Here is a 1,050,367-nt window from a genome sequence, read left to right on the forward strand (position 1 = left end):
AATGCTGTCACATGATGTGTAATTCCTGACTGATTTTGTGTACGGTGCACAGAACTGGATGATGGTTACTTATTATTTATAGCATTACACAATAATTGATCTAACATGTATCTTAATTATGTCACAATATCCATATACATATCCTCCTACATAGACAATTTCATTTACCCTACATAAACTCAGGGCTGATTTATTGATATTTTAATAACTGGTCTTTTATAACATTGTTATCTGTCACAGTCAACAAAGTATGCTTTCTTTCTTGAGAGGTAATGAGCACAAACATGTTTCCCAGATGCACTGTGATGGGCAAAATGAAAAATTCAAAAGAAATACAGATTCCTTTGGGAGCCAGTAATATATCAACAGTAGGGAACTAAGTGGTCATGGTATCAGCTAATAACACAGACGGAAACCAGGGAAGGGAGAGTTGAGCGGGCTGGGGTTTGTGGGGGTCCTGGAAGAGATGGAATGGGATGAGCCTTTCTCTTTATGATTACAGAGGAGGTGGGTTGCAAAATGGGCCAGAGAGATGACAGAGGAGGCAAGCAAGGGACCTACACTGGACAGCAGTGGAGATGAGGAGGTCAGGCCTAGGGTGACAACGGAGAGTTTGGAGAGTTGGGGATAAACAAAGGCATTCCACAGGAAGGAAGGATGCATTGCATGAAGAGTAGGAGCCAAAGAAGAATCAGCATCCTATCAAACTGGTGACCTTTGTAGGAAGGAAGAGGGACATTTTTTCCTTTAGGGGAGAGGGAGAAAATGTCTCAAGTAGAACCTTTTGTATGATAGCCTGACAGTTATATAGTGAGTCAATATATTGATCAAAAACAATATAAATTGCTTGAGTGCTGTGAGTTCAAAAGTGAATAAGCACGATTTCTGTCTTCAAGGAGTTTGATTCAGTAGTACGTATAGTCATAGAGGGGAGCAATAGTTGATATTGTGAGGACACCAAGGTTCTCAACAAGGCTTTCTGGAGAGGGTGATTTAAAGAACTTCCAGCAGACGGTGAGAAGCAAGGGAAATGGGGAATGAAGCCTTTCAGGTAGAGACAAAAACTTAAACGAAGAATGGGATGAAGGACAGGGCTTCTAAGTGAGTACTGATTGCCGGCATTATGTTTGCAATCTGTATGTTAGCACGATGCTTTGATAAACGCCATTCTTGCCCCATCCAGCACCCAGCACCTGTAGGAGAATTGCATAGGAGTGTTAAACAGCAGCCCAGGTGGAAGGGAATCACAGAAGGCAGCTCTAAAATTGTCCAACTGTTCATTTCCTCTGGAACTGACCTTGAACTATTGAATGATGTGCATAAGTGCAAGGTGAAAATATCCTGCAGTGTGAATAGAAATGGGAGCCCATTGTCAACAGATGAGAGACAGGGCAGGAAATGTGTCAATGGAAACAAAATCCCATAGATCTACAGCATACCCTGGAGCCCTTCTGGATATGAAATACTGACTTAGTGCTACCATTCTTTTAAGTTCTGCATAAATTACCTTAATAACATCTAGACATCTAGGGGGCTGAAACTTTCAGGGACAAAATCAAAGATTGCTTTGTTGGTTATCAAAAACATTCTAAGCTCCTACTAAAGTGCCAGGAACTGTGGGGGAAAAAAAAAAACCGCGGTTGAAGGAAAATTGCATTGGGAGGCCTGGGGGTGTAGCTCAGTGGTGTGAGTGCCTGCCTGGCAAACACAAGGTCCTGGATTCAATTCAATTGCTGGAGAGAGAGAGACTGAGAGAGAGAGACAGAGACAGGGAGAGAGAGAGAGAGGCAGAGAGAAACAGAGAGACAGAGATATTGAGAACTACATTAGAGTAACTGATCTTTTTTTCTTACAGAGAACTCATTGAGAGAGTAAGAAAGAGAGCTGCAGTACAGTGACAGATATTTTTCTTGCAGAAAACTCCTTGAAAAGTGATCCTCCCCCCCTCCAAAAAAGAAAAGTTAACCCTGAGGGTGATGGGAAACCAAGCAAGCAGCTCACTTTCCTGGTAAGCAGCTGTGGTGTGGCTGGCTGCAGCCCCTCCAGTGGGAGAACAACCAGCGACTCCTGAGAGCCACATCATGTTGGAACTTAGGACTCTGTGAAACCAAGCAAGCAGCTCCGCTCCCTGGTGAGCGGCTACGGTGTGGCCGGCTGCAGCCCTTCTAGGGGGAGAATCACCAGTGTCCCCTGAGATCCACGCCATGTTGGAACTTAGGATGCTGGGAAACCAAGCAACCAGCCTGCCTCCCTGCTAAGCAACAGTGAACTCTAGGTGCATGGCCTAGAGTCAAACATCCCACTTCCCTTACCACCCTTCCCCTGTCCCCTCATTAGCAAATGGTAACCAGAAATCTGAGCATCTCCTGGGAGTTTGACCATAGCAAATAAGGGAGATTTCCTTCTACCATCTCTTTGAAGGCAAATATTTTTATCACTGTTTTGCTTTATTCTGATTATTGGTACTGCTCTATTCAATATTCTGTTTTGATAAGTTCTATAATGTTCTGTATTTCATTTTATTTTGATATACATGATTGAAAGATCAACTATTGTAAAGATAACGAAATATACTGTGATACCTATTACAGTTATCCCGGTAACTTGCTGTGAAATTCTGTACTAATTTCACTACATGGTATCAGTTGGCTTTATTCTGTCTTGTTCTGTTGTATTTTACTACCTTCAAACTTAAAAAAAAAAAAGAAAAATTATCCCTCAGATCCATTATGTAATCAAAGGTAATCATACATTATATTCATAAAAGACACCATGCTTGAGAATAGTGAATCTCCAACAAGAACACAACTCTTCTCTCTCCCTTTCCCTTTCTTCCTTTCATTCTTTCTTTCTCTTTTTCTTCTCTCTCCCTCTGTCTCTCTTTTTCTCTTCTTGTGGTGCTAGAAATTAGATCCAGGGCCTCATGCATGCTATGCAAGTTTTCTACCATTAAGTCACATCCTCATTCCAGAGAATTTCTTAAGAAGTACAATATATGTTATGGACACAGTATGGAAATCTGAGGTTTTTCTTTACCTTGGTGATTTTTCTAATGTTTTGTGTGCTTTAATTTGTTACTGAAAGTATAGCAGGTTCATGGTACAGTCCATAGTGTAAGAAAATTCTTTCTAGAGTCCCAAAGATCCTATTATTTTATTGCAAATGGGGCCTGGGTGTGAGTATTTTTAAACAAGTTATCTAGCTAACTGTAACATGTAGGCAAGATTGAAAACTCTCAGTGCAGGCCAGAAGCACTACAAAGAGGTAGACATATGGACCTATGACTTTATCCTCACAGGCAAGATTAGCATGGTCCCTGTCATGTTTTATGTCAGTGGCCCCCAAGCTTCATGCAATTATGGATGCAACCAAATGTAGGCTTTGTGATTGGTTCATTGCTAGTGCTTAGATTGGTGGTGTGAGCATTTCACCCACTCAGGGGTGGAGCCAGGATATGATGTAACCATGGGAAAAAAGTATGTTCACACCTTGCTGTTCGCAGCAACCATGAATGGCTGTCCTACCATGCTACACTGCCTTGAGTATGGACTGAAACTCCCAAGAACTGTAAGAAATAAACCCTTCCTTCCCTAACTTTGGGCATCAGGTATTTTGTCTCAACATTGAGTAAAAAGTAATTAAGACAGCCACCACCCTGTGTGTCCACGTTCCACATAGCCTGTTCCTGTACCTTTGAATTAGGCTGGGCCACTCACACCCCAGGCAGTGAGGACTGGGACCCATAAGCTCTACTTTCCAACTACTGTCTCAGATCATTCCACTTTAGTTTTATTCTCTCACTCCTTGTCTTCTGCAAAGAGAAAGTGGACTATGGAAGGGCTGGTGGTAAAACTCTGAGGCCAGTGTTATTAGAGACTTCCCTGTTAAGCTTCTTGGAAGTCAGCTGACTGCAGCTTCCAGGCAGAGTCTGATCAAGGTCCACTGTGATTTTCTGGCAGGGCTCATCCTAGTGAGCTTCTCTCTCCCATTTTAAATGGATTTCATATCCTAGGGTTCCATCTCTTCAGAGCCTGCAGGTACACATGATAGTCATCTTTTTTCAGAGCAGATAAACCTTCATCCTCTCTGACTCAAGGAAGCAAGATCTCATGATTTTGTGCATGGGGCAAGGGAAAGAGTCTTCAGGAAGCAGAGCTGGCTAATTTCTGAATATATGAAGATCAAAATATAATTTTAGGTCTGGGGATGCCCAGCACGTATGAACCGTTGAGTTTGATCTCCAGCACTACAACACACCCCCTCACACACCCACACACATAGACCCACATACATACCCCACACACAGCATTTTAGACAAATATCTTAAAGATAAGCAATATTTTTCAGACTTCTGCTCCCTCTCTTTAATTAGGAAATACCCTCTGCTTCCATGCTTTTGTTTCAGTAAAGTATCCAAGTGTACCGACTCGGTCTTTCTTTCCTTACTCTGTCTCCTGGAAGAAGATAGAGCTTAGAAACAGGCGTAGAATTGAATTCAATAATAACATCACTACAGCTCCCTCTCTGTCTGGGCTATAAAGATACTATGAGACCTGAGAGGACATAGTGCTGAGGTAATGGTCCTCATTTTACAGAAGAGGGAATGAACGGAGGTCCTCTGAGTCAAAATGATGAATCCAGTTTCACAGCTAGTTGGTGCCAGTCCTGTCTCCTTTAACCTTCTTTAATAGGTATTATTTTCCAGCCCTTCAATCATCTTGACAACTTTCCTCTGAAGCGAATCCAAATTCTCCTGCCCTTGTCAGCTGTAGCTTCTGGAATTAGATGCATGACCCCAGAGGGGTCTGATTTTATCTGAGTATAAAGAGCAGATTACTCCATTCTAGATATGCATTCTGGTACCCTGCCTGGTTCCTCTGGAAGTTTATTTCTGACCATGACCCTCTGGTCTATTACTGACAGGCTTGAACATATTCTCTTTCTCACATGTCCAGAACCTGGTTTTCTTCCCAAAGTGGAATGAACACTTTGTTGAGTTACACTGTGCAAATGACAAACTTCAGGCATTCAAAACATCTTTCTTTCTGAAAATCCAAAGTACTTTTCTAATACCATCAGGCTTCTTGATGCTTCTGTAAGGGAGGGTTGGCTGCCAAATTCCAACTTTGTGAACAGACAGACTGCAGCCCAAAGTTTAACTGATTTAGCCTGGATCATTTATAAAGATGGACAGAATTATTCTGCAAAGTGGGAGGTGACTTTATCCCAAGTTAGCACTGAGCCAGTTAGCCCATACTCATGAATTGGTGGTCAACTGTCAAGGAACCATCATCTAAACACTGAGAGCTGATGCTTGTCCCCACTGTCTCAGGTCAAAATTTCATGGCATTGAATATTGAGCAAGTGTGACCACAGCATGGAGTACAGTGTAAGTGACGCTAAGCTAACTGCAAAAAATCGGAGGACTTTGGCACATGGCAAACTGCTGTGGAGATAGAATATGTTTGGCTCACACTTACTGATGATGGTAACCATGATATCCATGTTACCTCCCTAGAAACAACGGAGGAAGGCTCCTGCCTCCTGCTGCAGTTCCTCATGAATCACGAAGTCTGAAACCAGACTGCTGAGCGCACAGCATTCTAAACACCGAGCCCTCTTGGGATGGTGTCTGAGCAAGGTTCCGGGAATACAAAATATTTATATAATCCCTGGGGTGAGCTACTGATGGATCCAGCTGAGGTGAAATCCCAGCAAGGAGCTTGTGATCTCCCAGCCTTCTGTTTCCCTCCCTTCCAGCAGTGAGAATAAATAAAGCTGGCAGCCAGCTCTCTGGAACTCCTCTTCAAAAGGACAATGGCTGTCACTGTGGGCCAAACTAATGACCTCGCGCTCAGCACTGCCACAAATTCAGATGCGAGATTATGTGACTGAAATAACCTACAGGGAGCTAACACTCCTAGGAGTCAGTTTTATCACATCAGTTACCTTATTTAATACAGACCCAAGACATAAGGGTTTATATGTCAGAGTTCAGATGTGGACAGCACATGGTTCTCCCAGGGTTCTGCAGTTCAGCCAGTTGTGGAATTGACAGTTCTAAGGCAGCATAGACTCGGAGCGCCCAGACCATCATGTTTCTGCTTCATGACACCCCTTTCCTGCAGGTGGCAAGGAAGTATTGGAAGGATCATATCCAAGACGTCACCATGCCAGTAAAAGGAAAAAGTAGCAGAGTCAAGAGTTCACATGGGGAAATCTCAAAGGTAAAATAAATGCTTTTATCCACTAGAGGCACCAGCAGCAGTATCATAATGCTTTGCTGATTAAACATCTTAAGCAGTCTCCTCAAGGAGGCCCAGAGTAGGGTCCACAAGGAATCTGACACAGTAACACACACACACACACACACACACACACACACACACACACACCCTACAAAACAGAGCACATTGCAGCAAAAGCACAGACAGCCTCCTGTTCCCTTCTATTGTCTGGATTTTCAACAATCCAAAATGTGGCCCAGGAGGCAGAATTCAACAGATTGAAACTGCAAAATCTTGACAAGGTTAGTTGCAAGACCCAAACAGAGGCTTCAAATGAGAAAACCCCAGTTTTTCTTCCTAGAATTTACCTCTCAAGAGGAAAGCAAAAAACTCATTCCTTTCAAGCTATTTGAACTAAATGTTGAGACCAACTAGACAGCACGACATTAGGTGTTTTCAAAAAGGGGTTTGGCAATTGCAAAGAACCACTGGCCCCAGCCCACCACTCCACTGATGACTTTCAACTTTGCCCTACTGTTGCTTACAGATTGTTTTAAATTATTTCTATAATACTTTTTACGTATATTTGTTAATATCTACTTTTCTCCCTTTTAGATTTTGAGATGCCTAAAGAATGAGTTCATGTCGCTAATACATAATATGTTATCCACAAACATAATAGGTACTCAGAGGTTACTTGCCGAATTGAGTTTATCATTTAGGTTGCCCTCTTTCTGAGTCTGTGAAAACATCCTGCTTCTGTGTCTTCTGAGATCCACGCCGTGTTGGAACTTAGGACTCTGGGAAGCCAAGCCAGCACCTCCCCTCCCTGGTAAGCGGAGGCAGGGTGGCAGACTGCGGCCCTTCCAGGGGGAGAACCAGCAGTGTCTCCTGAGATCCACGCCATGCTGGAACTTAGGACTCTGGGAAGCCAAGCCAGCACCTCCCCTCCCTGGTAAGCGGAGGCAGGGTGGCAGACTGCGGCCCTTCCAGGGGGAGAACTAGCAGTGTCTCCTGAAATACACGCCATGTTGGAACTGAGGATGCTGTGAAAACAAAGGACCATTCTGCCTCCCTGCTTAGCAATAGTGAACCTGCTACATGGCCTAGAGTCAATTATCCCACTTCCCATATCCTCCTTCTCCTCCTCCTCCCCGCCCATTAGCAAGTGGGAACCAGAAATCTGAGCATCTCCTGGGAGGTTGACCATAGGAAATAAGGGGGACTTCCTTCTACCATTTCTTTAAAGGCAAATATTTTTATTACTGTTTTGCTCTTTTCTAATTAATGGTACTGCTCTATTCAATATTCTGTTTTGATAAATTCTATAGTGTTCTATATTTCATCTCATTTTGATATACGGGATTGAAAGAACAACTATTATAAAGATAACAAAATATACTATGATACCTATTACTGTTATCCCGGTAACCTGCTGTGAAGTTCTGTACCAATTTCACTGTACGATCTTAGCTGGCTTTATTCTGACTTGTTCTGTTGTATACTTTCAAAATAAAAATTAAAAAAAAAATCCTGCTTCTTCTTGTGCCTGAAATCTATAGTTCAGTTGTCACCAACTCGTGTGAACTTAGACATTGTTCTTTTAAGGATTTCACCAAAATAAGTCCAGATTTGGATGTTGGAGAGTGCTTTTTTGGAGTTTCACTCCTGCTTCTGCAACTGTTGTAGTCAAGGATTGTAAAGAAAACAATTACATAAGGACATATAATTTATAGTAGTATTTATAATGGTTATCCAAGGAGTCAAATACAAAGAAAATGCAGGAAATTTGTCCACAACACTAAAGACTTAGAAAATCCAGGATCTGGATCCCATGCCAATAACCTGTATGAGTTCAGTTAAAAACCTAGAGCCCATGACTCATGCAAGTCTGATTCACAGATCTGCACTGGGAAGGCCTCAAGGTCAGCAGTGGAAGCTAGAAAGTCTATGCCAGTGGAATGAAGAATCTGTGCCAGTAGGTTGAGGATACCTCTCTGGAACCAGGAGGCAATGCTCAAAATAAGGACCAGGGCTCCCCTGAAAAGTACCACAGCCATCCTCAGCAACAACAAGGTCCTGCCTGAGGTCCTCCAACGATGACAACGGCTGAGTTCATATAAGGAAGCCAGCATTACAAGCTTCTCCTGGAGACTAAACAGCACACATCTTTCCCACCTGAGCCAGGAAGCGATGCGTAAAGTAAGGACCAGAGTGCCCCCAAAGTGAACCGTAGCCATTCCCTTGACAAGGTCCTGAGATTCTCCAACAATAATACTTGAGTTCATATCAGGGAAACCAGCACAACAAGCTCCTCCAGGAGAACCAACAGCTCCAAGCAACAATGACAACAGTTAAGAGAACCCACAGTGTTACCTTTTCCTCTCAGGTCTCCTTTTCCTCAGGTGGGCCATCTGTACTAACACCATGCTGATTCAGTTCAGCTGGTATTAAGTTGACCAATAGTTTTTAATTCACCACAGCCACTTTAAAATAAGTTGACTGTTCTACTCCTTGACTTATGATTTGTAAAATGGAAATTCCAGAAGACAGTTGCATTAAATGAAATAGGTATCATTCTCAACACACAGTTATAGTGATACATCAAAATTAAAAGTAGACCTTTCCAGTTGTCTTTCACCATTTTCTCAAATGACTTTACTTTGTCACTCAGAGTAGAGCTCAAACTCCTGACATTAGCTGAGGAGACCTACAGGCTTTGCTCCCTGTTATGCGTGCTGGGATTCCTCCGCCCAGCTATGTGAAACTCCTCACTGTTTGTCAAACGTTCCAAGCACCTTCCTGCCACAGGACCATCACACTGGCTGCTCACTCTTCTGCAAGACACCATGTGGCTATCTTCTTCAGTTACTTTACATATAATCTGCTCAATAAGGCCTGTTGTCATCGCTCAATTAAAAATTGCACCCTTTACCTCACATCTACAGTCCTGACCTGCTCTATTCTGATATACTATTTCTCCATAGCACATACCATCTGCTAACATATTCTCTAAGGTCTCTCTTTATATATTGTGGTCTGAGCACCTCTAGGGTCAGTTTCACCCCTGCATAAAGCTTCATAGGAGTAAGAATTTTTATGAATTTCGTACAGTGATGTATTTCAAGTATGCAGACCAAGGCCTGGCACACACTATAGGCCCCAACAAGCATTGTTTTTTTGGTCTTTTTCATTTTTATTGGTACCAGGGATTGAACTCACGACCGCCTGCTTGCAAGGCAGGTGCTTATGCCGCTGAGCTAAATCCCCAGCCCCAACAAGCATTTTTGAATAAACAAAGACATAGTGAAAGTAGTGCCAAGACATAGTGCCAAGCACAGAAAGCCTCAATAATGGGTGCTGTCATTGACACATTAGCACAATTCGATAGGATCCTAAGAAGAAGAGCAAAGTTATGGTACCTAATGCATCTAGTACAGGTTAGTATATATTAGGTATTTGGGAAATGCTATTTCCTTTTCTCTTCCCTTTTGTGGCTCTTTTTGCAGTCTCTTTTTTGTGGAGAGCCTTGGGGCATAGCTGTAATGCAAAACCAGCCACTCAGTTCACATATAAGTGTCATGCAGGGACATTTATGGAACACTTTGGAAACTGTTGATTCATTATTATTACTTATATTAGCCAAGTGTCAAAACGGAATTTCTGTAATCATATGTTTTCCTGATCATGATTCTCAATATTAAGAATAATTTCTACTATTTTTCGTGTATCTTGGTGAAGAAGAATGAAGAGAGAAAACACACACACACACACTTACATACAAGTATGCTTTTGTTTTCATAACATCTGAGTTTGCATTTATACTACAGGGAAAGAAAATTGTATTCCTAAGTTTAAGTTAAATTTTCACTAGAAAAACTAGGAAAACATCATAAGCATAAAAGCCAAGAAATACAAAAGTAGAGATTTTCATGCTGCTGGCTAGAAATATCAGTCTCTAGATGTTTTCAAGCCACCAAAAATGATCCCCTTTTGTTTCACACTTTCTTTTCTTTTTCCTGTGTCAGCCTAAAGGCAACAATTATGAGTGTTAAACATTTAAGAGTTTGCAAATTCTGGCTGTTGCCTAAAACACAGCAGTGACAGTGCATCTTCATCTTCCCTGTCTCCAGGAGAATATGGTTGAGATCATGGGAAGGAAGACTTATCAGGACAGGTTCTGTCTAGTTGTCAAATCCAAGTGCACCCTAGGCTGGAAATGCACCTCTCTTTCTTCTCTCCCTTTAAATTCCCAGAAACCAGCATATGGCTCTGTCTCATCTTTATATTTCCACATAGCTCATTTCTTATCATTTTCCAAATCAAGTAATTGTTGAATATTGCATGAAATCGCTCCAGCAATTGTCGATGGAATTGTCTTTACTGTCAGCTCACTGCACTATCCTGTTTTTCTATAAAATGCTTTTACAAGAAGATATGCTTATCATGTCACATTAGAAAGTCAAATGATTCTCTTATAAATTCCATACTTCTTTAGTTGGAAATCAGGTCCAGATGCCAACTGTTTTACTGTGCCAAAAATTATATATTCTCAGTAAAACATGAATTATCTTAACATCCTATCCCCCATCCTCAACCTCAAGTTAAGGAATAGTCAAGGTTGGCACAGGCAGGCATGGTGATGGCCAAGAACTTGTCATCAGTAGTAGTCTCCTGGGAACAAACCTAGGATGGGCTTTGTATCTAAGTCAAGGTTCAAATGGTAAACAGATGCAAAGGTCAGAGGCGGGCTGAAGGCAGGATCCTAGAACCAGGAACAGGACTCACGTAGAACAAGAATGAACCAAGGAAAAAGAGTACAGCCCAGACAGGTAATTCTCTCACAAACTGGGGGCAAACCCTGGCAGTCAGGGTTTCCTACAGGATCAGGTGAGCAATGGTTATAACTGAAAATGAATAGTTTTAGTTCTTTTCTATAAAAGAAAATTATTGAACACCATACACAAACACCAACTTAAAATAGGTTGAAGATTTAAAAGACCAAAACTATAAAATTCCTAGAAGAAAATATAATGGGGAGATGTATGCCACTGACCTGCACGGTGATCTCTTAGGTATGACATGAAAAACTACAGCCAACAGTCAAAAATAAACAAGCGGATATACATCAAACTAAAAAGCTTTTACACAGCAGATGGAGCAATTATCAGTGAAAGGGCTGCTTGCGAACAGGGAGGAAATATTTGTGAGCCACATTATCTGGCAGGAGACTTATATAAAAATACGTAAGGAAGCTTGCACAATTCAATGGCAAAAACCCTAAATGAACCAACTTTAAAAAGGACAACAGATTCAAATAGACTTTTTCTCTAGACATACAAATGACCACCACATACCTAAAAAGATATCCAGCATCACTAATTGTCAGGAAAATGCAAATCAAAGCCATACTCTCATGCCTCTTCACACCCGTCAGGATGACTGATAAATAAATGAAAGATACCAAGTGTTGGCAAAGATGTGGAGAGATGGGAAACCTTGCACATTGCTGTTGCACATGTATATTGTTAACAGTTACAGAAGATGGTGTGGAGATTCTCTGCACAGTTAGAAACAGAGCTACTATATTGCTCAGCCATCCCACTTCTTAGTATGTATCCAAAAGGACTGAAATCAGGGTCTAAAAGAGCTACCTGCCTCCTGTGTTCCCCACCACATTTTTCGCAATCACCAAGATGTAGAAGAGACTTAAATATATTTTTTGCTTGCCTTTTAAAAGACTACTATAGGTTCATGATAAAGTTGTTTTAGAGAAGTTTTATGTTCACAGCAAGACTGAGGGAAGGCAAAGAGAAACTTGCATGTGCAGCCCAGCCCCAAACAAACAGAGCCCTTTCCACTGTCAGTATCCACACCCCTGCCCAAAATAATGCATCTGTCACAATCAGACCTATACTGATATATCATCGTCCCTCAAAGTCCATACATACGTTGGAGTTTTATCTTGGTGTCATGCATTCTGTAGGTTTTGACAAATGTGTAATGATATGTATCCACCATTATAGTATCCCATTAAATAGTTCACCCTGAAATTCTTCTTGCTTCTTTCTTTGTCTCTCTGTCCCCCTAGTCCCTGGCAATCATTGATTGTTTTATTTTTGAGACAGAGTCTCACCATGTGGCTCAGGCTGGTCTTGAACTCACTATGCAGCCCAGGCTGGCCTCGAACTAACAGTGCTCCTCCTGCCTCAGCCTCCCCAGTGCTGGGATTACAGGTGTGCGCCACCATGACAGGCACAACCACTGAGCTTTGTACCACTCCTATTGCTTTAGACTGACTTCTTGCCTTAATGAGTGTTCTTCATGTCTTCTTTCATGGCTTCATTGATCATTTATTTGTAGTGATAAATAATATTCTATTGTCTGGAGGTACCAGAGGTTATTCATCTATTTACTTACTAGTGGACATTTTGGTTGCTTACAAGCTTTGGCAATTATTAATGCACTGCTACACATATTTGTGTATAGGTTTTTGTGTGGTCCTAAATTCTCAGTTTATTGGGATGAATACCAAGGAACACGATTGCTGGGTCATATGGTTAAGAGTACATTGTATGTTTGATTTTGTAAAAAATTGACGAGCTGCCTTCCAAAGTGGCTGTGCCTTGTGTATCCACACCAGCAGTGAGAGTTTGCATTGCTCTACATCTTCCCCCACATTAGGGGGTCTTAGAGTTTTAGATTTGGCCTTTCTAATACACGTACAGTAGTGATGTCTCATTAATATTTTAATATGCAATCACCCAATTACATATGGCACTGAATGTCCTTTCATGTTTATTTGCCATCTGTATATTCTCTTTGGTGAAATATCTGTTCAGATATTCTTCTCATTTACAAATTAGGTTATTTTTGAGTTTTAGGATTTTTTGTATATGTTGCATAACAATGCTTTTGTCAGACATATTTTTGCCAGTATTTGCTCCCAGTCTGTGTTTTGGCTTCTTATTTTCTTGAATAGCCTTTACATTTTTAGGTTTATAAATTCAAATGGTAGGGTTTGGTACATGGTTTCTGAATCTTACTTTTTCATTTGGCAGTGTATGTTGGGGATCTTTTCTTCTGATACACAGAGACATTATTCTTCATTCAGTGTACACTAATCCATTGTACCTTGGTTTATTTAACTAGTTCCTTACAGATTGATAGTGAACATTTTTGGTCATTTCTAGGATGGGCAACACTGTGATGAATAACTCCTATGCACACCATTTGGTTTGGGGACAGGTGTGACTGTAGGACAGCCTACAGCTCACTGTGTGCTGTGCGGTGGCATCTTAAAGGGCTGCTTCTTTACTGCATGCTTAATATTGTGTGGACTACAAGTATTTCGTAAGTGAGGCTTATTCTCTCTGGTTAGAGATGCTTCTGCAGTTCAGAGCCTGCCTAGGGACCTCAAATGAAGCACTTTACACTGTTGTCTGGGGACACACTGGTTTTCTGCTTCCTTCTCAGCTCTGGGCTTTCCGGCAGGCAGGCCTGCTATCACTCGCTCTTCCTATGGCCAGCTCCAGCTCATCTCAGGTTAGCACTGCTTTCTCCAGGGGCTTGATTTTCTCCAAGGATATTGATTCCACATTGCTCACTCTTAGAGGTCACCAATCGTTACTTTTGACCGACCCACAATAACCCTAACTCCTATTGCTTTAGATGATTTTCTGTTACTATCCTTGAGAGTCGTGACCATGTCTGTCTTTTCTATTTCTTTGCAGCCTGGCGGTCACCCTGGTGGTTTAATGGAAGTAGTTGATAAATTTTTGCGGAATGAGTGAACTTTGATTCACTTGTGTCTTTTTGTTCATTAGATCCGTTCTATCATTCAGGAAACTTTAAAAAAAATAAAATCTTGCTGCTATTAAGATACATTTGAATAAAAGGAAAACATCTCTAGAGTAAGTGATGTAACAAGAAATAGACTAAACATCTGGATCTGGAAAGCATCCACTTTTCTGTTTCCTACAAACACTTAGATTGGCTACCAACTGGACTTGGGCACTGACCAGCCATAGTTTCCAAAAATACTTAGCATGCTGGTCCCTCTTCCATGTCAGAGTTCAATTCTGTTAAAATAACCACTTGGTTTTTTTTTTAATTTTAAAGAGATTAAGGTAGAAGAGGATGTAACAAAGCAGATCAGAACAGAACAATTTAACCAACACAGTATTTTACCACAAGACAACTCAATATATCAGTATCTACCACAATGTCTCTTTCCTTGAAATAGTATACCTTCATACACAATAGTATCAAACATAACAAAATAGTATAAAACTATTTGAAGAGAATGAGAGTATTACAGGGCATTCAGAACCAAATAACTGAAAATGAAAAATGGTTACTATATTATCTCATTGTCCATAAAAGATTTGTTTATATTAAAACACATACTAAAATCCAATAAGATACAACATGATAGAACCAATGGAAACAGAAGAACCAAAAGCATGGTAGGACTTCAAAACAAGAGGATATTAAATCAGTACTGGCTATTATAATGTCTTGTTTTCTTCAAAATGCCTGTTCATACCATCACAGATAATAAAATCAAACAATCCAGGATAAAACCTTTCCAACTAATAAATGCAAACATTATAAGGCTCCAAAGCAATGTAATGGGGAATCATGATTATCACATACTTTTATGTATTCTTACCATTTCTTACACTAGGGAGACTATATGGTATTTATACATGTGAGTTTGATTTATTTCACTTATGAGTATGGTCTCAAGTTGCATCCATTTATTTATAAATATCTCAATGTGATCACTCTTAAGAGCTGAGTAGTACTCCATTGTAAAAAAATGCCACAACTTTTTTATCCATTCCTCAGTTGGACACTTAGGTTGTTTCCAAGATCTGGCTATTACAAATTGTGCTGCTGTAAACATGGGTGCACATATATCACTCTGGTATGATGTTTTCAGTTCTTTTGGGAATATGCCTAGAAGCAGAATAGACGGATCAAATGGGACTTTCAATCCCAGCTTTTTGAGGAATCTCCAGACTGATCTCCACAGTGGTTGCACCATTCTACACTCCCACCAACAGTGCAGGAGAGTTCCTTTTTCCCCACAGCCTCTCCAGCATTTGTTATTGGTAGTTTTCTTGATTCTGGCCATTCTTTCCAGAGTGAGATGGAATCTCAGTGTGGTTTTAATTTGCATTTCTCTAATGACTAGTGATGATGAACATTTTTTCATGTATTTATTTGCCATTTGTAGTTCTTCATTCGAGAACTATGTATTCATCTCAGATGCCCATTTTTGGATTGGGTCTTTGAATTTCGGGGGTCTGATTTTTTTAAATTCTTTATATGTTTTAGACAGAAGTCCTTTGTCTGAGGGACAGTTCACTAAGATTTTTTTTTCCAAGTTTGTGGGTTTTCTTTTCACTATGCTGGAGATTTCTTTTGACATGCAGAAACTTTTTAATAAGACATGATCCTAGTTATTGATTCTGGGAAGTATTTCACGTGCGTTTTGATTCCTGTTAAAATAACCGCTTGTTATTTCATGTCTATGAATGCTAATCTCTGGTTTCTAAAGGGATAAGAGAGGTGGATATGCATGGTATGGCACTGTGGACTGGTGGTAGAGAAGATAAGGACAAAAACAAGTGGAATTTTGCCCATAAATAACTACTTCTGAGAAGGAGGGAGTCACATATTCAATTCCTAGGCAATCTTAACTCTCTGGTAAGTAGCTGAATACAAAGTTGTAATTGTTCTGTGACAAGCAATCCCTAGAGAGCTTCATGTAATGTACATAGAAATTCCAAGAATGAAAAGGATGACATTTGCTGTTTAAAAATTTCATGTTCTGAATACTGGAAAAAGGAGATCACAAAAGATGTTGCCAAATCTCCTGTGCATATTATCTATGTAAACATGTTTATTCTGATGTTAGGTCCATAACATTTTCTTTTTCCCAAACCCTTTACATTCAGATAAATACAACTGATTTATGAACTATGCCAGAAGAGGTCAATGATCTGTTTTAATTACTTCCCCAGGGGCATGAGAAGCAGCTCAGATACATGATATTGGTTTTCTATAAGAGAACAACAAGCATGCATATGCTGACTCATTACCTCCTCTCCCACAGAGGCCCTAAATGACCTTGTATAAAAGGAAAATAAGAGACTTACTATGTTTGGCCTCCTAATCAGCATTTGTACTTCAAAGATAAAAAACAAACATTAGTGTTTCACGGGGTCAAGGAACTTCAAATAAAAAGATTTGACACTGATAAAAAATGTGCTCCTTCTTGGGAAGGTTGTTGAGAATGTATAATGCTTTTTTGATTCTGCATATCCTTTCTTCCCCCTTTGCAAATTTATAGAACATGCTGGTTAGTAAATTAAATGAGATTATTATTACCTGCTTATATATTTAGCTTAATCAAATACTTACAAGTTATTAGGTGTCCTCTGTGTGCTAGGCACTGGCAGAGGCTCACATGAATGTGGCAGAGACAGGCAGAAATGTGTACTTCCTTCTTACTGTGGTTCCATGGGACATGCACAGACCTCTCTGGCCGTGTTTACACTCATTCTGGGACTTTTGCATGAATTAAGTGAAAAATGAATAGAAAGTGGTTAACCTAGCTGAAAATATAGTTAACACATATAAATAGTAATTCTTATTATTGTTATTATATAGAAGATATGGTCCCTGTCAGCACTAATCCTGGAATCCAGTAGAGAAACAAAACTTGGGTTAAGAATTAGAACAACAAAAACTTCAGATCAACACTTAATTCTGACTGCAGATTTTGTGGGCAAGACTGTGGTACATTTTCCCATAAAATTTGAAACCTTTGTGCAATAGTAGATGGAACAGAATCATACTTTCAGGTAAAAACACTTTATTTTGCTTTTTTTCAAGTTGTTAAAGAAATTTCTCTCCTCTGGAAATTGGGAATGGGTTTATAATTTTTTTCTCTTTTCTACTTTTGCGTTTGAAGCCTGAACTAAGGGCCTCGTACATGCTGGCCAACTGCTTTACCACTGAGCTACATTCCCAGCACTCTCCTTTACCTTTCTGATATGTTGAATCTGTTTACCTAGCTAATTTCAATGTATTGCAATGCAGTTTGTTTATTAGGTCCATATGGCAGGTGAAATGCATTCCATTAGATGTACTGAGCACCATGAGACTAAATAAAATACAGGTGCTCTTTTGCTTCTGATGGAGTGATGTGCAGATAAATCTACAGTATGTTGCAAAATTGTAAATCAAAGGTGCATTTAATAACCAACCCTAGTGAACATCATAGTTTGGCACTGTAATCTACTGTAGAGCAACACTGGTTTTCCCTTGCAGTCTCATGGCTGATTAGAAGATGTGACCCACTGCCATTGCAGCAAGACAGTATAGTGCTGTGTATCACTAGGCTGAGAAAAGATCACAGTTCAGAACTTGAAGTAATGTCTGCTGAATGTGTGTTTCTTGTCCACCAAGGTAAAGTAGACGAATCATGAGTCAAACCTTTATAAATGAGGGACTGTCTGCAGCAAGATGTGAGTAGATGGTATATTCATAAAGTGAGAATAGGATGCTCTGTCAGTTCTAGTCCTTTGGAAACCAAAAACCAGGATAAAGAAAGAAGTGCTTGAGAAGCGTACTGGGAAATTCCCAGTACATTGAAAGAGAAAGAGGAGGATCGGGAGCAGGGTGAGAACTAGATTATGGCAGGGGTCTAGCAGTTTTGAAAGGACAGAGAAGGAGAAGAGGATTGGGAAAAAGAGCTACAGACTGCAGTGCGGCACTGCTGTGTCCCCAGCACCCTGGGATAGTCCTATATCCCCACTATGTTCTGCCACTGGCCAGGAGCTTTATCTAGATCAAGGGCTCAGGGTGAATGTGGCCTTGGCTTCCGAATGCACTGCAGCCAAGTCATTGGCTACGTGAGCTCCCTCCAATAGGTTGTAAGTGAAGGGAGAACTGAATGACACTCTGCCCCTGATAGCCCCCACATAGTGTGTGCAGCGTGGAACCGTCCAATCAGAGAAGGGCAAGCTGTCCTACAGTGAAGGAGTCAACTGAAGGGCTGAAAACCAAAGTTCAGAAATCTCTTGGAACATAGAACTACAAGTCAGAGATAGAAAATATTAAAAATATGAAATTTTAAAAATAGACCTGAAAAAGATAACCCAGGAAAACCAGTATCTTACTAATAGAAATCTTGGAAAAAGAGAAGAGAGATAAGCAAAGAAATTATATTACACTTAGAAATTTCCAGTACTGATAACTTGGTGTTCAACACAATGTAGAAGGGGAAAAAAAGATTTATACTTATCTACATCTTCATAAAATTACAGAACACTAAAAAGACAAGATGCCAAAAGCTTCCAGAGATGAAACAGTTCACATACAAATGAATGGGTAGCAGACTGTTATCAGACTTCAGAAGAGTAACAGAGGATGATAGAAAACAAAAGATGAAATGCTTTTAAAGACTCCAGAGTTATTTACATCCTAAATTGTATGTTGGCCGATAGTAAAAGAAGATTAAAGCAAGAAAGCACTTAGAAAATCTAATTTACAAGCAACTTGAGTTAGTTACTGGAGGCTGTACTGAAGCATAATATGAAAAAAGAAGAAAAGGGAAGACTTGAGAGTTCAACCAAGTAAAGCAATGATGGGAGCTTTCAGGAAGACATTTGCAGCAGACCTACAAAGCTTCAGTCTGGGCTAGTGCAAGAGAGGCCAGATGGGGAGAAGACTCCGTGGAACACAGCGTATGACTGAACCTGATGCCAAGGGGCTAGTAAAGCCTGAAATGACCCTTTCTTCCAAAACAGAAAGGGGCAAAGAATCCTAAAAAAATGAAAACTCTGTAAGAAAAATATGGTGCCACCCAAAACATGGTATCAATTTAGGCAAAAGACACAATGGAAAAAAGGAAAACTATTTGACTTAGACATGAGGAATAGTTGCTTTAAAGTGGTTCAGGAACTCTGGCATTGACATTATAGAAAATTAAAAGCGCATTACTCTGATATGCTGTTTGGCCAAGCAATCCATGATATTTATATTACTTTGTTACAATGAAAACTATTTACTGATTTTCAAATTTCAGAGTCAATTGGCAGACAGAGAAGAATATTGGTGAAGATTCCAAATAAATATGATTGTTACAAATATTTGACAATATGAGATAACACGTAGCTATGGAAGATGGGAGGTGAGATCGGGGAGAAATGCAGAGGTCAGGCTGCTTTCCAGCTGTGCAAAGAAATAAAAAACTTAACTACAGTATTTAATGCTACAAAAGCAGCTAATGGAAACCTTGAAAATAATTTAAATAATAAACATTGAGAAAAAGGATGGAAAAGAAGAGATTAATGTGAGATAAATTTTCATTTTCCATGAATTAGCTGATAATGATTATAACTGAAAAACGAGGTTTAGAGTTATATTAACTATGCTTTTGGATAGAACTAGCCACAGAGCTAAATAGGGAAACAATTAAATAAGAGATGAAGTTATATGCAGAACTGGCTGGGAGAATACTAGATTTAATTTAGCTCTCCAGCATTATATTATTTTCATAAAGTACAAGTATTGTTTTGACAAAAGTTAAAATTCAAAACAAAAGAAAAAATTTTAATATTATATTGTTTCAAACAATATGGATTACAGCATAGAGAAGTACATCCTAGAACAGTACGTTTTATTCTTAGATACTCTATCCTTTTAGTGGGGCAAAATGTTGTGTGAATTATCATCAGTCCATTTCTACCCTTCTTGTTCTCTCTCTCTCTCTCTCTCTCTCTCTCTCTCTCTCTCTCTGTCTCTCTTACACACACACACACACACACACACACACACACGCACACACACACACTAACAGAATGGATGTAAAACTTTGCATGCCTGTTAAAGAGACAAACATAGGGTTCACTATTTTTATTACTTGTCATAATTAAATTATTATTTCATGCTCAAAATAAGAATATGCAGGCACTGGCACAATGTGAGCTCTAAATTTGTGGTGACATAGCAATTACACTGATCTGAACTATGTCTAAGTCTCAGGCCTGTTCCTTTCCCTACCTGCTATCTTCAGACTTTTCAGACCCCTGTTCAAGAATGTGTGGTTTTAATCTCACTCTTGGATGGAAACACAACTGGGCGAGGGAGCCAGCTGCCTTAGCTAACCACCTTCACAGCACATGGGGACAGAGTCTCTGCTACTCAGGAGCTCCCTTGCTCTGAGCATTTTCTTGTAGCACAAATAGCTGGATTTGAGGACATTTGGGCTATCAATTCTCCTTAGGGATGAGTGATTCATTTGACACCTAACTAGCTTAATAATATTTACCTTTTTTATGTCTTTTATGCCTTTGCAGAAGCCAGGGAGAAACTCCTTTGCCACTCCCTTGTACCACGAATTAATCTATTAGACCAGCTTTGGTCACTTTCTTTTAGCTTGATATTAAGGAATGGACAAATATTTAGGGTCTATACACCATATATTATCTTAGCATTTTACATATGTTATCTCATTTAATTTTTGCAGTAATCCTAGGAGGCAAAGACTATTAGAGCCATTTTTAAGTATAAAAAGAAAGATTCTTAGAAGTTATACAAGTAAGAAGCAATCAGGATTTAAAGCCTGCCTGTCTGTTTCCAAATCATGTGTGACAAAGATCCTATAGGCTGTTGGAAAGTCTTATGGTTTCACTTTATCTTCATTGTTCCCTTGATCTATGTTACTCAGTATAAAAGTTCTCTACTTCAGCAGACACTATAGTAAATGTAGTATTCTTTTCTGCTTATATCGTCTTGTTTGGTTCTATAAGCTCATCTTTTAATTTTCTTTTTAGTAGAAGTGACCAAAATTAACTTACAGGCTCAGTCTACCACTCTTTGTACGTTGGAATTCGATCTCCTCTGTCATTTTCTGACATTACACTATCATTAATTTTACATCACAAAACCTCAGGCAGGGTTTGCTTTCATCCACAATTAAAGCATTGCTTTGGGAGGAAAGAATGACTCCCACACGGTCATGGGTATTAAGGAGTGTACACTATTTCCATCCCACATGAACTGTCGATGTCCGCTCCCGGCCGGCAGGAAGGACACACGACAAAGTCTGGCAGTGGACAACCTTTTCTTTTATTTTCCTTCTCCGTACAGCCTGCCCTGGGATCGCTCCCAGCCAAAGCCTCCTTTGGTCCGCTCCCCGCGGCTCCTTTTGGGCTTCTACTTCCGGGCTTCTTCTTCCCCCCCAGGGGTGGCACCAGTATATATACGGATACAGTGTCCAATCATGTTAAAGTAAGCAAGGCAAGCTGATTGGCTAACATCATCAGTTGCCAGGCAGACTATATTGTTGAGCGGGTTGCTTACGCGGTAAACAGGAAACTAACGTGCTCGATGGGAGGGGTAATCTACCTCAGGCTTTACTCTTTACTACAGGCCTCACGTCCGCCAAGTGAGGCGACCGGGCTCGGGGCTGCGGCTCCCAACATCTCCCCCTTTTTTATTTTTTATGAATGTGCGCATCGTAGCCCTTCCTGGACTGGGTGCAGAGGCTTATGCCCTATGTGTAGGCCCACCGTAGGTCCTTGGCTTAGACCCTGGTCGGCCGTCCCATGGTCTGCCAAGGCCCTGAGGCCCTCGTCCTTTTTCTAGGGCCAGGCACAAACTGGACGGAACCTGGATGCACACAAGCTTGCACTCATTTCCTCTCCGTAAAGAAATCCCCTCGGAGAGAAATTTAGACCTGGGCAGCATCTAACAGTCCAGCGGCTTACGTGCAGGATGGGGTAGGGCCTGGCTTAGGTTGAGTCGCACCGGGGGAGTACGCTCTTACCCGTCATTGACTCTCCTACCCAGCTATGTCATAATTTTTTTTTAGAGGAGGAGTGTGGGAAGCTCACCGTCCCTAGACTCGGTCGTAGGCTAGGCGAGCGAGCCATGCATATGCCTGAGGATCTTCTTGTCCATTTCGGGCTACCGCTATTTCTATTCATCTTGTTGGTTGGTCTGTGATGGATCTCCGGTAGGGCAGGTCTGATCTTCAGTCGAGGGCTTTGTCGCCCGTGTCAGTCTCTCCGGTACCCACAGTGGTTCTCGTCCCGATTCCTGTGGGAAAACACAAACCGCGCCTCGGTTCCAGCTGACCACTGGATCCGGGCCCATCCATTGTCCTGTCAGGACATCTTTCCACTTCACCCACCCTTTATGGTTGGGGGAAGGGTTGCAGTGCTCCACGGCTGGGGAGCAATTATCATTATTTAAATTTTAAAAATTGTGTGTGAATAGTGCCATGGATAATCGTGCCTTTGGGGCCAGGCCTTGGCCTACTCCCCCTTTTTGTTTTTGTAAAATTTCTTTGAGGCTTCTATGAGCCCTCTCAATGATTCCTTGACCTTGGGGATTGTATGGGATACCATGTTTTAATTGAACCTCCATCATTTTGCAGAACTCATTGAAGGCTTTGCCTATATAGGCTGGTCCATTATCAGTTTTTAATATTTTTGGTTTGCCCCATGCGGCCCAAGCCGCCAGGCAATGATTGATCACATTAGACACTTTTTCACCTGTTTCTGCTGTTGCGAATATGACGTGAGAACAGGTGTCTGTGGAAACATGAACATATTTAAGAGTCCCAAACTCCTGTATATGTGTGATGTCCATCTGCCAAACATCACCAGGGATCAAACCTCGAGGGTTTACTCCCATCGGTATGGCGGGTTTGTATGTGGCACAGGAGTCACATAGTCGCACGATATCTCGTGCATCTGCTCTGGAAACATGGAAATGGTTTGCTAGTGTCCTGGCATTGACATGAAACTTATCATGGAAGGCACGGGCTCGCTCGATTGGTGTTAGTAAGGTAAAAATCCATAACGGGCGAGTGGCAGTATCAGCAGCCGCATTCCCCTGTGCCATAGGCCCTGGCAGGGATGTATGTGCTCTTATGTGGGTGGTGAAGACCTTATGGTGTCTGTTCTGAAGCAATGTCTGGATAGACAGGAACAGCCCAGCCACTGTGGAAGTGGATCTAATTAAACCGGCAGTCTCAAGCACTTGCATAGCATTGACCACATACCTAGAATCGGAGACAATATTAATGGCTTCTGAGAACCGTTCAAGAATCATTTTAACGATCTGCAGTTCCACCACCTGAGGCTGATCAGGTTCAAATTGTATGGTAACCGGGGGCTTGCCTAGGATCACATAGGCGCCTATCCCCGTCTTGGAGCCATCTGTGTATATTGTAGTTGCTGGGACTAATGGCTCAGAGGCAGTAACCTTTGGAAAAATTATAGGGTGCTGAGTGACAAATGACAAGATAGGGTCTTTAGGGTATTGATTGTTTATATCCCCATGGAAAACACATCTCAGAATGGCCCATGTATCTATGCAGGCAGCCAGGGTCTTGATCTGGCTGGCGGTATAGGGTACTCGGATGGCTTGTGGTCCTGAGCCAAAATGTTGGACAGCTCTATCATGCGCTTCAAGAGCCAATGAAGCGACTGCCTCCGGGTAATGCTCTATGACTTTTGCAGGTGAGACCTTAGGGTGTATCCACAGTAATGGTCCTTTCTGCCAAATCACCGCTGTGGGCTGTAGACTAGTCTGTAGCAAACAGACATCAAAGGGTCGCCCTGGTTCAATTCTGTGTAAGGTAGCCCCACCTAAGGCTTTTTCCACTCTCTGTAAGGCAGCTCTTGCCTCAGGAGTGAGCCTCCTGTGGGAGGCTATATCTGGGTCTCCCTTTAGAAGGTCGAACAGGGGTTTGAGATCTGAATTTGGTATATGTAAATATGGCCTAATCCAATTAATGTCTCCCAATAGTTTTTGCATGTCATTTAGGGTCCTAACGCCATCCGTCCTAATGGTGACCTTCTGTATAAGTCTGGAGGCGACACTGAGGTCCACACCTGCTGACCCAGGGGTGGCCCTTGTTGAAGGCTGCCATCCTGAGCTGTCCTGTCTCTGGGGCGGGGGCCCGCCTGTGAAGGGGGCCCCCTCTGGCCGTTTTTTGGCTCTCTAGCATCTCGTCCACAAATACGGTTGCCCTGAGCATCAAAGACCGACCTACACTCCTCAGCTTTGTGTGATCCCCTCTTGCATCGCCCACAAACATATGGTTCTTCATTCCTAGGGCGAGGCCTAGCATCTGCATTGTTTGGGCAATGACGTTTAATGTGTCCTGGCTCCCCGCAGGCAAAACACCCTTTAGCCTTACATTCCCCTTCTAACCCGCGAGGTCCCCTCTGCTGTACAGCCGCGGCCAGGAAAGCAGCCACTCCCGAGTTGGAGAGCGGCCCCCCTATCTCTCTGCATATCCTAATCCAGGCGTTGAGGTCCTTGTTCTTATGAGGAGCTATCGCTGCCTTGCACTCCTTTGTACATTGCTCAAAAATCAGCTGCCTTACCAGCGGTCGAGCCACTCCCGGATCAGAAAATATCTTATCGGCAGCATCTTGCATTCGGGCCACAAAGTCAACAAATGGCTCTGTGGTACCCTGAATTATTTTTGAAAGACACAAGGAGGCTGTTCCGGCACCGCTTACCTGCTTCCAGGCGCGGAGCCCTATGGCATTGATTTGTTCATAGACAGCGCCGGGGAACTGAGTCTGATCATCAGCGTGCCGACCTTCTCCCATAAGCATTTCCTTGTTCCACCCCCGGTTTCCCCGATTGGCGTTTCTCTCAGCCTGCTCTGCAGAGAACTCTGCGTACCAGGCTCGCCAATCCAGGTAACTACCCGAGGGCAGACACGCCTTTGCCAGCTGAATCCAGTCCGCGGGGGTGAGGGGCCCAGAAGACAGATTCTCCAGCATGGCAATGGTGTAAGGCGCAGTCGGCCCAAAGGTTGTAACTGCATTTTTAAGTTCTCTAATCTGCTTTATCTCAAAAGGCTCCCATACATTGCGTCCCTGGCCCATAGCTACTTGTACAGGAAATATCCCGTAGGGGCCACTACCTATCCCAGGTGGATGTACCTCATGAGACAAACATCCCCCCTGCCAAAGCCGCCTGTAAAAATACCGACCCGCCGGCGGCGGAGCATAAGACGGCGGCCGTGATTGGGCAGAAAATGGGGGCCCGTGCATCACTTCCTGTTCTGGCGAAAGGGGAGAGAGCTCCCAGGCGGCCGCCTCGCGGCGAGGGATCGCCTCCAGGAACAAGTTCCAGGGCGGAGCAGAAGGTTCTGTCTCCCTCCCCTGCCAGGGGGCGCTCAGATGCTCTCTGCTTTTTCGTAAGCCTAGCTGAGCGGAGCGCAATTCGCGGCGCAACGCAGCGAAAGAGCCTTGCGTCTCCCCATCAAGCGACTTAGGCCCCTGACAGCTGGTCTCTTTGGCCTCCTCACCATTCAACCTTCCCTCGTCCTCGGAGTCAGACGACTCCGAGGCTAGAGCCCCGTCCTCCTCCTTAGCATCTTTGTTCCCCTTGACGGGCCCCTCTCGGGAGCTCCCTGACTGGGCCTGCTCAAATACCCTGCATACTTTTGTAAGCTCTTGAGAGCTTTCTCCACAACCACCCTCGCTCTTAGTGTTGCTACCTAGCATGTTTCCCATTTTTTAATATGTTACTCACCGCGTGAGGCCCAAGGAATCCGCCACTTACGCGTGAGCCTGAGGGGAGTCTAAAAGCCCTGTAGGTGCGCGCCACCCAGAGCCCAGGCTTATCCCCAACTCACCTGTCTCGCAGCTCTGTACTGGAGCGTTGTCCACTTCCACGTCTCGGGGGTGATCAGTCCCCGGGCGGGCCTCCAAATGTCGATGTCCGCTCCCGGCCGGCAGGAAGGACACACGACAAAGTCTGGCAGTGGACAACCTTTTCTTTTATTTTCCTTCTCCGTACAGCCTGCCCTGGGATCGCTCCCAGCCGAAGCCTCCTTTGGTCCGCTCCCCGCGGCTCCTTTTGGGCTTCTACTTCCGGGCTTCTTCTTCCCCCCCAGGGGTGGCACCAGTATATATACGGATACAGTGTCCAATCATGTTAAAGTAAGCAAGGCAAGCTGATTGGCTAACATCATCAGTTGCCAGGCAGACTATATTGTTGAGCGGGTTGCTTACGCGGTAAACAGGAAACTAACGTGCTCGATGGGAGGGGTAATCTACCTCAGGCTTTACTCTTTACTACAGGCCTCACGTCCGCCAAGTGAGGCGACCGGGCTCGGGGCTGCGGCTCCCAACAATGAACTACCTGAAATTCGCCTTTATTGAACAAAATCTCAGCTCATTTTTTATTTTTTAAATTAATTTTATTGATATACAACATTCACTGTATGGAATTTCTTCTTTTCCCCCTTGACTCCCTTTAACCCCGCTCCCCCCTTATTTGTAAAAAGTTTTGTTTCTATTTTTATTTCTGTTCTCTTTTTTCCTTTTCTCTTCCTTCCTTTCCCCTTCATACCTCTCTAGTTCCCTTTCACATTTGAAAATTTCATGATATTTATTATCTGTTATGGACCTTATTTACACTTTTGGTTTTTCATTCCAGATAAACCATGCAATATGTGAACATATGTTTTCAATTTATTTCACTTAAGAGTATGGCCTCAAGATGAATCCATTTACCCAGAAATGTCTCGAGCTTATCCTTCTTTATGTCAGAGTAGTACTCTACTGTATTAAAAAATTAACATCTTTATCTGTTCTTTAGTTGGCTGACATTTGGGCTGTTTCCAAGTTTTAGCTCTTGTATACTATGCTGTTAAAAACATGGATGTGCATATATCACTGTGGTATGATGCTTTTAATTCTTTCAGGAAGATGCTAAGAAGGGAGATAGCTAAATCAAATGGTCCTAGTTTTTTAAAGAAAATCCTAGATTTTTGAAGAATCTCCATACTGATTTTCACAATTGTTGCATCTACATTCCTACCAACAGTAGAGAGAAGGGTTCCTTTCTCCCAACAGCTCTGCCAGCATTTGTTATTAATTTTTTTCTTGATAATAATCATTCTTTCTGGAGTGAGATGGAATCTGAGCATTGTTTTAATTTTCATTTCTCAAATGACCAGTGATGTTGAGCATTTTTCCATATATTTATTTGCTCTTTCCTCTTCTTTCTCTGAGAAGTGTGTATTCACTTCAGATATCCATTTTTGGATTGTATCTTCAAATTCTGGGGAGAGTGGGTTTTGATTTTTGTTTTACTTCTTTGTACATCCTAGATATTAGTCCTACATCTGACATAGTTCACAGAATGTTTTTCCCAGGCTAGGAGCTATATCTTTATTCTGTTGGTGATTCCTCTTGATGTACAGAAGCTTTTTAATAAAATAAGGATGTACATTCTTTGTAATATTTCCTGCAACTGGGTTTTGTTCATAAAGTCTTTGCCTATACCTATGTCTTCAAAAGAGTTCTACCTATTCTATCTTCCAGAAGATATAATGTTTCTGTTTTAATATTTAGATTTTAATTCAGTGTGTGGTGAGATACACAGGTCTAAGTTTAATCTTCGGCATGTAGAAAGCCAGTTTTTCCAGTACAATTTAGTAAAGAGGTTTTTTTTTTTTTTTTTTTTTTTTTAAACCGGGAATCAAACTCAGCACCTTGTGCTTGCCATAGGCACCGTGACACTGAGTTATACCCCTGGGCGGAGGCTATCTTTCTGATAGTGAAGGTGTTTAGCTCTTTTGACAAAGATGAAGTAGAGTCTGTTTGGCATTGTTTCTATATCTAATCTGTTCCATTAGTATCCAGGTCTGGTTTTTTGCCAGTACCATGCTGTGTTTTTGCAGTAGCTTTGTGATATAATATTGTTAAGGACTGTGATGAGCCCTGCCTTCCCTGGTTGCCCAAGGTTACTTTTACTACTCTAGGTCTCTTCTTGCTCCAAACGAATTTAAATAATGTTTTCTATAGTTCTGTGAGGTATGTTATTGGTATTTCAATTGGGATTACATTAAATCTGTGTGACATTTTTGGCAGTATACCCATTTTTACTATGTTGGTTCTTTCTACCGAAGAGGAAGAATCTTTCCATTTTCTGTTATCCTCTTTGATCTCCTTTTTTAGAGACTGTAGCTTTTACTGTAGAGTTCTTTTACTTATTTGTTAGATTTATTCTTAAGTATTTCATTTTGTTGATGCTATTGTGAAAGATGTGGTTTCCCTAATTTCTCTCTCAGTAAGTTTGTTATTTGTGTAAAGGAATGCTATTGATCTAAAAAAAATTGTTTTATTTTACGGAAAAAATAAAACAAATTTCATAACAAAATAATAGGGAATAACAATAATTAATACATTACATGTCATTATCTTTAAAGTAATTGCTCAGAGTGTAAGACATGGACATAAAATTTTCTCCAATCGATATTAGCACAAACCTTCCTTTTTAATGAACTGAGACACTAGTAGTATAACTGATTTGAATTTTTTCCCTACTGTCTTTTCCCTTTTTGCTTATCCTAGTTCTTTTTTCCTTTTAAACAATTTCTTATTTCACAATATATATTGTATATTTTAAACGTTATTTACTCTTCCAGTTTTTCACACCAGGGAGACTATACAATGTTTACACATGTGAATCCGATTTGTTGTACTTTATAAGTATGGTCTCAAATTGCATTCATTTACCTACAAAAGTCTTAAGTTTATCTTCCTTTATGGCTGAGTGTATTCTATTATATAAAAATACCTCATCTATTTTATCCCTCCATGGTGATGGGCATTTAGGTTGTTTCCAAGATTTAGCTGTCACAAATTGTGCTGCTATAAACATGGGTACACGTATATCACTGTCGTATGATGTTTTTAATTCTTCTGAGAAGATATCCAGAAAGGGAATAGCTGAGTGGAATGGGACCTCTAATCCTAGTTTTTTAGGAATCTACGCAGAAGTACAACAATTATTCATGACAAAAGCCCTACAGAAAATCGCAATAGAAATCTTTATCTCAATTTGCTAAAAATCATCTATGACAGTTCAACAGCCACCATCATACTAAATGGATAAAAACTGAAAGCTTTCACTCTAAAATCAGGAATAAGACAAGGATGTTCACTATTACCACTCCTATTCAGTTCTGGAAACACTAGCCAGAACAATTAGAAATAGAGAAAGAGAAAATGAAAGGAAAAAAGATAGGAAAGAAAGAAGTTAAATTATCGCTATTTGCAGATGACATGATACTCTACATAAAAGACCCCAAAAACCACCAAAAGAATTCTAGATTTAATAAGCAAATTCAGTAGCATAGCAGGATACAAATGAAGCACTCAAAAATGATAGCATTCCTGTACACAAACAACAAACTCACTGAGATAGAAATTAGGGAAACCACACCCTTCATAATAATATTCAAATAAACGAAATACTTAGGAATGAATACTTAGGAATCAACCTAAGAAAGTTAAAGCTCTATATATTGAAAATTACAGTAATCTGAAAAAGGAGATTGAAGAAGATATCAGAAAATGGAAAGATGCTACTAATTTTTGAGTGTTGACTTTGTATGCAGATGTGCTACTGAATTTCATTTTTAGATCTAGAACTCCTTTGATGAAGTTTGTGGGATCTTTTAAGTAGAATATAATGTCATATACAATTAATGATAATTTAACTTCTTGCCCATCTGCATTCCTTTTATTTCTTTCTCTTGTCCAATTTCTCTAGCTTGTTTCCAAAAATACATTGAATAGTAGTGGTGTTGATAATTTTTTCTTAACTCAGCTAATATTTTTCTAGTGTCTTGCATTATTATCATTATCATTATTATTATTAGTTAATAGATATTATTAATTTATTATTAGTTATTATTAATAATAGTTATTAGTTGCTTATTAGTAGTTATTAGTTATTAATAGTTATTAGTTATTTATTATTATTAGTTGTTATTATTATTAATAGTTAATTATTATTAATATAATAGATATTGTGAATGATATAATTTAGATTCTCTGCATCATATTATGTTCTCCATGAACACTTAATTTTTATTCTGAGTCAGTTCAATTAGTGGTTGAGCATGAATCTATATAGACTCATTTTATAATTTATTAAGACATACATATGGAAAATGCAATGTGTTTGCCAAGATCCTCTAACCTGTATATAGTCAGTTTTCAAACTCTGATGCCCTGCAGATCTTGTTAAATTTTCTTGTAAGGTCTTGCTAGTGAAGGTTTTATTGTAACACAATACCTCCTCCTAAAGCATAGTCTTTCTGGTGCCTCAGCTGGTCACTCAGGGAATGAATAAAAGCTAATTATTCTGCTGGGCTAGAACTCTAACATATCTCAACCTTACGTAATCTCTGACAGTTTTTCCTACTTAATCCATAGTAGCCTTACTCTAAAAAACCTAGTATGGTCATATTCTAAACACTCAGCCTTATCCTTAGCGAAAGACTCATGAAGAATCCATCTTGACTTTCATGTTTCCTTTCTGTGTGACCGGTTCTTCTCTAGTGCCCTAACTTGCTCCAAGGTTTCCAGCCCCTTCAGCTTTTCTGTACTGGAGAGCTGTCCATGCAAAACATTATGGGACTCATCTAGTGAGTTTTTCTACTCTCAAGGATTATAGTCTTTACAGCTGAAGCTAAACCTAGAGTTTAAGAGACTGTTAATGAGATCTGAGATGAGACAACACTGTAGATATTTAAGTGACTGAAAAGGAAGCCATAATAACTAATAAAAATGTTACTCAAAATGTGGTCCAGATAGTGATGAGACCTCTTAAAATGCAGTTTGCTTTTGTTTTCTAGTGTATCTTCCTTCTCTTTACTTCCTAGACTGTGAATAGCTTCCAGCTGAAATATGTGCCCAGTGACTCCTAGTGACAAATGTGGGAATCTTGCCCAGATGAAACAATCAAGTCCTCTACTCTTAGGACCTCAGGGATATGTGTGGGGATGGGCAACCAAACAGTATCAATAAGGATTTTTTGAGTCTCACCTATAAATATCATTAGACAGCCATTCTCTTTCCATCAGGCTTGATGACAAGGGAGATATTAAGTGGGCCACTTGACAGAAACTTTGCTTACCCAAAACAGAACCTGTATAATCAGTGTTCATCTTTTGTGGGCTACTTAGCATACAAACTTTCTTCAGTTTTAGATCTCTGTAATGTAACCTTTAGAAGGTAGAAGAGCTTCATAACTGCCATATCCTTCTGCCACCTACTAATAAAAAGACCAAATACCCTCTCTTCTTTCCTCCTGTGTGTCATGACTCAGTCTGATTGACTTGTCAATGTGATTCTCCTACCCAGTATTTCAGATATGAAAGCTGTTGTTATGGATTAAAAACTGGTGGTTAACTTAATGCCAGCTGGATTACATCAGCGTGGTGCTGTGCATAGATATCCCATCTGAGGCAAGTTGCCAGCATAAATAGAGAAGTAGAGAAGGAGAAGCTATTTCATTGAGGCACTGAGGCATCGTGGGCTCTCCTACAAGTTGCTGTTTCAGCTGTTGGTTCTGCTGGAAAAACTCTGGTCCTCACATCAAGCGTTGCTTCCTGGATCCAGAGAGGAAGACATGTGCTGCCTGGTCTCCAGGATGAACTCGTCACGATGGCTTCCTGGCATGTACTCGACTGTGCTTGTCATCGGAGGACCTCAGGGTCTCCGTGTCACTGAGGATGGTTGTGGTGCTTTTCAGGACAGCCCTGGTCTTTGCTGATGAGTGTGACTTCTCAGCTCCTGCACAGAACCCTCAACCTATCAGCTCAGCTCCTTGACCCTGCTGGCACAGACTTTCTGGCTTCCACTACTGACCTTTGGGGACTAGCGTGAATCCTTCTTGTGGGCTCTAGACCACCAGCTGGACTCATAGAAGGCATTATCATGAGTTCTGGGTCTTCATCTGGACTCATGTGGGACATTGCTGTGGAATTCAGGGCCTTGGCTAAATACTCTATGTCTTTGGTGTTGTGGATAGATTTCCTGCATTTTCTTCTGTTAACTCCTGGTGATCATCATAAGTAACATTATAAACTCCATGTCCTGATTCTAATTGTTCTTTGTGCAACCCCTGACTACAACAGCTATGATATAAAGATGCAGGAAAAATGGTGGATTATTTGCACAAAATGGTGAATAGAAATCTGTTGATAGCAGGAAGTTTCCAGTTATGGCTCCACCAGACATACTTAAAACAGAAACCAGTCATGACATCCATAGTAGCATCAACTAAACCACTTTGGTGATTAAACTTGGTTGTATTCACAACTGTATTGGAAATCTTGAATGTTGTCTGTTTTCTATTTCTGGCTTTCATACTTTCTAATAATTCTACAAGTTACTCTATAACTTTGCATAAATTCCTTTTTTTTTTTTTTTTTTTTTTTTTTTTTTTGTCTTTTTCCTTTTTATCGGTACCAGGGATCGAACTCACGACTGCCTGCTTGCAAGGCAGGCACTTATGCCGCTGAGCTAAATCCCCAGCCCCCATAAATTCCTTCTTAAGGTTATCTGAAAGATTATTAGCTGCCCCATCCCGTCTGTTTTCCCTCCATCCTAAGCATATAACCACATAAATATAGATCAGATTTGCTGATAGTATTGGTCAGATTTCTCTTACTATTACAAAAACTTGAGATAATCAATTTATAAAGATAAAATGTTCATCTTGACTTACAGTTTTGGATATTTCAGTCCATGTTTAGTTGGTGCCATTGCCTTTGGACCCATAACAAAGTATTAGAATATGGCAGATATGCATGGTGAGGGAAAACCACGGCTAGAAAGCAAAGGAGAGAAAGAAGCCGCAGCCAAGGCTCCACATTCCCTACCAGGGCCTGCCCCCAAAGGCCTAGAAAGTTCCACTACTGCTTAATAGCACCAATCTTGCCAAAGATTTTAACATATGGGTTTTGGAGGGACATTTAAGATAAAACTACGTCATTGGCCATTGTAGCAATATTAAATTACTATGTGAATAAGTTTCGCCAATGGGAAATAAGCAAAAGTAAACTGCAACTCTTGGTTTATGTTTAACTTAAAAAGTAATCACTGTCTATGGATTTTGGTCATTTCCCCTTTACCTGAAATTAAAATGCATATGTAGTTGTGACATAGTTTAAGAAAGGACAATGCAGATAAGGACAGTATCCTAAGGGACAGTAGCCTGACAAAATAGAATTTATATAATGGAGAAATACTCTGAATAATCAAGAAAGACAAAAAGATTTGGAGGATTAGGTCTACTGAAGTAATTTAGACTGTGAACCTACATACCTAGCCTCTAATTACAGTTCCCAATAGGATCCAGAAATAATCAAACCCTTGAGAAACACTAGATCAGGGCTGTTCTGCTGACATTTTTGAAATGAACTTTAGTGTTTTATTTCTGCAATCTAGAGAAAACCAACAACAGGGTGAGGAATGATGAAATTGTTATGAGTTCCCTGATGTTAGGATCCTGGAAGATTGAAAGTTAATAACTGGATTTAACTATTAGAGACAAAGTAAGGTGGTTACCATCATAGGCAGTAGGTCTAGTGGGGGCAACCTGAAGGTTTTGAATCACAGTGATTACAAGGTCATTGATCACAAGGTCACTAAACTGAAATACATCCACAACCACCTCATTGCAATTTGATTTATCTAACTAAAATTTTCACTTGAAAAGAAACTTTACTTAAATAAGTATTATGACCCTCCCATTCCCTAGATCAAAGATGAAGAGAGCCTGGAGATCTTTACTAAAGTAAACATTGTGAATCTATCTCCACGCAACCACTGATGAGTACCTGGGTAGCTGTGTAATACCTCTTGGGAAGGAAGGATTATTGAACCCTGGCTCTGAACATTATTGATCACTATAGATCTAGAATGTCACTATCATTCACTGGTCACAGTGAGGCTTATGGATATAAATCATAAGATTAGCTTCAGATCAGGCTCTCCTCAGTAATAGCTACAGACTGTAAATATAAAGTTAGAACCTACTTCAACTATGGACCTGGAGAGAGATGCACATGTTCAGGGACAGTTAGAGGCTACTCCCTCTGACAGTAGCTGAGTTAGGGATTCAGGGCTTATACTTCAAATGCCTGGAGGGTGAGTGTCCAGTAATGATGGAGCCTTTCTGCTTCTAGCTCCTTCTAGTAATCTCTGCTTCTCAGCCTCCTTAACTTGCTGTCTTCTCTTCATGATTAATTTTCTGCATTTCCCTTCAATTCTGTGTGGTACTCAGTATTCTTTCAATGAAAATTCTATCTATTTAGTTTAGTTAGATTTGGCTTCTAATTTCTGCAAACACACATTCTGATCAATACAACCTACGCATAAAACAAAACCATATTGTTAGAAGATGAAGTGGGTAATGGAAGAGATAAGGATTTTTATGTATTGGGTACAGTGTTTTGCTGACAGCCCATGACAAAGTGGGGTTCCCTAAGTCCCTTTCCCTCTTCAGGAAGTCTGCAGTGAAAAGTGTAAGGAGGAAGATTCTCAGTGTGGTGAGGCACTAAAACAGGGCAAGAGTTTCCCAGCAGCTGAGGGCCTGTGTCTTCCTTTTATGCTCTCTCTGGGGCTAGTGGCCCAGGGAACTCTTACTTGGGAGGTTTTATGGGCTATAAAATCTGCCACCCTGTCACTGTAGCCAATCCATTGTCATGTCAGGAAAAGAATATGATGAAACAGTCATTGATGACAATGTCAGCTCCAGCATTAAAGACAGAAGAGTAGCGATCACTGCTAAATTTGCAAAAGACACCCTGGTCCTGGGATACCCTTTACTGGGCCCTACAATGCCTGTTTCACCAACTTCTTGTGATGGTGTTTGGTAGCTTTCTCCAGAAGGCAAGTCAGATTCATGAGCGACACATTGTGGATGTGCACATGGAAGGCCAGTGAGCTTGCCTTCTTAGAGACAACTTGGCCCACAGTCTTTGTAGGGCCATGTGTGGATTATGCTCTGGGCAGTCACATGCCATAAAGCTACAGTTTCTCATCTGTACCCTCCGGCTGGCAGTGATGGGATGGACTGTGATTACTCATCCTTCCAAAATGTAATAGTTGCCACAGATGATTTTGGAGTAAGGGGATAAGTAATTGATGCAGTAGGAGGAATTTCAATGATTTTAAGGAAGTTGTCATATATCTTTTGGTTCACACCCATTTTAAGCAGGAAGAAGGGGCAGAAATGATGACTCTTTTGGTTCTACCCTTCAAGTAAGCTGCGACCTTCTTTATGGCAGTGAATATGTCAGAGGGTTGCACACATATTCTAGACCAGTGTCACTCCATTTGACATGGACAGGCCTTTGCTCCCAAGAGACAGAGAGGGGTTTCCGTTGATGACAAGCTTCCCATTCCCAGATTTGGCTATGACATTGAACTTGGCATGAGTGAAATTATATTGGAGCATGCAAGCCATACAGTTGAGGTCATGAAGAGATCACTGATGGCAGCAATATCTATGTTACCAGAGTGGCCAGATGCCCAATGTTAAATCATTTACTCCAACTTTCACTTTTACGTCCCAGGGTTGTGGTTGGTGCAACATGAGAAGATACAGCCATCCATCAAATGAGGAAGGTACAGAGATCTTAGAAATTTTCGAAGACAAATTTTATCACAAAATTTTGGTTTTCCTCTAATTTTTATAGTAAACCGAAGTGCCATTCAAGCATTGGAAGAATCAGAATTAAGAGTTTTTCACGTGATGCTGAACTATTATCGCATAGCCTCATACTTCTAGCTTCTTTAAAGAATGAGCAAGTGAGGGGTTATTAATGACTAGCCTTACACCTGTATATAAGAAATGTACCAAGGAAAGGTGGTTGAGTTGAAAGACCGAGTAGGCCTGCATGTTTTTGATAGTATAACCAGAGAAAATGAAACTCAACATGGATGAAAAATTACTCCGTGGTTACAAAAGAAAAAGGAAACAGAGGAAATAAAGAAGGTTATACCATTCCTTCTTTGGAATCAGGCTGGATTTATTGCCCATTTAGCAAAAGTAGTAAAGTTTGTTCCTGCATTTTATATATTCTCAAGAGTCTTGAGAATGAAGTAAAAAGACCAGGGAAGAAGAAACAGTTTGGTACCTCCAAATATTTCAAGGGGACCAGGCATAGATGGACACAGATAGAAGATACACTCACACACACACACACACACACACACACACGTAATATGCACATATATCACACAAGACAAACACACATGTAAACATAAACATAACTTTCAACAGTGGAGAGATTGTATTTTCATTTCTTTGATGTTTGTGTGTGATAGACCTATGTGTGAGCCATTCAGTGACTTGCTATTCATTTTGCACACTTTACTATTTCTAGACTTTTCTTAAAGACACAGTCTCCTTTGTCTTAGTATTTACAACTCTAAGTCATAATTGTCTGTGTTACCCCATCCTCCTGAAGAGACTCCAGGCAGGGTATTTTTTGCTACCTTCAGTTGGGCAGGGTACTTTTTTTCTATTCACCAAACTGGACTTTCTGGTCCTGGCTCAGGGACCAATTTTGAACAGCAGTAAAGAGTTTTAATGGGATCAGAACAAGTCACCTTCACAGAGCAGCAACTTACCTTGGAGATTCTAGGCAAGCTGACACTGACTTGGACCTGATTCCACTAGGTAAAGATAACTGGAGTCTGTCTGTACCGGGAATGACCCCTGGTTTCTATCTTTCCTGCCACCAAAACTTTTAAAAAACTAATTTTTGCAGAGCAGCTATTTGGCATCCATTATTGGAGGAAAAAAACAGAGAAATTTAAGGACAAACAAAAGAGTCAAGTTTTCCCACTTGTCCTTAGACAAAGGATATTTAAATTTCTGTTTTCTAGTGTCTTCCTATGCTCAGGAAAGGAAACAGCTGATCCCACAGCTGATGACAGAGCCCTTTTCAAGGGCAGTTGCCAGAGGACCCTAATGTGGGAAGCAGCTGTTCCTCATCCTCTGGGAAATTTACCCAACACCGTTGGCAGGTGGGGGGTGGAGAGCAAGTAGTGCCTGCTTTTCTCAGCATGCAGAGAAGGAGATTGCAGTAAGTAAATAAGCACTGCTTCCTATGTTAGATTGTCCCTGTCTTTTCAAGTCTTTACATAGACCCAAAATGTCTAAACCACAGGAACTCTGGAGTTTAAAATGAATAATACATCCCATAGCAGGCTTTATTTCTTACAAAGCTATTGCTTTTCATAGCTAGGTGACACTGATTTCAAACATTTGACATTGCCCCAGCTGAGGCTTTCCTGTACTAATGGTTGGACTGGTGCTTTAGAGCATGTTCTGTGCTTGGGTGCCAAGAACCTGGGTTTCTAGTCACTGAGCCAAGTTTGGGACACAGAACAAGCAAGCTAAAGCTAGCGCCTGAACCCCCACTCCCATCATGCCATTTTCCAAACAAGGGTGCTAATTTAGGATAGCTATCCACATTTCTGGATAACAATGCTTAGAATCCCCACCCTAGAATGCCTGGAATTATTCAGAACACCAAGAAACAGCTATGACCAGAGGTTTATTTCACAGACTCTTCTACAGGTGCGAGTGGGACAGCTGGTCAACCTCCTCAGCCAGGTGTTAAGTGCTTGAAGAGATTCAAGTCAGAGCTCAGTAATGCTATGATTTGAATATATTTGCAGAATTCATGTGTTGGAAACTTATTTCCTAAGGATGCACATTAATGGTATCTGGGGTAGGCTTTTAGGAGGGGGAAGACTCGGTATTCATGAAATTAATCCATTTATGAGTTAAGAGAGTGGGTTAATCAGTTACTGTGGGAATATCTTGGATATAAAAAGTGAGCTCTTGGAGGCACAATTCATAATAGTTAAATATTACAAATATCCCATATGCCCATCAAGAGATGAATCAATGAAGCAAATGTGGTATTTATATACAATAGAACATCACTCTATCATAAAGAAGAAAAGATAGTTTTAGGCACAGGACTGCATCCTGAGACCATAATATTAAGTGAAATAAATCAGACACACAAGTTTAAATATCGCATTGTATCTCGTGTGTGAGAAACTCAAAGTGTAAATAAGGAGCAAAATGGAGGCTAGACATTGGGAAGCAGGAAGAACTTACTCAAATAGGAAGGAGAACAAGGGGGGAAAAGGAAAAGGAATTTCAAAAAAAGGTAATGAAAGGAAAACAATGGAAACACAGCTTTTGTAAATGAGGGGAAGAATAGGGAAGGGGAAAAGGGGGGAAGGAGGAAAAGAGATTTCAGATATGTTATGTACAGGTGAAATTCACCATGATGAATGTGACCATTATGTATGGCAAACACACACTAATTAAAAAATGAAATAAACGGTGAACCCTTTCTGGAAAGCTCATTCCATCTCACCCTGTGATGCCTGTTATCATGCAACATGAAGTCCTCATCAGATGTTGAGCGGATAATGGTCCCATTCCTTTGAACTTTCTAGACTTCAGAATCCTAAGCCATAGAAACCTTGAAACTTGTTTTGTAATGCTGGGAATTGAACCTCAGGCCTCATACATGCTAGGAAAGCATTATAACACTGAATTCAAATGCCAACCTCTGAATTTCTATTCTTTGTAAATTACTCAGTGTTAGGTATTTTGTTATAGTGACAGAAAATGTGCTAAGACAAGTATTATTTCATATCCCTCTTCTGTGGCTTCTTATCCCATTTGGAGACAACACAGGTACCCATGGAGCCTGCTTTTCTTACCATTAAAACTTCCATAAATTTACTCTGTCTATCTATTGAAAGAAATATTTGGTCTTCATTTTGCATTATTTTGTGTTATTTAAATGTTTAAGAATATAAAGCATGTATTATTGTTTGGTGAGTATATGCAATGTAGGAGCCTTGGAAAGGGCAATTCCTCCCTGAATTTCATTTTGCCAAAAATCTGTCTTTCCAATTTTGGAGGTAGAGATTTATAGACCATTCATTTTAGGATGAATTCCTTCTGCACTGAATTTTCCTTGGAAGATGCTCTTGTTTATTGAAATATTTTCCCCCTATGGCTGTCTGTCACTGGAAAATTCCCCACCTGAAAGAAACTCCTTTCCTTGTGTCTGTATTTAATTAAAGTGCTGATTTTATCTGGTTTTAATAATATTTTCATACATGTGGTATACAGGTCACTCACATATGAATATTACCTCCCCATGCTTTTATTTTTGGACTTAAATGTCCATTGTAGTTACTGAAAAATACAGTGTCATGTGTCTGAGATAACCTCAGTGGCAAGATGAAAAAGCAGTATGTAACCAACAAATGCTGGCAGTCTGGTATATTGTCCTGAGCATCACTGTGTTTACAGATAAAGTCCTGGTGGAATGACAGGAAAGCTATGGCCCTTTCATGTCTGCACCCTGCGAGTTTGTGCTGACATGACTGAGAAACAGAATGAGATTTTCCTGGTCCATGGTAGTGGGGAACCTAATCCATGTGACTCGTCCTTCATTAAAGAGGCTGACCTAATTTGCATTCTATTTCTGCATATATGTGATATTTATTTTTAATAGTTGTAGATGTACACAACCTATAGTATAAATTAATATACAAGATTTGCTTTAGGTTTTGCAGTACAAAAACAGTTCACTGCTTGAAGATTAACCTGGACTAAGCTGGATTAAAATACAAGAGGTCCTGTGCATATTTGAGCAGGAATGATCTAGTTAAGGAATATGCAGGTTATAATTATCTCTATATCCTGTGTGACTAGGACAATGACTTTATTGATCACATCAACTTGGTGTCTTTGCTTTCTTGGGCACATCATCCAATGGGCAACACTGGAAGAAGAGGTTAGAGAGAGAGAGAGAGAAAGAGAGATCCTTCCTGGCAGGGCCAGTGTTTGTGTTCCCTCTTTAGGCCACATCCCCCAACTGGTCCTGAGAATGGCTTCTACAAGTCCTTGCCCCTTGCTACTGTTATTTACTTCCGGATGCTTTCAAAAATCCATTTTCATTCCCTTTATTCTACCTACTTCTTTGCAATTGTTTCTTAATCACATGTACTCCAATAATACCTTTGAGTGTGCCATTTCTTTTTCTTCAAGAGCTAAATGAATATAGTAATTCAACCTGAAATGCAGCAATGGTATATGGGATTGTACAGTGCAATGTGGGGGGGGGGTAGTAACCTTCTAAATACGTCCATTTTGTAATCTCATGAACCTGTGAATATATGATGTCACATGGCAAAGGGAAATTACACTGTAGACAGAATTAAGGTTGCTAATTAACTGACCTCAAAATAGAGAGATTATGTTTCCTGGGTATCCAGGTAGGACCCATGTAATCAAAGATCCTTAAAATGGAAGGGGCGGAGGTAAAACAGTTGGCACCACACTTGATATGACGTGAGAAACACTGACCAGTCTTTGTCAGACTTGATGATACAAGGGAACCATGAGTCACAGAATGCAGGTAGCCTCTAGAGATAGGAGGGTCAAGGAAACAGATCATTTCCTGGTATCTTGAAAAAGGATGCAAGCTTAATTTTTTCCCAGTGAGACCCATGTTAGACTTCTGACTTATACATCTGTAGAATAATAAATGGGGCCTGTTTTAAGCCAGTAAGTTTATGGGATTTTGTTGCAGCACATCAGAAAATTGATATGTGATAAAAACACAGGACTTTCTTCATGTGGAAAAACCGGTTGCATGGTATGTTATTCAGATTATTACTCATAACAGATGGGGATGCCACACAGGTGAAGGGCAAGATGTTGAAAGATCAATTAGATGTTGTCCTTGGCACTTATGTTGATGATGGTAATTATCAAGATTGTGGTGTGAGATGGCTGTTTCTGTCAGTCTTAAGTGATGTACACAGATTAAAGGATAAATCAAAGGTGCAAAGTTGCAGCCAGGAAACAAGGAGAAATTAGAACACTCACATGAAAGTTTTAAAAGAGTTGCTTACCATCTTGGGTAGATGTCAGATAGGAGTGGTCTGAGAATTGCAGTGTTGGCTCTGAACATTGCAGCATCAATGTCTGTTTTGCTATGAAGCAGAAGAGAGTTGACCCTTCTGACACGAGTGGGGATATTTGGGTGGACACAGATAAAAGACTTACAACCTCTAGACTGTTTTAACAGCCTCGTGCAAATAAAGAACCCAATCCAGCATAGCAACTAGGGAGTAAGAAATTGGTAGTGGATGAAATAAGCTGTGGTTAACCACTTTTTTCCTTATGATAACCTTGGAGAACTATGCAGCTATGTTTTAAGTTAGTCATTTTCTATATTATTTCTCTGCCATCTTATAAGAAGGCATCAATAAAGTCTAATATTTTTTAGATGTATGATTGAATTCCTACCACGGGTAATGCAATGGTAACTGGTATGAATGCTAACTTTTAGAGATACATGTTTTTCAGTCAGACGAAAGGACACTGAGGTAAAGTGTGTCTCTAGATCCATTATTTAGCATTCTCTGCTCTGATCTGCATCCTTAGAAGCTGACCTTTATGGGCTGCATACCTGGCATGTCATTAAACTCTCCTGGAGCATCTTTTTTCCTAGCCAGATCCCTAACTGATACCATCATTATTGCCATCATCATCATGGCAATTAACATTTATTAACACTTTATTATATGCCAGTTACTGCACCTAAACTTCTGACATAAATTAGCTTCTCCTATCCTTCATACAACTGAGATATATGACATTTCTTACTTTATTTTACAAATCATAAAAATTGAAATTTTAACACTGGCATATTGCTTAGCTACTAAATACCTAAAACTGGCTATGAACTCAATTAATATAGTTTAAACAAACAAGCAGAGTAAGTACAAAAGGCGATTTTCAAATTATTATTGTTGCAAGGCTGGGAATTGAATCCAGGACTTTTTGTGTGTTAGACAAGAAGTCTATCCCTGAGCTACATCTCCAGCCTGGGAGATGGATTCTGAAGGCAGAGAGACTTAGGTTCAAATATCAAATGATGTCATAATCCAGGAACTTAATTCCTCTGCATACATGTTGTTTCATTATTTCTAACTTATTTTGTTATTTCAACAGTGCTCTGTCAGAAGGCACTTGCTTGTAAGCAACAAAAATAATCAAAATTACCCAATAATCAAATATCAAACTTACACAATCAAAATTGCATAAATCTATGGAAGTGCAAAGGATCCACGTTTCAGCAACTAAGGCATACATTCTTCAAAGCATTTGTATTACCAATGCTAACAGTTTTCCACTTATGATTGACTGCCCAAGTGCCTTCTGACTTCACTGGTGTTTTGGTCACACCTTTTTCCAGATAGGACAAAGCACCAAGCCTGTAACCACTGGTGGTAGGTTAGACTCTCTGGGAAGATCAATCAGATTTTACTGGCAAGTTGGTAAGGAATGCTATAAGGATAACCTAAAGCCAAAATATACACAGTATATTGCCATGCATTCAAGCAAAAAGTTATAAAAAGTAAGAGGAAAGAATCTCAGCAAAGAGCCTGGAACAGCGTTTAAGGTTTTCTCTCTCCTCATGCTACACTATTAAGAGAATACAGTTTCAATTACAGTGGGGCGAATGGTAATGGAAGAATTTATGCACCACTAGCTGCATCTATTGCCTGTCTCTAACAGTCTCTCCCAGAATCCGTCCGATGTGTATCTCTGGTGCTGCCCATTGAGCACTCACTCCCACCCCATAATGCCTGTGCTTGTATAGGCCTCTTCCTAAGCTATGTCTTTGCCCTACTACTTCCTCCTTTGGTCTATCCATTTTTTATTCAAGATCCTTTTTTCCTCCGACATTTCATCTTCAAAATGTTGAAACATATAGAAAAATTGAAGTAATTGGTGAAGACCCATGAGCATATCACCTAGCTTCAACCATCAATATTTTGGTTTACTTACTGGATTTTTATCCATCTATACATATACTTAACCACCCATCCATCCATCCAGGCAGCCAGTTTGCCTCTATTGCCCTGTTGGACAACATGCTGTGCTTATGGATTTATAAAGATTTTTATTTTACAATGATCCAAAACCTTTGTATCAACATTAGCAGACAACTACATAACAAGGGTCTAAGAAACTTTTAGGGGTTAGGTTAGTCTCTCTCAGCATATGCTTTGAAAGAGAGAAGTTTTTAAATCATTTGTTCCCTACAAAAAAGTAACAATCTGTTCCTTCTAATGGTTTTCTTCTACTACTTCTAACTATGTCTGTAAAATAGACGTTTTTAAGAGAATTGCTTTGAAATGATAGGGAAGAATTCTTAGGAAGAATTCACTGACTGAAATTATCTAGCGTTACACAATCTGGATGGAGCATTCTCAGAAAATAATAATAATGTTATTTGAAAAATGTTCAAAATTTGTTCTACAATTACAGAAGAGATGTTCACATCTGATCGCCACATTTTGGAGCAGTTTAATACTGTAAAAGGAAAATTTTCCAATCCTGAGAATCAGGTAAGCATCTCAACTCCTTTAAGATTATGGAAATACCAATATAATTCACATATTTCAAGTTGCATAGATTCTTTTATGACTAGGTTTCCTTGTTAGCTTCATGGTTCTGGCCTGAGTGCTTAAATTCAAGCAAGCATATGGGCTTTCATCCATTTACTTACTTGCTGAAAGGAAATTCTGAGTCAGGGATGTTAAATTTTATACAGGGGGAAAGGTGATAAATCTGGAAGAAATGTACCATGGCCTTTTTGAATCATGCACATGAGTAAATTTACATTCAGCTCTAAGGTAAGGAGCACCTATGTCATTTTCTACATTTCATCTTGATAAATGAATTGTCATGGAAGGGTGTGTTTAAGGACTACTATAAGGCAGTTGGAATTAGCATGTAGTTCAGAAAAGTTTGTTGAAAAAAGAGATGAGAACAACTTTGCCTATAGAAGAGTAAAGGTTTAAGTTGTAAGAAAAGAGCATTGAAATAGAAACAGAATCCCAGGGCATGTCAAGGAAAATTAGGTAAAGACAAAAAGTAGGTAATCATATTAGAGAAAAGCTTGATCAATCCATAGATAAACAGATACAGACCAAATGGAGAAGGAGTACCTGTAAGTTCAGCTGAAAAGTTATCAAATAACTTAGGCAAGATATTGGAAGTCTTGGCCTTGGGTAAAATAATATGATTAGGATAATTTACTATTTATAACTGCTATCTCTATCCTATCTAGGTACTTTGGTACTGTAGCCTGATGCTTCAAGTTATATACTTCAGTATAAGCTGCTCTCACCCATTGCTGAAAGGGGCTCTTATGATTATTATTTTTTTTTGTCTTTTTCCTTTTTATCGGTACCTGGGATCGAACCCACGACTGCCTGCTTGCAAGGCAGGCGTTTATGCCGCTGAGCTAAATCCCCAGCCCCCAAGGGGCTCTTATTTGCTCCAGTCAATTAGTATAGTCTACAGCCTAGTCACAGTTACTGATTCAAATATGGCTTTGTGACCTTTACTGAAATGCTTAGAAAATAATCTCTTTTAGATGCTATGGTTTATGGATGTGAAGGATGGAATCACTGCAGTCATGTTGCCCCTATAAGGAAAGACACCATAAGAATGAAGCATATTAATGCAGAGCAGAAAAAAATAAGGGTATTGAGGATGATACTGAGCTGTTGGGTCAGCCTGCTCTCAAGTTCCAACAGCTCCTGGACTTAACAAATTTGGCTTTATCATAAAATAATCACAAATTAATAATCACATAATTAATAGTGTAAAAATGGTTCCCATATTTTAAAAATCTCCTGCCACATTATCTGGTACAGATGAGATGATCAATTAAAATATAAGATGCAGGGGTGTTTCATTTTATTCCACACATGTGATTGCTTTAAAATGAGGCTGAAAGAAAAGATAAGATATTACAGATCTGTTTTGAAGATGGTGGTTGTTAGAAAGGCCTTTGTGATTATGAGATATAGATAAGAGAGAAAGAAAAGACGTATGGAGAATATTTTCTTCCACTTATTCTCTGTAACCGAGATACAGTGCCTGAGAAGGTAGGAAAAATGATCAATACGCAGTTTTCTCACATTTCCTTGGCCATTCTTTGAAATTATTTTACTCCTGAAAGCCAGCAATTCTCAGGAAGGAGACGTTAGTGTTCTTCTCTCCTTATTTTCTAGTACTGGGGGCATCTGCCCAAAAGGGATGTAAGTCAGTGTTTATCAGAGATCAGGTGTGATATCAGCTCACCTCTGAAAACACTGCGAACCCAAATAATCTTTTTACTATTAGAAACTGCCTTCTCTTCTCCAAAATGTAAATGAATTAACCAATAAACTAAAGTAATAAACCAACAGAACATTGCTGAGATGTTTGGAAAATATTCAAATATAACCTTGAAAAATATTCAGAGATTAGATGAGTAACCAGAGAAGAAATTATTCCCTACAAGAAATAAAAACTGTCTTTTCCACAGACTTCCTCTCCAAAACTGTGTGCAGAGCTAGTATATAAGCTGTCATTGAGTGATGCCTAGGAGCCCATTGCCAATGATCCTAAACATATTTTGAAACTCAAATAAGGCATCATTCTGCCTAACAAAGAAGGTCATAAAGTGTAAACACAAATGTCCAAACTACCATTGTTTTGAGGAATATTTTTGCTTTATGAACTAAGCACATTAACTTTTATGGCAGCTAACTTCCTTCTGAAACAGTGGTCCCTTCTACTTATCAAGATTGTGTGTAGCCTTTGAAGGGTGTGTGTTGTGTTACTGGGAGATGGTTAATGAATATATGCAAATTATACAGTGCAACTCCCCCATGAGGAGGAAGGAGGGAGAGGAGCAGAGTGAATAAGGAAAGAAACCACCTTACTCAATGCCTTCTGCACTATGGTAAGATCCTGGACGTAAAGACTAGGGAGGCCAGAGATTAGCTATAAAGCAAGTGTCCAGGGACCTCTAGGCCTTGGCTCAAAGCCTGTTACTACCTGAATGTGGTGGCACACACCTACAGACCCAGTACTCTGTGGAAAAGGGCCACAGGATTACAAATTTAAGTCTTGCTTGGAAACTTAGTGAGACTGTCTCAAATTAGAAAGATCAAAAGGGCTGGTGATATACCTCATGTGAAGGCCCTGGGTTTAATCTCCAGTACAACAGCAGCAACAAAACCTGTTGTTATATGCCCAAATACAGAGAAAGGTAAGGTTTTGTCCTTCTGAGGCTTATATTTTACTAGCAGACAGAAACTACTCATTTAGAAAGATGATATCTCAGACCCTTATTGAAACCTATAGACTGAAAGAGCCACAGTCCTGATGTTGTAGGAGCTTACAGAACTGCTGTGGGTTTGGGTGGTTAGGGAGAGAGAGAGAATAGTGGTTTTGAACTGGGATTTGAGGGAAGAGTAGTGTTGAATTGGGTGAATGACAAGGTGTGAATGAACTCTCCGAGGCAGAAGGATAAAGCAGGGGAAGCGGTCCTTTGGTGACTGGGGCATCCATGGGCCCCTCTGAATGCCCCCAGATTATCTTTTGACTTTCTTTCTTCTAAGTAGCAATGCTATACGTAAAGGAAGATTATTTGAAGGAATAAAACTAAGTTAAAGTGTCAGGGAGGTCCTTCTTGAGTTCTTTATAAAGAACAATACTCTTGTCATGCTGGTTTCCTCTTACTTCTACATGTGTAATTGCTATCTCAAAGCAGAAGTTAAAAAAGAAAAAAAAGTTGAGGGGGGATCTGTCGGCTCTGATCACGACAGTAGCCTTTAGATGACTAATAGCAGTGGTCCTTCTCAGGAATTTAAGAATAGCAATTGTATCACTGTCTGAGATCTGAACTCACTTCAGGCACAATATAAAACATTTAAAAAGGAAATTTATGAACATTGCTTTAGGAATGATTTCAGGTCACAAATTAGTCCAAGAGTCATTAGGCACCAGGGTAGAGCCATTTATATGTGAATCTTCGTCATCATCGGCCAAATTCCCAGAACAGGCCTCACTGCTATGATGTGGACAGAAGCACGAATAATAGTGGGAAATGATGGCCATGTCTACCGTAATTGTCAAAAATCCCAAAGAGTTTTCCTGGAATTACTTAAGGGCTTCCATATTCCTAATAAGCAATGTCCCTTTAGAAAGGCAGTGATTGGTGACATCCGGACTGTAGAGGCCAGTTAGAGAGAAGATCAATGTCTGTTCTATTCCTTTTAAGATGCTTCTCATCACTTGAAATGTCTAAAACTCAGGTCACGATTTTATCCTTTTTATTTCTTTCCTCACCCAGCTTCCCTCGGAGAAGAACACCTCACCCACCAGTGACCTGAGTCAAACCTGATCCTTGTGTTTCCTGCATCCTGACATTCACTCCCTCACTGCTACTCCCCATTTTTCCGTTTTGTCTCCTACTCTGCCCCACTTCTGCTTCCTTTGATCAGACTCTTTCCATTGCTCATCTGGACTATTTAACCATCTCCCAACTGGCCTCTCTGTTCTTCTATGACTAATTCTTCTTAATGAGTCATCCTCCAAAAACACAGTTAGTTCATGTTATTCCCCTAAATTAAATCTGTCATTTCTTCTAGGATAGAGTTGTGACAATGTGACCGGCATAAGAAAGTCTTCATGTTGTGTCTCCTGCTTCCCTCATTAATCCCGTCTTTTTCCACACCCTCCATTTCTTATGTCTCACAGTTCAGCCTGGATGAATTGTATTTCCATGATCTCTAAATGCACCCCCACTCCTTCCTACTTCAACATCTTTGTCCAGGCTCTCTCCTTTCTGTCAGGAACGCTGTCTTTAGTGGCTACATCTACCTGGCTAACAAAGTGCATCTTAAAGGCTGAGCTCAGGAGTTATCTATGATATCGTTCCTGTCTACTCCCTTAAAACAAGTCATTGCTGGTTCATTGCTCCTCTCAAACTTGTGCATTCTTCTGGTATAACATATTCCTACTGTGCCTCCAATCATGTGTGTGTCTCCCCTTTTAGGATGAAGAAGAGGAATGACATCATATTTTTCCTTGTTTGGCATATATAGTTGTGCTGCTAACTGGCTCCATGCTAGGCTCTGTCAAAGGGAGCTCCAGAACAAGGCTGCAGCGCTACGGGGTAGAAGGTCTTGCTTCTTTCTGGCTTCTGCTTCCTGCTTCTGTGAACATCACACTAGCAGTGCTTCTTTGATATCCTCCATCAGCAGCTGAGTCCACAATTTCTCCAGCTTTGGAAAAAATCAACCTTGTTATGGTCCCTGGAGGGGTATCAGCATGGGTTAGCCCAGTCTCCTCAGAGCTATTTTCTACAGTTGCAACCTCCATAATACCGCAGAGTTCTTTTTGGATGTGTTTAGTTACCAAGGTAACAACTGTATCTAGTTTTAATTCTTTAGGCTAAATTCACTCCATTAAAATAATGTGGCTTCCCTTTCCTAACTGAAGCCTGACAGATACATTTGCTGATCCAAAAGGGAAATCTTTTAGTAAGTGGATTTTGAGTTCAGATTTCTTCCTGAAAAAAACACCAAGTGGATATTTTAAATGAAAGAAGAATACAAATGATAATACAAACTCAAAACAAAATAATAGGAGATTAACAATGGCTAATATATCATATATTGTTATCTTCAAAGCAGTTGTTCAAATATATATAACCTTTTCCCTTGTTTCTTTTCACCTTTCCCATCCCAGTTGTTCTTCCCTTTTGAGCACTTTCTTTCCCTTTCTCTTTCACAATATCTATTGTACATTTTGGATAGTTACTTTTAGTTTTTTATACTAGGAAGAATATAATATTTATACATACAAGTCTGATTTATTTCTAAATGAAATAATTAAATTGGGTATGGTCTAAGTTGCATTTGTGTATAAAAGTCTCAGATTTATCCTTCTTTATAGCCAAGTAGCACACCATTGTATAAAAATAGCACATGTTTTTTTTTTTTTTTTGGTCTGTTCTGTGGTTAATGGGCATTTGGGTTGTTTCCAAGATTTAACTATTACAAATTATGCTACTATAAACATGGATGCACATATATTGCTGTGGTATGATGTTTTCATTCTTCTGAGAAAATATCCAGAAGGGGAATAGCTGGGTTGAATGGGACCTCTAATCCTAGTTTTTCTGAAGAATTCCCACACTTTTTTCCACAGTGGTTGTACCAGTCTACCTGCTTACCAACAGTGGAGAAGAGTTCCTTTTCCCCCACAGCCTCAGAAGCATTTGTTATTGGTTGATTTCTTGATGGCAGCCATTCTTTCTGGAGTGAAATGGAATCTCAGTGTTGTTTTAATTTGCATTTCTTGAATGACCAATGATACTGAGCATTTTTCCATATATTTATTTGACAACACCAAATGAATTTTTTAAAAAACACTTAGCAACCACAGAGCTATTATAGAAAAGCTTGCTTCCAAAACATTCACTGGGGGCTGGGGATTTAGCTCAGCGGCATAAGCGCCTGCCTTGCAAGCAGGCAGTTGTGAGTTTGATCCCTGGTACCAATAAAAATGGAAAAGACCAAAAACAAAAAACAAAACAAAAAAATTCACTGAATTTGTCATGGTTTAGTAGAGAACTTCATCAAGACAACTTCACTCTCCAAGTCTTGAATTTGAACTCTTTGCTTTATAGAACTCTTGGTTAATTTATTTCAGTCACTTTCTACTGGGCTTTCATCAAACTCTGTCTCTTACTAACACTTCTCATTTGAGACCTATCTTGCCTGGGTCCACAGTCCTGCACATCTGTTCACATTTGCTCTTGCTTTGTCAATTCTGTTTTCTGCCCTTTTCTTCCCAGACTGAGAGGATGATTTTATTGATTTCTATGCATAGCTCACAATTTAGTAAGCACTATCCAGACAAATAAAGGCATGAAAGTAAATAAGCAAGGGAAGGCCGTTTGCTTTAAACTGTCAACGTTGTCAGCAGCCTATGGACCCACTCACCAGTGCAGTGTATGGTCCTCTCTCTCATGAGTACACCTGATCTTGTATAATTATATGGATCTAGATCGCTTACAAGTAACATTAGTTTAGTTTCTGTTAGTAGGGACAAGAAAAGCATGAGTTACAAGTCAGAGAAACCTAGGTTCAGATTCTGAATGTGCCACCCACTCTCTGGAAGACCTTGGGCAAGTTATTTAATCTCTTAGAGCCTCTAGGTCTTCATCTGCAAATTGGAGTTATAATAATAATAATAATAACAATAAACACTTATTGAGTGCCATGTGTCAGACATGTCCTCAGTGTTATATAGGTAGCAGTTACTTTAATCCTCACAAAAAAGCCCTGTGAAGTATTTACTATTATTGACTTCATTTTACAGAAGACAAGGCCAATCTCAAAGAGGTTAAAAACACACCTATGGCCACTGGCTAGGATTTCTTGGGCTGGAATGTTGGTCTTCTTTCTTTGCTCAGGCTGCCACATGAAACATCATTGGCTGCGTGGCTTAAGCCACAGGAATGTATGTTGCTACAGTTCTGGAGGATGGAAGTCTGAGACCAAGGTACCAGCCTAGCTGGGATCTGGTGAGAGCTCTCTTCATGCTTGCAGACTGCTGCTTTCTCACTATGTCTTCACAAGGCAAAAGGAAACAGAGCAAGCTTCCTGGTAGCTTTTGTTTTCAAGGCAGCAACCTCATTGTGTAGACCCTACCATCGTAACCATGTCTAAACCCAATTATATTTGAGGCACACCCTCCAAAACCATCAGGTTTAGGGTTAGGTCTTCAATACATGACTCCAAGGAATCTCGGAGTCCAGTTCCAGCACTTTGTTGCCAAAACTCCCCAAGAGCTGGTGGATGTTGAGGGCAGGTCTTGTGTAAGTGCTGCACAAATTATTCTGCACCCTAGGAAGGAATTCAGAATGAGCTTGCTTTGAGGAGTTTAATTTCAATTAGGTTTACTGCTGAAATGGCCTGGCTCACATAGACTGTTATTTTTGTTATGAACAATTTGGCAGCAGTTTCTGCTTCAAATAGTAGCAGGACACTTTCCTGCCATCCTTGATGGTCAAGCTGATGAGAGTATTTGCTTCTGTTATGTTTACTCTGTGCGCTGTTGTTAAGGAAAAGGTGACATAGCCAGATAAAATGGTGGGAAAAGTGAGCCACGTAAAGCAGACTTCCTGAGCAAGTCATCTGACACAGCATACGCTGTCTTTCTGCCCTGCTACACTTCTCTTCCCAGTGTCTGTTGCTACCTGACATATTTGTTTATGTGTTGTCTCTCCTGCCACTAAGAACAGGTTATGGGGACCAGAAGTCTGCTGGCTTGGGCCCCTTCCTGGTGGGCTGCTGCCATGTGGCTTCTCAGCGGGGTCCTCATTTCGTGTTTGCTCAGTAAGCCACGGACAGTGTCTTCAATGTCGGTTTTCCACAAAATCTAGGAAGAGTGGTCCGGTGCTATTTTTCATATCTGCTTTTTAAAAACTTTTTTTATTTAAGTAAGGAAAATTCTTTTGTATGGAAAGAGCCAGTACAAGGAGAAATGACAGGTACTGAACTGGAGGGCAGGGAGAGTGTGTGTCCAGGACACTGGGGTGAATGCACAACCGCTTTTCCCATCCAAGATAAAATTTCCCCAAACAAGTTTAGACAAGCGTCAAAGTACACCTTTAAGTCATCATTTGTCCTTATAAATATTCAGTTTACTTGGAAAGACAGAGAAGAAAAGCCAAGAGGAAAGCAAAAATAATAACCATCTCCAAAACAACTCACCTAGTCTTTTTTATTACCCAAGGCACAAGGTCAAAAGCTTAGGGCCCAGTATCCTTTTTAAACAGTGGAAGAATGCTTTCTGACTTTTGATTAGTTAAAAATGAAGATTCAGTTTTGGAGGAGACAACATGGAAAGCATGGCCAGCGTGGGACCAGAGCCATATATATGCTTTTTACCCTTAAAGACAAATGCCATTTGAGACATAGCACCAGGAAATGATTTTCAGAGCAGACATTTGAGGACAGAGCTGAATGAAACCACCACCTTCAAAAATCTATTTAATTAACTTATTAATTAAAGTCTAATTTCAATTTTAACAAACTCATTGCATATGTTTCTTTCACTGCTGTCAGCTACAAACTTACTGTTGTTGGGTATAAATGTATGTTTTACACAGCCGAGTAAGCACTAAAGGGCACTACTGCAGACCCTCAGCAGGTGAGTACCCTGAAGGATCCCTCCATTCTCGGCCCCTGCCTGTGTGGCTTTCAACCTTCACCACCCAACAATCCTGTCCCTCACTCTGGATTGGCAGGTGGTGGTCTCAATCAGCTCATTCATCTCCTTCCTGGTCTTTTTGCTATGTCACAGGTACCAATCACATGTCCTGCAAATCTGATCCTGTTCTCTCTTTTATCTCCATCAGGCAACCTCTTTGCCCAGCAAAGAAGAAGCTTTGGGACATGGACATGCTCCAGCTGCATTTCTGGTCATGTCTGTCCCCAGATTTGGGCAATAAGACTTAGTTCCTCAGCCTTCCGTATTGCTTCATACCTCTGCGATTTTTCTGTTTTGTCTTCTTGTCCTGTTTGAAAACGCTTTATCCTTCTGATACCTTCAATTTAATCAGCACAAATTTGTTTGTATTAACTTACTGAACACCATGCCTAGCACTGCATCCTGGGCGTGGGGACAGGGCTGAGCTCTCTCAGTGTGCTCATTCCACTCATTTCGAGGGTACCAGGTTTCCCAACGACTATCTATGAGCCTCATATTTTCCTCCACTCTTCTGCTCCTGACCACATTGCTGGGCAGAAGCTCAAGGTGGCTGATAGCATTTCCTTTGCTTGACTCATTATGGACAGCAGAAGATATTCTTCTTTTATGTCTGCGTCTTCAAGTACAGAGGCAAATAGAGTGGGTGTTGTTTCATACACAACATTGGAATTGAATAAATTAAGATGTGATATGGAGAAAGAGGACCCAGAGCAGGGAATTCACAATGCTCACTAAATATTTGCTTAGTGGGAGGTTCAGAGACTCCCAATAATTGTGTAAAGGAAAGAGATAAGTGATAGAATGTGAGTTTCAGTGCATCTGTGTGAGAAGCTCATGTTTGAACAGAGTGGCTGAATGTGTGTTTGGTTTGGTCTGATAAATATTCTTGAGTATTAAGTGCTAAACCAGTGACTGAAGTTTGAGCAGGAAGGCGTGTGTGTCGGTTACTTGTGAAGCGCTCCTGTATTAAAGGTAATGATGAACTCCAGATTTAACTTTTGTCTCAGGCCCACCACTTACCAAATGCATAACTTCATGAGTTACTTAACCTTTCAAAGTTTGTGTTTCTTATATAAAGTAACAATAAAAATACCCAATTTACAATTCCTTATGATTTTGAAATGAGACTGTTTATCTGGAGTACAAGGTATACAGCAAGGAGGCTACAAAAGGTAGTAGTCGGATACCATACTAACTCAAGTAAGGACTACGTAAAAATATATACCAAACTCCTAGATATTAAGTTGAAATGATGAAGTGATCAAGATTCAGCTGGCTTTGACATTAAACAGCCAGTGACTGTTTATGGTTCTGCTTTTCATACATGGTACATTTGGTCACTGGCCATTCAGAGGCAAATTCCTTAGATTTCCTCTCTCCATTCTGACCTCTTTCTCTCGGCTCACTTGTTTTTTATGCTTCACAAATGCATGCTCTGTTTATTTCCAAAAAAGATCGGAGGAGGTTCACCTGCTGTAGCAACGAGGCTGCCTAGATCACGTAGGCCTTGGGACAAATCCGCCGTCTTCTTAAGCTGCTATACAGATCTCATATTGGTTTTAGCTTTTAGCAGGCAAAAGCTTGTAATGGGGAAACAGATCTTCTGGGCCACCTTTAAGAAAGTGCTGTATGAATCCTGAGTTGCAGGACAACAACCAGGAGCTGGAAACAAGGTCAACCGGGAGAGGATTAGGAGCCACAGACTGTCCTGCATCTGGATGATGAGTTCACAAAAAGGTCTCATTCCATTTGATTGCAAGATGTAAAGAAGTAGAAGGTGCAGAGAGAATCTGCCACACGAGAATGCAGGGTGCCTCCCTGACCTGAGCAGAGACCTGAGGTTTGTGGTTAGACCTCACCTCTAAGACTGGGGACAGAGCTGCAGGAGAACATAAAGTGGACTTTCTAAACATTGAACTGCCCAAGAGGATACATATTTCTGAAAGCTTGAAAGCGGCTGGACTGTTAATATTGCAGTTCCCCCTCTTACCTTCTAGTTGTAGGCTGTGCCTTCTCTGTAGGTGGGGCATTACATCCAGTCTATTCTCAGACCCCACACATGGACCACCACTGTGCTAAAAGCACTGTGTGCACTTAATAAATGCCTGTCAGGGTGGTGGATTGGCTCTTCTCTACCCTGCTACCTGCCAGGGGATAAGATACAAGGACAACCAATGCTCATTTGAGGATAATTATGGTACTGGAGTCCCTAAAGCACTTAGTAGCTCTTAACTTTACCTTGAGTCTAAGAGTATCCTCAACAAAGCTGAATATAAAAGTTAAGCATCATGATTATCATCATTCTTATTGCTTAAGTATGCTTTTTTTTCAACATTCAATATTGCGTTGGACTCTGCTTTATAGAGAAGACATGGGTTAGTTATCTCTTCACTTTAATGAGGATTCACAGGTTCAAAAATATTAAATTACTCACCTAAGGCCACACAGCCTATGATAGGCAAGCAGCAGTCTGCTTTTTGGACTTCTGTCCCTGACTTGAGATAAGTTCCTGCACAGAAATCCTCCAAGGATGGAGGACGTGCAGGTGGCTGTGTCTCATCACCCATTTCCAGGTGTGGGTGCTGATCTGGTCTTTAATCCCTGTGTGCTTGCTCTCCAGGTGGCATGTTTCCTTGGATCTTTCCCAGGTTTCTGCAGAAAGACAAGACCACAGCTGTTGTTTCTTCCTGAAGCAGGTATAACATAGAGCCACGCTCTGTGCTACCCATCTGTGTGGAGGCTGTCACCTGCCGTTCACATTTCCCATGTTCCATGCGTGCCGGTCTGAGGACCTTGGCTCTGTCTTGGGAAGACGTGGATGGGGTCAGAAAGTGACAGGAGACAAAGCAGTGGGTCAGGAGGGCTGAAACTAGGCTGCCGAGGTCATCTTATCTATTCATGCGAGGTGTCTACTGATGGACCTGCATACTGAGCTTACACCACAGCTTTTTTCAGCTCCTCTATTCCCTCCTCTTCTTTGGCTGGCTAAGGAATACTACATATGCCCCTTCTAATTAATATGTGGCACAGCATCTCACAGCTATACTGGCGGCACTGGGGGCTGTCTCTTATAGAGTGAAAGACAGATGACAAGCCAGCTTTTGTCTCTCATACGCCATCTAGGCTATGACATGTCCCCACGGACAATCTAGCAACCATAAGGTCTCCCTTTCAGTGAGAGATGTGACATGTGTCAGAAAAATGAGATGTCTCCCTCTTCATTTCAAAGCTTGCTTCTTGCCAAAGGCCCGGGCTTAGCTCCCAGGTGGCCCACCTTGGCTGCTGCATGTACAGAGGAGAGGCTGTGACCCAGTGCTGACCCCGAGTGCAGCCAGATAGCTGTTTACTGTGCTCCTGGTCTCTGTTAGAGCCTGAACCATATGCCATTGGCCAGATCTCTCTTTACTGCTGCTACTGCAATGGGAAAGTAACCATTCTGCAGTTTAACAGAGCTGAGGACGAGTTCATAAAATGAGTTGCGATACATAGAAATAAATATTAATCAAAGCTGACAATGCAGAATACAGTAGTGCCCAAGGAAGAAAATCTTATCTGAGTCTGCTAAATGATTTCCATAAAGCTGAGCTGACTCTCAGATAATATTATGAAACCATTATACAAGAGTACCATATTTTCAGTTTTTTACAAACGTTAGTTCATGCTTGATCCTCATGCTGTCCTCGGGGAACACTATTATTATCACCCCTGTCTTGACTGCGAAAAAGTTGGCTATAAGTATCATTAATCTGTGGCATCCATGTTCTGAGAATATCAGCATGACCCGCTAATCATGCTGTCAAAGAAATGAGCCTGCACCCTGTAGCATGTAAGTCTTTAATAGAATAAGTTTTCTGCCCATCACTCCACCACTGGATTCTCAATAGCTAGTGATTGGCTCCCTGAGTACTTACAGTGTTTTGAGGGTATTTTTGGTTGCCCGGGAGGATGACCAAGTACTTCTGGCACCTGGAGAGTGGAGGCAAGGTTTGCTGCTAAACATCTTACCCCATGGAAGAGAGATTCAAACAACAAAGCATGATTTAACTCACAGTGTCAATAGTGCCAAGGTTGAAAACTGCTACTCTAACTTAAAGTCCTCTGCTTTACAAATCCCACACTCATCAGCTCTAAAAGTACCACCCAACCAGGCAGCAAGGTTCTTTTTCAGTCATGAAGGATCTATTCCACTGAGCTAGTCCGGTATGGGATGCAGTAGGAGAGGGGTCATGGCAGATTCATGAGACAGTCACTGGGAGCGTAGAGATGAAGATGTTTTAGTGTCACTTTGGAAAGTTCTGAGACAGAATTGGTAATTTTTTAAAAAGATGGAAAAAGCACGACAAGAAAGCTGTTGCACACTATGTGTGAAATGACCTTCTAGGGTTTCTGCAGTACCTAAAAATGACCAGCAGAGGGCAACTGGGGCAACAGAGCAGCAGAAGCGAAGTTTCTGCCCTCCAACTGGGAATTCCAAAGATGACAATACATGATCATAAGTCAGGAGTTCAACTGGAATTAAAAGTATGAAAGAGGAAGTGAAGCAGTAACTGCCTGCTGGCTCCAGGGCACGCAGAGTTCACACAGGTAAGAGATGCAATAATGGAAGAACTGGGGGTCACAGAGAACCAAGGCTGAGGGGCGAGCGACCAGAGTAGATACTGGGTTGGAGCAGGAGAAACTGGTCCGTTCACAGATGTGCATCCCACATTGCAAGAGGGACTAGGCCTCTGCTGTGCCTTCAGATGGCAGCTGGGTGCTGGCAGCGTTTACCTCCTCCTCCCCTGGGCCTCCATTTTGCTTCTCAGAAATTCAGTGCCTAGGATCTATTGTACCATACAGGCAGTGTGGGACAGCTGGAAGCACACACCTGCAAGGTGTGCAGTATGTGAGCACACCTGGAAGAGGCCATTCGGAGCCAGTGAAGACAGCCAAACTCCGCCTACTGTCTTTGGCAGGAAGCTGGCTGTTTTGGTGCCAGCTCCTGCGCATGCCACGGTGGCCCTGCAAACCCCGTTCCTCACTCCTGTGCACCGGGCTGGCTTTGCATAGACATCCGTTAAAAGTCATTCTGCACATACTTTCTGTTTTGCAAAAATAAAACAGTGAAGAAGAGTTAGGACGCCTCCATGGGGGTCCCCAGGAAGACGTGCAAGTACTCTGGACTTACCGAGGTAGAATTCTCATCAGAATGAACATGCAGGGTCACTGTCCAGTACTCATCTTTATCATTACTGCTGTTACACATTCTCAACATTTGTTTCATGGGTTTCTGCAACAGAATCAAGTGTGAGCATCTTGGCTAGTGAGTACCTTGCCAAGTGAGTAATGAGGAGAAGGATTGGGGCTGGAGATGGTGTAACCGTACAGTGCTTGTAAGATACAAAATACTGGGCTTATCTAGAAATCCAATTAAAACAGCCACATAAAATTCAGAGCACAAGTGGGGAACATTGTGGCTTAATTTTTTATAGAACATTTTTGCCTGCTATCTATCAAACGGAAATAAATAACTCTCCCATGCTAAAAAGAGCGGGGAAAGAAACTGTTATTTAAGTTCTGGGCACTGCCTGAACTACTTTACTTGTTCTGTATTAATCCTTAAAACATCTCTTTGAGTTATAATTATTACAGCATTTTCAGAAGATGATATTGAGGTTCTAAGGTATCGTAATGATCTAATAAATTTTATTAAGTGCCTTCTGTATCAAGATCTGAGCTATATTCTGGCGACAATATCACACAACAGTCTCTCCTCTGGGTATAGGATTCATACACTGATAACTACATATTAGAAATATTATAATGCAAATAATAATAGCAGGGAGACACAGTTTCATGTGATGCAACACCAGCTAATTCTCGAAGGTGCAGGGATTCTCTAGTCTTTCTGTACACCTGATACCATCGTCTTGTTCTGCTAAAAATGATATCTCCAATTTCCATGGAAACCCTCTGTAGGCTAACTAGAATATGGCTTGTAAATTTAAAATAGGTAGGGCGTGGCATTCTCTAATACATGCCATGTGCATTTCCTGTTAGTAGACTTAATTCTATGTGGCCTATCACGAGCCTTCCGGGAATCTGTAGTATGGGACAATATTAGTACAATAGCTTACCAAGTATATGTTACCACTCTTTTCTTATCCAACAAACTACATTCATCTGAAATACCACTAGGAGCAGTTGAGCTACTTACGCCTTCCCTCTGCCCCAAACTGCAGCCCCTTTGAAGGATAAAGTGCCCTTTGGCCCTCACTTGGGGTTCCCTCACCAGCCTTGGCCTCCCCACAGTGATCCTGTCCAAATGTCCTCACTGGAGCCCATTTCTAGAATACACCGAGGAAGGGAGTCTGACATCAGTAGGCAGTTACACACTCTGCAATGGCACAAGCTCTGCTATGGCTTCTCTAGTTATCAGGTTCCCTTTCAAATATCGGTTGAAGGTAAAAGGAAGTCAGGACTGTTTGTAATAAAGCGTGTACTATGCCCAAGTGTTTCGTGGTGGCACTGCTGCTGTCACAGGGCTGGCTGCTTACCAGGGTGTTGTTAACCAGAGGGATACTTACTGTTACATCACATCTGAAAGGCTATCAAAATGTGCTTCTCATTCCCTTGGATTACTTTGAATAAAACATTAGCTCGCAATGTGGGCACTACTTCCTTAAAAGGAAGTCATTAAAATGACTTTAAATCAAGCATTGTTAGCTGCAAGAAGTCAGTACACGGGTAGCAGCTGTGTGGTTAGGGTGGCTTATGAGATCCTGGCTCTATAGAATTAAGAAAAAGCTGAAACCCCCACGGCTTGCCTGGAGACCTTACAGAATATTAACGTAGAAGGTTCATAACAGCAATATAGTTCATTTTAATTAGGATCCCACAGTCCTAGAAATTAAGTTGGAAAAGATCTATTAGGTCATCTGGCCTATCACCTTCCTCATCCCCTTTTTAATGTAGGATTGTTCCCCAGGGTCTGCTCACACATGCAGGGTTCAGTCTAAATTTAAATGACTGCAGAGAGGAGGCTTACATCATTCCCCTTGGGAAACTATTACACAGTCTAATGGATTTCACCATAGTTTTCCCCAGCCACGCAGCCCAAATTTCTCTTTGCTTGAAATTGTCTCATTTTTTCTTATTATAAACTCTCAGATTCAGAACAATCAAAAATGACAGTAGGAATGACCGATCCTCTAGTTTCTATGCCCTGACCCTGAATGCTTTCTGAGATCCACATCTTGTAGGTGAATTGAAGCATCACCAATCTTTTTTTATCCGTAGAAGCTGATTTTTCTTGTAAAAGGAATCCACACACTCACCAGATGGAGGTAGTTTTGAGTTCTAATGGTGGCAGTGTATTTCACATGATTTGTGGCCACTCTGCCTTGTTTAAGTCCCTTATGAATGACAATAGATAATACATATCCCAACTGTGTTGCTGTTATGAACCTTCTATGTTAATATTCTGTAAGGTCTCCTCCAGGCAAGCCACGGGGGTTTCAGCTTGGGATATGTTACCTTGGTATCTAGAGAACAGAGAAAATCACTCTGGCTTTGGGAAGATGGAACCTAAGACTTTATCTTTGTTAGCACAATTTACCAACCAACCTACACGGATCATATTAGTTTTCCTTGAATGACACTCAGAGACATTTAGAACTTCAAGTTGAATGGGCCAACACAGAGGTCTGGATCCTCCTGAAGCCCTATATTTTTCATGTATGTGCATGCCAGTACAGAGGGAAGCAGGAACACCAGAAATAAAGGAAAAATAGCAGCAGAACTGCAAAGAAAGCATACCTCACATTTACCATTCCTTCCTTACAGAGGAGAATGGAGTCCACGCATGGTGGGACTGTAACTCATCAGGACTCCTTAATTAAAAAGGAAAGCCTCCCTGGTGATTTTATTTCCTTGGGTTTGTTATTATTATTACTATTACTACAGTATGAGAAAGACAGCGATGCCCTGCTCTAAGAGAGGATCATTCTTCTGAGCAGTAATGATGCTGGAAAACACTAATGGATTCAGAGCACAGCAGGGCCAAACTGCAGCTCCCGCCGTCCCACAAGCAGCGGTCCCTAAACACAATCCCCTGAATTATTACACAAGACAGCAACTCAGGCAGAGTGAGATGGAGAGAGAGGAAATGAGCCTCACAGTGTGATCAAACGATAACCAGGGTATGGTGCACACATGACCAAGCTTCCGTTTCTGGGGACCAGGTGCCCATTCATGTATTTTCTCTTCTCATCTTTTATTTACTGCATATGCTGTGCTCGGTGCAGGCGCTGTGCTAGGTACTAGGGATCACTGTCCTTGCCTGTTGGATTGGGGCCGCAGGGCACACTTCCAGACAGTTACCCTCTCACTCTGCTCTGCTTTGGTACTTAAGATCAATCTAAAATATTTTTAAATGGATTACAAGATCCTGTAAAAATGTATAAAGTGGAGGAAAATGACAATTAATTCTTGTCTGCTCTTACTCATAATTTAATGTATTTTCTTTCAAAATCTAACAGTTTGGCCTATTTGATGAATGCTTTATTATTTTTTAAATTTTAACAACAAAACAGCTCAGCAGTGTAAGCGCCTTCTCAGCAAACGCAAAGTCATGAGTTCAATCCATGGCACCAAAAATGAATAAATAAATAAATAAAAACAGAAAAGGGACAGCGATGATACAGAATTTCAAAAATGATAGGAAAATAACACGAGTTAATATATTGCATATTATTATCTTAAAAGTAGTTCAAATGATAAGATTTAGGCATAAAAAATCAAACAATGAAAGCACAAACTGTTCTTTTCAATGAACTTACAAAGATTAGTAGTATAATTATCTACCATATATATATATATATATATATATACATATATATATATATACACATACATGCACACACACACACATATAGTAGACTATATACATATAATCTTTATCCTTCTTCTTTTTCTCCTTTTCCCTATCCCAATTGTTCTTTCCTTTTGAGTACTTTCTTTCCCTTTCATTTTCACAATATCTGTTGTACATTTTGGATCTTATTACCCTTTCAATTTTTTTTACACTAGGGACACAATACGATATTTACGCATGCAAGTTTGATTTGTTTCACTTATGAGTATGATATCAAGTTGCATCCATTTAATTACAAAAGCCTCAAGTTTATCTTTCTTTATAGCTGAGCAATACTCCATTGCATAAAAATACCATATCTTTTTTATGCATTCCACAGTTGATGGACATTTGAGTTGTTTCCAAGATTTAACTATTACACACTATGCTGATATAAACACAGGTGCATATATATTGCTGTGGCATGGTATTTTTCACTTCTTCTAGGAAAATACTCATAAGGGGAATATCTGGGTGGAATGGGACCTTCAATCCTAGTTTTTTGAGGAATCTCTGCAACGATTTCCACAGTGGTTGTACTGGCCTACACTCACCAACAGTGGAGAACGGTTATGCTGAACGTTTTAAAGTCATGAATATCAGTATTATAACTGACGCCTCCTCTGCATCCCCCCGTTTTCCCCTCCCCCTACACCAGTACCTCCATCCTGTTTCATGATTATCATTCCTTTCATGCTGGTGTCTTGTATGTGAATCATCAAAAATAAATAGGATTGTTGATATTTTAAACAAGACTGGGCTAAAGGATGCCCAGAGAACTAGTGAGACATAATTTCTGAGTTTGTGAGTGGGAGAATTTTTAGAAGAGCTTAGCATGTGAATTGGCAGATGCAGATCACCCTCACCCTTGTGGACCATGTCACCCAATCTGTTGAAGATCTAAATAGATTTTTTCAAAGAGAATAAAACCAAGCAAAATAAAATAGAATAAAGTCAATCAAAACAAACCAGTGTAAGTGACACAGGACTTCAAAACAATAGGAAATCAACAATGGTTACCGTAATACCTCTTGTCTTCAAAACAGCTGCAGATACCTTCAGACATAGTAAAAATTAAACAAAAGAGAACATAACCAATAAAAACAAAACAATGAATTCAATAAAGGACTTCAAAACAAGACAACAGTAAATCCAAAATGACTATCATCATATATATTGCTATTTTTGAAATAGCGGCCCACGCCATCAGATAAAACAAAATCAAACAAAACAAAACAGAATAAAACCCAAGCCAACAAAACAATGAAAATGATACAGGTCTTCAAAACAAGACAACAAGGAATTAACAATGGCTATCATCTTCAGAAGGAGATCCCTCATAGATGCCACACTGTGTACCATTATCCTAGGAATAGATGATAAGACCACCAACCCTGCACCTGCAAAGTCAGTGAAACACCAAACACCACAAGCATCAAATTGCATTTCACCTCAATAGCTATCATTTTAAACTTGTGTTTCTCCGGATCAGCTGGTTGCTTGCAGGGGAAGGTGGTTGACTCTTCTTGTTTCTTAGTATATATGTCGGAAGGTGCTGGGGTCTGGTTGTCCCCACTCTGGCGGTGGTATTGTTGGGCCCGGTTTTCAAACCTTTGGGTTTGGGTTCCAACTACACCACCAGGTTTCAATGGGCCTTTAGTTCACAGATGGCAGGTTATAGTGCTTCTCTGCCTCCGTGGTCCCGTGATCCATTCCCTTGTAATAAATCTTTCTTTATAGACCAGATTAGTTCTGTTTCTCTGGAGAACACTGAAACACTATAAGAAATTTTGCTGTCTTTGTAGTTTTTCAATTTCATTATTCTCTCTCTTTGTTCTTCCATATACAATTTTGGGTCAGTTTGTTCCATACTCTGAACTCCCAGAACTCCAGACTTTGGAGCCACAGCATCTTTACTATTGTAATGATGCACTAATGCCATGAAGACACATTGTCTTAGTCACTTTTCTCATCATTAAGACAAAACACCCAACACCCGAAGTTAAGGAGTAAAGGTTTATTTCAACTCACAGTTTGTAGAGGTTTTAGTTCATAGCTGGCTGAGTCCAAGGCAGGGTGGCATGGCAAGAGGGCATTGCAGGGGAGAAATAACTAATGGCAGATAGAAGGTAGCAAAGCGGCGGCAACAGGCTGACTGTCTCTTTTATCCCTTTCAGGGCACTCAGCCCTTGAGTGGTGCCACCCCTACTCAGGCTGGGCACTCACGTCATGCTCACCCAGAACTACACCAAGCCAATTACTGAACTGATTTAGTAATCACACACCCTTAATTCCAGCCTCACACACTCTAGATCCAGCTACCTTTGAAAAGCCCCATCTATGAGTGCACAAGGTTTTGGGGGACACTAGACACAAGCCATAGCATGTATGCTAAGGGTTCTCTTACCCACTAACTCATTTAACCCTCACAGCAACCATAGGAGGTGGCTACTTATTATCCTCTTGTTCTAGCTGAGGGAAATGGGGGTTGGTGCAAATAAGCAATTTTGTCAGGGTTCCAGCATTATTAGGAGTCATGGCCACAGTACACAGGCTTGAATCCATCTGTGTATTTGTGTGTTTGGGTTGAGGAAGAAGCAGGATTTATTTGAAAAGGGGAAAGTTATGTAAATATTACTTTTTTGTTTGATTTTTAAACGTTATTTTTGGACAAAAATTCAAGATTTTAGGGCTTACCTAGAGATCCGGAAGCTTAATGAAAAGGCGAACAATTTAAAATTATTGCCTTCATTTTACCAAACGAAAGCAGAGACAAGGCATGCGATTTGTCTAATATGCTTTACAAAGTCCAGTGTAGAGGAAAAGTGAAATTCCTTGGCCTTTCCTGTGTGAAGAGCCCTTCTTCCGCTCCCATCGTCTTGCTGCCCTGCCCCAGCTCTTGCTCTGTACCTTTCCAAACCAGCCTGCTGAAATGCACCGAGGGGTACAGGTAACTCCTGATCTCCACGGAATAGTGCTTCGTCCTCGGTGGGCCATGGCACTGGGAACTGAAAACCAACTCTAGAGATGAAGCAAGTACCTTCCTCAGCCCTCAGCTTCAGGGATGAGTATTAATACTTTCATTTCAGTTTTTTAAAAATTATAGATTTATGGGACTGCAGATCAGCACAGCTGAGATCTTTTTACCTGTGACCACGGTTGCCAAATGACAGGACAGGTACTTTTTCTAGGAAATCTGTGGGAAAAGCTGCAGATCCTGCAATAGCAAAGGAAAGTCTACAGGAACAGATTATGCAGAAAGTAATTAAATAAGGAAACATTGGTTAGAAGTTGTCAAGAAAGCTGAAGAGCAAAGCGTGTTCTGAAGAGACACTCGTTTGCCTAGGGTGGGGGTTAAAGGAAAGACTTTGTCATGGCAGCTTTTGGTACACATCTCAGCTGGGCCACCAGTGTGCTCGGTGACTTACAAGTGACTCCAGACAGCTCGATGGCTCTGTGCCCTCATCTGCGAGAGGATTCCCTAGAAGTTTCTCAATGCAGGAAAGAATCCAATTTCGTTTGGAGAACAAGAGCCCAAGCCAATTAGCGGGGAACTGCCCTGCTAGAAATGTGGGGACACCTTGTTTCTGTGCAAGTAGGAAACGAAGGAGCAGTGGGGGAAATGTCACAATGTGAGGTCAGATTACCCTGGACTCGCCCAAAAGTAGTTTATGTATGAGTTTTGCATGTTTCTCCACTCTTTACCTGGAAAACAGCTTTGACAAATCACGCCATTTCCCTACATGTCAGTTCCTTTGCGTCTAAGGTAGGATTGCAGTACAGCTAGTTTAAAACAGGAACAGATGTGAAGGCTAACGTGAGGTGCTAAATGTCAGCACCTAAAGTGATTAGAGGAAGGTGAGGATGGGAGGTGGCATTAAAATGTGGTGTTCTGGTGGTCCGGACTCCTCCTTCCAGCTGCATGGGCTGAGAACCCTCGCAAGACAGCCCGGATCTTGGAGGAATTTGCAATGCTGTCTCAGCCTTGGAAGGTTTTGATGTTAATGAGGTAATTCTTGTGCCAGCTTATGCCCCTATGCCTGCTTCTTAGCCTGCCTGCATTTCTCCTCCAAGCAAGAGAGTTTCTGTGCCCTTTTCTTTAGCAGAAGGGGATACACACAGGACCTTAAGGATGTTTCTCACTGGTAGTGGATATCATGCACTTGCGTGCAGAAAACCAAACATACTATCCAGAATGTGAGGTCTACTGGGGGTATAGATCAGGTGCTCTGTGCTGGTGGAGACTCTGAAAAAGGATTAGCTGTTAAAAGTGAGGACACAGACCAAAGAAAGATGACTAGAATGCAGAGAGCGTAAGAAAAAGAGACAAGAATAGAAGGGAAAAGGGGGCTTCTAAGGTGGGCTAAAGGTGTGGTTTTATCAGGTAGATCCTGTACAGTCATGAAAACCTTAGGGAACAGAAATCTCACACATACCATATATTTTGTTGAGGTATTGAAGTCATCATTTCCCTCAGTCTCTATCAGAGAAGATGATAAAATAAACAGAATTTTAAAAGGACATTTTTGTGAGAGTTCAAGGTGAAGAGGGAATACAGTAGTCCCTCTTGGCTTGGTATGATACATTCAAAAACCCCCAGTAGACACCTGAAACCTTGGATAGCACTAAACCTTATGTATACTGTCTTTTTTCTTCTATACATACATATCTATGATAGTTTAACTTACAAATTAGGCATGGCAAGAGATTAACAGAAACAATTAATATAAAATAGAACAACTGTAGCCATAAGCTATCATACAAATTATGTGAATGCAGTTTCTCCCTGTCTCACTCCTCTCAATGTTCTATTGCACTGTACTCCCCTCTTCTTGTAGTGATGTGAGATGACACAATGCCTACATGATGAAGTGAGGTGAGAGATAGAGGCATTGTGATGTAGCATTCATCATTACATAAAGATTACTTGATTTCAAGCTCTGTGACACCATGACAATCACTCTGATAACTGAAACATCGACTCAATTGCTAATAAAAAGAGTAGTGCATACAATGTGGATACTCTGGACCAAAGGATGAGTTATATCCCCTGGGCAAAATGGAGTGGGATGGCACAAGATTTTATTACACAACTCAGAATGGCATGCAACTTAGAACTAATTCATTTTTTTATTTCTGGACTTTCCATTTATTTTTTTCAGACAGTTATTGATCTTAGATAACTGAAACCACCATCCGTGAAATTTTGGATAAGCTGGACTGCTGTACAGCAGGTGAAAAAGGCTTTTTGGTGTGTCTTAAACTAAACTCTGGCTGAAAGCTGGTAGTGAGTCAGCTAGAGAGGAAAAATGACAACTGGGAAAAACAGGAAGTATTTACATTTGCAGCATAGGAGCCACCTGGAATTTACAGGTCCAAGGCAGTCAACCATAGTTGTAGAAGCCAAGCATCAGCATGACAGGCCTTTCTTCAGCTCACGATCTGTCATTTCCTGACAGCAAGATCTCAGGCAAGTCCTGAAACCTGTGGGAATCTTGCCTTCTCATACCTAAGGTGACAGCCAGGACTCTTGCCTCTAAACTGCGGAAGAACAGAGAAATGAGATCATATGTGTGAAATCCTTTGTAAACTTCAAGGTGCATGGAAAAAATGAGGAATGGTGTGTTAATTGTTTTGTTCTGCCAGTAGCACAGGGGTGATGAAGTGCTGCATGCTGCTTACCCTGGGTGCTCAGCGCTGCTCAGTCTATTCTGTGAAAGTTCATAAAATCTGAAAAACAGTGGCCAGAAATGTTGAGGTGGGACAGTAAGTTGTCAGAGCCCTTTTCAAGAGTCACACTTTCTTTTCCTATGAACTAGAAATAGATGACTTATTGAGCAGAGAGAGAGGTGGAGAGCTGGACAACACTTGATTAGTGGGGTGGGAGATACCATACAGGATATACTGTGCTAAGGAGACCTGTGTTCTACCACGGAGAGAGTCTTAGAGCTGTAAGAAACATTAATATTAGGAAGGCTGTTTTTTAAAATGCCATCCAGTAACATACTATAGAAAAATTCCTAAAAGTATAGGGAAGAGAATTAAGAAGCCAAACCACACCTTCCCGTGAGCCAGCCAGGGTGCAGCCTGGGAGACAAGAAGAGTGACACCCCACCCTAAACCCATAAGCCATGGGCTGATTCTGAGGAAGTCAGGCTGAAATGATAGCAACTGAAGTAAAGAAAAATAACTTCCTGCTTGTGTTGTTTGATTGACTTTGCAGGCCTGAAGCTGGTAGTCTGAGAATCTCTTTCGAGTATGACAATGTGCATTGTAGCAGCTGTGGGGGACTGTGTTCTGTCTTATTTTTGAAATCCAATGTTTTATTCTGTTTTACTGTTTTGTTTTATTCCTATATCTGGCAACCTGAGTGACTATTTTGAGGATAACAATATGCAATATAACATCCATCGCTAACTTCCTATCATCTTGTTTTGAAAACCTATATAGTTATTGCTGTTCTTTGTTGTTGTTATTGTCATTGTTTTGCTTTTGTTATTTTTTATTTGTTTACTTATTGATTTTTCTCTTTAAAATAAAATCAGAAGAAAAAAGCCATCTAATGTGAGGCTGCTTGCTGGAAGGAGAGAGAGAAGGGAAGCCACATGATGATTTGGTGTCACTAAAGTGATGTGACAGTCTCTCTGAAGACCAGAATAGCATCTAGACTCCCAGCTTCCAATTCAAACAGCTCTCTGAACTCTCTTCAACCCCGGGCATTATCTCCATGATCTAGTGGTTTCTGACCTGCTTTGCTGTGATCCAGTAGTTTGTCCTTTTAAGAAAACACAAATAGAAATTAGGGATATAGCTCAGTGCGAAAGTGCATGCTTTGTATCTTTAAGGCCTTTGACTCAACTTCATCACACACACACACACACACACACACACACACACACGCAAAATCTGAATAAATTGTAGATCAGTAGAAAGGATGTCTACTAAGTGATGGGGCTGCATCACAATCCTACTGTCAAAAAAAGGAATTTGAAGTCATCCAGGAATGCAAGAAGTGAAAGTTACTATTAATGAATGGTTAGGGTTAGGGTTAGGATTAGGGTTAGGGTTAGGGTTAAGGTTAGGGTTAGGTTCCAAATTAGGACCATTCCTTTCAGCTTACCTGCCTTTAACTCTTGAGCACCTGACATGGCATTCCCAAATCCCTGAATATATGCCTGTGAACCTGTAATATGCCTGTGAACCACAAATCCCTAAATAATGACCCAGTTTTGCCCCAAACCAGTATCACCAATGAAGGTGTTGTACCAAACTTATATCAGACACCTCCGGGTAGTTATTGGCTCTTTGAAGCATTCAGGCTGCCCATGAGAGATACTTTAATGTCAAAAATTTGTAATAAACTGCACAGTTCAAATGACAGGATGATACCAAATTATACACTCATTTCTTGGATTTTATCTACCATGGAGATTCTCGATCCAATATGATTCATATACAAATTAAACCTTGATGATCCTAAATTACTGCTATATCTAGCATCAGATGGTTCATAGGACAACCAGGCTAATAAATGGCTGAAATAAAATGGTGAATATTGACATTACAAGCTAAAAAATGTAAATTAGAAGTAATTGGGGATGGGAAAGGATTTTGAAGGTAAATAGAGAAATAGATATTGAGGTTAATTAGGTTTTAACTACTTCCAAGAAACAAGTCAAAATCTCACTCTAACTTAACAGCATTAGACTACAAATCTGAGTTTAGTAAAATTATGCAAAAGCTTCTGATTGGCCCTTTTTTTGTGTAAGACAAAAGACAAATTATTGCCGATCAAAAGAGTAGGATGAGCTCCTCAAGGAGCTGACAAATCTCTTCCTTGCTGACTGCCTCAGTCTCTCAATCTATCAAACAATGATAGCCCAGTCTCCCTCCTAATGGAGAAAATGAGAAAGCTGCCACATTAGTATAAGATACTGAAAACTAGAATCTATAATCACTTAACACTGATAAAGCAATTTCCAAAATTATAGGCCATTGATCCTCCCACAAAGCAGTGGATAAAACTTTATTAGATACTAGACCCTCTACATAACAAACCTTTTGTAATGTCCTCTTACTTTTACAAGTGAAATTAGCAAATTCCTTATGTATAAGATTTCTTAAGTGGTAATAGTAAAAGGAAAATGATTCAAAATTTTGTAACATGGATATTAGTGTGGACTGAGAAATGTAACTCTATTATTTTACCACCAGGGATTCTTTCTAGAATCCTTGGAGATATTTTTTAAATTTAAGAAAAATAAAACTAATATTTAGACATTTTCTAATACTACTATTTTGACAACTCAGAAAATAGGAAAAGCACTTTTTCATGGCAACTTTTTTGCTACTATGGTCTGTCTTGCTGTATTAGTCAGCTGTGCTCAGTGAGGAACAAGTCCCATTCTCAGTGGCTTCCAACAATGCATGTCATTCTCTCATGTCAATGAAGGCATTCAGTTGCAGCTCAACCACACACTATAGCTTGGCTCCAAGCTGTACAACAATTGCTGACCTGCTCCACAGGATCTTTTCCTTCTGGGACCAAGGCAGGAGGATCATAAGATATGTAATTCTCAGAGCAGAATGAAAGACTTAACAGAATGAAAGCTGGTGATGACCCTTGATGGCTCATAAAGTTTTTGCTAGAATGATCCTCACATGGTCTCACGGCAGAAGTCAGGAATGTGTAAGTAAGTCTCTTATAGCGAAAAGGAGGTGAATAACCACACACTGCCCTGTAACCTATCATAGCTGACCTCAGATCCATTACAGTACAATAGGTAATCCTTCTAACGGACTTGAGTTGGCACATAAAGAAACTTGCTTGTCACCTTTTTTAAGCTCACAGATCAAAAATTCAACCATTAACAAGCGATTAGAACTGTGGCAAAACATCACACATCCTCTAAAGCAGCAGCCACTCTAAGTGCAGGGAGTGGTACAATGTACAAATGAAAGAGATCTTGATTTCCCAAGAGAAGTCGGGTAATATACATATTTATGTGACATTTTCTTATTTAAAAAAAAAAGTCAACTATTTTCACTGACCAACAATAGCTATTATCCTACGTTAAAAAAAATCCAAATTCTCAATTTGAATCTCAATTTGAAAGTTTTAATCCCCGACTTCAGGGATATCCTTGAGATACGGCACATATACTTGTGGCACTTCCTGTCCCAAGGAGGAGTGTTGACAGATTGTTTTTGCTCATGTGTTTCTGTGACCCAGCGACTCAGTGCTCACATGGCCCAGCACCACACAGATCCGTTCACTAACTCAGGGCTCAGGTCCTGATCTCACTCCACGCCATGGAGTCTTCGGCCTGATCATGCCTCTCTAAGCTGTGCTGTCTCCCAAGAGATGCCTTTCAAGCTGATTGACTTAAAATTAGAGCTCAGATGGCAAAAGAAGCAGGAAATAATAGGGAGAGAGATTGTCTTCATTTGCTTCTTTAAATTTTCACACTGTGTGATTCATTAACAAGGGGGAAGTCCCGAGGCAGGGAGAGCATCAATAATTCAGGAGAGGCTGTCAAACTGCAAATAGCCTCATGGTGCCCAGCTGAGCTTCTGCCTGCGACATGGGGCCCCTCTCAGGCACTAAGAAGAAGGGCCAGGCTTCCATCACTCAGCCTGGTTCAGTCCTGTCTTTCCTCTGCTCTCAGCTGGAAACCATTGTAATGAAGTACCCAGCGGCTCACAGTCCACAATGCCAAGCTGGTAGCATATTAAACACTAAAAGTTCCCTGAAGAAGATGTGGATGCAGGAAGCAGCTCCTCCTCTGTAGGATCTTTGGTGTTAATGCCAGCTCTCTACCATATGCTTTTGATGCCCAGGATTTAGCGATTGTTCCCCACCGTTCTTCTACCCCTCAAATGAATGTCGCCATTTGTCAGATCTTGCTCATTTCCCTCTCTCAAAACCAAACTGCAAACTCATCTGGACCTGGCTACTGGTCTTGGTGGATGACAGTGCAGTTTGACCAGGAGTAGAGGAGCATGGAGGTGACAGTCTCTCTTTAGCAGATTTACTCAGGCTCCTCTGAGTCTTCTAAACTAGGCCTTGGCTTCTGGACTTCTGGATTTGTCTTTGTGTCACCCAGTTTCAAATGACAGAGCTCCAGATCCTATCAAGCTTCCTGGCATAGCAGGACGAGCCCAGTTACCAGAGAGAAAAGGGCAGATGTTAGCCAGTGGGTTCCGTTAGCAGTTGATGCTCTCTGCCAGCAGCAAGTTTCAGAGATTCAACACTCTTTCCATTTCTGAATGAAGCAGAGCTGAGATTAGTACTCTGATGAAGAGAATGTTGCTCCTGACAGGGGCCTGTCCTCTCCCCCATACTGGTCTGTCACACACCTGGGTACAGAAAACGGAAGCTCAACTTGGGGAAGGGGAGAGGAGAGAGAAGCAGTTGTGCTCCAGAGCAGGGTAAAATTCACACCTAGTCTATACTGTTAGTATTTTCACCTCTATATGGTAGTTCCCTTTGGCTGCTTTAGGATTTCAATAAAAGGTGAAGCTTCTGTGTCTCTTTGAGAAGTGATGCCATGTACAATAAAGCGAAGAACAATACCAGAGAATTTCATTTTCCTCCACTCACACCTTCCTGGTATCTTGGCAGAGAAAGCAGATTCTTATCTGCAGGCCAGGTTCTCCATGTTATAAACGGCTTTGCCATGACTGGTAACGAATTTCAGGGTGAAAGTTAAAAATCTCAGGAAAGACCTAAGATGAGTTCTTTGCTTTCCTGGTGTATAGCATGGGAAGATTAATAATGCAAAGTAAGAGGAAAGGAGATGGACAGCTCATGTGCTTTTCAATTTACGGAGGTGCTGTATCTTGTTGAATTACTGTAAACTGAAAACATCCTAAGGCAAAAATGCTTGTAGTCAACTCAACCTATTGAATTTCCTAGCCCAGCCACACAGTACACTGTAGAGTATGGTTGTTTACGCTCATGACTGGGTGGCTGACTGGGAGCTATGGCTCACTGCCTCTGCCCAGCACCAGAAGGTTTTCTCACTGTACCCCATTAGTCTGGGAAAAGACCAAATTTCAAAACTCACCCCAGGTTGTGGCTGTGCATGCCTGTAATCTCAACTACTTGGGAGGTGGAAGCAGGAAGATCACAAGTTCAAGACCGTCTTGGGCACCTTAGCAAGATCCTGTCTCAAAATAAAATTAAGAGAGCTGTGAATGTAGCTCAGTGATAGGGTCCCTGAGTTCAGTCCTTACTATTTCTTTTAAAAATTAGAATTCAAAGTATCGACTCCACTGATTTCTTATCACTGTTTACCATTATAAAGTAAAAAAAATCATTAAATTGGACCATCTTAAATTGAGAACCAAGCACCTGCATAAAGAAAGTCAAAATATAAAAGATCAAAATAAATTTAATCTGGCTGCATAACCACTTTGCACTTTTAATAACAGTGACTTCTCCTTCCCCAGGAAAATCTTTTAGACTGTCACCACAGCTATATTTCCACATCTAACTGGAATTTGGACATAGGATGATTACGAGTGGCAGGAAACGTGGCATGAACCTTACAAACCTGCCAGTTTGTCTGTCTCTGCAGGCCTCATTCCCGTGTCCAGGTGCCCAGCAGCCTCCTACTTGCCCCTAGCTGTGCTTTCCAGGGTCGTCTCCACAGCACAGTCTGAGGCGGTCTCCTTGCGAAGACGGCTCGCCCATCTCTCACTTGACAGCTTCAGTCTTCAAAGGCTTTCAGGCGCCCGTGTGGGAACATACCAAACTGGAGGATGTATGTTACAGGACCTGCCCACATCTCCAGACTCAGCTCACGATCAGCATCGCCCCCATCCTATGAATGGGCTGTGGGTCCCGGCTTCTGTACCTGCAGATCTGTCTCTCTCACACACCTTTTCTGTCCTCCTGCCTCACCTGGGAAATCTCTACCCAACTTCATGACTCTGGATGTGGGGTTCCATGGGGTTCTGCACAAACCTCGGATTTAGCACCGGTTCTCTGCACTTGTTCTGCGTGTCCTGTTGTCCCTGTCCCCCACTAGACCACACATTCTTTGAATGCTATACACATTCACATTTCCCCCGCATCTGCATCTAAGCCTGGTGTAAAGTGAGCTAAGTGTAAATTATTTTTGAATAAATAAGATCATTATTTTGATAAGAAATTTAATCCCCAAAGGAACATTGGTCTTACTGAAAGTCACTCACGCTATTTATTACCCTATCCATGCAGACATGTTCAGTTTCTTGAGCTATTAATCTTTTTTTTCTAAACAAGCACAGATTCTAGTCATAAAGAAAATGTTTGTCTGTTTGACAAAATACACCATAACAGAGTAGATAGAGGTGTGATGGATTGGAGGAAAATAACAGGTAAAGGGTGAAGAGACATTCTCTCCAAACGTACCTGTACCTGTAAGGTAACAAGAAAGACCACGAACTTTGTATAAACTTCTGGTTCATGAATAGAATAGGGAAAGGAACTCAAAACATCCTCCATCTCAACAATAAAGAGAAAACTTTTACCTATTAAATTATCAAAATGTAAAAAATTCATAAAGTCGTGCTGATGGCAGTGTGGAAAATGGACTTTCTCTTTCACTGATGTCGGGGTTGAAAAGCCCCTTTTTACTTTTTGTGAAACTCATTTTGCATTATCCATCAAATTTCTTAAAGTTCATTTTCCTGGAACCCATACTGCTATTATTCTATGACTGATACAACAAATCACTGCTGATTTACTGATTTAAAAAAACACTGAGGCACAGCAGTTCTGTAGTTCGGAAAGATGAAAGGAGCCTCCGAGGCCTGAGGCCAAGGTGTCACAGGGCGGATGCCCTCTGCAGGCCCTCGTGGAGAACCCGTTTCCTTGTCCCTTCACCTGCTGTGGGCTGCGCACACTCTCTAGCCCGTGGTCTCGCCTTCCATTTGTACAGCCAGCTGCTTCGGGCTAAGTCCTTACACTGCCACCACTCCAGTTCTGTCATGTGACTCCCTATTCCATTTTTAGGAGCCCTTGTGATTGCATTGGGTCCACCAGGGCAACCTAGGACAATTGCTCTGTTGTCGGGTCAGCTGATCAGGAATTTGAAGTCCTTGTGCAGTTCATTTCTTTTGTCATTCATTGCAGCATACTTTAAGGTCTCCCATAGACATTTTGAGGAAGAGGTATTATTCTATCAAATATACCTAGCAATTCCAGTTCTAGGAATATATCCTATAGAAATACACACACATGTGGCCAACACTATATGGTCAAAGATTTTTATTGCAGTCATATTTCTAGAAGTTAAAAAAGAAAAAAAAAACACCTGTTGTTCAAAAGTGCAATAATTACATAATCTTTGGTGGTGACTAATTTTATATGTCAATTTCATTAGGCCGTTGCATCCAGATATTTTTTAGATATCAATGTGAGTATTTTTGTGAAAGAGACCATTTAAATCACAACCTGAGGAAAGCAGAATCCTTCTGTAAAATGGATGGGCCGTTTATTATCAGTTTGAAGGTCTAAATAGAACAAAAATTCTGACTCTTCTTTGAGTAAGAAAGGATTCTTCCTGCCTGCTGGCTTCTGAACTGGAACATGTGGTTTTTCCTACCTTCAGACTCTAAATGAAATATTGATGTTCTTGAATTTCAAGCTGGCTGACTGGCGGACTGGAACAACATCAGTGTGAGCTCTCTTGGGCTTCCAGCTTGCTGGTTCACTCTGCAGATCCTGGAACTTGCCAGCCTTGATAGATGTGAGTTAATTCCTCCTCCCTCTTTCCCGCCCCTCCCCTCCTCCTCTTCTTCTTCCTCTTTCTCCCCGCCTCCTTTTTCTCTCTCTCTCTCTCTCTTTCTCATATATATATTACTGGTTTGTTTCTTTGGGCAACCTTGATCAATACTTCCTGTTTTTACTAGAAATGCAATCCAATAACAAGGAACAAGAGGGCAGCCTAACACACTCATATCAAAGGATCTTCATGGCATAGAGTTACCCAGAAAAGGAAAAGGTGTAATGTGATCTAGTCTATATAAATAAAAAGGAAAATTCATAAATACACATGTCTCCATGAATAAGTATATGAAAAGAAACTGACACCTGCATATTTGACTCTTGTCAACCATTCTCTCTGGTACTTGCCAGAGAATAAGGCTGAGGACTGGGAGCACAGAGGGCGCTCACTGTTGAAAGGGCTTTCATGTACATTTTATTCAGCTGTTTGGATTTCTTATAGGAAAAACTGTGTGAGAATTACATATATTGCTTTAAAAGTTAAAATAGTAAGAAATCAATTTATTTGTGCTCAAAATTTTTCTCCACTAACCCAATTTTAAAGAAACTGGATTTAAAGATACAATACATTTATATAAATTCATAACAGGAAACTTCTTTTCTACTGACCAGAATACCCATATTCACTAAGAAAAGATTTCCACAATAAAAAACATGGAAGAAACCAAATTTGTGAACAGAAGGGGCTTATTAACCATGAAATCAGAGGACAGGATATCAGATGTCCTGGAGGGATGTTTTATTTTAGCTAAGGTTTTGACTCCAATGAATTATCCAATTGATCCACACACTTGGACCCCTAGACAGTCTCTTTTTCTGACAGTAACTGTCAATCTGCCATGAAGAGGCACTTGAGAATCACTAACCAACTCTCACTCTCTCTCACTCTGTCATTTTGAGAATCTCCTTTAGATCCACCTTTCCCATTTGAACAAAGCACTGCACCATGACAGATTCTATCAGGCTGTCTTCCATCTCTTTTGCTGTTTGTAGCTCACTGGCAGGGTGTACAAGGTCAAGTGCATTTCCCCAGTAGATACAGATCACAGTGAGTAATCTCAGGGGCATTTTCTATTAAACAACTAACTCTAATCATTCATTTGGAGTGTTCTTAGCCTTTCTGATGTCATTCCTAGATCTAGGGTGTTCAACTGACTTTGGGGAATTGGACTCTCACCCACCATACTGAGCTGTCCTTTTGACTGAGTGGCCTGAGTATTGCTGCTACTCTTTGTCATGTTTATTTCTTCTTATCTAAGGAAGTAAGAGCAGAATAATACTCAACTTCTGCTGCTTCACGGGATTATTAACAGATTATCGCAAGTAAACTTTACCCATTCACAAACACCACTGAGGTCCTTATCCTCCCAGCTCTGTGTTTGTTTGTGGGGACACAAAGGGTGAATGACATACAATCTTTCCTGGCATTCAGTCTTCTGGGAGTTCATATTGTGAATAATTATAATATAGAATCCTAAGTGCTGCCCTAGGGTATTGTGTTACACCCTGTGGGAGGCAGGGTAGGAAAGGTGTGGACAGTTAACTAGAGCAGATCTTAGAGAAAAAGCAGGGAATAGGAAGGTGGGGAAAGGTATTCAAGACCAAAGGAACAGCATGTGAAAAGGACTAATGCAAGAAGATCACACAAACTGTATTGCTGTAGACCGTATAAAGACAGCCCTAACTCCTCGGGCATCCTCCCGCAGGAAGTGATATTTATGTTCCACCTTTGAATCTGGATGACCAACAGAACCCAACACAAGCAGTGCTTTGCCAGTTTCTAGCCCTAGGCCTTGACGTTACTTTCCATCCCTCCTTCCTGTCTCTTAGAACAAGTCACCACACGATGCTGTGAGGAAGACCAAGGAGCACCACAAAGAGCCCCAGATGGAGAGAAGTGCAGCTCTCTGGCCAGTTGCCCTGGGGTGTGCTTCCATGAACATTTAGAGCCATCCACAGCCAAGTGGCTTTCCTTGGAAATGGGTCCTCAATCAAGATCTCTCAGTTAACATCACAGGCAGCAAAAATGTGCCATTCCTGCTGAGCCCTGTGCAAATAAAATGATGAACCAAATTCATGATACTGTTGTTTTAAGTACTATACTGCTTTGCCTCATCGTTTATTACATAACTGAAACATGGAGGTAAGAAAGAGGAGAAAATCAGTCAAGACTGCCCAGTTGCTGGCTTATGTAATATGATGAGGACGGCTCTCTGCAAAACAGGACTTGTAGATGCAGCAAAGCACCTGGTTTGGTGGGAGGGAGGGTGTTGCAGAGTGAGAACAAGGTGGGTTTGGGACCCTTGGATTTGCAGGGCAATGCGCTTTCCTGCTTTACACAGATGGCATAGCTAAACAGACAGACAGACAGAGACAGAGAGAAGGACGGAGGGAAAAGAGACATTTATAAATGGGAGAGAATACGTGTGGTCTTGGATACAAACATCTCTGGGGGAAAAGAGCGGTAAGAAGAGAAGAGGGCCGAGGGGAAGTCAGAGTTAAGAGGCTTGTAGAAGCCTACAGAGAAGTCTTAAAATATCAGGAGGTGGGAAGCAGAGCGCAGTTTATTCTTTCTGCCCCTGTGCACAGTGTGTCTCAGAACACAGGTGAGGCTGCAAGGAGTAAACCAGGCTCAGGACTTGACACTCAGCGTTCGTCCAGGAGAGCTTGCACCTCACTCGGGCAGGCACTAGCTCAACTGGGCGCTGCTTTGCTACTTACAGGGCAAAGGAAGCTCAGGCTGGGGCCTGAGGGCCTTCTGAGCATCCTGCCGGCCACAGGCGGTCTTTCCGCTCCTCTCCAGCTATTACAGTCTTTGCTTATATCTGCCCAGGCCTTCTCCCTGTGCAGGGGCCTGGGATGTCAACCCTGGATGCACAAGCACTTCTGGAGAAAAAACACAACAAACCAAGAAATGAGCTGCTGTTCTGCCTCCGGGCTTGTGATTTGAGGAACTATTTTCAAGAAAATAGTGTGTAATCTACTAGCAGGTAATTTCTTACTGTTATGGTTTTTTGTTTTGTTTTGTTTTGTTTTGTTTTGTAGTTCTGTATTGCGTGTACCCTTACGCCGCTTTGGTTTGTTTTGTGTTTTTCTCTTTTTCCTCTTAAATAAAAAAAAAAAAAAAAAAAAAAAAAAAGGTAAACTGAAAAGAGGTCTCCCACTGTGTGGGAGGCTTTTCTTCCCAACGCTGCTGCCCGGCCCTTTCTGTGTCTACAGATAAGAATGCACTTACTTAGAAAAGCAAAAGACAAGAGAAGCAAAAAGCTGGACTTTCTCAATAATTAGCTTTGAAAACAAATACAGAAATGAGAATCAACTTGCCAGACTCAATATTTACAGTATATTTGTTTACCTATTTGTGATTTAAAACTTTATCTATATTCAAAAGGAACTTTAAGTGATTGTAACCATAATGAAAAAAGCAACAGTTGATTGATTAAAAACGTTTTAGGACTGTTAAGGTTGTCAATTTTAATAATAAAAATAATGATAATAGTATTTTAATATAATAATAAAATACACTGTAGATCAAATATTTTATAAGCATTGTTCTATTCATGACTCAAAATTTACCAAGTAGGTATGAAAGTACATGGCAATAAGAAAATTGGACTGAGAATGAATTTTTTTACTCAGTTACACACTAATTAGTTACCTAATTTGTAAGCAGCTGATAGAAGATTCAAACCTTACTCTCTCTCTGATGCCAAAAATGTAATTTTGTGATATAAACTATAGCTAAAACTTACATTATACTTAACATGCACTAGAAAATATTCTCAATATTTTATAATCCATCTAGATTATGACCACCTTTCATTATCTCTGAGCTATTTTACAACTCTGTAAAGTGAATAACTCTGATAAGAATCAGAACAATTTTTTTTATAGAAATGCAAGTTAACTGATTGTTGCTCTGAGGGCTGATATAGTTTATATCTGTTTGTACATTCATTTCTTTTTTTAAAAAAATAAGCTTATATTTTATTAATGTGAAAATACACCGTAAAGTCACATAATTCTTTTTTTAAGATTTTTATTAAAAGAGGAAAAAAAGAAAAACAGAAAAAGGTTAGAAATAATACATAATTTCAAAAAAATAAACAGCAAGAAATCACTAGTTGTAAATTACATAATGTCATCTTAGAAATAGTTGTTCAAGTAAAAAATTAAAGCATACAAAGTGGACATTCAAACAGTGAGAATACAAATAGTTCTGTTCAGTGACCCAGCAACCATATTAGTAATATAGTTATCAATCCTACACACTTAAACAGACATGCAGTTATATCCTTCAGAGCACTTTCTTTTCCTTTCTTTTTTACAATAGCAATTACTCCTTTTGGGTTTTATTACTCCTACAGTTCTTATTTCTTTTTACACTGGAGATGCAATGTGATATTTATAAATATGATTCTTATTTATTTCACTTATGAGGAGAGTCTCAAGGCCTATTTACCTCCATTTACCTATGAAGACCTCAAGATCCTCCTTTTTTATAGCTGGGTAATGTTCCATTGTATACAAATACCACACCTCTTTCATCCACTGTGCAGTTGATGGGCATTTTGACTGTTTCCAAGATTTAGCTGTCGCAGACTGTGCTGCTATGAACATGGGTGCACATATACTGCTGTGATACGACCTTTTCAGTTTTTCTGGGAAAATACTGAGGAGGGGAATAGCTGAGGAACTTCCAATCCTAGTCTTCTGAGAAATCTCCACAGTGATTTCCATAGTGGTTGCACCCCACTACACTCCCACTAACAGTGGAGCAGTGTTCCCCTCCCCCCCCTGCAGCCTCACCAACATTTGTTACCAGCTGATTTATTGATGGCAGCCATTCTTTCTGGAGTGAGATACAATCTCAATGCTGTTTTAATTTGCATTTCTCGAATGACCAGTGATGGTGAACATTTCTTCATGTATTTAATTTCCATTTGTGTATCTTATCTGAGAACTGTGTGTTCATCTCAGGTGCCCATTTTTGGAGAGGTTCTTTGAATTTAGGGAGCTTGATGTTTTTAAATTCTTTATATGTTCCGGATATAAGTCCTTTGTCTGAGGGGTTGCCGGCTAAAATTCTTTCCCATTCTGTGGGGTTTCTTTTCACTTTGTTTGTGATTTCTTTTGAAGTGCAAAAACTTTTCAATAATATGAAATCCCAGTTGTTGATTCTTTTAAGTGTTTCTCATGCTGTTTGTGTTTTGTTCATGAATTCCGCCTACCCCTATATCTTAGTTACTTTTTACTCGTCGCTGAGACAAAATACCTGATGCCCAAAGCTGGGAAAGAAAAGGTTTATTTCTTACAGTTTTTGGAGGTTTCAGTCCATACTCAGTTAGCTCCAAGTCAGGGTCGCACGGCAGGACCACAGTTCATGGAGGATGCAAATAGCAAGGCAGAAATAGCAAGAGAGAGAGAGAGAGAGAGAGAGAGAGAGAGAGAGAGAGAGACATACCTTCTTCCTGCCATTACATTGTATGCTGGCTCCACACCTATGTGGGTGTAGCAGTGACACTATCAATCCAAGTGCTGAACAATGAATCAATCACAAACACATAATGCAAAAGCATGAGGCCTGGGGGCCACCGACACATACCATGATACCCTCTGTCTCCAAAACTTCTCCCTTCCTTGTCTTCCAGTAGATTTAGTGTTTCTGTTTTAATATTTAGGTCTTTGATCCATTTAGACTTTAGTTTTGTGCATAGTGACAGGCATGGATCTAGTTTCAGTCTTTTAAATTTATTTCTTAAGTCCTGTTCCCCATGTGCATGTCGTTCATGGGATTCTTTAAACCTATTGTAATGTCTTCCTGATTTCCTCACTTATTGATGATCTAAATGCAATACCTGACCATCGTTTGTTTCCAATTTGTATGATACTCAAAATTTTAAATTAAAAAGAAAATGTTGTCTGACAATTATTGAGAGACTGAGAAAGAGACAGACAGAGACAGAGAGAGGCTGATGTCTCTTCACAGCCTCATCCAGCCCTCTCCCGGGTGTGAGTGCGGCCTGTGGCTATCTAAACTGGCTGCTGACAGTGTCCTGGCTGCTGCATCCCAGGTCTACTGGCCGCTTTTCCACCTCTTCCTGTGACAGCTGCCTTTCTGTGTCACCATATTTTTTCTTTGCAGTCTTCCACGGCCTTCCCCAGACCGGCTCTCTCCCAAAGCACTACAGAAAAGGACAGAAAAGCTAACCAGCTCTATAGAGCCACCCATCTTTTTTTCCCCTCTAATTAGCTTTCTGAATGACAGAGCCCTGCAGGGAAAGCATGCAACTGTGGATCCTCACAATTAAACCCTCATACCACACGCCATGGAACATCAATGTCCCATACTAACCTCCAGGTGTGCTGTGAGTGAATGGAAACACACTTTCAAGTCTTATAATAAATAACCATGATTGTGGAAAATATTGAAGCAATTTGTTATTCCTGAGCCTTCTAAGACAGGGTTAGTTTGTTTTTACCATTTATTACCTTGGATTTTGTTGTTGTATTGTTCTTTTTCTACTGACAAAGTCGGTTTAAAAGTAATATTTTATAAGCCCATGCATAAAATATAGTTGACATTTTGTGATATCAAAACTTTTAAAGAGAGTTTGGTTGAGGCCCAGGGGACATCTCACTGTGTAACGGCAAGTGTAAGAGTTCAGCACTTCTAATCAAGACCGGCGTCTTTTTATCAGCACAAAATCTAGAAATTGCTCTCTTTTATAGATTTTGGAGCTATAAAAACATCTCTGCCCCTCCTCCTGAGGGGGGAATTCCATCTGCCAGTTATCAGGAGGCAGAACAATAGGTGCAATGAAAGAAAAAATATGCGGCAGCCCAATCTCTGAAGTGGTTATAAACAGTTGTCGGAGACATTATTCTCAAAGTCAGAGCTTTAAACAACTGCAAACAGAAAATCTAAATCCCAGAACAAAGCATTATCATTCCGCTGCATACCGGCTTAGGAAATGGAAGAGAATATATCAAAGATATTGAATGTTAAATGGGGGTGATCTTTAAGAATCTGGGATTATTCCTCTTCTGTGTGTCCTCTCTGTGTGTATTCTGTGATTTAATTCACTTCTCTGACTTCGGTCACTTCCTTCTTGAAGCTGGGATCCAGTTCCTATCTCTGGTCTAGATTTCTTGCCTGAGGTCCACCTTCATCGGGGAGTTCTACTTGGTTATCTCAGTGAGAGCAGACTAATATTTTCACTTCATCTTCCCACTTCATTCCCCAGATCCATTCTTCCCCTTGAAGTCTGTCTTGAAGAATGGCACTAATATTCACTGAAAACGTGGGATTCATTTTCAAATGCTTCTTATTCGTATCCACATTCATTCTATTACTACACTTCATCAAATCTAACCCCAAACTAGGTCTCCAATATCTTTATTCACCCTCACTTGCCCTTCTATCAGATCATAACTTTATTTCTTTTTCTTTTTCTCTTTCTCTCCTTCTCTCTCAATCTCTCTCTCTCTCTCTCTCTCTCTCTCTCTCTCTCTCTCTCTCTCTCTCCCCCCTTTGTCCATTCCTGAGAGCTCATTTTAAGTCATCTTTCTGTCTGTTGTATAACTGTCTGTTGTAGATTGAACGGACAACTATTGTGAAGATAAGAAGATACAGTGTGGTACCTATTACTGTTATCCCAGTATCTTGCTCTGAAGTTCTGTGCCAATTTCACTGCATTGTCTGGATTGGCTTTGTTCTGTCTTGTTTTGTTGTAATTTACTACCTTAAAAAAAGATTCATAATCTGAACTAGTTCAGGTCAATCTTATATTTTACCATTCTTCTATCCTACCATAAATTATATTCCAGTCAAACAAACTTGCCTGAAATCCCCAAATATAACATTCTGGGGACACATCACCAAAGTCCACACTGTCTACCAGCACTGTCCACATAGAGAGAAAGCATTTAGGAGAAAACCCTGTCCTTCCTCCCAAGTGTGTTCTGACTCCCTTGTCCTTCCATACCTATACAGTTCAGGGCAGTCCATACTCCCTGCTCTCCAAAGCAGGGGTTTTTTTAAATAAAAATACAAGAGTAGGAAATTAATTAATGTTAGCGTTTTAAAATTCTCCTAATAGACTGAAGTTGGCAGTTTGTTGTTGTAAAACGAACATTTCCATGGATTAAAAGCATAGGTCCTGAGTAGCTTGCTCAAGGTTTATTCATTAAACCACTACCTAGGATGATCCTATGGATCAAGCAAAGACAACCAAAGAGAGGCAGGGACAGGAGAAGGTAAGTGACTCACTCTGAAGGAAATGAGGGTAGCAGAAGATAGTCCACGCCCCGAAGGCCAACAACACATCTGTACGTTCCAGGTCTCACAACCGAAAGGGAACTGAAGGAGCCAGGAGACATTTGCGGCCTTGGAAGAGTCCTTGGTGTGGATGCAGTGTGTGCACTGGCGTAGAGAACCCTTTCCTGTCCTCGCTGCACTCCAGGAAGGGTTACAAGTATAATCCCAACGAACAGTCTGGAATTCTAGTGAGTTAACCCCAATCTACTACTTCCAGTGCAACCCACGGAGAGAAGAAAGGCACTGAGACATGTATACAGTTGTGGGGAGCCAACGGTCCTGAGCCCATCCAAGACGGGAGTTCACCAGAACAAAGGCCATGACCCAGAGCCCAACCTGGGTTTTATTAATTCTCCATGAAGAGAGTGGCTCAGGGATGAGTGACAGTGAGAGTGATGGGAACCACATGACGTCTGAGCTGGGCTAGGTAGGAGGCCTGAGATCACCTCTGGGATAAGCAGAGAGCATGAAATGCAGGGGACAATCTGCATAACACAACTGAAGTAGTATCTAATAATTCTGGGTCAGTTCCGATGAACAATCCTGTCTTCCCTGGAAAGTCATAGCCTCTTTCTCCAGTCTCTGTCCACCATGGCTCTCCATCCCACCTGGCTCAACCACATATTTGGGGTGTCACTGGCCAGGATAACACTGACTTGTTGCTTTGCTTTAGAGATTATACATCAGCTCCTCAGCCTGCCAAATTTATATTGCTTAAGACAATTGAAAGGACAAATAAATAACCTCACCAGAGATTACAAATCCCATTTGACCCAGCTATTCCACTTGTGGGCATATTCCCAGAACTGAAAGCATCATACCACAGTGATATATGTGCACCCATGTTTACAGCAGCAAAATTTGTAATAGCCAGATCTTGGAAACAACCTAAGCGTCCATCAACTGAAGAATGGATACAAAAGATGTGGGTTTTTTTCCAATGGAATACTACACAGCTATAAAGAAGGATCGCACTGAGTCTTTTATAGGCAAATGGTTGTGGCTTGAGACGACACTTATAAGTGAGTCTCACATGTATAAATACCATTATTGTCTCCCTAGTGTAAGAAACTGAAAGAGTAAATAAGATACAAAATCTTCAATAAATATTGTGAAAGGATAAGAAACTGCTCAAAGAGGAAAGAATAACTCAGGGAAAAGAAGAAAAGAAGGAAGAGAAAAGAAAAAAGATGTAAATATGTATATACACATTTAAGATAACTAAGATGATTGTGCTACTAAATGTGTTCGTTCTTGGAGCAACACAGTTAACATTCATAGGAGTAGATCAATTTTGCATGTCCATATTTGGTCATCTGAGTAACTCTTTTAAAGAAAACTATGCAAAATGATAACCTTATCTATGTTCCTACCATATTATTTGGGACTGCTATATTGGCATTGTTTTGGACTCTTTGTTAGTGTTATTTATCTCTTTTGTTTCTTATTTATCATGTAATTCATTGTGTTTTGTTTTGCTTTTCCCTCTAGTACAGAAAGGATAAATGTACATGTATAAGCTTATACATGCCTAGAACTTCTCCTAAAGAGTTTACAAAAAATGATATTATTATTTGTGATGGTATGAGCAGCTACTTTGAAGAAAACGAGGCATTATGGTAGCCATTGATGATTTCTTATCATCTTGTTGTGAAACCCAGTAATGCTTCTATTCTTTGTTTTAGTCAGCTCTGTATTATTTAATTTCAATATTGTGTAGACATGGACAGCTATTTTAAAGAGAACAAGAGATATTATGGAAGCGATTGTTGATTTTCTCATTGTCTGGTTTTGAAGACTTGTAGTGCTTTCATCCTTTTGGTCAGTTTATCCTGTTTTGTTTTGTTTGGATTCATTGTGTGTAAAGATATGGACAACTATTTTCAAGAGAACAAAAGACATTATGGTAGCCACTGTTGATTTTCTGTTGACTTGTTCTGAAATCCTGTGTTGCTTGCATTGCTTTGTTCTGATCTGCTTTCTTCTGTTTTATTTTGTTTTATTCTCTTTAAAATAAAAAAAAATTAAAATAGAAATAACCTAGCCAGCTCTGTACATATCAATACATGGAGATAGGGCCAAGTTAATCCAAAATGGTGACAGTTGCTTCTCTTCAAGGGGAGTGGTCTCTGCGGTCCCCCACACCCTGGTAACTGGAAATCACATAAGCTCTCCAACGCCACAGCAGATGCCCACGGGTTAACCAGCAGTGTCCCTCCTGCTGAGGCAGGACCAGTGGGATCAAACTTCAGGGAGAAGGGCAAGGGATAATCTGACTTTCCTGAGATTGCTGTCTGAGAATAGTAAACTGCTTCTAAGAGCAAGATGAGAGGTCAATGTAGAAACTAAATGTGGTTATGGAAAGCAGACTGCACAAGTCTTGCTATTCTAAGTCTGTGCCCTGGGATTCCTACTTAAGACACATTTAAAAACCGTGTTTCTCTATTTCACTGGGAGTATTTTTAAAACAATGATCATTTGCATTTGGCTTTGTAACCACAGGAAGTAATAGATGATGAAAGGCAAGAATAAGTGAGCCTAGATGGTAAAGGCTGAGAGCTTGGATGGAACCAAGGCAGAGAAACTTGCTTTGGTAGGATATGAGTTTTGGTAATGGAATTGGAGTTCAGTATTAAAAATAAATTGTATATTATCTGTTCCTTTCTCTGTGTTACAAATAAGCTTGTTCATGAAAGGTGCTATTATAATTTCACTAAGACAACAGGTGGACTGTAAACCTCATGATTACACTTTTAGCACACTTTTACACTTTTAACTACTTTCTGAATGCTCTATCATAGACAGTAGCAATGTGTGAGTGAATGATTAAGCCTGAATGCAAGTCCGAATGACTAACAGGATAACTTCCGGGGAAATAGCCGTTTTCGGTAACCGTCAGTTGTGTCACCATAGAGGAGTGCCTATAAGGAGACCATTCAGTAAGCTTCAGGGTTCTTATTCTTACAAGTATCCAAAGGATTAAGGTTAGTTTTAAGCTCACCTAGAAAGGGGTGTTTTTGCTAGCCTGTCGAATAAACTGAAGTTCTTTGAGTTTGTGTATCTTCTGATTAATTTTTCAGGTACTCGTGTGGCTCTCAGTGATTTCAGTGAATATCTTTATAATAAAATTAAAGATGGCAGATTTATTATGACTGACTTCCTAATAATTGTTCTCTTTTTCTTCTGCATGTGTATCAATTCTCATTGATGCCTTTCTGTACTGTGTAAATCGCACGAATGTCTGTAAGAAATGTTGTAAGACATCATTCTGTTGCACATATAACTTAGAATATATCTAATATGCAATTAAACTTAAATGTACTTTGTATTAAAAAAAGTAAGTTCGTTCAGATAAACATATTATTAATTAACTGTTGTAATTTTCCTTATATTGTATGCATCTAACATTCTCATTTAATACTCTTGCTCACATTACTATGACAACTAAATGGAAGAATTATTATAATGTCTTATTTGTCATGCTGCCTCTACTTTAAAATATTTCATCATAAAAATTGTTCTAAATCTGTGTGTGTGTGTGTGTGTGTGTGTATGTGTGTGTGTGTGTTGGCTTTAAACTACATGCTACAGGTACCAAATAAAAACAATGCTAATCAAGAATAAGCTGTCTTCAGGTACTTAGAAGTTTTACATGCCCGGTCAATTATCTCCAGCTCTATCTGTAGCTGAAGGGTAGGTATTTCACTAGCATAAGTAGAGTCAAAAATGATTTTTCAAAGACAGTTGAGTAGTATTCAATACATATGAAATGATTAAAAATATACAGCTCTACCTTTAGAAATGTACAGATGAATACATGCTGAGGATCCTGCTCAGCACCCTAACACCTGCCAGTGTGATGCACCAGGCCTGTGTCCGTCTCCTACCGGAGGATGTAATGCCTGGTTTGTCAAGATGGTGAGCTGATCCTCCCAAGAGAGCATTGCTGGATCTGCCTCAAGTGAAACTGGTATGAGTGGTGTCTGGCACATGACCAAGGGCGGGAGCCAGTAGAAGCATATTGTATGACTCTGTCTGATTTGTGTGGGTGTGCTTCAGGATTTGGACTGAAATTTGTTTTCCTTGTAATGCACCACCTGTAGCAAGTTTGTCAGGAAAGAGACATAGAACATTCCTGCTAGCTAACCCTTGTCATGAAAGCCTGCTGTTATTTACCAAAATAACTCAGTTATGAATGATCGAGTTTGTTTAGGTTATTGACAACACAGAACTTAATGCAATGAATATTATTAATGCTTTCTCTTCCTAATATTGAAGTTTTACTATTAGGAAGAGAAAATTTTAATATTTAAATTATCTATAGGTACAGATAAACATATTACAACCAAATTTCCCTATATTATTTCTCTGCTTCACATCTTGACTCTCTTATTTCCCTATCATGACTGACCTTTAGTTATGTCAACCCCTAGAATGCCACTACACTCCTCATTTGAATTTCTTTGTGTCTTGGTCTTTATCATGTTTCCCTCCATTCTTACTGTAACATCTGAGCCCAGAAGAGGCCCACATCACTAAATATTTGCTGCCTGGAATGTAATAAAACACACTCTATTACCCTTTGAGATCACAGCTAATCGTTGTGAGAAATAAAAAGAAAAAAATACTCTTGTTTTGAGGACTAGCTGAGCTAAAGAGTAACTGAGGGCTAACTATAGAACCAGGCAATCTGTGGCCATTGGCGGAGGATATAAAGAGGTAGACTCTCCAGTCAGGGACTGCCTTTCTATCACTGGGTGAACAGCAGACTAGGAGGAGTATTGGCCAGCAATACTGGGAGGAGAGGAGATGGATGTCCCAAGAGAACAACTTTATACAACCTGGCAGCCATGTCTGTCACTACATATGAGGCTGAAGCATCATTGGTCTACTTGCCAAATAATTTTGGGCACCAAGCATGATGGCTCTCCATTCTTGGGCAGGTGATGCTTCAGGGAAGTTGGATGTAAAAAGAGTTTCTAGAGAACTGTGGGGAGACAGGCACAGAAGGAGGGTGTGTGACGTGCAGCTTAATCACTGTCACCTATTGGCAGAAGCTGGTGGCCGGACATTGTTTTAGTTAAAGCCATTTGGGTTAAAAATATGTCCACACCATCTTAATGAAAGGAGGCAGTCTGGGTAAAGACCTAGGCAGAAACCAGACGATAAAAGAGAAGCAAATTGTCTTAGTTAATTTTTACTCCTCACTGAGACAAAATACCCGATGCCCAAAGTTGGAAAAGAAAAGGTTTATTTCTTACAGTTTTGGGAGGTTTTCAGTCCATATCCAGTTGGCTTCAAGGCAGGGTGGCATGGCAGGGCCACAGTTCATGATGGCTGCAAACAGCAAGGCACAAACCAGCAAGAGAGACACGCCTTCTTCCTGCCATTACATCACATCCTGGCTCCACCCCTAGGCCGGTGTAGCACTCACACCCCCAATCCAAGCACTAGACAATGAACCAATCACAAATGTACAATGCAAACCATGAGGCCTGGGTGCCACAGACATAAACCATGACACAGATGATGCAATAGACGGTTATTCTTCCCATTTTTGCCCAAGAGCTTCCAAATCTGCCCAAGAGCTTCACTATTCATTCTTGGATTTGCATTATATCTCTAGATTGGCTCTGCTTTTTTCACACTGAGAATGACTGAAGAGTTTTTTAAAGAGTTCAGGATGAGCCCTCATAATGAGAACCCACCCTTGATTGAAGTCATTCTCTGAGTCTCTCCATCTCTTTTCTAATCAATACACCTACTCCCCTCATTACCTCCACCACCACCACCACCACTGATCAAATCACTGACCATCATTCTACAACAGAATATCTTGGACTTGCTGAATATCAAAGGCTTTGGGGAATAATTCTTAGAACAGCACATCCTCAAGCTCTTCTGGTTCACATTCTGGAGTGAATGTAGGAATCCTCGCTTTTAATAAACATCTCCAGGCCGGTCCATAACTGAATAAGTTTGGAAACTACACTGGAGAAATTCTAAAACTTTGTTTAGTTAGCATAAAAATATCTTGTGTGCTTATTACAGACAGTGAACTGAGGTACCATAATGATTGAAGGGATAAGTCACAAATGATGAAGTTAAGACAGGCAGCACTTAAATGGGATAAAATAACCTTTACATCTATATCAAATTGCTCATACTGTATTAAGTTCTTAACCAGGCCTTAGGTATGTTGTTTAATCCTTGCAGAAGTTCTAATTTGTATTTTAGAGAAAATTAAAATGCTTTCAAATACATAATAAGTAAGTAACAGAGCCTAGTCTCAAATCTAAGTCTTGTCTGAAGTCAAATCATGCAGTTTTAAGTATCATGTTGTTTTGTAGCTAGGAAGAGGGATTACTTTCAAAGTCAGGAAAAAGAAACCCATGAATACAATGTTATATGCATTAGAGATTGGCTGGCTAATAAAAGGAATCTTGAATTTGAGCACAAAGTTCTTTTGTGGTTAAAAAAATCCACGGCCATAATTCACCAATTTTGTAAACTTGGATTTTTATGAAGTGCATTTTATTAAAATTACACACCTGTGTGATCTAGGAGGGCTCTAGGGCTCCCAAAATGTGTAAAACATTGAAAGTCACAGAGGTGATGTAAAAGGAAACCAGCTAAGGGTTCCAGACTAAATAATTTCCCATTCCCGTGGAAACGCAGTCCCCTAAATAAATTACACAGCTGCTGGCGCTGTGACATCCCGCCTTCCTGCCCCTTCAGCACCCGCTGTGCTGTGCGAGGAGGAGGCCGCAAGGCTGCAGTCCCCATCCTGGGCCTGTTCACCCTGAGGCCACACATTAATGCCTGGCCCACTCCATCCACCCTTGCTGCTTGGGTTTGTCCTGATTTGCAAAAAGTGAAGAGATCACAACTATGATTTCCTGGAACTGACTGTGCATTGGGAACAAATAGCTATAATCAAAACAGCTCTTATTGACTTTGCAGAAACTGAGGAGAAGCTTACCAGTGCTAAACACAGGTCTCCAAACCCTCATCTTCAAAGTAATCCTTTAAGATATAAATATGTAGAGGACTGTGAAGGAAAAGCAAGGGTTGTATAGAAAATTCTAAAGGTGGGACTGGAGAATTGAAAAATACAGGCGTGTCCCTAATCTTTCCTCTCTCTCTCCTCTATTCGTCCCGGCAGTTCCTTGTCACATGAAGGGTTTGGGTCTCAGGGAAAGGTCTTTATTTGTACTTTCTGTTTAATCAAATTACAAGCATAGATAAACAAAGATTATGAGAGGCTGACGAGGCTGATTATGAAAAGGTTTGAAAATGGATAAAAAATGACGATATGTAAGTAACTTTCAAACTACACATAACTCAACCTCCCAGTTCCCAGACAACAGCCTGAATAATCAGCTCCAAAACAATGGAACTCTCTGATTCTTGCATTAGTCACTTGATCAACAAGGTTTCGTGGACTGTATCTGTAAACTCATCATTGAATGAGCAGAAACCAGAAATGCAAAACCTGAATTGGCCTTCAAGAAGCTCATTGGTTAGAGGAGATCAGATTAATAGTAGGGGACACTACTGTAAAAGGAAAAACTCCAGCTACCTTGAAGATACCTAGAGGTCTGTAGGAGATCAGAGCAGAAGGTGAAAGGGCAGTATCACAGGAAGCTTTGTGGAAGAAGTAGGCTTTGCACATATTAGGGTTTAGTGAGCCAGAGAAGGATGTACGGAGGCATTCCAGGAGGAATGATACCTAAGGGCTTTTTTCCACTTATCAAAATCTTCCCAGACCAGACCCCAGATCTGGCTCCCCTCTCAGTTTTGTCCCTGGAGGCCTACAAAGATGAATGCTTTAAGATTTCCTTGAATCTCCATAGAAAAAAACAGTAGTTATGTAAAGCCTCAGTAACACTAAGTCATATCAATTGCAATTTAAATATTATAGATTTTTAACAAGTATCACCCTCTATTCTAAACAGTAAAAATTTAGAAAAATTGTCTCTTGAATTCTTTTCATCTTTCTCTTTGCTTGGATATAAAATGGTGAAAATAATCAGTTGGATGAATGAAAGCAAATACTCCTTCTTAGATATGATTAATTCTTCCATATTATATAAACCAAACAACTGCATTTAGAACAGATGCATAAGATTCCATGTAGGGAAAGATATTACTAACCTGTCATCTAGGTAGAGGATTTTATACACTGAAAATATAGCTAAAAAGACATTTTTTTCACATTTGATTATGAGGAGGTAGAATTCTATGATTTAGATGAAAGTTGATCGAAACCCAGCTTGCAAATAGAATTTTAACTGGCAATTCAGCTTCTAGATAGTGCATTATAACTTATAAAATAAATTAATTTTTTTCTCTCATAAAGAACACAAGGCCATAATTAGTGCCCTATAAGTTCCCCAGAATTGCCTGGAAGTATTCCCAGATATTCTAACAGACTGGCATCTCAGGTCTTCCAACCTATTTGCTAGGTGGATCTTGCATTTTTTTCTTCCAGTCTGACAGATTGTGGTATGTCCCACCCTCCCCAGTATCATTGGATAATAATATTAATAGCTCCATTAATGCTTCATGCTCCTAAGCCCAATGTCTATCTGAGATTAACTCTGAGTTTACATGGTTCTATCATTCAGTTAGAGAAGCTCGGATGGATTCAGATGCATCTAAAAGATGTTCTCAAAACTTTCAAGTTTCTCAAGCTATTAACAATATGCCATGAAATAGAGGTTTTAGTGTCCAATAAACATAGGAAATGCTTCAAACTGTCTAAGTCTCCATCTAGGGATATAAAATGAACATTAGTTGAAAATAAATGTAAAGAAATCAAGCAGGAAATATTTATTTCAAAACTGACTTGACTATAGAATTCCTTCCTCCTTCTTTCTTTGTAAAAGATCCCTATTAGAATATAATTGTAATTCTAAGTATAATAAAATCTCATATGTATGCCTATTACTATTCCTTTAGTGATTATTTCAGAAATTTTTACATGCACAATTAGTACAGTTTAATAATAAAGATTTGTCCTCTGTCTGAAACATGTAAGAACCTTAAAATGCTGTCAAGCTATCCAGGCATGATAATGCACACCTGCAATCCTAGTGCTCAGGAGGGTGGAGCAGGAAGTTTGCCTCCACGCCAGCCTGGGTTACATAAGGAAACTCTATCTCAAAACAACAAAATGAAACAACAGCAACAAACACTGTCAAGGTGATAACCACCTACCTAAATTGTGTTATCCTTTCTTAATATTTTAGTCTCGACCTCCAGGAGAACATGGTGGATAGATGGCAGCAGCTATGGAGGCTCTCTGAGATACCCCACTAAAAATCCAGGAATGGTGCAGAACAAGGAGTCTTAAGAAAGGAGAGATACACCCTGCCGACCCAGGAATGAACTAAGTTGAGAGAAACCAACTGGAAATCCAATCCTGGTGCTATAACAGGAACAGATAAAATCTCAGCATGGGAAGCTAGAACCCACAGCGATTTGAATTTCCTGCTGCCGCTGCTGGGTCCAAATCTGCAGGGCAGGGAGGGAGACGCGCGAAAGCTCTGAGAGTGCGAATCTGTGAACGGAGTTGAGAGCAGGACTAGCAGGGAGCCCTACATCGACCTGTGGTGAGTGAGCGGAACGGGGACCCTTTCATACAGTAGGAGGCTCCAGCAAAGGACCTACTGGGACTGGGCAGACTAGCGAGAACAGGGCGCTGCTGTGACATTAGCGGCATATTCCCCTCTCAAGCGGGTTCGGCCTGGCCTGCCTGACACCGCTGACTAAGACCCAGTAGGCTAGCCCAAACCAGGTCCCAGTGCCTGGAGGTGAATCCTAGTGGTGAAGCCTTTGGTAGGTTGACCTGGAGAGGTGGGCCCAGCAGAGGTCTGTGTTTCCCTAGTACACTGCAGTGGGCAGGAACACCTAGCCGGTGCAATTCAAACAAACTGTAACTGACAAAGAGAAAAAAATTGGGCCTCCTACATTCGCTTGTATGGAAGGAACAAAAAGTATGGGAAGAGGAAGCAACAAGAAAGGGTCCTCAGTCCCCAATCCTGAGAACACTGATCCAGGAAAAGGAAACGCAAAGGAAGACAGAAAACATGCAATATCAGACATGGCACCAATAGACATAAAGCGGTATCTCCAGAGCCTCATAGACAAGTTTAAAATGAAGTATTTAATGAAATAAAGCAAGATATAAATAGAATAGTTAGAGAAATGCTAAGCACCACCCAAGAAAAAACAGATGGTGGAATGGAAGAACAGGAAAAAAAGGGAGAATTGTTTGATGGAAAAAATAGAGAAAACATAGAATACGTGAAGCAGGTTCAAAGAGATTACCAAGAAACTAAAAACTCTATCAAAAGCTTGCATAACAGCTTTAAAGAAACTAAGGATAGATTATCTGAACTGGAGGGCAGATTTGTAATATGGGAGCATGAAATGAAAAACTTCTTAAAAATAACAAAGAAACAAACAGCAATAATACAAAGGCTAGAAGGTGATAAGAGGATCTATAACTTAAGAATTAAGAACATAAAAGAAGAAGTAGGGACACAAACAAATGGACTACAAAAGCTATTCACAGAAATAACCCAAGAGAATTTCCCTAATTTAGCAAATGGTAAAGATATTCAGATGTATGATGCATACAGGACCTCAGTCACCTACAACCCAAACAGAGCTACACCAGGCATACAATAATCAAAATTCCAGGAATCCAATATAAGAACAGAATATTAAAAGCCATCAGAGACAAGAAACAGACCACTTACAAGGGAACACCCATCAGAATTACAGCAGACTTCTCAGCACAAACCATCAAATCACGAAGAGCGTGGGGGGAAATAATTCAAGCTTTGAAAGATAATAACCTCCAGTCAAGATTGATATATCCTGCACAACTGCCCTAGAAATTGATGGAAAAACAAGGTGCTTCCAGGACAAAGAGGAACTAGGGGAATTTGCAACCACCAATTCAACGCTACAGAGAATACTGCAGGATATTCTAAAAAAGGAAAATACCAAGAATCCAGAAATAGTGGCAGAGAGGCCACAATGAATGGAGCAGAAAGCGAAATGAAGAAGACAAACTGACAATAAATGACAGAAAAAGAGCTCAACAGAAGTGAGGCAGAGAAGATTGGATGATAGGAACAGCTATTTTGGAGAAAACAAAGCATCATATTAGCCAGTGCTGATTTAGTATCATCTTGCTTTGAAGTCTCATCAAGGTTTTATTCTTCTGTCTCCATTGGTCTTAACAGGTTGTATTTTATTTGATTTTATTATATGTGATAATATAAGCAAAAACTTATAGACAAGGAGATTATACAGAAACCATTGTTCATTTTCTGGTAGTTGGTTCTGAATCCCCTGTAATACTGTCATTCTCTTGAATGGTTTTACATTGTCTTGATATGTTTGGCGCTACAGTATAAAAAGTTATACTCAAAGATTTCAAGGAAAGAGACACTATGGTAACTACTTTTATGTCGGGATATCTTGTGGTGAAACACTATTTTGTTTAAATGGTTATGCTTTGACCTGTGCTGGTTTGTTGTTATGCCCTCTTTTATCTCAATCTCCTTTATTTAAAATTATTTACTTTTTTATTTTTATCTTTTTAAGGGAAAAATTTTTAAAAAGTGGGATACATTATAGTAACCCACTTTGATTTCCTATTAACTTGATTTGAAACCCTGTATAGCCCTACCATCTGGCTTTGACTGGTTTTCCTCTATTCTGCTTTGCTTGATAGTACCAAGTTTGAAAGTATAGGCAAAACTGTAAAGACAATAAGATTCATTATGACGCCCATCCCAGTTGACTATTATCTTCTTTTAAAGTCCTGTAATATCTCCAATGTTTTGGTTTTATTCTTTACTGTTTTGTTCAGTTTTATTATAACTGATGATATAGGCAATTCTTTTTAAGATAGCAAGAGGCAGTATGGTAACCATTGTTGATTACCTAGTATTTTGTTTTTACAATATCTATTATGTCCATCCTTTTGATTTGACTGACTCTGTTCTATTATGGCACATTTGGTTTTATTGTCTTCAAAAAAAAGTAATAAGAACTGTGGGAGTAATAAAACCCAAAGTGTGTAATTTTCATTGTACAAAAGAAAGGAAAAGAAAGTGCTCTAAAGAATATAACTGCATATATATTTAAGTGTATAAGATAGATAACCATATTACTGAGTTTTGTTGGATCATTGAACAAAACTGTTTCCAGTCTCACTGCTTGAAAGCCCACTTTATATGTTTTAATTTTGTAAATTGAACAACTATTTCTAAGATAACAATATGTAATCTATTAATTAGTGATTTCCTACTCTTTATGTTTTCTGAAATTCTGTATAACTTGTACCCTTTTTCTATTTTATTTTTCTTTTTCTCCTTAAATAAAAAAAATTTTAAAATAAAAAAAAATTAGTGTCACACAAATTAGACATTAATTTTGTCATTGTACATAGTCAACATTTATGCTTTCAATTCTGAAATATTGCTGTCTTCTTCTATACATCAGAAGTATGTACCATTACTTGATTTTACATTTTCTTGGATTTGTGTTTGAACATTTCTGTATTTTGCTTTATTTTTGAAAGACTATATTTGCTAAATATAGAATTCCACACTGAAAATTATTTTCTTTCAGTACTTTGAAGGTTTATTTTTATTTTTCTCTTTTCTATGATGGTGAAGAGTTAGCAGTTAGTGATTGTAGATGGTTTTTGTTTTGGGGATTTGTTTGTTTATTGTTTTGTTTTCTGTTTGGTTGTATCTATTGTCTTCTCCATGTCTTTATTGTGTTGAGTTGGTAGTCTGTTGACTATTTCTTTTCATTTAAATTTTTGGCACTTTGGGGAACTTCCTTAATCTGTGAACTGGCATTCTTAGTGGTCTAGCCTCTTCTGGAAATAACTTAGTCACTGTATATTTTAACATTAGGTCACCTTCATTCTTTCTATTTCTTCTTAGAACTAAGATTGCATGTATATTAGACTCACTCATTCTGCCCTGTTTCTTGATTTTTTTTTCATATTTTTCTTTGTGTTCCACATTGTATATAACTTCCTTAGCTTTACTTTCCAAGTCACTAATTGTTTCTTTAACTGTGTTTTTTAAATAAAATGTTGAGCCAATCCATCTAGTGCCTGCTTTGATTATTATAACTTTCAATTCTGGCCATTTTTTTTCAGGATTCCTTTTGTAGATTTGTTCCTTCAGACATACTGATTTGATTAATTTATATACTTAAATTTTACATTGTGTATTTGGCATCTGATGATTATAATTACCTGAATCTGTAGGTCTGACTTTTGCTTCTGTGTGATTTTACACGTGTCACATAAGATAAAGCAAATGAATAAATGTGGGATGTTCTGACTGCACAATATTTTCCCCTGAGAACCTATTATGTCTTTGAGAACTGGGTTTCTTAGTGTGAAAGAAAAAAGTCAGAATGTAGTATATGAGAGGCCAAATGGAAGTTTCGTATTTCTGAATTGAATTGAAATATAATAGATTTAATATAATAAACAATATAAACTCACAACACTTTTTGCCTATGTATTTATCATCTATAATTAATCATCTGCTCATGCATCCAGTCAAAATGTTTAGAAACAGTGATGAACTAGTATCATTGAGCAAGCTGTACTCATATTGTGGTCTTGAAAAGCCATTTCCTATTCAATGAAATCAGCATTTCTTAAAGAAACGGAAGATTCTAGACATGAGAAAGGAAATAAAGAAGATGAATCTAAAGCCACTTAACAGACCACATATCAAGGAGATTATTAAGATAATTAGCATCATGTATGAAGGACTCAGAACCCAAATTAAGGTCCCACTTACTCTTTCCTATTCCTATTTCCTATTGCTATAGGTAGGATAGTTTGAGCTTCTAGGATAAGAATTGCTAATAACTTTTTTAAAACACACAATATGATGTTAAACAACTAAACTATTATCTTAAAAACAAGCTAAATAAAAGGAAATAGCTGTTAACTACTTATCTTTGCTTTCATTTAAAAACTGTATCCCTAAAAACTAAACAGTATATGAAAAGCTTGTCTTTATAAAATTAATCCAACCAATAAAATGATAGATTAGAATTTTACCATTTTGCTAACATGGTGGAAGTGCAATAACCAGATGTGCTGTGCCTACTGATGAAAGAACATGCCATTATTTGATTCCAAAAATATCAAGTCCTGGTATTTTAAAAGAAATAAATAAACCATAAATCAAGACCCTGAATCCAGCCTTCATTCTGCAAGAAATAGGTTGCGATCATTTGTACCACGTGTAAACAAATAATCAGCAAAATCTAGGAGATAATAAGAAGGGAGGGGGTAAAGGAACAAGAGAAAAAATAACAGAAGGAACAAAATGGAAACAAAACTTTCATAAATAAGGAAGGGAAGAGATATTGAAGTGAGGGAGGGGAATGAGAAAAAGAAAAAATAGATCATGTAATGTACAGGTACAAATTTTCTATAAAGAATGTGATCATTATGTATGCCTAAAATGTGCCAATAAACTTGATTAATTTAAAAAATTCACTATGTGCATATTTTTCTTGCTTTTTTTACAGAGGATGTTTTTTGAGATGCTTCTGTTGTGTTGTATGTTCATTCCTGTTTATTACTAAGTAGTATTCCATTGCATATAAATATATCATAATTTGTTTATATATTCACCTGTTAATGGAAAGTTGATTGTTTCCCTGGAAATTTTTGTATATATTTTTGCCTGAAAATGTTTTCCTTTCTTTTAGGTAGATACCTAAAAATAGAATTGTTGATTTGTATCTTATGTATGTGTCTTACTGTCCCCCTCAGAGCCTCATGCAGTCATGGGGACAGGCTTCTAGCCTGTAATTGTCTCATGATCCAATGCTAGAATTATGGATGTGGTGGACTGACAACTAGAGGTCAACTTGTAATACCAGTTGAACTGAATTAGCATAGTTCTGAATGTGCATGGCCCACCTGAGAATTGTTGCCAACACAAAAATGGGAACTGGAGAGGAAGCGGAAGAAATACTGTTGTTGGTATCCTGGATGTTGTTGGTTCTCCTGTTGCCGTTGGTTCTCCTGGAGGAGCTTGTTCATATTCTTTCTACTATGACCTTGGCTGTTCTCATTGATAAAGGAGCTTAGGACATTGTCACTGAGAATGGTTGTGTTTTACTTTGTGGGAGCTCTGATCCTTACTTTGGGCATTACTTTTTGGCTTCAGAAGAGAAGATGGTGTGCTGTTCAATCTCCTAGAGAAGCTTGTCATACTAGATTCCTGATATGTACTCAGCTGTTCTCATCACTGGAGGAACTTGGGACCTCATTGTTGCTGAGGGTGACTGTGGTACTTCTCAGGGAAGCTCTGGTTCTTATTTTGTGCACTGCTTCCTGACTCTAGGGCAGAACCCTCAACTTACTGACACAGATCCTTCATCCCACTAGCACAGACTTTCTAGTTTCCACTGCTGACGTTTGGCCTTCCCAGTGCAGATACATGAATCACACTTGCATGAGTCATGGATGTGGGCTCTAGACCTCCAGTGGGACTCATACGGGGCATTATTACGCACTTTAGATCTTCAGTTAGACTAATGCAGGACATTGCTGTGGGATCCAGGCCCTCAGCTGAATTCCTTGGGTTTTAATGTTTGGATAGATTTTCTGCATTTCTTGTATTTGACTCTTTTGGTGGCTCTTATAAAATAATTCTATGAATTATTTGTCCTGTGTTAAATTGTTTTCTTTGCAAACCCTGACTACAGCAATGATTCTGAGTGGCACAGCTGCCCTGGTGGGTACCCTGCATATAGCATAAGGAAGGAAAAGAGACTTGCTCTCTCTTCTCCCGCTTGGCTCTTGCTCTTTTTGCTGTCTTCCACGTCCATGAACTGTTGTCCTACCGCCACACCACCCTGCCTTGGAGCCAATTGATTATGGACTGAAACCTCTACAAACTGGGAGCTAAAAATAACCTTTCCCTCATTAATTTGGACAGTGGGTATTTTGTCTCAGCAACAAGAGAAAAATAACCAAGACAGAACTTGGTAACAGAGAAGGAGGGTCATTGCTCTGACTGTACCTGACTATGTAGTTCAAAAGCCTTTGGGAATGGCTTGTGGGAAGAGTTTGGAAAGATTCGGAAATGCCACCTAAAAGAGTAGCACTAGAACATCTTAGCTGTACTGTATGGGAGATTCTTGTCAGAGATGAGAAGACCAGAAGGCTAGTAGAAATTCGGCTGGTAAAGACCAGGTTCAGGAGTTTTTACAGGGAAGAGGAACTGCATTGGCTGTGGAAGTCCAGACAATGTGTGTTATTGTAATAGAAATTTAGCAGAAATGTAAAACTCAATTAGTGAGTGACCTATTGCTATATTGAGACAGGATATGCTCATTCTGACTATCACATAGTTAGACTGCTATACTCAGTCAGCCTTGACTGCCTGTGTCCAGCTGTTTCACACAGATGCCCTGCCAGGTTGACCTGCCCAGGTCTAGGGCAATATCTGTACTTCCCCACCTAAAAATGTATCCTATTTTTCCAACATGTTTCAAGGACTTTCTACCTAGGCAAGACTGGCCCAGTCAAGGACGTACTGAACTGTACCTACTCTTCTCAGTTCCCCCCTCCCAGAGTTTTCCTGCCTTATGATAATTCCTTTTAAGTAAACCTGCCTATAATAAATTTGCCTGACAACATATGATTTGATTCATGTAACCAATTATATAATAACCTGCTTGCAAATCCTATATAAACTAAATCCAAAGCTGACTCAGGATTGGTGATTTGGAACTGATCTCGCCAGCCTGCCAGCATAATAGTTTGCCTTCCCACTACTTGGTACAAAGCATCTTCTTTTTGGTTGAGTATTGAGTTTTACAACATTATGGCTTAGCAAAAAGTTTGTGTGGATTTTGATACTGTCCAGAGACTATGCCTGATCCTGAGATTAAGAGCAGTAGACTAATTAAACTGCCAGAGACATTTCAAGGCAGTCTAATATTGAGAGTGGCGTGGCTATTGTTGGGGGGATTTTAGCCAGATTTATATTGAGAATCAAAAGCAAGGAGTCCAGCAGGATGATTTAAAACATTATGAGTTTGGCCAGAGAAAAATCTCCAGTAAAGCTGTGGACTACAAAGATAGAACTGAGGGGATCTTGACTGCTAAGAAGGAACAAGAAAATGTAAAAGGTGGCCTGAGGACATCACAAAAAACAGCAAGTCTTCACCCTTTGCAGCCTCAAAATTGCAAAAGTGAAATACTTTGCTTTGAGACAAAAGCTACAAAGTACCATGTTCCAGAATGGTGATGGCCACACTATGCTCTAGAATGGAGGTGGTGACTACACCAGGCTGAAAAATAGTGGTAGCATGGAGAATTTTTCCACAGAATTGGATTCAGAGTGATCAGAAATTCAGGCACTTGATCCCTATAGCCAAGAAAAAAAATACCTGGCTACTGCTCCAGCTGACAGCATACTACAACATCATCCATGTGGCAATGGTTTTAGGCACATGCAGAATGCAAGAGTTATGAGGTTAAGAAGGCTTCCACCTAGATTTCAGAAGGCTTCAGAGACCAGGCAGTGTGTCCCTGAGAGAAAAATGTATGAAACTGTCAGTGTGAAACCAAAGGTGCAATGGAGAACCCAGAAATTTGGAAAAAGCCAGGAACATGAATCATCTATGGAAATCTGCAAGAATTGAGCAGAGGAAGTCTATGAGAAAAACTGTGGGAGCTAGAGCCACCAGAAGTGCCATAAGGGCAGAGTCACAATCCCTTTGGAGCTCACGTCTTGCCACAGATTTCTTTGGATGTCCCACATGGAACTACAGGACTTAATGTTAGCCCTGCTGGATTTTAGATTTGGTTTGGTTCCATTCTTTGTTTCTGCCTGTTTGTAACTTTTGTAATGGAAATACCTATGTTGGGCCATGAATATTGAAAATGCTAATTTTCTTTTCATTTATACAAGGGCTCACAGCTAAGAGTTTGCCTTATACCTCAGAGGAGACTTGAAACTTGGATTTTCATCAATGCTGAAACTGTTAGGACTTTGGCAACTCCTAGAGATGTGCTAAAATGCCTTTTGCATAAAACAATATGCGTGAGTCTTTGGGAGACCAGGAGCACAATGTTATGGTTGTGTCTAATGTCTCCTCAAAGCCTCATGCAGTCATGGGGATGGGGGTGGGCTTTTAGAGTTTGTGGTTGATTCATGGTCCAGTGCTGGGATTATGGATGTGAGTGCAACACTTGCTCTGGAGCAGGGAACCCTGCATACAGTATAAAAAAGGAAAAGTGGCTTGCTTTCTCTTCTCTCCCCCTTTTTCACTTGTCACTTCTGCAGGCTTCTGCCATATGAACTGTTGCCATCCTGCTGTGGAGTCAGCTAATTATGAGTCAAAATTTCCACAAACTGTGAGCTAAATAAACCTTTCCCTCTTTAATTTGGGTATCAGGTATTTTGACTCAACAGTGAGGGGAAAAAAGCCAACACAAGAAGATTAATTTTCCAAGGAACTACCAAGCTTCTAACTTTTCCAAAATAGTTGTACTATTTTATTATATTACTAGAAATATATAACAGTTCTCATTGCTTTATATGTGTCCCAACACTTGTTAGTATTTTACATCACTTTAGTGAATTTGTAGCAGAATCACAGAGTGGCTTCAATTTTAGATGTCAGGTAGTTTTTGGTACTTATTGAGTTTTCTTGTATCATCTGTGTATGTAGAATGTTCACTTGAATATTTCCCCTACTGACTGAATTGAGAATCTGAACTTTAAATTTTAGAATTATATTCTAGATACTTCTGTTGTCATATATAATTTTCCTTGCATTATCTTTGCATTTTCCTACCATCTTTGAAAGAGCAGAAACCTTTGATTTTGAAAAACTTCATTGTCTCTTTTTTAACCAATTATCTTATTTTTGGAATTACCTAAGAAATCTTGGACAGATGAAGGGCATGAAGATTTTCTCCTCTACTTCTCTTTAAAAAGTGTTTGTTTGCTATCTTATTAATACCTCAAGATTTTGATGATGATACCTTTTTGTTACTAACGTCAGTAATTTTCTCTCTCTCTCTCTCTTTCTCTCTCTCTCTCTCACACAAACACACACATACACACACACACACACGACACACACACACACCTTCATCACACACCTGTGGCATACACCTGCCTCTATCTGGTTAGAGGCTTACTAATTTTAGTAATTACCTTATGGAACTGCTTTCTGGTCACTGATTTTTCTCTAATGTTCTATATGATGTCAATGTTTTAAATTTATTGAGATTTGTTTTATAGAACAGAAAATAGTTTATTTAATGAATGTTCCAGGTGTACTAGAAAATAGTGTGTATTCTGCTAGGTGAAATAGTTTATAAATGTCAATCAGGTAAAGTTGGTTGACAACGTAGCTTCAATATCCTTATTAAATTTTTATGCACTACCCTTCAAAGTACTGAGAGAGAAATGTTGAAGTCTCCAACATTTTGGGGTTTATCTATTTCTCTTTAAGTTTAACTTTTTTTGCTTTGAAAATTTAGGGGCTCTAAATTTTTGTATACATGTAAGTGTATTTAGGATTATAATACTCATATTTTCATTACAAATTTATTATTATAAATGTTCCCCTTCATCCTTGGTAGTATTTTTCTTCTGAAGTCTACTTCAACTTTTTGTATTAACTTTAAAACAAAATATCTTTTCCCATCCTTTTTACTCTTTGTTAATAACAGTTGTAAGATTTATTTCACACATCACATAATTAACTCACTTAAGTGTATGTTCAGTGGCTTTTAATGTTCACAGTTGTGCATCTATCACTATAATCATTAGAATATTTTTGTCACCTTAAAACTGAAGAAGCCACGACATTCTTTAGCACTCATGCCTCGTTTCCCCCACCCACAGCCCTGGGCAACCACTAATTGATTTTTTGTCTCCATGGATTTTTTTTGTCTGATCACTTAAAAAAAATAGTACATTACTGTGTAGCTATTTGTGTTTGCATCCTTCTATACAATATTTCTTCAAGGTTTGTTCAATCCTTTACATGTATTAATATTTCATTAATTTTTATTTTCGGATTGGACTCCATTATATGTATTTACCAAATTGTATTTATTCACTCATCAGTTGATGACTGTTTTAATTGTTTCCACTTCTGACTATTATAAGTAACACCATAAACGTTCATATAGAAATTTTAATTTTTATTGAATATATATATATATATATATATATATATATATATAGAGAGAGAGAGAGAGAGAGAGAGAGAAATAAAATTTCTGAGTCATATATTAACTGTATGGTTAACATTTTGAGAAAATACCAGATTTTTCAGAGTGGCTAAGTCATTTCCTATTCCCATTAAGTTCTAATTTCTCCACATTCTCACTGAATATCGAACTCAGTGACTTAGCACCAAGCTACATTCCCAGTCTTTTTTTTTTTTTTTTTCATATTTTCAGATAGGACCTCACTAAATCACTAAGATGCCCAGGCCGGGCTTCCACTTGTGATCCTCCGGCCTCAGTTTGCCAGAGTGCTAGGATTCCAGGCATTTATACCATACCCGTATCCAGGGTTGTGATACCATACCCAGCTTATTGCCTACTTTTTAGATTCCATCATTCTGGTGAATGTGAAGTGATACCTCAGTGTAGTTTTGATTTGCATTTCCTTGATGAATAATAATGTCCAGCATGTTTTCATGTGTTTATTAGCCATTTGCATATATTTTTTGAAAAATATCTGTTCAGATCATTTGCCTGTTTTTAAATTGGGTTGTCTTTTCTTTTATATCATGAGTTCTTCATATATTTTGAGTAAAGTTCTTATTAGGTGTATGATTTGCAAGTATTTTTCTTATGCTGTATTTTTTATATTATTGACAATTTCTTTGAAGAAAAAAAGGGATTTAATTTTGATGACATATAATTTATGTATTTTTATTTTTATTGTATGCCATGCCTTTGATGATATTCTTTTAAAATGTCTTGCGCTCTGTATTTTAAGGAAATCTATAACTAAGGAAATAACTTTCTGTTTGTACCTACATATTTACCATTTCTGGTGCTCTTAATTCCTCTATGTAAAAACACATTTCCATTGCGAGTCTGTATCTCCTACCTGAAGAACTTCTCTTGCAGCCTAAGTATCTTGCATATCAATTACCCTACATCTTGTTTGTCTGAAAAGATATTTTATCCTATTTCTGAAGGGTATTTTGATTGCATATAGAGTTCTAAGTTGACAGTTTTTCCCTTTCAGTATTGGTCACTTTAAGTAGTAACATATTCATTCCCCTGTGTCAGCTTAGGTTCCCCAAAATTTGAGAAAAGAATTTCAGTACAAGAGGCTATTTGAGAAGTATTTCCAGGAAGGAGACTGGGGTAATGGAAACATAAGCTGTAAAAGTCAGTAAAAAACAAAAAATTGGGAGTTAATGAATAGGTTACTGTCATGGGTAAGTGGGACTTAATACTTCTGAGGATTTTCTCAGAAAATAGATGCAAGGCAGTTATCCCTCTAAAGAACAGAAAGCTGAGTTATTTGTTCATCTGTTCCCATTGCTCATGGAAAGGGCTGATCTTTGAGTACTGACTGTTGGACATAATGGAGAAAGGGCAGATAGATCGGCAGCTGGACGATGGCCTCAGCAGAAAGTCACAGGAAGCCATCGCAGTGTGTGGGAGCCGTTAGCAGGTGACTTCCAGGGTAAGTGGAGCGGATATGGGTGTGGTGTTACCAGTGTCCCCTTTGCCTTGGAAACAGGAACTCACAAAAATCTCCTATTTTGTTTACCCTGACCAGGTACACTCATTAATGTCAAAAAAGGACAAGGATAATATAAATCAAGGGCTCGTGAATGGGAGATTGACCCTTGCCCAATCCTGTGGAGTGAGAACAGCGACAACAGACTCATTAACAGTTGCTGAATAGACAAAGGTTAAACAGCACAGTCTGTGAGCAAGTCAGACTTCTGGCCCTTGCAGCAAATTCCTTCACCTCACTGTCTGTTCATCTGGCATTAGGTCTGGGATATAGTTTAGCTCCACCGCCGTTAGAGTCATGGCCACAGACTCATATTGGAGTGGATATGTGTGGTGGTTTCTTTAAAGGATGATAGATCCTAAGTCTAATCCAAAGGAACAGTTGTGGCCACTTGTTTAGGTTTTCCAGAAAGAGGGAGAGAGAGAGAGAGAGAGAAAGAGAGAGAGAGAGAGAGATCCATGAAAGGTGGCACAAGGTTTCTTATCAGACCAAAAAAGTGTTATAAGGCCACAGAGACTGATTTAATGCCTACGAATAACCTTGCCTAAACAAAGCAACATTGCCACCTCTTTTATCATTACTTTTGATTATAAAGTGGATCTCTGTAAGAATGATTCTTGGGGTAAATCAACAAGAAAACAGGGTCAGGACCCCGTGAAGAATAATTCCATGGATATATTTACCCTTACAATATCTGAGTTCTAACGTTCCTGGATAAGAGAGATGCCTTCATTTCTGCAAGAAGTCTTATTGCAAGTGGACCTGTGATAGGTAGCAGTATACCTTAACTTTATTCGTTCATTTATTCAGCAATTCCAGGCACTACTTGAGATGCTGAGGATATCATAGTGAACAAAATAAACAGAGTCCTTGAATTCATGCGGTTTAGAATTAATAGGGAGAGATCAATAATAAAGAAACACGATAATATAGTGGCTGTAATTTATGAAGCTCAAAATAAATCAAGATAAGTGGGATCAGGAATGAAAAAGTACAAAGTGGCTATTTTTACTATGTGGTTTTTCAGTAAGGTGATTTTTAACCACACTTGTAAAGTAAAAGAGGATGTCAGCTGCGAAAATACATCCCAGATTGAGTGATAGCACGCTCAAAGACTAAGAAAGGAACATGGTCCATAAGCTCAAGAAAAACAAGAGGGAAAAGAACTAAGAGAAACTGTAGGAAAGAGACTTAAGAGGCATAGTTAGATTACCTCGGATGTGTTCATAGTCTTTGACAAAACCCACATTCTTACTTTCATCTAGTGAGCATGTAAGCTCTTTCCTCTTGTCTCAGAGTTTAGGAATCCAGTACTGCTGCTGGCTGAGACAGGCTTCTGTCCCTTCTCCTCACTAAGTTCTTAATAAATTGCATTGTTTTTTAAAAAAACAGAATTAGATATTAGAGACACTGCAGAGCACTTGGAGCTTACAAACCATCGAAGAAACTTAACTAGAGATCAAGTGACATAAGAAGCCACTGGAGGATTTTGACTTTGATTTAAAAGGACCACTCTGTATATGGATGTTGAGCAGGGATGGAGGGCTACCGCAGCTGAGATGCTGTTATAACAACCCAGTCATGTTAGGGACTTGGGATAAACCTAATCAATTGTCACGGAGATGGTAAGAAGGCAATGAGTCAGGATATATGTTTATAGCAATGACCCGGGATTTGTTCTTATGCTATAGGATAATGGGAAGAAGACACAAGGATGACCCTGAGACTGTCTACCTCAGCAACTGGTGAAGGCAGCATTCACTGACATGAGAAGATGGTAAGGGAAGCTGATTTGATAGACAAAATCACACCTTTGGTTTGGTGATAGTAAGCTGAGTTATCTCATAGATATTGCTTTGGTCTGAAGAATTGTGAGCCTGAAAAACTTGTGTGGAAACTTAATCACTGAAACAATTGTATTAAAAATCTAAGACCTTTAGGAAGTAGTCAGATCATGCATCATTTCATTGTCAGTTGGTATTTTTAAAAATGAGGGTAAGTACCTCATAAAGAAATTTACTTGGTTCACAGTTTTGAAAGTGTAACAGCTCCCTCCTTTTGTCTTGAGGGTGATGAAGGCTGAGGAAATAAGAAACAGGCCACAGCAAGCAGTAGGGAGTGATTGGCTGTGGTTTATTAGAAGGAACAAAAAAGAAAGCTTCCACTGTCAGGAGGACCTCCAAAACACGCACATCATAGATATTGAGTCCAGGGATTCATACAGAGTATTTGGCTTGAAAACAGTGCAGGGAAAAGTGAGCGAGAGCAGGGAGGAATTTGTTACTGCTTGGTCAGCGAGGCTTTGGAAAGCAGGCTGAATTGTTTCTTTGCTCTTTGCCTTCCAGCTCTGTGAAGTATTTTTCAGTTTATACAGGGACTTGTCCTTTGTCTATTGCATTTTCACTTCCCAAGGCTTATTCTTACTGACCTTCAGTTTTACTGAAGGCTTACTTAATTTACTTGGTCAGTTTACTAAGACCCTCTAATCCTAATCTGCTATCCTCTCTTCTATCACCTGGTCTCAAAAGCAGATGCCCAAACAGTATGGCATCAGCTCTAGTGAGGGCCCCAAGGATGCATTACATCATGGCTTGTTGAGGACCGGCTGTGTAAGGGTTAAGTTGCTGACTATAGTGCTCTCTGGCTTCACAGCCTTTGAATGCAAGATAAGGATGTGGCTGAGGACATTTGATTCACTCTCTATTCTAGAGCAAAAAACTGTCAACCTTAGAGGATAAGACAGCTCTCTTAATTGGAAAAAATCCACTGCCTAAGAATGTCTTTGTTCTAACTTCTCAAGTTTCTGTTCATTTTCCTGCCTTTATCTCAGGTTTTTCCCTTCACTTTCCTTCATGTCCCCAAACTTGTTTGAAATCCAATAAATATAGGCAATCCAGAGATGTCTTTGTTTTAGCTCTGACCTTCCAGTACCCTCCAAAACCATATTGCTTGTCTCTTTTATTTAAACCTTTACCACATACTTGTCTTAAGAGTTTGAGGGCTCTGGTCAACCTCCTGATAAGGGCAGTTGGCATCATGGCAGGATTACATGCAAGTAAGAAAGATTATATGATGAGACAGAAAAGATTAAATGATGAGACAGAAAACCAAAGAACAAGGGAAGGATCTTGCTCTTTCATAGCAACTTTCTTACAAGAATTACCTCAATTTTTTCCAAGATAGCACCTCTAATGACATAACTGCCTTATACTAGAAACCAGTTTTTAAAGATTTCACACTACCTCTCAACATCACCACCGTGGGGACTGAGCTTCTAACACAAGAACCCATAAGGGCCACGTTGAAACCATATATGGATAATGTGTGCTCTTACAACAAAGGGATCTTACCTTTCCACCAGTGAGGACACGGAAATTTCCATCTATGGGGGTCAGACCCTCAATGGATATCAAATTCATTGGTTTCTTAATGTCAGATTACAACTATGAGCCATGAATTTCTGTAATTTATAAATGCCCCAGCATAGGTGTTTTGTTAAAGCAGTCCAAACAAATGAAAACAGACATCCAAGAGTCAAGAAGGCCAGTGACCATACAGGTGTCTGGAGTTCTAGGATAATGTTCTGACTAGAAATATAAACAAGCAACCATAGTTAGAGTTATGTCACTAGAAGCAATTGCTAAGAGAGTGAACATAGTTATGAAAAGAAAGTCCACAGTTGTCCTTTGCAGCATCCAGACATAAAAGTAAACTGAAGAGAAAACAATGTACTGACACCTAAGGAAAAATTTGCTTCTGAGGAGGAAGGCAGTCGGTGATTCATGATGCCAAAGCAGTTGATATGACAGGCAAGAGGAGGATGGAGAATTAAACAATGGGTTTAACATCAACATTCTTTGGATGTTAGAATTTTTGCTGACACAGTTCTTTTCCTGAATATAGGTTTCTTTATAAATCAAGGAAATTGCGAACCTAAAAGGGCAGTAAAGAGGGAAGATGAAGAATTTATGAAAAAGGAATTCTGGGGAAAATAAAATAAACCTCAGTACTTACATGCCATGTCTTTCACTTTCAATGCTGAAACTGAAAAATGAGAGATTGATTTCTGTCCTAAATGTTCCCTTCTGAATAAGAGGAATATTAAAAAAAGGGTTATGCTTGGCATTCAATGAGTTAAATTATATGAAGTGCTTATACTTTTTGAATACAGTAAATTCATAATTTTTTTTATTTTAAAGAGGGTAAAACTAAGCAGAACAAAACAGATCAGAAGAAAACAATGTAAGTGACACCAATTTCAAAGCAAGATAACAGGAAATCTACAGTGGCCTGATAAGACCATAATGTCTCTTATTTTCTTTTAAATAGTTATCTATATCTTCACAACAATGAATTCATACAAAATGAAATAGTATCAAACTGATCAGAACAGAGTAATGGAGGCATTACAGGCCTTCAAAACCAGACAACAGGAAAACCAACAATGGCTACCGTAATGTCTCTTATTCTCTTCAAAATAGCTGCCCATATCTTCATGTATGTTGAAATTAAACAATACAAAACAGACTAAAAGCACTCTGAACAAAGAATAAAAGCATTAGTGGATTTAGAGCATGCTGATATGGAATCAGCAATGGATACCAGGTTTCTTTTTCTTCAAAGTAGCTATTCATTTTAACACGCATGATATAATCTTTTCTCATAAACTGTTCAGGAGCAGTTCTAAGCATGTATAATCCTCTACATGTATGCCTATCCTTTCTGTATCAGAAGGAAAACAAAACAAAAAGATTACTAGAAAATCAAGATTTAGTAATATATTTGCTATGATTACTGTGCTCAATATTTTTGTCTTCCTTTCAGTTAGAAACCTCATGACTGTATGTTATGACCATTTTGCTGAAGAACTAGTCACCTCTGGTGGTTAATTCTAGTGTTATACTGCCATAGAAGAGCAGATTTTCTACATGCTCGATTATTAGGCTTGGCTTTTTGTTTTCTCAGTAAAAATTGATGTTATATCAGAGTAAGGTAGATACAAAAAAGTGCTGGGAATACTTTTCCTTTGGGTGCACGGCATTTTATTGGTAACCATGGGGTGGTAGATACAGCAGGCTGTATCTTTAGGCTTTAATCTTAGATATCTTGACTAGAGATGGAATGTTCTCTTAGAAATTGGTCCTTGAGTTTGTAGTAGCTTTGGAAATGGCTGCTTTCCACAGCCTACATTTCTTTGTCTGGTTGTTTTTTAAATGTTTGCACTGTTTCCTTTAACTAAAATTGTTGGCTGACTTCATTTCATCTGAACTTTATATTATGCCACAATGATTAATCCACTTAGTTTTGCCAAAGGCAGCTCCTATCTAAGAACCACTTGTGATTTCCACATCCACTGCAGTAATTTGTCTTAGCCTAGAATTTGTGCTTGGTAAGTATCCAATCCTTGTCTGTGATGTACCAGCAACTTTGAATAGAATATCAAAATAATGAGTGATTTTTGAAAGTTAATTTTCTTTTGCTGTCTTTTATTTCTATCTGTTTTTCAGATTTGAGGAAGAGCTTTATAGACATGAGATCAGGACTGATAAAACTCAGAGGAAAAAAATAAAGAGCCACGACATGACAACCAATTTTCTCTGATTGCATTTGAGACCTTCTCTCTGCAGAGGCAAGTGTGCCAGGATGGAGCCAGGACAGAACTACAAAGCTGCTTCTTCTCCAGGCACACAGTCACTGTGGAGGCTACAGCAAAGAGGGGTGGGCAGCTTTCAGCTGGCTCCACCGTGCTGCCCCCCAGAACCTGTTAGCCTCTCTGATGTGTATGCGTGTGGCTGTGTATGATGATATCTTCCTTTATACTTTCTAGATTTGAGTACTGAGGTACAAGCAGAATTTGTACTCGTGTAACCAGAAGTAGTAAAGCCAGGAATCGTACTCAGGCCAGCCTAATACTAAAGTCTGTATTCTTAAACACTACTCAACGATGCCTCCCGATTCAATCTAGTGTTTAAATTGTTCAGCTCAGTGGGTTTTAGTATATTTAAGATTTTTGTGAACATTACTATGTTTTTAGAAGATTTTTATCACCAAATAGAAGTTTTGCACTTCTTACCTAGCACCTTCTAAACGTAACACCTCCCACCCTGGGCCCACGGCAAGCACTAATTTACTATACATATATATATGCTTATTCTGGACATTTTATGTACATGAAATTATACAGTATTGTTCTTTTGTAGTTGTCTTCTCTCAATTAGTATGTGTTCAAGGTCTATTCATATTATACATATATCAATGATATTTACTTATTATAATTATATTCTATTGTATGAATAAATGACATTGTATCTCTCCATTCATCCTCTAATGGGCCTTTACAGTCCTTTTGCTTTTGGGGTATTATGATAGCATCCATGTACATCTGTATGCACTTTTTATTTATTTATTTATTTATTTATTTATTTATTTATTTATTTTTGGTACTGGGGATTGAACTCACAACCTTGTGCTTACCAGGCAGGCATTTATGCCACTGAGCTAAATCCCCAGCCCTGTATGCACATTTTTATGTGAATATATGTTCCAATTACCTTGAGTATATACCTATGTGTGAAATTTCTGGATTAACACTTTGAGGAACGAGTGGATGATTTTCAAAGGGGCTGCACCATTTATATTTCCAGCAGCAGTGCACGAGAGCTCCAGTTTCTATACAACCTCACAAACTCTGGTTTTTGCCTTTTTCATTCTTCCATGATAGTGGTGTGAAATGAAACTTCATTGTGGTTTTGATACACATTTTCTTATTGACTAACGAAGCTGAGTATCTTTTTATATGCTTCTTAACATTTTATTCCTTCTTGAGAGAAATGTCTACATGGACTTTTTGCCCTGTTTTGAATTGGAATGTTTTTTCTTTTTATTATTAATTTGTAAGTGTTTTTTTCTATTCCAGATACAAATTCCTTGCTGCATATGATTTGCAAATATTTTGTCCCATTCTTTGGCTTGCCTTTTAATGTTCTCATGGTATATGCCAGTCTGTCTGCTAGCACAAAATGGCACAAACTAGAGGGCTTGTAAAGCAGAAATTTATTTCCTACCATATGAAGGCTAGAGATTAAGGATCAAGGTGTCTACAGATTTGGTTTCTGGTGATGCTTCTCACTGATAGCTTTCTTTTCCTGTACCCTCACATAGACTGAGATATAAGTTCTACGAAGGCAGAGTATTTTGTGTTGGGTTCATTGATGTATTCATAATACTTAGGACAGTGCCTGGCACTGGCAGTATAATCAATATTTTTATTTGAATTGAATGAAATTTGTCCTATAATAAATAATATTCTTTTAACTTAAATATTATAAATTCTGAGGAAATTTATATAGACATTTCTCTAAAGAAGGAATAAAGACTATATGAGAAAATATAAATTTTACAAGTTTTGGTAATAAAAAAGTAATTCTCTGATAAACTGCCATTGTAATATGAGGGAAGAAGGTAGGACAGGAAAATGGGGCTGATAGATCCCTCCTTGTCTTAGAAGGAAGGCAAGACATGATGCCTACGTTGATGAATCAATGATTAGAAGCCTTGATGTGTTATAAGAAGCTATAGAATTATCTCAACTTTTAAAAACTATCTGACTGTCATTATTGAAAAGTAAGCATAAATGAGCCAAGAATCTTATCTTTCAAAAAGGGGTACAGGGGCTGGGGATTTAGCTCAGCGGCATAAGCACCTGCCTTGCAAGCAGGCAGTCGTGAGTTCGATCCCCGGTACCGATAAAAACAAAAAAGACAAAAAAAGAAAGAAAAAGAAAGGGGGTACAATAGATATGCAGGATAGCCTTGGTTTAGGAGCACAATTCATTCAGCATACATGCTTATAATCCAAATCACTTATATGTCAAAGCAAATTTCCCCATAGAAAATAAAGGAACCTCTGATGATTCGTTCCCAACCCAAAAATATTAATATAAAAATGACTACAATACTGTAACAGAATACACAATAATAAACAAAATATAAAATACAAAAAGAAACAAATTAAATTGCACTTTCCTTTGAAACCTTTGGTGGCTGGTATGTGCAGATGAGAAGTGTTACCACGTAGAGCGACTTTCACTGTTGCTAATGGAGTCACTGCTATTGGCTCAATAGAATCTTTTACTTTTCGTGAAACTGTAACGAAGAACCTGATCAAATAACACTTGCTTTTGTGTCCTTTTGAGAATATCTTGGAAATGTGATACTGCATTGTCTTTAAACAGATTCTTCAGTGCACTTCTACAGCTGTATTTGGGTGGTGTGCTTTTACAAATTTTGCACCAGTTCTCACATTTGAAATGAGAAGGTGCTCTGTGCTTTTCCCCTGCTTTACAGGTGAAATTTACACAACCTCTTACTGTTGGGAAATGATCGCCTATAGTCCCAGAAAGAGAAAGGGAGAGAGAGGCAAATTGTCCAGCTGTGATCATGTGATGCTTGGCTTTATTTAGTACTTGTATTACAAGATATAATTTGTTTACCAAGTTAAAATTTATTAAAATATCTCATCTTGTAGAACACTCACAGAACAAATTACTTGCAACCCAAGATTTTTTGTACTTTGAAGTTGATACATAAAAGAGAGATAATAAATTACTATTTTTGGGGTTGACCTCAAAAAGGATTCAAAGTAGAAAAACATTAAGCTGTTACCTACAGGGAATGCCTCAGAATAATGCACTTTTAAAAAAAATTACTCCCTAGTACCAACTGAACTTTTGTTACCATGTGCCCATATTTTTTAAAGTGGTATTTTTAATTTTAAGACACTTTCTCTAGAAAAAGAAGAATTTTTAGGCTGGAAAAGAAAATGATCTAACAGTTTGCAATTGCATACTGCAAGGACCATCAAACATTTTGCAAACATTATCTGAGGGTGAGTGTCAGAATCTACATTTGCCAGATGGAGAAAATCAGACAAAGATGGAAGTGACATGCCTATTTTCAGTGCATCTGTGACCAAGCTAGTGATAAAACACAGGCTTCCTGGATTCTGAATCCAAAGACATATTTGGACCAATTTTTCCTTTAAAAAACCACCACATATTGGTATGAAGAGAGTTAAGAAATAAATCCAAACTAATAGATTGTACACTCAGTGTTTAGGGCTTGGAAAAAGGCTGTGTTTTTCCATCTGATAATCTGGTGCCAAAACGCACATTACCTGTCAAACAAAAGACCAGCGCTTCTCTGCAGCACCTGATGACAATATAAATCATGTCCTGAAGTTGTTCCTGTAAAAATAACAAGGGCAATCACTGTAACAACCACAATTCAGTCTCTTAATACAAATTCTATGCCCACACTATATGTATAAAGACTTCTTCCATTTCGCAGTAACTTAAGAAATAAATCTATGGTTAACTAGTTTGATAAACAATCTGATCATTCTGCCATATGCCCTTCTTATGAATTCAGACTATTAGCACAGGTGGAAAGAAGAAAACACATATTTAACCGATCTGGCATCGTTTTACTGATTGGTTTCACTTTTCATATAATTTTTAAAAATTTTTGGCTGTTTCTTATTTAATTAGAAGACTGGAGGGAGAAGGGGTCATTAAATGACTGTAAGATAGTTCTCCTGTTTTGTCATTACAATTTCCTCCCTCTGGTTACTTACTCGCCATGTACCACAAACACACTTGAGAGCAAGCCTACACCAAATGATGCTGGCCCAAATGGCTAAACAGGGCGCTGGATCAAAGTGTAAGCAACCTTCAGAAAATGAATAGCTAGCTTTCCATTGCTGTGACAGGATTCCTAAGAAAAATAACTTAAAGGAGAAGAGGTTATTTTGGCTCACAAACGTTTCAGAGGTTTTAATCCACAGAGCCCTAGAACCATTTCTTTTAGGAATTTGGCACAAACATCATGACTGGAGAGAAAACGCGCACTTTGTGGCAGCCAGGAAGCCAAAGGGGAAAGCCAGAGAGAAAGTATGACAAGATACAGCCCCCAAACTCACATCCCCACCGCCCACTCCCTTCACCTAGGTCCCGCCTCCTAGTTTCCATGTGTTGAAATAATTGCATCCGATGATCAATTTATCCCGAGCCAATCACCTTCTGAAATCCCCATCTCTGGACACATGAGGCTTTTTAAGGGACATTTTAAATCCAAACCATAGCAGTGAGCAAAGCTATTGCAGAACTTCCAGGAGAGTCTGGGAGACAGAACTGTGATAGCCCAGACTTGGTCTGCTTGGTTTGTTGACTAAAGGAGAGGCAGATCCAGAAAGTATTAGCACCATATTTTTAGTGTATAGACTGAGAAACAGAAACGACAGAAAAGTAAACGGACAGAAAGGAGAAGTGAGAGACCAACAGGGTGACTGCGAATTAATCATCATTTTCTATTGCGGCAAAATATGCCTAACATAAAATACCATTTTACCTCTTTTGAGTTCACAGTTCAGTGGCACTAAACACATTCTCATTATTGTGCATCTCCCAAATATCTTCATCTTTTCCAAATTAAAACTTTGTATGCATTAAACAGTAGCTTTCTATTCCTCCAGCCCTCAGCCCCTGGCAACTACTATTTTATGTTCTTTATGGATTTGATTACTTTAGGAGTTAATCATTTCCTTACCAAGTTACTACTCCTGGAATTGTCCATTAGCAAAATATTCTCTCCTAGACCCAAACACACTCTCAGTACCTGTTCTGCAATAACGGACGGAATTTCATGGAAGATTTTTCTCTACAGAGTACGTATTGTGGTGAGATTGCTCAGTAGCGAAGAGGCTGCAGGGACGAGGGAGGAGGAAGGCGCTCTCCTGTTCTCCTGGCTGCACCGTGAGTCAGCCCTGCAGGTGCAGGAGCATCGGCAGTGCTCTTAACCAGCCTCGTGCCCGAACTCACCGCCCCTTGACGACCTTAAAACGCTGGCCAGTGTGGTGGGCTAACTGCAAAAATTGCTCTCCGCTTTTCACCTTTTACTCTATTCACGGTCATTTCCTCTTTCCTTGAAACCAAACTGGACTTGCTTGACCAATAGAATGTGACAGAAGCAATGTTGTTTCATTCTGAACGTAGGCCTCAAGAGGGCTTGTGTTTCTCCTCTCCTCCTCCACTCTCTTGTCCTCTCCTCTCCTCTTCTCTCCTCTCTTCTCTCCTCTCCTCTTTTCGGTCTCTTCTCCCTTCTTATTCTTCTCCTTTCTCCTCCTTCTCCTTTTTCTTCTTCTTCTTTCTCTTCCCCACCTCCTCCTTCTTTTCTCTGTCCCCTACCTCTATCTCTCCCTCCTTCCTTCCCTCCCTCCTTGAAATGCAATGAAAGCAATAAAGAACAGACATCTACAGGAGGATGTGAGATACAGAGACAAGTAACACACAGCTGAATCAATCTAGCGGTTGTATCCAACTACAACATACATAAGAGCTCAGCCAAGACCAGCAAAACAGTTCTGGCTTGCAGCTGACTGCAGAAGCATAAAAAAGTCCCATCTCGATCAGCTCACGTCTGCAGAACTCCGTTGATTTTTTACTCTCATGAACAAAATTAAATATTTATTGCTGAATACCACTGCAATTTTAATGTTGTCTGTTATACAGCATTATTGTGAATAGATGACTGTTACATTCTCTGCCATTATGCTTCAGTCCTCTGGAAAACACTAGCCTCATCCTTACATCTGGAAGGCCTGACCTACTCGAGACCCTCTAAAAGCAGAGAGCTTTCTCTGGTTGGTGCAGGGCAGAGGAGACAGACAGGTTTCTGTTGCTCTCTCTGTTCTCTTGTCCCCCTAACCCATCTTCTGTCCGATAGCTATGTGCCTTGATCCTCTACCTACTGCAAGCTTTTTCACAAATCTTACCTTCCCAGTGGGATCTGATCTGGATACACTTTACAATGCAACTCTATTTTTCATACTTGGGATTTCCCCTCTTGGCTTTAAAATGGCTTCTCAACATTTATTGCTGTCAAATATATTTTATGTTTTTCTTATTTTCCATATTAATTATCTGACTTGCTGTGAGCTCCTTAAGAGCAGGGAGTTTTGCTTGTGTTATTCACTGTTATACTCCAAAGCCTGGGACAGTGCCTGGCATGTAAGATACACAATGCAATGTGTTGAATGAGTCAGTGAAAAGATGTCAGTTCTGTAGAATACTACATGTGATGGGACCAACAGGTCTTCATCCTCCATCTTCAACTCATTTTTCTCTTCATTCTGTTTGCTCCCTCACTAAACTCCGGATTTCTTAAAATAACCATGACCCTTCCTGCCTCAGGGCCTTTTCACAAGCTGTTCCTTCTTCCCCAGAGGAGAGTCAAATCCTATTTATTTTTCCAGTCCTATTACAAAGGTCATTTCCTCAGGAAACCTTCCCCTGAATCCCTACACTTGAGTTCTAGGATAATCTGTCCTTTTTCTTTTTAAAGATACACTATGCAGTTTATGTCTCTATGTTTATGTAATTATTCATTGTTTTATAGCACTCCCAATACATTCAATAAAGACCTGAAACCCTCAACTGATTACTTGGTCAAATCCTCTCTTGCATTTAGATAAGCTCTTTGTACTTGAGGGGCTTTTAATGCCAAACAGGAAGCCACAAGAAGAAAGGGGCTTTTTCATAGTGTGTCAAATCTTCCAGGAAAGATATTTTTCTTCCCTTCTGAAGCCACAGTCTCTAGTCCGTTAGCAAAAGACAGCGAGAGGGAACATTCAGGTTTTAGGGGGCTGCAGTGAGAACGTGCCTCTTGTCATTCTCACACCATCACGATTTGTGCAATCAAGAATTGCATTAAACAAGAGCAATTAGGATACAGCACGAGCAACAGAAACAGTCTGGTTATCTCCAGCTAGTGTGCTCATGTTCTACTGCTGGGAACAGATTAGCACACACAGTACACTACAACAAGACCATTTATGCCCTTACAGTTTCTGTGCAGAGTTTAGCTGGGCCCTCTCCGCAGTCTCCCAAGGTCCCAGTCATGGCTTTGCCTTGCACAAGTTCTCATTGACACTCAAGGTGCTCCGCAAGCTCATTCAGGATGCTGGCAGAATTCAGTTCCTCGTGGTAGTGAAAATGAGTTCCTCATTATCTTGCTAGTTGTCAGGTGGGCATCACAGTCAGCTTCTAGAGGCCACTGGTGTTCCCTGTCACCTGATCCCCATAGCAGTGCCCAGCACGGATGTCTGCTTCCTCCAGGCCAGCAGGAACTCCTCTCTGCCTCTTCTCCCTACACCAATCAGAGAAAGCTCCCTGCTTTCAAAGCCTCAGCTGAGTAGCCAGGCGTACCCAGGGCTTCCTTGGCTATATAACTAGCACCGCTGCAAGCTGTTTCCAGATTCCATCCACACTCCAGGAAGCTGTGCAGAGCCTCGGCACCAAGGAGTGGGAAAAGTGAGCTTTTTTTGAGAATCCTGTCCACCACAGAAAATCTTAATGGAAAATAAAGTTTTAATTGCATTTTCATTTAAGTATTGTGTTAAATATTTTTCAGCATTTAATCTTTAAAACAATCTTGGAGGTAAACTGTACTACTTTCTTTGTTTTATAGGAGAAGAAACCAAAGCTTGAAGGCCAGATGACTTTGCCCTGAGAAACACACCCTGGATATTGAATGTTGGTCTCCAGAACGTTTGGTCTTATGTATTATGCCTCATCAATGGTGTCTCTCATGTGACCAGTGGAATAATGATTATCACTGTTATATGGATGCAAACACCACTTTAGAAAGACCACCCAGTTAGTAAGTGATAGAGCGGCCTTCAATGCTATCAAGAGACACTCCTAAATTGCTTCTCAGCTTGAAGAAAATTTGGTAATGACGCATTCCACAGACACAGGAAAGCAGCACATCTTCTGGCTGCAAGGCTTTGAATCAGGTACTACATGTTATCAGTCCTATTTTATTTAGCCTGTATGGAGTGAAAAGCAGGAGCATTTTCTTCCCATGCTGAGAAAAATAATATGATTTAACGGCACCAGGAACTTTCTTGCGCAGAAGTTTCATAATTCTTAGCACCAGAAGAAGGGATACCTCCAGGAAGGTAAAATGTGAGTGATCATTAACTTCCCCTCCTCTGTGCATTTGCACCTTTAATGAAAGGTGTCCTGTGGTCAAAGCAAATAATGATTCACGGGTGATGACATATTTGCTTGAGATGAACAGCATCTTGCATTACCTAGTGCAAACAGATGAAACGGCCTTTGCCCAAGCACGTTAACAAATGCAGCTATCCATTGCAAAGCCCATCTCACCTCTAACACCCTCACTGCCCACATTGTGTGCTTTACAACCAGAGGCCAGTTGCCCTGGGCAGGAGTGCCCACCTACTTTCTCTTGTTTGCTCTTGATATCTTCATATGCTAGTGGCTCAAGCAGATGCAAAAAAGGCACAATTGTTTTCAGTATCTGACATTTTACTCCCTCTACCCCGCAGTGTACTTCTAGGAAGTATGAAACAGCCTCTCGGGGCTGCAGCTGCCTGCCACTCCTGTGTGCCAGCAGCCCTGCTCCTTCCTAGCACCCTTCAGCAGTGGGCATGGCTAGGTGGGCCTGGAGTCTCACCATCCCGGATAGTTCCCTCGGTCCTGTGCACTCTGGAACAAAGCTCCCTTCATCAACATATTCTTAAATCAGGAACCCTAACTGATAATAACTCTAAATCCATCGTGAAATTATGGATTTAAGTCCATCTTTAAACTGGTGTTTAAAGGCATTAGCATGCTATTTATGGGGAACTGAACACTGACATGCTGCCCAAATAACACCCCACAGATTGCTTTCTAGTCACAAGAGGAAAAAGGTGATGCTAAACACACAGACACAAAGGGATTACTGTTTGCTTAATTGGTTGATCAAGATGAGATCTCTAAGCGTGGGTCGATCTCCTGTCGTGTACTCTACCAAGCAGGGTCAGACTGAAGCCCTCAAAGCTTTGCATTTCACTTTCAGCTTATGAGAAATAAGAGGCTTTAGTAAAACAAGCTAACTGACACCAAAAGAAAGCAGCTAGTCAAATCCAGATAATCTATATGACCTACAGGACCGGCAGGCTAAATGACTAACTGCAGTTAGGATGAATTCTACTTCACAAACATATGTCCAGTCGGCTGAGCAAAAGAGCTTAAGAAATACCCATGCAACAGGTTTCTGAACTGGTTTCTATTTGGACAAATCAACTACAAAGGGTATTTAGAGAATGACTTAGGCTTAAATACAGACTGGTCATTAAATAAAACATATTTACATGAATTGATGAAGAAAGCTTCAAAACAATATGTAAAAAATTTTAAATATCAGTATTGCTCTCACAGTGTAAAATAGCACAAATCTGTGGGTGTATCTATGCATAAAATTTCTAGAAATATATACAATAGGGTATTAATAGTGGAAATCTCTGGATGGTGAGAATAGTGGGGTTTTCTCTTATTTTGGTGTATTGTATGCTACTTTGTAAGGAGGAAAAGGAAATTATCTGTTAAGTTGTAACCGAAGACATGAGTGCAAATGAGAGTTCCCAGGAAAGGCCACTTGAAGGAAAGAAAGCCGAAGAAACACACTCAGAAGCTTCTAGACTTCAGAGAGATGAGGAAGGAAAGACAGAAGATCCAGGAGGGAACAGAAGAAAGAGAAAAGCCAGAGGATGGTGTTTCTAAGAGAGAGGAGTCAGGCACATCAAGTGCTACACAAGACCAAGCAGCACGAAGTTACCCAGGAGGTGCACACAGCTTGACTTGCTTCCGTGAATATTTACCAAATATTTACAGGGTTACAAAGATACTTTTCTTAGTATAGTCATTATTATTTGACCAAGAATCTACTTAGAAAAAGAGCTAGAGTATTCTAGGCTTGTACTTACACAGTTCTCTCTGTACCCAGAACTGAGAACTTCCTCTAAACAAAAAATGATGCCTGATGGAAAAGTTAACATACAGTGCTGACCACAATCATTTCTCTTTCTATGCTCTCTTCTCTTTACCCCATCATTAAACCAAGGAAGCGAAATGTCTTCTGGCTTCTTTACACCCTTGGAGAACTGCCTCAGTGGTAATGATGATTCTGTCCATGGAATCAGCAAGTTTCAGACATGCACACAATGCTTCAAACCAGGCCTTTGGGGAGACCATAGCAGCCTTCAAGTAACCCCCCCACACACACCTAGTGAGCTGCTCCTTCCATAATTCCAAAGGTCATTTCACAAACAACTCAGCAAGGACGTCCTGCAAGGTTTCAGGGAATACTTCTGTCATTTCCACTAGTCCCAGCTCTCAATGCTGTCACTTCTGGGTACCCGAGTTTTCTCTTAAGAAGTCTCTGACTCTTACATACTATGATTTACACTACTTGCTTCAGTGACTCAGAATTGGTTTGCCACTCTGCCCTGTGGTTTTGCTGCTGTGTGGTCACACACTGCATTACCTAACAGAATGGGTGTATTGGGTCTCAGGAAGGGGAAACCAAAGCTTCCTATTCACTTCCCCAGACTGGCTGGTGACTCTTGTCCTCAAAAACACACTCTCTTCCTCAATGTCTTTTTGCTCTAACTCAGTCTTGAAAAATGTTTCCAGGCTGCTCTGAAGGAAGAGTTCAAGCCAATCGGATTAATGTGCATTTGGGCATCTACTGTATGGCAGGTATGCTGGGGATCCCAAAATGAGACAGGTCTTAGTTTTGGCTTTCCTGGGCTTTACTGTCTATGAGGGAGATCAATTCTAACAGGTTGTGAGTGGAGGCTGGCTGTTGTTATGGAGATAGTCCATTGTTCTTGTATTCACTCAGAAATATCTGTGAAGAACCTACCATGTGCTTTCAGTGCTCCCAGAGATACAGCAAGGATGTGGGATCTGAGCTCAGACAAACCAGAGTCCAACTCCTGCCTAAAATATGTCTGGGCTGTTGGGAAAATCTCCTCACCTCAGTGAGCTCCAGATTTCTTATTTTGTAAATTCAAATCATAATACCAATCATATTAATAATACACTTTTTTAAAGTTCTTGTGAAGTTAAGAGGTAGTTATGATCGGCACTAAATAGTACAATGGCATCTTGGTTTAGGAACTTGATTCTTTCCATGATTCTGGTCACAAACCAAGTTGGATGAGAACCAAATTCATGGGCTTGACACAAGGAAAAATATAGTTGCATGGAGTGGTTCTTCCAGTTGAGGGGTTGATAAAAGATATGTTCTTCAAAGGTTTCTAAAAACTTTTAAAGTTTTCTAAAAGGATGTTTTAACTTGCCACCTGAAAATTAGAATTTGATGATTATTTTATATACATATATATATATATTATAACCCTAAATTTCATATACTCTAAATTATCTGAATGTGCATTTATGATTCAGGGGCCACAGGATTCTTCCAACTTCCATATTTGTTTTGTGATCACATGAATGCTAAGTATAACTACTTTATTTATCAGGTTAATAGAGCAAGAAGAGAGATTTAGCAAACAAACACGTTTACATCTGCTGAAAGCTAAAGCATAGCAGGGTGCATTTTACATAAAAGTAGGTTTAGAAGTAGTCTGAACAGAGAAAAACTGGGAAGGAAGGAAGGAAGTCTGCAACAGTGACATGGGAAATGGATGAGCAGACTTTTAAAGACTTTAGGTATGACTAGAGATCTCATTTTAGCAAAACAGTATGATATCACATTTTATTAATGTGATATCATTTAATTAATTAAAATTATTGCCTTTAATTTTGTCTTTATGTCTATATTTAAATTATGAATTTGTAATATATGAATACTAAAGTCAATGAGTTAGTACTTAGTTTTGAATCATACAAATTTAAACAATATATTAATAAAAATAACTCTAGCCTAAGGGTCCACCAGGCCTTCAAGGCAGAATGTGTTCTAGTTTAGACGAGATCAGGTGTGTTCAGGGTGTTCAGGGTGGTATGGCCGTAGACTGTGTTCTAGTTTAGAAGACTGCAGGAATCTCTCCTGGGTACAGGAGGAGGAAGGAAAAGTTAGAATTCCAACTTTTCTGCAGGAAGGCCTGTGGCCTCAGATTCCCAGAACATTCCACAAGTAAAGTTATTCCAGAAGAGCGTGGAAAGGTTCAGAGGAGCACCTGTGACTCAAAGAAATGTCACCTCCCATTGTTTCTCTCTATTCTCTTACTCAACATGCTGCAGAGCAGACAGGTGGACACAGTCCATGCACTCAAAAGCTTTGCAATGGAATGGGCCATCGCATTCACCTCTTGTCTTCCCAGTGATCCAATGGAACAGGGCGGAGAGACTGGGCTTGCAGATGCTCAATGAGTAACTCAAAGCAGGATGAAGCTTGGTGTTGCTGCCTTTATTTATTATTTGTTTATTTTTGTTTCTTTATTACCTTAAAACTTTGACTCATATCCCTGCTCAGCTCAGCCCATGTGCATGTTAGTCACTTTAGGAGTGAGTGTCTCTAGAACAAAGTTTGTTAGCCCTAAATTTCTCTCACTTATCTCATTGCCCTTCAAAACTGAGGTCACCAAGATAAGAATAATTAATTTTCAAGGACATATTCAGTTGCTAGCTTTTACAATGTCCCATTCTAGACCCCCTGGAAAAATATCTAGAAGTGTCCAGTCATTGCAAGGTGATCTATCATCACATCCAATTCCAGGAAAAGCAGAGCCTCAAAGACCACCACGTGATGTCACCCAAGGTCACCCCAGGCCCCAGGAGCAGTTATCCCAAGAAAGGACCAGAGTCTGCCCTCCTAGGCAGGAGCCATCATCTCACCATGGGAACTAAACTGTCTCCTTTGGTGATGATGAATGTCTCAGAAAAACACAGAACCAACCCGGAGACACTGACCAACAAGACCACATACAGACGTTGGCCACCTAAACTGCTATGCCACCCTCCAAGGAAGCAAACCCTGCCCTCCTATATAAAACCCAATGCTTCTATCACTTCCTGGAAGACAGATGTTCCCAGTAAGGCCTTGTTGATTAAAACTCCTTTTTTTTTTTTTCTTGATGCTAGGACTTGAACTCACAACTTTGCACTTGCTCGGCAGGTGCTTATGCTACTGAGCTAAATCCCTGGCAAAAACTCCTTTCTTATCTGTCACTACTGCTCTTTTGTTTTTTGTTCTGTTTTGTTTTGTTTTTTGGTTTTCAGGGGGTGGTTTTTTGTTTTTGTTTTTTGCTGTTCTACTAGTCTTCATTTAGTTAATCTATTTACTGCTAGATTGCACTCTTTTTTTTTTTTTTGCATGATTTTGGCCACAACCTTTTTTTGAAAGTTAAATAATGTCTTATTGGTCCGTGTTAATTCTAATAACAGTTAATAATTATTTTACTACACCGAATCCCTTTCATCATTCTCTACTGTGGATGCATTTTTTTAGAAGACTTTTTAAAATGACAGCATTGAATGCATGGTAACTAATTCTTGATTGGTGGTATGGGATAGGTAGCCAAGTTTTATCCATTGGGACTCCTGGAGTTGAGGTTTTCATCCCAAAACCTTGATAGCATTAAGCCTTTAAAATCATGCACAAAATCACCACCCTTCTTGTACAAGTAAACAAGCTCCTATTGACGTGTTCAATCCCATACCTAAAGAGGGAATGTCCTGGGTGTGTCAGAGATATTTGGTCAAACTTGTGTCTTAGTGCTAGTCTCATTGCAGGCCAGGCACCTTCAAAATACAAGGACTTTGGAATTTAGGAGCCAGAGCAATTTAGGTTGGTGCTTTGGAACTGAGACAGAATTTTGAAGACACATGATTTGTTGATTTATTCAGAAAGAACTTGAAAGGAAGGAAGAAAAGCAGAAAAATAAAGTTAAAAAATAGACCAAGGGTCTACAGAGAACCCTAGAACACAAATGACATCACAGATTTTCTACACTGTGTACATGTGTATGTGTGTTGTGAGATGTGTATATATGTCTTAGTGTATACACATGTGTGTCTGAGATGTATGTGTGTGTGCTGGGGACAAGAGTGATTTGGGGATAACTTCCAACTGAGGCCACTCCCATCAACTGTAAGGCAAGTCCCCAAATAATGGGAAGCTGTGCAATGCTAGCTTATGGCCTCTTTAGGAGGGGTGCCAGCTCCATAAAAGGTTGGGCACCAAATGAACCCACCACACAGAGGTCCAAATGCAGCGTTTACGTTCACAAGTTACTTTGACTATTATAGGACAATAGAAAGGACCCAGAACCACAGCTGTCCCCCCTCTCCCTTTAAATACTGCAGTCAAAAATTCTTGATAGACCATTCCAATCAGCAATAAAACCATACAAAAATTCTGATCAAATGAATTAGGGGAAAGTCGCTATGGCTTATAGAACACATTGGTCATCTTGTTATGAAAGAATCATAGTAAAAAACAAAACCAATAATAAAATAGTCATTGAATCAAGGAACAGAAAACTTGTTCACTACAAAGGGAAAAGCTGACACTGCACTGATTCATGATTCTGTACTCTGATAACATCACGTGTCATATGCAAACAGAGGGATCCTACAGACTTGCAGCCTTCCACTCCGTTGTCATAGTTATGTCTGACTTGAAAGATGCCCTCACAAAGACCAGACTGGCTGCCTTAAGTGGTGGGAAGGTAGCCTGAGGGTAGCCATATGCTTCTGCATTCATATCAGAGATAGTTTCTGAAATCTTTACTCAGTCAGTTCTGCCCCAAATGGAAGAAGTCATTTGCAATTAGAAAATAGGAGATCTGCATTAATGATGGCTATCTTTTAAGGATGAGGGGTGTATTCTTTTATCCTAAGGTCTAAAGAAATACATTCCTGCAACAGCAATGTTTTGAGACGGACTTTGCCTCTATTTAATTATTAACGGTTGGCTACTTCTCACACCTCATGACTTCTGCCCCTCTATTCTAGTCATAGGAGAATTCTTGTCACTCTCAACACACCAAGCTCATCTCTTTGCACAGATGGTAACCCTGCTCTTCCCTCAGCCCGGAGCACCCTTCCCTCAGATGACCGTTGGCTTCTTCCCTCTCCTGCCTCCATTTGTTCAGTTTCCCACTCAATTGGTCCCACTTTCCTAGCACTTTATACACCCCACCGCAGTACTGCCAGCTTCCGTGTTCAATGTGCATTGTTTCTCATGGAGCTCCTGAGTTTGTTTGGGCAGTTGCTCACTGTTTCCCCACAGGAAAGCTGGGACCTTGTCTCTTTCCCACTGCTGCATATCTTTCTGACACACAATGAACGCCTGATAAACATCTTTGAATGTATAAAGGAACCACTGAAACTCTCACCTGTCCACCGCACACGTCCTTTGCAGGGGATGCAGTTGATACTCCTCCTTTTGATAAATGCATCTGTGCTCTCTCCTTTTGCCTCTGTGCTGACCTATGTTTATGGTAGTATTGTACCGTGTGTAAAACTGTGTAACTTCCAAGACTCAGTCATGAAAGCAGTACAGCATTTACCTTATCCTCTTTGGTTTCTCCCCCTAGAAACACAGCTGATGCACTAGGTGAAAACCTAAACCATCAGAGAAGCCATAGGTGGGTGTCCCCACAGAGAGCCAAGCTGAGGTCCCTGCTCACAGCCTATGTCAATTTTCACATTTTCTAGGATTGAGGTAATGAAAATTGATCGTCCCTAGGAGTTGTGCTTATATAAAAATAAATATTTTTTGAAGTTTTCCCCTGTAAGCACAAGTCCGCCTTGGCCTAGACTCAGACACTTTTACAGTTAACAAGTCTTCCAGGGAAGATGAGTCAGTGAGTCTTCCTCTACAGTAGTCATTTCAACATGGCCCAAGCCTGTCCTTTTCCACACAGTCCTTGCCATCAGTGAAGACAGATTCTGTTCCCTCCTAATCAAATTCACCCCTGTAGCAACCTCTCAGAAGGCTGCTCAATTGCTCCTATCAAACAGTTCTTAGTCAAGGGGGAGCACCACCCCAGGAGCTGGACATCCTTGATATGCTACCTTTGGGACCATTCTGGGAGGGCTCCTTGGAGGAGCCAATGAAGTTGCAATGGAAGCTGGGTAACAAGCCCATAAGCAAACCTCCTCAAGTGCAGTTCAACAATGAGTCTAGAAAATAAACTGGAAATCAAAATGCAGAGTCCATAGCTGAGGGAAAGAAAACAGGGAGGCTGGTAGGTAGTATGTATAAAAATTGGCCAGTGCAAGAATGATGGTTAACACTGAGATCTCTTTAGGCAGGCCTGAATTTGCATTCATAGCCTTCTGTTTAGTGCCCTTGGCAAGTCCCTGACACTCTCTAAGCCTCGATTTCCTTAATGTGCAACAGAACTGCTTCGTCGGAATGTTGCAAGGGTGAGACATATTGGTGTGTATGACAGCAAGCACATTCAGAGACTGAGGCAACTCTGACATGGTCGAGGTCATTTCTTTGCCTCTAGGAAGCTGTGTATGAGCCTGGGGTTTTTATGTTCTTCTCCACACACCCCCATGGGAACCGCCTCACCTCTCTCCTATTGCTGTCACACTTGGATGACTTTTGAGCCACTAAAATTGTGGGTAATTGGGATTAATCCCCTGGGAAAACCCTGCCCCCAGTCCCTCTGGTATCTCACGGGAATGTTGACTGAAGGGCCAACTGGCTACCCTACATAAGATCAGAATATTCAGCAATGCCCTTGGTTTCCCATGAACTAGTGGTGGAGCAGTCACATTTGCACAAAACAGCGTGTACTAAAATAGGCAGTTGGAAATATTCCTGTCAGATAGTGCTAAATATAGACTCAATGACAGATTGCCCCCCACAGAATAGCTCCTCTGCTTGCTAAGAATGTGCCAGAGCCAAAACGCTTCTCTGCCAGCCTCTCCTTTTTGGGAGATTGTGTTGATAACCCAGGGATCTCACCATCATGGAGAACTGCTAAGATTTTGAGAAGGGAGAAACATCTGAGGGTGACCATGTGCTCCATGCTAAGAGTTTCCAAGTCCCACAAGTGTCAGAATAAAACAAAGGGACCAAATAATGAAATCCTGGTGAACTAATTCCATTTATTGGCCCTTCTGAAAGATTACTCTCCCAAGGATTCTCTTACATGAGCACAAATCTGCTGAATGGATGTGAGGGTTAGATATATGATAGTTGAGGACTTCCGGGAGAACATGGCGGACAGATAACAGCAGCTACAGAGGCTCTCTGAAAGACTTGGCTCAGAATTCAGGAATGGTGCGGAGTAAGGAGTCATAAGCAGGTGGAGATATGCTCTGCTGACCCAGGAACGAACTGGGCTGAGAGAAACCAACTTGGAATGCAGTCCTGGTGCTAGAACAGGAACAGAGGGGCCAGGGGGCTGGGGATTTAGCTCAGCGGCATAAGTGCCTGTCTTGCAAGCAGGCAGTCGTGAGTTCGATCCCTGGTACCGATAAAAAGGAAAAAGACAAAAAAAAAAAAAAAAAAGGAACAGAGGGGCCTCAGTGTGGAGGCTGGAGCCCGCGCCATTGGAAGCCACGATTTGGGTTTCCCGCCGCGGGGTGGCTGCGTCTACATTGGCTCGGCAGGGAGAGAGACGCATGGAAGCTCTGGAAATGGGAATCGGCGAACGGAGTTGAAAGCAGGATGGGCAGGGAGCCGCGCACTGACTTGTGAGGTGAGTGAGAGAAACTGACACTCTACCACAGTTTGACTCCACCGGAGGACATTCTGGGACTGGGAAGACTTGCAGGAGCAGGGAGCAGGGCGCTGCAGCAACTTCAGCCACGTATCCCCCTCTCAAGCGGGATTGGTGAGAAGTGCCTAGCCTACGTGATGCTGCTGGCGGACCCAGTAGGTTAGCCCAACCCAGATCCCAGAGCCTGAGGGTGGCCTGGAGGGGCGGGCCCTGAGTAGGCTGCCTGGTCTGGAATTTCCTTGTGTGCTGCTGTGGGCGGGAACACCTAGCCGGCGCAATTCAATCAGGCTGTGGCTGACAGGGAGGGAAGCTGGGCCTCCTATATAAGCTTGCATATATAAGGAACAAAGAATATTAGAAGACGGAGCAACAAGAAAGGCTCCTCGGCCCCCAATCCTGAGAAACAGGCAATAGCGGACACCGCACCAATAGACATAAAGCGCCATCTAGAGAGCCTCATAGATCAGTTCAGGAATGAAGTTATTAATGACCTGAAGCTAGAAGTAAGCAGAATAATTAGAGAAATGCTAAGCACCACCCAAGAAAAAATGGATGGTGGAATGGAAAAACAGAAAAAGAGGGGAGAATTGTTTGATGGAGAAAATAGAGAAAGCATAGAATACGTGAAGCAGGTTCAAAGGGACTACCAGGAAACTAAAAACTCTATCAAAAACTGGCATAACAGCTTGAAAGAAACTAAGGACAGACTATCTGAACTGGAGGGCAGATTTGTAATATGGGAGAATGAAATGAAAAACTTCTTAAAAATAACAAAGAAACAAACAGCAATAATACAAAGACAAGAAGATGATAAGAGGATCCATAACTTAAGAATTAAGAACATAAAAGAAGAAGTAGGGACACAAACAAATGAACTACAAAAGCTACTCACAGAAATAATACAGCAGAATTTTCCTAATTTAGCAAAAGGTAAAGATACTCAGATGTATGAGGCATACAGGACCCCAGCCACCTACAACCCAAACAGAGCAACACCCAGGCATATAATAATAAAAATTCCAGAAATTCAATACAAGAACAGAATATTAAAAGCTGTCAGAGACAAGAAACAGACCACTTACAAGGGAACACCCATCAGAATTACAGCAGATTTCTCTGTACAAACCATCAAATCACAAAGAGCGTGGGGGGAAATAATTCAAGCTTTGAAAGATAATAATCTCCAGCCAAGATTGAGATATCCTGCACAACTGTTTTTCCATCCTGGAAATTGATGGAAAACCAAGGTGCTTCCAGGATACAGAGGAACTGGGGGAATTTGCAACCACCAATTCAACTCTACAGAGAGTATTGCAGGATATTCTAAAAAAGAAAAATACAAAGAATCCAGAAATAGTGGTGGGGGAGGCCACAATGAATGGAGCAGAGAACAAAATGAAGAAGATAAACTGACAACTAATGACAGAAAAAGAGCTCAACAGAAATGAGGCAGAGAAGATTGGATGATAGGAACAGCTATTTTGGAGAAAATGACATCTTAATAGGTAATACTGATTTAGTATCATCTTGTTTTGAAGTCTCATCAAGCTTTTGTTCTTCTGTCTCTATTGGTCTAAACAGGTTGCATCTTATTGGATTTTATTATGTATGATAGTATAAGCAAAAACTTTTAAAGACAAGGAGATTATACAGAAACCATTGTTCATTTTCTGTTAGTTCATTCTAAATACCTTGTAATGCTGTCATTCTCTTAAATGGTTTTACATTGTTTTGATATATACAGTATACAAAGTTGTACTCAAGGATTTCAAGGAAAGAGACAATATGGTAACTACTTTTATGTCAGGATTATCTGGTGGTGAAACACTATTCTGCTTAAATGGTTATGTTTTGATCTGCGCTGTTTTGCTGTTATGCCCTCTTTTATCTCAATCTCCACTCCATTATTTACTTTTTTATTTTTATCCTTTTAATTAAGGGAAAAATAAATAAAAATAGCAGGATATATTATAGTAACCCACTTTGACTTTCCATTATCTTGATTTAAAGCCCTGTATTACTCTCACCATCTTGTTTTTGACTGATGTCCCCCTATTCTGCTTTGCTTGATAGTACCAGATTCGAAAGTTTAGGCAACAGCTGGGAAGATAGTGAGATTCATTATGACACCCATTCTTGATGACTCTTATCTACTTTTAAAGACCTACAATGTCTCCAATGTTTTGGTTTTGTCGGTTTGGTTCTTTACTGTTTTGTTCAATTTTATTATAACTGATGATATAGGCAATTCTATTAGAGATAGCGGGAGGCATTATGGTAACCATTATTGATCACCTTGTATTATGCTTTTACATTATCTATTTTTTTTAATTTTATTTAAAGAAAGACTAAACAAAACAGAAAATAGGTAGAAATAATACATGCATTCAGAGAAGAAATAAACAGTAAGAAATCACTGGTTGATGTTTACATATTGTCATTTTACAAATAGTTATTCAAGATACAAAAATGGAACATGTAAAGTGAGAATTCAAACAGCGAGACTGCAAACAGTTCTGTTCAACTGTTCAATAAAAGCTTAGAAATATGGTTATCAATCCTATACACTTAAACATACATGCAGTTATCCATATCTTCAATTGTGTTGAGATAGAAAAAACCCAAGCAGGCTAATATCACTCTGAACAGAGAATAATACTATTGCTGGGTTTCACATTATGACACACCAGAATCAGCACTGGGTTCTTTAGTGACTCTTTTTCCTCAAAGTATCTGTTCATTTCATCATGTGTCATAAGATCAGCTCTCATAAACTGTTTATAGATTCTACACATGCATGAGTCTTAACATGGATTTCTGTTCTTTCTATATTAGAGGTAGAAACGAAACAAAGCAAGACAGAACAAAACATATTCCTATAAACACATGAAACAAAAAAGACATATAAGACCATTGTGCAAGGACTTCTACCATAGTTCCTGTGTTGACTCTTGTTATTTTCAATAGAACTGGCTATATCATCAGACATAGTATAACTGAATATATCAGTATATAATAGTATTAATAAAAACACAACTTTGTATATAGCATAGAACTTCAAAAACTGGCAGATATCAAACCAGAATGTATATCATAGGATCTTGTCTTCCTCAGTGTAGTTGCCTATAATCCCAAATTGATACTATCAATCATATTAGTTTTTTTTTATTTTATAGAATCTGAAAATGATTTTATAAGTTCATATAAATTGCACAGAATAGTGGACTACATTTTGGTGTACTGCAACTTACTTATAATTTACATGGATTTTTTTTTTTTTTCGGAGGTATTGGCTTGGCTTCCCAGAGTCCTAAGTTCCAACATGGCGTGGATCTCAGGAGACACTGCTAGTTCTCCCCCTGGAAGGGCTGCAGTGGGCCACACTACCACTGCTTACCAGGGAGGGGAGATGCTGGCTTGGCTTCCCAGAGTCCTAAGCTCCAGCATGGCGTGGATCTCAGGAGACACTGCTAGTTCTCCCCCTGGAAGGGCTGCAGTGGGCTAAACTAACTCCGCTTACCAGGGAGGGGAGGTGCTGGCTTGGATTCCCAGAGTCCTAAGTTCCAACATGGCGTGGATCTCAGGAGACACTGCTAGTTCTCCCCCTGGAAGGGCTGCAGTGGGCCACACTACCACCGCTTACCAGGGAGGGGAGATGCTGGCTTGGTTTCCAGGAGTCCTAAGCTCCAGCATGGCGTGGATCTCAGGAGACAGTGCTAGTTCTCCCCCTGGAAGGGCTGCAGTGGGCCACACTACCACCGCTTACCAGGGAGGGGAGGTGCTGGCTTGGTTTCCAGGAGTCCTAAGCTCCAGCATGGCGTGGATCTCAGGAGACACTGCTAGTTCTCCCCCTGGAAGGGCTGCAGTCTGCCACCCTGCCTCCGCTTACAGGGAGGGGAGATGCTGGCTTGGTTTCCAGGAGTCCTAAGCTCCAGCATGGCGTGGATCTCAGGAGACACTGCTAGTTCTCCCCCTGGAAGGGCTGCAGTGGGCTAAACTACCTCCGCTTACCAGGGAGGGGAGGTGCTGGCTTGGATTCCCAGAGTCCTAAGCTCCAACATGGCGTGGATCTCAGGAGACACTGCTAGTTCTCCCCCTGGAAGGGCTGCAGGCTGCCACCCTGCCTCCGCTTACAGGGAGGGGAGAAGCTGGCTTGGCTTCCCAGAGTCCTAAGTTCCAGCATGGCGTGGATCTCAGGAGACACTGCTAGTTCTTTACATTATCTATTATGTCCACCCTTTTGATTTGATTGACTCTGTTCTGTTAGGTCACATTTGGTTCTACTCCCTTCCAAAAAAGTAATAAGAACTGTGGGAGCAACAAAACCCAAAATGTGTAATTGTCATTGTACAAAAGAGAGGAAAAGAAAGTGCTCTAAATGATATAACTGCACGTATATTTAAGTGTATAAGATAGAAAATGATATCACTGTTATTGGATCATTGAACAGAACTGTTTGCAGTCTCACTGTTGGAATGTCCACTTTACAAGCTTTAATTTTGTGACTTGAACAATTATTTCTAAGATGACAATATGTAATCCATTAACTAGTGATTTCCTACTGTTTATTTTTTTCTGTAAATCTGTATAACTTGTACCCTTTCTCTGCTTTTCTTTCTCCTTAAATAAAATTTTAAAAAAAAGATATATGATACTTAAGGGTAGAGGTTTAGGAGATCAGAGTACTAAGATTGTACTTTTCCTAGCTGTATGAGCATGGCCAAGTTGTTAAATCATTTACCACTTCCAATTTTCCATGTGTATAATGGGAATAATAATATTATCTAGTGCTTGTACAAATTTTTTAGATGGGGTTTCACCAAGTTTCTCAGGCTGGCCTCAAACTTGCAATCTTCCTGCTTCAGTCTCCCAAGTAGGTATGAACTACCACAACCAACTTTGTAAAGATTAAATAATGTAATGTATATAAAAGCTGTGCACAAAATAGCTCTTGCATAGATAGTAGTTATTTTATGTAATGAACTAGAGAGAAGAAAGAGATGACTGACTGGGAGGAATAGCTTGGATAAGAACAAAACAAAAAATAAAGCCAGGTTTCAAATTCCTAGATAGTTTTCCTGTATATTGAAATTGTATTTGGAGTGGACAGTACCATAAATATCAGTGAGCGCTACTTGTTCAGCAGGTAGAGTGATGGAGTGTAAGAGGTGGGTTTCTTTTCATTTTATTTTATTTAATACATGTCTGTAACACAGAACAGTGATGTTTGTTTGTGGGGGTTGGTCCATGCCTATTGATCATTTTCAACCTCTTACCATCTTAAAAGCAATGTCTTTTTATGACTTGTAATGAGAGCGAACTCTAAACAGTGCAAAATCTGCTGTTTGACTTCCATTTAAGAGACCTGAAGGATTTTGTCTTACTGTTGGTGGTGGGGCATGCCAGTCTGTGGCAAGTAAACCTCAAAAAGGTGGCCGTGTGCTCTGATTCGCTCTCTGCTACATGTTATCCTCCCTTGTAGCATCCTTCCTTCCTCTGGTTTCTTTATATCCTACTTTGTTCTTTCAAAATTTTGAAGTTAGAATTTCTGTTTATTTTAAGCTCTGTGTGGTGCTACAATCCTGTGCGAAAAGCTAAGAGAACATGGCTTATGCATCATAACTGGAGAGTTACAATTCCTCTGATAGCATATATTTTATCCCTGGATTCAGAGGCTTTTCTAGAAGAGTTTCTTGGTGGGAGTAAATGTAACATGTGCAGGAGAGTTATCCAAACATGCTCAGGGATTTGGCTGTATAAGTAATAGACCGATGCACGGTCTTCACGGCACACACTTGCCTGTCCTCACATCTTGTATCAGATAAAGTAGGTTAACTGCTATCACATACCCCAAAATTTCAGGGGCTTTACTATAGCAGAAGTTTACCAACAAGGGATGACCATATGTGTCATGTGAAGGAGGTCTGCTTATAATGGACCCATATGCCTGGCGAGGAGAGAGAATATAGGAATTTTGGTGATCATCTAGTACTCTTCATACAAGTCAAAGTTCAAGAGACCTTCTGAAAGGGATAGTTTTGGGAAATTTCCGAACTTTCTCAAATTTCTTGTGCTGTTTCCTCTCAGTCTTTGAATTGGACTTGCTAAATAATTTCTTCAAATCTATGCTTCTTCCTATTAAGGAAATCAAACAATATCACTGCTTTGCTCCAGTGGAACCTATCCCTCAAAGCCTAAATTTCCATGTAAGTGGCATGGTGAACAAGAGCTTCCTTTTAATAAAAAACACCAATTATTCATTAAAAGAAAGCTTGATTTCCTCAATGCAAGACTCAGCTTTTCATTTTGCATCTTTGTTGGAGTTTGAGTAGAAAACTGCTACTAATATTTCTCCAGTTCTGTCTGAATCTGTTTTATCAACATTCGGCAACAGAACTTAGTAGACAAAGGGAGATAAAAGGAAGAATGTCTTATTTATGAATGAATCCATTCTGTAATGACATAAAATAGCTCTCCAGAGTTTTAAGTAGGAACCATCAAATACTTTCCTCATTTGTACTAGTTATAAGTTATATGCATTGATAAAACAATATTTATACGTTTACAGCATTCCTCTACATTTATGACCATTTTAAGGACATTAAAATTTCTACAATATTAATGGAAGTAAATCATATTGGTAGGAATCAAAATCCTAATAAAAACTCAATTATAGTTACAAATTGCAATAATATTGTTCAGTGTACAGTCTCCTGTTATGTCAAGAAACAAATGTAATGGAATCTAATATACACTCTACCTAGTGTCACTTCTGTCTCATTCTAGATTTTATTACATTTAGATTTTTACACTTAATTTTTTTATATAGACAGATAATTCTAAAACATCTTTGTGTATCAGAATCACATGGACAGACAGGCTACTTGTAAGATTTAGCTATCATGATTTGTGCTGCTATAAATAGTATTCTTACCAATAAATTGATCACTGAGGCTAAGTAACTAAAACAAAAATTCATTAATATTGTACTGCCATAAATACTGAACAGAAAATAAAGCAATTTAAGCACCAGGAAAACTGGCATAATAGCTTGGTTTTAGTAATACTTGTTTTCATGCTTTGCCAATATTAAATATTCAAACTACTACTAAAATGCCAAAAAGTCATAAATGAATAAGAAGGTCATCAGTAGGGTAGGTCAGACTTTTCAGAGAAACACAAGATCAGAGTAAAATATTTTGATGAAAACTGTATCATGAGCACAAATTCTCCTTGTTACCAGTGTTTAAAGTATTACAGGCTGAGAACTATTTATTAGTGTCAAGAACAGTCTTAAGATTAGTTAAGTATTAAATGACAGGTGCTTGGCAGAGATTAGACTCCCCCAAAGCAAGCACAATTGCAAATTTTCAGGCAGATGTCACATGCCTTCCTAAATACAATATCCTCATGGTTTTCCTCTTGCTTTGTTGGCTATTTTTTCTGCATTTTCACAATAATTATATTAATGAGAGTAAATTATATTGCCACTAAATATTACCATTCCTCAAAGTTCTGTCTCAGGACCTCTCCTTACACCCTAGGGAACGCAACCCATCTCCACAGCTTTGTCACATTTTGACATAACGCTTACATTGCTGTCCCAGTCCAGACCTCTCCAGTTGATTACACAGGACGTACAAGAAAATTTTGTAAAATTCGTATCTATCTTTCATGAGAAAAAGAGAAAATATCAGTCAGTCTTTGAATTGATTATCACATAGCTATGTGAATTTTTAATGTACCAGATACATGCAAAGTAACTTGATAACATATGTCAGCCACTCATTAACTAGCATGTGCTGGTTTTCTTTTCCTACCATGTATAAAACAGCCCTCCAAAGCAGTATAAACATTAAAATTCAAAATCTGTCTCAAGATGAATATCTAAATAGTGTCAATCATACCAGAATGAAATGATTTTTTTCTTTTTTATTTAGAGAAAAAAAGCAAAACAGAGGAAAGGGTAGAAATAATACAGAGTTTCAAAAACACAATAAGAAATCACTAAATGATAAATTACATATTGTCATCTTAGAAGTAGTTGTTCAGGTTACAAAGTCAAAGCATAAAAAGTGGACAATCAAACAATGACAGTACAAACTATTCTGTTTGATGAACTAACAAAAGCTTACTAGTATGGTTATTTATCATGCACATTTAAACATACATAAAGTTATATCTTTTAGAGCACTTTCTTTCCCTTTTATTACTACAGTATCTATCAGTGGAAGGATAGCCTCTTTAATAAATAGTGTTGGAAAAATTGGCTTTCCACATGTCGAAGACTGAAACTAGACCTATGCCTATCACCATGCACTAAACTAAAGTTAAAATGCATCAAAGATCTAACTATTAAAACAGAAATACTAAATCTACTGGAAGACAAGGTATGTAGAAATCTTGAAGACATAGGGGGAGGGAAAGGGTTCATGAACAAAACGCAAACTGCATGGGAAGTACTTCAAAGAATCAACAACTGAGATCTCAACTTATTAAAAGTTTTTGCACTTCAAAAAGAATCACCAATAAAGTGAAAAGAAAACTCACAGAATGGGAAAGAATTTTAGCCAGCAACCCATCAGACAAGGACTTATATCCAGAACATACAAAGAATTGAAAAATATCAAGTCCCCCAAATTCAAAAGACTCTCTTCAAAAATGGGCATCTGAGATGAACACACAGTTCTCAGATGAAGATATAAAAATGGTAAATAAATACATGAAAAAATGTTCACCATCACTGGTCATTTGAGAAATACAAATTAAAACAGTACTGAGATTTCATCTCACTCCAGAAAGAATGGCTGCCATCAAGAAATCAACCAATAAGAAATGTTGTTGAGGCTGTGGGAAAAAAAAGAACACTTCTCAACTGTTGGTGGGAGTGCAGACTGGTGCAACCACTGTAGAAATCAGTATGGAGATTCCTCAGAAAACTAGGATTGAAAGTTCCATTCAATCCAGCTATTCCCCTCCTGGGTATTTTCCCAGAAAAATTGAAATGATATTTGTCTGGGCACTTCAACACCCAGTCATTCACTAGCTATCTATAGCAGCCTTGTTTAGGCTCAGGAGAGAAATCTACACATGCAAGGAAAATCTCTGCTCACTAGCCTGAGTTTCCAGCCCCTCTTTTGTTCTGTCCACCTGGAAATTAACCTCTGCTGAGTTCTATTGGTCTAAATGATGCCAGGTGGGATTTCTTTGACTGAAGAAGACAGCCAAACAGCCCAGATCAAAATCAAGGAGAGTGACCTAGTTCCCTAAGACTTACACCCAGTTCTGGTCCTCAAGTTCCTACCACTTGGAGGACTAGAAATATAAATGACACAAAACCCAACAACAAACATTAAAGTAAAGGGAGAATGTTTTCCCATGGCCTGAAATAGTAAGTATATTTTACATTTCCTACCTTTTATCCTGAATCTATATCAAGATTCCCTGAGTATTGACACATTTTACATATCCACTAGAAAATAAGGATTGGAGTCTTACACTTGCCCAAGCAACTAGAGGGTACCATTTGTTTGGTGATGGGGGTTTTTTTCATCCAAAAAAATGTTATTTTAAGTGACTAAAATATGTCTGGCACTGTTTTAGGAGCTAGAAATATGTCAATGATGATGAATCATTGCCATCAAAGACCTTTGTATTCTACTATACAATAAAACATGTATTGGGTTGGACAATGATATGTTCTATAGAGAAAAATAAAGTAAGGATGGTGGATGGGTACACCACGCTATTACAATAATACAATCAAGATAAGATAGTGCTCAAAAATGATGGCTTGAGATGTTTAAATCACTATCTCAATAACTGTTGAACAAGAAGATAGAAAATCAAGGATATGTCAGACACATACGATACTTGACCTTTATGATATCTGTAAACATTTTACTCAATCACTACAGAACCAATGCTCTTTCCAAACACATATTGAGTATTCTTCAGAACAGACCATATGCTAGGCTATGTTTTATAAAGTTTCAAAAAATTTGAAAGTTCTGAAATAATAAAAATCATGTTCTCCAAATACAAGGTACTTAAATTAGAATTAAACAGAAGAAAGTTTGGGGAGCCACCAAATACATGGAAATTAAACAAAATACTTTGTAATATCTCATGGGTGGAATAAAGTATCAAAAGGATTTTTTCCAGCATTTTTAAAATTTTTAAGATAGATAACTATTCTACTAATCTCTGTTAGTTCATCAGAAGGAATTTTTAAAAATATTTTGAGCTGAACAAAAAATGAAAACAGTGTACCTGAATTTATGGAATTCATCTACAACAGAGATTAGAGAAAAATATTTAACTTGACGCCTACATTAGAACCAAAGGAAGAAAATGAATCCATATGTAAACATCTAACATAAGAAATTGGAAATAGAGGAACTAACTAAACCCAAAGCAATCAAAAGAAAGGAAATAATAAAGATCAGAGAAGGAAACCGTGAAAAAGTAGAAACAATAAAGAAAATTAATGAAACCAAAAGCTGATTCTTTAAAAATATCAACAAAATTCAAAAATTTTTGGCTAGACTAACCAAAACACAAAAGAAGACACAAATTACCAAAATCAAGAAAAGAACAGGGAAATCACTATCAACACAAAATTAAAGGATTATACGTGAGTATTGTGAACAACTTTGTACTAACAAATTAGATAACATATGTAATGGACAATTTTTTATAAATCAATAAATTACTTGAACTGACATGAGCTAGAAAATCTGAATATATCTAAACCAAAGAAATTAATAATGTAAAATCTATTCACAGATAAAATGCTAGGCACACTATTCACAGATTGTGGAGGGGGAGAGAACCAAGCCTCACCAGGAAACCAGAGCCATGAGTGGGCCGTTGCTGGAGTGGGTACAGCCAGACACAGCCTCTCTCCATGAGTCACTGCCATTTGCAGACCGTGGAGGGAGAGAACTAGGTCTCACCAGGAAGCAGTCCCTGCCTGGAAACCATATCATTTTCATTACTTTGTTGGGTTGGGTTTTACGCATTTTGTTTTGTTTGATTATGTTAAATCTGATGGCATGAGAAGCTATTTAAAAGATAGCAAGTTATATTATGGTATGGAATTACTATTTACTTGAAGTCTTTTATTGCATTCATTTTTTAAATGTTTCTATTCTATTCTGCTCTGTCCTATTTTTACTATGTCTAAAACTATCTGAAGCTATTTTGAAGATAACAAAAGACACCATGGTAACTATTGTTGATCTTGTAAAGTTTTGAAGTCCTGTATCACTCATAATGGTTTATCTTGATTGGTTTTACTCTCTTTTATTGTCTTTGGTTTTATCTTCTTTAAAGTAAAAAAAAAAAAACTTAATGCCAGGCACAAATGGCTTCAGAGGTGCTTTTCAACAAACATTTCAAATAAAAATAATTCCAACCATTCACAAACACTTTCAGAGATGAGTAGAAGAAAACACTATCAAATACATTATATGAACCCAATATTACCCTGATAGAAAAATCAGATGGACATCTCAGGAAAAAGAAGCCAGACTGATACTCCTCATATGCACAGATGAAAACATCCTTAAAATTTTAACAATCTGAATTCAGAAACATATAAAAAGAATACTATGTTTTTACTCCTTGAAACTTAACCAAGGAAAACAAGGTTTAGTGTTCAAAAAGCAATCAATGTAAAACATAGTATTAATAGAATACAGGTCATAATTCACATAGTCATCCTAGTAGATGAAAAATATTTAACAAAATACAACACCCATTCATGATTGAAACTATAAACAGGAAATACAAGGGAGCTTCTTTAACTTAGTAAGTGCAACCTTGACCTATTGTTAACTCCATACTTAATGGTGAAATACCAAGCATTTCCCCAATAGCAGTAAGAATAAGTTAAAGATACACACTCTTATTCTCTTGATTCAACCTTGAACAAAGTTTCAGCAGTTTAATAAGGCAAGGGATAAAAAGGTATATCAATAAGAAAGAAATGTAAAACTGCTTTTACTTGTGAACACTATAATATTTGATGTAGAAAGTCCCCCAAAATTATACATAATAATGTTTCAGGATACAAGGTTAATATACAAAAATCAATATTATTTATATATTATCAAAGAACAATCCCAAAATAAAACTAAGAATTACTTTCACAATAGCATCAAGATACAAGGAATCTAACCAAAGAACTGCTACATAGAATTTATACAATAAAAACCATAAAATATTGCTAAAATGGCAGACTATTATTACAATAACAGTTCTCTCCAGAATAATCTATGGATTCAACATAATCCCTATAAAATTTTCAGTAGAGAATTACTTGTGTAGATTTAACAAGCTCATTCTAAAATCAATAGAAAAATGCAAGTAATCTACAACAAGTGAAACAACCTTGAAAATAAAGAACAATGTTACACTACCCATTTTGAAGCTTGCCATAAACTGACAATAATCAAAATATTGATTGGAATAGGATAGGTACATAAATCAATGAAACAGAACTGAGAGTACAGAAACAAAGCCTTACGATTATAGTCGGTTGCTTTTTAACAAATGTACTGAGGCAGTTCAATGGGAAAAAGGATAGTCTTTCCAGCATCTGGATATTTATATGCAAAAAATTAAAAATGATGATACAACTCCATAATAATAGAAACTACACATCATATACAATACTGAACTCAAAATGAATCAGAAGCTATTTTACAAGTGAAATCATAATGCTTTTAAAAGAAAATATATGAAAAAAAGCTTAGTGACATTGGCTCTGGCAAAGAGTTCTTACATATAACACTGAAAGGATAATTCACAAAAGAAAAATTTGACAAATTGGACTTTATCTGAATTAAAACTTTTGCTTTTTTAAGAAGGGATAATTAAGACAATGAGAGAGGAAGGTACAAAATGCCAAGAGAAAGTTTATAAAAAATATACCTAATTAAAGCTCATTACAAAAGGTATAAGACACCTGAAAAACTCAAGAAGACAAACAACTTAATTTTCAAATGGCCAAAAAATGTGAATACATACTTAACCAAAAAACACATAGAAATGTTTCCATCTTTAGTCATTAAAGATAAGCAATTTAAAGCTAAGTTGGTATATTTCTGTACCCTCATTAGAATGATTATATTTTTAAAATGAACATTAATCAATGTTGATGAAAATGGGAAAGTTAGAACCCTCACAATAGGTGGAAATGGACTACAATAGAGACATTCTGGAAACAATATGACAAAACAATATGACAATATGATAAAGTTAAACATAAATTTATCTCGCTACCCAGTAATTCCACATCCTCGATGTCTATACAAGAGAATGTATTCAAGTGTCCACAAAAGACTTAATGTTCATAGCAGAATTACTGTTATTAGCCAAAAATCAGAGACAATCCAATTTTCCATCAACTGATGAAAGAAAAAGTAAAATGTGGCTTATCTATGCGATAACTACTTAAAAATTAAAAGGAACAAATTACTAATACATGCTACACTACAGATAAACTTCAAAAACACACAAAATGAAAGAAATTATACATAACACTACATATTGTATGATTCCATTTACAGAAAGTGTCCAGAAAAGACAAATCTGTAGATACAGAAAACAGATTAATGGTTACCTAGGATTGAAAGTGGAAACAAAATTGATTAAATAGGCACAAAGAAATATTTTGGAATGATGAAAATTAAAAACCTGGATTGTGGTGGTGTTTATACAATTCTGTACATTTACTAAGTGTACAGAAAAAAATCACTCAATTGTATACTTACAATGGGGAAATTTTATAGTATGCAAATTGTATCTCAATATAAGTTTTTTAAAGGGAGCAATGTAGCTTGGATCACAAACCTCAGAGGAGAGATGATGATGAAAGACATAACACTTACAGGCAGACAAAGAGGAGACAGCAGGGCCTTGACTGTATGTATCAATATTTCCATGAAAATAACATTGTGCCTCCTGGTTCACTACAGACTAGTACTGCAGGTTTTTCTTTCTTAGAAAATCATGGGAAGACATGATAGAATGCTTGCACTCACACATCCTGAAGATCCTTGCTAGGAAGGCTCTGGCTTAAGTGTTGAGGTTCCCCAGTCCGTACCTAAGTCATTCTTTAAGATGCAATCAGTTCTCCTGGTCTACAACGCCTTTTGGTTGAAGCCTGGAAAACAGTCGTGGATGAGGAGTGTGAATCAACGTTTGAAGGATGATTTCAAGAGTCCTCTGAAAAGGAGACTGAAGAGAAAAATAGTTGGAGTAAGTAAAGACATCATTTTTAGAGCTCATTACAAGGTTGTAGAGTCTGTCCAAAGAACTCACAACCAAAGGCCTTGGGGGGCCCTACATGATTTGTCCTCCATCACCTACCTCTGACCTTACCTTTAATACCTTTGCTCTCTCCCTCTGTTGTAGGCACATTTTTCTTTTTAATGTTCCTGCTCAGTTCACCTGGAATATCCTGCCTCGAGGCATTTGCCCCAGCTGTGCCTTCTTGTTGGAAAGCTTTTATCCAAATAACCACATCCTTGCTTCAGGCATTTCTTCAACAATCACTATTTTAGTGAGACCTTCTTCAGACACCCTACTTAAAATTATTCCTCCCATCCCTCTCTCCCTACTTCCGTACTATATACTATTTACAATCAAGAGTGTGTTCCTTTGTATCTAAAATATGATTTACCTTTTTGCAGACAATATATCTAAAGATTGCCTTTAGAATCTAAGAATATATTCCTAGAATAGTTATACTAAAATGCTAAAAATTCTTATATTCTTGATTCTTTAGAACTAAGTTCCCCAAGGGCAGGAATTTTTGCCAGTTTTCGACAGCTATTCACCAAGAGTCCGTGACCATGCCTGTCATTTAGTAGGCCATCAGTAACGGTGCGTGGAATAAGCAGCTAACATCCAGGGGAAGAAAAAGCACCTACAGATGAAGCTCAAGCCAGGGAGCTCCTGCAGGGCACTCAGGATGTAGTCCTGGAGGCTCTTTAACCCTTCTGGGGCTCAGATAGTGCTCTTCCTGTGCCTCTATGCCCACCCCACCTTTTAATTCTCTTAACAACATTTCCCCACATCTCATGCCAGTGTGTTTCCATTGGAGACAAAGTGATACATTCATCTCATCCCCAACTCTTTATCTTCACAAAGTTCAATTTTAAAACAAGTTGGTCACAAAGCACCTCCTGGGATTTATATCATTCCCTCAGCTGCTGCAATTCTGATTGTCACATTTTTCACAGTGTTGTTTCAACTGTGCACTATTGTTCTCTATTTCTGACTGATACAATGGGGTGTCTCTCTATCACCTTCCTCTAAGATCCCAGCAACCAAATTCTGACAATCACACATCCATGACACACCTGTACTTTAGTTGGAGAATGGTTCCTCTCACCTCCTCCTGCTTTGCTAGTCCAGCATGTTGTCCATGCCATTCCCTATGATGCAGTGTTTATAGCTGCACCCAACCTGATCAGCCACCAGAAGGGCTCTGGTTTACATCAGTGGTCTGATGGGACTTTAACAATGTCAATCCTATTGTCTTACCTGTGGTCTCCTGACTGCAAAAATCTTTGATAACTAAATTGGTTTCCCATTAAATCTTTAAAAGACAAGAAATTGAAAGAAAACAACTCTAATGTAAAATACTTAGATTTTGACCCATTAACAGCATCTCAATTTTCATCTTTTCATTTAGTGCATACACTGCCCCACCTCACACCACACACACACACGTTTATTCCCTTGCATGTTTGGATTCAGTTTCTAGTTCTAGCTACTGAAGTTGAATTCTGTTTTCCATTCTTTAGTGATTTACTAATGTCACTATGTGAAAAAAAAATCATGCCTCTCTGAGCTCATTCATCATCTTAGATATGCAAAGTCTCATCACCAGCCTCTTGGTCTCAACAGCAATCATAGCTGCCCTGTCTAGAAAAATAAATAAAGGAAAGGTTATAGGAATATGACTATAAGATATACTCTGCCTTAGACTCATGCATTCACTCATTTTTCAAGTATGCAGAAGATTTTTACTAAATTTCTAATGTGAGGGTCATAATGAAAGTATTCAAGGAGTGTTAAGTTCAAAACATAGACTTTACCTCATAGAATTTGCTGGCAAGATAAGAGAGACATGAATGAAAGAGAGCAGCAGATCAACACTTGCTCCTGAGTAGTTTCAAGCTGGGAAGCTCCCCTCAGGAGGTATGGTAGAGCTGGTGACATGGTGGTGACATTTGAGAAAGAGTAAAGCTTTGAAAACTAGAGAAAGGGAAGTATCAGTGAAGGGAAAACAAGCCCTGGGAGCAACCCCAGGGAAACAGAAGGGCTTGCACTGTGATTGAGGATCTCATGGACCCCAGGGACTCCTTCTTCATCAGGAGCATCCAGAAAGCAGGGCACCAACCTACATGCCTCAATATCCTTTCCATTTCTGTTTGCAGGGCCAACTCTTTCTCACACCTGCCACTCTGAAGTTACACGTCACCAGCTCCAAAAAGCGATTCTCTATCACTGCTATCATAGAACCACATCCTGCCAGTGTTCTCTTTCTCAGCTCTTGATTTTAGATCTTAACATACATTTTAACTCATAATCGTTTTGCTAATATCTTTGTTTACTTTTGTGTCTCTAACAGTAGCATCTAAAATCTCTTATAACAGAGACTATGTCTACTTGGTTAGTACATGGAAAAAGAAATTATTTATTGATTGGATGAATAGTTGCATTTGGAATAAATGAATGACATGAGGGTATATACATTATGACTTTTATGAACCCTAAACATTTTTGTTTTCTGGGTCTCTTTCTTTATTAAAAAATATTTTTAAATTATGTTTTATAACAGCAGTAGGGTATTTCATTTCTCTTTTTCATTTAAAAAGTTAAAATAGCATGACTTCTAAAAGCATTATGGGGATGGGAATTTTGCCTCTATACCTAATGAATAAAACAGCCCTGTGAGTAGCAAAACATTCATAAAGAACTAATGAAACGAGGTTGGACACATAATATGAAAGATAATTACAAAAGGTTTTCTATATCAGAATTTGAGTTGAGTAACTTCGAGCTTTATTTGGCAGATATTAAAAGTTATGAAAAGTTTGTAAGCTAAATAATAGTATGGTTTCAGAGCGCCAGAGTCATGGTAGAAAATGGAACTGCAGGATGGACAGAGTAGGAAGACGTAGGTGGAGAAGGGTCCAGAGTTTGGTCCAGACACCAAATTTAAGCCCCACCCTTGTCCCGAAACAAATAAGCCCAGTTGCTCTATTTTGTTCCATTAGCTTCTTGACCAACATTTATAATAAATGTGTAAGAGCACTGAATTAAATGTTGGTATCATCAGAGAAAGGACCAGTCAAGAAAAGGAAGCTGGGTGAATTTCTCCAATACTTGCTTGGCTTGGTGAGCTGGTCCCTAACTAATTTCTCAACATTTAGAAATACAAAAATATGTTAAATAAAGAAATAAATAAAAATATTGCCACCCAGGGAACCATCTGCCTTTCAGTTAATTACAGTCACGGGGATTTTATGAGCGATTCACTTCATTACCACTAACCGTTTTTGTTATTGTTCCAGGTAAAACACTAACAGAAAACACTTGCTTAATAGGCCCTTGGGTGATACTGCAAAGAGAAGGAAGAGACTAAGCGACCTGTCAGGTAAAGGCTGGAAGATTCTAAGTGAAAAACAAACGTCTAGCAGAAGCAACACTGATAGGAGAAAGCATGTTAAGATAATAACTGGATTTCTCGTCTAAAGGAGCTTGATTCTCCTCCTGCCAGGCACTGCCACTCACATCCAGCTCCCCCAAAACTTTTTATTGTGCACTGTGAATCAGAGTGACCATGACATGCAGAGGAGTGATCCATGAAGGAATGTAAATCCACAAAAGAACTCAGAAGAAAACAGAACAGTTTTAAAAGATAGCCTCTGTGGAACTATTTTTAAGGAATAAAAAGTATACGGAAGTAAAAACCACATGAAAGTATAAAAGGAACAGAAGTATTTTTATGAAATACTATGCAGCTTTGCAGTTATTAAAAATATGATTTTATGAGATACAAATATGTGAAAATGTACATATATACCAATAAAGGGGAGGGTCACAACAATGTTAAAATTAATTCATATATCTGCATCAAAGTGTTGAATGGAATCCTATACAAATATCTCATAAGGCAAGAAATAAGAATTATTATGGGTTTATCATGTCTCCATCTAAAAGGACCACATGACAGTTTCACTATATCTCTCTAGCAAGTTCGTTCTCTGTCTACTATTTCATAGTTTCTCCAAACCTCCCACCCTCCCGTACTGTAACAAAACCCAGAGTTGTCTGAGATTCCGCTAACATTTGGCAACATAACCCCTCTTTTCTGTGGTCAAGCCCCCATGAGATAAACTTGCTCCAGCTTCATGTTTGAAGAAATGAAGAATCATAGAAATTAACTAATTTGCACATGCTTGTACAGTGAAATGAAGGGCGGAGGGCCAAGTCTGCAGCGGAGACCTGCTGGTTCTGCCTAGAACTTAGACCCTCTGCTTCTGCAACTACAGTGCATGCTGTGTCCACAGTACTGTGCACTGGTGAGCACCAGAGGGCTCAAAGACTGATCCTGGCGGGTCTTTCCATTGTTCAGGAGTGGTGGGAGGTGTGGTGCTCCAGTCTTGGAAAAACATCCCCATCCTAGTCGTTGGGGTTGGAATGCAGAGTCATGAGGAGTAAACAATGAGCCTTAGATATGACCCTCAGATCATGCTTCACACGCAAGCCACAGTGTACTGCCTCATTTTCAGTGCTGTTATTGTGACCCTGAAACAGCTATGTCAAGCCCTGGAATCTGATGACTGCGCAGAAGATTCCGTAGTCGCCATACTTAGGTGTAACACAGTAAAACGTCTAACGCATGGCTTGAGCCCTAAAGTGCAGTCAGAAAAGTCAAATGACACAGAGAAATCAAGGAGAACCCATGTATATATTCCCACTCTGACTGTGACTCTAGCAAAGCCACAATCATGTTTATTCAGATTATTTGCCCTACTGAATAGTCACAAAAATACCAGCTCTTTAGTAGTGTGTGGAATATGATATAAAATGACAAGTAACCAAGTAAGGGTCTGATTTTCAACTTAGATGCAGAAAACTTCTCCCCTGTGCCATATGTTTGTAGTCACCTTTTCTTTTATCCTTTCAACGTTCACATCCTGTTGAAGCCTTCATCTTTTCAGTTCCTATCTGCAGCAGCTCTCCGTGAAGGGCTCAATGACAGCTGAGTCTGTTAGGAAAACCACAGCCCCATTTTCTTTTCTCAGAAGCATCTTTGCCTTGATACTTACTACCAGGCCAGTAGTTCAGGGAATGGTTATCCTCCTCCTCACAGCATCTGGCGTCCCTGCAGCTGCTTCCAACCAAATGGCAAGCGGCACCTGATATTCACTGAATAGGTCCAATGCTGAGATTTACCCAGACAGCTTTAACTTTAAAAAATCAAGAGTTGACTACTCATTGGCTCTCTCATGCTTTTAGTATTATTTGATTACTAAAGTTTGTTCTATGCATTTGTAATGCTAAAATAATAACCTAGTTAACAACTTGAGAGTCACACGATAAGAAAATTAAACTAAATCCAATACTAAAAATAATTACCATTTTAATACCTGTCTGTGTTACATTTTTCATTTCTTACAATAACCCAGTTACTAATAAGGAAAGATTTAAGGTGCAAAGAGACTCACCCAGTAGGAGCCGAAAGTCAGGAGATTATGAAGCCCTTGGTGACAATGTGATTAGTTAGCTGAGTGGCCTTTGGTAAGTCTCTCTACCCTTCTGAAATTCTGTTTCCTTTCCAGAGGTCAGAAAAAGAATGACTTATTCCTGCAAGTGGAACAGGTGCCATCTTGTTCAGAGTGTCTTCATGATGGGTTGTGTTGCTCTGCCTCATTCGAGTTCTTACTTGGGGTTCGTGTGTTTTGCTGAGTATCCAACTCTCAGCTTGTCACCTCTCAGAGAGAATTTCTGTGGCCAATACTGCAAAAATAGCTTCCCCACTTTGGCACTCATTGTCAAACTCCTGGTTTCCTTTTGTTTTTAATTCACTTTTTCTTCTCGTCTCTTTTCTTTTTGTAATTTATTTTACTTTTTGATTAACGTATTAATTATACGTATTAATAAGGTATAGTATGATATTTGATGCATACCTACAATGAGTATTGATTAAATCAGTATAATTGACCTTAGCTTCTCCTTAACATTTTTATATTTGGAGACATCGAGCTCCTCCCTGTTAGCCCTTTATCAAATCCATTATAGATTATTGGGAATGATAGCCACTCCTCTGTGCTATAGAGCACCAGAATTCATTCCTTTTGTTTAACTGTGTTTTGATACCCCTTATCCACTCTCTTTTATTCCCCCTCTCTTCCTCCCTTCCCAACCTCTATTAATCACTATTCTATATTCAAATCAACTTTTTTCATTTTCACATACAAGAGAGAAAATAACAAAGCTGAAGACATCATAATATCTGATTTCAAAACACACTACAGAGCCAAAGTAACAGTATTGTTATAAAAGCAGACACACATACCAGTGGCACAGAGCAGACAGCCGAAATAAAAGTATCTATAACCAGGGGTTTCCTAACAAATGTACCAAAAACATGCACTAGAGAGAGGCCAGCCTCTGCAACAAATGGTGTTGGGTAGACTGGATTTCCTCATGTAGGAGACTGAAAAGTGAGCACTATTTACCATTCGAATAGATCAAAGCCATAATGATAAGCCTTGAAGCTAAAACTATTAGAAGAAAACACGGGAGAAACAATTTAAGACAATGATATAGTCAATAATTTTTAAAATATAATTCAAAAAGAAATAGGAAACAAAAGCAAAAAGAAGCAAATGGTGCTGTGTCAGACTAAGACTCTTCCTGCCCAGCAAGGAAAGCAACACACTGAGGGAAGAGGTGACCTGTAAAATGAGAGAAAGCCACTTGCCAGCTGCTCTTCTAAAAAGGGTCACTATCCAGCATATATAAAGTCTGTAAGATTAACAGTAAAAACCAAGTGCTATAATTTAATTTGAAAATGGCTTTATTTTTTCACCGAACATTTCACTTCTTTTTTTTTAACTCATTGCCACTGTTGTAGTCAGGGTTTGTGAGAAAAACAATTTAATATAGAACTATTTTATAGTACTCACCCAAAGAATCAAACACAAAAGTGCAGGAAATCTGTCCACACACTAAAGACCCCAAAGAATCCAGCTGAGGGTCTCAATCCCATGACAATGTCCTACATGAATCTGGCTAAAGACCTAGAGCCCATGAAAATGTCTCCTGCAAGTCTACTTCATGAATCTGTGCTGGGAAGGCCTAAAGATCATTGGTAGAAGCTACACATTCTGTGCCAGCAGGATGAAAGATCTGTGCTAGGAGGCTGAAGGTTCTGCACTGGAACCAGGAAGCAATGCTCAAAGTAAGGACCAGAGTCCCCCAAAAAGTCCACAGCCATCCTCAGTGAAAATGAAGTCCTAAGCTCCTCTGATGATAACAGCCAAGTTCATGTCAGGAAAGAAGCTCAGCGACTCCTTCAGGAGAACCAGCAGCAACAAGAGAAGCACCATCACCGCTCTAGTTATCCATTTTATGCTGTTGGCAACAATCCTCAGATGGACCATCCACACTCAGCACCACGCTGATTGAGTTCAGCTGGCTGTTACCAACCGTCAGCTCACCACAGCCACCAAGAGAGTATCAGCTCTAAAGATGTTATCTCCACTGCTGAGGCTTGAACACCAGTGTGTGTGATCTCCTTTATTCTGTACCTCACAAAAGAGGAATTTCTTTACACATCACAAATTGTTGTCACAAACTGACCCCCATTTCCCTTTAAGAACAAAGTAAGCCATCAATACTTATTGATTGAATTAATGAACAAATACAATTTGTTACAAGTTCTTTTGACTCTACTACAGTAAATTCTAGAACTATGCTTTTCAAAATGATAGCCAATAGCTACATATGACTACTCAGATTTAAATTAAGTAAAAATTCAGGTCCTCAGCTTCACCAGCCATGTCTCAATAGAGTTTTGTGTGGCTTATGACTTGCCTGATAGACAAGGCATAATAGACCATTTCCATCAGTACTGAAAACTTTATTGGCGTGTCCTGGTCTCAATTCTGACCCTTGTTTTAACTGCTTCATATCTGGTCTGATAGTAGTTTCTACAGTAATCCGTTCTCCACACTTCCTCCCTCCTGCACATAGTTCACAGGCCCCGTGCATGGAGCATAAGACCCCCCCCCCATCTAATGGTTTTGAACAAATGATGCAAGAATGATAAGTAGATGACTACGTGAGCATGGTGCTAGGCACAGAAGAGTACTGGGGCACACAGTGCCCCGGTGAACTCACAGAGCAGAAGTAATGTGTGTCTGTCACTCCTGTGCTGGAAGCCAGTGTTGGCTCCTCTACCAAAACACCTCAGCATCTCCAAGCTCTGCTGTGCTCAGGGGATATAACAGAGAATCAGCCTGCTGTCTCAGAGGGGTTTCTCCGGAATGACAACTCCTGTGAGAGGGATGTATAAAGAGGGTGTGTGTCTGTGGTGGGACATGTGGGAGTGGGGTGTGGGATGTGGGAGGTGGGGGGAGTGAGGGGGACTACGGGCGTCCGTAGTGGAATACATGGAGGTAGTGTGTGTGTGTCTACGTGCATCTGTGGTGGGTGGATGGGGCGAGGTGTGTGTGTCTGTGTGTGTCCGTGGTACAGTGAGTGTCTCTGTGGTGGGGTACATGGGTGGATTGGGCAGGTCTGTGTGTCTCTGTAGTGGGGTGTGGGCGGGTATGCAGGCATGAATTGGCCTTGCTGTGCTCGGTTGCAGCACTCACTCCTCATGCCTCTCACATGCTCTGGGCCTGCCCTGCACCCCACAACCTTACACTGTCCTCTCTTCTCTGCATACCCAGTCTCACTTCAGAGCTTTCTCAAAGGACCAGCCCTCAGTGATATTCTCTCCCTCAATCACTTAGCCTGGTGATTATTCACTTATTCTTCAAAACCCACATGAAATGTAAATCTTTCCAAGCCACCCAGACGTGTCAGGAGCTCTCTTCTCTGGGTGTCCACAGATGCTCATCGTGAGTGTAGAATAACGTCTGTGACATCTACCATGACCGCTAGCTGTGTGAGCCTGTCACCAGCAGACTGGAATTCCCCCAGATGAAGGGCTTCTTGTGCATCACATAGCCTCAATGCATGAAACAGAAGAGGCCCTTAGCAAATGATTTTGGACAAGTATGACGAATAGATGAATAAGTGAACAAATAAAGATCTGAATATTGAGAAAGCACCAGTGGTGTGCCATTCCCTGTGGAGGCTGCAAGGTGCTAGAATTTCAAAATAGAATTTAAAAACCACTCTCAGTTAACAGAGAAAATACTGTATTTCATCTTAACATTCTTCTTTCCTAATCTAATTATCTTTTCTTCCTTGTTTTTCACAAAGTATGCATCTTTTCCTTTATTCACCTCTATTTTCTCTGTGGCCCACATTCTAAAATCAAATATTTCATTTCTGAATGCTGTGAGTTTCAAGGTCCTCTTTCTCTAGCTGGAGAAATCACTCTAGTGCTCCTGTGCTCACCAGCCCCTCCTAGCTTTGATATTACGGCTCCAATCAAAACTGTTTTGCATAAAATATAAAATGTTTTCGTTAAACATTATTATACCAACATGTGAATGTTTTATAAATGAATCTGAAACATGTTTAACATTTCTTAATTTTCCCCCGGTGTGTAAAGTCACAAGCAAACCAGGGAGAAACCTAGTGAAATAGTTACATAGAGATTTCCCTCCAGTGCCATGAGTGTGACCCATCTATCACTCACCTACACAGTTTGTCATTTCTGTGGTTCTGCAAAGGAAAGGGAAAGCCCAGTTTAACATGCCAAATATTAATTCAACAAGCTTATACATTTCCTGGTGTTCAAATAGATTTTCTTGATTTTTGTGGTGTTTACATGCTCCTTTTACCTGCTCCTCCATGAGTGCAGACACTTTGCTAAGGCTTGTATCTCCCACGCCCGCCCCCCAAAGCCTCGTGAGCTTATTATTGGTGGGACTCATCAGAGATGACTGGATCTGAAGTATGTAACTATAATGTGTGATAACTAGATCAGTCCACTGATTGTTTTAGCATGTTCTGGATATAAATAATGGGAAGACTCATCCGGGTGGCAGCAATCTAGTGATTGTTTGTTTTTTGCTCTTTTTTGCATTGCATGGTAGGCAAGAGAAACAACACAAAATGCAAGGCACTGAGACAAAAATGGAATCTCCCTCTGAATAGGGAAAGGAAGGCCTATTGCTCTGCTGTCTCTGCCTGCCCTACTATGGACTCTTCCTCGTCTGAGATGCCCCTCTTGCTGGGCTATGCTCTCTTGGAGCCAGCTGACTACAGACTGAAACTTCCACAAGCGGTGAGGTAAAATAACTGATAGATCTACCACACATCTTCTGAGAATGGACCTTGACCAAAAGTAAGCAGCTCCAACTTTTTATTTGCTCTTCCCCAGCGACATGAGCTCTGTGCCTGTTGCTAGGGGTTGGGGAGTAAATATGGGTTAGAATACACCTGCAACCACCATTCCTTGGACCCAGGTTTGTTAACTTTTCTGGTATTAATCATACTGGAGCAACATGTTATCCTTATAAAATCCTAGTTGCCAATCCTTTTTATTGCAGCTTTCATTTTTTGTTCTGCTTAATCAGTAGCTAAGCCACATCTAGCTCATACGACTAAGGGTTTAGATATACAAAATCACAACCTTGGACAGAGTTGCATGATATGTGTGTGACTGTGGGTGTGTGTGTGTTGAATCATCAAGGTATCAGTAAATATAAAACCTTTGCTAACTTTTAACTCCTAAAAAAGAACCTATCTTAATGTAAGGGAAGTATTAAGGGCTTCTTAGGAAAAGATGATGTTGAAATATAGTGGGTTTTCCTCATTATCTTGGCTTAGCCTAGTAAATTGGCATATTAACCTACCTCAAGAATATGTATACAAGTTTAATGAGGAAGCTGGACATTTTCTTAACAAAGGTAGATAGTAGACATGTGACCCTATTAAGGGGAAAATCTTCTAGAAAACGTATTCTTGGCAAACATTTCTAGAAGAAAAGAGAGAGAGAGAGAGACAAAGAGAGAGAGAGAGAGAGAGAGAAATTAGGTGACGTGTCATCTACTGGAAGAAATTCTTTTTCTGCTTTCTTCTAGATTTTGCTGTGTGAGGTAATCATGGCCAGCCAAAGATGGCTAGAGTAGTCATCTTGCATGCTTAGGGCAAATAAAGAATCACACAAAGTCAATCGGGAGCCCTAACAATCTGATAATTGTGTTAACTACCCTTAGAAAATAGACCCCTTGTTGCTTAAGCCACTTTTAGTTTCATATTCTGCCTACTTCTAGTTCATTGCAATAGAAAGCGGTATTGCAAAAATAGCCCTGCAGCACATGGCAGGGAATCTATTTTCAGCTGGAGTTTTCAGTTTTTGTTCCCCAAAACAAAGAGGTTTATTGCTCTTTTCTTCATTTCACGGTAGGCAAGAGAAAGAATACAAAGTCCAGAGCTCCAAGACAAAGCAAACATCTAGCACTGCGTTAGAATGACATAGGACCATTGGGAAGTAAGCTGGAAAGAAACAAACTCCCTTGCAACTGAGAAAGGTTGTATCTAAAGGGACCACTGAGGACATAAGAGCATAGACAAAGGCTACGAAAATGATAGTTATTTAGAGGGCCTTGAAGCAAGCAAGTTACTCACTGTCAGTAACTTACTGTCAGAGCCTAGAGTGGGGCACTTATCATATAGCTAAGAATAAGGTCAGGACAATCTAGAAAATGAGGTGAACCCAAGTTTTATCCGGGCCATCGTCTTTTCTCAGCTCTCAGTTCTATAGATTTCATGAATTCTCAACTCTACCTTTTGCTTTTCTTATAAAGAATTAAACATACTGGCATAGGTTCATGTTAGGTCTGTATGGGCCTGCTTCAATTTTTGAAATAAATATTATAGTAAATATTTTATCAGAACATTTTTCTATAAGGCTAATCATCTTTCTAGAACTATTAGATGTTGATTCAGCATTTTTTTAAACTGGTGGTATACTGGCTACCCCCAAAGTTGATTACATAGGCACAGTCAGGAAAGGGAAGACAGCTTCGTCTGTCCATCTTGGCAGCTTTCACAGAGAGATCCAGCATGGGCCAATCACACCCCAGCTACACTTGCTCTGTGGTAGTTTTAAGAGGGCCCACGTTGCTATGCTAAGCCACTGTCCACTAGGAAGGGGCTCCTTGGCATGAGGCAACTAGGATTAGAACACTTCTACAGAAAAAGACTGATGGATTCTTTGCTATTGCCTACCTCTTTCTTCATGTGCACATGCTACTATTTTTAAAGAACTTCAGTTTCCCTGATAGGTAGTTGATCCTAATGCTTTGCAAAAATGCTTTGCAAAAATAATTATTTAGAGGGCCGGGGATTTAGTTCAGCAGTATAAGCACCTGCCTGGCACGTGTGAGGTTGTGAGTTTGATCTCCGGTACAAAAAAAAAAAAATTAGAGCCCTGAATGAACCCATACAACTATCCTCATAAAACTGAAGCCCATGTGAAATACAGCCAGCCCTACCCATCAGGGATTACTGAGCCTTCCCACAAGGTTCCTCTTCCATTTTAAAGCTAAATGTGGAATCAAGAACTCCAGCTCATATCATCTGATTCTGATCAAGGGAAGAGATTTTTGGCTATCCTTTCAAAATTCAAAGAATGTGATATTATTCCCTTGATAGCACAAAATTCTCCATGAGTTGTAGTGTCCCAGTGGAGATGTAAATGTTTTGCCTCTGGTGAAGTAAATTTCCATGGAAAATATGACACAAATACCTTTTGTGTCTCACATGAATCAGATTTTATACTGGAAAGACTTTTCTTGCTAAAATTGTGCTCTGGGTAAGTAGCTTTCAAAGGTCTTGCAGGGAACCTGATGGTTTTCCAGGGCCTTCCCAGAGCTCCATGACTTGTACTGTTTTGTTCTAGTTTTAAAAGTAGCAATGTGGAACAGAAGGAAGAGCATGGTGTCAGCTCTGGGATTGAATTTATATGCTGTTTGTTATGGTTGTGTTTAGATGCACCCCAAAGCCTCATGTGGTCATAGACAAGGCTAAATCTAGAGTGTATGATAGATTCATGATACAATGCTCAGATCAAGGGCACTAGGATTAAGGGTGTGAGTGCTACCCACCCTAAGTAGCTTGGATAAGATATAAAGAATAGAAAGAGTTACGGATTCCCTTTGTAACTTTGCTACCTTCTGCCCTCCATGAACTGTTTCTCTTCCATGATGCCTGTCTGCCATGCCACCCTGCCTTAGTGTTAACCAATTTTGTACTGAAAGACTCCAGCTGTCTATAAACTGTCAGCTAAGTAAACCTTTCCTCCTTTAACTTTAGGTGTCAGGTATTTTGTCTCAGCAACAAGAAAAGTAACTTAAAGCTCTGTTCCTTCCTCATTTTTCACATAAGGGTTGGATTGGTTTCCTCCTTGATAGGGAGAGGAAATGGGTCATAAAACTATGGTTAAAGATTTGCTGCTCAGCATCCAACTCAGAATAAGATTTGTTATATAACAGCTTTGACATATATCACCTTGTTAAAAATAATAATGAGAACAGGACTCTGGTTACATTTTCATTTCTGCTTGACTTTCATATCTTGAATGATGTAGCCTGTTTGCCTCTTGACACGACCACTCATAGGCTTCATTTCATTATCGAGTATGATTTTAATCTCTGCCTTTTCTTCACTTGTTTTCTCATCAACGTACTAACCAGAGCTGCCCCTGCGTAGTTTAGGACATCAGACAAGATCGGGAATGTGAAGGGTGGTATGTCCACAGACTTCCCCCTATATTAGTCTATTGAACTACCCATCTTTCAAGACAACTAGCACCTCATCAAGTTCATCCTTTCTGCTTTCTATGATCTGTAATCTAACATAGAATTTAGTATGTCTCATGTTGAACTGTTTCTTATTTTCCATGCATGACAATCTTCTCTAAATAGATTCTAAGCCTCATTAGAGCTGAGAACTCTAACTTCATTTGAGTCACTTATACCAAGTAGTAACCCTTGATTCACTCCCCCAACGCATGTTACCTTTCTGGTACTGGACCTATCAGCACCTCACTTAGCACACTGTGATGATGCTTGATTTAATTATTGCCTTTCCGTACAGGCAGCAAACACCAGGAAGATAGGACCATGTCTGTCTTGCTCATTGTTATATTCAGTGTCTGACACCTGGCAAGGGGTAGAAATAAATGTTTATTGAAGAAATAAATTTTCTAGTGGTGAAACTAAGTGGAGTGAGAAAGCTCATTAACTTGGATAATGAACATATGGAGTGCCTACTCCAGGTACTTAGATGCACAAGATGATTTCAGTCATCCAGTCTTTAAGCTGAAAAAACTTAGGCAATCAACCAATAGTTGAGTCTCTAGATATGTACAAAAGAATTGTGCTGACAAAATCAATACCAAATCCCATTACTCAAACCTAGTACCTTAATGGCTGGAAAGGAGATCAAGGAAATGCAGCCCTGTAGAGCTCTGGCTGTTCTTAGGCCACTGCCTCCCTCACTGTCTCCTCTTCTTTCAGAAAGCCACAATATAGGTGTATTAAACACTTTCTGAACCCTGGTACAAAACACCCAACACCCACAATGTAGAGGAGGGGAATTTTGCTTAGACTTACAGTTTCAGAGAGTTCTGTCCGTGGTTAGATTGTGTTAAGGCAGAAACAGCATGGTGAAAGAGCATGGCAGAAGAAAGCCATAGTGTCCAGGAAGCAGAGAGAGAAATAAAGGACAAGAACGCACCTTCCAGGTAACAACCCCCAGGGCCCACCTTTCTAACCAAGTCCTACCTTCGTCAATGCATTCAGATAGGAACTCATCAATGGATTAATCCACGGATGAGTATAATGCTCTAGTGATTCAATTACCTTCCAAAAGCTCCATCTATGAACATATGACACTTTGGAAAGACATTTTTTATGTAAACCATCACACCAAGAATCCCCATTCATATAAGAAAAGCAATTCTTAAAACTTAGTTTTAATTTGGTAGCTAGTATATCCTTCTCCTGCCCCCACCTCCCTGCTCCTTATGGGAAGACCTGCACTTATATATGTACATGGTAGGATGCATCTCTGGAGACTCTTTTTTAGAACAATGCAATAAGAATACCATTCCAGCTCATTAGTAACAGATTTTGGCCACAAAGCAAATTTAATTTAACATGTTAATTAACTGTAATACTCAAATAAGATAATATATACTAATTTTATCTTCATATCAATATGCAAGCACATAACATTTTTATTGTTTTTCCTTGTTAATATACTTCTCGTAGATTTGGCACAAAAAGAGACTATTTCTTAATCTTTTTAGAAATAAGAGAAATGATGAGTTTGATGTTTATTAAACAGTATGAAAGCTAAAAAGAAATTCTAATAGACCAGTTTCTCAACTTCTCCTTAGAGCAGGGGTTATTATAGAATAGGCTTATGTGTGGATGCAGCATGATATTTTCTCAAGCACGTAAGTGCCTCCACACTGCCTCCACACCTCCTCCTCTTCCTCCTGTGGGCCCTGCCGTTCCTCCCTCAGTCTCTGCTCTCCTCCTTTTTTCCTTGCTTCCTACATTCTTCCCTTTCTTATCTTTTGCCTTCATTCTTTCCTTTCCTTCCTTTCTCTTCCCTCTTTTCCTTCCCTCCTATATTTTATTGCTACTTTCCATCCTCCTTTTTTCACTTGTGTATGTGCCAAATAACTATGTCATGCATCTCATCGATACCAATATCACCAGCAGCCTTTAGCCATACATCAAAAAGATTGAGTCTTTCAGAGCTAACTGCTTGACGCTTCTTATTTCCCCAATCACATTTTTCTTCCTACTAAAGCTCCTCTCTTTTACCTCCTGGGAGGTCACCTCCATGGCCATTAGTGTTCTCTTCAAAGTCCTTTTCTATGCCTTGTCCTCCTTAGTGGCCGCATGTTAGTAACTACTTCTCTGCCCTTGCACTAACCGGGAGTGCTTTGAAGGCAGGGTCGGTGTGCCATTTGTCTTAGCACACTCGGTGCCTTTGAGAGGGTTGCACATGGTGGATGTTGCATAGTGTTTGAATTTAATGAATACACTGAAACAATATGGAGTAAGAGAAGAAATACTTTTGGGGAGGCACAAAAAGATGTGGTTTTACAATTCCACTTTGAGTGTTTCATCCATCTGTGTTGGAGTACAAACGGCGAGAGATCCCCTAGGCAATAACACCCTGCCCTGCAGAGTCAGGATCAGAGAGAAGCAGTAACAGAAGAGGACAGTAGAAATTCCAGTGGAGCTTTATGGAGTCTCTGGAGACAGCTAGACAACACTGATCTAAAGAAAACTTTCGTGGGAATAAAAGCAAATAAAAGAACTCCAACTGGTTTCAATGAAGCCAGTGTAACCTCTTCCCACCTATCAGGATTCAGCATACCCCGTCCTTTCTATGCTATTTAATGCTCTCTGATCATTGATCCTAGATAAAAACTATTCCCCAAATAGATTTTAGTACTGTCTCTAATACATCTACTCAGATTGAAACAAAATGAATCATAATTTCTTGAGAGGGTCCTTCTCCCCTATCTGTTTATATGAAGTCTGAAACCCAGAAGGCCATTTGAGAAACTTGATTGGGATGTTCTGAGAGTTGTAAACATTATGAAACTAGAGCTCAAAGTTCTGGGGAGAAACAGAGTCTTGAACATTCCCTCTCCCTAATGTGCCCATGAGTCAGAGGAAGGTGGACTTCCAAAGGGATCGAACAACCATTAGTCAAGACCAACTCCTGCAAGCTCAGCTGTGCAGCTGCTGACACTACCCAGCCTGGCATGCTTTCCGATTTGCGTAATCTAAACTACAGAGATGGTAAGATAAAATCAATTGCCTTATTTTTTTAGTGTTCTTCTAAGCACAGTTGTAGCCTTCGGCACCTGGCCCTCTAAGATAATCCTTTAATTCACGCTCAATTCTAAACATTTACCTGATGCAGAAGCAGTTTGTATAAGTATGTGAAATTCCTAAGAGGAAGACACATTTTATTATGGCTGGTATACAGAAACAGGGCTGGAAAATTTCAGTGGCTGTGGCTTGCTTTCCCTGTGACATGCTCAATTTCTTACCAGGAGCTCAAGTGATTTGCAGCTGTTCAGTTGGAAGTTTCCAGAATTCTCTCCCCTGTCTAGAAAGTCAGGTGCACTATTAGAAGCAATATAGCAATACACTTGCTGAATCTCTACCTTGTGTCAGTTCTGTACCAAAGCTCTTTCCAGGAGTTACTTCCACATCAGTCTGCTAGAACTTCCTTAACAAAATACCACTGACTGATAGTGTGAGCAGTGGAAATTTGTTTTCTCACAGTGTGGACTCTAAAAGTCCCAAATCAAGTAAAATTCAGTTTCTGGCCAGGCATCTCTTCCTGGCTAATAGGCAGCTTCGTCTTGCTGTGTCATTCAGCCTCTCCTCTGTGCACATCAAAGGAAGAGGACTAGGGGAGGAAGGGAGAGATGGTGTCATGTCTCTCCTCCTTCTGTGAAGTACACCAGTCCTAGGAGACTAAGGCACCATCCTGGTGGTTCCATGTTAATTTTATTATCTCCATAAGATCCTATAACCAGTCTCTTTGGTGGTCACGGGTCCAACATATGAATTTTAAGGTATACAATTCATTTTGCAATAATCTCACCAAGTCTTGATTTTAAGCTTGGGAAGTTAAGGGCATTCTCTATATTTTGTCAGTGAATAAACAGAGTTGGGTAATTAGTCAGTTGTGATTGGTGTTGCTTTTTATTTTCATAGGAGAGAAGCAGATATGGAGTGCTCACCTGAATAAATGTAGAGTTGTTCATAGAAACATCAGAGGGGAACTGGCTAGAGCAGGGTACTGAGGCCTTTGCCATTTTGTCCAGCTAAATAAGTCACAGGTCGTTGTGCTAAATTCTTGAGGGAAAAGAGAACAAGAAGATATGGCCACCATCCTTCAGGAGCTCACCTGCTCAGCCTGTGAAAGCAGTTTTCTTTTTTAGGTCCTGATCTGGATTAAACTACCAAATAGGAGACTATCCCCTTGGTCCCCTTCCTTCTCTGAGACACTTTTGATTCTCTGTTTGGTATCTCTGCTCACCCAGGGACTTCACAGGTAGTGATCTACCTCTTATTCATCTCCATCCCCTAGTCCTCCATTAAAACATCTGTGTTCCAAACCTCATTCCTTTGAGGCAAGTCTCTCAGTTGGGAGAGGAAAGGCTGGTTTCTTCTCAGTGTAATGCACTGTTTCATTGGTGGCCTCTGGAGGCTGATGACTATTTTAGGCACCACAACAGGAAGTGTGGTGGGAATTCTCTAAGGACAGGCAGGCGTGTCGGTGAATATCACACCCATAGTGAATCAAACAGCATCAATCGTGGGTTTTCCAAACAACAAGGCCTCTCCTGGTACAAGACAGAACAGTGCTAATGGGTGCAATACAGACCCTGCCAATGTTTCATTCATATCCCTTAAGACCTGACATTTCAGAACATGAAAGGTCATGTTGCTGTTTGCCTGCCAGTGACATCCCCAGGAGTAATCTTCAACCAATGTCCTTAAGAGATGGGGTATAAATACCTCGGCTCCATCACTCTTGTATGAGATAATTCTGCAGCACGTGTTTTATAACATGACCTCGAGTTCCCCGTGGAGTTTCAGTCATTCACTGTAACTGCTGGCATAATAACAAACCCATTGTTGTCCGCTTCCCATCCCTGTAACACTCTTGCACTGCCCAGGGATGCTGCCTGGACTTCTCAAGTCAACTACTTGCACTCAAATCCTTTTCTCAAGGTCTGTTTCTAGAGGGGTCCTACCTAAGACAGGTCAGCGCTCAGAACAGTGAGCAGAGCAGTGCAGGTAGATGAAGCACGAGCCTAGCCCTCCTCATGCTTTGTGGTTGGTCGGCAGCCCTCGTGGGCAGCATTTGCAGCACCACTCATCCTCTACATACTAACCTCTACATACTAACGGTATGGGCCCCACCCTAAGCTCACTGCCTGTGGACATGTCTGGAGAGGACAATCTCCAGTGACTGTGTATCCTTGATTGAAGACTCTGATTCCTTCAGGTGGAATTTTAACTGGGTTTGCTCTTCTAGGACATGTAGAGACTGGCCTGATGCATGGAATTGGAGAACAGAAATGCCTTATTTGGATCCCAGCTCCACCACACCTAGTTATATGGCTCTTTAACATTTCTGAGTCCTACTTTCCTCATATGTAAAATAGGATAGTTTTTCACCACCCCGTAAAAATTGTTCCAAGGATGATAATAGCTACAAAATCCTAAGAGGCTTACAGTAAGTTAATGTAGCCCAACAATCTCATGAGGAGGTATCACAAAGTCCTTTACCCAAATTTCTTGAAACAAGATGAATTTTGGAATTCAGAATTCAGATGTAAAAAGGGAACCAGTGTGCATAACATGTATTTCAGAACCCTGATCTGGGCCTGAAGTAGTGCAAATACCATACTGACATGCTCAAACGTTCTCTACCAAAAATATGAAGACTTCTACTAAGGAACTGAATACAAGAAAAAGTTTCAGCTTGAACTGAGTGTGGTGATACTTGCCTGTAATGCCAGCGCTCTGGGAAGCAGAGGCAGGAGGATCGCAAGTTTACACCCAGCCTGGAAACTTATTGACTTAACAAATCCCTGCTCAGGAGGCTTAGAGACACAGACTGGGGGAAGTCCCCGGCTTAGAAAAGTTAAACACCTTGTGCAAGTACCTAAACATCGCATGCTAGGTACAGTCCCTGCTGTAACCACTACTCAGCACTATCTCTAGCAACACAGGCTTTCACCAGAATGAACAGACACCGAGAGACTTGAATCTGATTCATAAAGGATGTGAAAATTGTTTTTTGCTAATCTCATTAATAAATTTATACAGCATATTTTTCCCAGAAATAAAATTAAAGGTCTGGTCACAAATACCATAAAGTATTCAGATACACACACTCACACACACAAACACAGCTACCATTTCTGGAAAATGTGCTGAATAATTTACATAATTATGTCTAACATTTTAGTATCACCCCTTATACATATAAAAATAAGTAACTTACCCAAGCTCATCCATAAACAAGTAGAGATGCAAAAGATTCAATCCAGATCTGCAGAAGCCTGCGTTACTTGTAGGACATTACCTTGCCTCCAGGGGTCAGTATGTGCTGCTGACCATCATTTTATGGTCCACTCAAGTCACAGGCAGAGTTGTGTCCAGAGCGACATGAGTCTGGGCCTTGTGACCTTAGAAGGCCTTTGCAGGGACTGCCTTGTACTTTGGACAGCTCTGAAACTCAGTATCATTTTTTTGTTTTGTTTTTCTGCTCACTCTTGCCACTCTGAGAAAAGAACAGTACCTAGTGTTCTAGAAAAAACACAACAGAATTGATCGGAAAGAATATTTTACCCTGTCCATAGTGTTGCGCTGTTCTATATTTAGAGAAATGCTCTGCACAGCCAAATAGACAATAAAAGCAAGCTTAAAAGGTAGCAGGATCGTGCCAGGAAACAGTAAGAAACTGCAAGTTCATATTCTTTGCCCAAAGAATGACTATTTAAAAAATAAGAGACAATAAAAACAAGCAATCCCAGCAAATGGAATGGGGCTTTAATCAGGGATCCCTCATAACTGTGAGGCAGTTGAAGGAGTATTTGGATAAAAGGGTTCTCTCCTCCTTTTACAAAAAGGCCGTATGGCAGATCTTAGGGTGACCAATTTGTAGAGTCGGGGAGAACACAGGAGAGCCACGCGTGCCTGGCCTGAGGCAACATCTCAGTGCCTAAGGTATCAGCTACAATCCCACTGGCCAAATTTGAACCTTGGTGTTTCAGAAAGATAGAAAGGGGTGTGAGATACAGCAGAAGCCTATGCATTCATGGATTTGAGGGTTAGAAGAGCAGCCACTGTCTGAGTTCCCTGTCGTCGTGAGAACCCTTATTCCAGGCTTCCCTAAGAACTTTGTTTCTCTTGAATTATTTATAGCAATATATGTTTCAATCTTGATCTTCTGCTGAAGTTACTTGCACACATAAATCATCTTTTCTGTTAAATTACGAAGTCCTTGAGGGCAGAGATCAACCCCTAGTTGTTTCCTGACTCCTACAGAAGTTAGAGTGCTACTCATCAGGTTGAGATATTTAAATGGAGCCGTGCTGCTCAAAGCCTTTTTCAGCCACATTGGCGATAGACTGAGGCCAAAAAGCATTTTGCTTTTCTGATCCTGTGAAGTATTAGATTTCTGAATTCTATCTAGTCCCTCTCAGTCCTGCACTCATAAAGATCAATTCCTGTCCAAGCACATCTCTGTCATGTTATATCTTACTGAATACAATCAATAATAACCAGATTTTCCCCTGAAGGTAGAAGCTTGTCAGTCACTGGCCTGCCTTTTTAAATTATCACCAGCAATAGATCTACCAAGTTCTTTTCCCAGCCTTCTTTATCAGTGCCTGTGACACCATCCAACTCCTCAGCCAGTGCAGCATATTTTAAATTTTTCTTACATTAACTCCCACTTCAAAGTGTGAATTTCTAAGCTGATCAGGGTAATTAATACTGGCTATTATAATAAATAAACCTAAGAATCTCAGGGACTTGATCCAAGACAAACTCATTTCTTCCTTCTGAAATAATCCAATGCAGGTGTTGCTGGGTGACAGAGAGTTGCCTTCCAGGTGGTGATTAGGGAGCCAGGATGCCTACATGTGGAGGTTCCACTGTCTCCTAGATCTCTTCGTATTTTGCTTCAATCCAACAGAAGGGGAAAGAAAAAGTGGAGAAGGAGTGTTCTCTTCTAAAACCCTTGTTCCAAGTGACACAATAGCACTCACATTCCACTGTTTCTATGTCATATATCCACACCTTGTTGCAAGGAAAGGTTAGTAGCTGTTTCTGCATTAGTGTCTAATAATAACTATAACTAGAGTACATTGTACATCTCCATTTTACAAACTGCATACATTAATTTTTGCATATACACAACCTTGGAAAATGAAAAAAATACACAAACATGTATGTCTCTGAGTCTTGGTGGCTATAAATATTATACATTGCCATATTATATGTATATATATTTGGGGGCTCAGAAAGAGTAAATAAATTCCTCTTAGTTATGCACAGCAAGCAGCAGGTCAAGATGTAAACAGACCTGTATCACACTTAAGCACTTTGCATTTGTTTTGTACCATGTAGCAGAAATACATAGATGTATTTGAGACTGGTGAGTAGGAAAGATTGTGGATAATCACTCAATCTGGGTTTTGAAAAGTAAGTCTCTGACCAGTCTGAGAGTTATCAAGGCTGGGGATGACTTTCCTGGTTAAAGATATAGTATATGCAAAGAAGTAGGCCTGGGTAGACATGTTACACGTATGGGAGACTTTCCTTAGGGATGATTATGATGTCTAGATGATATTAACCTAAGAGTCTTTGTGATACCCAAGTCATGTCACTACTTGTCACTCTTCTCCAAAATATCCCTAAGGAAGCTATAGACCTACAGTAAGTGGTAAAGGAAAGCAAAACAGATGTCCCATTCCCAGTGGAAGGTGGTCTGTGCCATGGTTTACAAATATTTTGTTGTTGTTTTGTATCACTTTGTTTTTCCCTTTGAAACTCACATGGAAACTTGGTTGCCAGAGAAGTATTGAAAGGGGTGTTTCAAAGGTGGCCAGGGTATTAAGAGGGACTAATGCCCTTTTCTCAGGACTAGACTAATTGTCAAGGTAATGACTCTTGCAGAGTTGATTACTTACCACAAAAGCAGATTGTTTTAAGTTCCATCTCTCACGCTTTTCCTTTTGCATCGGCTCACTTGCCTTGCTTCCATGACACATTCACCAAAGCTAACAAGACACCGATACTCTGATATGGACTCTCCAGCCTCCAGCACCTGTAGCCAAAATTAACCTCTTGCCTTTGTCAAATACCCAGTCTCAGGTAGCAAAGGAGGATGGATGGAGATGGGTCCCCACCCACAGAGCAGTGCCTACCTGGCAGGAGCACCGGAGAAGCCTGAGGCTCAGACAGGAAATACATTTCTACCCAGAAGCCAAGCCCAGCCTCAAAGATTCACCACACTTTGCCTGCTATAAAAGAAGACTGAAAATCAAATGAATGAAAATACTTGGTGATACAAGATAAGAGAAAACTGTGGACTGTACATGTCCTAAGCTGATGGCCTGGACTTTGCTCCTTTAGGGTAACTAGCGCAAGGAAAAGAATGGTTAGGTAGGTCTGCAGCACAGATGATCCAGGTTCCAGAGAGAACCATGTTTTCCATGGCTTTTGGTTTCTATTAAGTCTACTGATGCATAACTTAACTTTTTTTTTTTTTGATACTGGGAATCAAACTCATGACCTCAGACTTGCCATGCAGGCACCATACCACTGAGCTATGTACCTGGCCCTACTGATATATAACTTACAAAAAGTAATATGCACCGATTTAAAAAAAAAAATTTTAAAGACAGTAAAATATAACAAAACAGTGCAGAACAAAGCCAGTCATGACAATGCAGTGAAATTGGTACAGAACTTCAGAGCAGGACACGGGGATAACAATAATAGCTACCATAGTATATCTTCTTATCTTCACAATAGTTGTCCATTCAATCGGGTATAGCAAAATCAAACCAAAAACAGAGCATTATAGAACCTATCAAAACAGAATAATGAAAAGAACAAAAAAATTAATCAGAACAAAGCAAAACAGTGAAAACATTGGCCTTCAAAAACAAGATAGAAGGAAATTCCCCATATCTGCTATATTGCTTACTGTCATCCTCCCAAGCTCAGAGCTCTGGCCCCAGGTCAGCATAATAAGCCAAACAATACAAGCATTTACTTGCTTTATGTGCCTTAGTTGCTGTCAACTCTGGCTGACCTTGACACCATCCCGCTGCTAAGAGAGGAGAGCACAGGACATTTGGTTTGCAGCCCTCACACCAGTAGGCTCCTGGGAGACACTGACTTACTCTCTCCCTGGCGTGCAGCGGCTCCTGCCACTTATCAGAAGGTCTAGCTCCTTGCTTTCTTGATTGGTCCCCCAAGTTCCCACATGGCTGATTCTCGGAAGATGCTAGCTTATTCTTTCTCTGGCGTGCCCAAGGCTTGCTTGTGCTGCTTACCAAGAAGGATGGATTATGCAACCATTTTAAATGAAAGTTTGATGAGTTTTGAAACTATGACCACACAAGGAATTACTACCACAATCAAGATACAGATCATTTCCTTTATTCCCCTAAAAAGTCTTTCTTCTATTTTTATATACCATGCCCCACTCCAGCCTCAAGCAATCATTGATCCATTCCTTAACTAGAGGTTAGATTCGCCTTTAATATAGTTTCATATAAATTCGTATAGTGTGAACACTCTGGGTTTGGCTTCATGTTTTTTAACAAAATATTTTGACGGTTTATCCGTGCTGGAGTGCACAAGGGCAGCTTGCCCTTTCCACTGCTGAGCAGTACTGTACTCGGCTACGTGGGCACACCACTGTTGGATCGGCCTTTCACCTCCTGATGGACGTTCAATTGTTTCCAGCTTCCATTATTCATAATAATGAAAAAAGATGCTATGAACTTCATGTATGGCCTTTGTATGGACCTTTCAGTGAGCATCACCCGTGTGCAGGCAAACACAGTCCAGTACCCAAAATGTCAGCAACTTACAGCAACGCTGCCCCTCATGACAGGAAAGAGGAAGGAGACATAAGTAGCACAAGGGGGGAGATGTTGCTTCTCTTCTTCAAACCCAAGACCTAGGCTTCTAATCTCCAAGCAGATGTTGATTTTATTCACACATTTCTCTCCTATTTTCCTTTCCCCGCATTTTCTTTCGCCTCTTTCCTCCTTCAACTTACTCATTTTATTTAAGTTTGATCACTAAAAGAGTAACTATTTTTTTATCATAAGACCTAATACCCTATTAGATGACTGATGTTTCATTTTGCTTTCAATTTGGAATTTTCTTTAACCTGGCAGCTTCTTGAAGAAGTCTCACCAACAATGACCAATGGCACCATGACCACTAACTAATTAACTACTCTCTCATTACACTTGTGACCTGAATCTGCCAGGGAGATGCCATTTCCCATGAATGGTCTGCTGTTTTAGGTTCCTAAAGCAGTGAAGGTCATAGTACCTCATGTCTGTCTACCATCTAGAAATCTGATAAATAAAGAGTAGGATGTTGGGAGCCGCGGCTGAGACCGGTCGCCTTACTTGGCGGACGTGAGGCCTGTAAGAAAGAACAAAGCCTGAGCTAGATTACCCCTCCCATCGAGTGAGCCAAGTTGGCACCTGCTTCCTGCCCCTTGATTGCCCTGGCGACTTAAACAACCCGCTCTGTAAGATAGTCTGCCTAGCAACAACTGATGTTAGCCAATCAGCCCGCATCGCGCGCTTTGAACTGATTGGCCACTGTTACCCTATAAAAGTGAGTGCCTCTCCTGCTACAAGAGAGAAGCACAGAGAGAGATAGAGAAAGTCCACCGGTAAGAAAAGACTGGTGGCAGAGCAGAGGCCTCGCGGGGCCCACGCGGAGACAAATAAAGACAAGGTTGCACACCGTCAGAATCTGTCGTGTGTCTTTCCTGCCGGCTGGGAGCGACACCGACATCTGGTGGCCCGTACGGGGACTGATCAACCCCGAGACGCGGCGGTGGTGTGCAACGCTCCAGTGTGGTGCTGCCGGACAGGTGAGTGGGGGATAAGCCTGGGCTCTGGGTGGCGCGCACCTACAGGGCTTTTAGACTCCCCTCAGGCTCACGCGTAGGTGACGGGTTCTCTAAGTCACACGCGGTGAGTTACAGCCCTTAGAGGTTAAAGATGGGTAATTTACCGAGCGCGGAGGCGCGGCCCTTGGTAAAGGCCCTTAGAAAGCTTTTAAAAGCTAGAGACCTCAGGGTAGGTCAAAAAACACTGGAACTATTCATAGCAGAGGTAGATAGGGTGGCTCCCTGGTTTTTACCCACAGGGCATTTAAACCTGCCGTCATGGGAGAAGTTAGACGGGGACCTCGCCTCGGCGGAATTGGAAGGCGATATTTCGCCGGCTATTCGCCCCCTGTGGGAAATGATACATGCGTGCCTTGAAGGGGAGGGGAAGGGGTTCCCGTCGGCAGTTAGAGACGCGAAAATCATGGACGCACGCAAGGCTTTTGAGCAGGCAAAATCGAAATGCTCTCGGGAGGGATCTGTCCAGGGAGAAAAGATCCAGAAAAAGATAGAGGACACCCAAGCTCTGGAGTCCTCCGACTCAGATAGCGAAGAGGAACTAGAAGGTGGGGCAGGAAGCCGAGAGGCCAAAAACCCCTATGCCGAGTTGCGCCGCGAATTGTGTGCGTGCGCCGCCCGAGAAAAGCAGAGAGAGGAGAAAGGACCCCCGAGCGCTCTCTGGCGGGGAGGAGATAGAGAGCCATCCGCTCCGCCCTGGAGCTCTTTTCCAGAAGCGGCTCCCCGCCGAGAGGCCGCTACAGGGGACCCTCCCTTCTCTCAGCCGGCACAGGAAGTGACGCCCCGTTCCACTCTGTCGCGACCGCCCTCCTATGATGTCGCGCCGCGGGGCGGACGATATTTTCATGGGCGGTTATGGAAGGGTGAACGATGGTTCGGAGGGGATCCACCGATGCAAGGACTAGATTACGGTCCTTATGGAGTATTTCCTGTGCAAATGGCCCCAGGCCAAGGGCGCAATGTTTGGGAACCGTTTAAAATAAAACAGATTAGAAAATTAAAAAGCGCTGTCACGACCTTCGGGCCCACAGCTCCTTATACCATAGCTATGCTAGAGAATCTTGCCTCCCAGCCTCTTACACCGGGTGATTGGATGCAGCTGGCCAAGACATGCCTTCCTTCGGGTAGTTATCTTGATTGGCGAGCATGGTACGCAGAGTTCTCTGCCAAGCAGGCTGAAAAAAACGCCGGTCGAGGAAACAGGGGCTGGGGATTTAGCTCAGCGGCATAAGCGCCTGCCTTGTAAGCAGGCAATCGCGAGTTCGATCCCTGGTACCGATAAAAAAAAAATAAATAAATAAATAAATAAAAATAAAAAATAAAAAATAAAAAACAAAAAGGGGGAGTAAGCCAAGGCCTGCCTCCAAAGGCGCGGTTATCTATGGCATGACAATGGATGGGCCCGGATCCGGTGGTTAGCTGGAACCGAGGCGCGGTTTGTGTTTTTCCGCAGGAACCGGGACGAGAACCACTGTGGGTCCCAGAGAGGTTGACACATGCGACAAGTCCCTCGACTGAAGATCAGGCCTGTTCCACCAGAGGCCAACCGCAGACCCAACAACAAGATGAGCCCTAAAAGAACTGCAGGACAATCCCTTTTTGGGGGCCTGGAACGGCTTGCTCCCCTATGTGCTACCCTTGTTAGGCCCCCTGTGCTCCTTGCTTCTGCTCTTACTTGTAGGACCATTCTTGCTCCGATGGGTTACATCATTTATTAATGGGCACCTTGTGGCGGCCCGGCGTCAAGTACGCCTGGTTGGGCATGCGGCCCTGGCAGCAGCCCGTGATGGGCACAATGACCCCCAGGCTTACACATGGCTCGCTCGGTTGGCCTACGACCGAGTCTAGATGTGGTGGGTCTCCCGCACTCCTTCCCTATTGACACCACACAGCAGGGTAGGTGAGTCAATGACGGGTAAGAGCGTGCCTCCCCAGCACGACTCGACCTAAGGAGGGCCTACCCCATACTGCACGAAAGCCGCTGGATTACTAGAATCTGCCCAGATCTAGATGTCTCTCCGAGGGGATCGCACGGAGGGGCATGAGTGCATGCCTATGTGCATCCAGGTTCCGTCCAGTTCACTCCTGGCCCTGGAAAAAGGACGAGGAGCCGACCAGGGTCCAAGCCAAGGGCCTACGGTGGGCCTCAACACAGGGCATAAGCCTCTGCACTCAATCCAGTGCGGGCTGCGATGCATACATTCATTCAAAGTAAATAAAATAGGGGGAGATGTTGGGAGCCGCGGCCGAGACCAGTCGCCTTACTTGGCGGACGTGAGGCCTGTAAGAAAGAACAAAGCCTGAGCTAGATTACCCCTCCCATCGAGTGAGCCAAGTTGGCGCCTGCTTCCTGCCCCTTGATTGCCCTGGCGACTTAAACAACCCGCTCTGTAAGATAGTCTGCCTAGCAACAACTGATGTTAGCCAATCAGCCCGCATCGCGCGCTTTGAACTGATTGGCCACTGTTACCCTATAAAAGTGAGTGCCTCTCCTGCTACGAGAGAGAAGCACAGAGAGAGATAGAGAAAGTCCACCGGTAAGAAAAGACTGGTGGCAGAGCAGAGGCCTCGTGGGGCCCACGCGGAGACAAATAAAGACAAGGTTGCACACCGTCAGAATCTGTCGTGTGTCTTTCCTGCCGGCCGGGAGCGACACCGACATCTCAGTCACTATATTTTCTCTTTAAAAAGGGATACGAGCAACCCATATGAACATGGGTGATTACAATAGGAAGTCAATAGAAAAGACATAATTAAATGACATGTATATTGACATAAATAAAGCATTCAGATTAATGTTAAAAAGTCTCCCTGTTATAAGGGGACAAACATCTCTACAGAAAGGCACACCTGACATGGGCCTGAGACCCCTGCCAATACTTGCGAACTCCCCAGCTTGGCGATGGGTCCTCCAGCCTCAGTGCAGCCTTCCCATGATGAGGCCCTGGCTACAGTCTTCACTGTGACTTCATGAGATAACTGGCTACATTTCTGCCAAATTCTCAAGCCATAGAAATTATAAAATTAATTTTGCTTTAAGCAGCTGAATTTTTTAATAATCCATTACACATAAATAAATAATATACTATCTATGCCCTTCATCTTCTCCCCACTTCTGCCTAAAAAGAAGAAGAGAGGAGAGAAGCTATTAAGAAGTCAAACATGCTTTGTCCATGTAGATAACAATATTTGCTTGAAAATCATCCCATGGTTCATGAGCATTTTTTGATTAATTAATTATACTCTTCAGATCTCATCATGTTCCACCTCAGGATATTTATGCTTTTTGTTCCCATTGCTTGAGAGGTAGTTCTCCAGTTATCTGGGTGACTCACTCCCTTCCCTCAGTATGGTCTCTGCTCAAAGGTCATCTGCAGAGAAAAGTCATTCCTGACCAACCTAACTAAAGTCGCATCCCTGTCATGCCCTGTCCTCTTACCCTACTCTACTTTCTCCATAGTATTTGTTACCACTTGGCATTATTTTATGTATATTCATTTTTATAATTTCCTCTCAGAAATATTTAGAGAACAGTTGCTGTGTGTCACTGTTCCAAGCAGAGGGCACCGGAGGGAAACAATATAAAGTCCCTACATTCCCTATCCTCGTGCATAAAAACACTAATTGTTACTTATCATTTCATCTTGTTTTACTTACTCATTCAAAAACAGAAAAAAAGGACCAATCCCTATTATCAACAGAAGACTCCCTACCAGGTCTTGAACTTTCTACTTTGTCTCTTAGAGAATTTCACACTGTGCTGAGCTAGTTGAACTTGGTTGTTTTTAATCCTAATGAATTTCCCCGAGACAGTTTGCTTGTAGTGAAAAATATACACTTGATACAAATCTGTTGGTTGTCTTATTCCTGTGCAATTTATCTGAATTTTAAAAGTTCCCTAAAATAGGACCAAAAAGTTTTGTCGCCATCCGCAGCAACAGCATCATCTGCAGCAGCAACGTTAGGCCTAAGAATATGTTCAAGACAAAGTTTGTCTTTGGTGTCCTCCCACCTCCTTTTCTTGCATCCTTGCAGGAATGGTTGAAAAATTTGTCCCCTCCAAAATTCCTGTTGAAACTGAATTAGAGGTGTAACTGTATTGGTAAGAGGATTTTAAGAGGGCACAGACTTGAGCTCACGGATAGAACTGGGGCAATGAGCAGAACTGCTTCTTTTAATAAGGGTGGGTTGGCCCCCTCTGGCTCTCTCTTATCCTTCTGTCTTCTACCCTGGGGTGACTCAGCAAGAAAGCCCTTGTCAGATCCTCAGCTCCCCTATGTTGGATTTCCCAGGCTGCAGGACTGTGAGCCAATAAACATATGTTCATAACAAATAATCTGGTCTGTGGTATTGTTGCAGCATTGCAAAACGGACAAAGGCAATCATACATCTGGCTCCCGTTCCTTGGAGACCCGGTTGTCAGTCACCGATGTTTTTCTTCCTCAGGTGGCACATCAATAGGAAGCATTTGGAGATGACAAGAGAAGGGGCCCTGATAACTCACTATGAGCCAGGCTTTATTCATCCCCACCAATCATTTCATTATGTGAGGAAAATACAACCCTGGAAGGAAACATTCTTTCCTGTGTTAAACTGAGGCTCAGGGAGATTCTGTCCGTGTCCCATGACACCTTGCATGCTGGGAGGCCAAAGCTTGCCTTTCAAATCTCCTGAGCCTCAGGGTTTGAAAGGAAAACGACTCTAATGGTGCATTCTCAATCCTCATGAGTATAATTAAAGACGCTCCTCGGTGGGAGGAGCATAGTAAGAGTGACAGTGAGGAGGGAAGATTTGTACTGTTGGACCCTTCAGTCACAGTGACCAAAACAAGCACTAGAAAGGCTCTCAGGTAGTCACTGCATCATACCCTTCATTCCACAAAAGTAGGACACTAAGGTCAAAGTGAATAAATTACATTCATTTATATCTAAAATATTGATAATAATACAACCTAGAAAAGATATACCTATGTGATTACATTTATAAGAACTAAATTTTCTAATGGTTTACCTGGAATAGGATAAGAGATGACCAGTTTCCCACTTAATTTTCAAGTCTACAGTATCTCCATCTGTGGTCACCAACAGAGGTTAAACCATCATAATTTTATAATTATGTGGAGGAAATTACCATTCTAAGTAGATTCCAAGTTCACAAAAACTGTTGGATAAATAAACACATAAGCTCAGCAGAAGAAGGCTATGTAATCAGATAGTAAGTAAGTTCATTGGGTAGATAAATTCTGCTTATAAATCAGTATTTTGATTTCTGAAAACTATTGAGACATGAGATGAAAATATAGTGGCTTGCAGAGCACCAGCATGCTCACAGGAGGATACAGAGTGGATGTGACTCCTCTTTGGTCCAAGGAACATGGGCCAGAAGCTCATCCTTCCCTATCCTTGAAATAGCAGGAATACGCCTGAGTGAAGAGTACGAACATTTGAATGTAACCAGATAACACACATTTATTGAACTCCTACTCTGCCAAGTACTAAATTGCCACTAGATAGGTAAGATTAAATGTACACGTCAAAAATCCAGTGGTTCTTGTGAGTATAGATATGCATGTTAATAACAACACCTTCTGTTTGTGAATAAAGCGGGATAATATTTTGATATTTTAACAGATGTGCTTCCTTTCTCAGTCCAGTCACCTGTGAACCCTTTCCCTTGCATCCTTTCTTGGCATAATGCCTGAGGGAGAGGATTATGCTGCTGAATAAGGGAAACAAACGCTGGGCTTTTGAATTTCAAAACCTGAAATCTTGGCAAAAACAATGTTTGGAGGAAAAATAGACCTGGAAATGATCAGAGTCAGAGTTGCTACCACTCACACAAGATAAAACTAGGAGGAAAATCTGGGAAGAGGAGTAGGGGCAAAAACAGAGGAGCTGGATCCCAGGGAGGGCCCCGGAGGAGACGCTCATCCTCTGACCCTGTCTGACTATGTCCCCGGTGTAGAAGAGAGACCACAGACACACCAGGGGAAACAGAGGCAATACCAAGGGAATCTGTGGCAGAACCCACCCCTCCTCACACCGCTCTTGCCTGCAGGTCCAGATGAGGCATCCACAGGCCTCGGGTTTATAGGGTTTTTCACCCAGCGAGCTGTGGAGACAACATCGAATGCCTGGCTGGGAAAATGTATCCCCATGGAAAGGACCCAAAACAACCTGAGAATTCCCCACATGCCCATGGAGTTCAGGGATAGAGCCAAGTGTTTCCTGAGTGTCCAAAAGAAATAACTAAGTGAAACCCAGATCTGAAAGCCCTTGGATTGAGACAGTGTGGGGTGACTTGTGTGACTGCAGGATGATACTTCATTCAGCCAATGTCACACGGCTGATGGGAAACCTTAAGGACTGGTGTCTGCTCCACCAACTCTCCCCTCATCCTAATGTATCTCCAAAGCCCTCTAGACCTATAAAAGTACTCTAAGTTCATGATCCTCCATAGATGATTACCTACTTAGAAGAGAGGTTGCCAGGCTTCTCCCAAACCCAGCCCCATCCATGCATCCATGAGTAGCCAGCTTCCTTCATAGATAGTCTCTCCAGAATCAACTAAATCCTCTGCACTACAGGCCCAAGTGCTTTTTTTCTTTTTTCACTCTTAGGAAGTGAAAACCAAAATCACATCGTGTACGTTTGTGTGCATCTGTGTGCGTATATATGTATGTGTGTAATAACCTGCGATGCGATGTATCAGAAGGAGAGTCAAGTCTCCAGGGACGCCAGGTTCCTGACAGCAATGCAGAACCTGAGCAGGGCTGCAGGGAAATGTTTGTCTTTCGCGCTCCCCGCTTCTCCCCAGTCCCTTTATGCTGGTCCCTTGTCCACCCCTGAGAAGTTTAATGCTCCTTGCCTTCTTGCAGTGCCTTTTATTATCTTCTTGTTGCAATCCCCAACTCCCAACTCCCATATCTCCACAGCGGGTCAGTGTTCAGTCCTCTTCCTCACTCTCTCTCTTCCTTTTTCCGCTACCTGAAAGTGCCCTTCTCTGAACACTGCGTTCCTGCTTCACAGTCTGAAACATGACAGAAGCGCACTTTACTTCCTCTGTGAAGTTCATGGCCAGCCACCTGACCGGCAGTGAGCAAAGAAATGTGGGCAGGATTACTTGCTGCTTCTGGCGGAAGCATTTGGCTGCCTTATGTGACAATGCAGAACTCTTTCTCTCAACACATTCCAGGTGGTTGAGGTTCTGTGGATGTGATTCACAGAGAAAGCACCCCTTAGTTGATGCGTAATGTGAGCACATGCACAATGTGTAAATGTAATATGAGTCATTAAATGAATCCACTGGCCATTACTGTATCATAATCTAATCCATACCAACCAATGTATCTGGCTGCTGTTGATTTTTAGGTTTTTATTACTTCTCACCTGGGTTCTTAACACATGATCTGTGCGTGTATGAGTAGTGTGGTCTGCACACAGGTACCAATCTGCAAACTACTGCTGGCTTATAAGAAGTACAGATATTAAGAACAAACATTTAGAAGTTCTTGTAGCAAATTGATTTAATTGATGTGTTAAATCTAATGTATAGTAAAATGTTTGATCTTGTTTTCCTTTAACATCTCAGCTTTGTGCTTTGCCTATGGTGGTGCTAAATATGTTAAATTGGATCACAGATTTACGATTAAGAACCGCAGTAGGATTTCAAACAATTGCAAGAAGATCTGGAGGTGTTTGGGGAACAAGTCTTTTCCTTGTTAAGGTGAGATCATCATTTGTAAGTTCCCAGAGTTTCTTTGGGGCAACACAAAATTTAGCTCCTCCAAGAGTCAGAGAAGCTTCCTGAGATTCTCTTCATTTACTGTTAAATGTTGTTTCAGATTTATCTAAGAGCATGAAAGCATTTACCCTTTGGAATACAAGCCTGTAAATATATTGCCAATGAATACATTTTTAAAATTATCCACAAACAGCTTGACATTTTGGTACATTTGTTTAACCATCTAAGAGGATACTGTTACTGATCCCTAAAGCACTTCCTATCTCCCTTTAACAACTAATTTTCTTTCCTCACAAAAGTTCTTTGAGACATAATTAATGTGCTATACAAGAGACTGCGTGGTACTTTGGGAAGAACAGTGCACCAGGTGTCAGGAGACCTGCCTCTGACCCTCTGCACCCACCTCACTTGCTGGCTGCTAAAGAAAGCCATTATTAACCACTTGGTACCCTAATTTCTTCCTCTTCTGAGGATAATTAACGATAAGTAAATTACATCAGCACTGTTATGAGAATCAAGATAAAGGGTACAGAAGCACTTCAGTAAATAAAGTGCAACACAATTACAATTTAGTATTTATGCATAACACTGCCTCATAATGCCATCAAATTAGTTCATAAACAGATTTTCTGCTTTCTAGTCAGACAAAAATTTCCTCGAGAGGCGTGCTATGCAATTTTTCTTTGTATCTGGTGGGACACATAATACGCTATAATTATTGCTTGAAAACTGCTTATCCAAAGTTTTTAAACCATAAACTGTATAAACTAAATAAACTTTATATACTGCATGAGGAGTACTCCTGACACTGACAATATACTTCTAGAGTTAGGGCTAAGGGGAACTGTAATTGGCACCCGAGTCCCTTGAGGATAGGGCTCATGTTTCATTAATCTTTGTATTGCCAGCACTTGTAGCAGTATCTAAGCACAAAGAAGGAACTCAGAAGGAACACTGTATTACACACCCTTGCGTCAAACCCTAACACCCAGTGTGTGAAGAAGGGTCTTCAGGGAGTTAGGATTGAATGAAGTCACAAGAGTAGAGCCCTAATCTGATATTGCTGACTTTATAACAGGGAGAGACTCCAGGACACAGTCTCTCTGCATGCACACAAGAGGGGCCACATGAGGTTGGAGCCAGAAGGTGAATGCTCAGAACCCTGAAACTAAATCAGACAGCATCTTGATCTGAGACTTTTAGCCTGAAGCACTGTGAGAAAATAAATTTCTGCTCTTGAAATCACCCAGTTTGTAATAATTCTCTATGGCTGGCTGAACTAATTAAGATACCCCTTGGAAGACAAATTGAATGATGTGAACTTCAGTCAAATACTTAATATTATCTCTATTCAGCAACCCTCAGACCAAAAAGCCAATCCTAAAGGAAAAAAAAAAGCCAATCTGCAATTTGCCTTGCGTTGGTTTCGGAGAAAGTTTCCTGAGTCATCTCAGTATCTTATAGCATGATATAGCTAGGCATTCTAACAGCTCCACAGACACGTGATTTTCCAGCCTCTGCTTAGCAAGCACAGCAGTTCTTAGTCAAACATCATTAAGAGGATTAGGCTGCTGGAAGACGGGTGGGGATAATGATTGAACAGAAAGAAGAGAAACTGTACTATTAATTGCTCGGAGGACAGCACGTTATTCTGTGAACTGTCAAGGTGAAACATGGCTTATGAATAAAGAGCTCCTGGATGGAAGAACTATACATTTTGGCAGGAACCAGGGTGTAGCAGCAGTGAAGAGGCCTCCTGCTAGGGGCTGATGGAAAAAGTGACCTCACAGAGGAATTCAACACAGAAATGTTCCAAAAGAGAAGAAACACCATGAACTTTGGATTAAGTCGTTTGGTTCCAGGCTCATAAAACCATAAAGTTGTTTCAGCCAAAACATTGATTACATTAACTTTGTGGATTACCTTCTTATTCAAAATGCAGCTTAGAATTCCAGAGACCTCTATTCTCAGATTTTTAGAGTTTTACGATATTTAAAAGACATTCTTCGAAAGAGCCCAGGTAGGAGAAGCAAAATAAATCAGCCCAGAGCCATTGTACCAGGATGATCCGGGCTTTCCCTGAGCCTCCCGGAGGCGGAGACACACAGAGCGGGGACTCCAGAAAGCTGCAGCCAGCGCAGCCCCGCAGAGAACCCCCACAAGCCCTTCCCTCCCGTCCCAGCTAGAGGGCCCCTCGTTTACCGAAAAGTTCCAGGGCTCTATCGCAGCACTTCGTGTCTTTTACCAGCAGTAGTTACATTACCAGTACAATGAGCATTTCAGAGCCGGGGTTTCTCCCTATGTGATTGATGCAGAAATTCATTGAAAAAGTCAAGCGTTTGCACAGAAAGATGAAACTCATAATTTCACATGAATATGAACAAAACCACAGACTACAATAAAACACCCCACTCCACCCACCCCCACCTCAGAAAAGCTTTCATTTTTAAATATAGATTCACACTTTGAGCTAGGCATGAATCAGTTCATATTTAATGCCAGTGGAATGTAATTTTAGAGAACTTCCAGAAAGAAAGGGAGGTGTGAATACATAAAACTTATTTATATTTTTATTTATGCTACTTCCCACAGATTGAAAATAAATTTTCAAGAATAATTCTCTAGTTTATCTATGCCTATAGTTTGAAAATGTGCTGATCTAGCAGCGCCCTCTAGCGTTCAAGTGGACCCTGTGCGTTTGCCTTCAGGTAAAATGCAAGCCACAATATAACCAAACAAATCTATAATTAGCATTCACTTGTTCAACAAATATTTATTGAAAGTCTGCTATCCGCCAGTTACTGTGGAAAGTGACAGGATATAGAGATGTATTTTTAAAAGACGTAATTTCTTGTTCTGTTCTTAAGGAGCTTGGAGTCTAACAAGGGAGACAAATGTAAACTCAATTATGAAATTACTTACACGAATCACTTTACCTAGTTTTATACTAAAATAAGACAGACACAGATGGCTCTTTTTTCCAAACTGTGTTGGGCCATTATCCAATTAGCAGGATTTATACAGAAAAACTTGAGCCAAGTACACAGGGAACTTTCTGAACCAGAGTAAACATCCCAGTACACACAATGGCATTGAGTCCTGGTTTTAATGCTTTGAGAAAGTATCTTTCACAGCCAAACCCAAGACTCTTCTGATCTCAGTTTCCAAGGGGCCCACAGGTCACTAGACCTGACACACGAGTCTGACACGTGAAGTTTTCCACTTCAGTTGAGTGTGACGGTGTACTCCTGTGATTCCAGCACTTGGGAGGCTGAGGTACGAGGATCATTGGTGAGTCTGAGGCCACACTGAGTTACATAGTGAGTTCAAAGCCAGCCTGAACTACACAGTGAGACCTGGTCTCAAACAAAAAAAAAAAAAAAGAAAGAAAGAAAGAAAGAAAAAGGAAAAAATGTTCTCCACTTTTATCTAAAAATATAGTTTTTCAATCACCGTGATAAAAGTCCTCAAACAAAATCCAGTAAGAGAGTAGAGAAACTAAGAGATCCTAAGAACCTATCCTACAATGTTCTAGGATTTTTGAATCAGCAAACTGCCCCGTGGAGTTACAGAAGAACGTATTCTGAATAGTTGCATCTTCAGGGTTTCTGGTGAAGGAAAGGGAGTCTAAAGAAGTTGTGACAACTTTTCATCAGGAATAAAAGCAAACTCAAATTACCATCAAAAGAAAGGAGTCAGGAATAACTACAGACCAAGAATAGTGTTTTGTACCATTTTGGAATGTTTCTAACCTTTGTCATTTTTTCCATTCTTGTTACAGTTGTTTCCTGATCACCCATGTGAACTCGGTATGGTTAGGGCTCGTGACTTGGTTCTCCGGAATGTGAAAAGTGATAATCACACTACGCAAGATCATAAGCTTCATCCTCCCTTGCTACTTTGATAGAGTAACCAGTTGTGCTGGAAAGACCCATGTGTCAGAAAGCCTAGGATGGTCTCCTGTCCTACTGTTAGGAACTGAGGCCCTCAGAAGCAATGGCAACCACATGAACAACAAAGCAGATCCTTTCTTGGTCAAACATCAGGTGAGACTGCAGCCCTGCCAACACCTCAAGTGCAGTTAACCAACCCATCCCCGGATCATGTATCCATAAAAAGCACAAGATCACAGTGCACTATTTTTAATTGCTAATATTATGCAATGATAAGTAACACAGTCAGATTTCAAGATGCTTTTTGTTTTGAAATATTTTTATTACAAAAGGAATACAAATAAAAAGTGAAACACTGAAAGACAAAATCATTTCTTTACTGCCCTCCGAGCCTACTATAACCAGTTAATAATTTTATTTACTTTAGCATCTTTGCATTGTTTGATGTGTCATTTATGTCATTATGATATAATCACATGTGAAATCATGATTACATGCATTCAGTTTTGTATCTTGCTATTTTTAACATTTTCTCATGTTTTTCATCATATTCATTACTAATTTTTAATGAGAACATAAAATTTCATAGATATCTTATCATTGACTATTTACCTAAACTAGAGGACAGCAAATTGTGGCCTCAAATTTGTAAATAAAGTTTTATTGGAACACAGCCATACCCATTTGTCTATGGTTGTTTTCATGCTTCAAACAGCAGTATTGAGCAGTTATGAAAGACTGTATTATAAAATGCCTAAAACATTCACCTTCTGGCCTTTTACCGAAAGTATGCTGACTCCTGCATGAAATTTTTAAGTAACCTATAATTTGGGCTATTAAAAGTGATATCACTTGGGAAATCTTTGTGTATATAATTTTCATATTTTATATGAAAAATTGTACATATTTTATATGTACAATTTATAAAAGTAGAATAACTGGATCTAATTACTAAAGATATTTTTAGGACTGATGCTGTCCCTTCCTTGCTCTTAAAATCTTTTGGCTATGATATGACAGCTGGAAGGAATGGAAAAGAGGACCAGTACTCTTGTAGGAAGCGTATCTCTGGTCCCTATTAATGTGGGTACGTAAAGTAACACCCTTTAGGAGCATATTTTCAGTTTTGATTTAAAATCAATCAAACAAGGTAGTACAGTAGCAATAAAGTACAGCAAGAAAACAAACCAACTAAAAGAAATCTTACTTTCTGTGAAGAAGGAAAACACAGGCGGAAGTAAACTCTGTGATGTCAAGGTGCAGCTCAAGTGCCACCCAAAACAGCCACAGTGCGAAAGGCAGGGGACAGCAGAGCACCAGCACCGACAGCTGAGCACGGCATGACAGGAGACGCAACGTGTTCCACCTCTCTGAACAAAACTGCCACTGAACCTAAGTACTGTACTTAAACTGTCTCTGTTAGAAAATTCCTTAACTGCTCTATGTTTTGAGTAATACAGGTTCTTGTATCTAGGAAAATTTCATCTTTCAGACATAAAAATTATAGAATGGGACCAATTAACTCAACCCTCCGATAAAACCTGAGTCCGTCTCTGAGATGAAAGATGAGGCAGGCTGATAGGTCTCAAATCCAATCTCTTATAAATAAAATAAGCACCAAGAGGTGTAGATGTCATCTTCGAAGGGAAATATTCTGCAAAATAAAAGAGGAAAATATTAGAATGGACCCTTTATCCAGCAAATAATATAATTTAAAAGCAAAATTAAGATATTTAAGATAATTACCCCAGTGATGACCATAAAGTATGTAAAGACATTCCATGTAAAACATTTATTAAAATGTTCTTGTCAAAACGCCAACCAACTTAAATTTCCTAAATAAGCATTCTTCTGGTTGAAACCATCATTAGTCTTTATATTCCACTTCAGTTACTCACTAAAGAATTAATCTTATGACAACTTCATGAATTATTCTGGGGAATTATGAAATTTGCCATATAGCAGAGAAATCAAATTACTTTTGTAAAACTAATTACAAAGATGTTACCTTGTACAAAATATAAGCAGTTTTATGAGGTAGGAAAAGCAAGCCATTTTTTTTTATCGAAATGTTCACATGGCAAAAAATGTAGAAGTCCTATGAATGACTTGATTTGCACTTAAATCATGTCATAATTTTCTTCTTTTTCATTGTTTATTGTCAGTTTCCTCAAAACCAACCTGAGGGTCTGGCAGCACAAATCCATCTGTAAGTTTGTAATAGACTATTGTAGAATCGGACTCCACTATGGCCAAAGTGAAAGACATTGGCAAATCTGGATCACCTTGCAATTTTCGAGATGCCTTCAAGATCTCTCTTATCCTAAAAACAAGGATATAACACATTTAGGAATCACAGTCCCTCAATTAGTGATAACATATTGGAAGACTCTGAGGAAAAGATAGGTAATTATGCTAAGGAAATTTCTGAAGGCTCAAACCTATTCATTTAGAGCTGACTTCTCACATAGTAAATAAGAACTACCTATCAACTTCCAACACCCCAGCCTTCCTCATCAGCTGTGTTAAGAACCTACAAAATGGAACGCTAACAAGATTTTGTATATCTATGGGCCAGGGACACTAATTTTTCAATTATCCAACTTGGTATCTTACAGTTGAACAAGTTGTATTCAGGTCTACTATTTTAAAAAATAGACTGCAGTAAGTAGTTTCCTCATATTTTTACATTGGGTTTATAATTACCACCTTTAAAATAAGATTATTGTAAGGATCAGTGGTAGCATACACAAAAGGGCTTTGTAACATGTCAAGTCCTCACTGAATACAAACAGCTACGCTAGCTTTGCTACTTTGGCAACTGAGACATAATGTATCTCCCTCCATGGTTACTGTTTAAAAAAAATACTAACTGGAACGTACTAAGCTATACTGTGCCATTCATTTGTGGAAGTATAGAAAATACTTGTTTTTTGAAATACATATCCTGAATCCCCCAAAACCTGATTTAGCCCTTAAACAATAATTTCCACCTATGTTGAATTGCAAGACCGTGAGTTAGATTCTGTTCATATGAGCAGTTTAGGTTAGAGATTCAGAAACATGCAGTCATTAATCAGAAACTTCATTCCCCAACACTGATGGAAAGTGGTACCCTGAAAAAAGAGGTACCCTGATCATTTCATCAATGCAAATCTTTTAGTGTATTTTCCTTCTTCAAAAATGGCAAAGTAATAGTCATAGAAAAGATCAATTTTATAGGCTGTCCATCTTAAATTTTTTCTACAAAGATGAAAAAGAACAGGCTTGGTATGGTGGCACACACCTGTAATCCCAGTACTTGGGAGGCTGAGGCTGCAGGGTCATTGTGAGTTCCAGGCCAGCCTGTACAATGCAGTTATTTCAAGGCTAGCCTGAATTACATAGCAAGACCTCATATCCCCCCCAAAAAAATGAAAAGAAAAGACTACAAAATAACTCTAATTTTGATCTACCTAAATCTTCTGTTGTCATATGTATCTCAGTTACTTCTCAGTATACACCACACATAAAACTCAGTGCATAAGGCACACAGAAACCAGTGCAGTGCCACAAGTTAAATTTAATTTCTCTGAACATCTCTAACCAGTAGACTATGATGAGAGTAGGACACAGAGGAAAAGGAAAAAACCATGTAAGATAACCCTGCACATTTTCTGCTCTTCAATATTGTTCAAACCAAGAGGCGGAGCATGGCTGTGCTTTTTTCCTACGTTAAACTATGTGACTTCTAGCTCATATATTGAAATTCTGAATAGAAATTTCCATCTCATTCATTCCTCTTCTCTCTTCCTCAATTGATGTTTTGTTTTCAAAGTTATGTATTATAAACAGCAAAACATTTTCAGACTTACTCAAAATACCCATGTGGGAAACCTTAAGGTTTGAAAATTAGTTCAGTGTTGTAAAGGGGGATTTGTTTTCAGAGGTGAGGGAAATCACGGTCAGAAACGAAATGGAAGTTCCCACCTCTGTGCTCTTTTTCACACCACTTGGCAGTGTGTGGGGACAAAACTAGCAATGAATCTTCACAGTAAAGATGGACAAAATAGTTACTTAAAGCACATTTGGGAAGTCTTACAGTTTCTTGTTTAGGATCTTTTCTAGAATTTTGTTAATATTATCTTTCCTCAGTCAAGAATTTTTTATTTGTTTCCTTCACAGGATACTGTATAAACTCATAAAAAGGCTTACAATGCATTTAACAGATTATGTTTATATTAACAACAACAAAAGGTTCTGAAATTCCAAGTTCTTAAGTTATCTTACAGAATCACACACAATTGTAAAGATGCCAAGAATGGAGAAGTATTGCTAGAATATTATACATAGTCTCACTTTATCGCCAGGAAATCTGAAATCTTATAGGGCACAGAAATCTACATGTGAAAATGTGCTGCATATTAGTAATAAAATTTTTCAACTCAGTTAAATCTTTTTTTTTTTTTTAACCAGGAACTGAACTCAGGACCTTGCACTTGCCAGGCAAGAACTCAATTAAATCTTAAGGGGAAAAAATCACATTTAAAGAAAGAGAGCTGGGGATTTAGCTCAGCAGCATGAGCACCTGCCTGGCAAACATGAGGTCATAAGTTCGATCCTTAGTACAAAAAAAAAAAAAGAGAGAGAGAGACACATCAATATTAATCACAGCTGTTGAGTAAAAGTAATATATTCATAGCAGATGATATTCATAGCAGATATAATGATATTCATAGCAGATGTTTCCTAGTAACTGTTCATAGGTGAGCATATATACTGAAAAACAAATGGGTGACTCTAAAGCTTAATATATCTAACTTGACAAGTGTGATGCAAACACATAGCAAACACTTTTTAGCTAACTATGTGTTTAGTCCATAACTAAAGATTTATGCTTTCCATAAATCTTAGCATTGATTTTTCTGTAAGGATTCTAAAACAGAGACTAATGTAATCTCTGGAGACTTACAGTGAGGACAAAAAGTGAAAGAAAATGGTATTTTTAGCTAAACATGTTGTTAAAATGGAGTGCACCACAGATTAAAATTAGTATTAATTTAAATACACAGAAGGTAGTATCTCCTGCTCTCAAGTGGCCAAACAAGTACATGCTGCAGCCTTATCAATAAAAGGCACCAACACCTTGATCTGCCTCATCATGATACAAGTAAATGACCTCCCATAATGCAACTGTGAAACACAATGCAAAATTAACTCAGTAGCAGATGCACCAAAGAGGCTATATTCATCTATCAGCTCAGTCCTGAGAAAAAGCTTCAAGAACAAGAGTCTCCCCATTGGGAGTCATGCCAAGGGCTTCCTAATTTAAAAAAATTTTTTTTAAATCAAAGCAACTATAATCTCAAGGGTTTATTGAACAAGCAGTGCCTGTGTGGCTCTTCACCTCAGTGGGAAGTCATTCTGCTAAAATAAATAAGTTTGGGTGGTTTTTTTTTTTTTTTTTTTTGAGAGAGAGAAATACTGAAAAATGCTGTTTAAATTGAAAGAAGCCGCCAGAATTGGAGGTTTCACCAGTAAACAACAGGTTTCCCCAACAGAGGTAAGCTGAGGACATGCATCCTGATATAAGGAGAATCCAAGTACAGAAATCATTCACCACTATTTAGGCCTCAAACAAAATAGCTGTCATTTGGGAAATTTAGAAGACTGTAAACATAAACTTACAATATAGTCTGTGCTTTCAGAAATAACTTTAAATTACAGAGAAACAATAATGGAGTAGCTGTCAAGAAAATATGCAGCATTTGGTATTAAAGCCCATAACAAAGACTATCTCTAGTAATGTTCTAAAGAAATCAGTTCTAGTAGCTTTATTCCATCATTAATATAGTCCTTTTCCCCAGATAAAGCCTCAAGAGATTGGGGGAAGGGGATGAAAAAAAGAATTGAGATGTGTTATGTATATGTACCAACTCCCCACAAGTAATATAATCATTATATAATACATACATGTAGTAATAAAAAATAAAAACAGGAAAAAAAGAAATTGCAAATTAAAAAATAATGACACACTCCTCCACAAAATAGAAAAGTTAACTCTGCCCCTAAAAAATAAATAATAATAATACTGTGATGGCAAAAATATATGTTGCTAAAAGAAGCCAATCTAAAAAGGATACATTTTCGGCCAGGGATTTAGCTCAACGGCATAAGCACCTGCCTAGCAAGCATGAGATCATGAGTTCCATCCTCAAAACTAAAAAAAAAAAAAAAAAAAAAAAAAAAAAAAAAAAAGGCAGGGGAGGGAAGAAAAAGGATACATTCTGCATAATTCCAACCAGGTAACATTCTTCAAATGTTGAAACTTATAGAGAAAGTGAAAAGTTCAAAGGCAGCTGTGGGTAGAGGCTCAGAGTAGGCAGAGATGAACAGATGAAGCACTGGAGATTTTTAGAGCACTGAAACTATTTTGTATGCAATGGCAGATATATGGCATTACATATTTGTCAAAAATCATACAATTATATATTACAAACTATGAATTCTAATGTCAACTATGAACTTTACTTAATAATAATGTATCAATGTTAGATTACAAGTTAAAACAAATGTAACATTAATGCAAGATGAAATTACAGGAAATGATGATGGGCTTACATGGGAAATCTTCCTATTATCTGTTCGACTTTTGTATAAGTTTATAGTTGTCCTAAAAAATAACATAAGGTCTCTCTCTCTCATAGATAGATAGATAGATAGATAGATAGATAGATAGATAGATAGTAGGGGTATCACTACCTCCTACCTACGAGTCAGCTGTAGTTCCCCTATATTCCAATTACCTTCCAAAAGCCCCATATCTAAACACATGAGGTTCTCAGGGGACCTCTAGATCTAAACCTTAACACTATGAACCATGTTCAGTTTTGAGGATCTCTTACCCTTTAGTACCTTGCTCATGTTATTACTCCTGCCAGGAACATATATCCGTGTCCCTGTTCTGTATTAAATGTCTATGCATATTGCAAACAACAGGTCCTCCAAAAAGCTTTCACAGACTCTGCCACTTCCTTACTCCATCATTGAAGGTCTCTCCTCTCTGTAGTCTCCCTCAGTGCCCTGCACACATCTTTCACTGCATTTATCACACTGGACATAATCTGCCCATCTCTGCTCTGGACTGCAAGAATCTTGTGGGCAAGGTCTGTGGTATTTTGTACTCCTTGAGTTTAGGGATATATAACACATAAATGAGGAATTTAGAAAATAATGGAATAATCTGCAATTTATCTTTTTATTCTTTCTCAAAGCAAGCTTACGTTTTGTCTCTAGTCTATAGTTACATTCATATTTATTCATATTCACTGTAATGCTTAACGGAAAAGTAAAATTATATACATTTATAACATTTTTACTGAAGGGTATATCATTTTAGCATAAAAATGGTAAATAAAATTACAATTTTCCCCACTTATCTCAGTGTTTTAAAATATCAATTCTTTTTATTCTTGCTATAAAAACACTAATCCAGTGGATTTTAAAATAAATAATTAACCCTTTTATATTATTTGGGTAACTATTATGATACATTACTGTGACAACACAAATAGTTAATAAAATATTTTTAAGGTAATCATTTCCTTTAAAGAAAAATTAATATTGACAGTCTTTAAAATATATATTGAAACAGATTAAGTCTGACAAAGAGAAAAGAACTGCATTTCATTTAACTCATAGGTACTACTTATAGGCAAAATTGGAATTAAAACAAATACCTTTTAAGCCACTCTGGATTTTAGTGACAAAGAAATCAGAATACACTTGTGAAAGTACTTTGAATTACTGTAAATTCTTTATGAATGCAAAGCACTCATGATCACATAGGATAATGTATAATAGCACTTCCCTTTTTAAGGCCTGTCAGTGAAAGAATCTTCTTAGCAGTGCCTTTCCCAATGCTGTCTGTGGAAATCTGGGACTCACTGGCCATGCTTCAGAAGGAGGGAACCATGTATGGTCACACAGACGAAGCCTGGCACAAGGGTGCTGGTACAAGGGGGCCTGAAATTTGGCCTTCACAGTTTACCATGCCCTGAACACCAGTGAAGGAACTTTTATCTTCATATACACAGAGGGAACATCTTTTTTCTAATATGCTCAAGGATACTCTATGTACTAGCTATAGCCCTGTTCAAAGGTTCCCCATGAATGAAGTACCTTCTCTCTGTCAAACAAAAAATATATGTATAAAGTGCTGAGAACTGTCCTTCAAAGCAAAGGAACATCACAGACAAGCACATTGCCTGGATCACCATGGTGTCTCCTGCTCTTAGATCACTGTCTACCATAGAATCACTCAATAACTACAATGTAAAGATGAAAAAGTTCAAGGAATATTATTTTATAATGATATTAAAAAGTGAACACAGAATAAAAGTATTTGATAGATGCCTTCTGAAAAAAGTAAAAACTGTGATATATATATATATTTTTTTTTAATTTTTTTTTCCTTAACTCATGGTTTCCTTCATTTCTTCCCACCCAAATACTTCTAGGATATGTCTCAATGAATTTCTTCTTTATTCAAGGTAACCAAGGACTCAAAGTCAATAATTTTTTTCTCTGCATTACTAATGTAGGAAAATTCCTACTTTAGCCACAGAAAGTTGAAATTGCAGCATTACTGCTAGAAATATAACATTTTATTCTACAAAGTGTACTGAAATAAAGTGGTAGTATATCTAGTGTTCAGAAACATAGCTCCTGTTAAAGATGAGACATGAAATCACATGCACATAAATCTCCATTTGTTTAAAAGTGATCTGCATACTTTGAGAAAATGTTAAGCCATAAAAAGCATAATAAATCTAGTGTGGGTGGGTCCTCATTTGTGCAATTTTCTATATATTATTCTATTGAATAATATAATTATAAATAAATAAAATATACAAGACTTAAGTCTTATGAGTTACTGAGTGCAAGAATATAAAAAATTGCTTACAAAATTATCATTCCAACTAATTGTAATTACAGGAAAAAGAACAAGCTTAAGCTATTAAAGCTAGAAAAGCACTAATTACCAGTCAGAAAATTTTAGAATAATGAATACAAATTTACACTTATAGACTTATAAAATCATTTTGAATAAAAGAGACTACTGTTTTCATTTATTTCACTTTTAAGATTAATTTCAAATTAATTAATCTTAAATTAATGTTGCTTTTTTGTCCAAAGAAAATATAACAATAACACTAGCAAGGATGACATTTGTTATAGTAATTAAAGATAAGAAGAACAGTTTAAAGGAATGAATTACCGAGTCTTTTGAATGTAGAAAGGCTTAGAAATCATGCTAGTAAAAATCAGAAAGTACTAGAGATCAAACCTGCTTTCATTTCAACTATCAGTGATTCTCAAACAGAAAAACATCACAGTACGACTCTAAAAGAAGCATATGAATATCATAATATATAAAAAACTTATCCTCATTATGAATCATACATAAAAATCTGAAAATTTGTTCCATACATATTTTTGGAAAAAGCACAATGAAAATTATGTTTGCATTGATTTGGAAAGAATTTGATATATATCATGTACTGGTAATCTAAATTCCTCAATAAAAAATAAAGGACACTGAAATCTAGAGACATGAGGCATACTGTTAATTATCAGTACCAAGACCATAACCCTATTCAGTGACCTCATTCTAATGTTCCTTCTACTAAGTCACTGTGTGTTCAGTCATAGTGAACTAGGAAAAAAACAGATATTTATCAAAGCTATTCATGCTGGAACGTAAGGTGCTCTGCCTCTAGCCTGTGCATACCATAGTAAAATACAGCTATGTTACCATGTGACCTCTCTTCCTACACCCTGCTCTCTTATGGTACTCTCTTCCTGATCAATACTATACCCTTGAACCATACTCTTGAATCTAATCCTCTCCATTTCTCAACAATAATTACCTTCTCTATTTTAGTCTTTCTGCAGAAGAACTTACATAGTAGCTGGCTTCCCTCAGAGTAAGAAAGCGAATTCCCCAAACTCGCAGCCTTTTATAACCCAACGTTGGACGTCACATCACATCTTTCTTGCCAAATTGTGTTCACTAGAAGCAAGTCACTGTGTCCAGCCCACACGTAAGAGAATGATACAAAGTTATGGACACTAGAATGCTGGCTTAAAGGAAGCCATGACAGAGGCTGCCTGCTATGGCATCTACAGAACAAGAGCAGGAATGAAGACTTGCTTACCAAGTTCTAGAACTTTTTATGAAGGAAGCAGTTAATAAGATATGGTCATGGCACAGGATAGACTAGGGGAATACATACATGAAATCTTGGGAAATGACAGGACAAGGAGTAATGAGGAAAAGAAGAACTATTCTAAATGCAGGTAGAAAAAGTAGTTATCCATATTAAAAATGGGACCTTAATCTCTTTTTTACCACTTAAAAAACAAAACCTAAAACTGTTAGTGAAAAAATAGGTAATCATTTTTTAGCTCTTTAGATAAGAATTATTTCTTAAGCTACACAGAAAGATGTTAACTATAAAAGATAAAATATGATTAGATTCAAATTAAGAAGTTACACTTTAAAATGGTGAAGCATAAACTTAAAAACAGAAAAACACAGTCAACAAAAGATTATTGTCAAACCTTTCCTCAGTGTGCCCAGCGCAGGCCGAGAGAACCAGGAGATGGGCCTCTGCCTGCCAAGCACTGCCACTGGAAGGCCCCTTCTTCCCTGAACCCAGTGCAGGTCGAGGGAGACAGACAAATCCACCTCTGCCTGCTGTGCGCCACTACCACAAGGCCACGTCCTGCAGGCGGCCATCATGGGCAGAGAACCAGCAGATCTGACTTCACCCTCAGGTAGCTGCCACCAGAAGGCTCTTTCCTGCAGGCAGCCAGCAGAAGCAGGGACACACAGCCAGGTAAGCTCTGTGCATCCGTAGGCCACCATTGGAGGCCCTTGGTTCCCTCAGGCAGCCATCACCCACTAGCAGAATCAGAAAAACACACCCCTATTCTGCCACCATCATGGGAGTTCCAGTGTAGACACACAGGCTGAGAGAAGCAGCCCCACCTCCACGCACCTCTGATCATCAGCAAAGCCACAGTGTAGCTGCATAGGTCTGGAGAAGCCTGCTACCTCCCTGTAAATCTGGAATTAGAGGAACCCAGGTGCCTGTCTCATTCCCCTACACTGCCTAGGGGCAGCCGACATAGGAAGTGCCTGGGGCCCCACAACCAGCTTATAGGGAGGAACCCAGGAGAATGTCAAGACAAAAGAGCAAAAGGCAAACTCAGACCTCCAGACCACACGGAATAAGTCCGGGAAATACAGTCATGGAAGAAAACAGAAGGCACACACCTGAAATCTCTGAGAGGACAGCAACTGAAGTAAGGAAACAACTTCATGAGATTGCAAAAGCAGTCAATCAGAAATAATGTCTCAGGTAAAGGAAGAAATCACAAACACCCTGAAACAATTGTTCAGCAGGTCTAAAGAAGACAGAGACAATAAAGAGGAGCATAGGAAAATGATGGAACCCTTGAATGAATGTAGAAAGGAATTACAATGCATGAAACACATTCAAAGAGAGATGCAGGAAATTAAAAATTCTACCGAAAGCTGGCAAAACCACGAGAGTCTCAAAGGTATACTTTCAAACCTTGAAGACAAGATTGCATCAAGTGATCATGAAAGGAAAGATCTCTTAAAAATAACACAGAATGAGGAAATAACAACCCAGTGGCTGCAAGATGATGCAAAGAAGCATAACTTAAGAGTGATAGGTGCAGGTGAAGAAGCAGGGGTCAACACAAATGAAATTAAAAAGATATTCACAGAATAGAAGAAAACTTCTGAAACATGGGAAATGGATCTGTCATGCGAATAAGTGAAGCATATAGGACTCCAACTAGCCATAACCAAAGTAAATCTATACTCAGACATATAATAATCAAGATCCCAGAAATTCATCAGAAGAATAGAATATTAAAAGCAGTTAGAGAAAAGAGACAGATCACCTATAAAGGAAAACCAATCAGAATCACAGCAGACTTATCAACACAAACCATCAAGTCAAGAAGAGTTTGGAGTGAAGTGTTTCAAACCCTGAAAGAAAACAACTCCTAATCCAAATTGATCCACCCTGCAAAACTGTTGTTCAAAATTGATGGAAAAATATGATACTTCAATGATAAAGAACACCTGAAGGAATTCATGACTACCAAACCAACCCTACAGAGAGTGCTAAAGAATATTCTAGAGAGAGATAAAACTATGATTCCAGGAACAACAGCCGAGGAGGATCACCAAACAAACAGGCAACTGAATGAAAAGTGGAGGGCCAACAACAGGAGGATAGGAGGGCAGAGACAAACCAGTGTATGTTGGTTGTAACCATCAATGTAGATGGCCTCATATCAGCAATAAAAAGAAACAAGGGGACAGTGGATCAAGAAACAAGATCCATCAATACACTGTATACAAGAAACATATTTAACTGGAAAGGAAATTCATAGACTGAAAATCAAAGGAGAGAAAACAATTGTTTCATGTGACAGGAGACAAAAAAAAAAAAAGCAAGAGTAACTTGCCCATCAATCACAGAATGGGTAAGAAAGATATGGTATTTTCATGCAGTGAAAAGCTACCTAGCTATAAAGTAGAATAATCTCAAGGTTCCTGTAGGTAAATGGATGCAACTGGAGATCATGTTCATGACCAAAACAGTTCTAACTCATACATGTGAACCCTAGCATAAGAAACAGAAGGAGTTAATGGGATCCAAAAGCAAAACATTTAACATAAGAGCAAAAGGGAGGGAATACGTGGGAGGGAAAGGTAGAAACTACTATCAATTTCTTATTGACTTATCTTGAACTCTTGCACTGTTTACACAATTTTTTGTTAGATTTGGCTTTGTTTTATTTTGTTAAAGATTTTCTAGTGTCAGATGGTAGGGGCAGCTATTTTAAATATAATCGGATATATTTTGGTAATCACAGTTTCCTATTATACTGCTTGGAAGTCTTATAATGCTTTCTTTCATATGTTTGATTGGTTTTATTGTTTTGTTTGATTTTATTATGTGTAATGGTATGAATAGCTATTTTGAAGAAAACAAGACATTATGGTAGCCATTGCTGATTTACTATCGTCTTGCTTTGAAGTCCTACCATGCTTTTGTTCTTCTATTTTGATTGGTTCTATCCTGTTGAGTTTTACTTGATTCTATTGTGATAGTGTAGACGAATTTGTTGAGAAAAATGAGATATTATAGTAGCCATTGTTCATTTCCTGTTATTTGGTTTTGAAGTCCTGTAATGCTTTCATTCTTTTGAATGGTTTTATATATATTGTTATGTTTGATATCATTGTGTGTTAAGGTATGCTCAACTATTTCGAAGAAAAGAGACATTATGGTAGCTACTGTTGATATCTGGTTGTCTTGTTGTGAAGTGCTGTGTTGCTCACATTGTTCTGTTCTCATTTGCTTTCTTCTGTTGTCTTTTGTTTTATTCTCTTTAAAATATAAAAAACCTTAAAAAGATTACTATCAAAAATAAAGAAATACACATTAGAAAAAAGACAGCATCACTAATAAATAGTATTGGGAAAACATTATCCACATGCAGAAGACTGACTCTTGACCTCTAACTTTTATCATGTTCTAAACTAATATAAAAATGGATCAGAGAACTAAATATTAAAACAGAAACAATCAAGTAGAAGATAAAGTAGGTAAACTCTTGAAGTCATAGGCATAGACAAGGACTTTGTGAACAGAACCCTGGTTGGACGGGAAATAGTACTGATAATCAGCTAATAGGATCGTATCAAATTAAAAAGCTTTCACACAGAAAAACAAACCAACAAAGTGAAAGATAACCTACTGAATGGGGAAAAAATCACCAGCTATTCCTCAGACAAAGGACTACTATCTAGAATTTTTTCTTTCCCTAGGCTAGCCTTGAGCTCACTTGGCGGCCCAGGCTGGGCTTGAACAATCCTCCTGCCTCAGCTTCCTGAGTGCTAGGATTACAGGCATGCACTACCATGCCCACCTCTATCTAGAATTTATAAAGAGCTCAAAAATATTAGACCACCAAAATTAAAGGCCCGATCAAAAAAATGGGCAAGTGCTATAATGCCTTCATTATTCTTTCATCAGTTTTATACTTTTTTGGTATGAATTCATGTGTGTGAAGATATAGACAACTATTTAGAAGAAAACAAGACATATTATGGTAGCCACTGTTGATCTTCTGTTGTCTTGCTTTGAAATTTGTGTCACTTATATTGTTTTCTTCTGATTTGATTTGTTCTGTTTTGTTTTAACCTCTTTAAATTTTTTTTAAAATGGGCAAGTGAAATGAATAGATACTTCACAGCAAAAGTACAAATGGGCAATAAATACTTTAAGAAATTTTCAACATTTCTGGCTATTAGAGGAACGCAAATTGAAACAACACTGAGATTCTATCTTATCCCAAAAAGAATGGTCATCAAAAAATCAAATAACAAATTGGCAAGGGTGCAGAGGTAAAAGATGGGAAAGTAAAGTAGTACAGCCATTATGGAAATCAGTAAGAAGATTCCTCAAAAAAAGAAAACTAAAAATTTCATGTGACCCTGCTATTCCCCTTGTAGGAATCTTCTTGAAAGAACTAAAGATGACATATTACAGTGATAGCTGTAATAAATACAAGTATTTATAAATAGCTTGAAAGTATATAAATAAAGTATTTATAAATAGCTTGAAAGAACTAAAGATGATATATTACAGTGATACGTGCATAACTCTGTTGATAGCAGCACAATTCACAATAGCTAAATCTTGGAAGTGGCTTATATGTCCATCAACAGATAAATGGATAAAGAAAATGTGGTATTTACATATAACCGAGTAATACTCTGTCATAAAGTTAAACTTGAGTCATTTGTAGGAATAAATGTACCTGAGACCATAATATTAATTAAAATAAATCAGATATGCAAGCTTAAATATTAAATGGTTTCTCTTATATGAGAAATCCAAACTATAAGTAAAAAACAAAATAAAAGATAATAGAAAGTAAGGAGATAAATCTTTCTCAAACAGAAACAATATCAAGAGATGGGAGGGGGAAGAGAAGGGAGATGAAAAAAGGAATTAAGATGTGTTATGTGCATCTATTAATGCCACACAAGAATGTAAATTATGTACTGCATACATGTAATAATAAAAATTAATATGATTTAATAGAAAAAAATAAAGAACTCATATGTGTCAATGAGGAAACTATAAACAACCCAACATGCAAGGCATGAACAAGCATTTAAGAGAAGAAATAAATACATAAAGAGACACTCAAGATGATTAGCAATCAAAGAACTACAATTTAAAACCACTGTGACATAATCCATTCAACTGGAAAAAATGAAGACATCTACCAATTCTAAATGTTGGAGACCATATAGCTCAAAGATCTTGCATACATTGCCGGTACGAAGTAAACAGAGGCAACCACTTTGGAAGCACTGCTGTTTGAAATTTCTATACCTCCTGATGTTGAACATGAGCAATACTCCATCTTCAAAAGAGTAAATGTGAAAGCCACAGAAAATCACACAACAGAGTACTTTACAGCAGCCCCACAAAGCACAAGGATTAATTTCAATAATATACCATATTATTGAGGTTACAAGGTAAAACCTAAAAGACTATGTACCTTTTATAAGTTAAAACACCTGGAATTAAATATTTCCTACTAAACATGAGATTCAGTGTGACAGTTACCTCAGGTCAGTGAAAGAAGGTAAAGGAGGGATATATGAGATTCGATGTCAGTTATTGTTAAGAACCTCATTTTTGTGGTGGTGGTGGCTTTGAGATAGTTATTAAAAATAAACAAATAGCCTGAACTAATAATGAGAGTGTGTCATGAAATAAAGATTATGTTTAATATAAATATGTACAGCTATTTTTATACAATGGAGTACTACTCAGCTATAAAGAATGATCACATTGAGATATTTATAAATAAATGGATGCAACTTGAGACCATACTCACAAGTGAAATAAATCAAACTCACATGTATAAATACCGTATAGTCTCCCTAGTGTAAGAAATGGTAAGAGTACATAAGAGTTTATGGTAATCATGATTCTCCATTACATTGCTTTGAAGCCTTATAAATGTTTGTATTCATTAGTTGGAATGGTTTTATCCTCGTTTGTTTGATTTTATTATCTGTGATGATATGAATAGCTATTTTGAAGAAAACAAGACATTATAATAGCCAGTGCTGATTTAATATCATCTTACTCTAAAGTCCTAGCATGCTTTTGTTCTTCTGTTTCCTTTGGTTCTATCATGTTGTATCTTATTGGATTTTATTATGTGTGATAGTATAAACAAATTTTATATGGAAAATGAGATAACACTGTAGCCATTGTTTGTTCTCTGTTATTTGGTTCAGAATGCCCTGTAATACTTTTATTCTCTTGAATGGTTTTATACTATTTTGTTATGTTTAACACTACTGTATATGAAGTTATGTTCAACTATTTCAAAGAAAGAGACATTATGGCATTTACTGTTAATTACGGGTTGTCTTGTGGTGAAATACTGTGTTGCTTACGTTGTTCTGTTCTGATCTGCTTTGTTATGTCTTCTTTTATCTTAATCTCTTTAAAATAAAAAAAAAATATGTACAGCTAAAATTTTTAAAAGGTCCCACAAGCTGCATGAAGCTTTCTTTTATTTCAACTTACATATTAATCACGCTCTTCAACAACCCCTACAGCAAGTGTAATTTGTATCACATGGTACATCTCATACCTGATGTTTCAAATGTAAAGGTCTTGCCACATTACCAGGACTATAAATATTTCCAACCCCCCTTAAGGATCTGTTAAACTAATACCAAAATCACCTACTTACCTGTTATGGCTGAAGGAAGCAGAGATGGACGTGGGCACCACAGTCTGTAACCCTTCACCTTCTACCTCGGTACCAACTAGGCAGATGAGCTGGAGTTCTGGTAATCCCACACAGTTTACTTCATGCCAACTTTTACCTGAAAGAATGGATGATAATGTTTATCAAAAAAGAACAATTAAAATTCCAAACGTCAACCTAATAGCTAAACAAATTTATTTACAATACTACCTCTATTTTAGCCAGGTGTGGTGGCACATGCCTGTAACCCCAGAACATGGGAGGCTGAGGCAGGATGACAACTGTAAGTTCAAGGCCAACGTGGGATATACAGTGAGTTCATAGCCAGCCTGAACTACATAGCAAGACCCTGTCTCAAAAGAAAAAAAATACTTACCTCCCTTTTTTTCACTGTTCTAGTCTTTCTCGCTACCTATTCCCAATGTAAAAGAATGAATAATATAAAATTAACTGGTAAAATTAATAGCAAATGAATAAATGGTTGCTTCTTATATTTTAAATGTTACATTCTAACCCAGCTCTCCAAATTCCCATCCAAGCCTCAATAACAGAATAATATAAACAAACAACTTACTCTCCATGAGGTCCAAGTAAACCAAGAATGCTATATACACTTGGGTTGCATCTCCTATGTGTAATTCCATCATTTCTAAATACTGAAAATCAAAATGTAATTATCAAATAGAGAAGGAAAAATCTTAATATTATCTTTTAATTAACAAATTTTCTATATATACATAAAACTATTATCTAGATTTAGTGGAAGTTAAAAGGCAATACAAGATCTGATCTCTGTCTCTGAAGAATCTGTAATTTTTAGAGTAAACCTCTATGTACAGCCTTCCCACCAGTGTCCATGGGAGATTGGTTCCAGGACACCCAACCTTCCACAGATAACAAAATCCAAGAATGTTTAAAACCCTGATATAAAGTGCTATAGTATTTGCATATAAGTAACCTATACAACACTTCCACATACTTTAAATCATCTGTAGATTACTTACAATACTTAATATAATATAAATTATATATAAGTAGTTGTTATATACATTGTTTCGAGAAAATGACAAGGAAAAAGTCTTCATGTGTTCAGTACAGATGCAATTTCTTTCAACTACTTTCTTTCTTTCTTTCTTTTTTTTTTTTAATCGGTGCTGGGGATTGAACTCTCCACCACCTGCTTGTAAGGCAGGTGCTTATGCTGCTGAGCTAAATCCCCAGCCCCAAGTATTTTCAATGCAAAATTAGTTGAACCTGAGGATAGACTTCATGGACATCAATGGCTGACTACTTATAATTGTTAAGAAATAATAACATATGACATTGATTTGAGTTGTTTTATCTTTCCTTGTTCCTTGATAGTTGTAGCACTTGTCCAAAGAATTAGTAATTGTTAGTAATTTTTGTGAGGAATATAGATACATAGAAATACTATATAAGTATATAATTGTAACATTTCTTTAGACCCCTTCTAGATTCAATGTTGTAAGTGCTACTACTATCCCTGCTTTTTGGATGAAGAAATAGGCATAATGCAATCAAGCAAAGAAATCAAGGAACAAGGAGAGATAAAGCAACTCAGATCAAATCATAAAGCTGATGACAGGACTAAAATTCAAATTCAAGGAGCCCAAATTTGCTTTCATGTTCCTCTCCTTATTCATTGTTTTTTTAGGGTACTAAATAACATTCCCATGCCACTGCTTCTTTTAGGGAAGGATAAAAGGAACAGAGCAGGAAGATAAAATCAAGCAAAAAAAGTTGTTTGGTTTTTTTTTTTTTTTTTTTCTAAAAAAAGGTTCACGCTTTTCAGGTTGGTATCACCAACTTTTTCTTTTCTTGACTGCTTTTAGATTATTATCTATGAATTACTGTACTCAAACAAAAGAACACAATTTCACTAATGCAATGTACCAGTTTGGTCAGAGATTCCTACAACACTCACCTCTCTATTGACTGTCAATTCACTGGTTGAGGAATCTACTGATACTGTAGCAATGTCCCAAGGAAAAAGAAACAAAGGGCTACCTTCACGTCTCTTGCTAGTCATTCAGAAACATATTCACAATATGAATAGCTTTCCCTTTAGCAATTTATTCAAATTTTCCCACAAATCTGGCAAATTGGAAATCTGCACCTGTATAGAATCAGGAGTATGCTCTGGGCCTAAGGCTACCTTGTAAATGTTGACTGTGTCTAAACCTTTATCTTTGGGGCCTCCAAGGTCTCATCCATAGCCCATTGTCTTGCACAGTTACTGTAATGATTAAATACATCCCAGAAAGGAGCTCTATCTTGATATCTCTACCTAGACATAGTGGAGGACCTACGAGGGGGTCTCCAGATTGACAAAGGAAAGGTCTGTCTTGCACTTTAAGAATGACTTTGGTGAGAGGCAAGGAAAGGTGTCAGGGCGGTGGTTTAACACATTTAAATCAATGAAAAGGCCGTTGCTTGTGGCCAGCGGTTGTGCACACCGGGAGCCCCGGGTGAGGCCGCGCGTCCGGGATGATCCGCCGGCCCGTCTGGGGTAGGGTCCGAGACCCGCGCCCTGCTGCTCTCCCGCCTCCTGACCTTAGGGTGGGTGCCCATCCAGGCGTCTTCGGGGGCCCATGAGTGAGCGCTGCCGCTACCGTGAACGCTGCCCGCGTCCAGGCCGCTGCAGCCAGAAGAAGGCTGGGAATCGGCACGCTCCTCCATGCCGGCGAGGGGGCGCGCCGGTGTGCCGCGCGACCGGCTCGACCAGAAACACCGGTGCGCTCGCCCGGGTTCCGCCTCAGCGCAGCCAGCAGCCAGGACCCACCCTGGGAGAAAAGCTGGAGCAGCCTTTCTAACGCGGGGGAGGGGGGTGCGCTCCATCAAACGCACTGTGTTTTCTCTGGTTTATTCAAATCTGAGCAGACTATAGCGTGAAGAAGATTCAAGAGTATCATCCCTAGCGCAGAAGCCTTTAATCCTCCTTAAATCAGTGCTGCCTGTAGTTCTCTTGGGAAAGTGGAGGGCACTTGACTCCCCTTTGCCTTGAGCATTGACTGGGTCCTGGGCTCCAATTCCTGGGAGAAGAGGAAGCCTCGTTCGGTAGCCTGTCAGGAAAGTTTAAAGTAGACCCTAGTACACCTTTCAAAACCAGAGGAAACAAAAACTGCTGAGCGCGTGGCTGGACGTGACCTGTAGGATCTTGTAAGCATATTTTGCTTCAGTCTGGTGAAACAAGGAGCCACTGGAGGTTCTGTTGATTTTTCACAGGATTCCTGCGACTGATTCCTTGACAACAGACTGGAGGGGCCAAGGGTAGGAGCAGGGAATGATTGGGGATCTATTGCATAACCAGGGCAAGAAAAGTCTCACGATTTTAAAGTCCCAGGTAAGATAGACATTTTCTTCCAAAAATGATAGACCAAGCACCTACTGTTGAAAATGACAGATAAGTATTTTAATGTGAAGTTTCTAACTGTCCTTAGTGAGATGAAACAAAACATGTTTTCAGTGGATGAAGAGAAAATCTCAAAAGACAAGTAGAAAATCTCAACAGAGAAAAAGAAAAAGACATTTAAAACCAAATGGACATTCTATAATTCAAAATTATAATTTCAGACTTTTTTTTAAAAATTCATTGGGTAACTGTAATAGCCAAAAGCTATTAAATAGCTGAGGAAGAAGTAAGTGAATTTGAAAGTAGAGCAATGGAAATTATCCAGAGCAATAAAAAAGTGAACAAAGAGAAAAATTAGTTTTAAAAAATTAATAAAGCCCCAGAAACTTGCTACATGATGTTAATCTGACATACATGTAAATAGAATAACAGAAATAGAATAAAATGTTTGAAATAAAGGTCAGAATTTCCCCAAAATTGGTAAAAGACAGAAATGTGCCAATACAAAATGCCAAATAAACAACAACTAAAATAAATTTAAAGGAATCCACACTGCTTCAAACCGTTAAAAGTCAAAGGAAAGGAGCAAACACCAGTGCATTAGAAGAAACATAGTGCATGACACACAGGAAGCCACAAACGAAGATTCCTAAATTGTCACTGAGTATGTGACATTTAGATAAAACCATTAACTTTTCCCTCCATAAAGCAGCTGCTAACCTTCAAAGGATTACATAGTATTGAAATTAGTAAGCTTACCGAAGCCTTGAATGCCAACACTGCTTCAAATAAGCGGAAGTGAATAAATATTTCTCTCTGACTCCTAAAGATTGAAATCAGTACCTATGATGGTATTTATAGAAACATTAGGAGCATTTTGTTGCTAATGACTGGAGAGAAAATTTTATAAATCATATATATTATAATTTTAATATAATGTTATATGAACAAATTTATATTTATAAATTTTATAAATTTGTTCATATAATAGTAGATCCTATATGAACAAGGCCCAAACATCTTCAGTGAACAAAAGGAGAAGCCAAAGATGATAGGGAAACCCAGAGGATGAAGAAAGAATCATAAACCCAAAAAAGCAGCAGAGGAATGCCATCCTTTGGCAAATAGATTAGGTACATTTCCTTAGTTTAAATATTAAATTATTCTGACTTTTAATGTCATTTTAGGAGAGTCAGAATGAAAATAGAGTACCTCTTGGATTCCAGAGAAAGCAATGAAAGTTTTAAATAGGTTTTGCTGATCGCAAATGACTAAGAACAAACACAGACACGAGGACATTTAGAAACCTAGTATTTAAATTATAGAATCAAAATGCTATTGTGACAATCTGAAGTGAAATTCACCAAAGAATAGGGTTGAATTTCATCTTTTAAAAGACTGAAGAACTTCTTTTGTAAGTGTTTCAATAGTTCACTAGAGTAGAGAACTAAAGTGGTTAGGAAAAAATCAGTAAAAACAAGATTCCCTCCTGAGTATACTGCATTTAATCAAATTCTGTGTAATCTAGCACTTGCTGCATTGATTTCCCAACTTGATATCCTGACCCAGGCCATTTTACTCCTATAAGAAAATCTGTAATGTTTAGACAGAAATGTATTAGTTCAGCTATAGTCTCAAGAAAAAAAGGAAACAGTAAATTATGATGAAAATCTTTAGTCCATTAAAAAAAAGAAAGAAAAAGATTTTTTACCATATTGTATAAGACAATGATCTCAAGTTGGAAAATTTCAGCTAACATTCAAGATAAACGTTTCACCATATAGTTTTTCCTATATCTTGTTCATTTTGGGGGCAGAAGCCATATGATTTGTCATTTAGATTTCAAGAATTTATCAGGATAATTCTAATAGGCTATTTGGAAAGCTGTGATGGATTACTACTCAAACATATGACCAGATTTGAGGGATTTCTATCATGTGGAAAATTTAGAATATTCCATATGCTCTTCTATTTTTTCCACAAATTTATCAGTATTATCTAAATTCCCTGTTTCTGAAATCAGGATGTAGTATGGTCAATTCTTTGGGCTACTTACATTTAACACAAAACAATAAAAATAAGGTACCTAGGAAAAAGGCAGATCTTTATAGAGAACGTCTGAATGTTATTGAAGATTATTAGAGAGGAAAGGTATACACATGCTATGCATCTGAAGAGAAAGATTAAATATTGTATAGATTCTAACAATCCCAATCAAAATTCCAAAAGATAAAATCCCAATAAATTCCAGATACTTGACAGCTGGTTCTGAAATGAAAGCATATAGAGCCAAAAATAACCAAGACTTTTCTGATGAATAAGTGGATGTAATATATTTTAAAGGTCTTAAATTAAGAGTATGTGATATAAGTATAGGGTTAGGCTAAAAAACAAAACAAAACAAAAAAACAGAGCAAAGTAGAGAGCCAAGGAACACACTCATATGAGTATGAACCGAGGTGAAGTCGCTGATGTGGAATTGTTACAGGCAGCTGAGTTGGTTACAGATATTATAGGCAGACAGGGATGGGCCCTCAAAGGAGCCAGAGCAGAGTTCCGATACCTTGCAGCCTTTAAAGAGACAATCACCTCCTACCGTGGGCCAAATCTCAATACAAAAGGCAAAGTAAATACAACCACATTCTAAGGGTCCACAGTCCAAATAGTTCTCTATCATCCTGAGGAAGTCAGGAGTCAGCATCCTACCCCTCAGCAGGAAGATTCACTGCTGTTAAGCATGCCTACTTGCTACTTGACTCACTCCCCCATTTGCTCCTAATTTAATCAATTTTACCTGAGCAGTTCATCTTATTGGTTGACCACAGTTCTGTCCCACCTTATGTCCACCTTGCAAATTCCTACTTTTCCCCACCTTTGACCCATCTAATCTCATGATTTTACTCTATAAAAGTCCCTGGAAAAGACAGAGTCCTTGGCAACCCTCTCAGGACCCCTTCTGTCTCTCTCTCAGCCAGAAGTTTTCTTTCTCTCAATAATTATATTCTGTTCTTAACTTCCATTGTTCCTAAAATTTATTCTTTGATTTTTAGAGAACACAAACTCGTACCAGACATAGCAGGTTGGGAGTTTCATTCCCCTATATCAGAATGATTCAACAAATGGTATAGAGGCAAATACTTTTTAAAATTTTATTTTAAAGAGAATAAAACAAAAGAGAACAGGACAAAGTAAGTCAGAACAAAACAATGCAAGCAACACAGCATTTCATGACAAGACAACTGGATATCAACAGTAGCTACCATAATGTCTCTTTTCTTTGAAATACTTGAGCATACCTTCACACACAATAGTATCAAACATAGCATAATAGTGTAAGACCATTCAAAAAAAATGAAAATACTACAGAGCATCTAAATCAAATAACCAATAATGAAGAATGGCTACTATAATATCTCATTTTCTTTAAAAAATTTGGTTATACTATCACACATAGTAAAATCCAATAAGACACAACATGGGAGAACCAATGGAAACAGAAGAACAAAAGCATGGTAAGACTTCAAAGCAAGATGATATTAAATCAGCAGTGGCTGCCATAATGTCTTGTTTTCTTCCAAGTAGCTGTTCATAGCATCACACATAATAAAATCAAACAAAACAGAATAAAACCATTCCAACTAATGAATGAAAACATTGTAAGGCTTCAAAGCAATATAATGGGAACCATGATTACCATAAAATTTTATATACTTTTACCATTTCTTATACTAGGAAGATTATACTGTATTTATACATGTGAGTTTGATTTATTTCACTTACAAGTATGGTGTCAAGTTATGTCCATTTATTTATAAATATCTCAATGTGATCATTCTTTATAGCTGAGTAGTTCTCCATTGTATTAAAATGCTGCAACTTTTTTATCCATTCCTCAGGTGATGGACACTTAGGTTGTTTCCAAGATCTGTCTATTACAAATTGTGCTGCTATAAACATGGGTGCACATACATCACTGTGGTATGTTTTCAGTTCTTCTGGGAATATGCCTAGAAGTGGAATAGCTGGGTTGAATGGGACTTTCAACCCCAGCTTTTTGAGGAATCTCCAGACTGACCTCCACAGTGGTTGCACCAGTCTACACTCCCACCAACAGTGCAGAAGAGTTCCTTTTTCCCCACAGCCTCTCCAGCATTTGTTGTTGGTAGTTTTCTTGATCCTGGCCATTTTTCTGGAGTGAGATGGAATCTCAGCGTTATTTTAATTTGCATTTCTCTAATGACTAATGATGCTGAACATTTTTTCATGTATTTATTTGCCATTTGTATTTCTTCATCTGAGAACTGTGTATTCATCTCAGATGCCCATTTTTGGACTGGGTCTTTGAATTTCAGGAGTCTGATTTTTTTAAATTCTATGTTTTAGACAGAAGTCCTTTGTCTGAGGGAGAGTTCATTAAGATTTTTCTCAGTTTGTGGGTTTTCTTTTCACTATGCTGGAGATTTCTTTTGACATACAGAAACTTTTTAATAAGAGGTGGTCCCAGTTATTGATTCTGGGAAGTGTTTCCCTTGTGGTTTGATTCCTGTTCATGAATTCTCCACCTACTCCTATGTCTTCAAGATTTCTACCTACTTTGTCTTCCAACAGATTTAGTGTTTTTGTTTTAATATTTAAATCTTTGATCCATTTAGACTTTAGTTTAGTACATGGTGATAGGCATGGGTCTAGTTTTAGTTTTCAGCATATGGAGAGCCAATTTTTCCAGCATCATTTATTAAACAGACTATCTTTCTTCCAATGGATGTGTTTGGCCCTTTTGTCAAAGATAAGGTGGCTGAGTGTGTTTGTAGTTGTAGCTGTATCTTCTAATCTATTCCACTAATCTTCAGGTCTGTTTTTATTCCAGTACCATGTTGATTTTATTATAGTAGCTTTGTAGTATAACTTCAACTCAGGAATGGTGATGCCTCCTGCCTTGCCTTTGCTGCTTAAAAATGCCTTTGCTATCCTAGGTCTCTTCTGGTTCCAGATGAATTTTAGGAGTGATTTCTCTAGATTTGTGAGGTAAGTTAGTGGTATTTTGATTGGGATTGCATTAAATCTGTATAAAATTTTTGGGAAATGGCCATTTTCACAATATTTATTCTTCATATCCATTAACAAGATACGTCTTTCCATTTTCTGAGGTCCTCTTTGATTTCTTTTTCAGGGTATTATAATTTCCCTTAATAGACCTTTTACTTCTTTCATTAGACTGATTCCTAAATATTTCATTTTTTGGGATGCCAGTGTGAAGGGTGTGGCTTCTCTTATTTCTCTCTCAGTGATTTTGTTATTAGTATATAGGAATGCTATTGATTTTTGAGTGTTGACTTTGTATCCAGCTACATTACTAAATTTATTTATTATATCTAGAAGTCTTTCATTGGAGTTTTGGGAGTCTTCTATGTAGAGCATCATGTCACCTGCAAATAATGATAATTTAACTGTTTGTTTTCCTGTCCTTACTCCTTTTTTCTCCCTCTCTCTTATCTAGTTGCTCTGGCTAGTATTTCCAGCACTATGTGGAATAGGAGTGGTTATAAGGGACATCCTTGTCTTGTTCCTGATTTTAGGATAAGGGCTTTCCAGTTTTGGCCACCTAGTATGATGCTGGCTGTTGGTTTGTGATACATGGCCCTTATTATGTTGAGGTAAAGACCATCTATTCCAATTCTCTGTAAGGTTCTTATCATGATTAAGTGTTGGACTTTTATCAAAGCTTTTTCTGCATCTATAGAAATAATCATGTAATTCTTATTTTTGGCTCTATTGATATGGTGGAGTACATTTATTGATTTATGTATGTTGAACCATCCCTGCATTCCTTGGATCAATCCCACTTGGTTGTGGTGGTCTTGACGATTTGCTGCATTCTGTTTGCCAATATTTTATTGAGAATTTTTGTATCTAGGTTCATTAGAGAGATTAGCCTATAGTTCTCTTTTTTAGTTGGGTCTTTCTCACATTTTGATACTAGAGTAACACTTACTTCCAGGAATGAGTTAGGAAGAATTGCTTCCCTTTCAATTTCATTGAAGAGTTTGAGGAGTGTCGGCATTAAGCTTTCTTTGAATTTCTTGTAGAATTCCACAGTGAATCCATCTGGACCTGGGCTCTTTCTTCTTTGTTGGTAAGAATTTAATTACATTTTCAATTTCATTAATAGAAAGTGGGTTATTCAGCAATTTTACATCTTCTTGACCCAGCTTTAGTATTTCATATGTTTCTAGGAATCTGTCCATTTCTTCTGTGTTATCAAACCTATGAGAGTAGAGGTTTTTGAAATAGGTGTTGATGATCTTCTGTATTTCCACAGAGTCTGTAGTGATTTCACACTTTTCATTCCTTATTGCATGAATTTGATTTTTTTCTTTCCTTTTTAAAATAAGGTTGGCTAGGGGCTTATCAATTTTATTTATTCTTTCAAACAACCAACTTGAAGTTTTCTTCTAACTAGTATGTAGTGACCTTCTTTATCTCTTCCAATGGTGTTTCAAGAAGCTGGGTGGTGCCCTAACCCTGGGAGCTATGGTCCAAAACCCTCCCCCCACCCCAGGAACACAGATATGTGCAAATCACCTCATGCCCTTGGTTCCAGGGGCTCAATGGACATGGCTAGGCCTGGCGTATTCAGACACGCAGGATCTCCCATGTAAAAGCAAATACTTTTAATATTTTATGATCTCAAAAATAGAGATGTATTTCTTAAAATACATAAAAAATAAGCTGCATGAAGAAATTTTAACAAATTTGACTATATTTCAATTAAGATTTTCTGGCACAAACAGTGAAGTTTTGGAAAAGACTTGGAGAAGGCATTTGAACATGTAATTGAAATAAATACTGAACTTCTATGAGTAAATTAGGAAACAAAATGAAACCCTTCTAAGGAAGTTTTCTTTTCCTTCTAAGGGGAGAAAAAGGGCCTAAATAGAGAACATGAATGCATGCTTAAGAACATGAATTGGGTGAGGAAATGCAAATTGAAGCATAGCACAATAAAGCATCCTTCAGATTAACAACAAAAGCCAGAATCTAGTTAAAAAGAAACGCAAAGATGCACAAAAGTATGACAAAGTCTATCCCCAGCTACACATCCTAGAGCAGCATTTTAAAAATGAACTTCTAGTAGCCATTAATGAAATATCTTGAATAGGTGTGAAATATCTTGAATAGGTGGAGTATAGTTTTATAGAAGGAATTATTCAAAAACAAATATGTAGCTTCAATCAACAACTTGAATGGATCTCACAAGAAAGAAGAAAAATTTTATGGTCAAAAATGTTACTCTACAGAATATATATGGTATGATTGAATTTATATTAAATTCATATATAGTAGCATTATTTATAATAGCCCCAAAATGAAAACATCCTACACATCTCTCAATTAATGAATTTATAAGAAAAATGTGGTATGTCAACATAGTGGAATGTTATTTGGTAATAGAAAGGAAAAAAGTACTGAGTCATGCAACAACGTGGATGAAAGTTGGCATCGTGATGCCAAGAGGAAGGAGCTCGTCATAAAGGATCGCATATTGTACAATTCCATTTGTTTGAAATGTCTAAAACAAGCAAATCAATAGGGACCAAAATAAAAAAGAGTAGTTTCCTAGAGCTCTACTATAGCTGGGACAATGGGTGGGGCAGACAAAAAGAGACAGAGAGATTGGAATTGGTTCCTGTGGGCTGGAAAGTCTCAAATCTGCAGGGCAGACCTTCAGGCAGGAGACCCAGGAAAGAGTTAGCGCTGCTGCCGTTGGCCCAAAACGCATAATTCCTTCCTTCTCTGAGGATCCTATTCTTTGCTTGTAAACCTTCAATAATCTGGGCAAGCCCCACCCATATAATAGAGGGACTTACTTTCTAACATCTACTGACTTAAATATTAATCACATCTGAAAAAATCCTCACAGTAATGTTTATGTTGATTCGATCAAACAATAGAACATTTTGGCCAAGCCAAGTTAAAAATCAACCAACACAGGAAGTAAAGTTATAAACAAAATTTAAAAACAGATTAAAACAAAATTCAGCCAAGCTGAATCTCTGGGCAATAGAGCAAAACATCATGAGAAAAAGAGGCACAGAAAGCCTCCAATTAATGGTCATGCTCTGTTTTTCAAGGCAGGTGCTAGGTACATGGATATTGATTTTATTAATAGTATTTTAGCTAATGGCTTATAGATTACACATGTGTTGATTCCTAATAAATATTCCACATGTATTAAATGTTTGATGTTAAAATTTTTCTGGACTACAACAAAAATTGGCATTGCTATAAATAAAGAGTTGCATGTACACATTCATGTGTACATGCTCCTCCTCCTCCTCCTCCTCCTCCTCCTTCTCCACAAGAAATAAAAATTGGCTTTGTAAATATGAAAGACAGCAAAAGCAACTCATAGCCCCCAAAATGTCTCATCTCTCAATAGGATTTATTCAAAATCTGCTTTCAACAGAAGTACTGTATGGAGCCTCACTGAAGAGAACTGAGTATCATCCATACAGAAAATATGCAAAGTGAAAATGCCATAGGAAAATTACTTGGAAATATGACTATAAAGAAGGAAAAACTTGAGTCATTTGTAGGAAAATGGATGCATTTTAAGACTATACTCTTCAGTGAAATAAATCAGACACAAAAGCTTAAAGATTACATAGTTTCTCTTGTATGAGAAATTAAAATTATAAATAAAATAAAAGACAGATAATAGAAAAAAATTTTTAAATACATTTTCAAAAAATACTACAAAATGTTAGTAATGATGTGGTAGGATAATGAATTATGGGCTGGTTTTCTTTCACTCTTTCTTTTTAACAATCTTCAACATTGTTACCCTCTATTACAATAAATGTTAATGATCATTGAATTTTCAGCCCTTTGGCCTAGGCAGACTAATCCACCCTTCATATTAATTTTAAAGTGTCTCTTACTCCTGACTAACCTAGTTTTAGATCTTGCCATCTGCTTCGTTCATTCTTCTCTCCTCCCTTCCTACCTGCCTTTCTTCCTGTCTTTATCAGTACAACATGGACTAGAAGTACTAAATTATGTCAAATATGTCATTCTTGTCTTTCTTGTCTCTGATATTGAGGGAATACTTTCAGTCTTTTATCACTAAGTATGATGTTAGCTGTAGATTATTTTGCACTTATCAGGTTGGGAAAGTTCCTTTCTAGTTCAGCATAAATGAGAATATCTATGCAGTTGTGAGATTTGTCAAATGCTCTTTCTGGGTCTCTTGAGATGATTACATGGTTTTCTGAAGTCTGCAATATAGTAATTTGCATTGATTGATTTTTTTGTATTTTTTTTTAGATTTTATTTATTTATTTATTTATTTTTAATTTTATTTAAGGAGAAAAAAAAGCAGAGAAAGGGTACAAGTTATACAGATTTACAGAAAAAAAATAAACAGTAGGAAATCACTAGTTAATGGATTACATATTGTCATCTTAGAAATAATTGTTCAAGTCACAAAATTAAAGCTTGTAAAGTAGACATTCCAACAATGATACTGCAAATAGTTCTGTTCAATGATCCAATAAAACTCAGTGATATCATTTTCTATCTTATACACTTAAATATACATGCAGTTATATAGTTTAGAGCACTTTCTTTTCCTCTCTTTTGTACAATGACTATTACACATTTTGGGTTTCATTGCTCCCACGGTTCTTATTACTTTTTTGGAAGAGAGTAAAACCAAATGTGACATAACAGAACTGAGACGGTCAAATCAAAAGGGTGGACATAATAGATAATGTAAAAACATAATACAAGGTGATCAACAATGGTTACCATAATGCCTCCTGCTATCTCTAATAGAATTACCTATATCATTAGTTATAATAAAATTGAACAAAACAGTAAAGAACAAAACCGACAAAACCAAAACATTGGAGACATTGTAGGTCTTCAAAAGTAGATAAAAGTCAACGAGAATGGGCGTCATAATGAATCTCATTATCTTCACAGCTGTTGCCTAAACTTTCGAACCTGATACTATCCAGCAAAACAGAATAGGGGAACATCAGTCAAAAACAAGATGGTGAGTAATACACGGCTTTAAATCAAGATAATGGAAAGTCAAAGTGGGTTACTATAATATATCCTGCTATTTTTATTTATTTTCCCCTTAATTAAAAGGATAAAAATAAAAAAGTAAATAATGGAGTGGAGATTCAGATAAAAGAGGGCATAACAGCGAAACAGTGCAGATCAAAACATAACCATTTAAGCAGAATAGTGTTTCACCACCAGATAATCCTGACATAAAAGTAGTTACCATATTGTCTCTTTCCTTGAAATCCTTGAGTACAACTTCGTGTACTGTAGCATTAAATATATCAAAACAATGTAAAACCATTTAAGAGAATGACAGCATTACAGGGTATTTAGAATCGACTAACAGAAAATGAACAATGGTTTCTGTATAATCTCCTTGTCTTTAAAAGGTTTTTGCTTATACTATCGTACATAATAAAATCCAATAAGATACAACCTATTTAGACCAATGGAGACAGAAGAACAAAAGCTTGATGAGACTTCAAAACAAGATGATACTAAATCAGTTTTACCTATTAAGATGTCATTTTCTCCAAAATAGCTGTTCCTATCATCCAATCTTCTCTGCCTCATTTCTGTTGAGCTCTTCTTCTGTCAGTAGCTGTCAGTTTGTCTTCTTCATTTTGTTCTCTGCTCCATTCGTTGTGGCCTCCCCGCCACTATTTCTGGATTCTTTGTATTTTTCTTTTTTTAGAATATCCTGCAATACTCTCTGTAGAGTTGAATTGGTGGTTGCAAATTCCCCCAGTTCCTCTTTATCCTGGAAGCACCTTGTTTTTCCATCAATTTCCAGGGACAGTTGTGCAGGATATCTCAATCTTGGCTGGAGATTATTATCTTTCAAAGCTTGAATTATTTCCCCCCACGCTCTTCGTGATTTGATGGTTTGTGCAGAGAAATCTGCTGTAATTCTGATGGGTGTTCCCTTGTAAGTGGTCTGTTTCTTGTCTCTGACAGCTTTTAATATTCTGTTCTTGTATTGAATTTCTGGAATTTTTATTATTATATGCCTGGGTGTTGCTCTGTTTGGGTTGTAGGTAGCTGGGGTCCTGTATGCCTCATACATCTGAGTATCTTTACCTTTTGCTAAATTAGGAAAATTCTCCTGTATTATTTCTGTGAGTAGCTTTTTTTAGTTCATTTGTTTGTGTCCCTACTTCTTCTTTTATGTTCTTAATTCTTAAGTGATGGATCCTCTTATCATCTTCTTGTCTTTGTATTATTGCTGTTTGTTTCTTTGTTATTTTTAAGAAGTTTTTCATTTCATTCTCCCATATTACAAATCTGCCCTCCAGTTCAGATAGTCTGTCCTTAGTTTCTTTCAAGCTGTTATGCCAGTTTTCGATAAGACTTTTTAGTTTCTTGGTAGTCCCTTTGAACCTGCTTCACGTATTCTATGCTTTCTCTATTTTCTCCATCAAACAATTCTCCCCTCTTTTTCTGTTCTTCCATTCCACCATCTGTTTTTTCTTGGGTGGTGCTTAGCATTTCTCTAACTATTCTGCATACTTCTAGCTTCAGGTCATTGATAACTTCATTCCTGAACTGATCTATGAGGCTCTCTAGATGGCGCTTTATGTCTATTGGTGCGGTGTCCGCTATTACCTGTTTCTCAGAATTGGGGGCCGAGGAGCCTTTCTTGTTGCTGCCTCTTCCCATATTCTCTGTTTCTTATATATGCAAGCTTATATAGGAGGCCCAGCTTCTCTCCCTGTCAGCCACAGCCTGATCGAATTGCGCCGGTTAGGTGTTCCCGCCCACCGCAGCACACCAGGAAGTTCCAGACCAGGCAGCCTACGCAGGGGCCTGCCCCTCCAGGCCACCGTCAGGCTCTGGGATCTGGGTTGGGCTAGCCTACTGGGTCTGCCAGCAGTGTCAGGTAGGCTAGGCACCCCTCACCAATCCCGCCTGAGAGGGGGATGTGTGGCTGAAGTCGCCACCGCGCCCTGCTCCTGCAGGACTGCCCGGGCCCAGAATGTCCTCCACTAGAGTCAAACTGTGGTAGAGTGTCAGTTTCTCTCACTCACCTCACCACAAGTCAGTGCACGCCTCCCTGCCCGTCCTGTTTTCGACTCTGTTCGCAGATTCCCGTTCTCAGAGCTTCCGCGCGTCTCTCTCCTTGCCGAGCCACTGTAGAGGCAGCCAGCCGCTGCGCAGCGGGATACCCAAATCGCGGCTTCCAATGGCGCGGGCTCCAGCCTCCACACTGAGGCTTTTCTGTTCCTGTTCTAGCACCAGGACTGCATTCCGAGTTGGTTTCTCTCAGCCCAGTTCTTCCTGAGTCAGCAGAGCATATCTCCACCGGCTTATGTCTCCTTACTCCGCACCCTTCCTGACTTCTGAGCCAAGTCTTTCAGAGAGCCTCCATAGCTGCTGTTATCTGTCCACCATGTTCTCCCGGAACCCGATTTTTTTGTATTTCTTATTGTGACAAAAATGTATAAGAAAATTTACCCCCTTAAATATTTTAATATATAGTTCAAGGGTACTAAATATATTCACAGTGTTATACAACTATTGCCAATATCTATCTCTAAAACTCTTTTCATCTTGCAAAACTAAGTTCTATACACATTAAATGCTACTACCCCATTTATCTTACCCCACTCTCTGGCAACTACCACACTAATTTCTCAGATTGACACTACCCTCTAAGTGCCCCATGTAAGTGAAGTCATACAGCAATTGTCTTTTTATGATTGGTATCTTAGTCACTTTTCTCATTGCTGAGACACAATATCTAACACTCACAATTTAAAAGAGGAAAGATTTATTTTGGTTTACAGTTTCAGGAGTTTCAGCTTGTGGTTGACAGGCTGGAACAATATGGTGAAAGGAAGGCCTGCTGCAGAAGAAAGCTACCACATCATGTAGCCAGGAAGTAGGGAGAGATGGAAGGGAGGTGCGGGGAGGGAGAGACACCTTCCAGGTCACACCCCAGCGAGTGAACTGCCTCTTCGCACCAAGCCCACCTCTTAGCAGCACATTTAGCTATGGATTCATCTGTGAACCAGTCAGCCAATGATACAGCACCCTCATAATCCAATCACCTTCCAAAAACTCAACTTTTGAACATTTGAGACTTTAGGGGGACATTTCAGATCCAAACCATAAAACCTGGCTTATTTCACTCAGCATAAGAACCTCAAGACTGACATGGTATAGTGTATGTTAGAATTTCTTCTTTTATAGGTTCCACAGTGAGCATATTCCACGATTTCCTTATCTACTCATCAGTTAGTGGACATTTGGGTTATTTCTACTTTTTCAGTGTTGTACATAATGCTGCTAGGAATGTGGTACATGAATAGCTCTTTGAGACTTTGCTTTCAGTTCTTTCAATTATATTTTTAGAAGAACTATTGTATCATATGATAATTTTTTTAATTTTTAGAGAAACTATTGTTATAGGCAATTGAGTTAATTATAAATCTTATAGGCAGTTAGTGGGGCTAGGCTCTGGAAGGAGCCAGTGTAAAAGACCAGATATCTTGCAGCCTTGAAGGAGACAGACACCTCAAGACAAAAGATCAAACAAATGTACCCACATCCTAAGGCTTGATAGTCTAAATAGGTCTCTATCACCTTGGGGAAGCCAAGAATCACTAAGCCAACCCCCTTGAGTCAGAGGCCCTGTTTTGTATTCATACCTGCTTGCTATGTGATTCCCCTCTGCATCTGATGCCAATGTAATCAATTTTACCTGAGCAATCACACTGGTAATCTTACTGGTTGACCATAATTCTGTCCCACCTCATGCTCGCCTGTCTTGTGAGTTCCCATTTTTCCCCACCTTGGACCTACCCCACCTCATGGTTTTGCTCTATAAAAATCCCTGGAGAAGGTGGGGTCCTCGGCAACCCATTCCAGACCCCTTCTGTCTGTCTCTCAGACAGAAGCTTTCTTTCTCTCAGTAAATACATTCTACTCTTACTCTCCATTGTCCCTAAAATTCATTCTGTGATTTTAGAGGACACCTAGCAGGTGGGAGTTTCTCCCCCTGTACCTCTGCAGCTGTGCTTTTTAACATTGTTGCCACCAGTATACAAGGTTCCCAGTTTTTCTACATCCTTAACACTTAATATTTCCTGCTTTTTATAGGAGCCATCCTAATGCATATGAAGTATTATCATACTGTAGTTTTAGTTTACGTTTCCCTAACGATTAGTGATACTGAGAAATGTTTCTTGTGCTTGCAGTTTTTTGTATATCTTCTTTGGAGAAACATCAGTCCAAGTACTTTGCTTTCCCACCACCACCAGCATCACCACCAAGCATTCAGCTGTTGGCCTTCACAATGAGCTACATCCCCAGTTCTTTTTATTTTTTCCTCTTGACTTAGTGTCCTTGTCACTTTCTTGTGGCTCGGGTATAATACTGGACCCCAGCAATTTAAAGGAGAAGAGGATTATTTTGGCTTCATGTTTCTCAGTCTTTGCATGGTCAGCTGGCTCTACAGAAGGACAGCATGAAAGAGGGACATGGCCAAGAACTGCTCAGGGCATAACAGACAGAAAGCAAAGAGTCAAGAGAGAAGCCAGGAAAGGAGATGTGCAAGGGATACATAACCTTCTGGATCACACCCATGGTGATCCACTTGTCCCAACCAAGCCTCACCTTCTACAAATAAGTCAGGTATAAACTTCCGTAATCCAACTGCCCACCAAAGGTCTGCGTATGATCAGAGGAGGCTTTAGGGGAATAGCTAGATATAAAATATATCAGAGTCTCAGTAAGCCACTAAGTTATTGAGGCTAGGTTCAAATTTGTGATCCTCCTACCTCAGCCTCCCAGAGTGCTGGATTACAGGTGTGAATCACCATGCCCACATGCTTTGCTCATTTTTAAGACATAATTATATAGGCCTGGGATAAAGTGTTTGCTTAGCATGATCTTTAGGAAGGAAGGAAAGAGAGGGAGAGAGACAAGAGGAGAGAAGGAAGATCACATATTTCCCCAGCATTGTCTCCCCATTTGTTCTCTGCTTTCTACTCCTTGCAATTTTTTAAACATGCCACACTGTTTGATGCCTTTCTCCTATGTTCCACTTACTTGGACTCATTTTTATAGACAACACTTTGAAAGTCAGACAGTTCGACTTTAGCTCTTGGCAACTCAGTTACATCTCCTCCCTCTGATATTCTTTCTTCAGTCAGTTTTCTTACTCTGATAATCCATCTCAATGGAAGTGCAAAGATTAGGAAATATGATTTAATCAACTCACAAAGGTAAGAGTGAAAAAATACTGCCTAAGAGTCCCTTCTCAAGCATTTTTACATCAAAATTAGCATGCTTATGAATTTAGCTAAATTTTGCATCATAGTATTTTAGATTGGATAAAGCAAGGGAGTAAATCAACCTGGGTAGTGAAGGAATGAAATTTTAGTACAGAAGAAAACAATCCAGACAATTCAGCCAGTCATGGGGCCTAATAGGCCTCTTACTTTTTCCCAGGAAAGGATTCAAATATTCAACACCCAAAGGATTGACAATTAGTAATTTCAGAAAAGTTTATTTAAAGAACAACATGAGATAAACTTTTACTCTTTTTTTTTAAAGGAAGAAATTCATATTCAGAGAGGTCCAGTCTCCCAGGTCACACAGAAAAGAACTGACAAATGAAATGGAAATTAATTCAGCTCCAAGCATCCATTGCTTTTTCTCAATGTCACAGCTGCTGCAAAGACATTTTTTTCTGCATTTTTTTTTTATTCTGGAATCACAGAAACCTTAAGACATTTTCCTGCAAGAAGATCCCCATAGAGGCCCTGCTCCTGCCACAGCTGTGCAGAGAGGGAGAGTAAAAGGGGTTTTGTTGTCACTAAAGCAAGTCTCCTGTGCTGAAATAGCTTGGGGAGAGGATATGAGAGAAGGTGCTTATTTCCAAATTCATGTAGGAACGTTTGGGACAGTCTAGTGGCAGTGGAGACAAAGACTATGTGTATACAGCCCTGATTTTTCCACTCAACCAATTTTTCACAGAAAGAGCATCATTTGCAATACACATTTTAAAAATATAACTAGCTTTTGTTTGTAAAGTTGTCTTTACAGATTTACTGTGCTGGGGACCACAAATTATAAATTGAGTCCAGCGGATGTCAAAGGCCATCCTTGTACTGCCTTGTAAGCCAGAATGCGGAAACTTCCCACTTTATCCTGATCACAGCTGAAGGCCTACAGCTAGTGACGCTGTGGTATGCACAGGGCAAGGTAAAACATGCTGAGGACAACAGGAATTTTCAAAGCAATATAGTAGCAGTAGTAAAAGTTTTGCCTGGGGAAACTACATTTTCCTTATTGGCCCTTGTCCCATCCTTGCAAGAATGCTTTGTTCTTTTTACTAATCCACACAATCACCTCCGTGTTCTAGGAGAAGTACATAATCCCCTCTAAAAATGTATGTATATGCTCAATAAATAGTGGCAAGGTTGGAGAGTCATTGTCTTTGCCCATCCTGAAACACTGACTTCCGAGCTCTCCTTTATGCATCACTAAATTTGTCTGTCTTATTTCTTTCTTCTCTGTATCTCTCAAAAAGGCAGTTGGGGACCTTGGCCAGGTCCCTGACATAACTGTATTGTAACCTTGATTCTATGAGGGAGGAAATTCCAACTCTGCATCACTGATTTCTACAGAATTTATGGGGCAAGTCTGTAAGATGGGGACCCAACTTCCTTTCTACCCTTGCCCCATTCCCACTCCTGCTCCAAAAATTAAAGTGATTTCTAATTGCTATAAACCATGCTGTGACTCAAGCTGCTCAGTGACAAGATTAGTGTTCTACAGTGATTAGAGGTTTTTAAGCAGGCATTTTCAAGTGATGTGGGTGGGAAACCTTTCACTGATTCTTTTTTCCAGAACTTTGTGAAGGGTCAGCCTGTCCCTGGAGCCTGTTCATGGCTGGTTTGCAAGAAAAGAAACTTCCTAGAACTGTTCCAACCCCAAAAGTCAACTCTGCCTAGGAATGTACCCGAAAATGGACTCTGTCACAATCTGCTGCTAGCACCTGGCTCACCCAAAGAGCACCCCCCAACACACGCACAGCAACAACAGCAACCCTTAAAAATCCTTTTCCCAACCCAAACAGTGGCTGTCTTAGTTCACAAGATAGCCCACCTCTGCCCAATTAGCTTCCCACTCATGGCAGAATGTCTGATCTGGTTTCATGTGGGTTCTGGTCCACCACTTTGTAGATTCAGCTCCATTAGAGTGGCATTAAAGCCCACACAGAGTCCACTTTTAGGTGCTTCTTCATTCCTTGAAAAGAAAAAATGAGCTCAATCAGCTGTTGACTTAAGATATCAGATAAATCAGATAAAATCAGATAAAAATATGGTTTCTTAGCTCTAACTCTGTCTGTTTGCAGTAAAGAAATGATGACTTTTTATTTTCCTTTTTTGGTACTGGGAATCAAACTCAGGACCTTGTGCTTGCTAGGCAGACGCTGTGCCACTGAGCTACATCGCCAGTGAAATGATGAATTTTGAAGCTTCATTTCTTTCCTATTCCTGAAGCATGGAGATCTTAGTCTTGAAAGTTGGATAGGACACAGGCCAAGGAAGGAAAAAACAAAAAAGAAGACAGAACAACATAGGGTTTATTTCTGTGACCCCCATCTAAAAGTCCCTTCATCACCACTACCTCAGTAGAAGTGGCCACGCCTTTCTGTTTTCTCTGCTGTAGCTGATCACACTTTAGGCATGGATCCTCTAACAAATGCTTAACTCAGCCTCCTTGGCAAGGCTGTGAGCCCCTTGAAAGCAGGTATGATTCCTCCAAGTAGGTAGAGAGGAAAGAAATATCTCTGGTTGTGAGATGTAAAAGTATCAATATGGAGAACAGGATGGGACAGGAAACAGATTTGCAGGATAAAATTATCCTAGGAGGCCATAAAAATCAGAAGAGTAGCAGATGGTAAAGGACTATTCAGGGAAGGGGCTTGCAGAACTAGTAGAAACAAAGAAAATCAAGGAAGGAGAAGTTATGTAACAGAGGTCAGAGGAGACAAGAACTAAAGAGAGTCCACTGAATTCACCGGTACTAAAATCATCTGTGGTGTTACCAGAACAGTCTCAGAGGACAGAGCAGAAGCCACACTGCACAGTGGTGGGAGAGATGGCAGGTAAGTGGAGAAAGGAAGGAAGTGTAGCCTCTTAAGCAGGTTGGCCAAGAGAGATGATCGCTAGAAAGACACAGAATTTTTTTTTTTTTTTTTATGGCACAGAATTTTTTAAAGAAACTTTTCCAGGAATAAGAGAGTAACCCGTGTTTTCAATTGAAAAGAATAGATAGAAAAGGACCAGCTGAAGATTCAGTGGGGTATAATGATGGAGAAAGATCCTGACTGGCGAGGAGAGTTGAGGGGATCAAAGGCATCTACAACTAAGCAGTGGACTGTATGAAGCTGGTTACAGACAGGGGTACAAGGGTACAATGGGAACCCTTCTGAGGGAAAGAGAGGGTCAAAGGAGAGACGTAAGGCTTCCAAGGGTTTCAGAGAACTTGTGAAGCTGGATTGGGTCTGGTGGACAGGGAGGTGTGTGCAGTGGCACCAAATCACCCCGAACACTTAGCGATCAAAGCCCACACAGTGTCACAAGGAAGGGGCTTCACGCTTCATTACACCCTCTTTATCCACTAAAGTGTCCTGGTGATTTCATTTTACCTGCTAATGGTGTTCTTCCTGCACCCTTTTCTTCTGTTTCTTCTCCTCTACAATCCAAAGTGTCTGACTTTTCCATTTCTTTGTTACTCTCTGTTAATTTGGGTCATTAAGGAAAAAGAAAACCATCTTACATGAATCACCACAATAACAATCATCCTTACTTGGAGCCGGCTTCAGCGCAGTATCCTTAAGTAGTTTGCTTATTCTCAGGGGTCTGATCTGACTTTAAAGTTGTCCAAATCTTCAAATTTGGTGTTATTGAATGTTTACTTAGGAATGAATATTAAAAGTTGAGGGTGTGGGCTGAGGATTTAGCTCAGCAGTATAAGCGCCTGCCTGACAAACACGAGGTCTTGAGTTTGATCCCAGGTACCAAAAATAAATAAATTTTAAAATGTTGAGAGTCTAAGGAAATGGAAGCATTCTGCCTTTATGGTAGTTTTTAAAATTGTTTATTGTAGTCATAAATAGCTGCAATGACTTTCCATTTTAGAAGTCTACTTATTTGTCAATAGGTGCATTATGAGAAACTGGTCTTATTGCATCACTGTGAAGGACCTCAGACTGCGGTTTGCAAAAGCGGAATAATTTTTCTTGGGGTTGTACTGTTATGTGTACACACACGCACACACACGCGCGCGCATTGGCAGACAGGGCCACACCTCGAAGCTCTGGGAGAAAGCCACAGACCTCAGCTGTACAAGCTCAGCCTGGGCTAGAGGAACTTTCCGCAGGTCTCCAAACAAACAGCTCCAAGGCCACTCTGTCTGCGAACCCGAGCCCCGCTAGGAGCACGGGCGGCGGCAGGTACGCGGTGCGCGCGGCGTCAGGCCCTAGGCTGTGAGGGGTGGCGTGAGGGTCCCGGCAGCCGCCCGTCTCGGTGCCAGCGCGCCCGCGCGGTCAGCCCGGCCAACCGCATCCCTTGGCAGCCTCCTCGCTCTCCCGGAGCCACCCCAGCCCTCCCCGCCCGCCTCGGGCCCCCCGGGCAGCCGGGCTCCGCGCTGGCTGCAAAACCCGTCGCGCGCCCCAGCCGGAACATGGCTGCGCGCCCCGCCGCCACCCTCGCCTGGCCGCTGCTGCTCCTGTCCTCGGCCCTGCTCCGCAGCTGCTGCCCGGCGCGCTTGGCCGCTGTGCCGGACTCAAGGCAAGAGGAGGTGGTTTTCCCGGAGTCCCCGCTGCAGAAACCCACGGTGCTAGTGGCCGTACTCGCCCGCAACGCTGCGCACACGCTGCCTCACTTCCTCGGCTGCCTGGAGCGGCTGGACTACCCCAAAAGCCGGATGGCTATCTGGTGAGCGAGGGGACCGCGGAGGGACCGGGGAGCCGGCGCGCACACGCCCTCGCCAGCCGGGCTGGTGCTGGCGAATCGGGCGGTGGGGCTGCGGTGTGTGCGCGCCGGGTACAGATAGGGATAACCCGAGCGGCTACGGGTGGTGTGCGGATTGGGTGGCCGTGGCCCCTCATTCCGCCATCCCTCACAAGGTGCTTGGGGAGACTCCTCAGGGAGACTTTGAATGTCCTCCCTTTGAACTCTCAGGGTTTCCTTCATAGCCCTGGAGCTCGGGGTAGAGTGCTTGTCTAGGTCTTTACTGCGGACGCGCCGCGGTATGGAGCAAAAACCTCGGCGGGTGCGGGCTGGCTGCAGGGCTCCGCGCTGACTCCGCACGGCCGGCATCCTGCGCCTGCCTCAGAGGCTGCAAAGGTGGCCCCTGGTTGTCCCGGGAACAGGAGGAAAGGCTGGGCCCAGGGTTGGAGCCCACGGATCTCCCCAGCCACAGCGCCGCCGCGGGCCGGGCTCCGGGTGCTCCAGGCTGCCCCCGCTCGGTGCGTCCTCCAGAGGCGCATTCTCTACCTTAGACTCCAACCGCGTGGGTACTGCGCGCGCGGGCGCCAAGGAGCCGCCTTCGGAAAGACTGAACAATCACGTTTTGTCCCGAGAGGAAAGACTTCTGGGTCTAGTTCTTATGGTTGCTGCGGAGAAGGTCAGGGGGTTGGTGAGAGTAGCTGCCTGCTGCATCAGCCTCATACTTTGGCCAGGCTAAGAAGTGGGCTCTGACCAGGAGACCAGCTGTCAGGTAACAGACAGGACTCGAGTCCCTTCGGGTGACAGAGCCCAGATGCCTGTGGAGCAGTTTCTGCCTTGTGATAATAAAGGGAAATGTCCTCAGACAGGACATACTCTGCAAGCAGCAGTGGGGAGAAAATGAGGAGGAAGGGTAAAGGCAGAGGCAGTGGCTGGACCTGGCAGCCTAATGGTGCCTGGTAAGAGGCGCAGAGGCGCAAAAGCAAACGAGTGATACAGTACAGCTCTGTCTGCCGGCCCTGCACGGCGTAGCGCCTGTACGTGACGGCCGCCTCCGCGGAGAGGGGCGAGCAGCCTTTAAACCAGAGGGAAGGACTGTTGTAACTTCCACTTTTGAAAAAAAGTTTCAAAAATGCCACTTCTCATAGTGCTTTCTTTTTGTCATTTGTTTTGTTTTTCAAAAAACAAGTTTTATAATATGGCCTTGAGTTTTATGCGCCAGTTTTTCAAAATTTTACAGTATTTACTATGAAAGATTAGTAAGTGGGGAGGCAGTTACCAGGCATAGGGTTTTACCACCCAACCTACAGGTATCATCTCTTTTATCACACAGTACGCTTTTAAGAGAAAGATTGTGATCCTTATTTTACAAAGAAAGACACTGGGACTTGGCTCAGCTCAATAACTCAACCTCAAGTCACAGAATTAGTAAGTGATAAGACTGGGATTTGATCATAACTTTGTCCCTACAGACTGTCCTAAAAATGTAGAAGTGATGAAAATACGAGATAAGCGAAATTTATACAAACCGGTAAGTTACAAATTAGGAGACTTGAACTGTTTGTCAGTAGTTTGATATGTGATCTGGAACAGGTTGTGTGACATACATAAATACCAAGTTTCCGCATCTGTAAAATGAGGGAATTAGGGTAAACAAAACTTAAAAAATTCTTTCCAACTCCTGAATTCCAGAGATTTTGTGACATGGTTAGAATCAACCAGTAATGAATGTACATCCTAAACTCTCTGATAGTCACATATATGGACGTTGGTGGTGTACTTAGATGGGTAGTACTTCAATTCTGCATAGATCTTTGGGGTCTATTTTCCCTTACCCTCATTCATAGTTCTTGTCTCTGCACCTCCTTCTCTATGGCAAAGTGTTAAAAAGTTGAGGAAGAAGCCAAAGGCTTGCGATAAGGCTGTGGGCAACCCCTGCATTAATCACTAAAGACTCTTCTTTGAGGACTCTTGGTCCTGTATTAGAAACCCTGTGTAATTTATTAGGTAACAACAACCAAAAAATGCCCATTTTAAGATAGTACCTTCTAGTTCTTAGAACTTTATTCAGATATGTCTTTTAAAAAGTTGAACAAAGTGTGGTCCTTGTAGACAAATATGGCTCTTTCTCCTAGGCAGTGTAATGTGATCTGAATGGCATTTAGGAGGTTTGAGGGAGAATCTAAGGATTTCTAAATCAGACTGGAGCATTTGTGTGGCCATGGTAAGCTTCTAGAGGAGCTGATACTTAGTTTCAACTGAGTTTTAAAGGGTGACTGGAAATCAGCTAAAACTTGGAAAAGAATGAGAATTCTAGAAAGAGGCAAAACATGATAGCAGAGGCATTAACCAGTATTTCCACTCTGGGAAGATCTAATGAGGTTCCAAAGTTCTTGTATTTTACCTCAAGGGCCTCCCTGGAAATACTGACTTCTAGATTGACCCTAGAAGAGTATTTGGCTGGGAAGGATATTGGGATATTACTTTCCAGTTTAGTATATTATAGTTTAAGGGACTTTGTCAGTTGTGTAGCCCTAGTTTCTTAAAGCCAAGATCTATTCAATATTCCAAAGGCCATACGAGCTATTGATTCTGCAAAGCCAGAAAGCACCAATGTAAAAAATGACTGTGAGCCAGGGAGAATGTTGTACACAGGACATCATTTATAATGGGACCTGGGTTCCAGCCCCCGAGGGCTCCTACCCCAGCCACTCCCTTTGTGCAGACTCCCTCCTGTTCATTCCCTTCACTTCTCTACTGAGGGCTGGGGGCTTGCCCAATACCAAGACTTCCTTCCTAAATCTTGACTTTTTTCCCTTATCTCAGGGAGTCACTGAGAGCTGTATTATGAATCATGTGCCAACTTCCCTGGGATGTTTTTCTTACCTGAAGTTCTCGGTCAGGTCTATCTATCTGTACATCCAGGTGGGACAAATGCCAACAAAATCATCTAAAAGATTCCACTGTTAAAATGAGTGCAGTTACCTCAGTATCACAGTGTTTTTTAGATTATATTGAATAAAGGAAAGTTTTTATTGAGATATGTATCAGCAAAAAGAAACACTTTTTACATTTATCTGTGTTTCTCAAAATCCACAAAATTATGTGTCTTTTTTTTCAGGTTTTCAAAACAAGATGATAGGAATTTAACAATGGTTCTTATACGACATGTTATTATCTTTGAAGTAGTTGCTAGGGTTACCAGATACAGGAATAAGCCACAACAGTAAAATGTAACAAAACATTGTGTTTCAAAAACAAGAGAGAAGGAAATCTCTCACAACGCACACTGCCATCCTCCAAATAGATGCCCAGACCATGAGCCCCAGGAATGCAAAGTCAGTCAAATAATACAAACACCAATCTGTCCTTTCACCTCAGTTGCTATCACCTCACCCTGAGTCCTCTGAATTAGCCAGTTGCTTATGGCGGCAGGGGTGATGCTCTTCTGGTTTCCTAGCCCATGCACCAGCTGGCTCAGAAAAGGCCTGGTTCATCTTCTTGCTGAGTCTCTTCCTGATCCCCATGGCACAAACTGTTTTTTTTTTTTTTAATATCACAACCTTCTGATAAGAAACAAAGATGTTCTCTTGTGAACTAATTAAATAAAACGTGCACTGAATTCATGGAAATCACCACTCTGCTGGAATGAAGGGAGCTGTGAGGCATTGCAGCATGTGGCAGCATCCTTCAGTGGTTCCCTTCAATTCATGGAACCATAAACAAGTGGCCTTAGCATTAGAGGGAAGGGTGACTTCATCCCTCTCTACAAAGCTATGATTTAGGGGAGAAGGGCCACATACCATCGTACTGAAAAATGGAGCAGGACACAAGGAAAAATACTTGGCCCAAAAGGGGTATTAAATTTTGTCATGTGAGAGCCTGCTGTTGCTTGTGGGGAGATAGTTGGCTTGACACAGTGTATGCAGTCTCAGACAGTAACTGTTACGTAATTACAGAATGATCTGGACTTTTTATTTGAGTTTTGAAAAGTATCATGCTAATTGGGAACCACTTATGAATTTTCAAGCAAATGATGATATTCTGTTGACATAAACATAAAAACAGTAATGCATTACTGTTTGTTTGGGAGTGCTGGTTCCAAGATTTTGCAGACCATTTAGCTCTGCATTGTGGGGGAATTATCTTAAGTTTATTCCCCAACCAATAGCATTTTGTTAGGTGTTTAACTAGGTTCACTAATATCAATGTGCTTACCAAATGTTCCAAACTACTACTAATGATAATTTCTGCACCAGAGGTGAAAATGATGTCTTGTATTATTATCATAGTCTTGGCATTAAATGTTGTATGTTATTTGAATGGATAGAAATTGCAGATGGTCTGTTTAGAATCAAGAAAGGACCAATTAATTAGTTCTAGTTTTTGCTCCTGTCAGTTGACCATCTTGGGTAGATAAGGGCTCCAGTGTTTCAAATGAGAACTGTCACTTCTGCCTGAATGATTCAAGGGACGCGGTGATTGCCTTCTGCTGTCTTGATTATTTCATCACATAGCTCAGGCACTTTCTGGTTAATGAATTCTAATTTAGTAGATCTCATAGGAAGAAAATCAGCCTAAATACTTCAGTTGTACATAAATATGCAGGCCACTTGTTATATTCATTGCCATATTAAAATAGAAATTTCTCTTATAGTGTTGGTAGTAAATGATGAAAACAGTGCTTTTCCTAAGTATAGTAGCTAAAATTTTGGTTCATATTGGTAAAATGCAGTTGATTCTTCAGCTTTTAAAATTAATGAAACTTAAATTTTCTTGTTTCTAAATTCAACTTTTCTTTGCAACAATTGGAGGAAAGCATCAGCTCTCTCCCCAACCTCCAATTTCAAATGATAACTGAACTCAACAATTTTCTATGACCTTTAGGTAAAAAAAGGAGTGACTGATAAATATCAGCTATCCTACTGTTACAGTTAGGACAAATTTCCTGCAGGATTGGACAAGATGCCTCATTTGTCCTTGTTCTGTTTTACTAAGTTTGGTATGATGAAACCAAAGTATGAAACAGTAAAGGAATTTCACGCAATAAATTCTAGAGTGAAAAATGTTGGCACTGGTGAACCGATTTCTAGATTTTACATACTGTGTGGCTGTCTTAACATTGCTTATTTTAGGGGGAAAAAATCCCTTCTCATCTCAGGAGCATGCCAGTTATCCTAAGCAGAGTTTGGTTTAATAGATTTGTCCTCATGTCCTTTATCCAAGAGATTCTGCCAACTAAATTCCTTGTAATACCAGGTACAAAGCATGTGCTTTTTGCGGTCCTATTGACTGGCTGTCTCTGGTGGCCGTAGGAATGAACAATGAGAGCTTTGTAAACAGGAATGCTGCTGGTTGTACCTTGGTTCTTTTTCCAACACTTAAATGTGCACATGGGGTTGTAGCACTCACTACATGGCACCGTCTCCAAGTCTACAGCACAGTATAGGAGGATCATTATAAGATTTTTATAGGGACTACTGTAGGACAATTATAAGGTTTCTTTCACGCATATTTCTTCACAGAGCAACAATATACAGTAAGACCTGAGATAAAACCATCAACCTATAGTATGGTTATTAGATTAGTCCCCAGGTACCACGTCTGAGGAAATTTCTCTGTATGTGTTTAAGTCACAACCATTATTCATCTGGAGTTACAAAATGTGTTTATTGTATATGTCTTGACATTTTTATTTCAAAAGAGTGAGTTATTTCTTTACTTGCCTGAATATTGTTAACATCTCAAAAATTGTTGATTTAAAAGAATTTAAGTCCTTTAGGGTCCTTGTAGATTTATTTCATTAGTAGCTTAATTCAAGAATTTTCCTGCCTGAGTTTTCATGTTTCAAACTGAAAAAGCTACATATTCCCATAATTTAAAAGAATCTAACAATGGATATATGACAAAATGTCCCTTTAGGTCTATACTACCTGCCAGAAGTGATCAACGCTTAATTTCTTGTGTATTCTCCTTCAAACCTTCTAATGCATATCTGTATACATCAATCTGACCTAAATACGAGTGTTTTATATGTTTTGTTCTACATAAGTATAATATTTTTAAACCTGTCTCTATATATCAAGTTCTTTAAGTACTGCAACACCCACGCCCTAGGTGGCATGCTAAGTAATTCACATAATATCTGTTACAGGCAGCTATTCCGAACTCCTTTCTGATAACCCTCATCCTGCTCTTTTGTTTTTGTCTTTCTGGCCTCTAGAAAATCTGGCCTCAGACCAGCTTTTGAAGATTACTTCTTGACAAAGTATAGTATCAAAGGTGCACATATCATAAATGTATAACCTGATAACTTTTCCCGCAGGAAACATGTCTGTGGAACCAGCACCTGACCTTGCCAGGCTTGCACGATACACAGCAACTGTTGTCAGGGCTGAATGGCCTCTTTCTCTTAGACTTTGTCCAGCCTAGTCCCCATTGGCCCCATACTGTAAGTATTTGCAAATTACCACTGTTGTCTCCTTAACTTGACTTACCTGGCTCCTGATGCTTGCTCTCTCTTCAGCCTGCCTCAGGAGCCCTAGGACCCAATTACTTTGGTAACCACTTTGTAGAATTAGCAAACATGGCAAGCTGCCAGAGAGTGTCCTAGTGGAAACAGGGTCTGGATTATATTACTTTTCCCTTTGATCTCTATTCCTTTGGTAGGAATACTGTGTGTTAATGTTCATAAAAGTAAGACCCTCCCAAAAAAGGAACTAGTTATAGGTAATAACTGAAAAGAACAGAATATACACAGAGTAGCTACAGTTAATTCCCCGGAACTTATTGCCATTCAGATCTATGAAACTGTAGCATTTGTGGCTGGTGTTCCTACCCAAGTCTCCTTCATGAATCAAACTTTAGATTTGGCTGGAGGGAATTTCTTTTCCTTTTTAGGAGCATCATATATATAGGAATCCTTTCAGACTTAGACTTTGAATAGTAGCTTCCGGGCATCCTGTTAGAGCTGAACCTTTGACTTGGAAACAAGTTTCATTTAATTGAAGCAGTAGTTATTATTATTTTAGTTTGTCAATTTCATAAGCTGAGGCCTTTGTTGTCTTGTTGGGATTTTGTTCCTCTGCAAACATAATGCAAAATAAGCCCCTGCCTCCAGTGTTTTCTGACTGTGAATGTTTACAACATAAGTGATGATCTTGTGCTATATGCACCGAAGAATATGGCAGAAAGGGGTCTGGAGGCAAGCTTCTCTTGCAGCATTTTCAGGAATACTGGCTCAGCATATTGTCTGTATTAGAGTATTTCGTTGTCTTCCAGGTTTAATCACTTAAAGATCTACTTAAGAATGTTTATCTGGCTGGAGAGAGGTGATTCATTAAGAGGAGCTTTCTATAGTTTTGTACCAGACCTCAAAACTCATAAAGCCAGCTCACAGTGCACTTTAAACAATAGTACTCTTAGAGCAGAATAGGATTCCTCCCAACCTCTCTTCCTTCTGAGAGTGATTGCACACTTTTGGAGAGAGGGAAGGCAATGGGCACTGGTGAATTTACCATTCCTCTAGGTAACAAACGTAGCTCTAAGAAACAGGAGTCAGTAGATATGCATTTATTCATGTTCTCCCAAAAAACTGTATTAAGTGAGAAATTTCTGTTTTTCAAGCTCTTGGGAGAGACAGGACTTTCTAGACATTCAAATTCCTGGGATATCTGTGAAAAATGTGTTTGTGGACATTTGCGACCCTGGCATTCCCAACATGGAGTCCCTTGCTGGACCAATAGATGCCTTTTTAGCTTCTTGGTTGCCAGCCAGCCTTATAATCCTCTCCAAGCTGCACACGCCATAGTGATTATGGTTTGGACCTGCCAAAATAGTGGAAAGTTGCTGCCAAGTGGAATCAGAATTTTTTCATGTCATCTCTGCACCACTGAGCAGCTCACTTATACAGCCCACATGTGGCTGCCTTCTCTCTGCTGGAAGCAGGTTGAGTGAGAAAGCATTTAGGCAGTCAGGCTGGGTCTTACGCCACAAATGGATTTTGTGGAGTTGGTGTGGAAGGCATGAAACAGCCAGATACTAAAATACTATAGAAAAGTACAAGTCTCCACTCTTTCTCAATCTTGTTAGATTTTAAAACTCAATAGGTGCATTGAAAATTCCAGCACTGTCTTTTTTGCAGGGTAAGTTGGATTTTTAAACCAATCACTTAAAATGTATATCAAAGAACTAAAAACACAGAAACAAACTAAATGCAAAGTTAGAATGAAGTAAGTAGTAAAAGCGCAAGCAGAGATCAAAGAAATGGATAAAATGTAATGAAAAAGCTCAATTTAAAAAAGAACTGTTTGTACAGAAAGATAAACAAAATAGACAAATTGTGAGCTACAGTAAGTAAAGAAGAGATAACACTACAATAAAGTCAGAGATGAAAAGGAGACATTATAGCTCATACCACAGAAATACAAATTTAGTAACCCAGAAGAACTGGACAAATTCCTAGAACATCCACCTTACCAAGCTGGCTCGTGAGGAAGTAGGGAACCAGGAACAAGCAGCAAGATTGACAGCAATACAATGCTGTCAAGGTTCAGCACCAAGTGGCTTCACCACTGACTCCTACTGAACAATTAAAGAACTAGTACCAGTTATCCTTAAATTATACCAAAAAGTAGAAGAGGAAGGAATTTCCCCAAACATCGCATGAGACCAGAATTACCCTGATACCAAAACCAGATAAGCATACAACAGTAACAACAACAGCAAAAAAAAAGGGCGGGGGAAGAAAACTGTACGTCAGTATCCTTGATGAATATGGATGTAAAAATCATCAACAAATTACTAGAAAACAGAATGCAATAGCACGATAAAAAGATTATTCACTGTGATCAAGTGTGATTCACCCTAGAGATACAAGAATGGTTAAATGTGTGCAAATCAAGTATGTAATGCACTTCAACAAAATGTGGAACAAAAACCGTATGGGCATCTGAATACAGAAAAACTACTGAAAAATTCAACATTCTTGAGGATAAAAACACTGAACAATTAGGTATAAAGGGAAATACCTACCCCTTATAAAAGCCCCTTACGAAAAGTCAATGGCTGACATTATACTGAATGGAAAAAGCTGAAACATCCTTTCTTAAGATCTGAAACAAGGAAAACATGCCAACTTTCACCATTTTTATTCAACACAGTTCTAGAAGTTCTCACCAGAGCATTCAGTAGAGAAAAACATAAATGGCATATACATTGGAATAGAAGTCATGTTGTTCCTGATGTATGTGACATGAATATATATATATATATATATGTATATCAAAACCACCAAAATACTAGGAGAACTAATAAATGAATTTCTTCAAGTTGCAGGATCCAAAATCAACATACAAAAATCAATGGCACTGCTACATGCCAATAATAATTTTACTAAAATAGAAATTAGTCAAGCAATCCATTTACAGTGGCTACAAAAAACCCCCACAAAATACTTAGGAATAAATTTAACCAAAGATGTGAATGATCACTTCAGTTAATCTTGTAAGACATTAATGAAAATAGCTGAAGAGAATACAAGAAAGTAAACTGACAACCTATATTCGTGGATTGTAAGAAACAATATTGTTCAACTGAACTACCCAAAGTAAATTACAGATCTAGTGCCATCCCTATGAAAATGCTAAAATGCTCTCTACCAAACTACAGAAACAATTTTAAAATTTATATGGAACCATAAAAAACTTCAATAGGCAAACTGTCTTGAGCAAAAAGAACAACGCAAGAGCTATTATACTATGTAACTTCAAAACATACTAGAAAGCTGTAGTTTTGATTGAAACAGCATGGTATTGGCGTAAAAAATGAAATATAGACCAATGGGATGAAACAGCCTAGAAGTACACCCATGTCTACAGTCAAATGCTATTTGGCAAAGAACACACATTTGAAGGAGAGTCTGGAAAAATTGGATAGTGACACGCAGAAGCTCCTTGTCTCATCAGTTAGGAAATTCAACTCAAAACATATTAAAGAATTCAATGTAAGACCTAAAATTAGGATGCTTCTAGAAGAGAACATAGAGGAAACACTTATGGACACTGGAATGGGCAAATAATTTTTGGAAAACACTCAAAAAGCACAGAAAAATAAAAACAAAATAGACAAATGGGATTATATCAAACTAAAGAGCTTTTGCAGGGCAAAAGAAACAATTAATGGAGTGAAGAAACAACCTACAGAATGAGAGAAAATATTTGCAACTATACATTTGGCAAGGACTTGATATCCAAAATATACAAAAAAACTCCAAAACTAAGTATCAAAAACACAAATAATCTGATGTACAAATGAGTAATACCTCTAAATAGATACTTCTCAAAAGAAGACATACAAATGACCTATGGATTCATGAGAAAAATGTTCACCATCAATAATCAGGAAAACGTGAAAGTCTTCTTTTACAACTGCATCAATTGCACTGTTGTGGCTGCCTTGAGGTCTTCAATCAATTCAAAATGTTTACTGCAATTTCTGTCAAATACAAACATGACACTGTGTCTTCATTGAATCTGGCATTGTGTGACTTCTGGCTCTTTCCCAAAGTCAAAATGACCATGAAAGGTAAATCTTTTAAATTGATTCAGAACATTGAGGCAGCCATGACATAGCAACTAAAGACATGAAGGAGGAGTTCCCAGACTGCTTCCAAAGAGAACATGAAATGCAGCAATAGGTTACCAGCATGTACCCACGCCCTATGAAGAGGGTAATCACTATGTACTCCAACCATGTGGTGTTTTAAAAAGTGGCAAGAACAGTGAGATAAGTGTCTTTAAAATGAGGAGGCGTGTTTTGAGCGGGGTTAATGGCTGCAATCAATTTTTAAATGCTTTATTTAAACTAATTATATCTTTATCATACCTCATACTGTGCATTTCAAAAAGCTGGAAGAAAGGGAGTTTAAAGTTTTACCATAAAAATGATAAGTATTTGAGATAAATATATTTAAACTGACTTAAATATTATGCAATGTAATATAAAATGGCACGAAATTAATATGCATGATTTTATGTCATCAGTTAAAACAAATTTAAAAATAAAGCAACGGGGAGTGAAAAGCATAAATATTTATGTATATATATATTTATGCTTTTCACTCCCCGTTGCTTTATATATATGTCATGGTTATGTCGGTGGCCCCCAGGCCTCATGCCTTTCCATTATGCATTTGTGATTGGTTCATTGTCTAGCGCTTGGATTGGGGGTGTGAATGCTACACCGACCTAGAGGTGGAGCCAGAGTGATTTAATGGCAGGAAGAAGGTGTGTCTCTCTCTTTTGCCGGTTTCTGCTTGCTGTTTGCAGCCGTCATGAACTGGGGCCTAGGCATGCCACCCTGCCTTGGAGCCAACTGAGTATGGACTGAAACCTCCAAAAACTGTAAGAAATAAACCTTTCCTTTCCCAACTAGGTGCATTAAGTATTTTGTCTCAGCGACGAGTTAAAAGTAACTAAGACTATATATATATATATATATCCTCTGATTTAATTGGTCACCACTGATGCTTCATGTGGGCAAACCCAGTTGGTCATGATGAAATTAGTAACTGAGGTGATCTAAAAGTAATTCACCCCCATGGGTTTAGTTTACTGTCTGTGAGTGGCCGTGGTCTTCATCACTGCTCTGCCTCCTTTTGATACAAGGCTCTTGGACTTCCACTAGTGTTTCCAAGTAGCACTTCTGGGTTAGCTGCATCTCAATAGTTGGAGCATTTGTTAGATACTTAAATTCCTGGGGCCTGTTTCAGCTACATTCAATCATATGATTCCTGAGTGAGTGCTGGGAATCTGTATTATAGTTACGCACACAACTGATTCAGATGTTTCTCTGAGATTGGGAACCACAAAACAAGCTCTCAGAAGGTCCACTGAACATTAGGAGACCTATATGGAAGAACCAAAGGCTGTGTATGCAACACTATGTACAGGACATAGAGTTTAGAATTTTCAGAGTTTGGAAAATTGGCATACCTTGGAATATTCTGCTCCCAATTCCAGATGCTTACGCTATAAAAAAGGCCAAGAGGTTTCCTTAACAGAGAAACAGTAACGTATAGAATTATAAAAGAGAAGCCTGTTTGGCACATTTCATAAATGCTTTCTGTTATATTAAGCACATGCATTTTCTTCTGTCCAACGGTGGCTAAATTTCAAAACAAAATTATTTTAAAGGGAGTATCCCAAACTGTTTGCCCATCATATGAAGCTCCGGACACACTCAAATTCTTCACTTTTCTTAATGTGTCATGTAAAAGTTCATTAAATACTTAGTTTTATAGAAGAAAAATTTACATTCGCATGTCTTTAGTAACATAGAGGAAAATCAAAGCAACTGAACAACAGTCACTTGAACCACTTCAGTTTCCATTTTCCCTAATCTTGCTTCCTTTGTTGCTCATATTTAATTTTTTTACTTTTGATTTTCTTTTTCATGAATCTTAACTCTGTAATTGATGTTTCCCATGCCCTCAATGTTACTTTAGATTTTTTGGGGGGTGATTTTTTTTAAAAGCCCTAATTCTTCTAGGAAGCCCATGCTATTGCATTCTGTTGTTTACTGCCCAAAGATGTCCACTAGACGGTTGCCTCTTTTGCAAGACATGCTCAGTTGGCAATGTGAGGATCAGTCTTGTGGGACACGTACTGGAACTTCTAACGAAGGGCTCTGTATGGAGGGTATGGAAGGCGCTTCAGTCCGGTTCCCTTTGGCACAGACGGCTGCCTCTAGGACAAGGGAGCTGCGTGTATGAAGGCTTCTGAGTGCTTTTCCGGCCAGGCTCTGCCCAGCTTGGGATCCCTTCTCATAACATGTGTTTTGGTGTACTGCCCAGCTTCGCTTTTAGGTTTCCTATTTCACAGTGATGCAGGGCCTCTCATCATCTCTGAGTATTGGATTTCTGATGTTACTTTTAATGGATTTGGAGTTTAGCTTCCTTTGTTTCTTGATTTGCATGCACAGTGCTGCCTTTGTCTTGTGGTCTTGACTCAGCTTCAAAGCTTTGACTGGGCATCAAAGACACTGAATCCTCATTTCTTAGGCATCAGATTGCAGCAATGCCAGCAGGTGATTGAAGGTTACAAAGCCACTTCTGGGCCAGTTTTCTGTCTCTCGAAACTATTAGATAGATTCTGCCAAGTCTTCCTTGATAATGGTTCTGAATCTTAACAGCTCTTTGTAAGGCCTGTGAAAATATGGGTATGCCCAAAGCGGGCAGTTGGTGTTTGTCTGAAGAGGAAAGGACAGTAAACTTTAATATTTGCTGAACTCTCCTGCACCACGAGAGGCAAATTTTTAAAAGTTCCTCTGGGAAGCTTGGAAGTTCCAAGTGCTTTGGCCAACTTTGCTACTGATGCTGCCTTGTGAGGATCAAATTTTCATTTTCTCAAGCGGCTTATTGAAACAAAAGCAGTTTATTGAACTCTCAGTTATCCATGTAGGAGTTGTCTGTCATTTGGATATACAGAGACCAGTGTGATAACAAATCAGTGTGGTCTAATCATAAAGCATACCTTGACCCTGTCTCTATGCAGCTCAATAGTTTTATATTTAGGCAGAGGAACCCGGTTTTCCCCTCAGCTCAGAAATAAAGTCTGGGGATATTCAACAAAGTCTATACTAGGTATATCTGATTACTTAATAACTTGTACTTTTATGCTGTTTCTGTCATGCACTAGCATATTATCAGGTTTTCCTAAATTCTTTGCCCTACTTTGGTCATCCTCATCTATCCAGTGAGTTTTGCATAATAGAATCTTAAAAGCCTTTTATAGCCACAATCATGGTATGTATTTGCAGCTCCACTACTTATTCTATAGCAAGAGAAATCACTTTATCTGTTGCCACATTATTCAAGATGGCACTTTAAGCTTTTCTTTCTTTATTTGTACTTAGAATTGACTTTTCAATAGTTTTGGCTTATCTGTGTTCCAAATCCTTGGTGATTAGGCTAGTGATTTATATCTGCATAAAATTTTTAAAATGGCCAGGAGTTTAGCTTAGTGTGTGAAGTCATGAGTTCAATCCCTGGTACCAAAAATAAAGAAAGAGAGAAAGAAAGAAAGAAAGAAAGAAAGAAAGAAAGAAAGAAAGAAAGAAAGAAAGAAAGAAAGAAAGAAAGAAAGAAAGAAAGATGTTTTGTCCTTTAACATGAATGAAAATGCCATGTCTTTCATGAACATTAGTAACAAAAGGAAGAGCTATGATGAGATGTAGAAAAATCCAGAGAATATGGTAGAAAAGAGTTCTAGATCTGAAAACTGGGGAAACCAGTGATGTCAGCATTGGGATAGAATATTTATGGCCATGAGTATATGTATTTCAGGTGCTTGGTTATATTTGACTTTTTGTGCGTACTAAATAAGTGCAAGTCATTCCCAGAAGTACCCCTTTCTTTGCAAAGGCAAATATAGGAGTGTGACATTTGTCATTGTGATGGTAAACAATCTATATTTTCATTTTTTACAAAAGTCACTGGGCAACCAAGCCTATAGGCTGCCATATTTTGCTTAGTCTACTGCAGGAGGAAAGTGACTAGCTCATACATATTGGGGATTAGGAGAATCTGGTAGTTGGAAGTCAAATCTCACCAGGATGGTGGGTTATTACAGTGAAGTGGTAGTACTCCATAGGGAAAGGTTTACTTCACAGTGGTGTCATTATATCCTAGAGCTGCTAAAAAAAAAAAAAAAAAAAATGGTGATAAGTAGATTCTTTCCAAAGCCAGGAGCATGAGCAGCAGGAAGTGACCTTATAACATGAAGCTGAAAAGAATCATCTCTTTGCTTGCTGATGTTTGAATGTGGGACAAGAAGGAAAGTCAGAGAAAGTGGGAATTTGGGAAACTCAAAATCTCTTATTTCCTGATTGTGAATTTACATGAAGGCAAAAATTTCCTTTCGCAGAGATCATTCTCTTTGGTGTCTTTGACTTATATTCATGGGGTTTAGTCTCCAAATCAAACTCCTCGCTTTCTGAGCTATAACCAGTTAACAGCAAACCCTTCTGCTGCGTGAGAATTACCTTGGGAAAGCGCTGTGCTTTGGCTGCACTCTCAGCCTCTCTGGTCTTGGCTACCCTGTTGATCCTCCAGCTGGTTGCTGGCTGCTGGCTGCCTTGAGTCCCTAAAATTCAGTGCCAGGTTTTGATTTCTGAAAAAGGATTTTTCTAGGATGCATTGGTAACACTGGGGCTCAGGCATGGCAGCATAAAATTGTCTAATGGGTTTTTACTCTGATAGTGTAGTGAATGAGATTTAATGGGCTATGAGAACCGCTCCAGTCCTAAAGTAAAATGGATTTTGAAGGCCCTACTCTAATTCATCCATGCAAAAGGCTATCTGAAATTTAGTGTGGTATCAGTTGTCAAGTTTTACATAACAAATAGCTTTGGCACTTTGTAGCTTTTAGCTATAAAAAGCAGTAGTTTCCCTGACAGGAATGCTTCATTGCTTTGATGTCAAAGGATTAGAAGGTGAATAAACTGTAATTTCAGAAATAAATTCTCTTTAGTGAATTTTTGAGTTCTCACATTAATTAAATCTCATTCCTACTTTTGTTAACATCATAGACTTGTCTTTATTTTCTTTGCTTTTGCAGTGCTTTTTTATGTGTTTACAAAGATGTTTTTCTAAATTGGCTTTGGTTAATTTGTGGACTGATGTATTTACTTGTCCAAATGATTAGTTTTAGTGATGATAGTTGAAATTCATCTGTCTCATTTCAAATAATTGGGAGAAACTGCTTTTTCACTTTTTAAAAATAATGATTATGACATTAAAAATTCAGACAGATAATTTTTGTTTTTGGCAACTTAAAAAAAATTTTCCTTTCTTGGTGTTTAATCTTTAGGAAAGCAAAGGGTACCAAAGGCTACCGCCTGCGCTTAGTTTGACTCTGGGTGGTAAAATAATACTCTATCTTTTCCAGGCCCCTGAATAATCTGCTGCTAACAAGTGAGATAATTTTTGGTAGAAGAATTGTAATATGTCATTGTCTTACCAGAGAAATGAGTTGCAGATTCTGTCTGGGGATCTGCTTCCAAATACCTATTAAAGCTCCTCCCAGCTTCCTCTGAACTTGGCACTAATCCTACTTTGACATTTCAAAGAGTTGGAGTGCTGCACATCTCCAGCTAAGTAGACAGTATGACAAAACCAGTAAAATGGTATAAATAAAAAGTGCAAAAGACAGGGGTAGTCATTTTATGATTGTTTTCATTTATTCCATCATTCTCAAGAAGTTAATAATTTTTTCAGGCTCTTTAGAAAGAACAAAAAACTTTAAAAGTTCTCTATACCTTTTTGCATATTGGATATTTTCAATAATACATTCATAGGACTTACGTAAAATATGAGCTTGCAAGGATTTTTTTTTCCGTACCTCAAAGGTCTGCTGTTTAAAAATAGTGAGCTGTGATCAAGAGTGTGGGAACTTTCAGGCTGTCCCAGGGAGAGGCCCTCGTGGGGAAAATCAAGGCCTGTAGCCAACAGCCAGCATCGAACGCTGCCATGTGAGTGAGGTGCTCAGGAGCCAGATGTCACAGCCCAATCAGGCTTTCAGATGACTGCAGCCCCAGATGCTTTTTGATGATAGGTGCCATTGATGCCAGTACCTGATGACAAGAAGGAGCTACCGTGTAAAGACGTAAAGAGGGAAGGAGTAGAGGAATCATGGGAAGGGTTTACTTCAAAGAAAAAGGTAGAGAAAGCCTTTATAGGTAAGACTTACGTCAGAATTGCTTGCTGAATGAATTGGATTCTTCTTTGAGCTTCATGGGTGAGATGTGATCAGTTTTTGATATCATCAATAGTATATTTTTATTTTGATTGTTACTGATCTATTTATCTCTGCAATTTAACAACTGCTAATAAGAAGAAATAAACATTATTTGCATTGTTAAGATTTGTGCATTAGATCAGCAGATTCTCTACTTGAACATGTATATATCTTGATTTTACAGTGCGACATCCTCAAATACTGTTTTGAAAAAATTGCTTTACTGTCATCAGTGCGAGTAATAGGCTTTCTGGGGTCAGTACGCATGAAAAGTCAGACTGCTTTACTTGAAAAGAAAAGAACAGGGGCTGGAGATTTAGCTCAGCAGCATATGAGCCCCGGTACCAATAAAAAAGAAAAGACAAAAAATAAAAAGTAAAAAAAAATTTAAAAAAGAAAAGAACAAATATGATAAATATAGCATTTCAAGAACAAAGATAATATTCTGCTTAACTATCCGAGTTTGAGAACTGAGCGTTGAGCATTGTCAGATCTGCATGTATCTCTTCTCTTACTTAAACATAGATTAGAAGTGTTGAAAGAAGCTGCTCATCTTACTCTATTCATCTCTGAATTTTAGGGAAATCATTTGTTGTTTTCCAGCATTTCCATTTGTCATCTTTCAGCTTTGAGCAAAAATTTAAAAACAGTACAACTTGGTGTTTTGAATCCTGCTTTGCATCTTCCCTCGGAAATCGTTTGCACACAACTCACCTTTGATGTTCCTGTTCCCTTGACTGAGTACCTCTCATCTCAGTTAAAAAGATTTTGGTTTTGGTTCTAGAACAATTTGTTGGGGGGTTTGCTCGACTTTGTATTATATTTGTGTCATAGCCAGGGAACACAATACTCTTTAAAATCTCTATCAATTTCAATTATTTGGGGCTTATTTCTTTATCTCCTAAAACAGGAATGAGGTCACTAAACACAAAAGAATGTGAATTTAAAACAGCTTACTTTGGTTGGGTTGATTTTACATTTAATTCTCTGGTTCATTGATTAGTATAACAGAGGACTTTGTCCAGCCCAACATAGGCAAAGGGTTCTGATTACTGATTTTAAAAGAAACACCCTGTAAATCAATACTGGAGTTATATTTCCTGCATAAACCCATTAGCTGTGTCCTGGGGAAAAGTCTTGAGTATTTATTTCGGACTAGTGAGCTCATAGCTGTCTGCTTGGCAAAGCTCAGCTCTAGTTTCTTCAAGAAAAATAAGATAACTGCCAGGATTTTTTCTATGTTATACCTGAGCCCTCACAAGTGTTACTTTAGATCATGTAAGACTGAGATTCTTTAGGTCAGTGGCATTTCTTCCGATTCCCCATAGTGCGATCAAGATACTGAGAAGCCAAAAAATCAGAGCAGAGAGCAGTAATTCATTTAATTTGGAAGACAGGTACATTTACAGAGACTTTGAGAAGAACCTCAGCTTTTCAAAGGCAAATGTTCAAATTCAAGATGTTTCAAAGTCTGGTCTCTAATAAAATCATAATTAGAAGTATAATCTGGTTTGCTTTAAGCAGATATATGGTTCTACAGTGAATTCTTTTTTTTTTTTAAGGCTTTCTCTATTTTTCTATATTTGGCATTCTTACTGCTTGCTAATAGCAGAAAGTATTTCTGGCTTCACGATTTATTTTGGTCCCTACTGTCTGGAGAATCATCCAGTATATTAATTTATGACTTTGAGAGATTATATGTTCATTTCTTTAAGGGCTTGTGGGTCAAATTTGGCTCTAGAATATCTCATACCTTTCCATTTAGATATTTTGTACAGCCTCACTATTTGAATCTTATTAAATATTTACATTTTCAAGGTAAAGTGAGCAATGAATGTGCACAGCCTGAGTAAGGTTTATACTGTTCCTTGATTTTATTAGCAATGAAAAAATTTCCTATGGGAGGCAGGAATATGGCTCAGTGGCACAGTGCCTGCCTGGAAAGCTTGAGGCCATGAGTTCAATTCCCAGTACCAAAGGGGGTGGAGAGGGAAAAGAAAAATTTTTCCTATAAATAAAACTATTGCTAGAATTGTTTTCTATATTGTTTGCTTTTCTTCTGTAGATATTTTGCTATGCTTCCTAGGAAAGGAACTGTAACACTCTAATGCTAAGATAATTAGCACTAGGAAGGCAGCTTCCTTCCCTCCTATAGTATGATGATAGTACCGCAAGTCACTCACCAGCTCAGAAGCACCAAGAAAGGAAAGGGGTGTACCATCCGCATGAGTTTAATGTCTTGGATAGAACTTCTAAAGTTTTGTTTGCAAATATACATGAAAATTTAGAATAATGTTATTCTTTTTTTATTTAGAGAAAAAAAGCAAAATTTAAAAAAGGGTAGAAAGAATACAGAATTCAGTATGGAGATTCCTCAAAAAACTAGGACTGGAAGTTCCATTCAATCCAGCTATTCCCCTCCTGGGTATTTTCAAAAAAAATGGAAAAGGTCATGTCACAGTGATTTATGTGTACCCATGTTTACAGCAGCACAATTTGTAATAGCCAGATCTTGGAAACAACCCAGATGCCCATCAGCCGCAGAATGGATGAAAAAGATGTGGTATTTTCATACAATGGAATATTACTCAGCTATAAAAAGGATAGGCTTTCGTAGGTAAATGGAGGCAACTTGAGACTATCCTCATAAGTGAAATAAATCAGACTCACATTTGTAAATATCGTATTGTCTCTCTAGTAGACTAATGTTATTCTTAAAGAATTAACTTTAGCTAATGTATATGATAATTATATCTGCTTAGTGTCTTTATTATTAGCATATGAATTTTTCTTCTAGGCACTCTGTTATATAACACTCTGCATTTTATACCTTTCATTAATAATGAGAGGTAATATTTGCTGTATCTTTATTATGTATCATGGTTTACAACAACAATTTCCATGAATGAACTCACTCAGAGCTCTCAGTAACTCCAAGAAACACATAGTATTAGTAGCAACCTCATCCAACAAAGGGAATACTGGAATTCAAACAAGTTAAGGTATTTTCATAGTGAGAGAAAAGTAGTATCCTGACCCAAAGCCAATGTAGATTAACTGTGATCTAATGATGCTGGAATGTCACTGACCACCACCCTCTCCCCACTTCTGGGCCTTATCATAATGTATTTACATTGGTTTTGATAAAACAGCAAAATTAAATAACCAGAAATTGGCTACAACCGGTTTGGTCAACCTCTTCTCCACCAGTGGCATAGTTGATCTTGCTAAGAGAAAGGTGTTTTGGATACATGGACTTTGGGGTTGATAGGATAATGGGGTTCATCATTCCATATGACCTCTCAGAGATCACTTTAGGAAGGATTGAAAGGCTTACTTAGATAACTGGTATCAGATGTAAGTAAGGTGTGGGACAGAAGCAATAGTTGAATGCTTTTTTCTGGAAAACAACCTCGATCATCGGACATGAAAAGTTTTAAATGAATCATATAGTTCTCATTAATGCCTGCTTAAAAGAAAATTTCTTTTGAAAACATACTTGATAATGTACTGAGTACAACTAGGCATAATGGTACACGTATCAGACATACTTATTTTCTATGAGAATCGTGAAATCAGTGATACTAGAATTGCTGTGTTGAACGAAAATGAGCTCAGGGAGTACTGTGAACAGTGAGTGTGTGCAAGTCCTTGCACGTCCTCTGTATTTAACCCCTTGGGGCAAATCTAAGGCCCGGAGGCCTGGCAGCCTGGCAGAACCACTGAAATGATGCACAAAACTCACCCACACAGTGAAGTGGTTTGAAATTTTTCTAATGTGTTACTGATTTTAAAAGATTGAATCAACTTTTTGGAAAAGCTAAACTGTGTTTTTATTCTCTCCATGCAAAAAGATACTATAACTATTTATTTATGAAGTTGACAGTACATAAACAAAAACTATAAGAAAGTAAATTTATAGAAGGCAGTTAATTCACAAAATATTTTTATGGGTTGTGAATGTTTGACCCCACTTCAAAGCTAGATTCAACCCTCCCCAACTCCTTAGATTAAAGCTCAGTCCCCGCCTGCTGCTCTACAATGACAGCTGCGTGCTACAAATGCTCCTCTTAAAATTTTGTTTTGACTTTTGATGACTCACAGACCAGCTATTGTTTGAATGAAAGGTGTGTTAATGATTTCCGAGGTAATGAAATTTTGTCTTATTTAACACTATAAGCTCACTACTGATAAAAGCAGCATTCCCAAATTTGTAGTTCTACATAGCATTTTAACACCTATGCTCTTTCCCACAATAAAATGTTTTGCAAACATTCCATCTAGCTGCCGTTACAGTACTGGACTGGACAATTCTTGGCACAATAAGTCCCACACCACACTGGCAGTATGATTCCCTCCTGGATCTCTGGTATAATTGAGTGAATGACAACAATTTTAGTAACTGATAATTTATAATCAAAGTGGGAAATTGTAAATCATTTTGACTCTGAGAGAAATTTAATAATTGAGTCACTTAGTGAATAAAAAACCTATTTTATCACATTCCATTACCTGTGTTTGACCTCAGAAGCCACCATAAATAAAAACACCCATAACAATTAGATGCTGGAAGTAAGAACTCATTTTTATAGCATGGCCCTTGACATCTTAACTGGTATATTCACTAAAGTTAACAGTGACTGTCACTAAATCACAATGAGTCAGAATTTCTAATATGTTTGAATAACACACACATCTACGGCCTCCATAACGGGACTTTCAGTCTTTTCATAGTTTTCCATCTACGGTTTCTTATTTAATCTATCAAGTCCTCCACGCTGTTCAGGGGTTATCCATGTACTCTCTGGCTTCCTGCCTGCTGCTAATACATCCCCTTTTTTGTTTGCATCAACCTTATTGTTCATCTGCAGCTTTTTTTTTCTTGACCTTCAGCAGAATGACTTTCATAGCAGATGGCCGGGGAGTTGCTGTAAGGATCTCAGAACTAAGGGTGTCTCATCGGTACCTGTGCAGGGAGGTGAGCGCAGGAGCCTGTATCCTCCCAGGAAAGACGTTCACACACATGGAGGCGCTCATGTACTTATGCATTCCCTAAAGTTATACAAAACCTTTGTGCTGGCAGAACTCTCAAAAGTGAGTAAATTGCTGCCTCTGTGTGCTTTGGAAGGTCAACATCATGAAGGCAAAGTGGTTCAGGAACAGGCACTGCTCTAAGAACCTGGGTCACCAGACCAAGTTCGCCAAGGTTGGCTACAGTTCTGCTGTCGTGGCCATACCAAGAGTAAATGTCTACTGCCCGGACATTTACATAGAATTCCCCCTATAATAAATTCTGTCAATTCTTCCTACTTAATCCTCTAGAATGTTTTCACTTTTCCCATCCTGTCTCATCTCCCATCACCAATGGATTGCTCTGCCCTCACCTTGCCCCCTCCGATCCATCCATTTGTCCATAGTGCAAGCTATGTGCTCTTTCATTAGATAAAATTGGCCACATGACTCCAGAACCATCAATGATCTTGAGGTTAAAATCCACATGTCATGGAAGCACATGCACAACCTAGTTTCTTCTGCCTCATCTGGCCCACTCTTTCCTTGTGCTGTAGTCATGTGGAACTACCTGCCAGCAGATCATAACTTTCTCTGGTCTCCGGATCTTTGTAAATGTTTTTTGTTAGAGCCCAATTAGCCCTCTCCACCTATTTTCTAAGGCTCATAACAGACTCTGTCCTCTTATGCCTTATCCTGGCATGGAAATTTGAGTGAGATTTCTTTTGTGTGCCCTCATACATCTCCCATAACATTCTTTTAAATGCTTTTCATTACCCACTTACCTTTCTGTCTCTGTCTCCCAGGGCAGCTCCTTGAGACAGGACCTGACTTCTTTTTGTAACCCCAGACTGGAGCACTGAGGCACTAGCAGGAGGAGTGCAGTAAATATTTGGTAAAAGGTAAATAGGTTATTTTAATGGATTTTTGTACCAATCCCATTTTATTTACATTTTATGATAAAACTAAAGTTCCCCCAAACAACTGCCAGTTCCTCAGTGACTACTCTGGTTACAAAGTTAAGATTAAAACTGTGTTATTTTTGCAGAGGCAGAAAATTAGGAATTCTCTTCTGTGGGATGCTTTCCCTCATATATTTAATATTCATTAGAATTCAATAGCCTTACTAAAAATATACAGTTTTTAAATCATGATATTAGACTCAATAAAAACAAGCTATGATTCATTGTTTGAAAGAGTCATCCATATGCATTATGAAAATGAGATTCAATTTTTTCTCTCTCTCTTAGTAAAAAGGAATTTATTTGGAAATATGACCTACCATCATGTTTTCATTTGGTTTAGCAGAAAACACTTTTCTCTTGCAACAATCCTAGATGCTGTAGCATTCCATACACTTGTTGAATTTAGATTTGGTGGCTATAAAAGTCTCTCAAAAACTCAAATAGTTTTTATTGTGTTTGTATTTATGATACTACATTGTATAGTGTTTTTGAAAGTGTAAAGACTTTTGCACAGAAATACTCATAAGAACAGAAGATTTAAAAACTGATTTGCTGTCACCATCTTAACGAAGGAGTCAGCAGGCACAGTAACTGGGACACATGGTAGAATAGACCCAAGGGGCCCTTCTCTCTTTCCTTCTTATTGTTTTTTCTTTCTTCTCTTTGGGAAAGAAGAGTCTTAGAAATGCATCCTCAGCAGGACCAAAAATTATTCTTATTCATCTTTTTTCCTTTCTCCTCCTTTCATATACTTTCCATGGAGATGTCAGAATTATAAATTACAATAGTGTTCTAAATAAAATCCAGTATAAATATGGAAAATGTGTAAGACTTGAATTTGCCTTGCAAGTGACTAGGATTTTATGTATATATATATATCGTTTACATACTCTAAAGTTGAAACAAAACAGACCAATGAGAGAGCTGCAGATTGATCATAAGTATATAGTTACATTGAGAGCAAAGAGGGAGTAGGAGATTGCAGTCCTTTGCATTACTAAAAGGTTCCCTGATTATGTATTTAAAATGATTAGGTGTATGACAGCTGATTGGAACTAGGAAGTGGGTTTTTGCAATACTGGTTGGCATCTTAAATAACAGGTGGTACTGGAGATGGAGGCTGTCTGGGTTTCTTGGGTAGCAGATGGCTGCAGGCAAAGCAGAAAAAGATTTCAGGAAACAACTTTGCAGGTAACTTAACAGCTGAATTTACTTGGGAATGACTTGGAAACACAGAAGAAGGGACACTAGAAGCTGTTCCTCTCTCTCTCTCTCTCTCTCTCTCTCTCTCTCTCTCTCTCTCTCTCTCTCTCTCTCCCTCTCTCTCGATAATCTCTTTTTACCAGTCAAGTCATCAGAGAATTATGCTGGAGGACAGATGCTGAGATGGAATCTGGCCCAGATTCCAACTTTCATTAAACAGGCTGTGTGTGCATGGTTGTATTTACTGGGAGCTGTTAACAGTGTTGTATGTTTGACTCCAGTGAGGGCCATGCTCTAAGGAGGGAGAGGAAATGTGAATTTCATTGTTCTAACATAGTTTTGAATCCTATCTTGAAAAAACTGAAATTATCCCAAATCTCCATTGGCTTCTTGGTAGACTACTGCCACTGGTAATTGTATGTCGGTAATGGCCTTCTCCCAGCTCCAGTTTCCTGCTGAGCCACAGCACGGTGCCAATGAGAATAAAAACCAGACTTTTGTCCCCACTGCCCTGTGGTGTTCACTGCTGCTTGCTGTAGGATGTGCCAGCTCTCTGCTCAGTGGTTGTCACTCATCTGCTGGGAGCTGGCGATCACTTGTTTTGGTTCCCCAAATCCAACAGGGGATTCTGTTGGAGCTGATATACTTATGGAACAAATACTGACCGAGACACAAGAAAGTCCGAAGTTCTTTCCTCCAGAAGCTTGTCAGTAACAGGGCTTTGCCAATTCTTGGCCAGGATTTTTAGTTGTTCTGTGACTTTCCTGTCTTCACTGTAATTACCATCTTCATGGACAGAGTTCTAAATGATTCTTATTCATTCAGGTATGTGTGCCCCATCTTTTAGAAAAAGAGGGGGTATCAGTAGAAGGAAAGGTAAGAAATATGCCTTTGTTTTTGGAAAACATGGTCTTTGTCTTTAAGTCATCATGAAGTCTTTGAATCAGCTAATTCCTGTCCAACCCAGTGCCTTTTAAGGTTTTGGAATGGTTTGGAGACATTTGGTGACCATATAGCAGAGCAGATTCCATTCCAGAACCTGCTTTCTGATTAACTGACTGGAAAAGAGATTATCTAGAGAGAAAAATACAGCTACTGAAGTCCATTCTGCCAATTATAGTCTCGGGTTCTGAATTTCAGAGTGGTGGAGTAGTAGTCACACTTTGAGTCAGGGTACCGTATATAGATTCTCTCATTCATTTCCACGAGTAGCTGATTATTATGGATTTTTAGGAACAAAAATTACAGCCTAAATGTATGTTGTTTGGAAACTTCTCATATCCAGTGATAGCCACAGCAGGATCTTTCTACTTCATGAAGCTGCAGTAACTGGACACTCCACTGGTGCCTGCGGGAATCTGGAAAATGGATCTGTGTTAGGAAAAGGAGACTTGTCTTTGGGTGTCTGATGCTTTAATGTTGCGTAGCTCCCTCCAAAGGCAAAGGCTTGGTTTTAGCTCTGTGGTGCCGCAGAACACACTCAAGAGAAGAATGAAAGGCAAACCATGTCTGAGAAGCGGGGAAAGAAATAATATTATTAAATGCCATAATAATCACAATTTTTAAATTTCAGCCAAAATCTCTATTTTTTCTGAAAATTCACTCTGTCTCTGTTTACTGTTGGGCCATTACTATATCTTGGGTGTTCAGTGATTTGGGAAAAATAATATTATCTTTAATCACCAAAATGAATAAAACTCCCAGGATTATCTACTCAAAACTCTATTTAAAATCCAACAAAAAGCACAATGACTAATGTTTAGAGGAAGTGAGGGAGATCCATAAGAAGGCAGAGTATAAAATAAGTCAACAGAAGTTGAAGAGTTGCCATTAACAGTGAGCTTTCTGTAATAACTGGCCAAATATCATGAATATGACTGAGAAAGAAATCAAGATAAGAATCATACAGCTGTTAATTTTTTTATATCTCACCTATTTCTAGAAAGGATTTGAAGGAATTATGTTGATTACAAAAGTGTCAATCTCTTAATAAAATGCAATTTCAAGAATGCTTAAATAGAAGATAAATTTGTTCTTCCTAATTCCCATTTAACAACTCATGTGTAATGTTGACATATCCTTTTTGATCTTGATTTCATTCAGATTCATTTCTGGAAATCTGGAGATTAATGTGTAAGAACTTAATTTGAAGTTGGCAGGTTTGCTCATCTGTACCTCTCAGCTGTTAGACGTTATTTTTCAGATGAAGAATGGAGTTCTCTTTAATTGTATTATAATCTATAATTCTCATACACATTATCTATTTTTTACTTATTATTTTAGAATAATTTGAAATATTATAAAAATTGCAAAAATAATATGAAGAGCTCTCATAAACCAACATTTGTTGTATTTGCTTTATCATTCTCTCTATTTATGTATTTGCACATATTATTATTTTTTAACTATTTGAGGTAGTTAACATACCTCATGTCCCTTGATCTCCAAATACGTCAGTATACTTTTCCTGGGAATCAGAACATCTTATTATACAACTGCAGGTCAGTTACATCAGAAAATTTAACACTGATACAATTCTTCAATAAAATCTATACTTTTTATTTCATCAATTATTTTGTCCTTTACAAAATTTTCTTTTTTAACAAGAAGCATCCAGGATTACTGATTACTCTCTCACCCTGCTTTTTTAGCCTTTAGTTAGTATTTAATTTCAGCCTTTTCCAACTGGTATTTAAAAAGACACAGAGACATGTTTTTATAAAACACCCCTCAGTTGGATTTGTTTCTTAGATACTTGCATGTGACTAGCATTTGGTATCCACTTGGGTTTTAAATGTCTTTGCTATTACATCTGCAGGCTGATGTCTGTTTGCTCCTTTCTGCTGATGTTAATTTTGAACAGTTGGCTAATGCATTTATAATTTTTTCACTGTGTAGTAATATTTTCCTTTCAAAACTGGTAATTTGTCTCATTAGGTTTCTGCTCCTAGGGAGCAGAAAGTATTTTGTCCTCTGCTTATCTCCTGGGCCAGGCATAGGATTTGGCAGTAGTGGGTCCTGGATGTTTTTTGAATAAAATGAATCTGGCAATATTTAATAGTTTAATAGTTATCAGAGATTTTTTTTTAAAAAGATGAAAGATGGTAGAAAAAAAGATTAAATAATAGTAGGCTGGGGCTCTTTCCAAACAGTTTTTATTTGAAGACCCTGGTTTTAGCTGGAAGACCCTGTGGGTTATGGGTGCTGCAAACCAGTTTCACAGGAATCTACGCCCAGTAGAGCCCTGGTGTTGGTTCTCAGGCAGCCAGTGTCTCCAGGAAATACGCTCTGTTCTAAGCTTCTTCAGAGAATGACAGCATATGAAGAGGGCGGGCCGTCAGGACAAATTACAAGCCACACAATTTGCTGCAAATATTATCCATCATTGTACATTGCTTCAGTTTCCTTTATTATAATGTACTGTTGTGTCTTAAGATATGGTATTTAATCAAGCCTAAAATGTGTTATAATTCTATGTATTACAAAGAAAGAAAAAAGTGACAAGTTAAATATGATGTAATTCTTTCTTATCACCCAGAATATTTATTTTATGCTTACCGGAAGATCTCTTTTAGTGTTGTTGAGACATAGATGTTTATCTCTTGTGAACACATAAAAGAAAAGTGGAAATATATGAGCTAAAACACACCTAACAGGCACAGCCACACTTTCTGGAGTTATTTTTCTCCTGGAGTCATCACAGGTGGCATTACCTTCTCTGCCACCAGGAACCTGGAATTACAGCCTTGCTAAGATGTATGCGTTGCTTCGGGTTTCAGGATTCTCTTGTAAGCCACTGATGCCTACTCTACACATTTGGGCTGCCCTGTCTTGATCTTACCAGAATATGTCAACAGCCATGACTTACATTCCTTTGTCAGGAGGTCCCTAAGTGACCTTTGAATGAACTGTTTTGGAGGATAGTAGTTGTCTGGAGGTGAAACTGCATATGTACTTATCCCAGATAACTGAGACACAGCTGCTGCCTGGTCTCAGATGACTGGACAATGCCAGCTAGTGAAAGATGCCCATGAGTTCAGAACTGTTAAAATGCATGGAAAAGGGAAGAGGAATAGGTCTTAGACTTACTATAGTAAAACTTATATATGGCATTTAAAAAGAAATTAGCAAATTAAAACAATGCTATAGTGCAAGATTGGTGTGGGTGTAGAACCGAGAGTGCGCCTAGTACTGGAAATTGTTTCTCTTGTGGAAAGTAGTTTAATGATGTAGCTAAATAGCCCTCGCTTTGTTAGTATCCTTTGTTATTTTAATCTAATATGTTGTTTTCTATTCTAAGAAAGTAATCATGGATGCAGTAGAAACTTTTTGAACCAAATATTCACTGTAGCATTATTTATAAAAATGAAAAATTGGAAACAAGCTCAATGTATATCATATAAGAGTAGAATAAAAGAATGTTTCCAAAAATATTCAGAAATGTGAACAAATGTTCCATAAAGTATACAAAATTGTACTTACAGAAAACTCCCAATTCTGTTTAACCACACAGTAGAAGAGAGAAAAAGGTTACGGTGGGGAACAAAACTGGACCTTGTTTTTTTTTCTGATACCTGCCTCAAATGGCATGAGAAGGTCTTTTCCTCTTATGTGCCTAAAACCCCTCCCAAGTTTCTGTGACAGCAGCCACATAATAACAGTGGCCACTGGGCTCTTTTAACTTTCCTGTGTCAGCTGACTTTCTTACTTGTGCAATCATTTTCCATTTCCACCTCAAACATGTGATGGGGAGCTGCACTTTGGCCATGGCTTCCTGTGTCACGCTGGAGATGGAAGCACAGTTCGCCTCCTCTGCCTGACTCATGGTAAGCTTGTGAGGCAGGCCTGATGGAGAAGCGATCCCAGGACTAGCACCTGGGATGAGGAGTCACCTAGAGAATGACTCAGGGACCAGCTCTGCACATGCCAGCTGACCTGCTGCAGTGTGAACTGAGAGGCAGAGTGAGGGTACTAAGAGAACTTCCAGAAGAAAAGCATGCCATCAAACCACGTCCCGGCAGAAGGGACATGTGGTGGGAGATCTAAGGATAGCCAGGTGTGGCTCTTTTTCAGATCTGCATGAAGCCCAATTCCCAGAGAAGCGTCTGGGCCTTAGAGGCCACATCCATAAGACACTGGAGCCTTTGAAGCCTCACTAACTGGAAAGGTCCTCATTGCCAGTCATCCTGCCACTAATGAAGAAGCACTATGTCTACGGGAGCCGCTGAGCAGCTGGGAGACATTACGCTAATCAACGCACCTGACATGACAGGTGTTTACCTGAGGGGTAGTTTTGTGTGAGAGGAAAAGGGTAAAGCTCGTGTAACTCAGGGAATTGACACTGATTGTTAGTTTTATGCCTGTAGGTTCAGAAAGTGTGAAGAAGTTTGGGCTTACTTGCTAATCGTTCATCTTCAAATATTTATGGAGCCATTTCTGGGTCATGCCATTGGATTCTGGCCAGATTCCAGGTGGTCTAAGACAGCGAGCTGCTGAGCACCTGCTGGGGCTCTGTACCACGTTTCATGTTGCTGTATGTTTTCAGGTCCTGCTCCTCCCAATGTGGAGATGTTCTCTAGTCCGTAGAAAAGACAATTTCCTTTGGGTATAAAATATTAATCATGGTTTTCACAACCCTTATGGATGGAGTCAATGAGTTACGTTCACTAAAAGAGCAGATATTTTATTGATACACACACACACACATATATGATGAAGGATTTACAAGGCCAGCTGATAAGGGAAAGTTAAAAGGGCACAGCTGGACTCACAGTTGCTACCTGCAGAGTCAGGTATGGGAGAAAGCAAAAAGTCTCTCTGCACACTGCAGAGCTAGAGGATCCAGTCAAAAGTCAAAGGTCCAGAGCTCATTACAGAGTCCTATAGGAGTCTTCATAGGAAGCTAAAGGGTCTAAATTGGAAGATTCTGCGCTGGAAACCTGGCAACAGATGTCCAAAGGCGAAGGTGAGGACTGGAGCTCCTCGGAAGAAACAGAAGCAAGACTTCCTTCCTCTTTCCCTCTTTAGTGCATCCAGGCTACAAGCCTATTTGTTGGTGACACCCACATCCAGGGTGTCTTTCATCTTCAGAAAGTCAATCATCCAGACATACCCAGAACTGTGCTAACCTAATCAGATGACAGCACAGTTAACTATAAGGAACTATAGTTATTATATTTTAATTCCATTAACTATACAAGGAAAGGGTTTTAATGGAATTCACAGTCTCGTCCGTAAGGCATGACCAGTCCCCTGAGAAAAGAAAGGGACTTGCCACGTCTACCACCTGCTTTCTGTTGCACTACATTGAGGTTGTTTCAGCTTGTAGTAGACTGCCTCAATTTTTCTACAAAATTCCCAGAAAGCATATATTGTCTCTGTTATTCAGGAAAGGCGTTGTATCCCTCAGGATGCTTGTAAACTATTTGTTCTGCTGGTTTAAAAATAATGAATAGAAAATTCTATATTTTGTGTGCTGTGTTAAGTACTGCATGATTTTTACAGAGAACTGACTACCTCTTGCTATAATTCCTTCTAAAAGGGTTCTGTTAAATAAAATAGACAAATTTTAAAATGTTCTTGTAGTTAAGGATGTAAATAGCCCTGTTTTATTATTTCTGTTCTTATTTCCTGATATTACTTGGAGTAAATCTTCTGAGTTACTGGTTACACCACATTTTCTCCATTAACTTTACAGTTCTGCAAAAAGGATCGTTAGGAGTTTGTTCCTTTTTTCTGTCATTATCAAACAGCAGGATGCTTATATGAATTGCAAACATGTACTGCCTTCTTGCAATGGCTAGGGAAGAGTGACTTTTAAATCTGAGCTTCTCTCTTAATTGCCCAAAGCCAAATTTGCTTAGGGGTTGCTTGTAGAGGAGCTTTAAGGTTGTGACTGTCTCGCTGTTTGGAAGACGTGGAGTAAATGTTATGCTCGACATTCACACTAGCCTATGTTTAAAATAGTGCTACTTTAAATCCAGGACCTGAGCTACCTGCTGGTAGTTTTCTTCTTTAGTCAGTAACTCTTTGTGTCGTGTTGAACTACAATAGTTGTTAAGATAAGTATTATGTTGTCTGAATTTAAAAATTACAAAGCCTGGAATATTATCTTCATCTTCTTGGACATTTTGTCATGTGTACCTAATGGGAATTCGTGATTTCAGAGCCCCGTTGCTGGTGGGAGCTGGAGGCTTGCTTGTCTCTGATGCCACGTAACTTCCTTATGAATGTCCTTATTTCATATATTCTCAAAAATGTAGTAACACATGAACATGGTAAAAGAAAAGTTGAAACAGTATGAAAGAGCATAAAGGGAGAAGTAAGGTTAAAACCATACTACTACGGTATGACAAACCACTCTAAACTTAATAGGATAAAAGTAAAACAGTTTTACTGTGATCACAAACTCTGTGATTCGGAAACTCATAAAAGGCCTGGCAGGGGTGACTCCTCTACTCCGTGGTATCTGGATCCTCAGCTCAAATCACTGGAATCCTCAGAGGCTGGAACCAATTGAAGGTTCGTTCAATTCCAGGTCTAGCGCTGCAATGGACAGACACAAAGGCAAGAACTACTCGGTAGAGCAGGAAGAGACAGGATCTCTCCTTGGCCTCCTCACAGTGTGCTGACCTCGTATACACAGTGATTTCTGGCTCTGGCTGGGCATGATGAACCTTCCAGCCAACAAGGGCAAGTAGCCTTACTTGTTCCAACTCAGCCTTTGAAGTCACCAACTCTCACTTCTGCTGCCCAGATTTCAGAGAAGGAGACTAAGACTGCATCTCTTCAAGGGAGGAATGTCAAGGTCACATTATGGACATGGGAGATATTGTTGCAGCTGTATTTGGAAAATATAATGTATAATCTTTCCTACCAGATGGAAATTTACACCATTTGAAGATGATTTCATACTATGCAATTAACAGCTGCATAATAATAGTTTGTGTCTTGGTTACTTTTCTCTCATTACTGAGACAAAACACCCGACACCCAAAATAAAGGAAGGAAAGGTTATTTAGCTCACTATGGAGGTTTCAGTCCATAATCAGCTGGCTCCAAGGCAGGGTGGCATGGCACTGGGGCAACACTTCAAAGCAACAGCCAGAGCAAAAAGGGGGAAAACCAGCCTCTTCTCCCTTTTATTGTAGGCCACCCATGCCCTTTCAGGGCAGATATAGCACTCCCAAAATCTCCTTGCCATCTCCTGTGCCCTTTGCACAGGATGAGGATATTTACAAAGTGGCCTCCTGCTGAGTCCCTCCATTAAACTTCCAAACTGTTCAAGTTGATACAGTGTATCAACCATAACAGTTTGACAGCAGACTTATTTAACCAGTCATCTACTGTTACACATATAGTTGGTTTCCAATCTTTTAAAATCATGAACAATGATATAATAAATACATTTTACTGTGTCTATGTATGCACATACCTACATAGGAGACAGTCATAAATGAGATTGCTAGGTGAAAAAGAAATGTGAAAAATTCTTTGAAACTTTGGTAATTACTTAGCCTGATTCTCAACATCAAGATTATTTTGGTTTAGTGTGATAGAAAATTTAAGATAACAATTGGTTAAATACATGAGAAATTATAGAATTTGTAGGAAAAGAGCCCAGGGCCATATGTTGGGTCTGGGATTTCACTAAGAATCCATTCTTCTTCCCGTTCTCCCTTCCCTAAGCATGTCTTTCATCTTCCTAGTCCTGAGTGGAAGCTCACCATCTCTTCCAAGCTGCAGGTAGCAAAATGAAATAAAGGAGGAAGAGAGGTCATTCATTCCCCCTGCCTGTAGAAGAACTTCCTAGAAAACATATACAGCACATATATTATTAACCTCAACTTGTACATACATCGGTGTATTGGGGGAGTACCTGCTTTTATGTAAGTGGTGATGTGCCCAGGTAAAATCAGGGTTCTCACCTGAAGGAAGAGAAGGGCAATGGACACTTGTTGGCCACAAGCAGTTTCTACATTATTCCAGGATATGTGGCAGCTCTGAAGTTTGCAAAGGGAAATGAAAGCTCAGAAATGTTAAGAAACTTGAGTGCATTCCCAAAGATGGAGAGTACAAATTCAGACCTGAGTCTTTTTTCCACTGTCTCAATCTGGAATAGGACTGCAAGTTATAAACTCATTGTATCCTCCCGTATGATTGCTTTTCTCTAAGATTTTCATAAGGTCATTAAGCCTTGTTTTATTTGCGAGGCACGCGTGGGGGACTGTGTACAATGGTAACTGTTCTTCCACTGAGAAATTCTCTTCTTCCTGTGGAGGAGCAGAAGCCTGGGACCAGCTGCTTTGCACACTGACTTGAATGGCTTAACAATTTCCTCTCCTTTCCTCTGCTGTTTTTGCTTTCAGATCTTCTTCCTCCTGCTTCTCAGACAGTGGATCCTTTCATACAGAATGGCTGAGTCATGGCAGGGAATGCAGATGGCCATGAGTTTATTTACAGGCCTGGACTCCAACGCAGGTTTCCTGTCCCAGCCTGCAGTGGCCAGCACCTGACAGCAGACTACTCCAGGCCTAAGAAATCCTTCTGCTGACAGACCTGGGACTCCACACTGCATGCTCTAGTGCAAAGCCTGTGGGATAAGTCCAAACAGGAGACTAGAACAGACTGATACAGACCACTGGCCTAGCTGCCATCCTATATTCCTGGTTGTCTATTGTTCGCTTTTTGTAGTACTGAAATACGAAATAGGAAACATACGGTCTTTGTAGTTAGGGAAGGAAGATAAAATAGCACCATGGGATAGCACAGTGTAAACTTTGTCATCAGAAAGCTTATCTTGGAAGATACCTATAAAGAAATGAAATTTTCTGGCAAAAAAAGCATAAGATCTGTGCTCTTAGACTATGTAGTATTCCTCACTGTAACTGAATATTTGACTTCTGAATTAACACATGTATTGTAATAGCCTTGAGAGTCAGGCATAAGAAACAGAGTGGGACACTTCATGGCATGTTATAAATGAAACAAAGTATTTGTGATTTCAGCTGAATTTCCTAATAATAAAGACTCATATGTGGAAGTATAAGAATCAATTAATAAATATATAAATTGAATTGTGATAAAAGTGCTATGGAAAAACATGATTATATGCCTATGTAAAGGTGAATTAGGGCTTATTAATCAGTCTAGAAATGAAAAATATAATGCTTTAAGTGCAAGTTTTACAGTACAAGACAAAACTAATAAGCTGGAAAATACGGTTGAAAAATTATCCTGACCACAGTTAAAGAGATAGAAAAAAATTTGTTTTGTCTTTTTCGGTACCAGGGATCGAACTCATGACTGCCTGCTTGCAAGGCAGGTGCTTATGCCGCTGAGCTAAATCCCCAGGCCCCTGAGATAGAAAATTTAAGAAGATTTAAACATGGAGGAAAATGTGAGAAGATTTAATAATGTACTCATTAGAATTTCAGAAGTAAGTTTTAAAGAGACCAAGGGAGAAGCAATATTTAGATAGAATATGGGTGAAAATTTTTTGGAATCTGGAAACATGAGTCTTCAAATGAGTCTTCAAATCCGTATTCCAATGAATCAAGTATGATAAATTTTTAAAACCCAAAACTGTATACATTATCAACATTATAATATATATTTTCAAAAGTAGAAGACTTTTAAAATAGCAAGGAGGAAGGACAAATTACTAAAATAAAAAAGGGTAACACACAATACAGCTGACTTTTCTAGAGCAAAATTAAAGACAAAATAACTAAAAGTGCTGAAATAACTCTTCCTGGACTTCTCTACCTTGCAAATTTTCCTTTCAACAAAGAAAGGCAACTAGAGACATTGTAGACAAACAAAAATGGAAAAGAACCTCCTATCAGTAGATACTGTCTTAGTCTGTTTCATGCCTTTATGACAGAATACTGATTTTCCTCAGTTTACTCCTGATGAACTTGCACATGTCATCTGTTTAGTATTACATGTTAGCAACACAGTGCACTTAGAACACCAGGTGTTTACTGCAGTGATCATGAGGCTGACTAGGACCAGTGGCTCACAGCTGCTGCCCAGCGTCTTCTGGATGTGTCTTACTACATATTGCTGGCCTGGAAAAAGATCAAAATCCAAAGTAAGGTTTCTACTGAATGCAGATCACTTCTGAGTAATGCATATCATAACATCAAGAAATTAAGCCAAGTCATCATTAGTCAGAAGCCATTTATACCCAAACCTAGGAAATTTATAATGAACAGAATACCTTTCACAGTTCCAGAGGCTAAAAAGTATAAGATCAAGTTACTAACATCTGATAAAAGGCTTCTTACTGTATTATCCCATTGCAAAAGGGCAAAGAGAGGGAGGAAGGCAAGGAAGGAGGGAAGAAGTGACTGCGGAAGGGAGGGAGGAGAGAGAGAGGGAGGGAGAGACAGAGAGAAATAGAGATGAGACAGAGAGACAGAGACAGAAAGACGAGAAACTGGACAAGCAAGCAAGAGGCCAAACCTCCTTTTATAAGGAGCCCAGCCCCACGACGAGAAACCCACTTCTCACACAACAGCATTTGTCTGCTCCACAGATGACCTGGTGACCTGAACCCGCACTTTAGGCACCTCACACTGGGGAATCGAATTTCTAACTCTTGAACTTGGAGGAACACGCGTAAACCACAATATTTATCAAAGAAGCACCTGAATGCATGTATTTCATATCAGAAAGGCTCATAATGCAAAAAGTAATAGTAAATTAATGTTAAATGCAGCCTTATTGACTTTATAAAGTGATAATAGTGTCTAATTTAAGTAATTGAAAAATCAAGATAGAACTAAAATATGGTAGAATGACATTTCATTTAAGACATCGGGCGACTGTGATAAAATCATTTTAAGATCCTTGTATTGATTTGGAAAGATAAAACGTTTATTAAACTTGGTCATGTTAGATACACATTCTATAAACTAGATAGAATGAAACTACGTAGAAATCAAAAAGATAACTAAAAATTGTCATATATTTAAAAAATAAAGTCATAATTGTAAATAACTCAAAGGTCAAGGAAGAAACAATCATGGAAACTTAGGAGATATTAAGGATAAAATCTTACTAAATAAGTTTAATGACAGTAAATTTAAGGGTGGGAGGGAACCAAAATAAATTCAGTGAGAACAGGAAACAACTTATATAAAGACAAAAATGAATGAAATAGAAGCTAAAAATACTGAAGAGGTCAATAATTCAATATATAGTTCTCTTGAAAAATTAAGATCAACAAAATCCTCAATATTGATCATATAAACAATATAACATGAAAGGAGAACATATAATCATGTTATTTATATTAAGAAGATAATACTATAAGTAAGTTTACACTAATAAATGTAGTATGTTTGTAGGTGGAATGTTTTTAAATTTCTAAGGAAAAAATATGTAACAGTCTTAACTCATGAAGAAAAATCCTTGAGTCTTGGACTGGGGATGTAGCTCAGTGGCACAGCACCTGCCTGGCAAGTGCAAACCCCTGAGTTCGATTTCCAGTACCAGAAAGAAAAAAGAAACTGAATCTCTAGGTGTGCACTTAGATGCAAAACTGCTAAGCAAAGTAATAAAAACTAAATCCATGTTGAAGTGCGAGTGCATTGTGTTTCAGTTTCAGTTTGAAGAAATGAAGTTAGTTCAGTTTAGGAAATCTATAAGTGAATTTTGTCACAGTAACAAATTAATGGAGAAAAGCCATTTGTTTATCTCAATTGTTGCAAAAGGCTTAATAAGTTTTAGTAACCACTCAGAACAACTCTTACTAAAAAAAGTAAGAAAAGTGTCTCAATCCAATCAGTGCTACCCACAAAATGAAATAATAAGAGAAACCAGACACCAAAGGAAACTTTATAGCAAATGTGAAATGCCAAAGTGTCTCTGTTAAGGTGCCAAGTGCCATTACTGTCACTTTTGCTTTGCATTACTGTATTCTAGATTTCTTTTGCCACATATAAGCAAAAGAAAAAATAAAAGGTTAAGGATTAGAAAGGAAAAAAGTAATCATTATTCACAGATGATATGATTACATAGCAAACCCAGAAGAAATTGCAGATAAGTTATAAGAATTGATAGAAAAATTTAGCAAAATTTGCATACAAAAGTTAATTGCATTACTATTTACCATATACTAAAAGAAAATCCACTTACTAAATGATTTTGTTTTGTTTTGTTCATTTGTTTTGAGATGGTGGTCTTGCTTTGTTGTCAACCTTTGGACTTAAGCAACCCTCCTGTCTCAGCCTCCCAAGTAGCTGGGACAACAAATGTGTGCACCATGTCTAGCTAAAAGATGTTATTTGTAATAGTAACTACAAATTTAAGGTAAATAAAAGCAAAGCTAGCAATACTAAGTAATATCTTCTTAAAAATTCTAAAACTATTAAAATCATTAAAAAGACGAATGTGGAGACAAAAATATTCATGAATGGAACAGCTCGCTGATTTCTCTCCTGGTTGATTTGTACAGATTAGTGCAGTTCTGGTAAAAATTCCAAGAGCATTTTCCATAAGCCTAAAAATAGAAGACTGCAGGTTGTTTTGTTTTGCTTTGTACCAGGAATTGAACTCAGGACCTTGAGCTTGTAAAGCAGGCATTGTGCCACTCAGCTATATCCCGGCCCCAAGACTATGGATTGATGCAACTACTTGGAACACAACTTGCCTTTCCCTAGTATGGTTGAATGTTCTCAAATCCATGACCAGAAATTCCACTCATAAATGCACAATTGTCCACATACACCTGGGGAAGCATACAAGACAGGTCATGGCAGCATTACTTGTAATAGCAAAGACTTAGAAATAGCCTAAAAGTCCATTGATAACATGAATTACTAAATTATGATATAATAGAATGAAGTATCAAAATATCTTTTTTCTGACAGTACTGAGGATTGAACCCAGAGACATCACACTGAGTTACAGCCGCCAGGCTTTAAAAACTTTTTTTTTTTAATTTGTGAGACAATACTTCGCTACATTCCTCAAGTTGAGCTGCAACTTGTGATCCTCTTGTCTCTGCCTCTCAAAGTTCTGGGATTCCAGGAATGTACCACTACACCAGCAGACTTGCAGCATTGATGATAAATTGACTATAGATGCAAGTAGCTGCAGCAGCTGTGAAGTTTAACGTCAATGTTAAAGCCATAGAAAAACATGCAGTAAGTATTTATGTAAAGTTCAGCAACAGTTTACACAAAAATGTATTTTGTTCAGAGGTATAGAAATATGTGGTGAAACCATAAGGAAAAACAAGAGAATTAACAATCAAAGTTCCAAGGTCCTGAGCTCAAATCCTGATGCAAAACAAAACAACGATTACTAGGCAAAAAGGAAGAGCTAGAGAAGGTACACAGGGGACTTTGAAAATAGGTACTTCTTAGATATTTGTCTACTTGCACATTGATTCCTTAATCATTCCTTTAAGCATGTGCATTGTCTTACAATAAGAAACATAACAATTTATAATGTCTTACCTTTATAGAATATTATCCAATGAGTCTTTTTATTTTATGTTTGTTTTCATAGCACTTCTATTAAACTAAAGGTAGTTCTACAAAAAAAATAAATGAGTGGTAAGTTTATTTATTTAAAGTGTCATGCAAGCCTCTTGTTCTAGAAAGGCTGCTTGTTACTGCTCCAGAAGTGATTCTGTCAATTCACTTATTCACTTATTCATCAAATATGTCTTATACCTCTTCTTGGCTCAAGCACTGTACTGTTGAAACTCTTTCAAGGAGAAAGCTCATGACGTAAGACAGCCTAAAGAGTTCCTCTTCTGATTGCCTGGATGGCCATGTCCTCTGTGTTATACTCACCCTGTTTGTAAGAGGTCATCTCCCCTCAGAGGCCTGCTGCATGTCCAAACATTCCTTTTCTGCCCGCTGGGACTGATACATACTACCAACTGCAGCTTCCTCCTTCCTGTAGCTTTCTGTCACCTGAAGGCTGACAGAGAACAGAGCAGGGCACTTCCCTGAGGGTTTGCTGAAGGCAGAAAGAGCAAGGCAGAGCCTGTGTCACTGCTCCGTGTGCAGGTCTGTGCTAATTGTGTTAAGGCTGTTGTAATCCAGAGCAGACAGGTTAACTTTCCTTCATTTATAATCTGTCTCTCATGCACGTGAGCTATTAGGCAATGAAGGTCAAACTAGTTAGGACAGAGCTGAAAAAGAATATGGTGAGATTTAAAATTAAAGAAATATTAAGATTTGTGTAACCCAATAGCTCAGATAAAAGAATTGAAAGAACAACACTTAATAAATTGGAAAAGATTTAAATGTGTGCATGTTATAGTTGGCATTGAACACTGAGGGCAAATAATAATAAAAAGGGGAGAAAATAATGAAAGAAAAATATAAGATTTTATTTTATCTTATTTTAAAGAGGATAAAACCAAGAAAAATAAAACAGCCTAAACCAAATCAAAATAAACCAGTATACGAGATGTAGGACTTAAAACACTTACAAAATCAACAATAGTTATCACAATGTCTTTTTTATCTTCAAAATAGCTGCAGATACCTTCAGACATAGTAAAAACTGAACAGAACAGAACAGAATAGAAACAGTAAAAACAAAACAATAAACACAATAAAGGACTTCAAAACAAACCGATAGTAAAACCAAAATGGCTGCTATAGTATCTCTTGCTATCTTTTATTTATTTTTTTTTTTTGCAGTGTAAGGTTACATATAATACAGAACTACAAAAAAAAGCATAACAGTAAGAAATCACCTGTTAATAGATTACATATTATCATCTTGGAAATAGTTGCTCAAATCACAGTATCAAAGAATACAAAGTAGACATTCAAACAGAGAGACTACAAACAGCTGTGTTCAATGATCCAAAAACATTAATATAGTCAGCTATTCAACATCCGTATACACACTTGCTGTTATATCCGTTAGAGCTCTTTTTTCCCCTTCCTCTCTTTTTACAACAAAATTTACACATTTTAGATTTTATTACTCCTTAGTTCTTATTACTTTTTGGGGGGGGGAGAATAAAGTCAAATATGGCAGAACAAAGCTGTCAGTGAAAACCAAGGATAGACTTAGCACATGATGTAGAACAGAGTATACGGTTATTAACAATAGTTATCAACGTTGTCTCTTGTTTCCTTAAAAAGATTTGTCTATCTCATTAGATATTATAAAGTTGGACAAAACAGTAGAGAACAAGACCAATAAAACTTAGACATTGTAAACATTACAGGACTTCCAAAGGAGACAATAGTCAAACCAGAATGGGCATCTTAGTGAATCTTACTGCCTTCAAAGTAGTTGCCTATACCCTCGGACCTGATACTATCCCACAGAATGGAACAGAGTCTAATCAGTCAAAACAAGATCGTGGGAGCATTACAGGACTTCAAAACAAGTTAATAGGAAATCGAAAAGAGTTACTATTATATATCCTAATTTTTTAAATTTTTCCCTTAATTAAAATAAACATAAGAAATAACTAAATAATTTTTTTAAAGAATAATAGTTACCATAGTGTCTGTCTTTTTCCTTGAGATATTTGGATAAAACTTCATATACTATAGCTTCAAATATTTCCATATCAAGAAGCCCGGAATAAAGCCTTTCTAATTAATAAGTGAAAATTTTATAAGGCTTCAAGGCCACATAATGGGGAATCATGATTGCCACATATTTTCATATATTTGAATTATTACTTACATTAGGGAAACTATTCGGTATTCATACATGCGAGATTGATTTATTTCACTTATGAGTATGGTCTCAAGCTGCGCCCATTTATTGATAAATATCTCAATGTGATCCTTCTTTATAGCTGAATAATATTCCATTGTATAGAAATACCACAACTTTTTTATCCATTCCTCAGTTGATGGACACTTGGGTTGTTTCCAAGATCTGGCGATTACAAATTGTGCTGCTATAAACATAGGTGCACATAAATCACTGTGGTATGATGCTTTCAGTTCTTCTGGGAATATGCCTAGAAGTGGAATAGCTGGAATAAATGGGATTTCCAATCCCAACTTTTTGAGAAACCTCCAGACAGACCTCCACAAAGGCTGTACCAGTCTACACTCCCACCAACAGTGCAGGAGAGTTCCTTTTTCCCCACAGCCTCTCCAGCATTTGTTGTCGGTTTTCTTGATCCTGGCCATTCTTTCAGGAGTGAGATGGTATCTCAGTGTGGTTTTAATTTGCATTTCTCTAATGATCAATGATGATGAGCATTTTTTCATGTATTTATTTGCCATTTGCATTTCTTCATCTGAGAATTGCGTATTCATCTCAGATGCCCATTTTTGGATTGGATCTTTGAATTTTGGAGGTCTGAGTTTTTTTAATTCTTTATATGTTTTAGACAAGAGTCCCTTGTCTGAGAGAGAGTTCACTAAAATCTTTTCCCAGTTTGTGGGTTTTCTTTTCACTATGCTGGAGATTTCTTTTGACATGCAGAAACTTTTTAATAAGATGTGGTCCCAGTTATTGATTCTGGGAAGTGTTTCCCGTGCGGTTTGAGTCCTGTTCATGAATTCTCTACCTACTCCTATGTCTCCAAGGTTTCTACCCACTTTGTCTTCCAATAGATTTAGTGTTTCTGTTTTAATATTCAGATCTTTGACCCATTTAGATTTTAATTTAGTACATGGTGATAGACATGGGTCTAGCTTTAGTTTTCGGCAAATGGAGAGCCAGTTTTTCCAGCACCATTTATTAAAGAGACTATCGTTCTTCCAGTGAACCTGCTTGGCTCCTTTATCAAAGATAAGGTGGTTGAGTGTGTTTGTAGTTGTGGTTGTATCTTCTAATCTATTCCATTGATCTTCGCCTCTGTTTTGATTCCAATACCATGTTGATTTTACTACTGTTGCTTTGTAGTATAATTTCAAGTCAGGGATTGTGATGCCTCCTGCTTTGCCTTTGCTGCTTAGAATTGCCTTTGCGATTCTAGGTCTCTTCTGGTTCCAGATGAAATTTAGGAGTGATTTCTCTAGATCTATAAGGTATGTTGATGGTATTTCTATTGGGATTGCATTGAATCTGTATAAGAGTTTTGGGAGAATGGCCATCTTCACAATGTTTGTTCTTCCTATCCATGAGCAAGGGATGTCTTTCCATTTTCTGAGATCATCTTCAATTTCCTTTTTCAGTGTATTATAGTTTTCACTGTATAAGTCTTTCACTTCTTTCGTAAGAGTAATTCCTAAATATTTCATTTTTTTGCTTGCTAATGTGAATAGTCCAGTTTCTCTTATTTCCCTCTCTGTAATTTTGTTGTTCGTGTATAGGAATGCTATTGATTTCTGAGTATTGATTTTGTATCCAGCCACATTACTGAATTTATTTATTGTATCTAAGAGTCTTTCAATGGAGTTTAGGGGGTCTTCTATGTAGAGTATCATGTCATCTGCAAACAATGATAACTTAACTTCTTCTTTTCCTATCTTTACCCCTTTTATTTCTCTTTCTTGCCTAATTGCTCTGGCTAGTACTTCCAGTACTATATTAAATAGGAGTGGTGATAAAGAACATCCTTGTCTTGTGCCTGATTTTAAAGTAAAGGCTTTCAATTTTTGGCCATTTAGAATGATGCTGGCTGTTGGTTTGTCATAAATGGCCTTTATTATATTGAGGTAAAGACCATCTATTCCAATTTTCTGTAGAGTTTTTATCATGAATAAATGTTGGACCTTATCGAAGGCTTTTTCTGCATCTATAGAAATGATCATGTGATTCTTATTTTTGGCTTTATTGATATGGTGGATTACATTTATTGATTTGCATATGTTGAACCATCCTTGCATTCCTGGGATGAATCCCACTTGGTCATGGTGTATAATCTTCTTGATGATTTGCTGGATCCTATTTGCCAATATTTTATTGAGGATTTTTGCATCTGTGTTCATTAGGGAGATCGGTCTATAGTTCTCTTTTTTAGTTGGGTCTTTCTCAGGTTTTGGTACTAGAGTAATATTTGCTTCCAGGAACGACTTAGGAAGGATTGCTTCCCTTTCAATTTCATTGAACAGTTTGAGGAGTGTCGGCATTAGGTCTTCTTTGTATTTCTTGTAGAATTCTGCAGTGAATCCATCTGGGACTGGGCTCTTCTTGGTGGGTAAGGACTTAATTACATTTTCAATTTCAGTAACAGAGATTGGGTTATTCAACAGTTTTACATCCTCTTGATCTAGCTTTGGCACTTCATATGCTTCTAAGAATCTGTCTATTTCTTCTGTGTTATCAAACTTTTGAGAGTAGAGGTTTTCGAAGTAGGTGTTGATGATCTTCTGTATTTCTATTGGGTCTGTAGTGATTTCTCCTTTTTCATTTCTTATTGCATGAATTTGAGCTTTTTCTTCCCTTTTTTTAATAAGGTTGGCTAGGGGCTTATCGATTTTATTTATTCTTTCAAAGAACCAACTCTTTGATTTGTTGATTCTTTGGATTGTTTTCTTAGTCTCTATTGCATTGATTTCTGCTCTGATTTTTATAATTTCCTCTCTTCTTTTGGCTTTGGGCTTGACTTGCTCTTCTTTTTCTAGCTGTTTGAGGTGTAGCATCAAGTTATTTATTTGTATTCGTTCTGTTTTCCTGATGTGGGAACTCAGTGCAATAAATTTTCCTCTCAGGACGGCTTTCATTGCATCCCACAGGTTCCGGTAAGTTGTATCTGCATTTTCATTTTCTTTTAGGTATTGTTTGATTTCTTCTTTAATTTCCTCTGTGACCCACTGATTACTCAAGAGTGTGTTATTCAGTTTCCATGTGTTTGTGGGATTTTTGCAGAATCTTTTATCATTAATTTCTAATTTCAGAGCGCTATGATCCGATAACATGCAAGGGATGATTTCAGCTCTTTTGCACTTGTTTAAATATGTTCTGTGAGCTAATATATGGTCTGTTTTAGAAAATGATCCATGTACTGCTGAGAAGAATGTGTATTCTGATGTTGTTGGGTGGAACATCCTGTATATGTCTATCAAACCCATTTGTTCACAGGTATGATTCAGTTCTGTTATTTCTTTGCTCATTTTCTGTCTGGTTGATCTGTCCCTTGGTGTCAATGGCGTATTAAGGTCTCCTGTTACAATTGTGTTACTGATAATTTGAGTTTTCATTTCTGTTAATAATTGTTTTATATAACTTGGTGCTCTGGAGTTTGGTGCGTATATATTTAAGATAGTTATCTCTTCCTCTTGGAGTTTTCCCCTTACAAGTATGTAGTGACCTTCTTTGTCCTTTATGGTCATTGTTGGTTTAAAGTTCACGTTGTCTGCAAACAGAATGGCTACTCCTGCCTTTTTCTGGATTCCTGCTGCATGAAGAATTGTTTTCCATCCTTTGACTTTCAGTCTGTGAGTATCCTTCTGGGTTAGATGGGTTTCCTGTAAACAGCATATGGTTGGATTTTGTTTCTTGATCCATTCTGCTAGTCTGTTTCTTTTGATTGGTGCATTGAGACCATTTACATTAATGGTTATTACTGTTAAATGCTGGTTAATTGTAGGAATGTTATCTCTCTGCTGTTGCATCTTTATCTTTCTGTTCTGTTTAATTATTTGCTTTGCTTAGTGGTTTTTTCCTTTGTGTATCTAAACTGTCTTTCAATATTTTTTGCAGGGTCGGTTTGGTGTTCATGAAGTTCTTCAGCTGTTCTTTGTCATGGAAGTATCGTATTGCACCATCTATTTTGAATGATAGTTTTGCAGGATATATCAGTCTTGGTTGGAAATCATTTCGCTTTAGGATCTGGAATATTTCACTCCATGCTCTTCTTGACTTTATCGTTTGTGCTGAGAAGTCTGCTGTGATTCTGATAGGTTTTCCTTTATAAGTGATCTGTCTTTTCTCTCTGACAGCTTTTAGTAATCTATTCTTGTGTTGGATTTCTGGGATGGTGATTATTATATGTCTGGGTGTAGTTTTATTTTGGTTATGAGTGTTTGGAGTTCTATATGCTTCACTGATCTTGATGTCAGTTTCTGATCTCATGCTTGGGAAATTTTCAGCTATTACTTCTCTAAATATCCACTTGACATCCTTTATGTTGTCTCCCTCTCTTTCATTAATCCCTATCATTCTTATGTTATTCTTCTTTGCATCGTCTTGCAGTTGTTGAATTGTTGTTTCCTGATTCCTTGTTATTTTCAAAAGATCTTTCCTTTCCTGTTCACTAGCTGCAATCATGTCTTCAAGGTCTGAAATTCTATCTTCACTTTCATTAAGGCGGTTTTTACAACTTTCAGTGGAGTTTTTTATTTCCTGTATATCTCTGTGTATCTGCATTATGTATTCTGTTTGTTTCTTATATTGCTCGTCTAGGGATTCTATCTTTTTGTTTAGTTCCTCCAATTTTTTATCTGTGTTTTCTTTAGATATATTTAGAATCTCTTTCATTTCTTCTATCATTTCTTCTTTTATCTGGGAGATTATTTCGAGTTTGAATTTCTTTAAAGCTTCCTGGAGTTGTTTGTCAACTTCAGTAGCTATTATGTCCGATATATGAGGTGGATGGGATATATTTTCTTCTATATACATTGCTCCTAGGGTTTCCTGAGATGGGCTGGAGGTTTGAGGTTGTAATTTGGTCTTTCGTTTTGTCATTTTGTATATTTCTGTGTTTCAAGTGTTATTTGAAAGCTTCCTCAGGATCTGTTGAAAATCCCCTTCTATGCTTGGAGCTACTGAGCCTCTGACACCGCACTACCCCAAGCCATTGGGCCTGCAGAACCAGTGTCCCTCCTCTGCCTGCTCAGAACTCCGCAGTTCCAGACAAGCTGGGCCTCAGGGACACTGTGCGCCCACCTGCCCCTTGGAAGATCCACAGCTCTTCAATTGCAGCCGGGTTAGGCTGCTCTCCACAGGCCACAGTGCCTCAGGAGCCTGTGATCCCTCCCTGCTTGCAGAGATATCCACAGTCCTCTAGGCAAAGGAAGGGACTTCTGCAGGCACTCCAGATCCGCCCAGCTCCTCCTCTGCAGGCAGATGGCTAGGCGCGGCTGGGCTTGGGGGTTAGTGTAGGCCCGCCCATCCGTCAGGAGCTCAGCAGACTTCCAAGTGTAGCCGGGGGGGGGGGGGGCCAGCTGTAGTGGCCTCTAACCCACTGCTCCACTTCACTGCACCCAGAAGCCTGGGGGGTCCGGAACCGTCTGAGATTTGGGCAGACTGTGCTGGGCACTCACCACAGGCTGAGGTGCCTCAGGAAGCTGCGATGCCTCTCTGCTTGCAGAAGTATTCAGTCCTTCAGACAAAGGAAGGGGCTTCTGCAGGCACTCCGGATCCACCCAGCTCCTCCTCTGCAGGAGATGGCTAGGTGCGGCTGGGCTCGGGGGTTAGTGTAGGCCCGCCCATCCGTCAGGAGCTCAGCAGACTTCCAAGTGTAGCCGGGGGGGATGGGGAGGCAGCTGTAGTGGCCTCTAACCCACTGTTCCACTTCTCTGCACCCAGAAGCCTGGGGGGTCCGGAACAGTCTGAGATTTGGGCAGACTGTGCTGGGCACTCACCACAGGCTGAGGTGCCTCAGGAAGCTGCGATGCCTCTCTGCTTGCAGAAGTATTCAGTCCTTCAGACAAAGGAACGGGCTTCTGCAGGGACTCCGGATCCGCCCAGCTCCTCCTCTGCCTCTTGCTATCTTTTAAATAGCTGCTGCTCATGGCTTCAGATTTAACATAATCAATCAAAACAAAAGAGAATAATAACAAAATAAAGGGGCTGGAGGTTTAGCTCAGCGGCATAAGCACCTGCCTTGGAAGCAGGCAGTCGTGAGTTAGATCCTTGGTACCGATAAAAAGGAAAAAGACAAAAAAAATAAATAAATAAAATAAAATAAAATAAAACAACGAAAACCCAACAAAACAATGAAAATGATATGGGTCCAGCCAGGGATCACTTCCTGGTGAGGCCTTGTTCTCTCCCCCTGCAGTCCGCGAATGGTGCTGACTCATGGAGAGAGGCTTGGGTCTGGCTGTCCCCACACTCAAAAAATGTAAGATTTTTAAAAGAAAAATGTAAGATTCATAGAGAGAATAGGGGAAAGTACAATTAAAAATATAAATTAAGAGTGTAGAGGAAAAGGTGATGAAAAATGGTGGTGAATGAGTACAGGATTGCAACTGGATAGGAGAAATAACTTCTAATGGTCTACAGCACAGGATAACTATGATTGATAACAATTAATTGGATATTTCAAAATAGCTCATAGAGAGGATTTTTAATGTTCCCAATAAAATGACGTATAAGCTATAAGATCCTTGATTTCATGCCAGTAATTTTATTACTGCCTTTGAGACTTTATCACAAGGAAATGTCATCCTCCATTGCTTTTGAAAATTCATCTTTAATGTACAGATTAATTAGTTGTTTTCCACCCACAGGTTGAGTGTCTTTGATGAGAACTGTTTCAGGTTTCAGAGTTTGTCAGATTTTGACTTATTGGCATAGATGATTTCATCAGTTGAGGATCCCTAAGCCAAAACTTCAAAATTCAAAGTGCTCCATAACCCTCTGAAACTTTTCAAGAAGTTTCAGATTAGGAATATTTTGGGTTTCCAGATTAGGAATGCTCCACCTGTCAAACTCTGTGACTATTAACCATTTTCTTATTTATATAATGGAAGCTTGCCTACTTCTTAGGATTTGTTAAGAATGAGAAAATACAGGTGATCTGGCTGCAATAAATCCTCATCTTGAGTGCTACAGTGTAGAAAGGCTTCTGTGATGTCCTCATACAAGTAAGAGTCATGATGGAAATTTTGGTCCCTTTTGGATTCTTTGCCAAAAAACTTGAGTCACTGAGCTCAAAGCTGGCTCTCATAATGCCTAATTCCGAGAAATGTACAACTGCAACTGTGACAAGTACTGGGAAGATTCTAAACATGAATGTGTGGAAACAGAAAGAATTTCACCAGTGTCATATTATGAGATAATTTACAAAGGCACGTGAAAAATTAGTTGGAAAATTACAGAGAAGTAGGCGTTGACATTCTCTTCATGGTGCCTTCAGAAGAGCATGGTGGCAGCTCAAGGCTGTCACCTACCTTAGACGCAGCCTTCCCTATGTCGAAGGGAGAGCAATGAGAGCCATTTAGGGCCTGCTTGATCCTGGGGAAGCCGCTGGACCGGCTCATGAGTCACAGAGAAAAGCTGCTGCGTTCTCCCTGCATTGGCTGGAGGTGCACTGGTTTTAAGATGAATGTCAAATCCTCTTGTTGGGTTTTTAACTCTGTTCAAGACACACCCGAATGAAAGCCGGGAAGAAGAATGACTCACCTGCTGCCATATTTACCACCAGTCACAATTCCATTTCTTTGAACTCTGCACTGGCTCAGTGTCTCCTGTGCGCTGCCTTCAAAACAACTCATCAAATTTCCATTTCTTCCTAGTCAGGTTATGGGGTTCTCTAGGGCCTTTCAACAGCTCAGTGCCGTAGAGCACCTGACCCTAACCTGTGTCCAGAGTCAATCTTCCAAATATAGATCAAGAAATAGAAAGGAAGTACCCAAATGATATTTCACTGTCTTATCTGATTGTGTGTTTTCTTTCGACAGTGCTGATGCCAGCACTATTCTGGGCTTGAGCGTGTGATGATAGCAAAGACAAACACAGCCCTGTCTTCTTGGAACTTGTAGACCATAAGGGTTGAAATGAATTATTCAGTCCCATAGAATGAAATGTAGAACTGCAACTGTGACAAGTACTGGGAAGAAGAGGTACCTGGTATCAGAAACATAACCGTGGCCCTGCATGGAGAGCTTAAGGAAGGCCTCAATCCCTTGGCAGTCTAGGAACCAGCTTCCTTGTCCTTCCAAAGTCACCTCAAGAGATCTAGATCGAGCTTTTTAAAAGCTAGTGTACCCCCATTTGCCAACTTACAGGAAGAGCAAGGATCCTTAAGTCTATTTGTTAGAGAGGAAATAACCAAATTTAATTTTTAAAAATAACATTTTTTAAAATTTTTTAAAAACAACATTAGAAAAAACAACCAGTTATTGTTAAGGGCATTAACTCTTCAAAATTTTATTCAAACTATAAATATTTGGCTAATTGTGCTTGTTTCAAAGGATGTAGGTGGCCAGTGACCTTGGGGGTCCTAAATAGCTTAGATTCCCTGCTGCAGTAGCAGCATTATTAACCACATAAAACCTGATGATACACACCCAGCACTCTAAAGACAGAATTACACTTTACTCCCTGAACCTTTAATTTTTTCCTTCCTTTTTTAAGCTTCATTCCAAAGCATAATTTTAAAATAAGACTTAAAGTTCTGGTAGATGGGACCATCATCATCTGGTTCTAATTCTTAGTACCTCTGAGATTTTGGACCACCACTCACCTGATTTTCCTCTTTTGTATAATGAGGATAACAAGAATGCTACATCATAGGGTTGTTGAGATGATGAAGTGAGGTCTTATAGGAATTCCAGTTTCCTACCTGGCAGGTAGGAAGCTACCTTTATGTCTTCCTTGTCTGTAGAAGTGTAGCGAGTACTACAGATAAGAGGAGAGACCTGTGGACTATGTGCACATCCTGTCCCCAGTAGCATGTTCCAAAGCCTCGAGGACTCTGGAAGTGTTAGGCATACGTGATGTTCCTTCCCTTTGATTATAGTTTTCCATAATAGCGATGGGGGGAAATACTGTCCAAATAGCCTCCTGTTTGCTCTGAAACAACTCTGAGCAAAATAACTTGAAGTGGGACTCTTCAGTTTGCTTGTGGGTGTATGCACAGAATAAGGAGATGTATTTAACACCAGCTAACTGTAGTCTGTTCATCCATGTAAAGAAACCATAAATGAAATAATATGGGATACCCAGACTGAAAACATTCCAAAGCAGATAAATTCAAGGCAAACATTTTCCTCCCCCTGCTGAACTTGCTCCATGTGTTGTTGCTGGAGCCAAAGTAGCAGGTTTTGGGTAACAGTGATGGACTAGGCTGACATTTTTGGTCAGTATGAGCCAGTTACTCATTCTGGGTGACTCTGTGGGGAAACAGCCTTGAATTTAATTTTCAAACCAGACACTTTCTCTGTTTGTGTACATTCCTGGCCCAGTTTTTCCAGTGAGGAAAAAAGAACTATAGCAAGAGTAAGCTTGGTAGTTAAAAATAAATAAGTAAATAAATAAATAAAATGCTTTGTACAGAGCTGGTATTGCTGTTACAGATCTGCTGCTACGTCTGAGTTTGGAAAGGCCCTTTGATAAATATTGTGGCCATATTTCATTTAAATGTTTAACATGTACCAGACACAGTTTTTGAAAGAAAATTTTGGACACATATTCTGGGAAGTACACACAAAATTGTAGAAAAACATCAGAGTCTTAGAAATCACACCTTTCCAAGAAAATTTTTGACCTATGTGACAGCTGAACCTGCAAATGAAAATGGGAGACAGTTGTTCTCTTGGTGTCTACAAGGTGTTTGCTCCAGAGTGCCTGCAGATACTGAAACCTGTAGATGCTCACCTCCTTGTATAAATGGTGCAGTATTATTTGCATATAGTGTAGGTATATCCTCCCATATATTTTAAGTTATTTATTACATTATAAATAATCTAGAGGTGTAAGAACAAGTAAATGCTATGCAAATAGTTATTGTACTAGAATTATTCAGAATAATGGCCAAAAAAATTCTGCATGTGTTCAGTACGGGCCAGGAGAACTGTTCAGATACCTTTACAATCCTCATTGAGAGTTAGATGAGGAAGGAACCACCCATTCAATAAGTATTTGTTGGGCACACTTGATGCCTTGGATGGAGCAGTGACCAGAACAGGCAGATATCTCTGCTGTTGTGGAGATTAGTCTGTTTCTTTAGGCTGAATGATGACAGACTCAACTAAAAATGCTACCAGGAGAACCAATTTTTAGATACTTAGCAGTGTTTACCATATTAGTCTTTCATTTTTACCATACGAGTCATGCATTTAAGTGAGCATGCATTTTTTTATTCTTTATAAATGGTAGCAAAGTATAACAATTCTGGCTTGTTCATATTAAATACATGTGTTAAAGTTTTTTTCATTTGTCTTAAAAGTCTACTTACCAGGATGCCTAATTCCTTTGTGTGTGCATGTGTGCTGAGAGTAGATAAAGACCAACTTTCAAAGAACATGTTCTTGAAGCCTCCCTCGTGTGATAAACCTCTGAGCTAGGTAGATGCAGCAGATGTTACTACCCCACTTTGCAGATGGTAAAACAGGGTGTAGACAGTTAATTCAATTCATTAAGATTTTAGAGTTAGTTCCTGGAACAGCCACATCCCCTGACTTCATAGTTTTTATTTGATTAAGTTTGTGGTTTATTGAATAGTAGAATCAGTATCTCAAGATCAACACATAACTAAAATATTGCCTGTCATTTTTAACTGCAATTGTTTCAGAACAAATCAAAACAAACTTTTGTGCAGATGTTCCTCTGATCCTTGATCTAAGGGGCCACCTAGCCCTTGTATCATCCCTGCAATTTAACAGAGTAGCTCCTGGCAGTGAGACCCTCCAGTCGGATTACTTGACTTGGCAAGCCTTGCCCTTGGGCCGTGGCTTTCTCTGTGGTCACACTGGCTCTGCTTCCCCATGACCTCATGTTTCACAGGTTCCGTGTTTTGCCATAGCATTGCTCTGCCAGGGCCTGGAGCCGACTGTTTACATCGGTGACTCTTACTCGGCCTCTGCATGAGGCAGCGCTGGCTTCTCCTCAAGGTTTAATCATCGTGTCCTGTTCTAGCCTCTCCACCCCGCTCCCGTGCTGAGGCTGACACTTCTGAACACTTTGACCACCCTGGAGCTCCTGAGTCCTTGCATCTCTTCACGTACTATTTAACCAGGATATTCACGAAGCAGAGAAAAGGATCCTTTTCTGTTGCACTGGGAAAACTGAGACTCTCAGAAATAAAAAAGTATATGGCAGGGATGAAGTATAAATGAAAAGAGGGCAAGATGTTCCCGCTCTAACCCTCAGATTCCTCGTCTGTGAAATGAGATCACAGTATCTACTAGAGAATTACTGTAAGAATTAGAATTACATACATAAAATGTTCAGCTTAGTACCTGGAATGTAGTAGGTTTTCCGTAAGTGGCAACAAAATAAATTTCCTTCTTTTTCCATAACATTTAATTCTGGGGCAGTAATATTAGGGGCAGTGAAAAATACATCTATACAAAAGTCTGTCTCTGAATGTTTGGAACAGCATTATTTTTAATTGTTGAAAAGTAAAAACATCCAAAGATCCATTAACTGATAGATGGATAAACAAAACGTGGTCTGTCCATAAGAAATGAAGTACCAATACATATTACAACATGGGTGAACCTTGAAAATCAAATGCAAAGTAAAAGATACCATGTACAAAAGGCCACAGTTGTATTGCTTCATTTATATAAATCATCCTGAATAGGCAAATCCAGAGACAGAAAGTAGAATTATGGTTGCCAGGAGCCATAGAGATGGGGAATGAGAAATGACTGCTGATACATACGGGGTTTCTTTTTGAGGTGGTGAAAGGGTTTTGAATGAGGGGCAGGGATTATTGTAAAAGCACTGAACTGCATATTTGAGAAGGTGAACGTTAGGTGTGTGAATTGTATCTCAGGAGCTGAATTAAACATTTTGTGCAGCAGTAGTTGTTTCCTAGTTGCTACACAGTGAGAGCAGGTAAATACGGCGTTTGCAGGAGCTGTAGGCCTAGTCTCATTCCACAGTACCTACATCTACTTTTTCCAGTTCTTTAGGCATCAGACTGGTTCAAATGATTATTTAGCCTTGCTCAACGTTTCTGCACCTATATTTCCCTTTTCATTGAAGACACCTTCTGTGTTTATGAAAGCAGAGAAGTGATATTTTTGCTATCCTCCCAACCATATTTGAAATATTTAATTACTGAGCTATATTCTGTAAGCATGTGTAGATGAATGGGCTTTGGCTACTAGGAGTTGTAATAATGAAGTCTTTGTTTTGGTTCCATGGTTTCAAAAGAGTCCCTGCCAGGCTGGAATATTTCGTAGCATTTAAGCCTAAAAGTTGTTGTAAATAATAAACATACTTTTATCTCTAAAACCTGGTTAGCTGTCTTCCCTGGGAACAATGGGAAAAGCTAGGATTTCTGGGCACACATTCCCACATGGCAACAATCAGATGTCACCTGCAATTGCCTATTCTGAATGGTTCTTTTGGGCAAATCTCCCATTTAGCTCCTACACAACTTGATTCACTTCATTATGTTGTTTGTGCTCAGCCTTTGTAGCATTTGGGTTGGATGGGGGAGATTTGCCCTCAACTTGTTCATTCATTCAATGGTCAAATCCATAGTTAATACTTATTTTATATGGTAAACTCTGTCAGTTCTGGGACTGTCTTTATCCTAATTATACAGAAAGCACCAGCACCAGCCAAGCTCAGCACCTGAGCAAGTGCAGTGCTGGCGGTTTGGGTGGGGTACTGATGTGTAATTACAGACACAGGTGTCCATCTAGACTCAGGTGTTTGGGAGGTATAGGGAGATCCGTGACTCCTGGAGAAAGAGTACCTGGATTCTACTGTGGCTTCTTTTTAGTGCCAGTGTTTCTGTTTTTGACTAGGAGGAATATTTTATGAGTAATTCCTTGTCTTTGGGGCACATCTACAAAACAAAGAATTTGACAGAGTAGGGAAGTCCAGCAATGAGGAGAAAAGGAAAAATGAAGAGTGGGTGAAACAGGTAGGAAGATGAATGGACAAGGGACAATATAAAAGAAAAAGAGATGCTTAGAAAAATGAGAAACACTTGCCTTGCCTCAAGCACTGCCAGTGATGTTTGCATAGAATTCTGAGGGTTTTGACTCTAAGGGAAATTACACTAAAGGACATCTAAGCACATTGATTAATGCCTTTGGCAAGGGAGAGAGCTCCTTCCAGCCTGACAAGTGCTTCCTGAGCATCTGCTCTGTGTCGCACAAGTGTGATGGGGAAGCTGGACTAGAGGATCAGAAGGCCTGAAGGAAAAGTCTAAAATCTGGGGAATGAAAAAAGTACATAACTCAGCTAGTCACAGGGCAGGATATAAAGACTAAGATGTTCTTAATATGATGAGAAGGAAAATATAGCTCAGAATCAAAAGCGTTGCAGATTGGTTGCTTGCAATATGTTTAAGTTTGTCTGAATTTTATTGAAATGGTTCCAGAGTTAAGAATTGACTGGCGGCTGGTCAAACAGCAAATTTTATACTAGGAAAAATTCCTGTCCTTTAGGAATGCAGTTGATTAATTGGTGGCATGGATATCCAGAATGAAATATCTCTTTGAGCACATAGTTAACCAAGGCTTCAAGTTGTGGTATCTATGATATTTTTTCTGGAATGAAATATCTAATTTCTACCCAGCAGATAGGTTCTAGGACTTTAGAACCAGACAGCAAGAATCAATCAGCATATGTTGACTAACGGTTGTGTGTGTCTCTCCCCGTGAGACTTGCTGCTGAGGAGGCTTTTCCTGAGCTCAGACATTGAGTTGGTAGGAGTTGATGCGATGACCTTTCTTGAAAATGCATTTCATCGGCTGCGTCCACAAGTGGAATTTTACTTTTAGGTGGAATTCTTTATTTTCTACCAGTGAGTCTTCTGAGCTACATGAAAACATGAAACACTTCAGAGGACAGTTCAGTGTTTGAAGTCTCTGGTTGGAAAATTTACTTTTCCAACTCACTAGTCATGGTGGGAATTGTCCAGGTGGTGACTCACTTTGGTGTCCATTCTGTCACAAGTGCCATGAACTTCTGGCATGTGAATTTTGCAGACTGTTAGGCAGCAAAGACTAACTGCTACTCACTGATGCCATCTCCCTGCTCTGTCACCTGCAGTCGTGCTGTTTTAATCTAGGGGTCTAGACTTGTTGGGGCAATAGAGAAGCCAAGAACAATCTCTGAGGCTCGATGCAAATAGAAGAGATCAGAGCACCATGTCCTCCACATCCACGTTCCATGTGCCTAGAAATCCAGCCTGCATCTTTAACATGATTCCAGTGGCTCCACACTGACCAGTGTGTGTTTAGCCTTAACAACCGCGGTAGGACTTGTGGTCAACATAAACGAGTCAGTTCTAATTATTTCAAGTTGGCTATCAGTTTAGTAGCCAAGACTTAGGAATGAAAACTGCCTTTCTGGAACAAGGAGAAATATTTTTAGACATTGCCAGATAAAAAAATGTTTTTGGTCCTCAGTCATCGGGAAAGCTACGTCATCTTGCAAACGTGCTTGTCTCTGTGTTCTCTTCTGCACTGTGTAACGGTGTCAGTGCACCCATTAGCCTAGGAACTTCATTAGTCAAGGATATACCCACACATACTAGTATGCATTTACTTCTGTCCTCATAGGATTTTGAAGCCGAGGCTCGTGGGTTTTTGCTAACTTGCACAGCTGGAAAAGAAGAAGAAGGGAAAACAAAAACTAGAAGCAGGCCCAGGGAGGGAGCAGATGAGCAGTATTAGGGGAGGCCACTCTCTGAGGCCACATGAGTGTTGAAGCTGTCTTGAGCAGCTCTTCTACTTCAGGTTGCAACTCTAAAGAAGGCATGCAGGCACTGATGGCCAGACAGGAGACCAACCATGAGCCCCAAAGCCATGTCAAGACCATACTCTCTCCTCCTCCTCCTCCTCCTCCTCCTCCTCCTCCTCCTCCTCCTCCTCCTCCTCCTCCTCCTCCTCCTCCTCCTCTTCCTCCTCCTCCTCCTCCTCCTCCTCCTCGCAGTTCTGGAGGGACCTAGTGCTCCTTAGAGGTAAAGGGAAATTATTGTCCCAACATGCCTTTTGGAGAAAATTAAATATGCTCGAGAGCTGAGCTCTTCTTTCTTCTTATTCCAAATCAGAGAGACCCAAGGAAAAGCTAGAGAGAAGAGCAAAGTAGAAATCTACTTTTCTTGGGAGATCTGAGGGAAACACTGAATAATTTCCTGCAGCGGAGGAAGGCTGAGCGAAGGATCAGGGTGCCTCAGCTTCTCGTAAGGGGTTCGCACACTAGGAGTACTCAGCTCCCTACCTGGATAGAAAAATCCAACTCAGCCATAGTTTCCTGTGTCCAGATGCTTATGAACTCTTGTGGCCAAACACCTCACTTGCATTGTTCTGCAAATAGCATTGTTAACACACACCCCATATTTCTTCTTGGGAGCCAGCTGCATCTGGGTCTTTGGGGTCACTCTCTCCAGCCCTCTGAACAGCCAAAGCCTGCATGCTTGCATTATTATGTATTCAAATGGAAACACATTTTTGTCAGAGGGATTAAAAGGCAGCAGTTAGAAGTGTCTGCCCAGATTCCTGTGTATTTGCCCATTGCCAGGGGGATTAAGGGGGTTGTCAGTGTGGGTGCAGGGCGTTTTCTGTGGACTGAGGTGGCCCAGCCCTGCTTTTCTTCCTCTGGGGCACAGTGTGGGACATCAAAGCCCAACAGAGATGAGCTCCCTCCAGCTGCAGCTGGGGCATGTGTTCATTTCAGAGGAAGCCTGAGAACAAAGAGAAATCTTAACAATTCAGGGAAGTGAATGGAGAGGAAGTTTTCTAACTGACTAGGAGTGTTTTGTATTGGGTCTTCTATTTTTAATTAGACAAATGTTTTCTCTACATGTTCCAAACAGCTAATTTTTGAGGATGTCATCAGGCAGGAATTTGTGTAATTGGTATACCAGGAAAATATATTTCATGTAATAAGATGAACTTTTTCAAAAGGATTAGGAATGTGTAGAGATTGAGAGCAAAGAAAATGGAAGATGTAATGCCAAAACGACCTATGTAATGCAGATACAATCAAAAACTTTTTTTCTTGTGCTACTTATAAGTAATGTAGAAATGATGTAGTGTCGATGTCCGCTCCCGGCCGGCAGGAAGGACACACGACATAGTCTGGTAGTGGACAACCTTTTCTTTTTATTTTTCTTCTCCGTACAGCCTGCCCTGGGTTCTCCCAGCTGAAGCCTCCTTTGGTCCGCTCCCCGCGGCTCCTTTTGTGCTTCAGTCTGCCCCGAAGCCTCTATCGGTCCGCTCTCCGCGGCTCCTTTTGGGCTTCTACTTCCGGGCTTCTACCTGGCTTCTACTTCCGCCCAGGGGTGGCACCGGTATATATACGGGTACAGTGTCCAATCATGTTAAAGTAAGCAAGGCAAGCTGATTGGCTAACATCATCAGTTGCCAGGCAGACTATATTGTTGAGCGGGTTGTTTACGCGGTAAGCAGGAAACTAACATATTCGATGGGAGGGGTAATCTACCTCAGGCTTCACTCTTTACTACAGGCCGCACGTCCGCCAAGTAAGGCGAACTATCACAGACGCGGCTCCCAACATCTCCCCCTATTTTATTTTTTATGAATGTGCGCATCGTAGCCCTTCCTGGACTGGGTGCAGAGGCTTATGCCCTATGTGTAGGCCCACCGTAGGTCCTTGGCTTAGACCCTGGTTGGCCATGCCATGGTCTGCCAAGGCCCTGAGGCCCTCGTCCTTTTTCTAGGGCCAGGCACAAACTGGACGGAACCTGGATGCACACAAGCTTGCACTCATTTCCTCTCCGTAAAGAAATCCCCTCAGAGAGAAATTTAGACCTGGGCAGCATCTAACAGTCCAGCGGCTTACGTGCAGGATGGGGTAGGGCCTGGCTTAGGTCGAGTCGTGCTGGGGAGGCACGCTCTTACCCGTCATTGACTCATCTACCCTGCTGTGTATTGTCACCTTATGGAGGAGAATGAAGGATGCCCGCCATATCTAGACTCGGTCGTGGGCCAATCGAGCAAGCCATGCATATGCCTGAGGATCTTTTTGTCCATTTCGGGCTACCGCTATTTCTATTCATCTTGTTGGTTGGTCTGTGATGGATCTCCAGTAGGGCAGGTCTGATCTTCAGTCGAGGGCTTTGTTGCCCGTGTCAGTCTCTCCGGTATCCACAGTGGTTCTCGTCCCGGTTCCTGTGGGAAAACACAAACCGCGCCTCGGTTCCAGCTGACCACTGGATCCGGGCCCATCCATTGTCCTGTCAGGACATCTTTCCACTTCACCCACCCTTTATGGTTGGGGGAAGGGTTGCAGTGCTCCACAGCTGGGGAGCGATTATCATTATTTAAATTTAAAAAATTGTGTGTGAATAGTGCCATGGATAATCGTGCCTTTGGGGCCAGGCCTTGGCCTACTCCCCCTTTTTGTTTTTGTAAAATTTTTTTGAGGCTTCTATGAGCCCTCTCAATGATTCCTTGACCTTGGGGATTGTATGGGATACCATGTTTTAATTGAACCTCCATCATTTTGCAGAACTCATTGAAAGCTTTGCCTATATAGGCTGGTCCATTATCAGTTTTTAATATTTTTGGTTTGCCCCATGCGGCCCAAGCCGCCAGGCAATGATTGATCACATTAGACACTTTTTCACCTGTTTCTGCTGTTGCAAATATGACGCGAGAACAGGTGTCTGTGGAAACATGAACATATTTAAGAGTCCCAAACTCCTGTATATGTGTGATGTCCATCTGCCAAACATCACCAGGGATCAAACCTCGAGGGTTTACTCCCATCGGTATGGCAGGTTTATATGTGGCACAGGAGTCACATAGTCGCACGATATCTCGTGCATCTGCTCTAGAAACATGGAAATGGTTTGCTAGTGTCCTGGCATTAACATGAAATTTATCATGGAAGGCACGGGCTCGCTCGATTGGTGTTAGTAAGGTAAAAATCCATAACGGGCGAATGGCAGTGTCAGCAGCCGCATTCCCCTGTGCCATAGGCCCTGGCAGGGATGTATGTGCTCTTATGTGGGTGGTGAAGACCTTATGGTGCCTGTTCTGAAGCAATGTCTGGATAGACAGGAACAGTCCAGCCACTGTGGAAGTGGATCTAATTAAACCGGCAGTCTCAAGCACTTGCATAGCATTGACCACATACCTAGAATCGGAGACAATGTTAATGTGTCCTAATCTAAGTTGTGTACTGACTATTTCTGACAAGGCTAATAGCTTCTCCTTAGGCAGGGGCCACTGAGGTACCCAAACCGGATCATTTGATCTCCAGGTGATTTTGATCGAAGTGGGTAGGAGAGCTTCTTCAGCGGCCCCTAAGAAAAACCCAATCCTTGCCTACCTTTTTTGTTCTCTACTGGTATTGGGGATGTCCGACCCTGCAGGGCATTGCCCAAGCCTTTGCCGGGGGTATATCCCTGGTTCCTGAGTATATCCTTAGCCTGGGGGGAGCAGTTTGACGTAAGCGTGACATCCATCTGAGTGAGGATGTCCCTTCCCCATAGAGACACTGGCAACTGCAACACAAACGGTTGGAAATGGCCCTGATGACCCTCCTCATCGCACCAGAGCAGGGTTGAAGCACTAACCTGAGGAGCTGACACCATCCCCAGGCCCTGCAGCGTGTTATCTGCAGTGTTGGTGGGCCAGTTGGAAGGCCAATCCTTTCTGGAGATAATGGAACGGTCAGCTCCTGTGTCTAGGAGCCCTGTTATATTCTTGCCATTGACCTTAAGTGAGAGCATGGGCCTTTTATCAAGTGTCATATGGAGTCCCTCAAAGACTTCCCCTGAGGAACCGAAACCTTGACTTTCTCTAATTTTCTGCTTTGAGGGAAATCTCTTGTGGAGACTGGGGAGCAGCAAGAGCTGCGCTATCTTGTCTCCTTTATTAATTACCATAGTACCCACAAGAGATTGAACCATAATTTTAATATGTCCTGTGTAGTCTGAGTCTATGACCCCCGGGACTACTGTGAGACCCCGAAGGGCCGTGGAGGATCTCCCGATCACCAGACCCACGGAATTTTCGGGTAACGGTCCCTTAAAAGTGGTTTCAACCACTTGAACACCCATATCAGGCACTAATATAAGTCCTGAGGCGACACTGAGGTCCACACCTGCTGACCCAGGGGTGGCCCTTGTTGAAGGCTGCCACCCTGAGCTGTCCTGTCTCTGGGGCGGGGGCCCGCCTTCGAAGGGGGCCCCCTCTGGCCGTTTTTTGGCTCTCTAGCATCTTGTCCACAAATACGGTTGCCCTGAGCATCAAAGACCGACCTACACTCCTCAGCTTTGTGTGATCCCTTTTTGCATCGCCCACAAACATATGGTTCTTCATTCCTAGGGCGAGGCCTAGCATCTGCATTGTTTGGGCAGTGACGTTTAATGTGTCCTGGCTCCCCGCAGGCAAAACACCCTTTAGCCTTACATTCCCCTTCTAACCCGCGAGGTCCCCTCTGCTGTACAGCCGCGGCCAGGAGAGCAGCCACTCCCGAGTTGGAGAGCGGCCCCCCTATCTCTCTGCATATCCTAATCCAGGCATTGAGGTCCTTGTTCTTATGAGGAGCTATCGCTGCCTTGCACTCCTTTGTACATTGCTCAAAAATCAGCTGTCTTACCAGCGGTTGAGCCACTCCCGGATCAGAAAATATCTTATCGGCAGCATCTTGCATTCGGGCCACAAAGTCAACAAATGGCTCTGTGGTACCCTGAATTATTTTTGAAAGACACAAGGAGGCTGTTCCAGCACCACTTACTTGCTTCCAGGCGCGGAGTCCTATGGCATTGATTTGCTCATAGACAGCGCCGGGGAACTGGGTCTGGTCATCAGCGTGCCGACCTTCTCCCATAAGCATTTCCTTGTTCCACCCCCGGTTTCCTCGATTGGCGTTTTTCTCAGCCTGCTCGGCAGAGAACTCTGCATACCAGGCTCGCCAATCCAGGTAACTGCCCGAGGGCAGACACGCCTTTGCCAGCTGAATCCAGTCCGCGGGGGTGAGGGGCCCAGAAGACAGATTCTCCAGCATGGCAATGGTGTAAGGCGCAGTCGGCCCAAAGGTTGTAACTGCATTTTTAAGTTCTCTAATCTGCTTTATCTCAAAAGGCTCCCATACATTGCGTCCCTGGCCCATAGCTACTTGTACAGGAAATATCTCGTAGGGGCCACTATCTATCCCAGGTGGATGTACCTCATGAGACAAGCGTCCCCCCTGCCAAAGCCGCCTGTAAAAATACCGACCCGCCGGCGGCGGAGCATAAGACGGCGGCCGTGATTGGGCGGAAAATGGGGGCCCGTGCATCACTTCCTGTTCTGGCGAAAGGGGGGGGGGCTCCCAGGCGGCCGCCTCGTGGCGAGGGATCGCCTCCGGAAACGGCCCCCAAGGTGGGGCGGAAGGCTTCGCCTCCCTCTCGCGCCGGGGAGCGCTCAGGAGCTCTCTACTCCTCCGCAGACCAGGTTGAGCAGAGCGCAATTCGCGGGGCAACGCTGGAAAAGAACCCTGCGACTCCTTATTGAGCGATTTAGGCTCCTGACAGCTGGTCTCTTTGGCCTCCCTGCCATTCAACTTTCCCTCGTCCTCGGAGTCAGACGACTCCGAGGCTAGAGCCCCGTCCTCCTCCTTAGCATCCTTGTTCCCCTTGACAGACACCTCTCGGGAGCTCCCTGACTGGGCCTGCTCAGATACCCTGCATACTTTTGTAAGCTCTTGAGAGCTTTCTCCACAACCACCCTCGCTCTTAGTGCCGCTACCTAGCATGTTTCCCATCTTTTAATATGTTACTCACCGCGTGAGGCCCAAGGAATCCGCCACTTACGCGTGAGCCTGAGGGGAGTCTAAAAGCCCTGTAGGTGCGCGCCACCCAGAGCCCAGGCTTATCCCCAACTCACCTGTCTCGCAGCTCTGTACTGGAGCGTTGTCCACTTCCACGTCGCGGGGGTGATCAGTCCCCGGGCGGGCCTCCAAATGTCGATGTCCGCTCCCGGCCGGCAGGAAGGACACACGACATAGTCTGGTAGTGGACAACCTTTTCTTTTTATTTTTCTTCTCCGTACAGCCTGCCCTGGGTTCTCCCAGCTGAAGCCTCCTTTGGTCCGCTCCCCGCGGCTCCTTTTGTGCTTCAGTCTGCCCCGAAGCCTCTATCGGTCCGCTCTCCGCGGCTCCTTTTGGGCTTCTACTTCCGGGCTTCTACCTGGCTTCTACTTCCGCCCAGGGGTGGCACCGGTATATATACGGGTACAGTGTCCAATCATGTTAAAGTAAGCAAGGCAAGCTGATTGGCTAACATCATCAGTTGCCAGGCAGACTATATTGTTGAGCGGGTTGTTTACGCGGTAAGCAGGAAACTAACATATTCGATGGGAGGGGTAATCTACCTCAGGCTTCACTCTTTACTACAGGCCGCACGTCCGCCAAGTAAGGCGAACTATCACAGACGCGGCTCCCAACAATGTAGAATCCTAATAACTTTTGGCTCACATTGTAGTAGATTTGGTTTTGTTTCAATTTACCCTTGCACATAATATTTTGAGTAAAGACTATATGCCTTGTAGCTAATGCTCAAGTTCAGGAATTTCTCTCTTCGTGCTTCTTTCATGAGAACGTGGCTTGATCCTTGTGGACACCTGTTGTGCTGGGCATTCACAACATGTGACATGTGTCTCGGAGGCGAGATGCTGGCAGGCACTCTACACATCTTGGCACAATGACGTGCTTCCACATTGCTCTCTGAACACTGTCCCACTTCACTGAGTTGTCCAAGGTTCCTTACTACCCTGTGTTGGTGCTAAGCTGCTCAGCTGGTGTCCTCCAACACCACCAGCTTCAAGTCACTTCTCTCCTTCAGGTAAGGGGTAACAGGTGGCCCATGGGTCTCTCCCTTTCAGACCTTGTGAAGGGAGGAGCCGGCCCTAATCCAGTTTCAACAAGAGATTTCAAAGTAGTTTAAAATTGGCCCTTGCTGTCATCTCTCAATTTACAAGGCTAGCTTTAATCCATACACTTATTTTATAACGGAAGATTTTCAAATATTAGTTACATACCTCTGGCCTCCACTTTTCTGTACCTGTGGCATAAGCTGCATAGTTGCAGGTCACTTGGTGTTTTGCAGAATTTGATTCTTTAAACTTCACTATGCTTTGCTTAATAATTTTTTTTTCTTTTAAACATTCCTAAACATTCTCCCTCTTAAAAATATTAACTACTTTTGGAAGAACGGCCCAAGTGAGAAGAACAAGAAAACCATTATGGACGGGGTTTAACAAATTCCTGCTTGCTGACGTTGTCATCTCTCTGCATTCCCCTCCTCAGAGCCATCCTTCCGAGGAGCCACAGCTGCAGATAATCCCAGTGGGTCCCGCCCACGGGAGGAGCAGAATCCCCAGGACCATCTCAGCATTTTTGAGTACCACTCCCTTTTTGAGTCTCAGGGACTTCTGTCTTTCCCATGGCTCTTTCTTCTCTGCTTTCCTCTTTTAATCTTTTCCTTCCTTCTTTTTTTTTTAAATGTTGAATGTGTGCAAATAAGTCACAACTCTCATATACACCATGGAGTTAGGTTTTAATTTGTGATATGATTTAAAGATGATTTATTGGATGGAATAAGTGGATTTATTTGTTAAGTATTCGAGGTAGCACAGAAACAAGTTTTATATATGTTACTAGAAGAGTTTTTAAGACATCCTATTTGGTATAAGGGTAAAGTTAATCCATAATAGACAGATGAAAATAACTTAGATTTCAAGTTTTATATAAGAAAATATTGTGATTTTTTTTCTCTTCTATACGTATGATTAAAACAACACTGACTAGATGTTTTGTTGTGACCAGAACACTGACTTGAAAATAAAAACTGAATTTTTGCTTCATTTGGGTGTTAGTAGTGAACTTTAAGGTAGGCTTTACATTTTATGTAACTAAAAATAAGCAGCAAAGTTTTCAAGACAGTATTTCTTCTAGGTTAGCTCATTTTATGCTAATGCTATGATATTTTCATGTGTCTGCTTATTAATATAACCACTTTTGGATTCTGTTTAAGGCCCGAAAGACACAACACTAATATTAAGCAGTATCTCTCAGTTCAAAAACTCGTCTAGTTTCGACCCTGGGAAAATAATATTTCACACGTACAATTTCCCCCCAGAACTTTTAGCAAGGATTTCCACCTTTCTTTAGAGGACATAATAAACTATACTGTGCTTTCTTTCCTGCAGGGCAGCTACTGATCACAATGTGGATAATACAACTGAAATACTCAGGGAATGGCTGAAAAACGTCCAGAGGCTCTATCACTACGTGGAGTGGAGGCCCATGGATGAACCCGAGTGAGTAATGAAAGCAGTTAGTGAATACATTGCTTTTCTCTCCTCTTTAGGAAGCTCTCCTGCCATTGGGATTTCCAATCTTGAAGGCATATGTGACTTTTCATGATCTTGCATCTCTGTACGCGAAGGATTTACAAATACCTGCCATTTAGTTTCCTCTTCCTCTTTACTCCTGCAGCTGCCGACCACACTCAGGTTTTCATTAGTTGGTAAATAAATTACTACAGTGTTTTATATGTATGTGTGTGTTATATGTGTACGCGTAATGAGGTGTGAACACGGGGCCTCACATATATTAGGCAAGCACTTCATCACGGAGCAACGTCTGTAGGCCTCTTTTTTATTATTTGAAAAAGAGTCCTGCTAAGTTGCCCAGGATGACCTTGAACTCGCAGTCCTTCCACCATAGGCCGCCAGTAGCCGGCATTACAAGTGTGCACTATTGTTCCCAGGTTATATTTTTATACATTGATATTGCTGGTTGATATTTTGAGCATAAATCTTCTATACTTGCAGATACTGCATGGTTTCTTTTATAGGAGAGACCCAAAGTACAATGATTTAATGAGCAAAATAAAAGATAGATAATATGAAATAAGAGATAAATCCTCTGCAAATGGGAAAAGAGTCTTGAGGAGAAGGGAGGACAGAAGGAAAGGAAGACAAAATGAAAAGAATTACGATGTGTTAAGTACATGCACCAACCTCCACAATAATGTAATTATTATGTACAGCAAATATATCAAAATAAACATAACAAATGAGACTGTAACTAAACAAATAAGGTTAATAAAACTACATATAGCTCAGGAATTCTCTGGAATGTCTTCCCCAATTACTGTTCCAGTGAAAATCTGAAATTTCTGTTTTTCTCAATATATTGCCAAAAACTAATGCCTTTGCTAATGTTTTTTCACACTAACTTTGGCATATAATACACTCAGTTAAGATCTCACTGCAGAGAACATTATCAGAATGTAAGGAAGATACACAAAGTCTTTCTGTGCAGTTTTTAAAAAATAAGAGGCCAAATTCCATTACAGGAAACTTGAAAATTTAAAATGTTTTATAATGTTCAAACTTTATTGTTAAATGTTTAGTATAGCCATATGTTGGGGTATACAAAATACAGAGACAAACTAAAAGAACAAATGTGCCCTAGGATGACCTTTGTTACTGTTAGGAAAATTTGGTTTTCAGTAAATAATTTACACAGAGGAGAAATCAGGTAACTCACTTAGGCTACTTCTATAATTCCTCAAGGTAGAACTATAATATCCTTGGGAACATTTAAAATAAATTTTAAATATACATTTTCTTGACCTTATCCACTCATTTGTTCATCTAAAAACATTAATTTAGTGTCTACTGAGAATATAGTTGGGGGGGGGATAAAAAGTACATACATGATCTAGTCCCAGCCAAATAATCTATAATTTTCTTAAGTACATAAATTTTATAGCTAATTAACAAATCTAGTTAAGTGTATTGTATCAAAAAGGATGAGGTATGAAATAAGCAATCCAATTGTTGTGATTTTGCATAATTAAAGCAAATATACAGCAAGCACAGCTACTGAAACTTGAAATGGTGGCAAGTTTGGGGGTCACTAAGGCACCACCAATGTCCATGCCAGTTGAGAGTTTTCAGAAGGATTCTGGAGGGTACAGTGATCCGCTTACCTGCCCTTGAAGCCCTAGGTTTGATTTCAATACAAAAATAAAATAGTCTTGGCCTGCCTGGCTGATTTGTGGGTACTGAAAGAAACCCTTAGGATAACTACTGTGTGTGTCTCTCCCTGTCCCCTCACCTGACTTTACTGGGGATAAACCAGTGTGTTAAGCTCTATGGAATCGTTTACTGAGGCTTTGCTAACTAAACTAAACCTTTGGTTTTCCTGATAAACTTGTATTCTTTATACTACAGTGCTTTCAAATTTATTTGATGGTGGATATATTTTAAAAAGAATCAAATAACATGAGCTTTGGGGCTCAGCTGCCTGAATCTGAATTCTGATTGTGCCCTTATTAACTGTAGCATTGGGCAAGTTTGGCTTTCCTCCTCCACACCGATATGCTGGGCTGTGAAATGGGGAGTAAGTGAGTCATGAGACTCTTGTTAGAACCCACGGAAATGCTTCTTACACAGACTCTCGTGTGCAGTGAGCACCAAGTTTCTTAACTGTCCGTTGCTCCACTTTCCTTATCTGTGATATGGGAATGATGATGGCAGTAACTGTACTCGTCCCTAACCCTGACGGAGGGTTAAGTAACCTAGTATGTATGAACATTTAGGACACACCTGGTACCTGTAGGCACTCGATGGTTATGAACTGTTAGTGTCATTCTCCTTTCAGGTCTTATCCTGATGAGATTGGGCCAAAGCACTGGCCAAGCTCCCGGTTTGCCCATGTCATGAAACTACGACAGGCAGCCCTTCGAACTGCGAGGGAGAAATGGTCAGACTACATCCTGGTAAAAACTGATGCTTGATTTCTTGGAAACTGTTATCTAGAACGTGTCCAAATACATTGTCCAAAAATCAGGATCATGGGAACAATCCACACAACCTTTGTTTAGACACCAGCTCTCCAAGGAAAGACTCACGAGAAAAATTCTGGAAATTTAGTATAGTGACCCCCTGGACGTCCTCTCTTGACTCATCCATGATGTGCACTTTCAAGGAGGCCTGAAGAGAGAAATTCTCAAACCATGTGCTCTATTATTTAGAACATGTGTAAGAGACCCTGAGTCTTTATTTCCTAGGGAATGCTGTAGGTAATGTTAACTGTCTTAACTTTTTGCAAGAATGTTAAGAATATGAGAAAATGATGATAGCAATGTACCCTGAAGTGCTGTCCCCTTTGCTCTGGGGACTCAGGGAGTGAAATCTCTTATTTGGCTTCCTGGTTGGTTCCAGATCTGTTAGGCTCTTGTGGAAAACTATTTCCATAGAGAGGTTCCACTGTTTTCCTTGGAACTCGGCCCAGAAAAATGCTGGAATGGATGATGACTGGAAATCAATACATCCTCATCCTGGATGAGCCTGTCTCAGGTGAAAAGGATGAAAGCTTAGGAGGAAGCAGCTCCCTCTTCCCTAACAGGCTCTTGTTTTTCCTACAAGTTCTCCGGCCAAAAGTTCTGCAGCACTAGAAACACCACCAATAAGGCAAAGTCAATATCATTTTCATCACATTTATGGACATCTGCTTTCACTAGGCTGTGATTCCTAAAAGAAATGAAGACCTTTGACTTATGTCCCTCCCCAAGCCCTCAGACACTCCAAAAATTACCCTAACGATTTATGGTACACATTTTCAACACAAATGTTTCATAGAAATTGTATCAACAATATTTAATATTATATGTAGCTATTTAAATGTTACAGAAGTACATAAATGCCAAACTGCAAAATTTTTGGTAAGCAGTTTGACTTTTATAGGAATGAATGCTTCTGATTATTTTTTAACTGTGATGAAAGATACATGATATAAAATCTATCACTGTTAGCCACACAACTCAGTGATCACTTATTTCTTATGGTAGAATTTGTTGTTACACTGTCTTCTATAGATGGATCAATGTTAAGATCAACTCCTGCTAAGAATGAATCAGAGCTAGTGCAGACTTCTGCTAAGAAATTCACACCATTTGGTTAATTTGAGTTGACATAATATACTTTAATCAAAAATTGTGCTTGTAATATTGTAACACCATCAATGGAACCATTCTGGGCCATTCTGGCCCAGAAAATCTAAATAGTTCTTCCCATCTGTGGGGACAGTGGATGCTCAACAAGTATTTTTGAATGAATCATTAAGGATTTTGGAACTGCTAACGTTTTGTACTTATGCCACTACCAAGGTGGGGTCCTGATTGAACGTATGCCTACCATTGCAACACCAAACCACTGCTCAGTGGCTTATGCAGATGTAGACTTGTAAAAATTAGACTAAATATATTTTGATGGAATGAAAGCCACTCAACTGCAGTGAGCTTCACCAAGGAGGATACAGATACTCATCCCACCTCTTGTGATCCTTTAGATGTGTGGGGTAATTCTTAAAGCTATTACTGAAAAGTGCCTTTGTGCCTGACATTTTCTTTTCTTTGCTTAGTTCATAGATGTTGACAACTTCCTGACTAATACACAGACTCTCAGCCTACTGATTGCAGAGAACAAAACCATTGTGGCACCCATGCTGGAGTCTCGGGGCCTGTACTCCAACTTCTGGTGTGGAATCACACCTCAGGCAAGTGTTTCAGTTCATGAATGAGATTTAACGAGGCAGTAGCATCTCCCTTTGCCTTTTTTGTGTTTCCTCCCTTGAAATATGCAGGTTACTGAAGCAAACATTTTCAGAAAAGGAAGTAAACCAGGTCTAGTGCCAGGGTCCGGTAGGGTCCTTGGTATTAATTACCAATACACAGTCAAAAGAGATTGGCTTAGAAGCTCAACATTAACCTATAAAGCATGCTGCAGTTTGTATCTTCCCTCCCCCAATTCAGGAATTTTAAAAGAAAAATTAATTTTTTTCATTACAAAGTTACCGGAAGAACACTGTCGAAAGACTTAGAAATGGAAAAAAGTAGCACCACTACAACACTCATATGTGTCGTATGGAGAAATTTGCACGTTTTTAACACTTATCATTATAAGTACACTGTAATTTACTGAATCTTTCCCTTAATTTGAACAACATTTAGGTTACATACAACTTTTAACTATTGATCATTTAACTAATGATCAACATGATTAATACAATTTTTTTTTACATGTAAGGTTATTTCCTTGGGATAGTTTCTTCAAAGTGAAATTACTGAGTCAAAAACTATAAGTATTTTGTTGACCTTATGTTGCTACACTTATTTCTAGAGATTCTAAAAACTGGCATGGTAGCTCCTTTTTCCAAAGTTCAAGCTAAAAATAGAATTTTAATTTCATTTATTGCCATGTAAAAATCTTCAAGGCTAAAGCTTTGTCACATGGAATGCTATGGCTATTTACATTTTTTTCTTTCATTAGTGAACTAGAGAATTGAGTTTAAGCTGAAGATAGATAGATAGATAGATAGATAGATAGATAGAGATCTACTAAGGGAGAAAATTAATTTGTTAAATGTATTTTCATGTCCAGAGGCATGATTTTGTCTCTCTTTTGTGATTGGTTTAGTTTCTTTGAGGAATGAAGCTATTAGCGTGGTGATAAATGTTTAATTCATGGCTTTCTGGTGGAGAAAACTCTAATTGGTGACATTTGCCAAACATTGCCCTCCACCCATGGAAATTTAAATGCTGCTTGAGCTAAGGAAAGTCATCTAAACTGCAATATAGCCACTTGATGTTTATTTAGTTATTAAAAATATGAAAGCTGCTTCAGAGATATTACCAGAATAGTAAAGATTAACGTGATTTTTATTACAGGTTTCAGGTACTCTGTCAACCGGTTTGTAAAGTTTCTGACAATTTAACACTCAGTGGCTCTAACACACTACTAGATGAGGCATTTCGTCTTTCATTGCAATTATTTCCCTTACTTCCAAGAGATTTTGAATGATTTTTATTATCTGTATGTCTTTCAGGGAGGCAAAAAGTTTATACTTATAATCCATTCTGTTTCTTGGAAGAAAACATAGCAGTAGCTTGATTTGAGTTCTCAGTTAATAATCTGGAATTGACCACATGGCAGAATAACTTGAGGGTTGTTTTATTGAGTTATGCTTTGGCACCAGCAACAGGGAGGTTAGCCTGGTGACCGCAGCATCCAAGTTTCTATTATTTCCTTATTTGTCTTAATTATTAAAGCAAGTAGAAGAAATGTACTCACTTATTTTGCACAGTAAAACTCAATTTTATGCAATTTAGAGTATTATGATTTTTCTCCATCTATTTTTGGCTTCTACAAGGGCAGGAACAGAAATGGTCAATGACTTCATAACCTCAAGGCAGGCCTTCATTTTCAGAGCCTTTGAACACATTCGAAACAAAATGGCCTTGGTGTTGTCTGCCCAATGAACAGAAATTATCATCAATAAAGTTCAATTTATGTGGAAAAAAGAGACACAGCCATCAATTCTGCCTTTCTGTAGGAGTCAGTCACTCAGCTGTTCTTTCCTTCTTTCTCTGCTTCCTTCCTCACGATCCTCACTCCTGGGAAAATCAGCGATTCATCATTGTCATGAGTTTTTCAAGTTTCTCACTCCAAGAACATTGTCCCTAAGTCTAGAGCTTTCCACTTGCAGGAGTCCTCAGACAGCCAGCCCTTTGAAGACTCAGAGTTCCCTTTATCCTGTGGAAGAAAGCTCTTCAGCTGAAGTCTTAGGAGGAAACAAGAGCTTCAGAGCGGACTGAGATCAGCAGCTAGAAGACCACAAAATTGACTAGTGTCAACTAGATCTTTGTTTGCCTCCCTCTACTTGTAATATGATTAGTGTTAGTGTCAGCCCAGTCAGGACACTGTTATACCCACAGAAGGGCAGTCACAGAGGCACAAGAGGCTGAGTGCCAATATGGAGTTGCCAGCTCGAGGGACGCACCAGTATAGGAATGTGTGTGATTAAAGATTACAAAAGACCTGATGGGTCCATTGAGTATCGTGCCCTTGTCAAACTTAACAGCTATTCACTGAGCCTTTCATCATTTTTTAAAATACCTTCTAAAGCTTCCACATACTTTTAGCTATGATTTCTTGAGATGCGTCTTCATCTTTTCTGGAAATAATTGAGCTTCGTTCATAGTCAAGTTATAAGCAGTGGCCCAGGAGTGTAATCTCTTCCACTAGATTCTGTACTCCCTGAAAGCTAAGCCCAGGACTGTCTTAAATATTAAATCTCCACAATTTCCCACAGTGCCTGGCTTATAGTGACAGTTGGTGGGTATTTGTTGAATAAACAGTTGGGTTTGGAAGGTAAACAAACTGTGTGATGCTTAAGTTGTTCAAAACCAGTGTATTAGAGATCGCAAAAGAAGATTGGTTGTCCTTTATTTTTGTACAGGCAGCAATTTCAAAATGTGAATCCCCGCAAAGTATGGAGCAGTTGCAGGTCCACCAGAGTATCAAACAAGCACACTGCAAAGGCTCTCATTTGCCTGAGTAATGTATGTTTAATTAAAGATATTTTACATAATGAGATGTAGTCATTTTAATACTAGCCAGTATTTGTTGATGCTTTCTTGATGGTAGGGATTATTCGAAGTACTTTACAATTCTGCTTTTTACAGAAAACCCTGTGAAGCAGGTATCCATATCATCCCTGTTTGAGAGATGATGCAGTAGGCACAGCAAAGCACTGTCATCTGGCCACAAAGTAGACAGTCAGATGTGGAGGTGGGACATGACCTCCGCCAGTCTTCCTCTAGAACTGAGCTCTTCACAGCCCTACTCTACCACCTCTTAATACTCAGATTTCATATATCATCATAATGCAACATGGAATACACCTTTACAAAATTATTAAACCAAGAGAAACACTGAAATCAGAGTTATTTCTGATACAAAGATCCTGTAGGTATTATTTTGTATAGAGGTTGCATTTCTCAAACTCATTTGGAAACTCTTAGGCCAAGATAAAAGGAGTGAGGGTGACTTTGGAGATTTCTCCTAAATGATGCTGACTGGGAGGAATCCACCTCGCTAATGACTGCGGAGGATGAAGCCCGCAGATCAGAGGACACAGCCCATCTATTTGCTCTTTTACAGGGCTTCTATAAACGGACCCCAGACTACCTTCAGATTAGAGAGTGGAAGAGGATGGGCTGCTTTCCAGTCCCCATGGTCCACTCCACCTTCCTAATTGACCTCAGGAAGGAGGCCTCTGACAAGCTGACTTTCTACCCCCCACACCAGGACTACACCTGGACTTTTGATGACATCATCGTCTTTGCCTTCTCCAGCAGGCAAGCAGGTACCGTGTGTGTTCAATCGCATTGCCTCCACAGAAACCCTGAAAAGGATTAGCTTCTTTGTTTGGAACTTCTTATTAAAAAAAAAAATCTCAGGATAGTGCAGTGGCACCTGCTTGTAATCCCAGCATTCTGGGAGGCTGAGGCAAGAGGACTGCAAGTTTTAGTACAATATGGCTAGCAAGACCTTGTCTCAAAATACAAAATAAGAACAAGTCTGAGGTTGTAGCTCAGTGAAAACTCCCTACATTCAATCCTCAGAACCCCAATCAATGAATTCTCACCCAGAAAAATACTACTTCATTTTCAGGTAGTGTCAGGGGCCAGGAATTGTTTGCAGTAACTCTACCAGAACCTTCGGCGTTGCTGTCCTTGTGAGCACTGATGACCATGAGCCAAGATTCCCTTACCCTCAGAATCCACTTTCTTTTGGTGGACCAAGTGGAAGGGAAGGCAGTAGGGATGACATGGGGGGTCATAGGATGATTGGTTCTCTATGGTGCTGAATGCATTGCTACTGTTAACTATAGGAGTTCCTTTATTCATTATAAAATTGGGATAGAGGCTCAAAACAACTCTAGCAAAGTCCTTGGCTTCATCCTCATGAAAAGAGTCAAAGCTACATTTAGTTTTTGTGAATCACTGGATCATTTTCAGTGGAATTGCATATTTTTTGAGAAAAACAAACAATAGAAAGAAAAAGCATTTTTTTGTTGTTGTTGTTTGTTTTTTTCCACCTTCACATAAAATCAGGGTACTTACAAATTCACAAAAACAGTTCAACAGAAAGGTACATGCCATTACTAAAGCACAGCTTTATTAGAATAATTTAAACCATCTTGACAAAAGTTAGGGGACATCATCAGTGGTACCAGAAATGTACCACTTAACCACTAGTGAAAATGGAATTAGAAACCAAAATTATGGTGAAATAAATTCACGGTGCCCCTATAAATTAGGGCAAAACAGATTGCTGTGAAGATTCCAAGCAGTGGGAATGTTAATGCAAATTCAATCAGCAACTCACACACCTGACCCTAGGTTTCCATTCGTCAGTTGTAGATTTGTTAGAAATGCAAGCATTTGGTAGGAATGTGTAAGGCTGATTTTTTTTTTTTTTTTTTTTTTTTTTTTTGCCTTTGGTTGCCAGAACAAAAAACCAATTGGCCAAATGTGGGCATTTTTTGGTCCTACGTTTTTCAGGGACAAATCAATCCTCATGTGGACTGGAATTCTTGCAAAGGTGCTTGTGTGGACATTAATGGAAAATGCTTCTTTTGGCCTGTTTCATGATTTGCTCTGACTTCTCCAGGATGAGAAATAGAATCAGGCTTTCCTTATTCCTTGAAGTTGTGCCAGTCCTTTTGCTTCCGAGTTTGAAGCAAGGACATCCAAGTGAGTGATCTATTAACAACTACAATAACGGCCACTGCCTAACCCAGCCCTCTTTTGTGGGCTGCACAAGGGATTATTGTGACCTGTGCACTAAATTAAGATGATATATTTTAGGAAACCAATACCCGGATATTGGGCTGGAAAAGTGTCACAGACTGAATAGGAATGTGTCAGTTCTGATTTTTGCTTGGCCTGTTTACTAAGACTTTATGCTGTATTGCTCTGACCTTGTAAAGGCCTTTCCAGGACAGTGAAAGCAAGTATGTAGTCCCAAAGCTACTTGGTAATTCATCTGAGGAGAGAACAGGTGGGAAAAGAGAAGAGAAGACCAACCCAGCCAACTTTGTCTGTCGGCCTAGGACTGTGTTAGCCTCTGAGCTGCTTGGAGAACTGAGAATTGTGGAAAAAACAAAAAAAAGCTACATGATGACAGCAGTAAGTTCTGCAGGCCACATCAGTGTCATAGATTGAATGATTGGAAGTCTAGGCAAGAAATAATCACTGTCAATTTGGGGAAATTAAAGGTATTTCCTGACAGTCGTGTGGTTCTGAGGTAGTATTTCACTAATCTTGAAGTATTTTCAAGAGCAATATGAATGAGCCACCCACAGAGTGTCTTGAGGTTCTTCTTTTCCTGGGTGCAAGCGAAGCACTACCCCTTGCCTTTATAAAAGGATGACAGGTGACCAGTATTCTTTGGTTCTCATTTTCCTGAAGCTCTCTCGCTGTGTATTACCTATTGCAGCCTCACTGTATAAACATGCAAAAGGAAGCCAAGGACCTGCCTGGGATTATCTAACCCTAGACTTTGGTCCAAGGTCTTCCACTCAGACTATAGCCATTACAAAAGAAAAGGAAAAGGGATCATTGGAACAGAATGGAGGATGCAGAAACAACCTCATACACATTCAGCTATCTGATCTTTGACAAAAGAACCAAATATATACACTGGTGGAAAGTAAATTGTGCTGGGAAAACTGACTATCCATATGTAGAAGATCTACACCTATATGTCTCATCATGTACTGAACTAAAATAAAAATGGATCAAAGATCTAAATGCCTAAACAGAAACACTTCACCTGCTGGAAGAAAAAATAGTTAAAACTCTTGAAGACGTAAGCATAGGCAAGAACTTTCTGATCAGAACCCTAATTGCTCAAGAAGTAACTTCAAGAATCAACAAATGAGAACATATCAAAATATAAAACTTCTATACGGCAAACAAAACAACCAACAGAGTGAGCTACAGAGTGGGAAAAAGTTTTACTATTTGTTCCTTGGACAGAGAACTAATAATATAAAGAACTCAAAAGTTAGATACTTTCCCTCAAAAAATAAAACACTCCATCAAAAAAATGGGCAGCTGAAATGGATAGACCTTCTCAGAAGAAGTACAAATGGCTAATAAACACACACAAAAAAGTTCAACATTTCTGACCGTTAGGCAAATTAAAACAAAACTGAGATTCCATCTCACTCAAGAAAGAATATCTGTTATCAGAAATTAAATAATAACAAATGCTGGAGAAGCTACATGGAAAAAGGAACCCTTTTGTGTACACTGTTGTGGGGAATGTAAACTAGTCGCATAGCAATCAGTATGGTGATTCTTCAAAAACCTAAAAGTAGAAATTCCATTTGTCTCAGGTGTTCTTCTTCTAGGTATCTTCCTGAAAGAATTAAAGACATCATATTACACGGATTCATGCATACTTGTGTTTGTAGAAGTATAATTCAATAGAGCTAAATCTTGGAAGTGGCCTATATATCTATCAGTAAATGAATGGGTTTAAAAAATGTGGCACTTATAGACAATGGAGTACTACTTTGCCATAAAGAAAGGTAAACTTGAGTCATTTGTAGGAAAATGAATATACCTTGAGACCAAGTTTGTAAAATGAATCAGACATATGACATGGTTTTTGTTATATGAGAAATCCCAAATATAAACTAAGAGCAGAATGAAAGACAGATAATAGAAAATAAAGTGATAGGTCTTCTTTCAAAAAGGAAGGGAACCAAGAAATAGAGAGGAGGAGGGAAAGAGAAAGAGACAAAAAAGTATTGGGATGTGTTATGTACATCTACCACCTCCATACAAGGAATCTAATCATTGTGTATGTGTACAATACTAATAAAAATAAAACTGAAAAAGATTATAGCTGATACAACAGACAAGTGAGGAGTGGAAAGACAATTCAGGTGTTCTGGCGTGCGGGGCTTGGCAGCCCATCTCACCAGGAGAGCACAAGGTCATAAGCAAATCTCCGTGGCAATAATGAAGCCTACAGCAAGAAGTTACCTCCCTTGCAGCCAGCGATCTGGGCTCTATGTCATGGTCACAGGACTGCTCCTTGGCCAGGCGTCTTTCAAATGTCTGCGATGAGTCAAAGAGGAATTGAAAGTGATACAGTAATGGGCAAACAGTGCTACATCCAGGGCATCACTGGTGATGATCAAAATAATCTCCTTTTTGGAATCCTGAAAGGGTAAAAGCCCTTGGCACTGGCCATCAGAGACAGACTTTAATGACTTACTGTGAGGCCTTGGACAAGTCGCAGCCTTTTGTTACTTTTTTTAATCACAGGTAAAAGTCATTATATTGATCTGTGGTGTGAAGCTGCCAAATGAGTACAGTAGAATGTTTGATGTCTAAAAGCCCAGTCTTTCAATTATATTGTTTGATTCTCTTTTTCAAAGGAAAAATTATTTTTTCACAGAGGTGGCTTTCACTGAGTATACCAGATTCCTTCATAAACTTTATCTAATTAATTATATATTTCCTTTTTAACTTTTTATGTTTAGCAACTGACTCAACAGTTGAAGAGTTCAAATAGTTACCTAAGGTTTATTTAAAGATGAAACATTTCCAGAACATCACCCCCAAAGCATTTCTTTCTATCACAAGCTAACCACTTTAACCTCCATAGATGATTGTGTTAGCACAGTAGGTATATGCCTGTTTCTAAATAATATGCTTGTGTTGCTATCTCGTTCTTTTTTGGATTACTCTAGGCATTTTTCTGTTGATTTTCCATTTCAGGAAATAAGGAGTTAGCGCTCTCTGTCTGTCTGTCTGTCTCTCTCCCCCCCCCTTTAAACCCTCCCCCATGCAAGCAAATTCTTCTCCTCACCTTCACTGCTAAGTATAATTTAGGATAGTGCTTCTGTTTTGTAACCACATGAACCTAACTCCAAGCTCAGCCACACATAGGATCCAACTGGTTTTCTTTATCTAAATAATTGTATACCTTTTGGGGGTAGTTTTGTTGTTATTAATACAATAACAAACTAATCACTAATTTTATCAAACTTCTCTCAAAATGCTGACATTCATTAGCTGTACTCTATTACATGTTTTGAAGGTATCCCTCTGATATACTCTAATCTAAGAATGTCAAAGCCATCAACCTGGGCCTCGTTTCTCTTCTCTCATGCATTGACTCCTGTTTGTGTCTTAACTTTGTCTCATGCATTATAATTTTCTTCTTCCTTCTTATCCTCCTCTTCATCTTCCTCTTTTTCCTCTTCTTCCTTCTCTCCCTCTTCATCCTCCTTCCACATCATCCAGTAATTTTCTGAGATAGTGTGATGGAAAGTAAATACTTTGTGACCTTTCTGATCTAAAAATTCCTTTCCTGTGTCCTTGTACTTGATGGATAGTGTGGCTGGGTATCATATCTTTTTTATGAAACTTTTGAAAATTCAGAAATGATAAAAATGTTTACCTAATTAGTATAGAGAAGCATCCTAAAGATTAAATCTTTTTCTTCCACTTCTTGAATTTATCATGATTTTGCAAGAAGGTGCATTGGGGATTGAAGTTCACCATAAGCATAAATGTTGCCAAATGGCAGAACTAATAAGCTCATTTGGAGAAAGCAAGAGAACTGACAGTCCTGGTGGACCAGCCCAGACTGAAGCCAGATGCAGTAAAGGTGGAAGATAAAAGCCCTTTTCTTTTCCTGTTCATCTTTATTAACTCTATGAGACAGCTCCGTCTGACTTGTCTGGTGGAAAGCTTGATTGGTGAAAATTTCATCTGCACAAAATAGAAAAGTCACCATGCAGTTAATTCTGTCTCAGGAAAATACTGATGATTATGGCAATTAACAAATCACAAGCTTAGGCCACAGGCCAGAGCTTGACAGTCTCATCCTTTTAACTCACAAATCCTTTAATTAGGACTTTCCATTGCCATATCTATAGGAGACCATCCTGATCCCCATATTCCTAGCCATCTGGCTTGTAAGTCTTAAGATTTCCCCACCTGGAACCACAGAACAGTGATGAATGCAAATGGATGTGACATACTGTTAGGAGAGTTACATGGCAGGTTCTTAACAGGACTTAAAGCGCAGGCTTTCTTGTGTCCCTTGATACTTTTTTGGAAGTTTGAGGTCTGTTAGTTGACTCCAAATCCATGTTTCTTAAAGAAAGAAATAATACCAAGCCGAATCATAGAGAATTTTAAATATCCTTTGTAATTACTTTCTGTTCTGCATATGCCTAGATTTAGCTTTAATAATCTGCCAGCCTCACAGGATTTTCTGGTTTGCTTTCATATCAAATATGGATTTCATTGCTCATTTTCTTGTTATTTCCTGTAGGTGGATTACAGTGTTCCATTCTGCTCTCTTGAATGGGAATTCATTGCCTCTCTCCTGATCCTTTCATGCCTTAGAGTTCATTTCAGGCTTTTTTTTTTTCAGAGAGAAAAATCAATTTCCTCTGGGCTGAAGAATAGTCCAGATTTTTTATGAGCCTCCAGTGCTGAATTTCACTTTTTTTTTTTAATAAAAGAGCATTTCTGAGGTCTACTTGGTCTCCCTTCCTTCCGCTGTCCCTGAGAAGTATGTTTTCTTATTGGTTGACTTTGCTCCTCTCTCGGATCCTCAGGCATCCAGATGTACCTGTGCAACAGACAGCACTATGGCTACCTGCCCATCCCCCTGAGGCCCCACCAGACACTGCAGGAGGACATCGAGAACCTCATCCACGTGCAGATAGAAGCAATGAGTGAGTAGCCCAGGACAGGGCAGTAGCTCAAGCCACCCATGACGCTCTTCGTCCAGCCTGAAGACTCATGGCCATGAGGCTGTCTTAGTTGAAATGTAGTTGTTCATCTATGCATTCATTTTACAACTTTTCCTCTGCAAAACAGAAATACCATGAGATTCTTTTTCTTCAGGGAACTTCCTGTCCCAGTGGAGAACTGAATACACAAATGCTTTTCACACAATGCAGTAAGTGTTATAGTAGTGTTCAGTGGTATCAATTTAAATCCTAGCTAGTCGGCTTTCATATCATATGACTTTGCATAAGTAACATCCTTAGTTATGAAATGAGATAATGAAAACTTCCAGGGTTAGAGGCTGAAGATATTTATCACATATATTGTATGTCATATATATAATAATTAAGAATTAATAGCTTATGATGTAACAGATACTACACTAAGCACTTTTTGTCTCGTTAAATTTCACAGCAACCTAAGGAAGGGGGTTTATTATCCCCATAATAAAGATGAACAAATTGAAGTATAGAGATCTTAAGTAAATTTCCCTAAATCATTTTACTAAACAAGTGACAGACTGTGATTTAAACCAATGTTTCTATTTCCAGATCTCATGTCCTTAAGCACTGTATTATCATTGTCTTTGAACACAGCATGATGTTGGAATTGGGATGTTTAATAATCAGTAGCTAAACTTATTACACAATATACAGTGATGGCCAAAGGAGAAAGTACTGTATTAGCTCAGGGCAGAATTCTGGAAATGACTCCCCACTGTAGGGAATATTTTCTGTGTTTCATCGCTCAAGCATGGAATATATGCACTGGAGCAGCTGAGGTGGTTGGAAGGTACAGCAGGACGTAAGCTTGGAGACTGAGCGGGAACCCAGCCAGGGCCTCTGATGATTGGTTGTTCAGATTTTTCCTGATGGAGAGGAGCTTTTAAAAAGTTTTGAGCCCAGAAATGTGAAAGTGAAATTTGGATTTAAGAAGGTCAGTCTAGGCCAATAGAAGTGATAAATGCAGCATGAATGGACAGTGAATTTTGGTCTCGGGAGGCAGGCGAGAGATCATTTTGGAAATTAAGTGCAAACCAGACAAAATTTGTGAAGGTATGAGTTGAAGCAATGGCTGTGGGAATAGAGAGGGAGGACAAAGAAATCTGGGACATAGATGGGAAAGGATCTGGCTGTAGGTGAACAAGGAAAATGCTGTAGGTGACAGGGCATGAGTGTCTGATGATTTTAGGAATTTTAAATGGAATAAGGCATCTGGATAAAAGAGAGGTTTAAAATATCCATGAGTTTATCTTTTAGACCCATTGAGTTGCATGAACATCTACTTTCCACTTCCCTACCCCAGAGTACAAATTCCTTTTTTATCATGTTAGTCTCAGGACCCAGCATGTTGCCATCACCTCTCCAGTGTATGTTTCTGTAATGATTGGATGGATGAATGATGAATAAGTGAATGAATGATAAAGATTGGTTTGTATGATATTCCTAAACCAGCCCTTAGAAATATATTTGTGAATTTTTTTTAATTTTTACTATTTCTGTCTCTGTCCCTCTCTTTAGGCCCTAGAGCAGTGCTAGTGAGCTTACAGCACATGTGCCACAGCCAGCTGTTTGTTACTGAAAGCTGTAATGAGTTCGCTATCACCCAATAGAGGATAAGGGTAGTAATTCATTACCTTGTATCCCAAGCACTTGGCACAATGTATAGTATATATGGTTGGTGCCAAATATTTGCCAAATGCATGATCAGGCAAGTCAGTGTATGTATGAATGAATGAATACTGTATTTTCAGGGACGCTAAACCCAAAGCCAAAATAATCTACTTAAAGCCAAGGGAGAATCAATTTTTCAAATCTTCGGTTCCTTTATCCACATTGTAAGGATAATAACATTGACTTTGCAGATTTTGAGCATAACAAATAAAACACTATACTGTACAGTATAAAGCAGTGAAATGTTGTTATTATTGAGACTTGATTTAGCACTTAGTAAAAGTGCTGCTCCTGATCATCCCTGTATCTGGCAGCTTTGACTCACAAGTAGATGTCACTTAGTGAAGGGCCAGCCCAGACTTTGTGTTCTTTTGTTTCTTCCCACATGACTGGGCATATAGAAAGATCTCAGTACACACAAATGCAAACATAATCAATAAAGATTTTAATGACTATAAATTACAAATATGTACAACTCCTTTACATGAGAAGAACCTATAAATTATAGCTTTCATTATTGATGTCTCTACACAGGCTAAGCATTTAATTTATGGAATTGTATGTAATTCTTGTATTTACCTTCTTGAGTTGTAATTTTGTTAAACTTCACTTCTAAATTTTACAACATAGAACATAGTTGAAGTAATAGAACAACTGAAAAACCAAACTTTGATGTTATAACGCAGAAATACAGGCTAAAGACCGTGAAGGATGAATAAAATGTTAGTAATGAGGAAATCATCTGTCAAGTGTCCTCTTCTAAACTAGATATTAATCTGAAGAGACTAGAGAGTCAAAACTTTTTATAATCAGTTCTTAATTTTTAGTTTAACTGAAGAGACAGGACTGATACGAAGAGAAACTGACAATGCAGCACAGTTCTTTGTGGAAGGAGCTGATACAAAGCGAACGGGAATTTGGAATAGAGAAAAGTTGCTATGGCCTGTGTGCTATGGCCAGGAGAGCTTCAAGTCTTGATGGTTCTTAAGCTAAACATGGGTAGAACCATAGAGTTTAAATAAGAGGAGAGATAAAGTGAAGATACTCTGGGCAGAGGAAAGAGACTAAGCAGACAAAGCATTCCCAATCTGGAAGAGAACTGGTTTAAAACAACAGGAACAATAAAGTTTGAGAGGGTGAAATAGTTTAGTTGTGATCCTTGAATGCCCAGCTAAAGCACAGTGCTCATCCCAATGGAGGTTTATAAGAAAAGATCAGGCTACAAGTATTTATTCAGCACACACTAAATCCCATAATTGCTCAAGATGCTGAATAGGTAGCGGTGAACAAGTTGGCGGAATCTTTGCCACCAAGGATTTAATATCTTACCTAGATATACAGCCACATCAGCCAAGGACGCAGCCTCATGAATGTTTGGGAGAAGAGTGCTCCAGGCAGGAAAGAGAGCACAGGTAAAGGATATTAGTAGGAAATACCTTGAAGCTGTCCCAGGGCAACAGGCCAATAGCGTAGGAGCAAGGAGTTGGAGAGTGAAAGGAAGTCATGGGGGAAAAAATATCCAGATTGCATAGAATGTTCTGGTCATGGTAAAGAATTTGGATTTTATTCTAAGAGTAATGGAAATCCACAGGGACTGACCTCATGTGACTCATACCCTTAGAAAGATCACGTCAGTTGTGGTGTGGATGCTAATGTACATCTCTCATGGCGAGAGATGTTGGTGGTTGACATTTCAACTGTGATAATGAGACGATGAGAAACAGATCTATGTTTTGGTGGTAGAGCCCCTAGGCCTTACAGAAAGGATATTTAAAGCCAAGGAACAGTGTGAACTGTGGGAGGAAGGACAAAGGAGGGGAGAAGGGTATTGTGAGAGGGATAAAGAGGGAAAGGGAGAGGGAGAGAATCTCTGGGGGGAGACAAACAGCCAAAAAGCTGGAAGAAAAATTGAGAAGTGTTTCAAGAAAAAGCCAAATGTTGCTGAACCAAATAAAATGAGAATGGAGTTGATCATTTTTTCTGTCAGGATAGACCTTGTGTTGACCTTGATAAGAGTCACTTCTGTGCAATGGTAGAGACCCAAGTCCACTGGGATGGGGCAAACAAAAGATGCTGCAGGGATGAAAAAGTAGAACCTTGGTGGCAGTGGGCCACTAGGGGGTGTGAGAATAAGAGAGGGATTTGTTTTAATTTAGTTTGGTTTATTTGTATTATTTATTCTTCAATAATATTACAGCATGTTTGTATGCTAATGAGAAGGGTCTAAGATTTAAGGTGAACTTGATGATGTAGAAGAAAATTGTAACATTGATGTCTTTGAGTGAACAAGAGGAACTGTAGCCCAGACCAAGACAGGAGATATCATGCTAGGGTGTAGCAGGGAGGCTTCATCCTGGATGGCTGATGGGAAAGTGGAATGTGTAAGCACACATGCAATCCAGGTGTTATGATCGATCTTATTTGATGCTGACAGTTTTCATGGTAAGAATGTAGTCCAGCCATGAACAGAAGAGAGCGAATGGAGATTTCAGGAGAATCAGACATAATATAGCTCTCTCAGAGACTGAGATTTATGTGGAAATATCACATCACTTGCCTATGTCAGTTACCAGTTTGGCTTTTTTGGTTGTGACTTTGAAGTTATTTGGTCAGTACAATTATGTGGAGTTTCTCCTGTAGTAGTCTTTTGGGGACAAGTCAGTGGACAGTCATGTTTAAAAAGAATTAGGGTCTTATCAGGCAAGATCAATGGGCGGGATTTGAGAATATTTACAAGGATAATGATCAGGAAGTTTATGAATTGTAGACTGGAGTTTCAGAGCTAGAGTAAAAAAGTTTGAGTTATAATAACAATAACTTATTAAAAATTCAGTGCCCAAGGAGCTGTACTGAGAATTCAGGAAAGTGCTTCCTTTGGGAGAAGATTGACAAGAGGTTGAATCTTGCAGAGATGATGGATATGAATAAATTATGAGGCATAAGGAGATTGGTCTCATAAATCACACCATGAAGTAATGCAAATTTCAGGTTCCTGTTCTCAGTATCTGTCAACATTCTGAGACAGCATCATGTAAAGATTACTAAGATTATTGGATCTGAAGTCATAAAGGTCAAAAACTGATTTCCACCACTGCGAAGCACTCATTTTAATGACCGTGGGTAAGTCCCCCCTGGATTGGTCTCAGTCTATTTATCTACACAAACAGTCATAACAACAGAACGTAAAAATAAACTTACATGAAGGCTGTGAAAACACCTAAATTATAAAACACTGAAATTACTGATGTGGCCAAGAACAGATTAGTACTTGTAGAAGGTTATTTTAATAACTGTATACATGACAATAGCAGGTTCAAGGGCATGTTTGAAAAATACTAAAACAGCCAGGCCTGGTAGGTTAGGACTTGCGCTAAGGAGGCTATGAGCTAGCTAGGCAGCGAGGGGAGAAGGTCTGGAGGAACTAGAAAGAAGTGTTTTAAAGTACTGTTTTGGACATGACTGGTCCAAATGAACTACTTTAGACCTCACCCAGCTGCCCAGTTGCCCAATGGATACTAAGGACTAGCTTTGGAGAACGGCTATAGTGGAGGTCAAAAGCTCAAACTGTGGCCTTAGAACAGGTATACTGAAGGTCAAAAGCTCAAATTGTGATCAGGTTGGTTAAACTTTGTTTCTGTGACTAAATGATAGGGACACATATCTATTACACTGCACTCACATGTGAAGATTAAGTAAGTGTGATTCCTATACATGCAAGTGTAGCTCAGAGTGCAATGAGTTATAAGAACTGTACAACAATAGCTTTAGTTATTAGTCCTAAATTTAGAAACCATCCAAAGGCCAGTGAAGCCCACTGTCCCAAAGAGGGTACAGAGAAGATCCATTTGCAGGAACAGACGGGGTAAATTATGAATGATGGAGTCAGAAATGGCCACAACAAAAGTTAGGATCTCCTAACCTTCAAGTCTGACGTGAGCAAAGACACATGGACTTTACATAGTAAGTTTTTTAGGTCTGATCCATGACATCATATCCTATTGTTAGCCTACTGCTGCCCCCAGTGGCAAAACCTAGGTGAACTGCTGTTCAACAGTGCCCCTGAGGCTGTGGCTTTTTGAGAACGCTTTCCTATAAATGAGATGACTGCAAAATGACAACATGCAGTCTCTTTGTCTGAAATATTAAAGCCACTCCAGCCATGTGAATACCAAATGGAGACCAGCAGCCTAGAAACGTTAACTTGAAATGTGTCTCTTTTCCATGTCTAAAATCAAGGAACAAGAGCAAGACAGCACCTCAAACAGAAAGAAGTTATAAATTTTCTTTTTCTTAGAAACCTGACATGGTACATGGTAGCCCCTCACACTGATTTTAAGAGAAACTAATAAGAAAGAGTAGAGCAGAAAAAAGCAAAATAGTCTAGGCTGTTACTGGAAAGAATACACATGCTGTGTACAAGAATAAATGTGACTGTGAAGGTTAGGCTTGAAATAATGAGGTCGACTTCTGGGTTTGGCTTAGGAAACCTGTCTCATTCACTGCCTTCTAGAGTTTCACATTATTTGATCATAAGCGCATCTGATCACAGCTTCTCTTTAGTGTCTCAGTGAAGGGTGAGTTAAACAGGTCCCGCCATGCAGACAGCACGCGTTATCTCTGCCAGGATGGGAAGTTATGCTGGGATATCAAACAGTGGTGAAACCTCATTGCTTAAAGGCACAGTGGTTTATTTACTGCTATTCAAGATCTGCAGCCCAGCTGGCTTTCCGGGGTAGCTGCTCTCCATGTGTTGGTGCAGCATCCCAGACTGCTTCAGCTTTGTGGCTTCTCCATATCTACACGTACTACTGTGATCACCATGATGGGACTGAGGCAGGGTAGGAGAAGGGGTTTGGAGATTAGCCCCCACCAAAAAATCATATGACCATGACTAACTTTAAGGGCAAGAAAATGTATTCCAGCGGGTCCCATTGTGCAATGGTTAGCACTCTGGACTTTGAATCCAGCAATCTGAGTTTAAAATCTCAGTGGGACCTCACTAGCTATTTTAGGGGCTGGGGATTTAGCTCAGCAGGCATAACCGCCTGCCTTGCAAGTGAGTTCGATCCCCGGTATCAATTTAAAATAAAAGAAAATGTATTCCTCTTACGTGCCTGCAGCAGAGGAAAATGCATACTGGTGACAGTAATAAGCGTCATCATCAACAGTTCTGTAAACAACATTGTCACCATCTCTCATTTAAAATTTTCTTTGCATTATTCTTTTAATGAAAATCAATTTACTCTAGCCTATTTCTGAGCTATTTCCCCATAGGCCACAACAGTTAACAGTACTTATTACATTAATGTAATGAGTGTGCTACATGCAGGTCTCATTTTAATTTTATAACAGTAAGAAATATTTACTATGCCATTTTTACACGTGAAGAAACAGGCTCAGACAGTCATCATAACTCCTAGGCCTTCTAGGCCAAAGATTAGACTTCTGTCATCTGACTTCAGAGCTCTCCCTCTTGGCTATCACTCTAAACTTCCTCTCAATATGCTTAAAATAAGTCTTAAGGGGAATGGGACAAATATTCCAGTTTGTATGTAAACAAATGCTTTTGAAATCAATTTTCTGATCATCATGTTCTCTGGCGGACAGCTGAGCAATAGCCTCCTGGTCTGGATATCCAGAGGAGGCCTCAGCCTTCAAGGGCAGGCATGCAGATGGAATGCTGTTTTCTGACCCTTTACTAACAAGCACTATGTGTGTTTCTTGTGTTTTCTAGTTGACCGTCCTCCAATGGAACCCTCCCAGTTTGTGTCAGTGGCCCCTAAGTATCCAGACAAGATGGGATTTGATGAGGTAGGAAAGTGCGTGTGTGTGTGTGTGTGTGTGTGTGTGTGTGTGTGTGTGTGTGTGTGTGTAGATGCCTGTATGTTTATATTGGAGCACAAGCCTGAGTGTGCCTGTAAGCCAGCAAAATGGGTTTGACTATTACAAAAGCACCAAAGTCTTGGGAAAACTATTCGGTTTTTGAGCTTTAGTGTTTTTACCTTAAAAACAGGATCAGAGTAAAAAGGAGTTGATCACTGAGTCAGAAAGAAGTTATTATTTAGCAATAAAAGCAAATTTGCCATATTTTACTGGCATTTTTATTGAGGCTCAAGGGTAAGGTAAAGCAGATATATGTTTCAGGTACTGGAAGACATTAAGTTAGCTCAGCCACGGCGGAGTGGAAACTGTTTGGAATTCTCCCTGCTCTGTTTTCTTTCTGCTACTCTCTCATGGAAAAAGGTTGGAGGGCAGAGTTGAGAGGATAAAGAAAAAGGAGAAACTTGTTCGAAAATTCTGCCTTTCCACAGTCAGGAATATAACAGGTTTCCTAAAGGCCATATTTATGTGCTGTGTTAACTGCATAAGGAATGAAGCAGAGCTGGAGGTGTGGGTAGCTCGGTGCAGTGTTTGCCTAGCATGTGCAGGGCCCTGCGCTCAGTCCCAAAAGGAGGAAGAGAGGGAGGATGAAGAAGAGAGAGGAGGAGGGAAGAGGTGGGAAAGAAAGAAAGAAAACAAAAGAAAGGAAGGGAAGCAAAAATACAAAGAGCTGCCTGTCCACGTTACAGGTCCATCATGCAGTTACTGCTCAGCATTCAGGAGAAACTTGGTGATCTAGAAACTAGTACAATGCCTAAGGAATCTCTAAACTGAGTTAGGATTCTGCAGCTTCTAGACATGTTACAGACCAAACATCGTGCTTCGTATTCACTGCCACGGCTTCCTGGTCACCCTGCAGCACACACGGGTTCCAGGAGTGTGCTCATTGTAAAAAGCTGCTGAATAGTGAATTGGAATTTCCTCTATAAAATGGATTTAGAGCTGGGGCTCATGAATGGGAGTGAATATATCATAACTATTAAATGTGAAAGAGTTCACAGTTATGCTGTTTACACAGAGGGCAGAATAAAAGAGTTGAATGAAAACATAGTAGAGAAAGGAGTTCAGAGCCAAGTGCAGCCCAGACACGGCTGTCTCTACATAGTAGAGACTTGATCATACAGAGTTTTGAAAAATGCCCCTGGTTAGAGAAAAGCTCAGCTCATTCAGCACACGGCGCCTGCATAGTCCTGTCGTTTTCCTTCCCCGTAACGCTCACCTCTTAGCTCTCTAGGCAAAAAGACTCATTCTACACATACTCATTTTTTTCTCCTAAAATCACATTACTGAGAGGATCAGACCAAAGTAAATAAAACAGGACAAACCAGGATCTTCTCTCTCGCTGGAATACTTTTGGCAGACATGGTACAGGGACTGCGTCATGCCTAGAGGACTGGAAAAAACCTACTCTAGGAAGTGACACCCTCAGGGACTCTGCTTTCCTGAGGCTGGAGTAATCAATTATGGGGAACAAACATGGGTGGTGGCAAGAGATTTTCCGAGGCCCCCAGCCTTCCTGGCACTGTGACCTCGTCAGCCGTGTCTGGGCTGCACTTGGCTCTGAACTCCTTTCTGTGTTTACCATCCACTAAGTATGAGCAAGCTGTCTGTGCTTTTCTTCACGACTACCATTTTTATTGCCCTTGTCCTGGCAAGGACTGGCACTGTATTGTTTACCAAACGCCTCCCAGGCTGGAGGTCTCTGGTTTGAGAGGACTATTTTGATGCATTGCGCGTATTTTTTATTTTGTTCTGTTTCAGTTCTCCTGGAGTGACCCCAGGTGGCTCCGTGCTTACACATAAGGAGCTGCTCTTTTTTCTGTGTCTGTAAAGTTGAAGGGTGGAGGATGACCATGACAGAATGTTCTAAATAGAGAGAAAATGGAACATAAGGGAGCACAACCCATTAAATTATAAAGCCCAAGTAATAAGGCAAATACAGTCACCACAGAAATTGTTTTTTAAAAATAATTATCTGCCTAATAAAGAAAGTAATAAAATCATTATGCATTTAATCTGCTTTGCCCTAGAACAGATAGATCATTTTCTAAGAGGACATTTCTCATCAGTTTTTTTTTTCCTAGAAATTTATAAAGGAGTAGAAGTGAGAATATATTGCAATGGAGGTTAAAATTTTAATTATGTACCTTTTGACCCTAATAAAGCATCCAAATTATTTGTGATTACATTCAGAATGACTCCTGAACCTAAACTTAGTACAGTATACTCTGATCTCCAGGCTGGTTATAAAACATAGTTTATTTCTTAGTTTGCTCATAGCATAAAATATACAGCTTTCATCTGTTGTACATTTGAGAGATGACTTTGTTCAACTCTCATTATAAAGACAAGAGAATTGGATCCAGAAGTCTGACATTCCCCACAGTCATCCATATGTTAGTCAGGATGAAGTCAGCCTCCTTGACTTCTTCCTTTAGGTTTCTCCTTCAACATGCCATGTGTTATTATGAGTTCTTGCTGGCAGTGAACACCTCCCAATCTTGGAGGATGAGTTTACCATTAAAATTAGTCAATTATTGCTCATAGCAAGAGGACCTTATTAAATACTAATTTGTAATAGCATTCATAAGGCTTTAGATATTGTCATTCCTTAATTCTGCAAATAGCAAGGATAACCTCACCGTCTGTAACTCCTGGTAGTGACCTCGTGTGTATGATTTAGCACAACCATCAGGAATTTATAGGCAAAGGTAAAGAGTGATGGGTGAACCCAGCTCTCATGAAGAAAAATCTGATGCACATTCTTCTTTATTTCACAGACCTGTAAGTGTATTTTTTAGTATAATAGCATGTCTCACAGAACCACTCTATGTTAAAATGTCTTTCCATTTTTCCCAACTTCTTTGTCAAAGAGCCACCTTCAAGCATAGGACTTCTTGTCTGTACTTCTTTCCTTTTTCTCTAAGGGAGCTGGGGAATTCTGGAAGGTAAGCTGCTAGAATTGAAGTACTAATTCACATTGGAATCTTTGCTGATAACAGCAATAAATCAAGGCTCTAAATGTTTGTCATCTTTGAAGGCCTTGAAGTTTACCTAATGGATGTAAGCTATAATGGTATTAATATGTAATACTCATGAAGTCGGACAATTGTTATCCTAGTTTTACAGGTAAGGAAACCTAGTCATAGAAACTGGCTGTAGGCAAACAATAAATGATAGGACTTAACATTCAGATCTGATGATAAATTTAACCACTTGGCAAACAGCTTCTTACTCCTCAGTGCCATGTGTGTTTAGTATTAATTAGCTTTTGGCCCCTTGAAGACTGACTTTTTTGAACTTTATTTTCTCAAGAGAATGCGTTTATCAATGCGTATCAGAGGAACACAGAAAGGGTTAAGTCACTGCAAATGGTTTAGAAAGAAGTTCAGTTTGGATTAGTATTATTTGTCCTCCATAAACCCAATATGAAATACAGATAAACCTTCACCACAATTTCCCACAATTTTTGCATTCCTTATCCTACCTAAATCTCTGAACCTGACATTTGCTAGACCTTTCAAAAGGCCTAAAGTAAAACTTAAGTCATCTACGGTTTTTTTCTCTTTTGCTTCCTGCACTAGATTTTCATGATTAACCTTAAACGCAGAAAAGACAGGCGGGACCGGATGCTGCGCACACTCTACGAGCAAGAGATCGAGGTCAAGATTGTGGAGGCAGTGGATGGGAAGTGAGTGGGGCTGCCTGTCCTCCTGCAGATGTGTTGGCAAGAGAGGGAGGGTCCTTGCTCTGACAGAGGTAGTCTTGCCCGGGACTCTTGGTCACTAGACAATAGACACATTATATAAAAGTCCAAGATAGCATCGAAGGTAGTGTCATTCTGTGTGTGGCTCAGATCTGAGAACCAGCCCCATCTGGCCATCTTTGGTTGCTGTTACAGTGAACACTCACCCTGGACATGATTGTCCCCGGTCCCCTGGTCATTCTTGCACTAGTGTGGTACTTAATACCACACTATTTCTACATCACTGTTTCTGTGGTGTAGCAGAAATGTCTGTGAAGCTGTCTTCAGACTTGAAAATAAACAGAAAAGTACATTTTTAGAGTGATTTCCATTAAAACAACAACAAAAAAGTTTTTTATATTGATGGCATCTAATTTATATTTGTCATTCTTGTTGCTTGTGCTTTGGAGTATGAAGCTCAAAGTCATGAAGATTTACTTTCTTACATTGAGGTCTTTGACTTAATGTTCAGCTAATTGTTTGTATAATTTATGGTAGCAGTTCAAGTCTTCTAATTCATACTTATGACATTATCTTATTTATTTAGATTTTTTTATAAATAAAATTATGTTTTCTCACTTTTACTTTACAAATCTGATATTTTATTTAACAAATCTGTTGTTTATTGCTTTTTTGATGCTATGATGATAAAATTGTTTTCTTAATTTTGTTTTCAGAACATCCATTACTAAATGCATAGGAAATAATTTATCTTTGTATATTGATTGGATATCTTGTAACCTTGATTAACTAATGTATTAGTTCTAATAATGTGTGTTCATTTTAAAATATTTTTTATCTAAGACCATGTCATTTATAATTAGAAATATGTTGCTTCCTCTTTTCCAATTCAGATATCATTTATTTCTTTTTCTTGCCTTAGTACACTGTCTGGATCCTCAAGTATAATGTTAAATAGAATTGATGAGAGCAGATATTTATATCTCATTCCTGATCTTAGGAAGAAAGCACTAGACTTTCACCATGTATATATGATTTTAGCCATGGTTTTTCATAGATGGCCTTTACTGAGTTGAGGTAATTCCCTTTTATTACTATTTTATGTATGCTGTTATCAAAGAATGCTGAATTTTGTCAAATGTTTTTCTGTGTCTCTTGAGATGTCGTGTGGCTTTTGTCTATGATGTGGTGTACTACTTTGACAGATTTCACATGTTGAGCAAAACGGTGCGATCCTGGATGCATTCCACCTGGCTATGCTTCATAATCCCTTACGCACGCTGCTGTACTCGGCTCTCTAGTATTGCCTTGAAGATTTCTGCATCTGTGTTAATAAGGAATATTGTTTTGTAATTTTCTTGTAACGTCTTTGATTTTGTATCAGAATAATATTGGCTTCATCAAATCAGTTTCTTCAGTTCACTTTTTAGAAGAGTATTTTAAGAATTAACATTAATTGTTAATAGATATTTGACAAATTGTCCCCTGGAGCCATGTGCTCAGACTTTCACTTTGTGCGAAACTTTGATTCTTAATCCAGCCTCTCCACAAGTTGTAAGTTGTAGGTGCATTCAGAATTTCTATTTTTTCTTGAGCTAATTTCAGTAGTTTTGTGTCTTTTGATCAATTTGCCCATTTCATCTAGGTTACCTAATTTTTGCAAATAATTGTTCACAGTATAATCTTTTTTAGTTCTGTAAGATCTATCAGGTTTCATGCCTAATTGTAATGATCTAAGTCTACTTTCTCTTTTCATTCATCAGTAGTAAAATATAGTCAATTTTATTGCTTTTATTAAACATTTTTGTTTTTATGCTATTTTTTTCTATTCTTTAGTGTTTTTGTTTCCACTATAGTATTTATAGTTCCTTCTTCCTACATGTTTTTAGTTTAGTTTGATTTTCTTTTTCTAGTTTCTTAAATTAGTTGGTCAGATTACTTATTTGAGATAATCTTTTTAACATAGACATTTACCGCTGTAACTATACCTCTCAGTACTACATTAGGTGAATCTCATAAGTTTTGGTGTACTGCATTTTCATTAATTTCAAAATACTTTCTAATTTCTCTTATGATTTCTTCTCTAATCCATTAGTCATTTAGAATGTGTTAATTTCACCAGTTTTTTAATTTCAAATTTTTCCTCATTAATTTTTCAGTTTCATTCCATTGTGGTTGGTAAACATTATCATTTCTTTCCTTTTAAATATACTAAGGCTTCTTTATGATTTAATAGGTGCTATTTCTTAAAGAATGTTCTAAGAACTTGAAAAAATGTGCATTTATTTGGCTATCGAATGGAATGTTCTACAGATTTCTGTTAGGTCTAGTTACTTTATAGTTATTCGAGTCTCCTCTTGCCTAGTTGTTTTATCCATTGTTGGAAATAAAATATTAAAGTATCCCACTATTACTATTGGATTGGTCTATTTTACCCTTCAATTCCTCTAATGTTTGTTCTGTGTTGGAGGGATGGTCTACTGTTACGGTCACTCTATATTTCTGATGTATTTTATCACCTTGCTTTCTAATATAAATTTTCTCTAGAGATTTATTTTGTCTGATATTAATGTAGCTCTTCCCACATTCTTGTGGGTACTGATTACATTCCATGCCTTTTCTTCCAATCTATTTGTGTTTTTAACTCTAAGATTCTATCTCTTGCAGACAGGAACTCTTCGATATTTCATTATGCCAGTCTCCACCTTTAAAAGCAGTGCTTAATCCATTTCGCTTCTTCTTCCCCCAGATCTTCTACCAGGTCGTTTCCCTCCCCACTGTCTTTTCCCAGGTCCTCAAGATCAGGTGTAAAACTGGGGTCTTCTCAGGTCTATTGTGGGGAAAAGTGCACAGCCCTGAATGTACCTGGGCCATCTAGATTCTCAGGAATGTGTTGGAGCTTTTCAAAATGCTCTATAAACAAGACATGCTTTTTCTCAGTTTTTTCTTTTATTTGATCAGTCTCTCACTAACTGTAACTAGCACCACTGCCCAAATAGCTGTAATGTTAAACAGTTGCTACTGATAGTATTTGACAAATAACCCACATGCGAAGAATCAGCCTTGAGTTGGGTCAAATGAAAACAAGTTCTAAGAATGGAACTTTTTAGGGACTGCCAGAGAGGTCAAATAGGGACTGTCTCCTGACATAGGTCTTTTTTTTTTTTTAATTTTATTTAAGGAGAAAAGAAAAAAAAAAAAGCAGAGAAAGGGTACAAGTTATACAGATTTACAGAAAAAAAATAAACAGTAGGAAATCACTAGTTAATGGATTACATATTGTCATCTTAGAAATAATTGTTCAAGTCACAAAATTAAAGCTTGTAAAGTGCACATTCCAACAATTATACTGCAAACAGATCTGTTCAATGATCCAATAAAACTCTGTGATATCATTTCCTATCTTATACACTTAAATATACATGCAGTTATATAGTTTAGAGCCCTTTCTTTTCCTCTCTTTTGTACAATGACTGTTACACATTTTGGGTTTCATTGCTCCCACGGTTCTTATTACTTTTTTGGAAGAGAGTAGAGCCAAATGTGACATAACAGAACAGAATCAGTCAAGTCAAAAGGGTGGACATAATTGATAATGTAAAAACATAATACAAGGTGATCAACAATGGTTACCATAATGCCTCCCGCTATCTCTAATAGAATTGCCTATATCATTAGTTATAATACGATTGAACAAAGCAGTAAAGAATAAAACCGACAAAGCCAAAGCATTGGAGACATTGTAGGTCTTCAAAAGTAGATAAAAGTCAACGAGAATGGGCGTTATAATGAATCTCATTATCTTCACAGCTGTTGCTTAAACTTTCAAACCTGATACTATCCAGCAAAACAGAATAGGGGAACATCAGTCAAAAATAAGATGGTGAGAGTAATACAGGGCTTTAAATTGAGATAATGAAAGTCAAAGTGGGTTACTATAATATATCCTGCTAATTTTTATTTATTTTTCCCTTAATTAAAAGGATAAAATAAAAAAGTAAATAATGGAGTGGAGATTGAGATAAAAGAGGGCATAACAGCGAAACAGTGCAGATCAAAACATAACCATTTAAGCAGAATAGTGTTTCACCACCAGATAATCCTGACCTAAAAGTAGTTACCATATTGTCTCTTTCCTTGAAATCCTTGAGTACAACTTTGTATACTGTAGCATTAAGTATATCAAAACAATGTAAAACCATTTAAGAGATTGACAGCATTACAGAGTATTTAGAATTGACTAACAGAAAATGAACAATGGTTTCTGTATAATCTCCTTGTCTTTAAAAGGTTTTTGCTTATACTATCGTACATAATAAAATACAACCTATTTAGACCATTGGAGACAGATGAGACTTCAAAACAAGATGATATTAAATCAGTTTTACCTATTAAGATGTCATCTGACATAGGTCTTTAAAGGAGTCTTCACGCATCCCGTCATTTCCAGTGACAGGTAGCTGGGTGTTACAACTGCCATATTTAAGGCCTCTGTAGGGCTGAGGAAAAAGTGGTTAGAACGGATGTAAACTCCACAAACTTCACTGTGCTCACAGATATCCAGCTATTTTCTTTTTTTTAAAAATCCTTTGATTATTGCAAGCGTTGAATTAATTTTTGGAACCCTGAAATGCTAATTGTGACCATTTAGTTTGTGTTCTCATTGCTTTTGTGGAAGAGTAGGATATTCATAAGTCTTTACCTCTCTGGAAATGCTTTTCCGTTATTTTTATTTTTAGTCTTGTTTTAATTTTAAATACAAAGGAGAAACCACACATGCACATGCTCTCCCTCTCCTCATTCCTTCCTGCCCTTTTTCCCTCTAGTACTGAATGTGCCAATGAACCACTTTTCCTTCACTAAGCAAGTTATCTTTCAAAGTTTTCAGGAAACTTATGGTGCTGAGAACTACACTAAGCACTATGAGGGCTGCACAAAAATAAAGACACTATCTTGTTTTTAGAAAGTTCATGATGCTGCTATGATACATTAACTCTGAGGATCTCATAAAAAATAATAGGAAACTGGGAAGTCTTTCCCTTGGTAGAGGCCCCGGGGAAATATACAGAATTTTCTCTCTTCTCTCTCTGACTTCTGTGAGGGAGGGAGCTGGTGACCTTGACCCCTTGACTTTGATAATTTTCAGACATGTTCTCTGTCACGCAGAGCACTCAACACAAGCCAGCTGAAGGCCTTGAACATTGAAATGCTGCCAGGTTATCGAGATCCCTACTCCTCCAGACCTTTAACCAGAGGTGAAATCGGCTGCTTTCTTAGTCACTACTCTGTCTGGAAAGAGGTAAATAATGCATTAGAGCACTTCTCTAATGAGGAGAAAGAAGGAGCAGGCTTGAAGATCCAGACAGAAAGTAAGCCCACAGCTGTTCTGGAAATATGCTAGAGAGTTACTCCTGAATTGTGTCTCCTTTGGGCCCAAGTCCAATAACACGGGGACAAGAAGGGCAGCTTAGTGGTGACAGGAGAAGACACCCATATCCGAGGAGCCATGCTCTAATTAGTTCATTCTCATTATTAGCAGGAACGCCTTTTATGTATCTGTTGTGTTGTCATTTACATAAGACATTCGTTTAAGAATCACACAGAAGTCTTGTGAGGTAGATTAGGGGAATGGATCCTTTTAACCCCAGAAGAAAATTTTAAGTAACTTGTCCAGATAAGAAAAAGCAGAGCCAGACCTGGGCCTCATGCATTATGGATCAAGATACTGATGGAAGTGGAATTGGAGGGTAGGGTTCCTGAGTAAGGGTCAGTTCACACACAGAATGATAAAGCCCTTTCCACTAAAGAGCCCATGAATGCCTTCTTTCATTTAATGATTCAGTTTATGCCTTTTTTTCCTTAAACTTTAAATGAAACTTGATAGATAAATAAAAGTATTTAGATCACAAGATACAATTCATTGAAATTTTTCAAACCAACCAACATAGCCATGTTAATCATCACCCAGATCAAGAATTAGGTTACCAGCATCTCTGATATGTTGCTTCTTATACTTCCTCCTGGTCACTAGTGTCCAGGGATGATCACCACTGTGTCTTCCAATGTTATGGAGAGTTTGACTGTTAGTACTTTCTTTTTTTTTCTTTTCTTTTTTTTTTTTTTTTTTTTGTGAATGGAAACACACATGTATGTGCAACCTCCCAACATTGTAGTTAGAAGATTCACCTATAGCATTGCATTTAGTTGTAGATTTTACATTTTCATGACTATGATAGGTCACAGTTTATCCATTCCAGTTGATGAGCCTTTGCTTGAAATCCAGCAATGAGCCTTTACAAATTATGTTACTGTACTCTTGACTTTCAAATACTTATCTACCTAGTAAAATTTTCATAGGGTGTCTTCCCACTGATGATCTTTGCAGGTAATTGACAGAGAACTCGAGAAGACTCTTGTTATTGAGGATGATGTACGTTTTGAACATCAGTTCAAGAAGAAGCTGATGAAGCTGATGGATGACATTGATCGGGCTCAGCTGGACTGGGAATTGATGTGAGTAACAAGACAAAGCTGTTAGAGAGCATGAAAGGCACTCAGTTCTTTCCAAGGGCCAGAAAAGCCTCCACCTCCCCAGCTGGTAGAAGACATAGCTTAGGCTTTTGTTACCTGGTTTTCACTCCATAAACGTTTCCAGACATAAAGTGTGCTAGCCACTGTTTTTTTTTTTTTTTTTTTTTTTTTTTTCCATTCATGTCCTCTTCAGGGTAAGAAACTATAGAAGATTCTTTGGGGCTGGAATTGGCCTGCAGTTCAGGGACCTTCTGATAGAGCAGAATCACAGCTCTGAGCACCACTTGGATGCACAGTGACAGTCTCACTTGTGAAGCAGAGGGGAACACAGCTGGGTGTGAAGGAGGAGAATGAGGTAGTCATTCAAGGACAAAAATGCTATGGCTTCTTGAAGCTCAGTGTGGGAGAGCAGGGACCTCTACAGCCCTTGGTGAGATGGAATTTAGGAGGGTCAGCAGGAGAGCCCCTTGGCTGAGGCACGAGCTTGTGGAACAGAAAGAACCCTGACACCCCGAGTGCAGGGAAGGGGAAGGAATGTCTTGGGTTTGGGTTTGGGTTTTCTTTTCTTTTCTTTTCTCTTTTTTTTCTTTCCCTTCTCTTTTCTTTTTTCTCTCTTTCAAAACAACACTTTTTACTTCCTTCCAATGAGGTAGAAATTTGCCAAGCATTTTGTGTGCTCCCCAGCTGTTTGTCAAAGTTAAATTTTATTAAGTCGGAGCCAGCCCCTTTGGAGCAGCTGCAGTAGCAGAACCGTCCCTGTTCCTCCCATCCTCAGAGGGAAACTTAACTGCAGCCTAGGATAGAGCACTTGCTCTCTCAGAAAATGGGCTGCTTTCAAAAGAAACCTAGCAAAGGCTCAACTAATTGAGAAATAGAGGCCCCCAAATCAGCACTATATAATAAGTCGAGACCTGCTTCTGGTCAGGTATCAGTCACGTGACCCCGTTTGGAATTCAGTCCTCTGAGACCGCTGTTGTGCCCGTGTCCTCCTTCCATGGCTGCACGTTAGCCTTTCCAGTTCTATGGCTCTGTAGAGGCCTCACCATCCTGGCACCTGCAAGCTATTTTATGCCCACGTGACAAGTGATGTAAAAGCGATTTTCACTAACGCCTCATAATCATACTCCAGTTGAGGAAGACTCAGCCTCACAAACCTAATGCTTAGAGTGGGCCACATCCCCACCACATGTAGTGTGACCGCAGCATTGCTCAGGACAAAGTACCCGCAGACCCAGGAAGGACTGATGTTTGTCCTGAGAAGGATATAAGGGGTGAAATGCTTTAAATGTCCAGATTGATCAAGTCCAAATATTCCATTAAAGTGTATTATAGGGTCTCAAAAAAATACAGCAAATTCCTAACTTACAAACACTTGATCTGTGAACTTTCACAGATACAAACAGACATCACATTACAAATGAACATTCATAGATGTGAAAAGTAACGGAAGTAACTCACGTATCTGTGGGACTGTGTCACAGTTATGCTGCTGTGTGCTCACTGTAAAAGCAAAAATAGTTTATGTTTACGACTGTTCCACCATTTCGCTTACGAACAAATGTGGCCGAGGAGCTTTCTCCTGGGACGGGGCTCATTCATAAGTCAGGGACTTACTGGATAGCAGTTTCCACTTTTACCTTTCACCTTCTAAAAGAAGAAACCTTGGTTACTTAAGCCCAAAACATGAAAAACTAATAACCAGTCCATGATTTCTTTTTTTGGGTAGGGATTGAACTCATGACCTCGCACTTGCCAGGCAGGCACTTATGCCTGCCTGAGCTAAATCCTCAGCCCCTATCCATGATGGCTACATTAGATTTTCTTGGAAAAAGGAAACAGTAAATGGAGATAATAGAATTGAAATCATCTTGAGAGTGATCTTCAGTAGGAATATAATGTGAGCCACATATGTTGTTTTTAACTTTCCAAAAATTAATTCAAAAAGATAAAAACAAAAACATTAAGTAAAATAAGTTTTAATAATATTTTATTTAACCCAAGTATTTGTTATTTTAGCATTTAATTAGTAATTTAAAGTCATTAGTGAGATGGTTCATTTTTTTGTTGTTGCTCCAAGTTTTAAATGCCTGTGTGTGTTTATGCTCGGAACACATCAATCCAGAACATAAATTTTCATCTGTTAAACAGTACTTTTACCAAATTATAAACTTGTTTGCCAGGGGGAAAAAAGATTTTATATACCTTCAGCTTTTAAATTTAAGTTAATTTAAATTAGTAAGAGTATAAACTCAGTCCTGCCGGCCACATTTCTAGAGTGTAGTTGAAATCTCTCATCTACCAAGCAACACTCTAGAGAAATGCAGACTTTGTAGTCAGGAGATACTGGCTGAGAGGACATCGTTTCATGTCCCCGCAAGCAATGAAGATGGCACTTAGACATCTTCCACAAATCCTGGTATGCACCCACCAGGAAGAATCTCTTGTTCAAGAAGATCTCGTAGCAAAAAAACAGAAAGTACTGCTTTACCAGCAGTCAGGAAACTCCTCAGCTTACTCCAGTCGAGGCCCAACTGAACAGGTTCCAGACCTGCATCACAGAGCTGGGAGCAGACTGCGGCAAGGCAGAACTGGCTGGAGGCACATCCTGTGTGCTAGAAGTTGTTCATGAAGGATGAGGCAGGCCTCGCTGCCCTCCTTGGAGGAAGCTGGGGGAAGCTAGATGAACACCAAGGAAGAAAGCCTCCCAGGAGGTGTCATTCGCAGTACCCAGAAGGAACAATTCCAGGCTGCTCCTCAGTTTCTAGGTCCTCTACTGCATACTGTTTCTTTCACTCAGCTTTTTCTGTCCTGTGTTCTATCTCCGCCATTTGGAGAGCTACGTAGAAAACATCCAAGATTAAAACTCTGGGGATGAGAAGAGAGCAAGCTCAAGATTCCCATATCTGTCTTCTTTGTTGTGGTTGTTGTAGCTTTCCAACCTCTGTAAACACAGCTGGAAATCCCATGCCATCTTTACAAAAGACACGGTTCTTTAAATCTCTTTACATCCTAAATTTCTGGCTGAAAGACAGTCACCTAGGAAGGAACAGATGGCGTGTTAAGTGGTAGATGACAGTCATGGTGAATGAGCTCAAGTGCTTTGTGGTGTGATAATTTTAGCAGAAGACACGAAGGGTCTACACTTTCAAAGATGTCTGGAAAAACCAAAGCGCATATATTCTCAGTAATGACTAATATTCAAGTTGGAATTTGTCTCTTCTACCTATTTCTTTGTAGTTACATTGGCAGGAAGAGGATGCAAGTAAAAGAGCCAGAGAAAGCAGTACCCAACGTAGTAAATCTGGTCGAAGCTGACTATTCCTATTGGACCCTGGGCTACGTCATCTCTCTGGAAGGAGCACAGAAACTAGTTGGAGCTAACCCTTTTGGGAAGATGCTGCCCGTGGATGAGTTTCTGCCAATCATGTACAACAAGCATCCTGTGTGAGTCTCCTTCAAATGCCCACCTGTCACTTGAGCGCAGTGTGTCTATGAGTTAATGCTTTCTTGGTAGTACTGGATATTTTCCAAAATTGTGCCACTTTCCTAAGTGATTTTTTTATAATTATAACCAACAGAGGCTTCTTCAAGTGATTATTCCCTTGTAACAGATGGAGAAAACAAAAGCAGAGAGGGTGAGAGTCTTGTCAGATGGTTTTCTGTAATACTCGGTGTATGGGACATAATCTGCTCAGATTTCTTCCTATCTTCACTCTTCTTACTTGCATAACTTCACACACCATCCGGTGAAGGTCATTCTCCTAAGCACTGCAGAATTTTCAGTTCATTCAGCTCGACTCCTGCATACTGTTGGCAAGGCAGTGGTAATCATGCTTGCAGAGCTCAGGATCTACTGGGAATGCTGACTTATGAACAAATCATCATGATATATTGTGATACCTGCAGTCACAGAGGTGTATGAGCAATTCAGAGGTTTAGAGGTGGCACCTGGGCAGAGTATCTGTGGAAGTAAGCACTGTGATGCTCAGAACCTAATAGGAGCTTACACTGGCTTCATGCTTATCAATAGATGTGGTGATTGATGGATGTGTGTGGCAGTCTTCCCAATACACTCAGAATCCTCTGAGGCAAGAACTGTCTCATATTTGTATATCCTTAGAGCCCAGTCAAAATACATAATAGCTCCTCCACCAGTGATTCCTAGACTGAGGAATAGAGTGGGAAACCAGGTTCCTTTTTCTATTAAAGGTCAATGTATATTAGATGGCCTTCATATTAGCCTTTGAGATTTCCTGTGCTGCATTTTGATTCCAGTCCTTTGTAAAAATAGAGCTTCTTGCTTTCTTATATACAGCATATCACAGGTTGACTTTACCTCATTACCCAAGCAGAGACCTGTAGGTCAAACAAACCGTTGTCCCCAAGACTAAAGGGAAATTAATATCTTTTTAGTTAATATTTATTGCACTCACAGAACAAGGAACTGTACAAATACCACTGCATGTAACCAGCACAGGACCCCTGGGAGGGAAGCCAAGTTATCTCATACTGTGCACTTACAGGTAGCCAGAACACTGAGCCAGGGACTGGAACGCACAGTCCCACAAGCATCTCTCCAAGCCTTCGCCACGTCACTCAGCCTACTGCTGCTGTCCAGATCGCAGATGTCTTCATTTATTAATTCAGAAACAAGGCACTTTTTGTAAAATGTTCATGTTTACTTATTATTATGGTGTAACAGCATTTAATTTTGTCTTCTAGCCTAAGCTCAATTGAATCATTGAAGTATTCTATCCAAATACAGCAGAAATAGCCCAACTTTTGTACTTGTTCTTATAGATCTTCTGAAAGCTTTAAACAATCATTTATGATGTTTGTAGCCTACAATTGATCACAAAGGACACAACTTGATAAATAAGGAAATGAATCCATGGCAATTTCAGAGATGACAAGCAGGGCCCTCAGTTCTTTTCGCCTGCTCCTCATGCACTCGTGTACCTCTTGTTTTCAGAGCTGAGTACAAAGAGTATTATGAATCCAGGGACTTGAAAGCCTTCTCTGCGGAACCCTTGCTCATCTACCCCACGCACTACACAGGCCAGCCAGGCTACCTGAGTGATACAGAGACCTCAACCATCTGGGACAATGAGACAGTGGCAACTGACTGGGACAGGACACATGCCTGGAAGTCACGGAAGCAAGGTCACATCCACAGCCATGCCAAGAACACAGAGGCACTGCCATCACCATCGTCCCTGGACACTGTGCCCTCAAAGGACGAGCTCTAAAGGCTCCCTGAGACTGGGCCCACACTGGTGCCTCCCTGTTTGGGTTTTCTAAAGGGCTGTTTATCTGTTTGTTCCAGATTTTTTTAGTGGTCACAGTCATCTGAAGTGGTCTGATCTGATTGATCAAATTAGTATGTCTTTGGCAGGGGAGGAGGAAAGAGAAATTAAACTCAAATTTTCTACCGTGACTAAAAGATAGGCTTTATAGGAACTAGGAAGACCAGATCCCCAATTCTTCAGCTCACTGGCCGCCCGACAATGCTGCCCACGTTAGGGTGGCAACATGGCTCAGAATCTTGTCCAAGAGACAGACTTGCCAAGCTCTCCTGTCCATGAATGGGCAGTCAAAATAGCCAAGTTAACTGGGCCACATTTATTGGTCTGGATTGTCTGTTTTATGTGACAGATGTGACTTTAAACTCCAAGCCAACAAGGCTACATTTATTGGTCTAGTTGGTTCACTTTGTATGATCTTGAAAACTTGTACATGTAACAAGGGTTTTTTTTTTTTTTTTGAGTTAGAGAATCAAACCATTTAAAATTACATTAATTGGGCTTTTTATTTAAAGGAATTCTGTCATGAGCCTTATCATAAAGTGGATTTTTTTTAATTGTTAGCTCAGTCCCTGATGGAGATATGGTAATTGGGTCTGGCTGAGGCATGGCCCTTGACCATCGTGGCAACTGGACTCTCATAAAGATGTGCCCAGTTTTCCAGAGAGTGAGGGGCTTTTGTAGATATTTGAGGGGAAAAAGAACTCAACCATTTGCCCTTTTTCACTGTGGCCTCTTGAGCCGGGATGCTGTATTTATAAAGATAGATAAATATAATATATACAGGGCAAGGGCAGGAGGGCAGTACTGCCCTGTCCTGGGGTTCACATGCTACCATAGCACCCCACACCCTCTGGCCATCCCTTAGCCTGGGAACAAACTGCAGGTGTGAGTTTTATGAGTTACTGTTAATAGACAGACCACATTTCAGGCCAGGAACTGTCCTTCCCCCATTGTTCATTATATTTCAAATTATTTATTTTACAAAATGTGGGGGAAGCATTGTTGGTAGGATGAGGCAGAAAAACAGATGTTGCAAGCTTTCTGTGCACCCCAGGGAGGGGCCGGTGTCAACACATTTGTTTCACCATCTGAATCTCCTGAATTTCTCTGCATGGCTCTTGCAAGGAGGCCTGTCTGGGGATTCTAACCTTTGGAAAACAAAGTATGTTGCACTTAAGGAGAGAGAAACTTTGGCCAGAAACAATGGACTAGACCACAGATTTAGGCCAACAATCAGGGAAGCAAACTCATGGAGCCAAAATCCTAAGCAGACACCATTTCTCAAAAGATGTCCCTTGAAATTCCTTTCTGCTTTATTCATAATTGGTTTTATGTAAATTTCAGATCACATCCAGATCCACCATCTGGCGTCCTCAGATAGCACAATGGTTCGCCTCAACCATCACCTTTCTTCCTGATTTGTTGTTGATATTCTTCTCCACTGACTAATAAGCCAGGAAAGCAGGGGTTGCCTGACTCCAGTTTTTACTGCTTGAACTAAATTGTCAGAACTTGATTGAATTTTCTAGACACACAGGAAGAACACCAGGGAAGCTAGTGAAAAATCCTCAGGTGGTTCCTAAGGCTTCCTGGGGTACTTGGTATTTCGTCTGCATATTTGAGTGTGTGCAAGTGTGCTTGGTTTTAATTATTTTTTCAGTGGAGTGTCAAGTGGCTGGGGTGTCAGAAGTAGAGGAAGATTGAGTTGATTTTTGCGTTGTTTTGTTTAGCAGAGAACTTTTTCCCCTTTTCCCCCCATCAGCTGGTCTGATGAGTTTAAGAATTTTCATTCCTTAATTATATTGGATTTAAATTCCAGAATTTTAGACTAGGATTGTTCTACTGTGAATAAAGCTCTGGCTCTGTCAGTCCAAACTTTGCTTTTTCCCACTCAGGTCTGCATCCCACGCAATCATCTTTTCTTGTGAACTTTGTAAACTGCAGAGCTAGTATTTCTTTTACAAAATCATCTCTTCAGCAACCCAAAGGTTCTTTGACCTTTTTATTTGTGTTGCCTCCCTTCTGCTTTTCAACTAAGACATCTGACCTGTGTAGTTCCACACAAGACCATCGGTACAGAGCCTTTGTCCCCCCCTAGTCCTGGCACCTGCTCCCTCTGTCTCAGAAGTAAAACCCTCTGGATTCCTCTCAGGATCCAAGGAGACTTCGGCAGTGCTGATGCCCTTGTGTGTGGCTTGAATGCCTGAAGTTTGCAGAGGACCTGCTGCATGGGCCTCGCTTTGGGTTCCTTGAGTCTCCTGCAGAAACCCTAGAGTTCAGGAGCTGACGTCCCGTACCCTGCTTTGTCCATTTTGCTGTGCTGTTTCAGGGTGTAAAATTGATAAAGTGTTTGCCTTTTGGAGCTCTTTGTGAAAAATTAAAAAAAAAAAAAAACTTAGTTCAATGATTAGTCCTTGGTTATTCAAACACTGGTCGTTGGTTTTGTACAACACTGGGGGTGTGGGAAGCCAGAGAGGGCAGGAGGGCTGAGCATGGTAGCTAGGGAAGCCTTTTGGGCTTAAAGAAAGGACAGTTGTGCAAAGTGGAAGTGACGGGGACTCAGTAGGAGCAAAGATCTACAGACCTGTTGGGACTAGTGCTGAGAAATAAGAGAGACTAGATGATGATGGCAATGTAAGTTCTTTTTATGAGTTAATCGTAAAATACACTGGCCATTGTTTCTGGGGAATTCTAGGTTTGGTTACTGTCTTAAAAGATTACACAAAAGTTCTCTGTCATCTGGTATCATCAACAAAGGTTCTCATTCAGATGCAAACTTAGGGATCTTAAGAGTTTTTCATTTATGATTGGAACAATTTCCTCCAACTGACGACTCTAAAACAGAGACAATTGTTTTTAGGAGGCTTTCTACAGTGTGCTTTTGGGACATTTTCTTCAGCTACATGGAAGGGGAAAGAAATGATCAGAAATTATCTCTGTGACTCACAACAAATTAATTTGTTGAGAGTTTAATGACAAAGTGAAGTTAAAATGAGGATGATCATTTGAGAAGAAATGAGTGACATACAAGACAGCTAGGAGGAAGCGGTCTTGGAAATCATCAGTACACCCAGGTAATGCTTCGTGCTGACGTTTGCTACACTCTGCAGAACAGAGATCTCTGATTCATGTGGAGGGAGAACTGGGAGGACTATGGATGGAAAGAGTCCTTCCACTGGGAGCTGGGAGCTGCAATGGCACTGCAGGGCCGCTGAGAGAAGAACACCTCTGCCTGACCTTTTCTGTTTGCCTTCTCAGAAAAGAGAAGTAAATGATGGTAATCTTTAGTACGTTATGTTGCAAAAGATTACGTGGAGCTGAGTGTGTTGACATGAGCCTGCTATGCCAGCACTATGGGAAGCTGAGGCAGGAGGATCCTAAGTTTGAGCCCCACTTGGACAACTCAGTGGCTTTGCACAACCTTGTTTCAAAAAAATAGATTGGGATATAGCTCAGTGTCAAGGCCCTGGGTTCAATCCCTAATACTAAAGTATCTCTTCTCATGACAAAAGGAATTTAGGTGAGTCTGCAAGAAGAATTTATTGACAGAATTATTAGACATGGAATTGAATCCTAAGGTGGCTTCATTCACTGGGCAAGAGAAGAGCTCCCTGTCTGCCCTGGAGGTTAACTAAAGTGGCCTTGTGGTTTTGTTTAGTTTTGCTTTGCTATGCTTTCTCCCAGAGGTGTTAATATCTGAGATGACCTTTGCTCGGTTTATTCTTACCGCACCAGCTGTGCTGCTCCCAGCCCAAAGTCATCCTCCCGCGGAAAGGGCTGGGAAGAATAAAGAATCACCTCTGAGGATTGGTTTCTCTCCACTTCTCATGTCTTGTGTTTATTTTTATGCCCCTCCCTTTCATTTCCTCAGCTTGGCTTCCTCTGCAATGGACATTTTAATAAAATTGCCATGCCAGAGAGCAACCTGGGGCCTCCAGAGTGCTGCTTCCACGCCCCTGTGGGTCCACAGGGCTGCTTCGGCCTTTCCTAGACTTTTAACCTTAGGGGAACTTCATTTTCAGGGTAAAGTGAGCACCCTCTCTCTGTGTTCTGCAGAAAAGCTTAGAAAACAGTCAGTGACCACGTACGAATCCTCTCTCCAAACAACATGATAAGTTTGAAGCTGACTCTCAAACGGGAATTGAGTTTTCCAAGAGTTGACAGTGTGATTTGAATAGTTTTAGCTGCTTTCTAAAAATACCAGCATGAACTGTAAAGACTTGAGGGGAATGGTGGTTGCTGAAGCTGTGCAAGGAGGAAGGTTTGTGCAGAGCTGTGTGTAAGGAGACAGAGCTCACAGTCTTTGGAATTTGAGAGGTAAGGACAGCAGCAGCTTTCAGAGCAGCACACACAGATTAAAGGTCTGCGGGCCGGAACTGAGTCAAGGAGGGAAGTCAAGGGAACAGGAAGGAAGAGAGATCCAGGCTGGTGGCTGGAAACCATAAGGCAGGTGCACACAGGCCAAAAGAAGGACCTGGAACCGAGAGAGAGAGTGGTGGGACGCAGGCTTACGCTGGAAGTGGAGACGGCCTGCCTGTTCCTTAATGTTAGAAGGCTTTAACCTCGCAACAGCAGAGAAAGGCTGAGGTGGTTCATACGCAGCCTGCAAAGAAACAGTGCGTGTCCGGTGCTCCAGTGCCCAGAGATTAGCACACACAGCTGTGCAGCTGAGCTGTCCTGGACAGGGACTTGGGAGCAGAGAGCCCCTTCCTGCAAGAAAGATGCAGAGGCAGAGGAGGGAGGACCCAGCATCACTGCAGATTCCGGTCAGGCAGCATTCAGGAAGGTCAGGCCTGTCAATTCACTGCATCCCTCTGGCTCTGTGGGACGCTGTAGCTCCGGGCAGCTTCACATTTGCTGTCCTTGAGTAAAAACTGACCTACACTGCAAAGCCAGCCAGAGAGACTGCGTGGGCCCACACGCCTGTCTCTAGAAACTGCTTTGGACCACTGCAGTGGAACAAGCTGCAGGAGCCCTGGACACTGTCCAGCTCCATGAGTCAGTCTTTCCCCAAACTCTCAGCAGGCTGAGACTTTCCCAGGGTACTGCAGTTCAACCTCTCAGTCCACAACTCACATCTGCTCACCCAGGCAGGGAGGTCGGGGCTTGAGGACGTGACTTCCCCAGGCCAAACAACATGCTCTGTCTATGGGTGCTGTCATCTAATGCTACGAGAACCTCAAGAGGTAGCAACTGCTAGCACTCCCTACTTTTCAGATAAGGAAACAGCGAAGTCGGACAACTTGCTTAAAGTAGTCAGTGGCCTGTGAGTTTGGGTCCAACGCAGGAAGATCCCATCCCTGCCAAAACTGAAGCCGCTTCAAAGCTTCTGGCAGACAACCTGTTTTATTTCTTGTTCTCTAACAGCTAATCTGTCTCTTTTTTCCTCCTCCCCCCACCCCATCCCCACCTACACAGCTTAATATATACAGGTGCTTATAGCTCCAACCCTTGTGCCCACCCATATAATCTCATGTATTGATTGTTCAACTGATCATACTGCAAATCCTCAGATTTAACATGGTGGGGAGAGGGACTGGCTACTAGACACTGTATAAAAGTATCAGAAATAGATGTCTGGGGAGCTAGGGGTTTAGCTTAGTGACATAAGCGCTTGCCTGGCAAGTGTGAGGTCACGAGTTCAAAGAATGAAAGAAAAGAAAAAATAGATGTCTGGGCCACCCCAAGTCTCATTTGGGATGCTCATTTTCCCATGGATTTTTGTTCCTTTTTCTACCTTCCTCCTCTTTTCTTTGTTTCCCCTCCTCCTTCTGCTCACTCCTCCCACGCCCACCCCAGGCGCCCACATGCTCTGGATTTCCCATTGTCCTTGAACTCACATTATGGGGCACGGGCTGGTGAATGGAGACTATAACACGCCTCTTCCATATAAAGTGGGCAGAACAGTTGTGACTTCCCGATCTTTCTAACATCTCTGTGACTCGTTAGAAAAAAACTGAGGTGGTAGAGTCGCAAGATGAAAAGCTGGCTGGATCCCTGAGCCACGGTAGAGGAAAGCCAGTAAAGAAATTTGCCTGACATTATAGTATATTGGCACTTGAATGAAAAAAATAAAACCTGGTTTAAATTACTTGTTTTGTTACTCCAATCTAGTCTAGCCTAACCCAACACGCCCTTCCAGAGTTATTTACTTGAAGAGAGATTCTAGGGGAAGCAGTGACGGCAACACAACATAAGAACTGTGGGCATCCGTAGAAGAGCTTCGTCATCAGCAACCGTGCAGTATCACTGAAGCCAGGACACATCAACAACATTATTTGCTTCCTGATGGTCTTGTGCTACATGAAGAATGTGAAAATGCTCCAAAGAAGAAAATCTAAATGTTGTTATTCCAGGCACTAGTCACCAAGTCCGATTTCTGAACAGAGACAAAACAAGGGAAACGGTGTTCTCGATGGTCTTGAAAAAAGTGACCTATTGGCAGAGACTGAAATTCCTTTCCTACCCCAGACCCCATTAATTTCCATTAAAAGGGCTAGTTCTTCCCCTTTAAATTTCCACAAATATTCGCCAAGTATAATACAAAATACTACAATTTGAGTTCATTTAGTAATCCATCAAAAAATAATTCTGGGCAACTTTTGGAAACCTGAAAATTGACAATATAGCATGTTGAGTAAAGTCTGATTCAGCCTGAATGCCTTTTGGAAAGACATTTTTCTCCTCTATGGCTTCTAAAGAACCATGGAAGATTTCAAGATGATTCGGGGGGGCTGGGAATTCAGCTCAGCGGCATAAGCACCTGCCTTGCAAGCAGGCGGTCTTCAGTTCGAACCCTGGTCCCAATAAAAATGAAAAAGACAAAAAAAAAAAAAAAAGATGATTCAGGGGGCAGCTAATGCCGAACAGAAACAGTGCTCAGAAAGTACGTAGAGCACGACCTCAGATCCTCACTCTAAGACAGATTTCCTAAGAGGTATTCCCACCGCGTGACTTCTACTAAGAATAGCACCCTGGCAAGGCACCACGTCTGGCTAGACTTCCTAAGTTCTTCCCCCTAAATGCTCGAGACACTTGCTGGTGGGAACCATCCTCTCCAACTCAGCTGCTGGCTCTCCCCTGTTCCCTCCACCTGATCCCAGTTGGGCTCCTGAAAGGCTTACTGACCTGTCTGGAACCCAGATTCCGCCTGATGAACACTCCAGATACAGTCCCTTTGGGTCCGGCAGCACATGCCGGCCACGTCCCATACCAGTTTATTAGTTTAACCGAAGGGTAAACAGACGATGGGGATGCAGACACACAGCATGCAAGCAGCTGTCCACCACGGAGCAAATCTAAGACAAGTGGCATTAAATAAATGAGGCCATATTTTATCTACTTGGAATTTCCATTGTCTTTTTTAAAAAAAGGTATATATATTTTTACATTGCAGTATATAAATCTAGGCTCTACATGTACAGTATAAATACACAGGGCGAGCGCATGAGCACAACAGGTATGCCTTGGTAGACACACCCTTAATGAGACTGATAGTTTTACATTTTGTGACCTTCCCATCAAGAAAGTCAGCCTGGGGCTACATTCCTTCAATCTTCATGATGGCTGAGACCCTGGACATCTCTTCTCCATGCACAGAAGCATAAATCAAAAGTCTCACAAACAGAAGAAAGTGCTTTTCGACTAGTTGAAATTCTACACAATGCACAGTCTGATCTCCTAAAAAGACCAAGGAAACCTGAGGCCTTCCTGGCTCATTCTTTGGTCCATCACCACAAACTGCTATACACTTCCTGGTGTTTCTGGCAGAATTCATATGGCTATGTATGTAACACAATTGCCACACAACCTTTGGGAGCCGTATTACAAGATCAAGGGTAAAAAGCTCCATGTTACCATCTTCACTTTTTTCTGGGTTCATTCTTTATTTTTGGAATAAAAACTGCTATTTGGGGATTTCTTTTCTTAAAAAGGAATTACAATTTGAAAGTGCTTCTTATACACATCAGCTTCCCGCATATGGCTTTTTAGTTCGAACCCCAGCGTAGCTCGGAAGTGGAAGGAGAGTACGATGTGTTACTAGAGACAGAAATGTCACTGATCTGTGGAAAGCACACGTGGTCATCTAAAAAAGAGTGCTACTGACCCCCTCTGAAAGAATGTACCTCTTTGAGAAAGGATTGAGATAAAGTATGCCCTCCTGTTTCTCTCCCCACTACCAGGCACAGGAACACTGTTAAAGTAAGTAAAGCAGGTATTGTTATCAGCAGGGAATGTCTTCTGCAGGGCAAGTAACGGGGTAATCACTATTCAGAAATCTTTCACAGGCTCAAACTGATCAAATGTAGTCAATCGCAGTAGAAATTTCTACACCTGAGGAACAAATTGCACATAATATAGAGGTACTAGGATCCAGATGGCGAAAGACTCCAGACGTACAGATTTACATGCAAAAGGCAAATCAGAAAAGGCAATGAAGTAGTGGCATTCAAGACAGATAAGAGTCCAAATGAATCATCATTATCGTTCTTTTGTGTTTTCTTTTCTGGCTGATAAGTTACCACAGAGCATGGCTTTTGTGCAACAGTGATTATGGTGATATGTTCTTTAGGAGATAAAACAGAAACGACAGGGTTGCCAGAAATCAAACGGGCTTGCGTTGATTCCAGAGATGTTGCATGGGCCTCTGGAGCTTTTCCCGGCTCTACCCGAGAGCAGAAATTGACTGATGCAGGCAGAGGTCGGAGGCCACCGACTCATCCAAACCCTTCCCAAAGTGGTCTTTCATTCAGCTTGTGGCAGTTCCAACCTCTGCAGTTGTTTTATGTGGTGGCACTTGATTGAGAAAGTAATCCTCTCCCTTTAGAAAAATAAAGCTTGGATTTCTTGTAATACTGACACAAAGGACACTCTGTACTCCTGGGATTGACTCTACTTGTTTGGAAAGTGTAAGGCTAGGTTCTTGGTTCCTTCTATTTCCCTGTAAAAAGTGACCTCAGCTTCCCAGGCCATTGTGCAAATTTGTTTCTCCATAGTCCCAAACATCCCATAAAGTCTCTCATATGTCATATATATATATATATATATATATATATATATATATATATACACATACACATACATACATAATGTATACATATGTGTATATGTATATATATACTAAATATGTGTGCATATATATAAAATGTGGATAATTTTGTATCTCAGTCCCAAAAAAGTCAAAGAGCATCAGTAAATCATTTGTCTTCTTCATGTCGAAGTCATTTCCACATAGTGCTTGGTGCACCACAGGTACTCAATAAATATCTGTTGACTTCACCAACGACCCGCTAACACTGGATGGTAGTAGCAACGGCCAGGCCTGTACTCAGCCTGATTCTACTTTGGACGAGCCAGGGGGTCCCTGGTGCCCCTGTTCAAAGGGTGATCTTGCTGTGCCTGTTACTCCAGCAAGCCCGTTTAGCCGTCCTGGGCAATGTCAAGCTGGTCCGGCTACGAAGCTTCACTGGTTCTTCCACTGAGTTCTTTTTGCGTAAAATGAAATCAAAGTTTACTTGGCTGTTCATGGCATAAAAGACATTTGCTGAGTCTGGGATCACAAGTTCTGCAAAAGCAAAGCAAAGAGAAGGCTGTCAGTCTGAGTACAGCAGCGAGCTCCAACAAAGGTAGCTACAGTTCTCACCCCGATGTAAGAGCCTTTCACTCCTGGGATGTGACCCAACCAGGCAATGTCTCCTCTGCCCTTCACTGGCCCCAACGACATCTCAGTTACCTCCCAAAAGCTAAACGCAAATAAGGACTTAGAAATCCTTCCCATCATGAACCCAACCCATCTGTTCAAGTACAGAATGTGAAAGCCAGAAAAAAGTGCAGGGAGAAACAAAGACCCGGGAGAAGCCACAGGAGGCTCCCAGGACCAGCGCCAGCGAGCAGCAGACCCGGACTAGAATGCAGCCCGCCCTCCCTCTGCAGTCAGTTTCCTGTCTGGGTGCAGAGATTTCCCAAAGACCAAGGAAACCCAGTGACATAGAGAAAAAACAAAACATCTACAGCATTTTCTAGAATGCTCCAGAATGCTTGAAATACTGAGAATCTTCGTGAAGTTAATCCCAAATCAAACCAGTTATGTATTGCAGCCAAGTTGCCGATTTGTTCAGTGTTTGCATTTTAATTTTTTTACTGTTTCACACAGCCTTGAAGTCACTATGTAGCCCTGGCTGGCCGGAACTTGCAGTGATCCTTCTGCCTCAGTCTCCTGAGTGCTGGGATTTTAGGCATGCACCACCATGTCCAGCTCATCTTAATGTTAAACAGTATCCTTGTAAGACAGCGAACATCTGGCAACAACTCCAGAGACTCCCAAGTAGATACCTGCAGTTTCTGAACACAAAATTCTCTCAGTGTGATACAGAATTGCCAGTCTAAAGTGATTTTGATTTGTTTATATTTCTAAAAGAAGCCATGTAGTACCTAGCACTCAGGTAATAATGGATCTATAAAAGAAAAAAAAAAAAAAAGAACAAGGTAACTGGGCAAGTTTAGTTTGTAGAAGGGGGTTGTGGAGGTGAGCAGCTGAGGCACCTGCCTTGGAACCAGGTTAAGTGGGGTTTAAGTAAGCATGAGACCTTATGGCAGGATCCACTCGATCAGGGTCTACACAGCCCTGGTACACTTCCGCCACAGACACTCCGTAAACAGCAGCCTCCTCACAGTGTCCCTGTGCTTCTGCCCACACATTCCCGGGGTTTCCTCCATGTCCTGTATCACTGAGCACTTCCTCAAATCACTCCCAGGTATATTATTTCCTGCTGCCTTCAGAGTCTCCTGGTAATGTATGAGAAAGCAGAGGGTTACGGTCTCCATTTAACTAAGACAGGTTGGTAGTCTGGTGAGGGCAGGCAGCTTGCCCAAGACCACACAGCTGCACCTTGGGACCTGTGCACCTTCAGACCCACTGGCTCCACTGTGCCACCTTACAGGACACCTGGCAAATCGCAAGGGACTACTTTCTGGGTCTACTTTTATAAGCCCAAGTTTTAACTGTAACTTCATTAAAAAGTTATGATTGAGAAAGTTTTGCATACAACCTAAAGCTCAGCTAAATGAACAAGAAAACCTCCAGGGGTAAGTAAAAAAGGGTTTTCTCAGAGGTTGTATCTTTTATTTTCCAGGAAAAGGCACTTTTGTAATTGTAGCCACTGCTCTCTAAGCCTGATTCGGAGAGGCCTGGTGATCTGCTGGGCAGATGCAGTATGAATCCTGTTCTTACCCGTCTACTACACTGCCTACTTCTTATCATTCCCGGGGAGAAGGGCACCCCTTCATGGTGAGTAGTACTCTCCATTAACACACAAGGGGCCATGCTGGGCCCATGGAACACAACGCTGGCCTCAAGTCAACAATAGGTGCTGTTCCTTCTCCACTTGGACAGGGAACTTATTGTGAGTTACTCAATGGTACAACAAAGAAATTATTTACTGCCCTGTCTCCTCCTCTCAAAAAACAGACCCCATTCAAATTAGCAAATAGATACCTGCAAGGATGATTATTTGTCCACAGAGGCTTCATAAAAGGAATTTCTTTAAATAATGGGTTATTGAGATTACTGGTACATTTCACAGACCATCAACTCTTTGCCTCAATAAGAGTGAAGTAAAGAAACTTAAAAATAGAAGCTTGAAGCCGGTTGTGGTGGTGCACTCCTGTAATCCCAGCACTCAGGAGGCTGAGGCAGGCAGACTGTTCCAAGTTCAGGACCACCCTGGGCTACAAAGTGAGCCCAAGTCCAGTTTGAACCACATAGTGAGACCCTATCTCAAAAAGAAAAAAAAAAAAAAATGAAGAAGCTTATGTTACTTGATCATCAAAAATATGTACCATAAATAAAACATCATAAACAAATATGTACTATCATAAAGGCTCTTATAAATGATTCACTGAAATAATGAGAAACTCTTACACAGACTGCTAACCTTTAACTTCATGCATAACTGAGAAACACATTGTCCAAGAAAAGAAGTGTATAGCCATCTGTGGAGACCCAGCAGATTCCCACCTACATCCTGCCTCTCCCACATGGAGAAATCTCTTCCTAGAAAACTGCTTGATGAGAAGTATACAAGGAACAGGCAGAAGACCTCCGAGCAGAACTGTAGGAGAACAAGAGTTGGTGAGTGGGAGAAAGCAGCTGGACACTGACTACAGTGAGGTGATCACCCTTGCATGGTGAAAAGCCACCTGTAGGCTCCAACAAAAGATTATATCGGGGCTGGGGATTTAGCTCAGCGGCATAAGCGCCTGCCTTGCAAGCAGGCAGTCGTGAGTTTGATCCCGGTACCGATAAAAATGAAAAAGACAAAAAAAAAAAAAAAAAAAAAGTTTATATCCCTTTTTTGCCTTGAGTGTCTAGGAAGAGCTCTGAACATGCTGCTGGCACCAGTCACAAGAAGGAACACGTGCCCACCTTTGTCCTCCGAGATGACTTGCACCAACTCATACTCCTCGGCGGGGTCCGATTCCAGGTTGTGCTTCAGCATTGCTCGCTGGATCACGGCAGGGGTTTTATCCTGGCTCGTTAACTGCAAAGACAGTGAATGCATCTGTGAATGATTTTGCTTTGTGTTTCCTGAGTGAGTCCTCCTGACCTTCTCTTCCCTGATAGTTTGTGTTGTGCATGCCTCTCTAGGAAGATGAACAAGAGGTATAAGAACAAGACCAAGAGTCAGACTCCTGAATTCTGTTCCTGGCACCAGCCTTTTAGCCAAAAGATGATGGAAGTCACCTGATGTCTTGGAGTCATGGTACCCTGTCCAAATGGAAGAACACTTACATTGTCCCACACACTGGTTGAGGTTCCAACAAGAAATACACATGAAAAATGTAAAGCATCACCAGTCCTGGGCCAAGATGATTCTCACGCGTAGAGCTAGGGCTGTGACACTGCTTACAACCAGCGGGAAGGAAAGGCTACAGCTCCCCGCTTTTGTCCTTTCAAGTAGTATAAGCGACCCTATGGTCCACTAATCCCATTTCTATGTATTTACTAAAAAAGTGCACATGTAACTCCACAAAGGATGTGTACACAAGTATTCACAGTGTATTTATTCACAAAAGCCAATAATGAAAATGAAGCTGAATCTCCAACAAGAGCACTGAGAAAGGAATTATAACGCATTCATTACAGAATACTTCTGAGCATGGGTGAACCAAGGGGCGTGTGTGACAATGTAGACAAATCTCAAAAACTTCCTGTCAAGCAAAAGAAACCAAGCAGAGGATTATATACTGGTAGAGCTTATTCTTTCAAAAACAAACAAACAAAAAAATCTGTGGCATTAGAAAACTAATTTCTAGGTTAAAGGGATTAGGAATTTGAGAGAACAGAAATGTTTCTTATCTGGATTGGGGTGGCAGTTATACAGATATGCATTGTTATTAAAATTAAAATAACTGAATGTGTAATATTTGTGTACACAATTGTATATATGTTACATTTTAATAAGATTTGGCTTCTAAGTAAAGGTGCCCTCATTCCCAAGTCTGACTTTGTCTTCATCTCCAACCACCAGCAAGACGTTGGTAAGGGCTCAGGGCTGGCCTGTGTACACACTGTGAGTGATTTTTTCAAATGCAAAAGAAGTAAAGGAAAACAGATTATTCTTAAAAATCAAATTGTCCTCATCAGGAGGTAAGAGGATCGAGGAAAGACCACGCCCCTACACACACACAGAGGCTAATTTCTACCCAGAAACTGTCACTGGGAATCAAGGATGGCGTGATTTGGATGGCTCCCTCTGATCTGACAGCAGCTGGTGTCTGTGATTCAATAAACAGCATGGATTACAATAGGGTCCTTGTGTGCAATAAAGACCCTGTTCATTTTCTATTACCAGAACATCGGCCATATCTATTTACAAGGGAAAAAATGGGTGCACACAATCCTAGAGGAGAAAAATATGCTCTTGATAGTCTAAAAGACATTCTCCCCAAAGTGGTTTAACTGGAACTAGCAGCATAAAACTAAAGAAAACAGGACACTACTTAGGGGTGAGTATTCCACTAAGTTGTTAGAACACTGAGGAAAAGCCAGGCTGTAAAATGAGGACAGTGCCCAAGGGCTTTACGTGGTATTTATTACTCTGTACTATAAAAGTTATGTGGGGAATGAATGGGTACAGTTAGTCTGAACAGCTCAGTCATGCATCCCCAGGCTGGGGTACTGGGGTACAAAGTATTCCCATTTCGAATGCTTGGTTGCAACGTGTGGCTAGTGGTTACTGTACTGAGTGGCATGGTGATAAATGACAGTTAGACACTGACATCATGCACCCCCATGTCCATGAATATTGCAATCTTAAGGGATCTCAGGATTCTGACTGTGATTGGCATTCTGGCGAGAAATATCATTTAGAAAGAGTGACGGGTGGTATGGTGGTTGGAGGCCATTGTCTATAGTCACTGAGAAGTTGAGAAGAATATAAAATAAGAGACGTGAGCAGTTTCTACAAAGCAAGTTCTCTAGACCAACAGTTCTCAATGGGAAATGCAGGGCCTCTGCAATCCCTGAAATCTTTGAGGGGACCCAAAATTCTTTTCATAATGCTTGTTTGAGATGCTTGTCTCTCCACTTGTATTGACACCTGCATTGTGATTACAAAAGCAATCGTGGATGATCTGCTGTCTCTTTAGCAGAAACTACTGCAGGGCTATATTGATATGACTACATTCATCAATAACTTGTACTCATAAGAATGCTTTGAGAAAGCAGTCAAAACTATGAGTTTTATTAATCTTGACCCACAATACCTGTAATTATCTGAAAATGCATTTAAATATTCCTCCCTTTTCCAACTCCACACCTGCATGAAGCTAAATTTTCATTGTATACTGCAACCAAAATACAGCATCTCAGTAAACATCCCAGAGAACTTGCAAAACCAAAGCTACTCACCTCACTCAACAGTTTTCAGAAACATAGATATTTTTTCACTAAAAATATTGCTTACATTAATATGCAATGTGCTGTTATGTTATTGTAATTTTATAAATTTAATTATAATTTTTTTTTTTACATTTTCCAGTTTTAGTATTTAATATGGTAAATGTAAATGTGTAGAAGCCATGTAGCCTAAACCTCTTTGGATATTTGATACTTTTTCAAGGATATTCAATATCTTTTCTCACTTTTCCTATGACCAAAAAGTTTGGGACCTGCTACTCTAGGTTAAGCCTGGATTAAATTATTTCTCTCGCTGGTAGGTGAAATAACTTTCATGAAAGGACTTCCTGTGGAGCCGAGTTTCTCTTTAGAAGGCCTAACCCTGTGTAAGACCCCTAAAGCAGCATGCTGTCTCTCAGGATGAGGCCAAGGGAGGACCTTTAGGAGGCGAGTGGCACCACCGAGTGCAACGTCAAGGGCTGCAGGAAGGAGAGCGAAGGCCTGCTTCCCCCAGGGCGGCCTCAAGCTCAGGAAGGCAGAATCTGGGAATCGGCTGTTACTACGCTCCCAATACTCACGCAACACAGTCAGGAATCCAAGACTCTTCTGGGCAGAAGGGGTTTCCTCACAGGTCTCCCCAGGCAGAGCAGAACACAGCCTGATGGCATGTCCCACATGCTTGGGGCACAAAACAAACCTATGCTCTAATCCAGAAATACCATGGAGCTGTACAGGCAGAACTTACTTCTCTGGCTGGCATATGGAAGAGAAGCCATGTAAACAGATCGTGCTAACAGGGCAACACGAACCCTGATGACCCTGACTTCCCCACTGCTCCCTTCCTGTCTGGTGCTCCCCCAGGCAGCCCTCACCCTTGACCAGTTAAGCTGTGCTTCATCCTACACTCACTCCCCATGGCCGCAGCCACGCGGGGCTGAATGGGTCCCGGTGTGTCTCCAGCAGCAGCTCTGTACCCACCCATGTTTCTAACCTTCTATTAGACACTACTGTCTAGATGTCCTAGCAGCGTCTCTGACTTAAATCACCCCAAATCTCTTCTGGTAGTTTGCATCTCACTTGAAAGAGCCATAATACACCATCCTGCTTGGGCAGCATCCTTTGCTCCATGCCCCACAACAATAACCAGAAGCTCAACAACTAACAGATTTGACAACAATACCTCAAAGAAGTTTTCTGTATGGTCACCAGCCACACGACCTTGTTCAAGCACTTTTCCTCCCCTACATGGAAGATGACAGCAGCTTCCTAACTGGTTTCCTGTCTAAATCCAGCCCTGCACTCCAGCAACACTTCTCAGTGTCAAAGTCACTTGCTTTTTAAGGAATAGATGTGATTGTTACTTAAACCTTTGACAAGACCCTATTGCCTATAGGATTAACACGAACTCCTTTGTGTGGGCCATAAGACCATTTTGAGGCTGGTCTGACCACTATTAGAGCATTTAGTGCACTGTGAATAATGCTTTATGATCTGCAATTTTAAATCATAAGTTCCTCAAAAGCAGAAACGTCTTATTCATCTCCCCATCTTTAAAGCCTGACCAATTGCCTAGTAGGCAACAAATGTTCAGTAATTATTTTGTTGACTGAATGCTTTAGAAAAGCCTTTCTCTGAAATGTTAAGACAGTGCTCACACTACTATGTCACAGTAAGACCTCAGTTTGCTCTCCCTGTCCCCTCAAAGAGGCAAATGATAAAAACAAAGAGAGATGCAGGATTAGCTGGAGGATTGTTCTTATAAAGAAGAGTCTTGTTTTCAACATGTAAGTCCTATAAATTAAGGAGTCTGATTTTACACTAACTATTCTCAACCTTACACACCTAAGGTTCACTGTAAGAGACTCCATTATGTACTTTAAAGACTCCTTACTAAAAATACTTCTGAAAATACGGAAGAACACAGTTTTTATTATAAGCCCAAAAACAGCTTCATTTATTTATAAACCTAGTACCTCATGGATCTATATTTCCAGCTCAATCATCCACTTCAGTAGCCAAGTTTGATCCAAATGAATAAAGGACAAAAATCTCCCACCAGGGACTACACTCCTGAGAATGCATGTTAATTCAATTATAAATCCACACACAGGAAAACTTGTAAGAAGGTGTGGGGCAGTGGCAGCCTTTGTGGGGGCACATTTATACATTCACCCATATCAAACAATCTAAAAAGGCTGGCGCTGATCTGGATAAATAAGTGCTAGTACTTTTTAAGATATAACAATTGGGGCTGGGGATTTAGCTTAGTGGCATAAGCACCTGCCTTGCGAGCAAGGGGTTGTGAGTTTGATCCCCGGTACCGATTAAAAAAAAAAGATATAACAATTACATCCTATATGCACTGTTGGCAGATATATCTTTATATAAATATACCATTTATCTGTACCTGTGGTGATTTTAGTATCTGTACATAAACAAAATTTCCTAACCATATGAGAATAGTAATAATTAATACACTGTATATCATTACCTTTAAAGTACTACCAAGAAGAAACAAACAGATAATAGCACAAAATACACCTTCCTCAGATGGCTACGATCTATCAGTCGGAGTGGCTGATGGGCGTGGAGGACCAGCCTACACGGAACTCTCCGCGGCGCCCGGGGCTCCTTACCAGGATGCTCTTGTACATGTTGCCATTGTTGTCTTCTATGCTGATGCGGATGATACAGGTGTCTTCGCTCTGTTGGTTGTAAGTGGGGGGCAGCACTGTGGAGGTAATAGACGTCACAGAGACAGAGCGCTTGTGCATTTTGGGGTTGTTGTTGCAGGACGGCGGGGAAGAGAGGGGGTTGAGTAAGGTCGACATCCCTGAGGAATTTGTGTCCATGGAATGGATAGAGGAACATGATGAGGAGGACTCAGAGAGCTGGAAGAGTAAACACATCCCAGAAGAAAACACCGATTAGCATCTGGGCCAACAGACATCTCCTTTCAAGGCAGAAGTAGATACCAAGACCAATAAACACACTTCCTATGGCAGATGCCTTTCAGTGATTGAGGGTAACTCAAGTCATTATCACAGGAGACTGCTTTTCTCATCGTCTTAGTTTTAGCTGTTCTTATGGGCATCAACCAGCAGGTGGCAGCAGCTTCCAGGGCTGCAGACCAGCTTCCCAGCGTTTCAGTCTCACTGCCCTGAGCCCCCGCAGTTCTCAACATCGCCATGGAGATGGTCCTGTCCTAACTCCACCATCAGATTTTGTAGTAGAAAACAAATGGCTGTATTTTTTGGAAGTTTCTAAAATAAAGACCACATATTGTGTATCTCTGCATGGACTGTTAGTGCGGAAAACACCCTGGGGGATCACCTGGCCCTATTCCCTTTCTAATGCCCAGGAGCCCGAGACTCATGGGGAACACAGGCTCCAGGCTCACACAGCCAGCTGACAGTTCCACCAGGATGCGCACCCCTGTTCCCTGACACCCACCGTCACCCACTGAGCAAGGGCACAGCCAGGGCTCAGTCTGCTACAGAAGAAAACATGGGGAATTAACCTAATGTGTCATTACCTCGGCACGTGTAGCACTGTGATGTTGGTAGCATGTTTTCACCTATTTTATGTCATTTAGATCTCACAACTGTCACATGAACAAAACACAGAGCATCATAAAGATGAAGACAGTAAGAGTCAGAGAAATCAGGCATCTGACCAGGGGAGTACCATGTCTGACTGGCTCTGCCACATCTGCTCTACCACCAACCACACGCATGCTCACAGTCCACACAGGGATGATCAAAAACTATGGTAAAATTTTCAAAATTTTAATTACTGTAAAAGATATATTGTCAAGAACATAGAATAAATGTTCTGAGTGAAAAGGAAATTTTTTAGTATGTCAGGAGGGATTAGTGGCAATATGTTGTTTACTGTAATAAAGCACTCACCATGCAGCACCTTTTAGCAGCCCACATATCCAGGACAACTGAGAAATGGGGTGCTACAGTTAATGTACATTTCCGATTAACCATATATCTATCAACATGCAACAAAAAATTACCAAAGAAAGGAATGTTAAAACTCACTAAGATTTCACCCTAAAGAAATTATTAAATTGAACCATTTTAAATTCACCTTTATAGAGAAAATTAGAACCTCTTGAAATGAGTTAAAAATACATTATACCACATTAATCTTATAATTATTCTGAAAGTCTTTTAAAATAACATTAAATTCTTTCATATTCACCTGCCCTTTCATGGATACAGTACACGAGTTTAGCTTTCTGATAATCTGGCTTCTAAGTAAAATAAAGTCTACTTTATCTTATGTCCTGGGGGCTACTTTTTCCTGTACCATAACTGTACATTAACTTCTACTGCATGTTTTGTTTAACTAGAGCCAGTAAGCTGATGCGACAATTGACATGCAGGAGCACCTGTACCCACCAAAACATGGTTTTCTCTCTTTTTTTGTATCTTCCCTAGTGAATCAACTGAGTAGCTCAATTTGAGAGGTGATGGTGGATAATTTTAATAGTACACTCAAGTTATATCCATCTTCCAAATACTAGTGCATTTTTACCTTTATTTTTTTTCATTGGATTTCTATGATTCTACCTTTTATGATTAAGATAAAGCCTTGAGAGTGGCTGTGGTACTGCAGTTATAAACAGACCTCCTGATGAACCCGTGCACCCTTCTTAGTGAGAACTCACACAGAGAGGAGCAACTGTGAACACAAATGTTCAGAAACTGTGATCAGGTGAATGAAGAAAAAGAATACAGATTACACTTCATTTGTAAAGGGAACGACCTCACAGTGTCTCCTGTGGGCAGCCGAAAGCGGGTGGTGGAGGGCAATCGGGCCCAGCTATGCCCTAAGCAGGAGAAATGAGTCATTCTAGGGACTGTTCAGGTACTTTGCACCCCAGGAATGTCATGCATCCAAGTTAAACACTCATATTTAAATCTCAAAAGTCAACACTAAAATTAATCCAAAGAACAAAAAGTCATAAATTGCCCAAGAATTAAACAGTAGGTCCAGGTTGAGGCAAACAACACAGAGCAAGGGGTGTGCAAAGAGCACACACTGGGCATCTGCATGACCTAAAGGGAGGATCTCAACGTAGGCACATGTCCTCTGTGCCACCAGATGGGAACACAATTCCATCTCCTTCCTAAAAGAAGTGAGCAGTGCTCCGTGGTCACCTTCACACGCTATTCACCGTCAGTTACGGAGTCTACCAAGCACAACGACCTGCTCCAAAGTGCGTAAGACTCCATTCTAGATTTTTTTTTTGTACTGGGGATTGAACTCATGACCTCATGCTTGCCAGGCAGAAACTTATGCCATTGAGCTAAATTCCCAGCCCCTCCAATCTAGATTTATCTGTCACACATGGGAGAATGACTGCACTCCAGGTTAAGGAAATGAGTCTTCTGAGAGAACAACCAGTCCATACAGTTTTGCAGAGCTTTTTCTTTCATGTTCAGAGCATAAAAGGTTGCATCCCCTGGCCTCTCAGCAGAAAAGTGAGAAATCCAACTGGGGGGGCATGTGAGCCATCTCTGCCTGACGGGCACTGAATAGGAGCCACTCCTGCATTCGTTTCTTTGTGACAAGGTCACTGGAGGGTTCTCACATCACCAGTATTGCTAGTAGCACCACACAAAGCCATGCACATGTACCCTTGCAGAGCAGCAGACACAAAGTGATGGGACTGTTACCAACACTTACCAACCTCACTGACCTAAGCGGAAGCTAAGGCCTGAAGTCACTACTGAGCACATATGGTGGCCAAAATTCTCCCTCAAGGTAAGTTCTAGTCCTAGCAAGGATGACCTCTGTGATCCAAGCTCCCTGACCAGTAGGTTGAAGTAGATGTGTATACAAGATTAAGACCGATATTTTGTTTTCTTGTTGTTTATTTATGCAGCCATGATAAATGAAAACTTCCTATAAGAATTTTTTTATCACTTACCACTACCACTTATCTCAGACAAGGTAGATTATATCCCTATTACCAATTCCTTGCCCTCTCTGTGTCCATGTCGTTTGCCCTGTGATTTATTTCACAGTTCTTTTGCTAAAAATTGGGCATACTGCCCTGCTTTACCTATTTATGTAGGATCTGACCACATGACTGTGTTAGCCAATGGATTATCTGTAGATATGAAGCAAGTAAAGGCTTTCTACATGCTTGCAGAGTTGGGCTTGCCTTCTTCTTTATCTGTCTTAACATGCTAACAGCGTACTTATGGAAAATTATTACTCTAAAAACAATGAGAGGTAAGTAGAGCAGATCAGAAACAAAATTAGCCTAGGGCAAAGCAGCCAATCCCTTCAATGCAGGAGAGAGAATGAATGGTTGCTGTTCTAAGTCACTGGGCTTAGGAACAATTTGCTGTGCAATATTATAATGGCAAAACCCTTGCTGAGACGAAGTCTGGAACCAAGAAGTTGATACAACATCTCTGATTCTGGCTTTTCATTCTTTCTAAGCAATGCTGCTTCTCCAGATTAAAGTACTGCTTGGCTTATGTTAGGAGTCAGTCATTTAGTTCCTTTACGTGAGAGTGTGCCACAATATTTGAAAGGCCAAAGAACAAACCAACCTGATTGCTGCTTTTCCACCTGTTCCACATTGAGTTCTGCATTTGCCACCTCTTAAAAACCTGCCTTTGAAAACATACCATAATGACCTTGAAAGCAGACTCTCCTTCGGTGGCAAAAACCTTGTCAAAAGCCTGCATGAGGAATTATGAAGAGGGTTGTGTGTGTACCTTTTTCTGAGGCTCATCAGGTGTGTCCATGGGGGTCATGGAGCCCTCCTCCACCTCAGAGTGGTTCGACTCGCAGGACGACACGCTGACAGAGTCCATGCTTTCCCCAGAGCTCCCGCTGGCTGTAGACTTGGGCTGCTCTTTGGTGGGAGTGCTGCTGGTGATGATGTCAGACCCCAGAAACAGTCTGCAGAAAACAAAATGTCAAGCGCATGGATGGGTATGAATCTGGAATCTCTGATTAAACAAACACTTTTTGCTGAGTAAGCCCTTGGTGATCTTGTATGACTTAGTACTGCTATTAGTATTTTACAAAATCATTTCTATAAAGCTCCTAACACGCAGTGGCAAATATCTTATCCCAAAGGTTATTCCAGAGAGCATGATTGTTTAGCTGCCAAATCCAGGGTCTTTCTCGGTGAAGGCTCTTCTCTCTTAATGGTCTACAGAGCACTTTGACAGGATCAAAATATCACCACCACCACCACACTCCTATAACTTCCCACCATAAAATGAACCTCACATGGCTGAAAAGTAAACTTCACAAAGCTGTTAAGAAGCTGAGGAGGAGGACTTCTCCTTCCAATCATCTGGTGAACCACAACAGCTCAACCCCCTCCTCTATAAGACAGCTAGTGTAAGAAATATAACCACTCCTTTCAGCTGTTCTCGTAGGATACGAAGGGAAATCCCTATGGCCATAAATGAAAGGGGAACTGAAAACTGGAAGCACAAAAACTATTCTGCAGCTGCTCTGTTGGGGAATTGGCAAATCTTGGCAAAATAGTGAATTAAAATGTTTTTATTCACGTTTTAATTGTACATACCAAGATTATGTAGTTCAGTGTGGTATTTCCATACATGCATACGCCACACATTGATCATGGGTTTTAACGTGTACACAGGGCTCAAAGATAAGTGCTTCCTTTACAAAAGGCAGAGAAACAAAATCTCTTACAGAAGATCAGGGCGGCAAAGAGCTGTCCTCTAAGTAAAGAGAGGGCCAGAAAAATGTGTTACACAGGAAGACATCAGGGAAACACAGCTGTCCTGGCCTGCTTGGCCAGAAGAAAAATACATCCCTTGAAATCAAATGTGAGCTTGGCCGGCATGTCACTCTGATTTGCTACCCACATGGTCTTGAAGTTAGGGGATCTCAGGCCAAGGACACACAGGGGAGAAGAAATAGAGAGATGAAGAGGAGGGAGGGAGGACAGTAAGGGACGGAAGGATCTTTCTGGAGGAATATACTTTCAACCTAGGCTGCAGAGAATTCTCTGATAAACATGAGCTTACAACACGACATTACACGGTACACACAAGAAAACATTCCACTCAGAGTCAATAGGCATAACAACAGGTTTAGGTTCCTGAGAACCTCGGGTATGAGAACTCTCAGAAAGAAACTAGTAATTTATTCATTCACTGAACAAATATTTGCTTGTCTACCATAAGCCATGCTATTAAAATAAGTATGTTTAACAATGTTAAAGACATACAAGAAAAATTAAAAATAGGACTTCAGAGCAAGACATTCTGACAAAAGAAGGAGAAGACAATTTGAAAAAAAAGTCACTTCTAAGTGAAAAATATAGTTGATTTAAATAAAAACGGAATGGTTAAATAACTGTTGTATTCTTAAGGACTTTGGACTTTATTCAATGGGAGACAAAGCTTATGAAGTTGGCCGCGAAAGGCCTTTCCTCCGCTATGTGTGAGCACAATGGGCAGATGAGTTCCTGTCCTCACATGCATGCACTGCCATGAAGAGCCAGCAGGAGCAAGAATGACAGCACCCTCAGCAAGGTTTCTCTCTCAGGAGGTAACATTTGCTGCCATCTGAGGAAGCTAGTCAAGAAAAAAGAGCAAACTAGGCCACAGGAACAACAGATCCAAAGGCCCTGAAGCAGGGGCAGGCCCCATGTACCCAATGAAGGACCAGAAGGCTGTGTGGTGGGTCTTAGGGATCAAAGACTATGATAAGGGAGGGAAGCGGGCCTAGAAAACTAGGATTACGAGTTAAAGTTGTAAAAGAAAACCATTAGAGGTTTTTAAGAAAGGCAGTGACACAACCTGTTATTGAAAACATCCCTAGGTTCTTCAGTGGAGAATGAATTGTTGGGACCAAGGAACGGTCAGGACACAGACAGCAAGGCCATTACTGTCGTGGTCTAGGATGACAGTGGCTCACACCAGAGGAAGGAGAGGTGGAGAACGAGTGCACTGAACAAATGTTTCAGGCTCTCCACAAAGATAAACTCCCTACGTGATGCTCAAGTGAATGCTCATGTTCGCTTGGCCCATGGGGGCCTTGCTGAGTACATTTCTTCTCCCCCACTCTGTAGACCCGGGGCGGGGGCACTCACAGGCTGAGTCTCTTCACCATGCTCTTCCGAGGCTTGGGCGAGGTGGTGCTGGCTTCAGCTGCGGCTTCAATCTCACAGGAGAATGCATAGCTGGGAGAGAGAGGGCACTCAAGAGGTCAGAGTCTGAGAACTGAGGACCAGATTCAAATTCCCATTGCTTATTGGCTTCATTTTAGGGGAAGGCTCTGATTAGTCAAAGGAAAGACACAGACCACATTGTTCCACCATGTATCTGAGAGAACACTTACTTGGTGGTCATATTTTATAAAGTATAGTGTGCACCTCTTCCCTCCTTCCCTCCCAGCCTGAGGCCGCACACTTCTTACACAGCAAATACAATGCAAAATACATATGTGCACTTCACGCAGCAAAAGCAGATTCCATTCTCACTCCACGGCTAGGCTGGGGTAAGAATCTTCCTCCCTCTGTCCCCCATCCTATTTCTTCTCTACACTCTCTTTCCTACTATTTTATGTGTACACAAGTGTGTGTGTGTGTGTGTGTGTGTGTGTGTGTGTGTGTGCACGCCTCACTTTGATCTAAGAGAAATGAGGGAGATTTTTGTAAAATATCTAACCATCAGTGACTACACATAGATAATTATATTATTTGTAAAAATAAATAAATATGATTGTAGGCTGGGCATGGTGGAGAACACCTATAATCCCAGCACGCAGGAGGCTGAGACAGGATTACTGAAAGTTCGAGGCAGGCTTGGGCTACATAGTGAGTTCAAGACCAGCCTGAACTACACAGTGAGATCCTGTATCAAAAACAAACCAAATAAATAAATAAATAAGATTGTAACTATGATTCCCAATTGCCAAAAGATCCTAAATTCAAAAGACTCAGATTCAGACATCTGTAGGCCAGGCAGATCCAACTGCTACAAGCACAGGAAGGATTTATATCTGATAACATGCCTTTTTTGAAAGACTCTAGTTCAGGCTGAAGATGTCAATGGTTACAGGGGAGGTGGAAGGGCGCCCAGCATTACACAACCACCTTGAGAGCTTAGACTGTAGGGTCAGGTGGACCTGAGTAGGAATCCAAACACTGTCACCAACTAATCATAATGTTCCTCTAAAACCTAGCCTGTCATCCACAAATACTTACTTTGCTGTCAACTTCACTCTCTCTTATGACAAACTTTCAAAGAAACTCCCTAGTCTCCTGCAGAGAATAGCAAGCATTTTGTGTGAAAGAGCGGATACTAAGTTTTTAGGTTACCGGCCATGTGGGCTCTGTTGCCGCCACTCAACTCTCGCTTTACAGCATGAACTAACCGTAGATAAGATGTAAATGAATGGGCTGTGTTCCAACAAAACTTTATTTATATTTATGGATTCTGAAATTTTAATTTCAAATAACTGTCCCACGTCATATTGTTCTCCTTCTGCCCCCTCCCCTAATCCTTTAAAAAATGTAAAAACAGCCAGTGGACTACAAATGGCCCACAGACCACTCTGCCATCCATCAGACTACAGGAAAGGCCTGAATCCCCACTAGGCCAATCAAAGCACTAGAGTCAATGTGCCTTTATATACTCATCAAGCCTGTGCCTTGTGTTCCACCCACACCAGTTAGAACTGTTTCTTCAAGCGCCAAGTCTGTCAGGCCAGCAGGCCTTTACCTGTGTTCACTGTCTGGAATGTTCTTCTCCAGTAAAATCCAGTCTCTGTGGAAATGGCCACAAATCTTCCCTGCTCCCTCTCCTAACCTCGGCTAAATGAACCCCTCTTGCCTGTTGATTCTGTAGCACTTTACTTTTCCATCGTATTTCAATTCTTCATGAGTCTTTCCCTGTCCCTAGACTGGAAGCTCCCTGCAGCTAACACAAGAGACAACCATGGTAACAGGGTGGTGTGAGTGCCAGGAACAGTAACATTTGCATTCTAACAATGCTTTCCCAAATCAGAGTTTACTTAAGCCTCACACCATCGCACAGGTGAGCATCCTAAAGACAGGCAGAACAAAGGGCTTGTTCTGGGCTACAAAGATAAATGCGTAGCAATACTGAAAGTGTTTCTGATGTCATCGCATCAGCTCCACACCATACTCCTTGGAAAACCAAGGTAGCTGCCACCAAAGCGCTGCTGAGTGAGCGGCCCTGCGGCCCTGTGTTCCTCTCACTGCACCCCAGCTCCTCCCTCACAGTCACAGCGGGGCCTACCTCTCCTCCTCTGTGAGAAGCTGCTGCCGCTGGAACCACTGGATGAATCTGGGGTCCGGGGTCATGCAATAGCTGTTGCAAGCAGACTGTAAGAGCTTTATCTGAGCAATCACTTCGAATTCCTAAAGTAAACAGAACACCAAAAAGAAAGCATGAATGACTAATATGGACAACCAAATATAGAACTTTTCAACATGAAAATACACCATCTTAGGATAAAACAAAGAGACAACCATCCAAGAACCTTGAAATAGTCCTTCTGCAGAAATAAAATAGCTAGAGAACTCTGCCAAATTCTAACTGTGAGCCCTGAGGTTATAGCTCAGTGGTAAAGGGCTTGCTTAGTGTATTCAAAGTCCTAGGTTTAAACCCCAGCCCCGGGGGAAAGGGGTGGAGGGGTCCTAACTCTGAAACTCTGAATCTCTAAAGTCCTCATATATTTTCATTTTTAATCCTCTTTTCTCCTTGAGAAAATTCATATATAAATGAAACAAGTTACCAAAGTTAGCCAAACCAGTCACTACCGAGAGTCATAAACAGCTTCCTTTCCCTCCTTTCCAATTTCATTTTAGAAGTTATTTTTTTAAGGTTTAAGTATGTACTTCAGAAAATATGTGAAATTTTTCTATTTCTATTTCTTAGAAGATAAACAAAACAAATACTTTAAGACGAGAAGCTCCCAAGTTCCCCATCCTCGATGTCTTCAACCCTTACCCTCTCAATAAATAAGTTTTGGAAGGCCTGACTATCTAAACAGTTCAGAGGCTCATAAAGGTCAATGTTTAGATTTGCTGAATCCTTAGATTTTTACTACTCCAGTAGATCACTTAACCAAATCTTCTAAAGCTCACAAAAGAAGCAAGTATATAATTATGTTCAAAATTATTTATATCTCTTTAGATGCTTCAACAGATTTTTTTAAAAAGTCAGTAATGGGTATAAGCTTTAGCTTTACGTTTAACATCTTCATCGTACAAGGGAAGAAATTACCATCCAGGCTTATTCCATAGTTAAAGAACAAAGATGGTTACCGTGGAGGCATAGTTGAATGTTTACAAAGCATATCATTACAGAACATGACAGAAAAACTCAAGAACTGGCAAATTCTCTGAGTCTCAAATTTCCATCCAGGAACCTCCGGCCTTGGTCTCAGTATGATGGAGGAATATTTATTATGCTAAAGAAGGTAGTATACTCTATGAGAGACAGAAAATTAACGTTTGGAGTTAGTGTCCTATTACTGATGAGCCCAGCCTGCTTAGCTCCTGCAGTATCTCATTGGTCTTAATTCCAATGTCACTTCTTGCAAATTTTCCTGATCCTACAAACTGGGGATAGATGCCCCTTCCACATGCTTCTCTAAGATCTACTACTTGTGCTCTTAAGCCCTTATTTGTTTGTCTATTGCCCTTCTAGATTATTATTTTATGAGGGCAAGGAGTTCTGGTTTTCTATGCTGCAATTCCCAGACTGAATGCCCACATTAGGTATACAATTAGTATTTATGGGATGAAAGAACAAATGAATTACTAAAAAAAAAAAATGTGATTACTGTGGGTGAAGTTATTTTGCTCACTCCTTTTCCTCTGAAGTATTTAAATATCTACTTAAATAAACCATCTGACACAAAAACCACAGCAAATTTTCAAACTTGGTTTACCTTTTTTTTTTTAACATAACTCAGAACTATTCTATCCACACAAAACTCAAATTAATGTTGAACATCCCTTCTAATACTGACAAGAAGGAAAAAGAATAATTGTCTCTACCTAACAGTGAAGACCACTTACTATCTCCTTCCCCAAACAGGCCTGCAACAGTTAGTCAGCTTTATTAATTCTTCTATGTCATTTATTCTTAGCATACCCTTTCTCCTGAATAGGATGACCTTTTTTTCAAAAATTGAAAAACAAAATGTCAGGTGTGGTAGCTCACGCCCTGTAATCCTAGCGCTTGGGAGGCTGAGGCAGGGGATTGTTGCAAGTTCAAGACCAGCCTGGGCTACAAAGTGAGCTCAAAGCCAGTCTGAACTACATAGCAAGACCCTGTCTCAAAAACAAAAAAAAAAAATTGAAAAACTGAAAAATAAAAATTCTGTATGTTCATAGTGTATATATAACACGAAGTTTTAAAACATGCATATATTGTGGAATGGCTAAGTCAACTTAACTAACATACAAATTACTTCACATAAAGTACTTATTTATGAGGAGAACACATCTACTTTCATAGCAATTTCTAAATATACAATACATTGATTATTACATATAGGGTGAAAAAGAGGAAGAAAAGGGAAAAAATCACACAATTTCTTAATGGGCTTCAGAGTGTCTGATAAGATCTGAATGCTGGCTCTGGGATCAGGTAACTCTGGTCCACTTGTTTAACCTCTTCAGTCCTAGTTCCTCACCGCTGAACTGACCTTAAATGGGCCCTTGGGGGCTAATGTAGGCACAAACGTAAAGTAGCACAGAGTAAGTGCTCAAAAGCATTTTTTAAAATTCTTCCTGTTTCTACAAAACAAACAAACAAACAAACAACATAAAGCCTTAATTTTCTACTTTTTTATTTTTTCATGCCCAGATGAAGAAAAATGGAAAACTTTAACCAGGAGCTCTACTTACCCTTCTCCTTTTTTCAAAGTTTATTAGTCCTCCCTGAAAGAAATAAACAAAAACGTTCTTTTTATTTATAGTAGAGCAGGGCAGACAGCCTTCTCTTAAAATGTCTGAAATAACTAAAACAGTAATGATAAATAATTACAAGTCAGAATCCAAAATTATTTGCAGAGCCAGTAAAAACAAAATGATTGAGTAAACTATTCCATTCTACTTTTTCCCTTGACCAAATGCAACAAAAGCAGATGGTCACTGACTCATACCAGGAACCAAATTGTCAATGGTTTATCAAAAGGGAAGTCACTCATACACAGCACCATGAAAAGTTGTTTCAATTCTTCATCCCTCTCACTCTTATCCTCTGTAGGCTGGATGTAACCTCTAAATCTGAGATTCCTCCCTCAAATTCCCCAACACCGATGGGTGTTTCCTGAGATAAGCTGGAGTAGAGGACGGAAAGAGCGGCTGAGCTCAGGAAATGTGAAGTGAATGAACACATCTGTGACACTCGTGGCCACCCGGAGGTCGTGGTAGTGAAAGCAAAGTCACTTCTGCTCTTTCCAGTTGTGTACAATAAAAGCAGCTAAGTAGAATATACTTAAATATACACGTAACATTCAAATCTCACTTCAAACATCAAATCTCTTTCCTACTCAATAATTTATTACTGCTACTCACAAGTATCACCACTTTTCTCATCCCAAGAGAGAGACCGTGAGTACATGCCTCAGAACAAGGAGGGATACAAAGGGGAAGGGGAGGACTTGGAAATTTACTTGGCTCACACCTTACCCACTCTGCATTATTCCTTCAATTCCGCCTGCAGGGTTCTACTCAACATCAAGGTCTTGCTCAAACCCATTGCTTCATGAGGTCTTTTCATTGCATCCCCTCTTATGGAACTAATGTTGATCTACTGTATTCTCTCATGCATTTCCGTTTGAATAGCTACTATTTCTGTAAGTCACATTCCTCCTATTGGCTTTTGAGCCACTGGTGGTGTTACTTTTTGTATCACTCTGTATTCTTCCTAGCATCCAGCACAGTAGCTCTCCACTGAAACTGATAGAAGTGAATTTCTTTGCTGAAGATCCAGTGAGCAGGCTGAAGTATTCCACATATTACCCACACACAGCTCACCTCAATGTAGTCCTGAAGAGCAGTGTCCAGCATGGTCAGATCGGTCAGGAAGGTGCCCAGGTAGGGTACGGTTCCCTGCATCACACCCTGAAGAGCAATCAGAGAAAAGCCATCTTTAAGGGTTTCGGGAACCTCCACATTGGGAAAAATGGACCCTTACAAGGATGATGTTGGAGCCATTAGTACTAACCTCCATGACTATGATTTTTCAAAAACCCTGACAAATAGGGTAAGAACTCAAAATCTAATGTTTTCTTTCAAAGCCATGAAAGCCAAGTCAAAAGCCTAGTAGATCATACACATATGTTCAGAAGTGTTCACAGGGGGTTTATACTTTGCTTGGGCTCGGGTCAGTGGGTCATTTGTTCTCCCCCAGAGTGTGTGAACACTTCTGGAGGTCTGCAACACCTCCAGACAGCAACAGCCTCACCACTGCACAATGGAGAACTGCACACCACAAGAGTGTGGGTTGTTTTTATTAAGATGATCCTTTGGGCCAGCTTAGTGACTCACTTCCAAGGAACAGAAAACAGAGAACCTGAGGACTGGAGATGTTGCTCAGTGGTATAGCACTTGCCTAGCATGCATGAGGTCTTAGGTTCAATCCCCAGCACTGCTAAAAAAGGAAAGGGAAGCCTGACAAACTCTACTTTGGTGAAGTGATGAAAGTCAACAGCATTAGCAGTTCCGTCAACAGACAATAGAAGCTAATATCACAGCCTCCTAGATAAGACAAAAAGGGTTCTTCACCTCCATGGCATAGTTTTCAAAAACCTACAACCTCAGTCTCATCACTAGAATAACAAAAGTAATCCCAAGCTCATAAAAACCAAGGAAAGACTGAAAATCTGCCATGAGCCAGAAGAGACTGGGAAGACATAGCAACCAAACACTATGGGTATTCTGTTTTTGTTTTGTTTTGTTTTGTTTTGTTTTGTCTTTTTCCTTTTTATCGGTACCGGGGATCAAACTCACGACTGCCTGCTTGCAAGGCAGGCACTTATGCCGCTGAGCTAAATCCCCAGCCCCCGCTATGGGTATTCTGGACTAGGTCTTGGGACAGAGAGAAGATATTATCGGGAACCCTTCCAGTTCATACTATGATGCTAGTGTTGGTTTCTGATACTGATAGATGTGCCATGGTTATAGAAGATATTAACAACAGAGGAAACTGGCAAGAGGTATACAGAAATTTGGGGGTTTACAATATTCTACGTTAGGACTGGGGATTTAGCTCAGTGGCATAAGCTCCTGCCTGACAAGTGTAAGGTCATGAGTTTGATCCCCAGAACCAAAAAAAAAAATTATGTTACCAACTTCGCAACTTTTCTATAAATCTAGTTATTTCAAAATAAACAGGTTTTTTGTTCACTGCCCGTTGGAAATGAATGTGGAAGTACTCCACTATACAGCTGCAGCTATATTCTAGGTTCATGTCACCAGTCACCTCTAAAGTCACCCCTGTTCTCCACAGGGCCACCAAGGTACTAACTGTTTTGCAAAGAAAGTGAAAAGCAGCTTCCACAGACTCCTTCTTCTGCACGTATTAAGGTTCACACAGAAATCCTGCCAGGAACACAGACTCTCAGCCAGGCTGCTAGGCGTGAGGCTGGCAGCTCCCTAAGGCAGGTCCCACCAGGGAGGGTTTTGTCCTTCAGGAACTCACTGTCCCTTGCAGCTCGTCCCTCCTAGCCTGTGTACACAGTCTCACCCTGAACTATAATAATCTTTCCCTCCATTGGAAACAACTATTTATAACTCATCTTTGAATATTCAAACAAGTTTGAAACACTGTGAGTTTTATAGGTTTCATGTTTCAGAAGAGTCTTAGCATCAAAAATATTTCTGATTTATATCCAGCTTTCCAAGAGAGAAAACCTCTCTCCAGGTAGGGATGAGTACTTTGTTTGCCAGTTTCTAATCTCTTCTTTCTGGTTTCTTCCCATGTATACTAAATTAGGAGTTTAAAATACAGCTAAAGAGCTGGACATGGTGGCACATGCCTGTAATCTTGCTAGTGCAAGGAGGCTGAGGCAGGAGAATCACCATAAGTTTGGACTACATAGTGAATTCAAAGACAGCCTGAATTACGTAATGAGATTCTGTCTCAAAATACCAAGAGAAAGAAGGAAGGAAGGAAGGAATGAAAGAAAGAAAGATAACAATCAACAATAACTATCTTTCAGCCTTCAGAAAGGAGGAATGATAATCCTTGAGTGCTGAAAAGCTAGAGGGATTTGGTTATCCCGGGTATGAGTAAGGAGGGTGTGGGAACAAATGAAATGCTCTCGGAATTCAAGGACCAAATCCTGCTGGCAGCCCGTTTTCCTTGATCACCAAATGCCAGAAGCATGGGAAGACTGGAAGTCCGGGGGGCTTCTGGGCCAAATGGTCAAAGCATCTTAGTACTGCAGGGAGGACAGGAGCCAGTGAGCGGGACAGAGATGGATCTGCTGTCCATTTTCCTTTTTTATCAAAAATAAATAAAACCTATTCCAAAAAACTCCTAAATACATCATTTGAAACTCTCGGTGTCCACTTGCTACTGGGTTAAATGCAGCGAGTATCATTCCGAAAGACCTCCCAGCACTGCTAAAGATGGAGTAAAACATGGGAGAGCCCTTTCAAAAGCCGGGGGCCGTGCAGACTGCAGACGCTGATGCCACCAGACCCGCCGCCTGGGCACGACAGACACAGGGCCAGTCTCGCACAGCTCTCAGGGAGGACTGTGGGCTGGACGTACCATATCCTTCTGGAGCTGCAGCCGCCTCTGGGTTCGCTTCTGGTTTTCCTTCACACTGCTGTCCAGGTTTGCAAACTTGGAGGTTCCTTCCTAAGGATCAGAGCACACCCAGAGGAAAGTGACGGTGGATGGCACTCTGGGAAGGGGGAAAGGGCCTCTCCTTTCTAACATACAACTACAACCTCTGCCCAAGTCTCTAAATGCAAATGAAGAGGTCTCCAGCAGGCTCTCAGTTACTCTATTAGCAATCCGGTTGCAAGCAGAGTGTATATAGGCCCCAAAGTGTCTTGGATTACCCCAGCTCTTTCCTTTCCTCTTTAAGGAAGGTGACTGATCAGGTTATAAAATCAATTGTCACTGCAAGGCAGGCAATTCCCCAAAGAGGAGACATTTTAACACATTCCAAGTTCCACTCAGCGATCATATGTCCTGGAAATGAACATCTCTTCCTCTGAACAGTTTGTGACGCTTGGTCCTGGTCTGAAATGAGTGTGCTAGCAATCTGTGAAAGAAAAAGACTAATTCTGTGGTATTTCTTAGGCAAATGAAACTTTTGGACCAGAAGTTTTCTGAGGAAGTCCAGTGTCATGGTACGTGATCACTTCATGAAAACCAGACCTTTACACATTTCTTCCCTTCTCTCCTGTCGATCCTCCTAAATTGCCTCCCTGATTTGAAATTATTACACATCTATCCTTCCTCCTGTTACCTGAGGACAAATGGCTACCCTTTCTTCCCTCCTGGCTACTGTAAAAACAAACTCTTCTACATAATCATTAATCATGAGTTTGCTGACTGCACACAACGTGTTTTGGTTTTGTGGTTTCAAGGTCTTGTTAAGTTCTCATTTTCCAGGAACTGTATGAATGGGAGGCACATTTCACAATTCAGTCGCGTGTAACCTCTATATTAGTTTTTCCATAGTCAGGGATCCCTGGGTTTATTATATTGCCTTAGCATGTGACTTTTCAGTACCATATAATGCAAGAAAATTCCTTCTCAGTGACATGGCCTTGCTGATGGTGACAAAACATAAATATACCCTAATTATCACCCACCTTAACCAATGTCCCAGGTACAGAACTTTCCTGCCCCAGGACTCTTCATCTCAGTTCTCCTTCTTACAAAGGACAGCAAAGACAGCCACCAACACATGCTCTCTCTTAGCTTCTCCTGGAGATGCATGGCAGCACCCTACAGTGTGCCACTTCCTATGCTAGGAGCTTATAAGACCTCCCTGTTCCTAAGAATTTACTTGGAGTGAATGATCAATTCTGTCTGACATGACTATGAAGGTCCTCTCTTTCTAGGATGCAGGTCCATCCAGTCTTTTTTTCCAAGCTCTCAATCATCGGTAAAGGAATAGCATATGGAAATTATTTCACATACCCAGAGTTCTTAGTGAGGATTTCTGAGAATTTAGAAAGCTCCTAAGAACCCCAGAACAACATGGTGGAAGAGATTTTAAACAGCCCCAAGGACCACCTCCTTGTTAGCAGGAGAAAGATCTGAGGTAGGAGCTGAAAGACTTGTTGATTCATGACTTCATGGTGAGAAAGAGATTCTGTGCCTGTACACTAAAAAGACTGACTAATGTCAGTTCTCTCCTCTTCTCCTCCTCCTTCTCCTCCTCTTCTAGCGTCAGTTCTTTCAAATGAGGTGTCCACTGAAAATTCACTTCTTTGCCATATCCAGTGGATTCACTTGTCCCCACCCTTGCCCCAAACCCACTACACTGTACGGTTTTACAACACCCACCCCTGAACCTTCTTGAAATTTTTCACAGCGCGTTCCTTTTGCCTCTTTTGCTGCTCATACTCAGCTTCTCTTAGTGACTCCGCTTTCTATCCAACTCATCTTGCTTTTCAGTACACTCAAGTCACTGGAAATAACTATCCAATCACCTCTGTTTGGACGAATTCCCTATCTCTCCCTCTTTCTCCACTGGCCTCCCACTCCTTTCCTGTCCTCTGTAGATTGTCCGCTTCTTTCTCTATAGTGCAAAGTTCTCATCTGAGACTCACTTTTCTCTATCTACATCTTCTGCCCTTACTCATGTTTTTTCCTGGGCTTCAGAAAGATCTCTGCTAATAGGTATAGAAGGGCCTTGTCTACAAGGCACTGGATCCATTTCAATAAATACTGCTTAAATTATAGCTCACAAGGTACTGGCAAGTTTTACTGGATAGTTCTTCACAGTTCTAATGGTCTCCTGCTCCAACTTTGACGTTGCAAACGAGAGCATCACTAAACACACATCGCCACTACAGAAGTGTTCTACTAGTTCTTCGTATCAATTCAGCCAGGGAGAATTCTCACCAAGAGTCACAAGAGCCAAGGAAATTTGATGACAGTTTTCTTCCTTATTGTTTTGAAGTCTGTGAACTCTAAGATTTACCTGCTCAGAATTAGGTAAGTTTCAGAAATCAAAAGGACATAAAAGATTTTAGATAATCTTCAAAAAGAAATAAAAGTATTTTTCCAACAGTTAAAAAGGAAAATCACAGATTTTTGATAATTATTACAATGCCTGGGCCGTCATATTATAGAAGCAGCATATTAGTGACGCAGCATGTTTACACAGAAGTAGAAAACAGATCCCTTAAAGCTGAGGTTACCTAACTATAAACCAGTATAAGTCTCAGAGCAATGTATTAGAAACAGAGACCAGTGGTTTCTTTCAGTGGTTCCTTTGAGAACCTGTCCTTTGATTTCAATTTTTCACAACTGTGCTCTCAATTTACACTCAGAATTGTATACTTTACATGAAGGGTGATCAACAAAGATGACAGGAAAGGGACTTGCATGCACACATGGACTGCCCGAAGCATTCCACTATCATTAATGATAATGCACAGACCACAAGAATTCATAGCCAAGTTTTTCATTTCTTTGGGATTTAAGTCACTTTTAAGAAATTTCACTTAGAGTACTGTGGTAAATTCCTACATTTAAAAAAGGTTTATGGGATCTTTAATATCTAGATATAGCTTTGTTTCTAAGGTTTCAGCCAAAAGACTGCCACCAGGCATTGAGCTGCACAGTATTCAATTTATCTACCTTGGAAGGATGACTCAGGACTCCTGGGATTTGAGCGTGTGGCTCCAGTTAGTCTAGCTTTCTATTACAAATAGGAAGACCACTAAGCCGTCTCCTTTCTGCCAGATGGGTTTCCATATAAAGTCTGCAAATCCACAGGGATGTGAAGCAGGGAATAACATGATCTCAGCAATCTTTAAATGCGCAGTTACTCAGCTGCCCGAATCTAATGCCAAACATCAGCATAAATTGTGCCCCTCATATCATTTTACTCCAAGACAGACGGACAGTAGCTGCACTGTTAAAATCATGTGAGTGAGTGCTAGACTCTCAATTCACACAGTCAAACAACGGTTTCTGAACACACACTACATGCCAGGCACCAGAGTAGGTACCGGACATACAAAAATGACAGAAGATATATTCAGTCCCTGCTGCAAGAAATTTATAGGCCTGCAGGGAGACAGGTGAAGTGCATAGGCAATTCCGACAGAGCACGTGACAAGGACCAAGGAATGATGGGCTTCTCCTAGGCCACAGTGGAGGACATTTAGGCAGACCTGAGAGTGTTAAGAAAGGATTCCAGAAAAACAGGAGAACACGCAAAGGTACAAAGGATGGGCAGAACTCAGGAGAATATGTTCCAGCCATGAAAACTGTAACAGACACCTTTACAGGACTAACCCATGAGTTTTAGACACTAGAGTTTGACAAGTTATCAAATGGATACCTTTGCTTAGTAACCCTACCTCCCCTTGACTTTCATTCCTACTCCAAATGTCCCTAAGCTCAAATGCACAGCTTATAGTTTACTCATTTTCATTTGTTATGCACACTTTGCTTTTACATGTATATAGCTTACCAAATACTAAGAATCACTTACATTTGCACAGTACTTTCACATATTTTACTGAAATCAACCTTCAGACCCATTCTATGAGGTTAACTGACCCATTACTATTATTTCATCCAAACTACAGAAATAGAACTAGAGACAAGGATCAAATCTTCAAATTACCAGTTCAGGGTTTCTCCCTCTGCTAGGACATGTCATATTATTTTATAATTGCCTACTTTCCTACCTTCCCATAAGACTGTAATCCCCTTAATATCAGAGACTTGTAGAGCAATATAGTTGCATTTTCAATACCTAGCACATAATGAGTGCTCAACCAATATATGCAAAATTAATTTACCCGTTTTGCTTCTTTATGCAGTTGGACCTGGTCTACCATCCCCTTTACTCCCAAAGTGTCAAAAGAAATAGTTTAATATCTAAGTAACAAAACCATAGGTGTTTTAAAGCCTCACCAAACTAGATTTACATTTTAGCTCTCCCCTCTACCAGGTATATAATATTTCCTTCTGAGTCTGGGTTATTGGGAAAAAAAGGATGATAAAATGCACTTTATGGAAAGGTTATGATGATAGCATCTGTTCTGTGTCAGCTCCCTTCTGGTGACTGTTCACAGGCTGTCATTTGTTGCATAGGGTTTTTATACTACTTATTGTTTAGTATCTATCCATCAGCTACAGATGAACGCTTGAAAGTAGGATCTTTGTTAGTCATCTTCTTATTTCTAGAGGCAAGTTCAATGCTTTACAAATACTAGAAATTCAACCGGTTTTTGAAAAAGTGAGCCAATCTGTATACCTTTTCTTAGCATACAGGACAGAAATCACCAGTCATTTGGTGTCCCATAAATGTTGCTGAATACAAGATTGTGCAATCTGGTCTAAATAAAGGATGTGGAATTGCAGGCCTGGCCTTTTCTTCTGTATTTTGCTGAGAAAGATTATGTCAGGGCCTCTCACCCCCCTGACTGCCAGATCTTGTATCTGTGAAGTAGCATGCTAAGAGAGCACACATATGAACTCAAGTTCACCACACGGCCATGTAACACAGAAGCTAGAGGTTCAAAGGAGAGAATTCAGAAGGACTTTGAATGTTCTCAGCTCCATCTTTCCTACATTATGCATCAAAGAAAAAAATTCTGGTTTCTTGTAGAGCAGAAGAATCTTAAGACGCCCTGAGTTATTCCTCCCTTCACAGAGTCCAAAGCTACCAACAGTGCCCCTCTTCTGGGCCTCACCTTCATCAGTAGTTCCCGGCTGGTCAGATGGTTATTATGGTCTGAGAAGATATCTGAAAGTTCTTCGAACATTAGCATTCGGTCCCTACGGAGAGGAATTAAGTAAATATTAACAAGGAGACAGTAAAATCCAGACATCTGCAAACTAGCTGTTTTCAGTTCCGACAGTAATAGAAAAATGTTTTGATGTTAGGATTGGCTTTTTTTTAATGTTTTTTTTAAAGGTGAACATGGCTACCTATTTAAAGAGAGATACATTTTCTAACAATGCAAGTTCTAATCATAAAAAAAAATCATTTAACTGTGACATCAAGTTTTTCAATGGGAACATGTTCCTCTAAGTGAGTTTTTGTCTGTTTTTCTTTTTGTTTGTTTGTTTTTTTCTTTCTTTTTTATCTTATCTTAGCAATCTATACAGAGCCAAATGGAACCTGAGAAGCACTCTTGGTCAGGCGTTTAATTCTACACAGAAAGCTGCCAAAGCCAAGGGTTTGCCCAAGTTTTCACCAAAAACTTCTAAGCGTCTCAAGATAGAATCTACATTTTGGGGATCACAGGCCAGTTTCTCACCATGAGTCAGAGGAGAATGGTGGAATCAGAATGGGATTTGCAAGTGAGGATGAGGGGGAAGGTAGGAGTGAGGGTGGAAGCCCAGCTCTGTTACTTTTTCAGTGACCTTGGACAAGTTGCTTAACTTTCCTGAGCTTCAATTTTCTTATCTGCATAACAGAAACACCATCACCCCATTGGAGGACTACTGGGTAGGTAAGCAGAAGGACAAATATAAAGCACCTAATGCTCCTGCCCCTAACCAAAGCCCTGAATCACTGTGTCTCCAAAAGCCTCTTGCTGGTCTCTACTCATCCATCCATGGCTACCGAGCGGATTATGCTGAAGTCAAAGGATCATTAGGGAACACAGCCTTGGGGCTGGGGATGTGGTAGAGTGGCAGAGTTCTTGTGTCCCAGGCATAAGGCCCTGGGTTTGATCCCCATCATCACACACACACACACACACACACACACACACACACACACATACACAGAGGGAAAAACATTTAAAAAAAAACCTGCCTCTCCACACCAAGTGCACTGTGAACAGTGTACAATATTTATGCTCTACTGGTCTCTGTCTACTAAAAGCTGAAATATAAAAGAGTAAAACGAAAATAAAAACCAAATAAGATATCTTGACCCTGCGGCTAGAGTTTAGCAATGAAAAAAGCTGATAGGACTCTTCTTTAAGGAACTGGGACACAGTAGCATCCTTGCTAAAATATAAACCAACCAACCAACCAGTTAGGCATCAAACCAGACATGCTGAACAGAAGTTTTTGAAACCAATTAAAAAAGTCAGTTGGAAGAGTGATTCTTCTCATATGGCAACCACAGAGTCTAAAATATAAGCTCACTATTATTAAGGTTTGCATTAGTTTGCAGTACATAAAGATTATATTTATCAATGGGGAACTGGTATAGGTACATAATGCAATTTAAGTATTTTACAGCTCCTTCTCCTTCCCTCCCTCTTTCTCTTGGTCCTCTTTCCATGTGCAAAAGATCTATTATAATCTTTATTATCTCTATTATCTCTCTATTATTATCTTTACTTGCTGTAAAAGAAAAGAAATCTTAGGCTGGCTAGGGATTACCCAAAGAAGACATCAACTGACTAATAGCCAACCACCAACGGAAGAGAAGATTACTTGTCACTGCAGCCAAAGAAGGTGGAAATTATACCACTTGATGATCTCCATGTTTCTGATACCACTGTTGGTGGGGAGCGGAGAGGAATGGGAAGGAGCAGTGATGTGACGCACAAAGAATAAGAGCACTGGTGCTTCTGACCGTCGCACTGCATTTCACCAGGGGCATCACCCCATGATGTTATACAATCCGTATCTTTCATAAGATAAACGCGTAGAGGAAAACCACCAACTAGTTTCTTTCACAGAGTCACCTTTATTGTTGAAAGTAATGTAGAGGAGAAAGAATTCAAGAAAAAAGTGATAGGGCCAGGGTTCAGTGGTGTAAGCACCTGCCTGGCAAGCGTGAGGTCGAGAGTAGTTCGATCCCTGCTACCAAAAGAAGAAAGAAGAAAGAAGAAGAAGGAGGAGGAGGAGGAGAAGGAGGAGAAGGAGGAGAAGGAGGAGGAAGAGGAGGAGGAGGAGGAGGAGGAGGAGGAGGAGGAGGAGGAGGAGGAGGAGGAGAAGAAGAAGAAGAAGAAGAAGAAGAAGAAGAAGAAGAAGAAGAAGAAGAAGAAGAAGAAGAAGAAGAAGAAAATTGCATTGGAGTTTGAAAAGCCTGTATGTCACATTTTTTCTCATAGATAATGGTATCATAAACCTAGTGTGAGCTTTGGAATCCAAGTGACTCTGATTTCTGTAACATGAAGCATTAAGATCCACCCACCCTAAGGCTGGGGGTTTAGATCAGTGGCATAAGCACCTGCCTGACAAGCATGAGGTTGTGAGTTCAACCCCTGGTACAAAAAAATAAAAAATAAATCAACCACTCCTTTTCTTTTTAAATTATTTAAAAGAATTTATTTAAATTCTTTTAATAAATAAAAGAATGTATTATTTAAAATTTAAATTATTTTAAAAGAATTATTTTTAAATGATTATTTGGTAATAATGTAACTTCTCTCAAACAGACTAGCTCTTGAATACATCAACAAGCTGGAATACTCTAATACTCATTTTCCAACATATATTTACAAAATTCAGGTTTGCCAATATGGATCTCTTGCAAATATGAGGCGTGTCTGTCCCTCAGGGCTTAATCATTTCTGAAGGAATTCTAAGGACAAACTATTTCCATCCAGCAACCCCAGCTGGGAAGCAAGTTGGCTTTCCTTTTGACAGACACTGCCTATACTGCACAGTTTACCCACTGTCCCTTGATACAGCCTCAGAATCTGACAATTCAAACCTAGGAAGACTAGGAGGTATCCATGACACAAAACCCAACCTCTGAATCTGTTTTGCATGGTACTCAGCCTGTTCCCGCCTTCCCTTCCCGTGAACAAAGGTCTCTGGTCTACAAAGTTCTAGAAGTAGAAGATAGCAATAGTGAAATCATTAAATTGTCAATAGTTCTAAAGGCTGCACCAAGAAACATAAAGAAAAATAGCCCAGAACTGGCAAGTGAACAATTCCTTATCAGTTGCCTAGAATAACCTCAGGCTTTAGAACCAGGCTGAAAAATAGCCAAGAAGTCACAGGCAAACTGTTATCACTGCGTCCCACAGGCTTACCCCTCCACACGTAGGTGATAAATGCATCCCTCAAATCATCCCAAAACACCAATAATCCCGGTTTGGCACTTTAAGAATGGGTTTGACATCCACAGTAGCCATGGTCAAAACTCGTATGTATAAGATGCACACCTCCTGGAACACTGAAAGGACTTTGAAAATGCTCTTCTCATCCTATCAAGTGAGCTTTGAAGGTAAGGACCCATAGCACTGATGTAGCAATGAATCATCCAGGACAAAGTAAAGCAGACACTTGCAAACTTACTTTGGGACGGCAGCCCATGTTTTTTTCAGGCGATAGATGGAATTAGACTGCAGTGCTGAAACGATGGCCCTCAAGGAGGAAAAGTTCTTCAAGATTCTACATTCCTGTGTGGGGAGTGATTAGGACATAAAAGGCATTTAAATATCAATATTACAGTGAGTTGGTCGTTTCCTGTTTTAGAGGTATCACAGCTGCTATGAATTCCTACCACTAAATAGGCAGCTGAATAAATACTGGACATCAAAAAGTGGCCCCTTCCTCCCACCCCAGTCACCCAAACACTTTATAGATTTTGGCACTGTGTGTTTATTTTTCTCCCTGTAAGATATTTTTGCGCTGTTGTTACAGTTTTATAGTTTCCAGCTTTCCCAGTAAAAACATGAATGAAGGTAAAGCTAAAGAGCGAGACTGGAGAAAGCACACACATGCCCTAAAAATGCACATGAAAGATCACTGTATCCTTAGACCCACAACGGAATTGGGCAGCGGCCACTTCAAGTTCAGATGGTATCAAACATCTCATGACCAACCCTTGCTTGTCCTGAGAGGTGTATATAACTTGGCAATAAAAGTTCACCACAAGTTGAACTTTGGCTTTTATGCTTTCAGCCAAGGGGGAATATTTTTATACACGTTCATTTGGTTTCAAATTGGCTTGTACCGCACTCATAAACATTCGGAAACACCTTAGTACTTCAATGCTTCCAAAATAACTTGGGCTTTTAAAGTAAGATTCATCTTGGCAGTGTTTAAGAACAAAATAGAAAGAGAACAGGAAACATTTCGGGTAAGGAGAGAGGCTCTGTGCTTACAGTTAAGCTACCATTAGAAGTCAAAGCTACAGCATCAGCAGTCAGTGACCCTGGAGTTAAAGTTCTGCCACATGAATGGCAAGGAAAACAATAGGCAGGGAGAGAAAGGGTCCTACTCTTGGTTGGCACGGGTGACGTGAGCAAGCAGATCTTGCCTGTGTCAAAGGAGGTGCTTCCCCCACAGACATGTTGCAGTGCAACACACCCACAGTTTACTATGAAGCACATCGTGTGAGTACACACTTGGCTTAGTGCAGAACATCTGGGGCACGATGTCCCAGAGTAGCTGGGCATAAATGCAAATCACTTCAAGGATCATTTCATGAAGTAATGCTCATCTGGACTATGAAGGAGAAACAGCATTCTCTAATTTAGCATGCTAAAATCTGGCTACTAAAAACTATGCCAAACAATCCCTCAAATGTTTTCTTTAGAGTAAACGCCAATGTGTTTTATAAAAGCCATGTCCATTTTTTTAAAATGCCCTGAGGTTCTTCCCATTTAGAAGGAAAGAAGAAAAGGAGGGAGAGGAGAGAGGAAGAGAGGGATACAGGGAGAGGAAGAGGAGGTGGAGGGAGAAAGAGAAACAGAGAGAGGGCGAGAGGAAAAAAAGAGGGGAGGGAAAGAGGGAGGAAAGGGGAGAGGAAAAGAGAGGGACGAGGGGAGAGAGACAGAGACACAGACAGAGACACAGAGCTCACCAAAGGTTCAGAACCTAAAGATACATTCTAAAGATCAGGAAACTTGCAATAAGTAAAGGGACTCCAGCACAGATATATCATGTAAATCGTAATAAACATATGGAACATATTATTCAGAAAGAGGTTTAAATTAAGGGTTTAAAGGAGTACAAAAGACATCTGGTCCCATTTCTAGAAAAGGAGGTAGCTTCCAGAAGATGTGATGCAAAAGGAAAATGCAGCAGTATGACCAGTCCAAAAAAATATACCCATTTTAGGTCAGAAATATTTTCTTCATGTAAAATTATTATCATTTTTCAAACATCTTTTCAATAGAAACTGACCGTGACAAATGCAAGAACAGTAAAATAAATCTTGGCAGGGACACTTAAGAGTTTCATTATTTTATTAAGTTACCCTGCACAATTTCAAGACATAACATACTTAATGTTAGAAAATTATTATCACCAGCGGGTAGGATTCATGGCTTTGTTGCATATACTTTGAGAATTGGAATATACTTCCAATGATCCAATTTGTACATTTCTCATTATTATCTAAAAGTACAATTTATATTTAACTTGGATCATGTCATTGTTTGAGCCACACTATGTCATAGATGTAGTTGAATGGACTGGGGATATCTAAGCCGTATGTTTTCAAGACACACAGGGCACTGTAAATGCTGTGGCATTTGTAGCAAAAAATGTTCTCTTATTACTTGAAAAAGAAACAGAAATTTCATTCTACTATCACATTCCACTTGAATTTCTTTGCAGTTACTTGTTGGGAAATAAGCCCAATGTAGAACAGGAAAAGCATAAGTTGTTTATGTAATTAATATTCTTTCTTTTAGACTTTTTTATATATAAAAAAGTCTGTAATAATATGCCACCTAAAAATTCAAAACAAGGCAAATTCTTTGGCACATAATTATGTTTTTGCTCTTTAATAATAAAAAACAACAGAAGAGAATGTGAAAAACTTAGGCATTGTAGCCGGTAGACAGGCTTAATGAAAAATATATCTAAAGGATATAAAGCAAAATGTGTTTTGGTTGATGGCTGCACATGAACTAACAGGATATTTACATAACAATTATTTTTCAAGAAATAAGTCCCAAAAATCCTATTATTCAGAAACAACCTCAAACATCACCTCATCCTTTCTTGATCACCCTAATCAGAAATGATTTCTTTCTTCTCCACTTGTGTAGCACTTAATATAACCAACTCCTTTACTGGCCAGCCTGGGATAATTCCATTAAGTGTTGGCCCCAGTGGTTCCAAGTTGGTTGTGTTCCATATAGTTATGTGTACACTCTTGTATTTTATGTATATTAGTTTATGCAAAAAATATATGATCAATTAACTGAATACTGTTATTTTCTCAGTCATGACACATGATGCTGACAAATAAGGGTTACTTGGCATGTATGAGTTAATCCAAAACATTAGACTCTGACACTCAGCAGAATGCAACCCAGGTCGAGGAATACACTACTCCTTTCTGATTTGAGGTCTGCAGCTGGGTCCCAAATTAGTGTGAGATCTGTGAGGTATCTCAATCCATTAGAAAAGATATTTAGGATTGTGAGGAGGGACCATTAAGCAACCTACAGAATATGCAATGCTCAGGTATACTGAGGTGTACAAGGGATCACTCTGAAATGAAGATCAGCTTACCGGACACACAGATCAGAGATTTATATTTACCAAACATGGGGCAGACATTCAGTCAGCGGTGAAGAGAAAGGAAAAAACAGATGGAATGTCTCTCCCTGGAGAAGCAGCAGTGCTCAGGACCACGAGTGGAAAGAAGTGAACAAGAGACCAGTTTTGTGTTTTATGTTTTTTTTTTTAAAGAGGAAAAATATATAAGCTTCCAAAGTAAGAAGACAACTTGTTTTCTTACTTTAGAAAACAACAGAACCCAACAGGCTTGCATAGATAGTCTCCTGACTGTCTTTCAATCAAACAGCTAAACCATTTAAACAGAGTGATGACATGGTCTCCAATATCTACTCAACATAAAAAATATTTCTAAATAGACAATTACATGAGCAATGTTAATCCACTTCTCAATGATTTTGGCTCTCTGCTGGGTCTTGAGTTCTTTGTTGCCCAGGATGGTACTGACAACACATTTGGTGAGGGTGTTGAACTGCGAGATGGTAGCACGGATTGTAGGAGCCAAATGTTTGTTTTCCTTCTTATCTCTTTGAGACCAAATGCAGCCCAAGCAGTGGTGAGGCACTACCTTCTTAAACAGTTGCTGGAACAAAAGAGGAACTGGTGTGAATGACAACACACACATTTCATATGGCAAAGCACAGCAGCTGGTCATCTACAAATCAGCATTTTGTAAATAGAGAAATAATCTTTTTCCACTTAATTTGCCATGTGGTGTTCATTTCAACAGACAATGGTAAATAATTAATACATCCGTGGGTCAGAAGAGCCTACAGGATCTTTTTAACTCTACTCAACTAAGCAAATAGAACACAATGACCAAAAGAAAATTTAAATGACCCAAAACATTTTGACCTACCTGTCTTGCAAGGAAAATCAAATAAGATCTATACTCCTGATCAAAAAAGTGCTTGAGGTTATTTTAACCTCTAAATCATACCCCGGGGATGGCCTGTGTACTTGTGATCTTGAACTGTCTAGGGAGCAAACGGATGTCACTGACCAGGTGAAAACTGACTCAAGAAAGTATAGCACGTGCTGTACCCATCTGTGTCAGTGTTTAACATTCCTTAAAATAAAGAATGAAAGAAGCATGTGAAAAGAAAAGGCACTCAACAATTCACAGTTTAAAAAAAACAAAGGCGGATTTGAAACCTAATTCCCAGGACCTTCCTTTAGAATTATAATTTTCTGTTTTTTCCTTATATGAACTATCAACTGTGCAAGCAAAAACCAAAAAGTAAGTTCCCCAAATTAGATTTTCATTTCTACAACAATTTAATATGGGCTATAAGAAGGAAAAACACTTGAACTAACTTATATACACTATTGGTTTGCTTCTGATACTTATTTGCATGTTTATTAGTTGGAAACTTTTTGCTATCTTCAATACTGTTTTTCAAAAGTAAGTTAATGCAGCCATGCACAGTGACCCATGCCTGTAATTCAATACCGCAAAGGCAAGGGCAAGAGGATTGCAAGTTCGAGGCCAGCCTAAGCAACCTAAGGAGACCCTGTCTCACAACAATAAGAATTTTAAAGAGGATTGGACATACAGCTTGGGAATCTCAGATTTAATCTTCAGTACCACAGAAAGAAAAGAAAAGTAAGTGATCATTCCGCCGAATACTCCCCTTTAACAATATTTACCAGGTAATACTGAGCTAGGAAATGTGACTGACATAATCAAATGTGTACTGCTAACAACAATATTCAAACTTCAAAAGTATAGGAAGCACACATGGAAATGAGCAGCCAGGCATGGTCACATGTGGATTCAATGAATTTATTTTATCTGAACTTATACTTTGACCCCTTTTACAATTCTCCAAATAAACAGTTCAGCTCTTGAAATATTTATGACTCTAAAGAGAGAGAAATACCCATGGTACAGGGTAGATTTTGTTTCACTAGGATTAGAATTCTTATTTCCCTCTGTGACTTGAGCGCCAAGCAAAATGCACCTTTACCCAGAGTTGCAAGAAGAGCTTAGGCCTGAATTATTCAGAGGATTGATTCGAGTGACATTTTAGCACTGCATTTACAGACACAGCCTCTCTCAAAGATTTGAAAAGACTTTAATCACTTTACGCCACTGCCCTTTCCGGGCCACTCGTGCTGTCATTGCCCACGTCGTAAGCAGAAGCATATCTGAAAAAGCCCAAGAGGAGCTGCTTCCAGGCATGTGGGCACACTCCTGTAACCCCAGCACTCGAGAGGTTCAGGCAGGAAGATCACAAGTTCCAGGACAGCTGGGGCTACAGAGTGAGTTCAGGACTAGTTTGGACTATACAGGGAAACTCTGTCTCAAAACAAACAAAAAATGAAACAACAACAACAACAAAAACTATGGACAAAAGATTCCTCAAATAACTAAAACCAGATATTCCAATTGGGCCAGGTATCCCTCTGCAACTCTTCCCGAAAGAGTTACAGACATCACACTGCAGTGACACATGCATACCAATGTTTACAGCAGCACAAATCATAATGGCTAAATCCTGAAAGCAACTTAGATGTCCATCAGCAGAAGAATGTGTAAAGAAAACGTGGTGCTTCTACATGATGGAGTCCTACTCTGCCAAAAAGAAAGATAAACAGGAGGCATCTGTAGGCAGATGCACACATCCTGAAACCATAATATTAAATGAAATAAATCAGATGCACGAGCTCAAATGTAAATAAAGAGCAAAATAAACGATAGATAATAAGAAGTAACGACAAATATCTTTTCCAAATGGGAAGGGGATCAAACGGGAAAGGGAAGGAAAAGGAAATTTTAAAAAAGAATTGAGATGTGTTATACCCATGACCAATTTCCCCCATGGAAGGCAATCATTATGTAACGCATGTGGGTACTAGTGAAAAATAAAACTTACTGCATCCATGTAAGTCAGCTGCTCTGCCACAAGATCTTCCGAGAAGCAGGTGAATTCTGCTGGCCCTCCACCCTCCGTTTCTTCTTCCTCTTCCAGGCTGAAGGAGATGGTGCTGGGAAGCCCATCTGTTCACAAACAGAGCAGAGAAATCAGTAACTGGGTCTACCAGATACAGCTCTGCTTACAGAGTCAAATTGGATTCCTTTCAGGTCAGAACAAGAGGGTTTATGCTGCAGGAAATCCACTGCCCTTTCCGGGCCACTCGTGCTGTCACTGCCCACGTTGTAAGCAGAAGCACATCTGAAAAAGCCCAAGATGGGAGCAAACACAAAGAGTCCATCTGAGTGAAATGGAGGCCCAACCTCTGCTCGTTCTCAATTTATTAATTTCCTAGGCCTCGCGCTGTGGTCACTCCATAAACCATTTCTCAGCCAGGTTAGTAAAGTCTGGAGAAACAGAGCTGGGCCAGCATTCAGGAGGAGCGCTCACGCTAGGCACCCTCAAACTCCAGCACTGATCCTGCTAATTCCTGCATGCCGACCACCAAATCTTAGCTTTGGATCACCCAGAACCAGACGCTGGGTGTGTTGAGCAGGTGGGATGGGTCATGGAGTCTCAGAAATGCTGATGAAGCCCTCAGAAATATTTAACCTTCTCAAAAATATTCAGACTTGCTTTTACTTTTCACTTGAGGCTAAGTATACATGAAGTAGAATAGATTTAAACTCGATTCACCTGAACCTTATTATGGATAAGAGCATCTATAAGCAAATTACATAGCGCAAAGCCCCCCAAAAGTGAGAGAAATTACTTCCTAGCACTTCGAATAAAAAACCAGAGAGTGCAGCACCTGGAACAGGCCCTCCACCCTCAACTCGCAAAGAATTGGATGAAGGCAGACTGTCCTCCCCAGCCTCTGTGCCCTGCAACCTTTCCCCAATTCCCGGGTCATTCCCCAACCTCATGCCCCCTGAGCTCCTCACACTGCTTCCTGCCAAACCTGTTAGCAGGGAAAATCTAGTTGTACTTGGCTATATCCTGGCAGAAATTTCAGTCAGTGTTTTCAACTTTTTCTCCTTCTTTGTAGAATGGAAGACATTTTTAGACATCTTGGATCAAACTGGCATGGCTTTTTCTAAGGGAACAGGGGAGCTGAGAATGGTCCCTGCACCCTCCCTGTTGGGATTCCACATGGTCCCAGCCCATTCTCTGGTAGGGATGTGACATAATGGTTGCCCTCTGATCCCAGAGTTGAGGTCTTGATGTGAAGGAGTTGAGTTATAATTGAAAAATATGGAGAATCTCTTGAGTCTGAGATACAAAGCAAGCAACAGTTAATAGAGAAAGGCAAAACCCCACAACACGGAAGATGTAAGCAGTCTGCCTCCATCAGTTTGCCTCCATATAACGCTCGTAACTCATTCATTCAGTGGAGAAATAAGAAACTTGAGGTCCCAAACAGTGGTTCAGAAAAGTTCCTTTTACCCTTCTTGACATTTACTATATAAATATACTCTAATATATTTAAAGCAATGCTGGCCCACTTTAGCCAAGAGGTGTAAGTGTTAAGATTTAATTTTCTTATTCATTCAACAAACACTTGTAGTACAATATGCATCTAGAATGCTGGTATGCATGAAGATGGCATGATCATTTCTCTCTGGGGTGTAGCCCATGTTTTCACTGTTTCAGCTTCTGACTGACTTCCACTGATAAAACTTATAGTTTTACTTTTGAAAAAGCTTGTTTTTTGCCCAACTGAGACAAACTCCTAAAACTTCTTTTTAGTGATGACTCCTGTACTTACTAAGCAGAGTTTAGAGCTTTCTTGATTAAAATTTTCCAAACGTAGAAAAGGTTTCATTCTTGGGCATTGCCTGAATGTTTTTGTGAAGTCAGGCAGCCTCCGTCTCCCCTGCCCCAGCCTGCCAAAGGCACTCTGCCTTCCAGGCCCTGGGTTGGTGACAAGGAATGACTGGTCCCACTGGTTCCCCAATTAGGCGTGGAGCCAGGGGCAGTCCCAGTGGGTAGAGCTGGGCTCCGCAGCATTTTCCACCGCAGCACAGAGCCAGGGAGGGCCTTGAGGGGACTGAGGTCCCAGCTGGAGGAGTGCCCCTGGGATCCAGCATTCCAGGCAGATGAAGTCATCAGAGATACAAAGCCTTTGGCAGGCAGCTTCTAATGATGCAATCGCCCTTCCCCCGTTTCCTGGTCCCCCATGCAGAAAAATTCAACAGGTAGTGTGTGAATTTAAGGTTACCGTATTTTTGTTGGAGCGGAGGCAGCTTCCCTTATCTGCATGGAGGACTCCTTTCCTTTCTCTCACTGAGGAACCCAGGCATGGCTTCAGGGAAATGCCTGTTAGAGGCTCCAAGTGGGTCAGCCACCATGGCAACCATTGCCTAGCACCCCAGCGAAGGGATCAAACATCACGCTTTAAGCCTGACCAAAGCTCTTTCTTAATTTTGACAAAGCCTGATAGTTCTGAGCACCCCATGACCTACAGTGGGGGTCTTTCCTTTGTCCTTGAAAATAGAGGTCAGTTCTTCCAAACAGCCTCACAAACTTCCTTTGATGAGGCCTTAGAGACCCTGACGGTAATCTGTGATGTCAGCGAACACATAACAGGGGTGGTTTCTACAATGAAAGACAAACACCTTTCCATGCTTTTGTAAGGATGGGGGCAGGTAATTTTTTTCAAGATGTACTACTTATTATAATTATTAACACATATTTAATTGCACAGATCAATGAGATTCATTTCCATATATGCATAAATTGTGCTTTTACTTTCTAGCCTGCTGATAGAGGTGCTGTCTATGATGGGTTATATTTGACTGAAGGATGAACTATTAGGCAGACAATAAAAGGCAAACTCAGGTTCAGCATGGCACACCCTGACAAGGGAAGTAGAAAGGAAACTTCCTTCTTGGTAATAAAAGAAATCCTAGGATTTCAATTTCATGTATAAAATGAAAAAGCCAGAGTAAGTGGTCTTAAAAATCTCTCTCCTTCCATCCCACATTTTTATTCTAAAACTTGAAAGCTCTGAATTAGCACTTCACTGGGCATGGTGGTGCACACCTATAATCCCAGCAGTTAGGAGGCTGAGGCAGGAGGACTGCTGTGAGTTCAAGGTCAGCCTGGGCTACACAGTGAATTCAAAGCTAACCAGAACTACATAGTAAGACCCTACCCCCCAGCCCCCAAAAAGGGTAAAATTAACACCTCAGTAATTTTATATTTCTAGCGGCTTGTCTTGAGGTACCAGGGTTCCTTGTTCAGCCCTGTATAGGGGAGCCTCTGTGATGTTTAACAGAATCTAGCTTTTTACTTGTGACCAAGTACTCACTGTCAGTTTCCACTTCTTGCTTCTGAAACTGCTCAAGAAGATTTTGTGCCCTTCTTTCTGGATCAGAGCCTGGCATCATCCTTTTGAGATAATCCAACAGTTTCTGTAAACAAGGGAAGTGAGGTGGCTCTCGGAAGTCTTCTGCACACTGGTCAAGCCAGGCCCTCAGGATTGATGCGATGGCGCTGAGAAAGAGAAATAGAGAATCACTGACAGTCTACAGGCTCAAAGCCAGGCCTGCACACGGGGCCCTCTTCCGGGAGTGTGCTGGTGGTCAACAGGTCACTCACCTACGAGCTCCTGGACATGGCAATAAATTTAAAGTATTTCAAAACAAGCTCTATTATTTTCAGTGGTGGCTAAAGAGAAGGGATGGTAGAGATCGATAAGATTAAAAAAAAATAAAACAAAACAAAACAAAAAAATGGAACCTAAACTTTGGACTAATGTATCCAGGACACAAAAACACATGCAGAAGATTTAGTGAGTTCTGAGTTCAAAGCAACCTATACATAATGGAATTATATCACTTCCAATTCTGGATTCTCTCAAGTCAAAGGCCATAAAATCATACACTAAGAACTTCAGGAGATAGCTGACCACCAATAGGTCACCCAGGCTTAGAAAAGGTAAATGTACAAATCTAATTTCACAAAGCTCACCACACCTCCACAGTGAGCACCAAAAGTGTCCACATAAAATTGTCCTTTTGTGTCTCAAATTACAAAGAAGAGAATGTTTCAAATGGGAGAAACAGGGAAGAGAAGTTAGGTTTTTGAAAGCTACTAGAGAAAAACTCGATAGGCAAAACCATGGCGAGGGTGGTTTCCTCTGGTGGCTCCACAGGTCACAGGCTCCATGCAGGGTCCACTCTAAGGAAAACAAGGTTCCAAAACACCAAGAAACAGGGTCAGAGTGTGTGCACAGCCTCCCCCTACAGTTCCCATTCACGGGGGCGCTGTCTTCAAGTAAAGGGCAGCCCCTCACTCAAGGGAACAGGTAGACAGACCATAAGGATAACACGGTGGCGCTGCCATCCTAGGCTTCAGACTCAAAGACTCGGAGACATTTCAGAGGCAAGACCATGATGGGTTATATGTGCTGATATTTCTGCCCCACAAAAGGAACAGACATTCTGCCTTCCTAAAGACTGCCCCCTGCACGTTGAAGCAAACTCACTGGTGACAGCTCAGTGTGACGGCAGGGACTGCACACTAATCCACGCACATAGGATTGACAGACACACAATCCTGTCTTAGCTACAGACCTAAGTGCCCAAAATGTTTCAGTCAAAAGATTTTTGCAGCTTTTAATATCACCACTAGTATGTAATTGTACTAGAAACCACTTAATTAATAAGCTATAATTGGACTCAAAGTTATTATAATGCATGTTTGTGAAACTGCAGCCTGGGCTTTTATAGCCTGCGCTTTTGTAAGTGTGTATGACTTTCACACCAAAAAGCTGGACTAGTCAGAGCATAAATATGACTTAAGCCCATTTTCAACACTTAACTTTTGGAATCAAAATATATACAGTAAACTGATGTGCTAAATGCCTTCCTTATTGTGTACATAATTCTTTCTCTAATATGAACTAGAAGCCATTTGGGAAAATAATATTCAATTATCAGATCAAAAGTAGATGACAAAAAACCTTCAAACAAAAGTCACAGAAATAATTCAATACTTGAAATCTTTATCCAGATTAAATAAAATTCTTAAAAAATATTTCTTTCAAGAAAACTCGAAGAAAATCATCCAGGATCTGAGAGGAATTGAAAACATGAGTAAAATTATATCACTGGGCTTATTTGGAGTTCCCTCACATTGTATTCCATATTTCTCTCTTCTTCACCAAAACCAAATACTGTGAATTTAAGTGCTGTTCTAACACTTCACTTTATTAGCATTATGATGTATCCTGTGAATAAATTTCCTTCTTTCTGATCAGCAGTGAGCTGAGAACCATGATGGCTGCATGAATGGGTAACAGAGCATGGTGACCGGAACACAGGGGAACCTGACATTTGCTTACAACAGGCTGATTCCCATGAAAACATATGCGCACATCTCAAAAAAAGGATGAATTTTTTATTTTATTTTATTTTATTTAAGAGGAAAAAGAGAAAAACACAAAACAAAACAAAGCGGTGTAAGGGTACACGTAATACAGAACTACAAAAAAAAAAAAAAAACATAACAGTAAGAAATCACCTGTTAATAGATTACATATTATCATCTTGAAAATAGTTGCTCAAATCACAGTATCAAAGAATACAAGGTGGACATTCAAACAGGGAGACTGCAAACAGCTGTGTTCAATGATCCAAAAACATTGATATAGTCAGCTATTTAACACCCCTAAACACACTTGCTGTTATATCCGTTAAAGCTCTTTTTATAAAAAAAGGATGAATTGACTTATTTAATTCCCAGACTCACTAAGCACATCAGAGAGAAGATCTCTCCCAGTGATACCAATGAAGACACAAATGTGGGGAGGCAGTAATTCACATTATACAATGAAAGTCAAAAAGATCATTGGTCTAACAACTAGACAGACAACCTAATGACTCTTCAGCATTTCATAACAAAAGAGTTCTCATTGAAATTCAAAATTACAGATAAAAATCTGTGATAATAATATATCATTTACTCCTGACTTGCTCTTGGTTATTAATTTTGAAATTATAAAACTCATTATTACAAAAATAGTAAATCTTACATGTAAACCCTCATTCTGATCCCATTCCTTGACCTGTTACTAATAGTTTGGAGTATATCCTTCCAGACTGTTTAGACAGGGAGCGTATCCTTTCTAGGTACATACTGGATTAGACACAGTGTTACACACAGCCAGGCATGGTAGCACACACCTGCAATCCCAACACTCTGAGAGGCTGAAGCAGGAAGAAAACAGGTTCAAACCCAGCAAGAGAAATTTAGCAAGACAAGAAATAAAGTATAAAAGGGCTGAGGACATAGCTCAGTAAGGAAGTCCTGGGTTCAATCCCCAATACCATAAAAATAACAGGCATATAAATCAATATGTTTGTTTGATTTTTTTCCTCTAAGCAGTATGTTATAAACACCTCTCCACTCACTACCTCTAGATCTCTCTTACTGTTTCTTTTGACTACAGTGTTTCATGGCATGGACATGCCATAACTAACTTGAGTTAATCTACCAGCCGACAGATATTTAAATAATTTTCAGGTTCTCACAACTATAATTATACAAAGTGTATCCACGTTTACATCTCTGTCTGTCTGTGAGTTGTTCTTCAGGGCACATTTTGTAGAATTCACATCCACAGAAAGCCGCAGCCTCAGAGGCCCGAGGGAGTGCTGAGGAAAAACTATGGTCCCAATCTGATCCTCCTGCAGGCACCCGTCTTCCCTCCTGAGTTTGACACTTTCACCCAGCTCTGGTAATCTACCCTCTGCGAGGGTGACTTAGCCTAAGGAGGCTTTGAAAGTGCACTGCAAACGCACATACTAAATTTGCCAGGAAAAGCACTTGTCACACAAAAGAGGGCCACAGGAGGAGGAGGACGAAGAAACAAAACAAGGGAAAGACAAGCAGCGTGAAAAAAGGCAAGGCAGACCCCTGCCTCCTAATCGGCAAAGTGTCTCTCAGCATGCCAGGAGGGAGGCTTTCTGGAAAGGCCTGGAGCCTTGCCCAAAGCTCACAGTAGCTTTATGTTTGCCAACGCTGGGAAGAAACTTTCTGTTCCTGATGGAGTAAGAAGCAGATACAAATGTGAAACTTTTAAGATTCCACAAAGGAAAGCAACATCACAAAATCATGACAGAGAAAACACAATTACAGACAATGGCCTTCTGTCTTACTCCATCTGGTTCCACTCCTAGGACCCAACTTACACCCTAACCAGGTCTGAACAGGAGAGTAGGCAGAACCTTACTGGAAAATCACAAACATCCAGGAAAAGTGTGATTGCACAAATGTCAGAAGTTACATGGCTCAGTGCACAGACCAAGAAAAGAAGGAAAACCTGATTCCTTACCGGAAGTAAGAGAATCAGGTAAGTCCGTTAACTTCACTGACTCCTATCTGGAAAAGAGAAATACCTGCTGCTCCTGATACTGAGCAGTTGTAACTTCAAATGTCAATAAAGACATTGTGAGATATCTGGATAAAGACCTAACCGTTATCAGAACTACAACTAGTTCCCAAAAGTCACAAGGGGAATGGACTGAAAAGCATGAAAAGGCTTGGTGGAATCAATCAGTACTGTGGAAACCAAGTCGGGACTTTGCCAGTTATCACAGAAGCACACGGAGTGCAAGCTGTGTTGTTACATATGTGGATCAGGGCCTGCAGGAGAAAGGTAACCTCTGTGAACAAACACACACACACCCTGAGGCATACTCCCTGGGACAGATCAACTGAAAGATATTAAATTGTAATATTAACTATGAAACATGATTCTTGAATGACCTGCAAAGACTGAGGAAGTAATTCCTGAAACCACATGGAAAGATTAAGATTGTGATGTAGCCAGTGTGTGGCCTTCCTTGCCAACATAATCTTTCATGGCTGCAAAGCAACTCCTCAAACCCCAGGGGAGGTTAACCCTGAGTACGTGTGTGAGGCAGTGGGCCACAGCAGCAGGCAAATGTGACAGCAGAGGGGACAGCCAGAGTAGTGTTTTACACACACATCCAAGATTTGTGGTGTGTAAGGCTTTTACAACCTATCACAACGGCCAACAAGGAAAGAAAGACTCGCTGAGATTCCAAATGTGGAACTCCCAAGCCTTTTCCTTCTAGAAAACAGACTATTAGGGAGAATTAATTCATAGATTAAGCTAATAATTAGAGTGTCCTTCATTTTCCATGTTCACAAAACATATTACATAAGGGGGCTCACATTAGAGGTGTCCAGGGTCTCCTGGAAGCATTTAACTTCTCAGGGAGCTAAGCTAGTCACGGTTTCAGTGAGGGCCTCCTGGGGACATTAAAGCAGAAATCTTGAGGATATGTAGTAAGTCATCAGGGGAAGACTCTGCAATGCAAGTGCAGGTCCCGAGGTGACAGCCAGCCAGTGGTGAGTAAAGAAGACAGTTTAAAGAATGAAAAGAGAGGGGAGGGATATAGCACTAGGTTTGCTATACTCATTGATTTCTTAGCCAATCAGAGTTCACACTTCATGGCATCTCATTAAAAGTATTAGATACCTTGGCCATGAGGTACAGGGAAGAGCACCCTGCGAACCTTCCGGCTCCTAAGGACAGCCAGGCTGCTGAGGTGAGCATTAAAGCAGCAGTTATAATCAAACTGCAAATACTTAATAAATGCAGTGAGTTTGGAGAATGGTATTCATGAATACTAAAATCCCACAGGTGACAAAATACTCCAGAAATAATAAACATTTAATACAATTTTTCTATGTATAAAATCACCCTCCCACAATATATACTTGCCAAGCCAAGACAAAAAGAACAACTTTGTCTACTTAGAGTTCTTTTCTCTCCCCTGAAATCTATTTGCAATAATAATTTATAAGCATGTATTCACCAGCAGAAGATATGACATGGAACTTTCTTTTTTAAAGCAGTGAAATGTTTTTTTCTATTTTGGAACATTCTCCAAAATCTAGATCTCATCCTGTAGATAATGAAAAGGACACAAAAGCTATGTTCCTGACCTTTGCCAAGCCTGAGAATAGGATCTGATGCATTTGTCCTCCAGCGAATGAAGGCTAAATTAATCTCAACCCTGCCTCTGAGCTGGATTCTCTCTACCTTGTTCTCCTAGTCACAGTGTGATGCACTAGTGTTCAGGAAAGGCAGCAGATAGAGGCTGCCTCCCAGACTCTAGCAAGATGTTTTTCCCAATGGGAAAGAACAAAGGAAAGGATATAGACAAATGTAGGAAGAGATCATCACAAGCATACAGAGCCTTTTTTCATTCTTTTTTTTTATCTACAAAGGATGGAAACATTACTATTTGGCCTTGTCAAGGTCACCTTGTAGTGCCTTCTTGTATCTTCCCTCACATTTGGCTATTCATGGTAAATAGTGATTAGACTACAGGCAGAGGAAGTGAAAGAGGGATTGAGATAGAGCCAGAGAAACAGTCGCCAACAAAGCAGAGTAAAAAGCAAGGGCAGGGGGCAGTCACAGAAGAGAACAGGCCGCAAGGCGAGGAGGAGGGAGAAAGATTCTGAAAAGAACACTCGCAGAAATACCCAGTAAATGCGACTGGGAGATCGGCAAGAGTAGGATGAGATGAGACTGAAACCTACTACCCTAAGTCAAGACTGCTTACACATCTACCTTCCATCTCCTCACTAAGCACCTAAGAAAAACATGTTCATTTTTATCATGGGGGAAGAAACATAGGCCATACAGTGTAGAGGTTAAGGCCTGGGTTAAATCCAAGCTCTTTCATTTGTTCACTGTAGGAACTTGGATATGTTCCTTTACCCTCCCATGTTCCTCATCTGTAAAGTTGGAATAATAATCGATAGTTATTAAAAGCATATATAATATTTATCCCAGGCATTATGCCTATTAAGCAGTCCATGTCATCTACTACTATTAGAAAAGTGCATTGCTCCTTGCTGAAATTATCTAATTTTCCATAAATCCTAGCACTCTGGGAGGCTGAGGCAAGAGAAACACAAGATTGGGCCTGGCCTGGTCAACTACGACACTTAGTGAGACCCAAAATAAAACAAAAATAAAGTAAAATAAAAATGGTTGGAAATGTACTGCAGCACAAAGACCCTGGGTTCAATCCCCGTGTGGCAAAAGCAAATAAAACACACAAAAGACAAAATCAACTTCCCATGGTCTAAGAAGGGGGTTTCATGTTATAAATAGACTTCTATTTAAAAAAAAAATTGTGGACACCCTCTATGCTTTCACCATTTGAAGGGAGTTTCCACTGGTGATGTCTGTTGCGACCAGGCGCTGAGAACAGGAAGCAGGTTCTCAGTTGATGACGCTGACTAATTTGGCCTTTCTTCTTTCCCCACATCCTTCAACCCATCTCCTTCCCCAGGAAACAAGTCTAACTTCCACATTTCATAACAGCTGCTTGAGGGACCTTGCTCAGGACATTCATTCCACAATAAACCAACAGCCTGGCAAAACAGCGTGGATTAAAGGAAATAATGCCAAATTAAAAGAGCTCAGAATACAGAATAACAACCTAAAATTTCAATCACATCAGAGATACTATTATCTCGTTCTTCACGTACCTCTGCAGGCTTGACTCTGATATAGACAAATGTAGAAAGAGATCATCACAAGCATATGAAATCCCAATATTCTCTGAGACAGCAGGTCTAAGATCAAAAGTCCTGGGTGACATACTCAAGCTTTGGTTTAGTTGGACCTCAGTTCAAATACCAGATCTGTCACTTAATCAACTGGTTGATCTTCAAGAACACAATTTATGTGAAACTTCAGTTAATACACTTGTAATGTGAGGGCAAAATCTTGAGGTATTTGTGATCATATAAATATAAAGCACCTAACTTCACCATGGGTTCACCACCACTAACCTAACTTCATGCCTGGAGAAAGCTGGCACATACTGTACTGGTGGGGGTGGCAAGGGTGGGTGATATTGTCATTTTCATTGTCTGCCAGGCTGCAGGGTGGATGGAAGGACAGAATCTGGTTGTGACATCTGTTTACTTCCTCTAACACACACACAAAAAAAACTCACGACTGATTTTTCTACCTTTTGAATCACTGATTATTGCAATGATTTTTACTTCCTTAATTATTAGAATATTAATTTCTGCTCGAGAGGTCTCAACCTATATCCCTTAAGTGCACATTTTTAATGGTTTGTTAAAACTACAGCTTTTATTTTTCACTGTCTTGTTTGAACATTTTAAAGACAATGTCAGGCTCTTTTTTATGGAATATTAATTCTCTATTTCTTCTTTCATTTTAATTTTAAACATATTCCTCCCCCATTATAACCTCTAATTCTTTTAAATTAGATTTTAAATTTCATTTTTGCTCTGTTCCTTACCCTTCTCCTTTTTCCCATTTTTTATTACAATCACTCTGATTAAATCTAATCACAAATTTTCTGGAATGAATATCAATTGCAAATCTCCATGAAGACTTAACACTTTCCACCATAAAATTCCACAGGCTTCAAGAATCACAGCCAGTTTTCTTTGACTCATATCACTTTTCTCTAATGTGTATCCAAGGTCTTGGATCACTATTGATTATTTCATCCTTTACCAGTAATTAAAACCTGGTGTCATGGTTTACAATTTGGGGGAAAAGATTACAAAAATGACATTTGTAACATTTAAGCATGTAGAAATGAAAAATCAGAATTAGCCTAGTTTTTGTCTGTTTCTGATTTTGTTTGTTTGTTTGTCTTCCAGTGATGGGGATCAAACCCAAGGCCTCATATATGTTAGGTAAGCACCCTGCCACTTAGCTTCACTTTCAACCCCAAAAAGAGTAATTTCCACAATCTGAAGCACTGCTATGGTAAAGAGTTTGAGAAAACAAAACTTGGCATTCCAGAAGGAAAGTGATGAGATTCAACTAAAGAAAAGGAAATCTGTTTTTCAACATTTTCAACCAAAGCTTTTTCAACATTTGTCACCAAAGGGAAGAAATAAAGCGTCATTTCCTGAGGAGTTTCAAACCTCTTTAAATAGAATATGTTTGTGTATATGCGCACACATACACACACACACACATATATCTCGTACATTTTAGACAACGTAAAGTTCATGATATAAAAGCTCTATATGCTTTACATTTTCTTCACTTCTGAATTCAATAACTGTAATAAATTTGCCCTAGAAAAAAATAGCTTTTTGTTATCTGGTTCAAACTGTATTATTTTCAAAGACAGCATTTTATCATGTAAAAATGTCACCAGGAAGGATGAGGAGGGCACAGGTGGAACGAACACAGAGGCATTGCTCTGGCCGCAGGAAGTGAGTTTCCTGACTCTTAAATTGTGTGTGCATGCGTGTGTGTGTGTGTGTGTGTGTGTGTGTGTGTGTGTGTGCACGTGCATGCACAGCTCTAGGAAGAGAATCCAAGGATAAAAATGCCCACCCCAACCCAATTCCAAACTAGGGGCCAGCTTAGGAATTCTAAAACAACATAACACAGTTTATTATGTACATCAGTCTGGTCCCAAGATCAGAAATCACTGTGTGGTATCACTGTGAGTTATTCTGCATAATCAGATACTTTTCTAAATGCATGAAGAACGCTAGCCAGCTGTGGCCTGAGACTCTAGAAACCAATCTTTCATCTTGAATGCTTCACCTGTATTTCCACATTTTCCTTCTTTCAAGTTCTTTTGTCTACTGATATGCTGATTACATCCACCTAAGAAACTTGGGACATGGTTCCTATATAAAAAGGAAGGGTCACTCTTAGTATTTACTACAGAAGTTGAAAAACCAAACATGCTTGGCCCGTTTTTTTTCCCTCACAGTGATTCCCTGTCTTCCTTCCATGTTACCCAGGTCTACAAAACTGAAAGCAGGCTGCCCTAAAGCAGGATGTTTACATCTTAGAAAGTCACTGGGTTCCTGCTGTCTGTGACCCACCTGAAATCACAAGAGAACACATTCATAGCAAAGGAAACCTATGGGCATTCTGCCACACCTTGTCTCACCCCACGGGACAGTGTTTTCGCTCATCTCTTTACTTACAACCACAGTGAGCAGTGTGATGTCATGACTACAAAAGCAAATAAAGACTATCGACTTTTATCTTCTTGTTTTGTCAAGGCCAGTTACACGGTCTTTCCAACAAAGAAAAGTGGCCAAGAGCACTTCTCAAAACTTCCATATAACATTTGGACCATATCTCTGTTTCGGTTCCTGATATTGTTTTATTTTTATTTATTTTGTTTTGCTGAGACAGGGTCTAGCTATATAGTTTAGCTGGTCTTGAATCCTCAGTGATCATGCTGCCTCAGCTTCTGTGTGTTGAGATTATAAGTGTATGCTTCCACACCTGAATTCTGATATTCATTTTTTAAACAACAAAAAATAACAGACATCACTGAACTTGAAAGGACATCAGTGCTCATATGTTCCAAGCACTCATTCTCCAGGTGAAGAATCTGAAGCAGAGAGGTGAAGTGACGCAGCTGAGGCCACATGGCTGGTAAAGGACGGAGCAGGGCTAGAATCTAACTTCTCCAGCCCCCTCATCCAGGATGTTTCACCTTCCTTGTGGCTGCTTTTGAACCACCACTATGTAGACAAAGGGAAGGGATGAATAATTCTCCAAATAAGCAAGCTTAAACGTATACAGACACAGTTTTCTCTTGAGGACTCTCCTCTGACCGCTTTGTAGCAGTCTCTTAGGTAGACACCTTTCACAGTTAAGGTCAGGTCACTGTTGTGCGCTGTAGCACCGAGCTGCATCCATGACCCTCACCAAAGCTAAGACCACATTGTTTCCAAATGCTACCAAATGACCTCTGGGAGACGACTCACCCCATTGAGAACTAAAGTCACACTGTCATACAGCATCCACACCTATCAGCCATCAGGAAGCTGTGATCCTCGCTATATCAGATGCTAGAGGTCAAGGAAAACCAGAAGCCTTCAAAGACACCTAGATACAAGAAGGTGCTTCCCTGGTTTCCTCTCAGAAAGACAAAGCAGTGACACTTAAGTCTGGACATTTTCAGAAGGATAACGTCAGAAAAAAAGAGAGCAAAAGGTAACTGTGAAGCAAGATTTAAAAATAATGCAAGAAATGGGAAAAAAACAGAAAGAGAAAAGAAAGGAAATGAAAAAAGAAAGAGGTCTCCAGTGAAATGGGTTGTTAACATTCCAGAATTTGTAGGACAGAGAAACCCATTATAAAATAATGTGTTATATTCTCATCAGGCATGATTTTTTTTAAAAAAGCCAACTCAGTCTGAGGAAAAGGGTCAAGAACTTTCCACAAAGTCATTGTGAGGCTTTGGGAAAGGACCATTGTCCCTATATTGTGGACCCCTCAGGGGAGTTCTGTGTGAGCTCTTTGTTGCAATTTCATGTGCTTAAAACTCTAAAGACCTTTGGAACAGCTTAGCCTGGAGTGTCACCCACGTCAGTGTCCCTGGTGCACAATGCATTTCAGTGGGACTCAGAAATAATGAATATGACTTTTCACATCCAGGGTACAATCAATTTTCTTAACTGCTACTTCCCCCAAAACCTATTTAATCTCAAAACACCCACAGGAAAACAGAAAATCCAGCTCTGTGTATCCTTCTGACTGATCCTCTTCTTTGTGTACTCAGGGGCCAAGTGAAAAGTGTCTAGATTTGACTCCTTTCCAACACATGTGGATGACAACATGTTTATGTTTGACTCTGAATCTGGTCACAGGTCGAGTCACACTGGACAAGCTGGTCACTCAATTCTTACAGTATTTCCTTCCTTTATGTGCTCAAAAATATCCCACTACATATTTCTTACAAAAAGGCACTTTATTTAAAAAAATTACTTTAGTATTCACAGAGGAATTTTTTTAAAAACACTCCTAAATCTAAGATTTGTAACCTGTAACGTGCTAAGGAGTCCTATGAGGACCTTGTAAAACTGAAGCTCCTCATCTGGGTGCCAGTGTCTTGGGACAGAGCTTGAGACAAATTCTCACACGTTCCAATCTGATGCTGGTGCTGTCGTCTGTGGTCACACTGACTAGCGAGGTTCAAAGTAAGATCCATTCCAAAAGAATCATCTATTGAACTAGATTGTTTCCCTTCGGAAAGAACATTCTACAGCTGGCTGGTCATTGCTTACCAGGGAAAGTCCAAACTCTCATGAGAAACTGAAGTCCTTCACGATATAACTGTGGTTTGGCTTCAGCCCCACAGACTCTCCTCGCCCAACACGTACACCACAACTCAACCACCCCAATTCTGTGTGGTTCCCTAGAATTCCAGGTACGTGAATTTCCCTGATCAAGTAGCCAATTTCCTCTGCCTAGATGGCCCTATACCCAAGTCTCGACCATCCTTCATTGCCACCTCCTTCCACGACCCTCACCCATCCCTCTAGATTGTTCTTCCTGCCACAGCTTGTACTTGGCATTCAAGTATCTAGAGTAAGTCTGGTTTTCTGCAATAAGATTATAAAATAAAATTATAAAACCACATGGAGCTTAATTCAGGAGTTACAGAAGTTGTTTTCTGACTTTCCATCCTGACTCCTAAAGAAAGGAATTCGTCAAGAAATCCCAGACTTTGCCCTCCACTAAATGAATATTTAAAACCAGAGTTTGGGACACCAGAACACACAGCTCCTATACTCAAGATCACCCCTACAGAAGCCCCACCCATGCATGGCGGATATTCCCTCAGTGTCTCCTAGATTAGTGTCATCAACATAATCTTCCATTTTTAAAACACACACACACACACACAACTACTACAACTACTAGCTCCTTTGTCCCCAGATCACTCTCCATCTCATTTCTTAATTCCCTCTATAGCAAACTCCTCCCTACTGTCCCTGCTTCTGCCTCTTTGTCCTCTCTTGACCCACACCTCCATCCTGCAAAGCTGTCCCGGCCAAGGGTCACCAAAGACTGCAGCATTGCAAAGCAGAAGTCCCTCCCAGACTGCCCTCACTTGATCTACAGACAGTGCTGGGCATAGCTACCGTTCCTCCCCAAACTCTTTACTTCCTTTGTCTTCTGGGACACAACTTCCTCTTCTTTCTTCTCTTCCTCCAAATCCCCCACAGCTGCTCTGTTCTGTTCTCCTCCACCAAACTCTCTTTTCCTAACTCCAAACACAGGGAGAAACTGAAACTCAGTTCCTGGGCCTTCTCTCTCTCTTTTTTTTTTCTTTACCCTTGATCTCCAGGAGGGCACAGTCAGTCCTGTGGCCCCAAATACCATCTGTAAACCAAGGATGCACAAATGTGTAACTGCACTCCTCCCCAAAATTCACAGTCATCCAATTACTTTGAAATTTATGGGTCCATAATGAATTTATCAACACATACTCTCACCAAACCTGCTCATCACCAGACTTTCTTACCAAGGTTCTGTTCTACTAGTTACCCAAACCACAACCTGGGGACCATCCTGGCTTCCTTTTTCCTCTCATACAGTCACACACACACACACACACACACACACACACACACTCCAGCACGTCCTGCCAATCTTCAAAATGTCTGCAGAAGCAGAGCACTTCCACTGTCCCTGCTTGAGTCCACATCACCAGCAATCCTTGCTTGGACCCCAGAAAGGATTCTAACCACCCTTTTCCCACCTGCACTGCCACGATCTATTTTCCACCCCAAATCAGAACAAGCCTTTTAAAATAGTTAGGTCATAGCACTGCTCTCAAATCCTTCTAAGCGCTTCCTGTCCTCTTAGCATCAAATTCAGTGTCTGCTGCGTTCTTCACGTCCCCGCATGGTCTGGACACATCTCGCCCGCTGGCACTTGTGGTTCCATTCACTCTGCTTCCCGATGCTCCTCCTGCCTCAGGGCCTCTTCCCCACTGCTCTGCCCAGACATCCACAAAGGTGGCCCAGTGCCCCAGAGAGCCACGCTCCATGTCGCCAGAGCCCACAGCACCTGGCTGGCACCCAGGTGACCTAGCCTCCATCCGCGTTTCATTCTTCTTCATTTTTTGATGTCTACCTTTCTCTGCTAAAACATAAAAAGAGGTAAGACTTTCTAAGTTTTGTCCCACGTGATTTTTTTCACTTATTTTATACCTCTTAGCACAATGCCTGGCTGAAACAGGTGTCCCAGTGTATTTTTCCTAGACGAATAAATGACTATTGTTATATTTTTTTAAAAGTCCATGTTTGTAGGCATTATGAAAAAGAATATAAGAAACTCTCCTGAACTATATTCTTAACAATACTGTCTTGACCGAGATACTAATGCAGAAGAAAGACGCACTCACTTCCTGATCACCGTCTTGGACTCGGATGAACTCGGGCTTCCATCTTCACAGCTTGGATCCGCCAGGTTTCCATATCTTTACACATAAAAACAAACAAGCAAGCAAAACAGTCAACGGCACTGGAAAGCTCCTCTGTGCACCTTAAGTACAAAGCAACATGTATGCAACTTGGGAATGATTAAAGAAAGAAATATTTATAAATAGCATCCAAAATGCTGCAGCATTACTGACAGTTACTGAATGGGTGCGCTTGCATATCCTAAACAGAAAAGTAATTTAAAACACTATTTAAAACATTTGCTTTACATTTCATGTGTCTTTGAAGATTTTAGATCACAGTAGACCTTTTCTTTCAGCAAGTGAGTCAGACACAAAGAAGGCAAGACCTCTGCAGGTGTGGGCCACTCCGGATCCACACTCCTGCCTGCTGCTGGGGGTCACCCAAGGGAAGGGTGGCCCTGTGGGCACAGCTCTGGTGCAGGCCACAGGTGGACACCTAAGGATGACTCCCCACTATACTGGGGAGTCGTCTCCTTCAGGGAGGTCATGCTGGAGAAGGTGCCTGGAAATGATTACGGATCTGCAAATAAAGGTCAGGATAGCATTCAGGGCTGGTTCCACAGTTCTAGTGCTGCAAGAGTAGCTGTGGGAACGCAGAGCTGGGCCCATTTAGATGCAAAAACTGGGGGGGGAGGGTAAGGCTCCAATTTTTTGGAAAATAAAAGGTGCTTAGATTTTTAAATATTGTTTATTAGAAATTTAAATTTTACTAAGTAAATTGCACAGCCCACTGTTAGCTAATCTAACTGTATAGATAAGCAAGCCCCTTTCACGCAAATAGGTTTTGTTTGGTTCAAAATGTGTATTTTAGTAAATTGACGTTCAATTCTTAAGGAGGAGTCTATTCATTTACAACGTCTGGGCTATTTTGCAATTTCTCCTCTTACCCATGAGCAGTTCAAGAGTCCTAGAGTTTCACAAGTTGGTTGTCTGCCCTACAGTTTTGATAACAGAAATTCTGTAATTGGTAGGCTTACATTTTTAAAGAACACACTTTTGTCTTCTAATGGGATTAAAGGCCCCAGTACCCTTATGGTTCCTTTTTTCTAGGATTTACAAATCCTTTTAAAAATAAAAGCCCACCATCTGGCTTGACTTCCTGCCAGTCCATCTGGTGTCCCCGTACTCCATCCTGATAGGTCCCAGTCTGTGCCCTGAGGCACAGGTCCCCCCACCTGCTCCTTTCTACAGTTCACAGCCTTACGGATTTCTTGAAGATGTTTTCCACTGGCCTCTGCCCTCCCTATTTCTCTTCATTCTGTCCACACCTGTTATTTAGAGGACTTCCTGGGCTACCCTTTGCTCTTCCTGAGATAAGAACTCAGACAGATTAAGATGTACTCAACCCCATGCAAGCAAGACACGGATGGGAAACAAAATTCCTACTAAATAAACAGAGTGCGATTTTTTTGGCTCTATCCATGGCCACCATCAGAGTGAACTCTGTCCTCATGTTCTCACAACAGGCTTTGTGGTTTGCTGAAGAAGGCAAGATTAGGGTAGGAACAGCAAAGATGCAGACTCTTAGGAAGTCACTATACCTCCAAGAGTGACCCCTAAACTCTTCTCCTGCCAGCTCTCAACTGGAACTTACTCTGTTTTTGTCACATTGGTTAGTGCAGTAAGTCTCTCTCTCTCTCTTCAATATCTCTCTCTCTCTCTCTCTCTCTCTCTCTCGTTCTCTTTTTCTCTCTCTCTCCCTCTCTCTTCTGGAAATATCATGCCTTTTATCTTCTGATTGCAAGCAATGTGAGACAGAAACAAAGTGGATAATGTTTACAAGACAGGACACACACTTAACATTTTTGAGATTTTCAGAGTTTTATATTCTATATTTCCAGATCTTCCTATTCTTTGCTTCTATGTTAGCTTCTCCTGCTTGCCTGCTCTTTTCCTGCATTTTCCATGGAGGTTTAGACAGCACCGATACTTACTGCAGTGCCCGCCCCCCCAGAAGTGTGATGCTGCAGTGCACACACAGGTGGTGTCAAGAAAGACTAAGCACTAAGCTTTGGTGAACAAAGTTCTCATGCAGTAATTTGCCTGGCCTCATCTGTGGTGGCTCAGATGATCACAGATGCACTTGTCTTGGCTACCAGAATACAGCAGGTTCATAGACAGGACCAGAGTGAGCATTTGTTGGTAAGTGGGAGACGTGGAAGAGCCATCAACAATAACAGGGCACACGCAGCAGAGCACAGTCCAGCCGCTCAGGCTCAGATCTGGCAGGTGTCCCTGACTCTACTCTCCCTGTGCATCAGCAGCCCCTCATGGCTCAGTCTTCGCAACATATCCTTGAATCAAAGCACTTCTCAATTCTGTTGTTTCTACTCTGGCTCAAAATGCCACCATCTCTGGCTTAGATCAATGCAACAGCAACTCCACTGGTCTAGTCTCCTGGCTTCTGCTCAAGCTGCCACAATGTAATAGTAATCTTGCTCCATGTAAGTCAGATCATGTCAGATCATTCAAAGCCTCCTATGACTCCCATTAGAGAAAATCCCAAATAATCACAGGCCCTGGATTATCTGCCCAACAGCTCTATCTATTCCTCTCACAACCCCTCACAACCCCTGGCCAGCCCTTACCCTCACTCACACCCTGCCCACCCCTGCACTCTGCACTTGCTTCTGGTTTTCGTCCCACCTATGCCAAAGGTCAGCTCCCCCAACTCGCTCAAGCTGCTCATACCCTACCTACTAGTGAGGCCTATCCTGACCATCCTATTTAAAGCACAAAATAATTCACATCATTTCCTTTACTATCTACATCCTTTACTTCTATCTACATCTCTGAATACCTTCTAATCTACTGTAAAATTAACTTACAATGTTGTCCATTGGAACACAAACTTCATAAAACCGTTTAACCTCTATTGCTCACTTCTGTGTCTGTGTCTGTCTCTGTCTCTCCCTCTCTCTCTCCCTCTTTTTGTAGTACCAAGGACTAAACCCAGAAATGTTCTACCACTCAATTACACTGTCAGTCTTTTTTATTTTTTACTTTAAGACAGGCCCATCCTAAATTGCCCAGGTTTGGTTTGAATTTGCAATCCTCCTGCCTCAGCAATTCCAATTAGGATTATAGGTATGTACCACCATACCCACCTGTTCACTGTTTTGGGGTTTAAAATGCTGTCTGCCCCTGACAGGCACAGAAGAACTATTTGCTGTTAGCAAATGAGTGATCTGACAGGTTGTGGAAACAGACATGATAATGAACCTCTCCAGTGCTAGGTCCAGATCTGCCTCTGCAACTGCACCATCTGGCCCCAAGCTTACACAAGTGCCATCGCCTGTCTCTAGTGTTTTGTTGTTTTTGTTGTTGGTGTTTTGGTGGGGGTTTTTTTGGTGTTTGATTTGTTTGTTTGTTTGTTTTTGAGACGGGTGTCACTGTGTAGTCCAGGCTGGCCTTGAACTCACTGTTATCCTCCTGCCTTGGCCTGCCAGGTTGCTGGGATTATAGGCATGTGCCACCATGCCCAGCTTCCAATTTCATTTTTAAGAGCTTAGGTACATAAGAAGCTTTGAGATAACAGTGATTATTCAAAAGATCTAAAATTAAGATGAAAAAACAAGTTTTAAGGTTTTTAAAACTGAAATCTTGAAGGTATAAGTAGGATGAAAATGCAAAAACACAAAGGAGACTTCTAGATGTAAGATTAACAGCCACAAACTCTGGATTTAACCAACTGGGGAAGGCATGGTACTTGCCCCTCCCGTTTCTCATCATTAAGGAGAATTAATGCTTTACAGAAATGAAATGAGACTCCCACTGGAATCTACAATTCTCTGATGTTCATTTGAGTCTGTTTTATTAGATTAAGAACACTTCTTTGATGTTTCCCTGAACCTGCTCATAGTTTCCCAGCAAAAATTAAAGTCAAGCTTAATTCTTTTGCTTCAACACAGTAAACAAGGGGTGTGTAAATCTGTGCTTAATTAATGGAGTCAAAAAGCGACAGACAAATCTGCCAGCAATGTCACCTCTAATTTCTACAAAACTTCCCAAGGATTTAAGATCAAAGCTCCAACCTAGTAAGAAGTCTTACCAATGAGCAACTGTCCTTGTATAAATGGAAGCTTATAAGTTTATATTAAAATACCAATTATCAGATGACCTTTGACATAGTTTTCTGTTATCACACGGTACAAGAAAGATTTACAAATCCTCCCAAAGTACACCCTTCAACAATTATTTACAATAGCCTAAAAACTGCTAGAAAATAGGGGGAAAAAACTAACAATATTTAACTGGGTGTTGATATTTAAACAGGAAAGAGTGATTTCCAGAGAAGATGTTTGAATTCCTTAGACTCTTTCCATGAAGGGAAGGAGCAGGGGACATTTGTGGTTCAAAGAAACTCTAAGATAAAATTGTCCCCTGGGACGGTATCTTGGGGGTGGGGGTTTTCTAACCTTTGCCCCTAAACAGGAAAGTCTCAGCAATACTGAGCCAGAATGGAAGTTATCCTGAAGAACTTTGCAAACTCTACTTGATGCTTGCAAAATGAGCCAATACTAATGAACTTATTATATTCCAGGCATTATGCCTAGTGCTTTACATCCATAGTTTCTTTTGAGTCTCACAATAATCCTCCAGGCAGGTATTATTATTCCAATTTTACAGATAAGAAAAAAAAAAAACCAGGCCCAGAGATCCTAAATAAACAGAGATGTGACTTTCAACAATCAGGCTCTAGCGCCCGGCTCTAAGCCCCCACTCTCCTACATAAGCCATAAGGTCTTACACATTCATTCACTGCATGTCTCTCTACCACACTGTAACACTCTGAGCTTAGAAACCCTGAGCCATTCATTCCTTCCCTAATCCATTCTTCCAGCATTTAATCCTCATTCAATGAAATTGTTTAATAAGCACTATGTCCAGTGATTGTTCTAGGCATTAAGAATGTAGCAGCAAACAAACCAAGTCCCTGTTTTCATGGAGCAAAAACTGTAGGGGAATTAGAAAATAATAATTAGTTAATATATGCTAAATCAGACAATGAACGGTGCAAAAAAAAGAAAGAAAAAAAGAAAGCAGGCAAGAGTGTTTGGGCGTGATAGAAGGTCACAAGTTGCTCTTTCATATGGCGTACTGTTCCAGGATAGGCCCACTGTGAGGGGACAAGTAAGCGACTGCCAGAAAGTGGAGTGTGTGTTATGTGCACTTCAAAGGAAAGAGCCTCTTAACAGCAGCAAGATTCACTGCAAAGGTCTTGGAACAGGGCAGGATGTGGTTTTTAAGGAACATCGAGCAAGCCAATGAAGAGCAGAGCACAGTGCACAGGAGGTGGGCCAGAAGCAGCAGCCACAGGGCGCAATGGACGGGGAACCACGGCAAAGACTCTAGTTTTAGTCTACTACCTTGCATACAGCTATACCCCTGAGTCTACACATACCAACACCCTATAAACACTTGCTAAATTAATTAATTACTGTTTACTACTAGGAATAAAAGAAAGGGTGGGGAGGCAAAAGAAAGGAGGAGAAACTCCGTGGAGATGCTGAAAGACTAGAAAGGAGAAGGAAAAGTAAGGACCTCACATGAAGCTTCTGGCTCAAAGACCTCTAAACATCTTTGCTTTTTAAATAAGTTCCAGCCTTGGAATAGCTTAGGCATTTTTCTTTAACTGACCCACAAGAACACAGGTCAGGTATGAGAAAAATGTTCAGAAGTCGACCTTGACTCAAAAGAATGACATGGGTGGAATTATCCTGTAGATGTCTGGAACTCCCAGTCAGCCTGGGTGAAGACTTTGGACTGTGTCCCACAGAGCAGCAAGAAGGCTGTTTTTAATCACTTTGAATAAAACCCTCTCCAATCCGTCTAACCTGAGAACTGGTCTACAGCCACCAAGCCTACCTTGGAAAAATCTTCCTCCTACAATCAAGTTGGTTGCTCAGAAGAAGACAAAAGCAGAGAAAAGATGAAAACTTCTCATTCTCCTGCAGAAAGGAAGTCACAGCAGAGAACCCGGTACTACGCTTCCGGCTCATGAGGTCTGATTCTCTGGGCAAAGTTTTTCCATACTAGAAAAAGGTAGAAGACCCCAAAAGGGCTTCCCTCCCTTCTTCCTGGCTTTTGCTGGGCATGGTCTTCACAGTCTTTGCCCTGCAGGTCTCCACAGTGTCTCTGTGGTTGCCCCTGGCAGTAGAGGCAACATTAGCAGCAAAACAATACCCAGTGTTTCTTTCTGCTTGCCTTGTCAGTTACAAAATACTAAAAAATTTCCCGGGAAAATACACTGTCATTCCCAGCCCCAACATCCATAACTGTCCAAAGAGAACAGCAAGTACAAAAGAAAGATGTCTCTTACTGCCACTTGTTTCTTATCAAAACGACGGTTATCCAAGGGTATCTGCTCTGCATCCTTGCCACACTTCCTTCTGTTTCCATTCCACGTCCCTATCACCCATTTCTTTTCTCTGGCTTGTTTCTGCTCTCAGAACCTTGTGGGTCATCAGAATTTTTTCCTTTCACTTCTAGCTCCTTATAGTTCTAAAGCAAATTCCAAATCCAAGTTTGTTATAATTATCATGAGTGTGGTGCTATGACAAATAACAGAAAAAGCAGGGATGGGAGGAGGCATCACTCAGTCAACTACATGCTCTGTTAATGAGCCTAGATTTTTCTCAGGTTTAAGATGAATTAGCACACTATTAACAAATCAGTCCAAGCCTGTGGCTCAGTTTTTCCAAACCACAAGAAGTTGGCATTGCAGCACTCTTCAAGAAGCTTATGAAGCATGCTATGCAAAATCAAGTACAATGAATTTGAGTTCAATATCATAGCATCCTGTCCTTTTCAAAACTACTTTTCTCTCCCATACTTATAAAAAACTCAGTGTAACTCAATTTACTTAAACTGGTGTTTACTGGCAACTTTAGAAGAAGCCAAATGCAAAAGAGCTGTGTTTCCCAGGTCTGGAAGCCAGACTTCAGTCTCAAAGACAAAGTTTATAAAAATAAAAGCATTTTTAAAAAGTCCAAGAAGAGAGAAGTGATAAGAAAAGCTAAAATTAACTCAAACAGCCAATCTCTTTTCCTTTCTAAGATTTAGAAATACTTTTCTTAAAAACTGTCAAATTCATTTTAATAAAGTATTAAATGTACTATGCTCAATGAAATCAATTAATTTACTTTTCACAGCCATACTTAGGATCTTTGCTCCAATTATAAGCTAGGACAGTGCCCCCATTTGACTCACAGTGGCTACTTATATGTCCCCTGTCACCCACACTAGGGATCCTTGGCCTGAAGGGGCATAAACTAACATTCCCAGGATGAATTTATAGAGTAATCCCCTAAATTATACACAAAATTTTATGATATGCTTTTTTCTAAATAGAGGGCCCATAGTTTTTAGCAGACTGTGCAGGGGGTTTTGATCAATTCCTTCCACCCACTGCTTGAAAAATAGTCAAAACCACTCCTTTAGCTTATCAGACTGTATTTAAAGCTTTCCAGTCACCACTCAGAATATATACACGTTATCTTTCAGTTTCTTGTCAATTTCATAGTTTCCAAATATCAGCAAATTTTTTTTAAACCTGTTGGGTAATTCTAAATTCTTTTTGGAAAAAAAAAAAAAAAAACAAAGACAAGATAAGTGCATGTCCTGCCTCCCTTTGCCAAATGAGATGAGAAAAGGGATACTTCATGGAAACATTTTTATCTCTTAGGTCTTATAAACCCCATTTCAGGAAAACAAATCCACAGTGGTTACGTTCTGCAGTGAAGCCGCTGACAGCATCCCTTCAGTATCTACTTGAACAACCATCACTGCCCATCCCATAAAGCTAGAGTTCCCTAGCCACTGCTTGTTCCCATGGAGAATTCCTATGGTGCTGCTGGGTGGGAATGGCATCTACTTGGAAAAAGTAAATAAAGAGTCCCAAAGACAACCAACCCAGCAGGGAAGAGAACTTATTTCCATTTTCCCTCATGTGATTATGGTTGGATGCAATTCTAAAGCAATACCAGATTAAAGTCTTCTGGTTGACCCAAAGTAATTGGCATAGTTACAGGGAAAAAATAGTAACAATGCTTGTTGTGTTGAGGCCCCGTCTTTTGTTTCCAGTACTGCTTCCTGGAACTGACTGTGTGGGCCACAGCTGAGCAGGGCACAAGTTTGAACAGAACAGAGGTGAAGGTAAACACCTGACCTTTACTATCTTGGGGCCCAGGAACACTAGATTCTTGGAGTCAATTTGCCTAACACGAATTCCTTGTTTTTATCTATTGCTGTTCTAACAAATTCCCCAAACAGTGGCTCCAAACAAATGTACTGTTTCATAGTTAGGTACATGAGAAGTCCATCACAGGACTCAATGAGCTAAAGACCAGTGTTAGCAGAGCTGCAATTCCCTTCCAGAGAAAGAATGTTTAACTGTCTCTTCTGGCTTCTACGAGAGGCCTCTGTGCCTTGACTTGTGGCCTCTTTCCTCCTTCAGAGCCAACAACATAGCGTCTCTCTAATACGGTCCTCATCCTCAGATCCCCATCTCTGACTCTCTTCTGCATCTGTTTGTCATATTTAAGGACGCTTGTGATCACTACACCCACCTAGATAATTCAAAATACTCTTATTTTAATATCCACTTAATTTGTAACCTTAGTTACATCAGCAACCGAAATTTTCATTGCCAATAACTTCACATATTCATAGCTTCTGGGGACTAGAACTGGGACATCTTTTGGGGCTGTTATTCTGCCTACCACAGACTGATGTGTAAATTACTATAAATGTTATATCTTCTATTGTTCTAAGTTTTCTTCTCCACCTGTAGCAGAAGAAACATGGGACCTATCAGGAAAGACAGGCCCTGCAAAATTTTCAATGCTCTTCACTATGTTAAAGTATTTCAGTTCCCAAAGTTTCTCACAGTCCTTGTTACCAGCCAGTCATCACTTCCTCCTAGTCCCAGGAAATAAGATCTGAGTTCAGTTTATCCTTTAACAACCTGCCTTTGCTTTTAACTGATAACATATCCAAGAAGTGTTTTGCTAGAGAGTTATTAATACCCAGACCTAAAGAATACCTATTAATAACACCCAGACCTAAAGAAAATCTACTTAAATTCACTGATTGTCATAGAAATCCTAAGAAATGGCCTTCGTTTATAAAGACATTCTCACTGTAACCCAGATATCCAGGATATCTGTTTTAAACTAGAAACAAAGCAATGTTAAGATTTCCTGAAAGCTTTCCCACTAGATAAATGAAATGAGCATCTTGGAGCCAACTGACCAATAAATCTTAATGTTTTCATGCACAGGAGTACAAAAGACTCATGGGTAACCCATACTACCAGTTTCCATTTGGCCCTGCAGGGAGCTGGGGGGCTTACTACATTAATAGAAAATGTAAACTCATTATTTTTAAGTTTTTTCCAATATAAGTGATAGGGGGCTGGGGATATAGCTCAGCAGCATAAGCGCCTTCCTTACAAGTGTGAGGTCGTGAGTTCGATCCCTGGTACCGATAAAAACGAAAAAGACAAAAAAAAATATAGACAATATAAGTGATAGAACTCAAATATTAATAAGTAACTCTTAGAAAAAAAAGAAGTATAGAAAACATATGAGTTTAGTAGTAACAAAAGTTACTATGAATGTTAATACTGTAAGAGACCAACACTTGGAGGTGACATATGACCATCATAGTACAATGCTATGACACCTTCTGATTAGGCTGTTTCCAGCATCTGTTTCCTACAGAAGAGAAGTAAGGGAATTTTTTTACTTCTATGAGCACTGCATACTGGCATTAATCTATGAATATTTAGTGAGAGCCCAGTCTAATTCTAGCATTCAATTAAAAAGGAAAAAAAAAACAATTATTTAAAAGGGAGGCTTAACAATCAGTAACTTAAAATATACAGTAGGCATCTCAAAAGTGTTTACCCAGTTTCTTATCCTAAGAAAGCATTTGAGAAGGGAATGGATTTGTACTATGTGATTTTTACAGAAAATTTACTATTGTGCTATTACCTGAAAGCTCCTAAGAGGAAGGAGGTCTACTGTTAGGAAATTTTTTTTTTTTTACTCTTTTTCCATAAAAGAAAAAATAAATAAATAAAAGTGCATGTTCAGTCCTCACTTCCTTGACAATGATGGTACAAATCTACAGATTTATTTATCTCTCCCACTAAATATAAGAAGAAGTCAAGTAATACACACTGCTGCACCTTCTAAATATCTGCTCATAATAGGCAAATAAAATAGCTCCTACTGTAGGCACCATTTCTCCCCACAGGTGGAGCAGGAGTAAGACAGACAAGACTCTGAGCAGGGGAGATAATCAAGAAAAAGGCAAAATAAATTATATTTAAGTAATTGTAAACCTACCAATAAAACAAAGAAAGAAAACAAGGTAATGGCTATCTCTTAAGTATTTAGTATCTTGTAAATACTAAGGACTTCACTTGCATTACCCTCATAATAACCCTATGACTTAGGTACTATTTTACATTCTCCTATTCTAGATAAGGTAACTAAAGCTAGAAAGATAAACTGCTCAGTGCTACAGACTAAGGAGTGTTAGCCAGCTTGCCATCGCTCTAACAAATACCTGAGATCATCAATTTATAAAGAGAAAGGTTTTGGAGATTCTAATTCATGCCTAGTTGACCCTGTTGCTCTTGGGTCTGTTGCAAAGGTTGTGCGTATCATGATAGGATTGTGTGGTGGAGCAAAACCACAACCCTCATGGCCCAGAAGTGAAAAAGAGAAAGGGCCTGAAGTTCCTCTATTCCTTTGAAGACCACCTCAAAGGAACCCCGCTTGGCCCTGCCCCAAAAAGGCTCTACCACTTCCCCAGAGTGCCCAATGGAGATGGCTTACAAAAGAGGTCTTTGAGAACTGCTTATGATCCGAATTACTGCAAAATACAAAACTGGATTCAAATTTAAGTTTGAATTTGAAAGAATTTGAGTCCTACACTCAAATTCTTTATTATACTATATGCTGAAGACATGGATCTCATAACTAAAAGATAGGCAAGTTGTTTTTCCCTAAAGCGTCTTAAAGCTCTGAAAGAAAAAAAAGATATCTGATCCTTATGACAAAATCCTTGTTAGTAAAAAGAATTTTTCCAGGCTTTCATTTGACCAGTTCCTCTCTGTGCTGTAGAAGAACCAGCTTCACTGGCAAGGCCAGCTCCATTCTTGCTAATCAGTACATCACCTTTTATACACAAGTGTTACCACTCCATGTGGCATAAGACACAGATTTAAAGTTACTATTTCATATTTACATAAATCTACCCAGACTTCCTCATTTCATATCACACAGTGCCCAAGAACAGTGCCTCAGAGAAGTACAGTAGTATATGGAGTTCAGGGATTTGGCCAATAAATACATATATATAGTTCAGACACAGAGACACAACAGTGACCTTCCTGATCCACAATCTATCTAATCACCTAAGATCACTGGCCAGCACACTTTTACTCATAAAGCCTCTCTTGCATAATCTCTGTTGTAGAACCTAGCTCTAGTGGTTATGTCAACTAATACTTTTATTCATATGTGCGTTTAGCATTACATTCCCCCACTAGACATTATTTAGAAGAGGGCAGGAACCACATCAGGCTCTGCCACTGTCACATATGTAGCACTATGTATAGTACTTACTATGTATTAACAGCTGATGAATACTGTTTGAGTAGACCAATGAATAACAGCATAGATGTTTCGGTAAACTAGCCACTGTGCAAAGGAAACTGTCCCCAGGAAATGCAGCTTCTAGGGAAATTAATTGAAGAAGTAGTGAGAAAGATGACTAAGAGGGGATTCCTTTAAAATGACATTTACAAATCATGAGAGATGAGATGGTAGAAAAAGACCTCTTGAGTCACAAAGGCATGGGTTTTAATTCTAGGTCTGCTACTGACTGATGGATTGCATCTGAGGCAATTTTGTCATCTGTAAACATGGGTTATAATAAGTAAATCAAATGAGATACAGCGTGTGAAACTACATACCAACCAAACATGGGAAGAAGAAATAAGTTCAAAGAGATACTGAATTAGCCTCTTCTCTGTGACATAAACAAACAAATTTAAGGCACACTCTGGTTTTAAAGCTTCAACCTTTAACCTCCCCAAGAGTCCTCCACAGGGAGAAATCACTTGAAATAAAGGGAGTAATTCAGACCATTCCTTGGTGCTCTCCACACTATGATCACAGCATGGTCCTAGTGTACAGAAACATAACTCACCCTATTGTGCTTGGCCATAGCATTCTGCTATCTTCTGGTATCAGAGAAAGAGAATGTTTGAGAAATGCCCCAAAAGGTAGCTACTGTAACAGCCACCTGAAGAAAGGTCTACTTATTTGTACAGACATTTCATGGTTCTCAGGAACACAAGGTAAAGGGGGATTCTGTCTCCACTTGAGGTTGGGTAAATTCAGTGGCATCTAAATTCCTTTTTTAAAATATAGTGAGAACAACAGGTTTTTAAGTAGAGTGTGTGCTTGAAATTAGAGAAAATAAAATCTCAAAATCCCAATCCAAACAGCCAACCCACAATTCAAAAACTTTCTCTTGGGTTAAAAGGAAGCCAGTATAGCCTAGAATCAACTCTGAGCTGTGAGAAGCACAGCAAACAGAAGTCTTTACAAGAAAGGGGCAAAGTAAACACTCAGAATTAGCCATAAATGACTTAAAACTACAGTCCATTGGTCAATCACAAAGGCACATATTAGCACAATTAAAAAAAAAACTATAAAAAGATAAAAAAGAAATCCCAGAAAGCAAACAGCTCCATACAAGAAAAGCCATGACTGAAAGTCTTAAGGGAAATCAAAGCATAACTTCAAATAAACTAGTCTCTGGTGGGAAATAAATATTGCATCTGCTCTCAATCTATTCTTGACTGGTTATTATAGTATTAGCACAGGCTATAATAGTTTGTTAGTGCTCATTTCACAAAACGTAAGCAATGTCCTAGTGAGAAAACCAAGAGAAATAACATAAACAAGTCAGAGACTCACAAATAAGTCTACCATAATCTATCAACCTGAAAATAACATTTCAAATGTTCATCACTAGCGTAGGCAAGCTTGTACAACATAATTGCTTCCTGCTAATTATAGACACAAGAAGTCCCAACAACCAATTCAGGAATGCAGTATTTGACAGTATATGCATTTTAGTTAAGTTTAATAAAGACTGAAGCCTGGCCACTAGATGTAAGTGAACAGGAAGTGAAGTTAGGAATAAATATTCATGTTGAGGTTTGTACATATATGGGAAAATCTAAAGTCTGCCGAAGAAGCAAAATAAATGATATCAATATCCCTGAACTTCTATATCTTGTTTCATCTGCGGAACACATTTGGTCTTTATTTTATAGCATCATAGGTATTGATTTACTTGTTCCAGGAATGCAAGCTCTATCTTTTACATTAAAAAATACAGGTGTGAAGCTAGATATATGGTATTAGCATATATAATCTGAAGGGTCCTCTCCAAGGAAAAGAAAAACAAAATATAAAAATTATGTAGAGGGGAGCCCTGCAAATGGGGAGCCCTGGAGACACAGTACCAGCAGATTCATAGTAAATGTACCTCTAACCTATGTAAGGGTAAAAAGCCACGTATTTCCAAAGTCCATCTGCATGGTGTTAAGGAGTGCACTGGATATTTTATAGGCACTCAGAACTTAGTGGTTCTACTCACTTGAGGAGCAAGCCAAGGATTAACTATGAAATTACACACAAAGCCAAGTTTTGGCCCACCCAAATAGATAAATAAATCTTAACTTTCACTCAGTATTATCTTAAATGACAGTTTGAAAATGATAGTTTGGATTAAATGCAATTTGAATTCATGCTGCGCCTGTTATTTAATAATTATCCAGCTAGCGTTTTAAAAATCTAAAAATGTCTATCCACTGTAATAAAAAAATAAGATTTTTAAAACCGTCCAATAAAACCTGGATGTACACAAGTCACAGACTAAACACTCCAGTTCCTGTGTGTTTGTCCACTCTCCAGGATGAACAGTAAGAATCTATGTGGAGTCCTTGACCTGCTGCGGACATCTGTGGCCTGGTGTCAGTGGAGTTACCCCCTGGGTAGAAAAGGTTACAACTTCAAAGCAAATCTGACCTATTTCTTCCTACTGCCTTATAACAGTTAACATATTGTATCTTTTAATAAATATGAAATACCAAAAGAGAAAATTCATATAGTTCTTTAATTTCTACTCATAGCTATGAACTATATTATATAAGTAAACAAATTATGATGAAAATTATTTACCAATCCAAGAAACATATTCCAGGCTTAACAGTTTGTCAAATATTTCTATGGAAATATTTACAAAACCTCCCATGTTATAGCACAGGGTATTATAAACAGATAAGTGTATGACAAAGAACATATTTTGTGTCTTTGAATTTGTGCATATGACTATCCACTGATCCAAAGAATTTCATTCTACATGCATCTACAAGAAAGCAAACTCTAGCTTCGATCTTAAATGTGTTCCACAGCACAATGTGTTACATTTCCAGAATGCTGCTATTTGAGGTGCTTTAAGGAGAGGGGTCTGGGGTCTGCTGAGCAGTCTTTAGGTCACTAGGATTTGTTGTTTGTTTGTTTGTTTGTTTGTTTGAGACAGGGTTTCTCTATGTAGTTCAGGCTGCCTTGAACGCACTATGTAGATCAGGCTGCCCTCGAACTCACTACAATCATCCTGCAGCCTCCCAACTGCTGAGATGATAGGCACATGCCATCATTCTTGGCAAGAGGTATGTCCTTGGATAGGAGAGTGGCACTGTAAACCCTTCCTCTTCCTGTCTTTGTTCCCAGGCGAAAAGATGAGGGTCTGTACTCCACTGTGTCAAAAAACTAGCAAAAATATCTCCCATGCAATGATAAGCAGTAAATTTATATCCTTACTATATTAAGAACGACAATTAGATGATTGATTGTTACAGGAAAATAGTGCAAAAAAATAGGCAAAGGATAAGAAAAGACAGTTTACAGAAATACAAATGGTCAGTGAACATTTTAAAAGATGCTAAACTCTATTCATGAATGTAAGAAGTATAAATTCAAAAACGAGGAGCTACTATTTTTCCGTGAACAGATCATACTAAGAATGATTGCGGTGACAAGGATGAAAATATCTCCAGCTGGAGAGGGTGTGGGGAAGCAAGGGATAGCACACCCATTCTCGCTGGATGGGATGTGGTTACTATGACCTGCTGGAGGGTAATCTGCAAGTATTTTTCACATCTTTAAGTGCTGGCATATTTTGATCCATCAGTTACTCTTTCATGAAATTACCCTATAGAATTCTCAAACAAAGATTCAGAAAATATATATTTAAAGATGCTCCCGCTAGCATTGTTTGTAAAATTCAAAAACACAAATTACAAAACTGGAAAGAGCTTAAATATCCCTCAATAAAATAATCCATTCATTCAGTACATACTACAAAGCCATTAGAAAGATTATGTAGGTCATTCCATATGTGACTGGTCTGAAACAACGAGTCACATGTCATGAGCTTTTGATATGCTAGCCACTGTTCTTAGCCTTTTACATAAGTTAATTCATTCAAGAAGAAAAAACACCTACTAGATGCATGGATAAGTACAAAATAAATATTTCACATTTGATTTATCTCAAATACACTAATATGTAGCATATGGTAAACATACAAACAAATATCATATATATGATATATATATATAATATGAAGTGCATTTATAAACACATACACATACATATTATGCCCAAAAAAATTTGGAAAGAACAGCGTCCCTAAATGGTTTATTGGTATTATAAGAGGAGCTAGGACTAGGGAACTTAGAAGGAAATCTTTGGTTTTTTATTTGTAATTTTCCGAATTATTTGAATTTTTCATCATACATATGAACACTTGTATTTTTCAATTGTTAATTTGCATTTTGTGCCTCGTTAGATTATAGTCTGTTTAGTTTTCTTTTTTTCTACTACTATATATGTACTATGTGTATGTGTGTGTATGAGTTAAGAGTAGATATAATAAATCTAGATTCAACTACTTATAGACTTCAATAGCATACTTATGCAATATACATTATTGTATTTTATAATCTAATAAATGTTACTCAGGGGAAAATGTAACAATACATGAAAGCTTTTTATACTCTTCCTAAAGCAATTCTTAACATTTTCAACATGAATACAGATTATTTAATAATTCAATTATTTAATAATTCAAAAAATCTAGGTACGAAAATCAATATTCAACAAGCTCATCAAAACACCCTATCTCATTTCTTTCCTTATGCAGAAAACTCCATAATATAACAATCTGAATGAGAATTCTCACAATTCAAAAACAACTATTTGATTGACAGGTTTTTCCTCCCAATATCAAATTAATTTAGTGGGTTTTTTTTTTTTTTTTTGTCTTTTTCGTTTTTACCGGTACCAGGGATCGAACTCACGACTGCAATTTAGTGGTTTTTTTTAAAGGCCAAGTTTAACTATAAACAAGACCAAAGTAAAGTGGAAAATATAAAAGATTATCCACATGAACTGCTCTTGTGTATACGAGCTTTAACAGCATGGATTGAGGATAACTTCGCACATCTCCATAAAGCACCTGGGACGTGGTGATTGTTAAAAGCTCTTATCATCATTACCACAGCTGCCATTTAATAGCTAGCTGCTCCTGTGGGTCTAAGACTGAGCTCCATACATCATACATATTAGCACATTTCTTTCTCATAACAAATTCACTGATCACTGAATTCATATAAAAGTATAAATACTAATTTCTATAAAATTAGAAAAACAGGGTGGCAAATAGTACTGAAATGTACAAATAGTTGAATCTGGATATATTATGTCTACTCTTAACTTATATACACAAACATATGTGTATTTTGTAGCACTAGGATTTGAACCCAGGACTTTGCACATGCTAGGCAAGCAGTCTACCACTGTGTTATATCCTTAGCCCTAGTTTTTAATGAGGTTTTGTTCCACAGGAACACAGCACACAAATGGCTTCTGAAAAGTCTTCAATGCCATTTGTTCTTCCAGTTAACCCTTTTATCCACTCCCTCTGAGCACACCTACCACAGGGGCCTCAGAGGCTCACATCGCTCTGCACTCAGCCTTGCATTCCGAGAAGCCCTCAGCCCTCTCAGATCCTCACCTGTCCAGCAGCAGTCCCAGCACTTCTTTAGTGGAAGCAAAGCCTCTGTAGGTTGACAGGAAGATGCTGATATAGGTAAAGTCATTGTCCCCAAAAGCTGTGAGCAAGTTCTCAACAAGTTTCTCCAAGGTGCCAGCTTTTATTGTCCTGATCTTACAGGTCTCATACTGACTGACTGTATGTCCTGGAGGCAGCTGGTCCCCTTCAACCTGTATAATAAATTAATGATTACTGTTAAGAAAAATTACTCTTTCAAGTAAAACTGAAAACATTGAAATAGTTAAAGTCACAGCCTGTCGTTTACCTTTTCTATTTAATTTCCCTGCAAGTCATATAAGACTATGCTCTCTCCTCTGAGAATATGCCGCAGGTGGGTGGCAATAGTGGTGCAGAACACGCGTTCCCCTCTCCTCTCCCAAAGGACCAAGTATTACTTCACAGCGGTCACAGTGGCTTCTATGTATTCTCATGTCAAGAACAAAGCTGGCATATTTTATCAGAGACGTTTCCTATTACCCCAGAATTGAGTTTTGCAAAGGTTATCAATTTTTCCTTTATATTATTCCGAGATAAGTTTTCAAATTCCTTTTTAAAGACAGCTCCAACAGCAGTGTGCCAGAATCAACTCATACTGGTTTTACAAAGGTGACTGTTAAAAATTGTTAGGCTTTGTGTGAATCAGCTGACTGTGGGAGTACATTCTCCATGGAAAGCTATGGAAAATCCAACCATGAGCTCAGATTCTTCAGCCCACGGGAAGCAGTACACATTCTGATTCAACAGCATCAGTAATCTGTAGCACTGGCTGAAATAAGGCTGTACCGAGCAAAACTGGGTTCATCTTTGGAGAGTACTAGAAAGGGTGCGCAGGTGCACAAGCTTTACCTTCTGGAAACTGGAAGTACACAAGAGAAAATGTCTACACATAAGAAGTAGTTATTACTTGGGAATAAAAGCGTAAGAATGGTAGAGATGACTGTACATTGGGAGGCATAAACATAATACATAAAAATTGATTGGTGATAAAATCTGAAAGCTTAAAGACCAAGTATGAGGGAAGAGAATTAAAGTGAAGAAAAATGTACTGTGCTTTATGTTCTACCATGAATCCACCTAATAAAGTATATAGAAAAACAATTTTCAAGTTTAATGCCTTGTCTTTCACAGGCACTAGTAAAACTGCCCTTCCAAGAGGAATTCTGAAATGAATCTTTTTCTAAAATAAATAATTATTCTAAGTTATGTGAACAACTGAAAGTTATCTGAATCATAAACTGAATTGTTTTACTGCAGATTTTCCTAAATAGTTATCAGACATGTAAAAATTAAAGAGGGACAATAAAAGAAAAATGAATCCCTAACGATAGCGATTGTGCTTCCCAAGAAGTGTTTGCTTTTTCTTCACCTAAACTGGAAGGCATGAAACAACTGGAGGGAAATTAACCAAGGAATTGCTTTTGGAAAGATCAAAAAGGTAGAACTGCTTTGAGAAAGGGGTTGAATTAACCGCTTAACATCATTTTGTCTAACTGTTAACAGAAATTAATAATAAGATACCAGCTTGTATAGTGAATGGCTTTATTGCATTTAATTTTTAAGTTTTCTGAGAAAAGGGACCAGGTTCATATGCAATACCAAGTGTTTCTTTAGGCCTTGTAGGACCACTGAGTCAGATTAAGGCCTAGCAACATGGTTTCATCCTCTATTACTCTATACTAGTTTTAGAATAAGTAAGTGGAATCCATCTGTTTCCCACAAGCTTTAATTAACTTAAAGCAGAAACAATAAGTGAAAAATATATACGGCTTCAAAACCTGACTACTCTACATTTTTAATTACTTGGTGCAATACTGCTTTAATTATGTGCTATAAAATACTATTTCCAAGACAAATGTAGGTCTTGAGGTCAAGTATGGAGACTACAGAGTTGAATAAAGTAAAAGATATTTCTCTACTACAGAATAATATGCTAACATGTGCTCTTAAACTCCAAGGGACATGGAACATGGCATCTCCAAATGGATCTCTTTATTCTTTGAGCATCTGTGCAGAACTTTGGAATGGATTTACATTGTAAAACATTACTATAATGCATTTGAGCCCCATTTCATATTTACCATTTTGCACTTAAAAAAAAAGAAAAAGGAAAATCAAGAGACTATAAAACATGTTAATTGTTATCTAAAAACATCTATATTTCTTTGATCTCTTTCTTAATACAATACTCAAATGTAGGGATGTTTTGGTTTTCATTCTGCACTTCAAAAGACCTGGCCAAAACAATTATCTGTATGCATAATATATTAAAAAGTAACAGTTAAAAATATGCTTAAATGTCAAGTGTTAACAGCAAAAGGAGTGGGTTTTCAATTGTTAGGGACATTCAAGCTCTAACTCTAAATCAAGCTTCCTTGATTTGTGTTAACGTCAGGGCTCTCTTACCAAGCAATTCTGTAATCTGATGATTCTTAATGTACTTAAAATGAATATTCCACTTTAAAACTCAATCTTTCTTATTGAAAGTAATAACTACTTAAAAGAACTAATTTTTTCACTGAGTATTGATGTGGTCAAAAATTCAAACACAGAGAAAAATCCTGTCAAAGGACCTGATGAAGTGGGTCCCTTTTCCTGCCAGAAAGCAGATTTGGCAGGAAGCCGCGGTTCTCCCTTGGGAATGGAATTATGTTTCTCATTAAGGCAGTCTCTTCCTTTCAGCCTGCCTTTTGCTCTGAAGAAAAAAATACCACTTTGCATTCCTGATTCCCCTTAGTTCCTTTTAACAATATTTGTTCCTCAGTATTTGCATCTGTATATCTGGAAGAATTGTGTTTGACCTTATAAAATGACTGAAACAGTTAATATTTAGATTTCAAAAAATAATTTTCCAAGTACAATAAATAAGCATCAACGACGATGTCATAAAGCAAAATATAGAATTGTTCTGTTACCTAAAATCATTCTCACAGAAATTAGCGATGCATGTTAAGGTATCAGACCATTTCCTTAATATCATTCTCTATAGATTTGCTAAATCCCCTAATGTGCCCTTGCTATCACAGGGAGAAGAACAGGATTTTCCAAATGAGTTATAATTTACCAGAATTTTTATGAAATAATATCTATTACCTACTCATTACTTCAATTATTTTAAAATAAAATTGTACAGAAGCAAAACACAAACGCCCACACACACACACACACACACACACACCCTAATACTCTATGCCATATGGCCAGACTGGGGAAGCTAAAATGTTAAAATCTCATTGCTGCAGAAAAAGATTCAATAGATCTGTAATCCTTTTAAGAGAATTCAGGACCTGTTTTTCTTTGCATTATCTTAACACTGAATTGAAGCTTGAAAGAAAAAGGGGCAGAACCCTTGGCAGACAAGTGTTTAATAACTCAGACTTAGAAAGTCAGACAAGGAGAACTGAGCTTGCCCTGTGGGTTAGCACGCTAACAGGAAACAGCTCAATCTGGATTTAATCAGAGACCATCACTTTGCTGACAAGATCCTGGTACCAAGGCCACAAAAATGTTTCTTGACTGATTTTTTGGGTCAATCTTTCTGCCATTAAATCTCAGCTTTTTCCAAAAGACAATGTCTAACTTCTGTGAAATAAGTATCTACAATTCTGCCCAAGTACCCTAGCTGTAGAATTTCCATACTTAACCAGTTTGGCCTGACTAGGAAAGGAGAACAGAGTGTGAGAGATGAAATATGCCACATTTCAATTATGTTTCCAGTCATGAAGAAATACACTTTTACCTTCTAAAACATTAATTATTCACAACTTGGGTGTTTCTAAGTTAGAAAAAAAATTCTTCAATAAAAATAATACTTCAGTCATCTGATACTTTAAAAGGGAATGAGCTAAATCAACAACTTTATCATCAAGGCGACAGCATGGAGTCTTTCTCCAAACCATGCTTCGTCTTCACAGTATCAATTCTCAGGCATCACGGCTTGAGCAGTGAAGTAAATGGTGAGCACTATTACAGTCAATAAATCCTTAAGAAAACTCCTTTCCAAAATTTTATAGAGCTTAACAAGGTTCGCATTGTTTCCCTTCCCTACATCCCAAAACACCACAGTGAATTTGGTTTTTTGGGGGGTTTTTGTTTTTTTGGTACCAGGGATTGAACTCACAACTGTGCACTTGCGAAGCAGGCACCTATGCTGCTGAGCTAAATCCTGGCCCCCAACAGCCAATTTTATACTGTTTTCAAATATTCTATAACTACTGTCCTGCAACAACAGATCAGCATAGTATGAGCCAATTCACAGATAAGCTCACAACAGCACAAGCCAACTCCCAGATAAGCTCTACTCATCCCCCCATGTTAACTGCATGTATACATTAAATTTCCTTATCAAGTATCTTAGCTACTTTTCTCTCACTGCTGAGACAAAATACCGAAACACTCACAGTTAACGGGGAAAGGGTTTATTTAACGCACAGTTTGTAGAAATTTCAGTCCATAGTTGGCTAGCTCCAAGGCAGGGTGGCACATGGCAGAGGGGTGTCACAGAGAAAAACAGTCCACAGTGTCCACGAGGTAGCATAAGCAACAAGAGATCTTAGCAGTGCCTATTGGCCCCTTTTATTTCACCCAGGGTACTTAGGGTGGGTAGTACTCACACCCTTAATCCTAGTGCCCGTGACCCTAGCACTGCACCATGAATGAATTCCAGCATCACATACTCCAAATTCAGCAACCTCCAAAAAAGCTCCACCTATTATCATATGAGGCTGTGGGAAGTACACCAAAACTCAAGCCATAACAACAGGCAAAGAAAAAATCCATTCTCTCAGTAGAAATCATGTGCACAGTGACAAACAGTAGAGAATTACGGTAAGGCACCTGAGCACTGAGGTATTTATACAGTAGACATTCAGAGTATAAGGTGAAATATATAAAAACTCTAGCATCTTTGATATAAGCTCAATATGAGCATGTGCACTGTTTGAACATCTACTTTGCACATGAACTCACTCTTTTGCTAGGTTAGGATTACAGATAAAGGATGCAAAGTGAGATTTTAATTTCAGACAAATAATAATTCAGTAATATTTTTGGTACGTCACATAAAGTATCTGAAACCCACTCACAATTTCCAAAAATTCTTTTGTTACTCAAATTACAAATATAAGTGTGTGCCACTCATATGCACATATGTCTCAGATACAGAGATCATCAAAAATGTATACACACGTCAGAAAAGAAAAATACTGTGATGCTGTTTCAACAGATGGTGTTACCCTGTAACAGGGGATCCTAGGGGATGTTTATGTCACAGAGAACACCAGCCGTTAGAGAGAAATTGAAAATGCATGGGGATCAATCTTAATGACCAAGGTTACCCAAGCAGCAGTTTGCTGTACTAATAAATGTTTGGAAGCTAATAGCCACTACTTTGAGCAAATTTGTAATTGTACAGGCCAAAGATAATTTGTACTAATCTCATGATGTCTCAATAAATTTGGTGTTAAAATATTTATACAAGTTTTTTCTTTTCCTGAAGTGTGTACACATTTTTTGGCAGACTCTTATATCAGTATTATGACTCTACGTGTATATACTTTGTAAGACACAAATCAATGAAATTAGCATTTGTGTCCATTAAATATTATCATCTGGTACACTGGAAACCTACAAGTTCTTCACTAGTTATTTTGAAGTGCATACTCCCCCACAACTATGTTTTGTTGCCCGTTATATACCTTCTTACTATCCTTTTCCCCTAATCCTTCCTAGGCTTTAGTAATCTCACTGCCCTCTGTACTTCTATGTGACCAACTTTAACTTCTGCCAACCAGTAAAAACTTGTGGTACTTGTTTTTCTATACCTGGCTTATTTCACTTAACATAATGTCCTCCACTTCCACCATGTTGCCACAAATGAAAGGATTTCACTCTTTGAGGCTGAATAATATTCTGTTGTGTGTATACATACCACATTTAGTATCCATGCATTTATCAAGTACCATTTTGGTTGCTTCCATATCTTGGCTATTGTGAATAATGCTGCAATAAATAGGGAAGTGCAGGTGTGTCTCTTTTTTTTTTTTTTTTTTTTTTTTTTGTCTTTTTCGTTTTTATCGGTACCAGGGATCGAACTCACGACCGCACACTTGCAAGGAAGGTGCTTATGCCGCTGAGCTAAATCCCCAGCTCCTGGTGTGTGTCTCTTTGATGCAATCATTTCATTTCCTTTGGGTGTACATCCAGGATAAGACAGCTCAAATGTGCGGTAATTCTGATTGAAGTCTGGCAACCCTATGCTAGTTGAGACTAACTGTCTTTTTCACTTTTTAGCTACTTATTCAGCCACACATTAACTGAACAGTACTATGGAGCAGACACTGTTGAAGGTACTAAAAACACAGACACACCGCATGAAATTTTGACACCTAGGTTGTTCAACCTAACAGAGGAAACAGATACAAAGAAACTATTAGAACAGAGGTAGAAAAGTATCTTTTCTTACCCAACATTAATGTCACAGCTGACATTCCTACAACTACAAGAGAAAAAAAAATTTTTAAATGCATTTAATCAATGATTTAGATGACATAGGTGTCTTCAGAAACAAAGACAATGTCTATTTTCATGTTTAGGTTCAATCAAGAAAGGACAGCTATGTAAAAATGTAATTGCAAAAAAATGTGAATGATTTAAGTAATGGACTGAGGTAAAGCTCGGCAAGACCAATCTGTTCAGATGTTTCCTAGTTTCTCTGTTTATCATCCCTTCCTCCCGATTATACAGCAGGACCTCTTCTGGAATGAAAGTCTAATGATCTATCAAGCAGTGTAGGTCAGAGAATTTATTTATGGCCAGTTCTTACACAGAAAGGAAGGGAAATTTTAGAAGACTATTTCTAGTCTTTAAGCTTGGCTTTAAGAGAGAGGAGTTGTTTCTATGGCCTGTTCTGGGGAATAAAAAGGAACAGAAACAAGAAAGGTAGGAAAAGATCAGAAAGCTCTTTCCTGTGAGTCCCTTTCCAACTTGCTCAGCATGCAAAGTGCTGTACTCTGGGGTATGGTTTTCAGAGCCCCAGATGCAATACAATGTAGTAAAATGATAGAGCGAGAGGTAGAACATCACAGAAGCACTAAGAGGGACACAGCACGGTCGAGATGTCAGAAAAGGCTTCCTGAGTAGGTGGTACCCAAACTGGGCTTCAAGTTATGAATGGGAGTTAACAATGCTGGCAAGGGTACAGCAGGCAGGGAGCCCAGCATAAACAAAGTCATTAAAAAGAAATAAGTATGAAGCGGTGTGTGTGTGTGTGTGTGTGTGTGTGTGTGTGTGTGTGTGTGTGTGTGGCAGGAGTCACATAGCAGGAATGATGGGTTGGCTAGAGAGCCAGTAGGAGCCTAGCTCACCATGGAGGACTTACTGCATACTGAGGAATTGAGACTGCGTTCTCTAGGAAATGGGAAACCAAGGTGAGGTTTTACACATGGTCAGAAAAACAGGTTGGAAGGACAGATTCCATAGAGAGAGCTTTAAAGCTGGGAGACCAGGAGCAGAGTTATTGATAACACCATGTGAGCGACTGTAAGGGTCCTAACTGCTGACATAAACATAGGGCGAGAGAGGGGCTGCTCAGAGAGACTGGTTACCTAAAAACAATCAGAAAGAAAATTGTCAAGAGTTGGTGATTTATTGGACCCAGAAGTAAAATGCGAAGGTAAGAAACAAATCCAGCATCCTTATGTGACTTCTAGTGTGGGTTGGCTGGACACCTAATGATGTTACCCATATGCAAGCAAGGTGAGAAGAGGCAGATTTCTTTGGGCCAGAGGTATTGAATTCTATTTTAGAAATGTAGTACTTGAGAGCAGTGATACAGTCCAATGTGCACATAAAATCTGAAAGCCAGGATAATGGTCTAAAATGGGAAGCTAAAGCAATTGCATCAATCAGAACAGTCACTCTTCCAGGAAGAGTACGTGAAACAGCAGGCCGGAGCAGAGGCTGAGGATAGCAGCAGCATGGATACCAAAACTAAGAGGGTTTGGAGAACGGAGAAGGCAAGCACTAGAGTAGGTACCTGTAGATGTGGCAAATTCACACATCCCCTGAGCTGCGATGGCATTTCTGGACATAGAAACTACAAACCTTCACTGCCATAGTCATAAACAAGGTGTGACCAAAATACATGCTGAATATTTTTTAAAAAATCATTAAACCAAAAGACATACAGTCATGTTTCCCCTCAAAATACTCCCCCTCACTTGCTTTGAACACATTTATGCCACCATCCTTGCCACTTTATGAAACAGTTCGAAATCCTCTTTAGTATCTTTCTGAGGTGTAACAAAAAATATGGTGAATGCTGCTGACAACTACCATACAACAGAGAGGCAGACTTACAAAAATATTACGGGGTGTTCTCATCTACCACATTCACTGGGTCTGGCACCAAGGGGTTTACAGCTCTTCGCCAAAGTCAGAACTACTCTAAGAGATCAGTGTTCGGAACTGATTCAAGACATGGAGCCTGCAACTGTAGGAAAGAGAACTTGCAGATCTGCTTCAAAAAGTGGCAAGAATGATGGGGTAAGTGTGCTCAAACGAGGTGAAGCATTTTGAGGAACATTAATGGCAATGTGTCTTTTACTGTAACAACTTTTTAAATTCAAACATTGTTTTTCATGTCACATAAATGCCAACTTCTGCAGCTTCCATCTAATTATGCAAACGAGGCCCAGGCACCAGTATCTGGGACTCAGCCTGCAACAGCCACCTGTAAGTTCTCCTTCCCAACTCTTCATTCAATCATATCGTGTCAGTGGTTTGGATTCAACCACATGGAAATTACCAAATGCTATAGAAAGAGCAAAGTCATGCCTCTGAACTATGATAAAAGAAATCTGAAGGAAGAAGACAAATGAATGTGCTCTTAAAAAAGACTACACAATCCTCAGGAGATGGATCTTTTTTGAAGACACTTACTAGAAGGAAGCTACATGGCCAGGTTTCTATGATGAGTGTCCTTCATCCTCCGGAAAACGCTATAAGGGAGTTTTAATAACAAACAATAGCCAATGTTTTATCACACAGAAATCCCATCCCACTCACCATCCTGTCTCAGCAGGGTTTCCTAGATCACCCCACATTCCAGGAACCCTCCTAGAGGAAGCAGGAAGTTGTTTATACCACCTCCTGAAAAACAGTGTTACTCCTGGTGACCCGGTTCAACATAAATCCCTAACAGACTTTTGTCTTCTCTAACACAAATCCTTATTTCTGATGTTCCAGTCACCCTTTAAGGATTCCAAAGTTTTCCAAGAAACAAATTCAAAAATTACGTGAACTTTAGTAAGTGAAGACTGTATTTTTAAAGTAGAATAAGTTCACATTTACAAAACTGAATGTTAAAAGTGCTATGAATGAATCTGGGTTCAATCTCTCTTTTTTTTTTTTTTTAATAAGAGTCTCTTTAGGCTGGTTGGCCTCAAACTTGTACACTTAAGTGATCCTCCTGCCTCAACTCACTGAGCAGCTAAAACTACAGGCACCAGCCACCCTATGCAGCTTCCACTTACATTTCTGAGGCCAATTTAGCATGGCGAGGGCAAATACTTAAAGTTTTAATGTCTTGGTCATTTACCTTACAAAGGAAAGAAATCAGATGCTATTTTTGAGAAATTCAAGGTTTTAGGGTAGCATGGAAGGATAGAGTTTGAACTGAAATAGTCATTACTGCATTTGCCAAATAACATCAACAATTGTCACACACAGTTTAGTACCCGAAATCATGTCAAAAATTCATAGCTCTCTCCTTTCTTTCTCGTTCAGAGCCTCCAATGTCCAAGGTCTGCATATGCTGAAGTCACAGGTTACAGGTTAACGGGTGCCTTGACTTTTGGTATCCATTATGTTTTTGTGTACCGTAATCAGTCTCCGTGTACACAGATGGGCAGGGGTTGGGGGGCTGGGAGTGAGCTTCTGTGTGACCTAATGTTCTTTGTGAATGAAGCTAGCTATGAATGGAAAGCCTTCCCCAGGGCCCAAAATTTTCTCTATGAGCCATAAATCCCATAGACAACTCCATGGGTTTTTATCTCCTTGTGAGATTTGTAAAGGCTCCTTTTCCAAGCCTAGGCCTCAGGAAGTAAGGAGGGTGGGGGGAGCAATTGCCTGAAGTTTCCAAACTCAAAGTCCTTAGTTTGACTCTTATTCTGAACACTACATTAAGAATTCTGTATACTCCTCATTTTTCTATGGGATTAGTTTTAATTAGGGTAAATATTTCTCACTATTATCATCACGTGTTATCATAATGATCAAACATAAAAATCAAAGCCTTATTATCAAGATTCTAATAAAATCTTTTTTCCTTGGATTTCAGAATTCAAGTAATGACATTGTCTGGCTTGTTCCTTGCTCCACCCAAAACTAAATCTTTAAAGCCTGTATGATCTTAAAAAATCCGAATGTAAAATACATTTCTATGGTTTGTACAAAGCTCTGGGCCATAGGGTTTCCAGCCAGGACTCTGTTTCTTGGCACTATGTTGGCACAAAGAGTATTCCTAGATCACAGGCTTGCTAGAATAGGCTACTGATGAAGCAAAGATGTTTCTGTTAAACATATATCAGGTGATCAATTGTAGAGGAAGCTGTGCAGAACAACTCAGCTCTCTTGAGTACATCTCTCTTTAAGATACATTGAAGTAAAGCTTTTTTTCTTATTAGGCTTTCCTCTTCATAAAATCTATATATTAATTCTAAGAAAATCATACACATGCCCTAAATGAAGATTTTTAAAAAGAAAGCTTAGAAGTATTTATTGAGAATTCATTACAGATCAGATGATCAAACTTCATAACCACTCTCTGGTGGAGGGATTATCACAACTTCACCTGACAACACTGAGGTTTGGAGAAGCCAGGGGGTCTCACCCAGTTACCCAGCCAGTTGGCGTAAATATCAAAACCAGGACACAAAACAAGCCCTGTTGTCCTATCATGATGTGCTACCTAATGACAAAAAGCAATACAGTGTTGCATATTTAATCTCTGTATCTGAATACTCTGATGGTCAGAATTTAACAGCCCAGAAAATACACAACATTATACACAAAATATACACAGTATTAGGGGAGTTTAAATGAAATGACAGATACAAAGGAGTATTGCAAAGTTATGCTACCCATCACCTTACAAATAAAATACTGCATGTCATACTACAACCTTCCAGTTTCATTTTCTTCTCTTTACCTTACTTTCTAATGACCTTACTTTCATCAAAAATTAGGTCTCAGACATCAAATATTCTTTTGTATTATCCTTCTTACCCCTCATCACTAACTGAAATTTTTAACACTACTATTTTAGTGCTAATCCCATCTTTGGAGGAAAATAAAAATTACTATTGCTATTATAGTTTCTTAAATGAGTAAACTCAGTCTAAGAAAGCCAAATGCCTTCACCCAAAGGCTCAAAATAAGCCTGGGAACAATGTCAGTAATTGCACACAGAGCAACGGGATCGTACAGAACAGGAACCCAAGGGGGGCACTCACGCTCTGTTCGGGTTTCTAGATTATTAATTTTCCTACCAGCTAGGGGGTAGGTTGGGGGGGTCAGTTTCCTTTTAGTTTTAGAAGAAAGCAAAATGAACAGAGAATGGCAACATGATTGATAATGGAATCTAGACAGGCAAAAAGACAGGCTTGTCAATTCTGACACTTGAAAAATAAAGAAAAGTGAAGGCAGAGTACAGAAAGGACTCATAGCTGACCAAAACACAGATCCAATTCTTCCAAACAAAATTTGAAAACGTCACCTTCTAAGAACAGATGGTAATGCCCCCCCCATGTGTGTGTGTGTGTGTGTGTGTGTGTGTGTGTGTGTGTGTGTGTGTATGATGTGTGGGCTCACATGTATGTGAAAGACAGGTATGTCAGTTGTAAAGAAAATATTTATCACACTGATGATATGATTGTCGTTCCCATGGCACATGACCCACTACTGGTGTCAGTCAGTAAAAGCATTAAAGGAGCTGCTACTGTGCAAAGAACTCAAGTAAGGAACTAAAGAAACTCATAAAAGAAAGGAAGGATGTCTACTGTAAAGTCCAGCAGTATTAATTATTGTATGAATGTGTATTTTTCTTAATGACACAGAATGAGAGGGATAGATATAGTCTAATATTAGGGTTATGCCATAGACATTAGATAAATACCAGGTAAAATTTTCTAAAAAGAGAATTTCAAGAGACAAGGAAAGATCTTTTGCAAATCTGGGACTCCACAATAAAGATGGTAAGCACAAAGACAAAAATAGGGTCTAACGAGGAGGTAGACTGTTCCTAGTTCACATTCAGTTAATCATCGAGTATTTTCTACTGCTTTCTACATATTCAGCACTGGCTAGGACAAGACTTTTTAATTTGGTTGTTTTGGTCTGCTCCTAAAATACACTTGAGTGGATTCATTCATTCAACAAATATTTGTTAAGTCTCTACTATGTGGCTTCTGGAAGCCAAAGAGAGATACAACAAAGAACCAGAACACACAATGCCTAGACACTCCACAGAAAAACACACCTTCTCTACACTAAATAAGAAGAAAGCAGATTCCTTAAGCCATCCTTGACTGCCTTAACCTTATGGGATCCTAATCCTTGAAGACAGAATCTTCTACCTATCTGAGCCTGAGTTCATGCCGCTGCACTAGAAATAGCATAGTTATGGCTGATCCATGAACAGCTCTTTCTAATCAACCCTATTTAGGCAGTAGGCTACAGATGGAGCCACTGTCTGGATGAATATAGGCTGTGGTCCTCAACCAAAGTTCCCTGGCTGCCTTCTGCAGTGCTGTGGTAACTCACCAGGGGATTTTGCTGCCCATTTACATAGGTCAGAGCAGCTTCACTTTTAAGCAAACGCAATACTCAACTGCAGAAAAACAACTCATCATATAATATGTTCAGAAAAAGGATCTAAAGTTTTATAGAAGAGTTTCTGAATATAAATATACTAACAGTTTTTTGTGAAAAAATGTCCGTAAGAATGCATTATTTGGTGATTCATCTTGTCCCTTGAATACGACAGTTTTAAAGAGAATCATCAGGAATGCTAGGTAAAAATACCCTCTTCTGAGCCCCTACCTTAGAAATTCTGACCAGAAGACCTAAAATAAAACTCAAAGGTCTGCATTTTCATCAGCAACTCCTAGGTGAATCTAAATGCTAAAGTTCTATTGACCAACCTTTAAGAGAGATTATCCTGGATAATTGTGAAAACAAAGATGAGCACACCTCCTTGATGGGATAAAGACCTGAATTAACTAATATAAGCTTGGACAACATCATCCACCTCTCTTAATACTAGTGTCCTCATATAAAAGTTAAGAATGGTATCCATTTTACCTTCCTTAACTCACTTTGATGTTATTATGAGGATGATTTTTTTTAACAAGGGATGCACTTTGAAGTGCTTGAAATTAAAGAGTTGTGTAATAAACAAAGGTATTACTAACACTCATGGCAGTGACCTGAGATGCTTTCAAGCAGACCCTGTAACCTTTCTTAAGTGTTTATATTATGAAATCCAATGGGTACTCCTACAAGAACAAAAGCTGCTAGGAGGAACCTACAGAGTTCGCGTCTCCTTTAATGCGTCCAGCTGGCAGTTAATCCTGTGGAAAGGTTTCAGTACTATTCTCTCTGGTAACTATAGAACTGGCATCACAGATTCCCTCCTGAACTCTCTGCCACTTTTGCCCACAAATTTCATTTTCTCAAGAATAACAATAATTAATAATCCTAACCACTCTGTATGTATCCATGATAACATTACAAATCAGATAAATGTACTATCAAACTTAAGCACAGCACTATCTTTTCTCTCTTAACGCTCCCCTGAGATCTTTAGGCTCGTCTGTATTTATCGCTCACTGTGTCTCTATTCTAGTCTTCCTTCCCATTCTCACCGCCTTTGCCTTAATTCGCATCCATGCCTTACTTGGGAATGTACAATAAGCTCCTCATTAGTCTCACTGTCACTATTTCCATCACTTCAACCCGTGATCTATAGCCAAAATGGTCTTTTAAAGAGTGTGAATACTGCTTCAGAATAAAACCCAAGTTTCTACAAAAGTTAAACTAAATGACTAATAGGCACTGTCATAGTTTGGATCGGGAATGTTGAAGGCTTGGTCTGCAGCCCATGCTGTTACTGGCAAGTGTAAAACTTCTGAGGGAAAAGATCTAATGGAAGGAAGTTAGGTCAGTGGCCCATTCTTGTCTTTCTCTTTGTTTCACAGTCATCACAACATGGGCAGCTTTTCTCCAGCGCACGTTCCCCACCATGATATACTGTCTTGCTACAGGACCAAATGCAACAGGCCAATTGAGGATGGGCTAAAACTTCCAAAACTTTGTGCCAAAATGAACCTTTCCTCCTTATGAGGTGATCATTTCAGGTATTTTATCACAGTAATGGAAAGCTGACAAACACAACTGTGTAACATATATAGCACAGACACACTGGACAAAGAAATAATTTATGTGCCAAGAAAGAAGGAATAAGATGGCTAGGATTTTATCATGTGACTCAGAATGGCACAAAATTTAAAACTTATGACTTGTTTATTTCTAGAATTTTTCATTTAACATTTTCAGATCACAGTGGGCATGGGTAACTGAAACCACAGAAACAAAACTAATGATAAGGAAGGATTATTGTATATCCTACTGTTTCTGTTTCTCTGCAGAATTCAGCTTTATACTTAACTGAAAATAATAGTTTGATTATATTTAGAAATTAGTCTAAATCGCATCATAAATAGCACTTAATAAATACTAATAAAAATATGTTGAAGATAAAAATGAGTCTCCTATAAACACAGATGTTATTTTCTCTAAATAAGCTCTACTTAATCCTTCCAAATTCAGTCACATAAAAATCTGTACATATAAGTAAGAAAAGTCTACATACATACAAAAAAAGGATGTAATGCTTGCTCATCACCTCTTAGTTAGACAGCTAAAATAATCTTTTCAATTACTCTTATAATGCTTTTTTAAAATCACAAGTCGGGCCGTGTCACTCCACTGCTTTAACCTCCTACTGGCTTCGGATCACCCTTGGAAACGATACCCAGACTTCTGCTGAAGCTGCAAAACCTTTCCTCTGGTCTCCTTGACTTCACCATCAAAGCCTTCTCCTACCCTCCAAGTCCCAGTCACTCTGGCCCTCTTTCACTTCCTAGTCAGTAAGAATCAGTAAGAATCCTAATCAGTAAGAATCTCTGTACGTGCTCCTGCCTCCCTGATCACGGTCTCATATTTGGTCCACTGTTGGCTTCTTTTGAGCAGGCAGTGTTGTGTGTCCTCAGATAAACCCCCAGAGCATCTGTTTGGAGCCACACCACTCATCTTCCCTGCCACTCCAGGTCACCTTATCTATGTGAACTCCTTACAGCACTCACTTTTTACTCATTTTCTGTCTGTAAACTCCAGAAGAGCAATACCCTTATCTGTTTGGTTCATGGCTTTATCCCTGGTACACAAAACAACTTAAGAGTAATTGAAAAGATGACGGTGGCTTAATAAATGCTTGTGGAAATGAATGAAAAAGGAACTAGTGTAATTAAGTTGCATTATTTAAAAATCCAGGTCATAGGGAAAACTCCTTAGATTCTCAGGAATATACAAAACTCTGCCCTTTTGCACTAAAGATCTTAAGTAAACAAAGTTAATTGATGTAATCTTTTCACAGAACAGAGACCTAAAGTGAACTTATTAAAATTACTATTCTGAGCTTTATATGAAGACCAACTAATTCTACACTTGGTTATCATGACTTTAAAAATTTTTAAGTCATGAGATTTTTTTTCCAGAATTCCTTTCCCATCAAGCCTGAGATGCTGAATTAAACTACACATAATGAGCTCTCATTCTCTAAGGCTGACATTGTCCTTACTGTTTTACTAGTTGTAAATGTCACCAGGCCAACTGCTTGATTTGAAAACAGAGAGTGGGAATGCACTTGTTTGACTTCTTACAACTCCAAGTGGGAGTATCTGAGAAATGAATACACAGTCTAGCTGACCAGCTATGTGACTTGTGTAAATAAATACACTGAAATAAATTTATTTGTGAGGCACTGGACTACCAAGCAACTTCCAACACTTTGTACATGTAAGATGTTATACAAAATAAGTCAGAATTTCATCTGAAACCTTTTTATCTTCCCTTTTTCCTATGTCAGGTTCTAAGCCTTGGTCACAACATTTGTTGGAGGCCTCCGAATTTAATGTTTTCATTACTGCAACGAACTAGTGCTGTAACATCTCATTCTAGAAATACTCAGTCAGGGTCATTTCCACTATATCCCACTGTATCACTCACTGCATCAGTCATTAAATCCTTATCGTGAAGGCCTAGAGCATCCCACTGTCATTCATTTATTGTTTCAGAAATACTCATTGAGCTTCCACTATGTTCAAGGTACCATTACAGGACACCGTGAACATACAAATAAACAGCATACCTGTGCTCCCTCCTGTTGGTGTGCCTTCAAGAGTTCGTGTGTCGGGAGCTTGGTCCTCGGTGTGGAGATGTGAGGAAGTGGTAGAATCTTTGAAGGTGGGACTTGATGGGAAATCCTTAGGTCACTGGAGACAGGCCCTCAGAAAGGTTAGGATGCTTTTGTGGGACACTAGTGATCTTTGTGAGAGTGAGCTGCACTCAGAAGAGCAAGCTCAGCCTCTCCTTCTGTTTGACTTCCTATCTTTCTACGTGCTCTCTTCTTGCATACATTCCTGTCATTGTGATGCTATCTGCCATGAGGTTCTTACCAAAGCTGTTGTGATGCCTATGCCATGCCCTTGAGCCTCCAGAATTGTGAGCTCAGTAAACTTTTTTATTTATAAAGGACTCTCTCAGGTATTTCGCTACCTAAAACTAATACATATCCTATCTAGAAATCTGACTAACTCATTCTCCTATTCACATGAAGCCAATATCCAAGCAGAAATGACAAACAGTACACAGATAACTTAGCAACTAATTGTTCGATGGCAGTGAAGATAATTGCTCTCCAAAAAATAGTGCTTAGGGCCAGGCATTTAGCTCAGCTGCATAAGTGCCTGCCTTGCAAGTACACGGTAGTAAGTTCGATCCCTGGTCCAAAAAAAAAAAAAAAAAGTGCTAACAAATCACATACCGTGAAAGACGGAGAAGATCAGACTTGACTTTAGAAATCAATGGAAGTTTCACAGAGGAAACTAAGTTCCATAGAGGAAACTCAGATCAAAATAATGAGTAGGTGTTCAGAGGTAAATGCCATAAGAGAGAGAACCCTTCAAACAAGGCCATGGCATGTGTACACGTCCTGAAGTAACCTGAGTCCGAGAGGGATAGAAAAGTTGAGGTCACCAAAAGAGAGTGAACTAGGAGAGAGTGATGGATCATAAGCTTAGCCAGGAGGATTTGATATTTAACTTAGTACCAGTGGAAAGCCAGCAAAGGGCTTCAATTAGGTGAGCATATCATGAGCGAACCTAAGTGTAATTTAAATACATCATGGTCAAAAAGGTCTACATGAAGAGTAAAAGAGGGAAAAAGGATCTAGAAGATTACTAGAAAAAGCAAGAGATGATGTATCTTGAAATATGGTCCACAATCCATCTATATTAGAAGCAGTATGATTACTTGTTAAATGTGTATGGATGGACCCCACCTCTGACCTAGCAAATCTAAATCCCTGTAACCGAAGAATGTGCTTTTAGCCCTAGGTTATTATAACAAACATTAAAGAGAACCACAATAACAGCACTACAGGAATTCCAGTGATGATAAAAAGCAAAAAAAAAAAAAATGGAAGTAGTCTGCTCTTGCAGGACATAGCAGCCCTCTTCTAAAACTCTGGTGTCACTATTTCACCTCCCTTTCCTCCTTGCTCCGAATAAGGATCCACTTTCATTCTTTTCCACAGTCAGTGCCTGATGCAAGTTTTACTCAGAGCCTGGTAAGTGCAAAGTCATGAGTTTGATCCCTGGTACCAAAAAGTCTTCCTCATAGTAGAAATTGCCTTGACCTATTCCCGACTGGAGCAGATCAGAAGAAACAAATACACATGTCAGTCACTGTTGCTATACAAATTCACATCTAACTGGAAGTTTTCTGATTAGGAATAATATTATCTTTTATTTGTGTGGCCTTTTCTAAAATTCAAAGTCTTTTTTATATACCATTTGATTTGATCTCACAATTAACCACAGCTTACAGATGATGGCACTGTGGTTCAAAGGGGCTAAGTAATTTAGTCAGTCACATCACTAGCAATTGACAGAGGCAAAAGTCAAGTCCAGATACCTCAAACTCAAAAACCACACTGAAGGAACAGTGTCAAGACATCAGGTAGGTCAGACCAGCCTGCTCAAGGAAGATCCCCACACCTTACTTGCTGTCTCCCCTTACCCTTACCCTAACTCCATACACAGCAAATAATAAGAGCCAACCTACCACATGTAAGATGCTGTGTATGACTCACAAACTCTGGCCCTGTACTCGAGAGCAGTTCAAAATTCTCCCACAGGGTATTAGCAGGGAAAAGGTATCATTTGTGTTAGCCAGTTTTTGACTACTATAACAAGATACCTGAGGTATACTAACTTTATTTTTTAAAAAATCAAGAGATTTTTTACTTAGCTCAGATCTGGAGATTCAAAGACATAACACCAGCATCAGCTTGGTGATTAAGACCTCACAGCAAAATGGCACTGCAGTGGAAGAAACGTGAAGGGCTCATAAGAAAAGCTCACATCTAAAACTGGAAGCAAGAGTGACTCAAGTCAACTCACTCATGAGAGTTTAGTGGTCCTGTGAGAGCTACCTTAATCCTCTCCTCAGGGCAGCTTCTCTAATCACCTAGCAACCTCTGGCAAGGCTCCAGGTCTTAAAAGTGTCATGCGGTCTCCTAATACCATCACTTTGGGAGGACGCTTCCAACACATGAACCCCTGGGAGACACATTTAAGCTGTATCCAAATCATCGTACTTTTGTAGGTTAATTAAGAAATAGCGGTCCCACACTAATGGCACTACTTGAAAATGAATATTTAGATTTCATATTAATGTGACAAAAGTCATAGGACTATGGGAAATTGTAACTGCCTAAGACCTGTTGTGAGTGGCTCCCTTTTTGTGAGTGAGAGCAAATCTTAAGTGTGGACTCCACTGCACTCTCGCTACCTGCTCTGCTCCCTCCCAACAACCAGGGTTCACAGTGTAAGTTCATCCTGCCCTGGCAAAGCCGGTGCGGGAGCGGTTTCCCATACAATTTGGAGGTGGCTTACCCTGAGACAGTCATTTTAGACACATAACAGTGTAAGGAACAAAAATGGATTTCATGGATATTTAAATCACTTTTTGTTAATGTTTTCTCCTGATGACTTTTTAGCAATTTAACAAATAAAACAAAACGGACAGAATAAAAAAATCAAACAAAACATAAGCTTGCCTTGTCAAAGAAGTGCAATGGTCATGCCAATGTATCTTTAGATTTTCAAAAAAGGCATTCTCTTTTTCCATTAAAAAAAAAAAGTGGCAACATTTTCCTTTCCAGGAATGTGATTTAACTTAATAACTAAGCTAATAATCATGAGCTGCTTATTTGGTGCAAACAAAGAAAGTACTGTCTCAGTGAGTGGACACAATGGTCCTGAATGTGAGATGGATTTCGGTATCTGTGGTGAGTGACCATTCCATTATGTAACCAATGAGGCTGCATGAATGCCTATTCTATTACATAACTCCATGCTGCTTTATCATTCTAATTAAAGTGGGGAGGCTCTTGCCTTACACTCCAAAGTTTTCCTCCCTTATTCCAAGAGTTTGTAAGATCTCAAAACTTAAATTATATCGAGCCAAGGAAGTCATGATTTTTCAAGGACTAGTATCTGTTAAATGTTCTGGAGTGCAACGTGAACAGAAGGCCCGCCTCGGGTCCTGAATGGAAGACCTATGCACTACAGTTATGCCTTAACTGGGGAGAACATACAGCATTTTTCTAATCTATTTGTATGACTTGGTAGGAACTCAAGAGTCATTTAGAAGTACTAATTTATTTTGCCAAAAAGACATGAGAGGCACCAACAGACCCTTGATATCATACAATGAAGCATTAGTTGATGTTTCTAGTTTAGTAATTTTTAATGTTGGTTGCCATACATTTCTTTGTAACCCCAAAATCTAGCTAATTCCATATCTTTCAACAAATGGTTTCGCAGATTAAGAAGGAAGAAGGCAATACCTTTAATGACACTTCAAGTAGATAGGAAGGAAGTTGCCCACAGTGTGAATGAAGTCCAGGAAGAGTCCAATTTTAGGAAGCCAGTACATTTAAATCACACAGCAACAATCCTTCATGGGGGAATTTAATGTTTAATTTAGGAATTATCTTCCCAAGGAGAAACCCTTTAAACACCAATATTTTAAAAGTTTCATTTCTTTGAATGGAAGTGTTTCTGCGTTGAAAAGTAGTGTCTAAACCAGGTGTGGTAGCAAACATCCATAATCCCCAGCACTCTAGGAGACTGACATATGATGATTACAAAATTCAAACCCAGACTGGGAAATTTATCAACTTAGAGACTGTCTCAAAATTTTTTTTAAAAAAAATTTTTTTAAAGAGCTGGAGTTGTTACTCAGTGCAAAGGCCCTGGGTTCAATCTCTAGTAACACACACACATAAATAGAATATCCTGAGCATGACTTAATCTTTTCATTAACAGCTGAGGAGGCCACCAGTTACTGCAAGGCCCTGTAGCATATGCCTCCAGAGATTCTTACATAGACAGATGTGCTTATTCCACAACAAAATCCTACATACCCATATTTTCCTAGTTTTTCTGCCCATTAAACCAAACTCATGTCTTCATGGGACCTACATTCCAACAAGGAACCCATCAGTAATGAACAAATGGATGGATAAATAAAAAGGTATATTAGACAGTGGCTTTAAGGCAAAAGCACGCCAAAATAGGAGAAAAAGAGTTCCAGGTGGGAAGGATTGTAATTTGAATGAACAGCTACAGAAGGTCTCAATAGGAAGGTGAGGTCTGAACACAGCCTTCCACTGGGATTGTTGGTACGTGTCTCTTTGAGTGAGTTTTCCTCTAAAAGCCCCACTCTCTTCAAATTTGCTACTAGTAAATTATGAACAAAGAGCTTCATTATAACTATATACAAATAACCAGCTTTGATATACATGAAAATTTGACAATGCATTAAGAATGATAGATTAGAGTTATTTGGCTTACTCTGAGAATTTCTTCATGAACATTAATTTTTAAATAGGCTTTTTAAAAGATGAAATGACCAAAAGTGTGGGAGTCTCTCATTTTTAAAGGGCATGAGATCCTCAACATCTTGAAACCTTGGCCTCCGCTGACTTATACAACAATGAATCTGTTTCTGCTCTCACCTCCCTAACTTCACACTATGTGATTCCCATGGCTACTTGCTCCCTACCTTCCTGCCTCCAAATGTTACACTACGCAGGCTTCTTGGCTCTTTAATCCTCTATCACTTTCTTTCTTTTTTTTTTTTTTTTTTTTTTTTGGTACCTCATTCATTCTTAATGCTGAAAAATCCCACCTAAATGACACTCAATACATTCTTCTAATCCCAAATCTCCTCATCTAGTACCTTGTCTAAAATTCAAATAATCGTATAATTATCTCCCCAACCAGCACCACAGAGACCTGCTTCTCCTGTTGGTATCACTATTCTTTGTTCAATTATACCAAAATCTTAGAATTATCATTGAGTTCTTCCTGTCACAGTACAAGCAAGACACCAAGAGCTATAGATGTATAGATTTCATCGAGGATTCTACGCTGATAAGAAGAAATAAAAACAACTATTACTCCAAACATAATGAAAAATGCTGCAAGATTCATAGAAACCATGGGGAAAAATGATTATGTTCCTGTATAGGTATCAGACATGTAAACCTAACACTAGGCAAGCGATGTTTTTTAAAACTAATACAAATCTTCTCTAATGTGAAAACGGCTTTGAGAAAGGTGGAACAAATATTTCAAGTATGAAATGAAAGAATGAAGAAATCAGTGGCTACTCTGATTTCAATACCATTTGTCCCTTAAGTTTCCTGTGTTGGGCCCTTGGTCCTCAGTGTGACAGTTCAGGAGGTGGGGTCTTCAAGAGGTAAGAGTCTGGTGGGAGGTTCTTAGGTGAAGTGGGTCAGCCCTCAGAAGGGACTGTGGCACCCCAATCTTTGTCTGGCATTCTGGTTCCCTCTTGCATGTGCTCCCAGCACTGTCACCTCCCATGAGGTAAGGGGGTGATGCTCCAGAGCCTGTGCCATGCTGCTTGAACTTTCAGCCCCCAAAATGATGAGCTAGATATTCTTTCACTTATAGTTAACCTACCTACTTTTGTTACTGTATTTCATTACTGTAATGAAAAATTGACCAATACAGTTGTCAACAATGCAACTGTATGAGATAGGAACAAGGCTCTCCAATTAAGTCATATATATATACACACACACACACACTCTCTTAGGGTAACACATAGCTAAACTATAGTAACATAAAAGCTAACAGACATAAATGAATCGAACCTTGGGAGAAATACTGAAGTGAAAGGACTTTTTTAAAGCTATTCTAGGAGCAAGAATAAGGAAGGGGTGACTCATTGCTGATGAGTGGGGTAATGTTAACTGATAACAGAAAGCAGAACTACTCCACCCTTCTTATCCTTCAATCTTCCCTATCAAGGAAAATGATCTTTGAGGGGTAGGACCAACATAAAGAAGAGAAAACTAAAGACCAAAATAGAGATGGTATATCATAATGGGAAGAAAAGAACTTTGTCCTTTAAGTGATTCCATGTCTCCAGACAGAGATCAATAACTGGAAAAGGCACTGAAAAAACCTGCAGATGTGATCTTTAACACTGATAAACAAGACATTCTCCAAAGTGTAGAATCAAACAGGTATCTAACAGTGTTAACAAGAATGAACCAATTATCAGACGATAACTAAGATAGAGTATAAGTGATAGATTAGTAGTTCTGCCATTTACTGTTGCCAAAATTCCAGATTTGGTCTGTAAGCAATGATCATTGGGAGCTAACATAAAATCACTGAGAAAAATGAAATCCTCCCAAAGTAACTTTTCTTCCTTTTCTGACCTTACACAGGGAATGTGGAATGCTAACTCACATGGTGTTCACAGACTTCAGAAAACAATCCCACCAACTCCCGTCTCCGATCCTTACACACACAATGGATCTCTGTAAACTGTAGAGTTGACAAACCCCTGGAGTCATAGTACTTTTCATCTCATAGGACCTGCACGATCATTAGTCTAACTTTCTCAAACATTCTGGGTGACTACCAACACGACTGGAAATACTCGAGCAAAGTAGAGGCAAAGACTGCCTGGCCCTTTGTCAATCCCTAGGGTAATCTAATTCACCAGGACAAAATCTCCCAAGAAGAGTTTTGTGCAGTAACTCCTAAATGTGCTTTTGGATTCTTTCCTGATAGTGGATGTCATCTAAATCTACAAGTTTCAGGGGGAAAAAAATGCTTGGTGGCTTTTGAGGGCAATTGCTGTTTAAAAAAAAAACAAGCATGCCTAAGATATAATTTTAAAGACTCTAGTTCCAAGAGAAAAAGCTGAAGCATTAGTCACATGTTTTACATTTCTTACTTTTGCTTGCCAGAATTTTTTTTTAATTAAGAAAGAAAAAATGGATCACCCCAAAAGAATTTTTACAACTGTCAGAATAAACACAAGACCATGCAACCCCATAAACTTCATTTTTTGGAATCTTTTTCCCCTTTTCTCTATGGTTTTACACTCCTCTATTCAAAAGCACACCCTTGGTGACTGCCCCTACATCTAGTGTACAGTAAGGATAAGTCTTCTGTCAGGCAAGAAAAAGTCTGATAGGATCTTGGATTAAAATACAACCTCTTCTTATTCTAACAAGACATGGCAGAGAGGAAGATCTGAGGGTCACAAGAAACCCTCTTCAATTCAGGTAGGATCAAAGGTCACAAAGAAACCTGTTTCTTAGCAGTTATCCCCACCCATCAGACTACTCTGAAAAAAACTTCAAGAAGCAAGTAATCACATAGAAGTGATTGCTGGACTCCAGGGGACAATTTAGGACTTCAGAGGCATTCAGAAAGTTTCTTGAGTGGATCCTGCTTTTAGGATGAACATCAATATTTAGGTTTATTTTCTTGCAGGGTCTGGATATAGTTGAAGAGTTCCAGAACAGCTTCCCCTAACCAGATTTAAAATCTATATAATGTTCCTGGTACCAACCTGCTTTCTACCAGAGCAGACCAGGCCTCCTGATTACGCCAGACAACCCAAAATACAAACTTTCAAATGCTTGATAACCATGACTCACTAAAAAAAAAAAAAAAAAATTAACCTGGGACTCAGTCCACACATACATATTTTAAAACAAAGATTTCCCAATATTGCCATTCTGATGTTTCCTATATTCCATTCTGGTCTAATTTAAAAGTACTGATTTTTTTTTAACCCACTAATAAACCAGAAGGCTCAAGAGCAACACTATCCGACAGAAATACAGAGCATACCACAGGTAATTTTAAGTTTGTTAGTGGCCATATTAAAAACACAGGTAAAATTAATGCTGAAAATACTTATTTTAACTTGTTATACGATGTTCAGAATATGTTGAGTATCCCCAGAATATTTCAATATGAGGTTATTATAGATGATTATTGAGATATTTTACATTATCTTTTCATGGAAATCTTCACTATGTAAAGTAGATTTTACAGGGATAGAATATCTCAATTTGGATCAACTACATTTTCAGGACTCAGCTCCACAGGGACAAGAGACAAGTAGGTGCCATATAGCAAGCAGTGTAGCACTAGAGGGTTCTGGTCTCACATCCCCAGGGCAGCTGTCTGGACAGAAAAAGGGACACCAAGTACTCCTGCTGAGTTCCCCTGCACATGAAGTCACATGCTCTCCTGTCACAATGTGCTATCATTTCCTCAGGGGCCTCCTCAGCCCTGATAAAGGATGGGAAATTTCATAAGGAAAACTAACAGAAAGAGGCTGGAAAACCAGTAACACACATTATTACCTTGAAATTCCTCAAACACAAAGTCCAAATGAATTTTTGTCTGTGACACCAGAAGCATAAACAGCATCATACACAATTCAAAGTAGAAAGTAACTTTTAGACAATCTGCTTTGAAAACTATTATTTGCTGATAACAAATCCAAATAGACAGCATGACTGCAACTATGTTAAAATGCCTCTGAGCAAAACCAGAAGCTAACCCGCAAGAGTTATAAGATTACGTTAGGACACCGGATTATGTATGAACTTTTTCTTCTTTTACAAAAAAAGTATAAAATTTTTACATCAGTCTTTCAAGAATGATACCGCTTAGGGCTGGGAGTGTGGCTGAGTTGTAGATCACTTGCTTAGCATATACATGGCCCTGGGTTCAACCTCCAGTATCACAAAATAAACAAACAAACAAATAAATAAAATGAATAACATTGCTTTTAGAAGGTCTTCCTTCTTTTCCGAAGTTATCACATATGTGATTGGATACCCATACAAAGGAAAATGTAAGAAACCATGCAAGAAGCAATCAGAAAACTTGGCTTTGACACAAGGAAAGCTCAAATGAATGCACCTTAAAGAGCAGAAATTCTGAAAACCTGCAGTTTAGGTTTACATTTTGGCTAACGTGGAAATTTCAAAGTAAAGAATGTAAGATCACAGAATAGAGGAAAGTGTGAACGAGCTAGAGATCAAAGGAAGTCGAGTTTTATTAATAAAAACAGAAAAGTACACAGATAATGTAATAATGTAATTTATGTCACTTATTTTTAAGTCTCTTTTCAAGTGAATCCTTGCAAGGGGAGGCACCCCAGAAAGTGACGACACTCAAGCTCACGAGGTACATCTGAGAATAAGTGGCTTCATCATCACAAGTATGAGCTTCATCATTCCACGCGTGGAGGCTGCAGAGCCATTTACAAAACCATGTTGGATAAAGCAAAGCCACACTGGCTTGGGACTGGGTTAATGCAAATATGAAGTGAACTGCAGGCGTCAGACATCAACTACAAGACCTGTGAAAACCTTAGGCATGGTAACCTTGGAATTCAAAGCAGAAACTGGATTCCTAGATCCTTGATCCATGACTCAAATGCATGACTTTAACATCCTTAAGGAGTTTATAGATTTACTCTAAATCTCATGTCACCCCACCTATTAAGGACCTCACAAAGCTACATTAGCTTTCATAGAGTCATGAAATCTGTGGATCAAATAATGATGACAAAGATGAAGCAGAAAAAGAACGATCTTTTTATTGCATCATTAGTTAAAGATATGTTAGATCTAGCTCATGTATTCAGTATTTTGCTTTTGTTTCAAAAATGAGATTGACAATATTACCAATGGCAAGCAAAAATTGTCCTTAAACATACATGTGCTATAGTGGAGATAAAGCCAAATGATTTATAAGATGCTTACTGAGTACTATGTCTCAGATACTTTCCCAGGTTATTGGAATACAAAAATTAATTATGATTTTTACAAAAAGAAACCTTCCTACATCATTGGTAGGAATGTAGCTAGCACACCACTATGAAAATCAGTATGGAGATTTCTCAAAAAACCATTGCCCAGCCATACTTTCCCTGGATATATTCCCAAAAGCATTAAGGACATCATACTACAGTGATATATGTATACTCATGTTTATAGCAGCACAATTCACAATAGCTACACTCTGTAAACAGCCTAGACAACCATCAACAGATGAAAAGATTAAGAAAATATGGCATACGTGAAATGTTATTCACGTATGAAATATAAAGAAGAATGAAATTATGTCATTTGTAGGACAATGGGTAAAACTTAAAACTATTGTGCTAAGTGAAATAAACCAGACCCAGAAAGTTAATATCATATGTTTTCTCTTATATGAGAAACCGAAAATATAAATAAAAAAAGATGATAGGAAACCAGACGCAGACTGTTGGAGTTGGAGAAGGGGGAACCATGGGAAAAGAGGAAAGAAAGGGACAGAAGAATAAATGGATTGAAAACAATCAATGATATATGCATGCACCAGTTACGCAAAGTGAACATCACTCCTCTGTACTGCAAACACACACTAATAAAGCATATATACATACATGTATTTCTTGTATACACACACATATATATGTATACATACATGGTTTACATCTAGATGCCCCCCAAAAACCTCATGTGATCACAGGTGGGACTCCTGAAAGGTGACTGGATCATGAAGACTTGCTATTAGGATGCTGGATCTGGCCAAGCAGAAGAGTCACTGGGAATGTGGCCTGAAGGGTCTGTCTCCTTCAGGAGCTCCTCCCCTGGCTCTCTCTGCTTCCCCATTGCCATGCCACAGGCAGTTTCTCCTTGGCCATGCTCCTGGGCCAGGTCATCCTGTCATGCTGTCACCCAACTACAGGCTGCAACCATGAGCCAACATAAACCTGCCCTCCTTTAAGGTGCAGATGTGGGTGATGAGAAAGGTGACTAAAACATATTCACTTGACAGAACATATATACAGTCACCCAAATGAAGAAGGCAAAGAGAACATTTAAAAAATAGTTGGTTGAGTAATGAGTGTTATAATAGAGCTTTTGCTAACGTGCCATAAAAACCCTGATAAAGGATAGTGAATCCGGAGAGAGGGACAGAAGAGAGTAAAGATGACGTTTGAGCTGGGCCTCCTCTGAAAGGTCACTTGCGGTACAGTAGTCAGCCTGCGAACCCTAAAGCACAATAGGAGGCTACAGTGGCATAAGCAGCACACAAGGAGGACCTTCCTGTGTATCAACACGAACTTCACCGTGGCAGATGAAACCTACAACTCAGGCTTCTCAACCAGGAACAGGACCCATTCTTTTCATGGAGATACAATCACACAGCTAGTGGGCCACATAAAAGAAAGCCATTTAAATTGTCTTCTGCCACTGAGGAGTCATCAGTCCTGTGGCTGTATGTCAGGACTGGGGGCTGAAACCAGAGCGGCCGCCATCACCACTTTCTAGCAGATGCTCATTTGTGAATTGTGTAGGTCAACACTAAATAAAAGACTTTTTTTTAAAAAAAGAATAACACCTTTTTAAAAAAGAATCCCGGGCTGGGAATTTAGCTCGGTGGCATAAGCACCTGCCTGGTAAGCGTGAGGTCATGAGTTCGATCCCCAGTATAGGTAAAAGAAAAAAGGATAACACAGTCCTCCAATTCTAACCAAAGTGAAGAATGCTCATGGAGAAACACTTAAGTCAACGTTAGCTTCCTGAGGAATACTTGTATGGGAGCAAAGTAACAGCAGGTCCCCCACCCCCACTCCGCACCCAGGACTCCTAAATGACAGGCTGTCTGAAAGCTGGCCCCAGGCTTTGCAAACAAAAAAAAAGAACCCTACACATACATCCTGAGTCAGTGTACAAGAGTGCCTCCCCTTCAGCACCACTCAGAGTCAGCAGATAAGAGAGAACGCGGTGCTTGTCACTAACACGGAATGTGCACAAATCACTTATTAAGCATTTTTGTACAAGAGATTCAATGTTCAGTTACGGTGCTGAGTACAAGGGTCAGGAGCTCCACAAGTCAGCTAAAGCTGGCACAAATTAACAGGGAATGGGTGCTGGGGTCCAAGTACCTTGAGAGAATAGGAAAGGCCGGGAAGGTGCCTGGGGGAACTACATGAATAGAAGGAAGGTCGGACTTGCAGCCAAGCAGCCAAAGACCCTGGAGACTATTTTAATCCAGGAGAAGGACAGGAAGGAACAAGAACAAAAAAAGGAACTTACCCAGGAGAGATGGAAAGCAAGAAGGAAGCATCTGTAATATGCAAATGGAAAGACAGTGAGAAAAATAGATCTTTAGAACTGTGTGTCTAGCAGGGAGGCCAACACTGTGAGGAAAGACTGGAAGAAAAAAAGAAACATAGAAAGCAACACCAGCACTGCTCAAAGGAAGCATTTTAAATGCCTCCATCTTGTAAGGGTCAGTGTGGGTCCCCTGGTTACATTCTTGCCTCTGGCATTAGGTCATGAGTTCAAGTCCTGCACTGAGATTTGGCCTCAAACCAAAAGTCGATTTTCCAGCAGCTCTGTAAGACTGGAAGCATTTTACATTCCTACGTACATTAACTTTGCCGCACTCTCTGCAACCAATTAAAAAGTAGCAGGAAAAAAAAGGAGAATCAAAGAGAAAATAGAAAGGTTTATTTTTTAATTTTTGTGAGATGTTTGCAGAACACGATGACTGCGTTCACTGTGGGGAGCTGTCCCTGTTCTCCCCCTTGCACTTCCTCCCTCTACCTCTTGGTCCCCTTCCCGTTTGAAAAAAGATCTATCTCCCTGTTTCCTATTATCTGCATTTTATTTTGCTTTTTGCTTGTTTTATTTTTCCTACAAGAAAAACCATGTGATATTTAAACTTCTAGGTCTAATTTATTTCGCTAACACTATGATCTCAAGGGGCGTCCATTTTCCTACCAAGGACTCAGATTTACCCTTCTTTGTGGCAGAGTAGTACTCCACAGGGTCATCTGCTGATGAACACACGTGCAGAAAGTTTTCCTATGCAAGACGCTCACTGATACTGTCTTGGGAATCCTCTCTGAATGCGATAGTCTTTCCCACAACTGAGCTATACAAAGAAGCTCAGCTGTATACACTCTCAGTGCTCCTAGAATACCACCTTTTGCTGAGCGTGGAGATATCACAGCTAATCTGCAAACAGGAAGAAAGAACACAGAATATTCCCTCTGGAACAAGGGAAGAGAGTCAAATGAATGATTTCACACATGCCTGGTTTGGGGCTGACATACTGTATCAGTTTATTAACAAGTAGCAAGGTAGAAAATATTATCTTATTTTCTGTCTTGTTTTTTAAACAAGGTCTCCTTGTGTAGCCCAGGCTGGCCTTAAACTCACAGAGATCCTCCTGCTTCAGCCTCCCAAATATTGGGGTCACAAGTGGTGCCATCATGCTGGGCTGGAAAGTTTTTTGCATGCAAGGAATTGGCTTGAAATTTATGCTGCAAATGCAGTTTGTTAACATCCTAAATTATATCTAAGACTAGCATAATGCTTATCAAGAGATTTTAGAAAAATTATTCCTCAACTTCTCATTTTTTTCATCAGAAACAGCAACTACAAAAAACAGAGTATCTGGCCAGTGATTTAGCTCAACAGCATAAGTGTCTGCCTGGCAAGCACAAGGCTCTGAGTTCAATCCCCGGTACCAAAAAAAAGATGTAGTATTGCCCATTGTTAAACACTAAGGAATTTTTTAAAATGCAAAAATAAGAATGCCAACAAATTAACTACAGAGAACTGAAGGAATTTGAAATGCAAACTCTTGGAGCCTGAGAAATAATTCTATCATTCACTGTACGGACAGCCAGGTAGAGAAATGACAACAGATATTACCTCTAATAAACAAGGGTTACTAAACCCTGCCATGGCTAGTCTTTCCTCTAAGGTGTGCAAAATGAGGGAGCAAAATCAGGAACACATCTTAAACTTTGCCGATGCTGCTTCTTTTTTTTTTTTTTTTTTTTTGTCTTTTTCCTTTTTATCGGTACCAGGGATCGAACTCACGACTGCCTGCTTGCAAGGCAGGCGCTTATGCCACTGAGCTAAATCCCCAGCTCTGCCGACCCCATGCTGATTCTTAACCAAGCAATCTTAGGTTACGTGTACTCCCAAACTTCCGAGGTACCTGGGCCTGTGGAAGGTGTCATGGCAGGGTTCAAAGAAGGGCCCTGAAGAAAGGGGCTCACAAGAGCCCCGGCACTCAGTGACCGAATGAGCACTATATCCTGGGGACCATACCAAGCACACAACTCATGCCTTGCAGTAATTCCTCAGGAAGGCACTGGTTATTACCCCTGCTTTATGTGCAGAAAGTCAAGCCTAGAGCTTAAATAACTCACAGCTCAAGCACACATGACTTACATGTGGCAGAGGTGAGTTTTGAATGCAGGTGTGGCTGGCTCCAAAGTGCAGACCCTTGACCTACAGTACACGAAGTTACTTCCTACACCAGGCCCCCACTGGAAATGTACCGGGGGAGGAAGGGCTGCGAGGAGGTGCCCACTCTTGGTACAAAGGCCTTAGCAGTGCAGAAAAGATCAGGCACTAACTCTCCAGCCAGGCTCTGATGGCTCTGGGATCTGTCAATACGTGCTAACATCATTTAAAACTGAACTCGTTTACTGCACTATGTCATAGGGAGGATTCAACCTCTGGACAGAAGTGGCAAATCTTTTCCCCGTGCTCCACGAATGCTTCCACGTTCTTGCATTTTCTATTTAGGAATATTGGTTATCACAATAAACAATTTCAAGAGTAATAATTTTAACTGAAAAAAATATGCCTACAAAGCATTTTATTTTTAGCAGTCATCGAATCCTGTTTCAATTAACCTGTGTCGATTAAATGTTCTTTTATTAGGTAACAATTCATGGATTCTAGGTCCATCACCAGACACGACAGGACCTAAAAAGGCAACGATAGCAAGAGGGCTACACAGAGGTCCAGCTGATGTCACTGAGCACAGACACCCACCGTTAGTAGGAAAGGCATGGTTTGGGCTGGTGAGTTATCTTTAGAATTATGAAATTCAAAAGACCGGGCCCTGGCTTCACTTTTATAAAAGAAGAAAATGAGCCTCTAAACCACTAGGAAAGAAAAGAAAAAAAATTGAATTATTCACTACTTTGCAGAAAAGTACAAACAGACAACCTCAAGGGGAGCTCAGACAGAATGAGATTCACTGTGTTGAATTCAGATGAGTGGATCACAGATGGCATAAGCAATTAAACACTAGAAAATGTAGGGTAATGAGTCTTTTTTATGAGAGTTTTAAAAAAATCCAGAACCACCAACGATACACCATCCCACACCCAGCCTCAGATGCCATGTGCTGCGCACTGTAAAGAGAAGGTGCTTTGAGGGACCAGCGTAACCAGAGACCACAGCACCACCATATAATGCAGAGACGCGTTAGCGGAAAGGCACAGTTGTTACTACACTGTTACCAGGATCAATGGTAAAGCATGTCTTCTCACTCTGCACAAAGCTGGGCTTTTTACAAGGTAGCGTCTCCTGTTTAAAACTGTAGGCTTGTTCTACATTCGTCCCTTCCTTTCCTCCTCTTAATTCTTTTTCAAAGGAGCTCCAAGAGTAAAATGAATCAGGCAATCACAATAACGACACAACTGAGGAAAACCAAGCAAAACGTGACAGTCAAGCTTTGATCAGTTACCCAAGGAGATCACTGAGTGAAATTATAAAATGCACCAAATCCTAAAAAGCAAAATGTGAAAAGACATTTTTATATTTAGGCTGTATGTGCGTGCAAATATGAGTGTATTTTAAGAGCAACAAGGAGAGAAAGATTGCTATGTGGTAGTGGCAACCTAGGGAAGCACTGGCTTGTATTATAATGATTCTTCCACAAGGAGTAGAACTACAATCAGAGTAACCCTTCGAGAGCAGGAACGCCAGCAGCCAGGATGAACAGTGCCAGGGAGGTTTTAAAAACACCGAGTGTGGAAAAGGAAAAAGACCGGGACACCTAACCATAAAATTTCTAGTGTCCCTAACAACACAATTGTAAGTTTAAATGCTGCTGTCTAAAATAAAACTCTGTAATCACAGTCCTGTGGGTTTCATATTTATTCTCTCTCCATGACTTACAGATTTCAACTTATGGAGTTTGTAGGAGAACACAGGATTTGAAAGAAAAAGAGAAGAAAAGAAAGCACCAACTCTACAGAGACTTCTGGAGTCTGAGAAAGCAGGCAGTGCTTTCTGCCTTGTTCCGGGGGAGCAGGAATCAGATTTTATCTCTAGACACGACATATAAGGCATGCCCAGATCCGGTCTACTGCAGGGCCTTCTCATGGGGAAGGAGGCATTCCCTGGTGAATCACCCGGATGAAGACCAATACGAAGTCCCCGGTATGTATGGCCCAAAGAGAAGAGGACAACAGGCCCCAGAACACCAGATGACTTTCCCCACCTGCTCCCTGAAGCCCAGCTGCCCGAGCTGCACCCCTGCCAGCATACCCCTTCTCACCCTCCACCCCGCACCCTTCCTCTCCACCTCTGGCCCTGTCCCCACTCTTCATTCCTTCCAGGTCCTCTTCCCTTTCTAAAACCCCTCCCGAGTCCCCTCCCTCCAGTCTGGCTCCCTTTCCACGTATCTACCCTGCAGCTGTCAGTTTTCACTCAAAAATGAAAATATTTTTTATTTTTCTCAGGGTTTTGTTTCTTGTTTTGTTTTGAGACAGCGTCCCATTCTGTAGTCCAGGCTGGCTCTGAACTAACTACACAGCCCAAGCCTGCCTCCCGCCTCCGGCATCCAAGTGCAGGGATTACAGGTGTGCCTCAGGGTGCAAATCTGCCGCATGGCCCTGCTGAAAACCCTTCACTGATTACCGGTGTTCAGAAGCAAATTCCAAAGCTGAGCACTGCACTCTTGGCAATGTGGCTCACCCCTTTCTTCCCAGCCCCTTTCCTGTCACTTCCCCCCCAGGCACCCTCTCTCCTTCCCCAGGCTAAGCCTCACACAGGAGCATTCTCTCTGACCTCCAGGTCTCCCAGGCTGCAATGGGTCCTCCAATTTATCTGTCAACTCTCTATTGAAAGCACCTCTCTCATGTGCAGCGTTCCTGGACAGCCCACCCTTCTGTGGCACCTGTGTGACACCCCCTGCCTGGGCTTCCCACAACGTACTGTGGTCAGTGTAACTTTCTCTGTTACTCGCACTTTCTTTTTATTTATTTATTTTTTATTTTTTGGTACCAGAGATCAAACTTGCGCTTGCCAGGCAGGCGCTTACATCTCTGAGCTAAATTCCTGGCCCATACCAAGTACTTTCTTTCAGAACAAGGAGTGTTCACGTTACTCTCAATATTTAACATAGGCTTGGAATTTTAAAAGAATGCTATCAAAGGAGAGGCCAATGACAGAATGAAACAAGACAGGCTGCAGCAGTGAGACAGTTCACACTCAATGTGCTTACCCGCAAACGACCTAGAAACTGCCAGCAACTCCAGAGAACTCCAAATCAGCTCTGTGGCGCTGGCCACACCCCTCAGCAACCAGACCCTGCGCCAGCTGAGTCTCTAAGGAATGAAGCAACATCTACTCCCCTCCCCACACACCTTTTAGCCTATACTTTTCTTGGTATGTTTATAAAAAATCTTTTTTTCCTACAAAAAACATACCATAGTGGAAATTAAAATGTTTTTACTACCTCAGCATGTTTTTATATTTAACACAAAATATATATAAGTCGGTCACATAAGACGGGGATTATTTAGGACTGAAAATGTAGCTCAGTGTTACAAGTGTTTGCATAGCATGCTAGCATGCATAAAGCTCTGGGTTCAATCCCTAACACTGAAAAAAAAAAGAAAAGAAAATCTGATTTTGATGGGGAAGTTTAAAAGGATATGTATACCATGGGAACTACAGTAAGTGGGATAGGGCAGTGAAAAACTCCAACTAAGTACTGAAATAAAAGACATTCTGTTTCCCTTCCTTCTCTCATTTTCTTTTTGTTTTTTAATTTAAAACTCTAAGAAGCTTTTTTTTACAACGTCATAGAATTAAGAATGAAACGTTCACAATATTAATTTAGCAGAATATATACTTTACTATGAAGAGTTAATGTGTATTTTAGACTTATATTGTTATTATTTGCTAGGGATAATCATGTCTAGTTTGTGAACTGATATTTTTGATACATGCTACACATTTCTTACACAGAGCCCAATGGATCTTGAAAGCAGTGAAAGGCACCAATGTACTAAAATCCTAAATGAGTCAAATTTACTATATTTTCTTGATTGGAAAAGGCTACCATATTACTAGGTTATTTTAGAAACATGTTCCCATGGTCAAAATGAAAAATGCCAGTTGGTTATTTACAGAAGGCTGTTAAATTTGAAATTTTAATTTCTAAAGCCTAAATTAAACATTCCAACAGACATGAATAACGCAGCCCAAGGGCCTGTTTTCCCAGATGAAAACAAGGATGACCAACTGTAAACTAAAAGTTCCTCTAGGACTTATCTCCTTACAATTCTGAAATCCCACTCCTGCATTCTCAAACCACACACCACTGTAGTGCTGGCCCACACTCTTTAACTCAAGCATTGTTTTCTTTCCTCAGTGTTCAGCATTAAGCAAATGGGACCTTTTGGTTTTAAAAGACATTGGGGAACCTTCGTTGAAATGAATAATTGCTAGTTTTGTGCCCTGCCTTGTTCCAGAAAGAACAAGACAACTGCAATCATTACCCACTTGACTTTCTCACTCTTGCAATCCTCTCCTCCTCTTTATAAACAAACTAACATCTTCATGCTGATTTAGTTTTAAATGAGAAGCAATCATACATTTCTATCTATCAAGCAGTATCAGTCTTCAAAGAAAGATGGAGCTTCATCCATTCATTCAACAAGGATTTATTGGATTTCTGCCAACCAAGTTACAAGTTTGGGATCTAGAGGGGAATATGAGCAATTACAGGCAATTACAACAGAGCGAGATAAACACATGACAGGAAGACACAGAATTCTCTGAAGCCCACAGAAGGGACAGTTTATCAGACTTAAAAGGATCAGCAAAGATTCCCAGAAGTGCAGTTAGCTGAGAATTCAAGGGACTGTGTACTTTTGGGCAACAACACCACTTCCCACAACGTACTGTGCCAGGTACAGCCAATCCAGTTGGTTCAGCCACTGAGACTCAGCATTTTAGTCCAGATGGAACGAGTGATAATCTTACCACTGCACTCACATAACCCATCGATTGGCCACAAGTCACTCAAGCGCGATGTTCTGACCAGATGGCCACTTTCTTTTATTTCTATAGTCTGCATTCTTCTGTCCTTGTTCACTATCTTTACCAGTCTCCTACTTATCAAGCTTTTTAACTCAGTCCAACAGATATTTTCCAAGAGCCCACATGAGAAGGGGTGAAGCAGGATGACGTGGAATGACGAATGCTGCATGTAGGGAAGGGAGGCACTGAGGGTCACCACAGGGAGCAGGGGCCACTGATGTGATGAGCTGAGAAAAGCCATCTGACAGCCATTCCCCACAAACCTTGCAGAGTTGGCCTCACACTAACAATCCTGTTTGTGAAACAAATATCCACATGTTGCATTTATCTTAGGTTTAAAATGGTTTTCTAAGCCCTGAATCTGGCCTATTTTGAAGACATCAAATCCCCCTCCCTGAATCCTTTTCTTCTGATCCTCTGAATAGTCTTCCTAAAAAATCATATATCTCCTGCTTCCAGAGAACACTGGTATTTTCTTAACTTATTTCTACATATCACTGTTGATATACAGTCACAATCCTGAGACCAAAGACAAATGCTGCCCAGTTGTGATTATCCACTCTCCTAAAATCATTGGATACTCCACAGGCTAAGTGAATGGCTAGATGAGATTACTTTTTAATGTCTCTTCCAAATCCTGCGTGTTTATGATTTTATGATATAATTGGAGCCATTTTTCTATGAAAGCTATAGGTGGATAAAAATTATTCCAGCCTCAAATGTTATTATAAAGGAAAAATGGATCAGCATTTCAATAATATTTGGATTTCCAAAGTTGCCAACATAACCTTATTGCCTATGGGCAAGACCACAGCTGCGCGCATAAGTAAACCAGGCTGTGGTGTTACGTTACAATGAAAGACACTCTCTTCTACTTCAAGAGATCAACTAAACACAAAACTTATGAAACAAATTTAAGAAGAATAACCTAAATGTTTTGGATTATATGACACTGCAGTATAGGTAATTATTTTCCTACACTTCTCAAAAGTGAATCTTCATGATGTTTTGAGATCTTAGTCTAGAAAACAAGTAATTGCACTTCATCTTTTAGGCTTTTTGAATAACATTCCAAATGCATAACAAATCTATGGCCATGTTGAAATGCTACTTAACCTCATACAGGTCTTTAGTGTACCATACTTTATACATCCAAAATGGAGAACCTGCCTGGGATACAGCTCAGCAGTACAGTGCCGACATGTAAGTGTGAGTTCAATTCTGACTACCAAAAAAAAAAAAAAAAATGGAGAGTTTGTCAATGAGATACACATCTTCACAACACATCGCTCAATCTGTAGCTCAAACTTGTCCAAAGCACAAAGAAGACCAGAAGCCCACAGGGCTCAACCCCTGCACCAGGAGACTCTAAGGGGAAAAGCCACTGTAGGAAACCATGTTCTTTCAGGCCAACGTTCTCTTCTACTGTTACATAAACAGCTTTAAGGTTCCAAGCAATTCTTAACAGCAAAGAGTTAAACATCTCGGCTCAAAACTTTCTAGATGTGTGAATCTGGCACACAATTTAACCTCTCTGGATATGAGTTTCTTAGAGAGAGAGAGGAGAGTTTGAGAGAGATTTTCCTAATACCACCTGCCTCAGAAGATTGTCATACTGCAATAATTTCCTCACCTCACCTGGATCTCTAATTAACCCCAGAACTGGTTACTTTGAAGAATTCTGAAAAGGCTACTGGAATGTAGAAAAACAATGGAGAAGCCACTCTATTCTAAGGAGAAAAGTTTTGTAATTGCTGTGGCTCAGTTGGTTTAATTAAGTCTGGAATTTCCAAGAACAAAAGACAGAGCTTCTTCATAGGACACCTAAGATAATGAAAAAGAAAAAAAAAAAAACCAACAACAAGAAGTATCAGGGTGAAAAGCTCTAAGAACTGGCTCTTACGAAGCAGAGTAATTTAGGCAGCTACGTTAGAAATGCTACAGAGCAGTCCGATAGGGCCTGGCCCTTGAAGGAGCCAGTGCAGAAGACAGAGATCTTACAACTGTCTGGGAGACAGACACCTCTGCTGTAGGCCAGTCCTCAAGACAAAAGATGAAAGGAATGCACTCACATGCCTTCCTAAGCACAAGCATCAGGGATTGATATTCTAAATAGGTATGTATCACCTTGAAGAAGCCAGGAAGGGCCCCTAACCCAAGTCCCTACAGGAAAAGACCCTGTTCTGTATTTATGCTCCCTTGCCAAGTTACTTGCTTCCCATTAGACCCCACTTAATCAATTTTACCTGAGCACTTATACTCATGATTTTATTGGTTAGCCATAGTTTTGTCTCACCTCACGCCCACCTTGCAATTTCCCATGTTTTCCCATCTTAAACCCACCTCAACTTGTGGATTTACTCTATAAAAATTCCTAGAAAAGGCTGGGTCCATGGCAACCCACTCAGGACCCTTTCTGTCTTTCTTTTCCCAAAAAATACACCTGCTCTTAACCTCCATTGTTATTAAAATTCATTCTCCCAATTTTAGAAAGCACAAACTCATCCTGGACACCTAGCAGGTTGGGAGTTTCTTGCCCCTGCATCAGAAGCACTAAATCACAAGATTCCTCCATTGACTACAACCTAATTTATTATATTATTCTGTTTCTCAGCATTTAGATCTACTATTAAATCCAGTCAACCACCTTTGAACTCTGCATAAATTGGAGAATGCAGAGATGCAGAGAGGAATAGAGAAGAAAAAGTAAATGAAGCCCAGTAAGAATTATTAAATAACTGGACAACAAAAAATAAAATAAATAAAAAATAAAAAAGCTCTGCATGGTGGCTCATGCCTGTAATCCCAGCACTTGAGGTAGGAGGATCATTCCAAGTTTGAGACCAGCCTAGGCTACAAAGTGAGCTCAAGGCCAGCCTGAACTGCATAGAGACCCTGTCTCAAAAAGACAAATTAAAAAAAAATAATAATAACTGGACATTTGAATGAATGCTAGGTTATATATGTAGGGGCCTACAGATTGAACCCCTGCACATCCCCAAGATTCATAGCTACTATATTTGGCAACTGTCACCCAAGCAACATCAGTCTCATCAGAAAGAGAATAACCTGACAGCAGAACTGGTTCAGAAATTGTGAATCATTCTGAAATAGCCAGACAGGCCAAACTACATCAACATTACATTTAAATAAAGTACACACACACAACCACCAAAATGAAGTGATGACTTGCCTGCTCTCCCTATCAGGCCTGCTTAGGATGCACATCATTCATTTTAAAAGGTTCCTCGATCTCTAATTTCCATTGGACAGAGTCTTCCCCAACCGTACCTTCAAGGTCACTAAGTTTACTGCCCTGGTGGATGCAATCTGGGCACAACTGTAGGGAAGGCCCAAGCTAAAGCAGATGGAGAAGGCCAGTGCCACACAAGGTAAAGGAAGCCATGGCTGTCCCCTCCAAGTGGCTGCCAACTCCAAGACATGCAAGTCTCATGCTGCCTCTATTCTTAACACGAGGTCCTGAGCAGTTTTGCTTCCTGCCACCCATCACACTCCATCTATGAATGCTACCCCAAACATCCTGAATTTTCTGAAACTCAAAGTCAATAAGGATGCCCCGAACCCCACTGCCTGTGAAGTGCCAGTGTGACTCCAATCAGAGCAGGAGAAAACACGCTCCACCCCTCTCACTGCACCATCCCAGGTTGACTTCTATCTCCAGATCAAGAATGTCTCCTTTCTTCCACATGTTCACGTTTGCCCAAGCAGTAATCCTGTCACTGGGCTTTCGGTTTCACACAGCGCCTTGAGTTGGGATGTGTTGAAAGATCTACTAGGCAAATTAAGAACTCACATGATCCTACCCAATACTCAAAATCTCAGTGGAAAAGAGGTTTGTTTATAGAAGCAGCGTTTTTCCAAAGGGCCCCACCTCGCCACCCCTTCACACTCTGCATCCAAAGCTGTGGGCTTCAGCAATGCCTCTGCCTCCTCTTGGGCTATAGAAAGAAAATCACAATGGGAAATCTGCCGCCCCCTCAAAGGAAGCAGACTCAGAATGGCCTGTACCCTGAGCATCCTGGGCACTCTGGGAAAAGGAGAGGTTGTGAGCGTCCTAGGTGGCAAAGTCAGGAAGAGAAGAGGGTGCCATCTGGACAAGGCTGCTTATGGCTGTTGTCTGACAGAGCCCTACTTTCTGGCCTGTTACTGTGTGTCACTTTCAGCCACTCCACCCCCAATCTATTTGCCAAATACTGCAAGAGGTTTCTGAGAGGTTCTAAATTATTGACAATGCTAGGGAAGACGCTTTGGAAAACATCAAGCAAAAAAATCAGCTCTCCATAGCTAGTGCAAACACTTGGTCATGAGTAGTTAGTTTCCTTTTTAAGTCCAAAGGAGAAGGGGGGGGGGCCTGCCTCTGCTAAGTAATAATGATATTCACAGAACAACATTCACTGAAATTCCAAAGTTCAGGGATCTGTCCAGTTTTACTCACCCCTAGCCATCTTGCTCCTTTATTGGCAGCCTGTTGAATCTGGACTCTTTTGAGGGTGACATGGTAAACAGCTCCTTCCTCTACCTCTTCACCCCAGTCCTGAATCGAGCTCTGCCAGGGATAGGATAAAGAGAAAGAAAAAGAGTATTTTTTTTTTTCCTCTCTACTAACCACAATCTATCCCAGCTGGTTTGCTGCTTACAGCAGCACTCAGGGCACAAGATGGGCTGTTCAAAATAAATATCCCAATCAGAGCAGTGCAAGACACATTGCAATAGAGGAAATGCTGAGATTTCCTTGGCCCCTAGCCCTTTCCCTGTGGTATCAGGATCCCCGGATTTTCCATTTAATTATTTTTCCTAGACCTGTTCACATATCTTAAACAGTTTTTAAAAACTTTTTTCTTCTTCTTCTTCTTCTTCTTCTTCTTCTTCTTCTTCTTCTTCTTCTTCAGGAAATTCTGACAGTCCTGATTAACTTTTCGCCCCTTAGGTGACAAGAAAAATAACTCATTTGTCGAAAAAAGTCTGTACGTTTATAAACGTCTCAATCATCTGAGCAAACTGGATTTCAAACTCAGACACAAACAAGTGCTTATATGCCAAGAGTCCTCACGCCTTTGGAAGTGAAATCTTTGCGTGCCTTTTTCTCCTCTTACTGTTTTGGAACCCCAAAAGTTAGCGGGGGTGGAAGTTTTGATTTCCGTAAAACAATCTGGCAAGTGCAGAAAAAGCAACACATAATCATGCAACTTCAACTGGCATTTCTGCAGCGACCCCCTGGATTCCCATGTCGCCAGCTCTCCGAAGGGGGTTAAAGGGCTGCCGCCGGGACGCAGAAGCGCTGCGGCGCTTAGAGCTCTTTGCCCTACAAACTTCTCCCCGGACAAGCATCTGCCTAGACGCCCCCACGGCAAAGGCTGAGAAAGTAGGTATTGTAGGGAGAGAAGACGCGCAGAGAGGGAGGATACAAAGCAGAGTGAGAAAGCTTTGGCTCCCAAGTACCGGATCGGATTGCTCCGCTCGCTCCGGGAGTCCAAAAACACGCCCAGGGACAGCCGGAGAAGATTCCCCACCAGGGCAGCCTGGGGAGAGGCAGGGAGCTCTCGTTACCATTTTAGCTTGCCCAAGCAATTTCATTCTCAGTTTTCTCTCCGGTTGGTGGACGCCGCATGGTGCGCCCTGCTCCGAGGCCAACGCAGCGTCCGCCTGCCGGGCTCAGCCCGCGCCGGGTCCGAGCGGCCCGGCACCGACACAGACACGCGCCGCGCTGCCCGCCGCCCGCCGCCGGTGCGCGCGACTCGGCCACAAAGAGAGCGCGGCGGCGGCGGGCGCGCAGACTCCTCCCCACGCCGCTCCGTGATGTCAGGCTTTCCTGTTTGTGCTTGCGAGCGCACTCTCCCCGTCTTCAGCCCGTGGATAAAGTCAGCATGAAATCATGTCTCCAGCTCCGAAGGGATGGGGAAACAACCCTTTCAAGTTTATCAGGTTTTCCTGATGGCTACCAGGTGCCAAAACAGAACCATGTGTGGACGGGGGTGCGAGCCCGCGCCTCTTCTCCTTCCTGAAAGAAACGCCTCTGTTAACCATTGTGAATTTAGATCGCTTAAGTCAGAGTGAACTTGGGAAAGCAGCAGTTGTAGAAACCAGGAAGTTGTTCCTTAGGACAAAAGAATAGGGGAGAGGATACCTGGGTACCCAAAAACCATGCCCGGGGGCTGGACCCTGTCCTGCACCGGCAGACTCCCAACAGGAAATCGCTCTGGACTTCTTTCCACCACTCCGTCTGATAAGACTCAAATACTGAATCGCTGGCTGCTGTGGGTGGGAAGGGGACAAAGCCCAGTGGGGCTCTGCTGCCCCTGACAGTAGGAAAAAGGGATATCGGTGGCCCTGGAGGTTCTGCACATCTCTGCGAGTAGCGCTATGGGGTGAGTCGGTTCTGCGTAGGACGGAAAGGACAGGCAGTAACTGCGGGGAAGAGTTCTTCAGAGGATGCCTGCCTGCCATCGGGAATTTTATCATAACGGACAATCAGTGTCAGGATAAATCTTGATCACATTTCTAAGATCCAGTTTTAATAAACCAACAGCAACAGATACAATCAAATTTGGCACCTGCCAGAAATGCAGGCCAAATACAAAAACCTTTAGGGTTTGTGCGTGCACTTTATATTATTCTCCCTAAATGAATTTAACCACCTTTAAATTAAAAGGTGGGGATCATTGCCATGCTAAGGCGTAAGACAGGATTTGAGTTAATAATAAACATATCCTGAGTTGAAAACTTAGAGAATCTTGCGTGCTGACCTTCCCAAGAGAACAAAACAAATGATAGCAAGGCACATCAAGAAAAACAAAAGGATCTTTGGACACTTAAGAATACCTCAAGTTAAATTCCCTCTTCAATAAGCAGAACCAACAGGCTCAGTGACTGTTGAGAGAAGAATGCTCTTTTTACCCACAAAAAACTAAGATAAAAAGCACACAGACTAGATCTTCTGTGATGGCCACGACTGGGCATGACCAGAGAGCCAGGGGAAAGCAGGACAATCGTGGAGGCCATACCTGCTGAGCCCTGCTGAGGCCCTGAGAGCCAGTCAGGAGGTCCTGAAGACCACAAAGCAACTGGGGATGGTTTTCCAACCCATAACATTAACTTTACCACTACGTTAACCTGATTTTTATGTAAATTTAGGGATTACTGAAAAGTTTCCACTTCAGAGACATGAAACAGTTTTTTAGCTTCGCCCAGTTGAGGATCCCCTTCCTGGACAAGGAAGCTCCCAATGTGCAAAGGTCCACGTAGGTTTCAGATCTCCTCCCTCCTCACGTCCTCTCCTCCCCAGGTCTGGCCTAGCCACATAGTGTGTCAAGAATGGAGTCAGAATCTGGCTTCAAATCCAGTGTTAAAGTAAGTGTGAACCTTGACACTGTTTCCTGGCACTTACATTGCCTTATCTGTAAAATGGAACAAATATTGACTTGATAGAATTCAAACATGATTGAATGAAATAATGTACACAAATTATCTACTACATGGCAAGTCATCAAAAAGAGTTTCACTGTTGCTGGGCTGGTACTGCACATCTGTAGTCCCAGAACTTGGAGGCTGAGCCAAGAGGATCACCTTAAGTTCAAGGCCAGATTGTGCAATAGAAGTGGTTCAAGGCCAGAATGCACCATATAGCAAGACCTTGTCTCAAATAAATAAATTAAACAAAGTTTCACTCTTTGTATTACACTTCCTCTGAAATTATATTCACCTAAATTTCATGAAAAGCTGTGCTGTGTATGCAATGCACAAAAATCTAAAATAATGTAGTCTTGTGGAATGACATTAAAATTTCAGAGAACCTATAATCCCAGCAGGAGGATCACAAATTCAAGCCTAATCTAGGCAACTGAGCAATTTAGCAAGACCCTGTCTGAAAAAAAAAATTTTTTTTTAAATTAAAAAAGTATAGGGATGTAGCTCAGTGTGAAGGCTTTGAGTTTAATTCCCAGTACCACCCCCACAAATCCATAGACTTTTTAAAGAAATTATTTATATTTATGACTGATAACGTACGTAATTTTGTAGAAATCTTTTTCTGCAAAAGTAAAAACAACAGCAATTTTTAAAAGGCTACTTTAGGGCCATTCATGGCCTTCAGAGGGAGAGAACCAGGCCCCATGGGAAGAAATTCCCACTGGGAAGCCCTATCATTTTCGATGTTTTGTTGAGTTGGATTTTTATTTTCTTCTGTTTTGTTTATGTTACCTCTGATGGCATGAGTAGATAATTGAAAGATAACAAGATATGTTATGGAAGTCATTATGTATTTACTATTGGCTTGTTTTGATGTCCTTTATTGCATTCATTGTTTTGTTTTTATTGTTTCTATTCTATCTCATTCTGTTTGATTTTTAATATGTCTGAAGGTGTTTTCTGCAACTATTTTGTAAACAACAAAGGCATTGTGGTAACTATTGTTGATTTCATAAGGTTTGGAAGTCCTATATCACTTATTCTGGTTTATTTTGATTGATTTTATTCTGTTTTATTTTTCTTGGTTTTATCCTCTTTAAAATAAATTAAAAATAAAAATAAAAGATTGATAATGTTTTTCATGACTGGGGATATAGCTCAGCAGCAAAGTGCCTGCCTGGCAAGCGCAAGGTCCTGAGTTTGATTCCTGGTACCAAAGAATAAATAAATACAGTTTTGCAGTTTTCAGTGTATATACTTGTCCCCAACCTCATCAAGTTGCATACATAAATATGTTCAATACTGTCACTCATGCCTCAATAAAGTCATTTTAAAAAAAAACTTGTCTTGAAGGTATCAATGTAAACTGATAAGAAATAACAGGCCTTTGCTTTGTCACCCTCACACTCAGTGCTACACTATAATGTCCTACGCCCCATCAGAAGTTTAGACATAAGTATTCCTAAGGGGACAATGATAGTAACAACTATATGAAGAAAAGTGAGTAGTGGTCAGGATTCCCTGCTTTGTGCTTTTAGATTACAGAGTACAGACCACCAGCCTCCAAGCATTATCTAAGCAGACTAATCTGAAGACTATTCTCATTCAATAGTAGTAGATTTTTTTTTTTTTTTTTTTTGTCTTTTTCGTTTTCGTTTTTATCAGTACCGGGGATCGAACTCACGACTGCCTGCTTGCAAGGCAGGCGTTTATGCCGCTGAGCTAAATCCCCAGCCCCTAGTAGTAGATTTTTAATGAAATTGATAATACTTTATTCATAATCTCTATATATATTTTTTTATTTTGCTACTGGGAATCGAACTCACGACTTCACACTTGCTAGGCAGGTGCTGTGCCACTGAGCTATATTCCCAGTCTCCCTAAACTGTGTCTTTAGCTATCTATAGATCCAAAAAAAAAATTTTTTTTTTGTGGAGGACATAAGCAAATAAATCTGTTTCTTCTTAATTCCTTCCTCCAACAAAACCAACATACCCCTATTTCTTGGGTTTGCTTATCAATTAACTTCCATGGCTCAGTTTCCCACTGTCATCTGGGCACTCTGTTACAGTTGTTTCCAGCTAAGAAAACTCAGGTTGGACTGGGTGTGTAGCTCAGTGGTAAAGCCCATGTTAGCATGCTTGAGGTGCGGGGTTCCTCCGCCAGCACCAAAACCAAAAAATCCCTACAGTTGCCCTATCCATCTACTTTTGACTAAACTTTCAACCTTGCTTTACAAAGGTTAAGAAGCCAGTCATGCTTAGTTAAAGATGAATGGTCTTTTAAACACTTGTTAAGCAGTAGGCAGTTGCTTTTATTTGCTGAGAGACCATACTGACTTTATTAACTATCACAGAAATACTGTAAGGAATGAATTAATATTCTTGATGCTCTGTTATTGGATTCTTCTATTTAGGTAAGCAAATGACAAGCCAATTTTAGATGGACCCTAATACAACCACAGAAGAAGCTGCCCTACAGGACAGAAAATGAAGGCAGAAAAATACATATACGCAAACTGTACTGGGCCAAAGGCAGAGGGTTTCTCTGTCATGACAGCAAATACTGGGCTGGAGGTTTAGCTCAGTAGCATAAGCACCTGCCTTGCAAGCAGGTGGTCATGAGTTCGATCCCCGGTACCGATAAAAATGAAAAAGACAAAAAAAAAAAATGACAGCAAATATTTGTCAACTACTAGTTTATCAGCTGTTGGCAGTTACTCTTAATTGTTGATAATGCTCTCCTGAGGAGGTAGCTGAGTGCTGGGATACTATTTGAAACTTGGGCTAATGAGGATTATTAGCTCATGTAATTATAGACTTCTAAAAAGGACATACAGCCAGAAATTTGTTCACATGATTGAAAAGATCACACAACACATAACAATTAGTTCAGACACGATCCCAGGTTGTAAGATGGTGGGGAGATGAGTAAAGTGACCTGATGCCATGGGGGGCTCTCTGGAAACATTCTGGGGAGCGTTACTGGGAAACTGGCCAAATCATATATTTGTTTTCAAAGCTGAAGGAATCTCCTTTTTCCATAACAATAGTAATAAAATGGTACTGAAAACTCAGATTAAGTAGAACAGCTGTAACAAAGTGGCTAAGAGTAAGGGCTCTTCAATCAGAGGCAACTAGACTTAAGTCCTAGACCCATCACTCACTCCGGGGCAGTCTGTAAGACCTCTAAGCCTATTAAACACACACACACACACACACACACACACACACACACACACACACACACGGTTCTCAGTGGCTCATGGTGAGAATTAATGGAAATAATCCTGACTAAGCCTTGAGCACAGAACCTGGCATCTTGGTGAACACTCAGTATTGATACGTTAGGTCAAAGAACTGCAAAACTTAGGGGAGATGGTATCAGACCCTTTGAGTCCAAATTGTAGACTGAAGTCAAAATTCATGACACAGAGATCAGCTCCACAAAGCTCCAACAGTAAGCAACACTGACTGGGTTGCTACAAGGCACAGAAAAACACTGCGTTTGATTTTCTTGCCCACTTTCCTCCATTCTCCACAGAGTGCACTGAGTGGTCCTTTCAGACTGCAGCACCACCTCCTCCTGTGCAGCACCTACCCTGGCTACTCAGGGCCGAGGAGAAGGGCGTGAATGCTCCCCACACCCCCAGCCTGGGCAGGTGGGCCCCTGCCCGCCTCCTGGCTCCCTCCCCTCTCCTCCACCGCGCTCTCTGACTCCCTCCACTCCACGCTTTTGCCGACCTTGAACATACCTGGCTCCTCCTGTCTCGGCCTTGGTGCATATAGTTCTACCTACTTGGGACCTCTTTCTCTTTCCTCCTCTCATTTGAGGCAACTACCCCTATTTTTGGTTTTCATACCATGCTCCTCTCTCTTTGTAGCTCCACCACATTTGTATAATTGTAAGATTATCTGCTAAACGTCTGTTTCTCCCAGTAGTCTATGAAGGCAAGGGTAATGTCAGTTGCTTCCCATCAGTACATACTGGCACTTTACACAGTGCCAAGCATGTAATAAATTATAGAGAGATAAATGCCATGCTATGAAACCAATAAATGCTTAGTTATTATAACCAAATGATATAAATAAATCATAGATTATGTCACTATCGTAAAGTTGCCGCTACTTTAAACTCGGAAAAAGGATATAAAGGAAATGACTGAAAAATGATTTTACAAACTCAAAGATTACCAAGTACAGATTGAGAGATCAGGGCGGAGCAAGCAGTGTGGCACTGAGCCACTGAGAAAATCCGCCAGGCAATGCTCTCCTAAAGGACCTCCAGACACACTTCCATTAAAGGTGTGTTAACTGCTGCCTTTGCAAAAAAAGAGAAACGTGTCTTGGGAGGAAGAGAGGTCTTCCAGTACACAGACTGGCATGTTCAAAATTTGGTTGGAGAAGTAGACCACACAGTCCAGGTAAGTAAGTGTAGGTAAAGTAGCAGCTGGTAGAGATTTTTTAAATGATTCTTAAAAGATAGTAGAAATGATGAAACCCAATAATGGGTTCTATGGATTTTAATACTTTATCCATAGATTACCTTCAAGTGGAGAAAACACAGAGGGAAGGCTATTAAAGTAATATATGTGCCAAATAATTAATAAGACAAGTTTTTTGTTTGTTTGTTTTGTCTTTTTGAGACAGGGTTTTACTATGCAGTTCACGCTGCCCTTGAACTCACTTTGTGGCCCAGGCTGACCTCGAACTCAGTAAGCCTCCTGCCTCAGTTTCCCGCGTGCTAGGATTACAGGCATGTCCCATAACATGAGGGTTTTGAAATAAAGGAATGAATTTGAGTGACATCTGGGAGATAAATGCAATGTAATGATGGGTAGAATACTGGACACAAGTGAGTGGGAAAATCAAAACACACACTAGCAAAACTACAAGGGGAACCAGCATTGTGGTAGGGACATGGAAACAGAGATAATGAGAAGGGCTTATGCCTTGAGAAAACATAGTTCCGGAGAGGAAGAAAACAGAAACACTGGAAAGTGATGGAAGTAAGAAGGGAACCCTAGCAATGAAGCAGGTAAGTGGTAAGTCTACGTTCACAGCAGGTTGTCAGAAACCATGAATTCGCATGATTCCTTCCCTAAAAGAAGAGGACAAAGTCTAAGCCACTATACAGTACTTTCACCCTTGACAATGGCTATAGAAAAGAGCAAGAGAAGAACAAGGGGCACTAAAGTTATGGAAATCCATGCTGAAAGGAAAGCTCATTCTAAAGTCCAACACAGTCAAATCAGGCTTGGGAGGGAGTCAGCGCACTTTACAGAGTTCCATTTCACCACTATCACAGACACTACATAGATTTTTAAGCAGTTTTTGTATTTAAAAACATTTAAAAGGCTTGAAAAATTATCACCAGTTATTCTATTCTATGACACTATTCAATAAAATGTAACCAGAGTTAATTGAAAGTCTTAGTGTGGTCAGTTACATAACACCAGAATTGCTGAATAGCTTAAACACAGTGTTTTCCCAGAAATATTTGTCTTTTGGATGAAACCAAGAATGGAAAGTTTCTGCCTTGAAGGAGAACTTTTGAGAAGGTGGAAAGAAAAGAAAAACATATATGAAGGAAATATAACTTTAACAAAAATTAACCAAAATGCCACAAATATGCTGACTACTCACACAGAGACACACAAAAACACACAGAAAATTTTACTGCTTTAGAGAGTTGGTTGTGAATTGTGCATTAATTAGGTGATATCTTTTTAAAAAGCAGAAAATATATCATGTTTTGCCTTAGCCAGAAACAAATTTAGACCGATTTTTGGTTCTTATTATTTTCTTGTTAAATTGGCAGAATAAACTCAGAGTGACCCACATCAATCCTGTTTTGTCTAAGACATGAAAGATACCCACAGCACGATGTAATTTTGGAGGGACAGGAGAGAGGAAGAGCAGTTACCTTGGTTGATTCAACTTCTCAATGAAGAGCTGCTGGTCTCAAAGATGCATACAGTTCTCCATCTTATTCTGGTTTGTCACTCTTTTCTTTCTCCGTCTCCTCCAGGGATGGATGTGTGTGTGTATACGTGTATGCATGTGCACGTGCACATACATGTGTGTGTCGTGGAAGGGAAAATGGATAAACTAAGATGGGTTTCATCTCCAATCTTAGTCATAAAACCCAACAGTTATTCTCAACATAAACTCAACAGGAAGGCTTTGTAAGGAAAAGACAGTGTAGTGGTCAATTTTGTAGCAATGTCATCCCCAAATAAGTAAGACACTTTTTATTGTAGTCAAATCTCGTAACAGTTAACACTGTTCAAAGGAATTCTCTCCTAAAATGTGCCAGAAAGCAGTGTATCAGGAGACCATACCACCCTGGCCAAAGGCACATGACCTGAGTGTAAGGCACATGACCTGCTGGCATTCTTGGCACACATGCCAAACCTAAGTTAAGTTAAAGTCTTTCCTCCTGGCAAGTCTTGGGGAAGAGTGGGGAATGTGCAAGAAGAGTGGAATTCTTCAGTGTGATTGGGCAAGGAGAGTGCAATTCTTCAGTGTGATTGGGCAAGGAGACTGGAATTCTTCAGTGTGATTGGGCAAGGAGACTGGAATTCTTCAGTGTGATTGGGCAAGGAGAGTGGAATTCTTCAGTGTGATTGGGCAAGGAGAGTGGAATTCTTCAGTGTGATTGGGCAAGGAGAGTGGAATTCTTCAGTGTGATTGGACCTATAACTTCATACCAGACTCAAGCTGCTGCAGAAGGCCCAAAATGTCCCAGAATTATTTTCAAGAACACAAAAGAAACCAAATTGGCTATAAGTATAGATTCCAAGAATTTCAAGACAAATTTGGATCTCCCAGGACTCTGTCATGGCACTGACCCTTGAATCATCCTAGGCTGGTGGAGTAGCAGGAGAGGCAAAGCCTGTCTCTAATTCTTTCCTTACAGAACACAATCACTTACCAGCCTGTGACTGCCTGTCTCTAGGAAAGAAAAACAGAAATACTTCTTGCTTAATTTATAAATTTTGGTTTCTAGGACAAGCAGACAAACATATAAAGCAATTCATAATACCTGTGAAGTAGAACACAAATAAGTAGCGGCACTTAGCCAGAGACTAGATCATAATGCTCTAAGACTTCCTCAGATACACCTTAATTGTGAAACTGCTTTGGCCTTTACCTATTTACTATCATGCAATGAATATTTACTAGGTATTCCCTATATGTCAGACTCTTTGCTAGGTATTGTAGAACTAATTTTTTAAAAAATGTTTTTATTTTAAAGAGAATAAAACCAAACAATATAAAACCAATAAAAACAAAATAGTGAAAGTGATACAGGGCTTCAAAACAGGATAATTGGGATCAACAATGGCAACCATAATGCCTCCTGTTATCTTCAAAATTGCTGCCCATACCATCAGACATAATGAAATCAAACAAAACAGAACAGAATAAAACCAATCAAAACTGAACATTGAATAAAACAAAACAAAATGGTGAGAACAATATTGGATTTCAAAAAACAAGACAGAATGAAACTCCTCATAGCTGCTATATTGCATTTGTTATCCTCTATATAGATGCTCAGGCCACTGGCTTTAGAACTGCCAAGTTAATCAAACGATACAAGCATTAAACTGTTTTTGTACCTCGGTTGCTATCAACTCAGCCTGTGTTCCTCCGAATCAGCTGGTTGCTTTCTGGAGTGTGGGGATGTCTTGTCTCCCAGCCCACATGATGGCTGGCTCACAGGAAGGGTGAATTGGCCTTGTTTCTCCTCCTATCAACAAGTATTCTTTAATTTAGATATAATTTAATTTAGGTATAATTTACACATGGGACCCTTGAGGTGACCCTGAGGATGAAGTGGCAGCTGCCTCCAGCTTGCCATAATGCTCCTTTTCTCCAAGTTCCTGGACCAGAGAACTAACTTTTAATAAGACAGATTTCACGCCTGCCTGGTGGTGCTACTGGATTAGAGGAGACACACAGAGTGCTTATAGAACAGAATAATAAATACTAAAAGAAAGTTTGCTCTTTCTAACTATCCTTGAAGCTGTTCATGTCATTAGTGCACATAGGCTCAGCCTGGAATTCAAGAAAGGCTTCTTGTGGAAAATTATTTGTAAGGGAAGATCTGAAAGAGAAAATAGAATTGATCTAGTAAAGGAAGGAAGTGGTGGAGGGGAAGAAGAAATTTAGACAGAGCAAGCAGACTTGGGGGGAGGCCCAGAAGCTCCCCAGTGCTGGGATTACAGGCATGACTGACTTTTTATCTTCTCTTCTTCTTGAACACTAACTTGTCTTAACACAGTAGTCCCTTCCTTGTCCACAGGGGATAGCTTCCAAGCTCCCCAGTGGAGACAAAACTGCAGAGCACCCAACCCTATAGTACACATTGCTTTTTCCTATACATACATACTTATAAAGTAGATACAGTAAGAGATTAATAAAAATTAATAATAAAACAATAATTTTAAAAATATAAATACTGTGAATGTTTTGACTCTTGAAGTTCAATATTATTAGTATTGTGTCTTAACTTTTGAGTCAGTATTAATACTATTATTAAAGCATTCACATTTTCAGATCACAACTGAAATATGACTATAGGAAGGCTACTTGTTATATTATGCCACCTGGACCTATGTCCCTTGGAAACAGGAGGTATGCTTTCTTTTTATTTTATGTAATCCCATAATCCTCTGTGAAGATTAGGTAAGTAAATATCCATTTTAATGGCCCCAAATGAGCAGATATTATGTAAAAAGCACTGAATTATGCATGCCTGTCTTGGATCTAAAGTAAAGGAGGTCTAATGGTTAATTTTATCTGTCAACCCAACTGGATCAACAAGTCCCCAGATTAAATATTGCTTCTGGGTGACAATTAGAGTAGTTAGCTTTTTTTTTTTTTTTTTTTTTTTTTTGTCTTTTTCGCTTTTATCGGTACCACGGATTGAACTCAAGACTGCCTGCTTGCAAGGCAGGCGCTTATGCTACTGAGCTAAATCCCCAGTCCCTGAGTAGTTAGCTTTTGAAATGGTGAAACCTCTTTCCTAGATGGAAGGACGTCATTTAATCCACTGAGCCCTGAATAAGACAAAAGGCAGAAGAAGGATTTCACCCTCTTCTCTCCTCCTCCCTCACTTGAGCTGAAACACCTATCTCATCTTCTGAGCTCGAGTTAGGATTTATCATCAGCTCCCCCAATTCTCAGGCCTTTGCACTTGGACTAAATTATCCCACTGCCTTCCTGGGTCTCCAGCTTCTGATGGAAAGTCACGTGACTTCTCAGCCTCCATGACTGTACCTGTTCCTCATTAACACACACACACACACACACACACACACACACACACACACACACACACACAGCTCCTATTGGTTCTGTTTCTCTGGAAATGGACAGTATAAGCAGTTAAAAGGAAAAGAGTGATTATGGGCTTATATGAAACTATCCTTGAAGCTGTTCGTGTTTGCCTGTCCGTGTGAGTGTGGTGCAGCACCTCTGACCATGCTGTCCCTCTCCGCTTTTTACCTATGCCAAACTTTGTGTTTATGCCTCACAGAGTCTCTCTCCAGCCTGAAAATTCAGTAGTGTTTAGAGTTTGGAATTCTCCCTAGATTTCAGTGGCAGTCAGGGAATGATGCGAGGGATCACATGGGGCAGTGAGAGGGGTTCTGCTTGGTACCACACTTGCGGTGTCTGGAGGGCAGCTGGTGGAAGGGCTCCACACGCGCACAGATCTTGGTGGCAGTCGGGGAGGCCGTGGCAGTGTGCCTACTCAGCACTGCTCCAGTGTCTTCCTCCCACCTCTAGAGCACACCGGGTGGGTCACGGCACTACTTGACCCTGTGACTCACTCTCCCGTGCTTTCCTCAGTGCCTGTTTCCTAGCACCTAACTAGGGCTCCACCTTCGCTCCTGGTTCCTGGTCCTAACTCCGTCACTGGTCTCTGAAGCGTGACTGGAAAAAATGTGGAAATTTTGAAGCAAATTTTAAATTGCATGATTGACATATAGTTGATGCAGATGCTGATTTAACTCCTCCTTGCCACACAGTGGAGTGGGACTGATCCTATTATGTCATTAGGTTGACTAGGGGAATCAACATCAAAACATAACCAAGTCCAGGTCACATCACAAGTTAGGTCACATACACTAACTGAAGAAGCCTTCACAGTAGTGACAAGATTCCCTAACCTCACTAATTTTCATCTCTTAGCACTAAAATGGAAAGAAATATGACAAAACTAGGCAACAAAATGCCTCCAAAAACTCTTCACTTCCCTAAAGCTGATCCCACAGATATTGAAATATAAGAAGTTTCAGGCAAAGAATTAAAAAATCAAATGGCTAAAATATTTAAAGAGATCAAAGAGAATGTAATAGATTTTTAAAGAATGAGGGATTATGAAAAGGAAGCAAGCAGAAATCCTGGATATGAAAAATTCAACTGAAACTGTGGGCAGCAGGAATAACTCATCCCAGGCGAGACTGTCAGGCCTGCAAGACATACTTCAGGTACTCTGTGACACCCTAAAAACAAAACACCATAAATGCTGGATCCAACATCCGCTAGATGGCTAAGAAAAAAAACAACCTAAGAATTATAGGAGATATGGAAAGGTTAGAAGATGACAACACAGGTATAAAAATTTATCCACCTGGGACTGGGGATTTAGCTCAGTGGCATAAGCACCTGCCTTGCAAGCACGCAGTCGGGAGTTTGATCCCCAGTACAAAAAAAAAATTTATCCTCCTAAATCATAGTAGAACATTTTCTCAATCTAGGGAAATAATTTAATATCCAAGTAAATGAGATATAGCACTCCAAATAGCCACAGTCCAAAAAGAATCTCTTTATGAGATCTATAAAAGGACAGGTCAAGAAGTAAGGGTAAAAATCACATGATCATCTCAATAGGTGCAAAAAAGAGCCTCTGACAAAATGCAAAACCTATTTATGATAAGAAAAAAACAGGCATTGAAGGAGTCTTCCTCAAACTGATAAACGCCATTTACAACAAACCCACTGCCAACATCATATTAAATGGGGAAAAACTGAGAGTATTCCCTCTAAAATCAAGAACAAGAGAGGGAATCTACTCTCATCCCTCCTATTCAATATAGTACTCAAAACTTTAGCCAGCACAATCAGACAAGAGAAAGAAATAAAAGAAATATAAATAGGAAAGGAAGAAGACAAGCTATTCTTATGAGCAGATGACTTGATTTTTTACAAAGAAAAATCAAAAAACCCTGCCAGAAGACTCAAGAGCTACTAAACAAATCCAGCAACGTGGAAGCATGCAAAATCAACACACAAAAATCAATACTGTTCCTGTACACCAACAACAAGCTCACCAAGAGAGAAATCAGGAAAATTACCCATTCGCAATAGCTTTAAAAATGCCTAGGAGAGGGGCTGGGGGTTTAGCTCAGCGGCATAAGCACCTGCCTGGCAAGCAGGCAGTCGTGAGTTTGATCCCTGGTACCGATAAAAATGAAAAAGACAAAAAAAAAAAAAAAATGCCTAGGAGTTAGTCTAACCACAAAAGTGAAAGACCTCTACAAGAAAACTATAATATTCTGAAAAGAATAGATCAAAAAGGACATTAGAAAATGAAAAGACATCCTCTGTTCCTGAAGAGACAGAACCAATATTGACAAAATGACCATATTACCAAAAAACATAAGTAGATTTAATGAACTTCCAATGAAAATTCTTCACAGAACTAGAAAAAACAGCCTTAAAATGCATATGGAGAAATGCAGAAGAGACCCAGAATAACCAAAGCAATACTGAGCAAAGCAAAAAGAGCAAAGGAGAAGAGATACAATCCTAGATTTTAAATTCTACTACAAAGCTACAGTAATAAAAGCATCATGGTACTGGCACAAAAAATGTGGACAAAAGGAACTGAATTGAGGGTACAGAAACAATCCCATGTACCTGCAGCCACCTGATTTTGACAGAGAGGCCAAAAATATATTCTGGAGAAAAGACAGCAAATGGTGCTGGGAAAAACTCATTATCCAGGTAAGGAAAAAAATGAATCTAGACTCATATTTTTCATAGAAAAATCAAATCAAAATGCATCAAAGACCTTAATATTAAAACAAAAACACTAAAGCTGCTGGAAAATAAATAGATAAAACTCTTGAAGACATAGGCATGGACTCTCTTAACAGAACCCCAATTGTACAAAAAGTAATACCAAGAATCAATAAATAAGATTATATCAAATTAAGAAGCTTCTGTGCAATAAACAACCAACAGAATGAAGCGAAAATATACAAAATGAAAAAACAAAAGTGAAAACAAAAACAAACTAACAGTTACTTTTTGGACAAAAGACTTGAGAATAAAGAACTCAAAAAGTTAGACTCCCCAAAATAAAAGACCCAAAGAATGGACAATTGAAATGAACAGACACTTCTCAAAAGAAGTACAAATGGCCAATAAGTACATGAAAAAATGTCCAGCATCTTTGGTCATTAGAGAAATGCAAATCACACAATACTGAGGTTCCATTTTACTTTAGTAAAAGTGGTTATCATCAAGAACTCACAAAACACCTTGTTTTGAAAGCCTGTATTATTGTTTTGGGTTTTTTTGTTATTGTTGTTGCCTCTTTTACTTTCTGTTTTTCTTGTCTGTATTTCCCTTCCTTTTTAAAATAAAAATTGTAAAAGAACTCAAAAAACAACAAATGCTGGTGACATTGTAGGAAGAAAGAAACCCTGCTATACTGCTGGTGGGAATGTAAAGCAATTCATCGACTATGGAAATCAGCATGAAGACACCTAAAAACTAAGAAAGTCCATTTGACCCTGCTATCTCTCTTCTGGATATCTTTTGGAAAGGGTTAAAGATATCGTATTACAGTGACATATTGCTAAAGTATGGAAGCAGCTTATATTCCCATCAACATAGAACTGAATAAAGAAAACATGGGGGGAAATATATACATATTCCATATCCACTGGAGTACTCCTCAGTCATAAGTGTCATTAGTAGGCAGATGGAGGGCTCTTGAGGCCGTAATACTAAGTGACGTTAAGTCAGACACAGAAAGTTAAACGTCACATGCTTTCTCAACAAAACCAAAATACACATAATTTGATAAGCAAAATGAAGAGAGCTGGTAGAAAACATCAGGTAGACTTTGTGGAAATGGGAAAAGAATTTGGAAGAGAAGGGAGAGGAAAGGGTAAGGAGGAAGCAGGAAAAACCCTAAGAAGATGCAGTATGTAACATGTGCAAGATGACTGTAATTATTATGTATCACAAACACATATTTGCAATAAAAAACAAATCACGTCATTAGCAGTTCTTTCATGACTATCTTGCCCTTTTTATTCCCAGTGCCATCCCGTCGCAGGTCCATGCTTCCTGGCACCCTGCCTGGTCTGTTCCTTCACATGATCACACTCTAGTGTCCCCGGTTCACAGAGCTCACAGTCTGGATAGAGGAGGAGCAGGAAGGAGAGGGGCTGGGACCAAAGACAAGGTGAGAAATGCTAAACGCATAGCAGGAGCCAGGACCTTCATGAGAAGCATCTAAGCTGCCATGAGGAGCCAGAATGCTTGAAGTGGAGACTCAAATGGGAAGCAAAACTTTGTAAATGAAAACTGGGGTAAGTGTTCAGTTCAGGTAAAAGAACACGTGAAAGCAGGGACACCAGAGAGAACAAGACAATTTCCCACCTAGAATTGAAATGAGTAACTTATCTGAAGGACAAGAGGGGCTTAATGAGAGACAGGGAAGGGGGCTACAGAGGGCTGAGGAGCCCGCTCAGGAGTGTGTATGTTGCCCTGGGGCCACAGAGACCTGGGAAGCAGCATAGGCAGTCATCTGAGAAGGCTTGCATGTTAAAGAGATCTGACTGTGGCTCGGAGAAAGGATTAGGACAGTGCTGCCACACTGAAACATAATATGAGCACTTATGCAACTCCAACTTTTCCAGAAGCCTCATTTAAAAAAAGCAAAACAGAAACAGGTAAGATTAGTATTTTATTAATTATTTTTATTAAGTTTTAATGATCTAGTATATGCAACAGTATTTAAAGGCAGCTCGGAGGAAAGTGAACACATTTGGAGCCGTATTTAGGACGGGGAATAGCGGAAATTTGTTACAGATGGGGATCACTTAACTCTAGTTCCCTTGCCACACCAGGCTCGGATCATCTTCCTACAGCGTATCTCCAGTTGAGATCCTGCCCTGTTAAAGTTGCATTTCCCCCCTCTTGCCTACCTAACAAAGTCCAAGCTCTTCAACCACTGGTGGGCCCGCCTGCTTCTCCAGAGTGTGTGTGCTCCCCTCGGCACAGCTGGACCACTTTGCTCCCACCTGCAAACCCAGTGTCTAAGATCAGCCATAACCTTAAGCAGAAGGAATGAAAAGACTTTGGCTCAGCACCCTGGAATGGAGCGTCAAGCCATTCTTTCTGCTAGTGAGACCCATGGTCCAGGTCTGACTTCTGGCTTGGAAGCCTGCCTGGTCCCCGTGAGGCTGGGGCCCAGCTTCTTGCTTTCCATCCTGCTCTCTTCTCCCAGGGTTTGGAAGTCTGCCCGTAGACCTGGGGAGAGTGGTGAGGCCTGCTAACTGCTGACAGACATTTTTTATTCACTTACTCCTTGTTACATTTCTAAGTGCCACCTGCTCCCACTTTCCCAGCACCAGCACCTCCCCTCCTTGAGCCTTGTTACCTGCCTCTCGGAGCCGACTCTGCCTGCCTGGGTGACCACCTGTTGTCTGCTGCCATATTCTCCTGCACATTCCTGCCAGTGCCCTATCTTCAGCCTGTCTTTTACTCCTTTTTCTTTTACTTCTTTGGAGACATAGTCTCACTAATTAGTTCAGGCTGGCCTTGAACTCACTATGTAATCCACACTGGCCTTGAACTCACAGCAATCCTTTTGCTCCAGACCCCTAAGTGCTAAGATTACAGGCCGGGCCACCCAGTTGCCCTTTCTAATATTTTAAGATATTACAAATATATTCAAGGTCCAAAATATTTAGAGCCCCACCATATTATTGAAGTCTCCTTCTCTCTACACTTGTGTACTGTTCACTCCAATCAAAATAATCCTATCATTATTCACTATTCAGGCCTCACGCTAAGAAATCTCCCTAGTTAGTCCTGCTAACCCCACAGTCTGGAAAGTGCCTTTTCCCATTCTATCCCCTACTTAGGCATTCATAATAAATAGTCAGCTAAAACAAAAAAAAAGTGACAGTCCCTAATTCCCTCCCCAGCCCAACTGGAAACTGAATCTGCCTCTGACCTCCTATGACTCATTATCTGAGCTTCCAGTATGGATTTTATTGCATTCTTTTTTATTTTACATGTCTTATCTCCTTAAGAATATAAATATCTTGGGAATAAGATACATGTCTGATTACTTAGCAAAGCAAAATAGCTAGGAGGGTGGAAAAAAGGGAGAGAGAAAAAAATAGGGAAAGAGGGACTTGGCTCAATTTCACAAAATGAGCAATGGCTCAGGAAGGATTGTAACTACACAAGTCCACGCCATGGAGGGCCTGCCTAGCACTCTTGGTCAGTTCATTAGTGAAGCATGGCAGAATGAAGCTCTAGCTACCCCTTTCCTTTTTGCAGTTCTATAGTAGAAAAAGGTGCAGGTAGAACCAGACTGAAAAATGATTAAGGCAGACAGAGTTAGTTCCTACATCCAGGACAACACTTGACTTATTGTTTTGTACAACAGGATCTAGAGATACAGATTTTACAGTCCTCTGACTTCACCAGTGTCTATGTCACCATGTGGCCCAGGGGAGTTAAGTAAATTGTGCACTCATTTTCCAGTATTTCTTTCAGACATTCCCTGTTTAGAAATATGACAACAATCTCACCAAAGTCCTGTATAGTAGTTAAAGCATATTACCAACAAGAACAAAATAATTATTCTGCCTGCATTATTTGATATTAAACATCTGAATGGCATTCATGTGTAAGATTCCTGTTCAACTTTTAAAATATAGGGTGCTAAATTCTAGGCCATGAGGTCTGAGGGCCAATGGTCACCAGTCTTATGATGCCAAACAGACAGCAAAAATCAGGTTTTATGAAGAAGCATTCAACTATGACTGAACACGCTTCAAAGTGCTGTCAGCTGGTTAGTCATTCCTCCCAGGTTCCCTGGCTGGGTAATGAGCTCCAAGAAGCATCAGAGATTTTCTCTTGCCTTAGATTTGATGGGGTACAGTAAGGGCAAAAGAACCCGCACAACCACATGTGCCTGAGGGGAGATAACAGTGGTCAAACTCTGTTTTCTGAGATGCTCTCCCTATAAATGGAATGCTATCAATGGTATCCTTGTAGCAGGTACAGTATTTGGAGATAGAATGCCATCACTGACCGGTCTTTCTGATTAGAAACCACATAAATTGTTTGCTCAGTGCCAAAAATCTTTTAAAATATTTAAATATTTGAAACATACATTTCTTTTTTCTTTTGTTTTCTTTTTCTATCTATCCGTCTATCAATCAATCATATTACAGGGGATTGAACACAGAACCTTTGCACTGAACTATATCCCTAGGCTTTTTTATTTTTACTTTTTTGTTGGGAAAAAATAAAAAGGATTTCACTAAGTTGCTAAATTTCCCAGGCTGGGCTTGAACTTGCAAACCACTGCTCAGTCTTCCAGAGTGCTAGGATTATAGATGTACCACCATGCCTGGTTATCAAAAAATATTTTAAAAGGACATATATAATGATAGTTCTTGAAGCATTATTTGTCATGGTTTTAAAAATACCTCAGATTACATACCAGAGAGTGGGCTAGCTGGAGGACAGTGAGTCTGCACTCTGTACCCCTCCACTGCATCCTGGAGGGAAGGCCAGCTGAAAGTGTAAGACTGACAGTCACCCCAAGACCTAGGACAACAGCTCAGCACACAGATGCACACACCTATGGAGGCACACCTCTGGAGGGTAAAGTCATCAGTAGGCCAGTAATGTGGAAGCATCTAACACAGCAGTGAGGAGACAGCAGTTGGACTCTGGAGAGCTCCACTGACAGAAGACCAGTCCCAGCACCCACATCCAGAGGCCAAGATCAGGTCCATACCGAGAATATCTCTGGGATGTAACATGGACTCTATCACAGAACCGTAAACACCAGAATAAGAAATTGAACATAGACACCCCCTCAAGCACATCAGCTGCCATCTGGGACCAGTGACCAGCACTAGTGAATCAAATTCCCACATACCTGCTGTCATCATGGAGCCTTGGTGTAGCTGTGCATGTCTTGAGAAGCCAGCCCTGCATCCCAGCACCTCCCTGGGAGTCTAAGATAGGAGAAACCCTATGTGAGAAGTTCCTGGGTCCCCACAACCAGCTCATCCAGAGGAACTCAGGAAAATATCAAGGCAAAAGGAACGAAAGGCAATCTCAGACCTCCAACCCACACAGAACAAGTCTAGGAGACATAGAAATGGAATAAACTGGAAGTCACACAGCTGAAATTTCTGAGAAGATAGCAACTGAAGTAAACAACTTTATGAAGCTATAAAAGTAATCAGATCAGAAATAATATCTCAGGTAAAAGAACAAATGACAAACATAATCAAAGAAATACTGAGCATATCTAAAGAAGACATAGATTAAAAAAAGAGCAGGAAATGATGGAAACCTTGAATAAACAATACAGGAAAGAACTACAATTCATGAAACAGATTCAAAGAGATATTCAGGAAATTAAAAACTCCATTGAAAGAGACTGAAGATAGACTTTCAGATTTTGAATACAGGATTGCAGTAGTGATCATGAAAGAAAGGATCTCTTAAAAATTAACAAATAATCAGGAAATAACAATTCAATGGCTGCAAGAAAACAAAACAAAAATAATTTAAGAATGATAACTGTCAGTGAAAAAGTATATGTGTGTGGGGTCCAATGCAAATGACATAAAAAGACTATTTACAGAAATAGCAGAAAACTTCCCAAGTAAGGGAAAAGAACTGTCAGGTAAGTGAGGCATATAAAACTTCAACTAGCCATAACCAAAATAAATCTGTACCCAGACATATAATAATCAAAATCCCAGAAATTCAGCACAAGAACAGACTATTAAAGGCTGTTAGAGAAAAGAACCAGATCACCTATAAAGGAAAAGTCATCAGAGTCATGGCAAACTTCTCAACACAAACCATCAAGTCAAGGAGGGCTTGGAGTGAAGTGTTTCAAGTCTTGAAAGAAAAAACTTCCAAGCTAGCTTGAGGTACCCTATCTTTCAAAATTAATGGAGAAATAAAGTACTTTCATGATAAAGAACAACTGAAGGAATTCATGAGTGCCAAACCAACCCTACAAAGAGTACTGAAGGTTATTCTAGAAAGAGATAAAGATGACCATGCTGCCAGGAACAGTAGAAGAAGGGTATCGTTGAGCAGGGCACACAACTGGATAGAGGAGAAAAGTAGGGGAACAATGGCAGGAGGACAGCATGGTAGAGATGGGCAGTGCGTGTCAATTGTAACCATTAATGTAGATGGCTTCAACTCACCAACGCGAAGAAAAATGGGCAGAGTGGATTGGGAGACAGGATCCAACAATACGCTGTATATAAGAAATACATTTGACTTAAAAGAAAATTCATGGACTGAGGAGACAAGGCAATGCTCCATGTGACAGGGACCCAGAAAAAAGCAGGGGTAGCTTTCCCATCAACTGTGGAGTACAAAGGAAAATCAAGGTACTTTTATACAATGGAAAGCTACTCAGCTATAAGGAAGGATAACCAGTTTATAAAGAGGCTCTTGTAGACAAATGGATGCAACTTGAGATCATGTTTATGACTGAAATGGTTTGGACTTACATGGGCGGACACTGTGTTGTCTCCCTAGTATAAAAAAACTGAAGGAGTTTGTGGAATCCAAAATGTACAATAGATAATGTGAAGGCGAAAGGAACGGAAATATCTAAAAAGGGAAGGTGGTAGCCTCTGTTAATTTCCTATTACCTTGTTTTAACATCCTGCATTGTTTTGTTTGGTGAGATTCTATTATGTTTACTGGTATGGGCAGTCATTTTGAAGATAATAAGATATATCATGGTAGCCATTGTTGATTTCCTATTACCTTGTTTTGAAGTCCTGTGTCACTTTCATTGTTTTGTTTGATTGTTTTATTCTGTCTTGTTTTGTTTGACTTTATTATATCTAATGGTATGGGCAGCTATTTTGAAGATAACATGAGGCACAATGGTAGCCAACACTGATTTCCTATTATTTTGGTTTGAAATCCTATATCGTTCTCATTGTTTTGTTTTGATCGGTTTATTCTGTTTCATTTTGTTGGGTTTTATTCTTTTTAAAATAAAAATTTGAAAAATTCCCTCCCCTAAACCAAGGGGAGGCCTAACTAAAATAACTAACTAAATAAATAAATATATAAATGTCCATCAATATAAGGACTGGTTAAATTAAAGTGATACATCTATATAATGGATTAGTATTCAGTGCTGTTAAACAATGAGAGGAATCTGCAAGAACCAATATGGAAATATGCCCAACATACATCACTAAGGAAAAACAGCCAAGTACAGAACAGCATGTAGACAGTACTACCTTACATGTTAAAACACATACATAAAGTACATACATATACATATGTAAAATACATTCAAAGCATATGCATGATTTTTTTTCTCTGAGAAGGAATTTCAAGAAATGGTTCACAGTGGCTAACAAGGGATGAAGGGTCAGTTTAGTAGGATGGGGTGGCATTTGGGACCCTGTTTAAGATTTTTATTTGTACTCCTCAGTAATTTAAAATCCTAATGATTTCTGGATTTAAAATTTAAAATCCTAATGATTTACTGGATTTCTAAGTTAGGACCTTCAGCAGCAATTGAGTATGTGACCAAAGAGGGAATAAATAAAAAGAGATTCTTAGCAGAAAAATAATACTTCTAGCCAGTTATGCTAAAGAGGAAGTATCCCTCTCTACACAGAGGAAGAAGTTGGCTTCTGTAGAAAAAAATGCTTCCTGTTAATTAGAAGAGGAAGTGGGATGAAGAAGAGTAATAGTTGCCTCATCTGGGTTTTTAATTGAACTTATCTTTTGGCCTATTTTACACTGGAAAAGAAACTCGTGGGTGTCACTAGTCCTTGCCTGAAAAATCTGAAAGATCAAAATGTTGTCCGAGCAATTCAGAAACAATCAGAGCGTACTCCTATCCCCACCCTACCCACAAGCCAGTGGCACAGCTGGAGAAGAGGTTCTGGGAGGGAATGCTGACAAACCTACTTAGCAATAGGCCCTGAAGTGTGAGGAGTGAATATAAACCGGGGCAGAGAACAGACCTCCCAGACCTCCACTGAACAGCAGGACGCTTTTGTTTTTCTGGGCCTGAGAAACAACAACAACAACCCAAAAAACCCTTCTGCTCTTCTGCTCTTGTGTACAGTCTTGAGCTGCAGCCTCATTACTCCATTTCACGGTGGAGCGGGTGTGTCACATGCAATTACTCATCCAGATAGCATGAAGTGGTAAAGCAAGACTGAGACTCAGAAGAGTCCACTGCGCTGAAGGTGTCACCTGTCACACAACTTCTGTTTGTGGTACACGCGGAGGCATTCTGAACCAAACCCACCTTAATGACTGTCACAATGGAACAAAGTCCTCAATATTTATCTATATAAAATACTCACTGTCATTGGCCTGGACACAAACCCTATAAAATAGACATGACTTTAACTTTTTTTCTACCCACCATCAGTGGGCCCAGAATGACTAACATGAGGATTAGAACAGAATTTCTTTTTCTCACTCATCAACCAATCTTTTATCACCAGGGTGGAAGAGGTAGGTCAGCAAAATTATAAGCCTTGTTGGATAATTTCTAAATGCTGGGGCTTCTTCAGGGAAGTAGACCTTCCCCCAGGGCAAGTGACTTCAGCTAGTTACAGCATACAGCTAAGGAGGCCAAGGTCATGAGCTTGTTTACCCGGAGGGCCAATTAGCTTTTATCTGTTTAGTGGCCACATCCTGTATCCCTCAACCCAAACAGCTGTTTCAAAAATGGATGCCTTTGATGACAATGGAGATTGGTCCAAAATAGAATAAATGCATTAGTGTAAATGGATCATGCTCTTGAAAAATGATATAAAGCATGTTTGAAACATTAAAATTACATCACCTGGTATTTGTTCCAAAGCGAAGAGGAATAACAGCACCAAGAAAATCTCGAAGATCTGTACAACTGCTAGATTGGTTGCCAGACAGAAAATAGTTATATATTTAGAGATAACCCATTACTTCTTTTTTTGGGGTGGGGGTTGGAACAGGATCTCACTCTGTAGCACAGGCTGGCCTCCAATTTGTGGCAGTCCAATTGCGTGCTGGGATTATAGGTGTGTGCTACCATGCCTGGATGGTTTCTTTTTAAGAAGACTGTCACACTATGGACCCATTTCCTACTAAAATAATTCCCTGAAGAAAATTATTTTATTTAGAACCCTTGTTTTCTCCCAGGGAAAGAATTGGAATCAAGATGAGCTCTATCAAATTCTATAGTTTTTGTCTCTCGGTAAATTGTTTTGTTTTGTTTTGTTTTGTTTTGACCCAGGATCTCACTATGTAGTTCATATGCTGGCCTCAAACTCACTTTGTAGCCCAGGCTGCTCTCAAACTTGAAACAATTTTCCTGCCTCAGCCTCCTGGGCAGGTGCCACTACAGCCGGCACAAATGTTTTATTTAACTGAATCGCTGAGCGTGGTGGCACATGCCTGTGATGCCAATACTCAGGAGGGCAGGAGGATCCTTGCAAATTCAAAACCAGCCTACATTACAAATGAGCCCAAGGGGAGCCTGAACTGCATAGCGAGACCCCATCTCAAAAAGGCATTAAATAAATAAATAAATAAAATAACTGAATCAATTATTTTACAGAGCATTTGATCTGAACCTTTTTCATGCTCTAATTAGATACTAATTTTTCTCTTATAAGTTGTTAGTTCTTCAACTTGACTTCATTTTTCCTTCACAAATATGTTCTTTACCGACACACTATGCATGAAATACACTTTGTTGTTTTTCACTTGGGAACAGAACCCAACACTGAAGATTTCCTGTCATTCATGAAAAGGTATACATTTACAAACTGTCTTTCCTCATATTTGTGCCTATATTGTTTTTAAAGTTTCTTATACAATCCACAACATAATCAATATTTGAAATACCATATGCCCCAATGTCTGAAACACATGCAAAGACCTAGAATTAACCTTGGACCTGTATCACATATTTACCTTGACCCTGAACTAACTTGGAGCTACCTGCTTTGACCTAGAGTTGGTGTTGGGGACCATCCTCAGTTGCCTTGTAGTTTGATCATGTCTGCAACTGTAAACTCTTTAATCACAAGAGAATAAAAGAAAATTTTACAAGATTCTTGGTCACCTATCGTACTTTCAGATGTGTATGTCCTCTGGGAAACTAGATCAACAGATGAATGGATAAAAGAAATGTGATACTTATACACCATGGAGTACCACTCTGACACAAAGCAGGAAAAAACTTGAGTCGATTGTAGGAAAATGGATGCACCTTAAGACCATAGTGTTAAATAAATCAGAAGCATAAGCCCAAATATCACACTATTTCTCTTATATGAGAAACTCAGAATAAAAATAAAGATCAAATTAAAAGATTGGGAGATAGATTACTCTCAAAGGAGAAGGGGATCAAGAGATAGAGTGGGGGAGAAGAGGAAAAAGGAAGGAAAAAAAGGATTTGGGATGTGTGATGTACATGTATTACCTCCCACACAAGGAATATAAAGATCATGTACTGCAAATAGGTATCCAAAAAAGGGTGGGGGGCCAAGGGATGGGTGGACCAAGGAATGCAGACATACTACACACATACACTAATAAACTAGAAAACAAACTAACTTCTTCTAAGGAACTGGAAGAAAAACATTCCTTTCAGAAACTGCTTCACCTATCACTGTTCATTTGCCTGAAACAGCACTGAATCCAAGCCCCGGTTAATCCAGTGAATTGAGAATCACTACACCAGCAGTGATCTGGTAAAGTCTGTCCCCCTATGCTAAAAGGGATTTGTGTGGACAACGCTTTTCATGAACCAAAACCTGAGATGTATATCTGAACTATGCATGACATACATTACATCAGGCTGAGGACAGACGATCTAGAAGCTAGAACCCATACCCTTGTTCATCCTAATTTCCCATGCTTCCCAACTTCTTTCAAGAACCCTCCGAGATCCTCACAGGCATTGAAGCTGCGTAACACAGTTCTAGTATTTCTGTCCAGGCCAGGGGACCATCCTCAGTTGCCTTGAAGTTTGTTCCTGCCCAAGGACAGGAACACATATAAAATAAGGTGCCTCTAATCTCTAAAACCATGAAAATTTATATATAAACATCATTTTTTTTCTTTCAAGCAGTTTTGCCAGCTTTCAATGGAGGTTTTAATTTCCTGGATAGCTCTGTGAGTCTGTTTCATGTATTCCAATTCTTCTCTATATTGTTCATTCAAGGTTTCCCTCATTCTCCTGTGCACTTTTTTTTAAATCTATGTCTTCTTTAGATATGCTCAGGAACCCTCTTATTAATCATTTCTTCTTTTACCTGAGATATTATTTCTGATTTCTTGTACAGTCTCATGGAGTAGTTTCTTTACTGCAGTTGCCATCATCTCAGAAATTTCAGGTGTGTGATTTTTGCTTTCTTCCATGTCCATGTCTCCTGGACTTGTTCTGTTTGGGCTGGAGGCCAGAGATTGGCTTTTTCTCCTTCATATTGATGTTTTCCTGGGTTCCTCCAGATGAACGAGCTGTGGGGCCCCTGGCACTTCCCATGTTGACCACCCATTTACAGTGTAGGGGTATGGGTCAGGCACCAGGGTTTCTCCTAACCCACATTCCCCAGGGGGAACGGGGTGCGGGGCGGGCTTCCGCAGACACTCACAGCTTCTCCGAGGCATGGCTAGCTGGTTCTCCTGGCCCCACTGGCTATCTGCGGGAGAGTCCATGGTGGCCTTCATACACGTGGGGGCTGGGCTTAACATCATTTTTCTTAATGAAACTCCATATAGCACAGAAATACCTCAATTCACAACCATTTCTATGTGCAAACAATTTAGTCTGCAAATAGAAGTGTTCATCAAAATTTTGCTTCTGTTTCCACACTCCATATCGGGTAACAAACATGACCATGGCCATCTTCCCCACAAACACAGCCACTTTTCCCAAAAATCATAAGACAAAGTAAGTTCATAAACTGAAGTATACAGTTTTCCCTTACTACATGTTTATGAGGTGATCAGGAAAATCGCTGTTCTGCTAATGTCTTCCTTCTCTTGTTTATCTTTGATAGTCTCTCTTCTCCCTCCCTAGTTTTTCCCTTCTACATCCTACAGAACAGAGCCCACTTTCTTCTCTTCTATATAATTCTAAAACACAACTTCTGCCAGTAACCCTAACTATTGCCGTATCATGCTGATTTGCACCAGGTGTGCTGTATGGTGGTTAACCCAGGCTTACAACAGGGTCTTCTTAGATCTTCCTCAGAGAACCAGCTTCCACATATACATCTCAGAGTCACAACCAGTGGGGTGGAAATTGAGCCAAAAATAAATGGATCCCATTTTGAAGTACTGAGCACATTAAATAAATAAAGGGGTGAAACACAACTGGAGGAAAGAAAAATGCTACCCAGAGTTGTAACTTAAGAGATTTTTTTGGACACATAAAGCAAGCTAGTAAAGATGATTTGCCTCTTTGAACATCCTGCTTCCAAATGAAATGTTAATTTTCTCAACATTAGTAAGAGCAAGGGAGAGCGAACAGAATAGAGGAAAGGAAGACTGTCATCAAAAACCGTCAAATGACAACAAAAAGTACTCCCCAGTTAAAAGAAAATGAGCAGAAATGTTATGATGTAATGAAGATTTGCAAAGTTTAGAGTCTTGGAGAATCCTAGAGAACTGTAAAAAGCAAGTCTTTTATGGAACAACAGTTGGGAATTAGAATACAGTGTTATCCTGCAACTTTGGGCAAATCACAGTCTCAAAACACCAGCTTTTCTATGGACTCTCTCCCTGAGGAGTCACAAGCAAGGTCGCCAGATGGTTTGTGTACACCAAATTGTCTGGCCCGTTTATTTTCCATTATGAAACCATGTGGAATGGTCCTGTGTTTGAACATGATCAGATATTGCAAATGACTGTCATTAGAATGTAATCACCCTTCGTCTCGGCCTCAGTGCAACTCTGTGTTCCAAATTTTCCAAACCAAACTCAAGTTGTCCTAATGCCATGGGATAATGGACGAGTGCCATTGGTTTTGTTAAAAGAAAAATCTCCCAGACTATAATTATTTGTTTCAAAAACTCTGGCTAACCTCAAGATCAAGGACACAAACATGATCCATCTGATGCAACAGAACATCAGCTAGTCTAAGAAAATACGATAAAAGTCAACTTTTTATTACAAAGCTTGTCTATTTACAAGTTAGTTTTCCAAAGGCTATCTGCAGGTCTGTTTCTCTATAAACACCAAAAGACACTCAACAAGCCTCTACTACAATTTTCTGTTGATGGCAGGCAGAACTGGTGCACTTTGGCTAAGAACAGCTTCAATCAGCTATGAAAACTGACTGAAAATGTGTCAGAGAAAATTTTCTATACTAATTTTATTTATCTGAAGTACTTAAATTTTCTGTCCACTAACAATAGCAACATGATTTCAGGCTCCCCAACTTAATACAGCAATCAGATACCAAATACTGAATTGTTGATTCCTGAGCAAGATAAATACAAAAAGGGAGATGGCACCAATAAAGACAGATGGGGTTTTGATGTTTTGGTGTTCAAAATACCCCCAGGAAGCACAGCGCTCGCATGGTCCTTCATTATCTGCCCCCTTTTCAAGCCTTGTCTCTTCCTACAGTATACCTGCATGTGCTTCACCCACTGTGCAGAACATCTTCACCACTGTCCTCCTCACTCTCCATGTGCTGGTTTATTACTCACTCCTAAACACCACTAATTCCTCTTACCTCTTTCTAATCTCCTAAATTGAAATACAGTGTACCTCGTATATGTCCCTTACAGCTTCATATATTTCCTTTTAATTGCCTTGACCACATGCATGATGCTTTTTTTAAATCTGTATTTCTCACTGAACTAACTCCGCAGGCCAAGTATATGTCAGTCCTGTTCTCAGTAGCTACTCAACAAATACAACTTGATGCGACTCAAGCAAATGACTTAATTTATAGTAATTATTTTAGATTTTTTTCTATTTCTATTATATCTGTAAGTGTAGATACAGAAGACCACAAATATCACGTTCACATTACCTGCAACTGACAAAAGTTAAGTTTTCACATTACTGCAAGTCATTAACGACTATTTTCGAAAGGCCACAAATCAAATGATTTTTTGATCAATCCAAGCTAACTAGAGAGGAAAAAAATTGGAAAAATATAATTAAGCCCTTACTACGTGCTAATCATTGTGCTAGATGGCTCATGTACACTGCATATTCAACCTTTCTAAAATAGTATTATTATACACATTTTATATATATTTTTAAAAACCAAGACTTACAGGACTATCTCTGCCCAAAATAACATAGCCAATAAATGTCAGAACCATGTTCAACCTATTTTATTTAAATCTAAAATATACAATGCTCTCTCCTTTATTGCTTACCTCCTCAAATTCTGTCCATGTTTGGAAGGAACTTGAACTTTTTGAGCCAGAGAACGTGCTTTCACATATGTTATTCATCCAGTTATTTAACAAACATCAATTAAATGCCTACGCTGGGCTGTTTTTGCTATTGCTCATAAATGTGCAGAAAATTAAGTTAACCAGGGCACTGAATTCATAAGCATTCTGGTTAATTTAGCTGAAGAATAAGAAATTAAGAGGCAATATACTGCCACAGATGTTTCTCCATGGCAAAAGAAACATGCAACCATCAGGGCAAATTAAGAAAATTGTACTGAAAGGCTGAATCAACCCTACAGTTGAGGACTACATTCAGGTTATACAGCCCCTGAAATTTTTCTCCTGGTCCTTTGATATCTATGATTTTTTGGCCGTGGTATGAAAGAGCAAAACAAAACATATAAAGAGATTAGATATTTAAAATTTTGACTTTCTCTTATGATTTTTTTAATGACCCTTATTTTTGTTTTTCACAGCAAAACAACAACAGTAACAACAGGAAGATAAAATGGCAGCTTGCTAGGGGGGCTGCATGGAGAATCTCTGGAGAAATCAGATCAGATGCTAGAATATGACAACATGGAGAAGGCCAGACGAATGGATAATGATTCTTATTAACCAAGGTGGTAACCAAAGGGAAAAATAAAACTAGGAAGAGGAAGGAAAAGCGCAGGTGGAGAGCTGAAACCCAACAGGCTCACCATTCTACGCTGTACTAGATGCACCCAGAGGATCCAAAGTCCAAGGGAATACAAGGGGAAGAGCTACATTGGCTCTTGGTGAGTGCTGGAAATTGGGACCTGGGGCCCTGCAAAGCAGCCAGAGCCACCTGGCCACACCAGAGGAGAGTGTGAGAGAACCATACACCTGGGCTCTGAAGCACCGCAGTTTTCTGACTGATCCGCACTGTGCTGGGAGCACAGTGAAGACACGTGGTACAGTGGACCCAAGAGGAAGAACTGCATTAGTGAGTACTAGGGCTTGGGTCCCATGGCTGCTGTCGCTGGCTGGAGGACACCTTGAAATTGGGCAGAGCCTGGCACCGCGGCGGTGTCAGTCGGCCGTCCATGACACAGAGAGGACTGGTGGAGGACATCTTGGAGTTGGGCAGAGCCCGGCACCACAGTGATATCAAATAGTCGCCCCTGGCACAGAGAGGACTGGCAGGGTCTGCTGGGGCTTGAGCTATGCCTCTGGTTGGGACCCAATAAGCAGGTACAAAATTGTCGTGACTCTGTGACGTCCACAAGGTACAGTCTAACTTGAAGATTGACTGGCTCAGAGGCTCGAGGCTAGCCTGTACCATCCCTGCATCCCTGCCTGTACCTCAGATAACAGCAAATTGGAGAGGACAGCAAAACCCCAGTCAGCACGCTTTGGAAAGACCCTAAGCAATACGGAGAGGGTCAGAGACCCCCAGGACACACCAGTCTGAAAGTAACTAGAAACATGACAAGAGATAGAAATATCTCTTGTCCGAACCTGGGAAAATAAGCCCAGGAGAAGTAAATACAGAGGAGAACTAGGGCAGTAACCAGCCAATAGTAGACATAGCATCAGCGGACATAAAGAAATACCTTCATGATCTCACGGAAACTTAAAACTGTACTTCTGATCCAAGTGAGGCAAGATATAGAAAGATTAATTAAAGAAATGATAAGCCCCTCCCAAGAGAACACAGATGAAAGAATGGAAGAAATCAAAAAAGAAAGAGAAACTTTTGATGAAGAATTTAAGCATAACCTAGAATACATGAAACAGATACAAAGAGATTACCAGGAAACTAAAAACTCCATTGAAAACTGGCAAAATGCCTTGACAGAAACTAAAGTTAGCCTTTTGAAACTTGAAGACAGATTTATGATATATGATCACAAAAGAAAAGACTTCTTAAAAATAACAAAAGAATTCAAAGGCTAAAAGATGATGAACAGATACATAACTTAAGAATAAAAATGAACCACAAAGAATATTCTCAGATATACTAAAGGAAAACTTCCCAAGCATAGGAAAAAGAAATGATATCCAAATAAATGAGGCATACAGCACTCCAGCCACCTACAACCAAAACAGATAAATACCCAGACATATAATAATCAAGATTCCAGAAATCCACCAAAAGAATAGAATACTAAAAGCAGCCAGGGAAAAGAAGCAGATTACCTACAACAGAAAAATTATCAAAATAACAACAGACTTATCAACACAAACACTCAAATCAAGAAGAACCTGGGTAGAAATAGTCCAAGTCCTGACAGAAAATAATCGGCAACCAAGACTGATGTACCTAGAAAAACTCTCTCAAAATTAATGGAGAAATAAGATGTTTCCAAGACAAGGAGGAACTGTGGGAGTTCATGGCCACCAACCCAACCCTACAGAAAATACTGAAGGACATTCTAGAGAGAGATAGAAAAAAAAAATACCAGGATTCCAGCAACAGTGGCAGAGAGGCCTCAATGAGCAGGGAGGACAGTGGAATGAAGGAGAAAAATGAAGAAAAAATAATAGCAGAAAAATAGAACTGCAGAATTGAGGCAGAGAAGGTAGGCTATAATTTTTAACAGAGATAGCCCTGATACACTAACAAGAAGAAACACAAGAAGAGTAGATTAGGCAGGATCCGTCAAGATGTTTTGAATAAGAAATATACTCAACCTAAAAGAGGGTTAATAAACTGAGAGTCAAAGATGAGAAAACAATGCTATGTGTGACAGGAAACCAGAGAGAAATAGGGACATCTCGTCCAGCAGCCGCAGATAGATTGGAAAGCTATGACACTTTTGGCCAGTGTAGAACTACACAACTGGAAGGAAGGAAAACCCTATGACTTCAGTAAGTAAAGGAGTACAGCTCAAGATCAAGGTCAGGGGTAAAAAGATTCAGCAACCCTCAGATAGACAACAGGCTGGCCCCCTCATCTAAAAACTAAAGGGGCTAGTGGGACTCAAAATATACAAAGCACCCTGAGACCGGGAAAGGTGAAAAATAGCCTAAAAAAGGAAGGCAGAGGTCATTGTTAATAATGTATCAGGATTTTAAAGTCACAGTAGTCTTATCACTCTGTTTAGTTTGATTTTATTTTGTTCCAGTCTGTCCGCTCATATCAGATTTGAAGGCACAGATATCTAACTCAAAAATAGCAGGTACCATGGTACTATCCTTAATTTCCTATTAACTTAAACTGAAACCCTGTATTACTTACATTGTCTTACTATGACTGATCTTATTTGAATCTGGTTTGTGAGACTGCGGTTTTGCCTTGGCTGATTTTATACGAATTTGGTATGCTTGAAAGTATCAAGTCTAAAAGTAGACGCAACTACTCTGAAGATGAAAAGATATAAAAGATACCCATTCCGGTTTTGATTATTAATCACTCTCAAGTCCTACAATGTCTTCAAAGTTGTGTTTTTATATAGCAATGTAATACTATGCTTAACTATATTAAGCCTGATGATGTGGACAAGTCTATTGAAAACAACAAGAGAAAGCATAGTAACTATGGTAGAGCACCTAATTTTGTGGTCTTATGTGTCTTTTTCATTGCATGTTTTTCTAGGAATTTGTTTTGTTGTCTTGTTATGATCTGTTTTTCTCTATCATACAGAAAGGATAGATATACATGTAGAAATTCACACATGGGAAGAATTTTTTAAACTATTTATGGGAACAGATTATATAATGCACTATGTAATGAACAGACACTCTAAAGAAGAGACACTAAGAAACCCAATGCTAATTCTGCAACATTATGATACAAAATCTAGCAATACTATTGTTCAAAGTGATATTAGTCTAGTCTTTTAAGTTCAATTTCAGCGTACTTAAAGATAAGGACATCTACTATGAAGAGAATGAGAGACATTATGGTAGTCATTATTGATTTCCCCAATGTCAGGTCTTGAAGACCTAAAAAGCCTTCATCATTCTGTAATGATTTGATTAGCTCTATAATATGCAGTATGTATTCAATGTGTGTGAAGATGGGGACAACTATTTAGAAGAAAACTAGAGACAATAAGATAGACAGTGAAGATCTCCAGTGGACTTGCTTTGAAATCTGTATTTCTTTAAATTGTGTCTTTATGAACTGTTTTGTTCTGTTTTGATATGTTTAATCTTACCCTCTTTAAGATAAAAAACAAGTGTGTAGGACTGGTAAGCATATTACTAAGGTTTTTTTTTATCATTGAGCAGAACTGTTGGCAGTGTCACTATTTGAATGTCCCTTTGTATACTTTAATTTTGTAACCTGAACATCTAAGATGATAATATGTAACTTATCAACTAGTGATTTCTTACTGTTTATTTTTCTGTAATTCTGTATTATTTCTACCTTTTTTTCTGTTTTTTTTTTGTTTCTTTCTCTTTAAATAAAAAAAACAATAACAACAAAAGTTTGAAACTTAGAACTGAAAAATTTAGCCCTTTGCTTCTACGTCTTCTCAATTCTCGATTCAAATTCTTAGAGCCCCTTCCCAGCCTGGGTGCTGACTGTGAGTTCAAATCAAGCCTGTTTAAGCCTCCGCACCTTCTTGGGCTCCCTGAACACTCCTGAAAATGTAAGGGAGGCTGCTGCCCAAAGGAGAGTTGGCTTTCTACGTGGAACTTGTAGCAAGGGGCTTTCTATATTTCTCTCAAAAAGTCCCATTTGGGAATTACGCACTCTCTTTGTGACAGTATTGTCAGCAGTATGAATATTTCTTGTAAATTATAATACTTCTGGACTCACTGAAATCTCAGCTGTTATTGTTTTCCTCTACCACCTTCTATTATTTCTTAAAAATAACCTTTCCTCCCACCTCAATACAGCATGTCTTCTATCACAATGCTTCAAGTGTCTTTGTTTGCAATTTTTATCTGTCAGCAATCAAGATTTTTACTTTGAAACAATTTAGATTTGTTCCTGCATTGTATTCATCCTACTCAAATTGAATATTTTGAGGCAGCCAAGAATTAGTTTGTAAGCAAGGCCTGACCAGAAGGGTAAACAAGAGTGGGAGGACTCCTCTGCTTACCGAGAACTCTTTTCATCAGGGTATTTGCTTTTGTTGTCTTTGGGTTTCTACTATGCACATATGTTGTGGATTCTCAGAAATCTAGTAAAACTGTAATGTTTCCTATTATTAGCAAGTATAAGCCACACAATAAAACATGTGGTGATGAAATTTGGGTGGGTCTGGTCTTTCATGATGTCAGAGAAAACACAACTAAGCCCTCAAAAATTCTATCATTTGAGAGGTTGTCTCAAGGTGAAGTATAAAGGTACCTACATAATTATTTGTCCATTCCTTTGTTCATTCGTTTGTTCATTTGTTGACTCACTCAACAGACAATCTCAACATTGCAATGACATAACCATGAGCAAGGCATAGTCCTTTGTGTTGGAAACTCACAGTCTATTGGAAAAGAATGTAAAACAAGCAACTGCTATTTGTGATTAATGTTCAAAAAGGGAGAGGGAAGAGGAATGAGAGAGGGAGAAGGAAGAAAGAAAACAATGAGGAAAGGATGGAAGGAAGAAGGCAAAGAATGCTGAGAGCACATGGGGTAGGTAGTCTTCTGAGATGGGGCAGCCCCGTTAGAATGAGTAGCCACTAGCCAGTCCTTCCAAAAGGAACACCGCAATACCAAAAGGCGTATGTTTTACAAACATCAAAATTCAATTTTTAAAAGAATGTTACCTTTTCCCGACTAGGGGCAGCATCCCCCCAAATCTCCATCTTTCTGAAATGTCTTCCTCTACCTACGCAGGTACCTAATAGTCCTAGACCAAGGTTTCTCATCAAGTAAGGCAGGTAAGTTTCTCAGATGCCAGTTATGGAGGAAAGTTTGAAGGCTTTCAGTTTTTGCTTCATTTGGGCCCCTTGTAAAAAAGGATGGACTTTAACTAAATACTCACTACAGTGGAAAGAAGTACAACCTTCCCCAAGCACCCTACATTTATAAGGCAAGTAGAAATTTAAATGACGTCATTTTCCTCATGGTTTCGTCGTCAAAGGGAAGTCTGAAGGACTGAAGCTATTTCCTTTCCCTTCCATGGACAGCATCTTGGTATATAAGCTCTTTTCTCCTATTCCCTGCCTCCCTCATTGCCTGATGTCAAGCTTCTCCTGACAAAATGGCGTTTCAAGGGATCAAAAGGAGACACTGAAGTTTAAGGTGAACACATTTTGGTAAGCAAAGGGCTAAAAGAGAGCTGCTTTGCACTTTTTCTTGGAGGCCCAAGACTACCATGGTCAATGAAATTATTTCCAGTAACTGTACGGGTTACTCAAGTAACTGATTCCTAAACCTTTGGTTTTGTTTGTTTTTAATTTAACAAGGTTTCCTTTGCTATTTGCATTAAAATGCAAAAAGTTTATGTCTGGTACAGAGGAGGCTCATTTCAGGCCTGGGAGTCAAGTGGAGGAGGCTAGCCTGGCTGCAAAAGTCTAAGAGATTTTTACAGGACAAAGCATTCTGCATATCGATCTGTCTTATTTTATCTTCCTAGAGGGGACTGTCTTTTCCTTCTCAAATAACCGCCACCTGAGCAACTGAATGCACATCAAGGATAAAATAAGATTATAACCCAGTCTGGAGTTTTGGAACACTACCTCTTGAGGGACACAGTGCTCACCAAGTATTGAACCATTTCCCATACACAGGTGAGCTGAGGGTTCTGATGCAGCTACATCTGGTCTCCCTCAAACTAATCTGCGAATCTCCACATCTTACAGTTTAGTTGGTGCCGAATGTCTTCCTCCTGAAAGATTACATTGTACAAGGGAATTTCACCGGGGTCAGGTAACTGTGTTGCCCAGTTCAAATTCCATGGACATTTAAAATATGGAAGAGATCGTGGAGTGTGGGGGAAATTTTGAATTCAGGTGACAGGGTCCAAACCAACTGTCACCCCATCAGCAAGCCAAACTGGTGAAACCTCTGTACTTGCTATGGGTTTGAATACAGCTTTTCCCCTCCAAAATTCCTGTTGGGATATAATCTCCTTAGTGAGGTATTAAGAGGGTAGAAACTTAATTTTACCATGGGATTAGGAGGTGGGGCCTTTGGGATGTTTCTAGAAATAGGTAAGATCATGAGGGTGGAACCCACGTGGTTGAATTCTGGCAGTTTACTAGACGACAGAGAACAGGAGTACGCACATGCACACCCTCTGCTTGTCACCTCGTATTGCCAGCACCTCTTTCAGCTTTGCCACTAAGGCGGCCACTATCTGATGTAGCTCTTCAACCTTGGATCAGAATTGTGGACCAAAATAAATCCCTTCTCATTCTATCATACTGTATTTTTAGCAACAGAAATTGAGACAGAACTCTTTCCCCAATATTGTTCATTCAATAATAAAAGTTGACATTTGTTTGTATTACATGTGAGGCTCTGTTCTAAGAAGCTTATAGTTGCAACTCAATTCCCATAAAAACTGTACTAGTACACCCCTTTTACAAATAAGGAAACTGGAGTGCAGGTTTGCTAAGATCAGAGAAGTCTGGCTCCACAGTTTATACTCTATCCTTTTCTCCACACCTCTATATCTCTATTCTATTCTATAAGCATTTATTAAGTGCTCACACTGTGAGCAGTATTTGACATATACAGGTGAACATGACAGAGGCATCCCTTCAGGAGCTAATATTCTAGTTTGGAAGGCAGCAATTTTTAAACACACCAGTACCATTCAAAGGATGAATTACTTATGAGACAGAAAAACAGAAGCATTATAGGACTAGCAGGAGGAGTCAAGGTTTTCTCCCTTGCAGAGGTAATAATAAAGCACCTTCTAACACTAACATTAAAATGTGATTCTAATGAAAACTTTAATATCCTGACTTATAGTTTAGACGACGAAACCTACCGAAAGCTTCATGCAATAGCTCAAATAGTGACAAACGCAGGGAAATTGGGACTCTGGCAGCAGGGGCCATTGGAGGAGAAGAGAAAGACGCAAAACGGATGCACTGGAACTACAGATGTCCTTGACGACAGATGTGTCATCCATGGTGGTAGCTCTGTCTCAAGGGCTATATTAGAAATATTTTTATGTTTTCTGTATGTTGCAATGCTTTGGATTCTTTAAAAACATTTCTCAATGCAAGAGATTGCTCCTCTCAGGTCCAGCCCATTCTTAATGATAACAAAGGGCCTAGAACGTGTCTTAGATATGTAGAGGAATCAATCCAGAGTTAGAATTCCTATACCTGGCCCATATACTTCAGGAGACAATTTCTCTACCGTAATTGCCCTGGATCAGGCACCAGGCAAATAGAGACCACTTCAAATCCCACTGGAATTATTCAAACTAGCCATCTTAAACCAACTGCTCTACTTGCAGAAACCCCAGCGAAGGAGTGGTTATACCTCGCTGCCTTCAACAGTCTGCCTGCTGATGGCTGCTGTGTTACTCCCGGGAGCACCCGTGTGGCAAGCCTTCCTTCCCTCCTGTTTCTGGGGTGGTGTGACACACTTTGTTTCCTGACCCTCTCTTCTGTCTCCTCTTAGGGCTGTATGTGATTGAGTGCCTCATAAAAAAACACAAAACAAGGGTTTAGGGAAACTCTGACATGATTCTGGCAAGCTTTCATGTCTAAGGAAACATACTCCAGAGAATGGATGAAAATATCAAGATTCCAAACAGTAGGGCTGTTCAAAACTGAACCCCAGTCAATATTCTGGGTTATGTGGAACATAGACACTTATGCATAAGACAGAGCTACACAGAGATAAGCAGATTTTGTGGGGTCCAGGTAAACAGTAGAGGGTCACAGGCAAGGATATAGTCTCCATGGAATACTAGGATACACATGGACTGAAATTTGTGTTCTCCAAAATTAGTGTATTGGAATCAAAACTCTTGATGTGATAGTATTAAGAGGTAATTCAGTCATGAGGGTGAAGCCCTCATGAATGTGATTTATGGTCTTATAGAAAAGAAACTTGAGAGACCTCTCTGCTACCCGGTCCCTCCTTGGATCCTGCACATGCTGGCACTTTGATCTTGGACTTGTAGCTTCTATAACTGTGAAAAATAAATGTTGTTTATATGCCACTTAGTCCCTGGTACTTTATTGCAGCAGCTTAAACTATCTGAGACACTAAATTAAATGGAAGCTTAGTCACAGAAACCATCCCGACAGCGTAAGGAATGGAAGAAGAGTATGACTCGTGGGTACACTGCTCTTTGTCCACACGGACACTGCAGAGTCACACTGCATGACAGCAAGATTGGTATCAGTCACTGGGCTGAGGTTCTGCCGTGGCCAGGGCTGGCTGATGTCTGCACAGGGAACCCAAATACAGAATCAGTTTAACTCAAGCAATTCTGATACACAGTTTCATGAGAAGATAAGAGTACAGAAATGAAGAGAGAGAAACTTGAATTTGAGTCTCCCTCTGCCACGTACCCAGCTATCATGTGTCTCTTACCACGTGCCTTAACCTCTGACCTTCAAATTTCCTCTGAGTAAAATGAAAATGTTTTTATGGCCATGACACTCAAATACACTGCTGAATATGAAACTGCCAAGCACAGTTCTTAATACAGAGTAAGTGCTCAGTAAGGATTTTCCTCCCTCACCGATCCCAACCAAGTATTTGATCTCAGTATTTTATTCCTCATTGCTAATATGTTTACTTTGCTCATCTTTGAGACTCATGCTTCAAAGCATTTTTACACATTAATTGCTTCCTAGGAAGTAAATTTCTATCCCTTTGCCTCATATGAAACTTTGGCAGACACAAAAAGAGATTCATTTAGTCATTAAGAACCCCAGCTCTGTCACCAAGCCACAGCTTTTAAATTCAGCAATCAGTTGGCTCTTAGAATTCAATTCATTGTGCTCCTGCTGCTGCTCTAGATTGCCATTCAGTTTTTTTAAAGTCCTCCCTCTTCCTGTCCTTTTGATGAGTATGATTTAATCTCTGAAGTATGCGTGAAGAACACATCACTCTTTCCTCCTCCAAGGATGGGATGTTTCAATGTGGGGCCCCACTCCTGAGGTAGTCAGGGAAGAAGAGGTCGTACGTCCAGGCTCCATGCTGGCATTCACTAGATTCTTTTCACACAGGAAACATCTCTGTTCCATACCACAGAGAGTATTATTTATGTTGTGGGGCTTCTCACAAATATAAAACACTGGACTCAGATAAGCCCAGTGCTTAGCGGATATCCCAAAGAGAATTGAATCAGAAATACAAAATAAATAAATAAATAAGAAAGAAAGAAGAAAAAAGCAACTTATACAGTTTAGAGCTTCCCAGTGATATGTGAAGCCAATCTCCTTTGTGCCCAGAGATGATATTTTGGTCGTTATTCCAATTTAGAGAAACAGCAGGTTATCATTTCATAAAAATGATGCACCAATCAATCACCAGAGATGTATTTTAATCAGTATCCAGTCGCATGCCAGTGCTTTGGGGGGTTGTGCGGGAAGCAGAAAGAAGACTAATGGACACGAGCTCACAGACAGGCCGCACGTGGAGAGCAGAACGGCCCGCACAGGCCCTACTTCCCGCTGACCGGCACGGTGCAGGCGGAGAAGAGACCCCCAGGAGCTGCAGAGCTTTGGACATGCCGAGCTCTCTCACAGTCTGACTAAGTAGCATTTCTGGAAAACAAATCTTCCCATGCTTCTGACCCTGCCTAACACTCTCTACTGACTCTTCAATGCCACAAGATAGCTTCCTAAATTTCTGAGTGAGACACGTAAGACTTCTCATTAGTCGGCCCCTGCCAAGGTCATGTCTTATTTTTCTGCTGCTGCTGCAGATGTTCCAAACTCTAGGACATTCTAACACTCCTCTTTTCCAGGAATGCATTTGATCTAATTCCTTGTCTAAAATTCTATTTTCCATGTTGATTTTTTATTTTTCCTTTAAGAATGAACAGAAGTATTAACAGCTGAAAAGCCTGCTTTCCCTGGCACTCATACCCAGAAGGGCACACTCATGCTCAAGCCGATTACACCTCTAGATTCTCAAAATCCCTGTGGACACATTTATAGCTATGACACATCCCTCATACTGTATTGCGATTATTGTTTGTTAACTCTAACTCTTCTGTCTTCTTGCCCATTGTTAAAAATGAACTTCATTGAAATATAACTGACATACAATGAAACATGTCTATTTTAAGGGTATAGTCCAAGTGTGACAAACATGTAAACCCACGTAAGAAATAATAGTGATAAAAAACCAGCACATTCTTATTATCATGAAACATGTCTATAAGAGGCTGAGACAGGAGAATCTCAAATTCAAGCTCAGCTTGGGCAATTTAGCAATATCTTATCTCAAAATAAATAAAAAGAATCCACAAAATGTTGTTCAGTACAAAAGACTTGGTTCAATCCCCAGTACCACACACACACACACACACACACACACACACACTCACACTCACACACACAAAATGTCCAATCATACCATCGGTCTCTTATTTCCTTTTGTATTTTTTATTTTTGTGAGGTAGGGTCTCACTATGTAGGTTAGGCTGGCCTTCAACTCACTGTGTAGCCCAGGATGGCTTCAAACTGATAGCAATCATCCTGCCTCAGCCTCCCGAGTGCTAGGATTTCAGATGTAAGCCACCATGCCTAGCCCTTGTTTCCTCTTAAAAATAAGTTACTTAGATTTCGTAGACAGTTCTTTTTCATATCTTTTTGTAACAATTTTAATGTTTTTATGCACAAGTATTATTTAAAATTTTAAATTTAATATTTATATTTTAAAAGCATATTTGGATTAGTTACAATTAATCACTACATAGAAAATGAAACTAATGGGGCTGGGGATTTAGCTCAGCGGCATAAGCACCTGCCTTGCAAGCAGGTGGTCGTGAGTTCGATCCCTGGTACTGATAAAAACGAAAAAGACAAAAAAAAAAAAGGAAGAAGAAAATGAAACTAATATCACAAGTCCAAATACACTTGACACTGATTTGTACATACATAAAACTTTTAAAAGTCAGTAATGTATATTTATGTGTAAGCTAGTACTTAACTACATATGACTAAAAATAATAAAAATTCAGCATTATCTAAGATGATATTTTCTGATCCAATGAAATAGGTTTTAAAAGATACATTTTTTAAAACAGGCTTTGAAATTTTAAGAACAGTTTTAAATAACTCATGCTTCTAACAATATAGTATACTGAATACAATGACTCTCTAAAATATTTGATAGAAAAAAATTAAAATACCTTTTCAGTACGTGAAACACTGGCAAAAAATTAAGATACTGAAAGCCAAAACCTGAATGAAACTGGAACCCACAAAGGTAACCATTGAAGTCAGCTTCCATTTAGAGACCTTAATCAAACCAGGCAATTTTTAGCTGTCTGTATAAATTTTTATTTTTTGGACACTAATTTACTGCTCACCAGTCTTCGGTTTGCGGCTGCTCCTCCATTACCATTAGGCGCCAGTGGAGCACCTACTCAGTTAGCGCTCACATCACTCCACCCACCTCCTTTCTGTGGCTCTTCGTTTAACTATGCCTAAAGACAAGTGGTTCTTCAATTTTTACTAATATTTCTGAATTTACTTCAAATGCATAACAAAAGTAAAAGATAAGAAAATAAGAATTTCTCTCTCTTACACACACATGCGCACGCACACACAGGATTACTAGTATTTGATATAATTCCAAGGAAACTTCATTAATATGCTTGAAAGAGAAAAGAGTTGCAGAACATCCTTGAGAAGGAAGGCAGTAAGTGGAACACCCTTAGCCATGCCATTGGTGAGGCTAAATGCAGATTATATAGCCTCAGATCTTTGTGTGGGGGGGGTGTATGTGATGAGGTCTTGCTATGTAGTTCAGGTTGGCTTTGAACTCACTATGTAGCCCAAGCTGGTCTTGATCCTTGTGCCTCAGTCTCCCAAGTGCTAGGATTATAGGTATGTGACACTACGCCCAGCTTGGATCATTATTTTTTAAATCCAGCCTGATGGGCTACCTCCTTCACCCAAACTGCTGCTGTCAGTACCATCCAAAGGGCACATCTCAGACTCTTGTTCTCCTGTCATGTAGCTCTGGACTAAAAACCTGAAAGCTAGCCCACGATGCAGATTACACTAAGCATTATCATCTCAGGTATGAGCAAACTCATCGCTGAACCAAATGTATTATTTAGAATTGTCTTACCTCCTCTGTCTTTAAAACTTCCCATATTCGAGCATGATCTTCCACCACCCAATGTCCTGTGCTTTCTACCTTGCTGGAGAACTTGACTTTAGGCACCACTGGAGTAGGCTCTTCCACAGGTTTCCCCTCCATCCTGAAAGAGGCGGGCAGGAGGCATTACGGATCTGTGTGGAAGAACAAAGTGTGATGCGGCTTAAAACCTTAACATAAAAAGAGACATGAAAGCAAATGACTGTGCTTGACTGTTGAATCATGAGACCATAGGAGACCATACCACAACAGGCATCAGCTCTTATGTCTACTTTTTATATCCTAAATGTTAATAACTGGTATTTGAGTGCAGGCTTTGGAAGTAAAAGGGCACATCTCGATAACAGACAAAGTAATGTAAACTTGAAAGCAAAGCGAAAGCACCATCTGCCTATTGCACCTGTTCACCGTTTGCTCCGCCCTCCTCGGGAGGCGAGACCGACTGTGAGGCATGTAAGGGAAGTCTGGGCGATCTTGGCATTCATCCCTGCTGTGTGGTACAGGTGGATCAACACTGGCAATGGTGTCCAAAGTTTTCAAACATCTACTGTGCACTTAGGCACCATGCTAAGCAGACATGGATACTTCAGTAGTCTGCTTCTTATATCTAAGGAGTTTAGAATTCTGGATACAAAGGTAATAAACAAGTATTGACAAAGTGGCATACAACAAGATAGGGTGTGAAATGCCACATAATCACATTTCCAAACTGCAAGACAGGGTTGGCTCAGAGGCAGTGCACTTGACTATATTCATGAGGTCCTGCTTCAATTTCCAGCACCAGACGGGAAAAAAAAGAAAAAACTGCCACGGAAGCAAAGAAGATTCCTTTTGACGTTTACTGGCTACGCTGCTTTCTTGGGCCTTCAGTTTATCAGCAGTCACCATGAAACAACGCTCAAACTTTGCCACTCATGACTTCTCTTTGGCATCTTTTCATGAGCCAACAAATACAGTTTATTCAAAATCTCATCCTCTTTTGCCTGGCTCAGCACCACAGTGTGAAGGAGTCTTTTTGCCCCCATCTGAGTCACCATGGATCTATCTTCCTCAGGCTAATTTTTGTAAAAATCAAGTCTGTTAATGATGTTCTGCCTGCCACAAACTTTTGCTCAAGACTCAAATCCAGGCTCCTTCACGTGGCACGGAAGGCCCTGTGCGTCTGATCTCTTGCATCTCCCTTTGTCTGCCTCATGTATGCACTGCTGCCTCCTCGGTCACTCTGCTCCAGCCATTCCCCAGGACTCACACATCCCAGATACATCCTGCACCTCTACACCTTGTGATCCGTCCACTCCAGCCCCCTCCACAAGAGAGGACCCGTCTCTTTTTTTGTTGCTTTATATATGCAGGACAGAGTTCCATTGTTTCACCATAACGCTTTATTTATTTGCTTTCAACTCCATTTTCACTTCTAGTCCTAAAAGCATCTTGAGCCTAAAGATGGTATCATACACAGAATAAGTACTAAGTAAATGTTTCATGAATGTATTAATTCAATCGTTCCATCAATTGGGAGAATACAATGAAAATGAGAGCAGAATCTAATATATTCAAACAACAATTATAAAAGTCAAGTTAGGTCTTCTTTTGATTTTACTGCTCAGTGGGCTAAATTCTTCATAAGAAAGAGACTAGTCTAAACATTTATAGTGTACCACCAAGCAGCTAATACTTGCAAATGGAATTGCTCATTAGCTAATAGAACAGTTTTTGTAGAAATATCTTCAGGGAATCAAGCATGTTTGCAAAAAAGTAGCTCTTCGGCTCACATAACGCACAGCCCAAAAAAAAGTACGTGGAAAGTGAAATCAACACGAGGGGCAGGCGAGAGGTCAGGGGATTAGAGACAACTGTCGTCTGCAGAGAAGTTGGTGCCTCATGTGCTCCATCTGCGAGCCATAGAGAGCAGGCCGTCTGCTTGCACAGAACACTGATGAGGAAACTGATAAGGAGTGCTCTCTTGAAGCACTTAGAAACACAGAGCGCTTAATATGCTCCCATTAGCTATCGGGAAGCAGAACCTGCATGATTAATGAGCAAAGTTCTTCTGAGTGGACACACTAATAAATGATGCTGACACATACATACAAGGAAATAAATAAAGCAGTCATGTCAAAGTTTCTAGCCAAAAAGAAAAGGAAATTAAAATAAACAGGCAAGATGGAAACAGGCCAGATGAGTAGGGAAGGAAATTCCATTGTTGTTACTGGAGATAATACTGTAAACAATAAATAATAAATCAAAACAAAGGGGAAACTACATAAATGGTTTGGGTTGTATCCCTCATGTATCATAGAAATGCAACCGGATAAAAGAGACAAATTACAAAATCTCAGCACAACAATGAAACATCTGTAAGCCTAATATATCGCAGTAACCCACAGCTCTTCCTTACTGTCTGCCTACAGCTGCCCTCTCATCTCAGCAGTGCGGGTGAAAGCTGGCAGTTTTCAGTGCTGGAGATTGAACTCTACTGCGTACTAACTTCCCACAGACTGCTCCTTGCCCTGTTTGGGAAGAAGATTCCAAGTTGCATACTGTTGCAAAGCATTCAGAAACCCAGAGGGACATCAAGAGGCAGCCAGCTCTTACAAGGCTCTTCAAGCATCTTGCGTTCCTCCACCCCAGGGACACTGCAGGCCTTCTTGGTCATCCTAGCACACCTCCTCATTGACAAAAAATGATCTTATGTACAATACATGTTGGGCTTCTACTGTGCCATAATCTGCAACCTACGAAATAACCCTACAGGGTAGATACTACAATTTTACAATAAAAGGAAAGTAAGATTCATGGAGTGCAGTAACTGTGCTACACTGCTAGAAATTTGTAGAATTTCCAGGTTCCAGATCAGCTGAGGTTTTTGGTTCCATCCATCCTGTCCTCCATCACTGGTGAACCAGTGGCCCTTTTCAGGAGTTAGCAGCATCTCCACTGATACAACAGCGCCCCCTTGAGAGATGGTCACACCTGATGAGCACAAAGTGAAGGGCGGGCTAGAGACAGGGGCAACCTCCGTGGGGCCATCTCAGCTTGGGGTTCGGGCAGGCTTTGTGGGTATGTGAGGTTTACAGTCACACAGCTCCCCATGCTCAGAAGGGCTCCAATGCTTGATGAACACTCTGCTGTCCGTGTCTTGAACTTGTTAATTTTTGTAAAGGGGACCCTGCATTTTTGTTTTGCAGTAGGCCCCACAAATTATGTAATTAGTCCTGCTGCTGACTTATCTATTCCTCTTCAAGTCTATAGTTCCATTGCATTTTTTCAACAATTCATGCACTATAAGTTTCTTACCAAGTCTCTTTAAAAGTGAGAAATCTATATGGTAGAGACATTTTTGTTAAAATTAAAACAGGAGGCACATATAGATGTCCACTTGTCTCTGATGTGCAATGCGTGTTAGTGTTGAACTACTGCTTTATTTTTTAAAGTATGTGGTCAAGGCTTACAAGCTAATATCCATGTAAATGCCACTAACATGAGCCCACTTGACAGTACAATCAGACAATATGAAATCACTGCAAACCTCAAACGCACCATCTTCTGTTTAAGGTAAGAATGACTCTAACAGCTTTTACAAATTAGTTTTTAAGGGGCTTGAGATTTAGCTTAGCGGCATAAGCGCCTGCCTGGCAAGCGCTAGATCATGAGTTCAATTCCCTATACCAAAAAGAAAGTTTTTAAAACTGTAATCCTAAAATACTTGATAGCCAAAACAGACTGACTTTTATAAAAATGCTGAATGTTATATTAGTCTTAAAATAGAAACTAGATAGGGAAAGGAATCTGAATGAATATAAAGGCAACTATGTGATAAAAAACACAAAAGATATAAAACTCTTGAGAGTTTTAGTTTTTTGTTTTTTTTCCTTTGGTGCCGGGGATTGAACTCATGACCTCGAGATTGCCAAGCAGGCACTTACGCCGCTGAGCTAAAAGCCCCCGTCCTCAAGAGTTTTTTTCTAGTTACCAAAAAAAAAAAAAAAAAACATTGTGACAGCACACTGTGTCTACTGCATGAATCAGAGGAGTAAAACTCAAAGCAGAAAGATGAGTCTGATTGAATAGAAGAAAGATGCTCTCCTTTGACACAAAGAAATGACCTGCAGATGAGAAAAGCTACAAGAGCGTCTCTGAGGCCACTGTGTCTTCAAGTCTGAGAGCTCTAACATCTACACCAGAGATAAGGAGCTTTTATTAAGAGCTTTTAGAGTAAAGTTACATTCAAAGATCAGTCTAATGAAATTGCATAGATCAAAGAAATTGATAGTAATTACAAACTGGTTTTTAAAAAGGCCTATTATTATATACTACCATTGAGAAAGTATGTACTTCCTTAAATAAAGGCATTTATTTGAAATTTATATTTTTAATATTTATATATTCTCTTCACAATATTCAGTAACACTATGCTTGTGGTACACTATAAATTATAATATATACTGTTAATCTGTTCTATTCTCTTGAAAGTAATCACTGATTAGGGTTTGTCACATTTTACATGTTAATAAAAAAGGAACTTGCTAAATAGCAAGCACCAAAGGAAAACAAGATAACTTCTCATAGGTTAATCATAAAAGTGTTAAGTATTGAGTGGCAACCAAAGAACACAAAAATTTGCCATTTTTACTGTCAGTTCTTGCCATTTGGTAAGACATTATGCATAATTCTCATGGATAAAATCTTTGAAACCTGGCTTTGAAACAAGTTTTAGGGCAAAATTTCACTGAAGTCTGTATTTATTTTATTAATCTCATTCTGGACTTTGTTTGATAAATCAATCTGTACTTACTGAATTTGACTTTCTTTCCTATGATAATATGCATGAGACATCTCTCATAAATTATTATGTTTTCTCTTCCCTCTCACCTTTAAATATTTTTGGACAGAAAAAAAATTGTTCAGTGTTCAGAACCTTCCTGAAATGGTATGATGTTTCTTGTCTTTATCTGTTGGGAGCCATCAAAGCTGAAAATTGACCAAACGTGCAAGGCTGGAGCATGACCATCCCAAGAAGAAACAGTGCCCAAGGCAAGCCACCTAAAGAAGCTGCTTCACCCGGGAAAACATCCAGCCCAAGACATTCTGAACAGTGGGTTGCTAGAACAACAGGGTGTCACGTGACATTAAGTTGCTAAAAGGTATAAATAAATGTTTCTGCAGTGAGGGGTCAGTTCCTTTCCTCCCATCCAGGGTTCCACCTGATCCCAGCTTTGTCTCTCCTCTCGTGGTCCTTCACCCCTAAGAACCTCAAGGGCCGCATGGGTCGCCGCATTTATCTAACAGAGTCATGTTTTTCTCTGGCCCTGCAGAGCACACTACATGTATTAATAACACCGTATTTCCGCTTTGTGCCCTTTATGTCCATAAATTCTTTGCTTCTACCTGGCAAAATCTTGTTTTTCAAATTCAAATCAGACGTCTTCTAATCTTGAAAATGTCTGGCATTTGTCCTGTTCCAGTCCCTATCCACGGTTATTCGTCTTTTTGCCATTTCTCTCCTCCTATCTTTTCTCCTCCTCATTCTTCTCCCTAATAAGCTGAGCTTGTGCCCCTATAAGATAGGTTTGTTTATTTCCTACTGTTTTAACTCTTCTAATTATCAGGAATAGTCTTTGTATTTTAGTTTCACTTGAAGGTTCAGAATTGATGCAAAGAGAACTGAAATTCTAGCCAGAAAATGAGTTCAAATCATGAAGCTATATTTAATTCTGGCCAAGCCCATTCATCTTTTTTAAGCTCAGTAGTTTCATCTTTTCATCTTTTTTTTTTTTTTTTTTGTCTTTTTCGTTTTTATCGGTACCAGGGATCAAATTCACGACTGCCTACTTGCAAGGCAGGCGCTTGTGCTGCTGAGCGAAATCCCCAGCCCCAGTAGTTTCATCTTTAATGAGACTAGATAAACTACAAGACTGCTGAGGTCCCTTGCAGTTATATAATAAGGAGTTCTCCTTCCCTGAAATACGAGAGCTACGCTAACATGTGCTGAATTATTTTTCCTGTATATCTGCAGGATTTATACAGCTAAACAAAGCAGTGAAAGGTTGTGATTTCTGTAGGTCACTCTTACTTTGCACTTATTCCCACATCACACATTCATTATTCAAATGTCAGACAAGCAGTATGGGATTTTAACAGCCCCTTGACCTCCGTGGACATAATATGTGAGTTTTGACAATCCAAGTACAACTCCAAACTCTCTAAGATGCTGTCAATAATAAGCTTGCTGCAGCTTTATAAAACTGGTATTTGGACAAGTTCATCACCTTAGCATCCCAACTCCATGGCAGAGTTCTTTAATCATGATTTTTTTTTTTTAAACCGAGGATTGAACTCAGGACCTTGCACTTACCAGGCAGGTGCTTATGTCACTGAGCTAAATTCCTGGCTAAATTCTATTGAGGTACTTACCAATTGAGGGGTCCAAAAAACTTTCAAGATACAGCTTTCCAATTGTCTTCTTTCAAAAGCAAATAAAGTACCATCTGTTTGAAATCAAAGATTCCTATACAGAAATGAGACTAAAGCCCGGGCAGATACCAGAAAGAAAGGACCCCAGGAAACCACAGCACAGAGATTCCTAGCTGGACAGCACTGGCCCCAGGGAAGGAAGCACATCTTATTTCATAGCAATACAAGTATTGGTTGTGTTTGAAGTGTAAGTCAACTTTCTAGGGATAAAAAAGCAACGGATTTTAATCGCTACCTCTCTGGAATCTCAACCACGATTCTAGTGTACATAAGGCAATTTATATTCAGTGTAGTGTCACATTGCTAAGCAGGACCCTGTTTCAAAATAAAGAATTAAACTCAGAATGAAGCCAAGCATTCAATTCCAAGTACAAAAAAAATGGCAGTTTACCTACGCTGTACTCTGCACACTGCTCTCTTTGCTTTCAGCAACTTACTCCGACCTCCCCTGAACACTCTCTTTCTCTCTCTGAGAGTAAGACAGAACATAAATTTATTATATTGCTTCGGTTAAAAAAAAGTCCATTATGCTTTTAAAACAAATATTTTCAAATTAAACAACATTAGACTAATAGAGTAAGCATTTACCAAAATGATGTACTTTGGAATAAATGTCAATCATTGAGCAACCATTTTCAAAGAAATTTTAATTAAGTAACGATCCCATCAAATGTTGAGTCAGGCTTACAACAATGTCTGTGGAATTAGAATGGACTGTGAAAGCAACCACTTCATGGTCAATTCATAAAATTAAACAAGTGCAAGGCATCCCCACTTTCTTCAAGTTGATATTGCTTAAAAGTTGGTCCAATTGGACTTTGCATACCTTCCCCCTTCACTGATAGTATTTGGCAGAAGTTCTTAGTAGTCAAGGAAAATATGAGAAAGAAAAATCCTGACCAAAGTTGTGCTACTCTTCTGAACATTCCCGGAGAAATACAGCCCTTTGCTCAGCAGCTAACACCCTCCTGGGTGCCCTTCCTTGTCTATTCAGGGCAGCAGTCTGGTAATGAGACTGCAAAGACAGCCAAGGTGGAAGACGAGGAAACCTAAGCAGGCCAGAGGCTGAGCCATACGGAATCCTCCAGCATACCAGGAGAGAGATAGCATGTTCTAGGGGACTGGGCTTTTTTTTATATCCTGAAATTTTAGCATGGTTTAAAAACTCAGTCATTATGCGTTTTGAAAATTTAAAATGAGAGGTCTGTGGATATAGCTCAGCTGCACAAGTGCCTACCTGGCAAGCGCAATGTCCTGAGTTCAATTTCTGGAAAAAAAAAAAAAAAAAGCAAGCTTAAAATGAGATAAAACAGTAAATCACATGACTGTTCCAGCTGTTCTACAATTCTATGAATTCCAGGATTAGCAGGCTGAATGAAGGCAAAATGCAGCAGTCACTGGGGAACCCTGTCCAGTCCACAGTGCCAGACTGATGTTCATCTCAGCGGAAGAATCGCAGTCTGACTCAGGTGAGAACCATCCTTTAGGTTTCAACAATAGTAACAACATGAGCAATGATGCCCCACCACAGTGCCCTGCCAGGTAAGGGTTAGTAATTCACAAGCTTCACCTCATCCTCAGGACAGCCTCAAGAAAAGCTCAGATCAAGAGAGATTAAGGAATAAACTGCAGGGCTTCTGTCAAGATTCTGATCTCAGAGGTCTGCTTCACTCCACCCTCCTGCTGGCCTCCAAGAGCCAGTGTTCTGCTTGCAGAATAGAATCACATAGATGTCAAACTCTGAATTCCAAGAATCTGGGCACTCAAAAGCATTCAGAGGTGGGTTTCTCATGGGAGGAATGCAAAAGCATAGAAATGTTAGATTCAGGGAAAGAAATCTATTGGATATACTAGACAATGCACAGAAATATTTTAACTAAATAGACTGGCCCTTCCACACTTCAGATTATAGAGTAGTCCATTCTCGTTCTTCTCTTTACTATAAACAGCGGTCTAATCTACTTTAATTATAGTCACTTTATTAGAAAGCCATAGCAAAATGGCAGGTCTGTATGGGGAGAAAGCTTAAGAAAACACTTCTGGGAGCAGCATATAGAATGAGGTGGTTCTGGGTCAATCCCTGTGCGCATTCACAGTCTCAAAGTAGCGAGAACTCCATAATTTTCACACACACTATATACTGCTAAGTATCATTTCTCCTTTCATTTGATGAGATAATGCCTTATCTCACAGAGGACTCTGATTAGTTTCACACAGTAATGATGTAGTTAGTGTTACTGAACACTCAGACACACATTTGCTAAAATAACTAGGTGCAAGAAGCTTTATAAGCAGATTTATTTTCATCTAAATATGTTGCTCTTTCCTGACCTTGACCTCTGGAATCAGAATAAATTTTATGGCTAGGCCACAGAACTAGATCCAACATTCACTCAATAGGGGTGAAGTTGGAACCTGGACTTGTGCTGGAGTGAACTACTAACATGTTTTTAATGTTCTTTGCAGCTTTTCGAATCTGTACCAGGTGTTATTGCTATTTCTTGGATTTTTTCTTAAGACGGGGGTCTCACTATGCATTGAGGCTGGCCTTGAACTCACTATACAGCTCAGATTGGCCTTGAACTCATAGCAATCTTCCTGCCTCAGCCTCCCAAGTACTGGAATTACCATGCCTGGCCTTTAGATTTTAACTCCAAAGATCCATGTGTGAAAAGCTTGGTCTCCAGGCCATGGTGCTAATAGGAAGTGGCTAATTAGGAAATGAAGCCTAGGGGAAGGGAGCTAGGTCACTGAGCACATGCTCTTGAAGGGGATATTTGGGACCTCATTCCTTCCTCTTTCTCTCATTTCCTGGCTACCATGAACTGAACATCTTTGCATCAGTACACACTCCCTGCCTCCCTGTTCTGCTCACTACAGTTCCAAAAATGATGGCCATCAACCATGAACTGAAACCTCTGAAACTGTAAGCCAAAACAGACCTTTCCTCTTCTTAAATTATCAGTGCTGCTCCATGACTTTATCTCTTGCATAAATCTTCTGAACTTTTCCTCTGGTGGTCAGTGTTCCCCATGTAACAAAGAATCCACATTGTACAGAACTCTAAAAACACCCTCCCAAAGGTTTACTCTTGCTATAGCATAGTGACATTTTCAATGTAAGGCCTGTTTCAGTTATGTTCCTGTATGTGAGGGAAAAAGCAATCCCTGTTTTGCCTGTTTCTGTGTGTGTGTGTGTATGTGCACGCGCGATGCGCACATGTGTGTGCATGGGGAGGGGGCACTGGGAATTGAATGCAGGTCCTTTCCACTAAGCCACAACCCCTGTGCTTTATTTTGAGGCAGCATTTTGCTAAATCACTCAGTTTCCCAGACTGGGCTTGAATGTGTGATACTCCTGACTCAGCCTGCTGGGACTACAGGCATGTGCCGTCATGCTTAGAGTCATCCTTGTTTCTTATAAGCACCCCATTTGTCTTTTTAAAACTCTGTAAGAACATCACATCTTTTTTCTTCTATCTTTTTCTCTCTTAGCCAAGCTCTGTAAGGTGTACTCTACCACAGAGAATCCATCCAGCATTTGTGTACATATTGGATGGGAAGCAGCTGTTGAATTTAATCTCCATACTCTATTAAGGAATAAACTAAAAAAAAATCATTAAGCCTAAATGAGGTTATTGAAGTTCAAATTACCTTCTCAAATTTCAAACAGGCTTTCAAAATATGTTAAGAGACTGCTTTGCATAGCAAAGCAACAGTCAGGAGTGTTTTCAATTTAGCCTAGTGGGAAGAACTTGCTGGATATATTAAATGGTTACTGAATTAGAACCTACTTTTTCTTTAAAATTGCAAATATTCCAAGCAGAGCCAAGTCTGGATTTCTCATCAGGCCTTCAGAACAGCACCAGCTATCTATCACGGTCTTTTCAAAAGCTGCATTAAATGACGTGTACATCTGCAGGGCTTCTGTGTTTGATTCTAGATTACGTCTTCATTAAGGTTCAGGGTTAGAGTTTGGACAGATGTTGCTGTGCTTTGATTGGCATATTTTATCAGCCCTTTTCCCACATATCTACAGTATTGATAGCCGAATCTGTGAAATGCCTCTGTTTAGATATCAACAAATGAGGGATGTCTGGAACGTGGGATCAGAGGACCAGACTGGGTGTTAATTTTAGTTTCACAATCCATATGAAATGTATCCCACCATCTAATGGGGAAAGAGGACCATTTTTCATCATCACAATTTCATTCCAAATGGGTTGCTGTTGCTTTTCTCCTTCTTTTAGTTTTCCTTCCATTAACTTTTATAGGACTTTCACCGTTCTCCATTTTTCTCCCATTGTTACACATTGGCCTCACTATTTCTTGTAAACCAAAGAAGAAACTCAATGAGACTCTGCTCTAAATTCAGACTCCTTAGCACAAAAGCAATTGTACAATATGATATTTAGCAACCCTGGGGTTGGGGGTGGTCCAGTCCAATTTACTGCAAGAAGATAGGAAACTTGCACATCTATGACATGTTGGTTGCTTAAATCTTACCCAGCACCATGCTGTGCTCAAGAGAGAACAGGAACATATTACTTAGCTATTCCATAACCGTTATACCAGGCATGTATATGAGACAATACAAAGTATAGATAAATATGTCCTTTACTAATTGGTCTGTCTGTAGAGTTATTAATCTAAATCACCGTGGAGTCCACAATCATATGAGAAACACATTTCTTTTTTTTTTTTTTTTTTTTTTGTCTTTTTTTCATTTTTATCGGTACCGGGGATCGAACTCACGACCGCCTGCTTGCAAGGCAGGTGCTTATGCCGCTGAGCTAAACCCCCAGCCCGAGAAACACATTTCTAAATGAGAGGACCAGTGTTAGAGGAGAGACATGTGCAAATGTACATCAAGAACTCTATAAGGTAAATATTATTAATTCTCTTCTTAAGATGAAACTCAAGCTCAAAGAAGTGATTTGCCCAAAGTCACATAGAAGAGTCCAAATTTGAAAACAGATCAGTCTGACTCAGAACAAAAATTTCCTTTACACTCTGTTATGGCCTTTAAATTTTTCACAGAATTATAGCATTGTAAAGTTTTGGCTTGTAGCTTTAATGCTTAAAGAGAAACCCTAACTCTCCTCAATAAGACAGCAACATGAAAGGCGAGGAGGTTTATCTAAAAAGTGTGCCCCCTTATCTGTGCTACCTTATCTACCAAAGTTGAGTGTCAGCTGCTTCTATCTCCCTCAAGGGTCCAGGATAGCTCCCCAACATTCTCTGGTGCCTCCACTTTCCTCTGTCTTGCCCTTCCAAAGCAAAGTAAACAATCTTTCCACTGTTAAAAAAAAGAAGCAGCAGAAAACAAAAGCAAAGATTTGACAGTGATCTCTTTCATTCCTATTCACATATGCAAATTTTTGCTACAAAAGCATGGTGAGCTGTAAGTCTAACCGCTGTTAAGCCTCTATTTCAAACAACATGTGGAACCTGTTACAGTCCTCAACGGCTTCTTCACTTTTGCTTCTGCTCTGGACGATGGGTTTATGATTTACAGCTCATGTGAATTCATTTCTTGGGTTCATTGCTCCAGTTGTGCTTCACATTGATTCTGAATACCAGAGAGATCTTAATTGCTAGCTTCAGTGTGGGCTGAAAGTGATTCACACACTACTGAAATGTACGTGGACCCCGAGTCACAGTTTCTGCGCACACTCCACTTCTCCACGTCAGCCTGGGAACGAGGTGTGGAGTTTTATATTTTACTTGTTTGTGCGCCCTTAAAAGGAAGTCCAGGCTCGTTTGTAAGTATAACATCACAGACAGGATGAAGTATGGAGAAATGAAGTCTAAATAGTTTTGAAGTTTTACCTGAGAAATAAATACTTTGATTAAGTCAGCCTAGAAATCTGTCAACAGGCTGCCTGGGTGAAGGCTGATTAAATCTCTCGCTCCCTCCATTTCCTGACCATGGACCTCCAGAGTTGTTCAGATTCTATTCCAATTCCTACTGGACCAATTAGTCAAAATTATGTTTTGTACTCTCCAAATTAAAATCTGGCAACACTAACCTTCCATGTATTACAGCCTGTCATAGAAGGTCTCACATAACCACAAAGGAAATTGAAATAGAGAGGCAAGGCCTTGGTTACGCTTGAGCAGTACATTAGCAGTGACATCGATTTTAAATGTTAAGAGGCCCCGATGATTTAGGCTGAGTCATGGGGCCAACTTAACACATTCACTCTGTTATCTTAGGGAGGTAAGGTCACGAGTTAACCTCCTCTGTGGCTGCTCAGATAATGTAAGCACCTTCCTCGGTGGCCAGCTTGGTTGGGACTTGGTCTTAGCCAGTTTTTGTAGGGGAAAATGCTTTGTATTACAGTCAAAGTTTGCACCAAAATAGTTGAGCCTTCCTTCTTTGAATGACGATGACCTTCTATGGCAGTGATGGTGAGCCTTTTAGAGCTCTCACATGTCATAGGTTTACAGTACACATGCCACAGGTTTACGACCACTGTCCTGGGCAATGCACCCCAGATGGTAAGAAAGTTTCCACAGATATACTTATTCCAATGTAGAGGAAAGACCTGGAAAATACAATTCTGGCAGGAGAAAACAACAGAGAATGAGCTTTCTCCAAGATGAAGACAATTCCTCACTTCCCGTTCCCCAGTGCTGCAAGCCACCAAAAACTTCGTTGTTCTAGGATTCAATGAGTCTAAAATGGTTCTCACAGATTACCTTTCACACTGGTGGTTGGGGTGAGGGTGAGAGATTAGAACTTTAGCTTATATGTTTATCTCATACCATCTTTTTTTCCATTCTATGTATATTTTATAATGCATATAAATATCAGCTAATATTGCACGTACTAAATGTATAAATAGTTAAATGATATTAGAAGATGCTCAAAATATTTGTAGTGAAAAGTCAATCAAAACACTAAAGATCACTGCATTCCCCACACTGAAAGTATTTCCTCTACAATCAGGAATGAGACAAGTGTATACTCTTTTTTTTTTTTTAAATTTTATTTAAGGAGAAAAAGAAAAAAAAGAGCAGAGAAAGGGTACAAGTTATACAGATTTATAGAAAGAAATAAACAGTAGGAAAGCACTAGTTAATGGATTACATTTTGTCATTTTGTTCAAGTTACAAAATTGAAGCTTATAAAGTGGACATTCCAACAGTGAGACTGCAAACAGTTCTGTTCAATGATCCAACAAAACTCAGTAATATCATTATCTATCTTATACACTTAAATATACATGTAGTTATATCATTTAGAGCACTTTCTTTTCCTCTCTTTTGTACAATGACAATTATACATTTTGGGTTTTGTTGCTCCCACAGTTCTTATTACTTTTTTGGAAGAGAGTAGAACCAAATGTGACATAACAGAACAGTCAGTCAAATCAAAAGGGTGGACGTAATAGATAATGTAAAAGCATAATACTAGGTGATCAACAATGGTTACCATAATGCCTCCCGCTATCTCTAATAGAATTGCCTATATCATTAGTTATAATAAAATTGAACAAAACAGTAAAGAACAAAACCAACAAAACCAAAACATTGGAGACATTATAGGTCTTCAAAAGTAGATAATAGTCAACCAGAATGGGCGTCATAATAAATCCCACAATCTTCACAGCTGTTGCCTAAACTTTCGAACCTGGTACTATCAGTCAAAACAAGATGATGAGAGCAATACAGGGCTTTAAATCAAGATAATGGAAAGTCAAAGTGGGTTACTATAATATATCCTGCTATTTTTAAATTTATTTTTCCCTTAATTAAAAGGATAAAAAAGTAAATAATAAAATGGAGATTGAGATAAAAGAGGGCATAACAGCAAATCAGCGCAGATCAAAACATAACCATTTAAGCAAAATAGTGTTTCACCACAAGATTATCCCGACATAAAAGTAGTTACCATACTGTCTCTTTCCTTGAAATCTTTGAGTATAACTTCGTATACTGTAGCATCAAATATATCAAAACAATGTAAAACCATTCAAGAGAATGACAGTATTACAGGGTATTTAGAATCGACTAACAGAAAATGAACAATGGTTTCTGTATAATCTCCTTGTCTATAAAAGGTTTTGCTTATATTATCATATATAATAAAATCCAATAAGACACCACCTGTTTAGACCAATGGAAACAGAAGAACAAAAGCTTGATGAGACTTCAAAACAAGATGATACTAAATCAGTATTACCTCTTAAGACGTCATTTTCTCCAAAATAGCTGCTCCTATCATCCAATCTTCTCTGCCTCATTTCTGTTGAGCTCTTTTTCTGTCATTAGTTGTCAGTTTGTCTTCTTCATTTTGTTTTCTGCTCCATTCATTGTGGCCTCTCTGCCGCTACTTCTGGATTCTTCATATTTTTCTTTTTTAGAATATCTTGCAGTATTCTCTGTAGAGTTGAATTGGTGGTTGCATATTCCCCTAGTTCCTCTTTATCCTGGAAGCACCCTGTTTTTCCATCAATTTCCAGGGATAGTTGTGCAGGATATATCAATCTTGGCTGGAGATTATTATCTTTCAAAGCTTGCATTATTTCCCCCCACGCTCTTCGTGATTTGATGGTTTGTGCCGAGAAGTCTGCTGTAATTCTGATGGGTGTTCCCTTGTAAGTGATCTGTTTCTTGTCTCTGACGGCTTTTAGTATTCTGTTCTTGTATTGGATTTTTGGAATTTTGATTATTATATGCCTGGGTGTAGTTCTTTTTGGGTTGTAGGTGGCTGGGGTCCTGTATGCTTCATACAACTGAGTATCTTTACCTTTTGCTAAATTAGGAAAATTCTGGATTATTTCTGTAAGTAGCTTTTGTAGTTCATTTGTTTGTGTCCCTACTTCTTCTTTTATGTTCTTAATTCTTAAGTTATAGACCCTCTTATCTTCTTCTAGTCTTTGTATTATTGCTGTTTGTTTCTTTGTTATTTTTAAGAAGTTTTTCATTTCATGCTCCCATATTGCAAATCTGCCCTCCAGTTCAGATAATCTGTCCTTAGTTTCTTTCAAGCTGTTATGCCAGTTTTCGATAAGACTTTTTAGTTTCTTGGTAATCTCTTTGAACCTGCTTCACGTATTCTATGCTTTCTCTATTTTCTCCATTAAACAATTCTCCCCTCTTTTTCTGTTCTTCCATTCCACCATCTGTTTTTTCTTGGGTGGTGCTTAGCATTTTTCTAACTATTCTGCTTATGTCTAGCTTCAGGTCATTAATAACTTCATTCCTGAACTTGTCTATGAGGCTCTGGAGATAGCGCTTTATGTCTATTGGTACTGTATCAGATGTTGCCTCTTTCTCAGGATTGGGGGCCGAGGACCCTTTCTTGTTGCTGCCTCTTCCCATATTCTTTGTTCCTTATACATGCAAGCGTATATAGGAGGCCCAGCTTCCTTCCCTGTCAGCCACAGTCTGATTGAATTGCCCTGGCTAGGTGTTCCCGCCCACTGCAGCGCACCAGGAAGTTGCAGACCAGGCAGCCTATGCGGGGCCCGCCCCTCCAGGTCACCTCCAGGAGCTGGGACCTGGGCTGTGCTAGCCTACTGGGTCTCAGCCAGCAGCGTCACGTGGGCTAGGCACTCGACAAGTGTCTACTCTTACCATCTCTGTTCAATATAGCACTTGAAACTTTTGCCAGAGCAATCAGACAAGAGAGAGAAATTAAAGGGATGCAAATAGGAATAGAAGCCAAATCATCTCTGTTCACGGACAAGGTGATCTTTCACACAGAAGACCCTAAAACCTCTGCTGGAATAGAATACTTTTAGAGCTGATAAACAAGTTTAGTAAAATGGCAGAATATAAAGGCGACACATAAAATTCAGTAGCTTTCTTGTATACTAATAATGAGCTCAGCAATAAAGAAATCAGGAAAACAATTCCACTCAAAATAGCTTTCAAAAAAGTACTTAGGAATCAACCTAACTAAGAAGATGAAAGGCCTCAATAATAAAAAATAGAGAATATTGGAAAAAGATATCAGAAAGATGGAAAGACTAATGGGCATAGTGGCACGCACCTGTAATCCCAGCAGCTGGGAGGATCACTGTGAGTTTGAGGCCATCCTGGGATAAACAGTGAGTTTAGGACCAGCCTGAAGCATGCCGTGAAACCTCATCTTAAAAGTCACAATAAATAAATAAATAAATAAATAAATAAATAAATAAATAAATAAAAGATCTTTCTCATTCTCATTCACAAGTTGGCAGAACTAATATTGTTAAAATGACCATATGACTAAAAGTAATCTACAGATCCAGTGCTATTCCTATTAAAACACCAACAACATTCTTCACAGAACTAGAAAAAAATCCTTAAAATTTTTATAAGGAAGAACAAAAAGATCCAGAATAGCTAAAGCAATCCTGAGAAAAGGAAACGAAATGCTGGAGACATCACAATACTAGATTTTAAATTACACTACAAAGTTATAGTTAAAAAAAAGAGAGAGAAACAGTTTGCACTGGAACAAGTACAGACACGTAGACCAGTGGAAGAGAACAGAAGACACAGAAACAATCCCATGTACTGACAGCCATCTAATTTTTTACAAAGGGACTAAACATAGTGGAGAAAAGACAGTCTCCTTCAGAATTGTGCTGACTGAGAAAAATGGATAGCCACACACAGAAGATTGAAACTACAGTCCCATCTCCTACCTCATACTAAAATCAAACTAAAATTAATTTAAAAAATAAAAATAAATCAAAGTCTTGATATAACTGACAGAGCAAACCATAAGGGAAACACAAGAAGCCAAAAGTACAGGTGAAGACCCCTGGACTATGACCCCAGGAGCACAGGAAATAATATCAAGAATCAATAAATGAGACTATCAAATATAATTATATCAAATTACAAATCATCTGCATATCAAAGGAAACAATCAACAGAGTGAAGAGTCAACCTAAAGAATGGAAGAAAACATTTCCTGGCTATTCTTTTGATAGAAGGTTAATATCTATAATAAACAAAGAACACAAAAAATTAGGTCCCAAAAAACAAATAACCCAATCAACAAATGTGCAAATGAACCAAATAGACACTTCTATAAAAGAAGAAGTACAAGTAGCTAATAACTATAATACGAAAAAGTGCAAATCAAAACTACACTGAGATTTCACCTCACCAAAGTCAGAATACCTATCACCAAGAATGCAAAAAGAAAAAGGGAAAACAAGTGAAGGCTGATGAGGATGGGGAGGACTTGCTATCAATGTAAACCAGTACAACCACTACGGAAATCAGCATGAGATCATTCAAGAAAACTAAAAAGAGAAAGACTGTTTGATTTTGCTGTACCACCCCTGGATAGATTCCTGAAAGAATTGAACACAGCATACAATTGTGACACAAGCACACTCGTGTTTATAGCAGCACACTTTACAATAGTTAAGCCTAGATGCAACCATAGGCTTGTTTTCTGTAACTAGGTATTATTTTCCTTTTCTAAGATTACTTGTTGTTGAATATATCAACTCTTTTTTATCTGCCTTCTTTCATTTACAGCATTTATTTTGAGATTCATCCTTGTGGTTACATATTTAAGTAGTTTCTTTTTATTGTGGAGTAACATTCATTGTAAATGTTTTATTTCCATGTTCACTGTAGATGGATATTTGCCTTGTTTCCAGTTTGAGTTACTTTAGACAAAGCGAGAACATTTGTGTCCAGCATTTTATGTGGACAAATAACTAAAAGTGAGCTTTTTGGCTCATATGATGTGTATATTTATCTTCCTAATAACCTGCCAAAACTATTCTCTAAAGGGGTTTCACAATTTTATGCTCCCATTAGCAGTGTATAAGAGTTTCAGATTAACAGTGTATGAGTTTCAGGCGCTTTATAAATTCACCAACAATTGTTTTTTTGTTTCATTTTGTTTTGTTTTTTGGTACCAGGGATTGAATTCATGGCCTCATCCTTGCCAGACAGGTGCTTACGCCGCTGAGCTAAATCCCCAGCCCAACAACTGGTATTTTTAGCCTTTGGTGGTTAAGCTTATTTGTCAACCTGATTGGTTTGAGAGCTGCCTAAGGGAAGTGTAACGCACATTTCTGGGTGTCACTGGCCCGTGGAGCTGTGGCCTTGGGTTCTCTGTTGGCTTCCTTGCCCCTTCTTCTCTGGCACTGATACTTGGCTCTCATTTCCTGTCAGCCATGAACTAAGCAGCTTAGCTTTACCCCACTCTTCTGTCATGATGCTTCTTTCTTGAAGGCAGCTGACCACGGACCAACACCTCCAAAACTATGAGCCAAGTCACAGCCTCCTGCTTTCAGATGGGGGTTTGGGTATGTTACAACATACCCAAACAATGGAAAGGCTAACAGCCTTTTAAATTTGCCTACCTAATGTTCTAATAAATACATAGGAACACCACATTGTGGTTCTAGTCTTCATTTCCCTCACAGTGAAAGATATTGAGCAGCTTTTCAAGGATATATTGGCTGTCAGCATAACTTCTTTGGTGACCAGTGTATTCAATATGTTTATTTGCACTGACTTTTTAACTGATTCTATTAGTGAGTTGTTTTCTTTATATACGCTAAGTTCTCTAGTTCTTATAAGATATTATATACTATATGTATTATATAATACATATTTTTCTCCCAGTCTGAAGTCTGCCTTTACATTTTCATTTTCTCACTGAGAAACTTACAAAAATTTTAAATTTTTATGCCTAATTTACATGACTTTTCTTTATGTTCATGTTTTTGTGTCCCATATATGAAATCTTCATCTACTCAAAAGTTATTAAGGTTCCCATAGAAGTTTTAATAGTTTTAGCATTTATATTTAGGACTATGATCCATTTCAAATTGACTTATGTATGAGGAAGTAAGGGTTTAAGTTTATTTTTCTATTATAATAGGTAGCAAGTTGTTCCAGAATATTCATTGACAAGGTAATCCTTTTCATATTGAATTACCTTCACATCCTCATTGTAAATCAATTTGCAATTGTATATGGATCTATTTCTGGACTATCCTTGTGTTTCACTATTTTATGTGTCTAAACTTATACCAAACACAGTAATTACTACTGTATCATAGTGTTAAAGTCAGTAAGTGTAACTCTTTTTTGCTATTTCAAAATTGCATGGGCTATACTAGGCATTTATATTTCCATTAAACATTTTATAATTAACTTGTTTTTATGTGAGAGTAAAACTATTCAGGTTTATCTATTCCATAGATATTTTCAAAGAACCATTTTTTATTCCACTGATGTTCTTTGCTGTTTTTCCATCTTCTTGATTTCTGTTATTTAATACTTATTTCCTAGTAAATTAGAAATTATTTGCTCTTATATTGTTAGCTCAAAGTAAAGCTGAGCATGTTGTCTATTTGGACAAATGTTTCATGTGTACTACAAAGGTGTACATTTTATACTTATTAGGTAAAGAGTTCTATGACTGTAAATTAGTTGAAGATAATCAAGAGGTTGTTTAAATCTCCCATATTCCTATTTATTTTCTGTCTACTTCTGAGTTACTGAAAGGAGTCGTGAGGTCTGTAGATTAATCTTTTTTTCTTTTCAGATCTGTTAAGTGCTTAATAATTTTGAGATTCAGTTACTAGGTGAGTACACATTTAGGACTCTTATGCCTCCTTCATTAGTTGACCACTTTCTTGTAAAATGTATGTCTTTATTTCATGTAATATTTCTTATTCTGAGTTTTTTCTAGTAGTAATATAATTGAAAAGCTTTATCATTTCCCAATCTTTACCTGTTAATTGTGTCTCTATATTTAAACTGATTTTTGATAGGCACACAAAATTAGATTTTTTTATTAAGTTTGTTGATATACTTTAGGTACACATATATCACATTCATCATAGGAAATGTGTACCTGTACATAATATGACATTTTTTCCCATTCTCCTATCCTTTCAATCTTCTTCCCCTTCATTTACAAAAGCTTTGTTTCCACATGTATATCCAATTTATTTCACTTAAGAGCATGGTTTCCATGTGCATCCCTTTATCTAACCTAGAAATGTCTCAAGCTTATCCTTCTTTATGACAGAGTAGTACTCCGTTGTATAAAAAAAACACATCTTCTTTATCCATTCATCAGTTGATAGACATTGGGCTGTTTTCAAGATTTCCAAACTGTGCCACTAATAGTAGGGGTGTACATACATAATTGTTGTAGGATGCTTCTAATTCTTTCAGAATACCAATGGGAATGGCTGGGTCAAATGGAACCTCTAGTACCAGTTTTTGATGCATCCCCATACTGATTTCCACAATGGTTGCACCAGTCTACACTCCTGCCAACAGTAGAAATGGGTTCTTTTTTCCCATAGATCCACCAGTTATTGGTTAATTTCTTTTTTTTTTTTTTTTTTTTTGTCTTTTTCCTTTTTATTGGTACTGGGGATCGAACTCACAACTGCCTGCTTGCAAGGCAGGTGCTCATGCCGCTGAGCTAAACCCCCAGCCCCTAATTTCTTGATAATAGCCATTATGGATGGAATCTCAGAGCACTGTTTTGATTTATATTTCTTGAATGACCAATGGCATTGAATATTTTTTGATATATTTATTTGCTTATTGTACTGCTTCATCTGAGAAGCATATATTCATCTCAGATGCCCATTTTGGATTGTGTTTTTAAATTGGGGGGGGGGTGAGGTGTTTTTTTTTAGTTCTTCGAGTATTCTAGATCATAGTCCTTTGCCTAAGGAACAATTGGTAAAATTGTTTTCCTACATTGTGGGCTGTCTCTTCACTCTGTTGGTGGCTACCCTTGCTGTGCAAAAGTTTTGTAATAAGATGAGATCCCAGTTGTTGATTCTTTGATAGTTCCAGGGCAATTGGGGGTTTGTTCATAAAGTGTTTGCCTACTCAGTGTTTTCAAGAGTTCTACCTATTCTATCTTCTAAGAGATTTAGGGTTTTGTCTTTTAATATTTAGATCTCTGATCCATTTTAATTTTAGTTTAGTACATGGTGAAAGACTTGGATCTAATTTTTTTAAATCTTTTTATCAGTACCGGGAATCAAATTCACGACCACCTGCTTGCAAGGCAGGTGCTTATGCCACTGAGCTAAATCCCCAGCCCCAAGACTTGGATCTAATTTTAATCTTTGGCAAGTGGGAAACCAGTTATTCCAGCACTATTTATTAAAGACATTATCTTCCTTCTAGCAAACATGTTTGGCCCCTTCGTCAAACACAAGGAGGCTAAGTATGTCTGGAGTTGTACCTGCATCTTCCAGTCTGTTCCATTGATCCTTGGATCTGGTTTTTTGTTGTTGTTGTTGTTTTGTTTTGTTTTTGCCAGTACCATGTTGTTTGTTTGTTTTTTTAATAACATCAACTTTGTAGTATAATTTCAAATCAGGAATCGTGATGCCCTGCCTTGGCAGAGCACTTACACTTACAAGAGAAAGAAATCAAAAGGAATAATGACAGGAAAGAAAAAATTTAAATTATAATTAAGCATGGATGACATGATACTCCACATAGGAGACTCTAAAAACTCTACCAAAAGACTTCTAGATTTAATAACCAAATTCAGTAGCAGAGGTGGATGGATATAAAGTCAAGACTCAAAAATCAATAGCCTTCCTGTACATGAATAACAATCTCACTGAGAGAGATATTAGGCAAACAACACCTTTCACAAAGGCAACCAAAAAAAAAAATTAAGTACTGGAACTAATCTAACAAAAGACCTCTACATTAAAAACTAGAATATTCTGAAAAAGGAAATTGAAGAGAATATCAGAAAATAGAAAGATATCCCTTGCTCTTGGTTAGGAAGAACCAATATAGTAAAAATGACCATATTTCCAAAATTGCTATATAGATTTAAAATGCAGTTCCAATCAAAATTCCAATAGCATGTCTCACAGAATTACAGAAAACAACCCCAAACTTTATTTGGAACGAGAAGTGACCTAGAATAATTTTTTTTAAATCCAGTCTTTCAATCTCTGCCTTTTTATTGAAGAGTTTAGACTGTTTATATTTATTATAATTACTGATATGACTACATATATGTCTACTGTATGTCTTTTATTTTGTTACTTGGCCCATTTGTTCTATGATTTTTTTTCTATTTTCTTTCTTCTTCTATTTATTAACTAGCTTTTGTTTTTGTTGCTGGATTTGGTTGTTATTTTGCTGTGCTGAGGATCAAACCATGTCCTCACACTTAACTAAACATTTTAAAATCCCATTTCATTTAAACTACTGATTAGCTGTATTTTTAATAATTAATCTAGGGCTTATAATATTATCTTTATCTAATGTGTTTGCTTTAAGAAATAACACTGTTTTATATTGAATATAAACAACTTTTATATTCTGTACTTTTACCTTTTTTAACCTAAGGCATAAAAAAAAAAGACTGTAGGTTTCTTAAAAATCGAATCCTTTCCTTATTGCAATAATGTACTCCCATTTCACTCTCCTCTTATTACTGTAATACTTTTTGTTTTTTTATGTTATGAATCCTACAATATTGTTAATTTTAGTTTATACAATTTCTATGATGCTAGGAAAACCCCTTCATATTTACCCACATGTTTACAAAGTTCACAGTTCTTCATTCCTTGTTCTGTGTAGATCCATATTGCATCAGCTATCACTATTTTTCTGCTGGAAGAACTTCCTTGCACACATCTTTTGAAGCATGTGTGCTGGCCACAAACTTTCATAGCTTTTATTGGTCTAAAAAGTTGTTGTCTTATGTTTGATATGTATTTTCGCTTAGTCTAGGATTTCTTTCCTTTTTCTTCTCTTCTCTATTGAAGACTCCAATTGACATGTTAGTTGCTTTGTAAGTGCTGTTACAGATATGTCTAATTTTCTTAGCCATGTATGTCTATGTATAAGCATCATTTTGGATAGTTTCTATTGCTAAGTCTTGAAGTTTATTTTTTTGTCTATTATGTGGTTAATTCTTTTAGTAAGCAAAGTTTTCCTTTCAGAAAGTATTCTTTAGGTTTGATTTAAATATAGTCTTTTCCTCATTGTATTCATATTTTCCTTTTATTAATTTATCATTTTGAGTACACTTAACAATACTTGTTTTCATGTCTTTCCTAATTTTATTATCTCTGTCATTTTTTATTACAAAGAGGGTAAGATTAAACACAATAAAACAGAACAAAACAGATCATAAGGAAACAATTGTAAGAAACATGGATTTCAAAGCAAGTCCACTGGAAATCTTCACTGTCTATCTTACTGTCTCTAGTTTTCTTCCAAATAGTTGTCCCCATCTTCACACATATTGAATACATACTGAACATTATAGAACTAATCTGATCATAACAAGATGATGAAGGCTTTTTAGGTTTTCAAGACCTGACATTGGCCAGACTTCCTGAAGAACATGGCAGATAGATAACAGCAGCTATAGAGGCTCTCAGAGATAGCCAGATTAGATTCCAGGAATGGTGCAGTGTGGGGTGTCCTAAGCAGGGGGAGATAACCCTGCCAACCCAGGAATGAACTAAGCTGAGAGAAACCAACTGGAAATGCAATCCCAGTGTTACAACTGGAACAGCTAAAGTTACAGTGCCAAAGCTGGAACCCTCGCCTCTGGAAACCACGGCTTCAATTTCCTCCACCGCTGCTGCATCTGAATTGGCACAGCAGGGATAGAGATGCAAAAGCTCTGAGAGTGGGAATTGGCAAACTGAATTGAGAGCAGAGCTGGCAGGGAGCCCTGCATTGCCCTGCGGTGAGTGAGAGGAATGGGGACCCCTCCATAGACTCCAACAGAGGACATTCTGGGACCGGGCAGACTAGCCAGAATAGGATGCTACAGTGACTTCAGTCACATATTCCCCTCTCAAGCGGGATTGGTGGGGGATGCTTGACCTGGGTGATGCTGCAGACTAAGACCCAGTAGGCTAGCCCAGTAGGTCACTGCACCTGGCAGTACACCCTCATGCACTGAAGCCTTCAGCAGGTTGACCTGGAGGAGCGGGCCCAGCATAGATTTCCCAGGTCTGTGTCTCCCTAGTACACTGCAGTGGGCGGGAACACCTAGCCAGCGCCATTCAAACAAACTGTAACTGACAAAGAAAGAAACTGGGCCTCCTATATACACTTGTATGAAAGGAACAAAAAGTATGGGAAGAGGGAGCAACAAGAAAGGGTCCTCAGTCCCCAATCCTCAGAACACTGATCCAGGAAGGTAAATGCAAAGGAGAATGAGAACAGAAAACATGCAGTATTAGGCACGGCACCAATAGACATAAAGCGATATCTCCGGGACCTCATAGATGAGTTCAAAAGTGAAGTATTTAACCAAGTAAAGCAAGATATAAGTAGAATAGTTAAAGAAATGCTAAGCACCTCCCAAGAAAAAATAGATGGTGGAATGGAAGAAGAGAAAAAAAGGGGAGAATTGTTTGATGGAGAAAATAGAGAAAACGTAGAATACATGAAGCAGGTTCAAAGAGATTACCAGGAAACTAAAAACTCTATTGAAAGCTGGCATAACAGCTTGAAAGAAACTCAGGATAGATTATCTGAACTGGAGAACAGATTTGTAATGTGGGAACATGAAAGGAAAAACTTCTTAAAAATAACAAGGAAACAAGCAGTAACAATACAAAGGCTAGAAGATGATAAGAGGATCTATAACTTAAGAATTAAGAATGTAAAGGAAGAAGCCGGGATACAAACAAATGAACTGCAAAGGTTATTCACAGAAATAATCAAGGAGAACTTCCCTAATATAGGAAAAGGTAAAGATACTCAGAAAAGGTAAAGATACCCCAGCCACCTACAACCCAAAAAGAACTACACCCAGGCATATAATAATCAAAATTCCAAAAATCCAATATAAGAACAGAATATTAAAAGCTGTCAGAGACAAGAAACAGATCACTTACAAGGGAACACCCATCAGAATTACAGCAGACTTCTCGGCACAAACCATCAAATCACAAAGTGCATGGGTCAAAATAATTCAAGCAGGATATATTATAGTAACCCACTTTGATTTCCTATTAACTTGACTTGAAATCCTGTATTGCTCTCACCATCTTGTTTTGACTGATTTGACTCTATTCTGTTTTGCTTGATAGTACCAAGTTTGAGAGTATAGGCAACAAATGTGAAGACAATAAGATTCACTATGATGCCCATTCTGGTTTGACTATTATTTTCTCTTGAAGTCCTGTAATGTCTCCAATGTTTTGGTTTTATTGGTTTTGTTCTTTACTATTTTGTTCAATTTTATTGTAACTGATGATATAGGCAATTCTTTTTAAGATAGCAAGAGGCATTATGGTAACCATTGTCGATCACCTTGTATTCTGTTTTTACATTATGTACTATGTCCATCCTTTTGATTAGACTGACTCTGTTTTGTTATGTCACATTTGGTTTTATTGTCTTCAAAAAAAAGTAACAAGAACTGTGGGAGTAATAAAACCCAAAATGTGTAATTGTCATTGTAAAACATAGGGGAAAAGAAAGTGCTCTAAAGGATATAACTGCATGTCTATTTAAGCATATAAGATAGATAACCATATTACTGAGTTTTTTGTTGGATCACTGAACAGAACTGTTTGCAGTCTCACTGTTTAAATGTGCACTTTATATGCTTTAACTTTGTAACCTGAACAACTATTTCTAAGATGACAATATGTAATCTATTAACTAGTGATTTCCTATTTTTTTTTGAAATTCTGTATAACTTGTCCTCTTTTTTTTTTCTCCTTAAATAAAATTTTTAAAAAAAGACCTAACATTGGGGAAGTCAATAATGACTACCATAATGTCTCTCATTCTCTTCGTAGTAGCTGTCCTTATCTTTACATATGCTGAAATTGAACATAAGAGACTAGACTAATATCACTCTGAACAGTGAATAATAGTATTCCTAGATTCTATATCATAATGCTACAGAATTAGCACTGGGTTTCTTAGTGTCTTTTCTTCTTCAGAGTATCTGTTCATTACATTGTGCATTATATAATCTGTTCCCATAAACAGTTTAGAAATTCTCCCCATGTTTGAATCTCTACATGTATATCTATCCTTTCTGTATTATAGGGGAAAACAGATCATAACAAGACAACAAAACAAATTCCTAGAAAAATGAAATGAAAAAGATATATAAAACCAAATATTAGGTGATCTACAGTAGTTAATGTGCTTTCTCTTGTTATTTTCAATAGAATTGTCCACATCATCAGGCATAATATAATTGAACATAACGTTACATAGCTATTTTAATAAAAACACAACTTTGGAGACATTGTAGGACTTCAAAAGCAGTTAATAATCAAACCAGAATCTTGTCATCTTCAGAGTAGTTGCCTCTGCTCTTAGACTTGATACTATCAAGCATACCAAATTCAAATAAAATCAGTCAAGGTAAAACAGTGATCTAACAAACCAGCTTCAAGTAAGATCAGTTATAGTATGACAATGTTAGTAATACAGGGCTTCAGTTTAAGTTAATAGGAAATTAAGGATAATTATCGTGGAAAAGCCTGCTATTTTTTTGGATAGCTGTCTGTGCCTTCAAATCTAGTATGAGTACAAAATGGAACAAAATGAAAAATCAAACTAAACAGAGCGATAAGACTACTGTGGCTTTTAAATCCTGATACACTATTTACAATGTCCTCTGCCTTCCCTTTTTAGGCAATTGCTCATGTTTCCCCTTCTCAGGATGCTTTGTATATTTTGCATCCCACTGGCTCCTTTAGTTTTTACATTAGGGGGTCAACCCGTTATCTGAGTGTTGCTGAACCTTTTTTTCCCTGAGCTGGATCTTGAGCTGTACTCCTTTACTTACTAAAGCCACAAGGTTTTCCTTCCTTCTAGCTGTGTAGTTCTACACTGCACAAAAGTGTCATAACTTTCCAACCTATCTGCGGCTGCTGGACAAGTTGTCCCTATTTCTCTCTGGTTCCCTGTTACACCGAGCATCGTTTTCTCATCTTTGACTTTCAGTTTATCAACCCTCTTTCAGGTTGAGTATATTTCCTATTCAGAGCATCTCGATGGATCCTGCCTCCTAATCTACTCTGCCTATGTTTCTTTTTGTTAGTGTATCAAGGCCATCTATATTAAAGATTATAGACTACCTTCTCTGACTCACCTCTGCTCTTCTATTTTTCTGCTATTATATGTCCACTTTTCTCTTTCATTCCACTGTCTGCCCCCTTCATTGAGGCCTCTCTGACACTGTTGCTGGAATCCTGGTATATTTCTCTCTCTCTCTCTCTCTCTCTCTCTCTCTCTCTCTCTCTCTCTCTCTCTCTAGAATGTCCTTCAGTATTTTTTGTAGAGTAAATTGGTGTCCGTGAACTCCCACAGTTCCTCCTTGTCTTGGAAACATCTTATTTCTCCATTAATTTTGAGAGAGAGTTTTTCAGAGTACATCAATCTGGGTGGAGGTTATCTTCTTTCATGGCTTGAACTATTTAACCCCAGGCTCTTCTCGATTTGATCATTTCTGTTGATAAGTCTGTTGTTATTTTGAATTGCTTCTTTTCTCTGGCCACTTTTAATATTCTGTTCATGTGATAGATTACTGGGATCTTGATTATTATATGTCTGGGTATAGATCTGTTTTGATTTTAGTTGGTTGGAGTTCTGTATGCCTCATTTATCTAGATGTCATTTCTTTTTCCTATGATTGGGAAGTTTTCCTTAATCATTTCTGTGAATAGTCTTCATAATTCATTTTTGGTTACTCCTGCTTCTTTGCTCACATTTTTTATTCTTAAGTTATAGATCCTCCTTTGAATTGTTACTTCTTGGCTCCTTGTTATTTTTAATAGGTCTTTTCTTTCATAATCACACATTGTAAATCTCTCTTCAAGTTTTGAAAGGCTAGCTTTAGTTTCTGTCAAGGCATTTTGCCAGCTTTCAATGGAGTTTTTAGTTTCCTGGCAATCTCTTTGGATCTGTTTCATGTATTCTAGGTTTTGTTTATATTCTTCACCAAAAGTTTCTCTTCCTTTTCTGGGTTCCTCCATTCTTCCATCTGTGTTTTCCTGAGAGAGGTTTAGCATTTCTTTAATTAATCTTTTTATGTCTTGCCTCACTGGGATTAAAATTTTAGTTTTAAGTTCATCTATGAGGTCATGAAGGTATTTCTTTATGTCTGCTGATGTTGTGGCTAATATTGAATGATTTCTGTACTGGTTCTCTTCTATATTTACCCCTCCTGGGCTTATTTTCCCAGGGTCAGTCCTGGAGGTTTTTTCTTTTTTGTCTTGTCATGTTTCTGATTTCTTTCAGACATGTGTGTGGTGCAGGTCTCAGGCCCTTTTCATATTGACTATGGTTTTTCTGAAATGTGCTGGCTGGGGGCTTGCTGCCTTCTCCAGTTTGCTGTTATCTGAGGTGCATGTAGGGACTGTGGGCTAACCACTCTTCTCTGAGCCAGTCAGCCAGCAAGTGCCTTTAGCAACTTAGACTGTGCTGTCACAGATGTAACAGGGTTGGGACAGTTTCATCCCTGGCTATTGGGTCCCAACCAGGGGCATGACTCAGCCCAAACTGATCCCACCAATCCTTTCTGGTCCAGGGGTGGCCGACTGATGCCACTGTGGCGCTGGGCTCTGCCCCACTCCAAGATGTCTTCCAGCTAGCAACACCCACAGCAGGACCCAATTTGCAGCACTCACCACAAACTATTACAGTTCTCCACCTTGGCTCCACTCCACGCTGCCCTGCATCCTCTTGCCAAGGGCCTGGGACTCACCAGCTCCCCTTATCGGTGGCCGCAGCTTCAGCCCAACCGTGGATCATGCGTCTCCAAGAGCTCCCAGCACAGTGCGGGAAGCGGCTCAGTGAGCACATCTGGCTCCAGCCCTCCACCTGCATTTTTCCTTCCTCTTCCTATTTTTCTTTTCCCTTCAGTTTCCTCCTGGGATCGTGAGAATCCCTCTCCACTTGCCCGGCCCTCTCTATGTTGTCAAATTCCAGCATCTGAGTTGTTTTCCCGAGAGGCTCTCTACCCAGCTACCTAGCAAGCCATCTTCAGGATCTCCCCCATCTATCATTTTGGAGCTTGTGTTATTAACTGACTTTTCTCCTGCCTATGCATCACATTCCCCTGCTTTTTTACATATCTTATAATTTATTATTTACTATCAAATGCCAAATGCTGTGAATTTTTCATTAAGTGCTAGATTTTAATTCTTTTAAAAATTGCTGCCCATTTTTTGACAGGTAATTATGCCTTTTGTGGATTAGTTTGATTCTTTTGACACTTATTTTAAAGCCCTTTAGTATGTCCTGATTACCATTTACTCTAGGACAAGTTTAGTCCCATCACTTAGGGTTGAGTCATATGAGATTTCAAATGAATGTTCCAGGAGTGGAATGAGATTCCTCTACACGAGGTGGATAAAACACAAATTATTCCTGGCCCTGTGTGATCTCTGGAAATATATCTAATAATTTTTCATTTCTAAGAGATCATTTTACTCTACCCTTATGTAGATTTCTCTCTGGCTAAAACTTAAGGGCACCCATCCATTTGTAGAATCCTGATGCTCTTCCGCAGCAGAACACATTTGCTTCCTGTGCTCTGGCTCATTCTAGCTCCCGCAGTTCACCTGAATTCTAATCTCCATCTTTACAACTCAGCATGCACCTGGTCTAAGACTTAGCCAGAGGGAGAGGGCAGGGTTAATCACTGCACTCAAGGACTGCTGTGTTTTGTTAGCTGATGTTTGTATTGGAAAAGATATATGTTTTCTAATTATTTCCAATTCTAATTAAGTAGGGACCCTATTGTCCTTCATGGCTAGAAGTGCAGATCTATGTAGTTGTGTTTGCTTGGAGGGAAAAAAACTCTACAGTTTTAAAGTTGTTATATAACGACATCACTATGTAACACAAGACTATTTCAGAATACTTTTAACCAGCAAATCAATTAATTATATAAGTCACCTAATATTTAAAGAAATTATTAATATTTTTGAACATCTAAACATTGAGGAGTTAGTACTTTATCCCCAAAATGTAATGAAATTTTGACAGGTAAGCAAAGGCTCATTTGTATTTAAATATTACCACTTCTAAGGACATAAATAGTTTTACTCAATACTTCATTTGGGAGCATTTGACTACCTATTTTGCTCTTGGGAAATTGTTCTGACCATAAGTCTTAACTTCCTCAATATCTTGTCATGATTCCTTATTACTTTCTTTCCAAATAACTTCCATTTTTTGCTGTTTGACCTTCTCTGAAATGTAGAAATAATTTCCCTGTTAAAATAATACACATAGGAGTTTCTATAATCTTAGATGCCTTTCTAAAAAATAACTCCTCCAAACCTCAAGATTCAAAATGATCAATTTAAGAAAAAACATTTAACTTTTACTAGAGATTGATAGTTTTCTTCCCAATTCTCTCTGTCCTATGTTAGCTGACCAGAACCACCCACCATAACTATGGTACAAGTAGCCCCAGTTTGTACTGAAGCTACTGTCCAAACTGATTTTTTAAACTCCTGGTTGCCTAGAACATTTTTGGACATCTTAGAGAATTTGTGAGTTATTTCATTACATTTAAGGTTCTGTGCAGTATCCAGACGAACTCATAAAGCCTCCTCATAAGAAGGAAAATAGCTAAGTATATTTTCAACACAACCTGATAACAGTAAACTGAACTTGTCTTCTTTTTCTCACATATATTAATGTGCTGCTTCGTGAGCATAAAGACCAGAGTGATCCTGGCCTTGGGGCCAACGTTTGGGATAAAAGTTATTCTCAACCAGTTGCTAACCTTGCCTCATCAGTGGCCAAAGAACAAAAGCACAAGCCAACCTTGCTGTTGACTGTGTTTAGTACCTTTGCTAGATGACCCTTGTCAGAGTCAACGAACTTCTTTCAGCACTGCACATTACTTGGTATTTAGTGAAAAAAAAAAAAAAAAAAACCGCGCCGTTTGTTGCCCTACAAATTTTATACTTGGAACAATGACGTAGGGACAATTGGGCTTAGAAAGCAGTAAAGATCTTTCTTTGTAATGGAGGGAAGGACAATTATGCAAAGGCAGATAAGAAGGAAAACTAACAGAACTCCTTAACTGTAGATGTTCTTCGGCAATTCTAGGAATACATGCATGTAAAAATTAAATGTAGTTGATCCTCACCACTTGGAAAATCATCCAGGGGCATGGACACACACTAGTTAGAAGACCCCAAAGAACAATGAATTGTCTCCCATTACACTGCCACGGTGTCCAGTGGGTAACAGCTTCGCCACTACAGGATCAAAGTAGATGCTAGACCTGGCTCCCATTTTTGCTCAAATGAAGTGTGGCAGGAGACAAGGTTTACTGCATTAACTCAGGACTTTCAATGCACCTGGGTGAAGAACTATCTGCCTTCAGATGGAACATTTTATTTTAAGGAGAAATATAGAGGCATAAAATTCAAGAGCTACAAATTATATGGACTAATTTTTTAAAACTAGAGTCTTAACTTTTAGGTATTGTAATGTGAAAATAAAATGTCAGTAGCATCTACTGCCTGATTATTTAAGCTGTTAGTGATAGCACAATATTCTGAGACTCGTATATGAAAGAAACAAGGTTTCGCTGCCTTCAGTGGTCCCCTTAATACCATCTTGGGAGACAAATACATAAAAATCTCTGCATCATTTCAATCTAAGGAAGGAGAAAGTATGTGGGTTAAGTCTTCAAAGTTAAATATCAATAAAAAGAGTAAGATCAAATAAAGAATCTCTGGACTTTGGTACCTGGGAGGAATCTGAGAGATCAAATATTTTCTTTTCTCAGTGAAGCCACAGGGAGAAAACTGGAGTAACTTTTGGATAACATCATATAGACTGTGATTTAATAAATGCAGCTCTCTTGCTTATTAGCTATGTGACCTTAATTCAAGGATTCCTGGTTTCCCTAAACCTTAGTTTCCTCATTCTCAAGATTAAAAAAAATTGCATACTCACCTACATAGAAAATTTAAATAAGACAAAATATATATGGCTCAAGAAATGTTACATTCTTTCCAGCCACAAAATCAGATCATAACCCAAATCTTCCTCTTTCAAAACCTTTGCATCTGTACCATTTTGCCTCCAACTTCCAGTTCTCAGCTTCTGGGAATGAATTTTAAACACTTCCCAAGACTCATTGGTGGTGTCCAGGAAGTTCTTTCAGGTGTCCAAGAGGCTGAGATCAGGCAAATATAAAACTAGCAACACGTACTGGTTTTTTCTGCATCATTTGATATATAAAAATTTAAAAGTTGTAAAAGACACTTGCTCCCTGTGGCTTGCTGTGGCAGTGTTTAGAAAAAATTTACTGTGAGTCAAGAGGTTTAATTCCTAACTCACAGGTTCCCTTTCCTTGGCTTTTTGAAATAAGGTCTCTATGTAGCTCAAGTTGGCATCAAACTCAGTGATCCTTCTGCCCCAGCCTCCTGAGTGCTGGGATTACAGGCATGCACCACAATGGCCAGGTTTTTTTGTTTGATATCAGGAATTGAATTTGCAACCTCATGCTTATCAGGCAGGCGCTTGTGATGCTGAGCTAAACCCCAGCCCCGATGACCAGTTTTTATATTCTATACTTGTGTTGTTCTCCTTTGGCCCTCGGTCTACTTAGACATGTATTAAAGGGCTTACGTGATTTAATAAATTTATTTATTGATTGTAAAATTTCATCTGTTCACTAACGTTTCTTCAAAAGCGTCATCTTCCTTTAATCCTGGAGCACGATTCTCATTCCTGTGATTTTTGTGGCACTGAGTGTTCCCATGTATGTTAACAACACTGGAGTACATGGAAGAAGTTCTCTATCTGATTGTTGTACAAATTATTTCTGAGCTTTAAAAAGGGCAAAATAAAGCCAGGCGTGGTGGCTCATGCCTGTAATCCCAGCACTCAGGAGGCTGTGGCAGGAGGATCGTTGTGAGTTCGAGACCAGCCTGGGCTACAAGGCCAGCCTGAACTGCATAGCGAGACCCTGTCTCAAAAAGACAAAAAAAAAAAAGTCAAAATAGACCACCTTGCAAAAACTGCACATGGCCATCTGAAAGCCAAATTACATTGTTCTCTGGCACTGGCTGGAGTATGACTCAGATGCTAAAAAATGAAAAAGTCAGTAGTTGGGTTAAGTTTAATATCACAGGGAACATCTGCATGAAATAATAAATACAAAGAAAATAAATCTCTGCCCCAAAAGAGGAATAATGAAATACTTCCCCACCCATGATATGTATTCATTCAAGAAATATTTTTGGAACGGGAGAAAACCTTTGGGTAGGGACTTTACAGGCAATCACTGTAGTGGAAATAAACTTTATATTCCTCGTGGCTTAAGACTGTAGCACTTACAACACTCACAAGAGTGACCTCGAGAGATGAGGATACTAATAGGAAGTTATATTTCACTTGATTGAATTATTCATTTAAAACATATTTAGTGAGCAAAATAAATATATGCCAGGCTTGGTTCTAGGATCTGGGTACACTGGTGAGTTAACTATGTAAAATCGTCATATGTGTTGTCTTCTTCTAGTTGAGTTGCTGTAAGAAAGTACCATAAACTGAAGGCTTATAACAATAGAAATTTATTTTTCACAGTTCTGTAGCTGGGAAGTCCAAGATCAAGGCAGATTTGGGGAAGTTCACTTTCTGGTTTATAGATGGTGCCTTCTCCCTGTGCTTTCACACGGGGGAAGGGATGAGCATTATCTCTGGGATGTCTTTGTAAGTGTTCTCTGCCATCTAGAGAAGACACTGCCCTCTTGATCTAGCCCACTCCAAAAGGCCTCTCTCAAAGTACTATCACACTGTGGATTAATTTCCAACATATGAATTTGAGGAGGACACAAACATTCCATCTATAGCACACGGAAATCACATTCTAGAGCCAATTTACTTTTTATCTTAGAATTTGTAAGATAAAACTTCAATCAAAAAAGTAACTTGAAAAAAATAGAGTGCTATACTTCTAGATGTTTTTAAAAGACAATATAGCTCCTTTTAAACACTCAAATCCCACTAGCAGCCAGTCATCAAATGCAAACGACAATCATGCAGATCACAGCTATTCTGTGGGCTAATTATTCAATGCTATGTGATAAAAATTACCCCCTCACAGTTGGTTGGCTTAGCAGAGACGTGTAAGTCTTGGAACCACAAATCTTTAATAGTCTGCAGTGGCAAACTTTAAGTTCAACAGGGACTTTCCAACTTCTTATAAACATTTCTTTTATAAGAATGTCACAAAATGGTTCTTTATTTTAGACAAGAAAACTTAATTTCTGTGACTCCACTCTACCTTAGGAACTGCAATTAAAATCTGTATCAAACTTTCATCTTCTGTTGCCCTTACAAATAGCCAGTCTCCATAACAGTGATGACATAAGCATAATTATTATATGGCTTACTGTATTAACTTCCTTATTCAATGAACCAAGCCAGCCTAGGAAAATATGCTTAATACCAAACCTCAGAAATGTAAGAAGAATGTGTCCACTAATAATTACAAAGTGGATGAACAGAAATTGTTCACACGGATGCACATACACACACACACACATTCTCTCTCTCTTTCTCATTCATTCACTCAAGCACACATGGGGAGTTCCAAAGTCACAGCATTAAATCAACAGCAGGAGTTATTACAGCTGAACTAAAAATGAACCGCTTACAACCCTGGGCTGTCCTCTGGCCACTGCCATCTCCCTCCCAGCACAGTTGACAATGGCAGACTGTCAAGTGAATACCTCATGGCCTCCTCCTGCTGTCCCAGACCTCACAATTCAGCTTTACAAAGATAAAATAATAACTACGTGTCAATCAGCCCCTCTTTAACCAGCTCTGTGTAAAGTCTGTCAAAGCCCCTCTTAGGCCAGTTCCTGCCAGGAAATTACTACTGCCCAAGGAATGGCCAGCAGCGCAAGCCCTCACTGGGTCTCTCACTAAGTAAGTGTTTCTCCCATTTCTGTGGCTCTTCAAGTTTGGAAAATATTTTATGATCATTTTAATCGCATGATTTAGGGTACTCTAATCCTCTGGACAAGCCTGCCAAGCAAATCTGCATCACTATTCTAAATTTTATAGATGAGAAAACAGAGAGTTACTCAAGACCACACAGCATTTAGCATTTGTGACTAACCATTTAGCTCTTGGGTCAGTAGAGTGATTTGTAGTTATATCTGTTTGCTACCTGAAGCATCCTCTGAGAATGCCTACTGCTGCTCCTTGGCACACCCTCCCATGCCTAGAGTTCTTCGAACATGTAGACACTCGAGAGGAACCTACTGGGTATCTATGCAGGACACCAGGGCAGAGCTCCAGAGAGTACTGACTCCACTAAGCACCACATGTCTAAATGAATACAGATCAGCAGATGATTACATCAGGACAAGAATACACTCCTCTGCATGGCTTGCCAGGGGAATCTACAGATCACTGTACATCCCACTCACCTTAGTGATCATAAGAGAGGGTTGGAAATACTTAGCAAGAACAAACTGTGAGATTTCACTCCTCTCTGAGGGTTTCGAAGTCACTGAGGAGATGTCATGACCAGCAACAGAGGGAGGAGGTTTCCAGTGCTGAAGGTGAACAAATATGGCTCACCTGGATCCCATGCATGTACTATTTCTTGCTGGATTTTGTGCAGATAACCACTGCTGGCAATGAAAGAATGGACAGTGTGTACCAGAGGACAAGTCTGAGCTGAAGGCACCCAGCTAAGTGTTCATGATCCTGACCCACCCAACTTCAAGAGTCACTGGGTGGAGGGGAGGAGAACATGGCGGACAGACAACAGCAGCTACTGAAGGCTCTCTAAAGGCTCGGCTCAGAGGCCAGGAATGATGCGGACTAAGGAGATACGAACCAGTAGAGATATGCTCTGCTGACTCAGGAACGAACTGGGCTGAGAGAATCCAACTTGGAATACAGTCCTGGCGCTAAAATAGGAACAGAAAAATCTCGGTGTGGAGGCTCGACCCCGCGTCATTGGAAACCGCGGTTTGGATTTCCCGCCGCCCGGCGGCCGGCTGCCTCCACAGCGGCTCGGCAAGGAGAGACACGCAGAGGCTTGGGAACGGGAGTCTGCGAACGGAGTCGGAAATGGGACGGACAGGGAGGAAGGCTGACTGGTGGCGAGGTGAGCGAGGAACTGACTCCCTACCACAGTTTGACTCCAGCGGAGGTTTTTCTGGGCTCGGGCAGTCCTGTAAGAGCGGGGCGCAGTGGCAGCTGCAGCCGCACATTCCCCTCTCGGACGGGATTGGTGAAAGGTGCCTGGCCTGCGTGACGCTGCTGGCGGACTCCCTAGGCTGGCCTAGCCCAGATCCCAGAGCCTGACGGTGGCCTGGAGGAGCGACCGACTCCCGCGAGGGCTGCCTCCTCCGCAACTCCCTGGGGCGCAGCGGTGGGCGGGAACAACTAGCCAGCGCAATTTGATCAGGCTGTGGCTGACAGGCAGGGAAGCCGGGCCTCCTGTGTAAGATTGCATTTTATAAGGAACAGAAAATATGGGGAAGGGAAGCAACAAAAAAGGCTCCTCGGCCCCCAATCCTGAGAATCAGGCAATAGTGGACACTGCACCAATATACATTAAGCGCCATTTAGAGAGCCTCATAGACCAATTCAGGAATGAAGTTATCAATGACCTGAAGCTAGAAGTATGCAGAATAGTTAGAGAAATGCTAAGCACCACCCAGGAAAAAGCAGATGGTGGAATGGAAGAACAGAAAAAGAGGGGAGAATTGCTTGATGGAGAAAACAGAGAAAGCATTGAGTATGTGAAGCAGGTGCAAAGGGACTACCAAGAAACTAAAAAGTCTTATCGAAAACTGGCATAACAGCTTGAAAGAAACTAAGGACAGACTACCTGAACTGGAGGGCAGATTTGTAATATGGGAGAATGAAATGAAAAACTTCTTAAAAATAACAAAGAAACAAACAGCAATAATACAAAGACAAGAAGATGATAAGAGGATCCATCACTTAAGAATTAAGAACATAAAAGAAGAAGTAGGGACACAAACAAATGAACTACAAAAGCTACTCACAGAAATAATACAGGAGAATTTTCCTAATTTAGCAAAAGGTAAAGATACTCAGATGTATGAGGCATACAGGACCCCAGCTACCTACAACCCAAACAGAGCAACACCCAGGCATATAATAATAAAAATTCCAGAAATTCAATACAAGAACAGAATATTAAAAGCTGTAAGAGACAAGAAACAGATCACTTACAAGGGAATACCCATCAGAATTACAGCAGATTTCTCTTCACAAACCATCAAATCACGAAGAGCATGGGGAGAAATAATTCAAGCTTTGAAAGATAATAATCTCCAGCCAAGATTGAGATATCCTGCACAACTGTCCCTGGAAATTGATGGAAAAACGAGGTGCTTCCAGGATAAAGAGGAACTGGGGGAATTTGCAACCACCAATTCAACCCTACAGAAAGTATTGCAGGATATTCTAAAAAAAGAAAAATACAAAGAACCCAGAAATAGTGGCGGGGAGGCCACAACGAATGGAGCAGAGAACAAAATGAAGAAGACAAACTGACAGCTACTGACAGAAAAAGAGCTCAACAGAAATGAGACAGAGAAGATTGGATGATAGGAACAGCTTTTTTTTGGAGAAAATGACATCTTAATAGGTAATGCTGATTTAGTACCATATTGTTTTGAAGTCTCATCTAGCTTTTGTTCTTCTGTCTCCAATGGTCTAAACAGGTTGTATCTTATTGGATTTTGTTATGTACGATAGTATAAGCAAAAACCTTTTAAAGACAAGGAGATTACACAGAGACCATTGTTCATTTTCTGTTAGTCGATTCTAAATACTCTATAATGCTGTCATTCTCTTAAATGGTTTTACATTGTTTTGATATACTTAATGCTACAGTATATGAAGTTGTACTCAAGGACTTCAGGGAGGGAGTCAATATGGTAACTATTTTTGGGTCAGGATTATCTGGTGGTGAAACACTATTCTGCTTAAATGGTTATGTTTTGATCTGCCCTGTTTCGCTGTTATGCCCTCTTTTTTCTCAATCTCCACTCCATTATTTACTTTTTTATTTTTATCCACTTAATTAAAGGGAAAAATATAGCAGGATATAATATAGTAACCCACTTTGACTTTCTATTATCTCAATTTGAAGCCCTGTATTACTCTCACCATCTTGTTTTTGACTGAGGTTCCTCTATTCTGTTTTGCTGGATAGTATCAGGTTCGAAAGTTTAGGCATCAGCTGAGAAGATAATGAGATTTATTATAACGCCCATTCTCGTTGACTTTTATCTACTTTTGAAGACCTACAATATCTCCAATGTTTTGGTTTTGTCGGTTTTATTCTTTACGGTTTTGTTCAATTGTATTACAACTAATGATATAGGCAATTCTATTAGAAATAGCGGGAGGCATTATGGTAACCATTGTTGATCACCTTGTATTATGTTTTTATATTATCTATTATGTCCACCCTTTTGACTTGACCGATTCTGTTCTGTTATGTCACATTTGGTTTTACTCTCTTCCAAAAAAGCAATAAGAACCGTGGGAGCAATGAAACCCAAAATGTGTAATAGTCACTGTACAAAAGAGAGGAAAAGAAAGTGCTCTAAACTATATAACTGCATGTATATTTAAATGTATAAGATAGAAAATGATATCACAGAGTTTTATTGGATCATTGAACAGAACTGTTTGCAGTATCATTGTTGGAATGTCCACTCTACAAGCTTTAATTTTGTGACTTGAACAATTATTTCTAAGATGGCAATATGTAATCCATTAACTAGTGATTTCCTACTGCACATTTTTTTATTCTGTAAATCTGTATAACTGGTACCCCTTCACTGTTTTTTTTTCTTTCTTTTCTTTTCTCCTTAAATAAAAATTAAAAAAAAAAAAAAGAGTCACTGGGTGAAGATGGTATCAGCAAAGTCAGACTCACCAACAAGCTCTACCAAAGGGGCCAGATTATGTTTAATTCCTTAATGAATATGAACTTTGAATTCATACGGTGAGAGTCAGAAGTCCATAGGACACACTTCCTGACCAGTGATTTCCAAAGGCCCAATACATAAATGCAGCAGCTGAAGAAATTGAGACTGTCGTTCTTAAAACCTAATACAGTCCATTTGCAAAGGTTTTCTGAAATGACAGAAGCAATTATAAATATATGATGAAAGAATTTCAAAACAGACAGAAATATTAATCCTCTCATCATGGGAGTGGCTTATGTCTGGAACAAGCAACCTTTGTTCTTGCCCACCCACATCCTCAGTTCAGAGGCTGGCCTCTCGCTTTCTTCCACATAAGACTGTGAAGAGTATCCCACCACTCGTCCTCTTATACTCATGGGAACAATTCCCCAGCAAAGGCTGATGGTTCATCTGTATGCCTTCCCATCCTCTAATCCCTTGTCAATAGGTCCAGTTTTGGAACGACTGCCCACACTAGTAGGTGCCCCCATGAGTTCTAGCACCAGCCCATCTACCAGCTTAGGATCCCTTCTGTAGGACAGTGTTCTCATAGGCACAGACAGTGTGGACAGCCAGTACAGTGTCTCTGTCCATGCTCACCTCATAGCTTCATGTAGCCATCTTCCATGTGAATCAGGCCCTTGTCTTGCAATGAATTTTTTTCATTGTGGCAACCACTATTTGTTTCACTTATCCACTAGGTAAGTACAAAAGGGGTTTCATGGGCCAAGAAAAAGAAATAAAACCTTATTAACTTCATTTTTTTTTTTGTCTTTTTCGTTTTTATCAGTACCAGGGATCGAACTCACAACCGCCTGCTTGCAAGGCAGGCGCTTATGCCACTGAGCTAAATCCCCAGACCCCTAACTTCATTTTTATATGAGAGGAATAATGGACATTCTGCTACTTATCAGAGTCCCACTGCCAACAATCTTTTATTTGTTTATCTGTAATGATGGTACTCTCCCAAGTTATTTATACATGACCTTTTGAATTCAAATACAGAAGCAACGCAGTTCACCTCATTAACCATATTAACATTAAAAAGTAGAAAATTAAAAAATTCCTAGGATCCAGAAATATTTCACTGATTTGTGTTTTACACAGTATATAGATGACTTTGGTACACAACTATTTGTAAACACCAATGGTCTTGCTTTAGTAGCATAAAAAGTATAGTTTAATTATCTTCCTTGTGTCCAAGTAATTGTCAGATCCTTTTGTACCAGGGATCATAGTTAGACTTGAGCTTTAAAGACAGAATAAAAATCACAGTTGTGGACAGCAGGCTTTAGTTGAATTAGAAATTTTCTCTGCCCACTAGAGTGTGTTCAAATATATGTAAATTATATCTCTTGTACTGTTAAAACAAAAACTATTTTATACTTTTCTTTTAACAAAGTATCCAAAGACAATCAGCAGAAGACATTTTATGCAAAATAAAGATGTTATGTGAAAAAAGTGTAAAAAGAAAAGAAAAATGGAAACTAAGAATCGAACACCATGGAAGGCAGTACATGGAATAGCATGGTTTGGGGGAAAGCTACTCCCTATTGCAATTCCCACTGAATACTTTCTGTTTAAAAACCTCGGCTGTGCAAAACAATGAAGATAAATTTTCAGCTTTCCTAATGGATCATACCCCTTCCACTCTGTTTCTCCATTCCTTCAGTCACATGCATGGGGAGGTGGGGAAGTTGGATAGGGAAAGGGAACATGTCTCTCTTCTCAGGAACTTCATGATTATATCTTGAGCATTGTCTTTAGTTCATTTTATGTTACCCTAAAAGAGTATCTCTGGAGTCAGGTAATTTACAAACAATAGAAGTTTGTTCTGGAGGCTAGGGAGGTCGATATTAAACATCCGGTGAGCACCTTCTTGTGTCATCCATGCTGGAAGGCAGAAGGGCGGGAGAGCTCAAGGGAGCTGAGAACAAGAGGGGGAAAGTGGTGTTTTCAATAATTCATTGTCATAAACAGGTTACCTCACTCCCATGATAGAGACATTAATTCATTATGAACACATCACATCTTATTAGGCACCACCACCCAAAACCACTGCACTGAGTATTAAGTTTTCAACACAAGAACTTCAGGAGATGCCATAGCAAGGATTCAGACTAATAACCAGATGATCTCCAAGGTCAGTTCCAGGGCAGTTCTAATATTAAATTATACTAAGGCTTTAGAGAAACAAAAACCATCAAGGTTGGAAGTCCTTGGTTTAGTGGATTGATTGTCCCCAAAACCAAAGCCTAGAATCTGTTGCACCAACTAATTCCTCTGTGACCTTAGAGGCAACAATGACTGTTTTCTCCTGCAACACAGGAAGACTTCGTGTGAGATCTACACATTAATGGTCCTATCCACATGCTCTCAGACTAACACTACAAAGTTGAAGTCTAACCATAACGCTTCCCTCAGGGCCTGTGTGCACTAATACTAACTCAATACAGTTACCACCATAAGCTTGCAATTTCTTTCTTCCCCTAAAACCACTCTTCATAATTAAGGTAGTTAATGACACAGTTCGGTTTATCATGAGACTTAAGTGGGGAGATAATTGCTTTGTTCAGGTCTAAGCAGGTTGAAAATAGGAATTAGAATTTAGAATTAGTATGTCCACAGTCACTGAGAGAATTGGTACATTCTCATGTGATAAGTAAAAGCTCACTTTGGCAGGCAAAGCACCACATCCCATATAATAACAGTGCAGTCATGAGTTGTAGAGAAAAATGAGATGGGAGCTCATATCACCAGAGAACTGTGACGGGACACTCCTGAGACGGCCAGAAAATGCAGACCATAGGCTTCAAAGAAATCTGTCAACCACTGATAGAACTCAGGCTTCAGGTAGAAATTTGGGGCACATCTATAGGTGGTGGGAAATGGATAAGAATGAGGAAGAGGCTGATGAATACACAGATAAACAAGTACCAAGACAGAAGGCCAGCTATAAAAACGATAGTACCAAGCACCACATATTAGAACAAAGCAAACGTCTGCATTCTGTGGTAAACATGAGGCCGTGAGTTTGATCCCAGGTACCAAACAAAAAAATCAGATTAGAAGCTATGGTTGAAAAATGCTGACTGGAGTCTGAAGTAGTCCAGAAAACAAGGAAGGAACAGAAAGGAAACTGAGAAGTGGCCCAAAAGATGGAAGAAAGCCTGACAAGAGTAGAGACCTGGAAGGCAGGTAAAGGAGAGAATGATGAAGAATGTCCCAGGAAATGAGACTAAGAATTTACAGCCAGATTTGACTCATGGGGCTCTAGGGACTTTCACAAGTACAGACTCAACAGATGGTGATTAGACTGGGTTTAAGAGAGGATGGGGACTGTGAGCTTTTTTAAGTATAGTTACATAATGATTCAAACCAGGTCTAAAACTTCCTAATAATAAGTTTTTGGGTGTCTGGGTAAACCTAATTGAAGAATATTCTGAGTAGGCTTAGTTGCTAAGAAATGTATACCTATTTGCAAGAATTTATCTGTAAATCAAACTTTTTTTCAATGCTGGATAACCAAATAAAACTAATGAATGCTGAGGCTCCCTCTGACATCTATAAATCCACATTTCAAATATTTATATTCATAAAGATTTTGTTAGCATTACTAATTCACTCAAAATAGGTAGTTATTAGAAACATGAACATGTAAAATAAATTAATGCTAATAAAATAGAAATTATAGCTTAAAGTGTTGAGTTATTATACAAGATTCATTGCTCAAAAATATTTAAAATCACTGATACAATCCAGTCCTTCCTATTGTTTTAAATTTCCTCATTATACATATGGAGAGCTTGATAGTTGGCAGCTGACAACATAAAATACATTGTTCTGTATCCCTCATAATACTACAGTTTGTTCACATAATATACACAAATCACATAACTTCTCTGAAACCCAGTCTCTCTTTCTCTAGAATTGACATGATAACATTGGAAGGAGTCATTAAAAATGTTTTAGGAGCAAATACATTTTGTTCTCATTAGGAATAGTAAGTAATGTATTAACACTGGTCTGAGGACCCAATTGGAAAGTTTGAGATGCCTACCGACCAAGACAGATGACCTATCTGACTCAGGTAAATAGAACAAAGCAGTATCTAAAATAATAGAAAGCAGAAATATCATGTGCAGAGTTCCTATAAAGGACTGTCTGTTGAGCCTGCTATAGAGCTGATACTCTCTTCAGGTGCCATCAACATGTCACATCTGTAAGGGTAGTTTCCACACATGTACTATGTCATACACACCTTCAGCTCTTTTCCACTTAGATCATCCAAAAGCCTTAGCGGTTGGTTCATGGATACTTAAGATTCTGTGGACTCCTTTGCTTTTCCTTTGCAAGGCATTTTGAAAACAGCTGCAGAAATACCAAGATCTTTGGAAAAGACTGATCTTACTGCATTTCAGCCAGACTGTAAACTGAGAGAAGTGGAAATATTATAAGTCTGTTTTCCTGAAATCCCTGTCAAAGTTGCTCCAGCACTTTCTTGGCTTCGCACATGACCTCGAAACAGGGCAATCTCCTTTTCCAATCCATCTGCTTTTGTAGCTTTTTTACATTTAAATATTCAATCAAGTCAGACACAAAAGTTACACAGTCCCAGTTGTACCTAGATTTGCAAATCTGAGTTATGATGACCATAGGATACATAAATCAGATGGTGAACTCTAAGCACAAATCCCATACCCAAAGATTCAACTCCAAAAAATTCATTACAGAGACATTTCTGCAATATATTTTCAGACTAGCTAAGACAAATGGTTCATGTTGAAATGATCTTAAGCAAGAGTTGTGAGTAGGTTTGGCAAACATTAAGAATTTCAGTTAATATTTTTCTCACAACTAGAGGCTTAAAATGCAGAATAACCTAGAGGAAGGATCAAAAGAAAAAGTAGGCACCAATGTTTAATGTAAAGAATGTGAGTCAAGAACTTCAAACTGATCTTTTATTCATTCACCCTGGTATTGGAAGACTCAGGAAGCGGCTGTAAACAGAGCTGCCCGGCCAAGAGAGCCTGTGTGGAACTCTACACAGCAGCCACAGTTCCACACACCATGCTCTCCTGGGGACCAAGGCATCCAAGAATTCAGCCGCTAGTGCTCCGAAAAATAAAAATTAACCTTTCCCCTCGCAAGAGATATAAAGCTCCTTCCTATGGTTCCTCATCCAGAGCTGTTTTCTGGGCAAATGACCAAAGCAACACCCCTTCAGAGAATCTGAAATAAAGTTGCCAAGAAAATGGGAAGGTAAAAACACAATATTGAAGAAAAAGGCCTTAATAGATCTTCAAAATATCTAGAAGACTGATTTAAATTTGGTTCATGCCCAAGATTTTAATTTACTCATTTGAAGGAACAGAAAGCAAACTTTGGACATGAATAATCCTGGGAGGTTTAACTCAAAGAACATTAAAAGGTCAAAGTCTATTTAAGAGCTATTCTAAGATAAGGGTCTTCAGATCACTTGTGGACAACATCCAAATTCTGGAGTCTCTCTCAATTTTAACTCAAGCCACATACTCAGCTCCAAAATAAAACTTAACATTGTCTGAACTAGAGTATCCTACAGATAAGACTGGATATCACAGGTATGCTCGGGTGACCAGCAAGGATTATAATCTTGGTTTTGTTCTGCTTAGCTGCCCACCCTCATGACTGGAAGAGAACAGGACCAGGTTTTCAGTGCACTTCTGATGTTCTTTCCACAAAAAGCCAGTTGTGGCAAAAGTTGTGTAATCTAGAATGTCAGTTGGTCATGTCAGTGTGCACTTAAAAGAAAGGAAAGTCTATTCTAAAAAGAGAAAATATCTAGTGAACCAAATAATTTGCAGCATCCAAACAACAATTTTCATGACCAACAATTTCTTCCACCAACATGACGAGCTCAGGACAGACAAACAGCATACCTTCACTACCCCCGCCTTCCTGTGATATTCTAGTTGTATTTTGGTTTACTTTGCTCTATAATCTGCAATATGTATCATATATATGTTATAATATATTATATATTATCATAATCATCTATTTATTTCTCTCAGCATTTTTTGTTTCTAAAAATAAAACAGGAGCATTTAAAGAGGAAAGGAGAAAGCCAAACTATTCCTGTTTGCATATATATTTTATAGAGAAAAACATAAACGTTTCACACAAAAGAAAGGGTTGAAAGAAGAGAAAGAAAAAAAGAAAGGCAAAGGAAAGGAAAGGAAAGGTTAGAACTAATATATTCAGTAAGGTTGAAGGACACAAAATCAACATGCACAAATCAGTAGCATTTTTGTACATCAATAAAAATATTACTGAGAACCTCAAGACCATAATGTTAAGCGAAATAAATCAGACAAAAAAATTAAATATTGAGTGGTTTCTCTTATACGAGAAACCCAAAATATAAATAAAGAACAAAATATTGACTCACTAATGGGAAGTATGAAAATCTTTTTCAAATGGGAAGGGGAACAAGAGACATAGGGAACAAGGAAAAGAAAAGGGAGTGAAAAGAGAATTCGAAATATGGAAATAGAGCTTTTTCTGATGGGAAGAGGAACAAGAGTCAGGAAAAGCAAGGAGGGATGCAAGGGGAAAGGTACAAAAAGAGAATTAAGATGTGTTATGTTCATGTGCAAACTCCATGAGATAAATGTAATTTGTACTGTAAACATGTACTAATAAAAATGTCTAAAAATATTGCTGAAAAGACATCAAACAATCTCACAAAAACTACTAAAAATAAAATAAAATACTTAGGATAAGTTTAACCAAGGAATGAATTATCTCTAAAAATAAAAATTATAAAACACTGACAAAATAATTTGAAGCATATCCAAAAAATAAAAAAAAAACCATGTTCATGAATTAAAAGAATTCATTTTGCAAGAATGTTCATATTATCCAAAATGACCTCATGTTTATTTCTATAAAAGAATTAAAGATATTCTTCACATCAATAAAAACATCACTCCTAAAATTTTTATGGAACTACAAAAAATCTCAAAAAGTCAAAGAAATACTAACCAAACAGAACAAAGCTGGAGGCATCACAGCACTGCCTTCAAAACATTTTACCAATTTATAGTAACCAAAATAGCACATAATGACACAAAAACAGATTCAGACCAATGGAACAGATTAGAGAAACTATAATAAATACATATATCAACAGCCAAACAACTTTCAAAACAGGCAGCAAAGATCATGTATTACAGAAAGGAAAGTCTCTTTAGTAATTGGTACTGGGAAAACTGGATATCCATTTACCAAAAAATACATCCATAATCTTATCTCTCACCACATAAAAAAAAAATCAACTGAAGATATACTGAAGACTTAAGTGTAAATACAAAAGTATAAAACTACTAGAAGAAAACGTCTAGGACATTGGTCTGGCCAAAGATTTTTTTGCCTATGAACTCAAAAGTATATGTAGCAAAAGTGAAAATTAACAAATGAGATTATATCAAGCTAAAAAATTTCTGTACATCAAAGGAAACAATCAATAGAATGAAAAGACAATCTATAAAATGGGAGAAATACTAGTAAACTATTCATCTGGCAAGAAAACCTCTCACCCTAGTTAAAATGGCTACTATCAAAAAGAAAAAAGTAAAAAATGTTGGCAAGGACATGTAGAAAGAACTCCCCTACACAATTGGTTGGAATGTAAATTGGTACAGTCACTATGGAAAACAGTGAAAAGTCCTACAAAAATTAAAAATAGAGTAACCCTATGATCAATTAGTTCCACTACTGGATATCTATCAAAAGGAAATAAAATCAGTAAGTCAAAGAGACATCTGAACTCACATGTTTATTGCAGCACTCTTCATGATAGCCAAGATATGGAATCAACTGAGTTGTCCATTGATCAATAAATGGATAAAGAAAATACTCAATGGAATATTGTCCCACTTGGAGAGAGAATAAAATTTGGTCAACTGCACAACATGGAAGGAAATGGGGGACATTATGTTAAGTAAGGCAAATCAGGCATAGATAGATAAATGCCATGTGTTCTCACGTACATATAGAAGATAAAAAGTTGATGTCATAGAAGTGGAGTATACAATAATAGTTACCAAAGGATGGGAAGGGAAAGAGAAAATAGGTAATGGATACAGGGTGGCAAACGGTAGGAGAAATAACCTGTAATGTTCTATAGTGTAGTTGGATAACTATGGTTGACAAAAATTCTGCATTTCAAAAGAACTAGTAGAGAGGACTTTGAAAGATGTTTCCAACTGTTATGGTTTGGATCTAAAATGACCCCCATATCCAGAGTGACTGGATTATAGGAGCACTGTAGTAGAGGATTTGCTGTTGAGAGGTAGAGTATGGTTTAAAGGGGCAGGTCACTGTGGGCATGACCTGGAAGGGTCTGTACCCTTCCCTCCTCACTCAATACCTCTCTCTACTTCACTGCTATCACATGTTCCTCTGTCAGCCCGCTTGCCAGGGAACCAGCCAACTATGACTGAAACCATTACACAGTGTGGGCCAAAATAAACTCTACCTCCTTTGAGTTGTAGGTGTCAGGTATTGTGTGTCAGTGATGAGAAAGTAACTAAAACAACCAACCTCCAGCCTTTAGCCCTAATCCTCCAAAATGGCACATGTGTTGGTTACTTTTCTTTCATTTCTGGGACAAAATACCTGACTCCCAAACTTAAGGAGGAAAGCTTTATTTAGCTCACAATTTGTGGAGGTTTCAGTCTATAATAAGCTGGCTCCAAGGCAGGGTGGCATGGCACAGGGGCAACCATTCATGGTGGTGGGAAACAGCAAAAGCAGCAAGAGCAAAAAGTGAAGAGCAAGTTAGAGAATTATACTGTATGTAGGCTACCCACTACAGGATGGGTGTTGCACTCATACCCATAATCCCAGCACTGGACCATGAATCAGTCACAAACTCTAGAACCCTGCCCACATGACTGTATGAGGCTTTGGGGGACACCTAGTCACAGACCATAACATTCTGCCCCTAGCCTCCCAAACACTCATGCCTATACCTTTATGCAAAAGGTATTTTAGTCTATCTCTAAGAGTTGCCAAAGTGCTCACAGTTTCATCACTGATGAAAAGTCCAAGTCCCAAGTCCTCTCTAAGATGTAAAGCAAACTCTTCCCTGTGAGCTTCAGTATAAATGAAAAGCTAAACACTTTCAACATTCAATGGCACAAGATAAATATTACCATCTCAGAAGGTACAAATAGGGGGCAACAAGGGATTGAGGCCAAAGCAAGTCCAAAATCAGGGCAAACATTAAGTCCTGTAGGTTCATGTGGAACATCTGAAACAATCTGTGGTAAACTGTGAGCTCCAAAAAACTTGCATGATTCCACCCTTAAGCACTTCTGGTGGTTGTAGCTCCCAGGGCTTTTCTCTTAGTCTCACTTTGCTCTCTTCTTGCAGGTTTCCTTAGATGATCCATGCTCCTGGCTTCTCCAAACTTGTGGGTTCTTCACTGCACCTTTGACTTTACATTCACAGCTTGACACACTGCCTTCCCAGGGTCATACTGCCTAGATTCCTGGGCCTTTTTCTGAAATCAAGTTGGAAGCCTCTTTAACCTCATAACTCTTGCATTATGTGGATGATGCCAAAGTCCACTGCTAGCTGGTGTAGCAGCCAGGCTTTCCTCTCTCTTGGCTGTAAGGAGTCAAGTGCTTGGATCACTGAGCATCTGAATCCAATTCCAAAGAACAAATTCTCTATGCTGCTGCCATTTTGGAACATGGTACTGTGCTGCTTTCTTTATCCTCAAAACAAAGTCTCTCACTTTTGCAGTTTTGAAGCTGCAAAGGATGGAAACTTGCTGCTTCTTGTGATGCTCTCAGGCCATCTTTTATATTCTCCTGTTCCTTCTCAGCAATGGAGATCTCCTCAGCTCTACCTATGTAGTACCCAGGTTTACTGGCACTTCCTTGCTGGCCAAATATGCAATGTTTTAAATCATTCTGTTGGGCTCTTTGCTCTTGATTCACAACATAAATCTAACTAGAAGACTCCAACAATAGCCATGCCACTGCACAAACACTTGACTGCCTTGAAATTTCTTCTGCTAGATTAATTAGTTCCCCCACCCTTAATCTTAGTCTCGGGCAAAGTCTCTGAACATGACCAAAATGAAGACAAACTTTTTGCTAAGCTGTAACACACATCATCTGAACTCCAACAACTAATGTAGTCCTTCTTCCCAGCATAAACCTCCAGAGCCTGGTCTTCACTGGCAGGATTTCTATCAACCTTCTGGTCTGCTGACTCTGAACAGAATCTCTCATACAGAACAGCCTGTTCTACTCTTTCAGACAACATCTCTGATTCTTTCCAATCTCTTCCCACAAGCCAGTTCCAAAGGTTCTTGAACCACATGGTCAGCAATGACCCCATTTCTCTGTTACTAAATTCCATCTATGAACCAGGTGACCATGCCTGAAACCTCTACACACTGTGGGACAAAATAAATTCTACTTCCTTGGAGTTGTAGGTGTCAGGTATTATGTGTTAATGATGAGAAAGTAACTAAAATAGTTAACCTCTAGCCTTTGGCCCTAAGCCTCCAAAATGGCATATGAAGCCAATATACTTTCTCAGTCTAATCTACTGCCCCAGCTAGTGGCAAGTTCTGAAAATACTGCACTTCCCAGCTGGCAGTTCAATCACCTAAAATGTATACATAAAATTATCTGCCATATATGTGACTTCCTAAAAATTGTAAGATATTAAGAGTTCAAGGGCACCAAGAAATGGAGGGAGGGAGAAGAGAAGGATTGGAAAGGGGACATGGATTTAAAATGTGTTATGTATATGTACCAACTCCCCATGAGGAATGTAATGATTATGTACTAATAAAAATAAAATAAACAAAATTTAAATAAATAACATTGAGCCAAAAAAAGAATTCATAAAGTAAATTATATATAATAATGTAATAACATTGTCATATATCATAATATATATTATGTTAATTCTTATATAAATATAAAAATATATATTAAAAGTTACCAGAGTCAATAAGTGGGATCAAACCACTACAAAACTAATTACATTTTGGACTTTCACTAAGGTGACCCTTTATGTTGAATCTTTTTTAAATTTTTATGTTATTTTAAACTGAAACATAATAAGCATACATAGTCACAAGATATGATCTGATGCTTTAATACATGTTCACATAGTATAATGATCAAATCAACTTGATCTTTACAAGTTTGAACAATCCAACGTTATTACTTTAAGGTTATTTGATCCAAAAATTTACATGTTTTTCTTAATGTTTAATTGTAAGGCTGTGAAAACTCACCATTATTAAATTAACATTAGTTATGCATTTTTAGGTTTATAAATCTAAATCAACAAGTTTCCAGTGTCATCGATTTCTCAAGTCTTCTAATTAAGCTGAATCCTGTGTAGAAATAAGGCTTACTAATCCTTGAAATATAGTTAAGGTTTATACATTATTTCTTCTCTCAACATTACAATCTTCTTTAATATCTAATGAATCACTCTTCTAAATAAAAAATTGCAGAAAATCTCTTTTTGTAGTATTTCTTTGCATGAATTTGCTCCTCCATTAGGGAGTTCTTACCAATTAACATAAACCACTGGTACGAAATATTTTTTCATTGCAAACTGTTTTCAAACATGCAAAAAACAAATGAACAGACATGTTTTTCAAGTGTCTCCTTCCTTCCCTGTTAATTCATAATTGCGACATGATAGTTGGTGCTATCGCTTCAAGGCATATTTGTGATAGCAAATGTTCACTAACCCAAAAGTGCAAACCCACCAGCCCTATCTCTAAACGTTACTATGTTAAGCTCCAGCTAGCAATGGTTGAAAGGGATTTTAATCTGAGTATCTTTTATATAAAATAAGTATCCAATGTTTTTCACAATGGGTCTACGGTAAATAGAGCAAATTCATTTACATACTATTTATATGATAAAATACAGATTTTTCATTGAGGTAAATTCCTAAACTCAGACTCCTAAATTCTAAATAGAATAGCCCTTTAAAGTGATTTTCACAAATTAAAACACTGACAAATTTTTTTAAATCTCAGCCATTTCTCTACTTTTACTGTAGTAGATTTTCATTTAGGCAATAATGACATATTTTCATTCACTTTAGTTCCTCTCCAATAAGCAGTGTTGGCCTCAAAATTGTAGCTTTCACTGCTTAAATGATTGCATGATAATCAGCTAAAGATAATTCATGGCTATGATTCACTTTCAGGGAAATGTCACTTAATAAGTATTTATACCTACATTATTATTTTGCTCTTTCAAGCATCAACTTTAGTCTCCCTTCTCTCCTTCTTCCTCATTTGCCTATTTTGAATTTTTCCTTCCTTCTTTTCTTGGAGGAATGACCATATTGCTACGTGTTACTTAAAAATTACAAAATTTAACATTCTTTGAAAATGTTATGTGTACATCTTTTAAAACTGAACCATTTCTCTCTGGAAAACTGTCCACAAAGTACATATAACAGTTTGTAAACAATTCCAGGGTTCAAAGCATCCCTCAAGCCTGCCTTCGGATATACAAAGAGTCTCTGGTCTTCAGAGTAAATTGTGCTCAATAAGCCAATTCCCCCGTCCACTATTCAAATCCCACCTTGACCACAGCTCTCCACCTCCTCAGACCCTCCTTCAGTCAATATGGAGCCCAAATTAACTTGTGGTTCCCAGAGAAAGCCTTCCCCAACTCCTTCAACTCAGATGGCTCTCCACTTCTCTGGCTTCCTTATATGGAGAGGAACTGAGAATTCAGTATTCCCTGGATGATTTATGCATGTAAATTATGCCTTTCAACCCAACTGGTAAATCCCCCAAAACAGATACAGTGTACCTTATCCCTCAGAACTAGGCACAGGGCCAGGGACCCAGTGAATCCTTATTGAGTAGTCAGCCAGCTAACTGCTCATCTGGGCTGCGGCTTCCATCCCACCACCCCTTCTTTGCCCCAGGAAAGATGAGACCAGGAAGGATGTCTCTAGCAGCAGCATCGGAGTCATGCAGTGATCAGGAACTCTCAGGTTCCACTTTATTTGGTCATTCAGAAAGATGTATTAAGTTCCTACAAAATATCAAGCACGAAGTTAGGCAGGGAGGTACAAAAATGACAGAAACAACATCATATACAAGCAAGAGAAAGGAGCAACTCTATCTGGAGATGTTAGTAAAGTCATCACAGAGAACAGGATGTTGGAAATGGATGTTGAAAACAATAGGTATGATTTTACCAGATGGCTTAGGATGGGAAAGGCATGTGAGGAAGAAAAAGAGCAAAGCAAAGACAAAGATATATGGAATAACGTGTTTCTTTTATCCTCTTCTCATCTTCCCTTGTCAGCCTTGGGATGAACCTCCTTTCCAAAAGCACCAGCTTTCCTTACATTCAGGAGGACTTAATTGAGTTAGGCAATGAAAATTTGGTTTTAATGATTTCCTCAGGTGCACTGTCTAATAAATATGAACGTAAAAATACTAAGCAAATTTCGTATTTTGGATTTGGAAAGCCAATGCAAAACCATAATTTAGAGAGAGTAATATATTGTGACTGACTCAATACTCATTTTCTGATAGAGATTTTAAGCACAACTTTAATTTAAAAGATCTATCTGCCTTTACAGGATAAAACATTATCAAGAAAAACGGTCTGAAAGCTAGTCAGTGTTTCCATTCTGGTATCGTTTACCTCTCCAAGTGAGTTTCAGTTTCTCTGTCTGCTGCCTCTATAAAGCTCTCTTTGGGCTTTCAAAGAACTATGGAATCACTTTCACTGTGAAGTTCAATATCCTGCTTCAAAATCCAAATACAATTCACATATTGCATCTTCGATGTTTCTAAACTGAAAAAAAATCTGCTTGAAATATTTTTAAAAACTACTTTCCTCCACAATATTTAAAAATATCCCTCTAAGAGCTGAAAATGGAATTCATTTAAATGCATGTAATGAATGATACTGCCTCAGGTTCATTTTTCTGCCTTGTATTTTAAGAACAAAAGTTAGTAAGACTGTTAAATTATTTTGGGAAATACTAATAGTATTAAAGTATGTCAATAGTTTGGCTTTAAATCGGGTGTGATGGTGTATGCCTGTAATTCCAGCACTCAGGAGGCTGAGGCAGAAGATCGTTTTGAGTTCGAAAGCAGCCTGGGCTACAAAGTGAGCTCAAGGCCAGCCTGAACTGCATAGCAATACCTTGCCTCAAAAAGATAAAAATAAAAAAGTCTGGCATTAAAAAATGGAACTGAAAAACTGTTAAGAATAATTGGTAGCAGAGATCATTCTAGGCACTTAACTACAAACCTTTGTCCTCTCTTCTTCTCATATATCCAAGGAAAACTTCATTCTCAGACCTTAGAGGATGCTTGAAAATTTATAATACAGATACAAAGCATGAAGCATGGTGTCACAAACTTATAATTTCAGCACTTCCTCAGTCTTTCAGACTGAGGAAGGAGGATGGTGAATTCTAGGGCAGACTTGGATACGAAGCACATTTAAGGCCGGCCTCGACTATATGGTCCTGACTCAAAACAAAAACAAAAAAATCACAGAGCCTCATAGACACTGCAATATAAACAGCATTTATATTGTTCTTGTTAATCTTACCTATATATAATCAATTAAATGAGAAAAACTTCCCCGAGAAGTTGTTTAAAACTCTTTAGATTGCTTTATGACTCTCTACGTAGCCATTAGAGCTGTGACACCCTGAAGTTGAAAACAGCAAGAATAGTGAGATAATAATGACAGGATAATGCTTTACATATGTATTGTGCATTGTACTTTTTTTTTAAAGTTTTTTTTTAATTTTATTTAAGGAGAAAAGAAAAAAAAAAGCAGAGAAAGGGTACAAGTTATACAGATTTACAGAAAAAAAATAAACAGTAGGAAATCACTAGTTAATGGATTACATATTGTCATCTTAGAAATAATTGTTCAAGTCACAAAATTAAAGCTTGTAAAGTGGACATTCCAACAATGATACTGCAAACAGATCTGTTCAATGATCCAATAAAACTCTGTGATATCATTTCCTATCTTATACATTTAAATATACATGCAGTTATATAGTTTAGAGCACTTTCTTTTCCTCTCTTTTGTACAATGACTATTACACATTTTGGGTTTCATTGCTCCCATGGTTCTTATTACTTTTTTGGAAGAGAGTAGAGCCAAATGTGACATAACAGAACAGGAATCGGTCAAGTCAAAAGGGTGGACATAATAGATAATGTAAAAACATAATACAAGGTGATCAACAATGGCTACCATAATGCCTCCCGCTATCTCTAATAGAATTGCCTATATCATTAGTTATAATACGATTGAACAAAACAGTAAAGAATAAAACCGACAAAGCCAAAGCATTGGAGACATTGTAGGTCTTCAAAAGTAGGTAAAAAAAAAAGTCAACGAGAATGGGCGTTATAATGAATCTCATTATCTTCACAGCTGTTGCTTAAACTTTCAAACCTGATACTATCCAGCAAAACAGAATAGGGGAACATCAGTCAAAAATAAGATGGTGAGAGTAATACAGGGCTTTAAATTGAGATAATGAAAGTCAAAGTGGGTTACTATAATATATCCTGCTATTTTTTTCCTTTAATTAAAAGGATAAAAATAAAAAAGTAAATAATGGAGTGGAGATTGAGATAAAAGAGGGCATAACAGCGAAACAGTGCAGATCAAAACATAACCATTTAAGCAGAATAGTGTTTCACCACCAGATAATCCTAACCCAAAAATAGTTACCATATTGTCTCTTTCCTTGAAATCCTTGAGTACAACTTCGTATACTGTAGCATTAAGTATATCAAAACAATGTAAAACCATTTAAGAGATTGACAGCATTACAGAGTATTTAGAATCGACTAACAGAAAATGAACAATGGTTTCTGTATAATCTCCTTGTCTTTAAAAGGTTTTTGCTTATACTATCGTACATAATAAAATCCAATAAGATACAACCTATTTAGACCATTGGAGACAGAAGAACAAAAACTAGATGAGACTTCAAAACAAGATGATACTAAATCAGTTTTACCTATTAAGATGTCATTTTCTCCAAATTAGTTGTTACTTTTAAGAAGTCTTTCCTAAGACACATCTCAGGTGATCATCCTAAAGAGTCAACAAGTCTAGATTCCAGAAGCAACATGCTCAGAGACATGTGGCTAGCTAGTATCATGACTAGAATCAAATCCCAAATCATGCTGATACAAAAAGAAAATTTCCATGACATTAGATATAAAATGATGAGTCAACTTCTCTCTCCCTACTTTTCATTCTCTTTGTTTTCTGTTTCTTGATACAGTCATTGATTTTTTTAAAAAATATAGTATGTTTGGATCACTGGATTTTAAGTTTTCACTTTTTAAAAATTTATTAAACAGCTCAATAGCAAGTTCTTTATTCGAAGTTAACCTTACTAGAAGAAGGGCAGCCCAAAGCCAATACTGACATGTTTGCAGTTGATCTCTTGTACTCTTTTATATCATGCTAAATATGCCACTCTAAACCAATTAAAGTTTCTTCCTACTCATTAGCTGGGCCAGGCTTCAGCAACAAGGCTTCTGTAATTGGTTTTCTTTTTAGGTTTTTACAGGAAATCTCTTAGAACGATCTCAGGGAGCACAAGATGCATGTAGGAAGGCCCAAATGATACTATATATTTAAGACCATAAAACTCTAACATCAATCTCAAGAACACAATAGTTCAAGATAAATAATAGTTTTCAAGAATCCTGAGAAAAGCAGCAAAGGAATAATTTTTCCTCAATCCATAACTACTAAAAGAGCGCCAGATTTCTTCCTTTCTTTCATTTATTGTTCATTCTTTGTGCATCCATTGCATGTGAGATCTACTGTCACAGGACTCAGTGTTAACAGTGAGGTCTCTGCCTTGTGGTGCTTACATTCCAGAGGGAGAGTCAGATAGACAGCAAACCCATAAATAAACAGTACCAGATACTGTTAAATATAGTGACGAGATAAAAGAAGATAATAGGATAGGATTCATTGGGATGAGGAACAACATGAAGCAGGAAAACCAGTTGAAAAGTCATTGCATTCGCCCAGGTAAGACACAAAAGTATATAGTGGAGGGCTAGGTATGTAGCTCAGTGACACTGTGCTCACCCAGCATGCATGAGGCCCTCTGATCACTTCCTGGTCCTACCAAAACAAACAAACCAACAGAAAAACATGGATTGTAGAAAGTCTGTTATTTTGAGGAAAAAGAAACTGAGGATGGATGTGAAGGATTTTGGCTCAGCAAATGAGTAGCCAATGACACCATCAGTTAAATGGAGAGGTCTTTGGGGGAAATGCTAAAGGTCAGGATTTCCTTATTAAGTCACGGTGAAGATGCTATAGAGGCAGAGATGTTGGAAACAAAACAAAAAAACAGACAGCTAGGTAAGCAAGTCTTAAGCTCAAAAAAGTCATTATCTGCAGAGGTATCAGAATACAGATAGTATTTAAAGTCATGAGACCAGAGGAGTTCAAAAAGGGAGTTCAAAAAGGAGTTCAAAAAGTCAAGCCTTCGCCACACATTAGCTACTTGGGCAAAGTCTAAGCTTTCTGCAGTCTTTCCAGGGAAGGCTGACATGTATCTGGACGTGCTGGGAAATCTCCATAGTGTTACACAAACGTGTGCTGTTATGAAGCCCCAAGGAAATGGGATACGATAGGAAGAGAGGTAAAACCAGAAATGAAAATTCAAGTTTTCTGACCATGATAATGATATTACCAGTTATCTTAGCAAACAAATAAAACAAGTTGCCAGCAAATTCCCAGGAAGGAGATACCTTGGAGGGAAATGAAGATGGAATGTCCCTACTTTTAGTCTACTGAAAAGGGGAAAAATTCACTAACAAACACAGCAACTGAAAATAATACACCAGGCCTATTCAGAGTGATTATTGGCAGAGATTGGGTTTCTAGAGATTATTTAACAGCTGAACTTTTATTATGAATATATATTGCTTTTATAACTAGAAAAGGAAAGTTACATAACAGGGTAATATAATACAGAATTATGACCTCTATTAAAAACATTTGGCATGACATACATATAGCAACTCAGGAACCTCTTTCAATAAGCTCCAGTGTGAGTCTGGAATTATCAAAGGACTGATAAAATTGGACTTGTGGGTGGTTCTTTCTAAACTATACACTAATGTGTGTTTGATGAGCTATAAAGCAAAACATGAATTGACTGAATATTTTTTCAAATGCTGAGGTTTTCAAATATAATTATTCTAGAAAGTTCAAAAATTCCAAACATTTTGTTTAAAAATAATAAACAGACAGGTGTTATTTTTTCCAACTGGATTCATCAAAATTTGTTAACTGCTAGAAGAAACTTTTAAAAGTAGCAGACAAACAGGATCACAAAATCGCTGTATTACTGTATAAAAACCAAGAGTATCATCTGATCATATATTTTGCTCCGCTTTGGCTTACCAATTGCTGCCTACTATATTTATGTTATAGATTTACTGAGTTTAACAACAACCCTATGTTTTCCTAGAAATGAAAACTGCTGCACATACAAAAAAATTCGTGCAATCTTTTTGAAATTATAATTGTGGTTTTCAATGTTACTGTAGGTTTTTAAAAATAAACAATCAGGGACTTTGTAGAAAATCGTAGTCTTTGCCATGTTTGTAGAAGGAAGAACTCCTTCTAACTTTTAAAATGGTGAGAAATACTTTTTATATTCTATGTAAATCAGTGAACAGAACACAATTGTTTACTTAGTCTTCCAGCGCTTGTTGGTTCTTACAGTTGCAATTTAAGGTAGTTACCATCAGATGGCACTGCTGATTTGATCTCTAACCAGGCCAGGCCGTCATGTCTTTCTAGGTTTAAACTAAACAAGAAACATTTACTCCTAACAACACTGAACTTCTTAAGCAAAGAACGCTGAAGTATTTTACATAAAGAACTTGAACCAATTCTCTACATACATTGTATCTTTCTCTAATCAGCATTATTCTAAATCAAGTTCTCCAGATGAAGTTTTAAATACATAAATACAAAATAAATGTAAAAATAACATTTAAGTCAAGCTCTACTGTAGTTTCAAATGAGAACCATAAACATAAAGAAATATGATTCTCCAAAGCAACCCGCTTGTTGCATCCCAAGAGTCTGCAGGAGGGGGAAGGGAAGCAGCAAATTACAGGTTTAGCCTTTCATGTCTGTAAAGCGCTGCTGAGCCGCATATAAAGGCCCTCCTGTCCTGTTTGAGACCTGTGTCTCCTGGTCGCTCCCTTTTGAGGCTGGAAGTGTCAGCACGGCATGTGCCCCACCCAAGCAGCTTCTGTAGCTATTTAGGGCTTATGAAGCAGACTGACAGTGACAGCAATAGGTCTCTGCCTCACCTTTGCAAATGTTCTCTTCTACTTTTTTTGTCAGAGATAACCAACAAGGGCAGGAAATAAACCTTCACAAAGCTGGCAAAGCCTCTCCAAAAGCAAAAGCCATAAGAAGTAAACTTACCCTTACAAAGAAAACGACTTTGAGAGAATCTGGTACTTTTTAAAAGGTAACATATAAATGATATATAAAAGCTCTTAAAGCTAACACGGAGATGGTACTTTGCCAATTCATTGACACTATCAATTAATGTGGTAGTATGCCATAAAAGGTGTTCAGAACAGCAATGAACACAGGACAGTTCTGTCCATGTCATTACAGAGCACACTCTCTCTGTGTGTGTGTGTGTGTGTGTGTGTGTGTGTGTGGTCTTTTTGAGACAGGGTCTCGCTATGCAGTTCAGGTTGGTCTTGAGCCCACTTTGTAGTCCAGGCCAGTCTTGAACTTACAATGATCCTCCTGCCTCAGTCTCCCAAGTGCTGGGATTACAGACGCGCACCACACCTAACTCAAGAGCCTATTTTTTAGTAACAAATAATGTTGGTCATTCAGAAATACTTTTAATATTCCATATGAGTCAACAACAACAACAAAAAGATTTGATACCACTTCAAATCATTTTTGGGAGCTCAGCTGACATAGAACAATGGAAATTAGACTCACCAATGATGCTATCGAGTCAGGTAGGAATATGAATCTGGGAAGAAAGAAACTTCTTTGGTAGAGGACTTTGGTAGATCAGTCTCTTCCACAAACAGTAAGCTGTGTGTCACAGTGTATGTTCCTTACTTTATGTTTATTAGACAAAGAAAATAGACATTATGGATGTTTTACAAGAAAATAAACTGCAAGTTCTGCCTAACTGTAACTCTTCCCCCTCTAAAGCTCCCATTATCTACATCTGTTTTAATAGTTTCATCTTTATGGAAAAACAATGTTTTAAATAAGGACTATGAGTCACCAGTGAAATGGAACATTTGGAACATTAATTTTATCACATCAGAAGAAAGCCTTCTCATTTAGAAGACTATCTAGAGCTTCTGTTCAAATTTAATTCTGTTTTCCAATCATTCTCACACCACACTTAAACTGGGTTCAAATTCCACTTTTACACCTTGCTGTCTACATGAGCTTACTTTCCTCACTATAAAATGGAAACCATCTTACCTCATAGTGATACAACATTGCCTCAAGGGAGATTTGGTGTAAAAAGTTCACGATAATGCTTTGCACGCAACAAGGGCTATATAAATAACAACTAGTAAAATTTCTGATTATTAGTGAAGTATTCCATTAATATATTAATAAGAGGTAATTGGAGCTAAAGCTGAGTAAGATTTTTAAGATAATATCTAGCTTCCCTAAACATATCTTCTCTCCTGGCTAAACTATATTCTAGATATGACCAGAGCTTAACACATAAGATCACTAAGCCAATGCTTATTATTTTTAAGGAATATTAGCAAAGAGAACCACCTGGGGGGAAACGAAGCAAAGTCCTAATTTTCAAAACAAGAGAAAGCAAGTTCCTCAAACCAAGATTCTTCAACCATAATAAGATTCTAAAACAGACTGTTAAAATATCATACATTAGAATTAAAAGCATTGAAAGAAGGCTATGGGGCCACCAGGAATGCACTGAGCATGAATAGTTCAAACTGTACCCTCACTTCATAGCACACCTAGTTTGGGAAATATGATAGACATGGTATATAAAACCAAAGTCTTTGATAATAGGTTTACGCTAACCTTCTAACAAGGAGAAGTTCAGATTCAGTGGTAATATAATCAGATTCATTAGGTGTTAGTCACTAGCAAATGATATTATTTAATGGATACATAATTAAACCAGAAGGAACTACCTAGTGACCAGAGCAAGGCTTTATAGAAATCTGTTCTTGCTTGCTTGGATTATAACATAAAGTAACTTTACAGAATGTCATCTACCTAGGAGAAAGGACTCAGTTGGTGCTCTGTTCCATCCCAGTGTCCTGGAACAGGGCCTGACATGCTGTTATATGTTTGCTGAAAACTGAAAGAAAAAAATGTATGAATAACATGAAGTTGATAAGCTGAACACTTGGATTGGTACAATCAGAATCCAAAAGCTCTTCATAGAACAGGATGTGCCAAATTAAACCCAGCTACTGGGGTTATGCCAGTTAATCCTGTCAATTTAACTAGACTGAGACTCCTGGAGAGGTTAATCGATTGTTTGTAGATTTTGAAGCTGAATGACCTCTCAGGAGGTAGGATTTCATTGGAGGAAGAAGGACATGGAGACATGAACTTGGGGTCTCTGTCTCGTACTTGGTCCCTTCCTCTCTGACTTTTCCCTTGCTCTGGGTTTCACGAGGTGAGCATCTTCCCTCTGCCATGCCCTTTCCACCATGATGTTTCTGCCTCAGGGCCAACTAAACACAAACTAAAACCTCTGCAACTGGGAGGCAAAATAAACCTCTCCTACTTTAAGTGATGCATGTCAAGTATTTTGTCCCTTCACTGGAAAGCTGACCAATACAGTATAGTACCCAAAGGGAAAAGCCATTAGACTCAGGCGGATTCTGGTTTGAAGTATGGTGCTACCTGTTGGCATGAAGGGAAAGTGTAGTATCAGGCAGATAACAGAAGTGAAGCTTCAGCAGGAAAAAGAAGTACAGTCTTCCACATCAGTTCAAAATAGATAAAATAGTGAAAAAAAGATGTGCTTTGAACCACGGTGCCATACAACTAGGAAAAATAATAATCTCTATGACAAAAGCAGGGTTTAGAATAATCAGACTTGAAGTTCTGTCTCACCTTTTGAAAACAAAAGGGGGCAGTGCTATTTCTGCCAGCATGAGAGATGCTAACTGAAGGAGCCCCAGAAAAACTGGGACACGGCCATACCAAGAATCAAGCCCAGTCTGGGAACCAGCGCCACGCATGGGCCACCACGGGACTGGAACAGCCAGACCCCAGCCCCTTCCAGCACACAGGCTGGCAAACAAGAAGTACCAATCTGCCACCCCTGCCATAATCTATCAGCTTATCCAGAGAAACACAGCCTGTGATGATAGCTATTGAGGCGAAATACAATTGGATGCCTGTGGTGCTTTGGTGTTTCACTAATGTTGCAGGTCTAGGGTCAGTGATCTGATCAGTAAGTTCAGGGGATAGTGGTACACAGTGTGGCATCTAGGGGGAAGATCTCCTCAGGGTTGTAGCCATTGTTGATTCCCTATGGACTTGTTTTGAAGTCCTATATCATTTCCATTGTTTTGTTGGGCTGGGTTTTATTCTCCTTTGTTTTCTTTGATTATGTTAAATCCTATGGCAGGAGCAGCTATTTCAAAGATAGTAAGATGTACTATGGTAGCAATTCGGGATTTGCTATTGGCTTGTTTTGAAGACTTTTATTGCATTCATTGTTTTGCTTTTATTGTGTCTATTCTGTTCTGTTTGATTTTACCATGTCCAAAGGTATCTGCAGCTGTTATCTGCAGCTGTTTTGAAGGCATTATAGTAACTACTGTTGATTTCATAATGTTTTGAAGTCCTGTATCTCTTACACTGGTTTGTTTGATTGGTTTTATTCTGTTTTATCCTATTTAAAATAAAATTTTAAAAATTCAAAAAAAAAAAAAAAGAAAGAAAAACTGGGACACAAGATCACGCTACCACAAGCACATGCCTAAGTTCTTTTTTTTTTTTTTTTTTTTTTTTTTTTTTTTATTTAAAGAAAAGGAAACGAAAAAAAAATACATGGAGATTAAAGAAAAAAAGGGTAGAAAAATAATACTAAATTACAGACAAACAAAAGGTAAGAAATTGCCAGTTGATAAGTTACAAATTGTCTTCTTCGAAATGGCTGTTTAGGTTATAGAATTAAAGTATTTAGAATGACATTCAAAAAAGTGACCCTACAAACCATTCTGCTCTATGGCCGAACAAAAGCTCCGTAATATGATTATCAGTCCCACCTATTTGTTTTACATCTCTAAGAGGATAAGGTTAATCATATCAAAACAGAACAGAACATTAAAAAAAAATAAAAAACAATTTAAAGAAACACAGATTTCAAAGCAAGTCCACCAGAGATCTACCTTATCCAACTGTCTCTAGCCTCTTACAAATAGTTGTCCCTAACTTCACCCACTTTCTATACTTATTGCACATGCCTAAGTTCTACACATTTGAATAATGAAGAGCTAAATGGATCCATATTTACTGTAACTGTTTAAAAATATAGTAGCTTACTATATAAGCCTTCCTAATTCCCTTACGTAAATTGATTCATTAAATACTTATAAAATATTTTGAAGTGAGGAAGAGTGGCAAAGTGGCTGAGTAAAGGCACTCAGCTCTCACTGCTCCTCCACAAAGAGAAGCCAAACAACAGCTATATAGCTAAATACTGATGGCAGCTACAGGAGAACACTGAAACCGAACAGTAAAAAAATGGAAACCTGTGAAATCCAGAGACTCGCTTCATAGCAAGAGAATCCTAGCTATTGAAAAACTTCACAACTTTTATAGGTGTGAGTCTAAATAGACAAGAAATCTGAACTGTACACAGCAGTCTTTGGAAAAGGAATTTACTTCATCTCTCAGAGAACTCCCAGGGTGCTGTCAGCCAAGAGTGAAAGGAATTGAAAAGGAACTTACTATCTGAGCTTGGACCACTCTAGGGGTCAGAAACTCCCACATGTTCAGATCTCTGGGATCTCACACATACTTCGGTGCACTGTCTCAGCAGGTGACTGAGCCAGACTGGCTCAGTGGAGTGCCTCTCTGACACGCTGGGGAATGAATGTCACTACACAAAAGCAACAGCAGGCATCATTCTCAAGATCTAGGGAGAAGCCTGTACTCCGAGACCAGGGGCATGGCAAACCCTGGGTAGCTCCATGTAGGTGCCAGGACTGAGGTCCCCTGCCCACACAGTTTTATACCCTGCTTCCAGCATTAGGCATGGGGGCCTGTCACTAACAAGTTAGCAAAAGAATTATGAGGTTCCATTGCTCCTTGTCCACAAAGTTATACTGGGGTGGTCTCAAGCAATACCATCACAAGGCCAGCTATTTCCCCACTCGCACAGCACACAGGCTAAAAAGATTCGGAGAGGAAGTTTGCCCAGCACCGGCCATGTTTCACTCTCACTTCTGCAAGAACCTCAGCAGAAAGGGTTTTACAAGTCTCCAGCTATAATTCACTCCTACTGAACCCTGGTGGGCATAACTGAAAGAATCAGAGGGGCATCACCCCATTCCCAATCACCCACAGTTAGGGTGGCTTCTGAGGTCCTGCTTGTGGGAACACACACTCCCACACCAACAGCAGAACACAATTTTTGCTTCCACTGCACCCACACAGGTTCCCTTTATTGGTCACTCTCTCACCCTTATTTTGTCTACTCACATACTGCTGACAAGACTGGGTATACAACAGAAAAAGTACCATGATTCATGTTCCCACATCTCTTCATGAAGCACCTGACCCCACACCATGTATAATCAGAGGACAAATGCTTCAGGTTCCTTATCACTACTGGAGCGGCCAGAATCAGAGATCTTTCAAGAAAGAGACCAAATATCACAATGCTTAAGAAAACCCACAAAACCCAGTGGGGCCGCCATTCCCACTACAGCACACACAGTGCCCCTCACACTCTGCTTGGACTGCTAGGGTACCCTCACTCTTATGTAACATGCAGAAATGAAGAATGTCTCTTGCTGAGGACCACAAATTCATAATGGCTAATTTTGCACACTTCCCTATGGGATAAAATGGAGGCTTGGGCTTATTGGTATCTTTTGTTTGAGATTTCCTATTAACTCTTTAGGGATGGGCCATCCTCTCCCACCCACTAAGACTAAAACTAAAACCACTAAGTCTAAAAACACTCCAAGGCAAGATCGTTCTTAGCATAAGATCATCTCCACGCTCTTGAGTCATCCCAAGCATATACTCTCCTGCTGAGTCATAGGCCTCTGAGTCTTTTGCCAGTTTTGAATTTTTCAGTAGCCCTGCCTATCAGTGCATGCACCCAACACATAGTAGCTGTGTAGAAGTGTTTCTCTCTTAGTGTATCTGGAGATATTAACTTCCCAGTCACTCATCATATCCTACTAAATTTGTCTCTGTTTCTAATTTTATCCTCTTGTCATACCCTTAACACAGACAATTGGAACTCCTGGCTAGGTCCCAAATACTCTCTATTTATAATACAATATGCATCATACCTGAAGTCACTAATTCCAGTCATGAAAGCAACAGGAAGATTACACTATGGTGCCCAACTGGCAGTAAACTCAAAACCGCATAAATCAATATCAAAAACAAATCTTTAGGAAAAAGTCACTTACTAAGAAGGCCATCCCATAAAAGTGATAGAGATATCTATTCCACTAGATGTGAAACCTCAACATAGGAACACAAAAAATGTAAACCAAAGAGTTTTACTTTCAAAACAAACTCTAAACGCTTAGGATGTGTGATCAGAATATACAGTGAACACTTGAATTTTAAAAATTTATTACAGTAAAAGACAAGTTGTCACTAACTTCCTCCAAATACTCCCCTTTGCTTCAAACACATGTACCCCAGTTTTCCTGACATTTTCTGAAGCAGCTCTGAAAGTCCTTTCTTTTTTTTTTTTTTTTAATTTAAGGAGAAAAAGAAAAAAACAGAAAAAGGGTACAAGTAATACAAAAATTAAAAAATAAACAATAAGAAATCACTAGTTAATAGATTACATATTCTCATCTTAGAAATAGTTGTTCAAGTTACAAAATTGAAGCATATAAAGTGGACTTTCAAACAGTGAGAGTGCAAACAGTTTTATTCAAAAAAACTCAGTAATATGGTTATCTATCTTATACACTTAAACATATATGCAGTTGTAACCTTTAGAGCACTTCCTTTTGTACAATCGCAATTACACATTTTGGGTTTTATTACTCCCACGGTTCTTATTATTTTTTTTGAAGAGAGTAAAACCAAATGCGACATATCAGAACAGAGTCAGTCAAATCAGAAGGATGGACATAATAGATAATGTAAAAACAAAATGCAAGGTGATCAACAATGGTTACCATACTGCCTCTTGCTATTGAAAGTTCTCTTTCATGCCTTTAGTCACAGTACTCTGGCTGCCTTGAGGTCCTGATTCAATGCAAAATGTTTACCTTTCATGGTTATTTTTGCTTTGAGGAAGAACCTGAAGTCAGTCAGTACCAGATCCGGAGAACACAGTAAAGGAGAACATAAAGTAATGTTTTATAAACCTCCCTGTCTGTGGGAGGGCACTCGGCAGCAGGTTTCACTATATTTTGATTCTACCTCGTAAAAGACTCTCACAGTAAAAGACTCTAAGAGAAAAGAACTTCCAGAGCTGTTTCCCAAAGTGGCAAGAATGATGGAATAAGTGTGTTCAAAGCAAGACAGCATATTTTGAGGGAAATGGATGGCAATGGGGATCTTTTATTGTAGTAAATTTTTAAAAATTTAAACATTCACTAAATACTTTGATTACCCCTTCTACATCTCCCAACTCAACCAAAATGAACGAGTTCACCCAAAGTGCAAAATTCCTGTATGAAAAGATGAAGAAAAAAGGCATTTTGAATCACTCTGGGCTCCATAATTAGCTCTGATGGCTTCCTTTCAGACCGTTTTGGATGGTAAGATCAAAACTGAGGAGTCAAGACTGATGTAGGACTGTGTAAAGTAACTTTCAACAAGGTTTGGCCAATTCCTTTTGACAGGTATACACACTGCAACAATCTTGAAAAGCAACTTCTGGGAGAGTTTCCTAACTCCTTTTGAAGATATTGCTAAGAGAGGAAAGAAAGAAGAGACATCCAAACAAGGGCCAAATGATTGAAAGGAAAGCATTCACATCAACCGCAAAGTACATAACTGAGTGACCAAAAATTAAAATTTCTGTTACACTGTGGGCCACCAACAACCATGCAACCCACCCTTTCTGTGGGTTTAGTAGCACTTTTGTCACCAGGTATTTTTTTTAATTCTCAAAGCTATGTTCATAATCAAACCTAATACCATCTGCACAAGACCAGAGGTTGTTCTCTGACAAAAAGTAACGTTTTACTAGCAATGTCTTCAGGACTTCCTAAAAGAGATAGGAAATTAAACTGGGGTAAATTATCCATCAAAATTTTCAAGAGTTCTGGGGATATTTTTCAACAAATTTGACTTCTTTAGGAGGTCTCATAGCGAAAGGGTTCATGAACTAGAACACAAGGAAATCACTGCTTGTGATTAAGCAAAGAAAAACTGCAAAATCACTTCTGAAAAATTAGTGATTCAGCATCTATCCCTAATTAATACTGTGGGTACAAATGTTATCAACATGTAATAGAAAGTCTTTGGGATTTACATATTCAATAAGCTAAGTTTTTTTTATGAAGTGGAAAGTTAGAAGTTTTTTGCTAAGACCATCTGGGCATCCTAGAAATCTGAATCCTACCTTGGACTCATTCCCATGTTATTATAAACTATTCTACAAACTCTCAAATCAGGGTAGAGTTCTTTATGGAAAGATGAATCCAGGAAATAAACTGAAACCAGGCTTGAGTTTGGTAAGTCCATGAAGACAGAGACTTGGAAACAGAAGAAAAAAGAATAGAGACTGACATAATTCAGGTAGACTGGAATTCAAAGCATGCTAGGACCTTCGTAACATAGACCAGCTGGAGTGAGACAAAACTAAAACCAGGCCAAGCAAATCTAGGAATATAAACAAGCTCCAGGGGCCTGTCTGCCAGGTGGACACTTGCAATGCACTGTCTCTAAGACACAGCAAGCTTATATTTATTTCAGGCAGGTATCAGGAATAGGGAATGACCACAAAGGTCAGGGCATGCTATCATAGTGAAACTTTCTCCAGCAATATTGTGGCCTAAGCATACAGAAAAAACCTAGACCTGATGGATGAAATACAACAAAAACTGTGAATACATAGCTAAGCTCAAAGAAAAGTAATGGAAATTCTAGAATCAAAACCAGGGGAAAATATTCAGTAGGAATGTCAGTGAAATTTAGGTTGCTCAGAGGGTATTTGTTGACACCAGTAACCAAGAAGCTTAAGGGCTTTGCTTGTGTGTGTGTGTGCATGCACGTGTGTGTGTGCATGCACGTGTGTGTGTGCATGCATGCGTGTGTGCGTGCATGTGTGTGTGTGCATGTATGTGTTCACGTGTAGGGAGCGGCTCAGAATGGGTGCCTCTGTCCTGCCCCTCCCACCTGAGGGCATTTTGTGTGTCAGCCTACATTTCCCATGATCCTCCCCTTGCCTACAGTGCACTTGACGTGAGCACCTTCCCGCTTCAGCCTACTTCTCCCATAACCCCCTCTTGTTGACATCACGTCCACTTACCTATGTGCCTACATATGACTTCCTGCTAGTCTGATAGGCCCACAGCATATGAGAAGATCCAAGCTGGCCCATTCTGTAAGACCACGTCCTCTTTGACTCTATATAAGCCATGTACACTTCCTGAATAAACGAGACTCGATTGGAATCTCATCCTGTCTCCGTCTCTCTTTTCTATTGCCCAGCCCCCCATCTCCATCCCCTCTCCAGGCAAGGCCTATGGACCGATCCGAAGGACAGATCGTGTGTGTGTGTGTGTGTGTGTGTGTGTGTGTGTGTGTACATGTTTGAGAAGAAGCATAAAAGTTTAACACCTATGGTGCAGGGTACAAATACTGAATTCAACATACATTTGTATAAAATAACCACAAACCTAATACCTAACACTTATTTTGCAAAGTTAAGGTTATCCTAAAACATGCATATTATTAAATGGTTTAATATAAGTCATGAAGGGATTAGTGATTCAATAGTTTGCAAATTAAAATTCAATAATATTTAATATCCAATCACAGGCCTCTACACTAGAGCCATTTATTCTGTCCACAGTATGAGCCTGAGAATAATCACATCTTGAGCTTCACAGGTTTCGTGTATATGAAGAATCTTAGTTTTTTATAACAGTACGGAAATAGATGTAAAGAAGTGACTTTGCTCAACCTGAGGAAGTAGAACACAACCCCTCTCTGCCCGACCCCCCACAACCCCTAAAGGGCTTTTCTTTCATTTAAAAGAAATAATAAGGAACCTGTCAATCTTAGCTTAGACAGTTGTGAAAACAGGCTCCCCAAACATAGGTTGAAATTTATATCACTTATATAGTTCAGAAGGCCAAGGCTGAGGAGCTGACATTAGGTGGTCTAGGGCTTGAAAAATACTCCAATGTCTATAAAACCCAAAAGCAAATTTGTTTGGAGTGGTGGTTCTCAATCTTGAGTGTAGGACTGTAAAAATACAGGTGCCTTGCTTTCACAATCAGAGTTCTAAGTTAACTGATCTAAGGTTCAGCCCATCCTACTGATTTTTCAAGGCTTAACAGGTGATTCTCATGTACATCAAAGACAGAAATACTACACGAGAGATTTGCTTTCTGTGAAAGCCTCACAGGATTCTCACCAAGTATCACTCATTACATGAAATTTTACAATAGTCAAAGAAATAATCACTTAAGCAACAGCTGGTACAAATTAAAATAAGATTAGAAACTCAAAGCTTTGGATAATAATAATAGTTACAAAAGAAGACTTAAGGAACAAACTCAAACCAAAATGAAACTTCTAGAAGGATAATCACAGAAATAAAAATCTTAACAACTGTTTTTTTCCTAGCAATAACATTCCTTCTTATATGTATCAAAGCTCATGCCAGACAATGAGTTCTGGGTTGTGAAAGAGGTTGTATTTTTTGTACCTATTCATTAATAATTGGTTTAAACAGCAGATTAACAAACTCACAGAAGTGATGACCAAGACGAGAGACTGAGAAATTATCCAGATTGCAACACTGAAAGATGAATGATGGGAATTCCCACAGAGAAACTTACATAAATGAGAATGTTCAATTTATACTCAATCAACGTCCCAAAAAAGAGAAAGCGGGGAATGCAGGAGACAAATGTTTCAAGCGATAATGGCTGAGGTTCTTCCTGCGTTAATAAAAAGTATAAGACTCATGAAATTTGAGCTGTAAGCTTCACAGAGTAGAGAGAATGACTGGATAAACTGTCTTCCAAACAAAATTAAATCCACATCTGACTCACAATAGTAAAACTAAATCCACACCTGACTCATAATAGTAAAACTAAAACATCAAAGGCAAAGAAAATTTATTAAAGACATCAGAGAAATGATATTATCTATAAAGAAAGAACAATTAGACTGACAACACATTTTTCAACAGCAGCCACTGGGGTAATTTTTAGAGCTCACTACTGAGCCTATAGCTAAATGCTTTCTCCTAATTGGGGAATCACACTGAACTAAGCTCAGCTCAGCATTATCAGTGACCTCACCCGGAAAGAACTGAGACAAGAGATGCTGAAAACAGTAGCAAACAAAACAATACCAAAGTTCTTGATCAGCATGACACCCTCTGGAAATTTAATGAACATTAACTATCCAAAAGAAGAAATGGGATACTTATAAAATTCCATGAACTCTTCATTCTTTTCCCACAAAATGAAAGCTTAACAAAAACTAGTAGTCCTTAATTGATACAGTAATACTCCTTTTCACAGATTATACAAAGTGTTGGCAAGGATATAGAAGAGCTAGAATGTTCATAAACTGCTAGCAGGAATGTACAATGATAAACCACTTTGCAAAACAGTTTCATAGCTCTTAGAAAACTGAAATGCACTTACTATATGAGGTGTGAAAAAAACTACAGTGTATTTACCTTTTTAAAATTATCGTAGTAAAAAAATTGCCATTAATACTATTCAAAATATTTCATCCACTTTGAAAAAACTTATCCTGTTGTTTTCTCACTTTCTGAGCAGAAAAGAAAGTGCTTTAAACAATATAACTGCATGTGTATTTAAGTGTATAAGATAGACAATGATATTACTGAGTTTTGTTGGATCATTGAACAGAACTGGTCTCACTGTTTGAATGTCCACTATATAAGCTTTAATTCTGTGACTTGAACAAACATTTCTAAGATGACAATATGTAATCCATTAACTAATGATTTCCTACTGTTTATTTTTTTTTCTGAAATTCTGTATAACTTGTACCCTTTTTCTGCTTTTTTTTTCTTTTTCTCCTTAAATAAAATTTTTAAAAAACTTAAACAAGAAGAAACAGACCTACTGCTTATCCATTTAAAAAATGGAATCAGTAATTAATACTTTTTCAAAACAGAAAGGACTGGGTTGAGATGGGTCCTTTACTAAATCCTAGGAAACACTTAAAGAAGAAATTGCATCAACCCTGTCCAGCCTCACTCAGAAGCACAGGAAATACTTCCTAACTCATTCTGTGAAGCCAGCATTATTATCCACCACCAAAACAAGTCAAAGACATCACACACACACACACACACACACACACACACACACACACACACACACAAATTACAGACCAACATCTTCAATGAATAGACACAAAAATTCTCAAGAAAATACTGTCAAATCAAATTCCACAATGTGTAAAAGGACTGACGCTTCATGACAACCCAGTATTTATCCTAGGTATGAAAAGTCAGTTCAACATTCAAAAATCAATTAATGTGGGCTGGGGATTAAGCTCAGTGGCATAAGCACCTGTGTGACAAGCATGAAGTTGTAAGTTTGATCCCAGGTACTAGAAAAAAAATTAATCTTAGTGTGTTCTGGGCACAGTGGTGCATATCTGTAATTGTACCATTCCGGGAGGCTGAAGTAGGAGGATATCAAGTTTAACGCCAGTCTGGACAACTTAATGAGGCCCTATCTCAAAATAAAAAATACAAAATAGGGCTGGGGATGCAGCTCTGAGAATGAAAACCTGTCTGCAAACTAAGAACAGAAAGGAGCTTCTTCAGTTACTGGTAGCTAAGGACTAGCTACAAAAACCTACAACTATCATCATATCTAATATCTAATGGTGACAGACTTGGAAACTTTCCTATTAAGATCAGCAACAAAACAAGGATGCTTCTCCCCAAGTCATTACTGAAAGAATTTTGGCCCAGACAGGACACTGTAGCCGGAACCAAGGAGCTCCATCTCCCCCACCCCTAGGAATTTACCTATGGCACCAAAAGAATACCAATGGGCTACCTGTGCATCACTAATGCCCCTTAGGTTCCACCCTAAACCTAGGCTACTTATATGCCTCCACTCCACGTGTTTCACGGAGAGATGCCATGACCCAGGGGGTGGGGGGTGTCTCTCCCCGCATTCTCAAAATAAAGGTCATTTATATTTCATACTTCTTATCTTTTCAGGTGCCACCGGTCTCCCACAGTTCTATCAATTAATTTTTCAAAAGTGGACAGGAAAGCCAGGCATGGTGCATGCCTATAATCCCAACACACGGGAGGCTGAAGTAAGAGACTCACTGAATTCGGGGTCAGCTTGGGTTACACAGCAAGACTCTGACAAAAAGAAGTAGACAGGAAATCCTAGGTAAAGCAGTAGGGTAAGTAGAGGATGGTATACAAAGCATATAGGTTGGGAAGGAAAAAATAAAACCAGCACTGTAGTAACACGCTCACCCAAAACAACTGACAGAAACACTGGCGCTAGTAAGACAGTAGAGCCAAGGTAAAGGGTACAGAGTTAAAACACAAAACTCAATCAGTCTCCCATATATCAATAAACAACAAGTATAGATAGAATTTAAAACTAAAAGTGTACTGCTATTAACAAAAACATTTAAACACAGTGAAATAATTAGGTGTATATGATAAAATACATACAAGTTCTATGTAAGGAAAACTATATAACTCCGATGAAAGATATCAAAAAACTGAACCAATAATGAGACATTTCATGTTCATAAATAGACAGGTTAAATAGGAAGGCCAGATGTAAGTTCTTCCCAATTTGATCTCTAGGTCAAATATCCAGAAACTTATTTTACGAATACTGACAAACTGTTTTGAAAATATATATGAAAGGCAAAAATGAAAATCAGACAACTCAGTTTTAGAGACCAAAATCAAAGGAATGACACTGTCCAACTTCAAAACTTACTATTTAAAGTGAATGGAAAACCGTTTCACCAACATAGACAATTACGTGGGTACAACAGATACCCGTCCAAATGTATTGACTGCTTTTGACAACTATGCAGTCATCATTAGGTGTGGTAGACAGCCATAAACTTAGAATTTTTGATGTGTCAGGACAAGAGAATAATAGACTATGACTGCTGGGTTATCCACAAACAGATGTGTTCTAGCCTGATCTCTCCACCTCACTTCAAAATGTGAAAGAAAAGCAGGTATCTGACATAATTCACCACTACTCAAAGATTCTTCTTTGCTTGTCAGGATCCAAATTGACCTTAATGATGACTCCCTACTGCTATTCATTGTGTTTAAATGTTTTTGTTAATAGCAGTACCAAGAAACTCCCTGTGCACAGGCAGGAGCCCATCACTGCAGAGGCTGCTGACGAGGTCACCAGTGATTTGAAGGCTGGCGAGCACATGCAGGTTCTGCACTCACACAGAAGAGCCTAAACAGCGCAGCAGTCAGTGCAACACTGGCTCTCCCGAGGTCTCTGGAAGCAAAGGACCGCTGCAGATGAATGAACCCAGCAAAGACTCTTCAGGAGTCGGCATGCATTACAGTGCTGGACTTCTTCTCTTCATTTCTCCACCGTGGTACTAACACGACTGGGAAAGCTCTGGATTGGGAGTTGGAAATGCAGGTTCTAACTGGGGCACCAGAGCTTCCTTGTCAATAATTTGATAACCTCTGCACCTCTTTGGACCTCAGTTTATTCTACCTAGGCATGATTAAATGGATGTGTATTCACACAGACACACACATAAAATTTACTAGAAACCACAGGAATCAAGACATGGTGCTGGTGAAAGAATAGATAAATACATCGATAAAACAGAATAGAGAGCCCGGATAAACATAGTCATGTGCTCTTTGACAAAACAGCAAAGGTAGTCTTTTCAATAAATGGTACTAAAACTAGACGCTGACATGTGAGAAAAAAACCTAGACATAGACCTTAAAAGGGATATAGATATCAATACAAAATACAAAACTGCAAAACTTCTAGATGACAACATAGGATAAAATCTAGGTGACCTTGGGTATAGAAGCAATTTTTAGACACAAGACCCAAAAACACAATCCATTAAAGAAATAATAAATTGAACTTCATTGAAATTTAAAGCTTGTACTGTGTGAAAGACAATGTCAAACAATGAGGATACAATCCAAAGAACAAGAGAAAATACTTACTAAGCTACCTCTGACAAATGACTATTATCCAATATACAAAGAACTCTCAAAAATCAACCATAAGAAAATGAACAACTCAATTAAAAGCTGGAAAAAAGATATAAACAGATATTCTCAAAATGGAGATGTCAAATGATGTTCAACATCATATGTTATTAGTAAATGGCAAATTCAAACAAAAATGAGATGCCACTACCCCTACTACAATAGCCAAAATAAAAAACACTAACTACAACAAATCCTGGGGTAGATGTGGAGAAACAGGAATTTGCCAGGCGTGGTGGCGCGCACCTGTAACTCAGCCCTCAGTAGGCTGGGGCAAGAGGATTCCTGTGAGGTTGAGGCCAGCCTGGACTACAAAGTGAGATCAAGGGCAACCTGAATTACAGAGCAAAACCCTGCCTCAGACAGACCAAAACACACACACACACAAAGAGAAAAGAAAAGAAAGAATTTCATGTTCACTGTTGGCAGGAATGCTTTGGTAGGAATGTTGGTTAAGTCTACTTTGGAAGACGGTTTTGTACTTTCATATAAAATCAAACACCTTCCCACAGGATCCAGCAATTATGCCCCTTAGTATTTACCTGAAAGACTTAAAAACTGTCATCTAAAAAAAACCTTCACATGGACGTTTTTAGCAGTTTTATTGATAACTGTCAAAACTTAGAAGCCACTAAAACGCCCTCTAGTAGGTGAGTAAATAAATAAACTATATTAATCCAGATAATGCATCATTATTTTGCACAAAAAAAGAAATGAGCTATCAAGTTACCAAAAAAGGAATCTTAAATATGTGAAAGAAGCTAATTTAATAAAGCTATTTACTTTGTAATTTCAAGTGTCTGACATCCAGGAAAAGGCTAATAATACAATAATGTTTACAGCAACTGGGCAGAGGGCAGGATGCATAATAAATAGAGCACAGAGAGCTTTTAGGGCCGTGAAACTTCTGGACGACACTGTGATGGAAGACTCATGCCCAGCCTACACTTATCGTAACCTCCAGAACGACCACACAAAGAGTGAACTTGAGGGTAAACTATGGACGTGGGCAGTCATGAAGGCTCGGCGTAGGTCCATCAATTTTAATACCCAAGTCACCGTGGTGCAAGATGCGGATAGGGACTTTGTGGGGGCGCGGGGGCTCTGTGCTTGCCCCTCAATTTTGCTATGAACCTAAAACTACTCTAAAAATGAGTTTATTAATTTAAAAAGACGGAAATATTACTGACATACAGAATCACACTGATGAATCTCAAATACATGATTTTGGCCAGTAAACAGAGGAAGTCAGAGTTCAAGCATTGCAATTCTATTTAGAGTCCAAGATTTATAACCGTTCAACTTACGACTGCTCAGCTTTCCAATGGTATAAAAGTGGTACTCAGTCAGTAGAAACAGTACTTTGAGTTTGGGGTTTTGATCACCTCACAGCCTAGCAACATGCTGTACAATACTCTCCTGAGAAACTGGGCAGCAGCGGTGAGCCGGGGCTCAGTCAGCCACCCCATTCTGCGGGTAACAAATGATGCTCTAGCATAGTGTGCTGCTAAGCTGTGGCGTGTGGGAGGTTAGGTGTATTAAATATACTTTCAACCTATGAGATTTTCAACTTAAAATGAGTTCATCAGGATTAGCCCACACTGTAGGTAAAGAAGCACCTGTATATAAAACCTTGCGGGGAATCTAATATGTGGCAGCTACAAATAGATACTTGCTTTGAGTCACAGAGGAGAATGCTCAACGGGGAAGGAGCGAAGAGAGATCAGGGATGATAGAAATGGTCTATACTGACTGCAACGTAACTATGTACATTTGCCAAAACTCACAAAAGTGCACATCTAATATAGGTACGTGTTTATACATAAGCCACAGCTCAATACAATTAAATGTTTTCTTTCCTCTTTGCCAGAAACATTTTCATTTATTTTTTCACACACTCTTATCATGACATACTCTTCATACATTTTCTTCCTTTTCTTAACTTCAGTAGCATCTTAGTTTTACAAGATGATTTTTCTCATTTATCCTAAAGTTTGGCAATAACACTGGAAATTATTTTCTTTTGCGTAAAAAGTGGGATATGATGAAGGGCCTATGGTATAAAAGAAAGAGAATATGCTCTGGGATTAGATAGCTTTGGGTTCAAATCCCGACTGCCAATTACTAGCTATGTGATCTCAAGTGACCAACTGTGAGCCTAAATTCCCTTAGCTGTATAATGGAAATTATCACAATGCCTTTTAGGGAGATAAGGCTTACAGAATTTCTGGCATGAAGTGGGCATTCAGTAAATGTTCTTTGCTCAGTAAATTATATTTGCATTTAAATTCTTCATTATTCCCTAGTATCGTTCTGATATCAAAGCCAGAAAAGAGAAAGAAAAAAAAAGACTGACTATAGTCGACTGATGCAAAACTCTTCAATAAAATATTAGCAAACCAGATTTACTGACACAGCCAAAAGATTATACACCATGACCAACTGAGATGCATCCTTGGTACACTAGGTTAGTTTAGCATTACACAAATCAATCAAGATAATACAGCACACAAACAGAATAAAGAATAAAACTACATAATCATCTCAATGGGTACATAAAAAGCATGATAAATTTCAACATCCTTTCAATAAAAAAACCCAACAAGATAAATATAGAAGGAAACTCCTATAATACAATAAAGGCCATTTTGAAAAGTCCATAGCTAGTATCATAATCAGTAGGGAGAAACCCAAAAGCTTTCCTTCTGAGATCCAGTACAAGGCAAAGAAGTTTACTTCTACTCAACATAACACTGGAGGTACTAGGTATAAGAATAAGAAGTAAAAGGCATCCAAATTGAAAGGAAGAAGTAAAATTATTTTTTATTTATATATGACATGATGTCATATGAAAAATTCCTAATGATTCCACAATTCAATAAAGTCATACAAAACTGATTTTTGTCTAAAAATTAGATATATCTCTCTACATTAGTAACAATTTATCCAAAAAGAAACCAGGACAATATTTCTACTTATCAGAAAGAATAAAAGACCCAAGAATAAACTTAATCAATAAAGTTAAACTACAAACATTACCGTATATATATATTAATATATTATACACTATACGTGATGTTTACTATACACTAGCAATGCAGATAAAATAAGAAAAGTTGGCTGGTCAAGATTAAAACTTTAAAAATGAATACACAAAATGTGTGCATACATGACTATACTATGGAGATTTACTATTTCAACTTTTTTCTTAGTTACAGTTGTGGGATACAATGAGAGCAATGGTGATTCTCTGCATTAATTTCGTGTAGATATACACACAAACATAAACTTTCAATAAACAGCATATATGCCTCTTTTAATTCTTTCCTTTCTCTATATAATGTTTATTCTGCTTTATTTATATAATGATAGATAAACAGGCCAATAAAACAGCTCAGACAGCCTAGAAATAAACTTAGACATATATGGTCATATGATTTTCAGTGATGGTGCCGAAGCTACACAACAGAGAAAGGAGAGTCTCGTCAACAAATTATGTTGAAAAGACTTATAGCCAAATGCAGAAAAGTGAGACTGGGCCCTTGTTTCATACCATTCATAAAAATCACCTAAAAATGGATTAAAGATCTAAAGGGTAAGGATTGAAACTAAAAGTTTTAGAAGAAAACAGGATACGAGCTTTATTACACTGGTCTTGGCAACAATTTCTTGGATATGACATCAAAAGTACAGGCATACAGGCAACAAAAATAAAAATAGGCAAGTGCTCTGTTGACATTTACTGAAATGTAATTTTAAAATGTTTATACATTAAAAATTAAAAAAACATTAAATTTTTACACATTATTTGTATCTATTGAACTAATTAAAGGAAAATGGGCTTATGCCATTTTTGTTTTTTATAAAATAATTTTATTTTTTAAAAGTTTTTATTGACTTCTTAAAAAGTGTGGGTGATGGTTTAAATTGGTTTGAAGCCTTCTTCAGACTATCTATACAGAAATAAAGACGATGCCTTCACCTTGTACTTTTCCTCGGTCTAAATTTTAGAAGTCGCCTTTAATTTTAAAGTTTTGCCACTGTTCCCCTAGGCTAATGGAAGACACCAACCAGAAAGAGTTCTGAGAGGTAAGAGTGGGGCTGTAACAGGACATTCCCTGCTGTTACACTGTGCTGCCACCCTGTGGCCATTTGGTTTATAACCCCAACCTAGAAGATTGTTCTTTGCTTTTTTTTTTTTTTTTTTTTTTTTTGGTCTCTTTCCTCAACCCCAACATGTCCTATCTTTCTCATCTAATTACCTAGTGAGTTCCTTGAAAAATATTAAACCTGTACACTTTCTTTATTTCATGCTTCCTTCTTAAATTCAATGCCATTTTCAGGTAGTTGATTACTGATACATAAATCTGGAAATTATTCAGACTGTCAAGCAAACCACAACAAAAGCAATTAAGGGTGTAATCAAGCACAGTATGTTTCAAATAAAAGTTTAAAATTTGAACAATAAAATATAAATTATTTTACTTCCTGCACCAAAAAAAAAAAAGATCACCTCATCTGCTGCAAACTAGCAACACACAAGCTATCCTGAACAGATCCCAAATTGTGTGTTCAGAACACCGATTAGTAATTTACTGAAGTGTTACACTCAGAAGTGGTTTTTTAAATTGTAGATAATTTGGGGGGAATTTGGTCTTGTGAATCCTCTTCATTATAACTGAATAGTTTTATATCAGTATCATATATCATCACTCACCTGAACAAAAATGAAACATGGCAGATTAATGAAAGACAAAAGAAGGGACTCCTATTTCAGGAACTAGATATTTTTTCCAAACATCTCCATAGTTGACAGCAACCACGATCAGGGCCTTTTGAAACTCAGTTTTTAAAGTTATGATGTGCAATCTACATGGAACTTTGCAAAGCTAACCCTTCTTAGAGCCCTCCTGTAGCTAACAGGCAACCTTTTTAAAATGCTAGAGACTGTGTACAAAAAAAATCTCAAAATGAATCGAACACTTAAATGTAAGACTCTAAATTATGAAACTTCTAAAAGAAATCCTAGGGGAAATGCTTCAAGATACGGATCTGAGCCAAGATGTCTGGATAGGACCCCGCATACACAGGCAATGAAAGGAAAAGTGGGTGAATGGGGTCTCACGGAGCTAAAACGCTCCTATGCAGCACGGAAAGTGATCAACACGGTGAAAAAGCAACCTGCAGCACAGGAGGAAATACCTGCAAATTATTCATCTGACAAGAAACAAATACCCAGAATACATAAGAAACTGAACTGGAAACAAAACCCAGTAATAATTATCCAATTTTAAGTGGGCATATAATCTAAAAATATATATTTCTCAAAGGAAGATGTGCAAATGCCCAACAGGTACATACAAAAATGCTCAGCATCATTAATTATCTGGAAAATGCAAACCACAAGGAATCACAAATCATTTCATTCTAGTTACAATGGTAATTATCACAAAGATATGGAGAAAGGGGAACTCTTGTTGGTAGGAATATAAATCAGTATAATAATTATGGAAAACAGCATGGAGGTTGCAAGAAATTTTTGAAATAGAACTATCATAAACTCTAGCTATGCCTCTGTGGGATATACACCCAAAGGAAATGAAATCAGTGCGTCCAGTCCTGTTCACAATAGCTTAGAAAATCAATGCAGATGTCTTCCATGGGTCAATGGAGACAGAAAATGTGGCTTTGCACAACAGCACACTATTCAGCCTTTAAAAAGAATGAAATCTTGTTATTTGTGGCAACACAAATAGAATTGGAGGATATTGTATTAAATGAAGAAAGTTAAGCCCAGGAACATAAGTATACATTCTTGCTTAACCCTTGATTTCATAGGAGTAGAGATTAGAAGAGTGATTACTGAAATCTGGGAAGTGTGTTGAAGAATAGTGACATCATTAATGGATGTAATTGCCCAGAAGAAGTAATTGCTGATGTTCTATAGTAGGGTAACTATGGTTGATAAGAATTGTGCTTTTCAAATTAGTTACTGATGCCTTATAATGCTAGGAGGCTATTAATACATGTTTGCAGTTCATGTTTACATTCCTGTGGGAGGTGGTGACCTAGGTAATATTGTACTTCATGCCTTTCTTCATCCCCTTCCCCTTCCCTCTCTTCCCCTCTAGCCATCCCTGGTCCCCCCCCCCCACCTCTTTTGGTGCAAGTTTGCAGTACAAACGCCTACATTCCTCCTCCTTGTGTGGAGTCAGCACACATCTTCCATATCCCTTCCCTCTCTTCCTCACCCTCCACCTTTCATTCCTTTCCCCTCTGAGGAAGGTCTATCTCCTTACTTCTCATCTGTCTTTTATTTTTCACTCTATTTACACTTTGGGCTGCTCATGTAACAGAAAGCATGTGATATTTAAGCTTGTGTTTCTGCTTGATTTCACTTAGCATTATGGCCCCCAGGTGCACCTATTTTCCTACAAATGAGTCAAGTCTATTTTTCTTTATGTCAGAGTAGTACTTCCCTATTTGTGTAAATATCACATTTGCTTTATTCACCTATCTGTTGATAAACACATAGGCCACTTCCAAGATTTAGCTATTATGAATTGGGTAGCTATAAACATGGATATGCATGTATCACTATAATATGATGTCTGCAACTCTTGGAAAGATACCTAGAAGAACAGTTGAATCAAATGGAATTTCTAGTTTCAACTTTTTGAGAAAATGTTTTGAGAAACTATTCCATTGATTTCCACGTGGTGATAGTACTTTACATTTCCATCAAGAGTGTAGAAGCATTTGTTATTATTTGATTTCTTGATAACAGCCATTCTTTGCAAGGTGAGATGGAATCACATGTTGCTTTAATTTACGTTTCTTTAATGGCCAACAATGTTGAGGACTTCTTCATGTATTTATTGGCCATTTGTACTTCTTCTGTGAAATGTCTATTCATTTCACTTACCCATTTTTTTAATTGGGTCTTTTATTTGGGGGGGTGGTTAACAGCAGTTTGAGTTCTTTACATCCTAGAAGTAAGCCTCTGTCTGAGGAGTCACTGGCAAAACACTCTCTCACTCTGTAACTTGTCTTTTAACTCTTTTGGTTGTTTCTTTTGCTATTCAAAAGTTTTTTTTTTATTTTTTCTCTTTTTTTCCAAATCCATTTTACTCATAGTTAGAAAGAACAAAAGGAGGAGGAAAAAAACTACCACAAAATTTTAAAGTATGTCAATCGGAGATAACAATGGTACACACATTGCACATTGTCATCCCCTATTTTAATTTTCATTTATTTATTTTTCCTCTTTTGTGAAACAGGGTCTCACTGTGCAGTTCAGGCTGGCTTTGAGCTCAATTTGTAGCCCAGGCTGGTCTCGAACTCGCAATGATCGTCCTCCCTCAACCTCCCGAGTGCTGGTATTACTGGTGTGCAACACCATGCCCAGCTATCAAAATACAATGTGATCCCATCTGTTAATTCGCAGACTATTTCCTGCACAACCAAGGTTCTGTTCAGAAAGTCCTTACCAATGCCTATGACTTCAAGAGTCTTACCTAGCTTGTCTTCCAGCAGGTAAAGGGTTTCTGGCTTCAAATTTATTTCTTTGATCCATTCTGATTTTAGTTTAGTATATAGTAAAAGATATGGGTCTAGATTCAATCTTTTGCATGTAGATAATCAATTTCCCCAACACCATTTGTTTAAAAGGTTATATCTTTTCTCCATTGTAAGTTTTTGGCTTTTTTGTCAAAAGATCAAATGGTTGAATGTGCTTAATGTGTTTCTACATCCTCTATTCTGTTCTATTGATCTTTTGCCTTTTTTGCCAGTATCACGCTGATTTTTATCACGGTGACCCTGTAATCTAACGCAGGCTCAGGGTTGTGATGCCTCCTGCTTTGCTCTTTTCACCCAGGATGGCTTTTGCTATTCTAGGTCTTTTCTAGTCCATGTGAATCTTAGGAAGAACACTGTTGAAATTTTGACTGGGATTGCATTAAATCTGTGTGTGAGTTTTGAAAGGATAGCTATTCTGATGATATTGGTTCTGCCTCAGGAACAGGAGACAGAATTCTATTTTCTGATTTTTTTTTTATTTCCTTTTTCAGTACTGTAGTTTGCATTGTAGAAGTTACTTCCTTATTAGGTTAATTCCTAAGTATTTAATTTTTCTAGATGTTACTGTGAGTGATATTTTTCCTACTTTCTTTCTCACTGGGTTCATCACCAATGGATCTAACAAAGGTTTTTTTTATACTTATGGAGATGATCATGTGATTTCTGTCCTTGCTGTTGTTAATGTGATGTATTACATTTATTCATTTGTATATGTTGAACCATCCTGGCATCCCTGGGATGAATCCTACTTTGGCATTATATATGATCTTTTTGGTGATTCATTGCATTCTCTTTGCCAGTACCTTATTGAGGATTTTTGCATTAATATGAATGAAAGAGATTGGTCTATAGCTCTCTTTCGGTTGGATCTTTATCTGGTTTTGTAATCAGGATAATGGTAGCCTCCAGGAATAACTCTGGCAATACTCAAGTAATATATATATATATATATACTTAAGTAATATATATATATATATATATATACTCAAGTAATACAATATATATAATACTCAAGTAATATATATATATATATACTCAAGTAATATATATATATATATATATATATATAGTTTTTTTCCTTTTTATCGGTACCGGAGATCAAACTCACAACTGCCTGCTTGCAAGGCACGTGCTTATGCCGCTGAGCTAAATCCCCAGCCCCTTCAAGTAATATTTTATAACTATTAAAATTATAAAATTTAAAGTATCATTTCTTAAAATTATACAGTTAAAAATATGAGTCAAATAAGAGATGAGCTCTGATGATCAGCTTTCAGTTTTATATTTGCAAGTTCACTCAGCTAGGATGCAGTGGGAACAACAAGTGCACAATCCAGGGCACAGGGTAAAGAACAAGAGCGGTAACAGAGCCTGAACCAAAGTCAGCATGAAGGAAAGCGCAAATGGAACTGCTGCAGAGGAGCTGGCGCGCACCCTTAGGCCCTCGGACCCTTACAGAATACAAAGACCAAAATTAAGTATGAAGCCCAGCAGGATCCCAGAAAAGGGAGGACTGAAGTCTGCAAAGGAGGCAAGGACAGAGCAGCAACACTGCTGCAAGGCAGAAGGCGCCTTCCCAGTGCTCAGTACTCCTGGGTCACTTTTAAAAGGACACACATTTAAGAACTGTTGGCAGTAACTAAGGAAATACACATCAATCCCCACTCGTGCCTTCAGGTGGTCTGAGGATGACGAATGAGGGGAATGATGGACAGTAAGCAAGGTACGCTGGAGGCATGGAGCAGGCCTTGATCTCAGCACTTTGGGAAGCTGAGGCAGGGAGGTCACAAGTGTGAGCCCAGCTTGGGCAACTCAGAAATTCAGTAAGGTCCTGTCTCAAAATAAAATAGGGGAGATGCAATTCCAAAGGTTTTAGCTTTAATCCCTAGTATAAAAAAGAGGGGGGGGGGGAGAGGAAGAGAGAGAGGGAGAGAGAGAGAAAGAGAGGAAGAGAAAGAAAAGAAAAGAAGCTGGAGATTTAGCTCAGTGGCATAAGCGCCTGCCTGGCAAGCACTAGGTTATGAGTTCAATTCCCAGTACTAAAAAAAAAAAAAGAATAAGAAAAGAAAACAAAGAACAAAAAAACTAAACACAATGAATCACAACTATCAGTATGTCTGCTGTCTAGGAGATGGTGAGGAGTAAAGGGAAGAAGAAGAAAAGAACGCAGAAGAAGCTGCTCTTCCACTCCCACAGAGCCAAGGAAACCAGGAGCAAAGTAAGTCTTAAACTAAAAGGAAACACATACACCCAAAAGCAAGAGGCCTCCAGGGAACGTCTAGAACCAAAAAGCTGCCAACAGTGAAAACTCAGGTCTGAAAAGAACTAAGAGTTTCCGCTTCAAGGACTGTGGGCCCATCAGCTCCATTTGTCTCTCAAGAAGTCAGGTCATGCTGGGGATTTAGCTCAGCGGCATAAGCACCTGCCTTGCAAGCAGGCGGTCGTGAGTTCAATCCCCGGTACTGATAAAAATGAAAAAGACAAAAAAAAAAAAAAAGTCAGGTCGTCTCCCTAGGAGAAGCTCTGGCGGCTCCTAGGCCACAGACCCACCAGGTCCTGTCCACACACCATGCCTGCACCTACTCTAGGCCTGAAGCAAAGCCCTGGACAGAGGGGCTCAGACTAGGTTCTTACAGCCACAGGGAGAAAAATCCTAACACGCTCATTTAAACAGTCAGCTACCAGCCTTTTATCCAGACCAGAATATGCAGTCATGTATATTTTCATCTTTGGAACAGGTGGCTTCATATGCAAATAAAGTAATAAGTGGCAAAGCTGTATCCTAGCAGTAGCTACTTTGCAAACGTTACCATGGCACCAATTCAACAGTGTTCTTAGAGCCAGCCACACCTCGGCAAGGTCTTTCTAACTTTGGATAGCAAAGTTCAAGTGAACTAAGGGACACAAACTGTAAAAAGAGTCCCGAACCAATATAGAAGGAGAATCTTTACCACACAATTGACCTCCAAAGCTACTTGAAACATTGCCTGGAACCTAAGAGGACAAAGAAAGGGAAATGGACCATCTCCTATACTACCTGGAATCTGAGCCAAGCCTGAAGAGAAAATGACGGTAACTATAACCACTAACGTTTGTTTTTAGCTGCTAACAGATTGTATACAGATTGTCAAGGGCATCTCTATTCTCCAATTCCTCCGGTGCAAACTGTGCTTTAACAGTGCTCACAAGTCCTGGTTGGGAGAAATGAGAGCAGACGGTGTTCCCAGTGTGGTTCACTTATGATAAACTGAGGAAGGCTCCCCATCCCAACCTACCCCACCCTTGTGGCCCTAGTTCAGGACCACCCAACAGCTGGGCTCCTCAGACCTCTAGCTCTCCATGCCAGCAGACCTGCTCTACAGGAGGGAACACATACTTCCCGAGCACAGCACAGAAGCAAAAGGAGTAAGCAGTAGGGACACAGGTAGCTGGGGAAACAAGTCTTCACCCACTTGGTTTGAGAACCAGCCCTGGTCACTAAAATAGGCCCTGAGCTACACAGGGCACATCTCTGCCTGGTTAGGGGAGAATAAAGGAACAGATACCAGAAGTTAACAACCAAGAGAGTCCGTGGTGGATGACAACACAATATGCTGTGAATTCTGTAAGAGCCCAAAAGGGGGCAGGAGTTCTTTCCTGCTTCACGTTCAAATGAGGATGACCAAGAAGCCTAAAAAGAGTGAGGACTTCACCAACAGGGAAGCCAAGTTGGTTGACAGTGGAAAGTCATCAATAAAAGGTCACTGCAGAATTCCCTCCATTATATACCAATACCGCTGGTTGCCAGGCTCTCTAAAAATAATAATGATGCATCATTTCTGTAGTTCTGGCTAAAATAAACATAGCAGAGGATGTATAAGGAAGAGAGGTTCAGTAAAGCAATCTGGAAGCTTCTATTTTGCCACCTTTATCTTAAGATCTTTGCTTTCCTAAAAGGTAATTATGAGAGCATTATATATAGTTACCGCCACATATAAGTCAGCTTTAAAAATAATGATAAAGGGAGACGGATTCTCTTGGTATATTTTCCATAACATTCTAGCCAAACTGAACTGCAAATTTTCTATGGGTGGATTGAAACTGTAATTTGAGTGGTAATCTATCAGATGTGTATCATCCATGAGTCAAGAAGGCTGAGAATACAATGCTAAAAACATGGAGAATTTAGGATTGGTTTCAGCAAGTTTTGATAATCAGAGAGATCTGTCTGATGAGACAGCTGAGGGGAAGAAATTCAAGGAGAAAACAAGGCTTAGGATCAAGCAGCAGGAAACTGTGATAGTTGACCCAGGGATAGGTCCATTGCCAAGGGTTAAATCCAGCTTCCTGGAGGAAAAACTATTCCAAAGACTAGAAAGCCTCAAGGACAGGAATTCAGTTGCATCAGAAAAATAGTACTAAGGGAGAAGCTGAAGCAAACACCTCATTTCCTGGATTGAGCTAATATGGGAAAGGTTAAGGGAAATTGGAAATGTGCTGGGTATGTGGTACCAGACTGGAGGATCTTAACCCCTAGGCAGATGGTGATATGCAGCAAGCCGTATTATACTCCAGTGGTCTTAAAATATTTTCCGCTCAGGTCAAAGTTAGCACAGGACCTCCATCGTTTTCAGTCAAACAAATGTGATTTAACAAGGTATATTAAATAGAGCAGTGACTGAGCTGATCCAGGTTAAAGAAGACAGAAGTTGATCAAAATGCTTTTATATGGGAGGACACAATAAATACCTGGGATGTGAAAATTGTATTCTGAAAAATGAAAAATATAATTTTATTGCAATAGTCAGTTTACTTCATGGTATTTTCTTCCTTGTCTGTTTTCCTGCCTGGAAAAAATTAAGCATAAACAGTGAAGCCATAGATACCAGAAGAAAATATGAGGAACACTTAATGGTACTCTCATAAAGAAGGCTATTCAAAATAAAAAAGGGGGGAAAAAAACCAGATAAAAGATTAAACTGCATAAAATGTAAAATTTGATGCAATTAAAATAGCAGCATAACTAGAACTCTTTATAAACCAAGTAAAATATTTGCAAGAAATGTGACAGATAATATTCTTTTTTTTTTTTTTTTTGGTACCAGAGATCGAACTCACGACCACACGCTTGCAAGGCAGGCGCATACACCGCTAAGCTAAACCCCCAGCCTCGATAATAATCTTGATACATAAAAAGCATTTCCAAATCAGTAAGAAAAGCTTCAAAAAAAATGTGAGGGATTAAGAACATTTGATAGAATAAATACTATATTTACTATCATATGTGAAATATGTTCAATGTCTCTAGGAATAGAAAAGGTATACATTGTAACAATAAAAATACATTAATGATTATTTCTTGAATTGGCAATGGTGTGCAAAACATCACTGAGAAAAAATTTGATAATAATAGTACCCTTTACTAGGAAACGATTTCACAGTATTTGACCTATAACTATGACTTATCATGATTTACACTAAAAAGAATGAAAGATATAAAGGTTTATTCACAAAACATTCATCAGTGTTATTTATAATAATTAAAAGAGCAAAAATTAAATGTTACAGTTATATAGGAAAACACTAGCAATGCATATTCTGTTTTTTGAAAAATGCTTAATGACACAGGAAAATGCTATGATACAATACTAAGTGAAAAAGCAAGGAATAATACACAACTTTATTTGTTATATATTATTTATATATATTTATCAAGACTGAGGGAAATACATCGTTATCAGCAATTGATCTACAAACTGAAACAAACTGATGAGACTTTTTTCTACTTTACATATTAGTATTTTAAAATTTTTCAACAAACATGATACTTATATAATAAATGCTCATTTTAAATGTTTTTAAAACTACATTAATAATGCTCTGGATAGTTACTTAAAAACAGTGATAACTGAATAAATATATTAAAGGAAAAATCTTAACATTTGTGATTTAACATACTAGAAGATAACCTGAAATACTCTAAAAAACACAGATTTGCTTTCCACAGTATTAATTTTTAAAAACTTCTATAACAAGGTCCACCCACTAGAAATAAACTCAAATGTCAGTTAAGGAGTGTCCATGACTCAAAGAATACACACACAGTACTTCTATAATTCTCTACTACTGAGTAAAATAGAGCTTAAGATTCTTAAGTGGGTAGTAACTGTAATTTATCAACAATTTTAAGAAATGACTGATTTAAAGTGCAAGCACAGGGGCCAAGGATATAGCTCAGTGGTACAAGTGCCTGCCTGGCAAGTGCAAGGTCATGAGTTTGGTCCCCTGTACAAAAAAATGCAAGCACATTCAAAATCTTTGCACAATGTATTATGCTACTGTATTTACGGAACAGACAAAGGAAGCAATCAAGAACAAAATGCACAATTCTTACTTATTTCTATGGACTTTCATAAACCTGAGTAATCCAGATTTGAGATTTGTACTGTTATTGTTAAGAACTAATATTTACCGAGCTTTGGCTAGTTGTCAGGCGCGTAGCAAAGCGTTTTATTTTGGTTTCACTGTTCAGTCCCAGGGTAACCTTATGAGGTGTACTATTACAATCTTCATTTTACAGACAAGGAAGCTATGGTTCCCAGGAGTTAGTTTACCAGAGGCCACCAAGCTGGTTTAGTGGTACAGCTCAGTCTTAAAACAAGACAATTTGTTTCTAGAACCTGTACTGTTAACCCATTTGCTGTACAAACCGGGATCCACAAAACTGGTGAAGTTGTACTCTGCATTTCTCTGTGCCTTTCCTATCCTCCTGGAATCTCAATGAATAAAAAGGAATCCTGGGTTTGTAATCTATTCATGTAAGTCACTGTCTTTCAGAATCACAAAAAATGCTATTATAGTTTTACACATGTTCTATCTCCCTTAAAGAAAGACAAGACTGACTAAATGCATTGTCTCTGGGTTTCTCCTGCAATGGTCTGATACATAATTTCTCCTCCTTGTTTAGGTTAGCAGCTAGAAGATAATAACACTAGCAATGGAGCCCTTGTACGAGGAGTATCTTGCACACGGTGGAACAATAGTCAAGCCTTATCACTGGTTAAACTTCTCTCTAGACTGCATTAACTGTCCTTACCATATCCGGACAGGTGAGGAAGCAAGAGTTCCCTACACAGAATTTCATCAGATTTTTAGATTCCCTTATGAGCCAACGCATCCTTCAACAAAGCACCTCACATTTTATGAGTTAAAAACTTTTTCTGGTAGCCTGGTGCAAAAAGGACATGCTAGCAATTGCACTGGGAATCACACCCACCCAGAATCAATGCTGTTTGAGATGAATGGTTATCTTGACTCAGCCATACACAATAACAGCAGCATTAAGCATATCATTCTCTATTCGAACAACTCCCCCTGTAATGAAGCCAACCACTGCTGCATCAGCAAGATGTACAATTTCCTGACGATGTATCCAGACGTCACTCTTAGTGTTTACTTCTCTCACCTCTATCATACTGGAAGTGAATTTCCTGCCTCAGCATGGAACCGCGAAGCTCTCAGGAGCCTGGCCAGCTTATGGCCCCAGGTCACGTTGAGTCCAATAAGTGGTGGGATTTGGCATTGTCTCCTCAACAACTTTGTTACGGGTGTCTCCGGAGCCATTGCTTTCCAGCCCATTTTAACAGGGAGAGCACTGGCGGACAGGCACAATGCGTATGAAATCAGCAACATAACAGGAGTGAAACCTTACTTCACTGAAGTTCTTCCCCAGACAAAAGAGAATCAGAACACAAAAGCTGGGGCAGCTTTAGACAGCTATCCCTTAAACAATGTCTTTCCAGGACAGTCTTTCCAACAGACAAGTGGACAATTGCAACCCAACCTGACTCCAGACCTCAGGATTCCTGTTGTTTTTGTGTTGGTGCCTTACAGAGATCTACCACCAATTCAGCTTGGTCAAAACCCACATAAACCAAGGCATGTGATAAGGCACTTAAATATGCCTCAAATGTCAATCTAGGAGAGCAAAGACTCAAAAAAACTCCCATTGGAAGACTAGAGAAGACTGTGGAAATCACAGAAAGGTCTGCAAGTAGCAAAGAGGCAGACGAAAAGAAGAAACAAAAGCTACTTTTTACGCATACAGAAAACCAATAAGCCAGAGGACTTATTAAATGGCAACATTTAATGGCAATTTGAAAATTCCGTTTTTTAGGTCTGACCAAGATGGAGATAAACTGATGTAATAAAAGCAAAACCCGATTTACCATATCAAGAATTATAAAACTATAAGCTTAATATAATACAAAATGTTGCCATACGTAACTTGATGTCACTCTTTCTTTTACTTTGAAAGTGACAGCATGGCTGGGGATAATGGTGCATGTCTGTAATCTCAGCACTTGGGAGACTGAGGCAGGAGATTTGCTGCAAGTTCAAGCCAGCCTGGCCTCCATAGTGAGTTCAGGACCAGCCTGAACTGCATGGTGAGACTCTGTCTCAAAAAAAAAAAAAAAAAAAACAAACAAAAAGTGACAGTAATAAAATGGAGTCATTAGTACTTTGTTAGTATTTTGATTCAGAAAAAGAATGTCATTACTCAAGTATATCCATACCCGCTTTTCATTTTAAAAATAGAGACTAAATAGCTTCCTAAATTTAGTTTCATCATAAAAATTTACTGTAAAACTGGAAACAGAGTGAAGTTACTGACATTGAATGATGCTTGCAAGAGCAAATCAGTGATTTTCCATTCATTGTTAGTTGTGAGCAGATTTTAGTCAGCCCATTTTTTATAAAGTAATTCAAAGTTTTATGTGAGGAAAAGTTCTTCCACTAATTGACAAAAATTGAGTTTTGAAACATGGCCATGGCCACCTTCTACTTTGACCACATCTCAGAACTCGCTCTCCTGAACACAGGAGAGAGGCAGAACGACTTGGAGCATCTCCACAGGTTCTACCCTCATGTGCCTTGTAAAACCCAAGCTGCTTTTACAGGCTTCCAGAACTCCTGTTGCTTTGCCCCATCAGAAACATTGTGATTTCCTCTAGTACAAGTACCTTCTCTTTTCCCTTTAACTTTTCTCTTAGGATCTGTCAGAATATCCAGGCAGAATGCATGTAGCAAAGCTGAATCTACATCTCACTAAATCCACCGATCACTACTCCCTAACATCCCTTTGCCACACCAGCCAAGTGTCTACATAATTATCCTTCAAAAGATCTTTTTGTTAACATCCAATTCTCCTTTTTTTTTTTTTTTTTTTTTTTTTTGTCTTTTTCCTTTTTATTGGTACCGGAGATCGAACTCACGACTGCCTGCTTGCAAGGCAGGCGCTTATGCTGCTGAGCTAAATCCCCAGCCCCTCAATTCTCCTTTTTCTACTATAGCTCCCCAGTGAATAATATGTATTTTTCCCTTTTTTATAGCAGCCTTTTTTCCTCAACATATATTTGTACCTTCTTGCAAAATCTTGCTCAAAACATACTTCTTCTAGAAGTACTCTTTGTCTCTGAGCCACTTAAATGGCTTTGCTTCTGCTTAATTCACATTTTCTGTTTTATGTCATACTTGAAAAGATGAAATGATGCAGAGCAAGGAGCGTACACTGATTTTTCACTTATTAATTTTCTATATATATATATATATATATATATATATATACATATATATATAAAGTAATAGTAAGCTAATGAGATACTTTGCCATTACCTAAGGCATGTAACTAATACTCCATGAAAATGGAGGAGGAGATAGAGAAAGAAAACAGTTTTAGGAATAAAATTAGAATTTTTATTAAAATAAACATAAATACAGTTTTTATACAGAAATTTCTATTATTAGCCTGTAACCTTTTATAGAAGTACTGGAGTATCATGTTACCATATGTATAAAGTGATTATAATTTAAAGAAGTACCGGATCAGAGATGTAGCTCAATGGCATAGCACCTGCTTGGCAAGATCAATTCCTAGTACCAAAAAAATGTTTTAAAAAATAATAACATAGGGGCTGGGGATTTAGCTCAGCATCATAAGCACCTGCCTTGCAAGCAGGCAGTCGTGAGTTCGATCCCTGGTACCGGAAAAAAGAAAAAAATGTAAAATAATAATAATAATAATAAAATAAGTGCTATTTAAGTTAATTATTAGATAACAAATCATATATCCATGATTTGGTATGTTATGTTTAAAAAGGCCTCAACATGACAAATTTAGGGTTTCTGATCATTATAAAAATAGACCCAGGGGCTAGAGGTATACCATACTGTTAGAGTACATGCTTAAAATGCACAAGACCCTGGGTTCAATCCCCTAGCACAAAAACAAAAACAGAAATCCAATTTGTTACCATGAAATCTGTCTCCAAAATTGACCAGTAGAACGCAAACAACAGTCACACTACAAAGCATCTGTAGTCTGAAATCTGTGGCCCACTTCCGATAGCTGGGCCTCGTCTCCCCAGAGCCCATCCAGCTATGAGCTCATTCACGGGCTGCTCCATGAGGAGGTGAGCAGCCATTTCTTGTCAGGTCACTTCTCTAAGCCCCAAATGTGAACACACGAGCTGGGGGACGGGGAGCTGGTGCCCAGTCACAAAATACCATCGTAGGGCAGAAAGTGTTCTCAGGAATATGTAAAAAACAAATATCCTTTTAAAAATCAGTACAATAGTATCTTTAGGTTCCAGTTTATAGGCCCTTTCAAGCTGTGGTATAGCTTTATTTAGACCATTGAAATATCCTTACTCCTAGGGCAAAAAAAAAAAGTAGGTACTATACTTGGAAATAATGAGAAAAAGATGCTGTAAATAGAGACTGGTAATAAAAGCACAAGTCTTAGAATCTGACAGGACTGATTTCCCTAACCTATCACTTGTTAATCAAGTATTATTGGTCAAGCTATAATATCTCTGAGCCTTAGTTTTACTCAACCATAAACTAGGAACACAAATTTTTACGGCCTAGCAATATTCCAAGGATTAAATAATATAAATAAAAGGGTTACATACCGTGTCTCCAATACAAGAATCACTCAATAACTTTTTAATAAAGTATTAATAGGATAATGATAAGAGGAAATAATAGGGACTGTGGGATCTTTCAAATTTTATCAACTTCATGAGTCTGAGATTGTTTACTTTCTATTTTTTATAAAAAGCAAAGTTATTAGAATTTGTGATAATTACATTGGAGAAGAAATAAGTTTATTTTAATATTTTACTTAAGTTGTTCATAGTAGCAATGAGAAACACCAGTATGTCCAAGGTTATAAAAGACATTAGAATAATTATAAGAAAGTAATTTATGTAATTTCTTGTTAAAGAACTACCAATCTACATGAAATGCATGATTTTCTGGTAAAATATAAATTCTCAAATTGACCAAAAATGAAAGGAAATGAAACAAATCATGAACCATGGAAGACAAAGACGACAAAGTATCAGCAAGCCCAAATATTTTGTAACCATATTCTACAACTTTCCTAAAACAAACAGCATGGGAATTTCCTGTCATTTAAATGATTCCACAACACAGAAAAAGGTTAAAATTATATAAGATCATCTTCAAAGCTAAACCAACCCTAATATCAAAACTGAATAAAGTGGCTAGAGATGGAGCGCAGGGCTAGAGCAGTCACTTCGCATGCATGAGAACCTGGGTTCGATTCCCTACTACTGCAAAATATAAAACAAAAAAAACTAGACAAAGAGCACAAAGGAATTGTAGATCAATCTTCTTTCCTTTCACAGATCTGAAGCCATATAAACAAAATATAAATTAAATGCAGCAAGTAATTAAAATAACAGTTCATAACAAATTGAAGCTTAACCCAGAAATCTTGGGATGGTCTAATGCTCAAAAATACATATATATATATATATATATATATATATATATATATATATATATGGGCTTTATTACATTCCTTAAAAATCAAAATTGATGTGATTTTTAGCTTTAAGCCCCACCAAAAAAGTTTTAATAATTTCAGCAGTGACTCCTAAAGATCATAAAACAATAGTAAATATAATATCAAGTGGTGAAATACCAGAGGAACAAACACCTCAGGAAAACCCACTATCTGTTCAATTGTTCAATACTCTTCAAAGGTCTAGCTAATGCAATAAAAAGATAAGAAAAATAACTAAATGATATTAATATTGGAAAAGAAGATATAAATTACCATTATCTCAAATACTATGATTGTAACTATGATGAGCAATGCCTTAAAGTAGCTATCAGCATTTCTAAAAACCCAAGAAATGGGAAGAAATACAGGTTAAATGTGTTTTTAAACCCATAGCATCACTTTATCATAAGCAGTTAAATATTAAATGGAACAAAGGTCTTATTCACCACAATATTTAAGAAACAAGATTTATTCTTTCTTCTGGCACTAAATACTTTTCCTAAGAGAAAAGCACAGAATCAGTTGTTTTTGTTGTTGTTGTTGTTGTTTTGTCTTTCTGACACATGCATCTCACTGTGTAGTTTGGGCTGGCACTAGCTCACTTTGTAGCCCAGGCTGGTCTTGAACTTGCAACAATCCTCCTGCCTCAGACTCTCGAATACTGCGATTATAGAAGTGTACCACAATGCCTGGCTCTAGAATCATAATTTTTAAAAATCTTTGAAGTACTAATATATATAAGTCCTTTAGTTAAATAGTTCTTTTGTCCCTTCTCTACTTCACTGTGCAATTATAAAATTAAATAAAGCTAGAACTAATCATAGAGAAAAAACTTTGAAGATTGATGGTTTCAACATAGCACCAGTTGATCCTGATATCAATAGAAGCATTAAGGTATAATATATAGTTACAGCCCTAAAAAATCTTTTTATACCATAGTGATTATGTTGGTAGAGAACAATAATATTAAAACACTATCATGAAAATTGAAATTTTACATTACAAAAATTTGACACTTTTTAAATAAAGTTCACTGTCATTTCAAATAATAAAAATAATAATGCCATGTCACAAGATTCAATGTCTTGACTTGTTTTTTAAGGATCTAGTGGCAAATTTGATAAAGCACAAAGAAGGTAAAGTATTTGTCTTTAAATATCTCAAAAGCCCAATTATCATAAGATAGTTTCGTTAAAATCTCTTCTAACTACAAATATCCTTGGCATTTTACATCATCACAAAAATGAGCTACCCAGGAAGAGAAAAACCTAGATTCAGTCTTGTTTTAATAATGAGCCAAGCCAGGTTAGCTGTACACTATATTTTAAATACCAATAAATCTTAAAGCCTCATGGATCCTTTATATCAAGGGAAAAATACATCTGCAAAATTAAAATAATGGAAAATAATATTACCTAAGATGAATTAAGTATCACAGTTAACATTAGAATTTGCAAAGAAACGGAGGATGTATATTTTCCAATTAAAAGATAATTAAGGATAAATTCCTTCACACACAAAAATGTCCTTAAAGATTTAAAGAATTAACTATTAGTGAGAGTAAGTAGATAATTAGTGCATTCATTATAAATATCATTTCAAAATTAAATTGTCTAATCATGAATTCATTGGATATAAATGTACTGAGTGCCCACTATGGTACCAGGTACTGCCACCATTGTGAAGCAATATAAAAAAATACTGTCACATTTAACAATTTCAGCGTGTGAAGTAAAATTCTGAGCAATCAAGACAATTAAACCCTTGAGCAAGTCAATTTTTAAAATCCCTCTCACTGTTACATTAAGTTGATTTCTACCCCAGGATTCCTTCCCAGTTCTAAAATAAGAGAACAAGAAAATTAAGACAACACAAAAGAATAGAAATGTACCAGAAGGTACAAGCTCTTAAATCCTGGCTTCCTTTTGCACTGCACAGTGCATCTACTGTTTAATTTTCTCTTAAAAAAAAAACTCTTGATTTAAAAGAACAAAAAGTACAACCAGCTTTCACTTCTAAGAAAGTATACTGTTCAGCTTTTACTAAAGTTTGTAAAAGATTGAAACAAATAATTTTAAATATATCTTTATTCTGTTATATAATGCAATGGACTATAGAATTGATCTTAGACTTTGGTATATGGCTTTTAAAAATATTATCAACAGGTAGAAATTTTTCACCTGCTGTCTTAACATAGCCCTAGGAGAGTTTTATCAGTGTATTTGCTCATAAATTACGGAAACGTTTCTTCTATAACCTAAGAGATGTATCTTCTAGAAAGATGATTTACTTGGCTACATTGCTTCTTCCCAAGAAAAATGGTTGCATTCCATTCTTAAGCATTCCCTCCATATATAAGTATATACGCACATATAAATGTACATACTATGTGTGTGTATATCCAGCAAAGGTTTGATTTTGAGATTTCCTTTTCAAACTAATTCATTCCCAGTGTGACTCAAACTTACACATTTTACTTAATCATCTAGTCAGCACCTTTTGCACATAGTTTTATGTGAAAGAAAGATAAAAAGACAGTCTACCTTCAGAATCTAGGTCTCTCCCAGAAGCAAGAAAAAACATGATATATCATTAAATAAGTTATGAAACTAAGGACAAAACCAATGATACAGGTATTAAGCATTTATATTTATGTAGAATTCTAGTGTATTTAATCCTGAGAACAATCTTGTAAAGAATATAATATCAATCCCCACATTAGCGACAAAGAACCTGAGGTTCAAAATTGTAAGCAACATGCCTCAATCACGCAGATGATACTCAAGAGTCAAGACTCAAGTCAGGTTTCCGATACTACGCCCAGTGCGCTTTTCTGTACGGTACAGGATACCAAGGATGGGGTAGTCACCAAGACCACAGGCGACCTTCACAAAGAGGCAAAAACTGAACTGGACCCGAACCTGAGCACTGTACACCTAAATGTCTACAGTAATTTTATTTTGCAAGTTCTTGTATTACAATGTGATGCACGGAACACAACTATTTCCTTAATCTTAGTGCCGTTACCTCTTCAGTAAGAACTCTGTCTTCATAAATGGTGATGTGCAATATATTAAAAAGCTGGCTCAACAGGCTCGTGTAAGTCTTAAATCACAAATATCAATCTGAAAAATCTATTTTGTCCTCCTATTTTGTTCCCTGAGAACTGGAGGGCATAACTCGCCCACTCCTTTCTAGCAGATGTTAGTCACTGACCTCCTCACCCCGATTCTATCAGGTTTCCAGCCCCTGCCCAGACACCCTTCCCTCCCTCCTGATGGATAGGTACCGAGTTCAGATCCTGCAGATCCCGTGGCGACGCTGTCACCAGCACTGACAGGTAAGATCTGACCTTTCGACTCCGTCCTCGCTGGCTGCGCAGCGTAGCTGGAACCCGGGAACGGGGCTCCCGGCTCGGGAGAGCAGCCCCTGGCCGCGCGCCGTCCGGAGCTACGTCTCGGCAACCAGAACGAGATTGGGCGCGCGAGCGTGCATCACTCCGCCCCATACTCCTGCCGACTGCAGCGGACCTGGTCCCGCAGCCGGTCCATCCCACTGCACCCGGAGGTCCGGACCGGCCGGACCTTACACAGGACCCCAAAGGTAGGTCGTTGGTTGCGGCGGCGGCAGCAAAAGCCCAGGCCACCCACCTCGGATGCCCATCGCCGAAAATTTAAGACCCTCTAAGACTGGACCACAGAAAAGCGTTTCTATGGGAACCTCCTGTAGCTCACGTGATGCACCCCAACAGCCAATCGCCTCTTACCTACACCCGCGGCCCCCCTTCGGCCCGTCCCTCGCCGCTCGGCTCCTCCGCCTCGGCCTGCCTCCGCCTCCAGAGCTCGACTCCGCCCCTTTCCTGCAGAGGCTCTGCGCCTGCGCACTGTGCTTCTCCCCCCGCGCCCTCCGGGGAGAGCGGAGGAGGCGTCCGGGGGCTGGAGACGCGCGCAAACCTGAGGAGGAAGAAGTGCGGCGAGCGCGCAGGCCCAGAACCGTCCGAGCAGCGGCTGCGGGCGACGCCCCAGAGCGGAAGAGGGAAGTGAACTGGACACCGGGCCGCGGGTTCGGACCGGGCTGGGCTTGTGAGGTAGAACAGCGCTGAGAGGAGGCCTTCGCCGCCCGCCGCGATCCGGGATGTCGAAGAACACGGTGTCGTCGGCCCGCTTCCGGAAGGTGGACGTAGATGAGTACGATGAGAACAAGTTCGTGGACGAGGAGGACGGGGGCGACGGCCAGGCCGGGCCCGACGAGGGCGAGGTGGACTCCTGTCTGAGGCAATATCCTTGCCTGGCCGGTGCGAAGCCTCCAGGTCTGCGGGGCCGCGTCCCTCCTGGGGCGGCGTCCAGCGGACCCTGCGGTCCGGCTGGAACCTGGCTCCCGGGTCCTCATTCTGGGAGGGCAGGGGCTTGCCTGGGTCCCCTGGGACCCCGAGGTGCCCCCTGGTCAACTTGTGCACGCCCGGGACCCTCGGGTTGCGTGGCCGTGCAGCCCCGGGAGGGGCCCTGCCGACCGCGCCCTCGAGGCGCGGGGCGAGGTCTGAGCTGGCCGAAGACTGCTGCAGGCGCCTAAGTTTTCTCTCCGAACTCAAGTCGCTCACTAGGATCACATCTGCACTAGAAATTTCAGATTGGGGCTGAGCAGGCCTTTTTCTTGAGTGATTTTTGTTTTTCGGTTGGTGCTTTTGGTTTGGGCAGCGATAGGATAGCTTATTCCTTAGCAGTAGAGATGGAGCGGTTCGCAAATTGAGACTTCCACTGTCAACCCCTGGGCTGTTGGATGTTTTTGTTGTAGTTTTGGTTTTGAGGGCGTTTTTTGTAAGAGAAAGGGATCAGAGCAAATACAGGTTTCATATAATTTGTTAGCCAGACGAAGGGAGTAAATACAAAACTGCAAAACTCCCGGTACGGAAGCTTGGAGCCTTTTACCTAAGAAAAGGACAATAGAAAAAGACAAGGATGTGGAGAATCTCTGAAAATATTTAAAATAAATTCCAATGAGTAAAACAGGCGATGAGTCGGTGATATAAAGCAGAATAATTTTTGTGATCCTGAAATTGTTTCCATTTTCGTTAAAACATGGCTGTTAGTTCCTGGTTTCTGGTTTTGCATATTTGAATATTTATAACTTGAACTAGCACTTGCATCAGATCTTTTTTAGAACAATGTGAATGTTGCAAAAATCACATCTGTGATTTTAGAAAGTCTCAGTAGCTCTTTACACGTTTCTAATTGTCCTTGGGTATATTCATGAAGACAGCTCGTGTCCTATTATAATGAAGAAATATATGAGCAACTATATATCGCTGTTCAGTGTCCTGCAGGCTCCCACCTTCAAAATTATCTTCTTATAAAAGGTTTATAAATACAGCATTAAATGTGTATCAGGGTACAGTATAGGCTTTCTTTGATTGCCACGGCTTTCAAAATAAGTTGGTAATGTTTTGTATTCTTTAATACTTACTCACTAGTTTAGGTCAAAAAAAAAAAAAAAAACCAAACAGCCAATATACAGAAAGCATGTTTTTTTAGAAAGCTAGATAGCCTTGAAAATAGCATATTATCAACCATAGCATTTTTTTCTTCAGAAACCAAGTGGTGAACATGAGTCTTTCTAAAAGTAATCTTTGTGATACTTGATGCTTTGTGAAACTAACATAATTTTTGATAGCTCCTGAATGGTATGCTCTGTCCCTATCTGTTTGTTAATCGATTCCTCTTAAAGTAAAAAGGTATTGTTTCTTCTTACCCTTGTTATGACTAGGAGAGGCAGGCACAGTATGGGACAGCACAGATGGAGGGACACGTGAACTTTGGTTTACCTTTTAGGGGAATGACTGTACATTCTGACAGTCTGATTGGCTTCCGTTTCTCATGCCTGCTCACTGAGAGAAGCTAAATTTACTAGGTATGGCCTAACCCAGTTTGAATAACCTTTATGAAGTAGGAAAGAATATCTAAGAAAAATAAACTGCCACCTAAGGAGCATATGAATTATTACACTTCCTGCAAAACCACTTTGTCAATTACTGAAAGTTTGCTAATGTGTATCATTTAGATTGCTGGAGTAACCTCTTGCCATTTTCTCCTAGCATTTCTGGCTGTTTCATTTTGGGATCTAATAATTTTGATACATATTTTAGGGTTTCTTTAATACCAGGATAGATTTTGTTTGCATATGTTTCACTTGAAAATGAAAGATGATCAAGGTTTTCATTTCCCAACTAGAATGAAAAGTGAAATCCTCTGTGCTTTATTTTTTAAATAGTATTATATTATATTCTCTTTTAATTTCAGTACAATAGTTTACCTTTGATTGTCATATTGGAAACCAACACATCGACTTTCCAATATTAAGCATAGTGACCATGGTAATTTTGTTTCTTATACATAGTCTTAAAAATCCATGCTTTCCCAGGAGCCGCCCTTTGCTGTTATTCCCTTAACCTCTACCACAGGAAACATGACAGCTGCCCTCCAGGCTGCTCTGAAAAACCCCCCTATCAACACCAAGAGTCAGGCAGTGAAGGTGAGTCATAGACTTCTGCTCACATCTTATAGTTCTTACACAAGTCTTCTGAAATCTCTCAAAAATCAGCAATTATTTTTAACTGTTTGCTGTCTTTGGCTCAGAAGAGTGTATAGTGTGCTTTGATAGGTAAAAATTTCATATGAAAATAGCACTATAGGGGCTGGGGATTTAGCTCAGCAGCATAAGCGCCTGCCTTGCAAGCGCATGGTCGTGAGTTCGATCCCTGGTACCTGTAAAAAAATAAAATAAAAAAGAAAATAGCACTGTAAGGAGCTACGGTACTGGTGCATCATAGACGCAATGAATTCAAGTGATAGAGAAATAATGTCTGCGTGTTCTCAGAGGCCACTCAGGCTGAATTTAAGCAAAGTCTTAAAGAATAAATAAAACTTACACCAAAATAAACAGGTTCTGCTTGCTTCCTACAGGTTTTTTAACTATACAATATTAAACATTTTACTATACAAAGCTCAGATATGAGGGGATAAAACAGTGATCATAATACCAGAGGTAGAAGTTGCTGTTTGATGTTGTTATATCCTTATGAGTTTTTCTGTGTTTTTGTTTTCATAAAAATAGAATTTTATAACCTGCTTTTTCAATATACCAATTTATGTAAACTTTTCTTAACAGTAAGATTATTTCTATAGCATTTTAAATGTGTATACACCAGTATGCTGAAGTTTACACATAACTGATCTCCGGTAGTCACATAATTTAAATAGACTTTTTTCCTGTGGGTACAATACTGAAATGAACAGTTTCAGGTAAATTTTTAGTTACAGACGTTCTTTGTTTAACTGCTGAGTTCCATTCTTCTGACTAGGTGGTTATATGAATTGGTTACTAAATTAGGAATTGTATATAGTATGTATATTGCAATATCCAGAACAAGGAAATGGACAAAGGAAACTCCTGATGACTTTGCTTTTATTTTCATAACGCATGTGCAGTATAATGTATAACAACATAAAACAACAGTACTGTACTATATACAATACAATTAGTACAATATTGTAAAACAAGGTATATTGTACAAAAAAAGACATTGAGGCTCTCTCAACAAGATGTAGTACAAAACAGTACCCCCCCAAAAAAAATGTGTCTTAAATATGAAGAGTTTTTAATCTGATGGGTCATTAAATTGGGAATATCTATTTCCTTTCAGGAAATTCCTAGAAATGAAACACTGTCAAGAAAATATACCTTTTTAAAGGCTTTTTGATATATTAATTATTGCTAAATTGCCATTAAAATGTACCTTTTTAAAGGCTTTTTTTGATATATTAATTATTGCTAAATTGCTGTTAAGGAAAGTTGTGTAACTAAAGTTCCCTGCAACTATCTTTCACTAATTCTTACATGGACCTATTTACTGAATCACATTGTTTAAAATGAAGCCTAAAGAATCAGCCTTGCTATTAGTGGCTATTTGTACAGTTCGGGGCCTCAAGAATCTCTGTAATTGAATAATAGTAAATAAGTAAATATATAATAATGAAGCAACAAATTTTGTAAAGGAGAAAAATTCTTTGGTTTTTAAAAGTTAGGAACATCATGAATATTTCAGTTTTACCACCTTCTGCTCTTACGTGGGTGGTTTTTGTCACAGCTAGTGGGTGGGAGGTTTTAACTCTGGATGCAAAGATATTTTTCTAAATCAAGTAATTGCATAGTCTTTAAACCAAAGATAACAGTAGGTGATAGAAACAGTCTGTAAAATCTGGAGCAGGAGGAATGTGGATGATACTACTTTGTGTCAAATAAAAGGAAAAGCAAATTATTGAAACTATGGATTGGGCTAGGGATTTAGCTCAGGGGCTGGGGATTTAGCTCAGCGGCATAAACGCCTGCCTGCAAGCAGGCAGTCGTGAGTTCGATCCCTGGTACCGATAAAAACGAAAAAGACAAAAAAAAAAAAAAAAAAAAAAAAAAGAAACTATGGATTAAGTATGCCCTTTGCTTGATTGAATGGATGAGAAAATAACTTAGCTTTTGGAGCAGACTTTTTAAAGAAAAAAAGACAAGTGAACATCACTATATCTATCATTATGAAGCTTAACACTTAATAAATCATCTTAAAATTTTTAAAAAGTTTTAAGAAAAAAATATTTTTGAGAGCTAGAGATTTGGCTCAGTGGCATAAGTGCCTGCCTGGCAAGCACTGGGTCATGAGTTCAATCCCCAGTACCAAAAAGAAAAAGAAAAGAAAATATGTTTTTGAAGAATAGGTCAAGGGGCCAGGGATTTAGCTCGGTGGAGTAAGCACCTGCCTGGCAGGCACAAGGTTGCAAGTTCAATCCCTAGTACCAAAAAAAAAAAAAAAAAAAAAAATAGATCAAGGTATAACTGCAAATCAGTTTTCTTATTTTGTTAGGATTTTAAGACCAAGAAGTAAAATTTAAATGTTTTAGTAAATTGTCAAAGTATCTTATCTGCTAGTAAATCTCATCTCTGTCTTCAGCTATGTCCCCTTTTCCAACCTCTTTTTGCTAGCATGCTACCCCAAACCAGCCAGTCTTATTGCAGTTACTTCCTAGTTGGTCTCCCTGCCTTGTCCCTGTACCCCTGCAGCTTATTCTCTACATAAATGCTTAACTGAGCTTGTTAAAATGAGTCAGATTATGTTACTACTTTAAAAACCCTTCGTTGTCTTCATTTCTCTCAAACTACTTATAAAAAATAAGTATTATTTAAAGTAATTAGCAGCGTATTGTGGCGCACACCTCTGTAATCCTAGCATCAGAGAGGCTGAGGCAGGAAAGCCACCATGAGATCCAGGACAGTCTGGCCTACATAGTAAGCGCAAGACCAGCCTTAACTATACACTGAGACCCTGTCTCAAAAAAACAACCACCACCAAAATATTTTAAATAAGTCAGTGGCCTGCAGGCCTTACATGGTCTGCCTTCCCATGACCTCTCTGACTTCCTCTTGCTGCTCGCCTGTGGCTCAGCTCTACCCACATTGAATCTGTGGAACACACTGAACTTGTACCAGCAGCACATGTTCCTCTGTCTGAAACACTTCCTGTATCTCCACGGTTTCCTTTTTCACATCCTTCAGCTTTCTACTCAAAGTCACCACAGGGATGCCTCTAAAATTAGTCTTTTGCATGCACGTACCTAAATGCTTTATTATCTTTTTCCCCCAGGATCGGGCAGGCAGCATTGTCCTGAAGGTGCTCATCTCTTTTAAAGCTAATGATATTGAAAAGGCTGTTCAATCTCTGGACAAGAGTGGTGTGGATCTCCTAATGAAGTACATTTATAAAGGCTTTGAGAGCCCCTCTGACAATAGCAGTGCTATGTTACTACAATGGCATGAAAAGGTAAGTTATTAATTTAATTTAAGTCTATATAACTAGTTCCTTTATAGTAGAAAATAACAGTGCCTCCTTCACCTAATCACACTGACTTAATTATACATCTTTATTATTATAGATAAAAATGCATGACAATGAAAGAATTAGTGCCTACCAGCCTCTTAGGAGATCCTGATTTACATATGTATTTATTCACATTTATTTAGCATATATACATTTATTCATTGAATTAAATGAAAACTTTGCAGAAGAAAATAAAGAATGAAAAATCAATGATAAAAAGGTAACAACGACCTGAGATAAACAGATAATTTGTAGTACATATAAGAAAGACTGTTAGACAAAAAGAAGATGATCAGGGAGAGAAAAGGCAACAGGGGTAATGGGAGAATGGAACTATTTCCTCTTATATGAAATAATCTAGAATAGGTGAATTCAGAGAGATAGAAAGTCATAGAGGTTACCAGAAAATGGGGAAAGCAGGGACCAGGGAGTTACTAACTAGACACACAGCTTCTCTTGGGGGTGATGAAAGTTTCGATAATAGATTATAGTGATGACTGTGCAACATTATGAATGTAAGTAATGCCATTCAGTTTTCCACTTAGAGATGATTAAAAGTGGAAAATTTGTTTTAATCAGGAAAAATCAGCATTCTTAGGTTCATTTTTCCATTTTTATGTATTTTATTTTTCATCATAAGCAAATGCTGGCTCATCACCCATTAAAAAGAAAAAGGAATGTTGAGCTGGTAAGATCATTTTTCATACCCCACTCTTACTGGTAAAAATATATAAGTAATAACATTTAAATAGGACCATGAGGTAAAGAGTGTGTTCTCAGATATTCTTAGAATTCTCAAAACTCAGCTTTTTGAAAACCATTGATTATTGTAAGTTTATATATATGAAAACATGTATAAGATAAAAATTTTGTAAACTCTTTTTAAAAAAAAAAAAAAAAAGATAAAAATAGTGCCAGGGAGAGCCGGGCATGGTGGCTCACGCCTATAATCGCAGCACTCGGGAAGCTGAGGCAGGAAGATCTTTGTGAGTTCGAGACCAGCCTGGGCTACAAAGTGAGCTAAAGACCAGCCTGAACTGCATAGAGAGACCCTGTCTCAAAAAAAAAAAAAAAAAAAATGCTGGGGGTTTAGCTCAGCAACTCAAGCATTTGCCTGGTGTGAAGTCAAGAGTTCGATCCCCAGTACCAAAATATATATATATATATATAAAAATAAGTAGGAGTTGGGGGTAACACTGGTTCAGTGGTAGAATACTTGCTTAGGATGCGTGAGGGTTTATCCCTGGCACTAGGGGAAAAAGAAAGAAGCCAGGCACAGTGGTCATGCCTGTAATGCCAGCTGCTCAGAAGCTAAGGAGGAAGGATCACTTGCGCCCACAAGTTTAAGACCAGGCTGGGCAACTGGAAGATCCCATCTCAAAAGAGAAAAACAGAAAAATAGGTAGTAAAACGTACTTAGCCTCAGGTAAATAATTATCCCTCATACATTATCAAAAACCTAATGTTTACGGATAAAGTAGTCATTCCTCAGTCTTCCCAGTATAATTCCCATCTATGCCTTTTGTCTCATTATAATTATGAGTAATTTCCCTGTTCAGTCTAAAACATACCAACTTGAACATATCCTCTTATTCATGCTTTCTCTTTGTCAGGCACTATACTCTTCATTTACTTTTCACTTAATTCACAGAACAACTCTACAAAGTTTATAAACTGGTGAAACGCCAGCTTTGAAACCCAAGAAGTCTAGTCCACCCCAGAGCCAGGATCACAGTGAACATTCATTGAGAACTTTCATAGTCTTAAGTACTCTTCCAAAGGCTTTATAATATTAACTCACTTAATCCTCATAAAAATACTAAGAGGAAAAACTGCTGTTACTCGTCTTTTATACATGAGGATTCTAGAGGCATGTGCTAAGTCATTTCTTCCTAACGTCAGTCACCATTGTTTGCCAATTGTGTCTCCTAAATATGTCTCAGATCCATCCACTGAGTGCATCTCTAATGCACCAGTTGGTAGCATCTTTCAGTCTGTCGCTATAGCCTCCTGATTTCCCACCTGCCAGTTTTGCCTCCCTCCAATCTATTCTTCACCCAGCCACTAGAATAATCTCTTTAAAATCTAAATGTGGCCTTGTCAGTCACCTGCAAAATCAAGTTCAAGTATCCAAGTCTAGCATCTTCCATGTTATTCTTCCCTTAGTGCCTCTCTTTTCCTGATTGTACTTTGTCACATCTGCATACATTTGCTCATGCTTTATGGTGTCAGACTTAACACATGCCTCCAGTTTCCTCCTCTATAAGAGAAGATGAATAGCACGTTTCTCGTCGTCATCGGTTTAATGTATCATTTTTCCCAGGAGGCTTTACCTAAAACATTCCTGTCTAGGGTCCAGATTGGGTATATTGCCCCTTCCCTGTGCTTTTGTAGCACCCTTATGCTTAATTCTTACCATATTAGACATATTTAAAACTTTGTTTATATGACTGTCTCCTTCCAGTATATCCGAAGCTGCCATATTTCTTCAGTTTTTCCTAGCATCTAACTCAGTGGTACTCAGCATTTTTGAACAGAAGCAAATCAGAGCTTCCAATTCCTAATACTTAATCATAACCTTCAGCTTTTCAAATTAGAATTATAGTTAAAGTTTGTAAGTTCTTAGCTCTTTAGTAGTGTCTTCTTCCTACTGGGAGGAAAAAAATTTAATTCTAAATAATCTAAATTTAGCTGAGAATAGTTTATCCATGTTCGCTTTGGCAGCACATTTACTAAAATAGGAATGGTTAATCCCATTTTAATTTCTTCTTAACTGGGAAGAATAAGAAATGCAGAACATCCTACCATTGTTTATGAGCACATGTTTTAGGCAAGAACAAGCACAAAAATACTATTTAGAAACATAATGGATAAAGTAACCTTTCCTTACAGTTGTATACTGTATCTGACCATGAAGGTGAGGGCATTGAAAGTTTTGATTTTTATTTTATCTGTAGTGCTAAGAACAGTGCCTGGTGCATAATGAGTTCTCAAAGAGTATTTTCTGAATTACTGAATTCACACTCTGGCTAATACACATTCCTTAAGAAGAGTCTTTTACTTAGGTAATATGAGACTTGAGCTTTTTATTTTGGTTTATGTTTAGGCACTTGCTGCTGGAGGAGTAGGATCCATCGTTCGTGTCTTGACTGCAAGGAAAACCGTGTAGTCCGGCAGGAACTGGCTACCGGTCACGCAAGTGGGAATCAATGGTACAAAGACCAAAACAACCAAATGCCACCGCTGCCCCATGGGCAGCATCTGTTTCTCTCAGCTTTGCCTTCTTGCTTCCTTTTCATATCTGTAAAGAAGAAAATCACTTATCAGTTTTTTTCTTTAATGAAAATTGGGATAATGTAGAGGAAATTTTATTTCAACAAGAGGATTTTACCTTCTCATAATCATTTCAATGATGTGTATACCAGTCTGTATATAGTATAATTTACATTCAACTTTAATTGTGCAATTTTTAACTCCTATTGGCTGGTTTTTATGTTTTATATTATTTTAATTAATACTGAGAGATTTGACCAGAATTTGAAGGCCAGTTTCCTAACTCATTACTAGTCGGGAAATGATCTTTATTAAAAAAAAAAAAAAAAGAAGAAGAAGAAGAAATATAAGAAACTGGCAGCTATTTACATTGCAAAACTGGACCATACTTCCCTTATTTAAGCAAAATGTGTTTTCAGAGTAAGTGGTAGATGAACACTACTACTAAACTCTAGCTTTATTTTTGTTTGCCTCCAGATTACCTATGCTATGAGTTTTAAGTATGCTACTACTTTTTAGCATCCAGTTATCATGGCCTCTCAATTTCTTTGTGGTCACCCAGGGTCCAGAGCAAGGAATCTTGCTCTATACAAATATATCTATAAAATATTAGAGCCTGTTGGCAGAAACATGAGACTTTTCTTCCCATAATATGGGTCTGTTTGGGAAAATTATTCTATATCAGAAAGGATGAATAAACTATTCTGTAATTCTAATTCTGGGCAGCCTTTGAATGAAATACTATTTTCTTTAGAAATACAGTAGCTGCCTTATATGGTATATGACAAGTATTTAATATACCATTTGATATGCCCTATAAATGTCTTCAGTATTCTTCAGGTTAATTGGGGTCTCAAAGGATTTGGTTCAGATCCAAACAAATAGAGTCTGTGTTTCAGCTCAGTGTTTTTTAAAAAAGAAATGCCACATAGCAAAACATTGTTTACTTTGTTGGACAAACCAAATTGGTCCTCAAAAATGACCGGTGCTTGTAAAAAGTTGTTAGTATTCAGTCGTTCCAGAATAAACTACCTGAATGCATATGACCAAGAGGGAAATCAGCTTGTCTAGTATTTACATTGGATACCAGTTTTATAATCACTGACTTATGTGAAAACTGGTGTAGAAATTCTATAAACTCTTTGCTGTTTTTGATACCTGCTTTTTTGTTTTGTTTTGTTTTGTTTTGTAAAAATGTTAAACTTCAGAAAATAAAATGTCAGTGTTGAATAATTTATTTTTCTTTGAGTGTATGGTTAATTTAAAAGAAGAGATTTCCTGGTTGCAGCTGCCATATATTGTATCCTGGCAGAGTTTATAAAATTACTTCATACAGACATGAGGAAGTAGAGGAGTCATTACATAGATGCCAGAGCACTGAGTTCTTTGGAGTAAATCCATAGCCCTCTGGATGCCAGCAGAATTCCTGTAGCATCACTGCCCAAAGACTTGGACTCAGATGTGCAGGTTGGCCTCGCAGGTACACTCATTCCCAGTTTCTAAACTCTCAAACCACGAGCCTATTTCTTACACAGCACTATCTACTCAGAGCAACCTACACTGAGGCAAAAACTGACAGATACAGAAGTCAGAGGATTGAGAGAGGTGCCGTGACAGTTAGAAGTGTTTGTTCTCAACAGCACATGGAGCATAGCTTTTTTTCACTGAGTTTTTTACCTGCACTTTGATGATATTTTAATCTATTAAAAATATCAGGTAAAGAACAAGTTATAAGAGAAAGCCACAAACTCATACCCTAGGCCTCAGTCACTTTTCTTCTAGTATATTTATGGGTCTTTACGCTGACCCTCATTTTTAATGGGTCTCCCGTTTTCTGTGTTTTGATAGATACTTAACAAACTACTATTTTAATTCATCTTGTAATTCCATTGGGCAAGAACCAAAGCTCAAAAAAATAAATAAATAAATTAAATGTACCAATAAAGTCTGATTAAAAAAAAAAGAACCAAAGCTACAGTTTTATATCTTTGGCCTACCTGGAGATTATTGGTCATAACTATAATTTACTAAATTTACAGATAACTTTACCAAAGGGGAAAAAAAAAGAAACCAAACCACATAAAAGGCACCAAAATGACTGGAGCTAGGAAGATATACCCAATTTAAAAACCAGTGCTCTGAGCATTTTAGAAAGAGGTGTTCTAAAACAAGGCTTTTTGTCCATGATCCTACCACAAACCTCTCTCCCACTCTGTGTCTTCCTCAGCTCCACATTTCTGAATGACTGTGGGAAAACCCTGGTGTCTAAATGTTCTGTGGACCAGTGAAGACACAAGGAGCCTGGGAAGCCCACAGGTGGCCAACATGGCATTTGCCTCTAGGTGGTGCTGCTTTACCATGCTGATCCACCACAAGCCCCAGGGAACACAACTCATGTTGGCATTTTTTTTGGCTTTATCATTTATGTTTCTTGGATCGTTAAGGGTAATATATGTTATCTCTGTTTATATCTCATTTCCCTTTGAAACATACCTAAAGTCCGTGTGAAATGAAACAACTCGTTTAGCACACAGCTTCTGAGTTTCACAGTCCAGCCTTCGAAGAATTGTGTTTCCAGCCAAGCATTTGAGCACAGCCTCTGGCTCTTACTGCTAGACACTAGCTCCCCTGAATTCACTATAGCTGTATCTTTCCCCGAAAATCCTTTGGCATAGGTAGCTCTCAACAGGTATCTAACTGCATAATTTTTAAACCAAATCACGCAAGATTATATCAAGTTACACACAATATTCCTGGATACCAGAATAGAACAACATAACAAGCACAAAGTGACCATGATACAAAGTAATTCTCACAAAGCTCAAATATCCTAGACCAATTAAGATTAGTCATGTCAGTGTGGACATTTAAGCAAAGAACTTGTCAGACAAGTAAAAACCAGAGTCACCATAAGTAAAAGGTTTGGACTGCTGGAAATAAAAAAAAAAAAAAAAAAACGGTGAAAAAGGACAGAATTGCAGTTCACATCTGGCTGACAGTGACTCCAGGGAAATTGACATGATACAGCTTTTATTATTCTGTGGCGCTTTCTGAGATTAGACATTATTCCAATACCTTTTATTTCCCTTAAAGATAAAATTAAAATAATGTCCATGAGCTTATATCACCTTGATTCAGATTTTTCTAATCATGTCAACCTTCAGGGTGATGAATGTCATAAATGGGCAATACCAATAAATATGCTTTCTTTTGTTCATCCTAAAACCAAGTCAAGAAGCAACTTTTTTTTTCTTTTTTGATGCTGGAAACCAAACTCAGGACCTTGCACTTGCCAGGTTGGCACTTGCTTCACTGAGCTGTATTCCCAGCCTCAAGAATCAGCCCTTAAGAGTTTCTTCAATTTGATGACTGAGATAAATGTCAGTACCTTCACTGACCAAAGATTTTATAATTTCATTCCTTCGTTTTCAAATAAGGAACTTGCTCATGGTTTAGTATTCAAAAGGTTTTTTAAAATTTACGATAGTAATTCTCCCACTGTTAATTGTCACTTTGACAACTAATATCTAAAAGATCAACTAACGTCAGGTTCCTGAGTATCCTTCCTGATGTAGTGTGTGCATTTACATGTAAACCTCTGTACATTCTTTTCAGTTTCATAACTACTAACATAGAACCCATAATGCTCTATCCCTTGCTTGCTTTTTTTTTGTCTTTTTCCTTTTTATCGATACCGGGGATCGAACTCACGACTGCCTGCTTGCAAGGCAGGCGCTTATGCCACTGAGCTAAATCCCCAACCCCCCACCCCTTGCTTTTTTATTAACTATGTTTGGTGATAATTCTCTATCAGTATACAAAGAACCTCTTTCATCCTATTTTTCTTCTATGGTTGCATAAACCTCTATTAGCAAATGTGCCTAACCACTTACTCATTTCCCTGTTGATTTAGGTGGTTTCTGATACTTTGCAATTACCCCAGTGCTACAGTGAGTAATATTACACACAAATCATTTTACAAAGTTTCAAGCCTATTTAAAGGGAAATTCCTAAAAGTGGAATTTCAGATCAGAATGTTTAATATTTTGAGGTATTACTAAACTGCCTTCCTTAGAAAAGTCTTGTCAACTACACTTTCTCTACCAATGAAGCAGGATATTGTTTTCCTGCCCCATTGCCTACCCTGTGTGCTTGCCATCAAACAATCTTTGCTAATAAGTTTTAAAACTTCTAAAAAGTTTATGAGAATCAATAATATAATGCACGATGAAATGAACAGCTGCTTTGAAGAAACAGACACTAAGGTACCCGGTGCTGATTCCACAGTGTCATGATGTGAAGTCCAGCAATACTATTATCCTTTGTTCAGAGTGATTTTAGTCTATTTTGTTTTGTTTAATTTCAACATACTTGAAGGTATAGACAACTATTTTGAAGAGAATGAGAGACACTGTGACAGCCATTGTTGACTTCCCTATTGTCTGCTCTTGAAGACCTAAAATGCCTTCATCATCCTGTTCTGATCGGTTCTATATTATTTTGTTTTGTATGAAGTCATTGTATGTAAAGATATGGACAACTATTCAAAAGAAAATGAGACAATATGATAGTGAAGATACCCAGTTGTCTTGCTTTGAAATCTGTGTCTCTTACATTATTTTCTTATGATCTGTTTTGTTTTATTTTACCCTCTTTAAAAAAATAAAAATAATCTTTGCAAAAGAGTTTAATAAGATTCCAGAAAGAAACAAATGCAAATATTTCCAAGGAAATTACACTGAAAAACATGTTTTGCTACACTGAGGTAATAAAAGAACTCAAACTTGATGAGAAGTGAGAAAAATAACTTTAAAAGCTAAGTGTGGATTTACATCATCCTATGACCTTGCCCTAAATGACTATGTCTCGGGATATTGGTGAACAACACAGGGAAACTATCATGCTTAATATTTTGAAGTACTGCTTACTCAATTATCTCTAGCAGTATTATTTATAACACTGTGTCTTGGCAACCTATATTGCAATAGTTTTAAATAACTTGAATTTCTGAGCTAATCTGTCATTTTTTAATAAATGGCAGGAATCTACTATCTGAAAAAATAAAAATTGTGTGATACATTTGCATGTCTCTTAGTGTGAGGTTGAGCATCCTTTCATATGTGTAGTAGCCAGTTGTGTTTTATTTTCTCTTGTTCTGTATTTTCTTTGCCCATTTGATGATCTCTTCCTTACTGACTTGCAGGAGTTTTTATCTTACAGAGAAAAGCTTTTAGTTTTGATAGGAATATCAGTAGTTCCTCACAGTTTGAGTTAGGCTTTACAATAGACTTTATTATGAAGGAAAATATTTTTTGCTTAATTGTTTATTAATCCTATTGAATTTAGGGCTTGAGTTATACATACTTAGAGTTTGCCAACGCCAAAATTTAAAAAATAAATATTTTCAAAGTTTCATTGGTGTGTTTGATTCTGAACTTTAGACTTTTTATTTAAAACATTGATATTTTTCTACAAAACTACAGCTCTTACTCATTAGTTTGTCCCCAGCTAGACCAGTTTGTTCCCCTAAATGATTATTTGGTTGTCTTTGACAATATGTGAGGGTGTTTTTCTTGCAGTGTTAACAGCTAAAGTACTGTGGCAGTTAACTTTGATTGTCAGCTGCATTAAGAAATTCCTCCCGGGGACCGGACCGTGAAGATGCCAGCCTCGCTAACCCTGAGTTCACAGCTAAGTGGGCTGCTAGAGGAAGTGGTCATGGAACCACCAGAAGTATGTATGTTTGCCCCGTGACCGCAGGGAACAGATCTGTTCTCTGACACCTTCCTCTCAGACCCTGCTCTCTGGGCACCAGGAAATGGCAGCTTTTCTCCACTCTGACCTTCTACTGGGATCCTTCTCGCCTCAGGTCCACAGTAATCCAGCCAGCTGACCATGGATTGAAGCCTCTGAAACTGACCCAAATAAACCTCTTCCTCCTTTTAAGTTGTATGCATCAGGCAGTTTGTCCCAGCAATGGAAAAGCTGATCAGTACAGTTTATGTTGGTATTTCATATGTGAAAGTGCAGTTTCACTGTCATTCAGTCAATTACATGCCAGTGACTAAAACATTTAAGGCATACCCTCTTACAGCATGTAGATTCTAAGGAAGTGACATACATACAGGCAACAGAAAATACAAAGAAAGGAATAAAGTCATGCACAATTATAAAGTTGGGAACACTACTTTTCCAAAAATAAATATTAGCAAAAATATAACCTTTTTGTTTAATTTTGAAGGCTACATGAGTTTGCCAAGTAGAGAAGAACGGGGACATCAGGCAAAGAAAGCAGCATGAAATCAGAAATCACACTGTTAGTTAACCCAGAATCCTGTTCACTATTGGTACTAAGTTAATTAATTGACACGATGATACCACTAAGTGTGTGAAGACTTGTTCCAATTTCCTGGTCCTCAGATGAAATGCAAAATTCCCTTAACCTGAGTATAATACCCAGGGTTTGTTCTAACCAGAGAGAAAACATCTGCCACTGACATGCAGCCACTTAAGAATGACACAGCACAGCTGTTCTTAGGAGGGGAAGCGAGCAGGCAGAATGTCTGCTGGACTGTGACCCTCGGGGTGCCGTGCTGGGTAGGACACGTCAGCACTCAGCGGGAAGGTGGGCCGTGATAATTAGGTCTGCTAGGCACCACACAAATGGAATCGGTGTAATTTCATGAGACACCACTGAACTCCTCGAATTTACATTTCTCTGCAGGTCTGCTCCTTCTTTTACTAGGCTCCTGTACCAGTCACATGGCCAAACACCCACCTTGAAGTTCAAACCACACTGACTTCTCTTTCCCCATGCCACTTCCAAAGTCCCAGAGGAAGATGCTGCCTGCAGGATTCTGGACCAGTCAACAGAGGAGTAGGCTAGATCATTCTCTACTCACACAGGGACTTTCTCTGCAACCATGTGGGTGGACTGTAAAGAAGAAACGTTCTCAGTAACAAGGTTCTTATTATACACACCCAAAAAAGGGTATTTCAAGGGCAAAGTCCGTATATTATTTATCTTTGGTTACTTTATAAAGCTCTGTATGTAAATAAGACCTCTCATACATTTATTGACATCTTTTAGTGAATGAATGAATGAATGAATATAGATGTTATTGTCCCACTTTAATGAGGTTATTTTGGAAGAGTATATTACCTATCAATCATATTATGGTGATCAGTTAGACTACTACATACTACATGAAAGTCTCCAAATGGTGTCTTATAAGAAATGAAGTGTAATAAACAAGTTTTAACTTCAGAACAAACAGAGCCTACAAGTTATGTGGCTTCTCTAAAGTCCTTTTACCTTTCCAAGCCCATTTCTCTATAAAGTGAATATAGTATCATCTACAACATGAAATTTTTATGAGAAATTAATCAATATGAAGTCTCAAATGCCCAGCATGTCTAGATTTGTAAGCAATGTGAGTTGTATTTCCTTTATGTGCTAATTGTCTGGTTGGTGTGGGTCTTAATGAGTTATTTCTCAATTTTCCATCTAACTTGTCTCTTGTTATTCTGTTGGGCTCCACCATTGCTGAGTTTTTAGAAGGCAGATTCTCAGTGGCCAAAAACTATGTCTGTATAACTTAGTCTTTTTAAAGAACACTAAGCAGTAGGCCGATTATGCTTTGGAATTTTAAATATGCTACTTGGTGATAACAATGTCAGAATTAGTAGAATAATCTAGCTGTTTGCACACAAATCCCCTCCAACCCATTCTCTACACAGCAAGGTTTTTAAAACCAATGATTGTAAAATAAAAAACCATCTTTAAAAGGCTTCAAAGGTTTCCCATTGCTTTTAGTATAAAACCCTAACTCCTTAATGTGGCCACACAGCGTAAGAACACCTCCGTCTCCCGGCCTCACTGCTCACCCTTGATTCTGAGACTCAGCCACAGTGCCTTCCCAGCACTGGGTTCCCACCAGCACAGGGCATTTGCACATGCTGCTGCTTCTACTGGTACACCCTTTTCTCCCCCTTCCTGTGTATGTAACTAAATCCTCCTATTTATTTTCTAAAGGAAACCATTCCCAACCCCATTTGACATAAAGTAGATCCTCCTCCCGTCCCTAAGTAGCTACAGCCCTTTTCTTCTGTTAGCATTTGGCATTATTGTAATCTACATTCTTTGATGTTTATTTAATTATCTAAGTCACTCCTAGATAGCCCACTCCATGAAGACAGGCATTGTGTCTGGCTTTGCTTACTATAGTTCTCCCATGCTTAGCACCCAATACAACGTTCTTGTTCATCACTAGACAAGGTAATCACATCTAACTACCCAGTAGCAAGTTGCAGAAAATACTGGTTGAGACAATGAGCTTTGAACAATCACCAGGAGAATATGTTGCCGATTGCCAAACAATGAAGTTCTGCCACAATCCCTGAATGGGGATGGATAAAGCTGAGGAATTCAAAACAGAAACCCCTCTAAAGAGCTGATACCCAAAGGCAGACCCTTTCTCGAGCACAGTCAGGTTACATTTGTCCCAGTTACAAAACTGTATCATAATCGTCTGTCAGAAACAACTCTGGGAATTATTACACTCAGGAAATAACTCAATGAGCTAGACACTTGATATGTGTATATTTTCTTATAGGTGAATTATACTTCCAAAGACAGGAGGAAGAGAGGATGAAACAGAAAGAAAACTAGAAGGGGCAGGGCAGGAGTGGACAGAGCACCTTGCTTGCCAGTCCAAGCCCAGCTCTCTCCGGATGTGCTGAGAGAACCAAAGACCTGTGAGCTTTCCGCCCTGCATCCCCGCCTGTACCGGCTGAGCAGCCAGCGCTGGCCCTGTGCTCAGCATGTTTGTTTATTGTTCGTAGTCAGTAGTATTCACGGTGGAGCAATAGAAGATTAAAGAATGACTCCTCAGTAACAAAATGCATGGGTGTTACTGGGAAGCATTAAGGGATGGCCCCCATACATTCCTCCTTGTATTTTGCAACCTTTCCCCTTTCCTGTGGAGAAGGAGACTGCCATTTGTCTCAGAAGAGAATTATCTTGGTGGAACTAGAGAATAGACAGCAAATCATTGGTTTTAAATCCTAAAACCATGGTTCTTAAGTAAGTCTGCCAACCTGTCTCCCCGACTCCACCTCCTCTCCCTGCCCACCTCCCTGCCCCTGAGAAGGTAAATAAAAGAGAGACCAGCAGGAGGAGACACAGACCTATGTCCTGGGTGAAGACGAAGAGCGGGGGCTGGAGGTTTCCGATGGTACCATGATGGACCCCAGAAAAGTGCGGGGCCTTCAGCGTAGGGAAGCTTCAGTGGCTTTAAACCTGAAAGATCCGAATTTGCCTGGAACTGGGTAAAATTGTGTTTTCTGCCTCGAGAAAGAAAAAAAGCAGAACTATAAACAATGTGGAAGAATAAAGATCTTTTTAATGTTCTTAACATTTCCACATTAGTGGAACACATTGTGCTGCAAAAGTACAGTTTTCTGAACGGCCCAGTTTTGCTTTCATTCTGCATCACTCTTATCATGATGATACATTTTCCAAGCCTGGAAATCACGTGTCCTAACTGCTACAATTTTAATCACCATGGTTCAGCCACAGGCCTCTGGAGACTTCTATTCAGAGCATCAGCTTAGACACTGAGAAAACACAGGGCCTTAAATTCTGCATCACCTAAAAAAATGCATTTCCTGGGCCCTGTGCCCAGGCCTACAGACCAAGTTAGGAAAATAAGCCCTGTGACAGCGAGGCTCATTTCCCAGCTCCCCTTATGTTCTCAAGGGCTGCCCAGAACAGGAGGAGGGCAAGAGGGTTCCGGTCCCTCCCGGGAGCTAGATGCAGTGGCTCAAAGGACAAAGAGGGCTATGAGCAAGGACTTCCACAAACCCAGGCCCGCCTCCCACACCTGCACCCCTGCTGCCTTCCCCTCACGGTGCCGCATCTTGGCTTCCCGAAGTGGAAACGTTCCTTTTGTCCAGGATCATGTCCTCACCTGGTTGTGGATGGTTCACTCTAAGAGGTGGGGAATCAAAGGTAAGCTCCCCTCACCATCAGTTCATGAAAAACTAATAAACATTAAATTTCTACAGTTTTACCTCCCTGAGTGAACGCTGGGTGGGCGGAACTGTGGAGAAATCAGCTGATGTGCAGAAACTCAACTTGCATGCTTGAACTGTTGGGAAAGAGCTTCTAAAGCAAGAGCAGTCGCGATAACAGATCAAATGCTGGCTCCAAGGTTTGCAAACGACCCAGCAGAGCAACTGGAGCTTCACACAGGTGGTGAGCTTTGCACATTATGAATGACATAGAAAACCTGAGTGGAAGCCAGGTGGACTAAAAGCCAAAAAGGAATCCCTTTGGGGTTCACTGACGATGGCCCATCAGAAGAGCCTATCTGCTGGAATGGTAGTTTAGGGAGAGGACAGAATTACCTTAGATACATTTGTGCAAAAAGCCTAAGAAACTAAGCATAAGGCATTTGCATGTTCTGGAAACATGGCCGAGTACACACACAAAACAGAGCTCATTTTCATATGCCCTGGTATTGTTCTCTTGATTGTTTTGCCCAAGGTTGTCTCTCACTTTCCACCACACATGAGTTTTTCAGGGCAAGGAAAGATTCCTAGCCTTCGCTCAGGAGACTACTGCAGTATGCAAATTAAGACAGCAATTATTTGAGGATTTAACTAACCTTGATAGCAACCCTGGATTTCAGTTCTCCCTTTCTTTCTTTTCCTTTCCTTAGTTAAACCGGCAGCAAGGACAGGACTGATGAGAACACGATGACTGTAGTTTCGAAGGTAGCTATTTTCAGAGATACAGCACTGTTAACATGTTGCCTAAACAAAATGAAAATGAATGGTTGGACTTTCAGTGGCTAAATTTGAAGCATGAATATTTGACATAAAAATGTAACAAAGGAGCCAATACATTAATCATTTGCCCAAAATTAGGGCCAAAGCATCTGATGCATAATGGGCAGTTGAACGTTTTTGTTTTTTAATTTTTCACTTTTCAGGACTCTTACCTTGAGGGAGGGAAGGAAGTCCTCTGCAGAATTCTGCTTCCTGTTTGTGGACTGGGCAGCCCTTCCTCATGCCTGGGAGACTGGTCCCATGGTGTCCCTGGGTCTCCAGCTGGCACTCAGGAGCAGAATCTGGAATGAGCAGTCTGAGGAGTCTCAGCTTGGGGCTTGAAAACACCAGTAGGTGGCACAGACTTTTCCAGAGAGTTTTAAATGAAGCCCCAGGGATCAAAAATCCCCCTGCTCCCTCTGGCAGAAAAATTAATTTTAACTAAAAATTAAATTAGTTATATGTTTGTTTCCACATGGCTTTGGCAAGTGACCTTGTCACTAGGCTGGGTCTGATGAGAGCCCTAGGCTAGAATAAGGAATGTAATTCACCCTGTTATAGCTTAAGTTTTCAGGTTTGCTGACTCTGGTTGCAAGAAAGAGAATTTTCAGGATGCATCATTAAAAGTTTACTATGCCAAGCCAAGTGTGGTGGTGCATGCCTGTAATTACAGGACTCAGGAGGCTGAGGTGAAGGATCGTTGTGAGTTTGAGGTCAGCCTGGGTTACAAAGCAAATTCAAGACCAGCCCAAGCTGCATAGGGACACTCACCTCAAAAGAAAAAAAAGTTTACTGTTCTGGGTATGGTAGCACATGCCTATAATCCCAGCCCCTGAGAGGCTGAGGCTGGAGGATCATTGCAAATCTGAGACTAGCCTGGGCTGCAAAGTTGAGCTCAAGTCCAGCTTGAACTACATAGCAAGACCATGTCTCAAAAAAAAATGTATAAATGTTTTAAGGTTTACTAGGCAGAGATTTTAGGATGCACTCCAGAGTGGAGTGTGGGTGCTCAGAAAACGAGAGGCATTATTTCCTAGGACAGGAAACATTTAGGCTTAAGTAGTGAAAAGGTGAAAAAATGTGGCCCACCCCTAAGAAAGGTACTAGCCCATTTTACAGATCTGGACAGGTATGCACACAGGTTTTGTTTTGTTTGTTAGATAATTTAAACATTCTTGGATTCTCTCAATTTGTTCCTTTATCTTAGGATCAGGCTCCTGCTCTTTATTTTCTCAACTAAGCCAATTTGTGAACTTTCAGTATTTTTGAGGAATTTGATATGTGATGGGTCTGATAGGAAAAGACCCTTTTAAATTTAACCCCCAAAATGTTAATATGGCTCACCTTGGATAACTTTGGCTGAGTCCTAAAAATTGCGGTCTTTTAAAGGTACAATTTTTAGTAATGATTTTGTTGCTTTTTCACCTTTTATTTCTTTTATCCTCCCGCAACCTCAGCAAAACTTGATTTGTAGTTGGACAAATAAAAGCTAGGAGATCCTCCACCGGGTCCCACCAGCCAGACAGATCAGTCCAGGTGTCCCAGCCTGAGCGGGAGGAGAACCCCGGAACCCCTAAGGCTGGGGATAGGACTCCAGGCAGACTGCTAGGGGCCGATGGAGTCCCAGGCCTGGTTCTCCTCAGCTGAAATCTGTTCCAGGCCGGGGCCTGGGCTCAGCTCCGCAGGACCCGGGGGACAGCGCAGAAACAGAGAAACTGGCCTGTGCGCAGGGTTCCCGTTCCAAAGGTCCCAGGCATTTCATTTATTCAGCCTGGGTGTTTTTATTTATCTTAATATTGATTTATGTTTACAGAAACTTGTTTTGGGTCACAGGGTGAGGAAAGTTTGAGTTTATTTAAGCTTCTAAAAGGTTAGAAGCTGTGAACCCAAGGAACCACGAGCTTGGCAGGCCCTCTTCATGCTGCTGGAAGCCCCTCCTCTCCCACGCTCAGCCACCTCTGCCTGGCTGTTGAGGCCCAGCCTTGCTCCCTTTTGCCCTTGGAAAGTGAGAACTTCTGGATTTGGGTCTGTGGGAGGCCTTGGGTCTCAGGCCGTGGGTCAGGATTTTAGGGTGCCCTTACAGTCAAGTCATCCTCTGCCCCTAAATTGATAATGCCACTGCTGAAAGAAAGGTACGGCCAGAAGTGATGGTGCATGCCTGTAATCCCAGCACTGAGGAGGCTGAGGCAGGACGATCATTGCAAGTTTCAAGCCAGCCTGAATTACATAGGGAGACCCTCAAAAAACAAAAAGAAGTCCCTGGGGGGTTTTTTGTTGTTGTTGTTTTAAATTTTTTGAAATAAGGGAAGCAACAATTTTACAGTTAAAATATCCTTGATATGCTTTGGATTCTAGCCAACAAGTGAAAATGATGGAGGCATATTCCAACTGGGTAATGCATTGAGAAATGGTGTCCTCGTCCTCTCTATGGAACACCAGCTGACTTTGGAGTTTGACAGGCCAAGGCTTAGGCCTCAGTTATTTCGGAGGTCTGTAACCTTGAGCAAGTTAATCAGCCTAAGATTCAGTTTCCTTAACACTGAGTGGGTTTTTATAAAGAACAAACACAATGATGCATATGGAGCAATCATGCAAAGGGAGAATTCAGCAGAAACTGTCCTTGTCATAGCTGCCAGCACCTGGACTTTCCCAGGGGATTCCACACAGCCTCTCAACTGTAGCAGTCAGATGCAGAACTGTCCTGAGAGTAAAGGGGGACTCAGCTCAACTTTGGGGAGCCAGGGCACACAGGGAAGCTAATTTCTGCTGAAAGTCTCTGAACTCTGCTTGCTCAGCTGGGTTCAGCCCTTGATTCCTAAAGTTTCTGTAAGCCGCACAGGAACCTGGGTGGACCCGGGCCCTTCCCACTTCGAAACACCTCGTGGGGGGACTCTGCTGGTGGGGTGCGGTCATTACTTCTCTCCCACGTCTCCATGCTGCCTTTGAAACACACCTGACGTCCAGACACTGTGTCTAGAAAGGGAGGACGAGCCTGTGGACAGCAGCAGCCTCCTTTCCTCCGCCTCAGCGCCTTCTCCTGATGTCCCTGCTCCTCGACCCTGACTCCCGCTCTGGGACCCGGGCATTTTGTGGCTTATTTGGTGAACTCTAAGGGGATGAGTTGGGTCCAGCCTAACTGAGCTGCTGTGTTCTGTTCAGAAGGAAGGAGCCAGAGCTGACACAGAACACAGAGGAACGATATGTCTCATCAGTGGAGAAATGCTACCACGAGCAGGCCGAAGTTTCAGAGAGATGCTCGAGATCTCATGGGACAGGGAGCCTGGGGTGAGGATGAGACAGAGGCCGAGGGCAGAGGCTGCAGGCCGGGCCGGCTCCTTTCTCTTGTGCCAGTCTCATCCATCCAATCCACTAAACGGAGGCTCACCTTTCTCCAAGCGCCCAAGAAAGCAGCCCACCTTTTGTCTCCCCAGTTACCACCATCTGTCTCCTCAGCTCGTCCCAACCTGGCTTCTGTCTCCATAGTCCACTGTTCTGCCAGAGACCGTGGGCCGGCCCTCAGCCTCCTCCTCCTCCTCCCTGAAGAGCTGTGCCTCCTGACAAGTGTGACTCCGCCGACCTCTGACAGACATTTTCTCACAGTCGCCACTGGCTCCTCCTTCCACTTGCCTTAACCAGGAATTCCCAAAGTGCAATCTGCCTTTTCTAAAGCCTGTGCCAGCCAGTCTCAGATTTATGCTCTAGGGAGTCGATATGGCCAGAAGCATGATCTGAGAGATATGTGTGTAAAGTATAGAGCTGGGTGATATTATTCTCCCTTTGCTGTGGCAGTCAAAGGTGTCGCCGGCCTCGCAGTCACTCAGGCTGGAAACACCAGGGCCCCCGTGTCCTCTGACTGCTTCGTCCCTTTTCTCTGTCACTGGCATTTATCCACACCCGTCCTCTCTTCCTGGGGCTACCTTGGTATTAGTGCCTACCTGAAATATTGTAGTTGGTTCTTAATATATTTTCCTGCCCTGCTAAGAACCAATTTTCCAGGCTTCAGAACATCTCCTCTTCTTCATTGGAGTAAGGGAAAGGAAGACAGAAGGAAGAGAAAAGGAAACTGACATAAATGTGTGTGTGTGTGTGTATAGCTAAAATGACTATACTACTAATTGTATTAGTTACTGGAAAAGAACAGTTAATACTCATATGTTTAGGTCAATTTTACACGTTAATATCTATTAATCTAAGCAAACTTCTCAAAGGTAACAGTATGCAACGTTCCAGCCATTGTCAAATTCCCGTCATCTTGTTTTATAAACGTGTTCTGTTACTGTATTTGATTTCTTGCTGTTTGTCTGTATTGCTTTTTGCATTGCTTTTTTGCGTCTTTTTAATCTTAAATTAAAAAAGAAAATCTCATCTCCCAGACTTCCTTCCAGGACTCTGTGTCCCAATGCACAGAAGGAAAAGCGAGAGCAAGACAGAAAATTCAAAAGCCAGCTGGAAGAACTGGATATTTCACCTACTGCTTGTAATCAGAAGAAAAGAGAGAAGTAGAAGAAACCGTGTTTAGTTTAGTGAAAACTACCGCAGATTCTAAAGCAGGAAGTCGCGTTGCTCTGTGCAGCAGGGGATTCCTCAGCATTTAATGATGCTAAACAGGGTGTCATAAATTTTTTGGCTTTATTGTATCACAGGGTAATAGACTACTCTGCAAAGCTTTTGTGTGCCAGGGATAGCTTTTGTATGAGCAAAGCATAACGGCTTGGAGTTCGGACAGGGGTGTAACTGAAGGCTCACCAACAGCGGACAGTGAGGAGGTGGCAGCTGGCACGCTGGAGCCTGTTGCCTACATCAGTCCAGGGTAGGAGGGCAGGAATGCCAGGACAGAGGATCAGCACCCTACCGAGCAAACAAAGACTGCTTGTTCATTTTACTGATATAAACATATTTTGGTCTCACAATAAACCAGCAAGTTATTCTTTTTTGTTTTTGTGTTTGCGGTCCTAGGGATCAAATGTAGGGCCTCAAATATGCTGGGCAAATGCTCTACCATTGAGCTATCTTTAACACCCCTCCCCCATCTTTTTGGGAGGGAGGATTATTCCTCCTGCCTCAGTCTCCCAAGTAACTAGGATTACAGGCCTGTACCCCTGTGCAGAACTAGATATGATTCTTACAACTATTTTTACAGTTCGAGGCTCTTAAGAATAAAAGTGACTTGTGAAAATTTACTTGGAAGTACATGACAGAGTCAGGATTTGAATCTGGGATTTGTAGGTCCAAATGCAATCTTTCGTGGTCAAAATGTAGGACAAGAAGGGCATACGGTTAAGTGCTTCCTTGGAGCTCAGGCACCTCTGAAGAGCAGAAGTCACGAAGGCCCCTTTAGAGTCAGGCTATACCAGCGAGGGCACCCCAGAAGACCCAGGAGAACCTAGAACCAGGCTCTCCCCTGCATGACCGTGGGGAAGGTCTAAAGGATTCAGGACAAGGACATATGATGTCAGCAGAAGACCTCCTCCACCACAGCAGAAGCAACAGAGTCTGAGTCTCCTTAGGTGGTCCCCTTGGCAGCACCAGTCAGCAACTTCCAAGAGCAACAGGAGACAGCCTGCCGTGGTGGCAGCCGAGCAAGGCACAGGTCCCACTCCACTGCAGTGAGGGCAAACCTTCGGAGACAGAGTGCCCAAACTGCAGCCCCACATCCACCTGCTCATCACAAAGGGCCCATGCTGCCATTAAACCTGAATACTGGGGTTTTAGGTTAGAAAAAGCAACTCATATGTTAACATCTTTTGTCTTAAAAGAAAAACATAATAACAGAGCTTTTGATGAAACAAACAGCTTTTTACTGAAAGCTAGAAGTTTGCCTTTGGTGTGCTTTTGTACAGTTAATGTAGTCTTTGCTGTTGTATGAATGCTGGTGCCTTGCGAACCTTGGATAGGGCCTCTTGGCTCGCGTGCCAGGTGGGAGAGCTCTCTGTGCCGCTGCGGCACGCACGCCACGGGTTCACCACTACTGCCCTACTGTGTATCTGGCTTCACTTCCGGCGGCTGTTATGAATGCACTTACAGGAAGAATACTAAAAGGGAAAAACTCTGCCTTCCTTCTCTTCCCCAAATTCACTCATTACAGTTGAGGTAGAGCAACCCACTTGACCACAGAGGCATTGGTTTCCCAGCACTTAACCTGACCGGTCCACTCCTAAGCAGCCACCTTCCCACATAAGAAGGGTGAGCCTGCAGGAAGCCTCACAGCCAGCAGCAGGGAGGTTGAGATGTGAACCCACATCTCTGCACTCTGAAGCTCTCTACTTCTACGCTGTGACACAAACCCTGCAGGCAGCTACAGCTGTCAGGAGCGTAGGGCAGAGAGGCGACAGTTCCAGTGCGGTCAGTGCTTCTCAGTGCCAGTGCTGCATGTACTACTTTCGCAACTCTCAGTCGTATGGTCAACCACTGACACTGTTATTTGCTTAGTATTTTTCTTCCAGTGACTCACCCTTAAAAATTGAGCCTCATTAAAAAGTACTGATTGTGAAATTGTGGATTTTTGTGCTTTCTATCCATATTTTTCAACATACAAAAAGATAAATCCTTGGACTCTGTTATTCCATAAATTTTTCCAATAAATACGTTCTCAGATGAGTGAAATGGTATGTCTGCAAGACCGTTCGTGGCCTCTGAGGGAGTACACCGTGCCCGTCACTCGGTGGGGATGCAGGTGTAACAGGGATGAGGAAGCCGCCTCAGTGCTGGTGAAGACCTGTTGTTAGAAGGCCAAGATACAGAATCGTGTTTCAAAAGGTATGTGGATGAAAAAGGAGGGGACAGAATCTATGTTTGTATATACTTCCAATTTCTGAGAAAAAAATGTCAATGAAAAAATAAAAGCAGTTTCTGATGGCAGGACCAGTTTGGCAATGATGGAATTTTTAACATTTGTTCATTTTGAGCCATGTAAATATATTATTTGTCAACTATTAAGTGAGCTAAAACCACAGTAATCATTATGGTAGAAATGTTTGCTCCCGAAGTGCCCTCCATGCCACACGGCACTGCTTGGGTGGTGCTGCCCTGGTGCGGTTGACTCTCCACGCAGTGCTCCCAGGAGTGGGGTGGTGGCCCTAGGGTGCACTGTTAACCTCTGTCACACTGCAGAAGTCCTGGGGAGGACGACAGGCTCAACGCCAACGCTGAGGAGGAAGTGAAAGAATCCGCCCTGGTGGTGATTCTTTGGTCAGATTATCTGCCCGTGAGGTCCTCTTTGCTGACCACCCTGAAGTTCAAAACAGAACCCGAAGCCCAGAGAGAACAGCAGGTGTCTTTTCGTGTGCTCCAGCTATGTCTGCTTTGATGCTGAACTGCGACTCATGAGCAAAAGGACTGACCTAGAGCCTTCCCAGACGACATGTTCTACTCTGCAGGTTCTGGGGAAGGACGTCAAGGCAGGCCGGGTCCGATGGGCGTCTGGGCTGCAGATGGTGGTAAGCACAGGCAGGGAGGACATGGGAGAGCACGGTATGAGGTGAGCATCAGTGCGAGTCAGTCTCATGCACAGGGCAGCACAAGTCTCCAGGCCTCTGGGTGGGTGGTTGAGTCAAGAGCCGCCTGACACAACAGCTGGTTGCGTGTCTGTTGGGGCAGCCTAAGGTTGCATTAGTTGTTGTGGTAACCGCTGGCTCTGTTGACTCACAGAAATGTTGCAGTCAGCCCAAGCGGTTAAACCTCCCTCCAGTGCACGGCCCTGCAGAGCTGGCTCCTTCCTACATTTGGGCAGTTGAGTTTTAAACTTAGGAGGAACTCTTTGCATGTAGCCCTACTAAATTTTAACTTTGATTTTTTGTGAATCATTGGGAATCTGGCAACATTTTAAATGACTTTGCTGTATGTGTTGATGTTCTCCCTCCAAATTTGGAATTATCGGTAAGTCTGATCCAGGTAGTTTATTAAAAAAGAGCTAAACTTATGAGGTGGCATTAATATTAAGAAGTTTCTATGGAGGGGCTGGGGATTTAACTCAGCAGCATAAGCACCTGCCTTGCAAGCAGGCAGTCGTGAGTTCGATCCCCGGTACTGATAAAAAGGAAAAAGACAAAAAAAAAAAAAGAAGTTTCTATGGATACAACATGTAGCCGACTACAATGTTTAAATTGTCTTTAAGGGACATCTTGTCCAGGATCTTACTGATACTTGTGTATGGTACTCTCCTTATACACCTACTAGGAAAGGCTTTACATAAGAAAAATTTTGCAGGACTTGGTGGCTCACCTGTACAATCCCAGCACCTGAGGAGGCTGAGGCAGGAAGAGGCCAGGCTGGGCAATTTAACAAGACCCAACCCAAAACAAAAATAAAGAAGGGTTGAGAGTACACCAGATAGAGAGTGCTTGCCTGGAAAGTGTGAGGCCCTGTTCAATCCCCAGTACCATTAAAAAAAAAAAAAAAAAAAGATTTTTGACCAGACTTGCTTTCAGTAAACCGAAACTGGTTCCTGAAGTTCTCAACTTCCTTTTTGTTTTTAAGTGTCTTTTACAATGCGTAATTTACAATTCTTTTCAGGGGTCTATTCGTGGATCTTTGATGTTTCAGGGTGCACAGTTTCGGTAGAATAGAATCACACTTACCCATCCTTTGCAGCCTCCTAACAACCCCCGTGTCATGGCGCTTCAGTTACTGACAAAGTTTTAGGGATCACACTTGTAAATGCTGTTTATTGGTTCCTGGGATTTACCAACTCTGGATTTGATAACTAAAATTTCTGAATAGCCGCTGGCAGCTTTTTCACCATCTGCTCTCTGGGTCCTCCATGCCATGATCAAGTTGGAAGCAAAGATGCCCGGAGGAGTTGGGCTTCCTCCCTGGTATCTGTTAACATGACACCATCTGTGCCAAACCCGGTCCTGCCCTGTTTTTCCTCTAACACTAAGACATTTGTGCTGTCCTTAGTAATATCTTGCAACCTCAGCTCCTGGGTTTTGTCTCTCCTCTTGCTCTGGCTTTGATCTCTGCCAAGCTCTTGGGTCTCTCCTGGGTTAGCCGCCACATCTTCCACCACTTGAGCTCACACCTCCTCCACAGCTCCCTGGGGAATCTTGGTGCCTCCCCATTTCCTTTATCTTGGGGGTTTCTGAGTAACAAGTGGTTATGTTTGTTTCTGAAACTCATCTTTCTTCAGCAATCAATTGTTTTAGAATCTTTGGTCAGGGGATTACATGTACTTTTTTAAATTTCCTTTTTGGGGAGGCTGGAGTTTGGGGGATACCTACCATCAAACTAACTAGAGTTAGTTTGAAATTTATTGCAAGGGCTTTGGCTTGGGCAGGAATTCAGATGAATCTCAGGAAAGGCTGGACCCAGGGGCTGCAAAGCCTCTATGTGCCTTGTCTCTGCTCCTCCCCAAACACCAGCTTCATTCTTTCTGTGTGTAGACTGGCTTTGTCTGCTTTTCTGAGTCTTGGAACAGAACACAGTAGAAATACAGTTCCTAGATTTATGTATTCACAAGGCCTAAATTCTGATCCCCAGGAGAGACCCCATGGGCCCTGCTTGTCAGAGTCCACCGTAGTCTCAGCAGCCAGGAATCGTGCAGGTTTTTATTTCAGTTTGGTTTGGGTTGGGTTGAGTTGTTCTATTTTGTTTTATGTTTTTTTGACTCAGAGTCTCACTATGTGGTTCAGGCTGGGCTTGAACTCACTCTGTGGCCAAGGATGACCTTGACTCACAGTGATCCTCTTGCCTCAGCCTCCCATGTGCTATGATTGTAGGCATGAGCCACTATGCCCTGTCTCATGCAGTTCTGATGTGACCACTGGGCCTGCTTTCCTGCTCTGCACAACACAGGCAGTTCCTAGAGATGCAGGAGGAGGAGCATACCCTAATCACGTCCACTTTTCACGTATTCACCATTCATTTGGCATAACTTATGTCCAAATACTGGTTTACTTGTTAGGGACATGTCACAGGGAGCAAAAAAGAATCTTTGAAAATTCTCCTAATGTGTGATCCATTTCTGACTTTCCTGCACACCACCCCTACCCTTGCTTTTGTGTTATGACACGTCAGTTAGCTCGGGCCACTCTCCCCTTAGACACCCCCTGGTTCAGGAGCATGAACTCAAAGGAAATGTGCTGAACTAACTGGAGACTTGTCTCTCCCTGGAGAAAGGAACCATGGGGTTCTGAGCCCATCTAAAAGAGCTCCCTGGCTATAGCTAGACTGTATTTAGCAGATGGTATCCTGAAAAGAAGATCCAGAAGCAAAAAGCATCCAAAGAAAGAAAGTCAGTAAGATGCCCAAAGCTCAACTCCAGCCACATCAGCCATCTTTTCCCCCTCTTTTTAGATCAGCATATATTTATTAAACAAGATTTTAGGTGCAAGGCTCTGGTGCAAACACAGAGAGGAAGAGCACGTTCCCTACCTCTGAAGAGCTTATAGCTAGCTGGAGAGACAAGGTAACACTAAATAAAGTTGGCACTTGTGCTTTGGAGTTTGACTACAAGATGATCTAGGAATTCAGACAAAGGAAATCTACAAGACTTTCTTAGGTCAAGGGTGGCTTCATATAAATGAGTCTAGATTGAGTTTAAGGGTGGTCAGGATTCAGATCTGCAGAAGAAAGCCAGAGGACAATTTTACAGTGAGGATTAATTGTCCCACTCAAAGTTCAGAGCTTCAATAATCACTGATTGATTGGTTCATTCATTCATTTATTCACTCATCAGCCTTTTACTGAGTGCTCCCCTCCTTAGGAGCTAGCACTGTGTACCGAGGGTACACAAAATGAAAACAATCTCAGTTTCAAGTGTGCTTAACATGAAGGGTTTTTTGTCTCAAACAATAGTCATAACTTGTGCCTTCTTTTTTTAACCTAAAATGACAGGACAGACGCAGGTAGTCAATCAAATCAAATAGTTACACTGACTTTAAAAGCACCTTCGAGAGTATATGGAGGGCAGAGTAATCGGTGAGACAAGAAAAGTAGAGGTGCTTGGAGCAGCAGTGAGGGGGCAGCAGGTGGACTCTGGAGAACCCATCAGCAGACCAGACCCAGCCGTGTCTAGCAGATACAATTTCAGATCTTGAAGACAGAATTGCAGCTAGTGATCATGAAAAGAAAGATATCTTAAAAATAGCAAGAGACCATGAAAAATCAACCCAACATCTACAAGATGAAGCAAAGACAAATAACATAAGATTGACTGGGCTTAATGAGAAAGCTAGAGACAGCACAAATGCCATTTAAAAAAAAACTTCACAGAAACAATGGCAGAAAACTTCCCAAATATAGATAAAGAATTTGATATACAAATAAATAAATCATATAGAACTCCAAATAGTCATGACTGAAGTAAAAAATACCAACACATATGATAATCAAGGATCTAGAAATTCAGCACAAGAACAAAATATCAAAAACTGTTAAAGAAAAGAAATGGATCATCTATAAAGTAAAGACCATCAGAACTACAGCAGACTTCCCAACATAAACCCTCAAGTCCAGATGAGCTTAGAGGAAACTATTTCTTATCCTGAAAGAAAACACCTTCCAACCCAGATGTACCTTGCAAAAATATCTTTCAAAATTAATGGAGAAATAGATACTTTCATGACAAGGAACACCTGAAGAAATTCATGACCACCAAACCAACTCTACAAAGAGTACTGAAAGATGGTCTAGTCAGAGATAAAAATGACCCTAGTTCCAAGAAAGAAACCACCAGGCAGGGGAAGCAATTGAACAGAACAGGAAAGCAAGGAACCAACAGTAGGACACTATTATGACAAAGACAAGTCAATACATATCAGCTATAACCATCAATGTAAATGGCCTCAATTAACCAATCAAAAGAAACAGACTAGCAGAATGGATCAAGAAACAAGATCCAATAATATGCTGCATACAAGAAACACATTTAAATAAAAAAGGAATTCATAAACTGAAAGTCAAAGGGTAGAAAACAATCTTCCTTGTAACAAGAGCCTAGAAAAAAGCATGAGTAGCTATTTTGCTTGCAGACAATGTGAACTTATAACGAAGAATGATCAAAAGAGATAAAGAAGGTCACTACATACTTGTTAGAGAAAAACTTCAAGAGGAAGAGATAATAATCATAAGTACATATGCACCAAATATGGGAGCACTCAACTACATAAAACAATTATTAATAGACATGAAAAATCAAATAAGCACTAACAAAATTGTAATGGGAAAACTTAATACCCCATCGTCACAAAGAGATAAATCAATGAGACAAAAAATCAGCAAAGAAATATCACAACTGAGCCAAACCTGTGAACAAATGAACTTAGTAGATGTTTGCAGAGTATTCCACTCAACATCATCAGAAAACACATTCTTCTCAGTTTCATCTGGGACATTTTTTAAAAATAAACCATACAGTGGGCCACAGAATATGCTTAAGTAAATGCTAAGAAATTAGAATTATCCAGTACATATTATCTGACAATGGTGCAATGAAATTGAAAATTAATGGCAAAAGAAACAACAAAAACTCCATAAACACATGGAAATTAAATAACACCCTCCTAAACAACAAATGGGTCACAGATAAAATTGAGGAAGAAATTAAACAACATATACAGCTAAATGTGAATGCAAATACAACATACCAGAATTTTTTTTTTTTTTTTTTTGTATTGGGAATTGAATTCAGGGCATTGAATTCAGGGAACTGAATTATACATGATGCTTTCCAGGCAGACACTCTGCCATTAAGCTACATCCCTGGCCATACTAGAATTTATGGGACACAATGAAAGCAGCCCTAAGAGAAAAATGCATAGTGAGTGAAGTCTCACGTCAGGAAAACAAAGAAAGCACCTACTGTTGCACCTCAAGCTCCTAGAAAAAGAAGAGCAACACCTGCCCACACCCATACAAGGGAGGAAATTATTAAGATCAGCGCAGAAATTAATGCAATGGAGCCTAAGAAAATAATAGGAATAATTAATGAAACCAAGAATTGGTTCTTTGAAATAATAAATTTCCTTAGCCACCTTATCAAAAACAAAAAAGGAAAGAAAAACACAAATTCATGCATTGAGAAATGAAAAGGGTGGGATGAAAAGGGTGGAATTCCTGTGTAGAGGAACGAAATTTCTACTGATTCTGTAGAAATTCGGAAGATCATCAATACCTACTTTGAAAATCTTTACTCTCATAGAATGGAAAACACAGAAGAAATGGACAGATTCTTAGATATGTATGAATTACCAAAGCTAAATCCAGAAGATATAAAAATTCTGAATAATCCAGTATCAGTTAATAAGATTAAAAATATAATTAAAAACTTGTCAACAAAGAAAAGCCTAGATCCTGATGGAGTCACTGCTGAATTCTACAAGATTTAGAAAAGATTTAATGCTAACATTCCTCAAACTGCTTAATGAAATTGGAAAAGAAGCAATAAAAACAGAACCACAGGCCAATCTTGCTAGTGAACATAGATGTAAAAATTCTCAATAAGATACTAGCAAACAGAATGGAGCAAATCATGAAGAAGATTAAACTATGATCAAGTGGGATTCATTCAACATGTGCCAATTAATAAATGTACATCGTATCAACAGAGACCAAGACAAAAATCATTTGATCATCTCATTAAGTGAAGAAAAAGCTTTTGACAAAGTCCAACACTCATTCATGATAAAAAAAAATCCTACAGAAAGTCAGAATAGATGGTCTTTATCTCAATCCGATAAAACCCATCTGTGACAAACCAACAGCCAACATCATACCAAATATGAAAAAAAGAGAAAGCTTTTATTCTAAAATTAGGAACAAGACAAGGACATCCACTATCACCATTCCTATTCAAAATAGTGCTGGAAATACTATCCAGAGCAATTAGACAAGAAAGAGAAATAAAAGAAATAGGATAGGAAAAGAAGACATCAAATTATCATTATTCACAGATGACATGATACTTTACACAGAAGACCCCAAAAACTCTACCAAAAGACTCCTAGATTTAATATCCAAGTTCAGTAGCATAACTGAATACAAAGTCAATACTCAAAAATCAATAGGATTGCTGTACACAAACAACAAACTCACCAATAGAGAAATTAGGAAACAATACCCTTCACAATGACATCCAAAGAAATGTAACACTTATGAGTCAATCTAACAAAAGAAATAAAAGATCTATACATATAAAAATTACAGTACTCTGAAAAAGGAGATTGAAGAGAATATCAGAAAACAGAAAGATATCCCTTGCTCGTGGATAGAGAGAACCAATATAGTGAAAATGGCCATACTCTCAAAATTTTTATTCAGATTTAATGCAATCTTGATCAAAATACCATTGAGCACAAAAGAGACATTGGGAAATCAAATTTAGGCCCTGCAGTCCCGGAGCTTAAGGTCTAGTTGGGAGACAGCTGCATGAACAGCCACAGTTCCACATGGCCATCAGGAAAACCTAACCTCGCTGGTCAGTCGGAGGGGAAAAGACTGGAGCTACAAAGTTGTGGCAGGCAGAATTCTCAAAGGTCCCTGATGACCGCTCCCTTTGTGTATGGCCTCGCCTTGAGTGGAAGACTTGTGAACTGCTTTACCATATGTCAAAGGTATTTTATAGCAATGATTCAGGCCTCTAAGTAACTGACTTTATCAAAAGGGAGAATATCCTGGGTGGCCCTCACCTAGCCAGGTGACACTTTTTAAGAGTCTAGAGGTGAGTGGTCTCCCTGCCTCTCTTCATGGTCTAGAAGCAAGCTTTTTTCTGTAGAACGTGGGGCTATAAGCAAATGAATTCTGATAACAAGAAGGGAGCGCAGAAGCAAATGCTCCTCAGTCAAGCCTCCAGCAAAGAAGCTCTGTGGTTTTCCATGTAAGATGTGTCTGCCTGTGGTTATTTTATCTTTTTAGGTCACTGAACCTGATGCTAAGTGCTGCCACGTGTCTGGGACCACGCTGGACATGACGAGAGAGACCGAAGGACTGTGGAGAAAGGTGCTGAGCTTCAGGGCCTTGGGAGAAGCCCCTGCGCTAGAAAACAGTAAAAGACCACGGAACGTGTGTGGTACCGTTCGGACAACTGCATGCAGATGTCCTTCGCTCTGGGTGAATGATTTGGGGATGACAGTGCACACTGTGTGTACCACTGTTGCCCCCTGATTGATGTGTTTTGAAATTTTGTTGTAAAAATGGATTTGAAAAAATAAATAGTAAAAAGTGTGGAAAAAAAAAAAGACCATGAAACGGTGAGCTCCACAGGTGCAGGGAGGAAGTGTGGCTGAGCCCATGCCAGAGTGATGAATTTTATTTAGACTTCATAGGCTCTTTCCTCAAAGCAAAGAGAAGGCTTGGGCAATGCTCTTAGCATACAGCTGCATGAACACAGCAACAGGAACTTGTGATCTGATGGCAGCTAACCATATTGAAATCTTGCTTACTTGAAATTTGGGAATAATTTTAAAGATACTGAGTTGAAATGTTGAGTTTTCCAACCAATACCTCAACATCACAGTACTGTGTTCACCAGAATGTTTTAAATTATTACAAAGAGAAAATTCCATCAAGTGCTTTAAACAATAAACAAACTTATTAACTAACCAAGCAAGTAATCCTGAGGTAAGTGAGCCCCAAGGTTTGTTCACTTAGAGGCTGACCAACATAATGAAGGATCAGAATTCTTTTATTTTCTGTCTTTTCCTTGTTTCAATAATTTGTTCATAGTTACCTTTCCTCATGATCACAAAATAGCTGCCACTGTATTAGGTACAGTTTCACAATGCTGTCTTAGCAAGGACTATTTCTTTCCATGTGTCTTTTCCCTCACTGAGGGAAAAATCTTTGTTAAAAATCTCCAGTAGACTTCACCTAAAGTCTAATTGGCCAGAATTCTTTCTATCTCATGCTTGTACCTAAAGCAGTCAGAACTCTACCTTCTGGGCAGTGTTTGGGGCCTCAATCCCTAAATCTCATGGACTGAGGCACCTGGAGTCCTAGTGAAAGGAGGAAGAGGAATGAGCAGTAGGGGGAAGACGGTTGCTGACAGCACCCCGTGATGATTAAGCAGACTGTCTCGCCCGCCCGGGGACAGGAGCAGTCTCCCTAGTGGTGGACAGTGACACACAGGGACAGATGTGCGCCTGAACTGCATGCGGTGACCGAGCTTGGCGGTGGGGGAGTGTGGTGAGGTCACGGATCCGGAAAGGCCGCTCTACGGAAGTGAAAGGTGTGCAGGACTTTCCTGGCTTGGCCCACGGCAGTCCCCGGGCAGAGGGAGCGGGCCTGGCTGATCCCAGAACAAAACAGGAGCCTGGTGTGGCCGAGCCCGGGGCGCCGTGACAGCACAGGTTTTCTTGACTGGGGGAGAGAGTTTGGGTCGGGTCCCTAGAGCCGTGCAAAGGCACTGAGAGTTTAACAACTCAGTCTGGGTACTGTGCAGAGTATGGCTGGAGAGGTAAGGAGCTGATGGCGGCGCGAAACGTGAACAGGTGGCGCAGCAGGGGGACACAGGGTGACTCAGTCGGCCCCTAATTCCCTCCTGAGGTGTGCGTGAAGGGCAGGAGGTGCAGCTCCCACTGTGGTGGCCTAAGTGCCACATGGGAGGGAGCGGGGAGAAGATGCAGGAGCTAAGGCAGCATGCTAAGGAAGGCGACTTGGAGCGGGCTGCAGTGACCAGCAGCACCAGCGAGATGGTGCAGATCTGAAGGCCGACCAACCGACCCACCGAGCAGGAGAAGCTGGTATGAGCACTAGCTGAGAGCCAGGAGGCGGGGCAGGTGGAAAGGGAGGCGGACGAGGAGAATCCTCACGGATTGGAAACAGTATCTGGGGATACAGGCGGCGTGTTCTCAGAGTCAGACTCAGAATTGTAAGGATCAGCTAGGATTGTAAACAAGAGGACAAAACCACAGTCTTTGGGGGACCAGGGACTGAACGTTATGGTTTAAGTCTAGAATGTCACCCACAATCCTCATATATTCATAGCTGGGACTTTTGAAAGGTGACTGGGACCTGGGGGCGCTGTATGCTTGGTAAATGAATTCACTGAGGAGTTGAGCTGAAAGCCCTGCTAGGAGGTGGGCCTGGTCAAAAGAGGCGACCACAGCAGGCGCCCCAGGAACGGTTTACCTCCCGCTCTTCTGCCTTCCTCTCTGTTGTGATGTGAAAAGGTTTCCCACGTGATTCCCTCTGGCCTTGGAGCCAGCTGACTGTGGACTAAAACCTCTAAAAGCTGTTATTCAAGGGGCCAGGGATATAGCTCAGTGGCACAGCTCCTGCCTGCCGAGTGTGAGGTCCTGGGTTCAATTCCTGGTACTCACAAAAACCAAAACAACAAAAAGCTGTTAGCCAATATAAACCTCTCCTCCTTTACATTGTAGGCACTGGGTATTTTGTCTAAGCAGTGAGAAAGTGATTCAGACAGGGTCAGATACAAGAGAGTTCTGAACCCCAGGCTAGGGTAATAAATGAGGACAAAAACAATGGTTGAGCTGGCCACGTGGTGCGCATCCACGATCCCAGCTGTTGGGGAAGGTTTGAAGTTAGGGTCTTGTCTCAAAATGTAAAAGAGCCAGGGATGTAATTCAGTGGTACAGCACACTCAGTTTAATTTCCAGGAATGTTTCAATCAAGTCTAGCTTAGCTATAACTTCATGTGGTTCTCTTAGGAATAAACTGAAGTATTATTCAAGTTTTGGTGATGGGACTTCTCATCTGTCCCTGTTCTCACTGCTACCTGTGTGTCATTTACCAGTGATTTCTAGCGCCTTTTACACTTCTTCAGTCATTGAGCATTGGTCCTGGAAATCCTAGAGAAAATATGCTCCCAACTTTCAAGGGGTCCAAGAATTAAACAGATGAAGAGTTAAACTGCTATAGATATTTGGGAAGAGGTGGTACAAAGTGGAAAATATTGTCTCTGCTATAGGAAACCCTCCTGTACCTTGCCATAGTCCAGAGGAGTCCACATTTGTAATCCCAGGGAAAAGTTATTGAAATTCCAGTAAGTCATTCCAGTTACCATTTCCAGTGGAATCCATGGTAAGAATAAAGACACTACGACATACTTGTAGTTGTGGGGAGGCTAAATCCAGCTAGGGTGTCCTACATCCAGCTAGAATGAAGGCTAACTGGAACAAAGGCTTCAACCTAGGGCCAAACCCATGCTTTACTAATTTGCCAAAAGGAGAGCAGCTCAGGGATGAGTGACTATGAGAAATGTGGGGAGCCCGTGGGTGTCATGAGCTGGGGTAGGTAGGAGACCTGAAATCATCTCTGCAATGTGCAGAGAGAGAGATGCAGAAAGTGTAATCTGTGTATCACAGACTGGGGCAGTATCTCATGTTTTGGGGTCGGTGCTTCAGTTTTGATGTGTAATCATCAAGATGTCACGGCTTCTTTCTTGAAGCTCAGTGTCAGTCAACAGCATGGTGTCACTTGGCCTGCCTCACACATACTACTTGGGAGCTACACGCAGGGCATCACTGACCCACTGCGTTGCTGTAAAGACTGCACGTCAGCACCTCAGCTAGACTCATTCATATTGCTTAAAGCCAGCTGAGAGATAAAGATAAATCTTAGCTACCTCTGTACATAGCAATACACAGAAACGGAGTCAAGTTTTGCAAACATGGAGACAATCACTCTTCTTTCAAGGAGAGTGTCCTGCTGGTCTTCACACACGACTACTTGGTGTGTAGCACTAAATTTCACAAAAGTGGTGACACATAAATGTCACTTGAGAGGTGGGCTCTGAAGGCTGAATAGGAATTCATGAGGCAAAAAAAAGGCGTCCAAGCACAGGGCAGGGTCTGTGCAAAGACACATATTCATCTTTCAATTCTTACACTTCTGATCTGACAAACCCTGGAGAGTGACGAGTTCTTCCAGTTGCTACAAAACAAGAGTTAACATTAAGTGTTGTCCCTCATAAATGTGAGTTTTGGGCACCAAAAGGGTCCGAATATTTCTAAGCCACATTGGTTAGGCTCACTATCCTCACTTTTTCTCAGGGAGAATTTATTGGCTTTCACTTTTCCAGGGCAAAAAGAGAAAAAATCTTTAATCTGCTTTTTCAGACATTAGTAACCTCATCAGTCATCCATCCGGGGCCCAGAAAGACAGGAGAAGTCACAAGCCAGCAGCATACTTGGCTATCGCTTTGGACATTTATTTGTGGGAAATCGGTCCCTTCTGAACATCTCGAATGTTCCGAAGTTACCTCTGATGCCCAAGGTCACTTGTCTTGCCTCAGAAATGTGTTGAATTGTTTATTTTGTTCAAGTTAAAAATTCACATGTGGATCATCTTCGAGACCAAGAGAAAGTGAGCCAGAAACTCACTGAAGGCTGGAACGCTGTCCTGTCACCCAACACCTGTGTTTGACAAAGGTGTGGACTGCAGTGCAGGCAGCGCCCTGGCTGCAGAAGCAGGCAGGAGACAGAAGGGAGCAGCGTGACGGAGAAGCCGTGTTTTGGGGAACTGGCCCGTCTGCTACACTTCCTCTCTATCCTGCCCCGCGCCTCCACCCCCCAACCCAGTCTCTGCCTTTTTCTCTGAGTAACTGTACGTCAGTTCCTGGAAGGTGGAGACATTTCCTGAGGCATTTACAACACGGAGAGCTGTCCAAAGGGGAGGCTGAACCCCTTTCTGCACCCCAGGCCAGGAAGGTTAGGACCAGGCCAGGCCATCCTGCTGTGGAGGCGCCACCCCAAACCCTGTGTGTGTGGCAGCTCTCCCAGCCCCTGCCTGGGCTCCTCTTGGCCATGTCCCTGGCTGAAGCCATCAACCTCTGGAATGAAGGGGTGCTGGCAGCTGACAAGAAGGACTGGAAAGGGGCCCTGCATGCCTTCAGCGCAGTCCAAGAGCCCCACTCCCGGATCTGCTTCAACATCGGCTGTGTGCACACCATCCTAGAAAACATGCCCGAGGCCGAGAAGGTGAGCGGTGGGGGCTCTGCCTGCCTGCTGGTGCCCTCTAATTGTTACTCTCAGCCCCAGCTGCGTTGTAGAGACCTTGCCTCTGGGGAGCTTTAAAAGCACAAAAATTGTCTGGGCCTCATCCCCAGAGGTTCTGATTTAATTATTCTGGGGAGAGGCCTGACAGCTACACTTGTAAAAGCTCCCCAGGGTTGTGAGTTACGTTCTCCTTTCTTCTTCATGTACTAAATTCAAAACATCCTGCAAGTATTCTTTAACACCATTATGAAGACTCTCTTCATTATATTTTCCTGTACAGACACCTGCTGGACATAAGATCTCTGTCTCCCCCCAACTGTGCAGCTGATTGTAGGGACCTCTGTGACTTTCCAAGAATTTTGTGTGTCAGCTTTGCCTGTCCCAAGAGATTGCAGCGAGGCACTTAGTGGGTTTCATCCCAGAGTGACGCTTCTGGCCAGTAATGCGGCCATTTGTTTAAGGGTTCTGACATTTCCAAAACAAAACTGTACTGTGATTGATTACTGATGTCTGCCAAAACATGGTGGGGGGTGTCTTAGCATTTTTTTATCTTTAAATATCCTAGTATAGAGTCAAACATTCTCAGTAACCACGTTTTGGATTGATTTTTGTAATGTGAAAGAGGCACGGAGTTTGGAGGCAGCAGAAGATCTAGTGCTGAATTCTCACACCAGCTCCCTGGCCTGTAGTAGCAAGCCACATGAACTTCTGGTTCTCAGCATCTTCACAATGAGCATTAAATGAGACAGCAATTGTTAAAGGGCTGCACAAGTGGACACTGTAGTGTACACCTGTATAATTTCAGCTACTTAGGAGGCTAAGGGAGGAGAATTAGGAGCAGAAGGCACCCTGGGCAACCTGGCAAGACCCTGTCTCACAATAAAGAGTGAAAAAGGCTAGAGATGTAGCTCGGTAGTGGGGCACTTGCCTAACATGTTCAATCCCCACTACTGGGAAAAAATGCTGTACATTTCACACACGGATGCATAGAAGATTTTATTCTTACTTTCTGCCAGCTTTGCCAGGTAGACTGACTGCCCCCAACACGCTTGGTGACTCATTTTGTGCACCAGTCGTCCTGTGTTGCAGGTGTAGCCCTGGCTACACCTCCTGATGGGGAGAGGTGACAAGTCAGTTTCAGGCATATGTGCGGTGCCTGCCTCCAGCTGGAGGAGGGGCCAGCTAGGCCAGCGGGCACTGCCGATTCTGCCTTGGCCTGATCCTGGATCCCGTGGTCATCACACCCCTCTCTTGCTCACCTCTGCCCTCCCCCTCCAGGGATCCCTCCTGCAGTCCCCTGCTGGGGCCCTCTCACTGCCTTCTGCCCAGCTTTGTGTCCTGCTGAAGTCCTCAACTAACACTTTATATATATACATTATTTTAACTATGCGCTATTTTACATTATAAGCAAATTATTTTGTTTTATGTTATTTGAATTTTAATCCATCTTATTATTTTGACTCTGCCAACCATCTTGAGAGACAGATAGTAACATCCTCATTTTACAAAGGGGGAAGCTTTGCAGAGGGAAGGTGTCCTGCCATGTGCTATGTGGTGACACCCCAGGGAATTCTGACCCAGGGGGTCTTTGCTGTTCTCCTGTTTCCTGAAGGCCTGGATCATTCTTGAACCCCTTCTTGACTCACCCTCTGCTCATCCCTCACCTCCACACTGGCTATGGCCTTCTCTCCACAGGCCTTCACTAAAAGCATCAACCGGGACAAGCACCTGGCCGTGGCTTACTTCCAACGAGGGATGCTCTATTACCAGATGGAGAAGTAAGTGGTCCAGTGGTGCCCACACTGGGGAAGTCTGAGAGAAACTCGAGGGCCTTGGATGCTTCCAGGCCTGTGTTGGAAAAGTATCTTCCAGCCTCTGTTGCGAAGGAAGCCTGACTAGACTGGCCCTTCTGCACAGTTAGGCAAAAAAAATGAGCATGGCAGACAGAGCGCCCTGGGGAGAGAAGGCAGAGGAGCCCCCAGTTGTAACTGAGCAGTAGGACCCTCACAGCGTGCCTTGCACACCACCGTGGCTCTGCTATCCAGTCACCAAGGAGCCCACCGGTGTTCTTGAGGAGTCACATGTGGTGGCCCCCGTGCTGATGTACTGAGCTATCCCAGAAGAGGATTATCTGGAAGCCACATCAAACCCTGGCTTCATCCCAGCAAAACACACTTTCAAAGCCTGGTTTGGTACACTGGATGAATATAAGTCAGCCACAGAAATGAGAATACAAACTATTACCAGTATAAGAATAAATTAGGGCTGAGCTTATAGATCAGCAGAACAAGCGACTCCCTAGCAAGGTGAGGTTGTGAGCTCAATTCCCATTATCAAAAAAAGGAATAAATTAATACAGATGTCAAAATAGTATATATAGCAAATCTCATTTCTTTCACAAAATAAAGACTGCAAGCCAGAGATCAAACTTTATAGGTACTATTTTCTGGGTGATGGGATATAGATCCATTTGCTTCTATCACCCTATCTGCATCTTTTGATGTGTTCACAATCAACATGACCTAATTAGTAAAAGATAAATTAAAAATGAAAATTAAGTTCAATTCCCAACCCTCCAATATCCAAAGAACAAATCTATAAATAACAAAGAAAAATATTATGTGAGAATTTAAAATGTTTTCAAATGGCAAACTGACCCTGCATAGAAATTATTCCATCAGTGGGTGGAAATTCTGGGGAAAAAGAATTTGGATCTGGCTAAGGAAGAGTTTTGCTGTTAAGCAGCAAAACTGGTCTGAGCATGGCTTGTGTTGGGGTGCAGGTGGGCAGTGCACTGAACGGGTGCAGAAAGGCTGCAGCTGATGGGCAGGCGGGGGGGGGGGGCTGGGCCTCAGAAGGCTTTGATCCCAGGCTTTGGCCAGAAATACAGCCTGTAAAGCCAGGTTCTCAGCTGTTGCTAGGAGCAACCACAGGCACTCAGAGAACTTCATAGACGTGGATGTAGTCTATTACCTGAATGAGTAAGGGCAGAAGCAAAGTCTCCCCCAGAGAAAAACTGTAGACACAGAAGCAATCAGGAGACAGTGCCTGGCACTGGTGGGGGAAGGTTACAGGGTATTTACGCCTCTCGGCACCTTGCCTCTGCCTAACTGCCTGTCTCCTGCTCGCCATCCTTCTGTCATCACCCGCTCCTGTATCTTCTGTATTCTCCAGATGTACAGAATGCATGGGGAGGTCAGGCACAAATCCCACAGCCTGTTTTGAATTTCAAAAGACAAATTGTAAGGGCAGCCCTTTAATTAGCTCTAATAACCTATAATGTAGAGGGACAATAGAAAAAGAGGGACAGCTCCTGGAAGGAATTCCCACAGGAAAATGTAAACAAGTTCCAGAGCCTGGAAAGCTGGTTTTTAATAAGCTAGAAAGATCTAGCAATGAGACTCTAGATTCAGCTAATCTGCTTCATAGCCCCCCCCAAATCCATAAGATTTAGTTTTAGAGTTCAACAGCTCCCTAATAAAAAATCATGAGGCACTCCTCTTTACCACAAGCCAGCTCCTTTTATTTTGCCCAACCCATAGGTTCCAGTATTGCTCCTCCCATTCTGGTCTCAGCTCTTTCTTCTTGCATAACTGTAGCAGGGCTTGTTAAATGGCGCGATCCAAGGGCTTCCTCCCCAGAAGTGACACAATCACACACGTCCTTGCACGTACAGTTTCAGGGGCTATGGATATGGAAGTCCACATGTGAACTCTAAGGACTCATTTCTAGGCAAGGCACCCTCTCCCAAAGTACTAATCTCCATTTGTAACTACCTACCTCCTAAATTTGTACCTAGGATCCACACAGAATGTCCCTCACTTGAAACCTCGTCAGGACGACATCTTAAACCTATTTATCTTCATCTCTGCTGGCGTTCCCCTGGTTAAAACCCTCACTTTTCACCAGTACAACTGCAATCACTTCCAAACTGATTTCCCAGCCACCAGGCTTATACCCTTAATTCATAAGTCAAAGCAACCTTAAAAACTCCATGTGATGAGCTTGAGAACTTCCGATGGCTTCCATGAGTACAGGGTAAAGGCCAAGTCTCCTCATCTGCTCCTCCACGGTCCAGCTGCTGCCACCCTCTCCTGCATCCTCCCTGCCTGTGCTTCCACCACTCAAACTGGGGGGGGGGGGGGGACCGACGACCACACCATGCCTCTCTTGCCTCCTTTTATAACATCTGTCTAGTCAATGACAGATATTTTTTACAGTTGTCTCTTTTACTACCACCCTGTAAGGGTCTTAGGAAAGGAATCTGTACACATCCATGCTGATATCTCAGCAAATAGATACCAGTTACTCAGTATGTGCTTATGTAATATGTAATTAATTCAGGGGAAGTGTGCACATCTCTGTTTTAAGGAACTTATAGATTTGAAGGAGAAACAAGTCACCAAGATAGTAACTGTGATGCAAGGCAGCAGGAGGCGGGTGCTGTACATGTTGGTTTTTGATGAGTCCACCATGGGGACTTAGAGAGGTCACTTCCCACTGGGTGGCTTAGGATCCCTCCGGGGCCAGTGGGACTTGAGCTGGGTGGTAATGTCTCGGATGATGCTTCTCTATGTCTCTCACTCTCCTATGCTGCTGCTGTTCCAACAGAACAAAGTTACAGCATATTTCCAAGGAGGCAGTTGACATCTCAGGAGTGACCTAGCAAAGCTGTCTCACCTCTGTCTCCCCAGCCCTGTCATCATGAAGGGGAGGGGGCACTAAATTGTCTTTAAGATTCAGTACTTCCTGAAACCAGGAATCTAGGATGGTGAAAACAGAACAATGGTGAGACCCTGCAGACCGGGCTGGTTTACGAGACAGACCAGAAATGGATGGAGCTGAGCAGTTTCCTGAAGTCTCTGGGCGCTGGGACTTGTTTCTTGCTGTGATCAGTCTCCCAGGGGCAGGCAAATGAGCTGCAGTATTCCAGGCTGCGTGGGGCACTGGTAGCTAAGGAACAAGCGTGAACTTTAGGGGTTACTAAGAGACCTTCTCGAGACCTATTACACAAATGATGGTCATGAACCTTTTCAAACGGGGGAGCTGTGAAATGGCACAGCAGACTGAGGCTTCTGCGGGGCACTGCTGCCTGAGAAAGCGGGGTTGTACAGCCAGGGCGCCCTACAGGGTGTCACCACGTGATGGCCTGCAGAGAACCAGGGGCAAAAGGGCTGCTTGGCTGGCTCTGGTGGCACCAAAGAGAACAGTGAAGGGCAACAAAGAGCACAGTCTGTGCCCACCTGTGACGCTCAGGGCTGAATGCTGCTTTGGACTTGCATGCTGACCTCGCTCAGATGTATGCTGTGTGTCAAAGCGACCCCATTGTCCACCGTGCCCTGTGGGTACACCTCGGGTCCAACACTTGGAGCTTCCAATAGAGACCCGCAGATGAGCTCAAAGACGTGCTTATAAAAAGCACCCTTCAAAGTGACATCTCATGGCCTTTCACCACAAAAGCAAACCCTGAATAATTTTTGTGCCTTCTCCCTCGCACGGGGCACAAGTCTCTCCCACATCTCGCTGAGCAAGAGGATTATAAGAAAGATCTTTCTGGCCTCATGCAAGGCCAGGTAAACCCAGGTGGGTCTTGAGTAACCAAAATCACCTATCTGCTTAGCCAACTTGGCAGGGAGGAGGTACATTTGTGGGTTAATGCTGAGTACACTTTAAGCACACTCTCTGGGACTTCCTGCCCACTTGCACGCAAGCTGTGGGAAGAGCTCAGAGGAATCAGAGAGCAGGGAACAGGTCACTTCAGCTTTCACCTGCTCCCCCTTCTTGGCTCAGTGAAATCCTCCAACTAGCTAGGCTTTTTGTTTAGAAACTGCCTTTTTCCTCCTCAGGATGACCTGAAAGATGTATGACCGAAACTTGAATCACTGGTTGCTTCTTAAAGAATGGCCTGCTTCCAATCCATTGTCCTGGTTAAGAGCAGGTCTCTCAGCACAGGCCGTCTTCCTGCCCAGGCGCTCCTCTCCCATCACTTCTGTAGCCACTGCGGCAGCCTGCATGTGAGCTGCTTCAGACTTAAGGTTCAGCAAGTCCAACCTCTCCCCCAAACACCTGGGGGCCACATTCCCTAGAACGCCCTCAGGCGACCAGCCCTTCAGGGCAGCTCTAAGCCTTCTGAAGATATCTAATAGGTGTGGCATCTCAAGCTTTAAATAAGCATGTGATGAGTGGTGCTTGGGTTTAATTAGAAAAGTTGAAATATAAAGGAACTACTGTGTAGGCTACACACTCCCTGAGCACCTGAGTGCACGATCACATTTAGTTCTCACAGCAGGCATGTACTATAGACATGTACCGTTTTTACCATTCTCTTATTCTAAAAATAAAGAAGCAGACTTAAGGGGAAGTGAAGTAATTTGCCCAGATGTAAGGGAAGCAAGCAGATGTATGTGGCAGAGCCAACACTCAAGCTCAGTCTATTTTGACTGTAGAAACTGAATCGGGACTACATAGTAACAAGTTCCTTACATTATATGCTCTGAGTATAACATGCTCCTTGAATACTGTATGCTCCCACGTATGGACCAGGACTTGAGGCTACAGCAACAACTTGCTGGAACCTCCTAGCTAGTGGCAGACCTGCTAGATGTGGTCTCTGGTTTGTGGTTCCAGGTCTCTGGTCCCTGGTTCCTGACTTAGGGTGCCTTGTTGCACAACAACTTCTCCTGAGGATCCCTGCCAACCTGTGTCCAAATTCCAAGCTTACCTCCAGAAGCCCTAGAGAGATCAGATAGTGGCCTCAGGGTTTTTCATTTAGTTGTGTCCAGGTAGGAGTCACAGCCAAGCAGCCAAGCCAGAAGCTGAGTAGAGTAATAGGTTGAGTAGCTTGTTTTCACTGTTCCTCACTCTGTAGCCCAGCAATGGATGCCTCCTCTCAGCACAGCTGGAGGTGGGAGTTGGGCCACAGCCTTGGTCACTGCTCTCAGCAGTGTGAAGCTAGGTCCTCCTTGTACCCCTTGAACCTCATTGATGTGTCCAGCTCCCATTCTCTACCTTGATTCCAAGGACAGCAGTCCTAACACTTGTTGAGCCAGGCTCATCTGACCCTTAAAAGGAGCAGGGTGTGGGAGGATAAGGAGCCAGCAGTTTTCTGAATCAGCTTGAAGACCCTGAAGGGACACAAGGTAAGCAGGTGTGGTTCTGCTCAGAGTCCTCAAAAGAGAATGCAGGCTATATTTGAAGGAGACGAACTAGGTTGCCAGAAAAGTGGAATTTGTGTTCTGTCCATAGAGAAGAAAATCCCTGTAACTATCTCAGACTGAGGTCTAGCAGGGGGCCAGGCTGTGACACATAGCCTCATGGGGGAGGTTCACATAGGATCCATGGAGCCCTTGGTTTTAGAGTTGATGAGAAACTAGAACAGGTCACAAGAAATTGAAAACGCTCTTTCTCCCAGTGAGATGGATGAGGAAGAGAGAAGCAGAGACACTTTTATTCTGCTCTATTCCTCCACATCCTGGACTGGTTCATTCTCTTCCTGTGTCCTGCAGATACGACTTAGCCATTAAAGACCTTAAAGAGGCCTTGACTCAGCTTCGAGGGAACCAACTGATAGACTACAAGATCCTGGGCCTACAGTTCAAGCTGTTTGCTTGTGAGGTAAGAGACGGGGTCAGCCCTGGCAGGAGCAGATTTTGGTTTGCTGACACTTCTAGGTGCTTGCAAAAGTCACCTTGCCTCTTGTGCCTTGAGGTCAGATTTTCCCTCAGAAGATTCAGGTGGATTGGTGGTATAATTCAGTGGTGGATTGCTTGCCTAGTGTTTACCTCCAGTTCCACAAAGCAAGACTCCAATGCCTATAGGATCATCATAGAGTCGTTAGTTGGTGTGACTTAACAACAGACTAAAAAGGCCATGCAAAATGAGCCAACTGGGCTCTCCTGTGGGAAATGACACAAATACGTTGCCTGTAAAATTATTCCTACTAATTTGTGTGTTTCACTTAGCAATTCAGGTTGGCTTGGCATCATACTGACAAGTGCAAAATCCCAGGCTCACTGTCACTGCAGTATGCGCTGTAACCTTGCTATCCCCAGGTGGCAGGTCATACTCTTTAACAGTAATGGTTCTCAAAACAAACCAGGAAAAAATATGTTTCATCCTAAATAAAAATGCAAAACAATAATTGCAATGGTTCTCAGCCCAGTAAGTTGATACCCAAAGACAAAGGAAAGATAATTTGGCATAAATCTTTTACCTCTCACTCAAAGAACAGTTCAGTGCACAAATTTAGGTAATCGCTTCCATAGAAGGAAAATTTCTTTTCTGTATTACCAGAAAGGAATGTGACTGGCTTTGCCTTATCGGATCATGGACTTGCCCCAAACAATCCTCCTTCCCCTCCCCAGCTTCCACATCAGCAGCTTTCAAAAACTAAAATCCTTGTGAATGTCATGGATCTTTATTTAGAAGAACTGCTGAAAAAAGTTCCTTTGCTTTAGTTTCTCAGGCAAAAGAAGTATTCCCAGGGTTGCTCAGGCTAAAGATAGATCCACAGCTGCCCAGGGCCCCTGGGGACATGTAGTCCCATCCCAGCCCTGCAGCAAGCCTGCAGTTTACTCCACTTCTCACAGTCTGAGCAGAGGAGGTTTTGCATTAGGAATTGACTGTGGGGGTTTCTGAGCCCTGGCCCCACTGATAGGTGGGACCGGACATTCTTAATTGTAGGATTTGTCCTGTATTCTGTGGGGATCTTTGACAGCATCGCTGGCCTCTACCCACTAGATGCCAGTAGCACCCCTCTCCTGGTTGTGATGACCAAAACTGCCTCCACTTACACAAATTTAAGGGTCAGGAGCCCAAGTGGGTCTTGAAAAAAGATCATGCCACAGTGACATCGAAACAGAACTTCGGGAGAGGAACATCCTCCACGTTGCTTGGGTTGAACCAACCAGATGAGACAAGAAATACTGGCTCAGTGGGTTGCTTTGCAAGTGGAGCTTCACTTTCAGGGTCTAAGGCCCTCTAAGCCATGGGGACCCACAGTCCTTCCTCTACCTTTAACCTTGTTCCTCTCTTCTCACCATGGTGTGATCATGGTCTCTCAGAAGACACACCTCTTGTTGAGGAGTCTCAAATTTTCTCTAGTTACCAAGTCATAAAATCTTGTTGTGGGAAAAACTCTCATGAGAAGGTGACTGAGCACCAAATAGGAAGTCTGGAACCACCTTGAGTTCTTGCACACACACGGCTGAGATAGGCAGCCAAACATGTACAGCTGCTTCTCTGCTTGTGACTACAGGTTGCCTTGATAAACCCATATTGAACTTAAAATATCCTAAATTAGGCAGGGCGTGGAGACACATGCCTGTAACCCCAGAACTCAGGAGGATCACTCCAAGTTCAAGGCCAGCCTGGGCTACATATCGAGTTTAAGATCAGCCCGAAATACATAATGAGACCCTGCCTCAAAAAAACAAGAACAAACTGGGTGGGGTGGTACATTCCTATGATCCCAGGACTTCAGAAGCTGAGGCAAGTTCGAGACCAGCTGGACTACAAAGTGAGCTTTAGGCCAGCCTGAATTGCATAGCGAGACCCTGTCTCAAAAGGACAAAAAACTAAATAAATCCTAAATTGAAAATATATTTAATGCATCTGACTGACCCTCACCGCTAGCAACACAGTATGGCTATGGATCGCTGGTTGTCTGTCCTCGCTCAATTTGATGGCTTTGCCCACATTGCAAGAGAACATCATGGTGCAAACTGCTAACCTGGAAAAAGATCAAAACTAAAAAACTGAAGTACTGTTTTTGCAGCATTGTAGAGTCAAAACATTCTAAATAGAGTTGTATATTGTGGCATATGCCTGTAATTCCAGTTATTTGGGAGACTGACTGCTAGTTTGAGACGAACTTTGGGCAGCTTAGTGAAACTCAAAGTAAGAAAATGCAAAAGACTAGAGATATAGCTTAGTGGTAGAGTGTGTTCACAGCATACATGAGGCCTTGGGTTCAATTCTCGCTCCCCAGCCAATATCAAGCCATCATAAGCCATCAGGACACAGCAGGCATCAGTTCAGGGATGCTGAAAATGGGCCTCGAGGGGAGTGTAGGTCGTCACTTCTGGGCTTGGGCTTGGTCCTCACCACCTAGCCCTGGCCATTAACTCCATGGAAACACAAACTCTGTCACCCACCCATGTTTGGCAAGTTAGTATCTCCTGGCAGGAGGCCTCAGCTCTTTGCACATGAACTCCTCACTAGGGCCACCTGAGTCTTGGCACTTCGGCAATGCCGCCAGCTTCCCACAGAGTAGAAAACCAAGAGAAAGTACGATAGTGCCTAGTCTCAAAAGCCATGCCCCTTCATCTGTGTAATATCCTTATCTTCCTCCTTTATTTTAGTGAAATAAGTTTTTAAAAATCTTGCTAACACAGCTAAAAGATTATTTGATTCGTGTGTAAGGTGTGAAGCATGATAATAAACACTCATGATTCTACATGCAGTTAAAGATCTGCAAAATTATGAAGATCACTGAATTTGCCATTCCCTCCTTCCCCAGGCAAAGTGCTTCATGAAATCCATGCTTAGTCTGTGTCCAGCTTCATTGAATTTTGTCCTTGGATTTTCTCACACACTTTGCTATGTTACAGTCTGCTTAACTCATGTGGCTCAAGCCAGGTTCTTGGGTGCTACCCAGCAATGTATCTGGAACGCTCTTCCACCCTGCAGCTTTCCAAAGGTTTAGCCCAACTTCCGTGGCAGGGGCTGCACTGGGAGTGCACATACCTAAATCTGTTCTCGATTCTGCCTCTTCAAGGGGACTTGTACAAGTCATTCTTCTCCATTCTAAACCAACACAGCAGTTTTTGTTCCCTTCTGACCTACTAGGTTGTTGGAAAAGCACACATGATGTTGAATTTATACCTTCTATGGTACTTTCTTAACACCATGATTCGCTTGACCTAACTCAACAGCAAGACTGATCATCTGGCATTTAACATAGTCCCAGGAGAGCTGGGGAAGGCAAAGATGTTACCAGGCCGCGTTCCCTACGTGTACCTGTAAAGCTTTCGCTGGTACTTAGATTTGGAGTAGCCTCGAATGTTAGCTGTGGCCTCTGCCTTCGCAGGTGTTGTATAACATCGCTTTCATGTACGCCAAGAAGGAGGAATGGAAAAAGGCTGAAGAACAGTTAGCTTTGGCGACAAGCATGAAGTCCGAGCCCAGGCATTCCAAGATTGATAAGGCCATGGAAAGCGTGTGGGTGAGTGTGGGTGGCGAGAGGGCTTCCGTGGTTCTTACTGGTTTTAGAGGACACTACAGACGGGGGCTTTTCCTTTCCAAGAGTCCTGGGAAGCACTGCTTTCACTTGTGCTGAGGAGCCAAGCCCGAAAGCCCATAGACCTCTTGTCCTAGGGCACCGTGGAAGCCTGGCATGTGTGGAGCAGGATCTTAGGTGGTGAGCAGTGCTGTGCAGCCCCCAAACACTGTGGGGGCAGAGGCTGTGTTTGTTCATCTCTGAGTCCCAGAGCCTGGCACAGTGCCAGGCACATAATAGCTCTCAGCAGCAATGCACTGATTATATGGATAAATGGTGAGAATTATTGAGGATTTGAGTGCACTGGGGAAAGAAACTAATTTTAAGCAAGATTTTTAAAGCACCAAGGAGGAGAGGGTCAAGTCGATCTCTATATGGCTTTCCATATCAGCAATGCCAGTCCCAGCACAGCACTGTCATGGCTCTGTCTTGGGTCCCGGGCACCCTAAGGGACACTACACAGACAGAGAGAGGGGCATTGTCTTCTAGGAAAGGAGCACTGGGAAAATAACACTGGCAGATGTCCATGGGCCCTGTAACATAAGGTGAAACCAACTGTTCTGTTCCCACCTTACAATTGAGAATAATAAGAAGACCAGACCTTACCAATTTGGACAAGTGCTTTTGTGAGATCATTTTAATGGATTTTACAGCGTTTGACGAGGGGAGCTGCACAAGTATTATCACCCCTGTTTTCAAATTAGGAAATATAATCATGAGCAGCATAAAGACATCTGGGTAGCTGCATATTTGGAGGTGCTGATGCAGCACTAACCATACCCCATGGTGTTTGCGTGATGGTGAAATCAGGAGACGACACCGTTCTCAGAGCGAGCTGCTAGTGTGAAGCGGCATGGGACTGTGTGTTGTTTTCTGTGTTCCAGAAACAGAAGCTGTATGAGCCGGTGGTAATCCCTGTGGGGAGGCTCTTTCGACCAAACGAGAGACAAGTGGCCCAGCTGGCCAAGAAAGACTACCTAGGCAAGGCCACGGTAGGTGGGGGTGCTCGGGCACCCTGGAGGCTCCTCTGCCCAGGCTGTGTGGGACCAGGAGGTAGCTGTCTTCCGCATGGCTCTGTCCCCTCTGTCCCCATGATCACAAGAGGCTGATTTACAGGGACAAAGTCTGGCTAAAGGACAGGCAAATGCTGCTTTCTTCTCCCTGCTGGCCTGAGGTTAGTTACTCTCAGGATGCTGAGGCAAGACAAGGAGAAGGCTCAGTAATGAAGAGAGAACAGGTTAGGGGAGAGGACCCTCCAGGCATGCCCTGGGCCCTGGGCTCCCGGTCATTCACTTCTCTCGGCTGTGAGGACTGCGTACTCCTGCCACAGCCGTGAGACTAGACTCCTCTGTAGCCTGGACTCCTTGTGAATCCAGGTCTTAAATGCTTTGCGACAGGGTCTCTGAAGTGAGTCAGCGGTTCTACTCCAAAACTACGTTTGACTTTGACACATGTCGAGGACTAAAGACGTCCACAAATCCATCAGTGGATAAACAAATAAAAAAAACTGTGGTATATCCATACAATGGAGAATTAGCCAAAAAAGGGAATGAAGCACTGATACATGTGGCAACAAAGACAAACCCCGAAAACTTGATACTGTGTGTAAGAAGCCAGACACAAAAGGCCACATGTTGCATAATTCCTTTTGTTATATATTTGAACAGGTAAATCCAGAGATAGAAAGCAACCTGGTGGTTTCCAGGCTTTGGGGAAAGAGGACTGTGGATTAACTGCTTAATGGTACACCATTTTCTTTTGGGGTGATGAAAAATGTTTTGAAACTAGATAGAGGTGGTGGCAGCACAGCATTGTGGGTGTACTAACTTGTTCACTTAAAATGGCTAATTTGATGTTACACGAATGCTAATTTGACAAATGCATTTCATTTTAAAGAGAAAGAGTAAACTGGGTTATTGGAGGTGAGGCGAAAACTGGTTTCTTTGGTTCTGAAACCTCTAGCATAGAATATGAGTAATCTAACCCTTAGCCACCTCTGCTTCGGGTACAAGTGCACATGGATCTGCCATGTGATAAAGGAGGAAATCTTAGGATGGGAAACAGGCTGCAGACCTCACGCCCCGCCGTTCTCACTGCAGGTTGTGGCATCTGTGGTGGATCAAGACAGCTTCTCCGGGTTCGCCCCTCTACAGCCGCAGGTGAGCGATCCTGCCCTGCTGCCTGGACCTAGTCTCCAGACATGTCGGGAAAACAGCCCTGCAGAGAGCTGTGCTGAGCTGCACTCTCCCAAGGGCTCCTCGCAGCCACTCTGTGCCGGTGAGGGAACTGCCTGTTCGGGGCCAGTCAGGGTTCCAGCCATGACAGTTGGTCTCACATCCTCTTCTCCCCTCTAAATTCTAATAGATCCATTGTCTTGTGAAGCCTTGATCATTCCCGCAGAACACTGAAATGCAAGATACAGAAACACCCACTCGCCAGTACTGAGGACTGAACTGGGGATGGGTGGGGCTCTGCACCAAGCTACATACACATCCAGCCCCACCTCCCCACTTCTGAGACAGTGTGTTATAGGTCACTAAGTTGAGCAGGCTGGACTAAAATTTGTGATCCTCCTTTCTCAACCTCCCAGAGTGCTGAATTATAGCCATGTGCCACCAACGCTAGCTTGTGAAAGGCTTTTTAACAAGGCTGGGCCCTGAGGATTCAGGCTCTCCTGGCTCCATTCATTTGCCTCTGTGTAGGGATTTTCTAGACAACACTAGCAGGCTTCCAGAGGGGCTCATTTTTCAGACCTAACTGGGCTTGGAGAGATGGTTTCAGACGAGCAGAATGGCAGTGAATCTAGAAACAAAGTAAGAGCTTCCTCGTGCCTAAAGGAGGGTAATACATGAGCCCTAGAGCAATGGAGCCATGACGGGCAAGAGCACTGGCCAACACAGCAGAGGGAGGAATCCCGAGCATGGACACCTACTGGGAAGTCTGCACAGTACTGCCCACAGTACCCCTTGAGTACTGCCCAGGTCAGCACGATCCCCGCTGAACCACAGCGGGACTATCTGGGCAGCGGATAAGCAAAGAAGGCTAATGGAGGGCCAGCATCCAGACTCGTTCAGCTGTTTCTTCACAATAAAGCTGAAGAAAGCCCACGTGCCATGAGTTTCAGTTCAGCCAAAGCCCCATAAGCAGGGAAAGCAGCCCCGGTAACTGGACTCTGAGATAGTCAGTATAGAAACAGGGACTATACATTGGAAGAACATTGTTGTCTGGCCAGTGGATCCTGAGCTGATTTTAAATATCTAGAATTGTCACATGATACAGCAGACATTAATTATAGAACAGAGCTTTTGGAAACTGTCCTGGGAAAGGGCCAGAGCTCAAGGTCAAAGCGTTCCCTGACACCACATTGCTCTGTGACAGCTAACCTTCTCCAGAAGCCAGCTCTGGCTAAGTGGAAGTGCTGTGCTGGTTGAAATCACTGCCTGAGGAGCCGGTGGGAGGCGTTGTTTTCCAGGTTTATCAGGATACACGGTGCCTTCTCCCTAGGCAGTGTTCCCATCAGCCAGAAATGCTGCCTTTGATTGTCTGGACTGGAAGAATGCTCACATTACCATTAACAGTCTGCTCTCTCTCCTCTCCCTGCCTCCCCCATTTCTCCTGAATGTTCCATAGGCAGCTGAGCCTCCGCCCAGACCCAAAACCCCAGAGAGTTTCAGGTAAGTTAGATTCAGGTCCACATGCAGAGTGTCCAACTGCAAGCTGGAGTGGAGGGCAAGAAGAGGGTGAAGAAAACGAGGCTGGATCAAGTCTAAATGTGTGGACTTTTCTAGAATGTGAGATCTCTTCTGTTTGCAAGGTTACAACAGAATGATACAGAGGGATGGGAGTTGGGCCCTCGTGGAGCTGACCACCAGGGCTCCTGCAGCTATATCGTGTCCCCATGTCCCCACCTAAATGTGCATAGTAACTCCTGTGGTGAGGGCTTGTTGAAGTACAGCAGTTCGCGAGGGACAAAGTCCGAGGTCACAGGTTAGCTTTGTGCTAGCATCAGGGCCCCTCAGGAGATGGGGGGCCTGGAGCTCTCTGGACAGGAAGCCACAGTGGTGTCCCCTTTCCTGTGTGGGTGTTCCCACTCTATTGGCACATGCTATCTGAAGCAGTAAGAGGAAGGACTCAAGAAAAGGAAGTCATTCTTCTTTGAGATGAAAAGCAAAATGCCACAAACTACAGTTTCCTTAAGTATTCCCTCCAAGCAACAAAAAAAGCCTGCTTAGCTCTTTAGCAATCAAACAGGTTAGAAACGGTGAAAAGTAACTACACAAACGAGTTCTTTGGAGCAGGAATCTGTATTCCTCACATAGACAGGGTGTTCAGAGACAAAGGAAGGGCAGAGTGTAGTGCGACAGAAAGAGCCTGGACAGCACACGGGGCAGCCTGGAAGCCTGCCTCACTGGCACACCCCGCTGTGGCAGCAGGGCATGAAGAGCAGCCCGAGTGTGAGGAGCCAGGCGGGTCCTGAGGAGGCAGCAGGGAAGCGCCACGCCACTGGGAGCCCGCGAGCGCAACCTTCATGCTGCTCTTCGTCCTCTTCCCTTACCTGGCCCGAGACTTCTCCTGCCTCCCCCATTCATCTTTGGTTTTGTTTTGTTTTGTTTTTTGTCTTTTTCCTTTTTTTATCGGTACTGGGAATCCAACTCACGACTGCCTGCTTCCAAGGCAGGCACTTATGCCGCTGAGCTAAATCCCCAGCCACCCCCCCATTCACCTTTGTCACCCAGCTGCCAGCTGTGCTATCCCTCTCTCTGTTCTCCTCCGACCCGCCCAGCCCACGCGCGGGATCTGGCTGATTTTACCCAGGTAGGAACTTCCACCGCAGCAAGGACAGCAGGGAGGGACTGTATACTTCACTGTCATGTGTTGGTTTGGTGTCGTTCATTTTTGTTTTTGTTTTTTGAATCCTTGTCCCACAGCATTTCAATTGTCTCCCTTTATCTAGTCTTATTTGCTGGGGTTTCAGTTCCCTGTAGTCTACAACAGTCAAAAAATATGAAATGGTAAATTTCCAAAATAAAACCTAAATTGTAAATTGCGCCATTTGAAAGCTCACACTTCCTGCTCCCTCCCAAGGAACATGAATCATTCATTTGTCCAGCATTCTAGCTATGTGTTACCTGTCCATCGGGCACTTAGTGACCATCTGTCTATGCGGTCAAAATGGTCTGTTGTGCTATCACAGTGTTTCTGTTCAAGTAATCCTTATTTAATTTAAAGTCTCCAAAGTGTAAAAGTTTTGCTAAAGAGGAGCTGTAAAGAGCTTCTTTTAAGTGAAAAGGCAAAAGTTCTCAACTTAGAAAGGGAGAAAAACAAATCACACACCAAAGTTGCCAAGATCTAGAGTAAGAAAGGATTTTCTACTTGTGAAATTTTGAAGACAAAAGAAATGCATACTGGTTTGCTGTCGCACTTAAAGCTGTAAGAGTTATAGCCATAGTGTGTGGTAGTGTGTAGTTCTGATGATGTGTACGTAAGCACAGCGAAAACAGTATTGAGGGTTCAGTCCTGTGTGTGGCTTCAGGCATCCCGTGGGGGTCCTGGATCCTAACCCTGTGGAAAATGGTGGGGCAGGGCTGGTAGCAGCAGCTTCCGTGTTTATGCAGCATTCTATTCTCGCATGCAGTTTCTTGCCAACCTCCTTTAGGAGGCCGGGCAGGTCACATGGGCAGGTAGATACGGCGCTGGATGGCTCTGGAGCCAATTCCATTTCATTATGCTGGTCCCACAGCACCGAGAGAGGATGTGGTCCAAGCTAAACAGTGGGTTGGATCTTCTATCTCCTCCCTGCAGGGCTCTGGAAGGGGAGGCTCATCGGGTACTGTTTGGGTTTGTTCCCGAGACACCAGAGGAGCTCCAGGTCATGCCAGGAAACATCGTCTTTGTCTTGAAGAAGGGCAGTGATAACTGGGCCACAGTCATGTTTAACGGGCAGGTATTCAGAGGTTTGGGGGAGGTCCTAACACTATGGGACTTGGCAGGAAATGGCAGCACTTTCACTGAAGTAGTGTCTGCTACCTTATTTGCAGATCTACCAGGTTCTTTGATGTCATTATATCCCCTGCCCCTACTAGCTCTGGGCCGTTACGTGGTAGGAGTATGATGATCATGACTTTGTCTTCCCCTTTCTGATTCCATTATATTGCATTGCAGAAGGGGCTTGTTCCCTGCAACTACCTTGAACCAGTTGAGCTACGGATTCATCCTCAGCAGCAGCCCCAGGTAACAGAATACCTGACCTGTTGCCTCCCACTTTTAGCAGATCTCTCTTTGGAGGGGAGAAAAATAGTGTAGAAGATGTTCTATCACTGTCTCTGAAGAAAGATTTGTTGGTCCTGGGCCAGCTGAGTTGGCACCAGCTGCTGAGCTGAACCTGGTAACAAGGGAGATATGCTGAGTAGAGGGTTCACTGGGCCCGCCCAGCCCTGTGATTCCTCCTGGTCAGCGTGGCTTGGGAATCAAAGCCTACCAGTATTGCGAGTTAGGTCTTCCCACATGTCCTCTTTACTAGGAAGAGAAGCCAATGTGTGCAACGCCATTAAAAACAAATAATCTATCTTAAGAGATCAGGGACTGGGGATTTAGCTCAGAGGCATAAGCGCCTGTCTTTTGCAAGCAGGCAGTCGTGAGTTCGATCCCTGGTACCGATAAAAAGACAAAAGACAAAAAAAAAAAAAAAAGAGTTCTGGATCAGAATGGGCCTTGCTAACCACTTTTGCTGAGGAGGCTGTTACCATCTCCTCCATCCAGCCTCCTCAAAGAGCGTAACCTGTCAGGCCTAGGGTGCTCATCGTTGGATCTGAGCAGCACGGTAAATGATCCAATTGGCAGCAGAGCCTGTCATCCCATGCTGTGGGATCCGCACTTCCTGGTGCCTTGAGGTTTCCAAATGCCATGAAATGAGAAGCAGAATTCCTCAGTGAGACAAGAAAGACAAAGTGTCCTGTGTCTCCGGTGTGTTTCCGAAAGATAAGGTGGCAAGAGCCTAGTTAGGTGATTGTTAAGACCCTTTCTATTGTGACTTTTGTTTGCATCAGGTTAAACTCTCCTCCCCTTTAAATCCATATGTTTTCTTAGCCTTTCTCAAGTGTCATGACCACTCTTTAACTTTTAGAAAGTCATTTGCACTTGGCTCTTTTCTGTGAGGTTCATAGATCCTCTTGGCCCTGCTCTGAGAACTTTGTCTGAAGATTCTGGCTCTCTTCCTGTCACCTCTAGGAGGAAACTTCCCAGGAACCTGACATCCCACCTCCTCCTAGTTCCAATGCCCCAGGGAGACCCCAGCTGTCACCAGGTTAGTGGCCCTGGAATAACATCACAAGCCTGGTTGGGGAGTATTCCGGGCTGGTTTCTGACCGAGAGTGGCTCTCCTAGGCAGTTCTGGCTTCTTCTCTCAGTGTGCCTCTCAATTTATTACCACACAACCCTAAGCCCCTTTCTTACACTACCTCCCATCCTAAACATGAAGTCAGAGTCCTTTCTTCTTGCCTGCTCCAGAACACTCATGGGACATGGTTGAAATGGTTTCTGAGGGACAGTGAGTGTCACCTCTCACCAAAGCCCTCGTGAAGTACTGAAACTATGTTCTTGAAGTTGCAGTAATTGTATGTTTTTACACCAGTGGGGCAGAGAGTAGCCCTTTACAATGTCTACAGAGCTGTATCTGGAAGAGAAAGCACTCTGCAGTCCTGGGAGGGTCTAGGGTGGGACAGAACCAATGGGAGATGTGAAAGGGAGATTTTTCTTCTGGTAAGGATCTTGTCTGATTGCCTTGGGGGGCTTTCCATCACTACTGCAATTCAGGCAATTTGGCTAGAGATGGAACCTCAGCATTGTTTTAGTTTGCATCTCTTGAATGACCCAGTGCTGTTGAACTTTCACTGTTTGCCATTTCTATTTCCTCATCTGAGAAATGTGTATATTCATCTCAGATGCCCATTTTTGGATTGAGCCTTTAAATTATTAAAGGGACTAATCAGTTTCCGAAGCCTCCAATTATAATTGGTATGACTATGAAGAAAAAAATCTGGGGCATCTGAATTTTTTTCAATTCTTTGTATGTTCTAGGTAGTAGTCCTGCTGAGGAACAACTGGCTAAAGTTTTCTTCCCATGCAGTAGGTTGTTTTTTCCACTCTGTTGTTGATTTCTCTAGCTGTGCAAAAGCTTTTTTAAAAAATGAGATCCTGGCTGTTGATTCTTTGTATCAGAATCCATAGTTGATTCGATTTCCCATGCAATTGAGGTTTTAAGTTCATGAAGACTTTGTTTTATGTCAATGTCTTCGAGAGTTCTGTTTTATCTTTCAGCTGATTTAATGTTTAATATTTAGATCTCCAATCCATTTTTAGTTTTATTATTTTTGGAGTACTGAGTATTGAACTCGACCTCACGCCTGCCAGGCAGGTGCTTATGCTTCAGAGCTAAATTCCTGGCCCTTGATTTTTTAGGGCATGGTGACACACATGGGTCTAGTTTTAGTATTTGACATGTGAGAAGCCAGTTTTTCCAGCACTACTTTTTTTTTTTTTTTGTCTTTTTCATTTTTATTGGTACCGGGGATCGAACTCATGACCGCCTGGTTGCAAGGAAGGTGCTCATGCCGCTGAGCTAAATCCCCAGCCCCAGCACTACTTATTAAAGAGGGTACTTTTCTTTCAGGGAAGGTGATTAGCCCCTTTGTCAAAGATAAAGGTGGTGGAGAGGGCTTGGATTTGTTTCTGTATCTTCTAATCTGTTCCATAGAGCCTCAGGTCATTTTTTTTGCCAGTATCATGCTGTTTTTATCACAGCAGCTCCACCGTTTAATTTCAAGTCAGGATTGTGATGACCCCTGCCTTTTCCTTTGTTGCCTGGAATTGTTTTTGCTATTCTAGGCCTCTTCTAAAATTCATTTGGAATGTTTTCTCTAGCTCTGTGGGGTATGCTAATGGTATTCTGATTTGGATTGCATAGACTGGCACAACAACTGTGGAAATCAATGTGGAGATTCCTCAAAAAAGTAAAACTGGAAGTCCCATGTGACCCAACTATTCCCCTTCTTGGTATCTTCCCCCCCAAAATTACAAATATCACACCACAGCAATATATGTGCACCCATGTTTATGGCAGCACAGTTTGTAATAGCTAAACTTTAGAAACAACTCAAATGTTTATTAATTGATGAATGGATAAAAAGATGTGCTTTTTAAAAAAGATGACGGAGTATTACTCAGCCAAAAAAGGATAAATTTGAGACATTTATAGCTAAGTGAGACCTTGAGACCATACATTTAAGTGAAATAAATTGGACAAATGTGTAAATATCACATTGCCTCTCTGGCATGAGAACTGAAAGTGTAAATAAGAACCAAAATGTATAATAGATATTGTGATATAGGAAGACATTATTATTATTTTTTGAGACGGGGTCTCGCTATGCAGTTCAGGCTGGCCTTGAGCTCACTTTGTAGCCCAGGCTGGTCTCAAACTCGCAGCGATCCTCCTGCCTCAGCCTCCTGAGTGCTGGGATTACAGGCATGAGCCACCACGTCCAGCTGGAAGAAATTATTCAAAAGGAAAGGGGAACTATGGAGAAGGAAGGGAAAAAGAAAAAAAAAGTAAGAAGGATAAAATGCAAACAAAGCTTTGTAAATAAGGAAGGGAAGAGGAGCTGAAGGGAGGGGAGGGGATTGGGAAAAAAGGAGGAATCGATATATTATGTATGGGTACAGATTTCCTATGATAAATATGATCATTATGTGTATCTAAATTGTATCAATAAACTTAATAATTTAAAAAACAACAGATCATCCATTAAATAAAAAGAATTTCAAGATAGCTTAAAAAAAAAGTATATACTAAACACCAGAATGTCTTTCACCCAAATTCACCAGTTCTTTACATCTTGCACCACGTACATGTCATGTAATCTTTTTTAACCAAGTCGTTTGAAAGTTAAATTGCAGACACAAGAGACAATCCAACTGGAGTGTGCCTCTCCTAGGAACAGTCTTTTGACTGTTGATAATACAGCTGTCACATTTAGGACACTGAACACTAATACTGTAAAATATATACTCATATCCAAATTGTTTCAATCATCCCCTATGCCATATCCTTGCTTTTTTGTTCTTATTCTTTCTGTCTAAGGAATCATTACAGGTCATATTATTACTCCAGGGAAGATTTTAAGAATACAGATTCCTAGGCTTTTGATTCTGACTTTTTTGGTGCAGGGAGGGAGAGGGTTTAGGAATTTGTACTTTTAGCAAAAAAAAAAAGCCAAGATTATTCTAATAATCAGCAGAGTTTGAGATAAGCAGTTGTTTTTAAAGATCACATACCCCTATAATAAATATATTTATGCTTCTGTCACATAAGTTATACACATACTACTATGTTAATAAGTTATACGCATCAGAAAACATACACAAAAGTGAAAGACAAGGTAAAAGATAAGTGGTTCTAATATTTCTTCCAGTGGCCCGTTGCTCACCTGGCGCTCCCTGCTTTTTTCATTGTTCTGGATTACACAGGTTTAACTGTTGGGGGGGGAGGGGTCCTGACTAACCCTGTGGGTTAGTAAGACGTACTGCTAGATATTCAATAATTACCTACTGGATCCCTACAAGCAGCGGCTGACTTTACTCATGTATTCATGACCTCTATATTTTCCCAGTCAGATGTTTCCTGCAATGTACTAAGGGTAATAATCAGCCCAGAGATTAAAGCCTAAGAACCTTGGTCCCGTGCTCTAGAGGTTCCATTCTGTGCACAAAGGGCTAGTCAAGACTTCATTCACCACCTTCTTTTCTTTTACCCTCTACTTTTCTCATTTAGGTCAAAAACAAAAAGAAGAGCCCAAGGTAAAAATTTCCTTTACTTTTTCAAGTGGGAGAAGGAAGAGTCTGCTGTCAGCCAGGGGCGTTTCTGTCTGGATTAGTGTCCCACTGGAAGGGCGGAATGGTCCCACCTTACACAGGCCGTGGGCTACGGAGCCCCTCACTACTTCCCCCCCTTGCGCATTCCCTGGAGTTGGTCTGTTACATCTCACCCCGTAGAATATTTGTTCCAGTGGGAGTTGGGCTGAGGGTTTCTCAAGGCCTTTCAGGGTAAATGTGAAGCCAGTCACATCTCGGCCTCTTCCCTGCTACATGGGATACTCCTAGGCCAAGACGACAAGCAATGGTCATCGAGATGTTGCTGAAAGCCTCACTCAGGAGTTTCCTTTGTTTCTACCTCTCAGAAAACACAGCCCAGGATTCCAATGCCCAACACACTCAAGGTGCACTACAAGTACACAGTGGTCATGGAGACTCAGCCTGGGCTCCCTTACAGCCAAGTCTGGAACATGGTGTCCAAAAAACTGAAGCTCAAGCCGGAACACACTAAGCTGAGGTGAGCTCCTCACAGGCAGCACCCAGGGGCACAGCTCTGGTTGATCTCATGTTGGCCCAGAGGACAGATGGGATGGTTTCTGTGCATATGGTCTCTGACTCAGTCCCTGTTCATTACTCCCATTCAGTTACCTGCCTCGGGACAGCAATGAGTTGGTGACTCTTTCAGAAGAAAACATGCAGGATGCCTGGAGCCAAGTGAAAAACTTCTGCCTGACTCTTTGGTGTGAGAACACAGTGGTGAGTGCACTGAGCCTAGGGATGATGATGATTCAACATTAACTGAACTCCTCTTGCTGCTGGTGACTATCCTTAGTGTTGGGGATATGGTGTGTAATAAGTTGCAGCTCTGACCTCTTTTTTCTGCATCTCACCTAAGGTGCAGGTGGGAAAGGTTTCCCATGGAGAAAAGTGGGCCCAGCAGACTCGAGAGTCCAGAGGAAACCTCGAGACCCTCCACTGGCTGCTTGGCCTGAATGGGTCAGCATTAGGCCCATCATTGCCAAGCAATGGTTAGGATGAATCACAGCTTGAGGCTGAGCTCACTACCATGCTTCATCTTAAATTTCTACGAAGAATTGTTGCAGGTGAAAAATAGTGAGAATTCCTTTCACAGAAATGATCCAGTAACAGCCTCCTCCTAATAGCAAATGTCTTCTTAGGACTTCCCATGTGCAGTGTGTTGCTTATGACTGTTATAACCCCTACAACTCCATGAGGTTGACACCATTTCATTTGATAATTTACCAGAGGGCAGAGAGGGCAAGCAACTTGACTGAGATGACACAGGCCAATTGACTCCAGGGTCTGCCTGTATTTATTACCATCTTGCTGTACTTTCAAGAAAGGACAATCGGAATCAGGAGCAAAGGGAGATGCTAGCTGGGATAGCTAGCTGTAAGGTGACACTCGAGTTGTCCCTTCCGTTCCACAGATAAAGTTGCCGTATCTTTTTGTTAATTCCCTCCACTAACTTTGGTCCCTAAAAATAAGTATCTGCTTTCTGTCAATGTTCCTTTGCTCTTTATATAACCTTACACAAATGGATTACATTGTATAGTCCTTTGGGTTTCAGGAATACGTTTCTTTTGAATACTAACTAGTCTTCCACTGAATGGATACTGCAATTTATCTATTTACTTGGACATCCACCTAGAAGGGATTCTTCTGCTATACATGTGATTTCACTTAAAAAACCTTTCCAAAAAAGTGCTCATTTCCTTTGATGAGGTCAATCTATTTAGTGTAATGTTCTTCAAATTTCCAAGTCTTTTTGGGACTCATCCAGGCTCTGGGGCCACTGCTAAACACTTTGTATTTCTTTCCTTGGAGCGAGTCAGGTTCTCACTAACTAGGAAATTGCATCCATCATCCGTGTACTGTAAGCTGGAATGCTTATCAGTAACCAAGTTTAAACATATGTATTTGAAATAGTACTGTTACATCACACACATTCAGTAAATAACAATTATTCCCTGCCATCTCATTTAATCCCTTAGCCTCGTCAGGTGAGGACCTTAAATTCTGAGGTTACACTGCTGCTCAGGGATGCACAGCTGGTAAGCAGTCAAACTGGGATTTAACTCTAGATCTGTGGATCCCACAAAGTCACTTCCACCTCACTGTACTGCCTTTTAGCCAACAGGGCACACTATGGTTCAACACAGAAATTAGAAATTTTAACAGCATGTTAGCCTACCATGGTTTCTATTGTTGATTTACTAAATCACATATTTGAAGCTCCAGAAACCGCACCCTTCTATTTATGGAACAAAATATGATAACAAGAGTCCTAAGATTATTAGGCCCAAAATGTGTAAGAAAGTGTTTTTACGGGGCTGGGGATTTAGCTCAGTGGCATAAGCACCTGCCTTGCAAGCAGGCAGTCGCGAGTTCGATCCCCGGTACCGATAAAAAAAGAAAAAGAAAAAAAAATTTTAAAAAAATAAAGTGTTTTTACAAGTAAAAGGTAAGCTATTTTCATGGCGTTTGTATGGCACTGTGCTGTGGTTCTCAATCTTTAGCAAGTTCAGGAAATACCTAGAGGACTTCAAATATAGACTACAGGGCGCCACCCTTAGGAAGGTCTTTTTAGTGCGTCTGGGATGGAGGAATACAAGAAAATGCATTTCTAACAAAGCGCCCTAATTGTGGCGCTAGGTAAAGCCTGTTCTTAGAACTGGTACTAAGAAGCCCTAATTGGATCACAGGCTGTCACTTGTGACTCATATTTTCTCCACATTCTACATTTCTCAGGACGTAGGCAAGGTCCCGGTAAGGTATTTTAAGACTATGTATGGTTCTTCAGATCTTTTGATTTTATTCATCCAACTATCCAGTAGCCTTAAAATGCCTATCACAAACTGGTCCTTAAGAGCTTGTAATTGACACTTTACCGTTTCCTTTAGTGATGCTGTGTTAAATGGCCAAGAAATTGGCAAAATTAACAAATCTTTTATTATTTCAGGGTGATCAAGGCTTCCCAGAAGAACCCAAGGAAAGTGAAAAATCTGACATTAACAGCCAGATAAAAGAATCTCAGTTTAAAGGGAGCCAAGTGGTAGCACTCTTCAGTTACGAGGCTACCCAACCAGAGGACCTAGAGTTTCAGGAAGGAGATGTAATACTGGTGCTATCAAAGGGTAAGTGCTATCACAGAACGGAACTCGCATGTAGCAGAAATGGAAGAAAGAAAAAAGTACCAGCAGCTCACAAACCAAACACTGGCCAGTGATTTCAATATCCTCTCCAGCTTTCAGCAAGAGGAAACAAAAATGAATGCATACGCATTCCTCATCTTTTGCTCTCCTAAGTAGGCAAATAATTAATACACATGAGTGACAACACCTTGGTTATTAATGATGGCTCCCTTGAAAACCATGGATTTCTTAAAAAGCATCTATTTGCTGGTCATGGTAGTGATGCTCCCAGCATTATGGGAAACTTAGGCAGGAGGATTTCAAGTATGGGCCCAAAAGAAGCAATTTAGAGATTCAGTAAGACCCCGTCTCACTGAAGTGAGCTGGGGCAGCTACTCATAACTACCCCATATTTTCTGGTAACTTTCTGGATTGCCAAGAGTCAAAAGATACAGGGAAACAGTAAGTGGAGAGTTCTAATTAGTGATTCTCAAATTGACTCTGCCTGAGCATCACTAAAACTGTCTGCTGTCAAATTCCTTGGTTCACTTCCCAGAAATTCTGGTTCAGCTATGGGATGGGGCTCACAAGTTTGCACTTCTGACCACTTCCCAAGTGATGCTGGTTTGACTACTCTGAAGACCACTGTTTTAGTTTGAGTCTCCTCTTCCTGGAACAACAGATTCCCATCATAAAAAGCTTTGCTTGCATGGCAGAAACGCTGTGCACCAGCAATAATGTAGTGAAAATGTATTATTAATTAAAACAGAAACTCAACAGAGAGTGGGAGATTTTAATGTTGAAGGAGTACAAAGTATACACAAGTATATACAGGAAAGTAACTCAAAATGAGTAGAGAAAAATAATGTGTCCTGCAGTGCATGTCTTTCGAGGGAGATTGGAAACTAAATGAGAGGGTTATCAGGTTAAGGCCTCCCAGGGTCATTTTCTAACTGGGATCAGGTAAACTGTCCGGTTTGGGGAGGGGTAGTGGAGAGTGGGTAGTGAGAACACACAAGTTACAGGAAGTACCTTACATTTCAGGATTTCACTGTTCAACATGAAACAGGCCTGATTTAGGATACACACACAGATGAAACTGAGGATGAATTCAACTACTTTCAGCAGTTACAAGAACGGTTTCATCCAAAAAGTGTTTCCCAAGCTTTGGTTTACATGTGACTCACCTGGGGCTCCTCTTCAAATGAACACTGTATGTGCAAAGGGTCTGAGATTTTGCATTTCTAATCTGGTTTTAGGGTCTAGGATACTTTAAGTCCATACTTAAATCAGAATTGCCAGAGAAAATGTTTGATTTTCTGCCACATTCAACATTAATTTCTGAATTCTAAAGGGCAGGATCTAGGTTCCACAGTTCCATCTTACATCCAGAGGTGGACTTCTAAGCCACTTGTATGGTCTGGTTGATGGGCTTTGGAGATTATACTTAAGATGCCTGGTATACTGGTAGAATGGCTCTGAGCAAACTATTCTTCTCTGGGTCACTGTGTTAGTAAGACTGAGATACCTATAAAGGCTGATCAAAATACATGATGTTTAAACAAAAAATATTACAGTAAAAGACACTGCCATTGAACACACTCAAAATACTCCGTGCTTTGAAAAGACTTAGCCCATCATTCTCGCCACTTTCTGACGAAGTCCCCTTTTGTGTATTTTAAGAGGTATGATAAAAATATGGTGAATGCTGCCATGAGTGCCACACAATGGAAAGGCAGGTGTGTAAAACCATGGCGTGCCCCGTCTACCTTATTCACTGGATTTGGCATTGTGCAACTTTTGGCTCTTGCCCAAAGTCAAAACAGCTATGAGAAGTAAATGTTTTGAATCAATTCAGGATACAGAGATAGCTATAATGCACTCATGAAAAATACTCACGAAAGAGGGCTTCTAGAATTGCTTTAGAAAATGACAAGGATGGGTTAAGTGTGTTTTGAGCAGAGTCAGCCTGAGAGAGGCCATATGGGCAGCAACCAGCAAGCCATGGAGATGAGACTGCCCAAGCCCTCTGGAGCCCACATCGGCATACCGAGTATTCCAGATACAAAGCTACAGGATTAAATGTTTGCCTGGCTCAGTTTTAATCTTACTTTGACCAGGAGTAGTATTTTAAGAGATTAAGGGTAATGTGTCTTTTACTATAGTTAAAATATTTTAAACATTTACATTTTTCAATACTATCTCATGTAACTAGGTTATTATGAAGTCTGAGTGTACATATACTTGACAGTACACTATCTCCACACTATTCAAGACTCAAAGTGGGAATTACTAAGATCTTTTTTACAAATATGTACTAAACCCTTATCATCTCCAACTCTCAATGCTGATAAATCAATGATTAGGGAACTTTCACTTTTATTAAGTAAGGCTTGCCCTCTGTTAAAATGAAGATTCTCCGCAAAACTCAGATTACTTCTTTCTTAAGCAACTGTATCTAAAGATTCAATTTCATCTTATTTCTCTAATAACGTTCTGAAAATTGTAATTCATTCCTCTGCATTTTATTCCTTCATAGTATCCAAAATAGCCATCAGTAAGATGGCTAACCCTTATACTTAAGTTCAAACCACTTTCTAATTCTCTTCCTGTTGCCACAAGTTGGGGTGGGGAATGACTGACAAAAAGATACTTGTGGAACGGCCCAGATGGTGTACTTTTTCTGTATGCTTGTTGTTTTATTATTATGGGGGGCCGGTTTAGAGACAAGGTCTCACTATACAATTCAGGCTGGCCTTGAGCTCACTTTGTAGCCCAGGCTGGTCTTGAAATTGAAACAATCCTCTTGCCTCAGCTTCCCAAGTGCTGGGATTACAGGTACGTACCACCATACCTGGCTTTCTTACATGCTTTTAATGATTAATGTGTACTTTTCATTTTATCAGTAAATGAAGAATGGCTGGAAGGGGAATGTAAAGGGAAAGTTGGCATTTTCCCTAAAGCTTTTGTTCAAGATTTTTGAAGACTGGGAAGCCATGGAATTGAACAGCACTTCTAGAGTAACCGAGGATGTTTCATGATCTACAAACTTCAAAAAAAATGAAGCTTATTTGTTCTCAAGATTTATACCTCTGCTGTGTGTTATGGAGACATTACAATTTGGTAGTGTTAACTAAAACCTAACTTTCTTGTTAAAATTTCACCTATTAGATAATATAAGAACTCAGGATAAAGATTTCCTGATGCAAGGAGAGGCAGGGAGTGAATAAGGATCTGGAAAAGCATGAGCAGGTTTTCTAGAATGCTGGCGAAATTGAAGATGCACTCGTTTTGTGAAAATTCACTTAAAACTGCACTTTTAATTAGTGCACATTTCTGTATATGTGATGCCTCCATTAAAAAAACTAAAGAAAAATCCAAAAAAATAAAACAAGACACCCAGAGGCCAAAGCTAAGTGGAAACACTCTCGCTTCTGTATGATTAATATCACAGACCTGCGAGGTTTCAGGAAACCTCACAGGTCCTCAGAAGGAACACACATATAAAACAAACCTGTTCTTTTTTTCTTGCCAAAAGTTTCACTGCTTAAACAGAACACAAAATCTACACTGAATTAGGCTTCCATGGAAAAACAGCATTCAATTCCACAGAGAATTGAAACACTAGCAATACATTGCTTTATGCCTTCTTAGAGAGGGACTTGTTAAAGAGTTCCGTGCTAAATACATTCCATAACAAGTTAAGTGATGAAAGTTATATTCAGGAAGTCAGTTGGTAAGTAGTATTCTACTATTTTATACCTATTCTTTATGGAATATATATAGGGTTAACTTGGATGAAGAATCCCATAAAAACTGGATTGTAAGACCTGGGCTTAATTACCTCTGCTTCTCCATACAGAATATGTAGGGGTTTGCTATTAGTTTTTCAAGTGGACAGGTGCTTATGGAAAGTGCAGTAAGGAGATGAGATGTAGACTGAATTAACACCTCAGCTGGAGGACAGGCAGTGTGAATCCTGGCTGCCAGCAGGCTGCGAAAGGTCTGGCAGGTTACCAGGAGAGACCTGGGACATGGAACACAACTAGAAGAAAAGTTACTCCAAGGCTAACACCATTGGTGTTAATCAGATTTAGTGCATTTTTATAGGTCAAAAGGATAAATTATCTTGAAATTGCCACATTAACAGCTAGAACAGGGATGAAAATGTGCTATTACTTTCATATAACTCACTCTTCCTCTATTAAATAAAAGAAAATCAGTTTTTTTCTATAATAATTCATTGGTTTAGAATGCCAAGAAAAGGGAAAATAACCCTGAAACACATTCAAGGTTTGATCATTTTTGCTTTTGTCTGGATATCCTGCGAGTAGCTGAATTCATTAAGCTAGATTTTCTTCAACACTGTATTTTTTAGAATAGGAAATAAATAATATACACAGATATGGTTGGAGAGAACATGGTTTAATTAAAGGCAAAGCTGATTTCAGCAGCTGCAGGTCTTGTACAGACAGACAAAGAAAGAAAAGAAAAAAGACCGCCCCCCCAAACATCAAACAAAAATTTCCCACAAAAGTAAGTGTACTACACAAAACCAGTTTTGGATGAAGATTCTCCTCCCCCTCCTCATTCCACCTGCAGTGAGGATGGTAAGGTAAGGGACCCCGCTCCAAGAATCAGAAAACATTCCGAACAGCAAATTCTCATGCAGAATGGGGCTGCAGATGGGAACTGGGCACTACAGGGAGGGAGACAATAAACCTGGTTAGCTTGTTTAGGGTGCAGGAATCAGTGACGGTTCAAACACTGGAATGTCGCAGCTGCCTGAATGCAGAGCTCACACAAACTAGGTAAAGGCAGTAGGGAAGACGGAGGTGGGGAAAGGGCGACACAGGGAAGGGGTGGAGAGAAGCACAAAGGACTCTTCATATTGTCATTAGACCGGGGAGGGGGGGTTACCCTTTCAGACCTTTCAAAAACAAAACAAAACAAAAGAAAAACCCTAAATACCATGTCAAACTAAAAGAGCAATAATGTAAGCATATGGGGGCGTCAACCATTCTTTCTGAAGAGCAATGAGCATTATCTAACCCCTTTCAATTGCTGGGGTTGCCCAGACTCCAGTGACAACTGGGGCTCCTTGATGTGCTTTGCTCTGCAGCCGTTCTCCAGCTAAGTTCCACACTAACTCCATACAGTCAACACACAACCCATTCCCTCCTGCAGGAGCAGACAGGTATGTGTGGGTGTACACACACGCACACACACACACACACACACACACTCACACACGCGCACACACGCACACAAAATGGAAAGACCTCCCAGAAAATAACCCCTACCACTAGCACAGCAATTGGACATTTAGATTGTTTCCATAATTTTCCCTTAAAATATGACTTTTCCAGGAAGTGACTAACAGAAATGCTGTCCTTCTGTTTCCACATAAGAACATCTTCAGTCCTCTTTCCTCCTAATAAATATCAAATAAAAAGTTTCTTTTCCTTTCTTTCACGTTTTCCCAAATGGTCTTCGTTGTGTTCTTCTTTCTTCACCAAGTGCATGTGTCCATGTGCCCAGAATCTCACTCTCGAAGTGGAGGCTGGGAGACTGCAGCTGGGCAGGGGCCTGGTCTCTCTGTGGCTATGCAGATGGTACTGCTTCCCTCCTCTTCAGACTCTCGGGCCCCAACTGCTGGACCCCGTGTGGTTGATCTTGGCGAGATGTCGTACACATTAGGAATAAAAACAATTACTAGCAAAAGGGATGGACACAGGTGCAGGAGGCTGGTAAGTAGGACGAGGGCACAAAAACTAACCAAACAAAAAATAACCACACTGAAAGCTTCTACCCAATAAAATGAGTCAGGCCGTGAATGGACTAGCCTGCCTTCTGTGAGACTGCTTGCTATGTTACTGCAAAAAGTACAGGAATCAAAAACATTAATTTAAAATCCTACAGCAGTCACCTGCTAGTCCAGCCCAGCACCAACACCCACACTGGATCCTCGAGGGCTCGAGCACCTACAGAGTGAAGGGCATTTCCTGCTGGAATCCTCAGGTCACAGAAGGGCTTGCCAGAACCTTCTGAGAGACCCTGTATTCTCCCCACAGAACACTTCCACTGGCTGAGGAGGCTGGTTCCCTATCCTGTCACCACCAACCTCTCACAGGAGCAGCGAGTAGGGCTGTCTTTGCTACACACTGACTAGAAGAACACCTGTGTATGGAAGAATTCAGTGTGATATTTTCCTATTGACAGTAATAACAATAATAAAAGATGTTTAGGAATAATTTCAACTACATTCTCAGTCAGCAAAGCAATCATTAATGGATTCCTATTTTATTCCCCAAAGAGGAAAAAAGGACTGAGAAGTTCCCATTGGCTTCTCCCACCTGCCTTCCCTTCTCAGCTTTCACTTCCCATGTGGCTGGGGACATGCACGACGGAGAAGGTGAGAGGTGGTGACATCAGGTAACTGAGTGAGACAAACAGCAGTTCCTCTCTCCCTCCAGAAGGACCTGGGGGGACGGAGAGTTCCTGATGGATTTTTCTTTTTGTTGCACTGCGGACATTTCGTGCACACTCAGCGGGCTGGTGGAACACTTACACCCTCTTGACAGCAAGGAACAGACAAGAGGGCTGCCACCTGCAGGGGACTGTTTGGGCCAGTCCTGCAAACCCAACATGCCATGGTTTACGGAGCCTTCGTTCCCAGGGCTGCACTTGACCTCAGTGTGGAGGGTTCATGGTGCCTTGTCCCCGCTGCTGCTTCTGCTTCTGCTGCATTAACAACTGCTCCAGAGCGGAGGGCCCAGGGTGCATCATGGAGCTGGACCAGATAGACTGCAAAACAGCCCACACCTTGTCAGCAGAGGTCAACTGCCTGCCTGATTGGGAATCTGTTTTAATCCCAGCCAGCTATATAGGCAGATATGCCCCAAGCATCTCATTCTCCCTTGTGAAATGCTCAGCTACTAGACTTCACTATAAGTCTCTTAAAATTAGTTTCCTATTAAAATTATTTTAAACTGTAAAGGTGAAATTATATATTTAAATGAAGTACTTCTGCTACAAGCTCCATGTGGCACCAGCTTTATGTTCACATAAAGGGTTTAGGCAAACAAATCATTTCTTTTTTTTAACTGGGAATTGAATTTAGGATCTTGCACTTGCCAGGAAGATGCCATGCCGCTGAGCTATATCCCCAGCCTCAAACAAGTCATTTATTATTTCATTTTATTTTTATTTTACTTATTTTTTTGGGATCAAACTCACAACCTCAAGTTTGGCACTTTTGCCCGAGCTAAACCCCTGGCTACAAGTCACTTCTTAAATTACAAACTTTTCCTTTACTTGGCCAGAAAAGACTTAAATATTCCAAGATGAATCAGAATTTTCTTAACCTTCTTATGCTTCTGATCCCCTGAAGAAACTTCTTTATCACTAGAGGATTCACAAGCTAAAACATAAATTCTACTTAAGACTCCGGAAAGACTGACCATATTTCTAGAAATTTGTAACATATATGCTATACATTTGTCAATTCTAAGTGCTGCAGAAATTAGGCCTAGCTTTCTAGCTGAGTCAAAGTAGAGATACCTTTGCTGATAGAATCTTGTGGTTCTTGTTCTGGAAATCCACTCACCTTGAGACTTTCCATCAGGACAGCAGAGGAATCCTCCATGGAAGGGCCATGGCCTGTCCAGGTGCCAATTGGAGTGCTGGCCTGATGCCAACTGCTCTCAGAGATTGATGTTGCCGAGAGATAATCAACACCAAACCCACCCATAGCTAAGGGATGAAAAGAGAAGAATTCAAGATGTTTATTACTGCCAAATAGTGCACCAAGTACTGGATAAGGACACTGCAAGTTACTTCACTTTCCCAAGATAATGAAACTTAGGATGTACCTGGTTTATCAGTTTTCCACCGATCTGCAGTCCTTCTATCTCTGTTATCTGGAGTCCCAATGGGTCCAAAATTGGAGAATGGAACCGAATTATGATTATGTGTTGGAGGAGAGCTAGGCAGGCTGCTTGGGTTAGAGGAATGAGGAGACTGGCTGGCTGGTGTCGAATGATCTATTGAATGATAGCAACATAAGTCACTGAATAGATGTTTCATAACCATTACAAGAACTATTCTCTAAACTCTACTAAAAATAACTATAGGGCTTTGGAAGAAGGGTGATTTAAGGGCCCCATAAATAAATCTGCCAGATGTACTAATTTGCTTACTGCACATATCTGTACTTTAAAAAAACAAAAAGTAGATACTTTTGTTAAATGAATACACTATTCTGGCTTTTTAGAAGCCAGGTAAGTTTCCAGTAAGTATCTACTGGTTGTTTATCAGAAACAAAATTTCTTGACGTTTAAGAATTACTATAAAATCGGACTTCCGGGAAAACATGGGGGACAGATAGCAGCAGCTATGGAGGCTCTCTGAAAGAACCAGCTTAGAATTCAGGAATGGTGCGGAGTAAGGAATCATAAGCAAGTGGAGATATGCCCTGCTGACCCAAGAACGAACTGGGCTGAGAGAAACCAACTTGGAATGCAATCCTGGTGCTATAACAGGAACAGAAAAGCCTCAATGTGGAAGCTGGAGCCCGCGGCACTGGAAGCCTCGATTTGGGTCTCCCACCACGGGGTGGCTGCATCTATATTGGCTCGGCAGGGAGAGAGACCCACGGAAGTTCTGAGAACGGGAATCGGTGAACCGAGTTGAAAACAGCACGGGTGGGGAGCTGTGCATTGACTTGCGGTGAGGTGAGTGAGAGAAACTGACACTCTTCCCACGGTTTGGGAGACTCCAACAGAGGACATTCTGGGACTGGGCAGACTTGCGGGAGCAGGGAGCAGGGCGCTGCGGCGACTTCAAACACGTATCCCCCTCTCAAGCGGGATTGGTGAGAAGTGCCTAGCCTACGTGACACTGCTGGCTGAGACCCAGTGGGCTAGCACAACCCAGATCCCAGAGCCTGAGGGTGACCTGGAGGGGCGGGCCCCGCATAGGCTGCCTGGTCTGCAACTTCCTGGTGTGCTGCAGTGGGCGGGAACACCTAGGCGGCGCAATTCAATCAGACTGTGGCTGACAGGAAAGGAAGCTAGGCCTCCTATATACGCTTGCATATATAAGGAACAAAGAATATGGGAAGAGGGAGCAACAAGAAAGGCCCTTCGGCCCCCAATCCTGAGAAACAGGCAATAACCACACCGCACCAATAGACATAAAGCACCATCTAGAGAGCCTCATAGATGAGTTCAGGAATGAAGTTATTAATGACCTGAAGCTAGAAATAAGCAGAATAGTTAGAGAAATGCTAAGCACCACCCAAGAAAAACAGATGGTGGAATGGAAGAACAGAAAAAGAGGGGAGAATTGTTTGATGGAGAATAATAGAGAAAGCATAGAATATGTGAAGCAGGTTCAAAGGGACTACCAGGAAACTAAAAACTCTATCAAAAACTGGCATAACAGCTTGAAAGAAACTAAGGACAGACTATCTGAACTGGAGGGCAGATTTGTAATATGGGAGAATGAAATGAAAAACTTCTTAAAAGTAACAAAGAAACAAACAGCAATAATGCAAAGACTAGAAGATGATAAGAGGATCCATAACTTAAGAATTAAGAACATAAAAGAAGTAGGGACACAAACAAATGAACTACAAAAGCTACTCACAGAAATAATCCAGGAGAATTTTCCTAATCTAGCAAAAGGTAAAGATACTCAGTTGTATGAAGCATACAGGACCCCAGCCACCTACAACCCAAACAGAGTAACACCCAGGCATATAATAATTAAAATTCCAGAAATTTAATACAAGAACAGAATATTAAAAGCTGTCAGAGACAAGAAACAGACCACTTACAAGGGAACACCCATCAGAATTACAGCAGATTTCGCTGCACAAACCATCAAATCACGAAGAGCATGGGGGGAAATAATTCAAGCTTTGAAAGACAACAATCTCCAGCCAAGATTGATATATCCTGCACAACTATCCCTGGAAATTGATGGAAAAACAGGGTGCTTCCAGGATAAAGAGGAACTAGGGGAATATGCAACCACCAGTTCAACTCTACAGAGAATACTGCAGGATATTCTAAAAAAGAAAAATACAAAGAATCCAGAAATAGTGGCAGAGAGGCCACAATGAATGGAGCAGAAAACAAAATGAAGAAGACAAACTGACAACTAATGACAGAAAAAGAGTTCAACAGAAATGAGGCAGAGAAGATTGGATGATAGGAACAGCTATTTGGAGAAAATGCCATCTTAATAGGTAATACTGATTTAGTATCATCTTGCTTTGAAGTCTCATCAAGCTTTTGTTCTTCTGTCTCCATTGGTCTAAACAGATTGTATCTTATTGGATTTTATTATGTATGATAGTATAAGCAAAAACTTTTAAAGACAAGGGGATTATATAGAAACCATTGTTCATTTTCTGTTAGTTGATTCTAAATACCCTGTAATGCTGTCATTCTCTTAAATGGTTTTACATTGTTTTGATATATTTGATGCTACAGTATACGAAGTTATACTCAAAGATTTCAAGGAAAGAGACAATATGGTAACTACTTTTATGTCAGGATTATCTTGTGGTGAAACACTATTCTGCTTAAATGGTTATGTTTTGATCTGCGCTGTTTTGCTGTTATGCCCTCTTTTATCTCAATCTCCACTTCATTATTTATTTTTTTATTCTTATCCTTTTAATTAAGGGAAAATAAATAAAAAATAGCAGGATATATTACAGTAACCCACTTTGACTTTCCATTATCTTGATTTAAAGCCCTGTATTACTCTCACCATCTTGTTTTTGACTGATGTCCCCCTATTTTGTTTTGCTTGATAGTACCAGGTTCGAAAGTTTAAGCAACAGCTGTGAAAACAGTGAGATTCGTTATGATGCCCATTGTCGTTGACTATTATCTACTTTTGAAGACCTACAATGTCTCCAATGTTTTGGTTTTGTCGGTTTTGTTCTTTACTGTTTTGTTCAATTGTATTATAACTGATGATATAGGCAATTCTATTAGAGATAGCGGGAGACATTATGGTAACCATTGTTGATCACCTGTATTATGCTTTTACATTATCTATTATGTCCACCCTTTTGATTTGATTGACTCTGTTCTGTTATGTCACATTTGGTTCTACTCCCTTCCAAAAAAGTAATAAGAACTGTGGGAGCAACAAAACCCAAAATGTGTAATTGTCCTTGTACAAAAGAGAGGAAAAGAAAGTGCTCTAAACGATATAACTGCATGTATATTTAAGTGTATAAGATAGATAATGATATCACTGAATTTTGTTGGATCATTGAACAGAGCTGTTTGCAGTTTCACTGTTGGAATGTCCACTTTACAAGATTTAATTTTGTGACTTGAACAATTATTTCTAAGGTGACAATACGTAATCCATTAACTAGTGATTTCCTACTGTTTATTTTTTTCTGTAAATCTGTATAACTTGTACCCTTTCTTTGCTTTTTTTTCCTTAAATAAAATAAAAAAAAGAATTACTATAAAATCAGACTATTATTTATAAAATTGGGATGAAAAGTCTGTATTTGAAAAAGTACAATTTTCTTTGTAATTTTCATCTACAAACAAAACTAAAACACAGCTAGAACCGTGACAGAACTCTTGTAATTGTGTTGGTTGTCTAGGATGCAAAAACATTTAAGGATTTATTACATGAACTAGCTTAGTAGACTTTTTTCTATTTTCTTTTAGAAATTACTTTTTTTACGGCTGGGGATTTAGCTCAGCAGCATAAGTGCCTGCCTGGCAAGTGCAAGTTCATGAGGTCAATCCCTCATGACCTCATGGGGGTCAAAACCCCCCAAAACAAGAAAGAAATTACTTTGCAAAAAATTAATATAATTATAGGATCCTATTAACTCTTTAGTCACCTGGAATGTACAGAAAAGGAAAGGTTTATAATTTTAAAGACTAGTTAATACCTGAACTGGCAGGAAGTGATGGGGACCATGGAGTCCCTTCAAAAAGGGAATACAGTGATGTTTCCTGGGGGGCCATCGAGGGATTAAGCTCTGCTTTGGAGCTGGCTGTCAGGTTCTTCCCATAAACCTCATTGAACATGCTATTATTTGGGTATCTCTCCTGAAAAACAAAATAGTCAAAGTATAAACTCACTATGTGAAAAGAGAAATTTAAGAAAATGCAATGTTATATTCCTAGATTCCTAAAGCTTTTCTTAGTGAGACAAACTTTTAGGCTTTTATTTATTTTAGTATTCTCTCACACTCATTTCCCCTTTGCTTTCTCTTCCCCTTTAGTCTGTTCTATATAAACCACCCAGATTAAAATATATATGAATAATTCACCTGGTTAAACACAGAACCATGAGGATTTCACTGTTAATGAGAAGTTAAAGGGTTCAAACTCATAATATGCAGGTCACTAGCCTGCCCCAGTCAGAGGGAAAGGGATAAAATCAAGTATCTGGAAGATACCAACATATGGAAAAGGAGGGGAAGAGAAAGACAGATATACTGAAATACAAATGTGAAAAAAGTACCAATGTATTATAGAAATTCAAAACAAGATTCTTAACTGTTTACCCACCTGATTGAGAGAGAATCCGGTGAGGGACAGGAAAGAGGATGAATGTGACATGAGCTCTGAAGGCTTCTCCAATAAGGATTTCTTCACAGCCCCAGAAAGAAAAGTATTAAGTTATGCCTCTACTTTCTTTCTTTTCCTTTTCTGAGACAGGGTCTTGCTATGCAGTTCAGGCTGGCCTTGAGCTTACTTTGTAGCCCAAGCTGGTCTCGAACTTGCAATAATCCTCCTGCCTCAGCCTCCCCAAGTGCTGGGATTACCAGCTTTTTTTTTGAGACAGGGTTTTTCTATGTAGTTCAGGGGCTGGTCTTAAACTCACAGCCATCCTCCTACCTCAGTCTCCTGAGTGCTGGGATTACAGGCATGTATCACCATACCTGACCTCCTCCTACTTTCTTAATATTAATCTTAAAATACTATAAAATCAAAATAAAAGAACCCTCCCATTTAAACATACTTGTACTCAATGTGTACAATATAATATTTGGAAGACATGAATTCAAATCTGTTAATACCATGATACCAGCTAAAGGCAAGTTGCTACACATGATCAAAATCCTTTACCAAGTGTATCCAGTCTAGTGCAGAGATTGGGAAGGAACTAAAGACTCTGGAAAACAGAAGTTCTGAGTGTATTTTAGGTATCAACCCCAGGAATCCACTTGTCAATAGCTCCACTTAGATGAATTTCAAAAACAAGCTGAAATGTTTTAGCATTGTTTACTGTCTAAATTCTATAGCAATGATGCCAGATGTGGTGGATCACACTTGTAGTATCAGCACTCAGGGGGATGGAGGGAGGAGGAATACAAGTTTGAAGGCAGTGAGTTTTGAGTAAGCCTGGACATAAGAGAAACCCTGTATCAAAAGCAAAACATAACAAAACATTGACACGGATGACTTAAAGGAGCTGTTCAACTACATCTGACAAGTTTTGTTTACGTATTTGCCAAGTAGCTACTTCTGTGGTACTTATTAAAATACTGAAACATTAGGCTACTGTCTATTTACCCCAAGAAAGCTATGAACAAAAAGCTGGATTTCTAATGCTCACTGCCACAAATTAGTGTGTTAATGAAATGTTCACCTACTGTATGTGAGGCATTTCCACACACATTACACCGTCAGCAGCGTTAAACATAAAATGGGTTATCATCAAGTTTTTTTCTGTGTTTGTAAATATGAAAACAAAGTGAAACAAAAAATTGCTCCACACCAGCTCCATTCCCAGTGGTAGCATCAGGAACAACACAACTTAAAGAAGGAAACAAATGGATAGAAAGGCGCCATCTTCAGTATCCCAGGCCCTTCCAGCTGGAAGCAGAAAAGGCACGGCAGCTTAGGCAGCAGTGCAGCTGCTGGATTTCATGCCTTTCGTACTCCCAGCCACCACTCCACCACCATTTAAATTTTCAGGGGAGCTCTTTATTGTCAGTTTTGGAGAAGACCTCTACTGCCACTCACCCAGGCAAATTCTTTCTTTTTTTTTTTTTTTTTTGTCTTTTTCATTTTTCTTGGTACCGGGGATCGAGCTCACAACCGCCTGTTTGCAAGGCAGGTGCTTATGCCGCTGAGCTAAATCCCCAGCCCCCAGGCAAATTCTTAAGTGAATTTTCAAGAGATGGCAGAGATGACAGCTATTGTCATGAAAGTTGTCAAGTTTTTATTTTTCCTGATACTATAATTAATGCATTTTAATCTTATAAATGTCTCCTTGGTCTATGTCTACAGAAATCAGCAGGAAAGAACAACTCAAAATCTTTAAAATATAGTGAAGGGAAATGAAAAGACTCATGGCACACCATCTTCGTTCCCATCACCATCACCCTCAGTGAAATACAATGCAAATAGTGATAAGCACAAAGAAATGCAAGCTGGTTCTAGAAGATTATTTCTAAAAAGAAGTATTAGTTAATCCTTAAATTTTATATTATCTTACTTATTTTCATATCGACCTACTTATGGTATAGAAGCCTTCATTTTTATTCATTCTATTTATGAAAACAACTCTAAATTGAGTTCGGTCAGCCAAACAGAAAAGAGTTACACACTGCTCAATGATGTTAATTTTTTCTTTGTTCTTTTTGAGAAAGGGTTTTGCTATTCAGGTCAGCCTGGCCTAGAACTCACCTTGTAGCTCAGGCTGGCCTCAAACTCATAGCAATCCTCCTGCCTCAGCCTCCTGAGTGTTAGGATTACATATATCCACCACCATGCCTGGCTTAATGTTGATTTTTAAAAATCTAGGTTTTTTTCTGCTTCCTGCCTGTCACGCTATGAGCAACCTGCCTCTACCACGTTGCCCTGTCTAGGAGCCAGCCAAGTGGTGAGGCAGCATATCATGATGAAAAACCACTCACTTCATGGATGGAAAACAGCAGAGGGAAAGAGAAAGAAACTTGATCTTACAATTTCCTTTGAGGGCAGGCTCCCAATCACCGCAAGACATCCCACCAGCAAAGTTTCCTCTACCTCTCAGTAGTAACAAAATAGGGACTAAGATTTTAATACACAGGCCTTTTGGTGATATCTAAGATTGAAACCATAGTGCTTGTCATGATGCCATCTGAAGTTAGGCCCTCACCCAGAAGGTGAACCAATGAGGCTATCAATTTTGGACTTTTAGTTTCCAAGAGTCTGAGCCAACTAAGTCCTCACTTTCTTATCAAGGATATAAATCTAGAAATATTTCCTTCCATATTTCATATACAGGTAGAACACAAATTTTACCATCCCTAGGCTAGATTAAATGACAGCTGAAACTTCTGGATCCAGATGGAAGTAGCACCCAAAACATGAATGGTTAATTTGCTAGTAGCACGCCCCACGTCTGACCAGCCCTGTGAGATGCTTCCTGAACAGCGCATATATATATGACTATATATGACTCTACAACTTGAGCTAACTAGAGTTAGAAATATTTTCCATGTTTTACTACTATCTGAATATTAGTTTAAGCCAATCAGGAAATTTTCTATGCTTCTATAAAGAGGGAAAGCCCCAGAAAGAAATCACCTTTGATACAAAGTACTACAGAATTTTAGAAAAGCTGGGGTTAGAACAAGAAGCAGAATTACGTCAAATACATACAAAGAGGCTTCGTCCAGGAAGAGAGGCGAGAGGCCCCAGCAGAGCTGGGTAAAGATCAGGAGGGTTAGAAAATATCAGCTCTTCCTCTTCCTCCAAGGCAGCCAGACTCTTTAACAGGTCCGGAGGAAGCAAAGGGGAGCCCTTAGGGTCCTAGTGACAGAAAGGATTATAGTAAGATGCAATTAAGCATGACAAAAGCATAAAGGAGCACTAGTAATGTTAGGTGGATAAGGCAACTAAAATCAAGGGTAGGGGAATTATCAATAGTGAGAGACAAAGATGAAAAGGTTTTAAAATATAAAATAAAGTGACATAAGTACAGTGGTGGAAAAAGATCAAGACAACAGAAGAAGCAAAAATACTGACAAGCAAACATAAAAGGTTAATGTGGTTAGTGATGAAAACAACACAATGCAGCAAGATGAGCACATTTCTGTGTAAACAAATACAGTAATAGTTCTTTTAAAAAAGCAAACCACCTGTTTCTCATGAATAAGAGTAAGGAAAAGGAATTCAACTGTCTAAAATAACTGGCTCAGAAAGCAATTTGTCTAAAAGCCAGTAAACCTATTTTAAAACTTTAACCAGCCCAAATGACAGGATCACTTTGTCTCAGAATTTTCTCACATGCCACGTAAGAGCCTTCTGCATATTTCTCTGCAAGACCATCACATTTTAGAATCAGATATAGAATTATTCAGCTCCCCAAACTAAAACATACTATGTAATTTTAAAAAGACTTACTGCTCTAATTCTAGTAATTTGGAGTGGCCTTTTTACTTTTATTTTTTTGGTACCGGAGATCAAACTCACAACTGCATGCTTGCAAGGCAGGCACTTATACCACTGAGCTAAATCCCCAGCCCCTGGATTGGCCTTTTTAATATCTATTTTTTACACACAAGTATTGTAACTTTTAAGTGTCAACTTAAAAATATAAATAAACATAGTATCTATTTGAGAAATCCAAAAGACACACAAACTTAGGCCTATCTCCAATGACCTATGGACAGAAAAGAATACACACCTCAAATGGCATCCTGGGCACAGGATCCTGCTCTGGATGGAAGACTCCTGGGGACCGTTTGCCCCTGCGGTCCATGTTTGCTTGCTGTGCCATGATAGCTCTGTTATCAGCCATGCTGTAGGAAGAGTCCCAGTAGAATTCTGGGACTTTGACTTCTGAGGGGTTATGGTTATATGGCTCCATGGGAAAAGGCTTCATTTTTTTCTCTAGAGGCTGCTGCTGCATTACAGGAGGTTGCAATGACGGCTCAAACAGTTTTATGGGGTCTTGGGTCTGAAGGTAGTAGGGCTGTTTCACAGGCATGATTTTCCCTAGTGGGCCTTGAACCTGAGGGGGATTCCACAGCTGTTTGGAGGCATCTGACGGTTGATACTAAAACAAAAGAGTTCATAATCAAGATGGAGATAAAATGCAAAGTTGCTTATAATCAACGCTCAAGTATGACCAAATGAACTTGAAAGATTTTACAACAACAAAAAACCCTCTAGGCATGCAGCCGTTTCCTTTATTCTTCGAGTTTTTCAATACACATCCATTTCTGGGCAAGGACTATGTATAGCAAAGTTATATTCTCTTCAAATCAGAGGTTCAATGAATGATTAAGTGCATATATGAGAGACAGAGAGGGAAAGGGAAGAGAGAGTTTCACCCTTCTGCTTTAAGTGGTGTGGGAATGACAGTAAGACTGATGTTATATCCATCTCAGTACTTCAACACTATGATTTCGGTTTTATTCTGTTATTTATTTTCAAAGAAGAATTATTTACAGAAAATCTATAAAGTTGGCAATTAGTAGCAGCAAAGAATGATAGTGAATGTTTAAATATTATCTTTTATGAATAAAGAAAGAAAACATTTGAACTTTCCTAACAGTAGAGAGAAGACTTGTATTTCTAAAACCGTAAGTCTGACCAGGAAGCATCTTAAAATTTAGTGCACCACTGTCCAAACACTGAGTCATTTCAGTGTTTCCCATTATTCCACCTTGTCAGATCACAGCAGTACCTTACCTGCTGGAATCCAGAGTGGTGAGGTGGGCTTTTCCCCAAAGCTGGCACGGCTTTTGTAGGGGATTGCTGCTGAGCTAGAGCTTGAACCTGCAACTGGCTTGTAGACTGTGCTGTTGGCTGAGCTGGTAAAGATGTAAGGGGTTGCTGGGAAGGTGGCTGTGATTGTTGAGGTCCCTGGTTCATTGGCCCTGGTCCAGAGGGCCGTTGCTGGCTGTAAGGAATGTGGGACTGTTTCCCAGCTTGCACCTGGTTTCCTGCTGGAGAGTGAGCTGCAGACTGAAGAAAGGTTCCTGGGACAGAAACACCAGCTGGGAAGGTGTAACCTGAGCCCATAGAAAATGCCACAGGAGGCGGGATAACATATGTTGGGGGCGGGAACCCTTCAAAATAAAAGAACACAGCTTTAGTTCTAAAGAAACATAGAAAAAAACAAAAGGAGAAAAAAGTCATCTTTTTCGGGGGAGGGGTCACTAACAAGAGCAACAGATCAACCATGTCAATTTCAAACATGATTTTAAGAATTAAATACAGACTACTGACTTTTTTTCTATCCACTGAAGTAATCAGTGTTCTAAAGCTGGGTTCTCATGTTTAGTGACAAAAATTCTGTATATGAGCTACAAAGAAGCATCACAAAAATAATTTCATTAAGCCTTAGGAAATTTATACTTCGTAACATTACACTTAATAACATCATTCTAAGAGCATATATTACTCAGTAAGTGAGCAGAAATCCCCACACAGATGGTATTAGGTAGAAGAAATCATAACACATGGCACACCTGGACGGCTGGGAAGAGGAGGGAAGGCTCCAGGATGATGAATGGGGATGAACTGGGAGTTACTTGCTTGACTTGGGGTTTGAGTTACAGGTGTTTTCCTGGCTTCGGACACTGGAGTTTTTCTTAGTTCTGTCTGAGATTTTACCTATAACCAACAAAGGCAAAATTAACTACAAAACCTGGAACTCAAAAGTGTCAAAAAGTGTTCCTATTCCTAAGAAAGTGCTTACAACATTTTTGTATCAAAATGCACATGCTGACAACATTTAAATTAACCTAAATTAAAAATCAAAGTAGTTCAAACATTGTTTAACTAATGAGCTTTCCATCAGTTTGGACTCAATCTAATTTCATCTAGGGAGCTAGGTGTACAGTCAGGGCCCACACTCTGCCCTGCAACTTTAGAAGAACACATAAAGATAATTTGAGGAATAAAGAAACAGCCCAAGATCCTATACCTTGATCAAGAAAGAAACAGATGCCATATGTACTGCTCAAAGTTGAGTGAAAACAGGGAAAAGCAGCATTTATAGAAAATTTGGAATAAGACAGTGTGGTGATATATTACTTGTCAGGTTTTCTTGATTTATAGGCAGATTTGAGATGGAAAGGGCCTGGAAAAGTGATCCTATTATCAGTCTGGAGCTTAGTGGAAGAGTATTGCACAGAATGGAGGAAGATTAAGCAAAAAAATGCCGGGTTGTTCCTAAAATATGATCCTTTGGCTTTCCAGTGCTTTTCTTTTTTTTCTTGCCTTTTCTCAGCACCTCTCTTTTTTCACATCTTTTCTATAATTTCTATCATTTTTTTCTCTTTTTCTTCCTACTATGAATCTTAAAATAGTATTATTTTGTGTTTTTAGAGAAAGAAATTGAGGATACGATTTATATACAAGTAACATTCAACAGTGTAAGGTTCCTCATGCAAACACATACATTTGCCAAAATGTTAACAAGTTACATGGCTATTTAAGTATAACATTAAAACATTAATGGGTGTTATTACTAAAGCCAACAAAGAGTGAAGACTCTTTTCTGTTTATATAAGCTTATCTGTGTTTCTTTGGAAAGGTACAAAATAAAACAAAGTTACAAATAACAACATTATTTTTCGTGGGTAAGAAACTTGAATTATACTGTATAGTAAATCATGGGTGGGGGGACATGAAAAACTGCATAACCCTTAATATACTTTTGGTTTCACAAAAGACCCTAATCTCCATTGTAACATTAACAGTTGGTAATGATACCTGTCAAAGAAAAATATCTTGTGTGAAACTGAGGGCTCCACAACAAGTCATCTCAAGTCACTTAGAGCTGATAAAAATTTCAAATAAGGGGGCTGGGGATTTAGCTCAGCAGCATAAGCGGCTGCCTTGCAAGCAGGCAGTTGTGAGTTCGATCCCCGTTACCGATAAAAAGGAAAAAGACAAAAAAAAAAAAATTTTCAAATAAGGTTGAGATTTCACTTACATAATCATTTCTAAGAACTGATAAAGTAACCATCTACCAGTTATTCATCTATCTTGCTATAGATTCAACTAATGCATTTATATTTCAGATCTACTAAAGCTCAACGTTTTAGAAACAAAATGAAGTATCTTGCCTTCTGTGTGAGCCTTCCTCTACCTCCTTTATAGTTCAAATACAGCTTACCTGCACTGCCACATTCTGCTTTCCTGTTTCCTGTAACTTTTCTAAGGTGCATTTCTTGGTTTCAGTTTTCCTCTTGTTGTTGTCCTTCTTTCCATCATTCTTAGTTACAGTTATTCCATTGCTACAGTCCCTTCTCACCTCTTTGGGAGGAAAAGTTCTTCCTTGGTCTCTGTTCACTTCTCGTGGCTTAATATTCTCTTTGAAGGTGACCACTGGTTTCTCTCCTGTGTCACAGTTGTTGCTCAGATTTCGGCCTGTAGACAGCACTGATTTCAGTCCTGGGCTCCCATCAGCAACCAGAGACTCTATCACAGATGTTTCTTGCAGAATGAGGTTCTCTTTGGTTTCACTGGGGTCTTCCAGTATTAATTCTGGGATTTCTGTGATAAACAACAATTTCCCTACCTCATTTTCACACTGAATCAACCTAAAAAGTAAAAATAAATACATATATGAAAAACATAAACCTAAAAAACAGTAACTTGACCAATTCAGAGAGTCACATAGATTCCTTAGTCCTAAAATGTACAGATAACAGGATGTAACAATATGGACATAGGTAACACAAAAAGTAATAATACAGAAATTCATTATCACTTCACATTACCACAGAACATTTCTCTATTTCATGTATGCTAAAATTATAGTTACATTTATTGAGCTGTTTTAAGTACAGAACAAGTCTTAAGCCCTTGATATGTCCCATAGTAGATACACGTAATTCCCATTTTATAGGTATGCAAATGGAAGCTCAAAGGTGTTAAGCTTATTCAAACACACAACCATTTAAAAGATGTTTACTGTATGACAAGAACTTGAACACAAAAATGAAACAATAGGTACTGATTTTGGAAAGGGTATAATCTATTCAAGAGATCCCAAGGACATAAACCGAGAAAGTGGCTGAACTAGAAACTAAACTCAAATTTATCTGATTCTAAAACCTGTGTTCATTCCATTACTCCCTATCTATCACATCCATCCCGTATTTAACTAGCTACCATTATCATCCTGGTCTGCTCTGCTCACCTGACCATGGTGTCTTGCCTGTACAAACCACTTTAACTGAGAATATACAAAGCATATATGTAATATTTTCTGGTGCTGGGATGGAACCCACAGCATAGTATACAGAAGTCAAATACCCTACCATTGATCTATACACGTAGCCCCAAATCGGTGTTTACGGAATAGAAAGTTAAGATAAACAAGGGAGGCAAGGGCTGGGGACAGCTCAGCAACACAAGCGCCTGCCTCACAAGCATGAGGTTGTGAGTTCAATTCCCGGTACTAAATCCCTCCAACCCTCCACACTCCCTAAAAACCAAGGGAGACAAAAACAATTCCTGTATAACAAACAGTATAAATGAAGAATATGCTAATGATTAGGTCATGATTAGATGATACAGTACAAATACTTTCATAATCAACAGCATCTATTCTAAGCTAATATACATGAGGGAGGGGTATGTGTGTGTGTGCCGATTAAAAAGGAATAGACAGAAGCCCCACTGACATACCTTGGCTGATTATCAGCAATCCATTTGCCTATAGAAATTAAACGCTGCTGTCGTATTCGTCGCTGCTGACCCCCTTTATCTCCTGTAATACCCTGATGGCCTTTGGAAAAATCCAAGTTCCTAAAATTGACATAGCAAATTATAGAATGTTAAAATCAAATCTCCAGGGATAGGGGATATAGCTTAGTAGCAGTATATTTGTGTAGCATGTGCAAGGTCCTGAGTTTGATTCCCAGCACTGCAAAAACAAAACAAACAAAAAAACCCCTAAACTAAAATTTTACACAATTTTAATGTGGCTGTGGCTAGTGAGGCCAAAGTAGTCCAGCCCAAAGAAAGGAAGGAGAAAATTTATTCATTAATTCATGTATTTATTTACAGGTAACCTAATTTACCTGCAATGGCTTTAAAATGTTTTCCATACAGATTAGTTACTTAATGTAATCAGTTGTTGTTTGAATTTATACTTGCCAAGATTTTAAATACAATGAAATACGCAAACAAAAAATATGTTTATTACATTAAAATATTTATATTTTCCTTTCTAGTTAAGGACCTCAATTAAGAGTCTCAATTAAGAAAAAGAGTCTGCCATTTTAAGAGTCATGTTTTGGGCTGGAGATGTTATCAATGGTACAATACTGGCCGAGGCCTCATTTCAATTTCCAGTACACGTTTAAAAAAGAATAGAGTTATCTGTTCACTTTGTGGTACTAAAGATTGAACCCAGGGCTTCCACTGAGCTAAACTTACATACCAGAATAGTTTTCTAAACACATTGCCTTCTAAAATTTACACAAAATGACCATGGCAATACTAAGTATATCTGAGGTAGCTATTCTAATAAACAGTATTAATCTATCCACCTTAAGATTCCCATCCTAAGTCAGAAAAACAAATACACATATATATCAAGTATAAACTAAATAGACATAAAAAGAGTAAATCAACCCGAAAAAAAATAATTTTCCAGATTTCACATTAAACTTAAAAAAAAAATAAAAATTTTTTTTTTAAATTGCCAGATGGTAGGTTAGAGGACAGGGACACGAAGATAAAGGAATAGTTCCTACTTTCAGGGGAAAAAAAACCAGTATTATTTAATCCGATGAGCAGAGTAAGAAAACAAAGTAAAAGGATCAGTTGCTTCCAACCAGCTCTGAAAAGGTTTCACAGAGTAAATGATACCCGAGCTGGATCTTGACAGGTATGGGTAACTGCTTACCAGACTGGTGAGCAAAGGACAGGAATGAAAAGGGAACCTAACTGCCAGCGGTGATGAAAAAGTAGAAAGGAAAGTCCATACAAAGAACTCTCTAGAGAACAACATTCAGATGCATGTACAAAAGACAGAGTAAAAAGAAAACTAAGGTAGGAGAAAAAGACTAATGTTACAGAGCTCAAGAAAAAGATTTCATGAACGAAGGGGATCAACAGAATCAATGCTGAATACAACTCGACAAGAATGAAAATTAAAATGTTCTGGAATCTAGTATCTAGGAGGTCACTGATTATGTTGCTCAAGGTAAAGAAATGACTAGAAGTTAAGGCAGAATCAACAAAGTTAGCCCACACTCCTCTTAAGAACAATGACGAAGAAGAGAAAGATGGGGGTCATGATGGAATACACGCAAACGTTACTTGGCTAAAAAGAGACAGTTGGTTTAAACATGAAAATGAAAATGATACTAGAAGAACAATATGGAGAGGACTAAAAGATGAAGCAAGGTTCTGAGACAGGCAGGATGGAACGGGACAAAGCGGGTACAGATAAAAGGATTAGGATTAAAAAAGTAGTTAGAATTTATTTCTTTGAAAGTGGAAGGAAAGAGACAAAAAAATTCAGTGACTAACACATGGAAGAAACATTTTCCCTCACTTTTTACAAATATTTTCTTAAAACACTCAGTATTATATTTTTTTACAAATATTTCTTAAAGCACAGGAATTAAAGGCATGACATACACAAATCCATTTCATATCAACAAATTTCATCATTAGTTGCTGTTATTAAAGACAGATTTGGAACAGACCAAAGATTTCTCTATACCCACGCCTGGTTCCTATTACTTTTAATATTGTAACCAATAAAATAAACTTCAGCCAGCAGCCCACCTACCTGAAAGAAGGTCTCAAAGCTAAGAATCCTTGTAACTCAAACTCCTCTGGAAGCGGTGTAGCTATGTAAGAGAGAAAATCCAAATTTGTAAGCATTTTAATTAAAATAAAGGGAGGGTTCAGGACATACAGAAAGAATCTATACAAAAATAATTCATCTGTAAAATTCTGTATGTTACTTTTGGGGCCCAGACATCGCCCTAATATCCAGATAACACTGAGTGCATGGAGGATGAGTCTAATAGGCTTTATCAAACACTCTTAAAAATTCATAGCCTCAGATCTAGTAACCCCAATGTTTAGATCACCTACCTCTTTTTACTTAAAATACAGAGTAACACATGCCATTCCTGGGAATTTATAAGAAATATAAAATCTTGGTCACTAACTGAAACCTATTGAATCATAAGCTATACTGTAACAAGTTACAGCTGACTCACTCACAAATTAACCACTGACCTAAATGGAAAAATAATGAGAAAGCAGTCAAGCCTCAGGTTGCTCAGTGTAGCAATGGAGGAAACTTTAAAGCAACACAGGAATAGAATATGGCACATACAGAGGATGGAATATTATGAAGCCAGTAAAAACATTTTTAAAATGTTTACAGAGACAAAAGAAAATGCTAACAACATGCTATGTTAAATTTGAAAAGCAGGCACAAGGCTGCTATTTGCTATCAACCATTTCTCGTGTTTATTTATAACAAAAAGGCCTGAGGATATATTAATGTGGAGAGTATGAAGTACTATGAGAACAGACAGACAATTCTTAAATGTTTACATTAGCCGATTTTTTGAATAATGTCTCCATGCCCCCGTTTCGTAGTAAGAAAGAACAGGACTGGTAGAAGATGGAAAGAATTTAAAGATATCATGTAGTGTGTGGACCCCACTCGAATGAAGCCATTCTAAGCTGCTGAAAGCACTGGAAGAACATCATCTCTATTTTCACTCATTTAACCAGTTGAGAGTTCAGTCAATTTCTGAAACACTGAATTTAAAGTCAAAGATTTTGCACCAAAGACTGATTTTTCTCTGGCTTTAAACCACTGGTGACAGATACACACAACAGTGTGTGGTCTGGGTACCCCTTACCTACCATTAGTACTTGAGAGATCCTCTTCATGGGGATGGAAACTATTTAGAAGAGAAATTAGCCAGGGCCAAATGCTATAGATTAAAGAAAGAGTTGAGATTTTATTATTATACAAGAGAAATTAGAATGCTACTAAGTCACAAAAATGGTATCTATAGCACCTGGTTTTCTTGTATTTTTCCTTCATGTCAGCATTTTAAAGGCTGTGTAATTCTCTAAAATATATTTTCAAAGACATCTAACTACGATGCACTACAAGGGCCAACTGCTACTGTACATTTCTTAGGTTCCTAATTTAACAAACAGTAAAAATAACACTTTATACACTGAGAACTGGTATTGAGTAAGAAAACTCTGACGAGAAATAACAACATACTATGTTTTCATGGTGGTTTCACATACATGATCTACTATGGAACCCACTGCTAGATCTCTAACCTGAGTTACACCACACTTAAATCACATTCTCTACTCAAAGTGCTAACAATGTTTTATTCTTTATGATATAAAAAAAGTCCATATTGCTATGCTACTCTAGTCTCTGAATTCTAGGCTAGAAAAAAAAATCACCACACAGAAAATAAAAACAAAAACAAAAAAGAAATCACTGCTCACAAATACAAAAACTTTATAAGCAAATGTAAAACACAGAATTATTCTTTCATAGCATACTTTACTGAACAAAATAGAAATTTGAATTGTAAACTACATAAAAGTACATAACTAAACTACATAAGAGTAGAGAAGCTATACAGCCTGAGTTAAGAAATGAAACTTTTATGCAAAAAACCAATGCCTGGAACTCTGTTATTACTAAAGCCTACACTCACATCCAAAGGAAATATACAGAATATTCTTTTATGTACTCAAACTCTACTCATGACAAAGTCAAAAGTGAAGATGCTTACAGTTGGATAAGAGAAAAACAGGAGAGGGAGTTGTCAAGTAGAAGGATCATAGGGCTTTAAAATCAGATCAAACCATTTTATTTTCTAGGTTGTGACCTTGGTAGATACATACAAAAAACTCTTACTGCTGGGCCATAGGAGAAATCTCAGAGATTTCCCTTAAGTTTATCACCAAGTACATACTGTAAAGTCTACTCACTGAAAAGTTTTCTTAAAAATATGTATTCCTAACTCAAAGGTACACTGAAAGTTTTCATTTGCCACTATAAAGTAAGTAGTTTTAAAGACCTTTTAGCATTACTTATTACTTTGATATAGTTAAGAGGCACAAATCCCTGCCCAGCAAGTACAAGGTGCTGAGTTTGATTTCCGGTACCAAAACAAAAATAAAACAAAACAAAAAATTACTTAAGAGTAGGAATTACAGAGAAGATGATCAGAGTAAAGAACTTTTAATCTTCTGTATTTAGAATAAGTGTCATTCAGATTGGGAATGACTGTAAGGCTACATCCGTTTATATAAAAAAAAATTTTTTTTTAAATTCCCCTTTTCAATTCCTAAAAAGAAAATCTGGGCACAATGTACTGCTTAAGGAACATTGTATGTCAAACTGATTTTTGAAAATTCCTTTCTCCCAGGATGGCAACTGAGAACAGGGGAGTGCAGAGAAAGTTGCGCATCTTACAGAGAACTAAAATAAATAAATAAATGATAAGTACACAATGAGGTTTTCAGTTCAATTTCCAGAGTAGGCAGAAAACACAAAGCCTTTCATTGGTCAAACGTTGTGCTTTAGAAGGCAGTTTTTACACATCTGCAAGTATTAAACAAAGCATACCAGCTACCATGAAATTTTCACTTACTACTGTCTTTCATCCACCACTGCCTCCTGAAAGACTCTAGGTCTGAGTCTCAGCCAGTCCATGGAGACTTTGACCGCTGGAAGAGGATAGGCATTGTATGTCTCCTCCTGGGACTCGTTTTGAAGGGGACACTTGCACAGGGTGCCAAGAAAAGACACTTAAAAAGAAAAAAATATATATTCAGAAAACGTAAGATATTTGAAACTATATTTCAGCTCAAATTAAATATCATTGTAAGCCTTCTGTTGTATACTCAAGTTTTTTTCTAAAAAGGCATTTTCTTTTCCTTGCTAAAAAAATGTTACTAGACCAGGCACAGTGGTGCACCACTGTAATCCCAGCAATCTGAAGGCTGAGGCAGGAAGATTACTGTGAGTCTGAGGACAGCCTTGGATACACAAGAGACTTCAAAGCCAGCCAGAACTACATAGTGAAACCCTGTCCCAAATAAATAAATAAATAAATAAATAAATAAATAAATAAATATCAGGTTGATTGGGGTGGTCATCAGATGAATTGACAGAATTTGGGATTTAGGTCTCCTGATTTAATATTAAACACAAGACACTTTTCAGGTATCATTTTGTTTTGGCACATTTAAAAAAGGACTAAGATAATGCTTTCCTAAGAAGATGGCACCTGTTAAATAATTTAATACTCACTAAAGAGGGCCAATAACTGTGTCCAACATAGCTGCTCATCTTGGCTATAACTATGCTGCTCTGTTTCATTGCTAAAGTCACGGAGGTGATGAAGTTGAAACAGGTTAATGACAGTGACATGAACTAACTGCTGAGAGTTGAAAGCTTTTTGGAATAGCAGCCTCTGAAAAGGAAAAGAAAAATGCTATATATACTTTATATATATATATATAAATGGTATATACTATCAAGAGAAGGAACAATCTTAGACACACAAATTAAAACAGTAGTCTACATTTAGTACCACATTAACTCTTTGTATTTTAGTTGGACCTTATTTCCAAGCTGACTCTTTCCCCTGAAAAGAATTCGTACACTAATGAGTTGTTTGAACTGTTCATCAACAGTTTTTCTACTAAAAAATATGTATTTTTTTTTTTATGTGATCAGAAGAAAAAAATTGGGAAGGGGTGTTTCTATCTATAAATTCATATACTTTAACTCATTAGAAGTACTTTTTTTTGTCTTTTTTGAGACAGGGTCTCGCTATGCAGTTCAGGCTGGCCTTGAGCTCACTTTGTAGCCCAGGCTGGTCTCGAACTCGCAACGATCCTCCCACCTCAGACTCCCAAGCAGTGGGATTACAAGGCGTGAGTCACCACACCCGGCCCATTAGAAATACTTTAAGAGAAGGAAAAAAAGTGCTCTAAAGGATACAACTGCAAGTGTGTTAAGGGGTGTTAAATAGCTGACCATATTAATGTTTTTGGTTGGATCATTGAACACAACTGTTTGCAGTTTCTCTGAATGTTCACTTTGTATGCTTTGATACTGTGACTTGAGCAACTATCTCTAAGACGATAATGTGTAATCTATTAATTGATGATTTCTTACTGTTTTTTTTGTAGTTCTGTATTACTTGTACCCTTACACCACTTTGTTTTGTTTTTTCTCTTTTTCCTTTAAGAGATGCATACTACTAACTAGTAAATTAGGAGGAACAATCTCTAAAATACAGGATAAATGCAGACGTTATTAGGATGTCTTACGGTTCCTATACAAGTTATTATACTAACATTTTTCTTTCAGAAAAGTATGAGTTTCATCAAATTTTGCTTAATAACTGGGTTCAGAGGGCTTGCTGAACAGCACTATAAAGAAGCTGTTACCCAGATGTTCTCAGCTGGTGGCCTCAACCATCCTTCCACTTTAATATCTGCAATAGTTTCAGATTAGCTCACATAAAGGACTTCTTCAATGTAAGTCGCTGATAAAGCTGTTATTGGAGTTGATATCCTTGTTTTACCCTACACTTTAACCATACAAGTCTTGCTCTCTCTCCAGGGAAAATTTTTGGAGACAGCAGGGATGTCACTAGCCTTATGATGAGAAATGATAACCCCTTACTTAATAGTTTTATCAGCAGCAACAGGAGATCCTACCATGTCAGAAATTCACAGCTGCCTTTCACTATTCTGAGATTTGTTTTTATTTACACAAGGAATTTGAAATACCTAATGTAAGGTCTATGAATCTAACAAAGGCCTTTCATGCTATTACTGGAGAAAAACACAATCTTGTTTTATCTTACTCTATCTAATTTTTCAGCCTTCTGCAATTTGCCATTCTACTGTGTATATTTAAAATGCTTATCCCAAAGGCACTATTTTTCTTCCTCACAATTTCCTGTATCCTACCTCTTCCCCAAAACTTTCACATAAAATTTCTCCTTTAATCTTTATATTTAACCATCTAAGTAAGCTACTCATTTACATAAATTGGACCACTAGTTTGACATAATGAAGTATGTACATGGATGACACTAATTATCTACAAGTATTTTAGATATAACAAGTACTTTTTTTTTTCTTTCTCATTTTTATCGGTACCGGGGATCGAACTCATGACCACCTGCTTGCAAAGCAGGTGCTTATGCCGCTGAGCTAAATCCCCAGCCCCTAGTACTTTTTGAAATTTATTTCTACTTTTGAAAATTTACCGTTAAAATTTAGCTCCAATAATGTTCTGTTATTTTAATAGTGATTGTTATAGTTAGGATCTTGATGTCTCCTCAAGGCTTGTTCTCTAGCCTATGGTGCTATTGGAACCTTTAGGAAGTGGGGCCTAGGGGAGGACATGCCCTGAAAAGAGTGTCGGTCGGTCAGTTGGTCAGTCAGTCTCTCTTGCTCTCTTTGAGGTGAGCAGCCAAATGCTCCTGCCATTATGTATTCCCTCACCAGAGACCTAAAAGAAACAGACCAACTTACCATGGACTAAAACCTCTCAAACTGTAAGCCAAAACAAACCTTTCTAGTGTTTAAGTAATGGAATGTTGACTAACACAGTAGGCCAGTTTCCAAAGGGATCACACCATGTTTAACTTTAGTGTTACAATGATATTTCAAGGTATATTTTACCAATTGCCCACTTACACTCATTAAAACTTTGCATACAGCAATTTATAAGGTCAGGCGTGGTATAACATGCCTGTAATCCTAACACTGGGGAGGCTGAGGCAAGAGGATTGCTGTGAGGACAACCTGGGCCAACATAATGAGTTCAAGAACTGCTTGGACTTATACAGTGAGACCTTGTGTCAAAAAATTGGAAGAAAAAAATATATATACATACATACCTGAGGAAAGTATGTTTGAGGTTCTAAGTAATATAAAACTGACTAATTTCTAGACTAAAGAATTACACAGTGAGAATCACATTAACCACCTAATGTAGGGAGTATATCTTTCAAAAATCAGAGTTAGAAATAATCTTAAGAGCTCATCTAGTCCAATACCTTGTTAATTAGTAGAACTGTATCTAAACCATTCAAAGAATATGGTTGTCAATCTGGTATCTAAATGCTCTAAAAAAGAAAAATCCAGAATCTCTCTTAGCGTTTAACCACCTATAGAACTCCAAAATAAGATTTTTAGTTCTAACTCTAAGAAAGACAAAAATACATTCTCTTTAAACAATCCTATACAGATAGATTATTACAAATCGACTTAGAATATTACAAATCTATTCACACATGGTTGATTTTTTTCTAGGCTAAACAGCTCTATAGCATTAAAATTACTCGTTCCTTTCACATACCCACCCTATAAGTTACACATCATGGCTAAGTTTAAATAGGCAGCTAACACCAGAAAACAGACAGGGGTTGAAACTATTTCTGTCATGATTATCCAATGTATTCTTTTACACGTATAAAGCATCAATTAAAAATGATTATTTCTAAAAACTTTCATATTGACTATATCTGACTAATTCATGTATTAGTTGTCCAACTTTTAAAATCTCTTGCAATGAGACTTTAAAAACAGAAAACTGTTATAATAATTGTAAGTTATTGACAGTATCCTATGTACAGATACAAAGAAATCACAAAGAAAGGCAAATTCTTTGAGATTGTTTTGTTCACTAGTGATCCCAGTACCTAAAACAGTGATGAGTCTCATGTTTGTTGAATAAATGAATTAAACACTAAATTTTGACTCTCCGTATATTAAACTGCTTATTAATGCAATAAAAGATAACTTCCACATATAAATGAATCAAAGGTTAATTTTTATCTCCTTATATACTATTAGTAAAATATATTTATCTCTATTGAATGAAATTCTCACTGCTTTCCTTCAAATGATTACAAATCCTGATGAATTGAAATACAAAAGAGAGCACAGTCTACAGAATGGCGATGTCTATAAAGTAGGTCAAAGAATATAAAACCATCAAAAGTAGTGCTTTCAACACTAAGATGGAATTACATAATTTACTTTGATACTTTCTATTGAATGGCAGTTACTTAATGAAAACATTACCACTCTATTTGGATACTATACCCAAGTTTAAATTGAGGAGACACTGTACGCAAGAATTTAATACACTTCAAAATTAACTTTTACCAGCACTTCATAGTTAATGACATTAAAAAGTAGAAGTCAGTTACCTCTAAATCTTGTATTTTTTGCTTCAGACAATTAAAAAAGTGTCTTTTTTTTTTCTTCCTTTTTGGCACTAGGAATCAAACTTAGGACTTTGCACTTGCTAGACAGGCGCTTTACCACTGGGGCTGTATCCTCAGCCCCCAAAGTCTCTATTTTTGAAATCTAACCTTAAACTGTTCTTCCAATTTCTCTCGAAGAGGGCTCAACTTCTCCAAGCTCTTACTCAGGTACACATGACCATGGAATTTAATAAAGGCCTTGATAAAGTCAGAAACACCCCATTTGGTTTTCACCTCATCCCGGCTGAAAAGAAAGAAAAATGTGAATGAGTCTTTAGCATCAAAATGGCTAAATCATTTAAAAGAGACTTCGGCTTGCAAAAGCAGGGTATTTCAACAGTTGATATATAAGGCAAGAGTTCTACATCAAATTTTTCAATTGCAATAACTTAGATGAATTGTATTCAGCTAGGAAAAATGAGACACTGGGTAAAATTCAGTGACTATGAAACATGGTATGTCTATGTATATATACATTTAGAAATAGGAGAAAAGAAGCATAGGTCCTTAACATTATTTCCTGTATCCCCAAATTTGAAGAATTAAAGCTTTATGTTAAACGTCAACCCTACCTTTCCAGTGCTTTAGAAAGTGCTTTTTGTAGATTAGTGGAGGCAGCTGGGAAAGGGAACTTCACAGCAATGCTTCTGCAGTAGTAGAAAATTGTGGTCAGATGGTCTCCTTTGGAAGAAGCTAAGATAGCCAACTGATTGTAAGGCTGACCTAAAGAAGAAAGTTAAGATTCTAAAGTAACCCAAGAACAGCAGTCTTGCCATGAGAATATAAATGGTCAGTTTTATATTCTTAATAATGGGGGATACTCTATAAGACAGATTTCATAAGTATCTAATTATAAAGGATCTTGGTAGAGAACTGCATATTTTATAGACAGTACATACTACTGCATATACATTTAAAAAATTGTGGGGCCAGAGATTTAGCTCAGCGGTATAAGTGCTTGCCTGGCAAGTGTGAGGTCGTGAGTTCGATTCCTGGTACCAAAAAGATTGTAGGACTAGGATAGAGGGCAACTTCAAATAAGACTTCAGAAAAAGCTAGCTAGTAAGTATTTTTAGTTTTGCGTGCCAAAGAGTCTACCCACCTCTGTCATGGTACTGTGAAAACAGTCATGGACAATATGCAACAGATGATGTAGCTAGACTGCCATTCCTACTTTAGACTCTGGAATCTAAAGGAATTCCAATGTGGCTTAGCACTAAAGAGTCAAACTAACAAATATTTGCTGAAATTTCTCTAAGTATCACTACTAATGTCTACTTTGGGACCATCAAAAGACAAAAGTACTGACACTTTTGGGTAAGAAATAATTTTTTCTAAGGGAAAATAATCATACTGATGATACTTATTCTATAAATAATAAAGCAAGCCAAAGTTGTAAAAATAATTTTATGTCACAATAATGAATCCTAGTTATATTGCTTTTACTGACAATACAAATATTTGAAAAAAGTTCACTTCAGTTTTATGAAATATACAATTAAAAGGGTAAAGTACAAAAATCAAAACCAAACTCACATCTATTGCTTTTATAGAACTTTAAAGGAGAGCCCTAAGTTATCTGCTACTATATTATAAAGAACAAAGATTCGTGGTCAACCTCAAGTTGACAGGCCCACTCACCATTGGAGGGGACAAGCTGAGCTGCATGCCTATAGTAGGACTCTGCCTGGCTGGTCTGGTTTCTGTATCGAGCTGAGAATAAGAAAAAGAAAATTTAGCTTAAAAAAATGTAAAAAATCCACTAGGAGGATTTTTAAAACAGCTAGAGTTTTAAATTCTAAAGATAATAAAGGTATTACTAATTTTAAGTCTAGAAGTTATTTTAAGATCATTAAAGAGAAAAGATTTTAAAACAAATTAAGTATAGGATTATGTGTGAAGTGTCCATCCAGTCTTCCCTATTTGTGACAATCAGCATGTAACCAATTTGAAAGCTTACCTAGCCCCCATTTTCAGATCCTCCAGTGTCATGCACCACCAGCTCCCACTACGGATTATGCTGGTGACCTGGAGCCGGCCCACAAGAAGGGGTGAGTTATATGGCACTTAAAAACAAAACAAAACAACACAAAATCCACTGTACAATATGATCTGAAAATTATGTAATTTCTTCAATATTTTATAGTGATGTTGAAAAATGCTTCATATGTATTGTAATATTATGTGTGTGCAAAGAATACATTGAAAGCAAAAATAACCTAAACACATTACCACTGAATCTCCCTGCAAAACTCACTGCTTACTTTGGTATGATCTCTTTTGGAGCCACCAGTTTGTGACATTAAAAAAACCTAAAATCTTCAAACCTAAAAGTAATGATGTTCTCCATTACTTGTTCTTTGAGGACAAGCAAAACATAATCCTATAGTTAATGTGTTTTACAACCTTTTTAAATTACCTTAAAGGGATGAAAAAGAGTAAGTTTCCAGATAAAATACATATAATGCAAATACAAACAGCTTTAAAAGAAAATAACATTTGGCTTTTAGTACACTGGAAGGAAGAGAAAAAAAGCAATCTAGTTCTAGCAGAAATGAAACAGTGTAGATTTTTAATTTAGAAAATGTAACATCACTGATAAATTTAGCTCAGATCGTATTTTTGTTGTTTCCTATTTGCCTATATCTAAAGTCTGAATAAAACTTAAATCTCAGTATGAAAATTATTTAAGATCCTTTCCCAAACCCCAAATACTAAAGAATTCTAAGCTTCTAAAAATATATTTGATGATTTCTCTTGTGACAATCTAAATTGTGTGTCCATATTCAGCTTACAGGAAAAAAAGACTTCTTCCTATGACTACCACAAATAAAAGGACGAATGCACTATCAGTTTCTTCACACCAAGAGCTCACCAATGTCTCCAAGGTGGACGAGGCAGTGCTGGCAGATATAGGAACAGGAGCTAGACTGTGGCTTCACTATGGCGCTGGTATGCGTCTGTTTATTGCTGATAATTCCCAACTGGGAAGACTTCACACGGCATGGTAAATCTACATTAAACACTGTACACAGTTCCTGTAATAACTAAAGGAAAAACATACATAATACTTAGTAGAAAGCTAGAAGTGTTTTAATTGTAAAGTTTGTATGCTATATGGTATATATCTAATATCACTCCTTGGACCTGAGCAAAAACTATATGAAAAATATATGGTAATCTTTGATAGAATAACTAGTATCATTTGCTACATATCTTCTGAATTTTCCAATATTAGAGCATTCTAGGATGTACATTTAGAAGAAATAGAAACCGGCTGTTTATCTGAATAGGGATTTTGAACTCACTTGGCAAACAAAGAAAAGGATGACCATTGGTTTATGACATTAAAAATGACTTAAATATAGGACAAGACATTTGTAAGACTTTAGACTTTTTTTCTTTTTTTGATTATGGGGGTCTTATTTTGTTGCCCAGGATGGCCTGACAATTCATTTTTTTAAGTTCTAAGCCAACTCACACATCTTCACAGAGTTTAATTCATTAGCTCACTCGTCCTTCCCTCTTCTTAAATTATGAGGGGCGGGCACTCTTTCCTGGTCAGAGTTAGCTCTCATATATCTGCCTTATGTCCTGGACATACGAAGGTTTCTTGAAAAAACAAAAAATGTAAAACAACAAAGATGAAAACACTCTCCTTTGACTCTTTAATTCCTTCTCAGCAAACTTCTAATGTCTCTTCCTCTTGGTAAGCTAATTCCTTCGGAGGAGTGCACATTACCCATATCTGCTTCTCAATTCCTATCCACTCCTTAGTTCATTACCATCTAGCTTCCACGTAAGTGCCCACCTCATATCCCAATGTTTCTAATACAACCATTGTCAATTAACTACCTAGTAGCTAAACACAGTACAATGCTTCTTTAAGACAGATCTTATGCCTAATCACTGAGATTCTCTAGTTCTTTCATTTCTCCAACCATGCCTCTTCAGGCTTTTCTCCTCCCACCTTGTTTGATTCTTGGTCCCCACACAATTCTGTGTTGTAGTATTGCTTCAATTTTCACAAATAAGTCCACTCAAATTGTTTTGAAATTATATATTTATTAAGTATCTGCCTATATACTCATGATAAGCAACACAGATACAGAGGCAAATAAGAAAATCTGTCTCCTTAAAGGGTTCATAGAAGATACAGGAAGGAGAGCAGGGCATACAAAGGGACAGGAAAAGAACAAAAGGAGGAAAGGAAGATGAGGGGAGGAGAGAAAGCATGATACACAGCATAAGCCAATACAATATTCTGCATTTACAATAAGCTTCATTCCTCGGGTAATCTGATATATTTGCCCAACTCGATCCTTGTGATAAGCTGGTAGCAACATCGTGTGTGTAGATATAAAGTTCTACTTTTTCAGGTGACAAAGTGAAAGCAAAACAAAGAACCAAATTATTGGGTTGAGGATACAGAATTTAAAATACTTTGATCCTATCATTTTTTCTAACATGTACAGAATTCACAGTAAAAAATACTGTGCAAAACTCCAAAGACCCAATTCAAAAGAAACCAAAAGGCACCATCTTTCCCTAACATAAAAACTACTTTGATAACTGAATATAAATTCCATGTGCCCTTTTTAAGCACAGGAATTACTTATTTTTACTTATTTACTTATTACTTTATTTTCTTTGTGTCTACATATATGTAAAGGGCAAAAAATTTTCTAACATAAAATTGGCTTAACAAGTTAAAACCTCAAGTTAATCAGAAAACAGAAAAGGCATAAAGAATAGCAAAAACTAAAAGAAAAATAAGAAAAACAAAACACAAAAAACCAGTTGAAGATGACAAAAAAAAAAAGAGCGAGACTAAAGCACCGAGTTCAGCAGGTACTGAATAGACTAGAAACCTAAGTAAGGTTCACTAGCAAAAAGCAAAAAGAATGATCACAAGAAGTCAACCAAATATAGTCTACCACATAGAATGGCTCTGTAATAAAATTTCTGTTTTAACTCAAGAGCTGTAACCATAAATACCAGAGAAAAAAGCTTTTCTCTGGAAAATAGAGCACCATTTCATTTAAAGGGACTAACAAAGTGAAACCCAAGAAGAGATCAGGTAGTTTATAAGTTAAAACTATATCCTACCTTTATATAGGCTTACCCTGATGCATTTTTACTCGATAGTAATTTCTAAATGTAGGAGGCTGGCTGAGACAATAAGTTACTTTCATTATATGGTAATGCATTATATGGTAATGCTAAGAGGTGCTCTGAAGGCTACTGCTGAATTTTAATGTCTTTTGTTTTTAAACTCCAATCACAGATTTAGAAAACTGGAAAGGGCATCTATGATAAGTATTAGTTCATGCTTTTTTTATTTTTACAGTGACTTGCCCAAATTAGTCACTGTCACAATACTCAGCACTAGAATAGTACTACAGTAATTTCAAGGTTCCCATTAGGTAAGGAATCTTTACAATATTCCTTTCTTTCTTAACATTTACTCCAATACAGAAACTTTATGAAATGCTTTCTTTTTTGCTCCTGTTTTCTTAAAATAAGATTATTCTCTTAATATACAAAAGAAATGGGCTCAGCGGTGTAAGCGCCTACCTGGCAAGTGCAGGAAAAAAAAAGTATATACACACACACACACGAAACCTAAAGTAGAATGTAATGTCTTTTGAGAATCTGGTTCCACACGATATCTCAAGTTTTAACTAGTTAACAATATAATAACTAAAAGACAAAACTTTGTTCACAGAAAATGTGACTATGGGTAATTACAAACCAGTCTTTATTCAATTCACTCCAATCAGACTTCCATTTTACCAATCTGCTGAAGTTAAACTCCAAATTACTGTAAATTGTAAGATGAAACATTATCTTATGTAACACTGAGACAAAAAAATTGCAATTAAATGGTGAGTTGCCATTAAGTCGTATTAGTGTTGGTATCTGAAGTCTGTTGCAAACCTACCCCTATTTCAGATGTTAAATATGAAAAAATACCAGAAATGAAATATGATACTAACTTCAATAACTTTCATGTTTTCAAATCTAATTGATCACTTTTTAAATGGTACCTGACTTCTCACCATTCCTTCTTGTCATTAAAACACTTTTCTTTTGGGATCCAAAGTACCTCTCCCTGAATTTTTTTACTGCAATAGCAACACCTCCTCTGCCAAACCTGCATGCATCTGATAAGTCAGATGTCTCATACTATACCTATCAGACATCTCTTAAATGTCAAAGAGACATTTCTCTTAAGGTGAATACAGTTGCTTTCCCCTGTAATTCCCTTAGTAATGCACAAGACAGCCATCCAGTTGTTCTTCTAATTATCAGCTTTGATTCTCCTTTTACTGATCACACAAATCTAGGAAGTCCTTTTAGACATACTTCAAAACTTCAAGTTTTTCTCCAACTACAAAAGTATCCAATCTTCTCTTCCTTATCTAAAAATCCTGAATAATCTTTTAAACATGCAAACCTGAGCATGTTACGCTTTTGCTTGCTTGCCAGTGGCATCAAGTTATACTAAATAATAAAATTCAAAACTCATTTTGGCCTATGAGTTCACACTATGATCTGGAATTGGTCTACTTCTTCAACCTGGGGCCTAATCTGCACCAACTGTAACCAAGAGGTATGGAACATATCACTATCTTTCAACAATGAGACCATGACAACATAAAAATACAAAGGAAAGATCTTATTAATGTTGATATCTAAATTAGTATATTGTGAGAATAAAGCAGCTTATTAATGGCTTATCCTACAACTGTTATAACTTGTGAACCACAGCCTGTGCAGGTAGAGAAGAGTCAACATTTATTAAAAAAACTTCACAAATTAACTCTGAAATTAAAAAATCTTTGAGAAACCTGAATTTTATTATTTAGTTGTTTATAAAATGCTTTTATAAATACCATGACACCTAGATTATAATTCTTGCTTCCCTTCCTTGTAGGTTCATTCGGCTTTACCACTGTCTAGTCATGTAAAAAGAAGGCTCATGCCTGTAATCCCACACTCGGGAGGCTGAGGCAAGAGGATCATTATGAGTGGGAGACCAGCCTGGGCTACAAAGTGAGCTGAAGGCAAGCCCAAACTGCATAATGAGACCCTGTCTCAAAAAAATCATACACACCTTGGGCCAGGGATTTAGCTCCATGGCATAACACTTGCCTGGCAAGTAAAAGTTCAAGAGTTCGATCCCCAGTACCAAAAAACAAAATAAAAAAAACCAAACTGATACACACATATACACACAGAATCATTTCCAAAATGACAAATCAACCTTTATAATGGTTACTATAAAAAATGTACTGTAGGGGCTAGAGATTTAGCTCAGTGGTATAAAGTACCTGCGTGGCAAGTGCAACGTCATGAGTTCAATTCCTGATACCAAAAAAAAAAAAAAAAAAAAAAAAAAAAAAAAAAGTACTGCGAAGATAGATGCCTTTCATTTCTCTCCAACACATTCCATTTCTCTCCAGCTGCACTGCCACCTGCTTTTCCCTACCACAGTTATGTTTTCAGTACTTTCTACTACATGGAGAAGGAAAAAGAGATTTGAATCAGAAACAAGACTGAAATTTTACAATTTTAAAAATGGATTACGTTTCAGAAACTGAAAGCAACTGCAATGTTATATAATCTGTTCAAGTAATGACAAGAATCTGGAAATTTAAAGAACATAGATGAAGGCAGTGAATGGGTAGATACCATGTGTTAATTATTTCACTTAACTGAAACTACTCAATATAACCAAAATGATAATATATATAGCTTTATATTGCTATTTGTCCATTGTAGGAAATTCTTTTCTCATCTTAAAAAAACTCATGATTTTAAAGTTTCATATTTCCTTTCTATGTTATGCCATAAATTATTTAACCAATTAGTTTATTGTAGGACACTAGTATTGCTTGCAAATATTAAAATTTGAATTATAATGTCCACTTGTTTCTTCAAATGTAATTATTCTTTCTTATTTATTTATTTACTGGTTTTTTTTTTTTTCTTTGAGACAGGTTCTCACTATATAGCCCAGGTTGGCCTCAAACTTGCAGTAATCTTCCTGCTTCAGAGCACTGGTACACGTGTGTGCTACCACACCTGGCTCAGGTATGATTATCATTAGAACCTAAGATAACTTCTGTACTTCAAAAAGCTCTAAATAAGGTAAAGGCACAAAAGGGGAAATTAACTGAAAATGTTATAAATGTTGACCTTTTGGGAAAACAATAATATATATACACAGTATTTAAACTTTTATTAATAATTTCAATTTAAAGAACTTCAGGAAATAATTTGGTATTAGAGAAATGCTTTATATACAAAGATGTTCATCAAAACGCTTAACAAGAAGCTTATAAAGTAGACATTATGTGTGGACATAACTGTAAAAAAGTATAAGGCTGTATTCAAGTTGTAATTTATCCTGGAGAGCTTGGAGCAGTGGTACATGCCTATCATCACAGTTACTTGGAAGGCTGAGGCAAAAGGATTTAAAATTTGAGTCCAGTTTAGGCAACTGAATGATTCTGTCTCAAAATAAAATTTAAGGAGGGCAGTGAATGTAGTGCAGGAATAAAGCACTTGCTAGTATGTGTGAGGCCTTAGGTAACATCAACACCAAAAAGTAGTGATTTATCCTGCGTGTGGAATTAATGAAAAAGTTTCAGACTTTATATAATTTTGAAATTACCTGAAATTAGTATGGCATTATTTTTATAGTCAGAAGATAAAAGACAGCTAGCTATACTGTATCTTTCTTTTCATGTAGACTAGATACTTCCTTGAAGGTAAATACTCTGTTTCATATTCCTCTGTATTCTCAGTACTGTATATTGTGCTTTACAGACAGTACCCTTTTGATAGACACATGCAGAGTAAGTCTTTAACATCTGCTTACTTATTGGTACACCAATGCCTCTTTCAGAAAGTAAACCCTCTCCAAGTATCAAGTTACACTGCTGACAGTTGGCATAAATTTAAAGATGAATTCTGAGAATAAGAACCTTACCTGACTGCTTTTAATGATGAACTGTGATAAACATTCTTTGGTCTAAATAGAGTATAAATAATCTCTGAAAGATGACACCTATTTGACACCTTCCAATAGAGATTCCTTTCTTTTTCTTCATTCAAAGAAATGGTAAAACAAAAATAAAACCAAAATACAGTAGGTGACAAGCAACATAGGAAGAATTGGCCAAAGTTAAGTACAAGAGCCTGAAAACGTTGACACTTTTATATATTTAATTTACATTTAACTTATAAATAAATGAGGATTTTCTAAAAGATTAAAGCAAATTCCATGGTCAGATATAAAGATTTATTTTTTCTTTTACTATGCCTTATACAGAAGTTATATGAGAATGTAACAGGAAAAGAGAAAATCTGTGACAATGATGAATAACTTATTATTCAAAATGAGGAAAAAGTACTCCATTTTTGCAGTTTAAAAACATTTCAAGGTCACAACAAATTTGACAATATAAATAATGTGTGGAAAGCTCATTTGATGTTACACATTTTGACTATTTTTTAAGCTGGCACAACACAACTGTTGCTTTTTGGAGGGAAGGAGTACCTTTTGTCTTATTGTATAGTTTAGGTTGGCCTTGAACTCACTATAGCCCAAGCTTGAACTCACTCATGGTGATCCTTCGGTCTCAGCCTCCAACTGCTCGGATTGTAAGTGTGCCACCATGCCTGGCTTCCCAGTTCTTTTCATAATGTTACACTTATACATGTAAACTCACATGTACTCTAATGCCATTTGTAGACTGACTTCTGTTGTTTCACTAATGCTTTGCTATCATTAACCCTTTAGTGTTCAGATAGTAATACCTTCAACCTACAAAACATCAACCTGAGAGTACAGTTTTTTTTAAAAGATCTCATGGTAAATAAATTTTGGACATCCATATTCATTTACAATTATAAGATCAACTCCTGATTGGTGTAGGTAGTAATTATACGAAAGTGCATACAAAATAAATATGCATACCAAGAGCACAATATTTATCACTAATATTAGGAAAACTGTTACACAATGCAGAACTCACCTGAGTGTAGAAGCCACTAGCTGCCTCTAGGAACAGAGAAAGGTTTGCCTGGACTTCACTCCGATTTGGGTTTGCTCGATTCTTTGCTTGACCTTGTAGTGTTGTGATCTGATTCTTAAAGGCATGATTCCAGCTGAAAACAAAATGTAATTCTATTTGGTATAGCAGTGACTCACTGGGCAGACACTGGTCCCCCTGAGAACAAGAAAGAACTGTTTGTTATAATTACACCACGCTAGGCAATAAACCTGCATTACAGTTATTGATTTATTTAAAATAACTTTATGTTCCCTGTCCTTTGAATAACACTAGACATGTAGTAAAATTCAACAAACATTAGTAAACACTTACCAGAAGTTTGAATAATCAGATTTGGCTTCAGCTACTAATTTTTTAGGGTAACTAAAGTTAGAGTCTATTTATCAATCTCAGTTCAAAGAACTATAGTGGTAAGATCAAAGTAAAAATACTAACAAATATTAACAGATTTCCATACATTGTGCCTGTACTTGCGTAGGGGAGGGGCTTGTACGTGTTTGCCTGTTTTTATTTTCCCAAAAGTTATTTCCTGTGATTATATTTTGTTTTTTGGGGGGGCTGCCAGGGATCGAACTCATGATCTCGCATTTGTCAAGCAGGCACTTATGCCGCTAAGCTAAACCCCCAACCCTAAAATGTCTTAGTATCTTTATTCTTTTTTTTTTTTTTTTTTTTTTGGTACTGGGGATCAAACTCACAAGCTTGTTGCTTGCCAAGCAGGTGCTAAAGCCCCTGAGCTAAATCCCCAGCTCCAAGTTATTTCCTACGGCATGAACGTACATTTCTATTTAATAGTTTTATTTCTCTTGGGATTGTTTCCTTTACATTATGAAATATAAGCCACTTTAATTTTAGATATTTAAGATAACACAATGCTGAAATGTAGCATTAAAATCCTGCTTTAAAATGCCCTTCATTAATACGATTGGGGCCGGGGATTTAGCTCAGCGGCATAAGCACCTGCCTTGCAAGCAGGCGGTCGTGAGTTCGATTCCCGGTACCGATAAAAATGAAAAAGACAAAAAAAAAAAAAAATAATAAGATTGGGTATACAATCTCTTTGAATTCAGTTTTCAGGAAAAAGTCATGCTCTAACTTGAAAACGAGAGAGACAGACAGAAAGGAGAGACAGACAGAGACAGACGAGAGTGAGAGCGAGAGAGAGAGAGAGAGAGCGCAGAGATAATGGTTTTCTAGTCTACCTGGTGTATTCCTAATTATTAACATCAACCTGTAAAGCTCTAGAGCACTGGGTTTTTAATATTTAAGAGTTGAATCACTCTCTAATATTGCTGATGACATCTTATCCTTGACTGTAACATCTCAGGCATGGGCACTGACTGTTTGTTATTTAACTTGAGACCATAAGGCCCCAACTTATGAAAGAGTTCCCTTCTGGGAGAATGTTCCTAAATCTGATTTGTTTGTAATCCAACAAAGTGAGTTAGTTTTTTTTTTGGGGGGGGGCAATTACCAGAAATTGGAACTCACGACCTCACGCTTGCCTGGCAGGCACTTACATGCTGAGCTAAACCCCTGGCCCGATGACAACATGAGTCTTACAGAGTACACCTGTGAAAGTTCGTAACTTGAATGTTCATAAATCAGGGGCTTACTGTAACTAGACTTCTTAAAAATATAAAGCATATAAAGGTGTGGAAGACAGAAAAAAACCTAATCTTCACTACAATGTAGGGTAATGGGCAACAGAAGCATTGATTTCCACCAAGCTAACATCCCTACTGCAATTATAAGGCTAGACTTCATTAAAAGCATTTATTTACTCACTTAAGAATCTGGTTATCTATCATTTTCACCTTTTTTAGAAAAAAATGAAATAACCTAAATACACAAAATCTTTCTTTAGTTTTATTTGGAGGAAAGGAAAAAATATGAATTTATTTGATTAAAAAAGAACTTTCCTTACATTTTTTTTTCTGTTGGAGAAATTTATAGAATCACATTTACCAAAGAAAGATTCTTCTAAAGATTTTAAAAATCGGGCACCATATAGAGAACCAAACATTCTTATTACTTGAAATGAGATACTTGCTTTTCTGATGTGCCTTAAAACAGTTGCCCTTAATAAATATTCTCCTCTTACTTTCAAAGATTGTACCTGAAATACCAATGACCAAATATTTTGTTAAAAAAAAAAAATCACAAATATTAGAATCTCTTTCTATTTGAAAAAGCTTACTTTGGAGTAGGCTAAGAAACAACCAAGCAAGCAAGCAATTTTAAGTTGTGGTAAGATGCTTGAACTTATAGGAACATCTCAAATGATAATACTTACAGATCTTGTTCTACTTTCTTGTCTAAAGCATATTCCAAATCAGTAACTAGCATTTTCTGGTACAGGTCCTGCAGAGCCTGCCTGGATGTCCAGACCTCAGCTGGACCCAGCTTAGAATCTAGGTAACAGAACAAAAACAACACATGGATAAACAACATATGCAGAAGACCAATGCTTTCTTTCCCTCCTCACGCCCTAAAGTAAATCTGCCCTTAAGTATATGAAGAAGTTTTATAGTAAATGATCTTCACCTTTTAGCTAATAACTAAATCTGGGTTAAAATGCTTTTGCATTTTTAGTCTTTTAGCTTTGAAATAACATTATGAAATGAACATGGCTTTTCACAAGAATGATTTATGTCTTACCTTTGATTTAGATTTTTCTCGCTTCCTATCATAGGTAGTTATATGCCTCACGAGTCACTTTATTGAAATAATGGACTACTAAGTTGGGTGGTTTTTTTCCCCCTCATAACTATATTCCTTTATCCAAAATAGTGTTTCCCTTTTTGTCTGAATAAAAATTTGCTTATTCTGAATATTTCCCACAAATGTTCTTCCAGAATGCTAATGTCATTTCATTATCTAGCAGTTACTTGGGTACTGCCCTATTCTATATATATCAATGACAATAAGAATTATTTTAATGATAATATACTGCTTTCCAAGACATTTTTATGAGCAATTTATACCTGGAAATTCATGTAAAAGAGGGTTAGTAGAAGAGTGGGATTAAATTACTCACACAGCCGGACGAGAAACTAGGCATAGGATAAAGTAAGTCAGCTGGTTAAGTTTCTGACTACATACATTATAAAAGTGGAGCCACACTGTTCAAGGCACATTAACCTTGATGATTACTGACAGGTTTCTTGAGCAGTTCAGGAACTGACAGTCTCTGTAGAAGAACTTAGTAATGGACTTTTCTATTACAGTGTGTTTCAATAACCAGTTAAACTAATCAAATTCACCTAAGAACTCTATTGCTGAGTACCTGCATAACTTCACTCCTCTTTAAGTTTGTCAACGATATCTATTATGTCCACAATTCTATTCTGCAAACACAATCTCCTGGATACAGTATTTGAGTTAATGCTCATAAGAGTTTGCTGGTTGCTAAGAACAAGTCTTTTATCAGTTTCTTGGTCTCTTAGCAAGTTTTTAATCAATAATTTATAAATTTGCTCAATCCTGCTTTAATTTATTGCTGGTCATAAAGGGGATAAAAGATAATTAACTCTGATCAGATTATCATTTACATGAACAGACTGAACATCCTAGCTTAAAGATCCTTGCATCAAATGTCCTCTGTAAAAGTCAAACTCCAGTACAATTTATGAGGGTGTTGAATACCTAAGACAAAAGCACATATAGGTAGCTTGATGTTACTCCATGTCTCCATGTGCCATTTTTGTCACATGACACAGACTACTCTTGAAATGCCATCTCAGGAGTCACAGTAGTAGCTCAAAGCTGACATGGATATAAGCAATATGGATGATCACGAAAAACCTGTTCAATAGTAATTCAACACTAACTAAATCTGTAATTAGATTTCCTCTCTTTTTACCTTTAATGCAATGACAATAAGATTGTCCATTACAACATGAGCCTGTGGTTCTAGAAGTTAAGGAAGTCAGCTCAGCAACGCATATCCCCTCCATGACTATAAACAATAAATATTTAAAGCAAGTAAGAAGTTATTATCTCTTTTAGCAACTAGGCTTTTGTGTTATAAGTATCACAGAAAAGAGAATATCTGTTTATTAATTTAATGGTATAAAATAAACTGTGAAAAAAAGATAGCCAATACCTGTCATATCAGCTTTCAGGACTTCGGCCTGCCTAAATAAGCGGAAAAGAAAAAAAAAAAAAAAGAGCAATTAGCAATTAATCAACATAGTAAGAAATAACTGAAATCATGTATTATAATAATGCTAGACAGCAACTAGTGGCACTGCAAACTGTATCCTTCCCCAAACCTGTATCCAGGATGACACTAAGTCTTAAAACAATCATGTCTTTATTTAAATTTATACAATCACCAGTAACCAAGTAGTTTATCTTTGTTTTCCTCTAAATCTGACTTCCATTCTCCTCAAGCTGCTGATTCCTGCTTCTCTTCTTCATTGCCAAATGAGAGCCATGTATCTCAGAGAAAAGAATTTCCATTTACTTCCTTACTTTCTGTTGTGAAAACCCAAGAGTTGTATCTCTTATCTAAGACCAAAATTTCACTTACGCACGTTCCTGATAGCTTTTCTTAGGACTTGTTCCTGTGACTAATCCCTCTCCTTTTTGACAACTTTCGATTTTCCCTCTCTGCTAGGTCCTTTCTTCTCTTTGGTATTTTACCAAGTACAAACCTCTCACATATTTTAAAACCTTCTGCCCCACATTCAAAAACAGTTGTATTTAAAGAGTCAAAACTTAACTAATGGCCACCTGCATTCCTTACACTTCTATTTCTAATTTTTTATTTTATGTGAGCAAATGTAGCATGTTTTCTAGTTGTTGATGACAGAAGCCTAGAAGTCATCTGTGACAACTCTCTCTCAAACTCCAACTGCAGACAGTGTTTCTACTAAGCAAATCTTCTATCTTTCCTTTATATCCTCTTCAGAACTGCTTTCTCTACTTCACTCTTCCCGTTTCATGGCGCCCTCCCATTGCTGTAAGAATCTTTAAAATTAGTGATTTATTTAGAATACGTACTTGAATGATTTCCCATTGCTCTCAGGGTACAGAACACAATCATTATTAAAGTCACCTACAAAATTCTAGTCTCTGAACTCTCCTCTCCTCCCTTTCCCACTCCCCACTCTCTTCTCTCCTCATCTCTGTGTCCCATCACTGAGTTCTGGTGTGATGCTTCATTCACACTCTGGGCCTCTGTACAAGAATTCCTCTGCTAGAAACACCTCTCCTCCCTTTTGTCTGGTTAATTATAATTCATTATTTGAGCCAGAACATTAACTCCATGTCAAAATCATCTATTTTAAGAATATTCCTATTTATATTCTCAAAGGTGTCACATTTTTTCTTCTTAGTATATCTCATACCTTTTAAGACTGCTCACTGTGGCAAGCAAACCAGTTGATTTTGGTTTGTGGACTAGGTGGAGCAGTCTATTGAGTTTGTCTGGGTGAGTCATGGAGGACTGGCCTTGGGGTCTGTATCTGATTCCTGTGCCTTCTTCTGTGGCAGTGTTCTGCTCTGCTTCCTGGAGGTCATGAACTAAACAGCCTTGCTTTGTCATGTCCTTCTGCTACAATTTTCTGCCTTGGAGACAGCTGACCATGGACTGAATCTCCAGAAACTGACAGCAGAATTAATCCTCTCCTTTAAATTGTGGGTATGGATATGGTGTCTCAGTGACAAGTGAACTGATTAACATATTCCCCATCACAACCCCATGTCTATGAGTACACAGTAAGCATTCAATAAACATTCTAATTAAGAGGGTAAGTCATGCTCATTTACTGGATTTAATTATCTAATTCATATGTAGAATCTAAAGAAGCTGATCTCATTAAAGTAGAAAGTAGAAGAGTGATTACCACAGGTTGGGGATAGTAAAGGGGGCAAGGAAAGACAGGAAAGATAGTCAATGGCACAAAGTTACAGTCAGAAAGAATAAATGCTGGGGTCCTGTGGCACAGTAAGGTGATTGTGGTGATGACAATATTTTAACAAATCTCGCAAAACAGCCAGAAGAGATTTTGAACATACTCACCACAAAGAAGTAACTCTATGACATGAATATGCTAAATACTGAGATTTGATTATTATACAATGAATATATAAAATGAAGCACTACACTGAAACCCATAAATAAGTACAATTACTAGATATCAATTAAAAACACAATTTAAAAGGTTACTATATAAATGAGATTTGCCTTAAAAATGTTTCTCTTAGGAAAGCTGGAGAATATTATGATTCTAAAATTTTTACTATGTTTTTACATAATTAAGTATTTTAACAGCAATTGTGAATTTTAGTTTATTTTAAAATGTAAAGCAAACTGGGTATGGCAGCACCCAGCACTCATCAAGATGAGGTAGGAGAGTTTCTGAGTTTGAGGCCAACCTGGATTTAAGACCAGCCTGAACTACACAGAAAGACCCTGTTCTCAAAACAAACTCAAAAAGTAAAGTGAGGCCTTTTATTCTCTTAGCCTTTACAGCTTTTTTATTTTAAAGTAAGCTTTCAAATAGGATCTCAATAGGAACCTATGGAGGTAACCACAAACCACATGAGAACTGTCAATCTAAATGAATTAATACTAAATAAATGGCTATGTTTAGACCTAAAATATAACAACACATCAAATTCCACTAACCATACACTCCTATTTTCATGGCCCACTTTGTGTTAAAATTTGTCATTAAAATGACATTGATAGTCTACACAGAAGATCCCAAAAACTCCACCAAAAGACTTCTAGATTTAATAACCAAATTTAGTAGCATAGCTCTAAACAAAGTCAACACTCAAAAAAAAAAAAAAAAAAAAATCAATAGCATTCCTGTACACAACCAACAAATTCACTGAGAGAGAAATTACGGAAACCACACCCTTCATGGTAGCAGCCAAATAAATGAAACACTGAGAAATCAACCTAACAAAGGAAGTAAAAGAACTATATATTGAAAATTACAGTAATCTAAAAAAGGAGACTGAAGAAGGTATCAGAAAATGGAAAGATATATCCACTGCTCATGGATAGGAAGAACTAACACAATGGAAATGACTATATGCTCAAAACTGTTATACAGATTTAATGCAATCCTGATAACATACTGTTCGCATACCTCACAGAACTAAAACATTCCTAAATTTCATTTGGAACCAGAAGACACCTACTATAGCAAAAGCAAACCCGTGCAACAAAGGTAAAGCAGGAGGCCTCTCAATATCTGACTTGAAATTATACTAAAAAGCTACTGTGATAAATATCAGCATGCTACTGGCCAAAAAGCAGACCTGAGTGAGGACCAGTGAAATAGACTAGAAGATGCAGACACAATTAAAAATACACTCAGCCACCTTATCTTTGACAAAGGGCACAAATATGTTCACTGGAAGAAAGCCTCTTTAATGAATGGTGCTGGAAAAACTGGCTTTCCATATGTCAAAGATTAAAACTAGATCCATATCTTTCACCATGCACTAGAGTCAAAATGGATACAAGATCTAAATATTAAAACAGAATCACTAAATCTAAAGTAAGAGAAAGTAGGTAAAAATCTTGAAGACATAGGTGAAAGCAGAGATTTCATGAACAAAAGCCAAACTATACAGGAAATACTTCAAAGAATCAACAACTGGGATCTCTTATTAAAAAGCTTTTGCACATTAACAGAAATGATCAAGAGTGAAAACCTGCAGAGTGGGAAAAAATTTTAGCCAACTGTCCTGAGACAAAGAACTTCTATCTAGAACATATAAAGAACTGAAAAAAATCAGAACCCCATATTTAAACATCCAATCCAAAAAAGGGTATCAAGAAGAATATGCACTTCTCAGATGAAGAAATACAAATAGCAAATAAATATATTTTAAAAGTTTCAACATCATCAGTCATTCAAGAAATGCAAATTAAAACGACACTGAGATTTCATCTGACACCGAGATTTCATCTGACACCAGAAAGAATGGCTGTCAACAAAAAAACCAATGAACAAACGCTGATGGGGCTGTAGGAAAAAAATGAACACTTCACTATTGGTGGCAGTGTAGACTGGTGCAACCATTGTGGAAATCAGCAGGGAGAGTCCTGGGGGGTGGGGGGAGAAATAAAAACATCATACCACCGCAATATATGTATACCCTTGTTTAACAGCGTAATTTGTAATAGTTAAATCTTGGAAACAACCCAAATGCTCATCAACCAAGGAATGATAAAGAAGATGTGGTATTTTTATACAATGGAGTACTACTCAGCAATAAAGGATAAATTTGAGACTTTTATAGATAAATAGATCCAACTTGAGATCACACTCCTAAGTGAAATAAATCAAACCTACATATGTAAACATCGTATTGTCTCTCTAATGTAAGAATCTGAAAGAGCAAATAAGATCCAAAATGTACGATAGATATTGGGAAATGGGAAGAAACTATTCAAAAGAAAAGAGAAACAGATTTGAGAAAGGAGAAATGGGAAAAGGAAAAATAAAAAATACATATATACACACACTATAGTTAAGACAGTTACACTACTAATTTCTATTAGTTCACTGAAAAGGTTTGTGCTTATATGTTTAACCAATTGTTCATGCTTATGTCTTGTAAGCTGAGCAACTACTTTAAAGATAACAATAAGCAATGTATTAACTATTGTTATTCTCCTAGTATCTTGTTTTGAAATTTTGTATCATTGATTTTATTGCTTTCGTTTTTTTTAAAAAACTGCCATTAAAGATTCTCTACAAGGCTACTGGCTTATGTGTTTTAAAAACTAAGACAATACAATTTGATAAAACATACAGTACCATATTCTTCTACCAAAGTCAGAATTCTTCTTTCCCTCCATGGAATACTACTCTTAATAAAGTATTAGCTTTCCTTTCTTATAGTACCTAATATATAAGAAATTGAATCAATGACTATGTGATTTCACACAAATTCTTCTTTTTTTTTTGGTTTGGTTGTTTTGTTTTGAGGGGATTCCAGGAATTGAACTTACAACCTCATACTTGTCAGGCAGGCACTGTGCTGCTAAGCTACATTCCTGGCCCTCTATACAAATTCTTTAATAATAAAGATTAGTACAAATTGGCTATTATTTTATTTAAGAAGTACACCTCAACACTGCTGGTTTTATCAACAACCTTCAATAGAGATCAGCATTATATCCAAAGTTTTCATGTTTTTCTTAGCAGAAGGTATGGCAACAGGAACTGTTCACTTTACTTTAAACGAAGAAAATAATTTTTAAAATGAATGAACCAAGAATCCAAAAATTATATCATGTCTTTAATAAAAAGGGCTCATAATTATAAAATATAAAGTTTTCAGAATATTAAATACATTGTTAGTCATTTAGTGATAACAGAAATTAAGCACTTCCACCAAGTAATAATAATGACTAACAGGCTGAATAAAACTCAAAACTTTTAGTGGTAAGTATGCTGAAAGCGAACAATCTCAACAATACTCATGGAGAGAACATAATCATCAAGATCTACAAGTATATTTAACACATTCTAAGCAGTGGTTCTATAATAAAGCTCTGTATTACCCTTACACTATTCTAAGAATTTTACATAAAACAAGCATTTAATTCACACTAAGTTCCAGTACTGTTCCCACTTTGTACTTCAACAAAATACAATGAGACAGAGGCTAAATAACATGGCAGAGATCACAGAATTAAGTAGGAGAAGCAATGTTTAACTCAGTCTGTCTCCAGAGTTCAGCTCCTTGCCATTATATCAGAATTTCTCCCTCATGCATAAGTAAAAAATAATGTAAAGTACTTGATAGTAATAGTTTACAGAATTGGAGCATTTTGTACTTAACCATTTTGTGATCACTTGATTAGAGGAAAAACACCTAAAATTTGGACTATCTTCTTTAATAAATATCTTGGTTATACTTAGCATTCATGTAACAATGCAAAGTAGAAAAGGCTAATCTCTTAAAATACATACTCTTGAAATTTGGTCTAAAAATATAAGACATTTCTAAACCATTGGCACATACAATAGATTCCTTGCACATGAACACCAGGCCTCTATCTCTATAAGGAAAATTGAGAAATATAAGCCAACATTTTCTAAACTCAGAGATGCCCAGAAAAGGTGAATCAGTCTCTTTTGTTTAGAAAATGCATCTAGAGTATTCCTTTTGGAAAACTTTAAGCAAAAGTCAAGGTAGGTTTTAATTTATCGCTTTGCTCATTTTGGTTTTCATAGAGAAAAAACAATTTGGGATAATAATATTTATCAATTACAATGAAACATAAGAACCTATTTATAACTACACATATTAAATAACAATTCACACACGTGTATACACTTACGCATACACTTATACATAGCTCCCTGAAACATCACCAAGTCTCATAGTATTAATCAGAGAAAATATAAATCACTGTTATACTGTAGGATTTCATTAAGAAAAGAGAATCTAGGAAAAATGTTGCTCTTATTTGAGCTTTTCACAGTTCATGTTAATAAAAACATTAAGTTTCTTTCTGTCTTGGGCACTTCAGCTTGTATTTCCTAATCTCCTGACATTTCAATGCTCTATACCACTCTTTATCTATTTTCTTTGAAAATGTGTGTTTAGTTTCCCAGTATTACGGGCCAAAGTTTGTCTGGAAATTTTAAGGATGAAAAGGCAAAAGAAAAAATACAATAAAATTACTAGGTCAGAGAGAGGCAGACCACAGCACAGATACTTTATCTAGAAGACCAAGGAAGACAAGAAATTGTGGCAAACTGCATGGCACAGAAGTAGTTCAAAAATCTGTCCTTTTAAGCAATACAAACCAATGCTGAATTTTAAGTTAGAGTACAGCATTGTTAGATTTGCATTTTTTAAAAAAATTACAAAATGTACAAAATAAGGATTTTAAAATTTCAAGACTAGAAATAAGGTGATGATACAGACAGGCTGAAAAACTCAGATTCAAAAATACCTGGAAGTTGTAACTAGCAGACTAGTTATAGAGATAAAGCAGTCTAAAATCAGCCCCAGGCTGTTAGCTAAAAGAGTTGGGTATCTAAGGTGGAGGGAGGGGCCTAAGCTAAGACTTAGAAATGAGAGTTGCTATGAGAAATAAATGACAAGTTGCATAACAGAAACAAAGTGACCCCTCAAAGAAGGAAGGTAATTTTACTGTGACCACCAAAATTCCTTTTGTTTAGCCAGGTGCGGTGGTACAAGCCTATAATCTCAACATTCAGCAGGCCAAGAGACAGGAGAATTGTTGAGAGTTTGAAGCTAGCTTGGGCTATACAGTTAGCTCAAGGCCAGCTTGAATTGCGTGGTGAGATCCTGTCTCAAAAAGACAAAACAAAACAAAAAACCCCCGACCTGAGGATTAGTGGAACAGATTCTAAGACACAAACAGTTTTTGTCTCAAAAAGACAAAAAAAAAAAATTACTTTTGCTCATTTAGTTACTGAAGGGCTAGACAGGTATTCCCTCCATACTGCTCTTTCATGGGATCCCATCTACAGGACCACATTGGGTTTAGGATGACAAAATTTTGGGCCAGGGATTTAGCTCAGTGACATAAGTACCTGCCTGACAAGTATGAAGTTGCGAGTTTGATGATCCTTGCTACAAAAAAAAGAAAAGAGAAGAAAATTTTGAAGGAGTAAAAAATAACTGTAGGTCCTTTATCACCACACAATACATTCAGCAACAAGGAAAGGACAAGCTGTTTTGATGCCATGAAGATTACACGCTTACTATGAAAAGAAAAGAAAATCAGAGGTAGATATATAAATTACCAAAGAACTAGTCAAGATGTTACTTTTCCCTTTTTGAGTCTCACTAAACATTAGCATTGATTACATTATTATTTAACAAGTATGCTTGTAAAAAACTGGACCGGACACCCATCAAGCAAACTATAAATGACAGAAATGCCATACTGATTGATAATGGACTTTAACCTCATCGGCTAAAACTTAATGAATAGTCTAATAATATACTCTGATCACTTATTACTTGCCAGGTCTTATTTTATAATGCTTTTTTATATCATACAACCTTTAAATCTCACAGCAATTCTATCAGATAAAAAGATACACATCTGCTTATGATAGAAAGGTACAGAATGGGCAAGTAACTTGGCCAAGGTCACATAACTAGGAAGCAGCAAAGCCTGGGTTCCACCCTGCAACATAATTTGAGAACCAAGGCTCATAAGAATTATAGAATAAAGCAGGTCTTCTGAAAAAACCAGCTATGGGTTTCAATGTAATAGGGGCAAACATCACCTCTCTGTTATAAGCCATAATGCTTGAGATTTAGGACACACTCTGTCATTGTAAGATACAATTAGCAATAGTTACTAACTCACCATGTAGAACAGGGCTTTTCTAGCACTGTAACATACACTCATTTCCACAGGCAGTTAATTGAGAGGCTGAACTGCATCCATGTTAATATACAAAACCCAGATGGATGGTTTTTGCACTCAAGGAAATTACTACATATGTAAACAAAAACAGAAACTTTCATTCTAGAAGATAAATGTTCAAAATGGGTATGTTTTATGCTTATAAATATTCACTGTCCTCATGCATAAACAAAAAATTTAAATTTACTTCAGGAAATCTTTAAAATTTTTCTTAGACCACAAGATACACATGTACAAAGCAAAATAAATATATGAAGTTTTCATAAAGCCACATAACGAAAAGCCACATAACGAATTTTTAGCATGCCCCTCCCCCCCATCTTGGCCAAAATCAAATCTTTCAGAAAGTGTCTGATTCTATTAGGGTCTGCAGAATATGAATACTTTAACATACATCTCTAACATTAATAAAAACATGTAGAAATCCCTTGTAATTTTTAATCCTACCTAATATTACTTGATTTCAGATGCTCTTCTGATTTCAAGTTTTCGGTCCTCATCTGGGACTTAAATGAAACGTTTTCTCCCACAATGACTATCTGCAAGAACATCCAATTTCTCTTAAGGTAGAATGGTTTAAGACATTCTAGACAGAGGAGAGGAGGAAAATACAAGTTAACTCACAAAAGCAGAGAAATCCCTGAAACATAGTTATTTTTAAATTTGAAATGATTTAATGTGAAAGGCAAAGAAAAAAATCAAAGATCTTTTTTATGTCTAATTTCTTAGAACATACCTTTTAAAAGTGTTTCCTATGTATCTAACAGAATCTTGTTTTTGATCAAATTGTCATTCTGTATCACTGTCTGAAAGCTCAGAGATCTCTATAGGACAGACAGAGGTTACCCAGCAGGGTTCTTGCAGGACTACGATGAGAATTACCTATAGAACACAGCAGATGGACTCCTTACTGAAGGAAAAGCATGTAAAACAAACCACAACTACAGGGGCTATGAACAATACTTAAATTTGAAGATCAGTTGAAAATGTCAGGTTTTAAATTTTCATTCATTAAACAATATCTGGTATTTTTATCTCCCAGATACTGTGTTAAGGACTGAGTATACGATTATTAACACAGCTATCATGCTACCATGGATTTAAAAACTTAATGTAGGAAGACAATGAGGAAGGAAGAGGCAACAGAAGTTAAAAGCATAATCTCAGGAGTCCCTTTGTCTGTCACCAATGGTCTACCAGACAGTAAAATTGAGACATTAGGAAAAACAGCACAATTTCCTGGGAACGTCAAATTAATTCAAAGATTTGTGTACAGTGAGCATTACTGGCCACTGGTCACATTTATAATTTTTCTTTTTCTTTCTTTCTTTTCTTTTTGGAGACAGATTTTCACACTGTAGTATATAAGCTGGTCTTGAACTTACTGTGATCCTCCTACCTCAGCTTCCAGGTACGCTATATCCGACTTACATTTCTACTTGGCAAATACTAGGCTACATGTACCATATGTGTGATTTCTAAAACTGAAGCTAACTATGACAGACTGCCAAGAGTCTTGTGTGAAGACGCTGGGGCTCAAACCAAACTGCCACTTGCAGGTATAAACTAAGTGGAATTATTTCATCTTTCAGTTTTGTTAAAAGATAAAGATAATAAAATAATCTACTTCACTGAGGTATTTTCAGGATTTTAAGATTGTAAATAAGGCCTCAAAAAAGTTGGTCAAGGGCTGGGATATAGCTCAGTGGCAAAGTGTATGCTTGACAAGTGTGAGGTTCTGAGTTTGATTCCTGGTACCTCCCCCCAAAATGTTGGTCATTATCATCACCTTTTACGGTTTTATTAATCCTCCCAACAACCCAAAATGATAAATGCTATTATTTTTATTCTATAAATTACAAAACTAAAGCTACAAACTTATCAAAACACAATGTTTTTAATAATTTTAAACAGCAGAATAAAGAAGAATTATAACAAAAATCTCAAACATACAGCAGTGGACTTTGTTGCCATTCTTCAAAGTATATTTTCCAGCTCTTGCAAGTTAAGTGGCAATTTAGTGGAAATAAATAAGATAAAACTTCATGGGAAGTGCTGAGGATTTTACTTTAGCAGTGCAGTGTGTACCTGGCAAGCGCAAGGTTCTCAGTTTGATTCCAGGTACAAAAAATATATATAAATACATAAAACTTCATAATAGACCTAAGATCCTTAATAGCCTAGCATATAAAATCACACAGGTTTCCATTTTCTGATCTAAAAAACCTATACATGAATGTTTAATTTTAATTTATTACAATAACAGACACAGTCATTAATCACCCCGATATATTTTCCCTTATTTGAACAAACTTTTCCCGGTTTCTTGCCACTTTTTGAAATAGTTCTCGGAAATCCTCTTTCATAAGTGCTCTTAGTTATGTTTTTGTGGTTACCTCAATGTCCTGAAGCACTTAAAAACATTTACCTTTCATGGCCATTTTGACATTGCAAAATAGCCAGAAAGTCCCATTAACCAGATCCAGTGCCTAAGAGGACGAGGACACACTGTCATGTTTTTACAAGCTGCCTCTCCACTGGGTGACATTTGGCAGCAGCGTTCACCATATATTTTTGATTATACCTCATAAAGACAATCACAAAAGACTTTCAGAACTGCTTCGGAAGTGATAGGAATGTTAGGGTAAGCATGTTTGAAGCAAGGAGATTATTTGGAGGGGGATTAATGGCAATGTATCTTTTACCATAATACATTTTTAAAAAACTAGATATTCACTGTAGATTACAACCATATCTCATGTTATCTTAGTTTCTTGCTATTTTCCCCCTCAGTATCTTTGTTCATGCCCCTCCTTTCTCCCTTTCTTTTCTTGTGGTACTGGGGACTGAACCCAGAGTCTTCACGCTGAGCTACATCCTTAGCCCTTTACTGATTTGAGACAAGGTCTGCTATGTTACTATTTTGCCCTGTTTGCTTTTTCAGCAAAATAAGACCCACCCATATCCTCTAACCTTCAAATCTTAAGAAATTCTCAAGAAAGAAAAAAATCTTCCCTGGTTTTAGCCTCTAGCTTACGTTATTTCCCAGGTGGTATCTCTAGTTCTTCCCTCTTTTCAGCACAAAACAAAAATTCTAATTTTAGAATTTTTTGATTAGTGAGACAATTACCAGACAACACAGAGGTTTTCTACAACTGCTGACATAAATTATACAGAAGTAACAGCACACAATGACTTCCACGGCAATTGTAGAATATTTCTGGAAGTATCACTAAGTCATTATTATACGTAACCTTCTCTGTAGTTTAGGGTCAAAATTATTGTTCACAGGATACAAGATAAAAAGGGGAGACAAATCTTCATGTTGAGTGACTTTCTTCAGTAACATCTAAGATATACAATTAGATGAAACAATTTTTAATGTACCTCTTCACCCTTCTACTCAACAACAAAGATATAGGCAAGTTTCTTTGATCGGCTAACATCACTCTAAATCCAAATTTTCAATTTGTCTCTGCTAAACAAGAAAAACATTACTCTCTTCACTGCCTAAATGTACAGTAGAAAATACGACTTTGTACTGTATCAATAAAATTAAATTACCAGTTCAGTTGGGCAAGACACAAATCAAGTTTGTATCAATTATTTTAAAAGTTAGGTGAAATGTGTAATAGTCATTGTACAAAACAGAGGAAAAGAAAGTGCTCTAAACTATATAACTGCATGTATATTTAAGTGTATAAGATAGAAAATGATATCACAGAGTTTTATTGGGTCATTGAACAGAACTGTTTGCAGTATCATTGTTGGAATGTCCACTCTACAAGCTTTAATTTTGTGACTTGAACAATTATTTTTAAGATGGCAATATGTAATCCATTAACTAGTGATTTCCTACTGTTCATTTTTTTCTTCTGTAAATCTGTATAACTTGTACCCTTTCACTTTTTTTTCTTTTCTCCTTAAATAAAAAAAAAAAAAAAAAGTTAGGTGAAGAAATAGTTACCAAATCTTTTCCAAATCTGATGAAAATTACAAATCCACAAATATAAACTCAATAAACCACAAATATTTAAACACAAAAGAAAATTTACAAAGGCATTTAATCAAATGTTTGTTAAACACACACAAAAAAGTAATAAGAACTATGGGAGTAATAAAACCCAAAATGTGTAAATGTTGTTGTAAAAAAAGAGAGGGAAAAAAAAAGTGCTCTAAAGTATACAACTGCAAGTGTGTTTAGGTGTGTTAAGATAGATGACCATATTACTAAGTTTTTGTTGGATCATTGAACACAACTGTTTGCAGTCTCACTGTTTGAATGTCTACTTTGTATGCTTTAATCTTGTAATTTGAACAACTATTTCTAAAATGACAATATGTAATCTATTAACAGTGATTTGTTACTTTTTTTTTTTTTTGAAATTCTGTATTACTTGTACCCTTATACTGTTTTGGTTTTTTTCTCCTTTAAATAAAATTTAAAAAATGTTTGTAAACAATGATAAAATCTTAACAGCACAGAAAAAGATGTATTTCTTATAAAGAGCAATAAAGATAAGAATTATGGCAGAATGATTATCAGAAAAAAAGACAACACAGAAAGTGAGAGAGTAGTATTTACAAATCACAGAGGGGGGAAAAAAATCTCAATTTATAATTTTATATCCAGCAAAAATATCCTTCAAATTGAAGGTGAAATACATTGTCAGAAATAAGAGCTAAGAAAATGTGATGGCATCAGATCAATACTACAAGGAAAACTAAAAGAGAGCTTCAGGCTTGAAAACAATACTATATAGAATATATAGGAACCTGTGACTAAACAAGAGACAAAGATTGCCAGGAACAAAAACATACATGGAATACAAAATAACTTTTTATTTCTTGCTTTAAAATTTAATGCAAAAAACTGACTTAAGCAAAAACTACTACTATATTTTAGAGCTTAAAAAATGTAGATATTTGACCATAATGGTACAAAAGGGAAATGAAAGTACTATATATACTGATGTAACTTTTTCTAATACACATAAAACAGTATGATAGAAAAGTGAATAACAGTAAATCCTAAAGTGAAAAAGACATAGCTCATCAAGCAACTGAAGACCACACTCTCAGCTGATAGCAAACCTGCCAACACTTCAATCCAGTATAATCTTATGGGATCAGTGCTATAAAGACAGTCCATTATTGACTCAAAAATCCACATGCAGCATAATGATTATACACATCCACATACAAACCAAGAATAATGAAAACACATCCACATGTTTTACAGAATTTTATAGAATGGTCTTAAAGGCTTTATGCACAACAGCAAAACAAAACAAAAGAACTAATGGTTGTTAGTCACCAAAAAGTAAACAGGTAAACTGAGGTATAGTCATGCAATAGAATATGATTCAACAGTAAACAGAAAGGATTACTGATGTATATGCAACAATGTGAATTAATCTCATGGTATATTTCTGGCAAGCAAAAGAATACATACTATATTATTTCACTTATGAATTTCTGTAAACAAAGATAATCAATAATAATAAAAATTAGAATACTGATGTAACTGAGTTATAAAAGGATTAACTATGTCAGTACTGACTACATAGGAGTATGAGAGACCTTTTTGGGATATGAAAATAATCTACAACTTGATTAGGATGGTAGTTACAGGAATATGTTTGTAAAAATTCACAACAATACAATGAAAATGAAGTACACTATCTTATAGAGATAATTTGATTAAAAACATTCTATAGTGGGATTAGGAGTATGGCTCAGCAGTGTAGTGACTGCCTAACATGTATGAGGCTCTAGGTTCAATTCCCAGCATCACACAAAATATAAGTGAAACAAAATAAGAATTATAAATTTTTGTCTGGATTATAACCCCATCAACCTGTAGGATTTGTGGTATCTCTAGGTAGAGAATGTTAAGAAAATTGGATTAGAAAATCCTTAAGTCTTGGCTCTGAATTACTTGCATGCTGGTGGGGAGAAACCTTTACACCTTTTAGTGTCAGAGAAGTCATCTGTGTTGATTTTAATACTAGAGAAAAAATAGGCCATGTTTTTTCCTACACACAATGCTTAATCTAATTAAAATGAAATATCTGTATAAACATAAAAGGCACTCTACAGTCTACACTCATAAAACACACTGAAAAATGTTAACATTGCCTTCACCCATTGTATCTAACCAGTTACTAAAATCTCATTGATGAGTCTGCTGTAAAACCTCTCACTGACTGGGTATAAAACTGCATCTCTATAATCTTAATTACTTGGAAGGCTGAGACAGAAAGATTACAATTTAGAGGTTAGTCTGGATAACTTAGTGATATAACACTCTGTCTCAAAAAAAAAAAAAAAAAAAAAAAAGCTGGGATATGGCTCAGATGTAGAGTATCCCCAGGTTTGATTCCCATCACTAAGAAAAAAAAATCTCATTTATGTTTCTCAGTATTGTTATTTAGGTTTTTACTGGATGCAGAATTCAGCCATTTCCCCAGTCTTCATGACTTCACTTGTACAGAGTTGTCAAATTTATCGTACCAATTCTTTTTTGTCTGTTTTTTTAAATTTTGAGACAGAGCCTCACTATGTAGTACAGATCAGCCTTGAACTCACATATGTTGCCGAGGTTAGCCTCGAACTCAGTCATCCTCCTGCCTTCAGCCTCCCAAGTACTGGAGTTACACGGGTGTGCCACCATGCCTGGCTATTATATCAATTCTAAATACACTGATTTCCAGCTTAAATAGGATAAAGCCTGAACTATGTGACTTATCATCTAAGCCCCAATGTACCTTTCAATTTGGGGTCTTTCTATATTCTTCCATAAGCTATGCTTAAGATTCTTGAGATTCTTCCTGCGTCTTATTATTATTACATTTTCTCTGCTAGAATAGCCTTTTCTAGTCAACAAAATTCTTAACTATTTTTAGGGGATGACACTGCATAAAACCTCACTGAGAATTCTTCAATAGTACATCCTAACATGTTATTTCTTTATTAATTCTTAAAAAACATAACTCATACTAAACCCTCCAAACTACCTAGAGAATTATTACATAATCTCAGAATAAATATGTTGAATATAGTTATATTATTTGTGTATTTAAACACTGAGGTATTAAGTATGATTTCACAAACAAAAAGTTAACCAAAATATTAGCATTTCAACATTGGTTAATATAAAAATATACTGGAAACATTTAAAATGTTTCCAGTTACTCCACCAAGCATAGTTTTTTTAAATTTAAATTAAACAAGGCCTGGCACACACCTGTAAGCCCCAGGATTTCAGAGGAGAAGGCAGGAGGACTCTGAGTCAACGACCACCTTGGACTGTGAGTTTAAGGCCAGCCTGGACTACTTAGAGGGACCCTGTCTCAAAGAAACCAACCAACCAAAGAAACTAACGAATACATTTTCAAACTGAGTTCCTCAGTAGTGAATATCCCAAGGTTACTAGTAAGCAGCCTCTATACTTGGACAGTGCAGATACAAATCAAGACTTAATAAAAGATAAAGGTAGGTCATAAAGCTTTGCCCTCGTGGATAAATGTCCTTTTCTTGAGAGTGAGCTTATTACACAGTTTGTCCCCATTTTAGTTCTCTTGTTCCTTTCTGCCTTTTATCATGAGATGACAAGAAGACAATCCTCATCAGATGTGGGTCACTGTACTTGAGAATAAGGCTCAGACTTGGGCAAAGGGACCAACCTTTTCAGTATCTTTTCATTTAACACAATACTTAATACCCTAAGTACTTTATATTGCACTGAGTAGAATTAAATAATTCAAGCCCTATTTGCTCTAGTCTCTTGAGTCTCAATTTCCTACATGAGAAGTATGGGTTAATAATGCTTAATTTACAGAATTTTGTTAGTAAAAATGTTTAACACATGTGAACGGATACTGTAAATACTACCACACTACATGAAAAAGAAAACAATAATGAGTAAAAGCCTCATAAATATTTTTCCTGGATCGACTGTCAAAAATAAACAGACTATACTGCTGACATAGACTTGGGCTGTCCAATAGAAAAATGAGCTCTTGACCTTAATGTGACTGAGAACTTTCACTTAGCTAAGTTAAGTTTAAACAGCTAAATCTACTTTGGATAATACATCTATATGTCAGCATTACTGTTACTAATAATCTAATAGAGTGAAAGAAGGAAGCTTCCAAACCTACCCACTTTCTCCCACCAATTATTCTCATGTCACCACAGTTACATTTGATCAGCAAATACTGCCTCTTGGTACCTACAGGGAAATAGCTGACTTTCCTAGTACCCTAAAATTCACACATGTCCAAGTTCTTTATATAAAGTAGCATAGTATTCACATATAACCTACACACATTCCCTCATATACTCAGAACCATCTTTTGGGTTACTTATAATACTTGATACAATGCAAGTGCTCTATAAGTAGTTTTTATACTATTATTTATGAAAGAATGACAAGAAGGAAAAGCTTGGAAATGTTTAGTAAGACAGAATTTTTTAAAAACTGTTTTCAATCTGTAATTGGTTGAGTCCAGATGTCCACGTATATGGAAAACTGACTATACAATAAATGAAAAGTCTTAAAATAACACAGTTGGCTTCATCTTAATTAGGCTCTGAGAGAAATAATACAGATTGTTAGGGTACTGACATGTGAATATGGCTTTCTACTTTTGCCCTGGCTACCACTAGAATATATCTCACATATCTGTGTTTGTTAACAGAATTCTCATACCAGTGACTCTAAACACACACCACTTACCCGCTGTTTTGGTGGCATTCCTTTTAGAAGCCAATCACCTGAATTTGTCTTCCTATTTTTAAGGAATCTTCTCAACTTAAGAGGCAGAGTTTGCTTTCTACTATAGATTTACCAGTTTGCCTTGAAGATAGGGTCAGGAACACAATTCAGACTTCATGAATGAAGACACTCACTCTGTATGTAACTGGGAGCTAATGTGAGAGTAGCTAAGGTAGCCTAGACAGGGCTACAACCATTTCCAACAGCAGTGGAATGCTGTCAGGCAAGGATGGGGTCTGGAATGGAGATCAGGGACAGAACTGAGGTTCTGTATGGTGTCGTAATAGGCTGAGATCTAAGGCTCAATTTGAGACACTGTTCCAGGCTGCATAACTACTGTGGGAGGCAGAATGACCCCCCAAAGATGTCTACATTCTAATTCCCTGATGCTCTGAATATGTTAACCTGAAAGAAAAAATGACTTTCCAGATGCAATTAAAGACTTTTTTTAAAAAAGGAAATCTTGTGTCTGCCAAGAGCAAGGTCCTGAGTTTGATTCCCAGTACCCCCTAAAAGGGGAGAGGATCTTGGATTATCTGAATGTACCTAATGTAATCACAAAGATCCTAGTAAGTGAAAGGAGACAAGAGTCAAAAAGGGGATGTGCTAAGGGAAGTGAGGGTAGTGTGATGTGATAACTGGCTGCAAAGATGAAAGAACTGTTCCTCAGAACTTCCAAAAGGAACGTTTCTTTGACTTTAGACCAGTGGAGCCCAATTCAAATTTCTAACCTCAGAAGAGTAAGATAACGTATTTGTGTTTGTTGTTTTAACCAACAACATTGGTGGCTATTTGTTATAGTGGCAACAGGAAGCTAATACAGCTGTGGGTCTAGGTCCCCAGCCCTTTATGCTAAAACAAACTTGAACTGCTTCTGCTCTTTATGACTAAGAACTTACTATATTGTTTCCCTTACCTTCTCATTCTTATATCTTTAATAAACCAACATTTCTTTAAAAAGATACAGTTCTTGCTTATTTTCCCCGCTTAAGTGTTTAGTTGTTTATATCACAATGATGAATATTACAAATGACTCAGAATTCACCATTTCTTGAAGAAATAATTATTATGAAAATTCGTGTCATAAAAAAATAAAAAAAAAATAAAAAAAAAAAAAGAAAATTCGTGTCATTCAAAATGTTTATAATAAGCACAAGCTCATATGTTATTAGTCAACATTTACTGAATGTCAGTATGGCCCTAAGATTGTACCAAATAAAGGGAAAGCCCTACCCCTTCAAATGCTAATACAGAAATAAAATATGGCTAACATAAACAAAAGTAATGTGACCAACGAAAGAGGATTAAGAGTAAAGGCAAACATCTAGTCATAACCTGAGAAAAGTGCAAGATGATTCAAAGAAAGACTCTCTGGAAGAGGATCATTCCAAGGGCAATGTGCAGTCACATGAAAGAAGACAGTGAGGAAAGTAGAAGAAAGCTGTCTCCTTTCTTGAGTTGTCTTGCTGTTTCAATTTCAATTAAAATGTTTAAGAAAAAAAAAGAGGGTCAAGGATGTAGCTCAGAGGCACAGTGCCTGCCTGGCAAGTGCAAGGTCCTGAGTTTGATTCCTGGTACACACCCCCCCCTCCACCCCCGCAAAAGGAGAAGAAAAACAGTAAATTAAAAGGTATCATGTAATATACAAAAGCATATTCTAGTAACTTGTTACCTGAAATTAAATTTTTAAAAAATTACACTTTTTCTTTTTTTTTTTGGACATAGGTCTCATGTAATACTGGCTAACTTTGAACTGTCTCCATCCTCTTGCCTTAGCTTCCTGAAGGCTGGGATTACAAATGTGTGCCACCACATTGTGGAATCTTTTATGCTTAGAAAGTCATGCTTGGACCTGGGGATGTAGCTCAGTGGTAGAGTACCTGCCAAGTATGCAGGAGACCCTGCGTTTTATCCTCAGTACCACAAATAGGTAGGTAGATGGACAGATCATGGATACACCAATCAGATAGATGATAAGCTAATACACTTAATTCCTTATTAAGATTTGAATTTCATACATGCAGAATTACATCCCTTAGTGTTAAGATGCTAGCACCTAAATATCTCTGGGTAATAATGCTACTTGGTCAATAAGGAAAAGAGAATCCTGATCTTCTATATTTAAAAAACTGACAGGACATTCTCTATTTGTCTTATTAGCACAGGAGTATGAGCGTTATTTCCTCCCACAATAACTGGTTCTTACTATTCCCAAGGGTCTTGGGAAACAGACAACTAATCCTAAAGGCAGAAACTGCATGAAAAGTAACTATGCATACGGAACAAGCATTAGGTCAACTAGTCAATAAAATAATTCAGTTTAAATAAATTTATTTCAAATATAAAAGAAAATTATTTCCCCTCTCTGCTCCTTCAGTAAACTTTTCAAAAAAACTATCCTACCCATTCTTTTACTGTTCACAGAAAACAAATGAAATAGAAAGGTTGAGACTAGTAAGAAAAGTCTGTTTTGACAATGTATATAATTGTATATGTTTTATAGTACCATATAAAATTATACAAACAAAATAAAAGAAAAAGAAAAATTCTACAACCCTAAGCAAATAAAAACACAAAACTATAAAGATACCGTCAGTATCTTTATACTATCAAAAGCATAGACCTGAAGCCTAACTTCTAGATTCACAATTCAGTTTTGCCACCAGGTGCATGACCCTGGACTGAACTGTTGTAGGCCTCTGTCCAACTATAAACAGCAGCAATAGTATATACCCCACAAATTGCTATGAGAGTTTAAAAAATTAATAAACACACAACGTTTGGAAGAGTACATGGCACAAAATAAAACATAAGTGCTATTAGTAATCACATCAAAAGAATGAACAAGCAGCTTCTGTAAAGTTATTTCTCACTGCAAATCTATACAAGCAAAAGGTCTGCTGTCTGTCAGACCACAGGTAACTGGAAGCTAATCAAAAAGCCATATAACAGATTAAGAACAAGTTATGGCTTGTCTCACATGTCCCCCACCCAAAACCTCAGGCAGTCATTGGTGACTTTGGAGGTGACTAAAACTAGCGCGTGTGATGCTAGGATTAATGATGCAATGCTGGGATTGATTCAGGGTATGATGCTAGAATTAAGGGTGTCCCATCCTGGGTACAAGTGCTAAATGCCCTAAGAGTGGGAAGCCTGGAAAGAATATAAGGGACAGAAAGACAGTTGCTGTGGTTGGTTACTGCTTCTTTACTACTTGGCTTCTTTGAGGTCTTTTGCTTGCCTTGAAGCCATCTAACTCTGAAGTGAAACCTCTACTAAATGTGAGCTACAGTAAAGCTTTTCCTCTTTTAACTGTGCGATGGGTCTTATTTGAGCCATCGGTAGAAGTAACTAAGACAGATTTTAGTACTAGAGAAGTGGGGTCACTGCTGAGACAGTGTTTCAAGAGGAGTTGGAATTGGTTTGTGGGAAGAGTTTGGAAAAGTCTGGAGATGCCAGCTGAAGCAGCTCTGGAATGCCTTAAACTGTACTTAACAGTAGATTCTGGACAGAGCGCAGAAGACCAAAATGCTGACAGAAATGATGTGAGTGAAGACAAGACTCAGAAGATTTCTGTTGGGAAAGACCTCACTGGCTGCTGGACTCCAGAAAATGTGTTATGTCTTGGCGGAAAATTTGTCTGCATTTTGTTCATGTGCAGAGACTTTGCTTGAGACCAAGATTAAGAGTGGCAGACTACTTAATTTCAAGACAGTCTAATGTTGGGGAAGTAGCATAACTCTTATTGGGAGCTTTTAGCCAAATCTATATTGAGAATCAAGAACAAAGAGCTGGGCAGATAATTTAAAACATTCTGAGTTTGGCCAGAAAGGACTGCAAAAACAGAGCAGAGAAGTAGTTGGTTACAGAGAACAAGCAGGACAATGGAAAAGATGGCCTGAGAACATTACAACAAAAAGCAGGACTTGAGTCTCTGTAGCCTCAAGGTTGCAAAGGTGAAAGAATTTGCTTTGAGAAGAGAGCCCCAGAGTACCAGAATGGCAGTGGCCTAAAGAATTCATTCCTTGAGGTTGGGTTCAAAGTGCTGTGATCTAGACACTCATCCCTACAGCTAAAAGAAAGGAAAACCCAGTTACTGCTTCAGCTGGCAGCAAGCAGACTTTGGTGTCACCCACATACTGCACATTTTAGGTACATGAGTTGTTTGGTCAGGTACCTAGATTTCAGAAGAAGGCCTGGGAGGTTAGGCAGTGTTCTCCCGAGAGGGCAAATGGTGCAGCTAAGAGTGTATAGCCAACAGTGCAGTGGAGATTCTAGAAATTTGGAGAAGCTAGGAACATGGATTGCCTGAGAAAAGCTGCAAGGAGTGAGCAAAGCCAGCTCAAGAGAAAAGCCATGGGAGTTACAACCATCTGCAATGCCACATGGGCGAAGTCACCAAGTCCTCTGGAGCTCAAATCTTGCCACATAGACTGCCCTGGATGGTGGACATGGAAATGCTTGCCCTGATGGACTTCAGACTTGCTTTGGTCCCATTTACTTCTACCTCCCATTTGGAATGGGAATGTTTATCTTTTGTCATTGTATGTTGGAAGTATTTAACTTTCTTTTCATTTGTACAAGACCTTGCAGCTCAGTTTGCCTTAAATCTGAGAGGAAACTTTAGACTTGGGACTTTTCAGAAGTTCTCAAACTATTAGAACTTTGGCAACTCTTAGAGATGGACAAGAAACTTTCTGCATAAAGAGATATACACAACCTTTGGGAGGCCAGGGGTAGAATGTTATGGCTTGTGTCTACATGTACCTCTAAAGCCTCTTAGGTCATACGTAGGGGTTTTTCAGAGGTGACTACATCTTTTCAGAGGTGGTATGATTCTGGGATTAAGAGTGTGGTGTGTGTGAAATTAGTCAATTGATTGGTCTGGTATAATTTTGAGCACGGATGATGGGACAACCCACCGTGGGTGAGTGTACAAGAAACAGAAAGCGGTCTGCTCTTGTCACTTGCTGCTTCTCCACTACTTCATTGCTTTGTTGCCTTCTGCCCACCATGAACTGTTTCTCCTCTGTGATACCCCTCTGCCATACCACCCTGTCTTGGCGCTAGTCAACTTTGTTAACTAAAACCTTTACAAACTGTAAGCTACAATAAACCTTTCCTCCTTTAATTTTGGGTATTTTATTTTTCATCTTAACAGCAAAAAAAGGAACTAGACAGAACATAATCATCAAGAAGGCCTCAAACAGGTTAAAACAATTCCTAAAAACATTATTTATAAAATAAAATACCAAAAGAATTTAAAATGAAACATTAACTGAGGGTTCCCTTTCACAGAGACAGCTATATAATGACATCAGGATATAGTACACATATCTCACAAATCCAACAGAAAAACAACAAATCCTCATATAAGGAAAGCAATTTTTTTGTCAGCATTTAAAACAGTAAGCGTTAGTCATGGTAACAGATTTTTGAGAGCTGCCATCACTTGCAGCTTCATGCCAACTGTCAAAAACCGCAAAGAAAAAGGAATTATTATTTCAGATATAGAGAAACAATGGATGCAACAAATACAAAAGCAGAAAATTTACAGGTTATTGTGGCATAATAGGAAATTTACTTAGTGTTTGTCTCTTCTCATCAGAGTACATAAAACTGCTGAACTCTCCTGAGTGATAGAAACATCTATTATTTGCATGAATCCCTTTTGATGATATTTCAATTTATGCTAATAAGATATTTTAGGCTGGGGCTTCTAGATGGCTTGAGAAGGTGGCTGGTCACCAGAAAGACAAGTGATTAGAGGGTTGGAAATTTCAGTCCTATTCACTGACCTTGAAAGGAAAGACAAAGAGCCCGGAGATCAAACTATAAAAAACTATGGAACAAGGATCTGATAGGTTTCTTGATTACTGAACATACTGAAGTACTTGGAAGGTGGTCTGCCCAGAGAGAGTGTGGATGTTCTATGACCCCCTTCCCCATATCTTGCTGAATGTATTGCTTCATATAGCTGTAATTCCGATCCTTTTAAAATAAACCAGTAAATACAAGTGAAGTTCTCTGCCATCCTAGCAAATGATGGATCTAAGGAAGAAAGTTACGGGCACATCAGTTTACAGCAGTTCACAGCAGGTGAGTCAGATATTTAAAAGTGACAACTGTCTACTTGTGATTGTCATCTGAAGTGAGAAGGATCTAGCAAGCTTCAGAACTGAATTGAATTACAAGATACCCAATTGGTGCCCACTGGAGAACAGCTCCACGTGTAGGGAAAATTTCACATACCTGGACATTCAAGTGTTCTGAACTGTGCTAAGAATAGAAGGATTTACAGTTATTTTATTAGCTTGGTATCACATTATATCATTTTCAAACTCACTTTACAGTACATGGCCAAAATTCCAGATCCTAAATTGTTCTCTCATTTCCATCGTACCTCACATGGAATCTGGGGATCTGAAAATGAGTAGCATAAAAAAAGAAATTATGTCCATATCTGAGTCTAAGGCCAAAGAAAAGCAGCTCATGTCTCATCAAGAAAAACACCTACTTTAACAGGATTATGGGGTGAAGATCAAGCATACAATTGTCACTCATTTTTAACCTAGAGCCTCTTGGTCCCTTCTTCCAATTCACTATCCAGTATTTCTCTTTCTGTTTATATTGCTTTCTGCTTAAAACACTACAATGATAAAATTCAGACTACAATGAACTTCATAATCTGTCATCTGACTGCCTTTTTAGCCCATGTTCTCACACTCTTCTGCACATATCCTTCACACTGGACTTTAGGTAATGATGCTCCTCTGAAAAGAAAGTTTACCTTCTTGAAATGATACAGACAGGAATTTATTTTAGAATTGCTTTTATAAATTTATGATGATTTATAAAATCCATGATGGTATCCTCAGTATTTCAATTTCTTTAAGACCAATCATATACATCTTTAAGACCAATACATATACAATCAATAATACATTTAAAAAATGTATTATTACAGTAAGTTCTATTCCTAATTCTCTGAAAAGAATAAAATGGCCAAAAGTCAAATGCATGTGTATTCAAGGCACTGTCCAAGATCCAGTGACCCAATCATTGTTCTAGAACTTGGTATAAATAGTTCAAACAAAGAAAAAACTGAAGAAATCCATTAGAAATAATACAGAATTGTTCTACAAGAATCTGAGGCTTTCAGGTAATTATATACTACTATTAGTATTACTAATATTAACAAAAACTCTATTGGTTTTTTTTTTTTTTTTAACTAAGTGCAAGGCACCAAACTAAGAACTTTTACTGTTACCTCATCCATTTCCTGACAAATCCTAGGAAACATATTATCTCCCTTTTACCACTAAAGTAACTGGAATCTGAAAGATTAGATAGCTTATCCAAGGTCACATATCCAATAGGCGAACTCAGACACATGAGAAAGCAAAGGTTTTGCTATTAAATCGCCATATTTTTAAGTGCTAGAGTTGGCCTACATTCTTATTTGGAATAGTAAGTTATGCTTCCTGGTAACAATATTCCTTTTTAAAAGAGAAACTTACAAACTGATAAGGTATATATCACAAAAGATAACAGCTTTCCATGTAAGAATTAGTCTGAGCATAATGAAAAAGTTAAAAAAAAATCAGACAAATTCAAACAGAAGTAAAAAATAATAAAGCCACAAGGACACACCTGAAAACATAAGACCAAAGTAAAGCTCGTAACATATATTACTAGACTGAAGTTTTTCACACCTTCTTTGAACAGGTATTCACCAAAGAGAATGGTCCTTCTGCTTAGTTTGTGAAGTGGTAGCAAAAGGAAGAAAAACCTGATGCTGCAGAGAAAACCTGCAGTAAAGAAGAATACATATATTTTTTAAAAAGGTAGTTTTGGTTACCTAGACGAGAACAGTTTGATGGAGTGCTGAAGACAGAAACCTGACAGCAATGAGGTAAGATAGTAGAGCCAGCACAGATCATATTTTGAAAGTGGTAAATAGGGAAGATAAATGATAGAACACTGCCAGAAAAAAATGCGTATATACTAAGGAGAGCTTGTTTAAATGTTTACAATAAAACTTCATTCAAGTGACAAAAGTTAAATACAAAAATACTGTGAGAATCAGAGCAGAGATCAACCTAATATACAGGAAACATTTCCATTCTGAGAAGAACAGAGGCCAGACTAGAGGAGGAGGGAGCAGGAATAAGATCAATCCCATCAAAAGGCCTCTATTGTTATGTTTGCTATAAAACTCATCTTCTTAAAGTAGTAAAGCTTCAAGAAAACAGTTAAAATAACTACTATAAAGAAGTAGGCAATTCCATGGCATATGTCTCCAAACCCAGCTACCTATAAGGTTGAGGAAGGAAAACTCTAAGCTCCATCTCTGCTCTGGATCTCGAAGGACTTTTGTATTTAACTGTTTTCTCTTGATTGAAATTTTCAACCAATTCAAAGTTGTTTTCAGAATTACACATATTTGAGACTTTTAGAAAGATGGCGGTGTGATGAACGGCAGAGAAACAGCTTCTCTGAGATTTGGTGTTAGGACCCAGGATCTGAACCAAGAATGGACAGAGTGAAGAGATCTCAATGTAGAAGGTGGCGGTGACAAGCAGCACTTTCTCCCTAAACAGGACTAGTCACTATGTGTGACAGGTAGCTCGAACCTGCCAACACAGTGAAAACTGGTGACACCTGAGATCTCCATGGAAACGCCCACCAGCAGAATGGAGCAGCAGATACGGTGGACTGCAGCGGATGACAAGTTATTCAGGTTCAGATATCCCCAGAAAGTGACTGGACAGCAGCCATTTTGAACACAGGCTATTTGAACTTAAAACTCAAACAGCTGGAGACTGGCTCCATCGGGCCACTCCCAGTATCAGGATGAGGGCACAACCAAGTTCAAGTCAGTGGGTGGCTCTGAGCGCTGCAGGCTAAACAAATCAGGTTCCAGTCTCACAGCCAGAAATCAGCCTGAACTTCAGTGAACTGAAGGCGTAGGCTTGTTTGGATTAATCAATACAGATCTGGGCTATACACCCACTCTGTGTAGCAGTTAACAGCAAAGACAACCCTTGAAGTGGACATTTTTTTGTTTCTTGTTTTTTTGTTTTGTTTTCTTATGAGTGTTAACATTGTTTCTAGGTTTTTTTTTTTTTTTTTGGTCCTTGTTCTGTTCTTGTCTTTATGTCTTTCTTCTCTCCTGTCTTCTTCACCAGTTTCCCAAAGTTCATGTAATCTTGTCTTCCAGCCTTGCTTCTAATCTCTTCTTCTATTTCTATTCCCCCTCACTCCCCACCCGTACCTTTAAAGTTTTCTCTCATCAGGGTAAAATCGTCACATTGAGGAGAAATTTACTGATATAGTTTTCTGGTTTGTTTTACATTTGTTACATAACCACAAATATAACTCACACCATTAATAGTGGCAAATTAAGTTACCATAGTTTGTCATTTTCAACACTGTGTTTTATGCTACTGCTATTGCTGATTGTACTACGTTAGCCAAAGTGACATACTGTTCTTCCTGGTATGCCAAGACTGAGAGTGCCTAAGAGTCATTAAAAATACAACAGCCCAGCACCAAAGAACCAGGGGCTAGATCAAATAGCCAGTAACTTCTCCTTCCCAATAAATTGAAGAGGTAAGATCTAAAAACTCAAAAGCCAGTTACACCTGAAAGATATTTCTGAGAAGCAATCATTTCCTAAGATTTTAAATACTAAAATGTTACCTGCCATAAGCAATTTCAGGCATCAACCCAGGAATTCAATTAAAAAACAAACAAAATAGAAAAGGAGAAACACTCATCAAGATGCAAACCCAGACTTCCAGCTCACTAAATGTAATGACGTAGAACAATTCAAAAGGTACCCACCTGGACTTCGGAAGCAGTAACAGCAGAAATAACAAAACAGATGAATGAAGCTCTAGAAAAATCAAATCAGAGATAATTTCTCAGATAACTACACAGATGGTGACCATAATGAAAGAAATGGTTAGTAACTGTAGAGCAGATACAGCTTTAAAAAAAAAAACCAGCAGTTTATGAAAATGATGGAAAGCATGAACACCCAACCCAGGAAAGAAATGGAATCCATGCAACAGATAAAAATGGGTATTTATGAGTACTGAAACTATACATACCAGAATGAGCCAATGTAAGGTCTGACTAAAACAGACGATAGGATTGTGGTTAGCAATCATGAAAAGAAAAATTTCTTTAAAAGCAAAGGAACACACACATACACACATCAGTCTAACAGCTGTTAGATGATGCAAAGAATAACTAAGATTGACTAGAGTCAATGAAGAAAGGAGACTGCAAATGGCATTTAAAAAAAAAAATAACTTGCTCACAGAAGTAATGGCAGAAAACTTCCCTACCATGGAAAAAGAGATTCACAGTCAAATAAGTGAGGTACACAAAACTCTAATTAGCTGTGATTCAAACAAACAAATAAGCAAGGCACACAGAAGGCATATTAGTCAAGATTTCAAAAATTCAATACAAAAATAGAATATTAAAAGCTGTTAGAGAAAAGAAACAGATCACCTACAAAGGAAAGCCCATTAGACTCACACCAGACTTTTCAACACAAACCCTCAAGTCAAGGAGACCTTGGAGCAAAATATTTCAAGCCCTAAAAGAAAACAATCACCAGGCTAGATTGATGTAACCCACAAAACTGTCTTTCAAAATTGATGAAGAAATGAGATACTTTCATAAAAAAGAACATCTGAAGAAATTCATGACCACCAAACCAACAATCTAAAATGTTGTGAAGGACATCCTAGAAAAAGATCTTGAGGACTACAACCTCGTGAACCCCCAGCAGAATGAATCCACTAGACATCACAGGGGGGAGGGGCAAACAACAGGAAAATAGTATCACAAGGATAAGTCAATACAGAGCAGTTATAAACATCAATGTAAATGGTTTTCATTCACCAATTAAAAGAAACAGACCGGCAAAATGGATCAAGAAGCAAGATCCAGTAGTATGCTGCACACAACAAACATACTTAACTCAAAAAGAAATTCAGAAACTAAAATCAAAGGATGGAAAACAATACTTCATGTGACAAGAACTCTGAAAAAACCTATTCTATTTGCACACAATGTATATTTCAAGCCAATACTGATTAAGAGAAATAGAGAAAGTCACTATATCCTTGAAAAGGGAACTCTTCCAGAGGAAGAACAACAATCCAAAATATATATCCAAATAACAGCATACAAAATACAGTAACAGACATGAAAAATTACATAAGCACTAATACACCTGTAATGGGAACCTCAATATGCTACTGTTGCAAACAGATCAACTAGATTTTAAAAAAAATCAATAAATATCAGAACTGAATCAAACTTTTGAAAAAATAGACTGAGTAAATGTCTACAGTGTTCCACCCCACGTCAGAATACACAACTCTTCTCAGTTGCACATGGGACATTCTCCAAAATAGATCACATAGTATGTGGCTCACAGAACACGGCTAAGTAGATAAGAAGGAACTCAAATTATCCTGTGCATATGATCAGACCATAGTGCAATGAAATCAGAAATCACAAAAAAGTAACACCCTCCTGAACAACAAATGGATCACAGATGAAATTAAAGAAGAAATTAGACAGTTTCTATAAACGATAATGCCAGTACAACATATGGGAACTAACGGGACACAATGAAAGCAGTCTTATGAGGCAAATTTATGGAGGTAAATTCCCGATTCAGAAGAACAGTGAGCTCAAATAAATAACTGAATGTTGAACCTCAAACTTCTAGAAAATGAACTGCAAACACAAAGCTTGTAGAAGGAAATAAATTATAAAGATTAGAGTACAAATTAATGCAATGGAGACCAAAAAAGTACAAAGAATCAATGAATTAAAGAGTTGGTTCTTTGAAAAATTAAACAAAACTGACAAACTCTTAGCATTATTAAAAAAACTCAAATCTAAGCAATTAGGAATGAAAAGGGTTAAATCATAACAGATTCTGCAGAAATCCAGGAGACTGTGTATTCTAATACGATTAAAATCACAAAAGACAGATTCCTAGATAGATGTTATCAAAGCTGAATCAATGACATAAAAATTCTAAATAAATCAATTATCAGTCAATAAAATTGAAGATGTAATTAAAACCTACCCCCCCCAAAAAAAGTTCAGGTCCTTACTGACTCATTGCTGAATTCTACAAGAAATTATACACTTAACATCACTACTTCTCAAACTCTTCAGTGAAATTCAAACAGTAGTCCCAAATTCATTTCTAGAAGCAAGCTTTACCCTGAAACCAAAATCAATAAATGTAATATACCATATTAATAGAGCCAAGGACAACAATCATGATCATTTCAATAGATACAAAAAAACAAAAATCTGACAAAGTCCAACACTCATTCATAATAAAAATCCTACCAATGGTCCTTGTACTCTCAATCTGATTAAAGCCATATGTGACAAACCAACAGGCAACATCATACTAAAGGTACAAAAACTGAAAGCTTTCTTTCACTTTAAAATCAGGAACAAGACAAGAATGTCCACTGTCACCACTCTTCAATATAGTACTGGAAACATTAGCCAGAGCAATTAGACAAGAAAAACAAATAGAAGGAATAATGATAGGAAAGGAAGAAGTTAAATTATCATTATTTGCAGATGACACAATACATAAAACACCAAAAGACTTCTAGATTTATAGGCAACTACTTTGAAGGCAGTAAGATTCACTTGATGCACATTCTGGTTTGACTATTATCATCTTTTGAAGCTCTAAGGTTTACAATGTTTAGGTTTTATTGGACTTGTTCTCTACTGTTTTGTTCAACTTTATAATACCTAATGAGATGGACAATTCTTCTTAAGGAAGCAAGAGGCATTATGGTAACCATTGTTGATAACCTTGTACTCTGTTTTTACATCATGTGCTATGTCTATCCTTGGTTTTGACTGACAGCTTTGTTTTATCATGTTTTTATTCTCTTACAAAAAAAAGTAATAAGATCTATGGGAGCAATAAAACCCAAAACATGTAAATTTTGTTGTAATAAAGAGAGGGAAGGGGCTGGGGATTTAGCTCAGCGGCATAAGCACCTGCCTTGTAAGCAGGCAGTTGTGAGTTTGATCCCCAGTACCGATAAAAACGAAGACAAAAAAACAGAGAGGGGAAAAAAGAAGTGCCCAAAAGGATACAATAGCAAGTGTGTTTAGGTGTATTAAATAGATGACCATATTAATATTTTTGATTGGATCATTGAACCCAACTGTTTGCAGTCTCACTATTTGAATGTTCACTTTGTATGCTTTGATCCTGTGATCTGAATCACCATTTCAAAGATGATAGTGTGTAATCTATTAACTGGTGATATCTTACTGTTTTTTTTTTCTTTTTGTAGTTCTGTATTACGTGTACCCTTACACTGTTTTGTTTTGTTCTTTTTTTCTCTCTTTCCTTTTAAATAAAAAAAAAAAAGACTTCTAGATTTAATAACAAAATCTAGTAGTGTAGCTGGACATAAAATCAACTTTCACAAAAGCATCCAAGAAAGAAGGAAGGAAGGAAGGAAGGAAGGAAGGAAGGAAGGAAGGAAGGAAAGAAAGAAAGAAAGAAAGAAAGAAAGAAAGAAAGAAAGAAAGAAAAAAAGAAAGAAAGAAAGAAAGACAGACCTAGGAATCAATCTAAGGAAACAAGTAAAAGACCTTTACACTGAAAACAATGGTACTCTCAAAACTGATATTGAGCCCGGCATGGTGGCACACGCCTTTATCCCAGCACTTGGGAGGCTGAGGCAGGAGGATTGTTCAAGTTTGAGACCAGCCTAGACTACAAAGACTACAAAGGCCAGCCTGAACCATACAGTGAAACCCTGCCTCAAAAAAGACACAAACAAAACCAAAAAAACCCTGGTACTGAAGATAGTATCAGAAACTGGAAAGATTTTCCCTGTTTTGGGGTAGGAAAAACCAATGTAGTAAAAATGGCCATGCTGCCAAAATTGTTACACAGATTTAATAAAATCTTCATCAAAATGCCTCAAGAATTAGAAAAAGTAACCCTAAAATTCACCTGGAATCAGAACAGCAAAAGCACTTCTGGGCAACAAAGGTAAGGTAGGAAGGCATCATATTCCCTGACTTAAACTTTCACTACAAAGCTCTGTTAAAAAACAACAAGAAAAGGAAAAAAAAACCCAGCATGTTGCCGGCCATCGCAGCACTCAGGAGGCTGAGGCAGGAGGATTTTTGAGCAAGCCCGGGCTACAAAGTGAGCCCAAGACTGAGTTGCATAGTGAGACACTTGTCTCAAAAAGACTGGGGGGTGGGGGGACCTAGACCTGAAGATTTGTGAACAGATTAGAAGACACAGAAACAACTTCAAACACACTGTCACCGTACCTTTGACAAAGGAGGAAAGATAACCTGTAATAAATGATGCTGGAAAAACTGGCTTTCTACATACCAAAGATTAAAACTAGATCCATACCCTTCACCATGCACTAAAGTCAAAATGGAATAAAAGATCTAAATATTAAAACAGAAACACTAAATCTACTGGAAGAGAAAGTACATAGAAATCTTGAAGACATAGGTGGAGGCAGAAATTTCATGAACAAAACCCAAACTGCATGGGAAATACTGCAAAGCATCAACAACTGGGATCGCATCTTATTATAAAGCTTTTGCACAGCAAGAAAAACCACAAACAGAGTGAAGAGACAACCTTAGTGTGGGAAAAAGCTTTTGCCAGTTGTTCTTCAGACAAAGGACTACTATCTGGAATATATAAAGAACTTAAAAAAAAAAAAAAATTCAGACCCCTCCCAAACTTAAAAGAACCAGCATGAAGATGGACATTTGAATGAACATACTTCTCAGATAAAGAACTACAAATGGCAAATAAATATATAAAAAAAAACTTTAAAGTCACTGGTCATTTGAGAGGTGCAAATTAAAACAACACTGAGATTCCAGCCCTCTTCAGAAAGAATGGCTATTATCAAGAAATCGACCAATAACTAACACTCACAGGGTTGAAGGTAAGAGTTCAACCATTGTGGAAATCAGTGCGGATTCCTCAAAAACTGAAAGTAGAGATTCCTTTTGACCACCTATCCCACTTCTTGGTATGTTCCTAGAAGAATTAAAAACATGATACCACAACAATATATGCACACCCACTTTTATAATGACATAGTTTGCGATAGTTGAATCTTCGAAATAACCCGAAAGCCCATCAACCAATGAATGAATAAAGATGTGGTTTTTTTTATACAATGTAGTACCACCCTGCCACAAAGAAACGTAAGCTTGAGACATGTCTAACTAAATGAGTACACCGTGAGAACACACTCTTATGTGAAATAAATCAGACACACATTTAAATACTGCATCACTGACCTGGACACAGCTCAGAGGCACAGCCCTTGTCTGGCAAGTGTGAGGTTGTGAATTCAATTCCTGATACCAAAATGAATAAATACCACATCATTTCTCTGGTGTCAGAAATTGAAAGTGTAAATAAAGGTCTAAATGTAAAACAGATATTGGGAAATGGAAAGAAAATGTTCAAAGAAGGAGAAAAAGGGAGAGGGAAAAGAAAGGAAAACAAAAAAAGAAGGAAACAAATGAAAACAAAGCTTTTGTAAGAAAGGAGGGAAAGGGATTGAAGGGAGAGGAGAAAAATGAGAAAAAAAGAAGCAAAACATACTATGTACAGATACAAATTCCCTAAGATCAATGTTATCAGTTTATATCTAAAATGTACTAATAAAAAATTACATGTCTCTAAACTTTCACCATCTCCCACATAACTTAAGAATACTCTAAGTAACTTTTATCCAAGATGAAGTTATATACAAATGCAGGGGGCAGAAATCTGAAACTGTGACTCTCAAAGGAAGTACTCAACAAACTGCAAGTCTTTTCTTGTGTCTGCCTAGTCCAGTAGGAACATGTAATACAAACATTAGCCATTCAAATACGAATTGCTCCCTTAAGATTAATGACCAGATTTTTTAAAAGAAACCCTGGATTCTCAGAGGAACTAGAAATGGCAAATAAATGTATTTAAAAAATGTGGGAAATGAGTAGTAGTTAGAATTTCTCATTTTTTGTGGTGTAACATAAACAATCACCACCCTCTTCTGATCATATTTACATCAACCTGTTTCTGTCATTCCTAATACCAAACTTTGAGTTCCTCGAACACACTTCCTTGAGGCATTACTGTTGTTCTTCTGCCTGCTACATATTTCCTTTCTTTTATTCACATGACCAGTCTGACTCATCCTTTAAAAGTGATTTCAGGCCTATTTTCCCAGCACTGGGAAGGATGAGACATGAGAACAACCTGTGCCCAGGAGAACAGTTTGGGCAATCTATCAAGAACAGGCCTCAAAAAGAGTTCAACAGCAACAAAAACTGAGTTCATATGTTTGAGGCTAGATGCTTTCCCTGTACCCCCAGATACGAAAAATTCCATTTCCCTTAGTATACTTGGGATAACCCTTGAAAGTATGTAACACAGGGTGTACATTACATTGAAATATTTATGCAATACCTGTGTTCCTCCATCTGAGAAGACCAGTCTCCTAAGGAACAAGAATCGGCCCATGTTTTTATATTCTCAGAGCCTACCACTGGCACACAGTAGTGTCTGGTTACTTCCATCATTAGAACAAAACACCCAATACCTTCAACTTAAAGGAAGAAGAGTTTATTTTGGTTCACTGTTTAGTTCTATGGACAGAAACAGTACAGTGTGTGGCAGAGCAAAGTTGTTCAACCCATGTCAGCCAGGAGGGCCCCAGTGATTTCCTCCAACAAGGCCTCACCTCCTGACAGCACTTTCAGCTACTAAACTCATCAGCAGATGAGTCCACTGATGAGTAAATTATCCCAATGATTCAACCACCTTCCAGACAAATGAGACTTTTGGGGACTATATTAGATCTAAACTATAGCAAGTAAGTATTTTGTAAATGGTTTGCAGAATAAGAAAAACATGAAAATCTTATTTATCATCTATTACGTATTCTATGCCTTTAAAAAATGCTGATACGTGTTCTCCATTACAGTCTACCTGCAGAGAAAAAAAAAAAAAAACACACACACACACACAAAATGAGATCGCTACAAAATCAAGAAATAATTCCTCATGTTCAAAGAATGCAAAAATCACTACAGTAGGTAAGGGAGTCATCATAGAAAAAGACAATGCTTATTAAGCTAAGCTAGGAAAGGTGGCAATTCCTATAGCAGAAATGGCATGGGAAAAGAAGATTTAACAGGACTAGATAGATATATCACTTTTAGAAGACAATTAGCAAATTATTTACTATGGCTTGATTCTTAGCAAAGTTTAAGGAGATACCACTTGGCAGAAGTAGATAAGGGTTATTTTATGGTAGGTCAACAATGTCGGATTAGGAAATCTGAAGAAAGAAAAGCCATAAACATGTACTTTTAAAAAAACAAACAAACATGTACTTTTTCAGGATTATTACTATGCACAAGATTAATGTGCAGTGGCACAGGTGCTGGAAGTCTGAAAAAGAACCAGAATTTAGCCTGAATGAGAAACAAGAACTGTCAAACACATGTAAGCTTTTGCGATTTTAACAGTAATTTCATGAGATCAATGTTCCATTTTACATTTAAAGAAATCAAGACCCATAGGATGCTAAATTGTTGGCTCAAAAGCTGAGGAAATAATGGACAGTGTTCAAACCCTGAAGTCAATGCTTTTTTCTCAAAGCTTGTAAGAACTGTAGGCAAAGTTCCAGATGGAAAAGTATTTCAACAGTTTGGCAATAAAGTTGACAGCACTGGTAAGAAAAAAGCAGAAAAGAGGAAAGCAACATTTCCAAAATGATGCAGCAAAGGTTTAAACTGGAAGGAGAGGGTCTGGAAGCACCGATGGAGAAAATAACACATGAGAAAAAGGATAAGGAGAAAGAGAAAAATAAAAGTTTACTTTTAAGAGTATTACGCTTAAATGACATAAGGCTTCTAAAATGGCAAATGCCCAGAAGATAGAGGTTCAAAGTGATCAGTCAGCACCAGAGGCTAATTTTCTGGTGTTATACACGTATTTAGTATGTGCCAAAACCATCCCAAGCACTTTGATTTTTGTGGGGTTTTTTTGTTGTTGTTGTTTCAGTTTTTTGGTACCAGGGATCAAACTCATGACCTCGCTCTTGCCAGGCAGGCAAGCAATTACACCAGTGAGCTCAATCCCCAGCCCCCTATTTTTATACCTAAGAGATAGATGCTGTCATTATTCCTACCATACACATGGGGCAAATGAAGCACAAAAAATCTAAGTAGTTTGCCTATGGTAACACACAGCTAGTAGGTGGCAGGCCTATGATTTAGATCCAGGCAGTTCCACTCCAGAGACTAGTCTTAAAGCACTATACTTGTCTGCACTCTTCTGTGAACAGAGTGACACTGGAGGGAAAGAAATGCTGAGAGAACAGGAATGAGGTCTGTGTTCTGGCACTGTAGGGTGAGGTAGGCCAGAAAAACTAAATAGGCCAGGTAATCAGGATCTCTGTTGCTTTTAGCAACACAGCTTAAGAATTCCCATAGGGCCTCTACATATACATAGCTAGAACTAGACAGGTAATTGAGCACTTGTGAGCTTAACTACTTGGGCATATTTTCTTTTTATCCTCAGGGACCTGTGATATACTGTGGCACCACAAGCTTGCTTTGGGATAAATGGATGTGAAAGGATAGACATAGAGAAAGGAAAACAAAAGTGAACATGAGAGAGAAAGAAAAAAAGAGAAAAAGGAAAATATTCAGTGGGTTAACTTGGCTATTATGAGGTGCTGGCAACGTGGGAAGCATCAATTCCTATAAAGTACTAAGGAAAAGCAACTGGATCACAATAAAAGAAAAAACATGTTGTAGGGCAAAGCTGAAACACTCAGGAAAAACAAAAAGGCAAAGAGGACAAAATTTAAAGGTAAAATAGAACAGAAAATAACTTTTATAAAAATGGAGACTGGTTCACAAGCGGTAAGACCATTGACAAAGGGAATTAATTTAAAAGACTGAAAGAAGAGCAGCACAACTGAACCGTCCTAGCAGGTAAGAAAAGGATGCCATGGCAATCTACTGGACCACACTGCTTTGCTTTTTTAAGGCCTTTAACAACCATCAACTCTTCAGAATTACAACCCCTACATCTCTACTTTTCCACTTCTCTATCCATAAGACTGTTACCTAAGAAAACCTTTCAATGTCACTGTAGAACACTAACGTCATGTGAATGACTGAAGGACATTTTTTAAAATTTATTTGTAATAAAAGAGCCAACAGATACTTCTTCCTGTCTGAAATGTCAATTTGACCAATATCAACTTTTAAAACGTATGAGTCTTTCAATATCCAGATCAAATCTCACCTCTTCAATGATGTTCTCCTCATCCCACCTCTACCACTGCTGGTCTTTCCTACACATGTATCTTTGTTTCTCTATCACAGGACTTACCAGGCTACCAGCTGTTACAGGAACTTAAATGTATTTCTTTAGTATCTTTTGAATTTGTCATCAAAACCCCTGTAATTGTGCTCTACCCACAGTAAGAATTCAATAATTTATATTCAATAACATAAACCCCAAATTTAAAAAACAAAGCATTTACAAGTGTTTATAAAGGATGGACACAGTAACTAGGTCCATCACTACCTAAGAGAAAACTGGTAAGAAAAGCTTAAAAAAACAATCGGTTCCTTGAAGGAGAAAACAAGAAAATGGACTATAGTTTAGTTGTATTGGCCCGTGTTGTTAAGGGGTTGGTCCTTACTTACAGTGGCACTATTGAAAGGCTGTGAAATCTTTAAGAATGACATCACCTGTAAGCTCTTGTCATGGAGACAAGCCCTTAAAGGAGACTGTAGATCTTTGTTCTGCTTTCCAGCTGCCATAAGGTTAGCAAGTCATTTCACCTGTGCTCTGTGCCATGTGGTACTGCCTCATCACAGGCCCAAATCAATAGGGCCAAGCCAATACAAACTTTGTTTCTTTGTAAGCAGATTACCTCAGATATGTTACAGTAATAGAAAGATGACCATATGATATCATGATACAGTTTACTTACTGTATTTTCTAAATTGGTGGTTCTCAATCATGCGGGGAGAAGGCTATCGGCATCTAATGGGCAGAGATCACGGATGTTGCTAACAGCCTACAATGCACAGGCCAGCACCCTCCCTCTATAAAACATTTATCTGACCCAACATACCAGTAAGACTGAGAAGCCTTGTTTTACATTAAGCAGACAAGAAAAAAAGTCAAAGTTGTGCAATATATAAGATTCCTAAAGTTTTCTTAAACAACTAATACATTCACCTCTTCTTGTTAAAAACTGGTCTAAGAGAGAATGAAAACTTTTTTAAGCGGCTCCAATTACATGTTAACAAGAAAGGAGTTGGTTACAAGTTTCACTTACCATGTGACAAGTGTGCCAAAACTCTCTCAATATTTTCTGTAACTGTTGATTAGCCCTTCTTAGTTACAATCTCCTAGACTTCTAATGAATCTTTTCACATCGATACAGTGAGTAAATTTAAATATAACTTGACTGCAAAGCTTAAATGGCAACTTGGAGAACTATCCACCAGCTACCTGCCCACAGATGAACAAGCCACTATGTGCAAGACATCTGCTTAATAATTTATTCTCAGAACAAGCAATCAGTTAAACTAAGCCATCTGAACTTTCAAGCACTCATTCATGCCTCTTACAACAAAAGCCTGAAGGTCTAGCCAGGCTTAGAGATGTAGTTGAAGACTGAAAATAGTTTTAGTCTAGTATAAAATGAACTAGCCCTTTGAAAGTCGGCACTACTCTCCACCCTAACACTGCCTAAAACTTGCTATACTGGTGGCTCCAGATCTTATTATAATACTCCACTAAAAACAACAACAAACACCTCAGCAATCGCTATCAGGTAGAAAACAACAGAGCTGTTTTTTAACAAAGAAATGAAACACAGGCTAAAACAGGAAGTATGCACTTTAAATCCAACTGAAACCACAAAGGAAGCAAAAATTAACTGCAAAAATAATTTAGCTAGTCAATATCCAAGTAGGTAATGCACTAACTATTACAATCGTTATAACAAAGTCTCAAGAGATAGTAATTTATTTCAAATAATTTTACCATATATGGTAAATCAGCCACATTTGACTGATTTTCTAGAACCAAAGCTACTCTACATTCTATAAAGGAAATGCACAGTGGGGCAAAGGGAATGGAGCAAGGGAGCCAATGACTTAGTGGACCACATTAATTAAAAGTAGGGTGTGCTATAGGACTTCTCACAGGTTCAGGAGACAGTATCAGACCCAGCATCATTCTATTTTTCTAGAACCTGGGAGAACATCTATTGCTATTTGGTTATATGTGTCTCTCAAGGCTTTCACTATTCTCTTTGCTCTCCAACTCAGGCTATTAACAAGACTTGGCCTATTACTTTATTCAGCCTCACCCCAAAATTTACAGGCACACGTTTTATCCTACAATATTGTATACTGCATATTTTCATTCCTATTTGAATGACAACCATTTCTCTACAGTCTCAGAAAAGTCTGTGGACATTACAGTATTTTTACTTCTGGTAACAAAAGTTTCTGACAAAGAAGTGTATCCCTGGAAAGGTGCCTTTTCACTACAGACTTATCACTGAAAAGGATCCCCCCCCAAAAAAAAAAATTTGTGGACCTTTCCTATAAAGGTACCTAATACCAAAGACATTAAAGACAAACAAACAAACAAACAAACAGAACAGCGAAGGAAAGAAAGGAAGAAAATTAGGGGAAGAACAGATATGTGAACACTGCCTCCCACAATAGCAGCAGAGATGAATGGCACCTGTGCCGCCTTTCATAATAGGATTTCACTTGTTTGGATGGTACTCCCTAAGGCTAGATTATTCTACTCTCTTGCCTTGGGAAACAACTTTGATGACATCTTCTCTGTCTGGTATTTTAATACTTTCCTCACCCCAGCTTTTCCCTCTTTGATATGTTAATTTCCTTATTTCTATTGTTTCAAAATGTCATTCTTCTGAAGCATATCTCATGTGCTATCTCATCTATACCCTATCCTTACCCTTCTCCCACCCCCACCAAGTTAACTACAGTCAATTTACCATTTTCTTTTCTACTCAAGAGATGCCAAAGCTTTTTAAAATCTCTCGTGTTGTCATAAATCAAAAGAGAAAATACATTTTCTCTTCAAATTTGACTAAGAAATTCCCATATGTATTTAGCCTAGAACTAACTTTCACATTTAAGGTCACTCTTTATCATTATAAAATTTAAGAAAGTATTTTTAACTCTTTCATTTGGACAGGCATATCAATTTACTATTTTTAAAAAATAACATTCCCTTCTAACAATAAAAACTCCTCTCTCCAGAACATCACCTCTTTCTGACACAGTTTTTCATTCGTTCACCTCTGCTCTATTTCTACAACTTGAAACTAATTCTATCCCTTGAATTTACTCTCTCTCAGTCTTGCTGAGCCTTCTTACTTCATATCCTCATTTCTCTCTTTCTTGAAATTGCCATCTGATTCCCTGGCTTGCCATCACTTCACAATTTTAATGCCAGGCGCCCCAACTCATTCATTTTAAGAAATTAAAACTCAGCTACGAGAAAACTAAGTTTCATCTATGTGATCCACGTGAGGGAAGACTTATAGCTACGCAGTGTAAAAACTGCCCAGTCATGGCTTTACAAACTGAAAAAGGCAGGTGAACAAAACTCCTTAAATCAAGGACACAAATAACTGCTATACTTCCAACAACACTCATTAAGCAAACCCAGCAGCTTCCTTGATTTTATAAAAATGAAATTCTATTTTAAAGTAAACATAATATTTCCTGAAGACATTCTCCAGTCACCTCTGAACAGCCTTTTAATGCAATGATTATCCAGAGAAAAAAAGGGAAGATGAGGTTGGTGGAAGCCTTTTATTTTTTGACTCCTCAGTTCCAGATTGTTATAATCCCTAAGACCCGTTTTATTTACTTATAACAGAGGCACAAGATTGTTTCCCAGGAACCTTAAGTGGACTCCAAGTCCTCTGTGGCCCCTTTTGGGTTATTCAATTTCAGCTGGAAATAGACAAGTTATTTTAACATTGTGTTCATTCCTTTTGTCTCTTCTTCAAAAATCTAAATTCATCTCAGGCTGTCTACCACTGATTCCACAGCCTAAGGAAAAATCTTCCTCACCATGCTGACTTATGATGTGGAAGACATATTAGACAGAAGCCCACGATTGTCTATTAAAAGTACCACCACTCTATCACTCTTCCAACCCATCACTTTTCTACTCCGACTGCTCAGACCTTATTTCTATAGCCCTAAGTATCCACTATTATATCACATAAAGAGTAACTTTCCTAATACACTAACTCTATATGCTAGAAATATATATTCAGAAATACCTTAAATATGGTCACCTTATCAAAGTTTCCCTTTATATGATGTCTCTATAAAAAGTATATACTTATTTCACTTCCTAACACTTGTGACCACCTGACAAGCACATATTCATGCTCCTTGACTATGTCCTTCTGCTACAGAAATTCTTTCCATGTTCCCTCTTTTATTAACTCATATATCCTCAGCACCCGGAATACGTTAAGTTCTCAATACATATTTGTGGAAAGAATGAAGAGACGTGTAGCACAGTACTAGATGTGATCCTCAACAATTTTAACTTCTTTGCATAACTTTCTTAGTCTGTTTCAAGAGTCACACCTAAGAAAACTGTATCTAAGCTTTTCCAGCTGTATTACTCTACATTCTTGTCTAACTGAATCCTCTCCAACTTCCTTATCCACATGTTTCCTTCCACATCGAATCTTAATTCACACCTGTCAGAATAATAGTTCATTCTTCAAGTTCATTTTAAGTAGTGTGCTCTCTTTAAAGCTTAACAAACTGTAAGCTCTGTGAGAGGAAGGTGGAGTTCTTACTTGCATTCTTAGTTGGTACAATGACTCCTGTGCAGGTGATCAACCAAACAACTAATGAATCATGAAGAGCAAAGGAAGCCTTTCGTGGTTCTCCCCAATTGTAAAATAATCTCGTGCCTTTGGACTCATAACACTTGCTATCTTCTATGGTATTTACCATACTGTACTCTACATTGTTAATTTACTTGCCTAATAGAAACTAAACAGCAATTTTTTTAGAAATTGTCTTGATGGTTTTCATATCTCCTACAGCATCTATTATAAATCTTTGTCTCTGTTATATTTTTTAAGTTTCATCAGACATTAAATAATACAGGGAAAAAGTAGGCTCCACCAGTTCCAATTTTACTATTGTCATTGGCATTTGTGTTATGTTATATTGAGACGTCTAAGCATAGTTCAAAGATCTTATTCTAATCTCTTCACACTCTGCATAAAAGTATTGATACTTTCTAAAGTATAGTAGCCACGGTGTGTATTTCCTAACTATACCCCTTCTCTCACACATCAATACTTTCACTTCACTAAACAGCCAACTGACCTTTCTTCTCAGTTTAGATTTCTATTCCACCCAGTTCCCTCCTCTGCAAGGTATGAAACCTCCTTTAAAAAAAAAAAAAAAAAAAAAAACTTCCCATAAGGCCTGCCTTTCTTAGCTCTGTTTCTGAAGGATGAAAAGAAATAGCTTTAAATCGTTTTTATGAAGCAATTCCCCCAATTAATCTCAAGCTTCAATAGCCTTTTCTCTGCCATCAAGATTTTTTATACTAACTTTACTTCTAAGCTCTTACGCAGCTTCATGGAACCTTTCTGGCTGCACAATAGCTGGTGTCTTATGTTCTCACCATCAGGTACCAAGTCCCAAAGTATCCGGATCTTCTTTCTGAAATGTGCACCAATCGCTGTCCTCCCTCTAACCCAGACATGTCTCCTAAGCATACACATAGTACCCATGCGTCAGACTACCTCTGACATACAAGCTCCTTACACCACTCTTGATGAACACGACTCTAAAAATGGTATCTCCCAATACTGTTTTTAGCCCAGTTTTTTTTTTCTCGAGAACACAACCTTGTCCATCGTACCTCCCTCCTTCTTCATTTCCCCATCCATTCCCTTCTTCATGTTCCCCCGACTTCGCCAACTAACCAGAGAGGACATTATTTCCTCTGTACACCCAACCTGCGAATGAAGAACAAGCTCTGGCTTCCGGCGGTCTCCTCGCCTCCGGTGCACACCCCCCCTCCCCCAGGTGTGCTGACTTCCACACGGTCCTCTCCTGCAACGTTCCAGCCAATACCACGCCACACCACCTCACCCCTGCGGCGGGATCAGACTCCTCCACACCCACCTCCACTGCGGGTCACCGCCGCCTCCACGGGCGCCTCTTCCCACCTCTCGCAGGCGAGCCGGAGACTCCCGGCGCGCGCACACACACATTCTCACGCTTCCCCAACCTCCTCCTCGCACCGGGACTGGCCGGCTACTGTGGAGCTTGGCCGAGCCGGCGGGTGCGAAGCACCCATGCAAGCGAGTGCGTGACCACCCCGCCCCGCCGATCCCTTCGCAGCCCCTGCCTTCCTACCCAGAAAGGAGAGGACACAGCGACTCCCCCACCACTCCGGACATAACACCTCTAGGTCTGTCGCTCCAAACCCCAACCCTTCGCCCGCTTCCGCCACGTCCCAGGCCGGCCTCAGTACTCACCGGAGGTACTGCGCGCTCTGCAGGCTCATCCTCCGCCGCAGCGTCTTCCCGCGAAGCTTCCGTGGGTCTCTTAGGCTCCTCGGAGCGGCCCCGCGGCACCGCGGGTGCTGGCGGCCGCCGCCATCTTTCTCTCCTCCGGCTCCTCCTCGCTCGGCGGGGCGGGGGGGGGGGCGATGAGTGAGGCGAGGGGGAGGGAGTGAGGAAAGCTGCTCTAGCTACTGCTGGCTCTTGGGGCGCAGACACACTCCGACCCGGGAGGGGGAAGGGGAATAGGAAAAGGGAGGGGGCAGGGGAAAGAGGAGGGAGAATCAGAGGAAGGAAGTGGGAGAGGTCTTTCTCGCGAGATTTCAAGAGCGCCGGTCCCTCCGGGTGATTTCCGCCACTCGGCACAGGTCCGTCTTCGAGTCAGCCGGGTGTGTGGCACGTTGGCCGACGCTGAGAGCCTTTGTGGTTGCGCTTGGCGGCTTCTTGCCAACCCACCCCTCTCCTCCCACGCAAGGGGATAACCCCAGCCTCACCAGGAACATCTAGCCCAAATCAACTGGGAGTTACACTTAAAGTCTTCCCCCGTCTGTACCCCCCCCAACACTTTTTCTCTTCCGCCTTTCACTTCTCCTCTCTTCCCCACCGGAAACACCGCCCCTTCCTTCTATAGTTCCACCCGCCAGTCCCTTGATTTTTGTCTGCCCTCGTCCACTGAAGAGTGATGTGAAGGCCTCGCTCTCCACGGGTGCCCTCCCCATGCACGCTGGGAGACTTTTGGAGGGAATAGGGTGGAGCCCAAGAGGAAGAGAAAGGAAACCAATCGGATTGGATACGTAGCTGCCATGGCAACTTGAGCTGCGGTTGTATTGTCATAGTAACCGGTGTGTGCCGCCTGGGTTACCCTCTGCTTGGCTAATGGATTTCCCTGGATTCCCCCTTAGCTTCCTATCCATCTCAACACCTCCCCTAATTTAAGATTTAAGAACCGTGATTTTCCTGGGCAGTGAAATCCACTTCTTCCTCCCTTGCCCCTTCCCCCTTCCCGCAGCAAGTTTGGGGGACACCCTGAGGCATTCACCGTTGGCAGTTCCACCTGCCCGTGGGCAGGAACCACCTCCATAGTTTTCGCTCAGAGCCAGGTGTGGAGAGGGCCGGGCTTATGCAGAAGATGCAAGGCCTGAAGGCTGGCAGGTGGTGCGGGAAAGCGAGGGCGAGGCGCGGCGCTGGGGTGCAAGGAAGGGCGAGGGGTTTCCCCACAACTGCCTCGGGCTCAGGAAGGCGGGATCCCAACCGGATGGGGTCCCTCAGGGAGGAGAGCGGCACACGACAATAGATAGCCCTCCTGCCAACAAGGACGTCCGACTTTCCCTGGCGAGTCTACCCCTTCCCAATCCCCCCACCGCACCCCCTCCCCACACACCCTCCTTGCTGAGCTTCCGGGAGCCTGCCGGTAGAGGTGAGGATAGAGACACCTGGCAAAAGGCTCACAAGTGGTTTTCGAGCACCCAGAATCCAGGACTAATAGAGGGGCTTGCAGAGACACCCCCACCACGGTGGAGACTTTGCTTGTTGAAGGCAGATCTTAATAGAACAAATATTTTTGAATGTCTTATGCGCATTTTGTGTCAGGCTTGCGGTTAAAACGCAGAAATATAAACAATGGGATCAGTGATACAGAATATATGAGAAACTGCTGAAGAAGTCATTTTAGTGACTTGAAAGAATTACTTGGCATTTTATGAATTTGACTTTTATGGAATCAGGTAAGCAGCTATCTCAAACTACTTTAGGATGAGCAAAGGCATAAGATCCTTCAGAAATGTAACTCACTGTTAATTCAAATCAAAAGTCTCAATTGGTTTGGGCACCTCGTTCTTGCTGTCATTCTATGCTAGCTAAAGAGTTGCGCTCAAAATCGTTTTTAGAGACCCTACCTATTAAGAGCGAAACTGTGTATTTGGAACATCACGTACTATCTACTTTGACATAAATGCCAAGGGCAGGTGATCATTAACGAAACAGAGTGAACTACCCCCCCCCCACTCCCGCTGCAAACTAGCGCCTAGTATGATGCGCTATGACACGCAGCGATTGCGGCAGTACAGGGCCCCCAGTGGCCCCGCCTGGCAACAAGGGACGCGCCGCCCACTGGCAGGAAAGGGAGCCACCTAGTGATTGTTCTTATCTCTGCTATATCATCCTTTTTCTTCAACCCTGAAAGCCCGAGGGTGGAGATCGCTGCTACACAATACCTCAAAAACCCTACAATTCTTTTCCTAAATATATTAGTTATATTTTTAAAACTGTTAACCACTGTTTTATGTTGTACAAAATAGTTACTGCTTTACTAGCGATCTTAGTGACCTTTTATGCTGGGACACACATTCTTGGTCAAAGCTATATGAGCAAGTCTTAATACACTCCTGATTCTATGAAAATATTACTGTTTTCTAATTTGGCGGGGGGAGGGAAAGGGACCAGAAAGGTGAATCTAATTATGGTTTATTTGGGCTGGGGATTTAGCTCAGCGGCATTAGCGCCTGCCTTGCAAGCAGGCAGTCGTGAGTTCGATCCCCGGTACCGATAAAAAAAATGAAAAAAAAAAAAAGACCAAAAAAAATTATGGTTTATTTAATAAATATTGACTGCACACCTACTGTGTTTTAGGTACTATCCAGGATATTACAGATACCACAATGAGAGATGGGCCCTATCTTGAAAGAACTCACCTGGTAGACAGTAGGGTAAAAAAAATTATTAGGATGCAAAATAATGAGGCAGTAAATGAGGTATGAACAACCAGAGGAACACAGGTGGGGTCAGTAATAATAAACTTTTTCTTTTATAACAGTCTTCCTAAACATAAGGTTCTTTAATAGCTTTACAGTATCCCTACTAACTAGATAGAACAGGGATAACAGACTTTAATATTGATCTTACAAATCGTTTGCAAAAACAATAGGACTCAAGAAAATTATTACATGTAATTTACATATTGTTAATGCAAAATATCCTGCTGCACCTCCTTCTGCTCTCAATTATCAGAACTTATCATCTTCCACAATGAATTGAAAGTCATCAAACTTGTGGAATACAAACATCTTTCAAAAGTATGTTTTATTAAGGCTTTACTCCTGAAGATATGAATTGCATCTAAACCAAAAGAAATCTGCCTCATTTCCATTAATCTAACCTTATTTGAAGTTTTTTGGTTTGTCTTTTTGACTAAGTGACTTCATGGACAGGTCATAAACTAACAAACCCATGTGTTCATCCTACCTCTGTCATCGCAGCATAAGAGCCTCAGTTTGCTGAAGATATCACCTATTCCAAGGTCCTGTGAACATTAATAATGATATATATGACTGAGTTCATGAGTGCCTGGTGCACAACACTGGCACTTGATAAATGTTCATTATCTTTCTTCCCCTTTGATCTTTTATAGCTAACTAAAATAGGTATAGTTAGAACTACTGCACCATAAAATTATTTTTAAAACACTTTTTTGAGGCTGGGCTTAAACTCACTATGTAGCCCTGGCTGGCCTTGAACTTGTGGCCTCAGCCTCCCATAGGCTGGAGTTACAGATGTGTACCACACCCAGCTAATTTAAATTTTATTTTAAAATAATACTCTAGTCTTATAGTACTCATATAGTACACATCCAAGTCTATTGTTGGCGGGTGCTAAAGGATAGATTCCTTTATCTGTGACTTTGATTACAGAAAAAAAGTAGGAAGACATTATGAGTCAATTTCTAGAGATTAAGCTCTTTGTCATAACCAAACAGCCTCATATAGCCATATTTCTGCTTCAGATAGTAAATCAAAGTGGCTTTTAAATTTTTATTTTGTTTAAGACAAGATATTGCTGAGTTACCCAGGCTGGGCTTGAACTTGTGATCTTCTTGCCTTGGTTTCCCAGGATACTAGAAAATGCAAGCAAGTTCCATCATGCCCAGCTGAGAGCATTCCTACCACATATGCCAAGGGCTTGGTAACCTGATAATTAATGCATAGTAAACCTCCTCTCTTTTTATAATAATAGATCTTACCTGTTTAATGAAACCTTAACAAGTATGTGTTTATTTTAATATTTAGCCTACATATTCTGAATGTTTTCAAATCATGTGCACAATTAGACACTTAATAGATGTGTTTCTATTCTGGTGAAACTGATTATCAATTGCATACTCAACTGTATAATATATGGAAATCTGGCTGTGTTCTTTAGTGCCACACCCCAGACTGTAGAGCTGGGTGATTCAAGCTAGTGTGTGATTCATTCTCTTCACATAGTGAGTCAGAAACAAACTGACATTTAAACTCAGTTCTTTTTTTTGCTCAAGATTTCTTACATCAAGGATCAGCACCCCTCCTCACAGAGTTTATCAAGCATTCATTCATTCCTAAGAGGGAGTCAGCCTGAGAAGTAGGAAACGCTGTAGTCCAAGATCCAAGGGAAAAAACTTCCAGCTTTGTAGGCAATAATAGTGTGACAGTTTGGGAATGATACAGTGTTCATGCCTCTCTTCCCTTTTTCCTCACTCATTTCTTTTCCATTCTCCTGTATTTACTAAAAGAAATTTTATTAAGCCTCAAGAATTTCCCCCAATTTTCAATAAACAGCCACTTCTGACAGCCATACATGGTGGCACATGCCTATAACCCCAGGACCCAGGAAGCTGAGGCAAGAGGATCAGTAGGAGTTTGAAGCCAGCCTGGGCTACGCAGTAAGACCCTGTCTCAAAAACCAAAAACAAACCTGAGAAATCATCATACCGGAATATCTGCTAATTTAATAGGCACAGATAGAAGAAGGGAGCCTCACAATGAAGATAAAAGAGTCTTAAACAATAAAATAGAAACCTACAGCTCTCATATTCTATTGACAGAAGGTCTTAGGTTCATGCAGTTCTTTATCACTGCAAGCACAGGTCCACCACAGTCATCCTGTAGGTCCAAATGTAAGTCTGTGGTATTTCCCAAGCCACCATTTTCTTCTTAAAACATCCAACTAAAGGAAGATAATTATTTAATATTTTCTATTCGCTCCTAATTTGCAGTGAGTAAATAGTATTTGAGGACACAAAGAATGTGATTTTAATATTTTTTGTCACAAATCTATTCAGAGTCATAGAAAACCACATCTCCATGCACAGACACAGACATACCTCACGCTCTCTAGGCCCTGGCATTGTTACTTAACCATCTTGATGTGCAATTCAAGTTAAAATGTGACTCAAGTGAAAAACAAAGAAATTTAGGTTTGTCACTTCAAAGCATACCAACAGTAGCACCCAACTATACTTGTTTTGCTCAACTGCCACAGAATATTTTCCCACAAATATTTTTCTATATCAGAAACTGGAAGTTTATTTAATATTTATAAAAGTTCTTAATATTAGATTAAGAGAAAATTCCAGAATGAATTAAATAGCCAGTTAATGTGTACTTATGTTTCACATTTTACCCATAACAAACTTTTTAAGTTGTTTTCCTGGCCAAGTCTCCACTGGCAATTACCCATAAAATAAAGTTCATAATCCCTAAAATGACCTATGTATTCTCTTCTGCCTTACTTTTTTAACTTTTCCCTATACCCCACCCAGACCATTATAATAACCACTTTATTAGGTCTTTAAATGAGCAATGTTCTTACCTTCTCAGAGCCATTACACAGAATGCTCCTTCTATCTCGATAGCTTTTCTCTATCTAGATAACTTTTTTACTATGCTTCAAGCCTATACTTGAACTTCTTTGGACAAACTGTCTGTCTCCCACCTCTCACTATCAAGTGTCCTAGGCAGGACACTATTACATATTTCTGTAGCACTTTACCATTCTTCATGACAGTGGTTATGTTTGTATAATTCTTTGTTCAGTGTACATTCAGTCAGGTAGGTAATGTGTTGATTTTTCTTACTTGTATATTACTATTCCCCTGGCAAACTGCCTAACACACAGGGTACTTCATAAATGTTAAATCAGTGAATTTAAAAAAAAATCAATGAAAGAACCATGATTTGCAAATACATGCTTAAAATTCATGACCACCTTGCTGAGGAATCCTGTCTAGAAGTAATTCCTAAGCAGTAAGAATTTTCTTGGGAAAATCTGAAGGATTAAATATTTACCAAAATGACAGTTTTAATTAAATGTAATTAATTACTTAGGCATTCAGTAAAAAATAGACTTATAAGCCTGGATACCTCAAGCTGGGCATGATACCACATACCTATAATCCCAGCACTCACGAGGCTAAAGCAAGAGGACTGCAAGTGGAAGGGCAGTGTGAGCTACATGGTGAGTTTAAGACCAGCCTGGACCAGGTGGTGAGACCCTGTCTCAAAAAAACGAAATAAACAACAAAAGATTAAAGATAACTCATCAGTTATTTCACAGCAAAGTCTCAGATTTAGATGGAGAAAAAATAACTTCAACATCTCAATTATTTTTATTTTACTCTGTGTTTCCTAACTTGGTATTGATGAAGCAATTATCCCTTTCATTACATGGCAAGTGAAGAGACTGCTGCAGCAGTATGGCAAGAGACAAGAAAGACCATGAACTAATCAGAAAACCCAACAAAAATTAAATTTAAAAATTTAGGAAGAAAATTGGATCAGGGCATAGAATGAAAATTTCAGTATTTTCTATTTCTCACCAGAAAAGTGCTTGTGAATTCTAGCACTATTTTCATTTTTTCTCCTATAGTGGGATAGGCCTAAATAAACTAAATTCCATATTCTTGCTCAACGTGGTTGTGCACATCTGTAATCACAGCATTTGGTAGGCTGACGCAGGAGGATCACTGTGAGTTTGAGACCAGCCTGGGCTATATATTGAATTCAAGACCAACCTAAACTACATAGGGAGATTCTGTCTCAAAAAACCAAAAGAAACAAGAAAACAGAACAAAACAATGTCATATGAACAAGTATATGTTGCCATGAAACAAAATAGCTTTTACCACTTATGGAGGATATCTCAGTTCATTAGCTGTTTTATGTTTGAATGAGTTGAGATTGATGATTTGACCCAAAGCTAAACATTTGGAGCTGGATTGTGAGAAAGGGGAAAGTTAGGAAAGATTTGAAGGTGCCAGCTGAAAAAGTAGAACTGGAACACCTTAGGCTGTACTTGATAGAACTTAGAAGATTAGAATACTAGCAGAAATGATACTGATAAAGACTAGGCTCAAAAAGTTTGTGCTGGAAAAATGTACTGCATTGACTGTTGGACTCCAGATGTTGTATGTTATCACTTATCAGAAAAATTGTGTGGATTTTGCTCACGTCCAGAGATTAGGGTGGTAGACTAATTAATCTGGCAGAAGAAATTTCAAGAGAGTCTAATGTTGAGGAAATGGCATGGCTACTGTTTTAACCAGATTTCTGTTGAGAGTCAAGAGCAAAGAGCCCATCAGAATAATTTTAAAAGTTTGTCCCGAAAGGAAACTTTAGTAAAGTTTGGGCCTGCTAAGAGAGAAGAGAGAAGAAATTGTTCACTGAAAAGACCAGCAAAAAAGTCAAGTATTTCAGAAGAAGACAACAGGAAAGATGGCCTAAGGACATCCCAAGTATCAGCAGAACTCTAGTCTTTGTAGCCTCACTGTTGCAAAGGTGAAAGATTTTGCTTTGCAAAAGAGTCCCAGAATGCCAGGTTCCAGAATTGTGGTGGCCTAGGGAAGTTGTTCCTGAGGATTTGGTTCATAGGTACTCGACCCCTACAACCAAGAAAGAAGAAAGCCTGACTACGGCTCCATCAGGCAGCAGATCTTGGTATCATACATGTGGTGCTGGTTCTATGTGCATGCAAAATGCAAGAGTTTTGGGGAGGCTAGGCAACGTGCCCCTGAGAGGGCAGTGTGTGAAGCTGTGAGTGGAAAGCCAAAGGTGCAGTGGAGAACTTAGAAATTTTGTAGGAGCCAAGAAAGGGATCATCTGAGGAAAACTGCAAGGAAAGAGCAGAGCCAGCCCAAGAGAAAAGCTATAGGGGCTACAACCACCAGAAGTACGCTAAAGGTGAACTTCACATCTTGCAACAAATTGCTTTAATGTTTATCCTGCTGGATTTTGGGCTTCCTTTAGTCCCATTCCTTTGTATTCCCCTATTTGAAACGATACCTTTGGATTAATAATGTCGATCTTATGCCATTCAATGTTAGAAGTGTTTATCTTCCTTTTTATTTGTAAGAGTTTGCCTTAAATCATAGAGGAGACTTCAGCAATACTGAAACCATTAGGACTTTGGCACCTCTTAAAGATAGACCACACAGCTTTTGCATAAAGGAATGTGCATGAATCTTAGAAGAGGCAGGGTCAGAATTTGTGACTTGTGTCCCTGTTCTCATGCAGTGATAGGAATTTTTCAGAGGTGTCTGGATCTAGAGTGCATGATACTGGGATTGATTCATGGTGCAATGTTAGGATCAAGAGTACTAAGATTAAGAGTTTGAGTGCTACCCACCCTAAGTAGCCTGGATAAATATAAGAGATAGAAAGAGATGTGGTCATCCTGCCCACTACGAACTGTTTCTCTTCTGTGATGCCTGTCTGCCATGCCGCCCTGCCTTGGAACTACCAATTATGGAACAAAACCTCTCCAAAATTTGAGCTAAATAAACATTTCCTCCTTTAACTCCGGGTGTTGGGTGTTCTGTCTTAGCAACAAGAAAAGTAACACACAGAGTTAGATTTAAAATAAATGTAATAGTTGATAATAGGAAAAATCTTAGAGTCAATTTCTGTGATTCTAATGAAATATGAGATCCTGATACAAGCAAAAATTGATGAAGGTGATCATATTTGAATACATTATTACAGACCAACACTCTTTAGTAATTTTGGATTTACTTTTGGGATCCATTATAATCTGGGTAGGATTCAAAAAACAATTACTATAAGTAATAAAAGTCTAAAAGTAAACCTTTTAAAAACATTTTTCTAGCTGAGTGTAGTGGTGCACACCTATAATCCAAGCACTCAGGAGGCTGAGGAAAGAAATTCTTTGTGAGTTTGAGACCAGCCTATAAAGTAAGCTCAATGCCATCCTGAACGGCATAGCAAGACCCTGTCTCAAAAAGACAAAAACAAATAAATAAATAAAAACATTTTTCTTCCTCTTGTCTTTATAATTTTCTTCCCTTTTCCTCAACTTTAAGAGACAATCTTGGCCCTCCCCAATTATATGATGATCTGCATGCACTCATATCCCTGGAACGTGACCGATCAGGAACCTCAACATTTTCCCTCCCTCTCTCCCTTCCTGACTTCCTGATTAAAAAACAAAACAACTACTTAGCTGCCCTGGGGAAGAAGGGAGAGAAGTTAGTCACATAAGAGGGGAACAACTCTGCCTTTTGGTTCAGTAAAAAGACCTGTAGTATCCCCAGTATCCCTGAGAGACAAGAATCCTAAAACACCTGCTTCCAATCTGGACTCTGTGTGCATGTGCGCATGTGGTGTATATGTGTGTGTTTGTTGTTGTCTTGGTTTTTTCTCTTGTTGTGGAGACAAAATATCTGACACCTAAAATGAGGGAAGGAAAGGTTTATTTAGCTCACAGTTTGTGGAGTTTTCAGTTCAGAATCACCTGGCTGCAAAGCCAGCTGGCATGGCACAAGGGCAACAGTTGGAAGTGGCCGAAGACAGCAAAAGCAGCGAGAGCAAAGGCACAGGGGAAAATTCTCCTCACATTGTAAACAGGCTACCATTCCCCCAGGGTGGGTGTCAGATACACATCACCTCTGGTGCTCTCCTCTTGCACAGGTTGAGGATGTTTACAAAGTAAGAACCTTGATTCCCTGCTGAGTTGCTTAGTTAAACTCCTAGACTTCTCAAGTTGACACAATGTATCAACCAGTACAGTCTGCTTGGAGGCAGCACTAAAATAGAAGATCAACCTTGAGTATGTATTCCAATACCAGCTACTCAGGATGCTAAGAGGAGAAGATACTAGTCCAGTCTGGACAATTTAGAACCTGTCTAAAAATAAAAATTTATAGCAAGACTGGGGACTGTAGCTCAGTAATGTTACCTGCACAGCATTCGCAAGGCATTCAGTTCAGTTCCCAGTCCTGCAAAACAAAAACAAGAAATGATACAATAGAAAGTTAAATTACCACTTAAAGATGAGCTGCAAAGTACAATTTGTACACAGCCTAAAAAATCAGCCACCCACTCAATGCAACATAGTTTATTAATCTGTGTTTCGAATAAATTAAAAGTCATTATTGAACTACTAATTTTTTTCTGGTAATTCTGTTGTTTTGTGTCTGGTTATATGCTTAGCTAGATGTAACTTTTCTTATTGTTAAGGGAAAATACCCACTACCCAGCATTAAAGGAGGAAATGTTTGTTTAGCTCACAATTTTTAGAAGTTTCAGTTGGAATCAGCTGGCTCTAAGGTAGGATGGCATGGCAGACACGCATCACAGAGGAGAAACAGTTCTTGGTGGATAGGATGGCCACACTTCTTTCCCTTATATCTTATCCATGTTACTTAGGGCAGGCAATATGCAAACCTTTAATCCTAGTGCCCTTGATTCTAATATTGCATCATGAATCAATTCCAGTATCACACACTCTAGATCCAGCCAACTCTGAAAAATCTCCATCTATGACTACATGAAGCTTTGGAGGAACATCTAGACACAAGCCACAACACTCAGTTTCTGTTTTTTAGCTGAAAAATTCAGTTCACATGGATAGAGTCGATTTGAAACTGTCTATATTATACTCTATGTCCTTTTGGTTTTCTGTTTATATTGCTTTCCCTTTCTCTGTTTCATTTGCCCTTCCTGACTTCAGTGGATTGATAACTTGAATTTTTTTTTTCTTTTTACCTCTGCTGATTTGAACTCTGGAGATTATATGTTTCCTATTCTTTTAGAAGATCTCTTAAATTTTGGACATGCATAATTAATCATTAATTTAATCCCCAGCCCCAAATTTTCCTAAGATTTTTCTAAAGTTTCAAAACTATAACTGCTCTCCTGCCCAAACAAGATTGTGTTTTAGCTACTTGATATATGGAGTAGTTATGTTATCTAGAATTTTAGTTCCATGTTTATCAGAATATAAAACACTATACAATCATAGGATAATTACATTTAACAACATAATTAAATTTTGTGTTTACTATTTATTTAAGACAATAATTTTATTCTGAATTCACTTTTCTTGTTGCGACGCATTCTTCAGTAGTTCTGTCAATACCAATATATGGTTGGTAAACTCAGCTTTTAGAAAAAGATGTTTTGTTTAACTATTCTTGAGTTATAGCTTCACAAGATATAGAAATCAATGTTGCCAATAATTCTCGACTCAGCAGTTTTGGAAATGTGAATGAATTGGCTTCTGGTATCTCTTGCTACTGATGAGAAGTCTGGTATCTAATTATTATTCTTTTATGGGTAATCTGTGTTTTCTCTTTGGTGGCTTTTGGAATTTCCTCTTTATCCTTTATGTTAATCATGTGTGCATCTAGGTATGAATTTGTTTTAAGTATTTTGCACATAACATGTAATTTTATTTTGGGAACCTTAGAAAAGTCCCATATCATCTCTTGAAATATTACTTCCAATAGTCATCTCTCTTTCTTTATTTCTTTCTTTCTGAAACAAGAGGACACAATCAACAAGCTGACTAGCCAGGCTTTCTGGTAAACCATGCAAGCCATGTGGGGCCCAGGAGGAGAAAAGTCAGATAGCACTTTCTGTGAATCTAAAATCACAAACTCCCCTTACTTCCCCGACAGGCTGAATTGATAGCTTTTTGAGGTACAAAAAGCAACTGAATGCTTTTTTTTTTTTTACTTTGCAGGCCTGGGGCCAGTGGTCTTGAGATCTATAGGGAGGATAACGGTATGCAATATAGAAAGTATGGGAGATTGCCTTCTATCTTGTTTTTGAAATCCAATATTGTTCTGTTTTGTTCCAATTAATTATTTTTGCTTTATTCAATATTCTGTTTTGATTGGTTTTATTCTGTTTTGTTTTGGTTTGATTTTGCTATGTCTAATGGAATGGACAACTACCGGGAAGATAAGATATAGTATGGTAGCTGTTGTTATTTTCCTAGGAGGCTGCTTTGAAGTTCTGTACCAACAAGAAGCCAGCTACTCAGCCTTTCTGGTAAGCTGTGCAAGCTGCTCGAGTTCCAAGAGAAAAGTCAGATACACCTTCTGTGAGCCTGCCAAGCAGCGTGTAGGCTGAGAATCAACCCTCCACCCCCATCCTGGTAAACAATCTCCTGGGTCGGAGGACAGGCTGAGTTGATAGCAACTAAGATACATAAAGCAACTAAATGCTTCTGTGGTTTGGTTGATTTCACAGGCCTGGAGCCAGAGGTCTGGGCATCTCGGGAGAATGACAGTATGCAATATAGCAAATATGGGGGATTTCTTTCTATCTTGTCTTTGAAATCCAATATTGTTTGCACTGTTTTGCTTTTTTCTGACTAATTGATTTCCTTTATTCAATATTGTGTTTTGATTGGTTTTATTGTGCTTTGTTTTTGATTTGATTTTGCTATATCTGATGGAATCAACAACTACTGTGAAGATAATAAGATATTCTATTGTAACTACTGTTGTTTTCCTAATATCCTGCTGTGAAGCTCTGTACCAATTTTGCTTTTTTTTTATTTAAAAGGAAAAAGAGAAAAAAAGCAGAACAAAACAAAACAGTGTAAGGGTACAAGTAATTCAGAACTATAAAAAAAGAAAACAGTAAGCTATCACCAGTTAATAGATTACACGCTATCATCTTAGAAACAGTGTTTCAGGTCACAGGATCAAAGCATACAAAGTGAACATTCAAACAGTGAGGCTGCAAATAGTTGTGTTCAGTAATCCAATCAAAAATATTAATATGGACTTCTATTTAGCACACCTAAACACCCTTGCTGTTGTATCCTTTAGGGCCCTTTTTTTTCCCCTCTCTTTCTTACAACAAAATTTACACATTTTGGTTTTTATTGCTCCCTTAGATCTTATTACTTTTTTTGGTAAGAGAATAAAATCAAGCATGATAAAACAAAGCTGTCAGTCAAAACCAAGGATAAACATAGCACATGATGTAAAAACAGAGTACAAGATGATCAACAGTGGTTACCATAATGCCTCTTGCTTCCTTAAGAAGAATTGTCTATCTCGTTAGGTATTATAAAGTTGAACAAAACAGTAGAGAACAAGTCCAATAAAACCTAAACATTGTAAATCTTACAGAACTTCAAAAGCGGATAATAGTCAAACGAGAATGGGCATCAAGTGAATCTTATTGCCTTCAAAGTAGTCGCCTATACTCTGATGCTTGATACTTTCATACAGAGCAGAATAGAGTCTAATCAGTCAAAACAAGATAACGGGGGTATTACAGGACTTCAAGTTAATAGGAAATCAAAAAGTTACTATAATATATCCTGCTAGTTTTTTTGATTTTTTCCCCTTAGTTTAAAAAAGAAATTTAAAATAATTAAATAATTTTTTAATGAATAAGGAAGAGCTTGAGATAAAAGGGGGCATAACAACATAACAATACAGGTTAAAGCATGACACTTTTAGCAACCTAGTGCTTCACCACCAAATAACCCGACTTAATAGTAATTACCATAGTGTCTTTTTCCTTGAAATATTTGAATATAACTTCATATGCTATAGCATCAAACATATCAAGACAGTGTAACACCAAGTGGGTGAAAGCATTGTAGAGTATTTAGAACCAGCTAACAGAAAAATGAACAATGGTTTCTATATTGTCTCTTTGCCTATAACAATTTTTTATACTACCACATACGATAAAATCCAGCAAGATACAACATGATAAAATCAATGGAGACAGAATAGCCATAGTTTGGTGTGGCTTCAAAACAAGATGGTATTAAATCAGCACTAGCTATTATGATGTCTTGTTTTCTTCAAAATAGCTGTTCATTGCATCACAGGCCATAATATCAAATAGCCCAAAATAAAGTCATTCCAATTAATGAGTGCAAACTTTATAAGGTTTCAAGGCCACATAATGGAGAATCATGGTTACCACATACTTTTATATATTTGAATCATTTCCTACACTAGGGAAACTATTCGGTATTCACACATGCGAGTTTGATTTATTTCACTTATGAGTACGGTTTCAAGCTGCGCCCATTTATTGATAAATAACTCAATGTGATCCTTCTTTATAGCTGAGTAGTAGTCCATTGTATAGAAATACCACAGCTTTTTTTTTATCCATTCCTCAGTTGATGGACACTTGGGTTGTTTCCAAGATCTGATGATTACAAATTGTGCTGCTATAAACATAGGTGCACATGTATCACTGTGGTATGATGCTTTCAGTTCTTCTGGAAATATGCCTAGAAGTGGAATAGCTGGAATAAATGGGATTTCCAATCCCAACTTTTTGAGAAATCTCCAGACAGACCTCCACAAAGGCTGTACCAGTCTACACTCCCACCAACAGTGCAGGAGAGTTCCTTTTTCCCCACAGCCTCTCCAGCATTTGTTGTTGTTGGTTTTCTTGATCCTGGCCATTCTTTCAGGAGTGAGATGGAATCTCAGTGTGGTCTTAATTTGCATTTCCCTAATAACCAATGATGATGAACATTTTTTCATGTATTTATTTGACATTTGTATTTCTTCCTCTGAGAAGTGTGTATTCATCTCAGATGCCCATTTTTGGATTGGGTCTTTGAATTTTGGGGGTCTGAGTTTTTTTAATTCTTTATATGTTTTAGACAATAGTCCCTTGTCTGAGGGGGAGTTCACTAAGATCTTTTCCCAGTTTGTGGGTTTTCTTTTCACTATGCTGGAGATTTTTTTTTTTTACTTACAGAAACTTTTTAATAAGACGTGGTCCCAGTTATTGATTCTGGGAAGTATTTCCCTTGCAGTTTCAGTCCTGTTCATGAATTCTCTACCTACCCCTATGTCTTCAAGGTTCTACCTAATTTGTCTTCCAATAGATTCAGTGTTTCTGTTTTAATATTCAGATCTTTGATCCATTTAGATTTTAATTTAGTACATGGTGATAGGCTTGGGTCGAGTTTTAAGTTTTCGGCCAATGGAGAGCCAATTTTTCCAACACCATTTATTAAAAAGACTGTCGTTTTTCCAGTGAACCTGCTTGGTTCCTTTATCAAAGATAAGCTGGTTGAGTATGTTTGTAGTTGTGGTTATATCTTTTAATCTATTCCATTGATCCTCTGCTCTGTTTTGATTCCAGTACCATGTTGATTTTACTACTGTTGCTTTGTAGTATAACTTCAAGTCAGGGATTGTTATGCCTCCTGCCTTGCCTTTGCTTAGAATTGCCTTTGATATTCTAGGTCTCTTCTGGTTCCAGATGAATTTTAGGAGTGATTTCTCTAGATTTATAAGGTATGTTGATGGTATTTTTATTGGGATTGCATTGAATCTGTATAACAGTTTTGGGAGAATGGCCATTTTCATAATGTTTATTCTTCCTATCCATGAACATGGGATGTCTTTCCATTTTCTGAGATCATCTTCAATTTCTTCTTTCAGTGTATTATAATTTTCCCTGTATAAGTCTTTTGCTTTCATAAGAGTAATTCCTAAATATTTCATTTTTTTGCTTGCTAGTGTGAAGAGTGTGGCTTCTCTTATTTCTCTCTCTCTGCTTTTGTTGTTAGTGTATAGGAATGCTATTGATTTCTGAGTATTGATTTTGTATCCAACTACATTACTGAATTTATTTATTATATCTAAGAGTCTTTCAATGGAGTTTATGGGGTCTTCTATGTAGAGTATCATGTCATCTGCGAACAATGACAATTTAACTTCTTCTTTTCCTATCTTTACCCCTTTTATTTTTCTCTCTTGTCTAATTGCTCTGGCTAGTACTTCCAGTACTATATTAAATAGGAGAGGTGATAAAGGACATCCTTGTCTTGTGCCTGATTTTAAAGTAAAGGCTTTCAATTTTTGGCCATTTAGTATGATATTGGCTGTTGGTTTGTTGTAGACAGCCTTTATTATATTGAGGTAAAGACCATCTATTCCAATTTTCTGTAAAGTTCTTATCATGAATGAATGTTGGACCTTATTGAAGGCTTTTTCTGCATCTGTGGAAATGATCATGTGATTCTTACTTTTGGCTTTATTGATATGGTGGATTATATTTATTGATTTATGTATGTTGAACCATCCCTGCATGCCTGGGATGAATCCCACTTGGTCATGGTGTATAATCCTCTTGATGATTTGCTGCATCCTATTTGCCAATATGTTATTGAGGATTTTTGCGTCTGTGTTCATTAGGGAGATTGGTCTGTAGTTCTCTTTTTCAGTTGGGTCTTTCTCAGGTTTTGGTACTAGAGTAATATTTGCTTCCAGGAATGACTTGAGAAGGACTGCTTTCCTTTCAATTTCATTGAAGAGTTTGAGGAGTGTCGGTATTAGATCTTCTTTGTATTTCTTGTAGAATTCTGCAGTGAATCCGTCTGGGCCTGGGCTGTTCTTTGTAGGTAAGGAATTAATTACATGTTCAATTTCATTGATAGAGATTGGGTTATTCAGCAGTTTTACATCCTCTTGATCTAGCTTTGTTACTTCATATGTTTCTAAGAATCTGTCTATTTCTTCTGTGTTATCAAACCTTTGAGAGTAGAGGTTTTCGAATTAGGTGTTGATGATCTTCTGTATTTCTATTGAGTCTGTAGTGACTTCATCTTTTTCATTTCTTATTGTATGAATTTGACTCTTTCTTCCCTTTTTTAAATAAGGTTGGCTAGGGGCTTATCGATTTTATTTATTCTTTTAAAGAACCAACTTTTTGATTCATTGATTTTTTGGATTGTTTTCTTAGTCTCTATTGCATTGATTTCTGCTCTGATTTTTATAATTTCCTCTCTTCTTTTGGCTTTGGGCTTGACTTGATCTTCTTTTTCTACCTGTTTGATGTGAAGCATCATGTTGTTTATTTGTATTCGTTCTGTTTTCCTGATATGGGAACTCAGTGCAATAAATTTTCCTCTGAGGACGGCTTTCATTGCATCCAATAGATTCCGGTAAGTTGTATCTGTATTTTCATTTGTTTGTCGGTATTGCTTAAATTTCTTTTTTAATTTCCTCTGTGACCTACTCAAGAGTGGGTTATTCAGTTTCCATATGTTTGTGGGATTTTTGCAGTATCTTTATCGTTAATTACTAATTTCATAGCGCTATGGTCCGATAGCATGCAAGGGATAATTTCAACTCTTTTGCATTTATTTAAATATGTTCTGTGAGTTAATATATGGTCTATTTTAGAGAATGACCCATGTACTGCTGAGAAGAATGTGTATTCTGTTGTTGTTGGGTGGAATACTCTGTATATGTCTATTAAGTCCATTTGTTCACAGGTGCAATTCAGTTCTTTTATTTCTTTGTTGATTTTCTGTTTGGTTGATCTGTCCATTCGTGTCAATGGTGTGTTAAGATCTCCTGTTAGAATTGTGTTACTGCTGATTTGGTTTTTCATTTCTGTTAGTACTTGTTTTATATAACTGGGTGCTCTGGAGTTTGGTGCATATATATTTGAGATAGTTATCTCTTCCTCTTGGAGTTTTCCCCTAACCAGTATGTAGTGACCTTCTTTATCCCTTCTGATCATTATTGGCTTGAAGTTGACTTTGGCTGCAAACAGAATAGCTACCCCCGCTTTTTTGGGGGGTTCCTGTTGCATGAAGTATTGTTTTCCATCCTTTGACTTTCAGTCTGTGAATATCCTTTTGGGTTAGGTGGGTTTCTTGTAGACAGCATATGGTTGGATTTTGTTTCTTGATCCATTCTGCCAGTCTGTTTCTTTTAATTTGTGTATTGAGACCATTTACATTAATAGTTAGAACTGTTATATATTGGTTTATTATTGACATATTATCTTTCTTCTGTTGCATGTTTATCTTTCTGCTTTGTTTAATTGTCTGCTTTGTTTAGTGTTTTTTTCCTAAATGTATCTAGGCTGTCTTTCAGTATTCTTTGCAGGGTTGGCTTGGTGATCATGACGTTTTTCAGCTGATCTTTGTCATGGAAGTATCTTATTTCTCCATCGAATTTGAAGGACAGTTTTGCAGGGTACATCAGCCTAGGTTGGAAATCATTTTCCTTTAGGATCTGAAATACATCACTCCATGCTCTTCTTGACTTTATTGTTTGTGCTGAGAAGTCTGCTGTAATTCTGATAGGTTTTCCTTTATAGGTCATCTGTCTTTTCTCTCTGACAGCCTTTAATATTCTATTCTTTTGTTCAGTTTCTGGGATGGTCATTATTATATGTCTGGGTGTAGATTTATTTTGGTTGTGACTATTTGGAGTTCTGTATGCTTCATTGATCTTGATATCAGTTTCCAATCTCGTATTTGAGAAACTTTCAGCTATTAAAAATATGGAACGCTTCACGAATTTGCGTGTCATCCTTGCGCAGGGGCCATGCTAATCTTCTCTGTATTGTTCCAATTTTAGTATATGTGCTGCCAAAGCGAGCACTGCTGCTTTGTTTTGATTGGCTTTGTTCTGTTTTGTTTTGTTGGATTTTACTATTTTAAAATAAAATCAAATAAGATAAATTATATAAAACCCAAATTATAGAATCAAGAAATAATAACCATTTTTATGTTATGTTATGCTTTTTTTATGTTTTTTTTATGAGCATAACATTTTTATGTTATGCTCATAGTACATTAAAGATAGCTTGACTCTACTTTACAGTGATCAAACTACCAGATGAGAAGACTTGAACAATAGGTAGTCACATGACGTTGCTATATTTTCCACTCGCATGTCTAGGCTTGAGTGCCAGCAAAGTTTGGATCATGTTGAGTTGCTAGATTGAAGTCACCATGCCATTTGAATTTCTGCACATTGTACTGGCCTCAGGAAACCTGATTTCTTACCTGACTGTGCAAGGCTCCAAACAGAATGTTCCAGCAAAAAAATCCAGGAGCCTCCTTGAACTAGTTTAAGAACTTTAAGAAGTCATGGAATGTCCCTTCTTCCTTTACATAAGTTATATTTACATCTTAATGGGAGAAGGGTCAAAGAATTTATGATCATCATTTAAAACTGCCACAACTGTTTTGTGTGTCATGATAGATTCTGGAAATTCTTTAGTGTAATCTCCCATTTAATAATTTTTCCCTGACTATGATAGAGTTTATTTCTTCTTTATAACAATGTTTTTCAATTTTTATATTTATTGTCACATTTATGTCTCTGGTGTTTATTTCTTTTTTTTTATGGGTACCAGGGATCAAACCCATGACCACCTGCTTGCAAGGCAGATTCTTTTGCCGCTGAGCTAAATCCCCAGCCCCATGGTGTTTATTTCTTTAACACTGATTATTTATCTCTTTGTGTATTCTTATTTTAAAGTTTTTTTTTTTGAACCAGGAATCAAACTTGGGACCTTGTGCTTGCCAGACAGCGCTGTGCTGCTGAGTTATATGCCTGGCTCCTTTAAAGTCTTTTTAAGATTACTTTCCAAACTATATTTCTCCAATAGAAACGAACCATAAAAAAAAAGGAAACCAGAAATGAATCATCTCTAAAAAATATAAAATTTCAGTAATATATACATGGATGAGTAAATATGTTTTTCCAACAAGTGGAGAATAAATATTTCTCAAACACATATCATTTTTGTAATTTGACTAGATATCTGATATACCAGATATTTTAAAGAATCACAGTATAGACCACATTCCATTAGAATTCAATTCTTACGTATTTGAGACTCAAAAATATATTCCTAAGTAACTCATGACTTTAAAAATTACAAACCATTTAGAAAATAATAAACAAAATACTGCATGAAACAACTTATATAATGTAACACAATAATTTGAAGGAAGTTTATGACATTGAGTGTACTGTTTAAAATGATTTCTAATGAATGAGCTAAGAAACTTTCTTAGAAAGAGAACAAAATCCGCTAGGTGTAACGTTGATGAATAAATTCAAAGCTCTTTATTTGAGATAAACAAACATCTATCTAGTCATGTTGAAAAGAAGATAGAAAGCAAACATAAGCAATATTAGAACTTCAAACAGGGACAAAATTACAGGTATATATTGTAAAGATTTAAAATGTCACTCATTGTATAACTTAGAATTTATAATATTAAGTAGTTTGTGTCAAATTGAAAATTGAGGTTAAAATGACAATTTACTACTTAAATTGGTACCAGGGATGGAGCTCATGACCATAGTTTTCTTTCTTTTTCCTATCCTTTGTCAAAGAACCAAGGTTAATTGGTTTTACAGGTGAGTTTTATCAAGTTTGATTGAACAAATGATTCCACTTTATATAACACTTCAGAAACCAGAAAAAGAGTAAAAGTTACTGAGCTTATTTTATGAAGTTAGTGTAATCTTTTTCTTTGTGGTACTGGAGACTACATCTCCAATCTTTTTTTTTTTTTCTTTTTGAGACAGGATGTCACTATGCAGTTCAGGCTGGCCTTGAACTTTCAGAGATTCTCCTGCCTCAGTCTCCTGAGTCCTGTGGTTACAAGTGTATGTCACCACACCTAGTTTAAATCTCCAGTCTTTTTAAAAATATTTTTTTTTAATTTGAGATAGGGTCTTGCTAAGGTGCTGTTTCTTGGGCTGCCTGGAACTTGAGATCTTCTTAAAATTGTCTCCCAAAGTGTTAGTATTACAGATATGCTCCACCACACCTAAGCTACATTTAGTTTGATACCAAAATGGGTTGAGAACTCTATGGACAAAGATTAGAAGTAGGGCTGGGTATTTAGTTCTGTGGTGTAAGTGCCTGCCTGGCAAGTGCAAGGGCGTGAATTCAATCTCTGGTAAAAGAAAGAGAGAGAGAGAGAGAGAGAGAGAGAGAGAGAGAGAGAGAGAGAGAGAGAGAAGGGAGGGGAGGGGAGGGGAGGGGAGGGGAGGGGAGGGGAGGGGAGGGGAGGGAAGGGAAGGGAAGGGAAGGGAGAAAGAAAGAGAAATCTCACAGTTGGAACACATCACGAAAAATTAGTTCACTATACATGCAAATGTGATACCCCAACTTAAAATGTATCACATTCACCTCATTATCAGAGTAGGGAAAAGACCCATATACTTCTTTAAATAGACACAAATAAAGTTGTAAAAAAGCTAAGATTGAGCTAGGCATGGTGCCTGTAATCCCAGCAACTGAGAGGCCAAGACAGTGAATTCGAGGCCAGCCTGGGCAACACAGACCAGCCTGGACTACACATTGAGACCTCATCCCAAAAGACAAATCAATCAATCAATCAGTCAATCAAGGCTATAATTAAGGGCTAGGAATTTAGCTTGGTGATACACCCTCTGCCTGGCAAGTGCAGGGTTTTGAGTTCAATTCACAGTATCAAAGGGAAAAAAGTCAAGACTGCAATTTTAAATATCTTTTAGGTGACTAGTATTTCTACTAGTCACATTCTCATCACTGGAACAAAATACCCAACACCCACAACTCAAAAGGGAAGAAGCTTATTTTATTTATTTTGGCTGGCTTTAAGGCAAAATATCATGGTGAAAGAGTCTGGCAGAGGAAAGCTGTCCATGTAACGGCAATGAAGAAGCAGAGAGAAATAGGAAGAGCTGGGGAAGGAGAAATACTCCTAGTGATCCACCTCTAACCAGGCTCCACCTCCTCACAGCAAGTCAACTATGAACTCACAGTGGCCTAATCTGCTGGTTAGTATAGCATCCCCGTGATCTAGTTACCTTACAAATACATGAGACTTTTGGAGGGCACCCCATATCTAATCTGTGAAATTTCACCTCTGGCCCCCAAAAGACTCATGTGCATCTATTTATGCAAAATGCATTCAGTCCATCTCTAAGAGTCTACCAAGTTTTAGCAATTCCAGCATTTCTAAAAATTCCAAATCCAAAGTCTTCTCTGAGACTTAAGGCAGACTCTTAGCTATGAACACCTGTTAAAATCAAAAGAAAGTTAAACACTGTTGGCACACAATGGCACAGGGTAAACACACACATTCCAAAACACAGAAATATGGTGACAGAAAGGAATAGGACTAAAGCAAGACTGAAACTCTTAAACATTAAATCCTGTAGTTACATATATAGCACCTTGGGAAAGTTGTGTCAAGATGTGAACACCGAAGAGGCTGGGCAGCCCTGTCCCTATGGCATTGCCAGTTTCAACTTTCAGTCCCTCTCTTTAATTCCACTCTTTTTCATTCCACTTTCTGCCTGCAGCTTTTCTCAGTAGATGACCCACAATCCTGGCATCTCCAGATTGTTAGGTTCTCCACTGCATGTTTGACTTTGCTTAACAGCTCCATGCACTGCCCTCCCAGGACCATACTGCCTGAGCATCAAGGCTGTCCTCTGAAATCTAGGTGGAACCCTTCCCCTTTGAGGGGAAAATCTACCAGAAACGTAACAGTAGGGATATTAACTCAGGTGTATATGAAGAGTCTAAAACAATCAAGGCTGTCTGGCAAGTATGAAGCCCTGAGTTCAATTCCTGGTACCAAAATCAATCAATCAATCATAACTATGAGATTATAGATGCATTCCTATAACAAGCAAGAACAAGACAAGACTGCTGTAAATTCTACACTTAAATATTATACAAGTTCTAGTCCTTGTATGTAAGCGAAAAAGAGGTACTTATTATAGGGAAGAAAAAGTAAAAAGAAATTAGATGGTACAATTTCACAGATAGAGACTCTAAGCCAAGGCACAAGAGAAAAAATTAGAACTGAACAGTGTTGCTAAATGCTTGATCAATATAAAAGATCAACAGCAATTCTGATACGAAATCCATACACCTATGTCATAGTGGTGGAACAGATCACATACCCTAGATCCAGCCATCTCCCAGAAGCCCCACCTATAAGTGCGTGAACTTTGAGGGGACATCTAGATACAAGCCATAACATTCACCCCTGACCCTCAAAAGACTCATGCACATCACTTTATGGAAAAGGCATTTAGTTCATTGGTAAGAGTTACCAAAGCCCCAACAGTTTCAGAATTGCTGCAAACCCCAAGTACAAAGCCTCCTCTGATATTTAAGGCAAATTTTGAGTATAAGTGCCCCATATAAATAAAAAGAAACAAACACTTTTGAAGTATAGTGCTACAAGATGAACATTCCCATTTAAAAGGCACAGTAAAGAATAGAAAGGAATGAGCCTTTTTAAAGGAAGATCAAAATCCAGAAGCAAACATTAAGTCCTATAGTCCCATGTCCAGCATCCAGTGAATTTTGTGTCAACTCCAAAGAGTTTGAATGACTCTGCCCTGACAGCACTGCTAGTAGTTGTGACATTCATGGCTTCTCTCTTGGGCTGAGTTTGCTCATTATATGTAGCTTTCCTCAAATGATGTCCATTCCTGGCTTCTCCAACTATCTGGAGTCTCCACTACACTTTTGGTTTCACAGTCACAGCTTTGCATACTGTCCTCTCAAAAACACTCTCCTTGGCCTCTGGGTCTTTTTTTGATATCTAGGTAGAAGCTTTCCTGACCCCACAACTCTTGTATTCTACACACACCTAAAATGAGTATCATGCCAAAGTCGGCTGATAGCTGGAGCAATAGCCAGGTGTCCTTCTCGCTTGGCTATAGGAGTCAAGTACCTGGATTATGAAAGACTATGAACCAAATTCTGAGGAACAGTTTCCCTGGGCCACTGCCATTCTGGAACATGGTGCACTGGGGCACTCATTTTAAAGTTGTCTTTTACCTTTACAACTTTGAGATTACAACATCTGGAGTCCTGTTGGTTCTTATGATGTCATGTCCTCAAGGCAATATTTTCTATTGTTATGTTCTTATTTAGCAACGAGGTTCTCCTCTGCTCCATCTTTGCAGTCTTCAACTTTACTGAAGCTTCAAGCTCAAAACTCAAAAATGTTTTAAATCATTCTGCTTGGCCCTTTTCTCTTGATTCTCAGCACACAGCTGGCTGAAAGCCAATAATAGTAGCCATACTACTCAACATTTGACTACCTTAAAATTTTTTTCACCAGATTAATCAGTCTGCCACACTTAATCTCAGTCTCAGACAAAGTTTCTGGACATGAACAAAATGCAGACAAATTTTCTGCCAAAGCATAACATACATGGTCTGGAATTCAATAGCCAATGCAGTCCTTCTTCCCAAGAGATACTTCTTGAGCCTGGTCTTTTCAGCAGCCTTTCTATCAGCATTCTAGTCTTCTGAGCTTTGACCAGAATCTCCAATAAAGTTCAGTTTACAGAATTCCAGGGCTATTTATTCAGCTAGCATCTCCAAACCTTTCCAGAAGATGGTGGAGTGGTAAGCAGCAGTGAAAACAGCCTCTCTGAGAATCACCATCCAGATGCTGGACTATAGTATTGTGAGAAGACAAGAAGGAAGGCAGTGTGGGTCCCTTGGATCCAGGAAAAATCTGAAGTATGAATTGAAGCCCACAGAGAGAGTAAAAAGAAAAACTTCAAGGAAGAAGGCAGTAGCTTCTTTGCCCTGAGGTGGCATCTTTGCCCTAAGATGGGACTCACTGCACAAGAGGAACTGTTCAAACCTAAGGATGTATGGTCACCATGATGGTGACAGCTGGTGATCCCAGAAGCCTCTAAAGAGAAACACAGCAGTGGCAGGGAGTGGTGGACATGGAAAACTGCACTCACTGGCAGTGAGTAGAGAGGATTAGTTCTCCCATGGGAGAGAGCAATTATCCAGAGATGGGTCAGATAAGCCCAGAACCCAGAACTGCTGCTGGCTTCCTCTAGCAGCTCCCAAATCTTCACAGACCTGTGGAAATTGCTTGGGCTGCAAAGAACACAATGAGTTTGGTCTCAGGGTAGGCCTGCTGAGATTATCCACCACTCTGCCATAAAGCAACTGCTGGATTGCTGTGAATAGATTGGCACAGTTCAGGACTCTGTCTACACAGTCTACTATTTAACCCAGAGAGAATCCTGAAAGTAGTTTGTTTACTTTTCTTTTTCTTTTTTCCCCTCTTTCTCCTTCATTTTTTTTTCCTGGTATTGGATATTGAACTCATGACCTTGCACTTGCAAAGCAGGCGCTTATGCCGGTGAACTAAAATCCCTGGCCCCTCCTTCATTGCTTTTTATATGAGTATGAGAGCGGTTCCTGACCTCTTTGTGGGTATGGTTCTGTTCTTCCTCTCATCTCTTCCATCTCTCTTTTCCTTCAGTCTTCTGTACCAGTTTGCCCAAGTTGGCATGACCTCCCTTTGTCCTCCAATCTTATTTCTAGTTGCTTTCTCTTCTTCCATTTCTCTATTTTCTCCTTAATCTATTTTAAATTTGAACCCTGATGGCAAAATTGACACATTTTAGACTTATATATTACATATAATTATCTGGTTTGTCTTTTTTTTTAATTTTTTTTATTGGTCCCAGGGATTAAACTCACGACCGCGCACTTGCAAGGCAGGCGCTTATGCTGCTGAGCTAAATCGCCAGCCCTATCTGGCTTGTCTTACATCTTGTTATATATTTATGAATCTAGTTCATATGGTTAAAAGCTGCAAATTAAGGGTTAGCTCAGTTTGTTGTTTTATAGGCTGTGTTTGATGCTATTGGTACCATTATAGCCAAAATTGACGTAATTGTTCTAAATAGCTGTTGGTTCTGGTATTCCATGACTGAGATTAACTAAGGGTCACAGAAAATCTGGTGGCACAGTGCCAAAGACCCAGGGACTAGGCCAAAAGAGCAACAATTTCTCATCCTCCACAGTCTGAAGAGGTAAGTCTTTCAACAGAATCAAAACCTGGAAAATACCTCAGAGGAGTAATTATTACCTAAGGGTCCTAAATACTAGTAATAAAGCAACCCACTACCGGCAACTTAGAAGCATCACCAGGAATTAAACTAAAAAAGGAGAAAAAATAAAATGAGAAGACACTTAAGCAAAATGCAACCCCAGACATCCAGTTCACCAAAGGCAAATCCAGGAGACAAGGAGGTAGGACAATCCGAAGCCCCCCACTAGGTCTCTCTGAAGTGGAAACAACAAAGCAACTGAATGAAGCTTTGGAAAAAATGAAATCAGAAATAATAATTCAGATGCAGAAATTACCTTCCCTAACCTTTTCCACAAGCTAGTTCCGAAGACTTCTGAACCACAGCAAGAACCCCACTAGTCTGGTACCAAAACCTGTCATAGTTAGTTTTTGTATTGCTGAGACAAATATTAAATAGATACCCAGTACTAAAGTAGGAAAGATTTATTTTAGCTTACAGTTTTGTAGAGGTTTCAGTCCACAGTCAACGGGCTCCAAGACAGGTGACATGCCGGAGGGGCATCATAGAGGAGAAATAGCTCATAGTGTGGCAGGCAGAAGGCAGCAACTGGCTTCTTTCTGTCTTTTTATACTCCTCTCAGGCTGTAAGCCTGTTGATAGGTTCCATCCACACCCAGGGAGGGATTACCAGTTTCCACACCCAGGTATATGGTACATTGATCTGGTTATCACACACTCTTAGTCCCAGCCTCATATACCCTAGATCCAGCCACCTCCAAAAAGCCCTCCGCCTACGAGCCCAAGACAGTTTGGGGGGACATCTAGGCATAAGCCATAACATTTACTATATTAGAAATTAAAATAAATCTATAAAGCACATGAACCTACCAATACATTTCAATGCTCATAAGAAATGAGAGTGAAAAAGGCAACATTTTAGAAATATTATGAAATTAGTTGTCCTCACAGATCTAAAAGAATCTTTGAGGATTCTCATTTTTCCCATACTGTAATTCACAAACCTCTTCTATAAAGTGAATTCCAAACAAAAATGATCTATCTGGGATCAACAGCATTATGCTTGTAATCTCAGAACTGGGAAGGCTCACTGCGAGTTCGAGGCCAGCCTGGTATACATCGTGAGACTCTGTTTAAAAAAAAAAAAAAAAAACAAAACTAAATCTATACCAAAATAAAATTTTTACAACTGTTAGAGAAAAATTAAAGGAGAGCATATTTATGATCACTGAAGAAGGAGAAGGAGCAATTATTTAAATGTGAGCTCAAAAGCACAAATTATAAAGGAAAGGTGTAATGAATTTCAGCATACCAAATCAAGTATTTCTGTTTGATAAAATATCCCTTAAACAAAATTAAAAGGAAAGCAACAGTCTATATGAAGTTAATTCTAAACAAAGCGTAAGTATTAAGAAAAAATAAATTATTTTTATACATAAGAAATAGACAACCTAGGGGCTGGGGATTTAGCTCAGCGGCATAAGCACCTGCCTTGCAAGCAGGCAGTCGTGGGTTCGATCCCCGGTACCGATAAAAAGGAAAAAGACCAAAAAAAAAAAAAAAAAAAAAAAAAGAAATAGACAACCTAATGGAAAAATAAGCAAAATATGCTCAGTCTATCTCACGGAAGTCAGAGGAATACAAATCAAAACATTTGTCAAATTGCAAAAGTCTGACAGTAGCGGATGCTAGCAAGAATCTTGGGAAATGAGAAACCTAAAAAGAAAAAAAAAGAAAGAGGGGCTGGGATTTAGCTTAGCGGCATAAGCGCCTGCCTTGCAACCAGGCAGTCATGAGTTCGATCCCTGGTACCAATAAGAAGGAAAAAGAAAAAAAAAAAAAAAAGAAAAGAAAAACCTTACCTATTGCTGGTGGAAATGTAAATTGGCACCACCACTTAGGAGACCAATTTGGAAATATCATATCAACGTAGTTAAAGCACATGTATTCCATGAGCAGGAAACATCCATAATATGAAGAAATGTTGAAAATACGCTTAAGGAAACATCAGTTCATTTATGTAGTGAATTAACATTTGTCAAGATTCTATATAAACCAAGTATAATGGCAGTTGATGAACAAGTCTGTGCTCTTGAAACTGAGATAGTCTTGGGTGGGCACTATGGCAGTTCAGGCAGGGGTGGGGATCTAGAAAGGATGGGGACCATAAATGCCGCTCTACTTAGGATGTACAGGAAAGGCCTTCCTGGCAAAGTGAATCTGAGGAGATAAGAAATGTGAGGGAGCAAGATCTGTACTTACAACCTGAGCACATTTCAGGCAAGAAGGAATAGCATGTGCAAATTCTCTGCATGAAAATGAGCTTGAAACATTGGAAGAAAGAAAGAGAAGGCCAAGGTGAAGTGAGGTGCAGGTATGGAGTGGAAAGTGGGAGGAGATAGATCAGAAGGGGTGAGGTGCAAGGGCTAGATTATATAGGTCTTTAGCATAGGTAGAGAATTTGGACTTTTCCCCTAAGGGATGAGGAACGACTGGAGAATTTTGTGCAAGGATATTATCAATCTAGTATACATTTAAAAAATGTCACTATGGCCATTCTTGAGGAAGACTATAGGGTTAGGGTAGAAAGATATGGCAGTAGTAGGGAAGATGTTGGTGGCTTGGATTTGGCTGGAAATGTTGAAAAGTGGTCAAATCCAGGATATACATTATATTTCTGGGTATGGGGGCACACATTTGTAATCTCAGCGCTTGGGAGGTTGAGACAGGAGGATTGCTGTGAGTTTGAGGCCAGTCTTGGATACAAAGTGAGTTCAAAGCCAGCCTAAACTGCATAGTAAAACCTTGTTTCAAAAAGACAAAAAATATATATACAATACATTAAAAGCAAATCAGACAACTTGGTGTTGGAGATAGAAAGTGTGAGGAAAGGTTTCAAGAATGTCTGAAGTTTTTGGCAGAGTATTTGGCCTGGTGCTTGGTGATATCATTTACTACCACGAGGATAACTTAAAGAGTAGTAGATGGTAAAGAGAAGTAGGAATCTATAGTTCTTATAGTATTATCTGTGTTAATAAAAAACTGTTCAGAAGTTAAAATAATAAGCTGACTCAATATCAATACATGATATGTTTGAAAACATTCTGCAAGATCAAGTTGCATCCTGCACTGTACTGTGTTCTGTATGATATATGTATATACTCTTAAAAATACAAATACAAGGGACTGTGTTTACAATTATGTTAAACAGAAACATAGCAAAGACTACTTGTGTATGATATTCTGTAGGGAACGAAAGAAGTGAGGGAGTTAGAGAAGGTCATTTAGGAGCCAATGTTTATCTATACTGTTTTAGTTCTTTAAAAAATATCTGAAGGAAATATGAAAAAGCAGTAACATGACATTCTGAGTGTTAATAACATTAATTGTTTGTATTTTTATTTTTACTCTTAAAGTTTTTTTTTTTTACTTTTAAATATTTTGTTTCCATGAAAGGGCAAAGAAAAACTAAGTAGTGTCCAGAATCATGGGCCTTTGGGGATTTAGCTCAGCAGCATAAGCACTTGCCTTGCAAGCAGGCAGTCGTGAGTTCGATCCCTGGTACCGATAAAAAAGAAAAAGACAAAAAAAACAAAAAAACAAAAAACAAAAAAACAAAACAGAATCACGGGCCCAAGTCCACCTCATGCATCTGTGGAATGACTTCCTGTATGCCTGAGGGCCTGAAAACCAACAGCTTCAGCATGGGCTAATGATCGGATGATAGGAGATGGTGATCTGCAGGATACAAGTGCAAAGAAGCAATGGCTGCAGTATATGTGGCATAGTTCCTCCAAGCGTGTTCACTCTCCACAACACAGTGAAATCCTTGAACTCTGAAATCTGTGTATGACCCAGTGTATTGGTTACTTTTCTCTCATTGCTGAGACAAAATACTTGACACTAAAAATTAAGGAAGGAAAGGTTTATTTAGCTCATGGTTTGTGGAAGTTTCAGTCCATAATCAGTTGGCTCCAAGGCAGGGTGGCATGGCAGAGGGGCAACTGCTCATGGTAGCTGAAAACAGCAAAAACAACAAGAACAAAAAGAGAGGCATGTGAAAAGAAGACTCTTTCTTTCCCTTATGTGTAGGCTACCCACTCTAGAGTGGATGTAGTACTCACATCTGTAATCCCAACATTGGACCATGAATCAGTCACTCTAGAAGCCCACCCCTGTGACTGCATGAGGCATTGGGGGGACATCCAGACACAAACCATAACCCTCAGGGAAAGGGAAGAAATTGGCCAAGGTTGTATTTCTACCAATGTTAGGGTGGAGACTTATAATTAAACTTGAATTTATTCATACAAAAATAAAATATTTTATAAACATCTAAGTTTATGTTGCATTTTTGTGTTAGAAAGGAAAGAAGCAAGTATAAAAGTTTTATATATATATATATATATATATATATATATCCTCCTTTTGGGTGGAGAAAAGGAGATAGACTTGGGTAGAGAAGAAAGTGGAAAGATGAGGGGCTAATAAACTGAAACAACATGTGTAGTGGCAGTAATGGAAAGAAGTAGCTGAAAGCTGGAAGCTGTGGTCAGATGTTGAGAGGTGTGAATTTGAGATTTGTGAGGTCAAAAGTTTCTAGCTCATCTTAAGGTCCCAGATGTGTCCACAGAGCTGGGAGGCTGAATTGTGCCAGAGGTGAAGACAACTGCAATTTCTCTTCTTTTCTACTGATTTATATTTAATGACTTATAAGAAATGGTCTAGAGATTCAGCGAATATCAACTAGCTGCTAAAATAACCAAGCATTAACTCTCCATGTAATATACTAATATGAAAATTATCTAAGATATATTGATAAATGAAAAAAAAGTGGAGAGCACTGTGTCTAACATGGTACTCTGTGTGGAAAACATGTGTATGTGTGTATACACATACTTAAGAAAGGAAATTTAAGAAATTGGTATAGGGCTGGAGATTTGGCTCAGTGGCATAAGTGCCTGCCTGGCAAGTGCAAGATCGTGAGTTTGATCCTTGGTAACAACAACAACAAAAAAAAAAATTGGCATAGTAAATGTACCTGGGGAGGAAAGCAGAATTGCTGAGGGAAAGCAAGGGAACATACTATTCATGATATGCTCCTTTGTAGCTTTGAATTTTGTATATGTGTGCTACCCAGTCAAAGATAGAAATTTAAAACAAAACAAAAAAAAATCTATAGCAAGCCAGAAAGAGCCATTTATTTTTTCATTAACTGCAAGTAAACACATCTACCCACACTTACATTACTGATGAAACCAATGGCAGCAATTCGTGGACAATCGAAAAAATCTACATACAGTCAAACATCAAAGACAGCATTATCCTTCAAAGATGGCATCATCCTGCAATGTCTCCTTCACTAACCCAAAACATTTCCTCCTGTAACCTTGCCCCAGTTCTAGAAGCTCGCATCTCAATTGTTTGTTTAAAGTATAAGCACTATATTTTCAGAGTCCCTATTACAATGCAGGTATACAACCTGGGTAACACTAGGATGGATTTATTTGTTGGTTTCCTTTGCAGAAAGCTCTTCTGGGAGGAATGAGACTTCTTTGGTGAGTTTTAAAACTCTTCTGATGGAACAGCCTCGCAAAGCAAAGTGTCCTAGTGTGTAAAACACAAACGTATGAAGCCAATATTGACTGTATAGCGGGATGAAGCTCAATGCTGAAGTATAGGAAAGTCAAAGGTTATAATAATTGAGTACCAGCTGGCATAGGACCTTGACATCTCACTATGCAGTTCAGGCCAGCCTTGAACTCCCAACAATCCTCCTCTCTCAACCTGCCAAGTGTTGGAATTATAGGGGTGCACCACTAAACCTGACATTCAATATGGTTTTTGTTGATGTTTTAGTTAGGTTTTTGGATTTAATAAAAATATCACTTATTATATATCATTAACCCTAATATAAATTGGTGCATGTTCTGGGTGTTACTGTTGTTTTGGGATGCTAGTAAATATTGCTCAGTAATGTGTTCTATGATCAAATAAGTGTGGGTAAGGTAGCCTAAGTGCAGTTTTTCCTTGGTAGGAATTCTCCGGGACTATAACAAGGACAAGTGTGTTTCTACAAGGGAAAAATGTGCAGTGTGCCTCAAATCATCTTCTCCCAGAACTCTTTTTCATCACAGCACATCCTATGAAATGATCTTATATGAACACTTGAGAATTGCTGATAAATTTTACTCTTGTCCTGGCCTTCCATTTCTATCCTGATGATCATTTTCATCTTGTCTTATCTCAATCCCTCCTAAATCATTGCATATTCTCTATTATGAGGTCATAGTTAGAAAATATTGGTGACATCAAAAGTGATAATGAAAACTTTATGCAAGGTCTGCCTTAGCATTTGTTACTCTCTTTCTATGCATGGCTTAGTTACCTTCTCATTGTTGACACATGGTACCCAATACTTGCAGTTTAAAGGAGGAGAGGTTTATTTTGGCTCATGTTGCACTCCATAGTTAGCTGACTCTAGGCAAGATGGCATGGCACAGGGAGTGGACAGGGAAACCAGCCCATGGCATGGTGTAAAGGAAGTAGAGAGATCAAGAGAAGAGCCAGGAGGAAGATAGATTCTTCTAGGTCACACCCCCAGTGACCCTCCTTTTCTGATCAGACCTCGCCTCCTAATAGCAAGTCACCTATAAAATAATACAATCACCTTCAAGGTCTGTCCTATGATTACATAAGGCTTTAGGGGTAATCTAGATATAACAATGCTTGAATACCAGTAGGAGGCTCTGTATTTTCTTTCTTTTTCTTTTTCTTTCGGTGATCAAACTCATGACCACAGGCTTGTAAGGCAGGCACTTATGCCGCTGAGCTAAATCCCCAGCCCCAAGGTTCTGTATTTTTTGAAACAAATATAAACTGTAACAAGATTTGGGAAAATCAGTATGAGATTAGAACAGACCTGAATGCCACATCTTATTGACAGTGCAGCCTGTTCTTTAGATAATCATAGTATCTGCAATCTTGTCTTGCCTTCTTTTAGGCCTCCAAACACTGCATGTAAGACTTGCCTGTAGGCTTCCCTGAAGCAATCACAGTGTCTTTTCCTATGTTTCCTACTTTGGTTCACTTAAGTTTCTAAATCCTTTAAGGCTAAAGTTAAATTTCATTACAGTTAGAAACCCAGACCCTGAAATGCCACCTTTCTCCAAATAGTATATGATTTGACAGTAGAACAATTCTGGCCAACAACCCGCAGAGGTGGCAAATACAAATAGAAGTGGATGGTGCCTCACTGTCCTCCAGGGAGTCTTGGGGCTGGGGTGTAGCTCGGTGGCAGAGCCCATGCCTCGCACATGGAAGACCCCAGGTTCAATCCCTAGCACAGAGAGAGAGGAGGCACAATGCTCATCAGAACATTTTGTTCCATTTAAAGAATCTCAGGTCCTTTTTAAAAAATTATTGAAAAATAGTTTTCACCAATAGTTTGGTGAACTGATTAATCATATCACGTAACAAACAATAGAACTTGGTTAAAATCCTCCTTCCGTGTAATTTCCCCTCACCCCCACGGAGCAGCTGCTTCCAAACATCTCTGCTCTGCTTTTCAGGAACCCTCTTCACCTCATCCCTTTCTCCTCTGTTCCTTTTGTACTCCGTCCAAAAATTTATCACTGCGTAATTTTGAAAAATTTTTCAATTTTTATTTCTCTGTGGTATTGGGAATTGACACGGGGTCTCTGTACTGAATTATATTCCAAGCTCATTCTTTTTTTTTATTTTGAGTAAGGCTCTACGTCACTAAGTTGTCTAGGCTGGGCTCAAACTTCTGATTCTTCTGAATCAGCCTCCCAGAGCTCTGGAACTATAGGCCTATGACATCAGGACCAGCTTTCACTGTGTAATATGGCATTAAGCTTTCTGTTTTAGTTCTTTGATCTCTTATCATTATTTATTTATTTTTGTTATCTTCCCCACTAAATTAATCTCAACAAAAAAGCTGGAAGATAATGGTCCATTTTTACAGGTACATTCTGTCTCTGACTTACAAATATTATATGCAATATATATGATAGTGTATCATATATAATATGCCATATATGGCAAATACATTAAGTTGTGCCATGTCCAGTAGTATTGTCACAATAGTCCTGTCATCTGTCCTGTAAGGCTCAGATTGCTAAACTAGTGGACCAATGAGATGTTTTCTTTTGTTGTTCCAGTAACTAGTTCCCTTTCAAAAATTCTTGCCCTTTACCTCATTCCTCAGCTTAGCTAATGGAGTTCTAAAGTTTCCCCAAAGATGTGTAATTAAACTCTGTATGATTAAAGCAAATGGACAAAATACTGAGGTTTTGTGAATAAAGCTGCCCGTCTCCCTCCCTCCGGTCAGATGATCTGGGCTCCCGTGGGAAGGTTCTTTTGTGGCTTACTTGTGTTAAGCAAGATAAGAAAACTATTGAGGAGGAACTAGGTCAGCTGCCTTCCGCTGCTTGTCACAGTCATCAAAGCAAATTTCTTGGGCTTAGAACTTTCATGTCTTTTAAATGGATTCCTTGTTCCTGTCTATCTCAGAAGGGCATGTGCTAATCATTCCACTTTTGAAGACATTTATACCTCTCTCTCACCCTCTCTTTCTCCCTCTGTGTGTGTATGTGGAATTTTTTCTCACTTATTATATTTGACTGTTTGCTGCATACTTCATATTTAAACTATGCAAAAATACATATTCAGGTTAAGTATAAAATTTTAGGGTCACAAGTAGGAATTTCTTCAGAGAGACACCAAACTTAAAGAGAAAATGTCAGTATACTCCTCATTCTTACTGCTGCTTGATCTTTGTTGAAGTAAAATGAGGACCATGGTTCTGTTGCCATGGAAATGACTGTGCTGTCACAAATTAGGTCCTATGACTTCATGGTGAGGAGGAACAGATGGTCTGGAGAAGAATGAAAACCTAAGGCTAGCACAATTGTTTAGGGTAGAGCCATCTTGGATCCTTTTTCTAAGTAGATGGGAGCATAAAGAATAAGCAAAAACTACTTCATTGTGGCTTTACAAAAGCCACTGAGCAAGAAAGAGCCTCGCCAGGGTAAAACTGTGCACTCTTTTCCAATGAAAAATAAATAAATAAATAAATAAACCCTGAACATTTTAGCACAGGATGAAGTACAGGTAAATGTTTACAATGAGTCCATACTCCAACACTATCTCTCCACTGCTTTTCAGGTGCTTACTATATTTGGCCACTTTTTTTTTCTGCTATTGAAGTCAGTGATAAATCAGATTCTCAGGCCCAGTGGTGAGGCCTACATTTGCCATGTCTTTTATGCTACATTATTTTTAGGAATTTCTGTAGGTTTGGTAGCTTCAAAATAGAGGTTTGGATAGTTGGACTGATAAGTTCAGAGCCTGCACAGTAAAATCAGAGCATATGTAGCTTACTCATCTTACTTCTAATAGGTCAGAAAGGCACACCCAATTTTCCAGCCATAATGGCTGTCTGGGGAAACCAGTGTCCACTGACAGTGCAATCATATCAAGGTATCTCCTGTTATTCCATATTGACATAGATTAACAATGTGAACTTTTAAAACTGCCAGCCAGGTATCTTTCCACCGTGGCATTGTTCATTTAAAAATTTCCTAAGTTTATTATTGTGTGTTGAATGTTTTTGTTTTCCGAGATTAGTACGTCAAAGTCCTACTAGGTCTAATGGGAGAGTATCAGGATGTGGTCATGAGGTGATGAGGTCATGGATCCTCAAGAACAGTATCAAAATAGCCCTTACAAAATAGCCCAAGAGAGCTCTTCTACCCTTCTAACCTAAAAGGTGGGTACAATCAAAAGTGCAACAGAGCTCACCAGCCACCAGATCCCTAGTGCCTTGATCTTGAACTCCCAGTCTCTAGAATTATGAGAAATAAATCTGTGTTCTTTATAAATCACCAAACCTATGTCTTGTTATAGTGTTTTATTGTATAACCCCAAAAGGCTAAGACACTTAAAATGACTCTAAAGTCACTCATTTTTAAGAAAAATGTACTTTCTGTTTGGAGTAGAGGCAACAAGAGAGATTCCCCACCACTCTCTGGGAATGATTATCAAGTGCAGCCACTACCACCAGATATCTGCCAGTATGTTATAATAGGCACTTTGGTTTTGAGGTATCTTTAGTTTTATAGAGAGCTCATGAATAATCTTCATTCATCTCCCCTAAATACAATAGTAAAATGTACAATAGTGCAATGCTTATGAGTATAGTGATTACAAACGTGAAATAAGGGATGAGGTATAGTTCAGGGGTAAGACATTTGCCTAACAGGAATGAGGACCTACATTGGATGCTCAGCACTTAATAAACAAGCAAGCAGACCAACAAATGGTAAAATTAATATTAGTACAATACTATCAGCTGAACTTCAGATTTCAAGTGTTCCATTTTTGGTTCTGAGATCTGGGCAGGAAGACTTACTTTTGTTTTGTTTTGGGTCGGGTCTCCTCTGTGGAGCTCAAATTGGCCTAGATAGCCCAAGCTGGCCTGGAGCTTGCAGTTTCCAGCCTCAATCTCCCAAGTACTGGTTGGGGTAAAGATGTGTGGTAATGGTTTGTATCTAAGTGTCCTTCCAAAATTTCCTGTGCTCGTAGATGGGGCTTTCGGATGGTAATTGGATCATGGGGCTGTAATACTCATCAGCAGATCAGTCTACTGGTAATTTTATAGCTAACTGTGATTTGGGAAGTGAAGCCTGGTGGGAGGAGGTGGGTCACTGGTGGTATTGTCTGGAAGGGTCTAGATCCCTCCCTCTTCCCTTGATGCCCCTGCACTTCACCTCCCTACCATGAGCAAACATCTTCTGCCATGCCCCTTTAACACACCACCTCGCCTTGCAACCAGTCACTATAGGCTGAAACATCTACAGTAATTCAAAATAAATCTTTCCTCATTTAAGTTGTAGGTGTCAGGTAATGTGCTCTACTGATAAGAAAGTAACTAAGACAGCATGCACCAGCTTACCCAGAAAGACTATGCTACATTTGATCATTTTTTGATAAGTTTCCTTCAATCTGGGTTCTATTTTGATTTTTTCATGATCTAGACAATTTTGCGAATTGGTCTGGTATTTCATAGAATGTTCCTGAATTGGGTTTTCTCTGATGTATTCTTATGATTATGGTGAGTTTATGGATGTCTGAAAATAATATCATGGAGATGGAATGCCCTTCTTATGCTATCAGGGGATATATGATATCAACATAGTTTACTTCAAAATGATGCTAACTCTAATCAGTTGGGTGAGGAAGTTCCTGTCAGGTTTATCCATTCTAGCGTAACAAATTTCCTTTCCATACTCTATTCATCGGAAACAATCAGTAAGTTCAATCAACACTTAGGAGAAGGGAATCAGTTTTCACCTCCTAGAGGAAGGACTGAAAATCTGTTAACATGTTTGATGATCATAATAATTAGCTAATATTTTCTGGTGAGATAGTTTAAGACTATACAAATAATTCTCTTCTTCAGAGTTTCACCCACTAATTTTAGTACATCTTATCTGCAGCAATTATTACTGTGCTGTAATGTTGATTGTCAACTTCCTCATTGCTTCAACTATATATTATGACGCAGAATTTTTGTGAGAAAGATTTACTTGTAAAATTGCTCTCTTAATTTCTTTGCTTACTCATTTGCTTATTTGTGTCAGTATGGACTCATGACTATTTTATTCTTTCAGTATAATCCAATACTAGATTTATTTTTTTTCCCGTATAGTTCCCAATTTTGGCCTTGGGAGTTGTTTCAAGTGGGCTCCTGTAACCTTTTGACAAGCTCTGTACAGAAAAGAGTTAACCTAGCAGATTGGAGGTTGCTCTCTTTAGAAAGTCCTATTTACAAGGTTAAGTCTTGGCTTGTCAAATATCAAGTTCTCAAAACCTATGTGAAACATCTCCTACACAGAGAAGGCAGTTCTGATTGCCTGAGTCACTGACCACCTGCTTCCTCCGAAAAGTTTGTCATTTTGGCTGCAGCCAGGCAAAAAATGCATCTGTGACTAGTCCCCATGAAAAATCCCTAAACTCTGAGTCTCGAACAGGCTTTCTTGAAAGAAATATTAGGCACATCCTGCTGAATGTTCATTATTGGAAAAGGAAACATCGCTGGTGTATGCCCGGGGTTGAGTAGGAAACATGGGAAGCCCAGATGTGTATTTCTCCAGATGCCCAGTGTGTGTTCTTCCCCTAATGATCTGCTGTGTAAACTTCCAGTGTCACTATAATAAATTCTAGCCATTTGTACAACTCTATGCTGAGTTTTATGAGTCCTAGAAAATTACAAAACAGGTAGGTGGTCCTGAATACCCCAAACACATTCCCACCTCCTTTATCTTTTAGTACTTCCTATTTTCTGACACTACTAGAGAATCCAGACTCATCTTGCATTTTCTTTATCCTTCCATAGAGGCAGCCGTTTCTTCAAGAAGTCCTGGTTTCTTTTAATAGAGGATAATACTTGGAAACCAAGGTCTGGGTGATCACTGCTACTGAGATGCCAATGCATCTATTCACTTTCAGCAAACAGAGTAACATGTGCACACACATACGAATTTATATTTATTTTCATGTCTTTCTACCTGTTTGCACACGCTACACACACCACAGATATCTATGTTTACACACACAAACACATGGAATTCATACTGATATTGCCAACTTTTTCTAGAACCACACAGTTATTCTTCTTTGCTTCCTTCTTTGTAACTTTTTTTTTTTTTTTGTCTTTTTCCATTTTATCGGTACCAGGGATCGAACTCACGACTGCCTGCTTGCAAGGCAGGCGCTTATGCCGCTGAGCTAAATCCCCAGCCCCGTAACTTTTTTTTTGACAAGGAAAAAAACCTGCCTTCCATCAGCTACAATTTACTGATTTGTTCAATCCCAGCACACACACACACACACACACACACACACACACACACATATAAAGTAGTTTCAGAATTTCATTTTCTGGAGTTTTTTGTAGGTCAGAAATACAGTTACAAATAAAGAAAAATCTCAGTGTGCAGTAGGTTTTGTTTTAGCCTTGCAGGATCTGGTCAAAGACGTTTCCTAAGTCACTCAGATCAGCCCCTCTCCCTGGCCCCTCAGCATGTCAGCCCACATTCCATCCTGGGACTCCCTAACTCCTAACTGATTTTCAAAAATTATATAAACTTAATGCTATCCTTAGTTTTAAATAAGTCAAACTCAATTAAAGTGGGTGCTACATGTGTTCACAAGTGAATGCAGTCACATACCTACCACCACAATATAATACAGAAAATTCCATTAGGATCAAGTTTCATTATATACCTGTATTTACTGTGCACAATCAATGTGATAATTACATATTGCAAACATGTACTAATAAAAATTTAATTTTTTAAGAAAGGAAAAATAATGTCAAATTTAAAAATTATCTCATAGGGTTCCTTTTTAGCCAAGCTCTTGATAACCACTGATCTGTTTTCTGTCCCCATAGTTTTGCCTTTTGAAAAATGATACACAATAAAATCAGTCTCTGTACTTTTACATCTTGTTTCTTTCAGCAAAAATGCATTTAAGATTTATCTGTGTTGTATAATCTAATACTGCCTTTCTGTTTGTTTCTGGGTAGTATTATATGGATGTACCACAATCTTTTAATCTGGGCATCTCTTGAGAATATTCAGTTGATTCTAGTTTTTAGTGATTACAAATTAAGCTATAGTTATTACAGGTGTCTGTGTACACAAACTTTCATTTTTCTTTGGTAATTAGTAGTGGTACTATTGAATTATAAAAGTGCATATTTAACTTTATGAGAAACTGAAAAATCAGCTGTATCACTTTATATTCCCACAAGCAAAGAATGACATTGCTGGTTATACCATATTTTACCCAACATGTGGAAAGATCAAGTTTTTTGGGGGGGTTTGTTTTATTTATTTATTTTTTAAAGTCTTTTTGAGACAAGGTCTCACTGTGGAATTTAGGCTGGCCTCGGGCTCACTTTGTAGACCAGGACGGTCTCACACTAGCAAAAATCCTCCTGCCTCAGCCTCCTGAATCCTGGGATTACAAAAGTGCACTACCATGCCTGGCTGGAAGGATCAAGTTTTTTAAATGCAGCTATTCATGGCTGGCGCTGTAATTCTGTGGCTGAGCACTTGTCTGTCATGCACAAAGCTCTGGGCTCAATCCCTAGTATAAAAGAAAAAAAAAGTAACCGTGCTAACAGATATGTTGAGCTATCTTATTGTAGTTTCATTTGCATTTCTCTACGGACTGATGATCCGAAGCATCTTTCTATATGTTATTTCCCATTTGTAGATCTTTGGAAAAGACCTTTTGTCTTTTTTTCCTTTGATTTTCTTTAATTGCATGTTTTCTTGCCAAGTTACAAGTTCTCTATATTTTGGCCACAAGCAATTTATTGGATATGTGATTTGCAAATACTTATCCCAGCTTATAATTTGCTTTTTTATTCATTAAAAAGGATTTTTTTAAGGCCATGGTTTAATTTGATAAGGCACGAGGATCCTAAATTCAAGGCCAGCCTGGGCAATTTAGAGGTACTACATTTCAAAAGAAAAAAAGGGCTGAAGATATAGCTGAAGATAAAGTGCTCAGTGACAAAATTTGAGTTGTTGTTATTGTTACTTTTCATTTTAAACAATGAGTTTGTTTTTGGACTGAAATCCAACATGGGATTATTCCCTGTTTAATAAGGTACTCCAAAATATAATTGAAAAAATTATTATTCAATACAAATAGTTTTTGTACCCAAATTTTATCCAGTCAAACCTAAAATCAAGTCATCAAGTCACAGAAAGCAGAAGGAGCTTACTTCTCCACCCTATACACACACTGTGTGGAAGTGGAGCCACACCCTGCATCCTGATGCCTCCCATGAGCCACAAAAAAGCAAATTGGTGATCCATACTAGACCAGGTACACGTGGTCCAGTAGAGGTAAGGGGATAAGTGAGCTCTGATACTCACCTGGGAGCAGGGCCTCCTTTTCTAATTTGCATAGAGGTCAAATGGAGTAATGGAGTCCTGACTGAATAATTTTTCCTGTGTTGGGCATATTGAGTCTGCCAGGATATATAGCTGCAAGTCACAGGACACTTGACAAACAGTGGTTTAAGAAATGAGCACATTTACTAGCAATAGATGGTTCCACGGTTGGGAAATGACTCCATGATGCTATTAAACATCAGTTGTTTTTCCACACTGACATCTCTCGTGTTTTGAATGTTTATCTCATGCCAAGTGATGCTGCAGCTTCGGTATCGTATCCTTGTACAATTGTACTGATCCTTCATTTGTTTTTATCAGGAATAAAGATCATTCCCCGAAATAAGCCCTTCCTCCAGCAGACGTCCCTCATATATCACTGAGCAGAACCAGGTCACATAACTACGGAAGAGCTGGAGTGACGGCCTAAAGAGGAAGAAGACAGCTAGCAACAAACAACGTCAGCAACCACACTGCTGAGGGAAGAATTTCCCTTCTACTTCCTGTCTCAAAGACAATCCTCAAATCTTGGGAACAAATAGTATCTCAACCACGTATTTCTCTTTTTCTTTTTTAGTAGTTTATGTTTTCTATGCATACACATATCAGTGGAGCCCAAAGGATTTTATATATATTCTTGATCTTTGTTCTGCCCTAACCTCCTTGTCTATGCCCTTTCCCAAACCCCCTTCCTATCTTTCTCCTTTTTTATTTTTCTCTTTAAATTATTTATCCTTTCTGTTTCTCATACGAGAGAAACTATATGGTAATATAACCCTCTATGTCTGATTTATTCCACTCGGCATTATGGTCTCAGGATGCTCTCATCTTCTTACCAGTGACTCAAATTTATCCCTCTTTATGGGCGAGTAAAAACCCGTTGTGAATATATACCACATGTCTTTAATTCTTTTGGGAAGATACCTAGAAGAGGTGTAGCTGGTTAAATGGAGTACCTATTTCTAAAAGTTTTTTGAGGAGTCTCCATACTGGCTTCCACAGTGTCAACCACTTTTTCTGTGACTTCTGGAATCTCTTGAAAAATGTCATAATCTTTCTACCATATCTCACATATTCAGATTAATTGGAAAGAAGATAACTCTGAGTTATGAAGAATTATAGAATAGTTTTCAGGCCTTATACATCTAGCGTTTTGTGCTGCAGCTTATCAAGTAGCACTAGGCTGAACAGAGAGAGGGCCAAGACTTAAGTCTTTCATAGAAAGCTTGAATGAATAAACATTAACCCCTTGTGGTGAACACATTGTTTATAGGAATATCTATCAAACTTCTTAAGCATGTTTTTCTCTGAACTCTCCCACTTCTGCCTTGTCTGAGACATGTGTTTTCAGTGTGTATATGGTGGAAGAGAAGTTAATTAGGCAGAAAGGAAAGGAACTTGGGCAAGTTAATCGTAAATTGGGTTCTTAAAGTATCTATAACTCAACTGTTTCTTTCTTTGTACATAAAGGGTTCTTTCTGTCAAAAATTTACTTTGATTCATTCACTCCATCTTAGTTCTGGTGTCTTTTTCTACTCAGAAAGTATCTGTGAGCAGGATTGCTAGTTGGAGATTAGCTGCACAATTTATTAAGATCCTTGTCTCAAAATAAAAATGAAGAATGCTGAGGATGTAGCTCGGTGGCAGAGCACCCTGTGTTCCACCCCCAGGACAGCCACTAACGTATAAAAATGAAGCATATCTGAAAATTTTATGATGAATTAAATTTTCCTAAATATCAGAGCATGAATGTCCAGTTAGAATTTTGGTATTTAGAGAAATTCTACTTGTAAATCTTTCTCTAAAATACAAAAATCTGGCACAAGTGCCTGCCTGGCAAGTGGAAGGTCCTGAGTTTGATTCCCTTTACCAAAATAAAAAAAAAAGTGCATCACTAAATCAAATAAACAGTTCCTCTTTTTTTTTTTTTATTTAAGAGGAAAAAGAGAAAAACACAAAACAAACCAAAGCGGTGTAAGGGTACACGTAATACAGAACTACAAAAAAACAAAACAAAACAAAACAAAACAAACAAACAAACAAAAATAACAGTAAGAAATCACCTGTTAGTAGATTACATATTATCATCTTGAAAATAGTTCCTCAAATCACAGTATCAAAGAATACAAGGTGGACATTCAAACAGGGAGACTGCAAACAGCTGTGTTCAATGATCCAAAAACATTGATATAGTCAGCTATTTAACATCCCTAAACACACTTGCTGTTATATCCGTTAGAGCTCTTTTTCTTTTTTTTTTCCCCTCTCTTTTTTACAACAAAATTTACACATTTTGGATTTTATTACTCCTTAGTGCTTATTACTTTTTTTTTGGGGGGGGGGGAAGAATACAGTCAAATATGGCAAAACAAAGCTGTCAGTCAATACCAAGGATAGACATAGCACAGGGTATAGAACAGAGTACAAGTTTATCAACAATGGTTATCAACGTTGTCCCTTGTTTCCTTAAAAAGAATTGTCTATCTCATTAGATATTATAAAGTTGGACAAAACAGTAGAGAACAAGACCAATAAAACTTAGGCATTGTAAACATTACAGGACTTCCAAAGAAGACAATAGTCAAACCAGAATGGGTATCTTAGTGAATCTTATTGTCTTCAAAGTAGTTGCCTATGTCTTCAAACTTGATACTATCATATAGAATGGAACAGAGTCTAATCAGTCAAAACAAGATCGTGGGAGTACTACAGGACTTCAAAACAAGTTAATAGGAAATCAAAAAGAGTTACTATTTATATATCCTAATTTTTTGAATTTTTTCTTTAATTCAGACAAACATAAGAAATGACTAAATAATTTTTTTAAAACAATAAGGGGGAGATTGAGATAAAACAGGACATAACAATATAACAATAGAGGTCACAGCATGACTGTTTCAACAACCTAGTACTTCACCACCATATAACCTGACTTAATAGTAGTTACCATAGTGTCTTTTTCCTTTAAATATTTGGATAAAACTTCATATACTCTAGCTTCAAATATTTTCATATCAAGAAGCCCAGAATAAAGCCTTTCTAAACAGTTCCTCTCAATGTTTAAAGTTAGTACACATTTGGAGTACATAATGATTACATTCATTTTGGGGAGTTGGTATCTGTACATAACATATTTTAATTCTTTTTATATTCCCTTCCTCCATCTCTTGGTCCCCTTCTCATTTGCAAAAGGTATCTCTGTTTCTTATTATGCATCTTCTATTTTTCTCTTTAAACTTATCTATTTTGTAACATTGGTTTACAAATATGAAGTTTACTTTTCTATCGGATACCTGGCCTAGATCCCCAATCTTCCAGACAAGTGTACGGTGAAGGCTTAAATAAATGAGACAAATGGTATGATTTTAGGGCTCCAGGAGGCTCAAAACCCTCTACAGAGTTTGAGACTCAGAGGGCTAAGACAAGGAATGTCTCTGGTGGCTATATTTATTCAGTTTCCAAACAAGGAAAGGGTTAGAGAAGAAAGCACAGGAAACTGAACAGACCTTGGGAGTGGTTCAAGGACTCTTCCAAGTAACACATTATGTTTACTTTAGGAGAGCTATCTTACATTAATTTAGAAGAAGTATCTTAGGAGAAGATCTCTATGTTACATTTCACTACCAGAGTAAAATGCCAAAGCTACAGTCTTTATTTAGTTAATTGGAATTGGGGTCAGGTGTCCTCAGCTGTGACCTTTTCTTGCCCTTTGAGGTGTCTCTGTTCTCAGGTCACCCCACCATGCCACAGCCCCGCACATGTGTTCAATTTCAAGTTTCAATGGCTCCCAACACTTTTCTGCCTTGGTTATTTCTTAGTTGTATTATTTTAATAATATCCACATTTTTCTTAAAAATTTTCAGGTATGCTCTTATTTTTGTACATCGTAAGACTTTCTCCGTCTCTGTTTTTCCCCTACACACACACACCTACACACACACACACACACACACACACACACACACACGCATGCCCAAACTTAGTGAAACTTTCAGGAAAAGGTATGAGTTAGGCTCACTCTATCCCCTCTGAATCTGTTTCTAAGACTGATAAATTAAATCTGATCTGCATCGTTCTTATGTGAAAAGTGCTTCCTTTTCTTTCAGTGCCCTGGATTTGCTGAAGAGCACAATGTTAAGACAGCAGAGATTAGTATGTCAGGATCAACCACGGAGGCCGTTATTCACCATTATGTTGCAAAATTGCCTCTTTTTTCATAGTGTATTTAATTTTAATTCACATTATGGCTCCTGCACTTTTTCCAGGGAGGCTGACAAAGCAAAAGACCCATTCCTAATTATACAAAGTTTAATTACTTCAAATACCCTTTCAATGCCATTTATGCAAGGAAATGAACCCTTTACTATGTATTAGCAACGCCTTCTCTATGTGAGGGATTTACTCAAATCATTTTGGAAGCCACTTCAGCTCATACCTTTTTTAGGCCTAAAGGAAGAGTTTAAAGTGTAATCATAACAAATGGTGCACATATATTTTCTGTCAGGAAGCCTTGCTCGAAAGAGATGTTTTGTGCCACAGACCTTTGACAGCCTCTCAGCCACAGGGGTTGGGGGGTCTCAGCACAGAAGTGGGCAAGGTGAAGGATTAAGCAGAACAGGATACTGAGGGTCATTAAAACAGTCACTGAAAATCCACTTGGTGGGGACTCTGGAAAACATTCATTTCTGGACAAGCTGACATCCTCAGTCTTTGGTTGGAAATGTCACTGAGCTGAAAAGTAGATGTGACACAGCAGTACTTCCTGTCCTCATACAGGCTAGTTTTCATATTTGAGAAGTAAAAGGGCTCAGTGGTGACAGCTGGAGACTCTCACACAGTTCAGTCTTACAGCTGAGAGAAGCAGCTGTGTACCCTGAGCTACAAGTCTTCTTCCAATAGGAGCAAACTCTGCACTTGGGCAGCCTGGTTCAAATCCTGGTTCTGTTAACAGTACTTGTTGCATGACATTGGACAAAATCCTTGGCCCCTCCGACTCTTCTTATTTGGAAAATGGTGATAATAAATCCCTGTCAACTTTCAAAACCTTCCGTGATGCACACAAGTAGGGAGTAAGAAGCCTTCTGACTTCTTAAGTTTCCCGATGGTTTCCTTCCTTCTCTTCCCTTCAAAATACATTTCCCATACTTCTGTGGAGAGTGAAAAGAGCCCCAAACAGAGGGCCTGCAGGGAGCACCTTGCCTAGGAAGGCTGGTGGATGTATGCATAGGGGCAGTTTAAGAGACCAACAGCCAAAAGCAGCCTTAAAGTTGAGGCAAACTATGTCTCCTCCATCTACTCATACAAGATGAAGTCTCAGAACTTCCAGGGCCTGGGAACTCTAAGTTCATCCTTCATCCTTAACTCAAACAGCTACAAGGCCATCTGTTAAGGATGGGAATGCGCACAGTATTATGGAGGCCTAATGTGCTACAGTGTCCTCTGGACATCTATTTCTAGAATAAATTTGCCAATATTTTTTTTAAAAAAGTCTTGCATGCACATGTACAAATGCAGCACCTTACAGTTCCAGAGTCCCCTCTTATTCCTTAAGACTCACAGGGAGGCTTGAGGTCTTCTTTCCTGAGAGCCAAGTAAGTCTGCTCCTTCTTTCTTGTGTTTTCTTTTTTATCCAGGGAAGCACCATGCCCAGGTGATTTATTTTTGCCTAGATTTTTGGGACAGGAGCAAATGTCACCAGACCTGAAAGAAGGAAGCCCTTGCTGTATAACCTCCCTAAGAATGTTTTCTTATTTCCCATAATTCTGAGATCAGGGCCAGATGCATGGATATTTATCATTGTGCCTGTCACTCGAGGGAGAAAGAACTATTTTCATTTTGCCTGATCTAATAGTGCCCTCCAAAAAAAGAAATAAATCACAGATCCAATTCTTTTCTTTTCGTGTGTAGTTTTTATTTTAAAGAGAATAAAACCAAGGAAAATAAAACAAGAAAGCCAATCAAAACAAAATACTGTAAGTGATACAGGACTTCAAAACAGGATAGTGGGAAATCAACAATGATTACCATAATGCTTCTTGTTGCCTTCAAAATAGCTGCCCATACCTTCAGATATAGTAAAAATCAAAACAGAACAGAATAGAACCAATAAGAACAAAATAATGAACACAATAAAGGACTTCAAAACAAGATAGTAGTAAATCCAAAATGGCTACCATCATATAGCTTATCTTCTAAATAGCTGTCCATGCCATTAGATATAATAAAATCAAACAAGACAAAGCAGAACAAAACCCAACCAAAAAAAACAATGAAAATGATACAGGACTTCAAAACAAGGTGATAGGGAATTTACAGTGGCTAGTACGTTCAGAAGGAGATCCCCCATAAATGTTATATTACCTACTGTTATCTTCTGAATAGATCAAACTACCGGCTTTAGGTCTGCAAAGTCAGTGAAACACCAAACACTACAATCATTAAATTGTATTTTAACTCAATAGTTATCAATAGCTATTGCAGCCTATGTTTCAGTGGATCAGCTGGTCGCTTATAGGGTGGAGAGTGGAGGGGCGGGGAGAGAGGAATGTTGGCTCTTCTTGTCTCCCTGCCCATGTACCAGAAGGGGTTGGCACCTGGTTCTCCTCCCAGTGGCCTGCACATGGCCCTGGCTTGCAGGGAGGGCTTGGCTTCCTGTTGGCTTCTTGTTCTCCTCCCCAACAGTCCTCATAGATCCAACTCTATTTGGCTCACCTAAATGGTTGCTCATTCATCCTTTCTTCCTCAAATCTTTTTTGAACTATTTGTTTTTGACACCTCATTAATGGAAAAAGCCCACTCTTCCCCCCAACAGTGCTCTTTGTCTGGTCATACCTTAAAGCGGGAGTCACCAGAGTGATAGGAAGTGTGAGAGTGGCAAGGTTGCCTGTGGAAACTGAGCACAAACACCAAGGCTTCTCCATAAAGAAGGTCCCATTCATCATGAGTCACAACTCAGACACTCAAGGGGCATCCTTCTCTTTAGATTAATGAGACTCTAGAACCACACTTACCCTTTCATTTTGCCCCAGAGCCTTTCTTTAACATGAATCAATATGTACTCTGTCAGATTTAAGCACAAGATTGACAATGTGGGAATAATAGTCAACACTATTAATACGTGCCAAATTTTATCCATCATGCATAAATACTGATTCTATTCTTTAACTAGTCACTGAGGCTCTACCTCCCTAGGGATAGGCATTGAGAAAGAACAAATCAAGATACCTCCCAGTCTCTAAAAGCCCAGGATTTTGGTGACTGGACCCTCCAGTCTTTGCTTTCAGACTTGAGACAGCAGCACACATGTTATCCTTTGTCACCCAAATTCCTTTACTGTCCATCTTTCCTAAACCAACAGTAAGTTCTATCGATAGCTGTCTGGAGTGGGACACTGAATCTTAGGATCAATGTTCTGATCTGGCTGTAATCTTACATAAGTCACTTATAGTTCCTGAGTTGCTCTTGCTTCATAGGGACCATTCATCCTTACCAACACTTAACTCACAGAATCAGTCATTGTAGAGCATCATGGGGGAAAATAACATAACAAAGTGAGATAGTACTCTGAACACAGAATAACTCTACTCATTAAATAATTACTAGATATTAATGGTAGCTCTTGTTAATGCCAAATCTATTATACTATTTTCATACAGAAGCCTAACTTCTCTGTCCATTCTCTAGTCCTTGTTATACTATCATTCTGCTTGATTCATGCTTTCTAACATCTCTCTTCCCCGACTCATGAAACACACACACAGACACACACACACACACACACACACACACACACACACACACACACATTTCATATATTTTTAATCCATTAGACCAATTCTTTTCAATCGCTTTTTATTCATTACATATTTACATTTCCCAAATAACTTACATTTACATATAATTTGTTCTTGCCCTTCATAGAAAGTAGATACAGCAATTAGGTGGGTATGTCAGTCAGGGTTTAGCTCAGGAAGCAGAAAGAGCTCCAGAAAGGAATTAAAATTAAGAAGTTACATGCCTATAACATTCATTAGAAGAGCTAAAGAAGCTGAAGTTAGGGACCACCACTGGATTCTATATTTCTACAACATAGTACAATAGTCAATGCCCAGACTTTGGTGATTACTGGAATGTGCAAACTGCCTTCAAAATACCTCTATAGCATTGCTTAGTATCTATCACCAGCTGTAGAAGGTGACTTTTACCTCACTCTGTCTTTTAAATATCATACAAGGAAATCCCCAGGTAGAATTTAATTAGTACCCAGAAATCTATGTGCAAGGGAATCAAGAAGTGTAGTTTCTAACTGTCTAACCCCTAAAGTTCAAGCATATGCATAGGAGACTTTGGGAATGCATGGCTTTTGACTGATAGTAACTTACAAACAAGAAGGGTAGCAGCAGATGCAGAAAATCAGAGACAGAGGGACAGAGGCCAAGAGCAAGGCAAGCAAACTTTATTAACTGGCAGACAACACTCCCCTCACACGGTTGGAGATGTTGACCCCAAGGGAAAAAGGGTTGAGGGTTTTAAGGGTTAAGGTAAGGGGCGGTCCTGGGCAACAATTACTACTTTATCATTAGATTGGACAGCTGTTTCTGGGTTACAGACCAGTTATTTTGCCAAGCAAAATGTAAAGACAATGGGAATAAGGATCTTGTGGTTACATGTATCAGCCAGATGTACAGAGAATAAAATGGGTCAAAAAGAGTTCCTATGTACAGGACGAAATAGAAGTCTGGTTACAAAATGGTTACCATTTGCCATCACAGGAGAGAATTCTATTTTTTGTAAACATCAAACAACACAGTCATGGTCTAGAAGAAAGCTTGAGGGGAGAAGACAGAAGGTGTTTGGTCTTATAACTGTTGTTTTATATTTTTGGCAGTCTTTTTCTTATTTTTAAAATCACGTAACTTAAATAGGAATAGAAAATGCATGGAGACTAGATACAGCCTTAAGAAAAATCAGTTTGAAACTTCCGGGAGAACATGGTGGACAGATAACAGTAACTACCGGAGGCTCTCTGAAGGGCTCGACTCAGAAGTCAGGAATGATGCGGACTAAGGAGACATGAGCCGGTAGAGATATGCTCTGCTGACTCAGGAACGAACTGGGCTGAGAGAAACCAACTTGGAATGCAGTCCTGGCGCTAAAATAGGAACAGAAAAGACTCGGTGTGGAGGCTGGACCCCGCGCCATTGGAAACCTCGATTTGGGTTTCCCGCCGCTCGGCGGCTGGCTGCCTCCACAGCGGCTCGGCAAGGAGAGACACGCAGAAGCTCTGGGAATGGGAGTCTGCGAACGGAGTCGAAAACAGGACGGACAAGGAGGTGTACACTGACTTGTTGCGAGGTGAGTGAGAGAAACTGACACTCTACCACAGTTTAACTCCAGCGGAGGACTTTCTGGGCTCGGGCAGTCCTGTAAGAGCAGGGCATGGTGGCGACTCCAGCCACACATTCCCCTCTCGGACGGGATTGGTGAAAAGAGCCTGGCCTGAGTGACGCTGCGGGCGGACTTGGTAGGCTGGCCTAACCCAGATCCCAGAGCCTGACGGTGGCCCGGAGGGGCGACTGACTCCCGTGTAGGCTGCCTAGTCCGTAACTCCCTGGTGCGCAGCAGTGGGCGGGAACACCTAGCCAGCACAATTTGATCAGGCTGTGGCTGACAGGCAGGGAAGCTGGGCCTCCTATATAAGCTTGCATATATATAAGGAACAGAGAATATGGGGAAGGGAAGCAACAAGAAAGGCTCCTCGGCCCCCAATTCGGAGAAACAGGCAATAGCGGGCACCGCACCAATAGACATAAAGCGCCATATAGAGAGCCTCATAGACCAATTCAGGAATGAAGTTATCAACGACCTGAAGCTAGAAGTATGCAGAATAGTTAGAGAAATGCTAAGCACCACCCAGGAAAAAACAGATGGTGGAATGGAAGAACAGAAAAAGAGGGGAGAATTGTTTGATGGAGAAAACAGAGAAAGCATAGAGTACGTGAAGCAGGTTCAAAGGGACTATCAAGAAATTAAGAAGTCTATCCAAGACTGGCATAACAGCTTGAAAGAAACTAAGGACAGACTATCTGAACTGGAGGGCAGACTTGTAATATGGGAGAATGAAATGAAAAACTTCTTAAAAATAACAAAGAAACAAACAGCAATAATACAAAGACAAGAAGATGATAAGAGGAGCCATAACTTAAAGATTAAGAACATAAAAGAAGAAGTAGGGACACAAACAAGTGAACTACAAAAGCTACTCACAGAAATAATCCAGGAGAATTTTCCTAATTTAGCAAAGGTAAAGATACTCAGATGTATGAGACATACAGGACCCCAGCTACCTACAACCCTAACAGAGAAACACCCAGGCATATAATAATCAAAATTCCAGAAATTCAATACAAGAACAGAATATTAAAAGCTGTAAGAGACAAGAAACAGACCACTTAGAAGGGAACACCCATCAGAATTACAGCAGATTTCTCTGCACAAACCATCATATCACGAAGAGCATGGGGGGAAATAATTCAAGCTTTGAAAGATAATAATCTCCAGCCAAGATTGAGATATCCTGCACAACTGTCCCTGGAAATTGATGGAAAAACAAGGTGCTTCCAGGATAAAGAGGAACTGGGGGAATTTGCAACCACCAATTCAACCCTACAGAAAGTATTGCAGGATATTCTAAAAAAAGAAAAATACAAAGAACCCAGAAATAGTGGCGGGGAGGCCACAACGAATGGAGCAGAGAACAAAATGAAGAAGACAAACTGACAGCTACTGACAGAAAAAGAGCTCAACAGAAATGAGACAGAGAAGATTGGATGATAGGAACAGCTATTTTGGAGAAAATGACATCTTAATAGGTAATACTGATTTAGTATCATCTTGTTTTGAAGTCTCATCTAGCTTTTGTTCTTCTGTCTCCAATGGTCTAAACAGGTTGTATCTTATTGGATTTTATTATGTACAATAGTATAAGCAAAAACCTTTTAAAGACAAGGAGATTACACAGAAACCATTGTTCATTTTCTGTGAGTCGATTCTAAATACTCTGTAATGCTGTCATTCTCTTAAATGGTTTTATATTGTTTTGATATACTTAATGCTACAGTATACGAAGTTGTATTCAAGCACTTCAAGGAAAGAGTCAATATGGTAACTACTTTTGGGTCAGAATTATCTGGTGGTGAAACACTATTCTGCTTAAATGGTTATGTTTTGATCTGCACTGTTTCACTGTTATGCCCTCTTTTTTCTCAATCTTCACTCCATTATTTACTTTTTTATTTTTATCCGTTTAATTAAAGGGAAAAAATAGCAGGATATAATATAGTAACCCACTTTGACTTTCTATTATCTCGATTTGAAGCCCTGTATTACTCTCACCATCTTGTTTTTGACTGATGTTCCCCTATTCTGTTTTGCTGGATAGTATCAGGTTCGAAAGTTTAGGCATCAGCTGTGAAGATAATGAGATTCATTATAACACCCATTCTCGTTGACTTTTATCTACTTTTGAAGACCTACAATGTCTCCAATGTTTTGGTTTTGTCGGTTTTGTTCTTTACTGTTTTGTTCAATTGTATTATAACTAATGATACAGGCAATTCTATTAGAGATAGCGGGAGGCATTATGGTAACCATTGTTGATCACCTGTATTATGTTTTTATATTATCTATTATGTCCACCCTTTTGACTTGACCGATTCTGTTCTGTTATGTCTCATTTGGTTTTACTCTCTTCCAAAAAAGCAATAAGAACCGTGGGAGCAATGAAACCCAAAATGTGTAATAGTCATTGTACAAAAGAGAGGAAAAGAAAGTGCTCTAAACTATATAACTGCATGTATATTTAAGTGTATAAGATAGAAAATGATATCACAGAGTTTTATTGGATCATTGAACAGAACTGTTTGCAGTATCATTGTTGGAATGTCCACTCTACAAGCTTTAATTTTGTGACTTGAACAATTATTTCTAAGATGGCAATATGTAATCCATTAACTAATGATTTCCTATTGTTCATTTTTTTCTTCTGTAAATCTGTATAACTTGTACCCTTTCACTGTTTTTTTTCTTTTCTTCTTAAATAAAAAAAAAAGAAAAATCAGTTCACATTTATAAGACAATTTTTAAAATCAGGAATTGAACTCACAACCTCACACTTGGCAGGCAGGCACTGTGCCCTGAGCTAAATCCCAAGCCCTACACAAATATTTCTGAACCCTTATTATGTGTCAGACTGGAGATACAATAGTGAACAAGACAGAATCTACTCCTGCTGTTATAAAAGTCTTGAAAGAAGAGTATATTAGGACTGCCTCTATGACTACTGAGGTTCAAAGCCAGCTTCCATCTCTTAATCACTGTGTTACCTGAATAAATTATTTAACTTCTCTATTTCCTCATCTGCACAACATACATAGTCAAAGAACTTATGTCACTAAGTTAGAGTGAAAATTAAATGAGATAATGTCTATAAAGTACTAAGCATACTTCCTGCTGTATGGTAGGGTCTGACTAACTGTTGGTAGAAGGTATAATCAACTCAACAATGCAGGGCACTTTGATAAGAGCCTTGGTGCAGGAAAAACAACATATCTGAGGACAAAGGTTAATGCAGACCCGCTGATTCACAAAAGGGTAAGAAAATTCATGTAAATTCTGGGTTGAGCCAGAAGGATAGAGATGAGAAAATAATACTTACTGGCTAGGAGAAAGTATGTTCACTTGATGACCAAAAAAATTCCGAATGTGGCTGGAATGAGGAAATAAGGTGAGGATGGGAGGCCATAAAGAGCCAAGTCATAGCAGAACTAGTTAAAGTTTTTTTGAGAGTTTCAATTTTATTTGCAGAGTACTGGAGAGGACTGTTGAAAGACTTAAAGCCAAAAAGAGTTATGACCTGATTTATATTTTAAGGGAAAAAAGTCCCTTCAGCTAGAGCAATGGAGAATGGCTAAGAGGAAGGAATTATTACTGGCACAAAGTTCATCCAAAATAAATCTTCAGTAATTTAATAGGGAGAATATACAAAGTAATGGAATAATAAAGAAAAATGGAAAAATTCTGGAGATATTTAGTACATAATGAGCTAGAAACATAGGTGTGCTTTTTTGGAGATTAGAGAAGATGGCGGCTTGATAGGTAGCTGGATGGAGAGCCTCTCTGGGAAAAACAGCTCAGATGCTGGAATTTGACAACATGGAGAGGGCTGGATGAGTGGAGGGGGACTCTCATGAATCCAGGAGGAAACTGAAGGAAAAAGAAAAATAGGAAGAGGGAGGTAAAACGTGAGTGGAGGGCTGGAGCCCAATGCCCTCACTGAGACCAGTCCACTCTATGCTGGGAGTGTCAAGGAGTTGGGCAATTCAAGGCTGCACTGAAGCCACGGCTGCTGATAACAAGAGTTGGTGAGTCCTGGGCCCTTGGCAGGAGGACATGGTGCAGTGTGGAGTGGAGCCAAGGTGGAGAACTGTAATAGTTCGCAGTGAGTGCTGGAAATTCGGTCCTGCGGTGAGTGTCGCTGGCTGGAAGACATCTTGAGGTGGGGCAGAGCCTGGTGCCACAGTGGCATCAGTCAGCCACCCCTGGACCAGAGAGGACTGGTGGGACCTGCTTGGGCTAAGGCACGCCCCTGGTTGGGACCCACTAGCCAGGGATGAATCTGCCCTGAGCCTGTGATGTCCACCACAGCACAGCCTAAGTTGCTGAAGGCACTTGCTGGTTGACTGGCTCAGAGGCGAGGGGCCAGCCTGAAGTCCCTGCAAGCACCTCAGATAATAGCAAACTGGAGAGGGCAGCAAAACCCCAACCAGCATGCTTCAGAAACACCATAAGCAATATGGAGAGGGCCAGAGACCTCCCCTACACACCTGTCTGAAAGAAATCAGAAACATGACAAGAGATAGAAATAAGAAAAAGCCTCCAGCCACTGACCCCAGGAAAATAAGCCCAGGAGGAGTAAATACAGAAGAGAACCATGGCAGCAATCATGCAATAGTAGCCACAACATCAGTGGACATAAAGAAATACCTTCATGACCTCATAGATGAACTTAAAACTGAAATTCTAATCCAAGTGAGGCAAGATACAAAAAGATTAATTAAAGAAATGCTAAGCCTCTCTCAAGAAAACACAGATGGAAGAATGGAGGAACCCAAGAAAGGAAGAGAAACCTTTGATGAAGAATATAAACAAAATCTAGAATACATGAAACAGATCCAAAGAGATTACCAGGAAACTAAAACTTCCATTGAAAGCTGGCAAAATGCCTTGACAGAAACTAAAGTTAGCCTTTCAAAACTTGAAGAGAATTTATAATGTGTGATCATGAAAGAAAAGATCTCTATCAATGAACCAGGAAGAAACCATTCAAAGGCTAGAAGACGACAAGAGGATCTATAACTTAAGAATAAAAAACGTGAGCGAAGAAGCAGGAGTAACCACAAATGAATTACAAAGACTATTCACAGAAATAATTAAGGAAAACTTCCCAAGCATAGGAAAAAGAAATGATATCTAGATAAATGAAGCATATAGAACTCCAGCCACCTACAACCAAAACAGATCTACACCCAGACATATAATAATCAATATCCCAGAAATCCACCACAAAGAACAGAATATTAAAAGTGGCCAGAGAAAAGAAGCAGATAATCTACAAAGGAAAAATCATCAAAATAATGACAGACTTATCAACACAAACTCTCAAAACGAGAAGAGCCTGGGGGGAAATAGTCCAAGCCCTGAAAGAAAATAACCTCCAACCCAGATTGATGTACCCTGAAAAACTCTCTCTCAAAATTAATGGAGAAATAAGATGTTTCCAAGACAAGGAGGAACTGTGGGAGTTCATGGCCACAAATCCAACCCTACAAAAAATACTGAAGGACATCTGAGAGAGAGAGAGAGAGAGAGAGAGAGAGAGAGAGAGAGAGAGAGAGAGAGAGAGAAATACCAGGATTCCAGCAACAGTGACAGAGAGGCCTCACTGAATGGGGCAGAAAGAGGAATGAAGGAGAAAAGTGGACAAATAATAGCAGAAAAATAGAATAGCAGAGATGAGGCAGAGAAGGTAGGCTATAATCTTTAATATAGGTAGCCTTGATACACTAACAAAAAGAAACACAGGCAGAGTAGATTAGGAGGAAGGATCCATCGAGATGCTCTGAATAGGAAATATACTCAACCTGAAAGAGGGTTAATAAACTGAAAGTCAAAGATGAGAAAATGATGCTCTATGTAGTAGGAAACCAGAGAGAAAAAGGACAACTTGCCCAGCAGCCGCAGATAGATTGGAAAGTTACGACACTTTTGTGCAATGTAGAGCTACACAGCTAGAAGGAAGGAAAACCTTGTGGCTTTAGTAAGTAAAGGAGTACAGCTCAAGATCAAGCTCAGAGGTAAAAAGGTTCAGCAACACTCAGATAGATAATGGGTTGATCCTTAATCTAAAAACTAAAGGAGCTGGTGGGACCCAAAATATACAAAGCATCTTGAGAAGGGGAAAGGTGAGCAATTGCCTAAAAAAGGAAGGCAGAGGACATTCTTAACAGCATCAGGATTTAAAAGCCACAGTAGTTCTTATCATTCTGTTTAGTTTGATTTTATTTTGTTCTAGTCTATCTATTTATACTAGATTTGAGGGCACAGACAGCTATTCCAAAAATAGCAGGCTATACCACGGTAACTATCCTTAATTTCCTACTAACTTAAACTGAAACCCTGTATTACATTGTCTTACTATGACTGATTTTATTTGAAGCTGGTTTGTTAGACCACTATTTTACCTTGACTAATTTTATTCAAATTTGGTATGCTTGATAGTATCAAGTCTAAGAGTAGAGGCAACTACTCTGAAGATGACAAGATATAATAAGATACCATTCCGGTTTGATTATTAACTGCTTTTGAAGTGCTACAATGTCTCCAAAGTTGTGTTTTTATTAAAATAGCTATGTAATGTTATGTTCAATTATATTATGATGTGGACAATTCTACTGAAAATAACATGAGAAAGCATAGTAACTACTACTGTAGATCACCTAATATTGTGGTTTTGTATATCTTTTTCATTTCATTTTTCTAGGAATTTGTTTTGTTGTCTTGTTGTGATCTATTTTTTCCTTTAATACAGAAAGGATAGATATACGTGTAGAGATTCACACATGGGGAGAATTTCTAAACTGTTTACGGGAACAGATTACATAATGCACAATATAATGAACAGATACTCTGAAGAAGAAGAGATCCTAAAAAACCCAGTGCTAATACTGTAGCATTATGATATAAAATCTAGGAATACTATTATTCACTGTTCAGAGTAATATTAGTCTAGTCTCTTATGTTCAATTTCAGCATACGTAAAGATAAGGACAGCTACTACGAAGAGAATGAGAGACATTACGGTAGTCATTATTGACTTCCCCAATGTCAGGCCTTGAAGACCTAAAAAACCTTTATCATCCTGTAATGATTTGATCAGTTCTATAATGCTCAATATGCATTCAGTGTGTGTGAAGACGGGAACAACTATTTGGAAGAAAACTAGAGACAATAAGATAAAACAGTGAAGATCTCCAGTGGACTTGCTTTAAAATCTGTGTTTCTTAAAATTGTTTCCTTATGATCTGTTTTGTTATGTTTAATCTTACCCTTTTTAAAGTAAAAAAAATTTAAGAAAGGTGTGCCTTTTTAACTATTCATCATTTTCCTTTATTCTACTTCTTGCTCTAATTAGGAAAAAAATCCTTCAAGTAAGTTACTTTCTTATTTAACAGTGCTAACTGGTCTATTAGTGACCCTCAGAAGCATATGTCACATGTTAGTTATTTAAAATCATTTGAATTTAAGGGCTTCTTGGAAAAAAATAGTGAAGGGACTATATTTATATTTGGCTTTTGCTTTGGTTCCCACAAATCCTTGTAGCATAGTTAGAGATGATCCTCCCTTCACTCTGTTCTCAGGATAAACTTTCGATCTAAGGTACTTCTCTAAGAATATACTTTAGGCTTAACAAGAAGGATCATGTCACACCACTCTGTTTTTAATGTGAAGTTTAATTTTAGAGGTGTTTGGATATTAGAAGTGAGACAGTATCCTTACAGCCCCCACCGAAGAGGTAACCAGAGGCAGACTTATCTCTTGGATTCAAACAAATAGACCAATGTGGTTCTATGACTCAAGCTGTTCCCAGCAAAATTCTGTTTTCACAGTGTGACCCAAGACAGAAAAACTGAAGTCACCGGATGTGGGATACTGAAGGTCCTGTTCAGTCCATGCTGTAGTAAGTCATGAAAAGCCAAGTTATTCTTATGGATCAGCAAAAACCAAGAAGCTTTCAGTGATACTGATACAAGGCACAGACAATTTATGGGAAAAATGAGATAGATGAGATGGAAAAGAGAGAGTAACAGACAGATTAAAGGAGTTTAAAAGGTTCTAGATGCTAACAAAGCTCTCATCCTTGTGGATGTTATTTTCATTACTCTTTTTAATCCCTGAAAGTTATACCATAAACGTACTGGATTCATCTATGACCACATTTACCTGGCTCTTTTCCTGTAAGCTTGTACCCTCCCACCAAAATCTGCAAGTCTGAGTTCAAGAATACCAATGAGGCATTTTCTGGTCTTAATCACACTGCTGAAATTGATGTCTATATATTTTCTTCTGATAGCAACCATGAGAATACAGATTTCCCAGGCTTCTTTAACTTTTTCTTGCAATCTTGACTAGTCCAAATAGTTTGGATGCAGTTGGCTTTTCTTTCTTATCGGGTTGACCAATTAGAATATTTTCTCTTTCTTGTCACAGTAACTGATCAAGAATGGCACGTGTTCAGTGTTGAACTAATCAAAGACTTGCTTGAGCCTTTTTAACTTGCACACTTGGGAAAGACGTTCTCTTTCAATGGGATTATGAGCTTAAGGGTCTTGTCATCCAAGGTTGCTAATAGTCAAGATGTTTTAAAATGGACATGAGTATTCTCAGAGGGGTATCTAATAGTAGACAAATAACCCAAGAAGGTAAACTGGAAATGTTGAGAAAGAGAAGAAAATCAGTCATGTATTATTTTTGCCTAAAGTTATATCTGTTCCTTAGACTTTCCAGTTACATGGATCGATAAATCTCTTTAGCTCAAATCCTAGTCTGAATAGTTTCTGTCAGTTATTTCTGAGTGATAGATCATCTTTTAAATCCTAAAGTGTAGTGTTATTTAGAGTCATCTCGGTCCAGCAAAAGAAAGAATATAAAATTTGAAGGCTGAGACTCGCATGTCCAGTTGGTGCAAGCTTTTCTTATGCCTCTAAAGTGTGTTATCACTGGTAAGTTATTAGCATAGTTTATCTGCAACTGTTATCTTTTACATCTAAGTTTCAGAGGGGGTTGTCATGTGATTGAAATACCAGGTTAAATCTGAGTTAGCTACATCATGAAATGTTGACCTAATGGAAAAAAATTGTATTTTAAGTTCCCTCTTTTTTATTTAATGTTCCCTCAAGTCAAATACATTTTCCATTTGGGTGACTTAAAGGAGGGAGGCAGAGATAGTCTCAGATGTCATTTCAGGGAATAATTTTACTTCTTTAATCAATTATACTTCTTTCCAAGTCTGCTGGAACTGATTTTTCTATCTCCTATTTCTGCTTTTGGGAAAAGAAATATAAGTAGTGATGCCTTCCATCTCAAGATGAAATAATTATTCGTGCCACTCTGTCTGAAAGAAGCCATGATGAATAAAATAGGAAACATTGGAGCTAGCTGAAAAAATGTATTTTAATTGTATACAACACTTATTGGTTATAGAGAGCCATACAGTTTTTTCCTCTCACTGTGATGCCAGCAGTATTGCCATTTTTATAATTGATAACTAGGTTTTAAATTTAGGAGCAAATACACTTGTGAAATGTGATTTGAATAACTACAGAAATTATAATTCTAAGTGAGATCTTGGATTAGAGCTGGAGGATGGAGGGTCTTGATCTGGGAATTTCCATCCACAGAGGTGAAATCATTTGGTTGTAGGGAAGTTGAGGAGAGAAATGGCAATCAGAGATGTTTATCTTGAAAAGTAGAACAAGCAAGGGAGGGAGAGAAAGAGACAGGGACACACACACACACACACACACACACACACACACACACACACGTGGAGTGAGAGAGGGAGAGAGAGGGAGACTGAGAGACTATACAAATGTAGAGAACTCTAGAGAATTCTAATGCATGACTTCCTCAGAATAATATTTTTATCAGGAAAACATAAAATACATATTTAGTATGTTCCTTGATCCTAGGATCCAAGGGAACTAATTTTTTCCCTATGAAGGATGATCCCTATTATTATTTTGGACATCAGCTTCATAAACATGAAATGTTATTTCCCAATTTGTGATAAAAAAATGAGTAATCTTCATGAGGTAAATAAAGAGATAAGAGAGAAAACATACCTAGTCTTTACATATGCATATTTACAAAAGCACATTTAAAATCAGACCCAATTGACACTGGAGCCTACCCCATCAGACCAAGTACACACAGTTAGGAGAGTTCTGGTTAGACTGTCTACCTTGAGTCCTTACGCAACAACCTGTCTGGAACAGACTGCAAGGGTTAGGCAGCAGGAGGGGGACTCTGGGTCCTTCTCTTCGACCTAAAACAATTTCCAGCTGTCAGAAAGTTGAAATATTGGACCAAATTATATCACCTAAGTTAAAATAAGCATCCCTCAGAATAGATCACTGTATATATATATATATATATATATATATATATATATATATATATTAAGATACATGTATTATGCAACCGTTGAAGTGCCTATTTCTATATCTTATGAACAAGAATTGGAACCTTCACTACAGATAAATTCATTGTTAGCACACTTCTGGGTTTTTTCCCCTGACTTGATATACAGGCTACTCACACATCTCCAAAGTCATTACCCTCATAGATTCGTATTTCCAGAAATGTCTTTGACAAACCCATCAATAGAAACAATTAAACACTAAGAAAAGATGTTTTATAACTAGTGACTGTACAGTTTGACCTAAAGCTGCCTTCTTAAGAAAATCTCATTTACTTACTTGCTTGATCCATATAGCAACCTTGCAGAGCAGACAGGATGTGTACTACAGCACTCCCCCACTTTATGGAAAATAGTTATAGCTGATTTTTTAAAGTGTGCATTATCTGCCAGAATCTAGGCAATTTCCTAAAATGTTTCACATCTGTATGTATATATTTAAATGCTCCATATATATATTTAACTTAGAGGTAGACTTGGCTCCAGGTGACAAAATATTTAACAATAAAGGACTTGCCCAAAGCTACACATTTGGCAGCTGATTGAACCAGGTCATATTTTCCACATTTTTATACTCTAATTCCAAAGCCCTCTTAGGTATACATGAATTAGTAATAACAATCATGAAACCTGCAAAAGACTATTCAGATCACACTCTGATTTTAGAATTTAAATTATTACTTAAGATTTAATAACCTACAGGCCAGATGTGGTGGCAGATGACTGTAATCCCAGCACTTGGGGAGGCTGAGGCAGGAGAATCACTATGAGTTTGAAGCCAGCCTGGGCTACAAAGTGAGTTCAAGGCCAGCCTGAATTGCATAGAGAAATTCTGTGTCAAAAAGACAAAAAGAAAACAAAACAGATAGAATCTATAAGCTGAAAATATTTTTACTGTGTCATGTTACTAATCTTTATCTCATTGTTATTCCCTGGGCACTGGGCGAGTAAAATTTTTGTGTTTAATTCATCAGTGTTTACTTATCACTCTTTTGCACAGGAATTTGAGTTGAATTTTTTCTTTTTATTAAAATGAACTTGAAGAGTTAACTGAAAGTCCAATCAAACCCACATATTCCACTGGATACTGCTGCCCATGTTTTTCCTGGACAAAGAAGAAGGGGAAACCCGAAGAGCTGCCCTTTAGTCTATTCTGGCTGCCATAACAAAATGCCACAGACTGTCTAGCTTATGCATGACAGAAACTCATTTCTCACCATTCTTCAAGCTGGCAGTGCAAAGTAGAGTGCCAACAGATGTGATGCTTAGCAAAGGCCTCTCCTTGGTTCACAGGTGGTGTCTTCTTGCTTTGTCTTACATGGTAGAAGAGACCACTTGCTTTCTGGGATCTTTTATTTAAAAAAATAAGAAGACTAATCCCACTCATGAGAGCTCTACCCACAATCACCTTCCAAAGACCCTACCTCTTAATACTTTTTCTCTGGAGACTGTTTCAACACATGAATTTTGGAGGGACAGCCACCCAGAACATAGCACCTGGGAGGCAATTTTTAGTCTATTCCTCAACCTCTGCTAAAACAGCCCATCCTAGACCATCCGCTTTGTGCTCGGTGTTCCACCCTCCTCACCTCTACTCTCCAACATCCCTGTGGCTTGACAGATAGTTATCCTCATTTTTTCAAATGAGGTGATTACAGTGTGCAGATAAAGCAAGATGGAGTAGGCTTGGATCCAGAGCAAGGCTTTCCATCAAACCTACCAGAGCTTGACTCTGGCTCTGTAAGTACCAGCTGTGGAAAAGTTTCTTAATTTTTCTGCATCCTTCTATGTTCATCTCTAAAATGGGAAGGCATATAAATTCATATAGTTATTGTTAATACGAAAGAAGTTAAACAATGCTGGGGATTTAGCTCAGCCAAACGAGTGCCTGCCTGGCAAGCTTGAGGTCATGAGTGTGATCCCTAGTACAAAACAAACACACAAAATCCAGTTAAACAGTTTGTCATGCCAGAGCTTGAAATATTATCCAGCAAATGTGAACTACTATTGTTGTTGTGTGTGTCCCAGAGGGGCTGTGCTCTGCATATCTGGTCTTTCCTAGGTGATCTCACTCAATCTCATGACTAAGAACAAGGCATACCCATGACTCCAACATTTGTTGCTTCTGCCATCCTGGTACTTTCCAAGCATGTCAGCTCATGTCAGTTTCTTACTCAGAATCATTTCAGTAACTTTCTTTCTCAGCAAAAGAGCCAGAGTCCTACCCAGGGTACATGAGGCCCTACATAATCTGTCCTATCTTTCTGATTTGTCTCTTAGATCTTTCCACGTTATTTTTTTTCTTCAGTCATCTTGGGGTTGATTGTTGAACAGCTGCAACCAGCCTTGCTTCTCAGACCCATTGTAAATGCCATTGGCCTGGTGTACTCATCTCCAGATATTCACAGGACACGTTCCCTCACTTTGCAAAATGCAAAAAACATTTGTCAAATATTCACAGTTCCTAAATTAGTGTTTGGTGGGTGGGATAGATTCAATAAATAGTTATTGCTGAACTATACTTATGTTAATTGCTCAAATAATAAAATCTCTTGCTCCTTCTATCCCAGTACCTGAGGGGAGGATACAGATTGCATTATGAACCTACAATAGTTCTTTTTTTTTTTTTTTTTTTTTTGTCTTTTTCCTTTTTATCGGTACCGGGGATCGAACTCATGACTGCCTGCTTGCAAGGCAGGCGCTTATGCCGCTGAGCTAAATCTCCAGCCCCAAACCTACAATAGTTCTTAAGACTCTGTATTTAAGTTAGAAATTTTATGTATATTAAGATCAATTTACTATTCAGCGACATTTAACAAACTGCACATCTATTATGTGCTCTTGGATAAGAAATAAGGGCTCATTACCATGGGGATAGAACTTTATTCAAGAAACTTGAAACCCAAGAAAGGTAATTCATCATATTTTTGAATCTCCAAGTTAATTGACTCCATTTATTGTGTCACAATAGAATGAGCATCCTTCAAACTTTTTCTTCCCCTCTCTGTATGAGTCTCAGCTTGTTCATTTGCCTAACCTAAATCTTTAGACATTTTCTTAGATATCTTGTCCTTCATATTCATCTGCAAATCCTATAAACTACAGAATCTACAAAATTTATTCTGGGACCATGTACCTCTCATCACTTCTGCCTCTATGAAACTCTAGTCTCAGGGTGAGTCTACTTGCCAGGCTACAAGCAGAACTCCCTAAATCTCCCATTTGTATCCATTTAATATGTAATATAAATTACATATGTTTCCTTCCTTAAAAGCTTCCTTTTGTTATTCCATTATAAATGATTCTACTCAGAAAAATGTCTGACCCATTACCCTCGCCTTTAGGCCCTATTTGATTTGGCTGTAATCATCAGACAATCTTCTTTCCTCCCCTTTTCCTCTTGCCTCTCATTTCTGTGAGCATGGAAAGCCCTTCTCTGTCCCCAGGATATTGTACTAGCAATTCCTTCTGGTCCAAATGGTCTCACTTCAGACGTCATCTTTCTAAAGAAGCCTTCTTAGACCACCCGATTTTCCTCTCTTGTCCACTCTCTGTTTTCTCAGAGTGAACTGCATTCACCTATTGGGCATGGCACTATTACTGTCTTAAGTTTCTTTCTCTGTTTATTGTCTCTTTCTCCTCGGTAAAATTTAAACTTGATAAAGACACAGGCCTTGCATTATCAGCAGGGTTTATAACATCATGTTATACATAGGGAATGCTCAAAAAACACTTGTCAAGGGCCAGGGATTTAGCTCAGTGGCCTAAGCACCTGCCTGGCAAGCACAAAGTCGTGAGTTTGATCCCCAGTACCAAAAAAAAAAAAAAAAAAAAAAAAAAAAAAAACAAAAAAAAAAACAAAACAACAACAAAAAAAAATAAGCAAAAAACATTTGTCAAATGATCTTTGTCTTAACTTGTTAGCATTTGTAGCACTAAAACAGTAGTTTTAGTAACTCTTCTCTTCCGTCTATATTCTCTCAACTGATAACATTCCTCCAACCCATGCAGTGGGCCAATATAGCAGAGGACGGGTTATTTCCTTTCCTTATTTCTTGGAAACCCCTGGGTCAAGATTTGGATTTAGCTCATTAGTAGTTCACAATTATGGAGGGGGGGAGGGAATGAAGACGATTGTCATTTATCACTTAAAATTTTGAAGTGAGACAGAAAATTCGTATCAAACGTATTTGGAGTTAGAGATGCTAGACAAAGACAGCAGGGCAGAGAAGAGAAATCAGAAGAAAGGAAGGGTAGAGTTTGCACCATGCTGTGTATATATCCATGGTGCTGGGTGTGGGTACCACGATCTGCCTTGGAGGATAAACTCAGAGAAAGAAAAGTGATGTAGTAAAGTGGGGTGATGGGGGAGCGAGAAAGGGTAGGGTGGGTCACGAGGACCAGAAACACGAAAGAAGCTAGAACAGAGGAGGACCGAGAAGAGACGAGAGCAGAGCAGTACAAAGCAGCCTCGGCTCCGGCCGGCGCTGCAAGCGTTAAGGGGAGGCGGGGAGTGACGCGTTTGCGTCTGGAGCGGCTCCTTAGAGTCCACATCATCCAGCGCCGAGCCTCGCCTTCCTTTCTCCCTCTGCAGACATATCGAGACACAAAAAGAGAGGCAACCCCCGGACCACCCGAGGGCCCACCCGGACCATGACGGAGACCACTAAGACGCACGTTATCCTGCTGGCCTGCGGCAGCTTCAACCCCATCACCAAAGGGCACATTCAGATGTTCGGTGAGTCCTCCCGCCCACCCTGGCACCCGTGCTTTCCAGGGCGGCTGAGCAGGAAGGCGTGTGCCCCTGCGGAGGGTGCGCGGGCCGCTCCCCCGGCGAGTCGGCCGCTCCGTGCGCGGCTCCCGGAGCGGAGGGGACGCAGACTGCGTTTCCGCGGCGTCGCCGGCCGGCAGCCCGCCTCGCGGGGGGCCGGGGTGGGGGCGGGGCGGGACCCCGGAGCCGGGTTCTCAGTTCCAGAACCCGGTGCCGAGGCGCGGGGTTTTGACTACTTGGCGGCAGGGATCGGGATGGGGACCGAGGTCGGGGTGCAGGGAAGCGAGGAGGGGGTTGGAGGTAACGTGCTGTGTGCTCGGGATGGACCGAGAGCGCAAAGGAGTTAAATACGCCTGGGAGGCGCAAACACCCTGGCACACGAGTCAGCGGTGACGGGCACCGGGCTTCGGGGAGAGGAATCCAGGCGGCCCAGAGCGAATGTTGAGGGCTTGCAGATCGAGACTGGCCCGCGCGAGGTGGATGCTCGAGTGGACAGGAGGGGGCCCCGGGCTGCCGAGCTTCGGCGCGGGGACCTGCTGCCCAGGCAGGGGAGGGTGCGGGCGGCCGCGGCAGGAGGCCCTTGGGAGCCGGTGCTCACGGATCCGGGCCCAAGTTGGCCGAGCCTGCGTCCAGGGCGACGACGGCACCGGGAAGGCTTGCGGCGCGCGAGTGTGTACGAATGTGTGTGCGCGCGCGTGTGCAGTGAGGCGGAGGCGCAGCACCGCGAGTTTGTTTCTTGGAGGCTTTGGGGCGTGTAGAGCTCTGGAGAGCGACAGCCAGCGAGCCGGCGCTTCTGGCCGCTGGCAGAAGGTCCAGCAGAGGCGAAGGTGATGGAGACCCGGAGCCACTGGTGGAGAAACCACGCGGCTCAGCTGCTGCTCCAGTGCCACCCAAAGGAGCGGGGATGGGAGTGTTTGGACTCCGAGGGACGGACGCGGAGGTCACTTTAGAAGCAGGGATTGAGAAGTTTGAAGTTGGAATGTGTTTTTTCCTGGGACTCAGGAAAAAGAGATGGAGAGAGAGAGAGTGCGCGGGGGCTGCACAGGAAGCCGGATGGGAGGCCCAGACCGGCGCGCCACAAAGGCGCTCTCCAGTGGCGGTGGTGCTGAAAACGCAGGGCGCGCCGGAGCTGGCTGCGGACACACGCGTGTACCCCGAGCCTGGGGACTGGGAGAGCTTTGCCAGGGCTCGTTAGTGAGAGCCACAGCCTATCCGTAAAGACAGGAGAAGTGGACTGGGCCGACACTATTCGTCTCTAAACCGGAAAGGTCCCCTGGACTGGGGCCGTTTGTTAAAAACCTCGCAAAAATGAATCAGAGCTGCTTTTAACAGAGGGCAGACTGAGGCACTTTTACACAGGGAAGGAAAGGGCCCGAGAGGGAGCCATCCCTTCTTCACTATTTCTTCCGGTTTTAAGTGTTGTATACGAAGCTGAGGCCGATTTGTCGGCTAAACAGACTGCGGTTCCAGCAGGGGCACAGACTAGAGATCCTGTCAGTTTTGTGAAGGATGTGGGTGCCCTGGGAACCCTTACTTTCACTTTCTTTTGATTCTGATGTCCTTCTCCCCTGCCCATCTCATGTTGATGTTCTTGACTGCTCTCCCTTGATCAGCCAAGGATGGGCTTTCTTGGGGGAACTTCTTAGCTGTAGGAATCTTGAGTGGGCCTGTGATCACACTTTTCTTTCTGGAGCTAAGGATGTGGTTATTTCGGCTTGTTTTAGGTTATAAGGGAAACAGTTTTAGATTGAGAACCAAGGGCTTGCAGCTGAAGAGTGTTTGGTAGGAGTGATAAAGGCTTTTGTTAAGTAGATGCTAGCCTGCTAAGCTTCCGTGAGCTTTGAAGTTAAAATATGTGAAAATAAGTATGGGCCATAGAAGAGTTGAGATATAGAATAGGTAAAAATAGATTTGATTACTTTTATTTTTATTTTTAAACAGCTCTGATTACTTACCCCACAATAGCACTGAGGATCTAACTGTCCACAAAGCCCTTGAGTGTCCATTAGTTAATTCTAATCCAAAGAGCAACAGAAAAAAGATGCAATGTGCTCAGTATGGCTTTAAAGAGCTTATCGCCTAAAGAAGGATTTAGCACATAATCATATCAAAAGGAAGCAAGACTAAGAAGAGAAAATGCATGTTAAATTGTTTTATAGAATCTCAGTGGAATCTTTGAGTTTTTGTAAATTTTATCATTTATTTTTGTAGAGCCTTTCTGATTAATGCTATCTTTTCATATATTTAATGTCTCTTACTGCTCTGAGCAACTTTAAAAGAAAGCTATCGTTACTTCCATTTACAGATGACAAGCTTGACATTGAGCCATGTGTAGAGAAGGTGACAGAGTTGTCTTGAACGCCTCATTGCTGAACTCTTGCAAAGGCCTCTGTAATGCATGAAAGGTAGAAAAAAGTGCACACCCATCTTTTGACTGCAAAATTTTGTGAACACTGTTTCCTTCAAATATATGCTAACAGAATGGAATGAAATTTGTCATGAACTAAGTGGATTCTTAAATACACATTTCTGTAAGACCTCTCTCATTAATTTATTTCTTTGAATTATTTATTTCCATGAATTATTTCCTTCTTTTAAATGGCCTTTAAATTTTCTGACAAAGAACACAGAAATATTTAATACATCAAATTATCAAACTTTCTTTAAGGGATCTGAAATACGTAGTAAAAAGTTTCAAACAAGATTGTAAAATAGGACTTAAAAATTAGAAATCTGGGATTGGGGATTTAGCTCAGTGACTCAAGAGCTTGCCTGGAAAGTTCAAGGTTATGAGTTCAATCCCCACTACAAAAAAAAAATCAGAAACATTTAACACCTATATTTTAAAATCCAACTGCTTACCAAAGGAAAACATGAGACTATAAACAGAGAGAAGAGTAAAGTAGCATTGTACAATGCTCAATATTTATAAAATATTTTAGAGTGAACTTTTCTTTTACTGTGAATGAGGAATCGGTATAATTTGGCCTACTTAGGACTATAGAAACGTATGCAGAGATTTTTTTTTGACAGAGATACTTAACATTTATGTATTCAGCTGTAAGATGCTTTCAGGGATGAGTAGGTTTTGTGACAAAGTAAACCAAAACTAATGATGTTGTTGTATTCATGGGTCTTCCTCATCATATAAGAACATAATATGAAACTAGACAGCTTTATAAAATGTAAGTTCTTAAATTTTGTTTTTGTATTTTTAAAAATTTATTTAGTTTTTTTAAGTTCTCAGTTTTTATAACTTTAAAGATGTATTCTGAAGTATAGCCTCTACCATATGGAAGTGAAATTTCTGTGTACTTAAGAACTAAGAACTTTCATTGCTGTATTTTCAGTAAATTCACAACTTGAAAATCAGGTAGTAAGTTTAAATACAGTGTAAGAAAGAACTGATAGATTAGTTCGATCATAAAACTAGAAGAATTTTAGTTTTTTGACTATTACAAGTTAAATAGGTTTCTTTAGTTTCTGCTTAAAAATATTTTTATTTTGAATAATTGGATCTTTTGAAATGTGATATGATTTAATTTTCCTCCACTTAAAGGGTAATGAGGATGGCTGTCTACTTGTATAATTAGAAATGAAACTCCAAGAAAAATGCTTTGGATTGCAGCTGATGGAGAACTGTCAGAAATTAATGAAGTGTTTATTATGTTTGAAACACTTACGTTAAAAAGTCACTAAGCACAGTGTAGCACTTTACACTTTTGTACCACTGTTTCATTGGCTGTGACATAAAGTAGTTAATATTGTCATCCCTTTTACCAATAGCAAGGTGTAAGTACAAGATGTAAACCATTTTTTCAAGGTCATAAACAAATATCAGGAAAGAAGCAATTTCAGGATCTGTAAACTCTCTCTCATTCATGATACCTTTTCACTCTTCCCTTATAATTGCAAGGAAGACATTACTAAGATTTAATAACACCTCTGAAAGGAGGAATCATCTTAACTTAGCTGTCCACAAAGGTAATTAGGACTTTACTTTTTATTGTGCTTGGCAACACAGGTCACCAACAAAATATATTCCGTAAAGTTGTATATCCCCCACCAAAGTATATTTCTTTTCTTCATACTATCATATTTTTCATTTAACTGTATCATCAGAACATCGTGCTATCACTCCCCAAACCTCCTCCCCATTCTAGTACTTCAGCTAATACCTGTCAATCATTAAATTTTAGCTTCTTTTAGATTTTGGCACTTTCTCAGTGAGACTCCATCTACTCGAGACAATGTTTCTTTTGGTACTGGAGGTTGACCTAGGGCCTTCTGCTTGAGCAACATCCGTAGCCCCATTTAGATGTCATTTTTAAAAATCTTGAGCCAAGGTGTTCCTAAGTCACTAAGCTGCCTAGTCTGGGCTCAAACTTGTGATTCTCTTGCCTCCGCCACCAGGATGCTGGGGTTACAGGGGTCCACTACCATTCCTGCCTCTGACTCCTCAATTAAGTGTAGCTATACTGACATTTGGTCCCATGGTAGTTTACCATGCCCTGAAGGTCATTTCCTATGTTTTATGACTGTTTCCATGGTACAGCTTAATCTCAAGGAACAGGAAAAAAGTACGTGGTTTCATCATTGACATATTTCCTTGTACCTATTTGCTTAACAGTAGAAAATAAACAAATATGTAGAACCCTGTGTTGGGCAGAACAATCAACCATGCACAAGGGTTGAGGTTGTGAGATACAGAGCCGTGGTAGTCTGCTGTGAAAAAAAAGCTCATGATGACCGTAAGGCTTAGAAAGGCAGATGGAAAGATGATCAACTATGGAGGCTTGTAAGTCACGTTGAAGAATTTAGATGTTTTATTTGTTGTGGAGCATGGTGGTACATGCCTATAGTTCCACACTCTAAAAGGCAGATGCAGGAGGATCTCAAGTTTGAGTCTAACCTGGGCAATTTAGTGACTTAGTGAAACCCTGTCTCAAATGAAAAGGAAAAAAAGACTGAGGATGTAGCTCAGTGCAAAGACTTTGGGTTTAATTCCCAGTACAAATAAAAAATTTAGATATCCCAATGACAGAGAAGATACTACACTGTTTTGTAAGTAAAAGAGTCAAATAGTCACATCTCAAAATTAAGATAAAATTGAATTTTGAGCATACCTTGGTGAAAGACAAGAATGTGACAACTACTTAGACACATATTTCATCAATACAGAGTTTAAGTCAAAAGTTATCTGGCTCTGGTTAGTAGTACCTGGATGGAGAGTGAGTGCATTTGAAAGTTATTTGGGCTGGGTGTGGTGGTGTACTCCTATAATTCCAGCAACCAGGAGGCTGAGACAGGAGGATTGCTGTGAATTTGAGGCCAGCCTGGGCTACATAGTGAGTTCAAGGCCAGTCTGAATTACAGAGTGAGACGTTGTCTTAAAAAAAAAAGTTATTTGGGAGAAAAAGAGATCCTTATTTGGTGACTCAATAGTGAATCAGTTCAGTGTCATTTGTGGTTTTCTATCTGAGGTAGGTGAATAGAAAACATTGGAGGAGAACCCAATTTCTTTGTCTAAAGTTTTAGAAATACGTATTTTAACCAAGCACTGATGCAAAAGAAGGAAATACCTAAATTCAAAGTCTAGGACACAGTCTAGTCTTAGAATGAAAACTCCCAGCAGACTCCTGGGTTCCAGTTGAATTATTCAGAGTTCTTTACAAAAAGATACTGAGATTCCTTAATGTTAGGGAAATAAAGAGAGCATTTCTGTTTTGTTTGGTTTTGTTTGTAAGAAATGAGAGACAATCAAGATCTCTTAAAGTTGACTCCTTTTTTTTAAATGACGAGGCTCTGAAACAGTTGATAGAGTTTGCAAAACTTGCCCATCACTGAGATGATGGCTGAAATAAGATGCTCAAGTAGATACATGGGAGTCTACTCAACGCATCAATAAGCTGAACACATGGATGGTGGCTGTGGTTTCACTGGAAGAAGCTGTGTCTGCTCATGACACAGGAAGAACAGTCTGAAAAGGAAGTCGGACACTGTTGTTCACATAAACAAGTGACTTCATTTGCTTTCTTCTGTAGAATTGATTGTGTACCTCATGCAGATGAAAGCCAGCTGGGAGAGGTAAATCTCCTATTGAGAGTGCATCCCAAATGAAGAGACAAGATATAACCAGCATTATAAGGGCGATATTTCTAACAGTTTAAGTGAAAAGCTATTTTCAGTATCTCTTGTCTTCTTGTTTTGCTTTCCTATTTTACATTTTAAGCTTTTCTGTTTGGAACCATCAGAATTAGGAGGCTCCCCAGCTGGGGATATGGCTCATGACCTAGCATATATGAATGTGAGGACTGGGTTTGATTCCCAGCACACATGTAGGTATACTCAGACAGACAGACAGACAGACAGACAGACAGACAGACAAGCATACATGTGACTCATTTAAAAAATGATGTAAAACTTAACATAAGGAAATGATGTCTGAGAAGGAAATGTCAATTATGCTGACTTGATTATTACTCATTGTATGCATGTGTTGAATTATCACACTGTACCCCATAAGAGTGTACAATTATTATATGTCAAAAAAGAAATAGTTTGAATTCTTGTTTAGTGGGAGCATCCTTTGAAATGCCAAGGATGTCAGAGAAACATTTGTACGTAAGTTTCCAGTGGTAGAACAACTTAAATGAACAGCCTAAAGTGTGGAGAAAAGCTAAACAGCATATCCTGCCAACACTCAAGTTTGAACCTCGACATTTCTAAGATACCCTTAGACATGAGAGGAAAATGTGCAAGTAGATGGATAATGTATATGCATTTTGTTATTTTTTAATTGATAGCCAGTAGCTGTGAAAATAGTTTTTACATGACCAGGAAAAAGAATGAAAACCAGTTTGAATGTTTTTCTTTAAAAAGATTCAAGTCTAAATTGTACAGTCTCATTATCCTCTTGATTACCAACATAGTGTTCAGTTCGTAGTGCTTACTCTATTATTATTATTGCTGTTGTTATTATTTTGTGCTAGGGACCAAGTCCAAGGCTTCAGTGTGCAAGCAAACACTATTATTGAGCTACATATTTCCTTGACCCCTTAACTAATACCTATGAGGTTGTAAAATATATATTTTATATAGTTCTTTAATTTCAGAATTTTAAGATAATCCTAAATTGCTCAAAAATACACAAAAGAATACATGAAATTATTTTTCCAATATAGGTGTTTTTTCAGTATCCTAAATGTACACAATCTTGTTTAAATAAAGACATTCAATACAGTGCTTTTGGATTTGATGTTGTAGACTAAAACCTAGGCTATAGGAGAATTACAGAGAGTTTTATAACTTTACTTATGGTGATGTTTTACTTCTCAATGCAGCATCAGTTTACAAGGAGAGATACCTTCCACTGTCAGAGATCTTCCAGCTATGAACATTCGATTGCATGGAACACATTTACTTTTTTTGGATACAGTTTGGCAGCTAGCCTTAGAAGTATTTTTGCTTAAAAAGATGTGTCAACAGCTTCCACAGTGTGAGCAAGGCTAACCTCCCGATACTGGCTTTCTCTTCCTTTTATATTTTACAGTATCTCCATGATTTATGAACTCTGCAGCAAAAGCAAATGCTATAGCCACTATCAGCATCATCATCTGCCTCATTCTGATCATAATAGTGGGTCTCTGTATCGGAGCTTCTTTAAAGCCTACTACTTTTAATCTGCTTTCCATTAAATTTATTGCATCATTCTCTGTAGGCTTGGACAAGTAAGCCAGCCAGGAGAGTTCTTACCCACCTGGGAGCAAGGGGTAAGAGGAGCCGGGAGCAGGGGCAGCTCCCGGAAGTGGTGGCAGATAAATAACCCTCCTGCTCTGCCCCTTCTGCACTGTACTCCCACCTCCTGAGTAGCTGTCTGCTGCCTGTGCACATCGCTTAACATTTACCAGACAGACGGCGCGTGAGCAAAGTGTAGCTTGGTAAAACTAAACACTCATTGTTTTTCATTTGTTCCAATTGCTTGGGCCAAAAATCTTGGACTAATGCTTAATTCATTTCTCTTTTGAGTCCTTGTCAGCAAATGTTTTGGGATTTACCTTCAAATTATTGCTAGGGTCAGCCGCCCCTCCCAGTTTATACCCTAGTACAAGCTGCTGCCATCTTTAATCCAAATTATTGCAGTAACCTCTTAATTAATCTTCCCACTTCTACCCTTGGTTTCAATACTCAGTTGCATGCCAGGCATGATGGCAGATGCCAATAATCCCAGTTATTTGGGAGGCTGTATCAGGAGGCTCACAAGTTCAAGGTCAGCCTAACGACTTGGTGAGATTCTGTTTCAAAATATAAAGTAAAAAGGGCTGGAGACACAGCTTAGTGGTGAGATAATCCTGTGTTTGATCTCCAGTACTTCAGAAAACAAACTGAAAACTCAATTCATAATAGCCACAGTGATCCTTTTAAAAACATTTCAAAATATAAGCCAGATCTAAGTTAGATTATCTTTCCCCTTTGCTCAAAATCCTCCCGTATTTCCCCATCTCTTTCCAAGTGAAGGTCAAAGTCACCCTAATGTGATGACCTACAGGCTTCCATGATCTGCCACCCGTCCCACACCTGTTCTGCCCCACTCTCAGCCACCCTCTCTGATCTCCTAGCTTCAGTCTAAGTCTTTGTTTGAAATGTTCTCTCTCACTGGAATGCCTGTATCTCCATGACCAATTCATTCTCCTCCTCTAAGTCTTTGCTAACATGTAAATTGTCCACTTGACAGGTCTCACTCCTCCAACAACATAATTTAAATCATGCCTCACACATACTCAGTTCCTCTTATCCCGCTTTATGTCTCTTTCCTTTAGTTTTTATGGCCTTTTAACAAAGTGTGTTATTTCCTTGTTGTTGCTGGATGTCTATATTCCCAGAGAGAAAGTGAGTACCTCAAGCACAGAGATCTTTATTTACTCTACTCATAAAACTTCTAGAACAGTCCCAGTCGCATAGTGAGTACTCAATAAATGCTTATTGAATGAGTGAATGAATATGTTAGAATTACATACCAACCTACCACCCTGGCCTCAAACCTGTGGGTAGAGTCATGAGAGGGCTCAGTGGCTTCTAATTTTTTTGGGTGCTATGTTAGGTCGCAGGGTTATGAAAATTAATGGCACACCTTCTTTATCTAAAAGATGATCTAGAGATAAATGAACTAAATGTAGCAGTTCAGATGACAAGGATTATAAAAGAGGTGAAAATGTACATGGGAGCATTAGGGACAAAGTTGTCACTCTGCAAAATGGTGGAAAAGCCACCAGGGCAGGAATCACTTGGAGTCTGAGCTTAAAAATCAGAGCTGCCCAGGGACCAATGGCATTCTTGGCTGAGCATAGGGCAGGAGTGAAGGCCCCTGACAGTTTGGCTCTCCAGGGAGCTGGCTGTTTTGCTAGGACTCACATGAGCGGGCAGAGGGGAAAGCAGGAGATGAGACACAGGAAACAGCGTGGGTGGGAGAGGGCAGAGCCACGGGCATCAGACTTCACCCAGAACTTTCAGTCAGCCCTTGAAGAGTGATGGGCAGAGGAGGACGTGCCAAATGTTGGATTTATTCTCCAAATATCAAAGTTCCCTATGTCTAGTTCACTGGACATACGGTGCTGAGATATTATCTGAGCAGTTTAAAATCATTTTTATATTATTCTTTGAAATAAGGAATGTTTTCTTTTCCTTTCTTTTTACATGATTTTATTTATTTTCTGAAATGGAGCCATTGTATAAACCACATCTAGTGATGGACTAAACAAGTGACTATTATTCTGCTACGCGGCTGTCCAAAATGATACTAAACAAAATGCACTCTCCCACCCAACCCCCTGATGAGAAGTAAGTTTCCCCTGCTTCACAATTTACTTCCTACTGTGCTTAAGTGGATGGCTCCTGTTGTTCAAGTCTTCTCAGACTTGGTGAACTCAGTTCACCCTGGTTCCATCTTCGATGATTTTGTAGAATTTGGATATGTGCCTGCTCTCTTTTCCACAGGAAATTGTCTGAAATGTAAGTATTATGAAGAGCTTTCCCTTTGACATTTCTTTTGACTCTAATCTTGGATTTGAACAAACATTTCTCTTTTTACTATAAAATTACAATTTCCCATGACTTTTAAAATCATCATCATGTCATTTGAGAGACTCAAATAAGTGAGATATTGGGCTTTCCAGTGTTTTATTGTTCAACATTTTTCCAACCCTTCATCTTGATAGCCATAGAAAAGTGGAGCATTGAATTTAAACTACATTAATAACTACTCAGACTAGTTTTGAAATACATGCTGATACTTAGTAGCATGGGATTTGTCACATGAAATACAAGTTCTCTGATAAAAGACAATTTTTTAAAAAGCAGATTATCACAATTATAAATTAAAATTAAGAAACATCATAAAATGTTGTACATATTAACTTAAGCCATAATGTCTTTATTTACAGGAATCAAGCTTGCTAAGCATCATTTCAATAGTATTTGTTTGCTGCTCTGCAGGGAATCAAAGTTGATAGATACTGTGTGATTTTTCCATGCTGTGAACAATGTCCATTTAAAAAACAGGTACATGTTCCAGTTTTTCATATTACTTCATTGTTTCTCTTTATATGGAAACAAAAATGCTGAACGTCTGTTAATATACAGACACATTTTATCTCTTGGAACCTTTTTTTTCTTATCTGTAAAACAGGATGATTGATAATTCAGGAGTTTGTAAACTTTGGCTGCCACTGTTTTTACAAGACATGAAAGCTAAAAATGACTTTCATGTTTTTAAATGATGAAAAAATGTAAAAGGATGATATTTCCTGATGTATGAACATTGTATGAAATTAATTGAGTATTCATAAAGTTTTACTGGCAGATAGCCACTGCCATTCACGCATCATTTATGGATTTTTTTTTTTTTTGCCATAAAGCAGCAGTATCATGTAGTTGCAGTAGAAACCTTGTGAAATACAAAATCTCAAATATTTGCTCTCTGGACAGTTACAGAAAAAGTTCACTTCTCCTTGCTATAACCCTACCCCTGGAGGTAGGAATGAGAGTGATTCTAAAGTGTTCCTAAAACAGGAACTGCTGCTGAAGTCCATTACCCAGAGGAACTATTTAATGAATAATTTCAGTCCTAAAAAGACTCATTTAAGCAGCAAATGTAGTTTCAATTTCATAATTGTAATTTTTCTGGCTTACTGGATAAATGACCGTGTTCACAATGGAGATGATTTTTCTGGTGTTTCATTTACATTGAACATTGATTAGCGCCTCTGGCTGATGTTGGACATTTATCTGCTATTGAACATTAAGTATACTTTTGGAGAATGTTTGTCCTTTTCTTATCTCTCAACGGCCTCTTATTCAAAATTTAATGTTTTATATACCTTATTCAAAAACCCTAGCATACCATTGCGTTCAGTTTTCTCGGCTGCTTTTGCAGCCTCCTGGGTTTTCTCCAGCCTCTCGCCTCCCTCTGAAACTTTGATAGCACTTGGTCTGTACCTCTCTTACAGCACTTAGCACATTGTGCTGTGGGTACAGCTATTTATGCCCATGCTTTAGCAGACTTAGGCCCTTGCCAGGGTCATCTGATTTTTTTTTTTTAATCTCCTAAGGTGCCTAGTACAGTGCTCTAAGTACAAAGAAACTATGCATAAGAAAATTGAATGGGGCTGGGGATTTAGTTTAGCGGCATAAGCGCCTGCCTGCCAAGTGTGAGGTTGTGAGTTCAATCCCTGGTACCGCCAAAAAACAAAAGCAAAGAAAATTGAATGAATTACTAAACTCTTAGGGATAGTCAAAATGTTAACAGTTAGTCAAAATATGGTTAGAAAAGATAAACAGTTGAAAGTCAGGAAATACAGGAAAACATTTTTGAGTAAGACAGGGCCAGAAAATAAGAGGTGATACTCGCCTCAATACATGAAGGCCTGTGTTTGCTGGAATGCACTTCCATCCTGGAGCGTCCATGGCAATCATACTGGGAATCTACAAGTCATGTGTAGAAGTGATTAAATATGTAACTTGGCAAAAGGGAAAAATACAGGCTTGAGGATGAAGCTGATGCCTGATACTGCCCATCGGATGCTTGAGGGAGATGCATGGTACATCTAAGAATGGTTTTTCAGTGCAATAAAAGTAGGCTTAAGGGTGGCTCAGAGGTTGGGTTTTATTTTTATTCACTCACAGTTTGGAAATGTCTTATGTCTTTGGTATCTAATAAAGAAAAACTGTAAATTATTTACTTCAGACAAACAAAATGGACAACATAAAAAACCCTCTTAGCTTGGCAATTCTAAGTGCTCTCATCTTCAGAAGTCATAGAATCTCCATCTGAAGATTTCAGAGAAGAAAAAAAAAGTTTAGGCGTAAAACGAAGATTTCAGAGATCATCAGATGTTCACTCAATCCTGCAATCTCCCATACAACATCCGCCTGAGATTTTTCAGGTCCAGAGAATGTACTGTTTTCCAGTGCAGCCACCAAGTAGTGGGCAGAGTTGTACTTTTTCAAGACTAGTCTTTTTGTTGGGCTGCCAATTGGTTTCCTGAGATTCCACGTATTGGAGTTCATTCTTGTCTGTGACAGGGGGTGAGAGGAGACCCGACTTGTGAGAAATTCATCTAGCCAAAGACAGCTGCTGCACATCCTCCCCACCAGTGTTCTCTCAGGCTTCCTTCAGCTGGACATCCAGTACCATTTCTAGTCTTCGTGGCATCCCGACTCATTTTCTTTGAACACTTATCTTGGAACTCATGTTTTGTTTGCTTAACAGTTTGGGTTGCGGATGGAGTTGGGCTGGGAGCAATGTCTAAAATCCCTCTTAAAATAAGTGGTGCCCCATCTGATGTGGCTTGATATGGGTGTTTCGATCTGTTATTGAACTCTGTATAGGAGAAATTCTCTTTATTTGTGGTGCTATGAGCATTTCTTTCTAACTGAATAGGGCTAGGCAAGCTATGGCCACCTGCATGCTGAATAACTAGTCAAATTTGACAGACCAAACCACTAACCTAGTCCAAATTATTAAAAGATTTAATTGGTATATTGTCAAGCTGTGCTATCGCTGCAACTTTGCAAGTCAGAACTCTTGCTTAGTCATGTAAGATATCACAAGTTCTTGAGTTCAATTCTTGGTACAAAAAGAAAATGTCATTTACACACTGGGAAATACATCCTGCCTCTGGAATAAGAAAACAAAACAAAACAAAACCAACAAACAAAAAATCTTTGCAGCTTTGCAGTTTCCCAGCCAGGGCTAAGAGTAAGAGTTTCTAAATTCTGGAATTATCAAAGTTTTTGTTATTTCACTGAAGAGACTGTTATTTTTTAAAATGGGTTTTGTTGAGAGTTTGAAATCAACTCTTACCCATGTTGAAGAGTCCTGGTGTTCTCCAGCTCTTTCCCCCCAGCCATGCTATGGGCCTGGCCTTATTCCTAGAGCTCCTAGGAAAGTGGAAAAAGTGCCTTTGTTCCTTCCAGTGGTGACTTAGTGGATTTAAATTGGGCTGGTAGAATCAGGACCATTTTTCTTATGGAAAATTCCAAACATATGTGAAAGTAAATATGCAATAAATGAACGCTGATACACCTGCCACTCTCACCAGGCAATCTTGATTTATTGATACCCAATCTTCCTGCTAGCTGCTGCTCTGTACTGTTCTAATGCAAATCCCCAGATATCCTGTTGTTTCAGGGAAAGGTCCTTGCAGCTGGTACGGAATTGCTTCTCTAGCTGACCTCTGTTTTCAAACTAGTCCCTCTCCTCCCTGTTTTGTTTGTTTGACAGTTTGGATTGAGATAGGGCTGGTATGGGGACAACGTCTAATTCTCCTTCTTGAATAGAGAGAATAATGGCTCCATTGCAGTCCACAGTGGGAGACACTTCAGCCAGAGATTCATGGCTCTCGCCATCTTCTCCCATCCTGGGAGCCTCTGTGCTTCCCTCCAGGGCTGCACTCTCACTGGACACAGCAGAACATTCTTCTCTTACGTGGGCCATTTCGACCCTTTGTGATGCACGTGTGTGTTAGATGTCCCTACAAAGTCTCATACGTCACAGTGAAGGTCTAAGAACCGTGTCCAGTATTTCTAAGCATTCTCAATGACTCTCAGCATGGTACTTGCTAGCTAAGTATAAAGTAAAGGGCTTTTGCTTGAATTATTACCAGTTGGGTGGGGATAATTTATACTGACCAATAGTCCAGATTGGTAGCCATAGCTATCTTTAATGAACAAAAAATGAGAACTTTTATTTCCTCTCAAGAAGAAAAAACAAATCCTATTTGGCGACACAGTTGTCCCCATAATAGCATCGAATTTTTGACTTGTTTGGCCTGACTTTTCCACTCTGTGTAAAATTATAATAATAGCCTTTCACTGGACCCTAAACCTCCCCTTATGCTGCTTTAAATCAACTTTTCAAAGTGGATTGTCATGCCGTTTTGTTATCATTTGCATTTAAATGTAGTGAATAAAGAATTCCCTGCTAGACCCCTGGGGAATACTTAAACACGACATCTCAGTTTGCCCAGTAAATCATATGGCGATGAATATTCATTCAAAAGACCTGACTGACTTCTCCGTGTGGAATTTGCCCTCCTGCACTCCTTTGCTTAAGATTAGTGCTTTGTGGTTTGTTTGGGGTTGGACTGAGCTCTGACTCCAGATGGGGCAGTAAGTAGAGACGGTCTCCCATCAAGGCCACCGCGTGCTTAGCAGTATCTTTCTGTCTTTCTGTCGCTGGCCTTCTACTTGCTCCCAACCTCTGCTTAATACAGCAACAGTCACACACACGCACACTTTTAGATGCAAATTGATTTATTTCAGTCTTTTGTGATTTGTAAAAGATTTTGTTTAGAGAAATGCTGAAAAATATATTCCTGTAGCCAAAAGAAGGATAGAAGGCAGAGAAAAGGAATAAAAGGATGTTTGTAAGGGGTCATTTTATTGTATGACAGTACATTGAAGGTAGTGTTTAAACTTTGAAAATTAAAGAGATAAAGAAAGAATTCAGCTTGTCAGTTAGATGATCCTCATTTTTTTTCTGCTCCCCATTTTGAACCTTCCTCAGAGGGCATTCCCCTCAGAGGCCTTTGTGGAAAATGCAACCACTTACAGACCTTCCTTGGGTTTGTGCAGTAGGGAGCAGAAGTGGTCTGACACTCCTGACACCATGGAATTTTTCTGGCCTTTGTGGTGACCAACCTTGTTTATTCTCCTGAATGTGCAATCCTCATGAACTAGCATGTGTGCTAACATTTAATGAACACTTGCTATGTGCCAGGCATTAGTGTAATTGCTTTCCTTAAGTCATTAAATCCTTATAAGAAGAGTTCCTTACCATCTGCATTCAGCTAATCATCAGAGAGATTAGGTAATTTGTGTCAAGCTACACAGCAAGTGCATGGCAGACACAAACGCAGATCCACATGCTCTGACTTCTGTGCTGACAGCTTTAACTACTGTAAGCTGCTGCCTTGGTATTTAGTGAATGAGAAATGATCCTCAGTACTGTGGTAAGGGCTCCGACAGTGCAAAAAGCAGGGCCCAGGCCTCATTTGGCACTTGCACCTACCAAGCGAGCCAGTGCCAGGTTTGTGGGCATAGTTTTCTCTGTGGTCCTGCCCAAGGCCCCAGAGGATGGAGGGCCAAGAGACTCTTCCACCAGCAAGACCCGCTAGAAGCAGAAGAAGGACTTGCCTGTCACCAGCTAGCATGGGTCCTTGCTTTAATGATAAAGGAAATTAAAGCTAAGGCAATGAATTTAAAGGTATGAATTTATACGCAAAAGCTTCAATTGGAAAATAGGAGGGAATGTTAAGGGACTCGAGATTGAGGAGCTGATCAAGAGGATCAGACTGACCCACTCACAAAAGAAAGGAGGCCAGTTTTATGGAAGATTGGTGAGCTGGGTCTGGAAGATCATTGTCTGAGTCCCAGCTGTACAGCTCCAGAAGAATCCTTATGACTTGAGGGGCAGTTTGTTTTCTAAGATATAATTGTTCCTGCTTGGAGCAGTCTCAGTCCTGTAAGGATCTGTTAGAATCCAAGGTGACCCGAGGTTCAGAGCAATGGAGATTCTGGGAATAGCTAAACATCCCCTGTAAATCTGTTATCCTGTGTCCTCAGTCTTGAAGGGTAATGAGATAAGACTAGGTAAATTTAGGGCCAGTAAACTTTGTTTGCCAACTTTATTTTTTTTTTTTTTTTTTTTTTTTAATTTTATTTAAGGAGAAAAGAAAAAAAGCAGGGAAAGGGTACAAGTTATACAGATTTACAGAAAAAAAAATGAACAGTAGGAAATCACTAGTTAATGGATTACATATTGTCATCTTAGAAATAATTGTTCAAGTCACAAAATTAAAGCTTGTAAAGTGGACATTCCATCAATTATACTGCAAACAGTTCTGTTCATTGATCCAATAAAACTCTGTGATATCATTTTCTATCTTATACACTTAAATATACATGCAGTTATATAGTTTGGAGCACTTTCTTTTCCTCTCTTTTGTACCATGACTATTACACATTTTGGGTTTCATTGCTCCCACGGTTCTTAATACTTTTTTGGAAGAGAGTAAAACCAAATGTGACATAACAGAACAGAATCGGTCAAGTCAAAAGGGTGGACATAATAGATAATGTAAAAACATAATACAAGGTGATCAACAATGGTTACCATAATGCCTCCCACTATCTCTAATAGAATTGCCTATATCATTAGTTATAATACAATTGAACAAAATAGTAAAGAATAAAACCGACAAAACCAAAACATTGGAGACATTGTAGGTCTTCAAAAGTAGATAAAAGTCAACAAGAATGGGCGTCATAATGAATCTCATTATCTTCACAGCTGATGCCTAAACTTTCGAACCTGATACTATCCAGCAAAACAGAATAGGGGAACATCAGTTAAAAACCAGATGGTGAGAGTAATACAGGGCTTTAAATCAAGGTAATGAAAAGTCAAAGTGGGTTACTATAATATATCCTGCTATTTTTTTTCCTTTAATTAAAAGGATAAAGATAAAAAAGCAAATAATGGAGTGGAGATGGAGATAAAAGAGGGCATAACAACGAAACAGCGCAGATCAAAACATAACCATTTAAGCAGAATAGTGTTTCACCACCAGATAATCCTAACCTAAAAGTAGTTACCATATTGTTTCTTTCTTTGAAATCCTTGAGTACAACTTCGTATACTGTAGCATTAAGTATATCAAAACAATGTAAGACCATTCAAGAGAATGACAGCGTTACAGAGTATTTAGAATTGACTAACAAAATGAACAATGGTTTCTGTATAATCTCCTTGTCTTTAAAAGGTTTTTGCTTATACTATCGTACATAATAAAATCCAATAAGATACAGCCTATTTAGACCATTGGAGACAGAAGGACAAAAGCTAGATGAGACTTCAAAACAAGATGATACTAAATCTGTATTACCTATTAAGATGTCATTTTCTCCAAAATAGCTGTTCCTATCATCCAATCTTCTCTGCCTCATTTCTGTTAAGCTCTTTTTCTTTCCGTAGAGGTCAGTTTGTCTTCTTCATTTTGTTCTCTGCTCCATTTGTTGTGGCCTCTCTGCCATTATTTCTGGATTCTTTGTATTTTTCTTTTTTTAGAATATCCTGCAATACTCTCTGTAGAGTTGAATTGGTGGTTGCAAATTCCCCCAGTTCCTCTTTATCCTGGAAGCACCTTGTTTTTCCATCAATTTCCAGGGACAGTTGTGCAGGATATCTCAATCTTGGCTGGAGATTATTATCTTTCAATGCTTGAATTATTTCCCCCCACGCTCTTCGTGATTTGATGGTTTGTGCAGAGAAATCTGCTGTAATTCTGATGGGTGTTCCCTTGTAAGTGGTCTGTTTCTTGTCTCTTACAGCTTTTAATATTCTGTTCTTGTATTGAATTTCTGGAATTTTTATTATTATATGCCTGGGTGTTGCTCTGTTTGGGTTGTAGGTAGCTGGGGTCCTGTATGCCTCATACATCTGAGTATCTTTACCTTTTGCTAAATTAGGAAAATTCTCCTGGATTATTTCTGTGAGTAGCTTTTGTAGTTCACTTGTTTGTGTCCCTACTTCTTCTTTTATGTTCTTAATCCTTAAGTTATGGATCCTCTTATCATCTTCTTGTCTTTGTATTATTGCTGTTTGTTTCTTTGTTATTTTTAAGAAGTTTTTCATTTCATTCTCCCATATTACAAGTCTGCCCTCCAGTTCAGATAGTCTGTCCTTAGTTTCTTTCAAGCTGTTATGCCAGTCTTCTATAGACTTCTTAGTATCTTGGTAGTCCCTTTGAACCTGCTTCACGTATTCTATGCTTTCTCTGTTTTCTCCATCAAACAATTCTCCCCTTTTTTTCTGTTCTTCCATTCCACCACCTGTTTTTTCTTGGGTGGTACTTAACATTTCTCTAACTATTCTGCATACTTCTAGCTTCAGGTCATTGATAACTTCATTCCTGAATTGGTCTATGAGGCTCTCTATATGGTGCCTTATGTGTATTGGTGTGGTGTCTGCTATTGCCTGTTTCTCAGAATTGGGGGCCAAGGAGCCTTTCTTGTTGCTGCCTCTTCCCATGCTGCCTCTTCTTCTCTGTTCCTTATATATGCAAGCTTATATAAGAGGCCCAGCTTCTCTCCCAGTCAGCCACAGCCTGATCGAATTGCGCCAGTTAGTTGTTCCCGCTCACCGCTGCGCACCAGGGAGTTACGGACCAGGCAGCCTACGCGTCTCCCCTCCCGGCCACCGTCAGGCTCTGGGATCTGGGTTGGGACAGTCTACCAGGTCCGCCGGCAGCGTCACGCAGGCCAGGCACTTTTCACCAATCCTGCCCGAGAGGGGGATGTGTGACTGGAGTCGCCACCGCGCCCTGCTCCCGCAGGACTGCTCGGGCCCAGAAAGTCCTCTGCTGGAGTCAAACTGTGGTAGAGTGTCAGTTTCTCTCACTCACCTCACCACAAGTCAGTGCACACCTCCCTGCCGTTCGCAGATTGCCATTCTCAGAGCTTCCGCGCGTCTCTCTCCTTGCCGAGCCGCTGTAGAGGCAGCCAGCCGCTGCGCGGCGGGAAACCCAAATCGCGGCTTACAATGGCGCGGTTCCAGCCTCCACACCGAGTCTTTTCTGTTCCTGTTTTAGCACCAGGACTGCATTCCAAGTTGGCTTCTCTCAGCCCAGTTCATTCCTGAGTCAGCAGAGCATATCTCCACCGACTTATGTCTCCTTAGTCCCCACCATTCCTGGCTTCTGAGCCGAGTCTTTCAGAGAGCCGCCGGTAGTTGCTGTTATCTGTCCGCCATGTTCTCCCGGAAGTCGATTTTGTTTGCCAACTTTAAAATAGACATTTCTTAAATTACTAGCATGCCAATCTGAAAAGGATTTGACCTCGAGTTTCAAAAATGAAGGCCAAACTTTGTTCTGTTGGCATCTGCAGGTCCAAGTGAACAATCAGCTTTTTGTTTTAGTGAAAACTTCTTTGAAGTCCCTGTCTCCTCAGAAAAACACCCAAGTCATGTTTTTAATGAGTAACAGGTTAAGAGCTCAGGAGTTTGCCTGCCCTCTGGTGATGGTGTCATAATTTCTGACTGTGGCAATCCCAGAACAAGAAGTCACTGAAGGGAAACAGGAAAAGTGTGAGAGCCAGTTAAAGGATTCTTGTGGACTGTGACTGTGAACAGGGTAAGGTAAGCACTACCTTTGCACTACCTGAAGGGTCTAAGGCTGGAGGGGAGGATTAAAATATAATATCTTTGGGGCTGGGGATTTAGCTCAGCGGCATAAGCGCCTGCCTTGCAAGCAGGCAGTCATGAGTTTGATCCCTGGTACCGATAAAAACGAAAAAGACAAAAAAAAAAAAAAAATACTATCCTCTCCTCCTTTTATATCACAGAGGGAAATAAGGAGAGTGCTCTTCCACTGAGCTGCATTCTTTTTGTTTTTAATTCTGAGACAGTCTCACTAATTTGCCAAGCTTAGCCTCAAATCTATAATCTTCTTGCCTCAACCTTCCAAGTATCTTGGATTGCACACAGGAACCACCACACTTTACCTACATTGTAGTTTGTTTGCTTTTCAGTGCTAGGAATTGAACCCAGAGCCATATGTACACTAAGCAATCAGTCTACCACTGAGCTAGATCACCAGCCCTCTTTCATGCTGCTAACAAGGTGTAACAGTTATTCAGTAATCTCTCTCCCTATATACACTGTAAAGTAAACATAACAATGCCTGCCACGCTGGGCTGCTGGTATGGATTTAATGATGTAAGGTGACTAAGTCGTCATAGCCCTCCTTGGACTGCCGGGCTTCCCCTTCTAGTGCTTTATTGCAGCCCTTGCATGATCATAGACCAGTTTCTAAGCACTGACAGGTGCTGTGGGTTTTACTGGGCAGTTTAGGAGGAGATGACAGGACTTATAGCATATGTCACCAACAGCTTCCACGATGGCTCCCTCCACTCTAGGGAGAGGAGATTTGTTTTTTCCCTTGTGCAATAAGATCACCTCCCTTCTTCCGGCAAACTATCTTCCCTGCCTTTCACCTTACTCACGTAGTTTCCTTGGCCCGTCTGACTCTCTGTCCCTTTTTGTATCTCTACTTCTCTCAGCCAGTTTACCCACTCAGCAGATGAAAGTCACCTCTCCAGCCATATCCTTGCCACATATCCAGTGCAAGGGTTATGGGCCATCTTTTTACATAAAGAGTTTTTAGCACATTGTTTGGCCTATAGTAAGTGATGAATAAATGACTATAAAATTAGTAGTTATTGCCAGGATCCATTACAGTCACCCTGGTGATCTGCTTGCCCATGTTAGTTGAGGGTTGGAGATGCAGTTGAAAGGCAAAGGAGGGCAGATAATTGCTAACCAGGGATTTGGGAGCTGGCTGGGATCTCAGAGAGGCCTGCAGACATGTGGAAATTGACAGTGAGCACCCAAAAGTCACCAAAGAGGCAGCTTCCTGTCTGTGACAATTTGTTCTTCTTATTTTTTATAATCACTGGTAGCTTAACATAACAGAGGAACTAGGGGAGATATGTGCCTGCTACTACTGGGCAGAAGGCCTGTACCACAGGGAAGGGTAGAAGAGGCTGTGGCCCAGTCTCCCCACAGAAGAGGCAGCTTTTGCTGCTGCTGGAAGGATCAGAGGACATCTGTCAAGTGGCTGCTCACCCTCCACGAGAGCTGGCAAGAAAAGCATGGTCTGGGGCCATATTTTTGTGCCTGTACTAACCCCATCACCCTTCTCACCCTTATAGAGTCCCTCACAGGAAGTAATGATGATTTATATATCCACAGAACAGACAATCAGATTTACAGGTAGAAGGGACTTCAGAGGTGATTCATTTGCTTATTGGATACGTTCCATAACAGGGAGCCCATTTTCAATCTTTTCATTGTTGGGTGGCCTGGATTGTTGGAAAGCTCTCTGTCTTAACAAAATTTGTACTTTTGTAAGTTAGTATCTGTCCTTGTGCTATGTTCTGAAATCATCATTCAGGCTTTATTTAGCTTTAATGTCACCCCATTTCCTAGCACTTAGATTGAGGATCTTGAGTATCTTTGATATCCAAATATATAATAGTACATTTTGCAGCATCCCCAGTCAGCAATCTGAAGCACTGTCCACGCCATTACCAGCTGTAGAATTTGTGAGTTGCATGTTAATAGCTTATTACTAGCATCTAACATAGTTCATTGGCTCAGCTCCCCATTAGTCTCAACACTTTTCCCCTTCATAGAACTATCATCCTCTGATAATACTTTAGGTGATCTGCTTATTTGTTTATTGTCTATTTTTTCTCAAAGAACAAAACTTCACAAGATGTGACCTTGTCCTGATCTATATTTTCTTGCCTGTATTCCATGTTTAGAATAATGCTGAAACACAACAAGTACTTGATTAATATTTGTAGAATGAATAGAAAACCAAACTAAGATAGGAAAGTTTCCAGGTTCCACCAGTACCCATCTGAGCCCTCCAGAGAAGGCTTTTACTCCAAGGGAGAAAGGAAGACACAGGAAAGTCTTAAAGAGAAGTATTACATAATTTGACTTCCCTTTGGATTTTTTCTGACTGCAGTGATATGACTAAGCCCTAGGGAAGCCATTAGGAGGTTGCTGCAAGAAATAGAGAGATGATGGTGGTTTATACCAGGGATGTGGGCCTGAGAGGTGATAGGATTCCAGGTATGTTTTGTAGGAATTGCCAGTGGGATTTTGTAATATGTCTGTTTTTGTCAGAGACAAAAAAAAAATTAGAAGTAAACTGGCAGTTTTTGCTTGAGCCTCTGGAAGAATGGAGCTGCCATTTGTTGATGTGGGGTGACCATGTTGGCCATACAGAGGATGATTAGACATCTGAGTGGAGTTGTTGAGCTGAGGCAAAAATGAAAAATAAAAATAAGTAATAAATCAGAAGTCATCAGCATATAGTCAGACTTTAATTTCTTTATTAGTACGTTTGTCATCCATGATGGTCACATTCATCATAGGGAATTTGTACCTGTGCATAATATATCTTGATTCTTCTTTTTCCCCAACATCCTTCTCTGCCCTTCAGCTCTGCATCCCTTTCCTATTCACAAAAGCTTTGTTTCCATTTTGTATTCCATTCTCTTTTTTTATCCCATTTCCCTTCCTCTCTGTCCCTTTCCCCTTCCTTCCTTCCCCTTTCCATGAGAGTACGCTTTTCCTTCCCAGTATCTACCTTGCATTTTCCTTCTGGCTTACCCTTGGGGTAAATGGAATGCATTGGGGGAGAGTGTGTTTCCATGTTCTTTGGAGGACTGCTACTCCAGAGCAGGGCAGAGAAGGGCTTGACTGGCGGAGGAGTGAATCAAGAGAAGATCTTCCTGTTTCATTTGTGATTTTGTTTTTACAATGGGAATAATAACAGCATGTTTGTTTGCTAATGAGAATCATTTAATGATATGAAAAACCTCAAAACGCAACACAGACAGGACAGAAATCTCAGAAGTATGTCCTTGAGTAGTGAGAGGAGTTGCGCCAAGGTGAACTGAAGGAGATGGCCTGGCCTGTGAGCACCAGTTATCCGTCTCATCATAGTAGAAGAGAAAGTGCAGATAGGTAGATGATATGGTGGTATGAGCATGAGGAATCCTCTTTGGAGGGCTTCTGTCTGAAACAGCATCTTTGTTGAGTGAGGATAAGGGTGGAGAGACTTTGGGATTTAAAGCAAAAAGAGAATGGGCAAAGGGATAAAAAAATAGCGTAAGTGATGCGGGGTGGATAGGCTCCTCCCAGGGCTTTGGCTTTCCACTTGTGGGAGGGAACTCTTCAGTGTTGATTCATGCCTTGAAATAGTAGGGATCCCTGTCCTTCAAGTTTTCTTGGTCAGATTTACATCTATTTTTAGGCATAAGAAGTTCTCTAAAATTTACTTGCGCACTATTCTAAGTGATTTCAGGCTTAGGAACTATCAGAGTGGTCATCACAGTATTTTGAAAATATGATTTCATAAAACGTTAAAAAGAAAAGTTGTTTAATGACCTAAGCCAACCTTCAAAATGCTCCATATTTATGCAGTGTATATGGCTTAATTTTGCCTTCACATTATCAGTTTGGGGTCAATCTTGGCCTGAATGAGGAATTATTTCTTTTGTTTTGGACAAATGAGCCAGGTTTTGCATTTTTTTAATGCCATAATGACTTCATATTATCTGGTCAGGCATTCCTAGCCTGAGTTATTTTATCTATTTGCAAAGTCTGAAGTGCTAGCTTGAGTCACTATGTTTTGGACATCGTCTTGAGTTTTGGTTTTAAGTATGATTTATATACCTGCCATGAGAATCAAACAGCCGACAGTATTGGTGAGGCATTTATGCTGTATCAGCATAAATGAAAGTGATAATGCATGGTGACAGGAGGTACGTACGTGTGCCTAAACAAAATCATATGGAGGCAGGATGGGACATTATCTCAGGCCAGTCACCTTATACTAAGGAAACTGAGGGCTGAGGAGTGCTAATAACCCTACTGGCTACTAAGATGTGTTTGTCCCCTTTCCAAGGCCCACTCTTATTGTGGAGATTTTTAAGCAGCTGTTTTAATGCAAGGGTTGAGCCCAGGCCACACAGTCATCTCTGATTTTTAAATACAGAGACTGCAGGGACGCTTCCCTCACCACTGCTGCCCTCAGGCCTGCCTGGGCGGCCAATGCCCACCAAGCCCCCGGCTCCACAGAAACAGTGTTCTAAATGGGGATGCATTTCTGGTGCACTGTTCCACTGGAACTCAACTCTGTCTGCTTCACAGTTCCTTGCAGATCACTACAGAGTTAACTTCAAGGACAAAGAGAAAACTAACCGCTCCCTGAATGCCTATTCCACGCCAGGTGCTTTTGTCTATTTTGCCTATTTAATTCTCAAAACAGCTCAGTCTAGTTAGTTTTATCTTTGTATTTATAAGAAGAGAAGATTCGGGTGGTGAAGGATTATATAATTTGAGCAACATCAGCACCTATGAAATGGTTGAGAGCCTTGATTCAAATTCAGGGCTTTGTGTGACAGGAAAAACAAAGGTATTTATCTGTAAGAGAGATGCTTTATTTTTAATTCCCATGTTTTCTTCTAATAGATGGATTCCAAGGACTCCATCCTTTGCTCACTAGGGATGACAGATTTGGGGAGATATACCAGAGACCCTATGTCACTCTGCAAATAAGGAGAGGGGTATAGAGACACAGGAGGGACGGCAGTTATGCCCGGTCGTGCTGGAGGACTAGCAGTGTGAGAGGGTGGAGGAATGCCAGCTGGCAGGCTAGGCACTTGCCAGGGCCGGAAAGGCCCAGTGGAGATTGAGGGAAGGGCAAACCACTGTGCTCCGCAGGAGGTCGCTTCCTTATCCTCCGGGCTCCTCCTGAACCCTCAGCTGCGGTGGAACCTTTTTCTTTGTGCTCTGTGACTTGTGTTCTTTATGACATGAGTGTGATGACAGTGTGTGGATGCACTAACTCAGGATTGGCCAGCAAGAACAAAGGCTGCCCACCGGGGCTGGTGACCATCTTCAAAGCCCCATTCATTTTTTAAAGATTCACTTCATGAATATTTATCGAGTTATTTCTGTGTGTGAGGCATTGTTCTAAGGTGTCAGAAATACAATGTTAAACAAGAATGAAGTCTCTGTCCTTCTGTAGTTTATATACTGGCTGGGAGAGACTAACAAAAAACAAAACAAAAACCCAACCAACCAAACAACAAACAAAAAACCAAACAACAAAAATCAAGGAGGTACAAAAGAAAAATGCAATAATTATTTTAAAATGTTGAGGAGAAATCTCCTTAAATGTTTTTGCCATATGTCTGCTTTATTAAAGAGAAACAACCAAGCTGAAGACTAATAGTTTGCAGATACTTATTTATCTGTACTTTATTGATTGATTACTATGCACAAAGTCCAGCTGTGGATATTGCTGGAATTGAATATAGATCCTTGGAAAAGCACCTGGTTAATAGGAAAAATGTGATAAGGTTATCAGTAATTTTTTTTTCTTGTATTTTTTGTTTTTATCGGTACCAGGGATCGAACTCATGACTGCCTGCTTGCAAGGCAGGCGCTTATGCCACTGAGCTAAATCCCCAACCCCAGGTTGTTAGTAATTTAAAAAGTGATAAAGCACCTAAAATGCAGTGAATCTCTCAATACATTTGACCGAGATATATTTCTTTAGGACTCTGAAATTGGCCCAGAATGGAAAAAAAGGCCTAGTGGGTCCAGCTCTGTGTCCTCTTGTGGTTACATCCTTGCCTACCTTAAAATTCACCTTTACTTCAACATGTGTGCCTCTATATTGCTCAGCCCATCTTCCTGCTCATAGCTGGTGTTTTTTAAGTAGTCCTTCTAGGGCCTACTCAAAAACTTAGAAGAGCCTAATGGTTATGTCCATGTTTTCTCAACTCTGTCACTTGCAGCTTAGCTGGGTCATCTTGGGTAAGTTGCTTAACCCGGGCTGTAGTTTTCTTATCCATAAACTGCAGATAATGTTATGCATGTTTCATGGGGTTCTTATGAAGATCAAATCAATTAATTAGTAGAGCTAAATAGTAGAGCTGGTGCATAGCAAATCTGGAGTTGGAGTTTGCTTTTATTATTCTGGTGTTAAGTGTTCCTCATTATTTTGATTGACCTCACTCATTAAAGTCAGCCCCTGCCGAGAATCTATCTCACCACTCCCACCCAAACAGAAAGTCTCTGAGCTGCTGGCAACTCACAAGTTGGGATTACAGAGAAAAGGTTTATTTCCACGCAAAACACATGAGCGAGCAATGGAAGGATGTTGAGTTGGACCTTGGAGATGGAAAGATGGAAAAAAGTGATGTACTTGGAACCAGCACTGAAACCCTGGGAGGTTTGATTTATTTCAGTGTTGAATGTACAAGGTTAAGACCTTTGGAAGTGGGGAAACGTTACGACGTAGCTCATAAATTGTGGAGTCAAGTGAATGATAAGGTTATGGACGCTACAGGCTAATAGAAGACCACTGTGGAGATTGTTAAGGTGGCAAACTTGTTCTCTGTTACAGTGTAGTGTCTAGATGTAGGGGTTATTTGCCCCAGTAGTAAATAACCTAAAAGTTATGTACATTTTTAATTTTCTCACTTATGTTTTTTAAAAATAATTTTATGTATTTATTAGATAATTCATAAGGATAGGCAAAAAATCTAAATGAATTAATTACATATTCTAAATCAAGGTATTCCATGTTTTTCCTAATCGGAATATACAAAAAAGTAGATCAGGGTTTTCCATCATAGGTATCTACATTTGTAAGGTTGAAGATGACATTATTAAATAACATTTAATTCATATACTTCATGCAGATTTAGGATTATATACTCTATGAAATAATATATTAATTTATAAATATTGCTTTTCTTCATGCATATTTAATCAAATAATTTTATTTGAACTCATCATAGGCATTTTCAACATCATCATCTCTGTCAATGCTAAAGGGAATTTTTTTAAAGTGAATTTTTGAATCATCAAAATATTTTGAATAGTTCCTAGAGCATGAATCTGCTCATGCAGATTGTTTGATATAAAGCATTTTTTACATCTGTGTATGGATTTTTCCTGAGCTACAAGTGTCCATTTGCATAACATATGAGCAATTTTGATTTCTTATTTATTCTATATTTATTCATAATATCTACAACATAATTACATACTATTTTGCATTTTTTAGTTTTTAAAAAATTTTTCATTTGTGCAAAAATATTGGCCCAGTAATATCAAGTAGAAAAGACAGAATGCAAAGCTGGGCATTGTAGTACATGCCTGTAATCCTAGCAATCAGGAGACTGAGGCAGGAGGATCATTCCAAGTTTGAGACCAGCCTGAGGTATAAAGTGAGTTTAAGGCCAGCCTGGCAACTCACAAGTTGGGATTACAGAGAAAAGGTTTATAGTGACATTCTGTCTCAGAAAATTAAAAAAAGAAAAGAAAAAAAGAGAGAGAGAGAATATATAAATTAGAGAAAGAATATCCTCAACTATGAAAAATAATAGCAAAACAATTATTTTGTCCTCTAAAAGTGATCCTTGCTATTGTGAGTTTATATCTCCAGGAATAATTATTATATATGTGTTAAACTTCTTACATTTTACTACTTCCATCAATGTTTCAAGAAGCACTCAGACTACATAGATAGAAGTTATTTTAGTGAAATGTACTATCCCCCAAATGGCACGATGCTGTAACTGAAATAGCACCTCGAAATGTTAGTGACTTTGTAAAAACTTCTACATAAAATACTGTTTCCTCATTAGCCAGGGCAATTAGACAAGACAAATAAAAGGAATAAAGATAGGAAAAGAAAAAGTTAAATTATCATTATTTGCAGATGACATAATACTCTACATAAAAGACCCTAAAAACTCCACAGAAAGACTCCCAGATTTAATAACCAAATTCAGTAGCATAGCTCCATACAGAGTCAACACTCAAAAAAATCAATAGCATTGCTGTACACAAACAACAAACACACTGAAAAAGAAATTCGGGAAACCACACTCTTCACAGTAGCAACCCCTAAAATGAAATACTTAGGAATCAATCTAACAAAGGAAATAAAAGTCTATACATTGAAAATTATAAAAACTCTGAAAAAGAGATTAAAGAGGATATCAGAAAATGGATGATATACCCTGCTTATGGTAGGAAGCCTAATTTGTGAAAATGGCCAAAATTGTCACACAGATTTAGTGCAATCCCAATCAAAATACCATTAGTGTACTTCATGGATCTAGAGAAAACATTCCTAAAATTCATTTGGAACCAAAAGAGACGTAGAATAGTAAAGGCAAGGGAAGAGATATCAAAATTCTTGACTTAAAATTATACTACAAAGCAACTGTAATAAAATAGTATGGTACTTACCAAAAAACAGCCCTGAGGATCAATGAAATCAATACAGAGCCACCTTATAACTACAAACATACAGAGCCACCTTATCTTTGACAAAAGGGTCAAACATGTTCACTAGAAGAAAGACAGCCTTTTAAATAAGTGGTCCACATATTGAAGACTAAAACTACACCTATGTCTATCACCATGCACTAAATTAAAGTCAAAATGAATCAAATATCTCAATATTAAAACAGAAAAATCTACGGGAAGAGAAGTAGGTAGAAATCTTGAAGACATAGGAGTAGGCAGAGAGTTCATGAACAAAAACCAAGCTGGAGGTACATCAAAGAATTAACAGCTGGCATCCCATCTTATTAAAAAGCTTTTGCACATCAAAAGAAATCACCAACAGAAAAGGAAACACACGAATTGAGAAAAAATTGTAGTCAACTGTCCCTCAGACAGAGATCTTCTATCTAGAACATTAAAAAATTGAAAAAAATCACGCCCCCAAATTCAAAGAATTTGAACCCAATCCAAAAATAGGCATCTGAGATGAATATATACTTCTCAGATTAAGAAATACAAATAGCAAATAAATATATAAAAATGTCATTGGTCATTTGAGAAATGCAAATTAAAACAACACTGAGATTCCATCTCACCCCAGAAAGCATGGCTATCATCTAAAAAGCAGCCAGTAACAAATGCTGGCAAGGCTGTGGGGAAAAAGGAGCCTTTCTCCACTACTGGTGGGAGTTTAGACTGGTAAAACCACTGTGGAAATCAGCATGAGTATTCTTCAAAAAAACTGGGACTAGAGGTCCCATTCTACCCAGCTATTCCCCTTCTAGTATTTTCCCCAAAGAATTAAAAACATCATACCACAGTGATATATGCACACTCATGTTTATAGAAGCACAATTTGTAATAGCTAAATCTTGGAAACAATCCAAATACCCATCAACCAAGGAATGGATAAAAAAGATGTATTTTTATACAGTGGAGTACTATTCAGCTATAAAGAAGGATAAACTCAAAGTTTTTGTAGGTGAATGGATGTAACTTGAAATCATACTCTTAAGTGAAATAAATCAGACTTGCATGTGTAAACATCATATTGTCTCCATAATGTAAGAAACTGAAAGATCCAAAATGTATGATAGATATTGGGAAAGGGAAAGAAACTGCTCAAAAGGAAAAAAGCAATTGGAATGAGGGAAAGGAGAAAAAAAGGAAGGGAATAAAAAAAATATATGTATAAACACACACGCAACTGTTAAGACAGTTATAGTACTAATTTCCTTTTGTTCATTGAAGAGAATGATTTGTGTTTATATTTTTAAATCAATTTCCATGCCTATATCTTGATCAACTTCTTTGAAGATAACAATATACAATATATTAACCATTGTTAATTTCTTATTTATTGTTATGAAATTCTGTACCATCATTTTTATTGTTTTTTTTCTCTTTAAAGTAAAAAGAAAAGGTAACTATTTCCTTAGAATTTGGGGAGAGGGAGGAACCTCATGTTTTCAACCTGTGTGGTTTCTTCTCTCCCTTTGGCAGTGCCCGACCTGTGATCTGTCTGCTCATAGCCTTAATTATCTCTAAGCGGGTATAATTTTGTTAAAAGATAGCCCTTCAAATGACAAATGGTAGAGTAGAGCTAGACAAAAAGGACACGTACATTTACTTCCCTGGCAGCCTTCTAAATGGATGCCAGGACTCACCAGTTTCTACATGCTTTTCTTTAGAGCTTCGCTAACATGTAGTGTATGCTTCCCTGTGCTCTCTGCACCTGTGACTTTCTCCTTGGGCCCTTGTCAGTTGGCCTCATATGCATCAGTTTCCTCATCTGGCTCCTTAGCTGGAGATGAGGTGACCTAAGGACAAGCACTGTGTCTTATTCACTACTTCTGTCCCTGGCACCGTGCCTGAGAAATCCTCATCTGATGAAGAAGCATTCCAATATCTTAGAGAGTTGATACAAATGTTAAATGATGTCACGTGCAGACTTTACTGGTAGATTGTTGATTCCAACTATGTGCACACATTCAGATAGTCCACATCTGTTGCCCAAATGTATTGGTGACCAAATCTCATGCGTGAGGTGATAAAGGGTTGCAAGGACAGGCAACCCTGAAGCTTCAATGTGGAGGCTTTTCTGAAAACAATCAGACTCTGTCTATTTCTTTACATACAAAGTTTTGGCTTTGCAATGGTGCAGTCTACACTCCTGTCTTCACAGCAAGTTCTGTAGGTTTATGGATTGGCAATCTGCTTTGGTTTTGTTTTATCCCTACTAGACCAGCACCCCACTTCTTCCTACATTGTCTTTCACGGGTGTATTCTTAGATTGTCAGATAGCTCATGAGTGTTTCCCCAGGAATTTCTGATACCTGTGGGTTTTAACCCAGCATACTACTGGTTTGGAAAAGAACTGGCTACCAGCACCTACCCAAAGTGTGTTCTTCCTTTCTGACAAAGTAGGGCTGATTGTACTTTCTCTTCTTGCAGAAATTGCGAGAAGGAAGAGCCAAGTCCTGTCAGTCCTCTGTCCAGGACAGCAGTCATAGTGATGCTCACCCTCTTGGTCATGTACATGATCAGTGTCTCACTTTAAATCATCTTTAAAGCCACCCTCTGACAGTTCATGGAGATTTCCTGTCACTTTTCATCCATTCATCTCCCCCTCCCTCTCACAATAATTGCTCAGGTCCTCATTAGAGCTCTACTGAACCATGAACAAAGCCGCTCCACTCTTCTCCACTTCTGGCCCCACCATCTCCTCCAGTTCTCACACTGCTTCCAGACTGACCTTTATAAGATTCAGACCTCAGCATCCTTCTTCTCTGCTGAGTAGCTCTCACAGGCTCCCTACTGCCTACAGTACCTAAGATGCCATGTAGCTTTGGGAGCTTCCTATGATGTGACAAGAGGCTCGCTCCTCTGTGTTTCCCACTCACCTTCTCTTCCAAGCAGTGCCTGTACCTGTACTGCTTCAAACTATTTAAGCCATTTCCTGTTCCAAATCACCTTATCTGCTACTTCTTTCTTTTTAATTTTTTATTTTGAAGAGAATAAAACAAAAGAGAACAGAACAATGCAAGCAACACAGGACTTCACAACCAGACAACTGGACATCAACAGTAGCTACCATATTAATATCAAACATAACAAGATAGTATAAAACCATTCAAAAGAAAGAAAGAAAAGAATTCTAGAACTTCAAAACTAAATAATAGGAAATGAACAATAGCTACTATAATATCTGATTTTCCTCAAAATCAGATATCTATACCATCACACATAATAGAAACAAATAAACCACAATAGGATAGAACCAATCAAAACAAAAGCATGGTAGAGCTTCAAAACAAGATGATAGTAAATCAGCAATGGCTACCATAATGTCTTGTTTTCTTCAAAATAGCTATTCATACCATTGCACATAATGAAATCAAACAAAACAGAATAAAACCAATCAAACAACTGAATGAAAGTATAATAAGACTTCAAAGCAATATAATAGGAAACCATGATTACCATAATATATCTCATTATATTCAAAATAGCTGCCCCTACCATCTGACAGTATAGAATCTAACAAAACAAGACAGAACAAAGCCAAACCTAACAAAATTGTGTAAACAATGCAAAAGTTTAAGATAAGACAATAGGAAATTGACAGTAGTTTCCACCTTTCCCTCCCAGGTATTTCCTCCCCTTTGCTCTTACATTAACTGTTTTGCTTTTGAATCCCATTGACTCCTTCTGTTTCTTATGCTAGGGTTCATGCGTATGAGTTCAAACTGTTTCCATCATGGACATGATCTCCAGTTGCGTCCATTTACCTGCAGGAGCCTTGAGATTATTCTACTTTATACCAGGGTAGCTTTCCACTGCATAAGAATACCATATCTTTCTTATCCATTCTGCAATTGATGGGCAAGTTACTTTTGCTTTTTTTTTTGTCTCCTGTCTCATGAAACCATTGTTTTCTCTCCTTTGATTTTCAGTCTATGAGTTTCCAGTTAAATGTGATTCTTGTGCACAGTGTATCGATGGGCCTTGTTTCTTGATCCACTCTCCCTGTGTTTCTTTCTATTGCTGACCTGACACCATCTACTTTAGTGGTTATAACTAGCATACATTGGTTTGTCTCTGCTCTGCTACCCTCCTGTTGTTAGCCCTCCACTTTTCCCCTTCATTCAATTGCTTGTCTTGTTTGGAACCATGCTCAGCTTTATCTCTCTCTAGAATATCCTTTAGCACTCTCTGTAGGGTTGGTTTGGTAGTCATGAATTCCTTCAGTTGTTCTTTATCATGGAAGTATCTTATTTTTCCATCAATTTTGAACAACAGTTTTGCAGGGTGGATCAATCTGGGTTGGAAGTTGTTTTCTTTCAGAGTTTGAAACACTTCACTCCAAACTCTTCTTGACTTGATGGTTTGTGTTGATAAGTCTGCTGTGATTCTGATTGGTTTTCCTTTATAGGTGATCTGTCTCTTTTCTCTAACAGCTTTTAATACTCTATTCTTGAGCTAAATTCCCGGTATCTTGATTATTATATGTCTGGGTGTAAATTTACTTTGGTTATGGCTAGTTGGAGTCCTATATGCCTCACTTATCTGCATGACGGATCTATTTCCTATGTTTGGAAAGTTTTCTTCTATTACTTCTGTGAATATCTTTTTAATTTCATTTGTGTTGACCCCTGCTTCTTCACCTGCACCTATCACACTTAAGTTATGCTTCTTTGTATCATCTTCCAGCCACTGGGTTGTTATTTCCTGATTCCATGTTATTTTTAAGGTATCTTTCCTTTCATGATCACTAGCTGCAATCCTGTTTTCAAGGTTTGAAAGTCTATCTTCAGTCTGTTTCAAGCAGTTTTGCCAGCTATTGATTGAATTTTTAATTTCCTGCATCTCTCTTTGAATGTGTTTCATGCATTGTAATTCCTTTCTACATTCACTCAAGGTTTCCATCATTTTCCTATGCTCCTCTTTATTGTCTCTGTCTTCTTTAGACCTGCTGAACAATTGTTTTGGGGTGTTTGTGATTTCTTCCTTTACCTGAGACATTATTTCTGATTTGACTGCTTTTGCAATCTCATGAAGTTGTTTCCTTACTTCAGTTGCTGTCCTCTCAGAGATTTCAGGTGTGTGCCTTCTGTTCTCTTCCATGACTGTATTTCCCGGACTTATTCCGTGTGGTCTGGAGGTCTGAGTTTGCCTTTTGCTCTTTTGTCTTGACATTCTCCTGGGTTCCTTCCTATAAGCTGGTTGTGGGGCCCCAGGCACTTCCTATGTCGGCTGCCCCTAAAGCAGTGTAAGAGGATGAGATAGACACCTGGGTTCCTCTAATTCCAGATTTACAGGGAGGTAGCAGGCTTCTTCAGACCTATGCAGCTACACTGTGGCTTTGCTGATGATCAGAGGTGCGTGGAGGTGGGGCTGCTTCTCTCAGCCTGTGTGTCTACACTGGAACTCCCATGATGGTGGCAGAATAGGGGTGTGTTTTTCTGATTCTGCTAGTGGGTGATGGCTGCCTGAGGGAACCAAGGGCCTCCAATGGTGGCCTACGGATGCACAGAGCTTACCTGGCTGTGTGTCCCTGCTTCTGCTGGCTGCCTGCAGGAAAGAGCCTTCTGGTGGCAGCTCCCTGAGCGTGAGGCAGATCTGCTGGTTCTCTCTACCCATGCTGGCCACCTGCAGCACATGACCTTTTGGTGGCAATGCACAGCAGGTGGATCTGTCTGTCTCCCTCGACTTGCACTGGGCACACGGAAGAAGGGGCGTCCCAGTGGCAGTGCCCAGCAGGCAGAGCTGATCTCCTGGTTCTGTCAGCCTGCGCTAGGCATGCACCTTACCTGATACTTATATCGATTGAATTTATGTCTTTAAAATTTATGGACAGCCTGGCATAGTGGTGCATACCTATAATCCCAGCTACTCAGGAGGCTAAGGTCAGTATGGGCAGCACAGCAAGACACCATCTCAAAAACTATTGTTTTTTTTAAAAAAATGAGGCTTTTAACCTAAGATTCTGTACTCCTTTTGAGCCCATTATTTATCCAGTCACAATTTTCCATCTCTGATGGGCACATTGGCTTAGATAGTTGGGAGAATGAGGCAGAAATATTACAGGTTCAAGTATAGTCTGGGTGACTTGGCAAGTCCCTGAAGACTCTGTCTCAAAAAAACAAAACATAATAAACTGAAAACTAAAATAAAAGGGATTAAGAATGTGCCTCAGTGGTAGAAACCTTGCCTGCCATGTGTGAGGCCTGGATTCAGTCCCTGTAAGTCACTTATAAGTCACACACATACACTCTCTCTCTCTCTCTCTGTCTCTGTCTCTGTCTCTTTCTCTCTCTCTCTCTCTCTCTCTCTCTCTGTCTCTGTGTCTCTCTCTGTCTCTGTCTCTGTCTGTCTGTCTGTCTCTCTCTGTCCCCCTCCGTCACACACACGTACACGTCACTCTCTCCCGTACTCCCGTAGTAATCTGTTCCTATCTCTGTGGTCGTGCCGAGTGTCGGCTGCCTCCCGATATTCATATTTCCTTTTACGTGTTTCAGAACTGCTTTTGGGTGACTTACAGAAACGGTGCAGTGAGATTGGTCAGCGCCCATTCAATTACACATTAAAAGTGAGTGCATTTCATTATGTACAAAATATATCTCCGTTAAACTGACTTTAAAAGAAAAGGGTATAATAAAAGCCTAACAAAATAAAGCAAACAGATGAGAAAATTAAGGTGAAAGGGTGAAAAGATGAGAAAGTAAGTGAAATTCAAGGGCAAAGCAGGCTAAGAAATGCACACCATAATTTCTATGGGGTATTAACATTCCTGTGACTTCTGAGCTGCCCAAAGCGATAGAAAATTATGATCAGAGAAATAAGAGATTGTCCTACTTTTCAAACCTGAGCAAAATTTCTGACACGGGCCTTCGGAGGAAGACGTGTGCTGTTGACAGCTTTCTCAACAGTAACCGTATGTGAAACCAAGTCAAGAGTTGTATGGATTTTCTTATAACATCTCTCAGTTAGAATTGCTGGCAAATCATCAAAGTACAGTTAAACAGGAGATCCATGAGGTGTTAAAGCAATACGGTTAATACCTAGTATGGTGGTACACACCTGCAATCCCAGAAATGAAGAGGTTGAGGCAGAAGGATCACGGAGAGTTTGAGGTCAGCCTGGGCTACATAGTAAATGTAAGGCCAAACACACAGAAAGACCCTGTCTAAAAAAAAAGAGTAGGACAGTTCAGTTGTACAGCTTTCTAATAATTTTGCTAGATTAGAAAATGAAATTTAAAATAACTATAAAAATGGGTAAACTGCATATTCTTCAAGAAATTCCTTGAATTAATTTGACTATGTCATGAATATATCTTTTATTACTACTATGCAAGTTTAAGAGTAGAGAGTCAACTACTAGAGTGACTGACTGCTCTTACTAACCAAGGCAAAACCTTTGGTTTTGCTGTTTTGTTTTGTTGTTTGATTTTGTCTTTTGAGACAGGGTGTTATTATATTGTTTAGGCTGGTCTTGAACTCCGTGGGCCAGGCTGGCCTTGAACTTGCAGTGGTCCTCCTGCCTCAGCCTTCCGCATGCTGGGATTACAGGTGTGTGCCACCACATTCAGACCTTTGGTTTTGGAGCTCTGTTGTTAAGTGCACAAACATGTAGGATTATTATGTCTTCTCAATGACTTGACCACTGTATCATTGTATAGCATTTTTATTCCTGATCACATCCCTTGGTCTAAAGTCCACTTGGAAGTTAATGTAGCTATTTTAGCTTTATTTTGGTTAGTGTTCCCATCTTTCTCCAACCTCCACCCTCTATGCTTTTGAAACGTATAAAATTTGAGTCCTTTTTGAAAAATTCAATCAAAAAATCTGCTTTTTAGCTAATGTGTTTAGACTAAAGTGATTACTGATGATTAGATGAATATTTATCATCTTGCTTTGTTAACTTTGTCAGAAGTTGCTCTGGGTTTGAGGCCTGTTGTCACTGCATTGCCAACAGTGCAACAGATGCTTCCAGGTCATCTATTGATAATTTGCGTCGGTATGGATTGATTTTCTAGATTTTGTTGTCAGTTTTGTCCCTACATGACTTAATTTTCCTGCTTGGCTTTGGGTTACCTTTTGTAGCTTTCTCGGTTGTATTCCAGGTATTTATACTTGATGCACACTAGCGTGCGGGGAGTAGGTGTGCAGATTGCTGTCTGATGTTTGATCCAGCCTCAGTTGTAGGCAGCGACTCTCGATCTGGAACTCGAGGATGTGGCTGTTGTCCCTCCTTCAGATGCTGAGCTGCACCCAGCATGGTGCTCCTGCCCCTCCACCGTAGGAGAACTTTTCTTTCTTTTCCTATTCCAGTACCCTGGCCTGTCAGCCTTCCTTTGCTGCGGCCGTGTTCCTGAGAAAAACAATGTAAAGGAGGAAAGGTTTACTTTGACTCACCGTTTCAAAGGTTTAAATCTGTGATCCACTGGTCCCGTTGTTATGCACGTATGGTAAGGCAGAGTGTCATGGTGGCAGTGAGGAGTGGTGAACGAGAGCTGTTTACCTCCTAAAAGCTGAGACAGAGCGAGAGCGAGCACAAGAGCAAAGCAAGAACAAGTGAGAAAGTTCGCATTGTATACACGTTGTGGTCCCTGACAGTGTGCCCGCCATGCCCTTCAACTAGGCCCCACCTTTTGTTTTTATGATGTCCTAATAATGGCATCAAATTATGAATCCATGGATGGGTTAATCTGCTGCTGAAGGTAGACTCCTCATGATCCAGTCACTTTCCAAAAGCCCTGCCTTGAATACGTGAGCCTTTTGGAGGACATTTTAGATTCAAACCACAATACAGTAAAGCCTTGGTTTGCAAGCATAATTCATTCCAGAAACACACTTGTAATCCAAAATGCTTGTAATCCAAAGCCCTTGTATATCAAACAGATTTTCCCATAAGAAATAATGGAAACTTGGATGATTCATTCCACAACTCAAAAATAGCCATATAAAAATGATTATAATGCTTAATGTAATACAAAAATAATAAAGAAAATACAACATATAAAGAAAATAAGCAAATTAACCTACACTTACCTTGAAAACCTTTGTGGCTGGTGTGAGGGAGACAAGAAAGAGGAGGGTTATTGTGTAGAAAGATTTTCACTATCACCAGTGGAATCACTGCTATCTATTGAATCAATGGAATAATTTTCTTTTCATGCAACTGGGACAAGGAACCTATCCAATGATATTTGCTTTTGTCGCCATTTGAGAATCTTGCAGAAATGTGAAATTACATTGTTGTTAAACAGATTAAACACTTGCACTGGTACAGGCTTATTTGGGTGGTGTTTTTCTACAAAAATTTTGCAGTTTCCTACGTTTTACACATTTCCCTGAACTCGTCTGAAGTAAGAGACTCCTCTGCTTTTTTCTTCTTTTCAGAGTACAGCTCCTCCATAATCTTTTGCTATTGGCAGATGATCATCCACAGTTATTCAGGAAGAGAGGGAAAGGAGAGGGAGAAGGAGGGAAAGAGGAGAGAGCATTAGTTTATAATTATGATCATGTGCCTTTTGGTATCATGTACTACTCATATTGGGACATCGCCAGCTTATCCAGTTGATATCTATCAGAAATGTTTGCTCATCTTGCAGCACACTCGCTGAACAAATTACTTGAATTCCAAGGTTTTACTGTAGTATCAGTGGGATTCTTGTGGTGCCTTTAGACTATAATTCTGTTGCCCTTCCTACCAAATATTTTCTTCCTTGGGGATCAGAGGAGGTAGGATTTCAGCAGAGACTGTTGCTCCATCCAGCGCAAGGTAGCTTTATTGCCATTCTTCCCTTGAGATTGTTGGGTTATCTAAAGGGAAACCACTAAGGAGAGCCTTGGTTTTGACAATCAACTGAGTAGAGCTGGACTTCTCTAGTGAGCGTGAGGTTCCTAAACAGTGCTCCAGACTGAGGAGAGGGCCATTTTCTTTCTAAATGGAGGGAGCTGCTAGAAGCCCAATACAGTGACAGAGTATTTCTTGGAAAACAGGCTTTTTTCACTCCATCCACACATTTTGTCAAATGCATCTTGAAGAGAGTCAAATTCTATGTGGAAAAGCAGTGGATCTCATGTTTTGACTTTATGGGATAATAAATTTAAGATGGATTCATATAAGATTCTCAATTTTTTATTTTTCAGACTAAAAAAATCTTTGTACTATCACATTATTCCAATATGAAAAACATTTAAAATACCCACACACCTGCCAAAATACAAAACATGTACTTTGGAAATAGTCAACAATCCTTTACTTGGAATAAATTTAGCCCTTAGTAGAATGAACGGACTTTTTTTCCCCTCCTCATCATAGATCAATGGAAACTTTGATCTGGGCTAGCACAAATCATTTAGCACTCATGAGCCACTACTGTGGATCTCAAGTACTTTTCCATGGAAAGCAGGATCAAGTCATTATTTTTTTTTCTGCAACTTGACTCTCAAATGTAGCCCACTTAATAGGTGCTAAGTTAATATTTATTAATGATTAATAATAATTAACTATTGCCATTCATCTGTTATAAGAATATGTTAATATTAATAACTGCTGTCGTGTGGGCTTTGGACATTCCCCCAAAGGCTCAAGTGTTGAGGGTTTGATCCCCAACCCCTGGATTTATTGAACAGTGATGAACCTTCAGGAAGTCAGGCCTGCGGAAGGAAGTTAAGCACTGGGAGTGCACCCTGAAAAGGGATACTGGGGCCCTGGCCCCTCTTCTTTCCCTTTTTAATTTCCCAACTGCCATGAGGTGAGCAGCTTTGCTCTTCCACACGATCCCCACCATGATGTACTCTTTCTCCACAGGCCCAAAAGCAAGAACCAACTGACCAGGCACTGAAACCGCTGAAACTGTGAGCCAAAATAAACCCATCCTTTTTTTCAATTGATATCTCAAATGTTTTGTCACAGTGACAGAAAGCTAACTAAAACAAGAGCACACACATCTCCCTAGTATTTAATCATTATCATTGTTATTATTGTTTTACTTTTTGAAACAGAATCTTGCTGTGCAGTCCAGGCTGGCCTTGAGTTCACTTTATAGCTCAGGCTATAAAGTGGTCTTGAACTCACAAGGATCCTCCTGCTTCAGCCTCCTGAGTGCTAGCATTATGGGCGCATACCACCATGCCTTGCTTTTCTCCCTGGTGTTTATTAACTGAACTGAACTGACATCCTATCACACCCTCCCTAACTCTCCATAGGTCCTTTCTTAGTGCCTCCCTGGGCTTAGCTGGAAGGTTAAAAATTTAACTTTAATCTTAACAGTGTTTAGTTGATGTCCACTTTTGTTTCTGTAGGAGTTTATTTTAAAAAAAAAGAAATACAAGACAAGAGCTTTGCCCTTGAGTGGTTAATACTGATTTTGTATGCAGGTGTTTATAGTACTAAGCAAAGTGAGACCAAGGACCTAATTAGGGACCCAGAGTCCCATGAGAACAGAGAAAGTGTGCATGTGCCCATTTTTCCATGAATAGTCTGAGTGACTGTTTTGTTTTGGATTTATGTGGAGGGACAGGAACATAGATCTGCTTTGCAAGTATAGTGATCAAGGAATAATACCACCACCATGCGAGGAAGTGATGGAGGGATGTAGAAGAGCACAGTGGTTGAAGGGTTTGGAGGCGGGAAACCTTCCAGAAGACAGGGGAGCAGCAGTGGTCATAGGAATAATTAATACTCACTCGGGAAACCTGAAGTTTCATGGAGAAAGTAGCACTTGAGGTTGGGCAGAACTTGGACAGAACTGAGTGGGAACCAGAAATAGGCCACAGGAACAGCCTGGCCCATGGCACGGAGGAGGGAAAGCACGGATCAGGAGCAGGAATTGGGAGTGGTAAAGTGGGGTGAGTGGCTGGGTGGGGACTGGAAGACATGGCTGGAGAAGAGGGCCAGGACCAGCCTCGGGGTGGCACGGCACAGCTGTCAGTAAACATCTGTCAAGTGACTGAATAAAGAGATGAAAGCCTCGACATTGTTACTTTGTTTATGAATTTGCTGTGGTAGCTAATGTGAAGAATTGTGAACAGGGAGATGGCACCATCATAGTACCGCGACTCCATGAAGGACAAGCCAGACAAAGCTGAAGAGGGGTCAGGACGTGAGGGAGGAAGCTGCGGTGATTGTCCTAAAGGGTTTCCCGGTCCCCATTCCTGCAATCCTGCTTCTCTGCCTCTCTGGAAGCCAGGCCACAACGCTTCCCTCTTTGGAAACCTTTGTGGGTCAGTGGCTGTCAGCGCTCACGCTGCATGCAGAGCCAGTATAGCCACACTGGGAACATCAACACGTGGCCTGTTCTTAGGGGAAGACTGAGGTCCCCGCTTGCTGTTGTGCCAGTGTCAGATGGGCTGCATGGAAGTATCTGCGGAGGGACACATGTGGCTGCCATCCCTGAGCCCTGTCCAGCTCTGAACAGTCCAGGCTTCCTGGCTGTCCTTTTTGTTTCCTAGAGGGAAGATGGAAAGCCAGCTGCCGTTCCTCTTCGTTCTCTTCAACTACTTGGTATTGACATCAATAAATAATGAAATCACAGGATCCAGGTGAAGTGAATCTATTTTCCTAGCATGTGGTACAACACAGTTTGAAAATAAAAACAAATCAAATGCTCTAAAAACAAAATGAATGCAAATTAAGATCTGGAGAAATCTGTCAGCATTTGAACATTTAGTTTGCTTTTGTCTCCCCTTTAAATGAAAGTAACACCCTTTCTGAAGCTCAGATGTGAATCACAACCTCTTCTGGATAATGATTATGACTCTGCCCTAATTTAAGCACATGATCTCCACAAGTAGGGAGAGAAAGGCTCTGCTCCGTAGGACTGGCAGCCTCTAGAGTTGTCTAAGCGAGGGGCATAAAACAGATTTCTGGAATGTTTTCCCTTTTTATAAGACAATACCTGTGCTTTTTCTTTTATGAATGATTCTTGTTAAAGTTCTTCAATGGTAAGATTAGTGTACCCATTAAATGTGTGGGGTTGTTAGGAAAAACTAGTTCAGATCCTCATACCTAGATATTTGACCTTAGGAATAGTTACTTACTTCTTCAGATTTGAAGACAATAACATCCAACACCTGGGTCATTCACTGCATGAAGGTTATATGCTGTAACACATAAAATGTACTTAGTGAATTCACACATAGTAGGCAGTACAAGGCAGCTGCTCTGTATCATTAACAGTAAGTAAAGTTCAGCTTTGAAGAGAAGGCAGAGGCCTTAGAGTCAGTGCAGAGCCCAGTTCTGGACACTTGGTTTTCCCTGATACCTGTGAAATTCTGTGGATCCGCTGACATTGTTCCCGCAGTAGTTATTACAGAAGGAGCGAAGAGTCCTGCCAGCTCTGGTGCTGCCAGTGACAGCGAGACTCGGTAACATACGCACTTGGAGAAGAAGAAAAGGGAGAAAGATCAGGTGGTAAGATCAGGCATTAAGATCCATGTAGAGGGTCCCTTTGCAATCAGATCCCTCACCTACAGAAAGCTGAATTATACAGAGCCAGGCATTTTACTTGTCAGTGTTAGGCCACTTTTTCTATTTAAGATTGCTGGGGACTGATAACTGAAGGCCACTCTGGGGTGAACAGAGAAGCTACTCTTAGTGGGCAGAGTGGTCCAGAGCCCTCTCTGCTACCTGGGCAGGGTGCTGCAATTACTCAGCTCCCCTGGCACCATCCCAGGGCTCCGGCCCAATTGCGTTGGTTAGACAGCAGGGTCCGGCCTCCATGGCCTCTCTGGGGAGCTGGCCCTTCCCATAGGGTGCCCAGAACATAAAGGAAGCGGGCATTCTGGTTCACAGGGAGAATCCATGGTGTGTTTCCCACCTCCAGACCCATGCGATTAGCCTTTGGTGCTCATTCCTGCCCCTGTTTCTAGGCTGAGCTACTGCCAGCCAAATTCTTTCTGATGCCATCGACTCTCTTACCTGTATAATAACTTCTTTTTTAAATCGACCACTCGCCTTGGGCATTTTCCAAGCTTTCTACTTTTGGACTTTGATTTTCAAAATCTTCTTGGAAATTACCTAATCATTAAGTAAAAGAGAGAAGGCGTTTCCCCCCCTTTTTTTGTTTGCAGAAGTAGAACATGAAGAGAGGACAAGGAAGTAGGTGCTGAACATTATTTTCATGAGAATTGGAATCTATTTTATTTTGAGGAACAGGAAGGACCTGGGGCTCCATCTGCTGTTCCGCCCAGGTGGCCCCACGCAGATGACAGCTAATTTTCTGCAGCTGAAGGCAGAGGCTTGTTCTCTGCCTCCGTCTTTCCAGCTCTTTCTTGGTTCCTTGCTTTGCTTCTCCCCTCAGTCTCCACCTGTCTTTACTGTCCTTTTCTTTGTGTTCCCTCGCTGGCTGCGGCTGACATCATTATTTCTGTGTCTGTGTTTTTCTGGTGTGACGAGTCCTTTCACTTGTAATTGTTTCACCAGCTGATGCCTGGCAGCCCCGTTCCTTGGGGGCACAGCTCTGTTCTGGAAGCCTTCACTGGTTTCAGAGGTCTTCTTGTTTTTGCAGAGGAGCAGGCATAGCTCATCTTGTGCACTGTACAAAGGATAGGAGAGGCTGGAAAGCACAGCCACTTCCTGCTGCCTTGCCCTCCGGCCATCGCAGACCCAGGCGAGTTGAGAACTCCTGAGTTTCAGGCCCTTTTAAAAAAAATTTAGTTTTTAGTTTTAGTTATTTTTTAAAACAGTTTTACATTTATAGAAACTGAGAGAGAGGTAAGGAGCTTTCTCACATGTCCTCTCCCGCCTCCCCCACAGGGAACACCCCCACCGGACTGGCATGTTTGGTACCACAGCCAAGTCTATACTGACACATTATTACCCAGAATCCCGGTTGACACAGATTCCCTCTTGATGGTTCCATTAGGCGAGCTTGGACAGTGGATGCCACAACGCCCCCATCACACACAAAGTAGTTCCCCAGCCCTAGGTGCAGTCGGGCTCTGGCATTCATCCCTCCCTGCCCTCGCCCTCTGGGAACCACTGATCTTTTCACGGTCGCCACAGTTCCACCGTTGGCAGCAGATGCTGCAGTTGGAATCATACAAACTGTAACTGTCTCGGTGTGTTTTCTATAATGAATGTCACAGACTGGGGAAGTTTGGTAGAAAAGAAGTTTATTTGGGCGGACTGGCCTGGAGGTCAAAGGTTAAGGGGCAGCATCAGGCGGTGGCTTTCTTGCTGGCAGGGTCCTCTCCGTGGTTCAGCATGTACATGGTGAGAGAGAAAGAGCATGTGTATGCTCAGATTTCTTTCCTTCTTCCCGTAAATCCACAGTTCAGTCATAGGGGCTCTAGTGACTTCCCCAAGTCCCTCCTCTAAACACGTAGTTTGTTATTCTTCTGGTGTTTCACAAAGGGGATCAAGTGCCAGTCTGAGTTTCAGAGGGGGCAAACCATGGCAGCAGCCTTTTTGGCCTGGTCACTTTCTCACAAATGAACTCCTTGCACTCAGAGTCAGGAAGTTTGTCTCATGCCTCAGTCAAACCAACTCTCACCCTGCATTATTTTCTTGCGGGGGTGCAGGGGAATCCAACGTGAAATGCTTGTCCGAGCAGCATATTCACTTTTGCTCAGTGACAATGCTCTGCACACGCCTTTGTGGGCCAGGCCCCAGGCAAACCATTGGGAAGACGGTGGAGCCTAAATTGTGCCTGGCAGGAGCGGGCGAGCCCACCTATATGGTTGGATTCCTCACAGCCTCAGTTTCCCTGGAGCCCACTAGTGTCCCCTCCAATTCTCCTGCCAGTACTTGAGAGGCAGGATTTTATTTTATTCTGCAGGATCCAATGAGTCCCAACTGTTCTTGTTCTTTTCCTTGTTCTTGTTCCTCTTGTCTTCCTCCTCCTCCTCCTCCTCCTCTTCTTCTTTTTGTTGTTGCTGTTCTTCCTCCTCCTCCCTCTGCTCCCTCCCCACCTTCTTGATGGTGAGAGCAGCTAGCAGGGCTCCTGTGGATTCGGGGACATTTCTCAGTTTTCCTTGCAGCGAAGGGTGAAGAGGAGCAGGTGGACAGGAATGATCACATCCTGCTCTGGGGCAGGCCCTCTGCCCTTTGTCTCAGCATGCTGGTGAGGTGGATAATTTCCTTCTCACACTGGTGAAAAAGAAATAGAAGTTCAGAAAAATGCAAACAGATTGTCAACATCTCAGAACCACATCTGGAACTCAGGTCTGTCTGAATCCAGACCTCAAATTACTGCCTCTGTCAGTGTGTGTGTGTGTGTGTGTGTGTGCGCACAAGCATGTGATATGGGAGGACTAGACATGCATAAATCAAGCAGTAGGGATCATCTCAGTCTTTTTTTTGTGTGTGTGTGTACAAGGGATTGAACTCACGACCTCACGCTTACCAGGCAGGCGTTTTATCGTGCTGAGCTAAATCCCCAGCCCTTGTCTCAGTCTTTTACTCCACTTTGCGCCCTGGGCCTGGGGAGCACCTTGCTGCTTTTCTCCTGCCCAGCCTTTGCTTTTCCCACAGACGTCCTGGAAGCTGGTACAGAGCTTTGTAACTCAGGTTGCCACGAGAAGGGGTTTCACAGCAGTGTCTGGAGCAGCTCCCTGTCCCTGTGATTAGGCAGCTGTCAGGAAAGAGGCTGGTGCCTGTGCACTTTAATGGAAGAGTGCTCACTTCCCATGTTGAGCACCAAGGTTATAAATGGAACACTGCTTGCTAAATTACCCCAACTGTGCACACTCATCTTGTGAGTTTCTGGCTGTGATATGCGGCTGAATTAGGGGGTTAAGAACAAAAGAGTTATGAACCTGTGAGAGAAAACATCAATTAAATGGCCTTAACACAGTAAGTAGTAGTAGTATATCTAAGAAGAGAATGGTGTTTGGATGTTTTTATTGGCCTTTCCAGCACCTGTATGTGGAGTGTTAGCAGCGAGAGGGAGAAGTGGCAACGTGCTAGAGTTCAGATCAGGAAGGCAGCTGGCCTGATGTGGAGCAGAGGAGGGAAAGCTCCAGGCAGGATCCACATCCGGTAAGAAGCCACATCCTTTCAGACCTACAGACTTCCTACAGGTACTGCTCCCAAATACCCAGTTCCATTCAGATCTACATTTATTATATGGTGTACGAAGGCCTTGGAAGCTCAGGAGAGGAGAGGACTTCCCTAGCCTTAGTGCACCTCCAGGAACACTTTCTAGTTCTGGAGCTAGAAGACCATGGCCTTCTGCATGGACTTGCCCTCCACACCCTTCTCGGAGAAGGCACTAAGACTTGCTGCCTGCTGTGGAGCTTCATGAGCTCTGAGAGGTGAAAGACCAAAGTTTTTATTTTGTTTTGCTTTGTTCTTCGATTTCAATCTATTGTGAGATCAAAGCTTTTAGATGTAAATATGCATCACTAAACTCGTATGGTAAATCACGAAGAAATAGAAAAATGAAGTAAGAAACAAAGACAAAATGCAAGACCATGTCTTTTAGCAATTACATTCAGCAGATGCACTGACTGGTCACATCGCCATAACAGTTTCTAAGTGCTTACTCTGTTTTTGTGCTTTTTTGTGTGTGCAACAAACTAGTGAGAAAATGACTTGTCCCTGGTTGGAGAACCCATTCTGAATGACTACAGTCTAGACCACTGCTGTGCCAAGATAAATCCATTGGGTCCAGGAAAAAATTGCTGACAATCCTATTTATATTTTTATTGAAGGCTTTAATTTTAATTTTTGTGCATGTTTTTAGTGAACACAGAGCAACAGTAAAATAAGACCCACATATAATTTATAGGCAAATAAATTACATATGGTAAATTGTACTCATAATCTTTTTACAGAAAGTTATATGGACAATAACATTTGAAGTCTGCTCAGCTGCTCATATAGCCGTTTTTGCTACACCTCTTTGGGGCATCTCTTATCTTGCCTCCTGTTATTTAAAATTTCATGTATTTAACCCTGTGCTAACACTGTAAATTCTTTGAGGAGTTGTGCTCGTTTATGCTTATTTACTTATGCTGAGAAAAGCAGGAATGTGATGCCAAGACACTTTGCTAGGAAGTGGCGATAAGAAGAGGCTAGGAATTGACTTCCATTCCTTAGGATATACGTGTTCAACTCTGGACAGAGACTTGCAAATAGGTCATTGCTTTTGCGATGACATGAATCAAATATGCATGTATAAGAAGCACATATAAAAGGCATAAAGAGTGGTTAACTCTGTTGGGGTTAGTGCTCAGATAGACACCCAGAGCAGTTTTTGCCTGAGGAGGCCCTGAGGAACGAACAGGCTTTGCATGGTTGACAGAAGGAAATAGGATATTTGGAGTAATGTTAGCACATAAAAACGCATTGATGTCTTTAAACTCACTGCCGGCTCTCAGACCCTTCTGCTACTGTTTGCATTTCAGTAATCCCCACATTGACATCTCCATTCCAGATCCCTTATTTTAGCAGAAGACTTTCTTTATTGCCTTTTGTGCACCCTGGGTCAGTTTACACACAGTCCACCATTGGCAACACCATTTACCCTGTAATCAGGCCAACTCCTCCTTTCCCCACCCCCTCATCTAGTCTATTGATATCTGATTGAGTCTACCTCTTTACCAGGTCTCAATGCCTTTCCTTTCAATATAAACAGTGATAACACGTTCCATAAAGCTAGTGTTCTTGACCATCGTGTGCTCTTCAAAAGTCACTAGGAACTGAGACATAAACATCTTGGAATTCCTAGTGGTTTTAAGAGTGCTTAGGTTACTACACAGTGCTAATATTAACTAATGATAATGGTGATGCTTATGACAGTTCCTAGTGCTTCTACATGCCAGTCAACATTCTAAGTTCACATGTAATGACTCAATCCTAAAAATAACACTTTTGAGACAGACATGGCATCATCTCCTTTTCTAGGTGAAGAAACAGGCACAGAAGTTAAGTGACTTGTGCAAGGACCGTGGCTTATAAAAACCCAATGTTGAAGGAACAAATGAATGAATGAATGAATGAATGAATGAATGGGAGAGTCGGTGAAGGGGGCCAGAAAGGTGGGTTGGGTTGTATAGTGGTGATTTTTTCCTACAAATATAGTTATCAGAGTGGGAGCATTTCTTGGGTTTCTTTCTACTCAGGCACACTTACTGTCTCCGCAGTTATAGCTTGACCCAGGGTACAGTTGTGCATCAGAAAGAACAGGAATCTGATATAGATGATCCAAACAAGCAAGGGAATAAAATGCCCTTGATAGGCAGAGGACGCTGGCTGCACAAGGTGTTATTTAAGCTGGAGGTATGAGTCAGGGGTGGCTTATCTACAGTCTGTGCCTGAGAGTGACACTGGCATCGTTGCTCACCCAGCCACAAAAGCATCGTGACGAAGCGTCCTCCAGGGAGCCACATACCTGGGCTTACACTGCACTGGGCCACCTGTCATCATCCCGTATTTTAAAAACTCATGCTTAATATCCACATCTCCTCTAACACTTCAGAGCCTTGTTACTGTAAATTACTCGTTATGCATTTTAAAATCTAGAACAGTGATGCTGCCTGGCCCTGCGTGTTGCCTTCTTAATCACCAGTCCTCCCCAGCTTCCTCTCGGTCACCATCGGGCTCAGTGTCGCAGACCTGTGGTCATGCCCCCCGCCAGGAAAGAAACACAGTGACGAGGGATCCTTCTCACTCCCTCGCTGCCCTCTACAGCCACATAAATGTTAAGACACCCCCACTTTTCCGGCTACTCTTTTTTTCTTCCTTTCTCCCAGTTAAAAATAAACACATGAGCAAACAGCCCACTCTGATTCACAGGCTGTCACAACCATGGGACTCTCTATGACATACTGGTTTAATCTCCCCATTTTGGACATGTGCCAACAGAGGTCTCAAGAAGGTCAAGGATGTTGCTGCAGGGCCCAGGTGGGATGGGAACCCTTGGCAGGTTCCGGGGTATATCTGGTAGATAAAGCGGATTTTCGTTCTGCCTACATTTCTTAGTGCTTGTGCTTATGTATACCAAAATTAAGCTGTAAACTAATTTTAATACCTTCCTATGATCTTGCTTGTTATTTTTCCACTTAGGAAAACCATTTTTAGAAAATCTCTTCTTTTCATTTTCTTCCTGCTGGTTTCCTTCTCCAAACCCTGTTTGCCACAGAATGATAAAGGACTGGGTTGTGAGTCTCCTGTCTCCCTTCAGGCAATCACACACAAGTACCGGCTTGCTCACAGGGTACCAGCAGAGACATGACCTTCATTCTCTGCTTTTCCTGCAGGGCCTACTCTGTGAGCTTCCAAGGTGGAAACTGCTTTAGGGAGATCATTGAGATGGTTGTATTTGTAAATATTCATCTACACAATGATCTTATGCTACACATTATGAGCTCTCTGAAGGGACAAGACTATGTCATAGTCTCTTCTGTGTTTTTAATATATAATGAAATGTACATATAGTATCTGCTCCATAATAATTACAGTATTAAAGGCTGATTTTTTTCATTTTGACCATTCAGTCAGAATTACCCTCATCTGATAAGACTACTTAGAGAATGGCCTTTGAACTGACCTTTAAGGGAAAGAGAGTCAGCACATTACAGTGGGAAGAAGGAGGCTGTTTTTATACATACAGTACAATCTAGGCAAAGGCTTGGAGCATGGGACTAAAATTACCAGGTTGCCCATCAGGAAATTAAACAGTCTATCCATTCATTAGCAAAAGAGCAAATGATAGGTGTATGCATTTCCAGACTGTCAATAAGGAAGAGCCTGACTTGCTGCTGTGGGAAGCCAGACTCTGCATGTCATGTTACCCAACCCTTCATGTTGCCCCATTCTTAAAGTCTTGCTATTTAATATTGCAAAGATCCTGCAAAGTACTGGTGCTGGAATAAGTGGTTACAATTTCTCATCTATAATGGTCTTTTTCCTTCTATTTCTCAAGGGACTGAGATGGTATTTATTCAGGTGATCTCATGCTGAAATCAGCAAGGCCATGTCATCCCTCCACCCCAAAGTGGAGGTGGGGTGTGTGTGTGTGTGTGTGTGTGTGTGTGTGTGTGTGTATGTGTGTGTGTGTGTGTATGTGTGTGTGTGTGTGTATGTGTGTGTGTGTGTGTGTGTGTGTGTGTGTATAGGGGAAAACTCATATTATACTCACTGATCTGTTCCAGTTGGGACTCTATCTTTAGGTTTTAATCCATACCATTGACCATGTCAAAATTAGTCTGCGAGGGTCAAAGACCACTTCCCAAGGGAGAACATGTCTACAATGAGGGCATAGGGATGAGACCATCTCTTAAAATGTTGAGTGTCTATTGAGTGCCCCAAACTGATCTTGATGCTTTATGTGTCTCATATGCTTCTCTCAATAGCCCTGAGAATGAGATACAACTACCCCCTTTTTTTCAGATGATACAGCTAAAAGAGACATGAAATAGACTTTCTTGAGGTCACATAGCTAAATGATGAAGCTAGAATCAAATACAGGCCAAATACAAGCAAGCCTTGTTCCATCAACATACCACACATACAACAGGGATTATAAAAATATTTGCTATCACAATAACTCAACAAAAAAGAGGGAAAGTATTTGAACAGACATTTCTCTGAAGAAGATAGACAGGTAGCCAATAAGCTCATGAAAAGATACTCAACATCATTGGTCATTAGGGAATGCAAATCAAAACCTCTTGATGGCTGTAAATGCAAATCAAAACTACTAGAATGTAGTTTTTAAAAATAGGCAATAGAAAGTGTTGAGGACGTGGAGAAATGTCAACCATCATGCACTGCTGGTATAGAATGTAAAATGGCACAGCCACTTTGGAAGACAATCTGTCAGTTTCTGAAAATGTTAAACATAGAGTTACTATACGACCCCAAAATACCACTCGTATGTGTATACTCGAGAACTGAAAACACATCCACATGAAAACTCCTACATGAAATGTTTATAGCAGCATTACTCATAATAGACAAAAAGAGAAAACAACCCAAGTGCCCATCAGCTGATGGAAACAAATCATGGTATATGTATAGAGAGGAATATCATTCAGCCATAAAAACGAATGTAGTATTGATACATACTACAGCATAGGTGAATATGGAAAACATTGTGTTAAACAAAAGAAGCCAGCACACAAATCCATAGGTTATGTAATTCTGTTAATATGAAATACCAAGAATAGGCAACTCTGTAGAATAGATTAGTGGTTGCCATAGGCTGTGGGGGAAGAAGAATGGCAAGTGACTGTTAAAGAGTATAAGGTTTCATTTTGGCGTCATGGAGTCATTCTGGAGTCTGGAGTCCAGGGTCAGGATGGCAGTGGAGTGAGTAATGCCCGGTCTAGCTCCTGAGGTCAAGTGCCTGGGTTTGAATCTTGCCTTTGCCACCTCTTGGGAATGCTATGCAAATTAGTAAGTGTGTGTGTGTGCAAGAAGGCTCTGATTGCGCTTGAACATAATAAACACTCAGCGTGCAGACACGCTATTATTATCTTATCGGCACACATGCTGAAGGTCTTGAGAGGTTAGGGACTATCACTAAGACAGATAAACCTCTTTCAGATTTATAGCTGAAACATTGGTAACTCTGGGTTGTGGTTTTGGGAGAAGAGGTAGGATAAACAAAAAGACAGATGGTTTCTCTCTCCCTTATTTTTATGACTTGGGATTATTTTACAATCATGTATTACTTTCAAAAGTACAACAAAATACAACTGATAAATTGTTTCCGCTGCTGGGTGTGGTGACACATGCCTGTAATCCCAGCTCCTTGGAGGTTGAGGTGAGAAAATCACCATGAGTTTGAGACCAGCCTGAACTAAATAGCAACACCCTATCTCCAAAAAAAAAAAAAAAGATCACAAGTTTGAATCTAGCCTGAGCAACTTAGTGACTTAGACAGACCAGGTTTTGAAATAAAAAATAAGGAAATGGTTGAGGATGTAGCTCAGTCTGGAGGCCTTGGATTTAATCCCCGACGCTGGAAAAAAAAAAAAAAAAAAAAAAAAAAAAAAAGAAGTTCCCACCAATTAATGACCACTTGTGCTTGGCGAAGAGACAACCCTGGGGTCTTGTGTTTATTCAGTTCTTGGGGAAATCCTGAAAGTCTTCTATCTGCAAAGGGAAGAGCACAGTGCCAGTTCTATAGATTCACTTTTTGCTCCTTCAGCCTGTTTTCCATTATGGTCAAATTTGCTGTCATTTGATCTTGATAGATGACCTGGCAGGTGTTTCTAGATCTCAGCTCTGCACAGGCACCTCTCAGATTCCTCCTGCTGGGTGCTCCCAGAATGGATGATATGTACTGGAGTTTGCAAGCAGTGTTTTCCTCTCTGGGACTCATGGATGTCTGGGAGTCCTGTGGAGTAAGAGTCTGAGATTTCAATCGAGGATGGGTTCTAGGGCTAAGTAAAGAGAGGAAGAGGAAGAGGTGAGCAGCTAGCATTCTTCTGGACATGAGAAGTTCTCTCCACCATTTCATCCCAGGGAATCAAGTACTGCCATATAGTTTTCATCTTCCCCAGTCCTGGAATTTCTATGTTAACTCTAGAAGGTTGTTCTTTGACTGAGGTTTGGTTTGCTCATCTATGAAATGAATTTCCTGTTTCCTATGTTTAACAGAGTTTGGGAAAATCTACTTATCTTTGGCCTGAAATGTGTTGTAAGCCTTCTAGAAATAAATATTGAGCCTTTTCATGATGGAAACTGAAATGTTAAAGAAGAACAGGGTACAGTTGAGTGACATCTCAGGCTTAAAGGAGGTTAGGGGTGTGTGAAGACTCTAATTCACATTTGGATTGAACAGCCTCCCAGAATAGCGTACGAGCCAGCAAAAACTCACTGCTTTAGATGAAACTTTATATAAGGACAAGGGCATGCCTGAAGCAGACGCCATGAAGGACATGGGAGAATATTTATTCTAGAATGTTGTAATCAAAAATAAACTAAAGAAAGATCTTGCATGTCTTTCTATTAGAAGTCTAAGTAAGTTTTTATATCCAGCCTGAAGTTCCAAGCCTTTCAGGGCTTCTTGTTGAACCAGATCTTGGCAAGGAAGAAAAAAGGAGGTATCTGCGAGGGCTGTGCTGCCTTACCTTGAGCTGTCACCAGCTCCCACATCACTTCCAGTGAGTGTCCTGTTCTGTGCTTGGACAGAAGTTTATCCAAAGCCAGTGAAGCCTCACCCAGAAGAGGGCAGAATCCAGAGATCACGTAACTCAAGTTACAAAATGATTCCTGATGTCAAGATTGCTTTATTCTCTCTTGTGCAGCCAGCCAGTACAAGGTGTGCTGTTGTCCCAGATGACCAGAAAGTGGGGAAAGATGGGATTTCCTTTTTCTGAGTTCTTTGCTCCTTACGGAAAAGTTCCCCTTATGTAATGACAGAACCAGTATGTGTGTTATGAAAAGGTTCCTATATTACTGGTGTAATTTGTTGGTAAGTGTGGCACTGGGGAGGCCCACAGGGACCTAGCACACTGCCTAAGCCTTGTTCCCCAAAGAGAGGACATTTTTGGAAATGTGATAAACTTATTAAAATTATATAATCAAATCAACCATATGACAAATCAGTTTTATGAACTCTATAATTTAAGTCTCACTTTTTATTTTTTTAAATTTTATTTTGAAAATGGTAAAATACAACAAAACAAGACAGAATAAAGCCAACTAAGCTTGTACAGTGAAATTGGTACAGAACTTCACAGCAGGTTACCGGGATAACAGTAATAGGTATCACAGTATATTTTGTTATCTTTATAATAGTTGTTCTTTCAATCATGTACATCAAAATAAAATGAAATACAGAACATTATAGAACTTATCAAAACAGAATATTGAATAGAGCAGTACCATTAATCAGAATAGAGCAAAACAGTAATTAAAATATTTGCCTTTAAAGAGATAGTAGAAGGAAATCCCCCTAATTTGCTATGGTCAGCCTCCCAGGAGATGCTCAGATTTCTGGTTCCCATTTGCTAACGGGGGCGGGGGTGGTGGTGTGTGGACAGGAGAAGGCGGGATAGGGGAAGTGGGATATTTGACTCTAGGCCGTGCACCAGTAGGTTCACTATTGCTTAGCAGGGAGGCAGGCTGGTTGCTTGGTTTCCCAGCTTCGTAAGTTCCAACATGGTGTGGCTCTCAGAAGACACTGGAGGTTCTCCCCTGGAGGGGCCGCAGTCTGCCACTCCACAGCCACTTACCAGGGAGGGGAGGTGCTTGTTTGGCTTCCCAGCGTCCTAATTTCCAACATGGTGCGGATCTCAGGAGCTGCTGGTGGTTCTCCTGGAAAGGGCCGCAGTCAAGTCTCACTTTTTTAAAAATCAAGATAGAAAGTAAATCTTAGTGAGACTGTCCAGAATATTCTATTGAATTTGGTATCTCTACTCCCTCAGCCACCTAAGTACTTGGCCTTGGTACTTTATGTCCTGCCTTGTATTATTTTATTGTTTTTTCTTTAAAGAATTCCTCACCGATCTCTGCCCCCATTCTATGTTACAAACTCAAGCTATTTTGGTGGGGAAGGTATTGAAGTTTAAACCAAGGGGCTAATATATACTAGACAAATGCTCTACTACTGAGCTGTATCCACAAGGCCTTATGTATTTTGGTATTCATTTTATGTTATGTGTAGGATACAGCATAAACTCAGACCGCTGTGGAGACTGAAATTTTAAAAGCAGACATGATTCTATATGTGAAAGTTGTTTGGGCTTTAGAAACTCAATCTGAGATATATCTAGTTCAGTCTAGAAAATACCATTCTCCAAGGTGAACCTGACAAAATTTTAGCACCTTCCAGAGGTGAACATTTCCCACCTCTTTGCTAGTTATCTTGGTTTGTTTATATACCATGAGCACAGAAAGAGTCATAACTAATTGCTTTGGGCCATGTTCTATGCAGCCAGTCTTGTTTCTGGCATGACAGTGGGATCCAACAGGGGTCTAATCTGATGGCTGTTGGGTCCAAGCTCAAGTTGAAACAAAAAGATGTTGAGATCCAGCATATTTACACATGATGATGTTAATGCTCTGAACTGAGCAGATAACATGCCAAGTTGTACACCCACCTAGGAAGTTCCCATGTATTTGGCTTATTCCCTAGTTTTGCTAGTTAGAAACCCTTCAGGAGCACGTAAACTAATTGGATGCACCCAATGAGTTGCTTCCTGGGGCTATCTCTAAGAGCCTGTGGCTCTCACTGACTCATGGGAAACAGTAGCAAAAGAATATGCATGAGAAGTCTGTGGGGACAGAACTAAGTTAAAGTTCTTTTTCTGCTAGTACTAAAGGAGTGATATAAGGCAACATATCTCATCTTTCTAAGGATCATTTTGGAAAAAGTTGTAAACTGGAGAAATAGCATTTTTTGGCGGTATATCTTTGAGATTTATGTGAAATTATGCAACTCTCAAGAGGTGCGGGAGAATAGTAAATGTTCAGAATGTGCCAGCTACTGTGAGGGATTACTGCCCCCAGATACTGAGAGACATGCTCAGCCCCCTGCAGCAGTTCTCCATGGAGTGTGACTTTTAAAAAGGAGGCTGTACTCTGCACTGTACTCTGTACTCTGTGCCAAATCCAGTCTATCTTGAGAAGAGTCCTGAGATTTTCAAAAAAGGATCTAATGTGTAGAGAGGACAATGGAGCAATTCTGGTTGTTAAAAACATTTCCTAGCAGGCCATGGATGTAGCTCACTTGCACAGTGCCTGCTGGGCAAGTGCAAGGTCCTGAGTTCAATTCCTAGTACCAAAAAAATTTTTTACAAAATCATTTCTTAAAGGTCTGAGACTGAGTGCAGAAAATCTACAGTCTCAGCAGCAGAGATGCCAATGACAACATGACCTACATAGGCCAGGAGCAGGCTGGGAACAGAATCTGGGCAGGCAACCTGTTGAAGAGTTAGCCATTAAAGCCCATGGAACAGAGCAAGCAACAGGAGTTCATGCCTGAGCTACATTTCTGTTCTTGGCCTTGTTAGCATCTTTCCCAACCAGTCAATATAATGCATGTATATTAATTCACTCAACAAAATGTTATTAAGTACCTGCTCTGTGCTGGGTATTGAGGCTCATAGAATTTTCATTCAAAAAGGAGAGTCAGATGCCAATCAGGTTGTCATAGCACACAATTTCTCTCACTTTAGTGTGCATCAGAATCACCCAAACCCTTTGCTGAAACATACATTAGAGCCACTTTTGGCTTCTGATTGGGTAGATCTGGAGCAGGACCCAGTATTTGCAGTCCTGATGAGTCTCCAGAGGGTACTGATGCTACCTACTCATCTAGAAACTACTCTTTGAGAACTACTAACAGATGATAACAAACCATGACCGTTCTCTGGGGGAAAATGAAAGGGGTCTGGGACAGCAGACTAGGAAATCTCAAATTAGTTTGAAAGAGTCATGGAAGCCTCTCTAAGGAGGTGGCATTTAAACGAGGCCCAAAGGATAAAACAGGATATAACAGGATTAGGGGAAGAAAGTGGAGGCCATGCAGGGGAACAGAGCCGGTGAGTTGGAGAGAAAAGCTGTTGTGGCTGTCTCACTGTGATGTCCATGGGGCAGGGGTGGCTGGACCAGGCAGGCCCTATGGATGAGCACAGAACCAGGGGTCTGTGCCAAGTCCAATGGGGACCCTTTGTTGAGCAGAGAGGTGGCATGCTCTGATTTTATGTTTTCAAAATGTGACTTTTTATTGTGTGAAGGATGGAGTTGGTGGAGGCAGGCAACAATGCTAGGAGAGAGGAGGTAGAATCCTGGCCATAGGTGGTGGCTTCACTGTGAGTGGTCCTCTTGGTGACTGAGAGATACAAGTAAATCTGGGATATTATTTGAAGACGAAATGGATGGAATTTAGTGATGTATTGGATGTGAGGGGGCAAAAGGAAGAAGAAAGAACTAAAGATGATTATAGGTAAATGTGAAATTACAGAGCTGATGATCCACCTGTAACACCCAGCTGAACTGAATCAGTATGGTGCTGGGTGTGGAAGGCCCACCTGAGGATTGTTGCCAACAGAACTGGAGGGAAATATGGGGTGCTGCTGATTCTCCTGGAGAAGTTTGTTATGGTGCTTTTCCTAACATGAACTGAGCTGCTTTCATTGTTGGAGGAGTTTGGGTCCTCACTGTCACTATGGTGTTTTTTTTCAAGGGCGCTCTGGTCCTTTACGTTGAGCATTGCTTCCTGGCTTCAATGCAGTTCCCTCAGCCTGCTGGCATAGATCCTTCAACCTGGTGCAGACTTTCTAGCTTACATCACTGACCTTTGGGCCTTCCCAGTGTAGATACTTGATGCAGACTTGCATGTAACATTCTCATGGACTCTAGGTCTCCAGCTGAACTGGTGCTGGACATTGCTGTGGGATGCAGCACCTCAGCTGGATTCTTTGGGTCTCTATTGCATAGACAGATCTGTATGTTTCTGCATTTGATTCTTTGGGTAACTATTACCAAATAATCCTATAAATTAAATTATGTGTCCTGTATTAAATCTAGTCTCTTGTAAACACTGACTACAATAACTTGAGAAAATGGTAAAATTTTGTGCCCATGTCCCCCGATGGTCTTTATTTAGCCTCACCTTCCATTCTTATTCCTAGTCCCCTTTCATCTCTTCATACTTAAGCAGCCTACATTCTCCGTCACTTTTAGAGTCAGGCAGGGTTGAAAAATATGATGCACATGGAAAGTTTTTACCAAATTACTGCAAAATATACATTACCAGTAATCCTCCTCAAAATACCCCTCCTCATTTCTAACACATCGATCCCATCACTCATGCCACTTTCTGAAGCAGCCGGAATTCCTCTCTCATGACTGATTTTAGTTGCACTGTTGTGACTCAACAGACATTGAGGCTTATTGTCCTTGGTAAATTCAAAACATTTACCTTAATGATCATTTTGACTTTAGGGAAGAGCCTGAAGTTGCACAGTTCAGATCTGGTGAGTAAGACGGATTTGTAATGTTTTTATAAGCTCGCCTTTCCATCGGATGGCACATGGCAGCACCATTGCCTGTATTTTTTATCATACCTCAGGAAGACACTCACAGAAGAGGACTTCTGAACCAGTTCAGAAAGTGGCAAGAACAATGGAATAAGTGTTTGAAGCAAGGGAAAGCATTTTGAGGTGTATTAATGGCACTATGCCTTTACTGTAATAATTTCTAAAAATTTAAAAAGTGTACCACATATTTCTATTACACTTCATACTGTGGAGGCAATAGGTATCTAAATACAATACAAGATTCTGGCAAGATCTATGGGGTCCAGTCCCAAATTAAGTTGTTCAGACATTTAGACTCTGTATCCCTTTAAAATTTTCTACTAAACCATTAAAACATTCACCAGAGAACACCTAATATTATCATTCTTAACAATGACAATTCTGAACAATTAAATGGTATGTTTTGTCCTCTGTCAGATATGAAAAAAGAGCCAGTTCCAGAAGGGTATATGAAGTCTCCTGGCTTCCAGATATCTCAGCGGGGCCTCTCAACCAAGCAAGTAGAAGTAGGTCATGTACTACGGTCAGGACAGGAACAGGATGTTCCCAGCTGGAGGTTTGAATACTAGTGAATCAAAGTGGAGCTTCCCATAGCAATAAGAATGCCACCTCTTCTTTGAGGCCAGCAGTGCAATTTGGGAGTAAATCAAATGTTCCTTTGAAAACTTGTTGTATTTCTTCATTTTCATGTTTCAGAGAAGAAATATTGATAGTGCATTGGGTACTGAGCATTTGATAGACTCTCGGGTGGTTTCCATGCAGTGGTGTGGCCTTAGGATAGAAACTGTTCATCTTTCTTTTTGTGCACTGCACAACCCGAGAGAATGACTGGCTTTAAAGGTCCCAGTGGTGTGAGATTTTCTACTAACTTAAGCCTCTTTCAGATAACTTCAAAACTTTCTAACTTTTTTGATTTTAAGAAATATCTAGAAGTGAATGATGAGTGAAAAAGATCATGCTCCAAAAGATCTCTGAGAACCTTTGCCCAGCTCTTCTGTTTCTTCTGTCCCTTTAGGATGTATTCAGAAGTTACAGCAGGCCATCATTAGGCCTCTGTCCAGGCCTTCTTCAGATCCCCTTGTTAGACTCGTCAGATTGTTTGCTCAAGGCCACTGAGGCTCCCTGATGCTCCATCTCAGAATGAGTCAGTGAATTCTTGAATTACAGGATTCAGAGCTGGCAAGTGCTTCTTTCCACAAAGAGGAAACTGCCTGAGACTTAAAACTTCAGTAGGAATGGCCCTCTAAAGTGCAAGGCTTTGGTGTGGTCATTGTGAGAAGTGGCATTAGTTGGTAAGTTCTGACCTCATAAACAAACTCATAATAACCAGGTTAATAAGCTGATGTATAAACTCAAATGCCTATATTTTTGTTTTACAGTAAGTAAAGTTCAATTTCAATGTACCAGAATTCTCATATATCTTTTATCCAGAATCAGAGAGTTTGAGAGATTGAATTAGTAATCAGAAGTTTACTTAGTGATCAGAACTTCAGAACAGAAGTATGTAGATGACCATGTAAGACCTTTGAAATACAAATCCTAGATAAACTATCTCTGCTCAACATCAGACATTCTGGGATTATAAAACAATGTCCAGGTACCCCTGAACTAGACTTACCTAAACTCCCCTGGGAAAGTAAGTCTCTTAGTTACTTTCTTTATCACTCAGACAAAATATTTGATATCCACACTTTAAAGGAGGAGAGATTTATTTTGGCTCATGCTTTTAGTCCATAGTTGGCTGCATCTAAGGCAGGAAGGCATCTGGCAGAGGGAAGTTGCTCATGTTACTGCTCTCCAAGAAGCAGAGAGAAAGAAAGAGATGTGAAGGAAAATGTACGTTTCCAGATCGTGCCCCCAGTGACTCACCTCTTCTGAGCAGATCTCACCCCTGAATCACCTGATGACAATACCCTTATAATCCAGTCACCTTCTGAAAGCTTCAACGAGGAGTGCAGGTGAATTTTGGGGGTTACTCTTGATCTAAACCAAAACATTTTTCCCCTGGGCCCCAAAAGATATAAACAAATTTGATCAAAATGAGACTGAAATTCATTAGGTCAGACCTTAAATCCTGTAGTTCCATGTCCAGCATCTGTAAAAGATGTTAAACTCCGAGCCACTTGGGTGGCCCTGTCCATTTGGTATTGCCAGTTGCAACCTTCATGGTTTCTCTCTAGGGGTGGCTTTTGCTCACCTCAGTGTATGTTGTTGGCATGTCCAACCTCCTGGAATCTCCACCGCACTTTCAGCTTCTCTGCACTCTCAGAACTTCATCAGGCCTTCTGAAATCTAGGTGGAAGCCTCCCTGTCTACACAATTCTTGCATCTTGCATGCTTGTAAAGCCAACACCATGTGGATGACAGCAAAGTCTACTACCAGTTCAAGCAGGCTTAACCCCTTGGATCACAGCAACAGAGGTCTCTGTGTGCTTGGATTGCTAAACTTCAGGAAACTCTTCACTACCTGGGCCTGAAAGAGTTGAGTCCCTTGAGGTTCTCTTCTCAGAGTAACTTTCACTTTTGGACCCTTGAACTTGCAAAAGATAGGATCTTGCTGATTTCCAGGATGCCCTCAAGGCTTACTTCCCTATGTCCAGATGTAAAGCATTTGGCTTCTTTTTAACCTTTTCAACTGACCTTGCTCTCCAAAGTACCACCTTGCAGACACATCCTTTCCGGCCAAGCTGAAACTTTTCAAATGAGCTTTTTCCTCCTGACTTTCAGAATAAACCTGACAAAAAGCTGCTAGCAGTGCCCATGCCACAACCTGAATGTAGGGCAGCTTTGGAATTTCCTCCACTAGATTATTTTGTTGTCCTTAATCTCAGTCCTTCATAAAGTCCCAAGACATACACAGATTTTCTACCAGAGCATAACACACTTGAGCTCAAGTCCAACTGCCCATGGAATCCTTGCTCCCAACTGAAACCTCCTAAACTGACCTTTATCACCTGCATTTTTGTCAGCCTTCTGGTTTCCTGAACTCTTAACCAGAATCTCCCGTAAAAATCAACTGACACCACTCTAGAGCTTCTCTGGCTTGTATCCCTATGTCGTAGTCAGGGGCTTTGAAGAGAACAATTAGAAACAGGACATGGAGTTTATAGCATTGTTTTATGATGGTCACCCAGTGTTAACACAAGAAACTGCAAGAAATCTATCCACAACACCAAAGACATAGAATATTTAGCCAAGGGCCTGAATCCCACAGTAATGTCCCATATGAGTCCAGATGAAAACCCAGAGCCCATGACAATGCCTCCCACAAGTCCAACTGGAAGTCCAGAGCCCACAAGAAGGATCCATACCAGTCTCTTTTATAGATCTGTGCTGCGAAAGCCCAAAGGCCAGCGGTGGAAGCCCGAAAGTCTATGCCAGCAGGGTAAAGGAGCTGTGCTGGTGGGTTGAGGGTTCTACGCTGCAGCCAAGAAATCACACTTACAACAAAGACCAGGGCTGTCCTAAAAAGCACCACAGCCATCCTCAGCAACACGGAGGCCCCAAGCTCCTCCAATGACAAGCACAGTTGAGTACATGCCAGAAAGCTAGCATGATGAGTTCATCCTGGAGACCAAGCAGCACATGTCTTCCCCTCCGGAGCCAGGAAGCAATGCTTGATGTGAGGACCAAAGCTTCTCCAGGAGGACCTAATGGCTCAAACAGCAACATGTAAGAGAACCTACAATGCCTCAATGCCTCAATGCTTTAACGCGTCAGTGCATCTCCTTCTCCTTCTCCACATCTCTATTTATGCTGGCAACCTTCCTCAGGTGGAACATCCACACTCAGCACCATGCTGATGTAATCCAGCTGGTGTTAAGCTGACCACCAGTTTTTAATCCATAACACCCTAAATCTTCCCAAAGTCTTCCTGCAAGCCACTTCCAAAAGCTTCTAAACGGTATCATTGGGGACAGTCACAGCAATAACCCTACTTTTCTGGTACCAAAATCTGTCTTGATCACTTTCCTTGTCATTGGAACATAGTACAACTTAAAGGAAGAGAGGTTTATTTTGGCTCATGTTTTTAGTCCATAGTTGGTTGACTCTGAGTAGGAAGGCGTGGTGGAAATGTCTGGCAGAGAAAAGTTGCTCATGTCATGGTGTCCAGGAAGCAGAGAGAGAAGGGAGGAATTGGAAAGGTAGATATATGCTTCCAGTTCATGTCCCTGTAATGTGCCTCTTCTGACAAGACTCACCTCCTAATAGCATGTTTAGCTGTGTGCTCCGCAGATGAGTACAGCAACCCCATGATCTAATCACTTTCCAAATCTCCAACTGTAAGTGCATGAGAATTGAGGGGGGGGTTCATTCTTGATCTAAATCATAACTAAGTGTTGGTAAATTCTGTTCTTTTAGACTTACATGGGATCCACTCAGACCATATACCTGTTGATAGCACATTGCATTTCATTGACTTTCAACTGTCTCAATGCTAATGTCATTTGCAGTTTCATCTTTTCAAGTCACACCCTGATCACTGTGACTCATTTATTGATTTCTCTCAGGTTGAATTGATTGATAACTGCATCCTTTCCAAGTGTTCTAAATTTCCATATTCTTACAAGGAGACTGCTAGAGCCTTTTACAGCAGCTGACCCAGCCTAATGCTTTAGAATATGGATACCCAGTGCCACCTCCCCAGAATGCCTGGGTTTGAATGCTGCCAGCAGTGAGGAGTTCATTATTGCACTGTGGCTTGATCATTTCAACCAAGACCTACACCGAGAGGGATGAATCAATCAGAAGATATTGCAGTATCCAGCTATGGACCCACCACCTGCCCTGGTGACAGGGTTTTCTTAGTCCTATGGGAGACATAAAAGAAGGGTAAATGGGTCAGGAATGGAGTGCTGGCCCATTCCCAAAGTTCTCCAAGCAAAGAGGGTCCAGACCTTGACAGACTTAGCATTTTGTGTCCTCAACATTTTTGAAATTCAGTCACTTAGAACTACATGATTTCTGTCCATCCAGGGCTCTGACCATGAAGTCTCTGAGAGTTTGATACTCTTATGGAAAGAGTTGGACCCTGTGGGCCACGTGAAGAGTTGTAAATGCAGGGTTGAGTCTATCATGGAGAGAATACGCTGTTGCCAGAATCCTAAAAGGCTTGTGAGAGTATCTGAAAATCCCATCAGACCTTTGGACCACCCTCTTTTATTGGTTTGTGTATGTGTGGGGTAAAATATTATCTCTAGAAGTTTACCATTATGATACAAATCATTTTATGTGAAACTAGGAAAATATAAATGGCTAGGCAAAGAGCAAGACTTTGAGAAAATGGGGCCCAGGTGCTAGAACCTGCTCTGGGGTAGGAAAAGGAGGTGGAATCTGAATGATGATGGGTTGGTTGATGATAAGGATAGGACATGGTTTCCAGTGACCTCCAAGTCCCTAACACGAGATTCCATGATGGTGTTTTATTGTCCTTTTATTGACACAACTCCGAGATTGAAAATTTTTTCTCTCTAAATCCATCTTTAACTCAATGAGTTAGCTCTTGGTTCAGATCTCAGCTCTATCACTTAAAGGCTTTGTGATTAAACCAAACCTGTGAGCAAATGGACTTAGTAGATATCTATAGACTGTTTCACCCCACAACATCAGAATACACATTTTTCCTAGCTGCACATGGGACCTTCTCCAAAAGAGACCACAGATCAGCCCATAAAACATACTTAAGTAAATGCAGAGGAATTAAAATCATCCCATGTATATTATCTGACCATAGCACAATGAAATTGGAAATCAACAGCAAAAGAAATCACAAAAACTACATAATCACCTGGAAATTAAACAACACCTTCCTTAGAGGCTTTGTGAACTTAGGAAAGGTTCTTGCTTTCTCTTAGTTCACCTAACTGTAAAAGAGAGAAAATAATATCTACCTAGAAGGACTGTTTGCAAAGATCAAGTGAAATTGCTCTAAATTGTAGCATGTGGTGGACATGAAAAGATGGAAATTATTATTTCTCCTTTTATGTCTATAGCAGCTTCCTTTCATGATGTTTGTGAAAAATTCCTTCTACTCCAATCCCATGAGTGTTATCTAGAGGAAAAATTTTTCACTCCAGTATTCCAAGAGCTGAACTGCGATCAGGTCTACAAAGAAAAGTGAATTTTGACAAATTAGCACTGGGTTTTTAAGTCACACATGTATGTTTCTTATTATAGACAACTTGAATGGTAAAAGTGTGGTAATAAAATTGTCCTTGTCCTGAAGAAGGATATCTTGCTTTTCTGTGTTCCACCTGCTTTTTTCTTTCCCTGCATCATCGAGATCTCTAGCCTGCATGTGTTTCTTTCAATTTTTTCCCTCCCAAGTGGACTGAGACTAACCAGGACAGTTCCCTGATCTTTGTGGGTATGTGGGAATGGGACTTGTTTGACTTGGCACCCTAGGTCACAGCTGTTGCTGGGTGGATTAAGGGAAGGAAAAAGGAGGAGTCTGACTATGAAATTCCTGTTTATTAATTCATAGACTCTTCCCATCCACAGTAGGTACCACCTTACAGGTGAGCTCTGAGAGCTGTATTTTCTATACCATTAAATGTTCTGTGTTTGCAGTATCTGGTACACAGCAGGGATTCAATGACCATAGTCTGGCTGAGTCAGGAATATGAGGGACTATGGCCTAGGGAGTTAGAATTACATGGCAAGTCTGGGAATGAGCCTAGCTCTGAAGCCTTGGATTACATATTCCCAGTCCAAGCAAGGAAATCTCCTATTTTGGTCCTGAGACCTAAATCTACTAGCTACATCAGCATTGGGATGACTCCCGAGCATTCTTTCTCTGAGGGCTGACTCTCAGTTCTTAGTCCTAGGCTCTTGATCTGCATGGCCAGGCTCCATTTCTAGGAGAAAACCAGTATTCGCTGTTCCTTTATTCCCCAGTGTTAGTTTGAAGCTCAGGAAATCTCATGCCCTCCTCACACCACCCAAGTGGGAATTTTCTTCTTTGGCTTTTACTGTTTGGGCCCAGGCCACCCACTGCTGCTGAGGATTTTAGCCATATTATTTTCTGCTGCTTTGAGTGCCAACAGCACACTCAGCATTAGACACAAACATGCAAAGACATAGCTCTCGCTTGTCCCAGAGGCTTGCTGGGTAAGTTAAACAGACAATAAAATGCAGACTTCAAATATGCCAGAGGAGAAAGCATTTAAAATTCTCAGCGGGGGCTAGAAAGAGAAGGCTTGTAAAGTCTTTCCATTTTTTCCTCCTCCTTTGCCTTCAGCATCCGAGCTGCCTGGGAGCTGTCCTGCCTTTTCTCTGTCTGTATGGCCATTTAAGGATGACTGACTGGTCCCTTTGTGAGCGCGCAAAGGCTTTGCGATGTTGGCTGTGAATGTGGAAAGCTCCTCCCAAGCTGCCCAAAGGAGCGGAGGCATCTAACTTGGCACGGAATGTTTCTAAGACTGCCTTCTATTTGCCCATGCAGAACAGTGTTTTTAAACTGATGATTCAGGATTGTAAACTAGCTTAGCTCTGTCCTTTGGGGGAAACTTAATCCATGTAACAGCTTCCACCTGGGCTATTTCTGGACATAAGAAACCAGTGCTCAGGACAGTGGAGATCAAAAAGCAGGTGAGCCTGGCCTTGTGGTCAGGTGCCACCTGGGCTGGAGTTTCACTGGTAATGCTTTCACTGCCTGTCTTAGCGTGGAACGTGGTCAGGGCATCCTGGTGACTGAGTCCATGTTTGTGTTCTTTTTCCTAACAAGGACCTAGTCTGAGATAGTATCTCTCCTAAGTAATGTGAGAGAAACTGCAATGACTTCCAAGTATTCACTCCTGATCTTCTGGTATCATTTCAGGGGAAAGTTATGCTCACTGGCTAATGAAAGAACAGTAAGTCAGTAAGTCAGGCATCAAGAGCCACCCCAGACCTAATACCTTCCTCCTGTCTGGAGTATGTGTGAGGACTGAGGGCAAGAGAGGAGCTTTCATTTTGTTAAAGTGAAGGGTCTTTGCCGGAAGTGCCCCTTAAATCTCTGAAGGAGGCTGGATGCTGATGTAGTACATTTTTCAAAAACATTTAACCTTTCATCAGCCGCTCCCTACCACCTCTTTTCTTATTTTGCTTCCAGTACTGTGCATTCAGATCCTAGGGACAAAGAATGTACGTATCTTGGTGTCCTGCTGTTGCACTTGTAGTGTCTTGATGCAGTTCCTCTGCAGATGGAAACCCATTCAGTGGATGGGCACAGACGGTGAGGGGAAGCAGTACACATGTTTTCACAGGAATTCGCTCAGTATTCCCAGAATAAATCATCTCCATTCCCGCTGCGTCCTATGTGTACACTTATTCACACATGGATGCACACTCAGATCAGCACCAAACAAATCATGTTGTTCATTCAAGAGACCAAAAAACTCTCTAAATGATGCTTTTGCTAGATTAACTGTTTTAATTAAACTTCACATCACATTGAAAAGGAGAGAGTGTATCATCATAACGCAGCATTTTATACACGGCTTATCTTTTCAAGAAAGACAATTGAAGACATGCTTCCTAAATGGGGGTGTGGCGGGGAGAGGGGCTTTCTTTATATTCACGCATCCTCATCCATTCTCCTTCCAGCCCGTGTCACCTTTGAAGGCAGCCACTTTTCTGAGGCATGCATACGCTCAGAGAGTGAGTGTGCCAAACAGAAAAGGAATAAAAGAACATGATGATTGGGGGCTCTCTGCTGTGGTTTAAGTGTAGCCCCAAGGGTTCAGGTGTTGGGAGCTTGAGCCCAGGATGATGATGTTATGGGCTGATGGGATGTCACTGGAGGCTTTGCGTTCAGAAAGGGGGTTAGGCTGGTTTCCATGGGACTTTAAGTTCTTTCTTATAGGAGGGGTTGTTAAAAAAGAGTGACCTGACTTTGGCCCTCTCCCTGGCTTCCTATCTCACTATATGATCTGTCCCCTTTCCTTCTTTCCTTTCTTCCCCCACCCCCTGGGGGTACTGGTTACTAAATACGAGACCTTCGCATTAAGCTACATCCATGGTCCTTTTTAACTTTTTATTTCAGGACAGGCTTTTGCTAAGTTGCTAACATACTTAGACTGGACCCAAACTTCTTATCTTCCTGCCTCAGTTTCCCAGTGTGCTGAGTTTGCAGGCTTGTGCCATCACACTCATCTGTGATCTCTCCCTTTTGCAAATACTTCAGCAATGACACCATCCACCATGAATTCCTCAGCAGAATACAGCCAGTGCTGATGTTAAGTCCTTGAATCCCTAGAACTTGAGCTAAATAACCCACCCTTTCATTATAAAATGCCCAGGCCCAGGTACTCCATTATAGCTATGGACTCATATACCATGTAACCACCAAGAAAATAGTAGCACACACACACACACACACACACACACACACACACACACACACAGAGGGAGAGAGAGAGAGAGAGAAAGAGAGACAGAGAGAGAATAGTATTACTTAAGAAGTAGTTTTTGCCCAAAGATCTGGGAGTGACCTGGAGTCCTACTGTATGTTGTACAGCGTCTCATCTTTAGAGAAAAGTGCTACTGCAGTCACTTAGAGGTTCAAGAATATTTTTGAATAATTCTGATGTCCAGCGCTAAGTGCTTTGAAGACACAAAGCTAATACTAATAAAAACAAATGATTTCTTAACACTTATTGTGTGTCAGGTACTTTGCCAAATATTTTCAATATAAGAATTTAATTTCACAACAGCCCCTTGAGGGAAGTACTATAGTTATCCCAACTTCCGAGATTATGAGCAAGGGTTTGCTCTCTATTTAAGAACAACAGAAAATGACACAGTGCCAGAGGAGGAGACACAAAGGAAATGGTAAAGTTGCTTGTAGAAAGAGGAAGTCAGTTCCCATCCAAAAGGTCAAGGCGGGCTTCTTCACACGGTAGGTGGCACTGGGCTTGGCTTCAAAGGGTGGGGAAGGTTTCTGTGTTAGCACTTGCATTGTCAGAGAAATAAAGGGAGCAGACAACTACAACCATGGGTGGAGAATGGAGTTCAAAGGTATTCTAAGAAATGGAAACATGGAGATGGCGGGTCACTGGGGGTGACTGGGAATGGGGGGGCAAGAGGCTGGCGAGCTGGAGGAAGCCAAGCCAAGGCAAGTACGGGGAGTGAGATCGGAGGTGTTTAGTCCGGCGGCACGGGGTACAGTGAAACTGAATAGAAAAGCCTCTCTCGCAGAGAGTCCCAGTGAGAGGCAGGAGGGCCAACAGCAGCAGAACTGGGCCTGGGAATCGGTGGAAAGAAGTAGAGATGACAAGTGATTGATGTGGGGGAGAAGGTAGTGGATAGAAGAGTCAGAAATAGCTGCAAGGCATAATGACTTGGAGAGGTGGGTGATGCTTTTGATAGAAGTGGGTCAGTGAGGAGCAGGGAGGTGGGGAGAGAGAGAAGAGGAGACTGTGCCTACGAGTCATTTTGATTGACAATAGGCTCTATAGAGGAAACTGCCAACCGGTAGAATGTGGAGAAGGTATGGGTTAGATCGAGAACCTGGAATTGGAGGTGGCTACTTTCCACAGTCGCTCTCTGCCTCTGAGCTTCTGAATCAATTGAAAACAGACCTGGAATAGCTGGAGAGGAAGACAGGTCTCTGCTCAACCCAAGTTCTATCGCTCCTGGCTGAATCATCCCGGGAAAGATGCTCTGCTTTCTAAGCTTCCGCACCCACACTTGTCAGATAGAATCTAACCGAGGTAATATGTAAAATGCCTTGTACAGCGCCTACCACTTAGTTGTGGCTTTAAATATTCTGCTCTTTCATTGTCTGGAGGTGTTTCCAGAGTTTGTGTTTTCTTCTTGTTGAAAAGGGAAGTCTGGGTAAATTAAAGGAATGTCATCTCCAGGGAATGGGGAAGCATGAAGTTTAGCTTTGTTAATGGTGGGCAGCGGTAAGTAAAATCACGTAACAGAGTATTTCATCCCCACTGGTACTGATACGGGGTGAGCAGAGTTGCCGTTTCATTGTGAGGCTGTTCTCCAGGTCTTGCGTTGGCTCATAGTCTGGACTGCATAGTTGAATGGCGTGCCGGAACTCAGGCTCAGTTGAGGTTCAGTTACTGTCTAGCCCAGCCCTACAGTTCTCAGTGGGGGAAATTTTTTCTCCAGTAAACATTTGGAAGCATCTGGACACATTTTATATTGTCACGACTGAGGTAGGGTGGTGCTGCAGGCATCTAAAGAGAAGAGACCAGAGATGCTGTGAATACCTTACAATGCACAGGACAGCCTCCATAACAAAAACTTAGCTGGTTTAAAATGTTAGTGCTGAAGCTGAGAAAGCCTATTTTAACCCACTCACTTATTGCCTGAAAAGCACTAAGTGCCTAAATTAAGTGTTGAAAGCAAAAAGATAAAAAGGCAAACATCCTCTCAAAGATCTCACAGTCAGACAATTACATGAAAATAAGATGCACACTCTCAAGGGAGTGCCATGACGAACTGGGACAATGGAGAAAAAGGCCAGCATGAGGGCTGAAAGCAGCCTTTTGGACTGGTCAGCCCTAGATTTGAATCCCAGTTTTATTCCTGTATCACCTGGGACAAGCAGTTTCACTCCTATGAACCTCAGTTTCCTCATCTACAATGCAGATAATTGTATTTGTTTCATTGTGCACTTGTGAGAATAGAACAAATTTAATACATAGCTAATGCATAGTAATTGGTCCATAAGATGATGATGATGAGGATGCTAGCTAGTCCTGATGAGAAAATAATATGTTCCTTCCTGGGGATTTAGGAAAGCGTTATAAGGTAACATTTTATCTGATTCTTGAAGGTTGAGTAGAAGTTTGCTAGGTAAGCAGCAAAGGAATGGCATTTTAGACATGGAAAATAACACAGGCAAAGACCCTGAGAAAGGAGACACATCATGACTCTTTTGGAGAACAACCAACATCCCCACGCAGCTAAAGTTTAAGAGAAGTTGCTTGATAGCTGGGGATGGGTCACGGCTTTACGGCTGGATAGGGAGGCTGGATATGGAAGGGAGGCCCCACCACGACATGAAGCACCTTTTGTTCAATGCCAAAGATCTTGACTTTTTTATTATACATTGCAGAATCCCTGGAATATCTCATTAAAATGAGAAGTGACAAGATCAGACTTCGTAGTGAGAGAAAATAATTGCTTTTTCTGGAGTTCAGAGGAAAGATTAGAAGGGGTCAGTAGGCATACAAAAAGTGTTTTGGGCTGGCTGTGGGAGTGCAAGCCTATAATCTCAGTGCTGGGGACGTTTAGGCAGGAGGAGACCCTGTCTCAAAACTACAAATAAAAACACAAATAAACTTTGGGGGGAAAAAACCACTTTTGCAAATTCTAAAAAAGAAAGATAATACTAGCTATCCCCTCAAGTAATTTTTATTGGGCATCTGTGAAGTTCTGGGTGTTTGAAATACTGAAGACAAAGTCTCTGATATCAGAGACTACATTCTAGTGAAAAGAGCATAGAATAAATATAAGAAAATGAAAAAAGTGTTTTGAAAAAATTAAATCAGGCAGTGTAATGCAAGTGACTGGAAGAAGTAATTTAAGGTTGGCGTGGTCAGAAAGGGTCTCTCCAAGCAGGTGACAGGTAAGATAAGACCAGCATAGTAAGAACATTGCAGATGTTCAGTGGATACTGAGTTCATTAGCTTTCTGTTGCTGTGACAAAACACCTGAGGAAAAAACTTAAAAGAAGAATGGTTTATCTCACAGTTTCAGAGGTTTCACTCCATAGTTACCTTGCTCCATTGCTTCTAGGCCTGGCCCTCCCACAAGCTCATTTCAGAAAGAGAAGCCCTCTTTCTTTGGGAGCTATGCAGTGCAGGCCCAGCCACCACTGTATGAAAAGTTTCTCACTTACAGAGACAGCATTGCAGGACTGACCAATAGCAGGAGCAGCTGGCAGATTAAAGAGAATAAAGGGACAGAGCACATGAACACAAGTAGTGGCAGTGGAAAATGAAAAAGGGGGACATCGATTAGAGAGGCTCAGAAGGAATGAACAGAGCTTGGTGACTGCTTGGATATGGTAGGGAAGAGAGAGGCATCCAGGGTGGTTGACCTCAGTGACCAGCTGTGACATCCACTGAAGTAAAGAGGATACACACACATGAAAACAAAAGATCTTGTGCCATACTTTGATTAAAATGAGCTTGGGATGACTTTAGAGTGCCTAGAGGGCTAGGTCAAGGGACAATTTGAATTGAGGGTCTAAATACCAAAAGAGAGAACTGTCAGGAGACAAATACTGGATGGTCAGCAGGGAGATGGCAGCTGGAGAGAGGTGGAATGCCTAGTAAAGAGAATAGAAGACAAAGCCCCAGGGAGCCTGACAGATTAGAGAAAGCATCTGGTTCCTCCCAAGGTGACTCTTAAGCTCTGCCCCTTATAGAGTTAGCACTCAAAAAGGTTATGCACTGTGATTTTCTTACATGGTTGCAAACTTCCACCAGCCCACCTCAGAAAGGGCTTTGTTTTTTTTTTTTTTTTTTTTAAGAGGAAAAAGAGGAAAACACAAAACAAACCAAAGCGGCGTAAGGGTACACGCAATACAGAACTACAAAACAAAACAAAACAAAACAAAACAAAACAAAACAAAACACCATAACAGTAAGAAATTACCTGCTAGTAGATTACACACTATTTTCTTGAAAATAGTTCCTCAAATCACAGTATCAAAGAACACAAGGTGGACATTCAAACAGGGAGACTGCAAACAGCTGTGTTCAATGTTCCAAAAACATTGATAAAGTCAGCTATTTAACACCCCCAAACACACTTGCTGTTATATCCGTTAGAGCTCTTTTTCTTTTTTTTTTTTTTCCCTTTCTTTTTTACAACAAAATTTACACATCTTGGATTTTATTACTCCTTAGTGCTTATTACTTTCTTTGGGGAGGGGGGAGGAAGAATACAGTCAAATATGGCAAAACAAAGCTGTCAGTCAATACCAAGGATAGACATAGCACATGGTGTAGAACAGAGTACAAGTTTATCAACAATGGTTATCAACGTTGTCCCTTGTTTCCTTAAAAAGAATTGTCTATCTTATTAGATATTATAAAGTTGGACAAAACAGTAGAGAACAAGACCAATAAAACTTAGGCATTGTAAACATTACAGGACTTCTAAAGAAGACAATAGTCAAACCAGAATGGGTATCTTAGTGAATCTTATTGTCTTCAAAGTAGTTGCCTATGTCTTCAAACTTGATACTATCATATAGAATGGAACAGAGTCTAATCAGTCAAAACAAGATCGTGGGAGTACTACAGGACTTCAAAACAAGTTAATAGGAAATCGAAAAGAGTTACTATTTATATATCCTAATTTTTTTGAATTTTTTCTTTAATTAAGACAAACATAAGAAATGACTAAATAATTTTTTTTGAAACAATAAGGGGGAGATTGAGATAAAACAGGACATAACAATATAACAATAGAGGTCACAGCATGACTGTTTCAATAACCTAGTACTTCACCACCTTATAACCTGACTTAATAGTAGTTACCATAGTGTCTTTTTCCTTGAAATATTTGGGTAAAACTTCATATACTCTAGCTTCAAATATTTTCATATCAAGAAGCCCAGAATAAAGCCTTTCTAATTAATGAGTGAAAACTTTATAAGGCTTCAAGGCCACCTAATGGGGAATCATGATTACCACATATTTTTATATATTTGAATCATTACTTACATTAGGGAAACTATTCGGTATTCACACATGCGAGATTGATTTATTTCACTTATGAGTATGGTCTCAAGCTGCGCCCATTTATTGATAAATATCTCAATGTGATCCTTCTTTATAGCTGAATAATACTCCATTGTATAGAAATACCACAACTTTTTTATCCATTCCTCAGTTGATGGGCACTTGGGTTGTTTCCAAGATCTGGCGATTACAAATTGTGCTGCTATAAACATAGGTGCACATATATCACTGTGGTATGATGCTTTCAGTTCTTCTGGGAATATGCCTAGAAGTGGAATAGCTGGAATAAATGGGATTTCCAGTCCCAACTTTTTGAGAAATCTCCAAACAGATCTCCACAAAGGCTGTACCAGTCTACACTCCCACCAGCAGTGCAGGAGAGTTCCTTTTTCCCCACAGCCTCTCCAGCATTTGTTGTCGGTTTTCTTGATCCTGGCCATTCTTTCAGGAGTGAGATGGTATCTCAGTGTGGTTTTAATTTGCATTTCTCTAATGACCAATGATGATGAGCATTTTTTCATGTATTTATTTGCCATTTGCATTTCTTCATCTGAGAATTGCATATTCATCTCAGATGCCCATTTTTGGATTGGATCTTTGAATTTCGGAGGTCTGAGTTTCTTTAATTCTTTGTATGTTTTAGACAAGAGGCCCTTGTCTGAGAGAGAGTTCACTAAAATCTTTTCCCAGTTTGTGGGTTTTCTTTTCACTATGCTGGAGATTTCTTTTGACATGCAGAAACTTTTTAATAAGAAGTGGTCCCAGTTATTGATTCTGGGAAGTATTTCCTGTGCGGTTTGAGTCCTGTTCATGAATTCTTTACCTACTCCTATGTCTCCAAGGTTTCTACCTATTTTGTCTTCCAATAGATTTAGTGTTTCTGTTTTAATATTCAGATCTTTGACCCATTTAGATTTTAATTTAGTACATGGTGATAGACATGGGTCTAGCTTTAGTTTTTGGCAAATGGAGAGCCAGTTTTTCCAGCACCATTTATTAAAGAGACTGTCGTTCTTCCAGTGAACCTGCTTGGCTCCTTTATCAAAAATAAGGTGGTTGAGTGTGTTTGTAGTTGTGGTTGTATCTTCTAATCTATTCCACTGATCTTCAGCTCTGTTTTGATTCCAATACCATGTTGATTTTACTACTGTTGCTTTGTAGTATAACTTCAAGTCAGGGATTGTGATGCCTCCTGCTTTGTCTTTGCTGCTTAGAATTGCCTTTGCGATTCTAGGTCTCTTCTGGTTCCAGATGAAATTTAGGAGTGATTTCTCTAGATCTATAAGGTATGTTGATGGTATTTCTATTGGGATTGCATTGAATCTGTATAACAGTTTTGGGAGAATGGCCATTTTCACAATGTTTGTTCTTCCTATCCATGAGCAAGGGATGTCTTTCCATTTTCTGAGATCATCTTCAATTTCCTTTTTCAGTGTATTATAATTTTCACTGTATAAGTCTTTCACTTCTTTCGTAAGAGTAATTCCTAAATATTTCATTTTTTTGCTTGCTAATGTGAATAGTCCAGTTTCTCTTATTTCCCTCTCTGTAATTTTGTTGTTCGTGTATAGGAATGCTATTGATTTCTGAGTATTGATTTTGTATCCAGCCACATTACTGAATTTATTTATTGTATCTAAGAGTATTTCAATGGAGTTTAGGGGGTCTTCTATGTAGAGTATCATGTCATCTGCAAACAATGATAATTTAACTTCTTCTTTTCCTATCTTTACCCCTTTTATTTCTCTTTCTTGCCTAATTGCTCTGGCTAGTACTTCCAGTACTATATTAAATAGGAGTGGTGATAAAGGACATCCTTGTCTTGTACCCGATTTTAAAGTAAAGGCTTTCAATTTTTGGCCATTTAGTATGATGCAGGCTGTTGGTTTGTCATAAATGGCCTTTATTATATTGAGGTAAAGACCATTTATTCCAATTTTCTGTAAAGTTCTTATAATGAATAAGTGTTGGACCTTATCGAAGGCTTTTTCTGCATCTATAGAGATGATCATGTGATTCTTATTTTTGGCTTTATTGATATGGTGGATTACATTTATTGATTTGCGTATGTTGAACCATCCTTGCATTCCTGGGATGAATCCCACTTGGTCATGGTGTATAATCTTCTTGATGATTTGCTGGATCCTATTTGCCAATATTTTATTGAGGATTTTTGCATCTGTGTTCATTAGGGAGATCGGTCTATAGTTCTCTTTTATAGTTGGGTCTTTCTCAGGTTTTGGTACTAGAGTAATATTTGCTTCCAGGAATGACTTAGGAAGGATTGCTTCCCTTTCAATTTCATTGAATAGTTTGAGGAGTGTCGGCATTAGGTCTTCTTTATATTTCTTGTAGAATTCTGCAGTGAATCCATCTGGGCCTGGGCTCTTCTTGGTGGGCAAGGACCCAATTACATTCTCAATTTCATTAGCAGAGATTGGGTTATTCAACAGTTTTATATCCTCTTGATCTAGCTTTGGTACTTCATATGCTTCTAAGAATCTGTCTATTTCTTCTGTGTTATCAAACTTTTGAGAGTAGAGGTTTTCGAAATAGGTGTTGATGATCCTCTGTATTTCTATTGGGTCTGTAGTGATTTCTCCTTTTTCATTTCTTATTGCATGAATTTGAGCTTTTTCTTTCCTTTTTTTAATAAGGTTGGCTAGGGGCTTATCGATTTTATTTATTCTTTCAAAGAACCAACTCTTTGATTCGTTGATTCTTTGGATTGTTTTCTTAGTCTCTATTGCATTGATTTCTGCTCTGATTTTTATAATTTCCTCTCTTCTTTTGGCTTTGGGCTTGACTTGCTCTTCTTTTTCTAGCTGTTTGAGGTGTAGCATCAAGTTATTTATTTGTATTCGTTCTGTTTTCCTGATGTGGGAACTCAGTGCAATAAATTTTCCTCTCAGAACGGCTTTCATTGCATCCCACAGATTCCGGTAAGTTGTATCTGCATTTTCATTTTCTTTTAGGTATTGTTTAATTTCTTCTTTAATTTCTTCTGTGACCCACTGATTACTCAAGAGTGTGTTATTTAGTTTCCATGTGTTTGCGGAATTTTTGCAGTATCCTTTGTCATTAATTTCTAATTTCAGAGCGCTATGATCCGATAATATGCAAGGGATGATTTCAACTCTTTTGCATTTGCTTAAATATGTTCTGTGAGCTAATATATGGTCTATTTTAGAAAATGATCCATGTACTGCTGAGAAGAATGTGTATTCTGATGTTGTTGGGTGGAACATTCTGTATATGTTTATCAAACCCATTTGTTCACAGGTGTGATTCAGTTCTGTTATTTCTTTGCTCATTTTCTGTCTGGTTGATCTGTCCCTTGGTGTCAGTGGTGTATTAAGGTCTCCTGTTACAATTGTGTTACTGATAATTTGAGTTTTCATTTCTGTTAATAATTGTTTTATATAACTGGGTGCTCTGGAGTTTGGTGCGTATATATTTAAGATAGTTATCTCTTCCTCTTGGAGTTTTCCCCTTACGAGTATGTAGTGACCTTCTTTGTCCTTTATGGTCATTGTTGGTTTAAAGTTCACGTTGTCTGCAAACAGAATGGCTACTCCTGCCTTTTTTTGGATTCCTGCTGCATGAAGAATTGTTTTCCATCCTTTGACTTTCAGTCTGTGAGTATCTTTCTGGGTTAGATGGGTTTCCTGTAAACAGCATATGGTTGGATTTTGTTTCTTGATCCATTCTGCTAGTCTGTTTCTTTTGATTGGTGCATTGAGACCATTTACATTAATGGTTATTACTGTTAAGTGCTGGTTAATTGTAGGAATGTTATCTCTCTGCTGTTGCATCTTTATCTTTCGGTTCTGTTTAATTATTTGCTTTGCTTAGTGGTTTTTTCCTTTGTGTGTCTAAACTGTCTTTCAATATTTTTTGCAGGGTTGGTTTGGTGTTCATGAAGTTCTTCAGCTGTTCTTTGTCATGGAAGTATCGTATTGCACCATCTATTTTGAATGATAGTTTTTCAGGATATATCAGTCTTGGTTGGAAATCATTTTGCTTTAGGATCTGGAATACTTCACTCCATGCTCTTCTTGACTTTATCGTTTGTGCTGAGAAGTCTGCTGTGATTCTGATAGGTTTTCCTTTATAAGTGATTTGTCTTTTCTCTCTGACAGCTTTTAATAATCTATTCTTGTGTTGGATTTCTGGGATGGTGACTATTATATGTCTGGGTGTAGTTTTATTTTGGTTATGACTGTTTGGAGTTCTATATGCTTCACTGATCCTGATGTCAGTTTCTGATCTCATGCTTGGGAAATTTTCAGCTATTACTTCTCTAAATATCCTCCTGACATCCTTCATGTTGTCTCCCTCTCTTTCATTAATCCCTATCATTCTTATGTTATTCTTCTTTGCATCGTCTTGCAGTTGTTGAATTGTTGTTTCCTGGTTCCTTGTTATTTTCAAAAGATCTTTTCTTTCCTGTTCACTAGCTGCAATCCTGTCTTCAAGGTCTGAAATTCTATCTTCACTTTCATTAAGGCGGTTTTTACAACTTTCAGTGGAGTTTTTTATTTCCTGTATATCTCTGTGCATCTGCATTATGTATTCTGTTTGTTTCTTATATTGCTCGTCTAGAGATTCTATCTTTTTGTTTAGTTCCTCCAATTTTTTATCTGTGTTTTCTTTAGATATATTTAGAATCTCTTTCATTTCTTTTATCATTTCTTCTTTTATCTGGGAGATTATTTCGAGTTTGAATTTCTTTAAAGCTTCCTGGAGTTGCTTGTCAATTTCAGTGGCTATTGTGTCCGATATATGAGGTGGATGGGATATATTTTCTTCTATATACATCACTCCTAGGGTTTCTTGAGATGGGCTGGAGGTTTGAGGTTGTAATTTGGTCTTTCGTTTTGTCATTTTCCTATATTTCTGTGTTTCAAGTGTTATTTGAAAGCTTCCTCAGGATCTGTTGAAAATCCCCTTCTATGTTTGGAGCTACTGGGACTCTGGCGCCGCGCTACTCCAAGCCATTAGGCCTACAGAACCAGTGGCCCTCCTCTGCCTGCTCAGAACTCCGCAGTTCCAGACAAGCTGGGCCTCAGGGACACTGTGCGCCCACCTGCCCCTTGCAAGCTCCACAGTTCTTCAATCGCAGCCGGGTTAGGGTACTCACCACAGGCCGCAGTGCTTCAGGAACCTGTGGACCCTCCCTGGTTGCAGAGATATCCACAGTCCTCCAGACACGCAGAGAGGCCGGTGAGGGCACCCCAGATCTGCCCAGCTCCTCCTCTGCAGACCTATGGCCAGGCGCGGCAGCTAAACAGGCTGGGCTAGGCTGGTAGTGTGGGCCAGCCCACCTATGGGGAGCTCAGCAGGTCTCCAAATGAAGCCGGGAATGGGGAGGCTGATGTGGAAGCCTCAAACCCACCTCTCTCCTTCACTGCACCTGGAAGCCTGAGGGAACTCCAGCAGTCTGGGCGCAGAAATCCAGAGTCCTCCAGACACGCAGAGAGGCCAGTGAGGGCACCCCAGATCTGCCCAGCTCCTCCTCTGCAGACCTATGGCCAGGTGCGGCAGCCAAAAAGGGCTTTGTGGAGTTCTCTTTCTTTGGGACCAAGAAGTGTAGACCTGAGGATGGGGGAGCCTCTACCCTTAGGGGTTTGCAGCAGTATGGGAAGAGATTCTCACTTGGAGAGACTTCATTGCAAGGCTGGCCTACAACAGGAACACTGGGTCCCTCGATGATGGAAGACAGGAGAAGAGGTGAGGGTGGATGACCAAACAATCACATAGATGCCATGGGTCTGTGAGAAGAGCTCATAGATAAATTTTATCCTGTGTAAATGTCTTGGAACCCAGACTCCACCAATTAATTTGGTAATTGTATGTCCAAACAGAAAGCACATTAACAAAGATGACAGAATATGAGTAATCCACTATACTTTTCTATGTGCTTCTGGGACGATGTTCCTCCAAGTATGAGTGATGAAATAAAAACAACCTTCAATAAATGAGTCTACAAAGTAACCTGAATTGAGGGAAGTTGTTTATCATAGCTAACCACAACCAGCATTCTCTTGGTGGTGATTATGCATGGCCAGTTCTTCCAAAATGCTCCTCTTACATTATTTGATAAAATTGTGGCTGCCATTTCACCGCTGCAGCAACTGATGAGTAAGTGCCTATGAAAGGCCTGGTCCCCAGGATCTCCAAGGAGCCACAGCAGAATCCTTTCTTGCTGCTCAACACTACCAACCTGAGCAACGGATCAAGGACATGACCTTAACTGACCTGGGTTCAAATTCTAGCTCAGCTGCTCATTCAAGGCATGACAATGGAGAAGTCACGTAGTCCATCAAAACCTTAGTTTTCTCTTTAATAAAAATGAGGACGTGTTTTGCTGTAGCTCTCAGGTCATCATCAGAATCTAATGAAATCATGCCTGGGGAGTCTGTGTTCACTGTTGCTGTCTGGGTTACTTTTCTTATTGCTGGGATAAAATATCTGACACCCAAAAGTTTATTTAGCTGGCAGTTTGTAGAGATTTCAGTCCATAGTCAGCTTGCTCCAAAGCAGGGTGGCATGGCAGAGAGGCTGCAGAGAGAAACAGTCCACGGCAGGAAGGCAGGAAACAGCCAAGCAGTAGCAGAAGCAGCAGCAGCAGCAGTCAGAAACTGCCGCCTTGTTTCTGGCCCTTTCGTATTCCATCCAGGCTGCAAACCTATTGATTGGTGCCACTCACAGCCAGGGTGGGGCCCCCTTAATCCCAGGATCACACTTCATCTACAGTCACACACCCTTATCCAGCCACTTTTGAAACTCCATGCCTATGGACTGCATAAGATCTGAGGGGAGGCGGACATATAGATACAAACCACACAACAGCCCACTCATAAAGGACATTAGCCTAAAAACCTCCACCCTTAGGGTAAAACCACGTTGTTAGATAGGGCTCTGAGTCCCAAACATTTTGTTCCCCTGCCAGCAGGGCACTTGCTGGATGCTATAATTAAACCGCCAACCTGGCACCACACTCTTGAATTGCAGTTCTTCAGCCCAATTTGCAGCATCCTAACAGGTATGTTCACACCAAAGCCAAACAAGTATTTGCAGGAAATTCCCAGGCTGATTAACTGTGAGAAGAAGCCAACCAGGGAGACAGTGTCAGGATCCAAATGGCCACCAACCACTTCATCGCCTGGGTACCAATCAGCTATATCTGTCTGCGGTGCGTCTTCAGTGGAAGCCAGGGTAGGAGGCTGGTTTCACCAGTACAGCTGTCCGCTCTTCATTGCTTTGGCCCCTGCAGGGAAGCAGCAGCCCGAGTAGTTTCTCCAGCTAAGGACCCTTTGTAAGCTGGGCTGGCAGTTGTCCCTAAGGAACACTGGAAAACCTGCCTGTGGTCTTCCAAGAGCCTAGAGCAACCTTGCATGTGTCTGTATTTTTAGGATCTTGATTCTTAATAATAGTAGTGGGCCTGTCCTTCCAGGCCACTACCAGTGTATGTTAATGAATGTTTCCAACACTCTGGCAGACCTGCCTCCTTCAGGACTTCTCACAGTGCCACCCAGAAGGCAGAGATAAGTGTGCCCTGCCCCCAAAAGGACTTTGGCTTTGAGGGTGCACATGGTCTTTTCCTGGCTTCCGGGACAGTTATCAAAAATGCACTGTGTGACAACTAAATGAGATAATACACGTAAGTGCTCACTGGGTATTCACCACTGTTACTACCTTTCTCACAGCAACCCTAATAAAAAGGTATTATTGTTATTATTGTTACTGTTATTATTATGCCCACTTTAAGCAGGATTCCTTAAGTTCCTGTGGAGCTTGGGCAAGGTAAATCTCTTGCTCTGGGATGCTTAGCTTGAGATGACCCATGATTCTTCTGGGCTAGGTTTCCTCCCACACTGAGACTATTAACTTTAAACTCTCTCCCAAAGATGCTGAAGGGACTAAAACAGAGCTTTCCAAGCACTTACTCTGGGCACTCATTCCTGAGGATTTCCTGTGATCTCAGGAACTGAAGCCGCCTGTTCCTGCCCATAATGGAACACGTGTCCCTAGGGGAGCTCTGGGGGAAGAGTGGAGGGGCAGCTGGAGCACCCTGTGTGCGCAGCAGCAGTTAACAGAGGCATTTGGCTCTGCTCATGTCCAATTCCATGGTTCCTCCCACTCAACTCCATCCCAGCTCTTAGCCAGAATCTGAGGCAGGCAGTCTCCTAAAGGTGTCCCAGCTGGCTGAACCCTCCACGAGAGGCAGCAGTAGTTGCTTCCTCTCATTAAGGCCCTACTGCCTGCCTCACTGTGGGGCTTGGCTACTCTTCTCGGCTACTCCTGAGCAGCCTTCTGGAGCATGAGCTCCTTCCCAAGCCCCGAGGTAAAAAATGGGTTTCCGTCTGAGGTCAGCTGCAGAGTCTTGGGGCATGATTTCCGACTGATGGAATGCACTCTGGAGACCTGAGTTCTAGTTTTAGCTTCCCCATTTACCAGCTAGGGCAATAGCAATAACAAGCATTAATACAGAATTGACAAAACAGCCTCTCAAACCTTACTCCCTTTGATTTTCATAAGAGTGCGCAAGTACTCGGGACAGGTTTTTCTCATTTCCATTTTACAGAAGAGAACTAAGGTTAAACACTTTAGCAAACCATGGACCCAAGTTTTTAAAACTGAAATTTCAAAGCCATTTTCACACACACTCTCTCTTTCTCTGTCTCTCTCTCTTTCTCTGTCTCTCTCTGTCTCTCTCTCCCTCCCCTCTTCCTCTCCCTCCTTCCATCTTTCATGTCTGTAAAGTGGGGGTAATTGCAGAGCGTGATCTCTGGGGCCCCTTGCAGGTCTCAAACAGAATTCAGTGTCTTTCAGTCTCCTGATGCATCCTTACTATCAGAACTCAGTTAAGACATTTGTACCAGGGTTATGATCTTAAATCCTTACTCTTCCATCTGTATCCTGTAGCATTTCCACTTTTATAGCATACACTTTGCTTGGAAAGAGGATCCTTTTGAAATCAATAAGTAAACTACTAGTTTATTTCTTAGATTCTGCTAAGAAATAAACAGCCCAGCAAATGTGTGCACATCGGACACGCCCACTACTTGAGCATTAAACATCTCAGCAAGATCAGCTTATATAAACAAGCCAGGGTTGTGACATCGTCTAGCATCATCTATAAACATTTAGACCCTTGGAAATGGCAGTAATACTGTAAATGGATGGAGGATATTGATGGCATAAGATACCTAAGTGATGAAGAACTTTTAAATGGAGCAAGAATGATTAATGTCAGTGGAAAGAGGCTCTGTCGGAATCCTTGCTCCATTACTCTTTTTTTTTAAATTTTATTTAAGGAGAAAAAAAAAGCAGAGAAAGGGTACAAGTTATACAGATTTAGAGAAAAAATAAACAGTAGGAAATCACTGGTTAATGGATTACATATTGTCATCTTAGAAATAATTGTTCAAGTCACAAAATTAAAGCTTGTAAAGTGGACATTCCAACAATGATACTGCAAACAGTTCTGTTCAATGATCCAATAAAACTCAGTGATATCATTTTCTATCTTATACACTTAAATATACATGCAGTTATATCATTTAGAGCACTTTCTTTTCCTTTCTTTTGTACAATGACAATTACACATTTTGGGTTTTGTTGCTCCCACAGTTCTTATTACTTTTTTGGAAGGGAGTAGAACCAAATGTGACATAACAGAACAGAGTCAATCAAATCAAAAGGGTGGACATAATAGATAATGTAAAAGCATAATACAAGGTGATGAATAATGGGTAACATAATGCCTCCCGCTATCTCTAATAGAATTGCCTATATCATCAGTTATAATAAAATTGAACAAAACAGTAAAGAACAAAACCGACAAAATCAAAACATTGGAGACATTGTAGGTCTTCAAAAGTAGATAAAAGTCATCAAGAATGGGCGTCATAATGAATCTCACTATCTTCACAGCTGTTGCCTAAACTTTCAAACCTGGTACTATCAAGCAAAACAGAATAGGGGGACATCAGTCAAAAACAAGATGGTGAGAGTAATACAAGGCTTTAAATCAAGATAATGGAAAGTCAAAGTGGGTTGCTATAATATATCCTGCTATTTTTATTTATGTTTCCCTTAATTAAAAGGATAAAAATAAAAAAATAAATAATGGAGTGGAGATTGAGATAAAATAGGGCATAACAGCAAAACAGTGCAGATCAAAACATAACCATTTAAGTAGAATAGTGTTTCACCACAAGATAATCCTGACATAAAAGTAGTTACCATATTGTCTCTTTCCTTGAAATCCTTGAGTACAACTTTGTATACTGTAGCATTAAATATATCAAAACAATGTAAAACCATTTAAGAGAATGACAGCATTACAGGGTATTTAGAATCGACTAACAGAAAATGAACAATGGTTTCTGTATAATCTCCTTGTCTTTAAAAGTTTTTGCTTATACTATCGTACATAATAAAATCCAATAAGATACAACCTGTTTAGACCATTGGAGACAGAAGAACAAAAGCTAGATGAGACTTCAAAACAAGATGGTACTAAATCAGTATTACCTATTAAGATGTCATTTTCTCCAAAATAGCTGTTTCTATCATCCAATCTTCTCTGCCTCATTTCTGTTGAGCTCTTTTTCTGTCATTAGTTGTCAGTTTGTCTTCTTCATTTTGTTCTCTGCTCCATTCATTGTGGCCTCCCCACCACTATTTCTGGATTCTTGTATTTTTCTTTTTTTAGAATATCCTGCAATACTCTCTGTAAAGTTGAATTGGTGGTTGCAAATTCCCCCAGTTCCTCTTTATCCTGGAAGCACCTTGTTTTTCCATCAATTTCCAGGGACAGTTGTGCAGGATATCTCAATCTTGGCTGGAGATTATTATCTTTCAAAGCTTGAATTATTTCCCCCCACACTCTTCGTGATTTGATGGTTTGTGCAGAGAAATCTGCTGTAATTCTGATGGGTGTTCCCTTGTAAGTGGTCTGTTTCTTGTCTCTGACAGCTTTTAATATTCTGTTCTTGTATTGAATTTCTGGAATTTTGATTATTATATGCCTGGGTGTTGCTCTGTTTGGGTTTTAGGTGGCTGGGGTCCTGTATGCCTCATACATCTGAGTATCTTTACCTTTTGCTAAATTAGGAAAATTCTCCTGGATTATTTCAGTGAGTAGCTTTTGTAGTTCATTTGTTTGTGTCCCTACTTCTTCTTTTATGTTCTTAATTCTTAAGTTATAGATCCTCTTATCATCGTCTTGTCTTTGTATTATTGCTGTTTGTTTCTTTGTTACTTTTAAGAAGTTTTTCATTTCATTCTCCCATATTACAAATCTGCCCTCCAGTTCAGATAGTCTGTCCTTAGTTTCTTTCAAGCTGTTATGCCAGTTTTCGATAGAGTTTTTAGTTTCCTGGTAGTCCCTTTGAACCTGCTTCTCTATTTTCTCTATCAAACAATTCTCCCCTCTTTTTCTGTTCTTCCATTCCACCATCCGTTTTTTTCTTGGGTGGTGCTTAGCATTTCTCTAACTATTCTGCTTACTTCTAGCTTCAGGTCATTAATAACTTCATTCCTGAACTGATCTATGAGGCTCTCTAGATGGTGCTTTATGTCTATTGGTGCGGTGTCCGCTATTACCTGTTTCTCAGGATTGGGGGCCGAAGGGCCTTTCTTGTTGCTGCCTCTTCCCATATTCTTTGTTCCTTATATATGCAAGCATATATAGGAGGCCCAGCTTCCTTTCCTGTCAGCCACAGTCTGATTGAATTGCGCCGGCTAGGTGTTCCCGCCCACCGCAGCACACCAGGAAGTTGCAGACCAGGCAGCCTACGTGGGGCCCGCCCCTCCAGGCCACCCTCAGGCTCTGGGATCTGGGTTGTGCTAGCCTATTGGGTCTCCGCCAGCAGAGTCACGTAGGCTAGGCACTTCTCACCAATCCCGCTTGAGAGGGGGATATGTGGCTGAAGTCGCCACAGCGCCCTGCTCCCGCAAGTCTGCCCTGTCCCAGAATGTCCTCCGCTGGAGTCAAACTGTGGTAGAGTGTCAGTTTCTCTCACTCACCTCACCACAAATCAGTGCACGGCTCCCCGCCCATCCTGCAGAGCTTCCGCGGGTCTCTCTCCTTCCCACGCGGTGGGAAATCCAAATCGTGGCTTCCAATGTGGGCTCCAGCCTCCACACTGAGGCCCCTCTGTTCCTGTTCTGGCACCAGGACTGCATTCCAAGTTGGTTTCTCTCAGCCCAGTTCGTTCCTGGCCCAGCAGAGCATATCTCCACCTGCTTATGTCTCCTTACTCCGCACCATTCCTGAATTCTGAGCCAAGTCTTTCAGAGAGCCTCCGTAGCTGCTGTTATCTGTCCACCATGTTCTCCCGGATGCTCCATTACTCTTGAAGGAATACTTGTAAACAAGCCAGAAAACTGATGGCATCTCTCATTCACACCTGCTTCTCAAAATGTATGGTGATTTTTGCTGTGGAGAGGAGGTGGTTAAGATTAAAAGAAAAAAATCTAGATTCAAGATCTTGTTTTTTCATGACTTAGTTTCTGTATGCTTTATATTTATAAAAATCATGTTGTAATAATAAAATAATGTATCCAATAATGATGCAGAGATTTAGAATCCAAATTTGTATTTCCATCCAGTAAAGCATTCATCGTTTTAAAACAATGTATCATTGGCAGGTAGTAAGAAATAGGCTTCTCTCTCTCACTCTCATTTCTAATTTCTTTTTCCTATTCTCTTCTCTCCACCAGCTCATTGTTTTGTCTCTTGTTTTGTTATTTGAGACAGGATTTTATTATGTAGCCCAGGCTGGCCTCAAACTCATAGCAACCTTCCTGCCTCAGAGTACTGGATCACAGGCATGTGCCACCACACCCCACCTAAACTCACTCTTTCTTACTGTGGAAATATTTTCATTTTTAAAAATCAAAGAAAAAATTACATTCAGCGGGAAGCATAGATCTTAAATGTACAGTTAAACAAATTTTAATAAATAAACACATTTGTAAAACCAACTCTTTAATCAGAATGTAGATTACACCCTCACCCTCTGAAAGTTGTCTTACGTACCCTTCCAAGCAATGCCTTGCCTTCCATAGGCAGCCATTGTTCTGATTTTTGTTACCATACGTTAATCTTCCATTCATGATCTTCATATATATGAAATTACATGGTACAGATTGTTTTATATTTTATTTTCTATACCCAACCTAATGTTTCTGAGATCTATCAGTGCTCTTGAGAGTAGTGTAATAGAGCTGTATTCCACTATATGAATCTACTGTTACGTGTTTATTTTCCTGTTAGTGGAAAATTTGATTGTTTCTGGTTTGGAGCTATTGTGAATACACCTGCTATCAATATCCTTCAATGAGTAACTTTGCAGAAAAATGTTTTCATTTCTCTTGGGTAAATATTTAGGAGCAGAATTGCTAAGTTGTTTTTTTTTTTTAACGGTACTGGGACTCGAACTTATAACCTTATACTTGCCAGGCAGCTGCTATGCCGCTGAGCCCAGCATTGCTAAGTCTTAAGAGTGTGTTTAACTTTATAGAGAACTACGAAGTGGTTTCCCAAAGTAGTTATAATTTTATAATTCCACTAGCAAGAATGAGAGTTCTAGTGCTCTGTGCACCAGCACTATTTAACGTTGTCAGTCTTTTTAATACCAACAATCACTGGGGAAACCAGGTAAGCAGTGCTCTCTCTGCACTTTCTTTGCAAATTTCTGGGACTCTAATTACTTCCAAAATAAAAAGGTTTTAAAAGATATTGTAGTTATTTTTGTAAAAAAAAAAAGCATAAAGAAGTATCTCATCATAGTTCTATTTTGCATTTCTCTGATTCATAATAATGTTAAGTACTTTGCCTTTTTCCGTTTCTATTTTTGTGTGTAAGTACTTCTTCATATAGCTTTAGGTCACTTTTGTACCTTTTATGAAATCTCTATTCCAGGTTTTATATTTTCCCTTTAATTAGATTGTTTGTCTTTTTAATATCAAATTGTAGGGGCTCTTTATATATTCTAGTTATGTGTTTAGTTATATATGTGCATTGTGAATATGTTTCCAATGAGTTGACTATTTTATGTAACAATATATTTTGGTGAGTAGAAGTTCTGACTACGAAAGTTTCATTTATAATTTTTTTCTTTAATTGTGAGTACTTTATCCCAAGAAATCTTTGCACACTCTAAGATCATAATTGATTTCTTTATATTTTCTCCTAAGAGACTTTGAGTTATCCTTCCTATTTAGAAAAGTATGCTTTGCTGCATCTCAAATTAGCTTTTGTGACTGTTGTAGATAGGAGTTGAAGCAGTTTTTTTCTGTGTATGTAACTACTTGTTTCAGCATCAGCTGTATAGAAGACTTTTCTTTTACCATTGAGTTGCTGCTGTTCAGAAGATCAGTTCATTGTAGTCAGATTGGACCTCTTAGATTGATTTGCCATTTTTTTCCTTTCCTATTGTTCTAGGCTTTCCTAATTTACATTCTGTGATTTTCTCAGCCTAGTTGTCTAGAGTTTGTAGAATTCTCAAACGTGGCTATAATCTTGTTATTTGCAAGACTTTTGCTGTTGTTGTTTTGCTCCCTGGCCGCCGTCATTTCTATGTTCAAATGACAACCTGTCACTGAATTTTCTCTGATTGTCATGTTAAATGTAAAAGTCCCTCCCTGCTCTCCCAGCTTTCTTTAACCTCATTCCTTGCTATTTTTTTTTTCTTCATAGCATTTATTACAATCTGGCACATTATTGAGCTTATTTTTCACTTCTTGTCTGGTTTTTGACCCTACTATGAAGCTTTCATGAGAATTAAAATGTGCAAGTATTTTGCACACTATTGTTGCTGTGTTCTTAGAGTAGTGCCTGGTGCAGGAAGCATAGGAAATAGCTAATTAACGAATTAACAAGTAACTATTTGATTTTCCTGGCATTATATTTTTATGTAATGGACACAAAATCTTTTTACAACCCTTTGAAGATATAAAGATTTCTTTGAATTTCTCTTCTAATTTTTTGCATTTCCTGTTTCTCTGGGTTCCTCCCTCATCCTCTATTTATTTATTTTGTTTTTTTTCCCTTCACATTGGATTCTTTTTCCCAAGTGATTGGTAATCTTTGGCTGTCCATTCATGGAAACTGTTGAGTCATGGTTGTTTCCCCAAACCAAAGTGCTCAATTTTTCTGCTTAAGGAACATAAGCCAGTCTGTTGGTGTTTTGGGAACCTCAGGGGGAAGACCGTGGATATCACTGTTCCACTTCCAGACTCATTTGCTCTCTCAGGTGCTCCCAGAACACTTCCCCTCTGTCCTCCACTTTGTCTGATTTCTTTGACTCTAGACTCTCTTAGGATACTTTGCTTTAGACAATAATATTCTTCTCATCTTCTGCCATGTCAAGGAGGAGCAACGAACCCACTGTATGAAGGAGACCAGGGGAAACACAGGTCTAAGAGCTCGAATTTTTCTCTTTTGCTATGATCAGCTCCACATTTTCTAAGGTAATTGTGCCTTATAAAGAAATGAATAACCAACATGGCCACCACTGGGACTCCCCTATGAGCGCCACCCTCTGTGGTGAGGTGATGAGGGGAGGGAGAGATTGCCTTTCCTAACCTGTCAGTGTTTTCTGAAGTCTGGTTGTGGAAGTTGGCTTGCTTATTAGCATTCTCACTTTTAGTACTTAAATTTTTATTTTCTTCACTCCACCTAATCAATTACCACTCATGTATCTACTGTCCCCCTTCCAGTTATGTGTAGACATCTTTCGTCTGTTGTTACTTCCCCTCCCATTTACTTTGTCCTTGATTTTTTTTACTCATTTGCTCTTTTATCATCATTTAAATGGTTATTGAAGAAAATGAAAATAAATGCATGTATTCAGCCTGCCCTCTGTAACAGAAGTCCCTGAATAAGGATTGAAGCGTGAAGGGGATGTTGACTCATAATGTTAACAGTTATGTTTAATCCAGCCACCTTCGATTGACTCCTATCTATTAGTTTAGGCTCATAGCACTACCGAAGTGACACTAGTGACCTATAGTGGTGATGCCGGTTAAAGAGCAATACCATAAAATCACTGTGCTGAGTTACGAAGCCATTAAAGTCTGTTGCCTGGGAATAAAATTGATGTGAGAGGAAATCACATAAATTCAGGGACTAACTTCTGACTGTGCTTTTGTTCCTCCCAGGAGGGAGCTGCACAGAGCTCAGACACTTGTGAAGGTCTCTGCCTCCTGTCCGCCCTGCAGACCTCCTTATTTCCTTGGCCAACCTGTTTCCAAAGGCCAGCTTGTTGTATTCCTAGATCATTTCTGATCAACCTTTGATAAATGCATGTAATACAAGAGCTAACTGCAAATAAATGACATATACAAGTTATGTGAGAACACAGAGGCATGTGACCAACAAGCTCTACCCTGGAATGCCAGGGAAATTATACTTTCCCCAAACTTCAGAAGGCCATCATATAGATGAGAGAGATGCTCACTCAAGGAGATGGGGTCAAGCTATAACTCAGGATGACTGAACCAAAAATACTTTCAAGTTTGGTTTCAGCAAAAGCACTTACACTTTAGAAAACAGGAAATCTCGCCCTCACCCATTACCACAGCACAGAGGGGTCCCAGGTGATGGCCATGTTGATAGTTCACTTTTTATGTTAAGGAACAAAAGGCTGCCTCTTTCTCATCTGCACCCATGGACAGAAAAGCAGATTTTCCAAGACATGAAGATAGAGTAATGGGGAAGTATAGAGCAGGACAAAACCACAGATTCTCTGCCAGACACTTCTAATTGGGGCATCTGAGTGGATAGTACCACCATTAACAGAGGTAGGATCTAGTAAGGAGGAGGAGTCTTGTCATTTTGGAAGTGGTGATGGTTCAGTGACTTTTCACAGGAGCTCAGTAAAATAGAAATAATGGAATGGCTGAATGAATTAAATAGGACATCTGTAAAGTATCTGATAGATTTTGCTTCACAATCATTATTAATCAACGTGATGAGGCGTTGGGAGACCTGACTGAATCAGATTTTTATGATAACCTAATCTGAATTGGTGCTCTGGTCCCGTAATTCTTTTCACTTAAGATGACATCAATACTGACAAGAATGGACACGAAGCGGGCTTAGAGCTTCCTTCCTAGGGCATCCTGGGACATCCTAAACACCACTGCTCAGCTGTCAAGCCTGTCGGACGGGACCTGAGAAATTGTTGATCTTATACTCACTGGGCTCCCATCCGTGAGGCCATGAGAGGGATAGAGCCAGGTAGACTCCTGAATGTGCTGAAATGAATTCATCTGAATCTGGCTTTTTGACCCAAAGAGGCCTTTATAGAAACCATGGATTGTGTTAAAAAGCAACAGAAAATTTCGAAGTTAACAACATATATTATGGTAGCTATTGTCGATCTCCGAATACCTTGTTTTAAAGACCTGTATCAGTTTCACTGTTTTGTTCTGATTGCTTTTATACTGTTCTGTTTTGCTTGGTTTTATTATGTCTTATGGTATGGGCATCTATTTTAAAGTAACATGAGGTCTTATGGTAGCCATTGTTGGTTTTCTATTATCTTGTTTTGAAGTCCTGTATTGCTCTCATTTTTTTGTTCTGATTGGCTTTATTCTATTTTGTTTTGTTTTGTTCTGTTCTCTTGAAAATAAAATTTGAAACAACAAGCAACAGGAAGCAGGGTCCCTGTTGCAGGGACTCTAAGGACAGAGTCTGTGGTGGGCACGGTGAAGGGGAAGAGCAGCTCGCATCAGCTTGGGCTCGGGACTCTGAAATGAGCTCCAGCCTGTGTAGAGGGGGACAGGGACAAATACCTCTCCCTTGAGGAGACTTCAGGAGTGTTCTTTGATTTCATTTAACTGGACTGCCCATGGCAGCAGTGAGGTAGGCTAGAGTCATAATCCGCTTGTCTGTCTAACACTTTCTAGGGGTGGCCCTGGGGCCTGTGCATCCCCAAGAATGAGCGGCATTGCTCACTCCAAGTCTGCTCTCTGCGGTGGCTGGGAGGGACTGTAGGCCCCTTCCCAGGAAGAGGCGTGATGGCCCCTCCCCCACTGTTGCTCAGCTTTACATTGTTTCCTATCAGGGCTCACACTTCACCGGGTCCACTAGACTAGAGCAGAGGGTCTCTGAGATAGCAGAGGAGAACAGTTCACAAATGGGAGTGATGAACGGGTGACAGCAGCATTGTGAGTCAGCACAGGAGCACCAGCACAGACTCTCTGTGAGGAAGGCCAGAGGGGCGCCATGTTTCAGGCCTACCCAGAAATGACTTGAGTCATGGGATGTCAGGTCGCTTAGTGAGAGGAACAGTTTTCTTTTACTGCTGTAACGAAGCACCACAAACCTGAAGCAGCATAAATGTAGGAAATGGATTGAATGGGTCACTCTCCCTCCTGCAGGCTGTAGGGGGGGATTTGCTTCCTTGTCCATTCCACCTCCTAGAGACTGACCGCCCGCATTCCCTGGCTTCCCAGAGTCCTCTGATCTCTGCTTCCTTCAGCACATCTCTGTCTGCCACTCCCGTTACACGGCATTCACTGGAATAATCCAGGGTACTCTCCCCATCTGAGTACCCTAAGACCACTGCAAAGGGACATTTGCCATGTAAGGTAACAGAGTCACAGACCCTACAAATCACGATACGGATATTGAAGGGTGACCGTTATTCTGCCTTTATTTACCCACCTCTGGCAAAGTTTTCATTTGGCCCTCAGGCCCACGTTTGGATCTATCTGGAGATGTTCAGTAAACACCTCTTCGAGCAGGATACCAAGGACCTCACTTTAACTGCCTTCAGGTATCTACTAGAGAGTTCTCCGGGCTTGGCTTCCTTTTGGGTTTTGTTTCTTCCCTGGAAGGAAAGTAGTGCAGCTGGTTGGAGTCCTTCTTTATGGAGTTTTCCGATGGGAATCCGAGGCATCCTGGCTTTGTGCTAGAGTGGGTGCCGTCGTCCGAGACAGTCATCCGTCTGGCCAGCCATAAGCCTGAGGGAAGGATGACTTACCTCCTGCAATCATCATTGTGGAGTGCTGTTACCATGCGGCTCCTGATGGCTGGTGGCCATCGATGCTGCAAATAAAATGCAGAGAAATGTGCAGGAATCAGCAGTGAGGGTAGGACTGCAGCGTGCACAGACCTGGGCGAGGCTGGGAATTTTCCATGAGAAGTTTGGCTCCTTGGAGGAATGGTTGGAGCCAAGGAAGCCGTGGAATTTCCTTCTGGTCCAGAAGAGTTGAAAAGTGATTCTGGGGTGGTCCTCATGGGCTTGCCTAGAAAGCTATTATTCAAGCACAAAGGCAGGCAAGTGTCTTGCGGACTTTTTTAGAACCTCTCCCTCTCCACTCCCTGTGGCGCAGGGCTGACTGGCGACTGCATCTCACTTTTGTCCCACGTGCTGATAAAGATCCCAAGCCTCCTTTAAGTCTTTTCCCCATTGTGTTTACCATTCCCCTCCCTTTGATTTCAGTTTAAGGGGCTAAATACTCTCATTTATTCAGCACTTGATACTTTAAAAACTGAGTATTCTCAGTGATTAATATCATTTTTTGTTCCTAATTTAATTCTGCAGTGCAGCCTAGGCTATCATTTTCCCCTAGAAGACAGTTAGATAAGATAAAGATTCAATTAATAAGAAATTCCATATTGATGAGGTCAAAGAAACGAACGGGCTTAACTTTAAGAGTTTGGGCCCTGCATACAAATTCTAGAAAAGTCCCACTGCCCTTTGTTCATGGCAAAATAAATAGCTCTCTGGAAGACCTGGAGGCACACATGACACAAGGCTTTGGCAGAGCCCATAGCTGAGGACACAGGTTCAGTTTGGAGAGCTGTACCACAGGGCATGTTGCTGGCTGGAGGCTCACAGAAAGGGCACAGGCTTTGGCCTGGGTAGGCCAGTCGTGAGTTACCACTGTGAACCTACATCAGACTCTCTGGAAGGCTCAGGCCGAAAAGCATGGCAAACCTGAGGAAGCATCAGCTCACCGCCCACCAGGAGAGAGCAGAGGTGTTCAAAAAGAAGGCTGGGTGGCTTTCCATTATGGGGGAGAAGGTGTTTGCATTCCAGGCTCCCTGGCTGCCTTGGCCGCCCCTGGAGCCCAAACCTGCCTCTGCTCTCCTCTGCCACTCAGCCCTGTGTGTCTCCTGCCTTTCATCTTGCTTATCCAGCAGGCGCCCTGCCAGCGCCTCCCAGTACAGCCTCCTTCTGTTCCCCTTCAGGCCTCCCCATCCGCCCTCCTCCTCCTCAAGCCCCCAGCTGTGGGCTGAGAAAGAGGCCTTGGCAGCCTCCACCAGCCCCTCCCTGGTCTTCATGCATGTTTATGACAGCAGCAGTGATTGATGTCTGCCCCCCCTTCCAGTTCTAGCCCTCATTTCCCAGCGCTGGCCCAGCCCACCCTCGGCCCCCAGTTTCTGTGCTCTCCCTGCCAGAGCTGCTGTGAGGTTTTCCTTTGCAGGGGAGCCCAGCTGAGTCTCAGCCTGAAAATCTAGTGTGGACCTTGAATAAGCTCAGGGAGTGGGATGGAGAGAGGAAAGGTAGAAAGAAAGGAGAGAGTGGGACATGGGGAGAATGCAAAAGCAAAAGCAAGAGACAGAGGAGGTTCCTCCAGTGTTTCTGAGCAGCTGAGTGAAGATCTGCAGATGTTAGGATCGTTTAGACAGAGACTGGGGGCTCTGAGCCCTGAAGGAGGCGAAAACGTTTTTCTGCATATTTTACTCTAGATAGCTGAGATAACGTCAAAGGGCAAGGAACTGCCAACTGAAATAGCATTCACCTCCCTGATCCTGTTTGGATTAACCCTCAAGAAATAGGTTGGCAGAAGAAAATACCTGCTTTTTTCACCCAGAAAGAAAAGGCCTGATTGATTCACCCAGCTCGGAGCAGACTCCTCTGTCTCCAGCAGGAGCCTGCAACGCAACCTTCCCTTCCACCAGGCCCCGTCAGGGGAGAGGCTGGGGACTAGCCCATTGGCACCAATAGTGTTCTCAAGGGGTCACCAGCCAAAGTGAGGCTGAGAAAGAGCTCAGAGGCTTCCTGCTGAGGTAGGCCGAGCTGCAAGCCAGCGTCTGTCTTGCCTCTTGGTTCCTGCCTCTGACTGGCTGGTGCTGAGGGACTCTGTGCACCTGAGATCCCACCACAGCTGTGCTCCTGACTGCCTCACTAAATCCTGGATCTCTTAGAGGTGACTCAATTTTAATCATCTAATGCATATGCAGTGTGTCGGGCACTGTTTAAAATGTGCTAACTGAAATTAACTAAAGCAATGTTTATAACAATCCTATGGGAAAGGTGCTCTCTTTGTTTCCATTTTACAGGTGAAGTAACTGAGGAACAAAGGTTTAGGGAGCTGACCTGCGTGTATAGCTGGGCAGTAGGGGAGCTGGGATTTGAATCTGGGCACTGTGGCTCCAGACGTGTGCTCCCAGTCACTACAGTGCTGAATCTCATGACGGTCCCTTGTGCCCCGCTGGATTTGGACCTCCTTGCTCTGCTGGGAAAGAGAAGTTGTGGCAGACTGGGTGAAGGACAGCACTGGAGGCTGCTAAACCTCGGCCTTGTCTGGGTTATGCCATTGTCTGGCCAGTTGACCCTGCGCAACACTCCTCACCCCCAGGTCTGTCTTTCAGAAGAGGGACTTGATTAGATGACACCTCTCTTATAAATGCCTGCAGAGAGTCCTGAGCCAAGTGTGGAGCCAGCTGCCCCTGCAGCTGCCTGGACCCCGCCCTGGGGATTGCCAGGGTACAGTGGGACCGAGACACAAGCAAACCCTCTCAGCAAAAAGACTACAGTGGGTGGCAGCCCCTGCTGGAAAGGCAGTGAGTTCAGCGTGACTTTGACTGTCTCCCCCTGAAGGGGACAGTAAGGCTAGTGGTCTTAGCAGAGCCATCCACTTGACAAGCTCAAGAAGAAACTAGTAAGGGCTATTCCTTTTTTTTGTACTGGGACTGAACTTAGGACTTGCACGTGACAGGCAGGCATTTACGCTGCTGAGCTAGGTCCCGGATTTAAGGGCTGCTCTTTAACAGCCAAACGCTACCCAAGTCAGTCTCTCCACGAAGGTGGTAACAGACAGGTTCCAGCTCCTCCCAAATGACTTTGACACGCGGATAGTTGAATTAGGACAGAGAGACCATTTCGCTTAGTGAAGAGTCAGAGCCGTGGAGTTCAGAGTGTCCTAGCTCCTCCATGTTAGGATGTGTGCTTTTCATGGTGAGCATTTCTGAAATCGGAGTAAGTCATAATCAACAACATTTTAAACTGAGTACTGTTTACATTGATGGTGCTTGTTAGAATTAAGGAAATATATAGTATTACTGTTGCTCTAGGCTTTGTTGGTGGTGGTGATAGAAATTAGAAAGAAAAGATAATTTGTAATAATTATGAGCCCTCGCCTCAGGCAGAAATGGGCTTCAGAGAGGCTAGAATCCCAAATCTGGAGAGCTGTGGGAAACTCCCAAAGTGTGTCCACCTCTTATCTTTTTTGCGGGGGCCATTGTTTTTTTGTTTCTTGTGTGTTTTGGTTCTTGTTTTTAGACTAGGTCTCGCTATATGGTTCAGACAGTCCAGAGCTCACTACGCAGCCTACACTAGCCTTGAACTTGCTACAATCCTGCCTCAGCCACCCGAGTGCTGGGATTGTAGGCTTGCACCACCACACCCAGCTTCCACCTGTTCTCTTTGCCTCTTTCTGTCCATTTGTTTCTTCCAGTTTCGAAGCATGAAAATGACCAGCCACGGCCCCATAGGAGACCCAGGTCTCTCGGTCTGTCTTGTCCAACTGAAATATCAGGGAGAGGATTCCCATTAGCACATCTAGTCCAGGCAATTGGTAGAGTGAAGAGCAGCATCACATTTTGCAGGCAGGTGGGCTGCTAATTTTCTAGTACTGTAAATGTCAGTACAGAAACACTGTACATCAGGCAGACATTTCACAAGAATGTCTCACCCAGGAGGCACAGGCTTACAGCTGTAGAACGTCACTCACATGGCACTAGTCTTGGGTATTGGCAAGGTCAGTGGGGAGGGCACCAGGAGACAGGAATCTGGGGTAGATCTAGGGAGATCACTAGTCCCTGACACAAATCTGATGGTGACATCAGCAATGACCATGTGACATAGCTTGGTGGTCAGGGCTTTGCTCTGATCCCTGTCCCTTTCAGAAAGGACTAGAGGACAAAAGACTTGCCCAAGGAGGCAGAGACGGTGAATTGCAAGAGGACTCTCCTAAAAAGGCTTATTAGTCTTATGCAAGCATCAAGGACACCCTTTCAGAATGTTCTCTGGGGGTCTCAAGCAGCCCCTCTGCAATCTCTGGAGGTGAGATGAGAGGGGCAGGCAGGGAGGAAGCCAGGGAGCCAAGGGCCTGAACTGTGGATCTAGCCCTTTACCTTTTTTAGGACCTGCCAGCTCAGTGTGCTCATGTGGCTGGAGTCCAGCCATAGCCCTGAGGTCTGCATTTCTGAGATCAAGTGATGGTCCTCTCACATGACGTCCTTCTCTTTCTCTCTGACCTGAGTGCTGGCTGCAGCCACCTCACTGCCTGCCCCAGGGGAACTCCAGAGCAGCTGGCATCATGAGACACCAACCTAGAGATTTGGCAGGAAAGCTGCTTGCTAAGTTGGAGAGGATGTCAAGTGAGAATGGGTGGCATTCAGTGCCAGCTCATCTGAAAGCTAAGGCAGCCAGGAAGTAGACAGGGCCAGAGAGCAGCAGGAAGGATAAGCAAGAACTTTCCAGGGCAAAAAAAAAAAAAAAAAAAAAACCACCCCAGCAACCAAAGGACTGTTTTATTTCCAACTCTCCAGGCATCACTCCCAAGAGAGCTGCCCAAGCCACTCAGAAGTATTCGTGTGGCACTGGGAAGCCATCCAGTGTGTGAATACTGAGAACTCTGTGCTGTCCAAAGAGCACTTCCACTCGTTTTCAGTCACCTGCCTGCCTGTGACAAACAGTTTTTCTGGAGAATATTGGTCTCCATACAGTGCGAAGTTACCCCAATTTTGGAAGTGTTATCGGATCACAGACAGTAGGAAGCACTGATATAAATGAACTGCTGATGTAATGAGAAGAAATGCATGCAAATATGACCCATTTGGCTTGCCATATTGGTGATTCTTATGTCAAAATAGCTCTGTAGTTTGCTATGCGAACTGAAAGAAGTCATCTTGCCAATTTCACTTATCTATTTAAAAAAAGAACTCTGCACACTGTTGGAATATTTATCCTCGCTTTCACGGTGGGGTTGTAGGACTGGAGTCTCATTCTATTCACTTCTTTGAACTGGTTTCTCCAGGAAAGCCCAAGATCTCCCCTTCCCAGCTCTGTCCTCATCTTAGCTCTTCCAACTATGTCCCACTCAGGCCCCCAGTTTGAGTCATGCACCTTGCAGCTGGGTCCTCTTGCCCACTTTATGTGGCATGCCAAGAGGTCCTAAAGTGTCCACATTGGCCCATTCTAAAACCTCACCCATTTGCCCCAGACCTGCATCCCCCTGCCTGCCTTATTATGCGTCTAGCTTGGCCTCCGTTAGGAGAACATCCCTCCCTTTCATAGCATCGCTCTTTTGTGGTTGTTCTGTGGTGCTGTGGATGGAACCCAGGGCCTTGCATGTGCTGGGCAAGCAGTCTGCCACTGAGCTACACCCCCAGTGGATGTCTCCTTTCTGTACATGTGGAAAGGAGTTTTACCGTGATCAGAAGTATTCCCCTGTCCTAGGAGGAACGGATGACTGGGAGTGGGGAGAGGCTGTAGGGAAGATGGCACCTCAGGCCATCTTTCTGCTTAAATCTGCTCGTCTGCGTTAGCAGAACACCTCTCAGAGGTGCTGCAGTCTCCTTCCAGAGTGGCGGAGGGTAGAGGGGCTGTGTTCTTCCCAACCACAAACGTTTTGAATTTTGATTCCATGCAACAGGGATGGTAGGTCAGGGAACAATGGGCAAGGCTCCATTTCCAGTCAGGTCCCTCTAGCCCTAAGACACAGGACCCCTGGAGTACAGTTGTGCCTGTGGAGATGGAGAGAGCTGGTGGCCCTTAGGGGCTGCTGACAGCAGCCAGGGAGAGGGACTGAGGAGAGGAGGAGCCGAGGACAACTGCCTGGCTTCTGGCCTCAGCAAGTAGCCAGGAAGGTGTCCTGGTTGCAGGGAGGCTGGGGTGGGGGGTTGCAGCAATCTGGATTTAGGGATGAAAATGGAAATTCTAGTTTTGTATGCACTGAGTTGTGGATGTTTGTGCGAGACCTCCAAGGAGAGATGTCAGGCAGCTAATCTCTGACAGTAGTGTTCAGAGGAGAGGTTTGCAAGGCGGTATAAATTGGGTATTTTACATCATGGGAACAAACCTCAAATAGTCTCGTGTGTTGGGGTGAGGCTGAGGCTGCAGTGTGTGGTCCTTAAATCTCACCGAGGGATTTGGATGAGCAGAAGCGCTTACACTCCAGATGGCTGCCCCAGGGGCCTCAGGACCCAGGGACAGATCACCAGTCCCTTGCCAGCTGCTGCTGCTTCGCCTGCAGGCTCTGTTAGTCTGGTGATGTGTGAGAGCTCCCAGCTGGAGACAGCAGTTGGGGCAGGCCCAGCTTTTGAGAAGCAGGGTAGCACAGGAAGAAATCTGCCCAGCTAGATGAGCTGGGCAGAGGAAGTTGAGAGGTAAGAAGCAGGACTGAGCCCTAAGTAGTTTCAATCACACCTTGAACCTCGAGGCTGCAGATGCAGATGCGGTATAGGAGTGCGACAGAATCCAGGATCCATGCTACCCAGGTTTAAGCAGAGCCCAGGACCAGACACCAGAGCATCTTCTCCTCCAGGGATCTCAAAATCAATGACACTACCCTTCACATTTGTAACCTTAAATTCAGAAGGCCACTTGGTTTCATTCAGAGGATGTCACATTCAAGGAAAACAGTTCAATCTTTACTTATAGTTCAAAAGAAATTGCATCAAGAATCTTACAGGGTGGCATATGCCTGTTATCCCAACTACCAGAAGGCTGAGGCAGGACAACTGCAAGTTCAAGGTTAAACTGGGAAAGTTAGCAGATCCTGTCTCAAAATGAAAACAGGCTAGAGATGTAGTTCAGTAGTAACAGCCTAGCATGTGTGAAGCCCTGGGGAGGAAAAAAGAAAACAAAAGAAAAAGTAGAAAGAAGGGAAGGATAGGGAAAGGAAGGGAAGGAAAGGAAAGGAAGATACTATAGGTATTTCAATATATGCTCCAAGTAACTTGTTTTGTGAATGGGTCTCACCACGTGTTTCAGACTGGTCTTGAACTCACTAAACATGGCATTGAATTTGTGGTGACCCTCCTGTCTCAGCCTCCCAAGTGGTGGGATTACAGGCATGCACTACCATGCCCAGCACTCCAAGTATCTTTAATTAAATTTTTATTTCCCTTTTACTCACAAGTAAATTCTACACCAGCCTCTGAGGCTTTTCTCCATCTTTCTCCTCCTCTTCTTCCTCTTCTCCTCTTCCTTCCTCTTCTTCCTCCTCCTCCTTCCCTTCTCCTTTCTGTCTCTCATTCTTGCCTTTACTGTGTATATAGGTTTGGCTTCCATATACAGATGCTTTTTAATTGACGAGGGGTTACATCCCAATAAACCCACTGTAACTTGAAAATACCATAATTTGAAAATCCACCTAATACGCCTAACCTACAGAACACCGTAGCTTAGCAACACAGTATTCTGTGGACTGCAGAGTACCAGCTGTTTGCTCTCACAGTTGCTAGGCTGCCTGGAGCTGTAGCTTACTGTTGCTGCGAAAGAGCATGTAGCCCAGCTTATTGCTTGTCAGGGACATCAAAAATTCAAATTCAGTTCCTACTGAATGTGTGCAGTTTTTATATCATCATAGAGTAAAAATATTGTAAGTGGGACCATCATTAATTAGATACACAGGTTGGGTCCAAACTTATGATCAAATCCCAGAGTGCTAGAATTACAAGCATGTATGTAGGAGGATATCTTGTTTACTTTTCCCCGTGCTAAGACAAACTACCTGACACCCCAAGTGAAAGAAGGAAATGTTTATTTAGCTTATAGTTTATAAAGGTTTCAGTTCATAGTTGACTGGCTCCAAGGCAGGGTGGCATGGCAGAGGGTAGGATAAAGGAATGGGGTACTTTCATTTCTGCTCACATTTTTAGGTCAGATTATGCTTTCATAGTCTCATTTGAAGTTTCCCAACATCAGGCAGTGTTTCTTATTAACTCAGCTTTATCTGGGACATAACCTAAAGTTCAGATATGAAGTGAAGTGCCTAAAGCCATGTAGCTTACATTGGCCGGCACAAAAGTGGCTGAGGTGTGAATATATCAAAAAAAGAAAGACAAAAAGAGCTGCTCTCTTCTCCTCATTAGTGTCACCTGTGTCCCTTTTATAGGTTAGAGAACAGGCAGTTTTCTCTCATACTCCTCCCTTTTTGTTCATGATGCTTTACCATGTTCAGCTGCTATAAGCTGTTGCCCTTTGTCATGACCTGTCATGTATCCAGTAGATTATGGACTGAAACCTCCACAAACTGTGAGCTAAATAAGCCTTTCCTTCCTTGATTTTGGGTGTCAGATATTTTGTCTCATCGACAAGAAAAAAGTAACCAACAAAATGAGAAATCAAAGATTGGAACTTGTCTGGTTCTTGGTTTCTTTATCTATAAAATGAAGAGGCTGGCACAAATGGCTTCAGAATAGAGTCTGTAAATGCTGCTGTAACCCACACAAGACCTAACTCCTGTGACCTGGGGCTGACATGGAGATGCTCTCAGAGAAACAATTGCTTGCCAGATATCCAAAAGGTAATTCATGAAGAAATTTAGTCTGTCAAGGGACATATACAAGTTATCAGAATAAAAATGGAGACATTTTGTCAAGTTCTCACAAGGAAGGAAGAAAAGAAGGAAGGTGATTAGATGCATTATGTATTTGTACCAATTTCCTAAGATGAATGTAACTATTATTTATTGTAAACATATACCACTTTAATAAAAAAAATAAGAAAGAAAAGGAAGAAAAAGGAAAGAACAAAAAGATAGCTGGCATGGGGTCCACACCTGTAACCCTAGCACTGTGGGAGGCTGAGGCAAGAGGTTTGCAAGTTTGAACCCAGTTTGAGCAATTTAGCAACTTAGCAAGGCCTTGTCTCAGAAACAAAACAAAAAAGCCTAGGGGTGCAGCTCCATGCAACGTCCCTGGGCCCAGGACCACCAAAAAACAAAACAGAACAAAATGGTGATCCAGGAGGTTCTGAAGGAGGGACCATCAGGCGTGTGGCCTGATAACAAGAATTATGGAATACTCTGCTAGATTCTCTGGTAGAACCACAAGCTTGCATAAGACCACTGCCACCTCCTCTCCTGCTAGGAGACCTGCCCAGCAACTGACTGTTCCACCTCAGCCTGGTACCACCTTTGTTACTAATCCTCATAGTCAAGGATTATTGTTTCAAAGCGTCTTACATAATTCTCCTCATTTGCCCTTTAAAAACGTCTCTTTGCCTCTGTCTCTATAAGTATGCCCATAGTTTGCGATGGCAGGAATATTCCCATTTGAGAATACTCTGCTAATCCTGAATAAATTTCATTAGCCTTTAGAGCTTCTCTCTCTGGTTGTTATTCAGATTGACAAAGAATTCTCCTTCTCTCTCCAGACTTGTTGGGTGCATAGTTACCAAATACAGTCGCCTCTCTCCACCCCTAAGAACTCTCTCAGCACAGAAGGTCCCTTTCTTTCTTCTGCTCTCCTCTCCTCCTCACGTCTATTTATTTTCCTCTGCTAGTAACTCACAGAGTTGCTTTCCTTAGGAAATGAATCCAAGTGTTCTGCTTTCTCTCAGTTCTCTCCTTTCCCATTACCCCATTCAGTCAGGAAGACAGTGGCTGTGCCAGAATTCTCCCAGACAGAAAAAGGAGAGCTGTTAATGGAGATGGGAATGACTTTCCTACTGTAATAGGAAGTCAGGGACGAGAGCATGGGAACTTGTGTGCACCGCAGATGCTCAGAGACCATGGTGAGCTAGCTCATAGGTTCTTCTTAGGTCACATCCTACTCAACCCTACAGCTGTGCAAATTCCCAATTGCTGACTCTTGTTAGCTGGAGGACAAATACACAGCTGGCTTCCTTGCTGAAGACTTGCTTTGGATACCCATAGAACAATGGAAACAAATTATGAAAGAGGGAAGGAGAGAAGGAAGGAAGGAAGGAAGAAAGGAAGGAAGGGAGGAAGGAAGAAGGAAGGAAGGAAGGAAGGAAGGAAGGAAGCAAGGAAGGAAGGAAGGAAGAAGGAAGGAAGGACAGAAAGGAGGAAGGAAGGAAGGAAAGTCCTTTTTACCCTGATAACACATGCTGATGGAAAGGGACGGCTTGCCTTGGGATATTCCTGTAGACGTCCCCATCCAGCTCCTGGCTCTCCATCTGTTTCTAAAACAGATTGTTTGGCCTCAGGGAAATTGGGATAATCCTTAGATTTGTTAAACACTTCTACTGGGTTTCATTTAAACTTTACAACCACTTGAACCTGTAGCCATTATCCTGAAATGATCTGTTTATATGTCGTTCTTCCCTTCTGCTCTGGACTCCTCCAGGGCAGCGCTTTCATTGTATAGATCCCTGCACCCACCCCCAGCCCTCCCGCAGTAGGTACAGTGTGTGGGTGGAATGCAGATATGCTGAGCAGACCCTTTTAGGTGACCAACTGATGTCCAGAGCCACCAACCAATTTCTGAGAGTCAGGGCAAGAGCTTAGTGATCGTGACATCTATCTCAGCATAGTTGCCACTGTGACCTGGCCCCATGTAGCATGCATGTGGGACCAGGGATGTGTACGCACCCCCGTCCCCACCAGGCAGTAGCACAGCAGCAAAGAGGACTCGTGGGCTCGGGGTCAGACCTGGCATGATTTCTCTTTCTGCTCTTACAAGCAAGATTTTATTTTCTTATCTACAATATGCTTACTGATACTGCCCCCAATACAGGGGATGTGATAATTTGATAAATAATAGCAACAACAACAAAAGTCGTTTTAAAAATCTTCAACTGGCCCACACTTTGCCCTTTGGCCTTTCCCGCCTTGGGCTCTCAGGCCCCAGACCACACAGGTGTGTGTTTGGGTCACGACACTCCCTGCGCTTGCGTCCAATTTCAGGAAGTCCAGCAAAGGTGAAGGTGGACGTCAGTAGCTGCAGCCCATTTGTGTGCGGCTCTGTAAGCCCTCAGCAGATGGAGCCCGTGGCCTCCGGTTCACTGAAGCAGGAAGGATGGGCCTTCTCAGGGGAGGGTTTTGTGCAATAATTCCCCTGCCCTGGCCTCCCTCACCCTTCCCCTTTCACTTCTGGAGACTCCTGGCCCTCAGAAGCTCCTCCCCGCCACCCTGTTTGGGGATTTCCTTTCTCAGGGTAAGCAAGACGAACTGTCTCCCTGGTCTTCCAAAACTGCCTGGAAATAAATCACCCAGAGATGGTCTGGCTTTCAACACAGAACTCAAATTCCTCCCTCTCCTCCACATTCCCCATTTCTCCTGCCCCCAAGACAAGTCCTGTTCCCTCGTGTGCCCTGGACTCCCTCTCAGCACACTGGGCCAGGGCCCACAAACAGGAGACATGTTACAGTAGAGGCCCAGGACAGAGGCAGGCACCCTTAGAGCCCAGGGTAGGAGCCAGGAAGAGGAACTCCATTTCCCATCTGCCAGTGAAACTCAGAGCTGACCTAGCATAAGAGTGCACTGCAACCACAAAACAACCTGTTTAAAGACGAGAATAGTGCCCGGTACATGAAAAGGCACTTGGGAAGCCTGGCACTTGATCACACCTCTTCTATAGTCATGTTGCATTGGTATGTTGGTGCATCTCTTTGTCACTCTGGGACTCTATATGACTCTCTAGGGCTTAGCACAGTGTCCTGCTCACTGTTGATGCTAACTTCAAAAGAACTGTTTCCCAGACACCAGTTAATGGTCTTTGATGGTCTCTAGCATTAACCTGGATAGGAGGCTATGCCTTGAACAGGGACAAAAGGAAACTTGGGGTAGGGCTTCAGGAATCTTTTTCCAACCATAGGATTCTCTTACTGTGTCTCTGGGCCTTCACTTCTCTTTCAGTACGATGAGAAAGAAATGGGTCGATTCTATAGGGCCTCTCTGCTTCCACAGATTGGCAAGACTGTACACCCACCGCTGGGTGAATGAATGAAGAAAACATTACTGCTCAGCTAAAAAGAGGGGTCCATATGAGTCTTTGTGGGAAAATGGGTACACCTTGAGACTGTAATACTAAGCTAAGTAAATTAGACAGAAAGCTAAATATGTTATGGTTTCTTTTATATTAGAGACCAAAGAACAAATAACTTAAAGAGCAAAATAAAGAGCAACATGAAGGTAGACCTTTTGCAGATTGGAAGGAAATCTAGGGATGGAGGGAGAGAGGAAGGACAAGGGGAAGGGCAAGTAAAAAGGACTAAGATGTAATGTGTGTGTGCACCAGTTGCTCACAATGAGTGTATCCGTTTTGCATCACAAACCTGTACTAATTTTTAAAAAGGAAAAACAGAAGAGAAGGACACCCTACAAGTACTGGGAAGAGTAGACTCAACTGTGGATGGTGGGAGGAGGAGCGGCCGTGCCAGGCCCCGTCTGGGTTTGGATCTGGGCTGAGATGAGGGACGTGAAGCTACATTGCCCCGTGGCTGCCGCTTCTGAGCTGTGGCCTGAGGGCTCCAATGGGGAGGAGTCTGCCCAAACTTGATTGAATCAGGTTACTGAAATTTTCATCTCAGTCATTCTTTTGGGGGAGATGCCAAGGATTCTCCTTGAAATGTGTATGTCATGGGCCAGGTAACGTGTATCAATCATACACGTGTCTAGTGGTAAGTAGCATCAAATCACACAGTACAGTACAGAACATGGGGCACAGAGCTGAACACGGGGTGCCAAGTATATGGAATTAGAGCTCCAAAATGCAGGCCAAGGGACCAGCATGCGGGTATACCATTGCTGGTGGAAGATCGCAGTTCTATATATGAAAAGAAGGAAAATCAGAAAAGGGCAGTTTCCAGTAAGTTTATACAGTACGCCCTACAGCCAGGCCCACCTGTGTTTGCTCACCAAATTAACCATTGTTTGCTGAGTATAAGTGGTGTTTGCGGCGCTCTGCTGTGAGCTGGAGTGGGTCTGGATAGGGCAGCAAGCTAGATGAGACATAGTCCCTCCTGCACTCGAGCTAGCCAGGCGCAGTGATGCACACCGAAGCTTGAGGCAGGAGGATTGCTGCAAGTTCAAGGGCAGCCTGGACCACACAGTGAGTTCAAGGCCAGCCTGGACTGTGGAGAGAGACCCTGTCTCAGAAAACCACACACACATACAAAGAATGCCAGGTGAATCTCTGTACCACTGAACAGTCAGTCAGACACCTGTGTCTGACCATCTCTGAGGTCAGTGTCCCCGATAGGCTGGCTACTCTGGCTTTTGTGCTGGCGCTACTGGTCTTTGAAGAAAGTCTGGGGCTGTCATTTGACTGTGCGCATAAGATATCCACAAACATGAAAGAGGAAATGGCAGAAAGAGAGAGAGAGAGAGAGAGAGAGAGAGAGAGAGAACTGTGTGACATTTTCAAGTTCAAGGGCCTGGAGGAAAGAGGGGACCAGCACTCTCCTCCTGCCCACATGCCTCGGAGTAGCTACTGATCTCAGAGAGGAGTCGAGGTGACAGACCCCGGGTGACAGAGACATTTGGCCTGCCACTGGCTCCCTCCTCGTTATTCATGTGGCTCTCTGTGACCTATTCCAAAATGAATTCCAGGCTCTGGTGAAGAAGTCCCTGGGAACTGGAGAATGTAGGGTCAGAGGGGGACCTTGGGTCTGGGATGTCACGTCCACTCCTGAAGGAAGCACGTCTCACTAACTCAGACACCGATGGGCAGTTGATATCGGGGATGAGCAGCCAAAGAACAGACTCCAAACCCCTAGGTTGATGTTTCTATTTCAAAATTATTAAGAAGAAGAAAACTCTGAGGATCGGAGGTGACAGATTTGGTTACTGTGACTTTGATAGTTTGGTTAGTTCAGAGGATTTTCTAATGTTTTAGAAGTAGTTTGGATATGATATTTTACATTGGATTGAATTATACACACACCCACACATGTGCTCACACACACATGCACACACTCACACACGCATGCACACACACACACACACACACACACACACACAGGCGCTTGTCCTCTCTGGATTGTGCTCTCTGGAGGAATTGAGGACTAGGTACTGTGCATGTCAATGAACATGCACGACACATTTTTCAGTGTTCACCAGTGTGCAAATACTTCGTTAGTGGTAAAATTGTGTTTGTTTTTCATTTTGTGAAAACAACTGAAATGTGCAAAAGCCTTTTATTTCCATCTGTTACATCTTCCCGGAGTGATTTTGGACTGAGGTACAGACAGCCATCATACTGTGAGGGATGGACCAATGAATACTCTCTTCAATTTTTTTTTTTTTTTTTTAGTAGCAGCACATTTTTTTTTTGAGGTAGCCTAATGATATGGTAATAAGAGAAAATACATAATTGGTTGGAATATTAAAATAATGGTACATGTAAGCTTTTGGCTTTTGATCATTTCCATTCATTTCTTAAAACCTGCATGAGGTGGTGTTAAGAGTTTAAATTCATAAAACTACCACATACAACTGTTCAACCTTCTTCCCCTCAGTAAGTTACTGTAGTTATATGTGAAAAATTCGCTATTAGACTGGGGGTTCTGGTTTAACCTGCCCGTACTCCACCTGCATTCGCTGGTGCTCAGCTCTGCTGCCTCCAGGGGTGCCCCAGCCCCACACTCTGCACCCTCCCGTGCAATCCTAGTTGCACCCACTTAGATGTAGACCACAGACCAGGTACTAGGGGTGCAAAGCAAAGTCAGTGACAGTCCTGTCCCAGCCGGAAAGCATAATCAAGCCTATTGGAGACGTATATGGAGTTGTGGAAGCACAGAGCCAGCTCCACCTTAGCATCAGGGAAGGCGGCGCGGTGAGTCAGTTTGTGAAGGGTTGGCAGGTGTTACCTCGGTGAGGAGAACGTTTCAGGTGGAAGGAACCTGGTGGTGAGCAAGTCATGTATTACAGGGGCATGCAGGAGGTGCAGGAAAGATCTGGGAGCTCCACCAATGTGCTGCACTCGAGATATGGGCCTCTCGGCAAGCAGCTGTGGAGGCTTTCCAGGCAGGAGATCGCACAGGTACTGAAAACTGGCTCTGAGGTTGTGCTGTGCCTCTGGCAGAGCCTGCTGCTTCCTAAACGTGGGAAGCAAAGCCGCTGCTCAGCCAGCGCCCCCGCCCCCAGCCCCAGCTCCAGGGGCTGCGCACTGCAGGGTGGCGGAGGGGAGACCCAGCCGCAGTTGTGGCCTTGAAATCTGCTCGGGTCCTTTCCTGTAGCCTCTCCTTTGAGGCTGCCCATCGGTAATAATTAGTGATTAATTGATGCATCCCGTTGATGTCAGACTAAAAAGGTCTATTTGTCAGAAAGAATGCTTAAAAGTGAAAAGCTCAAAACATCTAGGGAAAATGCCAAGAGTATTGATAAATCTATTAAACGTGTGTTTTCTTTTTCCTTATTAAGCAAATGTCCAATTATCTATAAACAGGGAAAGTTCAACTGCTTGATCCAAATACCAAAAACTAGATTTCTTCCTCTCTTCAGTGATAATTACTCCATCACAGCCCATTGCTTGTTAAGAAATGTGCGGTCTGAAGCATGCTGGATTCTTCGTGGTTGTGTTGCTTACAGCACAGGTATTTTAATAGCCCTACAAGAAGCGATGCTTCATTCTCTCCCATTCCATAATGTGTTCACACATTTCTAAATCTGTCATAGTTAAATTGAACAGAGGCCAGTATGCCTGAGTGCTGGGGGTCAGGGGTCGTGGTGAGCTATGGAGATTGTGCATGGAACCTCACCATAAAAACTGGGATTGGGCCTCCCTGGAATGGACACTGGATGGAGAAATGTTAAAGAACAGTAAGCCTAAACCAGGCATGGTGGTGCATGCCTGTTAATCCCAGCCCTCCAGGAAGGTTGTGAGTTTGAGCTCAGCCTCGGGGATTTAGCAGTTTAGGAAGAGCCCATCTCAAAATAGAGAATAAAAAGTGCCTGAGGATATAGCTCAGAGTTCAACAGCCCATGAAACCATCAGTAGTATGGAAAAAATAGAAGAATAAGCTTAAATATTTACAATGAAATGAGAGGAGAAAAACAGAGAATAGTAGCTAATAGTAAGTTAATTATGCATGTTGAAGCTGTTTGTGCATGGTCTTATTTAGTGACTTACTCATTTGATCCTCACAGCAATCAGTGAGAGGAGCACTGTCCTTACCCCCATTTCAGAGATGAAGAAACCAAGATTTTAAGAAGGCACCCAAAGCCATCCTACTAGAAAGTACTAGGATTTGAATTCAGATACATTGAGTGATCCTTGGAAAATCCCATTCCGCAGGACCAGTCTTGTGAGCTATTTGGCAAATGTCCATGCTTTCCTCAGCTAGAAATAAATGAACTTGATAAATATCCTTCTCCTCAGAAAATACACACAGGAATAAAGGGACAAATTACTGTCGAGTAGTTTAAAAGTAGTAATAACATAAATATACAGGTGAATATTGTAAGATTAACGAATGTGGAACCCGGGAGACAGGGATAGGGGAAATCCTTATACTATGTAAGCAATTTTTTATAATTATAAAATTATTTTAAAGGTTTTTTTGAAATCCTGTGACTAATGTAACTAGAGAAAAAGATTTTCTGTCCTTTTCTATTTCATATTATGCTTATAAATTTCTAAACCTACTATATTAGGCAAAACAGTGTGCGTGCATGCGTGCGTGGGGGGGGGGGGCCTGAAGTGTAAAGTGAATCGAGCAGTTCTTATCCCAGCTGTGTTTACCCAGTGATCTGAGGTAAAAACCCATTTCTTGGGCCTGCGTAGGCAAAGAAAAGTAGTATCTGGACTTTGGAGCCCTGAGTGGCAGGGGCAGGTCCTCAGAGGAGCTGCAGGTAGCCCTCTCTGGCCACCTTCCAAGAAGTGCAAATCAGCCCCTGCCTTGTGAATTACCAGCACAATGCCAAGAAACCAGAACAATGATCTTGGTGGAAACAAGGAGACAGGAAGAGGACCAGAACAGGCAAGTGCCACTTGCTTCCAAAGCTTAGAACTTCAGACCCAGCAAACCTCCCAGAATGCAGAGAGAAGCAGGAGCTGTGATTTGACAGCTGAGGCATTCTGGGAGGTCTGCCGGGTCTAAGGGTCTGAGCTTTGGAGCCGCGTGCTAGTGCACACCGGCTGCCATGAATGCAGCTGCTGAAAGCAGACCTGAGACAGGGCGGCCCGGGCAGCTGACCGGCAGAGCTGAAGAGCCACTCGCCAGCCTCCATCTTTGAACAGCTGGAAGTAGGGCGTCCTGGGAATGTTGGGAGAGCCTGAGACCCGCCCAGGTTGGCTCTCTAGACTTACCTAATCCTGCCAGTCTTTCTCATCCCTCTTTAATTAAGACTGCCCTCTCTGCAAGAGGTCAACAGAATTCATCTTTCACATTCCAAGCCAGAGCTGTGGACAGCCTGGGGTGCATTTTCGTAATCCATCTGGTGACCACTCCGTATTTTTAGGAAAGGGCTGAGAAGCTTCACCTGAGAGAAAATATTTGCAATGTTTTAAGTTAGGGTGAAAAAAAAATAAAGTCCGGCTTTCTGGGGTCACTGTGACTTTGGCTAAAGAACAGGTCAAAATGAAGTCAGCAGGAAATGTCATGAAAGCACATGCTTTATAGCTTATAAACGTGAGCATCTGAGGCCACACTCCTAATAGCTTCTGTGCTTGTTAATTCCCGGGGTCTCCTTTTGACTTGCAGTGTCGGGAGAACAATCCTCCATTTCATTTCTAAGCTAGCAATATAAACTGCCATGTCATGGGAACAGAATTTACTCAGATCACATACAATCATAACAAAATAATCTGCATCATTAATGAGCTGTAACAAAATTCAATTCCGTTATAATGCAGTCATATGTCACTTAGCAGGGACACAGCCTAAAAGTTTCTCCCTTAGGCAATAACATAGCTAGGCAAAAAAGATAGAGTGTACTTACACAAACAAAGTCTTTAGGCTGCATAATCTCATACAACCACCATTGTACACATGGTCTGTCCCTGGCTGGGATGATATTATTTGGTGTGTGACTGTACTAGGCCTTTTTACTTTTAAAATAATGACTTATTGTCAAACCCTTAAGGTGCATGCTAATGTGTCTAATTCAGAGGTGATGGCCCGAGGCTTGGAGGTGAGGGAGCTCGCGTCACTGTGACGTCTCCCTGGACTCCTGTGATCCTCTCCTAACGGATGTCACTGCCCTCTTCCTCCTCCTCACAAGTCATTTCCCACCTCACAGCTGTGGCATGGTCGTTCTGCCTGAGCCGCAGACATGCAGCCTGGCTGCCTCATCTGAGGGACGATGTACCACCTGCTGCCAGCTCTTTCACCCTTCCTTTCTGGTCCCGGATACGGATCAGAGAAGCTAACCCACACCATGCAATATCTGTTCCATCTCTATGCTTTGTATTCTTCACTGCTTACATTATTACCACCTGAAGTTACTTTTTTATACTCAGAGTTTTATTTCAGTGTCAGCATGCCTCAGGGATTGTTCTGTGAATTGAAACTTTTTTCCCACATAATAATGTGTCTTGGAGGTTTTCCCATGCCAGATCAGGAAGGCCTACTACTTCATTCTTTTAATGGCTGCATAGTATTTCTTCACATGTTTGTGTCATCACTGTTAAAACTGCTTCCTTATTAATGAGATATGTATAATCAAAAATAATGTATTTGAAGTCTTAAAAATGTATTACAATAAAAGACACATTGTCATTAATCCCCTGCACATTACTCTCCCTTGATTTGAACACACTTTTGAAACATTTCTGAAAATCTTTTTTTGTGAGTGTCTGTATGAAAGGTAACTTGAAAACATATGGTGAATACTGCTGCCTAGTAGCATTCAACAGAAAGGTAGACTTGTAAAAAGAAAAATTATGATGTGTCCTTATCCACCGTATTCACTGGGTTTGGCACTGCGCAACTTCTGGTTCTTTTCCAAAGTCAAAATGACTATGAAAGATAAGTGTCTTGTGACAAAATCCAACATCCATTCATGACGAAGGAAAATAGGTACAGAAGGACCTGATCTCAGCCTGACACAAGCCATGTATGACATCCAGCTACCAACACTGTATTACATGGGAGAGAATTAAAAATTTTCCCTCTAAAATCAAAAACAGTATGTCCACTATCACAACTCCTGTTCAATATAGTACTCAGAACACTAGCCTGAGCAATCAGGCAAGAGAAAAATAATATACAAGAAGGGAAAAAGTCAAATTATCAGTATTTTCAGATAACATAACTCTCTACGTACAAGACCCAAAAAATTTGACCAAAGTACTCCTAGAACTAATTACAATATTCAGTAGTATAGCAGATATAAAGTCAAGACACAAAAATCAAAAGAATTCTTGTATATCAATAATGAAGCCACTGAGAAAGAAATTAGGAAAATACCATGCACAGTAACAGCATCAAGGAAAAAACTTAGGAATTAACCTAACCAAGAAAGTGAAAGACCTTTACAATGAAAACCGCAGTCTGCTTTGAAAAGAGATTGAAGAGGACATCAGAAATTAAAAGGTATGCTGAGTTCTTAGGTAGGCATAACTAATATAGTCAAAATGATCATATTTCCAAAATGATACATAGATTTAGTTTGACTCCTATTGAAATACCAACAGCAGTCCTAGCAGAACTAGAGCGAACACTCCTAAAATTCACATTTGACCAGAAAAGAATAGAAAAACGATAGCAAAAACAATCCTGGGCAACAAGAGCAAAGCAGGAGGCAGCACAATCCCAGATTTCAAGTTACATTACAAAGCTACAGTACTAAAAACAGCATGGTAGTGACACAAAAAAACAGATGTGTTTATTAGTGGAACAGAACAGAGGATGCAGAAACAACCCCAGGCACCTTCAGTCATCTGATCTTTGACAAAGGGCCAAAAACATACCTTGGAGGAAAAGTGGCCTGTTTAATAAACAGAACTGGGAAAACTGGCTATCTACATGCAGAAGACTGAATCTAGACTCATCATGTACCTCACTATATACTAACCTAAAATAAAAATGGATCAAAGGTTTTTACTGTTAAAACAGAAACAGTGTGCAGTAGGATAAAATAGGGTAAAAGTCTTGGAAATACAGGCATAAGGAAGTACTTTCTGACAAAATCCTAACAGCACAAGAAATAGCTACAAGAATCAACAAATAGGACCATATGAAATGAAAAAGCTTCCATACAGCAAAGAAAGTAACCAGCAGAGTGAAGAGAAAATCTACAACCTAACTTTTTTGCCAGTAATTCCTCGGACAAAGGACTAGACTATATAAAAAGCCCCCAGAATTTAAACGCTCCCCCAAACAAAAGACTAAATAAAAAAACGAGCAACTTAAATGAATAAACACTTTTTAGAAGAAAAAATACAAATGACCAATAAATGCCTGAAAAATGTTCACCGTCTCTGGCCAGTAGAGAACTGCAAAGTAAAACAACACTAGGATTTCCCTCCAAAGAAAATAGCTATCATCATAAATCAGACAGCACATGCTGGTGAGACTTTGGGGAACAAGAACTTTTTCTTCACTGTTAGTGGGAATGTAAATTAGTATTATCCCTATGAAAATCAGTATGGAGATTCCTAAAAATGCTAAAACTAGAAATTCCACTCACCCAGCCTCTCCTCTTTCGGGTATCTTTCTGAAAGAGGTAGTTAGAGGCATCATACTACAGTGATAGATGCACACCCATGTTTACAGCAGCACAGTTCATAACAGCTAAATCTCAGAAGCAGCCTCTATGTTCATCAGCAGATGAACAGGTATTTATGGGAGTCCGAGTCTGCCATAAAGAAGAGTAAACTTGAGTCATTTATAGGAAAATAGATGCACCCTAACACTATAATAAGAGAAATAAATCAGAATCCAATCGTAAGTATCACAGGGTTTCTCTTATATGAGAAACCCAAAAAATGCATAACAAAATAAAAGATAAAAGGAAATAGGGAGATGGATCTTTTGCAAAAAGGAAGGAGACCAATAGAAGAAAAGGGCAGAGGAGAAGGGGTAAAAAAAGACTTCAAATGTGTCACGTGCATGCACCAACTCCCCATGAGGAATGTAATTATTTATTATGTACTGCAAGCATGCATTAATGAAAATTAAAAGAAAAGAAACTAAAAAGGAGTGTTTTTCACTAACTCAGGGTATTTAAGTAGCCGGGGTAGCACAACTAAAGACACTCTTGAAAGAAGACTTCAGAACTGCTTCAGAAAGTGTCAAGAATGAAGCGATGTGTGTGAAGTGAGGGAGTGTTTCAAGGGGGATTCATAGCACAGCGTCTCTTACTGTAATAAATGTAAAGATTTAAACATACATTGTATTTTTTAAATCACATCTTGTAGTTCTTGACACATAATGAGGAAGTGAAGAGGCTCTTGGTGCCACCTCTGTGCCCTGCTCACATTGTTGTCTGTAGAGAGGATTCCTGGAGGGGGAGTTGCCAGGTCAAAGGTTGTGCCCATTTGTCGCTTTGATGGATGCTGGTTGCTATAATGTTTTTATCAATTTATCCTCCCACCAACTGTGTGTCAGCGTGTGCTCTTTCCTCCTCGTCCTTACTGACACTGATTAATATCATTTTTAAAAATGTTTGCCTTCAATGATACCCAGCAATGGCACCTTATTCATGTCATACTCCTGAAGGCCAGTTTACTGCTGTTTTCCACTGGTGTCCCGGGAGTCGTGAGCCTGGGTCAGCTGGGGGGATGCAGCAAAGCCCTCTGTGAGCTCCAAGAGTTTCTAAGACAAAGGAGCCCTTTCAGAGCAGCCTCATCCATTGCAGCAGAAAGCTCCTCTGCCCTGCTGCCAGCAGAGCTCAATCAATAACCTGGTGAGTGGTGGGCCAGCCTGCCATTTCCTGCGCCCAGCGCTCTCTCCCATCCATCATCCGTACACGCACACGCCCCAGCGACTCAGCGGGGCTCTAAGGTGGTGGAGCTGCCCAAACACAGCCCAGGGCCAACCCTGTGGGGCTTCTCTGATGCTGCTCCTTCTTGAAGAGGAGCAAAGACCTGGTAAGAGCCAGGCTCTCCTCCTCTGCAGATGGTTTCCCAAGCCTGGAGGGGAGCATTCTAACAGGGCAGGACAAAGGAGACAGACAACACCAAGAAAAACATTTCTTTAGGTCGCGGACAACCTTTGCTGGCCAAAAGGACTGCTTCATAGACTCAATGCTCTCACACGGGCAGCTGCATGTTTTTTTGAAAAGGAGTTTTCCGTTTTCCTTGTCCCCTCTGCCTTCCTTTCCCAGAAGATTTGTTGAACTTCCCCAGAAAATAACAACATGGCCGAGGTTCCCTGAGTGCCGATATGTTATGAAGTCATTTGCATCTGTTATCTAATAATCCATAAGAGCCAGACAATTCCCTCTGGAGCTTAGAGGTGAGTCCACAACCAGAGCAGGTGAGTTACTACTTAGGTAACCCAAGGTTGCCCAGCTGGTGAGGCCTGGGGCAGGCTTTGGAGCCAAAACGTATAAGCTTTCACCTATTGCCTCCTCTGCGTCATAACCGAAGGAATAAACAATTTTTTAAAACCCTTCATTTTGGGGTGTTTATAGGTTATTGTGAATTTCTTTGGTTTTCAACTTTCTAAAGCCCAAAATAACAGTGGAGTTATTTTAAAATCTTGTTTTCTTTGTCTCCCTTAGGAGATACGCATGGGCCCTTCCTGTGCTCTCTCTGGTTCGGGGCAGGGGCAGAACTCTGGCTCACTGGGCACCCTGGCCAGGGAGGGTTGGGTAACCAGCTGACTGTTAGTTTCCTGTTGTGCTGCCGCTCTGCTAAACTATGGAAAACTTACTGGCTTGAAGTAGTACAGATTTATTGTCTTATAGTTTTAAACATCTTAAAATAAAATAAAGGTGTGATCTTTCTGGAAAGTCTAGGGGAAATCCATTTCCCGGTCTTTCTCAGCATCTTGGTCCCTTCCTCTGGCTTCTAAACCAACAGTGTAGCATCTTTAGTCAGTCTCTGTCTCTCTCTGTCTCTGTCTCTGTCTCTCTCTGTCTCTCTCTGTCTCTCTCTGTCTCTGTCTCTGTCTCTCTCTCTCTCTCTCTCTCTCTCTCTCTCTCTCTCTCTGTGATCTCTGTTTCTGTCACACCTCCTTCTCTGACTCTGACCCTCCCGCATTTCCTTCAAAATTATGCTGGACCTAACCAGACAAACACAGGACAATATCTTCATCTCAGAATCTCTAAGTCACTCCTGCAAACCCTTCGCTGTGTAAAGCTAACACTCTCAGGTTCCAGGGGACATCCTTGGAGGGCTGTTCACTGATCACGCCACCATTTCATTCGTGCGCCAAGGACTAAGGTCTCTAGCTAAAACCAAAGAAGTCCCTAGTTAACTGGCCAGCTAGATACCCAAGGAGAGAACGTTCCTTCTAGGAAGATCATCTTCCTTAGAGAAGCAGAGGGAAGATGAACCCAAATGGTAAAGCCGTGGAGGAAACAGTGTTTTCCAATAGCACTGAATAAGGCACATGCAACATTTAACTTTTAGAAACATCCCAGAGAAAATAAGAAAGAAAAATATCCTAGCCCCCTAGTCTCAGCGTGACCACACTCTCACAGAAAGGAGCTTTCTGTGCTTAACTCACTCCCACCTGTTTGCCTGATGGAAATAAAGCGAGGCCTGAATTAGCCGAAGTGAGAAGCTGAGCGGCGGATTTGTGCACAGAAAGGCTAATGACGTGAGTATGAGACCTGGAGTTAAGAACAGAACCCGAGTCCATGTGAAGGACGCAGGCTTGACGTCCCAGTGTGGAGCGGCCGGGTCCCCATGGCGCCCTCTTCCTGCCCCTCCCACACCTTCCATTCTTTCCTTCTCGGCCCACCCACCCACACCCACCCAGGCATATTTCGTATACAGTCTGTAGGTTTCTAAAATCATGCTCGCATGTGTTTTTGAGTTTCACTGACGGGAGAACCTTCCTTTCTGTGTCATACTTTTAGGTATATATTTAGTTCATGTCATTATTTTTATGTATATATGTGGGTCATGTCTTGTTTTTATGTGACTACTTAGCTTTCCACTTCTGAAGAAATAAATATTTGAAAAATTTTTCTCAACAAATGAGTAATATCCAAGAGGCCAAGAGCTTGGTTTAAAGTGACTGGGTAGGAGGTCCCATTTGACCCAGTTATTCCCCTTCTGGGTATCTTCCCAGAAGGATTAAAAACATTGTACCACAGTGATATATGTGCACCCATGTTTATAGCAGCACAGTTTGTAATAGTTAAATCTTGGAAACAACTGAAATGCGCATCAACCAAAGAATGGGTAAAAAAGATCTTTATACAATGGAATACTACTCAGCCATAAAGAAAACGAACTTGAGACTTTTATAGATAAGTGGATACAACTAGAGACCATACTCATAGGTAAAATAAATCAGACTCATGTGTAAACATCATATTGTCTCCCTAGTGTAAGAAGCAGAAAGAAATTTTTATATATAGTTATATATATATTATGTATAATAGTATAAGATAATTAAACTACTAATTTCTCTTAGTTCATTGAAAAGAGTGGTTTATGCTAACATTGTTTGGACAATTAAATGTAGATGTCTTATACTCTAATTTGAAGATAATATGCAATGTATTAACCATTATTACCCTCTAATTATCTTGCATTGAGGTTTTTTTGTCTTTAAAATAAAAACAAATAAATAAATACACACATACAGTGGCTGGGCAGGATGGGAACTTGGTCACTAGCATGGTGGGAAGGCTTTGCATGGAGCCAGACTTCTGGGTAGCCCCTTCTGGCTGGGGACAGGTGAGAGGTCTGCTCTGCAGGGTGGCGGTCAGAAGTGAGGATTGTGGAGGTGAGGGTCATAAATTATTTCCCAGCTGTGAAGACAATGGGACTCATATTGTCCCCAGCTAGAGGGAGAGGAGCAAGTAAAATGAACAGTAAGGAGGGAGAACGTGCCACTCTCCGTCACTCCCGACACCAGCACAGGGTGACGGTTAGTGGCTGTGAAAACCAGACTACCTGATGGAAACCGAAGTAGAGGAAATCAGGCTGCTGAGGGCTTCTGGGAAGTCCAGGCAGCCTGAGGCAGAGCGGGTGGCGGGCCTGGAGGGAGCCTGAGAACTGGGTTCCGCATCTGGGGGGCTTGCTGCAGGCTGCTCTGCACACATCTGTGAGGCGCCTCAGTCTGATCCAGCCTCGTCCACACCCGGTCTGCGCCTTCTGCTGCTGCCGCGTGGGCAGAAGAACACAGCAGATCTGGAAAGCCCAGCGTCCTCTGGGAGAACCTGGCTTCTGCCTCACTGCCTCCTGAGTCAGAGAAACAAGACAAGGAGGAGGTCTTTGATGCTGAAGAAAGAACTGCAGCTTCATTTATTGCTTCTTCTATCATCAGAGTTAGAGGTATAAAGGGGGAGAAGGAACACCGGGCTGGGGATCCACAGCCTGTGCTCTATTTCCTCAAGTCTGAGGATAAGCGTTTGTACATGGCAGCACATGCAAGTTATACCAGCACTTGGGAGGCTGAGGCACAAATTCAAGGCCAGTTTGGGCCACATAGTGAGTTCAAGGCCAACCTGCACACTTGAGACAAGGGAGATCTTGTCTCAAAAAAACCAAAAAGAAAAGTTTTACAATTTTTTAGGGCTGTCCAGGCTAACAAATCGAGAGGTGACTGCCAGTGAAAAGAAAGTTTATTATGTTCAAAGATCCTAGGTGTGGGGGGCACCCCATCATCTGGGGCAGCATGGAAACCCCAGGGTCAGCTAGGGGCACAGGGAGAATGGGGGACATGGCGAAGGCCTTCACTGTGGTTACTGTGGGAGGAACAGAAGCAGGTGTGCAGATGTGGCTATTGTTGAAACGTTTTATGGCTCTGGGACCTGAGTTTGCCTCTAATCTGTCGGTCTTAAGCCCAGCCTCAGAGTGATTAGAGAGGGGAAAAGAAGCCCCCAGTGGACAGCACGAGAGAGGAGGCGGCCGAGGAGTGACTAATGCGGAGGGTTGGCTTGCACTTGAAAGGTGGGCATGAGGGCCTTGTAGACTACTGCATCTTGAGGATCTGGCTCAACTAGCAAAGAGCAGTGCTTCAGGGTTCCCTAAGGTCCTCAGCTCAAAACGTTGGCTACAGAAGACCAAGAGACATGGGTAGCACATCCTCCTCTTTTCTGCTCAGGGTTAGTGGTCAAGGCCACCTCATCCTGTTGGACGATCCTTCTGTGAAGTCCCGTAGCCCTGAATGATGCTGTCATTCATTTTGATGTCTATTTGTGTTATCTTCACCCATCAAAAACCCAAGTTCCTTGAGGAGGTGGATGGCGTCCCATTTATGAAACTCCTTTGTATCAATGAGTGCACACCCCCGAACGTAACAAACTTTACTGCATTTTGTTAGGGAAAGCTCGAGGTTCAGTTTGGCAGGCCACAGGGATGACTCCTGTAATGTTTTTCTCTTTAATACCTAAGTAGAATTTGCGTAGAGGAACTCGCAGCTTGATTTGTTCCTCATTATCCACTGCTTGATCTTTCCACAATTTAGAATATTTACAAACCCACAGAGCACTTGTGAGATTCACAAACAAGGAAAATACAGGCAGCTCCAGCTGTGACTACAGCTGAGAAGGGGTCATTTCTAATTGCCACTGAAAAGGAAAAATTGAGTTCGTGTGGATGCCCTGACCACAGCGTTTCCTCCATTAACTCCTGGGAAGGGGAGAGTGGATTGCATGTCAGCCCGGCTCACTGAGCTGTCAGGAGGCAGAGGGGACGTGTCTGCCAGGCGGATGTTCATTAATGAGCAGCTCATCTGTGCCGAGGCTGCTCTCAGCTGCTCATGCCAGTCCTGGCTACCAAGCAGAGAGATTTACCTGGGTTCAAGCGGCCTGGAATGGACCGGGGGACACACTGGACGCTCAGAGTACTGAGGGCAGCACCCAGCAATGCTATTGTGGGCCTTGGGCTCCTCCTCCAGGAGAAGAGGAGCAAAGAGCATGGACCAAATGAAGAGTGGGTCAGACCTGAGTGTAAAATGTCAAAGCAATTTGGCTTCTTCCGTGGAGCAGAACCGATGCATGAAAATAGACTACACTTTGGGAGGCCTGGCATGGAATCAAATTCCAGAGCCCTAGCTACACCTTTGCCAAATGGGCTGGCTTCCTGCCTATGTCCAGAAATGCCCTTGTCATGCAAGGTGGAGGTTGTGGTGGGGTAGGCAAGGAGAGCTTTTTCTGTGGGTACCCAGACATTGCAGGGGGCTGCCCCATCTGTCATTAGTCTTCACTGGTCAAAATGATCTGCAGCCAACAGCATTAATCTCATTTGGGAGCTGGTTAAAAACTCTAGGTCTCAAGCAAGACCGAGTGAGACAAAGATGTAAAACCTAAGGGGACACCTGGACAGTAATGGAGACAAATCGTATTTTAAAATACCCCAAATTCATGATGAAAACAATGCCAACATTTAAAATAAGGGTAGGATCTGACCTTGCACTTGAATAATCCTGCCACACTCACTGCACCTGAACCTTGGCCCTGACCTCATGTCTTCCTCCGACCTGCAGAATCAGAATATATATTCTAACAGACCCAGAGGAATCACATTCACATCAAAATCTGAGAGGCACAGCTTTAGATGATGCCATAGCATGCCATAACAACCCCAAACCTTGGAACCCAGACAGCAGCAGAAGTGGAAGGGAATATTTACAAAAAGATAAAGATCCAGAAGCACTGAACTAAAACCAGCTTGCTACCATTTGCCTGACTCTGCACAAAATCACCTTAAAATTGTAGCATTTCACAGCTTACCACGGACCTTTAAAGAACATTATGTTTTGAAATAATTACCAAGGCATAGAATTGCAAGGATTATTGGGAAAGAGCCCATGTACCCTTCACCCAGTCCCTATCAGTGCTCTCTTAGTCTCTTTGGGCTGCTGAACAAAATACCTTTGACTGGGTAACTTGCAAACCACATAAATTCATTGCTCACGGTTCTGGGGGCTGGGAAGTCCAAGTCAAGATGCCGACAGATCCAGTGGCTGAGGGATCTGTTCCTCACAGATGGCACCTTCTTGTGTCCTTTCATAGTGGCAGGGCTACCAAGGAGGCATATGAGCCCCTCGAGTCTGTTTCATAAGGGACCCAACAGTCACGAGGGCTCTGCTTCCATGAGACTCAGCTCTCCATGACTTCCCCTCTTAATATGAACATATGAGAGGTCATAGGTCAATATAGGCATTTTGGAGAGACACAAACATTCAAACCATAGCAGTTACATTTTTTGTAGCTATGGTACAATATCAAATGAAGAAAACAGACATATAAAATGCATGTGGATCCTTGCATAAGATATGTGTCATTTTAGCACATATCTGGATTTATATAACTGACACAGTTAAAAAAAATAACTACTCCATTACCACAAAGATGTAAAGTTAAAGCTTTTGTCATACCCACCCCTGTCTCTCTGCCCTGCCATCCCCAACCCCGGGCAATGACTGATCTTTTTGACATTATGTACATAGAGTGGCATAGTATGTGATCCTTGGAGACTGCCCTTTTTTCACTAAGCATAGTAAACTTTATCCACATTGTCACCTGTACCTCCGCTTTGTTCTTTTTTATTACTGAGCAGAGCTCCATGATATTGATGTACCGGAGTTTCTTTAGCCATTTTCTATTATAAGACATTTTGGTTATTATCAGTAAAGTTGCCATAAACTATTTTAGTTCTTTTGCCTTTCCATATAAATTTTAGATTATGTTGTCAATATTTATATTAGATAATCTTGCTGCGATTTTGATAGAAAATGCATTGTTTACATATAATTTTGGGAAGAATTAACATCTTTATTTTATTGAGTCTTCTAATCCTTAAACATTATTTATTTCATAAGCTTATAAGTGCTGTATATGATATATTTATACCTAAGTATTTCGTTTTCTGAGTGATTACAATTTGCCTTTTGGTTTTATTTCAGTCCCTATTGTTAGCATAGAGAAATATGGTTAATTTTCTCATTATATTTTATATTCTGTGACCTTCTAGGGGTTTCCTTGTAGATTCCTTTGAATTTCTAAGTAGGCCGTAATGTTGTCCACAAATAGATTTTTTTTCTTTTTTGATCCATATGTATGTATGTATGTATGTATTTTTTTGAGACAGGGTCTTGTTATATAGTTCAGACTGTCCTTGAACTCACTTTGCAGATCAGGCTGGTTTCAAACTCACAGCAATCTTCTTGCCTCAGCCTCCCGAGTGCTGGAATCACTGGTATGTGCTACTATGCCCAGCTTCCATGTCTTTTATGTCCTTTTTGCCTTAGTGCATTTTCTAGAAGCCCTAGTGCTACTATGTCCAGTAGCAGTGGTAAGTGTAGACATCCTTGCCTCCTTCCTGATCTTAGGGAGGACGCGTTCAGTCTTTCACCAGCAAGCATTCCATTAGTGGTAGGTTTTGTAGATGCTTTTCCCCTGGGCTGGAGACTGAACCCAGAACTTTGTGCATGCAGTCAGGGACTCTACCACTGAGCCACGTTCCTAGCCCTATTGAGATTTTTTATCAAGTTAAGGAACTTCCTTTTTGTCCTACTTTAAGGACTTTTCTATCATAAATGAAGACTGAATTTATTAACTGCTTTTTCTGCATCAATTGACACAATTGTGTAATTTTTTTCTTTTTTCTTTCTTTTTTTTTTTTTGAGACAGTCTAGCTACGCAGTTCAGGCTGACCTTGATCTACTTGTAGCCCAGGCTGGTCTCAAACTCACAATGATCCTCCTGCCTCAGCCTCCATAGTGCTGGAATTATAGGCATATGCCACCATAATCAGCTTATAATTTTTCTTTTTTAGCCTATAAATATGGTGGGCTACACTGAGTGATATTTCAAATATCAGCAACATTGAAATCCTGGAGTACATGCTAGTTGATCACAGTGTCATTCTCTCTCTGTCTCTCTCTCTGTCTCTCTCTCATAGACTAATATTACTTAGGAATATCCTTAACAAAATATCCAAAATTCATAAGTGATATTAGCCTATAATTTTCTTCTATTGTAATATCTTTGTCTGGTTTCGAGATCAGTATAATGTATAATACTGGCTTTATAAAATGAATTGGAAAATATTTCTTCCTTTCCTATATTCTAGAAGAGATTATGTAGAGTTGGCTTTGGTTCTTTAAGTGTTTAGTGGGATTCTCCAGTAAAGCCATTTGGGGACTATGCACTTTTATATTCATAATTTGAGTTGATTCTCATAACAACCTTACAAAGAAGGAAAGTTCTATATGGATATAGAATTTAAGGCTCAGGGGAACTATGAGTTGCCCAAGATTTAGACGTCTTCTGATCTCAATGTCATTTGCACTGTATCACAGTTCCTGGGTTAGTCTAGGCAGACTTTTCAGCAACTGGAAGCTCTTTGGGAAAAAGGAAAGACAATAATCCTATCTGCTCCTGGCCACTTTTGTTTAGCTGAGTGCCCCTTCTTACCTGACATTGCACTCAAGTTGAAGAAACAAGGCAACTAGTGAATTGCAAAGTATAAAACCTAGTACTGCTAGCTCAATTATAAAATCTAAAAGACTGATGCTCAGGTGGGATGACGGTGATATGTCCAACCTCAACAACCTCTAGTGGCCAAACGAGACAAAACGTTTGGGTGGAGGAGGGAAATCCTGCTTTCTGTGGTTCCTGGCCATTCCTGGGAAGTTGCCGTTGGTCACTTCCCTTGTCCATCCTGCTGTCAGCCACTCCAAAATTTCCAAGTTGAAAGGACTGTCTGTTTTAAAGTAGGATTACTTCCTAGGTGTTGTCACCATCTTCATCCCCTATGCCATCTCTGAATTTGTCTTCCAGTTAAGAGCTTATCACTTCAATAAGCATTGATGATTCTCTACTGTCTATAGATGTGAACTGTCTGAGTGTTATCTTTGTATGACGTGGTTCTCAAACTTTTCAAAACAGAAGATCACTGGAGAAACTGATTTAAAATGCAGAAGGTGAAGTTCCAACCTCAAAGATTCTGATTCAGTAACACTTTGGAGCAGGACCAGGGAGTATGCATTTAAGAACCAGCTGCCCCACACATCCCAGGTGGTTCCCACACAAAATACACATTGAATTCACACCATTTAGCTTAGTTTTCAGAGTAATCTGATTCTAACTGATGTGGCCCACAGCACCCCTTACTTTCAACCATACTCCTACAAAGTCCTCCACAGCCCAGCCACGTGGAGGAGACTAATCCAGTTGGTGGACACGCCTTACACTGTAAAATTTCTAGGCATTTGCTAGAATTCTGCTTAGAAAGCTCTTTTTCACTTTGTCTGTTGAAATCCTATCTTTCCTCAAGGCCACACTTAAAATGTACCTTTTCCAAGAAGCCATTTCCATCTCCCCCAGGAGAACTGAATCTCTTCTGGTGCTTTTCCTCCTTGCCCTTATCACCATAACTGTAAGACTTGTTCAGCTATAGGTTTTCCACCTATCATAGGCTGTGACCAGCTTTCCATTTAAATTTATAGTAACAAGAATAGAATACAAAAAGCTGGGCGTGGTGGCGCACTCCTGTAATCCCAGCACTTGGGAGGCTGAGGCAGGCAGATCTTTTCAAGTTCAAGACAAAGTGAGCCCAAGGCCAGCCTGAACTGCATAGCAAGACCCTGTTTGAGAAAGACAATAATAATAATGTAATAGAGAATATCAATGTGCAGTCTTGTGGTAAGGTTCTCATGATGTATTTCTTTCCATTAAAGCATGATTTACATGTATTTTGTGTGAATTGGAATAAAACAGGAGAAACATTAAAAGTCATTGCTATGGCACTCATGTCGCCTTGCCCCTCACTAGAATCATTTGTATGACCCTGTGTCTCCCTATTATTGTAGACTTGTGGAGAATAATAAAGTCATCCTTACCCTGACATCTCTAGCACCCATCCTCAGGTTTTATGCAAATAAATATGTACTAAACTGAGTCGAGCTGTATGATACAACTCTTCCGGGATTAAGTATAGCAGATCAAGGTTGGGGTTACACCTTTCATAAACTGCCTTTTCTCAAGACAGTGGACTCTAAGGCATTGCCGGGGAGCAGGCCCTGCTTCTTGCCCAGGAGAAAAGGGTGACCACTTCTGAGGCAGGTCACTGAAGTAACAGATGTCCCCTGGACATTCTAGAATGTGTTCAACAATGGAGTGGGCCGAGGAAGGACCCTTTACAAGTCTTAAGTGTAGGAGTGGCAGCTCCATGAGGTTTCTAGGTGTGGGCATTTACTGAGCAGCTACTACACAGTAAACCAGTCATCCTGCTGGGTGCTCAACAGCCAAAGAAGTCTTCAGCATGGGCGACAGACTGGGCCACAGAAATATTTTCCTAAACCCTCATGCGTGGTGGTCCAAAAGGCAACATGGACCTTACCTGACTTATGCGCACCTTGCTTTTCACTTGTGGGTTAACTGTGCGTATCCTGGGGCTGTAAGTTCGGAACCACTTACCTATGGCAAAGTCTTCTCCTTTGAGGAGCTCACAGTTGGGAAGAGGAGTGGCAACAAGAACTTTCACAGGCAAGTTCCAGGTCCGTCAGACTGGGTGTAGTCGGACAGTTTAAGTCTAGAGGAGGTGATGTAGGACGGAGCAGAGATCCTGGATCCAGGGTCAAGATGGGCTTCAAATGAAGTGGTTGAGTAAGGGAAGAGAAAAGAGAGGGCACTTTGGGAGGCAAAGAGTAAGGAAGGGTTGGCTCATTGTAGCAGAGAGATTGTGACAGCCTAGGGTCATGGCCCTGAGGAGGACGGAGCTATGAAGGCGCAAAAGAAGGAAGGGTGAACTGTGAAATTCATTCAGCTATCGAAGAGTTTTGTTACACAGCCTTTAATTTACCCTCAAAATAAGACTGGGAAGTGGGGAAGTAAGATGGCGCTTATAAAAACCTACGGCGGGGCTGGGGAGTTAGCTCAGCGGCATAAGTGCCAGCCTGGCAAGTGCAAGGTCATGAGTTCAATCACCAGTACCAAAAAAAGAGCAATAGTGATGCATTTATTAAAATGGCTACAGTCCCAAAACATGACAACATCAAATGCTGATGAGGATGTACAGCAGAGGAACTCTCATTCCCAACTGGTAGAAATGCAAAAGGCACCACCCTGGAAGACACTGCTGCAGCATCTCACAAAGCTGAACACACTCTTACCATAGATCCAGCACTCCTAGACCAAATACTGGAAGTGACTAAGATATCGTTCAGTGCATGGGTGGGTGGGTGGATGGATGCATAAACAAACTGAAGTACATCTGGACAGTGGAATATTGCTTAGTGGTAAAAAGATTGTTGAGACAGGAAGACACATGGAGGGACCTTAACAACTTTAAATGCATACTGCTTAGTAAATGAGGCCAGTCTGAAGAGGCCACAAACTGTATGGTATTTTAGCAAAGGCAAGTCTCTAGGAGTAGTAAAGAGCTGGGTGGTTGCTAGAGATTGATGTGAGAAAGCGGGGATGAATAGATAGAGCACAGAAGAATTTTAGGGCATTACGTATTTGTCAAATCCCATAGAGCTCTGTAGTACAGAGTAAATCTTCCCTTTCTTCCTTCCTTCCTTCCTTCCTTCCTTCCTTCCTTCCTTCCTTCCTTCCTTCTTTCCTTCTTCCTTCCAAGTACCACAGAAATGGTACTTGGGATCCACCTCAGGTTCTCACACATACTAGTGCTCACTCACACAAGTGTTGTACATGAGCTGCATCCTCAGCCCCAGGACGAAATCTTGATGTAAACCGTGAACAGTAGTTAACGGTAACGTGTTACTATTGGTTAATCAAGTGTAACAAACGTGTTTGCTATGCCAGCACAAGTTCATTCATATCATAGGGAATCTGTGGAAGTGGGGCTGAGAGGAGAGGGGCTGAGTATATAAAATTCGATGTATCTGTAAATCTGCTGTTATTCCATAAATCCAAACATGTTAAGATAGCCCAGTAATTTCTTTAAACTAAAGAGATGTCAAAAGAACAAAAGAAAGCAAATGTGGTGCGAATTATTTTTTAATAAGAGAGTCAGCAAGGAGATCCTGGAAACTTGCTTGTAATGTAGACAGTCAGCCTTGCTTTCCAGCTTCTCCTTCATTTCCAGATCCCATCAATATAAAATCCACGCTGGAGCTGGGCCTGGTGCCGCATGCGTGTGATCCTACCACTTGGGAGGCTGAGGCAGGGGGATCCAGAGTTGGAATTTATACAGTCTGTTCCTCTTGGAAGTAAGACTTCGTGGTTTGCTGAACTTTATCATAAAGTGAAATTGGGCTTGGCAGGTTCATTTGGATAAGCAACATCACATTCCTTCCAAAGGAGAAAAGACTTTTCTCTGGCCAGACTTTTTCCCAAGGAACCATGATGATGGCAGACATGTGGGGCTGATTGTTAATTCTCCATAATTATATGAGACCCTTTAAATTTGTTTTGGTGGTTTATCTCTCCCGAGTAATTAGATGAGGCAATCAGCACATCTTTCATATTATAAAGAGCCTTTCTTTCTTAAAAAACTACTACTCCTCTTGGAGTTTCTGAAAATAACAATAAGGGTAAATTCCAATCAGTTGCTCTACGGGCTCTTAATGAGGAGCTTGTTTTAAGCCCTTCCGAGCTACACAGGGCTCCTCCAACGGAGAGCCTTTAAAACTGCATTAATCCCCTTCGCTCCAAATCTGTTCCCTTTAAGAACTGAAAGCAGCTTCCATAACCCTTTAAACCAACAACATTTGCTTTCAAAGTTGACATTTTCTCTTTAAATGGCAAAAAGTAAACCCTAGTGTTACAGAGCTGACGTACTGATCTCAGTCACCAGCCTTACGTTTGCACCTTCCCTCTCAGTCATGCGTGGTGTTCTTCTCTTAATCAGAAAGAGCCAGAGACTATCTGCACAAGACGGGAAGGTTTATTGTGATTGGCGGCATCGTCTCCCCTGTCCACGACTCCTATGGGAAACAGGTGGGTCGCTTCCTGTGCCCCCTTCCTTCACTGTCCCTCACTTAACAGTGCCCAGAGAAACCCTGCCCTCTCTGCTAAGGTTCCTGGAAATGCAAAATGTCCCCAAGCAGGCATCTGCCTCTGCCTGTGGCCCACATCCAGACCTGAGTGAGTGGGTGTCGGGGCGGGGCAGCAGCTGGGAAGAGCAGCTGCCCATGACAGGCAGCCACTCATGCCAGGCCCAGTCCATGCTCATCGAAAGAGACGTGCCAGACTGGGGTGGCTCAGTCTAGATGCCAAATCCATGGCTGGTTATGGGTTGAGCTGCATGGGACAAGATTTCCCTGGGATCTGAAGGGAAGACATCCTTTGCCTCTTAGTATCAGATTTAAATTCATTTCCCTCCCCCACTCTCCATGCTGCATGCCCCAGAAAGTTTAGGAGCATCCTGCTCATTCCTGCCTTGTCGTGCGGATATTGCTGGGCTCTGGGAGAGGTCACCTCACCAGCCAGGCCGAGGCCTCAGCAGGGAGCGTTTAGTGAGTTAGGTCTCAGGTCTCTGCAGGGCATACCTTGCCTGCCCCACCTGAGGAGGCTCATCTCTGACCCTGCTGGGGTGGTACATGCCACACACCCTTCACCCTTCCTCTTCCCCTCACCGCTTCATGCCAGTCTGTGTGGCAGATGGAAAGTAATGGGGTCACAGATCCTGTTCCCTCTTACTGCCAGCAGCTGACTGCTCTCTGGATAAGAGGTGTTTGAGCTGGTGGCCGGGGGTGGTGGGGGTGGAGGGAGGCCGCTGTGACCCCTCTGTTGCTTCCCAGGGCCTCGTGTCAAGTCGGCACCGTCTCATCATGTGTCAGCTGGCAGTGCAGAACTCCGACTGGATCAGGTAGGCTGGGCCTGAAGATGGCAGAAGCAGGTGGCCCTGCGCTCACTGGGGTTGGGGTGGGGAAAGAGGAAGAATCCAGCAACACTTTGATTCCCACAAGGATGGGGACACAAAGGAGAACTATCAGCTCTGTGCGGGCAATGATTACCTAGACTTCAAGGGGTGACTCAGTGGGTACCTTTGTCTTTTAAGCCGGCTGTGGTGGTCAGGAAACTAATTGCAGTGAAATTGCAGCACAAATGGTGTAAGAGGGAGCCCGGAAGGGTTTTGTCTGCATAGGCACCCCTGGGTCCTGGTGCGATTCCTAGAGCTTCTGAAAGCATCACTGGGTTTTGGAGGAGGCATGGCTAGCAAGTCTGAACTGCCCCCAGCTTGCATCCCATGAAGTTCATTAACTCTCACTTGCTATCCGCCAGCCAGTGTTGCCTGGCCTGGGCAATGGCCCCTTCCCAAACTCGGGCTCTGAGCTCCAGACCAAGTCGTAGAGGTGCAGGCACTGCCCTTTCCCATGTCCACATCGAATCACACCCAGAGTGCCTTCCGCTCGCTGCCTTTCCCAGACAGATGTGCCATCGAGATGGCAGCCTGTCCCCCATAGGGTCGCCTGTGCTGCTGGTATAATTAAAGCAAGCATCCACTAATTATGCTAATGATGCTCCCCCAAGTTCCTACCATTATAATTTGCATGATAAGATGATTTTTTTAAATGAAAATAATGGCACACCATTTGTGCCTCAATTTCACCCTGTGGAAAAATAAGCAGCATCTGGAGGTTTCCATGAAGTGAGGGAAATGAGGGGACGGTGACCTGAGAAGGGGAGCCCGAGTCACTGGGGAGGGTGGACAGGAGGAAATGAGAGTGGTGAAGGGAAGCAGGAGTGATTAAAGGGTGATCCTTGCTTCTGGAGCGCAGTGATTCGTGTGAGAAGCACACACGCTTTGCAGACTTTCTCACCCCCTCAAGGTGCAGGTAAGTAGGGACATAGCTGCTTTTCCTCAGGTGGACACAGGCCCAGAACTGTCCAAGCACTCAGGAGACAATGCAGCTGTCATCACATCAGGATGAGAAATGAGGCCATTCCTGACCTGCTGGGAAAGTAGGAGCTGGTGGGGAAAACATTGGGCAAGAGACTGCTTTTGTTTGGATGTGCTTAGAAGATTCTGGACTAAGTCCCTCATTCATTCAGTAAATATTTACTGAGTGCTGGTGGCCTGCCTCACGCTGTTCTAGGCACTTGGAAAATCAGGATGGAGAGCACTAGGGAGTCCAAGAGCCAGTCCAGAAAGGGGAGCTGCTACTCCTCTGAGACTCTTATGTGCAGGGGGGAAGGAGAGAAGGTCTCGGGGAACCAGCTCAGAGCAAGCAGACTCCCTCACCCTTTTTAGTGAGATCTGATCTGTGGAACCCAGAGACCTATGCAGGGCAGGAGGATGGTGGCTAGGGAATGCTCAAGTTCTAAGGAAGTGTCTGAGAAATGTCCCGATTTAGTAGCTCATTAAGCTGGCAAGAAAGTGTGCATCACTGGGGGCTGGATCCCTGCTGACTTCCCAAGCCAGCATTGGGAAGCGGTGACTGGTCTGTGGGTCTGTGCCATCTGGTCTGACTGCTGTACCTCACCTCCATGCCCGCAAGGCACCTGGAGGCACAGGCAGGCAGCCCGGGCAGATGCTCCAGGGTCTGCAGCTGACCGGAAACCTCAGGTCCCTCTTGCTGAGGACTTGGCTCACTTAATTCTTATCACACTCCTCTAAGGGCCACAGGAGAATTCCCTTTTGCAAGTAAGAATAAGAGCAAGACACTCTACATATGCGTATAATATTTACTGAGTCCTGACAAACCACAAGACAATCAACACTGTTACATGCATTTTACAGGTAGAGAAAGCGAGGCACTGAAAGATCACCTGACTTTCCCTATCTGGCTTTCGCACTTGGAAAGGGCTGGGGCTGGAATTAAACCCGGTAGATTGGCAGCAGCATCTTTTCTCATACGCCTATGACAGACTTCTCTCAGTGTACAGAGGAGGAAACTGAGGCTCAGGAAGTACTTTAAAGTCAGGTTGTAACTAATACAAGATCTAAGCATATAACACGATCAGGTCTGCTAAATTCCCTGAGCTGTGATCACTGGAAGGAAATAATACAGAACCAATGGGAATGGAAACCAAGGGAAACTTCTCTCCCATGACGTTAGGGTGGACCCGTGGGAGTGCTACCAGGACACCTGGCAGACGACCTGCAGTGTGCTGGAACACCACCGGGACCTCATGAAGGTGAGCCGGGACACCACTGGGGGGGGGGGGGACTACAAGGATGCAAAACGGGGCAGGACAGGAGATTGGGGGCCTACAGACTTGGTTGCAGTTTCCTACTTCCTTGCCCTCTGTGAGAAAGTCCAGCCTCTTAGTTGCGCGAAAAAAGGCAATGAATTAGGACCCGGGAGCACACTGGGGCTTCCCCTGGTCTTCTAGCCTCTCACTTGGCTTCCCACCTGGATGTCATATAATACTTCTGCTGCTTCACATGGCTGGGGCAGCTTTCGTCAGCTGGGAGCTAGTTCAGGCTGGGATTGAGGAGATCACAGTTATAAAATTTAAGATAGTGAGAAGAAGAAGAGGCTGGAGAAAGGCAGGCAGGAGAAAAGAGACTGGAGTCGGTATGAGCAGCCAGGCCCTCTGCACCCTCTGTGAGGGACCCGTGAGTCTCTCCCTCCAGGGAAGGTTGCTGCAGCTAGGGCACTGTACACACCTGCTGGCCATTGCATCTCATCCCTGCCTTCCTCCTCCACGAGAGCTTCAGGGGCAGATGGTATCTCATCTGTGTTTTCTCAGTGGATAAAAGGGAGGACAGAGAGGAACCCACATGCTGGAGGACATGTCATGGGCCTTAGTGAACACAGATGGACAAGAGCTCCTGCATTCTGGACTGGCGCCCTGGGCCTGCGTGTGGGCTTCAGAGGCCCAAGGGCTGGCTGCCAGGTAGAAGGGGATACATCCAGTCAGCAGCACCAGCCAGCGTGTGCAGAGAGCGCCCTTCCCAGATCAATACCGACCCATAAACCCCCACAGTGGAAGGAGAAAAAGCAGCGCTGTTGATTCAGAGAATTCTGAGTGACCAAGACAACCAAACATAAATTGCATTCACCTCCTCTGACTCTGATGTACGTAGAATAACAACGAAGCGTGGTGCAGAGAGCATGTCCAGCCATCTCTGTTCCTGCTGTTGGAAAGCCTCCACTCCTTGGAGGGTAGCGCCTGACCACCACTTCTGCCAGCCACAGCTGAGTTTCATTTTTCTAGACCTGGAGCCAGGAGCACACGAGCTAGAGCTGACCAGCTGGCTCTTGCTCGGTGTACTAAGGGACCCCACCTTCCCTCGTGGAGCTGAACAGAACTGGTCTCCCTTCCTCTGCATTCGGAGTCTTCACATACACTCTGAATCTTTGCTGCTTCCCTTGAAAGGCTTCTGACTTAGGGTCACATTGACTTGTTCCTCTGTGCTGGTTTTAATAACATAGTAATATAAGACACCCCATCCTACTATATAAGAACGTATCAGTCAGGATAGGTTGAGATATCTGTGGTGACAGGCATCCTTAAAAATCTCACAGGACTTTACACAGGTTTATTAGCCGGCCTGTGGTAGTCGGGGTATTCCTTCTAGTCACATTGGAGCCTCAGGCTTCATGATGGAGGGGAGAAATGAGGGACCCCTGCAAGCATCCCTGAATGTCGGCTATAATGGCTATTGTTTTGTTGTTCAAAAGCCTCGTCTTCTGTGAATACCCACTCTGTTACTCTCGCCCCAAGCATAAGTCTGAGCCAAGGAAGCTCAGCCAGGAGTCCCAGCTGTTGCAGTGATGGGCAGAGGCTGGCTGACAGAGTTGGTCACAGATGGCCCCCTGCCTGGCAGTAAGAGCCCAGAGCTGCTTCCTAATAACCTCCGCCTTCCCTGGCATGGCGTGAGGCCTGCGCTCCCTTCCACAGAGGGTAGACCTGCCAGAGAGAGAGAAGCACTCAGGGCTACGTTTGGAAAGGCCTCCAAGAACCAGGACAGGATGGGGCCCACAACCAGTCATATCTTCATATCTTCTCCAGGACAGAACATGCCAAATGGGACTTGTCCAGCAAGAGGAAGGAATCCTTCAGCCACTAGACCAGTTATTAAATGAAAATGGGGGATTTTACCTTCTGGAGGTGTAATAATAAAAAAGAAGGAGACTACTCCTTCCAGGGCTCAGGGCAGAGAAACACATAAAGTAGACTGAGAAGATCCCCACTGGCTCCCGGATGTGGCTGGATGCTTCTGTGACCTGCTCCTATAGGAGCATTCTGAACATGACAGGTTGTGTACAAGATGAATGGCTGCCATTTTTTAGGGCTCGGAGGGCTTGTGTGCTGCTGTGCCTCCAGGGTAGCCTGTGGGCGAAAGTTAGAAGGTCACCTCAGCCTGGTGCTTGAGCATCCTCTGGCAACAGGACTCTGACCCAGACAGGGCGGTGGACAGGGCACCAGCCCTGCTGAGATGCTGGCTTTCAGGGAAGGAAACTGAACAAGCTACGGCCCTTGTGAAGCTAAACAGATTGAAAATTGGGCCTTTGCTTCTTAGTTGCCCAGAACTGGCTTCCCACTCACCTTGGGCAAGGGAGGGTTACTTCTAGGTTGGCTGGGAAAAACACCGCATTATCAGCTCTATGCTGCAGCCCTGGAGAAAGCAGGAGGCCTGATAACACTGGATAATGGATAATACACAGTGAATTTCCCCTTGGCTCTGGAATGTGTATTCACACCATTGAGCAGGCCAGAGAGGGCTCAGAACCCACCCACCCACTTCCTGCAACACAAACACATCCTGCTCAGCCTGGCACCACTTTCTCACTGAGCTCTGTTACTGATATCTCTGGCCTGGAGAGGCTGCAGGTGGTGATAGTGCCTTATGTTTGCATGACCTTTCCCAAGCTTGGAGAGCGCTTGCACAGACATGATCTCATTTTAGCCCCATGAACCAGGCAGGGAGGCCAGATAGGCACGATATGCAGAAAGCTACGCCCTTGGCTGCCACTTACAAAGTTCCTGCCATCTGCCAAGCTCTCCAAAGACAATGTGCATATGCTCGCTTGCCTAATCCTACCCCTGTCAAAAAGGCAGGTATAGAGTTAGACTCCAGTTGAGGTTCAGGAGAGTTTAATTACTGTCCAAGTTCGCACAACTGGAAAAAGATTGAATCTGGGTTCAGATCTGTGCTGTATTCCACACTTTTCCTACTGAACTATCCTGTTTCCTGCCAGCTTACCTACCGCATGGGGCAGCTGTGTCTAGAAGCCACCCTCAGGGATCTCCCTGAGATCTAGGCTGCTGACCATGATGGACAAGCAAGTATCCCTTTGGAGACAACTGGGAAAAGTCCCTTGACTAGTGACGCTGACTCAGTATCTCTCCATCTCCCTAGAGGGTGACCGGCTGCATCCTCTCCAACGTGAACACACCTTCTATGACGCCTGTGATCGGACAGCCACAGCACGAGACCCCCCAGCCCATTTACCAGAACAGCAATGTGTCCGCCAAGCCCACAGCAGGTAGGGGACTGTTGGTGCTTCCCACTCACTCCTTGGGCTTCTTAGAATGCCGACTGCTGGGCGCACCCCAGAATCGGATTCAGCAGGTTTGGGAGAGGGAGGAGGATTTGGATTTTTAATAGGGCAAACCTAATGCTGCTGGCCGAGGAACTGTACTTTCACAGTGGTATAAAGAGCACTGATAGACTCACAGAGAGAGAGGGAGGCAAGAGAGAGAAACGGTGGGGTGCATTCCTTATGTGCATTTAAATAGAAAGTTAATTGCAGTAACTGTGAGTTAAATATACAAAAGGGACCATTTTCACTGCCTCTTTCAGGGAGGTTGAGGTTTGGGGGAAGGTCACACAGTGAGGGAACAGTCACATCTAGGCCGTCTGCATCCAGAACCTCCCACATTTAGTCATCTCATCGGAGCCAAGGAATAGGGGTCACCGACACTTACCCGACTCCTAGTGCAGGGTGTTTGGGGGTGCTCAGCACTTTTCACGTGTTCTCACTTGCAGCAGAAATTCTGTGAGACAGCTGTATGCTCCGGTGTCAGGGACTCGCCCAGGGTCATTCTGCTTAAAAGCAAAATGGCTTCAATTCATGTTTGGTCCTGTTGGCCTCCACCGTCTATGTTCTAAACTCTTCCAGACCAGCTTGAAGAGGCAGATGATGCTATGCTTTTTGAGCCTAGGGACCGTAAGCTATTGTATTATTGGTCTGTGATAACCAGGGTAATACCCAAAGAAGAACCAGAATTTCACAGTTTGTATATAGCTCCACATGGGGGTTCAGAGACATTTTCTGGACTAGAGAGAGGATTGAGAACCAGAACCCTCTCAGCCAGATAGGATGTAGGTTATAAAACCCACCTGCACGGGGAGGAATGCTTCACCCAGGGTGTGCTTTGCCACAGGCTGGATCCCTTCTGGATGTGGGAGTCACTGTGCAGTGTGGGGATGGCTAAGAACAGGCTTGGGGCAAGCCTGGGGGGAAATGCTCCTGAAGAAGAAGGAGAAGGAGAAGAGAAGAAGAAGAAGAAGAAAATGAGCAGCATATATGCTCTATAAATGTAGAATCTGATCTGATTTATTTAACCATACCTGCATAGTACACAATTTTTTTTTTGTACTGGGGATCAAACACACGACCTTGCACTTGCCAGACAGGTGCTTGTGCTGCTGGGCTACATCCCCAGCAATACACTGTATTTTTTAATTAATACACATTTTTTAAACAGCAGAAAAAGCGCAGTACTACATTAGCAGTTATCTCTAGAGGTGGAACTATGGACGCTCTTTGTTTTCCTTCATAGATATTTTTCTCTTTTAATATTTTCCAACTTTCAAAAATGTAATGAACACAACCAGTAAATGGACTCTAGTCCGTGGCTCCGAATGCTTGTGCCTTGGGCTGAGACTGGGCAGGAGAAACTTTGGCTGTCATATTTCTGTTCTTTCTCTCCACCCTCCTCCTGCTTTCCACTCCCGTCCGCCTTCCCAGTGTCCCCCCGCAGTGTAGAGTGGCCCCAGTGCTAAGCCGGCACGGTGTAAGTTGTGAGTGGTTCTTTCCCTCTGTCCCTGTCTGTCTTGCTCTCTCCCTCAGCCAAAATCTTGGGGAAGGTGGGAGAGAGCCTCAGCCGGATCTGCTGCGTGCGCCCGCCAGTGGAGCGCTTCACCTTCGTAGGTAAGCGAGCTCTTCCTCAGTTCTGTCTTCTTTCCCCGCACCCTTCATGCATCAGCAAATGCCCTCAAGTGCCTGTGCTGTGGTCTGAATGTCCCTGTCCCTCAGATTCATACACTGACATTCAAGCCACCAAGATGACGATATTAGGGAGTGGGGTCTTGGGAGGGTGATTGGGTCCTAAGGATGGAGCCCACATGAGTGAGAGTTCTGCTCTTATAAAAGAAGCCCAGGAGGTAGCTAGTAGTCTCTTCTATCATCTTGAGGACCCGTAAAGAGATGCCACCTAGGAACCAGGACACTGGCCCTCTCAAGCTACAAGTCTTCCAACACCTTGATCTTCCAGCCTCTAGAACTGTCACAAATATGTATCTGTTGTTTATAAGCCACCTGCCTATGGTATTTTGTTACAGCAGACAAAACAGACTAAGGGATGACCTTTTATAGAGCAGAGGCTGACAGAGACCAGAGGTATGCAGGAATGTGACCAGGCCTCCCTTCCAACATACAGAGGATCACGTTAACCTGGGGTTGCCTGAGACCTTTCACGAGCACCACCCTCCCCAGCCCATGCTCATTCCTTACCCTGCGCTCACACAGAAGGACTCAGCGTACCTACAGGCTTTTGGTGGGGCCCGAACCCTCCCACAGGTCCTCCCTGCTCCAGCAGTACGCGTCCTCCTGCGAGAGGCAGGTGTTCTTCCCCTATTTCCCTCTGTCTTTTGCCTGTTTCCCCAAAGACTCAGCGGGGTGGGAGTATCAGAGTGTCTGGGTCTGTTTTTCCTCCGAGCCTCAGATTTAACTGTGCGCAAGAACTGCGGGCCTGGACCTTGTTCCTTTATCCCCTGCTGCCTCTTCCACCATGTCTGAGATTTCCATTTTCTGGCACGTTGAAAGGCTCTAAGAAGGTTGGTTGAGGAGGCAGAGAGGCAGGCAGCTAGACAGCAGCTTGCAGGGGTGTGTGTGTGCGTGTGCTGTGCATGCACGTGCACTTGTGCCCCATGTGTACCTCCACAATGACGCCACACCCTGAGAGCCCTGCCTTTCACATCTCTCTGTGGCTCTTCTATGTCTGCCACAGAAAAACCTCCACGTCCCCAGTTTTGCTAGTTCTTTAAACCAAGAGGCCCCTCAAAAAAGATGGCCACCTCCCATGACTCTAAAAGCTGTCCCATTAGCTTTCAAGGACACTGCTCTTGTGAGCAGACCCCCTTAAAATATGGGAAGAAATCGCGAGTGTTTGGCATGGGTATGTGCATTTGCCTTTGATCCCCGGGCAAGGCTGTGTAATTCTGAAAACCCCAGAAACGTAAAGCGTGCTCCCGGTCCACCTTAGGCAGCCTGTGCTCTCCATTCGCCCTCCTTAGATGTCCCTGAGCAGGGAGGCCTGTGTCCTGCGTCCCATTCCTGCTACTCTCACCCAGGAGGTGCTCTGCTCCCTAAAGCTTTTGTGTCCCCTCTTTCTCCTTCAGATGAAAATGCCAATCTGGGCACGGTGATGCGGTACGAGGAGATTGGTGAGTGGGCTGAGAGACTGGAGACATTGGGAGGCTCCTCCCCCAACCACTGGCAACTTGGAGAATGGTGGAGGCTTGAGAATCCTGCACTGTTTGAAGCAGGATCTATTCTCAGAAGAACAATCACTCCGAGCTAAGATCACATTTTTCCCTAGTTCCCCTTTAACATCTCCGAGCTGGATTCAGGCCAGGGCCCAACAGTGTTCCGCAGCTAAAAGAAAGGAAGTTGAGCTGCAGTTCCAAAGAGAAAGACTATGCTTTAGCCCACAGACAATGCGCATAGACAAGGCAGCACGGCGTTCCTGCACCCTGCATTCCTTATCAGATGTTTCCAGTATTTGCAGGTAGAGAAGGAAGGGGGACTGAGATCCACTCCTGCTGGCTAAGGCCTCCCAGTGTCTGTGTGAGAGCCTCATAGCCCGCCTAAGGTGGGTAGAGAGTGGTTACCCAGAGCTGGGATGGGAAGGACCTCACCCGTGTAAGCTGAAAAGAAAATCAACAATCTAATACCTTTCCAAGGTCCCAGAGCAGGAGACGCAAGTGAGAGACCCAAGTGGCTAAAGCTAGAGAAAGGACAGACAGACACCAGAATGGAGCCGGAGTTGGCACAGACACCAGGTGATAGGGTCAAGGGCAATGACGAAGCCTGGCGGTCTAGGATGAGAGGCGGGCTGGTGTCCAGCAGACACACTCAGTCTTAATTGAAGCTGTGAAGAGAGCGAAGCCCCTCTTTGGTACTCTGTCCGATACCTGGAGGGCGGAGCTCCTGCCATGATCCTGAGAGGTATGGCTGTGCCTGCGCACTGGTTCTCCCAGGAGCCTGGCAGACGTGACACTGTCTTCAGCTGCTTCTCTGGGTCTCATCCTCTGACATGAAGTGCAGTGCTGCGCCTGTGTCGGTGCAGTTTGGTTTTGTTAAAACCATTTGAAAAAGTTTAAGGAATTGTGGAAGCCAAAAGCTAAACACAGTCATAAAAAAAAGTTATATTAACACAATTAAATGAATTGCATAAAACAAAGGTAACAAATAGATGTCTCACTTCCTAATTATTTTTTTATTTTGAAAAGAATAAAACTAAATGAGAAAAGAAAAAAAAACCAAAATGGAGTCATTCAAAACAAAAGAATGGACATAGTACATAATTTAAAACCACAATACAAGGTGATCTACAATGGTTACCATGATGTCTCTTGTTATCTTCAATAGAATTGCCCCATCATCAGGTAAATAAAATTGAACATAGTGGTATGAAACAAAATCAATAAAAACAAAACATTGGAGACTTTATAGGACTTCAAAAGAGGGTAATAGTCAAACCAGAATGGGTGTCATAGTTCACTTCCTAATTATTTCATTATAGTTTATTGTTCTTATTCATCAGCACAGCATTCTCTGAAGCCACCTGGCTTCACCTCCCCAAGCAGGGGAACTTGGTTCCCACTTCCCCAGAGCCAGAGCATCCAGAACAGAAATGGGAGTGCAGGTGCCTCCTTCCTGCAGCACCCAGGGCTCATCTAGGGCCACTCTGCCTCTGCTCAGGGAGGCCCCCCTGCTGCAGAGAGGTCAAGGCTGCTTGCTCTTGCACAGGAGCTATTTGTCCCCTGCTGCTTTCATGTAGATGACCTAGCTGTGGGGGCCGGAGGTCGCCAGGCCCATCTGGGTTACTGTCCTCACCTCACAGCAGGTGTGGTGAGCGGTCCACCAGTGACTAAGGAGGGAGCTGGCCAGTGACTCTCCAGGCTCTGCCCTCTGCTGTCAGCAGAACTCGTGGCCTGACAAGGTGCAGGCAGCTGCCCCGGTGTGCTGTGGGAGCTGGGATGGGCCATAGGGCCTGGGCTTCACATAGCCAGGATTCCTGGGCGGGGAGTGTAAAGGGAGAGCTAGTCTGGCTCTCGCCCTGGATCAGGGTGACCTGGGGAAAGAGGTGGGGCCCAGTGGAGAGCAAAGCTTGTGATCTTCAAGGCCCTGGGGCCCCGCTTGTTAAAACCCTCTTGCCTACTTCATAAGGAGAAGCGATTTTCTTCTATCTCCATAGCATCTGTAACCTCCATCTCCGTGTTCCCAATAGCTAGCTGCACCTCCTAGGCTGCCTCAGGACAAGAGTTAGGAACTACAAACACCTTAGGCACCCCACACCCTGGAGAAATCACTGCTGCCCCCTAGTGGTCACACATGGAACCTCAAGGCCCTGCTAGCGCCACCTGTCTGTGACCGATACATCTGCTCTGGTCCTGTAAGAAGAAAAGGCAGAGACCTCACTCACTCACTCACTCTAGAACTTCCCGTACTTTGGCATATAAAAGAAAAAAAATTAAATTCCCACATTACACTTGGGTGGGAAAGTGAGTCTCTGGCTTGAGAATCAGAAACAGACTAATTGCGAAGGCTCTCAACAGTTTTCAACCTTGGCACAACTGACATCAGTGGAGCGAGATGATTCTGTGCCATGAGATTGTCCTGTGCACTGTAGGATGTTTACCAGCTCTACCCACTAGATTCCGTGAGCAAACCCCTCCTCTCCCAAGTCCTGACAGTCAAAAATGTCATCAGGCATTGCCAAATGTCTCTTGAAACTTGCAAAATTGCCCCCACTTGAGAACCACTGATGCAGACCTTGGGACATGGCTGCATCACTGAATCTTTTGGCAATCAGAGGGACACAGCGTCAAGTTTTCAAAACAGAACTGGCCTAAGCTCTAGGTGGTGTCAAGTGGGATGAGCCTGTCTGGCTCCTCTCAGCCATACCAAGTCTGTTCACCTCCACAGTGGGGAGGGACCCACGGTCCCTAGCCCCACTGCAGAGGGGCACAGCTTTCCCCTGGAAACCTCCACCACAAAGCAGACAGGGAGATCACAGCCCTGCAGATTGCCCAGATGGCTCTTGGGCAGCCTGCTGGCTCTCCCATTCACCAAGACTGAGTGCCTACTATGTGACATCAATCCAGCAAGCCCTAGGTTAAGGTTCCTGCACAGAAATAGATCCTTAGACTGCAGTATATTAAAGAGGAGAGAAGAGGGGAGGGGAGGGGAGGGGAGGGGAGAGGAGGAGAGGAGAGAAAGGATGCAGGAGGAATGTTGAGTTCCTAAGATTCCAGCCTCAGTGGAGATCCTTGAGGAGAGTGAGCTGCCCAGAACCTGGAACAGAGTGCCCTGAGCACGGCTGGTCGCTCCCTCGGGTCCCGGTAGCAGCTGTCCCAGGAAGCCTGGCCCTGAGCTCAGCGAAGGGTTATGTCTCAGATCAGAGGCTTCATAGCCTTGGACTCTCCACGGAAGGGCCTGGGCTCCTTGAGTCACATCCTGGGCGAGGACTCCCCCCCACCCCACTGTGGTGTTCCAAGAATCCCTGGATTCCCTCCCTCACATTGCTCAGTTTTAATAAGCAACAGTTTGCTACATCTTTTAAATGACAGTGGGCCTCCCTGGGATCCTTCAAGTTGGTTAATGAAGGAAGAAAAACAACTGACAAGAGGAAGTGTGCCAGGACGCCAGGAAGAGCAGGGAGGGCAGGGAAGCGCCTCAGTCTCACTTCTCAAGCCCTTGCTGAAGACAATGGCCTGAGCACTCAGGGTGCACCTGGCACCCCCTCCCACTGCACTGGCACTTGTGCCAGGAAGCAAACTCCAGATAATGAAGGATCCAAGCACTGTGGATCTTTTAACTTGATAGGAAGCAAAATAGAGCCCCTTAGACCTCAGGCAAGGCGGAAAGCTGGCTCAGTCTCTATTCGGGTGACTGGACACCATAATGTAACCCCCAAAAGACCCCTGTCCGGGGGGTGGCTCCCCTCTGCACTCTGTGCTCCCTGCACCAGTAAATCCCCCAGAAGGCCAGGGTGGCCGGTCCATGAGCCAGCAGGGGAGGGTGCAGAGATGCCTATGCCACATGCACCCTGGGGAGGGGGCCCATCTAGGAGATCTGGGCGCCTCTGCTCCCACGGGGCAAGACTTCCTGTTCATCAAGAGAAGGAGGCTGAAAGGTGACCTTCTCAGGCCTCCACTCACTCCCTCTGCAAACCTGTTCCCCCGCAGAGCTGCGGATCTTGCTGCTGTGTGGCAGTGACCTGCTGGAGTCCTTCTGCATCCCGGGGCTCTGGAATGAGGCAGATGTGAGTAAAGCCGGGGGGCCCCACACAGCTGGGACCTGGGACGGAAGGGTGGGAAAGGGACACTTGACTTTGGCATCAGAGCTTCCCTCCCCCAGCTGGGCTCTCTTTCCTCCTCTCTACTCCCAGGAGGGCAATCGATTCACATCACTGTGAAAGGAAATCTTCACCCCCATCCCTCCCCAAGCTTTATCTCCTTTTGCATTTTTACAGGCTCCTGTGAAGCCTGGGAGTGAGGGGTAGAGAAGCGAGTCACAGATGCTCCCAGGGGTTCTTTGGGGGGAGTGGCATGTCGGAGGTAGAAGAAAGGGGGGCTTAGAAACCTTTGCCTTTTCAAGATAATAGTGTGTTACATTTTCTTTTGATTCTTTTGATGACATAGTCAAATACCACCCTAGAATCCTCTTAACAAGAGGAAAGGGGTTAAGAGGGGCCACCTTAGTGGCAAAAGTTCAATAGGAACTTTCTGGCAATTGAGTCAGGCTATAGGGCATGGGCCGTTAAACTTACATCACTCAGAGCTCAGGGGCATCTTTTTTTGTTGCCTGACCTGAGATGGTCCTTAAACCAGCTAATCCATAAAATTACTCTTCACCCATGGATTTATTCTTGTTCGTTCATTAGTTCATCTGACAGCATAAGCTGATGCCAGCTCTCAACCCCAGAGCCCTGTGCTGACTGAGTACCAGGGTAGCAATTCTAGACCTCGTGCTTTTTCTGTTCACTTGTTGTGTGACCCTGTAAATCACCCAACTCCTGTGGTCACCAAACAAGACTAGTTTTGCCCAGTGTACAGCAGGCAGAAAGAAAAGTTTATTCACTAGGCAGCCAAATAGGAGGCAAGAGCTCCAAGTGTCAAAGAGTTTCAGGCTCTGTTCAGGATAAAAAAGCAGGGCACAGTGATCCGAGGTGAGGCAAAGCGAATTCAACCGTGTTATCACCTTTGTGGCTCATCATGGGCTGTGTGTTTAGAAATTGGCTATGTTAATGTGCACTGAAGGTGTAGTTTGGGCCTCTGACTTTCGAGAAGTTGGTAGTTTCATCTGGTTTTGCCCCCTTTAAGTTCCGCACACATCAGAGCGTTGCCTGTAGCACAGCTGCTGGGAGCCTGCAGCTTGGCTGTGAGACTCTAGGCTTGGTGAGGAAAGCAGGTAACTAAAAGCAAGTGAGACTGGGGTTACTCAGGCTTTGCCCTGGTTTCCTGCTGGTCTTCAGTTGTTTTTACAAATCCATAAAAATCTATAAAATGGTATTGTGGCAGTCTGAGATCCTAAAGAGGTATACAATATAATCCTTGCCCTCAAGTATTAGGAGGTGTGATGTGTACATAGGGAAGTCTTTTCATATATGTTTATATTTGGAGAAAGATAAAGAGGCAAAGGAGAAGAGAAGAAACCTTCAAGATCAAACTCAAGTTTTCCAACACAGCTTATAAAAAATACATTTTCAGTTTCATTTTTTTCCATCTCCTAGTCTCAAAACGGGGCATAATAATAACATCTGGAAGATTGAAGTGACATTATCTATTTAAAGTTTCTACCTGGCCTAGCACCTGTTACACAGTTACACATAACAAATGGTGTAAGAATTGAACAATTTCTAAATACATTCCAGTGTAGGGCATAAATGCTGACCTGCCAGTGGATAACCAAGAGGGGCGGGAGAGTTTCAGGGAAACAGAAGATAACTGTGAGGTCCATCTTCCCCGGAACGCTTTTCTGCAGGTGAAATTTTAAACCTCTTAGTTGTGGACTAGGTGATTTACTTAGCTTCTGTTTCTTTGCTACTTTGCAAGGCCCAGTGAAAATAAAAAGTAATGTGGATTGAGTTCTGCACAAGATCACTGTAAAACTCTCTCAAGAATCCAAGGAAAGCTGGGATCCTATGCTATGGGAACTCAGAGGAAAGAGCCTGCTTGCCTGAGCAGACAGTCCTGGGGCTCCTTGGGCTTTTTACTAAGTAGGACCTGGTAGGCGCTGCCTCTCAGGGACAGACCCCAGCTTCCTAGTGCTTGGCATTTACATGAGTTGGGTCCCTGGCTGCATGGCCAATTCCTATGAGTCCTTCTAGTCAGGTCACCAACTGCAGATCTTCTAACTTCTCTCCAAAGTGATTGCTCTTGGGACCACAGCGGAGGATGAGGGGGAAGAGCCCTGCGTTTCTCTAAGACCAGGGTTGGTTGGTTAAAGGAGGGAAAGCTCAGAAACCAATATCTGTTGATAAAGACCTTGTCTATTCAAATGTGTTCCAACCTGACCACTTGATCTCTTCTAGTCCTGACCTTCTCTCCTTTTTGGACTCTAGAGGGAGATCAATATCTTATGCAAACAGGAAAGGGATTCTCCTATCAGATCCCGACCCCCAATCTGAGATGGATGACTTACAGCAAGTGGAGAAGCCAAGATTGAATGAGACAATGAGCAGATAACAAGGTGGGGTGACTAGCTAGCCCCAGTTTTCCTGGGACTTACTTTGTTTTAAAACAAGGTCCCACAGCTAGGGGTGTAGCTCATCAGTGGTCAGCACTTAGCATGCAGGAGGCCTTCAGTTCAACCCTCAGAAGCAGAAAGTCTCAGGCTACCTTGTGTGGCTGGAGCCCTAGGACATCCAGCCCGGCTGCTACTCTCAGAGGGCACAACAGTGCAACATCCGTCCTGTGCAAGAGTGAGATTTGTGTGCCTGCAAGGAGAGCAGGAGCCCCTCAAAGCTTGCCCCGCAGGGCTTTCCCCGGCCTGGAGCAGAGCTCACTGGCACCCACCAGGCCAACTGCCATTCCCCTCCTCACCCACAGCCAACAATCTGTGAGGTCCTTGGAATCACTGTGTCCAAGAAACTGTTTCCTTGCTTAATGTGCATGAAGCTTAGCCTTATAACAGAAGCATGCCAAAAACATCACTTTTAGTTTATTTAAATCAAGTTAAAATTCCACTCTAGATCCTTATCCACAAGATGGTGGAAGTTCTGTCTTAGTCACGGCTGATGAGCAGGCCCAAGAGGATCTTGTGTGTTAGTTCACCCTGGTCACCACATCTTCCCTGCCTTTCTAGTCTTCGAGGGTGATGGTACTCTGGTCCTTGTCCACTTGGACAAGGCTCACCCTGCTGAGTCTGGAAGCCTGCACCACCCCCAGCCCATAATCTGCAGGGTCCGTCTCTTCTGATGCCATCAAGGAAGTGACAGAGGGTGAACTTCGCTGACCTTGAGTCTCTTCCTGTCTTGGGGAAGTGCGCAGAACAGCAGAACCCTCCTCTTCCTTCTTTCTGTTCTGTAGGAAGTATTCCTGTTTCCTCAGGATTTTAATAAAATCTCTCCAATAGCTTTAAAGCCACCAACTTCAAAACATTCTGTTTTTGTCCTGCAGTTTCCTCTTGTAAAAGCTGTCTGCTAGAAATAGAGTTGAGCAGGCAAAGGCAGATATGAGGAACAGGAAACTAGTTGGTAACTTTGTGAGTTACTCCCCACTCCTCATCTGGGGGAGCTTGGACCTCAAGCTGGAAAAGAAGCATCCTTCTCTCAAAACTGGCCACAGGGTGAGCCCTTCTTAGGCTACTAGCAAGTTCAGCCACGCAGGGGACTATTTTGGAGATGGCCTATTTCGGGGATCCCAGCTTCTAACACAAGATTAGAAGGTATAGAAGACCTGTCCTGTCCTGGGCTTCATTCATTCACTCTTTCACCCGAACACATCTTGGGCCCCAAGTGATACCTGTTTAGCAGTACCGCTTGACCCGTGATCGGAGACAGGAGGTGGCCAGGAGAGCACAGCTTCTTCTCAGGAGTCCCAGGCTCTGTTCCCACAGTCCAGACGCCCTCGTGTCTTTTGTTTGGGATCCTCGGAAGCAGAGAGAAGCTGCTTGTTTCAACAGGTGTCACAAGAAAAAGGAGGCTTCATCCTTCTATAGAGAAACTTTGAAGGGGCTGTGAAGCGGCCTTCCCTTCATCTTGACTGGGATCCAGCCAAGAAAGCCTGTTGAACAGCAAGACTGCAAAGGCCTCTCCGGTCTCTGCCAGCAGAGTCAGACCATTGAGTCAGATCTGCCCTTTTGCCTTGACATCCTAAACCGAAGGTTGCCATCTAGGAGCCTGACTTACTTCAAGTACAACCCCGCCTGACCCGAGCACATCCCTTGTGGCATTTCCCATTAGGCACAAAGATCCCTAAGCCCACAGTGAATTCTGACCTCTGACCAGTGACACTCCCTTCCCCTCACATTCCATGGGGAGAAAATTCCACACATATTCATCGAGTTACTCTTGAGTGAGATACAAAAGAGCTGCTGTGTGGCCTGGAAATTGGCATTTTCATTCTTGATTTCCAGGAAAATCAGGATCTAAACTCTTGGAACAGCCTTTGAGATCAGGACCTGGTGCCGAGTTCTCCCCAATTCCCCGTTCTTTGGTAGAGAGCAGATCTCCCCCAAGAGCCCGCCCCTTTAGTTTGCTGCATCCTGGCACAAGCACGAACACAGGTCTCTCCAGACATGGAACAGAAACTGTGGGAAACCAGGACCAAAGGCCCTGGGTGAGCCGGCCGGTTTAGGATGCAGGAAGCTTTCATTCTTCTTCCCATCCCTGAAACAAAACCCGCTGTGTAGGGATCTCTGCTGCCAGCTGCTTTGTCTGTCATATGATCATGGAAGGCAGGCAAATTAATTCTGATTTAAGCATTCCTTTCTTCAATCAACCTTTCAACGGTGCCCATATTAACATGGCATGTATTTGCCCTAGAGACACTTGCAGTCTAAAAATACCTTACTTTTATTCTATTATTTCTTTAAATAACATAAAATTTTAAAAACATGCAGCATTTAAAAGAATCTTGAACTCAGCAATCACTCAGTAACTGTTAGTTGTTATTCATTCATGAATTATAAAATTGTCATCAAGCACTTGCCACGTGGCAGGCCCTGTTCTAGGGCTGGAGTAACAGAGAAAACAAAGTATTCACCAGCACTTCACTATCTAATGGAGGAGACAGAGAATAAGCACTTTAATTATGTTTGATGGATTATCTCATTTAATTCCTAGAACACTCCTATAAAATAGAATCACTATTCCCATTTTAAAGATAGGGAAACTGAGGCTTAAGTGGATGGTATGGTGGTTTGTCCGAGACCACAGACTGACAAAGCAGGGCTTCCTGCAAGTCTTCAGATCCTCATCCAAAAGAACCAGACAAATGAAAGTAATGACTAAGTCACTCAAAGCAGGGCATGAAAACAGAGAAAACAGCATGTGTGCTATGCTCTGAATCAGGGGCAGGACTGGGTTAGGTGGGCAGAAAAAGTAAAGCTCTTTGAGCAGCAAAGAAGCTGTTAAACATTCAGTGGTGGAAGCAAGACTTTTGGGGAGCAATTTCTGGCTGATCAGAATAGGGTTTTGTTTATTTATTTATTCTTACGGGTGTGGGACCCAGGGCCTTGTGTGTCACAGGCAAGTGTTCTACCACTGAGCCACATCCAGAACACTGAGTCTGTCTGAGAAGGTATGGGCTTTTGCACAAGCAGGTAAAAATCGTTAGGTGTAATGATTGCCTGTATTTGCTGCTCTCAGGAGTATTTGCATTTTAAACAAGTAGAGCCCAATATTTAACCCGAAGAATGAAATGCCAGAGATGAAACTTCAGGCACTGTGACAGGCCAGTGAGGGCGCAGGTCAGAGTTGAGCTAGCATTTCCCCTTTTCTCTCTGCCTCCTCAAAGCCCAGCATTCCACAGGCTGGTCCTAATTGGCCATACGCTACATTTTTCCAGCCAACCAGTCATGGGCTCACTGCTTCTTCTATCCACCAGCTATGGGAAAACCACCAAAGAAAATAAACAGAGGAAGAGCCTGGGGCATGAGCTACTCCAGAAGAAATCCCAGGGCCCCAGGATAAATGGAGCGAAGACAAACATTTGGTTATTCAAGCTCAGATGGTTTTTATCAGACAGTTCAGCCCCAGTCAGGCCTGGTGGACTCTGCTGCTCAGGGATTAGGCCCCCACACTGATAAGGCTGAATTCACAGGCACAGGGAAGGGACCCTAACTCCCACTGTGTGGGACTCGGATTGTTCTCGTGTGAAAGATGCTATTGTTTGAGCCTTTAGGCTTTTGGCTTCAGTCTGGAACCCCGGCCTCTCACACTCCTTACTGACCTGGCGTGATAGAAGGGTGATTTCCTGTGGGAAGCCCCTCTGAAGAATCATTTGCCATCCTGGAAATGCATACCTGGAAATGCTAGTTCAACACTGACTGGACTAACCCCCATCCAGACTTCTCTCTGGGGCAGGAGCCAGAACATTGTAGAGAGTTCTCTGCTGAAATGGGTGGAGCAGGTTCCCCAAATTCTTTACTTACTGGGTTGCTTCTGCTGAAAGCTCTCTCCTTGCACCCGTTCTTAACCATACAGAAAGATGTATGACCACACTCTAGGGGGCGATATAGAGCAATGAATTAAGCACTTGGCCTGTGGTAAACCTGAAGAGCATATTTTCAGTCAACATTTTCAAACCAAAGAAGTTTTAACCCACTAAAATATGACTCTTATCGATGGATCTATCTGCAAGAGGTGATAGAAAGAATCCTTAAAGGGCACCAGAGTGGGTTCAAAGAACTCACTAGCTATGCAGCTTAGACAAGATAATGAATCTTCATTGCATCTTGGTTTCCTCATCTGTGAAATTAGAGCAAAGGCTCATGTCTTGGAAGACAGGGGTTATAGAGATTAAGTGTATTAATAAGTAAAGGTCCGGGGGCTGGGGATTTGCTCAGCGGCATTAAAAAAAAAAAAAAAAACAAAGTAAAGCTCCTAGCACTGTGCCCCGCAAATGGCAGATGTCTTATAAATGTGTCTTTACATCCTTACTGATTCCCTCATCTCTGGCTGTCCTCCTAAGTCCCAAGTTGGCCCAAGTCACTGGTGTCTTGTACCTTGATTCTGACCCCACGGAGACTCTTACCACTTGGGCCTGGCAGGGCAAGTCAGTATGCCTTGGATTCTGTGGCTCTTGGAGGTGAAGCCTCTCTTTAGGACACTCTAATGGCTTCTCTGCGATTAAGAGGAAACCCACTTTCATCATGACCTGGTTCTTGCTTGCTCTGCCTACCTCTCTGTGCTCCAGGCCTAACTGGTTTCCTTTGTGTGACCAGCTTTCTCTCTTAAAGGCCCTGGCCTCGCTGGAATGTTTTTCCCACAGTTATCCTTATGCCCACCTCCTTGGCGCTTAGCTTCCGATTTAAAGACCATGTTATTTTATATTTAATATCCCACTTAGCTCTACCTAATTTTTAATATATTTATTTGTTTATGATGTTTCCCCCTAGAAAGTAAGCTCCAAGAACATATTTTTTAAAACACTGTTTTCACCAACACAAGAGCAGTACCCACCGTGTCACCACTCACCATAAACGTTCAGTGGAACTTCTCTGAATGACAAAAGTGGAAGGGTACAACTTGATTAGAGAAACGTAGCCCATGAGATAGTTTGCTCCCACAGTGAAATGAGGTCCAAACTTTTGCCAGGTATTAGTCGCCCATTAATAATTTTCCTTTAATAGTTATAGATAAAATTGAAAATGATCTTTTGTTTAATGTCACCCAGTAGATTAGTGATCTATCCATGAGATCTATCCGAAGCTATATCTGTGTGTTTTTAAGTTTTTTGAAGCCATATCTATCTTGATCAGCCTTGTTGTCTGGTTTCCAGGGAAGATCCTGACTAAGATCACAGGGCATCTACCTACTCAACACATCCCAGAAATGCAGCTCGGCATGTCTTAAAATTCATGTCCTGGAGGGGTGTTGATAACGCCACATTTATTGCAAGAGATTTGCTGCCTGGCTCATGAATGTTCTTTCTCCCAAGGCCAAGCTGCTTCCTGCCTCAAGATGTCTCATATCCTTCCCTCAGATTCCCCACACTTGGAGAAGAGGGTCTGCCTCCTCCCACTTCCTCTCTCCTTTTCCACCTTACCTCGCCCCAGGAGCCTTTGACCAGAAGATGAAAAGATACGATCAAAGTTATGTCTGTGAGCAGGAAGCTAAGCAGGATGAATGTTACAGACCCCCGCCTCTGTGGCAGAACACAGGCCGGGATAAAGTGAGACGGTCACCGTGTGCCGGGAGAGGACACCGTGCCCCAGTCCTGCCCAGTGACGCTGGACAGCGTGAGGGCACACTGGTCACTTTGGGAGGGGAATTTACTGAGCAGGACACTGTGCTATCTTGACTGCTCACTCCCCACCCCCAGGGCAAGACCCACTGAGAACTCTTCAGGCAGACAGAAGATATGGCTCATGCTAGAGCAGATGCTCAGTCCTAGGGCTCTGAGCGCCCTTGGGTCAGGTGTCTGCTTAACCATTCCTCAGGGACAGGGCAATGACTCACCCTTGCTAGAATCCCAAGCTGCTGAGGCATTGGTCCTGTAGGGATCTCATTTTGACCTCGTCCCAAACCAGCTCAGTGTTAGCAGTTTAGGCAATCACCTATGTGATTTAAAGCAGCAATTTCCAAAGGCAGGTGTGTATCAGAAAGAGTAGGAGTAATATATTTTGTTGGTGATGGGTTTATTTTGTTTATTTATTTTTCACAAATCAGACTTTTTGTCAGTGTAGGTGTGGTGGCACATGCCATCCTCCTATGCACTGTGGGAGTTTGAGACGGAAGACTGCACCTGCCCAGTCTGGGAAATTTAGCAATTTAGTAAAAGCCTGTCTCACAAGGCGGGCTGGGAAGTTTCTGGGTTCCATTTGTAGTACGACACACACGCACACAAGATTTTTCTCCCTGTTAGAATTCAGAACTTGAATTCAGACGCTCCGTCTGCTGCCTGCGGCCCATCGGCTTGCTCAGCCTCTCCTTGTATCTCCCACCAGGAGCATTTCGGGAACTCCCGCCTTCACCCTGCAGCCCCGCGAGCTTTCAGTTCAAACTTGGGTTTCTACAGCACTTCTACTTTTATAACAAAGACATTGTGAAGATGATGTTAGGAGATGGACAGACCTTTTCTTTGCCATTTCCTGAAGCATGTCTGGAATCAATTTCCTGACTGCATGCTTCAGGTCACTGTCTGCATCCCTCTGGCCATAATTTCCATCATCTTCTTCGGATCTGGCAGACTTAGTGCAGAGCATAGGAAGCCTTCCGCATCTGACTGCTGCATTTGCAAATCAAAGCAGCACAGAGAGGATGAAGCGCGTAACCCCAGAGCCTTGCAGCAACATGAACTTCAGCCCGCACCTTCTCAAACAGATACTGTTTACTGTGGAGCACACATTTTGTCCCTAGCCAGATCCATGCCGTGGAAGTCAGGCAGTGTTTACCATAAGCACCCGTAGTAACTAGCGTATAGCTTCAGTCTCCTAAATGCAGATTCATCACTCTGCCAGTCAGCAAGGCTCACTTCAAACACACAACCCTTGAAGAGGTCAGAAGCGATTTCGGTTACTTAAATCATTGTGACTGGTGCTTTTCCAGTCTTTACTGCATTGAACACAGCTGGGACTTTCATTTTATACAATCTTTCTAACAAATGCATGAACGTTTTCATCTCAGCTCCCCTTTTGCTGCCTCTTATAAAGCACTTGTTCTTGCCAACCACTGTGGTGCTGCTCAGAGATTTTAAAAGGTGGAAAATACAACTCTCATTCTCAAAAATTTAGGTCTATGGGGCATAAGTGATGCAAGCATAAATAGCACGGCAAACAAGGTTTCCCTGAAAAGGGAATATTTAATAAAGTAGAAGGTTTTGAGCCAAGAAACAATGTAATTTGCCTAACTTCTTAGCATTACCAATCTGGGTATTGGAAATAGACTGAAAGAGGCAAGAGAATAACAGGGAAACTAGAACAAGCCAAATGAAAGATGCTAGAGGTGAAATAGCATCCTGTGGCTGTGAACTTGGTGCTTCAAAACAACACGTTTATTCTCTTACAGCTCTGGAAGCCAAATGCATGCAATAGGTTTCACTGAGCCCAAACCTAGTGTTGGCAGTGTGCTACCCTCCACAGAGGCTTGTGGGAATCTGCTTCCTTGACTTTTCTAGATTTGTAGAGCTACATTTCTTGTTTTCTTGTACTGATGGCCCCTTCCTCCATCCTCAGGGCCAGCAGTACAGCATCTTCAAAGCACTCTCTGCTCAGTCTTTACATCACCTTCTCTCTTCCACGTCAAACTTCTCCCTTGCTGCCCTTCTTAAGCACACTTGTTTTTGCATTAGGGCCTGCCCAGATCACCAGGCCAACCTCAAGATTCACAGTCACATCTGAAAAGTCTCTTTCCATACAGATTAGTCACAAGTCCTAGAGCTCTGGACCGGGACCCTTTGCAGGCCATTATCCAGAGGAGGCTTGAACGAAGGTAAACATGAGAAGTGTCCAGAGTCTTACATTTGTTTTGAAGATAGAGATAATTGGATTACATGATGGGCTGGATGTAGGATGTGAGAAAAGAGAGGAAAGAAGAACATGCTTCGAGCATTACTTCGAGCCATTAAAAGAAATGAAAATAAAAAGGAAACAAAGAAAGAAAGTTATTTATTTATTTATTTATTTATTTATTTATTTATTTTGGAGGGAGGATTGGCTACCATGTTAGGAAGTCCAGGCCTCAAATGTATTAAGTCTGTGTGTCCCATCCAAGTGGCATATTAAGAAGACAACTAATGTATGAATTCAGGAAATAAGTGTATTCTGGAAATATTGATTTGACAGTCATTAGTGTATCTTTAAAGTCTTTAAATGGGATGAAATCATTAGAGGCACGAATGTAAACAGAAAAGAGATCCAGGGATTGAGGTCTAGTGGAGTTCAGTGATTCATGGTCAGAGAGAAGAGGCAGAATCTGTAGACAGAGACCAAAAAGAAGAAAATGCAGAGATAAGTGGAGGAACAGGAGAGGATGCCACTGGAGCCTTGGTGATGAGAGAGAGAAGCAGGAGTTGGGTGGAGAGCTAAGCTACTGAGTAGCGCGGGTACCTTGGGACCGAGGACACACTTCACCAGCTCTACGTCCACGCCTCTTCCCACCCACACACCCTCTAGCATAAAAATGAAGCCACTGCCCTAGTGTCGGGGCAGAGGTACAGAGAGGATCTTCTGTCTCCGACCTGAAGCACTGCAGAGAGGCTGCTGAAGCTGTGAATCTTGTCTCAAGGCCCCTGTCTCCCTCACTCAATTAGTGATTTCCAGGGACAAGCCTGTCACCTATGTGTAGAAAAGAGAAATAAGCAGCAAGGTCTCCATCTGCCTGCCAGCCACTGAGCACCTGGCACCACGACTGATTGGGTGTCACATCGTCAGATCCTGAGTGGAGAGCAGCAGCTAGCTGCACAGATGTTACCTGCAGGGCAGTGTCCTGTGAGGGCTCACTGCTGTTCTGAGCCATTTACAGTGCAAACACTCACATCTCATATGCAAAACATCCATCACACTCTCAGAGTCAGCTGGAAGGCTGACCCTACACTATGCAGTCTACACCAAACTCTCTCAAAACATCTACATAACCAGGCAGCTTAGGAGTCTTCATGTGCACCTGCTTAAATGAATTCTGGTTTGTCTTCTCCCCTCCCTCCTCTCCTCCTGTTCTTTCTTCTCCTTTCTACCTCTTTCTCTGCCATTCCAGTTTCTTCCATTTTAATTCAGAACAATGACTTTCAAACTTGGTTGTATGTTGGAATTGCTTGGAGAATTTTTAAAAACACTGATGTTTGGGTCCCATTCTGAAAGAATCTGGTTTTAAGTGACCTTGAAAGCGAGCTGGGTTTGGAGAATGCTTTTTAAAGCCCCTTAGCTAATGTGCAGACATGTTTGAGAATCAGTTACTGTATAACTGCTTTCATTACACATGACACTATGATCCACATGATGGCCTGAAATTCTTGCCTGCAATTTCCATGGCTTCATAGCCGCCGTAAGATTTGGAACCTCTACATTCCCCGGAAAAGACTTTCAATAACCACACTTCTTATGTCTGACTACACCAGACATAAGAAATGATGTGCCACAGGGCTAGAGAGGAGAGGAAAAGATGAAATGGCGAATACTGAGAAGCCCAGTGCAAAAGTAAAAGCTGTGGTGAGAGGCTCCTACTACCGCCTTGTCCTTCTCTAACATTCCCAGTTGATGGAACAAAGGATTCGGTGCCAGGTTCCTGGCTCGAACGCCTCCAATAGATGCAGTGCATTGTGGAGTGCTTTGTAGCTTCCAAATGGCATGATACAATGGGACTCTGATACGTTACACCTCACTTTTAAGTGCTCTCCACAGCTTCCTCCTGGAGCACTCAAGGCCTTATTTCAGCACCTGAAATTCCAGTTCATTTCTAGGTTTAGCTATAAGCAAGAGGAAAAGTCGAGTAAAAATGAATGGAAATATTGGAGAATTGTGGGAGGAAATCTAGATTCGTTGCTCGCAAAGCAGACTTTGCTCAAGGAGCTGTATTTACTTGGAAGCAAGCTATTTCCTTTTCCCTTCTCCCATCTGAGATCCAAAATTGGAAAGAGCTACAGGGAAACGTGTTCAGGCTAGAATCAAGTCTATCAAATGCCAACATTTCTTGGCTCCTTGAAAATAAAAATTGGCCCAAGTTTCCAGAAAGCAATTTGGTAGTATGTCTTAAGAGTTTGAAATATGTTCGTATCACATCCTTTTACCCAGTTATTTAACATTTTATTTTAAGGAAACAACCAGAGATCTGATAAAAGATTTATGTGTAAAGATCATCAAAGTGTTTATGCATAATTGCAAAAAATCAGAAGACACTGTGTGCTTTCTACCATATAGAAAGCCAGTCTTTCTACTAGCTTATTCTGCTGTGGAATATTATGCTATAGCAAACCATAAAATATATCAATTGTTAAAACTTTTGTTTTTAAATAATTTTTATGATGTGAGCAAATGCACATATCATGCTACATGAAAAAAGTATAGGTAAAAATTTACTTCTTTTGTAGTTCAATCCTCTTGCGAATACATAAACCTAGTAGAGGGGAAGATACTGGACAGAAATATACTAAAATGTTAACAATGTTTACTTGGAAGGTGTGGTTCTGATTAATTTTCTCCCAGATTTTCCAAGCTCATGTTACCTCTATTATCAGAAAAATGTAGTGAAAATGTATTTTTTTTTTCAAAGAAAAGGATATGCTATGTCTTACTGAGGCACCAAGCTTCACTAGGGGATGATCTCAAAAGTAATCCCAGTTATAATCACCACCATCCTGTCACTGCTTGTGCACAGTGACGATTCCAAGCACAGCTGTACTCATGACTGCTCTTGATTCCACAGCAGCTTTGGTGTGGGTGAGCCTGGGGAGCACGTCAGTCCTCTCATGAGTCCAGTTTGGGAAATAATGGTATCTCTCTCACTTATGAGGGTGTCTGCTGGGTAGGACTATGTGTCAATCATGTTATTCTGCAGCCTTGTGAACTCAATAGCTGTCTTAGGAATCAAAGAGGTCTTGCTCAGACATGCAAGAGTGCATTTATTCATTTAGTCTATGTATGTACTTATTCAGCATCTTCTGTGTGCCAGGCAAGATTCTCACTCATTCTACTAATGCTCTTAGGGCTTGTTACTGAAAGTTGCTGACTCATGGAGCTGAGCAGGCAAGTTGAGAACTAAAAGTTCAAGTTCCACATGAAAGAATGGAAGATAGCTCGACCCTACTTGGTGGGTGATTTGGGTCATAGGTTTTATCAAAGGGCTCTCTCTCTCTCTCTCTCTCTCTCTCTCTCTCTCTTACTCTACCTCTCTCTCTCTCCAGATGGAAGTGATTGTTGGGGACTTCGGGATTGTGGTAGTGCCCAGAGATGCAGCTGACACAGACCGAATTATGAATCACTCCTCAATACTCCGCAAATACAAAGTGAGCCTTGTACCTCTCTCCCTGCTTGTGTATCTGTGTGGTGGCTTTTCTCTTGAGAGTCCTGGGAGGGCTGGAGAAGTGCGAGAACAAAAGAAATTTAATGAGAGATGCTGGCAGCCTACTTTCTCTGTTCTGTTTCCAGAACAACATCATGGTGGTGAAGGATGACATCAACCATCCCATGTCTGTTGTCAGTTCAACCAAGAGCAGGTATGTTTGACAAATGGCCAGAGAGACTGGTCACACTGGCTTACCACTCTCCGTGTAGTTTTCCATAGCCAAAGGCTTAGAGGACACATCAAGAGGTCTCTTGCTGACCTAGTATTCAGCTTCCCTGTTTGGATTCATTTATTTGTCCCTAACCTTGTCACTTACCTTCAAAAGAGAAAATAGAACATTAGCTAATCTTAGCTAGTTTGAGAGGAAATAGGATGTTTTTAGTTGTTTATTTTAGTGTGAGATCCTACAAGATAATGTATTAATAAAGATACAGGCCAAGCTGCCATAACAAAAAGATCCTGATATATAGAGTTTTTATAAGGTAGGTGTTTAGTTCCTTCCTGTGAAAGTCCAAAGGAAGTGAATCTCTGGTCTCTTCAGTATGAAGCTTCCATCTCCGGCTCCACAGCAGCTGCTGTGACTGTTCTCAACAGCAGGAGGAGAAAACCTGACGCAAGAAGCTTTGTTTTCAGAAGTTGCTTGTATTGCTTCCCCTTGCATTCCACGGGCTCAGCGATGATGGAGGCTAGGAAATAGGATTTATCACTTGGCAGTCATTTATCCAGATAAAGGAAGAGGCTGTATTACTAACCCAAAGAGGAGATGATTACCAGGAGCCAGTTAACATCTCCACCACAAACCCCAGTGGAAATGTCCAGTGCTATGGTGAGATATTTAGGATATGGAGGTTTGGAAATATAAAACTGAGGGCCATTGGAAGTGTTATTCCCAGTGTGGATGAGCTCACAGAGAGTGTCAAGAAGAGAGAAAGAGAAAGCATCTATAAAGAACACTGTAAGCATGCTAGCATTTTGAGAAGATTAAGGGGTAGTCACCACCCCTGGCAATGACAGCTCAGGAACTAAGGCAGAGTAGCTCCCAATATGGAAAGCGTTGTCATCTGTGTCACATATCGAGAAATCTAGTAAATCCCTGACTTAAAAGTCTACTGGACTTCATTCCAGAAAGGCAATTATGAAGACACTTATAAGGGTGGAAACAACTGGGAAATGAGGGCAGAAGCCCAAAGACGCTGGAAAATGAGTGGACATGGAGGAAAGAGTGTGGTTCCAAACATGACAGCACCTTAGGTGCACCCTGTTACACATGGATCCGAATTCCCATGACCACTGAATCAGAATGTTCTCAGCTTGGGCTTAGGAATGTGCCTCCCAGATGAGTCTGATGAAGTTGGAATTGGTGGGAACCACCTAGATATGTTTATGAAGTGTTTTATGTGCAAGGTAACCCTTGGGACCGGCCTTATAAGGTCAGGACAGTGTGTGTGTTGAAAATGAACCAGTCTCCAGGGAGATCTCACAGGGCAGGGCTCTGAGGCCTTTTAGAATCTAGATATCTGGAGGAGTATACGTCTTTTCACAAATAGCTCCTTAGAGTCTAACATTCCCAAGACTATCATAGACGCAGAGACAAGAAGCAGCTAGAGACACAATGAAGAAAACTGTGTAAACTAAGTTTATCTCTGGAACCTTCATACCTGCCAGAGCTTTCCCTCCACGGGCTTCCAGCCAAAGGCTCCTATAGGAAAAAGCTGTGGTCAGTCATAAGAATCTCCTGGGAGACTGATTTTTGTGACAGCAGCATGCAAAGAAACACAAGAGATGGATAAGTGTATCTTAAATATACACGTAGAAAAGTATATTTTAAAAAAACCAGGTAATATATTAAAATGCCTAGTGTGGTTATTAACATTCTTGCATAATGACTCTTTTAATCTTCTTAATAGCTGAGTAGAATTGACTTAAATATCACTTCCTTTTAGAGAAGCGGGACTAAAGAACAGTGAGTCTTCAATAACTTGCCCAGGGTCTCTCACTGTGGCAGAGTCACAATGTCCCTGGTTTGGGGGAAGATCTGTGGAAGGAAGAGGGCACTTCCTAATGGCAATACTGTTTACTCAATCTAAGCAAAGGATGGTGATGGGGTGTTGGGGAGACACCTGTAAGTGTTTCCCCCGAAAGACAGAGTGCAGGCCAGTACCACTGTCTTGCGTCAGTTTCAAGCATGGCTGTTTCTCAGATTGACATCTCTTTTCCTGCAGGCTGGCCCTGCAGCACGGGGATGGCCATGTCGTGGATTACCTGTCCCAACCAGTCATCGACTACATCCTCAAGAGCCAGCTGTACATCAACGCCTCTGGCTAGCAGCCGCTCAGCTGTCTGCTCCACTCTCCCCTCGTCCTCTGCCGACACATCGGCCCCTCCAATCTCTGTGGGTCCCCCAGTCTCTCTCCTGCCTCTGTTTCTCCATCTTCTCATCTTGACTGTTCTCTCTACTGCTGACTTAACCCCCCACAGTGTGGGGGACCTGCATTCCCCATTCCACAGTCATCTTTGGACAAACTTTCCTCTAGTCTCTGGGTTGGGGGTGGGAGAGGGAATAGGGATTAGGGATGGGAGTTGGGGGAAGTGCAGTCCTTGGAGATGTACTGATACTCATTTCCCAGCATGCTCTAGAGAGGCGGCTCTGGGGCCCATCCTCCCAGCGTGTTCTGTGGAGGCGGCTCTGGCTCTCGCCTTCCCAGCATGCCCTTTAGCACAAAGGGCTATTTTTTTTCTTTCTATTTATTTATTTTTCCTGTTCACTTCTTGTAGAATTTGGATGAAATCAGTGTCTATGGTTCTTTACGTTTGTAGTAGTCCTAATGCACTCCTGTGGTATGACTTCCCTTCCGGTAGGACACTGTAGCCAGCCTCAGCACTTGGGAAGTGCGTGAGGGCCATGCCCAGCAGGGAAGGCTGAGCCACCTCCACTTCCCCCACACACGTCTACACACAGCAGCAGCAGCAGCAGCAGCAGCAGCAGCAGCAGCAACAACCTTTAGTCAGGAGTCAGATTTCCAGGTTCCAAAACCTGTAAATGAATGCTGGAATGGTAGGGCTTCTCAGACTTTGAGTTCATCCCCTTAGTTTCAAAAGACCAGTTTCCTGATGCCTTAGAGCTATAATTACACAGAGCCAGTCTGTACTCATTTCAGTACATTGATCTACATGGGCTGTGGCCAGTTGTCATTGTGTGGGTTTCAAATGTCAGCCCAGGAGCCTCAGCCGTTGGATACCATGCTTAGACCTGTTCTTGCATCTGAGAAAAATCACATAGGCAAAGCCAAAAATCCTGATAACCAAGGGTGTTTTTTTTTTTGTTTTTTTTTTTTTTTGTCTAAAAAAAATGCTAGGAATTCACTCAACCCTCAAGATCTTCACTAATTAGAATTATTTATTGCCCACTTGGCTCGGGATTGTCTCTGTCATAATGGAAGTCCAAAATAATCTAGGAGAAATTTGTTGCCTTGAAAAGAACTGATCTGTCTCAGTCACTCCTTAGGTTGTGTTGAAGTCCAGTTTTTTTTTGAGAAACAGTACCTGGTTTGTGGGCCTGGTCCCAACTCCTGCACAGCCCAAGGAGACCCTCCTGATGAGGGAATGGATTCAAAAAAGAGAGATCGCAAAGGCATCAGGAGCCACTGAGCTATTTCACTCATTTCTCCTTCATTCTTTTCTTCCTCTCTGGCCCTGGAGAAGCATTCGATAGATTATGTTCTGCATATTAAGCCTTCCCTCATGTCCTTCTTAGGGAGCTCAAAAGAAATGACTCTCTTTGTATCTCTCATGCAGTCTCTGGCTGTTGGGTTTCTGGTTGTCCTCAGTGGAATAGTCCCCAGGTATCTGGTGTGAACTGTGGTCCAAGTGGGGCTGGAAAGTAGGGACAACAGTGATTGCCACTCATGTCACATCTTCAGCATTTTTCAGTTGTCTCCAGGAAAGAGAAGTGAAGTCAACAGGAAAACATGACAGAGGAGCATCCCAAAGGGTGTTGTGTCTCTTGGATTATAAAAATAATCTTCAGAGAAAGGAAGGAAAACCTTATTTTGGGGCCTCAGAGTCTGGCTAGGAATCGTGGACTAATGAACAGGGGGGAAAAATGTTTAGAGGTCACTTGCTCCAACATTGTCCTTTATAGGCAAAGGAGCAGAAATCTGTGGGTTAAATTGCTGGTCCCAGGCCACACATCAGGTGCAGAAACAAAAGGGTGAAACAAAAAAAGACAGGGAGCTGCAATTCCTAGAGAAAAAAGGTGTTTGGGGAGTTTATGGACAAGGTTTATGAGATCCTGCATGAGCAGACCTGAGAAAGACTGTAGATTCCTTCTGTTCCTTTGGTCCACTCTATTATTCTGCTGGATGCTGGTCAGACCCCATTTAGTCCACGGACCCTGGGAGGGCCTGAGCTGGCTCTTCACCCTCTGTGTGGGGAGGACGGAATGTGGGAGCTGGGAGGGAGAGTGAGGGGAGTGAAGAGGGGCAAGCGAAGTCGGTTTTTCAGAATGAATGTGGCAGGTCATATGCAGGTATAGCACAGGGGTGGGTTAAACACAGCTTCCCTTTAATGACAGGAAAGTGAATTCCCTTTCAGGTAGAAATCCTGTTTCCCACTGTCCTCCATTCTGCCGTTGCTGGAGGAAGATCAGAGTACCTTTCAGAATCCAGGGCAGGGCATGGACTGTGACCAGCAATAGCCAATGCCAGAAAGATGGTTCACAATTTTAAATGGTAGCCCAGGTGCCACCAGATGGCCTCTAGGCATAACTCCCTTCCGGGGCCCTGCTCCTTCGGTTCAAGGCCAACCCATGCCCAGCATGGCCGAGAGAGGGCGAAAGTATGAACTGGAATGATCATGTCAAGAGAGGTCTGAAACCTCATTTCCTGCAACTGATAGAAAAAGATCTTTTCCATTTTTCTGAATGTGGCTGATGAAAGAACAGCCAGGAGGAAAGCCCTTTGTGCTGGTGATGCTCTCCTCAAGAAACGGGCTCCAGGGCGTTCTGTGCTGCGAGCAGGTACCTCAGTCACACACATCCCAGCCCCAGGCCGCTGCTGGGCCTTTAGCTTTCATTCTCCTTGCATGTCTGTGGGATCAGGGAAGAAAGTCTCTTACTGAAGTGCCTGAAACCAGAGCTAGAGCTTCTCGAGATGCGGGTCTTCCTGTCTCCTGTCTCGGCGTGGCTAGCCTTTCCCCAGCAGGCTCTAGTCTCAAGCTCCAGCTTCTCAGAAAGAATTAAAGAACTTGCTGTTCAAATTAAGTTGAAAGTAAGACTAAATAGTCAAAGTACAGCAAAAGGCAGAGAATTACAGGGAGAAACTCGTACTACTGTCCAAATCTACTCTCCCCAAATTGATACATACACACACTTTTTGGGAACTAAAGAGAGAAGCATATTGTGTATCTTTTATTCATCAAAAGAGTAACGCAAAAACAAAACTGCAGAGTATGAAAAGCTCAGGATCTCTCCCAAGGATACAGCAAGGGAGCCAACAGGTGAGATGGGAAGGAAGGAGGGACTGATTTTGTAGCTCAGATACTTAGGACACCTTAGAAGTAGCATCTTGTGATGATGAACATGCTCTGCCAAATTCACCCAGTTTGCACCTCCCTGTAGCTGCCCAGTAAACTCCACTCTTCATGTGTAGTGTAAATTTGGAGTGTCCCAGGGTCTGTCCAGTTAGTTAGAAATGAGTTACAGCTCTTTCCCTCTACCTTCCGTTGAGTCTCTGGGCCCAGAACTCAACTTGAGCTTCTTGGCCCCTTGGGTTGGCATAGAAAGGAGGAAACATTTTTAGAATCATTTTTTTGGATCATATAATTTGCCATTTTAAGAGTAAAATTTGTGTTCTGGAAAACAATTAATGAATAAAAACTACATTCGAGTTGCAATACCATTTCACAGTGAAATATTTTGAGTAAAATTTTGTTGCTAGGATAGTCATGGACAAGAGTTTTATCAGCAAAATGTTTCAATTATGTTAATAAACAAGACAATGCTACTGGAGTGGTGTGTCTCTGGTCCTTCTCTGTGGGTTCTTCTGAGAAGTAACACTTTTTTCCTTTATTTTACTTGACAGAAGATAACAAGTGTAAAAATATACTTAGAAGAGGAGATTTCCTGCCTGGTTCAGTGGATGCCACAAGTATAATGTAAAAGTATTTATAACCACACCCAGGAACTACAAAAGAAAAAATAACTTGCAAATTTTTAAGTGATACCTAAGTTTTTTCAGGCTATGAATACTAGATCTTAGGTCAGGACTAGCCCACACCATCTGGCCTTGGTTAACTTTGGGTCTTTACTGAAACTAACACTGTATTAAATAAAATTATATTTGCTAAAATATATGAAAGATCCTAAGAAAGAAATTGTTAAACTCACCATTTGTTTTGCAATGTAAATGAGCACAAATTAATGGTATGTTAATTGTTCAATCCTGCTGTAGTTAATAGCTCTTATTTCATCTTTAGTCATCACATATACCCTGCATTGGTTTAGCTCTAGACAGTGACTGTCATTAGCTAATCATTAATCAGGATTCAGAAAATTAAGCAGCACTTGCCTATTAGATCAGTTCAATGAGGAGTAAGACAGTCATAGGGTTAGATACTTATTTATTGGAATACATTTTGGGTTCTTGTTTTGTTTCTTAGTTATTTTGATTCTTAAGATTCTTAGTATTTTCTTCACTAAAATTAGCCAGCTTGGTGTGCACCCTTGTGGATTGTGTGGTGAATCACAATAATGTTTGATATACCTTGTAAATCTATCACTTAAATTTGTATTACTGGTTTGTTTACAAAGCTAAATACTGTTTTTTCCTGTCCTATGAGTGCATAATAATGAAAGTATGTTTAAAATTGAATATAAACACTGGCTTAGTTTGCTAATTTATATTAACAAAAATATACATAATAAATATAAATTAATATTCACAAACACACACATTTCTTATAGCCATGAATAAGCATCAGACCTTGAGATTTCCTAAATCCCACATGGCCAATAGCATATAGTATAAAAATATTCTAATCTCTGTTTTCCAAGTAGGAAAATCAATCCACAGCAAGAATCTATAACATTCCCATGACCATGCAAAACATTCAAAGAAGACGCGATAAACATATCCCTGGGTCCTTGAGACTTTGGCCCAAACACTGGACGGTGTACTTAGTACCTCCTTACCCTTCCTTCTAGCCTCCAAAGAGTACTAAAAAGAAACTATATCCTAGGATAAAATGAGAAATACAGTTGCTAAAAAGTTATAGTCTATGTGCTTTTCATTTCTACCCCTCTCATCTACAGTGAATCAAAGAAAATGATAGTGAGGGTGTAATAGCATCCCCAAAGCACAGTGAATCAGAAAACTCTGAGAGGAGACATAGAACGTTGTCATTATAGTGATAAGAAATTAGTGATAAGAAGCCAGGAGAGCCCCTTAATTTGGCAGGGTCAGGTCAAGGCTGGCACCAGGAGCTTCAGTAAGCTCTCTCTACACCACATCGCCTTCCTTTCTCTCAGGGTTAATTTGTAAAGTCCTTAGAAATAAGGGGACCCTTTCTTTACTAAACGAGTTCCAATAGCCATTTTCCATCCCCCCTCCCAACTCAGGTTCATGTTCTATCTGTCAAAAAGGACATTCTTAAGATTTTCTTATTAATCTATCCCACTGAGGGACCCTTTTATAGCTGCATGTACCATGCTTTATATAGTTGTGAGACCCCTCGTCAGGTTCCCTAGAACATGTACTGTCTAATCCGATGCTTAGTAGAGATGGCCAATCACCAACAATGCCACTTCCATTTAGTAATGAAGAATTGTCCCTGGGCAACAGCTTTCCACCGAAGGACTTGGTGGCACAGATGAGTTCTAGACCCCTCTTAAGTTAAATATGATCATAATAATGGGTTTTGAACAAATGGCACATAAGATCTCCCAGAGCTGGCCACAAAGACCTCTCTTGGTGCCTCCATCATCCACGATCCTCTCCCTTACCCAGCTGAGTGGTGACAATCCCTCTCTCACACCAAATACAACCTCAGAAACCACTTGTTATAAATGACAGGGCCTCCTTGTGAGGGCCATCCTGCCAGCCTGTTCTCCATCCAGTTATCAAAGGACAAAGAAACATTGGTCTGTGTGTTTAACTTATGGAATATTTTAAGGTCTTCATGACACAGCAGTTACTTTAATTAATATATATACATTTCTCTGGACATTAGTTAATTACAACAGGAAATTTATAGGATGTATGATTTAATATGCCAAGACAGAGTTATGAAATGACTTCTACAAAAAAGACAAAGGGATCAGATCTATCAGAATTTAGGGGTCAACGTGGACAGGAGCAGAATGCTTTCCTCAATCCCCTGAGCAGATAGCCAAGGGATTTTGCTTTATCTAATTTTAACTAATTAAAAGTGTGACATATGTGCAACAAGCTATCGATCTTACCTTTATTTTATATGGTGAAAGAATAGTAATTATACTCCCAAGAATATTTTTTATACTCTCAATCCAGCTTGGACTGCTCTAGAAAAAAATATTCCTTATGTTTAAGACACAGCAACAGCTAAAAAAATCTCAAGGTGCTCTTGTAGTTGGAAAGAGCAAAATAATATACTCAGAAACAGGAAATAAAGATGCTAACCCTAAGCTTCTCCTCTGTCTCTCTGTCTGTCTCTCTCTCCTCTCTCCTCTCTCTTTTCAATGCTGGGGATGGAATTCAGCACCTCCAGTCCACTCCAGCAGCGCTTGCATTTCCACTGTTTTTGTACTTTCATCTTAGAGTTTAGTAAAAATCAGGAACTGGTCCTAGGCATCTAACAATTGCTCTTTATTTAAAAACACGTCCATGAAAAGCCAAGGAAATAAAGAAGAGAGCTGCAGGAAAGTTCCCAGCTGAGGTGAAAGTGCCTCTGGCTCCTTCAGCAATTCCCGCTGGTCATCATGACTCAACAGTCTGTCGCAATCCGCCGTGGCCTTGGCCGGGGTGGAGGAACAGCTGCAGCGCACAGCTCAGAGCGGGGTCAGCTTTGTCCCGACTCAAGTGCCCCTGTGGGACTCTCTTGCAACACAGGTTCTGTTGAGAAAAGAGGTTGCAAACTAAAGGGTAACTGGAGGAACTACCACTCATGATGAATGAATTTGTCAGACTTAAATTTTATTGTTTTTAATGTCAGTCTTCCTCACCAGACAGTCAAACACGTAAGAGCATTTCTGTTCTGGCACACAACACAGACTCAATAAATGTATGTTGAAAGTGTGGATGGAAGGATGGATTCTACCCAGCTCAAGTGCAGTTGGGGACATTTTCTGCTACAGGGAGAGAATAAGATATAATGTTTAGTGTTTAAAAAGTAGAATTGAATTAGGACTAGTGAAACTTTTTTTTTTTGTACTTTCACCTCTTTCAATACCCAAGTAACATTTTTTTGTATCACTTTGAAACCAGAAAACAAATTCCTTTGCAATATCTGATTTGCTGGTTAAAAAAAATCCTTTAATAAAAATACCATCTCTGGGATGCCATGGCATTATTATGAGAAAGGATGTCCCTGTTAGCCTAGAGCATGAAGGTGACAGTCACCAGCCAGCATCACTGCTCCCAAATGGACCAGGTCATGCTTCCAGGCCTCCAGTCTATCTCTGCTGACTTCTAACTTGCAAGTGGAGTACATGCTCATGTAAGGGATAGTGAGTGGGAGGAACTGTGGTCATAAAGAAGCCTGCAGTGGACACAGGAAAGGTTTTACTGGCCATGTGTAATTGGACGTCACTCTGTTCTGACATTAGGAAGAACTTTTAATGCTTGGGAAAAGTAAAAATGGTTCTATTAGTCACATTACTCAAATAAGATGACTGTAACCCAGCAGCACTTATCCAGATTCCAGAACTTTGTTTCTGTTTGGAGGCAAACGTCTGCCTGTGCAGTTTTTCCTTCCAGCCAGTGTGCTCTTGGGTGCCCAGGTCCTCCATCAGTCTCGCACTCCATGCCAGCTGCCTCATTGCCTAGCAGTACCAGGGGACAAACATACCAAACCGGTACAGTAAGACATCCAGGGGGCCACAATCTCAGGGATGGAGTCAGGTTCCGTTGACCTGAGCGCACCCATCAAACATGTTCCAGTTCCCCATCCCACCCCACCCGCACACAATGGCTCCTCAGTCCCTGAGGCCTGGATCCCAAGAATCTCAGTTGAGTTCAGCTTCACTGCTGCTCCAGAGCCTGTGTATTATAGCAACCCGGGGGCAGGTTGTCCCTGATGTTCTCCAGGTTCTTTACATCAGCCAGAATCCCATCTATGCTCATCTCCAAGAAGTGGAGGTGATTCTTCTGTCGACGTGCCCTCTCCTCCAGCTCTGACATCAAGGGCCGCAGTTGGCTGTTGATCCGGGTCTTAGTTTGGAAAAGCTCCTGCTCCAGTAAGGCCAGTCCCTCTTCATCCACACTCCCAGGCTGGTCTATTTAGGAGATGAGAAATGCATTAACATAGGAAAGCTGTGGTTAGATCTCATGGAGCACGTGTATCCCCTTCTATACTCTTACAAATTCCTGTTTTTGCCTGCCCCAAGCAAATATATACCACGAATTATAAAGGCTTATTTTTTTGTTTTTAGTACATACTTACAGTACATAATCATTACATTTATTTATTTATTTATTTTGTCTTTTTCATTTTTACTGGTACCAGGGATCGAACTCACGACTGCCTGCTTGCAAGGCAGGCGCTTATGCCACTGAGCTAAATCCCCAGCCCCAATCATTGCATTTATTACGGGAAATTGGTACATGTATATAAAGACTCATTTTAAATTAGAAATAATCTAGGAAAAGTTCAGAGAGCACTAGCCTTATTTCTGGGCTATGAACAACTCGTTCAAGACTCTGAGATCTATAGTCAAGCAGTATGAATTGGAGCTTACTTTTCAGGTTAGGGCCAATAGAGCATGCTATGAAAAGGTCACAGGGGACTGAGCACTATCCAAAGTACCTGCCTACCACAGCTCATCCCATGATCAAAATCCACTCTACATAAGCTCTTTTCATTGCCCTTAGGAAATAGCTTGCTGTTTTCTAGTAGAAGATCTCTGGAAACTGGCTGAGATTCAGTGTTTACAGAGGTATGCTTTGCTTTTGGGGGGATGGATTCCAGCTGTTTGAAAATGATGTAAGATTTAATTTTGGACCGAAACAGTGGGAATCTGGCTAGGTATCAGTTTATTTCCAGTGTGAAATGTAATCACATTTGTTCAGTTATGTTGTACCCATAAACAATATAAAGCCAAAGTTAGCATGAAGGGCATCAGGCCAGACCCGTTTAGTTCTATTACATTTGAATTGCCCTTGGTCAGTTCAAACTCAAGGTCACATATTTCAGCTGCAGAGATGGTATTTGAGTGCATGAGTCTGTTATACCTAGAGCAATTAATCAGTTATTGTTCCAGACCTCAAGAGAGGACACAGAGTACAAACATATCATAACAAAAATTCTGAGCCAATGGACCTGCACTTTGCCTGAGGACAAGGAAGAATTCAAGAATTGAGGGTTCTATGACATGCAAGAAAGCTGAACAAAATAACCAAGTCCATGGGGAGGCAACTTGACCTACTAGAAAAGAACAATAATGTTGAAGCCAAAGAGCTCTCTCACTTTGCACGCTGTCTCCACAATTTCAGTTTATTCCTCTGTGAAATATTACAAATAATAAATCTGCTGTGTAGGACCATGAAAAGACATGGCATTCAAACACAGTAAATGTCTAACAGTTCCCGCTGCCCTTCTCTGTCTGCTCTCTCGTATTCTCTTTAAAGGCTCCATTAGGTTCATTGTCAGTTTTAAAATTTTTTTTTTTTTTTTTTTTTTTTTTTTTGTATTGGGGATCGAATTAAACACTTCGCGCTTGCCAGGCAGGTGCTTGCGCCACCAAGCTAAACCCTTGGCCCACCGTTTTTAAAATGATAAACATTGCTGCTAAAATCTCACCTGAAAAGGTTTATTTTATTTTATTTTATTTTATCCTTAGAGGGTATTTTACTGTTTGGGGCTACAGGATCACAAAGTAGATCCATTAGTACACAGAAAGTACTGGTGTCTCAGGGAGATTATGACATTCTAAAGAAAAGTTGGGTTGTAAAGTTGTTCTACTGAAGTAAAAAACAAAACAAAACAAAACAAAACCCCCACAGACCTAAGTCCTTTCCTGAACACCTCTAGAATCTGTTGTTGTTTTGTTTTTGTCTTTTTATCGGTACTGGGGATCGAACTCATGACTGCCTGCTTGCAAGGCAGGCACTTATGCCGCTGAGCTAAACCCCCAGCCCCTCACCTCTAGAATCTGTGACCAAGTCTGTATTTCCTCATCTAGTGCAGCCCAAGCCTGATTAAACAGACCAAATGACACTTGATATCAGCTCTCCCTACACTAGAGGTTTTGTTTAATCAGTTTTCTAGGAGTGATTCTTTGGGGGAAAATCTGGTTCCTGCTGTCAAAGCTGTATTACCCTACAGTTTTGCCTTATCTTATGGACATAGGCCCACGATACTTGTGTATTCACATTTCTTCCAGGTCATCTGCTTGGGGAGTTCCAGTCCCCCCAGTGGATAACATCAAGGATGACTATGATTTGTGGAGAAACAGACAGCAAAATCAGCAAGTAGTCCTTGACCTCGCGGACAGAGGACCTTCCTCCACATCTTCCCCTCCCACTTCCTTCCTTGGCCTCTGAGCAGACTCCGTCATCTTGCTCCTGAGTCCTCCATAGTATCCTAACTCATTTCCTGTACCTCAGATTAATTTCCTAAGTTTTCTTCCATTCAGCTTCACTCACGAGCCTTCTAGATATAAAGTAGTCTGCTTAAAACGGACCACTGTCTTCTCAAGACTAAGGCCAGGCTTTCCTAGGACCCTCAAGCTGTCCAGTCTTCTCTGAAGCTCCTGGAAGAGCACTCTGAGCTCTGTCACCCCAGATCTCCATTTCTTAGTGCAACAGTTGCTCAGTGACTCATCTGTAGTAAAACAGAATGCAGAAACCATAATGCAACTTGTCAAGGTCTCTTGGCATGGAAACAAAGCAAACTGCTGCATACCCTAAGGGCAAGTTGAGATTGCTGTTCCTCGGGGCTAGAAATAGTGAGTCTTCAGACCCTAGAAAGGGGAAAGACCCTAGAAGAAGGGGTTAAAAGTTGTGGAGACTCCGCAAACCTATCAGGTGTAGGATGCTGTCCAGTGAGTTGAGAGCGTCTTGGATTGTAACACCTGCATTCTTGGCTCTGGCATCAACTCTCTGGGCTTCAGTAATCACCTGCAGAAAAATAAGAAAGCTGTCTCAAACGGCTAATCTTGCTTTTGACAACTCTGAAGGGCTGTCCCATAGAAAGCAGCAGTCACTGACCATCTGCACCGCATCCATGTCTGTATCAAACTCCAGCTCCTTCCTGGCCAGCTCTCCTTCCACCTCTCTCATCTCACTCTTTAGAGTGGCCAGTCCCTTTTCCATGGCCAAGGCCCCATCTGCTGTCACATTGGCTTCCAAGTTCAGACTCCCTATCTCCTGGGAGAAGAGAAGGCGCCAAGGACGGAAAAAGAGAAGAGGTGAGACTCAAAAACATCCAACGGAAAACTGTAGAAAAAATACAGCTGCAGCCTGGCTCTGAAGAGCTAAACTAGATGGACAATGAGAAAGTCAGACATGAGGACGTGCTCTTCCCGAGATCGGCCGCAAACAAGCTAATTCTGGGAGGCGTCTCCAGGGGACAGGAGGGCCGGTGCTGAGACACCACTTTCCTCTCAGTTCTGTGCTAACCAAACAATCACATACAAGCCATTTAAGAAAACCCAGAGCACCAGAAACTGGCATGCTTTGTTATGTTCCTTTGCTGCCATGGTCTTTGAATGACTACTCAGATCCTCAAGACAGTTGAGTATGGACCACGGAGTGCAGAGAACAAATGGCAACAGTGTAGACTTTGTGTTTTTATAAGGACAAAGCTTATCCACATTTTTTCTCAAGAAATTACCATCAAACTGCAGGTGTCTTTATTCTAGAAACTACCTTAATTACAGGAAACTAGTCTCTTTCTCAAGGAACTTAAAATTAGAAATTATTTTTATAGTTTACCAAATGGTCTAAAAGTAAGGTCAAATTGTCCGGATACCAAGAGTTTCTACTGTTGCATAAACTCTCCAGAAACTATGCCTAATTAAGAGCTATAAAGTTCTTCGCTGGCAGAGAAGCACTCCTTCCACTGTAGCATTTAACATATGGGCTGCAAATGGAGTTTGACTGTCTGCTGTTGCCCTGAGCGCTCCTGGAAGAGAAGCAATGCATCTTCCTTATCTGTGTATCTCCAGCACCAAGCACAGTGCAAGCAGACAAGAGAAAAGTAAGTGGAGTTTAGACACCGCGCACAGACTCAACCAATGGATTTAGTTTCACAACTTCGGAATCTGGAATCAAAACAAGGATGATAGTTGTTCAGATTGAATGGTCTCCCTCTGCAGAGACTTGCTGAAAGCCTAACCCTCGTACTTCAGAATGTAGTTCTTGGACACTGGTTTGTTGAGGAGATGATTAAGCCATGATGAGGTCATACTGGAGTAGGTCGAGTCCTTAATCCAACATGACTGATGTCCTTCTAAGAGGAGACAGAGACCCCAGGGGAGAACTCCATGGTTTCACACAGGCAGAGATTAGAGTGACACGGTTGCAAACCAAGGGATGGCCAAGGATGGATGATCACTCTCAGGAGCGAGGAAGAGGAAAAAGGACTCTCCCATGAAGTTTTCCAGGGGAACAGCGCCTTAGCCTCTACAACCATGACAGAAAATTTTCTGTTGCCTTGAGCCATCTGGTTTGTGGTATTTTGCTAAGCAGTCTTAGAAATGAATACAACAATGTACTTAAAAACAGTCTTGCACGGTTCTCCTCATGGTTGTCCAAATGCAGCTGAGAACCAGCACTCTAGCATGTAGTCCCTGCAGCCTGTGACTCAACCCCACAGAAGGAGTGGCTTTGTGGATCCGCCCCCGCCAAGAACCACCACAGGACTAGGAACCACAAGGGTCAAAGTGAGCCCAGTGCTCGCTCTGTGTTTGCCCCTGCTTGTCCCAGCCTGCGTCTCCATGGCTCCTTACCTGTTCCATTTGGCCACTGATCTCCAGTGCCTCCCTTGCAGCACTGTTTGCCCGCTGGGCATCAGCAGTGGCACTGCCCAGCGCGCTTTCGGCTTGCTCCGTCTTGTCACTGGCGTCTGCAACCTTCCGGCTGATGTAGGAGAGTCTCTTCATGGCCTCTTCCGCTTCTACTTTTCTGTCTTCTACCTGCAGGTCAAACTCTGAAATGAAAGGGGAAAATAACGGCCATGAAAAGCTCACTTACAAATGAGTGAAAAGGAGCGATGAAAAACCCCTCTAAGAGTGTTAGTTCTGCCTGAGGGTGAAGAAGTGAGGAAGCTGTGGCTGGAATCACTCTCTTTATCTAAGAGAGGACCTCAAAAGGGGCCTGGTGGGGGCACAGCTAGTCCTTAGAGAAACAGACTATCAGCCTGCCCTTGGTCCCCACCAACACAACAACATCAAAACTCCAACGTGGATAAAAAGCAGGTGAGATCCCTGAAGCCCAAAGCTTGAAGCCAGAAGCTGCCAATGGTAAGAGTTGGGGTTTTGGGTAGAATGAATAAGAGGAAGTTTTTATAAAGAAAATCCCAAGTCTGTATTATTTGTTAGTAAAGAATACTAAAATTTTAACCAGATTTCAGCAAACCTTGACCTAGACCTCCTGTAGTCTAGATACCATGACGAAGGTGACTGCGTCATCACCACGGGGCAACCAGGTTACAAGAGAAAAGGAAAACTACCTTTGCAGTAGTGAGCTGTTGTATCTATGGGGAATCTTTGAGATCTCTTAGTTCAACCTTTTCCCTTTAAGGAGCAGGGTTTGAGGGTGTAGAGAGGTCATGTGATTTGCCTGTGGCCACACAACAAGATTAGGCTGTTTACCTGGCCTAACAGAGATGAGAACATAAGTCATCTGACATTTAGTTCGATTTTTCCACCACCACTATCAAATATTAAAAGGACTTTTTCTTTAGAAAGATATTTACCAGGCATCTATTAATATCCCATATACCTATTCCCTAAAGGACTATGTGAAAATTCAAAGCAAACCAGTTGTTTTAAAATACCTAAGTAATCTGAATCATGAAGCACTAACCTCTGAGGTTCTTTAGGATGTTCTCAACTTCATAAAAAGTGGCATTGCCCATACTTAGTGCTTCTTGGGCTCTGCTTTTAGCAAGGTTGGCACGGGAAAGCAGCTGACCCGCTTTCTGTAAATAGAGAGAACAAGATTAGAATAAGTGCATTCCTGCTAGCAAAATCCCTCTGACACATTCTCTTAATGACAACAGAGAGCTGCGGCTCGGTCTAAGGGCACTGCAGCAAAGCTCCTACAACATGGGACAGAGCGAGCCCCATCAGCCGCAGAGTGAACCATCTTCAGTGCGAGCCCCCTATCAGTGACAAGAATAGTTTTGCAAACCACAATTTTAAACTCATACTGCAGCCAAGCTAGTAGATAGACCAAAATTAGAACTAGGTGGCTTCAGTCCTATTTCCACTGCTGATTTAGTGGATGGAGCTAATCACAATGAGCTCCATGTCTCTATAAGCAGCAGCTCCATGACCTTCGGAGAACTTTTGAGGTCTCTTCTTGACATATTCCAAATGGCTTGTTGAGTAAACAAGTTAACAAAAGCATACCTGTCTCCCGTTCTTTCCATCCTGTAAGAGCTGCTGGGTTTCTTTTTCACGGTTTCCCAGATTGCTTCGCACCCGCTTGACCTCATCTGTATGCCTGGCCACCAGGCTCGAGAGAGAATCAACTTTCTGTTGGATCCTCTTTGCTTCCACCTGCGGGCCCAAAGATGTGGATGAGTCTGACTTTCTGCTCACCAGTCACCAACATGTTTTAAGGCCTGATATCATTGTATGAAAACAGCAATTCCCTTAAAAAGCTAAAAAAAAAAAGTCACTAGTCATCCAGTCCCGTGCCTGGCAGAAATAAGGCAACACATCCAGGGGACGTTAGGGAGCAGGTCCCCCAAGCATCAGTCAGGTTTTGTCTTTGTTCTTTTGTTGCTTTTTTTAAAAAAGTTACATATTAGCTTATATACCCATGGGAACATGCGTCCATGAGCATTATTGTGAGTGCTTTTTTCTATAAAGTTCATAGAAACAGAATCTACTTAATCTAATAAATTTGGAATAGTTAAGGGAAGATTAAGGCAGAAGCAATTCAAATCTCTTGATAACAAAAATCTTCTCATTGGTGGTACATACAGATGCACTGAACTTGATAATAATTTCTCACAGATTTCAACAGTCCCCAGAGCTGAGAAAGAGATATAAAACTTTTACCAATAGTTTGAGAATGAAAAGATCTTTGGAAAGACGAGGCTCAGAGTTCAAGAACAAAAAAGTGATAATAAGAAAGACACATATTTGTCCTGCCCCGAAGCATGAAGAGTCAATACCATGGTGTGACTGTGAGTGGGGTCCCCTTCTGCTAAGACTTGGTTCCCAGGGAGGCACTATCGGTGGTGATGAAACCTTTGGGAGGAGGATCTTAAAGGAAAGTCCAAGGGTCATTGGGGTTGGAGGTCAATTTATGCCCTTAAAAAGAACTGTGCAACCCTTCCATTCTCCTCTCCATCTGTTCCTTGTTCAAGATGTGAACGTTCACTCTGGCACAGCTCCCCACCACTGCCATCTGCCATGCTCACCAGAACTGAGCCAATGCAGAACCTTCATGAACTCAATATACTTTTTTCTTGATAAATTAGCTGCCTCGGATATTTCATTGTAGTAATGCAAAACTGACTAACAGAATCAACACACAGAAGAGCTGAATGTGTGAGCAATGTTAAGAAATCTCTGGGGAAGAAAGTACTCATGTGCCTTTATCCGTGTATTAAGCACACCTTGAAGGACTGATCACTGACTCCCTGAAGCTGAGACACTGAATCCAGAAGGCGGAGACTATGCTGATGAGACTGATCTGCCTCAGTGTCAGTCTGAGCAGCCTCCCTTGACAACTGCTGGGCCAGGGACTTGGTTTTCTCCAACCTGTGGGAGGAAGGGGAGATGATTAAATAGGAAGAGATCTTTGAGAACTTACTCTTTGTATAGAAGCAAAAACTCCTACTTTAAAGGCAGGTAACTGAGGCAATGAGAAGAACCAAAGAAAGTTATGAGCGAGGCATGAGACTCTTCACAACATAAACACATCACTATACTTGAATGAGAATCAGAAAAGTTCATTTCAAGCTTCCCAATTTCTGATAATACAGTACACATTATTCTTACATTCTTTATAATGCCAGACATGGTGTCCTTCAAACACCACAAAGAATTGCAATCACTTAAAGCACAAATTTTACTCAGATTAATCACTTGGTCTTCCCCCAGTATTAAAGATATTTACTTTGCCCAAAATACTATAATATTATGCTCATTCTCTTGTTCCTGCAATTTTTAACATTAGGAATAACATACATTGTTAAAAGAATCATGGTGCCTCTGATGTATGATTTGCATTATACCCTGGCAGAATCCAGGTTTTACGATGCAAGTGAGGACCCACTGAAACATACTTTCCCATAAGTCCTTGTACTGCGTGGTTGTCAGTGATGTCACTTCCGACACCTCCACTCTGAGCCTTGCTGGCCAGTAATAGTGCTTGTTTGGAATAATCCGCAGTTTCCCTTACCAGTTGCTCCATGTTATTGGCTGACTCAACGTGGCTGAAAGGATTAAAAACAAAGAATTAGAATGTCCCAGCAAAGGATTTGCATGTAAATAGAGAAGAGTAAGGGAACTGGCTTGGCTTACAATATCCAACAGATCTAACCCAGGTTGGATAAAATCAGAGGAACTATCAAGAAGCAGGTGCTTTGGAGGATAAGCCTCATGTCATAGACCTATGGTGGTCTTTTATGACAGGCTCAGTAAAGTGGGAGCCATCTCAGGGTGACAAACCATTGTGCCTGTTTACTGCAGGAAAAAACCCCTAAGTATTTCATCTCTGGTCCAACTCTCTACTCTATTTCACTGCAACTCTAAAATGAACCCATAGCCAGGGGAACAAAGTCTTAAAAAAAAAAAAAAAAAGTCCCTTATAAGCTTCTGTACTCCTGGTTCTAGGAAGTGACATTTTAAAAAACAACAAAACACAGGCTCAAGAGACAGATGTGCTACAAAAACACAGCCCGTTTCACTGGCTGAATTCCATTTGGGATTAACAAAGCTTGCCACCCTGCTGAGCACTCTGCTACAAGCAAGCCTAGTAAACATGATAGGATTTAGTCAGAGGCAAAGACCCCAGAGCCACCATTTACCACTGGTGTGCTGCAGAGCTGGTTTCCAGGAGGAAGTCCCCCCTCTACGCACACGCACACGCTGCCCCAGGCTAGCAAGTTACTTGTTGCTACTTGTTCCCAAGCTTGGTCTGGGAGGCCAGGAGTCCCTAAAAGCTGCAGAACATCGTTTTCCAAACGCTGATTCATTTCACCTGACCCAAGGGATTACATCTGACATACACCAAGGCCATGCTGTGAGTCACAGAGAAATCTGAAGGATGAAACACTGCAACCTCCAGCTCCTGCCAAATGACCCTACCCAGTGACATACACTAAAAGCCAAGTGGCTAAAAAATGACTTTAAGGCAGGGGATGGCTTTATGCGCACAGAGGTAGTAACTACGATACTTGGGTTCTGAATACCCTACAGTCTTGTTCAGGTTTGCCTCACAGGGATGGACTGGGTCTGAGGTGCTTTCTGATGCTGCTTACCTGTCTGCCAGCCGTACCGCCTCCTGAGCCAGACTTTTAAAGCCATTTGGTCCCACATACTGGTCAGAGGAAGGAATGTCCTGTGGCAAAAGAAGAACTAGTGAGGACCTTGCACTTGGCCATGGAGCCCTTCTCTATGCAGGTATGATCCAAGCATCCACTCGGACACATCCGGAGTCCCTATTCACCAGAGTTACTCTGTTTTAAAAAGTAGAAATAGAGAAGTACAAATCCAAGCTCAAAAGAAATCTGTATAAAAATACAGACGCATTAAAAATATATCATATAGGGACCCGGGGATTTAGCTCAGTGGCATAAGCACCTGCTTTGCAAGCACGCAGCTGTGAGTTCAATCCCCGGTACCAAATATATATATATATATAGTTTGGCATGGTAGCACTCTTGTAATCTCAGCACTCTCAGAGGCTGAGGCAGGAGCATAGCCTGGATAATTCAGTAACTTAGTGAAAACTTTTCTCAAAATAAAAGAATGAAAAAGGGCTGGAGATGTAGCCCAGAGTAAAAGCCTTAGGTTAAATCCTCAGTATTGAGGGGAAAAAATGTGTATATACAAGCACATGAATATATATTTAAAGTCCAGTAACAATCAAGTTTAACAGCAGTTATTTAATAGTAATGGTATCATAGGGAATTTTTAAATTTTCTACAATAACGTTTTTGTAATAAGGGGAAATCAATACACATTTTTAATGTGCTTTCTTAGTCATCTGACTACCTTCTAATTTTCTTTCTTCATTTCCTATCTATCCACTTCCATTATTGTCACCAGAGACTTCTTTAGAAATAGAAGAGGACTCAATCAAATCTCTCCCTCCTATCACACTGTAAACCACATCACTAGGAAAATCATAATAGCAGCAATTTTTCCCCCATTTTCAGAACGACTTCAATGGGTTACTTCCTGAATCCTTTCCAACTTTCTTCTCTTCCTACCTTTTCAATCATTCATTCATTCATTCCCTAATCCATTCGTTCATTTATGCCGCAGGGATTTACAACAGCCCCGCTGTGGACTGAGAATACAAATGAAACAAAACTAAATCCTACAGAAAGGAGAGAGAGAGAGGATCAAGTTGAGTACATGGTCAGAAAGAAAGGAGCCAGGGAGGAGAGTACAAAGCATCAAATAGGAAATTTCAGGCCAAAGACACACAGAATAGGTTTGACTGTTACAAGGAATGGAAGTCCAACTTCCTGCCAATAGACCAAACACCCTGAGAGGCAGAAAGTGGGCCCGTGAAATCTCAGGTGGGTCTCTGAGCAGGGCAGCGGTTCTCAGCACCATCATCCCTACCGAGTTTCTCAGGGAAGCTTCATTTTCTGCCATGCTCAGGCGCATTTGTGCAATGAGCCTTCTAGTATCCCGAACTCGGTTCTGATACTGATTGCCCAGGGCCTGAACCCTCTCCACGGTCATCTTGAGGTCATCCAGGCGGTTCCGGTAACTGCTCTCTTGGCCCCTTGCGTTGGCCAGCTGGAGCCTGAGAGATCTACTAGCACCTGGACACAAAGAAAGCAAAGGAGGTTGAGTACTTTCCCCATCAGTGTAGCTTTACCTAACCAGGGGGTTGCCTAGCTCATGGTAAATGACAAAACCAATAGGTGAGTAAAGACACACCACTGCTTTTTCATCCCCATCACTCAGGCCCAGGAGACCATCACAGCCCCCCTTCCACCTGGGCAAGGGCTGCTGGAGACCTCTGCTGCACCGACGTCCACAGGAGATTCTGGGACATCGTGCGGTGATTCTCTCCAGGACATGGCCCCTCTCCTGTCTGAAGGGAAGCTGGCCTTCCTCACCTTCTGAAATCTGGGCTTCTCTCAGAATATCCTGAAGGGCCTGCTCAGCCTGCTGCAGCCTGCCTTCCAGCTCTGAATTGGGTATTGTGCCGCCACCACCCTGTGCCTTTGAAATCAGGGCCTCCAGGCCCTGAAGCTGCTCCATAAACTGGGCCATCTGAAATCAGGCAGAAAAGAAGATCAGAACAGAGGATGAAGACCCTGACCCAACACCAGAGATAGGACCTAAAAGTCCAGGAATCCTTGGTAACATTATGGAGCCTGTGTGAATTCTGTTCCTACTACTCTACCCACAGAGTCATGGCCAAGCTATTTCTTTATCTATGAGGTAGAGATAATGAACACAATACTACTGTCTCATAGATTATGACTTGAACTAAATGACATAATATTTGTAAAGTGCTTAGAATAAAAGGTGGCGCTGAGAAAGTGCTGCAAGTCTTGCTCAATAAAAGTCAAAAAAACTTGAATGTATTCTACTTTTAATATTATGTTTCGGATCTTTTTATCTCCTCTCCCTCACTCCAGAAAAATAATAATTAATAACGTCAACAACATCAAGTCTGCTCTTCTCTGGACTATAAATGAGAAATTTCTGGAGGTCGTAGTCCTGCTCAGACAGCCTGGACCCCTCTTGGACTACACAAATCTTTAATATGTGTATGTTTTTCTGAATTTGCTTTACAAGGACATCTTATAGGAAAAAAATTAGTTAGAAGGGGGATAATACAGTGAGAGCCCAAATTCAGAGAGTTAGGGGACAGCATGACCTCCCAGTTTCCCCTGGCCAAACAACTTTAATTTCAAAGGCTTTATATGACTAGTTATCAGAGGATCAAACAAGATGGTACCTGCAAGAGGGGTCTGAGAATGGCATATGTAGGAAGATAAACCTTACTGTTAGAGTAAATAATACTTTTTAGTACAATAAGTTTTTTAAAAAAGAGACGGTAACCTCCCATCCACAGGAGATGTGGGGGAGTCCTCAACCTGTGAGGGAATCACCTGGGGACACTCACAGGTTGAGTCTGGGTGGGCGAGCGGTGGTAAGGAGAGGAAGGCCTACCTTAGTATTCACTTGACTGTAGCAAGCTGGACAGCTGGGTAATGCTCTGTGCTCACAGTTGAGACCACCAAATCCTGGCTTGCAAATACAGCTGCCATCACTGCGACACTGTCCTGGCTCTGAACCCACAGGGCTGCAGTTGCAAGCTAGAGAAGAGAGACAGACAAATGGAGGATTTACATCCATCTCATCCCAGAAACTAGTGTCAGTAGCAAAAATCTTTATTTGCCCTCATCACTCACGCTGTGTCAGAGTCGCCCTTGGCTACGCCCCCAGCACCTTCCTAGCACAGGTCACCCTCAGTGCTCACCTCCCGCTCTGTTCAGTGAGTGTGGATGAAAAGGGTTCACAACAGTTCCTCCTCTTTTTCTTCTCACTAAACTATAAGCCTGGTGACCTGGTGACTATCCTGCTATGACTCTGGCTTTGCTTACAAGGTGGACAGCATTTCTTTGGCCTGTCATGTGCCAGATGTAAACATCTTCCTTGGTTTTACAGATAAGGAAAGGGAGCTCAAAGAGGCTGAATTATTGGCCCAGTGTCCTACAGCAAACAAATGGGACGCTGCCACTGGAGCTGAAAAACTGCAAAGCTGTTTTCCTTCTGCTGTTGCCTTTGATGTAGCAAACTCAATGAGAAAGCAGTACCATTACTGATTCATCAAATGTATTGTTCACCTCGTGTGTGCCAGGTTCTGTTTTAGGAGCCAACGGTATAACAGTGGACAAGACACTGCTGTGATGCTTACAATGAGCCTCTGGATTGCTTTATGTTAGTGTCCACAAAACATTGATCTCATGTCTAAGGGTACCATCATGATTGGTGTATGTGTTTGTATATCTTCCTTATTAGCATATAAGTTCTTTAGGTGCTGGAACTGATTCATCCTTTATTATAACCTTAGTATCTAAGGTCACACTATGAATGTGGTAGGTAGATGAATGAAGAAATACGTATCCTAAACCAGGCATGATAGCACACGCCACTAACCCTAATACTCCAGGAAGTGAGGCAGGAGAATTATGAGTTAGGGCCTTTGTGAGATCTTGTCTCAAAATAAAACGTAAAAGAGCTTAGGATGTAGCTCCATGCAAAGGCCCTGGGTTCAATTCTCAGTAAGACAAAAAAGAAAAGAAATATATGGTCTAAAGCCAACAAAACCTCTATTAATGATGCCTTATGGCTCTAAGTCTGGGGAGTTTATAGTGTGCTTGCTTTCTTATATTCCATTTTGTTTTATCTTTGCAACCATTTTGAGTTAAATATTATTCACATATGTGAGGAAGCATTGGCATGATCAGCACAATCCCATAGGTTTATTACAAAACTGGACTTGAGCTCAGTATTGAGAAGAGAGCTGAGCTCAAGGCCCGATCTGTACACTTACGCTCTGATCTGAAGCAGCCCTTAGGAAGGCTCCATGATATCTCCTGCTTTGAAGTGGAGTCTCCTTTGGAGAACTTTCAACATTACCTTCTATGATCAATTACATTCACTTCCTGAGAGGATCTCTTGAACTTCCTTACACCAGCTCCCCTCTCCGTGTAGTTTGCTCAGACTTAGTCTGGAGTCATTTATTACTCTCCCACAACAGCTCCGGCGCCCACTCTCCTGCCCGCCTGCCTTGGGAGTGGGCATGGGCGGTCATTCCCTTTTATCTTCTCCTCCACTTAACAATGTAAACCTGACCTTTGTGGCTTCTCCCACCAGCTCTCACCATCTGAAAGCTTCCAGCCCTGTGCTCTAGAGCCCTCCACAGAGGAAACTGTTAAGGCCTCTGACAGGTGCAAGGTGCAGGCTGTCCATAGGCCACTTGGCTAGAGAACTAAAGTTACATCATGTTGTTAACCCCCCTTGCCATACACGTGTACATACTAGCAAGCTTGTGTACGCACACACACTGACACCTCTTGTCTGGTGTGCTCCTACCTCGACACTTGTTGGCTGGATTAGGAGCCAGTGGATCTCCGAAGTAGCCTGCTTTGCACTGGTCACAGTTGAAACCAGCCGTGTTGTGGATGCACTTCAAACACCTGCCTGTCAACCCATCACAGTTTCCGGAGGCACTGGGGTCCACGTTGTTGTTGCACTGACAGGGCTGACAAGGCCTCACTGGGCCACGTTCCCCAAAGGGGTCCCCAAAGTAGCCATCAGCACAGAGCTCACAGCGTGCACCTGGGAAGAAACGGAGGAACAAATGACCCAGCTGTCACTGGCAGCAAGACCAGACACAGAGGCCTAAAATAGCCAGATGCTCTGTAGAAGAACCAGGGAAATGCGCTTCCCTCAGAACCTCAAAACAATATCCTCGGGAGCAGGTGAACACTGCAGGGGGCTGGTCCTTGGTCACCGAGGGGGTTAGAGCACAGCACTCCACTGGGAGGCTTGACCAGCTGGTGGGGAAATACCAGTAGCAGCGCAGAAGTGGTGCGGTTTTGAACAACGGGTTGCCACTGGAATGAATCCTTCTAGACTGACCTGCAGAGGCTGTGACATCCAAGAGGTCACTACATTTTCCTTCTTTACCTTGAGTCATTAAAAAGCAAATGAAACCACATATTTGATCAGAAAATATCATCTCCTAATTGTAAGCCTTTCCAAAACTGTGTTAGGTGTTTCTTCTGCTATCTGTGCACGCTCTCCTTGTTCTGTCCACGTCACCCCTTTAGAAGGGACGCATCTAGCTAGACTAACCTGAAGTAACCTGAGTTTCCTAGAAATTCCTTGGGATGAGCACTACTGACAGGAATTCGGACCTCGGGATGGGGAGAGCGGCCACAGCTTACCTGTGACCCCCGTGGGGCAGTTGTTGCATACCACCTCCTCTGTCTCCGGCATCACAGAACAGCTGAACCCATTGTGACAGGGGCACGGTTTGCAGCTGCGGGGGTCATGCGGATCATTGTAGAAACCAAGGGGACAGTCGGCACACTCGATGTCAGGGTTTTCATCCCCTGAATAACAGTCTCCTGGGAGGCAGAAGGAAAATGGGGGGCAGAGAAATGAGCGGGGTCAGACAACACATGCATCGGTGAGGATGGGGTGTGTGGATCAGAGTGCAGAAACCTCAAGCCTTCTTTTCCAAGGCTCTCTCCAGTTCTGAGCACCTTCTTCCCTGCCTTTCTACCAATCGGAAGACAATCAATCCCACCTTCACTCTTCTGCCGAGTAGACACGCATCTCCTTTGCTATTCACGACTCAACATTGTTCCCCTGTCCTCCGTGGCCAGACACCATTTGTTCGCCCATTCATTTTAGCCCCTGACTTGCCTTTGATCTCCCCAAACAAATCTTGCAACTTGACACCAATCCCCACTACCACCTTGCACTGAACCATGACAGCCATTTCCTGCAACCCAACCCCTTTCTCACAACCCTGTGGCATTTCCATAATGAAAAGGATTGAGTGTAATAAGGCACCGTGTCCATCTTCCCTGACTCCTGCTGTAATTTCGCTAATCCCTCCCCATCTAGGAAATGAGTTCAAGCAGGATATTTCTTACTCAAATCTACCTTTCCCCAGGTGACCCTAGTTACCCACCTGTCCCCACCTCCCGCCACCTGGTCCAAGTGTCATTTCACTCACCTGTGTCTGGATCACAGGTCCCTCCCCCTTGGCAGTTACACGGAATACAGGTACCAAAAGGCCCCAGGCTTGCTGCATCTCTTTTGTAGCCAGAAGCACAATCCTGGCAGAACTGGCCCTTGTACCCAACAGGACACACACAGTGCTCAACCCAGGGTGCTGGGGCTCCAGAGACGGGGCGGGCAGAAATCAGAGTCACATTGTCAATATACCCAGTACCTGCAATAGAAAGAACGGATTAGAAGGAAGTGTAAGGCCTAAGGGTCTGTAATCAGGCCGCTCTGGATCTTGTTTTCAGTAACTCCCTGACAGATGGTATCCACACATCAAGCCTGATGGAGGGGTACAGCTCACAGACCAGCCTGGGGACTGAGCGTACAAACTCTGGAGTCAGGAAAATCAGCAGTACAATTCTGGCTCCATCCTCATGAGCTGTGTGAATTGAGTGAATCACTTCAGCTCCTCATGAATACTTTTCCTCAACTGTAGAAGAGAACACTGGTATTTCCTATACATGTGAAAATTAAATGGTACAGTGCATACTACAAAGTGATGAGTACACTGTGCTAACAGGCATCTTTTCCAATGGAAATGGTACGAGTGCTAAAAATCTTAAGAAATTTTCCTTTCAATGATTCCAATTGGAATTAAAAAGCTCCAACATATCCTAGGAGATTGAAGCAAGAAGTTGGCAAGTTCAAACCCAGCCTTAGCAAGATCCTGTCTCAAAATAAAAAAGGGTTGGGTACGTAGTTCAGTGGGAAGACCCTGAGCTCAATGTTTAGTAGTAAGAACAAACAAAAGCTCTAACAAGCAAAATTCAAAAAGGGAAATAAGGGAACACACGATGATGTTCCAACTGGTAGCATTAGGTATAACTGCAAAGGAAAAGCCACTCAAGAAATAAGCAGGGTCATGTTGTAGATGCAATTCCCCAGCTAAGGAAATGTGCCTGTTTGGTAGATTATTTCCTTCAAATAATCAACTTTAGTAGAAATTCAGGGATTCTTTTAGTGTGATAGCATCCTTCTTTGTTCAGTGGTGCTGACCTCTTTTTAGACAAACATATTCTTTTAAAAAACTTCTGAAATGCAATAATTTAGACTCTAAGTAAAAACTATTGAATAATTTTTCTATTTGTTGGGAGACTGCCACCACCTGAGACAGCTGAAGCAAATCAAACTAAAGCCCAAGAGGAGAACTTCATTTCTCCTAGTCCCTTACTGTACTCTCCGTACGTAGCTCGGATCCGGAGGGCTGTGAGGTTCCGAAGTAACCTTCGATACTCAAAATAACTCAGCTGGGGGCTCCAGTTACTGCTTGGATGTTCGTTTAATCTGTGCAATTTAAAATTAAAAGCACATTAAAACCCAACCCAGATCACATTACTACCTGATACAACTTATACCTGAAAATGTGGGAACAGCTAAGCTTCCAGGCTTTTCTATTGAAAAGGGATGAGGGACTGCTAGCTTCCTCTTCACACTTCCTCAAGTACAGACTTGGAGATTCCCCCTCACAGGAAAGGTTACAGCCCACAGAACTCACGGAGGGCGTGCAAGGTGGAAAGTTTGGCTCCAGGAGTCGTACTGCCTGCCTGAAGTAATGTTGGTCCCAAGTCCTTAGATACACATTGTATCCTTGGCCAGGCAGACCCAATGTTAGAGTTACCTCAGAGATCCAGAAGTTTGGACCCTCGAGAGCTGCCATTTGTTTGGGTTTTGGTTTTGATGTAATTTGTTTATCATCTGAGCATGTCTGACTTGGCAAAACCCAGTTTCTATCTTCATTATTCACGTCTTCTTGAAGTGTCTCACCATGTCATGTTATCTCTAGTTCTTGCACTATTCTTTTAAATTTTGTTTTGCTTTTTTACTGAAAAATTGCTTCCAAGAACAACCCTACATCTTTCAATGGTCCAGTTAAGGACCTACTTGAACAATTCTCTGATAGTTATTCTCCAATAGTTGCACCCAGCCATCACACCTGACCATGATACTTCTCAGTTTATAATCTCTCAGGGACTTTCCATCGTCTTTCTGGCATGGACAAGATCTCAGTATCTTACAAGGCCAATGTGCTTTTCCAGTTTCTTCAATCTCATTTACCATATTGCTTTTCATCTATAGTATGACTTCCCACAGGTCCATGTAATTTCAAATGTGGTGGTCATCCTCCGACCTTTCCTCCTGGATTTGTATTTGTCTATTCTCAGCCCACAGGTTGCCTTTTATTGAAAGCTTTTCTTGACTCCTCCTCCTCCTCCTCATTAGGCCATTTTCAAGACTCTATGAACATGTTTCACCATAAAACTATTATTGTGCTCTGTTATGCTTATTTTTTGTGTGTTATATACCCCATTAGACTGCTCCAGGAAAGGAGCCACATCCTATCTCAGCACATAATACCATGCCCAGTGAGCAAAAGATCCTCAGGAAGCTTACTGAATGAGTGAGTCTTGGTTAACAAATGAACAAAAGATTCAGACTTCAACCACCGTTTGCTCTATTTGTCCCACTTGTGGACACTCTCTTTACCTGAATGTGTAAGTCTTGGTGATTCCGCAGGGCAGTATCTTCCCATGAGGAATCAAGGGAGCTGTGATCTGCAGACCAGCACCTTCCAGGATCACATCATGAGCAGATGAGTGTCTGCCTCCCCTGTCCACACGGTAGTCAAAAGACAGGTTTTGTCCATAGCTCACTTGCTGGTTCCCAAGGAATTTGGCTATGAAACAGAATTGTTAAAAAGATCACTTGTGAAGCTAGAAAGGCAAACACATGCAAGTTTGCTGTTTCTGTTGGAATCTTATGTTACCCACCACCCCACTGCCCTCAACCACCCCATCAGAAGCATCGGTGCACAGTACTGGGCAGGGCTACACCGTTTTGGCTGTGAAGCAGAGTTAGTGACTGCAGTGCTAAATTGGCCTCATTGTAGGACAGATCCATCTGCTACATGGGCCACAGCATGGTCCTTATGCTGATATATAAAGATTCCAGAATGCTTTCACAAACACCATCACATTTGATGGCAATAATTCTTGAAGGTGGGCATTTCCACTCCCATTTAATTGTTGAGATATCTGAAATTCAGGGGTTAAAGAGCAACTTGCTAAGGATATCAGCTAGGATTAGAATCCTACCTAGAGCTTTTCTAGCCAGACACATATCACTGATATGTATATATATTATTCATACATGTTTAAAGCTTTAAGAATACTTTGCTTTTGCTTTTACATGTGCTTCTCATGTAGATCCACATAATTCACTGTAGTTTTTGGTTTCTTGACTCAGTGGAAACCTAGAAACTTCCCATTTAATTAAAGTAGGAACTCCAGCCACAGTCTGATCCCCAGGACATCCCTTTCCGTCCTACAGTGCCATCTTGCTTGGACCTCAGCTGACTCCTGGGGAGACTGCGGTCCTGACACCAAGGTGTGTGGATTCACATTTTCTAACTCAGTTTTCCCCTCCTGACTTTCTAATCTTACAAAGCGATTTCTATAAGAAAAATATCCCTCATGTACCAGGAGCCACAAAAAAGACAGGGTCTCTTCGGGCTGAGGTGTACACATCCCGGTGACGCTGTGACCAATGGAGCTTTGCAGAAGACCCGTTTCTTTGGACAGCCTTCCAGCCATCAGCATCTGGAACACAGATAAAACCGCTCTGCGTCAGAGACAAAGCTTCATGGAGCTAAACGAGGCCAGGATTGTGTGCCAAGAAGGCGCAGTGGGAGTCGAAAGGGGGCTTTCTGAGTTTGCACATTCTCTTACAGCACCCACAATTCCCCACGTGCTTCTCGACACAGGTCTCACCCCCACCCCGCTCCCCACCCACAGCTTCTTTCACTTATCATCTTTGGGTTTGACTCTTGTGGTGAGGGAGTGTGTTTTCATCTGCTTGCAACTTGGATTTTTGTTATATTTGCATAAATGAGGCCAGACCTTAGTGAGGTGAATGGCCCCAATATATTCAAACAGAAACTCATACTGATTGAAATAAGATCAATGCCCAATATTTTTACATTGCTCTGTAGCTTGGTAACTAATTTCAGATACATTAACTTATTTAATATATGTACAAGCAATGTTACTAGTAGACATACTCGTCTACTAGTGTTCCCAGGGGAACACTCATAAACCCACCCAATCCAAATGAATCATTCTTTTGTATTTTCAAATGTAATTTTTTTGTGTGTGTATTTGTTTGCTTCTTGCTAGGAGGTAAACTGGGAGCATTGTGCATGTTGTGTCTCCTGCCTTTATTTAAAACTTGATTTTGAGGGGCTGGGGACTTAGCTCAGCAGCATAAGCACCTGCCTTGCAGGCGTGGAATCTTGAGTTCTATCCCTGGTACAAAAAACCCAAAAAAACAAACTTGATTTTGAGATGGACTCCTGCTAAGTTGTCCAGGCTGTGCTTGAACTTGTGATTCTTCTGAGTCACTTCCCAAGAAGCGAGGATTACATGTATGTGTCACTACCTCTGGCTCTTTAGTATTTTCTGTTTTTTTGTTTTCTTCTAGTACTGGGATTGACTCCAGGGCCTTACACAAACTCTTTCTCTTGTGGCTTTGGAAGAGACTGGGGAAGTAAGTTCAGGGAGATAAAAAGTTAGCCTCTTTTCAGTTATTTAAAGTCAATTGGTCAGCTATAACTTTTTCAAGACATCAGGGTGTCACTCAAGATATGGATGGTGGGGCTGGGGATTTAGCTCAGCGGCATAAGCGCCTTCCTTGCAAGTGTTGTGCGGTCGTGAGTTCAATCCCTGGTACTAATAAAAAAGGAAAAGACCAAAAAAAAAAAAAAAAAAAAGATGTGGATGGTACGGGAAGGGAGATGGAAAGGGAACAGGAGATGAAAAAAAGGGAATTAAAATGTATTATGTGCATATACCAATTCCTCAGGAAGAATGTAGCACTACAAACGTGTACTAATTTTTCTTTAAAAATCAAAGGATAAAACCACCACAGGAGTATTGCAGAAGGTGACTCGGGCGCTCATCGTGTCGATGAGAAGGTGGTTACAAGTGTGAGGCCCTCCCCACACACAATAAAACCGCAGCCGTAGAGACTGGAACACTGTACCTTGCTGGAAGGTAGATGTGATCTTATGGACGCTGTAGTCTGTGGAGCCATGGCAGCTGGCTGAATGGCCGTAGCAAAAGCACTGGGTACAGCCCTCAGGATTTCCCGCATCCAGATGATAGTACCCTGCCCGACACCTGCAGCAACGTTTTAGACACTGAGGTAACACTACTAGTTATTCCTTCTTCCACACAGAGAAAACAATGGCTGACTCGGCCTCTTTTTCTTTTCTCCCGGACTCAGTCCTACTAGTTTCCTGAGGAGGGAAAGGCACGTTTCATACACCACCTGCACCGCTGTCCACCTCATGGACAATCACAGCCCTGCCAGTGACAGCCGTGCGAAAAGCTCATCATCTGATCCTTGGGGAAGCAGAACACACTCACCTTGGTGGCCTGGACAGTCAGTGAGGGCCCACCCTTGGCAATGGATGGAGGTCACTGGGTGGGACAGCAAGCGGTGGGCCAAAGATGCAGAGCAGCCCCAATCTGGAGTAAGGGCTTATTGAAAAGTGGGGTCCAGGAAAGGCAAAGCCCCTGTCTGAACGCCTCAGCTGACTCATAGGCCTGTTAGGTGTCAGTCACCTTCCCTGCCCCTCATAGCTGGCTCTGGCCCTGGGAGAACAGGCAGGAAAGGAGTGCCAGAGACACTCCACGGCAGCACGATGCACCTCTGCTCCCCACACAGTTCTGCCAGAAGCTTCTCAGAGGAGTGATGTGAGGAAAGTCTTAGCAGCGGGGACAGCAAGGAAGAGGGCGAGGATAGCTCAGAAGGATTGGTTTTATCTCTGTCCAAGTTAATTACCTCTTTGCACATGAAATAGTGATAGTTTTGATGATAACTTACTTAACACTTAATTTGTGCCAGGCACATGGCCCAAATTATAACATGAGATGGGAATTATTATTTCCAGTTTGCCTAGACGAGGAGACCCGTGAGGTTAAGAAACACGTCTGTGGTTATGTTGGCAAGTGTTAAGGAAAGACTCATATGCACCCCATACTCTACTCCAAATCATGCAGTCTAAGCCACTGGACCATCAAATACCGGGATGTGTTCGTTGGCCAGCAGCACAGAAAAGCAGGCTTTTAAAAAGCATTGGTTTTCTAACGTGTTAAAAACATTATGGTTCTATAGAGAGGAAGCCTGCAGATGGAAAGAGAGTTTAAGACAGGGAAAGAAGGAAAGGGAAGATGGATGAAGGGATGGAGCAGGGAGGAAAGGATAATAGATGAGAAAAAACAAAACAAACCCAAATGGCAGCATCTCAGAAGGCACCAGAACAGTAGTGGTGGACCCCAGCACACATGCCACAGCAGACTGTATCATCGAAAGCTCTAAAAAGTTCGCCATCACCAAACTAGGATAACAAATCATGAAGCAAAGCAAGGAAGTGATTAATCACCATAAATGCAAGAATCATGGTCACATCTAGGGACCCTGGATGTCACTGGGGTGACAAAAATTACAGAGGTAAGAAGTAGAGATCTACTTCTTATCAATAATAATTGTATTTGTTTAATGTAGCTTTCCATTTCGTATTTTAAAGTGCTCTGGCTTGTAGAAAGTGGCTCTTCTTTCACCATGTCAGCTAGTCCTCCTCACCCTCACCTCCACAGCAGAGAACCCCCTAGAAACACAAGCAAGGAATGTATTTGGCATTTCCTCCGCCCAGGTGGGAGTGATTGGCAGGGTGCCAAAGAACCACTCTCTTACTTTTAAGGAAATGAGGAAGTTTCTACCTCTGGGTCCAACCTCACCGCCCCTCTACTCGCAGCGATCTCAGAGGGAAACAGTTCAGTCCAACCACAGCCTGTCCTCGAGGACTGTCCTGCAGTGACGACTGGGCTGCTTGCTGCTCCAGAGCTCAGCCCGGAGAGCTCTTACATCGTGCCCTGGATCATGTGTGTGCTTGTAGCCACCATCCCATCCCCGAGGCGGCTCTTCTTTAGAGCGCGATGGTTATATATGGCCATAGGCAGCAATCCTCCCTCTTACAAGCATCGTGTAGCCTGTTTAATTAGGCCAGGCGTTTCCCAAGACCAGCCTGAGTCATGTGATCTCATTATTGCATACCACCCTGTACCTGAGCACCTGGATCCCGGGCCAGCTGGCAAGGGGACTCTCCGGGGCCCCGAGCCTCTGTCATAGTACAAGCAAAGTGAAGGAGCCCACAGCAGAATGCGGGGTGCAAGGAGTTTGGGGACTGGGTCACATGTTTTTAAAGTCTGGTTTTGGAAGACACAGAGCAGGAAGGAGGGCCCAGCCATTTGTTCAGGACCCCCTTTCCTTAATGACCCAGAGGATTAATTCTTATGCCAGTTGCCAAGGCCCTCTCTTGCCATCTGTAGGGATGTGGTTCATGTACCTGTCACAGCGCTCTCCGGTGACAGCCGGTTTACACACACAGCGGCCAGAGTCGCAGGGCCCCGCAATGCCAGCTGGGTCACAATCACACTTGAAGTCTCTGGGAGAGAGAAAAAAAAAAAAAAGAAAATTAGGGATGGATTTCCAAATGCTCTGCAGCAGTAAGCACAGACCGACTGCTCATAAGCAAGTATCACCAAGCTGAACAAGGCCTTCTTCCTGTGGCTTCGCCTGTGACACTCGTCAGTCCCGCTGATCTCTCTGCACCCTCAGGACTCAACTGTCTGTGCCAATGCCACTTGCAGAGTGGTCTGTGGGTGGCGGCTGGTCCCTGAACTGTTTGCCATCAGCCCCAACAGGAGGTTTGCCAGAAAGCAAACTAAGTTCATTATTGAACTGTTTAACCTAGTTTGTTTAACTGTTTGGTCAACTTTTTTATTTATGGGGGGTACTGGGAATTGAAATCAGGACATTGCATTTGCCAGGCAGGCACTGTACTGCTGAGCTGTACCCCAGGCACATTTTTAAAGAGATTTTTTTTGTGTGGGTACCGACCATCAAACTCATGACCTCACACATGCCAGACAGGTGCTGCACTTCTGAGCTATATAAGTTGGGTTTTTGTTTGTTTTTTGTTTTTTGTGTATGGTGGGGATCAAACTCATGACCTCGAATTTACCAAACAGGTATTTTCGCCACTGACCTAAACCCCCAGCCCAGTTTTTAAAAAAATATTTATTAGTTTCTGTATTGATTTCTACTTTTATTATAGTTGATTTCATCCACCTGAGATTTTAGTTTGTTCAGTACTTTCTTGCAGTGACACCTCTACTGAAATATAATTCATAAGCTATGGGAGTCACTCATGTAAAGCAAACACTTCAATGGTTTTTAGTCAGTTTGAGTTATACGACCATCACTACAAAGATCAATTTTTGTACACTTCTATTGTGTATATTTTATTTTATTTTGGTACTAGGAATCGAACCCAGGACCTTGAGTTTGCCAGGCAGGTACTGTGCCCCTGAGCTACATCCCCAGCCCCTTAGTCTTATATTCTTTAGTAGTCACCCTACGCCCCACTCCCAGCCCTAGGCAGCCGCTCATCTGCTTTCTGTCTATAAGTTTTCCTATCCTGGACATTGCCTGCTAATAAAATCCTGCCACCTGTGCTCTGCTGTAATTGGCTTCTTTCATTTAGTGTAGTCCTTTCGAGGCTCATCTCTGTCATGCCATGTGTCAGAGTGTGCATTATGAGGACTGAATAAAATTCCACTGCATGAATATGCGTATTTTATGTATCCATTCATCAGATGATAAACATTTTGGTTGTTTTGATTTTTTGCCATAATGTGAACAATGCTTGCATATGAGTTGTACAGATACATACATGTTTGCTTCTCTTGGATACATACACCAGAGTGGGACTGCTGGATTTGGGTGGCTTCTATTTTATTTTACAGCAGGACTCTCAGTGCTTTCATGCGATTCTGGCACCATTTCCCCAACTCATGATCAGCACTGATCTCCGCCACTCATTACGCCATAGTCACTTAACCATCTCGTCTCGTCTAAAACTAAGATCTGCTTCCTTTTCCTTACTGATTTCCTTTCCTTACTCTTTGACTCCATCCAAATCCTGCCCAAGCTGGGAGCCTCTTTAACTCCATCCTCTCCTATGCATTCCCCATCTAATCAGATCCTAGGTCCCCTCAGGCTCACAGTCACGGCCAAAATTCCTTTCCAGTCTCATGGTCTCCTCCCTGTCTTAGGTCTCTCCACACCACATATCTGAACTGGTCAACTGTAGGCTAAGAACCAAAACTACTGAAAGAACTAGAACTTGCCCCTCTCCCCTTGGGTCTCAGGCAAAGCAATGCGTGAACAGCAATGGTAAAGTGCTGCACGGCTTTGTGCCAGGAAGTCTGTTCCAGGGGCCACAGCCACGCATGCATGATTTCTCGGAACAAAGACAAGGAGGCACTGTGGTTGGAGCAGGGGGCCAGCAGAGTGGTGGGAATGGAACAGAGCTGTGTGCGGAGGGCAGCAGACCCTGCAGGGTCCCACAGGCCTCCTGGGTGGGAAGGGGCGCTCATGGAGCTATGTGATCTACTTTGGTCTACTCTGCATTTTAAAATGGTTGCAAAGGGGAGTTGCTGGAGGTGTAGCTTCAGGGTACACACTTGCCTAGCATGTCCAAGGTTCCAGGTTCAATCCCTAGTACCACATAGAAGAAAGAAGCTTGCAAAAAATGAAGGTTGGGCTCAAGGAAAGTTCTCTGGCAAGGCACAGACAGTCTAGAAAAAGAACAATCTATGCAATGGTCCAAAGATAAGAGAGCTTGAGACAAGAATACAAGACTAAGAGAGTGCAAATCGGACCAGCGGCAGTGCCCACTGGGTGAGAGGCTGAAAATGTGGGCATGTAGAACCAGGCCCATGTCACCTTTATTTTCTTTCCTTGAATTCACAGCTAAAAGTCACCCAATTTTAAAGAACGCTGCGTGTGGGGAGGGAATTAACATTTCCCTTCATTTCAAAGGGTAGGCAGGGCTACTCAGAAGTAACCCTAAGGAATGACATTCTCATCCCCTAGGGTTAGTGTGAGGATTAAATTAGATGACGCAGGTGAAGTTCTCGGGGCAGTGTGCGGCACACCATGGGTACTTAGTAAGGGAGAGGGCTTGCCGGTGCTAATGTAATTGTCATCATCCCATTAGTGACTGCAGTGGGGCTCTGGATGCTCACAGTTGTCTCTGGTCCTGGGTGCACCCAGCATCACCGAGCGTGTGGAAGCCTGGCAGACATCGGTCACACTTGTCTCCTGTCACACCTGGCTTACAGCTGCACCATCCAAAGTTGTCACATAGTGGACTGAGAGAACCTATAACCCACAAGGTGGGGGAGACAAAGAAGAAAATACTTACAAAGGGTGAGAAAGCAGTGTCTATCATGAGAGTTCAATACCCACTAAGTAACATCTACCACCTACCACCCATTGCCTTTAACAATCAGTTCATATCATCTGAGTATGTGTCCACCCAACAGCGAAAGTTTTGACAGCTGAGCATGTCTGCTCCATGGAAAGACATGAACTTACTCATAAAAGCAAGTATCTTTATTTACATATCTGCTCTGATCTTTCTGATTATTATTTATTTATTTTGTCAGTACTGGGGATTGAACCCAGTTGATTTGCATTGAGCTACATCCCAAACCTTTTATTTTCCTTGATTTTTAAATTTTAAGTAAGGATTTCACTGAGTCACTAAGCTGCCTGGGCTGGGCCTGAATTTGTGATCCTTTGACCTCAGCCTCCCAGCAGGGATCACAGGCGTGATCCATCACGCCAGCCCAGTTTAACATGAGGGAGCATGGAGACCACTGTTTTGTAAAAGAAGTCCATCAAGTCTTGAAATGCAAGAAAGAAAATCCCTGAATGAGCACACCCACCTCCTGGGATAGTGATGTTCTCTCTTACCTCTGACAGACAAAAGCCATCTGTCATGGGTCAGTTATTGCATGGTATGATGTTGTAAGAGCACAGAACGCCTCCTAACCAAAAATGCCTCCCTGTGCTGGAGTCTCACTTGCGCAGCATCATCCCCGTGGCTGGCCTGCTTAGGGCCCCGGAGCGCTCCTCTCCCCGTGGCTGGCCTGCTTAGGGCCCCGGAGTGCTCCTCTCCCCGTGGCCGGCCTGCTTAGGGCCCCAGAGTGCTCCTCTCCCCGTGGCCGGCCTGCTTAGGGCCCCGGAGCGCTCCTCTCCCCGTGGCTGGCCTGAGTGCTCCTCTCCCCGTGGCTGGCCTGCTTAGGGCCCCAGAGTGCTCCTCTCCCCGTGGCCGGCCTGCTTAGGGCCCCGGAGCGCTCCTCTCCCCGTGGCTGGCCTGAGTGCTCCTCTCCCCGTGGCTGGCCTGCTTAGGGCCCCGGAGCGCTCCTCTCCCCGTGGCCGGCCTGCTTAGGGCCCCGGAGCGCTCCTCTCCCCGTGGCCGGCCTGCTTAGGGCCCCGGAGCGCTCCTCTCGCCGTGGCCGGCCTGCTTAGGGCCCCGGAGCACTCCTCTCCCCGTGGCTGGCCTGAGTGCTCCTCTCCCCGTGGCCGGCCTGCTTAGGGCCCCGGAGTGCTCCTCTCGCCAATCCATTTGTGCTTTATCTTCTAAGGTTGGGATGTTCACGACTTCTCACTTCGTGCTTTGCTGCCACCCACTGCAAGCCTCTGTCTTCCTTCACCTGGACTCCACCTAAGCTCTCCCCCTGCCACCCCCACTGAAAAGAAGTTCACCCTGGATAGCAGATCCATTTTAGATAGGGGGCTCTCAGTGGAGGTGAGAAGTTTAGAAAGACAACTCTAGGGCAATCTGCATGGGCCGGAACAGCATGCATCACCCCACAGCACAGTGGCCTGGCTTGGGGGAGGCTGAGGGAGAAGAGAAGAGAGGTTCTGTGAGAGTCGCTGTGGATGCAGGATACACAGACCAGGGGACGCTCTTGCGTCACAGATGATGATGGGGAGAAGATCAGCTGGGGATGCCTAGAACCCTAGGGTGTGCAACTAGCTATGATTCTATGGCAAAGGAGGGACAGAAGCTCAGGATGAATCATTGAGAAAAGACAAAGACTCGCTAACATCATATCCCGCTGGAAATGTTCACCTGGAGGACAAGAAAGAGACTGGAGTGGAAAGATAGGAGCCCCCAGCCCCCTGGCTGAACAGAAAGTACAGGGAGTGTGAGATCACTCCAGGAGCAGGCAGAGAGCAGTGAGCACAGGTCATGGACAGGAGAGGAGGCTCGTGTATTGTGGGAGGCGGTGACCAGAGAGGAAGAAGTCAGGACAGAGTCCAGCTGAAATGGGAAGGATGAGAAATTGTAGGGTTTGCATTTGAAGATGGCTCCACTCCATAAACAGAGTCTCCTCCTCCTCCTCCTCCTCCTCCTCCCTCCTCCTCCTCCTCCTCCTCCTCCTCCCCCCCTTCTCTCCCCCCCCCTTCTTCTTCTTCAATAGGGTTTCACTACATAGTTCAGGCTAGACTTGAATTCACTTTGTAACCCCACTCTCTCAAACTCTCAGTGATCCTTCTGACTCAGCCTCCTAAGAGCTAGGATTACAGATATGTACCACCCTGTCCAGTGAGAAAATTAATTATATAAACGAAGTATAAAATTTGGTCTCTGATGCACATTTTCCCATTCAAATTAATGGCAATTATGCTTTCAGGGTCTTTCTTTCTTTCTTTCTTTCTTTCTTTCTTTCTTTCTTTCTTTCTTCTTTCTTTCTTCTTTTAAAATCTCTCTTCAGTGGTTTTCAAGCCTGAATTGTTCTTATAAAATGCAAAAGACTGAACTTTGTTCTGGGTTTGGAGCAAATAGCCCCAAATGGGGCTTTCATCCCATGAAAATAAATACTCTGTGTTCAAAAGGGTTTGAGAAATGGTCACACTAAATCTTTCAGAAATTTATAACATTAATATTACATTCAGTGGGAAAAAAGCTTATTTAAAACACTAGTGTTCCTAAACATTGTTTGACGCTCTAAGGCAATAACTAATGCTATCTTGAGGAACACAATGTCCTATAGTATATGAAAATGCTTTGGAAAAGTGTAAAGCCTAAGTCAGATCTTTGGAAATAATATATGCACAAACTTTTTCATGGGCACCTCACTGTCTTCCTTTGAGAGAAAAGAGCAGCATTCTTTACGTGTGTGTGTGTGTGTGTGTGTGTGTGTGTGTGTGTGTGTGACAGAGAGAGAGAGAGAGAAAGAGAGAGAGAGAGAGAGAGAGAGAGAGAGAGAGAGAGAGAATGTGTGTGTGTTACTAGCAAGTGACCTCAGGGGTGCCTTACCACTGAATTATAGCCCCAGATCTTTCTTCTATTTTGAGACATGCTCTCACTGAGTTACTCAGGCTGGTCTAGAATATGTAAAATCCTGCTTCAGCCTTCTGAGTAGCTGGATTACAGGCAGGCACCACCGTGCTCGGCCCTACAGGGCAGCATTCTTATTGTTTTCCTCTTCTGTGGTGGAACAAGAAGTAACTGTTTCAGGCAGAGACCTGGGTTATAATTTTAGTTCTGGTGGTCACCTTCAGGCCATCGGTGTTTCCCCACTGTTGAAAAATATTATAAAATATTCACTGCCAACTAGAGAATGTTAAAAAGTAAAATGCTAACTAGTTTTAGACTAAATGTATGGCCTCTACAAGACTTCCTTCTTACTGGAAAATAATTTAAAAAGCGACCTTGCCCTCCATCTTACTAAGAACGATTTGCATAGTTGTCTACCACATGCTTCACAAACTTCATTTCATCCATGCAAGACACTGTGACGTAAACGTCCTCATCACCCTTCTAGTTGAGGACACTGGAAGAGGTTAGGGAACGTGCGACCCAGTCCCAGTGTTGGTTGCAAGATGTGAACTTGGGCTGTTGGGCTCCAAGCCTGACTCTTCTCTTCCGCACGACGATCTTTGATGTCAGCAGACCTCACCTTTGCCAACCCTTGCTCTGCTCCTGCGCTCTACAACCTTGAACAGATTTCTCTGTCTCTGTATGTAAACTCCTCATTTGTAAAATGAAAAAGAATAATAAAATGATTTGTGCTGGTTAATTAACAGATGCACGAAAATTCAGCACCTGACATGTTAGCTGGCACATGGAATCTAAGTCAGCATGGACTCCACTACTTCCTGCTGGGCTCCTCGTCCTGAGTTTTGGAGGCCAAATGTCCATAGAGAAAGAAAGACCCGGGCTCCCACTGCCAAGTAAGCAGGGGATGGCGGTACACTGAGAAAGAGGAGATGGCAAATCCTTCTCCGCCTTCTTGGTTTTTGCTCGGCAGCAAATTCCTCGTCTCCTCTGGAATTATAACCTTGTCTTCAGGCCAAGCTTTCTCATGGAGCCAACCACGTCTCTAATTACAAAGATTGCTGGGTGACCCAACTCCGGTGATTCATGGTGAAGCTGCACATTGGAGGGGATCTGGGCTCCTCAGAGAAGTTAAATACCCATTAAAATGGATTAACTTTTCTTCTAATTTTCTTCATCAAGTTTTTTGAGTGCTGGGAGAACTGCTAAATCCAAAAGATACTGGATACAGATGCCATACCATGAAATTAAGCAAATCTAACCCAAAACACATTATAACAGACACATAATGCATTGGGGACTGCCCGCTGCGTACAGGTCCATATCTCTACAGGATACTCCAGTTTTCTACAAGGCTCCTGCCACACTTTGCAGCAACTCAGCTCAGCTGCATCAAAATCTGCTCATGTTTCGATTCTCTCAGCTATAACTACAAATTGCCTCCACAGAGCTGCCCTGAGCCCTGGCGGGCATTAAGGCTATACCCATTAAATGGATTAGAATTTATCATATTATGCTGTTGAACACTTTCTGGCAAAGAGGAAAGTAGATAATGCCAAGAAATATAATAGACAAAGAAGTCTCAACTCATTTACAGAACTGCCTGCCTCTGCCTGCTATGTTTACCAACGTGCCTTGACTGTCTGCCCGAGACACAACGCTTACATCCACCAACACAACGAACACCTGCAGTTCTGTGACGAGGGCCCTGGGCAGGGCACAAAAAACAACTGGGGTTTCTGTGAGCCTGCTGCTCCTGAGGTGCTTTCTGCTGGTTATTCTCTTCTTTGCTCATACTCTGTGAAAGGTTCTAATCCTTCTCTCTCTCTCTCTCTCATCTTCTTATTAGTACCACTTCACATTGCCAGCATCTATTACAGCGCCAGAGACAGATCTTTGAAATCCCTGTTTACCAACAGGTTGGTCAAAGGGAAGGTTATGGATATGAGGAAATAGACACGGGAGGAAGCAACTTCCTTTGCCTCTACCTTGAAAAAAATCAATCGCAGGACTCCACAACGACCCCAGCTGCTTCCACCAATCCTGAGGTCAGAGACGCACATTCTTTCAGTGAAATTGTTGCAAGGGCCAATGATGGTGGGGTGTCAATTGTCCCTGGAGCTGAATACCTCCCTCTTGGCTGCTTGTTCCCCACCCTTCTCTTTTCTCTCCCTCCATCCTTTCCTTCCTCGTTCCTTCTTGCTCTCCCTTCTCACCCCTCCCACCCTGTCAGCTACCTTTGGAGTGACAGTTGCAGGGCAGGCAGCTGTCTCTGTCCGGGCGCCGGTAGAAGCCCTCCCTGCATCTCTCGCAGTGCAGGCCATCAGTGTTGTCCTTGCAGTTGAGGCACCGGAACCCATTGCCTGTCCGCCAGTGAAGCTCCTGGTCAAAGATGCATTGCTGGGACTTCCCATTGCAGTCACAGACTAGGGAGAGAGGAAGAGAAGACGCCTTCAGAATAAACCCAGTAGAAACGTCCCCGGAGGTGATTTAATTATCATGAATATTAGTATAAGTGGTGTATGTGTCCCAAATGTTAGTTTAAACTGCTTGTGGATAACTGAAAGGATGCAAAGAGGTCCAATGGGGACCGCAAGGACTTTGTTCCACCTAGAGAAACAGTTATTCTACAGAGCTGGTGGGTTGATGAGTTCAGTGTTGCCAACTATCCAATTCCTTAAGAGAAACAAGTATCTTAAATAATTTGTTATGTGAAAATTTATGAGTTAAATATCTGCAAGGAATTCATTTGAAAATACAGGACAAAGTAACAGAACGAGTCTAGGGGCTGGGAGAAGACCTGAGGACCACCGGCCACGAGCACTGGCCTCTCCATCACGACTGACAGTGTCTGCTGTTCAGGGCACACAGTACCCACCCCTCCAGGGACCTCTGGCCCAAGGAGCTAAGGAGACTCAGTGAGCATCTGTTCCTCTCCTCACTTGTGCCCTGAATGTTCCCCTCAAAGCCAGGAGCCAAAGAGAACCATGACCTGATGTCAAGGTCCCATGAAGAGTGACCTTCCCTCATCCTTCAAATGTTCCAAGGGTACTTGTGGGGTAACTAACGACTCCATGAGGTATATGAACAGCCAGTGAAACAGCAAACAAATGGAAATACTCCACACAGCACTTGGCACGTAGGAGACGCTCAAAAACTTTCAGCCACAGTTTAGAAGACAAAGGTGATGGGCGCTGAGGTGAAGAGAATGAGGCCAATGCTGCTTGCTCTTCCCTTGGGCAAGGTACCTTGATTTTCTGGATCTTTCTTCTCCAATCCCCATTTCCTCTCCCCAACGCCTGCCTCTCCACCTCTTGCTTCCCTGGGTTGTTAATAGGGTCTCAATGAGAAAAGAATACCCAGTCATTGCATGTGCTACCCTGGCCCTCACTCATGGGAGATACATGTCAGTTGGAGAGGGGAAAAAAGAAGCCAGGAAGGTTAACTTGACCTGCTGAAGGCCTGGCTTTGAACCTCCAGAGACCATGCAACCAACCACACATAACCCGCTTCCAGAGTGACCAGAGGGCTGATGGCACAATCAGCAAGTGCTGAGCAGTGGCCCTGTGCAGGCCTGCACCACATGATGAAGAAACAAAGGGGAGGAAGCAAAGCTTGTGAACACCCGAGGCACTGCGTCAGAGTGATCTCTGCTGATTTGGAGGCCACCAACTCCAAGGGAAGTTGGTAAGATCTGTGCAGAGCCCACTTGGATTCTGGGGCTTCACACTTACCAGCTCAGTTACTTCTCACAACAATGTTTTAACATCAGTGTATTAAGAGCTGGGGATTTATCTCATCTGCACAAGTGCCTGCCCAGGAAGCATGAGGTTGTGAGTTCAATCCCCACTCAAAAAAAATCAGTGTATTTATCCTCTCTTAAAGGATGGAAAATGAATACTTAGAGAGAGTAGGTACCTTCCCCCACATAACTTCACATAACTGAATGGCAAAGATATAATTTGCTCTAAGGTCTGTCTGACTCCAAAGCCTTCATCTTTCTATCGTTCCCTACTTCTCAAGTATCTGGTTTAGAAATGCATGTAGGTATTTTTTTAATAAATCTTTAATGCAGGCTCCTGTAGCGTTTCCTTGAGTCCTTCCTAATGTAGCAGAATGTGCTGCTCCTCCTCAGATAGCACTGTGTAGCAAATCGTTGGTGTTTGTTTGTTTGTTTTTGGTGCCAGGAATCGAACTCATGCCCCCACACTTGCCACACAGGTGCTGTGCTACTGAGCTACATCCTCAGCCCGAAAATTCTTTTAATGGAATTTTAAATCTACATCAATCCTTGTGCTTTACACACACACACACACACACACACACACACACACACACACACACACATAACCTGTTTTCATTCATTTATTTATCCAACAGATGTAAACTTCAGATGTTTTACCAGACCTCACATCAACAAATCCTCTGAACATCTGCGGACAGCCCCAGTATCCCTCTGCTTAGTTTCCTCCTCTTCGGGTTAAACTGGAGACCTGACACTTCCAGTCTTTCAATCATTTCTTATGCCATGATTTCTAGATTCTTTTCGACCACCCTCAGCAATCTATTCTAATTTTCAATACCTGTGTTAGTACACTACTTAAAGTATATTTTGAACAGCTCTGTGTGTAACAGGACTAGATATTTTTATTCCACGGATAAAGACTAATGTTTCACTAAACTCACAGCATATTAAGCTTGTACTCAATTCAAATTACCAGGGATTTTTCACAGAGCTAACACCAAGCTAAATCTTTATCAAATAATGCTTGTGAAACTGATTTTTTTGGATCACCAACAGATGTACCGCACAGCTGCCATGCACCATGAAATGTCGGCTGAGTTCAAAATTATGCCCATGACAAGATCTAAATCCCCCAACCAACAGTCCTTGTGAGATTCCTCAGCTGAGTCCCCCAGTGAACCAGGGTCACCCTGCCCTGATATCTGTTAGGAGCAGCCTCCAAGTCCAGCATGGGCAACTTAGTTACACAGTGAGACCATTTCTCAAAATAAAAATTTTTTAAAATTTAAAAGGGCAGGAATTGTAGTTCAGTGTAAAAGGTCCTGGCTTCAGTCCCCAGCATCACAAAACTAATTAATTAATCAGTTAATTAATTAAGCCATCATTGATATATTTGAAATATTTCTCCCTCAAGTTATCTCCCAAATTTATACTAACTTCCTTAAAACCAATTACTATTTATTTTCAAAAGTGAGTAAGGACAAATTTTTACACGTTAAGAGAGAGAACAAGGCCACCATCAGGAAGCAAGCCCCATCTGGGAACCAGCATCATGTGCAGACCGCTGTTGGACTGGGGACAGCCAGTTCCCAGGCCCTTCTGACGCATGGGCTGACAAACAAGAAATAAACCCCATCCCCTACCCCACCTCTGTAATCAACTGGCTGATCTGGAGAAACACAGGCTCTGATGATAATTATCGAGGTGAAATACAATTGGATGCCTGTGGTGAGCTAGTGTTTCACTGACTTTGCAGGTCTAGGGCCAGTGGTCTGATCATCAGTTCAAAGGACAGTGGTACACAGTGTGGCATCTGGGGTCGGCGGGGTGGGGGGGAGGTGGAATCTCCTTCTGAGGGTTGCAGCCATTGTTGATTCCCTGTGGTCTTGTTTTGAAGCCCTATATCATTGTCATTGTTTTGTTAGGTTGGGTTTTATTCTCTTTTGTTTGATTACATTAAATCCAATGGTAGGAGCAGCTATTTCAAAAACAGCAAGATATATTATGGTAGCCATTTTGGATTTACTATTGGCTTGTTTTGAAGCCTTTTATTGCATTTATTGCTTTGTTTTTACTGTTTCTATTTTATTCTGTTCTATTTTTACTGTGTTTGAAGGTATCTGCAGCTATTTTGAAGACAACAAAAGGCGTTATGATAACTACTGTTGATTTCATAATGTTTTGAAGTCCTGAATCACTTACACTGGTTTGTTTTGATTGGTTTTATTTTGCTTTATTATCCTTGGTTTTACTCTTTAAAATAAAAAAAACTTTTATATGTTATATTCTAGAATATTCCTGCACTTGTGTTTAATAAAATGGACACAGTACAGATCGCGTACGGTCTTTTTTACTCTGTGAGCACCCTGTCCTGCTCAATGCTACTGGCTGCCAAATGGCACCATCAAGAGAAGAGTAAAGTAGCAGCGAGGGACGGAGACTAAGCCAGAAGTGACGAGCAGGAAGCACTCGCTGCCAGCCATCCACAAGCCACAGGAAGTTGATGCCTACTAGCAGGCATGGTGGCGCATGCCTGTGATCCCAGCTCTTAGGAGGTTGAGGCAGGAAGATTTCCAGGAGTTCAAGGCCAATCTGGGCTACATAGAGAAAAGCTGTCTCAAAAAAAAAAAAATGTTGGCCAAAACTCCATACTTTTTTTTAATGTCGTCAAAGCTCTATACTTAATTCTGTACTTTTATTTTATTTTTTATTTATTTATTTGTTTATTTTGTCTTTTTGAGACAGGGTTTTACTATGCAGTTCAAGCTGGCCTTGAGCTCACTTTGTATGCCAGGCTGGTCTCCAATTGGTAATTGATCCTCCTGCCTCAGCCTCCCAAGTACTGGCATACAGGTGTGCGCCACCACATCCAGCTATTTTATTTTATTTTAAAGAGAAAAAACAATCATATAAAATTTCAAAACAAGGTAATAGGATATTAACAATGGTTAATATTGCATATTGTTATCTTCAGCATAATTGCTCAGATTACAAGGCATAGGGTGCAAAATTGATCAAACAATATAAGCACAAATCATTCTTTTCAATGAACTAAAAAAATTAGTATTTAATTATCTTAGCTACAATATATATACATACGTATATGTAAGAAATAGATACATATTTCTTTTCCCTTCCTTCTTTTCTCTCCCCCCCCCCATTATTTGTATACAGGCAGAAAATACATCCCATGCTTAAGAAAAGAGATATAGACACTTAGAATACAAGTATCTAGTCTGCGGTAACTATTTAGTGGTGTATATGTGTTAGTTTGTAGTACTGGGGATTGAATTTACAGCCTTCACATTGAGCTACCCCCAGTCGTTTTAATGTATTTATTTTAAAATATATCTATTTTTGAGACTGGGTCTTCCTCAGTTGCCCAGGATGGGCTTGAATTTGCAATCCTCCTGCCTCAGCCTCATGGAGAGCTGGGATTGCAGCCATGTGTCATTATACCCAGCTTATTTAAATGTTTCTTTAATATACGAATGAATGAATGTTCTTCTGAACTTTAGGAAACTCATGGATGTGTTTCTACCATTTAAAGCACACCACACATTCCCACATACTCAGACAAGCCTTTAAACTGGCAAACACAAACTATAACAGTCACTCTCTTCCCCCTTACTCGGTGGAACACTGTCCTCTACAGCATCTCAGCTCAAAAAATAGCTTTTGAGTAACTTGTAATTTATTTAGATTAATAGACCTAAACACGAACCCATAACAGATTTTAAACTGAAGAAATTACCATGTCTATCATCTTTGGATCTTATTTACTCTTTCAGTTTCTTATATTAGCAAGACAAAGAAACTGCTTAAAGGGAAATTACATTGTTTGGTCAGTCTTGCATGCCTGTATCTGATCACCTGAGCAAGTATTTTGAAGAGTACAATATGCACTATAACAACCATTGTTAAATTCCTAACCTCTTGTTTGGAAATCCTGAATTGCTATTGCTATTGTTGTTGTTGTCTTGTTTTTGTTGCTGTGTTTTATTTTCTTTTTGCTTTTTCTGTTTTCTTCCCTTTAGAATAAAAATATAAATTAAGCAAAAAAAAAAGAAATTCTAAAAATCTTTACTATACTTGCTTTTTAACGCTTAGATATATTCAACTTTTTGCCTAGAAATTTTGAAAGATTATTTTTATTAAATAAACTTTGTGATATTCTTCCAAACTCTGGGCCAGCTGCAAATTCCATAAATATGCTGTCTAGTTTTCATGAGGGGGTGTGGGCACAGGTTTAAGTGACAGCAATGCAGAGATGAGGGTCTTGGACCTCCAAGGAGTCAGCTGTAAACCATCTCCCAGCAGCCCCCTCCCCCTGGCCACTCAGCAAATGGATGCTGAACATTTACTGTGCGCCAGGCCCACTCTAAGCCTCAAATACAGCAGCAAACAGCCGTCTGGGAGCTCAGCCCTCGAGCAGTTTGCATAGTGGTGTGCGGTGGGAGGGGAAAGATAAGCAAGGTGAGCAATATGGAGATAAAATACTAGGGTAACGATATTTGTCAAGGAGAAATACATACAGCAGTGGAAATAAACACAAAGTTAGAGGTGCGCAAAATGGGGAGGAAAAGAGAGGTGAAAAGTACCACACGCTGGTTTGTTGTTTTATTTCTGTGCTACCAATGAGACGTACACTTAATTTGTTTTACTTAGTACATACCACTATCACTGATAAGGAGGCAAGATTTCAAAACACAAGGCAAGTGCTGAGTTTGTATTTTGCCTAAAAAGATATTGACTATATCTTTGACCAAATGATTGACTTCATTCGGTTTTGTCAAACACTTTTGACATTATCTATCTTTTCCTGCTTCCTCACAGGCAGGTGTGAGTCCGGGGCCTGGCATCAAGAAGTCACAGCATCAGAAAATACAGACACAAATCAGAGGTGAACTCAACAGACCAGGAGCTCCAGGATCTAAGAATCAGCATAGCCAGGTATTTTTCCTCCCACTGAATTCTTTACCATCAGTGCTAGGTTCCATCCATTATTCTTTATTGGTTTTTTATTTATACCACACTTGTTTTTTGTTTTGTTTTGTTTTTGAGATAGAGTCTTGTTATGTAGCTCAGGCTGGTCTTGAACTTGGAACCCTTCTGCCTCAGCTTCCCAAGTATTGGGATTATAGCTTTGCACCACTATGACTGGCTTTTACTATGCCATGCTCTTGCCACAGCAAGGACACCCCTTAAGGTTTCCTCTTCCCCTCCCTCTGTCCCCTCACTCTACCTCTCCACATCCTTGTCTGCCAGTCCGGTTCTCCCCACAGTAGAAAGACTGTAACTCACGGGGTTCACCTCAGATCTACACAAAAGCTTCTGAAATGGAGTCGTTTCACCAGGATTTTCACATATTTTTGTAAGTCTAGTAAAAACGTGGGTGGTAATTGTGTCTGGCTACATGGGATGCTCTGCTTTGGCACTGAAGTATTTATTATAATAATAACCATAATAGCACACAGTCCCTGACCCTCAAGGTGCTTCTTAGGAAAGACAGCCAGGCAACCAGACAAGACTGGCCCGCCCACCGCCCACCGCCACCCACACTCACAGGAGACACAGATCAAAGGAGCTGGAAGCCCTCGGTAAACAATGGAGCCTGGCTGCACAGAATCCCTGGGAGCATTTGCAGCACGCCCACCCCTCACTAAACACACCACTCAACAGGTTAGGACAGGAAACAAGCTCTTTCCAAGCAGCAGACTTAGGAGAATGAAAGGAAACAGAAAATATTTCCTAAGGTTGCACTTGGGGCAGACCTTGGAGCAATCACCCCACTGGATGCATGTCATCAAGAACACATTTGAAATTTCCCTTAAGAAATTTCAAGGCAAGCATTTACCAGAAATGGCAATCACTTGGCATAAATATGACCATTTGTGTTAAACAGATCCTCTTTCTATTGTTCTAAACTTAAAAACATGCCCGGCTTTTCCCCAAGATGGGTAATTTCCATCGTCATACAACGTGTGAAATCATCTTGCTTTTTAGTGTGTTAGCAGCAATAGCAAAATTAAAAATCCAAATTCCTTTCAAAACGCTGCAGATTTGGCCCTGTGGGCCTCTCCAACCTTCTTACCTCACACTTGTTTCTCAGTCTCGTTCACTGGAGTCTTGCAGAGGTTCTCTGTGCATGACTTCTGGGACACACTAAGCCCTTTGCCACCTCGGGCCTTTAGGCTTCACTCCCTCCCCTCTCCCTGGGGCACTCCCAGGACCTGGTCTCCCTAAATCCATTTTCTACACAACCTCCAGGATTCTTTTTAAGAAGCGTAAGTCAGGTGTGCATTTCTCCGTGGTAACTGCCATCCCACTGCTTCGCTCTCCTCTGAATGTGAGCAGTCCTTGCCTCTTCTCTCTCTAGTGGCGTTTGCCACTTTCTGTCCCGTGTCATCATTATTTATGCTTTGTGTAGAACATTCACACTTTCATATTTCAACAGTCCCAAGTAGCTGCTTGGAACTGTTAATAAGAGATGGATGGGTGGGTGGGTGGATAAATAGATGGATGGAATGATAGAAAAAGGAAAGAAAAAGGGCTAAATACAGGCAGTAGAGCACCAAGAAAAGCTGAACAAAAACCTGAACACACAGAAATGTCCCAGAAGTCTGAGGACCTCCTTTGAAATTTCACCAATACAATTTCCAAATTACTCCAACATAATATGCAGGTTTTTGTTGTTTACACAGTATTTAATATTTTTTTTAAGCTGATGTTTCAAAATCATGTTGAAAAGGGAACAAAGACAGTGTGAGAAGATGTAACATTTTCAATGTAACCTCTTCAGGTTGCTGCTCAAGCAGGTGAAGTCTTTCTGTCTCAGCACACAGCGCGCTGTGGCCTGTGAGCCTTGAGCTGCAGGGTGATGGTGGCGGCGGTGGTGGTGGGCTTCTGCCTGCACCCAGGAGAGCAGCGAGCCCAGGGCTGCGGTGGGGGAGGCTGAAGGCTGGCTGCAGGCTGGGGAGCATGAACTAAGAGCAGGATCAGGCAGCCTTGACAGGTACTGTGCTTGGCTGGGGCACACAGCCACCTCAGGCGCTAGGAATTCAGGCGTCCTGTCTGGACCTGACGGTGTGAGCTGCTCGCTGTGACGTAGCGCTCTGCTGCTTTGCTGCTGTTTCAGCTGCTTATGCGCTAACACCAGCCCAGTGAGACAGCAGCGGGCTTCATAAGTTTCCTGTAATCCCCTGTGAATGAATCCAGGTATGAGCCACCTCAAGACGACACGCAATTCTCTTCCTTATCTAGAGGAAAGATGCGGCCCTGTGTGTCCTGTCCTGCTGTTTGGGCTCCTCTTCCCTTTCTGAGTTATCAAATCTTTGCCTCCCCTTTCTTTTCCCAACTCTCTCCCCTTGGACACTGTCACACCACTTCCTCCCGGTATCTGACTTCCCCAATCTAGTCCTGGTGGCTCCCTTCCTTCCCCCTGCTCTAAATGCTGGAATTCCTCAAGTGTCAGTTCAGGACCTCCAGGAAATCCTCACTCCCTCCGTGGGTCACCTCGTCCAAAGGAAGCATTTCATTACCATGATGCATGTTGACCTCCCGAGGTGGTTCCTAGCCCTGACTTCATTCTCAGCTTAGGTGTCCCTGCCTAGACAGCCACTCTACTCATCCGACCTCCTAGCCGAAAGCTCTTTAGACTAAAGCTGTTTAAACCCAAACTTATAATCGTTGTGACTTCGAATTGAAAAAAGGCAGATACCTCTACAGTTTCCCTCTACATCCTGTTCAACATTGAATCTTATTGATAATTAACCAAATAAGTGTATCAAAGCCACCCAAGTCTGTCTCCAATATGGCCTTTCTGGATCAAATTCTACTCATCTCTTGACTGACACTCTTTCTGACTGAATTCCCTACAACTTCCTTGCCTCTACCACTTTGGGGTCAGAAAATCTTTGCAAAACACAGATTTTATCAATATCTCTCTCCTTAAAGCTCTCTGAAGCTTTTCCTTTCCTTTTAGGTTAATCCCCAGAATTCTTTAGTATTGCCCACAAGGACTACTATGAATTTACCTGTTTTTCCAGCCTAATCACATACAATGCTGCCAACTGGGATGTCATGTATTTCATTTCATGTCTATGTTTCCTCTGTTCTGCTTAAGTTTATTAATTTATTTTAGTACTGGAGATTGAACCCAGGGAGATTGAGCCTTTGCATGGAGCTACATCTCAGTTTTTTGTTTTGTTTGTGAGAAAGGGTCTTGTTAAGTTGCCCAGGCTCAAACTTTTTATCCTGCCTCAGCCTCCAAGAATGGTGAACTTACAGGGTGCACCACCAAATCCATCTTAAAATTCTTGCTTTGTAAAAGAAAATCATCATGGTGAGGAAAGAAAAATTGAATCTAAAAATCTCAAACAGCTCCTTCTTTTGTTTGTTCATAGAATTTACACTAAAAAGTAAATGTCAATTTACTGTATCGGGTACTATTCCCCTCTGCAGAGTCTAAGGACTGGTCTCATGTAAACCAAAAGTTATTTTATACTCAAAGGTAGCAAGTGTTACCTCCTTCAATAAGAAGTCCAGTGGTAAATAGCTGGACTGAACAAGGTGAATCAAATTAGCATACTCACATTTTAAAATCTGGCAAAACTTCTTTTCATTACAAAAGCAGTTATAAAAGTATCTTTAAAATTACAATCCATCCTAATATATTTTTAAAATTATTTTCACAAATATTCAAATTGCTCATCACTTATGAACTCTATGGCACAATATATCCGTTATGTATCAGTATGGTACTGAGACATTGGAAGCTATGATTCTGTTTGCAAAAACCACTCTTCAATCTGAGAAACTAAAGATGAAAATATGTATATTTTGAATCCTACATTTATGTGTGATAATGAAAATGGTTATGAGTTTTTCTAATTTTAAAACCTACTCAGGGCTGGGGATTTAGCTCAGTGATACAAGCACCTGCCTGGCAAGTATGAGGTCATGAGTTTGATCCCCGGTACCTTCCCCAAAAAATTGTAAGAAGAAATAAATAAAACTTCCTACATGAGATTTTTTTCTAAACAGTGATACATTTCTTAGTTTGAGGGAATACACTGAAAGAAAATCTGAACATTTCTTTTAAACTGATGGATGGAGACTGCACCAGGAAGCCACATCTGGAGATGTCTCCTCTAACAACAACTGGACGACGGGGCCCAGGCAGACAGTGCGGAGAGGGAAAGTCTCAGTAAGTAGAACTGGGGGCGTCGTTTTCTTTTGTCTGACCACCAAAGAAATTTCATGAGGGTAAAAATATAACAAGAAGACTCGGTCTGGGTGAGTTCCGAGGTGAAAGGGGAGGAGGGCCAAGACACTTGGTACCTTTAAAGACTCTCCTGCTGGTGATATAGCTCAGGGACACTGGGCATCCCTGGCAAACGCAAGGTCCTGAGTTCAATTCTTGGTACAAAAAAAAAACTATCGCAAAATGGCTGGTGGTAGCTATAGGTTAGAGAGTCACCAAGCATCTAGAAAATATTCAGCCACCCATTTGTAACCCCACATCCCTCTGATCACAGCAGTAGAGATTTCCATACTTCACTGAGGTTATCTACAAAGAAAAATATGTCAATATGAAAAGGACTTTGACTGAGATTCAAAGAGCATCATGTCCTTTGAGCACAGTCCAGAAAAAAATATCTGCATCCCTTTAGGAAACCGTTGAAGTAAAAGAAATTCTCTGGTTCAGCAAGAGGTAACATCTGAAGCAAAGAGAACTAAAGAAAAAATCACATTTAAGGAAGATAAATAGAGAAATGTTTTAAAAGAAATTCTGGTTTTTAATCATGTAAGTTTGTTTTTGCTAGCTCCTTTAAAAACTTACCTAATAAATAAATCTCTTTAAATGTTTTATTGCTCTAATGAATACTAAAGATTTTTGCCATCACAGCATCCCTTCACAAACACAACTTAAGTGTGTGTGCACTTTTCATGTTTTATTATAGTTCTGTTTTTCCAAATAATGGGAATTTCGATGCATTTTGCAATGTTAGGAAAGTATTATTAAATGCATGTATAATATCTTCCTTAAAGACTATTTTCTGAAAAATTCCATTTGAAAAGGATAAATGAAAACTATATTGCTTAAATTCTGAAGAACAAATTAAATGGGCACTTAGGAGCCCAAACACCTGTATACAGGCATGAAGAGAAGTAACAAACATCCTAAGAAGACATTGAACCGCAAAGACTCAACTAGGGTACAGGACCAACATCTCAGCAGGACAACGTTCTGCTTCTCCTTTGGGACCTCTCACCCAAGTCACGTGCAGTGTTGCCACTGGACCCCACATATCTAAGCATCTCAAGATCCTCTCATCTCAGTGCAACTTCTTGGATGAAGTAAGAGCAGTGTTGTAGACAGTTTGCAAGCAGACCAGATGGAGATGAGAAATGACCTTTGACTACTGGGAATCATTCTCTTTTACCAAGAACAAAGTGGGAATGATCTGAAATAGAGGCATGTATAAAACGTAAGTGGTCAATGTTCTGGCCAGGAAAATGACTCATTCCTCCTGAAAGGCCCCAACAGTCTCCAATCTAGAATGAGAAATAACCTGTGGACATGACTCTGTGTATACAGATTCAAAATGTCAACAATTCATGAAGAATAATGACGATAAAACAGAAAGATTTATTCTCTCTCAACTGCTCTCTCTCTCTCTCTCTCTCTCTCTCTCTCTCTCTCTCTCTTTTCAACTGATGTCCTTGGTCAATTCCAAGTTTCATGATAATCTAACAAAAGAACAGATCAAACAAGAGAAGACATTTGGTAATTTGAAATCTGTTTTCTTGTCACTGGCCCACAAATTAGGTCTGTGCTTAGTTTTAACCTGTGGTTCTCCGACATTTTTAAAGGAAAGGCCAGTATATTTGACTCACATCACAATAGAGGCTTCTTATGTTTCATCTAATGACACAGGAGCTGTACTTATAAGAGATGAGGATTCTATCGAACACTACTTTAAATGAATATAATAAAAATTAAAAATTTATAATAAAAATTAGAAATAACCCTGGGAGTTATTTTAGTAATACAACACTCAGCTAGCAGCTGAAACATGGCATTTCCCTAACTGCTTGGCTCTGGTCAAGGCAATCACTCTCTGGTGCCTCAGTGTTCCAGTCTCTGAAACTACTGTGCTTTCTGGAGCCCAGCTCTGCTAGGACCAATTGTGACAACCCTAGGTTGGTGTCATCCTCCTCATCTATGAGCGGAGAGGCTATTGTAGAAACCCTTAAGGCCCATTCTCATTCTAGTTCTCTGATACTGTGGTCAGAAAAAAAACAGAAAGCAATTTTTTTGTCAGAAATATTCAACATAAGTGCAGCTGAACATTTGAGTAATTTGCTCACTTTTTAATTTTTAATCTGGGAAATGATTTGGCTGCAATTTTTTTCCAATGTGAAAATTTACATTCCCACAATAAATAAAAATAAAATCTATAAAGACAACTAGAATTCTGTAAGTGGCCAACAAAGCAGCCCTGAAGAGGCCCAGGACATGAACGCCTTTGACAAATTGGTCTCCACCTCTCCTCCAAAAGAATGGAAGGAAAAATTTCCAGCCTTCCATTGATTAGTGTCTGCGAAGAGCATTCTCTTCTACTTTCATAACTGGGATATACATAAGCACACATTTGTCCCAGCAGGAAGGGACATACGCAGACACACAGTCACCCACAGATACTGAGAAGAATGTTTTTGGCTTTGGATAGGGTTCAAATATTACATCATCTATCTGGGAATTATATTAGAACACAACCCCAGTAATGATTCAGTAATCTACTAGGCTTACTTTGTGACTAAATTAGAGTATTCTAGAATCTAGTGCTCCTATTTCTGCCCCAGTCTTGATGTTTCAAACTTGTCCTTGCAAATTTCTCCAGGAAAAACAAATGTCAATATGGCAGAGCCACTAAAAATGTAAATAAGAAACCTATGGCCAGGATTGCCTTAACACCTTGACACTTTTATGTCATGCCTTTCTCAGAAACACTGATCACAAATCTACAATTTCCCCAGTTTTTGGAATAGTGGAGTTTGCACCAGCCCACTGGCTGCCCCAGTTTAGGACATCCAGAATTTATGCCTATGTGGGAATTACAACTCAAAATCCAAGGTCTAACCCAGCTCTATATTTTTGCTTACTACATGGGCTTAGAAGTTTTTACTTGACCAAAATTATCCCTTGGGGGAAAAAAAGGATCACATTTTAGGTTCTTCTAAAATCTCGTATATTACAGGTCACTTTCTCAATTATTTGAGTATTGTTTGGGGAAGACACACTAAGCTGAAATGATGTCAAATGATGTGATAAATACTTGTTAATAAGAAAGAGGCCAAGTTATCTAGCATATTTCTTGGTGTGCAGTATCTCACAATCGTAATGTTATAAGTTGTCATAAAGAAATTCAGAATAACTACAGGAGGACTACAATGTGCACTTCAAGATAATTTCCAACCCCGTTTTGAGGGAGAAGTACTGGGAATCAAACTGATGACCTTGTGCTTGCCAGGCAGGTGCTTGCACCACTGAGCTAAATTCCCGTCCTCAAAATTTTAAATGCTTTGAAAATGTTGTACTTTTCAGGGACAGCATCAAAAAATATATTTTAAATAGGATTGCATCTCAAGTTGTCTATTTTAAAGAAAGATTGAGGGATTGAGCTCAGCAACACAAGCACCTGCCTGGCAAATGTGAGATTGTGAGTTTGAACAATGCTCCCCCCCCAAAAAAAAAATAAAAGGAAGAAAGAAAGAAGCCTTATGAAAGCAGCTTTAGAAACAACAAGTGTGTGAAAGCTGAAGGTGAACAGAAAGAGCGAACATAGCTGCTTCAAAGAATGTAAATGAATAGAGACTCCTGTTAGTATATTATTATGTAAATTATGACTTTAAATATGCCCATGTGACTAATGTATTACTAAATTATGTAAAGAGACATTTGACTGCTACATCTATATTGCTTTCATAATCAAGTTGGCCAAAACTCTTTTGGAAAGAGAGACGCGAGAATCTGTCCACGGAAAGTGAAAGACCATCTTTATGGGGTTTTCTTATGTTTGGGGTATCTTCTAGAGTGACAGAGCTGATGACTCTGCATATGATCAGGGGTGGTGGGTGATAAAAGGTTAGGAAAAGGAACAATGTGAAATTGCATCTTGAAGTTGTTGTCCTCTTTGGTTCCTTGCCAGGTGCTGCACTTGTGTTACTGGCAGAGCTTGGAGCACCCTTCAGTCTGGGCAGAGGGCTCCTCAGCACTTTTCTTGGGTTGATTCAAGGAGAGTAAAGAAGAGCCCTGCTATAGTTTGGATTTGAGTGTCCCTCCCTAAAAAGCTGGATCCCTAGCCCCATGGTGATGTGGAGAGGTGATGACTGGTCTGGCCGATGGAGGTCTTAGTGGTTTAGGGTATGCTCTTAAAAGAGACAGATCTCTCTCTCTCTCTCTCTCTCTCTCTCTCTCTCTCTCTCTCTCTCTCGCTCCCTCCGTCTCTCTTCCCACCATAAGGAAAGCAGTTTGCTCCACCCTGAGTATCCTACCATGAGATACTGCCCCACCATAGACCTTAAAGAAGTAAGGCTATCCATTCCTATACTAAAATCCCTGAAATTTCGATCCAAATTGTTTCCTCTCTTTGTTACAATAATGGAAAGTGGTCTAACACAAGCCTTCAAAGAATTTACCACCTAAAACTCAACAGGCAATATACTGACCTTCAGGACTCACAGGGCAGCTAGCTGTGACTGAACACATACTGAGAGCTTGCTGGGTCATTTGTAAAGTGTTTTCCCTGTCATGATCACAACGCTTCATTATTCTCATTTCACAGATGAGTAAACTAAGTAACACACAGAGTAACTGGAAAATGTCCCACAGCGGTCAACAGCAGGGCTAATATTTCTACCTGGGTAGTCTTACTCCAAAGCTTGCCCTTTTGTGCATGCTACAGCATTTCACCTCTTTAAATAATCAACTCTACGAGGGAGCCTAAGCCTTTACATGGATCCTTTCTACTATCCACAGCATCTCTTCCCCAAATTCAAAGCAAAATTAAATTCAGGATAAAGCAAATTAAAGATGTATAACAAGCTTGGATTTAGAATTCACCAATCTTAAAGAACAATTGCATTACTAGTGTCTCTTAGATCATTGAAAAAGGAACGATTATGCTAATATTAGTTGGAGAAATTTTTATGCCCATATCTTGTACCCTGAGCAACTGCCTTAAAGATAGCAACGTGAATGGATTCACTATTGTTATTATTTTGTTATGAAATTTTGTTTTACTTTTTTTCCATAAAACAGGAAAAAGGAACAATTGTGTTAAAATGCACTTGATAACTGAACCCAACAACATCATTTTAGTCACTGTTTTTTCTGCATACATTTAGGTATCTGATACCAACTGTACTCCTATGTTGCTGAAATTGTGCCTTTGCCGGGAAAATCGGCTCATCTTTCTTGACTCCTGTCTCTCCTCAGTGCTCACTCCGCCTCCTTATCCTGCATTTTCCTCTCTCTTCTTTGTAGGTGTTGAGCTTTCTTTCCCTTCTGCATCTCAAGTAATTCCATCTGTGGTCAAGGCTTTTCTTTCCACCTATGGATTCTCAAATTTGTATCTCATATTTCTCTTTTAAATTTCAAAAGTCAAAGTTCTAGCTCTTCCCTGGGATTTCAGGATGACTCCAAATGCATCTCCAGTTCAGTAGGTCCCCACAGGAACTCCCTCCCTCCTCTCCACTCGCTGCCCAACCTCTCTCTCAAATCTGAGCCTTCTTTTATAGTCTTTCTTTCCTTCAACAACTTCACTAACCAATCACTTGTTGCCTTGGCTCTATCTTGGACTCTTATTGGACGGTTCTTTTTTCAGACCATTTCTCCTTACTTGTGAGCCTAATACACACCAATTGGATTGTCCAATCATTTAGATTTTACCTTTGAAGGATATAGTGTTTGTGTGATCTATTTCTGTTTCTGTTTTGTTTTGTTTTTCCACAAATAAAGCCTCTTGCACTATAGGCAAATACTCTACCACCAAGCTGCATCCCCAACCTATAATGCCTCTTCTAGGCTGTTTTCACCGTGCTGATGAAAACCTTCATCACCCCTCACTTGGATCACTGCATTGGACATTTATTTGGCTCTTCCAGCTCCTCTGGGCCTGTTAGTGAGCTTCCTGAAACCTAGACCCAGTCACGTCTATCTCTGCTTACAAAACTTCCACAGCCCTTCTCTACCTACAAGGCACATTCTATTTGTACAGACTGACACACACAGTCCTTCACAACCGAATTCTCAGCTATACTTGTAGTTCACACTTTTATCTGCTTCTCACGTCGTCTCCAGCCATTCCTCCCCATATGACCCAGACACTGGAGCTACCTGCTGCAACCTTTCCTACTGAGCTCTGAGCTCATGAAAAAGAACATCTTGTGTTACTGATTCTGGGCATCTGAGTTCATGATACCTGTGCTCCTGACTCTAGACTTCTTAAAGAAATGTGGTTGTGGATGTTTAAGGCAGCACATGATAATTCTTCATCTTTTCAACAACTCTACAGAGTTACATAGTGCTATCACTATAGTTTAACAAGTGAAGAAGCAGACCCCAAGCATCTTCACTTGAGGAGCCTGACAGATTCCTAAAAAAAAAAAAAACTAGTGAATGAATTAACCAAATTTCAAGCGAGGTCAGGCTGACTGTAAAACCTATGCCTTAGCTGAGACCAACCCTTGCTGATTACTTCTATTACTGTAATTTCATTTGTAGGGAACAACCAGGAAGCGATACCTCTCTGCTTCAGGCTCTTGTGTGTGCAGCCATACCATGCCTAGGTGTAGGTCACTTTGGAACAGGGCCAGTACCATACCTTAGAATTCCAGCACATCCCAGCATCCTGTGAGTGGAAAGTCCGATATGTGGGTTCTACCCTAACCCGAGCGTGTGACATTCTCAATGAGCATCCAAATGAAGCTTTTTAAAGAGAAAGGATAATATCTTAAGCAGTCTATCTCCAAGGAAAGGGAACGTCTGAAACGATCCTGGACACTGGCTCTGATGTGCCCAAATGTGCATCCTTGAGAGGGGAGAGTATTCACTCTAGGCTCTTGAGTCTGAGTTTATTAAATTACTGATGACACGTGACATATTTATTTTTGTTACCTAAAGCTAACACATATATGTATTCTCAACTGTGGCCAAGGGGAAAATGAATTCAGTAATCACCTATCATGCAAAAATATGTACCTTGTTCCCGTGTTAATTTGATAGTCTGGTTTAAAAACTCCAGCCTAAGAGCCCCTAGATCAAAGGCCAGCCCTGTCTCTGCCGGTAGCTGCCTGCGTGGCCTGGAGCAAATGTACTTCCAACTACTCACTTTTTATTTCTAGGGATTCCAATTAGCTGATCCATGAGCAGTCTCTTTTAATTCTAATATTCACAGGGTATTCTTAGTTTTAGAATGTTTTCACCAATTGCACTTTTATCTTAACCCTAAGGAAAACTATCCTACATGTCCACTTTCATATATTTAATAAAATATATAATTTTAAATTATAGCTACTTAAACCCTACATGTTTTGCTATACTTTATGAAGTGGCTATTATAATCAAAAAAGATTAATACACTCATCACTTCACATAGTTATCTCTTTTTTGTGACAGTCATACACGGTTTCTGAAATGTAGTCAGGGACAATGGGGTAGAAGCAAATTCCAAGACTGTTTTACAATGCAAGAACTATAATCAATACACTTTGAAAACTGCTCATGGCCTTGAATCTGATGAAATGCCTCAAATGCGCAAAGCAGTGTAAACATAATTATACAGGAAAACATGGTAGGTAGACGTTAGGAGACATGGAAAGCCCCGTTATGCGTTGTCTAAGCTGACATACACATACAGCAAACAGTTGCTAGGTCCTCAGACAGTTTTGTTTACATGAAAGTAATTTCTCACCACATGACAGCCACTGGGTGTCTGCGATAAGATCAAAAGACATATCCATAGGTGCTACAAATGCCTCTGGAGTGACTACTACCTGCAAACACTATGAAAAGTACATGATGCAAAAGTTAAGAGCAGTGCCAATGCTCTTAAAGCTCATTTTCCATCACAAAAATGAACCATGAGTTACAGAAGAACTACCAAAGAATTCCTTTTCAATCTTTGTGGGGCTGCCAGTCGTGAAATACTTCCCATCAAAATCCTACTAGTAAAAACACACACTTTGAAAACAGTTTATATACCAGCGTATTACAGCTTAAACAGGTCCCCTTGGGAAAAAACAAAACCAACAACAACAAAATTAAAGAAACAAAACAAAACCAAAAATATCCTTCCTTTGGCGCACTTCACATTTTTAAAAATGGGGCAGCTTTACCTAACATTCGTGTCATCTAAACCACCCGGGAAAGCCCCAGATGGGGAGGAGAAAGGGTCTCCCACAGTGACCCCGGCAGTGCGCTCAGCCACCCCACTGGGGCTGCGGGGAGGGCGGTCCGCGGCCCGGGACGCGCGGCCGACTCACCTTCGCGCCGGGAGGTGGCCGCGGCCGCAGGCAGGAGCAGCGAGGCGCAGAGGCAGCTCAGCCAGAGCGCGGGCATGGCCGGCCGTGCGGGGCGGCTGCCGGGCTCCGGGGCAGCGGCGGCGGGGAGTCCTCTGCGCCGGGGTGCCGTCCTCCTCCGGGATCAGGTGGTTTTATCGTCTCTGCTACCTGACTCAGGCCTGACAGGAAGAGAGCTGTGTTTCAGGGCGTGACTCACCTGTGAACAAGAGGACCCAGCCCTCCAGGCAGGCGGACACACACACACACACACACACACACACACACACGCACGCACACACACAGCCAGCGAGCTGCAAGAGCGCGCACCCCAGCCCGGCTCCCCGCTGCGCCGCCGCACAGAGGGCGCACACCTGGCCGGGCCCAGGGTGTGGCCCAGGGATCCCACTCCTGGAATGTGCCAGAGCCGTCCTTTTCTACCTGGGCTGGTCTAAGGCAGAAATCGTGAGCAGCCACCCTCTTCCTCAAACTGGGAGGCCTAGTCTCAGGGCGCAGGCTGAGGACTCCCCTGGGTTCTGGTGTAAAAGGCATCAGGGGAGACTGGTCAGCCTGGGGTCCCAACAGCTTCCTCTTCACCTTCCCAGTTGCGGCCACCCAACCTCTGAACACGGGAGCCCTCCCCCAGCTCACCATCGCCAGGCTGGACCAAGTGTCCTGGGTTTCCCTAACTGTGTATCACCTGGCTAGTGGCTCCTGAAGTCATTGGCCAGACCAGCTCCCTGATGAAGACTAGATCACACATTGCTAACAATGAGTACAGCATCTAGCACTTTCTGTGCTTAGTGAATGTTCTGTTCAATTGTGTACAAAAAAGAAGATCCAGGTTCTGTATTCCTTTGGCATCCTAGAGCGTATTTTCTAATTGCCACTTACTACGGTTTCACTGAAAAATGTTTCTTGAGACTAGCTGTGTCGTCCAAGTTCCCTGTGCTAGTGATATCTAGAAAACTGCAAATCTTGGTAGGTTCTACTTTGTCTCTCCTCACAAGGAGGCTGGTTGCAATAATTCAGAGAGGTAGCTATCAAAGAGAGTACTTTGGAACCTACTACAGCAGCCCAATCCCTATAATCCACTATACTGTGAGGTTGAGGCAGAAGGATCACAAATTCAAGTCCTACTTGGGTAACTTACTGACTTCAAGCAAGAGCCTGCCTCAAAATAAAAAAGGGCTGGGGATATAGCTCAGTGTGAAGGCCCTGGACTTAGTCTCTAGTACTGCAAAAAAAAAGGGGGAGGGTGTTTCCTGTGAAGATACAAATATTACTAGAATTTATGTGTACCAAATCTATCCAATGCAACTAACTATTCCTCTTTCCCATCAACAAGGCCTATAAATCTTCCAGTAAATGCCTATTCAATGAATCAGTGATAACTGTTCTATGGATAACAGCTAACAAACAATGTGCTACATGTAGGCTGAGCTGATGGCTTGTACAGAACGTGGAGCATGACCTAAATGCTGGGTCATAACCAAGATCTGAATACAGCAGAGGCAGGCAGGATCCTGCAAACTGGCCCTTACCTGCTCTACAATCTGAAGCACAAAAATAATTAGTAGAAGAATTCCAGTGTTCTCCTGGTCCCGATTATCTTCTACTCACTCCAGTATTCAAACAAATAAACTAAAGATTCTTCTCTCTCAAAACTCAGTGTTCGGTGATTGCTAACATTTTAGTTCCTAGAAATGAAATATATCTAGAGTTTTGCTTTTCAGTAGCTGGTGTAGTAAGTTGGAGACAGAGTGCTGTGCTCAATGCATAGCTACCCATCCTTGGTGTGCGATGCCTGGGAGTCCTGCAGAAGCAAGGAACAGGGACCTGCAAAATAAAGCCTTGAAGGTGCATTTTATTTAGCACAGATTGCTATAGTGGATCATACTTAAAACTTGGAACAGAAATTTTTGTCCACAACATTTTGGGGCAGTGATAATACTATACATATTTACTTTCTATTGATCGTCAGTCACCATTGCAAATTCTTTATCAACGCTTTAGTCTTCAAAAGAACCCTACAAATCAGGTTATTGTTAGTTTCCCCACCTCACAGATAAGAAAACACAGACATGCAAAGGTCAAGCAGTATGCTGAAAGTGGCAAAGCCAAGACTCAACCCACCCTGGTTTCATAGTTCTAAAACTCGTTAGTTGATTGAAAAGCATCATAAAGACAAATTCATGACAGGGAATGAATTGAACATACAATCAAAGGTTGTTTATCAACCACCATTACAACCTGGCCAGACCATAGACTTGGCACACATGCACAAAGCCGAGTCACAGAGCACTCTGACAAACACTACTGATTTTCCCAGGTTATTTGCCATGGAGGACCCTTTGAGGGCACCAGAATCAGGGGCAGAAATGGGAAGCAGGCCCCTGGGGTCTATGCCAGCCATCAGCCTCTTGTATTTGTAGAGTACAGAATTTTAAACCTTTCTGTAAAATGTAAATACTTTTAGGCCCATGAACAGGCCCTGTGCAGGTCCCTTCCTCTTTGTCTTCTTCTGAGTTTCTTCAGACATCCAAACAACCTGCCTGCTCTGGTTTTGTCCCCAACTTTGTTCAGGGTCATTGTCAACTTCCTCCACTAACTAGTGCATTGCTGGGGCCTAGAGTATGCTCGTGGTCAAAAGTCAAGGCTCTGCAGAGATTCCCAGGGTCAGATTCTGGCTTCCCTACTGTCAAGGCGCTTAGTTTTCTCTGCGCCTCAGTTTCTTAATCTATAAAATGTAGATAATAATAAAATGCTGACCTACCAGTTGTAGGGATTTTTTGAAAATAGATGAATTAATGATTTATCTAGCCCTCAGAATATCAGGCACGTTCTTGCACTATACAAATGTAGCTATAATAGTAATTTAAATTATTGTTAACTATTAATTGTATTGTTACTATTGTTATGTTTATTGCCATAAGCAAAGTACCAGTTTTTCCTTGCTATAATTACTAGCAGATGAGAAAGATGAGAATTTTAGTTCAGTTCTTCGACTAACTGATTATTTAATTAGAATTTTAAAATTCTGTGGAATTCTTGGCCTAATCTGGTTCCTGCCAGATTCCCAACATTTACTTTGAAGTTGTTAATTAAATTGTGATTTTGCTATAAAATGAGATATTTCCTTCATACACACAGTCTTTGCCAAATGTTCTAAATATTTTGCATTATTTAATAAGGCAGATTGAGATCTTATTTTTCAGGTAAAATGTAAATGTAACATGGCTTTAAAATAATTCCTATGATTAGCATATGATTTTCAAAAAAAATCAACCAAAATCTGCTTGCTTTTCTATATGATACAAATATATCTTTTTTCAAATCTAGATAAAAGTCAACTTGATACTATTCTGCAATAAAAAAGATCAAACTATTTGGAATACCAAAGGAATCTCAAAGCACTATGCTACGTTAAAGAAGCCAAACAGAAAAGATCAAATTGTATGTGATCCCATCCATATGAAATTCTAGAAAAGATACAACTACAAAGTGAGAAAGCAGATAAGTGGTTTTCAAGAGTGGAAACTTACAGCAATGGGGCATAGGATATTTTTTGGATTGAAATATTCTGAAATGTGATTATGGTTAAAAGTAAGCCAGTTGGGCCAGGGATTTAGCTCAGTAGTGTAAGTGCCTGCCTGGCAAGCACAAGGTTGTGAGTTTGATCCCTGGTACCAAAAAAAAAAAAAAAAAAAAAAAAGTAAGCCAATTATATACTTAAGATTTTTAAATTTACTTGTGCATCAATTATCAATTACACTGTAGTAAGTTGGTATTACAACAGACAGACTCTCAAAGAATCTATTTGATAATTAAAATGAGATTTCAAATGTGCAAGGCAAAGCCGCCACACAAAACACATCAGTGTTTGCATAAATTGTGACAAAGCCATAGCTTGGCTTCCAGTCCTGACAGCTGTGCTCATCCTGATTAGCTCTAAATTGCCATCTAAGGTGTTTAGGCTGAAACACACTTCCCTCCGCCCCAGCCCTATAGAAGGACCCTTCCCTAGAAACTTGTCTCTTTTGTCAATTTACAAAAGGTAACAGATGCCTTTCTGACATGATTGCTGAGAAAGCACCATTTCAAACCTATCTTAAAGTCTGGTTCTAGGAAGTCAGCCCTTTGACTTCTGTCTCATCCTCTTCAAAAGCACCACGTTCTTGCAGATTGTAACTCCTGGTGTCAGCAGGGTTAATGCCTTTCAGAGATGCTCCAGCCACAGCTTTGGGAAGGTACCCAGACATTCTCACAGGATGTGGCAGGCAAGGCCGTGGCCCTGGAAGTCCCCTTTGTCCACTGTTGGATTTACAGTTCAGACTCACCCACGAGACTTTTTTTTTTACAGTGCTGCATAAATCAGTTCACGGAAGTATCACCTCTCCCCTGCAAAGCCCCAAATTGCCATTTGGCATTACGAGTGACATGTTGATTTTTGCTTTGAGTTCCATCATTACCCTAGTCAACTTTCAGAAGGAATGTCTGGCATGTCACCCACTTTCAAACTCGCTTATGATAAAAACTGAAGCACTGGCTGTTAATGTGCCAGCAAGAGACAGAGCTGCTGTCCCTGCCCTTTGAAACATCTTCCCAGAGAGTTCTCTTTATGTCAGCATTTGCATTAAAATTTTAAATGTAAAATACAGCACTCAGAGAAAAAAATTATTTTAACTTTGCTTCATTCTTAATAGGCAAAGGAAAATGTCCATAAATGGAAATGGTTCAGTGTTTCCTGGATCAGCAGCATAAATTCTCCAAGGTTGGCCAGACTCCAGAAAACCATGCTCTCTGAAGCAAAGCCCTGGCTGAAGTGGCAAGCTTCCATTTCAAGCAGAAATGTATGGAGTGTGCCCACAGTGGGTTTTCAGAGAGCTGCAGTGGCCTGGTCAGAACTAAAGTAATTAATGCCTTTTACTCATTAAGAAGACCTGATCCTTGTCTTGTTGTTGGCTAGTGATACATCCGGATGGGAATGTGTGGGGAATCGGTGCACAAAGAACAATCTCATTCACAGCTTTTTTGATGTAGCTGTTACAGACAGAAATGTTCAAATTCATTGTTTGTTTTACAATATAACAAATGAGGAGGAACAAGAAGAGGGACACATATTTAGAAAAAGACAAAGCAGGCAAAGAAAACACAACAAGAGGGCAGATGTATTCTTAGATGGGTTTAGTAGATTTCTGGGTGTTTCCGTTGTTGTTCCCTTAGGCTGAAATGTGGTCATCAGCTTGACTGTGAAATGTGGTTAGCAGGTAAAATACTGCCCCTGGTTCCTAACCACCCTTGCATGCAGACCGCAGCTCCTCAGGTGTGAATGAGAGGGAGCAGCAAAGGAGCCCCAAACTGTCAACATTCTTCTCTCATTGCAGTGGTGGGGACCAGCGTGTACCCCAGCAGACTTGACAAAAGCTGGAAGCAAGAGGTGGCCGGCCTTAGATCAGAGAGCCCACCCTGGCCTTTGGAAGGAAGAAATGAGAACAGGAAACAGGATTTCTAAATGAGCTTCTAAATTTAAATCTGAAACATTGCCATCTTTCATAATTTTAATTATCAAATCTTAAAAGCTCTGTAGCACTTAGTGTCCAATTCTGTCTTAAACAAGAAGCTCTGGGTGCATTTAAATATTTAATAATTTAGACAATTATAATAAAGACAGCCAAGCTGTACTAAATATCCTGCTTGTGTCAGGAGCCTTTGCAGCGGTCTGGAGTTCATTCCCAATCACTCACTCTTCTGTGAATAGGGTGCTATTATTATACACAGGCTCTTTCACAAACCCATGCCAATACCTTATTCATGTTATTATCCGTCTACAACATAAAAACAAACTCAGGCTCTTACTGGACTTACATCCTCTTCCAATTTAAAAAATTCAGTTAGCATTCAAACAAAATACAAGATGACGAGTCATTATTATAGTCACTATGTTCTACAGTGACCTCCTCCTATAGATCAGCAATACACAAGTTTGGCTCTCAGGAAAACATTTTCCTTCCCACATTACCTGTGGTCATTCTTCAGTGTAAGACTTCAGGTTGTTATGCAACATCCTTTTACTTCAACCAATCAGGTCCTGCGTGGTTTTCTTTTGACTTCGCATCTTAATCCAGGTATAAGAGTACTTTATTAAGTAACTCAGTTAAATACCTTAGAATAATTGGAAGATATTTTCAGACAGTTGAAAGACCTAAAGCAATCTGAAAAAGCTCAAGAATTTAGTAACTATATCCTCGGATTCGGATTTTGCACAGCTTGGTTGCCCAGAAATCCCCAAACATTCCGGGTGGTTCTTTTGCAGGAAGTCTCCAATTGGATGTGATTTTGTTTAAAAGGTGGAACTGCTCAATGGCACTGCCATTATGGAAAGATCCACGATCACAGAAAAAGAATCACTATCCCAAAATTTTCTCCCAGCCTCAATTTGTCTATCTAGATTAATTCATAGAAGAATTAAGCCAGAGTTTAAACAATTTAAACCAACAGGTCCAGTACCCAACTATTTTAAATGAGTGTATTTTAGGTTTCAATTATTTGGACAATTTTTCTGTTTTTTGGACAATTTTTCTTGCTTTTTTGTATATACAGCAAAACAAAGTTTTTCATTGCTTTATCAAATCTGTTGACGCCTTTTAATAGAGTCTCTATAAACACAACTCTTGGAAGTAACTTAAACTCAGTTAAAGCAGGATACAACCACTTGATTTTGCAATAGAATTGTTTGCACAGAATTGCATACATATGTCTCAGACAAATTTAAAATGTATTCCACCTCTAGTAAAGATGCTACATCCTTGGGGCTGGGGATTTAGCTCAGTGGCATAAGTGTCTGCCTTGCAAGCAGGCAGTTGTGAGTTCGATCCCTGGTACTGATAAAAAGGAAAAAGACAAAAAAAAAAAAAAAAAAAAAAAGATGCTACATCTATGTAAGGATATCTAGCACCTGAACTTTAGGTAGATCAAACTTTTCAATAAGGTTTTGGGGCTTTTGTTTGGTTGGTTTGGTAGATTTTAATCTTGCATTCAATATTTTTCTAAAGATAATTCTGGAAGAAATTGTCCTAAAATTATCTGCATTGTAGTCTTTTCTGATGGAATTTTCTGAACAATTTTTATTAATTTTATGAATAAAATTGTTTTAATAAAAATTAATGAGCACCATTTCAGGGAGCCTTTTCAGGTCCAATCAACCAGTGTTGACTTTTCTTCAGCGCTACAGACAGAGCTGCAAGAGTGACAAAGGTATAAAATGCCATCATCTCCTTATTAGTGGAGGAGCACCAGTGGATGCTTGGCGGGGGGTGGCTCCTGTGACACCAGCCTTATGTGTTTAGGCAAGCAGTCTTAAACGTCCTGACATTTTTAGTTAACATACTACGGAACTGTCATCTTTACATTTAACCAACTCTGAAATATCTATATGTTCTGGAAGTTTTTTATCCACTGTATAAAATCAACTTTCTTATATTAAAAGATGTACTAATATTCACCAGCGTTAGTACCTATGATTTATGAATCCTTTTTCCTAGACGCTTATTACCTTGTAAACTACATTATGACATTCTTTTGCCTTTCTGGCTGAAAAACTTCATCATCAGACCTTTCTAGGAGCCTGTTCTGGCGATGATTTTGGTGTCCCTAGTAGCAGTTTCCAAGCTTTCCCACCTATGTGTTGACAAAGACCAGATGGTAAAACCTCCTTACAGAGGATGCTCTGCAGCGTGCACGCGGCAGGATAATGCTTTCTGGAGAGCTTCATGGAGGTCATCTTGGAGGGTTATGCTCAGCACCTGGGCGTCTGGTGGAGGAAAATTCAGGTGGTGGGATTGGTAGAGTGCAAAACTCCAGTAAGTCAGTTTCTAGAACTAAATGGTCATACCAGAACTTACAGAATAAAATGAAAGCAGTTCTAGGAGGGAAGTTTATAGTTGTGAATACTCATATCACAAAAACAAAGTGAGCCTAAACAACCTAACAGAGCTTCCCTTGCTGAGATGTACACCCTAACACAGGCCTGTGCACATCTAAAGGAATTTCCACCAGTAATGCAGAAGGGTTCTTTTCTCACTGAAACCTCACCAGTGTTTGTTATTATTTGCCTTTTTTTTTTTTTTTTATCGGTACCGGGGATCAAACTCACAATTGCGTGCTTGCAAGGCAGGCGCTTATGCCACTGAGCTAAATCTCCAGCCTATTATTTGATTTCTTCTTGACTGCCATTCTTTCATAGTGTTGTTTTAATCATAGTGTTGTTTCAATTTGTAATTGAACATTTTTCATGTATTTATTGGCCATTTTTACTGTTTCTGTGAAGTGTCTATTCATTTTGCTTTCTTTCTTTCTTTCTTTCTTTTTTTTTTTTTTCCTTTCTGAGACAGGACCAGAGGTAACCCAGGTAATCTTAAACTTGCAGCAATCCTGCCTCAGCCTCCCAAATGCTGGGATTACAGGTGTGCACCACCAAGCTTGGCTTGCTTTCCAATTTTTGATAGGGTCTTTTATTGGGGGGGGACTTTTTAGTCCTTTATACATTCTAGAAATGAGTCCTCTTCCTGATACATCAGTGGCAAGTGTTTTTCCGTTCTGTTGGTAGTCTTCTCACTCCACTGGTTGTTTCTTTTGCTCTGCAGAAGTTTTTAATTTGATATGACTTCATTTGTTGATTATTGGAACTATTTTCTGTGCAACTGAAGATCTGTTCAAAAAGTCCTTGTTTATGCTTACGATTTCCAGAATTCTATTTACTTTGTCTTTCAGGAGGTTAAGCGTTTGTAGTTTAACATTCAGATTGTTGGTCCATTTTGATTCTAGTTTAGTACATGGTGAGATATACGATGGCAGAGTCAGTCTTCTGAATGTAGATAAGCAAATTCCCGGCACCATTTATTACTATCTTTCCTCCAGTGTCTGCTGGGTGTTCAGGAATACTATGTTTTTGTGTGTTAATTTTATATTTTGCTATATTATTAAATTTAACTCTAAATATTTTTTGTGGGTTTTTTGAGATCTTCTATGTAGAAGATTATGTTACATGCAAATAATGATAAGCTGACTTCTTCCTCTCCTACACAAATGCATTTTATTACTTTTTATTGCCTAATTACCCTTGCTCATGATTCAAGTACTACGTTCAACAGGACTGATCATAGTGGACATCCTTGTCTTGTTCATGGTTATAGAGAGAAAGCTTTCCTCATTTAGTAGGATGTTGGCTGCAGGTTTGTCATACATTTTTTTTTTTTAGTAAAATAAGGGCCTTCTATACCAAATTTTTCAGCATTTTCATAATGAAATAATGTTGGATTTTGTCAAAAGCTTCTTTCTGTGTCTATTGAGACAATCATGTGATTTTGGTCCTTGCTTATATTTATATGGTGTATTGCATTTATTGATTTGCATATGTTGAACTATCCTTGCCTTCCTGGGATGAAGCCTAGTTGGTCATGATGTCTGGTCTTTTTGATGATTCATTGCACTGTTTGCCAGTATCATGTTGAGGATTTTTGCATCTATATTCATTAAAGAAGTTGTTTTAGAATTCTTGTCTGGTTTTAGAATCAGAGTAATGGTAGCTTCCAGGAATGACTTTGGGAGTACTCCTTCCTTTCAATTTAATTTTTAAAAAATCTGAAGAATATTGGTGTTAGAACTTTCTTAAAAGGAAGAATTGAGCAGTGAACTCATCCAGACTTGGGCTTTACTTAGTTGGTAGGTCATTTATCACTGCTTCAATTTCATTGCCTGTTATTGGATTTGTTAGGGGTTTTCAGTGTTTTTGGCTCAATTTTGTAATTCATATGTATCTAGGAATCTGTTTCTTCTGAGTTCTCCAATTTATTGGTGTGCAGGTTTGCAAAGTAGTTGTTAATGTTTTTGTTTTTGTTTTTGGTTTTTTTTTTTTTTTTTTGGCAATGTCCATTGTGATGCTACCTTTTCCATACCTAATTGCCTTGATTTGGGTCTTTTCTCTCTTTCTCACTCTCTTTTTTTTGAGACAGGGTCTCATTCTGTAGGCCAGCCTGATTTTGAACTCGTAGCAGTACTCTTGCTTCAGCCCCCTGGGTGCTGAGATTACAAGGTTGTGCTATCACACCTAGCTTTCTGATCTTTATAATTTCATGTATTAGCTGGAGGTTTGGATCATTCTTAGTTTTCTAGGTCCTTGAATTGCAATGTTAGGTTGTTTAGGCTCACTTTGTTTTTGTGATATGAGTATTCACAACTATAAACTTCCCTCCTAGAACTGCTTTCATTTTATTCTGTAAGTTCTGGTATGACCATTTAGTTCTAGAAACTGACTTACTGCTTTCTTGATTTCTTCTGCAACCCATTGTTTAGTTAAGAATGCATTATTTAATTTCCATGCATTTGCATATCTTTTGTATTTTATTTTCTTTGATTTCTAATTTCATTGTGCTATGGTCTGATAATATGCAGGACTTAATTTCATGGTATAGTTCCATGTTTAACTAAAAAGATGTGTATTCTGTTAATGGGTAGAACACTGCAGATATCTATCAACTCCATTTGTTCAAAGGGTTTGTTCAACTCTTTCTTTCTTGATATTATTTTGTCTAACTCATTTATTTGTGATAGTGGAGTACTGTGCTTCCCTACTATAATTTTGTTTATATTTATTGATATTTTTGTCCAGTAGTATTTGTTTCATGAAGTTGGGTGTACCATTATTTGGTGCATATATGTTAATAATTGTTACCTCATACTGCTGGATTGTTCCCTTAACCAGTGCATAATAACCTTTTCCTCTTTTGATCAGTGTTAGCTTGAAGTCTACTTTATCTGATTAGAATATACTTACACTTGCTTTTCTTCAGGTTCCTGTTGTATGGAATATTTTTTTCCATCTTTTGGTTTCTAGTCTATGAGTTTCTTTTGGGGATAAATTTGTTCCTTGTATACAGCATACTGTAGGATTTTGTTTCTTGATTCAGTCTGCCAGTCTGTATCTTTCTATTGGAGAATTAGGACCATTCACATTGAGTTATTACTGGTAGGTGTTGACTTATTCAGGCCGTGTCTCATTTTCTTGTTGCCAATTTCCCCTGTTTCCTTCCTACTTAGCTTCTCATTCTACCTGGTGTGTTCATTCTGTTAAACCTTTTGTCAATATTAGCTTCCTTATCTCCTTTTTCCCTTGATAATTATTTTTTGAGTGCTAGTTTGGTGGTCATGAATTTCTTCAAGTGTTCTTTTTCATGAAAGTATCTTATTTATCAATTTTTCAAAGAGTTCTGCAGGATAGGTCAGTCCAAGTTGGAAATGTTTTTCTTTTAGAACTTGAAACACTTCACTACAATCTTGCCTGGATCTTAAACTTTGTGTTGAGATGTCTATTGTAATTGTCATGGGTTTTCCCACATAAGTGGTTCATTGCATTTCTTTAATCACTTTTAAGATTCTGTTCCTCAGTTGGGTTTTCAGGACTTAGATTATGGTGTGATGTGGAGAGGCTGTTTTCTGGTTGTGGCTATTTGGGGTTTTATATGCCTCATATATCTGTATGTTAAATTATTTTACATTATTTAGAAAATATTTGGCTATTATTTTAGTAAAGAGGGTTTTTATGCCATTTGTGCTACCTTCCGATTTTTAACTAATTATAATTAGTCTTAAAGTAATCTATTTTTCATGTTCTCTTGCTGTTTTTAAAGTATGTCTTATTAACTGGTCACTAAGAACAGCCCTGTCTTCTAATTCTGAGACTCTGTCCTCATATAGCTCATCTGCTTACACTTTAATAAACAATTTTAATCTCTTGCATTTCTGTTTGGAGCCCTTTTATGGGCTCTAATCCTTTTTTTTATGTTTATCATTCATTTTTTTTAGCCCTTCTATCTTTTTATTATTGCCTTCCTTAGACTCACTGATGATTCTCTTTAATTAACCTAATATCTTGTTACTTATATCTTCTGTGAGACTGTCAATTGCTTTATTGAACTGTTTCATTATCTCCCAGGGTTCTTGCCAAATCAGCAAGTAGATATAACCATTCACAGGTCTTAAATACTGAATTATTCTGTTCCATCTAATAAGTGGTCATTCAACTGTTTAGGACTTTACATCATCCCAATGAACAATAATAGATCACAGAAGGGATTTCTGGGGACAGATGAGTTGTAAGAGTGTTTAGGCTAACGACCTGTCTTTGGTTTCCATCTTTCTCAGAATAAAACTCAAAACTGTTACGCATCCTCTGAGGTCATCGGTACATGCGCTGCCCCATATCTCCAAACCACCCTCTGAGTTCTGTACCCTCTCTATGCCAGCCACTGCAGTCCTCCTATTTTTCAAACAAGGAAGCACATACCACCTCACAGCTCATCCCCCTGAAGATGACTATTACAGACACGACTTCCTACCCTGCCCGGCCTTTCTCTAATCCTTTACTTTGTATTCATTCTTGTCACTTATCACCTCCTATCATAAAATTTATCTCTACTTGTCTTTCACTGTAGACTATAAACCTCACAGCAGCAGGAACTTTTTATTATATCAATGCCTAGGACATTGCCAGGCTCTTTACAAATCCTCAGAGATATCTCTATGAATGAATAGATGATATATGATTAGTATTTATTTTTCAAAGGTAAATTAGTCACTTTTACCTCAATTTAAACATTAACATAGCAAGAGAAATTATATTTTATCTATTATCTTCTTAAGAATGTTAGGAAGTGTCTTGTTTACTTTTCTTTCATTAAGATAAAATACCTAATGCCCAAAATAAAGGAAGGATAAGTTTATTTAGCTTATAGTTTTTGGAGGCTTTAGTCCATATCAGCTGTCTCCAAGGCAGAGTGGCATGGCTAAGGGGCAGCTGTTCATGGAGGCCGCAAACCACAAGAGTAAAAAGGCAAAAGGGGAAAAAACACGCCTCCTTCCCTCCCTTATATTATATGCTGGCTACCCACCCCTGGGTAGACACAGCACTCACACCACCAATCCCAGTGCCAGACAACAAACCAATCACAAATGCTAGATTCAGCCACCTCTATGACTTCTTGAGACTTGGGGAGCCGTTCAAACACAAACCATAACAGGAAGATTAAGCTACAGATAATAGTACTATCTAATTGGAGACATTTTAATATCAAGTTCACTTATTAAAACAAAATGAACTCATGCAGGGAAGCAATACTAAAACACATAAAAAGGAATGGTATATAACTATAATATGAATGGTATTAGAAACACTATACCAAAAAATAAGATGATGTTTATGCAAAGTACTTTCATTTAGGACTTAAAGGTTACAAGGGGAAGAGAGTTAATGGAAGTTGGGGAAAATATCTTCCAACATTAATATTCCATAGTTCCATAAATTATTTAATCAACCCTTCTCTGTCCCCTGAGAGACCCATATTCATTAAGGCAGGCAATTACAAAGAGTTTTAATAGTTTTATTTCCCACTTTCAATATTAACTTTTCATGATGAGGAGAAGTTTTATGGCAGCAGGTATTAACTCATTACAAACTTTGAGAGTTATAAACTTATTTTAAAATTTTCCATCAGGTAGGATACATTTAGTTGCAAGTAACAGAAATCTTCAAAGTGCTTTTACAATAATCATATTTATAGGCTTATATAACTGAAAAGCAAGAGGTTAGGTGGAAAATAAGGTTAAATTAGCTTACAGTACAATGGTATCATCAACAATCTAATTTCTAGCCTTTGTATCCATCATCCAGGGCTTATGTCATACAAAGGCTAACTTCCCCCATAGGTATGGACTGGCTGTGAGTTACTACTGAATTATGCATTTCTTTATTTGTGTGTATGTGAGAGATCAAACCTCTCCTCCAAACATCAAACAAAAGCTTTTCCCCTTCCTGAATGAATCCATCCATCATATATCTATCTCCAAACCAGTAAATACCATAAGGAAAATGTTCTGTGCTAACTGGTACTATAGCCTAGGTAACACATCCTGGCAAAAAGAATGGGATAATTAAAAATTACTTATGCCAGAGGTCAGAAACTGTGACAGTGGGCCATATCCTGCCTGCCCACTGTTTTTGGAAAGTTTTATGAGAAAACAGTCATGTTCTTTCTCTGCATGTTTTTATGGCTAGCCTTATCCTACAGCAACAGAGTCCTATAATTGCAGCACAGATCATAAAGCCTCGAGTATTTACTATATGGCTTTTTATGGAAGAAGTTAGCTGCTACACAAATAGAAAGTTGGACTTAATGGGATAAACATAAGTCCCTAAAGTGATTTTCTCTCGTTTCCTAAGCAGAGCTGAAAAAGAGATGAACATGCTAACTTCAGAATGAAACCCCTACCCATTTTTGCAGCACTGGGGTTGAACCCGGGATCTTGCACATGCTAGGCAAGCCCTCTACCACTGAGTTGCATCTTTTGATCCCCTTTTTAAATTTTACATTTTGTAAGAGTGTCTTGCTAAGTTGACCAGGCAGATTCTCCTGCTTTTGCTGCTGAGTAGCTGGGAATTATAGGTAAAGGACTTTGTCCTTGAAGTGTACTAACTCACCCTCCAATCTCTCTCATAGATTGTTGGGTATGAGCTCCTTACACTGATCTCCATCCAGCAATGGATGTACATTTTTGGCTAAATTGTCTCTAAGTGTTTTTTTTTTTTTCCTTTTTTTTTTTTGGTTCTATGGAGCCAGACTACCCAACTGTCCATCTGATTTTCTACCCATCAAGTGTTCCATGGAATTTCCCAGAATCCTGCTGACGTCCTAAAACCTGGTCACTGCTTTGCAAAGCCTGCTCAGCCTCACAGACGGTGGCCACTCTGCACATTCACATCATGATTTTCCAGGTGGGTCACTTCCTGCTCATGCAGCCATCAGTTCTTTCTTTCTTTCTTTTCTTTCTTTCTTCTTTCTTTCTCTCTCTCTCTCTCTCTCTCTCTCTCTCTCTCTCTCTCTCTCTCTCTCTCTTTTTTTTTCTTTCTCTTTCTAAATAACTCTTCTTATTTATTTGTATTACAACATGCACAACCCACGTCCATTGTGGAAACATCAGAAATACAGATAACCAAAGGAATGAAAGAAAACTTGTCACCACACCACCCCCGCTCCACCCAGGGTACTTTTTAAACAAACACTGTGTTCCGGAGGCACAGTCTTCCCTCCAAGTGGTCTGAACTGGCCTTGACTTTTACAGCAGGAAGTCACGATGGAATAATTTTTTTTAGCCCCTATATGAAGTTACTGAATGGCTCTATTCTTTGACTAGCTTGTCTAAAGATCTTTATTAAATTTACCGACTTTCTGACTACTTACAGAAATGTATGGCAAAGGGCAGAGGTTGAGAAGTTGGTATTTCCAATAACTTGTCCTATGTACATCTTCTAAAGTGTTATGTGCACCTCTTGCAAACATGAAAGAGAACTCACCTCTTCATTTGGGTTGGCACACACCTCGTTTTGTAAATAAAAGGGAGGCAATCTTTCTGAAATACTGGGTTGGGAAAATGTTCAGCTTCGTAAGTCCTCATTTAGGCACACCTGTGGGTTCACTATCGCTCATTACAGAAACCTCTTGCAAATGCCTGAGGTTAGGTTGTTTCCAAGACATCAGACAGCTACAATGTCAGGACTAGAATGGACTATAGGGTGGGATTCAGTGTCCCAGGCTCTGGGAGTCTGAGTAGAGGACTCAGGCCAGCACAAGGATCCGAAGCCAGGCGTTGCTGCAGAGAGGGGCACCCTCTCCACTCCACACCTGTCTGCTTCCACTCTTCCCTCACGAGTCAGGACAGCTGGCACCAGGTCTCACACCAACTTGGCCATTCTTATCCTCAAGGTAAGTCCTGCTGTGGCTAGTAGGAGCCCTGACTGAGAAGACGATAACGAGGGGGTAGGGGAGGGAGGGCACATGTGATCCAGGTTAAAAGTCTCTGGCTCTGGGGCCCAGACTGGGTGAGTTAGGACCCTACTCCACAGGAAATGTGATCTTGGATGAGGTCTTCAACTCCTTCTGCATGAGTAAATAATGTTTGCTCCTCCTATTTCATAGTATTACTAAGGGTAAAAGGCAATAAATGGGCTAAAAACCACAATACACATGTAATTCAGGTATTAGCTCTTATCTTTATGAGGGAAGGGATTCCCAGAATGCAGAGCAGAGAGCTTTAAAACTTAATTCACAGTGCTGCCGCTGCAGCAGCCAGATGGACGACCGCTCAGAACCGGTCTGCATCAGTCTGCATCAGACTCGCTCGACGAGAGCAGTGGAGCATGTCTTTCACTCAGGCAATTTTTTTCTTAAACATATTTTATTTTTTAGAACCACTATAGATTTTGCAGAAAGTTGAGATTCTAATACAGAGAATTCCCTTATATCCCACCCCGAGTTCCCATCTTAGATCAGGATGGTATGTTTATCACAATTTTTGTGGCAGCTTCTCACTGATGTATTCCTGGCCTTGAACTCACTATGTGTTCCAGGCTGGCTTCAAACTTGTGATGATCCTCCTACCTCAATCTTCTGAGTGCTGGGATTATAGGTGTATACCACCATGTCTGGCCACTTACTACAATTAATGAACCAAAATTGGTTCACCTTTACTAACTAAAATTCATACTGTATTGGGGCTGGGAGTTTAGCTCTGGCACAGCGCCTGCCTAGCAAGCCTGAGGTCATGAATTCAATCCCTGGTTCCAAAAACAAAATAAAAATAAAAATAAATCTCCTACTGTATTTAGAATCCTATCTATCTGTCTACCTGTCTATGCATCATCTACCTATTTATTTATTGGTGCTAGGAATTGAACATGCTAAGTATGCATTCTGCCACTAAGCTCCACACTTACGCCCACTCAATGCTCTTTTTTAGTTCTGGGGTCTCATCTAGGATATTGAGGTATACATCCTCGGATTCCTCTTGGCTATCATGGTCCATGTTTGATAATTTTGAAAAGTCTGGGTTTTGAGCAATAGCCCTCCACTGGGATTTGTCTGATAGTCTTCTCATCATTAGACAGAGGTGATGAGTCTCGGGGAAGAAGACCACAAAGGTAGTCGCCCTTTTCATTCCACTGGGACCAGGCCACACGGTGCCCATGACAGCCGGAGGTCCCTCTTGACCACTTCCTTATAGCTGAACTCGCCAGATTGCTGCACTGTAACATCACCCTTCCAGCCCCTTCTGCATAGCTTTATGAGTATGGTGAGTTATTTTGTTTTGTTTTTGTGATGCTGGGGCTCAACCCCAGGGCCTTACCCATGCTAAGCAAGCCCTTCTTAAGGCTGGATGTTTATGAGAATTACTTGCCATTTTTCATGTAGGGAAAATTTGGCTTTTTTTCCTGGAGTAATTTTTGTAGCCTAATCTTTGCTCGAATGAGTCTTTGATTTTTACTGAACACCACTGAGAAAAAAGTCTATAGCCAACTTCCTCCATATTCATGGAATTTTCTGTAATTAAGTACTAACATTTGGAGTTTTCTTAAACTGGGCATGAGGGAAAATACAACACAAAGCAGAGTTCTCAAACCTGACTTAAGCTTCTGGTTAAGTGTCACAAATGGAAGCTCCAGGATTAGCAGCTCCCTGCTATCCTTATATGGAAAGGCTTGAAAATGAAAGGAGAATTAAAAATAAAACGAGTGGGATGGTCAAAACCAATCTGAATGAATAGCTATGAGCCAAAGGGGAAGGCATCCTTTGGCAAGTTTTAACTGGTTACCTCAGCATGTCCTGAAAATGTGCTGACTGTCTTCCAAGCCATCGGGCACCCTTTTTGGCAGAAGCAAATACCCATTTTTAAACCATCGACTTTACAGGTAGTACTCAGAAAAGAGGCCTCTGTTAAAGCACACATCTTTAGAATGACCTCGCATTGGCATGTGATTAAAACTATACACACACATACACACACACCCCATAACAACTTGAGAATAAAATCCATATCTTAGAATAATTTGTTGAGTAGCTGAAAATCCATTCAACATTTCCTTAGAGAGATACCTCCTGCAACTAAAAATTGTATACTTGGGATTGCTTATTGTGGAGATTATTGTTGGATCAGCCTGCAAGATTTATACATTGTCTGGACAGAACAAATTCTAGCCACAACTTGTTTCTAGTCTATCAGGAATATATTTTTTTTCCCTGAAAGCCACTTAAAGTTTCCTTCCAAAGCATGGACAAAAAGAAATGGGTGAAGTCTGCCTGTTTCCCCAAAGCATTCCTCCATATTGAAAGAGTTGTGCTGCTCCCGGTGGGTTCTTGTCACCCGGCCTGGGTCAGGCACAGCCCGGTCACAGCTTCCCAAGGCTGAGACCATGACTTCTGAAACCCACCCCTTGCCTGGTACCCAGCCAAAGAGCCTTAGCTCCTGACTTCTCCTGGCCTGCTGTGCGTCACAGTCAGCTGAGAACAGGCCTTCCTTTGGATCTGTGATCTCAGGCCATTAAAACAAGCAGAAAAATTGTTGGAACATCTGCAGGGTAATTTGGTGAAGAATCTTACAAAGCAGTACCTTGGCTGGGTCAGAGCCTTTTGAGCCTCCCATGCCCGTGGATGCAGCAAACAGAACACGGCCCTGGTTAAAAGAAAGATCAGAGAAGAAAACACAGCTAACGTGTCGGTTCTGGCCGACTAAAGCCTTTGTAACAGTTTTCTAACCGGAACACTGGCTTCTTGCTCTCCAGATCAGACACAGTATCTCTGTTTGACAAGTCAGTTTCCTTCTCTGCGAGCCCACATTATCCAAAGCTGATTAGGTTCACCTTTGGGGAAGATTTTTGGATCTTGCTCATTCTTAGCTGTTTTTATTATTTAGCCAAATTTTTGCTTACATTTGACTTCTCTTGGAAATTTTGCATAGTCCTTTGTCTTTTGTTTTTTAAAAATTATATTAGTGGTAGGAGCTTATAGTCTTTAAGTGTTTTCATTTAGCTCATTTGCTGAAAAACAAAATCTAAGCAAATTAATTACAATTTAATTACAGTTTTCCAGCTGTACATGGTCTCCTACCTTTTTGTGTGCAGAAATACACCTAAGAGAATTCCAATGTGAGTAGAAAGTGGTGGCACAGGCCTGTGATGCCAGCCTCTCGGGGAGCTGAAGTAGGAGGATTACAAGTTCAAGGTCACCCTAGGCAATTTTGTGAGCCCCTGTCTCAAAATAAAATTTAAAAAGAGCCAAAGATGTAGCTCAGTGTCAAAGCCCTGGGTTCAATCCCCAGTGCCACCAAAAGGCCGTGTGGGGTTGGGGACAGAGTTTGGTGGTAGATGGGGCAGTGCACTGTATACACTACCCATGGCAACCACAAAAGGAAATGTAGTAATCTGTTATTTGGTTAGAGGAAATCAAATATCCCTGTTTAAACCATTGACTTTACACATATTACTCAGGTATACTTCATCACCCCAAATGTTCATTTGGGACTCAAACTCATTCTTTTGCATCAAAGAGTCCTATCTGGCGTCTTCGTCATGTGTCTGTGTACAGGATGCAAAAAGCCAAGATGGCCATGAGTCATGATGTGTCATGCATGGCTTGTGGATCAAAAATGTCATTAGGCTTCACTTGAGAAATAAAACTTCAGGACAGTTTACTGAAGTTGCTTCAACAGGGGCACGATGGAGAGAGAGGGAAGTGTCACTGCTTCCCCAAGTGTATTCCGTGGTGAGACACCTGCTTTAGGCACTTCCGGAACCCACCACATCCAGATGGCGCCATTCTAACTTCACTCTTCCTAAGCTCACTTCCAAGCACCCTCTGTAATCACCACCTGCCGTTTCTCCAGCACCCAGACTTTACAGACACCTCAACCCACCTGGGGCTACACTCTGTCCAGCCTGCCACATCTGCACCTCTCTCACCCGCCCTTGTTCTTGCCGTTGGCCTCGTCCACTTTACAGTCCACGATCAGTCATGAGATCCTCTCCCCACACACGCCTGCCTCACTGCGCTTCGCTCCAGCGTTTCGTGCTTCTGTCCCCATCAGTACTCAGGCTCCAATCCCCTCGTCCAGTGGTTTCCTGCTCTCGGAGACTGTTTTTCACATTCCCCGCTTTCTTTCAGTCTCCCACACCTCCTGTCACTCTGTGTTATTAACCCATTTCCAAAGACACTGAGAAAGCGGGACTGTTTAGAAACGTCCCTCTACTGGTCCCTCTACCCCGAGTCTCCTGACCGCCCTCCTTCCCAATGGCACACACACCGCTGGCGCCACAGAAGAGCTCCGCCTTTGCCTCCATCAAGGACAGCACTCCAGGCTTCTCCACTTCTCTGCGGCATCACTAGTTTTCCTCTCTCTTCTAGAACTTCCCTGTATTCCCTACAAATATGCTATTATTTTTCCCATCCTAAAAAATAAAAGCAAGTCCCTTCCGTTCATGTTACATTTAGCTTCTGCTCTAGTTTTCTGCATTAAAAAGGACTGTCCATGGTCACTCTCCTGGCTCTCTCCACTTCATTGCTCTTGAAATCGCTGCAGATAGGCTTTGAGAACCTCTCTGACATCGCAGTAACGCCTTTGTCTCCAGCATACCCCTGAAACTGCCCTTGCCATGGCTCTGGGGACCTCTGTGCAAACCTAGTGGTCAGTTCCCAGCCTTGGTCTTCTTGGATCTGTTAGCATCATTGGACATAAGTGACACTTTTCCTTCTTCCTTAAGACACTTTGTCTCTTGGTTTCTAGGGCATCACACACAGAGCTTTTCTCCTCCTCTACAGATCATGCCTTCTCCGTCTCCTGTGCTGGCTCCTCCTTCTCTCCCTGATCCTTTAATAGAAAGGTGCCCTCTGAATATAGAGGAAGGCTCGGGACCTCATCACACCTCTTTAGTCTACATTCACTCCCTTCGTCTTCTGAAGTAGTTTCCTAGCTTTAACCATATCGGCTTATGACTTCAAATCTCTATCTTCAGCCTGTGTGCACAGCTGTTCTGGATTCTATGTTCATCTTTTAGCTCCCCGTTGAACTCTCCATCTTGAGGAGTAATTATCATCCTGGTGTAATACAAAGTTGAGTTCCTGCTATTCTGTCCCCGTAGACTTCACCTCAGTCTTCCTTATCCAAGCATCTTACTCATTCTGATTTTATTTTTTATATTTTTGAGATGGGGTTTCACTATGCAGTTCAGGCTGGCCTTGAACTCACTTGGGTATCCAGGCTGGGCTTGCCCTCACAGAGGTCCTTCTGTCTCAGCTTCCTGAGTGTGTGCCACCATGCCTGGCTTTAAAGTCATTCTTTTTTTTTTTTTTATGGTACCAGGGATTGAACTCACAACCTTGCACTTGCCAGACAGGAACTTGTGCCACTGAGCTATGTCCCCAGCCCTTAAAGTCATTCTTGACCATTTTCTCTTTCTCAGAAAATAAAAATCATATCCATTACTGTACCTTCAGATCATAATCAGAACTGGCCGACCTCCTGTCATCTTACTACGGTCACTTCGATTTAGCTTTTATCTCCTTTCACCCTTGCCCTACTTTAACCCATATTAGCACAACTACCAGACCACTGTGATTATGTGTGACATACCCCCTTGTCAAAGGGGCTTCTGGTAGCAGTTTGTCTCACCTCGAGTAATAGTCAAAGTTCTCTTAGTGGCCTCAAGATCCCATTCCTCTGTCTGTCCCGATTCCTTGACTGTCTTCCCTCTGGTTTGGTCTCATCCGTATGACCAAAGCTTTCATTTTGTAACCTGTGGTTTCTAGGACATCGCACTCATGGGGCTTTTCATCTTCATAATGTGCTTTCTCCAGACTCAAATGTGGTTCAGGTCTTCACGCAAATGCCGTCTTTAATGAGCCTTTCCTGTCTCAAATAAAGTTGCACACTCCACCCCAACTCCCAGCACTGCTTCTTTCCAGGACTGATTTTTCTTCATAGAACTTTCCACCCCACTGGACATCCATGTGCCGCCATGTGGTGGCTGAGATCCTTGCAGGTTCTGAGTTCAAGGTTGCACTGTCACTTACCAGGTATTCATGAAGGAGTCTGTTTTTCGCTTTTCTCATCTCTAGACAGTGAATAATAATAGCACCTATCTCACCAGGTGGTTGGCTTAGTATTTATATAGCATTTATAGGTGCTCAGAACTGCATCTAGAAACTATTCAGCTCTACTAAACTCTCCCTGATTAGCTAACACAGTGTGGGTCTCATCTATTTTATTATGCCTCCCCCATTGGAATGCCAGTTCCACAAGGGCTGGGCTTTTGCACGCTCTGCACACAGGACAGACAGTGTCTCATGCAGAGTTGGCTCTCACTATATATTCATAGAATGACGGCACATTGTACTTGGTTGGATTCTCAAGCGCCAGTAAAGAACTTTCTATAATTGTTTTAATATAATGGCATGCACATGAACAACAACCAGGCTTCTCCTATTGCAGACATTGACACCGGCCTAGAAAAATTTGTGTTAATCATTCACAGGTAAACCTGTCAGCTTGTTTTGGAAAACCACAGAAAGACCCTGGCCTGCTAGTTGGACATGCACTAGCGCCATTTTAGTACCAAATCAATAGCTATCAAAAAATCATTTTTCTTCGATAAAGAGGAACTGAGATGGTCTAGTCTTAAATAAAAATAGTGTGCTGTTTTCTGACTGGAATATTCTCTATGGTGTCACTACGGGCAGTAAATATGGAGACTCTGGGACCCTTGGTGAAATGGGCTCCATAAAGGTGGGACATTGCGCTTTTTCTGCACCCTCTTGTGGGCTCAGGAACAGATTCACAAACTTAAGACAAACTTGAGAATTGATATCACTTGGTGAAACACTGTCTCAAAAAAACAAACAAAACACATACAGGGGTTAGAGATGTACTAACTCAGAGCAAAGGTCCTGGGCTCAATCCTCAGGATAGAGCGGGAGTGTGGGGGATTCAGTTCTCACAACTCCTAGAGATAGCACCGTTTCGGTGGTCTTAACTGGTTACATTTGTGTTGGGACTGGTATGCAGTCAGACGAGGATGAGGCACGGGAACTCAATTAGGCAGTAGTCCTAAAACCTTGAGTTTTGCTCTTTCATTCTGAGAGGAAACAGTTTCTGAATGGAGTGATGGGTCCACCCAGTCCATCTGCCACCATTGTGCCCAAGAACCAGCGCCTTGGGGTGCACTTTCCTCCCCTGTGGCCGCCACTCCCAGCCGGCCGCGCCCGCACTCGTCACGGTGAGCACACCGAACAGGTCCACCTGGCTAGACGGTGGCTGAGCTGTCTGTGGGGAAGTCCAGTCATGCACACGCCCGCGATGGGGAGCCCAGTGACGCCAGGACCAGGGGCAGCCACGGCTCTGCTTTGTCCTGGCTTCAAACAAACACTGAACAACACAGAGGCCATAACCAAGGCATGGGCCCCCTCCAGCCCACATCCGTAATACTATACTCTGTAAGAGGACTCCAAGTTGTATCAACTTCAGGTCCCCACAATAACCATCTGCCTGAGGGCTAAATTCTGTGTCCCGGTTCATGAACCATCATGTGACTACCCCCTGGACCCTTCCCACTTATAGGAAAAGCAGGCCAGGCTGAGAGATGGACCCCAGCACACAAAGCTAAGAAGTTCACACACTGTGCCACTTGGGAGAGCCTAAGGTCTCACTGAACTTCTTTTGATGTTTTTAAATATATTTATTGATTTTCTTCATTTTAAATACAGCACTTCCTACCAATGTTGGCTTTTATTTTCTTTTTGCAGAACAGTTCAGAGTAAAGCGACCAACTTCTAGAATAAAAGCGAAGCACATATGCACACACACACACACACACACATACACACACACACACACATACACACACGCACTCACATACACACACACACATACACACATACACACACACACACACACACCTCTTTTCCCCAAGACCGTCTTCACTAAACACAGGTTTGAGCTCCTTTGGTCTTTGGAAGGAAATGACGTGAAACCTGGTAGTCGGTAACCAGTTAATTTGCATCAGTCTTGAAGAGGAGAAGCAAGATTAGGGAAGTTTTGGGTAGATCAGCCTTGTGTTGCTGGTTGAAATGACTAAACATGGCTGTGTGCTCAGGAAGGCACAGGGTCTGTCTGGCAAAGGATAATCACAGGTGTGGCTTCACCACAGACTACTACCGATGGGGTGGTAACTGCTTTTTATCTCAGCATGGCAAAGTAATGAGTACTTTGAATAATCCAAAACTTGCCATTTGTTATTGGTCTTAGAGATGGTAGCCTCATTCTGTGGGAGTAGTCAACAATAGCCCAGCAAAGTGACTAATAATCAGTCAAAAACTGGAAGCTGGAAAATGTTCTCCGTGGGACTGGAGACCGCAGGGTTGGGGCTCCAGACCACCTTCGACAGAGACATGGGCCCCAGGAAAGCCCCACAAATTCGCCTTCTCAGCTGTAGCTCATTGAATCTCATTCACGCATTGTCACATCTGGATCACTGCCCCCCAGCCCATTTTCCGAATCTTGCTTTCTCCAACACAGCTAAAAACACAACCCTTTTTATGCGGCTGAGCTAAATCCCCAGCCCCAACACAACCCGCTTCCTATAATGAGTAGGCCTGAACATTCATTTTATATGTAATATATATGTTCTATGGATCTGTTTGCCAACATGCTCATGTATTCCCATTTTATGGAAATATGCCTTTCTCTAATTTTCTTTGGACTATTCTTTATATTTTGTTTTTTGGTTGCCTTTCCTATTTAAATGAGTTTCTAGGTGCTTTTGTCACAATGTAATTCCCATGGGTATCAGTACTAGGTGGTCTATAAAAGCAAAATGTTTACAATAACGCATAAAAATGACAGTCATCCATGAGGCAAGAATAGGTCATGTAGGGCCAGGTATTTAGCTCAGCAGCACAAGCTCCTGGCAAGCAACGTCATGAGTTCAATCCTGAGTACAAAACAAACAAACAAACAAACAAAACCCTCCAGAATGGGCCATGTCGCATAAAGGCCATGAGCCTACTGAACAATCTTTTTTAAAATGTAGCACCATTGTTGAGAGTTCTTGCATTCATTTGATCAACCTGTTTTTCTGTTATTTTTAGCTATTTATAGTTTTGAGAATTAATAAAACTTAATTTTGTTTTTTATAGAAATAATTGCTTCCAGGACTGGATCATGGAAAACTCAAGATTAGCCTGAAATGTCTTGATGTGCCAAAAATAAGACAATGCTCAAAAATGAAAGTTGTCTATCAAAAGATCACAAGGTCCAGCTTTACAATACTCCAGTGAACTCAATAAGGACAATTAAGAAACAGAACAAAGGGGCTGGGGGTTTAGCTCAGCGGCATAAGCACGTGCCTTGCAAGGAGGCGGTCGTGAGTTCGATCCCCGGTACCGATAAAAAGGAAAAAGAAAAAAAAAAAAGAAACAGAACAAATATTAATGCATCATAGTCCATTAAGTAAAATAGGATTCCATGAATCTCAGATAATATAAATAACAATGTAAGTAAAAAAATAGGCAAGAAGGAAAAACTGTTGTTTAGAAGATAAAATCAAATAGTAAATATAGATAGAATGATGATTCAGAAAAATCTCCATTTGGCAGCCATCATCAATACTAATACTAGTGGGTAAAAATGTGAGAAGTAACAATCTGTCTCCTCACATGATACTTCCCGAGGTAACAGAGCAAGGCGCCAGTGGAGAGCCCTGGAGGGTGCTACTCTGATGGAAGAGCGTGGCTAACATTGCCAGTAACGACTTCTGTGGCTTCTGGCTTACTGTGTCATTGAAAAAAATTCAGCATCACTTCTGTGATTTCCCTGCTGAAAGTGTGTAATCTGAATCCAACCAAGAAAAGACATCATGCAAACAAAATTGAGAAACGTTCTTCAAAATACCTTCCTGTATTATGCTAAAATATCAGCAAAATACACAGACCAGGAGATGGTCCAGATTAAAGGAAACAAAGGAGATGTGAAACACACCGTCTCGGTTTGTTTTTTTGTTTTGTTTTGTTTTTGCTACAAAGGATATTGTTGAGACAAATGGCACATTAGTTTTCTATGGTAGACATAACAAATTACCTAACAATCGTGTAGTTTATGAGAACACAAATTTATTATCTAATGGATCTAAAGATTAGATGTATGAAAGGGGTCTCCCTGTGCTGAAAGGAGGGCCCTGTGAGGAGGCCCTGTGTAAGGAAGCCCTGTGTAAGGAGGGCCCTGGAACTCTAAGGAAAAATCCATTCCCTACGGCCCCACATTCCTCCTTTCTGCCCCTAAACTGGGGATTGAACCTAGGGCCTTCATATTGAGCAACAGCTACAGCCATTCTTATTTAGAGATGAGGTCTTGCTGAACTGCCCAAGCAAGACTCGCATCTGAGATCCTCCTGCTTCAGCCTCCCAGAGTGCTGGGATCTCAGGCCTGGCCGCCCACCGGGCTTGGCCCACATTCCTGGACTCATTCCTGCTCCAACCAGCCTGTAACCGTGGGCAGAGTCCTCAGCCTGCGTCTGTGATTGCAGTGGGTTTATTTCTCCAGATTGGAAAATAAGGTCCTTATTTTCAGATCAGTTGATTAGCAGTTTAATGATGCCACTAACATTAATCTTCCTTTGCCATATTAACCTAAAATATTCACAGATCCTAGGGATTAAAATTTGGCCTGGGTGTGTGTGCATTGTTTTTCTTACCACAAATAGTAAAATGTAACTAATGGCAGTACCAATCAATATCTGCAATAAGTATTGTCCCAAACGAATTTCCTTATCTTAATAATTATGCTAGAATAATGTAAGAGAGTTCTCGGTTTTTAGGGAATATACTTAAAATATGTACGTGTAAAGGGACCTCACTTTTACAATTTAAAACAGTCCTGGGGTAGGGTATTTAGCTCAGTGGCGTAGGCACCTACCTGGCAAGTGCAAGGTCATAAATTCAATCCCTTGTACTAAAAACATAAAAATAAATAGTCCTGACCAATGATATAGCTCAGTGGCATAGTTACCTATCTGGCAAGGGCAACATTCTGAGTTCAATTTCTGGTACCAAAAATCAATCAGTCAAACAGTTCTGGTCTCTATTGCTCCCTCTATTTCTCTCTCTCCCCCATCTCTCTTTTTCGGAGTGTGAGAAAGTGAAAGCAAGAGAGAGAGAAAGGTAATCAAAAGTTAACATTGGGGAATCTGGGCAAAACAAATCTGGGAATATTTTTGCACTATTTCCTGTGAGTCTGAAATTTCATAACAGAATTTAAAACAATCTATCTAAGTAAATTTTCGACGTCTGATAAATATTAAATGCTGTGCACATTAAGAATGACATGTTTATTCAGATGGATATCTTTATCCTTTTGAAACTTAATATTTTAGCAAGTCGTGTAATGACCTTTTTTTTTTTTTTTTGCAATTAACTAAGTTATACATTGCAAAATCTTGAGCCCATATTTTGGATTCCGTACTGCTGTTGCCCCATAACCTGGGTATTAAAGTTGAATATTCTCATTTTCTGTTATAAAAATGGCCTTGAAAAGGAAGGTATTTAAAAATAGACAAGTGGGGTATGGTGGTGCACGCCTGTAACACCAGCACTCAAGAGGCCGAGACAGGAGCTCTTGGTTCACTTCAAGTTCAAGGCCAACCTGAGCTACATAGTGAGACCTAGTTTCAAAAACAAACAACAACAAAAAAAGTAGACAAAAGCCTGTTAGTTAATGGCATTGCACCATGTTGATATCTCAGTTAGACAAATGTACCATCATTTACAGTTATGCCCGATGGGAATGTTAGGAAGCTGAGGGTAGAGTACGTGGAAACTCCCTGTCTCTGTAACTCTTCTGTAAATCCAAAATTAGGTCAAAACAAAAAGTTTGGGGCCAGGGATATAACTCAGGGGCACAGCACTTGCCTGGTAAGTGCAGGGTCTGGGTTCTATTCCTGATCACCCTCCCCCCCCCCCAATTAGAGAAGAAAAAGCCTTGAATATAAAATCTCATTCACAAAGTACTGTTGGCAGGATGGGGATATAGCATAGCAGCACAGCACCTGCCTGGCCAGTGAGGGGTCCTGAGTTCAAATCCTGATACCAAAAAAGTGCTATGGCAAATGGACCTTGTTCAAAATTCTCAAAAGTGGTGAAAATTATGAAAAACAAAAGAAACAGGAAGAAAAATGGTGTGGTAACACCCAGTGAGTTAAACCTCAGGTGAGTTCCTCAGTAGGCAGAATTCTCTGGGGGACCTGGCCTTCCTTGTAAACATCCCTGAGCTGCCCAAGCAAGGGAAAGAGGAGGCATGGGATGTTGGGGGCATCAAGAGGCAGGAGCTGAGTGAAAGGGCCGGTGGGAGGAGGCTCCAACAATAATTCTGTCACTAATAATTTTGCCCTGCAATTTCCAAAGGAGGGGTTTGTGGCAATTTACGAAAAACTACAAATGTCTAACAGTTTTTAAAAAGAAAAATGGACAAAGAAAGGGCAACTGGTAAACCAGGGGATGGCTGTTGGAGCACTCTCACCTTGGTCAGAAACTCAGCTCAAACCAGGCACAAGTGAAAGAAAGCAATCATGAAGCCACTTTTAAAAACATGGAGCTATCTTGATAGTGCCTGTCGTCCCGAGTCCCACAGGACCTTAATGAAGGCAGCCCATCTGAGGTCTTCATGGCAAAGCACATCCCTCCCGCCAAGGTCACTCCTCTGTGCCAGCGCAGCCCAGCCCAGCCTAGACAAAGCACAGAGCGCCGTCTGGAGCGGGGTGGGGGGTGAGGGGTGGAGGACAGGGGTGGGGAGCAAGCCTCGACATCAGCTCTGCCCACGCTCAACAGGTAATCATGGAAACCATAGCTTTGCCTCCTGAGCGCCTTTACCTTGGGTGCTGGCTCAGCAGCCCAGAAACATGTAATCCACTGTGGGAAGCACATCTCCCAGACAGCTCTGCTCAGGGCTGAGCTGGTGCTTACATGGCACAAAACCCCACTTAGAGGCCGCAGAGGGAGGGGAGGAGTCCGTGGAAAAGGTGGCTGGGGTGGGCTGTGGAAAACAACAGGGAGAATGGGGACTGTATATCTTAGAAGCCAGGCACGGACTATCCAGAGACTGCGGTAGACATTTTCAACTCTAATAAAATTAGCACACAACGAATTTGACGGTTGCTTTTGGCCACTCAGTGATGTGGGATTTCTGTACAAGGCAGACATCATAGAAAGAGCCGCAAAAGCAGTGGTGTGAGGTTGAAGTAGAGATGTTATTAGCCATCAGGGAAAAGCATGACGGAAGGGTACAGGGGTGCTCCCCAAAGGTTGGACACTTATTTCACTCACTGACTCGCGGGAACAATGATGTAATAGAAGTCCCCCTACTCTCTGTGTTTTTTTTCCCCAGTACTGGTGGGGACTGAACCCAGGGCATTCACACGGAGCTACATCTGTCATCTCTTTAAGTTTTCAAACAAGGTCTCATTAAATTGCTAAACTGCCTAGGCTGGGCTAGAATTGGTAATCCTTCTGCTTCAGCCTCCCAGAGTACTGGGGCTATACATGACATCACACCATAAAAAGGTTACATTCTCTTTTTTTTTCTTTTGAGACAGTCTATCTAGTTCACGCTGGCCTTGAACTCACAATGTAGTCCTGGCCTGGAATTTAGATCCTCCTGCCTCAATCTCCTGAATGCTGGGATTACAGGTGTGAGCTACCACACCCAGCAAAGGTTATATTGTTTTTTTTTTTTTTTTTTTTTTTGTACTGACGATTGAAATCACAACCTTGCACTTGCCAGGCAGGTGCTTACGCCATTGAGCTAAATCCTTGGCCCCAAGGGGTTATATTCTTAAGGGCCTGCTGCTTGACTTTATATAGTGAACACAAATTCTACGGAAAGCCATTTTTAATACCTATATGGTCTATTTCCTTATAAGGCTTATAAATAACTGATGAGTTGAAATTTATTGGGCTCATTCCCAAGAGCAACCGAAAAAGGAGAAATGTGCACTGGACTACAGAAGGGCTTGCTACAGCCTGTAGATACAAATGTCTAGCAGGAGAGGAGCTCAGTGTGAAGCTGAGAGCTAGAGCAGGCCTGCAGACCAAGTCGTGCTGGCTGGTTGCAGTGCATGGTGTGTGCTGCGCATTTTAGTACAAGATAACGGTTTTGTTCATTGTCCTGCAAACAAGAGCCCACCTGGGGCCCAGGTGGGAGTGTTTCAGGAGCAGCATGCAGTGGGAAGGTGAGAGCACAGACGGTGATAAGCCTCCCTCAGCTCATGAGGGAAAGAAACAGGTATGGGAGAAAAGCTGGGTGTTTCCATGACTAGACCTAGACGTCCAGATGACTACTGTTGGCCTCTCTGCTTCCAGGATGTGCTCAGAATAACACAGACCTCAGCCTTGAGGTGGGCAAGACTGACGAGGCCAGGCGAAAAAGGCGGCAACTGGCTGACTCCAACATAGACCACATGAGGCTGTGCTGCTCTGGGTAAAGAAAGAACATTCTAGACAGAGAGAAAAGTTAAAAGCAAAGACAAGGAAGGACAGGTTTCTTTTGTTTTGATTTTGGTGCTGGAGGTCAAACGCAGGACCTTGTACACGGTAGGCAAGTACACTACCATCGAATCACAGTCCCAGGCCACATGATGGCTTTGGAATTTTGAATTCCAGATCAGACTTTTGATTTTTTTTTTTTTTTTTTTTTTACCGGAATTCTGCTCAGTCTTTCTCCTTTCCTGAACATGAACTTGACTTTAATTATTATTAGTGCAGTTTGGTATACCCACTCTAGAAGACCCAATACAAACATAAAGCACCATAGCGGGTAACAGATCTCTAGAGCTACAGCGCCTTCTGCTAGATAAACTATTTACCAGAAAGGTTATTTTTCACTCTGCCCTTCAATAGTTCATTTAAACCTACCTGGAGTCAACAGGCACAACTATCTGCTACTCATAAGGCTCTTCTGCTTCCCTAAGCACGGGCCTGGAGGGATTGATCTTTCCTTGGGCTAGGTCCTTCTGCCTCTGCTTTTCCATGTAATGGTGCTGTTGGGTGCCAGGGGTCTTCTCTGGGCACTCCATTTCAAGGTTAAGGGAAGTGGAGCTGGTGAGTTCATTTATCACGTGGTTAGAAAGCTCATTCAAAGAGTAAACATTTAGGAGTGTCCAGTCAGACTATGCTGGTAGCAACTTTTGAGAACATTAACTCTAAAGTGACAGATGGAATAGGAGCAACTTTAAAAACTCCTACTCATCACTCTGACACAGTAAATGACACAGGGTTTATTCACATTCATATCTCAACTGGATCCTACCAACAGGGTGGGTGAGCGGGTGGAGACTAGGCAGGTGCAGGTTCAGAACAGGCTAAGCAAGCTAGCAGCTAGTACCCTCTGAAGCGTCTCCCAAGAAAAGTCAATTAAAGTTCAGATTCTTCATGGGTATCATGGATAATAATTTAAGATTTCGAGGTGACATGGCATCCACGAGGACTTAGGGCAGTAAGTAGAGCTCCCAAGGATAGAGAAAAGGCCTTTGCAGGCCCAGCCTTCCTGCCCTCTCTGGCTCCAAACAGGTCTCAGCTGCTTCGGGCTGGCACAGCACCGGGCTGAGCAGGCCTGCCTTTGTGGCCCTTTGCTTACTTTCCCTTTGATTCTATCCAGAGATTCATGAGTATTTCTCATTTGAAGAAAATGCCTTTAGCTGAACATGTGCATACGGAGAGTAAGATGACTTGCATGCTTCTGCTAACTCAACAAGTCCAAATCACTGACAAAATAGTACTCAGTCACTGCTAATCAAATACAGTATTGAGACCACATCAGGGGTCCAGTAAACTCCAGCTTGGAGACCTATGCCTGTTTTTCAGAGAGGTTTATTAGAATACAGTCAGATTTATTTTTTTATATATGGGCCAA

At 40.3% G+C, this 1,050,367-nt stretch overlaps 9 protein-coding genes, 5 long non-coding RNA genes and 2 other non-coding genes across 40 annotated transcripts; 7 read left to right on the forward strand and 9 right to left on the reverse strand.

Moving 5' to 3' along the window:
- The first annotated feature begins 56,761 nt into the window (after positions 1-56,761).
- Positions 56,762-77,045, forward strand: LOC134473997 (uncharacterized). The gene is made up of 3 exons (XR_010044525.1): positions 56,762-56,882; positions 74,829-74,930; positions 76,799-77,045. It is a non-coding gene; the product is annotated as an uncharacterized LOC134473997 (long non-coding RNA).
- Positions 77,046-180,577: 103,532 nt separating this feature from the next.
- Positions 180,578-199,952, reverse strand: Tsen15 (tRNA splicing endonuclease subunit 15). The gene is made up of 5 exons (XM_003474667.5): positions 199,756-199,952; positions 197,756-197,837; positions 197,164-197,299; positions 182,458-182,599; positions 180,578-181,930 (listed from the first exon to the last, which is right to left on the reverse strand). Exons 1-5 carry the CDS (start codon positions 199,879-199,881, stop codon positions 181,910-181,912), a joined length of 507 nt encoding a protein of 168 aa, XP_003474715.1. The 5' UTR covers positions 199,882-199,952; the 3' UTR covers positions 180,578-181,909.
- A 284-nt stretch (positions 199,953-200,236) lies between these two features.
- LOC111758288 (uncharacterized) lies at positions 200,237-216,169 on the forward strand. Of its 3 annotated transcripts, none has more exons than XR_010044372.1 (3): positions 200,237-200,545; positions 210,542-210,614; positions 212,864-216,169. It is a non-coding gene; the product is annotated as an uncharacterized LOC111758288 (long non-coding RNA). The 3 variants fall into 3 exon arrangements; XR_010044373.1 differs by having other exon boundaries at positions 200,237-200,361; positions 212,716-216,155; XR_010044371.1 differs by having other exon boundaries at positions 212,716-216,043.
- Positions 216,124-219,817, reverse strand: LOC134473893 (uncharacterized). Its single transcript, XR_010044374.1, has 2 exons — positions 219,297-219,817; positions 216,124-217,888 (listed from the first exon to the last, which is right to left on the reverse strand). It is a non-coding gene; the product is annotated as an uncharacterized LOC134473893 (long non-coding RNA).
- A 164-nt stretch (positions 219,818-219,981) lies between these two features.
- Positions 219,982-324,479, forward strand: Colgalt2 (collagen beta(1-O)galactosyltransferase 2). 3 transcript variants are annotated; one of them, XM_063239715.1, is made up of 13 exons: positions 220,406-220,587; positions 226,925-227,050; positions 284,503-284,613; positions 286,970-287,087; positions 288,731-288,865; positions 292,312-292,516; positions 298,811-298,930; positions 306,393-306,469; positions 310,123-310,229; positions 315,411-315,543; positions 316,630-316,757; positions 320,013-320,219; positions 321,748-324,479. In XM_063239715.1, the coding sequence occupies exons 3-13, from the start codon at positions 284,600-284,602 to the stop codon at positions 322,022-322,024; spliced, it is 1,521 nt and encodes a 506-aa protein (XP_063095785.1). In that variant the 5' UTR covers positions 220,406-220,587; positions 226,925-227,050; positions 284,503-284,599; the 3' UTR covers positions 322,025-324,479. The 3 variants fall into 3 exon arrangements, with proteins under 3 accessions (XP_003474747.2, XP_063095785.1, XP_063095784.1); XM_003474699.5 differs by lacking the exon at positions 226,925-227,050 and having other exon boundaries at positions 219,982-220,587; XM_063239714.1 differs by lacking the exons at positions 220,406-220,587; positions 226,925-227,050 and adding an exon at positions 231,801-237,336.
- Positions 277,424-282,734, reverse strand: LOC134473891 (uncharacterized). The gene is made up of 2 exons (XR_010044370.1): positions 282,181-282,734; positions 277,424-278,472 (listed from the first exon to the last, which is right to left on the reverse strand). It is a non-coding gene; the product is annotated as an uncharacterized LOC134473891 (long non-coding RNA).
- A 4,774-nt stretch (positions 324,480-329,253) lies between the features above and the next one.
- On the reverse strand, positions 329,254-584,661 carry Rgl1 (ral guanine nucleotide dissociation stimulator like 1). 9 transcript variants are annotated; one of them, XM_063239711.1, is made up of 19 exons: positions 584,645-584,661; positions 487,244-487,407; positions 444,398-444,508; positions 403,989-404,197; positions 386,754-386,828; positions 372,839-373,023; positions 369,487-369,611; positions 366,975-367,190; positions 363,425-363,528; positions 359,902-359,986; positions 354,770-354,859; positions 352,027-352,113; positions 350,893-350,925; positions 348,269-348,390; positions 346,096-346,185; positions 343,730-343,916; positions 339,617-339,871; positions 334,506-334,620; positions 329,254-331,646 (listed from the first exon to the last, which is right to left on the reverse strand). In XM_063239711.1, the coding sequence occupies exons 2-19, from the start codon at positions 487,373-487,375 to the stop codon at positions 331,459-331,461; spliced, it is 2,409 nt and encodes an 802-aa protein (XP_063095781.1). In that variant the 5' UTR covers positions 487,376-487,407; positions 584,645-584,661; the 3' UTR covers positions 329,254-331,458. The 9 variants fall into 9 exon arrangements, with proteins under 9 accessions (XP_063095781.1, XP_003474768.2, XP_063095782.1 ...); XM_003474720.5 differs by lacking the exon at positions 584,645-584,661 and adding an exon at positions 584,168-584,309; XM_063239712.1 differs by lacking the exon at positions 584,645-584,661 and adding an exon at positions 584,168-584,186 and having other exon boundaries at positions 487,244-487,376.
- LOC111758311 (small nucleolar RNA SNORA40) lies at positions 556,818-556,948 on the reverse strand. Its single transcript, XR_002792505.2, has one exon. It is a non-coding gene; the product is annotated as a small nucleolar RNA SNORA40 (small nucleolar RNA).
- Positions 571,833-577,562, forward strand: Apobec4 (apolipoprotein B mRNA editing enzyme catalytic polypeptide like 4). Its single transcript, XM_005008746.4, has 2 exons — positions 571,833-572,096; positions 575,971-577,562. Exon 2 carries the CDS (start codon positions 576,001-576,003, stop codon positions 576,982-576,984), a length of 984 nt encoding a protein of 327 aa, XP_005008803.2. The 5' UTR covers positions 571,833-572,096; positions 575,971-576,000; the 3' UTR covers positions 576,985-577,562.
- A 141-nt stretch (positions 584,662-584,802) lies between the features above and the next one.
- Positions 584,803-595,304, forward strand: Arpc5 (actin related protein 2/3 complex subunit 5). The gene is made up of 4 exons (XM_003474752.5): positions 584,803-585,155; positions 587,331-587,403; positions 590,561-590,737; positions 593,901-595,304. The coding sequence occupies exons 1-4, from the start codon at positions 585,013-585,015 to the stop codon at positions 593,961-593,963; spliced, it is 456 nt and encodes a 151-aa protein (XP_003474800.1). The 5' UTR covers positions 584,803-585,012; the 3' UTR covers positions 593,964-595,304.
- Positions 595,305-600,845: 5,541 nt separating this feature from the next.
- On the reverse strand, positions 600,846-608,450 carry LOC106028750 (uncharacterized). The gene is made up of 5 exons (XR_001202363.3): positions 608,317-608,450; positions 605,074-605,202; positions 604,738-604,885; positions 603,257-603,412; positions 600,846-601,001 (listed from the first exon to the last, which is right to left on the reverse strand). It is a non-coding gene; the product is annotated as an uncharacterized LOC106028750 (long non-coding RNA).
- Positions 608,451-624,399: 15,949 nt separating this feature from the next.
- Positions 624,400-655,347, forward strand: Ncf2 (neutrophil cytosolic factor 2). Its single transcript, XM_003474918.5, has 15 exons — positions 624,400-624,774; positions 626,488-626,570; positions 632,298-632,406; positions 635,882-636,016; positions 636,955-637,062; positions 638,170-638,229; positions 639,701-639,744; positions 641,873-642,014; positions 642,233-642,301; positions 643,298-643,373; positions 646,899-646,924; positions 647,305-647,456; positions 647,584-647,695; positions 649,923-650,097; positions 653,001-655,347. Exons 1-15 carry the CDS (start codon positions 624,601-624,603, stop codon positions 653,075-653,077), a joined length of 1,542 nt encoding a protein of 513 aa, XP_003474966.1. The 5' UTR covers positions 624,400-624,600; the 3' UTR covers positions 653,078-655,347.
- Positions 654,501-738,782, reverse strand: Smg7 (SMG7 nonsense mediated mRNA decay factor). Of its 12 annotated transcripts, none has more exons than XM_063239699.1 (25): positions 738,353-738,782; positions 704,610-704,755; positions 704,321-704,459; positions 695,579-695,610; positions 693,767-693,884; positions 691,432-691,564; positions 684,258-684,429; positions 683,024-683,095; positions 681,955-682,105; positions 681,491-681,626; positions 677,395-677,557; positions 676,733-676,889; positions 674,964-675,034; positions 673,864-673,924; positions 671,745-671,864; positions 670,225-670,651; positions 668,570-668,714; positions 667,788-668,167; positions 666,778-667,149; positions 665,751-665,900; positions 662,664-662,744; positions 662,039-662,198; positions 657,969-658,139; positions 657,704-657,849; positions 654,501-656,919 (listed from the first exon to the last, which is right to left on the reverse strand). In XM_063239699.1, the coding sequence occupies exons 3-25, from the start codon at positions 704,422-704,424 to the stop codon at positions 656,788-656,790; spliced, it is 3,654 nt and encodes a 1,217-aa protein (XP_063095769.1). In that variant the 5' UTR covers positions 704,425-704,459; positions 704,610-704,755; positions 738,353-738,782; the 3' UTR covers positions 654,501-656,787. The 12 variants fall into 12 exon arrangements, with proteins under 12 accessions (XP_063095769.1, XP_063095774.1, XP_005005879.1 ...); XM_063239704.1 differs by having other exon boundaries at positions 670,363-670,651; positions 738,353-738,778; XM_005005822.4 differs by having other exon boundaries at positions 654,501-656,901; positions 738,353-738,777.
- A 17,944-nt stretch (positions 738,783-756,726) lies between these two features.
- Positions 756,727-756,833, reverse strand: LOC111758333 (U6 spliceosomal RNA). The gene has a single exon (XR_002792523.2). It is a non-coding gene; the product is annotated as a U6 spliceosomal RNA (small nuclear RNA).
- A 46,569-nt stretch (positions 756,834-803,402) lies between these two features.
- Nmnat2 (nicotinamide nucleotide adenylyltransferase 2) lies at positions 803,403-963,587 on the forward strand. Of its 2 annotated transcripts, XM_063240022.1 has the most exons (12): positions 803,437-803,633; positions 805,972-806,071; positions 929,853-929,941; positions 930,745-930,812; positions 933,007-933,085; positions 936,261-936,387; positions 937,978-938,058; positions 939,528-939,572; positions 943,602-943,678; positions 957,420-957,521; positions 957,664-957,731; positions 959,803-963,587. In XM_063240022.1, the coding sequence occupies exons 2-12, from the start codon at positions 806,065-806,067 to the stop codon at positions 959,903-959,905; spliced, it is 846 nt and encodes a 281-aa protein (XP_063096092.1). In that variant the 5' UTR covers positions 803,437-803,633; positions 805,972-806,064; the 3' UTR covers positions 959,906-963,587. The 2 variants fall into 2 exon arrangements, with proteins under 2 accessions (XP_003474828.1, XP_063096092.1); XM_003474780.5 differs by lacking the exon at positions 805,972-806,071 and having other exon boundaries at positions 803,403-803,633.
- Positions 963,588-966,399: 2,812 nt separating this feature from the next.
- On the reverse strand, positions 966,400-1,024,574 carry Lamc2 (laminin subunit gamma 2). The gene is made up of 24 exons (XM_003474921.4): positions 1,024,560-1,024,574; positions 1,018,523-1,018,719; positions 999,462-999,650; positions 994,115-994,250; positions 991,369-991,467; positions 989,001-989,137; positions 987,440-987,559; positions 986,448-986,637; positions 985,135-985,247; positions 983,911-984,129; positions 983,111-983,293; positions 982,254-982,499; positions 980,325-980,470; positions 979,259-979,415; positions 978,753-978,958; positions 977,438-977,517; positions 976,241-976,390; positions 975,569-975,713; positions 974,349-974,498; positions 973,801-973,915; positions 972,723-972,922; positions 970,981-971,139; positions 970,791-970,890; positions 966,400-968,048 (listed from the first exon to the last, which is right to left on the reverse strand). The coding sequence occupies exons 2-24, from the start codon at positions 1,018,596-1,018,598 to the stop codon at positions 967,795-967,797; spliced, it is 3,570 nt and encodes a 1,189-aa protein (XP_003474969.1). The 5' UTR covers positions 1,018,599-1,018,719; positions 1,024,560-1,024,574; the 3' UTR covers positions 966,400-967,794.
- Between the last annotated feature and the right edge of the window lie 25,793 nt (positions 1,024,575-1,050,367).

Source organism: Cavia porcellus, unplaced genomic scaffold, assembly GCF_034190915.1.
Source record: "Cavia porcellus strain 051 isolate PalLab524CR breed Dunkin Hartley unplaced genomic scaffold, mCavPor4.1 scaffold_29, whole genome shotgun sequence".
Taxonomy (NCBI): Eukaryota; Metazoa; Chordata; class Mammalia; order Rodentia; family Caviidae; genus Cavia; species Cavia porcellus.

Excerpts from the sequence above, each read along its gene's own strand:
- Nmnat2 (XM_003474780.5), top strand. The coding sequence starts at position 803,549 with ATGACGGAGACCACTAAGACGCACGTTATCCTGCTGGCCTGCGGCAGC. Across the intron at positions 929,942-930,744 it reads ACGACTCCTATGGGAAACAG|GGCCTCGTGTCAAGTCGGCA; the intron begins GTGGGTCGCTTC and ends GTTGCTTCCCAG. Across the intron at positions 936,388-937,977 it reads GTCCGCCAAGCCCACAGCAG|CCAAAATCTTGGGGAAGGTG; the intron begins GTAGGGGACTGT and ends TCTCTCCCTCAG.
- Rgl1 (XM_063239708.1), bottom strand. The coding sequence starts at position 584,386 with ATGGGGCGGAGTGATGCACGCTCGCGCGCCCAATCTCGTTCTGGTTGC. Across the intron at positions 359,987-363,424 it reads ACATGGGCTGCCGTCCCAAA|GGACCGAATGCTAATGTTCG; the intron begins GTAAGTTTGCAA and ends TCCTCTCCGTAG. Across the intron at positions 343,917-346,095 it reads ATGGTGAAGAGACTCAGCCT|ACTGTTTCTGGGGTCTGACA; the intron begins GTGAGTGCCCCC and ends TGTTTTCTGCAG.
- Arpc5 (XM_003474752.5), top strand. The coding sequence starts at position 585,013 with ATGTCGAAGAACACGGTGTCGTCGGCCCGCTTCCGGAAGGTGGACGTA. Across the intron at positions 585,156-587,330 it reads GTGGACTCCTGTCTGAGGCA|AGGAAACATGACAGCTGCCC; the intron begins ATATCCTTGCCT and ends AACCTCTACCAC. Across the intron at positions 590,738-593,900 it reads TACTACAATGGCATGAAAAG|GCACTTGCTGCTGGAGGAGT; the intron begins GTAAGTTATTAA and ends GTTTATGTTTAG.
- Ncf2 (XM_003474918.5), top strand. The coding sequence starts at position 624,601 with ATGTCCCTGGCTGAAGCCATCAACCTCTGGAATGAAGGGGTGCTGGCA. Across the intron at positions 638,230-639,700 it reads TCGCCCCTCTACAGCCGCAG|GCAGCTGAGCCTCCGCCCAG; the intron begins GTGAGCGATCCT and ends AATGTTCCATAG. Across the intron at positions 646,925-647,304 it reads AACAAAAAGAAGAGCCCAAG|AAAACACAGCCCAGGATTCC; the intron begins GTAAAAATTTCC and ends TCTACCTCTCAG.
- Tsen15 (XM_003474667.5), bottom strand. The coding sequence starts at position 199,881 with ATGGAGGAGCGTGCCGATTCCCAGCCTTCTTCTGGCTGCAGCGGCCTG. Across the intron at positions 197,838-199,755 it reads GGATGGGCACCCACCCTAAG|TATTTAGAAATGATGGAATT; the intron begins GTCAGGAGGCGG and ends TTTGATTTTCAG. Across the intron at positions 181,931-182,457 it reads TTGTGCTGCCAGACCCTCAG|AATATTTCCCTTCGAAGATG; the intron begins GTTGGTTTTGAG and ends TTTATTTTGCAG.
- Smg7 (XM_063239700.1), bottom strand. The coding sequence starts at position 704,424 with ATGTTCTTGCAGATAGTCATTGTGGGAGAAAACGTTTCATTTAAGTCC. Across the intron at positions 682,106-683,023 it reads TCAGCTTGTCCCCTCCAATG|GTCAGCCTTACAATCAGTTG; the intron begins GTGAGTGGGCCT and ends TTTCTTCTTTAG. Across the intron at positions 665,901-666,777 it reads TGCCCAGGATGCCATTTGAG|GACCCTAAGGGCTCCCCTTT; the intron begins GTGTGTATTCTT and ends TTCTGTCACTAG.
- Lamc2 (XM_003474921.4), bottom strand. The coding sequence starts at position 1,018,598 with ATGCCCGCGCTCTGGCTGAGCTGCCTCTGCGCCTCGCTGCTCCTGCCT. Across the intron at positions 984,130-985,134 it reads AGCTACGTACGGAGAGTACA|GTACTGGGTATATTGACAAT; the intron begins GTAAGGGACTAG and ends TTTCTATTGCAG. Across the intron at positions 970,891-970,980 it reads ACATGGATGCGGTGCAGATG|GTGATTACTGAAGCCCAGAG; the intron begins GTCAGTGACTGC and ends ATTTTTCTGCAG.
- Apobec4 (XM_005008746.4), top strand. The coding sequence starts at position 576,001 with ATGGAGCCCTTGTACGAGGAGTATCTTGCACACGGTGGAACAATAGTC.
- Colgalt2 (XM_003474699.5), top strand. The coding sequence starts at position 220,334 with ATGGCTGCGCGCCCCGCCGCCACCCTCGCCTGGCCGCTGCTGCTCCTG. Across the intron at positions 288,866-292,311 it reads GGTGTGGAATCACACCTCAG|GGCTTCTATAAACGGACCCC; the intron begins GCAAGTGTTTCA and ends GCTCTTTTACAG. Across the intron at positions 292,517-298,810 it reads CTTCTCCAGCAGGCAAGCAG|GCATCCAGATGTACCTGTGC; the intron begins GTACCGTGTGTG and ends TCGGATCCTCAG.